Genomic DNA, 1,153,433 nt, shown 5'->3' with positions numbered 1-1,153,433 from the left:
GGCGAGGGAAGTTCTATCGAAATAACATTCGACCAATTTTTTTATTAAAAGTCCACCACCTGCTGTTTTGTGTTGGCAAAATAAAATTCCCCCTATACATCTAGAAATTTTTGTATAGCGGCAGTGAGTGACAGAACTCCAGACTGTTGATGACATCTCTGTCACGTCAAAACAGAATTTTACGCAAGCGCCAACAAAATTCAAAATTTAAAATGCTTCACAAGAAGAAAATTGTTGTCGCATCAAGACCGAAATTAATGAAAGTCTCCCAACTACAGAAGTTAAAGTAAGTACCTTAACCTAACTTTACTTTTGTTTTTCACTAAAAATTCGAATCCATGTTGTCGCTTATACAGCGTGTTATTGAAAGGTACGTACAAAATAAAATCGGCAATTGGTTTCAAAGTATGGGTGCTAAAATTAAAAAAATGTTCAGGAGTAGTGTTCTCGTTTTTGAGATAAAAATTATTAAAATTTATGTCCAAATTCGTTGTACGCCTCTGATAAAAAGGTCATCTTTCATTTCTACGGCAACAAAAGGGTCTTTTATTTTTATAATTGTTACAGTTGCTAGGATTTACTAAAGTAAATTAATTTTACCTATTTATCCTTCAGTAGCGTCTAAAAAGGTTGGATAGGGGTTAATTTTCCCCTTAAAATTTTGATAACACAAAATAAGTTTTTCAGGCTTCTTAGACTTCGCGAAGAACTGTCAATTTTGTTGTACGTACCTTTCAATAACACCCTGTATTATAACGAAAGTAGTTTTGAGGTTAGTTATAAAACAAAATAAAATCAATACATTTATAATTATATGGTTTCAAAAATGAAAGTTAACATCACTGCTGATGAAACAAGAAATCTTAATATACATTTTGTGGTGTAAATTCTCTGTTGTAGCTACATTTTGACACGTTAAATTGACACTTCTCTGTACATATATGTATTACAAAAATATTATTTAAAATTTAAGTGCCGTCAGGAAGTCAGTTTGCCTTTAAATACCGGAACGAAATAATAAGCGATTAAGGTGAAATATTTTACACCAAAACCAACATCAAAACTATAATATCTTGCGTGGAGTACATAAATATTTATTATAACTTATAACATCAAAGAAATCTTCTTTCTATTTATAAATTTCCCCGTTAAAGAAACCTTCCAAAACCCGGAATATCTGAAATATCTGTCGACAGATCGGCAAGCAGGTGAAGTCCAAAGGGACCGTGAAGTAGTGAGTGATTCGATTAGGTGTTCATTTATTTGGGTGCGCTCCATTTGGTGGCCAGTGATCCTCTTCTCCACTCAACAAACCATTGACGATGTTCACATCCTCTTCCCGGTATGTTTACCTTATTTACTCAGTTACCGCCGTGTTTACTCTCACAGAAAAAAAACTCAATTGTATCAATAACAGACTTACACACCCCATTAAGCGCTCACTAAGGAAGCGCCAATCCGAAAACAATCAGCATTTTTTATTGGGCATGAAAGTATATTAATGATACTGTACCAAATAATTCCACACTTCCTCACTGATTTCGGCAAGGTCAAGGTGGCAGATTATTTTTATTTTCAGAGATTTGACTTGCGTTTTCTCCTAAGCTGGCATATAAGTAGTCAGTGATGAAATGAATATAAACCATTCATCAACACTGAGAAATTATAACAATAATCACCGGAAATGTCTCTGATATGTTAACCTGGTAATTATAATCGTGTTAGGTGCATTATTTAGCTGCACGCGTTAGGTGGTACAGTACAGTATAGTTTACACCTACGTGACAAATGTCCATATGTATTCAGATTTGTACAGACTTGGTTACCTAATACAAGAAAAAAAATATAAACCAGTTTGCGAAATCTGTTTTTACAATTCGACTTTCTGCGGTTCAATAGTAATAATTCGTTTTACTTAAATCTATCAAGTGACGTTTGAGACTTTGTCTTTATAGCCGAAAATACCTAGATTGAGTTTCTGTTGCTTACAATGTGTCGTTGTTTTAATTCCTATCTGAGAAGATCTTGACGCACTTGGATATAGGTATAAAATCGACTTATTTTGCAAAAAGGGTATACGAGGATACATTGTAAAGTTTCCGGTCTAATCCAGATAGGGTATGTAAAGTTTTTAAAATTTCATTCTACCCTATAAAATTTTAGTAGCAATAACGAGACGGAGAGTAGTACAATAGCAAGAGATATTTACAACTTATACTTGTCGCGTGCCGGTAATCCCCAGATGTTAGAAAGCAGAATAATCCAAGTCCAGACAGGGCCCATCGTTACTCACGAACGAAAATGACTCCCACAACAAAATTATCGAACAAAATGCACAAAGTCGTCTTGAACGACCGGCGATTGAAGCTGATGTGGGCATTTCAACAGAGCGGCCATATTAGATCCTAGTGGAAGGTCTAGAGATGATTTGGTTACCCGTGCGATATGTGTCCTTACTGCTCACTCTGCAGCAAAAGCTGACACGCAAAAATTTTCGGGAGAGTGTTTAGATTTGTTTAAACGCAATCCAGTAGATTTTTTGTAACGATTTATTACGGCGCATTAGACGTGGATTTACTACGCAGGAGTAATCGAAAGAATGGACTGCCATAGGTGACCCTGCTCTGGCAAAAGCCAAAACAGTTCTGTTGCTAGGAAAAGTTTTGGCTTTAGTTTTTTTGGTATGCCAAGAGTTTTTTTTGTGGATTATGTTAAAAGGGGGAAAAAATGACAAAATCAACGGGGCACACTATGCTACCCTACTTAGCTAGCTAAAAAAAAATCCAAGCAAAACTACCCTGATTAGCAAAGAAAAACATTCTGTTTCACCAGTATAGTGCACCCTGCCAGTAGTTAATTACTGGCAAAAATTAATGAATTGTGGTTTGAATTCGTACTCCATGCCCTGACTCGCCAGACATCCTCCCCTCGTACTTTAATTTATTTCCAAACTAGAAAAAATTTCATGCTAGAAAGAAGATAAACGCCTGTTTTGACCAGTTGGATGAAAGAACGTTTAAGGATGGAGTAAGTGCACCTGAACATAGGTGGACTAAGTGCATTGAACTTAGTTGTGTCCGTCTGTTTATGCGATATTCTTCTGTTTTCTTTACTAAGGTGGAGACTTTTCAATTTATCCTTGCGTAAATAGGTATACTTATTCTTAAATTTTTGTTGTATAGATTCACTTTGCGTAACAATGGTGATGATAAGTTTGTATACATGGTTTTTCAGAAACAATAATTCTAACGGTTCCAGAGAATAATTCCTTTTTTAGATAGTTTTGTTAACTAAGAAATGAAGAAAAAATTTGATTCATTCCAGAAAACAGCACATCACGTAAAGCTTTAAAGGTTACTTATAGCATAATCTCAACCTGTATAAAAAATCTATTATTTAAAAATGGGTGTAAAATAAACTGCTGTCCGTCTTCATTTCAAAGAAAGCAACACGACTGAAATATGGTAAGACGGTGGACGCAACACACTTGCGTCCTGGCTGCACTTGGAAAATAAATAAATTTCGAATTGGCATCTTGATATTCTGTTCTTTTGTTCATATTATAAAAATGCAGTGTACATTTACATTGGTGGTACAGCATCTCCGAGATCATGGTACTTTCAAGCCTCAAACTCACGATCGTTACCGTGATAGGACCGAAAGAATTCTGCAAGCTGAAGAACAAATTTTGGAACGCATCAAGGAAGAGCAGTGTGTAATGCATCGTACATTAAAAGAACAAGATCTACATCCATACCACATTCAAAAAGTGCAAGCTTTGGAGCCCGCTGATTTTTCACGCCATGTAATTTAGTGCGAATGGTTGTTACAACAGTGCCTAACTTTTTAAATTGCATTCCGTTCACGGATGAAACAGGATTCACTTGCAATGCTGTTTTCAAAAGCTACAATACTCACATCTGGTCCGATGAAAATTCACACGCTCGTCAAGAAGTACGATTTCAGCGAAGGTTTTACATAAATGTGTGGGTCGGTATCGTAAATGACCGTTTAGTTGGACCTTATGTTTTACCAAACAGACTAAACGTGGCACAGCACCTCGAGATTTTAAACAATGTGTTGGAAGAGCAACTAGATGTGGAAGTGCCTGTAGGTGAACGAGTTCGCATGTGGTAGTTGCATGATGGAGGACCATCACATTTTGTTAGGCCAGTTACTAAATGGTTAAATAAAATTTTCCTAACCAGTGGGTCGGTAGAATCGGCCCAGTAGCTTGGTCTCCGCGTTCACCCGATCTCAATCCGTGTGATTTTTGTCTGTGGGGTGAATGAAACAGTTAGTTTATGGAAACCAACAGTGTCCAGAAAGTATCGAAGAGCTTCAACAACGAGTGGAAGTGGCAGCCGCAACAGTTCGTGGAACTCCCGGAGTTTTTTTACGTACCCGAACAAACTATTACGACGTGTTGAAGCCTGTATTGCTAGTCAAGGACAACATTTTCAACATTTATTGTAAAAAGGTAATAGCATTCTAAGTGGCTCTTATTTTTGTTCTAATAAACAATGTGGAATCGTTGTGGCAAGAATCAAACATCCGTTAGAAAAAACGTCGATCTTCATGGTGAAAATCGGTCCTTCTCAGGACCAGCATTTGTTTCTACAACTAATAATAATTTTTCGCACTGACCTTTAACGATGACTCAATACGTGAATAAACGAATGATAACCAGAAAAAAGTCGATTTCACTTTTAATTGGAACTTAAAGTGTTTACATGTTTATCAGAACGTTTAATCACCTACTGCTTACAAGGTTGATCAGTGGCATCGCATCGAGGGTGGGACTTTTAATTTGTTTTTTCTATATTTCCACATTACTACGGTACGTGATGCCGTGGTTACAATTCTTACATATATTAAAAAAATATATAGAAAATATGTATCTACAACTAAGTATATGTTAAACAGTAAACAGTAAGCAAAAAGGAAAAAGTAAAATGTATTATAATTGAAACTGTATTTGTTAACTTCAAACAACGGATCGTATGGTTGTTCAAATGAACACTCGGAAGTAGTTCTTTAGTTTTATTGGCAGAAAGCCAAGAAAACTTACAAACAAGCCCCTACTGGCTAATATAACCTCAAAAGTTAGTTAAGAAAGGAAAACAAAATATATTTATCTACACTTTCTCCGGCTGTCCTGTAAATCCGAAATTCAATTACGTCAGACAAAGCGGTATCCATCATGCACTTTAATGGCCAGTAAATTTGCCAGTCACCTTGAAAACACACTTATGACCAGAGTTAGGCGCAACCGAAGTGATGGGCAATCAATCAGACACCTCAGTGGCGTTTGATGCAATTTAGGATTTATCCGATCAAGATCATCACGAAAATTGTTGTTGTTGAACAGTAACTTTTAATTTTTAAAGCATTTTAACATCTAGGAGAACTCCTATATTTGAGAATTTCCGAAGTTGTGGGCCACGACTGCAATAGAGCTGGCGATCGGACGGTAATGAGCATCACTTCCTCGATGCCGAAGCCTGTTTATGACATAGTAATGCGGTTATCCGTTTCCATGGTAATTCGGTACAGAATTCAAGAAAACTGACAGTAGTAAAATTATTATTGTATTTATCAATTGTATTAGGCAAGAATGGTATTGTTTAGGCGTAGACATATTATAGGCACTTTTGATTTTATTTCTAAAGTGTGGTCCGTGTCAAAAACCGTCGTAACATTTTGTCAAAATTTACACATTTTTTCCACGTAATGTACCTACGCAATCGGTGTGCTTATACAGGCTGATACAAAAATGGTGCACTAACTCTATAGACACGTTTATTGAGCAAAAACAAAATTTTACTCATTGGACTCAAATGTAAATAGAAGACATAAGCTTTCAAATCGATAGGACATTCATTACTCAAAATAATTTTGGAAGTATCTTTGTCCATAGTTTTACTTCATTTCGTAATAGTCCCTCTGACCCTCTGTCCCAAACCTGTAAGTATCCCATTTCTGTGTTTTGCTAAAATAATATTAACTTAATATTTTTAAAGACGAAGAAGTTTTGCTTAAAACGTTGTTGGTGTATGTCAAATGCAACATTTTGATAAAAAAAAAACTTTGTTTTGCTACCAATAATTCTTTGCTTCTAAACAAATTTAAAGAGACTTCGTTTAAAATACCGGCGTGGAGAAAATATGGCCCTGGAAATAAAATTACTTGTCCTAATTCAAGGAAAAAAGCCTAATTTAGTACAAAAAATTCACCAGGGCATCTACGTAGGTGTACGAGTTCCTTCTTTAAGTAAATGGGATAATGGGAAGATTAAGCGCGGCGTCATACAATTTTTAGCAATAAGATATTCGGTTTCTACAAAAACTGTGGGTCGTATTTGGCATGGAGGACGCAGTTCTTGCAACATTTAATAAATGCAGATTTGCAGTCAAAAAAAGTTGGAAAATGGAATCTGAATAGTCCTTTTTGTGAATATTTTTTTCTTTTTTTATTGTTATGCACATGGTTAGCATTTCTTGGTTTTCCCCAGAAGTTCAGAGCGCCATGTTAATCTTGCCTTACTTATCTTTCTGTGATTCAGAACAACAGAATAAACAAATAAGAATATATAATGAAAACACAATTCAAAATTTTAATTAAGTATTTTAAAATTAATTGTAAGTACAATATTAAATGAAAGCTTATTGTGAAATGTTATGTTTATTATAAGAATAGTTACAATTCTTCAACAAAAAATATGTTTCCCCACGTTTAAACAATAAACGTTTTTTTTTTTTAATAATTTCGGAGGCTTGCACGGTCGGAATCAATACATGATCGTTTTCCGGGTTGGAACCGTGTAAATTGAGTTTTTGGGTTCAACGTTTCGCACACTTTCGTAACTAGCATCTTGAAAAACGATCATGTATTGAAACTTTTTTTTTAGAAATTGGACACTTATTTTGGGACAAAATTTATTTCCAAATCGGACACTTAATTTAGGATAAAGGATGTACGCATTAAAAAAAAGATAAAGGTACATGTCAAATTGACGTAATGAATTTTTTAGTGACCGTTGAATTAGTGTAGTTTTTGAAGCACCTTGTAAAGTAGTTTTAACTGCTAGTAATATTAATGTAGAACAAAACTGTTTCTTGTAAACTGTAAATGTATTGTAATGTCCGGTACTCTTTCAACTTAACATAAATTTTGAACATTAAAAGTAAAATATACTAAAATTGAAGTGAAACTACATATATTAAAGAGATTAAATTTTATTGACATTTTTCATGTTGAAAATACAAATCAATAAAAACTAATGAATGCATAAATACTTGTATAATAAAGGTAAAAAAATGTGTAAAGATATTTAGGTAGAACGTCCCTCTTGTCTGAAGTACAAGTGAACAAATACCGATTATTCGAAAAATTAAAAATTTAATTTCGCATATTTTATTTTTTTGATGACAAAAAAAATAGGTATAGCATAGGTATAGCATTCGTTTATTTCAAGTGAGTTTTTCCATAGCACAATTTTGTGATGACTTCGTCAAAAATTTAGCAAAGACATGTATATCAATTTGAATAGGTACAGGGTAACACAGCTGATAACTTAGTGATAATAGTACTGTATACTCAAATTATTATCGGGAAAATGGGGTGAGCCGTTTTTGATTTGATTAACAAAGTAACCTCATTCATTAATTTTTTTAGTCACCCTGTCTAACTAATTAAGCATTGATGAACCACAAATATAGACTGATAATATTTCGTATATTTTGGATAGAATTTATTCAGCAAAATTTTGAAATGGCATCATCAATTTTTTGTTAAACGGTTAAATTTTGAACAACGATTTACAATACCTACGATGACCACAAAACATCTTCAAGATTTCAAACCATTTGGTTATGCAGTTTCAAATTTAACTTACAAAATCTTGTTGCACAATTTTCATCTTTTTTAATCCGGGTGTCTACGGTATAAACTAAACACGGATTCATAAACCACAAGTGTAGGCGTATGTTAGTTTATAAAATTTAAATACCATTTACTGTTGTAAATTTTGGTGGTGGGAGGATAAGTCAAATTTTGATTAGCGTTTTACCGTCCACACGATATTTCTAACGTATCTACCTATAACATTTGACAATAATCGGTCCAGTAGCTTCGGAGAAAATAGTAAAATCACGTCATCATTTATTTGGGGAAGGGGAGGGTGTCATGAACCAAAAAATTTTGATTAACGATTTACTGTACTTACGATAACCTGCTTAAAACGTTTATAAGATTTCAGACCATGTACTTAGGTATGTCTAGGGTAAAAAACGGATTGATAAACCACAAGTGTAGTATAAGTAGGTATCTTACTTTATAACATTTAAATAATATTTTCTGATGTAAATTTTGGGGATGACATCATTCTATGGTTGGTGGTGATGATTAGCAAAATTTTGGTTAACGTTTTAGGGACCACCTACACGATATTCGTAATTTACATATACAATTATACAACAATCGGGACACTAGTTTCGGAAATGATCTGCCTATTAAAAATCGGTATAGACGGCAGACAGACAGATGGAAACGGAAGACCTATTTTTTCGTATTCTAGGGGTCATGAAACGTCGAGGAAAGTAGCTAATCGTCCGATGGACTCGAGCATACTTAGAAAGTATTTCTGTAAAATAAATACATGAAATTAAAAAAAATTCGCTTTGTAATAAATTCTTTTTAAACATGCATAAAAATCTTCTAATAGTGAGATAAAAAAAGCAGATGCTTAGTATGAGAAAGCCTACTTATTTTTTATTTAACCTTATTTTTCAAATATACCTAAGCATTCTGTCCAAAAGTTAACGTATAAAAGGAAATATTTTTTGTTGTTTTTAACGACGTCAATATTTATTTTACAATGAGCACAAAATAAGTATAGTATCTGATTTTAACGCTTTTAATGCACCAATCTATGCGCTAGAGATTAATAGTCCTGTTTGTAATCTAGGAGGCATTAGCAGTGTGAAGTAGTTGACACGGAAGTCACATTTAAGTAATATCCGTTCGCAAAACTCCCGTACTGTCAGTGTCAGATTTGGAAAAAACGACCTGAGTGTACTCAATGGTGAGATGCGAAAAACCTGTACAATATGTTGCAAAATTGCAATCTAGTGACAAATTAGTAACTAAAAATAACTTGTCAAATAAAAATGTCAAAAGCACATTAATTGAAAATTTTTATCAATTCAAGTAAAGAAAGAGTATGACACACGAACGACAACGAAAGCTTTTTTTGAATAATATATATTTTTGACCTTACTGTCCACTTCTACGCTTCTGGTGCTACAATTTGTTTGAATTACTGACAAGTTCTTTAAACACATTGAACACTTCAGCAACTCAAAAAGGTAAAATAGCTAATAAACATTTGATTTTCCATTCATTAATTTTGAAAATTTGAAATTCAAGGCGGTAATCATATAAACTTAAAAATCTTTTAGGGGATTATTTCTCATACCAATAGAATGTCATTCTGACAGTGCGGGAGTTTTGCGAACGGATATTACATAAAGATAACACAAATCACAAATTTTAAAAATAATAAAATACGTAGCAGTGCTTTGTTTGCCCGTATGGAATGCATGCTCGCGGAATTTTCGTAGGTAGGTATCTATAATTTCGTTATTTAACGGTATTTATGAATTTTTTTGCAAAGTTTGTTAGGGTCTTATATATAGACTATTTCTTGGCACTGTGTTTACCACAGTAATTAATAACAGAGATTGTGGTCATTCTGCCTGTGTTTTGCTGTAAAAGGTATACAGAAAATATAACGAAAGTTGCTAAAAATCCATACTTGTCAGCACTATTACGAATAATCGAAAAATCATATCGATATGTGATTCCAAACATGATTATGACCATTATTCGAACAGTGACTTGTGGTGTGGTTAAAGCCAGGATTCACTGTAAGAATGTTCAAGAAGCGAAATACCATACAGCAAGATCGACGCCGGATAATTTGCGGTAGGAAATAGTAGAGAAGGTAGCTCCTGTGTGTTATTTTGTTACATGATGCCGAGTGTAACACACGTGTTTTACAGGCGTGGTTTTTGTCAGTTCCGCCCTGACAGGCCAGATTAAGGGTAACTCCTCCCATCTGCAGATTGGAGTGCGCCTTCACATGTTGTTCGCAGCCGACTCGACACCTATTACGTTAAATTTATGAAGGCAAATCGTGTTTGTTTGTGTTAGTGCAAAAGTCAATGCTGAGAACAATTAAATGCTTTGCATAAATGCTTTGCTAAACGGTGGTTGCATGAAAGGTCGCAACGGATGTGGCGTTATTATTATGTATGTTAATGGGATTGATATTGCATTTAAAATTGTCTCGACCCTATGATTACGATTATGTTTATGTTTATTAGGGATAATGGTGTCCTGTACGCAAGTGAAGCGGGAAATACCCAATAGGGTGTGAATGTAATAAATAATTTACAGTACGATGCACATACTTCACTGTTACTATCATAACGACCCCATGAATATTTCACATTACTATTTACACGTTACTAAAAGAGGCCGATGAACGTTACCAACGACAAATGTGTTTTTGTTCGTGATATTTTATTTTCTTAAGTTTCTAAATAAGATTTGACAAACAATTATCTATATTTCGTTATATTATTATATGCAATACGATTACGCATGTGAATTAATGAATAATGATCATAACTTTGTAGTAATATGACTTAATACTTAATAGCTAAATCGATATTAAATAGAAAAATAGAGTTTATTTAAGAATTATTTAAAAAATTAAAAAGGACCGTTTCATCAAAACTAGGAACCTTTTTTAAATCTGATTTTTAATTTTATTTTGTTTTTCGCTATTATTTAAAATGTTTAGGTACTAATTTGGAAAATTAGCATTTAAAAGTATGAATGACCCCACAACGTAGAACAGTTCATTGCAAAAATTGAAATCCAGCACACTGAGACAATTTCAAGTGGATTGTTAGTATCGATTTACTATCATTTTCCGATCACATACCTAAAAGTCAAATATATAAGTCAGAGTCAATGACTGAAACAAAACTGTGGACAACACGACAGACTTTTTTGGCTTAGGGCTGTGTTACACGTAATAGAATTACTCCGAAAATTGCTACCGAAATTTATGTTGGAAATTTTGCAAGAAAAATATTATATATTTTGAGGGTAAAGTGCGCATCAAATTGGGCAGATCTTCAAAACGTAAACAAACGATCATGATATTGATTAGTCATTTAAATTTAAATCGAATAAGATGCTTGTTCGTTTACTTACAATTATTAGGTACTACTCGTCTCACTTGATTTACCGGATCTACATACCAATTTTCGTTATGTTAGCACCTACAACCTACGAACGTAATTTAACAGTTTTATTGTTTTATACGAATAACTCATACTTACATTAGTGGTGGCTCGTGACCTTTTGAAATAGGGGGACACAATTTGATTGATGAGTTAAATATGAAGATATAAAACAGGCTGTCATTGCCAATTATTATTTAATAGACGAAATCGTGTGACGGAAATAAATACAAAAATACATTCAAGAAAAGTAAAAAGTACCTGCCCACATACCTTTGGTGTGAAATCATTATTTACTGAGGAGACATACAATTCAAAACAATTTATTATTTTTTTCACAACCTCACGTCCACAAAAATTTACCATGCTTGTTATGTCTATTAAAATATCTATGAAAGTCTCTCGTTTTGTCACGAACACTTTTTTTTTATTAATAAATCGGGGGTGGCTCTTCCTAAATTTTTCACTAAAATTTTACCGTCGTAAGACAGATACCGATTTTTTGTTAAAACAATTTTACTCCCGCAGAATGAAATTGAAATCCTGAGTGGTCACTGTTCGAGCAGGACTCGATTCCAGCTGAATACAGCGACTCGGCGTACGGTTTCCATGGCATCAGCACTTCAGCAATGTATCATATATCCAAGACATAATATCTTTAGATGTAAGTTTTGATACATTTTATACAAATGGTGTGAGATAAAAAAGTTAGTTTTGATAATTATGAGACAAATTTCCGGATATTTTTTCAAATATTGAAAATTACTATTTTGCTAAGTCTAGTGTGTTGTAATTTTGGGGGGATACGTGCCCTTGTGCTCCCTGGCACCAGCCGCCCCTGACTTACATATAATAGTAAACTATAACAATGCCCGATATTCTGTTCTTAGCACTAATATTAAGTACTAAAAATTTAGAAAACAATGTTTTACTTTTTCCATGTTACTCCGCTTTTAAACTTTTACTGCTTTGTTTTTCTTAACACTTTAAACATTGTTTTGGATATCTTTGTCAGTTGTGTTTGTTGTCAGAAAAAAATATTCATAAAGCTTCAATTCTTTATATTTTGATTTTTTTTCTTCAGATAAACACAAAAAATTTGCGGAACTAAACATAAATACGTCCTCTGCGTTGAAAATAAACATAAATTTCATATACATGTATATACATACACGTATATCAAATTACTAAAGATCTAGTAGGTATACAAAAAATTTGATATTTTTGTATGGTTTTTGTCATTTTTGCGTTTTTAACTATAAGAAACTTTTATTTCCTCTACATTTTTTATATCAGTACCTGTTTAATAATTAAATTATCACCATTTCAGTTAGCTTAGTACTATTTTACTTGAAACAACGTCCCGCTTATTCTAATATTTAACTTTTCTTTAGTTTACTTTACTTTCGGAACGATAGCTGCAAGAAGTTTATTTCAACAGTGTCATTTAAATCATAATGTATAACTTTAATGTTTCTTGGTATTTTACAGTTTGTAGAATACAAATACCTACCCAATTTTCTGTTTTCATGTGTTTTTTGTTGTCATCGTCAAATGGTAACACGCTAGTCAAAGTTTGTATAATCATTCCCCTCGAAAAATAAATCTGTCAAAGTACTGTTAACTCAGAGTCCCCTTAGATTCAGCGTAGTTTTTCTATGGTTACAGTTAAACAGCTCATTTGTATTTCATGTTTGCATGTGTAAATTTTCCTAAAATAAATTAAGAATAGGTATAGTTTATTTTAGTGAAAAACAAAACGTTGCGTTGTTAAGACAACATTAATTTGCAAAGTATATATTGCACATTAGCCAAATTTAATGCACTCGGCATAGCAAAATAAAATAGTAATTATCAATATTTAAAAAAAATATTCGTAAGTTTGTGTCATAACATAACTATCACAACTAATTTCTTTAACTCGCTCCGTTTGATTAAATACATATATCAAAATTTATATCTACAGATGTTGTAAGCGGAGACCGAGACCAAATCATGACTCATTTAGACGTTTTGTTTACCCCGTTGTCATGGAAGCCGCGCCTCTAGTCGCTGTGTTTGGCTGGAATCGGGTCCTGTTTGAACAGTGACCGCAAGCAGTAGGTCAATTTTAAATTAAATAATGAATTCAGTTGAATATTTAATAAAAAATCGTCCTCTGTCTTACGACAATAAAATTGTAGTGAAAAATTTAGGGAGAGTCACCCTCGATTTATTAACAAAAAAAGTGTTCGTGGCAAAACGAGAGTTGTGTCCCCCCATTTCAAAAGGTCACAAGCCGCCACTGAATTAAATAGTTCTTTAATGTTGTAATTTTGTAAAATGATGTTATTTTTTAGGATTAAATACACAAAATGTTTAAAATAATGCATAAACCTCTTGGTTTTATCGGTTCTCTAATAAAACGGAAATAAAATATTCTGAATATTTCAGTTGTAGATATAACTACCAACTCCAATTAAGTTTTAAAATAAATAATCCTTAATTGTGATCAAGAAAAGTTAGTTACGTCGTATACATATGTGCATTATGAATTCATACGGTTTTATAATGCTCCAGTGTATGGTAAAGAAAATTGATTTTTTTTTTGTAATTTAGAGAAACACTTGTGAATTCTGACAGACTTTTTTAATTCAGTATTTATTTTTTTACTTACCTACTTGGCTTACTACTATGTTTATTATTTAATTTCAATGAACAACATGTTGAATTGATTTGTTTTAACTGATAATTCTTTTTTTTTATTAGTTTCAATTAAAATTGAGGCAATTATTTTTTCATGCTCGTATGTAGGTATCACCCAGTGGCGGCTCGTGACGATTCCATTTGGGGGGCTCATAATTTCTAACAAAATTGAAAAAAAAATACTCACCCATAGTGTGTCGATATTAATACAAAATGAATGATGATTTTTGATGTAATCATAAAATGCAAAAATTACTGTCCATACACAACACACACAAAAGAAAAAGATTTCAAATACAAAAAAATAAAACTAAGAAATAATGTCCAAAAATATAAGAACTACTGTTTATATACAAAATTAAGTCTTCTATCTGTCTGCGAAACAAAATGTTCTATAACTTTTTCATCAAAAGCACTTATATTATGAATGAAATTTTTATTTATTGACAGCATTGCAAGTGTATTAAGACGTTCTTCATTCATTGTGTTACGTAAGAATGTTTTTATCCGCTTAAGCGTGGAAAAACAGCGTTCTGATTCAGCGGTAGACATTGGAGTTGTAATAATAATTTTTAATAATTTTACAGTTTCGCTAAAAGTTTCATTTAGGTCATTTTGGGATAACCACGAAATCAGGTTTAAAGCACCCACAATATTTTTAAAATCTCTCCTTGAATAAATAACTTCCAATTCAGTTTTTAGTTTATCTTGTTGAAGTATCGGATAAAATTGAATAACTGTGTCAAGCGTAGATTTAGGAAAATTTTGGGAATATTCAAGATAATTATTGACATTTAATAAAGATGCAGCTTCTAGATGACCTCTGTATGATAATCTTTCTTTAATTTGAAAAATAATTGTATCACATACTTCTTTTGCAATGACGGAGTTTTTGTTTTCAGGATTAACTTTTCTTCGTTTATTTTCATTAATGGCCACTTCCTGCTCAATTTCCTCTTCTATCTCATTAGTCGAATTTCTGATAGATAATATATTTTTTTCAAATTCCTCCAGGTTTTTTATAATTTGAACACTGTCTTTATTTCTAGCTTGAAACTGATTAAATAAAATATCTACATGTGGAAAAATTTTGTGAAATAAATTAAGCCAAAATATAAAATTTGGATCTTCAAGAGTTCTTCGTAACCCATATGCCTCTTTACAAGTAACTGTTTTCTGACACTTCTCCTCGATTTCTTCGAAACATTCAATTAACTTTTCCCTATTTTCATGAACAACATTTACTGTGCGTATGTTATAATTCCAACGTGTAGTAGCAACCCTTGGCAACTTCCTGTTCACGATTTCTTCTAACACATCTGTCCTATGAGTAGAACTTGAAAAAAAATTGGGAATTGCCGATAGATTTGAGAAAAAAATTTTTACTTTGGCATTCTGACTTGTGGCCTTTTGCATGATTAAATTTAACTGATGGGCATAACAATGCACAAAATAAGCATATTTATATTTCTGTTTTATTTTTGTTTGTACACCACCTCTAGTACCACTCATAACATTGGCACCATCGTAACTTTGTGCAATCAGTTTAGAGTGCGAGTTTGCGATTAGTGCATCCAATTCATTTTCGATGTAGTGTGTTAAGCCATCAGCTGATCTATCAGTGACCCTTAAAAAAGTCCAAAACCTCTCGAAAATTTCTCCGTTGTGTAGATACCTTAGTACAATAACCATTTGACACTGATTTGAAATATCCGTAGGTTCATCACATTGAATTGCTAAAAAGTCGCTTTTATTTATTTGTTCTTTAATTTCTTCACGGCATATTGCTAGCATACTGTCCAAAATTTCATTATGTATTGTTTTTGATGTGCCTGTAAAAACGGTTGCCGTATTTAGATGTTCTCTCAAGATTGTATCCAGTTCTGACGAAAAATCAATTAATGCCCGAAATATTCCTCGATTTTCGGAATTTTCTTTTTCGTCATGCCCTCTTAATGCCAGTTCCAACTTTCCACAAAATTTTATACAGTTCAAGATTCTCTTTAGTATGTACCTATTTTTTGTCACCTGGTCATTGTGTTTAATTATATTTTGTCTATAGACTGAATCTAACTGAGCTGCAATGTTCACCGAACCTAATAAAGCTAACTCTGTACAGCAAGTTATATGGCGTGTTGAAATTTCGTGTTTTCTCGCTCTTTGATTTAAATGTTTGAGATCTTTAAATCCTGTGACTGACCAAGTTTTATCAGTTAAATCAGTATGAAAGAGAACACATGGAAAACAGTACAAAGAGTTTGATGTCTTACATCCACAAATCCATTTAAATTTGTTGTAAATTTCTGCCGAAAAATGTCTGGTAAAAGAACGTGCTCCCACTTTATCTCGCTGAGTAAGATTTAATACTGGAGTTGGTCTTTCCGCTTGTTTTATTTTAATTTTTTCGGATAACGGAAGGCTTTTGAAGTTAATGTTAATAATATAGTTTATACTGTTAATTTCGGACATATTTGAAGTCATATTATTAAATAATTAAACACTAAACAACACAAAATGACAGTCACATCAAGAACATCAGCCGCCGAAACAAACAATCGACGATTAATTACTGCAGACTGCAGCTGATTGGAAACGTCGTGCGTCATACCGTCTGCAGTCACCCAAGTCTGTTGGGCTCGACAAAGCTGAGCCTCTTGCGTACATTTCCCATGCATTTGCTCGATTTAAGACACTGATCGGGTAGATTCGTTTTTCCCTATAACGTGATGATACGCTGCTGTGGCTCAAGTTTACAGAGCCGCTGTGCTGTGTACAAGTAGAAAACATCGGACGTCATAGTCGTGTATAGTTTGTATGCATATTATATGAATTAACGTGGCGTCTCGTCCCCACGTTGGTGGTGCGTCTGGGACGTTTCAAATTTCTTGTTCAGATTTGCTACAGAAAAATGTATTTACGTTCATTATGAAATAAATTACTTTTACCAATGGCGCTGATTGGGAGGCTCGCGCCCTTGAGCCCTTAAGCACGAGCCGCCCCTGGTATCACCGCATGGCGGAACAATAACTATTTAAGAATGGTCTTAAATATTAAAGTTGATTGTCAGTGTAATGAAGAAGAAAATCTATACTGATATATTTTTTAAATGTGTAGATATTACTTAGACCCACGTGTGCGTGAATTTTGAGGTTTATTTTTTAAAGAATTCTAATTCTATTTCAGTTATTTAAAGAATACTTTTGTTTAACATATCACATATGAATAAACATGTATCTTTGACAGGACAGCCCTCAACTTAAATTCAAAAATAGTCTTTATTTTGATTTTTGTATCTAAGTAGCCGTCTCATCGAGTTAGGAATAATAATGAAAAACTGAACAGCAATTCGTTCAAAATTTTCTGGCCTTTGTCGTAATAGTTATTTATGTAAGTATTAATTAGTGTGTAAACTTTAGCTTTACGACATGAGACCAAGTGTTTCGTAATGAGGCTTGCCGAGTTACGAAAATTGTTGGACGAATGTCATAAAGCTACTTTACACACTTAATGCATACACATTTTTTTCTGCGGCTTCAATCAATAATAATCCCAAGTTAAATTTTAATAATAAGTATTTTAAAATGGAGATTATTTATTAAACAAATAACGACGACATTACAATTGTCAAATTATTGTTTTTCTATTATATTATAATTAATAGTACCAATGGTACAATTGTTAAAGTCAAATTTTGATCCTAACGGCTGCATAACTGACGTAACATTTTCCTTTAAGTGTTCAATAATATGTTGTTGAATATTCACATATACACCCGAAGCACTAGTGCTAGTACCTGGTTTAGAAACTGTCAAAATGTTTCTTACAGTGTTCATTTTGTTTGAGATTGAATCATCAATGTAGCCTTCTACTACATTAGAGGATTTCCATCCTCCATGGCATTTAATTTCCATAAGATTTGCCCCTTGATTAGCTAATCGTGTTGTAGATGAAGGGCGAAAGCAGTGGCCTATGTATAGTTGCGGGCTTTCTAAATTCAGAAAATTAGCTATGATTTTTGGTAAACTTCCGAGTGTATTTATCCCTACAACCTGATTAACACAGCATCCATTCTGATATTTAAAAAAAAAATTTAAAGCGGAATATTTTTTATAAAAAGCCAAATAATCATCATAATATCACTATAGTCTTGAAACAAAGGAGCAAGAGCAGTCGAAAGAGTGGAAATAAACGATTCCCTCGCCCAAAGAAATTTAAGATACAGAAATCTTTAGGAAAGAGGCTCGCATCGATTTTTTGGGACAAGGATGCTATAATTTTAGCAGATTATTTAGAAACTGGCAAAATTATGACAGGGCTGTATTATTCTTCATTACTGACTAAACTACGAGAAAAAAACACCGAAAACTGCGCGGGAAAATCTCAAAAGGCGTGCTCTTTCTGCAAGACCATACATTGTCCCATAAGTCCCTGAACGCCTTACAGAATTTTGACGAACTCTGCTTTGAATTGGTTGACCATCCCCCACATTCGCTGGATTTAGCAACTCCTGATTATTACCTCTTCTCTAAACTAAAAAAACAGTTGAAAGGAAATAGATACTCATCAAATGAAGATGTGATCGTCACCGTGAAACAATGATTTGCAGACCAAGGCAAAGACTTTTATTTAAGAGGGGTGGAATTACTTTATGACCGTTGTGTTAAGTATATAAATTTAAATTTAAATAAATCAAATTTAACTTCATGATATGGCTTGTCCTTCTATGGTAGGCTAAGAATGTATCAATGCCACCCCGTATATCGAAACCAGTTCATTTTCCGATGTAATTTAAAATAATTCTTCAAACACCATTGAAAAAATGGAAACAGTTTCCTTGTAGGTATGTGTGTGTGTGTATAAATAGTCTATTCAAACAATGTTCTTTATGCACAGGATGCGATGGCATTTGGTAAGCGGCGTGAGTTTTCTCAAGCCACCGCCGACCGAGGGATTTGTTACGATTCGGTGCGGGTTTGGGCGGTCTAATCATATCGGAAATAGGGTAAGACATGCGGAATGATTGCACATACAGTCTCACCTACAAATTTATCTTCACCGTAAACCCCATAGGCGAACCTTAATAACAGGCTATTCAACGAATCCATAGAAAACGATTATTTACTTTCGACATCTGATAGAATGTGTACTTACGCGTGTTTATACGTCATTAATTACTGTCATGTGATAGTTTAGTATTTGGAATTAAATAAACACCAAGTATAGGTATACCTTTTAGAAAAATGGTTACCTATTATGTGTATTAAATTGCACGCTTAGGATAAAATCTTTGTAATAGTCATAGGAAAAGTGTGTGCAGGTATACACTTCGCATGGAGTAGTTTCCGTCTCTCCGTTATGTATTTTCAGTTTGTTAAAATTCCGGCTTAAATAAAAAATGTTTTTGATTAATCTTTATTCTTTATTTCGTTGTCATCGCATTACTATCGTATATTTCCAAATTCAAAACAAGAAGATTACTAAATGGAGAAAGATATGTAGAACGGAGCTTACCTATGGTACCGAATTTATTGCTTTCAAATCATGTCCAGTGTCATAACCACAAAATGCTTACCTCCTTGGAGTAAATTAGAAATGGGCAATTTAGCAGTGGAAACGTGGTGCCTTGACTATTGTAGTCTTGCTTGATACCACTGGGTTCAGTGGGGTTGATTTGATATTTGAAATCTTTTTGAACTTTACAATATTTATGTATCTGAAACTTGTGCGTTGCATAATAATGTAACAGACAATTCGCGAAATTACGTTCCGTACAACGTAATAGAGAGATTTTGTATAGCGTTTTTTCAAAAGACGTAGGTATACGCTAACGTCTGGGTTGCTTAGCAACAGCTTATTTTAGAGTTGTCATACGCTATTTAAAAGACGTAATTACGTCCGCTAAATTAAATTTTCCGTTGCACTAGGAAAATCAGTTGTATTCAATCTGCGATGGGTTAAAAGTTTTTTTAGCCATTCTTAGGATCATTATTAACATTTTTTGAACAAGATTTGTCAGTAAAATTCTTCATCATCATTTTGGAGCAAAATTGCAAATTTTTGAAACATGCATTATTGTATTTTCTATTGCTTGTGCAATGAAAACTGTGTGACATACGACAAAACTGTATGAAATGAGCCTATTTTAGCATTTGTTGTTGCCCCTGTACGTTGGAGAGTCGTGACGTTTTGCAAAAACTCTCAATTGTAAATCCCGCTATTTAATACGAAGACGTAAGGTTAGCGTTAACGGAGCTTTGTCGTACGTAATGCAAAACTCTCTAATCCGTTATTAATGTACTCAATCGCTAATAGGGACACTGCATTTTCTACGTTTCCATAGATATAACAGTTTTTTCTACGTTTTACGTGTTGTACGTTCTACGGAACGTAGTTTCGCTAATTGTTTAATGTCATTACTTCAGTTGCGTTTTTCTCTCTGCCTACTTTGATTTCACATAGTGTTGCTCGGCCCCAAGGGAAGGGGGTACGATGAACCAGGGCTGGACTTGACGAAATGAGAAAATCGCCCCATTTTCCTTTACCGTACATTAAAGAACTAACTTTCATTATTTTTCAACGCTGTGTTGATATTTTTTATGCAAAATTCGTTAACTGATGAGAACGAAGTTGGCAATCACTAAGGATACCTACTTAGTCTGTTATCTACATAAGCTGAAATAACCACTTTTGAAACAGATCTTGTTGATTATAAAATAAAGTGCAAGTGCTTTTATTTCACCCAAATTTCAGTTTTTTATGTTTCTAAATTTGATATTTTTTTATCAACTGAAAATGAAATAAATATCTAAGTATTATATATCACTGTAGTCGTAATTTAACAGTCTCTCAAAATCCGTAAAAAAATGTGTTGCAATTAAAAAAAATATAGGTTTGCGTCGCGACACCGGCGCGACGCCATATATGGGTCATATTTGCAATGTACAAAATTAAGCTTCCTCTTTCACGCTAAAAACAATGACGTTTACAGAATTTCAATATCACTATCCGTTCCCAAGAATCAAGACATTAGGCCACGGACTTTTAGCTGAGACACCCTTACGCCATTTTTCTGGACAAATCGGGATAGAACTTTTGAGTGGGACGACAAGCAATAACCTAAACCTGTCCCGCTTAAAAAAAGACGTTTGTGGGGTTTACAAGTCAAGAATTTCTCTTACACAACCTAGTGTTTTCATACGTTCAAAAACGTGTTCATTGTGAGAAGTAATTGACAATTTGCTGCCCAATATTACATCAGGATCAGAAATTGTTTCAAGCATATTTAATTAGGTAATTGAACAGAACGATATAAGGAGTGGAATCGAAATTATTTGGCCATACAAAAGTCCCCGCAACTTTTTTCATAGAGTACCCTGACATGTCAAATTTGGCAGTCAGTGAATTCAAAGTAATTGCTGTTGTATTCTTTAACTTTAAATATAATTGATGTTTCTTTCCTAGTTTAAATTATGCAGCAAAACCAAAAAGGAGCACGTGAAGAAATTTTGGGCACCCATTTACAAAATAAACAAATGTCACATCGAGCAATAGGGAAACTATTGTGTATCGCTGATTCCACGGTTTCAAATGTTCTTAAAAATTTTCGCAAACGTTTGAACATTGACCACAAAGCAGGAGCTGGTCTGAGACCAGGTCCTGTGTCGAAAGAAAATGTTCAAAAAGTTGTACAAGCATTTCGAAAAAATCCCAATTAATCAATTAGGGATGTAGCTAGAAAGGTGGGTGTGTCACATTCTTTTGTACAAAAAACTACGCAATGAAAAGATTTGAAGACATTTATTTTCATTTTCAGTCCTAACCGAGATGAAAAACTAAATTTGGTCGCCAAAACTCGAAGTCGAAAATTGTACACCCAATTTTTAACAAAATCAAAATGCGTTGTTATTGACGATGAAACTTATGTCAAAGCAGACTTTAAACAATTCAGTGGCCAAGAATATTATACGGCGGCCAATAAATTGGATGTAGACCCAAAGTACAAACAAAAAAAATTGCGAAATTTGCAAAGAAATTCTGAATATGGCAAGCAAACTGCACTTGCGGAAAACGGAGTGACGTCTGTAGGATCTATGAATAAAGAAATTTATAGAAAAAATGCCTTCAAAAGCGCCTTTTACCTCTTGGCACGTGTCATTATGCTCAAAATGTTATGAATTGGTATGAGAAAAACGAAGTGAATGTTGTACCGAAAAGTATGAACCTACCTGATTGTCCAGAGTTACGCCCGATTGAACGGTACTGCGCTATAATCAAGAGAAATCTCCAAAAATCCAAAGCAAAAAATGCAGAAACCCTTAAAATAAAGTGGGAAAATATTAAATAACTGTTACTAATATGACTACACAAAGTTTAATGAGACAACGAAAAGTACGAACTTTGGGGTATGGGATTTAATTTTAATAAAATAATATATTATTAGTAATTGTCAAGTGTTCTTTCAATTGCGGTAATTTTTTATATTTTTATTTTAAACGTTTTCCAAATAGTGAGCGTTTTTTTGTCCAAATAATATCCAATTCAGTCCTTATAATATGCTTAATAAGTCCTTAAAGTGAATAGTATCCCTTTCTAAAGATTTAAAAATATTTTTATTTTTATTTAAAAGAAGTCTATTCCAATGTTGCTGACGATTTTCTGTAAAATACCATGATGTATAGTGGTGGAAATACCCCTAGTCAAAAATACTTAGAATGTGATATTTTTTAGTAACTTTTCATAGGTAATTTATTATATGTTACGAATATGTTGCTATGGATAAATCTAAATTTCAAATTCGCAATTATTTAAAAAGGTACAGGTACTAAAAACGGAAAGTCAATAAGAGAAATTTTTTGTAAATTGAATTTTTAAGTTGGGGGGTTCATTAATTAGTAGCGTACGTCCTCTGTTTCCAATTGTTATATTTCATACAACAATTTTATTTTGAATAAATACAGTACACCATCAAAAACTATTATCTTCTGCTATTATGTTAAACACATCAACTAAAAAAAATGGTAAACTTTGAATTTTCTTTTTTATAAATTGGACCATTTAATTACTTCATTAATTGAACTTCATTAAAAAACGAAAAAACGGTAGCTTTAATAAGAGAAAGTTTCCAGTTATAACATATCGACATCTAAATCTTCAAGGCTACTGTTATCATCTTCAATTCCACTCTCACTATATCATCCGAATTATTAACATTAATAATAATTTCATTCTGTTCTGGAAATATCTAAAAATTTTTTCATTTTCCCAAGCACAATTTATTATTTTATTAGTATGTTTAACATAGTTGTTCCAACGCACAGCCGAAACTAGATCAATCACATTTTCCCAAGTTGCACAAACATCATTAGGGGAAGAGCTGGTTCTTGGAATGATCGTATCATAATTTCTTTTAACTTCCGACCATGCCATTTCAATAGCGTTGAAATGACAGTGGTAAGGTGGCAGCCTCAATACCCAACGCCCATGATGTTGGGCGTATAAATCTAAATGATAACATTTTTGGGGTTGTTTGTTAGCTAATATTCCCCAAATTTGGTCTTACATGAGCTTGGGTGGATAATCAATCCCATTTTTATTTAAATATGCTACAATTTTTGTCTTTGTTTTTTTGAGGAACTTTTTTCTACTATGATAACTTGCGTTATCCATCACAATAAGAGAAGGTTCCCGCAAACTTGGTATCAACTGTTCTTTGAACCATTTTTCAAAATTTTCCTGCTTCATGTTATCATGACAGTCTCCAGATTTGCTATTAGTTTTAAAAACTAAAGAGGCTCCTTCAATAAAACCCTTTTTATTTCCAGCGTGAACCACAATGTATCTGCCCCCTTCTCCAGTTTTTGCAATAGCAGTGTTTACCGAGCCGTCTTGCCATGTGTTTTGGCACATGTTACCCTTACTAAATACCCAAGTTTCATCAAGAAAAAGAGGTCCATATAAATGTTTTCCTTTGTGTTGGTGGTATTCACGTAAAAATTTTGTTCTTTTTAATTTAACTGAAGGTCCTTACATCAGAAATAATCTATTACTATTTTTCTTAAATTTGAAACCAATTTTCTTTATCCAGTTTGTTAACGATCTAGAATTAACGTTAAAATCGGTCATCTCTTCCATTACTCGATCGTGCAGCAAATTAATAGTAACGTACTCTTTAGAAACAACTATTTTATAGATAATCACCCGGATTGACATTAAATCTACAGGATTCACTTTTGTCTTTATGTGACTAATTCTAGAAGACATACTTTTCTTGTATTCAAAATCACTTAAACCTGGACTTTTTTGTAGTCTGTAGACAGATCTTTACGAAATTTTCAACATTTCTGTGGCCAGTTCTGTCTTCCTTTTTCTCTTAAATTCCAAAACACCTTGGTTTCTGTCAAGATAGTCTAACACATTTAAAATTATTTGTTTCGCTTGGTCGTTAAGTCGCTTTATTTTTGACTGGGATAAACGACAAATTTCAAAATTTGACTATAACTTACTCAAAATTTGGTGATTTTTTTGTATTTAGTATTTTACTGTGTGTTCTCGTTAGATTTAAGCATATTTAAGAATAATTTATTTTTTGAATCACGTCTAAATAATGTACTTATTTATTGATTGAAAAAAAAAGTTCAAGTCTTTTTGCGAAAAATCCTTTCGTGATGGAGAAAAATGGAATTCATATTTGGATTCAACACTCAGAATAACAAAATAAAACAAATTTTCAAAAGTTGGAAAATGCAGGCCTACGTTAAATAGAGACAGGCCCATAATTTTCTGTAGCACTATGATTTCTGCCCTTATAAATTGGAATTATTTTAGAAACATTCCGTTCGTCTAGGTATGTTTCAGTAAAAACGTTCAATTTAAAAATAATAATCGATCATGATTCAATTATACGTTTGGTATGAAGAAGTAACTGGTGGAATAACTGAAAATATATTATCATTCCTTTCTTCTTCTTCCACGCCTATCTGTAAAGAATTTCACAACACACAAGATTTACATTATCTTCTGAAAAATATGGTGTGACATATAGAGAGTGTCCCAGTTAAAACTCCGGGGCCTTATATCTGGAGAACGGATAGAGATGTTGAAATTGAAGGGTAAAGGTTAATTTAGCACACTGCAAATGTGACGAATTTTGATAGAAAATTAAATTGCGATTAGAATAATCTACAACACTTTTTTACACATTTTATTTCATTTTCAGTTGATAAAAAAAAATAAAATTTGTAAACCTATAGTTGGGTGAAATACAGGACCACCAGTACAGTACCAGACATTTCGAACATATAATAAAATAACGGCTTTTAAAACAGATCTTGTTGATTATAAAATAAAGTGTGAGTCCTTTACTTCACTCAAATTGCTTTTTTATTTTACTTTGAAACATTGAATTTATTGAAATTTTTAGCAGCATTGTCCCTCTAATCTTAACTACCGTGTACTTTTGTTTGACTAAATAAATATTCCGAACGATTTGTTTACCAGATTAATATAATTTAACATATTTGACTAAATGTAAAGCTGTGATTAATTAAAAAATTGCGTGCAATATCATTAAGATTGTTTTTATTGTGCTATACACTTTTGGAAAAAAATTACACTATACCTAATTATTTAGAAATACACTGACCGGCAAAAAAAATCGGCCAAAATTTTGCAAAACCACTTTAAAAATTATTAATTTAACTAGTGATCGTTATTTTGTTAAAGAACCATTCTCTATTGACACATGTTGTACAAATGAGCAAAAAAAGAAGACATATAAACCCGGAATTAAATTGAATTTAATAAAATAATACAGTGTTTTTCATCATTTGATTATAAGTTTTTCAGTTAATAAATGTTTTTACGCAAAAACAATGCCGTTAACTCTTACAGACGTCTCTCAAATTGTCGCTCTGTTTCTATTATTTTGTTAAATTAAATTTAATTCTGCGTTTATTTGTCTTCTTTTTTTGCTAATTTATACATCATGTGTCAATAGTGAATCGTTCTTTAATAAAATAACAATCACTAGTTAAATTAATAATTTTTAAAGTTTGGTTTTGCGAAATTTTTCAGGGTGGCCGGTTTTTTTTGCCGGTCAGTGTATATACGGTAAACTTTATCATTTGAAAATAATAATAACACCACTACATAACATCAGATCCCTGAGATAACGGGAATGACAAATTTAACAATTGCGGTAAAATTTCTGCAACAAACTAAATGATTTCTGTTGATGTAGTAGGTATGAAGATACGTTTTAAATTAAGCTGCATAGTAAAATAAGAAAAATTCTGCACCTAACTAATTTATAGCTTCAGTAACAAAATGTAGATACTTATTATATGATCGAAGCTCGTTTTGAAAATTATCCTTGTATTTCCATTTAGATGATTTTATTTTCATAACAAATGTATCAAGTTCATGGTTGTATATGTTCTGTTAAATTTTTAACAGTAAGACAGTGTGTACACAACTTTTTAAAACAGATAATTTTTTTTACTCTGACAGTTTTCAGATTATATCATTTTCTTATTCCAAGAAGGTTGATGTCTCTTATCTTTGTGTGTGTATCACTATTTTGTGGTTTTGACTATGTCAGTTTTCACTTTCCAAGTAAGTATACAATTAGTTATGAATGAAATACTTTTGTAAGTTTCCTGTCTGAAAAAATTTAAAAAAACATTTAATTTAGACAATTCAATGAAAATCTATATACTACAGTTTCGACCTCCTTAGGTCTCATCAGTACAGCATATTTCCATGGTTGCGTAGTATTCTTATGTATTCATCCTTTCCAAAAACCTGATGACGTCTCTTCAAAATTTTGTTAAACAGTTTTTCTTTGTGCTCTAACTGAATGTTTGAGTTAACTGAAACTGCCAAAAAAGAAATTAAATATAAGGTTAGGATCGAGTTTTATATTGAAATATTCTAGTCTAAAAAAACCCAGTGACGTCTTTGCACCTGATGCTACAATTCGCATGCCATATCGCACGTTTTCTAAAACTTTGACTAATCCCTGCCGGGAATAAGCATCCCATCACTGCGATTTTCCTACACACATCGTTGTACGACAATAATGAAAGGAGGAACACGTGAAATTTCTCAACGCAGCTTTGCAGTTAAGTCGTTCGGGAGATACGTTTATGACCCAGATTTAAAATCGAAACAAATTGGGATTAAGGCACACGGTGATTTGAACAGCACCCCCAAAGCAGTGAATCATAGTCGGGACCGTCGTGCATGTGTCTGCAGATACGGCGTCGTCCGCGTCCCTGTAATGTGTGCGCTGAGCGTCACAACTGGGGAGCGACGCATTGGACTGGACGTAACAGCTGATGTCACTCTTTCCCCTAAATTCAACGCCAGAATTTTCATTAAAATTATTTGTGCTCTTGCAGGGAATGTGATAATTTCATAAAATATGTATTCTGTTTCCTTATCTTTGTTATATTAATGTTTGGTAGGGTTACGAAATGCCGAGCTTCCCGACCGACGCCGTACCAATTTAGTCCTCATTTTCACGCACAAAGGTCTACTGATCCACCTTATCGCCAAATTACACCACCCAAAAGGAATGTTATTTAGAAGCGTTTTGCGAATTGTAGGGTAACACGATCTTTACAACCATTTCTGAAGCGTGCTTTACAGATAGAAATTGTTTATCAAATTTATCAAATATAGCAGGTGTTTAAGTCAGTGAGGTTTTCTTGAGGCAAAAAACTAACAAAGGGCCGACGAAAATGTCGAGTGTGATTTTTCAAAAAGTAACAACTAATAATTAATTTAACTGGTAAATTTCGCACAAAGTACCTACGTGAGTACGAATTAAATTCGGTGTGAAATTGAAAAGCAAACATTTATTCTGTTAAAAAAATCTGTCTTTTATAACCATCTATGTATCCTCTACTTTAATAAAAAGAGTGGGGAACAAAGTAACTGACGGTTTTACAAATTTTATGCTACAGAGGCTATTGCATCTAACCTTTTTACTTGGGAAGATGCTGCAATCTGAAACACCCACATATTCCTTAAAAATTTTGTCTAAACAATGTAGACGTATTGTTTACTTAAAGGTTTCTTATCAAAAACATTTTGATAAGGAAAAAACTTCAATATTGATATAAAGACATTTGTTGGGTTTGGACCGTGTGGAATTTAGGAAAAATTTCGACGTTTTGCCCATTCTAGTGAGGGACATCTTCAGGAAGTGAAGGGCGAAAGAACGAAAACTTCAGGCAAGAGAAACCGAAGTTAAACCTCTTCAGATCAGTATTTCATTATGAAATTCAGCAGAGGTTTTCGCACTTGGTTATCAAAAAAATCTATGTGACAGCTGAACCAAAATCAATCCTTGGCACGAACCTTAATATTATGCAAACCTCTGCTGAAATATTTGTATGCAAAACCACAATTACTAAACCTCTCGCAACTCAAATTAGGTACTGGTAACGGCGCATTTTTTCTGCTTTTCACTTCCTGAACAGAAGTTACGGAAGTACTCCTACTGTAATCTAGTCGATCGGGCGACTGCCTATTTCCATGTTTTCTCGACGTTTCAAGATCCCCAGAGGATGAAAAAATAGGTCCCTTGCTTCTATCTAGACATTTCTGCCGTCTGCCACCCGTCTGTGTCTGTGTCGATTTTTATTAGACAGACTGATTAAAATTTGAAAAGCGGCAACCGTTTGTCAAATTTTGTATGTATCGTGTAGATATGGTAAAACGCTAACTAAAATTTGTCTGATCATCTCCATCAAAAATGATATGACGTTATCCCCAAATTTTACAACAGTACCTAACTGTTATTGAGATTTTATACAATAACATACTGCTCCATAGTTTATGAATCCGTTTTGAGTTTTTTCACTAGGTATTCAGATTTTTGGAAAAAAAAAAAAAATTGTATAACAACATTTTACAATTTAACTTTGCAAATCCAAAACCGAATGCTCCGAAATCCTGCAAACGTTGTAAGATTATCGGAAGCATGGTAAATCGTTACTCAAAATTCTTGATGTCATTTTACGATTTTGTCGAATAAATATTGTTTAAATTTTATAAAATAACCTCGTACTCCTGCGTGTGTGATTTATGGAATCATCTTGAGTTATTACCCTAGATATGCAGATTTTTGAAAAAAAATCAAAATTGTGGAACAACATTTTGCAATTTAACTTTGGACTGCAAATCCGAATGCTTTCAAATCTAGCAAACGTTTTGCGGTTATCGTATAAGGGTAGTAAATTATTAACCAAAGTTTATGCTTTTATCGCTTCCTAAAAAAATTGACATCATCTTAAAATTTTACACAATATTATAAGAGTCCATACTTGTGGTTTATAAATGGATTCTTAAAAACTCAATAGAAACATATGCATATGATGCTTCTCTACTTGTATTTTAAAAATCCACACATATATTAATTATGGCTCCTAGGGGTCGTCATCAAGAAAAAATAAAATTCATAGAGTCAAACTTTATAATTTTTTGAAACTGTGTTTATTCGACTGTACTTTAGCGGTGAGGAAAATTCTCTCGCAATAAATTTCGACCATTTTTACTTCCCCACCGTAAGCTAAGGAAGGATAGTAATCGAGTTCATCGGACGAATTACCACTTTCATGTTTTCTCGACATTTCATGACTCCTACAGTACGAAAACAGTAGTCTCCGGGTTCCGTCTGTCTGTCTGTCTGTCTGTATATATTTTTATTAGACACGTAATCTCCGAAACTGGTGGAGCGATTGTTGTCAAATTTTGTATGTATGTTAGAAATATCATGTAGATGGTTAATGGTATCCAAAATTTGGCTAATCATCCTGACCAACAATTTGATGATGTCAACTCAATGAACCGTATTTTAAAATGCGTTGAATGTTGTACAAAAATATACTACTGCACTTGTAGTATACTAATCCGCTTAACGTTCAAATTTTCGAAAAAAACAATTGTAGGTTATAATAACGTCATAATTATTACCACGAGACATTTAAGTTCTGGGCTCAGTGACTCAGCGGCTTACTCGGCGAACCGGCGACATTGCGTTGTGGGTTCGATGGCGAACTTGGCCCTTTCCTTTTTTTTTTCTTGCACTGGTAATGCGCTGTGGCAACTTTTCTTTTGTGCTGTGACTAGTATTATCCATGTTGATGGCATTATCACAAATTTTTTATTGCTCAAATTACAAACGAGTCAGTTACCCCATTTTCTCGAGAATATGAGAATACGCACGTCTTTATAGGTATAATAATGATAAAATAAGAATTATAATGTCCAGAATATTTTAGTGACATGCAAGTGTGGCGATGCAAGTGTGGCGACCTATGTGCTCGCATCCATAACATTTTGTTCGATCGTGGTTTAATTAATAATTTTCGTCCTCTGTTTTGAGAAGACAAACTCGTTCAAATCACATTAATTTCTGTGTAACATTCTTTCGATATATAAACATAAATAAACACTTCAGATTGCTATTACCTAGTGCTGAAGGACATTTTATCTTGTTAGTTATGTCTACGTGCTTCAAATATATTTACATTGTCCGTATGGCGTAGGGGTTGCGGGGGTGTTACTTATGCCGCTGGTTTTTACTTTACACAGATTATCACAAAATTTTTTATTGGTTAAATTAAGAACCTTATTTTCTAGAAAAAGTGAGACTGCCCACGTCTTTATTTAATTATGATCAAATAAGAATAATAATAATCATAATCATATTCAAAATATGTTGCTCCATTGTGGGTTAATTAATCATTTTAGTCCTGTTTTGAGGAGACATTCAAATCAAACAAATTTCTACGTGACATTCTTTCGATGTATAAGCATAACCAATCCAAGTTAAGCATGTACACTGATAATAATACACTCTTTTCCGTTGGTTACTTGCTTTGAATATATTTCGTATTGTCCGTATGTCTACGAATGGCACCCCCTTCGAATTTGCGCTCCCACGGCGCACAAGGTTCGAGGTGTCATTTACACCACTGGTTTTTACTATATAAAGGTTATTAGAAAACAAAAATTTTGTACTCCTATCATTTTCAAAGAAGCGAGATTTGTTGGACTTCAAGGGCGAGAGAAGTTTTGTCGAAGTAACCTTCGACCATTTTTTAATTTTTTTTATTATTATTAAATTATATTGAGAGTAACTCTCACGAGGCTCTGATTTCGATTTTATATCGTCTTTAAGTATTAATTTGTCCTTCCATATTTCAGAGTTCTATAATTACAGCTAAATGTATTATGGGAATCGCTCTCGGAAATAAGGCATATGCAGTTTTGCTTATCCAATTGACAGTACGCCTTTTATTCTGAAATTTCAAGTGTACTTAGTTTCGAATCGTTATGAAGATAGTAAATAAAACATAAAGCAAAAAGTCTGCTAATTTCTTCCAATAAATTAGTAGCGTAATATCAAAATTTTGTCTAATATAAACCTTACTCGAACATTGATTCTTCCGGATGGTTAAGAGAACTAAACCTTTTAGCAGATAACGAAATCCATGACTCTGACTACACTGGAAGTCAAACTTGCAGTTGCTCGTTATTTTTCGTATTACATTTATTACTTTGTTGTGTCTTGGAAGCCGACAATATTCTTTAATCTTCATGAGTCCCGTTTTTTAGAATGATCTGAATATAATTCTCAAAATTTAAATAATGTATCGAAACAACTTTTCAACAATGGAGCTGCTGCAGCATTCAGTCTGTGTACCGGTATTTGCTTGGAACTCTCGATAGTAGTTACTTTCACGGGCTTGTCCATTTGAGATGATATTTTTGGCAACTATCATTTCTCGGTAGTTTTTAAAGAGCTGTTGAACGCTTGTTATCAGACATTACTCTTAGAATCTTGCCACTGCACTGCGCGTTTACGAGAGAGACCAACTGCCTTTACTGGATCTACAAAGAATTTATGATTTTATGAGTCTTTTGTTCATTCTTCTTTCAAGAAATACGTTTAAAATATTGATACTGTTTTTCAGTGTTTGTAAACCAAATTGATCACAATTTCATATGAAATGCTGGAGTATGTAAAAATAATTCTAAAGTAAAATGTCCGTAATACGGTTTCAATTGAGAAAAAGCTTTTATAAGCATTTGTGGAAAACCATATAAAAAATATAATGAGGAGGTTTTTTTTGGAAAACGAAAATATGCAATACATTTTTTGCATATACCTAGTACGTAGTTTATTATTAAATACCTTAAGACGTTAATTTAAAAGCGTGATTAAAAATAAAAAAAATGTTTACTGCTTTGTGTATAGTTTAATCCCGTAATAAAGCAATAAATGAATAGTACCTAATTATAATTACTTATATTTGATAAATTTGATATTTAATTAATTGTAATTGAGTTATGTATTACTTTTCACAATACTTGCTTCTTACTTCAGAATTTCTAGAACTGTTTACTGTCGGATAATACTGTCGCACTTTGGAACTCGTTCGTATTATCAGAATTACTTTCAGGTAGACGCAGTTTTGCTTGTCCACTTTGAACCACGCTCGCTCTCCGCGACGTCAGTCGCACTCTCCAAGAGTTGTTTTCACAAGTGTGTCGACTTTAGAGAACAGCTAGCTCTAAAGAGCTCTCGAGAGAGTAGTTTTCTTAATCGGGCACGTAGCCTTAAATATAATAGAATGTATAAAATTTACAAGCGTATGTGATGCAGAGATTTTATGAATGTTTTGCCTATTAGAGAACGTTTTGTGAAACTACATATTTGGGAATTGGGAAAAATATTAGCGAACATTTCTGGCTCTCGTCAAATGTTACCATCAGCATGTTTAAATACTGATCGACTATTTTTAACAGCAAAGATGTTCTTACATGCATTGGGTGTTTTTTTATTTTGTGGTCATACAAGCATATCTTCAAAACTTTTGTTTAGCCTCACAGATTTTTTTTTTCTATTTACTTGAATAAATACGATAAGTTGGAAAATCTTTTCTTGAAATTAATTCTTACCGTACCGTTTTCAAAACACAGCAAAAATATTGATGATTCACAAATACCACTTAAGGTGTTTTATTTTTAATAAATACTTATATTGTGCTATAAGCTGCGTAAATGCGAAGTTTTGGTGGTTACCTTTTCGATAAGTTTAAAGGCATCTCAAAAAATATACTTCTTAGACGATACGAGTTTAGGCGTTTCAAGATGAATTCTAATTTTACAAAAAAAAGTTTTTGGGCACCAGCAGGTCAGCACAAACGTTTGCAGATTTTGCTAATTAAAGGTTAACTAAGTATAGACAATCTGGTGAATCGAAAATTTTTTGAAGGAAAAAAATACTTTCTTTTATCTATAGCAATTGACTATACGTTCACAATTTCCATCAATTCACAAAGAATGTGTTTATATTTACTCGAAAAAAGTTGATGCCATAATTGTAGAATTTCTTCATGATAAAGTATCAGTATCATACAGAGACTTTAAATCTTGAAATATGTTGAATACAACAAACAAAGTCGTAAACTATATCAGGAAAGCAGGATTTGGTAGTTTTCTTTACCTCTTTCATTTAAAAGGAAAGCTCTTTATTTTATGTTTCAAGCGATAACTAAATAAAATATTGTAATAAAGTCATTTCAAAGAATGTCTAATTCCGTGGTTGTTTCGCGTTGGATAATATGTTACGGTTTATGGAAATCAGATCGGGGTAGGTAAAACTCCACAATTTATTTTATTGGTAATAGAATACACAACTGCACAACTAACTAAGCAGTGGTAAGGTACAGGAAATAATTCCCACTCAACATGGTTTGTACTCATTAATCGAATAGATTGGATATGACTGGACTGTCGGCTCCTGACGTTAACAGCCGTTTAAACAGCCTCGTATACCTTCTGAAAAGTTCCCGATCACTGCTTCAAGGTCGTTCTGGAGCACCGAAACTTCCGGAAAACCGCTTCTAGGCTTTTCATTATTCGAACGCCGCCGTCGGTGATGATGAATCATGGTACTAAAAAAGCCATAGATGTCGTACGGGAGAGGACCATGGGTTTACTTCGTAACATTACAACATTACAGTCGAGAATAGTGGTTTTAGCCTTTTCGTCTCTCTATTCTCTGTCGGTTGCCTATTAACAATTTTGTTAAATATACTTCGAAATTACCATACCACTTACTCTGAAATTTTAAGCTAAATTAAGTTTTGACAGTTAAATGCAATAGTTTACGAGATGTTTTACGTGCTTTGAAAAAAAAAACTCTGGTGTAGCAGTGCTATTGTGGTACCTATTTTCTCACGTGCTGGATATTTAAAATAAACAGTTCACTCAGCTTTCCAAAATTTTCAAAGTAGTAATGTGATCATTATTGCTTCACTGCGTATATCAAGACTTGTTTTGACTAAGAAGTTAAGGAGGTTATCTCAAGAATTATTGACGTTGCAGTTGCTATTAGAAAATATCCTTTTATTTTTTAGAAAAAAAATGTAATTTCCCTGAAACTCTAAAAACATATTAATACATAATATAATGATGACTGTTGTACTGTTTATCAGCAGTACTTACTTCTACCAAAAATTTTAGTTTATCTTAAAAAAAATATTAAAGAAATCTGTTGAAAAATTTGTCCTCACATGCGTATGACGTTTTTTGTCACATGAAGGGCTGTTAATAAATAAAGCCGTTATTACGACAATGAGTATGTTGTTTGAAAAAAAATCTTCCAGTTTTGACGCTAAGAAATTCAGCCGATGCCACACTGTGAATTTTTAAAGGAAGCATATATATCTCATAAAAACTCACCTTTGTTTAAGTTAAGTTAGAAATCCTTTAATGGTATAAAATTGAATATATTGATCAATGATTAAGTACTTGTTTTTGGAAGGGTTGGTCGATAAGAAAATTTATCCGAATAGGGTGGATACATCAAAGTGTCATAAAAAAATTCGTTTCTGAATTTGAGAGAGCAAAGCAAATTTTAAACATGAACACCGTGTGGGTTTTTATGAATCTGTCTTTCATATTGTACTTATATCATGTTCATGATTTAGGCATGAAAAAAAACCTGAAACATCTAAATGCATGACTGCTGATTAAAAAAAAACTCAGTGACAAGTTTGAAGTTACTTTGCTGCCAGAAACAAAAATTATATCAAAAGGATGAAGGTACAGTAATTGCTCCCGTACAAGTGTTCGCATTAATTTTTTGGGGTAAAGATGAAATGTTGAACTACTTAGAACGACTAAAACTATAATAGGAAGCTATTGTTCAGATTTCGAAAAGAAAAAGTGTAAATGCTTGTTCACGAAATTCGGTTCTTAATAGTTGTAAATACTTAGAGTACTAAGTCCTGGTAGTCTTGGTAGTACAATATAAAAGGAGGTGGAATTTCCCTGTTAAGCTTATGAAGTACAAGCACTTGAATTTAAAACATAGAGAAAAGAAAGTCATATTTGTGGGATCAACTTTCTAATAGTTGGGTTCTCCTGTGGACTAAGTAACCGAGATTTTTTATGTTTACCTAGACTACTAAATCATCCGAAGAGACTGCCTTTCAATAGATGGGCAACGTCACCCAGAATGTCATTTCTGCTGTAAAGAACAAGGCCACACTTAGAAATCCCATTTTGCAAAACCCCTCTGCGTTCGAATAGAAAACCTACGATTTTGTAGAAAGTTGAACACGCAGTGAAGGATATTTTCGGTGAGTCTCCAGGTGGTCGAGAATTTTTTGTTTCCAGGTCATACCATAACCTTTTTGGATATCAGAAGACACAGCCAGTACTGTTTGTTTGTTCTCAAAAACTTCGTGGATTTCTGATCCTAACGCTACAATATTAACTTGAGTCGATCTAGATTTACTAAACTCAAAATTTTAGAAAATTGATGTATTGCTTCCAGATAATGTTGAATAGTGTAAAGAGAAGCTTGCCCGAATGTGGTACTTTCTTGAAGAAAATGAAGGGAAGCAGAATCCTTGCAGAATCTACTTCAGTGAAAGAGATAGGTTCGTTTAGTCTATCATAGGTGGGGCAAAGGGAACTTTTTTTATAAATATTTTTTTTATTTTGATTAAATACAATGGCGTTGAATTAGAGGACGTTTCTTTTAAAAGAGTTGAGTGACCGTGATTATTGACATACTCTCCTGTATTCTTATGTTTTACTCTTGTCTTTTTGTTAGCTACCCTGATTGGCCCCTGGGTACGAGGCATTGTATCCCTGTTAAATTTCCTTTACTGATTTTCTTTTTTTTTTATCTTTACAAAATGAATATTTATTTTGTTGCAACTGTGGAGCTAATGTTAAAGCCAGTGTATTTACAATAAATTGCGTTGGGTGCCAAGGTACCATGCAGAGTTGTGTAGGTCTATCGGAATCTGACGTAAAGTATTCATCGGTTGTGTGGAGTCCCATATATAATTGTCACATTTCGGCATTAGAGAAAGTTCAACGCAGATTCTTGACGTTTCCTAGATGATTGTGTGTATCCTCCTAAAGGTATTCCAAACGATGTGTATCTCAAACACTTTAACACAACATTGTACAATTGTACATTCAGTAGTAGATTGTGAAGATATTCTGAATCTTTTGTACTTCAAAGCCTGCGGAAGTAACAGTAAATGTTGAAAAACCTTCTGTAACATCCTTTCCTCAATGCTTTGGACCTATTGCTCAATTTCAAGTTGCAACAGGAACTCTTGACTGCTGAGACAATCTTCTCAAAGATATTTACGGATTCTACTCGAGTCGCCTCAAATCATCAACAACTTCCTCAGATACTAAAGGTCTTCCAGGAGATTTTTCATAGTTGAGACTGCCAGTTCGAACAAATCTGTTGATTAGATCTTTAATGTGAGTCTCTAACGATGTTTCTTGAATTTGCAAATTAGGGTATTTGGTCAGATATTCTTGCTTACAAGGGGTTACAGAATATACACACTCTCCGTTTACGAATGTCCCAATGCGATAATAAGACAACAATCAAAGTGTCTTGTTCAACAGAGAAAAACATTTTGTTGTTTTGAGCTTGAAGAATAGGAGAACAGGTTATAAATTACATTAATGACAAGTGAAAACTATCATAATGAGGCATAATTTCAGAAAAGCGGGATTTTTGATATTCGTGCGCAACTACGCCCTTGGAATTATTTATAAAAAATCCTGTATCTATGACAACAAAGACTTCCCTCAGCACTTTTTTCGACTATTCTAGACTAAAGAACTAAACACCTACATATACCATAACAAAAACTTCCCCCACCACTTTTTTGTGATTATTGTAGAATTTTCTAAACTAAAGAATTACAAGTACGCTAATTTATATCCTATCAACTATTCTTGGCACTTTCTGGCTTTCCTGACTCCAATAGGGGGTAGAGGGACGAGTTCCGAATGGGCCCGCGAACAAAATTGTCTAGAAATTTATAATTACTGACAACTTTAACTAACTTTAACTTTAAATAGTTCACGTCTATTCTGTGGTCATCCTCAAAAATATGTTGAGCCACAGTTGCTTTTTCAAACCTTGTTTGTTTGCCGGAGATATTTTTCGTTGTCTAATCCTTGCAACTTATTTCATAAATCCCTGACTTTTCATCCTACTTTATCTATGCCTCGGGTTTCCAAGAAGAGTTTGAAGACTCTGTCTAGATGTACCTATAAATCATTAATACCGAGACCTCTGGAAACTCTTTCCACCCCTCTTGTTACTGAAGGAGCAAAGGGACTATGCCTAAAAATGCCTTCTACTGCCTTTCTGTTTGAAAGGTAGATGATTCAGTGACTAATTTCCTATATTTAAACTTACTAATTATTTTATCAACTAGTCCAGCTAAGAGGTCGGTTGACCAAAAATTTGAGGCTTGCCGTCCTATGTTGATCGGAGTCAGCAATGATGTATCGAAATGTACTGATGGTATCTTTCCTATACAATACACATCAAATTCTAACTATTTTAAATCACCTGTTAATCAATGAAAGGTACTTCCTGTTGTTCTCTTCTTCATAAGTGAACTTACTGTTGACGAACTTTCGAATGTCGCATTCACTTGTGTCAAAAATGGTAAAAATGTTACCCATACCTTAACCATTATATGTGGAAAATATTCAAGCTTATCATTCAAATTCTTTTCAAAACAGTTCATGGAAAGGTCAGTTAAGTAAGATTCCTGCAAAATGTTGTTAAAGATTTTGATTTTTTTAAATATTCATTATAGTTAACAATAGGAGTACATTAACAAATCACAAGTATAATAATATATTATTTTGATATATTTTATATAAGATTTAGTTTGCAAAATTTTGGTTACTGTTTTACCATCTATACGATATTCCTGTTAAACATATAAAAATTGACAACAATTGGTCCCGTAATTTCGGGGATTATCTTTCTAATAAAAATTCGGACAAACCCTAGACAGACAGACAAACGGAAACAGGAGACCTATCTTTTTGTACTGTAGGGACCATGAAACCTGGAGAAAACATGTAAGTAGCTAGTAGCTCGATGGAGTCGATTACAATACCTCCTTAGCTTATGTCCAGGTTGCAAGTCCGTTTTTCATAATAACAGTTTGTCATGACGTCATCAACATTTTGGTAGGGACAAATAATATTAATTTGAATAGATACCTACGAAGTAATACTAATAGCAGTAGCACTGAATTCAGAGATTTTCTGCAGAAAGGAATAAGCTCTTTTAGATTTAATCTTTTTTTTCGGTCATTCATCACAATCATCACCAAGGTTTGGAAGGGCAAAATAAAAAAAATGATTAGCAAATGACCACGTTTAACTTTAAAACATTTGCAAAATTTCAAAGCAGTCGATAAATTAAATCGAAAAATATAGCATTACAAGTTTGTTTTATTCCTAAAAATCTACACGTTCCTGGATAAAAAGTAAGGACAGACTAATAAACCATAAATACAGAAAGAAGCATGGTATTTCATAAAATCCAAGTAGGAACTATTTTATAAAATTTTGAGTTGTCTAAAAATACTTTTGGTGATTATTTGTCAAATAAAATCGCCAGCAGACAACAGACAGAGAAACAGGAGATCTAGTTTTTCATATTCTAGAGGTTATGAAATGTATAGAAATCGCTCGTGAAGTAAAAATTTACATTTTTGTAACTGAACTGGAAGACAGGTAAGCAGGGTTACCAATAATATTACTGACATAACTACACAGGTAATTTGGTATGGGTATGAAGTGCAAAGTGATGGACATCATCTTCAACAAGTGGACTGCTTAAATACACTAAGTGCATACTAGAAATTTGATGTATCTCTATCCAGGATATGAGCAACAAATAATAATTAATACAACAATATTATTAAAATGATCGAGGTTATGAAATGTTTTGAAATTAATACGATTTATACTGTACCGATTAGAGAATGCGTTGAATACTTATGTGGACATTCAAATTATCTACATTTAATAGACTACTTAGTACCTAAATGAAAAGACATACGTAGTAAAACACCTTCATTGTCGGCAACAAAAGGCAGTATTTGAACGATCTAAAGGTGATGAAGTAATGCCACTGCAGACACAATCGCAGTTCGTCGGTTCGAGCCACATTGTCCCTAAATTTCTGTCCTTGCGATATACTGGTAAATCATCTGGACACCTATAATTTACCTTTAATAATACCATCACATAATCATACTTTTCAACACGCTGTTAAAAAGAAATAAGTACATATTAATTTTAATTTATAAGTCATTGTCTCAGTTGTTTGTAGTTTTCTATATCTCTCCCTAGAATAGAGTTAAGTTTCACTTTTCACTATACATAACAAAGAAACTAAGAATTTCCCCTTCTCTGATATTAACTTTTGTCATAAATGTTTTTCTTGTACATACTATTGCAAAAGCAATATATTTTCGCCCTATTTAGGTATGTAGATATATTTTCACTACTTCTAACATTTTGTAATTCTTCTGCTTCGTTTTTTCGAACGTTTGATATTTACGTTCTGCGATTTTTCCAAAAAAAATATTTGGAAGAAGAACCAAAATAAATAAACGAAATAAGTATATAAAATAAATATATACATGCGACAGAGACAATTAGTTTGGTACCGCGTCAATTCGTCGTGCACAATTCGTCGCGCGACAATTGATCGCAAACAACTGATCGCAGCGTCAATTGGTCGCAGCGACAACTGGTCGCAACGACAACTGGTCGCAGTCACAATTGATCGCAACACAATTCGTCGCAAGTACAACTGGTCGCATGCGACAATTGATCGCAGGCGAAAAATGATAGCGTTTATAGAGAAATAAGTAATTGTTAAGAATGAGGAAAATAAATTAATGTGCTATATTCTCAAAAATTTCATTATTTCTAAAAAAAGTGTCAAAATAAATACATACGAGTTCCATAAAAACGGTAACTATTAGGCTCATTTCCGACTAAACCAAAGTGCAAAAAAGTGAAAATATTGTAAAATATTTTTTTTAATGCTGACACATCTCTCGGTATGCTACTGTAATGTTCATTTGGATTATTCGTCTTATTGATTAGACGCTCAAGTAAGTGATTCAAGCTTTTCTTCTCACAAGTTTAAAGTTTGTCAATTAAACGAGTGAAAAAAATAGCTTTCAAAACGTGTTAGACGTCATTTTTCTTTAATAAAAAATGGTTTTAAAATTATTACAACTGTCAAATTAAAAAGTTATAGATAAATCGTGAAAAAACTCTCGTTACAGTTTTAAGTGAAAAAGTATTATTTTCATTACGTTTGTTAGTTTAAAAAATTAAATATATACCTATATTTTTTAATAAATTTGCTGCGTAAAAGGAATTTTTAGAAATAATTTTCTCGTCATTAATCGGTTGCAAAAGATCAAGAGGCACTCGAAGCAAGCCCTGACAAACTTATTAGCGGCGCCAGCGGAGATCTCCAATTGGCTGCGGTACCACCATGGACACTCGCGTAACCTCCTTTTCCAGAATTGTCAAAATGACATTGCCAAACTCAAAGCAATCATGAATTAAGCATTTCATTTTAAATTCTGTTAGTATCAAGTGGTACATGGTATTTGTATTTTGGGTTGCGTAAAAATAATTTTCAGAAATAATTTTCTCGTGACTAACCCTGTATATGTATTTTTTACACCCACATATGGTACAACTGAATTTTTCTTCAGTACAATACTAGTCACATAATAATAATTAAAAAATAAGTTTTTAGTTGCATAAGTACCTACATTTCTTAGATTTCCCGGTAACACAAAATTATTCTTGACGCTCTAACAAAAGTTTTTGCAATATATACATATTTACAATACACGTAAACCTTTCTCAAACCCTGTAAAAGATCCGTTGCAATTTACAAGGTATTAAAATAAGTATTATATATCCGTCCAGTGGAATTTATATTCGCTGCATATGGATACTCTAGATGTGTACTATTATTATTCTGTATCAAAATGTGTTAAAATTTAAAGGTTGTTAAAAATATGATTTTTTAAATAACTGTAATCTAGTTAAGAACAATAAACACTTGTTTTTATGTTGAGTACTTATTATAATGAAGCTAGTTCCTATAATATAATAGGTAAAATAAGAAACGAGATAAATAGAAACAATCTCTTAAAAAAAAATAACCAAAATGACAATTTATTAATAAAAAATCTTATGTAACAAGGTGTTTACGCTCGTATTTTTTAATTTTTAAAGTGCAACTACAAACTTCGTCACTTATCTATATTCAAATTGTTTTTAATTCGATATTTACACCTTACCTGGTTGCTAAATTTATTGCAACTTAAAATTCAGAATACAAAATATTTAGTTTTAATAAAAGAAAATAGTTCCCGATGAATTTTACCTTGCGATCAATTGACGCTGCGATAAATTTACGTACGATCTATTGTCGCTGCGATCAATTTACGTGCAATCAATTGTCGCTGCGATCAATTGTCGCCGCGATCAATTGTCGCGTGCGACCAATTGTGCTGCGACGAGTTGCTTGCGATCAATTGTCGCGCGATCAATTGTTTGCTACTAGTTGTCGTAGAATCATTAGTTTCTATTGAAACACATTTTTCATGTTTTCAGTTTGAACTTTTTTGCTTATGTGTTTTTATCTAAGTATAATATTAAAGCTGTAATTTTCTATAAAAACATTCGTTTCAGAGTTCCCGAAAAAATCTTTTGGTCTGTTTTTAGAACACTAAAGTTGATTTTGCATCGAAATGCTGAAATAAATATGCTTTTATTCACAATCTTTTAGTAACATGAAGCTTTTCTAACACTTGAAAAGTTGGAAAGTGAGCAACTCCATACTTTAAAAACGGGTCGGAAAAATTACGGTTAGTAATGAACTTAATCGGTCAGAAATGAAACCATTTCCGACCTATGGGGGCACCACTGCCGATTTAAACTATAAATGTCAAAAAAGTATCTAGCGTTAATATAATAAAATGTCAATCCTGCAGCTTCTAATGTGTTAATATTTTAGTGAAATAAACGATATTATTATGGGGGTAATTTTTTATTCATATTGTTCGACCGACTGACAAACACTTCATTTCTGTCGGGATTGGTTCGTTTGTATTTTGTTAAAGTTGTCAATCGGTCTCAAATGCAACATTGACCATAGATTCTAAATACATATAGGCATACATAGAAATGGGGTAAGATTTAGATTTATTTTTTGATTGTATTGTAGGAACAACCGTTCCCACAAAATCAGGTGTTCTACCTGAGCATATTCAAATAATTGTAAAAATGTAAATACTTCCTATCCTTCGTCTACCTGCCCTACGCTCTTACCTACTTTCTCTTTTCCCTTCTAGAATTTTCTAAACTCCGTTTTTACCTACTTCCACCTCTTCGAAACCGAGCTTACCTGTATACCATTTTAAACACCCTTCCTTCTTCTCCCTGGCACCCTCGAACAGTAAACAACGAAATAAAATCTCAAAACCGTAACGTCGCTTTTAAATCACCAACAATACCCACAACTGGTGACCCCGACGTGATTGAAAGAAGAAAAAAACGTGAGTATTACCAGTGATCGCGACGAGTATTGTGCGGAATTTCGAGTGAAATAAAAACTATGGCGTCAAACGCGAATTCACCCGCGCCCCTGTCATCAGCCGAGTTGGAAAAATTAACCTGGATGGAAGACACCGTGGCGGTCCTCCTACAGAGGCTGGCTGAAATAGAAGTCCCCCAGGTATCGCAGCCCCAGAACCGTTCGCCCTCAGACTCGCAGCAAGAGACATCGTCGCGTTCGCGTTCGCGATCGGGATCCCGTCATCGAACGAAAGGCGACAGCGGTATTTGCTATTACCACTGGCGTTTCGGCGACACGTCAAGAAGATGCGACAAGCCGTGTAGGTACAGTTCCCTACCGGCGGGAAACGCCGAGGGCAGTCGTTAAAGACGGCCATTGACGCCTGCCCCACCACCCCTACAACAACATCGAGCCGTTTATTCGTCACCGAGAGGACAACAGGAAAAAAATTCCTCATCGACACCGGCGCCGATCTGTGTGTGTTCCCGCACGCCCTGCTACCAAAACCGCGTACGAAGTCCGCATATGAACTTTCCGCGGCAAACGGCACCGTCATCGCGACGTACGGAACAATCACGTTGTCGTTGAATTTAGGCTTACGGCGCGATTTTACGTGGAGATTTGTTGTCGCGGACGTGGTAAAACCCATTATCGGAGCCGACTTCCTGGCTCACTACGGACTCCTGGTGGACATAAGAAACCAGCGACTACACGATCAAATTACCCAACTCACTTCCATCGGAGAGGTGACTGAGTGTGAGATCCCGTCCGTAAAAACCATCGCCGGAAGTTCACCGTTCCACGAACTCCTCCAACGGTTTCCCGATGTCACACGTCCAGACGGAACCCCTAAGGCGGTGAAACATTCCACCCGCCACCACATCGTAACCACGCCGGGCCCTCCGATTGCGCAACGTCCCCGAAGACTCGCGCCCGACCGACTCCAGGCAGCAAGAAAAGAATTCGACGCCATGGTCCAGCTAGGAATTGCCCGCCCTTCCCAAAGTTCATGGTCTTCACCGCTTCACATGGTGCCCAAAAAGGGCGACGAATGGAGGCCATGCGGAGATTATCGTGCCCTCAACGCGAGAACCTGCCCCGACAGGTACCCGGTGAGGCACATCCAAGATTTTGCGCAATCTTTACACGGCAAAATCACATTTTCAACGATCGATCTGGTACGCGCATTCAACCAGATCCCGGTCGCAGAAGAAGACGTTCCGAAGACTGCCATTACCACCCCATTCGGCTTGTTTGAATTTCAATTCATGACGTTCGGCTTACGTAACGCAGCGCAGACGTTCCAGCGATTCATGGACGAGGTGTTGCAGGGTCTCGATTTTTGCTATGCATACATCGACGACATCCTCGTCGCATCCGCATCACCAGAAGAACACCTCCAGCACTTGGAAACTGTGTTTCAGCGTTTGAGAGAGTACGGCGTCGTTATCAATCCCATGAAATGCGTCTTCGGCCAGCCAGAGGTCAAATTCTTAGGATATCTCGTTTCCGGCGCAGGTACACGTCCACTTCCAGAAAAGGTCGAAGCAATTCGCAGCTTCCCGCAACCAAGTACAGTAAAAAAGTTGCGTCAGTTCTTGGGTATGTTGAATTTTTTTAGAAGATTCCTACCTAAGGCGGCAGAGACGCAAGCACCTTTGAACGACCTCCTCCAGGGCAACGTCAAAGGAAAAACTCCGGTCAACTGGACACCAGCAACGGTGGCCGCATTCGAGGCGTGCAAGGAGAGCCTCGCCGGAGCCACATTATTGGCACATCCCGAGCCAAACGCACCATTGGCTATTTTTTCGGACGCGTCAGATTTCGCCGTCGGAGCAGTCCTCCAGCAGAAGGTTGACGGTCACTGGCAACCGTTGGACTTCTTTTCCAAAAAACTGAGTCCCACCGAGTCAAACTACGGGGCTTATGATCGAGAACTACTAGCCATTTATCTCGCAGTCAAACATTTTAGGCATATGGTAGAGGCGCGGTCTTTCACCATCTACACAGACCACAAGCCAATCACGTATGCCTTTCAGAAGAAGAATACCGAGTCCTCGCCCCGCCAAATACGACACCTGGACTTCATCAGTCAATTCACGACTGACATTCGCCACATAGCAGGGAACGAAAATGTTGTCGCAGATACTCTTTCTCGCATCGAGGCTGTGGAAACCTCGATTGATTTCCAAGCTCTGGCAGCAGCACAACAGCAGGATGAGGAACTCGAGAGATTTCGAACAGGTAATACAGGCCTGCAGCTCAAACTGGTACGAATCCCAGGCTGCGACGTATCGGTACTCTGCGACGTCTCCACGCGAACAGCGCGTCCTTACGTCACCGAGTCATTTCGCCGAGCTGCATTCGAGTCGATTCATCGTCTATCCCATCCAGGCGTTAAAGCCACCGTAAAACTGGTGACGCAACGTTACGTCTGGCCATCGGTCAAATCAGATTGTCGAGAATGGGCCCGCAACTGCGTAGAGTGTCAGCGTTCGAAAATCTCACGCCATGTCTCTTCGCCCATCGGTACATTCTCGCCACCATCAGCGAGGTTTGAGCACGTGCACTTGGACATAGTAATTATGCCACACTCAGAGGGTTATCGTTACTGCCTTACCATGGTAGATCGGTACACCCGCTGGCCAGAAGCCGTACCCATTAGCGACCAGGAAGCAGCAACCGTGGCACGAGCTTTTTACGACACATGGATCGCACGATTCGGCACCCCGCTACGAATAACCACCGACCAAGGTAGACAATTCGAGTCGTACCTATTTAAACAACTAAATTGTTTATTAGGAACCACTCATTTGAGAACTACAGCCTACCACCCCTCAGCCAACGGAATGGTTGAACGCCTACACCGACAGTTAAAAGCGGCAATCATGTGCCACCAGAATAATCGCTGGACTGAAGCGCTATCCACCGTCATGCTCGGCATTCGAGCAGCATGGAAAGAAGACTTCCAGGGTTCCTCCGCGGAGCTCGTATATGGCCAACCTCTCCGCCTGCCCGGTGAATTCCTAGGCATCCCACGCGACGAAAACAGCGCAGACAACAGCACCGCAAACTTCGTCAAAGAGTTACGTCAACACGTGCGTAACTTGAAGCCATGTGAGGGAACACGGCATGGAACAAAGAAGACCTTCATTTTCAAAGATCTCGCCACGTCCGAACAAGTTTTTGTACGCCACGACGGTCCCAAGCAGCCGCTTCAACAGCCATACGACGGTCCGTACAGAGTCGTAAGGCGATCGGCGAAAACGTTCGTCGTCAACATCAAAGGTCGAGATGTCACCGTTTCAATAGATCGGCTCAAACCCGCGTACATACTCAATGACGACACGCCCACGTCATGGTTTGGCCGCGACACTACGAGGACGACGCCCACAATCGACGAACCAGCGCCCTTCGCAGATCAACCCCACGACGACGACGAGATGCTAGCTTCCACAACAGCGAGAACCACGAGGTCAGGAAGACGGGTGCGCTTCCCGGAGCGCCTGCAAAGCGGTTTTTCATAAAAAAAAAAAACACTAGCAGGGGGGTACTGTAGGAACAACCGTTCCCACAAAATCAGGTGATCTACCTGAGCGTATTCAAATAATTGTAAAAATGTAAATACTTCCTATCCTTCGTCTACCTGCCCTACGCTCCTACCTACTTTCTCTTTTCCCTTCTAGAATTTTCTAAACTCCGTTTTTACCTACTTCCACCTCTTCGAAACCGAGCTTACCTGTATACCATTTTAAACACCCTTCCTTCTTCTCCCTGGCACCCTCGAACAGTAAACAACGAAATAAAATCTCAAAACCGTACCGTCGCTTTTAAATCACCAACAATACCCACAGTATTAGAGGTCAACTGCCGAAGATAAAAATACCGTCTTGTAAGAGCTACGTTTAACAGAAATCATAATCTCGGCTGCTAATTACCTACCTACTTTTTCAGAACAAATCTTAATTTTAAATTTAATGTTCTACATAGAACTGCTAGTTTACTACCTATACACAAGTACACACTGCTATAGCCAAAGCAGTATGGTTTTCTAAGCGATGGAACAACACTCATTTCATTGACAGTATTAAATTATGAATTAAAGTTTACCATTTCGTAATTTAAGTGACCAGATGAATTATTATTTATAATAACGTACGTATAGAATAGTTTGGCAACAAGGGTAGAAATAATATCTAACAATTTATTTTTTAGTATTTAAGGGGCTAAATCAACTTGAAATTGACCCCTAAGACTCTAGTAAGCTATGACAATAGTTTAGTAATTTTTAGTTAAATGTCTACGTCAAAACTTACATATAAGGAATTCACGTTCGGTAGATGTAACTAGATTTGGTAACTTTTTTTTTTAAGCTTTGTAACTGCGGACATAATTGTTCTAGTGTATAATGTATTACTGGAATGTCAGAAAGTAGGTATCAAAAATGTGACATGTAAGTAAGTAAAGGTCAAATATCGAAAATGTGATGGTTTTGTGGTAATCTAGTGAATCTATTTTTGAACCAAGGAGAAAATCGCATCCCTCTAAAAGCCCAAAGAGCAACTCGCATGTAAAATTTTGAATCTTTTCCCTTCACTAGTTTTTTTAGGAGGACAAGCTTTGATGTCATCATCATGGATCCACACAATTTCACCATGGATCCGTTCTGGTATATCCAAGTCTCATCCAAGAAAATGAACAGTAAATCTTCACCACAATCACGCAATTGGAGATAGGTACCGCCTTAGAAATTTGATTCGGGCAGCTATAACGTGTTTAAAATGTGAAAAACTTCGCCTTCGGAAACCTAAATTTATACGTGTATTACGTACAATTATTTTCAAAGCCGAGTGTTTTACCTCTTACAAAACACTAACGATTATATAAAACTTAAAAACCAATTGTAGAACGGAACCAACAAAGCATGTAGGTATATAAATCTGCGCAGTCATTTTTCTGATTCTGATTATAATATTAACGGCACAAGCGCCGCTGTATCTGTATTATTTTAAAATTCGAAAAACACTCGACAACACTAGCGAACTTTACGGAGAATATTTCTTCCACCAGTTTAACTGTTTCGTTTTACCCAATTTTTTGAAAACCACGAAATATTTCTTGTTTCTTTTCCTTTAAAATGAGCTTTCTCGTGATTACTTTTATGGAAATTGTTTCCATGCTGTATTTAAGGATTTTCTTGAAACGAAACGTGTTGAAATTAGAAAAACTTCGTTTTTTTTCCACACAATTCAGATTTGACATTTGAATTGACAGTTGATGCCAATCTTAAATTTCTAGTGATCTTAAGATTGCAACTTAACCACAGAAAAGTTTCTGTCAGTTACTTCTACCGAACGTGAATGCTTATTATTATTATTTTAGCAGTAAATTATAAATTTACTTGTTATACTTAAATAATAAAGAGCGTCAATTTCGACTGGAATAATATTAATACTTACTTATTTTTAGTTTTTTTTTGTTGATATATAGCGGCGCTCTATTGTGTAACCTTTGAAGCGAATCCACAATTCATTTCTAATAATACTCTTTTGTAGAGGGAAACAAACTGCTAGTACTAAAAAAACGATGCACTCTCCCAGAGATAATCTTATACATCAAACAGCAAAATACCAAATGTGGCAACTACAAATGCGAAATACGGCAACACAGCCATATGCAAAAATAAACCATATATTAAACGACGGAACATGTTAAAGATTGGCTTATATGCACAGGTCCCAAATTTATTCTCTGAACCAAATACTTACTTAAACTGATATAAAAACTGCCACAGATAAAAGCATAACTCGTGAAATTATATTACACGTTGTAGACCAGGAGTAATAATCACACAACATTATCTAAACATTTCCTCACGACATACCTCAAATGTATTCGTGACAAGTAGTCCCAGACCCAGCATAACGCCACGTCGCTCTAGATCCCTGTTAAAAAGTAGTGGAAACATCATGGAACTCGATCTCTTTTAATTACATCGACTTGTCAGCTTTTTACCCGTAAGCAAACACCTCTTCCCCATTTTTACCTGCCACAAAAATGTCCAACACGCAACTTAAATACCTATAAATAAGCTTGGGGCTATCAGATTACCCGCTCAGAAATGGCGCTCCCCGCCGACGTGAGCTCCCTCAAGCGAGACCTCAAGTTACCAGTGAAAGCTCTAGACCAGTGGCGTCCTCTCAGCGGAGAAAAGCCATCACGCGCGAATGAGCAATTTCGTTTGTGCGATCGATGATTTAGTCTCGGCCTACCGAGATTGTTATTGGAGGTAGACGTAAGCTCTGCGCGCTGATTGGCCGGCTGACGGAGAGCTTTGACAGTTGTACACACCTAGATAGGTGTAGAGCTTTAGGCATATGATAGATTTGAAGTATCAGTTGTTCTCGTGCTGTATACACAGTAGAGTTGTTGCTTGACCGGTTGGAATTGAACGTGTCTTTAACAACCCATTGACTCCAAACAGTTCTAATCAAGTATTTGGGAATTGTTTAATTGTCTTTAAATAATTCCGATTACACTTTCGTTTCGATTAAACGGTGTGATTTTTAATCGCGTGGTGCTATTTATTTTCGTTTAGTTCGTTTCGTGTACTTTTTCACATGGTGCTCTAAAAGTTTTGCCAACTTGAGCGGCGACGCTTTAATGTAAGTTTGTTATTGCTTGTGCCGTTTATCTATTCTTTTTTTTAATATAATATTTTGTCCGGAGTGCGTTAATTTCAAAATAGGAACAAATACTGAAGATAATTTTTTAAGATTTTGAAGTAGCGAAAAAATTGTTAAGCGAATATCGTTTAAAAAGTAATTTTTAGCATTTTATAAATTTTGATAATAAATTCCACTTGCTATTTTATAAATATTCTTTTAAACAAAAAATGACTGTAATTACTTGGTAAATCAAATAAAGTGGTGTGTTTTAAGCGAAAACAAAGTCATTGTTGATGTGAAGTTTCCGGCGGCAAAATTGTCGGTTTTCATTTGAGCATTTAAAAAAAAAACGAGCATCGAACTCTTATAAGTACCAAACCAAAATTGTAATAGAATTTTGCTGATAACATAAGAGGTACCTATTATTCTCTCCTGTTATATTAAAATGATTTTATCTTTAATTTTTCCACTTTTGTATTTCTTTATCGGTGACTTGGTGGTAATTTAATTAAAGCATTTAATATTAGTTAAAATTAAATTGCCTATTTTATTTAAATTGCAAACTACTAAAAACTAGATATAAAATTAAATAATTCAGTGCATACCTTACGGGCCATGTTAAATGCTCTCGCTGGAAATAGGTAAATATAAATCTAATAAATAATCTATCTAATACATTTTCCTTCTTTTATAAAATAATTACTAATTGATTTATCAACACAACAAAACCCAAAGAAGCTAACAGATGTTTGTGTTAAAAAGTCGTTTAATTTTTTTTAAGGAGTTTTATTCTAAATGAGGTAGTCTTCTTAATTATACCTACACTACCATTCATAAGTAAATTAAGCAGCAACGTTTTTTAGGAAAAAAATATTTTTTAAGGACGGCTACATTTTTTTAAAATGAAGAAATAATCTACTCTTAATGAGACAATGACATACTACTAATTGGGTCTTACTATATAATTATTTTTTTTATATAAGGCCAAATCGTTATTTTTTTGCAAATTTTCGAACATGACTTTTTTTTTTATTCAGAATTGGAGGTAAAATTGGTGTGATATATTTTTCGCTTCGAATTAAGCTATAATTAATTGGCTTTGGTTTATATTTTTACTGTGATGTTAACATTGCGATTTTTTTTAACTAAAATGGCAAAAATCAAAGAAATATCTTTACAGTCACGCGCCTTGATACCAAGCACCAGTTAGATATTACGAATAGAGCAATCGCCAGAAAAATGAAAATGTGTCGTGCCACAGTGGATTAGATTGTCAAAAAAAAAAATAATAATAAAAAAAACAATAAACTGCGGTGCCTAATTGAATTACTTATGGGTGGTATTGTTATTGTCATAGTTTTATCACTCCAAGTAAATGATAATGCTTTATCATCTTGAAAAAGTGAAATAATTGAGAAATATATTCACAATGCAAGTGTTAAAAGAAGTCCGACGTTGTTAAACGACATACCTAATGTAACCATCAAAACAATATTTTTACATTTTTTACTAATGCAGATATTACTACATTTTATCGAAGAAATATTTGCTAGTATAACAGCGCAATCAATATTTTGATTGTTCTTCACATCTGCCAATTTTTATCACTGCGTGATTTGTCTTCAACCACTTAGCGTTGATTAGCATTGCTCTCAAACGCTACGTCAGGTAGGCGGCCGTTGGTGTTGTTTTATAACTTTATAACTATAAAAGAACAAAGCTGTACTTTGTTAAATGTTTTTATTTATGTTAAAGCATGATACTTCAATAATCAATAAATTGTTATTATAACTAAATCATAAATCTTCAAGACTCGTTTTTTGATTACGTAGCAGCTATCACGTTAAAAATAAAATTGCTTTATTTTGCTAGTGGTATTCTTTTACTTTTAAATTTTATCTGATCTTGGGCTTCGTTTCGGAAAATTCGCCACCTGCTAATTAACACTTATATCGTAAGGAAATATTGTCAGAATTTATTAATTATTATATTTATATTATTACTATAAGTACTACTGAAGTTGTATTAGGTATAAATAACTTGTTAGATAGATATGTGCCAAAAACAGTTTTATACTGAAGAAGTCACTGAATCAAAACTTTTGAATATCCAGAATAATATGTTAATTTAAAAATATGGACTGTTTTGCTTCAGTATTTATTAGGGTAAAAAAAAAAAACAAAAATAAAAATGTATTGATAGAAAATTTACTACGGTTACCTAGTAGCTGTATTGTAATTCTAGCATATTTTTTTTAAGTATTAAAATGAATTAGGTAGGTATATAAAAATTACCTGCTTTGCATAATTAATCTAAAATTAATCAATAAGTCACCTTAATAACTTTCAAGAGATACTCTGAATTTTATTTGAGATAAATCTTCTTATTGTGACTTTTTTTAAAGTTCTGTTGGTAATATATGTATGTATGTATAAATACATATTTAATAAATTCCATAAAAATATGCTATAACTGCTTTAACAGTACCTATTAATTTATCCTACACACACTAGGAAAATTAAGACTTGTATGAAACAAATTTATTGTATTTATTACACAAATACTAGTATGTTGACAACAATTGTTGATTTCTTATCTGAAAAATACAACTTGTGTTTGAATTAATTAGATAAAAAAAATAGAAGTAAGAGTAAATGATTTTCACAAAAACTTGAAAACAATCGATTAGGGGAAGTTTTTACAGGGGATGAAATACTTGTATAAATAATAATCCTGAAAACTTTTATCAATTGTTGGGGAATTCTGATAGTCGCTGATATATTTTTCAAATGGCAAATTTTCTGAGCATTTTCGACGGAAATAAAATATACTTATACGAGTATGCTTATATTTATGTATATGTACACTCACCATATTTTGCACATTTTCAGCAGAACGTATTCGGAAAAATTGTAAGATGACGTCAACATTTTTTGGGGGGTATAAAAATTTACCATGCTTACGGTAAGTTTAAGACGTTTGCAAGATTTCAAAGCATATACCTACGGTTTTCCAGTCAATAAAATAAACTGATCCATTCATTAATTTTTTTGAGACACTCTTTATAAGCCATTTGAAAAAATATTAATAATGATAAATCACAAGTAGAGACTCGGCAAAATTTTGAAATGACGTCATCAATTTTTTGGGGTTATAAACAGATATATTTTGATTAAAAAATCACTATGTAGACAGATAACTTCATGAAAGAAACTTAAAACTTAACAAGAGAGTTAATTCGTTTTTGTCACGTAATCATACGTTTAAAAAATGAAAACAAGAAAAATTACACAAGTTTTAACGAATAACAGCAAATTATTCCTACTTTTTAAGTAACTAGCGCTGTACATTGAACGCTGTTTCTTCTGAGACAATATAGTCAAATTTGCGGTTTGTGTTTTATATTCACTATTAATTTAAAATTAACCACATTTAAAACAGACTAATTCATATTTCAGAAACACAATAACTTTAAAAATCGGATATTTACTCTGTCAAGTGTAAATTGAACTGTCTTGACTTTTAAATAATTCGTAACAACGTCATACCTATTTACAGTCACGATTTACCAAAACTTTTTTTTTATGAATAAGTGACTGGCTTAGTATGACGAGACTGGAATCGCTCGTAAGAAAATGAAGACTTGTCAGAATTTAAAAATATGTCGTTTTAGTATTAACGTGACAGAATTTAACGCTATTTTATACTTTACTCTTTAAAGAATTGGTGCTCTGCTATTATATTGACGTCATTACCACAGAACATTATTCTAGTATTCCGTATTTTGTGCATTTTTTATTTCCCGAGCTATCTATTCTTTAGAAGTAATAAAACAGACGTATTTTTTAGTAATTTTGAATAGGTATTGGGACGATATTTAACAAATGAAATAAAGGGACAAAAATTAAAATTTATAGAAACTCAAAGTTTTCGATCAGTTACGCTAAATTATGGAAAAAGTTATATCATTCTGTTCCTTGATGAAATGAAACTTTCTTCTTTGGCAATCATTGTAGGATTAAACAAGGAAATCCATCAATTTGAACAAGACGCCAAATATATTAAAGCGTCGAAAAAAAAAATAACACCGTGAAAAACAACTCTCTATCCTAAAGGTTTGAATGTAATTAAATAAATTCAGCGTGAGAACACATTTTCCGACATTTCACAATTTGTACAATACGAAAATATAAGTTTTCCGCCTGCGTCCGCCTGAAGTCTGTCGAATGTCCGTTAAAAAATTTATTAAAAATGTAATTGTTAGCAAGTAAGGATATATATTATGTATACCGTCCCGGAAATTTTTGCGGACTCTCTATAGGTATAGCAAAATTAATGTTTATTGTTAAAGCTTGACGATCATTAAATTTTTAAGGCCATCTTCATAAATAATTATTTAAAAAAAATATGCACAGCATTGAACTATATAGGTAAATATTTAGAATAATTGAAAAATATTACACTGCACACCTGATGTGAGTCATGTTGAGCAAATCAGTTCTATTGCAAGATCCGTCAATATTCAAAATTAATGACCAATTTCTGCGCTTCTATCTATGCAACGACAGTACTAGGGAAGGTGTTTCTAATTGGATTCTTACAAAATTATTTCCGTCATTTAACTTCCTAGATTTTCGCGGTTAAGACTATGATAATGGAGCCAATATGAAGGGTACATTCTGGTTTACAAAAAAGAATTTTTATTATAAATCCAAGGGCTAGATGTTTGTACCACGTTTTGCCCATACCTTGAATGGAATGACGCTGCAAAGATAAGTAATAAAATAATTTTCTTTTTTCGCGTCACTTCCTTTGAGATGGGATATTCTCTTAAAAAGTAGATTCCTGTTTTAATTCTAAAACCATTGAATGATATTCGATGAGAGAGTAGAATAAATGCCATGCGGCTGTTGATATACCTACTTTTTAAATTTTGTTCAAATTTTTGCGTCGCGAATTTTAAAAAATCGCTATATCAGTTATTTATGGAAACTTTGGAACATGGTTTTCACCACTGTTTTCAACTTACAAAACTTTAGATATCGTACCAGATATATTTCCGACTTTATTTGTTGGAAATGAGATATAGTAAAGACAAGCTTTTAGCAGCTTCTACGACACAAAGTTTTTTTTACAGTGTATCGTTTCTAACAAAAAAATCGACGATATATGTTGTACGATTAAAGGGTGTTGAATTCCAAATTTCCATAGTAACGAGTTAAATTTGTAAATCTGATTGGCTGTTTATTTTTTAACAACCTTCAAATTATAACAGGTTTGCTTCAAAATTGCCCTTATCGATGATAGTGAATTGTATAGTGAAGTTTTATATTTAAAGGTTATTATGCCAATTTCTCAAGCCCCCCAAGATATACTAAATTATATATATTATATATAAAAAATTATCTAACCTCTTGCTTTCCAAAAATGAAGTTTCTCCAAACTAAAATGTAGATATTAGGGATGTACCGACTAGTGGCCGACCGGTCGGATAAGCCGACTATTCGGCCGTTTTTCATCGTCGGCTGACAGTCGGCCACTGGTCGGCTAAACAGCCGATCGGTCGGCTTTTTTTATTAAAATTAAAATAGTAGGTATATAATACATACAATTAAACCCGGTTAACAGAACCTCAATTAAATATTTAATTGCGATTTAATTTTTAACACCGCGTTAAACTACCATGTGACCGACTCTACGCCAATCAGACGTCGCTAATGGCCTTGTTAAATGGGCGATCAACTTAATCTCAGTTAAAATATTGTATAAACTGGCCCTTAGATTTTTCAGTTTCTTCAATTTTTGATTTGCATAATAATAATTACGACTTAAAATTTTTCACTTTTTCAATTCTACGATGCTAGAATTTTTCCATTTTTGAATTTTTCGTTTTGAGTTTTTAGTTTCTTTATTTTTTTAATTTTTAGGTTTTTTAACGTTGTGATTTTCCAATTTTTCAAGTTTTGTACTGAGTTACCACAAAAAAATTAAATGTTAAAATTATCCAAACAAATTTAAAAAATTTTTGGAAAACAAAGGAACTTTAGTTATTCCTTTTATTAAAATAAAACAAATTTTCAAGATAGTCAGAGAAATAGAAAAAAAACACACTGTCTGTGGCATTTATGAACCGGTTTTAGCAAAGCCGAACAGTCGGCCGACTAGTCAGTTTTTACTGGCCGAACAATCGGCTAGTCGGGTAGTCGGCCAGACCTACAGTCGGTACATCTCTAGTAGATATAAAAAAATTTAAGATTCACTATATCGCAGGACAAATTGACAAATCTTGCAATAATATCAGTTGAAAAACATCTTGGGCACGATTAGATGTATTAAAATAATCGAAGATTTTGCCCAAGAGAAGCTCGAAGAGTTGAATTTTAATAATAGTGTTCTAATATTTATCATTGTAGATATTACCATATTCTTATTTTATCATATTTTGTTGTCACTTTTTTTATTAGTTGTTACCCCTATGTGTGAAAATTTATTTTTTTATAGTTATTCAATCTTGGTTATTCTCCTATTATGTAATAACACGTGACGTCTATTTTCGTTCCATTTTATCTCCTGTGTAACTCATATTTTTAAAACTACTAAAAGTTTTAGTTTATTGTTGTTAATAAATGAATAAAAATATATCTGAAGGGGGTTTTACTGCTGGGAAAAAATCCTGAACAAAAATTTTTATTATACAGTTTATTGCAAAAAATCGAGGAAGTCGACATGAAATTATATAAAACTATTTACATTAAAAATAAGTAGCTCCAAATTGATGGGGCGGTAAAATTTCGTTTTGCACGGGGCAGCAAAATGTTCAGGAACGGCCATGGTTGATAGCAAACTGCGTCATCATTTTCGAAAGGATGACGTACACGTCTCCTCTCAGCAATCCGACTATAACACGTTACCGCCCAAATTTGGCTAAACAGTACAGTTATTATTAGTATTACACTCGACCTATTTACATTGATATATGTGGCGTTGCTAAAATGTTGATGACGTTATCATAAAATTTTGTTATGCAAAAACTCACTTGAAACACATGCTTAGCATGCTTCTTTCACTGCACACATGCGGAGCCAGGGTATTTAGTACATCAATAATTTTAGACCAATTTATTTCTGCAAAAAACTGAGTGTCTTCAATATAAAAAGTAGTGAGATAACGTCATCAAATTTTTAGTGCATATGATGAGCTAAATTTTGGTTAACGTTTTACCATCTACATGATATTTTCAACATACGCATAAAATTTCACTACATACAGCCCAATAGTTTCGGGATTTATCGGTCTAAGAAAAGCGCCTTCAGACCACAGACGTCGAGAAAGCACGAAAGTAGTTCTTTGCCAAAATGGGCTCTATTACAATGTGTACTTCCTTAGCCTACATCGGAAAGTATAAATGTGTCTCCCGTTTCTGCCTCTTTGTTCTCTTGTCATCGGTCTTATTTTTCTATCCTTATTTATCTCTCTAATCCATTTTTCCAACAGAAATCCCAGAAATACTAGTTATATATGTGTACAACGTTGCACCATAAACGTAGTGATACTAATCACTAATTTTTAACTACATATAAGTATATCAAACAATGATATGTTGCATACCAAAGCACAATATCGTGCCTCAACTTTTGCCCCTCGAATTCGCACAGTTTCAACAACTTAACCCAACGTGAAACATTGTTTATCTAACTTCTTCGCCATTATCAAATTAAAAGTTTGAAACTTTATAATGAATGCAGCTCATATGAAATAGGGGTAAAGTTTTGATTAAGTCCTAAATTAAATTTCTAATATCGAGTCGTAACACTTGCTAATATAACCGTATTAGTTAAGCTGGTATCTGGAGGGTTTTCTTTCTCCATCCCTTTGTAATTCCGAAGGTAAATAAAGCTTCTCTAACCTAATAATCGTTAATAAAGAGTGCCAACGTTATACGCTTCCCACTCAAGTCACCCAAGCAGTTAAATTCTAATTTATTACCAGATAAGAGAAGCTTGTTACGAATGTTGTCTGCTACCTATTGTTTATATTTTTAAATTTCAAGATATCATGTTTTCAATAAAACGGTGCTTGAACGAAGTAGGTTTTTTCGCCGCGACGAAGTACGCACCTACATAGTTAATTGCCCTGATACTGGGTATTTCATTTCAGGTTTGTAAGGGTAAGAGAATAATAGTCTCAGTATAACTGGAGCTTATTTAATTTATTTCTGTAGGTAAGGACCCTGGCGGTGTATTAGAGTGGTTGATGTCATTTAGTACCCGATATAATAAACACCTCGAGAGGGAGAGTTCTGGTTCCGGTAAATGTGGACGAGCGTCGATCGACGCCGAGACGCTTTTGTATTGAATGTGACAGTATGAAACGCGTTTCCGTCGCTATACTCTGGAATCTCTGGAACAGGGGGAGTTTAACTGCCTCTTAGTTTCATTGCCGATTCTGTTATTGATAAAGTTAATGAAATTAAGTCCGGCCTTCCGATTACAATACTTAGAGGGAATTTTTCAACGTTGGTCCTGCTTCCGCTAATTGCCTTGAACCGCAATTTATTTATAATCAGAATCTATAAGCCATCTGATAAGTGATAAAGTAAAACATTTTGACTACCATTGTTTAGCAGTCACACTTTAATGTTTGTTGCAAAGTTGGATTATTAGGCACAAGTGCAATAAAGTGATAAAAGGCAATTTTGAAATTTAATAAATTTATTTATTGTAAAGATTAATTACATATCTACTTTTACAGTTCAAAATAGTCATTCTAAGTCAGTTTCAACGCATAGTTGCAGAAAAACTTAACTGCCGTTATTTATTAAACGTTAATAACATATTAAATGCGCCATTAACTATGAATGTAAATAAACACACACACTATTGATTTATTTTTTCATTATAACCAGTAACTACATAAAGGTAAAATGAAAAATTAAGGTACATTATTAAACCATATAAGCTCAATTAAATTTTGAGATGACATGATTAATTTCATTAGTCAACAAAATTCATTAAGCAAAAGAATAAGTGGACTTTACTAAGTTGTACATGCTGATTCTAAATCTGCAATTGATTTTTATCTAGCACGTTAATTCATCTATCCTTTTTAAAATCTACTAAAGTCATCCCAATATGTGTTTTAAATTTTCATTTGAAATATTGTACAACATTCTCCATTATGGTTTAATAATTTTTTAAAATTACTTATAAAGATCATCTCAAAAAATTGATAAATCAATTTATTTTATTGATTAAATCAAAAACAGTTTACCTAATAATCCAGAAGTTTGTCGAATTTATCAATCTGCAATAAGCTTTTGAAGATTCAACCTAAAAAATTCAACTGAAACTCAATGTCTACAACAAAAATGTAAGCACTAGGTATAGTAAGAATTTTGAAATTTACAAAAACGTGTTTACAATTGTCTATAAAATTCAATAATTTCAATTCAGTTATGTAAGCAAAGTTTCTTTAAAGTTTAAATATGCGAAATGTAGATGACGAATGTCCTCCTCATTCAAAATGCATAGGTGATTTTTGATGAATTAAGTTATAATACTTATAACATTAGTTGTATATTAGGTTAAACTATGGGAGACAACGCATTTAGAAAGTAAATACTTTTTCCACAGCTCAATACAAGTTTACTTCTATGATCATCCCAGAGTAGACCTACATCAAGATAAACATCAAACGTTTAGGATTCTCGATTTTTTTTGAAGAAAGTAATTCTCTCAAAGAAAAAAATGTTTGCATCATTTAAAATAAAAAATATTAGAGGAAACAACTGTTTTACTTTTGACTGATAGGAAATTAAGGTGGATTTGAAACTATTTAGGTCCTTGTGAGGAAGAAGAAAATTAATATAAATAATAAACAGTATAGGTCCGAAAATTGAACTTTAAGGTACTCTGTAATGCAGAGGTAAAGACGATGAATTCTTTTATTTCGTAAAGACCACCTGTTGCCTATTACGTAAAAAAGAGGTAATTAATTTTGCAGCAGAAGATGAAAAGTTATATAATAAATGAAGCTTTTGCAAAAGTTTATCATACAGACAAAAATTTTGGAAATATAACAAAAAATTCTCCTAAATGTAGTCCTTTGGCAAACGATTCAGTTGTTTACATTATTCTATTGAAGTAGATTTTCGTTTTTAGAATTTCATTTGGGTTTAATTTCTTAAAGAGGGGAATAATTTTAAATAGCTACCTTTAGTTAGACAGTTAAGAAAGTAGCCGGTTTTGATCCCTGCCATTTGTCGTACTCAACTTAAAAATAAACTTCCATGTAGATACTCTCTTGAAATTTAAAGTAAGTATTTAAATTTATAGAATTATTGAAGAAATCGTTTTCAACAGGATGTAATTTATTAACAAGTTCTTCAGCTATATTAACAAAGTCTGAAATTTGTTAAAGTCATCAGGGTGATGGTAAGAACTTTAAATAAGTAGTACGTATTTTTCATTCGAAAATGATTACTTAACTTCCAAACAAAATGCGATTTGGCACCTGAGTATGTAAGAATTATATAAGCCTGTCGTTTGGCCAGTTGTAGAACATGACGATATTTAGTTCTTAAATTCATTCAGAAGAAAGTCTGATTTATTTTGTATCTACGAATTATGCATGAAACTTAAGAAATCACGTAAATTGAATAGTTTTTAAGTAGGTATACCAACATAATTTTAAGTTTATATCACCAATTTTTAGATTATAATAAGGAAATACAAATCAGTTTCCGATGACAAAAACGAGAACGACATAAGACAACCTACAAGAGATTCAAATGATATCCCTAGAAAACTCACCAACGTCTGGCGTTTTCCAAAATTGTCTCTAACCACAAAAGTCTAGTATGATATCGATATATGGTCCGATCATCATGAGAAAAGTGACTACACTACTCTGATCTAATTTGTTTGGTGCTAACCTATTCTGATCAACATAATTAAATTGTTCCAGAAACTTACATGTTCCTTGTCTCTTATGTTATCGTCATTATCAGCAAAACTATTACTTAGAATATTCAGAACAGAGATTACTATCTACTATGCTTTCAGAATTATATGTTTTAAATTACCTATAAGTACTGCAGGTTTTCTGCAATTAGATTTTTCTCGACGAATCTATCAAATTTTATCTTACAAACGTCAACACCAAATCAGTTCCAGTGATCACAAAATCAGTAGGAAAAAATATTTTCGACAAAATGTTTTCAGGCTTAAACCACGTAACTCTGTGTTTTTGTTAAACTGAAATCAAGTGCAATTGACAAAAACATTCCTAACTTCGCGTTGCACTAGCAAGTCGTTTTTCCCTTCGTTTGTTATTCACAACGGGGAATGAGGTAGACCCCTAAGAATTCAGCACTAACCAGCAGATGAAATGACGTGTTTTATGCTGCTTAGAATTTAAAGCCGTCAAAAATAACTCACTGTTCTGATGTTTAATTTTCTCTGTATTGTTTCAGCGTGTTGTGTTTTGTGCAGTGACATAACATCATCATTCTCCCGGCACAGCAGCTGGGGGCGGTGGCACCATGGCCATCCGCTATCACATCCGTGGACGATATGGCACACAAAGGTAAAGGTAATAACGTAAAAGTTCATAATTTTTCAACAGTACATGTATGTGTAGCTTAAATTCTCATATACATTACGACCGAAAATTTACAATGAACTACATTTTTAGCGGTTAGACTAGCACACCCATTTATTGTATCCCACAAAAAAATTCTGATGTGAATAAGATTGTAACAAAGTTAAAATAAATAAGGCGGGTATTTTGTACTGCAATAAAATTTTCAAACAATTATTATGGATATGTCATTGTTCAGAAAAATTATACCTAAATGTTTGTTCGAAGTTGTCAGTTTTATGTTTGAATTTTATATCAAGCCCTTCATCAGTATGAAGCACAAAACCTAGAAAAGAAAGTTTAGTTAAGTAACATCACATTGATCTTGTAGTTTTCTAAATAGTTAGCTACTAATATGTTTTTTGATACATTTATTACAACTACACAACTAACTACAAGCATGTTATATTCACAGTCAAAAAACGTGTTCTGCTTCTTGAACGGTTCTGAAAAGGAAACATCTTCAGAAAACGCTACTTTAAATATTTATTATTTTATGTAAACATGTAAAAGGAAAATATGTTTTATATTGTAGTATGAACTTGTAAGAAACCAGATAGTATTGTTGTGTCACTACTAAAATAATACTCACTAAAAAGGTAGATTAACTGTAATGCTAAATAATCAAAAGCTGATTCCTCAAAGTGGTGACAAATAAAGTAATAACGTATGGGTGTTTTAATTCGATTTACACTTGAAAGGCATTTATTCTGGTAGGTTTCTGCGTAACTTTATTTTTTCTGGTTTAAGAAAAAAAGATAAATTTGCTTAGCAACCATATTCTTTAAACTGGCATTTTTGGGTAAAATTGATCATTTTTGTTGAACAGGATTACCTATCTTAAAATACTTTGCTAAAGAGCAACGTTGCGAAATCAGTTTTTCGAACAAAGATTAAAAGTAAAGACTAAAAAAATAATTTTAAATGACAAATTAGGAACCAGAAACACTGTTGAAAATAATAGTAACAGAATAACTATAGTAATATCAATGACGACGACATCAACAATAATAATAAATTAGCTCCAAGTAAACTAGATCAGAGGGGTGATACGTGGATTAGTGATCGGTAGACAAGCAAGAATTGTGAGAGCATCGTGTAAAACAAGATCTCGTGAGTTGTAATTTTCGAAACCACAAAAAACTGCTTATTGTGAAAATTTAGAAGTATTTTAAGACTATCATCAAATAGTAAAATGCTAACCGAAATGTGTCTCATCATATCTACCAAAAATTTGATGACGTTATAAAAAATGTTGTCCGATTTCTTAATCCACTCCTATTTTTAATCTTATGAATGTGGGTTTTTGAAAAAAAATCAAAAGTGTACAACAAAACTTTACAGTTCAACTTAGAGACTATAAAATTAATTGCTCCGAAATTTTGAGTGCGTCGGTAACAACAGCGATGGCTTGTGTACGTCGCATGAACCAGTTGATTTTTAACATAATATTGAGTCAATGTTGAGTGAGAGAGATACTTTAAACAAGTCGTCAGAACTAATGATCAATATTTTTTTTTTCTCCATTGGAATACTTAGAGTTACAATTTACTCCAAAATATTTTTCACGGTGTATACTATTCTGCAGCCAATACAGCAACAATTTTCAAAAATATAACAAAATCAAAAACAAATATGTAATAGTTTTCTTTTTGAACAAATGTTTGAATTCTTGCAGAGACATAGATAATCGGTAGTTTTTTACCGTGTGATTTTTTAATTCTCTGCTCTAGTTGGACACGATGCGTATGTTAACAGTGAAATCAGACCTCTGACGTACCTACCTAAGCGACATGGCCAAGACATTAAAAAATCAGCCCATATAATTAAAAACATCGTACATTCTGTAGTAACATATTGAACGAAGGAAAATGTACATACAAATTCTCCAATTTTTGCATATATACAACACCAGTAGCAACATCATAATAAATATTTTACTTCAAGGATACATGCATAAAATGCGGCATAAAACTATCAGTCTCCCACGTTCATCATTATTTTTATAGCTTGGGCAACCGGTTGTGAGTTATCAATCAGCCGTTCAGTAGACTCGAATTTTAATACCACAAACTGAATAAAAACATTATCATAAAATTAAATGAAAATGGGGTTATGTTACCTATCACACGAACTAATGAATATTATCAAATTAAAATATTTGTAAAATTGCTCATATGTATTGAATAAAGAACACATTAAAATTCTCTCTCTCAAAGTTTAATTGTGGTAGATATTGAAATACATAGTGCCACCACTTTTTTATTTTATCGAATTTTACGCCTCTCTAGAAATAATAGAAGCGAGGCTGCGTAATAAGAATTATACCGGATGACTATTAAGTAGTGATTGAAGTAAATTTTTGTGTTGGCAATTCTGAATTATTGGTAGCAATGCTAGTATGTCAGTTCACAGTTATCAATGTCTAACAAATGTGTAGGTATGCCATCATAAAATTTTAAATACTTATTTTTCCAAACTGACAAAAATAATCACAAATATTAATAGTCACTCGGTATTTCCCATTGACGTGTACGTTGTAAAAAATGCAAAATTTAACCACAACAACAATAATTACTATACGATACTACCTAGAAACCAGACCTTTTAGAGAAAAAGATTTAAACTTTACCTTTTATATAAACTATCACTATCAAGCTTTTACAGTTCTAGAATCGTTACACTTTCCGTGTAGTTTATTATCTGCAGCAGACTTCCGCTAATATGACAAAGTAAACACGTGTGCTTTGATAAGGAGAAAATGATTTACCATCTCTAATCAAAAAGCGTGTCGTTACAATTACTCTAAACATAAATTATCTTTATCCCACAAATTCAATTGTTATTTTTCACTTAAAACGTGATATATGATTTACCATAACACGAGTAAAATAGTAACGCATTGTAAAACATTAACAAACCATAGAAAATAACTATCGACTTACTTGATTTACTACATCGCGCGGGACATAAATTTATCTCCCATCTAAAAATAGATATATAGATATCATAAAATTTGCAAAATCCAAATTATGGATACAATATTCGTTACATTCTTTTATTCAGTACGTAAAAATCATGAATAAATCCTGAAAAGAAAAAGAACAAGATCTTTTAAATTGCTATACAGTACAGAGTCCATCAGAGTCTTTTGTGAAGACGTTAGTTATTTGATGTCGTAAGTGATTTTGTTCGAGGGTGACCAATGCTTTCTCCCTGAATTGTTCGGGTGTCGCGTCCGGTACTTAAGAATATTTACGGGCTAAAGAAGCAGGTCCGGCGTCTATATGGATTGCGTTTACAGTTCGACTAAAGCAAGTTTTCCACTGACTTTGCGTTTTCAGAAAGACATTGCAAACAATAAAAACCACAAAAGTATTAGATGTATTTTTTTCTGGATAACTTTGTTTAATAAAGGCCTGGAAATTTTCCAGATAAACAACTGTTTCTAAACATTGTGTATTCTCTGGGGTTTGAAATCATAACTCAATACGTCACACAGAGTTGATAGCATTTTGTCATGACATTTACAATTAATTATTCATGAGAAAAATCTACTTTTAACTACATAGATGAAAATTACAACACTGTTGAAATAACAAAAATAAGTATAAAAACCAAAATTTACACTTTTTTACTATAATTTTTATAATGAACGACTTGCAACAATTAGTCGTAAGTTTCATCTTTACATCGAGAGAGCAGGTAAAAAAACACAGTCAAAGGCAAACATGAATTTTTGAAGATTTGTTTTTAATAGAATTTTCGTCTTGTCAGATTACCGTCAATTTGAAAGTTTGAGTTGAAAATGCCACGATCAAAAACAAACTTTCAAAAATTTATAGATATCTTTGATCATGTATTTATCACGTTCTCGGTATAAAATGCACCATCTTTATGAATTTGGGATACCCTATTCCGGTTGGTAAGAGTTGACATGGAATTGGCATTCCTTATTCAGTATATACATATGCGAAAGACCTCATTCACTGATTTTTATGATTACTGAAACATATAAAATAAATTGATGTTTAGCTGTTATTCTATTACTTGAATGTACCACCTTGAAACTTACATCATAGCACTACTCATGTGGGAACTAAAGTAATCCGTTTTTGAGCTGTAAACATTTAATAGGTAGTTTGGAACATAATTTTTTATATCACCACGTTTAAACCAAATGAACTTATATAATATACTAGCTCAGTTATTTTACATAGAATTGATATTTTTTGGAAAGTTACTTTTAACTTCTATTCGCTCGAAATAAAACTTTAAGGTGGGATCTACCATTTCTTTACTTAATTTTTCTTCACCCTACTTTTGTTTTGAAAATCTAAGTCATTATAAGTCTATTTTGCTACTAAATTATTTGAATTTGAATGCTTCAAAAGGATTTTTTCTATTAGGTATACGTATTTTAATTATTTTTTCCAGATTTTGGCAAAGTTGCTATTAAATAGTGCTTATATTTTTGACGCCACTCTCTTCCTATTCGCAAGACGCCAAGAACTTGATTCAAACAAAAACTAACAATATTTTAAACGAAATTAGAACAGCAGCTAAGGCTCCTCACTTTTTCCCGAAAAGTGTTGTACAAAATTTTCATTTTTTCTGATTCAAATTCAAAAATTTAAAAACTAAACGTGAAATGCAACAATTCCTTCAAATATTTGTTGTTATTATTCCTGTAGAGCCGATATGTGAATTCACTTAAAAATATAACGTATTTGTTCGTCACCCTATGAATCGCGGATCAGTTTCAACCACCGCCCACCAACTCTTGGTTCATACCTAACAAGGGTTTAGGACGACAGTAGAAGGTTATTTTAACTCATTGAATGCAAGTTTAAATACAACATGACCTGCATATATTTTCAGTATATTTTCTCTTAAAATTTCTTTTTTTCTCTGTATCCGTACCGCGTACGGCGCATAATAGTCCTTAGAGCCGGATTTCAACTAGTTAAAGTTACTCTTTTTCGTGGTGTCCGTACCGCGTACGGTACAATAATGTGGTTCTATTTTTTGAAAAACCAAAGAAAATTTGCCACCAACTAGGTATAATGTATAGTTATGTGCAACAGAACCTCCGAAAATGTATTTCTAATTTATCACTACAATATAAAATTGTAAATAAAAAAATGTCTTTCTAACTTATATTCATTCGGCAGTAGCACGAATTTCTACAATAGAAAAAGACAAAGTCAAAGACAATACATATAACGTCCTTAGAATTCTATGAACGGGTTAGTATTGTTATTATCACAAAATTTTATTAGAAAAGTGTCATTCGAAACATGCAGCATACGAGTAGTATTATGCATGTGTGGTTTACCCTTCTTTTTAAAACTCTCTAAAGACGAAATCTACAAAATATTTTGCGAACACTTTTTTGCCGCTTTTTGAAAACCATACTTTTTGATGATCATTGTTTACTGTAATATTTTGCGTTTGTTCAAAATTACTTTTACAATAAATCGTTTTATACGTCAAAAATTGGTTGGTTCCCTAAGAAAAACGCGTCTGGAACCCAATCTGTGAATTCATTGGTCATAAAAATTGATTGTGAGGGAGAGTGTTAAAATTGTATTAGCAATAGAGTTGTGGCGAGACTTTAGCGTCCATGGAGTGTCGTAAATAATTGCGTTTTCGAAGTGAGTCGGGCTTCGTAAGAACAGTAATAACATAAATAACAAAGAAAATGTGTTGGTGGAGATAACGTTAAAATGCATGAATCTCTTCCTTTTCTCCCGTCTCTCGCAATATATGCCTACGTCCACTCGGGCATCAGCGGCGGCTACAGAAAATAAAAAGAAAGCTTCTACAAAGGTTATCATAAAGAACTTTCTCAGTTCAATCGATATTCTGTTTCAAGATGAAAATTTCACAGTTGAGTTGCTGGCCGATGATCCAGCCGAGCTCACCCTCTTTAAATTTGGTTTCATTTGGTAAAATCACGAAAACATTACGAGTACTCTTCACTGGGACGGATCGGGATCATGCAGAAATTTTCTCAACAATCGACGAGATCACGTTTTTTCAAAGAGAGAAAAGAACTAGCAAGCTAATAAATCAGAGCCCCGCGGAAGCTCCAAAACTAACAATAATAAATATCAATGAGACATAAAGAAGCAGTGGCGGTGACAAGTGAGACTTCCTATGATAATACACCCAGTGAGGGGTGTCTTTGTGTTGGAAAGCGACTTCTGCTCTCTGAATGGGGACGTGAGACGTTGGCCCACCCCTGCAAGATACGTAGAAATCCTTCATGCGTGTTCTGGATATATAAAAATCGAGGACTGTTCACCTTTCACTACCAGATTCCATTTGTCACGTGGAGATGCGAATAAAAGCCTTTTGTGCCGCCGAAAGACTGATTTTACTGATTTATGGGGTTTTGTTGGAGCTTCTTTATATTTATGTGGAATTTTTATCATCACACAAAAGTTAAAATCGCACAGATCGGCCATCGCGCCAAATGGAAACTCCACATCTTCGAATTGAATTTTTCCGACTTTTCGCCAAACTCCACAAATTGAATCGTCAAATAAGCTCTTGTCGGCTCTATGAAAGGCATAACAAATTGTGATTAGAGCTTTTATACTTTTGTTGAGCAGTGGTAAGCTTGTGTTAGTTACGGCCTCGGTTGTGGGGTGTCTTTACCCACTGCACTGTGAGCTTTTCAAACTATGCTATTCCACCAACTCTAAACGCTTGGATCGATATACGTTAATTAGAAATTGCACTAAATCATTTTCTAATCTATTTTCACGGCTGGAGAGTATGGTTAACCATTATGGAGAGAATTTAAACAAAGATTTAAAAGAATCTCTTTGTTGTAGAGAAATTCGAGATAATTGTTATAGTTAATGACATAATTAATTAACATTTTCTGGAAATATTGACGGTATTAAAAGAAAATATCCTTTGAGGCAATGGAAAAACTAAATAACAAACCAAATTAACAACAAACTTGAATTATGTACGTATTATAAGTATACGTGGTAGAAAAACGCTTAAAACTTCTATCAAATGACTGCTTGATTTCGTTGCTATATTGTTTTTAATTTATTAAAAAAATTCTCTGGATATCTATATGTTTCAGTTGTGTGGTGAATAATAACTATAATTCCATTAATCATCTCCTACTTACCTTTACTTAAAAAATAAAAATACTTTGTGACCAGAAATTCTACATTGATCAAAAACTTTGTGTTTATTTGCTATCGTCGTCAAATCATATTTTGTGAGGACGATGAAGCTCACCAAAATTGTATTCATAAATTGTGTGTTTAATAGTTAATCTTCAAAATAGAATTTAGTACATAACTTTTGTTTATGTTATCACTCAACCTAGCTGCCGGAAATTTGATGTTTGCACTGCTATACAAATACTTTCAAAATAATAAATATCACTGTTCTCCGCGAATTAGTTGAAGTTATAAATTCTGACATATGTTTATGAGGTTGTCGAACTCTGTGGTAAAATATTTTTAAACTCCAAAAGTGAGGTAGAAAGTTAAATTTTTCACACCGTATAAATAATTGCTCTGAACTGGCATCTAGGCACCACATCAAAACATAAGGTTTATTTAGAAAATTAAGTAGTTCAGATTAATTACATAACAGGCTATTGTGTGTGAATAACCAACAGAATTCACGCTACTGTAAATCTCTAGTAAGTAATACAAATGAAACAAACGTGATTATCTATCGGGAAACGAATCTCACTTTGATTGTTGAAAATCCTTCAAAAGTATGTATATTGTGTACTGTACATACATACAGCAACAATTTAAAAAAAAATCCGTATTTTGCTATCTTTTACAAAAATGGTTTACATACATAAATAATCCGAACTACGTTTTTACTGCAAGCTGGTTTTTACATAATTGTGAAATAGACGCATATTTCTATAAATAGTGCCCTAAATGGTATTTTGACACAGAAAGCTTCTTTGACAATATAGATCTGTACCAGAAGCATCAATAATACTTAATAATCAATGCTTTTTACAGCTACGAACTAAGAAACTGGCAGATATTTCCATACAACTTTTTTTGCAGTTTTATTACATAAAACTTATTATTGTACTACAAAATGTAGTGGGAGCTCGTAGGTGTAAATTAAGAAAAGGGCCACAATCAAAATAAATCATAAAATTCATACTTATTCATAGTGTTACTTACGAGTATTATGTAGGTATAAGTTTTTATTAAACCTTTGTTTATTACGTTGGGAACACCACAACGATATGAATCATCAAAGTGTTCGAACACAGCCAAATTCATTTTCTTATATTTTTATATTTTAGTTTAACATTCTTTAAACATGAAGTGGATGTAATAATCTTAAAAGTGTCTTCTATGCACTTTTTAAATAACACACAGAAAACAGTGAAACACATTTTCTTCATCACAGTAAGTAATAAATGAATCACTTATTTATACAGGTACTCTTTTACTCTTTGCATTTCCAATTTCTACGATTTATCTATAGTTTTGATTTCACATACTCTATTTTGGCAGTTTATAACAGCAATTTTATTGCTAATTTAGTATTGTATTTCTTCCAATAATAAATATAAAGGTTATATTTTCTGGACGTCTTTGTTTACCTACTCAGTCTGCTTGTGTGTTGAATATTACACCTTAGGTAACATGTACCCAACATTCAACACACAACGCACCTAAACATTTTGTATTTTATACCTTGATTTTTATTCATAAATAAATAAAACTGTCCATAAAAATTTAACATATCAGAAAAATTAAATTATGCCCTAACTTTGGAGCGTGGCTACACGTGCTATTGTGTCCTACACCATGAGAAACCTTCAAAAAATTTGTAAATACTCGTCTCTTTAATAATAATTAAACAAAAAGTCCTGCAACAATACTTATATTTAAAAATGCTTACATGGAAATTTATATTTTGAGAAAAGATAGGTAGAATAAATACCGTGTCTGTAATTAAATTCACAAATTGTGAGTGAAGACTGAAGAGTTGCTTAATATTTTACCAACAATTTCATCAATTTTTAATTTATTAATTCTGCTATTCTTAGTAGAATAGTCGTATGTAACATAAATCGATTCACACATTTACTTTCTTTAAAATTCTTACTTACCATTGGTACCAATTAATAATAAATGTATTATACCTACTCCTATTTAGTAAAAAAATGAAAAATTTTTTTGTAATCTTTTGTATCTTAACTTTACGTGTAAAATTAAAAATAAAGATACATTTTTAAACCACAGCTCAAACAATATATATATATTACGCTGCACATTTACTTAACGATGTTTTTAAGAAGGGCGTCATCAATTTTTATGGTAATCTTAAAATAAAAACATATGTAGTTAAACACTAATCAAAATACTTTATCTTAATCGGTATAGACAGCGCCAGTTAATTTTTGGAAAAAAATATTACGCCTACTATTTATCATATTGAACAATTTAAATCATGCATAATGAACAATTACCTTCCTTGTTAGCCACATCTACATAAGAAGGATAACATTAGTTTGTCTCATAAAACACTCGTACGAGGAAATCTGTTCACCTTATTAAAAGTCGAAATTTTTATGTCGCTATACTTCGGGTTCAGTAGATACATATAAACTGATATTTAGAGACCAATTTAGTTCGATACAAGTCGAAGTATCGTTAACGTTATTTAGAACTGATGGATTCACCACTGACTAATTTTCAAAGTACCAAGTAAATAAATATGAAAAACTTTATCTTTTTAATAATACAAACATAAGATGTAATATTGTTAGTTACCACTCTTTTTAATAATAGTATTTTTTTCAACATTTCAGGTTATGTGTTTTATTGTTCCCGTTCATTCCATCACATTTATTAACAGAAGATTTTTTCTGTTTTTGTTCTATGTTGCAACAATAATTTTGGAATAGATATTACAACTTAAAGGTATTTCCTTTAATGCAAATATTGTCGCCTAAACTTGATAAATGTTTTTGTGACAAATAAATTTTGTTGCTTTAATAAATACTAATAAATAATTTACTTCAACTCAACTTGTTCTTAATATTCAACTAATCATAATCTAATGTTCTAAATCGAACATTTGTCGTGACTCTGAATATACTGTTATTAAATGTGTTGTTTGAAACAGTGAAAACAATTTAACAATTTACAAAAATACAACAAAATTGTTAAATTTATCAGTTGCCTGATAGCTACTACTCAACAAAATTTTTAAAAGTATACTACATCTAATGCCACATTGACAGCTCATTAATTAGCAATTAATAGATTCCTAAAAACCGTAAGACTTTGGGTATATACAGATCTGAAAACTGACAGTGACACTGCAATAACGCACTGTATATTTAAGTATTCTCTTTCTTAAGTATTCTGTTTCTTTCCTGATTTTCTAAATTTGATAAAATTTGGAGCGTTGTCCGCAATTTTTTATTAGCTTGACTTATGTACATATATTATAACATGTTGAAGACTACTAACAAATCATTATTAAACAAATACTTGTCCAGTGAGAATTTGGGCTCAATTTTGTTTACTTTTTACTGAGTTTAAAATGACCTAAAAATACAATAACTTACAGATAATTAAAATAACAATATACCTACATCCAGTGGGGTTACTAATTACGTTGGTGATTTTGAAAAATAAACCTTTGGAACTACCACTCTAGCATCGCCATGCTCAAACCGAAATAAATAAATTGAGAACCATGATGCTTTAAAATAACGTGTCCCTTAAAAGCTTAAGTAAAACTGCTATAACACATATATAACATTTAATCAGTGGGGTATCAAAAGCCTTGGATCCCATATATCAGTTTGTATCTTGAGCAGGTTCTCTGGTGCTCCCAAACTTCGACGTTGGCGGAATGAACATGTCCGGTTGTAAACGCATGGGATATCGTCGGACACGGTCCGGGATTAGTCCATTCATCCCACATTTACCGATGTTTGTCAGCTCCACTGCTGTGTAACAGTTCCGAACCTATTATAATGTTTGCTCAGTATTTGTATTTATTAGTATCGACAGAGGGTCAGCAACGTAGGGGAGCGGCGAGCACTTGAACGTTTTTTATGCAAATGTTCCATGATTTTTCGCCGCTTTCCTCGTAGAAATTAAATCTATTAAATAAAACGTAACGTTGCGAGTTTCGTCCCGCATACCAGAATTTGATTAAAATTCACATCAGAATAAGAGTTTGTCGTCCTCCAGTTTTATCAGAGAAATGGGTGATTGACGTTTTTAGGAGAATTTCCCCGTTTCCCGTGATTTCTTCAGGAATTCCCTCACACTTGTCAGTTCCTTTACTTCTCCAACGACAGATGAACAACTCACTAGTCCTCGCACGTATCCCTGAATAAATTGCGAAAAATCCCCCGAGAAACTTTGATGCGGAAAACCGCGCTGACAACACTTACACTTGTGTTTTTTGCAACCAGTTTCTTTTTTACAGGTAATCAAGATGTTGTAATCATCTTGAAGTGTTAGATTGTGTCTAGGGGTGTAAGTAACGAGGACCCCTGCAACGGGCGCCGGCGGCACAGCTAAAACATATCGATATTGAAGGGTGTGTGGTGCATGCTATAGCTGTACAATAGGTACAAAATTTAAAACTTTTAGAAAAAAATAGTATTTGTTTTTAGTACATACATTTTAGTAAACTTGAATACCCACAGTCCTTTTTAATGGTGCACTGAAATAATAATAAATATTTAAATATAAAGTATTTACGGAATAATCGCCAAACACCAAAAACTACTACGTTTAAAGGTAACCGAGCAAGTATATCTGAACCAGACACAAGCTGTGATAATTTAAACAGGTAAAGTTTTTGCTCGTAACATATAAGTTGTAAGTATGCTATATATAAGTAAATAGAGTCATAAACCACATCAAAATTTAACTATTTCCTGAATAAATTATTTTAATGCCCTCATTAAACTTGGTACATCTATCAAATTTCAGTTTATGTGAATAAGAGCATTGAGTAAAGATTATGTGCAAGATTAATATAATGAAAATAAGGCATTCTGACGTTCACAAATTTTTGAAATGTTCTTATGTAATCTTGCGATCAGATCCAAATTTGTTTCTAATGTGATGAAGATCCAACAGTCAAATCAAGTGGAAAACATTTCAAATGTTCGTTAAAATAAAGACGTCTTTTTTTTAATTAGTACTTAAATAAGTAAAAAGTTAGTTAGTATACTAAGTTACAGTCTTAAATTCCTCTTTGAGACGCGCTGTGCATCTAACAAAAATATTCAATTTTAAAGAAATTTGACATATTCAACCAATTAATTTGCTACTTTTTTTTAAATTATTTTATTTTTGTAAATGTATTGTATGTATTTTCTGTATGTATCTGAATTAGCACATTAAAAATCAGCAACTAAAGAAAATTAAATATTACATTTTTTTGTAAATTGCATCTTTACAGACACCTGTAAAAGTATTTTGTTTTCATTACATTTGTATTTTTTTGTAAAATTCAAACGTAAGTGTAACCTAATCATTAATTTTATATGTAAAATAATAATAATAATAAATTTGTTATGAAAAAATGAAACTTTAAGCCAAAATATAACTTATAAAACAACTAGTACAAATAGTACAATTTTTTTATTTTAATTTTTATTTCTTTCTCTTTTTCTACTTAACATGGAGCAAGTTTCTCTTCCTTGATCGTTTATATCTCATTTTTTTCAATGTAACGATTTCCTTTTTTACGACCTCGCTAACGCTCGGCCTGGTAAACTCATTCGTATTCGCAAACACAATTTAGATGAACCAGCTTTAAACTAGTCATAAGGTAACTTTTAATAGCCTGAAATAAAATAACACATTAAGGATTTTTGTGGTAAGAAATACTAAAATCACCAAAATTTTACAAAAACACTGAAAACAACCAAAAAGTAAATATTCTGGTAGGTGTTTGCATTTTTCATTATTATTTTAAAACTCTGAATAGCTTGACGGAGATGTATATGTATTGTACTGGCCATCCATTTAAAGTTTTAACATGTCACAATTTTTTTAGTTCTAAAATATCAGTAGTAATGAATATTGAAAAAAAAATTTGCCAAGTTTGATGGTCAGTTCTTCTTCCATTGTTATTTAATTCTTAATAGTTTCGAAATTTTAAAAGAACAATATCTAAATTACTTATACTTAACTTACTTGAAAATATCATCCATTCCTAGAGTTGTTTTTTATATTCAAACCACTTTCGATTCAATGTCGACGAAACTTTATCACTGAATGCTTACATGTAACTTACTAAATCCTCTACACTCCCTACAACATGACATCACCCACGCACTCTTTTTCACAACAGTGTTGTATGTGTCCTATCGATATGTTTTGGTGTTGTAAAGTCGTTGTGATATTGGTTCTGTTGTATGTGTCCTCGTCCTGTGCAAGGTAGTCAATTGACGAGATCATTCTTAGCTTGTTTCTCACACCGTATGATGTGCACAGTAAAGTGCAATTTTGTTTGTGTAGTAAAGCAAAAATTAATATCAAATAGTGTCTAATCGGACTCTAACTCTGGCACGACTGTGGGCAGGTCATAGCGGTGTGAACCAGCTAGGGGGGGTGTTCGTCAGCGGGCGACCCTTGCCGGATTCCACCAGGCAGAAGATCGTCGAACTTGCTCATTCCGGAGCCCGGCCCTGTGACATCTCGAGGATACTGCAGGTCTCCAATGGATGCGTCTCCAAAATACTTGGCAGGTAACTGCATTGTCTTTGTTTGAGGTTGGGAAAAAATGGTTCACTGTGATTAGAAAAAATTTTAAAATTCTGTAAACACATTAACCATTTGTTTCCTCAACCAAGCATAAAAACACTAGTTACCACAATATAAAGAACTGTCACAAATCACAAAATTTGGAAAGATCTTATGAGAGTTTCTTCTATTAAGTATTTAGAAAAAAAAATGGGTTTTTAGGTCTATTTGATTCTCTCTTTAGGAACTTCCATAAAACTTGAAACGAGTGTAAATAACGTCTTCACTTTAGCATGTGTTATTAGTTGGTTAAGTTTTACGTTGTGGTAGCTCAAAATTTGCGAAGTACATACGTTCAAAATAATCTACAAATTTAAATAGTTCTGGAAAGAACTAGATTGTAAAAATTAGTATAATTAGTATAATATTTTTTATCCTACACTGTCAAAAGGCAATAAAGTTATCACTACTCAAAATGTTTTAGCAATTTTTAATACGACTATTAGTGTTAAGAGACGTTGAATTACGAAGCCTAGAAGAATATTCTATCACACCTCCAGTTTATCTCACCTCAATCGTCGAAGCTACGCAAACGAAGGAAGAGACTTTTCTGAGAGCTATCTTTACGAAATTTCTAAAAACTTTTACAGAGACAGATCAAGACTTCTTGGGGACGATGTTATGTAAGCTAAATAAAAAGAAGATCTAGAGAAACACAAATAATAAAGTCATAACACATTTAAACAACCTGCACACATATTCACCATACTTAATCAAAAACTAAAACAAATTGTAGAGACAATACTTTTAATATATTTAAATATTACAACTGAAACATATTACTCCTAAATTCATAGAAAAATAACGACTGAGCACTGTTGTAAATTTTTAAAATAAAACTTCTTCAATTACGAGCACGTAGTGAACTTTCAGAGTATTTGAAAAGATCAGTAGACACCTCAAGCGTACCATATATTGCACTGTTTAAAATGTAGATATTATCTTTTATCTTCTTTAGTTAAAGACGTGAATATTGTTTTGTTTTCACTTCCCGACCGTAAGCGCAACCACTGGCGAACGGCTGCCAGTTTCATAACTCCTACAATATGAAAAAGTAGGTCGCTCGTTTCCGTCTGTCTGCCCTCCGTCGTCTGTTAGCGATTTTATTAGATAAGTAATCTCCAAAACTAGTGGGAAAGTATATGTCTATACACGTGAATTGTTGATTTACTCCTTTCATAAATTTGATGACATCTCAGAATTTTGGTATGTTAATCCTATTTAAATTGTGTAAAATAATGCATCTGTGAATTATTAATCCATATCTATTTTTAACCTCCTGTATGTAGGTTTTTGGGAAAAAAATCAAAATATTGTAATTTATGTTAGATATTATTAAATCGATTGAGCTGAAATTTTGTACTCATTTTAAGGTTGTCGTGAACTTGATAATCAGAATTAACCTGTTCGTACCTTCCACAAACTTAATGACGTCATCTTAACATTTGTTTATGTCAATCTTACTTGAAAATTATTGAGTGACATGATCGTTTATATTTATTTATTCCTTTCTGTTCAATGCCGGTCATTTCCAGGTCAGTGGTGGGTCTTAAAATATCAGTTTGCAAGCAGCTGGTAATCAAAAATAAATATGTTACAAAAAAAACGTACGATCTACAATTATTTTCACTAAACAATAATGATGTTCTACGAGTTAAACGTGAAAAATGATTGATATAAACACAAACCAGCAAGGGTAATTACTAATAAGTAAAGAAGGTGATAGTGTTAACAGTAATTTACAATAAGCCATTTCACAACTTGATATATAATAGAAAGGTGCTGTAATAACAATATTCGTGGGTGTTTTAAGTTCAATTACAAAATGCCAACACTTGAACAGAGAAGAAGGCCTTAAGACAAAACGTTAATAATACGATCAAAAATCTGCTATTCGATATACACTTCAGTCGTTTCACTGTTAAATTAAAATAATTCAGGGATTTTTAGTAGTACATTTTATTCTTTCATCCTCAAATCATACTAGATTTTTAACATGCAGTTCTAAGAATTTATTTTCCTGTTTTGCCATCTCGTCCAGAAGCTTTCCGGTTGCGTGTAGGTATATTTCTTAAAATTACAATATTGTAATTTCTCCTAGGCTCTACGGAACTGAAATATTTGGCTTCGGCACAGACAGAATTCCACTTTTTTCGGTGATATTCTATTAAATCTAGGAAGACTTCATTCCTGGAAGAGTACTCATCCAAATCTCTAATGTCGCGTAATACGTCTTCTTCAGTTTCCCAAACTGATGGAACAAAACCACGGTTTAGACCAGGCATTGCTGTAACAAAGCAAAATGTTACTGTTTTTGTTATGATAACAAAAATATGTATTTTGAATATAGGAGACACAGAAAATAAGAATTTAAACAAATGATTTTAGATCAATTATACTGTTTTTGTTCTTCCACACTAACACAATTTTTAAAGTTCGCAGCTATTAAGGCAAAAAAGTGTATATTTTCTTCTGTTTTCTGTCATCTAAGCGTGACACATTTACGGATGTTAATTATTATCAGTTACTATTAGTTACTAGAAAACTATTAACGACCACTTTGGTTAATCTACTAACATTATCTGATCCACAAAATTTGTATTTAACATTTCCGATAAAAATTAGCTCTCTATCTATCTTGCACGACGTGCGCTGATCCACAGCCTACCCTAAATAAAAATGTTGTGGATCACATGATATGTGGTTATATGCAGACAAATATAAATATTAGTTTTTTCGGTTATGATATATATTAAGGTCCACATAAATGACCTCGTTTCATGAATTAATTACTCTGTAGACTACGTGAACTGAAACTAGTTAAAACAAAGCAAGCAAAGAATTTGTTAAACAAAGTTATAAACAAATTAAAAATATCACAAAGTAGATGTTAAAAGACGAAATGTAAGAATAATTATATTAAATCAAGCTGAATTAAAAAAAAAATACAATCTAAAACATTAACCCATAGTGTTATTTGATATGTACTTACTCGCAAATGTTACACACCTGATATAAACTTTTAAAATCTATTACTCGTCTAACGATAAATTTTTGCTACTATTGATTCAGCGTTTACTAGGTAAAAACTTATCACAGAAGTGTACAGAAGAAAGCGAAATATTGAAAAACAACTTCAAGGTTTTATACAGTCTTTTACATCTCCCTTACACGCAGTATTAAGTTTCAAGTATGCCAAATAAAACTAGTTGCATATCTAATATTTCTCCCACGTTTTGTTACATTGATTAATGATACCTATTTCTCAGCATATCACTGTTTATGTAGCGGTGTAACAATAAAATGACAACATATAACACAAAAAAATTTAGACATAAAAGAATTTAAAAAATTGAAACAAAAATAATGGTGGTTTTAAATGAAACATATACAAATATACTAAACAAAAATCTAATATTTAAAATTATATTTATATAGTCCTACAGTTTAAAATATTACAAATAATTCCCCATTTTCTTCCGCATTTTCTCTTGTAAAAATTATTAGAAATCTTTACTCAGAATTGAAAAAACCACAACTTTCAAGTAGCTTGAATATACATTATATTAATGTAACACTTTTTTTAAAGCTGATGAATTTTGTATTATTATATTGAACTCCGTTTTATAACATGATGTGATCGTGATTCTGACTTAAGAGGAAAACCTGAGGAGAATTCTGGTCCAAGGACGCAACTGAGCTTCTGAAAATGAAGGTTTGGAACAACCGTATCTATTTGACAGAAGAAAAGGTTCTCCAAATCTCAATACATATATTCCCCCTTTTAATGTAACCTCGTTAAATTCCGTAAACAGATATAATCAGAAAATTTCAAACCAAAAATGATTATTATTCAGTTTTGTTCCACCTTTTTTGACGCACTTTAAAATTTTGAAAATTCTGCTGCAAATACAAGTGCTGTTTTGCATGACATAAGATTTTACTAACTTCTGAATATAATTCAATGATTTAAAGTAAAAAGTTCATCAAAAGAACAAAATAAATTCTTGATTTTAACTTGAATTTTCAGCGAGCAATAGAAAATAATTCATGTAAGTTTTAATTCATCTAAAAGTTATGTTGCTTAATTCATTCAATAAATTCATAAAATAACGAAGGCGTATTTAATGTTTTATGAGAAGTATGCACCCTATTTTTATTCCATTTTTTAAAAAGAGAATTTATTTTCTGAATATTACAAATTAGCTAATCAACGTATACTTAAATAAAGTTTTTTTAGATCCTTACCTAAATGCAATATCATTAACATAACTTTTTGTTCATTTTAATCACACTTCAAACCAGATATCAGATGGTTAAAAGTACAGATTTCTTATTTTATGTCTTTGTTCATCATAATATTTGTTTGATAGCGCATATCCTTGACCCGACGTCTAAAACATTTTTTTGCTTATACTGGTCTGTATTTGTTTGCTTCCGTGTTTTATTTCTTGTCAAGTTTAGATTTCATATAAGCGGGCGTGAAACAATGGAATATAACAAGACTGTTATGACATAAAAATTCTAATGTAGCATGAAAACAAAAAGTTGGGTCGATTTTATAGTTTAGTATACAATAAACCCGAGATTCCTTTTTTGCCTACTGCATCATATTGTGCAGACGTATTTTTACTTCGAAAAATTTTCTTTCCATAAAAGATAGTCTGAGCAGATGTATAGTAACGGGTAACCTTTCCTTATGTTCTACAACGCACTCGCCGATCTTGTAGTGTTAATATTCTACAAATTGTTATTAACATATACCGCGAACCTCAACAAAAATTGTACACTTTTAACAAAAATCAGTTAGTTTTATTTCAGGTATGTATGTGTCTAAAGCTCTTTGGCCTCTTCCCTCAGGTACTACGAGACTGGCTCCATCCGACCTCGAGCCATCGGTGGTTCGAAACCTCGAGTAGCAACTGCAGAAGTCGTCTCGAAAATTTCCTCGTACAAACGTGAGTGTCCTTCGATATTTGCCTGGGAGATCAGAGATCGACTGCTGCAAGAGGGTGTCTGTACCAACGACAACATACCGAGCGTAAGTAATGTACCCTGACAACTGTAGTAGTGGTGATGTTATGGTTGCTGACGTGGAAACGGAGACATGCATGAGAACTCGACAACCACCAAGATGTGACAAGAGATATGTTGTAATTAAAAAGTTTAATATGCGAGCTAATTATTAAGAAGGTGGCTGTATCTGGCGCAGCTCTTAAAAAATTACTTAATTACTGTACTAATGAGTTTTGTATAATGTCATTTAATAATGCTACTTACCATGTCACCATAAAGTTGCTTCAAACAAACTAACACTAATTATTTTCGTTTGCAAATATGGTTTTCCACTTGCGGTAGACCTAATAAATAAATGAATTTAAGCTCTTTCGAAGTAGGTAACGCCTTAATTAAGCTGAATAATTATTACGAACATCTTGGCAGAAACACATCTAGCAACATTTAAAAATTGTTGAACAACTTAATAACATAAGTATACCAGTGTGAGTTGCGAACATAATTTGAGTAAGATTTATGAGCTACAATAACTTTTGTAAATGTAGATGTTATGTGCCAACTCGTCGCCGGATACTGGGCATTTTAACCTCTTGACCGACTCTCTACTTTTAATAGGTCTTCCGTTTCCGTCTGTTTGTCCGTCCGTCTGTCTGTCTGTCCGTCTGTCTGATGGTCTGTCCGTCTGTCTGCCGTCCCGGATTTTTATTACAGATAACCTCCGGAAGTACTGGACCGATTGTTGTCAAATTTTGTATTTATATTAGGAATATCATGTAGATGGTAAAACGCTAACCACAATTGGTCTAATCATCCCCACCAATAATGTGATGACGTAATTTCAAAATTGTACATAGTAAATGGGTTTTAAATTGTATAAAATAACATAGTCCTGCACATGTAGTTTATGACGGCGCGTTTAGTTTTTATCCTAAATATCCAGATTTGTGAAAAAAAAATCAAAACATTTTGCAATTTAATTTTGAATCTGTGAAACCGAATGCTTTGAAATCTTGCAGATGTTTTAACGTTATGATAAGCATGATACATTTTTAATCAAAACATATTTGCTTATCCCCTCCAAAAAATTGATGACGTCAGCTCAAAATTTTACCAAATAAATCCCATTTAAATTGTCCAAAATATGATGAGTCTGTACTTGTGATTTATCATTCCATTCATGTTTTTTGGATTTGCTTATACAAGGTGATTAAAAAAAAATGAATGGGTGAATTTGTTTTGTATTGATTTAATCAGGAACTGCAAAACCGAATGCATTTGCTTATCCCCCCTAAAAAATTGATGACGTCGCCTTAAAATATTGTCGAATAAAATCTTAAATGTGCAAAATTTTATGAGTCTATACTTGTGATTTAGCACTGAAGCATGTCAGGCTATACATTTGAAGATGATGCATCAATTTAGCAAAATTTTTGAGATGAGGTCGTCATAGTTTAAACGTAGATGAGCAGAAAATTTCGGTTAGATGTAGTTGTCATAATGTTCATACTAAAATGAGGAAACGATAAAACATAGAGAATGGAAGACAATTTAAAAAGGAAGTTAGCGTTTTACCATCGATATTATATACGGTGCAGTAGCTTAGAAAATGCCTTGTTTAATAAAATCACACAGAAACGACAGACAGACAACAAACGACAGATGACAGACAGACGGAAACAGGTGCTTTTTCATATTCTAAGCATTGAAAAAACATGAAATTGCGTATTCGTCAAATGAACCCTATCAAAATACATCCCCAGTTTATGCTTGGGGTGTAAGAATAAATATAAAATTCTTCCCTATTTCTCTTTTTACACATTTTTCACACGATTGACTAATTATGATTTTCAGAAGTCTGTTGTCGATTTTGCATCTCGATCGAAGAAAAATGTAAATAGTGTTTTGATTATCCATTTCTTTGTAAAATTATTATCTGCTTGACGATAAATCTATTATTAGTGAAAATAGGTTCAAAGTATTTTGCACCGTGGTGTTTACAGCGATGATTTATTCTCCCGAGGAGTCCTCCTTGAAAGTGTTTACATAAATTGGAAGTTGGAAAGTGTGACGGGAGCTCCATATCGATCACCCCAAAAGGGGGAACAGTACCGGTTAAACGGAAGCATAAGCTTGCGATAACAGCATCAGGTTTAATCAGTTTGTAATCATCGGTTTAACCTGCGTGACGAGCCTCTTATATAACTTCACTCTTCCGCACATTAGACAGCCGCCCCTCTGCCAACCCCCTACACCCCGACGTAATAAAGGAGCAGCTCTTTAAAATGGGAAACTATGAAAGAATATTGCAGGCTCTGATTATGCGTCATTTTTCATCGCGCTTTCACAGAGGGCTCCGAGTTAACGGACTTTTATATCAAATTTTAAGGAAAATTTAATCAAACGAAAGTTTAGCTCCAACAGTTTAGTAATTATTTTTTCTCGACGACTTGGGAAATTTCGTGATTTTTTTCTTTCTGTTTCTGTTTCGAGAACCAATATTACTTTATTGTTCTTTGAGAAGAGTGGATTTTAACGAGACCTGACCTCACTCTCCCTCTTTCGAAGGATGAGTAAATCTTCTGAGTACCGTTTATTGGATGCATGCAAATTTCCATGGCAACGTCCCTCATCTCCCATTGCTTGCGATGTCTCTATTCCTCAAAACAAAAACGTTATGGATTTTTCTGTTAAAGTGCGCATGGTCTTTATTTCTAATATTATTTGGTATCATCATATCCATCTCCGCTAAAGACATTCCAGTTGAAAATCTGTTTTAATTAAAAGCTACAACTTAAGACCGTAAATTTCCAACTTTATACGCTTTCTTAAAGACACAAATTATGAATAAAATGTTTTTTTCATTATTGTAATAATTCTTCAATGTCGTAAGTACATCATCATCGTTTAGTTCACATACACTACTTCACTTATTAGAAGACATTTTGAGCAATCAGTGTCTGCTCTGGGACTAGTTTAGTTAAAATTTTTGCTGTTGAGAGAATAATAACATGTTTAAATTACGTCACACAAATACGTGTATATTTAACAAAAAGTGGGAGATTGACGGTTTTATAAAATACAAAATAATTTGAATTCAGAAACTACAAGTGAAGGACTGTGTTTTTTTATAAAATTTAAATAACATTTAATATTGCAAATTTTGAGGATAACGTCATCGCGTTGGTGGTGGAGATGATCAAGCAAATTTTGGTCAGCGTTTTATTACCTGTACGATATTCCTAATATACGTACAAAATTTGACAACAATCGGTCCAATAGTTTAGAAAACTGATAATACAAATGAACACAGACGCGGACAGACGCAGACGGCAAACAGACAGACGGAAATGAGAGACGTATTCTACGGGTCATGAAACATCAGAACAACATAAAAGTTACTTTAATGAAATTAAAATAAAAAATATTTTTTCAGCAAACTGAAATATAGAAACAAAATATTTTATTTTAGATAAAAATCTACCCACACATTTCAACTGTGCAGCACAATAAATACTACTAGCTTCAATACGTATGTTTCAGTAAAAACTAAAACTAATTATTTAACATTTGCACACATTTTTTTCAGACAATTTTAAAAAATAAAAGCATATTGTTAAAACACTATGATTGTACTGTATTACAAAAGCGTAGGTAAGGTACTTACTTTTAAAGAGAAAAGTTATGTAAAGAACTATGCAATATTTGGGATAAATAGCAAAATTTTTTAGTCTAACTGAAATTAATAGAAACTAGCATGTTAAAAATGTCAGGTGCAGGAACATTTACTTTTAAAATAAAGTTTACAAATTATTAATTTGATACTATGTACCTACTTAACGTTATAATTAAACAAAAAACGTGACATTCTGACTTTCTTAAAACACTTTCCTAAGTTAATGGGAAATAAAACATGTGTCTACAAAAATAACTATTTGGAAAAAAATTGTAAGACTTCTTTATGCTAAGACAAAACTAGAGGATAATCATGTCTTGGACTAAATTTTTTAGTATATGCAATGTCCTGTTGTACTTAAAAATCTGATCAAAATGGATTAAAATAGACAGAAAAATAGTTGTGCAATATAGATAATTATATTGATCAATAAAAACTTGTACACGGTCGATAAATTTGTCAAACCCACAACGATTTTTTTCTTATATTTTTTCAAATGGAAGTGAAAATATTACTAATAAAAATCCCAATATAACACATCCGTAATAATAATTTCCCAAATTGAACGATCATGTAGTCCTTACCACTCTACCTCAACACGCTAAAATCCTCTTACCCGCCGTCGTGAAGCATCACTTTTCGTTTTAATTTCACCATGGTGGAATATAATTAAACCCCGCGTTATCATGAAGGTTTTACCGAATGCTACGTTTCAGAAAATGTTTGAGGGGTAACGTTGGGGGAATGCTGTTTCAGTACCGTTTTAAAGTTGATTCCTCTCGCTTGACTGGTCGGGAGATGCTCCAATCAATGCGGTCCGTCGTTCGCCCCCGCCTTGCCTATCTGTAGCGGAGATATGCGGCGGTGGCGGTGGCGGCGGCGGCTCGTCAAATAACTTTATCTGTCCATTAATAGCGTTGGAACCCAGCTGCCCGCCAAAGAGAAAACTTTTGCCAGACTTAAAAATGCTTTTAAAATTAATGGCATCCCTCAAATCGTACATTTTTTTAAATTTATTGTGGCAACGGTTCGAATGTGAAAGTTACAGTGTTTTTGTGAATTCGCTTTCGGGTTTCTTTTAACAAATGACAAATTGTTGTTGCATTTTATTCGTTTTAACGTGACGGTTATGAATGAGGGTTTGGATAGATACTCCTGAAAAATGGAAATGTTTGCATGTTTGGCTAGCACATGCTCGTTAACTTAAATTTATTTTAGATGGACTTTTTTACGTTGCTAAAAATTTGGATTTAGATACGGATTTTTTTTGCATTTGTAACCAATGTTCGTTCAATTTGCCACATTTTACAAGTACATAATATAATCACTAATTTCCATAAACACTATTAGATTTTATGCTTTACTTTGGTCATACACTTTGTTAGTTTACTATCGGGGGATTGGTAAAAGTTAGAAGATGTAGATGTCCCTACATATTTATGGTAGGGTAATGTATATGTTACAGCTAATATCCGAAATCCGTTATTATGCATAATAACTAGACATTTTAGGAATTATGCGTAATAACTAAACTTGTCAGTTATTATGCGTAATAACTGAAATTTTCAGTTATTATGCATAATAACGGAAACGTTTAGGTAATATTGATAATAACTAACAGAGGAACAGCAATTATGCATAATATTTTCAAAAAAGCTACCCACCCTGCCTCCCTTTCCCCTACATATCACATGTACAGTTAGTTGATTTAAAAAAAACGGGACAAATTACAGTAACAGAAACGTCATATTCCCATTGCTTTTCATTGATCTATGAGAACCTGAATTGATCATCTTGTCCCGTTTTTTGTAAAATCAGCTATTATGCATAATTTCTATTCATCTGTTAGTTATTATCAATATTACCTAAACGTTTCCGTTATTATGCATAATAACTGAAAATTTCAGTTATTACGCATAATAACTGACAAGTTTAGTTATTACGCATAATTCCTAAAATGTCTAGTTATTATGCATAATAACGGATTTCGGATATTAGCTGTAACATATACACCAGTTTCACAGTTCCTAGAATACGAAGTCTTATGTTTCTGTTCGTATACCTATTTCTTTTTTAATCTGTTGGATATTTTGATAGACAAATAACTTTCTAAACATTACACCGATAACATTGAAATCTTATAATGATGGAATGGACTGATAAATCACAAGTATATCATTCATCATATTTTGCACATTTTCAGATAGGATTTTAGAATTTATTTGACAGAATTTTTAGATATCGTTTGATTAACGATTTACCATGTTTCCGATAACCTGAAATGTTTGCAAGGTTTCAGAGCACTCTGTTTTGTAATTTCAAAGTTAAACTGTAAAAGCATTGTTATATAATTTTATTTTTTTTACAAAAATCTGGATGCCTATGGTAAAAATTCCTGAACTACAAATGGAAGCGTATGTTATTTTTTTCTACTTCTATACTTTAATTCACACATTACATGTGCACCACCTGTACCTTAACAAAGTTCAATAAGATACAAGTTCATAATCGACAGAAATGCAGCTTATGCCCACAATAATATAATATCAATGATAACATTTTCGCAACATTTCTTCCAATTTGTTCTATTAAACAATTAACATCAGTGAAAATGTCTCTTGATGAAACTGAAAATTTAACACCACCTCTGAAATTGCCGAACACGCCATCAGGACGCCCAGAAGACGTATGAAAAGTTTTAAAGTTCGGGGAAAGCAAAGCAAGGTTAGCAACTTTTCAGAAAATGTTTTAATTGTATATTTCGATGAATTATCCAAAAAATTAAAATCAACAAGCTTATGAACTCAGTATTCAATTTAAAAATCTACGTTATCAATTAAACATATAAAGTGGACTTAACGAAATGTTCGAAATTACACGCCTTATTAAAAGCTGACCTTGACGGCTATGTGGTCAAAAAAGGTAAAACGTTCTCTACAAATGAGATAAAACAATGTATTGGAGAAACCCCTGACAATAAATATTTATTATACAAGGTCATCTTTGCTATTGTGCAAACTGGTAGAAGAAATGAGCTGCACAAGTTGGAATATAGAAATGTAAATGATTTTGGATCAACCCTTCTAGGCACAATTAAAGATACTAAAATCAACACGGGAAAAGCGCCATACAAAACGCTGGAATAAATAAATTTGGAAACATGGGAAAAGCGATTGCCACTTTCTTAAATCTTCCAAATTCAAATTTATATACTGGACACTGCTTTCGTCGCAGTTCAGCGACAATACTAATTGACGCTGGTGGTGATCTAATTTCATTAAAACGTCACGGCGAATGGAAATCCGCAGCAGTCGCTGAAACATACACTGATGAATCAGTTCAAAATAAAGCGAACGTAAGAAATCAAATTCTGAATTCAGTTGAGGACAACGAAGCTACCAACGCAATCAACATCATGCCTTCAACGTCAACCACTTTCACTTATAATATTACAAAATTGCCCATGCAATTGCATTTTAATAACTGTACAATCCAGCATGTACCAAAAAGAACAAAATGTAACTGTTGAACTTCAAACCTTTTGATGCTTCAGCTCGTTTATTTCGTTTATTTCCTTTGGTATCTCTTCTGGTATTCAATAATAATTTTTTTAAATAAAGGTCTTTCATTATTGTTTTTTTCCGTAGAAAAAATAGTGTATAGAACTCTCATTTAATGGCCATTAAGACACTCATATTCAGTATGACACTCCCAAGGCTTGTGTTGTAATTTTCATACTCGTGTCTTAAAGGTTATCATTGTATAATATAGTATTATAAAATTTTTATAACATTTACTCTTCTAAAAGTCAGAGATCATGTCATATCATCGTTGGTGACAACAATCAGTTCGGTAGTTTAAAAGATTATCTGTCTAATAAAAATCCACACAGACGTGGATAGATGGCAGACCACAGACAGACAGATGGAAACGAGAGACCTCTTTTTTCGTCTTCTAGGGGTCATGAAACGTCGAAAAAACATAAAAGCAGCGAGTCTCCCGATGGACACGATTACAATACTTCCTTAGCCTACGCTCGGGACGTAAAAAGACAGCTAAAATCGAAGCTGAAGAAAATTGTTATTGATCATCCGTAAAAACACTAATGTGAAAATGTGATTGTGTCATGAAAAACCAATTCTAAAATTATTTTGTAACAAAAGTAAAGTATATAATGGACCACTTCCAACAAAGCAAACGAAGATAAACCAAGATAATCAATCAGTATTCAGTACAAATACCAGTTTTGGAGTGGGGGAAGACGGATTGCTAAAGCAAGACCATATTATTTAGCACCAATGTTTCATAGGTCAAAATATCAATGATGAAGCTGGTGCAGCGTTAACATTTTTATTAACATAGGGTAAATGTGTACAAGAGTACGCACTTAGTGTAAAACTGTCAACAACTTTTTAATTTTTTTGGATAGACAAATTTTATGATATGGGTTCGTTATATACATGTTTAGAGATCAGATATATTTAATTGTACGCCCCAACACCACTATATTTTAAGAGTAATTTCAATTTTTGTCAAGATGTGTAAATGCGCACTGTTAGACAGTTCATTGCACAAGAGTGCGCATTTGAACGCTTATGAGTACGCATTACATTTTATGAAAAAATATTTGTTTCTAAGGTGAAAATAAATGGGAATAAGTGACTACAGACTACACATAAAACGGGAGACCTATTTCTTCGTACTCTAGGGGTCTTGAAAAGACGAGAAAACGTAAAAATAGAAAGTCGGTCGACGGACTCGATTACAACACGCTCAGGAAGTAAAAATAAAAAAAAAATCACCATAACCACCACCCCACAACTCGAGAAGCAGTACAAAGTAGTAGAGTTAAATAATTCATTACCGTATGATATGTATCTCCAAGACTATTAGACTACATGTTGCAAGCAATGCGCACGCTTATACAATACCTCGCTGCGCACTCTTGTACATTTGTACATAACCTAATGTTTTCAAAGTTAAAAGCTTTTGATGGACAGAAAGTGTAAAACTGTTAGTGTATAACGACACCTTAAAAGTTACAACTAATGAAAATTATTACTGTAAAATAAAAGAACTGGTACGTACCTTACAAAAAACTAAAACTATGAGCGGTAAAAATTACATCCACACAACGTGTGAACATAAAATCGTCAGTACGACCAAACTATAAACTATATTCAAGTCACTTTTGCACCTTTATCTCAGGTTTAATATTAAATTCTGAATGGTATAACTTCATCTTACCCAGATGGCACTAATAAGCAGAAATCATCAGTGCGTACTCTTATACATATGCGCACTCTTGTACACATTTACCCTATAGCAACAAATTGTATTCAAATAACCAAAAGTTATTAATTTTAAGACTATATCTTTCTGAATTCTTTAGAAAGTAAAATCTCGCTATCAGTAAGATGTCAATATTTTTTTACTTAAATTATTTTGAAACAAAAAAAGAGAAACAAGCACATAAAAGACGAAAATCGGTGATTTTTGATGAATTGATTAAATAAGTAAGACTAGGAAATTGCTATTTAAAATTTAAATAATCATTAAAAAAAAGTCTTTTCTATTTTTTCTATTGAAATCAATGGCAAATTAACTTTATACTAAATACTTCTCATATAATTTTAAAATCTTCTATGAGATTGTTTGAGAGTGCTGTATTTATGACACAAACTTAGATAATACTCTTTCGATCTATCGACCAATTTATAAGTCTGTATGAAACGGTCTTCTTAAATTTCACAGCATCAGTATTGTCAGATAAGGCGAGGGTGTTCAAAATCGAATCCGTTGGTGTGGCTCGGAATTATGCTGTGTAATGTAAGGCAGCGAGAGGGTGATACGCAGTAAACCGTAAAGACGAGCGTGCAGTCACAAGAGGGTGCATAGATTTACCGCCTGTTTGCCAAGAAACCGGGATGAAACTCTTGCTTTAGTCCATTCCGTTCCGTGGACCATCCTTGACCTAAACCAAACTCATTCTTCCTATACACTTTTCCACGAAATTCTTCCACCCTTAAAATCATGTGCCACATTACATTTAAAATTGGAACGTCACGTGCTGACCCAATAAAAACGGCGCTATTCATTAATTTTGACCATTACTATTATTTCTTTAGGAACAACAACGAATAAGTATATTTTGAATTTAGTTCTAAATAATCACGAAAGTAAAAATAAATTTGCACTTGATACAGAATCCACTTTTATTGTGACACTAAAAAAATCTCCAGTTGTAGAGATACATATGTTTATTTACATTAAACAAAAGGTTATCTTGATTTTAAATTAAAAAAAAACAAATATGAAGCAATAATTCCTGGCCACGTTGATTTTGTAGCCCCAATCAATTAAAATTGATAGATGTATTATTACTTTCAACTTTACAGAAGCTTCTGGAACAATACATGTTATCAACGTAATTGTACAAAGAATTGTTTTTTGAAGATATTATATCAGTATACCTAGAAGACAAGAAAACTAACTACAGGGTGATTATAAAAGAATGTATATATTAAGTTAATTCGAACTTTCGTGAATTTTGAAGCGTCATTTTGATGTTTAATAACTACTCCTGTCGCAGATGTCAATCATAACCTAACTTTCTTAAGTGTGTGATATGCTCTTAGCAAAATCAGAGTCACTCGAAAATTTGTAGAAGGAATTCCTCCTTAATTGAATACGACTAAAGCATGTGATCCTCACACAATATTTTTATTTTATTGTTTTTAGACCGTAACAAATAATTAGGCGAAATAAGAAGGAGGCGAAACTTTAAGAACGATCTTTTAGAATAATCAGCCTATATATGACTATATAAAATCTTGCGCACACGGAAATTAACGTCATCACCCAAGAGTGAACGTTTCAAAATGGTAACTCCTAATGAAAGCAAAAAAAAGTGAACTTTTAAAGTTATCATAACATAATCAGATAGACAGACAAATAGATGGACAAAAAATGATCAAATTTTTGTCAAAAATAAATATCAAGCCAATTAAAGATGGGCATTGCCCTTGCTTAAAACTGGTTATTCGTAAAACAAGTTGTGTAGGATGACTGTTGCGTAACATATCTATAAAAAGATATTCCATGTAAACCAAACTCGTTCTTCCTATATACTCGTCTACGAAATTCGTCCAACCCTTAAAATTAAGTGCCAGATTACGTTCAAAATTGGAATCGTCACGTGTTGACGCAATAAAAAGCGGCGCTATTAGACGCGTTTTATTCATAAAACCCAATTTTCAACAATCACGAAAGGGTCTTGGGCCGTAATGTGTAATAATCTTCAGCGCCACGTGACCCGCACGTGTGGGCCGCGCTTTAGTCTATGCAACCAGTGCTCTCGACCAAAAACTTATTACGTTATCACCACTCCACTCAGACGGTAACATTTTAATATAAATCCCTCACCAGCGGCTCGGTTAATCTCAATTTCACCTTTTGCTGGGGTTCATTAGGTGGAAGAGTTCGACCCCGAACTTTCTCATCGAGATTACATCGGCATTTTCGAAATTAAAATCTAAACAATCGTCTTGTACCCTTGATTGCAATGAGGCCGTGTCGATGCCGTCAATGGGCTGCACAAAACCCAGCATGACTCCCTCTATTGGCACTCCATTCTCCATGACCCCACGACGTCCCATTATTATGACCTTTTTTCCTTCGATCTATTATGCAGCCGGCAAAAAGAACGCACCCTCAGAAATGTCCTAACTCTTATCGATTGTTTTTCGTCGAGGAAGTATTGTTTGGATTGGTAATTTTGATTCCCAAGCAAGGTGGTCTTGTGTGCCTCGATTTCGACGTCTGTCAAGCATTTTCGATGCTGCATAATGTCGAAGTTGCGCTGCTCGTAAAAGTTCCACGTTGTCGAACAATTATGTTATAGCGGGAATAAATCATTGTTGTGGAAACCACTTTTAAACCACTTGTTCGCTTTGTGTTCGAACCAAGAGCAAAAGCTTCGATTCGATAATGAGTAAGAGTCAACTGAAAGCGATACCCACTGTATATAAAATCACTCTAAGCCACTTTGAAAGGAGCAAAAAACACTTAAACTGAAGGACAAAACTATGAATTATTCACCACCAAAACTTATGGCCAGTGTTAACCTATTAAATTAGTGTTACCTAAAACATTTACAATACTTGTATTTCCCAAACTATTTTTAATTCGGACAGACAGATAACAGACCGAGAGACAGAAACGGGCGCCCACATTTTTCGTACTCTAGGGGTCATGAAACGTCGAGAAAATATAAAAGTAAGTAGTCACCCTATGGATCTTATCACAAGACTTCATTCACTTACGCTAGGGAGGTAAAAAGTAGACGAAACAATCTGCTAACGTATAGGTCCCGCGCTAGTTTAACCTGCTCTAACTTAAAAACTACAAATGTCAGGGAGTTACTATTTTCTTTGTGACGATACAATATAACGTGTGATCCTTGATGATTTAGTGATCAGGATACGCGCAAAACAAATTTTATATCATGAAATTATGAATAAACAAGATTCACAATATTAGTTACAGTTGTATACCTATGTGTTAGTTAACACCTTAGTTGTTAAATTATAGACCAGTATCTAAACACAGTCGATAAACTGTAGTAATAATTTAAAAGAAATCAGATGATGTACGGCATTTAACATGTTTTTACGCTCTTAAATTATACTAAACCGTACAAACAACCGAACTCAGTTTTTACAGACATTACGTTCGGAAGTGCACACCGTTTTGCCGTATACATACTTACATGGTTTAAATCTGCCTCAGAGGTTACGTAACAGACTACTTCGATATTTCGACAGGAACTAACACTAATTCAGGGATATAGAAAGAACATCAAGTAATGTTTTTCGTTCATTCCTTTCAGGAGGTTGATAGCGTCATCTCGAGGCATTATTTAATAGACATCTATTTAGCAGTGGCGGCTCGTGACCTTTTGAAATAGGGGGACACAACTCTCGTTTTGCCATGAACACTTTTTTTATTAATAAATCGAGGGTGGCTCTCCCCAAATTTTTCACTACAATTTTATTGTCATAAGACACAGGACGATTTTTTGTTAAATATTCAACTGAATTCATTATTTTTATTTAAAACTGAATTACTACTAGCGGTCACTGTTCAATTCAAACACCGCGACTAGAGGCACGGTTTCCATGGCAACGATGTAAACAAAATGTGTAAATGAGTCATGATTTAGTCTCGGTCTCCACTGTAGATGTAAGTTTTGTTACATTTGATACAAATGGAGTGAGGTAAAGAAATTAGTTTTGATAGTTATGACACAAACTTCCCGATAATTTTTTAAATATTGAAAATTCCTATTTTGCAATGTCAAGTGTGTGTGGACGTTGTAATTTTGGGGAGACACGTGCCCTTATGCCCCCCGGCACCAGACGCTTGTGTTATTTACTGAAAACTAACTCGTGAGATCCATGACTGTGCTTCTGAAATATGTTTTATTTTTTAGAAACGCTTTATAACCGAGTCATTAAAGAATCCAAATAGAACTGCTGTAATATATGTATGTATATTGACAAGATTGGTTGTTATTGCAAATGTCTCTGTCAAATAAAAAATAAAAAAAACGTCAAAAGAAGTGCAGAATTAAATATTACGATGAAATGTGCATTACAAAGTTACTTCCACCTGCCATCAGATTCATTTAACTGTACCTTCTTGTGGAGCTATGGAGCATCCGAACAAGCATAGATTTAGACACTGCTGGGCCGAAACATATTGAGTGCTACTATGAGCAATTGTCCGTAGTTCAGGAAGCGTAAGATTGTTATAATCACATTTGTCGTACCAGCCACTACAAAATTTCCCAAAATTTTAAAATTTCCAAAATTTTAAAATTTCCAAAATTTTAAAATTTCCAAAATTTTAAAATTTCCAATTTTTATTTCAAAGTGGAAAAAAATGCGAAATAAAAAAAATAGTAGGAGTACAAAATATTCGTTTCATAAGATATTGTAGAGCACTCATCCCATAGAAAACTTCTCTGACAACTCATTTTCTAATTTTGGGATTTGTACCCTAAAATACGATAACATCTTATGAAACTTGATTTTTCTTCGCGAGCGTACGCTAAACAAGTATTGTAATCGAGTTTATCGAGCGACTGGCTACTTTTATCTGTCATAACTCCTCGAGTACGAAAAAAATAGGTCTCTCGTTTCCGGCTGTCTGTCTGTTTGTCTGTCCGCCGTTTGTGTCAATTTTTGTTAGCTAGATAATCTCTAACTAGCGGACCAATTGTTGTAAAATTTTATGTGTATCACGAATATCGTGTAGATCGTAAAACGCTAATCAAATTTTGTCTAATTCTCCCCACGAACAATGTAATAAGTGATTTATAACGTTTCCTTAAATCCTATCGAAAATGTGAAAAATATGATGATCCAATACTTGTGATTTATCGCTGCATTTATATTTTTTAGAATTACTTATGCAGGATGACTTATACACCGTGACTCAAAAAAATAATGAATAAATCAAATTATTTTTTAATTAAATCAGGAAGCGCTGATTTCATTTTCCCGAGAATTTGGGAATACAAGACTGTTGTTATTAGCATGACACTGCATCTATCCAAACTGATATACCTATCCTTGCAAAAATGTTAGTGTCAATTTGTGATTTGAAACATGATGTAGCATTTACATTTACTTTAACATCCCATATACATCTTTATTTTTATGTATAAAGGTTTTCACAAAAAAATTAAAATCGTAAAATTAAATTTTCTCATTTTTCAAAAAAGCTGAACATGTTTTATTGTGCTTCCAGGGCGAGGAATGTTCTGTCGAAATAACCTTCAACCAATTTTTACTTTTTGAGCCTAATCCAAAGGGGTATAGCAATCGAACGCATCTGGCGACTTGCCACTTCCATGTTTTCTCAATGTTTCATGACCATTAGAGCACGTATACTGATGATGTGATCTCTATACTGTGTTTAGAGTATGATAAAAGTTGTCTCCCGTTTCCATGTGTCTATCGTATGCCTGTCTGTCGGTCCGTCTGTCGTCTGTGTGAATTTTTATTAGACCGATAATCTCCAAATACCGTCTAAATGGTAAAAAGATAACCAAAATTTGCCTGATCATCCCCACTAGTTGTGATATGACGTTATCTCCAACTTTTACAATAGTAAATGTTATTTAAATTTTATAATATAATATACTCCTCCACTTTATGAATCTGTGTTGAGTTTTTAACCTAGGCATTCAAATTTTTGGACAAAAATAAAAATTCTATAACAACACTTGACAATTTAACTTTGAAATTGCAAAACCGAATACTCCGAAGGTTACCGGACGCATAATAAATCGTTAATCAAAATTAATCCATTTACGAATCCACTAAAAGCTGATGACGTTATCTTACAATTTTGCCGAATAAATGTAATTTAAATTTTATAAAATAACAAACTCCTAAATGTGTAATTTATGAATCCATTTTGAGCTATTACTATAGACATGCAGATTTTTGGAAAAAAAATAAAATGTTGTAACAACAATTTTGTAAATCATTAATTAAAATTGATTTTTTATTCGCTTACGCTCGGGAAGTATTGTAATAGAGTCCATCGGACGAATGGTCACTTTTATGTTTTCTCGACGTTTAATGACCCCTACAGTACGAAAAAAGCAGTCTCCGGTTTCCGTCTATCTGTCTGTCAGTCTGTCTGCCTGGTGTCTGTAAAGTACGGCAAAAAATAAATGCAAATACTGTCAATTATTTTATGAGGGGTATTTAGTACTTTATCCATTTTTATTAAACACGTAATCTCCGAAACTGCTGGACCAAATTTTGTATGTATATTAGAAATATCATATACCTAGTTAAACGCTAACCAAAATTTAATCTATTCATCCCCACCAACAATTTGATGACGCCATTTCAATGAATGGTATTTTAAAATGATTTGAATGTTAAAATATAGGTGCTCATATACTTGTAGTGTATGAATCCACTTTCACTTTTTCGCTAAACATTCAAATTTTCTCAAAAACATTTGCAAGGGATAATAACGTTTTATTCCCAACATAGTTTATACGTCTCCGTGGCGCAGGGGGTGTATCGGAGATAATAGCCACCTGCGGTACTGCGATTGTGGGTTCAATGCCGAATATGGCCCTTTACTTTTTTTTTCTTGTATTGGTACAACGCTGTAACTACTTTTTCTTTTATGCTTTGACTAAAACTATCCATGTTGATGACGTCATCACAAATTTTTTATTGGTCAAATTAGGAACGAGTCACCCCATTTTCTCAAAAGTGTGAAGAATACTCATATCTTTATTATATAATAGTGATAAAATAAGAATTATAATATTCAGAACATTTTGTTCGATTGTGGTTTAATTCATAATTTTAGTCCTGTTTTAAGAAAACAAACTTATTCGAATGAAACTAATTTCTACGTGACATTCTTTCGATGTATAAACATAAATAAATACTTGAATTTTAGAGTGCTTTTACCTAGTGCTGAAGGACATTTTATCCCGTTGGTTAAGTGCTTTAAATATATTTTACTTGTCCGTACCGCGCAGGGGCTGCGGGGGTGTTATTTAAGTCGCTGGTTTTTACTTTACAGAGGTTATTTCAAAACAAAAATCGTAAAATCAAATTTTATGTTTTTTTAAGGAACTAAATTTGTCGGATTGTACTACAAGGGCGAGGAAAGTTCTGTCGAAATAGCCTTCGACCAATTTTTTTATCTATACTTGATACTTGTACTTGTAGTTTATCAATGCATTCATATTTTTTTAAATTGCTTATACATGGTGAATCAAAAAATTAATGAACAAGGCGCATGCTTTGTTCCCCATCCTATTTTCCCGAAAATTGGGGATGCAGTACTGTTATTAATACTTAGTATTACATCATCAAAACAATTTTATATGGAAAAAGTCACTAGAAACATATGCATACGATACTTCTTTACCTGTACTTTAACTATTCACACTATATCTATTAATAATTTTAACTCATAGGAGTTTTATATTTTTTTGAAGCTGCACTTTAGGAGCAAAGGAAGTTTTGTCGAAATAACAACCTTAAACATTTTTTTTTATTCTACTGTAAGTTGACAGGTTGCTTCCAATTTTCAATAAGTAAATATTTAATATCATTTTAAAACATGCATGTGTAACAGCCAATAATAAATAATTGTTTATACTTATATACATATGTCAACAAATAAATAGCAAGTTATAATTAAAATATGTTACCTTTGTCATTTCTTTTGACTCACAATTAATATATCAATATGTGTAGTTGCGTTCAAAATTGGAATCAGTTTTGATATTATTTTTCTTTTCATAAAGTTGTTGTAAAGTAGTGAAAGTGTCGATCCGCAAAAACTCTCCCGGAAAGTAAAATTTTTTCGATAGGAAAGATAAAATCTTGTACCCTTTCAGGTCTCGTCGATAAACAGGGTTTTGCGAAATTTGGCCGCACAAAAAGAGCAGTCGTCTCAGAATCCTCCGGTTTCGACCGGAAACGACAGCGTATACGATAAGCTTCGCCTCCTGAACGGAAACCAAGGAAGTTGGAGACCGACGCCATGGTATTCGCCGGGCAACACTTCGTTTCCGCTTCAGCCACTGAGTCCACCGCCCACCATCTTGGCCGACGACATCAGCAAAAAAGGTAAAATCCCAAATAAACCCTCTCGCTGTTATTCATACGTAATTAGAGAAAATTAAAAAGGGTACCTGCTGACCTGTGAAAACAGAAAAGCGTACAATTAATTACGCCAGCTAAAAAGTCACAAACACGGCAAACAATTAAACGTTGCAGAAAAACATGAAACGTTCCGAAAAATGAAAAAATATCGCGAAATTTAACAATGACCGCGGGAGAACGCTTCTGTGGGGTGCACAAAGCACGTCGAAATGAATTGAACAAATTTTAATTAATGCGTGATAATTTCATTAACGGCCGTTTGTGGTTGCGTTGAAAATTCAATTGCAGCAAATTGGCTAAACGCTGAATGTTAAAATTTCAATTAGCGAATGTCCCGAGGCGCGACTTCCACATCCAAAAGGGGGCGGCGTGTTTGCATTTTTAACAAATGTGTCACTTGCAGCTAACCATCAACTGAACTGATACTGTAACAAACGCTCCCCCTGGGGGCAGATTACTCAGGGCCCCACAAAGCCGGTGGAGCCTTTGATTTGGGCTAGACCGCAGATTGCGGCAACAGTTGTAATTTACCATCAACATGTATGGAAATGCCGAGTTTCAATACACAACTTCTCGTGGCAAACTTACCTGGAGAAGTTCTCGGATGCTTGAGAGATGTTTCAAAGGCTTTAGGCGTTGAAACTATAGTTTAGTTTTAAGGCTGATAGACCCAAGCAGACATATTTTCATCAACGATTATTAAGTGTTAAAAGTCTTTAATATTCATAAATTAATAGAATATCATTCGTGTAACATCACTGTACCACATTTTTTTAACAGAAATGCCTACCACATTATACTAACAGATTAAAGTAAATGTTTTTTATTATTCATAAAAATACGTGTATACTCATTTCTTTCCATCTAATTTAAATAATATTTATCATCTTATATTATTCTAATCACACTGAATCGAGTCACTTCATATTAAATTTTCACAAAGTGATTTTTCGCCACCACAAATATGAAGTAACTACACATTTTTTTTTATTATAAAAATGTTTTTCTTCTATTTTTCGCTTTTTTAAGTGTAAACTCTTACACTGGCTTTCACGTGTTGCACTATAACCTGGAAAACCTGACCGTATACCAGTCAGAGATTTTTAACATTATTTTTATTAATCTTTTGCGTTATATACAAGGTGAGTCACCAAACGCCCGCTCCTCGATATCTCAATGAGGGCCAGTTTCATAATCAAAACGTAAAACACCTTTAACTAATGGGAGCTTTAAACCATTGTCTCAACAATGTGTTTCCATGGTAAAAATCCAATTTTAATTTTAAAGCTCCTTTAAGTTGATTATGAAATAGGCCCTAATTGTTAGAAAACAAGTTAAAAACGATTCGTTTAGAACCATACTTTGAAATTATTTTCAAATATACAGGTGTTGTGCTTTTTAAGTGTAATACACTACTTAATTTTTTCAAATGTAATATCCTGTATATTTTTACATATTCCGTTTGACCTTTTCTCATTATACTCATAGTTTATTTTTGAAATTCCGATGCCACGTTGCCACATTGTTTCACTTATCTTGAATTTTTTTTAATAGTGGAAGTGTTTACAGAAAAATAGCAATAGGATTGTTTTTAAAATCTGTGTCACAATAATTTGAATAATTTGTGGAGAAATAAACAAAGGCACACGCTTTGTTATGGTGTAAATAAAATTAAGTTTTAATATAATACAGAGGATTTATACAAAAATTAAATTATTACAATTGTCCAATATCGATATTTCAGATTGTTCAAATAGAACACCACATACTTTATTACTACATCTTATTCTGTTTATTGTTTTTTTTTTTTGTAAGTAGGTACGTATTTTCTATAGTATATAAAATTTATAGTTATTGCGATTTTTTACTTTTTTAAGAGTCATACCAAGATATCGAAAGAAAAAGAACAGAAAGTAAGATGCAGTAATAATATGAAAAAACAGAAATATTATTATATTATATATTTATATTGTAACTTTTCAATTTTTTTTATAAACACTCTGTATATTAAAATTTACGTGATACTGTTTATCTCTCCATAAAATATTGAAACCAGATTTAAAAATAACATAATTGCAATTTTTTTTATCAATCCTTGCATGGCTAAAAAAATTCAAGAAAATTGAACTAACGTACCTATACCTAATCAGAATTTCAAAAATCATTAAAAAATATAGAAAAAGGTTAAAACTAAGCTGTGTGACACGCCTCAAAAACAAAACACTCTGTATAGTAGAAAATAATTTTAATTTATGCTGCTCAAAAGACTGAACACATTTTTCCCTCTCCTTTGTAAATGAAAGACAAAAAATATTAAAAATTTGAAGCGGCACTTTAATAAATGAATTTGGTAACCCATTAGATGTAAATCATTTGTAAACACCCTGTACAACGAACATGCGTAATTATATAGCAGGGACATAAAATATGAAACCTACTATGACAATTTGTATATTCACGTTGTGAATTTGCACAGTGAGCCTCTTAAATAATTTCTGCTTTTTGTGAGTTGTTAGTGAAATTTTCCGAATGGTTACTCATTGCATTGGCACTAACTCATACTGTGTATAAATAATAAACAGTTTAATTGTGCTCCAGGATATGTCAGCGTAGCTGTTGAAAGTTGAAACACGTCGACGGTGTGATAATATTTTTGAGTATTGTGGGAATAACAATTTTGAGTGAGTCCATAATGGTACATATAGTTATCAACATACGTTGGCGTTTTTGTAAACCAATAATAAAATTAATGGTAACTGTAAAATCGATTCAATTTTTACTTCCCGAGTGTTCGCTATTGTAGTCGAGTCCATCGGGGGACTGGCTGCTGTGATATTTTTTCGATGGGTCATGACCCCTACAGTACGCAAAAATGGGTCTTCTGTTTCCGCCTGTCTGTCTGTCTGTCTGTACGCCGTCCGTGACGATTTTTGTTTTATTTATGTATAATGAATATCGTGTAAAACGCTAACCAAACTTTGTTTAATCATCACCACCTACAATGTAATGACGTCACTTAAAAATTGTATATGTAAATGGGTTTTAAATTATATAAAATAACAGGCCTACACGTGTAGTTTATGAATCCGTGTTGAGTTTTTACCAGAAATGTCCCAATTTTTAGGAAAAAAATCAAAATTATATTTTTAACATTTCAGAATTTAATTTTAATTCTGCAAAACCGAATACTTTGACATCTTGCATATGTTTTAAAGTTAACATAAGCATGATACATTTTTAATTAAGATATATTATCCCCTCAAAAAATTGATGACGTCATCTCAAAATTTTGCCGAATAAATCCTATCTAAAATATGATAAGTCTATAGTCATTAATATTTTTTAGATTTGCTGACAGGCTGACTCAAAAAAAAAATAATAAAAAGAATGAGTCAAGTTATTTTATTGATTAAATCAAGAACTGCAAAACCGAATGCTTTGAAATATTGCAGACATTTTGAAGTTGAAACCATTGTAAATTTTTAATCAAAATGTATCTCTTTATCCCCCCAAAAAATTTATGACGTCATATCAAAATTTTGCTAAATAAATCCTACCTAAAATGTACAAAATATGATGAATCTATATTTGTAATTTATTACATTAATATTTTTTAGAATTGCTTATAGAGGTGACTCAAAAAAAATATGAATGAGGCAGTTTATTTTATTGTTTAAATCGAGAACGGCTTACTCCAGTTTCTCGAAAATTTCTAAATACTGTTATTATTAGCAGTGGCAGCTCGTGAGCTTTTGAAATGGGGTAATTATTAATTATTGAGTAAGTTTCCACCTTCCACCTAAGAACTAAAATTATGGTTAAGAAATTCATCTTGGGAGTAAAAGCCTCCTTCTATCAATGAAGTTCTTACTACCTTTTTAAAATTAACTAAAGGCAAATTCTTTATATGTTCTGGCAATTTATTAAAAAACTTTACACCATAGTAACTAGTGGCTTCTCTAGCTCTCTTCAGCCTATGATAATTGATGATGTATGCGTTCTTGTTGGGCGTGTTATATTGATGTTGTGCAGAGTTATAATTGAATTCATTTTCCTTAATGAACAGAACCGCAGCAAAAATATACATACATGGAACCGTCATTATTTGTAACCAATTAATAGACGAAATTGTGTGACGGAAATACAAAAATACATTCAATAAAAGTAAAAAAGTACTTGTCCACATACCTTTGGTTTTAAGTCATTACTGAGGAGACACACAAAACAAAACAATTTATTATTATTTTCACAACCGCAGATCCACAAAAATTTACCATACTTGTTATGTCTATTAAAATATCCATGAAAGTCTCTCGTTTTGTCATCAACACTTTTTTTATTAATAAATCGGGGATGGCTCTCTCTAAATTTTTCATTAAAATTTTACCATCGTAAGACAGAGGACAATTAAATATTCAACTGAATTCAATATTTTTATTTAAAATCAAACAATTTCACTCGCGCAGAATGAAAATGAAATCCCCCAACTGAGTTACTGGTAGTGGTCACTGTTCGAGCAGGACCCGATTCCAGTTAAATACAGCGACAAGACCCACGGTTTCCATGGCAACGGTGTAAACAAAACGTCTAAATGAGGCATGATTTAGTCTCCGCTTTTATCAGCACTTCAGCAACATATCATATATCCAAAACAACAACATCTTTAGATGTAAGTTTTGATACATTTTATACAAATGGAGCGAGATAAAAAAAATTAGTTTTGATAATTCTAACACAAATTTCCGGATAATTTTTTAAATATTGAAAATTTCTATTTCGCTATGTCCAGTGTATTTGTAGACGTTGTAATTTTGGAGGGGCACGTGGCCTCGTGCCCCTTGGGAGCAGTCGCCCCTGATTATTAGTTCAAGTTCATCACATGATTTTGTAAAGTAAAAACACATTTGAAAAATAGGCGTAGCACGCTTCTTTACATTTACTTTAACATTAACATTACATACATATGTTTATTCCAACTTAAAGTAGTTCTTATAAAAATATAAAATTCACAAAATAAAGTTTTATAATTTTTCTAAAACACTGGATTTGTGTCATTGTACTTCAAGAGCCAGGGAAATTCTGGCGAAGCAATCTTCGACCAATTTTTTTTTTCGCTCCAAAAGTTATACTCCTTGTATCTGTTCATATTTCCCAGTTGATATTGCGAGAGTTACAACAGTGTCAATGTCGACCTGACACTGTTGTAGCCTCTACATGCCGTTGTGAAGTGGAGCAACAAAAAAGCCTACAGACTTCATCAACATCGGATCGAATGCATGTGTTAATTAATAAGGTTAGAAAAAATAATGAAAAGAAACGCTTTTTTACACTAATACTGTTTTCGATGACGTTTTCAAAAGCATTTGAGCAAGAATTGAACATGACGTCACGGATGAGTGTCTCCAGGGTATTGATTCAGCGATCCTCCCTGGTTGTCCCGTCTCTTAATGTCGTTTGTTTGTTGACACTTTGATTCGGGGCGTCAAAGGCGGCTGTGACTCGCACTAGGGCGTCACTTCCGGTTCATCTCAAAACGATTTTTTACGGAATTCCGGAACTTATCAGTGTTACGAACACATCACAATATCATCGTTCCTAAACAAATAGGTATACAGCGAAATTTAGAAAATGGTTATAAATGCATGTGAATATGTGATTCGTAGGTACTTTCCGCGGTATTTTAACGCTCAATGGATGTCACAGTGCAACCGCAGCTTCGCTAAAACTTGCAACAAAGCCTCATTTGACATCATGTTACTTTTAAATATCAGCTATTGGTAGAACCTTGACCCAATCAGTGCTGAAAACTAACACACGATATGGATGTTTATCGAATTTCTGTGCCGGTTTTGATAAATATCTTAACAGTGGTTGGGATCAACGGGTGAAGCCTAACAAAAGAGGCTCCCACGTTGTAGACAGCCGGATCCTCAGCAAGACGGCTTTGTCAACGGATTCAACTCCATACTCGAGAAGTTCACTCAAATACCGTTTATGTACGATACGGCAGACAACTTTCGAACCTACACCATTATGCGATTTTAGACACAATAACTCCACAGGAGATCAATTTGTAAGTGGTTTATTTACAAATCTGCCGAAGAAATCGAAGCTGTTTTTTTGTGCGATCGACTCGCGATGCGGTGCCGGTTGCTTATTAAACTGAAATTTAATTGCCAATCTATATCGTTTAATTTAATTGAGAAGAAATTAGCTGAAATGAATTTTGTTTTAGCTTTAAAGGGATAGTAGCGGACGAAGCACTCGGGGAATGTATTTGCGTGCTACTCAGAGAACTGATTATTCTCCATTCTGCACAATCTACAGCGGATTCAGGACACCGCAAAATTCCACAAATTTAATATCTGCACTTTGGCACGAGTGGTTGGCCGGCTCGGGTCTAAACACCAGCGGATTTAATCTTTTAAAAGACGCAAAAGATATTTTTTCAACAAATATTCCGTCGTTGAAGTAATTAAAAAGTATTACTGTAGCACTGTCAAAAATTACTTTTTTATGTACCTATTTATTTGTTTGTCAAAATACAACCTTTTTAATAATCACTTTCTCAATGCAGATTTTGCGTTTCGTCTCATCGCAGTGAAAATGACGAAAGTGTTGATGCCATTTAAGCAGCACAGAGTCTGCTCTTATCTGCAATTTAACAGTTCACCTCTTTTTATAACTTTACTTATATTTATGAGTAGTCCTAAAAAATAAATTTGATTAATCACATGTTTTAATTTATCAACGTATAACTCTTTTAAAAGTTTGCAAACATTAATTTATTAATTGGTAATTACCGAAAATTAAAGAAAATTTATTTTTGTCATCTTAAAAATGTTGCTCGCTGAAAAATGTGGCTTTATTTATTTTTCAGAAATAGGCGTTCAAATGAACACACATGATATCCAAAAAAATTAATTGAAAGTTATTTTAACAGAACTTTTCTCGGTTCTGAAGTACAGTCCAACAAATAGTGCTTCTCTTGTTCATGACAACCTCTATGGAGTAAAAACAATATAGAAGATACTAGTCACAGAGTAATAGAAAAAAAAGAAGGTTTCACCTTCTTAAAAAAAGACAGTTGGGAGGCCTGAAAAGATTTCACATTCTTAAAAAAGAGATATTTGGGGCCCCCGAGAAGGTATCACATTCTTAAAAAAAGACAGTTGGGACCCCCGAGAAGGTTTCACATTTAAAAAAAAAAACATTTGGCGCCCCCGAGATGATTTTACATTTTTAAAAGACACAGTTGGGACCCCCGAGAAGGTTTCACATAAAAAAAGACATTTGGCGCCCCCAAGAAAGTTATACATTTTTAAAAAAGAGAGTTGGAAGCCCCGAGAAGGTTTTACATTTTTAAAGAAGACAGTTGGGACCCCCGCGAAGGTTTCACATTCTAAAAAAACATCTGGGGCCCCTGAAAAAGTTTTACATTTTTAAAGAAGACAATTAGGCCCCCCGAGAAGGTTTCACATAAAAAAAAGACAGTTGCGTTCCCGAGAAGGTTTCACATTCTAAAAAAGAAATTTGGCGCCACCGAGTAGGTTTTACATTTTTAAAAAAGACAGTTGGGACCCCCGAAAAGGTTTCACATTAAAAAAGACATGTGGCGCCCCCTAGAAGGTTTTACATTTTTAAAAAAGATAGTTGGAACCCCCGAGAAGGGTTTCACATTAAAAAAAAAACATTTGGCACCCTCGAGAAGGTTTTACATTTTTAAATGAAGAGGGACGTATTCTCAGCTTTTAATAATAATATTAATAAGAAAAGGTTTATTGGTATTTTACACTACAGAACAGAGTGCATACATAAGTCGGGTACCTATCGATTTATTACAATAAACAAAAGAATACATGAAATATATACACCACAGAAGCAAAATATTCTTCAGTTGTATAAAAACATTTCCGCAGGAAAATGTCTTTGATTGCTTTTTTAAAGCATTTAAATAGCAGTACTTTAATTGGGAATGGTAGAGTATTAAAAAGTTTAATATTTATGTAATTAAATGACTTTTGGCTTCGATATACCTATGCGATGAAATTGTAGATGGAATTCGTTGCAGTGACGCGTTGTACGATATAGCCATGTTTAACTGAGTTTTTTTAAAAAAGAATCTGCGTTTTCTTTCACGTGTAATGTTTTGTACATACAGAGGGTTGGTAGAGAAAAAATACCAAATTTTTGAAAAATGGGTTACAACTATCATATGTTTTACTGTTGTTAATGAATCTTATTGCACTTTTTTGAATTTTAAATATTCTTACACTCTGGCTTGATGACCCCCATAAAATGAAACCATATGACAATAGACTTTCAAAATTTGAATAGGAAAAGGTGATTACGGTCTCGTGGTTGCAAAATAATTTCAACTAACGTATCTGATATACAACTTTATTCAATCTTAGAGCCAAGTTTTCTATCTGATCTTGCCACATTAGCTTGTTGTCCACATTAAGTCCTACTAGTTTCACAGAATTTGTGACAACTTCGTTAATTGTGGTGAATCGTAAATGTTGTGTCTTATTGCCATTCACAATTCACTTATTTGTTGACCATTAGCTTTTAACCGACTCTGAACTTTTTGTATCTCCTGCAAATAAAATTTGGCGATCACTTTTCTAGAAAGTGGGGTGATTTCATAAAAAAAAATTGTTATGACATCATAAACATAGATAATACACAATGAGAGAGAAAAAGAAAAAAAAGAAAAAAAACGAAAGGCCAAGTTTGGAAACGAACGCACAACGCCCGGTCCGCATTCCTGACTCGTAACCACTAGATCACCACCGGGATCTCTTAACGCTAATGGTAAACTGTTATTATACCTTGCATTATGTTTTTGCAAAAATTTGGACGGTTAGGGAAAAACTCAAAGCGGATTCGTACATCACACTTGTAGGACTATATTGTTGTATAAATCAAATAAACATATTATAATAATATTCTTTGAAATAACGTCATCAAATTATTGGTGGGGATGATTAGCAAAATTTTACCACATACATGATATTTCTGTATATATGTATATTATACAAAATTTGACAATAATCGGTCCAGCAGTTTCGGAGATTACGTGTCTAATAAAAATGGATACAAACACCAGACAGACAGACGGAAACAGAAGACTACTGTTTTTGTGCTGTAAGGGTCATGAAACGTCGAGAAAATATAAAAAGGGCCATTTGTCCGATGGACTCGATTACTATACTTCCTTAGCTTACGCTCGGGAATAAAAATGTATCTATGAATAGATTTTCTTTATCGATTATCTATCTACAATATTACTAAGTATTATTTGTCTCATCTAATTTGCTTGAAATTCTAGAACACAATAACATAATGAGTACTATGTACTATGACATTGTATATCAAAGTTATTGTATTTATCCGCACCAAAACGTAAACGCTGTCTGTGAGAAGATTAATATAAAAACTTTTGTTAAAAATAAATTTGTTGTCATAAGTAAAACTGATTTCACGTGTGGCAGGCAAAATGTATGTAAATAAAAGTATATATATTTTCACTACAAAAAGTTCTCCTTAGTGTTAACATTTATTAACGAAGTAAGTATATATTTTTTGTATGAATACTTATTCTTGAACTTCATTTATTACAACAAAATTTGCTAACAACATCTTCAAATTTTGTCAAGTAAATTCTATGTAAAATGTACAAAATAGCAGGTATCCATATTTGTGATTTATTGATATAAGTAATTTTAATTGTGCCTGTACATGTAGATTTTGGGAAAATATTCGAAATTGTACAACAAAATTTTATGGTTTAGCTTTGTACAGCCTTTAGGTCATAATTATCATGCTAAACCGCTAATCACAATTCATACTTTACCTGTTTCAAAAATTTGATTGATGTATGTTAATTTTGTTTGACGTTTATAGAGCGGAATGGTCGTTTATTTATAGGTTAACAATGTATCTATATTATTTTAATGGTAACATTGGTAACTGTACTATGCCGGTTACCGTAAACAATATCAAATTTCTAAAAACAAACTTTAGATACAGTGTCTTACAATTTATTAAATTTTATTGATTTTAAATTCGTAATAATTAAAAGACAACGATTAAACTTTATGTACCTATTCATCCCACTAATAACTGTTATTATTTATATTATTATTACTATTATTGGTTGTATCAAATTACGAAATAAACTTCAATAAATGCATTTAAAAAGACAAAATTTGAAGCATTTTTACTTCCCAAGCGTAAGCTAAGGGAGTATTGTATACATCGTTCACTGTAAGATCAACACAGCTGTAAATCTGAGTAAAAGCACAAAATCAGTCGGGCCAAGTCCACTTTCCAATTGTCCGTCATCGTTTCTCTGTCATAGTGAATTTTTCTAACTGCGTAAAAGTACCTGTTTAAATTAGTGCCTCATAGATTCATTCGCATTCGTGCTAACGTGTTGACCGGTTCACTTAAGTTTATGTTACCCTAAAACATAAATTTAAAAAACCACCCCCTTCTGAAGTGTGCATGTTACGTTACTGACTGACAGTCCGTTGTCAGATTCTAATGATTCACCATCTTGAATTTAAAATAGCCCATCTTTAATCGAGTCCATCGGCTGACTCGATACTTTTATGTTTTCTCGACCTTTCATGACTCCTAGAGTACGAAGAAATAGGTTTCCCGTTTCGATCTGTCTGTCTGTCTGTTCGCCGTCTGTGTTCTAGAGATTCTCATATAAAAAGAAAATTCCCAAATTGCGGGAAAAGCTGGATATGTTTTGTTGTATTTCAGGGGCGAAGAAAGTTGTGTCGAAGTAACTTTCGAACAATTTTTTTTAATAAAAAATATTTCTGTGGCTACATTTCGGTAAAACAAAAAAAAAAACAAAAATAATAATTTCAAGAGTTCTACCTAGGATTAAACTTTTTTGGCTGTCCATAATTTCTGAAAAGCTAAATACCCCTCGATAAAACTAGGGATAATTCTAAATTTTATCACGTATAAAAGGATGTTTAAAATGAAACGTTGTGCTAATACACAGTACAGAAATAAACTTTATCCAAAAACAACAGTCTTGTACGTACAACTTTCAATAAATAAAGTTCATTGAAAAAAGTGTATCAAATTTACTGATATATCTGAATATACGACGCACTAAATGGTGAATAAATGGAAGAGGAAACAGTCGAAGAAAAAGGTATGGCTTGCAGACGAGCAGGTGTTACAGCCATCAAATTAGATTTAGGCACTGCTAATAAAGCAGCACTTCTAGGAACAGTGTAAACAATATTTTGGTTCTGTGGTAAAACTACATAAAACTGCCCTCCTTGAGGCTGTTCCAATTTTTCTTTCTCTTTCTCAGGAGCAGCTTCTAAGTTTTCTGCCTGTTGTGATAAATAACTTTCGGTAGTTGCATCAGTTGTTGTGGGCTGTTCCGTAGTGGTAGTTTCCACTTCTGGTGGTGATGGTGGGCCATATGAAGGGGCAGGTGTTGGTAATGGTGTTGCTCTAAGTGGCAAATTTAGCTGTTGGCCTGATGGTGTCCATCCTGCTGCTACGTAGGGAGCAGATTTTTTAACGATTTCTATTCTTTGTCTAGGAATGTCAGCAGTTACCATAGAAACGATGACTATGATGAAGGCTACAGTAAACTGAAAATTTTCTTATTAGAACTTGTGGTGGTAATGTGTATTGACCTACGTCTATGATTGTGTAAATATCCCACTTATCAGCGTCTAATACAATATTTTTTTCAGTCGACATTGTCTGATTAAATATAGGGTTAAAGAGGGAATGGTCTTTATATTAGTTGAACTTACCTTCATTTTTGGTTTGCGGTTTTGACTAGGTTAGAGCGAACAATTAACTGGCGCTTATCACGGGAATCTAATCGTATTTATAGTGTAGAGCGGTGATGTTAAGAACGTGACTTGTTTATTGCTGGTAGATTTATACTAAATTTAATTATCGGGAGATGTAATTAAGTATTCTGGAGGAACTACACCATTGACCCATAATGTGTACGGTGTCATGGCACAAAGAGCAGACTTGTTAAGGTGTATTTATTGTGAAAACATGCAAGTCCATGAAATATGTTTATTTTAATAATAGCAAATTCGGCATCAAAACGTCGTTGTAAAAAACGCAAAGAATGCACAGCATTTCAAAATTAGAAATAAACCATCATAAAACTTGATGAAATTCCGTCTTACGGATGTACCGAATTTTAAAAATGGCCGGTAAATGAATAATCTATTATGCTATACTACCTATATGTTTCACAAAAATTATCCCCAGTTGTTACTGAAAAAATGAGAAAGATGAGAAATGTAGACAACAAGTAAAATTACATAATATAAGTATGAAAAAACGAGGGTTCTGACGGAAAAAATGACACCGTGATTTTTTACATAAATGATTTTAATGTTTTTCCCAATACCTATGCGTTACGTCCTGTCAAATTTCAGTTTAGTTGACGCAAAAGACGCTACAAATATAATTTATTAAAAAATATGCCATTTTTACTTCCTGAAGGTAAGCTAAGAAAGTAGTACATACTCGACTCCATGTTTTCCATTAATTTCCATGCTTCTAGAGCGGGTTTTACAATTTCGACTCGCACATTTTTTAGGTTTATTTTTAATTACTTTCAACATTTATTCAAATCAATTATTTTCAGATTTTGTCTGTTATGTAGTTGTTACTAAACCCTCAGTAACTAGCTAAATAAATAACTACCCATTTCCTGTTTATTAAAAACCATACATTCGAACAGCATAAACCGAGTGCCGACTCGAATTACCTCCAACAGGTATACCCATGTCATGTCGGCTTCCTGCTCACAGAAAGAACAACAAATATTGGATAACTGTTAGTCCACGTTCGCTTCATATATTTTTAACTACTTAAGTCGTTCGTGGTTAACAGTTGTCTTGTTAATCCCCTCTTTCACTAGTTCGGCCAGCTTTATGCTGTAGATTACCTGTTAATATTACAAAGCTCTGCCGAAGCCCAGGAGCTACCAGAAGCTTATCGAATTTGCATCGGTTAGTCCAAAGATTACCGAAATGATTTTTTTTTCCAAGAATTGGAAATATTTAACCTTGCCACAATTACAGAAAAAGTGAGAGTTTATTGGTTAAATTGTCGTTTAACGAGCAAATGCACCTCGCTGATTACATGACAGGAATAATAAAGATGTCACGTATAATTGCGTGGCGGTTTGGAGTACGTGCTGGGGACGGCCGTCCTTAGGTGGCAACCGCCGCAAATAAACACGAACACGGTTCTAGGTCAAGGCTTGTTAAGCACTCACCCTCTGGAACGTCGCCCAAGAGACCGCCTGCAAATGGTTCATTATTACTACATTATTGACAAGAGCAAAACACATTTTTTGTCTGCCTAAAAGGTTATGCAGATTTCTGTCTACTGATGTACCAGAAAAATTTTTTGTTAAACACCAGATAAAGACCAACGACGATATTCACCACATTTATACCGCTGAAAATGCAACTGATTTCTATACTATAAGGGTCTTCAAAGTTTCAAATTCTGTTCCGGGCAAATTGTTTCAGAATAAATACCTCAGTTTTTTAACTTTACAAAGTAATATAACGTAAGTATGAACGTAGTCAAAAAAGGTAGATAGTTATAAGAAAGCAACTGTCGACTGTATCACGTTAAAGTACGGCGAAAGTTAACATCAATATTTGATAAAAATCCAAACACAAAGGCATTCCAAAAACCCACTTACGTACATTTTATGATCTGTAAAAGTTAGAAAAACTCCATGGACATTGTGAGCTTTATATTTTACCACAAGGTGTCAATTATTTTTTAACAAAATAATAAATTATTCAAATATGCTTTGGAAATAATAAAATAGAATGCTAGAGAATTAAACTAAGATTGTCTTTGGGATGAAGTTATTCAGCGACTTTTTAACTTTTAATTAGATTATTTATATAATTTATAGACTGAATAGTGTTTTAGAAATGCAATAACTAATAAAAAAATAGTTTAAATTTATTTAGACACAACTTTCCTCACCCCTGAAATGCAGGCGAACACATAGGTACAACTTCTTCGAAAAATTATATAATTTAATTTTGTGAATTATATTTTTTTAAGATAACTCCTATTAATAAAATATAGCTATTTGTGGATTGTTTAAATACAAGTAAAGAAGCATGCTGTACGTATATTTCAAATGAGTTTTTCCGTAACAAATTTTGTGATGACGTCATCAACATTTTAGTAAGTACACGTATATCAGTTTGATAGGTACAGTATAATAGTAATAATAGCATAATGTATTTCCAAATTTTCGGAAAAGTGGAGTGATATAATAAATAAAATAAACTGGCTCATTCATTAATTTTTTTGAGTCACCACAAAAATCGACACAGACGGCAAACAGACAGACAGATGGAAACGGGGGATCTATATTTTCGGACTCTAGAGGTCATGACACATGAAAGCAGCCAATCGCCCTATGAACTCGATTACAATGCTTCCTTAACTTACGATCGGGAAGTAAAACCTTCTAAAGACGAAAAATTAACCAAACGTATAAACGTATATTAATTTACACATGTTATATAAGATTTGCTTGGCACAGTTTTGAAGTAATCTCCACAAGATAATCCCAAAATATGTGCAAAATTTCAAGGTAATTGGTTACTAAAAATCAACTACATACCTTGAAAATTTAGAATACCAACTTCCTCACAGGAATTGTAAATGTGCACTTATGATTTATTTTCAAAAACACACACAACAATCCAAGATTGGTCAAAAGTTATTTCGACAGAACATCCCTCGTCCCTGAAGTATAGTGAACCAAGAGTTATAAGGTTATATGGCCATCATAAAATCATCCCATTGTGTCGAAGTTAAGTTGTTTACAATAGAAAAGGTTTTAGGGTCGTAAATAACGTGTCCACTGCAGCTCGACCGGCTCGTGTGGTTTCGTTCAGGGACGGCTTTCACTAAATATGAAAATCCACCACTCCACTATTTCTTTACTACCTGCAGCCGCTGAGGGTTCCGAAATAATCACTCGCTTTGAAAGCCGGCCCTATTAAATATGAGCAAGAAATGTTTAGAAGATGATTTATTGCCAACCGGTAAGCTTAGTGCGAACCACACAAAGGGGGTATTTATTTGCGGTCAACTACTTTTATGATGGCCATATAACCTTATAGGTCTTGGTTCACTATACAAAAAAACATATGCAGCTTTTTTGAAAAATTATAAGATTTGATTTTGCGAATTTTATTTTTTATGAGAACCCCTATAAAGTTAAAATAAGAAATAATCAATGAATTACAAGTATACACTCATCATTTTTTACAATACTAAAAGTTTAAAATGTCTGGAAAATTTTAAAGCAATTGGTTTTGAAGAGTTAAAATCAAATTCCAAAATATTATTATACAATTTTGACTTTTTTCCAAAAATCTGGATGTCTCGGGTAAAAACTCAACACGAATTCATAAACTGCCCGTGTAGGACTATGTTATTTACACAAATTAAAACTCATTTACTGTATATACAATTTTGAGCTGACGTCATCACATTGTTGGTGGAGATAATTAATCAGACAAAGTCTGGTTATCGTTTTACCATTTACATGATATTCGTAATACACATATAAAATCAATCGGTCTGGTAGTGTCGGAGATTATCAGTCTAACAAAAATCGAGCCAGACTCACACCTCCCGAAAAATGTTGATGACGTCATCACAAAACTCTACACGTAGCACGTTTTATATTTACTTGAGATTTACATACATATCTTTATTTTAACTTATAGAGGTTCTCATAAAAAAAATCGCAAAATCAAATTTTGTAATTTATCGGAAAAACTGGATAGGTTTTATTGTACTTCAGGGGCGAGAAAAGTTGTGTCGAAATAACATTGGATCGATTTTTGTCATAGCAATAAATTATTGTAACAATGGTTTAAAATTACTTTTTCTACTCCCACTATTGTAAATAGCTAATTTTGTACAATCTAGTCACTGTGTAAATGATTCTTTACGCACAGTTGTGTGTAATGGCTGTGTGTAAGGAATAGGGAACTATTTGTTTTACTAAAAATATGTTGGCAGTACAACTCACCTTCTTATACCATTTACAGTGATAATATGAAAATGTTTTTTATTTTCAAGATAAATCTAGTTAAGAATTATATTCTACATATACTATCCTTCTTTTTTGTAATAAATTAATCCTTTATTTATCTGCAAATAGGAACTTTTTTCTTTAGTATATGCGTAGTGGCAGGCATGCACGTTTGACTTTTGTTGACAAAATACAAAATTTATGTCAGAGAAAAGTCTAAAGAAGGTATTTTGTGGATTGTGAGTTTCTCTATTACTACAACAACATAATTTCATCTGAATCAGATTCCGAGATTGTTTGTACACCACCAAATATTGTCGACAAAGCTAATGATAATGACTTAATGAGGCGACAGATTACCTTGTGGCAGCAAAATCTAAAAAGCGATATGAAATAATCTCTACAAATTTTATGGACTGGAGATTAAAGAACAAACTGAAATCGTTTTCTGAGAATGTTGCTGTCTCGCTTATTTTGGCGAAATTTCGAAACAGTTCAAAGCATCGTCCTTATGGACTATTTATTCAATGTTGCGTAGTATGTTAATTATTATGATAAAATGGAATACATTTTTTGTTAAAATGTGCTTTTTTTGGTGGTCGTAGAAAAAGTATAGTACATAACTCGAATGCAAACGCCTATTCCGCACTCGTTAAATTACTGCACTCGCCCCTACGGGGCTCGTGCGCAATTTTTAAACTCGTGCGTAATAGGCTGTTTACTATTCTCGTTATGTAATATACTATTAAATGCAAAGGAACTTTAAGGTTGATTATGAAAAAGTGATATATTTAATAATACCATTTACAAAATAATTTCACAAGATTTTAGGCCTACTGCTTTTTAAAATGCAGGCTGTTTTTTCTATAACGCAAATAAAACATAATCTTTTGAAAGTAAAAATTCTATATTTATTTTCAGATTTATGCGAACGATAGGTTGACTTGAATGCACTTGAATAAGCAAAAAAGGGAAGTGTGAAAGCCTCGAATCTTCAGTATTCCCATATGTAACCTAAAAAGATGAAGTAAAGTTATTTAGATGTAGTCACAATACTGTATGCTCAAATTTTCGATAAAATAGCGTGAGTCGTATAAGTAATTCGAAAAACTATGAATGCATTAATAAATCACAAGTATAGAGTGATAATATTTTGTATACTTTACATACGATTTATTCGTCAACATTTTTAAATGACATCATTATTTTTTTTTTTTTTTTGGATGGGGAGGACGGATAAATTTTGATTAACGATTTACCATGCTCATGATAACTTAAAAACGTTTGCACAATTTCAGAGCACTTAGTTTTGCAGTTTCAAGGTTATATTGCAAAATGTTGTTATACATTTTTTTTTTTAATCTGGATGTCTAGGGTAAAAAACACGAATTCATAAACCACAAGTACAAGTGTCTGTAATTTTATAAAATTTAAATAACATTTACTATTATAAATTTTGGAAATGACGTCATCCCACTATTGGAAGAAATGATCAAACAAATTTTGGTGCGTTTTACCAACTACATGATATTCCTAATACATATACATTTAAAATTTGACAACAGTCAGTCAAGTAGTTTCGGAGATTATTTGCCTAATAAAAATCGACATAGATGACAGACGACAGACGATAAAAGACATATGACAGAGGACAGACAACAGACAGACGAAAGGGCGAGACCTACTTTTTCGTATTCTTGGAGTCATGAAACGTCGAGCAAAAAAGAAAAATCCATGCAATAAGATCCATTCGTCAGATGGATCTTATTACAATACTCCCTTAACTTACACTCGGAAAGTAAAATTAATTTTTTTATACAGAAACACTATATGAAAATGGGAATAAGAGAGTTATACAATTTCTCGAAAATGGACTAATTTTGGTAAGTTTGTAAGATCGTTATTATGGCAAAAAAATCATAGGCACTTAATATTGCATTATAATTTATTTATGTTCTAATATGTACCCATCCAATTGTGTCCACACATTATCAATTTTTAGTACGAACTCTGTGACACATTGGAGGTATTAAGTACGACTTTCATACCACAGGAATCAAAATAAAATTAATATACCAGAAAAATGTAAATCTAACGGACAGTATTTTACTTAGCTTTAAGCCATCTCATCTGCTTCTCGCTGCTCCAATTTTCGATGTTCTTTGGCCTTCAACAATCGAAAAGCTCTCAGATTTAGCCAGTAAATATTTACAGCGATAAAGAGATGATTGTTTTCTTCAAGTTCCGGCGGCGAAGAGACTCTGTCTCTGTCTGCTGCCTGTCTCCTCTTATCTATGGGTATCAGATACATGCATGTTACTCTGACGGTGGCTGTGTAGCGGGAGCCCTTCTTTTGTCCTGATATTGAAATGGAATCATTTGAGTGTGAGTAATTTGCTTTGGTAGTGTGCCGTTGCCGTTGCCGTACCCCTGCTGCTGCTCACCCGACTCCCTCCTCAGACCTGACAACTTATTATTATTAGCGACGACTTCTTCACGTGTAGACCTGATGGTTTCCGACCATTAAAAAGTTATCTCTGTATCAGGACAACAACGATAACTTTAAACGTGTTACAAAAGAGGTAATTTAAATTTTCGGGCAAAGATACTTTCGATAAAAAGTAATCAATAGGCTTGATGACGATATTTCTAAAACTGGCTTCACCGTTTATGATGTTTTATATTTTCTATTATACAGTATCTACAAATGACTGTGTTATCAAAGCAGGTTTGATTGGAATAGGATAAAGAGACAAGTTAAAAAAATAAATAGTGTTATTAGATGACAAGATTTGCAGATATTTAAAACGAAATGAGAAAACGTCGACTACACTGTTCCGTCGCATATGCTAAATAAATAAAATTAATACCTGCTAATGTCATTGCGCTATATTTATGTCTAAAGCTGATTCATAAGTACATTTTTTAATGTACGCGTCAATGCACAATAATTTATTTGAAAATCCCCTATTAAACGGCCACCTTTTTCAATTATATTCACAATCTAGCCGCTCTCGCTTCACTGCGCAAACCTAAAACAGTTTTTCTACCAACTTAAGGGACATGTGTTCACTACCGAACGTGTACTATTCGGAACATTTCTCTTGTTATGGCATTAATAACGATTTCTCTGTGAAATTTGGGTATGTTTACATGTATTTTTCCCTATTGAAACGTCGGATTACAAGCGGAACAACAGGACCCTCCATTTCAGAAAAAAGTTTGAGAATCTAGGATAGTTCAAGAAAATAAGGGCTACTGGACAAGTCTTAGTTTAATTGTTCTATTTATTGTCACGTTAGTAAATAATCATTTGAGAGAGGATGATAACTTTAATTTTCTGTTCCTGCATCTAATTAGAGTGATTTTAGTGAATATTTACTTCGTTTCACATTTTTTCGCCGTTTCAAAGCTGTTTGTTTTGCCCTGTCTACTTAAGTGTCTGTATCTGATATTTGTCGACTGTTAAAAACTTATTACAAGTTAATCAATTTTCGAATCTTTAGAAACGATTACCCTGCAATTTTGAACTCACTTTAACTTTATCATCAAAATGACAAAACACAACTGATTAGAGCGTTTCCTATAAAAAATTGATGACGTCACATCAAAATTTTCTTCAGTAAATTTCATGTGGAATCTGAACCGTGACGTGCTCCTTTGACCATAGTTTCATAAAGATTAATTTAACATATTTTTTTAATAGCACTAACGCACCAGCTTTTTTAATCAAAATATATACATAGGTATAAGATACTCTAGACATACATATCAAACTTCAAAATAATCAAACAGCAGAGACCGAAAGGCAAGGGGAAACCTGCTCCTTTGTATTTTGGAGCAGTGCAACGCTAAGAAAATATCATTTCTCCAAGTGATTCTATTATAAACTCCTGGAGTTCGGCTGGAAAGTAAAAATGTTTTTACATAGTTTTTTTAATGTAATTTTCGAATTTTTTTAAATGACTAAATCCAAATAGCTTGATCAGAAGTTTTTTAATTTTGTACGATTGTGTTGTTAAATAAAGAAATGTAGTAATTATGTATTTTTTAATATTAGTTAAAAAGAATTATGAATCATGTACATCTAGGTGGAGAAAAAAAGTGTGAAGCCAGTTTCATAGCCAACAAACTCTATAAACAGATAGATAACAATATTACTAGATACTTCATCTACAAATTATGTTTGTTTTTTTTTTTTAAATTACATGTCATTATCGTTTTATTTACAGCATAATCCAAAGATACTATACCTACTTTTTACTTCCTGAGCGTAAGCGAAGAAGTATTGTAATTTTATGTTTTCTTGACGTTTCATGACCCTTAAAATACGAAAAATGTAGTATCCCGTTTCCGACTGTCTGTCGTCTGTCGTTTGTGTGGATTTTTGTTGGACAGATAATCGCCGAAACTACTCGACCGATTGTTTGATTGTTATCAAATTTAAGATGTCTATTAGATGTTAGACAATAATATAATAATATCTATATTATTTTTACTGTATAAAGGTCATCACAAAAAAGTAAAGTTTTGCAAAAACGAATATTATAATTGTTCAAAAAAGCGGGATTAGTTGTACTATACTTTTGGGGAGAGATAAATTCTGTTGAAATAACTTTCTGCCAATTTTTTTGTAGTTAAGGGATATGATTACTTAATTTTTTTATTTAGTTAATTCATAAGAGTTACCTACTAGCAAATTTCTAAAATATTGTACAAAACTGTTTTTCTCTTTAAACAATTACCTCCTAATTGAAACAGCATTAAACATTTGTACATTCTATACATCAATAGTTAAGTAATATCCATAATATTTTTATAGTTAATTCGTTATTATTTTAAGATAAAATGTTCGGAACGGCACAAAATATAAGTATATTTTTAATTTAGAAAATTAACACTCTAAAACATAAATACACTGCCCGACAAAAAAACAGGACACTTGAATATTTATTAAGTTACGCTAATAGGTATTTACTGTTATAACTTTTTTTACTTTTTTTCTGTTTCCACATGTTCTAGAATAAAGTTGTGTTTTCTATTAATGAATACACTAACCATTTGCTTTTTGGAATATTTTTTTAAAAAGTTCGAGCAGTTGCAGGTAATCGCAAAAAATTCAAGTGTCCGAATTTTTTTTGTCCGGTAGTGTATTTGCCTAAACTGAAAAGCCCTTTTTTCTTGTTGATTTTATTTATAAATGATTATTACCATTTCAATATTTAACAGTTACACGCGTAATCGCAGTTAATTTTGTTTTAGCTTTTTAAATTTATTTTTTAATTGTTTTGGTTACCAGAGGAGTCTATTGTATATTCTTATTACATTTTTAATTTTGACGGTACATAATAATTAATGATTATTTATGCAACTAATATGTAAAACGGCACTTCGGCGAACCAGAAGGAAGCCGTTTTTTACGAGGCGTGACGTTGTTTTTTAGTAAAGTTCAAATAATTATTTCTTTACACACTGGTTCATTTTGCATATGTTGGCTTGAAGGCTTGAACTATGTCAGTATCGTAAAATAATCGTACTACATAGTTTGAACATTAACTGAAACCTCCAGCTGTCCACTGATTAATTTATCGTACTATTCACTAACAAAGCTGAAACAAAGTACATTTATTAAACAGAAAGTGATAAAATTTGTTTAGCATTTTATTTTCTACATTTTGGTTATTGTAGCTACACTGCAATAAAATATGGACTCTCTAATAACTATAATTGCTACAGGGCTTAATTTTTCATGGATATTAAATGGTAAAAAACCAAATTTGTAAATTAAAAGTTTTTTATTTAATTAACCCAGTGGTGGACTTACCATGTGCTGCACTTCTTTACGCAGTGTTTTCCATTAACGAAATTTTTAGAATAATATGGAGAACAAATGCATATCCGCTATCATTTCCAAGATAAGTACTTATTTCCACTTTTTTCTAATGCGTTGCTTAACTAAATGTACAATGCCTTAATAAATCCTAAGTAACTTCCATAACTTATGACAGTTCTGAAAATTTTAGTAAATTAAGTACACAGTTTTTCTACTATGAGAGATCACGGCATGGTGTATTGTATGTAGATATGCACTTAAAAATCACTGAGACCGAAAAGATCGAATTCGGTAGCGACTCTAAGACAATACCCTATTACAGAAAAGTGGCACAAGTCAAGCTATACGCCGCACAACCATTCTCGATTGCTCCTATCGGTAATTGTATATAACTGCAGCCCTTCGGCATCGTTTAGTGCCGCTTGATTAGTCGACCATTCACAGCCAGTTGTCACCGACAATACTAATTTGGTGCAGGAATATAATCTATTATTATGAGGGCTGCCATATTTCATAACCGATACTTATGGCTCTTTATGTTGGGAATTATATGATACATTTTAGAAAAAGGGTGGTTTGGACCGCCCCTTTGCCACTCACTCGGTTCGAGAGTGCGTTGATATATTGATATGTCAACATTCACAGTGTCGAATTACACAAATGGCGAACGTTTTCATTTACACCACTTTTTAAGGCCGTTTTCCGGAGCATTCATGTTTGCGATTCCGTCCGACAGGGCTGCATATTTATCATTTAATCAAAGGTGGCTGTGAAAGGGTGTGGAGACAAAACGACACGCAGCTATTTTTTCAAAAGAGTGGAGGGGAGATAATAGAGAAGTTCATTTGCAGCAGAGACTTTACACATATTTCACGTTCTGCTGTATTGACTGTATATAATATAATATATTCAGTGTTATTTATTTAAAGGTTGGATTTTGTGGCAATTATTAATTCGTAGATTAACACATTACTAAGACACATAGTAAATTAGAAAAAATTAGACAGATTTTATATTTATATATTTTATAACTGATTACAAAGAGTATCATGATGACTGATGAGTAATAAATCGAAACGTAGATGTATCCATTATCCATATCTATTGCATAGTCTGGTAAAGTGATGAGCATGAACATAAAACCATAACCAATGCGTTTTATATGAAATTTTATCACGGTGTTATCAGTCGTTAAGAATACAGCGATTTTTTAAATAATCAGTACATAAATTCCACACAATCCACCATAAAGTCTTTGTAATTTCGCTTATTGTGTTGCTAAAAATTAATTTTATTTATTAATCATTAATATTTCGTTATGGATAGCAATTTTTCTTGAATTTTTATTGCTTTATTATTTTTCCTGTCACACTGAAATTTTATCTTAACTTTTCAACATGAATACTACTAAACAGACAATGGTAATTCTGATAATGTAACCTTTGTTGAATTTCTTCAAAATTTTTATAATAAAATGAAAATTACAGGTAACAAAAAAAGTACTTTTTGATAAAATTTAAACATGCCGACACAATAAAAGTGCTATAAATAGAATTAGAAATGTTTTGTTTTATCATTTTTAAAATACTCAGACAAAATTGTAAATAGACTCGGAACAATGGTAAATAACAAAAAAATGGAAATTAATTTATATTCGACAATTAATAAAAATTGTTATTCACAACTAAATTTTCATGATAAAAGATTAAATTTTTTAGTAGCAACAGATTCGGATTATTTCTCATAAAATCTGTCATGTATGCGCTGAATAAAGCCTGTGTTGTGGGTATTATTACATGTATTTTGATTGTTTTAGCCGGTAAATCCAATCAGTCAATTTGGTTAAATAGCAACAACTTTGTTGCATTTTTTTTTAATTGATAATAATTGTTGACGCCAAAAAAAAAGAAATCTTAATAAGAAATCACTAAAGTAAATCAAAAAAAGCATAGCTGAAAACGATATATAAAATATTAGATAAATAATAAAGATGTACCTATCAGTAGCTTGTAAAAGGTAATGAAACAACTTCTAGAGTTTCGCTGAAGATATTGTGCGTTTTTGATTATGACTATGAATTAGTAAGCGTTTTACAGAAGATCCCCCACAAAATTCAATAAACACAAACAATGGTAAGTTACCAGACACTTAGGTAGGCCACGTGCAGTAGTGAAATACTTTTTATTTGTTACTTTAAAACGGGAATAGATCCGGTGAGGTAGCCAAATTTGTTGCAACTCCACTTTGACAAAATCGTAAAAATTACCTCAAGTATTTAATCAATGCTCAAGTTGAGTAGCATTTTAGTCATAACCTCACTGTATTTTCCGTCATTGCGTCATACTTTACCTAGAGAAGAGAAAAATATCTATATAATAATGACATAAAGAGGTTTCTGCAAATACCGTGTTGAGAAAATAACGGTGTGAAAATTTTAAATAAATATTTAAATTCAACATTTGTAAAATCTAACTCTTGTGGACAAATTATTATTTTTTATATAAAATTAAATTTAAATTCATAAACAAGTAATAAGTACAAGATTTTTAATAAATTCGAAAATTAACATTTTTACTTCCCGAGCGTAAATATGGAAGTATTTATTGTAATCGAGTCCATCGGGCTACTTTAATATTTTCTCGATGTGTCATGACCCCTAGACTACAAGTTTCCCGCTTCCGTCCATCTACATGCCTATCAGTCTGTTTGTCAATTTGTCTGCCTGTCTGTCCGCCATCTCTGTCGATTTTTGTTTGTCAGATAATCGACGAAACTACCAGATCGATTATTATCAAATTTTATATGCGTATTGTGAATATCATGTAGATGGCAAAATGCTAACCAAGTATAAATCTAATCATCCCCACCAATAATGTGATGCCGTTACCTCAAAATTGTACAAGTAAGTAAGTTGAAATCTTGCAGGTATTTTAAAAGTTATCGTAAACTGGGTAAATTTTTAATCAAAATTTAAAGTTTTTCCCCCCGTAAAAAATTGATGAGACCATCCCAAAATTTTGCGGAATTATCGTAAATGTCGTGCAAAATATGATGAGTCTATACTTGTAATTTATCAGTGCATTCATTTTTTACTTCCCGAGCGTAAGCAAAGGAAGTCCGTCGGCCGACTCTCTACTTTTACGTTTTCTCGATCTTTCATGATCCCTAGAGGACGAAGAAATAGGTCTCCCGTTTCCGTCTGTCTGTCCATCTGTCCATCTGTCCGTCTGTCCGTCTGTCTGCCGTCCCGGATTTTTATTAGACAGATAATCTCCGAAAGTACTGAACCGATTGTTGTGAAATTTTGTATTTATATTAGGAATCATGTACATGGTAAAACGCTAACAAAAATTTGTCTAATCATCCCTCCACTAATGCGATGACGTCACTTCAAAATTGTACATAGTAAATGGGTTTTAAATTGCATTAAATAACATAGTCCTACACATGTGGTTTATGACTCCGAATTGAGTTTTTACCCGAAACGTTCAGATTTTTGGCAAAAAATCAAAATTATGAAACAACATTTTGCAATTTAATTTTGAATCTGCAAAACCGAATGCTTTGAAATCTTACAGATGGTTTATAGTTATGATACGCATGATAAATTTGTAATCAAAATATATTTATTAAAGATGTACCGACTGCAGGTCTGGCCGACTAACCGATTAGCCGATTGTTCGGCCAGTAAAAACCGACTAGTCGGCCGACTGTTCGGCTTTGCTAAAACCGGTTTATAAATGCGACAAACAGTGTGTTTTTTTTTCTATTTCTCTGGCTACCTTAAAGGTTTGTTCTATTTTAATAAAAGGAATAACTAAAGTTCCTTTGTTTTCCAAAAAATGTGTTAAATTTGTTTGGATAATTTTAACATTTAATTTTTTTAGTAACTCAGTACAAAAATAAAGAATAACACAATTTAGGGCCAGTTTATACAATATTTTAACTGAGTTTAAGTTGATCGCGCATTTAACAAGGCCATTAGCGACGTCTGATTGGCGTAGAATCGGGCACATGATACTTTAACGCGGGGTTAAAAATTAAATCGCAATTAAATATGTAATTGAGGTTCTGTAAACCGGGTTTAATTGTTTTATATACTATTTTAGTTTTAATAAAAAAAGCCGACCGATCGGCTGTTTAGCCGACTAGTCGCCGACTGCAGCCGACGATGAAAAACGGCCGAATAGTCGGCTTATCCGACCGGTCGGCCACTAGTCGGTACATCCCTAATATTTATTTATCCCCTCCAAAAAATTGATGATGTCACCCCAAAATTTTGCTGAATAAATCGTATCTAAAATATACAAAATATGATGAGCCTGTACTTGTGATTTATTTTTTGGATTTGCAGATACAGTGTGACTCAAAAAAATTAATTAATGCGTGAATTTATTTTATTGATTTAATCAGGAACTACAAAACCGAATGCTTTGAAATCTTGGAGATGTTTTAAAGTTATCATAGGCATAGTAAATTTTTAGTCAAAATGTATTTGCTTATTCCCCCCTAAAAAATTGATGTCGTCACCTCAAAATTTTGCTGAAAAAATCCTATCATAAATGTGCAAAATATGATTAGTCTATAATTCTGATTTATCATTCCATTCATATTTTTTGGATTTGCATATACAGGGTGACTAAAAAAAATTAATGAATGCGTGAATTTATTTTACTGATTTAATCAGGAACTGCAAAACCGAATGCTTTGAAATCTTGGAGATGTTTTATATTTATAAGCATGGTAAAATTTTGATCAAAACGTATTTGCTCATCCCCCCTAAAAATTTGATGACACCGCCGCAAAATTTTGCTAAAAAAATGCTATCTTAAATGTGTAAAGAATGATGAGTCTATATTTTGTGATTTACCACTGCATTAATATTTTTTTAGATTTGCTTATACGGGGTGTCTGAAAAAAATTAATGACAGAGTCAATTAATTTTATTGATTAAATCAAGAATTGCAAAACTAAAAACTTTGAAATTTTGCAGACGTATTTGTCTTAAATTTCAAGTACTATACAGGGTGTTCCTTTTATCTGTTTACGCCTGACAATTTTTGCATAGGCAACATATTATACACCCCAGAGACGACTTCCTCCAATTTAATTTTTTTGTAATAAGCAATGATAGCAATCACAAAAAAAATGACAAAGATGTCAATGTCAAATAATGACAAAATTGAAAACATTAATACTCATTTTATTTTAAAATACCCCGCTACAAAAATGTAAACAAAACATAAAGGGCATGCAGTGGTCACGTTTCCGACAGCGAGGGAAACTCTTTAGACCATTTTTTTTTTTAATTACTTATGCAGGGTGACTATTTTTAGTCATAGTCTTTTGAGAGTCGATTTATTTTATTGATTAAATCAAAAATGGCTCACTACATTTTCCCGAAATTTTGGGAATACAATACGTTATTATTAGTATTACACTGCACCTATCCAAAGTAATACATGTCGTTCCAAAAATGTCGATGACGTTACCACAAAATTTTGGAAATGAATATCGAATATCCGTTTGAAACATACGCGTAGCACGCTTGTTTACATTCACTTTGACATTACATAGATATCTTTAAAAATAAAGATACCTATGTAATGTCTAAAATCTAAAATATAAAATTCACAAAATCAATTTTTATAATTTTTCGAAAAAGCTAGATTGTAATTCAGTGGCGAGGGAAGTTCTGTCGAAATAATCTTCGACCAATTTTTTTAACTGGGAAGACTACGTTTTAAATACAGATCTGGAATTTTCTGAATTGTAAAAGTTATGATCTCCTGACCTTAATGATGAAGGATTAATGAGAAACAATAAATATACCGTATTTTTTCGCTGTGTTCAAATGTGAACAATTTTCGTAAGTTGCGGAATGTTCAAACGTTGAAGGTTATGACAAATAATAATTAAATAAAAAAAATGTAACGGTTACGGTTACATATCTATCTTTTTGTTGTGGAAAAATTTCGAAATTTTACGCTATTCCGAGTGAGTAATTTTGGCACTAGTACTTACCCATTTACTTTGAGGCAAAAGATCATAAATTATGGATTTACTTTGAAATTATTTAGTTAATTGCTAGCTTACGAACAGGAAGTAAAAAATACGAAAATTTAAAATCTGTGGAAAAGCAAATGGCAGTTCCCTCGAAATAGTAAAGTAAATCCTACATACTTATACAAAAAGTCACTACATATTCATCTTCGCGTTAGGCTAGAAAATCACGAAAACTGTCGTGCGGTATTGATCTGAAATGGATAATACGAGGCTCTTTCATTAATGCCTGTCTATAAATAACGCATTAATGAAGGAAGGAAAAACAAAATACTTCCCCCTAACAGTATGTCGAGGGTGTAGGTGCCTACCTACAGCCATGGGCGCAATTCTACCGCCGCCCCTGCGTTCGTGACTCTTTCCTTTGGTCCTTATCGCCAGTTTCTGGATGGCTGCTTCCACCGTAACGCAGATCGGGATGTCTTATCTTACGGGACGCCCACCCAAACTAAGCGAGAGGAACCACCACCGACCCCTGCGAGTTCCCTAGCTCTCCCACCCCACTCTTGCTCGTTTAATCCCCACAAACAAGACGTGGATGTGTTTACCGCCACGATCTCAGGATAATTACTTAAATCATATTTACCGAGGCTTTATTTAAGTAAGTACATAAATCAAAGCAAAGGCGAAAACAGCGGTGTCGCTTTAACGCTATTGCCGAGATCGTGGAGAGGGTGTCTCTTTGATAATTTTTAAGATGGTCCAACACAAGGGATGTGTTTGTAATAACTACTTTTGTTTGACTTTGGATCAATGTAGTGTACACCTACCAACTAAGTCTGGAAAATTATTGCTGATGCGATGTCCCTGAGACAGGGACTTTGCCCTGATTTAAATTTAGAAGTCCTTACGTAAATTATCTTCAATAATTTTGTATTCTGGCATGAATATAAGATGTGATGTATTTCAATTCCTTCACAGTGAAAAGTCAGAGCCAGTGAAGCATCTAATAATCTTGGTTAAGTAATTTTGAAAATGTTGACACAGAAAATGTTGTGACGGGTTTTCTCTTTATATTTTCGTACTTTAGTTTTAATGATATTTATGTACGCAATTCAAAAATTTAGCAGAATGTTTTGGGGACACTAAAATAAATAATTAATACTTTATAGTTTATGTGAGCTTCGATTCATATTAGTATATGCACCGTGACAATATCTTTTCCTCTCTGTCTTTTCTACCATCCTTTTTTGGTTCCTTCATTTTGTACTCATTAGCAATAATCTTTCAAGTGCCCTCCTATAAATACTACTTTATGGAATCCGTCATTGCTTATTTTACTTTTTCTTTTTATTACTATTCTTTACTATTTATCAAATTGGTTGTTCCTTCGCCATCACTTCTCTCCATTTTTGTTCAGTACCAATGTACCAAGAGTCGCTGTAGTTACTGTGTTGGCAATTAAGATCCAAGTAAAAATTTGTTGAAGCAAATTGTTTGGTGCGATATATAAGAATTATTTTAGTTCTTTAATTTTTCTATAAGTATAAGTTAATAAAAACCAGTCTAATGAGAAAGTATATCTTAGTTGGATTGCTTGGATTTCCAATACTTTAATGACAATATGACGTTATCAAAAAAACTGAGACAAAAAATGATACATTTGGATAAGTGTTTGAATTTTAGTTGCAAAGAACAGAAAGCAAACTGCCGCAGTAAACAACTGGGACAATATAGTTGACGAATTCAGTCGACTTGAATCGAATATTTCATATTTTAGATCAGAAAACGTAAACCACATCATCAAAAAATGGTTCTCTACCACGATTAACATCTGATTTTTGTAAACTTATCAAACAAAAGAAATATTTGCGAACAACGTTCCTTAGAATCCAACTACAATTAATTTTCGTCGTTACATTTAATCCAACCATCTAGAAATCGGAAATTTTCTAATGGCGCCGGTAGTCATGGTACAGCAGGGCGCCAGTACCCAAGTATAAATTTCATTTAATTTTAAATGAATATCGTATATACAATATTGTCAAAGTGCCCCTTTTACCTTTCGGTGTGGGGTTACAACACAAATTACATTTCATTCGGTCGTCTTAGCTTCTCTCCACGTGATTCCTTTCTTAGTCAAGATTGATCCCAGTTCATTGTTTTATGTCAATTTTGATCTACCTCTCTTAATCTGTGCTTTAGCTATCCATATTTGTTTCACCTGCCTGTCGATACCCATGCTAATTGTCTCTGGTCAATAAATTCGTATCCGATATATCTAAATCTTTCCTTAATTCTGTAGTCCTCATTCTGTCCATAATTGTGGCGCCTCTGACTTCTCCTAAGAACTTCATTTCCATCGTTTGTGTCGTATTTATCAATCTCTTTGTTAGGATCAACATTAATTTTTGTTTTCCTCCATATTTTTTTTTTTCCTTAAGAATGTATAATAATATTAATAATAATAATGATAATAATATTTATTTACGCCCAACAGTGTTTACAACACCAATCACAGGACAAACCAACTTAATTTTAAAACAGGAAATAAGAAAATAGAACTAAAAAAAACCGAAGTATATATACTATATAAAAATAATAACCTATAACATTATACAATACTAATTCCAAAAAGATAGATGTCTAAAACGTTTTTCCGTGCCTTAAGGCTCTGCTCAAGTTATTTCCCGCTGTTGGCGATTATAGCAACGTCATCGCCAAACGCACACTCGGATATTGTTATTCAATTTATCTTTTTGTATCTTACAAAAAGTTTTTTTGTCTTCGTTTTGCATTCTTGATGATACCGTCCATGAATATTGTGATTGTGACACCTTGTCGTAGTCCTTCCTAACTATTGTTGTTTTTATATAGGCTCTTTATTATTTTCGTTAACTTGTCAGGGATGTTTCTTTCTTCTAACATATTCCAGACTTTTCCCCGTGGTACACTATCAAAAACCTTTTCAAGATCTAAAAATTCTACGCATGTTTTCCCCTTAGATGCTAGAATTTCTTGTGCGTAATATCTTTAAGGGTAATTATATGATCTTGTACGCTGTGCCCTTTCTTGAACCCACTTTGCGACTGTTCTAGTGTCGGTTCGATGAGTGGTCTAAGTCTAGATTCAATTATTTGCTCGTATAATTTTATCACAGAGCTGAGTAGCATAATTCCTCTATAATTATTACAATCTTTGTTATCTCCTTTTTTGTAGATGGGGAGAATGACTTTTAATTCCCAATCATTCGATATTATCTCTTCGTGTCATGCTTTAATTTTTAATTCTTTGTATGTTATATCATCTTTCTCTATGTTTGTCTTGGTTAATGGTGGTTTGTGTTCACTGCATTTTTGAGTACGCCTTTTGTACATAACAGACCTTGGTAATTTCTTCCCAGCGTTCCATAATTTCTTATTCCTCGATTGCTACAGAGCCATCTTTCTTTTGAACATGGTTAGGTTGATCTTTTTTACCTGATCTCATTGTTTTTAATACTCTGTAGAATGGTTTTCCAAATTCTTTCAAAGATTTCTCTTTGGCTTCTTTAACTTTTATTTTGTTAAATCACGTTGTTGTCTATATTGCTCATAGTTGGTTTCTGTTCTTTGCCTTAGGTGTTATTTCCATTTCGTGTTTTTATTTAGGATTTATTCTTGTAAGGTATCACTCCACCATGATGCAAAATTTGTAAAAAAAAACTCTTGGACCATTCTAAAGCGCGGATCTAAATTTTTCCCGCACTGCTTTAGCAAGTCCCAGCCGTCCCTACCCGTGTCAATCAAACCACTAGCCGCAATTATAATTTCTTCTTTCAACGCAGGTACATACACATCTTAATTACTGGAGGACTACAGGTACTGCTTCAACAATCGTGTTTGCTGTTATAAAATTATAAACTTGCAGATGTTAGACATTTACGCCTTTCAAACTCACTTGACACTTATCCAAAGGACAACTACGTTTTAAACACAATCTTTACAGTATATGTGATTCTGTTCAACTGAAAGTTCTGTTGCGAGTACTTTTCTCCAAAGCAGTAGTATCCCAAAACTGATTTCCTAAAAATCACTTTTTTTCGACGACTGTAAAATTTAGGATTAATCCAGCGACCACGCAAAGATAGAAGAAGACTACAACAAAATTACCTCTCAACGTTTCGAAGTACACTATATTACACCTTAGTTGCAACACTGCAAAACACAGTTACTAGTTGGATAACTATTTATCACCTAAAAAAAAACTTGGCACCCTGATTTGGGTATAACAAACACTTCAGAGGATCCATTTGCATTGCAAACATCTATGGCAAAGTTAAAAGTCATTTGTATATAATTCATCAATCCTGTATAACGAAGACAAATCGACAGAACTTTCCTGGCCCCTGAAGTACAATAAATCATATCTAGCTTTTTCGAAAAATTACGGATTTTGATTTGGCGAATATTATTTTTTTATGAGAATCCCTACAAGTTTCAACAAAGATATGTATGCAAGGTTAAAGTAAATACGAAGAAGCGTGCTACGCGTAGGTGTGTTTCAAATGAGTTTTTCTTTTACAAAATTTTGTGCTAACTTTATTAACATTTTTGCAAGGACACTTTGGATACGTGCAGAGTAATACTAATCATAATAGTATTGTACTCCCTAATTTTCGGGAAAATGGAGTGAACCGCTGATTTAATCAATGAAATAAATTGACTCATCCATTTTTTTTTGAGTCACTCTGTAATCAATGCCCTGTATAAGTAATTCTAAACAATTGCAACGAGGCGCATTTCGCACAAAAGGGGACAAAATGTAATATATTTCAGACAAATAACCAACGGGAAAACATGTTTTCTCAGTGTCTCACTAGTCATTAAATACATAATTTGGACTGTTTATGTTTATATGTTACTTCGAAAGAATTCACTATTAGTGCGTTTCGATGACAAGCACCTGCGTTAAAAGGAAATTAAATTTGGTTGCTTTTCCTCAAATTAAATTTCAAGTGAGGTTTTCCACAACAAAAATTTGTGATGACGTCAACAACATATATAATACTAGTCACAGCGCACGAGAAAAAAAGTTTGGCCGCTTTGGCATCGAACGTGTGACCCGCAGGTCTACGTACTGATACATAAACCATAACTCCACGGAGATTTACATGTTATGTAAGTGGTAAAATGATATCATACTTTTCGACCGTTTACGGAAAAAACTCAAAACGGATTCGTATACCACAAGTATAGGAGTACATATATTACTGTATAACATTTAAACCATTTTAATACCGCCATCAAATTGTTGATGATTAGCCAATTTTGGTTAGCGTTTTACCATATACTTGATATTCCTAATACATATATATACATACAAAATTTGACTACAATCGGTCTAGTAGTTTCGGAGATTATCTGTCTAATAAAAATCAGCATAGAGAGACAAACAGACAAACAGACAGACCCTATACAGACGGAAATGGAAGACCACTTTTTTCGTGCTCAAGGGGTCATAAAACTGGCAAATCGCCTGATAGACTCGATTACCATACTTCCTTAGTTTACGCTCGGGAAGTAAAAATTTTATGTAACTAACATTACACCAATTGGGACTATTGTCCAGTGTGAAATTGAATTTATCAACAAACTCCATCAGCTGCACTAGCGACCTTCGTTTACCGTTCAACTTCCCGATAAAGAAAGACTAGGATTGTTTAATTTAGTCTAAACATCGCTGTCAACAAAATCGGAACTATAGCAACAGTCTTAGCTTAGAAGACATTATTAACGAATGTTCTCGGATGTTATATGTGAAACGTATATTAATCAATAGAATAATTTTACTGGTGTAGTAGTCAACTTCGCAAATGGCTTTGTTAACGAAAGAAATAATATTGACAAAAATTACAAAATTAGTTATACCTACGCGTAAAAAAAATACAAACTGTCATGTATCTATCGTCTGTTGGCGATTTTGTTAGATAGATGATTTCCCAAGCTGTTGGATAGATTGTTATGAAGTACTAAATTTGTCGTAAGACTATTGTGTAGGTGATAAAACATTGAGCAAAATTTATCTGTTATTCCTATCAAACATTGAATGAAGTCGTTTAAAAATCTTGCAGAGTTAATCCACTTTGAAATGTGCAAATAATATGCTTTAATGCCTGTGGTTTATTAATCTACTTCATTTTTAACCATACTTATGTAGATTTTTAGAAAAAAAACCGCCTGTTTTGAAATTTTGCATACGTTTTACGCTTAGTATATACATACTAATCAGAATTCAGTTATCCATTCCTTCTAACAACTTGATGCTTCTTGTGTATCCATATTTTTTTGAATTCTTCATACAGATGTCCCAAAAAATGTATGAAAACATTTTACGCTGTAGATAACAAAACTAACCCCACTAACAAGTTCATGACGTCATTCCATTTTTTTTTTAAAGCCAAGTTCAAAACATACAGCTCCTTTATCTGCCCTTTAATAATGTACTCCATTTTCATTTTACCTTATGTTTTATCATAAAAAAAAGTAAAATGTAGAATTTTATCGTTAAGAAAATGGATTGATTTCATAGTTTTCAAGGGAAATGGAAGTTAATAAACTAAATAACACATGTTAGATACAAGCACATAAATAACTACTTGCTATCTATGTGAACAAACAATGTCTTCAAAGAGTTATCATTAGAGCTGTCCACCCCTAAAAAATGGAAATAAAAAACGAAACCGTCTTTTTCAAATACGTTAAAGTAATTAATCTGAAATATTGCAGAACTGTAAATGCACACGTTAAAAATATTAAAAATCAACGACAAGCAAGGTATATATGTAGTAAATACCTACACCTGATAATGCGTTTTAAAATTTTCCAAAAATAGACTGCTAATAGATCACAACGCTTTATGAAGATCTAAAAACCAAAGAAATTTTATTGTGTCGTGTTTGAATTTACATAACAGTTTTTTCATTCATGTAAAATCACTATTTACTTGGCTTGGCAAGACGAACTTTCACCGTCACAGCGGCAAATTATACTCTAACATATCAGTGTTTTTTCCGAAAAAATTCATCTAATATAGTATATTTAAAAATCCAGTGGGACATCACAGAGAAGTATAACCAAATCTTCTTATTTCACAGTAACGGACCTCGATGGAATAAATTCGGACGAAACCAACTCCGGGGACAACTCAAATGCCGGCTCAAGTATAGGACCGGACGACGATCAAGCTAGACTTAGGCTAAAGAGGAAGTTGCAAAGAAACCGGACGTCTTTCACGAACGACCAGATAGACAGCCTCGAAAAAGGTAATTTCATGAATAAAAAAATCCTTCTCAATTTAAGTATCTCCGTCGCCCAATTCCAGAATTCGAAAGAACACATTATCCCGATGTATTTGCACGGGAGAGGTTGGCGGCGAAAATTGGTCTTCCGGAAGCAAGGATTCAAGTGTGGTTCTCAAACAGAAGGGCAAAGTGGCGAAGAGAAGAAAAATTGCGTAATCAACGTCGGGGTGCTCCAGCACCTGCTGAGCACCCAGGACCAGCTGCGTCACCACCACGTCTTCAGGGTTTTAACAATACGTCGATGTATTCGCCTATACCACCACCGATGTCCATTTCGGATACGTACAGGTGTGTTTTTGTTAACTTTTAGCTATATTTTTAAAAAATGAAAAATGCGATCTGAAAAATATCGTTAATTAGTTATCAACAATAACTGAAATTAAAATAAACTGTGATTCAAAATATAAAAAAATATCTAACGTGATAACCAAAGGACTTCGCAAGCCGAATTTCGATACCTACTCCTATAATGTTTGTATAAAAAGTGTAATTAATCTAATAAGTGTATCTATTTCTTGGTAGTTCAATGTCTTCAATGCCAACGTTTAGTCATGGAGGACTTAGCACGAGTATGGGACCTTCTCCGGGAGCTTGTTTGCAACAAAGGGAAAGTCCGGGAATGGGCGGAGCAATGAGTGGTTACTGCATGGGTCGTCCACCTAGTTATGACTTAGGGATAGGATATGGGTCAAGACCGTCTCCCTGCAGTCCTACACAACCTTATCAAATGAATGGACATCAATACAACACAAATGGAACTTCGTCGACAGGTAAAAAGTTTTTTTTACTGGTAGCTATTTTTTTCAAACAACATTAAATTAACATTTTTATCTTTGCAGGTTTAATATCTCCTGGCGTGTCTGTCCCTATAGCAGTTCCAGGGCAGGCTGACATGACGTCGCAATACTGGCCGCGTTTACAGTGACCTTGGTGGACCTAAATAATTTTGGCATAAATGTTGTCTTACCCTTTCCATTCTAGTATTGTTGAACTTTTTCAAGTTAACGCTTTGTGGTACCGAAATGGTTTTTAAAATGTGGAGTTAATCGGTAATCAAGCTATTTTAGGACCATTTTGGTTGGACGACTCTTATATTGACGAGATATTAATTAATTGCCAGAATTGTCTTAATTCCCTAAAGCGAGTCAAAACTCATGCATTCCAAAGAATTAGTGTACAATTCATATTTTCATCATTCTTGTGTATATGTGATCTAATATTCATTTACAAACATGTAAATTGCGAAATTTATTTTCATTATTTTATGTAAGAACATATCTCATATCAAAGAAAAATAATGTTTAATTTTTAAATAGAAGACTATGTGCATGTGATTTTGTAAAAATATTTTTTAATGTGAATATTAGTTTAGTAATTTATAATAATTGTTTTTATGAAATTCTTTTTTATTGTGTGTAAATAAATCATACAGAAGACGTGTTGTTTCACTGTTACATATCTTTAATTGTTATTTCCTAAAACAAAAAATGAGGTAGCTCTGTACTTTTGTCGTAATCTACGTATCTTCCAAAGAATTTTATAATTATTTTTTATGAGATAACTTTAACATAATTTTTTCTAAATAAACATTACAGTGGATTATTACTGGAACAAGTTTTAGAATAAATGTTCGAATGGGTAAATGTTTTGCACAAATTTCACCATTAAGATCACCTCTTTCTTCTAGTAAAAATTACCTCATTACTTAGTTTAAATATATTTATGTTTTGTCTGTTCTTTGCTGCTGTACATACACAATCCTTCATTCTTATACACTTTGCCTGATCTTAAAATAAAATATCTTTCAAAATAGTAGGTTTTATATTTTTAGTATAGAAATACACTGAGAGGTGATACTGTTTGTACCGCAGTAGTTTTCTCTCAGTTTTCCTAACTGCTTGCAGAGAGTGTGATAAGTATTGTTGCGATTCACGAAAATTAAATCGCCGGAGGTAAAACTCAACAATCTATTTCTCGATAATACGCAACTACACAAGTAACAAATACAGCTTAAATTAATCGACTGGAATGAATTTTACTAGCCTGTCCGCTTGCGATGGCGGTCGCTATTTAAACAGCCACACATTCCTCCTGGAGACTTCATGATCACTTCATAACAGTATTAATTTTTTAACTAATTTACTGACAATCTCGTAAATTAAAGGAGTATGGTTTTTGATAAGTCAAAGCTAGTTAGACAATCTTTGATTATACCGAGCGAGCAATAAAATGCACGGTCAAAGATTTTTGAAGATTTGTAATTGATAGAATTTTTATCTTGTCAGATTGCCGTCAATTGGAAAATTTGAATTGAAAATGCAACAATCAAAGACAAATCTTTAAACATCCATAGCTGTTTTTGATCGTGTTTTTTATTATTAAATTAATCCGTATTACGAAATAGGTATGGCTTGCGATGTACGGCACACTGATTGACTCACAAATCAGAAAACATATTTTTTTCGAATTATCTACTAAGGATTTCCAAGTTCAAGCAAGTTGAAACAAAAATTTTAAATTAGAAATGAACTACTAATCAAATACAATAACTACAAAGTGAAATATAGGTACAGCAAGAGATAATAATAAGAAGGAGACTTGAAAGTCTAAACAACTATGATCATTTTTAATTAACAGAAATGAAAACAAAAAGGCAGAAGTAAAATTAAATAGATTTTAAGATGTAAAAATAGTGTCTAAGTCAAAACATGTTAAAAACAAATAACAAAGGTGATCAGAAACTAATCAATTTGGACATGTACATCTAGTCAGAGCAGGTGATTTTAGAGCGAGAATTAGACAAAAACAATCGAATGTTTGTGTAGAGGAAGAAAAAACAAATAATGCGAAAAACCGCAATATGCGCTGAGAATAAGGTAAGAAGAGAAAGCGTTATTAAACTTATCAGAATAAGGGAAGTAAACTACTCTAAACGAAAAAGTTTCTCAATGGAACAGCTTCTACACGAAATCAAGGAAAGACATCAATAGATTATAGGTAAATACGTTTTAACTAATTCACCAAAACACACTGCAAATATTATACTGGGACATTTTTTTTATCTTTAAACGTATGAAAGTCAGTATGGGCTTAATCCCTATGTCAAGTTTTAAAAAATACACATCAATGCATTGGAAGTGTGTACTGTGTAACCAATGTTAAGTAACGAAATGCACACCTGATTCTGTACCTCCTAGTACAAGAAATTCCAAAGTAGTTGCAATGACGTAATGAAAACATTGGCTTTTCTTCCGCATTGCATATTCTTATTCTTCTTTCCTTCGGTTAAAACATAATTTGTTCCATTTCATTTGTGGTGTATCGAGTATAAACATTGTTTACATTTTTGTAAAATATTTTTTAGACAAACGCTATTAAAAGTAGGTTTTTTGACATCTGTCATGAAACGTTAAAAGTGTCACTTTATGCCACTAGTGTTAAAAGTGAATTACTTTAAACACTGATGTTCAAAGTAAAATGGTTTATAAAAGTCAATAGCCTCGACTTTGTCGGGAGCAAATCGAGTTAGTTATTTCTTCGATTCCCTCTGGTACCGCATCGTTTTCTTCGTTTTCTTTAGTATTCATGCTTGTAAATACGTATGCCACATATTGTTTGTAATTAATAACAAACTGACAGTTTCTATGAATTTATTCACATCTGCCCCCAAGTTGTTCATTTCGTTTATAAAAATTAATATTAAGTAAACGTTTTTGTTGCTTGTTACAGTGTTTGTATAAAAAATACTATATAATATTCATGTTAAAAGTGATTTTATTTTGTTCGTACAAAATTTTACTTTTACTCCCATACTTACCAAATACAAACTTACTTTTAACACGTGTAATATCAAATTATTATTATAACAATAATTCAAGTTAACCATTAGCCATTAGGTTTTTTAATGAAGGATCTACATGTAACATGGGTTGCATACTTCCAATGCATTGATGTGATTTTTTTTTACTGTATACTTATTAGTTAACATAGGGATTAGACCTATACATCTTTTCATATGCTCAAAGTTAAAAAATGTCCCGCTATAACTGTTAATGTGGTAGTAAGAACAAAAGAATTGAAATTTAAACATGATACTAAAAGAAGAACAAGTAAGAGAGTACTTGTAGACGTGCAGAATGAAATGATATCGATTTGTTTTCAAAACAAGTTAAAAAAGTTGAATTTCTAAGAGAATTCATAAATGAAAAAGTCTAAAATTTACTTGAAAGCATCACTAAAAATGCACAAACTAGGAACACATAAAATAAATTAAAACGACCAAGGAACAAACAATTATTAATTCATTACTCTGCAAAAAAGGAAAAACTAAAAGAGTTATCTACAAAAATAGCTGAAAAGCAGAGAAAATTAAAATGGTATCAGGTAATAAAAACTTTTACAAAATATAGATAACAAAAAATTGGTCTAAAGAGTTTAGACAGTACTTCCCTCGCTGTCGGAAACTTGACGACTGCATGCCTATTATGTTTTTTTTTCTCATTACATTTTTGTAGTGGGAATTTAAAAAAAAACTGTGATGACGTCATCAATATTTTTGCAAGGACACGTATATCAGTTGGGATAGATGTAGTGTAATACTAAGAATAAAATTATTGTGTTCCCAAATTTTCGGGAAAATGAATTGGGTCGTTTTGAATATTGATTTCTTATAATCAATAAAATAACGAAACAATTTACTCACGTATACGGCGCCGGTGTGTAATATCTAGAGAGCGAATTTCTGTCGGGCTAGGCAAGGCCAAACTCGGTACGGCTCGCACGGGATGCGAATTCATTGCCGTTGCGGACTGCACTTCGTTTATTTGAGATTAGAATAACGTTGTTTCGTTGCACTCTGCTGTTAATTCCCGTTCTCATTTAATTAGCCGTTTGATTAATAAATCGTTAATTATATTTATGGAATCCAGCACGTCCCCCCCTATAATCGTGACGTAGCCCGACAGAAATCCGCTGTCTAGTAATATGAGGGGCAACTGAAAATCGTTTATGTATAAACATTCTTAATTTAAGATGACAAGCGTAACAGCATACGTGAGAGTCAAACAGAGAAACTGTAAACAAAACGACCATCGGTTTTATTGCTTCGACCTCCGCTTATTATATAAAACATTGGGTTTTATTTTAATTCTTGACGGTGAAATTCACAATTGGTTGATTATAAACATGTCTATTTCGCATTCGCGGAACCAAGTGACCGCATAAAACAAATGCAGGTCTGTAATGTTAAAGTCGATGTAAATAAGCGTGCTACCCTTATGTTTCAACCGAGTTTTTCCTTTAACAAATTTTGTGTCTACCAAATTGGGTTGGTTGGGGTGTAATACTAATAATAAGTGTTGCCTTTAATTTAATCAATAAAATAAATTGACTTCATTAATTTTTTTGAACCACCTCTTAAGAAAATCTAAAAAATATGAATGGAATGATATATCACAAGTACAAACTCATCATATTTTTTGCATTTTAGATAGGATTTATTCAGCAAAATTTAAGGGTGACGTCATCAATTTTTTTAGGAGGGATGAACAAATACATTTTGAACAAAAGTTTACCATGCTTATAATAACTTTAAAATATTCCCAAGATTTCAAAGCATTCGGTTTTGTAATTCCTGATTAAATCGATAAAATAAATTCACGCCTTCATTAATTTTTTTGAGTCACCCTGCATATGCAAATCCAAAAATATGAATGGAATGATAAATCACAAGTACAGACTCATCATATTTTGTACATTTTAGATACGATTTATTCGGCAAACTTTTGAGCTGACGTCATCAGTTTTTTGTAGAAGATAACCAAATATATTTTGACTAAAAATTTATTATGCTCTTTATAACCTTACAACATCTGCAAGATTTCAAAGCATTCGGTTTTGTAGTTCCTGATTAAATCAATAAAATAAATTTACGCATTCATTAATTTTTTTGAGTCACTCTGTATATGTAAATCCAAAAAATATGAATGGAGTGATAAATGACAAGTACAGGCTCATCATATTTTGTACATTTTAGATATGATTTATTCGGCAAACTTTCGAGCTGACGTCATCAAGTTTTTGGAGGGGATAAGCAAATATATTTTGACTAAACATTTATTATGCTCTTTATGACCTTACAACATCTGCAGGATTTCAGAGCATTCGGTTTTGTAGTTCCTGATTAAATCAATAAAATATATTTACGCATTCATTAATTTTTTTGAGTCACCCTGTATATGCAAATCCAAAAAATATGAATGGAGTGATAGATCACAAGTACAGACTCATCATATTTTGTACATTTTAGATATGATTTATTCCACAGACTTTTGAGCTGACGTCATCAAGTTTTTGGAGGGGATAAGCAAATATTTTTTGACTAAAAATTTATGATGCTCTTTATAGCCTTAAAACATCTGCAAGATTTCAGAGCATTCGGTTGTGTAGTTCCTGATTAAATCAATAAAATATATTTACGCATTCATTAATTTTTTTGAGTCACCCTGTATATGCAAATCCAAAAAATATGAATGGAGTGCTAGATCACAAGTACAGACTCATCATATTTTGTACATTTTAGATATGATTTATTCCACAAACTTTTGAGCTGACGTCATCAAGTTTTTGGAGGGGATAAGCAAATATTTTTTGACTAAAGATTTATGATGCTCTTTATAGCCTTAAAACATCTGCAACATTTCAAAGCATTCTGGTTAGCAGATTAAAAATTAAATTTCAAAATATTGTTTTATAATTTTGATTTTTTTTCCAAAAATCTGGACGTTTCGGGTGAAAAGTCGATTCAGAGTTGTAAACTACATGTGTAGGACTATGTTATTTTATACAATTGAAAACCCATTTACTATGTACAATTTTGAAGTGACGTCATCGCATTAGTGGTACGGATGATTAGACAAATTTTGGTTAGCGTTTTACCATCTACATGATATTCTTAATATAAGTACAAAATTTCACAACAATCGGTCGAGTACTTTCGGAGATTATCTGTCTAATAAAAATCCGGGACGGCAGACGGACAGACGGACGGACAGACGGACGGACAGACGGACAGACGGACAGACGGACAGACGGACAGACAGACGGAAATGGGAGACCTATTTCTTCGTCTTCTAGGGGTCATGAAAGATCGAGAAAACGTAAAAGTAGAGAGTCGGCCGACGGACTCGATTACAATACTTCCTTTGCTTACGCTCGGGAAGTAAAAAATTGAATGTAAATTATTCAAAGAAAAAAAGGGCAGTCTTTTTAGAACAAAAACACCGGCAATGGAAATAAACGACTAAAAAAATTATGAAAAAAAAATATTCAGGAAAGAAGAAATAAAAAATTGGTCTAAAGAGTTTAGACAGTACTTCCCTCGCTGTCGGAAACTTGACGAATGCATGCCTATTGTGTTTTTTTTCTCATTACATTTTTGTAGTGGGAATTTAAAAAAAATTGCGATGACGTCATCAACATTTTTGCAAGGACACGTATATCAGTTGGGATAGATGTAGTGTAATACTAAGAATAAAATTATTATATTCTCAAATTTTCGGGAAAATGAATTGGGTCGTTTGAATATTGATTTGTAATAATCAATAAAATAACGAAACAATTTACTCACGTATACCTACGTATCAGAGGCAACTGAAAATCGTGTATGTATAAACATTGTTAATTTAAGATGACAGGCGTAACAGCATACGTGAGAGCCAAACACAGAAACTGTAAACAAAACGACCGTCGGTTTTATTGCTTCGACTTCCGCTTATTATATAAAACATTGGGTTTTATTTTAATTCTTGACGGTGAAATTCACAATTGGTTGATTATAAACATGTCTATTTCACATTCGCGGAATCAAGTGAACGCATAAAACAAATGCAGGTCTGTAATGTTAAAGTCGATGTAAATAAGCGTGCTACCCTATGTTTCAAACGAGTTTTTCCTTTAACAAATTTTGTGTCTACCAAATTGGGTTGGTTGGGGTGTAATACTAATAATAAGTGTTGCCTTTAATTTAATCAATAAAATAAATTGACTTCATTAATTTTTTTGAACCACCTCTTAAGAAAATCTAAAAAATATGAATATAATGATAAATCACAAGTACAAACTCATCATATTTTTTGCATTTTAGATAGGATTTATTCAGCAAAATTTAAGGGTGACGTGATCAATTTTTTTAGGAGGGATGAACAAATACATTTTGAACAAAAGTTTACCTACCATGCTTATAATAACTTTAAAATATTCCCAAGATTTCAAAGCATTCGGTTTTGTAATTCCTGATTAAATCGATAAAATAAATTCACGCCTTCATTAATTTTTTTGAGTCACCCTGCATATGCAAATCCAAAAATATGAATGGAATGATAAATCACAAGTACAGACTCATCATATTTTGTACATTTTAGATACGATTTATTCGGAAAACTTTTGAGCTGACGTCATCAGTTTTTTGTAGAAGATAACCAAATATATTTTGACTAAAAATTTATTATGCTCTTTATAACCTTAAAACATCTGCAAGATTTCAAAGCATTCGGTTTTGTAGTTCCTGATTAAATCAATAAAATAAATTTACGCATTCATTAATTTTTTTGAGTCACTCTGTATATGCAAATCCAAAAAATATGAATGGAGTGATAAATGACAAGTACAGGCTCATCATATTTTGTACATTTTAGATATGATTTATTCGGCAAACTTTCGAGCTGACGTCATCAAGTTTTTGGAGGGGATAAGCAAATATATTTTGACTAAACATTTATTATGCTCTTTATGACCTTAAAACATCTGCAAGATTTCAGAGCATTCGGTTTTGTAGTTCCTGATTAAATCAATAAAATATATTTACGCATTCATTAATTTTTTTGAGTCACCCTGTATATGCAAATCCAAAAAATATGAATGGAGTGATAAATGACAAGTACAGACTCATCATATTTTGTACATTTTAGATATGATTTATTCCACAAACTTTTGAGCTGACGTCATCAAGTTTTTGGAGGGGATAAGCAAATATTTTTTGACTAAAGATTTATGATGCTCTTTATAGCCTTAAAACATCTGCAACATTTCAAAGCATTCTGGTTAGCAGATTAAAAATTAAATTTCAAAATGTTGTTTTATAATTTTGATTTTTTTTCCAAAAATCTGGACGTTTCGGGTGAAAAGTCGATTCAGAGTTGTAAACTACATGTGTAGGACTATGTTATTTTATACAATTGAAAACCCATTTACTATGTACAATTTTGAAGTGACGTCATCGCTTTAGTGGTGGGGATGATTCGACAAATTTTGGTTAGCGTTTTACCATCTACATGATATTCTTAATATAAGTACAAAATTTCACAACAATCGGTCGAGTACTTTCGGAGATTATCTGTCTAATAAAAATCCGTGACAACAGACGGACAGACGGACAGACGGACAGACGGACGGACAGACGGACAGACAGACGGAAATGGGAGACCTATTTCTTCGTCTTCTAGGGGTCATGAAAGATCGAGAAAACGTAAAAGTAGAGAGTCGGCCGACGGACTCGATTACAATACTTCCTTTGCTTACGCTCGGGAAGTAAAAACAAGTATAGAAATAAAAAATTGGTCTAAAGAGTTTAGACAGTACTTCCCTCGCTGTCGGAAACTTGACGACTGCATGCCTATTGTGTTTATTTTTCTCATTACATTTTTGTAGTGGGAATTTAAAAAAAATTGCGATGACGTCATCAACATTTTTGCAAGGACACGTATATCAGTTGGGATAGATGTAGTGTAATACTAAGAATAAAATTATTATATTCTCAAATTTTCGGGAAAATGAATTGGGTCGTTTTGAATATTGATTTGTAATAATCAATAAAATAACGAAACAATTTACTGGCGTATACGTATCAGAGGCAACTGAAAATCGTGTATGTATAAACATTCTTAATTTAAGATGACAGGCGTAACAGCATACGTGAGAGTCAAACAGAGAAACTAAACAAAACGACCATCGGTTTTATTGCTTCGACTTCCGCTTATTATATAAAACATTGGGTTTTATTTTAATTCTTGACGGTGAAATTCACAATTGGTTGATTATAAACATGTCTATTTCACATTTGCGGAACCAAGTAAACGCATAAAACAAATGCAGGTCTGTAATGTAAAAGTCGATGTAAATAAGCGTGCTACCCTTATGTTTCAACCGAGTTTTTCCTTTAACAAATTTTGTGTCTACCAAATTGGGTTGGTTGGGGTGTAATACTAATAATGAGTGTTGCCTTTAATTTAATCAATAAAATAAATTGACTTCATTAATTTTTTTGAACCACCTCTTAAGAAAATCTAAAAAATATGAATGGAATGATAAATCACAAGTACAAACTCATCATGTTTTTTGCATTTTAGATAGGATTTATTCAGCAAAATTTAAGGGTGACGTCATCAATTTCTTTAGGAGGGATGAACAAATACATTTTGAACAAAAGTTTACCATGCTTATAATAACTTTAAAATATTCCCAAGATTTTAAAGCATTCGGTTTTGTAATTCCTGATTAAATCGATAAAATAAATTCACGCCTTCATTAATTTTTTTGTGTCACCCTGCATATGCAAATCCAAAAATATGAATGGAATGATAAATCACAAGTACAGACTCATCATATTTTGTACATTTTAGATACGATTTATTCGGCAAACTTTTGAGCTGACGTCATCAGTTTTTTGTAGAAGATAACCAAATATATTTTGACTAAAAATTTATTATGCTCTTTATAACCTTAAAACATTTGCAAGATTTCAAAGCATTCGGTTTTGTAGTTCCTGATTAAATCAATAAAATAAATTTACGCATTCATTAATTTTTTTGAGTCACCCTGTATATGCAAATCGAAAAAATTTGAATGGAATGATAAATCACAAGAAGAGACTCACCATATTTTGTACATTTTAGATAGGATTTATTCAGCAAAATTTTGTGGTGACGTCATAAATTTTTTAGGGGGGACGACCAAATACGTTTTGATTAAAAATTTACCATGCTTATGATAATTTTAAAATATCTTCAAGATTTCGAAGCATTCGGTTTTGTAGTTCCTGAGTAAATCAGTAAAATAAATTTACGCTTTCATTTATTTTCTTGAATCACCCTGTATATGCAAATCCAAAAAATATGAATGGAGTGATAGATCACAAGTACAGACTGATCATATTTTGTACATTTTAGATATGATTTATTCGACAAATTTTCGAGCTGACGTCATCAAGTTTTTGGAGGGGATAAGCAAATATATTTTGACTAAACATTTATTATGCTCTTTATAACCTTAAAACATCTGCAAGATGTCAGAGCATTCCGTTTTGTAGTTCCTGATTAAATCAATAAAATATATTTACGCATTCATTAATTTTTTTGAGTCACTCTGTATATGCAAATCCAAAAAATATGAATGGAGTGATAAATGACAAGTACAGGCTCATCATATTTTGTACATTTTAGATATGATTTATTCGGCAAACTTTCGAGCTGACGTCATCAAGTTTTTGGAGGGGATAAGCAAATATATTTTGACTAAACATTTATTATGCTCTTTATGACCTTAAAACATCTGCAAGATTTCAGAGCATTCGGTTTTGTAGTTCCTGATTAAATCAATAAAATATATTTACGCATTCATTAATTTTTTTGAGTCACCCTGTATATGCAAATCCAAAAAATATGAATGGAGTGATAGATCACAAGTACAGACTCATCATATTTTGTACATTTTAGATATGATTTATTCCACAAACTTTTGAGCTGACGTCATTAAGTTTTTGGAGGGGATAAGCAAATATTTTTTGACTAAAGATTTATGATGCTCTTTATAGCCTTAAAACATCTGCAGCATTTCAAAGCATTCTGGTTAGCAGATTAAAAATTAAATTTCAAAATGTTGTTTTATAATTTTGATTTTTTTTCCAAAAATCTGGACGTTTCGTGTGAAAAGTCGATTCAGAGTTGTAAACTACATGTGTAGGACTATGTTATTTTATACAATTGAAAACCCATTTACTATGTACAATTTTGAAGTGACGTCATCGCTTTAGTGGTGGGGATGATTAGACAAATTTTGGTTAGCGTTTTACCATCTACATGATATTCTTAATATAGGTACAAAATTTCACAACAATCGGTCGAGTACTTTCGGAGATTATCTGTCTAATAAAAATCCGGGACAACAGACGGACAGACGGACGGACAGACGGACGGACAGACGGACAGACGGACAGACGGACAGACAGACGGAAATGGGAGACCTATTTCTTCGTCTTCTAGGGGTCATGAAAGATCGAGAAAACGTAAAAGTAGAGAGTCGGCCGACGGACTCGATTACAATACTTCCTTTGCTTACGCTCGGGAAGTAAAAAGGCGTTTAGTTCCGATAAAATGAAAGGCAGATTTGTCCACCGATGGACATAATTCAAATGTTCAAAAAGATTTACTTATTAGTTATAACTTTCTTTTCGAATAAGACAACGAGATAAAGTAAGTAATGCGAAGCTAGAGATCAAATTTTAAAAATTATAGATATTTGATTCTTCAGCTACACAAATATTTCCTTTTTAAGTAAAAATTACAGAAAATCTAACCTACGACCCACGTGTAACACATTGCTGTTTTGATTGACAACAGAAACCTTCAAACCATAACTCTGCATTTTCAAAATTTAATACTTATTTAGGTAATTTGAAGAATCAGTTATATAATAGGTATTTGTATTGATAGTTAACGAAGAGAGAGAATACATTAATACGATTATCTATCTTACTTTGTTCCCATATACCTACCTAGTGCTAAAAATACGTAAGAACTTTAGGTATGTTGTAAATTAAGTGTGATTGATCAGAATAAATAAAAAAGAAAAAAAAAGAAAAAAATTGGTCAAAGGTTTTTTCGATACAACTTCTCTCGCCCGTAAAGTACAATCCGACAAATCCAGCTCTTTATAGTTATTTATGTATTAAGGGCATAATTAGGGAGACTATGGCACGAGGAAATCTTTAAAGCCCGATGAAGGAGGGCTTTTAATTTCCCGAGGGCCACAATCGACGATTATGCCCGTGGTACATACAACGTTTTATTCTAATTTACTTTCGAAAATATTTAAAATATTTTTAACGATATATTGAGTATTTCTGGCAAGATTGTGTGAATTGTGCCGATGCGAAGTTTAATACATATTATTTTGATATTGTTATGGATATCACGTTGTTTATTTGTTAAATAATTCGATTTTCAAAATGCATACTGAAGAAATGGAAAACGTTTATTCATAAGAAACTTGGGAAGAATTTGAAGTTAGCCAGGCGATGATTTGATGAAATACTATTTTCGCAACTTTAATAAAATTGTTGAATATTGAAGCTTATTTGAATAATTAATTAATGTAAATGAATAATCAATCGTTGCTTAGCAATTGTTTACTGTTTTGTGCCATAAAGGCCAATTTATGCCCGCATTTGGGTCCTTATAAAGAAGATTGTGATTATAAAATAGAATAAAAAATATATAAAATATGATATTATGATTTTCGTTTTGTGATAACCTCTGTAAAGTAAAAACCAGCGGCATAAATAACATCCAGGTAGCCATTAGGCCATACGGACAATGTAAAATATATTTAAATCACTTAACACTAACGGGATAAAATTTCCTTTATACTAGGTAATAGCAATCTGAATTTCAACTGTTTATTTATGTTTATACATCGAAAGAATGTCACATAGAAATTAGCTTGATTTGAATGAGTCTCAAACAAAGGACTAAAATTATTAATCAAACCACATTCGAACAAATTGTTCTGAATATTATAATTCTTATTTTATCATTATTAAATAAAGACGTGTCATATTTTCGAGAAAATGGGGTAACTCGTTCTTAATTTAACCAATAAAAAATTTGTGATGAAATCACCAACATAGATAATACTAGTCATAGCAGAAAATCAAACTAATCACAGCTCAATACCAATGCATGAAAAAAAAAGAAAGGGACCAAGTTCGGCATCGAACCCACGACTGCAGGTCGCCGTTCCTCTAGGAATCCCATACGCTACGAAGCCTTGTATCCTGTGTTGGTAATACAACGCTATTGTAGCTTGTAAATGTTTTTTGTGAAAATTTGAATGTTTAGCGAAAAAACTGAACGCGCATTCGCACACTAAAAGTATAGGAGTTTATTTTTATATAACATTCAAATCATTTTAAAACACAATTCATTGAAATGACGTCATCAAATTGTTGGTGGGGATGATAAGCTAAATTTTAGTTAGCATTTAACCATCTACATGATATTTCTAAAATACATAGAAAATTTGACAACAATCGGCCCAGCAGTTTCGGAGATTATGTGTCTAATAAAAATGGATACAGACACCAGACAGACAGACGGAAACGAGAGACTACTTTTTTCGTACTGTAGGGGTCATGAAACGTCGAGAAAACATAAAAGTGGCAATTTGTCCAATGGACTGAATTACTATACTTCCTTTGCTTAGGTACGCTCGAGAAGTAAAAATATGTAGTCCAAAATTGAAATCTTAACCTTGCCCGAAATAGTAACGACCTAAAACTGTCCTGACTCATTATCAGATGAATAACAACAGAGTTAAATAACGATTTTTGTATAAAATTTAAACATACATGTACTGCCAAAAACGACCATTCTGAAATATTTCACTTTAAAATTATTAATTTAACTAGTGGTTGTTACTTTATTAAAGAACCATTCACTATTGACACAGGATGTACAAATTAGCTGAAAAAAAGAGACAAATAAGTAAGTAAGTCAATACACGCAGTTCTTACTTATTGTCTTTGCCATTTCTATTGAAACACAATTGCTAAAAATTTAGCAATTGGTAACAGCTTTCGGTTGATTGACAACGGCTTTTAGTTAGAAGATTGTCTGAATATGAACGTTGCCAAATTTACGATTAACAAGTGGTGTTTCAATAGAAATGGCAAATTGGCCAAGACCCAAAGACTATAGTTAACCCGTAGTTAAGTCGGGCCGAAAACTCTGTACTCTGTCAGCAGTCTTTCCTCATCTACAGTAAAAATTTGTTTCACAACATTTGTTGCCGTATATTCAAACTTCGTATTTCCAAACTGACGGTGTAATTTGATGACGTGCCTAGAGTTGATTTACTAATATTATGCAGTCTAGCTGCATCTCTTAAACTTGTGTTTGTTTAGAGTACATAGTACAACACCTTCCCTTACATTAAATAAATACACGAATGAGATTTTAAAAAGTATGGAACACTGGATAGCAACATTAACTAATGATTATCTAAGTTAATAGAAGCAGGGAAGATTAAATCAACACTGTCATAATTATATTCTGTTGCAACTTGCAAGAAGATATTGAATTTTAATGCAATACGAGTAGTTTGAGGCAGTTGATAAACGCAGGAAATGCTATAGATGAGCAGAGATATGAGGGAAATTTTTAATTATTTTATGTCATGAGCACTTTTTTATTCTACATTATGACAATTTTGTCTGTGGTGTAGTCGGTGTAGTGTCGAAAATTCTCACTTCCTGGCTATAACAGTTGCCATATATTCTATTTTATATCAGGTGTTCTCTAACTTGAGACTTTCCTTTTAACACGTAGTTTTATACCTTGCTCTACAGCGATTTAGCTTAAATTACGTTAGTAAAATTTGGATATTTATTGATTTCATCCTTTTATAAATTTTTAGAGACGGTCCTGTCCAAAATTTCTAATTAAAGATTAGCGTTTACAAAAAATATCATTATCGTTTTGAAAATAATGAGCTTGTAGGCATGTTAATACTCTATGGAGAATTTCATTAAAATGTTGCTGTGGCGTCGAGAATTAATATGCAGCAGCGAACTAGAGAAACTGGAAAATTACAAGAACATCGTAGAGGACACGACGGTAGACCAAGACTCCAACAGTAGTTAGATCTAGAGGAGGAAATTCTATAAATAACAGGCGAAAATACAGCAATTAGTACCCGACAAAGTGCTCATCGAGTCATGTCACAGCAAAGTACATTACGTGAAAATCAGTTGCATCCTTATCACGTCCAACGTGTGCAATAATATCTTCTGATTATCCCCGAAGAGTACGATTTTTAGAATAGCTTTTGGAATAAACTATGAACCATGAAAATTTTATTAACCAAATTCTGATCACTGATGAAACAATATTTACTCGTAATGGTACAACGAATGTTCGTAATACCCATGCATGGGCCATAGAAAACCCGCATGCAATTAACTTATATTTCATTTTTCTATCAATGCACAAATGGTAAAGAATTAATGATAGATAAAGACAACGTTTTCAAATCCAAATAAATTTCACATTTTCGAAATTGTACTACTTTTATGTTTTTTTTTAAGTACAAATAAAGAAAGGCATGTGTTAAAAAAATGCGTTTTTCAAAAATATTAAATTTGATAGTTCATGCCATTAAAAGAATCAGGTTATCCTTGTATCTCCAGAACAAGTGTTGATGGAAATTTGAATAATACCTATTTCAGAGGATAGAGTTCAAACACTTTTACTTGTGTGCCAAATTTCAATGAGTTCTAATAAACCGTTCTCGCGATATTCAACTGCTTCCATACTTTTTAGCAACCGTGTATATGTAGTTATCTCAAGAAAAAAATTTCATTTTGTACATCGGAAGTTGACAGACGGCAGATAAATATTTTAAGGACTCGTTAAGATGTAAGTACCCAGAAGTTCTTATTTTCACTTTCAATAATAATATTTAATCCTCTTTTCATAAAAGGCGACAGCTAGTAGTTAATTATTCTTGTAAATTGGAGCGTTGCCAGTTACGCAACAACTGTGTAATGGTTTAAAGTTAATCTACACATTTAACATTGAACTTCAGGTTTATTCATTAAACGTTGTTGAAAAACGCAATAAATTCTGCGAAAATCAATAAATGATGCAGTATATGATCCATGTCGTATGGGACAATGCAGCATATATAGCGAAGGAAACTCGACTAAGCACCTACTGCAAATTTGGAAGCAAAAAATTCACTAATACAACAGCACCACAACAAAGAAGGAAGAAAAAATACGTACGCCTTCGACTTTAACATACTTAAGTATATACTTAATTTCTGTTACTCCAAAATGTCAGGATGGGGAAATTTTTATAGTATTAATAGTACTTTACACAAAACAAATTTCTTATCTATGGTCTTTACTTCAAAATTCTTAAAAATATAGAGTAAGTTTTTTTGTACAACATTATTAGTAATGAGATGTATAGAATGAAAAAATAATACAATTAAAGCTAATCTCTTAAAATAAAATAAAGATCTAATTTTTTCACTACTTCACAATGAACCTATATTGCTTTCAGTGTCTCAGTCTTGTAAAAAGTCATCTAACTCATTTAAAAGCCTTTCTTCTTCCTTTAAACTCACGTTACACATATCATCATCATCTTGTAACAACAAGATCTCATCGAGTGCCTTATTGTTGTTGTTACTTTTGTTCAAATTAACGTCTTGTCGGTCTTGTTCACTGTCACATACTCTATCACTTCCTGCATCACTTACACGTTCTTGCCTAACTGTCTCTGCAGACTCTTCTTCATTCTTTGTTTCTTGAATAAACAGCGGCTTTCTCTGTAATTTGAATTTCATGGACCTAGACTTTTTCTGTTCTTCTTTATCTTCAGTACTACTGCTCACAGAACTATCACAAATAGCTGGAGGGGTATTTGTTTCTTGGACAGTAGACTGAGAAAATTGGGCTTTCTTTGCGCGTTCAGCACGTATTTCGTCCAAAGTTTTAATTTTAATCTCCCTAACATTCGCGACATTTTTTTTCTGTTTTTTGAACGCAGGTGCAGTGCTGGCTGCTTCTTGTGGCCGTTTTCGTCCTGATGTTGTGACTGTTTCTAATCTTTTTGGTACGTTTTTACTTGAAACTCTCTCCCATATCCTCTGGCGTAGATCATCTGCGTCGTGTGAAACAGCGTCTCCTTCTAGAATACACAATCAAACAAAATTAGCTGTAAGTCAGAACAGTGCAAAAACCTATGAATAAATTAATACTGCGTATGTGCTCACAAAAAAAAAGAAATAGAATAATGCTGTTTACATAACCCAGGTCTCACCTTAATTTTTATATCACAACTTCGTAAAGACACAAGCATTGAATAAAATTACTTTGACTATAACATAATTTTAATTGCAAGACGTACCTGAATAAGAATAATATGCAGCAGATTCAGCTTGGATCTTTTCCAGTTTAATTTCTTCCAAAGTTTTCACTTTTACAACCCGGTTGCTCGACTTTACAGGAGAGTTAGTTGGAGCTGATTCATTATCAGATTCTGCAAGAACACATCACAATCAAATATATTATTACAGTAAAAATCGGGATGCATTCTTGCAGAAAATAAAAACAAGGACTTTGGTACAAAACAACTTTAATTTCTTTTTTAATGTACAATTAACTGAAGACTGCTAGAAAATAAGTACCAAAAAATTTGATTTTTTCAAGACAACCATAGAAACAAATTCATGTAACAATTGCAGTTGTGTGTGTATATAAAAAATATAACTAAATTCTGATCCAATAGACACCATATAACAAAATTAACATTTTTCTGTTTTACAGTACAGTCAGATTTTGTGCATATGGCAAAATACTTGTCATTATGCAACTTAAATTTTGCTATATGTACAATAACATTAGTGAGATTACATATAATTATAATTCTAATAATAAATACTACATAGTTATATAATATATATTATCCCCCTCACTTCCCACAGAAAAACTATACAAGAATGCACCTCGAACAAAATAAAACCCTTAGAGTTTCATTAGGAACAATTCCACTAAAAATTAGAAGAGAATAAATACTGGTAATTTAGTGCACCAAGCGATAGTTAAGCTCTTCAGAATTTATGATAATTCAGTGGAGATTGTTTTGGCCATGGCATAAGTTAATAGGAACATAACAAAACATAAATATTTTACAAACAAACGCAACAACACATTCCAAAACACTATAAACGCTACTTGTATCTTAAAAATTACTTTACTAGCTGCATACCTTCTTCAAAATTAACAACCAAAGAATCAACTGGAGTGTTCTTAAAATTCTTCTCACTTAAATGACTCAGCTTTTCAGTCATTGAATTATCTGCAGACTCTGCAAAGTAGTCACCTAAGTCAGCCATTAGATGCAAAAGTAACAATATAAATACCTGTTCCTGAATCCGTTTTGCTCTCAAGCGACTCATTGGCAACTGGAGGTTTAGGATTTTGATGAAGAAAAGGACAGTGAGGTTTCAAACAACCGCCTGGTTGAGATTCCCAATAACAAGGTATCGCCTTTCGATTTTTCTACAAAAAACGTAACTAATATTGATAAAATACATAAGCTGACACAATCTTACTCTTAATTCCATGTGCCTGAAATTGCAATGAACATTCAAACATTTGCCTTCTTTCCAGAAGGAACACATAGTTTCACAGCCTAACGCAGATGGTTCATGGCGAAACGTGCAATTATCACCCTACGATAAGATCAAAATCACATATGGACTCACAACAGCTTATGAAATAATCACCTTTGCACATGTTGAATAATAATAGAAATAACAATCATTATTTTTCCTGGGTGACTCTAGATCTGTCATTTTCTTGAAGAAATTGTCTGGGCTGCAAAGTAATTCATAAATTGTGAAAGCGTGAAGAATTTTGAGGTTATGTAATATTATTAAGCAAATTTCGCTTCCGTCAAACACGACATAGTTTAAAAACATTAATTGGTGCGACGACGATCAAAACACTGGTCAGATTTCGAAAATATAGTGGATATTTAAATTTTACATTACCAATAGTAATTCTCGGGCATTCTGAGTTTTGTTCACCAAAAATTTTGATATTTCACGAACTGCCACTTTATTAACACGACATTAAATTTTTCTGAATTTTTTCCAAAAAAGTTTATCAGTGATTGTAAAAAAAATAAATTGACAGCTTACCTTACAAGAAAATACGTGACCTTTTTATTTTTTGTCGCCAACAGGAAATCCAACAACCTGCGCTCAAGTTGTCATGTTCAAAAAAGCGCGGGCTCTTATTAATTTTTGATTACGCGTGTTTCTCATCGATTCTTAAACATGTTATGAATAATGTTGTTAAATCGGTAACAGTAACAACCAAGTCGGAACCGGTAATTACATGTGATTCGTAACTTTCAAAAAAATCAACACAATATTGATATGCATATGTATAGTCAAACGCAGAACGAAAGAGGCCAGGGGCGGGGCTTACGATGCGTGGCCTTCAGACCACAGAGGCGCAACGATTATAGCATAAGATGGTACATTTAACTTTCTAATGTATAATGTTGTATTGTTGTATTGAATTCCTATAATGTAATAAAGATAAAGTAAATAGATATAAAATATATATTCGTACACTTTCGTAATCTGAATTTGTACCTAAAATGTTACTTTTCACCATAGAGGTAGGATGATTCTATCTCTATGCTTTCCTCAGAAACTAATATTATAGGTATATATTGATCAAAGATGCTAATATTTTATAAAATAACGTATTCCTACACTTTAGATAAAAGGGGGGATAAAAGTGCTAAGAATTAGCCAACAATATTTTAATATTTCAAAGTCAAAATACATATTTTGAATATCCCTCGGATTACACCCAGCATGTTTTTAAATTTTCATCGCCGCTGTCACTGCTTTCACGATATTTGAACAGTAACGACGTTTCATTTCTGTAAAATAAAATTTTATGATGGTTTCAGTCAAATTCGTGTTTGTGCCAATTAACTTCACAGCGGTTCATACCCACCATAAATTGCAATTTTAAAACTGGGCAGGTAGGAAACCGGTAATCCGAGCGGTTCTTAGCTACCCTTCTTCTGGTTGAATAAAGGCGACGCGTGCCAAGCCGATGGGGTACTCTGTGGGTAAACAGCTTAGCTAACCCCTCGTAATGACATTGTATTGTATACAAATGAAACGTTGCTACTGTAAGATCAAATCAAAACTGTGTTCTGCGCACTCCCACCTGCAGTCTCCTTTCGTTGTGAAACCTACTCTACTTGAAACCATGGAGGTAGAATGAGAAGAGGGAAGATAGTTTAAAAAGCACCTGATACCGCGCTTTCGACTGGGGTTATAAATGGCTCTTCCAGCTCCTCAGAGAAACTGTTATTCCAGTGGCGTGCTCTAAAGCGCTTGTCGAGTAGTTCGTCATGCGATACAAAAATTAACATGTCCATTAAATACATAAAATGAAAATAATTGTACGTAATACACGTATAAATTTAGGTTTCCGAAGGCGAAGTTTTTCACATTTTAAACACGTTATAGCTGCCAGAATCAAATTTCTAAGGCGGTACCTATCTCCAATTGCGTGATTGTGGTGAAGATTTACTTTTCATTTTCTTGGATGAGACATGGATATACCAGAACGGATCCATGGTGAAATTGTGGATCCATGATGATGACATCAAAACTTGTCCTCCTAAAAAAACTAGTGAAGGGAAAAGATTCAAAATTTTACATGCGGGTTGCTCTTTGGGCTTTTAGAGGGATGCGATTTTCTCGTTGGTTCAAAAATAGATTCACCAGATTACCACAAAACCATCACATTTTCGATATTTGACCTTTACTTACTTACATGTCACATTTTTGATACCTACTTTCTGACATTCCAGTAATACATTATACACTAGAACAATTATGTCCGCAGTTACACAGCTTAAAAAAAAAAGTTACCAAATCTAGTTACATCTACCGAACGTGAATTCCTTATATGTATTTAAACAATGTTAGTGGTAGGGGTCATGAATGGGTATGAGTTAAATTCTTTTACTATTTGTTAACTGCGAATCCATTCTGTCGATAACTCATCGTTCCCGATGGAGTCCCCAGTAGCAAGCAATATTTTTTTTTAATATTTATAGAAGATTGAAATAATATTAAATGTTGACTAGATATTACAAATATTTATATAATATTCATTTTATATTTATAAATTTATAATTATATGAATTTCAACATATATTACATATTTATGAAATGTCTTTTTATCAAGATACCGAACAAAAAAATGAAAAAGAGCACCATGTTGGGACAATTTGTAGGTAATTTATTTCATAGGGTTTTTATTGGCGCAATATTAAAAATTGATTTGAAAAAATACTAGCTATTGTGAAATTGACACTATTCAAAATCTCGCTTTGCGATACGCAGAAATTAGATGAATTGGTAACCATTTATTATTATTATTATAGTATTTATAAACTAGTTTCAGACTGATAATAATCTTTATTTGCCAGGAAGAGAAGACGTAAAAAAACATGTATGCAATTTTGAAACACGGAAACGTCACAAAAACACCACAACTACTGAAATTTAAAAAATGGTAGGACTTCATTAAGCGCAGACAAAAGCAAGAATGAATTCTCATCGAAAAAAACATGAGGTATGATTTTTTTTATTTTAATTAATTATATCGCTTTTCAATGAATTGGTTATAGAGCAAATAATTATTAAATAAATATTTCTGTATAACGATTGAAATGTAGCAGAACATTGTTATTTCCATTGACAATGTATTTTTATTTCATTGTAAGTTGGCAGTGTATTTTTATGTTTAAAAAATTTATATTGTGTTTCACATCAGGTGATTTTTTAAATTTATGCTCTGGTTGCCCATGAAGCTTATGTCAGCAGTTTCAGTTTCACTGCTGACATAAATGTCATGGATAACTACAGCAGAAATTAAAAAAAAAATCACCTGGTACAAATTTTCAACGTTTCAAATACATTGTTTTTCCAGACAATGTATTTTTGTGTTTAATAAATTTTATATTGTATTCCATACAAGTTTTTTTTATATCCATACCCCCTTTCATATGAAGAACATTTATTAAATGTTCTGAATTAAATAAGTACATATTAAACATTGAAAATAAATATATATTCAATCTTTAAAACCAATATTGATTTTCTAAAAAAAAATATGTCGTAACCCATATTATTTAAATGTGAGAACTTCAATATTTATTACATATAAAATGTTACTGGGGGTACGGAAGGGGTCAGAAATGACTTGCGTGGAGCTCTTTTGCCGGCGTTCCTTCAGTGTTTATTGGTTATAAAAAAATAAATGTTAAATGAGAAATGTTCCCTCCAGTCATCCCAAGGTTAGTTAAATGACTGCTGTCATCCTACCTCCATGCTTGAAGCCTTCATTCTACCCACAGAAAACTCTACAGGGAGGGTATTCTATGATTCTTCCTCCATACTTGACGACGGGAGCGGCCCATGGACTGTCGTAGTCTTCGACAGTCCCCAGCTCAAGCATCCGATCTACCCGGATTTTTTTCTTCTGAGGGGTAACGCGGTATGGCGGTGATGCGGTGGTGGCAGCGCTATCCTGGGTCACCGACTCCCTTCTCCGAACACCGTCGGCGAAAGGAGTCGGTGGCCGTTGTCATCGAATAAGTCCTCGTATTCGTCTAGCAGCTCGTTCATCTCGATCGAACTTGCTCCCCTCATTAGGAGTGCCCTGCTTCGGATGGCGGCGTGCCGGGAAAATCGACAGTGGCTTTTTCGGTGTCTACCTACATGTGTTTTAGGGACCCGGGGGCCAGGTGGATGTTACCGAACCCTTTTGGTGTCTTGACAGCACGTATTTCCGGGATAGGCGGACCGTTTAACTTCTGTCTTCCTCCGTTGCTGACGGCGATGCGTTAGTTATTCTCATCATTCGTTATTCTGATTTTAATGTATTAAACCCTTAAATCGAATATCAGAAATCCCATTCTGCAAGGTTTGAGATATACATTGACGGCAAGGCGTCGTGTCCCGCTTGAAGCAAGAAAACGCGGATATGCAGCAACGTGCGTTTCGAATTCTTTACTCTCAATCACGTACAGCGAAAACTGAACGTCTGTCGTTGCTTACAATCAAGAGGGTGGACCAGGGTGGACTAGCCCATACTCATGTGAACCGCATAACGCCGCGCCGAGATCTGACCCACTTTTTTGCAACTGCAATTTCTCATTTGCGGAAACTGTGAGATGTAATGAAAAAAATCGGTTGGTTTAAATGATGTTTATGAAAATAATTATTTGTGTATACATATAAGAAATTAAAAAAAGGAAAAAAAAGCAATATTTTACTTTGTATCGTAAACAATAAAATAGTGTGGGCATTGCCTAGCCTGCTCACCCCGAGGAGCCGCCACTGATAACTAGATACATTATATAGGTTGCGCACGTCTTATCCACAGTACGACCAAGTCTGATCTTTTGTGCGAGACCCTTCTTCTAGTATGAATCTAAGAAACTTAGCTCTCCTGCTAGGAGCTACATCAGTTATTTGAAAGTGCGTTAGTATCGTCCCTCCCAAACGTTGCAGCCTTTTGCGAGATAGGCCATCGAAACAGAATATAAATGTTCCGCTGTTTCGACACGCGGCACGTCCTAACCTCGGTCTTGCCCATTTTACGAGATGATTGATTATTGAAATGTCGCAAACTTTTACAGATGTTGTTGACCTGGACCCTGGAACTTGTTTCCAGTGGGATTCTCTTTCAATTTTTTCCCACTCATAAATTTCACAAGCCAAGTGGGCTTTTGTTAGCCCACAGTAGGGTTCTGAACTAATGAAGGGAGCTTTCGCACGTTTTTTAGCAAGGGTGTCCGCTATTTCGCTTCCTTCTATTCCCTCATGTCTTAGCACCCAGCACAGAGTAACCCTGTTTTTGCTAGTCAGTTGGTTGAGAGATTGTTTATAGTCACAGACAGTTTTAGACGCGCAGGAGGATGTCTCTAAAGCGCTTACGTAGTGCTGCCTGGTTGTCCGATATTATATAAATCTTAGTGCTTTCCAGAGGCCTTTGAAGACACTCTTGTGCGCAGAGATTTATAGCAGAAATTTCTGCTTGTAGAATCGTGGGGCTGTTACCTAAAGGTAAGGAGATCCTGCATTTAGGACCATACATCCCTAATCCACTCTCTTGCTCCGATTTTGACCCGTCTGTATATCAAACGAGAGTATGTTTTGGCAGTTGGGTTAGAAACGGTTTGACCTTATGGTTGAGAATGATCGCCACTTCAACCCGAAATCAAACTCAACTGGCATCAAATCCGATGGTATGATCATCGATTCTGTCCGAATTTTGTTCAATATCTTGATGTGACCTACCATATCTCCCGATTTTGAGTATTTTGTCTGTAAAGTCCTTAAGGCGCTCAATACTGCTTCCCTTCTAACAAAAAGGTGTAAAGGGAGCAAATCTAGCATTGCCTCTAGGGCGGCTGTGGGGATGGAGTGGATTATTCCCGTTATGCTAAGACAAGCAAGTCTTTGCACTGCCTGCAATTTGGTTTGCGCCGTTTTTTCTAAGGTTTTTGTCCACCATACCATTGATGCATAGGTGACAATAAGTCTGACAACCGTCAAGTATGACCACTAGAGATCATCTTTAGACCCCATGTCTTACTAAAAGATTGACCGCATGTTCACAATGCCGCTGTTGTTTTCGTCAGAATTTTGTTTACGTTAGTATTCCAAACTAGTCGCTTACTCACAAATATTTGACTTTCTCAGAAAACTGTAATGTGATTTTGGTTTGGGTTTTTTAACGACGCTCCCCTTCTGCGTTTTCTAAGGCACCTGTTTGTCTTTAGAATTTGCCTTGGGTTGCGGCGTGGCTTTTAGAGCCTTGGCTTAGGGTTTTGGATAGTTTTCACCGCCTTTAACTTTTCGCTTTCGGTTTTGTCAGCAGATGATGCTACTCCTTGGAAGTTCCTGCTATGGTTGTAGCATGTCTAGTTCCTTCCACTTCTTGAATCTTTTTGGCTTTGCTACTTCTCAGCCTTAGTTGAACTTTTAGTTGTAGTTTACCAAATGGTCCATCCTTTTCAGCTTTTCTGCTGACTGGGGGTCTACAGAAAAAGTGAGCTCGAATATAAAGCCCACAGGATTTATTCTGAGCACCCTCAAGCGAGATACATTACGGTTTTCGTTCTGCACCTCAATGAGTTTCAGGATTTTCTCTTCGACGGGACAGGTTACGGATAGCTACCTTGATCTATGGTTTGTGCATACAGTTCCTTTTTCCAGTTATATCATTTTGTTCACGATTCACTCCTGTACGGCCTTGAGTTGGACCATCGACAGAAGCTTCTATGGAAAGTCATTTGGAATGATTAGTACCCTTATGCCAGCGAGGGCCGGACTGAAGGAAGGCCTGAAGGGATTAGCATCTGACCAATTTACATTCTTTGCTTCATATCCATCAGGAGTATCACCTCCAGGTCGGACCCTTTTCGATCATTTACGACTGGAGGTTTCGTCCTTGGGTTCTTTAGAGAAGGGCTGTTTTACCTTCTCTAGGGCCTCTTCTTTGGAGAGCTTCTTAGTGAGAAGGTATTTCAGCGTTTTCCTAGCAGCGTCATTTAGTCGGGGCCTCCGGTCTTTTAATTCTCTTTGTCGCTGCTTTTTCAAAGATCCTCTTCTTTGCCATGGTCAGGATTTTCATCCTTGTCAATTGGACCAGGTAGTCTTCAGCATACGCTATTCTACCTTGATTTTAGGGTTTCTTTATAGGGGTTGTTTCCTCGTGGACCAGGTGATCAAGCCAAGTTCCCCGACTGTTTTCCATACTACATACGTTCGCCACACCCCGCGAAGGTAGTTGAAGCATGAAATCCAGTTTATAGTGTTAGCGGACATAATATCTGGCGTTCAAATGACCGGGTGGGTACCTCGGGTTTGCCAGACCCGTGCCTAATCAGTTGCCTGCCTAAGTCCCTGATGAATGCGTAAATACTAAAACTGTTCGTTATTATCCATAATAACCAAGATAACCATAATAATTAATAACCGTAAAGATTAGGATTTATGCGTAGGTTACTAAAATCTTCATTAATAAGCATGTTAGTAATTAAAAAATAGTACTGATTTACCTTTACCTACCTATGTGCTATAATTGTGCAGACATTCAACGTCTTTTGTAAGTGTTTTTAAGGAAATGTCGGATTGTTAATGAAAGCAGGGGACTTCGTGCCCTGCGCCCCTCATTATTCACTTAAAGCATACTCCTAAACGCGGAACTTCTTGCTCCGTGGATCATTTAGTTATTGGCATTTGTGTGAGTGAAAATATACGAGTGATGTATTCTCAAATTTAATTCTTTACTTTTTCAATGAATTTATTTTACACTTTGAGGACAAGCTGTATATTGTATTATGATGATTAGTTATATTTTATCCATAATAAAAAATAATTATGGTGATTATTATTAATACAGAACAAAATAACAACATTCAAAATAAAATGCACGGAATTTGATAACACGGCTGAAAGCGGCGTATAAATAACGCTCTACAAAAATTTTAAAATACTCCATTATAATTAATATTAATAAGTACAGAATTATTGTAAAAAATTAATATACATATTACACAATAATGTAAGTGGACCGAACTAGTTCTTTGTAAAAATTTAAAAATTCCTTTTTCTGTGAGTGGCAGGTATAAATTTCGCGGCAACTATTCACCAATAACAAACGAGCTGTTGACATTACACCTTCTCATGTGTTGTGTTGAGTGGAAAATCGTGAGAGGGGTCAAAGGACGTCATATTTATCATTCAGAAACTAGTGATAAATAGGGAAAGACGCCGCCAAGGTCTCAGAGGACAAATATTTTGAGAAAGGGGCACACAACAACTATAAAATGGTAAGTCGAACCGATCCAATTTTCTGTAAACATAATTTCGATAAAAAGAAACATTCCAGCTAATAAATTACTTATTATGTAATTTACTTTCGTTTATTACAGTCGGAACCAATTCGTGTCGTCGTCACTGGAGCCGCTGGCCAAATTGCGTACTCCCTTCTGTATATGATTGCTAAAGGTGATGTCTTTGGCCCCAATCAGCCCCTCATTCTACATCTCCTCGACATTCCACCCATGATGGGCGTTTTGGAGGGTGTAGTCATGGAGCTCGATGACTGCGCACTCCCCTTATTGAGACAAGTAGTTCCCACAGCCGACCCAATTGTAGCTTTCAAGGATGTTGTTGCGGCCTTTTTGGTTGGTGCCATGCCTCGCAAGCAAGGGATGGAACGTAAAGATCTTCTCGCCGCAAATGTGAAGATTTTCAAAGAACAGGGTGAAGCCCTCGATAAATACGCAAACAAAGACGTCAAAGTTTTGGTAGTTGGAAACCCAGCCAACACCAACGCTCTTATTTGTTCTCAATTTGCGCCATCTATTCCAAAAGAGAACTTCACTGCAATGACTCGTTTGGACCAAAACCGGGCACAAGCACAAATTGCTGGCAAACTGAATCTACCCGTGGCCAATATCAGTAACATAATTATTTGGGGAAACCACTCCTCAACTCAGTTCCCTGACGCTTCCCATGGAAAAGTGCGGGTGAATGAAGGCAAAGATCTCTCCGTGAGGGAAGCTATAAGTGATGATGCTTGGCTGAGATCAGTTTTTGTCGAAACTGTGCAAAAACGTGGAGCCTCTGTTATCAATGCTAGAAAGATGTCTTCTGCAATGTCAGCTGCCAAAGCTGCATCTGATCATATGAGAGATTGGTTTAATGGGACATCATCTGGAAAATTTGTTTCTATGGGGGTGGTAAGCGATGGTAGCTATGGAACGCCAAAAGACGTTGTCTTTTCTTTCCCTGTCACAATCAGTAATAAGAAATGGGAGATTGTAAAGGATCTACCCACTGATGACTTTGCCAAAAAAATGTTGGAAACCACTGGAAAAGAATTGGAAGAAGAGCGAGCTGAGGCGCTCACTATTATTGGTGCATGACTCGTAAACAAGCTTTAATTTGTCAAACTAGACTGGGATTTCAGTTATTATGCTAAATAGGTTAGGATTTTTGACTGAAATCCCATGTAGGTTCATTTGTAAAAAAAAGCCAAAATTTTATTTTTATACAGTGCTTCTACACCCCCTGTACACTATAATCATTTTAATTTATTTACTGACTGTTTTACTGCTGCTAGTTTGATTTATTAAAGCTTTTGTTTTTTTTTAATTGGCGTCGGCCGATTTTTGTGTATGTGTAGTAGGTAAATTGTGGCATGGTATAAGTATACTACAGCGATTCCTTAGTGTTATTAAATAAACTTGTTGAATAGAAAATAACTTTTATTTGGAACAATTACATGTATTTCATTGCAAACACTGACTCACAGGATTGTAGGCGTGTGTGAGCTTTTTATTTCAGTATAGCGACGGCTGCTTCCACGTCACCAGAGCACACAATTATAGGTATTTGTTAAAGTTTAAGTAACATTTTTTAACCAACTGAAAGATAATGTTACGAAACATTACAAAAATATGTAAAGAATCTACATGACAATATTTTGGTGATACGGTTTCCATTAAAAAGCCAGAAGCCTTTGCCACTGTAGCCAATCTGTAATCAGAAAAATGTCTACTTCGATTTGAAAAATTTTAACTTTTAATAATTTGCTATTGGCAACAATTTTAAACATTTGTCAAATTTTGATCGTTAGTTGTTGACAAATAGAATTGAGGTTATGTTCCTAATTTTTAAAATCCCAAATATTTTAAGCTTAGCATTTTAATTTTAATTATTTTACAATAATGTGAACGTGATTATCATAGAATAAAAATGGAGTCCAAAGTGAAGAGACTTCGTGAAGAATTGGACGAATTGGGTTACTACCAATCATTTACCCCAGAATCTGCCCCTCTAATTGAAAAATTGGTGGCAGATTTAAAAACGACAACGGAAAGTCTTCAGAAATACATGAAAATAGCCCAAAATGCAATCGAGGTAACTGTCACGTCACTGAGAAAAATCATTTTGACTTTTGGTGTCACGGAATTTTCGTATTTTTAAGGAACGAGACAACCTCCAGTTGGGCGCAGAACCGTATAAATGCGATAATGCTAAACTCGTTAAAGAGTGTAATGAAGTGCATTTAGCACTTTTGCAGTCTAAGGAGCAAAATGAAAAGATTCAAAAAGGTAAAATGTTTCTATTTAATCACTGATGGCAACTACCTCTTGTTTTACAGATCTAAAAAGACGTTTGGAGGTGTTGAAAACAGAAAATTTGGATTATTATTCAGAAGTAGAAACATTGAAAAATCGAATTAAACAACTAGAAGTAGAATTGGTGAATCGTTGTGAAATACTTTTAAACTCAAAACAAAAAAGTAAACCAACTGTACGAAGTCAGTCAACTACCTCCTTAAAAGGGGACAAGTTTGACAGAAAAAGTAAACATTTTGAAATTAATAGCGCGATGGCACTAGCTGATCAAAAAATTTGTAATTTGTCAAAAGATCTTAAAACATTAAAAGAGCACAATCTTCAACTAATTGAAGCCAATGAATTGCTACAGTGCCAATTAAGTAACAGAGATAAGGAAATTAAGAGATTAAATGGTCTTCTAGAGGGAGGGCGCCCTCTTACTGCTATAAAAAAAGATTGTTGTTGTACAAAGCAGTCACATGAAGAAGTAAATGCATTTCAGGAAGAAATGAATAAAATCTTGCAGGAAAAACATGTTTTAGAAAATCGCTTAAAAGGTAAGTAGCAATAACAGGCGTGTTGTTTATGTGCGAGTGTTTTTTTTTAATACATATGGTGTGTCTGGTAAGAGTCAAACTGAGATATGTTATATAGGGTGGTTATATGATTTTTATTCCTTAGGCACTAAAAGTACTTCTGTATGTTAGTATTTTAAAAGGTTAACTGTAACATTATGTATTTTTTCACTACCTACTAGTAGTACAAAGTTTCATTTTTAAACTCAAGGTAAGTCATCAGCTTGAATTAAGGTCTCATTTCATTGCTTAATTGAATAATTAAATGTACCCAAAAAAAACTTAGAAAAAATAGTATTTAATTAGGTATGTACATATATACTTATTACCTACACAAAAAAATCTGTCATATTTTTTTACCGCAAAATGTGTAACATGTTGGAATTTTGAACTATAATAATTGAATTATGATGTTGCGCGTGTGACTAGCAAATGACATCAGAAAATCGTAGAGAAATCGTAGAATATACAGTTAATGTTAGGAAAAATAAATTGTTGCTATGATAAAATGACAAATCGCTTTTATTTATATAAACCGATATTAGTAATTTTGATAAATGATACACAAGTGGTTTACGGACTGTGTACCTACAGTACAAATACTATGAGAAACACATTTGAGTCATCACAAACTGTCACTAACCGTTACATACTGTGTACTATTAGATTAATTCTTAATGCTCATTTATATTTTTTCTAATAAGAGTGCTTTGTCCGTTAAACTAAATCTGAAATATTGAGGTGTTCCTTATTTCAGAATCATTAGCTAAGCAACATGAAGCCATGAAACGTGCTTTACACTTGGCTGAAAGAAATAAAATGCTTGAAAAAGAAATGAAGGATATTGATCATTTAGCGCTAGCAGTTGAAGCAGAATGTAACAACACAGTGAAGAACAACACAGAGAAAGTAAATCGGTACTATTTCGTTTTTTTCTGTGATGACTTGTTAATCATTCAATTTAAGTTTACAGAGCAGAATGCACGAAAGTGTTATTCAAATTCAAGCTTTAGAAAGAGAAAATTCTCAACTCAAGCAAGAGAAACAAGAATTGAGTGGAGAATTAGATGCAATAATTGTAGAGAAGCGACATTTGCAAACTGTTTTGGAAACTTCACTAGAGGAGAAGAAGCGTCTGACAGATAGAATTAATAACTTCACGATTATTGGTTATTAATTGATGCTGTAGTTAACTTCAAAATAACTGATTTTATTACAGAACATGATCTGAATATGGAAATTGATAGACTGACGCGTTTGTCGGCCGAACAAAAGAGGAAAATCGCAGAATTAGAATCTTCGTTACAGTATGGAAAGGTTGAACAGCAGGTCCACTCCTCTGAGGTTGAGCATCCATTTACGCTAATGGTCATATTTAATAAATTTTATTCATTTAGGGCACTGAACAACCCACTACCGGTCCGCTGCCGCAAAGATCTTCACAGAACCGTGAAATCAATCGTATTTCATCTACTGAGGTACCGTCTCAGTCAGATCCAACTAGACGAAAGAGTTCTTTGCTACAAAAAGATCACGTGGGCGTAATTAATCAGATGTCATCACCAGAGCCATCACCAACTAGAACAAAAAACAAGTCAAAGAAAAAAATTGGCTCTAGAAAGCCAACTAAAAGTGAATCTCCTAAAACTTTGCCGCAGTCATCACCATTACAAGTTCCAACCAATACACCTATGGAAGTAACTCCAGGAAGCGGTAGATGTTGTAACTGCCATTGTGACGCTTGCTCATCTTCACGACATTTGAAAGAGTTATTAGATAAGGAATTGGATTATAGGGAACAACAGGTAAACGTGAATTAGTCTAAAATTAAATTATGTAAGTTGACGTGGACTCACAAATTGTATATCCTTTTAAGTCTGTTCAAGTTTGTTCATAGCAAAATATGGTAAATGAGTTTGAACTATCAGTTTTAAAATTCGAAATTTTTTTATATAATAGTACATGTTTTTAGGCGCAACGTTGCATTGAAAATTTAAAATCAGAAAAGGAGTATTATATGAAAGAATATCACAAAGTGTTAGAACAAGTGAAAAATATTCCAAGCAGATCTAGTAGTAGCGGCAAAAGTGAAAAAGTAAGTAATTCTCCAGAATTTTCAATTTGAGACCAATTTGAATTCTAGGGTTCAGATCTAGTGCAAAAACTTAGGGAGAAAGAGCAAGATATAAAAGAACTGGAACAGGAAAATAAAGTATTGTCCAAAGAAAAATTCAATTTGCTCTCACGATTGGAAAGTATAAGAGAACTACCAGAGACTAGCATGGATGGACCATGCTTAAAGGTAGAGTGTGACATAGTTAAGCTAAGGCAATTGTAAATCATCAAATTAAAATATTTCGTTCTTAATATATTATCTTCAGTTTTACGTTTTGTCGCTCATGTACAAGAATACATATAAATTTCCCATTAACTATAACAGCTGAATAATGTGAAAAGTGATTTCATTGTTCTGTTTGATTTTTTGTTACTTGATAAAAGCAATGTGGTCATACTAATATATTTACATAAAAAATAAAAAGTAAATAGGTTTTAAGCTTTTAGCAATAGTTTGATAAGCACCTATCAAGAACGCTTCATTATTCTATTAATTTTAGATGAATTTCATGAATGTATATTTAAAAAGATTTTTTTTAATATTTCGTGCTTTCGAATACTTTATGGATAGAATCTTCTACGCCATAAAAATGAGAAGAATACTTTAAATTTATTTACACTCAGTCCATCACAATATTATTCGTATGCATACATACCTATAACATAGATAAATACTCTAGGTAGAATGCTGATTTTCAATTAGTAGTTTTTTGAAGCACGAGAAAAACTTACTCTATCTCAATGTATTAATCTTGAGCCGTTCCATTTTTCCCAGACAGTAATGCAATGTAAAATTTTATCATTAACAGAAATCATGAAAAATTGTTCCTCACAACGTTTTAGCAGGACTAACAAATATTACGATATTCGAAAATATCATGCACCAGGAAGGGCTTATTATTATAGTAGTGTTTTCACTTTTTCATTTAAACATGATCGTGCTAGTTTTTGTCGAGTCCAAAATTCTTAACATATCGGATGTTATTGCATTGAATCGTTTCTCAATAACAATGTTCTTGATTATTTTATTTGGTTGAAATATTCATATCAAGAATTGTTTTGATATTTTAGCCCAATTGTAAACGCACAGAACGCGAACGTGATCTGCTACGTGCCGATTTACAAAGAGTAGAGGAAGAACGAGATGCTCTCAAATATAAACTTAAGAATGTATCCGAATCTCAAATTACCGATCAAGAAAGACTTCAGAGACGTTTGTTGGAAGCTGAGGAACAAATTCATAAACTAGAACAAGAACGTCGTGAATTGGCCCAGAATCAAGGCTCAAGAAGAGCAACTATTGATACTTTACAAGAACAGTGTGACACACTCAAGGATCAGCTGCGTATGGCACAAAACGAGCTAAACCAACAGCGGGCGTTATATGCGCAATTAAAGTAAGTAACATTATCAAGGAATAATGTAATAACAAAACAGCAATCGTTGATAATCATTCTTCTATAGAAATTTACATGAGCAAGCTGATCGATCATTATCAGATAGTCAGAGTAAACTAATCCAGTCAGAAAAGGAACTTGCTGGTGCTATAGATAACTTGAAAAAGCGTGATCTCGATCGTGGACATGTCACCAAGGAAGTAGACATGTTGAGAAATGACATTCAAATCATGAAGAGTCAGTTGGCCCAACTAGATCACGAAAAAGATGAATTATTGGTAAGCTGCTGTAGAGCTATAATAAAACATTTTGATTTATTTGATCTTAGGGAACGTTAGATGACAAAACCGAAAAACTAGCCAGGGTGGAACTAGAATTAAAATCCAGGGAGAAAACCATTGCATCCCTAGAGGTGACTGTAAACGACCTTAAGAAAAAACTAAGGTAGGTTCACGTTTTTATTACAAAAGTATAAATCGTAAAATTATAAAGTTACAATTTGACCTACAGACGAAAAATTTCTGTTTAAATATTCAGCTAAAATCACAGTTGGTGGCATGCAAGCCATTTCTGTTACATTCCTTGACGTCCGTATTGTCCTAGTATAACCAGGAACGCACTCACAAATACCTTCGTTCTCACTATCACTGTTCCAAATCTCTTGTTTTTTGTACCTTTTAGGGGCCATCCACGCTCCTTTTGGGCACGGCCCTTGACCGTAAAGTTTATAACATCGATTTTGGTACATTATCATACCGTCACTTTTATTACACTGGGTGATTTCCTCTTCATCGCACTGGTTGCTGTAGACGTGCTTTTCACAACTGCAGACTCCATTATACGAAATTCCATCCAGTGACGGGCGTGTGTCAAAATCGAACGTCACAATACGGCCTTTCTTGCAAGGCCCTCGTGTCCCAATTCTATAACACGTATCCTGTTTTAAAAAATATAGATGTCCTCTGTCGCACGGTTGCCCCATGCAAGTAGTTGAATTAATCAAGATTTGCCCTAACTCGCACGGTCCTTGTGTAAAAGGCCTGTAACACGACGAAGTGTTCAAATATCGGATGTAGCCAGTTTTGCACTGACAGGATCCTCGTCGCGTTTCTGAATCTAGCTGATAGTGTTCGCCGGTATTACAAGGTCCGATCGAACCTATCTCAAAACATTGCTTTGTATCGTCGTGGAAATGCGGTAAGAAACTATAACATCCGCAGGATCGGTCGGGTAGAAAAAGATGCCCTTTTTCCTTACATGGCCCCCGTGTGAAGTGTTGATAACAGTTTCCATCACTGTATCTATAATATCTCAATTCTCTATGTTTAGTACATTTGCACTCTGGAATTTTATCAGGGTTAGTCGTTAAAAGTTGGCCCTTGGAGCAAGGTCCTTTGGTTAGCTTGTGGTAGCAATGGCCATCTCGTGGCCAGAATATTTCGTTGGGGCCGGTGCAGGTTTTCATCTGAGTGCAGACGCCCCATAGACGTTTTGAGTTGCTATAATTAAAAAAAAAACAAATGGTTGAAGTGGGGAAATGGATATGACTTACCTGTTGTTGTTATATTTGGTGTCGGGGGCGAAATAGAAGCCTTTTTCGCACGGGCCGCTGGCGTACAAGTCGTAACACTTGCCGTCGCGTGCTGATTGGGCTTTCATTGGCGGGCAACGGCATTCTGCTGAGAATTTTTGCTCACCCGATTTCGTGGGTGAGGGGCTAAGTTCCATGTCTTCAGAACAGGGATAGCCGGTCTGAAATGATGTGGGATTGTTTTAGTTAGATATTTTGATAATGATTTTATTTGTGGTTTAAATAAACATCAGTTGATGTCTTTACATCAGATTCGCTATGTATATGTTGGTACATACTTATTTTCGGAAATAATGTTATCAAAGTGTGTGCATTTTTTAATAAATAGGATTTCAATCAACTTTTAACACCAAATTAAATTTTTAGACGTTTCTTTTACATATGTGTGTAACTCTTTTGTAAAGGATGATATAAACCGTGTAAGTAAAATTCTGTATCAATGATATTGTAACAACATGTTATTTTGATATCAGAATGTTTTGAGTTAAACTAAATCCAATCAAAACTTTTGTTATTTTCTGTGAAAATGGCAATCAACGGTTATATATGTGTCAAATTGTGTGACAAACGTAAAAACTATATTAGTGGAGGAGTTATTGTATTTTAGTGCGAATGTCGATTAAATATATTGGGTGTTCCCGGTTTTCCAGTTTCGCCTTAATATTTCAGTAATTTGAGAAATTTTGGTATTTAAAACGGTTGATTAACACAAAGAAATCTATACCATTAATACATATTATATGTATACCTTTTTTGTATTTTTTTTTTTTAATGAAATCAAGTTTTTGTTTTCAAGTAGAATAGACTATATTTATTTAAGTGCAATAAATAGAATACGTTTTTAGTTTTTTATGGTGCAACACTTGATACATAGCCCACTTAATTTAATACTTCTAAACTGTAAAAAAAAAACTGGTCAAATAACTGCACCTCAGTTTACTTGTTTTACTTTAATGCTGCATATACTTGAAAAAATTGATTAATTGAATTAAAAAAAAATTTTTTAAATTACTTTATCACAGCTATTATATCATTCGTAAAAATGACATCACCATAATTTCAATTAAAGTACATTTACACCATTAAATCAAACGATTTACATATCAAGTGATACGCCATGGAAAAAATAAAAAAATACTGTGTTTAACATACAGGGTGTCCCAGAATTCGCGCCATTCCCGTGAATGACATGTTCCCTGTCCCGAACTGTGCCGTAATTCGCAAAAAGAATTGTCCAGGATTTAACCGTGTGAGAACTGGAAGGCGATTAAGTTGACCAATAGAGAGGCTGCTTTTATCTCCGAACGTTTCTATGTTCAAAGTTACCTATGCCAAGAACAAAAAATCGGGTAATACTAAAGTTGAATGAATTTTTTTCCGAATCCCCCTCCGTCAACAAAAGGAAACAGAAATGTGGTTATAAATTTAATCATTTTGACAATTGTTTGTCATAAACTGTCACGAAGTTTATCACTGACCTGAAGAGACGCTTCTGCGCCAAAGATGACTGATTAATGTACACAGAGACATCAAGGTTTACTTTAAGGCAAGTAGCATGGGACAGAAGTTATTTCTGCTGCCATTCTAGTTAAATTGTGTTTAACTGGACTATACATGTCATGAGAGAATCTGTTTCATTTCATCGTAGGCAAATAATACATTTATTACTATTCTACATAGAGTAGCTACCGAAGAGCAGGTATTAGAAGTCATTTTCTTAGAGCCCCGTGAATAATCGTCGGCACCTAGACCAACATGTGTTTCACCGATTGTTACATCGAGCAAGAGAAGATGGATCTTTTCAACCTAGTCGGAAAGGCCGTGCTGGGGCTCTACGGAATGTACGTGTAGGTGCTGAAGAGCAAGTGTTAGAAAACATGGAAGCGGATCCTAGGAGAAGTGTCCTCTACGTAGCGCAAATGAGTGGATGCTCAAGATCGACCACTCATCGTATTCTTCAAGAGAGAAGACTGCATCCTTACCATTACACGAGAGTGCAGCATCTGCGACCAACCGACTACCCGCGACGAGTACATTTTGCTCAATGGTTACTGCGACAAAATGAACTAAACCCTGATTTTACACGGCGCATTCTTTTCACCGACGAATGTTCATTTTCCCGAGAAGGAATGTTTAATGCACACAATTGGCATTTCTGAGCACACGCAAATCCACATCTCACTAGGGTGAGAGCATATCAGGAGCGATTTACTATTAATCTATGGGCTGGAATATATCAATGGTACTACTGTGGTAAAAATTTTAATGCATCTGATAAAATTATCACTAAACTCCGTTCCTGTTTTTTTAAGTGGGGCCGTTTGTGTTACCTGATCGCCTTACATTCTCCATAAATTAACATCATTTCCAAATATTCTTTATACTAGTATGAATAAGACATCAATAACTTAGTGGTATTGGTACTGATTTGTTTATAGTTTGTATTGTTCTTAACAAAAATTGCAACTAAACGATTTTTGTTATAATTTTTATTCGTATCTTTTCAATCTCTAGAAAGTACTCACAACTTTAAAGAAACTGTTTTGAATCATCATGTGCAACATCAATATTATTCTTGAATAAGTCTCAGTTTTCAGTATCTCCCCCACATGATTGACACCACAGCACATACCTATGATCTTAATACACCAGAGAAGTGGAATCTCGTCTCTTTTTTCGTTGCTTAGATTAGGTATCAGCAACAAAGCTGTTCAGTAAAAATTGATACTGTTTATTGAAAATCATAAGCACCGATTAATCAAAAGCGATATTTATGTTTTAGTACACTTAATAACGTTCTTTGAATGGACATGTGGTACTCTTTTTTAGAAATAACGATAAACTTAATATCAGGCATATGATGCATAGTGAATTCTGAAAATGTACTAATTTTCGTTAAAAAGAACAACACATTATTCACGGGGCTCTAAGAAAATGACTTCTAATACCTGCTCTTCGGTATCTACACTATGTAGAATAGTAACAAATGTATTACTTGCCTACGATGAAATGAAACAGCTTCTCTTATGACATGTACAGCCCAGTTAAACACAATTTAACTAGAATGGCAGCAGAAATAACTTCTGTCCCATGCTACTTGCCTTAAAGTAAACCTTGACGTCTCTGTGTATATTAATCAGTCATCTTTGGCGCAGAAGCATCTCTTCAGGTCAGTGATGAACTTCGTGACAGTTTATGACAAACAATTGTCAAAATGATTAAATTTATAACCACACTTCTGTTTCCTTTTGTTGACGGAGGGGGATTCGGAAAAAATTCATTCAACTTTAGTATTACCCGATTTTTTGTTCTTGGCATAGGTAACTTTGAACATAGAAACGTTCGGATATAAAAGCAGCCTCTCTATTGGTCAACTTAATCGCCTTCCAGTTCTCACACGGTTATAGCCTGGACAATTCTTTTTGCGAATTACGGCACAGTTCGGGACAGGGAACATGTCATTCACGGGAATGGCGCGAATTCTGGGACACCCTGTATGTATTTAAAAAAATACTCTTTTGTACTTGAAAAGAAAAACATGGTGTCATTTTGGAAAAAATTAAAGGTCCTGTAATCTAGTTATAAAGTCGCAAACAAAACTTAATTTGCACTTGATTTTTCAAAATTTAGAAGCTTTTAAATGCCAAACCATATAAGAATTTCGTGAAAATTTTGAAATGATCTTGCGGCTAAATTTTGTCTGGAATTTTCAACTAACTTGTTTTGAGCGTTATTGTATTGTCAAATTTTATTCTTGAATTTTGGAATTCTGTGTTTTGAAACAACTGTTACGGTGATATGTTATACTTAATAGAACAGCTAAACTGTGGCACGGTATAGTTTTAGAATCAGTTTGAACGAAGGTTTTTTATGACTACTTATTAAAAATATTGTTAAAGAATTGAGCGAAGGTTATTTCAACAGAACTTCCCTCGCCTCAGAAATGCAGCCAAATAAATCCCACTTTTTCGAAAAATTATATATTTTTTTGCAATTTTTGTTTTCTGCTAGTCCAGTGGCGTAAATAACGGTCCCACAGCTTTTTTGACTTGAATTTTTCAGTTCTTCAATATTTCGTTTTTTGTTTCTTCATTTTTTCGATTTTAAATTTTTCGAGTTTTCAACTTTTGAATTTTTTCTTTTGCAATTTTTTGTTTCAGTTTTTTATTTTCTTTATTTTTCAATTTTTCAATGTTCCGATTTTATAATTTTTTGTTTTTTCAATTTCACATTTTTTCAATTCTTCGTTTCGTCAATTTTTCCGTTTACAATTTTTCAGTTTTTTGTTTTTCTTTTCTACAATTCTACGATATTTCTTCAAGTTTTCATTTTTAAATTTTACAGTTTTCGGATTTTCCAACTTTCGAATTTTTAGATTTTGCAGTTTTTCCATTTTAAATTTCACGCGTTTTGAATTTTGAATTTTTACATTTTTAGTTTTTCATCTCTCTCTTCGAGAAAAATGAGAAAGTACAAGTTATTCTACGTGGCTTACATTATTGAATAATATATTGACACTATGTTTTTACTATAATATCTCTTGTTCTTTGTGCCAAAAAATTGTTGAAAGAAAACTATGTACATAAAGAAAAGAAAAATTAAGCCCCACCCACCCGTCCCGATTTCAATTGTGATGAGTTTTTCATTCCTAATCAAACCAAGGGGCGGAGTTTAATTGTAACATCAAAATTTCTCTAGAAAATTCTACCCTTTTAAAAACATATTTCATATGGTAATTTCTTGTAGAGAAAGGAGAATTTTGCAACTAAGCTCCACCCTTCAGCTCATGATGAATAAAAAATTCATCACAATTGAGAAGGAGTGGGTGGGCGGGACTTATATTTTGTCCATTTTTCTTAATATACGAAACTGAAAACATGTTAACTATTCTGTTGTTGAAAGAAAACTTTATATATCAAAAAAAATAATAAAGATTAAAACCCCATCCACCCGCCCCGATCTCAATTGTGATGAATTTTTCATTCGTTGTTAGACCTAGGAGCGGAGCGTAATTGCAAAATAGATATTTCTCTACAAAAATGTACCATTTTCGAACATGTTTTAAGTTTCTTGTTGTGAAAAGAAGTCTACACGTATGATAAAAAAAGGCAAATAAATCTGTCAAATTAAACAAAGCATAACGTTAATCAGGTGTTTAAAAGTACAGTACAAACGGCCATTATGAATCGAATAACTATAAAATCGAAAAAACGAAATATTGTAAATTCGAAATACTGGAAATTAAAAAATCGGAAAATCGGATAATTGAGAAATCCAAAAATTGCAAAATTGAAACATTTGAAAATTGGAAAATCGTGAAATTGAAAAATGAAAAATTTGAAGAATGAAATAGATGAACGAAACATTGTAAAATCGGAAGAAACATTGAGAAAATAAAGGAAATAAAACGAAAAATTGTGAATAAAATCAAGAAAATGAAAATAAAAATCAGGACAATGAAAAATAAAAATAAATAACTAGAAAATTGAGGAAACAAAAAATTAGAAAGATTGAAAAAGTTAGAGTCGATTAATCCTCGATTAATTTAACATAGAACTAAAATGTAGAATATGAGCCCGTGATTGGTTAAAACATGCACGTTGCATAGCAAAGGACCTCATTTAGAATTAATTGCGATTAACTTTTAATTCTCTTTCCATAAGCCGGATCTTAAAAGTTGCAAAAAGGAAAAATTATGAAATCGAAACTTTGAAAAATAGAAAAATTCAGAAATGAAAGAAAATGAAAAAACATCTCAAAAATTGGTCGAAGGTAAATATAAATCCAGATTTTTCGAAAAATTATGAGATTTGATTTTGCGAATTTAATTTTTTTATGTTAACCCTTATACGTTTAAATAAAAATGTGTATGTAATGTTAAAGTAAATGTAAAAAAGCGTGATTACTTGTCGAATAAAAATGGATATAGACACCAGACAGACAGACAGACGAAAACGGGAGACCACTTTTTTCGCCATTCGCCCTATGGACTCGATTACTATACTTCCTTAGCTTACGCTCGCGAAGTAATGATTGTAATTAATACAGTTCAAACGAATTTTTTTAAATTGGCGTTTCTAGTGTGCAGTAATATCTAATACTTTTTATATAATCTGTATAAAACTCTATACATATGTGTACACTATACATCAATCACCATTATTATAAAAGTTCAAATTACCATACAAATATAGAAATGTAACTGACAATAGTGTCGAATTAACATTTAGCAAGTTTGGAAATTACTTTCGCACGGATTATTGATTATCATTCTGGCGGATTTATTACTTCTTCCTTACTCAAAGGACCAATCAAGGCCACGGCAATTTGTTTGAAAAAGATTTTTTTATGTTACTAACATTTTTTGTTCTATCGAGAGAGCAATAAAATATACGATCGAAATTTTGTTAAAACACTAACATTGTTTAGAAAATTTTTAATTTTAAAAAATATTAAATACATACATATTCTTATATAATATAAAGAATGTTTTTGTTAGATATTTAAAATAGTATGTCTGATATCATTTACATATAGTTGAAATAAAGAAGTATGTGAAAAAATCATTTACTCTCAGTGAGTAAAAAAACAGTATAGTGTGATACTCGTGCAAATATGTTAATAAACGACACACATCCGTTTTACTGCAGGCGTAGAAAAATACATTATGTGAAAGTACGAATTATCTGTAATAATAAGGTGGTTTTATAAACTTTAAATATAAAACGAAAATTCTGATTAATTGAAGAATTATGCTAAAACTCAAGCACATATAATAATATTTAATAGCATGACATACTCGTTTCTTTGCAGGAAAAGTTCGCAGAAATTTTATTAAACATTAGCCTGTTATAATTAAGAGAGCGGTCCATTTGTTTGCCCATGACAAGTTGTAAATAAATAAACAACGAAAGAAAAGCCAAAAAAATGGCTGGTGCGCAGATTTACATTACATCAGGAATCTAATCCCCTAAAATCAAATTTTAGGGGACTCGACCGCCAAAGTTGAATTTGTCGGTCAATCCATGGTAACATAAATTGATATTTAGCGATATGGTATGCGATAAAAAATAAAAAATTTGAAACAAAACTTAAAATTCCTTTTCTTAACTCTTAGTTTCAGTTGCTTGCTCAGGTTGCATAATGTAAAAACATTCATTAAGTTAGATTAAAAAATATTTTGTTGAATTTTTTACGACTTAAACCTTCAAAATAGTGCGTTTTTCGTATAGCAGAATTAAAAACCGACCACAGTTGCAAAGGTTGCCAACTTGTTTGCTATTTTTTTTCCCTTCGTTTACATAATTTTAACTCGTTCTCATTGTTTCCGGTTCCTGACTTAATAAGAAGGTCTTGATGTTCACATTACGTAATTCGATGTTCTTCGCGGCAGCGTCTTACCATTCTGATTTAATTACCTGACATTTACCGCTCTCGTGGAAGGTCGTTTGTTCAACGATAATATCATTAAACGGCTACATCACCCAGAGTACCCACCTTAAAAATCTTATAGCACTTGCCGTCGGGGGGCCAATAAAGTAACTGCCATCCCCCAGGTTGTGTGGCGCATGGATTCAGTTTAGGATTTGCCCAAGGGGGCGGCAAAACCGCTCCCAGCGCTGCATTACATCCCAAAAGAAGCGTTGATAACATCTGAAAACAAAGCAATTTAAATCGGCTTGAAGTAATCAACATAAATTAGCCGTTTGCGGTTGGAAAAATAATTTTCTCATGGAACAAAGGTTGGTCTTGTTTTTGCACTTACATAACGATGCGTTAATTATGTGTATATCAAGTCGCAAATAGTTTGTGTAATAATTGTACGGAGAAGAGTATGTTTAAAAGACGGAACTAAAGTTATGTAAAGGATAATTCAATTTACTAAATCATATACGTATAGGCCGAGACAATGGTGGTGAAAAAAAGCATAGAAGTGTAGAATAAATGAAACTTTCACCGTACAATAGCTTTGTTTGTTACGTTAAACGTTGGTGGCAGAAGGTGTAAGAATATTCAAGCCCACGTCACTTTATGACCTTTTGTCAAACGAATGTCTGTACGAGTACTTACAGGATCGTGATCGTCGCGAGAAATTCCAGGGGACCAGTTTTGCATTTTGTTTTTATTTTAATCTTGTTACGTATTAAGCAATACATATTTTTTAATTTAATAAGATCATCGGAAATGAAATTTTACATTTTTAAAAGTATTATGCAACTACATATTTACATGAATTTTTAATGTTGCGACTTCTTAAAAATGTACGGTATTTTTTAAATGATGCGGTAACATTTTGGTTTATGATTTACATTTAGGAATAGAAATCCTTTAATTTACCTTTTTTAGACATGTATACGATAATAATAAAAGGTCAATTATGACACATGAATCTGTTGTGGGATAAATTGATTTTAACAAGAATTGATAGTGGAATTTACCTTGTTCTTCCAAGTGTAGAAAAGTTGTTAAGGTTATTTTATGTAAATGATTATTCTTGGAATATAATAGGGATTTTTGGAGTCGCGAAGAAAACAACGAATGTTTTGTATTATGTGTTTCCCAGGAGATTGGTATTTATAAGAATACAAATTGATATAAAAAAATTACACCGAAAATTGTATAAATGTATAAGAAGTTATAAGTGGAATAAAATTATGACTTTGCATAACTTTAAATCTTAAAAATATATTCCTGGAACTGTTTAGTTTAACGTGAAAGGAATTATTTCATCATAAATTCTTTAACACTGATTATATTTATGAGCTTATCGTGCAAGATATTTTCTTTAGGATTTTCCAAAAAATATATAATGTATAATACTATGATAGTATAACTACCGAAAATCATATTTTTTTATCCAAATTGCACCGCAGTCATCAGTTTTGCTTTTCAACTATAAGTCTGAGTTGAGTTGTTTTTTTTTGCAGTTCATAAATTATTTTTTTTAAGTTAGTCTGAAGTCACAGAAAAAATTTAGTTCCAAATTTTGACAAATCAAGTGTAGCCTATTGTGAGGAATCCACTTTGTTGCTCAGTTGGATTTACGATTTTATGTATACTTTGAAAATTACAGAAGTATACAGAAAAAAAAATAAACAAAGGTAACAATAAGTAACAAGCATAAAACAAAAATTATTGTAGTTGAACTGGAAACCATGTCATAGAAATCTATAATATTTACATGTATTTCAAACTGTTTGTTCCACTAGCTCTGACAGAAAGAAAAACTTATACGTCTTACAATTTAGGAATGGAACTAATTTTCTATTATATTCATATAGATTCTTGTTGATTGTGTTGGAATTAAACTTTATTAGGTATGTTCATATACGAACCCGAAACTGACTTTGAAAAGAACTTTTAATTGCTATATACTGATTGTAAACTCAACTAAAACATTTTACGCGATTTACGTTTTTAGATTTGAAAATGACGTTGGAGTTTTGTTTTTAAAATGCCAACTTTTCTTAACTATTTTGAAGCAAAATAACGATTTTTTTAACAAATTTTGTAATAATTAAACGTCAGAGAGATTTTTGTATGGTAAGAACTGCGCAAGTCAGATAAATGCTACTTGAAAACTGCATGAATCAGACAGTGTCGGCTAAAGATTTTCAAATTTTTTCCTGAAGTGTATGGTGTGTAAAAAATTGTTGAAAGAATTTCACTTGAACGCGTGTAGCTTTTTGCCCTCACCTAAAACAAGCAGTACAAAACTAGATTTGCCATTTAAAAAGAAATGTGGATGACATCCTAATTTTGACGGTGTCAATAGTCAAAATCGACTGTTACATTTTGTCACATGCTGTACAAGCGGATAAATATATTAATTTTTACTTCCCGAGCGTAAGCTAAAGAAGTATTGTAATCGAGTCTATCGGGCCAATGGGGTAATGTTTTCTCGACGTGACCCCAAGAATACGAAAAAATATGTCCCCCATTTACGTCAGCCTGTTTGTCTGTCTGTACTGTTTTTTATTAGACAGATAATCTCCGAAACTACCAGACCGAATGTTGTCAAATTTCGTATGTATGTTAGGAATATCATAAAACGCTAACCAAAATTTGGTCAAACATTCACATCAACAAGGGGAGGACGTCATCCACAAAATTTACATTAGTACATGTTATTTAAATTTTTTATAATAAGCTGCTCCTGCACTTGTCGTTTATGAATCCGTGTTGAGTTTTTACCGTAGACATCCAGATTTTTGGAAAACAAAAATCAAAATTGTATAACATTTTTCAATTTAATTTTGAAATTGAAAAAACGATAGCTATCGTTAATCAAAATTTACCCATTTATCCTAACTCAAAAGTTGAGAACGTCATCTCAAAATTTTGCCCAATAAATCTTTTGTAAAATATACCAAATATTTTGAATTTATTGTAGTGTACCAATGCATTCATAATTTTTAGAATTACTTATACAAGATGACTCAAAAAAATTAATGAATGAGGAAATTTATTTTATTGATCAAATGGAAGACGGTTCACCCTATTTTCTCCAACATTTAAGTATAGGGTACTATTATTAGTATTGCACTGCATGTATTCAAACTGATATATGTGTCATTGCTAAAATATTGATGATCACAAAATTTTATTATAGAAAAATTCACTTGAAACATATGCACAACATTTTTATTTGTACTTTTATAAATAACTTTAGACCAATTTTTTTAAATAAGGTCATCAACTTTCTGTAGGGGACGAATAATTAAAATTTAATTAACGTTCTGTAATTCCTAAAACAGTGGTCGTACATTGCCAAATTTTCGAATGAGTCAAACTGCAAAAATTTGATGGTGCAAACTTATTTTTTTCTCGGACAAAGCAAGTATAAATGTCAGTGGATGATAAAGCACATATTGTGATGCCTGTTTGAAGTAGAATTTAATTAATGATATTTTGAGATAATATCTGTTTTTTTTTTCCAGATGTTGAATAGACAAATTTTGATTCTCGTGTGCATTCTACAGAATAAATTTTACACCTATAACTTCATCATTTCCGGATATTATTTAGTTAATAAAGTCGCTAAAAAACGAAAAGGAATAACTCGCATTTTCATTTTCTAAGAACAGTGAGCTACAAAGAAAACGTGACAGTAATTTTGACATAATTACTCAATTGCAATATTTTTTTAGCCATCATTCAGGACATAAAAAGCATTCATTATTAGTTATTTCAAGGTTAAGTACCTTAATAACTAACATACCTGTTTCGAATTATAAAGAAGAACAATTAAAATGAACACATTTTCGACATCACTTCTGTCGGATTAATAAAACACTGTAATTTTTATATGCTAGCAAGAGGAGTGCTAAGGAATGTAATTTTAGACTTCTTATTTTTAAGATATCTAATACTACAAAACAATTTCAAAAAGTATATTTTTCCGGCATAGATGTTTTCCGTAACATTTCTAACAAGCTACACAATACAGTATTTATTTACAAAGATGATAAATGCAGCGAAATTAGTAAAAGTCTTTTCAATATTTAAATATGTAAGTCAAATTCGGACACCAGAATTACAGATTTGGCTCTACAGATCTTTCCATTAAATAACTACTTAAATTTGAAAAATAGCATTGACATGATTTCAGAACAGAAAATCCCGAGTTAAGGATTTCTCGTAACTCTGTTTTTCCCTAGTCCTTGCAAAATTGTGTTCATTCCTTTTAAAAGCGGTTTTCTAACTATGGGACACAGATACCTATCTCAAAATTGTTATCGCAATAAAACAGATCGGTATTCATAAAATTTCCCTTTCGTAATTTTAAAATCACAAATTAAAAAATTATTTAAACTTTAATTTGTAAAGACTACTAGATATTTAAGCCCCCTTCGTGCTGATCAACTTACAAGAAAACAAAATCTTCCTGCCATTTTACTCGGACACATCCACACACCACCGCAAAAACGCACCGCGCTAACCCATGCTGTCCCAACTAGCACCAGCACCAGTGCCCAAGAAGAACTGATTGCCGGTAGTCACGTTGTCGCGGTCCCCAGCTTTTCGCGTCCGCAGACGAAGGCCGCACCAGCCCCACCTCGCATCCTCGAAGAGGGTGTAGTGTCCAGTCCGGTTCTCGCTGGTGTTGTCTTGACGATTTTCAATGTCACTGGCACAAAAGTTCTTGGTAAAGTTCAAACTGTTATTTTTGCTTTCACTTGACCGGGTCATCGAGGTCTTGAATGTTGTTGCAATGCAAGAGAGCGCCACCCAATGAAAGTGAAACCGTTTTTATTGGTTACCGAGGTTTCTTATCCAATCGATGTGTATTGGTTTGTGGCTTTTATGTAAGCATTATGTCACCAGCGAAAGAGGGTGGATTAGGGTGCGCTTTCATTTTTCTTCAGGCGATTGTTGATTTTGGTTACGTTATGTCTTAATTGGTAGTTGAAGCAACGGCGAAGAAAGTATGATCATGGTTATACTATTCATATCTTTAACTGTGTTCTCTGTTTACTTAAAAAAGCGTCTTAAATTATGTTTCACAAGATTTCAAAGTTTTCAGTTTCAGAATCTTTTTATATTATTATTTTAGAACCGCTTGAGAAAAATGGCAATGTTTGGTTTTAATTTTTTGGATCTTGGAAAACTTGTGTACTTGTTATTTAAAATATTTTTCGAAAACTGTTTCCTCTTTTAATAAGAAAACGTTACCAATACAAATATAATAATAATAGAATAACAGTTAAAACAAATTTTCAGAAAATAACCCTTACAATAAAATACTGAATCTTTGCAAAGTTTGTAAAGATAAGATGATAATATAGTGGGGAAACAGCATCACTGCCTAGCGTAGTGTGAAATTTACCCACTCACAGTGACACGCTAGCCGAATTGGGTGTAATCACACGAGTACGATCATAAAACATTGACTCGGGTGTAACGTACATAATTTTATCTACTGCTTCGAAATTTATTTGAAACCAATTTAACTAAATGACAAAATTTTAATTTGTGTTAAAAATCCGCGATGTAATTTAATTCTGATGATAACTCTGATAAGTTAAATGAATGTGGCATATGATTCATTAATTAACTCGAATGTGTGGGATAAGTTAAATTGATCCCACTGTAATTAACAAAGTGTTTTAGGTACAACACTGTAACAAACTTTTTAAAAGTTCTTGACAGACACATATACAGATTCGGTGCATCATGGTTTTTCCTAATTTCTTGTTAACTACATAAATGGCTTTAACTTTGGTTAGAGGTCACTATCAAGTACACGGTGAGGCAGTTTTCAGTGAGAAAAAAGTTTTCGAACTCTCTTGTTTCCTTCTTTTTTTTTTCCTTAAATTATCTGTTCTACGTTTCTTTTTTAACTTGAATGGACTCTGTTAATAAGTAAAATATAGTCTTGCGTTTCCTGAAGCTGATTTTAGTTACGTGATAATAATGCCTTCACTGAGTATTGAAACGGCAGAGAAGAAAGTATGATTGTGATTCGACTATTTTTGATAGGTGTATTTAGAAACACATGTACGCAATGGGGAAATTTTCGGTGTGATGTTACAGATGTGTCATCAGGTAGCTACCTATTGAGAAATCGCGCTTTACCAATAATGTATTAAGTGGGACGGTTGTCTGTAGTGCAGGCCCCATTATTATAGCAACAAAGACGTATTGGATCATTGTTTTCAGTGATTACATGATGAGACGATTAGGCAAAAGTTTGTGTTAAATATATAAATTACCTCTTTAGTAGCTAGTTGATTGCTCCACACCTTTGTTTCTTGTTCACCAATTTAAGTAAACCATTTTATAAAAGCGTTTGTTGCATCTATTGTAACTCACTCCTGTTTCGTATTGTTTCAGAATTACTTAGAAAAATTACCTAACGCAGATTGTATTGTTGTGATAATGAATGCGATTTTTGTAAGGCTGATTTTTAGATGCTATTTAGATAATGGTTGTAGAGAAAGGGCTATTCAATCATAAACGAAGGCTGAACGAAACTTTAAACGCTTGAATTTGCAGGTTCGTTGAGTAATTATGTTAATATTGATAGTAATTGGACATTTTTATACAATATATTTAAATTTTCAGGGAGTGGTTAAATGAGTTTTATCGAATAATATTGTTATATATACTTGTAGTGTCGTAATATGGAAACATATTATCACTTTTCTAATTCGATTTACGTGCAGTACATCTGTTATAATTTGTAATCAAATATTGCGTTTGTTTTGCGCGAAATAAAATCACCTTTTACTCGTAGTTACACGGTTTATTTAATAACGCACAAATAAAAATTGCCGGTCTCTCGGGTCGGCACGTCTTTACCCTCTCGATACTTCTCGACGACTCCCCGAGAGCATGAAATAATAAAAATTAGGTAAACTACCCTAAAACGGGTGGGAGTAGGGTGGACAAATTGGCTACGCCCAAACCCCTGTTCAGGTAAACTGAACATAGTCCCCCCGTTGAAGTACTAACTTCAAGGATGACCTACTTATTGACATAAATAATACATAATAATAAAGAAACAAAAAATGCCTAATTAAATGAATACATGTCAACTAAGATCATACAACAGGAATTAAATTGAAATTAACAAGAGTACAATAATAAAATGAAATATATATACACATGTATAGCCCAATTGCGCATTACATTGGTAACGGGCTTAATTTCCGCACTGATCTTTGCACTATCCCGTTTCTGGTTCGCACTGACACAGTCCTTATTTTACCATCCCGACCGGGATGTATGATTTCAACTCGACCGAGACACCAACACAACGGGGGTACGTTATCCTCGTGCACGATGACGATGTCGCCCACAGTGGCCGATCGGACGGAAGTTGCCCACGTCGATCGTTGTTGAAGCTCGACCAAATACTCCCTGGACCACCTTTTCCAGAAATGTTGTCGTAACTGCTGGATCTTTTCCCATTGACCCAGTCGATGAATGTTGATGTCGCTTACATCAGGTTCGGCAGGTGACGTAAGTGCAGTACCGATCAGAAAGTGGCCAGGGGGTAAGTGCGGATAGATCGTCGGGATTTGAGGATAATGGGAGTTATAGGTTGAGAGTTAAGACACGCCTCGATCAATGTCAAATAGGTATACACTCCTTCATATGTGAACAATGACTGCCCTATAACTCGTTTTACATGATATTTAATGGTCTTAATACTTGCTTCCCAAATTCCACCAACGTGTGGTGACCGAGGTGGGATAAAATGCATCAGATTTAATAACACCGAAATGTATGACTCGTAATCCGCGATTGGCTCCCTTAAAATTTGATGCTGACGAAGTACAGTCGGTAACTATTTCTAGGTGAATTGCCTTGGTGGCAAAACAAATAAACAAACAAATATAAGCCTTTATAGACTTTTTTCCACGACCCCTCCCTTCTCGAATTAGTAAATTATCGTCTAGAAAGGGGTTTAATTTGATTAAAGGACTAGATTTTGGTAAGGCATTACCTTTTATGAGACACTTGAATTCCTCAGGAAATGATTCCTGTTGGACTATTTTAATAATAACGTTGCGACTATTTTCAATTTCCTTTACAGTTAGTGCGCCATTTACACCTTGTCTATATCTGACTCTGTTGTAAAATCGTAAACAAAAAGCTACTACGTTTATTAATTTTGAAAATGATGAGTACCTTAATAATAAATCTGATGGCGATTGACCTTTATTGTGTACTACTGCCTTCGAACAGACGGCCTGACGTCGTTCTTCAATTTTGAAAATAATATTTGTTAGTACCTTAAGATCATTAAAATGTGTGACATTTTCACGTAATAACATTGGATATAAAAACGAGTGGATTTTTGGACCAACTAATAACTCGTCATTTAAGCTTTTATGCTTAGATGATCTAAATGATGCATCAAACACAATACGTAATTGTGTCGTGGTACTTTCTTTAAGAACACCGTGGTGTGGTAAATAATAACTATGTGGATTATCAATTTCGTCTTCAGGAACTTGTTCCGCATGACCTGGTTGTAAATAGTTTGTAATTACTGCCGAAAAGGATACTTTAAAATTCTCGTCCTTTCGGAATTTGCATTCTAAAGATTTAAAAGGTTTTATGGCCCCTTCCTGAGATGTACCTAAGTTTGGGTTTTCCGCCTTGAACGGAAGTGGTACCCAATACCTTCCCATTTCTAAGCGTTTATGACCCTTCATAAATTTCTTTTCGCATAGGATTTCGTCGGCCGATTGAAGTTTTACGGAAGTTTTAAATTCATCTAATTGCCAAAACTTTCCAACCATCTGTTCTAGGACGGGTTGGACATAATAAGAAGAACCCTGTTTTACAACCCCCGGATTATCTCCATGAGCATTAACCACTACCCAACCGAATTTAGTTTCCTGTAGAATAAAATCCTTATTCAAACATCTCCGATTAGGCTGTAAAATTTCGAAGAAGGGTTGAGCACCTAACAATAAATCTATCGTCCCTTTGACATGAAATGCGGGATCTGGTGATTTGTTGTGGTGCGGAAATTCTAAATTAGCGATTGAAAATGACCTGGATGGTAAAAATTCCGAGATTTGTGGCAAAATAACACATGAAAGGTTTAATTCATAATGTCGGTAATTAGAATTAATTTTGATACTTGCTAATTGTGAGGCACTAGTATTACAACGGTTGACACCAGCGATTGACAAAACGTTCGGTTGTGATTTAAGATTTAATAATTTTCGCTCTGAAATAAAATTTAATTCGGAGCCGCTATCTAACAGTGCCCTCACTTGATGTTTATTTCCCGATTTATCATAAATTTGTACCTGGGGTGTTGGAAGTACAACCTTACTAAAATAAACTTGTCGAGAATTTACCTTAAGAACAACGGATTGATCTGATTCGACTTGATTATTTTCACTGCTCGTATTTGGTATTTCGTTTGGCTCGGGATTGTCTACATGTAACAACGTATTGTGATGTCCTTTACAAATTTTACAGACATACGATGATTTACATTCCGTAACTTTATGACTGTTCTGAAAACAATTAGAACATAGTTTTTTGGACCTCACGATCCTTAACCTATCTGTTACCATTAGGTTAATGAATTTTGCGCAATGAAATAAATAGTGAGGATCGGAACAATATGGGCACCTTACTGATTTGTTTGAATTGGTATTAAAATTTGCCTTCTTGTTTTTATTTGTTGATATTGCTGCTACTCTAATATTCCCCTTTTTTGGATGGGTTTCTTGACAATTATTATTCGATTTACTAGACATTAAGTGGAGTGTTTCTAACGTTTCACACCGTTTCTCCAAAAATTGTTTCAGGTCTTCCCAAGTTGGAAGTTCCGAACTTAATTTACCCTGCCATTCTCTTTTTGAAACAAAATCTAGTTTTTCTGAAATTATTGATACTAACATGATGTCTCGAAATTTAGCGTGATCAACATTATGAACTGTGAGCGCTTCTAAATGGCTATTAACACTGTCCAATAACTTTCTTAACTCTTCATGCGAGGGTTTATTAATATTAGAATTATTTAAAATGCCAAAAATGTGATCTTGCACAATTAATCTTGGATTGCTATACCGGTTTTTTAACAGATTCCAAGCGGGTTCGTAATTTTCACTAGTTACCTTTAATGATTCAATGATTTTTATTGCCTTGCCCTTTAGGCAGGACTTTAGATAATGAAATTTATGAATCTCTGAAAGGTCATTATTTTCGTCAACAAGAGCGGAAAATGTGTCGTGGAACGAAGTCCATTCTGTGTATGAGCCATCAAACGAGGGTAATGTCAATTCTGGCAGTTTTACATTAACCGCGCTATTTTGAACTCTAGAAATATCATAATTTTTTGCAGATTTGGTCGAATGTTTGGCTTCCAATGCTTTTAATTCGGAAACAACGTTATGAAATTCCTTGTCAAAAGTGATACATTGATCTGCGGTAGATGTTTGTTTTAAAACCGTTTCCAATTCCTCGATTTGAAATTGAATGTCGAAAAATTCGTCATAAAATGACCTGACTTTAGTTAAATATTCTTGTATTTTTGACAAATCAGCTGTACTTTCTTTAGATGACTTTAAATCGTTTATGAAGTTTTGAGCCATGGTTAATTTGCGTTTTAGCGCTCCCCGCCTCATATTTAAACCAGAAAGTTGTTCAGTAGTCATTGTTCACTAATGATTCAACGATAATCTACTTGACACTGATACGAAATACAGGACTAATGAAAAAAGGAATGAACTGCACTTACTGGTTGTCGTCAGATGTCACGATGCTCAAGATTGCCTTGGACGTGAGGCTGCTGAAGAAGTCGTCTACGCTTTGTGGATGTCGTCGTTGGATGCCACGATGCTCAAGATTGCCTTGGACGTGAAGCTGTTGCAGAAGTTCTGGGGATGCTGTCGTCGTTGGATGCCACGATGCTCAAGATTGTCTTGGACGTGAAGCTTTTATCGACGATACAGGCGAGAACAGTACCACTAATTCCGCGAGAAATCCGGCTCGAAGGACCAAAATGTTTTGCGCGAAATAAAATCACCTTTTACTCGTAGTTACACGGTTTATTTAATAACGCACAAATAATATAAAAATTGCCGGTCTCTCGGGTCGGCACGTCTTTACCCTCTCGATACTTCTCGACGACTCCCCGAGAGCATGAAATAATAAAAATTAGGTAAACTACCCTAAAACGGGTGGGAGTAGGGTGGACAAATTGGCTACGCCCAAACCCCTGTTCAGGTAAACTGAACAGCGTTGTTTAAGAAGTGTGTAAATGATGTATGGTTATTTCAACTAAAGTTTAGGTACCTTTAAATTTCAGAGATTAAAATGATCAAAATCGCGGGTTCGCTACATTTCAAGAAAATTACCGAGTTTTTACATTTTAGCCGTGGTTGTGTATGTGAAAGTTTCGAATAGTTTTCAGGTGGCCGGCACGTTATAGGATTTTGTTATTTTAATAGACAGTGAACATTAATAAGATATCCAGTGATCTTTTAAATCTGACTAAAATTGACATGTGAAAACAAAGCATATGTCGCACGTTGTTAGTTCCGCTGTTAAATCAGACTTGTCACATTGATTTGTGCTAAACGTCAAAACAAAAATCTGATTAAAACATTTTAAAACACTACACCATTATGTGGAATTATAAAAAGATCATCTGGTTTGCCTTTCTAAACCGTCTTTTGATTAGCGTGACTTGTAAACAGTTGAAATGACAACCTTATCTAACCTAAAGTCATTACAAAAGGCATCAGATTTAAATGATCACCCGATACATTTATTCTGATTTTAAAATTTGAAATGAAATGAAAATACGTTTAAATCTTAATATTAAACTATTATGAATTATCAAAACCCAAGGGTCACAAAATTTTCTGGAATCCATCAGGCTAATTTCCACTTTCATATTTTCTCAACGTGTTGTGACCTCTAGAGGATGAAAAAAAGTTGTCCCCCGTTTCCGTCTGTCTGTCGGCTGTCGTCTGCATCCATTTTTATTAGATACGTAATCTCCGAAACTACCGGACCGATTGCTGCCAAATTTTGTATGTATGTTAGGAATATCACGTGGGTGGTAAAACGCTAACCAAAATTTAGCCAATCGTCATTTCATTGAATTCTATTTTATAATTTTATGTTTTAAATGTGATACAACAATACACATACTCCTATACTTGTGGTGTACGAATCCGCTTTCAATTTTGTCTCTAAACGTTCAAATTTTCGCAGAAACATTTGCAATGTATAACATTGTATTACCAACACGGAGTATAAGGATTCGAACGCCGACCTGCGGTTGCACGTTCGATACGGTACTTGACTGTTCGTTTTTTCTTCTTGCATTTGTAATGCGCTGTGACTAGTTTTCTTTTGTGCTATGACTAGTATTATCAACGTTGATAACGTCATCACAATTTTTTTATTAATGAAGTTAAGAACGAGTTACCTCATTTTCTCGAAAATGTGAGTATACGCACGTCTTTATTTAATAATAATAAAATAAGAATTATAATATTTAAAACATTTTGTTGGATTATGGCATGACTATAGTTTTAGTTCTCTGTTTTGAGAAGACAACTCGTTCAAATCAAATTAATTTATACGTCTCATTCTTTCGATGTATAAACATAAACACTTGAGTTAAATTAAATTTGTTATTAGTGCTGAGAGGACATTTTATCCCATTGATTATCTGCTTTAAATATATTTTTCTTATTCGTACTTGGGAGCGCAAATTCCAAGATTGTATTGGCACTGCACAGGGTCTACGGGGGCGTTATTTATTTTATTAAAAAAATTTTATACATTTCAAAGAAGCTGGATTGTCGGATTATGTTTCAAGGGTAAGGGATGTTCTGTCGAAATAACCTTTGGTCAGTTTTTTTAATGTGAAAACGCCATTGATGCAGGATATACACAAAAAATGTCTCTACATAATTTTGGTTTTAGTTCGAACTGAAAAACTTTTTTTTTAAGTTTTTACAAAAGGAGGTTTTAAAGATAGTTGTTTTTATTATACATTGTTTTTGACAATGCTCTTGGTTAAATGTGCATAGGTACCTAAATTGAACCCATACTTTTATGAAATTAAAAAAAAATAGGCAGTCTTACTTACTAGATACTGAACTGTACTTCAGGGGCGAGGGAACAGGGAAGTTCTGTCTAAATAACCTTAGACCAATTTTTTTCAATGAAAAGATATCGTACTTTGTTATCTTTTGTTTTGCTAATAAGTTGTCTTGTCGTAGTGTAAGTTTGCTTGGTTTTATGTCTCAACAGGTTTCCTATTCTTAATTTTTTTCCTAGCCATAAGGAAATTTGTATGATTAAAAAAAATATATATTAGGTTATATGACAGAACAAAAAACAAAATAAAAATGATCCCAAAAGGAGGTCTTTTTAAATATATGTTTTAAAATTTAATAAAATAGAAGATTTTTAAAATAAATTTTGCAGTGACCTTATCTGCTAGATGAAGGTAGTGTATACCGGAACACGTGTAATACTGTATAACAAAAAAATATTTTATAATCTATTCATTTTTTACTTTTAAAATAGACAAGGAACTTAATACATATGTAAAAATGCATGGGTGTGTTGTGTTTTAGTTTATTTTGAATTTAAGTGTTTACAAGTTTTACATCTAATGCAGCCTACTGGAAATGGACAAACCTATTAACTGTTGATCTTTCATTTCTACTGAAACAACTTTTTTATAATTTTGTACTTTTTGAATCATTCCCATCTAATACACCATAATTACAAGACCTAAGCAAGTTACTGCGTACTAAATAAATGTGAATTTTCAAATTTTTAGTATATACAGTTTGATTGTGGTTTATTTACAAAGCGTCGATAAATAATATGTTGTTGCATTAAATGTCATCGTAAAAATACCTTTGTAACTAATGTGGATAAATAATATCGAACGATAATTTATTAAATACAATGAAGTATCGGCCATTTGCTGAACATATTGCTAAATACAATTATGTAAAATAATACACATGTTCAAAAGATAAACATCATTAAGATTCAATTTCAAGGCAGTATACATTTTTGCGGGTACCTTTGAACTAATTTCAACCAATTTTATGCCATTATTTATGATTGGTAGTGATATTAATAATAAATAACTATTCATTTTCTAGCAAACTCTCTAGTCTCTTAATATGTCTTAACAGTTTTTGGTTATATTTTTCAAACTTCTGTTAATACATTTTAGAATTTTAATCTATAGTTCCTACAGCAAAAAGTAATAAAAACGTTAGCAATAACACTTTTCGCTGTTCGTCTCTTAAACGGGCACATTTTATTCATTGTATCATATATTCATACTTCACAAGTCAGTAAGGACTTCATGTAACAATTTTAATTATTTAGACGAGTTTTTAATTTGTGACGAATTAATCTTAAAAACATTTTTCAATATAGTTTTTGCATTTTTTGTTTTTGTTTTTTTACAATTGTTTACACAAATTTGTGAGTTCAGAATAATCAATCCATGAACGGCCACCATCAGTTAATATAAAAATATTTTTTATATTCACTGTACGATCAGCCTAGTCCACAGAAAGTATAGTATTATGTTGAATTGTCGAAATGAAACTTATATCATTTAACATTACGCCAAAGGCAAATCGATCATTTGTAACATTATTTTCTAATTTTGTGGCTTCCGCTATTTTTAAACGCAAGTGAAGGTAAAATATATGCAAACATTCTTTAGAATAACTTGCATGTATCAACCAAATTACAATTTCTTTGAAAGATTAGTCAATTGGTTTTGCATCCGATACACGCATTTCGTTTTATATTTTACAACAAAATAAATTCATTTTAAAATATGCATTCCTCTAACTTATGCATCATAATAAGTGAATTTAAATGCAAATTTCCTTAAATCAAGTTCAATTGACAAGGTGATATATTATGGAAAGTATTTTGCGCGTTATTTTTCGGTTTTATACAGATTTTCGATTTTGTGATTTATCCTCAGAAAGCTCCTATTACGGCTTTCATTCCAAAATAATCCTCATAAATTTACCAAATTTTATAAGTGTGATCAGTTTACACATATGTCGACGTGCGATGTCAGGTGGTTAATAAGGTGCTTTACCTCATTGTCAAAACTTTCGCTTATTGTTTAAGATTTATACAATAGCCCAGAAGAAATTTTATGTAGTTAGATCATTATTACGAGTACTAAAATTATTTAATTAATTGTTACATGAGAGTAGTACGTTGTAACAAAACAACACCTGGTTAACCTCACAGTTTCTTTTTTATTTTTGTCGAGTGGCAATTTTCATATTTTAAGCACATGTTGTAAGATGACTTTACACTAAGTACCTGTGGACTGGTACCTGTTGAAGAACGAGACATAAATTGGTTTATAGTCTGCACATGTTTGTACAGTAAATTAACGAAGTGCATTCAGGTTTGGGAATTTCGTTTCGTAACATGTTCTTAAAACCGGCTTCAAGTGTCAGTTTTTTTATATTCATTTTTACCGTAATTATCAGTAAAGGATCGCATCTACTTAAAATGCCGTGAATTAAGTATTTCCGAAGCTTTTCATTGCGTAAAGTGTCTTTGAACTGATGCTTTTTGGTAATTCGACCACGTTTTCTTTTAACAAATTGACCATCATCCGAAAGTATAGTCGGTTTGTTTTTGATGGTAATCAGTATTGACACTTCTTGTAAATTGAATCACACACTTGTTTTGTGGAAGTAAGTTAGCATAGAATTTCTCGCTCTATAAACTGAAGCGAATAGATACCCAATTTTATTGTTTATAAATTTATTCATTTAAGCAATTAAAGTATTGTTTGTCTTTTACTTTTACAAACTTTTTTTGATCATAGTTGTCCTCTTAATTAATTCAAGGTGGAAATTGGTTGTTGAATAAAACAAACAAGTTAATTGATATTAACGACTAGAACGCAATTACGCAATTAGTGGCGTACGAATTTTATGTTTTTGTTTTTGTTTACACAAAGGAAACTTCCAATCAGTGAAAGTCCTAAATTTTCGCGATCACCTTCGACCTGCACCTAGTGTGTGCGTTTTAATTTCTATTCTCTACCTGTTTGTATTCGTATTTTTTGAAATTCCACAACTCGTATTGTAACCTTTTACTAATTATCTCACTAATGTTAAAAATAACATTAAGCGTAATTTATTGATCTCAAAGTTAATGCATAAAATTTATAAATGGTATCGCTTTTATACAGTTAGGGTCGATGAACAAGTTTTTAATTCTTAATGGCTTTTTTGTTTTATTTCCTAAAATAAAATAGAATAAAAGCCTGAAACTGATATTATTAAAGTGTTCCTGTTTCTTTCTCAAAAAGGCACAACCATTTGCATTCGTATGTTAACATCATTCACCACTTGAGTGTCACTTGGTTAATGCAATGTGATTTTAACAGTTTAATTAAGTGTTCGACTTCCGACAAAGCGGTAAAATTAAAGTCTATTGTTATTAGGCAGTCTTTGGGCCACATTGTTCTTTTCACACAAAAGTCAGACTTAATAAAATTTTTGAAGGGTTAATCTGTTGTTATTAGACAATTTAAGTAATTTTGAATTTTGGAGCTTTGGTCACTACATTTATATGTATATAATAGATAATTAATTTCTGAAAATTTTGACACAAATAAAGTTTCTTCCTCACTAAGTTTTGTCTACGACTTTAATAACCACAGAATTTATGTGGAAGTTTGTTGTTTTTTGTGACTGGGGAAAATACTTCTATCGTTACGGCTAATTTGACATTACAGTATCGGTCAAAGAGTGTATTAAAAACATACAGCTAAAAAATAAGTAATAGTGATACGAAAAGGTAAACTTTTACAATTTTAAAACTATTTTGACGTTCAGACAAAAATCCTTTTAATTGTTTGTACAATTGTTTAAGTTTTATAATAAATACAGTATTGGCCGACATACCCTTTACCAGTGATTTAATGAGTCATTCAAATTTTTAACTTTACGTACATAAAAAAAATTACAGTTTGAGTTAGGTATAATATAGTTACCAACTCCTTCGAAATTTTGGTCATATTGAGTAACTCATAAACTAACTAAAAAACCGAGGACATTTGAAAAAAATTAAAGTTAGTAAATACACTCTTAAACGGAACATTCAGAAATAGTTTTATTTTTTGAAATTGATTACGCAAGGTGCCCCAAAAACATGAATTTATGAACCGATAATTTCTACGATTACGTTGTAGATTGTCCACCCTAATTTCCTTGAAATAGTATGAACATGGTAATGTTTTTATTAGTTGGATCTAATATATGATATAACATTAATATCGCTACCGAAGAGTTAATGCGTCTTGTGCAAAACAGCTATAGATTTTTTTGTGCGTAAGCTGTTCTTTTTGACTAGTCAAATCGCCGATTTGTTTCTCATAACTATGTATAATAATCGAATCTGATTTTCTAATTTTCGAAAATATTACGCTACATCTCATTTTTGGTATACAAGGCGATTCACGTAAGAGTACGTACACTTTTCATCAGCCTCACCTTTCCCAGTTTTAATTTGTTTTCAGTAATTAAATCAAATTTTAATATACAGAGTATTTCTAAAAATATGTAATAAAAGTATGAAATGTTATAGTTTTCAAATATTAATATTCCAGTTTTTTTCAAATAGAACATCCTGTGTTTTATTGCTCCATCTTATTCTATTTCTTGTCTCGTACTTTCAATATGTCGGTGTATCTTTTTAAAAAGAAAAAAATTGTAGTAACTGTAAACTTTCAATATGACATAGAATACACTTAACAAAAAAGAAAAGGAACAAAAACAGAATAAGATACAGGTGTTCTATTCGAAAAACTGAAATACATATTAATATTTTAAAATCGTAACGTTTTCGATTTTTTTATAAACACTCTGTGTATTAATACTCCATTATTTATGGCACAACAAAGCGCGCATCTTTATTTATCTCTCTACAAAATATTGTGAGACATATTTTTAAAATAAACCTATTGCGATTTTTTGTGAATCCTTCCTTTGCTAAAAAATGTTAAGGAGATTGTGTGTTACGCTTCAAAAATTGAACACTCCATACAGCTGAAAATAATTTTAATGTATGGTTCTCAAGGAACTGTACAACTTTGCTCTTTCACTTTTTTTATATGTGTAATAATAAATAATGGAGTATTGAGGAACACACGCTTAGTGACTCACTCTGTACAATATACAGGGATCTAATAAATGATTCGTTAATATACTATTTATGTATCTCATCACCGCTTCGTTTTATAAAATCAGTAATCTAAATAATAATCTCAGAATTTATCTTTAATTTTTCCACCATGTAATAACTTTTGTCTTCAAATACATGTGACTGTAATAGATCTAGTACGGATAGTACCTTTCTTATTTCGTATTATCGATAACAGAAATATTTCGTTATAAACAAGTGATTTTACAACACTCTTGATAAATGTGTCAAGTGATTACTTAAATATTTGTTTATTTTTGGTATATTTAGTGATATATGTTGTCGAATTTCAAAACATAAGTCAAATTTAATATCTATGAATTGCTTCAACATATGTAGTTACAAAGTGAATGTCACCTTAACAATTTATTTGAAAAATCTACTTGCCACTATGCTTTTATTGTTGCGAAATTCTAATGTTTATTTTCAATGTAAACGATCTACCAGTAACGTATATATTAATTTTTACATTGCATTTAGAGCAGCTTAAGGCATTTATTAATTTACGTTACACTCTAGTTACTGATTAATTTGTAACACTTACAGTAAAATGCAGAGTTTATTCTGAGTATTCGTACGTTTGCCCACTGCATCCATTTTTAACATATATGTAGTTGTATTCATTATTACGGTAACGCAAACAATGTGTCAAGATTTCTCATGTATAGACTTTTGCATACTCAGACAAGAAAAAAATGTTTTTTCGGGATAGTTATAACACACGGTATATGTAAAACCAAACGCCGATCTCTTTTTCAGCATGGCTATTGACGAAACAGCCGGTCAAGAGCACGAAATTCGTACTTCCCAAACGGAACTAACAACGATAAGACAAGAACTAGACACTGTGAAAAAGATCAAAGACAGCGCTATTCAAGAAAACCGAAGACTTCAAGATGAGTTAGCTTCAGTCACGTGTGACTGCCGAGATTCGAGAAAGGAATTAGAACTATATAAACGACAAGTCGATGATCTGAAAACGCAGCTTCAACATTACGTTGCAGAAGTGAAGAGAACCGAAGATCAAATCTCGAATAAAGTAATTAATTCAAACTGATTAAATCAATATTTAAATATTTTTTCAGGAAATCGAACGAAACGAGTTACTGGACCAGTTTAGGTCGCTCAGTCATGAAGCAAATATTTTAGAAACTAACAATCACACTTTGGAAACTGAAGCGACTCAAAGTAGGGTACAGTTGTCGGTTGCTTTGGATCATGCTGCGGATTTGGAGCGAAAATTAGAAAATAAGGATTCGATTATACATAGTTATGAGAAACAAATCGGCGATTTGACGAGTCAAATAGCAAGTCTGGAGATTCAGTTAAGGCAGTGTATAACCCAATGTGATAAGGCAAATTCGGACTTGCAGAATATGAGAGAGCTGTCTTTGAAGTTGGACAATGAAAATTCGAAATTTAGGAGACAGTTAAGGGAAAGAGATGATGAAAGAATTCAGGTGATATTGAACTTAGTTTAGAATTGTTTTGAAAGATTTTTTTTAGGTGGAGAGGAACGTTAGTCAGCTAAGAAGTGAACGTGAATTGTTACAACATACAGCGACAAGAGATAGGCGCACAGTTGAGAGTGTGGAAAAAGATCTACATGATGCTAAACATGGCTCAACAGAATTAAGGATACTCAATCAAGACTTGCGAGAAGAAGTGCAGAAATTAAAACAAGAAATTCAGGATCTTAAGGATAAGTTGTAAGTGATTTAATGAAGATGTAGCATAGCATGTTTTGATTCTCAGAACATTTTTTTAAGTTCCGTCCTTTCTAAGTTCAAAAAAAAAATCTGATTATTTCTTCGTACTTTTTTGACATCGTATTCATGTACCATTTTTGTGTGATATTTTTTCAGTCTCGTAACATCGGAACAATTAGACATGTACCAAGAAAAAGCTTTAGAATATAGTCAACAAAATAAACAATTAAGACGAGAAGTAGCAAATGAAAGATTTCGTAGGACTAGAGACAGTGACAGTACAAAATATCCTTCCCTTTAACACACAGTTTTAATTTCATTGGAAGTCACATTTTTTATTATAGTTATTTCAATAACCACTTTTTCCTCCCGTTAGAATTAAGTGCCAGTGTATTCAAAGTTCCCACTTGCCTCTTCCTGTCCTTGAACAAACTTCAGGGGAAACACCAACAAACCTCAAGGTTTTAAATGTCGTAAAAAATTCTTCATTAACTGAAAAGATACATCGTGATAATTCTTCAATCTTGAGAGGAGAAAAATTGGAATCTCCACGACAGAGTAAACATAGCATCAGATCAAAATCCAATACGGCGCCGAGAATTCTAGAAAGACCTCTGTTGAGACACGATGTTAACGAATTTAGTCAGACTAAAAATGATCATTTAGCATCAGTTGAAAAAAATAACGAAGTTGCGAAATCACAAGTGCCTTGCCTTTGTGTTGACGTTCGTAAAATTCATTTGGAAAGAAGACGATTGTCTGATGTACAAGTTGAAGATGACCTCAATAATGAAGTTGCTGCTGAACGTTTTAAGAATTGTTGTCCTTGTCCTTATGCGTCTACTGTTAAAACTAATGGTGAAGAAAGAAAATGTTTTATGTTTCGTCGACCACAACTTAAGAGTTACGTTACGAACTACACTTTGGTTCAAGAAACGCACACGGCTGAAATGCCTAAATCCGAAAATCATACATAGAGAAATAAATTTTCTGTGAAACTTGGTGTTTTTTTAATCTTTCCTTTCCTCACGACCTTCTCTATTTTCTTTCTCTACGCAGTTGGTTCATTATAGTCGACACTCGACAGACGTTTAATGAAAGTTTTACTGAAGTATCAAGAGTTGGCCATGGTTGATAATCAACTAGTAGTGACATCTAACAATTTTTGAAACGACAGTTTGTTGTCTTAAAATTTTTTTAATAAAACTTCAAGATTAACTTCCTCTTATCTAAGAATAATTAGTACATACTATTGATCAAGATCAGTTTTTAAAACATTATAAAATATTTGAAATTCATCTAGATTTTTAGCCCACTGGCTTTAATCAAAATTTACTTTTCTACCATAGATTTCTACTGTCAAAGAATCAGAACCATAGAATTCCTCCTGATCAGAACTGTCAGTTGTCATTTTTCTCTGTGTCATTGGTGTCATTTGTCAAATATATACCATCATGTCAGTAGACAAATTTTTTTGTTTACAATTCAAATTTGTGTAAACATAAACAAATTCGTTTATAAATCTACCCGCATTTTATATTTAAAAAAGGTTGAATTTTTAAATTAAACTTGCGTGGTGATTACAAGTTAGGTTATAATTGTTATTATTACACCAACCATCATGGCTCAAATGGAGATTAAAAAAATGAAACAAGGGATGTCGTATTCCTGTAAAGAAAAAGTAATAATTTTAAACGTATTTAAATACTTTCGTATGGAGTTCCCAGATTTCTGTGTAACAGAAATCGTAAGACGTACGTCGAAAGCTACAGGATGTAGTGAAAAGAGTATATTTCAATTTCGCAAGGAAGAAGCGAGTGGTCAAGGGTTCAAAGTGCCATCAACAACAAAAATTAGAAGAAATGTCAATATAAACAGTAGAGATATTAAATACGATAATACCGTGCGCCAAGGTATAAGAAGTATAATTTATGACTTGAAATACAAAAACATAACTACATCACTAAATACTATTTTAAAGCACGTCAATCAGGATGCTCAACTTCCAAATTTTTCTCTTATGACACTGCGTAGACTCCTCTTTGATATGGGTTTTTGTTATGAAAAACAAGGAAACAAATCAATTCTTGTAGAAAAACCGACAGTAAAGAAGGAAGTAAAACAAGAAAAATCTGGTAAATCTGCCAAGAAGCCTCAGAAAGTGGCAGCACAAAACATCCATCCGGCTACAGAGCAGGTAAATAGCATGGATAGCATAAATAAACCAGGACCACAAATACCTCAAAGTAATATAACAATGCTTTCCAATCATCATCTAATCAGTACTCAACAAAACCACAGATTATTACCAATGCACATGACTCAACATGACAATAATCATATGATGCAAAGTGTACACATGCCACATCATAATATGTCTATGATGCTTAATCATAGGATGCCTCCATCACACCCGATGCCACCATCAAATGTGAGTTTGAATATAACCCCCTCACATCCGATGCCCCCATCAAATGTGAATTTAAATGTGAGACCTGACGTGCCACCGTGGATGCATCACCCTCCACATGCTATGATGAAGCAAGAGTGACGACTTCAAACTGCAGGTATTTGTAGCAAAAATTTATTTTTTCTATTTACAGATCACAGCTTCGTAATTTTTCATGTAAGCGTCGATATAGATAGCGTATGTAGCTGGAACACATGAGAGTAATAAGTATACATAAATTTAAAAAATTAAGTACAAATTTAAGTTAATATGTTATAAAGCGCTTTCTATTTCGCTTTCAATTAGATTTTTCTTCAGAGATGAAGATCTTATTACATCCATATTTTCATAAATGCGTTCTCCTCCTGTATCTGGAACATATATTTTTTAACACGAATTTTAATAGGAGCTTAGTCTTACCATTTGTTTGACTGGGAGGAGTTTCTATGTAGTCTTTTATACATGTGTGTATAAACATATATTGTTTCTGGAATAATTCAAGTAGTTTTTTCGTTTATTTTGTTATGTACAAGTTGTACTTACTTCTGTTTGTACCATATTTGTTCTTTGTTTTCTTAGGTCCAAAACAGTCTTATAGATATTAATGTCTCTGTGATCGTCGATGGTCTGAAGAAGTATATCCGCTGCTATCAACGTCCCAGTTCTACCAACTCCAGCGCTGTGAAAACAAGTATTATTTTAAGTTGCGTTAGTGTAAGTATACGAAAGCATTGGATTTTTGAGACTGAATTTTCTTTGTGCCAAACGTCGGCTTTTTATCAATCGGTTAGCGTTAAGAGCAAATGAAGAAAAAACAATAGATTTACATTTTTTGTTGCTACTCATTTTTACAAGTTCCTGCTTATAATTTATTCCGTGTAACACACTAGATTATGCCAGGTATTTTTTATATTAATATTTTTAAATAAAAGAATCAAACATACCTGCAGTGTACAGCTATAAGACCCCCTTCCTTGTTGACTTTTTCCCTCAATTGAGTACAAAATTGTAACATGTTGTCAGTACCTTGTGGAACTCCGAAGTCGGGCCATTCTAAAAACTGCATGTGAACAACGTCCCGCTGTTCTGTATTTTTTCGAACTTGCAGTGTCCGAACACAGTATGTTCCAAAATGCAGTTCTGTAGTACATTTAACTTCTAAAGATTCACCAAAATAGACATTTTCGTGATTGTTTGGAAAATAATGAAAACATTTTTCCTGCAAGATTATTTTAAATTAGCCTTAATTTTTATTTATCAGTTGCACACTAACTTTAGTCTGTTCAACGAATTGCGAAACCATTGCTATAACAGTAACGTTTTCTTGCAATATCATTTTCCAAAAATCTCTGGCAGTCAGTTCCAGGGGACCTTGAGTGGCTATGTATTCAACTTTACCTGTGTAGCCCTGAAATTGCAATTTTTACCAAAATAGTAATACTTTAATCATTGTTTTACCTTAATATATGAGGCATTAATATAGTCTGAACTAATTTCATCGTCTTCATCAATTTTTAGAGAAACACGTGTTGCGTCAACTAAAAATATATACGTCTACAGTATTTTTTTGCCTTAAATGTGTCATTGACTCACATGGTAGAATGTTTGTATATCGATTTTTACGCTTGTTTTCCGGTAAGATTGCAAAAGTGGTCTCACCGGCGTATTCTTTACTTTGTAAACCTAGATCGATAAATTGTTGTCGTATTATATTGTAGTCTTCTTTGATGCTTGCATAGTAGCTAATGAATTTTTGTACAGGAACAGGTGCTGGGAATGGATTTGTAGAAGGTCGTTTTTCTTCCTCAGGTGTAGCGCTAAAATCCCTCAGTTATATAGTACGATACTTACAAAACCAACAACTTACTTTCTTCGTCTTCTTCTCCAGAGGAAAAATAAGAACCCTATTAATATTAACAAGAGTAGTAGACCAAATATTAATCCCAGAATAAGAGGTAACTGTAAGTCGTCTAGTGGCATTTCTAAAAATATTTAACATAATATATCTGCAGATATGTCTATTTTCCGTAATAGTAGATAAGATAATATTATATTATCGATAACATAGTTTGTTTACCTGTTTCAAAATGTAACAACGAACTGTCTTTAAAGCCTGCGCTGGTGAGAGCGCGCACTATTAACCAATATTTAGTGCCCTCATTTAAAGCTTGGTTGCAATAGTTTGGTCCAGAACAGTCACTGTCTTTACCAATTATAAAATCAACACTTTGGACACCACCTAAAATTTTCATGTTGTTTGTTGAATATTCAGCCTCAAAAAAATCAGTACTTGAAGTATATACCTTCAAAAGGATTCCAAAAATTAGGAGTTAATTGATGTCCATTTTCAGGCAACGACGGCCAGCTTTCATTAGTCCCTTGCCAAAATCCGTATGTACACTTTTGTGTGGATGTATTCATCAAAATCAAACTGTAAGCGATAACTTCGCCATTTTCATTGTTAAACACACTCTTAGGCAATGTAAAATAAGCTTTTGTGGTGTCGTTAACTTCCGGTGGTGTCATATTTGCCGTTAAAATTGGAACTGCAACACATGATTACTGTTTCCCCTTTAATTACAAAAATTACTCACCTCCAGCTTGAGATTGAATGGAAGGAATATCTACCGGCAACGACGTAAAGTTTTCCGTTACTACGGTAACAGTAAACGAATAATTACGTTCCGGCAAAAGATACACTTCTTCTTCTGTTGCAGTCGTTGTGATTGTTTCGTCAACAATAGGCAAATTGGTTCTTGTGCCATTGTATCTAATGGCGTAGTGTTTGAACGGACCATTCGTATTGCAGGGAGGGTCAAACACAACTTTCACGGTACCTTTATATTCTTCAGTTTGTGAATATTTAGGAGGTTCTGTTCGAGCGTTTGCAACGCTGTCTGGTTCTGAAATTCTGATATTTAAAATACATTGTAGATTAGTGACATTTTAGATTACCTGCTGATGCTGTAAGCGCGTCAGTTGTTGCCTCAGTTCCATTACCAGCCCCATCGGTCCCATAGATCGAAACTTGATACTTATAGTACGGAATGGCTTCATCGAACGTAAAGTTTGTGTTGTCTGCACTTATGTCAAAATGGTGATTTGTGACATTGTTTGAGCATTCTTTCGTGACCTGCTGCTGGGACCCGCTAGCGTTAATCCGTATTCCATACGATGTCATAATGCCGGGAATCACTGCGGGTTGTTGCCACTTTACTCTAAAGGTAGTGGGACCAATCTCATCTATCTCGAGTGCTAATGGTTCCGAAGGCACTGTAAATGAAATTTAGATTCGGATAGAGTCAATTTTGTGTATCTTCTACCGTCTTCATCTGTAGTGATCTCGAACTCGGTTTCCGTAGAATTTCCAGCCGCATTTGTGGTAACACCGGTACACGTATAGTTCGTAAAAGAAGATAAATTTTGGATACTTATACCGTATCTGTAGTTTGGGTTTTGTTCAAAAATTGTTTCATGAGCTTGAGCATTGCGAATGATCCAGGGAGCGTCGATGTTTTGATCCGTAGGTGCGTTACACGTAACGAATATTTCTTCGATGTCACACCTATTTTTTGTTTTGTCATCTATCTGCCACGTTATATTTGAGTAAGTTTTCCCGTGAGAAAATTGGACAATCGTATTATTAAATGCTAAAATTTATTAGAGTTGTTTATTGCCTACTTTTGCATCGGTTTTCTTACGAATGGGATCCACCGTGTAATTTGCGGCGTCTTCGTGGCCGTTATGATTTGCTCCGGATTGAGGATATATCATAAAAACGTAATGCATGCATCCGATTAAGGGGAGAGTGTACGAAGTTTCGGTAATGTTAACGCTGTCTTCAGGCGTTTCAGTGTTTGCGTCCCACCATGTCAAATAGTAGTTAGTGACACACTGAACTACTTCGTCAACTGGTGGTTCCCATGTTAATTTGAGAGTGTCTTCCGGAGTTTCTACTACACTTAAATTTTGTACTCCGTAAGATGTGAATGCTGAAACTCATAATTAGTAGATTCATGTATTAAAGGATTTTGCTACTTACAGTCTGGGATTACCGTGGTAAAACTTTCTGGTTCACTTTTTGCTACTGTCTCATTATTAACAATTGCCGCAATAGAAACTGTATATTCACTGCAGGCACGTAGATCGCTGATGGTTACCGTAAGGTCTGCTGTAAGATCAACTTGTGTCTCGTTTAAAAAGATAGCGTATTCGATGTCGGAGCAAGTGGAATCAGAAGCCTCCCATTCTAAAGTGACGTTGAAACCATACGGCTCGATATTGGAAAAATTTATGTAAGGAACTGAAAATAAAAAACTGTTGGTATAAGTATAGTTCTAGTTCGGTTTCAAAAGAACTGGTTTGACAGCCTTGTTGAGAATATTCCCATGTTATAAAGAAAAAAATTCCAGCAAAGACGAACTTTCGTAGCTTTCTTTCACTCCTGATATTTGTGAAATCCATTATTTATTTCAAAATTTTACTTGTCAGTTTGTTTGTATGTTGTTAAACTTTTTGATGGGAACAGATATTTATACCTTTTTGATACATATAACATAAAGCTTGTCCATAAATGATTTTGGTATCAAGGGCGGTTTTGAAATGTGAAAAAAGTGTGCTTCACTGTGGTAATAAGGCGCCAAAATAATTAACAAAAGACATTTCAGAGTCACCGTGATACCAGAATTATTATGGACAAATTGTAGTTTATACCGAGAGAGCAGTAAAAAACACGATCAAAGACGAGTATGGATTTTTGATCGTTGCATTTTGGACTCAAAACTTTCAAATTAACGATAATAAATAATCGGACAAGACAAAAATTCCATCAAAGACAAACTCTTCAATAATCCATGGCTGTCTTTAATAATGTTTTTCATTGCTCTCTCGTGATAACGTGGCTATAAATAATTCTGGTATTAAAGACAATTTGAAACTGTAAAAAAATCGAAATCATTCGTAGCCCTTATCAAAAGTTCTAAGAATTCTGTTATGTATATCTAAGATAAATTGTAAAAGTAAAGTGATCACTGAGTCAGTTGTTTCTATAGCTATCAAACATTGTTTAACATGATTGTTCAAAAGTGTCGTGAAATTAAGTATTAAACTTACTTATATCTTAAGCCCCACTTTGTCATAACTGAAAACCATTCATGTGATCGATTACAGTTAGCATTTACTACCAAATGTCGTAAAAATTTAACAGGAAGTTTACTACACAAAAAATCAGAAATCGCAATACTTTCGTAACAAGTGTTAATACTTAAAAATTCCCTACTAAACAATAAGTCCTTAAAAAGTATGAAATTGATTAAGACTCGCTGTGACGGTCAACGCACTACCATCAAACATAGTTAAGAACCATATCGATGAAACCAAATTCCAAACAAAAAATGATCCAAGATTGTCTCGACAGAACTTCCCTTGCTCCTAAAGTACTGTCGAACAAATACAGATTCGAAAAATTATAAAATTTAACTTTGAGATTTTTTTCTACAGTAGCGGTCATTTCTACGGAACCACTCGATAAAAAGTCAAGTTGATAGCCCTGTCGTCTAGTACTTTCCGCCGAACGCGGTTGGTAGCGATAGTTGATATGGCAATCGAAACTAGCACAACACGAATGTTTCAATTGCCCTCAGTTATGCCGCACTGTATCCTGTGCAGACTGTATGTTCTGTTCATCTGTTTATTAAAATAAAATATCTACACTGACAATGGGGCCATCTAACCTGTCAAATTTTTGACACCTATGTTTTCCCCCAGAAACCCGTCAAGGTCACTTACACCAAACAAATTTTGAAAATTTACACTAGGGAGTGGTTCTATAGAAAAGATCGCGACTTTATAGATGATGATCCCTATGAGCTAAAATTTATATGTATATGTGTGGATTGTTAAAGTACAGGTAAGTAAGCATGTTATGCATACATTTCTAGTGAGTTTTTCCGTACAAGAATTTTTGAAGTTTTGGTCTGTCTTCAAGAAAGTATCTCAAGCAAAGCACATTTTTCACTTATTTTTAAATGTAGGTATACTTCAAAAAGTTTGTGTTTCAGGCGTTGAATAAAAATTTTCAGTCAAACAACTGTTTGACAGATGAAAATTAAATGCTTGTTTTCAATAGCTATGTTGTACCGAAACTGCAAAAATATAAGTATTATGATAAAAATAAAATTATTTAAACCATATATTATCGGAGAGCTCGTAGGTCGAAGATCTCTTTCGTCGTTATAAATCTTTTTCTTCTTTTTTTTTCTAGTATGTTATTTTTTACCTTCTGCACAATTTCGGAAGTTTTATAATTCTGGAATGCAACATTTTTTTCCATGGATCAAATTGGTATGAGAACGGGAAAAGGTCTATCTACAAATTGCATATTTAGAAGACACTATGATTTGAAGATTTTCATCCGTATATTGAAAAACTTTTTTGTAAATAACAATTATTATAAAGTAAATATCAACATTAGAGAGGAGAAAACAAGAATTTTATTCTTATAGCTAATAGGGTCTATAATAAACTAATAAATATGTTCACGTAAAGATACATATTAAAAATTTAGTCCTGAACTCGGTCCTGAATATTACCTAAATATTTATTATAGGAGTAAAAAATATTTAGAGTATATAATATTCGTCACAAAATTAATGCGTAATTTATAATTTCAAAAAAATTTGGTGATCATGATTTTAAATCTTTTTGAAATGAGTCTTTTTAACTCATTATCAACACCTAAGCTATTCTTTTTTTCATTAACGTACTAAAAGATTGTAATTTTTTGTTGTTAAAGACTAAAATAGTATATTATTTTATAAGGACCAAAAGTGAAACTTTTTATGCCGACTCTGTAAGTTTGACGGCCGACCGAAGGGAGGCCGGCAAATCAATGATCACCCGGCAAATATAGACGAGCCACAAAAACTCACTCTTCTCCGAGTAAAACATACTATTTTTTATTCAAACGTCTGTAATTAAATTATAGAAGTATTATAATTAAAAAAATTAGAATTTTCAGTTTTTAAAAATGAATGAATTAAGTTATATCTAAAGACTGTTACTACGATGTTATTGTCAACAACAAAATTTCAAAAAACAGTTTGCACGTAATCCTATCGCTTAATTTATTTGTTATTTCTCATTAAAAGAGAAATATTGGCGATAGAATTATTTAGCTTGAGTTGGTTTTGCAATGCGCTCCACCTGAGCAGCTACAGAGAATCTTAGGCTAACAAAATCGGGACCAGCCTATGAAGTTGCTTATAAACGATTTCTTACTGGTGTGAGAAGAATAAAGTTCTCAGATATTCGGAAAGTGCATTTATTGGCATATTTTTCTGAATTAGCTAAGATAATGAAGAGTTCTGCGATGTGGTCACATTATTCAGTAGTGCGACAAGTGCTGCAAGACAAGGAATAGCTATTAGTAAATATCTAAAACTTTGCAAAGGAACAAGTCGAAACTTTTTAGCTCACGCTTCGCACATGAAGGTTGGTATTAGATGTTAAACTCAAGTGAATGAAGAAGCTACATTGATATTTTATGTGGATTGTTTTACTTATCGGCGTATACGGAGCTTGTGTGTGATGAAACGGTAAAACTAAAAATTGATGACTTTGAAGATTTCGGGACTTTACTGCATATCAGAATTTCAATCGATAATAAAACGAAGAAGCTCCGATTGTTCACAATTGTTGATGAAAATAACCTCAACATGTACCGGAAATACATATATATCACTGCGTCCAAAGAACATACCAGAGTAACGCTTTTTTTAAGGATATAGGTGGAAAGTGCCATCGAGCAGTGATGGGTATACCTACAATTGGCACGATACCCAAGAAGATAGCTTCGATCCTGAAGTTACCACATCCGGAGCAAGACACCGGCCACCGTCTAGACGCATTTCAGCTACATTGTTGGTGGAAGTGGAGCTGAAATCACGTGTTTAAAACCGCATGGAGATTGGAAGTCCAGCCGTGTAGCTGAAGGCTACATAGGAGAGTCCCTAAATAATAAGCAAGAAATCGCAAAAATTTTGACATCAGAATAATTTTCTGAACGTAATATAAGCGGAGGAAATTAGTATCTATCAGTTACAAAGAATACATCCGCCTCGTCAGAATAATTTTTTGAACCTAGTACACGGGGAACAAATTATTTACAATCAGTTATAAAGAATACATCCTCGACGGCTGATGGAAGTTCTGCCATGAATTCGAGTGGGTTCATCTTCCAAAATTCTATAATTAGTAAATGTACTTTATTCATCTTACATTTTGTTAATAGGTACATAAACTTTACTTCAAGTTCTACGTATGTCGTGTTTTATTTAGCGATGAATCCAGATTTTCTCTGGTAAACAATAATCGACTAGTAAAAGTGTACAGACGTCCGGGTGCACCGTGTAATACCTATTGTGGGAACAGTGTAATTTGGTGGAGGATCCGTGCTTATCTGGTGTAGCGTATCATTAAAGGCGCGTACCGAACGTTGTTACATCTGGACAACGATATTGAAACTATATTTTTTTACATGTTGTACCTTTGCGCACACGCGTATTGCTGGGACTGCACGTGACTACCTTGAAGAGACCAATATTACGACTATGGTAGGGTCTGCAAAGAATCCCGAGTTAAATCCCATCGAACATGTGTGGAACATCTGAGGAAGACAGTTAAGAGCTTCAAACCCACGACCAAATACACTAAAAGAACTAGGAAACAGGTTGGTAGAAATATGGGACAATTTTGATCAAAACGAAATTCGACATGGTAAGCATCCGACGAGGATGTCAAGCAGTTATCATTGCCAGAGGGCTATTACTAAATATCCGTTATTCATTCCAAATATGGAGGTGACTGTCGTTTTACAGATGAGAGAGAAACAGGTGTTAAATTTTATTATTTAATTTAATTTGTTTTTTGTTTGCTTCAGTTTTCAACTAAAAGTTATTTTTCGTAATCATTGCATATGTTTAACTTACTCACAATACATAGGAAAAAATGTTTTTCCGAAATTTTAATTTTTGAAAATTATGCGTTACTTTTGCGGCGAAGTGTATATCGTTCTACTAGATCCACTACCTATTAAAATTATCTCAAAAGTAATAAAATCTGTTAATACGGCTTTATATTATTATTAATCTATAATATTTATATATAAAAGGCAATGTCCCGACTGACCTATCAACGCCCAGCCCAAACCGCTAACGCTAAAAAGTTGCAATTTGGAGAGAATGTTCATTTTATACTGGAGGCATCGTTTAAGAAGAGATTTCTCGAAATTCATCCCCTGAGGGGGTTAAAAAGGGGTGATAAAATTTGTATAGGACCAATATATGTCTACTGTAAATTTACATCGTTACTTGAAACCTGATACCTGATACATTTTAATTCTCTTCAAGACAAATAAGGAAATCGGTATTTAAGGATTTTCGGAGATTCGACCCCTAAGGGGGTGAAAAGTGATGTCTAAGTTTGGACGGCTAAGTTTGTATAGGAACAATATTTCTAAATATTGTAAATTTAAATTTTCACGTGAAACTTGGTATTAATGCTTTTAAACACAAATAATGGAACACGTATTTATGGATTTTCCGAGATTCAACTCCTAAGGGGGCGAAAAGTGGTGGCGAACTTTGTATGGGAAAGATTTTTTTATTTTTTATTGTAAATGTACATTTTTACGTGGAACTTGGTGTTAATACTCTTCAACACAAATAATGAAAGACGTATTTCAGATTTTTTCGAGACTCCACCCCTAAGAAGATGACAGGGGGTGACAAAGTTTGTATGAGGAAACATATTTTTATGGCAATTTTTACTTGAAATTTTGTATTAATGCTCTTCAACACATTTTTTAGTTAAAACGTAGCAATAATACTTTTCAACACAATGAATCGTCTACGCGAGCGAAGCTGCGGGCGAAAACCCAGTGGCAGCTCGTGGTGATTTTTGATGGGTGGACAAAGCATTATAGGTGGGTTATAACATGTATGAAAAAAATATATATACATATATACAGGGTGTCTCAGAAATAAGTACATTAATTTTAACCAGTAACAGAACTCGTGAAACGGAACAACTTTTTTGTCTAGCATTTTTTCGAAAACTCAAGTCGAATTTCGAATTTTCCCACCCATATATTGACGAGCCGTCTATGTTCACCTTAAATAATAACTTAAATAATAGCAACACTACAACAATGAAGAAGGTACCGTAGCAACCGTTTTGACACTGACAATCATTTTTATGTCAATGTTTTTATTAAACGTTGTCTCTTTAAAGTTTGTTTGGCACAGATTTCTAATTTATAGACGAAATATGTTGAGATGGCTTTGTTTTCAAATCTGGAATGCACCGATATCGTTTTAACGTACGGTGAAGCTCGGGGAAACGGCACTCGCGCCCAACGAATTTTTTCAGAAAACCTCCCAAATCGTCGTCTGCCAAATGTGCGCAGTTTTAAGAACGCTGCAGCATTTTTGAGAGTACGGATCTTTTAAACCTGCACCTCAGGATCGGGGTAAGTTACGTAGTAATAGAATTGCTAATATTGAAGAGGCTGTTTTGAAGAGTGTCGAAGCTCGACCGGGCACAAGCACGTATCACTGTCTAGTGTGATGTATCGGAGAGTAGTATTTGGAGGATACTCAGAGAACAAATGTAGCCCTTTCAGGACCAGAAAGTTCAGTTATTGAAACTAACAGACTTACCACGTAGGCAAAACTTTTGTGAGTGGGTTAATAGAAAAATAAACGAACAGGCAAATTTTGTATCTCTTATACTATCAACTGATGAGGTCGGTTACACGAGGGAAGGTGTTCAACACCCACATTTGGGCCGATGAAATTCCGTACGCCATTAGGGAGCAGGATTTTCAATTTCTCTCTAAATGTTTGTCACATTGACAAGATGAGGAAAATACGTATCCTAGTAACTGTTTTTGACCATAAATTATTATTAATTATAATAATTATTAGTGTCCATGGGTGACTGAGGATCCATGGGCGGGTAACCTTAATTAGGGTATAACTTTAACAATTTTTAATTTGATAATTAAAAAGTTCTTGACAAAACTCTACTAAAAAAAGTTGTTGAGTTCAATGAGCTCTATAACTGATTAAAATTAATGTCCTTATTTCTGAGACACCCTGTATAATTAATCATTTTTGTGAGAACGTGTTTTTGTTTTGGTGCTGCATGTCAATCAATATAATATAACAAATATTTTATGTATATTACATATATATATTATTTTATAAATGTTACTTACAATGTCGTTCAGCAAGAACCAACGAGAACGTCGAAGACTCTTGCTAGAAGAGGAAAGAGGAGCAAAAAAAAGGTTCAGCACATAAATGGTTTTGTTAGGAGTTTATAGAACTATAAACTCAAATAATTATCCCAACATGTAAAGATTTTGAAATAACGTGACGGGAAAACGTTAAATTTGTACCTTTGAGATAAGCTACACTTAGAAAAAGCAGCAATTTAGAAAATTATTGTAAAAGCAAAATTAAAAATGCCAAATGAAACAAAAAATAAATTCTCAAAATACTAACAAAGTTAACAATAACAAATAAAATAAAAATAATTCCCAAATAATCGTTCTGATTGGTTTTAGAAAGACCACTAATTACCAAAGACTCCTCCAAAAACTTTTTAAATTTATCATCGAATTTACTTTAAGAGAAATTTGCGATTCATCTTGTCCCCGAAATGTATGTTTTTGTGTAGCCAAGAAAATTATCATATCGAATAAACGCCGAATTTAAGAAAATTTTCTATAGTTTCACTTCGTTTTCCAAGTAATTTTCGTTTATATGAAAAAGTATTTATTAATTATTATGGTGTTGCTCTTTTCTATAAAAACAGTATTCAAGAATTTTCGCATAACATTATTCTCCTTACCACCTTACCCATATTTCAATGGAGTAATATAATACTTTTACAATATAAAAGAAGTAAAAAAATCGAAATTAATTTATTGAATCCTTGAATCGAATATCAGAGATCCGATTCTGAAGCGTTTGAGATATACGTTGACGCCAGGGCGTCCTGCCCCGCTTGAAGCAAGAAAACACGGATATGCAAAGACGTGCGTTTCGAATTCTTTACTCTCAATCATGTACATAGAAAACCGAACGTATGGCGTTGCTTATAATCAAGAGGGTGGACCAGGGTGGACTAGCCCATCCTCACATGAACCCTAAAACGCCGAGATATGACGCACTTTTTTGCAACTGCAATTTCTCAATTGCGGAAACTGCGGCATGTAATGAAGAAAATCCGTTGGCTTAAATGAGGTTTATGACGATAATTATTTGTGTATACATATAAAATAATTTAAAAATGAAAAAAATCAATATTTTACTTCGTATTGTAAACAATCAAATAGGGCGGGCATTGCCCACCCTGCCCACCCCGAGGAGTCGCCACTGCGAAAAGCTAGTATTTTAATAAAGGGAATACCTGTTTCTTAATAAACAGTAAATATTAGGAAAACGGTATGTTTCTAATACGTATACCTAACCTTGTATTTTTTTAAATATTTGAAGGTATGGCTTGAAAAGTAAGGATGAACTTCTTACTTAAGTACAACAATACGTGGGTTACAGATCTTCAGAAAAGAAAGAAAAAGAGTTATAAATATTTTATGTGGTCCGTCATAACAGTGCATGAACATAACACAGTTACGAGGAAGGAAGCTTGTTATCATTAATGATATTTATAATAGAGCCAAAACCAATGTGTATTATAGTGAACCAAGAGCTATAAGGTTATATGGCCATCATAAAAGCATCCCATTGTATCGAAGTTAAGTTGTTTACAATAGAAAAGGTTTTAGGGTCGTAAATAACGTGTTCATTGCAGCTCGACCGGCTCTTGTGGTTTCGTTCAGGGGCGGCTTTCACTAAATATGAAAATCCACCACTCCACTATTTCTTTACTACCTGCAGCCGCTGAGGGTTCCGAAATAACCACTCGCTTTGAAAGCCGGCCCTGTTAAATATGAGCAAGAAATGTTTAGAAGATGATTTATTGCCAACCGGTAAGCTTAGTGCGAACCACACAAAGGGGGTATTTATTTGCGGTCAACTAATTTTATGATGGCCGTATAACCTTATAGCTCTTGGTTCACTATATTTTATTTTTTGTAGGAAGGAAAATAAATTATCATTATATTTCTATGAAATGTGTTTCGCCCCGTCTGACATCACTATAGAAAATGATATAATTAAGTTAAATGACTAATTCACTGCTTCAATAGCATGTTTGCGCAAAACAGTTTCTTATACAGTTTTCCTTATGCTTACACTTATAATTTATAATTATAGTTATAAGTATAATTGTAGCAGTTATGCTGACGGCTTAGGACCTTACATTGGCAAGCAGAACTGACTTTCTGGCACGTAAATTGATTAATTTTGCACATGAATTATTTAGAAATTTGGGCGACTTGTGGCAATACAGAAGATGTTCAGAACTACTCAGTGTATCAGTTAATACAAAAAGAGTTTCTTTTTCAGTTGCGACATAATTAGAGTTCTAAATGACACTGATTGACATTGTAAAAAAAATCTATTGTTGTCAATATAAGATGTAACGATTATGAGTGTTATAATCATAAGACATAAGTTATAAGGATAAGTGTAAGCATAAGGAAAAATTTATAAGAAAATGATTTGCGCAAACACGCTAATAAATAAGTTATGTTTATGAAATTTAGGCGAAATGAGATTTTTTAACCTGAAAATCGCGTATTATGTCATTATTTGGTGCCTTTTACAGAGTTATGTCTGTATGAAGAAAGAAATAAATAATAAATATTAATATTATGTTAATCACACCATTTATTATTAGGTAACCATCAAAAGTTAAATATGTATCTATCAACTAAGTATTTGTATTCAAACCAATCTTATTAAGTTCAACATTAAAAACAGCATTTTCATTTCAACTGATTTTTCACCACACTGTGAACATATACAAATAAATATGTAGATCGATTTTACTGAATACAACTATAAAAATTCAATTTTTGTATCAAGAACTTCATCTTTTGTGTTGACAATGTTTTATGTTGGATTTTGCAAAGCAAGTGTATATTTTTCACGTGGTCTATACATTTCTTACGTCAAGAGCGCTTCTTTCAGGGGCCGCCACACCAATTTGTAGAGTTATTATTATTATTGATAATATTGTTACAAACTTCCATATCTTTTGTTACAGCAAGTGTTAGACTAAGAGATATGTTTAATATTTTTTAGTATTCACAATGTACGTTTCGTTTTTGATATAGCACTATTTTAATGACATCTGATTAGAATCGCTAGAAATTACTAGACGTGCGGCTACAAATAATATTCGTATTTTACACACTGCTCGTTTTATTTATTGTCAGCACTTGGTTTTTGTTTCATTATTCTGGTTTAGTCATCAATCATCATACTGCATCTGCTTCCTTTAAAAAAATGTGTATACCTACTCGTATTTCAACAAAAATATCATTTCACGCTGTTATCTAAAACATGTTTTTTTTTAATTTTTTTATATGTGAAATACCTTCGCTATCACGTTATCAGTTTTATAATGATTAACGTACCTAAAATGACTAAAATGAATAAAATGTGCATGGCTCTCTTGTGTAATATCGAGTGTAATATGATAAAAAATTTCATGCGAAATATGTTACACTTGTATAATTAAGTAACTCTTTTAATAAGTCAACCTGTGGAACTGTACCCGAATACCTGCTGCCTCAAATTTGAATTAATAGGTAACTCGCGTAGAGTACAATCTAATGGAAAATGGTAAAACGTATCTTAGGAACAAGACTGAACAAAAGTTCGAAGTTCGAAAATTGTTTAAAGATGTAATCTTCAAAACTACGTATCCATTTATTTGAAAACTTAAATAAATAACATCATAATAATCGGGATTTAGTTCTGTCCCTGTTTTAAACTCTACGCATATTGGTTGTCTTAAAAAAGTAAAATTTGTGCAAAGAAATTTTACAATTTATCCAAAAAACTACGTAACAGAAGTTTTTGAAATTATGGTGGGGCACAAATAGTGATTTAATGATTATATAAAGCTAACTAAAATTTATTTATCCTTTCCGTACACTTCCTAAAGTCGTTCTCGAAAAATAGGTATATTAAATAAATACGTATCAGAAAATATGTTTATGTTAAGCACATGACTATGTGGTCATGTGCTTATTTTTTTGCACTTTTTGAATTACGCCTTGATATACCTTATTTGTTATGATTGAGAACCTTATTTTCTAGAAAATGTGAGAATACCTACGTTTTTATTTAATTATGATCAAATAAGAATAATAAAAATCATACTCAAAACATTTTGTTTCATTGTGGTTTAATTAATAATTTTAGTCTTCTGTTTTAAGGAAATTTTGTTCAAATTAAACAAATTTATACTATGTATAAACACAAATTCTTTCGATGTATAAACATAAACAAACGAAGTTAATCTAATCATGTACACTGATAATAATACACTCTTTTCCGTTGGTTATTTGCTTTGAATACATTTCATATTGCCTGTATATCCGCGGACGGCACCTACTTGGAATTTGTGCCTCCGCAGCGCAGGGGGTTCGAGGTGTCATTTACACCACTGGTTTTTACTATATAAATGTTATCACAACACAAATTTTCTATAATAATTTTTCAAAGAAGCCAAATTTGTTGGATTGTACTTCAAGGGCGAGGGAAGTTCTGTCGAAGTAAGCTTGGACCACCAATTTTTTGACATATCGTGTTAATGCAAATGCAGGCATACGTTTTAGTGACAAAAGATGATCAACAAGTAACTATTTAGGTTTTCTGTCAATTATTTATGTTTATTCTTTTGTACTTAATATATGTATATCATTACAACAAACTTCTCTTCACTCAAAGGTAATTATTTTAGGTGTGCTTATATGTCTCCAGAAATAGTGTAATTAATATGTGTTGCATATGTATATATAAATAATTAATTACTTTCTTCTACAATGTCGGTTTGCTTTTTTACTCATATTATTACCATTTATAAATTTAGCAAAAAGATGTTTTTTTTTTCCTAAAACAAATCGATAACATCATGTTTTTAGTTTATAGATTGGAAAAAATTATCTTATATTGAAACTGTATGGCTACATCGGGATTAAGTCGATGTGTTTAATTATAATTTTCTCTAACCAAATTTAGCAAGAATAAATGCTTTTAGTTAAGTATTACATATCTAAATTATTTACTTTAAAATTAAGTACATAGTATATTCATTCATATCTTTCATATCACATCTAGAATCTGTCAGAAATGAGTAATACTGTTCTAATCCATTTCGCAATGTGAACTTCCATGATTCAAGCTGATCATCTCCTCCGGGTAAGAAAACAAAAATTTGTTGTTATCTTTATTAAAATATGGGATCGCTTAATGTAGGTGATGTATGTAGGTATAATAATTATAAATTTATCTTGTAGATGTTATCTAAACTTCTTAATTTATTTATCTATTTTCGGCGATGATGTAAGTGTTATAAAATGTTTCGGCTCATCTTCTTTATGAGGTATTTTAAGAATTTGGCGCATATTATTTGATAAGCTGGTAACCCGACACGTAGGTATTACTTAGTTTCTAACAAGTCTCGTGGAATTTGTTACATATGCTCCTCTACCAACTGAGAAATTTAGTTTTTACTTCCCGAGCGTAAGCTAAGGAAGTCCGTACTATAATCGAGTCCATCGGGCGACTGGTTGTTTTCCGAGGAGGGTAGAATAATTAAATTAAATTATTCTACCCTCCTCGTTGTTTTCATATTTTCTCGATGCGTCGTGACCATTATAGTACCAAAACATGGGTTTCCCGTTTTCGTCTGTAACGATTTTTGTTAGACAGATAATCTCCGAAACTACTGGACCGATTGTTGTCAAATTTTATACATATGTGTATTATAAAGATCATGTAGATCGTAAAAAGCAACTTTGTCTAATCATCCCTAGCAATAATGTGATGCCGTCACCTCAAAATTGTACATAGTAAATGGGTTTTAAATTTTTATAAAATAACATAGTTCTACACGTGTAGGTTATGAGTCCGTGTTGAGTTTTTACCAGAAACGTCCAGATTTTTGGAAAAAAAATTTAAATTATTTACAATTTAATTTTTAATCTGCAAAAGCAAATGCTTTGAAATCGTGCAGATGTTTTAGTTATCATACGCATATGTAGATTTAAAAAAAAATCAAAATTGTGCAATATAACTTTGAAATTGTAAAAACTGATTGTGCGGAAATTTTGCACACATTATAAAGTTATCGTGAAAATGATGTTATTATGTTAATCTTACTTGAAATTTATATTTGCGATTTAGTAACATGCATGTAAGTACGAGTATGTGCGACTCATCGTAAAAAATATCAAATTTTTAAAAACAAATTTTACAGTGTCGTAAAATCTATGAAAAAACATTTTTTGAAATTTCGACAAATTAATTATTATCAGCGTTGATTCTTAATTATATCCGCTATAGGAAATTAATGAATTTTAGGCCGACTTCTGACCTACTTAAGCAGAATCTGTGGGTGGACAAAGGATGAATAAAGAAGAACGAACAAGCCCTTCCTTCCCTAGAGGTTGTAAAAACTGAAAATTTAAGACAAATTTGCAGGTGGATTTGCTAAACAAAATTAAAATTTTAAAACTCATATGCCACATAAAAACTATTCTCTTATAAATGGTCTTCTTCGAGAATCAACTAATTTTAATCAAATTTACAGCACTACCCTCTATTCTAATAATATATATTAAGATTTCTACGCAGACAACCACTTATGTACTTGCCGAACAGTGAATTAGTTTTGTTGAGTATATGGGTACTAATTTATTATTTTAGAAAGTCAAAAATAAGTCTTACTTTCACAAGCTCTGACATGATTCATCACTGAAGGGGTGTAGGTGTAATCCGGACTAGTGGAACTCATAACATCCGTTGAGGATATATTTTCATCATTTATAGACGAATACGAAAAAGCTGCTTTTTCTGTTATCCTATCATAAAAAGCATTTTCAGGGCCAGTGTTAGTCATAGATAGTGACGAAATACTGAAGTAACTTTGTGATGAAGCTTCAGGATCTTCGTAAAATTCACTGTTATCATCCTCCAGATTTTTATTTTCATCATCTGTGACTCTTAAATCTGACAGATCCGTAGTTGGAAGAGTATTTTCGATAATTGAATCCTGTTGTGTGGTTTTTTGCAGGGAGCTGCTGAAATCGTTGGTAGTATCCGACACTTTAGAGCTACCAACGTCATTGGCTATTGAGAATTCTTTGAAATACATATCATTGATATCTGTAGAAGTTCCACTTTCACTGATAACATTATTTTGCTCTAACAATATGTCACTATTTTCATCTTTTAGAAGTTTGTCGTTACTTTTATTACTAGTTTTGCTGTCTACATCTTTCGTAACGTTTGAAAACTTATCTTCATCTCTTGTTACGGGATAAACTTTTGTTGTAGGCCGGTAATCTTCATTTGTGTAACTTGTTAAATTACTTCCGGTCGACACACTGAACTCATTTTGAGGGCTAATTTCAGCAAAAACAATATGTATCAAAATCACTATAAACCACAACACGACGTTCATGTTCACTTTGTCACATCAGCGAATTGGCTTATTCTGCACTGTTAAACAGGAAGCTTTTTATCAAATCGCCGGTTCAGCACCACACGTATGAGTAATGACTAAATTTCAATTTTACCATTTTTTTTTGCTAAACACTTGAATAAAATTACGTATTGGTACTCGAATGTATGGGTTTATAGATATAACGAGATTGCTGTTAATAAACAACAATGCGAGATTAACAATATAAAGCAACTAAAAGCCCAATCTCTAGGCTTACTGAAACTGATACGTTATCTTTTGTTATCAGGTTTTGTTCGCAACGAAATAATACTGAATTTTGTAGCTTCATTATTATTTTTTCGATGTAAAGCACCCACTAACAGCGTCTAATACTCTCTGTATAAGGCACTGTTCGGACGATAAGCCCCCATGGAGATACGTGCACGCTATTTATAGAAATAACGTATAATTTGTTTTTCGTCTTTCCTTGGGCTTTTCGGAATATATTTTTCTTTTGTTATCACTTGTTTGCCATGTGTAAACCAAACGAATCATTTAACAAACAATTAAATTTCGGTAAATATAAATTTGTCAATTGTTTTATTACAGTAATGAGACACGTACTCCAGAAACAGATTATTATGGCCTTATTTCCACAATTAGATTACTTGATATCGCATACTAAATGATTGATGATTTATAAGAGGATTTATCCACTTTCCACTTCCACTAATTTTTAAAAAGCAACCTCGTGATGACATTTCGAAATGGGCCAAACAAAAACAATGCATTCAACTCAAAAAATGAGTTATAATAATAAACATTTTGTTATCAGATAATGTTTGCCCTAATAATGATGCAAAAACTAAGTTGCAATTTTTTTACGTCATTATTAATAATTCATTCAACATGTTTTATAAACGACGTCATCAACTTTTTGTTAGGAGTAAATTGAACAATTGGGATAATTAAGTATAATGCAACGGTAACCAGAACATTACCGTCTTGTCAGAATTTTAGGCACATTAGCTGAATTGTTACTGAGATTAAATATAGATACAATTATTCTGTTTACACTTTCTGTATTTATATAAAAATCACAGCATATTACTCAAGCATATAACCACTTCTGCATCTCAGTTTTCGTATATAACGTTCTGTAATTTCCAAGATAAATTGTAAATAGTAATTTACGCAACTAGTTCGGGATAGCCTGCTTCCCGCATGAACGCTTGTTTGAGGCACGACCGAAGGGAGTGCCGCATTTGCGTGAATGCGGGAAGCAGGCTCACGAACGTGTTGTGTACAATATTTTTTGCGACGAATAAACCTTTAAACTGAAGAGATTAACTGTGAGTTATTTATAAACAACGCCATTGACAGCGCCGTCAACACGTCACAATGTTGACACTACCCGAGTATTTTAAGGTTTCCTTGGCAACGGGAAGTTAAATGCACGTGTGCGGGAAGTTCGACCTCCCGCACTCTGGTGAATGCGCGAAAGCTATCAAAAAAGGTCATGAGTGCAAAAACTATCTTCCCTTCTCTCATTCTATCTCCATGGTTTAGACCAATTTTTTTACAATGCGAATTTTTGGTACGTACTGTGCGTAACTCTAATATTATTTAGTATTTGAAATTGTGTTGCATAGCATTTTATTTTCAAATTCAGAATATAATTTTCACTGACTAGCATGGGTTTGTAAAAGGGAAATCTACCACAATTAATCTAGGTAGTATTTATCGCAGATATTACATGGAAATGGATAGGATGATGTAGGATATTTGGACATTCAAAAGACTTTTGATATTAGGGATCATAATATTTGATTATAAAAATTAAGATGCATGTATTTATGTGATATATTGATTTTGATCATGGTACAAGAAGACATGGTATGCTACTCCGGTGGATGAATTTTCGTCTGCTTTGCGGAACAGCCACGTGATGTCACATTGACTTGAAAACCGTGCTTGAAACGCTCTTCTGATAATTTCGAAAGCTGTGAAATGTCAATTTATCAGTGATATGTGAGGGTATAACGGAGGTTAAGATTCGGATCAGTTTCTAATCATGGGTTAACTTATTGTGACGGGCTTGGGAGATTTTCAAAATTAACTTTTGTTAATTTATTATATATAAAACTGTAAAACTCTTGTCGTGGACCTTGTGCCCGACATATAGTGAAAATATTATTTATGTGTTCGTAGGCTGGTTCGTGATGATGGTAACACATTCTAGTGACTGGACAAAGGGACTACTTCAAGTATATGCATTTTGCTTAAATGAATAATTATATTTAATTTAGAAATGAGTATGTACAAAAGAGATTTAGTCATATGAGAATAATTTGGAATAACAATAAATTGTAGTGTAGTTTAATATGCAAATATAATTATCAGAAAATGAACTTCAGTATTAAAACATTTTTAAATAAATTCAAGAAAACTTTATAACTTTGAAACTAAATCTTTGAAAGCATAATAAAACAAACATTTAAAAAAATCTAAAACAAAAATATAACAAAACTCAAAATTGGTACCATAACTCAAAATTTGGTAACATAACTCAAAATTTGGTAACAACTCAAACATTTGTAACAACTCAAAAATTTGGTAAGGAACATTATAGTAGTTGCGTGGTCAGCGTTCATCAAACAATATAACTGTTTAACTAATAATTTCAATGCAAATTAATCTTTAAAAATAGATCTAAATCTCAAAACGTTATCCAATTGAGAATACAAAGGGCGATTTATCATCAAAATTAAATTGAACTTTAAAAATATTAATAAAAACAAAACTTTGAACTTTTTATGAAATCGTGCACATTTTTGGAGATGTCAACACTTACCCCCTTGTGTCACAACACAAACACACACTAACAGGCAACTGGCTAGAGGACTCTGGTCTTTTTTGGATCTTTCGATCTTTTATAAGTAAAGACCCCTCCAAAGGAGTTGTTTTCGCAAAATTGCTTACAAGTTACCAGTTTATTTGGGGAGTCGTAAAAGTATTTGTGTTTCCACCAAATTAGGCTTAATTAACTGTAATATGAAGATTTTTAGTAGCAAAATGTGCTTTTTGTTAAAATTAACAAATTTAAACCATGAAATTATAAAACTGGACAAAGACATCGTGTCCAGCCAAACGGCGCCAATATTTAACTGTGAAATTATAAACCTTGATTAGAATGGTGTGAAATCATAAAATCCAAGTTTCACAAGGACAACCTTGATTTTTACGACAATGACGATTGTTCTGATTCATACCAACATCTCCAAAAATAAGTAAATTTATCGCCCGTTACATCTCCTCCCTGCTAGGGAAGCAAATGCTATGCTTTAATTAGCATACATTTGATTTCTGACCAGGCAACTTCCTTACCTAAAATTCCTAACTACTATAATCTTTCTTCTATCCGTCTTGAAACATGGATGGAAAGGCGTCTTCACATAGGGAATGTAGATTCGACCATATCGAGGGAGGATTCCAATTTTCATGTTTGCCAGCACAATCGAGTCGTGTCACCAAGGACTCCTGTTCATTAACTGTCTAGATTGAGATAATTTTGCAGTAACCTCAATCGATTCTCAAAATTCTTAAAAGTTGATGGTCCTTCAGCTAAGTTTTTTTTTGTTTCGGACTTCAAGCTCGCTGGCATGTGGTCCTTCGGATAACATCATTCCCATGCTCAAGAGTTGATTCTTGACTTTACGCACTCGATAATATGTCGATCTATCACACTCATTCCCAATGTGTGTTAGTAAAAGCCTTATACTAAAATCAAAATCCTAATATCTATGTTAGTGAGAGTCCTCTTTTAAAAAAAAAGATTAATAATTGAAAAGTTATACTATGCCAGTAGGGGCAAGTGTTTTAATCTCCGTGATATGCAGTAATAAGATATATATATTTACGCCTCTTTGTAGTCAGTATCACCACTTCGTTTTTGGATGGTTCCTAAAAATAATAAGACCACGTAACTACTATCTTGGATTAAAAGTAATTATAGAGTTCTAAACTTGCCAAATCTGTATTTGATACGTTTAACTTAGAACTTTCTTTATATATGTTTATGTAATACCCACGGATACTCTTTGAGCTTGTCCTTTGCTCCTTGTATGATAAGCATGACGCGGTGGACTACGCACGATAGATGAGGTTGGTTCATTTAACTCCTCTATTTCAGAGTCTAAGCTGTCTGAACTCATATCAGAAGTTTCTGATTCAGCAGAACTTATTTCTTTTTGAATATCATTTTCTTGTTTGATTTTTACATTTTGTTCGTCGCTTATAACGATGTCATCTAATGAGACATATAACGGGTCTTTTAATTCTAGATTTTCACCATTTTCTGTGGATACCGTTAGTGTATTTGGATTTGCAGTTTCGTATAGTTGATTTACATCAATTGGCCCTTCGATCCAATCAAGTTCTTCTTGATCATCACTTTCATCAGAATAATCCAGTTTTAATTGAATATCTTCAGTTTCTTCATTCTCTAGTTGGTCATCAGATTCTGCTGCTCTTATTTTCCAAGGTTTTAATCTCGCTGCATGAACTAATTGTTCATTAGCAGAACCAATTGCGATGATTCCATAATTTACTGGTCCAGTTCTTGAAACAATTCTGTAGGGTCCAGTCCATTTTGGCACAAATTTTGTAGCTAATTTCTTTCCTTTTATCAGTGCTGAAACTAGCTATAGGCCGAGTAGGCCCTTGCCTAGGGGCGCCAACGACAAGGGGCGCCAAATTCGTCCAAAAATTATGTTGTATAGTTTTGGAAATTTCATTGTACCCTGTAAAATTTTATTGGCAATAACGAGACGGACAGTAGAACAATAGCAAGAGATATTTACAACTTAAGTTGTCGCGTGCCGGTAATCCCCAGATGATAGTAACCAGAATAATCCAGGTCCGGGCAGGGACCATCGTTACTTATGAACGGAAATGATCATTATTTTATGAGTACAACTACCTGCTAAATGATCTCAGACAAATTCGAGTGAACTGGTGTGAGCCATAAATATTTCTTACCATTGTACTACTGTCCGTCTTGTTATCGTCAATAAAATTTTATATGGTAGAATGAAATTTCCAAAACTATACTAAGAATTATGTCATATTAATCTTTTTTTTTATTTTGAACGGAAGCTCAGAAACATGTAACCGGTGCGACAGGTTTTTGAATGTTTATTTTATTTTGAACTTACATAGTATCTGTTTTGCATACTTAAAAAATATAAATAAAACTCTTCTGTAAAATTGCATTTTTATGTGTAGGGGAGGGGCGCATAACGCAAGGTTCGCCTATACCTAAATATTTTTTGGTTTCGGCACTGCCTTTTATAGATGGTGTATATAGCCATACCTTATCTCCTAGCTGATACTCTTTCGTAATTACATTTTTATTGTATTTTTCGCAACGTTGATTTATGGATCCTTCTAAATTTTTAGCAGCTTCTGTGAGTGCCTTATGCATTTGTTTCAGTAAATTTGGTATATATGACTCAGAAATTTCGTACTGTACTTGTTCAGATCTTACAAAAGCATGAAATGGAAGTTCCATATCTCTTCCAAACATGAGAAAGTCAGGAGATTCTTTTGTTGCTTCATGAATTCGATTTCGGTATGCCATTAAGGCAAATGGTAATAATTCATCCCAGTCAGCATTTTGTTCATCTAAATAATGTGATAGCATAGTCTTTAGCACACGGTGCATTCTTTCAATTACTCCATTTGTAGACGGACGATAAGGAGTAGTTTGAATCTTTTTAATACCCATCAAAATACAGATTTCCTTAAAAAGTTCTGACAGAAACTGTTTTCCACAGTCTGTTAACAAAGCTCTAGGCGTTCCATATCGTAGAATTATATTTTGTACAAATGTCTTAGCTACGATGCTTGCTTTCATATCTGGCATTGGTATTGCTTCTGGATAGCGAGTCAGATAATCCATACATGTAAGGATATATCGATTGCCTGATGTTGTAACATTTAATGGTCCGACAATATCCATAGAAGCAAATCCCCACGGGCATGAAGGAACTGGCATATGTTGCATTTCTGTCTTTACCTTGCCAGAAGATTTTCTTGCTATGCATGAACTACAGCTTTCACAGTATTTTCGAATATCTGTAGTCATGCCCTTCCAATAAAAATCACGAGAAATATTCTCTAATGTTTTCTTTCTCCCTCCATGGGATGCTATTAGTGCATCGTGATAAAGTTCTATAATTTTCCTTCTTAATGTCCTTGGTACTAGCAATTTATCATATCGTTGTGAAGCAGTTCTCTCTTTATTTATAAAATCCCTCAATAGTAATTAACTTCTGAGTATCTTTATCTTCACTTTGTAGTTCTTTTAATCTATCTAGATCGTATAAAATTGGAGTGCAATTGTCGTTAATATGTCTTAATGTTCTAACTAAACATGAAGATTCTTCTTCCTCTTCTTCATTTTCAACTGTTACTGGATCTAATGGGTAATCTAATCTTGTTAGGGAATCAACGTGATTATGTTTACCTGGACGATATTCTATTGTAAATCGGTAATCTGTTAAGCTCATTGCCCATCTAGCTAGTCTAGAACTAGGATTTTTCATAGATAATAGATATTTTAAAGGTCGATGGTCAGTATAAATAGTAAAATGAACTCCTATTAAATAAATTCTGAAATAATTAATTGCCCATACCACTGCTAAACATTCTTTTTCAATGGTGCTATAATTCTTTTCGGCTCCTTTCAGACATCTGCTTGCGTACCACACAGGATGTTCGATGTCGTATTTTTGGGCAAGAATTGCTCCTAAAGATACATTTGAGGCATCTGTTACAAGAATAAATGGACGTTTAAAGTCTGGATACTTTAGTACTGGAGGTGTAATTAATGCTAGTTTCAATTGTTGGAAACTTAACTCGTGATCTTCTTTCCAGCAAAAATCCACATCTTTCTTTGTTAAGTTAACTAGAGGCCTAGATAATTTTGCAAAATTAGGCACGAATCGTCGATAGAAACCACAAAGTCCTAAAAATGCTCTAATCTCACGTGGATTTGTTGGTTGAGGGTACAATTCTATGGCTTTAGTTTTCTCAGGATCTACTTGGCATCCTTTTCCTGATATGATGTGTCCTAAATACTTTGCTTCTTTTACAAAAAACTGACATTTGGTTGGTTAAAACTGTAAATTAGCCTCTCTCATTCGTAAAAATACGTTTCTCAATCGATCTAAATGGATGGTTATCTCTTCATTACTAAAAACAATTAAGTCATCCATATATACGAGACATTCAAGTCCTATCATTCCTGAGAATACGGTAGACATTAATCTTTGATAAGTTGCCGGTGAATTTGCCATACCCATTCCTAAACGTTTCATTTCCCAATGCCCGGTAGGTGTACTAAAGGCACTTTTCTCTTGGTCTTCTGGATATAAAGGTATTTGAAAGAAGCCCATTGCTAAGTCTAATACAGAAAATAAGCTTGATCCACTAAGTTGGTCAATTATTTCGGTTATGACTGGTAACGGAAAATAATCAGGTTTAGTAATCTTATTAAGTTCTCTATAATCAATACACAATCGGAATTCAGGCTCCTCTCCTGGATGTCTTTTTTTTTCTACTAGCAAGACTGGAAAAGACCATGGTGAAGTACTTTCTTCTATTATGTTATTATCTAGCAATGTTTGTATTTCCTTATCTAAGATCTCATGACGATGATAAGGTACTCTATATGGACGTTTACTGATGGGTGGAACATCTTCTGTGATAATCCTATGCTGAACTTTATTAGTGCATTTTAAAGGTTGTCTTGGTGTTTTAAATATGTCAACAAACTCTCTAATCAATTGTTCCAATGGTTCTGCGATTTCTTTATCTTCCTTGGGGTACCTTAGAATATCCAATAATTCCTGAATTTCTTCTTCAGAGATTTCTTTTGTTATTAAATCATCTTCGTCTTTATTCTCTTGTATTCTTTTTATAAATGAATAAGTTCCAATTTTAGTTCCTTTTTCTAATTCTATTGGATGTGGCAACACATTCACTAATAAAATCACAATCTCTTTTTCTGCTCTGTTACAACTTCTTGCCAGTCAAAATAACGACTCAATAGTTGGTGATAATGGTTCTACGATAATTAACTTTAACGGATCCCAATAAGTGACTAAGGCCTGACATAATTTGCGACAGTTAGGAGGGATTACTGTTCTTGATGTTAAGTATAATGGATATCCTTTGTTTATTTTATCATCCGTTCCTAACTCATCGACTAAGATCATGTCGGGTCTATTTTCCTCTACAATCTCCTTTTCGTATAATTTCTTTTTAACTTTTTCACTAACTTTTAAGTTATTGACACCTATATTCGTCCTTTCTGACAAAAAGTTGTGACACGGTTGATCAGACCATTCAGCAGATTGTGCCTTCATGGCATCTTTTATTACCGGCCTATAACAATCATGCTCACTCGAGCTCTCAACTTCCTTGACCTTGCTGTCAAGTATTAAACAACTGTCAGTTTCCTTTACTGACCTAAAACTTTTTTCAGTCCTCGAGGACACAGAACTATCGCGCCACTTCTGCTCCTTAGAACTAAATAACTGCAGTTTAACAACATCATTAATAACATCACTTTCCCATTGCACGGGAACCCTGGCTTCATTGAGCCTACCACCCCTTTCTCGGGTAACACTAGCTCCTTTACTGAGCAAACAACAACCCCTTTCTCGGGTAACACTAGCTCCTTTACTGAGCAACCAACAACCCCTTTCTCGGGTAACACTAGCTCCCTTGAGCAAACAACAACCCCTTTCTCGGGTAACACTAGCTCCTTTACTGAGCAACCAACAACCCCTTTCTCGGGTAACACTAGCTCCCTTGAGCAACCAACCCCTTTCTCGGGTAACACTAGCTCCTTTGAGCAAACAACCCCTTTCTCGGGTAACACTAGCTCCTTTACTGAGCAACCAACAACCCCTTTATCGGGTAACACTAGCTCCCTTGAGCAAACAACCCCTTTCTCGGGTAACACTAGCTCCTTTACTGAGCAACCAACAACCCCTTTATCGGGTAACACTAGCTCCTTCGCTGGACTCAAAATGTGTTCGCCACTAGAATTAAAAACATTTACGTTGGAACTTAACATTTTTCCTTCAGGTATATTGTTAACCTGGAGCATATCTTCATCTAATTTCTTTATTGGGCCAACTTCTTGTTCACTTAACGGCATCTTTATCTTGTCTTCAATTTTTTTTTCATAGCGATTATTGATCCTTATTGAATTATTATACAAACAATCTGAACATTGACATTGTTTCTCAATTTCAGAATCTAATTTTAAATATCCAACCTTGACCTCATCTTCCGTGAGCAGAGTAAATGAAATATCATAAAGTTTAAAAATTTTACGCTTCCAACAAATACTTGCCGAATGTTTAGACATAAAATCCAAACCTACTAGTATATCACCACCAAATCGAATATTATCTTGGACTACAATGAACTTATGATTAAATGTTAAATTAATTTTATCTGTTAAGACCATTACAACCGACCCACACTGAGTTATTGCATTACCTTGTACGTCAACCAATTCAGTATCAGATTTAATTACTTTTGTTATTAAATTTAATTCACAAATTACTCGACTTTTTACAAGTGATATTTCCGATCCGGTATCTATAATTGCATGCAACTGTTTCCCACATTCTGTAAAAATCATAAACGCATTTAAATTTTCGGAGCCTAAATTAATTTTAAAAATAGTTTTATGGTTATTGATATTACTTGGCTTTAATGTGTGACTGATGTCCTTTTCTCGCTCGACCAACACTGGCTTAGTGAATGGATTTTTACGAGTGTTCCGGATATTTACAGGAGGTTTCTCAGCTTGATAAAATCCAACCCTCGAATTATTATTATTTGGTCGTCTTTGTGTCGTCCATAAATTCTGCCGATAATTAGTCAGATTTGCACAATTTGACCTGATGTGACCTCTTTGGCCACATTGAAAACAAACTATATTAGGGCATGTAATGTAATGTCCTCTTGCCTTGTGACAATATTTGCAAATATTCGCAGCAAAGCCATAACTGAAACCAGTTGGTCGATACTGATTTAAATTTCTGTTATACGGTTGTCGCATATTCATTCTTCCAGTGTTATAATTTTTCTTTTCGATATTTTCCGGATTATTATAAAAGTTTATGTTTGTTTTTTTTTTACAATCTTTAAGGCCTTAATTTAGTACACATTTATATATATTTCATGCGTCTGTATGTATTTACTATTCAATTTTGAACGATTATTTCCGAACGTTAAAGGAAAGCGAGATTTTAATTCTAAGATAAAGCATGACGAAATTTATGTAACTTCGTCATGATGATCTGCCTATTTTTATTACCAATTCTGGGGTTAGACGGAGTTAACTAGTTTACTTTTTTTTTTTGAATACTTTAGTTCTCAAAAATGAATTTCGTTAAAATAGATTTCCGGCTAATTTAGACCAAATACATCATAAAAAAAAAATGGACATTTCAGAACAGACTTTGAAATTTTAATGTTTCTCTTTTTTTTTTCGTCGTTTGTGATTCGTTAACTTCAAATTAAATTACGAGGTACGAAGTTTTATAGCTGGGTGTTAAATAATACGGAAATTTCACCTTTTCAAACAATTTTACCACAAAAGTGCAAGTTACTCTTAATATGTGCTTGATCTCGTGATGTGCTTTATATCTTGCGCAACATTGTAATACTGTTTTCCTTTAAAAAAAAAAATTGTTTATGGTTACTGTGTTTACAAAATAACTCTTCATTCTACTACCAAAATGCACAAATTTAAATACAGTGTGTACTTAAAAAAAACTGGAAACAACGGAATCATCTTAAACACCTGTCAATCCTCTTTCAATTGTTTTAATTAAAAATAATCACCACCTGGAATATTTATAAAATAACTGCGATTTTGCCCTCTTTTTTTTTACGGATATAACTAGATCTGTCAATCTACTAAAATTTATGATTTTATTTCTTTATCTATCATTTACTGAATGATAATTTCCGAATATAAATTATTCACGAAACACCATTTTTACTGTTTTCATAACATTGCTAAAATTTAATGAGAAAAAAAAATTTTTTTTCATGAAAATAATGCACTTATCCATCACATTTTTCAATCGCCCTTTTTTTTTAAACTGTATCTTTGATACTGACATTTTGCTAGCTTAAAAATTTTAATTTCTACGTAACTCAGTATTTTCGTCGATTGCAATAACCCTACATAAGCAAGTATTTAGGAAGTAAAATTTACGCATTTTTCGCTCGATCGTAAAATAGTTCAATCTGACCTCATAAGCCATCCCACACACCCCGCACGCATTCACGGTCACTTTGGAGTGTGGCTAATGTGTTAATTATGGTCGTTAAAATCGTCCGCGCCAGGTCCGTAGTCAGGTATTACCAGTCAAAAAACAAATTCTCAATAATAACGCTCTAAAGTCCTTACCATTTCTTTTCTCTTTCTAAACAACATTTTTTCTCAACAGTTATTGAATAAAATATTAAAAATCAAATTTTTCAGTTTTTCAAGAACGCACAATTCTCAAACAAACAAAAGCATATACATCCAGTTCAAAAACCAATCCTACCGACTGCGCCAAATTTTCTCCTATATGTGACGGGCTTGGGAGATTTTCAAAATTAACTTTTGTTAATTTATTATATATAAAACTGTAAAACTCTTGTCGTGGACCTTGTGCCCGACATATAGTGAAAATATTATTTATTTGTTCGTAGGCTGGTTCGTGATGATGGTAACACATTCTAGTGACTGGACAAAGGGACTACTTCAAGTATATGCATTTTGCTTAAATGAATAATTATATTTAATTTAGAAATGAGTATGTACAAAAGAGATTTAGTCATATGCGAATAATTTGGAATAACAATAAATTGTAGTGTAGTTTAATATGCAAATATAATTATCAGAAAATGAACTTCAGTATTAAAACATTTTTAAATAAATTCAAGAAAACTTTATAACTTTGAAACTAAATCTTTGAAAGCATAATAAAACAAACATTTAAAAAAATCTAAAACAAAAATATAACAAAACTCAAAATTGGTACCATAACTCAAAATTTGGTAACATAACTCAAAATTTGGTAACAACTCAAACATTTGTAACAACTCAAAAATTTGGTAAGGAACATTATAGTAGTTGCGTGGACAGCGTTCATCAAACAATATAACTGTTTAACTAATAATTTCAATGCAAATTAATCTTTAAAAATAGATCTAAATCTCAAAACGTTATCCAATCGAGAATACAAAGGGCGATTTATCATCAAAATTAAATTGAACTTTAAAAATATTAATAAAAACAAAACTTTGAACTTTTTATGAAATCGTGCACATTTTTGGAGATGTCAACACTTACCCCCTTGTGCCACAACACAAACACACACTAACAGGCAACTGGCTAGAGGACTCTGGTCTTTTTTGGATCTTTCGATCTTTTATAAGTAAAGACCCCTCCAAAGGAGTTGTTTTCGCAAAATTGCTTACAAGTTACCAGTTTATTTGGGGAGTCGTAAAAGTATTTGTGTTTCCACCAAATTAGGCTTAATTAACTGTAATATGAAGATTTTTAGTAGCAAAATGTGCTTTTTGTTAAAATTAACAAATTTAAACCATGAAATTATAAAACTGGACAAAGACATCGTGTGCAGCCAAACGGCGCCAATATTTAACTGTGAAATTATAAACCTTGATTAGAATGGTGTGAAATCATAAAATCCAAGTTTCACAAGGACAACCTTGATTTTTACGACAATGACGATTGTTCTGATTCATACCAACATCTCCAAAAATAAGTAAATTTATCGCCCGTTACATTATCTTTGAAGGTTGGAATTTGGCGCCGTTCGTTGATAGTGCTAATACGAACATGCAACAAGTCAGAATTTAAAGTTGGCGCTCATGACATCCACAGGACGTATCAAAATGCGCAATATCATACCATGTCTTCTTGTACCATGATTTTGATTACATTACATTTATGATTGCCAACAACAATACGTTCATATAAGTGGATTGGTGGATTCATATTGTTAGATTTAATGTACCTCAAGGAAGTAACGTGGGTCATCTACTTTTCCTGATTTATCATCGTGGTAGAATGACAGGACAGGGCATGCCTCATTGAACCCGGCAAACGCTTTCCAGCACGCCACTGGAGCAATCAGTTTCTCGTAAGAGGTGGGGAGCCTTTTACGACTCTAGTCGAAGGCCCGATACCAGGCACTTTTTCAAACTATCTTCCCTCCTCTCATTTTACCTCCATGTGATTTACCAGTTTTTACATCAGCCTTTTGTTATTCCGAAAATTAGTGGAATCAGTAGTTGGACTTAGGCACACAACCTCTAAAAGGATAGTGATAGCAAATTCACAAAGGACACAATAAAGCATAACAAGTTACATCACTTCTTCTTTCTTCCCTTATATACAGCGTGTTATTGAAAGGTACGTACAAAATAAAACTGGCAATTGGTCTCGAACTATGGATGCCAAAAGTTAAAAAAAGTTCATGTAAAAGTGTTCTCCTTTTAGAGATAAAAGTTATTAAAATGTATGTCCAAACTCGTACGCCTCTGATAAAAAATCATCTTTCGTTTCTATAGCAACTTTAGTCTTGACAAAAGTTTTATCGTTACTGTTGCTAAAATTTACTAAAATAAATTAATCTTACCTATTTATCCCTCAGTAGCGTCTAAAAAGGTTGGATAAAGGTTAATTTTCCCCTTATAATTTTGATAACACAAAATAAGTTTTTCAAACTTCTTAGACTTCGCCAAGAACTGTCCATTTTGTTGTACGTACCTTTGAATAACACCCTTTATATAAAAATGAATACTTATTTGTTTGTTTGTCCCGTGTGCGTTCGTAAACCATTCATCTGATTGCGATGAAACTTTGGTAAGTTGTTATTCACACCCATTATCTTTGTTAAAGGAACACTGCAACGCATACCGGGTAATAGCTAGTAATGTATAAAGTTGAATCGATGGAAGACGTATACCCCTGTTCACAGTGGACAAACGTATAGTCGTCAAAAAAGTTTATTCATGTTGTAAATTTCGAATAACTTGGAAATTGCTACCTATAGAAATGTAAATGGCTGGCGAATAAACGACTTTTAGCGTAACCGAGGAATAACGAGGTGGACGAAGTAGTTTTCTGTTACCTTCGAAATGCTTGATTAACGTGAGTCTCCTTGCCTCTCACGTATCAGGGTGCTTGATTTAGCTGAGTGTGAGTCCCCTCGCCTCTCAAGGTGCTTCATTTAGATGAGTTCCATCGTCTCTCACCTATCAGACTGCTTCATTTATGTGAGTCTCTTCGCCTCTCACTTATTAGGGTGCTTAATTTACATGAGTCCCCTCGCTTCATCATCTTTCAGTTAAAGGAAGTTTTGTGAGTTAAAGTAAGTGCCCAAATGATGACCTCCGAATTCAATGCATATTGAATGTTTGAATTTCGGCACAAGCATTTCTGATTCGCTCAATCATATTTTTACGTGTCGTTGCTTCTTGTTTGTAAACTTTGTCTTTGAGATAGCCCACAAAAAGAAATCTGGAGAACTAAGATTTGTACTTTATGTACGGCGATGATCAGTGACTCATCATCGGTCACGGCGGCGCCAGCGTTCGAATAAAGAAGTGCCTAGCGGTTTTGTGGGAACCTCGGTGGCGGGCTCGATAACAAGCTCGAAGCGGTTATGACGAACTGTTTTTTGAGGGAGGGACGCGTGTCTGTTTAAATAGAGACCATCATCTAGAGAAGGCCTTCTTAAACTATGGGTCGCGACCCCAAATGGGGTCGCGTAGCAAAATTCTGGGGTCGCGAGAGATTTTAATGTCAAATATTTAAATACACGATTTTATAACATCTAGATGTGTATTTGTGTAGAGTCACACATACCTTTTTTTATATTTACATGGGGTCCCCAGGAAACTCGCAATCATAAATGGGGTCGTGAACGAAAAAAGTTTAAGAAGCCCTGATCTAGAGCAATCAGTCGAGTCCAGTCAATGAGAGAATGGATCTAATCAAACCCATGCCAGTCTAGCCGGAATCATTCTGTACGACATATCGCTGTATAGTTAGTCGTGTAACAGTATTACTAAGAAATAAATTGCTGAGTTTTACCCACGCCGATTTTAAATACTCGTAAATCGTTTTATTCAACCGCTCCCGATGTAGTACGAAAATGATCATAGTTCTTCTGTGCAGCTCTTTTTGCAGGCAAATTTTTAACATTGATACAATGAGGCATGCTTATTCCTGTCAATCTACGTTCACGTTTGCTCTACATTATTGCTGCCTTTTTTTAACGCTAACCTAGAGATTTACGTACTAAAAACACGACACGTATTTAGCACATACATATGGCCAACGTTAAAAAAAGTCGTGTACTTTGGTGTGTTCAATAAATAAATCGTTGAATTTTACCCCCGCCGATTTAATCCCAGTAAATCGAAGATTTTACAAGAATTATGAAGATTTATACTTATCGAGACTAGACCTCAAACTGCCGCAATAGAGGAACTAGTAAAGAAGATGATGTTTATGCTTGCGCAGATGGACACAAGAAACAAAGAAATTGGGCGGAAGAATAGAAAAACTGGACGCGAGAAACAAAAAAGTGGACGAAAAGTGATACTTCAAGCCTTGTTTGAAGAAGACAGAAGCAAATATTGTGCTTTTGCTGCTCTAGAACTTCGATTTGAGGAGATAACTTTATTCTGGAAATGGATTTGATTAGCTGCCATGGATCGATCCAGTGGAGAAAGTTCTACGTCTTGATAATGAAGAGTTCATCTTGAATCAGCGTTGTGTCGAACAGAAACCGGTAAGATTGATCGCGTGTCAGAATGTGAAAGTAATTAGGGGGAATGCAGAAACAATAACTGTCCCAGTCAGTGCAGAAATCAAACACGATTTGCCCACGTCCTTTTATTCAACCACCACACAATCCGAAGGAGAATTTTATGATTGCGAGTGCTTTAATTAATACTGCTCCTGGCACACGTACTTGTCGCAAATGTTTTTCCCACATTCATGAACATAAAGAGTGGGGAAGATCTTACCGTTTGTGAACTAGTCACGAAGTTATTTCATCAAAATGAAGATGTTTCTAAAAACAATGATGAAGAAATAAAAAACAACTTAGAAATTGCTGTCCTAGAGCTTGGTCATCTAATCAATGATCAACGGAAAGACGCAAGAGAGTTTCTACAGAAACTGGAATAGAATGTTGCATCTGGGATCTTTGGCATCTGGGGAATCCTCTTGATACACAAACATACACCGGATAAATACGAGAGGCGCGCCACCGATCCGTCAAGCTTCGCAAATACTACCATTGGCACAAGAAGAAATCAAGAAACTGGTAAGGAAAATGTTGGATGAAGACGTTATAGAGGAATCAAAGAGTTCATCCTAACTGACTGACATTCTTATTTTGAATTTTCAGATGCGATTTTGTGGCGTTGTTTTTTTTACCGTGAAATTTAAATTTCAAAATTCAGGACACCACAACAGTTTAGAAAATCTTCAAAATAAATGAATATCATTACAAGATTACTACTTTAATTCATATTAATGAATTCATTGCTAGACACATTAGGTCCAAATTCAAAGTATTTAAGAGTATACAGAGCAAGTTGACTTCGGGCCTTCTTGCTATAAACAAATGCTTTTAATACATGCTGCTATAGAACGAAAGTGGACTTTTATGATCTGCATTAGTCGTTGTCAAACAGACACGTAACCAAGGGGGGGCCTGGGGGGGCACAGGCCACCCCTGCAAAACCCTGTTGCCCCCTTAAATTAATTTTAAATTTTAAAAAGTAAAGAAAATTCGAAATTTCAGGTCAAAAGTAAATTTTATCTGTGAGTAGTCTTATGTTCTTATCTTGTAATATAACTCTCTGAGTAATGCGATAGTGCTGTGAACAGTTTTGTCGATAACTTTTTTAAGCAATTAGCCGGTACAACTGATATGCCTTTTACACACTATGCAGTATTGGCACGCAGACTTTAAATGCATTCTCATGGTGTTGGTCAATTTCAACTATTTGCACCCCATTAAATTTATATACTGGTTGTGATTCAAGTAAAATGTTGATTTATACTAATGAACACTTTTTTTAAAGGCCCCCTTATTTGAAATTAGTGCCCGGGCTGGGCCCCTCCAAAATAAAAGGCTGGTTACGTGCCTGTTGTCAAAATATATATTTACCTGTTAGGTAGGTAGCGTCTGTGATCGTACAGTGGTGTATGGTAAAGTTTGTCCAGAATTATAAGAATTTTATGGACTCCCAACGTTAATTCGTTTTACAGCCCTGTCGTCAATTCTATTGTACAGGTAAAGAGCCTGTCAGGAACAAGCCGATGTTTACTGTACCTAAGTTCGTCCCGCTCATCAGCTGTACAATAAAATTGACAACAGGGCTGTAAAACGAATTAACTTTGGGAGTCCATAAAATTCTTATAATTCTAGACAAACTTTAACAAGGGAGTCAGTAAATCAGCTTGCCTTAGTACTAGAGATGTGCCGACTGCAGTCGGCCGACTAGTCGGCTTTGTCAAAACCGGTTAAAATTAGTTTAATCGACCGAAAATTGGTGTCAAAGTGTAGATAATCTTCCGCTAGTTACGATTCTTTAAAATTTCCAAAAATTTTCCAAAAAAGTGGTTAAAATTGGTTAAGTATTGTATAAACTGCCCTAAATTGTGTTATTCTTTATTTTTGTACTGAGTTACTACAAAAAATTAAATGTTAAAATTATCCAAAAAAATTTAACACATTTTTTGGAAAAAAAAGAAACTTCAGTTATTCCTTTTATTAAAATAAAACAAGTTTTTAAGGTAGTCAGAGAAATAGAAAAAAAAACCCACTGTCTGTTGCATTTATAAACAGTCGGCCGACTGTAGTCGGTACATCTCTACTTAGTACCTATACGAAAAATACGGCAGCAACCTTATACAGTTGTAGCCATCCTTTTTTTTTTTGTTTCTTTTACAGCTGTACATCATAATTCAAATTTCCGGGTTCAGTTTTTCTAAAGCCTTATGTAAATTTATTTTTATTTTACTATCAAATTAAAAGTTAACCATTCTCATAGGGGTAACTACACACAATCTACTTTTGATGTTGATTTACCAATGCAAAAAATTGTTTTCATTTGATTGATAATACTAATAAAACAATTAATACAGTGTGTTTTTTTTATTACATACAAAGTACGTTATATTGTATAAAACACTAATACAATCTTTGAGGTGGTCCCATTGATGATTTAACATGAAGAGACCTAACATTCTGCCAATGTTTCTTCAACAAAGAAACTAAAAAGTTGATCGCCAGATGGACATTTTGAACCAGTTCATCAGCTGTCATATCTACATGACCAACAGCAACAGACAAGCACAATACCTAGAAACCAAACTTTAATTAAAAAAACTGAACATAATAATTCTACTCATGGAAATGTATGCAATGTTAAAGCCACAGTTACATTTGTAAAAATGGTAGTTATAATTGCAGTTACTTTAGCACCATTATTCCATACAAACTAAGCAATAAAAATGCTAAATTGTTGGCTTAATGATGCAACCAATAAGTACTAAACTAACCTTCTTCATTTGAAATTTGATTGTAGCTTTTACTTCATCAATTTTTTGAGTCATCGATTCTTGATGCGAAAGCAACCCAGGGAATTTACCAGCCTTGTTCAAGCCTGGACCCAGCAGACGAGGAATCTGTTTAATCAAAGCCTCACTAGCCAAGAAAGCATCATACTTTTTGGCAAGTTTTTTAACAAGCTTCTTGTTCTTATTGAGTTTTTTCAATGCTTCAACATCCATGTATGGAATATTATTGGCTTTAGCTTCATCACAATGTTGTTGATCTCCCAACATGCATACTTGCATTTTTGGCCTAGGGATGTGCTTCAACCTGAAGAGAGCAACAATGAAACAAATACTTATGATCTTGAAAGAGGTAACAAGTTCACATCGGGGCCATAAAACTCACCACCATGACGGGATGAGATTATCCTGCGTTAATCAAACCTATATTATTGGGCGATATGTCTCAAGAACATATCTCCCCAGTTATTTTAAGACCCTGGGTGCAGGTCCGCTAGAATGCTCTAGCTTCCTGACACGTGAACTGTTTACATTTCTCTTTCTTTAGTGTAATATAAACAGCTCAAGTCAGGTGTACATACTTGACGGTGCCACTGAAACGCTTGTCCTTTTGTGGATCATAATTCTTCAGTCCGATCTGGATTTCCACCGTTTCCAAGAAATTTCTTTTCTTCTGCTTTGAATGTTCTAAGACCCCATTAACGCATTCGTAAAGGGTGTCGCGCGATACCTTCGACCTGTAAAATTAAAGTAAAATTTATTTCACAAGACATGACCAATTTGGAATGTATTTTTAAATTTATGAAAAAAATATTTGTCAAGTAATAAAGGTAATGACATTTTAGTTATGAAGCTGATATTATTTTTTGATTCTATTAAAGGATGTACAAAAAATAAGAAGAATTACAACTCACGACATTTTTTCACGTTTTGCACTTCCAAACGCTTGTAAGCAAGAGAGAGAATGAAAGGTTAGGCAGGTTAGGCAACTGAAATACCTAACCTATGTCACCAAGGAGCTACCAATATAAGGAGTTAAAATCACTAAAAAAATCACAATGTCCACAACTCACAATCATCACAATTCACACTCGCTCACATCTCAGAGCCCAACAAAAAATTAATTAATTTTTAGTATAATCAATTTATTTATTTAAACATGTTAACTTTTTATTTATTTATTTCAATTAAATATAATTTGTTTCCATCGGGCATCCAAACCAAATTTCACAAAAATTCTAGATTTTTCTTTAACCGACCAGCAGTCCGTCAAATGTCAAACAGCTGATGTTAGTTGCGTGTTTTAGACTTGCGGCAGTGTGGTCGTTTTTAATCAACAAAAAATAAACAAATTTACGCCAAGGTACCTCTGAGGAGCCTCCAAGATTTTTTTTCTCTAAAATAAAGCTCAAGAAGTGGTTGCATGTATGAATAACATGACAGGAGATCCTAACCAAGAAAATCGTCCTTCAGTGTTTGGCTTTGAGCCGTATCCTTCTCTGAATGTTCAACCAATAGATTGGAGTCGCATTCCATTTGAAACAGCACCAGCTCCTTCTGTAGGATCCCATGGAGAGTTTAGCCCGTCTATAAATTATCAACAGTCTCCAATAGGTTTAGGAAATTTCTCTTTTTGTACAACGCAAACACCGCATCCAGCTCAGTTTCCGTTTCCACATAGCCCACGACCTACACCCAGTACTTCGCTTCTACAAAATCATGTGTTTGGTGGCAGTTCTTCATCAACATTACGTTGTAAACGAAAGACCGATTCTCCAACGTAAGTATCTGTTCTCCTTGTAGGTTGTGGTGCATTGGTGTTTGTAGGTTACAGGCTTACAAGCAACACATCACGGAAGAAAAAATGGCAGAGCACATGTCACGGCTTCACATAAGTTCTGAAACTGCAACTTCCTCAAAAGAATCAGAGAGCGAGAGAACAAGGCGACTCTACATGTGTGAAGAAATGAGGAAGCTGCAAAGTGACACTATTTTGCCTCAGTCTTTGTTATCAAAAATTCAGCGCCCGTGTACCGCTTTAGTGTTGTGGACGCCACCGCGGCGTCTTATACCTTTAGAAAATCTAGAAACAGAAAATCGAAATAACAATGAAGAGGAAATTCCTGATCATAATAGAATGGCTAGTGAAGTTGTGATGGAGAGTGATATAAACAATATGGATTTGGATAACGCGTAAATTGGGATCTCTTCCAATGAATTTTTATGAAGACTGACACTTGTAAGGGTGATTTTTTAACTGAGGAAATTTTAAATGTGTTCCTAGCCTTATTTTTATTAACAGTTTTCTTATATGAGGTTACTAAGAGATACTGGGAGGTTTTAAAAGTGTTGTAAGACCAATTCAACATTAGGAATGGCATATATATTTTAAAGTTCGTGAATCTGTTAAAAAAGTTTTGACGCAAAGTGCATGGGAGGAGAAGTATATTATAGGTGTAAGTTTGTCATGGAAAATAAATGCATTTCTCATTGTAACGAGGCATTGCTCATGTCCCTTTAATTTTTGTTAATTACTTTTATGCTTTCTTGGATTTCACTTAACATTACGTTTTGTGCCTAATTTTAGATGTAAGTTTTTTATTCTCTGCTGCGTAATTTAGTTTTATAACGTTCATTTAGGTGTTTTAATTAGTGTGTGTAACACCTCTGTCTCTATATCAAGTGTAACTGGAGTGGGACGACTTCACAGTTGTTCAAATAAAGTTTCAAAAATGATGTATTTTTTAATTGAATTTTAAAAATATTTTCGGCGTTGCCTCCCAGGCCTGGAAATTGCACAAAATTTACTAAAAGCCTACAAAAGTAACCTTTTTTTATTGTATGGATATGCATGAGTATGGATTGTTACAGTTATGGATATATGCATAGGATTTTGACGCAAGAACCCTAAATCTATCGCAGCTGATTGTTGGCGCATGCGCGTATTTTAGTTTGAAAATCAGCATGGAAGTCTGTGTGTAGGGTGGTGTAAAGTTTTCCAACAATTTATAAAATTTAAAACTTGTAACGATGTGAAAACGTGTCTGTGTCTTACATTTGTGTTGTGTTGACTGTTTTCGATGCTATTTATAACTTCAAATTTTAATTTCTTTAAGAAAAATGCTCATTATCGGTAAGTTCTCGAATTAAATTTTAACATTGTTTATGGCATCAGCTGTCAAAATTGCGGTATTTTTAAATTGTTTTCAATTTTTCGTCATTTGCGAATCCCTGAAGACTTGACATTAGCGAGCAATGCGGCACAGTAGCCGCAGAATCATGTTGTAGGTTATATTTGACCTACATTTGTCAAGTGTGGGATTTCTTATTTGAATTTAATTAGTTAAGAGTGAAAATGACTGATTGATTATGATTTATTTACGCCGGCATTGTCCTTGCTGCCCGCAAACTCATTTGTGCATTCAATCGTGGATAAACAATAAAGGTCACAGCCGCCTGTCGGAATTCTCAACAGCTGACTTTAACGTAATTTATTTGATACAGGGAAAAAGTTATCTTACAACAGAAATGGGATGTCGTTTGCAAACGTATCTATTTCCCTAAATAATGGCCCGATTTATTTGCTCACACATCTTATTCCTTTTGTTTCCCCGGATCTTTTTTCCTTTATCTCTAATTCCATTCGTTTCTAGTTCACTGGTTTTATTTTCTTTTATTTGGCAATCATTTGTCTTTACGACAGTAGACTCTTATGCGTATGGCCAATCTTTACGCCCTTTTTTCTTCGACTTTCCCGGTTTTCGTACACATTTTTAACGAGACATGTTCTTTCGACAATTTGTAAATTCATACTATTTCAAAAAGGTCAAGGTAAAACTACTGCCTTTATTGCTAACAACATATACCGAACTGTCATTAGCGTCGCGTTACTGAGATACACTACAAAGTCGTTGATGTTACATACGTAGGCCCCGCCTGTATATTATAGGAAAGTAGCAATTTAAATGCAATCTTAACTAAATAGGTTAATTTCCTGTGTAGGAATTCACATTTAGTGAGTTAAGTCTAACGTGGGGATAATTAAAGTTAATGCAGTCGGAAGTTGAAAAGTCTTTCGCACTAAAGTCATGCAAATGAGTAGTAATGGAAAAGTTAGTCTTAATTTTTATTATACGAAATCTAAATGTCTTCAACTTCGAACTTTTGAATAGTTGCTTAGCTTGATTGGCCAATTCGTCATTTAACGACGACGAAACTTTTTCTAATGGTTAAACTTGTATTGCTGCAATTTCCTTGTAAGTAGTTAATATTCATCAGTTTAGAGTGAATAGTTCTTCTCATATTAGTAATGCACACATTTAACTATACATTGTTTTGATTAGGTTTCGACAGAATAATTATTGTTTATTTAACAATTTAAAATTCATGACTATTATTACTGATGCGCAGTTATCGTTTTATGACACATTTCATTAAGTCATTGTGGTGTAAACATTAGCCTGGAGCTCTTTTTTATTATTTTATTTAACGAGATATAATAAAGTATAGTGTTACATTAAATCTCACCTATCCTTGGCCTTCAAAATATACCAAATTATTTCCTTGTGGTTCCAGTTAACCCTCCAGTGGTGACGTGCTATTTCATGACACCAGTGGTGACGTCGGTCTCACAGACATTTCAACTTTTTCGTGTTTTTTTTTTAATATTTATTAACTATACTATCTTTACAGCTTATTGATTGTAAACAGAACTGTCAGATTTAGTTTTTTATTTAAGAAAAAAATTAAATTCAATTTTTTTTTGCAAATTCAAATTTTAGAAGACATAACAAAGTACAATTTTCATATTTTTGTGAAATAAAATTAAACAGTTTTACAAGAAAAATAACTATTTATCAATTCTAAACAAGATTAGTTATCGCAAACCAAATTTTTACCGAAACAATCTTCACAGATCATTATATCGAGCGAGCAATATAATTTGTAATCGAGTCATTTGTTGATTTTCATTTGTTTCGGAAAAGTCACGTCGATGATTGATCCACATAGTACATAACTTCAAATAAATTAAATTGACAGATGGAAAGAAAAAAATGGCGTGAACTCAGAACTGAATTTGAATAATGAATGATTAACCATTTAAATGTTCAGATTTTTGATTTAGTAAAACTCATCTTTTTTTTTTAACGTATCCTGAAATATGGGGGCGAATTCGGTGAATATAATTCCACAAAAACAGACCACAGTAAAGGAATCGACCTTTAAATCGATGATGGTTTGATTTCACTTTAATGAGGTAAATCGACTTGTGCAAACACATTTTTCAGCCAAAAACAAACCAAAATTTTGAATTTTCATTTATTTTTTAATAAAAAAAAAATGACACTTAAATTCACAATTAATTTCCATTAGAGCATTAAACACTATATTTAAAGTCCCTATTCACAATAAATGTTGCAAATGTTCCCCATTTTCTTGAAAACACAGCAAAACTCTTCTTCAAACTGCATCAATGACATTGTTCAATATAACCTCATTGTTGTTTATTTCGTTGATTTTTTTCAGTTATTCTGTTCCTTAAATCTTCCAAATCATTAGCAGGAGTACAATAAATTGTGTTCTTTAAATGCGGCCAGAGAAAAAATCAGCAGGTGTAAGATTACATGATCTTGGGGGCCAGATATGTTCAGTATTTCGACTAATAACTCTTTGGTCAAAAAACTCTCGTAATGGTTGGAAAAAACCAAAAGCTAATTCATCATCATGGAGTTCTCTTCTGAATGGCCCCAAAATTTCTTCCAGATATCAAATAGAAGTTAAATTGCCTAAAAAATGATAAGTTGAGGAAGAAAGTTAAAAAACTTTGGTTTTCATTTTCTTACCATTAAAAAAGAATGGGCCTATGATGCGTCTTTGGCTAATTGCAGCCCAAACACCAATTTTTTGTGCATGAAGTGGGGCCTCAACATAAAAAGGTGGTTTCTCTTGGCTCCACATTCGCATATTTTGGGAATTAACATAACCACTCACGTGGAACCAAGCTTCATCCGTAAAAAATGTCTTCTCTAGCAGTTCATCATCAAATGTGTTCAAAAACCACTCACAGTATTCACGTCTGATTGGAAAATTCCCCTCATGTCATTCTTGCACACATTGTAATCGATAAACAAATAATCCCAAGTCTTTTTCAATATTGTTCGGCAAGTGCACTACGCTTTAATGAATTGCAAAAATTAGCATAATCCACAATATTGTTTGAAAATTGCTCTCTAAATTCGGTCCACGTGTCAGGAATTAATATTGCCATTGTCCGTCGATTTTTTGACCATTTCGAAAGTAAGACTCAATCATAAAAGTCTTATGTTCCAATGTAAAAGCCATTTTTCATCAAGTTATTGAATTTGTTGAAAATTTAAGCCAAAAAACGGCCCAAAATGAACACAAGTTAGTTCTGAAAAGAACTGTTTTTTTAAAAGGATTTTCAGTACGAAACACAACAAAAGCAAAAAATCATTCGTTACGGCCCTTCAGTTACTTAAAGAATTCAGAAAAAGACACAATTCAGTTCGAAAACACTTGGAAAACACAACCAACTTAACCTCAAACGTAACGAGCAGTTGAACAGTGGTTCAAGTTACATCCAATATCGGTCAAGGTCTTACTGCGAATACCACAGGCGAATACATATTCAAATCATGTAAAAAATAGGGATGAATTTTAAAAACTGCAGAATTGCAAAACTGAACGACTCGGTACAATTTAAAATTTTTAGCATTCATTTTAATAAAATTTCCAAAACCCATTAATGCAAGTAAGCGGCGGAACTGTAGACATCATTAATCGTCAGAATTTGGTAAGACACACGTACCCTGTTCAAATGTTATTTCAAATGTAACTCGATTACAAATTATATTGCTCACTCGATACAATGTTCTAGGCACATAAACGTCTTGCAGCTCTTACAGAAGAATCGAGTTTTTCTGTTTTTCTTGGAAGAGCACAATTCACAGCGTCCTGGTTCTGTTGGTTCTTGTGATGTGGAAGCTTCAGGATCAAGATGGCAAAGTTCCCGAATTCTGGTGCGCATTGTTCTTGGTAAATTTTCGGATAAAGCTCGTGCTTTCAAATGGTTATTTATCAGCGCAAAAGATAAGTCTTCTAAAAAGTGTCGACGAAGAGTTCTATCTTCGGGGTTATTTGCGTGAAAAATTACCTCTGAATTTATTGCAGAAATATTTACAAGACTGTAAAAAACCACCATTTGCCACCTCCGGGTATTACGGGCACAATTATAGTTAGCGCACAATTGGTCTACAGTATCCACTCCTCCTTTAGTGGCGTTATAATCAAGAATTATCTGTGGTTTTCCTGTAGCCTCATTGACTAAATCGTCGTCATGCATAGTAGAAATCAGAAGAACGTTTTTATTTTTTTTGGGAATATAGGATACTAGAGTACAATCATCCCTAAAACCAAACATACTAGAACCAATCGGCCGATTTTTTCCTTCAACAAATTCTCGTGGCAACGCACGCTTATTTTTTCTAATTGTTCCTACAGTTGTAATTTTATGGCGCAGCAATAGCTTAGACAATTCAGTGCTTGTAAAAAAATTATCAGTAGTAAGGTTTCTACCTTTTCCTTTCATTGGTTCACACAGTCTATCGACAACTGCAAGTGCACTGTTATTTTGTGAAAATGGCCCTTCAGGTTGGGCTCCAACGTAGACGTCTAGATTAGCCGTATAAAACATTTTTGCATCGCAAAGAGCATAAATTTTAATGCCATATTTATTGGGCTTGCTAGGAATATATTGGCGAAAGGAACAACGGCCCCGAAAGCCTTCTAGTTTCTCATCGATTGTTGTGCTATGAGAGAGGCTGTAATTTTTCTTACAGTTGTCTACTACAGCCGTGAACAATTCTCTGATAGGAGCCAGCTTATCCAAAGATTTTCGCTCAGCGCGAGTGTCTATATCATCAAATCTCAGGTATCTCAAAAGAATTCGAAATCTTTGGCACGACATTGTAAGTCTGAATATTTCGGGGCAAGTACCATTCGATTTAAATAAATCTTCAGCGTTCAAGTGATTTGATTTTTTGACACCACTAAGTAACAGAATGCCCAGTAATGCTTGAATTTCTATAAAATTTGTGGGACGAGTATAAGTCGCTCGAGAATAGTTAGCTTCTGCAGTCGCTAAATATTTGTTTGTATTTTCAACTATTATATCTAATACATTCTGATCAAAAAAGTGATGAAAAATTTCAAGTGGTGTTTTGACTAACCGTACAGGACCAATGGGTCCTGGTAATTGAGTCACAAGATTTTTTATTGTTCGTCTAACCTTCCTTTGCTTACAATGTTTTCTCCAAATAGTTCCATCCTTGCCAATAAAAACCAACCTCGTATTTACCTATCGTTCTTCACTCGATTCTTGATCAGATTCAACGTCGTCAAATTCCAATTCCTGCTCTGTATCTGTATTTTCTTCTCGTTCTTCAAAACGACCGTCTTCAACTTCATCATCTACCGCGTCGTCAGCTTCGCAATCATTTTCATCAGAAAAACACTCTTCCATCAGACGTTGAAGTCTCTGCTGGTCCGCTTCATAACTCATTATTGTTTGCAAATATCTTCTAGAATTGTTTACACTTAAGACAACAGTTTTGTTGCATCTTAAAACTTACCTTTAGCAATAAATTCACTTCTCAACACAAAACAAGTAAAAACTTTTTCAATATTACAATTTAACAAAGTGTAGCATAAGTGGTGACGTCGGTCTGAGAGTCCGAAATTGGCAGTTACTTGACAGCTATTAACGCCTGCACGCTATGATGCACACTGCAGGTTCGGAGAACTAAAAAAATAAGCTAAACTGACGCAGAATGACGTATGACGTGCGTAGGCGCTAAAATTCAAAATTTAAATTTTAGTCGGTCTGAGAGACCGTACGTCACCACTGCAGGGTTAAGTAAATTTCGGTAGCAGTATTTTAATAGAGTCGGAAATATTTGTTCCAAAAGGTGCATAATCAGGTGAGATACAAGAGTAATCAACAAACTAAAACAATGCTTGATAGAAAAACGAAATTAACAACGTATGTGATCAATGCGTGTTACAGCGAATTGTGTCGTGGGTGAAAATACGCCTCTGTCTCACCAACATGTAAACACTATGTCGCAAATGTTACAAAATTTGGCCCTTGTCGTAAATCCGTGAATCTTGGATTCTCTGTGAGCCTGAAACCTCGATAGGCTTTTAGAAACTGAGATATTATATATAATTTAGCAGGGTGCTGCATCGGTGATAAAAACGGCACAAAACTTTTTTCTTTGAATAATAATTTTACTGTATTTGATTGAGTTGTTTTTTCTGGTGTAGAACATATTTTATTAATCGTTTCAGGTTTGTCGTCTATGCAAACTCTTGTGTAGTGCCGTTATATGTTACATTTTAAGTAAAAATTATACATTAGCATCGGTAAATGATCAGAATTTGATTCGCCACAATTCAAAGAACCACGAGTTTGAATTTTCTTGCAGAAATTTTGTGAGCACGTTAAAACTTCCCACGATGAGATTTACTAATACACTGTGTATATGGCATGGATACGTTATACATAACAAAAGTAAGTAACGTATATTTTAAAAATTCTCAACTTGCAGTTTTTTAGTCGAGGTGGTCGCATAATAAAATGTCGACAGTTTCCGCCGATAAAGTCGTAAACATCATTTACATAATTACCATACATATTACTCATATTTTAAGACTTATCAAAAAGCAGGTTACACTTTTATCTTTTATTGATTCACGTTTTGTTTGTTGAAATTATATATTCGTACATAAAGTATTCTTTCTACCCACTCGGCGAGCAAAATTAATTTTGAAATTTAAATAATCTTTGCGTTGGATACAATCCAGGTCATTTTTTGTGCGTGGGTGGTTAATACCCACCTGTGTTTTGGTAGACCACTACCCGCCAGAGAAAAGTAGAAAATGGTGTTTTAATGAGAGTTACACACAATGGATTTTTAATTACATTTAGTCGTCTCAGCACAGGGAGGTTCATTATTCAACTTTTGTTCTTTCGCAGTAATTATGAATGTATATTTTGTACGTACCGGCGTATTGCTTTTTGGGGATTTATTGTTTTATGTAAATTGCAAATGGCAGGACTATGTACTATGTAGGACAGCACGTCTAACATTGATGAAGTATTGTGTTTGTAATTAAGATTTCGATCTCATTAAGGAACATTTTGTTTTGTCTTCAGTTGTGTGATTGATTAGGAGACAATTTTCTTCACTCCTGTCAGCACTCGTGAGACTAATCCGATATTAAAATATTTAGGAAAATGATAGTTTAATAGTCCGAAATAGGGTCACTGTTTGTGTGATGTAGGTAGTGCAAACGTTCTGAATGCACTGAAAAACATTTAGGGCCGAATTCTGTAAAGTATAAAGGCACTTTGGTAAAAGGATTATCCTTTATATAAAGATAGGACCCTTATAGATCCGTTGCATAAAGGTGAAGTCCTTTATAGTTTCCCTTGTGCAACGGATAGTCATATGTGTCACTTTATGCAAATTATCTGTCAGTTGCATTAGTTTTATATAGTGACCGTTTCTAAATAAAAGGGAAGAAATGGAGAATCTGTGATTATTTATCCTAGAGGAATTACAATAAAGGTTTATATGAGTCAGAACAATGATGTCTTTGTCCAGTTTTATAGTTTCATGGTTTAATTTGTTAATGTTAGCAAAAAGCACTAAAATCGTCATATTAAAGTTAATTAAGCCCAATTTGGTGGAAATACAAATACTTTTACGATGCTCCAAATAGACTAGTAACTAATAAACAACTTTGCAAAAACAACTCCTGTGGAGGAGCCTTTACTTATAAAAGACCAAAAAATCCATTAAAGGCCAGACTCCCCTGACCAGTTGCCACTCCAGTGTGTTGGTACATAAGGGGCCAGTGCTGATATCTCCAAAAATGTACATGATTTCATAAAATGTTTATTTTTTTTTTTAAGTTTTTTAAATGTGTTACCATCATCACGAACCAACCTACGAGCAAATAAATAATACTTTTACTGTATGTCAGGCACAAAGACCACGACAAGAATTTCATATCTCATAAATTAACAAAATTTAAGTTTAAAAATCTCTCCAGCCCGTCACACCAACCATACCGATATTGTGAAAATTTGAGGTTATGTACAATAGATTTCGTCTCTCTTGACACAATGATAAACGCAAGCGTTCCTTTTCTAAAAGCGTATAGTATCGTAATAAAAACATCCGTTCGTTCCTTTACCTAAAGTCAAAGTGACGCACAAGTTTCTCCCCAACGGATGCAATAGAGGATAAGATATTAAAGGATTCACTTTCACATTTCCTTTACGCTAATGCCTTTAACAAACGGATCCCTTATTAAAAGGTTAAGTTACAGAATTCGGGCCTTAGTACGCAATGGAGCAGTATTTTAGATATAAGTGTGTAATGCTTTTAACACTATACTCAATTTTTTAGTCGCATATGGTATATGTCTTTCAATAAATAAAATTTTGGAACAAGTCATGTTAGTTTTTGATGCGTGTTGTGAAATATCAAGTGAATTATAGGGAAGATCGCATTGTAAGTTTCATTTAATTAAGAATCAAGATTGTCAAATGGAAACGTTTTTTACTGAAAATAACTTTTGGAGGCATTTTTGCATTCGACTGTAACACCAACTTTTTTTTAAACAAATTATGTATATTAATGTAGAAAATTTCAATACAAGTGCACAGTTTTGTTCCCCAGTGTCTAATTTCCATTGTATCGATGGCAAATGCTTCGGTATAGCTTCTGAGATGAGTGATAAGTGAAGAGCAGTTAATACAGAAGATTTTAAAAAGTTATTTACCTTGGTGACGAAACTACATATGTGTAAGATATGAAGTGTAAGAAAGAAGGTTTTTTTTTTTGAAAACAAAGCTAACCGCGATACGTTTTTTTTTTGTATATTTGTTGAAAACAGTGAAAGACATGATATTTTGTACGTACTGATCATAATATTCGAAATTATATAAGTATATGCTACTAGCGCAGTTAGATGTGGCAGCACCTCTGAAAATTATGCGGAGACTGTACGGTCTTATCATTAATCTCAATCAACTTTTACAGTCTGTTCAAAGTTCGGTTTCAAATAATTATATTTTTGCTACTACAGTAGAAACTCAATAATATGGACACGAAAAAACGAGAGCTGTTCATGTTAACGAAAATATTCACACTGCAGAGTTTTTTACCAACACATAACGGGCAAAATAAGTAAAATTAAGTAGATATCACTAGGTATAGCTAACCAACAGTACTTAAAAATATCCGTTGTCAGCCATCCATTTTTAGAATTTTTGTAAATGAGCGGGTATGTAAAATTTTAGAAAGCTCCTGAATTCTTTGATTTCCCTGCGACAAGAGGCACCAATTTATGTGATTTTGTGGCATTTGTACAGGTCGTACAATGTGTTTTGCAATTTTTAGTTCAAAGAAGTTTCCAAAATAATCCACTCTTAACCGCGTTGTAAAATTGGAATTTGTTTAAATCGAATTTCAAAGTAATTGTGTTGAAAGGATCTGCCAATTCTGGTTGACTAGACAGTTTTTCTGAAACGTTTTTCAAAAGTCGAATCCCATAGTGGATTTTAAATCGTGAAGGTAACAAAATTTGAATTTTGGTCTAGGTTTAACAAATCATCTCACAGCTGCCAGGAAAATTTTCTTGTCGTTGTTTTAAAAACTATTTGTATACAGCTTGTTCCATATTTGAATAACTAACCGTTTTTAAAGTATGTAGAATACTTTTCGGCTGGGTGTAAAGTATGCTTTGTCATGTCTATTATTCTGTTTCAGCTTCATGTTCGGTTAATATTTTGATGTTCGTAATAATACGAGAAAATTATAACTGTTTTACACGCACTTCACATTGAGATTAAAACTAGTGTCTATACAAGGAAAGATTTTTTAGAAATCATTTGGGCAGAATAAATGCATGCAATAAGAAAAAAATATGTTCAATGTCGGGTAACACACTATTCGGCGCTCAATACAGTAAAAAAATTTCTGTTTACATCTTCGACTTGTTCATATTTTTTTTGTGGTTAAGCAAGTTCACATTACCGAGCTTCTAATATATTGATAAAACTATTTAGTTTTAAAAAGTAGAATTTAAATATGATTCGATTTACTGTGTAAAATTTGAATATTTTAATTTTTATTAAGGAATGTTTATTAGCACTCTATATTCGTTTAGGGTCTCTAATATTTTCGTATATTTTTTGTATGAAATGATATATTTTATTATGTATATATTTATTTTATATGTAACGAATTTTTTAAATTTTATTATAATCGGCTGTTATTAATTTTCTCACTATTTAAATTGTATTATCTTATTATTATATGTATTACTTACATATCACATAAAAAAAATGTTATACTAGACGACGAAAGAAATTAGAGAAGACCCGAATCATTGAGTGATTATAAAATAGTGATTTGAAAACAAACATTTATATATTACAACATAGGACCCTTATTTTATAACAAAAGCACAAGAACCAAACAGATGATAGAGAAACTAATGTGTAACTGGCGTTACATAATAATTTCATAATTAACAAAACAGTGTGGCAGGTCGATAAACAAATGTATCTATAGTTTAGAAAAGTGTAAATGAATGAATTGAACAAAGAAATAATAACTCGGGTTTTAAAGTAAGGTAGTTGGTGGTGACTTTTGTTGTAGTGAACATCGGGTGTCCTTGGCTGCAATTGTGGAAACAAGAAAATTGAATATCAAACAAGGAACATGGATACTACTTTAAATGCACGTAAATAAGTGGTTTTCAAATGCTAAACTATATATTTCAAAATAGATAATTCCAGTTTCTGCAATGATAATTGTACTATACTGTCCGCTACTTCCAGGGCATTGTTTTAAAGTGTGATCATTAAAACTCGTGAATGTAGTTAATGTTCCGAGAAACCACAAAAAAGTTAGCTTTTTACTTGGTGCAGAGGACTGTACAAAGGATTTCTAGTGTGTTGGAAAGTAACGGGTAAAGCGCCATTGTCACACCGGCCTTCAGCTCCTAAAGGCCTGGAGCTTACGACCTTCACTGGTGACCAATAATCATCAAATTAATTTTACTTAAATATTGCTACAGGATAAAGGCGATTCATTTTTGGTTAGAAAAAACGTGTGGCGATTGGCAATCCAACTTTTTTTCGAGGTATTTTATTCTATTTAAGTAGTTCCTCATTTTTTTAAACGACTTTAATTTACAGTGTTCGCCGTTTCTCGCTTCTTACTTCTTACTCTTCATTGTTTTCTATCCTCCCAAACATTTTCTTCAAGGTTTCTACCTTCCGTGGTATCTCCTACTGCCGCATTCTAGTTATGTCTCGCTCTTCCTTTTCTTCTTTTTTGTGTTGGCTGCCATTTGCATATAATTAGGGGCCAGCTTTCGGATTTCATTTTTTAATGTCTGTCTGTAATATGTATGTATTTTTTATGTTTAGGTCCACTTCGACTTTTTTTGTAATTAACTTGTTTCTGCTTCTGTCAGTCTTGTTAGTCTATAGCTTCGACGCCAAATTTTTTCTCGATCATCGGCAAATTTAGGGAATAGATGCCACTGATACCCCCTCACAGTCATTGGAAGTGGTGTTGGAGGTAGACGAAAGTGTAACGGCGGCTGTTAGAGCATAAAATATACACAGTTTCGTTTCGTGTTCTTTTGTTTTCAGTTTCTTTTTCATTAGTAAGTTGGTAAAATGGAATAAAAAAACTGGCATGTATTGCCTAGTAAAGCATTTTTAATTATTCGAATCATTTTTGGCCTTTTGATTTAATTTATCACACAACCACAACCGTAAATTGCAAAATTAAAATCACAATTTGACATATACATATACTACTAATTGTTTTCTGTGAACTAACGGGCCAATTTCAAGTTGAATTTACAATTTCGCAAGTCCCCGTTGCCATGGAAGATGCGATGACAGCAGTCGCGATAACAAATCAAATCGCGAATCGCAACTGCCATCGCAGTTACCATAGCAACGGCACTTGCGATTTCGCAAGTCCAACTTGAAATTACACCTTAAAACTATTAATGTGGACACTTTCGTATTCAATACCAATGCCGTTTTCAAATCGTTTTTAATTCTTTATGGAAACGTAAGTACTAGAGATGTGCCGACTACAGTCGGCCGACTGTTTATAAATGCAACAGACAGTGGTTTTTTTTTTTCTATTTCTCTGACTATCTTAAAAACTTGTTTTATTTTAATAAAAGGAATAACTGAAGTTTCTTTTTTTTCCAAAAAATGTGTTAAATTTTTTTGGATAATTTTAACATTTAATTTTTTGTAGTAACTCAGTACAAAAATAAAGAATAACACAATTTAGGGCAGTTTATACAATACTTAACCAATTTTAACCACTTTTTTGGAAAATTTTTGGAAATTTTGAATTCGCTCTGCGTGTTTATTGGACCATATATCGTGACGGCGATTTCAGAATCGTAACTAGCGGAAGATTATCTACACTTTGACACCAATTTTCGGTCGATTAAACTAATTTTAACCGGTTTTGACAAAGCCGACTAGTCGGCCGACTGCAGTCGGTACATCTCTAGTAAGTACTAATAATTTTGTGTTTTTCTCACATAGGAGAATTGGAAATTAATAAGTCAACTCGCCGTGAACACGAGAAATGATATCAAGAGATTTTTTTTTCGTTTTTATGTTAGTTTAGTCACTGACTATACACTTTTTTAGTTTCACTTGTAATTTTTGTTACTATATGATGCCTAATGTTTTGCCTGTAATCATTTATATAAATTTATATGTATTTTGTTAATGATGAAACTTTGAAAGTAAAACAACCAGGACTCCATTTGATGTCAAATGTTTTGAATACGGTTCTGGCGACGTCCATTTCTTGCGGGATCCACTTCGTGCTTTGTGAAGCTAAAAATGGTAGCGAGAGTAATGTGTATTGAGCGATGTTACCTATTTCTTCCATATTTGAATTTAAAAATGCGTTGCTAGCCAGTTTTATTATTTCATAACATCGCATTCTGCCATTTTCAAGAATTTATGGCATGAAAGGCGTCTCGTGCTGAATCCTTGTGAATATGCAACATTTAAATGCGGAACTGTATTTGCTTTGATAATCCGTTACGACTGTGCGGAAGCGCTTGCATAAAATTAGTACGCATCCATTATTATCCGAACTGTTGAATTTAACCAAGTGTTGAAAATGTCACAGTTGCTTCTCGAACAACCCCAATTTCTGTGTCTCTGACCTCGGCTTGAACCTTGTCAGTTTTATCAATATCGTCACAGGACTGTTCGGTGATGGTTTCGTTTTATAGTGATTGTTTTTCCGGCCAAGACTAACACTTTGATGGATTATAACGTAATTTAAGCGAAGTGAGAGCGTCCGCCAGGGCACATTTTACTACTACTCTACACAATTTAGCAATTCTGGTGGGCACGTTCAAAAGACCTATTGTCTCTACCCGAAACAATACCTATACATTGCAGCTTTATCAGGATACAACGCCGTGAATTTATCAAACTTAATATTGAATCAGTTCGCTTGCAAGGGAGGAATTTTAATCGTCATCATCGTATAAAACGCTTTGAAACTTTCGCCACGGATTGCCGTCAGTCTTCATCAGGCTTATTTAAATAATTGCACCTTATTAAGCTCGTAATTTGAGATGGTATGTTTGAAAACAGCGAAGGCGGAAGTAAACGGATATTTGATATTTTTCCACATCGGTGAAATGTCACTATTGGTTCGTTCCACGTCAGAAGGATAAGGGTTCGAGAAAATCGATTTTTTTTTTAATTCCATACACTTTAGTAGAACAAGAAGAAAATGTAGTTTCAACTGTTGAATGTCAGTTTTTCTAAAATTACAGCTAATTACATAACTCACAACTATTCAGGGTGTGGCATCATAGTTCATGGAAAAACCAGAATAAAGTGTATTTTAGTCATAGAGGTCTTAGATTTTAGTACTGTGTGAAGTAAAATAAATTAAAACAAATAATGCTAAACCCACTGCATTGTTTTTTACTTTCCAAGCGTAATTGTGATACGGCCTATCCGACGAGTCGCTACTTTTATGTTTTCTCGATGTTTCATGACTCCTATAGTATGAAAAAGTAGGTCTCGCGCTTCCGTCCGCACGTCCTCCGTCTGTCTGTCTGTCTGTCTGTCTGTCTGTCTGTCTGTCTGTCTATCTTTGTTGATTTTTATTAAAAACATAATCTCCAAAACTGCTACCTCTGTTGTTGTCAAATTTTATATGTATGTTAGAAATATGTATTGTGTAGGTGACAAAACGCTAAAATGTTGTTTAAATTTTATAGAATAGTGAAAAATAATCAGTATAATTTTCAAGTACATATTCCGAATTTCGCCACACGTTAAAATCTTAAGTATAACTTAGTATCACTGTGTAATTTTAAAATTACTGTATTTTACAACCAACTCTGTGAATATTTTAGGGTTGCTAAGCTAACTGTTTACAAATTTCCCTCTGTTGCTTTTGGGAAACCTTGAAACCTCCGTTGATAGTCCAGGCAAAACTACAGGGGTCAAAAATCGCCTGAATCCTCTAACGAACGTAGAATTGTTCCCTGTCAGTTTATTTTTTCTTACCACGAATCATATCGATTGGGTTTTCTGAGACGTACTTTGCGGCTTTTGGTATCGTGCAATTACATCCTGTTCGTGTTCACTCATGGAAAGCGGTTGTCAACGACCACTGCAGGAATATCTTTGCGATATTTATTCGTCGAACGGTATTAAATTCCAGTAAAATCCAAGTATCGTCGCAGTAAATAACTGTCTCGTATATCGTGAATGGCTGACAGCGTGTTGTATATCTGCAACAGTGTATTGAAACAGTGCACATAATATCACAATCTCTCCGAAAATCGATGTCAAAATACCATTTGCATAGCTACATTGCTCGTAAAGTAGCTGCTGCGAAGTAAGTACACCCTCGGTAATGTGGTCCATTTAGGTTTTATAGGTTGGTAATACTTTGTTGGTTATGGATGCAGACGGATGCTAGAGCCAAATACGGCATTCATATCGATACAGGTTTTGTGTTCATTTTATGGACATCCTTGTCTCTTAATTCCGGGATGTTGAAATAATGTGTAGTTGTCATGTGAAACAATAGTAGGGGACAGGTTGGGGTTGTTATCAGTTTAGTGGAACATTTTTGACGTGAGATTGTTTAATGTGTATTGTGTTTAAACCATTGTTTGGTGCGGAAATACTTAATTTAAAAGTATTTCATATACAGGTGAGTCACTAAGCGCGTATTAATTATTAGAAATAGAAAAAAGATTAAATTTGCAAAGTTCTTTGAGTAGCATATATACTGAAATTATTTTCAACTATACAAAGTGTTCTGTTGTTGAGGCACACATTGTGTTTAGTATTCGAGACCACTAGAGTCGAAAAAATAGGACTCCCGTTTCCATTTGTGTGTCTGTCTGTCGTCTGTGTCGATTTATATTACATAGATAATCTCCGATACTATTGGACCAATTGTTATCAAATTGTATATGTAGTAACATCGTGTAGATGTAGATGATAAAACAATGACCAAAAATTATTTAAATTTTATAAAATAATAGACTGTACTGTACTATACTTGTACCTACTTGTGGTTTATGAATCCACGTTGATTTGGTTTACTATTTTATAATTTTTTTGGTGAAATTTTCTTTTGTAGATTCATAATACGACGTTCCACAAGCAGGTTTCTTGGAGTTGTGGGTAGAGCATTAGCTTTGTAAATCAAAGTATCGGGTTCGATTCGATCCCCAGCGTTTCCAGTTTTCTTTATCGATAGAATTAAGAACGATCCACCCCACTTTCCAGAAAATTTAAGAATACAGTGCTGTGAATGTTAGTATAGCATTACACCTATTCAAATTGTGTCCTTGTTAAAATTTTGTTATGGAAAAACATACATCCATAATTACATTGCATACTTTTTTACTTGTACTTTGAAAGTCCACACACATCTTTAATTTAATTTAATAGTGGTTATTTTAAAAAATTCCGAAAATTAAATTTTATAATTTCTCGAAGAACCTGCATTTGATCGACTGTACTTGAGGGGCGAGGAAAATTTTATATAAATAAACTTGGAAAAATTTTTTGTTATGTATTTTTCATATCTAAAATTGATGGTTTTTGCAGTTTTTCATTTTTTAAGATATGCATTGAAAGAAAAAAAAAACTAACTAGATAGGTTATATGTTTATATGTTACGTCTTAAAATGAGCTGTATAGTTCAAAATAATTCTAATGTATGCATTCAGAGAATACAACTTCAGTCTAACTTTTCTTTCAATCTCTAGTAATTAATGGAGATAACTTTATTGCGCTTAGTGATTAACTCTGTAGATTGTTAAAGAGGTAAACACAAAAGTCCTCTATCCTAGTTTTCTCAAATTTATTGAAGTGAGTGTGTTCGTTTCTAGAGTTAAGTATTTTCTCGTTTCAGGAATCTTCTCTTACTCGACGCTTTTTAAGTTTTATTAGAATTGTCAAAATTTTGCTTGTAAAAAATATGCAGTCTTAGGTTGTGATTATTTGGATCTACAACTCGATTTGGCTTCAATAATAATCCAAACTAAGACCTCTGTGAAAAAGGGAAATGTTAAATTAATCTACGTGAATTATGATTAAATGTGCTTCCTAAACTACAAGATTATATGGGCCAATTTCAAGTTGATTTAGCGACGTCGCAAAACGACATTGCTATGGTGATGTCGCAAAACTCTTAATACATTCCAAGATTTTTGCGACATCACCATAGAGATGTGGTTTTGCGATGTCGTTAAATCAACTTGAAATCTGCCCCTTAGTTCGTTATTAACATGGTTAGAATCATTACTTATCGACATCAAATTGTAAACGTCAACTGTTGCTATTTGACGCCTTTTCTGTGTTTCTCTGGACTACCTACTACTACTGTTTAGTCATTTATTGGATCATCACTTTTTTTGCTTTATAAATATTTTGGATATGTTCATATTTTGAATTTTCTTGATGATTTAAAAACGTTTCTCAAACTCAGTGATATTAAAGATTTAAAAAAAATTAAATTGATACAGCCAAGTTTTGTGATCAAACTGTAATGCTGATCATTGTAAATATATTAGATTTACTACATGGAACGAATTGTTTTTACGTTTATTATATTAATGATATCGCTCCAAACACATCGGTGTTATCATGAACAACAAAGTTTTAGTATTCGCATCAGTAATGTAGTTGAACAATTTAATCAAATGTTAAGATTTTTAAAACGTTTGATCTCTGATCTCTTAATTGGAAATATTTCATAGTATTTTATGTTGTGTTCTGCACTCGCTATATATTTCTTAGCCTGTAGTGTGACACGGTTACGTCGCTTTCATATAAATAGATCAGAAAGAGCCCAAAAACGATTCGTCAAATTTGTGTTTTAAATTAGCTGTCATGTAGTCTCTAACAATTATTTTTCAATTTATTTCAGTCTTCTGCTCCTGTTAACTAGGCTCTCTATCATAGGCGTATATATCGAATTACATAATATCTTCTTTTTAAAGGGTGTTTCAAAATGATTTTCATCTAGTTAGCTTTGAAATCGCTTCAACTCCTATCTTTTCCTTGATGAAAATCTGCAACCATAGGCGACTAGATGAAGATCATTTTGAAACACATTGTACATGTTCCTAGATATATAATTCGTTGTGTAATACTTGTTTCTGTGTCCATATACAGAATTTTCTATAGGCTACTGAAAAAGTCAAATTCAAAGCAAATCACTAAATATGCCAAATTAACTATCTACAGGTTGTACAAAGAGTGTGTTATTTTGAAAATAGTTGGGTGCAGAATGTAGTTGGAAGCATAATTCAGGTAGATTTTATCTTATAACCTCGAACTAAAAAATCGACGTTTGCCGACACCAGGGTGACAGCGGCAATGTGTGAATTTAGTCTTACAACTAAAGTTGCAATATGACGCCGCTTGTTTTTAACGCTGAAATATACCTAATTACTAGAAAGGAATTGATGTATACCTCGACATTGAAGTACTTTTTTATCATTAACGTGGTTATTTAATAATTTAATTGTAACCATATTTGTGATAAAAAATAGCCTTCTGTGCCTTGATACACAAAGAGCTATTATATTCGAGTTGCTATTTATAATAATATATTAATCGGTTGTCCATAACAACCGTTTTGTTGCTATTATCGTTATTATTTATGATTAATCTACATTGGTTAAATTTATTCTATACGTAAATGAATGGATTATTAATGTGATGTAGTGAGCATTGTCATTGTTTATACTAATACATTTTAAAGTGTGTATTAATCTCGTTGTATCTAGGTTTCTAAGAAAAGTGTTGTAAAATGTTGAACAGTAAGAAATGTGTTGGAGAAAGAATAATGTAAATACTAGTTGTTAGGTACTAATAACAATGTAGAACAGTTTACATTAGCAGTTGTTTTCTTTATATATTTATTTCTGTCATCCAAAATATGTTGTTCGGGTTGTCTGTGGAATTTAAGGTGTTGGGAACATACTTATTTCGTATTATTTGTTAAATATACAAGCGGTGGTTAAGCATAGTAAGTTAAAGGAATAAATTTTGATCAACAACTTTTTAAGTTTTTAACAACGTTTGCAAGATTTCAGAACATTCGGTTTTGCAATTTCAAAGTTAAATTTTAAAATGTTGTTATACAATTTAGATCTTTCCCCAAAAATCTAGATGCCTCGAGTGAAAACTCATCACGGATTCATAACTCACAAGTGCAGGAGTATGTTATTTTACGTCACCTTAAAATTTAGAAACGTCGAACGGCACTTACACTTCAGAATTTTTAAGTAACTCATATCTACAAAATTTCATGCGAAATTCGCTTTCATTCAGAATTTATAAAGGTGGGAAGCCGACTTTATAAAATCGTTGTAATTATGTAGGAGGATAAGATTTGTCATAGACTAAGTTTTAAATTTCATTAGTGTCGAGCGTATAACAAATTCGAGTAATACTTTTGGAGTTAGGACCTTCTAACTCATATTTCTAAACTTATGCTAGCGTGTGTAACAGGATGTAGTGACCTTAATTTAGAAACAGATTTTGCTGCGTCTCGACGCATTAAATGACCCATATTCATGAAAGTGACGTGTCTGTATTTTTGAAATTCGCTGTTTAGACGATGCGATGTTGAATCGCCAACTATCCCTTTGTCAGAACGTTTTGCTTTATGAGTCTGAAACGGTGATGTAATTTCAGCACTTAGTAGGAATACCCCTCTGATTCGGAAAATTCATTTTTCTTTCAGCCATTCCAAAGTTTCAAATGTTAATCACCGTTCGCATTAGGTTCCGAACAGGAAGTTTTGGGCGTTGCAGGCTAATTTCTTAATTTTGTTAATCCTTTATCGTCTTCACCGTCCAATTTCCCGCTTTAATGGTCAACAACTGTTCGTAATGACTGCATTAAGAGCTGGTAATTGGAAAAATTAACTGAAATCAGAACGGGAACCGAGGAAAATAATAAGGGGAAGGCCATTAGTGAGTTCCTAAAATATCAGCAGGGTACGCTCGCCGTCTCGATATATCAGTACGTCGCTGTCTACAATTAGAAGAGCTTTAATTCGTGTTACAGTTTCGTTTGTGTTGTGTGACGGCAGACGTGATTATTCCGTAAGGATGTCTTTTTGTATGCTCGGCGACCGGTGTAAGTTTGAAATTGAATGCAAAATTGTATGTTTCTATGACGCTCTTTGGTACGAATAATTAATTTCTGATTCCGTCAAACACATGTAAAATAATTTTGACATGTAAACAGGAAGGCGGGATACGTTACACAATATTAGTGGATTTCGTTTGGTGTTTGTTTAAAGTTACGTGCCAAAAGTGAGCAATAAATTTTAGATAACCATAATTTAGTAAGGAGATGTTTTCAAGAGATTAATACCATTACTCCCGCTGTTACTGCTTTTTTTCGTTTTGTACCAGTTCAATTGACTCTCATTTAAATATAAATAATAAAGCGTATTTTTTGTTATATGTTTGAGAACCAGAGTGAAAGCTTGTCCACTTTTGAATTAATTGTATTCACTTCATTTATTAAAAGTAAAAGTAAAACAAAAATGAAAAATCTGCACTTTCCTCGTCTCGAAGCTGCTCGATGTTGGAAAAAAATTCTGTGGAAATAATTTCTCAATTTTTTTTCTTCGGTAATTTTGCTGTGTAGGTATAAGATACAATCCTTTGGCAATTAATATTAATCATAACATTCATAACTGCTATATTCACTGCCATACAAAAAAAGTCGGACACTTGAATTTTTTGATTACCTGTAACTGGTCGAACTTTTGTAAAAAATATTCCAAAATCAAATCATTCATCTATTCATTAACAGAAAACGTAACTTTATTCTAGAACATGGGGAAACAGAAAAAAAGGAAAAAAATATATAACCGTAAACATTAGCTTAAATTTACAAATATTCAAGTATCCGTGTTTTTTTGTCGGGGAGTGTATATTATATTTTTTTACTTTTACGTATTTTTACTTCCTAAGGAAGTATTATGAAAGTGTTGTTTTGACGAATGTCTAAATCTATCTTTTGTTAACGTCTCGCATCCAGTAGAATACGAAAATGTCGGTTTTCCGTGCCTCTGTATCTATCTGTTGGGGATATTGTTAGAGCAATTTATCTGAAACTACTGGCCTGGTTACGGTGAAATTTTAGGTGTAGGTGTTGTCCTGTTAATGGTAAAACATTAACTACAAAATTGTCTGTCTGTCTCCACCAATAGTTCGATGATCCCATAATTTTTGTTCGCTCCATTTTTCTTTGTGACATGTTCCATTATCTAGGGTTTGAAATATTGTGCATGCCGGTTATCGTAAAAATAGAAAATTTGTAAAATAAAATTTTACAGTGTGTTTAAACACGCAACCTTTTAGCGGCTTGGCAAAAGCTTAAACATGTTGCAGTGATTACTCAGCATCGAGTAAAATTTGTCGATTTATTCTCTCTAGAAATTTAATAACGTCATCGTAAAATTTTAACAACCAAATGTTGACTAAAAAAATTGGTTGAAAGTTGTTTCGACAGAACTTCGTTCGCTCCTGAAGTACAACGAAACATATCCAGCATTTTCGAGTTGAGTTTTTTGCAAGGACACGTATGTCAACTTGGATTGGTGCAATGTAATACTAAAAGTAATAGTATTGTATTCCCAAAATTTTCTGGTAAAATAAAGTGAGCCGTTCCTGATTTAATCAATAAAATATGTAGTTTCTTCATTAATTTTTTTGAGCCACCTGTGTATATAAAAATATGAATGCAATGATAAATCACAAGTCATCATCAATTTTTTGGGAGGAATAAACGGATAGATTTTGATTAACAATGTACCATGCTCACAATAACTTTAAAACGTCTGCAAGATTTCAAAGCATTCAGTTTTGCAATTCTTTATTTAATCAAGATAAATTGACTGATTCATCAATTTTTTTTATTGATCCTGTGTAAGCAAATCTAAAAAATGAGGCAAGAGCCAAATTAAAAAAAATTATCAATAAAAAATTGGTCGAAGGCTATAAGTATAATCTGAAAAATCCAACTCTTGAAAAAATCTGATTTTACGATTTTCATTTTGTGATAACCGCTCTAAAGTAAAAACCAGGGGCATAAATAACACCCCTTGTCCTTCAGCAGTAGGTAATATCAATCTGCAGCTGTGTGTTTATTTATGTTTATGCATTGAAAGAATGTCACGTAGAAGTTAGTTTGATTTGAATCAGTTCATCTTCTCAAAACAGGACTAAAATTTTAATGAAACCACAATCGAACAAAATGTTCTGAATATCATCATTCTTATTTTATCATTATTATATAAAGACGTGCGTATTCTCCACATTTTCGTGAAAATGGAGTGGCTCGTTATTAATTTGACTAATAAAAAAATTGTGAGGACGTCATCAACATGGATAATTTTAGTCACAGCATAAAAGAAAAGTAGTCACAGATTTATACTAATGCAAGAAAACAAAAGTGGCAATTCGTCCGATGGATCCGATGAAAATACTTCCTTAGCTTACTTAGCTCGGGAAGTAAAAAGGAAAGGGCCAAGTTCGGCATCGAACCACAATTGCAGTATCGCAGATCGCCATTATCTCCGATACACCCACTGCGCCACGGAGACATTCAAACCGTGTCGGGAATAAAACGTTATACCTTGCAAGTGTTTTTGTAAAAATTGGAAGGTTTAGCGAAAAAAACTAAAAGTGGGTTCGTACACTACAAGTATATGAATATATTTTTGTGTAACATTGTTGGTGGGGATGATCAGCCAAATTTTGGTTAGCATTTAAGCAACTACATGATATGTTTAATATACATACAAAATTTGACAACAATGGGTCCAGCAGTTTCGGAGATTACGAGTCTAATACAAATGGATACAGACAGACAGACAGACAAACAGACAGAAGGACACGGGAGACTACTTTTTTCGTACTGTAGGAGTCATGAAACTTCGAGAAAACATAAAAGTGGCATTTCGTCCGATGGACTCGATTACTACACTTCCTTAGCTTACGTGGGCGGGGAAGTAAAAAGGGCCTTGAAAATTCGATGGTCTTTGAAGATAGATATATTTTTATTTTTTGGAGTTACGTACTTTCTTATTGCTTAAATAAAATTATCAATAAAATATTACAATTTGACGTAGAAAGTACGTACGAAGTCTTTCTGAGTTCTCTTCTTTTTTTCAATATCAATTTAGCGAATATTCATAAAATGTATCTTGGTTATCACTTATCAGTAAACGATCGTACTACAATGAAGAACAATTTTTATTTTATAGGAAGTACTCCACAGATTCGCCGTTATTTCGAAATCGTGAAGAGATATTTTTCGGGGTTATCAATTCTAGGGTAAAGTGATGTTTGGGTCATAGACATCAAAATTAATTTAATTAACTTAATGAAAATTGTGACCTTGCTTGTGGCTCAACAATATTTTAAAAATTTTTAGGATTACTTGTACAAGAAATGCCAAAAATTGTAAGACTACAGTAACATTATGGTTAAACAAATTAAAATTAAAACATTATCTTCACTAAAAAATTGACGAAGTCGTCTCAAGCAGTATATTGAAAAGTTTTAGTGTTGTTTTATCGCTATTTCAAGCTGTTAAGGTATTTGTACTTGTGGGTGTATCAATTGTTGATTAACATTTTAGTACAACTATTCATATTCTGAATTGTATCCTTTATGAACAAAGTAACAAACATTCTTTTCTTGAAATTACGTCAATACTACATGAATGTCAGTGGTTTCATTGTATCGGATATTACTTTTCAGTCACTCATTACAATATCGTTGAATGAGTTTTACCGATAAATGAATGAATAATAGAATAGTCGTTTTAATTATGCATGTAAATGAAATTGTCAATTGCTCAGATAAACGGAATGAACGAACTGATTTGTGTACATATACTCACAAATTAGAGAGTAAATCTTCTTTTCTTGAATTACAAATGCCAAATGCCAATATACCCTCTTTGCATGACCGTCTCTGCTAATTTTTAAATAAGCCGCATTATTTATTGTTTCATAATTTCATTAAAGCCCATTTTTATTTTAACATCCAGTAAAATAATACTACCTACATTTTTTTGTTACTTGTGCAAAGTTTATTGCACCTTTTTCATCGCAGAGTGGTATAACGTACATTTTGTCGTTTTGATGTAGCTTATTTTTGTCATTTATTCACAAAAGTAAAATATTTTATAGCGTTACTAAAAAAGAGTGGGATGAGATGCTAAAAAGTTTCAATAGGTATCTGACGCTGTTTGCGTATTAGCCTACATGTGGCAGTTGGATTGCAGATTTTTCCAGCCCCTTTTACAGTACATTTTCATTGTAATTAGCTGTGTACCTATATGAAACATAATCCAGGATGAATCAGATCTGCTGATGTTTATTGATGCGAAATAGAAGTAGTTGTCAACTTAATTTAATTTACTTTTCCCGATACGACTTCCAACAGCTACTGATGTGGTGCAGTGTATTTAACGTAAAAAAATATTTAATTCTCTCTTCTAATGCAGCCGTTTTAAAGCTTTCAGAAAACATGGTAAACTATCAGCTTGCAATTTTCAGCTGGGTTTTTAGGCTTTTCGGCGCTTTGGTAGAAAGCACATTTCATTCCATCACACTGGTGAATTTTCGTTTCATCTATTCAAAACCAACTCTTAACGCACCGTTCGATTTAACACCGGAGTTTCGGCTTGTCTGATCTCGTTCTCTTTTTGAAGTTGAACCTCTCACGTCATTATTGGCTTTCCGAGTTAAGTTCGCATTATAATCTTCTCCGTCTCTTTCGATCCGCTTTCGTACACTCACACACGAATTTTTAATGGTGGAGGTACCGACGTGTGATGCCTATATTGAATTTAACACGGTCGGATCGATCGTCCATCACAAAGGAGAAGGTTTTAAAACGCCTCGACCAGATTCGATTTGATTTCTTTGTGAGGCGTCCGATTTTTTTCCTGCTTTTTCTATAGTCGTTGGATGTTGAATTGTCGAGAATGTCAGTGAAGGATGCTGGATTTCAATAAGACGAATTTCGTGGGTACGGTGTACACTTTCCGGCGATTAAACCGTTCTTGGTTGTGAATTGTATGTGCGTTATTCGGTTTATTGTATGTAAATTTTTACTGTTAAGGGAATTTTTCGGGTCGGCGGAGTCCCTCTTTCACTTTGAATATATGGTAAAGTGTGTTGCATTATTATCGGTTTTATAGTGATTGTTGACTTACCGGTAGTCGCATTAAGGTCAGGTTGGGTAATTGCAGATGGTTCTGTATGGTCTATAGCATTTCTGTAAGTATGATAGCTGTCGGAGAGTTATTTTCAGTTTAATACTTTGAGTTGGGAGTGTGGAAATAAGTAATGAGAATCCAAGTCGAGATCATAAAGATAATGTTAGACCATTGAAAATCGACACAAGTCAACGCAAAAATGAATGAGATTTAAACAATGGAAGGAAATGGTAGAACATATCGTTTGCAGTAAAAGTATTTCTGTACTATTTACATGGTAAGATATATTAGATAAAATGTGGTTGATAGGTGAGTTATCAGTTTTGTTATTATTTAACAATCCACGAAACATTCAGACGATCACACGAAACAACTAAGAACTAAAGCTCTATTTGTAACTTTTAGGTTAAATGATATTAGGTTGAAGTATGGTAATGATATTATGCTTGTTAATGATAATATAGTTTGTTCACACATTATACCGAGAGAGCAATAAAAAACGCGATCAAAGGTAGCTATGAGTTTTTGAAGATTTGCCTTTGATACAATTTTGGTCTTGTCAAATTACCGTCAATTTGAAAGTTTGAATTGAAAATGCAGCCACCGAAGACAAACTTTCAAAAATCCATGGACATCCTTGATCGTGTTTTTTATTACTCTCTCGATGTTATTTACTCGGATATTATTTAGTCAAGGGAATTTACAAAGTTGTTTGCAACAAACTTCCCCTATGTTCGAAAGATAACCACTTCTGTCTGTATTTCAGTGGGTACTTTTCAGTGAAATATTTGTTGAATAAATTTTGAGATTGTATCATCAATTTTCTGGAATCCCAAATAAGGAAATTTCATTTAATGTTGTGTTGAATTTATATTGGTTAATTGAAATGGGACAATGTCATAGCGTTATCAAAATTTACAACCCATCTTTTATACTCCTATAATCTTTGTAAATTGAAACAGTCAATGATCCAATCTAGATTTTTTAGTACAATCCGTATACGCACAGGTGATACAGTACTAATAAGATTTACATACCATTGTACTTCGAGTTGCTGAGTTTTACTTTTAAAATGTGTGTTGTATGGGATGAAGTTCTTATATTTAGGTATACCATAGAACTTCCAATTCTCTAAATTTCAATCAACTCAAACTCCAGTTCCAATCCCAACCAAGAAAGAAATTCTGGAAGTAGATTTCACAAAAAAAAGTGCCATAGTATGCCTACTAAATTATACAGTGTATTTGTAAAATCTAGAAAAAAATTGCCACAAAATTTGACAAAATTAAAGAATTTTTCCTAGAACTGTCAATAAAGTTACCCTTTCACAGCTTCTTGGAATCTTGAAAGTTGACCATTGCAATACTGTACACTTTTCCAGTTTTTACATTAAGGAAACAGTACATGCAATCGAAAATACTAAATCGTTATTGTTTATTTCTGTTTACATGCCATTGATACACAAATCAGATATTTTCCACATAATTGATTATACTGTCACAAACAACAATTTAAAAACGGGAATTTGAAATAATTTAAACAATTTGCGCTGTTTCAAGATTAATTTTGTACAAAAGACGTCATGAAAGTTTTTCTAATGGACTCATGAGATTGAAAATTCTCGGCTTTCCTTTCAATATGCTCCTTGGTCCAATAAAAGATAACTTTCATGACTTGTAATCTAAATAATTATTACTTTTTATAAAAACGCTGGGTCACGTCATGAATTTTAAATGTCAACCTGACTCGAAATAGTTAACTATTAGTTAGAATTTTTGACAAAATAATTTAGACTGAGCTTTCGTAAATGATAAAGGTTTTTTTGCATTAGGATACCGCACTCACAAAACAAGATGTCGCGCGAACATTGATTGGATTATTTACGGTAGGTAATATGCTGAAAAATATTGCTTCTTTTTTAAAATGTCCAGATGTAGGTACAAGAATATAGGCACACGCCGTTGCTTTGAAAGTCATCAACTTTACTCCTTAAATCTAATTTCAAAATTTAAAACGTTAAAAAGTCTAGGAGGCGCAACGCGTTATGTTTACAATTGTACTTACAAGTGAAAATAGATACTTAAATGTGATATACTCGTTAAACACACAAAACGTACGGATTCTGCTCACACATACGAAGTTCCTTGAATAGATTCGTTATTTCGCTTCAAGTATACAGTTTTGTTATCGGTAAGTGAATCTTTTACTTTACACTAGAATCAGTGCGACTGACTGCTGTAGTATAATGATATCAATTTATCACGTACCTGGCAATGCTAAAATAAAGTTTGAATTACCATGTACTTGCCTTGTGTATTATTAATTTGAACTCGCTTTTACGAGGGTTTTGAAGTATATTGTTCAGCTATTTGACCTTTTAAATTTTAAGGATCTGTTTGAGAGATATACCATGCTCTGTTGTTGTGTTCTACACTTATTTACACTACCACAATTACATCGTGTTGAATCATAATCTATAATTACTGTTTCAGTTGGTCTGAACAAATTTTGGTCGAAATTGGTAAAACTGTCGCTCCAACTTATTTCCTGTTGGCAAAATTGACGCGGTTGGTAGTGAAATTTAATTTAGATCAAGATTCGTTGATTTATTATTAAAATGTCATGTCAGAACTTAACTAGACTAGTAATGTACAATTTCGTTTTTAGTATGGTTGTAGTTAACAAATAAATTTGCCGTAGTTGTAAATTGAAGATCAGTTATATACAAATAATTTTAAACGTCGTCGTAACTGTTCCAAAAGGAATGAAAACGAAAATGGATATTGATTTTGATCTACTTAAATAGTAGTTTGTCGGATCTAATACAAAACATCATGATGTATTGTGACGTAAGTTATCCAGAATGCTCAAAAGTATTCAAGCCAAATTTTAAAGTAAAATCTATTAAATTCCTTAAATAAAAGCCCAAAATGATACAAGGCGTACATAGTATTTATTAAAAAAATATCACAACAAGTTTCATTAATTGCCCGAAAACATGTAACAGATCTCCCTCCTTTGTTGGGGGGTTTAAAAATTCAAAATTACTTGATTACATTGACTGTTTCGTGCTTTGACGAAAGGTGTTTTAAAAGTTTTAATGAAACGATGAAATTCAATAAATTTGCGGTACGAAGGGAGCCGAGCCACCTAATTGTAAACCGCAGACGAAGAGTAAATTCCATCTTTTTACAGAGTCGTAAAAAAGAGGAAATTTTATGATTAATAAGTGAAATTCCTTTTTTCTTGGCGTATAAATGGTTGTAGTAAAACGGTTTGGTCCAAAGTAAATGCCGAAGTAAATGTAAAAAAATGCAATTTTATGTTCGGAGGAAGGCAGTTCTTTAGGTCGTAATTAAATTTAATTACTAAATGGGGTGTAAAAAACGCTCTTTTATAAATTTATAATCCAGTTTGGCTCCTTTAAAACTTCAATTTCTTTTTACCTATTTCGATTGACGTATTTTTCTCGATCCCTCCAAGTCTTCAATTTATCAGCCAGCGAAAAAATACGCTCGACGTAAGTATGGTGATTAAAAATACGTTCGCAGAATAAACCACATGCATAAATATCTCAGCCCTCGCGCCGCGAAATAAATCTACGACCGAAATTAAAAGCGTTGGTCGAAAGGGGTAGCAAAAAATAAACGAGGAAAACGGATGGTAGATTTAATCTGTAAAAAAGCGACCGACAAGGATAAAATACATTTTATTTAGTTTCTCATGTTTTATTATTGCCGCAGCGGTATTAATTCAGTCGTAAGAGATGTGTTTTTTGTTTATTTTTCATTAGTATAACGCTTTTCTGAAAATCTACTCTTTTAGTTATTGCAGGCTTACGACATAAAAATGCGCGATCCAATTTTACACTTGTTGATTTTAATTGCTGGTCACCAGAATGCCAATAAACAATGTGTTATCCAGACAGTGTGTCGCGGCCATATAGTATATAAAAAAAGAAGATCTAAATGCTCGACGTCGACGTGATGATATTTTTTCCGTTTGAGTTGATATTTGTCAGAAATGTAGCAACATTTTTGTAAGCAAAATGATATAACTCGTTACCTATTTATTCAGTTCAGATGACATGCAACTTATGGGAGAAATTTCGCAACGATATTGAAAATGTAGCGAGTTTTTTAAGAAGTTTATGTTCTGCACAATTTGTTATGAATTTCATTTGAAACAAGTTTTTTTTTTTTAATTTTAACGGCGTTTGAATTACATGTTTCTGTTATTTATCGCGTTACACTTTAGAGTATATTTAAAATTTTGTCTTAATACTACCTGGGCGTCACCTAGAAAATTGTCAATAGTAATATTTCGAGTGCATGTCAAGGAGACAATTTGATTTGCACAAGCAGATATTTGCAGAATATTTTCTGAAAAAAAAAATGTGTATTTATCTTTCTATTCCAATAATATTACAAGATTGACGTAATTTACACAAAAATGATGAAAAATCAAATATTTTCTTTTTTTTTTCTTATAACGTAAAATATAAAAAAGTAAAAATGCATTTTGGCCGGTTTGGCAAAGTCTGCTCGAGCAAAATCGATATGGCAATAAATATTTTGAATCCAGTTAACACTGAAAAATCAAAAGGATATGCATGGAAGTAATTTGAAAATTTTTGTGCGGAAAGAGGGTATGTTTTTGAAAGAAATAACAACTGTATCGGAACCCGGTGTGATATTAAAAATTTCACCTTCAATGTGAGACGATGTGATGGTACAGAATGTAAGGAAAGCGTAATCAAGACTCTAACTATGGAACACAGTCACAAAAGGAAGGCCTGCAGTGTAATAGAAAAAATGCGGGGACAGATAGTTAGAAGGCAAAAGCTTCCTTAATTGTTTGTACATGTAATAATTATTGTATCTTAAAAAATGAAACGTACCTTTTCTAAATAAAAATTTGAAATTAAACTTATTATTATTTATCATTTTCAACTAAATGTCATATCTCATTTTGCATTTGTGCAAAACTACCCCTGAATTCTATTTGAATTGGTCGTCATGCAAAATTGTAAATAATGTGATTTGTGTGTAAACAGCTTCGAACCAGTTTGTTTCTTAACATTTAATTTTTTTTTTAAAAAAGTCTTTCTATCACTGTGCTTCACCAAGCGAGGTTTTTCATATTCTTGGAAATTTTCAGTTATGGCTAATATTGAAATTATTTTTGAAAATTGTAGATAACTGGTAACACGACTTTTCTTTCAATTTTTCGATTCTAGCGGTGTCTCATTGTCTGAGATATCGCCCGAGTTAAAAAGAAAGTCGCGTTGGTAAAAATTTTTAACAAATAAATCTTCTTTTCAAAAATAGTACACAACTTTACCGCCTTTTGGTTTGAATACAACACATTCATACACAAAGAACTCGTTTCCTGAAAATTTCAAAATATATTTTGTCTAAGTAACGCAGAAAACTTTATAGATAATATAATGACAATTACAGAAATAACAGAACTGTACCAAAAATTTAAAAAAAGGGAAGAAAGAATGGAAGGAAACTTTTAAAAAAATTTTATATGTATATACATGTTTTAATAGATTGCCATTTTTACTTAAACTACTTAATAGACCAAAGTTGTAGACTGGATCGTAATTATATTTTTGTTATTAAATATATATATATATATATATACTCGTATATATCGTCTTAAGAAATTAACATTATTATCAAACATTATATGTGTATTATGTCAAACGCTCGTGTAATATCATGTAAAACGCTAATCAAACTTTGTTTAATCATTCTCACCAACAATGCTATGACGTCACTTCAAAATTATACATAGTAAATGGGTTTTAAATTGTATAAAGTAGCATACTCCACCATGTGTAGTTTATGGATCCCTGTTGAATTTTTACTCAAGACATCCAGATTTTTGGAAAAATAAATCAAAATTGTGTAACAATATTTTGCAGTTTAATTTTAATTTTATCGTAATCATGGTAAATTTTTAATCAAAATGTAGGTATGTCTTTATGCTCCGCAAAAATTGATTACCGAATAAATTTTATCTAAAATGTACAAAATATGATGAGTCTATACTTGTGATTTATCATTGCGCTCATATTTTTAGAATTGCTTATACAGAGTGACTCAAAGAATTAATATATGACCCAATTTATTTTATTCCTTAATTCAGAAACTGCAAAACCGAATGTGTGAAATCTTAAAGTTATCGTTAACCCTTCCTAACCATTAATGTCATCTGAAGATTTTGCCGAATCGTATTATCGAAATTGTGCAAAATATGATGTGTTTATACTTGTGATTACTTTTATTTAATTAGGAATGGCTTACTCTATTTTCCAGAAAATTTGGGAATGCAATACTGTTATTATTAGTGTTATACTACACATTGATGCAAGTGTCCTTGTAAAAATTTTGATGACGTCATCACAGAATTTTGTAAAGCAGAAACTCCTTTGAAACACACGCGTTGCGCGCTTTTTTACATTTACTTTAACATCACATACATATTTTTATTTTAAATTACCTTAAAAAAGTAAAATACAGATAATGATATGATGTTACAGATTGTTGGTCCCATACACTATTAAATTTGTGATGTTCTATGTGTACCGAAGTTGGACAAAACTTCCCAGAAAACAGTAAAATATTTAAATATCCAGCGAATAAACGTAAAAGACGATTGATGTGTCATCTGAGAATCTGCCAGAAACAATTCAGGAGATAAAAAATAAGCTGATAATCTTAGCGAATATTAATTAACTCACTAAAATTACCTAATGTCGATTGAATTAATCCGCGAAAACGTGGGGCATTATTACTTCAGCTTTAAACGTCGATAGTCTACTTACCATTGAGTGTCGCAAGTAACGTGTTTTCAGATACTTTTCTTGTTTTCTGAAAATAAATCGTTTTTACTGACTGTAGTTGATTTATATGTCGCGCTTTGCTTTTTTAAGAGTTGACGATTTTTCATGGAAAGGAAATTGTTGGAAGAGCGGAATATGCAAGGGCAATAAGATTTCACAACCCTATTTGTCAAGAAATTTTATTTAAAGGCCTGCGTAAAATAGGTGGACAAGGATTCTTTATTGTTCAGGAATTTATATGGTTGTGGATTTTCGGCAAAAATACGATTTCACACTTTCAAGTTCCTTTCGAACATAAAAGCATGCGCTGATCCGACGAGATATTTTTATCAGGAATGACCCTCCACCGTAGGTGAAAGCTATACAAAAGTTGTGATTATGATAAGACCGAATATCCTAAAATCCCAAATTTATGGGAATGGATATGACAAAGGAGCATTTTGCATATGATACGCGTTCCATAAATGTCTAGATAGGGTGGCTGGTAGTCTTTCCCGGTATCGAACTATTTTAGGTGTGGCAGAAGATGATGAGGGTCTGTATGTAGACCAAATTAAGATAACATTCGATATCGTTATAGAGCACTAAAAGCAAGATTGTCTGCGATGGTTTCGATTTGTTTCAGACATTTGTGTAAAAGAGAAAATAAGGGTTCACCATCCATTCAGGCGATGTTTTGCTGTTTTTTTTTTTCTCTCTGATAATATTGCATCGTTTTATCCAGACAGCTCTTCCCATCTGGTTTTGTTCGCGTCTGTTATCAATTCAATAATCCAAATTCTATTACAAAACATTTCCGCGTGTTCCATTTTAAAATCTTCTTCGTCAACTCGGCCGTATTTCAGTTCTCTCTTCAGAATCCCAATTTGCAGGTTGTCGTAGAGTTCACCTGAACCCCCTTATAAAAAAGCAGTCCCCGGTAAATAATGTGTCCGATTACGCCTATCGCTTATCTCTTCGGTCCGTAGAGAAGGGAGGGTCGCACCGTGCCCCCGGCACCGCCACCACCACTTGTTTATATCCGTCTTATCTCACTTCCGCTAACGGTTTCAGCGCGAATTTTAAACTTATTCCCAGCATATTTTAACAGTTTTGTGTGCTCAGGTATTTTTGCCCCGGGTACCTACAGCTTTAAGCGACGTCATGGCTCGTTTTTTATTGTTCCCCTTTTTAAAAGAACCCTTCAGATAGCGAACAAGATTGGACTCGAGATTGATATCGTGGCCCAAAGCGCTTACCTTCGAGATGAGGTAAAACCATTTCACTACTAAATTCAATTAGACTTGTGATGAAAGTTTCCTTCTTTCTACTAACTTTGAGATGAATAATCCTCGAAGCCACTTACCGCACCATCCAATTAAAGGCGGCACTATTTTTACTATATTCCTCACTGTTGCCATAGTTAATGAAAGTTGCTTGTATGCAGCTGGAACGAAGATGTCTGGACCAAAACGACGAAAACAAACAAAGATCGTATATTTAACAACTTCCGTTTATCCTCTTTCGGGGACCGTTCCAAAAATAATATCGCCCTGAAAAAGAAGGGGTTTAGGTAAAAGAAAATCTTTTTTATGAAACGGATGCAAGTAAGAAGTGAAAGACGGCTGGGATACTTTTTCGAGATGACTTAAGGAATCTTATTTTCGACTAAGGGTTTTCTTTTTAGTCCTTTACTGTTTTGTGGGTGGCTAATTTTAGAAAAGTTGGATTTTTTGTGGACGATGTTGTTTTTAGCTTAAACGGATAACATAGTTCTGGTAATACTGACATCGCTGGAATTGACACCGTAGACATACAATATTTATATGTTTATTTTAGTTTTTAATATAAGAATAAATATAACTTGTTTAAGTAAATAGTCCCATTTATTAATCATATATTAATATAAAATTACGTTTACAAAAATCAGTTGCTAAAAACACTTTTTCCTCATGTAGCAGCAGTATTATATCAAGTACCGCCCATCTATCCTCTGGTGGCTATGTTATTACTTGGACAATCTTTTAAACGGAATTATTTTTTTTGTTTATCTCCACCAAATTGTGTTGACTTATTCTCAAAATTTTGCTAAATAAATCCTATCTAAAATGTGCTAATCAATATGCTTTTATACTTCTGGTTTATTAATGGAGTCTTATTTTTGATCTTGGAGAAAAGTTTAAAAAGGTACATACAACAAAATTCGTAGAAACAAAAGAACCGATTGCTCTGCAATTGGATACTGTCATCTAACAATTTTGCAAACTTAATCTCCTTTTAAATTTTAAAAAAGGCTGGTTCTGTACATGGAGTTTCTTCATAGATTCTTATTTTTTACATTTTTTTATATGGGTGTCTTAAAAAAATTAATAAGTGAAGCAGTGTATTGTATTAACTAAATAAAAAAAAATGTTGGTTTATGTCATTTTCCTGAAAGTGTCTAAACTCAGTGCTTATTAATGCTACACTAACTATGAAAAATGATGTCCGCTTGATTTGATTGACATTGATGGACGTCGCGTAATTTTATTGAGACAGAAAATCTCATTGGGAGGAACATACTGCTGGTTTGTCTGTAATAATCGACCCGTTTTTTTATTTTAACATATAGGATTATCACGAAAAATTAAAGTTTTTTAATGAAACATAGTTGATTTATTTGATATTCGAGTTATTGCCAAATAATATTTCTTCTTTTTCTAGAGTTTGCTTCAATTTGCAAAATTTTTTATTTGATATTACGAATTTTCTTGATTTTTAACAAACCGTTACTTCTTATTGTAGTTCTTATGCAAGAGAGAGAGGGAGATTTAGTTGAACAAATTTAAGGAGAATACAATTATCTTTCCACCACTTTTTTAGGATTCAACTGCTGAACTGATTGTAGGAAAATTTTATGCATGGTTATTTAAGAGAAGATTCTTGCCTAAAAAATTCAAAATGCAACTATTAATACAATTACATGGCAATCTCTGATATTTACTATCATTATGTTTTTAAATAAAATATTGTTAGCTGTTTGGTTTTGATAATTTGGAAATAAGCGTCAATTGTTAGATTAAAGTCAAAACGAACAAATTCATTCATCAGTGTATAACCAACATCACTTTAAATACATTCTAAAAATATTTTACAACCAACTCGCAAAATTCTAAAACCATAAATTATTCAGGTACGACCGCGAAAAACCGTCTGCTTGGGGAACACAGGAAATTCTGTAGGCACGCGACATGGCTTACAAGTTTACAAGGACCCTAATGCGAAAAACCGATTCGGCATTTTCAACCAAATAATCCTAATTATGTCATAAAATTTTATTAGTATGCTTCTAAAGTGATCTTATAATACGTATAATGTTCTCTACACAACCGCGAAACACTAACTATATATCAATCATATGTTATTGTCGTTTTAATACACTCTGACGAAATGCCAGTTTTAACATGATAGTATCTGACACTATGTCAAGTTGTTACACAAAACATAACTACAGTAGACTCATTTGACATACACCTTGTAAAACTTTTATGACTTAAGCGGCTTAAGCCAAAGCACCCTTATAAGTCAAACTGGCTATTGTATAACTTAACTCAATTCACAGCTCCGTTATGGCAACAATGGACAGTAGTAATCCTTGCGGTTGGGGTTCACAAAGCTTAGAATAGCCAGTTTGACTTATAAGGGTGGTTTGGCTAAAGCCGCTCAAGTCATAAAAGTTTTACAAGGTGTATATCAAGTGAGTTTACAGTATGTTTTACTTTTTGTTTTAAATAATATGAAATATCACAGATGATTTTAAAATTCTATTTCTGATTGCGTTTAGAATTTTTTAGGCGTGGAGCTTTTTTGGGGAAAAAAATCAAAATTGTATAACATTTCACAGTTTGATTTAAAAACGAATACTCTTGCAAATGTTTTAAAGTGATTGTATACATGATAAAAAAAAGAAAATTGATTTGTTTATCCCTCTCAAAAACGTGGTGACGACATCTCAAAATGTTGTTGAATAAATTCAATCTAGAATGTGTAAAATATTATGAGTCTACTACACTTGTGGTTTACCATTGCATTTATATTTTTTAGAACTGCGTATACAGGATGACTAAAAAAAATGAATGCAAGTTTATTGATTAAAGCAACAACGCTTAACATCAATTTGCTTAAATTTTGGGAATACAATCCTGTTGTTAATAGTATTACACTGCACCTATTCAATTTGATATGTGTCCTTGAAAAAAAGTTGATGACCTTATCGCAAAATTTTATTCTGGAAAAATTCATTTAAAACATACGCATAACATGCTTTTTTACTTATGGTTTAACAACCCACGCATATCTCTAAGTTATAGAAGGAATCCTAAATAAATAAAAATAAAATTTATCTAAGAAACTAGATTTCTTTTATTGTACTTCAGTGGCAATGGAAGTTCTGTATAAATAATTTTAAAGCAGTTTTTTTATTACAAGATTTTAAACTTTTGGAACTCTAGTGCATGACGTTAAACTAGTCGTCGTTCCGCTCTTAATAAAAAATTGTTACTAAATAATTGTTATTTGAATTTAAAGTTATTTATTACATGCACTGTTATTGGGCTGAGTTTTCACTAAAACATTCGAATTTCTTCGAGGTTAAATTTAAAATTAAGTTACTTGCAATTCATGCCTAATTGCGAATTTAATATTTGTAAACTAGACTGACACCAAGTATCGAAATTAAAAAATTGCCAAGTTAGCTAATAGTAGTAATAACGAAGAGCTGGAGTAGCGACAATGACCACATATTAGCAAATTATGTATCGTGCTAGATTTCCTCCTGGAAGAGTAATCCTATAAGCTCGACGTGCTCTTTTTGAAAAAGTGGCTAGTTCCTGCGAGAGGAAATTGCGCTAAAAATTTGCCTCGCAAATGATGGAGTGAAACGACGGATTAGCAGTTGTATAGTTCCATAATAGATGGGAGTGCAGCTCGTCTCCACCAAGAGATCCCGTTGGTTCACCCTTGGGTCCTAATAGATCATTAGAGGAAGGGTAATTTGGAGCCCGGCCAGGTCATCAGAGGCCGGAGATGATGATCAGCATCGGCCACCCGGAAATAGGGTCAATCTCGATGCGATGTTGCCTCCTCTTCGTCCCTCTGCCGTCAACCGCCCAATCACAATAAACGAATTTTTAAATTGAATTGGGGTAATTGGTCGTCGTTTTTCTGCTAGGAAATCTTGACAAGTTGTAAATAATTACGCGGTTATTGAATTTAGGCCGAGCATGTTTTCTCAGTTTTAGCGAGGGAAATGCGGTTTCAATTTGATAAAAGCTAGAATTACAAACTTCGAAAATTGGAACAATGAAATTTCGTCCTAAAATATAAACGTAATTTAATTCCGACGGGAAGGTTTAATTTCATCAAAGGAAATTCGCATCGTACGGAAAAACATCACCTATATTTACGAGGGTGATTTGAAAATGTGAGAACCGACGTATAAGTAGGAGTGATAGATCTAGTATTTCTCAATCTGTAATGTCTCATTTTCCTTATCAACAAGATCGTTGTATTAGTGTGATTTGTTAGTTAGTTTCTTTTAAATAGTTACCCGCAATTTTAGTGATTTTTCGGAGTTTTTAAAATTATGCACTTCTTATGTTATGTTAAATGTCAAAGATGGTTTTTAAATTTAATTTTTTAGGCTAGAGCTTCTTGTGAATAATTCTCTATAGATTAAATTAAGTCGCACACAAAACTTCGCGACAAAGTGGATTCGCAACAATAGCCACAAAACATTTAATTAAATTATCTTTTATTTTTTTTAAAATGGTATGAAACAGCAACGATGGTTTTGAAACTACATTTCTAGTTGCTTCTCGTGAATAACCCTGTATAACATCTAAGGGTATCGGCTTCAAAAATTTACAGTAAAATTTGCTGTTACGGATTGATTTTAGATTTGTTCCAAATGTCCTACAGATTATAACTCTGGGGAAACATTGATTTATTGAATTTATAATTATGTATTGAAATAATTGTTGGCGATTTTTCTTGCAAAGACTTCAACCGTTAATTCTTACTGACTAGAAAGCGTTACTCAATTGAATTCAAAAAGTATAAATTTTCTAAAAATATTTTATATTGATAACAGACTCGAAAATGCAAAAAATTTGTTTCGGATTACTCAGTATCATCCAGTTTACGAGTTGCTCTTTCAAGTTAAAATGTTAAATTGCAGGATCCAATCTGACCGTTCAAAACTAGTTACGCTCATATGAAATATACATGTTTGGAGCATTACAGTTTTAGAAATTGAGATTTTCCAATACCAATACGAAAGTTATATTGAGTTTGAAATTGATCTGGCGTATTTGCACCTCGGTACAAGACTCGGGGGATTGCAATTGTAAATGTTGTGCTTCAGTTTCATATTTTCCATAATTTAGCGTCGACTGCAGAATATTCAGATTGGTTTGTTGGCTGCGTCGTTTCTGAGGATGCACACATTGTAACATCCCGAGGAATATAAATGATACACACATGTGCTAAGCATAATAAACACGTGTTGTTACCAACGCGAAGCGATAAAAACACCACTTGTTAAGAGCTTAATTGATTACGTTCGCGGCGTTGGGCCATCTTCATCGTGTCTTTTTCACTAAACTGCTCAACTTTGTTTTTGCTATATTGCTTCATTTAAACTTCATAATATACCTTTTGGTGTATTCCACCAAAGGAAATTTAACGATAATGGAATCATAATAATAAAAATTGTTTACGGTCGGCTCATATCAAATCGTTGTTTAAATTGCAGAGAATTTAGGCGTCACTTTTACCGAACAATAAAACGAGAAAAAAAGTTGTTGACATCGCCGTCATCTCAGTCAATTTTCTGGATTGTCTTCTCGACGAAAAATCATTTCAGCCAGTTCGGTGTCTTTAGTAAATTTCGTTATTTCATTCGAACCTGACAAAACACGGGGTTTCCACTTTTACGCCTCTGGAACAAAAAATCTACGGTCAGTTTCCTTGTTCTTATATCAAGGATCATTTATTATCACAGCTCGGCTGTCGGAAAAACGCATACAAAAACTGTTCCCCGGGAAAAGCTTATGACAGTGTTGGGAAACATGTTTGATGGTCGTTTTTTCCACATGCGTTGATTGCGACTTTTTGACCTTTGTGTGGCGAATAGTGGTGTAAAACCGGGCAATGATGCGAAATTCGACTTTAATTAGTGAAAAACAAGTTATGAATATTTCATGCCAGTAGAGTGTTAACATAATTCTGCAGTAAATGTTATATTTTTACTTTTGATTTTGAAGATTTATTAATTCATTAAATTATCTGATATAAAGTGAAAATATATTTGTTGTGGTGCTTTTTACGGGTCCTGTGCACGCGATGTGTTTACGCGTGGAAAATATGTGTGTTAACACAAGTAATTATAGAGGCAGCAAAGACAACACAGCTACAGGAAGTTACATGGATTTAATATTAACAACAACGTTTACCTTATCGTACCTCTGTCGTATTGACATTTGATAGCAAAAAACATTGTTGGTGAGTGTTGCTTTTCTTGTTCCTCCTCTGTTCCACCCACTGAACTCCAAAACCAGGGTGTTATAATGTTACTAAATGACAATATATTACTTGTGTAGGCTTGAACGGTTGTTGCTAATTTATTAAACATTCTACAAGTCATAGCAACTTAATGTTTATTAAAAGCTTAGTAAAGGAACTTACTGTCGATATACATACGGTTAAATAAATGATCAGTTTATAAGGCTTAAGTTTCCAACAACGAAACTTGTAAGTTGGATGATATCGTGATCACGAGTTGAAATTATTGTAAATACTGAATAATACCCTCAGCTTTGTACAGGGAGCAAAGGGAAATGTATGCGAAACCTTAGCTAAGGCTTTACCAAAAGTTGTTTGTACTGAGCTTCTTGAATTTAGCTGAAGGAAAATATTTATTTAAGCAGGTTGCTTTAAGCGGTTTAATTAAGGCGATTTAAGATATTCTTGATATAGTTACACCGTTATTGTAAATATTTATTTTAAGTCACTTTTTGTTAAAATGAATTACTTTGCGATTATTTTCCTTCAAAAATAATCACAAAGTAATTCCTGTATAAATTGATCAGAATTAATAGAATTTTAAATCTATATAAGTATTTCAGTATTTCAAAAATAATTGAAAACAACTTTAGTATCGATTCCACACACGAATTATTTCCTAAATAATTTTTAGCATGTAAAACGGCACGCATTGGTTTTGCGTAATACGTCATCCTCGTTATGGATTTTTAGATCAAGCTAAAAGACGCCGATGTTTTTTTAAATCAAATCGTCACTTTTTAAATAGTACTTAGTAGCAGATGTAGTAGCAATTAATGTGTCGGCGAATGATTCTATAAATTAACCGTTTGCTTTTTGTTTCAGATATAAAAGACGCCGTCGTCCATTAAGTCTTCGAAGAAGAAATATTTATAAAAATCAAAAATAAATAAGTATATAGGTGTTGAAAATTATAAAGTGTTGTTTATATTTGTTAAATCGATGTTGTTATATGAGTATGTCATCGAATTTATTAAATAGAAGTGCGTTTAACGAGTGCCGTGTTTATATACGACGGAATGAATGAATGATTCAATGTTTATTAGTAAAGAGAGAGATACCGAGTACATACACACGACCTTACAACTTATAGCTCCTATTATAAGGTCAATGGCCATGCATTTCTCAGCTTAGAGATGTCTGCACTCAGTATGCGTTTAGACTTTCATAGTATTCCTACAAAGGGTTGACTAAGTTTTTTCCTCTCCCACTACCACCAAAAATACGCGGTTGTGATTCGTAACTTCCATCCAGAAACCTTAGATTGTTTAAATTAGTGTTTTCCTTGTTAAGTTTCAATTCGTTCTCGTAATGGAGGTGACTTAAGCTAGTTTCGTTTGTTGTTGAAGTGTGAAAATGGCTGAGGATTCGAGTGCGAATTCGCGACGGCTCAGCCAAATTTTCGATCCGCTGTCACGATTGACCGAATTGACGAGGTCCTCGCATTCGACGCCGTCGTCGCCGCGTCTGCTTCCGCGTCGACCTCGAGACGTCACCTCTTCGGCTCTGCCACCGCTGGACGGCTTGGATTCTGGGCCGAGTCGCGTCGTTGATCCCGGCAGCGTTAATTGGCAAGAAAGATGTCTGGAATTGCAGTTGGAGTTGCACAGGAGTCGGACGCAGGCCACCAGGACGAGGGATATGCTGAGAGAAAAGGTATGCTTTAAAATGTTGTTGTTAACATTGATTAAGGATCCGTCTCTTACACACTGGTTTATTTATATTATACAGTGAAACATGTTTTGATAAACTCATAAAAATGTGTTGTTTCCACAAGTTCACTACTGATTCTAATGTAGTTTGCTACGTTAAGGTTACGCTGGTTGCCATATAGTAAGGTGATGAAAATACCACGGAAATGGTTCTAAATTATCACCTTACATTTTTTTACTAATAAATTTAAAACGACGGATCTCCTAATGACATTTCTGTTTCTACTGGAAAAAGGTTACTTTCTGCGTCCCTAGTGTTAATTTTTTCGATTTATTATTAAAAAAATAACATACAATAAAATAGAATAAAATTTTTAAAAAGTAGCACCAGAGAAGCGTAGATTAAAGTTTTGTTTTTCCGACGGTGGTAATTATTATTATTTTTTATGCATAATAATATTTATCCAAAAAATTGATTGCACTACAAACCATTAGCAAACGATTTATAGTGGATTTTGATGTGCTCAATGATGACACGGCCCGGATTTCTCCTAAAAGTTTGGTTTTCTGACATTTATGGATTAGGCCGCGCAATATAAGCACAACATAATTTATAATTTGCTACAATTATGTTTTCGTTCTATTTTTTAGTAAATGTTTGATTCATGGCATGACATAATAATGACAGAATTGTACTTTAAAATACCGTAAAAATTTTTCTGTTGTTTTTCGCCGATGCGTTAATTTAATGGTGTTCAATTAGAAAAACAGACGCCGTAATATAGAAATATCACATTTTTAATTTTTTATTTCTCGGGAGTCAGTTAGGGCAGGAAATACTCCAATACTGTCCATCTGATGTATGATCGATTACATGTTTCTCTGCAATTTGAAAAATTAGGTGTTCCGATTCCATCTGTCCATCGCCTGTCATCTGTTGGGTGTTATCTTATGCGCAGTTTTATTAAATAGATAATCTCCTACTACTGCATTAATTGTTCCACAATAGAAAAGATCCTGCAGATTATAAAAAGCAAATTAAAATTCGTCTAATTACTCTGACCAAAAAAAAACTGGCCTTATTTAATGGCTTGTGCTTCAGGCACAAGGGAGTTTTTTTTTTTAAATAACTAGACGAGTTTTTTGGAACAAAAATAGTTGTTAAAACGTTGTTAATAGTTGTAAAAAAAATGGAAGCTGCGCGCGAATTCGGTTCACCACTATTTTTGATTTAGTTTCCATCGGTAAAATAAATTTGCCACGCTCACCGAATGTTACTAAATTAATTACCAATTTACCACTGATAAAAATCAGGCAACATATTTAGAACACTAAATCAACACAGAAATGATCAATATTCCACTCTTTTTACTTTTCGCGCGTAAAATGATCTGTAATGGGGTCCATTTAACGAATAACTAATTTCATGTTTTCTCTACCTTTTATTTTACATAACAATGATACAGAAGATTTGATTACATTAACCATAACGTCATAAACTTAAAAAAAAGGTAAATGTAATATTAATTCTAGACACAACAAAAAATATATTTATAATCTGGTATATAACGGATGTTCAATTAAAAAATTACTCAAAATAGGGGTTGGCAGAAACATGGCCTGTTGTATCTTATATGTTATAAGAACAGACATGTCGTTTCTGTCAAATAATATTCCAACGCCCACTCTGAGTGATTTTTCAATTAAACACCCGTTATAAACAACTTAGATCTTGTATCTTGACGGGCGCAGTAGTCTTGATTTCACAAAAGCCATAAAAAAACATCAGTCGCGGTAGCAAATTGGTTACGTTTTTTCTGCCTAAATAAACATTATAAGTCGGCTGGTGTGCAGATGGGGTCAGGCAATCGAGTATTGCTGTGGAATTTCCATCACGTCACTGCAAATCAACTTATGCTATCATCAGTTCATCACACATCTGTTTTAAATGATTTTTACTTCTCGAGCGTAAACTAAGAAAGTATTGCAATAGGGTGCATCTGGCGAATTGTTACTTTCATGTGCTTTCTGCGTCTTATGATTCCTAGAGTAGGAAGTAATAGGTCTCTAGTTTCCGTTTCTCTGTCTGTCGTTTGTTTGCCTGTCTGTATGTCTGTCTGCCTGCTTGTCTGTTCTTTTTGTTTGTCTACCGTCTGTCTGTCTGTTCTTTTTATTTGTCTACCATCTGTCTGTCTGTCTGTTTGTATGTCAGTTTGGCGTCTGTCGTCTGTGTCCATTCTTATTGCACAGATAATCTTCGAAACTACCAAATCAATTCATTAACTTGTTTTTCGGTCTTGTGAGTTTTTCTATTCTTCCAACTAGTTGCTTTGCTCTCTGCTTTTCACTGTACTTCTTTTCTAATAAACAGTTCTCTAAGTTTTCTTCCGTATTTTTCTTTAGCTCGTGTAAAATTTCTTTAGTCTTTTTTTTTCCAACTGGAATCTGTTTTTTTTTTTTACAAAGATTAACCTTCTTCAGTACTACCAACCAGATTTTTAAATGTGACTACGTCACTTCAAAATTTTGTTAAGTAAATCTCACTTATTTCTTATTTCTTTTAGTTCCATGCACATGGTTTTTAAATCCACTAACTAATACAATTTACTTCAAACGCTGAAGCAATGAAGATGTTGTAAAACTGATTTTGTTTTGACATAATATATTTTTAACATAATGTATTTTTATAATTTTTTAAATAGAGTACAAAAAGGTTCGAAGTTATAAAAATTATTATAGGAGTCATCTTAAATGAGACAAACATCCTTAACTGTTACTAACAACAGTTTCGTAATATTTTAAAATTCAGAACTGAAAAAACTAAACTTACTTACTCTGCCATTCTGCACATTCAATATTTTATGGAACACCCGGTAGAGACACGACATTTTTTGCATATATAATTCATAAATTCCATGGAAATAATTCTTTGGCAGAACCAATAAGGAGACGAATCCAGCAATTCTAATAAAGCCTAGTATTACTTTTCACCCTCTGCATTACCACTGAGCGTGCAGATTTCTTGCATATTTAAAGTGTCAAGCTATCCATATTCGAACACGCGTACGATGTTCAGAAGGCCGCGAGATCACAAAGACATGAATATTTGATCGGCCATTTATTATTTATGAATTCGAGAGAGCTCCGTATCTGCTCGGCCATATCTTAGGGGACATTTCCCATATCATATCACAAAACCTTTCACGATCCCACTCGCTTCCAAAAGGGATCAAACTTTTAAAAAATATACTATAAAACATAATCCCTAAACCATACGTCATAAATTTATTATCCAACAGGAGATTTTGCGACAGACTGAACGTCTACCTCTTCTAGTTGGAAAATCGATTAAATCAGGTCCAGCACAGGGCAAGTACTTCGTGCTAATGTAATTACTCGTCTCGCGCTTACCGTAAAGAGTGTTCTATCTATTTGGTGCGAAGTGAAACATCTTTCACAGCATTACGAGATAAGATTTCACTTGGGGCCAAAAATGCATGCAAACGATCATAGCCTCTATGTTACGTAATAAAGAAACGAACCGTATCGTTCCCTTGACGCGGTTTCATTCCTATAAGCATCTTGTTTTCCACTTAATCCATAACGAAATAAACACATAATCATACTTTACTTTTTATCTGATGGTACGGTAGCACGTCCCGATTGTATTGTTCGGGAGCATCCAAGCCATCAAGGCTATCGATATTGCTCTCTGTACACAAAGAATAAGTGATTACGTAAAAAGGCAACAATCGGTCCCGATTCGGACATCTTTGATTTCTCCTCTTCATAAATTTCGAAGATATCGCGTTGTAAACAGAATTCAATTTTCTTAAAATGTCCGACCTGATATAATTTATCGCTACTGATGTGAGGGCCGATCGGGTTTAATATTTGCTGGAAACGGGGTTGAATTGTGTAAAAAAAACATGGGGTTGTGTGTTGGCGTGTTGCGAGTGCTATATGACAAGGGTTCGGTTCGGACCCTATACAATCTGTTGCAAAATAAATTTTATCAATGATTAAACTCATATCGAACCCAACACAATTTCCTTCGCACTAAATTGGATGGTGGAGGGAAATATACGCAATAATTAAGCTGGTAATTGAAAAAAGCAGCAGTGAAGATAAAAGAACACAACAATATGATAAAAAACGATGTGCAAAGTTAGCTAAATAAAACAAGGCGTGTATTAAATTTAAAGGAAAAATAAATTTGAGTCCTAAAGTTAAGTGATGAGTTGCAACCAAATTATTGGATTTAATTATGTAGTGATTTGGACCATACTTTGACCTGAAATACGTTGTTAATATCATAACATGATAATAACACTCATCTGACTTCAAAAATGAAATTTGCAGTGGACAGTTTGACTTCGATGGTAAATTAGTCTTTCGTTTTACTCGTTGTTAAATGTATTTAACATACAGATTCCATATCAAAGTACATGTTGTGTCATTGATTACAAAATTTATTCAATTATATTTGCAGTCCATTTTTCTAATGTAGAAAATATGGTGTGTTTCAATTTGGTTTGTTTGTGATTTTTTATTAATGACTAAACTTGACGAAATTTGTGTGGTGATGTAATACAATCTTGAAGTTATTGACTCAAAATAACTACCCTAGGTAGATATAATGAGTAAAAAATGTATCATTCATTCATTACATATTTAGTTTCAAGTGAAATGTTTTTTAGATCAAAGGCAGGAAAATACCAAACGTTCTTTGATAAATTCTCTGCAGAGTGTTAGTAACGATTTACCATAAGCAAATACATTTTTTTGACAGGGACGTATGTAAGTTTTTTATTACATAATTTTACACAATTTTGAGAAAAACGTGTATATATTTCTCACCACTCTTGCATATTTTATTTCTTGTTTCAAAATATCAAACATGTTTTAGTTTTGTGTATAACAAAATTTAATTGTAAAAAACAGTTCATTTTTGACACATTCGTTTGCTGTGTGTTTCTCTACAAACTTTTTCTGTGTATTTTCTTGTTACAATTGTATCTGGCCACTACTAACACGATAGCATAATTATATTTTTATGTAATGAAAAAAGTATAGAATAATTACTAAATAACTTCTGATCATAAGTTGAGGGATTATTTTTGGGACATATTCGTCTAGGTCAAACGAAATTAATTGAAATTGTCACTTCATCCTTTCCAAAATGAGTAAGTACATGATTATTTGTAGGTTTATAGATATATTTTTCAAATATATTTACAGGATATTGCTTCTAAGAAACTCGGGATACTCGCACATTATTTAATCAGGAATATAATGGTATTGCTAAGCAGACTGAATGTCATTCACTGTCAAAACTTCATTTTCGTAAAAGTTTTTCAACTTAATCACCTAAATGACTTCTTGTAATGCTCTGAAATACTGCGTGCAAAAAAATTCTTTCTTCGAAAATATTAAAAATCTTAGGTATAGTGGTCCAAATCTGACTTCGTTTTTATGACAATGCAATCTCAATTACCGCAAGTATTAAGAACTCTATTGAAAATGTAAATAGTCGTGCAATAAATCATCTTAAAGGTTTACGGGCGCATACGGCCCTGTGTAGTGTAGACAGTTGGTCCCTTGATGGTTTATGGCCGTTGAATTACTTGCGGCAGAGGCCTATTGTGCAACACTTAACTCCTTCACAATAAGATGCAGTCGTAAAAACGAACCAGCAGTTGGAGCACTATACCTACTTTTTGTTCTTTTGAAAATTGAGGCAGAATATATAAGCTGTATGTAAACTTTAAGCGACAAGTTACCAAATGGAAGTCAAAATTAATTTAATTTCACACAAAAGGCAACAATTCTAGATGACCTTGACATGTTGTTACGTACACAAAATTAATGATATTTCACCAGTTTCGTTGTGTCCGGTATATTATACATATCAAAATTGATATAAGTATTTATCTTAACTTGTATTTTTAAATTTAAAGATATTTGGTCTAAGAAAATAAATTTTGCGAATTTAATATTTCATTAAGGATTCCACAAAATCAACTGAACTTTATTTGTTGATTCCACCACGAACTTAATGACGTTAACATTTTTCAATAAATTTTTATTGAGGTGCAGGACCAGTATTGCTTGCCTTTCATTAATTTTTTTGTTTTCCGCAACTATTTTCAACTATTTACATATACTATCTCAAAAGAAGTACAGTATAAAGCCACGTATTATATCCGCCTATAGCTTTTTTTTTAATTTTGAGAACACAGTAACGTTTATTAGTTGTGTTATAGTGTACAAATCTGATCAAAATTTTGTATTAATTGTAGTTTTTTGTATTTGTATACTGTATTAAACGTATAATATTTTACTTATATTAGTATTAAACGATGCGTGTAAAATATCTTCAACCGCTTACAGTTCACATAAATTAAAAATCGACAGTAATAAGTAGGAAAATAAAAAGAGTCATATTTACATCAATTTTTGTACCGATGTCCAATATACCGTGCGTCCGTAAATACAGACTCCTTCTTGTAAATTTGGAACCGCTGTAGGTACAGCATTCAAGTTTAAAATCCATGAATGAGTGGTCAAATTATGGTAATATCTGATAGTCATTATAGTGACACGCTTTGACATTGAAATTCCAAAACTATGACATAGGTAAAAAAACTTAAATGGCGTGGGGAGTCCAGTGTCTACTCTTTTGAAATGATATTTTATTCAACATATGTTGTCAAAGCTTCAAAACAATTCGTCGATGAAAAAAAGAAACAAACGTATTTATTGAATTTTTAAAAACATGCGTTATTTTAACGTATGCTCGATATGAGCCCCTTGGCCTACTTGAGACCAGTAAAATCTGTCGTCTACTTTGTTTTCTGTAAAAGTGTTGGAGAAACCCATTTTAAAGATAATAAGGTGTAATAAATGTGGATCGCCATGTAATAGATTAATTTACCAGTTATGTCAAGAATTAACTAACCAAAATTATTTATTTTCTTTTTTTGCCCGGATATATTTTTTTAAATATTGGTATCATATCAAGAAGGGGTTATTCGACACATACACGTTTTAAATTTCGAAGCTACAGCAGTTCCGGAGTTATAAGGGACTTGACTTTACGGGCTGCACTGTGTATATAAATCATGTAGATTTAAAAGAATATTGTAAAACCTTCACATGTTTTATAGTGTACTGTACAGTCTAAATGTCAATGGCATTTGTATTTATTAGATACGATGTATTTATTCGTACTTTGCGACTCGCCCTAGAATTTTGTGGAGCATTATCAGTCTTATAATTAAAGCCGCTGAAAATGGATTATAAAATAACGAGCGAAGATATTTTAAAGTAAAATGTGGTCGCTGGATCGAGGCTTAGCCGGTTGTTGAGGATTTCTTGATAAAATCTTTATCCGAAGAAAGAGGCATTTTTACAGTTAATGCAATTTCTGAGATTTCAACACGCAATAGGGAGCTTAGTTGTCATTGATTTTTATCATTGTTTGGCGTGTGGAAAAGTCAGGGAACGTTACTCGGAGAAACTACTTCGAGAGAAAAAGGAAATTATTGCAATCAGAACGGTCGAATAAATACCGAGCTTTTTTTGTTTGGCAGTCATCATGCATTTTATAGACTTCGTGCCTGAAACTCATTGTTTGCAAATTTATGTTGTAATAAAAAACATTTTCCAATAATGTGTCGTGTATTCAAGTTAAAAGTGTCGTAAAACTCCATTTTATAATTAAATAAAAGCTACCTGCTTGCATAATACGACCGTTATCTTAAACTTCATCACAATAACGACTGAAATCGTTAACGTAACGTATTAAATTTTCAGAAACAACATCATCAAAACTTTGCTAGCGCATTTTCCTAACATTTCGTATATATTTTTTTTATTAAGATATCACCTTTCAAGCGCATTTATCAGATCGTTCGTTGGGGCCATCGCGTGAAAGTATTTTTTATAGTTATTGCGTGAATAAATTGGAGTGATGTTAAAATTGTTTTTAAATATTTGCATATTTATGGACGTTATTAAGTTGTACCGCTAAAACACATAAACCACGAACGTTTTTATTAAAATGGAAGCATTGGCCACCTCATTAACGAATTCAAACAATATCAAACACTTTTCAGTATTTCGCGTTTTGTAGCTTTAGTCAATATACAAAGTGGTAATAAAGTAAACGATGTAATACATTTTAAATGCTTATAGATAATGGCTACACTCGCAAAATCACGTAGCACGTATTCGAATTTTCATTTTCCACTGATCGGACTTCGGGTAATGACGACGATGTGGGAGATATTGACTTAATCATCAAAACTATTTGAGTAAAAATACTAGGAAAGGTAGGAACGTAGGAAACAAATAAAATACAGTATAGATTGCTATTAAACTTCATATATTTATCAGTAAAAGGCACCCTTGTCAGACTTTTTTTACTGATATTGTTCACCTTGTTATCCTCTTGACCTGATGAATTTTAACGTTGTTGACAGCCTCAGCTGGGTTTTTTAAGCACTGATAGAATTGATGATTGAGGTACGGTCGCTGTGATTTTTCTCCATCACAACAGTTTTAGTTCGTTCAGAATGCAAAATGGAAGACGGTATATTTAATTAATCAAGTTTGCATATAATGGATTGATTCAGTGAAACGTGGGGCTTTTAGAGTTCTCAGTGTCTGCTTGCAAATTGAATTGAAAGCAGAGCAGCAAAGGAGCGTTGACGAGCGCCATCTTTAATGTTATCATTTATTCATGGCACTCAGGTAAAGCCTTGGCAACCCTCCCTCGATCCCCCTTTAAGAGCTATTAATATTAGTCGGCACTCACCTCTGTGTTCACCTGTTACATAACAACAACAGCAACCCGAAATCGAATTATTTAACGATTCATGGCTTTGGAAATCCGCCAGTTTGTGTGATTGCAGATTGATGTGTTCACTTAGCGACAGGTTTTTCGAATGTTCCCGGGGGAAATTCACCAGAATTTTTTAATTAAATATCGAGATTAAAAGCTCACGTTTTCGAAACGGGAATCTGTTTTTGGAAACATTCTAGCCGAAGGCGAACGGGTTGGAAAAATTGCCGAATATACGGTTAATTAAACATGCCAAATGTTTCCGCTCCGGTGTTCCGGAAAATATGCGATGAAATAAACGTCATAGCTTTAGTTGATATGTAAATTATTTTGCCAAACGATATTAGAAGCACACATAACTGTATTGCGTGGTAAACGGGCCGTCTGTTTCAAAAGCTTAATAATTCGTCGGAAAGTGCTCTCCATGAAACGCCAGATAATTGAAAATTAAAGTGCAGGTAATTACTGCGTTCGTCGTTATACTACATAACGTCAACTAATATCCTATTCAGTTAATGAACTGGTTTCAGGTTTTTCTCTCTTTGGTTTTCGTACGGTCGAATTATGTGTAGTAGTCAAGCGGAACAATCGTACGTAATAGGTAGACAGAGCTTTCGACAAGATGGCGTGTTTAAACAAGCAAAATTAATTTCTAGCTGTGTAAATAGACTGCAGCTTGGTCAGAAATGTCATTTTATAACTCAAATACTAGAGTATGAGTCTTAATTAACGTTTTAAACTTGTTTACTTTTATTTCTTATGAATATCTATCTTGAATTTACAGAGGAAATCAGTTAATTGCAGAGAATATTATTTGATCAGAAAATATTGACCATTTTAAGAAATATTGATTTTGTTTTTATTCTTTCACGAATTTTTTATCGTGTTTTCGTAGCTTCACTCTTAGTTTGGATTGGAAGATTGATGGTGTGAATTTAGTATATTAATATCGAGTCTCCGCGTAACAATAATGTGAATTAAAGCATGTCTAATTAGTAACCGCACTAAAAAAAATAAAAAAAATAAACAACAATAATAAAAACAATTTTAGTGCTTAATTCTTCATTGAAACAAGGAACATTTTACACTAGCGATCTAAATATTAACACCAAATTTTGTTATTTCTCTAGTAATTCCTTATCATGATCCTGTGTTGCGAATATTTTTCTTTGCAAATAGTCCAACATTGTTCAATATATTGACTTTTGGGCAAACTGATATGATTTTTCTTGTCGAACCTAAGCAATGGAAAAAAATTGCTATCGAAGCAGCAAGTCGATCACTTATAATGAGTGCTTTGTTAAATGTTTGTTAAATAAAATAGAATTAGAATAGAAAAAACCAAATGTCAATGCCAACTGCTATTACACGTTAGTTTTGGTGCTTCAACAGTAATTTTCTACTGTATTTTATGGGAAGTTCTGTTGAAACGATCTTCGACCAAATTTTTCTAAGCGCTTTTGTCAGTAATTTGCTTATTCCAATTATTAGGTACTCTTTAGTGAAGAACTTGTAATAAGGCCATTTTTATGTTTTTTGGACGTTTTTCAGCTTATAGAACACGAAGATGTCCGTTTATCGTTTATGTCTATGTGTCACCTGTTTCTTTGTTGCTATTGTATTAAAGATATAGTCTCCAAAATCTGCCGGTTGTTTCGAGATTTTTTATGTAGTTTGTTATTTCAAGGCTTTAGTAAAAAATATCTCTTAGATGATACTTTTGCTTAAGTCATTTGGATTTATTTTTTAAATTGCTTATAGAGAGTAATGAGAGTATCTGAAAAAATGTAGTATGATAAGTTCTACGTATGTAATTAAAATTTATCGGTACCAAAAAATCTACGGCTCCTAGATGTATGTATTTAGATATAGTATTGCATTAGCAGAAAGTTCTTGTACGTATCAGAAACAACTTATCTAATTTCCTTAGGAGTATAGTCGTTGTCTATGATCGATAACTGTATCAAGTTCTTTGCATATTCTTTTCGACTAATAGAAAGTATTGCTTAATGACATTATTTATTGTAGAACGATAGACCACTAATTTTCGTCTACGCTTTCTACAGTTTTAACACCTAATTTGTTCATATTATAAAGTTGCTAGTGCGATGTTGTTAGTTTTCAGCTGCGTCAGTTTCTACTGCACATCAGCTCGTTTGATCATCGTTACACGCATTGGATGTTTGTGTTAAAACTTTTCAGTCAAGGATAATTTTGTAGCGAATTAAATTGCCAATAAACAATGGACAAGATAAATGGAAGTCTTATTTTTATGCACTCTGCAATATTCGCCAGGATAAGTGCGTCCAAACATCACTGACAGACCCAAATTAGTAATCAAGAAAATAAAACAGACATCGTTTTCCCCATTCTTATAAATTTGCGTCACCATCATCGACTGCACAAACAACTTCTTAAATTCGAAAGCAGTTTGTGGCCAAACTTCCCAATGAAGTTAGTCTCTACTATTTGATTTATTCGACGCTCTAATGTTCGACAAAAATATGGTAGACAAACATCTCCAAAACCCCTCCCACGGACTGTTTATTTTTGATTCATCGGTCTTGATCAAGTTGGGAAGTTGATTTTATGCAGCATCCGAGATTCGGGGCAGAAGAAAAGGCGCCGTCATATCTCCGCGTTTTCTAATTCAAGGCATCCGGCGCAGCTTTCGATATTGAACGTTTTCACGGGTGGCCGAGCCCCTTTTTCCCGTAAAGGTAACTAAAAACGAATAGGCACACGCATGTGTTTTTAATACTCCCGATCACGACCGCGATTTGCATAATGGGGATTCGGGTGTACAACACCCTGGCCGCCGAATTCCTGCGCTATCGCGATACCATTTGAGAACTCTATATGGCCCTAATTTGCACGGAAACACAAAAATATCACCTGGAATGCCGATCCTATCGCACCTACTGCACGGCCGGCCTAAGGGATCGACTTGTAACGGGAAATACGGCCAGGCTTATTCGAATGGAATCGGAGGTGAAACGACGCTTTCGAAAAACCTTATCGTACCAATAAAATTATGTAATTTTTCTTTTATTAACCATTCGCATACATTTTTACCAACTTTAAGTCGATCCGACTAATATTTTTTCGCCGCTGCCGGTTTTATTTCCTTCAAACATGTACAAAGTTAGGCCAAAAAATTCACGGGCCATCGCATGTAGCGTAATTGCATGTAGATTAGAGTTTTTATTGGTGGGCATTAACATACCGGCCTTTGAATTATAATAAAAATGCTATATTACGTAAATAAAATTTCTGCTTTCAACCAAACGATCTTTTATTAATATTTAATTAAATTTTTGACAAATTGTGAGGGAATAATGTTTTAAATCCTTGAATGAAATTATTCGCTTCTAAATATAGCATTTTTTATAAATATTTGGCCAAGGACATATAGGAATAGTAAAAAATAATTTAGATTAGATAGATAGATAGATTAAAGATATGTAAAAGCTGTACCTGTGTGTGGTAAATATTGCTACTCTATATGAGGAATACGGAGTTAAATTATGCCAAAGAAAGAATTTGCGAAACGGTATCGTGTGTGGAACAACGTACTTGGAGGAATGTCAAGAGAACGAAACTCGAATCATGACGTAGTAGAATTTATGTAAAATACAGCGTGTAGCAAAACAAGAAATATTTAAATGAAAGATCGCTTTTTAAAATAACTAGATCTAGAGAATTTTTGTTGTAGTCGAAAACAGTGGGATATGGAAGATTTGGCAATTAGTTTTTTGCTTTTGTGCTGTCAGTTTTTGATAATAATTGGATGAATATTGAAAAATTAATTGTCTCTAAAAACTTTGACCTCGTTTGAAAAGAACATACCTCGATATTTTATTAGCTCTAAAACTATTGTTCATGCAAATTTATGTACAACTTTTTTGTTTGGTATCAACGCATCTTTTAACTTCAATAAAGAATTATTTCAATCAAAATAAAAGTGCTGCTCCATCTTATTTCAACAATGAAATTTGTACACCATTTTAAGAATATTATAGATTAAAAAAATATTTTTTCGTGGCCCCTTTAAGAGCTGACAAACTTTTTTATCACTGATTTCACCGACACATAAATCTGGGCTTGCACGCTTGTGAGTGGTACCATAAGTGCGTCCCACATACCTATTTGTTTTTAACCAAAGCTAGACTCTAGTCCGACAAGATGATGATTTTTTTTACAAATGGTTACTAGTAAAATGAAACAACTTGATGAGTGCTATGAGAGAAGGTAAAAAAGAGACTTCAGGAGACAAGATCTAATAAAAAATTGTAATCTGATTTACACAGAGCTTTCTTGCCTTAGAAGCACGATAAAATGTTTATTGGGACATATTTTTTAAAGATTTTCGTCGTTTCACTTTAGACGATATCGTTATTAATTTTGTGGTGGAAATTAATCTCGTACAATGCAATAGTAATTGCAGTGCATTTTCCAGAATTTTAGTATATGTTCGTTGGATAATCAGAACTAACAGTCGATTCATACATAACTTTTGACACATGTTGCACATAAAACGAAAACCAACAGAAAGATATCTGCAAACGATAAACATACCGAAACTTGAAAGTAAAATTATTCAAAGTGATCCTATTACAATCCTTCCACTAGTTTACGTTTGAGAAGTAAAGTTGAAAAACATTAGTGAATAATCTTCTTCAGAGTTAGTTTTTTTCCAGCCAAAGATTTATTAACTCTTTCTAGGTGACGTGTTTAATGAACATGCAAAAAATCTCGTCAGATTTTTACAGAAATGAAATCGAGACTGTTTGTGTGAAAACTAAACATAAATCGACATACAGGGTGGCTCAGTTAGCGTGGGGTTCTCGATATCTCATTAATTATTATAATACTTGTTTTCTACCTCTATATTAGTATTTTCGAGTTGAGTTTTTACTATACACAATTTTGGGTGGACCTAAATTGAGGACCAGCTCTGCAGGGGTCGTTTTTTAAGAATAAATCGGATTTTTAGTTCTTGCAAAGTCTTCACCAAATCTGATTTAACAGTCATCTACATTAGGGGCCACTGTTGTCAAAAATGGGTCGTAAAGTTTTCATGTAATAATTGAAAATGGGAGAAGTCAGTTGACAGTTTCAAATTTAATATTTCCACGGGAACAATTTGCATATTTTTAGATAGTAGTAGTAGTAGAATTTTATAGCATAAAAAATTTGCCATTTCATTGGCTGCCATTTACTTGAAAAATAGTCCGAAAACGAGATTGAGTAAACGAAAATAAAAAAGTCCATGTTCCGGGCAAAATTTTTATTATCCTGACAGATTGCGGAACGTGAGCGCCGGAAAAATTAGGAAAGGTTAATTGTTGAGCGAAAATCAACGTAATTGGTTTTATATACCTACGGGCGAAACACAATCGAGGTATGATGACCCGTTTTGCCTTGTTCGAATTTAATGTGGTGGAAAAGATGGGCCGAGTTGATTGTTTTAATCTCGTTAACTGGAAGAGCATATTTTGCCGGACAAAACGGTCCATGCGTAAAATTGCTCTTCATACCGGTACCTCTCCGAGGGGTATCAGGTGGATGGTTTCCTTGCGCGACTTAATCATTTTTGTCTTGAACAGCACTCGTTTGAATTATTCATGAATTCAGGTCGAATTGGGATTAAATTAACTCTATGCAAATCCTTGGCGTTTCGTTTATTTACAACCCTCCACTCATTAAGCTATTAGTGAACGGGAATCGATACTGTTTATGTAACGTTAATATTATTGTTTCGTTGAATTAATTGGTAAATTCGAATATATGTAAGAATAAACTCGGAGAAAGGGTGATATAATCAATGTTACTCTAATAATCTCTACAACATATTTTTACTAAATATTCTTTATTTTCATGAAGTGACGTGTCACTGAATTAAAGCATGATAATAGTTGTACATAAAATCTACATCACTAATCTAATGAATAAATGCAAGCCTTTGGCATCTTCGCTTGAGTTACAGTATTAGATGCTATAATATTTTATCAAAATTGTACACATGTGAATAACATAATTTGTGATAGCGGAACATATTTTGTTTATTACGCTCATTTGAGTTCGGTAGTGACAATGAGTTATAGTACTGTACTGAACGACTTTAGAAAGCTAGATTAATAATTTTTTGTTTGCACAAATAAAAAAATTCTTTTGTTAAATTAGTTTTAAATAAGTTGGCTAAAGTGTTATTATTAAACTGCTGTGATTTGATTGCCTATGTCGATGTCGTCGAGAACAGATTTCACACTCCATTGTCAAAATCGTAAGTATTATTTTGTGGTGAAAATATACACAAACTGTTTGTTGCATTAATTATTAGAAATAGAAGAAAAACTCTTGATTTATTAACAAGTTTCAAGAAAGTTAGAACAACGTGGTAACGTCGCATTGGAATTTCAAAAATAAAGTGTAGTTGTAAAGCCTAGGAAGACGCTAATGACAATCTAAAAGTATATGAGATGTTTCATTTAAAAAAACGAAGTTGTGTGTTATATCTTAAAAACAGAACACTTTATATAGTTAAAAATAATTTCATGTATAGTCTTTGAAGAACCGTACAATTACGATATTTGACTTTTTGTCGTATCGCTAATAGGAGTAATAAAAATTAATGAGATATCGAGCACCGCGGGCTTAATGACTGTAATTAATATGTTGTATTTAGATTTCTATAGTCCATTATGGAGAAGTGCAGATGTGACTACTACGAAACATAGTCGGCGTTTTTATTTTTGGTAAACTTAGATTGCAAAAATTGTTGATATTTAAGAGTGTGATGATGATGAGGTTCAGGGCGTACCAATTAAAAATGGGAAACTATTGTGGCAGTAAAATTTAGTTAGTAGAATAATGGAATATGATTAGTGATTTAATCCTACATCGTTAGCACAAAATTTTCTTGAGTGGTAGATTATATAAATATGCGGTGCAATTATTATTTCAGCGGTAAAATGATTGAATGGGCAGTTAGATAAATAGTTAGCCTGTTTTCACCATTCGGTAAAAGTTAAACGTTATTTTATCTCTATTCTACAGTAAGTGTTAACATAGTTTTTAATATTTCTATACACTCTTTGGAATTATTTTATTTATATTTGGATTAAAAAAAATCGTAGCAGAATGTTTCTTTATTTTACCCAAAATCGACAGTATATTAAAATACTACTAGATATTTCAGTCAATTATAAAAAAAATTAATAAAAATGAAAACTGCCAAAAATACTTGAGTTCCGCTAAAATTAAATAAAAATTATATGTATGAGCACTACTTAACCCAATATCTCTATCGGACTGATTCTGATTTAGTAACTGCGTACACGTAATTACCAATTTATTACTTTATTTAATACTTACTGAGCTACTTACACATTTAAAGATGTGTTACTCCCCGTCTCCATTTTTACACTATTTATAAATTTTTATCGGCTAATGTGTTACTGAGCAGACAATCTGTATTTTCATACTTACCGAAACTATAGTATACCTATTACTGCACGTCTTGGAAAAATTCTTAACGTGTTTTGTATAGACAACTGCACAGAATGAAATAGTAAAACTATTGAAGTTGTTTTGTAACTGCAATTTGCAAGGTGTTAAAGCTCCATATGAGAACTCAATACTTTCAAATGTGTTACCTGCAGGGCACGCAACTCTTTCGATACTTCAGTTTATAAAAAAATTGCGAATATCCTTTTATTATATTGTTAAAAATTTTGTAATGCAACGAAAATACTAACAGTGTTTTTCACTGTGAAAATATTTACGTATTTATTCATGCTTTTCTTGTGTTTTGTGGAGTTGTGCATAAAGCCCAAGTCAAGGAGCAGCGCACAGGAACAATAATACGAACGAGTAATATTATTTTTATGTAGAGGACGAATTGTGTGGAATTTCCTCTGATTTGGGACGTTGGATGTTTTCTCACAAGGACTCAACTGGCGGGCATCAATATAGGAGTTGATGAGCCACAATGAAAGCGTCGCTCGTTTCTTTTCGGTGCCGTTTATTTTTATGTTTTCTCGTTGTCGTAAATATCGAAAATGTTTTGCTTTTCGCCTTTTGAATAGGTGCGAAAACTGGATATGGTTTAATGTCGAACTTTTAAAACGCACTTCTTGGCAGATGGCTCGTAATGAATATGACTGGCGCCAGCGTCTCGACGTCGCCAGGCGGTTTTACGGTGGTTGAAACTGTTCGACCAGCTCAGACATCCTTTTATAACCGGCTTTATTTTGCCACAATGTTCACTACTACTATAAACTAATAAAACAACATCCGAGAAGCAATTTACTTCTCGTAATTGAGTTATATAGATGGCGGATAAAGTATACATTATTTATTATGACGTTTACCCGCTTCGAAAGTGCATTTTTTTACGCCGGAACAGGATTTGTTCCGACCATTTTTCATGACATTGAAAGTCAGTTAAATCTGCTTTTTCGTTTTAGTATCAACTTGTGTGTACTTCTCACGGCTGCTCCACATTAATCAAAGTAAATGTAATTTTAAGCACAAAAAGAGGAGACCCAGAAGGAAAAATACCAAATTGTTGGACACGATTTCGGAATTTCTCATTTTTTGACGTTTTCGCAATTGAAGCTTAATTTATTGTGTAACTTAGGTGTACGGTTGTTGAAGTTATCGATCATTTCTCTTCCATTTACTTTCAAATGAACTGAAACTATATCGTGACCGTGCAGATGCTGTTCGTGCAGATGCAACTGCATCAATTAAGGCCTTGTGATCAAGTGTTTCCCATTGTTGTACAAAACACTTGTTGGAAGCTGCAGAACTAATTCCAGAAAGTAAGAATTCTCGCCTGTAAATAACAAACCGCTTTGTTATTTTGCAGTGGGAAAATTACAATTCATAAATTTAACACATAGCGGTGGTAAGACTTTGCAGCAATTGCGCGAACCTGAGAAACTGCAGTAGCATAGCTGCAATCTGATTAGTCGACAATTAATTCCATGGGACCAGTTTCAACAACATTCTATTTATTTTTCATTAATTTGAGAAATTAGTGACTGCACAACGTAATGATTTTTGTGATTTACGTTCGCCCGGCGCATCCACCATATTTGTATCACATAGCGGAACAAATTTTAATTCCATATTTTGTGGAATAATAATTATAATTTAATTAAAATCCAATATTGCGTTGAATGTGGAATACTAAATTAATTAATGCAACGTGTGATGACTACAATGTCGAAAAACAATTGAAAAAAATATTCGGTTCGATGATACTTTATGAAATTAAAGTTCACACAATGTTAAGTTGATCGTTTGGTAATTTGGAAATTGGAAACATAAAACTTAATTAATTTTGTGGTAAACAGTAGCTGCGTTATTAAAATTTCATCAACTCTTCAGCGATGAAATGATAAATCGATAATTGTTGGGACACTTTAAGCACGTGTATTGGATGGATGCACGTCATAAATTAGCGATTTTATGAAGTAATGCACGCATCAATCGTTGCTTGTACCCACTGACGGTAATTTCGTTTTAATTAAACTGTACGAATGGATATTTCATAAGCCTCTAATTTATATTTACGATGGCTGAATGCTATAAATATATCACGTTTTCGTTTTTACAGAATTATAACCCTCCAGTGTTTTTTCATTTAAACAGGCATTAACTTGTCACGGCTACTCGCAAATTTCTCCAAATTTATAATTTAGCTTGTACACGTTTTGCGGCGTGTCCAGTTTCGCTTTTTTAATGCGATTTCACCGCCAGTAAGTAAGTTTTAAGCTGAAGCGCACAATTAAAATTTATGGATATCAAAGCTAACACTGCATTATAGTTATAGATGGACTAGTATGTTTGGACTGATTAAAAATAAGGCACAACAATGGCGAATAAAATATTCTAATTTAAAATGTGGCATTGTCAAAAATTTGGTAAAGAAATTCAAAAGGAATACTTTACACCATAAATTGCATTTAGAGGTACTGATATGGTGTGCAGATTTTGAAAAATTATTGTGCTTTGGGGACCTTGCGAAAATTGTGTTAATTTAAAATTTATTACATTCTTGTACGTTTTTTATCGTTTAGGCGATGTTTATCGTTTTGAATTGATTTCATTTCGTTTTCCAATTGATGTAAAAATTTGATTCTGATCTTGGACCACAAAACCATAAACAGGGCTTTGTTTAGGATAAGGAACGTACACTAAGGCAGCACGTAAGTAGAATCTGTGTGATTTATTTTGATTTCTAGTGTTTGTAAATAGAGCGCAGAATGTTACTTCAGTAGGTACCATGACAAAATATTTGGTAAATAAATGTTGGGTTATGTTTTGTGGAGAGTTAAAAAAATAGGGGAGTATTTAGTAAACAGTCAGAGAGGGGATAGTTAATTTAAATTTAGGTGTGTTTTCTGTTTAAATTTTTAAAACAACATGCTTCCGTACTTGTAGTTTAATAATCCGTCCTTACTCTTGATATTACAGCAGCAGTTTACAATTTAACTTAGAAGCTATAAAACCGGCTGCCCTGAAATCTTACAAATGTTTTAAGATTATTGTAAACATGGTCAATTAGTGACATTTTTTCTATTTTTTCTCCTTTTTAAAAAGTTGGTACATTCTCAAAATTTTGGTGGATAAATCTTATCAAAGTCGGCACAATATTATGGGTTTGCATTTGTGGTTTATCAGTGGGTTCATACTCGTATCTTCTGGAATTGTTTATACAGGGTGTACAAAAACATTTTTCCTCACTGTAACTATTAAAACTGATGTATTCTTTCTTATACAAAATTGTTTTACGAAAACTTACTAGAGAGATACGCACGCTTCTTTACCTGTTGTTTAATAATCCAAACCTATTTTTGATTGGAACTTATAAAAAATGAAGTTAGCAAATTCAAATTTTATGATTTACTTAAGTAACTGGATATGTTTGATTCTACTTTAGAGGCGAGGGAAGTTCCGTAAATCTAAATGTACTTTGGTAGTTAGTCGATGCATTTGTATTATTAATTTTTTAATATATAGGTACCCACTAAATTTAAAAATATGTTGGATTTTTAAACTCTGAGTTTGGTAACGCCGTTGCGTGGCAAATTCTAAGTAATTTTTATGTCACTTTGTTCTTGTTAAAATCCTACATACATCAAAAAGCACTTTGGAGTTAAATTCTAGTTAATTTTAACTACTCCGCAAAAACTTCGATGTGAATATCCATTGTCGTAGATTGAGTAGCAGTTTGAATAATACTTTATTATTGTATAAGTATTATTTAATTAATTATGAAGGCATATTGGAGGAAATATCAGAATTTGCAACTTCATGACCACTTATATTGAAGGCACCTATATTGAAGTGATAAATGATCTAGCATGTTTCTTCGGAACTAATTTCAACAATTTATAGAAAATACATGAATGAAATGAAAATGAATAAAATGTTCCTTTTTATATATCATGGTAACTTTGAATTTTCTCATTTAGTTTACAGCTTTCAGAATACGAAAATGTCGGTCTCATTGTCACCTGTCTGTAACATATCATCTGTCTGTGGACTAATGAATGTCGGATGGTCAGTGGTCCATGGTTGAACGTGGGTGAAAAGATAATTAATGTTGTAATATTTAAGGGTTCTATAAAATTTGTAAAAACGAATGCGTTTCTAATAAAACATATAGTTTTTCTGTATCAGGAAACATATTTTTGGCGACTCCATGGAAATTGAACTTTATGTTTTTTGTAAGTAGTTTTTTGTTGTCTTTTTAATTTGTTGGCAGGCGTCAGCTCCAATTACTTTTCTCATGTTGTTGTAACTGGCATAAGATATACTAGGTTTCGATTGTGTAGTAATGGAGAAAAGAAAATATAATTTAATTCGATAACATTTTACGCACAAAACGAAGTATGTAAGATATGCTGTCAGAAAATTATTCCTATTAAAGAAATTAACAAAGTTTGATGATAATGAAGAACAGGGGTACAAAACAGTATAAAAAATGATCTCTCTTGTGGTTTTATTTAACTAATTTGGACGTAATATTTACACCATAAAAACGCAAAAATTGATGTCGATACTCCAAACGAACATCTGCAAACCAATATTTGCCACCACTACCGCTGGTATTGTTCTTCATGTATGTACACCTGTTGAAGTGTTCAAGACAAAGCACTAAACACAATTAAGGTTTGTCTCCATCGTATAATAATCATGATTTGTTACTGGTAAATAGTATCCATTGAATGCTGACATTAAATTGAATTTGCAGGAGTACAATGCCGCCAATGTTTAGAATTGGCATTCTTCTTTAACATATCATGTGTACAGACGGTGATTAGATCGTAATTAACGAATTTTGTTTAATATTATTGACACTAAAATGAAATATCTGCATTATACGAGTGGATATTGTTTTTGGAGGTGTTTAATTTTGAGCGTTGCAAATGATCTGTATAAAATATCTGGCTCGAACCCGCACAAAGCGTTTCATCGAGATGAAAAGCGTACGCTGAATCGAAACTTTAGCGTTGACTCCGTTGTCAGATAAAACATTCTAAACTTCGAAATTTAGCCAATCTGTCTCAAGTTCGAAATAGGAGCGTTTGTTCGGGTACTCACTTGCAACTGGGAAATCAAATACCTAGGATTCACCAAAAGGTTTCGAAACTGTCGAAACCTTCTATAATTTCGTGTGGAAATTCCACTTCCGGCGTCAGCTGTGACGGCCTGTTTTCCAGAAGTGCACTGACTGAGAGCGAGTAAATTTACGAACTTGCCACAGGCAGAAACTATTTTTATCCACTGAGGCATTATTTGCACAAGTTCTTTTTGTCCGGTGGTCGCTGCGGATCACAGCAGCTTCGCCTATTTGACAGAGTTATGACACAAATACTCTCTCGTATGTTTTCCTTCCAGACAAATTCAGCGTTCCTCTGTCGTATTTTCAGCTTAAGGATGTAAACCACATAGGTATCTGCAGATCGTTTCAATTTATGAAAAGTATATTTTTAAAGTTCATTGCGTCGTAAACGTAACTCCAACCTAACCTCATTCTGGAACGACGAAGCGTGCGAAGATTTTCATTTAGCCAGAACTCGGTGAGGATTAGATTACATATGAGTTGCTGTGCCAAACTCGACTTCATCACTATTTTATTTTACCCAGCGTGCTTTGCAATTTGCATGTGAAAATTGAGTAGTTTAAAGTTCCCCGGACACGGGACTTTACTGCTTTTCGCGAACACTTGAGATTGTTTTTTTAAAAAAAGACGAAGACGTGTAATCAGCCCCTGGAAAGAAAACGGCGATCCGTTTAAATTTCCGTTCATTAATTATACATGAAGATGTTGTGTGTACCTTTGATATAAATAGGTATCACTTATATTTAATAATGCAACAATTTTGATATTTTTTTTACATTTTTAATCTTTTCATTTTTGTAAACATCACTCCATTGCGTCTTCCATGTTGAATTATAGATAATTAACAATTTATTAGTAAAGATAAAAACATATGATGTATAAAGTCAATAAAGTATTAAATGATTTGGTGATCGTATTATTAAGGAAATCTCACTTTAAACATACATCATACCAAATTTTACGATGTATCTAAGAAATCGATTTGTTCAATAAATCTGAGTGATTTATAGCGATTAACAAAATTTTATGTGTTGATCTCTTCCAAACTTGATGATATAGCTCCTTTATGGTTGCCAAATCCTGGTGGAATCTTCCACCTTCTACATCGCTTTTTGCAGTGTTAAGATATTTAATATACCTCGAAAATTTCACGTGGTATATATATTTTTTGACAATACATGTCAACTGAGTAGCCAAAAACGAAATAAGATATCTTGATTTTCATGCTGTGCACGAAACAAAAAATATAAATATTTGTAAACTGAAATGTCAATTAAAAAATTAGCCGAAACGAGCAGTTTTGCTAATATTTTAAGAATATCATTTTAATTTTTATAGAACTGCCTTCAGAGTCGTCAGATGTTTTCTGTTTTTTTAAATAGATCCATTTAATTTCCCTGAAACTACTGAAACAGAGTAAAGTTATATGTAGTTAGTGTTGTATTACATATTGAAATTCATGTATCCTTCCCAACGAAAAATTATTGAATAAATCATTGTTGAAGAATACTTTTTAAACTCCATGCAGAATTGGCTGTTTTTCAGGGAGAAGGAAAGTTCTTTTTAAATAACTTTAGAAGACTTTTTTATGTAGGTTTTTCACTTTGGACGCAAATTTTTCAATCATGTAATCTAAATCTATTCTAATTTATTTGTATAAAACTGTTCATCTTGTCGAGATTTAACTAGTAGCAAGTTTTTTCAACTGTTTTAACACTTGAAACTTTGGTGAATTTGATCTGAACTGTAAACCAATGTTGCGATTCTTTCAAAGGATAGCCTATGTTGACTTACGTCGGATATTTTATATTTTAACTGTTAACATATATGAAAAATAAATATATATAAACAGTGATAACAATAACATTTTTTTTCTTTCTCTTTATTAAGTAAATTCAGAATCTCCGAGAAATACTGCAGAACTGCAGATTTTTGCAAAACACTTAAATTTATTTTTACAAAAAAAGACGAAAACATGTAAACTGCAGCTGGCAAGGAAACGGCGATCCAATGAAATCGTGTTTGATTAATTATACGAGAACTGTTGTGGATTTTTTTTGCATCTTCTACTGCGCTGTTAATTAAACTCGGTATAATAAAGCAATAAAAAGGGATAGCATCGAATATTGTTTCTGTTCGGGGTTATATTTTAAGTGGGTGTAAAACGGCGAGGTATCACGGACAGAGTTTCATATAAATGTGTTTATTCCACTTTATATTCAGCAGATGTAAATTGAAAGAATTCACATTTGAATGTAGCCAAAAGGAGTGAGAGAGACCGTGATTTCGTAATTTTTTTTCGTGCCCAGTTTACTATAAGAACTTTTTAACTGCAACAATGTTGCGTTTATATGTCTCTGTCCCATTAAATATGCAATTATATATCCGGAAGCACATTGAAACGAAACTCATTTCCAATTTGAATAAAATCTTATAGGCCAATATAAAACGTGTCTGAACCGAAGCGAAGCAGCTCCGGTCTGCACAGATCTGTTTATTGTCTATAATCTCGGAAAGATGGTTGCGCGTAATTGTTCCTCCATTTGTGTTTACAGGAAGGAAATTTAACGAATTTTCGTGTATCTACCAATTCGTGGTGACTTTGGCTAGTATTGCATCATAGCGTACAGAGTACTTAAATGTGGTGCCAGTGGTACACAATAATTAGTTTTAGAGACGAGAATTTTTTTTTAACTGTTAGGTTCTTTAAGTTCACTGGGATCTGCAGTTCCCACGGATAAATATTCCTCTATAGCAAAATTTTTGTGTTGTGCATACAATTAAATGTACTCAGACGGCAGTTCCTTGCTTTTGCTTAAACAATGTTACAGCATGTTTATAGAAAATTACATACATACCTACATATTTCGATCAGTTTCAGTTCAAGTAATGTTAAGTTTTAAAATTGTTGAATTTGTTGTACAGTCAGTTCTGACATTGTATGTTGTAACAATATAAATGCCAACAATACTGTTATCTTTCAGCAATTCACAACAGTATCTGTTGTGTTCAAACACCCACACACATAGCATTTGTTATGCCTCAACCACTAGTCATATTTATAAATAGTGGTATTAAAATGTTTACGGAGCAATTCTCAGCAATTAGTTTAAAACAGTTGCTACATCGTAGAACGGGATGAATAAAACAACAAATAAGTGACTAATATTCTATTTAATGAAAGTAGAGATATTTTATTGGCAATTTCGAATACTATTCTAATTATTTACCAGTAAGCATTCTTATAAATATTTTTATCAATACACAAGAGAAATTATATATGTAGACACAATGAGCCTATTTATATTTGACTGCCCTCTTTTTTCAGTTTGCATCCTCCTTTGTATTTTACAATATTTCACTGATTAAATCCTCTCATCCGCTGAGTAATTTTCAAGCGAGCTCTAGTCTCACTAAGGTCCGTTCATTGTCTATAATCTCTAAAGGTTCTTTCCCGTAATTGATCTTCCATCGTTTAGCACAAAATCAATAAAACTACCTCCTTTATTAGAAAGATACTTCCGCGAGTCGATTGACAGAAAGGGAGCAATATGTGTCAATGGAGTCGACGTTGCAGAAACGTTATTACCACATCGAAATCCTGATGTTTTTGAAAAAAGCTCGATACTTTATATTTGATGAAAAGACAGCAGGTCTGTTCCCATCATTCCGTTATTTCCCGGGGAATGAATGCCTCTGAATGATGGCCGGTCTTCTTGGGATCAACTGACGTCAAATCCATCTAGGAGAAGAGCCCGAACACCTGGTCCCCCCGTCGCCAAGACGAATATTCTCACTTAGAGACGGTGACATTTCACTTACGGCAAAGTTGGGCTTCGACCCCCAGGGCGGCTCTCCGGGGATGAACTCTCTCCGGTGACAGCTTCCGTGTAATTGGCTCGTCGAAGCTTTCAGGTGATTGGAGTGCGGATTAATTCTTGTAGCCATTTCGACCAGAACGTAATTTTTGCCTGACACAATTGTCCGACCTAGTTTTTGAGATAGGACTCGATAAATTCAAGAGTAATGCTCCAGATGAACACCAACAGAAGGACGAGTTTTTAGCTCGACCGGATCGTGTTACGTTTAATACGGATTTCAATTTTTTATAATTGTAATCCCGGAATGGCGGAATTAAAATTGTACGTTTCTGTAATCACGACATTAATTCCGGCAAAAAAATGAAATCATTTTTTATTTATTAAATAACACTCTTATACGTTTTAATCTCTAAAAAGTTGATGGCCTCAGCTCAAATCTTGTACTTCATTAATATTTTTTAATTTATTTGAGTTATTTGCTAATATCTGAAAAAATCAACAGACGTTTTTATGGAGTCTGCAATTCGGGGTGGGTGTTTTATTGTGCGCAATAAATGCTCTAATAATGATGTTGTTTCTACGTTAGACTCCATATTTTCAATGTATGGCTCTGACGACTTCCTTGGATATTTCGTTGCCTCATCTGATTTTTTTTTGGCAGAGAATTAAGCAAGCAACTTTTTAATTTCATCGATTGCGTTATTGTTCATCGTGGATTTTTCTTTGGATCTGGCTGCTTCAGCGGATTTTATCATGCATACTGCTTTTCCGCATCTTCATTTCTGACTCGCAATGTTGATCTTTTTTTATTCATTTAGGAAGAAATGGTGGATGAAAAAAATTGTCCACCTCATCTCTTCGATATGAAACTGTGACAAAACCCTTGCCAGAGTGCTTATGTACAAATTGATCTTAAATCGGCAATTTATTTTACATCTACGTAAAGTTCCAGGCTATCAAGAACACACATCCTCTTTACAATGAATCTTGAACAAACGGTGATTTTTTCTTGAGTTTTATCGTAAACATCTAAACATAAGTTATAGTTAATGTCATCCAATAAAGAGACTAACTAAAAATATCTGTTTTCTTGATGAAATTCATTTGACGGGTTCTTGGGATTCAGTCGTAAATAATATGAAATTCTGAGAGTTGATTCGAGGTGATGATATATTTGTTTGCTGTGATTCGAAATTGTATCCTTCGATTCTTTATCCTTACTAATATTTTCACGAATCTATGCATTATTGTTCTAGTTGTGTTGGGCTTTAAGAATTTATTGTAAAAAAAGTGAATAATTAAAACATGTGTTCAAAGTAGAATACAAAACCAAAAATGCACAGGCAACATTTTCTGTTGAACATTTTCATTTTTAGTTTCTTTGTCAGACCATATTAATTTAAACGCTCTTTTTGCAGTAGCTCCGTCGTGAAATCCGATATTGAACCGCACTTAAAACGGGAACACTGACTTCACACTGTAAACTCTTGCACAGAATAGAAACAGAAGTAAGTAATAAAGCTGCCGAAAACTGCGGACAAAATTTTAATCTCCCGATGTAACTTTAGAATTTGTGGCATTTTCCACAAACGCAGTAATCCATTCCGTTTGTTCGGTTTTCCCGTCAGGATGCGAAGTGGGGCCTCATTAAATATTTGACGTGGTAATGCATACAGGGTTCGACAGATATTCTTAATGAGCTTGGTGTATGCACAGCGTCGTCCGGCCCCCATCGGGTAAATCTAATATGTCTGTGGTATGCAATAAACACAGGAATGTACTAAACAGCACTTAGGTGCCGGGGATACCGAGTTTTGCAATAAAATACTAGCCCTATCTAGTCCCAACATTAAAATATTCCCTTCTTGTTGTCCACGAGTTGGGGGCAGTTTTAAAAACACGTTAACCTGTCCATATCCCAGGGTTCATGTTTATGCAAAAATATGTCGGTCTGAATATACAAGATAAGCTTCTGTCATATTAAATGAAGCCTGTACAAACAAGGACCGATACTGTCACAGAGATATTCACGACCTGTACCGAGTGGGTGAGCGCCATATCCACCCTTAATCGATACAGGTTTAATTTGTGACATGAACGCTTGCACAGAACAAACATCAAAATAAAATCCGATGTCGTTTACACTGATGTAACGGCAGATATTGACGACGCGTGTTTTTTGTAATTAATGGCTAGATTAGTTCTTTGAAGTTTAGTTGCGATAAATGAATCTCATTCGTTAACATTTTTTATAGAATTGCCAAGCGACATGGACTACGTTTGTTAGATTTAAAAACATTTTTAGAGTACGTGTTTGTATAAAACAGAATTACATTTTTTCACTTTGTAATGCTGTACGCATTTGTGATACTGGACAAATTTCTATTTAAATTGAACTCTGTACTTTAAAATACACCTGTGACATTTGTATATGATTCTGGAACGTCGGATGAAAATTATAAAAATACGTAAATTAGCTTTATTTTTAACTTTTTTGGATTGAACTTTTATTGGAAGCTCTTACTCTTATGAAACTTTCGTAAGACCTTAATGTTCCGTTTAAAAATTGTTGCGATAGAATGAAAATCTCAAAAACCAAATCATCCTGTGAATACTTTTATAAAATATTTCATTTACGTCGTTATATTTAAACTGAGCGTGTTTCCAGTCATAAAGAAACTAAGACTAAGCAGAACTGTTCGGCCAACTTATGATTTTTTTCCATCAAGGGTTACAAATAGTTGGTAGTTATTTCACCTATATTATATTTATTCTTTTTCTCCTGTCCTTTTTCATTGTTTATTCATATAAAAGAGCTTCGAAGTATCCTTGTTCTTGATCTCCGCACTTTTTTTAGTAGCTATTTTATGGTGATGACAAACTGTAAAAACATTTCTTAATAGAGTCTACAAAAATCCGCAGTATGTTTTTTTAATATTTATATTGTAACATTAGAGGGGCTAATAATTAAAAGTATGGGTGACAGGTTTCAAAATCAAAATCAGCTTTATTTAAGTTTTTTCGAATGTGCGGTAGTATTGACAAAATTGTTCTGCACGTATCAATAAACGTAGTTTAACATTTGTATAAATCTTGTGAAAGTGTGCACGGTAGAATGTAAACTTTTCCAGATGTAGCCGTCAGCCTAGTATTTTGAAATCTCCCTTAATGTATTTTTTGCTTAGGGTTTTATGTAAATTTCTCTTCACGTTGCATAAAATAAATTCGCCTTTTTTGCCAGAGTACATACGCAAGATTTGCTCATGCTTAAAAATTTATTTACGTTATTCGCGGTGTTATTCGTTTTTATGTGTATTTGAAAAATCTCGTCTTATATGTAAACACCGTTTCCTTACAACGGCTTGGTTGGCATCCTCCCCTTTATATGTAATTCATTCGAATTTGTAAAATCCATTATTTTACATCTCCGCTTTAGAGGTGCGAATGTTTATAAAAGCATTATGAGTCTCGTAATGGTACGAAATGGAACATAACGAAGGTTTCCCTTGAGATATAAATAATAAATTCATCTCCGTATCCTGTACAAGCTGTCAGAAAAAGCATGTTTTACAGAATTTCACTTTGCATATTCGACGTTCGGAAAACGGTACATACGAAGTTTTTTCCTGTCTACTTCAGGTGTAGACGTGAATGAATTGCATTAAATTATTCAAGGAGATGGTTTCTATGGTATCATTCGAAAATTAAATTAAAATTTCTTTCAGGGTGAAGTTCTTCTGCTACCAGCATGCGAGTTTCGTGTTTCGCTGAATATGAAACTTTATTAAGGAGTTTTCACCTTGTAGCGATGAAGTCTTTGTAGACTTCTTGATTACATTGTCGGAAATTCAAATTAGTTTGAGTTAATTGTTTGTTTAATTGGTGGAACAGAACGAACGTTCGATCGCGTCTGAATAAATTAGAAATTAGTTATTTATCAAAGTTCTTCCTCGAATAAAAAGAGCAATTCTTTCGGGAAAAATCACGTATTATGTGCTTCTAAATTATAACTGACCATTATATGTTGCCTAGCTCAGTTTATGGCCCGTTATTACTGTTCCCTTTTTGCTGCTAAATTTTATTTGAACCATCATCTACAATCCTCCAACAATAAAATGTTTACGATCTAATTTTGAAATTCATAGAATCGGTTTAGTTTTATTGTTGTACTCTATTGGATTTGTGCTCGCGAATTCCATGGCGACGTTTATTAACAAATAACTGAAAATTGCAAATTTTCAGTTAAAATGCCTTTACTTTGTACGTATTGTGTACTTATTGATCCGTCTTAGTACTCGTTAACGGCAGCACTTTGAGACGCGTAACTACGGCAAACATTGTAGATTATGTATGATAGCTACGATATGGTTAAGAATTATACACGCCTGTCGAGTTAGGAGCTGCTAGGAAGTTTGTTTTTCTTTAGAATTTCTGATATATCTGACATTATGACAGGCAGCTATTTAAATAATACAGTTCCTTTTTTTATTAAACACGAATACATTTACAGCACTTCTTGGGTTCTTTTTGTATTATTTAAGACGTTGGTAGAACTTTCTTAGAAGCAAAAATTGAACGTATTTAATTATTTTATATCGAAGCAGTTAACAACAGTAAGAAAAAAAAACGAATGGGAGAACAATAAAAGTAAACAAGCTTTAAATGTTTTTGTTTTAATTCTTGCATTTGCAGTTAGAAGTTAAACCCCCTTTTTGCAATTAATTGGGTACATTTCAAGAAGAGACCAAATGGTGGTTCTACGACGAATTTTCTTTGTCAATACCTTATTAAGTTTTTAAGTGACTGTCAAACACGCTGAAATTCAATTATTAAAAATGTTCCTCTAATATATATGTGTAAATGTTGATTTTCAACTAACGTTTTTTGAAGAATAAAATTAATTTTATGTTGTGTAATTATATATCACATGTATGAAATAAATTCTTGTTCAAAGACAGCACAATTGACTGCGCTTCAAGTAAATAGCAACTTTTTTATAATAAGCGCTGAAAAAATGTATCACTTTATATTGCTGATTACAAAATAGCGAGTCTAATTTTGCAATATAGTGGAATTGTAGATTGACATTTTACTATAAATCAAAAAAGAAATATATTCAAACTGGCATTTATTATTTTCTATAAAAATAAAATTAAAACATGTTATACATTAATTATAAAAGTATTCGTCCTACATAACACTGGAATGTAATAAAAAATTATAATTGTTCTGACAAATGAAATGCATTATTTTAGTAGTAGTAGTAATTTGTTTTATAAAGTTCGGAATAATGCATGTTGAATGTAAGTTTGTAGCGCGTTGTTGCTACAAATGAATTGGAATGGCGAGTAATGTTTGATGGAAAATGTTAAATTATTTACGAATACATTTGTGCTTAATTAAAATTAATTAGCAAAAAATTAAAATAGTGGGAGATTATTGTTTCACGTAGGTAATAGCTTTTAGTTCGATTGTGAATAATTGGTACTAGTTAAAGTTCTACATTAAACTGCATGTTATTTACGTCAACTAAAATGTATATTTTCGTTGCAAATATTTAAAATTCACGTATTTTAGAAAAATGTAGCAGCTAATATAGCAGTAGTGCTGCTTAATTTTCCTAATTTAGTTTCATCCATTGTTATAAACTCCTTGTGTCTATGTTGTTCCCATTTTGTGAAACAAATTAGTGTTTTTTTTAAATTAGTATAATAATTGTATGTTCCTAGGAATGAGATACCTTTTCTGACAAAATTCACCCGAGTAGCTATGATGCGGGGAGCATTGCAAGCAAAATGTAAATCATGACAACAAAAATACTATTTCCTGTTTTTTGGAAAACTGACCTGAACGTCAGTTGTTATAAAAATTGTTGTTCACAATCAGTTTGAAGTTTAAAAAAAAATTATATATATGAGTTCTATAGAGTCACATTAAGAATTTGATTTTTAAGTGCCTTGATTAATTGCAAGTTTTTATTAAATATTTGTGCAGTAAACAACCAATCACAGATCCATTACCAATTAATCCGAAATGTTTTCAGGTTTGTTGAGATTATTTTCAGCCAATTGTATGGAAACACTATTAAATACGATAATATACAGGTGTTCCAGATAAAATCCCGCGGCCTTATTTATGTCCTGAGAACGAATAGAAATATTGAAACTCTGTAAACGCCTTTGATTTTAGTTTGAAGTGGGAAGCTTAATTTAGTACGTTGCAAATATCCATAGGGGGTCGGCATTGAGACGCAGACTTATATTTTTTAAACTCCCAATGTATGTTTGTTTAAAAGGATTTTAATAAATCACTTCATTTTACAAACAACTAGTAAGATATGTTTCAAAAACAACCATTGAAGCATACATTCGAATTGTCGTTCACGTTGAACACAAAGCTTTGTATTAGTTCACAACTTGTCGCGGTTGATAGAGTAACACGCGTCATAGAGGCACGAACATTCCTAATTTAATTTTTTTAATGTAAACACCTAGGGGTCGCAGATATGTCAAATCGTTATATATCATCACAGAAAGAAATCTAAAGACCTCAAGTATTTTCAGAGTTGAAAAATTGAACCATTTTCTATAAGTAGCAAAGAAAAATGTTGTAGTTCAAGATTTCTGACGTTAAATGTTAAGACTAATAGAGTAATTGTGTTTGTGATACATCTCTTCATTTAGATAATTTATATTATTTGCTTTTAAAACTAAAGCAACACATAAATAAGTATACCTAATCGTAATTTAATGATGTATCAAGATCCATTAAAACATGCATTGTGATTTGAAAAAATAAAGTTTGCGTTGGTTACTGTGTATGACCGATATATGCGTCATATTGCAGTTTACTAAATTAAGCGTTTATCTTCAAGTTAAGAACAATAGCGTACACGGAATTTAAATATTGTGTATAGACGTGATGATTTTTTTTTTAAGTTTTCGCCGACAGATAATTCCGTCTTGTCTACATTTAAAGCAGAAAATTATTGTTTATTGTGTACCAATTTACCACAATCGCTATCCGTTGCTTGGAAGAGGTAGCAAAGAGATTTATTCCACTATTAAAATACAGTATCATTTATTTAAACGTGTGGTAATCGTCGAAAGTACTGTTTTTTGTACGAAGAAAACTCGGAACCTTATTGCAAATACGAATAAATTTTGTGTTGTATTCTGTCAAATAAAAAGAACATTTCGAAGTTTCTTGAAATTAATTGATCTAAGGTTATTTAGATAAAACTTCCCTCGGTCCTGAAGTATTTACAATCAAACAAAATGTGTGGACTCTTAAACTACAGGTAGAAAGCAAGTTATGCATATGGACCACCCTCTGGGTGTTAGTGTACGTCCCATTTCCTGTAAACTGTATAATAAATAAAATAAAATAAAAATATGCGAATTTTTCATAATAAAATTTTGTGATGACGTCATCAACATTTTAACACTTATTAATTTAGGTAGCCGCTCTTGATTTATTTAATAAAATAAATTGCTTAATTCACAAATTTCTTTGAGTCACTGTATAAGCAATTCTGAAAAATATGAATGCATTGATAAACTATCTATTACATAGTATAGGCCCAAACTTCAGATTTTGCACATTTTAGATACGATTTATGTAGCAAAATTTTGATGATGACCTCATCAAATTTGTTTTGTTTGATTAACCTTGAAAAGGTTTGCAAGATTTTAGAGCAATCGGTTTTTCAGTTCAAGTTAAAGTGTAAGATATTATATATACAATGGAATTTTTTTTGCTAAAAATCTGTATGTTAAATTTCCGGTCGCCAAGTAAATAGTTAGGAGTGCAAAAGTTCTGGAAAGAAGATTATATTTTTTTTAGGTTCTATGCGGTTTTATTTAAATAATGTTTGTTGTGTTATTGCATAATTGACATTTTACCCGCAAATATTTGGAAAGTTCTTACTTCCGATTTCAGCGTAGACATACTCATTTATTTTGCATTTTAAACTAACAAATTGTTATCCTAAAAAGGAGGGAACACGCTAAAAATATCCTGAATTTATTAGATGCTGACTTGGCACACAAGGTCTTTCATAAATTGTAAATATGTTCCAATGGCTAGAAAACCAATCTAAATAAAAGCTTTCGAATACAAATAACGTTCTAACCAATTACGTCAGGCTGATAGTAACAATGTTGCTAGTTATTTATTACTAGTTAAAAGTGATATTTCTATAAAAAACGTTTTTGTTCTATTAACCGCGTTTACATTACCATGAACGAACTCGATTCTGCTTACCTATATTACTACCGATACCCGCATCTGGTGCTAATTTGTTTCGTGAGTTTAAACGAAATCCGCGTCGTACCGCATTAAAACGGCCGAGTTTTTGTATCCCGCGCTTTCTGCAGGATTTTCCCGGTAGCGCTGAAGGCGAATTAAAAAGTTTTTTAAGGAGAATTGCTGAGGGGGTTGCAAGGAAAGCTAGCCTAAGCTAAACTGTTAAGTGATTAGACTCGACACGTGCGCGGTCCCCCGAGAAAACAGTGATTGATTGAGCTTACACGAAAAAAATGAAGTAGAAATTTACACTGCAAATGCCATTTATCTTTATTACAAAAGGGAAGCAATTTGTAAAGCTACCTCAAGACCGTATCGCAAATACTGCATCGAGAATAATCGCGATTGTCCGTTCGAAGCATCAGTGCGCTTTTTTTCCGGGCAGCGGAAATTTATGGGTGCCGTAACGAGCTGCACACAATTCGAAATCGTGTGACAGTCAACTAGTCGTAAACTATCCGTCTCTGGTCGGTACTGAAATTGGAAAACTTGGTCGTTTGGCACGTAAGTACGCCAATAGACACACCATCATGCACACGTTGCCGAAATGAAATCCGTCTTTTGGCTCGTTCCCTCGTAACTCCCAGCCGATGCACGAGGCGGAAATTAGTCAAGTTTAGGCCGGCATTTGGGAATAATGGGCGCGACTGTCATACCGAAACGCATAAATAAGTAAATACGGCAACCGGTAGTGTCGCAGCGCCGCAGTTATTCTGATTCCAACTCTACAAGTTGTAAGGACTCGAAAGGGTACATTGGATACAGCACACATTTATAAGCTGCTTCATTATTCGGATTACCACTGTTCCCGACAGTTACAACAATGTATGCTCAGGCCGAGCCGCCGCCTTCTCCCAATTACTCAAATCATCAATTTAATTCAGAGAGGGAGGCAGAAATGTGCGAAAAAAACGTCAGTACGAAAAAATATGCAAAAATCAGCCAGGTTCAAGCTTACGGTTTTAAATCGGTGACTCCATCCTTACAAATAATCAAAATGCAAATTTTTATCGTAGATTCGTGCTGATGCGCTTGCAGTAAGCAATAATAAGGAAATTTAATAATAGCAGATACAAACAATTCTATTCAAAATGTTTTGGTGGTTAAATGATGATATTTTTAAAGAAAGCAAAGGAAACATAAAAAGTACATGTGCATATAGGCACCTAGAACTGAATAAAAATACGGCGAACGAAAATTGAAATGTTATGCATTTTTTTATGTAACGTTTTGAATATACAGAGCTTTCATAAATGGGCACTCGTTCGTTCCGCCTCTTTGGGAGTATGTATGTCGTTACTAAGAAGTGGCAAATCCGCAACATTTGTAAATTTGATGTGTCACGAATTATTTTTAAAAAATCTGTAGAAGTCTCTTTTTGTGAAGCCACAGTTTTAAGGATTGCTGTGTAATCAGTTTTTTAACCACATTAAAACTAAGTTCAATGCAACGTTGAGAAGTCTATAAAGAGGTGTAAAAAACTTTGTGGCTGTTACCCCCATTAATAGGGCTAGATGGACTTGTGTAATGTTTTGTTCTAACACAGCATAGTTACCTTCAGCGTAATCTCCGTTGTAAGATTTCACATGAAATGTCACGTCGATTATTATTCAAAAAGGTATCGCAAATACAATTAAAGTTAGATTTTTGTTCGTTACATTTTGTGGAGAACAGTAGTTTTAATTCAGTTTTTATATTTTCACTTCCTGGGTGTAAGCTTGTGATAGGGTCCATCTGGCAAACGGCTAATTTCATGGTTTCTCAAAGTTTCGTAACTCCCTGAGTATGAAAAAGCAGATCTTACGTTTCCACCAGTTCTGTCGTCTGTTTGCTATTTTATTAGATAGATAATGCGAAATGCTAGATTATTGTGATATTTTACATAATTATATTTTAGAAATATAATACATCACTAACCAAAATTTTGCTGGATAAATCCTATCTAAAATATGTAAAATAGCATCTGAGTCTTATTCTGGTTTATATTGCATTAATATTTTTTAGAATTGCAATAAGGCACTCAAAGAATAATGAGTGAAGCAATTTATTTAATTGATTAATTAAAACGGCTTATTTTATTTTCCGAAATTTTGGAAAGCCAGTGCTGCTGGTAATAGTATTACACTGTACTTAACTAAATTAGTATGTGTTACCTTGCTAAAAAGTTCATGACGTTATTACAAAATTTAATTATGAAAAACTCACTTGAAACATTCGTACAGTAGAACAAATCCAACTTTTTCGAAAAATTCCGGCCATGAAACGTCGAAAAAACCTGAAAGTGGCCAGTCGCCTGATAAATTCGATTATTACACTTCCTTATCTTACGCTCAGGAAGTAATTAGCAATATCTTGAAAATATGCACTTAACAAAACATAACGATTAATTCGTTTTTATCGATTGTTGTTCGATTGTTATCATTATTATTCATTATATTAATAACCGGTTAACTGTAGTAAATATTGTATTGTAGATTCTAATTCTAGACTTATCAGTTAAATTAATAATAATTGAACGAAGACTGTCCATTTTGTGGAGAAAATAAACGTTAATCATTCTCCATTTTGTGGAAAAATCCAAATATAATTTCGTTTAAAATGTTGATACGCTTTGTCTTCGAAACAATGCGTTACATGATTAATTGGGGAGCTTATTAATTAATAAAACCTGCAATTATCGTTTAATTACCTCGTACGTGATTCAAAATTTGAGTAGCCAACCACGCGACCGTCATGCCGGACATTTCCCCTTCTAGCTAACATCAATAACGGCAAAATTAGTAACCTGCAAAACGATACGATAATCGGAAGTGACTTTATGTTAAGCTTCGCCAATCGTACAGACATGCGGCGTTACCACAAACAATGACTCAGTCGGTAAGTGAGCGATTGACAAACAGTGATTGTGACAAGCGGGGGTTATATTGGATTTATCGGTGGTCGAGGCAGCCGTAGGGGACAGATTATTTGGATGGATTGATGCGACCGGAATTATTTATGTTCCCACCCCATAACCATTTGTTTATGTTATTTATACTTGCATCATTCCCGAACGATGAATCTGGAAGGGGAATCCCCGCTCATTTTTAAAACTCCCGAAGGTAAATTAAATTGATGATTTGAGTATTCTGGAGACAGCGGTGAAACACATAAATGTAAATCGCATGGTCACTTATACGTACATTAATCTCTAAAATTTTACAGGTGAATATTACTTCCGGGCAACAATAAATGATAATAATGTATGCAATTTTTTTTGTATAATTTTAACAATGCCTGGTTGTAGCACATCAGCTTTAAGGATTGGATACATATTAAAAAAAAATAATTTACCTTTCATGAAGGCAATGATTTATAACTCTCTTAACGTGTATGCTTATTTTACCATTTCTACCTTCGTCAGAGTTAGCTATGTTGTGTTGAATTTCTCCAATTCTAGAATTCTGGTGCCCACACTAATTGTCAAGCGAAATAACTGCAGTCTAAAATACTCACTGTTGTTCTTTACTTCCTGTTATGATTAAATAGTAGGTTTTAAAGGAACCTGATGATACAGATTTTCAAAATATAATACATATTATTATGTGCTATTTTGCTGAAGGATCTTTTTGGACGTTTTACAATTTTAAACTTTTTTCTGAATAAATCTGGTGTGAAATTGGTGTGAAATAGAATTACCGTTGTTTATAGAGTTTCAAAAAGCAAATGTTTGTATTGTAAATTATGAGTAATTTTCTCTGATTAACGTACTTTTATTGTTACAGGTAAAGCTGACCATGTGAAAACCACAGATGTAGTAGTAAGTAACATAACGTTAAAAATACCTAGTAAGAATTATTTAGATATAATCCGTTTAAGTAACAGGGGTAGCATAACACAGCATATTTTGATATTTCAGTAAGATTTCAAACACCAAATAATCCTATTGTTAATTCTGACACCAGTACTGCTTTTGTGCAGCTTCCGCCGACCTTGAAGATGCATTTTTTTTTTTATTATAGAAATATCGTAGTATGGCTTCCATGTTTCGAATTGGTAAAATTACATGTTGTTACAATCTTTCAAAATTTTTTTGTGTTATTATATGTGACTCGAATACCCCATTTTTAATTTTTAATTTCGTTTGCTTAATGTTAAACTTCACGTGGTTTTAAAGAAGTTTGCTAATAGCAGCAGAGTATCGTTAAATTTAATTTTACACAATGTATTTGTCACAGACACAATTGGCAGTGTCATTTTTCTTCTATTTTCTATTTCAAAGTAATAAATATTAACTAAAAACACTGGGTTTTAGGATTTATTTATCATCAAAAATATATGAGCGTTACTAATAGTTTAATGGCCATTTTATACAAAGATGGGTGCGCGTAAACTGCTAGCTGGGTTAATTTCTCATAATGAGCGACGCTTTTTTCCAGCACATCAGGCGGCGCAAGATGTCTAATTTATACAGTGGTTAGAGTAGGGTTAAATTAAAAGCGTTGTCTTATTGGGTAGTAGGGCAGCAAAGCCAGAAACTCGCAAATAGAGAACGTTAAACGTCGGTCCAAATACAGCACCGGTGTTATAGCAAGTCAGTTTCAGGGTCCCCTCCCTCGTACCCATACGTGTATTAAGTGAGTTAATTACAATAGTTGGCCCGAATAACTTCGCCTGAATTACGAATAGCGTTAAATTACTTCGGGCCTAATCCCATTCGATCTTAGATACGAATTAAAACTTACACATGCTGATATAATCTAGGTTGTTTAACTAATCAGTTCTGGAAGAGCGACCATGTCTTGAAGGGGGCGCGGAGAGACTAGTTTCGAGTAATTAACAGATGGGTTATGGAGTAAATGGAGCAGGAAAGGATGCGGTTAGAGTACTAAGGACCTCTCTAAGGAGTCCGCCTGTCCCCGGGGGTGAGGGCGATGTTCAACCCATCGGCCGCACAAACTCTACAAAGTTATGTAGGCGAAACGATGGCGTGAAGGCGGCTTAATTGTCCGTTCACAACTAAATATTTACGAGTAAAGTGAGCTGTTTTGTGAATATTCCAAGGTTCGTTTAGGGTAAATTGGCGGTGATTATGCTGGAGGTGGCGGTGCCTTCCCGGCGCATCCGCCGGTTTCGCTGCTAGTCCGAAATAAGCCCATGGTATAGTGGGACCAGCTAGATTCCGTGTTTATTGCTTTATTGGCATTTAACTTGTCCCACCTCTAATAACCACCCGCCCTTTGAAATCTAGTTACCTACCGTCAACAGTATAGGACTATCCACTGTCTAAATCTTTTTTACTATTTAAATCCTGTTGTATGTTTATGGCTCTCTCAATAGAATCATAAAAACGGAATACCTCTTGACAAGTTATAACTCTACGAATTGTCTAATAATTTTTCTGTTCCGTTTTAATTTTTTCGAAAGAAAAAAAAATTGAATCGTGCTAGATCCAGTACTTTTTAAACACGCGATGTACCCAGATATGTATTTGTATTTTACAAAGTTTCCGATTTTGCGATCTAGTGTAAAAATTTTCAGAGAAAATAAGTGAACTTCATTTCGAGAATTGCCCGGGACCCATAATAAATTTTACTTTTATTTTTAGCAAAATTTCAAGATTTTACGATTCATCAGAACTGATGCTAACGCTACGTTGTCACTAAAATTATTAAACTATTATTCTTATGGTAAATATCTTTTGTCCGTAACGGTGTTTTTGTAATGCAAAAATTTCCCCATCATGATTTATGCTGTAATGTAAACAAACACTTTAACAAACTACACATTTAATTCCAGCCGAATAGAGATATTGTAAGATGACTTTTTCAATAAACTGAAAATGAAAGAGTAAAGATGCAATGTAATTAAACAGTAACCAACAAAAGAAGTAATTTTCAAAAAGAGGTCGAATTGAAATCAGACTAGTAAACATTCTTATGAAATATAAAAACCTGGCGATCTATTATCATACTTCATCAGCAATTTTTATGTGTTCAGTAACATAATTTAGTCTTATATAACAATAAATTTTCCTATTCCTTTACTCTAAAAAGCTGGGGGTAAAATTTTTTGTCTGTATAGTTTGAATCCGGAGGAACACAAGAAAGAAATCAACCGAGGTTTTTAGCAAATGTCACTGATTGTGATAATCATTTCTATTAACTAATACATTTTTATTACCCAAACAAGTTTTTCCATACTTCAGTGATTTTTAGATTTTGAAAGAATAGGTACATCATTTCTTTAACTGGGAACGTTTATGGAGAGAATTAATCGTAAAAACGTACAAAATACAGAGCACCACTTTTCTAAATTCAGGAAAACACACTGAGAGAAGGAGCCATTAAAGTACGTGGAAAATAAAACGTCTCGATATGGTTTACCGTCTCGTGTAGCGGAGTTAAATGTAAATTGCTTTTCCGATGGTTGAATTATTTTACACATCTGTAGTATTAACAAATTAAAAAAATGCCAGATTGTCTGCTGCCTTATGAAAGATAATAGAACAAACAATGTTATCAGCACAGGAAATGCAAAATTCCGGTGGGTTTCGCATATTAAGGGGTACAGTTTAATTATTAAGTATTTATTATTATAGTTGTACCATAGTCTGTTGGACACTTTGTACGTGTTACACCATAAATGGTGAGGTAAATTATAATATAATAGTAGATTCCGGAAGAACGAGCACATTGAGGAAGTGAAAACTTCGCAGTCGTGACGTTGAGATTTGATCAGACAATTGAGGTTTATTCGTCAAGTCCTGAAGTATTATTTTGTATATCTGTGTATTAAATGACATGCCACGATGTTGTGGTAAATATGTATTATTATTTTAGATCTAGCGACTACTTTTTCAGATTTCGATATTGCAGGTAATAAATAATTTATCTAAGCGCACTAAGAAGACAGTGGTTGGTTATAAAAGGCAAACATGAATTAAATTGTGCTTAAAAGTGTGCATAAATATTCGGATTTATATTTGTATTTTTTTAGTAATTAATTTTGCGAATTATTCGTTATAAAATTATTTCTTGTTGTACTCTCTTGAAGTAACACTTCGACAGTATTAAACTTGGAACAAAATGTTGATCGCGTTTTTCAGATGAAGTTATCATCATTAGAACTCGAAACGACTATACATTACTTGATGATGATAACATTAGTGCTAAAAACTTTCATCAGTTCCTAAAGTGTGGTTTGTCCGTAAAACTACGTTAGATATGGACAATATTATTAAGCGTTTTTGACAAGCTAAAGCCATTTTATTTTTCTTTCAGGGTTTTTTCATCAATTCAGCAGACTTACATTTCTCTTTCTACTTTTACGCTTAATGCATTTGTTGATTGGAATTTTATTTGCAATTTGCTGTTTTTTCCGGTCGGAAGTTACAGATATTATTATGCAATTTATATGTTTCCATTGTATGTCGTGTAAATAGTGAAACATTTTTTGTCCGTGAATTTACAGCTCGAAAACACCGAAGTCCGCATAGTTATATAAACGAAACGACGACGCCAAAGCGGTTTAATTGTCCGTTCACAACCAAGTATTTATGAGTAAAGTGAGCTGTTTTGTGAATATTCCAAGGTTCGTTTAGTGTAAATTGTCGGTGATTACGCGGGAGGTGTCAGCGCCTTCCCGGCGCATCCGCCAATTGTGTTAGCGAGTTCCATGATTACCAAGTGAACCGAGAGAATATGACGCCGTCGGCTTTTTTGCCGTTTATGAAGAATGATCTAAGATAATTTACTTTGCCGAGTTCGTATATCACGTACGGATTTCACTGTAATCGTTCCTAGGAATCTATATTCACACATGGCGGATTCAATTGAAATTTCGAAGAGGAGATATAATTCTTCCCGCAAAGCCAGATTGCAGGCACCAACTAGATTTACTACTTATATTCTCTGTCATTTTCCTTTGTGTAACGTCTTCAGCTGTAATGGACAGCGTTATTCGGGAACAATAAGAGAAGCACTACTTATATATTGGCGGAGAAACGACTTTATCGTTCGTAATGGATGGCCACTCCTTATTCTTAGACCCACTCGAATTACATCACTAACGACGATTTTGCTGTCGCTTCTTTTTTATTATACCAGTCACGAAAATTTCAAACGTATATCATGTTACTCAACCATAACTTCGTAATTAGTTTTTTCTCGTAATAGCAATTCAAAGAACGGTCGTCGGAGGAACTTTCAGGCTAATCGGTGGCACATTTGTTTGAAAGTGTTGAAATTTGTAGTCATACAGGATGGAAAGTTTAAGAATTCGTTTTATTAATATTTAGAATCTTGTTGCAACGTCTATTTCATATTCATTTAACAACTATTTTTTATAAAGATAATTTTGTTAACCCGATTGCAAATAAATTACACTGTATCATCACTCAGAAAAAGAACGTTTAATTATGTTATAAATGTAAAATAATAATTAATTAGTATTTAATTATTAGTTAATGAGTAGTCTTTCACTAGTAATCAACAAATAACTTCCTCAATTTCGCACTGGACGAACAAGCTCTTGTTGTCCTTGTCTATTACAAACAGTGGAGAATAAGAAGGACCGCTAAAAGTTCAGCGTCAACTAGAGAACATTTTTATTGATCGCACGTTATTTCAAACTTTTAGTTTCCTGCTTGTTTTCAGAACATCTACAAGTTCACGAGTAAAGTTAAATTAACGAAGAAAAGACCTTTCTAGCGATACCAGAGTCTTAGAACACGTTGTAATTATTATCAGTAAATCTATAATAATATATGTATAACTAGTGATCGTAGATAATTTTCCAAAGCTTAATCATGTTTCAAGAAAAAAATCACAAAACCCATATTACCAGTGTACACTATAATGACGGGTGTTCAAAGAGTATCATGTTTGCAGTTGGTCATAAATCAATGAACATAACGGTTATTTATGGTGATAGCCTGTCTTTTCAATAATTCAAAGCATGGTAAGTACTTCTAGAAAAACTACGGTTTTGACCTAAGCATTTTTAAGCTTTCAGCGTTCTTAGTTTTGACATGTTAGTTCTTATGAAAATGTTGCCAAATATTTGGAATAATTAATTTAAAATTTACAAGAGCAAATAATGTGTAATGTGTTTTATTTTTGCTGTCACATTTGTTTGACATTTAATTTAATATTAAACTAAGGAATTGCGGCAACAAAACATCTATTGAACGGTGATGAGTAAAATAAAACATAAGCAACGGTTGGTACAGCGAATATGGAGTGTACACAGTTCAGATGATTATTATCTTTCTTCCTCCCCAATTTCGCTTTTTCGTTCGCAAACAGTAACATTTGTTTGATTTCAGTAATTTCCTGTATTGTTGGATTTAACTGCCTTGAGTTTTTTTGCAGCTTGAGATTTTATATACATACTCAGTTTTATTATCTAGTATTTTAACTAGTCAAATTAAGAATTAAAAATACATACCAGACAGTTGTAGAAATGATTTTCGATATTATGTATTTTATCAGTTCATTTCTGTACCGTGTATATTTCCTGTTTATTCAAACAAATCACTGGTACTGAGATTTTAAAATGTTTGTTACGTTACCTGATTTTTTTTTTTACTTCCTGAGCATAAACAAAGCAAGTATTGTAATCGAGTACGTCGGCCGACCCTCTACTTTTACGTTTTCTCGACCTTTCATGACCCCTAGAGTACGAAACAATAGGTCTCTCGTATCCATGTGTCAGTCCGTCCGTCTGTCTGTCTGTCTGTCTGTCTGTCTGTCTGTCTGTCTGTCTCTCTGTCTGTCAGTCTGTCCCTCTGTCTGTCTGTCCCTCTGTCTATCGGTCTGTTTGCCGTCACGGATTTGTATTAGATAACCACGAATAAAGGAACAATTTGTTCTACAAATATAGTATTATCATACTCCTAAAGTACCCCTAAAATTTTACTATCAGTGCATTAGTTTCTGAGGGTATCTATCAAAAAAGTCGTCAGTGTGTGTGGAACGTCAAAAAAAAAACGTAAAATGAAACATAAATCAAAATAACTGTTAATTTTTTCTTTAACATGAAAAAAGTCTGTTTTTTATTATTTTTAGCCAATAAAGTAGGTAATTTTGTTATAAATAATGAAAAGCGACAGTTGTCAGGGCAACACTTTTTCTGCCTAGGCAGAAAAAACTCTTCAAGTTTTCATTTCATACTAGTACAAAACACCGAATTATTTATTGAAATTTATATTGAAGTACAAGTACTACAACTTTGAAAATTGATCATGCCTATATTATCAATGGTGTTAGTGCTATTTGTAACGTCATTTGTGACAGATGCACTGGTTGAACATTGTCCGGCAAACCGTAATACTTCTTGAGGAGTGGTGTTCTTCTCCAGGTTAATATTTTCTTTACAGTAGTGCTTTCCCAGCCCCAGTGTCTCTTGAGCGAAATTCCACCGAAAGTATTGCGGAAGTCCTTCACAAGCAGTGCCCGATGTATTCGTTAGTATTTACAAGCTGTAAATATTTCGCTACTTCTTCTACGGAACTACCAATTTTGTGGGTACCACCACACTTCTGTAACATTTTTGACTTTGATATTTTACTAAAAAACAACGTTCATAAAAAATTTTTGGGTGAAGAGCTGCGTATTTTCTATAAATATGTAAATAAAGTTCTCCCAAAACAGTAACGCTCTGGCTTTGTTTTTGGATTAGAAATTTTCACCGGTAGGACAGTCGAGAGATCTTCGATATCATTAAGCTTGCAATGCACCAATTCATCGTATCGACATGCGTTTATCACTCCCAATATTATAACAATCTATAAGTAGACATTTTCGTACCTAGTTTTTAGTGTTTCCCAGAAGTTATAATTTATTATTTATCTTCAGGAGTCTCGTTCAAAAATTGGCAAATCTCTTCTTTACTAGAAACCTTTGAATTTTCATTTCTGCTTAAAAATCTAAAAATTTTCGAAGTTACTTAGAAATCACTCTTTCAGGTGATGTCAGATCAATCCTCAATTTTTTGGGTGTATATTATACACTTTATCTTTTCAGATATGCCCGTAACTTCGGATATTTCGATATGTCGACGCCATTTTTCAACTGGAGTGTTGCCCTCACCGCTGAATACTGGCTCCATAAAGTCGAGGCTTTCATTTTAGTTGCTAATCCAACGAAATAAGCTAGCAAAGTATTCTCTGTGGAAGATATAGTGTTTTTTTTAGTATTTTTAATAGTACCAAAATTTTTAGTTTTGTATGTAGTGAACAATTTTCTAGAATAGTGGTACGTTTTCACATATACAATTTTTGCTCACTTTTAAGACGCTAATCACATTGCAGCGAATGCTTATTAATTAGTAGTGTTTGATGAGACTTTTCGGTAACTTGTCCCACTCCTTTTTAGTTAACGTTTGAATTGTGTTGTCTGTGCAAGTATGGGATTTGGTGGATATTTGTTGAGCCGACCTTCCTAGGCTTTGATGCAGAAGACCTCTTAGCACACAATTTTCTTCCAGCCCCACGTTCTTCTAAGGGTGCAAAATCCGTAATTATTTTTTTATGTAGTTTCGACATAACGCGAGATCTGCCGTTCGCATTCATAGGCGATGGGAGCGGCGGCGGCGGCGGCGTTGGCGGCGTTGTGGAAACCGTCATCGGGTGTGCTGCAGCAGATATTAATACTTTGTGTGTGCGACGTGCGCCGTATACCCAAATGAGAGCCGCGGCCCAGCAGTCCTTTTGTCTGCTAATGTTGTTGATGGTGCACACCCTGAATACGATATGCGCTATTCGGCGGAAAAAACGCTCTTTTCTTTTTCCGTAAATCCTGCGGATTGATTCTTGAAACAGTAAAGTCGAGAAAAAGCCGCAGGTGCTGGTGCCTACGCCCGCTTTAGATTTACGTACTTTCCCTGTGAATTTAATCCGTATGCATGGAGAGTTCGAGCATAAAGATAAGAGCCTGTTTCAGGTCACTATTCCGAGATTTATCTGAACGCGAGCAAGGATAAGTCGGGTTGTACACCAAGTGCCGTCCAGTTCACTAGACTACATTTATATTCATTACTCTCTAATACCCTAACAATGCGGTTGACCGAGGGGTCGAACCGAACTCACTGCCTGTTGTATAAATGTACGGAGACGGTCTTGCCTTCACCCTGTTTCGTTATTCCAATAATCCTTGTCCATATTAAGGGCAGTTTGATGGTCGTGCAACAATTCCTAACATGTTGATAAATTCCTGGCCTTTCGAGCGAACTTGGCAAGCCGTTTCGGACCGCAATACGATTGGGCCCCGAAACAGCTTTCGCTGATTGTTTTCTGCGGTAATTTGAGCTTTTGGTCATTCGGGATATTTTAATTGCGCCTATAAACGTTTGTAGCTTCCTTAAAGTATTTGGTGTGTCTATAACTAAAGTATACAAGTTTTATGACTGCCCATATTTCTATATGGTTTTCTTTTATGTGTGAATTTTTTAGTTTTCGGTTTCCTGTCATGATGCAAATATTTAGTTAGTAGTTTTACAGAAAGACGAGCTTAATGATTTTTTTGACAAGTATAAGTTCTAAACTAGATTATAAAAAAATAACTAAAAAATGGAATTAGAGTCATAGCTGTGCTTTTAAAATTTAAGTCTGTGATCTGCGCGTTGACTGTCGTATCGCACTGTCAAAAGTTTTTCAGATTAAAATTAATTGATTTGTTTAACTGAAATATGGGCGTGTGTTAGATGCCAATTAATTTTAACTTCAACACACCTTAACAATATTATATGACATGTACAGGGCAGAATTACTGATCGAACCTGTATAAATATACTAACTCTGAATTATCATGTTTAAAATTTAGACATGGAGTATTATTTATTTTAATTGCTTATTATTCTAAATAAGTATAAAAAACAACGATTCTTGTCGAGCACACTACTAAGAGAATGCAATAAATATAAGAGTGATTGAAAATTATAGATCAAGCCGGGGATTTTACCAAAATCGAGTGAGGGCGACCTAACCCTTTTTTAATTGTACCGTTTTCTCTTTATTTCTTGTCATACGTCTTATACCAAGTAGTTATTTTTCTCTGGAGTTGGGTCTGCCTAATATAAATTAGTTCTATTAGACCAATAAGTCTTGCGTACCTAAATGTTTATTAAATTAATTAAACATAACACCAAATTGAAAAATGATGTCATTTAAATATATTTTTATGGAAATTATAGTTTCAGACATCATTGCGTTAGGTTTTATTTTAGTACTTAGTAAACTTATTCAGCTAAAAGTCGTTCATAAATATGTGTTATTCATCTTTTTATGCAACTATACTTTAACAATATAAAATAATTGTTTTATAGTATTCACTTGAATTAACTTACATTGGTAAATAAACCGTTCGAAACAAGAAATGTGAAGCCAGGACATGTTTCTGCTGCAGAAATATAGTCTGAATCGTACCTGAATATATATTTTTTCCATATGAATTTCTGAAATATTCTACATCTTGGTAGTTGCTTCTTATGGCTAAATTATTTTTCTCTTCTAAATTTAAATACTTACGTAGAAAATTCATTTTGCTTATCTCAGTGTTTCCACTTTCAAAAAAGATTGTTTTAATAGCTTATAAAAGTTTTTAGCTTTTTAAGTGATTCACATTTCATTCCCCGACTAAGATCTGTCATTTTCTCCCACCATACAACAAATAACTATCTTTAATGATGCTATGAGCAACGTTAAAAAGCATCACCCGTAAAAAGTGTTACATTTTAAAATAAATAACTGACACTGTTAGTTAGTTTTTATGGTTACTGTGCCAAAAATACGTAAGGTGAATTATTATTATTATTTTTATAAGACCCACCATTGACCCGGAATTGACCGGCATTCAGGCAAGACTTATATTATTACGGGTACTAAGACCAAATAATGATATGTATTGATTAGATTATTCATTTTAAGACCCACCACTGACTCGGAAATGGCCGGCATTCAGACAAGACTTCTATCATTACGGGTACTAAGACCAAGTAATAATATGCATTGATTAGATTAATAAAAAACTTTTGAGATCTTAGAACTACAGCATACAAATTCATCTGCTGTTATTCTCTAATCTCACCCCACCCCCTAGAACCTAGCGTAACTACCTATCATTTATCCGCTCATCACTTTTTGTAAAGTGACCTCCACTACCTCGATTTTCCAAACAAGTTTTTGACGATTTAATTATTCCAAAAGACTATGTTAGAAGTGAATCAGAAAATGTATTTACTGCTTTCATTAAATTCTTTCCGTTTAACGGTATGTTTATAATTAATTTTAATCTTGCCAGATATAGACTGTCTTAGTTTTAATATGATCAAAATGGGAGGACTGATGAAAGCCTAGATATTTATTTGTATTCTTTAAATTTCTAATGTAGGGTAGCTTTGGAATAAAAAATCATGCCTTTAATAACACTAATTTTCAACGTGGTCACTATTTATTTCACGATCGTAAGCGAAGGAAGTATTGTAATCGAGTTCATCGGGCGACCAAGTAATTGCAACAGTTGAAAGAAGATCCTCATACAAGTCAAAGAGTTTTGTTACGACAACTTGATATAAGTTAGGCATCAGCCCGTAGAATTTTGAAAACAAATGGATTCCAGCCCTATCATTTTATGGTGGTGCAAGACCCTGAACAAAATGATTGTCTTCGGCAATTAGAATTGTCACAGTTGTCATTATTATGTGCAAAACAACTTCCAGGCATTCTTGTAAATGCTGTGATCGGGCCATAATTTTTTGAAGGAAATCTAAGTAGAGACAGAATGATATTTAAACTTTTTACGAAATGAAATGTTTGCTAGATGCGTCTTGACACTTGAAGGCGAATGTGGTTTCTACAAGATGGGGTTCGAGCCCACTAGCTTTTGGTTAAATGTGAGAAATCATTTTGACCAAACATTTGGATATAGAAAATAGGAAAAGGAAAGAACGCCGCTGAACTTGTTTTTGTGGGAAGTGATCGAAAATCTCAGTAAACAAGATCCGATGGAGAGAATTCAGTAACTCCAACTTTGATATTTCATACCTTTTTTTTCTTAAAGTAAAGCATAGAGTTATCTGTTTTGTATAACAACATTGACATAGTGTCAGATACTACGTTAGAACCAACATTTCATGAGAATTGATGCAAAGTGTGTTCAAACGACGAAAAGACAAGCGAGTGCTTCATGGTTGTGCAGTAATGTTCACTGATGAGATCTTGTTTTGAATTTGTTTGTTTTTAATTTTAAATTTATAATTGACGTTTATTTCCAAATTTTGAAAACCAAGCAGCTAATTTAAAACAGAAATGATTGTAAATGTCAAAGACTACTACGAAATTGTACTGTTGGCTGCGTTTTGAATGCAGGTATATAACACTCATCATAATTCTCGTGTTATAAAGTGGCAGTACTGTTGAAGTCAGATCGCCAAAAGCCAGTAGTGCTGATATTACAGTTTTTGGCAGAAGTTGTACACACCGTCAAGTATGAGCTCAATTTTTTTATATTGCAGCCTTTGTTTACCAAATTTCAAAGTTCGATTGTAGTATAAGTAATTATAATTGGAAATTTTATAAGACACAATAACGGTTTATGTTCAGTCTGTGTACATGCAAGTCCACTTAATTTAATCAGATGTATATTTAAGTATGATCATTATCAAATGTATCAGTTGACTTATGGCAGCTATTTTAGTGAACATTGTCTCAGTTGCCCTACAATTATTTTTGTAAAAAAGGACCTTTTTTGTTAAAGCTGAATGTTATCGATTTGTATATTTCTAATTACTTAACGTATGTTTTGAAAAAAAATGTGTTAAAAATGTGGTGTTTTTTTTTTGTTTTCTTTGAAAATCAACTCTTATGCAGCCCTAGAATTATCTGTCATAGGGTGCAACTACCTCTCCACGTGTCCTCTTACATTATAAAATTGTTCCAGAGAGGTGGGTGCAGCCCCATGTGCTGTATGGTCCATTAGCGGCAGTGTACTTTTGACTACCCGAATAGATTTTAATTAGTGGTAATACAATGGGTCGCGTGTGTGAAGTGGAAAATCACGTTTGGAGGCGTCTAACAGTTTCTCTGTTAATAAATACGGTCTCTCCGACGCGTTACTTTCCCCTAAGCCTGGTGATTACCTCCCGACGGGGGTCAAACGAGAGCGAACCCTATCTGTTGTTGCCCGTTCCATGTATAGAGTACCGGAACACGCACTGGATGTTGTTGCAACCGCCAAGAGCTTGAATTTATTGCAGTTAAATTTGTTGAAAAGTTTGTGCTATAGGGGGAGCTACGCATGATTTTAACTTTTAATAACCGCAAGATTCCTGTTTTATTAGCAAAATTACTTGGAAACTTTTAGCCGAAGGGTTAGCCACGAATAAATACTCGTATATAAAATTTGTTTCCGTGGTGGGCTTGGTAACAAAAACATTTTAAATTGGAAATTGTTTGGAATAAAATGTTAAGTGGTCTACGGTATTTCTTCGTTGCGATAAACTTCAGCTTTTAGGTTATTTTTGTTAATAACGAATGCTCTGTGACAGGTAATTTAGCTCGTAGTTAAAAATAGATAATGAGGATCTACAAAAATAAAGTATGGAGAAGAAATATTTTTTAGTAAAGAATTGTCTGCGTAGGTTTTCAATTTTAAGACGGAGCTTACTACAGATTTATTTTGTGCTCTCAATTGTGCATTCAGATTTGTTTTATTATATTGTTTTCAGCAGCTCTGTGGTGGTTTGGAAGTACATATGTAGTCGTAGTTTAATCGTTTTGTCATTTTAATAATTAATTTTTTATTTTATGTTTTATGGCATTACAATGGTATGTTTACCATATTTATATCTCAATTTTCTTAAGCCGCTAAAAATTTTTAAACAGCTATAGTAAATAGTTTTCGGTTTCATACTTTCGAGGTGACTTTGCAATTGTTTTTATTTTACCTATATTGAGCTACTTGCCTATTAGAACTTTTGTTAACAGGGCAAATCAAATATGATCAGAAATACATTTAGGACAACGGATAGGAAGTTTGTCAACCCTGTTTTTATAGAAAGTAGAGCCAATCGCGAACAAATCCCTCTAGGCTTTCATTGTCCAGAAAACGCTGCCTTCTCATGACGCCTTTTAGGGCTCCAGACAGATGGTAATGGGGTGGTGATAAACCTGAACGCTATGGGACATATTTCAGGGATGTTTAGAACGAATTTGTGAAATTTCCAAGGGAACATTTTTGAGTTCTTCCATTACAAGTTGTGAAACCCTTTTTGCGAAAGTCTAGTATGTCACAAGTGACTATCTGGACACGCCATGTCATATACCCACTGAAGAAGCAATTTGGCTTACAAGGAGACGTCGGTCATTGTTGAACAGTGGAAATACATCAACCTCAGCATTCAGAAGTATAACTGTCTGCCCTTTCTTTTGCGACACTAAGAAGTAATTTAACTGTACTTAGTTTTTGTCTGAATAAGTTGCTTGTTAAATTATAAGAGCTTTGTTTTCCTGGCGTGGAATTTCCATGCGAGCAGTTACAAAACTTTGGCGAATGTAAACTGCAGCGACAGAGGGAATATTATAATCCCTATATGTAAATTGCAGCGGACTTCTCGTAATGTCCGAGAAAGGTCTACGTAAACTGCAGCGGTATGCAGATAGTACAGGTACCTGTATACTCACATACTCTACTCGATGCGTTTAGAAATCTATACAGGATTCGTCCTTTTTTCTAAATTGTATTAATGATTTTTCTTTTGAAATAGCGAAAAATAATGCGGTTTAAATGTATCCGCAAAACTTATTGGTAAATTTTCAGTCAATGTACAACAAAAATGAAGATATAGTTCTATGAATAAAAACATGGCTTTATGTTACAAATGCGAGTAAAAATGCGTCTTTTGGATTTAAAGTACCCAGAAATTAGCTTTATTTTCGTATAGTTCAGAAAAGATTAAAAATGCATTCCATATTTGTAGCGTAACATCGACGAAAAGCTATAATTGTATGTTACATAACATGTAGTTAATAAGCTACTCTCTTATTTCTTAATAGTAATTAGTGTTAGCTCCTTATATATCACGATTTTCGTGCATAAATGTGGTTTAATATTTCATACACCATCCGAGATAAAACAGATTCAGCAAACGCAATCGTTACAGTTTTATCACCTAGAACTTCAGTTATATTTGTACTTTATTGTTTGGTAGAAAACACATGTTTCTGGAAACTTGAAAAATTGTACAATGAATAACTCAAATTGTATTATTTTGTACAAACTTCTTGTTACAATTTCACCGAATTATGTCTTGCCATGTACAATATGCCAATATTGGGAAATAAAAAAATTAACCGTCCATGTAACATCAAAAACAATTAACCTTGTGGTATTATTATTCTTTTACTTTTGATTTTATTTTAACTATAGATGTGTCCTCTTTTCTGGTCCTGATGTTAAGCAATTCATCCTTCGTATTCCGCTCTTGATCAAGTACTTTCTTCTAGAGTGTTCTAGTTTTAACATAAATAATGAAAAACTATCCTCGGGGAGTGTGTGTCAGACTGGCCTATTTATAAACTGCTGGTTCCTAAGCTAGTGGCAAGCCTACACGCCGGTCGAAATTAAAACTTCTGAAATATGATTTTCATTACGGCCGGACCCATAGCGCTTCTGGGATTGCCATCGTGGAAATGAAACGGAGAATTTCAACGTAACTGGCGACCCGCCCAATAATAATAAATAAGAGACGGAATAAATTAGGCAGGTGTGCCGCGCTAGTTTAAGCGGGAGTTATGCTGGGAAGTGCAAATTTGCATTCGGCAAATAATAGAAAATCATAACTTCTGAAGCTCCCCGACAAATTCACGTTCTTGATAAGAGGGGCTCGTTCTGAGTGCAGCCCGTGTGAATTGTAATGGATAAGACGAGATCCAGAGGGTTTAAAATATCTGGAAAGTAAACGATGCTGCACGTGTACGCGATGAAGTTGCGCTGGAAGCTAATCCATAAGGGCGTGCACTTTACCGCAGCATTAAGTGTAACTGCTGTTCTTGAGCATCTCTTGTTTTCTTCAACAAGTTCATAATTTACTGGCGTTCATCTCCAAACTCTTACGATCTTTTGTTATATCTGGCGAGAAGAGCAACAGTAAGAAAGTTGGAGACCGCAGACGTGTGGCGGAGAAACAAAGTACAACGTTGATTGCCAACAAGGACAACAATTTGGCCAATTGGAAAGGGGAACGATGAAAAAGGCGCTGACGTAACGGGAAATAGTGCAAGGATATGAACAGGAAGATGTGGGTATGTGTGTGCGAAAGGGAAATAAAGGGAGAATGGGCCTAATCCTCAGTATAAAAGCTCCCCGGAGTCTGCATCGCAGAACTGTTTTTCACGGCCAGGAATTTAGGACGAAATTCCTGAAACCAAGATTTTATACGCAAGTCGCCAATGACAGCTCGGAATGCGCCGTAAATGCGGCCCTTATTATTTTGATGTCGTTAAAATATTTTAGTTTATTGTGGGACAGATTTGGCCAAATCGGAATCTAAAACGCTGTCAGATTGACAAAAGAGCAAAGTTCAAAGTTCACAAGGGAAATTATTCGAGAATGCCAGTGGTTTACCTAATCGAATGATTACTTACACTTATTATAGTGTCAACTATTCAATTTAAATATCCATTATCATCTTCACACGATACCTAACCAAGTCTAACTCATAACAATGGAAATAGGAAAAATCGCATTTTCGTTCTAAATTTACAACGATTGTTTAAAGCTCGTTTGAGGCGGCGCTAAATTTCAAACTAAATTTATGACGAATACGATTATACCATGGGAATTAAAAAAAAAATCGTCAAGTTATCGTTGGCGATTTTCTGTTTCCGCCGTGCAACTCACATTCGTCCTAAATTTAGTTTTCAATTTAATGTCGTGTCAAAGGGTCGAGGACGCTTTCTTTTATTCCCATGTTACTACTTGCATTCACTCTATATTTACTTTTAAATTTAGTGTCGCATTAAATTGGTATAAAATTCGAAGTGCACATAACAACATGGTAAACTCTTTGATGTTTATTATAAAATTTTAGTTCCACCAATTCTAGACTATACTAGAATTTTGAGGATGACAGAAAATTCTGTACAATGAGATTGTGTCTCAACTGGTGTCAGTGTACTAAAAAGTTGTTTAAATATAATGTAATAGGATGAAAGAAAAGTTGCTTTCTTGTCGGTTATGAACTTGATCTTAAACTCTGTAAGTAAAAAATTAATGTTCACGTCTTCATCGTTTACACACAAGTTTGTAACTAAGTTTGTTGTGCAGTGCTGCTATTTATCCACAAAAAAATGAGGGGTAGTTAAAAAAAATGTTGGTCGGTTGTACCAGTACTTTTCGACTTTGGTCGCAGCATTCTAAAAACTAGGATTATGAATTACTAGAAAGACAGTATCATTGGATTTTTGGCATAAAAGCGTCAACACTCAACCCCGACATGTCTAACGTTTCGCTTTGGTATATTTTACTACGAGTGCGACTTTTCAATTCATAGTTTAAATTTTTTACGTTGTGCACTTTGTGTTTTTATTATTTCTCAGTGACTACTTATCTATGCGATTAAAATATTTTTTTTATAAATGACTACACGAAATTAAACTAATTAGTGAGCTGCCATGAGTTGGAGTTTTTATTCTAATCAACTTACACATTTTGTTGTAATATTATATATATCTGATGTATTCGGCCCTTTGTTGAAATGAAATCTGTTTTACGTTAACGAGAGTTAACATACATTTTTAATTATTCAAATTCCTAAAAATTTATTGCTGTTTATACAGACATTGCTGCTCTTTGCTTGTTTTGCGTTTCGTCTCAAAGATACCGTTCTTATAAACTTCAAACGGATCTGAGTGAGAACCTGCAACGTCGAAAAATTACAAAACTAATGGTTGATGATTAAGGCGAAACCGGACACGATTTAGTACTAGCAAAAACTCAATAGATGGCGCGGAATTTATTTCACGATTTTTACAAAAAGTAATGAATTTTAGTAAAATATTTTGGACACATTAGCCAAAATAAATACATAGAAATAGATACAACGTTCAATTTTTTTTTAAATTGTTTTATTTTTTGAAATACACATACTTACCGACACATTGTGATAATTTAAAAAAATCTGGTAGCCAGCATAAATAAAGCATTATCCACAGAACGTAAATATAAATTTATTTAATAATTATAACCAATAATAATAACATAAACAGAAAAATACATTTTTCTTTGATGTTGCGCCGCCCGATATACTCTCACGGAAGCAGTTAATTTGTTTCCCCCTCTCCCATCACAACTTCAAGAAAACTGCCACCAGACGAATTTCGTGGAAGTAGAAACCCGATCTTGTTCATTTAGGATAAGATATTCATTTTCCAATTTTTGTAAGCCGTTGTGTTGTGGTGCAGCCGTGGTGCAAAATTGCTTAATTTTTTATTTATATAAAACTCAGGTAAGTAAACTAAGTAACTATTGCTTAATCTATATAGATACCAAATAATTAAAAAGTGGTTACGGACGTACCTTTTCCTTCTTTTATTTCGTTCGTTATTCGAAGAAAAAAACAAATTTATAAATTCCACCACAAATCTAAACAATTTTTCAATTGGCAAATTTAATAAGAATACTACCGGTACATTATCATATTAAATAAAAATACATAGCAACATAAAACGTACGAATTTAGAATAGTTACTTACATGTAAGTACAAGTATAATAAGAATCATAATGGCAAATGTATGGAAATGACTTTAATTTGAAGTATGTGAATCGTCTAATAAAAAAGTTTTATACGTTTACTCACTATTACAATTGTAGGAAGATGGACTACAGATACTCTACTAAGGGTAAAAATCATTTACGACTTAGTAGAAAAAGAAAAAGGTCTACTGCGAAAATAACTTATACAATTAATGTAAGTAAAGACTTAGTAAAAATAGAGTTATGATATTCTATATTTTAATTTTCCAAATTTTCGTGTCTATAGCAAAAAAAGGAAAGAAGTTCAAACACCGAGAAAAATACCAACCAATCTACAAGGTAAATATTTATTGATAATGTTTAAAATATCTACTAGTCTTGAAATGTTTGTACCATTTTTATAGTTCTCTGACCTCAGAAGGTAACAACAATGTACCTACCTCGCACGCAGAAGGGGAAAGTTCAGTAACAGAAGATACTACGTATGTTGAATAATTGAAATTAATTAATTCTTTATAATTAGTTTGTATTTTGACGATTACTAACAACGTAAGTTTTGTAAATAGATATGAAACAGGGAATGAAAATCGCAGGAATCAAAGACAACTTACTTTATCTTCAAAGAGAAAAAAACGAGTAGTGAACATTGGACTCCTGAATTGGAATATTAAAAGGTGCACACTTAATTTTAACTACATATTATCTACTCGTATTTACACAGAATATTTTGAAATTTGACGATTTCCAGGTCAACTTATAAAACAAACAAAACATGTGAAGATGTTCCTCTGTCTAACGATCAGCAACATGCGAACGCAAGGTAACGAGCATTATTATTAATACTACTTTTTTTTTATTTGAAGTAATTTTATGCAAAACTATTTCTCCTAGAGATACTTTGGTCACGAGTAATATATATGAATTTGATGAACCAGACGAAGAGTCACCACCGAATCAAACAATCATTCAGCATGAGTAATAATTATTTACTATACATAATAACAAATGTGTGCAATCCTTATTTTTATTTTTAAGGGAGCCTATCACTGATTTAGAAAATATGGTTGTCGAACAAATACCACCAAATCCTGGAAATGATCCCCTCATTAATGATATATATGTGGTAGATTTGTAGTTGACGGTAAACATTTTTTGAAGGAATTACGAAAACTGGAATATCATCGTCATGAATGCTTAAGGAGTTCGGACGGTTATTTCAAATTGCTAAAGTCTAGTTGTAAAAATTTAATATGGCTTTTACAATTCCAATGTCCATACTGCAAAATTACTAAAACTGTTGCAAGTGAACCTCCAACAGCAACTCCAAGTACTCATGATGACGCAAAAGAGAACAAGCAATGTATGCCTCAAACAAGCACCTTTCAAAAAATTACCACCACACGTCAACTATCATTGAGTGGAAGTGCCGTCTGGGGTACAATCTCAACAGGGAACGGACATTTTCAAATGGAAGAAATTTTTTCAACTATAGGAGTTAAAACTATAGACCAGAAAACATTTTCCAAAATAGAAATGAATTTGGGTAAAGTAAGTAATAGGTATATGAAAAGAATGATTGATGGCTAAAGTCTTTATACTTGTTATTGTTCTAAAGGTTTGGCATGAAATTCTGTTCGAATCTATGATGGAGACAGGAGAAGAAGAAAAAAGATTGGCTATTGAAAGCGGTGATGTAACTTCAGATGGAACACCTTTCATCACCGTTATAGTCGATGGCGGATGGTCTCACCGTAGCTACGGGCACAGATACACTGCCAACTCGGGGGTGGCGTGTGTCATAGGCAAACGCACCAAAAAACTTTTGCATTTAGACGTACTTAATAAATATTGCGCTATGTGTCTCTACCGAAAAAAACAAAATATGACTGAAGGACACGAAAATTGTTTCAAAAATTGGAATGGAAGTTCTGCTGCTATGGAAGCCGATATGTTAGTACAAGCTTTTCGACAAAGTAAAACTTTGCATGGTTTGGAATATAGACGTTTTATTGGAGATGGTGATTCAAGTGTATTCGCACGACTTTATGAGAAAGTTTCATATGGACGAAATATTGAAAAACTGGAATGTGCAAACCATGCTATAAAAAACTATACCAAAGCACTTTGCAAAGTACAAGGCGTTTCTAAAATTATTAGGTCAGTGCTTACGCCAGGAGTGGTCAGACGTCTGAAGATAGGGGCAAGATGTGCTATAATTCATAATTCAAAAGAGAATCAGAATCCTGAAATATTAAAAGAGGATTTGAGAAACGGACCAGCCCATGTATTCGGCATTCACAAAAATTGTAAAAATTATTTTTGTCATTCAGACAAAAGTGAAAAGGTTTTAACAGATAATGAACTTGCTGCATATAATTATGTGCACGAATGTCTTAAGCCCTTGTTACGAAAAGCACCACGGCTTGTTACTAATGATACCAGCAATTTGGCTGAAAACTTTATGTCACTTGTGGCAAAGTTTGTTGGTGGAAAACAAATTGATCGTGGGAAAAGAGGAGCCTATACTATACGAGCTCGAAGTGCAGGTCTTGATTTCCAATATGGTCTTATGTGGCACTATAATAGTATGAAAAAAGTTATTGGGAAAAGTCCTTCTTGCTTGGTGAAACGGCTTGGGGAGAAACGCTTAAAAAAACAAAGTAACACCAGAAGATCGCTATTTAATTCAGGAAAACCTAGACGAAAAGTAAAAAATAACAATGACGGTTGTAAAGATTATGGAGAATCGTGCCATAAACTAGATTTGGATGAAGAAGAATTTAAAAAAGAAAAAGAACAATTTCTCAAAAATATAGCCCTATCGTGCAAGGAAGAACAAGACAATATTGAAGAAACTACCAGAGGACAACGAGAAAATGAGGAATGGTTTAACCAAAGGAAAAACAGATTAACTGCATCACTCTTTGGCTCGGTGGTAAAACGCAGAAAATCTAGTAGTTGGGCCAAGTTGGTAGAACAAATTTGTTATAAAAGTTTAATAAATTGTCCAGCCATTAATTATGGAATATTGAATGAAAAAACGGCGATAACCGCTTACCAAGAAAAAACAAAAAATGTTGTAGTTGAATGCGGCCTCTTTGTTGATTTGGAAAATGGTTTCCTAGCTGCTTCTCCGGATGGTCTCATTGGAGAAAATGGAATCCTTGAAGTTAAGTGTCCAAAGAGTGCTGAAAATTTAACTGTAGAGGAGGCTTCTAAAACTTTAAAGCAGTTTTACATAGACAAAAAACAAGGCTGTCTAAAAAGAACTCACGACTACTTTTATCAAGTCCAAGGGCAATTGCATATCAGTAATCGTGAGTTTTGTGATTTTGTTGTATGGACAAGGAAAGATTTGTACGTTGAACGTATATTTAAAGATGACAACTTTTGGCAAAATAAAATGTTCCCTAAATTAAAATATTTTTATCATGAAGCATTACTGCCAGAACTGGTAGATCCCCGAAAGTGTAGAAATATGCCTTTAAGAGAACCAAATAAAAATATATTGTTTTAGACTATTTTTTATTTTAAAATATCAAAAGATATTTTTATCTATCATATCTAAAAGTATTGCAGCTCCAAAAGAATGACGTCATCCTCTCTACAGATGTAAGTCGCGTGCTTATAAACTAGTTGGCGGCGCCTGCAAAAGGCTATGGTATTTTACTGTTTCGTACTTTATTATTAGAAATATGTAAGTGGAAATGTTGTTAACAAATTTAGTAGACATTGTAGTATTAGGGCCGGCTAATGAAAGTTTTAATTTTTTGAAAATTCCAAAATTTATGTTTATTACTTAAAAAAAAATCATATATTAAAAAAAATTGAACGTTATATCTTTTTCTAAGATATAACTATAAACGAATATCATTTAAAATTATTTTTATACCAAATATTGTTTAAATGAACAGTGAAATAAATTTCGGTATGTTTTGTCTCTCTCGCACACTTGGTCGTCCGGTTTCGCCTTAACGTACAGAATTTTGTTGTCTTCGTACCTAAAGCCGAGAGTTAGGCAAACGAGCATGTTTCGATTTAAAATTACTTTGACAGTCTCCTAATGATAACAAACAGATTTGAATAGCTCAACCATGTTGATTTATATATGTGTGTCCTATACTCCTATATAATATAGTTTTCTTTTTTTTTTTGACGTGACAACGTCTTATAATTCGATTGAGCCGGCTGCACGCACGAAAAAACATGACTCATGCGGCGTTACCTCGCTCTGGCGTTACCTCGCTCTGAGGCGTTCCATGTAAGGCTTGAAGTGCAAGCGAGAACGCGGAACGAGCGACAAAGAGGCACAATCGGCCTTCGCGTTCGGCAGCGTTCGCCATCCGTCTCTGTTCGGGTTTCGGTTTTACCTACCAACCGCAACCCTTGTCAACAAGCGTCCCCAACTTTCTCTTCTACCTGCAATGTATCGCTTCCGATTTTAACAACTTTGTACATAGACTCCGAACCGTCAACAACAAGTAAATACAGTGTTACACAGCACATGTTTGTGTTTTCATTCATATCAATCTTTTTCGGTACGTATGTATGAATAACAATCATACATCCCACATTGGTCCTTCGAGCCGGATCTCTCCACATGTGTGATCCAGTGCTGTGAATTCAACAATAAAACGCGGTGGTGCCATTTTTCGACGCCTGTATCGGGAGACGTGATCTACCGGCCATCGGAGTTCCCTACCGGACAGGAGAGCAGCGAATCCAGCCCATCCAGTCGTTTCATCCAAGGTTCCAAGTGACCTTATCACGTTTTTGGTAATTTTCGACGCCTATATCGGGAGACGTGACCTACCGGCCATCGGAGTTCCCTACCGAGCAGGAGAGCAGCGAATTGAGCCCATCCAGTCAATTCACCCAGGCTCCAGGTGATCTTATTACGGTTTTGGCAATTTTCGACGCCTGCATCAGGAGACGGGATCCAGCCATTGGAAATTCCCAACCGGACAGGAGAGCAGCGAATCAGTCTAGCCGTCCCAGGTGCCAGAGGGCCTTATTGCGGTGAGTGGGTTCCAACTATTCCTTTTCTTTATCTATTTCCGGTCAAGCACGCATTCGACCGTAATTGTACGTCATTTTATTTAAATTTCATTGGCAAGTACCATTTACCTTGCCCGAACTGTACCAGTTTTACGTATTTCAACTAAGCGGTTTTTCAAATGGTTATGACGCGTTCGCAAACTTTCGATGCTCCACACATGGCAGGCGCGGAAGGTGACGACAATGCCGAAACATTTTCGGACTCAAATCCTACACCAGAGGATGCAGGAAATTTACAAATTTTATTCTTAAAAAGAAATCGCATTCACGACGAAATATCGCGTTTCAAGTTGTGGTTTGAAACAAACAATCTAAGTACATCCGCTTCTCGACTAAGAGTAAGATTGCGCGATTTTGTACGTATTAAGGCTCAGTTTGACAAAATCCATTCTCAAATTGAAGCTCTTGATGACGCCACCCCCGATTTAGAACAAGCTACCACAAGACTTTATTTTGAAAACGCGTATTACGATTTATGTGCAGATGTCGAAGATGCTATTGAACAAAAACGCGTTAACACATCTTCACCTGCACCGCAAGGTAACGCACCTACGAGCACACCGTCACCATCGGTGCAGTCGCTCCCGAATGTTATTAAACCGTTTAGCGGAATTTATACTGAATGGCTACCTTTTTATAATACACTTAAAACACAAAAGGTGTCCACATTTACAGCGGCAGTAAATCGCAATAGTACACAATCCACTTGTTATTTTTGTAAAAAATCTCATTTAATTTACAACTGTGTTACCTTTTCAAAACTCAGTGTTTCGGAAAGAAGGTCTCAGGTAGATAGGTTGAAATTATGTCAAAATTGTCTCAAACCATCGCATACGTCCGATAGCTGTAAATCTATGTCATGTAAATTATGCCAATTGAAACATAATACACTTTTACATAGTGACCAACCCTCCCATTCAAACGAAAACCAGCCTAGTACCAGTGGAGTTTATTGCTCATCCGCCCTTTTTCCACAAGCCGTTTTGTCTACAGCAATAATTCTAATAAAGGATTGTAAAAACAAATTTCAAAAATTCCGGGCTTTGTTAGACGTGGGTTCAGAATCGCATTTTATTACTGAAGCCGCCACTAACAAATTGGGTTTAAGTACAGAAAATGCAAATGTGGTCGTAGCAGGTATTCAATGTTCAAATACGACCGCTAGACAAAAGGTTCAGGTACAGATCGAGTCGTTGCATTACTCATTTACAACAGCTTTAAATTGTCTGGTAATCCCAAAAATTTCGAAGAACATACCTGTCCGTACCTTTTCTAAAGATGAGCTGGACATACCTGAAGCGGTAAAACTTGCCGATCCTAATTTCAATTTGTCACAGCCAATCGATCTGTTAATCGGAGCTGGATTATTTTGGCAACTGTCATGTGTAGGTCAAATTCAAACGATAGGACATGGCTTAATATTACAAAAAACTTCTTAGGTTGGATTGTAGGAAGGCCATTGCATGGATGCCCCACCAGTAACACTCGTCAAAATCTACATTGCGCGGTCAATAATGTCAATTTAGAAAACCAAGTTGAAAAGTTCTGGAAACTTGAAAGTTATTCAAGCGATGACAAGTCGCTCACAGCTTCTGAAATGCAACAGGAGAACTATTTTATTAACAATGCCACTCGATTGTCCAACGGACGATTTCAAGTCAGATTAACCTTTAGCAAGAGTTTCCCAATTTTGAGGAATTCGAAAGAAATCGCGCTTCAACGATTGTACTCATCGGAACTTAAGTTCGCAAAAAATATTATGTTAGAAATCAACTATCATAATTTTATAAAAGAAAACATTAATTTAGATCATATGCTTTTACTAGGTTCATTTACAGAGCAAAAAATCGAAAGTAAACCCCATCATTTTTTGCCTCATCATGCGGTTTCCAAAACTGACGGGGTCACTGAAAAGATTTGCGTAGTGTTTGATGGGTCAGTCAAACCATCAGTCGGAAAAAGCATAAATGCTTGTCTCAGTACAGGGTCAAAAGTACAAAACGACATTTCCGATGCAATAATTCGATCTAGGACGCATGAGGTCGCTTTTACTGCGGACATTTGTAACATGTATCATCAAATTTTATTTCAACCCGAAGACAAACGATACGAAAAAACTTTGTGGTGGGATGATCCCGTGCTTTACCAAGCATATGTCACTTTAGCCAAACGGGCTTCGAATACAAATTTGCTGAATGATTTGACAACTAACCACATCAATTTTCATTTCATTCCGTCTTCCGCACCACATATGGGGACTATCGGGGAAGCAATGGTCAAATCTGCGAAAAGTCAGTTGAAGCGCGTTACTGGTATATTTTTATTTAATTTGCAAGAAATGCAGACGTTGCAAATACAAGTCGAAACGTGTTTGAACTCGTACCCGTTAACCGCCATGTCCAAAGATCCAAATGACCTGACTCCTTTAATTCCCGGTCACTTCCTCGTTGGAACCCCTCTAACTGTTATTCCAGAGGATAACGTCACCACGGTCTCAACGAACCGGCTCTCCAGGTGGCAACAATTCAGCCGCACTCAGCAGCAATTTTGGAAACGGTGGACAGCAGAACATATGGGTCAATTTCATCATCGCCCAAAATCGACCAAGGCCAGCCGCAACAGCATAAGGTGGACGATTTGGTGGTCGTTAAGGAAGACCACACACCCCCGATTATATGGACCACTGGGACGCGTTATTACTGTTCATCCCGGTCTACATAGCCCCATTCGCGTAGTGACAGTGAGAACCGCGCATGATGTGATTAACCTGCAAGTGACTAAGCTGTGTGTGCTTCCGACATAAACAAATGTGCAGTGTCTAAATTTACCCCTTTTTTTCTATGTGTTCTGTACTCTATTTCATTGTCAATGTATGCACCTGTCATGTAGACACATATTATGTATTTCATATTTGTAATTGTTATACTTTGTCATGTTGAAAGTTAGTTCTTTCAAGGCGCCGGACCATGTTCGGGTTTCGGTTTTACCTACCAACCGCAACCCTTGTCAACAAGCGTCCCCAACTTTCTCTTCTACCTGCAATGTATCGCTTCCGATTTTAACAACTTTGTACATAGACTCCGAACCGTCAACAACAAGTAAATACAGTGTTACACAGCACATGTTTGTGTTTTCATTCATATCAATCTTTTTCGGTACGTATGTATGAATAACAATCATACATCCCACAGTCTCTCTCCTTCTTCCGTATGTTTATAACAGCCACTATGTACATCCCATCATGGAAGTTGATACCGATATACCAATTCTTCTTTGTGGCGACTTCAACACAAATGTGAAAAATGACGAAACATTCATCAAATTCATGAAAGACATGTTTAATGTCGATTGTGCATCAGACGTTAATAACTCAACAACACTAGGAGGCACCACCATCGATTTGATTTTTTCAAGACACATTAAACTCGAAACACTCCCTTTCATTTCCTACTTTTCCTATCATCGTCCTATTCTCAACAGAATAACACAGATTGTAAGAAATTAAATATTACACATGTTTAACAGTTGTAAAACAATTGCTCAACGCACATTTATACTTGTAAAAACTATTAAATTGTAAAAAAAAATTGACATAATTGTATTTATGCGTATAAATAAATCTAACTTGATCAATTTCATTGTGATTTCTAATTACCTCCTTCTCTATATACATACAAATCTATTAAACAAATGAAATTAAAATTTTCTTTTGAAAAATGCTACCATTCCATCAGTATTTTCTTAAGACGTTGTCACGTTCAACTATCGTCAGTAAACCGACTTTACAGACAACCGATTTTTTGTTAATAATTTTTACGCATGATGGTTTTATGAAATTTGTTAATTAATTTGTAAAAGTAGTCATGAAATTTGCCCTATAGGGCTATTATTTTTACACAGGCCATTATATGAGCCTTAGTTAATTAGTATAAAGTGAAATTTGCAATTTGCGTAACAACTTGAAATGTGTCTCTAACGTGTATTTTCAGATATGACCGAAAAAATTATTTCAAATTTATACTGCATGTAATTGTAAATATTCTTTATGTATTTGCACTGTTTTGATATGTACAATTTGAAGCGTTTCAAGCTTGAAATATTTTTAAATATTCTTTATATAGTAAACTGAGTTGACTTGTACCTAGTAAAACTTTACAGCCCCACTCACGGACAATAGCGGACAATTGTCCGCTAGGTACTAGGTACAGGTCAATTGAGTTTACTATAAATGTGCAATCAGATGTACTTGTCAACTAGTAGCAGCAACAAACTGTGTTATTTTCTGAAAAGTAAAGTTTCAGTAGTACGTACAGTCAGTTCGGCATGAGACTGTGTATTTGGGGTGGGCAGCGTTTTGGGTGGGAAGGGGGGTTCGTAAGGGGCTGACTGTGAGTTTAAAACTGAGGTTTCGGGACTGGGACTGGTGTCATTCGGCCGCCGTCTTGTAAAGAAGGATGCAATTAGTTTTTTAATATATCTCCGTAACGGTGATTGTGACAAAAAAAAGATAATCTTCTTAGATAGCACAATTTTCTATAACTTTTATTAATTAATATATTTTTGGCGTAACGTTAATATTAAAAAAGTTACGAACAGCTTGCACATCATGAAGACTGCATCTAAAGTTTTTCATCCCCTAATTTTTCATATTTTTCTGTCCACAATTTTTTTTATTGTAAATGTTATGCTAAAAAGCTATGAATAAAGGTTATGGATAATTATGGTATCTACAAAAATTCCCTTTGATTCACGGGTACGGAGATAAAAAAAATCAACTTTTCAGGATGGTGGCCGAATGACGGCACCCTCAGTCCCGAAAACTTAGTTCTATACTCACGACCAACCAGCCCATGACACCCATGAAAAAAGTCGCTACCTACCCAAAAACACGATGGTTGTCCTTTTTTTAACGCCAAATTTACTGGACTGTTGTTGTAGTACGATTGCCATCATAGTTTGCGTTACTTGAACTGAACAAATTATAACAGCTATCATTACATCATATTACGTTCTAACTTTTGGGTCCTAACATGAATTAGCAATGATTGATTGCAAATATTACGAAGATCATATATATCTCCATCCCTTAATTCGGTTCGTGGTGGAGATTAGTTAGTGACTTCCACGTCTTCGCTGCCTGTCATCGCAGTGACGTCAATAGATCGACAAGCTCAAATGTGCGAGTAGAGAAATTCATAAAACTGAAATTTTATGCCAAATCGATGTGTTAACAGTCGTAAATCGGGAAGCGATCATGTAACGAAACGCTTCGACAAATCATAAGATCGAAGCTCGCGGCTCGTTGCACAGGCTGCATCTCGTGATCCGACGTCTAAAGCGTCTACTTTCTAAATGATCTATGACTCAATGGCTTAGCATGACTTTCATGATCTATCGCCCAATAAAAATACGTTCATCATGATCGTCGGTCGCATACATCATCTTTTACGTTCGCTTTTTCATGCTTCCTCATTCTATATACCCGCAAACTGAATTTAATCACAAAATAATAGAAAGCAAATAACATTTCCGTAAAACGTCGTTGGATAAACAATGCTTACATATTTATCAGCATGGCTGCTCATTTTACTGCATAAACCTCTGAAATAATAATGTTTAATCAACGTTGTACCTTGATAGCTGAGGACGTTCACATCGGTCGTTTCAACATAATGAAATGTTTGACATGTTCAGGTTGATATCACATGTTATACAGGAAAAGCATACGACAACTTTTAGCCGGATATCGTAGTTATTCTGTTATTTCATTGTTATGTTACGACAATAACTAGTAATGTTAGTGTTCTACGGTCGTTTCGGCTATGGTCCTGCAGGATTCAGCTAATGTTAACTAATGCACGACCATTATTGAAATTTCTCCAACTCCATTGTAGCTACTAAACCGTCGGGAAGGTTTACAACCGGAGTTAACACGGATTTACCTGAAGCACCGTGTTTCAATTCGGTCTTTAGGACAGGACGGGATTTGTTTCTTCATCAACAGTTTGATAAAAGCGTAATAGGCCGATGCACTTACTACTGAGAAGATTTTATATATCATTTTAAGAGTTAGTTACAGTTAATAATTACACCACAAAGAAATATCTGAGTTTTCACTTATTTTGTCGCTAATTGTCTAGGAAGCGACAATATTAATGATATATTTAATGGCGTAGCAGAACTGTCTAATGCTTGTCATTTACTTTTTGTTTAATGTATGGAAATTGTAGCAATTATTACTATTTTTAATCTACAGTTTCTCTTCTCTTAAAAACCACGCAATACATTCAGTGATATCTTATTTTTTATTTACTTTTTGAATTCCTCAGTTCCGAAGTTTTAGAGATCACTTGAGCGAGAGCTCCCAATGTGTCTTTCTTTTAAAATAAGACGATGTGGTATTTTCTTTAAGACAAAGGAACTATTATCGATTTTATCGTCACTACACCGTATTATATGTACTTATTTTAATAATGCAATTTCAAACTTTTTTGTACAATATTGTCTTGATTTGTTATAAACTATTATAAACGTTGTTAGTTCATTATTATATTTACTATGAAATAGAGTTCTATTTTTAAAGGTAAGGTATGGTTAAGAAATACATCAACACGCTCAAATTTTACTATGTGACACATTTTTCGGAATTTAAAAAGTCAAAAGCGTGTCAAGCTTTGAAACTTGTTTGAACAATACAAATCTATAATCTCAGTTAATAAAGTGATATCGTTAATTTTGGCACAGGTGTAGGCCCACACTGGCGCTTGTTTGATCAACATATTGGCTCAATTAAATTTTTAATGAAGGGTTGTGCCTCGATTTAGGTGCTCAACAAAGGGTAATCTAGAAAAGTGGAGTGATAAAGAAGCGTCTCTTCTAAGAGAGGATTAGAGAGAAACTTGGGTGCGTTATGTCCAGTTCAATGACGTTTCAGGATTATATCATCCCGTTGGCGCATTAGAAGGGAGAATCTCTGTGAAAATTTAATCCTCATATTAAATTCTCACAAAACAGTTTTCGCTGTAATACCCTTTCAATTACTTGATTACGCTTTTGCATGCGAAATAGGGGCAAAAAATAAAAAAGGGCGATACTGGAATTGAGGAATTTCCGTTCTGATTGCGATGGACTTTATGCCTGGAAGTGAGTTTTTTCGTAGCTGTTATTACGAACAAATTTTAATTAGAACTTTTTAGTAGCCGGAATAATGCGGACATTAAGAACGGACGTTTCGGCTTGTTGTGCGAGAGTGTCGTGAATCATTAGGGTCGTATCTGGCTCGTAACTTTTAATCGGCGTCTCCTAGCAGCTCCCTAGATATTAAACCTTTTAACTTGGGCATTTTTCTTGTAACTGTCACAGATAAAATGCTCTCGGCACTCACGGGGCCTGGTGATAACAGCCGTGTCGCTGACATGTTTGGATGGCCCAGTTATGATGGCTGTAAATATTTCACTCCGATAATGTAAACATTTGTCAGCCGAAAGCTTTCTTGATTTGCCAGAAGGAAGCGTTCTCGTCGCCACCTACGTCGTTCGGCGTCGATTAAAAATTTATGCGAGTGTTTCTGAACTTCTTCACTTTAGATTTTACGGAACGGCATCGACGATAAAAAGGCAAGAGAATTTTTTTTACTACTTCTAATTACACTGCATCAGCAACCAGAGTCGTAACGACCTCTTGCTTGAATGGCGCAGTCGCTGGGATATTAGAATTATAAAAACAATTTACGTCGGGAGATAAAACACTTTTTATTGGTGCGCTAAAGCAGGAGGACGAAGTGTAATGTTTCAAAATTTTTAAATTATGGGAGGCTTTCAGGAAAAGGCATTTTTTCACGAGCTAGTCTTTCATCAGTACGGATTCTGACAAGGCTGCCTACAATTCTTACATTCGTGTACTCATTGTTAAGAATCCTTTGTCTTAAACTTCAGTAATTACTTTGCTGAAAATTTTGTGTTTTCTGTGGATATGATAGGTGTATGACACAAAGGTCTGGCATATGCATCAAGAATGTGTTAAGAGGTTGAATTTTTATAAACGCCATTATGTTTAGTTTAATGGGAAACTTTGTAAAATATATCACATGCACCACGCTAATTTAAACATTTTGCAATAACACCCTACATTATGTGGTGCCACAACCTTCAGTTCTTTTGACAAATTTACTATAAAAAACAACCATAAGTGACAATATAAACACTCAGTATTTTATATAAAATTAGTGTCTTTTTTTATAAAAAAAAGTCAAAAGTGTTAAAAGTTTTGTGATTACTATGCTTTAAAAAATCAGAAACAGTAGAAGGAAATTATTGGACCAATGTTTGACCACATCGATAATCTGTAAGTTATTCTCAGCAAGTCCAAAAACTCTTTCGAAGAGCAAACTTTAAAGAAAAGTATATTTGAAATCCGATAATGGGTTAGTTCTTCATCCTTTTCCAATCACACGATCTTTTCGCATGTTATTATTACGCATTTATTATCTATAACATGTTACGAAATGTTCAGTGTCATTATGCGTTAGAGTTAAATTGAAACTATAAGTATTACTTTTTCTGAGAAGAACACATCAGGAGCTTTGAAAAAAGTCTAGTTCTTACTCTTCGTTCAAAACGGCTTTCTTCGGTTTCAAACTTTCAGATTTTCTATTTAGCAAAGTAAATAATAATTGTCCATATCAAAAAAAAAAACACTTGAAACCATGACCGTTAATTTGTGACGTCTTGACACACCCGGAAATATGGACATTTTCATTTTGTTTTAGACATGTTTGCAACATAGACAGTTGAAATGGAGAATATGCTAACAAAATTTCTTCATTTACACCGTATGCTTTCTTGCATTTTCGTCATGAATGAATCTTCGTATTCTTCTTGGTATCTTGGGCCAATCTTTGTTGGTAATAGCGATTTACTCGCTACCTAAGCTTTATCATGTTTATCGTCAGAAACTACAACCCAAGCAGACTTTTTTCCTTCTATGGTTAAGATCGGAAAACACGGAAATTTAAACACACTTTTTTATGAAAAATAACAACAAAATAATTATTATTAATTAATAATAATAAAATAATTTTTGTGAAAAAGATTTCCAACTAAAATTTATTTTGAGGGTCGTGAACTGGATAACCTTAGAACTTATAAGGTAAATTACATTTAAAACAATAAAAGCAAGAGTTTTTTTATGGAGATTTATTTAATTTACTGAAATAAAAAATGTTGAATTAATAAACCATTCAGATTTTATTTTATCATCAACAATATCTGTTTCGAAAACAGTTGTTTCAGCATATGTTCGAACTGTCGTAAAATGGTGGTACTCCTTTTTTATGTTTTTATAGATTTTATTGTTTTTATGAACTGAAAATGATAGTTATTTATTATATAAAACGACAAAGGGTTTCTTTGGCTATCGAGTGAAAGCTGTTAGTTAATTTCCCGTTATTGTTGTGTATAATATTCTATTTTTTCTACAGCAGGATATAAACACAATATGAAATAGTATATTATTAGCCAAGGTAGCAAAGTCAAGCATTCTAGACCGAGCGCAAATTAGAACCCGAGACGTGCAGTGTCGAGGGCTCTAAAGCGCGAGGTCTAGAAGTGGCATTACAACCGTGGTTAATATACTATTTTTTTTTTCACTAGTAGAAACCATAAGACAATAAATTGAAAAAATAAACGTTCACTTTTTTGACGCAACATAATTTTGTTTTGATTTCTAATCAAACTTAATCTAAATCTTCAACACAAAGAAAACCGTTTACACTTGTCGCTGAATTAATCATTTTATCTTACATCGTCTACCATCAACTACCATGCGTATACTTAAGTAATGTTAGTAGTACACATTTATTCATTTTTTAAGAAATAATCACACCAAGTATTTCGTACATAACCTCAGTCTTCTTTTTGAACCTTGGTCGCAAAAGTTGAACTTTGCCACCTCTAAATAAGTCCACATTTGCATGCTTCATGGCTGCTAGTGAAAGAAATGTTAAGAAATTTAAATATCAAGCTCAGTTTTCATTTTTACAAAAGTGGACATAGAAAAAATGTGTGAAAACGAATTGAAGAAGAAAAATTGGTGTCGTATGTACGTAGAGCAGGAAGCGTTAGAAGCAATAGGTAAATTATTGCCTCAAAAATTGTGTACGATCTACGATAAAGAAAACAAGACTTTTCAAAAATGGAAAAGTGAGATTAATGAAAATATACTTCTATTATTCATAGACAACAATGGTGTAGTTGACAGACAACAAAGTCCGTTAAAAATATACGTTATAATTTAAAAAAATGTTTGCGAGGCAACGCCGGCGCCATATGTGCGTGCAATTTATTGTATAAAATTAAACTTTCGGTTTCAAGCTAAAAACGATGGTGTTTACGGAATTTTAATATGTTATCATTATTAAGATATATGATTGCAATCTTTTAACTGGGACACTCTGTATATTATGGTAGAATTTGATCGTACAGAGTTGATACCACCCGTATAAATTAATTTTTGAAAAATGATGGAATATAAAAGTGCAGTATTCGGACCGACTAAAAATTGGGACGTACATCACGTCATATTGTTAGTGTCAGAAACAATTTGATTTTGTTAACAGAAATCAAAGAAATAAATGAAAATATTGGCACTGTGAAAAAAAAATTCTAACTGAAATTATTATATAAGTTTATAGATATATTCGAACGTCATTTTGTGAATGATGAAAATATTTTGAATTAAAATGATTTATCATGTATTAAAAAACAACTGATTGAAAAACTTATTTTCATGCAATATTGTCAGGGTGGATCCCAAATTTCAAAAATACCTTGGTTAACTAAAAGTAAAAACTGTATTCGAGATCACACTTTGAATATATATATGTAGACATGCCTAGTGCCTTTATTATTTGATAAATCACATAAAATAGCCGAGATCCAAGAATTAATTATTTATCTATATCATTTGAATATATCCATTTGTAAGCAACATTGTCCTCGCTGTCGGTCTCGATTAAACCAGCTTTCAACAAGAAAAAACCGCATTGAAATCAGCTCATCCGTTTTGGATCTACGGTGCCATCGACAGATACCCAGACTTCAAAGTTATAACACCCTTCTTTTTACGCCGGGGGTTAAAGAAAGTACACTTTATTTTTAATCAAAAGACGTACTTTTTGAGTTCATTATTATGTAGATGTCTTGCTTTCATGATCTGACAGACAGTATAATAAAAATAAAAGTGAAACTTTTTTGTAAACTCAGGCTTTAATATTTCGTTAGTAGATATTCACCATTGTGACACTCTGCTAAAACTATAAAATTTGTTATCTACAGAATCTGTTGGTTTTATTTTGGTGTTTCTGAGTAAAAACGCTCCACTTATTTTGTGGTTAAAAAGCCATTACTTTGAGCTTAACGAAATCCTTTCTTTCATTACCTCATTTTTCGTAGCAAACTGTTACGATATCCGAAGAAATAATACTCGAATGACTGTTTCTGAAAATAATGTTTTGTTGTAACGAGCAAGACACATGTTGGTGCAATAAAACAATGAAAACAACAACAGACATTATCATTAGCTTGGGGGGTTAGCAATGTGGTGGTCGATGGCTGGATGCCGTTCTGAAGGCCGACCCGAGCTGCTCGTAATGTCACATCAAATGTGGACTGACGGCGCGTGTGATTGACGTGCAGGGTTGCCAACAGCCGCCCGGAGCGCTGAAAACCCCTGCCGACCGCACCGAACAACTTTACGATGCTGTCCGCAATATATGTTCACAGCCTCTGGCAACAACTACATGACCGCACAACTTGCCACTAAAAATCTGACTTATCCGTCAAGAGGGGATGTGCTTGACGTTTGTGAAGGCATGTTCACATAAGAAATTCAGCTAATTTATACACTTATTCGTTAGTTAAATACAAGTCAATAATTCATTTCACTGAAGTGGCATTGCAGGATTTATTATGTTTTCTTACAACTTGACACATTAAAAGTCCTTGTGCAGTGACACTTGATTATGGCAACTTTAGATTCTTTTGTGGGTAGCTTATCTTGCCATAATTGTAATAAGTGTAATATAATATGTATGTACTATGAAATGATCCAACTGATAATTCAAACATTTTTTTTGTTTACTTAGAAAAAGTTTTTATAAGCTTTTATACGGTGTTGATAGGTATATCTCATCCGCTTTTTCAAGAAAATTTGATCAAAGGTTATTTGGACAGAACTTCCCTTTTTTCTGAAGAACTAGTCCAATAAATCTCAACTCTTGGAATAATTATAAAATTAGATTTTCCGATGTTTGTTTTGTGACAACTATAAAGAAAAAAACCATCGGCATAAATATAACCAACGGGAAAAATGGCTCTCAGCAATAATAAGCTTTAGCTTCAAGTATTTATTTATCCATTGGAAGAATGTCTTAAGTAGAATTTTGTTTGATTTGAATGAGTTTGTTGCCTCAAAAGAGAGGACTAAAATTATTAATTGAGCCACGGTCGAACAGAATGTTCTGAATATTATTTTTATGATTCTTATTAAACAAAGACGTACGCATTCTCACCTTTTCGAGAAAATAGGATAAGTCTTTAACTTGATTAATACAAAACTTGTAATGACGTCATAAAAAGATAATGCACAGTGCGTGAGAAAAAGAGAAAAAAGAAATATCGAAGTATGGCATCGAACTTGTGACCTCCGGTCCGCATGCTGATGTCTATCCTGAGTTAGTGGAAATATGCTATTATACTGTGTTAATTTTTTTGTGAACATATGGCCGTTTGGGGAAAAAACTCAAATCGGATTCGTACCCCACAAATATAGGAGTTTGTTATTGTATAACATTTAAATCATTTTAAAATAGAATTCTTTGAAAAGACGTCATCAAATTGTTGGTGGGGATGATTAACCAAATTTTGGTTACCGTTTAACCTCCTACATGATATTCCTAATATACGTATGTATAAAATTTGATCGATTCACTAGTTTCGGAGATTATGTGTCTAATAAAAATGGATACAGATGCCAGAGAAACGGACAGACGACCGGAAACGGTAGACTAGTTTTTCGTACTCTAGGGGCCATGAAATGTCGAGAAAACATAAAAGTGGCTATTCATCCAACATACTCGATTGTTATACTTCCTGAGCATAAGCTAAGTAATATGTAAACCTATATTGTTTTGTAAAATATAATTGAAAATGCAACATTTTTATGATAATTGTTTTAATTATTGCCAAAATAAAGTATAGTAAACGCACTTTCCTTTTTGTATGAACCAGATGTGTTGGGGTTTATCCAACAGTTGTCTTAGTATTATACGATAATGCACAAACCTAGTGTCAATACGGACAGTTTGTAAATTCAATGTCCCTGTGAATGTATACCTTTATTAATAAAAGTATCCATTTCCAAGCACAGTGAATACTTTGATTAAAACCGTAATGTCAGTGTATACATTGACTAGTGAGTGTACAGGGTGATTTTTTTAACCTGAAACTTTCAAATATCTCGAAAAATAAGCACTCTACAAAAAAATTCCCAGATTCAAAATTTAATCATCCTATGGGGGAAATATTTTAGTGCAAAAAACTAGTCCCCCGCCCCCTTGTTGTAGGTGAAGCGTGGGGTAACTTTGAAATCTTAAATAGGAACCCCGAATTCTTATTAAAGATTCGGATTCTACAGCTAAAAGTACGTATGGTTTGTTTAAAACATTTTTTTATATTCATGAGTCATGACAGATGACGCTGTAATAAACGAAATTCCATTTTTTTCAATGTCTCCTACTGAAGACCTATGCATACAATTTTGCAGTAAAAAATACCATGTTTTCATTGTAAATAATGAGTCACCACATTATTGAAGGCAATTTGAATGGTGAAATGTACCGAGATATTTTGGAAAATGAACTGCCAACTGCGAAGATCTCCGTCACCGCTTCTAGGCTTCTAGGCCACACATACTAGAAAACCCGTAGGCGTCGTATAGATTTATTTCGTAACAATACATTACGTTGAAGCAATTCTTTTGTTATTTATAATTTCCTTCAACATATTCGATTTTTTTAAACATTGGTGCTTCCAATATAGTAGATTACTTTCTCAGTTTTTTTTATGCATTTTCTTGCTTGTGTTTTGAATTCTCTTAATACCTTTCTTTTTTTTTTTTTCTTAATTGCTACAGGATTATTTCGCAAAATAGATACTACTTTTATTCCGTCTTGCGTTTCAGTTACAATTCTGTGTTTTAGAAAGGGATGGAAGTATGTCCATTGAAACATATAATGAAGAGTTCGTTGTCGTTTGGAACTCCTATTTCATTTGTAATTTGTTGTCCGGCTCAACAAGCTGATAACTTTGTTTGGCTTAATTATAGTATCTTTTTTTTTTCGTTTGGGTTGAAGCTATTCGCGTGAGGTAACTGAAACTCATTGTTAACTAAAGTAGATTGGAAACAGGGTGAAAAACAAGATAAGCAACCGAGGTTGTTTATAACAGAATTGTGAGCGTGGACAGAATATGGCGCGTGTAGTGTATTAGCGTAAATAAATTATTCAACATGATTTATGCGATGTAATTAATTTCACAATGGTCAAAGATTTAACCAGTCGATAAGACGACGTCGCATTCTGCCCTTTGCGTGCTTGTTTCCATGGGACCGTATTTATGTCCGTTTAAATACATTCACACTTGTAACTCTAAAGAATGCAAGCTCCTTAAACATGCGGCCTACCTCATTATGTGTTAATAAAACGTCAGGCAACATGGTTTACGCGCTATTTTTTTTATTATGTATCGTTTTTATGCTTTATTGTTTCGTCGAAAAATTTTGATAATTTTATGAGGGTTGTAAAAATTGCTTGCGAAATTTCAATCTCGGTAAACACGCACGCGGTTCTATTTTCGTATTCAAGTCCTTTAATGTTTTTCTCGTAAGAAAATTACTTTTTACGAAGGTAAGATGGAAAATCAAAAATCAAGTAATATTTTTTCTTTGATAAGGGAATTGCAGGAAGAGGGACGTCTGAAATTTGCGAGCCGTGAAATAAGTCGATCAGAAGAAAGCTAAACAAACGAGAATTTCAGCGAAAAGCAAAGCATTTGGGAAAAGGAAATATCGTTGCTGCTTGACGAATACGTCCTCGAGTTTACGGATATGCTTCGATTTTTAGATTTAAGAGATTATTAAGGCGGGAAGTAATTCGCGAAGTCGTTCATCGATGAACAACTTCAAACGTTCACGTCGAGCAAACTTTCTGTGTTTATTTAAAAATATTCTTGAATATGTTCCCGAGCATTAACATACAAATAGTGCTACTTTATGAATATGTTCTAATTATTGTTATTTTTTTTTCTATTACAGGTAAGACTTCCCTGTTAAAGCCACCTCATCAAGAGTAAGTAACATCAAGTAAAAAATCTTTAAAACCGCGTTTTAAACGTTTATTAAATAAAATTTTAGTTCACAATTGAACCGAAAGTGGGAGAAATAAATAAAGCTTAGATTGCGGCGAAAAATGTTTTTTTCCCACTCAATTCTAGTCGATCTTTATAACAGTCGTAATTTTCAATTTCGTTTTAACGTTTTGAAACAGATTACAAATTCTATCGCAAGTATCAGTGTCGAAAAAATTATCGAAATTACGGCGAGGAAACAAAATTTCATCTTAGTAAATTTAACACTAAAAATAAAGCAGAAATAATCAGTTTTAAAAAATTCTTGTTTATAATCAGCAAAATTTACAATAATTGTATCTTTAATGGCAACTATACACAATGTACGTAATTGTGAAATTGCATCTAACAGTTTGTTTCAGCTAAGTAATAATCTACATATATCATAAATAATTGAAATACATATAAATATAAATTTGCCGATTTAATTAAAATGTAACTTTAGGAATCTCTTGAAGACCATACATTGGAATAATCAGTTAACATTACTAACAACCAATAAATTTGTACAATTGGAAATTTTGCACTGAATTGTTGTACTAAATTCGGTTTATTGGGTATAGTCAAACCAAATTAACATTGACGATTGTTTATAAAACAGTGCGACTGGTTAAATGAGAAAAAAAAGGTGAATAAATCAGCAGTAGTGATATGAAGATAGGCAACCAAAAAAACACACGTCCACTCATACATTATTGGTTGCTTTCAATGAATGTAGTTAAAATGCAAAATTAAAAATACGAATACATCTGGTTTATACATTGTTAGCAGTTCTTAAATTCTTCCATAAAATTTTAGATATAGAAAAGTTCAGTACCCCAGGGTTAGTTAAATTTAGCAATGACAATAAATCATACTCCTAATAATTATTATCACTTAGTTCTAATACTTATATTTTCCGCAAACGTTAGTAAACCACATTTAAGCATACATTGTCTTTGTTTGTAAATATGTTTCGTAAAAGTTTATCTGGTAATACTTTGCAATATATATTTTATTTTTCCTGTGTTAGCTTAACTCGTATGTTTCTCCAGGTTACATCTTCTAAACTGAATAGACGCCCCGAAAGAGGAGCATTTACTTCGTCTATATAAGGGCCATGATTCAGAAAGCGCGAAAAAGTAATTTGCATGATGTGTTTGATTAATTCTAGATCTCTAGACATACATATATTTAGAAAGGTTGCGGACTAAATATAATCTTCCATGCTTCAGACCTTTCGCTTTGAACTCCTTGTAATTGTCACGAAATTGTTCAGCCATACTACTTTTACCAAGGTAGAGTCTGGAAGCACCTCCAAATGGGATTTGATGTGTCCGCACCGACTTTGTTCCAGTATGTTAATTTCCATTTCAGAAAACCTATTACCAATGCTAAGGTTGTAGTCAGCACAAAGGTTAAATCATAAAACCGACTATCTGTGAAGAAACCCATTTCTTTTCCTTTGGAGATGAGGGTGTAATCTGAAGAATTAATACATTTTTGAAAATTTTATTGAATATTTCTTGAAAAGAACACGTGTATTTTTATTTAATGTTACTAGTTTAATGTTAATACATAACAAAAAGAAAATAAACGTCAATAACAGTAATTTGCAGGCGTAAATTGGTTAACACAATACCGGATGTCGTCATATTTTTTGTTTGTTCTTAATAATCTTTCCTATAGAGATATTTTTTAACAACTGACCTTGAAGTTTCGATTAGTGCAAAAACGCAATTCCATAATAATATAATCTGGCTGTACTTCAAGTACATATATGATTCTCTGAACCAAGATTTTTATTCCACGTGTTTATACACACTACATAAATGAGATACTTGATTGAATATTTGTACGCCTGCGCTTTTTTCAATGCCAGTGCGATTTTAATCGGGTAAACTCGATATATTCACTAATTTGAATAACAGTTTGGCGGTCAAATCGGAAAATACGGTATGGTGTGTTAATTGTTAGCAGTAAGCCAACAACAGAAAAAATTGCCATTCTTTTGACAGTTTCCACTTACAATTTTGACAGATTTTGTTTAAAATGTGCGCAGATTTTTTTTTTTATTTTAATAAACCATATAAAGAGAAATGACCATTTTAGAATTGTTCCGAAATCACTTGCAGTAGTATGGAAAAAAGCTGACAAGTGGGTGGATCTCACATTTGCTCACGGACAAACAAAAAAAGTTGGTCGAAAGTTGTTTCGACAGAACTTCTCTCACCCCTGAAGTACAATGAAACATACCCAGCATTTTCGAAAAATTATAAAATTTGAATTTTATGAGAACCCCTATAAGTTGAAATAAACATTATGTAGAATTGTAGATATGTAATGTTAAAGCAAATGTAAAGAAACGTGCTACGCGTATGTTTCAAATGAGTTTTTACTTCATAAAATTTTGTGATGACGTCATCAACATTTTTTTTGCAAGAATATATATTTCAATTTAGATTGGTGCAATGTAATACTAATAATAACAGTATTATATTCCCAAATTTTCGCGAAAATGGAGTGAGCCGTTCTTGATTTGATCAATAAAATAGATTCATTAATTTTTTGAACCACTTGCATAAGCAAATGTAAAAAATATTAATGTATTGATAAATCACAAGCAGGCACGTAACCAGCCTTTTATTTTGGAGGGGCCCAGCCCGGGCACAAATTTCAAATAAGGGGGCCTTTAAAAAAAGTCTTGATTAGTATAAATCAACATTTTACTTGGATCACAACCAGTATATAAATTTAATGGGGTGCAAATAGTTGAAATTGACAGGTATTTACTTTTAATATTGAGAGGTAGAATAATCAAGATTTTCACGTTAATGCGTTAGTGACTTTACTGTACGGATATGTTTGCTTTTTGTATATAGGTATGTATACGTACTAGAAATACATATAGTATTCATTATGATATGCCAACAATTCAAAAAGTAGTTAAAAAAAAACTTTGCTAGTAGTCAAGATAAAATTAATAAAATCTTACCAGGAATGAGATGGGTTGTCAATGTAGAATTATGCGACGGTTTTTATGAGCTGCATCAAATTTATCGACAATTTTTGAGGTGTCCAACGATTTAGCTGTTTCTCGTTCAATGTTGATAATTGCCAGGTGAACAAGTCTTTCATCCGACATTTTATTTCGCAAATAAGTTTTAAGACGCCGCAAACACGAAAAAGTCCTTTCACATGCTGCACTAGAAACTGGAATTGTTACACCAATGACACCTAATTTTAATAGCTCTGGAAACACAAGATCGTACTTTTGTAGCATGTCTATAAAATCCATAATATTTTTAATATTCACTTTTGTTTTTATTTGACATTGTTTAATTGTATTTGGAATTATTTTAAGTTCCGCTTGTAAAATTTCGAGTTCACTGTGGTAATGTTGTGCCATGGGTAATAATTTGTCGTAGTTTAAAAATGAGGGATTCTCGGGATGTAAGGCGTTGACAATTGGTGAATTCTTTTCGAAACGATTCTGTAATTCATTTGTAATTAAGTCCAGAACGGGATAAAATATTTTGTGTAAATAGTCTTCTCTATTAAATATTTCACTGCGTTCCAAACTATTTAGTTCTTCAGTGACCAAGTATGACATATATTTCTTTGGCATTTTTCTTCTTCTTGCTGTTGCTTCTATTGGTATGTTGTTGTCAGCACATATTTTCTCTGTTTCAGAAAATATTTCCATAAAGGTTTCATTTTTGTCATCAGTTCTCATCTTCATTATTGTGTCGTAAATAGAAGTTATTAAAATGTTTGCTTCTGAAAGATTTGATGTGACTTTTTGTAGATAATCGCTGGCATTTTTGAAAATAGACAACAATTGACTATACATGCATAAATTAAATATGAAAGTATAGTCCAGCTGATGTAGAAGTCCAAGAGCTTCTGCTGACCGAGCACTTTTACTGACACTTAATTTATTTAACAAAATCAACAGTTCAGAAAACACCTTTTTTAAAGATAAGCAAGCGAAAACTTGAGCCGTCCACCTTGTGTAACATATTTTTTTGAGTTCAATCGGTTTTTTATTTGGACGAAGTTCTTTCTGTATATTAATAAATTGTGCATGTATTGCAGAACCAGACACAAATACATACAAATTTTCTATCAAACCAAAAAACAAATTTGCCGTAGTCAAATTGCGACAGATATCAACTACTACCAGATTTAATCTATGACTGTAGCAGTGCACATAGATGGCTTGTTCGACCTCATCAGTAAATAATTTTTGCACACCACCCACACGACCACTCATTACGTTGGCACCATCATAGGTTTGGGCAACACACCTCTTGATGTCTACAGAACACCGTTGCAACAAATTTTTAATATAAGAAAATAAGAAATTTGCATTCAAGTCTTGGGCCGCGTGGAATCCAATAAATCTTTCGTAAACGGTACCATCCAAATAATATCGAAGTACAACCGACACCTGCTCGGTTTTGCTAATATCCTTTGTTTCGTCACATATTACGGCAAAACATGACGCTTTGTTAATTTCCGTGGAAATTTTTTCCAACGTCATTCGTGAAATAATAAATAAAATTTCGTTCTGGATTTTCGGGCTAGTATATTTTGAATTTTTGTGACCCTCTTCATTCAACTTCTTTTTTACGACATCATTATACTTTGCAAACAATGATAACAGTTCCAGAAAATTTCCTCGGTTACTACTCGCTGAATTTTCTTTGGATCCTCTTTGGGCAATACATTGCATTGCTGTATAAAATATAACATCCACAACGATACTTACATACAGTCTGTTCTCTTTCACTAAATTCAAATGAGCTTCACTTAACTGTCCCGCAACTGATCCTTCTCCAGATGCCTTAATTTGTTTAAAAGAACTCCACTTGATCATGCAGCTTTTGTGATCAGAACTTGAATTATGCAGTTTCAACCCACTTGTTTGGTCCATTGCTTTTTTCCAGTTTTTAAAACCTACACTGATAAATGCCACATTTGAATTTTGATCTGATGCATGAGGTGAGAAATGTCTGCACGCAAAACAATATACACTATCGGCACTGACACTATATTCTACCCACGGAAAGGTATTGTACCAGTCTTTATTGAACTGACGAAACTTATTTAAAAATTTTGTTTTTGGGTAGAACTGTAAAACAGGTTGTTTTGGTTCATCCACTTTCGTCTGCGACAAATCTAAAGGCCCTGGCACATGTGATCTACTCGAGAGTTTTAATTCCAGATTTTGTCGAGATTTTATCCAGCTCTCAAATTTTGCTTCGCAATCTTCCGTTTCAGGATCAGCTTCTGAAAGTGATTCACTATCCGTTGCAGATTTTCAAAACTCTCATCACTTTCTTCTAAAGTTTCGTCTATTGTACTAGGTCCTGGATCACTACTTGCAGTTTCACTAATAGTTTCTGCACTATCACTAGCAGTCTGTTCACCAGGTTTCAGTTTTTTAAATGCGGTGAAATAATCTGAAAGCGTTCGTTTTTTTTCTGACATTTTTAACAGACACAGTTGAACGACACGGGACAAAAGACTCCGGAAAACTAACACCACAAAATATCAAAAGCCTGCGTGCCAATCTGCATAGTGTGTAAAAGGCATATCTGCTGTATCGGCTAATTGCTTAAAAAAGTTATCGACAAAACCAAAACTGTTCACAGCAGTATCGCTTTACTCAGAGAGTTATATTACAAGATAAGAACATAAGATTATTCACAGCTAAAATTTACTGTTGATCTGAAATTTCGAATTTGCTTACTTTTAAAATTTAAAATTAATTTAAGGGGGCACCAGGGGTGGCACAGGGTTTTGTTGGGGTGGCCTGTGCCCCCCCAGGCCCCCCCTTGGTTACGTGCCTGATCACAAGTGATAATATTTTGCACAGTTCAGACAGGATTTATTGGACACATCATCGGCGTAGATGTGAACAAATTCCTAAAAACACTCAGGTTGTTGTTAGTTACAAATAAAACGTTAGATAAGTATAGAAGTATGAATTACTTTTAACACACGTTTCATGAATTGACATTTTTATTAGCGTTTTATGGTAGACGTCAAAAAGCCTACTTTTAACAGTGTTTGTTCTTCTTCTTTTGAAGCAATTGTATGATTTATTAATTCTTATTTAAATTGATTGTTTAAAAATTGAAACTACAGACGAATTACGTATTTATCTGAACTGGGTCTAGTCTGTGACTAAGTATAAATAACATACGAATTAATTACGAACAGTTATACTTTTACAAATTACCTTGCTTTTTTTGGTCGAGATAAAGTGTCTGTGATACACAAATCGAGACGTTTTATGTACCCATTTGTTGAACGTAATATTTACTTGCTAGAACCTAAATTTTAACAAAAAAAATCAAGTTAATTAAAACGAAGAAAAACTCATGTAGGATTTGATATGACAACTTAATGAATTATTTTTTGTCTTCGTAATCATCGTGGATATATTTTAGTTTTAGTTTTAATACCATTGGACATGGGATTTAAATGTCGTCAAGTCAAAGGTAAATAAAAGTTTATATTAATATAGAGTCAATGTATCCTCCTACTGTACCCATGAGTTGAATTATTTATATGTAAACTAAATAATTCGTAAAAATCCATTTCTAAATTTTAATTGCTTACGTCTGCGTCGGAAACGAATATATGTAAAAGATCGCAATGTTTGTTAAGCAGAACCTAACAGCTCCGCACTGTTTTAAATAATAAGGATGAAATTGCCATACCTAATTTTTTATTATTGACTGATTAAAGAGACAATGAAAACGATGATCGCTGAGTTTTATCAACGAAATAATAAATGTTGAGTCACTACAATGATATCTCATTCCAACTTGCAAGTTCATGCTCGATTCCAAGCATGAGTTGATAAAATTATTCTGTTACTTTGCTGAGTAATATCAGCGTTATTTGTTTTTATACACATTAATCACACTGTTATGTAAGTTTTGAAACCAGTAATTATAACATAAATATAATAAATGCGGCTTGGTTTAATTGTTGTATTTAGTGTTTAAATCAGCATTCTAGAGTTCCCATTTTTTGTTTTCTTCGGTATCTATTTCGATTAATGAAAGAAAATTTTGACGATTAGACGCTTTCTTTAAATAAACAGAGCTCAAGTAATTTTTCTAGATATATGTAATTTTGAATTTTGTTAACCGTGTTGGATTTAAGTAGTGATGTTGAATTTTTGATAAACTATCTCCTTCTGACGTCGTGTACCAAATTTTCAAATATAATTTGATTTGAGTGGTTGTTCAAGTGGAAACAAAAACAGTTATATGAAGGTAAAATTGATACTTATCCTCAATTTCATGGATTTCCGTCTGCGTTGAAAGAAATAAGTTAATAAAGGTAACTAATGTTGCTAGATTGTTTTGCTTATTTTCTAAACCTAAAATGATAGACAGTTTATTTTGAATGTGGTTTTATAAATTGAAAATATTATTGTGTTTTTTAATTGTAAGGTATATTAAAAAAAAAACCTCTTTAAATTTTTATTTCGTATTAAACTAAAGTTATTCTAGTGGTAACTTCTAAACCAGAAATGAAATCAATATTCAGCATTTCTTTAAAAAACAGGTTCGCTTAGCAAAAAACTTCCTTAATTTGGGGTGGACGAACAAGCTATTTTTCTCGTTGTATGCACCCTACACGAAGGAGGAGAGAGACACTTTACTCTCCCACGTTGTCTTGAGGACGGTTTTTGTCGACTGCACGTTATATCAAAGTAGCCAATATGAGCAAATAATATGACATTTTTTTAAGGCACTATACCTTTTTTTTAAATTCAACCTTTGAAACTCGGTATTGCCCTCCAGACGACGATGTTGATGTGATTAGTACACGAAATGGTACTTCAACGCACTAGAATGATTTTTTTTTTATGAATTTTTGGAGAGCGCTAACAGCGGTTCACAAACGTGTTACATATAAAATTTTCATTATAAAGTAATTTGGTAAAATTAATATAGACTTTATGGTTGCCCGTTTCTTATACAGTTACTCTTACAATAATCCCGTACAACCTCACTTTTACGTTGTGTCAAAATCAATACAAAATCAATAGCATGGATACAAATTCAGATTGTCATCTGTACGGGATTTTATTGAAATCAAGCGTATGTATATAAATAAAAAACGCAGCCAGCTAACACATCTCCCAAAATCTGTAATTACTAATTACCAATTGTCATACATTTCTACTTACTAAATGAATTAACCATTATTTACCCAATGAAAGTTTTTCTGCTATACGGTGTATATATGCGTGTATATGCATAAATAAAGAACTAAATACATACGTATTCTATATGTATATGTTACAGTCAAAGTGTTCATTCCGTCAATGTATACACTGACTAGCCAATGTATGCATTGACTGATTTGCTCAGTAAATGTGTTCACAATGGACGATGTGCAAGCTTTAACTAGTCAATGTATACATTAACGGTTCCCGTTTAGTCAAAGTATGCACCAAATAATACATGGTGACATAACCTCACATTGTACCTACTGATGTTTTAGAGGTATTTGTGATTTATTGTTTTTGTGTGGTGTGTAGTACATATTAAGTGTTAGTTTAATATTATCTACAATGGATAAAACTGCAATAAAAACAAAGTTTTATGAACGCATTGAAAAAATCCCGCAAAAACCCAACAGTTTTCGGATGAATTTAGAAAAATATCTAAAGTTAAAGGCAGAAGTGAAAAATGCAAAAACATGTTATTTCTATTTCTCCATAAGCATTAGTGAATATACTGTTCAGCACTTAACTCATTTTTAATAAAAATGTCACTTGTACTACTTCTTTTCTGAGCTCCTCAATTGTGATATTTAAGTATTTCTTTTTATTGAAGCTTTTACTAACAGACTGCAGTAAATGCATACACTGTCTAGTGAATGTATACATTTACTAGTAAAAGTATCCATTTCCATGCGCAGTGAATACTTTGGCTAAAACCGTAAGTCAATGTATACATTGACTAGTCAGTGTATATGTTACAGCTAATATCCGAAATCCGTTATTATGCATAATAACTAGACATTTTAGGAATTATGCATAATAACTAAACTTATCAGTTATTATGCATAATAACCGGAAACATTAGGAATTATGCGTAATAACTGAAATTTTCAGTTATTATGCATAATAACGGAAACGTTTAGGTAATATTGATAATAACTAACAGATGAACAGGAATTATGCATAATATTTTCCAAAAAGCTACCCACCCTGCCTCGCTTTCCCCTATATATCACATGTACAGTTGATTTAAAAAAAAGGGACAAATTACAGTTATATAAACGTCATATTCCCATTGCTTTTCATTGATCTATGAGAACCTGAATTGCTCATCTTGTCCCGTTTTTTTGAAATCAGCTGGACATGTTATAGGCCAGTGCCGAAGCCTTTGAAAATGGTAAAAAGTGAAAAAAAATTAGAACAGGATGATACCCATTGGGAAAGGAAGAAAACATAACAAAAATAAAAGGAAAAATAATTTACGGGCGATTTGAGGTCCGAAAGAGGAAGAGGGTGAGCTTTTAAAGGTAGGAAACGGTTTATCACGATTTCCGGCAAAACTACAAGTCCTATCGAAAAAAGTTAAATAGCAAAGTTCTAGGTAATAAAAGGATCTACAACTTTTGTATTTAGACTTTTTTTACATAGCCTCAAAATTTATGCGAAAAATTCAAATAACCGAGTTTTTGGTTTTTTATTTTTATCTCCCACAAAAAAGTTTATTTTTTCACGAAATTTGGTGAAAACTTACCTATTTATGTCCCAAACTCACTGTAATTTTTTTTATTCAAAATATTTATTTTTCCCCCTTATTTTGATTTAATATCGAAAAACCACCCTAATTTTCAATCGAAAATTCTCACGTCAAAATATTTGCTTTTTTTAAAAAATCGGTGTGCTTTTTGATCGTTGAAATCTCTATTTTCTGATGGTGTAAAAAAAATTATACATTACTATGGCAAATTTTCACAGGAAATGCAAAAAACGAAAAAACTCGAATTCGAAATATTTTTTTAATCATGTAAAATTTTGGGCTGTTTATTAAAATTTACACTTTAATTACCCGAAAAAAGTAAGATTCCATATTACGCTGATAAACTCAAAAATTTAAAATCCATGAAACAAACGCCTTCTGTTGGTGGGAGATTTGTCAATGTGAAAGATGATTTAATTCTTGTCAATTGTTTTTCGAAATCTTAATTGATTGAGTGTTATATTGTCATTTTTACATTTATAAATATATTTGATTAATTGTAATCCATTTTTTGCGATATCTTCTTTGTTGGCATGTTTTTTATAAAAATTTGTTATATTTTCTTTCTTTTCCAATGGGTATCATCCTGTCCTAAATTTTTTTGTTCTCAAAAATTATCGGCCCTGGCCTATTAGGCAATATTCTTAATGACTAATGTTTCAGGTATTATGCATAATTCCTGTTCCTCTGTTAGTTATTATCAAAATTACCTAAACATTTCCGTTATTGTGCATAATAACTGAAAAATTCAGTTATTACGCATAATTCCTAATGTTTCCGGTTATTATGCATAATAACTGACAAGTTTAGTTATTATGCATAATTCCTAAAATATCTAGTTATTATGCATAATAACGTATTTCGGATATTAGCTGTAACATATACATTCGCTGAAATGTACGCTTTGACTGTAACATATATATGTATCTTACATATGGTATTTTTTTTTAATTTTTCAATCAAATTACTTTATGGTTTCAGTAAACATGAGTAAATAATATACATTGCAATTTTGTTAACCATAATGCAAAAAATAAGATTTTCTTTATTTATTGTCTTTTGTGAATGTCCGGAACTTATTGTTTTTATATTTCCATGCCATTTTTTTTTGCCAACTGTCAGATTTAGAGTGTATCAATGGCATTTACATGTCAAACTCACACACTCACAAGTTCCAGGGCCCCAAGGCGACTGTGGAAAACAGTTCAAAGCTGGATAGCTAGACTATTGTTCAATCGTTAGTTGTGTTACTTGAGTAAGCTTTGGTGTTGGTTTCACACATTTTTTAACAAAGTTATTGCCTAGTTGCTATTATTACCACTATGATTTATCTAAGACTATTCATCTAGTAGGCATCATTAAATTTATTTTACTAGTCCCTATACTCAGATCTAATTTGCGCGATTTTGCACTTAGATGGATCTGCAAGGTGCTAAAGAAGTAAGAAAAATCTACTTAAAACAGTCCCTAAAATTTGTTCGGAAGTTACACTATCAATCATATTTTTTTTTATTTTGTTGGCTTTTTAAACAGGGTACCTTTTGTCGAATAAAATTGGATCTGTCCATTTTCTTTTTACCTTGTAGGTTTAGGTATTGAAAGGTTTGTCTATTGCTATTTTTAACGATATTTTCTACTGTAGAATAAATGCCACTTCATTAATGTTGTGCTTTTTTTTTTATTTTTGATTTTGTACATGCTCTTGTATATAATCTTTAAAACATATTACTCATATTAGTAATACGCGTCAAACAACATAAAACGACTCAAGATAAAAGTAAAAATAGTTTTATATTATCACTTGAGATTAGGCTTTTAACACATTTTATTGTTACATTTTTGTAAGAATTCAGCTATTACAAGTATTATGCTTAAGTTGATATTATACTAATTTTTTTTGTTTAATTTCTCTACATCTATCCATATTCCACCCTCTGCAGTAGTGACAAAACTGTTTTTGTCTAATTCCAAGGGAGTCTTGGTTTTGGAACTTAACTTTATCTTGTAATTTTTCAACAAGGTTGTTAAACCAACTTTGCTTTGTAACATCCCGAAGCGTAAACCTGAAAATGGAGATTTATTTACTTTAAATATTATATTTATAAGACACTAACCAATGCAAACTCTGGGTCCTTCACCGAACGGTAGCCATGTGAATGCTGGTCTGGAAGATTTTTGTTCATCAGAGAAACGTTCTGGGTCGAAGACTTCTGGATTCGGATAATAATCATTGTCCTTATGTAAACCTAGAACCGCTATATCAACATCCATGTTTTTAGGTAAGATGATGGACGTATTTGGAATTAAGTACTCCTTATTACATTTTCTCATGAGCATAGGAACTGGAGGATATTTCCTTAGCGTTTCTTTTAATAAAATCAGTTAGTAGAAGAATTATTTTTAGTTAATTGTATTCTTACCATTTATTACCTTGTCCATATACGTCATTTCCATAATTCCATCATATGTTAGTTCATCATTATATTTAGTCAACACTGAACTAATTTCATTTCTTAGTTTATCTTGTATCTCAGGATTTGTTGCTAGCTCGAACAGCGCAAAAGTCATGGTCGTGGACGATGTTTCAAACCCTGCTAAAAAGAACACAAAAGCTTGAGCTGCTAACTCATTCATAGTTAAAGCTTTCTCTTCAGTTTTTCCTTCGTCAGTAATTTTATCGTCGTCTACAACAGTCCCTCTATTTTTCAGTTGAATGAGTAAATGCATGAAATCTTTTCTTGAGATGTTATTCTTTTCTCTGTAAGCCACAGTATCTCTTACCGCTTTCATAAAGAAATTTTCAACTTCTGGTTTTGTCATTTTAAATTTAATAGCCTTCAACAAATTACGAGGAAATGCGAACTGCATTATAAATTTGAGACGTTCCCATGTATCTATCTCGAAAACTCTTTTACCGTATTTTCTAAATAATGCATCAGGGTCTTTCAGACTATTGCATTCTAAACCGAAGGCCACTGATCCTATTATGTCCGTTGTAAATCGACCTAAAATATCCTTAATATCTAGAGGAGTGTGCTCGACGGCAGATTTATCCATTACTGTTTTTAAACCAACGGTACAGTCAGCGAGTGTCTGGAACATCATCTTCATTTTACCGGATGTGAACGTAGGTGTTAATTTGATCCGCATGTTTTTCCATTTGGTGTCTTCCAAGTTAAATAAATGTCCGCTTAAAGGATCATGATGTTCGTCGATGAAAAATCCATGATTTACAAAATGTTGAAAGTCTTTTTGCATGATGCACTTTATTAATTCAGGATCTATAGGGACGTAGAAGGGTTTGGCGCCAAGGTAAACTCCACCATGTTTTAAACCGCGGCATTTAAATTCTTTATAAAATTCTGCAAACTGTTCACCGAAAGTGTATTGTCCGAGCATTAATTTTTTAGTGTCTCCGAATGGAATTGAAGGGGATAGTGTGGGAATTCCGAGTTTCTGCAGTTGGGAAAATTTCCATTTTAGGTAAACTATCACTATCACTGACACTGCAACCACTATTCCTACTACATCTAGATAGTTGATTTTTTGAAGGACATCCATTTTAGAGATCAGAGTCTGACATTTTAATATTATCTAGTAAATATTTCATTACACAGGTTGTAACTGATGTAATTATGCCACGATAGTTCCTTTATAACTTTTAAAAAGGATAGTCATGCGAAATAACTACACGAGAACATGCAAGTGAACAAACAAAAATTTTGTTGACCACAAATTTAATTACTGCATTAGCATCTTTTATAATGATGCAGGTGGAAAGACGTCAATTTATAACATGAAACAGCAATAATAGTCTAATAATGCAGCTTTTTCTCGAAATAAGAATATGCATGCAAAATTAATAAAACCTTTTTCCGTCAAGTACTGTTAAATAGCGTAATTTCCCCGCATTTTTATATGATCAAATTGGCTTTAATTTTGGTTTTGGATTCGTGTTTACCCTTTCGAAATGCGAATAATTGGCTTTGGACCAGGTAAATGGTGAACACATCACACTGTACATTGACATTCATCCATATCCAATAAAAATCTCGTTATGCGAATCTAAAAAGCAAATCCAAATTCAAGTTTGACATTAACTTGAACATAGGTAACTTTCCTGGTAGTTTTGTTTTATAGCTGACGAAAAATTTGTAAAGTAATTGTGACAACTAAGGGCGTACTTCGCTCCACAAGAAACTATGTCACGGGTGATCTCCATAAAAAAATATATAGAATTATATTGCTTCGACTGTATCAACGGTTTAAAATTGTGTTCTCTAAATTTTCTGATATTCGTAATGTTGATTTGACCACTTTTGGGATTACCATCTAGCCGGAGACAATCGAAGTGGTAACAGAAAATTAGTGCAGCTTTTATTTAAAATTTAGATATAATTGAGCACATCACCTACACAGAAAAATGCCGTTTATGAAAGAGTTGAGAGTATTTTCGAATTCCACATTCAGGAGAGTAATGAAAAAGAAAATTTATTTCATTAGTTATTTATGAGCGGCAGTTTGTCACACATACTCTACATGTGCCCTTGTTTTGATTATTATCAACTAATATAAAACAATTTAATTAATGATACTTGCTTTTAAACTAACAAACACAGAAGTTGAAAATTATAATAATATCAAATTGTGGAGCAAATGACGGGCGAATAATAATTGTATTTATTTATTGTTTCTTAACGTGAGAATTTTAGTAGATAATAAAAACGTATCATTCCAAGAACAGCATAACATAAATATGTTAAACAAGACAATGAAAATACAAAATTTGTCGTTCATTCTTTGTTTCACTAATTTAATTTCTGAACATCCAACCATACGCCACCTTCTGCGGATGTGATGAAGGACGTCGGATCTAATTTCATTGGAACTTTAGTCTTGGGGCTCAATGTAATTTTGTAATTTTTCAAAAGAGCAGCCAATCCAACTTTACTTTGTAACATTCCAAATCGCAAACCTAGGAAGAAATATTTAAACAAAACTTAAAACATAATCAAGTGTCTTACCAATACAGAGCCTAGGTCCTTCACCAAAAGGAAGCCAAGTAAAAGCTGGTCTGGAGTTTTTATTTTCCTCGGAAAATCTTTCTGGGTCAAACTTCTCTGGATTTGGATAATACTCGGGGTCCATGTGGAGAGCCAAAACTGGAATTCCAACCCCAATCCCTTTTTCCAATCGTATATCTGACTTTGGAACTCTGTAATCCTTGTTGCATTTCCTTGTCAAAAGTGCTACTGGAGGGTATTTACGTAAAGTTTCTAAAAAGCGATTATTATTTTTAATCAAAATACCCTGCACGAAAAGTGCTTACCGTGTAACACATTTTCCATGTAAGTCATTTCCATCACGGCGTCATATGTTAATTTTCCGTTGTGATTTTCCATAACGGTATTGATCTCTTCCCTCAGTTTTTCCTGTACTTCTGGGTTACTTGCGAGTTCATATAATGCAAAAGTCATTGTTGTAGACGAAGTTTCAAATCCGGCTAAGAAGAAAACAAAAGCTTGAGCAGAGAGTTCGTTCATAGTCAACGCTTTCTCTTGGGTCTTCCCATGTTCGTCAGTTATTTTCTCATCATCTGCCACGGTTCCTCTGTTTTTCAATTGCAAAAGTAAATGCATAAAGTCTTTTCTGTAAATGTTGTTCTTTTCTCTGTAGGAGACGGTGTCGCGGATCGCGTTCATGAAAAACTTTTCGACATCATTTTTCGTGAATTTGAACCTAAATGCTCGTAAAATTGCATGAGGCAGAGTAAAAATCAAAATTACTTTAAGCCTGTCTAATAGACTAACTTCGAACACTTTTCTGCCATATTTCCTAAATTCGGCATTTGGGTTTTTAAGACTGTTGCATTCTAAACCAAATGCAACTGAACCTATAATATCAGTAGTAAAACGCGCCAAAATATCTTTGATGTCAACTGGTTTATGATTCACAGCTGATTCATTCATAATATCTTTCAAACCTACCGTACAATCAGCTAAAGTTTGAAACATCATTTTCATTTTACCAGAAGTAAAAGTCGGTGTTAATTTGACTCTCATGTTTCTCCATTTCGCATCTTCCAAATTGAAAAGATGTCCACTTAGAGGATCCGCATCTTCGTCTATGTAATTGCCGTGATTCATGAAATGAGAAAAGTCTTTCTGCATGATATGCTTAACGATATCTGGGTCAATTGCAAGGTAGAAGGGTCGCGGCCCTAAATAAATTCCACCGTGTCTTTGCCCTTGCGATTTGAATATTTTGTAAAATTCTTGAAATTGTTCACCCAATGTTTTACGTCCAAGAAGAAAATCTTGGGTGTCGCCAAACGGTAGGGTGGGATTTAGAGTTTGTAGACCTCTTCTTTGCCAGTACGTCAAACGCCATTTTAGTACTCCGATAATTCCCACTAGGATTGTTACCACAATGGCTACTAGATCAAAAACAAGATTCTCTGTCAAAATTGACATTATTGTAAATTTCGAAGACAAAGAACTGTTTAATATCCTAAAAATAAATTTAATATGTCATGTAATTTTATATACAATTAAACTGTTTTAAGCTTACCACTCTTCTTGATGTACCCAGGTTTGTGATTATCTTGAGTTAGTCTGCATAGAATATTGTACAGTGAATTTATATGGGTTTACGTTTATATTTATATACGTATTTTTTATCAGTTACGGATAAGATATGAAATACTCACCATTGCCTAATATCATTTAATTGAGAAGTCATTAATATTATCAAAATATATTGATTTTTGTATGTTAATTTATGAATGTTTTAAAATTAGTAATAATACAAAATAGCCATCAGTTGAACATGTGAATGGAAAAAAGTTTGTCTTTTTTTTGTGTGGCATTCTATGCCATAAACTAACAAGAAAGATATTAAAGATAGACGTCACATCAATACTGACTAAAGGGTGTGTAGTGTGTTTGATTGCGTTTTAGGAAAGTGTTTGTCATATGTTACTTATTAGGAGAGTGCACGCCAAATTATTCATTATTTACATTAACAATTTCTGCTGCTACTTGTCACCACTTAAAAGCGTGTTTTGTATTTACCATGTTCTTTTGATTATTTCAGTAATACGTCATAATGATATTAGCGGGATATAAGATGTCCGTAGTGACTTGACGGGTTACATCTTTTGTCACAAATATTGCGTATTTAATAATTGAACCACACCAATGTACCCTTTTCTTATGGAAGACTTCCGCTTCGTTTATGCCGCTAAAGAATTACTAACTCTAATGCTACACAACCACTGAAATGTGAAACCAAAGGATGTCGAAACTGCTGTCTACAGTTTTATATATACATATACCATGTCGCAATCGCAACATGCTCGAGACATCGATCCAGGTGGAAATGTCGAAAAAGTGTGTAGAAAGTGCAAAGAAAAAGTCCAAGTTGTGTTTACTAAATGTGCAAAGTGTGACAAGTATTATCATAAAAGTTGTATGCAGCAACTCATAAATAGAGGCAAACAATTTACAACAATTACGGATAAAGTCATGTTATGCGAAGATCATTGCCGTGACATCAGTACAATTGAAGCAACTTTTCAAGATGCGATCCAAACACTTAAAGTTGCAAATAACAGCCTTAAGAAGGAAAATGACGACTTAAAAAAAAAACTAGAATTAACACAACTTCAATTGAAAAATGACCCACAAAACATTATCAGCCAGGTGAAAGCGGAATTCTCTGATTATTTCTTATCTATGAAAAAAGAAATCAATGATACTATAAATGGGAAGTTCATTGAACTTCAAAATTCGATGGTAATACCCGAAATTCAAGTCAACCAGGAGCAGAGTCTCCCTCCCAAAAAATCATACAGCGAAACAGTCAAACGTGAGAAAGACGTTGTTATATTAAGACCAAAAAATACGCAAGAGACATCAGCTACAATTGAAACACTGAAACAGAAAATCAAACCTGAACAAATTGAAGTTGGAATTACGAAAATTAAACCTTTAAAAGACGGCGGAATCGCTGTAACATGCAACAATCAAGAAGAAACTAGAAAACTGGAAGAGGTAGCAAAAGTTAACCTGGGTGATAATTTCCACATAAAAGAATAGAATTGCGAAACCCCAAAATTAAAATTGTTGGACTTGCTCAAAAACTTGATGTGGAAGACTTAAAAGAATGTCTCATTAAGCAAAACGCCGAACTTAAAGATATAACGGGTATTTTCAAACTCGTAACTTGCAAGAAAATGATCAAAAAATATTTAGCCATTATTGAAGTTGATCCAAATACTTTCTCCCAATTTATGGCCTTAAAAACAGTTTTTATACAATGGAGTGAGTGCGCCCTGTATGAACATGTTAACACTCTTAGATGTTTCAAATGTGGTGGCTTTAACCATATGGCTGAGAAGTGTAAAAAAAATCATCCGAAATGTCTGAATTGTGGAAAAGATGATCATTCTGAAAAAGAGTGTGAACAGGAACCTATATGTATAAACTGCGTGAAAGTCAACAAGAAATTAAATTTGCAGTTAAATATTGAACACTCTCGTTTTGATTGTAACTGTGAGGTATACAAAAGACAAGTGGAAATTAACAAAAATAAAATTAACTACATTGCATAGCAACCAACTGATAAAGAAGAAAACTTTAAGGTGCTTTTTCTAAACGTACAATGTTTGAGGAACAAAGTTAATATTATGGACGCATTGTTGCAAACTTATAAATTTGTGTTAAGTGAACACTGGCTCACCACCACTGAAACAGAATTTGTCTTCTTTGAAAAATTTATAACAGCAGCAGCTTATGCAAGAATGCAACATTCCCATGGAGGCGTTATCCAACTCGTTGATTACAATAAAAACTTCAGATCTTTAACTAATGTTACGAATTTATCAGTTGAAAAAGATTGTGAAATGGTAGGTACGTACTTCCCTGCATTTTATCTGTATATTGTTGTCATTTATAGATCACCTTCCGGACACTTTAAAAATTTCATTGACAAATTAACACAAGTGTTTAACTGTTTAGACTTTAAAAATAGGAATATATTACTTGGTGGTGATTTTAATCTACATTTTGAGAAAAAGGATGATAAAACTGTTAAAGTTTTAACTGACTTAATGACAAGTTTCGGCATGAAACATTTAGTAAATTTCCCAACGAGAGGATTATCTCGCTTAGATAATGTTTACACTAATATTACACCAGATTGTTGTAAAGTTATGCCGTTTAAGTATGATGTATCCGATCACACTGGTGTAGTGATATCGTTACAAAATATAATAGGTCTTAAAATATGCAAAGAAGACAAACAAGAAATTAAAATTGTAAAACCTATAACACAATATGGAAAATTTATCTTCTTCACTATACTTAGTAAAGCCAGGTTGGATTTCATAAATTCGGATATTGATATAGAAAATAAATTTACCATGTTTTTAAATACAATGTGCTACTACTTTGACTTAGCCTTTCCATCTAAGACAGTTGTTTCTTGTAGACATAATTCTAATAACTGTAAATGGTTTACTAGTGACTTATATAAAATGAGAGGAACCTTAGAATTGATTAAAGATGCATATAAGTTACACGGTACTACAGAATTAAAAACACTCCTAGATTCGTATAAAAAGCGGTATAAATTATCTATTAAAAAAGCAAAAATCAACGCAGCAGAAAAATTTGTTTTTGATAACAAAAATAAGCCAAGAGCATTGTGGACCATTGTCAATAATCACAAAGCTAAGAAAAAACAAATTAATTGTAACATAACTCCTGATCAATTTAATCAACATTTTTCAACAATAGCACAATGTATTGTCAATAAGTTGCCTACTGCAAGTCGTGATCCAATATCTATTATGACAAACACCAGTACTATGCATAATTGTGTCTTTCTATTTAAAAAGGTATCTTGTGTCCAGGTAAGAGATGCTATAAATAGTTTACATAATAGTAACGCCAAAGATATATATGGTTTTTCTGTCCCATTAATAAAATATGTAAAAAACTTACTAATTTCTGAGATCACGAAGTTGTGTAATTATTGTATAGAAGAAAATATCTTCCCTTCTTGTTTGAAAGTGGCCTTAGTTGTGCCTATACATAAAAAAGGAGACTCTGATGAATTAAACAATTACCGACCTATTTCTCTTCTCCCTGTTTTGTCCAAGATATTAGAGAAACTACTGCTTAATCAAATTTTAGATTATTTACAAGCAAATGATATCTTATCGCAGTGCCAATATGGATTTTCCAAAGGTCGCTCTACCATATCAGCAATTTTAGATTTTACTAATAATGTTTTTGAATCTTTTGAATCTAAAAAAATTTACTCCACATCCTTTTTGGACCTCAGCAAAGCGTTTGATTGTGTTTCCCATGACGTTCTAATAAGAAAACTATTTTATTATAATTTTCATCCTAGTGCTACGAAGCTACTATTGTCTTATCTTAGTACCCGAAGTCAATGTGTTAAAATAGATGGAAAACTATCAAGCACATTGAATGTTGAATATGGTGTGCCCCAAGGGTCTATATTGGGACCGGTACTTTTCTTACTATATATAAATGATCTACCAAACCTTCTTAATCAGACTGACATAATTTTGTATGCTGATGATACAACTATAAGTACATCAGATTTATCTTTAGATAACCTTACTACCAAGAAGACGCAACTTAATACCTTAGCTGAAGAATGGTTTGTGATCAACAGATTGTCCTTAAATAAAGACAAAACTGTCCAGATGTTATTCACCTTAAAACATACTGTTTTAGACAATACCTATTCAGCCTTTGCAAAATTTCTTGGTTTACACATCGATTGGCAATTGAACTGGCACAAACATGGAGAACAAGTCTCAAATAAAATTTCCAAAGGTATATATTTTTTAAGATTCATGTCTAACAGTCTCTCACAAACTTTTCTTAGAACAGTATATTTTGCTCTAATACATTCGCATCTTCAGTATGGTATCTTGGTTTGGGGTCACTCGTCCTCACTTCAAAGTGTGTTTAAACTACAACGAAGAGCTGTCAGAGTCATAGCTAACATTGGATATAGAGACGACTGCAGGCAGTATTTTAGGGAACTGAATATTATCACATTACCCTCTTTATTTATTTATAAATGTTTGGAATATATTGTCACTAATCTTACATCCTTCCCGTTACTCAATGAAAGTCATCAATATTATACAAGAACGGAGATGGTTGCATATAATACATTAAGGTTGACTAAAACTAGAGATGGAACGCATTATTTAGCTATTAAATATTATAATATTATTCCCACATTAATTAAAAAACTTCCACCAAAAATCTTTTTACATAAAATAAAAAAATATCTCGTAGAAAAAACTTTCTACAATTGTGATGAATTTTTAAGAAATAATTTTAGTGATTTAGTTGCAGAAGCTGTGTAATTTAATTTAGTTTAATATTTAAGTAGATAATTTTATTTTATGTTTTATGTATAACAAATTAATTCTTTATTTTATTATAAGAAAAATGTAACGATGAATGTAATTTTATTTTGACGTGTGTAAATACTTGTATTCTAACACAAATATACTATCTATCTATCTGTCTATATTGCGTTGTCCTCCTTTCGGGTTAGTAATTAGTTGACTTCATAATAAGGAGTGAGACAAAAGTATCAAATAATGAGACAGGATTTGACTACCAACCTTAGTAGGAGAACCAACAAGATTTTCAATTCATATTGTTGCTCCAGAACTTAGATTTAAACTGCACTCCTCAAACCATTTCTATATTAAGGCCAGCCTTTTCAAGGTTTCAAAAAAGTCAACCAACCAGTCTTAATTCGAATTTATTAATCATCAGTTTTTTTGACGCCTGCTCATGATTTACCTTTTTTATCATTAGTTACTATACGGGAAAATGTAGATAATTTTTCTGGGTATCAGAAAATTCGACACAAGAGAATATATGATGAAAAGCTTTCATAACGAACAGAAGGGTGAAAATACGAACAGAACTATTCATTTTTGCTGTTGTCATTCTAATTGGCTACTTTTCATGCCTTCATTTGTTTTGTAATTAAAGTGAATTTTCGTACTTTGATAATGATTGATGAGTTAAGATTTCACAAACATCATGGAAAATTTGTACCTACAGTAATATTTTTTGACATTCATGATTTTACTGTTGGTAGGTTTTTTCATGAATAATATTTGAGAAATTTGACAAAAATTCCTCGTTTACTTAGAAATTAATTACACCTAATATCTTTTGTACATGTAACAAACATGCCACATTTTGACACTTTGAAGCAAGGAAATATGACTTTTTTTACATTAAGACATATCTCATAAAGCATATCTTCACAAGTATTTTCTAGCATTTTAAAAGGGATATTTTAAAATTTTATCTAATGTGGTGAACAGATTTTAACTACAAATTAGGAAAACATAAATAATATGATAAGGATATGAACCTACTGGTGATAAAGATTCACTCAAAATAGGGCGTAAAAAACAGTAATGCTACCAATGAATGTATTTATTATTGGTGAACCAACATATTAGTTGCACATTTCTTTATTATGAAACAAGTTTTAATTTATTTTACTTGGATATGTCACATACGTATCATACATATAAAATAAGAGTAAATGTCAAAACGTTATTACATTAATTTTTCAACATCTAACCAAATACCTCCTTCTGCAGACGTAATAAAAGCCTTCGCTTCTAATTTCAGTGGAAGCCTTGTTTGTGAACTTAATGAAATCTTGTAGTTCTTCAAAAGAGTAGCCAAACCAACTTTACTTTGTAGCATTCCGAATCTTAAACCTACAAAACAAAGTAAGCATTATTTAAGAGAAATTAAACTAATTAGTATTTCGTACCGATGCACAGCCTTGGTCCTTCACCAAAGGGAAGCCACGTAAAATTGGGTCTCGAATGTTTATTTTCTTCAGAAAAACGCTCAGGATCAAATTTCTCAGGGTTTGGATAGTAAGCAGGATCGGTATGAATAGCTAAAACTGGAATTCCAACGTCAGTACCTTTTTCTAAGCGAATCGAAGTGTTAGGAATCGTGTACTCCTTATTACATTTTCTTGTCAATACAGGTAGTGGAGGGTATTTTCTTAGAGTTTCTGAAAAAAAAATTGAGTCATGCTTTTTTTACGTTTACAAACAATTACCATGTAGTACTTTTTCCATGTAAGTCATTTCCAATACTCCGTCGTAAGTTAATTGACCATCATATTTTTCAAGTACAGCGTTAATTTCTTGGCGCAGTTTTTCTTGGACATCTGGGTTAGTAGCCAACTCGTACAGTGCAAATGTCATTGTAGTAGATGATGTTTCAAATCCTGCCAAGAAAAACACGAAAGCCTGTGCGGAAAGTTCATTCATTGTTAACGCCTTCTCAAATATTTTACCATCTTCGTCAGTTATTTTATCATCGTCCGCAACAGTACCTCGATTTTTCAACTGCAGAAGCAAATGCATAAAATCTTTCCTGTAAATATTGTCTGTCTCTCTATAGCGTACAGTGTCGCGAATAGCTTTCATGAAGAATCGTTCCACCTCACCATTGGTAAATTTAAAGTTGAGCGCTCTTAGAATTGAAAACGGCACAGTAAGTGTCAATATTACTTTGATCCTCTCAATTATTCCCACTTCGAACACTTTTCTCCCGTATTTTCTGAATTCAGCATCTGGGTCTTTTAAACTGTTACACTCCAATCCAAATGCGACTGAGCCAATAATATCGGTGGTAAAACGACCCAGGACGTCCTTAATATCAACTGGTATACCATTCGAAGCTGACTCATTCATGATATCCTTCAAGCCCAAAGCACAATTTGCCAAAGTTTGAAACATCATTTTCATTTTTCCCGAAGTAAAAGTTGGTGTTAATTTAACTCTCATGTTTCTCCACTTGGCATCTTCCAAGCTAAATAGATGAGCACTTAGAGGGTCGGCTTTTTCGTCGTAGTAGTTACCATGATTCATAAAGTGTGAAAAATCCGTTTGCATTATGTGTTTGACAATTTCCGGGTCAATTGGAACATAAAATGGTTTTGGACCAAGGTAAACACCACCATGTTTGTGCCCCTTAGATTTAAAGGCGTGGTAGAACTCTCGAAATTGTTCGCCAAGGGTACGTCGTTCAAGGATGAAATCTTTTATGTCTCCAAATATTAGTACGGGATTCAGTGATGGTAAACCAATGCGGCTCCAATACGTTAAGCGCCATTTTAGGAGGGCTATTGTTCCTATAAAAATCGTAGACAAAATTGCTATAATGTCGAAGACGATATTATCCGTGATAAACGTCATTGTGTTCACATCTGAAAGATAACCTTGTAGTTTTTATGTTTGAAAGATTACAGTTGTTTTTTAAAAATAATGATATTTTCGACAAATTTCGTTTTGGTTGATAAGCACGAATCCACCTTGAATTAAATAAAAATGTAGAAGTATTGTTTAGCGAATTTTTTTCCTGTTATTGAATTCTCGATAACGGAGAGACTTAAGTTGACTTAAAATAGATAATAAAAATTACTGTATGATTGTTAAAAGGCCTTTTTTACCTTCAATGGTTACAGTTCTTTTACAATAATAAAAAAATATTTACGCTTTCACTACAGTAAAAGTGCTAAGACTTAAATTAAGCCAGTACTTTACTTTATAATTTGCAGTAGGTGGTAACATAAAATTTGCAGTTGGCATCATCGATTTGAAAATGACATCACGTCACATACAAACACGTTTGTGTTAGAGTATAGATCTGACAGACCTGTCACGTGCTTGTCAGTTCTCTCATGTGTTGCCATGCCATATTAAGGTGTGAATCGGAGAGTTGTACGTTATCTTGATTATAAAATTTATTGTTTACAAAATATAGAAATATTTAAACATTTTAAAAAATGACACGCACATATTACGCCAAATATATAACATGAATATATTAATTACTTACGTGGTATACCGAGTCCGCTGTAGCCTCACGTTTTTATTTACGAACAGGGATACACGAAGTTAAACCACAAATTAAATAAAAAATACTGTCAACTTAACAAAGGTGTTCAATTTATTTATGTACATTACTGCGTTAGTACTGAACTGATATGAAATATTTAAGCTCAAATCATTAGATGAGTAGGTACATAGTGTCAAGGTTATTGTATTCAGCATGTTTGAATGAAGCGTCGTATTGTACAGGAGATGACGTACTTACTAAATATAAAAAAAATATATATCCCAACACAGGGTGATCATGATCAGTATGAAATAAATTGTATACAAATGAAGATTTAAAAGAAATTACGGTGGTGATAATTTGACACATCTTACATCGTTGCTAGTACTGGATATTTAGTATATATTCGTTATGTAAAAACCTTTTTTTAAGACGAAAGCTTTGAATTGCACCTTGGGAACAAAGTTTTGAGAATTGAAATATTTTAAGTAGGTATCTATACAAATAGAGATAAACTACGACGATGTTCTATAAACCAATCTTTTCATTATCTACACAAACACATTACGATAGTTTTAATACTTGAAATATAGAATATGAAACTCGTTATTTATTGTTTCTAAGCCATACTTAACATTAGAATTTGGAAATATTTGCACCGATAACAACATTATAGTGTGAAAAAAATGACAAAAGCTTGTTTCTGCCAGATAACATTTAAATTGTTTTCTCGGAACTTGAAGATTGTCTTTAATCTAACTTCTCAACATCTATCCAAATGCCTCCAGCGGCGGTTGTAACAAAAGAGTTTTTGTCTAGCTTGAGTGGCAGTACCGTTTTCTTGCTTAATGTAATTTTGTAGTTTTTCAAAAGAGTAGCCAAACCTACTTTACTTTGTAATAATCCGAATCGCATACCTACAAAGATAAATTTTTGTATAATAACAGTGTTAATTTGTGATGGACATCTTATACCTATACATATTCTGGGTCCTTCGCCAAACGGAATCCAAGTATATGCTGGTCTGGAGTGTTTGAGTTCTTCAGAAAATCTTTCAGGGTCGAATTTTTCTGGATTTGGATAATATTCTGGATCTGTATGAAGTCCCAAAACAGGAATCACAATATCTATTCCTTTTTTAATAACGATAGATGTGCCAGGAATTGTATAATTTTTTGTACATCGTCTGTTCAACATTGGAACGGGTGGGTGCTTTCTTAAGGTTTCTGTAGAATTTCGAAGATTAATTGGATATTATCAGCACTTAGATATTTTTGCTTACCGTTTAATACTTTATCCATGTAAGTCATCTCCATAAGTCCATCGTATGTTAGTTTATTGTTGTGTTTATCCAGTACCGTGTTAATTTCTTCTCGGAGTTTTTCTTGTACATCTGGACTAGTTGCAAGCTCGTATAACGCAAATGTCATTGTGGTAGATGATGTCTCAAAACCAGCTAAAAAGAAGACAAAAGCTTGCGCCGTAAGTTCGTTCATAGTCAGAGCTTTTTCTGTGGTCTTTCCATTGTCATCTTTTATTTTTTCATCTTCTGTGACGGCTCCCCGATTTTTCAACTGCAAGAGTAGGTGCATAAAATCTTTCCGATAAAGATTATTCTTTTCTCTGTAATTTACAGTGTCCAGAACAACTTTCATGAAAAATTTTTCCACATCTGGTTTGGTGGTTTTAAATTTTATAGCGTCTAGAATTCTATGAGGTACGGCAAATTGTATTAAAGCTTTGATTCGTTCCATGTTAGTCACTTCAAAAACACGCCTACCATATTTTCTAAATTCTGCATCGGGATCCTTAAGACTGTTACATTCTAAACCAAAAGCTACCGATCCAATGATATCTGTGGTGAAGCGACCCAATATTTCTTTAATATCTACAGGAGCATGGTTACTTGCCGATTCGTCCATAATGTCTTTTAGACCGACACTGCAGTCGGCTAACGTTTGGAACATCATTTTGATCTTCCCAGAAGTAAATGTTGGTGTGAGCTTCACTCTCATGGTTCGCCACTTCGCATCTTCGAGGTTAAATAGATGTCCGGTTAGAGGATCATTTTCTTCGTTAATATAGAAGCCGTGGTTGACAAAATGTTGAAAATCTTTTTGCATGATGTGTTTTATAAGTTCTGGGTCAATCGTGACATAGAATGGCTTGATTCCAAGATAGACACCAGCGTGTTTTCTGTATCCTTTTTGTTTGAGTGTTCTATATAAGTCACGGAATTGTTCACCGAATGTTTTTCGTCCAAGAAGTAGATCTTTCGTATTGCCGAAAGGCAATGTTGGTGTTAAAGTTGGTAAACCCATTTTATCCCAGTATGATAATTTCCATTTGCAGTATGCTATTATTCCAACAATGATTGTGACCAAAATTGCAACAGCGTCAAAGGTACTGGACTCGGTAAAGACACCCATGGTTGAACGTTACTTGCAATATGAATAGAAACAAATAAAGTACGAAACCGTGTACAGAGTGCTGATAATTAATAACTAAAATAAGAGTGCCATAAAATCTCTTTATGTACTTTGTTATCTCATATCAATAATGAAGTGACAATGACAACGGTTTAAACATTTCACGATTACATTGCATATATTTATTTATTTATTATTATATAAATCTGATACATTTGTACTTCACAACAAAGAAACACGACACTATATATGTGCAGTTATTAAAAAAACAACAGCAAAAATTTAGATATAACACAAACAGTTATATCATAATGATAGACCCGATTTACAGGAACGCTTAATCATGCTATTGATCGAGCATGTGATCAGATTAAAATAATGGAATTTTCAGTTTCACGTACTATTCATATTAAATATTTAATTCATCCACTATAGCTTTTATGAAGAAGAAAAGTGTATTAAAATATAAAATGGTGACAGAGGCAGAATTTTGAGGTTTTTTGAAAAGTAATATGTGCAGATAATATGATAGTTGACTCTGCTTTTTTTGAATTTTAAAAATTCTTGTAGAATAATTGCTACTTTGGTTATTTAGCTGTTGAAGTTTGACTAATAAAAATAAATGCTATATGAAATGAGCATTTTTTTGTCTAGAACACTAGTGTTTAAGCATGAGGATCGAGTCGTAAATGCATTAATCAGCAGCATTTTTTGACGCATTAGACAATTTATTCTTATCTCTTAGGTGAATAAACAATGACTGGCCAAAAAATGTTAAAATTTTGTACCTAATCTACACTATCTACATTGTTATAAGATGCAATTTTTAGAGGAATGTTTACAAAAAATGTACATATTAAAACATGAATGATTTTTTTGTTTCTCATTGGTGGTTTATTTTTAAACCGCTGTTTACTTTTTTTTTTTTAAGTGGATGTAAGATAACTTTTGAATGTATCTTTGTTGACATAATTAAATGTATCGATATTTTTCGTATTAGGATTACAATTACGAATAACATAAAGAGCTTCAACGGTGTGGATCTCATTTTCTTAGGCTCGCTCGAAAACCATTTAATTTTTACGTTGTTATTGTTACTCCTAATAATGTAGACAGTTCCTATAAAAGATTTCATTGAGCTAACTTTTAAACAATTTAAAAGCATGCTCAAAAGATAATTTTATTAGTGTAATTTTCGGAGAAGGCTAGTTGCTCAATATCAGTATTCAAGTTATTTATTTTATGACTTGTATAATGTACAGCATCTAGATGAATTATGTGTTATAAAATATGAAATCACTTGAAAGAATATCTACTAAGAATAAAGTTATGCTTCGGATAAAAACAAGAACTGTTTTATTTACTTATGCTGTTTAGTAGATATGAAAAATATCATACTTCTATCATCTAATTCTATGCCACAGTATATGTCCTAGAATGTACCTTCCGTCGTTTGAGTTTCATTAGCATTTGCGCTTATTTTTTCGTAGACCATGAACCATGATTCCCTCAGCTTAACCATCGAATTCACTTACCCACGTTTCTTTTCAAAATCGCCTTCATAATGTATTGTTTGGTATTGCACTCGAAGGGTCGTTGATATTATGATGTTGGTAAAATGACAAATCATAAACAACATCGTTCGGTGGACCACATGTGATGCTTTTCTGGCGAAGATGCTGCCTACTGATAAGACCGTTTCAAACTAGGTGAATTTCAATCGTATGTGTTCCATTAGTAACTTTTTTTTCTTCAGTTGCTGATACAGTGTTGTTTTAAAAGTGATCTATTAAGCTGCAGCATTTGACAGACTGGTCTGTCTTATACTACGCATTGGACACCAAACAACACAGCAGTTCACTTCAGAAACGCGTAAAAGTAACGACGGTGATGAATTCATTGCTAAAACAAACTCTTGTTTATAGCGAGTCTTCAAAGTACTACACAAATATTCCTGAATTCGTGCTCATGTGTTGTGATGTTCTATGCAAGTGCCTATCACTTATTAAGATTTTGGCCAATTTTTCCAAGTAGAAAGTAGATAGTTGTAATATACAGAAATTATTGTGTTTAAAATAAAAATAAAGCGAAAGACATTTGTATCGTATTCAACAGTATGTTTATCACAATTTGTTTCATCACAAATACACAATGTTTATTTAAATTCAGTTTTTTAATATCTATCCTCATGCCACTCAATACAGTCCTAATCAGCTTATGCTTGTCACAATTTAGTTCATTACAAATATACAATATTTATTTTAATTTATTTTTTCAACATCAATCCACATGCCACCGAATACAGTCCTGATCAAGGTATTCTTATCCAGCTGAAGAGGCAATGTAGTTTTACTACTCAGTTTAATGTTGTAATTCCGTAAAAGTGTCGTTAGACCAACTTTACTTTGTAACAATCCAAAACGTAAACCTGGAAGTTTTTATTTTTTAACAGTTGCTCTAAATATGTAGAGACAGGTATTAATGTTAGTTCATCAACATTATGAAAATAAAAAAACGACCGTCCTCTTCAAATAAGGAATTCGAAGTTATAAACAGACTAATCAAGTTCAGTAGCATTCAATAAACTACTGATTTGATGAACAAACATTTTTATCTACTTATTTGAATGATATTTATTTACCAATGCATACTCGTGGGCCTTCTCCAAATGGTATCCAAGTGAATGCAGGTCTAGAATTTTTATTTTCTTCAGAAAATCGTTCAGGATCAAACCTCTCTGGAGCGGGATAATATTCCGGATCCATATGTAGCCCTAAAACTGGAATAGTGACAGACGTTCCTTTTTTTATTACGATGGATGTGTGTGGAACAGTATAGTCTTTCGTGCATTTTCTAGGCAAGAATGGAACTGGTGGATGTTTTCGCAAAGTTTCTGTAAAATTATTATTAATTTCATTTTTTTCTAACACATCATTTACTTTTACCATTTAGTACTTTATCCATGTAAGTCATTTCCATAATTCCTTCGTATGTCAGTTCATTGTTATGTTTTTCTAGTACTGTATTTATTTCTTGTCTTAGTTTTTCCTGCACATCTGAATTCCTTGCCAGTTCATACAAAGCAAAAGTCATTGTTGTCGATGATGTTTCAAAACCGGCCAAAAAGAATACGAAAGCTTGTGCTGAAAGCTCATTCATAGTTAAAGCTGCCTGTGCTGTGTTTCCATGGTCATCTGTTATTTTTCCATCATCTGCAACTGCACCACGATTTTTCAGTTGCAAAAGCAAATGCATGAAATCTTTTCGATAAATGTTATTTTTTTCTCTGTAATCGACAGTATCTTTAACTGCTTTCATGAAGAATTTTTCCACGTCAGCTTTTGTAATTCTGAACTTCAAAGCACGCAATATATTATGTGGTACCATAAATTGTAACATAAATTTTAATCGATCAATTTTATTTATTTCAAAAACACGTCTCCCATACTTTCTGAATGGTGCATTTGGATCTTTAAGACTATTACATTCCAGACCAAAAGCAGCCGAACCAATGATATCAGTGGTAAATCGACCCAAAATTTCTTTAATGTTTACAGACGTGCGGTTTGTTGCTGATGCATCCATAATCTCTTTCAATCCAACCGTACAATCAGCTAATGTTTGAAACATCATTTTCATCTTTCCAGAAGTAAATGTTGGTGTGAGTTTTACCCTCATGTTTCTCCATTTTGTATCTTCTAAAGAAAACAAATTTCCCGTCAAAGGATCATCTTTTTCGTTTAAATAATTGCCGTGGTTGACAAAATGCTGGAAATCTTTTTGCAGAATTTGTTTTATAAGATCTGGATCAATCACATAATAAAATGGTTTAAGTCCTAAATAAATACCAGCATGTTTCCGATATCCTTTGTCTTTAAGTGCCCTGTACAAATCGCGAGTTTGTTCACCAAATGATTTGCGTCCAAGAATAAAGTCTTGAGTGTTGCCAAACGGAAATGTTGGTGTTAAAGTTGGTACACCCATTCGTTCCCAGTATGATAATTGCCATTTACACCACGCTATTATTATAACGATGGTCGTTGTCAAAACAGCAATGGCTTCAAAAGCAATGGATTCGGTTAAGACACTCATGTTGAAAAACAGTAAAGGAATAACAAAACAGTGCGTTTGGGAATATTGATAACCTAACTGAAATGTAAGCAGTGTCTGATCTGTTTATATAGTTTGTTATCAGTCAGCATTATTTAGAAAAACATCATGACCAGAGAAATACGTTTAAGTGTTTCACGATTACTTGGTGTTTTAAACAGAAAAAACGCATTTCAGTAGTAGAATGTCGTTGGTTTTGATTTTTTGAATTCCTTACTAAAATGCCTTATTACGCTCTTTTCGTCCCACCAACTAACCAGGGTTGCCCAATTAATGAATAAATTATAGTTAATTATTATACAAGATGATGAAAAGAATTTTTACGTACGAGTGAAAAGTGTTCATTCACGAGTGGACTATTTTTCAGGAATATATGAATATTCTTTATTGTCAAGTATAATATTTTATTTTATTTTGTACCAGATTTTTATTGAAACTTGAAAACTGTTTAAATGTGATCGTACGAAATATGGTCAATACGCCGCACCGCGCTTCATCGAACGCAAACGCGTTGGTCATAGATCAAATAATCGTGTCGTCTTTGTTTCACTTTGTTTATTTGGCTTCATTTTGTAGCCTTAACAAATTACAGAATAAAGAGTAGATTAAAGACTTCTTTATCTGCCCGTGGATAAAAGACTATTTATCTACTAAAAATAAGGCCAATTCAATTTCAGTTTTGATGTTTTAAACTGTTTTTATCGCCAACCGGCAATAGAGACATGCATTACCATAGCGATTTTCGGAAGTAAACAAACACTTTATTTTACTGTAAAAATCAAGCACTTTACCTGCCGCTTATAATTGTCAACATAACCATGACTGTATGACATTCTGTCTGTCACTGTCACGGTTCCAACGAGAAAAGTTCTGATACGATTGCAGAGTCCTATGTTGGGGAATCTGTGCTCAATAAAATGAAAATCGCAGAGACAATTTTAGGTGAAAGTCAAACTGACAACATATTTGTTACCAATGATAATTTTACTCAAGATTCACCTAATGAAATTATTAGCACGGCTAATCATCAAACATTTTCACTTCAAACTCCTTCGACTTCAGGACTCAATTTTTATAATCCGTGAGGTTGTACATTTACATTTAATATAACAAGTAATAAGTAGATATCTTTTGACTCATTGTTATTATACGTTTACTGTCATAATAAAATATGATAAGTCATAACATTTCCATTATTTTTAATTATAAATTTTTAAGGTTGGCGATAAAAATTTGTATGCACCACGTCAGTAAAGGATCTTTATCGAACTCGCCTGTTACTCGCCTCGCTCGCTTCGCTCGCTCGGCTCATAATCTCAGACTCGTTCGATAAAGAATCACTTTACTGACTTGGTACATAAATAACTATTATTAAATCCTTAGCAACTCTGACAAATAAGTTTGTATTCACAAGTGAATTGCGAAATTTTTAATTACTCTTAGATTTTTAAATCACTCACAGAAACATGGAAAACAGCCCAGGGACATATAAATGTCTGTATTAATTTTTATGGCGCAACACAGAGATGCATGCGCTCTATACTCCAAAGACGGGGAAATTTCTACATAAATAAATAACTGTACAAATGTTTTAAAAATGTTTAATCCTCATTAAGAACATAATAATTCACAGAAATACTGCCATAAAGCGTTTTGAAAGCATGGACAGCACATGATCCTTTGCTGTTTCGATTATGAATATATACAGAATGTCATAATCGATTGTCATGTCAAATTGTCACGTACCGCAAGTATTCATGCAAGGACGAGCGGCAGATTTGGACGGTTTTAATTAAATTTCACACTGTCCAATCGATGTGACGCTCTTTTAAAGACACTTCCTTCTTAACAAAAATAATTATCTAAAGTTAACGTGTACTAAATAATTTCTAAACAATAGGTAGAAGAATTTCTACAATAATTTGTTATTAAACAGTTATATACGGATCAATTCGACTACTAATTATCTAAACGCACCATACACATACAGGCCTTAGAATCTGATCGATCCAATTAACTTGTCAAAATTCTTTCAAAACCAACATGCGAATGAGGCAATTGACCCAGTCTTGTCCGTCAATGACCTCATCAATCTTTACATCCAAGTATCAATTTATTGATAGTACGTTTAAATGCAGAAATATCATTACTTTTAGTCTAATTTCTCCACATTCAACCAAACTCCTCCTTCCACGGCCGAAACGAAACTTCTCTTGTCCATTTGTGTCGGTACTTTAGTTCTTCCATTGAGGGTAATTTTATAATTTTTCAGTAGTACGCATAATCCCACTCTGCTTTGAAGCATACCAAAACGCAATCCTAATAAGTTAAAAGTTGAAATATCGCTCTAAATAATTATAACCTGACTTACCTATGCAAAGTCTTGGCCCTTCTCCAAACGGAAGCCATGTAAAATCCGGCCTTGTTTTTTTATTTTTGTCTGAAAAACGTTCAGGATCAAACTTCTCGGGATCTGGATAATATTCTGGATCAGTATGTAAGCCTGCACTTGATATATTAACCCTTGTCCCTTTTTTTAGGTGAATAGAAGTGTTCGGAATGGTATAATCCTTATTGCATTTTCTCACTATGATTGGAATCGGCGGATGTTTACGTAAAGTTTCTAAAACAAACAAATTAACCTTTCTTAAATTTAGCACTTGGTTAATATACCATGTAGAACTTTTTCCAAATATGCCATTTCCATAACTGCCGCGTATGTGAGTTGACCATCATGTTTGGCAAGTACAGTATTTATTTCCTTCCTTAATTTATCTTGTACGTGTAGATTAGTTGCTAATTCGTACAAAGCAAAAGTCATCGCCGTAGATGAGGTTTCAAATCCAGCGAGGAAGAATACGTAAGCTTGCGCCGCAAGTTCGTTCATGCTCAACGCTTTTTCTGTCAACTTACCACCGTCTGAAAGCTTGTCATCTTCTTCTACTGAACCTCTGTTTTTCAATTGAATAAGTAAATGTAAGAAATCCTTTCTATAAACGTTATTTTTTTCTCTGTAGTCGACGGTATCTCGAATTGCTTTCATAAAAAATTGCTCTACATCAGGTTTAGTTCTTTTCAAATTAAGAGCACGTACTACACTTTTAGGCAATATCGACAGAGATAGTGTTTTTAATCGTTCCGAAGTGGACACTTCGAAAATCTTTTTGCCGTATTTTCTAAACTCAGCATCAGGATTTTTCAAACTATTGCATTCCAATCCGAATGCTACAGATCCAATAATATCTGTGGTAAAGCGACCTAATATGTTTTTAATATCAACGGGTGAATGATTCGCAGCAGATTCATCCATAATATCTTTCAGACCAATAGAGCAATCTGCCAAAGTTTGGAACATCATCTTCATCTTACCAGAAGTAAACGTCGGTGTTAACTTTATTCTCATGTTTTTCCATTTTTCGTCTTCTAGATTAAATAAATGCCCATTTAAAGGATCAATTTTCTCATCCAAACTTACTCCGTGGTTGATAAAGTGTTGAAAATCTTTTTGCATTATGTGTTTGATTATATCCGGATCGATTGGAAGGTAAACCGGAGATAAAAACATATAAATTCCTCCGTGTTTGAATCCGTTGGCTTTGAACTTTCTGTGGAAGTCTTTATACACCTCTCCAATTGTCCGACGTCCAAGTATTATATCTTTTGCGTCTCCAAACGGGAAAGTTGGTTGTAAAATTGGTAGACCAATTTTAACCCAGTGAAGAAACTTTGCTGTATAGTATTAATCCGAATAGGAGCGTGACGAATACAGCTGTAACATCGTACAGAATATTCGAAGTGAAAACTGCCATGTTCTGAGGGTTTTAAAAAGCACGTCAGTTACGATTTCGTTTTGCACTCACGGCACCATAATTTCAAGTTACGAAAAGTGAACAATTTATATTATATTTATTCACATATAATTTTTACCACGTAACTGTTTCGAGAGATATGACATTGCTAATGCCAAGATAAGTGAAATTCACAGTGATAAGCACTTTTATTTTGTTAGCATTACATGTGTTTTGTACACACATATCGCTATTTTTATATGGATTTAATTTAGTTAATGTACCTCCACTTAGGTACTCACATTTATTATCGGATATTTATTTTGACTGTCATCAACATCAACTCACATCAAAATTAGTTAGCAAATTACATTACGATTATAATTACGTATTACAAAACGTAATAAAAACTGTGTAAAATAGTAAATATTTAAGTCAACTTCGTGACGTCAAGCCAAACTCCTCCTGCTACTCTTGAAACGAAAGCTCGTTTATCAAATTGCAAAGGACTGAGTGTTCTTTTGTTTAATTTAATATCGTAATTCTTGACAAAAGTAGCTAAGGCCACTTTGCTTTGAAGTATACCAAATCGCATTCCTGTTAACGTTACATAAATTAGTAAAGTTAAGTTAACACTAGTTTGTATGTCTTACCGATACAAATTCTTGGCCCGTCACCAAATGGCAGCCACGTAAAAGATGGTCTGCTTTGTTTATTCTCCTCAGAAAATCGCTCTGGATCAAAAATATCTGGATTCGGATAATATTCTGGATCGCTATGTAATCCCAGTACTGAAATCATAACTCCTACACCTTTATTCAGCTGTACGTCGGTACCCGGTATAATGTAATCTTTCGTGCACAATCTTGTTAAAATTGGTAGCGGCGGATATTTTCGAAGAGTTTCTGAAACGAATAGTTCAGCATAGTGGTCGAGATTAGCGGGAAAACTTACCAAACAAAACTTTTTCCATAAATGTCATTTCCATTACTGCTTCGTAGGTCATTTTGTTGTCATGTCTAGCTAGTACAGAATTTACTTCTTCCCTTAATTTACTTTGAATGTCGGAATTGACAGCAAGCTCATATAAAGCAAAGGTGACCGTGGTAGAAGAAGTTTCGTATCCAGCCATGAAGAAAACGTAAGCTTGTGCGGCCAACTGATTCATGGTTAAAGCAACTTCTTTGGACTCGCCTGTTTCATCTTTGATTTGTTCGTCATCGGCCACAGTCCCCCGATTTTTCAGTTGCAAAAGTAAATGCATGAAATCTTTTCGGTAATAGTTATTCTTTTCTCTGTATTCGACGGTGTTACGAACAACCTTCATGAAAAATTCCTCAACATCTCTCTTAGTAAACTTGTGTTTAATTGCGTGCAAAAACCAGTGAGGTAAAATCACTTGCATAAAAATTTTAATTGTATCCCAAAAATCCATTTCAGTAGCTTTTTTGCCGAAAGTCCTAAATGGTGCATCTGGATCTTTCAGACTATCACATTCCAATCCAAATGCCACCGAACTGATAACATCAGTTCCGAATCTACTGAGAATGTCCCTGATATCAATACCTAAGTCGTTATCAGCCGAATCGTCTATTAAATTCTTTAAATTGTCGCTAATTATTGCTATGGTCTGGAACATCATCTTCATTTTGCCGGACGTGAATGTCGGAGTTAGTTTTACTCTCAAATTTCTCCATTTGACATCCTCCAGATTAAACAAGTGCCCGCTCAAGGGATCGGTTTCTTCGTCTAAGAAGCCACCATGACTATTAAAGTGTTGGAAGTCGGTTTGCATGATGTGTTTAATGATTTCAGGATCTATCGGCACATATCCCGGTGATGGTCCTATGTAAAAACCAGCGTGCTGATGACCTTTTTCTTTCATAATCCTGTAAACTTCGCGGAACTGTTCTCCGAAGGATAGACGACCCAACATTAGATCCTTAGCGGTACCAAACGGAATTGTAGGCGTTAAAGTTGGTACACCCATTTGTTCCCAATAAGTGAATTTCCATTTCATATATGCTATTCCGCCAATCACAAGAGTCACAATAATTGCTATGATGTCATAGCAGAGGCAAGCTGTAACTATAGCCATGGTTTTAATGGGCCTATAAAATTGAAAAAAAATCACAGTTAGAAGAAAGTTAATATCGAACACGATTTTAAATCAGACTACAATTAACTACGCTATCAAGCATTTGTAATTATTTTATACAGTGGGTTCAGTTAAGTTCAAGGTTGGATGTGTGATATCGGTGAACATAGTGATAGTCCACCCAGCATACATGCATGATATGAAAAAATGGTAATATTTAGCTATATCTGTTAATTCGATTAAATATTTTCGGTTAGAAAAGTAATGTAAACGGTATTACAAGCGGCTACCATGTAATGAACAGTTGAAAAAAGTCGTAAATTATAATAAATGTTTAATAAATGAACTTGCAGCCAAATTACGACGCGTAATTAATTTTTCAGAAAAATAGTATTTTAGACGTGCTGCACTACATTTGTTACATCATCACTGATCGCGCGTTAACTACATTCACCGTGAGTTCCCAATGTAGACTGGTGTCTAGTCTTAATGGGTGCGCTTTATAGCAGACTCTTGTAGGGATCGATTTTTACGCTCTAATCTTCTACATCGAAATTTCATTAGATAAATATGGAGGCTACTTAATTTGTGGACTATGCTTTAATTAAAGTGAGCACAACCAATTGTGTCCTATTAACAACCAAATATATTTGCATGTATTTTTTTGCAACTTATATTTCAGATAAGTATGTAAAACGCATAAGTTTTACTTCTCAATGTCAAATTTAATGTATTTTTGAATTTACAGATCCCAGATTACAAATATGCAAGTTGCTATTCGGAAAATATGAAACTGATTAATCTAAAATTTTTTTTTTTATTTTAAGGTTCCAAAGATGTTTCCTCGTTTATTTTTAAATTATTTGGTACCGCATCATATACTTCTATATCAACACAGGCTATTGTCAAATTTACGGACCCATGCAATTTGAACCAAAAAGATAAGCTTAAGACCAATTATTATTAATTAGAATTCATTTAATTTCCAAGCAATGCCTCCTGGAGCTCCAAAGTTTAAGGGTGTGGGCTAATTTAGAAACATCGCTGTATATTTCAATCTACGTTTGATATGTTGTTTCATGTCCCTAGGAGTATAAAAAATTTGTCTGTTGATTTTTATTAACCAGATAATTTCCGTAAATATCGGATCGATTGGTGTCAAAATTCGTATGTGTAGAATATCATGTAGATGGTAAAACCCTAATCAAAATTTATCTGATCCTACTCACTCACACTGCAGTGTTGCTTAGTAAACGCCGTTTTAATTTTATAAAATAATGTATTCCTGCACTTTTATTATTATTAATATTATTATAAACCTGTAGAGGCGCTCTCTACTTCGCAGATGAGAGGTCCGCAGATCGATTCCGGCAACGTTTTTGTTTTTACTAATCAGATCAAGGACCACCACATATGGGAAAAGTCACTAAAAATATAACCAGAGCCTTGCGCTTCATCAATGCATTAATATTTTTGGAGCAGTTGTTAATCGCGTATCTGTTTCCTATCAGGAGTGCGAGCTGCACTCCACGCCAGACGAAATATAAACAAGTTATATAACAGAGTGTGTTTTCGTAACATAGGGGCCAATTCAAGTTCATTTAGTCGCAAAACGGCGTTGCTATGGTGATGAAATTGACCCTATAAAGCACTCGAAATAAAGGCAGTTTAAAGCGTAAGCGCTATTACTGGTACTGTCTATTTATATATTGTTTTAATGTAGAGACATTATCACAAAATCAAATTTTATAATTATTAAAAAATCCAGATTTATTGAACTGTACTTCAGGGGCGAGGGAAGTCCTGTCGAAACGACCTTCGACCAATTTTTTATTTTATCTTAAAATATTTATTTACAGATTTGTTTAGAAATGTTGGTAAGAAGTATCTTTGTGGCAAAATTGTCTTTCCCAAATTTTGGGAACAAGTCATATTAGGACAAGTGTTACATTGTGCATACGAAGTTACTAAAATGTTGATAAGTTATATCAAAAAGTATAAAACAGATATTTTTTAAAAAGCGAGCCCTGAAGTGCATACAATGTGGACAGTATTTTTTGAAATACTGTCCGCATTGTTCTTTGGGGCAAGGATAGTCGATGCAAATAACATAACTGCACAATTTTTGTCATTATTTTATTTTTTTATTTCAGGACATATTCACTAAGTTCTTATCTTTTTAAAGAAGCATTAAGTACATGGGAATTACAAACATTTTTTTTTTACAGTAATCCTTAAGATTTATTATTCTAATATATATTTATAATTCTATATAGTTATTTATACATACTACTTTATCTTTACGAAATATTTTATTTTTTGCCCGTCGCCAAAACTGTATTAATATAATACGATATACTTATTACAAAAATTAACTCATAAATTAATTTATTTCTGATATGTTTAGCCAAATTTCCTTGTCAGTAGTGGTAATAAACGCTTTTTTATTCATCACTAAAGGCAATTGCGTTTTTTCGCTTAACGTCACCTTACGGCTTCGAAGTAGAGTCACTAGTCCTATTTTGGTCTGTAACATTCCGAATCTTAAACCTGAAAAAGAAAAAATAATATAATCTGCTAATGCGTTCCCAAAATTTAAATTTACCTATGCAAATTCTAGGACCTTCACCAAAAGGCATCCATGTACATGGCGGACGACTATTTTTATTCATATCGGAAAAACGTTCAGGATCAAATTTCGAAGGTTCTGGATAATAATCTGCATCGTAATGGATGGCTAGAGTAGGTATTACGATCATTGTTCCTTCCTCTAAACGAATATTAGTGTCAGGAACGTCGTATGCTTGAGTACATTTTCTGTTTAAAAACGCTAAAGGTGAATGTTTTCTTAATGTTTCTGTGAAAAGAATGGGACTCAGTAATGTTATAGTTAATTATTACTTACAGATATTACCATTAATGACTTGGTCCAAATACGTCATTTCCATTAAGGCCTCGTAAGATATTTGGTTGTTATGCTTTGCCAGAACAGTATTAATTTCGTTTCGCAGTTTATCTTGTATATCTTGGTGATGGCTCAGTTCATACAATGCAAAAGTCATCGCAGTCGATGATGTTTCGTAGCCCGCAACAAAGAACACAAAAACTTGAGCAGCTAATTCGTTGAAAGTCAGTCCTATTTCCCCTCCTTTGTCACTGCTGAGTATAATTTCATCATCAGAAATTTTTCCTCTGTTTTTTAATTGAAGCAACAAATGAAGAAAATCTTTCCTGTAAACGTTATTTTTTTCTCTGTAGTTCACTGTACTCTTCACCAGATTTAATATAAAATCTTCTACGTCGTGTTTATTTACTTTAAATTGAATTGTATCCAGGAATTTTGGATGAAGCATGAATTGTGCGAGATTCTTGAAATTTTCCCAAAGTGTGTTCTCGACGACGCGTTTTCCAAAATATCGTAGAGGGGTGTTGGGATGCTTAAGACTATTACCTTCTATTCCAAAAGCGCAGGAGGTAATTACGTCGGTCGTAAACCTTGCTAGAACATCTTTAATGTCTACGGGTTCTTTACGTGTTGCCATTTGATTGAATAAACTGTCCAGTTCTTTAGCACAATTTGCCATTGTATCGAACATCATTTTCATTTTACCAGAAGTAAAAGTAGCTGATAATTTTTGACGCAGATTTTTCCATTTTGTACCTTCTAGTGAAAACAGATGACCACTTAAAGGATCGTTTTCTTCATTTATATAAAATCCCCGATCAATAAAATGGGAAAAATCCTTCTGCAGAATGCTTTTGATTATCGTAGGGTCAGTGGGAACGTAAAATGGGCGTGCAAACATGTAGACTCCCCCATGTTTCAATCCTTGCTTTTTAAATTGATGGTAGAACTCGGCAAATTGTTCAGCAAAACTTGCTTTCGATGTAAAAAGCTTGCCAGTGTTACCAAAAGGTATAGATGGCTCCAAATAACTTAATCCTCGTCTTTTCCAATATCCAAATGACCATTTGTAATACATTACTAGTACTACTAGAAGAGTTACCCCAATCACTACCAAATCATAGAATAATCCGGCACTAAGAAGAGACATTGTGAATTCAACTTTTTCAACAAATATTTTTTGTTCGAAGAGTATCGTTTTATACTTAACGTGTCTTCTGTTAAACGGCAACTCTCGCGTGCACTACGATTGTTAGTGCTGATGATAACAAGTTGACTTTTATATAGTTCTTTAATTTGTTGCAATCATCACGAAACATGTAATTTGTGATTCAGCATGACGTTGTTTATAAAATATCGTCTAATCATTTGTTATTATTTAAGATGGCAACTTGAAATTGTTTGTAAATATAAAGCAATAATTAATCATTTATCTCCGCCTAATATGACATAACATTGTTAAATTGTTAATTAATAATGTAAATTGATACTGCAATGGACCCCACACTATAGTAGTACCTACCTTAGCCTCGAGAAGCAAAAAAATAAATACCTCTTATACTTATCACATAGGTTTTGAAATTTTTATTATAATATGTACTTTCCATTTAATTTATGTTTATTCTATTTTAGAACCATAATCTTATTTATAAGCACCCAAATGCGGGCTTAAATTGGCCTTTTTAGCACAAATCTGTCAAAAATTGCTAAGCAACAATTGATTGTTCATTTACACTAATCATTTAATTATTCAAACACGCTTCGATATTCAACATTTTTCTTAAGTTGGAAAAATAATATTTTATCAAATCATTACCTGACCGACTTCAAATTCTTCTAAACTTTCGTTTGAATAAACGTTTTTCGCTTGTTTAATTTACATTTTGAAAAACGAATTATCAAATAATCAACGTGGTATCCATAACAACATCAAAATAATAGCCAGCTATGTATTAAAATTCGCATCGGCACAATTCACACAGTCTTGCCGAAAATACTCAATATTTCGTTAAAAATAGTTTAGAAACTAAAATAGAATAAAACGTTGTATGTACCACGTGCATAATTGTCGATTGTGGCACTCGGGAAAAATAAAAGCCCTCCTTCGTCGGGCTTTAAACATTCCCTCGTGCCACAATCTCCCTGATTATGCCCTTAATACATAAATAACTAAAAGTTGTTTCGAAAAGAATCACATTATATTGCACGTCACCTGTTTTCATCCATTTCCAAGCCTACGTATATTGTCACATATATGTAAAAAAATATGTAATGATACTGAACTTTTCTTGGCTGTGAAGTACAACCAACAGGACATGTTTATCGGTCCTTATTTTTAATTTTAGATACAATTTTTTGGAATTATTTATAATTTTTAGAACACTGGAGTCATCGTTCGATTCTATACTTTGGTTAACTATTGTATATATTAGAATTTGGTATATTTAATAACTGGGGCCCGGAGAATTTCTTACAAATTCAAAATGCACGTTGGCGTTATTGTTAATAATGCAGATTCCTTTCTCGGCTGAACGGCTAGTCATCGAAATCCACATGCGACCGGTAGAAAGTTCCTCCCTTGGAGGGCCCTTCGCCGCTGAAAGTAATATTAAGAAACCATAAAGAGATTAAGGGATTTTCTCCGGGAAAATAACTTTTATGTACACAAAGTACTCTCGAAGTTTTGCGCCGAAACAGTTTATCGAAAATAATAGACCTCATAAGGGTAGAGATCGTTAGGAACATGTATTTTCTTGACGTTTTCCATCGAGAAAGCTCACGTCAACGTGAATAATTACTCGGCACGTGCAATGAAAAAGTCGTTAGGTGAATGCGCGTGGCATAAGTCCGTAGCTATCAGCGACAAAGGTTATGGTAGTTGGATCCGCCCGCGAGGCCTAAATTAAATAGAATTAATACAATCTGATAGGAAACGTGGCCAATGAAATCTGCTGCAAACACGCGAAACCGTAATCTTATAACTTACGCAGTCTACGTGACATTTCAGCCTGAAAATGTGTCTTCTTTCAGCTTCGCCAAACTGTTTTCGCTTGCTTTTCACCCGACCGAAGGATAATTCTGTTTATTTTCGAAATACGGAGCACACTGCCCGTCCTGATTTCCTATTGTGTCAGTTTTAAAGTCGCTATTCCATTCGAGAGTGCACGACAGCGAAATTTTCCACATTGGACCACCGGACACGGCCCTTCGACCCTTTATTGATGGGCCGTTTGCGGCAGGAAATTTTCCAGATGTTCTTAATATATCATCACATTTAATCTAGGAACGCATTAAAGCAAACAATGTATATAACGTAAATGCAACAGAGAAAAGCGAAATGGAAAAAATAAGAAAGAAAAGTGCAGTTCGCGAAGGCCATTTGGTGGCCCCGGCCTCTAATTGAAAAGATCTCCCCATTACGTGAGATCAATTTAAGGGGAGAAAGGGAAGGGTGCTTCTCTCTTCATCATAATTAACTCTAGGCGAGGAAATAACGTCGACGATCTGCCGTTGCTTACCTACGCCTATTTTGTATTTAAAAATTGTTGCAAAATGCAATACTCATTTGTTTTTAATTTTAGTCAACGTTTATAACATTCGGAAAATGTTCAGGTTGTATTTCCCTCACCCATACATTATTTAATTTAAAATCTTCTTTAAAATATTCTAAAATTTTTTTTGCGAAATTTTATTTATTTTATCTCTTGTAAGTTGAAAAAGTCGGTGTAAAAAAAGTGGCCCTTAAGGAGATCGAACCCACGATCTACGCGTTCATAGTATGACGCTCTGACTATTCGGCCGTTACTGTGCGTTCCTCTGGTACTATTATAAAATGTTAATAATAAATAAATAATAATCAATATCGATTCATACAGGATTGTTATTTTATAAAAATTTAAATTGCATTTACCATGCAAAATTTTAAGGTGACATCATCAAATTGTTGGCGTAAATGATATTCCTAAAAAACAAACAAAATTTGGCAACAGTCGTTCCATTATTTTCGGAGATTACTTAATAAATCTCGACACAAGCGACAAACAACAGGCAGACGGAAAGGGAAGACATATCTTTCCAAACTCTAGAGGCTATGAAACATCAAGAAAACATTTTGCAGATGGATCTTATCAATACTTCCTTAGCTGACGCTCGAAAAGTAGAAATCTTTGGAACCACCAGTTTTTAAAAGCTGTAGATATAATGGCCTAATTATTATTATTTGAAAAAGAGAACAAAAGTTCAGTTGCTTTTTGTGTAAGTAAATTCAGAACTGCACGATTACACAAACCGTGAGCTTACATGGATCTTGGTTCATTACTGTTTTGAATGTTGGTTTTATTTCACCAATTTAACTAAAGTTTAAATTAAACCAGAAAATAAAACATTAATTTATTCCATTCTACTTTTAATTACACTTTGTAGGCCTTACTTGTCATTTTGGAATAGTCAGTTGAATATCTCTTGGATTCATATTCGCTGTAGAACATGACTTCGGAAACGCAAACGCTAGGAGAGTGCAGCATTTTGTTAAATATTAAAATTGTTTGAACATAAACCAATTAGATATAAGCGAAGCTGGAAATTTTTTGCTCTCTTTACTGCTAACAACATTCCAATCAACTGAAAAATGAGATTACAGTAATAATTTACCAAAAAAAAACAGCGATTAATGAGCAAATATTTAAGCAGTTCTATCTACAGATATAACGATTTCTTCAGGCTATTTTTGTGGCGCAAAGTAAATTTGTATGAAGATTTTTGTCTATAGAGGGGTAATAATCGTTATTATCCGTTATAGTTGATAACAGGTGTGACAACGATCTCAGTAAAAATGTTTATTACTTTTACTAATGAAACATTATAAAATCATAATACCTATAAACTTTATTCTTGCACAGTTTCGTCATTACAAGAGTTACTAATTGAAATGTAATGTAAAGTAATTGTATTTGTTTTCATAAACTAATAAAGTTAAAATACCTTCACTTCGTCTTTAAATCACCAACCGAACACATTATTATAATTACACATAGTCAAAATAAGTGTCTACAGGTGATCCATGTATTTGAGCATATATAGCAGTTACAGGGTAAAATGACTTTTTTTGAGTGATTCAAGAATTTGTTAACGCGATTCTGAATATCAAAATGACAATGAAAGTTGCGACTGTCAACTAAACTTACTTCCGTTAGTTGTCATCAATAAATAACCAATTTCTTGTCTCAATGTAGACCTTACTTGTCTCATGAAAGCGATTTACCATAACCAATAAATCGATCACAGGCTAATTAAAAATATATTTTTTTTAGGAATTTTTCGAATAACAATTAAGTATAATTTTATACTCGTTTATATAGGGTTTTTATAAATGATTATAGGATCCAAGTAGGTCATGGAAACGTGCCGCCTATCACTTTAGATGAACTTTATTAAATGACTAAAGACTCACGACACATATCACACACATGTATAACTGGTTGCCTAAATTATTCATATCTTATTAAAAAATAAAACTGATTCATTACAATAAAAAGAAACAAATTTATTACGTTTAAACATCACAGTAAATGTTGAAAATGTTCACCATTTTGTTCAAGGCACATGTTCACACTCTTTTTAATTTCAAAAATGTTCTGTAATATCCTTTCGTCAATACTTTGGACCCACTGTTCAATTTCATGTTGCAGCAGAAACTCCTGACTGCTGAGGAAATCTTGTCAAAGATCTTCTGCTCAAGTCGTCTCTAATCATCAATAACTTCCTCAGATTCTGAAGATCTTCCACGAGATTTTCTTTTGTTGACACTGCCAGTTCGAACAAATCTGTTGATTACATTTCTAATGTGAGCCTCTAACGATGTTTCTTGAATTATCAAATCACGGTATTTGGCCCGATATGCGTAACAATGAAAGTATCTTGTTCAACAGACTAAACTATTTTCACGGTCATTCGCTTTTTTTTTTTAATTTTATAATAAGTAATACGATGAGTTTAAGTAACAAACAACAAGTTTAAATGACAAATGATATTAATGGCAAGTGAGAACTGTCATAAACAGGCATAATTTCAGCGAACCGGGATTTTTGCAATCCATGGCCAACTACACCCTTAGAGTCATTTATAAAAACCCTGTAGAGGAGGTTAACGACAATAAGTTTCGCTAAAATTTTTGCGGATTACATATCCATATCCAACACACTATCTCAAAACCGTGGGTCGATCTGGTATACCTATGGTATCTTTTGGTAACCTGTTCAAACAAAAGAAGTAGCTGCATTTGGCTCGTACGATGTTCAATACATTTTCAGAATGTACTGTCTCCATTATTATTATTAATAATAATACACTATGAAATTTTATGTTTCCAAAACTATCGTGTGCTTTTTTTCGTATTATTATTTCTATCTTTGTAGTTTTTACTGAATAATGAATTCAAGACAAAAAAATCTCTTTCACAAAGTATACTGTTTTAAAATGCGCAGAGCCTAGGATGAATTAAAAAAAAACATCGATATTTAAAAAATAACTCAATTACCAATCCAAAAATTTCAAATTCCCTAACTGTTTATCAAAAGTATTGTGATCGATTTTTTTCTTATTATGCATAATAACCATACTTGTGCGTAATTATTTAGTTTGCACTTTCGCTAAACTTTTATGGTGGTTTTTTTCTCTTTAAATCCTTTATAACAAACTATCCATTTGCTTTAAAAATCAATAAAAAAAAGTATATTCTGAGACTTATTCTTTGAGACACAGTTCTTATTTGTCGTAAAGTGGCGGTGAACAAATTTACAAAATGTGATCCATCTACAGGGTGTCTCTTTTATTTGATACAACCCCTGTAACTTTTTTATTTTTAAGAAAAACCTATAGTTCTTTGAGCAAATTTGTATTATTTTAAAGGAACTATGTGATGGCAACCTCACGTTTTTATTATAACTTCCGGTAGAACCGGAAATGACGTCAATTTTATTTTTTTTTATGGAACACTAGGTATATTTCTCCATAAATGGAAAGATTGATTTTTTGTAAAAAGTCATAAGCAACTAATATTCTAAAATCATACTTAAAAAGTTATTCAATAAAATAGACGAAAATTTAGGGGTTGTATCAAATAAAAGAAACACATGGTATACAATTTTTAACACAAGCATTAACGTTTCTGAAAAGGTGACAGATTGCTTGTAAACAGAAAATGCAAGTTAAATCGTACCTTGATCACTGAAAATTTTGAAAATTATCGCTTTATTATTACTTGTGTATTAAATTAATTAGTAGATGGCTTAAAGTCTCGCGTATGTATTTTAAAATTTATAATTATTTATTTGAGGCTATTTGGTCATTCGATTTGAGTACAAGGAACTATAGGTCTGCAGAAATATAAAATTATAATTTGTGATAAGACTGAAATATGCTCAGAATTTTGTGACAAATCTTTACCTTGATCCACCCAGATTTCCGAAGAAACGCAACTCAAAAAACCGCTGGGATTCATTCACGAATCTCTTCAATAATTTTTCACTTTATTCCAAAGTTTGAGGATGCAGCCGTTTCGGACATCTAAGGCACGTGCGTCGAGATTTGTGGAGAGAATAAAGAAATCTAATGGTCCCCGACCGTATTGCAGCTTGCGGATATTTGTGGTTGAATTGGTTAGAATCGTCCCTTTTCGACCTTCTTCCGCTTGCTGCAAATGCTAAATGAAATTATGCGACTAAACAATTAACCGCGAGCTCTCATTAACATTAACAACCCTCAAAAGCACGCTGATTCAGCTCGAGAGCGCTTTTTTGATGTCTGATGAGAAAAAGTGAAAGCAAAAATGGGTCAAAAGTTAACCAGGGAGCCTCTTTAGCACCAACAGCAACACGTCAAAGCGATCCATTAGAGCTTTTAACAGCGCGGTTAGTTTGACCACATCAGAGAATGCTTAAAGCGGAAATAGAGGAAATCAACTCATGTTTCCGTTGCCGTATTTATTTCTCAAGCATCGGACAGTTACCGAACTCCCGAAACCTCGTTGGATAATTATGCTGAGCCTCTGAACTTCGCACAACGATATTTCATGGTTGCGTTCAAAAGGAAGTGCTTAAAGTCAATTAATTGCTACGCAAAAGTACTCCAGATATTGATTCTGCTGTTCTGGCATCCCTTAAATCTAAAAGTAAATAACGAAATCTGATTTTTGCAAGTAGGGGCGTTTGTTCATTAAATCTGGATGTTGAAGAGAAGAAAAGTATAGCATAAATTTTCGAAGGGGTTTTAAGTCCAAATTGCAGCAAAAATTTTAGTGAAGCCTCTTTCTTATCGTGTGTGGAACATCCCGGGAACCGCTTTTCTTCTAGGTATAAAGTCGACATAATAAAGATAAAGTTTTGTGCCCTAAGTTCTTATAGGGGTTTTACTGTAACAAACTTACCCAAGCCAAATTTAGTAATTATGCTGAGGCGATATTTTAAAAATTATACACGTTATAAACGTAAAAAAATATATGTATGTGGGACAACAGTGAAATGGGATTAGTAATAACTGTATCTAGAGAGTTAGAGATATATTTTTTCTTTTTCATAATTTTTACGTTTAACAGTTCAACTGTGCATTATTTTATCCGTATTCTGATGTATACAAAGCTTTGTGTAGTTTTTCACATTCCTTTTAAGTTTGTCGCAAACCGGCACTTGTGCATTTTCCTACTTAAACGAAAAGACTTCAGAAGATCTTTGAAACCTGCGTTAAAAAGTTACACAAACGCCTGCACAGTGCATCAGTGGGAAGCACAGCGCAACCTGTCGCAATGGTATTTCACTATTCCGTACGAATCTCCACAGGCAATGTAGAAACTAAGAACTGACTATTAAACCACATTTACTTAAGATCGTTCAATTTTTTTTTTTTTTTTGTATATACAGCATACGCTCGATGGTACGTTGTCAAGAAAGTTTAAAAATCCTTGAATTTGAAACTTCAAAGTTGAAGTTAACTAAATATATTTACAGTCTAATTTCCATAAAAAGTGACAAAAATGACATCTGTCAACAGTAAACAACGACGTTGTGATCGTATTGTAGCAAATTATTATTAAATTATTAGTAACGTTAACGGGCTGTTAGACATACAGTTCATTAAAACAAATCGGAATTACAAAAGTTAATGATTAAATTTAACGTTTAATATTTGCAAAAGTTTGGTGCAAGGATTTTTTAACCATTTTTTCCAATTCTTCATAGACTTATAAACAACGTACCATCGAGCTTATACATCATTTTTGCATCACCCTGTATACTGGTGTTTGTTTTTTTGCATTTTCATATTAGCTTTTGGTTTCAAACAAATCTTTTGTACACTACTTTTTTTATTCACATGTATTTTAATATTATGATTAACAAAATTTTGAGATAACGTCATTGGTCTTTTGGAAGAAAGGAAAAGAACAATTTTAGTTATTACTATCGTCATGCTAGTATTAACGTTGTGTGTTTTTTGAGTTAGATATCTACTTTACATACCATACTCTTCACGATCTTTTGTAATATTAAAATTCCTTATTTCTCAATAAAAAAGTGTTCGCATTTTTTACATCTGCATGTAATCTTCCCTTATGTAATATATGAGTTGTAAGTATCAATAGAAACACTGTGTAACTAATTTATTGAAATTTTATTAACAGGTCATTAGAATTTTTAATTAAAATATAGAGAATATTCTCGAGTAAATACCGGTGATTTTTTTGAGTTTTTTACATTCCGGACTCTTTTTGGATTAAGGTAAAGCTTTTGCACAAAATGCTCAGCTACTTTCGAGATTGCCGAAGTAACAACCCTATTTGTATACGGGCCCTTGAACTCACGAAACAATAGAATGCGGAAAAGCCTCAGATAAATAACCTGCTTCAGAATTTTTCTTTTCTAATTTTCGCTCCGTGCAACTGAAGGAATCGACGCGAGCTATAATCAAATGGAATTGAATTTTTCTGTAAAATAAATTATCTTCTACAAATGACGTTTTAAAAATGAAATATCTTTAAATTGATCGCTTCCCCCTATAAACCAGAGCTTTCCGCACGAGGCTCCTAAATTAAATTTTAATATCTAGCCTCTTCTTTACTTTCGAGCACGTAGACAAATAAACGGGAGCTTAAAGTTTCCGAAATAAAAGTCTACACTTCGCGGACACTAAGACGCTTGAAATTAGCATACAACAGGTAGGAAAGTCGGCCTTTCTTTTTACCACCGAGATCGCTACACCAGATACGAAAACACGTAATTAATACGCCCCTGTATATGTTTCGGAAGCGGTGAACCGCACATGACGTAATCATTCGTGAAAAATGACACGAAATGAGAGAGGCCGTCGAGGAAAAGAAGTTTTCAAAGGATGACATAAATCACGCGGCGTAGTGATTGGCTGCCACACGTAGGCTTGCGTGGCGCGGAAACATTTACAAATAAAGCAGGGACGGATTGGCCAATAAACCGCCGTCTTTTTTTCCAAAAAAATGCTAGTTTTACGCAAATCTGGGAAAGAAAAATGAGAAGTACTATTGAACTTATTGCCCCCGAAAATAGCACAAATTAGAGCCAAAGGGGAGTGTAAATACGATTTTAGTCTTCTCCAGGCTGGTATCTTCAATTGGTAATCGATATTTTTGAAACTTAATGTGTTCGAGGATTTGTACTTTTTACCCAACTTTGAAAAATGTTATTAATGTCTAAAATAAAGTGGACAGTTTTTTGTTTGATTCAGTGTTTAGTTTTAATTTCTCAAAATTAATCTTTTGAATTTATTGTCTATTCCAGCTTACTGTTTGTTAGATTCATGTCAACCAGCTATGATTTCTTTATCGATTCCTTCCGAGAAAACATAATGATTGAGTTTAATAAGTGGCACTTTTTTAAATTTTCACTGCCTACTATCAAACACATGCAGTTGAAACAATTTCCCCTATTCTAATAGAGTACGTACATATGTATGTATAACTATAATATATTTTAGATTTCAGTTTTAGATGCTTAAACCAAACGTCGTAACTCTCTCTTTTATTGCCTAAATTAGCGATAATTATTTTTTATTATCGTCGCTATAGCAGTGCCTCACTGTGCTGTTTAAACCAATGAAAATCGGCAAAAATGAATGCAGGCAGCTTCTATGAATCATATTCTCGCTTATAGAATATGGTAGATTTTTCGACGCACTTGGAGGATCCCCTTCGTAAATGGGATTAAGTGCAATGATGTTTGTTGTCCTACAAACAAATTCGATCTGTCGCAATTTGAGCTGTCTGTCACCTGTCTATCCTTGTATTGAAATTGTGTGTGCATATGATGTTATAGATTAGATTTGAGGAGCGCGCATGCCATTTTCCACAGGGTTTCAGCAGCAGTGCTTTCGAATTTCAGCAGTAAGCTTCGAGCTTTCGCCGTTCACGAACGCTTCCGCTTTTTCCTTTCAGTGCAGCTTTCGTCGTGTGCAACCGTAATACAAGTGGTCTTGATGTGATTTTGTAATCATGAAATGTTTTCAATGTTTACGTGCTTCTCTATACGAGAGATGGTAATTTTCACCAATACGATTTAGGTGGTGGCAAAACCAATCATTTTTATACCTCATCGGCGATTCATGATAATGTAAATGACAGCTTTTTTATTTAACGATGTTCATTTTTGACGATAATGGGTGGAAGCCTTTGTGTGAAAGCACTGCTTCCATTGAAGCATTAACTAAAGCTGGGGTGGACTCAGGATATCCACTTACAGGTGTTCTGCAGTTAATTGTGTCTGTGATTACATAAGTGTACCTGAATTAATTAAACCGTTGTATGCTGACGCTTCCCTTACCACCGCTATCCGAAGTTTGTGCTTGAAGACTTGTTTATGTACGTTCAGTACCTGCTGATTTAATTTACATAATGTATTCCAACATGATGCATCAATGATTACGTTTAATGGTTCAGTTCAAGTTTCAATACATGTTTTAATAATATCCAGGCGATCTACGCTTGTTTCCTACATTTAAAAGAAGTGCGAATTGGGTGAGGTATAAAAAGATTTTATTGTCGACACGCTAAGACTTTCTCTCTTGGCGCCTGAAATTTTCAACATTTCGGCACTAAAGATGTCGGCAAGTCGTCATAACAGAAATTCCTTTCATGGCTTAGCTATGCGTCAACAGCGGATTGGAGTGTAGTTTGCAAGTAGAATAATTATTTTAATTTAATTAAAACTTTACAGATCTCTAGACATTCTTGAATAACTTTCATTAGTTTTGTATGTAATGCACGAGGGAATTTTGTGGGTAAAGAGCTATTTAATGTTGCAAAAGGCATTTAATTATGTTGTGAATCGGATACATTATTACGAACTTTTTACAACTGAAAATAATTGAAATTAAACTGTTGTATTGTATTCATCGTTAATTAGAAATGATTTTATTTTGCTTTGTTGTCAAAACACTTTCATTGATGCTGAAATTTAACCATTTGTGGAGTCTGTTTAAATATTCATAAAAATTAAATTAGATACCTGTTGATTAATAAATAAACTTCGATGAGAGTAATTTAGTTTTCGCATACCTAATTATTTGCAATATGTGATATTCAGACAAGAATCAGTTAGATGACAATTATTCGTGTTAGAAATGTACACTTAGAGATTCCGGTTGGCAAAATATTAATAAATATTTTTCCAAATTTTTGTTCCTAATAAAATTTTTTAATATCTTAAAACGAGTCAGTTTTTGTATTATTTAATTTACGCTTGTTGTGTCAAAATCATTTTTCGATGTTCATTAATTTTAATTTCAACTTTTATTTTTTCATAATTTCAGTACATACTTTTATACACATGATATTTTTCGGAAACTTTCAAATATCAAAAAATAACATCGGTTTCCAAGAAAATTGGTTCTATAAATAAGTACGATGGGGCTTGATATTCAGAAATATGTGACAGACAATGAAATGAAAGGCAATATTATTCTCGAGGGAAGAATCTTCGAAGCTTTTTAAATAATACTTATGTTTGTATATTCTCTACTTTAAACTACGCAAAAATAGATACAAACTTGCGTAAACCCCGTTCTAGTACTAATTATAAACTGGAAGTGTTTTAATTTTCAAATGATTTTTAAATACTCTTTTAGTTTTTATTTATGAAAAAAAAAATGTTGAGACTTTAAATACCTATATGTATTACATAGTTTTTTAATGGAAAGGATTCATCTAAAAACGATCGACGAAAAAGTAGTTGGCTTAATAGGATGAAATGGTAGTTACTATAATATTAAATCTAGCTAACAAAAACAACCATTTGTATGAAACTTTGTCAAATATATTCTTTTATACTTCGTTGTTTGGTAGCAAAGAATACATTATATTCAATACATTTTTGATTATTATTGTACTTTGTAAAGTTTATATGTAACCCTTTCGAATATTTTTTTAACTCGGATACCGCCTCGAAAGAAGTCTCATTCACGTAGCCCAAAATACCACTCCCTCTGTACCAAATTAAGTGTCCAATTTGGAAATAAATTTTGTCCCAAAATAAATGTCCAATTTATAAAAGATTCGATATTTTTTCAAATAAAGGGAAAATAGTTATTTATGACATAAATGTTAAAAGTGAGATTTTATTTTGTGAGTGTGAAAATTTGGGAAACGAACGAAGTGAACCACACGAACAAAATAAAAATTACTTTTAATAAATATCATACACCATTTTTTATACAAACACTGTAAAAAGCAACAAAAAGGTTTAATTATTATTAATTTTTAGAAACGAAATGAACAACATCGGTGTAATTGTGAATAAATTCATAAAAATTGTCAGTTTGTTGTTGGTACAAACCAAACGTTTCATAAAGTAACAGTTTTAGCGTTTCATGACGAAAAAGTCTACTTTTAATATGTGTTTGTATAAAAATGTATTTTTTAATGACAAACTATTATTATTACAACAAAAAAAAAACATTTTATAAGAAATTTTGATGTGGTACTGAATTTTCGTTGCAATTAACAAAAATAATACAAATAGGTTGTTGAAATTCGGATTGTATTTTCAGTTTGTTCTCGTTACATATCGTGTCAATAAAATACATTTTCTCAGATTTTTAGTCCATTGTTCTGAATCATATAAAAGCATTATTTACAAAAAGAGACTTTAGAATCGTCCTCCATGCTAAATTCGACAGTTTTCGTTGAAACCGAACAACTTCTAGCCACAGATTGCAAGGCCCGCGCTTAATCTTTCCGTTTACACATACCTACTGCAAGAAGAAACTGGTAGAACTTTTTCTATTAAATTAGGCTTTTTTCTTTGAATTGGTGCAACTGGTTTTATTTCCAATACCATATTGTCTCCACAACGTGGTAAAGAAAACCCTTTCATGTTTAAAATTAAAGGTAATAAGTATTTATCAAATTATTGAAATCGAACACTTATTTTGGAACAGAGGGAGTATTTTGTAAAGAAACTACATAAATAACCACTAAAAGATAGTAGGTGGTCCGCTTTTGAGCGGCTTTATAAACAGAAAAGTTAGGAACGTATAGGTCTTGCATGAGACACCCTATTATTGAGTATTGGAAAGATTAACAGCATTTTTTTTTTTTAATATATCAGTCCTGTTTTTTTTGGTGCAAAATAGTTTAGAAATTTCCTCAATTCAAGAATTTTTATTACAAATAGCTGTAAACTCTAGTGCAATCTCACTTTACTGTAGCACTTAAGTTCGGACGCTCGAAATCGATACCCTGTAAAACGGGATTTGTTTTTTATAGAAATAGTTCACTCTATACATATAGGATGAAGGAGTCGACACGATAATAAAATCTTTTATAGTTTTCGGAAGTCCATAAAATTTAAACTTGATCTCATCACTGACATTACTTGATCAAATGCAGTAATCATATAAAATGTTCGGTAGTAAAGAAGTTGCGCTGATATTGAACAATAAATTGGAAGATTCTAAAGTAGTTTCACGTTACTTTGTTCTTGTCTCATTTCAAAGTAATGCTTAAAATAATGCACTGCATTTGCAATATTGCTTATCATCTGAAAACTTCTGCAACTGGAGGACACCTGCAGTGAGAATGCTTCCGCTGCGAATTGTAATACTCCCAAAGTAGAGATATCTTTGTATATTCATTGTCTACTTTGAAATTATGAAAGGAATATTTGTTTTACAAATATATTACGACCTGTAGACACAAAGAATTTTGTTTGTTTCTGTCAGTTTAAATTTTAGTTGGTATTGGAGTATTCTTAACTAATCTAAAGAGTACAATATGCGTTATGAATTTTTTGTTACTTTAATATGACGCAATTTACGAATCATTTATCTATAATGTGAGGCACACATGTACGTTTAGCTAGTTTATTTTACAGAAACCTTTCAGTAAGAAAAACATATTCTAAATCGAATAGCTCGATGCGGGCGAACACACCTTGCACTTACCGCTTAAAAATTGTAGTAACAATTTTCTGAAATTAAAGAAACATATACTATCAAATGTTCCATACACCTCAAATTCACACCGAAGACTCGGTATGATTCTTTTAGAAATGAACGACCCCTGTTGTCATGATTTCAAAATGTACGTGAAAATTTGACTCGACTAATCAAAAAGTAAAATTTTTATCAATAAATATTTTAAAATAGAGTTGTGACCAGAAAATGTAAATTACTTAATAAAATTACATACAACTTCATTTAAGATAGTTCAATAAAAAATTGTTAAATATTCTCTGAAAATTTGGACTAGAAATAAATATACATAATATTTAATTTGATTTGCCGCAAACTGACCACACATACCAAGTTCCCAAAACTTGAAAATTTATGTAAATAATTTCTAAGATAATGTGTAAGTAAATTGTTTCAAAAATTCATTTCTTTTCTGAAATCAAAGGGTAGTGAACAATTGTAAAAAATAAAAGCTTGTTGTCAAAAACAAATTAAAGGGCAAATGTGACGTTATCAATTTTATATCTATCTAATAAATCGACAATAAACAAAAGAAAACAGGCAAACAAACAAGAGTTCTCCTAAAGAATATATGAATCAATTTGTTTTATGCACATTATCCAATTTCCGTGCAGTTTTGAAACAGACCAAAAGCAGTCATAAAAATTAATACTTAACGTCACTAAAACGCTAGTTATATCATTACAAAAATTTATTAAATGAATCTGTAAAAAAAATGTTCAAATTGCAACACTGTTGGTACTTCAGTAATTATTTATTTTTGTGATTGCATAGGTGGAATAGTTAAAAAAATGTTAAATTCAAAAAAAAATCTAAAAACATATTATTAAGACATATCAGAACGGGCTCAAATAGTTTCACTAAAAGTCTAGAAACACAATACGTTATTATTCGTGTTAATTTTAAACATTAAAACATATTTTTCATCCACACTAAAAATTGATTGAATCAAATTTTGCTCGTAAGTTATTTTTTTATAATTGTCTTGAACAGCTTCCTGGAAATGGAGTAAATTTCATTTGTTTTAAATTTATTTAATCCACGAGATCTCAGAAAGTAATTTCCGACCAGGACTACAGCAAACTCTGAAAAATTGATCAATATTTAGGCATATGTTGAAAATAATTTTCTACGTCATATTGCTTTTTCTCTTATTTGTATATTTATTCTCGTATTCAAATTATTGGCCCGAAGCACAGTCAGACGCAAAGCATTACATTTTTCGCGACGGTTTCTTTTAAATTGGCGTCACTTTATTTTGTAAAATTTTCTTTGATCGTGTCTTTGAAGTTCGACATTATTTTAACGTTCCGGTTTAGCTCTGCGAGCCAAAGCAGACTTTGCATTGTTAGTTGGAGAGAAAATGTTTAATATTGTCGGGAGTAAATTAAACGGGGTTTGTTTGGCGAAGCGTCTAGAGTCATGTAAATTCGCCTGAAAAATTCCCCTAATTGGCGAACATTTTTATACATTTTTGCCGTACCGGCTGTTTTCATCGTTTCGTCCTCTTGAGCCGGCTCCTTGCAAATCGGATACGCTCCCTAATACCACCGTTCCCAAGACCGGAAGGCATCATTAAAATATAAAAAGAATAATTGTATATTACATTTTTTAATAAGCGTTTTTTCGAAAAGGAAACTTCTCCATTCCAATGTTTGGAAATGGGGTGGATTTTATTATCTCAAAACGTTGGTTTCCCTGCACAACTCTTTAATTAAATGCAGCCCCTGCTTGGATTCGGCAAATAAATCACAACTCTTTCTTTCAGTTTTTCGGGATCATGAATATTGAATTTAAAAGTTTTCGTGTGAAAAGCGGCGCGGTCGAGTTCGTCCCCGACTTCTCTGTTCTTCCTGCCAATTTTAAAGAAATCTGACGGAAACGACACGCAGTAAATTGCTTTTATTAATGATGTTTACTTAACTCACTTGCGGGGAATCTCAAAGACGTTGTGTCCCCCTTCGTTCGTTTTTTTGTTCGAGTTCTTTAGTGGTCTTTTGTGTAGTTTCGGAGGGCGCTTTCCAAATTAAACAAATCTTTAGCAGATAACAACGTTCCAGATGCTTGTGGCAGCTTTTCTTTAGAACGATGTTTGTTTTTTTATCTGGTAAGTGACGAACGCGTTTTAAAGTCCCCTACGTGACGTTTATGTCTGATAACCATAAAGGAGATATTAGACAATTTGCGAAACTACGTAAAGTTAACTGTAAACGTGAAACTCAGAGTGAAACATGTGCAGCAAAGTATCATACAGATTTTATAACGTAAAAAACGAAATAGTTTTCTGACGATTTTCTCAACCCTTCTTTCTTCCTTAAAATACGTTTTAATGAAATTTAGAATATTTGTACAAGGACCTATTGCTTCAAAATAAACAATACCTGTAATAAATATTTTCACAAAATCTTTTGTTTCCAGTATTAGTGAAATTATCAGGCATTTATCACCAATTGACAGGGGCTTGTATTCATAAATTTCAGCAATACTTCCATTCCTCTTTCTAATCCATCATTTATTCATCACCCAGGGAAAGCTGTCAGATTATTTTTATTTGTAAACAAGAGCTGACAAAACATTGTTTGCGCTTTTCCAATTTTTTTAAATCGATAGATGGTAATTCGTCTTGTTTATTTAATTTTCATTAGTGGTCCACGTTTCATACTTTTTAAAAATAATTTTGTCAAGGGTATATCCATTTATTGGCCCGTACCTTAAAACATTAATAAGAGTCTGCGGTTATTGGGTGGGTAGCTTTCTAATTAATAATTGCTATGCCCGCTAAAAATCATCCGGCACAGTTTGAGTTATTTTCAAACTCAGCTTTTCAATCTTCATGACCTTATCAGCTTTCAAAGTATTCTTTTTTGGTCGATGGTTTTATTAAATTTTATTTTCTGTACAATATTTGCTAATAATTTTTAACACTTTAATTTCTAAAATAATCTTTACATAAATTTTTTTCGTTTACGCAAGTTCTAAGCATTCAATTAGATTTCAGACTTCAAACGGTACGGTAAAATACACTTCTGATAAATCAGGATTTAGAGTTTGTTTAACATTTAGGACTATTTATGCAAATATTAAAGATCCATCACTTGCTGATTTATGTTTGTAATGCACTGTCTGCTAGTGTTGCATGAATGCATAATTGAATTGTCATAATTTAGTACAAGCGCATCAACAACAGATTGCATTTGATACAATACTGAGAAAACAATGAAATTTTGCCTTTGTACTATAACGAAATTAGTCGGTGTGATATGAGAAATTATGTTACAAATTACATTCACTTTAGCAGGTGCTTAACGGCAAAACGTAATTGAAGTTGACACTATTTACTCTAAATTAAAAACAGCGTCTTTAAAATTGAGTTTGTTTTGCGAATGATTAAGTTTCACTGCATTTTAGAAAATTTGATAATATCGCACTGATCGATTCCCAAAGGGCAATTTTTGGTCCACTGACCCAAACTCAAACACGTTATTATTCTCACACCACACGAAATTTTAATACGAAACTAACTTACTAATTACTCCCCTATTTCTTAATGTACCTTACCCGCAGGTAGGTATTTAACAGCTTACAGTTATTATTATCAGCTTTCACCAACTCACACAACTGTCCTCCATTTTCAAAGATATGTTGGATACTTATTGGCTTTTCAAATCTACCAATGTTTTTTTTTAATTAGCTCTATTATATTTGGATTGCCGAACAGACTGAAAACTCGTAAAAATTTTTTACCAAAGTAAAAATGATTTTCATGCCTAATCCTCAGTCTTTTGGGTGACTGAAACTTGATATGGAAATGTATATAAATTTGTCTCAAATTCGGCACACTCAAAAAACCAACTAACATTTCTGAAAATGACCGTATGGTTAACGAAAATTGTTTAAAGTTGGTAAAATCAGCTAATAGCTGTAAATGTTTAAGCATACCTGTGGGTTTACAGACTTAAAAATAAAGAGAAATTCTAACAGAGACTCGATACCGCATTCGAAGTTGTTCGTCCTAGTCGCAAGAGGGGTGGTGGGGGAAACCGCAGGTAGAGTATTCGTTAGGACGTAATTAGTAAGTAAGCGTCTTTAATCTGAGAAGATGACAACATAGCTACTCGTATTGAAACTCGTCGACAGTGTCTTGATAATATCGTGTTTGACTTAATCTTGATTTGAGTATTGTGACAACTGAAAGCTGAAAGCATTGATTTTTGGGCAAAAAGTTACTTTTACGTTTGTGAAAATGTATATGTGTATAATATATCGCGAATTACAACATCTTATTGTAATTCTGCGTCGTGAATTTGACTTTCTTATAAGAAAAAACCCTTAAGCAAATCTTTAAGAGATAACAACGTTCCAGATGCGCGTCGCAGTTTTTCTTTCGAACGATGTTTGTTTTTTATCTCGTAAGTGACGAAGGCGTTTTAAAGTCCCTACGTGACGTTTATATCTTGACAAATTCATCAAATGAGCTCCGTAACGAGCAAACCAATTTCCTTTCGACCGAACGATGTTGAATCAAATCCTGCAGTCGTATTGCAGGAGCGAAAGTGTTGCATTATTCTTTAAATAAGTAGTCTCTGAGCGAGCGTGTTCACTCCAGTTCGGGTAAATATTGATTAGTCCGACCCACTTTCTGTCATCGCCTGTTACATGCCGAACCTAATGGGGATATTTCTACCCCTTTTACATTGCCGAAGAGAACATACATGGCCCTTGTCCCTAATATACGGACCCTTCGTGTCGACAGATACAACGCGCTGCCCGGACTATCGCGACCGACCCGAATTAATGAGATTGTTCATAAATTAACGAATGCCATTTTCCCCACTTGGTGGACAAACGAAAACCAATTATAGAAACCAATTTCGTTTGCTGATCATTCAGAGTTTTTCAAACACACCACCAATCAAATTAAAAACGATCAAAAAATAACATTGACGCGCTGACCGCGAGCTTTTAACATCAAACTTCCGGGAGTTTACATGTATAGAGTGAGAAGCTTTTGAAATGTCGCATCTGTGACCGTCCAAAAATGCAAAAACGAGTGAAAAATATCCAAATATGAAACTTATTCAATTCCAGATTAATGGTGAAATTTCAGATGTGCTGTTATCTAGGGGCCTCTGACGTAATTTTCTTTTTTGTTTTATTAATTTTATAAATAATTAGAAACGATATCATAACAAAGTGTACAAATTTCACTAACAAACCAATGAAAAAACTTAACTTCTACAAATTTTGAGGACTATGAGTAATATACGGATTTTCTATTGTAATGCAAACTGCAGTTACTGTAACAATAAAAACAATCATTCTCAGGAAGTTACGTTGCCGTATATTTTAGAAACTAAATCTTGTCTGAAAATGACATATTTCTTAGCTTACTGTTATTTACTACATATATGTCGATTTCGTTGGTTAACAATCCTCTTCAGTTATACTATAAATGGTACAAATTAACAATAATTTTGTGGTAGCTCTATATGTTTTAAACCGACAGCTTTACATAGATTACTATAGATTCTTTCTACGGAGTAAATACCTCTTTACTGTAACTTTTATTTTTGTATTTTTCAAAGAAACGCTATCCTACTACAGCACCCATCCTAGCATGTTTGAATGTAGTATTATTGCCCCCTTGAACTTTTGTAATGTAGGTACAGATTTTTGCCACCACCACATAATTGTACTGTACTATGTCTAAATCGATTTATTTCTGGATAACAGTGCGTACTAATGCACTTTCTCTCGTCGTTATCCTAATCTTACCGCATGTTTAATGTGCACCCGATCAGATAATTACCACAAGAGAGGAGTTTGCAAGCTAAACGCCAAGATGAAACAGTGACGCGTAAAACGTGAATCGAATACCGCAGACAAAAGCTCAATAGTGGCGACGGCGGCGGTGGAGGCATCGTCAACAGGGTTTTGCCTCATGGTCCAGCCGAGCAACAACAATAACAACGGGAGCTCCGACATGGACTCGCTCGAGGACATGCTGCGGAAGGTAAATAAATAAGAGAAAATAATCTAGAAAAAAACTCGTGAGCTATCTTTTACCAAGTTTCTTTTCAACTTTACAACTATTCGTCCTAAGCTTGAGTAATTGGAGTTCTTCAGGCGTAGCAATGATAACTTTTAAAAAATGGCCATTCTCGTTTCGAAGTCATCTCGTTTGAAATGTATATGGTCGAGCTTTGAGATCCGGGACTTTGGTGTGACGACGCTTAATTTTGTTTTGACTTGTCTCCAGAGCATAAACTAACTAACCAAGTTCGCATTTGTTATGAGAGGAAAATAAGAAAGTTGCTGGAGTTTAAAACAGAGTTGTGGTTAAATGGTGTTTGAAAATTTGTTTTTAAAAGAACGGGTTATTTTGCTGAAATAGTACAGAACGGGAAGACGAAAATGTGTTCCTATTACTTAAGTTTTTGTTGTAATAGTTGCTCAAATGTCTTCTAAATGCCAGTCGAGGAAGCTGCATACCAGCGTAGATGCGGCTGAAAAGACATTTGAGTTAGCAATTATTGTTATCTTATTTTGGTTTGTAATTCCATCAACGAAATTAAGTGGATATCATCCGACTAAACAAAATCTAAAAATTAATTTATATTTAATATGTTGTATGTTGTCTAATTTAATCCTCTTTAAGTGTCTTGAATATTAATTATTCTCTTTGCTAAAACACTGCAACATAAGCATTTTTTATTGTGTTACATAGAATTTGTGTATGAGGCAACACGACCGGAAAAAATAAATCGAGGAAGTTCATCCGGAATATGAAAAATGGAACTTTGTCACATTTTTGTCACGAAAAGCAGGATATTAATGTAATTAACTTTGTTCCGTGTTTATTACCACTGCCATTTAACGTTATTTCGATGTAAAATTCTGTGTATATAATACTTGTTGTGTTGGTAACCTTGTCGAACGTCAATACTGTACAAAGTTAATTACGTCGATACTACTTGTTGTTTTAAACTAGTTCCCGTGTTATGACAAAATTAAATTTTCTGTAATCCCAAGCTGAAATTTTTGCGTAAAATCCATTGCTAGTACTAATATGAAAATTTGTCATATAAAACCAATTTTCTAAACATTACATCTAAAAGTAAAACTAATAATATCAAAGTAGCAGTTACTTTTTTGTTACATGTTTATGTCAGATTTTCAGCGAATTATAAATAAAACATAACATCAGGAATAAAATTAGATAAAATAAATAAACACTTGGATTCTTTTTGTACGCGTCTAACCTGCTAAGTGATGGGAATATTTACTAAAACAAATGAAAAATTTTATTAAAATTACACTTAAATATTTATTTACTATCCGATTTCTTTTCTTTATTTTACTATAAAGTAATAAATAAACGAAAGTATAAAACGTGTTCAACTGAATTCTTATATGTTTGTCATTTAATTTACACAGAACAGCTTGTGTAATTGTTTTTTATTTCAGTTTCGATATTTCAGAATGAATCAACGAGATATCAAATAATTGAGTATCAAATAAAATTTAGAATATTCAAAGTAGAACTTAAACTCGTTGCTTAATTCATTGGTTCAGTATCAATTATGAGAAAATTTCGATTGGAATATCCATTATTTCTTTGTGGCAAGAAGTGTTATTTATAATACATACAAATATATCAATAAGGACCTTTATTTATGTCATTTAATTTTTACTACAATACCTAAACACACAAATTAAACGTGGTAAACAAAAAATCGTAACTTCAAATTATGGAAAATACTGTATATAAAAAAAGAATTTAAATCAATTTATAACGCAATTTTAGTTCAAATATTTGAAGTAGATATACAGAAGATGTCCTCAAGCTAGCGCTGGACAAGCAACTTGCTTTTCTCATCTTCTGTTACTCATATCGGGAACAAGAAGAATCTAAGAACCTAACGCAAACTTCAGATTTTGATCCCATGTTACTAGATACTAGGTTAAATAATAATCGAGAATATACAAATAGACTATAATAAACGTTCATTTTATATTGCTTGTAAACTTAAAGGCATCTTATCGTCATGGGAAATACCTAAACAAAAAGTAGCATGTGTAGTTCGAGATGCAGGCGCAAATATGAAAAAAAGCGTTTCCTTATTAAATGTTCAACATATTAACCGTACTTCACAAAAGATTCAAAATGCTTTAAAAGAAGGGCTGCAAAAAAAGTAACACATTTTCATGATTCGAATACAGCTCAAGATGAGCTTGCAACATTACAGAAAAAGCTTAATCAAACACCCCTCAAAATTATAGAAGAGTATGCTATTGAATGGAACAGCACCAATTGACTTCCGAAGAATTGATGATCATAGAACTTATCGATGTTCTAAGACCTTTTGAAGAAGTAACCAAAGAATAATGTATCATCAATGATTCCCTTAAACGCCACTTTGGAAAGAATTCTTCATGATTTTGATGAGTCCTCCGAGGAACACATTGGCGAAACATGACAGCCGTTTTGAAACAGGGGCTCAATAGCAAGTTTTTAGTTTTAGAAAATGAAACATTGTTTGTTACGGCGACCTTCATTGATCCCAGGTATAAAGTCAAGTTACGTCGACTAAAAATCTTGTCATGCAGCATATTTTGGATTCGCTTGGAGACATTCAAACAGATGCACTTCCAAATTCACGTTGTTCGAATGTGAAGCATTCCAGAATAAGTGAAACGGAAGACCCCAAAACCGCTGCTGACTTAACTAATGGATACGAGTGACAGTGAAGAAGATGAGATTCCTCTTCTTAGTTAACCAAAATCCTGTGCATCTTTTAACCCTAAAAACTGTTATAGAATATTTAGCAGAAAAACACGTGGAAAAAGACGTCGACCCTCTAACATGGTGGAAGTTGAACAAATAGAAGTACAAGGCATTATTTAGTTACACCACCAACGAGTGTTCCGAGCATGTTTAGAGGTGCCGAGCTACTTGATACACCAATGTGCCTCTACTATAGTGTGATTTTTAACTTGTTCAAAAAAATAAAAAGAAAACAAGAAAAGAATAACTTTTTTGTTTGTTTAAATAACCTTTTTTCTACAAGAAGCTTAAGAGAAGAATGTCGATTTTATTTGAATATCTAAATCTCTGAATTAATATTTTTAATGTTTCTTAAAAGATTTGTGAACAAAGACTGATAAAAATATGAAGAACAAATATGTTTTTGTTTGTTTAATGTTAAACTATATTTTATAATTTTGTTTTCTGATGAAAAGTAGAATTTTAATAAGTTTAGGTAAAGAAAAGTTTTTGTTTGTTTATTAATATTTTTTAGTTTGATAAAAAATGATTATTGCCATGTCTGTGGCAAAAAAAGCAAAAAGGTATATCTCACTAAGATTCATTTTACAGGAAACGCAAAAATGTGATGTTGGTTTTCCTTATTTTTGACGTTTTTATGCCGGCGATTTCTAGAACAGTGACAGAAATTTGTTCTCAGGTTATTGTGCATACTTGTTTTTTCTTAAAACAACGAATGTTTACATAAGAAAATTAAATGACTCTATATATCAGCTAAATATGCTGCTTGAGCAAAAGGATGTATGTCGACTGCTTGAAAAATATATTTCGGATACAAATTTAGTAAACGGATGTATTTCAAGTTACACCGTTTTTATGGGGCCTGATAAGTGAATTTATTTTGTATTGTCAGCAACATCTACAGATATTGGGGTTGAAAATAAAGTGAATATTAATGATGGAAGCGTTATTCCTATAATATTAGAAGTAAATTATTATTACTGTTGGTACTAATGTTTAATAAGAAATAAATAATAATTAAAAATACAAACTTAAAATTCTACATCACTAAACTCTTAATCTTTATAAAGGTCTGTATCAAAATTTAGATTACCATGACTGTTTAAATTTAAATAGAAATGCTTGGTCTCGTCGTCCAAGGGGTTTTGAATTTTGTTTCGTGGTACTGGCTTTTGCGAACTATAGATCTTCAAAATTCCAATGTCTCGAGAAGCAATTCTGTTATTTTTTCTTTTGGAATTTGAAAATTAAATTCTAATAGTATTTTTCTTGGAGAAGTGGCACGTTTGCAATGCTCTTTCAATATACCGTGCGAGCACTGCACAGAAACATCACTTAAATTGATGATATCGAACAAAACGCAAAAGGAGCAAAGTGTAAAATAAACATTGTTTATTATCATTCTTGTTATGGAGATTACTTTTGTTAACATGTTTCAAAATACACTATGATTATCACAACCACGGACATTCTGTTATGACCAGACTTCGGCATCGCGAAAGTTATGCTCATTGCCGTCCGATCGCCTGTCGTGGCCTCCAACTTCGGGAATTCTTAATAACAATGACTACTTTTTCTAGGTTTTCCTTGGTTATATGAGTTCTCTTAGATGTTAAAATGCTTTAAAAATCAAAAATGACTCTTCAACATCACAATTTTTGGCGATGATCTTTCAGATAAATCCTGAATTCCATCAAACGCCTGCACAGTCGGCCAGTCAAATTTATCACCTGACGTCGCGCCGTGATTTTTAATATTTGTCTGATTGATTCCACATCACTTTGGCTGTGCCTAACTTTGGTTACGACCGTGGATCAATTTTTTGTAGTAATTTTTTTCGCCCTTTCTATGACATTTAAGCTCAACCAATAATACAAACTGTGTTTTAGACTCATCTTCTTAAAATAAACTCATAGGCACCAAAAAAAAAACATCAAATTTAAAATTTATTTTTCTCGATGTCCATCTTGCAACCAGCTTTTCTAAGCTTAGTTATTTACGTTATTCCAATATTTAGCGAACCATATTCTAAACTAATAACTTAGTGTCTTCCTGGATTATGACAGTCAAGCTTGAAGTCTCTAGTGGTCACAGCTGTATTCTTGAATTTACTGATTAACCAACAAATTTTGGCACCCTGCAACACTTTGACCTATCTGCCTGCTTTACTTGTCAACAAATAACAACAACATCGTTTTATATGTTGATGAACACGTTGCATATCATAGGCAATAAATAGCGAACCACCCCGTATTTTTTGTATGATTGTCTGGGTGATTCAAACCATTCATACCATATTTGAAAAATGTCGCGTTAAAACATATCCAACTTCCAAATAACGAACACTTCCTTTCTTAATTTTTTTCGTCCAATAACAGCTCGGCGTTTATTTAACTCACCTTATCTTAGTCGAAACTTTTCACCCCTATAGGATTTCAGAGTCACTCGTTTAATAATCACTTCGAAAACAAACGTATCCTTATCCCTCACTGAATCGCCCAATTAAATTAAAAGACCGCGCCTTCTCCACACTACAACCTCATATTAATTCAACTATAGAGTAGTGATACCAGCGCGACCTGCATTCGGAATAGAGTTTTTGTGCGTGGGGGTTGACCCTGATGCTGTTTTTGTATCCTACAGCTACGTTCATAACGATATTGTGCGTCAGAATAATGCCAGGCTTCCATTATAGAATCTGTATGCTCCAAAACTTTTCATCCGATTGAATTTAATTAATAGAAATATTATGCAAGCAGTAGTTTTCGCGCCGACGTTTCGACGTTGACAAATGCTTATAAAGTGTCCAGTATTTATTTCTAGCGTTCCTTGTTTTTTTTTCTGTTTGTGTTGTGGAAAATGCACGAATGCATACTGTAATGAAGTAACTACTAAGTAGCAGTCGGGATGCGCGTCGCATATAAATGTTGAATTTTTTATTGCTGTTGTTAATAGCGAAAGCGGGAGGTGGTTTCGTTGATGACCGAGATAATTTCTTTTTTCTGGGGCGGTTGTTTTTCTTGTTTACAGATGCGAGTAGAGTTTCATCGCTTGAATAAAACGGATTTTAATTAGACTGGGAGTGTAATAAGCTTTAGAGTGCTACTGAAGTCAAGGATAAACCAACTCATCTTCAGTATAACAAAGTATCATGATTTAGACTTTGTGCATATACTGTCGTCTTTGATTATTCAATTTAACCTACTGCAAGACCCACAGAGGTTTTGAGTTTTAAAACACTTGTATACAAAGGTAAAGAGAACAGGTAAAAGCAACCCTATAAAACAAGTTAAACTAAAAAATAGAGCTAGGCTGAGTAGACGTCATCGATCAGTTATGGAGGATGAATCGACAAATTTGTGGTAACGTTTTATCAGCACCAATATAATGATAATCATACCATTTATTGCAATATCTTAAAAAAGGCTTGGAATTTAAATTGGTTTTATTGTTCTTTTACCTTACTTTTTGAATCACTAACTAATGAGAGATCACTGAGAGACTACAGTGAAAGATAGGTACATATTTTTATCGTTTAGAAGCTAAGAAACAGGAAATTAGACATTCATTTCTCACTATAATACCTCCCTGGGCCAACACTCGGAAATATAATAGGTCATTAAGAAATACACTGACCAGAATTTTCTAGCCAAATGGAGCTCTCTTAAGATAAATCAATATGAGGAAGTAAAAAGAACGATGGAAATATAATCGTAAGTAGTGTAAAATGGAAAATTGATGGTAATTTAATGGTGTGAGAAATGAGCGTCACGATCACCATTATAACTTAAATTGCGAATATCATGTAGTAATATAATACTGTGTTTTTGCAGTTTTTTTTTTTTTTTTTTGGAAATTAATAGAATAACTTTTGCGTTGTGCAGAATATAAGGGGAGTCCAGTAAAACTAAATTAATGTTGTGTAATCCTAATTTACGGGAATTTCGCAGCCGAAAACAATTAGCTAAACTATATATATTCTGCATTTATGCAAAATTTTACCTGTATAGTGTTAATTTTTTGGTCCAAATTAGTTGTTTGTTTTCTCCTCTAACATCTTCCTAATTTTAACTTACACTTAAACACAGTCTTTGAAACTGGTTTTTGGCATTAATCAAGGTTGCAAAGGGCATGGTTATATAAAATAATTTTATTGAGTAAAAACTTTTGTTACATGTACATTGTATCCCAGCTCACTGTCTCGCAGGATTTTAACTGTAAATTCGCCACATCTTTCAATGGTGATTCTGAAAATAGTTACAATTCCATAATCAGAGTGGACCTTTGATTTTTGCCATTAATAACCTTTTCAGTATTGTTTGAATAAGTGGAACAAAAACATTTCACTTAAAAGTAATTATGTATTTATAATTATGGCCATAAAACTTCATACAATATGTTACGCACAGAATTTTCTATGTGAACGTACATGTTTTTTAAACGATACAGAAATAATTAGCATCTCTCTTTTTTAATTCCCATTATGTAAATTTTAGTATTTTCAATTTCCACAGATAATAAATTGTGGTTAAAAAAGTTAAAGTTAATTGAGGTGATGGTCATAGTCATTATAAAATAATGCTGTTGACGGTCATGACCAAAAATAATGACGCACATAGCTCATGCAGTCACATGACGTACTAAAGAAAAAATCAACAATTTAACGAATGTCAGTATCACTTGCTTACAACGTTTTACGGCTTGCTGAATGCGAAAATTTAGGTTTCCTGTTTCCATCTGTATTTTTCATAATTCATCCATGACAGTCTTACATTGTACACGTTAAAAATAGTGCCCTTACCGCCACCAGAGAGTTAACGTCATTTCAGAAATTTTATGAATATGAATTTACTGCAATAAACACGTTTCCATATGCATTTGACATTATTGTGCTTTAGAGGTGTAGAAACTTCTATCTAAATGACTACAATTTTTCTGAATGAGCTTATTTCTGTCACTGTTTTTAATTAATGAAACAGTTCTCATTATGCCAAGTAATGCTAGACGGAAATATGCACCAAATCATCTACTTCTCTCCTGAAATATTATGTATTCATGGTGCCGATATATAAAAATGGCGTCGTATATCCTGAACGTGTGTGGTTGTTTTGTCGGCGCGTTTCTGAGCATTTGTACCAATTGACATGTTCTATATCACGCAAATCCCTCCGGGATTGTCAACGTGCTTGTTATTTATGGTACCGCTGTGAATATCATACGCATACGCGTACGTCATACTAAAAACTCCGGTTAGACATTCGAAAAATTCGACACAGCGTCGTGACAAGCGCCTTTAATATTTCACCGATGTTTTCAAATCATCAATATTGTATCAAACGGAGCGCGCATTAACGTGAATTATAGCTAAAGTTTAATTATTCTCCAACTTAGTTACGAGCTGAATTATTACTTTGCTGGTGACTGTAATTTTCGTAATGAATACTTTGAGAAAAATATATTTTAATGATTTCCGGTGCGTAGACTTTCGTGTTGATAAATTTAATTTTAAGGTGTCTGAACAAAAATTATTATCTCTGGAACAATACGTATAGCTCCATTATAGAAGTCGTCGCGAGTTATAAATCTCAATTTTCGCGAGATTAATGGTTTTCAACATATTTTGTATTGTGCAGCGAATCGCGTTTTCTAATTTTTTGCGAGTTGTTTGGTCAGCTACAACCGCGCTCTTGAGGCAACTTATCTGGAAATTTATTACACGGACGGCAAATTTTTCATTTCAATGGACGGATTTGTATTTTTAAAAATGTGGAAGTTGTCTCGCCATGCCGCTAAAACGTCGAAATAAAATATTAGACAGCATTTACGACTGTAGTCGAAATTGAACGACATAATTGATAACAAAATAAATGAAAGGCTTCAATAGTGATAACTGGACAATTGAAGTCTAATTTCCGTTCTACTTAACGGCTCTTATTCCAATTATCCTTCGACATTTTACCAACATACAATTTTATTGATTATAAAATTGTTATGTTTATTAAACCTTGTCGTGTTATAAATCTACAATCAACCAATTTATTAAATTGTAACGTTAGATAATTGAGGCTTACAAAATTCGTGAAAAACAAAAATTTGTTCTGAGTATTGCACTATGCTTTCAGAAATTAATTAATTGCTTATAGTGAACAGTATAATCTTCAAAAATAGCTGTCAAAATAACGCACAGAAATTAAAAAATCTTCTCACAACGGCAACACAAATTCATAAGTTTGAGGCAGAAGACAATTTACAAAAATCTGTTCGTTGTGCGTTGAAATATGTTTTCGTTTGCAATTAACAAACACATGCAAAATAGAAATTTTGACTAGAAGTATTAATAAACATACTACGATCTGATTTCAACAATAAATGTTTAACATTCATTTGTTTTACTTTTTTAGTTTTTTTTTTCGGAATTATGTCATACTGTAATATTTTCAGACATTAATAATAATTTAAGATTTGCAATAAAACATTTTTAGTGAATTATCATTTTCGTGTATAAGAAATTTAATTTTAAAATTAAGTATTGAATTAACTAGATTTGTATATACAAGTAGTTCTGCTATTATTGTCTTAATAACAACATAGCTGTCGTAGTTGTAAAATCAGATCGTTATTGTTGTCATTTTATTTTATTTTCGTAGTTACTTAAACAATTTTTTTTAAATACAATTTTAAGAATAGATTTCTGTATTCCCCTTACTAGAATTGTAAAGAACCAGAAAGGTTTAACATATTTTCATTTTATTTTTAAATGTTACAAAAAAGGGTACAATTATACCTCTAAATTAATGTTTTAAAAAGCATCCCATTTTTTTCTGCGCAAAGATTGCAAAGAAAAAATGACGAGACCGAAAAATATAAGGAAAATATACACAAAATTAGGTATAACGGGAATAGATACTTTAATTTGCTGGCCAACTTCGTTACCTTAACCGAATATAATTTACAAAAAAAAAAACGCTGTTTTGGCGTTGGGATCAACTCCTATCTTCCGCTTATACAATTTTATATGTATAGTTACACATCATCAACAAAGCAGCGGCTTCTGTTAAACTAATTTCATTAACCACTGCTGTATTAACCCATACCCTCCACCAAAGACACATAAGTCACCACACTATTTGATGGCGCTAACTAGACAGCAAACGTATTAGTTTGGGTGGTATCAATTGGCTGATTCGATCATCGGGGACGAACAAGTGCACGTGTGGGATCCCCACAGTCTAATCAAATAACCATTTATCAAATCGTGTCAAGCCGATAAAAATAAGGATCTTGATTATTGGTTGTCGGCATTATAGGCTAGCGCCTCCATTTATTGTATACGGCTTCGATCCCGTCCGGAATTTTATGTCCAACCCCTGAGGTAATTGCACAGGTAAGGTTTGCGCCTTAAACTCGCAAGCATAAAATAAACCACGTGTTGCGCTTGTTAGGCGGAGGAGTCTTCCTTTGGTTTTCGCGGCACGTCCAGGTTCGCCCTGCCTGCGAGCTTGAGTTTTCATGACGACGATAAAATAAAACAGTATAGTGCAGAGGCAGTGCACTGTTCTCACATGTGGTGCACAGCCGGCCCCAAGGGAGTGGTCGTTGTTGGGAAATCTGAGGCACGCTAGAGCGCTCCAAAATTACAAAAAACAAGGAACAGAGTCTGATTTTTCTGATTTTTAAGACGACCTGTAACCTGCTATGTGGCATTTTCAATAATTTTTAATTGGTTTAACTGAGATTGTAAAACACTATCACAGCGATGACAATTTTATTTTGTCCAAATGAACAATGTAGTAGACATTAAAAGACCTTTGATATGTGTAGTACCAGTGTTAAAGAACAAATCCATTCGTTTTGAATTATAATTATTCTTACGACTTTTCAAATTACTATGCCGTATGTTAAGTGTAAGTGATTCACAGAAGAATATGCAACTTCAAATATGTCAATAAATACCGTCCGTGGGAAATTTCTAACCACAAACATTTTTACATATCCTGTTTGATTGTTCCTCAATATATTTGTTCCATCAGACATAATTTTTTGTATGATTGTTGAATCGTTAAGATCTTAAAAATTTAGAGCAGCATTGCACAAGTTTTCAAATTCTTTCAATTCCAAGTATGGTACTGTTATCGATATAAATAATGTATTTGCCCTTGGTCCTGAAAGATAGATCATTAATAAAAAAATAAGGGACCCAAAACAAATCCCTACGATGCCCTATATAAGATAGGTTGCGTCGAGGATATACTTTGCTGCGTTTTAACAGCTTGAAATGCCTGGAATATAAACACCTTTTATTTAAGTTATGTTGTTATTGGTAAATGCATATATGTATTTTCACCTCTAATAACAAAATCTGAAGATAGACGCATCCTAAATCTTATTGTCAGTTGTTGTTACCAAAACTATTTATGTTGTGACTTGCTTTTGGTTTAATAACAACAGTTTTATTATTTTTATACATACGGGTGTCGAAAAAAATATATACATAATGAAAATTTACATAACGAACATTTTTTATATGTAGGTAAGACACTAACGTTGAATACACAACATGATTAAAATTTGTTTCTTTATACTAACCAAAAATTTGTGAATCTCATTCCAAAAATTTGATGTATAAATGTTCGTTTAGAAATGTACCCAGATACATACACAATGTTTTTATTTTTGGAAACTACATAAATATGTATAAATATACAGGATGCCTAAAATTGTAACGAATAAAGTATTTTTTTATTGATCAGGTAAGAAAGTCCTATCGATTTTTTTTTAACTCTAAGGAACATAATGTTATTAATGTGGCTGTATATCAAAATGTAATATATTTGTACCCGCTGAAAGAATGATCACGTCTGAACAGATTTTTGTTAATACTCTAATAATTATGGTTTCATAAATCCACCTCGTATCTATTATATTTTAACATTTAAACGTTATTCGAAAAAATACGGCTAGCAGAATCAAAATTTACGATTTACCTATTTTCGAATCTACACAATGGTGTTCTTCTAATTTTCGGAAAAACTTTTTCAAAAAATGCATGAGGTCACATATACCCTGTTATCTCCTTCACTCATAGGAGCACAGACTCATATTCCGTGTTAGTGGTAAAATGTTAGGGTACTCTGTAAATTTTTTTACGAAAATTTGGACGTTAAGGGAAAAAACTTGAAGCGGATTCGAACACCACAAGTATAGAAATATATTGTCGGATAACATTTAAATCATTTTAAAGTAGAATCGTTTGAGACGCCAGACAACAGACACACGGAACCGGGAGACCACTTTTTTCAGACTTTAGGAGTCATGAAACGTCGAGAAAACATGGAACTGGCAAGTCGCCCGGTGGAATCAATTACTATGTACTTAGCTTACGCTCGAGAAATAAAAATTCAAAATTTTGGAATTTATCTTAGAAGTTGCGTAATGAGCTTCTTTGAAACTTTAAGAACTCGTTCATTGGTATGAATAAACTGTCGTATACCGGGTGTCCGAAATTTTCTGTGTCACTGTAATATCTCAGTTATATGAAACAATAGAAGAACGTTTGAAAATTAGAAAAGATAATTAACACAAAGAAATGTCTTCTTCTTGTAATAGGACATGGTATTGCCTCTTCGATCATTCTGCCTCTTGCGATCTTGAAGTCAGTTTTCGTTGCAGCGCTTATATAGTCTTCCTAGCAGTCTTTTTGTGTCGGATTTTTATATCTACGCCCATGTGCTACTCCTGGCCCCTTTCTGTTCTTCACAAACAATTGAATTGCACGAGTATCATTATATCGGTATTAGCTTTTTCGGAAATGATATTAACTTTTTTTTTTTAAATATAGTACAGTCTGTTTTTAAGTGGTTTACATACAGTTTTTTTTATTTCTTAGTGGTATAACATTCAATATGTAATCCCTTTGAGACAATGCTTTAAAATATTTTAAATGATGACTTCTAAGTTTACCTATTCCATTGCTAATATCTCAAGTGAGTCTGAAATGAGGAACAGGTAAACTGGGACGCCCTATAAAACATATTTTCTAATACCGTATGATTTTTAAAATTTCTGCCCTAGTTGGCTATGAGACAGACGTCAACAGTGAAATTCAAACGGCTGACGTAAGCGTCATCGCTAACTAGAATCAAAATATAAAAAATTGCCGGATATAATGTAATTATAAGTACATTTACTTTCATTAAAAAAGATAAAGATGCAATTTGCAACATGGAATCATTCAAGTATCATCAAAAAACAATTTATTGCAGCTATCTGAACGTTAATGTAGATTTTGTGCAGTTTGAAGTATATATTATGCTTTTTTTCAAGTTTTCGCAACAGATTTTTTAGATTCGACGTCAGTGTAATTTTTTTAATAGCAATATGGAATAAATTTCACGTCATCGAAAAGTGTTTTTCTGTTCTAAATTTTAGTGATGTGTTGGACGTGAGTTTCTAGAGTCATAAATTTAGTCTATGAATAAAGAAAACGGATGATTGTCATTTTAATTGATTAAAATCTGAGACTTCAAATTCTAGAAAGCAGTAATATATATTTTCTGTACTGCCATATCTGAAAATCACAAATAAGATCTAGAGCTGCTGAATAGAAAATACAATTATGAAGTACTCAACATGTCAAAATTGCCGATGTAAAAAAGATTTTCATAATATTCTAATTCGGTAATTTCAGTTTAAAATGGTAAAAAGTGCCATTTTCGTACGAGTTTTGATTTTAGCATTTAGAGTATACCCGTGTTTTCTAAATTTATTTGTCAAAAAATTTGGTAGGTAACTTTTGGGACCACGCTCATCTTTTTTAATGGTACACTTTTGAAAAAGCAGGATAAAAAATTATGTACATTACTCGCTCCAAAACCGAATAGCATAACTCGCTTACATGCAGCTCTCCGGTTGTGCCGTAGAGCCGCATTCTCTCCTATTATGCTATTCATTACTTTCAGCGCTTGTGATGTAAATAACTATTTACTAGTAATATATGTACAATAGGTATCTATCAAAATTAATAAGTAAATAAGGTATTATACAAAAATACGCACTGACATACACGAGGTGTTAGGGTTAGGGGACAAAGAAAGTACTATCTAAACCGTATAGAATTTTTTAAAACTTCATGTTTTTCTCTTGACCTACGTTTCTACCTCTACACAATTTATAACTAAGCGGTTGCGTAAATAACTATTCCGAATCGTTCACAAATACTTAGAACATTTTTTTTTATTTTTATACGAAACGTGGTTTGAATATTTGAATAAAATAGTCGTTCTGCGTTTTAGAGCACGGCGCGTCATCACGGAATTTTCTTGTTTGTGCATGCATGAGCTTTAATTTCCGCTGCGCGTCGCGGATCAGCCGGTTCCGAATAATTGAAAAGTTCCAAGTGTCTGAGCTTAATATTTGCGAAGGATCTCGAGATATAATCGAAACAAATTATATTGCAGGAAGGAATGCTTCTGCACAGATAAACACGTCTTATTACGGCGCAAGTTTGGTCTGGCCGCTTTTATTTTCTCGTTTCAAATTACGAACATTTCCAAGTTTTCAATCTGTACTTTTTTAGCTTTATTAAAAGCGTTCCGTTTTGAACGCTATTGTGTAGTTGTTTCTCGTTTTTGTTTTGACTATTAAACAAAGTGCTTTATTGGCAAGCAATTTATTTGATGTTTCGAATTTGCATTTGAATCACAAAACGCTAGCCTGTTGCAAACGTCATCACATTTCGTCGGTGGATCCGGTTTACATTTCATTAAAGGAGAATTAAATGTACACATTGTGGCGCAACTTTAAGTTATTTTGAATGTCTTTGATGGGTTGAAAGGAGAATGAATGTAAAGGCCATCTCTCAAAAGACATTCATTCGTTTCAGTAAAGTTTGTTTTTAATGAACAAAATACATTTGCATCTCGGAGGTTTTATTGAAAATGGTGGATGCGCCGGGTGAATATAAGCAGATTGATGTTCTTGCCGAGACAAGTTGGATATATTACAAACTAAGTCTAACTTACTTACTTGTTTTATGAAAGTTTTAATGTAATTATTTTGTGAATACAGTATCTTAGAGTTGGAATAATATATAAGGAATAAAGACGTCGTGGACAAAATGTTAGTTTTCCGTAAAATTACAAAATTATGAAATGCTTGCTACTTTCCGTCCTTTGAAAACATGCTGCTCTATATAATTGACATTTCCACGTTGTCAGCTGCTATCGATTAAATTTAAAGATAATTGTAGACATATTTACTTCGCGATGTTTACAAACAGTCCAAACCAACTTGATGACTTTTTATTTGAACACAATAATTAAGCATTTTTATTACATTTTATAGTGTTTCTATTAAAATAGTGTATGATATTCGTGTTAAAAGTGATTTTACTTTGTTCGTGTGATTTCGCACTCCCACACAAAATAAAATCTCACTTTTAAGAGGAGTCGCTACGTTTGTCTCTTATGGTGTACATTTTCAGAATGTAATATCTCCATTATTAACATACTTATTATTATGATTTTTTTTCACTATATAATGCGAGGACAGTTTTTTAAACAGTTCATTGTCGTATATTTTTTAAATTTTGTTCAAAAAAAAAAATTTACATCACATATTTTAAAAAATCAATATTTCAATTACTATTTATGAAAATGATTTTGCAAAAATTAAAAAAAAAAGGATGATCACGAACTGTTTTATACTAAACTTCCCTTGCATTATATAAAAAAGTTGTGGACAAATGACATATATTTAAAATTTTACAACCTTAAGTCTTGTTAATAATTGAGATATATTACCATTCTGAAAGTGTACCGAAAATTCCATGCAGAAAACGTAGAACTATATTATATTTTACTACTCGTGGAATAATTTTTAACAATGAAACGAAAGTGTTTTTTTTTTTTTCTAACGGATTCACTAAAATTTCAAATTTATTCAGTATTATAAAATAGAAACAATTCATGTAACTGTTAAACGTCAGACAGAGGAATCATTTATTTATTATTATTTTTTTTTTAATAATATCTGGGTCTCTAGCTAGACAAACTTTTCATAGGCTCATAATGCTTTGGACCAGTTTTAGTTATTTCTTTGTTCGAATTTTAATGAAAAGATAATATATTGCGTATCTACACCTAAAATGTTTGACAGAAGTAATTAAATAACTTATTGTAATAAATTATTACCAATAACCGTCATTGAATCCATTCTTCATTAAAATTAGCAGATGTTAAAAAGTCCTTTGATAGACTCAAAATAACAAAATAAAAGGCTAAGTAGCACTTTAACCACAAGGGTAGATAAAGTGATTGAATTTTTATTTCTGTCAATTACATCATTGTTGTCCATTAGTAGAAGCATCTTTTCACTAATCGTAATTATCATCACTCGAGAATTAACTTCTTTCACACGATGGTTAAAGAAACTCATTATCGTTTATAGCTACAATAATAATATTACAAACATGCCCTTTATTTCACATTATATTATTAGTTACTTTAGATTTGTTGTGTCAAGTACCTGTGGAATTACGAGTTGGCTTCTAGTAATATTCCAAACAGCTAATTTCGATTTGATTTCATTGCTTCTGATTTCAGTTAATTTTGTTGACTGTGCTCATCACCAAAGTCAGCGTGAGTTTAATGTGCATAAATAATTTTAGGAGGCGTTTACAGTACGCACAACATAAACACGGTTTAAATAATACTGTATTTCATCAGATTCAAAAGTGTTCAGTTTCCAAGGTTTTGTGTTATCCAATTTCTATTTTACTTGGGAAAGGAGAAAGACAGGAAAAATCAAGGGAAAAATTAAATGTTTGTGACGTCTTATAAGGGTCATACGGTTCCATTTAAAATTTGCTTGTGAATTCAGAGAATTTAACGGATAGCAGTAACTCTGTGTCTTAAGATTCTAGACAGATCGATTTGGATGAGTTCAGATTAATATGATAATTTTTGAGCTCGACAAATGTTCACGTCTCGAAGAAAATAACTTGCGCTTCTTACACTTGTTACAAGAAAAATAGTTACAACTTAAAGTTTTTATCTCGAAATGGTGGAGGCGCCGGGAGAAGTAGCAAAATAAACACAAAATGTTTCATATTCAATACTGCATACATATATCATATATACAGGTTTTATTGCTTAAGAGAGAAACAAACCGTCATTATTACATTCTTATTTAACAGTTAAGAAGAGTTTCTTTGTCTCTGGGCTGCAGTCATCGATTTTCACATCACGGTACTGTCGCCGAGGGCATCGTTCATCCACGCAAAAAAAGAACTTCTCGAAGTATTATTTCGATTAGATTTCGTTTAAGGGCTTCACTTAACGATCGTCTGAAAGAACCGTTGGTGATTTGTCTTTTCTGATCATCAGCTTTCCGCCAATATTAGATTTTTAACATTCGGCTTCCGCTTTTGATGTCTTTTTTGCCGCATCAACCGACTTTTCGCTCCAAACATCCAAAGGAATTAAATACCGGAACCGTTTGCGTTTATGCACATCTATAATATTTTATTCAAGTAAACTCTCTTTATGAACTGACTTATAGCACCTTAAAACTCATCATCAGAATCTCGGCGTTGCTTAATTAAGTAAAAAGTTGCCTATTATGGTCATAAAAGAAAATCTTGAATACTTTTACCGCTCTTAAAAATATTCGAGCTCGGTAGATGAGAATTTTTATAGTACACCGCGCAGGAATTATTATAGTCCCGCTATTCAAAGATTTGGATTTTTAATATGTAGGGAACCTTCCGATTCCACCATCGATCTTAAAAAGAACGTATTTCAAGCTTCACATTGTTGGAGCGAGAAGTGTTAAGATTAATGTGCGATATCCGGCATAGATGTATCCAAGTAGGCCCACAAATCAACCCCCACTGACGTACAATTAAAATCGAATGCGTGCAGGTCATGTTAACACGGTATTTTTTTCCATTAATGACGGCTGCTCTGTGCCATCGGAAAGGTAAAAGATTTCCCATGACCGTATTACGGCGAGACTGAATTTGATAAGCATCAGAAATGGCGTGACTACATTAGTAACGACAGCGAACAAGTGATGGCTTGTGGTTATAGATACTTGTCTGTTTCATTGTGGTAAATAAATCGCTCTCTCATTTTGGCCATTTACAGCGAAGCGTGGAACTTTTACTGCAATGAAATAAATTGAATGCTTTACGGCCTATACTACACTACTACGCGCGCTATACATCATTTGTAAAGAGCTTTCTGTATTCAGTTTGAGAAACAATCGAGTTAGCGGCTTTTGTTCTTTGCCAGATCGGGTTTTTACATAATGGTCGTTCTCTGGAAACATATTGACGCCAAATGTAATTTAAAAAATCGCTGTTGTACATTTACGCAAGGCGTAGGCCTCTAAACGCTATTCTCAATATTGTATGCTGACTCAGCTAAATTTCGAAAACATATTAGATGTGTTTGTTTGATGTATCAAGTTACAAACAAAGAGAAAAGCGGTACATGTTGTTGGCGGCTATATAAGGAATATATGTAAGTGTAAATTATAACTCGGTCCGTTAAGAAATTCAATTCACGTTCTAATTAATAAGATAAAATTTTCTATACTTTATGTCAGTAAGTTGTAGTGAAAACAAAATTATATTGTCACCTGCTTCTTGCAAGAGTTTTTCAATTTCTTATTTTGTTAAAACTCATGAGCAAGAAAACTAACGAAAACGATTAAATGAATATATTTGGTATCCATCCAGACCCGGTTTACAGAAACTCAATTAAATATTTGATTGCGATTAAACTTTTAACACGGCGTTAAAAATACCACGTGATCGACTCTACGTTAATCAGACGTCGCTAAAAGCCTCGTTAAGTGCGTGATTAATTTGATCTCAGTGTCTTATATCGTGATATTAAAATTAATTCGAAAGCAATAAAATCTTTGGCCAACTTTAAATCGTAATAAAAGTTTCAAAGTTTTAATGTTAGTTTTAATATTGAATTCGAATGGATAAAGTCACATATACTGAGAAAGAGCAATAAAAAGACAATCAAAGGCAACCATGGATTTGTTAAAGTTTGTCGTACATGCAATTTCAAATTAAAACAAATTGACGATAGTTAATCTGACAAGACGAAAATTCGATCAATGACAAATCGTTGACAATGTTCTAGCAAATACACAAAAAAATACATATTCTCATACATACACTACCGGAAAAACTAATATTTATTGTTACGGATGACCCACTATTGAACTTAATTGCATAACAACTTCAATAATCAGATCTGATAATATAAAAATGCAGTCGTACAAACAATGTGTTGGTATTATAAAAATTTTTTACAGCTGCCTCAAATTACTTGGAATTTATGCAAAAATGAAGAGTACGTATTAGTACAACAAATTTTAAGTTAATACTCTATTAAATATCACAACACAGAAAACACTAATGGATAAAATCCCCACATTCAGTTATTTCTGAACAAGTACCGTCTTGACTCTCCATGATAATTATTGTGTAAGCTGTACTTAATTTAACAGTCTTCAATACAGTGATAGCAACCCTACCCGAATATTGCAATTGTTTTACTCGACACTAATTAGCCATGTCTTTTCAACTCATTTATTGTTTGTTGAGTTAACTAAATTAAAAAAAAATCGTAAAATGTATAAACTAGAGTTTAAAATAAATCCCGTGCAGCGCTTTTTTATTACGATTTCATTGAATTCATTTACCGTGCCGTTTGCTGAGTTACTGGTTGTGAGACAACATAGTTGTGATTAATTAAATAAGTGCTTCCACATTTCCACACCCCCGTTTTGTCAATGTTGGCGTGTTCATTGCCACGACCAGGTGCTGTCATATTTTATTAGTTGCGGTTGAGTGAGCACCTGTGCCACTGTCAGAAGTGTCGATGTTAACCAACATAATCCAATTAGGGAAGGAATCGACGCTCGAATTTGTTTACCAGGATCTGCTCTGTATCCAACTTTGCCAAACGAATTAAAATCCAGTCCGTGTATTAAATTATTCGAGTAGATGGAATTTCTTCGTTGTTTACAAAATTTCACATTTATGTGCGTTGCGAATGTAAACTAATAAAATTAAGCTCGAGTACGAATGCTTCAAACATTTCAAAGACGATATTCAATTACATCAAGCAAATAGCTACCGGCAGCTAGGCAACATACAATACAAAGAATCGAATTTAGCAAACATCCCCCATTTAGAAATGCAGCGACATCTAGCAGACACTAGTCAAGTTCCCGCGATCATCCCTTCACGGTATAGATGGCGACACCAACAACATTTTTTCGAAAAAGCCGGTCTACGTTTTTATTTAATCGCGACTCGTAAATTGTTGTTGCATTATTAATATTAGAATTTTTTTCAGCTTTCCGAACTGGAGCAGAGGGTTTTGGAAGCGGAAAGTCGGGCGGAAGAGGCGGAAGACAAGGTAAGAGGAATACGTTCGCCACCGATTGGAAAAGAGATAGAGGTGGTTGCATGGCAACCGAATTTCACTTTCCCTATCGTCTGTTATTGATTATTTTCCGTCTCGACGCTGGCGGTCATGGCGTCTTTCAGCTGACAGAAAAACAGAGAGTCGCTATAGGTTTTTGTTTCGGGTTTTGTTTTGGTTGTTTTGTTTGTGCGACGTTTCGTTGTTTGTTTGGGGGACATTATCAGGGAAAATGTAAGTGTTACAATGACATTTTTTGTTTTATTTTCATTTACTTGTAAGTGTATGTGCGATTTGTTTTGGATTTGCATCTTAACATAGCATGCAATGAAGAGCTTTGTAGTAGTCGACTTTTCACCCTTTTGTCGATTTCCTCGAAAATTTAGCTCAACTGCGAAGGTAATTCGATGGCAACAAAACTTTTCGCCCGTGAAATCGCAAAGAAAATGGTTTCATAATAAATTATTCAAAAATGTAGATGTTGAACAAACATTCACGGTATATTTTGGACTGATTTTCGTTATTTCTGTAGGAATTTAGCGGCAAAAATGATTTTCCTTCGCGTGAATTGAAATAAACAATCGATAGCACGTGTTTAAATGTCAAGCAGGGTCAGTGACAAAGAGTTGACGCTGACTTTTTTTATTTATTCATAGCACGGAAAGTCGATTATTTACAAGAAAATATCTAGATTTGATTCTCGTTTGTTACCGTTAGTGGTCAATCTAAAGGTTTTATTTATTCAATAATTAAAAAGCCGGTAGGTGCAGATGATGAGTCATTTAATTTTGGTGTACATAAAAGTGGGGTCGAACCCCTTGTCACATGCTATAGCTTTATGTACCTCTGTATGTTTTTAAATCCCTACCGCACGTGCCACGCTAGTTATCACCACATTTTTAAAAAAGGGTTACTCATTTTACATCTGCCGGAATAATTTTCCAAATCCGGTTATTCCGTTCCATTGAGTTGATTTTTTTCTAAAGGAACCTTTTTCGCCTAATTTATTTTTATAATATTTAAAATATACCACGATTGTGTTAGTAGCTAAAACGGATATTAAGCAGAGATATAATCTTTACATGCTGTTTCTGACCTTATGCTTTAGTAGCTGAACATTAAAAAAATAAAAATAGATTTTTTTCTCTGTTTCCTTTGGGAATAATCATTAAAATGTGTTTTTACTGAACAGACAGTATCAGACTGTCGTCTGTAATGAAAGATTGATTTTGGTGTTGTCGCGCAGTCTGCATTTTACAGAAAACATGTTTATTTCATTATATACTTAATTAATCCATGAAGTTCATGAATGAAGAAGAAACATCCTGTATACAAACGAAGAACTTTAGAGACCCTTTTGCAGCATGCTCACGAGTACAACAAGAAATCTTATTTTAAGCACAAAATATTATTTCTGAAAGTGCAACAGCTTTAACCAAAATTTCAGTGTGTCTTTGTTAATCCTCTCCATTCCTCTGTTCTTAAGGTTCTTATTGTGAGGATTTACGACTTTTGCGTTGCTTCATTGTGGAAAACACCATAAAACCCGTGTTTATGCTCATTGCTGACGTCGTTAATGTTGAGTTCAGTATTCTAGATTTCATAGATACCGAGAAGATAAAGCCAAATATCCCATCCTGTTTCATAAATGTAGTGTGTCACTCTTTCAGCCGTTACTTCCAAAAGTTTTCACTTTTTTATTTCTGTTTAATTGGTGGCAGTGAAAGGTTAAAACTCTACATTATAAAATCACCCCTTTAGCCCTACGCTCCTAGAAATATGAATACATTTTCCCCCTATAAAGTATTGTTGCTCTCTTATTTGCATATTTTTGAAAAGCTCCTTTGTTGCGCAGTCTTTGTTTGTATTCACTATTCTTGCCAGCTTACGATTTTCATTATGTATTACGTATTTGTAGTCTTTCGCTTCAGATATCGAAGTTGTTTACACGGGACTAAAACAAATATTGATTCTGAGATGAACTGTTTTATTACAAGGCGTGTCTTTATTATTGATGTGGCGAACTTCTCCAGAAATTCGGTTACGAAACGTAATAAATAATAAGTGAGTGGAAAGCTTCCGTCAATTTTAGGAATACATGGGGTGGTTTAATTTTTTTATGAGCTCTATTATGGAAGGAAAAGTTGATTATTTGACTTTCATGAAAGTGGCAAGACCTGAAAAATTGTAGAACATTGGAGTTATAAATTTTGTGGGGGAAATTGTAGCTGAGGAAGTCTGTCAAACAGAAATAGTAATGAATAATGAAAAAGTATCGACTCTAAGGTTGCGTTGTAAGACTTTTGGCTTGTCGACCTCGTATCAAATGAATGTGTCTTCAAAGTTGTTCTAAATTTTGTGTTTTCTTTCATCATTATATGAATATTAATAATTATTGTTGATCCACCACCATTCATGGCTAAGCTAATCTTCAGTTCTTTATGAGACATTAAAACTAGTATAGTTACAATTTCGATTGTTTCATGTTATCAACATTTTTTATTCTTAATATACGAACAGTAGTATCGAATCTACACCAAATTATAACACAAAGCTGCCCCTGTTTTGTCTATGATTTTAAGTTTAAGTTTATTATTTATATAGCAACTTGAATTTTCAGGCATGATAGCGATAAACAACCTTTTTTCACAACTTATCTTTGTATATTAATTCAAATATAATTGTCAACTATAATTTCATGTCATAAAATGTCAGTTTTGTAGATTCGAAAACAGATGTAAATACAACAAATAATGCATAAGTGTCCACAAGGTAAATTGACACCTTTACACTTGTATCATAAATTAAAGTCGCAGACAAAACTTAACGACAGAATGTTAATTTTTTAGTTATTTATTTAGTCTTCGTGAAACTTTGCTAAAAACGAATTTAAGATATAAATATTCAAAAAAACTTAGAATTGAACACTATTTTATAGTGTAAAATCTCAGTGATTATAAAGCAGAATCGGGATACATTTTTAAACCATATCAAAAAATATGCGAAGCTTTTGGAAAACAACAACAACTGGATTGTCTGTCACAATGTACTTTTCAAATCGCTGTAATTTTTTTTTAAACACGTTATAAGGTGTATGAAGGAGAATATGTATATGTAGCTATGAGTTTTGTAATGAAGGATGTAACACAAAAGTGACTTATTTACTTTGTTGATCTATAAAATAAAACACTTCGTACATTTCATATTTAAATATATTTGTATATTTTTACGATAAGTCATATGTGAAGTTAAAAATATGTTCATATAGGTAAAGAAGCATGTAACTATAAATTTCAGGCAAATAGAACATTAAAAACAAGAATTCACGAAAACTGAATAATGTTATTTTTCGCTATTTCTGGCTCAATTTAGTATCTTACTCAAATAAAAAATCCCTGAGATAATTTTAGAGGTCAAATGTAAATTGTCCAAATTTGTTTTTCATTGAACCATAGTGTATTCAGCTGTGCATGTCACTACAGTATTTTATGATGACGTCATCTGTTACTAGAAGCCTAATAAATAAAACAAAAGTAAAAACCAATCTTTAATCTTGAACCCCCGTCCAATCATCTTTCTTTAACGTCACAATTATAACATAATACCTGTCACAAAGCCAAATCGACAACCTTTAAACGTATAGATAACAGCTTCAGCAATGTATCACCCTTTTGTGACGTTACAAATCAATTTACCCTTATTGAATCAAACACTTGGGGGGTTGGCAAGTTCCGCCACATGTTTTTGTCGCATGTCCAAACAACATTGTTCATAGAAAGTCCAAACCGTCTTTTCATTTGATAGATGTTTCAGCTAACTTTTGCCCGTTTTTCAACCTCTTTTCATCCCCGAATTGAATGGGAGTCCGCATTAATTAAAATCACCCCATCCATTTCAGAAATCAGTCTTCTGCCAATGACAGCCTAGAAGACCGATAGTGACCGTTTCCATTTATCATAGCTCCTATCAGCATTTCGCTTAATTGAAATAGTGGGGTGTAATTCGATATTTGTCAGATTTAACGATACAACCCCGTCTTGTTTGTTTCCAACCGCATCGGAAGCTAAAGAGGGTGGTTACAATGGCCGATGGCTCTCCCCCACTATGGGGAAGTTTTGTGACAAGCGTCGGGACGCCTTGGCGCCGCGTTCACATCGGCATGTACTCTTTTTCAGCGATTGCAGAGACTGTATGCGACTTGGTGTTAGGACGTGCAAACTTCATACAGTTTCGGCTTTAGTTGGCAGCGAACGGTTTCATCGCGTGGATGTAGTTGGGGAGGTTTAACAGTTTTAGCACCCTCGTAGTTCTGATTGGAGTGTGAGTGAGACTGCAGCAAAATGGAATCACGGGGTAAATCACATCTGCTTTGTTTGTTGGGATATTTATTTATAATTGGTTAGTAGCCGTCATGAAGTTTTAATTAGGGGTCATGTTTTGCTCTTATTTGTAAAATGTGCGTGGTTTTGTTATTGGCTTTGTGTTGTTGGAAGCTACTCTAAATTTATTAACCTGCGGTTTAGTTTTGGTTTATTTTAGATACTGAAATAACCGTTTCATTTCTCTTATGCTTTGTGAATGCGAGCTGTATGTAATTAATATTTTTGGTGTTTTGGAAGCGATGGAAATGTTCCGTGGATGAATTTGCTGTAGGGGTCGTTTCTCGTGGTTTTCATTCGAGAAGGAGTTAATGTTTCGTGGTTTCTTGATAATGAGAACAGTGTTCTTGCTATATAGGTGATAAACAGCTATTGTATAATTAAATAAACAACTAATCTGTCACTGTCTTTTGCATATTTTTTTTACAATGTTTGCCCCTACTGCAAATGAAAAAAAAACAGTTCAGTGAACTAATCTGAATTAAGTATACCTAATGTATCAGATTCTTTTAACAGATGCCGTCAATACGCTCACAATAATGTTTCCAATCAAAACTGTCTGGTACAGATACACCATTCATTCTATAGCAGTCAACACTCACTGGTGCTAATATGACAAAATACATAGTTAATTGATATGCCTAATTTAGTTCGAGAGTTTTTTACTTCCCGAGCGTAAGCTATAAGGGAATATTATAATAGGGTCCGTTTGGCAAATAATCACTTTCATAGACTCTCGACGTTTCATGACCCTTAGTGTACGAAAAATACGGCTCCGTTTCCCTTTATCGGGCGTCTGCTGTCTGTGTCGATTTTTGTTAGATAGATAATCTCTGAAACGGCCGGGCCGATTTTTGTGAAATTGTATATGTGTTCGGAATATCATGTAAATGGTTTAACGCTAACCAACCGGTGTCTTATCACCCCCATCAACAATGTGATGACGTCGCCTGAAAATTGTGCATGGTGAATTTTATTTAAATGTTATAAAATAATATACCTACATCAAGATTTTTGAGCAAAAAATAAAAATTATATAACATTTTACAATTTAACTTTGAGACTATAAAACCAAATACAATATATTGCAAACTTGTTTCAAAGTTATCGTAAACATGGTAAATTATTAATGAAAAGTTATGTGTTTATCCCCTTCCTCCTCATGATGACGTTATCTCAAAATTTTACCAAAATTTACGAAATGTAATGAGTTCATATCAATGCATTCATATTTTTTACTTCCCGAGCGGAAGCTACGAAAGTATTGTAATCGAGTCCATCACGCGACTGGCTACTTTTGTGTTTTCTCGACGTTTCATGATCCCTAGAATACGAATAAGTCTCTTGTCAAAACTACCGGACCGATTGCTGTCAAATTTTATGAATATGTTACAAATACCGTGTAGATGGTAAAACGCTAACCAAAATTTGTCTAGTCATGCTCAGCAACAATTGATTGACGTCAGATACGTCTACACTTGTGTTGATTTTTACTTCCCGAGCGTAAGCCAAGGAAGTATAATAATCAAGTCCACCGGCCGAATTGCCACTTTCATATTTTCTCGACATGTCATGACCTCTAAAATATGAAAAAAAGTTGTCTCCCGTTTCCGTCTGTCTATCTGTCTGTCTGTATCCATTTTTATTAGACAAGTACTCTCCTAAAATTTCACTAATCATCCCCACCACCAGTAGGGATGACGTCATCTTCAAAATGTATAATAAAAAGTTTTTTTTTAATTTCATAAAATAAGATACTCCTGCACTTTTGTTGCGTGAATCCGTATCGAATTTTCACCCTGGAAATCCAGATTTTTTTTGGAAAAAATCTAAAACTGAATAACAAAATTTTGCAACATGACTTTGAAACTGCAAAATCGATTGCTTTGAAATCCTGTAAATGTTTTAAGGTTATCGTAATCATGGTAAATCGTTAAACAAAAGTTATTCGTTTAATCCCTTCCAAAAATTGATGACGTCATCTCAACATTTTGCCGAATAAATCCTATGCAAAATGTGCAAAATATGATGAATCTATACGTCTGATTTATCATTGCATTAAATTTTTTTAAAGTTCATATACAGGCTGAGTCATAAAAGTTAATGAATGATTATTTTATTGATTAAATCGGGAACGCCTGACTCAATTTTCCACAAAATTTGGAAGTACAATACTGCTACCATCAAGGTTGGAAAAAATCAGATTTAAAAAAAATCACGGTTTTTTTTTTGTATTTTTCTTTGATTTTTTTTGTTTTCTTAATTGTTTCTGATTTTTTAATTTTTCTTGGATTTTTTTAGTTTTTCGGTTACCCACAATAATTCAGACTTCAAAAGTAAAGTACATAATAGGAAAAAAATCAAAAGTTATGTGACTTAAGTTTGAAGTTTTAATTATTTTTATTCAGTTTTTAAAAGCTTTATATTTTATTTAGTTGTTTTTAGTAATTTTCATTTTCTGCGTATTTCCAAACATTCACAAATAACAAATATGCGGCACTGTCCTATTTGAATCGTGCTTCTGTCGGCAAATGTAAACTGCAGCTAACGAAAAAAATACTTTACTTAAAAAAATCGGACTGTGTTTGTAAATTGCAGCGGATCTTTCGCCTTCGAGGTGTCTCAGAACGGTTACGTAAATTTCGGCGGTACGCAGGTGTACCCTTATTGAATTAAATTGCATTTAAAAGACTGTAACATGCATTATATGTTTGTAATTCAAAAAAAAAATTTTAAAAATCAATAATGATTTAAATCAGGCCAACCCTGGTTATCATTAGTATTACACCGCACCTATCCAAAGTATCTTTGCAAAAATGTTGATGACGTCATCACAAAATTCTGTCAAGGGTAAACTCATTTGGACCGTGCGCGCAACACTTTTCTTTACATTTACATACCTATCTGTATTTTAATTTATAAACGTTCTAATAAAAAAATAAAATTGGCAAAATCAAATTTTACAATTTTTCGAAAAAGCTGGATTTGTGTTATTGTATTTTAGGGACGAGGGAAGTTCTGTCGAAATAACCTTCGACCAATAGACATTCAGACTGTTGGAGAAAATAGCAAAATTGTATAAAAACATTTTGCAATTTAACTTTGAAACTGTAAAACCTAATTTATCCGTTGATACCTTCCCAAAAAATTGATGACATCATTTAAAAATTTTGCCCATTAAATGTTCTTTAAATTTTATGAAATAACATACAGATTTTTAAGAAAAAAATATTGTTTAACATTTTATAATTTAATTTGAAATTGCAGAACCGAATTTTGTGAAATCTAGCAAACATTTTAAAGTTTGTTTAGTTGCGAACGAAAATATATTTAATCATGTGCACCAAAAATCTGATAATTTTATCTCAAAATTCTGATAAGTAAGCCCCGTTTAAAATGTGCAAATTAATATACCTCGCATGTGTGATATAGTAATCCGCTTGTATTATTATTTTGGGTTTTTTTTTTTAAAAAAAAAGCAAAATTGTAGAATAAAGTTTTGCGATGTAACTTAGAAACTAGGATACTGGTTACTCTGAAATATTTCATATTCTTTAGTGTTATGATGAGTGTAATAAATTGCTAAACAGAACTGAACTGTTAAGTTCTTCCAAAAACTTGATGACGTCATATGAAAATTTTGTTGAGTAAATCGTAAAATTTTAAAGAATTGTAATTTATGGGGCAACATGTATTTGTTGTTTATTAGTGAATCCACAATAGTAATAAAAATTGTAAAAATAAATTTTACAGCTTCTCTTAAACTCTACGAAACGACCTTTTCCAATTTCAGACAACATAGTTACTAATAATAATTAGAGAATTCCGATTAAAAATATTTCCTCATCCCTTCAAGAAAAGTAATGACGCCATCACACACATTTTTAATTAAGAAAAATGCTTCGAAGTGCCATTGTGTTTTCACTGTAGTAATATATTTAGATTTTTGTTTATTCGCGATATTTAAAAAAAATAGTGAATGCATCAAATAATTACTGAACCGTAAGTACAATGGGGTGGACGATACAATCGTCGTCGAACACCTATCTTGACTTCAAACTTTTATTATGTATTTAAAAAATTAATTTTAAGTTATTTAAACAGAATCTCCCACGCCTCAAAAGCACAATCACTGAAATGAGTCCAATTTCTTACATAAATTATAAGGTCTCACTCTACGATTTTTTTTTTTATGAAATTAAATTAAAAAATCTTTTCCCAGTGAAAATAAAGTTTTTGTGATAACATCATCAAATTTTTGGTTTAATGGTAAAATAGTACTGTATTTTTTAATTTTATATTTACCGAACATCATTTTGTGCCTGGATATTTTAAGTTCCATAGCTCGATCAGATATAATAGAGATTGCCACATAATGGGTGTTCAGTTGTAAATGTCATCAATGTGGCGTTGCTTTTTTCATGTGTTTTTTTTAACCCAAACTGGTGGGTGGTACAATTGACATTTTCGCATTGTCAGCTGCCATCGATTAAATTTTAGGTTTATTGTAGACATACAAAAAATCAAGACCAGCTTGATGACTTTTTTAATTGAAAACCCGATATGTTTAGACATTTATTATACAGGATGTTTCCTAAACCTTTCTTACTATTCCTTGGGTTATTTTAAGTTTTTTTTCCTTGAAATATTATTTTTGCCGCATATGTATGTAAATATTTTGCGGCTTCTTTTCTTCAGTGTTGTTATCCTCTGCCACTTTGGGTGAACAATACAGATTCCATGAAATATTAATATAAACAAAATTTGCCAAACAGAATTGTGAAAGGTCTAATTTTGGTAAAAGTTAAGAATGATACAACGTTAAACTCACGCAGCAAATGAAAATACCTGCATACACGAATACCATTATGAGAATACTAGCGGGTTTGGTTCCATCGAAAAAAGTCAACAAAAACCGAGTTTTTTCGTTTCAGTTTTCCTGTCTCTTGTTATTCCCTTTTGCTTTTAATTTTCATTGTTACCAACAAAAATACATACTTTTCTCGGTAACCATAGACATTTTGAATTTCGTTATAAAATACCACCATTGCTATCAATATTGTTGCCGTTACAAGAATAGTTATAGTTGCTACATAAACATTTTTTAACAGTTAACCAGTGATGCAAATTTACATACATTGTCAAATTACTAATATGCTACCTTTATCTAACATAAAAACCTAACTTTAATCAAAGACATGCGGTGATTATAAAGAACAATTGAAGCTGGGTTTAACGCTTTAAGAAAAAATATGCCTCGATAGTTTCCATTATAAAGTGACCAGTTTTCAACAGACATCATGTTTGTAATTAATTCTCTTTGGTATCCGATTTACCATGTATGATTAATTTAACTTCCGCTCTCTGGTGACAACAAATAACAATGTCGCCATGTAAGATTTTAATAATACCAGAACAACACCATAAACAACATCACTCTCCACACCCCCAAGAGACGGAAGGAAACAGCGAGCTTTCTGCAACCGCACCGCTTTGAAACAAACAAAGCTGGATAAGGAATCTGGAACCTTCGCGTGTAGCGTTATTCAAATTGCGTCCAGAATTTATGTGTCGGTCTGCCCCAACAGCAATCGATAGCGCACCATTCAAGTCCAGAGCCGTTCTCATTACGTTGTTTTTTTTTGCAGGTGCGAATAATGGAACAGAAGCTGGCATGGTCGCAGCAAAGTGACCCGAACAACGTTCAAATCCATCGTCTGGAAGGCGAAGTGGAAGAGCAACGACAGTTGCGGCTCCACGACGCTAGGCAAGTCGAAGCGAAAGCGGCTAGAATTAAAGAATGGGTGACGAATAAACTACGCGAACTCGAACAGCAGAATCAGACTCTGCGAGAACAGAACATCAAGTGCAATCAGCAGTTGGAGCTGCTTCGGAACCATCTGGCGCTGGCTGACAGGAGGAGGTCCGAGAGTTGCTCCCCGGAACCAAGGCTAGTATTAAAATGTCAAGTTTTTGTTTTGTTATTTAATGCGGAGGTGTGAGGTGAAGTGTCAGTTCAGCTACCGTCGAAACAGCACGAAGTGTGGGAGTTCAAGCAGAAAGGAACGTTACTAAGCATACTCGTATAACATAATTTTCTGTACTTTTTCATGACAGTGTCCATTTGTTTATCTCGTTCTCTTTTGACCTGCTATTTCAAGGTGGCACTGGAAAATATAAAACGAAAAGCAGTCATGATAGGATACTTGGAATATGTTGTGTTGATCGCGGTACATGTCACAGTGAAATTTACATATTATCCCAAATAATAAGGTCGTATTCTTTCCTGCCAGTCATTCAACTATGTACTATGTACTTAAACAATTAAAATTAACCGTCGAGGAATGTGGAAGAAATTTGTAGTGATTTATTGGAAATTTATAATTTTAAAAAGTGTGTGTCATCTTTGGTAGAATGTTAATTTGAAATTCTCAAGAAAATACTGCAGTATGACCAACGTTGGTTTTTATTTATTACGATAATGTGAATTATAACGTTTTGACGACTTATATCGTGAAAATTGTGTTATACATATTTACAGTATGTTTTTAATAAAACTCACTTGATTTCCTGATCTCTAACAATTTTTTAGATGTTTTATATTTCATCCTATTTAAATTATGTTAAATAACAACTCAAACAAATTTATGTAACAAGTACAAAGCAGAGAGTGCAATAAAGTACCAAGTTATCAGTGGTCGGTATCTTGTTGACAGAAAAACAAATGTGATGAATTAAATTAAAAATGTTACATTTGATATGGTTCCGTCTACGCACATGTATATTCTATTCTATGTTAGTAGTTTATGCGCTTGAGTTATGAAATACTAATCATCTAAATCCTGCGGACGTGGCTGCTTTCATTCCTGACTCGTGGTTTAAGAAGAGACAAAAATATTACAACGTGCATTTTATGACTTGACGCGTAAGTTTGTGAAATGCAGTTTACTACCGCACGTGTACACGTGTAAATCGTGTTACAAAAATCCGCCTACGTTTCATCCTTAGTTACCCCAGCATATTTTCTAAATAAAAATGAGTGGAAAAGTCTTGGTAGCGATTCATTACCTCAAAAGTCGCTAATAAAATGAACCATAAAGAACAGCATATCTAAAATTAAAAATTTACAAAATTCTCCCAACACTTTCCAATCCTAATGAAAGTCATCCTCATAGCTAAATAATAAGAAAATAAAAAACGTAAATCAAAACTACATTGTAAGATGGAAGTGAAGTTTTTAATTACGTCCCTGATTGCAGAGAAGGATTTGTTTTTGTAATTTATCATGGCATTTCATTTGACATTTAACGCACACGCGTTAAGATCAATTAATTGGTGGTTATTGATTTGTAAACTTTCACACATAAATAATTGTAGAACGATTAAAGCCGAAAGTTATGGTATTCATAACTTCAACAGAAAATGTAATCATATTTTTCAGTACAATACTCGAAAAACTCGTAGAAATTTTTCTGAATTTTTAAAAAATAATAAACAGTAATATACATATTCTGAACCAGCAATTAATTTTATTGATTCTTAGACCAGTTTAACAACTACAAGCACAACTCGTAATGTGTTGCAGATTTTCAATCTGCGAGTTTGTTTGTTTTTGTTTGGTTTCATTTCTTTATAGACACACATTTGATGGCAATAAATACTATAAACATTTGACGTTTGTAGAGTTGTGCGCAAAATAATCTCTTTCGTATTCATAAACATCTGTCGGCGTCTGAAGCTTATTGCAATTGTTTGCAACCTGTTGCGGTACTGAAGGAAACAATGATGATATAAAAAGATTATTACATATAATTTTCACTACAATTTTACACACTATTGATAAAGTTGACTTTCTCTTACGAAAAAATAGTAATGAAATGAATAAGAAGATTAATCTTCTCATTTTTGAAAAATGACGGTTAACAAGATAGATTGACTTACAAAAATCAGGCCAAGATTCATTTAGGTCAGGTATCTACTCACTTGTGAATTTTCATTTGTATTCGTTTACCTATCAAGTATTTTATTAGTTGCGAAAAATTGTGAATTAAACACATCATCTAAACTTGCAGAAAAACTGTGAAAGTAAACTTTATAAAATAATATACTCCTATACTTGTGGTTTATGAATTCACCTAGGCATCCAAATTTTCGTAAAAATCTAGGTTTAGGTACAGTATAGCTAAAAATTAAACAATTTTTCGACACCTACTTAATGGCATCTTACGGCCTGTCGATTGCTTCGTCAATTTTTCTTCTTCAGTTCTACCGAGAGAGCAATAAAAACACGATCCAAAGACAACCATGGATGTGCATTGTTGTTCATATGCCACACTTCTTTCACATAAAAAAATATTATTAAAATGCTCTGAAACTGTATACGAAAAAATTTAACTAATTTTCCTCTTTCTTAACAGGCAACATACATCGACGACTAGCTCTTCCCGAAGCAACCGCCACCGCAGACATCAGTCGGTCTGTCTGTCTAGCAATTTCGAACCAGCTGTGCCCAGCACACTGGTCACTAGTGTCAATTTCGGAACGAGCAATTCAAGTATGGACCCTTTAACGGACGAACTGAGAGCCGCTGTTGATAATTTGAGCATAGGCAGGGTTCCCAGCAGCAGCGCCTCAGATCCGGATTTGGCACATGATTACGCCGAGATTTACACGCCGAGTCGGGAAAAAGTCCCTTGGCCTAGGGCTCCAACGCCTCCAATTCACAGGTTTCCAAGTTGGGAAGATAGGATTTATCAGGTATTCCATTGGGATTTTTTGATTAGGGTAGGGAGTGAGTGCGAAGGGCGTCTTGACGTCTGTCACAAATTTCAAAAAATCCAGGTGAGGGCAGCGGCAATATTCGTTGCGTTGTATTGGAGTTCCGGGAATAGGGTAATTTACTGTAAAACGTAGACTGTTAGAAGGTTCCTTGGCTATAAGGCTTTCTGATACCAGTAGCAGTCACCAGAACTAAGATACAGAATTTTGTTTTTCTTAGTCAGTTCATACTTCTCCGAAACTGATTCAGAGCATAAGTTAAGTCACCTTACTTCTCAGATCGTTTAACAAACCTGTAACATATCTCAAGTCAGAGTGTATTAGCAGTAATTAAATCTATTAGGTTTTGTGTCTCCTAACCACATTAAAACTGTCACCAAAGTTCTGACTCCAGAAAATAGATTATTTTTTATGAACAAAATACAAACAAATAAAGTGAAGCACGTCGTTGGAGACCGTCTGCACATGACGTTAATACTTTTAGCGTGGGATATTGATATCCATGTCTCCCACATCTCTTGAGTATAGAAAAGTATAGCATGTTTCTATGGATAACAAAACGCTGTTATAAGTCATAACAATATTACCGCGGTAATTAAATAGTACTAGAACAATTATCTGAAAAACAATTGAAATTTTTGTGAGTGTTTTTGTTAAAAAATTATGCGAACAACAGTAGTTAATATTCAGTCAATTCTTATAATGTCTTAATCTTAGAGACTGAAATAACCCGACTCCACCCCTTTTTTTCAAATTGTTCGAGTATTCTGTTGTCATGCAAATTACATAGACTAGACATTCTCAAATTACTTAAACGATTTACAGTAAAATTAAAAACTTCATAATAAGAATGTTAAAGTAAAGGAATTTACGCTTTTAAAATATTTCATACTTTTGAGATGCATCTTGTTTTGTTGCATATTAACGATTTGTCTCTTATTTTTCGGGATTTTCATTCCTTAATCGGGAATTAAATTTAAACTGGAGCTGTCAAGTTTAAATTTCAAGACTCCGTTTTATTTTAAAGTAGAAGAATGTGTCTGTCTTTTCTAACAGGTGGCAGCAGATGGATTGACGTTGACCGGAACCACTCCCAGTGACATCGGTCCTGAGCAAGCAGGCTACCAAGACATACCTGTTCCAGTATATGCAACGGTGAAGGGTCGGGCAAGTCAAATTCGGTCTATGCCATTCACTGGCGACTCTTCGGACGATTCTAGTGACGGTGAAGGCAATAACACAACGGCCGTCGATGGCACTAATACACACAGTAGAAGTTCGGGTGATACTTCCGGTTCTAGTCCGGGAAAACGGACAGCTTCCAGCAGTAGTGGTTCTCCGAGCAAAAGCAAGACGAGAGGTAAAGATAAATGTTTTTTCTTTTGTTAAATCGCACTAACATATATGTTGTGTGCTTGCATCATGCCTGCTTCTCTGTGTAGAAGTGCCTCCATTAACATTTACACGAAGGTGTTTCAGACACTTCGTTCGAATCCGGTATGTCGGATGACTATGCCGTACCGCCAGATGCTCTCAGTTGTGATACCACTAGTCTAGAGTCGTCGATGTTGCTTAGAGCGTCCTACTTAGATAGTCCGAAACGGATCGAAAGCTTAGAGAAAAGCGGATCTTTAGCTAAATTAGGTACGTCTTCAAACTAACAATTGTTACGGTTGTCGGTTTGCGTGCACTTGCTTTGTGAAATTCGGGTTAAATCACATATACCGAGTGTTTAAAATTTTGTTTAACCAACGATATCTTGTTTACTGGTGATAATGATGATACCGATCAGTCTGCATAAACAAGGGTGGACGGTCTTGAGAAATGCGTATTATCCTAAAAACGATATATTGTCAGTGTTGTCATTAGTAATTGTGTTATTCCCAAAATAATAAATTTTACCGTTTTCTTATTCTGCAGCTTTTGACACTTTGTAACAATACTACGTTTGTCATTAGAAATTTTCAAGTTAGAATAAAATGCCTCGAAAATATTGAAGTTCCATCCAACTAATGAACTAGTAGTGAATATTCTATGAAACATAAAAAATGAATAAAGGAATTATATCAATGGGTTTACCGCACATATATTTTTTGCACTCTTTTACGTATCTATCCATAATAATTTTTCATGGATTTCCATAGCATTGAAAACCCACCCATCGTGTATTGAAGACTAAATTGTATACTTTATTTTTGCAGGACGTTCAAAAATTCTGATCGACTTATCGTTATGATCGATATTTTGCATAACCATTAAAATATCTCATTTATTCATAAGATTTTTTGCAACCACGTTAATTCCTTGTTTATCTTTTCTCCCTTAACATTTCTGAGTCATTATAATGTCGAGCCAAAGTGATAAAAAAATTTACAATCATGATTTATTAGTGATTGATAAAACCTAAAATTGACTGTACATAGCAAAAATGCGTGCCAGTTCAGTGGTTGTAGAATTTTGAAAAGAAAGAAAACCTCTGGGAAACATAATTTACGCCAAATATCAAGTTCAAAAGATCAAACGTTCTGAACAACATCCGTAAAAGGCATTGGAAATGTTATACCACAAGCTACTAGAAGTTAGTCTTAAGTGTATCTCTACCATTTTTTCATTCAAACACTGAAGTATTGATTTTCCGAACGTCGTCAAAATTGGTTTTAAAATTGTTGAGTCATGTGACTTTCTTTTAATTAAATCGCTTAAATCAGTATATTTGATTCCAGTAAACAAGGTATTGGCTATTTCATTACATCTAAGATAACTCAGCATAAATTTCAACTGCCGAGAGCAACCAGATAAGACATTTTTTATTTAGGTGGGAAGTTGAAAACTTGGAGAAAGAAGTGGTTCGTCCTCAAAAACGGCGTGCTGACTTACTACAAGAGCCAAAGTGATATCAATCGAAAACCTCAGGGTCAAATAATCTTAGATGAAGTTTGTAAAATTACGCGAGCTGAAGGATCAAACACTTTCGAAATAGATACAGGGAAAAAGACGTATTACTTAACGGCAGATTCGATTACTGCCATGGAAGATTGGGTTAGGATTCTTCAAAACGTACAACGAAGAAACGCAACTAAATTATTACTGAGTAAAGAAGAAAATAAACCGTCAGTTCAAGGATGGTTAACGAAAGTGAAAAATGGTCACGCGAAAAAGTGTTGGTGCGTGCTGATAGGAAAAATGTTTTTATATTTCAAATCCCCGACAGACACGGTAAGCCGGTGTTTTCACGATGCTTTTTTATTTTAATTTATTGCTGTAGACGCCAGCTGGTCAAATCAATATGCGCGACGCGAGGGTGGAAGAAGTTGAACATTTCTCAGATTCGGATTCGGAGGAAAGAGACACGGAACACCCTGATTTGACAATCGGTATATTTCCGACCAATCAAGGGCCTACGTATCTTTTGTGTTTGGGGAAACAAGTGATAACGTTATTATCGTTTAAGCGAAAGATATTTAATTTCGTGTTGTAGGAGAAAGATTCGTGGTTGTATCACTTGACAGTAGCCAGTGGTGGTGGCCCTAGCACCGGTACTCAGTACGAACAACTTATTCATAAGCTGATGGAAGTGGATGGAGATTCAAATTGTGTTTTGTGGAGACATCCGGTTCTTTTACATGTGCCTTGTACGAAAGACGGAGCCATACCTTCATACTTTCCCCTAACTACTTTGCCAACGGAAAACCTACAGGTGACCTTTCGAAATGTTCTCAAAAAAGCTCGGCTGTAACCTTTTTTCGTAGGCCGAAGCCATCAAACTTTTCAAATGTCTTCAGTTATTTATGTCTGCGGCAGTTGATCAGGCCGGTATCGATTACCATGTTGTTTTAGCACAAAATGCGTTACAGCAATGCTTGGATATGCCAGAATTACAAGCCGAATTGATTTGCGCTTTGATAAAACAAACGAGTAAAAGTTCCCCCTTGCCCAAACTCGGAGTCCAGGTATCTACACAAAAGTTGCTTAAAAAAAGTGTAAGTGTGCTTTTTTTATTTAGTTTTTATGTGAGTTTAGTTTAGAGGATGGACTTTCAACTTCAACTCAGTTACACTAAAGCGAGTGTTTTTTAAAAGCTTCAGCTAATTTATTGTTAGATTGAATTTGAAAGTCCGGCTAGTTATATTGAGTTTTTTGAAACAAGCTAAAAGCTTTTAGCACTTACGTAATTAACATAGTGGAAGTTGTCTGATGCTTTACGAAAACATGAAATGATTCATCATTACTTTCATTTGCTACATGCATGAAACAGCAACTTTCTTTACTATTAGTAACCTCCTTACGACTCAACTTCGAAGAATGTTGGTGTTTCAATTTAGTTCTATTGTTTTTCTGGATGTTTTTAGAACATAGAATAGAATAGAAAATGCCTGTGTATGTATCGTTTCTTTCACGTACACAATAAATCTCATTGGGCATTTCAGACAAATCTACTCTTCCCCTATCAAATCGTCTGATTTGATTTTCATTTTTGGTTACGGTTCATTTATTTACTATCCAGTTATAGTGGGCTCAATCATATTTTTGAATGTTTCTTTTTCTGAATGTACACAACACATCATTGTCATCTTAAGGCCTGACCCCGAAGCTTCTGCTTGCCGACCTCCTTTTTAGACTTGCCCCTTAGTTTTCACAGGTGTGATTGTCATCTAGACATTTCGAAGTAGCCCCACTATTATACAGAAACACCAAAATTCTTTTCAGCAACTTCTCCTTTGCGCAACCCAAAGTTTATTCACCTGCGAAACGACACCCAGTATAAACAGTACTTCTGACCAACAAATTGCATCTTCCAATATACAGGCGGTCCAAGAAGAAAAATACAAAGAGCACAAAGAATGTTACAAGGAACATAAAGATCACAAAGGTCCACCCAGTTTTACCTTACTTCAAGGTTGGCAGTTGCTAGCTTTAGCTGTTAGTCTCTTCGTGCCGAAATCATCAAGACTGCTTTGGTTTTTGAAGTTACACCTTCAGAGGAACGCTGATAATAGAACGGAGTGTGGGAAGTATGCGGCCTATTGTGAACGGGCGTTGGAAAGAACCATACAAACAGGTCAGTGATTTTTTAAATTTATTTGTATATTTAAAATCGATACAGTAGTGTAATGTAATTACATAATAAGAGCGCCTGCAGCGTAACTTACAGATGAATCCATGGAAGTAATACACTGATTTGACTGCATGTAATTGAGAAATTTTAGATTTGGCCTCATTTTGGTGTCTTCTGTGATAAGATTAATCATCTGAAAATAAGTTTTATTACATGTGGCAATAATCATGCAAACACTTACGTTGAGTAGAATTCCTATAACATGGCGCCCGCATATTGTATTACCAAATTTCTTCAAGTAATCACTAAATTCATGGGGGCTTAGATTTTCGATCGCAGTCATTCCCTAAAGAAAAATGTTTAAAAAAAACGCAACAAAATTAATCGGCACAAGCAGACTGTTATAAAATGGAATTAAATGTCAAATACCCGTAAACAGGCAACAAATACATACAAGCACTATCTGTATGAGATTTCATGTTTGAGAGTCATGTATTTGATGTGGTAAGAACTGTATTATGTTTTACCATGTGGTCTAGATTTTCAATTGACTCGTAGATGTGTTCGAACGATGTATCGCAGTATGTGTAACGAAATTGGGGGCCCCAGTGACAAAAATCCGACGATATTATGAAAAGGTTCTGAGGATCTTTCAAATACTTCACGAGAAGTTTTCCATAACGTACTTGTTTTTCAGAGCTGAGGCTTCCAACAAGAATTGGAATTATCGTAAATTTGTGTTTATAACTGAAATAAAAAAATAACTATTTAACTCTTAGATAAATAGTACTTTACTTTTCCATGATTTTGGCTAAGAAAGGTAACTGCATTTCAATGCTATGTTCTTTCTCATCGACGCTCAAACTTAACCAGTCAAAATAACCGGTTGCGTATAATTCGTTATTAACTAAAAGTATTCCGAATTTAATAGAACATTAGGTACGAACATACGTAATATTAGTTACCTTGAGAATCTACGGCCAAGTCATATAAAGGCGTTTGAAATTTGGTAGCAGTTGTCAAGGCACATCCTGATAAACTAAAATGATGTGAGGGTCCTAGAATGAAGATTTTCTTTACCAGTTCAGGGGATATTTGTTTGTAGGCATGTGCTGCACAAGATCCACAATATCTGTAACCCGCGTGCCTAAAACATGTTTTAATGTTGGTGTGTTTAATAAAATAAATAATCAAATAACTAAGAAAGATCGACTCATTGTACAGTGCCATAATGTAGTTCTAACTTTAGAAAATTTATATTGCATTTCATACATTTAAATATCTCAACTTCGTTGACATTTCGAGGTTTCATTTTTTTAATTAATAATAATGTAAATATTTGTCGTGGCATCTAAGGCAAGAAGAGCAACTACAGTTGTATTTGACGTTCAAATTCACTTTGCTGTCTTTATGTTGTACCTTGGATCCATTTCAGAAATGACACTTTACTAAATCTAATTCAGTAACTTTGTACTGTTTATTCCATAGAAATTTTCTCAAGTAGTTGCGTTGGTTGTCTACCCGTAGCATATTAAAAAACTGATCTCATCAACATGAATGAGGCGGGAATGCCCATTCATATAGAATTTATGTTAATGTACTGCGTTCCAATTTTACAAATTTCACAGATGAAAAAGTTTATTTTGTGGAGGTTTATCCCAACGCAAGTTTTCATTGTTCAGTTTAGACTAATACGAAAAAACAACTAATTCTACTCACAGCAACTTCAGTGTTACAAAATTTATAAGATTTCCACGATAATGTACAGTATCTGACGAAAAGTTAATTAATTATCTGACAAAAAAATCTAGGAACGGATTGAAATAACTTACTTTTTTTCTTAAGCAGTCTACAGCATAGCTGAAGAGACTTGCTAAGAAAAACAATTAATTAAATCACATTTAAATAGTCTTTTAGTGTTTAATGTTAGGTAATTCAGAAGGGGATTTAATCTTTCATTATTTTATCAATTAAAAAATAGTTTGGAAAGAACATCAGAAAATTTAAACCTGCAAGTTCATCTAAACGCCATATTGAGATCGAGTCAGTTCAGCTTGTGAAATAGTGAATGAAATGCGGAATGTGAGTCAGAGTTTAAATTCAGGCCAATGTTCCTTGCATAAAACGTTATAAATATAATACATGCAAACACTGTAAGACTTGGCTGGAATACAACATATTTTAAATATCAATGTCACGGCATGTTGTTAAACTTACGGAGTAATTATAGCACGTGCAGGACCATGAATGAAATCGACTTTGTGCAGCCAAGCTGAAAGCTGATTTGACAATTCCGAGCCTGCAGGAAATATTTACCATAAATTTTCACACAAAGCTACATAAAACTTACTTGAATCGCTATACCAACTTCCAGCATGTTTAGCTTTTCTATACGACATTCTAAATCCTGAAATATTCGATTTTTACACGACTATAAATTTAAAAAATGAAACACTCATCATTAATCAGGGTTGCCACTTACTACCCACGTTTGACAACCCCCTGTCGATAAACCCACCAAATTCAAACAAACAACCCACGGCCGCCCACCACTTTTTATTTCTTCCATCAAAGCACACTCGATTCAAACTGTGCTTCAATCATGCAGAAATAATTAACTGCGGCGTACCAACCGTACAAAGCTCGACGAAAATGCACACACTATTCACTTTTTATTGGCAACCTTGACAATGATTAATTAAGCGAGATTTGCACAATACAAAAAATAGACTTACACCGTTGCGGCACTGCTGCAAGGTTAGTGGTTGGAGGCCCGCAGTAGCGCAATAAGGGGAATGGCGATCGAGAGGGATTGGAGTTGCGACTAGGGGAAGCGCTTAGACGCTTGCCAACTTCGGTTCACAACCCTAATATAGGTCACGTGGTTTTTTGCGTTGTTGCCATTTTCCCGATACGACGGTCGGATACCTAATGAAACGCAGAGGGCTCTGCTTTGGTCAAAATAAAATTTTAAATGCGATGAAACGACAGGGACGAAGCCGTCGATAAACTTGCTGTTACGTCATTCGGGTGACGTTTGGGATGCGATGTAAACACCGTTATGTCATTGTCATGGTAACGCGTTACGTGATTGGGTCTTATTCGGATTCGGTGCGGTAACTACAATTGTAATTTGTTTCGATTTCACTTTGAAGGACAGATAGCGTTAATGGTGTTTTTCTCGAGTTTTTTTATTTGTCTTCGGTATCTTCCGATGACGCAATGAATATACGAACGTGAAAAAAATATTACTTAATGGTGGCTTGATATTTACAACAAAATTTCAGGGGCAGTTTCAGTCATAAACCGTCGCTGATTAACTTTAATCTGTTATGATTAATTATGGAAGAAATTTATTGTTGCACAATATTATGTAAAATTATTAGTTAGTACTGAAAATCCGGTTCTTCAGAATTTCGTAATTCTACCCTCAAATGGGTGGTAACCATAGAGACCCGCGAAATGCAAATGATTTCAACCCGACTTAATTTTATTTTGTGTTTATCTAGGATTACTACGAGTTTGGGTGTGGGTTTGGGTTTAATGATTGCAAAACCTTGTAGCCCATTACTTTTAATTGAAAGATGCACAAAAATTTTAATAACGGACATGAAAAATTAAATTAATGTCCAACCGTCGTATACTTTGTTATATACTTGTGACAGAAAAAATTGATTAGAGTTATTTTTAGATACAATTTTCCTCGCGTACAATAAAACAAATCCACCGATTTGATCTTGCAAATTTTATTTTTTTATAACCTCCATGTGTTAAAATAAGAATATGTGTAGATTGATAAACTGCAGGTAAAGAAATACCTCTGCTATGCGTATGAGTTTTCCATAACAAAACTTTGCCATGACGCCATCAATTTTTTGGAGAGGTATACTGTAATACTAATAAAACGGTACTGTATTCCCAAAATTTCTGGAAAATGAGACAAGGCGTTTACAATTTACTTGGAAAAATGAACTACGTCGTTAATTTTTGAATAGTCACTCTGCATAAATATAATAATCAATTCTAAATAAATATATTAATAAATCACAACTCTCAATAATTTTCACATTTTAAATCGGATTTATCTGTCAAAATTTCGAGATAACGCCCGGGAAGTAAAAAGATCTTAGTATTAAAGTTAATTGTTGAAAAAAAACAGAAAAATTTTGTCAATAACAAGCTAACACATCGGCTTACTAATGTATTATTTTGGCAATAAGAAACATAAGTATTGCTACTAATAGTTTATTTGTTAACGCTGAATTTAATTCATATTGGGATAGGTATTTATAAATATTGTAGCTTCCGTTGTGTGAAATTGTTACAACAGTTTGAAAAAGTACTATAAACAGTTTATCGCTTTATTTAACGCTGTACAAAATTCCAAAAGAAATGCGTAGACTTTTTATTGAGGTAGTAGAATAGAACTTCAATCTGGTTTCGCTGTACTTATATACCGAGTACATACTTACATTTAAAAGCGTTGTTTCGGCAGATATATGTACTATACAAAAATTATATTTAGTGCTCTAATATCAGAAGGAAGAACTGATGCTAAAATATAACGTGGAAAGTGAGCAAAAGTAATTACGGTGCCTGTAGTATCGTGATCAGTAAACCCGTCCGGCAAGTGGGCGACGTAAGTTCGAATCCCACTCAGGGAGTGTTCATTTTTTTAATCGCTCGCTACACTTTAAAATAACTACAACTGCTACACTAAACAAAGCATTCTTATTACACTGAAAAATGGCATCTTGGAAAAGCTAAGTACAGCAGGTTATAACCTTTAAAGCCCTCAGACGTTAGAGCATCCGCCATATTCTTTACGCCCTTAATAAATCAATATAAACATATACTTACATTAATTATGGTTTGGTAGACAATTTTATTTATTATTTATATATTAATAACAACCATATCACCTTGCAGTAGACGTTATCAGCGTGTACCAGAAACCGAACCATAAATAAAGTACTGGTAAATATAGCCTGCAGCCTGTACATCCGATCTCTTCTGAAGTTGTACAATCAAACAACATATTCAGCGTTTTCGAAAAATTACAAATTGATTTTACGGTTTTTTTTTTATGAGAATCCCTATCATTTACATTAAAGATATAATGTTAAAGTAAATGTAAAGAAGCTTGCTACGCGTATATTTTAAATGAGTTTGTCCTTTACAAAATTTTGTGATGACGTCATTAAAATTTTTGTAAGGACACCTATAGCAATTTGGATAGGTGTAGTGTAATACTAATAATAACAGTATTGTATTCCCAAATTTTCGAGGAAATGGAGTGAGCCGCTCCTGATCTAATCAATAAAAAAAATTGACTCATTCATTTTTTTGTTGAGTCACCTTGTATAAGCATTTCTGAAAAATATGAATGTAATGACAAATCACAAATTAATATAGACTCAACACATTTTGCACATTTTCGATAGAATTTATTCGGCAAAATTTTGAGATGACGTCATCAATTTTTTGGAAGGGATAAGCAGATATATTTTGATTAACAATTTAAATACGACGCTCTATAATAACTTTAAAACGTCTGCAAGATTTCAAAGCATTCGGTTTTGCAGTTCCTGATTAAATCAATTAAATAAATTCACGCATTCATTAAATTTTTTGGGTCACGTGTATAAGCAAATCCAAAAAATATGAATGGAAATGATAAATCACAAGTATAGACTCAAAAAATTTGGGACACTAGATTGGATTTATTCGGGAAAATTTTAAGATGACGTCAATTTTTGAAGGGGATAAACAGGCATATTTTGATTACAAATTCACCATGCCTACGTTCACTTTAAAACGTGTGCAAGATTTCGAAGAATTCGGTTTTGCAGTTTCTGATGTGATCAATAGTTTTTAGAATTACTTATACAGGTTGACTCAAAAAAATTATCGAATGAGGCAATTTATTGTATTGATTTAAGTTAAGAACGACGCACTCCATTTTCCCGACAGTGTGGCATTGTGGTACTGGTACTGTTGTTATTAATATGGTCCTTGCAAAAGTGTTGATGACGTCATCGCAAAATTTTGTATTGAAAAAAAACTCACTTGAAACAAATGCGTAGCACGCTTCTTTACCTTTACTTTAACATTACATACATATCTTTAGTTTAACTTAAAAGAATTATCATAACAAAATAAAATTCGCAAAATCAAATGATTTTCGAAAAAACTGAAGTTATACTCAAGGGAGAGAGAAGTTCTATCGAAATAACTTTCCGCCACTTTTTTTATTCGATCTTTGTACAAAATAGCCGACATTTTCAGATTATCTACACTCGTTTGTACTGTAGTGACGTACGTCCATCACCTCACTTCTTTCCTAAAACTAAAAAGAATGTTCATTTATTTAAGTATATTTTAAATAGACTTAAATAAAAGTAGATAAGATTTTATACGTTACACATGGCTGGTACATTGTTACTAAAATCGTATGACTAGCACCTCTTTGTGAGAACGCTTTATATGAATTGTAACAAAACATGAACAACCATGACATGATTTGTCAGCGGGCTTCCCAAAGACAGTTCAAATTTGTAATTAGACTCTTTTAAGCGTTGTTTTGGTTGTTATATGATACATTGTCAAGCATATGCCTCGTTCACGAGCAGGTATTATTCAATATTTCCGTTTATAAGAATTTATTACATATTTTAAAATCAATTCCGTTCGATTTCACGTGGAGCAAATTATGGTTATTTTACATTCTGCAATTCAAATATTCTCAATTTAATTCGGTTACAAACTTATTGGAAAACTGTAGAATAAATGGAGGCTGTATGTTTTTTAGGTGGCAGAGAACTAAAGCCGTCTCGGATGGAAGTCCTAAGTATCCTGCTCAAGAACCCCCAACACCATTCGTTGCCACATTCGATGCCCGTCCATCTGCTCAATGGCACTTATCACATCACCAGCTTCGACGGTTCGACAACAATCAAAGAATTCCAAGATAGTTTGGCTCACGAAATCTGTTGTCGTACCACCAACGGGTTCGCTATTTTCAGCGACGATCCCATCGAAAAAGATCTAGAACACACCTTAGACGCCAACGCTAAACTATGTGATCTAATATCAAAATGGGAAATAGCCCTTCGTGAAAAAGGCTTAGGCAAATTCGAGAATAGCAGGGTGATTAGGTTAACTTACAAAAACAGGTTGTGGTGGAAAAATAGTGCTAGGTTAGAAACGGACAAAGAGAGGTTGCTCTTGTGTTACCAGGTCAACAAGCAGATAGTTTCCGGGCGGTTCCCCTTAAGTAGAGAATTAGCACTGGAACTGGCAGCACTGATGGCACAGTTGGATATGGGCGACTGCAGTTTCGGCTCGCACAAGAACACTAGTGTAAATAATACTTTAAGCAATCAAGGTACTTCCAACAAACACCAAAGCCCAAAATCCACGACGAATGGGACGCTCAGTCCGCCGACTGCCATTCAAAATTCTAACACTTTAAGCGCCTTGAACAATGTCCACGGGATACTCACGGCTCACTCTAATCAAGCTCTCAACGCCATAGACAAGTTCTATCCGTACAGGTACAGGGATCAGTTGACGCAAGATGGTCTGACGGAGTTGCAAGGGAAACTTCTGGAGAAGTGGAGAGGACTTAAGGGAAGAACTCAGCTAGATTGCGTACGGATTTACCTTACGTGTACTCGGAAATGGCCCTTCTTTGGAGCAACCCTTTTCCAGGTATCTATTTTGTCTTGAAATTTAGACCCCACTTGATTTATCTTGTCCTATTATAAGAATTTATCTAGATTTTCCGAAAATTTTTGCAATTGTATGACACATTCAGTTGATTAACTTTAAAAGAATTCCGCCAATGAACAAATTATCGCGAGTTCAAATTACGCCGTACATTTAATATACCAGTAGTTCTGTAAACTGCTACCTGAAAGTTGTAACTGCTAGGAAACTGGATATAAATACTTATAACTGGCCTGGATATATATTAAATTAGGCTTGTGAAATAGTCATATAAGTGCAGTGGGTTACATTTTACGAATCCAGGTTTCAATGTAATGAATTTTTTTTTTTAATAGCACCGAATCGTAGAAATTCGAGTGTCGCTTGCAATTGTAACGAGTAAGCTGTTTTAAACGGAGCTGAGAAAACACTGAATGACATTCATCGTAGTTACGGTGAACGTCAACTATTTATGACCTGTTTGCAGGTCAGGAGGGCAAAAAGGAAAATGCAGGCTAAATTACTTTATAATAGATAAATTATAATTATATTTCATGAGGTGCCATTAAAATTGTGATTATTTACTAAGTATAACAATATTATTTGCTGAAAGGCCCACTTACACAGTACAAATAACACACTTATCTACAAATCAACAACAGATTTGACAAAAATTGCACTTTTTTAAAACCACGACAAAATACAAAAGTTCCAAGACAATAAAACACTTCTTTGTTCTTCCGTACTCGCAATACCCTTGATGACACCCGAAGTTTTCTGTAAAGCTTCACATTATTCTTTTCTATTATGCCGTAAATATCGTTGTTTTAAATTTTTGTTGTAATATATGGTCTGCATGAATTATCCAGTCATTCTCATTCAGCGTTGTGCAGAGCATGAGCTCGTTCATCGCCAATTGGGGAACTATTTTTGTTAATACCTACTACGTTAAGTACAAGAATGTTTGTTCATTCAATTCTGACCAAGTTAGATCTCATGAAAACGATAGAAAGATCACAACTGTATTAGCTTCTAGGTACCCTCTACAATATACAGGCTGACTGCGAAATACATGCAAAAAAAAAATGGGGAATAGCTCACAATATGATTATGTCACTGGCAAAAATTCACGGTCCTAAGTAGTAGCAGTGTCTAGAAAAAATTATTTGAAATTAAATGTAAATTGTTATACGCGCCGCTGGTAATGTTTCGTGACCTACATAATTACTGCAATGAATGGGTAGGGGACTCGGAGTAAGAACCAAAAAAGTAACTTTATCAGGCACTTTTTTAATCGCAACGTGAAAAGCACGAAAAGGGCCAGTCATTATCGAGCGGTCGTTGAAATCGGTGTATGGTCCAGTTTTCCAATGCAGAGTGTGTCGATATGGTGGTACAGCATCTCCGAGATCATGGTACCTTCAACCTCAAACTCACGATCGTGGTCGTGATAGGGCAGAAAGGAGAATTTGGATTTTCGCAGCTTGTAGTGCATCCTACATTAAAAGAACACGGTCACATCCATACCATGTTGACAAAATGCACGGTTTGGAGCCCGCTGATTGTCCACGTTGTGTAACTCACTTTTTGTCCGATGGAACTCCACATAGTCGTCAACAAGTACGATTTCAAGAGACGGTTTTCGAGAAACGTGTATTGGTTGGATGAAACAATTCGTTTGTGGAAATCAATAGTGTCCAGAAATTATCGAAGAGCTTCAACAAGTGAAAGTGGCAGCCGCTACTCCGGTGTTTTTTTACCTATCAACAAACCTCTTGCGACGCTCTGACGCCTGTATTGCTAGTCAAGGACAACATTTCAACATTTCTTGTAAAAAGGTAGTAGCATTCTAAGTTGCTCTTATTTCTGTTCCAATAAACAATGTAAAATCGTTGTGCCAAGGATCAAACATCCGTCAGAATCAAAATTACCAAAAAACTTTCACACTGACCTTTAACGATGAATGAGTAAATGAATGAACGAATGATAAGCAGCAAAAAGTCGGTTTTACTTTTAATTGAAACTGAAAGTGTTTAGGTCGTTTTTATTCGAACGTTTTTCCAACTCTGTTTACAAGGTGGCTCAGTGCCTTCGTATCGAGGATGGTTCATGGGGGTTTTGCCCCATTCGATTTTTAATTTGTTTTTTCGATATTTCGGCTCTACTAGGGTGGGGGATGCCGTGGTTAAAATATTTGCATATATTTCGCAGTCACCCTGTATGATACAAAGATGTGGTTGTGGATAAAAGTGTTACTTTGACTCTGACAGTCATAATTAAAAACAATACCAGATAACCATAAAGTCATAAAGTACTGATGATTTCCTGGATTGAAAGTAAAACTGTTTGTTTTTTGAGATACTAAGCTAAGCCGGTTATAACCCTAACAAATCCTAGTATAAATATGATGTTTCAATCCATCCTGTTACACATTTGTTTAGGCTCGTTTGCGCCAACACGACTCCCCCATGATCTGGCTGGCAGTAAACGAAGATTCTATCACAATCCTCGATCTAGCAACGATGCAGCAACGAGTCCGCTACCCATACACCAACGTGCTCACCTTCGGCGGTTGCCAAGAAGACTTTATGTTGGTGGTGACACAAAACGACCAACAACCCTCTCAAAAACTGATTTTCTCATTAAGTAAACCAAAAATACTCGAGCTTACGCTACTCATAGCCGATTATATGAATCTCTTAATCAATAACCCTGGTACCCCCTTATTAGGTACGTTAAGTAGAGGAACCATGGTTTCCGTTAATCAGTCTGTGGTAAATCAGTCTATAATTAGTCAAGCTATCGCTAATCAAACGCAGCCGGATATACTCAAGTCGACTCCCGACCACGGAGTTCAAAGATCCGATTCCAAGAGGAGAACGCACGTGGATTCAGGGCTGGCGTGATGCTGACGTCACAAAAGTTGCGATAGCTGACGATTTCATAAGGTGGTTTCGTTTGTTTGATTGTGATTTTAGCTTTTCCTGTGCCAGATCGAAATGGGATCACGGATTTTTGTATATATGGAGGATAATGTGTGTGGATGTATATAGCAAACTCGTTTATTTATTTATTTCGACCGTTAGCATTTCGATCGTGTAAAAATTGCATTTTTTTTTTTTCGTAAAGTTTATTTGCAGTTTTGTGTTGACTCCGCTCGAATAAGGCCTAATCTTTGTTTAACACTTTTGTATAACACCGATGTAAGCCTAATAAGTGTCATATAATGTAATATATCAAAATTTTTAATACTGCTTCAAATGGAAGAGTGCGCAAATGTACGTCAATATGCTTTAAGTTGGTGACGTTTATATGAAGTCTTTCGTAGGATTTCGTTGATTTTGTTGTGGTTTCCTAGTCTATATAAAATGTATGCATGTTCGACAATAGTTACCATTATGAGATTTTTTAAAATGATAACAAAGAGCACCAACATTTTTTAATACGCGAAAAATTTTGGTGTTTATTTTCCTGTAATAATCAGTCTAATAAGTGATAATTTTCGCATATACATTTGATATTAATGATCCCTAGGTATTATTAATTTATTATTTATACATAAATAAAAGATTTTAAATAAATAGATGGTCTTATTCATCCTTCCAACAACATTGTAGACAATCAGTGTATTTATTTTGTTTGTCAAAATGATTATTTACAATCACCAAACCGAAATATAGGCCAAATTCTGGTTTATATAAAAAATAAGAGGTTAATAGTTACACAACAATATAAATATATCTAGGAATTTGCAGCAACAATGTGATTGATTTAATAACTAATAACAGTATAATGCACAACTTAACGGAAAAACCTGTAATTAAAATGCGTTTTTAAAATGTAAATACGGCAACTATTTTTCCTCTTTTTTTTTTTAATTAGATTTAAATTATTGGAAAAATTGTACATTTCTCTTAACTAAATACACATAAAAATCAGTCTATTTTAATAAGGCAACTGCGTAACAACAATTCATAAATATTAAGAAGCCTAATATTATAATACAAATTACTTTTACATTTTCTCAAGTACAAAATCTTTGGACGTATGTCATCATAAAACAAATGATTTTCCATCACAATCATAAAAGAATGGCAGTTAAACAATATTAGTCTGTGTATGAGTAAAACTTACAACTTCTCTCAACACTGTGATACTAATTAAAAGTAACCCTACTTAAAAGAAAGTCGTAAAAAAACATAACTTCCGTTAAAACAATACAAAACATTACCTAGTGTACAATCTTTGTTTTCTTACTTTTTTATGTAAATTCAGTTTCTTTACGATATTAACAATTCATATAAAATTAAGTCTTTCTATTGTAATTATAATCCTAATGGAAGTCTAAAATCAGATTTTACCTCTCCTCTGATGTTTGAGAAGATCTGGTAAAGTGAACGTATGCTATACCTCTTGCCCGAGATCTTGAACGCCACTTTCGGCAATCGGTACAAACTTCTCATCAATTTGAACTAAAAGTATTGTTCGATCTACGTGCGATCTTTTCCCAGGGTCCTTATGACAAGGCGTCCACCTATGTACCACCTATCAACACAATGAATTGCACATAACAACCACAAAAAATAATATATAAAAGAACTTTAAAAATACTGAATCAAAGAAAAAAAGCCGTAAAACTACACTTACCGGTCCCTCCATTCCCGTTTCAGGTACCCAATCCTTCCAAAACGACCTCCCCCCTCTCACCCTCATGTACTCAGTAGGCCACGTCACATCAATCCTTCTCCCCAAATTAATAGCGTCATATACCAGATTAGGATCTACAATCTAAACAAACACGGAGCTTAAGACAATTACGACGTCAATTAACACTCACTCTAACTCTCTGTACTGAGTACTCCTTCTCAGCAGTCTCGTCAAAGTCGCCAGTTCGTTCATCGTTTCGAGGCTGAGCGTCAGGAGCTTGCGACACAGCCCTTTCGTCTTTTTCTTTGAAGAGTCCAGCCAAGCTCGCCAATGTAGCGCTCGTGGGCTTACCCACGGAAACTAGACTGCCTCTATTACCACCCAACGATGTTCTACTGAGGCTGGAACCTCGTCCCATGCTGCCACTCAAGTGAGAACCATCAGTCGACTGACTTCCAGCAGTCTGGTGATTGAGAGGTGTAACCGTTGTCATTGCGTACACACCCTCATGACCCATCCCGATTTCATCTCGAGCTGAAGCGCCACTTGAACAACCCTCGCCGCATCTTTTACGGATACTAAAAACGGCAAAAATGATTAAAATCCAAAAATAAACTAGTTTACCAGTTTTGGCTATACACAAATATAATTGATCTATATCTTACCGTCTAAACACATTGAAGACATAATTTTTGATTTTCGTCAAACTAATTGATCCTCCGACTAGACTGCAATATTGTTCATTTGTTTCCGCATAACTTGTAGTTAACGGTGATACATAGATGGGGTAACCAATGGGTTGATCACATGATGAATTGATAATATTCCTCAAAGCCTGCTTTGCGTTCTGTATACTTCCTCTTTCAGGATTTCTATTACGTAAGTAAACGAGTTCTTGCTGCTGGCCAGCCCACAGACCTCTTACACATTCCTTGTTTATTTTTATCACCCGAAAACTCAAGTATCGTTTATTCAACATTATAATTTTATACTCGTCCGTACCGTCGTCCAAAACATGCCTGAAATTTTAAAACAAATTTTTACAAATTACAGCAAGGAAAAAATCTCAATAAATATTTTGCTGCAGTTTATGAAAAAGAAGCATTTCTCAAATTTTAAGTGTAAAAAATATTTTTAAGGTTCAAAAAGACAAGTCTCTAGAACTGAGATATCAAAGGATTAAGGCGTCTAATTCGATAATAACTTCCATTCGTTAATCACATTCAACATGTCGTTGCCAGATTTTACTAGCATTCAGTTTTGTAATGTATGTTGAACCATGATTCTCTTGAAGAGCCATTAGTACACTGTTGGAAGTAATAATTCAAATGAACTCAATAAAAGTTCATAAGGCAAAGTGTATTTTTTTGATTGTACATATATGGCTTGCAGTTTAGTATTATTATTATTATTATTTCCAACGACACATCGTAATACATGAAACTCTTTTACGAATTAGAACAGAACATTTCACCAACAGTAAAATTTGTCAAATGTTAATAACAATAATAATAATGTTAATTTATTTTCCATCAGACAATAAATGTCTAACAAGGAAACACATAAGTACTTTAGAGTATTTGTGCTTTGTATGTGATGTTCTCTGTCATAGCAAAATATTGCTACCCTTATGATGTTTCAAATTTTTAACATAGTCTCCAGTCTCACGGAAACTAACAATAAATGTTGAATAAACTTCACATTTTATTTCATTCATTATACAACACAGTTGAAATAAAAGCTCCAATTGTTTGTTTTCCTTTTGTTCCGCTGGTTCGACAGCATTTAGAAATATGAGTTAAAGTGTAGGATATTATGCAAGACGCCAGCGAGCTCTCAGGTAACGCTTACTGGTCTTCCGTGGACCAAAACTTAAACCAAGCAATGGCGGTGATTTTCAAAGAGTAATTGAAGCTATTTGTGACGCGTAGCATAGATATGTAGCGTCATACGACAAAAAGAAGTTTTTTTCCCATGCATTATAACGTCGACAGATCAAATTTCAAAGGAATGACAAATGATCACTGAACATAAAATAGTCAGTAAAATTTAACCTCGTTCAATTTTGTTCATTTTGATTTCAAAATAATTTTTAAGTTGTCATTGAAATTACAAAATAAACCTCTGTTGATACCATTGATATAATAATACTACATAGTGGACGGAGTTTCGTTACACATCGGCTGGCTTTCACGTGGTGAGAACATACGAAAGAGATAGGTAAATTTGTATTTATAACAATAGTAAAGGATCGGTGATTTTAGTCACGTGAATTTTGGCAGAAAACGCTGGTTTTTAAATGTAAAATAAGGAAAATCGAATGGAAATAATAAAAAAAAAACAATTTGAAGTTCTATTAACTTTAATGATAATAAGAAGCATACATTGTAATTATAACCAGTAAAAATAATTTTTGGATAGTGATCAAGGAAGTTTCTGAAAAACTGATAAAAATAAACAAAATTTTGTAACGATATAATAAACTAAGCTAATAATCCACAGTTACCACTTATTAAAAGTTACAAAAATAACAAAAAAGAAAAACAATCTTTTGTTTAATGACTTATTTTTATGATTTAGCGGAATATTAAATATACTCGTATTTTAAAAATTAAATAGACGATTTGACCAAGATGATTATTTAACGGATCTTGTTCTAATACATGTGTTGCAAGATTTTTAAAAATATTGCTAAAATTTATTTGGCGTGTACCGCTAACAATGAATTTCGTAATACCACCATTAGAATAATTATTTTCGGTTCTAAAAATACTTTTTGCAATTTTGCATATATAAGCAACGTCAGAAAAGGGTTTACCTAATACGCCTATTTTTGCGATTAATAAGGCTGATAATGAATTTTCCATATAACAATCGAAGAACTTTGATAGTTTTTTGGCAACAAACCCGACAATATTTCCAACTATATCACAAATATAAGCTGACAAATTTTCAGGTAAATGCCAGTCGTTATCTTAGTCATCGAAGTCTTTGAATGTTTCTGTAAAAATTAAATAAATCTAATTGGGGAGATCTCTGGACGGTTTTACACAACTCGTAATTTTTAGAATACTCCTCTCGTCTATTGCTAAGCAATTAGCAGCTTCAGAACTGGACAAGTCGGTATGAATTAAAATCTTTTTATTGGCCGATTGAATTTAATATTATTATTAAAACCGCCTCTTGACCGTATATTATAAAAAAACCATTTCTAAATGATCCTGACTTATTTTATAAGTTAATAAGTACTTTAGAGTGTTTGTGCTTTGTATGTATTCCCTACATACTAGTCACGTTTACTAATAATCCTAAAAATCCGGTTCTTCTCTGTGATAGCAAAATATTGCCACCCTTATGATGTTTCAAATGTTTAACATTTTTTTTTTTATAAAACTAAAATTGTATTTTGATATAGACTTTTTATACGGATCTTTAATTAGAGTATTTCTAGTATTCATAACATCAAAAACATTATTTATTATACGACAAAAATTTGCTGTGTGCGTAGCTCCTTTAAACTGTGCTAATTACAAATCCAAACAACAATAATCCAGAAAATCCCCCCAAAGTATTTCTAATTAATTTTATCATATGACAGACATCAAGCATGATAAAAATCGGATCCCCAGTTGTAGGATGCGAAAAATGTATTGCTAGATTATCAGCACAAGAAAAATTAGCTCCTAAAACTCTTGTCATGGAAAGATGTTACTCTCACTCCAATATTATTCAGCATTATTAGACATCCTTTAACCACATTTGCTTTTTCTTCTGCATTTAAATCATTTGTTAAGAAATATCCAACTGGAATTTTCCACCCTCAGACAAATTGGGGACGTCGCTTCGCTCCGTCTCCAAACTTTTGTCTTCGACCAGTAAACACCCCTTACCGTTCTTAATACTTAATATACTATTATACGCCGGCGGAGTATAAGCAGTACTTAAACCCCGGTAAGACCGTCATATAAGTGTCAGTTATATGACGTTTGAAAATAATAGATATTTATTTTACTAGGAGTTTAAGTGATACTTTATGTGACGGAGTATGGACGATTAAACGCCGAGCAATAGCGAGGCGAATTAAGTCCATACGAGTCACATAAAGTCACTTAAACTCCGAATGAAATACAATATTTTATTTTCAAACGATTAATCTTCTTTTGAAATGATTATTTCCTATCTTCTTGCTTCATTAACGAATTGCCTTGATTTCACTTACCATGGTTACTATGGTTGGCAACCACTGTGATTTTCACTTATTTATATTCCGGCGGAGTATAAATGTTTTATTTATACGCCGGCGGAGTATAAGTACTACTTATACGCCGTTCAAACACGGTGTCATAGAAATGACACTTAAACCCCGGTAAAAGCGTCATATAAGTATCAGTTATATGACGTTTGAAAATAAAAGCTTTTACATACTTGAAGTATATAAATTTGACATTATAAAAACCAGCTGGCCACTACGAGGGAAATTAGAAAAGTTGAACTGTGTCAAATTCATTTCTTCATTATGCTAGCAATTCAAATATGTCCCCTAATTTATTGAAAAAAAAAAATTGTATATAATGGGCATGCACCAACACCAAACCTGTAAAACGGAATAACAATTGTCAGAAATTCGCTTGAAATTTGTCAGATGGTGAGTGACGTCTTCAAGGGATTTTATTCTGTTTTTAAATCTATAAGTCTTATTCCTTAAAAATTTTGTGGTTCGTTTTTGTCTGTCTATTGTTAATTTAGCAATATTCCACAATTTTCGAACCTTCTGTGGCACTTCCAAGTCATGTTAAATGTCCTTAAATGCGGAGAATAATCAAAAATTGAGGCAGCACAGTCTTTAACAAATGATAACTTTCCAAAATTGTATTCAAAATCTGATTTTTTAGAATGGTTGCTTGCCATGAGCACAAATTTATCTCTTTTCCAGCAAGAATCCATTGGTTCCTTAAATTTTCATCTTTTGAAAAACTGAAAAAATATGTTTCATTTAAAAGTCTGGTTGACTTGGATCACTTCTATATACACTCACGAATGAAATGAAATCCCACTTCCTTTTTGGTACCTTTGGGTACAATTGTACGCACAACATGAATGAATCATGTTTTTAATTTTACATTTTAATTAGTCCATGAATTTATTACCATAGATTTACTTACTTAAACAACCCTAAATTTTTAATAAACACGGCAAAATCACTTAAAGAACACTAAATTTTTAATAAACACGGTAAAGTCACTTAAACAACACTAAATTTTTAATAAACAGGGTGTAAATTCACTATAAAAACAATGCCGCAGATAATGTTTTGTCACATAACAGCTGATCGACTCGCTTTAGGTCTCGTCACCGTGATATCCTTTTTTAAGTTCCGTCCAGTACGTAGTATTATTACGCCAATGATTGATATAATATTATTGATTCACCGAGGAAACGCAACCTCTAAGAAAGTCCGTTTCTCTACAATAATTCGACAACTCGTATGTCCATAATGATTTCACAAGAATTTTCCTCAATGGGTTAAACAAAATCAAAATATCAACCAGGGAGGGCAGAATATACTGGAGAGAGAGAGTACGAGGCTAACTATTATTGCTTTAAGCCAAAGCAACAAAGTGTTGTAAAAAATATCTATCTAAACAAGTTTTTTGGGAAACTAGTATACTGTCTTTGCCATTTCTCTTGAAACGCCATTTGTTGATTTTGTTTAAAATTTAGCAGTTGTTTCGGTGATTGTGAACGGCATTTAGTTAGAAAATAGTCTGAATATGTACGTGTTTTAATAGAAATGGTAAACACTATAGATAGTTTTTTTTTTCTGAACGAGCCTATGAAATAAAAAATTGGTCTAAAGAGTTTAGACAGTACTTCCCTCGCTGTCGGAAACTTGACGACTGCATGCCTATTGTGTTTTTTTTCTCATTACATTTTTGTAGTGGGAATTTAAAAAAAAATTGCGATGACGTCATCAACATTTTTGCAAGGGCACGTATATCAGTTGGGATAGATGTAGTGTAATACTAAGAATAAAATTATTATATTCTCAAATTTTCGGGAAAATGAATTGGGTCGTTTTGAATATTGATTTGTAATAATAATCAATAAAATAACGAAACAATTTACTCACGTATACGTATCAGAGGCAACTGAAAATCATGTATGTATAAACATTCTTAATTTAAGATGACAGGCGTAACAGCATACGTGAGAGTCAAACAGAGAAACTGTAAACAAAACGACCATCGGTTTTATTGCTTCGACTTCCGTTTATTATATAAAACATTGGGTTTTATTTTAATTCTTGACGGTGAAATTCACAATTGGTTGATTATAAACATGTCTATTTCACATTCGCGGAACCAAGTGAGCGCATAAAACAAATGCAGGTCTGTAATGTTAAAGTCGATGTAAATAAGCGTGCTACCCTTATGTTTCAACCGAGTTTTTCCTTTAACAAATATTGTGTCTACCAAATTGGGTTGGTTGGTGTGTAATACTAATAATAAGTGTTGCCTTTAATTTAATCAATAAAATAAATTGACTTCATTAATTTTTTTGAACCACCTCTTAAGAAAATCTAAAAAATATGAATGGAATGATAAATCACAAGTACAAACTCATCATATTTTTTGCATTTTAGATAGGATTTATTCAGCAAAATTTAAGGGTGACGTCATCAATTTTTTTAGGAGGTATGAACAAATACATTTTGAACAAAAGTTTACCATGCTTATAATAACTTTAAAATATTCCCAAGATTTCAAAGCATTCGGTTTTGTAATTCCTGATTAAATCGATAAAATAAATTCACGCCTTCATAAATTTTTTTGAGTCACCCTGTATATGCAAATCGAAAAAATTTGAATGGAATGATAAATCACAAGAAGAGACTCACCATATTTTGTACATTTTAGATTGGATTTATTCAGCAAAATTTTGTGGTGACGTCATAAATTTTTTAGGGGGGACGACCAAATACGTTTTGATCAAAAATTTACCATGCTTATGATAATTTTAAAATATCTTCAAGATTTCGAAGCATTCGGTTTTGTAGTTCCTGAGTAAATCAGTAAAATAAATTTACGCTTTCACATATTTTCTTGAATCACCCTGTATATGCAAATCCAAAAAATATGAATGGAGTGATAGATCACAAGTACAGACTGATCATATTTTGTACATTGTAGATATGATTTATTCGGCAAATTTTCGAGCTGACGTCATCAAGTTTTTGGAGGGGATAAGCAAATATATTTTGACTAAACATATATTATGCTCTTTATAACCTTAAAACATGTGCAAGATGTCAGAGCATTCCGTTTTGTAGTTCCTGATTAAATCAATAAAATATATTTACGCATTCATTAATTTTTTTGAGTCACCCTGTATATGCAAATCCAAAAAATATGAATGGAGTGATAGATCACAAGTACAGACTCATCATATTTTGTACATTTTAGATATGATTTATTCCACAAACTTTTGAGCTGACGTCATCAAGTTTTTGGAGGGGATAAGCAAATATTTTTTGACTAAAGATTTATGATGCTCTTTATAGCCTTAAAACATCTGCAACATTTCAAAGCATTCTGGTTAGCAGATTAAAAATTAAATTTCAAAATGTTGTTTTATAATTTTGATTTTTTTTCCAAAAATCTGGACGTTTCGGGTGAAAAGTCGATTCAGAGTTGTAAACTACATGTGTAGGACTATGTTATTTTATACAATTGAAAACCCATTTACTATGTACAATTTTGAAGTGACGTCATCGCATTAGTGGTGGGGATGATTAGACAAATTTTGGTTAGCGTTTTACCATCTACATGATATTCTTAATATAAGTACAAAATTTCACAACAATCGGTCGAGTACTTTCGGAGATTATCTGTCTAATAAAAATCCGGGACGGCAGACGGACGGACAGACGGACGGACAGACGGACGGACAGACGGACAGACGGACAGACGGACAGACAGACGGAAATGGGAGACCTATTTCTTCGTCTTCTAGGGGTCATGAAAGATCGAGAAAACGTAAAAGTAGAGAGTCGGCCGACGGACTCGATTACAATACTTCCTTTGCTTACGCTCGGGAAGTAAAAATTAAAATAAAACAAAGTAGAAAAAAGATTTACATTAGAAATATTATGTACACAGCTTCCTACCTCTATGCTGATGTGACAACTTATTTAAAATATTTTAGTTACAAACTTATCAGATTTTACAAATACAATAAACGGAAGAAAATACATTTTTTCTCAAAAGTATGTCCTTAAATCTAGAAAATTTGCAATTTGTAAATCTCCAAGAAATAATGTGGCATCTTCAAGTAAATCACGTAAACAGCAATAAAAGGAAAAATATCTTCTTATTTAAAAAGCCACGTGATACTGTTTCAAAAGAGATTTTTCTTTTATAAAACGTTCTTATAGAAATATATTTTTTTCCCTTTGAAATGTATAAGTTCTTTATACTCATTTCTAACAGAGTCCGCAGAGTTGTCATACTGCTAGTTAAATGTAAAATAATTTTAAAACATCATGAATGGGTATGATTGTGATTCATTTTTTCCCCATAAAATTTAAATGTTTTTGCATTTATACCCAATGAAATACCTCGCCGTCCTTAAATTTACAGTCTACGAAACTATCATTTAATTTTCCTTTTGTTCCAAACAAGAAAGAGATACAGGTTCTACACAACACTGATCACAAATACCAAACAGCGTGAACAAACAAATGAAAAATTTGTAAAAACACGAGCAGGGTGACGAGACGCTACTGGGTGTGCTTGCTCTCATTGGTAAAAATAATTTTCAGCGCAGATGGTTTGAAACGTACAATAAAATATACTTGGGTCGGTAATCGTAGTCCCAAATTTTACATTCCGTAGATACCCACATTCCCTCCAAAATATTCTCCCTTTCTCGAATCAATTGCTCAGCTAACCCCCAAAACTCTTCCTTGGAAGTAACAAACCGAATTCAAAACAAATTACTGTTACCATTACATATTACCAAAACGGGTCCAAAGAAAACTCGAACTATAATCGGAAAATGCGTGCGAAATTTCATCGCTTACCTCAATATTAAAGAACAAAAACCACATATACAAGAATCCGAATGAATTCAGGTTGAGATTTCAGAATAATAATAATAATTTATATCTTTTCATGCGCAGTTTCTATTTCTAACGACTGACCTACATTTACTATACCTCAAAGCTAACAAACTCGGCGTTCCACTAAGTACAGCATTCCTCCACGCAGGATCCCCTTCATGCGATATAACTAACTCTTCCTCGTGCTTGCATATAGCTTCATACAACGCTGGCAATTCTTCATACTCATCCGGCGACATGAAATGATCCTGATGCAACTTCAGGGACATCCGAATACCCGGCGCCACTACAGTCTTCAAAAGATCCATATCGGTAAAAACCCACTCATCTCTCGCACACGTGATACGAAAATCACCTTTAAACAACGCATGTAAACCGAAAAGAAAAAACTCCACGCTCGAAACCGTGTTGTGTGAAACTGCTCCCAAGGCCCTACGACCCAACAAACTCAACGCGAAACACAAAAGAACTAAAGTCGAATTATTGCCGGAATCGACGTTTTTCTCTGCTTTTTCTACGCAGAAGGTGATCCATTCTCCGTGGATTTGGCAAAACATGTGGCGTGTCATGCCACTGCTGGACATGTCGAAGTCCTCGTCGATGTTATAGTTGAAAACGGGGTCCAAGTCGACGAAGTTCTTGTGTTCCATGGGCTGAAGGGCTCGGAGGATTGTTTGAGAAGACAGCCACTCTTCTAATTTGGGAGAGCGGACGGTGTAGAAAATGATGCTCTGTGAACAAAAGGTACATAGTTATTAGACAAGGTTGGTTGAAAGTTCCGGAACGATCTACAATTTACAAAGTCAACAATGTAAAGACTGATATTGGTTTGCTCGGAAATGGCCACAACTTAATGTTTTTAAATGGAACAAAACATATCAAGCAAAATTCTAAATTGGTGCTTTAAGTTGAAGATTCTAAACATCATTTTAACAATAAATTCAAACATTCAACTTACTTTAACATAATATGAGATCAGGACTTTCCGAAATTCAAACACCTGAAGCATGGAAACGGCACTGTTGTCTGATATGCTGTAGCCTTCCAGAATGTACTTCGATGCGGTGACCTCCCAGGCAAGCCAGCGCTGACTGAATGCGGAACTGATGCTCAATACCCCGATGGAATGGTCTGCTTCGTAACAACAACATACTAAAAGTTACGAAAATTAAATAAAGATTCAGTTAAGGGGGAAAGCTAGGCAATACCGACAGCCAAGATCTACCTCTAAGAAAAAAAAAACAAAAAAAGATCTGATGTAGGTATCACGTGGCCAAGTTGATTCGAAATCACGGTTTAGGGGTTTATGTGATATGAATAAAAATAAATATATTTCCAAGTTAAAAATCTGAGGCTCTTGTAGAAACACATTCAGTAGTGGTTCCGATTTTAGTTAAGTAATCATCGAAATGTTTAAACTTTAAACTGCACATGGATCTTACAAGTAAAGCAATCACATGAAGATAAAAAACTTTGACTAAAAACTTGAATAAGTCCGCTTTGCATGATCGAAAACTCCAAAAACACGTTTGAACTCAAAACTTCAACTTCAAATTTGTTGGTGGTAAGTTAATTTTATTCATATCACCTTACTCACACAATCAACTAGCTGTCAAAATGTGTAAATGCAATTATATAGCACAAAAAAAAAACATCAAGCTAATATCAATACTGAAACCTTTTTGTTCAGTTTGATAAAAAAAATGTCCGCCTCAAATGCACAAAGTAAACTGTTTTTGAGACGGACTTATTGAACTCGGTACTTCCCAACCCTCCCCTACTACCAAGTTACCGTGGTTCTCTTCGATTCCTTCCGTGATGGCTTCAACTTCTCTCTGCTGGCAGTAAGTTCCTTTAAACTCCAGTCCCCTCATTTGAAACGTCACCAATCCATTCCCCAACTCGATTATATGAACTAAACAATTCAAATAATCTGAAGCCAAGACGAAACAATCTCCTTGATTCACCAATCCCCATCTTCCCATAATCAAGTCTCCGCACAAAGAATGTTGCAGCGACCGTGTCAAATGTTCGTAAAAAATCGAGTTTAGATTGTTGTCGTCAGCTCCTAAATTTCGATCCAGATGCGATGACAGCGGTGTATTCGAGTGGTCAACTCTTCGAGTGTTATAGTCACGTTCCCAAAATTTTACAGGTCGAACGTAGGACGTTAAGAAGATGGCGCTGCCTAAGAATGGGTTCAAAGGTGTTGAAAGTAGAGCCGAAATGAAGGCTTGTACAAAAAGCATTGCGGAATGAGGTACTGAGAATGGTTGAGCGAAAGCATGGAAAGCCGAGCCCCACGTGATCTGCCATGGAGCGATGTAAGTCACCACGAATTGGACCTAGAATACACAACTTGTCTATACTGGTTATCAGTTTAGAGGTGTCCTAAAATTGTCGCATAAAAGGATGCAGAGATATAGATAATCTGGTTATTAATTGAACAAGGGATTATATATAAGTTCAGAAGACTTTACTCCATTTGTTATATTAAATATCACCGAACAATGAATCTCAACACATCAAGGAACTCTTTTTGGAAGCAAATTAGGTTACTTAGTTTATGACATGAAAGCGTCTCATTGGCACCAAATTTTAGAGCTCAAAGACTAATATAGGGTTACCTAAGAAATTGTGTTCGCCAACCACGTCGGTTAATAACGTCTGAATAATGCCAACGTGGTTGGAGAAACGCGTCGACAGTTTTTCTAATTCTGTATTATCGGTGTTATAATAAAGGTAATACACATTTTACAACTTAGTAAAGTCGACCTATTATTTTTTTTTTCATGATTTTTTGTTGCAAACTAGTGTAATATTCAAACAAGGCATATCACCAATTTTCTTGAACGATGTATATCCTATTCGCATTTATAAATTGGTTTTTCCTAATACACACCATTTTTTTTTTAACGATTGCGAAATATTGATCTCCTACTTCTGAGGATGCTTTTTGAAATACATATTATCAATAATGCATTACATGTACCAATTACAACAGCGATGGGTACTAAAAAAATCTTCAAATTGAAACTTCATTATCTTATTAATTGTACTAATATTAAATTTTTAAAAAGCAGATATGTACTTGTAAAAATAGAAAAATACTCCATCTGAAGTATCAGATATAGGATTTTTTTCTAGTAAGCTACTAGTTTTTACTACCTAGCCTCGTCTTTTGTCGCAACTGACTTTGTTTTGTAAATACAATTTTAACTTATTTTGACAACAACAAAATTTTATATTTAGTACACATGTTACAAACTTTGGGTTTCGTACCTTGTCAATCAAAACGAACTTAAGCATAGATTGGAAATGACATATTTACACTAATACACTTTTTGTGACAATTCTAGAACACCAATATTAATCTTACCTTTAACAGTAGTTCGTAGAACTTGTGGAATATGATGCTCATAAAAAAGTACTCTACAAGGAACGTCTGCTGAAGGAAACCATAGTCGTACCGAAAAAACAAAGCCGTGAAAGTGACAATGAGGTACTGGAAACCTTGATTCGAATAAGAGCCTCGCAAACACTTTAAGCCACACACAACAACAATGAAAGAGCCTTCAAGTTTTCCAAACTTTTTCGCAACATTCGGGGAATCTTCAGTCAAAACCGACAGGAACAACAATGGATACAAAATATTCCTCTCCACAAAACACAAGTAAATGTACATCTTCTCAAACCACATGATTTTAGCAGGACCTCTTATCTGATACTGCATCAACTCCCTTGATCTCAATACAGGGTTAGCTATGAACATCCAAGGCAGTTGTTTCCTTAATTGTGGCGTAACATAGTGTAGTATAAACCCCAAAACTGCTGAAATAATCCACAAGACGGGGCTCAACTCCGGTTGAAGCGCCGTAAATACAGTACTGGCATGCACACTGAACACTAAAACCGCTATTAATCCGCACAAAATGATATCATTTTTAAGTCGAGCGTTTACGGTTTTTTGCAATTTGTGAGGTAAAGGGTCCACATGATCCACTCCAGCTTTAGTCTCGCTGGTTTCACTCGGAAACTTCACCGATTTTTCTTTCTTTTCAGTTAGTGGTTTCTCTTCTTTGCTCTCTACTTTATCGACTTTATCTTTACTATGTTCCCTGTAGAGATCGGTAGGCAACACGTGTCTCTTCACGATGTTCCATATATGAGAGGGGTCGCTTGCACTTCTACTCAAATGATAAGAACAAGCCACTAAACAGGCACAAAATATCGAAAACAAAATATGTCGGGAACCTTTCGGTTCGATTAGACCTCCATAGGCAAAACCGGTCATTACACTCACAGCCAAAATCGAACGGAATATGCAATAGAACGAAGCGAGAAGACTCGACATTGCATTTCCGCCGAAAATATGCATATCGATCTGTTCGAGAAGATACATGACGAAGGTGTTGACTTGAGGAAACAAACCTAGCGAAAACAATATCGGAAAAAAGAGTATGAACTTGACGAGAAAATCACGGATGAGTAACAACACCTGCGCATTTGTCAAACCCCCGCTGCTAAGACTATACGACTGAGCTTCAGAGCTTTGGTCAATATAGGAATTTAGAGTGAGGATGACACAAGAGCATATGCAAAAATATATAGGTCTTGAGTAGGCTATGATCCTATTAAAACCGTGAGTAGGCGACGCCGCGTCAGGCTGCACACTCTTAATTAGCGAATATTGGCAACTCGCCATAACGAAACAAAAGATGAAAGCCATCAAATCTTCGTAAAAATTATAATACAACAAAATAGCACCAGAAACGGAGACTAGAATCCCGAAAAAAATCGACAGCAACGTTTCGAAAAACGTCAAGTTCCTATCTAACAACGCAAGCAGTTTCAACCGATCTAAAGTCACTTTGACGTAAATCCACGGAAACACTTTAAACTTGTAAAACGACTTCGTCCTTGGGTAATTGTTATTCACTTGATCGGAATTTTGAATAAACTTAAATTGGTTTCTGCCTAAATTTGCCTCGACATCACCGTCGTTATCACCTTGCACTATACTAATCAATGAGTCGAGGGGGTCTATCCCCGGATTTGATAAAAGTCTGCGACGGATTGAATCTCGCACTCTTGAGGGCTGTGATGGATGAATATCTGTTGAACTCTGGACAGGGATCATGGTGTTGGATGGAGTCTTTGAAGGGGGGGCGTCTAAGATTATAGACACTGAGCTATTACATATCGATTCAGTGCTGTTGCTGTCACATAAATCTTGGGAGTTGTTCCTGGTGGTGCGCGATGTCGAGGCGGTGTCACTTTGACGACGGCGAACCGACGACGTTTTGTTGCTCGTAGAGGGCTTGTCTTGAAGTCGAGTATTTGCTGTTCCTATAAGAAGTCATTTTTTTCAGTTTCAGCTTTTCAACAACAATAAATAATTATAAAAGGAAATTTAACCAATATTGCGTAGTTTTACACATTAAAAATGTATCTTTACGAGTTAAAAAGCACATAAATATTGATATAGCAAAAGTTAAATAAAACAAGACGGAAAATTAAATACGAATTCTAAAAAAAATACTATATTTTACAGCGCGGCGATCGTAATAGTTAGTAATACCAGTTGGCCGTGGTAATTCTAACATATAAAATTTTTCAAAGTAATTTTCAACAATAATTTTCAAAAGTGAAATTTGACAATTTTTAAAATCTTAATCTTATTTTCAAACTAACTTTATATTCAGGGGTAAGACCCGTCACAAGACAATAATTGTTGCTATCAACGCTGGTATTAACACGAAGAAAAACATAATTATTTCAATTACATGTCCTCTCCAGGCCTTCAACGCTGCACACATTCGTTTAAATATTTAATTAACACAGCGCTGTTTCAATTAAAACAAAGTAATCATCATTTAAACTTACCCAATCCTTTTTCGTCAAACGTGTAAGTTATCCAATTCCCGTGTTCGTCCATGAAACAGTGCACAGACCCGTCCGTCGTATCGTTGAAATTTTTGGCACAATGTGTTCCATGTCCCGCCGACAAAGAACTCGCTATTGCACTATCCCTCTTACTTCTTTGTCCAGACCTCCTCCTACTCACCCGACTCCTCTTTAACCTACTCCTCTGCGGAGAAGCGTGGTTCAACTTAAACCCTTCAGTAGGCGGCAAATAAACAGACAACGGATAATCCCTTCTAGAGGCCAAGAACGCAGACAAAAGCGGAGGCGTCGGTAAAAGCGTACTCAATTCATTATTAGAACCACCTGATGATCCCTCTTCATTCCGGTCTCTGGAATTCTTTTCGTAGCGTTTCGAAATGTTGACTCTTTGGGATTTTTGCTGGGGTACGACTATACATTCGAGTCCTTCCACTGGACTAGGGCACTCGTTCTGTCTAAGCGTTTGGGTGATTTTGTTCTCTTTTGATGACCTCGCAGGTTCGTTCTCCTCGGACTGTCGGTCGGACTTACACCGACACATGCTGCATTTTTCTGATTCGCTTTTTGGGGTTCTGCGGCCGGATTGATCGTTGTGACTAGAGTTGGTACGCGATTTCTTGGGGATCGCACCTAAACTGCGAGCTGAAGGAACTGGATCTTGTAGGACTTTGCTTACGTCATGTTCTAAGGATACGGTCGTGGTACTTGACCATTCTGTGTCTCTTTTCAAAGGTTCTGGAAGTTAGTTAGGTTGGGGATTAGTAGTTACAGTTCAACCACAAGAAACCGCTACAGGTACAACATTTAAATGGTAGGAGACGGCCTGGCCTGGCCTAGTACTGTTCTATATCGGTTTTGGTAAAAGTTTACAAATTTGTAAAATTAAAATCTATAAAAGTGTGAAATGAGGGATTATCTACTCATGGCGATACATGTACAGTTGATCATTGCTGAACTCGTAGTAATCCAAAAAAAGGGAACATTACACAATACATATAAAGGGCTATAATAGCATCTTAACGCATAAATAATACCATGAAACACAAAAAACCCTCCTAAATCCATTACAATTTTCATTTTCAACCAATAACAGTCCCTACATCCACTTGTATGGCGCCACGACGTTATTAAATTTCTTCGATAAATAATATTACATAATTTGATTATTATCATTATTATCATTATTATGAAACAACTCGTCGTCACTATTAAAGTCTCCTTTTTGTTATTTATTATACCAGGAATTTTTCAAGACCGTTGCGACATTTTATTAAAATTAATTTTAATACATTTTTTCTCAACTAAAAGGTACAATCTCGTACAGAACGAATAGATATTTTAAATATGAGAGTGAACAGGGTTTATTTTAATAACGTGTATTTAGAAATAAATATCTTATAAGAAATTCTATTGTTCCAACTCATACTCCGAATTATTATTTGAAAATAAACATTCACGTATTCTGCTTGAGGCACTATTATAAAGGAAAAACTAGAAACTTGGCTATAATTGCCCTGTTACTTCCACAAATGTATTGTATAACATGTTATTAAAGAAAAAAACGACAAATTAACTAACAGTGAAAGTTATACAAAGCTGTAAATGAATATATAACCACTAAAATTGATAACCGCAAAAAACACTTCTGGGTATTTTTCTTTTAATATAAGAGTGCGTCATGAAACAATTTACAACCAATTCAATGAGTAATCAAAGCTCATTATTTAAACCTCAATTATTTACTGGTATTTTTTACTGTTTCAATTGTTAGGATAACATTAAACTAAACAAACAATACCAACTACGCTGTTGTGTACACCTAGTAAAAATTCTGCACTACTAATCCAGTCCAATTTAATCATAAAGTCGCAAATGAAGAGTTGTGTTTTTTTTTTATTTAAGAAACAGAATCGAAACAGACGATTTTTGAGATGTTAAAAGATACTTAGATTTGATGATTTTTAAGGTAAGTGTCCACTTGCGAGAAATCGCCTCAAAATCAGCCCTGGAGAGCTCCGAGTCCAGTCGAGTAAAGACGAAACACTGATCGGCTGATCTCGCCGCGAACTATATTCTCTCCAGTGGACAAGCCAAACTGCGTTTACTTGCGAGTAGAGATGGGAATTATCGTTACTTTGGTGTATTCGTACGTATTCGTTACATTTTAAAAAAGTAATCGTTATTTATAATCGTTACCTCGGGTATTGATTACTCAGTGGAACTCGCTTTGGTATGGTTTTATTGCGGTATGAAAATATCTAATAATTTCTGGAATAATACAAAAAATATATTTAAATCATAAAAAAAAATTAAAATAAATCAAATAATATTACATAGAATAAAAAAAAAAAACAAAAAACTTACTTTATAAATGTATTATTATTTAGTAACTTTGGTTACTTCATTAAATTTTTGTCTGAGAGTAATCAAGCGAAGTAACAAAAGGCCGCATTATTTTTAACTTATTTCTTTTTCTATATTCAACATTCAACTCAACTTGAATGCGAAGTGTTAGTAAATAAAAGTAAGGGTATTTGATATATAGGAGGTCAGTAATTCTCGGTATTTCGGCAATCGATTCTTGATTCCTTAGTATTTGAATCCAGAATGCATACTCGAAATCACGAAATGGTCAGTAATCATTGACGAATAGTAACGATTACTTTTCAACTTCGATACTCGGTAGTTCGGGTCTCATCGTGTACCGAATACTTTGTAACGAATAGTTACTACCCGTCCCACCTCTACTTGCGAGAGATACTGTCCGTGTGAACAAGCTTCGAATTGGGGAAGTATTCCCCGAGAGTAAGCAGTTCATCATAAATTATTTCTCGAGTAAAGCCGACTTATTTTACACGTTTATGATTCTATGCAAACAGTCGTGAAAAGGACTACGCAATTCGGCCAAATCTGATCGTTTACCTGACTTCAACATTTATACAGCGTTTTGAGATAGGTAACACATTTTTATGAAATTATTAAATACTAAAAAAAATGTAAAACGAAAATAAATGACTAAATTATGTTCATTTGTCGCAAATCTGAAGCAAGTAATGTGAAAAGTAGACTAGATTAACTTTTTTAATTTATAATTAAACATCATAGTTTGTATAAGTGATTCTGATTATACTTCATTATTATTATTATTATTTTGTTGTAGTACGAGATTAAACTATGCACAACGAAGTAAATTCATTTTTTATTATTCAAATAACGTTTTTAAATGAATTTTTAATAATAATTTACATATTAGGTACTACAAATGTATTGTTAAGTAGCATGAGTATTCAAAAATTAATATTTATTTTTATTTTCGGTGTTTATCCACAAGTGCTTTTATAAATTGATACCTGCCTCACCTGAAAATATAATTATTAGGGACAATAATTTTATAGATGTTTTTACACACTACAACATTGCATGTAATTGTCCTTTGATGAATCATAACCTGCCGGGATGATAATCTTCAGGTGCGGGTCGTATTAAGCGCTCTTACCAATCTAACCCGGGAGACAATTTACCTATACCCTTTTTGCTACCTGTTTTCCCAGCATTTACATTTCAGTTGAATTTCTTGAAAGAGGATTAACAAAAAGCTCATAAAATCATAAATTATTTGTCGGTCCAGCACAAATCGCTCGTTTCTCTCGCTAGTGTACCCGAGCAGTGGACAGGGTAGCAAATTTGCTAGAACTTGGGCTCTAGTTGGAAACCAAAGCTGTGCCTCTCTGGAGGTACTTTCACAATACGAACACGTTTCGAATTCCTACAGTTCTGTCCGCGAGTGGTGAGCTTTGCCATGGCCAAATTTGGATGGTCAAAAGACCAAACTGCAGAACTAATTGCACGATATGGAAAAAAAGGACTATAGAAACCGCGTAGCATACACTAAAATTATTTTCAACTATACAGAGTGTTCTGTTTTTGAGGCGTAATATTCAACGTACTTTTTTAAATAGAATGCCTAATTCTAATTTTCTAAAGAATTTTTGTAATGAAGCGGTTCACAAAAAAATCGCAATCGTATTAATTTTAAGATCTGTGTTATAATATTTTATGGGGAGGTAAACAAAAGTACGTGCTTTGCTATGGTATCAATTAAATTCATTTCTAATATGCTGAGTCTTTATAAAAACAAAACAAAAATATTAACAATTTTCAAACATCGTTATTTCCGTCAGCCCATTCTCTACTTTTACGTTTTCTCGACCTTTCATGACCCCTAGAGTACGAAAAAATAAGTCTCTAGTTTCCGTCTGTCTGTCTGTCCGTCTGTCTGCCGTCCCGATTTTTATTATACAGATAATCTCCAAAAGTACTGGGTCGATTCCAGATTTTTGGAAAAGAAAACATAAAACAACATTTTACAATTTAATTTTGATTCTTACAGCTGTTTTAAAGTTATGATAAGCATAATAAACTTTTAATCAAAATATATTTGCTTATCCCCTCCAAAAAATTGATAACGTCAGTTCAAAATTTTGCCGAATAATTTCCACCCGAAATGTGCAAAATATATATGATCAGTATAATACTTGTAATTTATTATTGTGTTCATATTTTTTCGATTTGCTTATACAGGGCGACTCAAAAAAAAATGAATGCGTGATTTTAGTTTCCTGAATAACACAAGAATTGCAAAACTGAATAGGTACTTTGAAATCTTCCAGACGTTTTAAGGTTATTGTAAGCGTGGTAACTTGTTAATCAAAACATATATGTTTATTCCCAACAAAAACTTGATGACGTCATCTCAAAATTTTTCAGAATAAATTCTATCCAAAGTGTGCAAAATATGTTGAGTTTTTAATTGTGATTTATCACTGCATTCATATTCATCTACTGTTATTTTTAGTATTATACTGCACCAATCCAAGTTGATATACGTGACCTTGCAAAAATGTTGATGACGTCATCACAAAATTGTGTAAAGAAAAAACTCAACTCGAAAATGTTAGATATGTTTCATAGTTCTTTCGGTGCGAGGGAAGTTCTGTCGAAACAACTTTCGACCAATTTTTTACATTTTTAAGAGATATGTGGAAAGAAGATTTTACGTAATATTAAATAAGAGTAATAATTGCAATGTTGATTTAATCAAAATCAACTCTACATTAAAATTGTATGACATTATAATAGAGGGTGGGATCATATGAATGTGACAACCTGTGACACAGAAAAGAAAGGTCCAAAAACCCCAAAATGTACGTGACATAACCTATGGAGAACACCTTATTTTGTTCAATGATTTACATCATACTTTTACATATGTACCTGATACAAAAAAATCGTAATGTTACTATTACTCTTTCATGAATAGAAATAGCATCGTGCATTTGCGTATTTCTTAGCACAATTTTAGGTCCACATAATAATTTATGTCCTCTTACTACCTGTTTTCACAGCTGCAATATTTTACCGTATTTCGTGAAAAATAAATTAACAAAAGGCTCGTAAAATCATAAATTCTTTGTCGGTTCGAGTAAAGAGGGTCCATTTTCCTCGCAAGTGCAACTGTGTAGTGGACAGGGTTTTGAGAGCTTTGTCTGATCGACATCTATCGGCGAGCAAAATTTGCCAAAATATCCTCTCAAATCGACAAGCCCTTGAAAGTAACTCTCGCGAATTCTCTCCAAGTCACTCTCCAGTGGACACGTACCTTTAGACCTTATTTGCAAGGTCTAAAAATCAACATTTTGTACACAATTTTCTTAACTATAAAAACTTTGTTAATTTAAAAATGAGTAGTAAGTTTTGTGAGCAAATAAAACATAAATGTTTAAATAATACGAAAATGTTTGAAATTAGAGTACTTCCTTTTTTTTAATAGCCAAAAATATGCATACACTTAATCATTATTAGGTAAATTTCATCAATTTTGTCATCAAATCATTTTTATGCATGTATGTACTGGGCGAGGAACGTAATTTGTAATCGATTCGTCCTTGGAATTGAACAAATGAAATGAGAAGTTTAACCCTGCGTCTAAAGCTATGCCATACAAGTTTTTAACAAAATTAGTTTTAATTGGTGATAGTTTTGTAATTTGACAACCGAAAAGTCAAAAACTACGACACTTTTAAACTGATTTTTAACTTTGGTTTAAATTTTACGTAATTTATTACGTCCCTTCTAAGCTTACTTGTCTTGATTTCTTGTTTGTTACTGCCTCCTGGAGAAATAATCTTTAAATTAAACACAGTTCTTTTCAGAAATCTATCTGGGTATTTATTTAAAAATATCATATCCATTGGAACAGAAAACGTTTATGTCGTATTTTCGAAATGAACAGAAAGTAAACGGTGTGTGAGAGTGCTCGATTCCTGCGGCTTGGGATGAATTCCGGGAAGAATTCTCCAACAACATTGTCAACCCATTAAAACGATGTCTAATAAAAGTTTCGAGAAACCTCTTCTCTACAAAGAACGGGGGGAACTGGCAGGTCGAAAGAACTGCAGAAAATACTGGAAATGTCAGACAGAGCAAACTCTTACAACATTCATTTGGCATTTAGTGCAGCAAATGGGATTATTGTATGGAGTTTCCGAGCAATACTGGGGAAAATTTAGAACTGTTTCCGTACCGAGTAATACATATGTATGTGCAAGAACTACATGAAGCCGATTTCGCAGCTAGGGCTGACTATTGTCAGTGGTTTTGGAGCACATTTGATGACCGACTGTTGGAGAAAACCTTTTTTACAAACGAAGCCTGTTTTCCTTTATGTGGTTACATTCATTCTCAAAACATGAGAATATGAAGCACCAAAATTCAAAATGCAATTAGTCAATGATGTATGGTAATTCCTTGAAAGTAAACATGAAAATATCTAATAATAATGTAATTAACTGGATTTTTCAATGTAATCGTCTTCAAGGTAACCTAATCGTTATCAGATATCTGCAATAAATTTTGCCAGATTTTAAATCACAACTTTGCGATAATGAAATGGGAGTAGGTTATTCTCAACAAGACAAGTGCATTGGGCTAAAACCACAATACCAATGTTACAGGATTTTTTTGACACCTGGATTATTAGCACAAATACAGAGAATTTTGTAGGAATTAAGGTTTAACAGAATAAATTAACGACGTAAATAATAATGCAGAGATGTTGATTATGTTTACAACAAAGTAAGCAACATTTTCAGCATTTGCTGAAATTTAATTTTACTTATTTCATAAATTTAATTAACTTTACATAACCTCTGCTTGTAACTTCACACTTACTTTATTAAAAAAAATTGTCCAACATTTTTGCTTTTACATTTGTCATTTTTTTGACATTTATCAATGTGGTTTAATCACAGCTATGCTAAATCCTTTCCAAAGACGACTTGATTACAAATTATGTTCCTCGCCCCATATTCACCTAGAAAGTATCAAATTTGCACATTAAAAAAAGTAGCTGTCAGTTTGGTCCTGCCCGGCGTGTTAACGGCGACACGTAACAAATGCAACAACCAGCAATGACAGCGTTTCTCATTCAATTCGAACAAATAAAATTTTTCCGTGCTTTTGTTTATACAGGGCTTTTAATAAATGATTCTAAAAGGGTAATTGGCCATGGATTACAAAAATCCAACTTCTCTAAAATTATGCCTCATTATAACAATTCTCACTTCTCATTAATATCATTTGTCACCTGTCATTTAAAATCATCGTTTTTATTGTTTTAACTAAAGTCTAAAAACTAGGGACTTTACTTTTAACGTTTTTCAAGTGTGAATTACAGTAATTCTCGTTGATCAAAGCTCAAAACAAAATAGTTGTTTTCAAAACTCTTGGTGCTTGCGTACGAAGGCCGTGAAAATGGTTCATTCTGTTAAACAAGACACTTTCATTGTTATGTCTGTTATCGCAATTGGATATTCGAAAACGAAGAGATGTGTATTCTGTAACCGCTTGTAAGCAACAATCTGGCCAAATACCGTGATTTAATAATTCAAGAAAACATCGTTGGAGACTCACATTAGAGATGTAATTAACAGATTTGTTCGAACTGGCAGTGGAAGACCTTCAGTCTCTGAGGAATTTGTTGATGATTTAAGACAACTTGAGCAGAATCCGCAAACATCTTTGACAAGATTTCCTCAGCAGTCAGGAGTTCCTGTTGCAACACGAAATTGAACAATAGCTATTGACGAAAGAATTACAGAACATTTTTGAAATTAAAAAGAGAATAAACATGTGCCTAGAACAAAATGGTGAACGTTTTCAACATTTACTGCGATGTTTAACCGCAATAAATTTGTTTAATGAATTAGTTTTATTTTTTAATAAGATATGAAGCATTTAAGCAACCAGTTATACAAAGGCGTGTGGTCTTTATCATGCGTCCTTGGGCATTTAGTAAGGTTCAAAACTGAGAGGCGGCACGTTTTCATAACCTACTCCGTATAATCATTTATAGAAATCCAGGATTAGTTTCGAAAAGAAGTTTATAGTCTGATACAATGATAATGTATTCCTTTGTGCAGAAAAAAAGCATACAAGACTTTAGAGTAAATTTTACAACTATTAATCGATGGCTTTTAATTGTTGCTACTATATTGCCGTACAAACCGTATTTTAGATTAAATATGTTTTAATTAAAGATTAAATTTATTATTCCATGACTACAACTTCCAAGCGGTGAGTGAAAAGGATTCTTTTGAAATGGGACGTTTTACACGTCACAGAATTACTCCGAAAATTACCACGACAATTCAACGCATAATATAAATTTGACCAGTGAAATGGCTGTGTTGAACCGAATCTGACCAATCGCAGATCGCCCAGAAATTCTTGATGCGATAATATTCCACTCGTGGGTTCTTAATAAGTGACAATTCAATTGAGAATCTACGCAATACTACAAAGGGATAGAAACACTGCAGAAAATTCGATAATTAAAAGTAAATGTTATTCGATATAAATTTCATGAGCGGGGGTGCTACTAAATTCAGTCTTGCTTCTTGAACCATTTTAGGACAAAAGTAAATTTTTACGAGCTATTATAACCCTCATATTCTAATTTCACAACTTCCAACGCGTTTCGTTTCTCTGGCAAAAGCCTATGTACAAATGTTAATGCGTACTGTAATTTTTGACAACCAGAATTTTTGTTGATCTGTCTTGCTGAATACAACTCTGACCACTCGTTACATACGAAAATTACTACCAAAATGTATATTAGAAATGTTGTAAGAAATAGTATATTACATAACAAGAGTAGTAAAGAGTCTATTACACGACCTCGAAGTTTGCAGCCACGAGCGCAGCGAGTGGGGTAATTCGAGGGAGTGTGTAATAGCTCACAACTCGAGTGGTAAGCCTATTACACATATAGTACACATACTATACTTTTTCTACGACCTCAGTTATAAATAAAAAACCTAAAAAATGGCTTATTAATATGTTTAATAAACACAATTTATAGTTACCTCAAAACTACAACAAGAACAATTACAAATTATGTTATAAGAAATAAAACTTACTTCTGAAGCCATCTGACAGTATTTTCAAGAAAGCACGCAATTTCGGGTAGTTCTCAATATTCACGTTATGCTTGATATTTATAGTTGATCTTAGCATCGAATAAAACGCCCAAAGAGATGACAGTTTGTACTTCTGTTTGAGATTATCAAAATACGCGAGAAATACATTCTCAGAAAAAGAGTGGACCCCATTGTCCCTGCACCAACTCATAAATTTTTCATAAACCATCTCGTACTTCCCCTTCGATTTTTTGGGGAGAAGGTGGATGACGGCGTCCAATGCTTGGTCAACAATTTGCGGCGGAGTACTTTCGAAATCACTCTCCGAATCGCTCATATTTTAAGCAATAAAAGACACGATGGAAGTTAAATTTTCAAACTGTCACTTTTGACAAATTTTTATGACATCCACAGCAAATGCTATTCCTCTGTACAATTATGTAATTATATATATTACCCACTCGTGTGAGTAATGATGGATTTACTTTAAAGGACACCCGTTTGTAATTGACTGATTACTATAAGAGGAGTAGAAAAAATATTTTATATAGTGCAAGAAATTACACAGACGTTCAAAACGTAAACAAATTAATGGTCATGTTTTTGTACCATCAAAATACAGAATATTTTACTTGCAAAATTTCTAACGTTAATTTTAGTAGTAATTTTTGTATTAATTTTCGGAGTAATTCTATGACGTGTAAAACGGTTCTTAAAAAAATAACTGTTGTGCGTCTTAAAAAAAAATAAAAAATTCAGACACAATTTCTCCTTGAAGTGGCAACGTTTTTCTCTTTTATTTCTGTGCTACCAAAAATAAACCATTGGTTGCCCTTATTTTAAAGCCACAATGACATAATCTCCTTATTAGAAATTTTCATGTCGAGACTGCAATAAATTATTGTGGCTGATCTGAAATACGCACGAGTGTCAACGTCTATTCCAACTGTAAATATATGATGAAACCATACTACAAATCCTAGGAGCGCAATTCCAAGGGTTCCAAATTCTTCCTTTTTTCCTCTTTCTTATCTAATCTTCAAAATTTTGAAAATAGAAAAGAAAAAAATACGTTACAGTATTTGTGCGTTTTTCATTACACCCCACACAAAAGCAATTCTTGTAGCAAGCTGCATTATTTACACCATTTACGACCATACCATACAGTAAACATGAAAACCTTATTTTCGAAAATACACTTTTTGTCACTTACAATGCAGCATCAAAATTGCATTCCGCCTTAGTTCCTTAAACGATAAAAAATCTTAACAATTTCTTGTAAGACCTTTATTAAATTTAGGCAATTCCTAGTACATGTGAAAGTTGCGGCTACAGAGCAGTAGATAACCCCTCAATGTGAATATTGCTATTAATACAGTCAACAGAAACAGTACTAAAAAAATATTCCCGTCTTACTTTTTTTCTTTTTCACACTCCTTGTTCCTATACACGTCCGTGCGCGCTTCAAACTTATCGTCAAGTCTGATTCATTATTTTGCTAGAGGCTGCATAAATTTCATCTATAGCGAACTACTAGATTTCTTATCCAACAAGGAAATATCACGAGTTTAACTCCCGTTTTTTTCTAAAAGTATAAAGATTTTGTTACACAGAGCAAAATAAGACTAATATAATAGCACTCCATAGAACAGAACCGAAGGTACCTACAATTTGGATTAATGACACAATTTTCGCAAGAAAAAAATTAAAATATTTTTATGTCCTTGTTTTCTGTAAAGCGAAAATGGCGATCCATTATGGTTGCAAGTATTTTTTTACTCACTGGAATCAAATTTTTATACTTTCAGAAAAACCGGACGAACATTATAACTCGTGCCGTTCCCTAGTAAGGCTTCCGTCACCAAGTATACCCCTTCTACTTACCTATCCGATGCTGATTCCTATGATTCTCGTCATCGAACAACCAATCCAAATCCAGCTCGACCAAACTCGTGCAATTCTCGGCATCGCCCATTTTGACCGCTTCCCCCAACTTCCTTTTCCTATTTTTCTTCACGTTCCTCTTCCGGAAGACATTTGGCTCATTCACTAAAACATCATTTTTGGCATACACTACTCTAACATTACTATCTCGAACTTGATCTCGAAAAACTTTAAAATCATCGCCCAACACGTGACATAACTTTCTCACCGAAAATGGACAATTTGGTATTTTCGGACTCCGTTCGTCGCATTCGACGCTCGTATTACTACAAGATAAATTCGAACACTCACTTAATTTTTTATCACTGCATTCGTTATCCGTCCCGTAACAGTCAGTCCTTGCGTCGTGCATTTCGGGCGTGGCACTCGAATTCGAATTATCATTATCTAGGAGGGCGTCTTTCGACGTCGCGCTTGTCCTTTCTTCACCACACTTTTCTTCAATTTTGGGATGGGATTTGTCGTAAGGCACGTTTCGAGTCATCGTTTTCACAGTTATGTAGAACAGAGGCGAATTGCTTCCTTGGTTCTCCTCAAAATCCGAGTCGGAAATGTGTGCTGAAGAGTCCACGTCCGTATCCGGACCGTGAGAAGTCTGGTGCTCGTCGGACTGTTCTGCTATTGGATAAACAATTTCTGAACCGTAGTACGTACACAGATTCAAGTGCTGGTTCCTCACTAAACTAGAGCTAGGCGGAGGCAAAGGATTTCGCGCACATTTGCAACCTATAACCTCCAAACTGTTCGGATGCACCGTCAAAGATGGAGCCGGACAGCACGTCTCCAGAGCAGTACTTCTAATCCTCCTTACTCCACTTCTGTTGTTCTTGAAGTAGAAGGCCTCCGACGTGAGCGACTGGTTTGGATTTTTGTCTATGTATCCCAGTTCTAGAGAACCCGTCGGTTTGATCTCAGCTTGGACACTTGACGGTATGAAATTCAGACTGCTGTTGGTGAAGTTGGAGTGTCTTCGAGTGTTTGAAGACCCTTGTTCGCTATCGACACTCTGTAGAGACGGACGCTGTTGTGCCAATAAGTTGCCGTCCGTAGAGTCGGCGCTGCTCTGTTGGTACAGTTTACGGAAACTAGAGCGGTTTTGTTTGGTGTCATCTTTGACGGTCACACAGACGAAGCCGTCGGTTTTCGAACGCTGGTGTTTCGAACGACGGTCCGCCTTTTTCGTTTTCCTATCAGGCACGTCGGGTTGGTAGGTTACTATTTCTAAGACGGGAGCTGCGGCGCCTTCGCTGCTTTCGGAGGAGTTCTTGCGATGGACTTCTGCCTTTAAGTCTGTAAATTACAAAGGATGTATAGATTTTTCAAAAAATAGCGCGGATTAGAAGACCCAAAACATCATAATACGAGGTAGTAGAATTCTAAAATCCGTATCCAGTAATATATCAAAGAAAATCTGTTACTTCATTATTCATTAATAACGCTTTTGAGGCTGATCCAGTTTATTGATAATTTAAAAAATTGGTCTAAGGTTATTTAGACAGAACTTCTCTCGCTCCTTAAATAAAATCGAACTAATCCAGTTTTTTCAAAAATTATAAAATTTGTTTTGGAAAAATTTTATTTATTTTATGATAACCCCTATGAGTAAAAAAATATAGGTAATAAAAGTTACAGTAGAAAAAATAGTCAGTAAGTTTAGGATTCGAACAAAACGGCGCAGGGCACAAGTCCGAAATCAGTCGTTTATTCAACTTGACATTGAAACAAGATATCGAGTACATAAAGCAAGTGAAAAATATTGCACAAAAAGTTTTTGTAAAATTACTGCGATAAAAATCATGAAATATTTATAAATCACTAGTGCAGTGAGTATATTATTCATAAAATATAGATAATCTTAACTACAGAATATAATGAGCGGATGTTATCAAATTATTGATGGGGATAATTAGAGGAATTTTGGTTGGTGTTTTACCATCTGCACGACATCCCTAAAATACATATAAAATTTGACGACAATTCGCCACGTGGTTTCGGAGATCTAGTAAAAATCGACACAGATGACAGACAGACAGACCATCATTATATGTACTTTTTTTATTGTTTAATATTTCCAATAGTAAAACTGTTCTTTAAATACATAATACGAAACATGTGAAACCTGGGCAATGGCTCAGTGATACAGCATTCGCTTTGCATTTCAAAGGCCCCGGATTCGATTTCCAGCATTTCCAATTTTAAAGGGTAACAATGGATCCCACACTTACATGGCATTTACAGATTGACAAATCATGAGAAAGAAATAGTAAAACATGTTACTTATTCAGACGTTTGAGAACTTCTATTTCAATGAAAATTCTAACAAGGATTTATTTTGCAATTGTTCAATTACAGTTATCATACGGTATTTTATTTTGGGGGTCAGCTGCATCATAGGAAAGTCTCTTCATCCGAGCGCTTCTTGGAAAGACATTTCTATCTCCACCGGTAAAAAATAACTACCAAAATTGTGACTAAAAATATGTAAAAATTAATAGAAAATAGAACACATTGCTGCTAAAACACAAAAATAACTGTACTTTCCCAAAAAAATCTAATGCATGATTACTGTTCCACTAGTATTGCTAATTTAGGACGTTAGTATCAAACGCAATGAAAGTACTCATTCTTAGTTAAACAAAAAAATAGTGTTAAAATCGAGTGAAACATGTGAGACGTGTGTAAACAAAAGCATCTAAATAATAACTATTTCCCGCAGAATTTCTGGAGGCTTATAGAGTCGACATTGGCCTGAGCGCGCTCCGGTCTGTGGATCATACAAGTTCTCGGGCGACGACGTATCTAACGAGACAGTTGAAATACCTGATATGTCACAGCGCAAAAAGTATTTCTCAAAAAACTTTCAAACGTTGATGTCAATAATCCAGAATGGTGCGCAGAAAAATCCTTTAGACTAACCGAACGTTATTTTGGTAAAATTTGCAAAATGAGAGAACCAGTAGGTAAAAGGGCTAATCCTACTGTACTGTGAAAAACATTTTACATCCCTGCAAATCTAGTTCAGCATGTACTCTCCCAAAATCTTTGCATAGAAAATGAAGCAAGAGCAACTGAAGCATTTTGCAGTAACACCAAACTGGCAATAAGACAATGAGGTTTGTACATTTTTAGCGGCATCGCCAGACGGCTTAATAAACAAAAACGCTATCGTAGAAATATATAAAATGTCCAATTTAAATAATGCTTAATTCTACGAGATGATAAATTTTTGGGAAATAATATGATAGAGCCCTAGAAAATTTATATTTATATGCCTTACTTCCGGAGAGAGTAGATTCTCGTTATTAAACAAGTCAACCCATTAGACAAATTGTAAAGAAAAAATTGTACAATTAAATTTTTTTATTTGCATTCGCGTCATATGTAGTTCATATAAATCTTTTACCCTTTTAGTATAAACACACACAGGAATAAATAGTAATATTGGAATAGGTTTACTGGAGATATCACGTAAAAAACGTGCCTATAATACTCTACCTCATAGGTGGTGCGGAAAAGAGTATCAAAAAATTAAATTTAAATAAATATGATTGTTCAGGTAAATGAGTGGTTAGTGAAGTGATGAGAATCTAAATCTTGTCAGTTTTGTGTATTGATTAATATATAAAATGACAGATTAATAAAAAATATTTGAATAATTTTTTCAAAGAAAATATTTTAGTAGAATATATAAAATTATAAAAATTTGCATACTTTTAAATCAAATTATGTCAGCAATGAAAGAAGTCGACTTGTAAAAGAGTTTCAATAATGTTGGTCAGCTAAGAGTATTTATGAGTTTTATGACCTAAAGTACCTGCTGTGTAAAACTCAGCCATTTATTGAAACGGAAAACTTTGTAAATAGGGCTGCCTAGTTTCACTTTATTTTCATTATTTAGTATTTTTTTAAAAAGCAAATATTTTGTTAAATATAAATTTTAAACAAAAATGACCGAGTCTTCCTCATAGAGCTCAATGTTTTCTTTGCACTGATATAAAAGTTGAAGCGAAAAAAACTCTCTCCTCGTCTAAAAATGCAATTTCCTTCGAAGAATGAACAATTAATTAAACACTAAACAATCACTTATTTTAAAAAATATTATCTTCCCCAGAGATTTAGACATAATCTATCAATTGAAATGTCGATATTTTTTTCAAAGTTGAAATTACGCCCGTAAAATGAAAATCTATTTAGCACATTTTTCGGTCTGCTACTGGGCACCCTTAACACAAAACGTAAATTGATTTTTAACACAACTTTTTAACGAAATTAGTAGTAGTAGTAGTTGCAGTAGTATTAAAAATTTAGTAAGAGAGTGTTCAGTCTGTAATACCTAAACTACGAGTATTAGATCAACTAATTAAAAATTCCCTTTCACAATATGAATTTTGTCAAAGGCGACCTACCTGTACTAACTTTATTCGAAAATAATCTATTAGTCGACTCTATTAACACGAACTTTTCCAAAAAATCTGGTACAGTCATAAATACATAAACACATAAATGCATAGTATGTTACAAAAGAAACGAGACGTATTGAAACTTTTAAAATTAAAAAAGTGAGAATGACGACACCTTGTAAAAATTTACTTCTGTCTTAAAATGTTGCAAAAAACACGACTGAGCAGCACCAGTTTTATTTGATTTTCTGGACTGTTTCGATCCTTTTACAGCATTACATACACTCGCAGTTGTATTGTCACTTCAAGAATCCACGCGTGCAGAATAGAAAACTTTCTCCATTTTAATTAGCCGCAAGAAATCAAAGGTAAGAAATTGTCGAACACGTACCGAATTTTTGTAGTTAATTGGTGTTAAAGCTTAAGAAAAATATCACGACCGAAAGAAGCAAATAAAAATTCCATGTAACACACTTCCAGTCAATTTCGGCTGCTGTCCAAGCTGACTCAGTAGGTAGCTTCCAACATTTAAACTTCTCAACATAATTGTTGGGCTTTGCACATAACACATGTCTTATGTTGCCATATACTCGTTAATTAATTTATGATGACTGGTTTTTTTAACCTTTTTTTTTTAACTTTAACACTCTTCTGCAATAAACACAAAAGACAGCCAATTTTAGAATCAATGCGCAAAAAAATACCAAAGGATTGTTCTATGACGACTTACTAGATAGAATAAAAAGTGCTGCTAAAATAATTTACTTAACGTTACAACAATTGTTACTGGTACTGGGAACAAAGAACAGAAAGAAAGAAAATAATTCGAACTTTCTCAAGAAAAAATCAAAATCCATTAAAATTCCGTTTTCAAAAGTTTTACCTTTCATTTCAAATCTTCACTGTCACAGAATAATGCAGTTACATGTTTGAAAATAAAAACATGAAAAAAGTAGTTTATGTGAAATACTGTTTTTAATATGATTTAAAAGCAATTAATACAGACCGCTATTTTTATAATAAATTGTAATAGAAATATAGTTTTGTGTTGCTTTTAATAAATTTCTACGATACTTCAAACCACCGAAGGAAACTGTTATGTTCCAACAATAAACATACAAAGCGTCCGTATACTACAGTACAAATGCATCCACTTAAAATTTGAGAACTGTTTATTTAATACTTTTATAACGTAAACAATACATCTGTTACTAAAACTCTATGAAGCTATTAACATCTAACTTCCGTCGTCTCTGAATCACAACTAATATGGTATATATCTCTGAACGTAATTTTCACAAAAAAAATTACTTATTATTTTGAAGTAACGTCATCAACTTCTTGATAAGGAAATTATATTACTTATGTGTGTAGAATGTAACACTAATCAAAGATTTTGTAGAAATTTTAGGGAAATTAAAAAATCATATCAGACACACTCAATAAGTATGCACTTAGACATCTTATGCAAGCAAAAAAAAAATATTGCAGAAGCACAACTCAAAATTTACTCTATGACGTCATCAACTTTATGAAAAAGATCAACACACAATTTTAATTAAAATTCTGAAGTCAATAACTCAATGTCAACGGTTTTTTTGTGAGTATGTACAACTATAATTAAGAGTAAAAATCAATTATTAACCATAAGTAAAACAGCATTGTGCAAATTTACACAATTTTGATGATTTTATTTATTTATTTATTTATTTATTGAGAAAATGCACAATTAGGAAGTTTAAAAAATTCCAATGAAACATTATTTTTTTGAAAATATGCTTATTCAATAATTGTTTTTGTATTCCATAAACTCAAATTAAAGTAGTATCATCACTAAAGACTGGATTTATTGCCACGTTTGAAAAAATTGAACAAATACAAACGATGACACAACGTTGATTCACCATCTCGAAACATCTACCGCTTCTGATAACCTGCGTAAAAACAGATGAAGACGTTGTTACTATTTTTTGTACAGGCTTGCAACAATAAATTTATACTACCAACCCACTCCAACCTATAAAAACTTATTTTAGATCTAGATTCAAAATGTTATAATTAGTTGTGCTATTCTATAACATTTGGCACGGCTAGTTGCATTTTACGATGATAATAAACACTTCTAAAAATCAAATTTTATGTAACTGTTTTGCAATATATTTTTTGTTAATAAGGAAGATTTTCGACTTAATAAGAAATTGCATTATAGTCCTAATTTGTAATAAAATGACTAATTTATTAATTATAATAATTCTTGAACTTTAGACAATCGACGATTTTATTATATACTATAAATAATATGTATAAAGATTAGATGATGATATTTTCACTATGCAAGATTTACATGTCACACATATTTAAGTGAAATATCTGACAATACGCAAAATAATACTCATGTTTACAAATTTAAAATTACAAAGTCTGTGAAATTATTTACGTCATTCGCATCTGAAACAAATCACCACAACAATCTTGTGGTACACCTAAAATTCATAAAAAGATATCTGTCTAAAAACTGACCAACAAGATGACAAGGAAAAACATACCCAAACTTTCATGTTCTATGATATATAAACCACCACAATAACATAAAATTACACATTGCTCAAATTATACCAATCATAACATACTTCCCTGGTCAAAAAAATTATGTAAGAATTATGCGACAAAATTGTATTATTTATTATTTTTTTCTAAAGGCATTATGTAAAAACTGATAAAAAATAAACCATCAAAAATCTGCTAAAACAATCATTATCTAACCTCATTATTATCCAACCAGCGGATTAATCTTACAAAATATTTTGTTTGTGGTTTGCTTGTCAAACAAAAAATACATAAATTTTCTTAAGATAAATGAGCTCCATTTTAATATTTTTTTAACGTTCTGATTATTCCAATAATTGGAATGTGCCAACATAATACAGTTATTTGATCCCACAACGATAACTGCGGCTTCAATTTTTTTATTAATTAAAAAGTATTCAGAATCGATCGCCTTCGCTCCGATGATTCCGAATTCCAGGATGTAGTATGACATAAAATAGTGGATTTGATGAGAAATATAAAAACTGAGCGCACGGACGAGAACATTTTAATTTTACTCCTTTGTATAAAAAAGCAATTAAATCTACAACAAAGCTCGTTGGATTCAATAAGCAAAAAATTCTGGCGTCAAATTACGCAATAATAATAAAACTGATAATGACAGAAACGGAAGTGTCGTTTAAAGAAAAACTCCAGAACTGCATTTTGGTAAACTTAAATTAATTTGTAATACTTTATCAACAGTAATGTACCATTACTCATAATTTAGGATTTTTATGGTCTTAACTGCATTAAAAATGCCGTGATTTCCTTTCACTTTAGATAATGCCAAATAAAAAATCAGGAATTGAAACACCTCAAATATAGCATAAAATACAATTTGGTGAATAAACTTTTGCTAAAAAAATTATTCTTAAAAAACTCATTTCTGTAGAAAATTATTGTTAGTAACGATTTAGGACAAAACTGGTTGGAAAAAAAAAACTAATTTCTCACCTATAGTGCTACTAGGTTTGGTATCCTTTACATTTTCGGGTTGCTGAAATTCAGTTGATGCCAAACTTTCAGCATCTGTACTTGGTAAACAACCCTCCGTGTATGATATAAAAGATCCATGAATGCCAGGTGGTGGGTTAATTTCTGGGTGTTTTGTTGAAAGAACTTGCAACTCGATGCCTTCTTCTTCCCTAAAAGTTAAATTAAAAAATGTTATAGAAATTTAAAACATACTGAAAATCTACCTTTTGACTTCTTGCCAATTCTCTTCAGATTCTTCATGTATACATTCCGATGTGTCATACATGTGGTGTAAGCCATAATTTACAAGTTTGATCACTGCTAAGACGACTGTCACCGACAAACAATAGAAATACCACATGTACCGAGTCGGGGGAAAATACTAGAAACAGCGACCCAATTACAAGGAAAAGCGTGAGTTTAATGTAACTTACCACGTATATTGTGAAAGGTAAACACAGCAAGAAAAGCCAGATGTAAAGATGGAAAGTGTTACAAAACACATCTTGATGGGGGTCAAAAAACCAACCCCCCGTTAAAGAAGCCCAAACACCTTGTCTCAAGATTTCCAATGTTTGCGAGCCCATTTGCTGTTCTTCTATCATAGTAAAATTAGAGCATTTCTAAGAAGTTGCTTACATGTTTACAAACGGGTTAAATCGATGACAGACTTTCTGCACTCCATCTTGACGTTTCAGCTGACTTTTGTTTCTCTCCAAATAACACCGATAAGATTTCACAAGAATTACTAAGTAAAGGACTTTGCACTGGATATGTCTTCGTCATTACTCATCATCGTACTAGTTCCGGAAGTTTGCTACTTTTTCGTTATCATCACCGATGTTCGTGAATTTTATCAAAAGAAACAGTCTGTCAGATTTTTTTTGCCGTTACGTCAAAGTTAACCTCAATTTCCCCATGTCACCGGCGCGAATTCCCGTTACTTCGAATGGACGACAATTGACAAACTGCCAAAAATGTGTCAAATTTTTGGGAAAACCTCCAATAGGATGATCAGCTGATTTCTTAATTTCTTTTATTTGGTTGTTTTGTTTACGCTTTCGGGTTGAGTGAGATGGCTAAAATAAGCTCACGCGGCAATATTTAGCATTGTCATTTCACTCAGACTGTAGAACAAACCTCTTTATCTTATCTTTTCTGCCGCTACTCTCTGTGTTAACTTTTCCACTTTTTAACAAACATCAAACCATGTCCGACGCCCGAAAAATTTTAAAAGAAGCTGCCATCCAAATTGGTTCGGGAGGTTCAGCAGGTAACCCAAAACTATGCCAAATTCACCCATACACGCTTCGACTATTTGCACAGGCTTTGTTGAAGTTTGCATAATGCATCCCTTGGACTTAGTTAAAACCAGACTGCAAATCCAGAGCGGAAAAATCCTTACTAAAAATGACCCGAAGTACTATTCCGGAATTTTTGACTGCTTTCGGAAAATGTACAAGTATGAAGGCTTGACTTCCTTTTGGAAAGGAATTCTACCCCCAATCTTAGCAGAAACCCCTAAGCGAGCTGTTAAAGTACCACGGATCCCCAGGCGCACCCCACTAAACTAAATAACACCATTTCTGTTTTAGTTCTTCACATTTGAACAATATAAGCAACTTTTTTTGTTCGGATCACCAACACCTACACCTCTGGTAAAATTTGAAAGGGTTGTGAAATGCTTTGATGATGGTGTGTTTGCAGACATTTTCCTTGGCTGGTTTAGGCGCGGGAATAACTGAAGCTGTCCTGGTAAACCCATTTGAAGTTGTTAAAGTTACTTTACAAGCAAATAGGGCTGTGGGGAAAGAATTGCCCAGCACATGGGTTGTTACCAAAGAGATTGTACGGGCTGATGGATTAGGACTGCGTGGGCTAAATAAGGGCGTTACAGCCACAATTGCAAGAAATGGTGTTTTTAATATGATCTATTTTGGGTTTTATCATTCAGTCAAAGGGTATCTGCCAGAATTTGAGGTAAATCCATCAATTTATCATTCATTATCTTATCTTTTCATGTCACATGGCATGTAATTAATTACATATTTGTATTATTAACACAATCACCATAATGCACAAGTCGTCAGATAATGAAGAAGGGAAAATAAGCCAATAGATGGCGCTATCATTTTAGACCTGACCATGGCCAACTCCACTGACATTTCGCTTCGCTTGAAGCGCAGCGGAGCTAAATTGAATTAGGCATGGACCTGACTAGGCATTTCTATTTTTGATCGAAAACGTCGTCGAAATCCTGTCATTGTTTTATTATTACTATGTGCGCAATTATTATACAAAGAATGGAATAAAGGACATTTTTATTTTAGGATCCTATACAAGAATTTTTCCGGAAAGTAGGAATTGGATTTGTTTCTGGCACACTGGCATCCTGTATTAATATTCCATTTGACGTTGCAAAGTCAAGAATTCAAGGACCTCAACCCATTTCCGGCCAAATCAAATATCGCACTACTTTGGGTTCAGTAGCCATTGTATATAAAGAGGAGGGGTAGGTATCTTCTTTAAATAATAATCAGAAGTTTAACTGATAGATATCTTTTCATAGATTTAGAGCTCTGTACAAAGGACTTCTGCCCAAAGTTTTACGTTTAGGTCCAGGTGGAGCCATTATGTTGGTAGTTTACGATTATATGCACACATATTTAACCAGAAGGTTCAACTAGGAACCAAGGACCAGAAAAGTCTTTTAAAGAATAGCTTTACATATACAAAAGAATTTTATATATTTTCGTACTTTTATTAGATATATAAGTACAAATCCAATGTTTAATTTAAACTAGTCTGAGTACCTAAATTCGTAGGTATGACGTATGTTAAGTAATAAGTTTTAAGCAGGTTGCTTAAATATAAACGTGAAGAAATAATTTTCAGGGATTGTTGATTTTTGATACATGTGGTGTTGTTATGGTGTACGTTAGTGCTATTGTTTTTGTATAAAAAATAAGTTAATCTATGTGGGTTTATGTTTATGCATTTCACACTCTAATAAAAGACTATTTTATAATTTTAAGTTTTGTTTTTCAATGTGGCTGTGTAACGTCCACAACTCCTTTTTGAGCTTGTCGCAAATTTCTGAAAGGCTAGAAAATTAAAATTAAAGAGTAATGCATAACAATACGTTCACGAATACACTCACTTTTTTTGGTACTCCTTTCTATCAAGTTCTTTTCCAGTCTCGGTAACGGTGTGGGCAGTTTTTGCATCGGCAGTGACTTGTATTCCAATTGATCTTGATTTTTTTGCCTGGAAATAAACGATAGTTTCCATTGTAATAGATTTTGCCAGTATCGTAGGAAAGTAAAGTTCGTTAACACCTGGCTATAACAAAGGACGACTTAAATTCGTTTGTATTTAAGCAGACATTATGAGATGGTACACATTATATTAAAAAATTGCATGTTTTTTAAACTTTATTACAACCAACATTATACAAATAGTTAACAAGCATAAGAAATTTAAGCGCAATAATGTGTCGTAACTTACAAATATTAACTTATTTTTTCAATATATTTATCTATTTTTAACATTTACGTAATTTTTTATAAAACAGTGCAACGATATCAAAATATAAGGAACGATTACAAAACTCTTTCAACGTTTCCATTGTCTAAAATCTACTAACAATATTTGGTCTAACCGACAATAAATTAAACTAATTTTTGCTAATTATCTCTAGAGTGGATAAGATTCTCCGTTGATGGTCAAACTAGCATGTTTCCTCCCAGATACTTTACTAAAAACTTTAGCGTTTTTCGAAAGTTTATCGTCATCTACAAAATCCTTTGCCTCTAATTTGGCGTAATCAATTGGCGTCGGCTCTGGAACTGTATAAGTATATTCTTCTGTATACTTTTCAGGAATATAATAATTTTCATAACCAGTGTACTCACTTGCAGCTGGTTCGTTATCAATAACAATTTTGGTTTTCCTCTCCTTCACTTCAGACGCGCTGTAGTCAAAATCGAAAGGAATAGTTAAAGGCTTGTTACTCTTATGCAGTTCTTGTAAAGCTCCCACGGAAATTATTCCCGAATGAAGAGGTTGGATAACTTCCGTGTTTTTCGAAGCCGCCTGAATTTCCTTCACAGGAAAGTTTTTTTCAAAATTTTGATCGAATCCAGAATTCGCATGTTTATGCTCACCAAAATAGTTCGGGACGCTTAAAAACGCATTCGCATGATTTATATTTGATAGGAAATCTGGCGCCGCTTGTGATTCTGTTTTCTCAGCAAAAGGGATAACTTTGAACGTAACCGGCTGTTTCTTGGCGGATACTTTTGTTGTTTCCTTTTTTTCAGGTTTGGCATCTTCTTTCTGTCTTCTTGGTTCGGCTTCTTCTTGCACTTCACCATGTTCTATATTAGCATCTTCATCTTCTTCTACTTCGCGCTCAGGGTCGTATTCTCTGTTGTCACTTTCTTCTTCTTCTTCGTTATTGCCTTCTTCTAAACTTTTATAATAATTTTCCAGATTATCTTCGGTTTTCTGTTTCAAGTTTTTCTTGTCGTTTTCGAATTCGTGCTTTACGTAACCCTCGATATCGCCCGTGTAGAAGGGCAGTTTTTGTTCAGTGCCGACATCATAGTCAAAGTAGATTTTAAATTTATCGTTATCGTCATTTTGGTATCCAGAAAAATGTTGGCTGTTCACTTGTTGTTCCAGTTCTTTTTTTGCTCCTTCAAAATCGTAAGTTGGCGCTTCGTCCTCGGCTTCTTTGTCTGGATTTTCGTACTCTGTCTGATGATAGGGTGCAGTTTCTTCATACAGAGTTCCATCAACATCCTGGAATGATAGCAAATCTTTGTTCGAAGCTTGTTCTTGTTGGGGCAATTGCTCCGAAAATTGTTTATGGCGGTCTGTGAATTCTTGTTTGATATTTTCGAACTGTTTATCGTGTTCGTCAATATTCGGTTCAGATTTACTATCTGACTTTTCAGGTTCGTCGCTTTTTGTATCAGCCTTTTCCGACGTTTCTTCTTTTATGTCATCAGTTTGCTTATCATCTCCTCTTAAATGTGGTAACATTTCATAATCAAAATTTTCTGTTTCTTCAACATCTTCAATTTTTATAGGGGTTGGTTTATTTACAGATTTCAATTTTTCATCGGTATCTTTGTTATTTGGCTTGTGTAATAAATCGTCTTTGATGTTCTCGTACTTTTCATTATTTTTTTGCAGGCGTGCTCCTATTTCGTCGTCGATAGCTTTCTCAAGTTCTTTAAAATAGTCCTGTCTTTCTTCTTTAGAAGTTTCTATATTCGGCGTTTTCGTTGGAGATGAAAAATCTATATTTTCGATTTCCTTTTCGGGGTGTAAATCTAATTCGTCGAAGTTTATATCAGGTGTTTTTTCTTTATCATGATCTTCTTTTTCTGAATTTCGATTCTTCTTATTTTGAACTTTGGGTATCTGTTCAACATCTTTGGGTAGTGGTTTTTTAAGATTTTCATAGACTACTGGACTTTTGTCAACTTGTTCTTGTTGTTCCAAATTCTTCAAATTTTCAGACTCTTGGTACCTGTTTCTCACATTCCCGAGTCGGCTGGGAACTTCGTCGTATTCTCCGGATCTCACAACAGGGTTTCTTAAATTTTCAAATTTGTAATAGTTATCTTTTCCTCTTTGGATTATTTTGTTTAGTCGTTGCAAATTAAGACCATGTTTGTCTGGTGCAATAAAATCGGGTTGAATATTGTCAGTGGTGGTGTACCTATTAACCTTTTCTTGTTTACTAGCAGCATCGGAGGCAAATTTTCTTCTATAGTAATCTAAAATATGTTTCTGCAATTCACTGTTCAGTGGCGTTAAGTCGTCATTCAGTGCTCCATGAACATCCATCATCCCTTGAGGTAATTCATCAATATTTAAGCCATGAGAGTAAATGTATGTTTTAGGACTTTCCAAACTTCGAACACTGTTGTGGTGTTTAGGTTTTAAACTGTACTCCTCATATTTCGACTCTTTGGGTACATCCTGCTGAAAGTTTTCTTTTTCCGGTTCTTCCGGAGCTAAGAACTTGTAGCCGTGTTCATGAGTATACGGTGAACTTTCCCAAAAGTTTTTAAACCCTTCTTTAAACTTTTCCTTGGAATGAAGATAATCATAATTAACCTCCCGTTTCTCAGACCCGTAGTCCGTTGCCGAATAATCCGGAAATTCAATTTGGACCTTCTGAGGTTGATCTAATTTAGGGTAATCCTTATCGTCTTCGCTTTGCGGCTTCTGTGGATTCGTCACCGTTATCTTCTCATTTTCGTAGTCATAATCCTTGTAGAGTTGCACCTTCATAGGAGGCTTCGGCGGCGCTCCCGGACGAGCTGGAGGTGCAGCTGGTCTTGGTGGTGGCGGCGGCGGTCGTGGAGCGGGAGCCGGGGCTGGAGCCGGAGCTGGAGCAGGAGCAGGAGCAGGAGCAGGAGCAGGTGCGGGAGCAGGAGCTGGAGCTGGAAAAGCTATGGGCACTAAAACTGGTGCTGCTTTACCCGGAGGTGGTAAAGTTTGCACATTTTTGCCCCAATTGAAATTAACGCTAAACGTTTTTCTGATGGCTTCTGTTAGTAACTGAGGGGCAGCAGCGGGGGCAGCAGCTGGTGCCGGAGCAGGAGCTGGAGCTGGAGCTGGAGCTGGAGCCGGAGCCGGAGCCGGAGCCGGAGCCGGAGCAGGTGCAGGTGCAGCTGGTGGAGGCGCCGGTCCAGGCAACTTTCGCTGCTGAGCCAAAACCGGTCCGATGGCTTCTACCGGAGAGGCCACTACAGCAGGAGCTACAGCAGGAATTGCCCCTGCCAATAAGGTCACTGGGGAGCGCACCAGTGCAGGCCTTTTGTGCACATCGTAGCCAAAAACATCCCCTATATTCACTAACCAGCTGCCTATAGTCCGTTTATCGCGATTATCACTAGAATCACTATATACAGTCACTGCGGAGAACAGTACACAACAGATTAGCTGATTTATTAGCATTGTGCCATGCTCTTGTGACGGATGTTAGCCACTGAAATGCATAAATCGTACTAACACTTCTGCTCTAAGACAATTTCACTTGTCACAATCGATTTATTATAGAGAAAGGGATTTTTTTTCTCTTTGACATTATTGCTCGTTGTATTGTTGCGTTTTTCGCGAAAGTCTCTGTTATTACATAAATTGTTACTTGATTGAATGGGACCTGCATGCATCAATGAGCATTTATACTGCGCTGTCAAATCTGCAGACCACAAATGTTCCATAAAATTAGATTTTAAGTGTATACAAGTCCTAGCATTGATTAGCATAAACTTACAATAATAGCAATTTTTGTAACAGCCAGTGGTCAAGTGGTCCCGTTATGACAAGTAAGTAAGTACAACATAGTGACAAATATATCGTTTAATCACGTCGATTGTCAGCACGTAAAACGTTACATGATGAACCATGCTTATCGTTTTCCCTTTCTTTAAACGGTCATTATCATTTAACGTGTGTCATGAATATTCCGATTGATTAAAAAATGAAACTGATTCCAACCAGTTCCGCCTATTTCTTAACTTGTAAACTGTGACCGACATTGCTTAGACGCATATACGTGCTACGCATTCAATAGACGAAGAAAGTCCACAACATTCCTGCAGTGTTTATCCAACTTTGACAGTATTGAGTTAAAATTTTCAACACAACGTATACCTAACAATAAAATTTCTACATCGAATTTATCCCATTTGAATAAAAACTAGGTTAACCTACATAGAGAAAGCATAATGCAATATTTCATAGTTTTTACGGTCAAGTGACAGATGCATGTTTTATTAAACAACAAAAATTTGTAATGTAACAATTACATCATAACCTAAACTGTGGTAAAACGCTTAAAAATTATTCTAATGCAATTCTAAAACAACTTTCGCTAATAGCAATTATTACTAAGCTTACCACCAGACATTATTTCAAATCTGATCGACGTCTTTTTAATTTCCTTGTCCAGTTCGTTATTCATGTTGTGAATAAGGTAATTGCTGGACGTATGATATATTAAAAACATGCAAATAATTCTTCATTTCAAATGTCCCTCGCTTAATACACTTAAATGTAAATCAAATGTATACTTTATATGTACTAATCTATTATTAAGTATATCCGTGTAAAAAGTCTTTAATATAATTAACTGTGAAATACTTAGAATTGGATATAAAATTCAAATTATAATAAAATTATAGCTAGTAAGACCGAAATAAAAAATGCATGCATTTTTTATTGCAGTTAGAAAGGAGCGTTAAATCGTTTAGAAATTTTACTTTGAAGAAATGCATTTATTTAATATCATTCTTATATTTAATTTCACCTGGGTAATGGATTTTTTAATTCCTGTTAGATATGAAAGGCAGACAGACCAAACTACCATAATTTAGAATTTAATTACCTTAAAATTGATTTGCGATAGCAATATTGTTCGAAGAACTGTAAGAAAAAAGACAAAGATTAAATAAGGTATCCAAACCAGTTTCCTTGTTTCTCATCCGTAAAATTGATATTCACTATTAACGAGACGACTGTACTAAAATGTGAAACAATCAGTACAAAATTGTTGTTTAATTTATTTAAGCTATATTGTATTATTCTAAAGGCCATTATTATAGAAGATTTTGTCAAAGTATAAAAATCCGACTACCATCGGAGCAGTAAAGACGATATCGTTAGGTCAGTGTTCCCGATTAATGCATTGGTTTCAAGTTTTCTGTGTCATTTCCTTGAAATTTAAATAAAAACAGAATCCGCCAGTAAATTGCACAAAATCAGCAAAAGAAAAGGTGTCGCTAATTATTATTGCAAACTCAGACTAGCAATTATACAAAGAAATGCATCTAAAATTGGTAAGTACTTTCTTCGACACTGACATTTATTAATATTAAAGAGCGCACAACTATTTAATATACAACCCTCGTCTTGTAGAAATGGTTTGTATAAAAACAAAAAGAAAGTGACTGGTTCGTTTTTGTCGTTGTTAAACCGTGCTGTGATGATGTTTGTTTAGTTTTTTAATTCCTGTGTTGCGAGTGTAAGAATAATCAATATGAGGATATTCATGGTGAGTTCGATTAAACTATTATTACTCAGCAAAAAGAACGACAAAAGAGTAAATTGCTTTGTTAATGAACTGATAAATTAATTTATTCGGTATTTGTTTAAAGCATAGTGAGTGTTGCAATACACGGTAGAAAAGTTTGATTATAAAATTTGATTTATTCCAGGCATGCATTGTGCCGATTCTCGTTTTAACGAAGAGCATTTCGTGCGAAGGCGATTTGCAACAACAAAACCAAAACGATTACTTGAATCCGCTCAACGATTACGAACAGGAACAGCAAGCAAAAGAACAAGATAAAAGAACAGTATTTTCGAATCATCACGGGTGGGCCAAACATGTAGGTGTTCATCCGGCTGGATTTAAATATGTTCTTGGTTATGGACCAGTTGAGTTAAAATATGTACCAGTAGTAAAACCTATCTCCATCAAACCTCATCTTCATCATCACCACCATCACAGGATAAAATTGTTGCACGTAAAACACCCTCACTATGTAAGACCACTTCTTCCAGTGCGCCCTGTTATTCATCACGATGGTTGGCGACCGGTGGTACCTATTGTTAAGCCAGTAGTGAAACCTGTTATACCGGTCGCACAACCGGTGGTACCAGTCAATGTACCATTACCGCAAGTACCACACAAACCGTGGCAAAACGGCTGGAATCCTAAACCTGTACATGTCCATCCTGCACCAGTGACAGTGATTAAGCCTGTGCTTCCTGTGAAACCTATAGTACCTGTGAAGCCAGTACATACAATAGTAGCAGTGAAACCTGTACAACCACTTGTTCCAATTCAGCCGATAGTACCAATCAAACCGGTGCATCACGTCCCAGTTCCGATAATTCCATCAAAACCTTTTATTCCTGTAGCTCAACCAGTAGCACCTCTGCTGCCAGTTGCACCAGTCGTGAAGCCTTTTCCCCCTCCTGTAAGTACCACCGTATTCCATCAAATACCTGCCGCTCCAGGAGTATTTTTCCATAATCCAGCACTGTTTCCACATCATCATCATCATCATCATCATCACGTCGTTCCTGTTAACCAAGTTCCAGTCGATGCACCTCCTCCTGTAGTTGTCCCACAAACTCCGGCCCAGACAATCGTTCCTGTTCACATTCATCCTCATCAGACACCTCACATTCACCCACAACTTCCGCAACCACCTCATGAACAACATGACGTTCAAACCCCATTAATCCCACAAGACCACTCCATTTTCCAGCAACAATTACCCGGTCACTTACAACACCTATTCCATCAACTTCCTCAACATCCGCATATTTACGAACAACAACTACCCCAACCGCAGCATCCTGAAAACTTCCAGCATGTACCCCAGCCACAACATCCAGAAATTTTCCAGCAACAATTACCCCATGAGCATGTTCCCGTTCAACATCCCGAAGTCTTCCATCAACAGTTACCCCAAGATGCAAATGTTGCTTTCCATCAACATCCCCAACAAGTTCCCGTGGATCAACAATTGCCTGAAAATGCTCCAGTTCTCTTCCACCAACAATTACCCGGGAATGTCCAACACCATTTCAACCAACAAATACGACACGGAGATGGCGCAAGTTCCAATATCTTGCTGCAAGGTTCGATCCAGCCAGGACACACAGATTTACAAATACCTTACCATTTGCCACAACATCCTAATTATTTGCCAGAACAAGGACGACAGTTCCAGCCCGGAAATTTTCATGATCCTTCTCAACATCCAGATGTTGTAAGGCCATCAATTTCGCTGGAACCTCCATTCACTCACCAAAAATAAATAATCGTTTGTAACTTTTACGTTTATGGGCATATGCATATTTATTTTTCGTAACAACTCTGCAATATTAACTTTAGATCGTTTCTTAGCACCAGTTACAGAGCACATGAACCTGTCGAAGAAAAGTACCTATTTATGAGAAACACACCGGAACTCCTTTTCTTGTAGCTATTTATTTTAGTTTTAACTAATTTAAAACTGATGAGTAGAAGGTGATATTAAAAATAAATAAAAACAAAAATATGTATGGTGATATTGTTATCTCAACACTAAAGCAAATGTATACATTTTTCTGTGTCTTCAAGTGTACAAAGTCTATTTTTGTAAATAATGTTGAATATTATAAAATGTAAGTACAATAAATAAATCTGTGATTTGTAATTTTTTGTTTTTGTTTTTATTATAGCCAATAGAATATTATATAAAACGAAAAAATGTCACACTGTTCAAATTGTTTCGGCGGCACTTTCTTCCGTTTTCCCTTTCTCTCACGTTCTTTTACTTTGTTTTCACATAAATACCTTTTCTGCATTTTTCTTTTCAATAAGTAACTATAATAGTTATTGTTAATAGATATAACGAGAAGCAAAAAATAAACTGAATAAAAAAACCGACAATAGAATTTGATGGAAAGCTGTCAGTAGATTAATTGATTTTTTTCACAATCTAAATTTGTTATATAATTCTAAAAGTTGTGATATACACAGAAAGCCATCAATATTTTGTGTGGCGACTGTATCATTGTTACTTATTTTAGAAGAAAAAAATTGGTCGAAAGTTGTTTCGACAGAACGTCCCTCGCTCCTGAAGTACAATAAAACATATCCAGCATTTTTAAGTTTTTCCTTTACACAATGTTGTGATGACGTCATCAACTTAGATTGGTGCAGTGTAATACTGAAAATAACAGTATTGTATTCCCAAAATTTTCTGGGAAAATGAAGTGGGTCATTCCTGGTTTAATAAATTTTATTCGACAAAGTTTTGAGATGGCATCATCAATTTTTTGAGGGGAATATATATAGATATATTTTAATTAACAATTTACCATGCTTACAATACCTTTAAAACGTCTGCAAAATTTCAAAGGATTGAGTTTTGCAATTCTTGAATAATTCAATAAAATAAATTGACTGATTAATAAATTTTTTTGAGTCACCTGTATAAGCAAATCAAAAAAATATGAATGAAATGATAAATTACAAGTACAGACTGATCATACTTTACACATTTTAGATAGGACTTATACGACAAAGTTTTGACCTGACGTCATCAATTTTTTAGAGGGGATAAGCAGATATATTTTAACTAAAAATTTATTATGCTCTTCATAACTTTAAAACATCTGCAAGATTTCAAAGCATTCGGTTTGGCAAATCCAAAATTAAATTGCAAAATGTTGTTTTATAATTTCGATTTTTTTTTTCCAAAAATCTGGACGTTTCGGATAAAAACTCAACACGAAGTCATAAACTACATGTGTAGGACTATGTTGCTGTCACTACTTAAATCAATGTTAGTTACCATTTTACTAAAAATTTTAAAGAATTGCATTATGTACTTTCCTAGATAAACCATAAATTTTTATTTTTGTACAATAACCCAATATGTTAAGGTAAAATAAAACCTACATATTTGAGTATTGAATCACAGGCAAAACTTTTATCTTATGCTGTCCGTTCAAAGTGAAAAATCGTTAATACATTTTTGTGATAACGTTATCATTTTATAACAACAATATTGTATTCCTCGAATTTTATAAAAATTAGATCAGTCATTTTTACTTAATTACTTAGTTACAGAAAAAAACAAATGTATTACTAAAATACAAAAATTAAATCTCAGGCGATATTTTCGCATTTCTAGACGGTATAAATATACAATATATTTTAGTAAAGATTCTGTATTCATCAGACAAGGCTTAGCGTTTTCTCAAGACGTTAAAGGGCTTTGTTGTGTAGGCTCTAATACAAATTGTAAAATATATAAAATTAAATTTCAATTTCTGATATGCAGGAACAGAAAAATTTTAATTGGTTTGCTGCTTCTACGCAACTATTTTAGTACACAATAACAAAAATGGCGCAGGACTTTCGGAAATTGATTATTATCTATTTATTAAAACAACCAACAGACAGACAAACTATGGGAACACCGACCATTTCGTTTTCTATAAGCTGTAAAACATTGAGGAACCATAAAATTAGGTTTTAAAACTTTGTTGAACAACTCTATTACAATACTTCATTACTTTTGGGGTAGTCGTTCCCAGAAAGAACAAATCATTACAAAAATATACTGATCATACTAAAACTATAAACCGCCATAAAAAATGGTCCAGTGAACAATACTGATGCTGGGTGATATTAAAATCTGAGATCTGAGATATCAGCAATGCTAGTCTATAGTTATAAGTAACTCGTAAAAATACAATTATTTATTTACTAAACTCGAGGAGGTCGGAATTATTCCACCCTTCTCGACCAAACTGTATTTAAAATGTCCTGCAAACATACCATTTAAATCATATTTTAATATTTCTCCTATCAAAATGTTTCAATAAGCATTAACATTTGTAATAAATATTTTAGGAATTCATTGTTAAATGTAATATTTCTTCAGCTGTATACAATAATATATCTAAACGTAAAAAATGAATCTCCATCATTTTCCCAGTTCCTTTTATTGTTCAAAAAACAAAAATTCCATATTTTGAAAAAGTGACATTTATTTTATAATATTTTGATATCACATCATTACTTTTTGAAAACAAATTCTCTTTAGCACTTTTTATCACTACAACAGCTAAAGAAATTGATGAAAATGGAAAATCTACATTTTCATATTCTTTGAACTGTGACACATGGATTTAAACCATTCTTCAAAGACTGCTTAGTACGTACATACCTAGGGATATAGCAGTTGTTTGCAACAGACATAAATCCGCAGAACTTTAGGTACTGATTCGATAAAAATCTAAACAAGGCCTCAAAATTTGGAACAAAAAAACAATTTGGTCTGTATCCTTAATAGATACCAAAGGACATATTTTTTAAATAAAAATTCTTTCAAATCCGTTCCTGTTTTTTTCTTGTTAAAAATTAATCGTAAAAACATATAATTTTCCATTTAAACATGTCACTCATATCACCCAGTTCATATCATGCGAACTAAAAAATCTACACGAATGTCTAGAATGTTGTAATATGATGGCAATAAATTGCAGTACATATTTATAGATAATTTAAATAATACATTCATTAATGTCGAAACAAGAACACTTTTTTTTGTTTTTTAATAATGTGATTAAATTTAGATCTTGTTCTACTAATCATTATCCCATATATCACAACCACAACCGTTCCGAAATCGCCACTGCACGTAACAATTTTTTGCACCCTTTCACTTTTCATATTCATTTGCACCTCTGCGACTGAAGTCACCAAAATAATACTACTAATTTCATCCACGCTAGCGTGACACACCTCTACATTACTGAGGAGAAGCCCCACTGTGACATTTCTACAAAATTAACATTAGATTGAAATCTATATTAAGTGAAAGGAATTGAAAACTTCGATGGATAAAACTGATAACGCCCATGATAGGTACATAATAATTAGGTATTACGCATATCTGGTTCATCTACATCGCCTCTATTATCAAGTCGTTTACGGTAGAGGATGTTGCACATTAAAACTATTTAACTGTTGCCATTATTTATAACTTACGAAATCAGTAGTATTGACCCGCAATAGAGGCATACGCAAAGAAAGAGAGCCATTTTACAACTTCATGTGGTCGCATAATTTGCCGAAGATTTAAGAATGATTATAATTCTAGTGAAAGTGTAATTGTCTGTGTCATAATAAATCTGAAATTTTGTGATTTCTTGCAGTTTGGTAATGTTTTCGTTTAGTCTTAATCGATGTTATGTACAGGGTTGAGAAATACATGACCTTCACAGTGGCGTTAATTTTGTTTCTAATACTTATTAGAAATTGTTTAATTGAGTTGAGTAAGTCGGTTACATGTTTCACGCATAACGTGAACAATAACTACGAAATTGTTGAAATTTTTGATCAGTGACGAAATGAGGATTTTTCTTGGGTGGCACTTCCTGAACAAGTTAGGCTGCTGCTTTGAAATAAGATTATAGAAAAAAAGTTGTCCATTAATTATCTCCTTAAGTATTTTTATTACCCTAAGAACTAGTTAAAAAAATCGATCGATTTGTCTCAGCACTTATGTAAACTGATTACATAATTAAGGTGAGAAACGTTAAAAAACGATGATTACTCCACTTTTCAAGGCAACTTGTGTTAGTAATATGTCTTATGACATCAATGCACCATCGGATATCCAAATCACAAATAAAATAAAAAATAAAATTGGTATAAAAACTATATTTTAATCCAACATCGATCATACAATATGTACAATACAAAAACATGTATTAAAAAATTAAAGCTTTCGGAGCTTAATGCAATCCGTAGGACAAACCATGTCCCAAGCTCAAGCCGCTGTATCCCAATCCCAAACCGCTGTAACCTAATCCATGACCTCCGTAACCCAATCCATGTCCGCCGTATCCGACAGCAATGGGAGCGGCGATCGACTTGGTGACTACGGGGGCGGAGATGATGGGGGCAGAGTGAGCGAAGACGGGAGCGGCGATGGACTTGGTGACAAGTGGGGCGGAGACGATGGGAGCGGCGTACGATTTAGCGATGATGGGAGAAGAGACGATGCTCTTGGTCACAACGGGGGCGGAAACCACCGATTTGGTAACGAGGGGGGCAGAGACGATGGGAGCAGAGTGAACAGCGATTCCGGAGGAGTAGGGCAGAGAGTGTCCCAGGCTCAAGGGAGCAGAGTAAGCCACACCGTGGTCAAGAGATCCATATCCGTAGCCCAATCCACTGTAGCCCAATCCTCCATGGCCCAATCCGCCGTAGCCCAATCCGCTGTATCCCAAACCTCCATAGCCCAATCCCAAAAGGCCACGTTTTTCTTTCTTTTCCTCACCGGCGGAGGCGACGGCCAAGACGGCAACAACACAGATCTGAAACAAGGGGTGTTATTCGGGGTGGATTTGTTTAGTGGTGGACTTACCAAGAATTTCATGGTTTTTGAGTTAAGTGGATTGGTAAATGCACAATCGATGTGTGATGTAGATTGAGCCGATGGCGCGGGTTTATATAGTTAAAGTGGTAGGGTTTTGGTCGCTTTTTTAATCACGTGTGATGGTGTAAAACTAGATCAAAACATCATATATGAATCGCGCCATTCAGTTCTCCTTTTCCATGCCGGCAAAGCTTGTTGTATTTCGTATGAAACTTACTTAACACCGGCAAAAAGAGACCATGAGTATCAATGTGATTGTTGTTTTTATGTAATTGTCGACTTACTGGAAGGTTCATTCTTTAAGAGTCGTGAAGGGCACCGATGAATTGACCCACTTGAAATTTAGAGTTATGAAACCAGATTGAATTATTGAACGTTTTTAGGAAATTGCATCAGGAGATGAAGGTCCCGTCGGGCAACGCCGGTAATTAATGACGTTTAGGACGTGCGAGCTAATTACAGCTCGATAATATTCCGCTCACAGTGTCCAAATTAGTTGATTAAATTCAATTTTTTCCAATTGTAAACTCAACCACAAAAATTATTTCATAATAATACCGTGAAAAGCAGCTCGAGCCATTACAATAAGTGCTTTTGAAATATAACAATATGAATAACCTATTATGACGAAAAGTGACCTTATCCCACCTGTGCCGTGTCCGAATTTTTATTGGTGACATAATCTCCCAACGATTAATCTTAAAATGTATCGCAGATTAAGCAACACTTTCCATAATTTAGCACAAAGGATTTATATTTTTGGGAATCATAAACTTGTTCCTTGCCTAATTAAAAATAATAATCTTCATAAATCAGTCAACATAAGTGTATCATTACTGCATTATGAAACTAACATTATATAAAAAGGAAATTATTACAATGTAAATTTTTTCAAAGCATTTCCAAGACACGTTGTCCGACTGTCCCAACCGGTTACTATTTTCCAGCTTGCGCCTGTGTTTAATACGCTCACTATTACAGACACTGAAAAAAAGCATCCTTATTTGCCAGCAAGGAGTTATTTGATACCGTATTATAATAACGATTTCTAATGGCTACTGTTATGTAGTTATTTGCAGAAATTAGATAATTAATTGGATAATAATACGTTATTTGATCCTTAACACATCTTAAAATTGCAGTTTCATCTTGAACTTATCTCTTTCTAAAATGTCTCGAAACGAAAATATTTAACAAATTAATGGTTTCTGTCTACTGCGGTTACTAAATCACCGCAGGATAAACATCCATACTTATCAGAAAGATGATCACGTTCTGTAAGTATATGATTATTAATATTAAGTGTATTACAACACCGAAATTTTTTAAATAAGATGGTGTGCAAGATATAATAAAATTGATTTAAATAACACCTTTGACGAGGCCAAATTTTTGTTCTACAAACAAAATTAATCCCAATAAAGTTTTCAAAAAATTAACTGTTTCTTCTTTTGATTAAAACCGACAGTAAACTGTACACTACAAATATGTAGGTAGTATATATAACGGTATAAAAAATACCTTTGATGACTGTTTTATGTATATAGGAATTAATGCTTGCATTTAAAATGTGCGTTTTTCTGTTTATTTTTATTAAATAAAACGACCGCATATTATCATTTCTATCCAAGAATTTAAAACGGCTGAAAATCGGAGGTTTAAATTTTTGTGATTTTAAATGTTACTTTTCAAGGATCTAATTGTTATTACATATAAGTGAAATTTGTAAAAAATCATCCACTTCCATGTTTCATAAGCACCGACTTACACATTTTCCGCCTTGCTTCAGCAAATACCTAGCCCCCTGTTTCAGAGGTTAAAATTTGAAGCTTTTGATACATGTCATTTTAGAGAAAATATTACCATTTCTTAATAGTAAATTAACGATCAAATTCTAGAACATCCATCTGTTTTTTACCTAGGCCTATATTAATAATTCGTACTTTAACTAATTAAAATTAATGATAGGTATTTATTTTTTCATTATAATTTTACTTAAGAATTAAAAAAAAGTAGAACTTGTATACAACTTTCGCATAAATATTAAATTAAATAATGTAATAAAAATACCATGTAGGGTAATTTGTCATTAGTTTTATGGTTCGTGCCGAACTGATGTCAATATTTTTTAAATCAATCGCTAATTACGTCACCATATCGATTACAGTGCATAAAATTAATTTCGTTCTAATTAAATTATTACCATTAATTTCGCTCCTAGATTTTTTTGTAGTGACCACATTATCTCTACCAAGAATTAATTTATCTACAAAATTCCTCAGCTTTAGCTTATTTCCGGTATAAATTGCCAGTCGATTGCTTCATGGCTTAATCAGAGTAAAGACAGAATACTTTCCGCTTCCAATAAATAAAGTAAAAATGAAAGGAGTTTCGTGCAATAAAAAAATTTACATAAAACGAATAAACAGATGAATATGAGATATCGAATTGTAAATTTTATAGGTCTTGCAAGATTATGTATTTAGAACTAGCGGCAATGGCATCTGTGTTTGCCTATGTAATCGTGTTCATGGGCGCCCATAGGGGGGGGCCTGAGATTCTACGTCAATTTCCTTTTTATTTGTCAAATTTAAACTTCAGCACATTTGTAAGAGTAGGTACAAGATGCCCTACACTTTCAGTTTTATTGCCACACAAACACAGAAATGTGACAAACTTAGACCATCTGGTTTTGAAACCCTTTGTTCGGACCAGATTTGCCTGGAAACATCATAAATCTATCGTTTTTAACCGGTACTGAATTATGGGTTGTTTCATTATTTGCTTTTTACAGTTATTACAAGAGCAAACACTTTATTGCTTATATCCATTCCGTTTTCACTTTTTATATGTGGTGAAGTGACGTTTAAAGACGAACAGTTGTTGAACCGGCGTTTTATTGGCTATAATTATTATTATTTCTTTACTTCAAAATTCGAGAGTAAGTATTCTTGATTAAATTAAATTAAATGTCTGTTTAAATTTTAAATTTAATATTTTATTTAGAAACAGAGAAGAGAGAAATATAGATATTCGAAATTTCTTCAAGAGAAAAATTACAAATACTGATGGTACTTCAGCTAATAAGAACTATAAAATAAGTGACAAGGCTGATCATGGTAGCGGTAATAACGTAACAATGTGCACGAGTGGTGTTATTTATTACTACTGATGGCGGTTTTTCGGAGTAGCCATCGACGTCGAGTGGAAATTTTGGTTGCTCCAGAACTGTTTCACCAGTAGGGGTACGAACCACAACACAGATAGCATAGAAAATTATTTTAAAATAGGCACTTTTATTCCATACCTGGATCATTTAATTCTTTCCCTAACAACACGATTTTCCAAACAAAACTGTCACTATACTCATTATTTTCTTTACATCGAAAGAATATACATAACTTAAAACCAAGTTGCTTTAAAGGGTTGGGCGAATTTTACTCCACTGACAATTTAACAGACGAAATCCAAAATTGGCAGGATTTTGTAAAAATAAAAAACCTTGACAGTAGTATTTTTATGGAAGATTTGCTAAAAGAGCATGTTAGTTTTTTCCAAGTATCAAAAAATTTTTGATTAATTTAATATTTTTATAACTTTTTAATTTTAATATTTTACACTGTTTTGTTAATAATAAGAATAATGTTTTTATAGGGTTATTTGCGAGTGGATTTGATTAATGCAGTTGATGATTAAAATATATATGTATTTGTAACAGTAAAGATTTGTATCATTATATTATTTGTATATACAAGAATAGAGTATATTACAAAAATTTCAGGGTGGCCCCCCCTGAGAATGGTTTCTATGGGCGCCCATGATCGTGTTTATAGTAAGCATATAATTACAAGTTATCGAAACCCCGTCGCAACACTTCCGAAGGTTTAAAATATGAAATTGAGATGTCGAAAATACAAAGGTGATACAAGTTTTACAAAAACTCTTTCACGCTTTAGTGTTCCTTAATTAGATTAAATTGTAAGCTTCGGGCGACACATAGCAAGTCATAATTTTCGTTTCACACAATGTGTTCACAGTGCACTAGAATAATTAGTTTGATATTGAATTATATATAATTAAGAAATCATTGACACAGATTTTGTTCAATCCAATTCCCGACCATTTGAGTAATTTAGAAGGAGCAAGATAAATTGGCTTATTAATGAATCACTGATTTTAACCGCGAAGTAATGGATTCTTAACTATAACAATTTTCAGCTCACTAGACTATACTAAAAGGTTAGATAATTATTTTGTAACAGTTATGGTTAATGTGCATCGTTTTACAAATAATTTTTGGTTTCCTTATTTTTTTTTTTCAAGTCTAAAAAATGTGTGAAAGTTGTTTCATAAAAAATATCGCAGTTATAAAAAAATATGATATTATTATTATTTCAACTGCGTATGAAAGACGCTTAAGTTAAAATAGAGTGGTACTCTGTTTTTTTTTTTTTTTTTTTAATAAAAAATATAAAATTCATTAAATGACGCACTAAAAATTTAAGCAAAAATTCACTTTATTGTATAATTTCCCCAGTTCTAATTCGGTTTTATGATGTGTAAAAGTTAACTTCCTTAACAATAGATTACTACTACCGATGACGGGACAGTCATAAAAGTCATAAATAAGGATTTAACCGTTATACTGTGTAATGGCATCGGCATGATACAACCCTTATTATTTTACCGGCAATAGTCATCTATTGTTAAGAATGTTAACTTTTACGCAATGGGGTACTATCATAAAACCGAATTCGAACTGGGGAAACTATACTAATTAACCCAATCATAAAAATATAGATTAAGATTTTCAAATTTTAGTGAAGCTCATGTAGTGCTAAAAACTTAAATATTTACTTACTATTTTTGCCGAATTACGCAGCTTTAAATGGATAATTTTAAACAATAAGTTAAATTATGGAATGCAACTCTGTCAATGTTACTTATTCTGTTTAACCCAAGTAACAGAGTTACCAGATTTACTCTGGATATGCAAAACAATACAACATTTTATAAACTACAGGTTATAGATTACAATTTTACTTTCTAAGAAATGTAATAGAGTCCCGTTGACGAACTTTCGAATTTCATATTTTTTCGACATCTCATAGCTCCTAGAATATGAAAAAATAGGTCTCCTTCTCCCGTTTGTCTATCTATTGGTGACTTTATTCGATAAAAAAATCTCCGAAACTACCAAACAAATTGTTGTAAAACTTTAAGAATACTATATATATCGTTCAGATGGTAAAATTACTAATACAATGTACCTTGGAAACTACAAAAGCGACCACTTTAAAGTTTTATGAACGCTTTAAGGTTATCGTGGGTATGGTGAACCTTTAATCAGATTTATATGTCCATTCCTTCCAAAAACTTAATGCTACTGTACATATAAATCTTCATAAACTCTCATTTTTAGAACTGTTTTTACAGAGTGAGAGATTCGTATTGCCTTGCAAAAAGTTAATAACGTCAACACAAAATTTTATTAAGATAATAGCACTTGCAACATATATACGTATTAATAATTTCGAAGGCTTCCACGGTCGGAATCAATACATGATCGTTCTCCGGGTTGGAACCGTGTTAATTGAGTTTTTGGGCTCAACGTTTCACATTTTATAGTTAATCTAACAAACAGGACCTCCATGATGCCACTTCAGAATGGAGAGAAAACTTGTATAAACAATTTTATATCAACATTTTTGTTCTTATTCAAATTCCCGCCAACAATTTTATTAATAACCAAACTGCTTTTCAAAGATACCTATAACATTTATTTTTACTTCCCGAGCGTAAGCTAAGAAAGTATAGTAATCGAGTCCATCGGCCAAATTGCCACTTTTATATTTTCTCGGCGTGTCATGACCTTTAGAGCACGAAAAAAGTGATCTCCCATTTCCATCTGTCTGTCTGTCTGTCTGGTGTATGTATCCATTTTTATTAGACACGAAACTGCAGGATCAATTGTTGTCAAATTTTGTATAGATATTAGGAATATCATGTAGATGGTTAAACGCTAACTAAAATTTAGCTGATCGTCCCCACTACCAATGGGATGACATCATCTCCAAAATTTATTACATTTATAATAGTAAGTTTTTTTTAATTTTATAAAATAAGATATTCCTGCATTTGTGGTGTGTGAATTCATGTCGAATTCAAAACTGTATACTAACAATATTTTGAGATTTAACTTTGAAACTGGAAAACCGAATGCTGTGAAATCTTCTAAATATGTTAAGATTATCGTAATTATGGTAAATCGTTGAGCAAAATTTATTCGTTTATCCTCTCATAAAAAAATGACGACGTCATCTCAAAATTTTGAAAAATAAATCCTCCAAAATTTCTTATGCAGGGTGACTCATAAAAATTAAAGAATGAGTCAATTTATTTTACTGAAATCGGGAATGGTTCACACCATTTTCCTGAAAATTTGGTAATATAATACTGTTATCATTAGCATTACACCTATTTATCTACATCTAGGTGTATTTGCAAAAATGTTGATGACGTCATCACAAAATTTTCTTAAGAGAAAACTCATTGGAAACGTACGCGCAGCACGCTTCTTTACATCTAATTTAACGTTAACATGCATATCTGGATTTTCATAAAAAAATAAATAAAATTCGCATAAACAAATTTTTAAATTTTTCTAAAAAGCTGAGTTAGTTTTATTGTATTTTATGATCGAGGGAAGTTCTTTTCAAATAACCTTCGACCAGTTTTTCAAAATACGACATTTCGGTGTATACAAAACATGTCAGAGGACTTTCATCAATGAAGAATAAAATATAGATCACTTTAAAATATATGTACAAGAACGTTGTTGTTTAGTTAATTTGTCCACTACATTTCATGTCTTGTTCGTCATAAATTCGACAACGAGAATAATAAATACAAAAACATCATGTCTTTGCATTTTTATTTTCAGTGCTGAAGAAGTATTGAAAATAAAACAGACAATTTACTATAACCCTATATACTAAATTGTCCTCTTATACTGTCCGTTAACTGGTATAGTGCTGCAAATGCTGGTTCGTTTTTATGACTGCATCCTATTGTGAAGGAGTAAAGTGTTCCACAACAGGCCTCCAGCGGTCATAAACCATCAAGGGACCAACTTTCTGCACTACACAAGGTCGTATGCGCCCATAAACCTTTAAGATGATTTATGGTACGGCTATTTACATTTTCAATAGAGTTCATAATACTTGCGGTAATTGAGATTGCAGTGCCATAAAAACTAAATCAGAGTTGGACCACTATACACGTCAATTGAATCCTATAATTTGACGAATAGCTAATTTCATATTTTCTCGACGTGCCGTAGTCCCTACAATAAATAAATTTTCGGTTTCCGTCTGTCTGACAAGTTTATAAGACAGATAATCTTCGAAACTACATATTATGCTGATTGTTGTAAAATTTTAGACATCTTTTAAAAATATTGTGTAGGTGATAAAAAATTACTGACGTCATCTTAACATTTTGCTAAGTACTTTAATGTTAAGTAAAATTTGCAAAATCATACACTTCTATATCTGTAAGTGATAAATCCACCCACCATGTGCTTATAAGTTTTTCGAAAAAAATTCGAAACCCATCTCTAAAGTTTTGGAAATTTTAATGACACGTATACAGTTTATGTAAAAAAATGAATGAACTAGTGTAAGCAAATTTTATACCCTGTCTTAGAATCATGGAACGAATTTTTTTGAAGCGAGACTAATCTAGTGATTATAAAATAACAATTAAGCTTTATTTATTAATAAGATGTGCTTACAAAAGCAATGTTATTTTTTCATTTTTTGGACTAGCTTATACATAATGATCAAAGAAATTAGTGTAGGTATAAATCAGTTTTATAAATATTTTTTTAATGTTAAACAATATTTTAAGATTCCGTAAACAAAATACCAATTTTTATTTTCATATACATATAGGTATGTGTTTTTAAAAAAATATATATAATATATTTTTTGTTGAATCTACTATTTTAATTTATCTAAAAAACTTTAGACAAATTTTTTATAACAGTAAATCTTGGATACCATTATTTGTGTACATCGTAAGAAACCAAAAGAATTGTAGCTTTCTTAAATCTTCGTAGTTTTGATTCATTTTTGGTTTCAACACGAAAAAATTACATTAAAATATGTCACTTAAACATCTCACCATAATTGGTATCATTATATCATCTTTGCGTTAAATTCTACTATTCTAGATTCACAAATCTATAAAAGTGAGAGCAATATCCACCATGTCTTGTTATATCACACAACATTTTTATTATCAAATTATAAAATAATCAACAGATGATTTTTCCATAACACGCATGTTTCTATGTAGTCCGAGGCTGGCTGTGAAGAAACAAATTTGCAATTTTAATGAGCGCAGAGACTCCACGGAAGCAACACCTTGAACTGTTAATCTTTGCAAAATTTCGTCATTTCACCCACAAATTTACTCACAAGGAGACAGTTGTATGAGTCATACTGTTTCAATTATTCGAATTACATTTCCGATCAGAATAAGCGTTGCTGTTAAAAAAAAAACATTGTATAATCGCTCGTATGAACTTCTAGATAGCCGTCGGCTCTCCATTCATGTTTCCAGTCGAATTAAGTAAATGAGGTGTGGTCAACCGGAAAGGATTTTAATTATGACCTACTCGCATCTCTGGTGCAATTCGGTTTTGACAAGCAATTTGTTTCGCACTTTAGGACCGAGCTCTCGTTACGAAAGCGATGATACATGTAAAACTAATCAGACGCATGTTCACAAGCAAAATGTCATGATCCAGTCATAAATATAGAAATACATTTTTCAATAATTTCGAGAGAATGGCAACAATTTGACGCCGCAACATTGCAGACGATGTGTCAATAAAAAAGTACTGAAATTGATAGAAAGCTGTCAATTGCAGTGAGTTAGTTAATAAATAATTCGCATAAAAACGCTGTTAAGTCACCGTGACCGTCGTCTGTCTGTAGAAAACGCGTCTCGAGATTTATGACTTTGTAGTCGTAAATAATCTGGTCTCTTATGTAAAGACTCGATTTTTTGGTACTATCTGGAGCGACCCAACCTTGCACCCAATAATTAGAACTCCTTTATGGACGATAATTACTGTTAGTGAATGTGATCCGCCTAGTTGTATCATTTTTCAACTTTTCATCTAATTATCTGTTAGAGAGTGATTATACGATAATTCTTATTCCCTATGCTACCGTTGGTACCAGCGGCTGTGATTCATTACCTTCAGGTGCATACGATGAAGTAACAAAGTAGGAGAGGTGTGGCCATGATGTTAGAAAAGATTAGATAGCGAAAGTAATCATTAAATAAAAAAATGATGCTCTAGTTCGAGATTATGCGGATTTGTCTCGATATGACAAAAATTTTAAATAGTCGTATTTCATTATCGCGATAAATGTTTGCGTAACAATGCGAACTGATTCGTTTAGATTCAATAGAGCGGAATTTTCGTGTCTGTTAAATGGCAAATTATATCAGATTTCAGGATTGGCTAGTAGGAGAAGGTGTGGTACCAAATCTATCTCTATCATCAGTTAAATATTTCATAATTTATGTTTACATTTTTGATTTGCTCATAGCGGTTGGATAACAAAACGATTATGCAGCGGAGAGTGTTGACAAGAATAAAGTATTAACAATTTATAACTGCAGATAAATTTTAGTACCATTTCATAAAACTGTAATTGTTATCTAAAGAGACAGCTAGCACATAGGATAATAAAGTCATTTTGACGTATGCATTAATTCCCATTGAACAATTTGTAAAATACAAAAATTTCCGGTTTCTAATTTTCAATTCCCGGTTTCTCGTTTCCGTCAGTTTTCTGTTGACAGTTTTTTAACTGTCAAATAATCGTCAAAATTAGCAAACATATGACGCTGAAATTTTAGGTACTGTGACAGTATTGTAAAGATCGAAATGCTAACAAAATTTGGCTAGTCATCCCGACCAAAAAAGGATGACAGCTCAAAATGTTGTTAAGTAATTCTCGCCCAAGGGTGCAGCGTTAATTTTGTGTGTACCCGTGGCCCTAAAATAAAATGAAACATTCAAAATGAAATTTTCCTTAAAATTTTTATCTCTGTGAAAATATGGGGTGCACCATCGTGTTGAAGCCACATATTTTGTCTTTGTAAATCTACCTCGTCTTACATTAGCAGAATGTTTCTCAGAAAACTTAAATTGACCATTTAATCTTTCGCGAAAAAATGATGGCCTTATAATTTTGTTTCCCAATATTCCACACCAGGCATTTGCAGAAAAAACTTGAAAGTGTCCTTCACAAATCCAGCGGGAGTTATTCTAGGCATAGTAATAACAATTATATTTATTTATAACCCCATTGACTGTAAAAGATACCTCGTCACTGAAAAGCACATTTTTCAAAAAAAAAATGCTCTAAAATGGTTTGTTCCCGAATAAATCGACAAAAATTAAGTCTTTTAGGGTAGTCTGTCTCTTTAAACCCTAGTACGTTGATATGATAAGGATGAAACTTCTTTTCCCTGGCAATTCTGCAAATAAAAAACTGGCTAATGCCCTTCTTGCCAATTCATGTTGTCCACATGGAGTTCGTCCTCAAGAATTTGAATGATTTCTAATTCGTGTTCCTCACCGGTAGCTACCCTTTGCTTTGAAAACTTGATGGGAGGCCAATTAGCTCTCAGATGCTTCTCTAATCTTAAAAATCGTGTCAGCATGCGCTTTTCTTTAGGGGTATCGCTTAGCATAAACACGTGTAGCAAGGGATGCATTCCTGTTCTTCTTCATATTTGTCTTCTCATCATTTGGGTAGGTATACATCTTGAGCAAATTTGTAGAATTTGTCAAAAAATGACAATGATAAGGGTTCATGGACATTGTGGATTCAAACTTTTTAAAGAAGCATGGCGAAGTAAACTGCGAAAAGTAATATTGCTTGCATCAAAAAATTTTTCAGGGCATTACTCCTCGTAAATCACCCTGTGATATGGAATAAATATTTATTTCATAATTTTTTTCAGATAAATTGGATTTCGGAAGTGTATAAAATTTAGTTAAGGTTTAGTGACCAGTAATCACTCGGTCAAGAAAAGTCGCTATCTTAGCAAATTTTAAGAAAATAGTATTTTTTAAGTATACTGTAAAATTTTGGTGATAAAAACTTAATGATAAACAATTTCGTCATTGATATGAAAATTTTCAGAAGATTTGCGTGTTATAAGTGTACTCAGAGGCGTGGGTTTAGCCACAATTCATTGTGGGGACAATTTAGGTTAACAGTATCATGTCACTTATTTGTCGGAGGTTGGGCCAGCCGTTTTTTCAACAAAATCCTGTTGTGGTATCACTGCTATCCTTGCGAGTTCTTGTACAACTGGTTTATGAAGAATTATTGCAACTCTTCTGTTTTGTTAACGAATGACAGAGCTACTTCAGATTAAAAATTAAGAGTATTTAATTTAGATACAATTTTAAATGTAAATAAATAATTTACATATATTTTATTGCCATAAAACATTATGTTTAATCGAAATTGTTACAACCTGTTGAAACTGATTTTTCGGAAATTCATTATAGTTTATTATGTAGTTTAGTTCATTAATGTTCGATTTTAAATTTTGGAACAACTTTTTTACCACACATTTACATCTTTTTACATCTATTAGTTGTTATTTTATTTTGATAATTTAAGTACTTTAGCAAATTGGGTGTAGGCTATTGTTGAGAATTAATTGTATCAGGAAAGTGTGCGACTACATATAAGTTCAATTAAAACGGGGGACGATTTATTAAACTGCAGGTAAGAAGAACAAAATTTTGGGATCAGTTTCTTTGAAAACACGAATTTTACATAGTCAGCGTTTTGCCATCTTCACAATAATTTTAACAAACAGAAATTTCAGTGTGGGTATTTGGATGGTTTACTGGTTTGTGGTTTCAAAGTTGCATATCTGTTCAAGAAAATCATCAACAGCTTGACGAAAATCTACATTTACAATTTTTTTTTTAGAAAAAATTTTCATCCGGTTTTAAATTACCAGATTTTTTGTGGGAACAAGTAACTATATTAATCTCGGCATGTAACAACGTTGTACTAATGCTTTACGTTATTTTTTCACTTTTCAAGAACAAAACCACGCTGAACTTTGGAAATAGTGCCACCGCGTTTCAACATAAAGAATCTGAGGTAATAATAATTGGTTTCATTACCTTCAGAAGAAGAGGAAAAAAACTTACAGTGCAGATCTATTCCAGGTATCTTTTTAAAGGTATTTTTTGGAGACCGGGGTAATTACGGAAGTCAACCAGTTTGAAAGTAATGTTCCGTTATAAGTAACTTAACAATTTAGAAGAATTTTAATGGTGTTTTCTTCATAAAACTACAGAATTTTTTGATACAGTCGATATCAAAAAAGGAAAACTTTCCACGAATTAAATGTTCAGTGAATTCGTGTTACTAATGCATTCCATATTTTTAGAACGGGTATTATGTATTGAGTTTACCTACAGAATATTGACTACCACGTTAAGGAAAATGTTCCATAAATATGTAGAATTGGAACTTTCCGATGTTATTCCTATACCAGCTGCTATTTCCTTTTTTTATCTACTCGTAAAATTCCCATTTTCCAGATTTTTCTTTCAGCACGTATGTACTAAAAGAATAATTTAACATTTCTTTTTTTTTTTTGTTTAGCTTGTTCAAATTCCCTTAACTAAGACGCGTTTTTATATATGTAAACTAAAGTCTATTTAATATTAAATTGAAATAGTTTTACATAAGTAAAACATTACAAAAACTGGATAGTAAATGTACTTATAAACATTTATTACCCAGTTTTGGTAATCTAATTTTTGCAACGATAGAAAAACAAAACTCACGAATTTTCAGTTTACTAAAATTATTGACAATCAGATCACTAGGGTTAATTTAATTAAGTACATAAAATAAATAGTGAAGAAATATCGTTGTTTTGTGCTCCTATTTACCAACAGATTATTATTATTATTCAAACAAAACGGATTTTCAATTGCATTTTTTTAATTAGGTTTATTTTAAACATTTGAAATGTCTTCCACTATGACATAAAAACAAAATAAGTCTGAAAGCAGACATTGGATCGTTTATTAGCTTTTAACCTTTGTCAAAGTTATAAATTCTTCGGCATATTGTATGGAATCCGACAACCAGATGTTCAATACTGAAGGTTTAGAGCAAAAAATTTACATGATTTTAAATGTTAATTAATTTTTTTTAGAATATTTAGGGCCAGCTTATGGAATATTTTAATTGTGATTAAGTTAATCACGCGTTTGAGGTGTTTAGCGAGATCCAATTGGCATAGGGTCGGTCACGTTGTACGCTAACACCTTAAAAATGTAATCGCAAATATTTAATTGAGCTTTCGTAAATCGGCGTTTAGTTTTTAAAAGTAATAGGTAAATTCGTAAGATATTAATAAGAATACGATAACGCCAGGATACAAAATTCAAAAATATAGAACTAAGTATTGTCAATTTCATCACTGACTAGGTTAAAGAAGAAACTAAAACTTTTCGAAACTAACACCAGAATGTTTAGGTTTTTTTTATTATATAACATTAGTCAACCAGATGTTAATAATAAAATAATGCAACAGAAATGATTTATATTTGTCTTTTGGGGTCAAAATTTGAAAACCACATACAAGCTTTAGATAAATAAATACCTACTATATATTTCTTTTACATGGTACAATACATAGAATAAGTCACCAAGCACGTGCTCCTCGATTATTCATTAGTTGTTAAAAATAGAAAAAAAAGTACTAAAATTATTTGCAACTATACAGAGTGTTCGATTTTTGATTCGTAACATACAACTTAGTTTTGTCAAATAGATCAGCCTATATATATTTTTACATATTCTGATTGATTCCATCTTTAGTTTTACAACCATTGTTTATTTTCCAAAATTACTGTGCGATTGCCACGTTATTCCAATTTTCTTTCAATTTTTAAATAATGCAAGCAGTTTAGTTCCTTCGTCCATTATATACATTTAAGAAGTACAATTTGCTTCAACCGAAAGTAACATTGTTTGGTCATTAATGAAACATAATGTGGCGAGTAGCTATCGCAAATCGAAAATTACAGACATGTTTCTGAGAGTACTTATTACGCTATCAATTTGTTGCATTATTTATTGAACAAAATATTTCTACTTTTCTTTGAATTAACACATAATAAGTTGCAATATGTCAATTCAAATATTTCAAGCAAATCTTGTATTATTACTGTAGTGCTTCCAAAATCCGTACTGTATATAGTTTCTAAGTTGCGTCATAAGAACAGCTTCAGCTACCATTAAAATTATAGTTATAGGTTTTAAGTAATAAACGATAACTGTAACATACGTCCGGATATTCCATCATAACCACTTATGGATGGTTTAAGCTTTAAATATGTAATATGTTCTTTGATTTCGTCTTCACTGAGGGGCTGGTAAACACTGAAAATAATTACTAGAAGAAAATTTTACACGTTCAAGGTACTATCGAAACTTCGATGTACAAGAAACTTTCGGATTAGAGTTTAGAATAATCTTAATAAAATTATATAGTCCGACCCTCCGATCATTCTTTCGTCATACTGATGTAAGTACCGTTTTGGGCCTTCTGCCCGTTTTTGAACTGCCTAAGAATCGTCGCCCCCGAGCAAAAAAAAAATGTACCCCGGCCGCTCCCCTTCCATGGCGCCGTACAATCCCCGCGCGATTTCCCGTTCCAGGGTCGCCGGGTCGCCGCTCCCAAGACCAGGAGGAGCCCGTCCCGAAGGAAGTCGCTGTCTTCAGACGGCAACGACCGTGCCGGATATTTTGTCCTTTTTTGTTAACCGTATTGTAATTTTATTTTTAAAATTATCCGTAAGATTATTTAACCGTGTGTCTCCTAGAAAGGAATAAAAACCCGATTCCCCCGTCTTATTTCTTGTTTCCGAGGGCGCTCACGAGACCACCTGGACATCCGTGTCTCCGGCTATAAAGCCACCCCAGTACTCCCTTCCGCTTCCGACCTAAGGCACCACCCCCAGTAGCATGAAGGTGACCTCATAGCCTAGGTTGGCGGACGTGTTTGTTTTCAACGGCACTAATCGGTCCAGGGTTTAGCCGTCACCGTCCGCGCCCGGAGTTTCGTCGCAATTTTTAGATTTGTTATTAAAAGTAATCAGTGGAGTCTGAGTATCGAAAAAAATTATTAAGTATTTATTTAAGTAATCAACTTTAGCATCACTGTCAGCCATTGTGTAAATACTTCTAAAATCAACATTTATTGCACTTCTCTCGACACCCTTCAGTTTAAGATTTTATTCTTAAAATTGTGTAAGTATAGCATGTAAACTTCAAGTGTTTTAGATTATAGCACCAACGATCTCAAAGTTTTAAAATTATCTTAATTAACAGAAAATTTTATTTTGGTGTACCTACGTTTTCGACGTTCAGTTTTTTATTCGGTTCATTTGTTCAGTGATATCTAAGTTAAAGGATCATGTAAATCCTCGGATAAGCATAACTTTGAAATATAAAATCACCTAAAATAATTCAACCAGAACAAATATATGAAAAACATGATAATTTCCACTACGATAAAAATAGTACAAAAACTAGAGAAAATTTTAACTACAAGGTGATCAAGAAGTTAAAAAAGATAACGATACAATAATATCGATTTTCTGAATCATAGGTACATACATACAGTATCGTAAATGTTAATATTATCACAGATAAGTGTATTGCAGAAAGAAGCTTTCATGGGGTAAGTTACGACCAGTAGAACTCCCCCATTTCTGGAAATATTCGATAATTTGCGAAAACTGTCTTTCCAAAAAACTTGATATCGACTGTCCGTTCCTCTTCGGATTTACAGCATAGAAAACAATGTAAGCAATGCATTTTTCCGGGAGAATTAGCCACGATGTTGTTGTTGTCAGTTATCAAAAACCTACCGATTTCTAAAAAAGTTGATACCTACATTAATCTTATACAATTTATGATACAGTTTTTGTCATTCCGCATCTACTCGTGCATAATTATAAAATTAATAATTTCATAATTTTAAAGTTGCGTTTTTTGGTCCTTTATCACGTTTTATTTTAAAAACTATTCAAAATTTTGTCACACTTACTTAAGACTAATATAACCAAACACTACTGATTCTAACAATGCAATTTTGACAGTACTATTCTCTTCCAGTTTCTTCCTTCTTCCAAAAAATCTTTATTTATTAGTTGCATAAAAGGTGTAATAAAATTTTCAACATGGGAGGTTTTTAGTTCCCTAACACAAGCTGAAAAAGTATTGTAATTGAGTGCATCGGGGGACTGGCAACTTTCATATTTTCTCAACGTTTCATGACCCCTAGAGTACGAAAAAATAGGTCTCAAGTTTTCGTTTGTCTGCCTATCTGTCTGCCGTCTGCCCGCGTTTTGGAAAGACAGATAATCTCCGAAATTACCGGACCGATTGTTATCAAATTTTATATGTATATTAGGAATATCGTGTGGATGATAAAACGCTAACCAAAATTTGACTAATCGTCCCCACCAACAATAATATGACATCACCTCTAAAATTTACTGTAGTAAATGTTCTTTAAATTTTATAGAATAACGTACTCCTTGTATATGTAATTTATGTATCATCCTTGTTCAGTTTTTAACCTAGACATCTAGATTTTTGAGAAAAAAAAAATAAAAATTGTATAACAATATTTTACAATTTAACTTTGAAAATGCAAAAACCGAATGCTGTGAAATCTTGCAAACGTTTTAAGGTTATCGGAAGCATGGTAAATCGTTAATTAAAATTTCTCCGTGTATGCCCCCCCCCCCATTTCAGTTTTTTTTAACACAAATTCCGGAGCTAATACTGTTTATACGTACTACGTTAAACAAGTACTGAAAAATTTAAAATGAATTTTTGCCGTTGGTTAGCTGCTTTAAACAAGTACATTGTATATTGTCCGCACTTGTGCGGACCGCGCTCCCTTGAAATTTGCGCCCCGCGCCGCAAGGGCTGTGAGATGTTATTTATACCACTGGTTCTTACTTTATACAAGTTGTCACAAAACAAAAATCACAAAATCAAATTTAATAATTTATACTAATTGAAAGTTCTGTCGAAATAGCCTAGAGACCAATTTTTTATGGTGGCCTGGTTACCAGATAATCATTTAAAAAACTCTACCAATGAAGTATCATCAAAGAGTACTTTATGTTGTGCAAAAATACTGTTTAAAAAATAACTAAATGACACTAGAAATGTAACATCGAGAAGTAAAGATTTACTTATGTTAAAAAATGTTTGAAAATGTAGTTGCATTCGTGCTAAAATTAATAATTATAATTAATATAAAATAACATTAGTGATCCCTGAAGAAGTAATGTGAATTGATAAACAAACTGAGAAATGTTAACAAACTAAAAGTTACTCACTGTTTTCTTCTAATTAAATTTTCAAAAATCACGCTACACCGCCACCGCCAATGGAATACTCGTTGTGTATGTCTAAACATGTTTAACAAATTCATCACTAGTACCTTTCATGAACCTCTCTTATATAATTCATTGTAAATTGTATCACAAATTATAAAAAATATCCGGATGTTACACTCATAACAGTCGTACCAAAATTAGCATGCAACAATTTTTGGCTACACCCAGTAACATGAACACCAAAGTGAAAATAACGTTTTACACCGAATACGTGCGGCAATTGCATGTTCTTTCTACCTTAAAAAAGCAAACCACGTTCTATGTAAATTTCTAAAATTGCAATAATTCATAGTTATTTTCAACAGGTGTTTTGATTTCGATATACTAAGGAAACATGGAGTGTGTTAAAACTAAGTATTACACGCTTTGTGGAGATGTCCTACGTTATTTAATAATTATTTAAAAAATGTATAAAAGCAAACGTAAGGAATTTTAAAGCGAGTATTTGCACGAATATTGACAACTGCACATCTATAAAATGAAGATCATAGTAAGTTAAACGAGTTAAGGTACCGATTAAAAACTAAAAAATAATTCAAACTTTCAGATTTTTATAATAATTGGAGGACTGCTACTGACAATGATGGCAGAAGCCACTTTCCACAGAAAATTTAAGTATGGTAAAAAATTTCATTCCACACCCATCGTACATGAAGACATCCACTTCGATAATCATCTATCATCATTACCATCGCTACCGTCACTTCCATTGCACAGCAGTTTCAGCATATACGACCACTATCCTTTTCACTTTTTTAGTGACTTTAGCGGGCATAATTTTTGGTAGACTCATTACTTTTTATAAAAATTAAAATAAACTGTAAAATCACTCCGACTTTTGTCATTATTTTCCGTTCAATCACGACGTAAAACAAAGAGAAAGCCAATCTGCAAAGGAATTTAATTTGCGACATTTACCAATTCATCCGGTGTCAGGAAATACCGCATCGATTTTTATAACTCACACAATTACTAGTTGCATTATTGTTCGCTGCATTTAATTCCTTTCTTATTGCAACAAAGAATTCACATACCTTTTCTCTTAACTTTTCATTTCTTAGGTATTGCTGGAGAAGAACGATACAGGTGGAGAGATTGTGATCGGTTTCCTGAAAAAAAAACAACCACAACGAAACTCTTTGAACTTTGAATATTTTATGCGTAGTAATACTTTTAGTTTTTCCAACAAGACACAGAGCTTCTCTTCAATTGTAGCCATTCTTGTTAACTGTCGCGTGTCATCCTGATATCGATTATTTCATAAATTAGATTCATAAGCTCAACATGCGATCTCAAAAGTTTTCGGTCACGAAAACAAAATCTGCGTTAAAAGATTATTGAACTGGTTCAGTGCAACCATTGCAACAATAATAGAATTCAAAATGTCGGATACACATTTTTTTTTATCTGTATTTTTTGTGTACCACATAATCTGCTGTTGCGATATTATTTGCAAAACATGTTTAATATTATTTCTAGTAATTGTGACAATTTTAGTGGCTAATAAAGGTGTGGCAAAAGATAGTTTGCGCAAATTAGGAGTAAAACTTTTTTATTTTATTCGAACCGTACGAATTTATTTTGCATAATTTCGAAACTGACAGGAAACCCAAAACTACGTGGGCCTAAGGCATTTTGTTGTTTGCTTATCTAGATTAACAGAAATGGAAGATTTTTAAAACTGCTTAAGTAATAAATTGAATGATGTTCAAATACCAAAAAGAGTGGATTATGTATAACAAATACTTTAAATTTACAACCTTACAAATACAAGACAGACTTGTATAATTTATATAATAAAATTTTGCAGTTAGGTTAAAAATTACACAACCGATTGCGCTGAAATTTTGCACATGCTTTTAGGTCAACTGTTGGATTGCACGTACTCTGCACATGTTTTTTTGGTTTTTCACAAAGACTATTTTTTTCTGATTAAAAAAGTGCTTTCCAGATACGTTCGGATTATGAACTTCGTTTTCAAAAATGATGTTACTCTGTTTATCCCTTCCTAAATTTAATGACGTCAAAATTTTCATAAATTATTAATCCTGTTTAAAGTGTGCCAAATCATGTGTGTTTATACCTTCTGCTTGCAGCATTTGTTAAAAAAATTACACGTGAACTTAGAAACAATGAAATCGATTGCAGTGAAAGTTTGTAAACCGTTTAAGGTTCTCATGAACATGATAAATCGCTCATTAGAATTCATCTGTTCATACCTTTCAAAAACTTGATGACGTTATCTCAAATCTATTTATGTCAATCCTGTTTGACATTTATAGAGTGCCCTGCTCCTTTATTAGTGATTTATTAATAATACACTAACCGATAAAAAAACTGGTCACCCTGCAATATTTCGCAAAATCGCTTTAAAAATTATTTATTTATCAAAGTGATTGTTATTTTAATTAGAGAAAAATATAATTTTTAAAGTGATTTTGCGAAATATTTCAAGAAGGCCTTTTGTGCCGGTCAGTATATAATATTTTTAATGATACGAATTACATTTTTGAAATTTTTATTTATTATTTATAATTTTTTTATTTATTCACGTCTCCTAGAAAGTTATCTTAAAAATTTATTAAATAACTTCAAGTTATCAAATGTGCAGCTAGACGCAACGTTACATATATTTGCAGTTTAATGCTACGTTTTTGTTTGTTACAAAATTTTATTATTGAGCTTGATGTATTTATCGTGGAACCCCATAAATGCGCTAGTGATTTTTTTTAGTATTGTTTATTTAACCATGAACAATTTACAACTGTCACACTAATGACGACATTTGTCTATCTGCTTTCTAATATAAAACTGATAAAATTAGTCTACATGTGATTATAATTTACTGACAAAAATGTTTAAGTTTATCAGTCAGGGAGGGTAGAAGATGCTTTTTTATAATAATTCATTATTCATAATTTTTACAAAAATTCCTTTAAATTCCATATTTCATTACGATCCGAAAGTAAGCTATACAAGAATTTGCCGAATGATTAATTTCATGTTTTGTCAACGCTTTCGTAACCATGTACTAGGATATGAAAAATTGGTCTAAAGTCATTTAGGTTTCAGAAATTCCGTTGCTTCTGAAGCGCAATCAAGCATCCAGTTGTACATGAAATTGTAAAAGGTTATAATTCAATTTTTTTCTGCATATTAAAACAAAAACTGAGTACTGTTTTACTGTGAAAATTACATAATCATGGCTCATTTAATCAATAATATTAATGATCAGTTATTAATTCTGTGCAAACACTTCTTGTTAAATGCGACGATTTTTATTTCAAAAATATTACAATCCAAACTTATTAGTACTACTTAGCAACGTAATACTACGTGTTATTGAAAGGTACGTACAAAATAAAATCGGCAATTGGTCTCGAAATATGTGTGCTAAAATTAAAAAAAAGTTCAGGTAAAAGTGTTCTCCTTCTAGAGATAAAAATTATTAAAATTTATGTCCAAATTCGTTGTATGCCTCTGATAAAAAGGTCATCTTTCGTTTCTATAGCAACAAAAGGGTCTCTTATTTTTTATTATTGTTACAGTTGCTAGGATTTACTAAAATAAATTAATTTTACCTATTTATCCTTCAGTTGCGTCTAAAAAGGTTGGATAGGGGTTAATTTTCCCCTTATATTTTGATAACACAAAATAAGTTTTTCAGGCTTCTTAGACTTCGCGAAGAACTAACTCAATTTTGTTGTACGTACCTTTCAATAACACCCTGTATATAAAATAACATAAGCTCTGATTTGAGGGTTACACTATAAAAGAGTTGATCCTAAAACAAGTACGAGTATATTATTAAGTTCTTCTTTTGAGATGTAGCACTTTTAAAAATTTTTTAACACACCTCAAATTATTTTTCCAAAACTGATTTTTTGTTATAATCAGGTGAACGTGAGTACTTACTAATTCAGTATCTGCATGCAAGGAAACTAATTATAATTACTTACAATCCACAAATATCGCACAAAAGTACGTAAAAGTGGAAAGTTTGTCTAAGTAACAAAACTAGTTATTTAGTCATTTATTAGTGACAAAGAATGACAACAAACTAATTAATATTTCAGTAAAATGTTAAAACTGTAACTTAATTCTTCGTAGCCGAAGTTTATGCAATAATTTTAATGGATGTCTAAAAATATACCTAACGGCAATAAATTACACCTACATTGAACCGAATAAAGGTGGTTTTAGATACCAATTCGAATAGTAAGTAGTTCTGTACTATATGATCAAGTGATTTTCGCTCGCGGGCTGTTATGAAGTAAATAAAATGTAGCGTGAATTAACCCATTAACTCACACACATATTAAATATTATTGCAGAAACAGTGAGTGCATATACCAATTGCTGTTATACCAAGAGAAATGAACATGTAATAATAATAATTACGAAAAGACAGAACACGCGTCATTTGAAAATACACATCATATATCATTTTTCTCCTTTTAAACAAACAATCTGGACTTATATGTACATATTATGATATGTATTATGCATCTGACATCTACTCATCTATGATCCGTAACTTTCCAACGAAACACCTACATATTTTAAATAATAGCCTTAAAGAAGTGATATATGCTACGTAATGAGCTACAAGGTTAAATTAAAAAATCCATAGAATTTAAAAGAAAGAATTGGACCAAAGTTATTTGAACCGGACTTCCGTCGCCCCTGAAGTACAAGCGAACAGCTTCTTTGAAAAATTATAAAATTTAATTTTGCGAATTTTATTTCTTTATAGTTACTTACCTCTATAAACTAAAATAAATATATATGTGGACTGCATAGGTAAAGAAGCTTGCTAGGCGTAAGTTACAAGTAAATTTTCCCCATTACAATTTTTTTATGACCTCATCAATATTTTAGCAAGGACACATATCAGTTTAAATAGGTTCAGTGTGCCATATTAACAATCACAGTGCCGTATACTCAATTTTCAGAAAAATGGGGTGAACCGTAAAAATTCGAACGCATTGATAAACCACAAGTATATTCGTAGTCTCATAGTATTTTGCATATTTTACATGCGGTTTTTTCGGCAAAATTTTGAGACAACATCTTCAATTTTTGAAAGGGGATTAAGGGATAAATTTTGGTTAACGATTTACCATTTACGATAACCTTAGGTAAAACGTTTGCAAGATTTCTTTTCGAAAAATCTGGATGTCTGGAGTAAAAACTCAATACGGATTCATAAACTACAAGTGCAGGAATATTGTTTTATAAAATTTTACTGGTGTAAATTTTGGAGATGATATTGGTGGGAGTCATCAGACAAATTTTTTATCGATACAGACGACAGACAGATGGAAACGGGAAACGTCGAGAAAACATGAAAGTAGCTCTTCGTCGGATGGACCCTATTACATACAATGTCTACTTCCTTATCTTACGCTCGGGAATTAAAAATCACAAAATCAAATTCTATAAGTTTTCGAAGAAGCAGGACTTGTTGTATTATACTTCAAGGGCGAAAAAAATTCTGTCGAAATAACTTTCGACCAATCGTTTTTTACTCATGTCATCTTTTTCTGTTACACTTTAGTAAATGATTATTTTATTATTAATAATTAATTGTGCAAATTATTGTGACGGTCCACCCTTGAAGAGAAACCGCAAAATACCGCAATAAGAAACTTCAGAACATAATTCTCTAACTCAAAGACTAAATTCGCATATTCACAAAAAGCAAGAAAATTGTGCATGTCTAATCGCGTATGTATTCCAACCACCAAATAATTGCAAAACCCATATTCGCATACCATTGAGAAGCACTCACTCAGTCAACCCTAGCTAAATACCACACCCAAGCAAAAGTTCCAAGATGGCGACAGCATGTGACGTTAACATGATAACAAGACAAAGAAGAATCCACAACGTTGGCACGTGATTCTAACGACATTCAATTAAAAGCACAGAGGAACCAACACCAAATAAATCACACCAAATTAACTACCAAAGGCGTTACACAATAACGCAACGCAAGATAAAAGACGCATAAAACAAACCAAATCTCACGCATTACCATCAATCTATTTTGCGACTTATCAGTCTGACGAAATTCTCGGAACAACGAAACTAAGACTTATAAAACCTCTAAATAAAGCCCAAAAGGATTGCATTCTTATCAACTAACCCAAATACGAATACCACGATGCAACACGTGCACTCATAAAGATGCCACCAAAGACATAATTAATGAGAAAAACGCTGTATAAAAGGTCGCAAAATCGGGAAGTCGAGGAAGTCGAATCCAGTGTGCCACGAAGACGAGAAGTACCTACGACGATCGATACCCAAGTAGAGCCGTGCTGAAGCCTTGTCCAGCTGATAGTTCCTTGCCCGAAATTGCGAAGGAAGACTTAGAAAAGTTCCATGTTTTTTTGTAAGTGAAAGAATCTAAATTTAAACCGTCATGCATGTGTTATCTTGCTTCTGTGCCTTCTTCGATAATCGACTGATGTGTGATTAACCTGAACCTCCGTCATTATACGGAAAATTTAACTTGTTAAATTGGGGAATGGTCCATTACTGTCATCGAAAGGGCGAACGTTTATCACCTAAGAACTGAGAAATTATCTGAGAGATGGGTTACTAGTCTGTCGCTTAAATGCAAACGCCATTAACAAAATGATGAAGATAACGAAAGCGGTCACTGCACTCTGCGGTCCCTGTTTTAATGTGAATCTCGGAATTTTGACGAATCTTGGGGGGATTTCCGGATAACCCGTGTACCTTAATAAAAGCTTTAAGACTTCCCGTAGTTAATGATTAATCGCGCATTTATGAAAATATGTAGTATTGTCATTTGTTATTTTTGCTCTAAGGTCCGGAAACTTCCTTCCATGATTTTTGAACAGTTTCTTTTATTCTTTTTAATTTGTTTATGGAAATGCTAATCATTCCAAATTTTATTACTGCGACTTAGGGTAATAGGGAATGATCCTTGTGAAAGGTACCATTTGCAAATTGGACCTCATACGTCCATGTCAATTTAACGTCATACTTTAATATTTACTGCCAATTAATTTAAGTGTTATGCTAATATCTTATTAATCAGGGATAGGGAAACGATATTTAAAGGATATTTCAAGTAACGTTTTCGTTTAAGTTAACTTTAAGGAGACATTGATATTTGGCCTTTTGTAGTAACAGTTGATTGCCATGTATTTAAATAATTGAAGTGAATAGTGACTCTTTTAGTTTTGTTTTATCAAGTAGGTAGGGATTATTTAGCGGACGCGTCAAAATACGATTTTTGGATTCGTAGCCTTAAGAATGTATTTATATTTAATCTTTGTCTGGGACTTACAATTTTTTACCATTAATTCTGTTTGAATTTAGATTTAATATACTTGTTAAATGAAGACTACATTTTACTTATTACCTCTCCCTGATTGCAATTTAGCTATCCATTTCCAAGGAAATGGGCCTACACCCAAATAAATAATTTTGTTAGTGTCCATGCTTGGCCACCGATAATAACACGGATGGACACGACATTATACATCGAATTACAAATATAGATTTGATTTAGGTAACACATTAAGCAACTTTCTTTATTGTTTAACATTGTCAGTAATAAACATAAGCACAAAGCAGTTGTAGCTGTGTATCACCCATAATATAATGAAAATTACTTGAACTTGTTTTTAAAAACAAAAATTTATCTAATTCACTCGTACACAGAGCTGAGGTATTGTGGTGGGACAATATATCTGTGGAAAGGGAGAACAGACAATCACATCTCGATGTCTTATTAATTATTATTAGTCGTAGAGCCTGTAGAGCACGAGTCTGGCAAGCAAAGGAGATGTGAAGTTCGAATCCTACATTGGGCCGTGACATCTTTCTTCACTTTCACCAGGTGGTGTTCCCAGTCGACCGCTGTCTCACTGCAATATTTCAGTTATTTGAAAAGATAGAATTTCTGAAATTTAGAACAGGTAAATAACGCAAAGAAATCCATAAAATGAATATGCGTGTAGCGTTTGTGACCTTTGTTTTTTTCGAAAACGGCATCAAGTTTTCCTTTCAGGTAAAAGTTTCGTCCTAACTTTACAAGTAGATGTATTTTGTTCACGATTTATTCGTACATGCACAGCTCTTTTGGAGCAACTATTTGTAGACCACCAAACGAGCTCGCTGTCGGTAATTATTATTCAAAAGCTTCAGGAAGTTCGTGCGAGATAACATACTTGCACTAAAATCACAATACAGTCAAAAATTGTATCCAAGAAACAGAAATAAAAGTAAACTTGTAATTTCTGAAACTTAATTAAATGATATTCAAAATGTGTTTGAAACCAATGATAGAAACACTCCAACACTTTCTTAGATGTTATCGATTATTATCAAGCGGATATGCGCCTGCATTTAAAGAAACCATAACATACTTTGTTGAAAATGCACCAGCCAAAGCTACGTACTTTCTGTTATTATTTGTAAATGTCAATAAATAAAATAATGTTGCATTTACATTATAAATCAACAGTAACGATTTATAATTGATAAGTAGTAAACATAATATCAAGCACATTAAACTTCCCTTTATTTTATTTTACTGCTTAACTGCATAAATTGATGGCTTTCTAAAATAACATACTCCTATACTTACGGTTATTTGATTATTTTTTATATGATTGATTTTTACTTCCCGGACGGAAAATATTAGTATTATAATCCAGTCCATGGCTAATTTCATGTTTTCTTGACGTTTCATGACCCCTAGTGCACGAAAAAACATGACTCCCGTTTCCGCTTGTGTGCCGTTTGTCATCTGTCTGTGTCGATTTTGATTAAACAAATAATTTCCGAAACTATCGGACATTATCTAACATATATATACAAGTAGATACTTACATATAAAATTTGACATAAATCATATGTACTTTTTACAAAATAAGATACTTCCCCACTTCTGCTTTATGAATCCGTGTTGAATTTTTACCCTAGACATCCAGATTTTTAGAAAAAAAATGAAAATTGTATAATAACATTTTGTTATTTAACTTCGAAATTACAAAACTGAATGCTCTGTAATTTTTCCAACGTTTTAAGGTTATCGTATGCATAGTAAATCGTTAATAAAAATTTACCCGTTTATTCCCTCTCTAAAAATTGATGACGTCAGCTCAAAATTTTGCTGAATAAAAAAATTAATTAATGAGACAATCTATTTTATTGATCAAGTCACAAACAGCCCACCCCTTTTTCCAGAAAATATGAGTATACAGTACTGTTATTATTAATACCACACTGCAACTATTCAAATTCATATATAGGGTGATTCAACTTAAATGACGAATGTAATTTGTGGTGAGCGGCAACCCGAAATACATTCCTATTCATTCATTCCTTGATTCACATTAGAATTTCAAAAATATCAGAAATCCAAGTCTGTGGTTTTAAAAACGTCAAAACAAAGTCTCACTGTCACGCAATACCTACATTTAAAATAAAAGTTGATGAAAATAACTCTCTGAAAAAGAGTTTCAAAAATCCATCGCGGATTTTCTTGTGAATAATAGTATGTAAATGTATAACCTGTGTTTGTTTACATTGCTATTATTGGAAAATCTGGCCTCATTACTAAATAAAATATTCCTGATAAAATTGAGGTCATTTCACAGCTATTCCCGAACAAAATTGCAAAATGCTATCTTTAGTCGATGAAATTCGCAAAATTTAATTTTATAATTTTTTGAGCAATCGATATTTGTTGGCCTGTAGAAGGACGTTTTGCCTAAATAACTTTTAAACCCATTTTTTACCTTAGGTATTTAAATTTTAACAAAAAATATATTCAAAATCATCATCATATTTTACATCTATAGGGGAGCACTGACGGACGTCTGGTAAACTCAGTAATCGTGCCGTAAAATTGTTGAACTATACTAAGGCGAAGGTTGTTGGTTCAATTGACTCAATCAAGGCTCATTTCTAATAAGCTGAGATTTTTAAGGAAGTATATTGTCGTGTCCATCCCCATATCTCTGGTCCATCCGTGTTATTATCGGTGGCCAAGCATGGACACTAACAAAATTATTTATTTGGGTGTAGGCCCATTTCCTTGGAAATGGATAGCTAAATTGCAATCAGGGAGAGGTAATAAGTAAAATGTAGTCCTCATTTAACAAGTATATTAAATCTAAATTCAAACAGAATTGATGGTAAAAATTGTAAGTCCCAGACAAAGATTAAATATAAATACATTCTTAAGGCTACAAATCCAAAAATCGTAATTTGACGCGTCCGCTAAATAATCCCTATCTACTTGATAAAACAAAACTAAAAGAGTTACTATTCACTTCAATTAAATATATCGTAATCAACCGTTACTACAAAAGGCCAAATATCAATGTCCCCTTAAAGCTAATTAAAACGAAAACGTTATTTGAAATATCTGTTAAATATTGTTTCCCTATCCCTGATTAATAAAATATTAGCATAACACTTAAATTAATTGGCAGTAAATATTACAAATATAACGTTAAATTGACATGGACGTATGAGGTCCAATTTGCAAATGGTACTTTTCACAAGGATCATTCCCGCTTACCCTAAGTCGCAGTAATAAAATTTGGAATGATTAGCATATCCATAAATAAATTAAAAAGAATAAAAAAAAAACTGTTCAAAATCATGGAAGGAAGTTTCCGGACCTTAGAGCAAAAATAACAAATGACAATACTACATATATTCATAAATGAGCGATTAATCATTAACTACGGGAAGTCTTAAAGCTCTTATGAAGGTACACGGGTTATCCGGAAATCCCCCCAAGATTCGTCAAAATTCCGAGATTCACATTAAAACAGGGACCGCAGAGTGCAGTGACCGCTTTCGTTATCTTCATCATTTTGTTAATGGCGTTTGCATTTAAGCGACAGACTAGTAACCCATCTCTCAGATAATTCCTCAGTTCTTAGTTGATAAACGCTCGCCCTTTCGATGACAGTAATGGACCATTCCCCAATTTAACAAGTTAAATTTTTCGTATAATGACGGAGGTCCAGGTTAATCACACATCAGTCGATTATCGAAGAAGGCACAGAAGCAAGATAACACATGCATGACGGTTTAAATTTAGATTCTTTCACTTACAAAAAACCATGGAACTTTTCTAAGTCTTCCTTCGCAATTTCGGGCAAGGAACTATCAGCTGGACAAGGCTTCAGCACGGCTCTACTTGGGTATCGATCGTTGTAGGTACTTGTCGTCTTCGTGGCACACTGGATTCGACTTCCTCGACTTCCCGATTTTGCGACCTTTTATACGGCGTTTTTCTCATTAATTATGTCTTTGGTGGCATCTTTATGAGTGCACGTGTTGCATCGTGGTATTCGTATTTGGGTCAGTTGATAAGAATGCAATCCTTTTGGGCTTTATTTAGAGGTTTTATAAGTCTTAGTTTCGTTGTTCCGAGAATTTCGTCAAACTGATAAGTCGCAAAATAGATTGATGGTAATGCGTGAGATTTGGTTTGTTTTATGCTTCTTTTATCTTGCGTTGCGTTATTGTGTAACGCCTTTGGTAGTTAATTTGGTGTGATTTATTTGGTGTTGGTTCCTCTTGTGCTTTTAATTGAATGTCGTTAGAATCACGTGCCAACGTTGTGGATTCTTCTTTGTCTTGTTATCATGTTAACGTCACATGCTGTCGCCATCTTGGAACTTTTGCTTGGGTGTGGTATTTAGCTAGGCTTGACTGAGTGAGTACTTCTCAATGGTGTGCGAATATGGGTTTTGCAATTATTTGGTGGTTGGAATACATACGCGATTGGACATGCGCAATTTGCTTGCTTTTTGCGAATATGCGGATTTAGTCTTTGAGTTAGAGAATTATGTTCTGAAGTTTCTTATTGCGGTATTTTGCGGTTTCTCCTCAAGGGTGGACCGTCACAATATGTATATTGTGACAATACAATGGCAGGGAGGGGACTATCTTTCGGAGCAAATTCGATATATCGACTTAACTCGTGGAGGTAGAATGATTCTACCTTCATGACTTAACTGAAGACATGAAAGCATCTAATTGGTACCAAATTGTAGAGCTCATAGAGCAGTATGTGAATACATAGAGTTGCCTAACAAGTCTACATTCGATACGTAGGCAACTTATACAATAATTTTATGAATTGCTTAGGAACCAAATTAAGATTTCTTAGGCAACCCTATATATTCCCATATTATCTAGGCCCTATGAACTCTAAAACAAATTTTAGAGTTCATGGGGCCTAGTGTGCCAATTAGATGCTTCGATGTCATAATAAGCTAAGTAATTGGCCCTCAACAGGGGTCCCCAGATCATTCTCGTCAAGATGTCGAAAGGCAACCCTAGTGCTTGTGTATTTGTCACAATATACTACCTTCCCTGAAAATTTCAACTTATCAGGAATATATATCACCTATACTTAAGGATGAAGCCTAATAATTTTCAAGGATTATGTTGCATAGTGAATTCTGAAAATACACGGATTTTTGTTAGGTATAAAGTACTACGCATTCTCGAGGCTCTAAGAAAATGACTTCTAATAATACCTACATTACAAGCACTGCGTGGAATACTACTAAATACCTTCTTCTCTTACTCGTAGCACCTAGCTTAACACGGTTGGCGAGGATGGCAACAGCAATTATATCTGTTCCATGCGACTTGCTTTGAAGTCAACGATAACATTCCTGTGTTCATTCATCATTTATCTTTGGCCTAGTGGTGTCTCTTCAGGGGCCAACGATCAACCTCGTGAGAGTTTATTTAAAATTATCAAATTTATAACCACATCATTTCAACTTCATTCTTACCGGATTTTTTGTCCGTGACATAACTTTGAACATAAAAACGGTTCCATATTATGAAAGCAGCTTTTCTTATATTGGTCAACTTAATGGCCTTACAGTTCTTATACACGATTAAAGCCTGGATAATAATCCTTTTTACGAATTGTCGCCCAGTTTGCGGCAGGCAGCACGTGATTCACGGGAATGAAGCGAATTTTGGGACTTCTGCATACAGTTGTTTACTTTCACTTTACGTTTGCATTCTCCGTCTTTTTAATTTTTTATTTAGGAGAATAATCTATTAAAAGTCAAAACGTCCGGTGAGCTACTTGTATATTCAGAGCGTAGTCATATTTTGTGGCTTCAGCAATACAGACAAAAAGACAACTGTGCGCTCGAAATGTAAGCAAACGATTTTTAGCCGAATAAAAAATTGGCCAATTGTGAATTTTGTTGATTCTTTTGAGATTTTTGCATGCTTTGTGTACTAATTTATGATAATTTCAGTAATAAAAATATGATAGCGATTCTTGGAATTTTTGTTGCATTCCGTTGGAAATGTCCGATTTGGCAAACTCTTAACTTATCACCAGAAATACTTACCAAGAATAAAATACGAAAAGGGTATTTTGCAAAATAAAAAAAAATGCGTTTTCTTTCCGAAAATGATTGCATATTTTGTCTTGTAATTCAAAAATTCTTCTACACTTTAGTGTTTTTATACCAAACAAATGTAAAAAGCTGGCTGCATATTAACAAGACGATTGGTTATCAGCACAGAAAGCAGATAACATACGATTTTATATACAATACAGTTAGAATTAGAGTGATCTATGTCTCAGAAAAAAGCTTTGTAAATTCTGAGAAGGTTTTTGTTTAGTCACAAGCAAGTCAAGAAGACCGTTTTTAGTAATGAAGTAGTGGTTCTCAATATTTTCATGAAAATGCTCCCAAGTTACAAAATAACAGGTAACCATTAATAATAACATCGATAACGTGTGAATATTGTAGCTATTGTTATAATAGATCATATAATTTAATATCATATCGATTTTTCGTCAGTTATTTCGCTGGAAAGTGTCCTCATTGCAAGTGATCTGAGAGTATTACGCTTTTAATTTTAATGTAGTACTTTTGCAGGTTTATATACTTAAACAGCTTTTTTAAACGTAAACGTTTGGTTTCATAATACGCAACAATAAATAAATTACAGTTTTTATTACACTTTTTTTCAAATAAAAGTTTGATTAACAAAGCATAAAATACACAAAAGCTATCTATTGGCTGATTGAGTCCATGCACCATATAAAAAAATATTAATTCAAGTAGAAAATTACATGTAACTGTACACAATATCTAATAAATAGAGACACTGGGCACCAAAATTATTTTGTAGACTAGAAAAATAACGGTACCCATTATCATTACTTAATAATGTGATGTCTGTAGTGACTTTTTGAACTTGGAAAGTTCGATACACACACAACTAAAATAATAAAATATAACATATGTATATAAATAAAACTATTAATAGTTATGTAAATAGTACGTGATTGATAAGTGATAAGCAAATCTACCAACAAAAATCGTCCTTTTATTGGGCCTGGATAAACAAACATACTTCCCGTGCTCTTATCGTCTGCTATGCCTTCAGGAAATGAGAAAGACATCTCATCATTCCACACCAACTAGACGACGATTTTTATCGGCAGCACGTTGGTAGGTACTTAATAAATAATGTTTGTTATAAATTACCGTTATCATAAAATAAATTTTCATACATTCACTAACACAAAATTACTTACTTAAAAGTATAATAAATAAACACAAAATTTTAAAACATATCACATACTTAAATTTACTTATAAAAAAACCCGTCAATATTAAATGCGTTAGTACTTAACACAAAACTCACACTGTAGTTAACAACGACATAATCTCAATTTATTGTCAGTTATGTAACGTATATTTTTAACATTATAAATATTTTTAAAGAGACACAACATTTTCGTATTTACAATATTCTGCACATCTCATATCAGAAACATCAATATAATTATTAACTGTACAGAAAAATGTCACAGCGGGAATTATACAGGTCCTAATTCCTTACAGTAAATAACTAAAAATAGAGAAAAGTTCACAACACACACAAAGGCAAATATTGGTCCTATAGATAATAAATCTAATACTTTTTAAAGATTAAAAAATTAAATGCAACAAACTTTGTTTAATTTCGTAGGTTAATTGTGTTAGTATGTGAGTATAAACAAACTCAAACTGATTCAACACCCTAGCACATTTCTGTTGAAACACCACTTGTTAATCGTAAATTTGGCAACGTTCATATTCAGACAATTTTCTAACTAAAAGCCGTTGTCAATCAACCGAAAGCTGTTACCAATTGCCAAATTTTTAGCAAAATCAACAGGTGGTGTTTCAATTGAAATGGCAAAGACAATAAAAATTTGAGTATCACAAATGTCGCCTTATGAAATAAACCAAGGGTAAGGTAATATATATATACATTTAAATTTTTAACAAAATTTTGCGTAAACAACCATTTCATGATGTCAAATTTGTTCAAGTATTTCCTTTAACTGTTTTCATATGTTCTAACCACTCTTTCAGTGTATGAAATACAAAAACAACCACACTTTAATTCATAATATAAACAAAAGCATACGTTCTCAGGTACTTACAAAAAATATTTTACCAAAGATATTAAAAATATGCTGTTACTAATGTAACAAAAATTATTTAAAACCAGTCCTTGTACTTTCCCGAATTAATTAAAAACGGCTAAAATATCAATTCATTCTTTCAACCAAAACTGTTTCAGACTAGTGCGATTTTTGACTACAGCCTAGAAATGCTTTAAAATTTACAAACAATATTTTAAAATCTTTTTACTTTAAAGAAAAACAATTTAGTAACAAAACTTAAGTAATCTCTTTAGCGTCACTTCTTTGGCAATAACGTAAAATTACGTCACAGAATCGCAATATCCTTTTTTTTATTTAGAGGCTGGCACAAATTTTTACGTCGTAGTAGAATCATTTAATCAAAATTCCACAAAACCTAATTTTGTACCTTGACTGAATGTACAGGACCAGTAAATGAAAACTGTAGGTTACATAGACTTTTTTTGACATAGCGAAACGTCAGTTTATAAAAATTAACGATTTACACGTAATTTCAGATGATCAACGGTCATATGGAATAAAAACTAAATAGCCGTACCATACTACTGCGATAAGTAATATTCTGACCAAAAACAATAGTACAAATTCTCAAATTCCATTTCAATTACATTTTTATTCAGTTTGCTGAGAACAGTTTGAAGAATTAGTTGTGAAAATTTTACTTAAAAAAAAAATTGTAATAGTTGGTCGATATGTTGACTTGTATTATCAGCGTGGAAGTTGCGGTTTTCACCAATGTACGTTATTTTAACAAACTGTATTTTCGGCAAGTTAAAATTTGTTATGTCGCTTGTTTTATTTACATTAAAATTTTAATATCACATTAGTTACAATTTTAAAACGGCAAGTTAAACTCTGGAGTATTATAACTGTTGCTTAATTTAAAACTTGGTTTCGGTACTTTAAAGATGAATAAGTATCTAAGCCATAGAATTAGAAGGCAAGTATAAAAGGCCTCAATGAGACTAATAATACCTAAATCTCTCTGGAGATGTCTCATCACCTCCTTGGTCCAAAAATTATGTACACGTAATAAAATATATAAACATGTGCTAAGAATTGCCAACATCATGTTGTGCTGCTTGAGGACTAGATGTATTGGCTAGATCTGAATGGAAGCCCCCATTTGCGTCATAATACATTGTCTCTCTTGACAGAATCGAATCGCGGTTTTTATCTAAAAATAAAAACTGAACGTTTGCGGTTACACACCCAAAAACTTACTTCTGCGCGGCCTTAGTCGAGCTCGTTCCCTTTCATGTTTAATAATCGTTTCATTTGTTTTATATGCTTCTCTTTTTATTTGATCATTAAGTTTCCTGGGCACATCAGGTATAGTCCATTCCACAGCGGTCACAACAAAACTAACTACGTTTTGATATGCCACGACAAACGCTAATCGGGCTGCCAGGATATGCCAGTAAATCAAAGGCCGTTTGTATTTCACTAATCCTCCCGTAACATTTGGTGGATTTCTGTATTCAGCATATCGACAGAAGGATACATCATACGTGGAATTCTGTGGAGCTGTTCCCTGCGCAAAGTCGTGAACATCGAAATAGGCCAAACTGAATTCAAGAAATCCGTCGTCGGTACCATCGGGACTTACTTCCATCATGTAGACTAATTTTGGTATAAAATGTGACGAAAATGCTATGATAAAGGCATTAGAAACAACTGAAATTCGCCCGATTATTGCCATTATGGGGTACCAAACTCCTATGTCCTTAACACGTTGCGGTACAGGCCGCCGATAATATTTTATGAATTTTTTTGCATCTAAACGCATTTCTAGAATATTGTTGATTAAAGCAAATAGGGGGGCCAGAGGGAATGCTGTTACGAAGATTGTCACAAATCCATATTGAAGAACTGAAAGAAAAAAATATATGATAGTAGGAAATTACACAGGTGTCCCTGTCTGGTTATTTCAATGCAGGAATTCCACGAATGATATGTTTACAATTAGAACTTGTAAATTTGTCAGCGTGTGTTGTTTGTGGCTATTTGATATACGCTTAACAGATAACGTATCCTTCGTTACAACGATTCAAATGAAGACATTGAAGTGTCAATTCCTGCTAAACGAAACTCAAGTGCAGACTGAGACAGTTAGAAAGGATAGCTCGTTTCGTTGTTTTTGAATACTAACCCATTTCAAGATATTCCGAAAATAAATTCAGACTTTGCATATCAGAAAGCTTGTAATCTTCAGTCCACTGGTTGCAGCTAATGATAACTTCTTCCTGAGTAGATTCTTTTTTTATTCCCACTGTGATTCTCGCACTGGTGTATATTTTTAATAATACAGGCACACCTATTTCTATTACTGCATTTAAAGCCTGATTGCCCACCATAATAATAGCTAATTGAATAGTAAGTTCCATTAAGCAACCACCTGGGTTGCACTCTTCTTGACGCACCCCAAAAACTCGATTATATTTGGCTGGGTATCCAATAAATTGTCCTTTCAGAAAAGCAATATAGAAAATTGACGAATAATAATTGACAAATTGAAACATGTATATCTTTAACGCTAAACTATCATCGTATTCGGTTTGAGTTCTTTGTAGTTCCATTTCGGTCAACCATGTTGCTAGTTTTCGGTAAACAATATTGAGGATATTGATACAAACCAAATTGATAATGGCTGCAGTGATTGGCAGTACGTAAATACGGTAACTCGTCTTATCGTCATATAAAACCTCTGATGTTATCAGCGACATTCTGTACATTACCACACCGAAAACAACCGATAACGCGATAAAAACCCACATTAAAGCAACGGCGAAGCTTAAGATAAGCGACGGTAGCCTTACTTTCCAGAAAGAAACAGCGGGCTCGTCCAAATTCGTAATAACATTTAACTTTCTTTTTTTCGCATCAGCTAATCTTATCAAGTACTCAGGTCTCGGTGGCTCGGCTTCTAAATCAAAACCAGTCAGACCCCATCTGTGCGTAATTTCAGCACTGTATCTTTTCCATAATTCTAAATATAAAATCGACCAAAAAGACATAAAAATTGCGAAAAAAATTGTCGCGGGATTGTCGACGAAATGTTGGATTCTTGAATACATACAACCGTCGCTTAATTTCCAGTAGTCGCAGACTTTGTCACACCTGGGACACATGACGATATCCAAATTGCAAATATCGTCACATAAAGCATCTGAATTTACAGTTGTAGCGGCGTAGATTAGACACAGAACCCCTACCAAGGCTGCTGGGATTAACATGTGAGTGTAAAAGCCCAACCATGTGAAGTAGAGGGCGAATTTTACCCCAAAATATTCTTTGATGTCGTCGATTGGCTGATATTTTACCCACTTTGATATTTGGGCCCAATGGTGAAGAAGGAGCGATCGTTTGGAGTCAGATTCATGTAAATCGCCCTACAATATAGAGAAAAATGTAATGAGGTTTTTATCGCCAAAGTTAATGAAACATGGACTAAATGTGAGAATTGTCTTTGTTTCAGAAAAAGTGTTTCCGTATGTTTTTTCTCAACAGGAGTGAATCTATCTATAGAACAATACAGTTAAAAAGCTTTGCTCTCATATTTTTTACGATTTGTTATATTTTTGATTGGTTGGAATCAGGCTTATCTCCGTCGGATACTGAATGATTGAAACGGCAAAAATTCAAGTTATCTATATTTTAAAATATGTACCTTATTTACAAGAAAATTTAGTAAACTTACGTCATGCAATGGATATGCAGCCTTATAAACGTCTTCAGAAATCAGTCTGTGAATCCCCTTGTCTTGATCGTCGTTGCCGAATTTTTCTCTTTCTAAAATGTAGGAAGCAACGGTGATACGGACTGCTTCATTAAAAAAATCAGGCGAATCTACGTCAAATCTGAAAAAAGTTTGTATGCTATATGTTTTGATTTAATTGATCTGATGATTTAATTTGACTCGATCGACCAAAGAATTAAGATTTGTTTCCAAAAGTTTACATGAATCACTATCCAAAATCCTGATAGGTAACTTTGTCAAAATTGCATGATTAAGAGTAATATGAAACAAAGTTTACGTTGGTTTACTTGTATGACTTGTGTTCGGCCACGGCTTCCCAACCGGTGGGTCGCAACCCCCAAGGGGGCGGCAAAACACGGATTAAATTTCAATTTTTTGTTAAGTATTTCTAAAATAAATTTTTAAAAATAAATAAATCCATTTTGCCACTTAAACCAATTTCTTAGGTTTTATAACCGTGATTCATTTTTGAAATTCCCATGCGATATTGCCACGTTAATCCGATTTTCTAGAATTTTTTTAACATACAGGTGTTCACAAAAAATCGCAGTAGTGTTAACACCTGCGTTGTAATATTTTATAAGGAGATAAATCAGGTGTTAACACTACTGCGATTTTTTGTTAGGAATCAACTAAATTAAATGAAGTCTTAATATACCGAGTCTTTATAAAAAAATCTAAAATATCACCAATTTTAGTGTATGCTGCTTAAGAACTGTACAATTTCAGTCTTTGACTTTTTTTTTATTTCTCATCGTTAATGAGATATGGAAATTTGTGCATTTAGTGATTCATCCTGTATACAGACTGTGTTCACTGCAAATGACTTAGCTCAGCAAATTTATGTCATTATTCACACTGTTAATGAAATCAGTCTTGCAAAACAAGTTGTAAACTCCATTTAATTAACCTATTTGATTAAGTTATCCTGGTTACAACTAACTTATTATAAATTATATGTATTGAAAAACAAAAATGTCCCCAGCAGTCGATATATGAAACTATGAATAAAATTTAGCGGGTCTCGTCGCAATAACCAAAATAAACAATTAAAACAATACAAATAATAATTAACCGCATTTACTATTTTGTTAAGAATAAATATGTCTTATGAAATTTGAGTTGTTTTATAGTTGTCTCATTATTGTTGCACATTAGAACTGTAGGCATTTTAGTTAATTTTTCGTCAAACTAATTAGACAGATTAAAAAAAAATCCACTAATAATTTCAATAAGTAAGATTCAAACAAATGTATTGCCTCTGCCATTTCTGTTGAAACACCACCTCTTGATTTCGTTAGAAAATTGTCTGAATATGAAGACTGCCAAATTTACGATCAACAAGTGGTATTTCAATAGAAGTGGCAAAAAAGACTATAGTAGGTACTTACAAATAGTTTTTTTCTCTGTTAAATTCTGCCGTCAATTTGTACTGCTTAGGTGGAAATATTTGAGGGTCTAATCTGACGTTTAAACAGTCCAAAACTTTGTTAATAGTAGAATAAAATACATTAGAACTTTCAGACATCGGTTCATCCTGTAATAAAAAGATAAATAAATTGCCGTTATCAAATTTGGAAAAATTACATATCTAATGGGTAATCTCAATTTTAGAATCTCTGCATATTGGCACAATACTTCTCGCGGTACATGGATTTTAACGAAATGTATTCTTTGACTTTCTTCTTTTTCTAAAATTAGTCCTACGGCTTCCAAATTTTTTTCGAACTCCTTCCTTTTTTCCGCATGTTCAGGTTTGTCATCTTTATCATAAGCCAAAACGAAGTCGACACAGTGATCGCTATGGGTAAAATTACGCCATTGCTAAAACAAAATCAAAAAATGTATCATTAATAAACACAAAGTTTCTATCGCGTCATTGCTAAAAGTGTAGATTTCGAGCACTGATTAACAAAATATCTCAAAAATGTTGATAGTTGGCGCGACAGAAACCTCTTAGCGGGTGGAATACAGTAGAGAAACCAATGTGGCATCATTAAATGAATGCGCTGTTAAATTGAAATTGAAGAATTTGTATTGTTACCTTGTCCATTGTGAACAAACGATAGCATTAAACTGCCCACATCTCTGTTAATAACTGAAGCAGTTTCACGATAACGAGTGGCATTGATAACACTGTACTAGTGTATTTTAAGCACGGTATTATATCTGACAGGGTAACATATTTTAGCAAGTAGTATTTCAATACAATAATGTCATATTTTATCGCATGTGCAAACAATTTACTGATAAGATTTTGTTGAATAATTTTGGGGCTGCACAATTTCATGACAAAAAACAATGCAACTATTTTTATCGTCGTATAATATAAATATTTACATGTACATACAATTTGTCCAGTTCATCGACCATGCGTAAAGTGCGTATTTTTTGATTAATTTCCTATTGGCTTATAATTACGTAAATATCAATTCTTACATAATGATTAGCAGAGTGGGCATTTTGTTATCAAATGAAAATCACAGGTATTCAACTAGTGTATTATCCCAGGTTAGACAAGCAACAAGTGTGTGTCAAGTTAATGAAATTAGGATCAGAAAGTGTAGAATATAAACATGCACATAACAGAACTTAGTTTTGAGTTGTGTACTGACCTTAACCCTGTTATAACGCCAACTATCCGTCGAAGATAAAATTTGGTTTAACATTTGTGTCTCATTTAAATACACCTAAAGAAAGCTCTTTAAATTGGATTAAGCCGACAGGTATTTATTACAGAAAGTAAAAGAATTAGCACTCACTCTCTTGTCAAATAAACCTGCGATTAAGATAAGGTAGATAACTCTTCAATATTCAAAATTTTATGCGATGCACTCCGATCAGCTAGTACACTTGCAGTAAGTAGGGTAAACGTAACTGTAATTTACAAGTACACTTTACGAAACTGTTCACCTGTATTTCAGCCGGTGACATCACACTGTTGAAACTTAACCTCGCAGCAACTCGAAACAAAATGAGAATTATGCATGTACTGATTAACTTATCCAATTAATAATTTTTCCAAAACATACAAACACTTTTTTCAATTCTTTCCCAAACCGCTAAAGCCAAGGCAGTGTTGAAATAAGGTAAATAGTATTATTCATGCATCAGATTAAAGATGGTGCGTAAAATTCGAATAAAAAATCACGATACCCTATCTCTCCACTGCTTGTATGTCTTAACATCTCTATTTCTAGACACCTTATTTTGTGAATTCCCCTCTTCTGGACAGTCCAAACGTGTAAGTTCCATGTTATCTAAATCTATCGCTGAATGGTAAACCGTATTTCTTGACAGACTAAGATAATCTCTGTTATCAAACCTTCTTCTGCTAACTCCTGAACTGACTGAGATAGTATCAAAGAATTCATCATCGTCATCCATCACGGGATCTTACAACCTAAAAATAAATAGTGCAAATTTGTCGTTGCATCATGACTAACACAAATGTATGAATGTTACAATTCAAGGAGAACCTCACGATAACTGGTATTCTTTGTAATTTAGGTACATCATAAAACGGTCGTAGAAATGTAATAACAACATACAATAGTTAAACAAAAATTTATTGCTTCTGTTTTTAGAGCGGAAATTAAAAAAGTACATTACATTGATCAACACTATATACACCCACGTTCATTGACATAAATTAAACGATCAACTTACTAATTATAGGAAAGTGATGATGTACGAAGTGATTACGTGGCCGGCGTTTATTGTTGTACTAGGTTTCTAACAATTTGTAATAAGTTTTAAAATTGTAGAGAATGTCAAGTACCAAAGGCAATATGGGGTCTGGTATGTTTGTCTATATTTACACAACACACTGAAGCCGGTGTAATGCAAAAACTAGTAGTGTCTCGTGAAACATGTGCTTATGTTTTGTATGCATTTGTTATATAAATGTGTACATGATGTAGTATTAATTGTATCGTCCCACAAATACATACAATGTTATGAAAAACTAAAAGCTCTAATTGCTGCGAATATGGTGCTAAATAATTAATGAGCCATATATCAATGAAAGATTGATCAAAATGTTATGTACACGTGAAATTAAAGCAAACGAACGTGCTCGTGAAGATAGCGCTGTTGAATAAATAATAAAAAATAATCTAACGCACTGTTCGACGCACGTTGAGGTGAGGCAATTTGTTTTGAGATTTACTACAAAAGACGACTGCACAAAAACTGTCGAACTACTGTAAATAAAAGTTACAAGTGTATCCCCTATCAATCCACATAAACTTGATAAACTGGAAATGCTAGTTAAATAGTGAGTTTTTTAATGACTCGTACAAGGATAGTTATTTAGTAACCTTTATAATTAAAATACGGACTAAAAAAAGTGAAAATTTTTTACATCAAACTTCCTCTCCGTTTTTTACCTCTCTAGACAATCATTGACCAAAGAAAATTAAATTTCAACCTGAAATTATATTTACTCTTACTGTAATTAAAAAAAAGTCAAACTGGCTCGTTTATATCTCATGAACTGTATTTGAAATATTCTATAAAAGCTTTTTAAATTAATGTGGCCGAATGCCGCTTTTTATGAAAAAATAAATAAAATATAGATTATAAAAATTATGCTTGGAAAATATTCAATTGTTCATTCTAATTAGACCCACAGATTTAGCACTAATAGTATCTAATGTCATGTTTTCTTTAAGTTTCGCAGCTCATACGATACGAAAACGTAGGTTTCCCGTTTTCTGTTGGTCTTTAATAACCACATCTCAAAAATTCATCAAATAACATATATGTACCTATTTAATGAAAATTATGTCATGACATGCGACCGCTTGTGCTTTAATAAATGTTCCTATTTTCTACACATAATTTTACAGATTTTTTACCTAAAATATAAATCTTAAATTCGGAAAATTAGAAGCTTATGAAACTAACGTCATCTTTTTAATTTTTAGTGTTCTTTCCAGAGAAAATAAAAATAAATACAATTCAAAAAATACACCGAATATATTTTTGCTGAAAACTAATTAGATAATACATATTATACGAAAAGACTTAATTTTAAGAAGTTCTCGTATTTCGAGTTCTCATTTTGTGGTATGTATTTAAATCTTAATTTAAATACATACCACTTTTTTGTCGTAAGAAATTGTCATAACATCCATATTTAATTTGAAGAAATATACATTATTTAAATTAAAAATCAACAGCCTTGCGAATTCCAGAGGTTCGATAATGAACAGATTCAACAATTTCCTACCTTTTAACGATATTGTATAATCTTTCAACGGTTCGACTTTATGTGGACGCGTTTTATTACTGTTTAATATGATACTGTTATGTATCATTAATTTTATGAAGTCGCCGCACAATGAAAAAACCACTTGGCAGTTGACCTTCGTAAATATTCACAATGTAACTATGGATTTTGAATTGTAAACGTGGATTTTGGTAATAATTTTGGTAACTATTCTGTCACTTATATTCTGACGTATCAAATCACGTTGAGGTTAACCTTGTTAATACTGTTTTCAAGAACGCAGAAGAAGAGATATTACGTACGAGCTCATTCACTGCTCAGTCCTAACTTTAGGTGATTAACCCAAATTGCTGGCGAGGAAGCAATTCTTGTTTGTGGAGTTTTAAAATTCAAATGTCAACTGTGATGATAATTAGCAGTCTGAAAACCTAAGAAAGGTGAAATTACTGGTATTCCGCTACCAACATGATTTTTTTGTTTTTTTTTTTTTTTTGTGCGTTGACTTTATGTATGTTACTTACCGAGAGTAAACTAAGAAAGTATTGTATGTAATAGGGTCCATTCGAGGAATGGCTACTTTCATGTTTTGTTGAAAAATTGTGACTAAAAATATGTAAAAATTAATAGAAAATAGAACACATTGCTGCTAAAACATAAAAATAACTGTACTTTCCCAAAAAAATCTATTGCATGATTACTGTTCCACTAGTTTAGGTAGTTTCCACTAGTTTCCACTAATTTAGGACGTTAGTATCAAACGCAATGAAAGAATTAATTCTTAGTTAAACAAAAAAATAGTTGCATGTCAAAATCGAGTGAAACATGTGAGATGTGTGTAAACAAAAGCATCTAAATAATAACTATTTCCGGCTGAATTTCTGGTGGTTTATAGAGTCGACATTGGCCTGAGCGCGCTCCGGTCTGTGGATCATACAAGTTCTCGGGCGACGATGTATCTAATGAGGCAATTGAAATAACTGATATGTCACAGCGCAAAAAGTATTTCACAAAAAACTTTCAAACGTCGATGTCTTTTTAATCGAACAAAACACAATTGGCGAATGCAATAATCCAGAATGATGCGCAGAAAAATCCTTTAGACTAACCGAACATTATTTTGGTAAAATTTGCAAAATGAGAGAACAAGTAACACGGCTAATCCTACTGTACTGTGAAAAACATTTTACATCCCTGCAAATCTAGTTCAGCATGTACTCTCCCAAAATCTTTGCATAGAAAATGAAGCAAGGGCAACTGAAGCATTTTGCAATAACACCAAACTGACATTAAGACAATGCGGTTTGTACATTTTTAGCGGCATCACCAGACGGCTTAATAAACAAAAACGCTATCATAGAAATATATAAAATGTCCATTTTAAATAATGCTTAATTCAACGAGATGATAAATTTTGGGAAAATAATATGATAGAGCCCTAGAAAAATTGTATTTATATGCCTTACTTCCGAAGAGAGTAGATTCTCGTTATTAAACAAGTCAACCCATTAGACAAATTGTAAAGAAAAAATTGTACAATTAAAGTTTTTTATTTGCATTCGCGTCATGTGCAGTTCATATAAATCTTTTGACCTTCTAGTATAAACACACACAGGAATAAATAGTAACAGTGGAATAGGTTTACTGGAGATATCACGTAAAAAACGTGCCTATAATACTCTACCTCATAGGTGGTGCGGAAAACAGTATCAAAAAATTAAATTTAAATAAACATGATTGTTCAGGTAAATAAGTGGTTAGTGAAGTGATGAGAATCTAAATCTTGTCAGTTTTGTGTATTGATTAATATATAAAATGACAGATTAATAAAAAATATTTGAATAATTTTTGAAAGAAAATGTTTTAGTAGAATGTATAAAATTATAAAAATTTGCATATTTTTAAATCAAATTATGTCAGCAATGAAAGAAGTCGACTTGTAAAAGAGTTTCAACAATGTTGGTCAGCTAAGAGTATTTATGAGTTTTATGACCTAAAGTACCTGAACTGATTACCTGAAAGGGTCGGACGGCAAGGCTCCTTGCTGTGTAAAACTCAACCATTTATTGAAACGAATCATTTGTAAATAGGGTTGCTTAGTTTCACTTTATTTTCATTCTTCAGTATTTTTTTAAAAAGCAAATATTTTGATAAATATAAATTTTAAACAAAAATGACCGAGTCTTCCCCATAGAGCTCAATGTTTTCTTTGCACTGATATAAAAGTCGAAGCGAAAAATGCTCTCTCCTCGTCTAAAAATGCAATTTCCTTCGAAGAATGAACGATTAATTAAACACTAAACAATTTAAAAAAATATTGTGTCTTCCCCAGAGATTTAGACATAATCTATCAATTGAAATGTCGATCTTTTTTTCAAAGTTGGAATTACGACCGTAAAATGAAAAAATCTATTTAGTTCATTTTTCGGTCTGCTACTGGGCACCCTTAAGGTTTGAAATGACTGTAACAATAATGTAAAAAGAATATAAATATAAAACCACATAGTTTTCTCAGAAAAGGAAAGAACCACAACATAATAATGTGTACAAGCATCTTATCAACCGAAAGAATTTTATCAGTCCAAATTCTAATTACGTCCTATGTAACAGATAAGTATCATTCCACAAAAAGTTGCAAAGTTGTTTATTGTACTTGCTATTATTAATAACTATAAAACTTGCTTAATTAATTAATTTTATTATTGGTTATAAAATGAAGTCAGTTCAAAACATCAGAAAATAACTTTAAGTTTTGTACAATTGTACTAAAATTAACAAATAACTATTTCAGCTAATTGCGGAAGAATATTTTTGTGTAGGTAGTAAGTGATACTGACTTCCACTTTAATTTTAATTTTTATACATTTATCAATCCACAAGGTTGGAATTCAACATTAAAGCTAACACTCCCGTTCAAAAGAACTGTACTTTATATCTAATTTATTAATTAAAGAAAGTAATACCCCAACTTATAATTTTTTCTAATTATAAAATTAACTTTCTGGGGGGATGATTTAGTAATATGTACTCGGCAACTCATAAATCCATCTTTTCAAAATTTCTAAAGAAATCCGTTATCCATCAGTTTCTAAAGTCAACTACAAAATTTGATTGTAGGTACTACCTGTTTAATTTTTGACACAATATGCTTCTTATATTTAAAATTAAATTTATATCATACTTTGATTTTGGACGGATGAGAACAGGCATTTTTTGGTTAGCATTTTATCATCCTTATTATGACAATCTTAAAATTCGGATAAAATTTCAAAATAATCGGTTTCAAATACAATAGGTGTAAACAACACCTACATTTTCAAATTCTACGAACTGTAAAACACCAAAAAAATAACCAACTAAGAGACATTCATCTAATGAATGACAAAAAAATCTTTAAATGTTATGGTATATAAAACTGACTGGAAAGCAATAACAACGGTTTTTTTTTATTTTCAAAACCAAGACGCCGACGTAGAATAGATTATACATGAGAAAGTATAGAGAAGTGTACCTATAATTTATATAGCGAAAGATGTGAACTGCAAAAGTTCCCAGAGCACATTATATCATTATTATTTAAGATGTTGAGAAAATCTACGATTTTTATGTGGATATGTATTATGTTAATTTCAAATTCTGTTCTGCGTTTCTAAAAAATTGTATTTGTACACTGCCAAATTTTATAAAATAGGCAAAGAACTACGCAGATTTTGTAAGTTGAATGTAATATGTAGGTATTTTACAACTTATTATTAAACGACACATCCTAAGATACAGTGCTGCTGATATGTACTTGAACAATACACTTTTATTTTTTAAAGCGACAAACTGTTGCCGTCATTCTAAACAAAAATGGGTCGAAAGTTCTTTCGACAGAACTTCCCTCGCTCTTGAAGTACAATAAAACATATCCAGGATTTTCGAGTTTAGTTTTTCTTTACACAATTTTGCGATTACGTCATCAACATTTTTGCAAGGACACGTATATCAATTTGGATTGGTGCAGTGTAATACTAAAAATAACAGTATTGTATTCCCAAAATTTTCTGGGAAAATGAAGTGAAACGTTCCTGATAATCAATAAAATAAATTGATTCCTTCATTTATTTTTTTAAGCCACCTGTTTATGCAGATCTCAGAAAATATGATAAATCACAACTAAAAAATGTTATCATATTTTCCACATTTTGCGTCGAATTTATTCCGCAAAACTTTGAGATGACGTTATCAATTTTTTTGGGGAAATAAACAGATAGATTTTGATTAACAATTTACCATGCTTACAACAACTTTAAAACGTCTGCAAGATTTCAAAGTATTCAGTTTTGCAATTCTTGATTTATTCAATAAAATAAACTGAGTGATTCATTTTTTTTTTTTGAGTGACCCTCTATAAGCCAAGCTAAAAAATGGGGTTCTTAATTTGATCAATAAAAAATTGGTCGAAAGCTATAAGTATAATCCAACAAATCAAGATCTTTAAAAAAAACCGCAGGCATAAATAACACCCCTTATCCTTCAGCACTAAGTAATATCAATCTGAAGCTGAAGTGTTTATTTATACATCGAAAGAATGTCACGTAGAAATTAGTTTCACTTGAATGAGTTGGTCTTCTCAAAACTGGACTAAAATTATTAATTAAACCACAATCGAACAAAATGTTCTGAATATTATAATTCTTATTTTATCATTATTATATAAAGACGTGCGTATTCTTCACATTTTCGAGAAAATGGGGTGACTCGTTCTTAATTTGATCAATAAAAAATTTGTGATGACCTTATCAACATGGATAATTCCAGTCATGGCGTTATACCAATGCAAGAAAAAAAAAAGGAAACGTTTAGCGAAAAAATTAAAAGCGGATTCGTACACTACAAGTAGGTATATGAGTATATTTTGGTGTAACATTCTAGTCATTCTAAAATAGCATTCATTGAAATGACGTAATCAAATTGTTGGTGGGGATGATTAGCCAAATTTTGGTTGGCATTTAACCATCTACATGATATTTGTAATATACATACAAAATCTGACAATTCTTTAGCTTACGCTCGGGAAGTAATTATGAAATATGCATTTTTCATAAGAATACATGCATACATACATACATACGGTATTTGTTGGGTTTCAGAAGCGAGGAAAGTTCGATGTATCACAGTTTGTAATTGGTTGTCCCACAAACTCGAAAACAACAATTGTTAGAAAAGTGGATTTTGTACTATAAGGACGTCAAATTTTGGCTTACTGGGGATTTAAAAACTTCACAGTGAGCACGTACATATATATGTATGAAAACGAGAATAATTAAAAAAAAAATACAAACTTAATATGTATGTATGTTGTTAATCTATTTTTTATGTGAGATTAAGGACCTATTTTATTATTATAAATAATTCAGGTACAAGTATATGTGTACAATATATTTAATACCGACTTTTGAGCCCTTTATTTTTTCCTTCAAAAAAATCCACCCACATCGAAACACACCAAACAATTTAAATAAAAAATGAAACATTTTCCCTACTGGCAACTCGTATAATTAGACCGGATATACCTTAATTTATATTTATTAAAACAGCAATTAGGAAATGGCAAAGAACTCACGCACCCAATCGATCACACAGTTACTTTTCAAAGATAAATTTACGGGTCATCTCATTCAAAATTACGACCGTTGTTAGAAAAATCATGGTAAATCCTGTTTGCGGGTCAAGGCGAGCGAAATTAACAAAAATAAAAATGATTGTACCGTTCTCCCGTAGGTGCAATGTGCTAAAGTATGCGGCTCATGCATTGTTGTGATGTTACGTGCGATCAAGATGAACACTACATGTTATCATATCACTTATCACTAACACCTGTAATCAGCACCCGCTTTAGCTTACCTAACCACACTTTACACTGAAAAAAAAAGAAACAGAATACTGTGCGGTGCGCATCTGTTTTCGAAACGCGCAAGTCGCTGCCGCTGACACGTAATCCGACAACCGCAACAATGAGCAACACAAGACTTGCATGACGAAGGCCAGTTGGGATGTTACGGACATGTATTAGAGCATTATTATGTAACAGATCTGAAATGTACCGGTGCTAAATTACAGAGACGTTACAAACTTAACATTAATACACTGTACGCCACAATGCTACACAGAGGATGGATAGAAGTAGGATGTGGTGTAGGTGTAGTCACTTCTTGAATAGGTTCTAAATTTATTCAAGCATAAAATAAAACCATTGTTATTACTAACATTTTAATTGATGAGACAGAATATAGAAAAATACATAAAATACAACATCTCCATTAATAGGAATATATTAATACCTGTTCCGGCAATAACAAATTCAGAATATGAAAAATGAGATTTAATCTAAGCTATCGAATGACAACGAGAAATTTTAGCACACTAAATATATTGACTTAACCAATAGGACAGCGCAATTTTGTCTTAATCTTGTAATTATGAAATTTTGTGGCACCTTACGATTTGGGTATAACAAGGAATGTCGCCTGAAACATTAGTTGGTTCACACTTGAAAGGCAACCATATCTTAAATTTTCAAACTAAATACCATGCTTAAGAACTGTTCATAGTGGATGGTGATCACACCGTCTTGGTCAGTATCATGCTGTCTGAACGCTGCAGTGAGTGTCTGAAAGAATTAAACTTGAAAATATTATTTCCAGTTATTCAAACAACTTACATATAAAATAATGCAGCATTGGATAAAATCATCAAAGAGAATCGTGCCATTTCCGTGTCTATCAAATTTTCTAATTAATGTTTCCACCAGACCGTCTGATAATCGATACCCAAAAGTAGTCAAGGCTGTTTTGAGTTCTTGTTTATCGATGTTTCCAGAGCTGTCACGGTCGAATGATCGGAAGCAGTTTTGCCAGTCTGTAACATATTTCCACAAGGCGCCAAAATCATCAAAACTAACTTGGCCTCTATTACGCCTATCAAACATTCCTGAAAAAATACGACACAATTAACATAAGGTTGTTTACATTTTGGAACTTTACCAATCATCAATCTTACTGTTTCCGGATTAAAAGGGCTCCAAGTACCATTAGACAGTGCTAATTGAAGCTCATCAGCATTAATATAACCACTTCTGTCACGGTCAACTCTAAAAATTTGCAAAATTCGTTAGAAGGACAAGTGCACTACCACTAAAGACATACCTTTGAAATACATCCCATAAGAATTCGCGACTGGGCATGGGAGACATAAAGTGACTCATTTTTAGGTTTTTATTGATGGACTAAATGAAAAACGCAAAAACGGTTACTAATCCGCTAATCCGAAGATAAGATAGAGGTTATGTTAAGGTGTAACAAGTCTTCTGACTTTTAATGCAATGCTGGTCTAACTTCACTCACATGATACCTTTATATTGGTTGGTGAAAAATGACGCATCAATGACGTCAAAAGCGTCATGATGTTTCTAACTTCAGGTTTATGAAAGGGAAAGTCCACGTATTCCACGTAGTAATTCTTGGAAATCTTGCACAATGTTAGTTGATGTTGGTTATTAAACAAAATAAGCGTCATAAAGGGGGACCCGACTCATGTTTTAATTATACACACAAATTTATTGACAATAATTAATGAACATACAACACTTAAATAAATCAAAAATTACAATTTAGTCTTATTTACGAAAAACCAATAAATGGCAAATAGAAAACTAGGCGGACTTGGAATTTTATCCTGCTCAATGTATTTTTTAACTTCTGGCAATGTCATCTCGACAACATCAATAATTTCGTCTCCAACTCCACCCCCTTGTGACACTTTCATATCATCAGTCACTGCACAATAGTAAGCAGTTTGTAAACTACCCAAAGTACCCACTCCTGACCTATAAGAGCCAATTTTAACCAGACTAGACAACGGCACTTCATAACCGCATTCCTCTAAAATTTCTTCTTTGGCTATTTGTTCCAAGGGCTTATCCTTATCCACAAGCCCCGCACACATCTCTAACGTTATTCCTAACTCTGGCGGGTATTTACTGACATCAATCACATCATTGCGGTCTTCTTCTGGAATGCTGCCATAATATACTGGTGGTCGAAATTGTTTAACAAAAACTAATGTATCCCTTTGTGTGTTATGTAGGAGAATTGCAACACTGTCATGCACTTCAAGCAAGTCCCATGTTCGTTTCATTCCATTTTGTGTAAAATGCATCGTCAACGGCTTTAAGTAAATTGATTTTTGAAGTGGCTTGATGGTCACATCTTTAACTTGATTCATTTTTGTTTGGCAACGTAGCGAATCGCCTAAAATCAAAAATATTGGAGATATGTGTCGAACTTTGGACATGTATTGGCATTAAATACAGCGAGTTATGCTTCACTGGGTAAGCGAAGGCTAAGGCCAGTGAAAACACCTTGAGCTGCACGTGACCAATGTTTGAAGTGGATTATATGGCAAATACTATAAATTGTTTAAATTTTTAAGAAGAGCACTTTACACATGTCAACATGTCACTTTTGACGTTTGTTTAAAATAGCGCCAGCGCCACCTGGTTGGTGGGCACACCGCTATTATAAATACAACAAAAAAATTTATAAAAACGAAAAGGAAGGACGGAGTATCTGGGGATTTTAAAGTGTTATACTGGCTACAGTGTGTAGCGTAGCTGTCAATAGTGTCAACGGTGTCAAGCAAGGAGGAAGGGCTGTTTGTGCTGTTTTCGTGACTTCAATAACAAACAAATTAACGGTCAACAATGCCACCAGTGGACGTCGAAGCACCCGCTGTAAGTACAAATTTGAAGTATTAATCAAATTTTAACTTTTTTGTAATATTAAAAATACTAAATTTTCCATCGTCAACTAGGAATCCAGAAACAGATCATTTTTAAGGGCGTTGTCTTTATTTGTTGCAAAATGAGTAAACAATAAAACTGATTGCAATGTTTCTTTTTTCCAGATGGAAAACCAAATCCGAAACTTGATTTTGTCAGGGCATGTTGGATTCGATAGCTTACCTGACCAACTGGTCTCGAAAAGCGTACAAAACGGCTTTGTTTTCAATATCATGTGCATAGGTATGTAGTGTGTGTTGGATGTAGAACAACGTAAGGACGTAAGTTTCAATTAATTCAACTCCTTTCTAAATAATAATTGCCCAGATTTCTGTACTCTTTTATGTTAATATTTGAAGGGTCCAGTCCAAAAGCATAAGTGATTTTGTCCCCAATTTTATTTTATGATGAAAGGAAAAAAAAAGTCTCTTGAAATCTATTGCTTTCAGCACACAAATTAAAAAAAATTGCCATAATAATAATAATAATAATAATAATAATAATATATTTGTGCTTTTACATAGTAAGGGTTTATAGAAAAATCAAAAATTTTTCACTTGCTCTGACCTTTTTTAGCCAGTTATATTAATAACTATTACAGTTAGTATTGTAACATTACTTTAAATGCATATTAATAAAATTTTATGACATGATTAGTCCGCTTTTCGCATTAGGGTCCTTGTAATCTTGTAAGCCATGTCGCGTGTCTACAGAATTTCCTGTGTTGCCCCAAGTCTTTGGCGGTCGTACCTGTATAATTTATGGTTTTAGTGTCTTGCGAGTTGGGTTCTTTGACTAAAGTTGTAAAATATCATTAGTATACTTAGTTTTGGAAATTTCATTCCACCCTACAAAGTTTTATTGGCAATAACGAGACGGATAGTAGTACAACAGGAAGAGATATTTACAACTTAGAGTTGTCGCGTGTCGGTAATCCCCAGATGTCAGAAGGCAGAATAATCCAGGTCCGAACAGGGACCATCGTTACTCACGAACGAAAATGAGCATTATTTTATGAGTACGACTACCTGCTAAACGTTTTCGGACAAATTCAGGTGAACTGGTGTGAGCTATAAATATTTCTTACCATTGTACTATGTCCGTCTCGTTATCGTCAATAAAATTTTATAGGGTAGAATGAAATTTCCAAAACTATTTGTATTTAAAGTGATATTAGTATAAAGTTAGCAATTGATCATTGACTATTAATTTTTCATTTTTTTTTTCGTACATAATTAAATGGTGGAAAGCATTTTTATTCAAACCACAAAATTAATCAAACCTTAGTTTTCTATAAAACTTGCAGGATGTACAAGAACCTTATGACGTATGTCGCGTGAATTTAACTACCCAGTGAAAACAGCTTAATCAGTTGTCCATGGTAATAGTAATTTTGTTTTTTGAAAATTAGTTAAAAAACTGTTAACAAATATAATAATAAAAACTTTTTGAATTGAAAATCATTGTAGAACACAGATTTTTTTTCGAACATACAGTGTGGTGGCTTGTATCAGTTATACTGTTATCGATTAGGATATCAAATACCAAGCATTTAAAAAAATACTTACCATTTTTAGTAAGTAATTTCAGTCCACCTACGTATGGTTTTTGCATTATAGAAAAAAGTATTAATCCAGGGCGATGATTTTAACTCATCACTGAGGAGACACACAAAACAAAACACTTTTTTTTTATATTTATTATACGTGTTACGTCTATTAAAATATCTATGAAAGTCTTTTGTTTTGCCATAAACACTTTTTTTTATTAATAAATCGGGGGTGGCTCTCCCTAAAATTTTTCACTACAATTTTACCATCGTGACACAAAAGACGATTTTTTATTAAATATTCAACTGAATTCATTGTTCTTATTTAAAATCAAACAATTTCACTGACAGAATGAAAATTAAAACCCGCAATTTAGTTATTGCTGATGTGCACTGTCGGAACAGGACCCGATTTAAGCCCAATACCGCGACTAGACGCAGGGTTTCCATGACAACGGTGTAAACAAAACGTCTAAGTGAGCCATGATTTGGTCTCCGCATTCGCTTTTATCAGCACTTCATCATATATATCCAAGACAACATCTTTAGATGTAAGTTTTGATACATTTTGTACAAGTGGAGCGAGATAAAAAAATTAGTTTTGATAATTATGACACAAATTTCCGGATAATTTTTTAAATATTGAAAATTACTGTTTTGCCATGTCCAGTGTGTTTGTAGACGCTGGCACCAGCCGCCCCTGAGTAAAGTACTACTTTATAAAAATGGCAACTAAATATAAATATTTTCTTGAAAAGTTCTTATTAAAGCTAAGATATTACCTTAAAAATTCTGCAAGTACCACCACATGCAAGTTAGAACTCGCTGGTCTTGGATTTTATCCTTTTTGAACCTGTACCCTTCATTTCGTATTCTGCTAGCGTTTGAAACTTACGTTCCTTTATTGTAAGTGTTACGTGAATATCCGTTAAAACGTAACCATACATGGCTTAAATAGGTGAAACAGGCTTGGGCAAGTCTACCTTAATGGACTCTCTTTTCAATACAAACTTCGAGGCTGTCCCAAGCCCGCACACGTTACCAACAGTTAAACTAAAAGCCCACACGTACGAACTACAGGAAAGTAACGTTAGGTTAAAATTAACAATTGTCGATACCGTGGGATACGGCGACCAAATCAATAAAGAAGACAGTTTTAAAGCAATTGTTGATTACATTGACGCCCAATTTGAGAACTACCTCCAAGAAGAATTAAAAATAAAACGCTCTCTTTCATCTTACCATGACACACGGATTCACGTTTGTCTCTATTTTATTTGTCCAACGGGACATGGCTTGAAGTCTATAGATTTAGTATGCATGAAAAAACTCGACCAAAAAGTAAATGTTATTCCGATTATTGCTAAAGCGGACACCATTTCCAAAACCGAACTGCAAAAATTCAAGTCCAAGATTGTTGGGGAACTCCAAAATAACGGTGTGCATATTTACGAGTTTCCAGTCGACGACGAGTCTGTTTCTGAGGTAAACAGTACGATGAATTCCCATATACCTTTTGCTGTAATTGGTAGTACCGACTTCGTTCGTGTGGGTAATAAGATGGTACGGGCACGGCAGTACCCTTGGGGTACCGTACAAGTAGAGAACGAATCTCATTGTGACTTTGTCAAGTTGCGAGAGATGTTAATTCGGACGAATATGGAGGACATGAGAGAAAAAACTCACTGTAGACATTATGAACTATACAGGAGGAAGCGTTTGGAACAGATGGGTTTCAGCGATGTGGATGCTGATAATAAGCCAATCAGTTTTCAGCAAACTTTCGAGGCAAAAAGATCGAATCATTTACAAGAGTTGCAGCAGAAAGAAGATGAAATGAGACAGATGTTTGTCGTTCGTGTAAAGGAGAAGGAAGCCGAATTAAAAGAAGCAGAAAAAGAGGTAATGAGATTTACTTGTTGTGGACATCTTATTGTTTGTTTTTAGTTACATGCGAAGTTTGATAAATTGAAGAAGGACCACACGGACGAAAAGAAGAAAATTGAAGACAGCCGTAAGAAACTCGAAGATGAAATAGTCGAATTCAATAGACGCAAAGCTCAGTACCAACAAATGGGTACCAGTCACCACACTCTAACTTTAGGCAAAAGTAAGAAGAAATAAGGAGTCATGTTTTAAAAATGTTTATTATATTAAGACAGTTTTAAAGATTTATATCAGTTTATAATGTTCTTTTAATTAGGTAATTTTAAACATATTTGTTAGGTCTGCCTGTTTGTGCTTGATCTGTGTATTTAAAAAAATATTTATTATGCAAATATTACAACTATAAACCAAAGTATTTAAGTACAGCGAAATTGTGTAGTTTAAGCACCTCATTTTTTTATGTATTGCGTTTTTATATTTTTTACGACTAAAATATAATTTTATATTGCACGTTGTTTTCATACTGCTGTTTCACCAGGTCTTACTAATTTTGAAAATCTGGAATAGTATGTAAATTTCTTTGAGAAATTTGGTACTTTCTGGATTCGTTGTCGTGGGAAGTGTCTCGGCTTTATTTCCTTTTCGTGTTCCTAAAAATAATTTTATTTTTCACATAGCAAGATGTATTAGAATACTAGTTAATAATGAGTGAAAATCATGAAAACTTATGCTCAGATCATTTCATGTATATGTATTAAGGTTAAAGCGTTATTACTTTGTAAGTTAAAAAAAAACACGAAATGTAATTTAAAGTTAAATTAATTGAAAAATAATAGAGGTGAAGGATACTTTTTGGGGTGAAAGTCTAAAGGCCAAGGTGAATCCAAAGGTCTGTAAATCCTTCAAGAACTGAAAATGAACGATGCATTGCAATATTTAAATTTTAAAATTCACTTTATTATTGTGCCAATGCTTGTTAATAAATATGCATAATTGTTGTGATAATTATTACACATGAGCCTTCGCTATTTCAATCATCAAATAAGAGTTCTTGTAGTGTTGTAAAGAATGATATTAAGAAAAACTACAGGGAGTTGCGCAGGTACTTTTTATTACTTCACGAACGGCTTATACAGCTCGAAAATGTCGTCTATCTATTAGCGAGTTTAGTAGACTTAATAATCTCCGAAACCACTGGAATTTGCTTACATCTCCAAATCTCACTAGGTAAATTCTATTTACCATTTATAATATATAATCTTGATATAATTTTTTTTTTAATTCAGCGATATACATAAACATCATCTCAAAACTTTGCTATATAGATCCAATCTAAAATGTGCAAAATATTATGATTATGAGTCTACACATTCAAACTGACATATTTGTACCCATTAACAATAAGTTAATGACGTCATCACAAAATTTTGTGAAGAAAGACTCACTTGAAACTTCTGTACTTGTAGTTCAATATTCTATCTCTATTTTTATTTTAACGTACAAAAGTTGTTATAAAGAAATAAAATTCGCAAATTTTATATTTTATAAGTGGAATTGTTTGAATATGCTTCAAGCGTGCGGGAAGTTTTGCCTAATAACCAATTTTGTTTTTGACTAGACGAGCAATGTATGTGCTAAATTTTTTATTGTAGTTTTCATAGCAAAAAAAATCTGATTTAACAAATGAAAGTTATTCCAAAAAAATATTCGTTTGAATTATGGAAAGTCCTTTTAATTTCACATATCAAAGGCCGAATTTATAATTTTTTTATCACGATATGTACCTATACAGTTACAAAAAGTTTTGATTAAGAAAAACCAGTAACAATTAAATGCAACATTGAACGAAAAGAAAATGCAGCTTTCAAACAGCTCAAAAAATGTTTCATCGCTGCAATGTACATTTTTACTTATAAACAAAAATGTTTTTTTTTTTTTAAGAAGTTTGTCGTTTAATAAAGCCAACTGAAATTATCCACATTTGTCAAATGAAATGATCTGAACGAATTATAGACAAGCACAGTGACGTAAAATGCAAAAGGTAAAAAATACATAAGTCAGTAGTGTTTTAATAGTAGAAAAATATATACAAAAAATGAAATAAAATACATTACTGTAAAAAACTTGAAATTAGTATTCCTACTACTATAAGTGTACTACATAATTACACTACAAACTTAACGAAACAAAATAAACATTTGAACTTTTCGGTGTAAAAATGGTAGCAAATATTCACTAAAAAACGAGTTTATTAGTGCACAGTATGTGTATTTAACGTATAACTGATTCGCGTGGTGGTGGGCTACGATATTTAGCGCGAATGTGTAAAAATTTGGAAGCACTAGCTGGCCGATCCGGACTATCTCTGGATACAATTTTCACCTGGCATGGATCATGACGTAGGAGGAAGTGATCTAATGTGTCCCATCCTCCTCCCACTCGCACCATCATATGACGACCCTTTAACAGCTGAAAAAAACAGTTACGATAATATAAGTTTTGAATGTGTTTTCTGTAAAAAATATTTAGTAGCACACAACAAAATTTTATGTGAAAAGTTAAAATGAGCCAAGCCTGCAAAACTTTTCCTGGGAGTCTCGCTAGTTTCCAGTAGGAATAACAAAGATGAGTTTAGAAATTAAATAGCAAGCAGTTGTTTTGTGGGATTACCACATTCTTATTTCATATTTTCGGTAATGATACCATGTTGTGGTGTCTTAAACATTTTTAGAGCGCTCATCCCTTAGAAAACTCGTCTGGCGACTGTTCTAATTTTGGGATTCAATAATAAAATAACGTCATATCAAACTTGTTTGTTAATATACTATTGTTACCCCTTTAATAACTGTTTTGTTTTCCTTATTTTATTACAGTTTATTTAAAATTGTGATAGTGAAATATATCGAAAGAGCAATAAAAACACCATCAAAAACAGTCATGGATTCTACTCAAAATTTCAAGGTAACTTAATACGACAAGAAGAAAATTCAAAGACAAATCTTGAAAAATCCATGACTGTCTTTGATCCTGTTTTTACTGCTCTCCCACTGATTGATTGTTCAAAGCTGGTTTTGCCAGATCACCAGATCTAAGCACACTACACTACTACAACTAAAACACCTACTCATTCACAACTTACCCTTATAAATACGTTCTTTCCGGCGATATTATATTTGCCTTCGCCCACTTTCTTAACATTCAATCTAGAACATTTCCCGTTTGCACAGTTGCAATTCCTCTGCATCAGTCTAGCCGCGAGTTGTACTTTCCTGTCTAATTCCGTAGTAGCGTCTCCCGCTCCACCCCTCATTCCCGTGTCTATTTCCGAGTCGGGATCTTCTCCGCTGCCTCTGGACCATTCATCTTCTGTGTTATCACTCGGAACGCCGTCGCTGGCACCGCTCGGTGAAACGCCGGTGTTGATGCCCAATTTTTCGGTTTTAGGCCGTTCAGGTACGAGGACCACGTGGGGTCCCGTATTCCATCTGTCGTACGCGATGGAAGATATGGCATTCGCTGAACTACTATGTCGCATTTTGAGATCGGACGGATCCATTCGAGGGGGTGAGGCTTGGAACTGCCACGAAAGGAGAGAACTGAGCGCTGAATCGGTGGAATTGTTTTGTTCTTCTTCCGCGATTTCTTTTTCGAGTTGGATTAGGCCCGGCGGTTCGACGCCGTAACGAGTGGCAAGACGAGCTACTTCGAGGAGGCACAAGATCACGTTGCGGGGTTGGTTGTGGAGGACTTGAAATAGAAAACAGGGTTTTAGTTGAGACTGCAGTCACGATAAGACAGTATAGGTCCCCAAAGTTATTTTTAAAACTGTATTGACGCGAGAGTGACACTCTATGGGCTCTGTGTAACAGTTGTCTAGAAACTTTACAAACTCTAGAACTTTGAAAATGTCATCAATTAGCAATTTTTAACAAGAGTTCTAAAGATATTTTTAAAGACGACACCAATTTACTCATCTTCGTCAGTGGAATAATGAAAATGTTTCCAAAAAATTGGCGATTTCAATGAACTCGGACATGACAATATGAAAACTTTCAATTAGATTTCTAATTAGTACTTTCGTATATCGTTTTTGAATAATACATATTTATTTTAAACTATGTTTCAAACGATGTCAGCTACTTTTTAATGTAGACAAATATGTTAAGTTTGATGTGTACCTACAATGTAACGCTAATCATGAACAGGTATTTCTAAGACAACTTGTTTTAGATAATCAACTTTTGAAAAGGATGGATTTTAATGTCTTCCTGTGTTTTCATTGATAAACAATAAAATTTGACAATGTAGATTAATTTTTTCTAACAATTCAAATGAGTAAAGGTAAAAATAGAGAACCCCCTGAAATAACAGGTAAGAAAACATATTCAGGTATATTTTTAAAGTAAGATTATCTTAGCAACATTCAGCAAAGAATATTACTTTTTTGGAGAAGACAAAGAAACACAGATAAATATCTGTTAACAGTCTACCATTTCCACAATTATCTTAAAATGCACCTAAAATTCACAGGTGATAGATTCAAACAGGCAGAAATGAGAAACTTACATTTTTGTCTTCTGCTATCTGTAAAAGTTCTACAAACCATGAAAAATGAACCTACGATAGTACATAGTTTCTTTAGATATCGCTTGCGAATAACAGGTTTTTCAGCATTTAAAAAAAATGGTCTAAAGTTATTTAGACAAAACTTTCCTCGCCCCTGAAGTACAGTACATCATAAGTAGCTTATTAAAAAATTGTAAGATTTGATTTTGCGAATTTTATTTTTATACGATAACCCCTTCGTGTAAGTTAAAATACAAACATATATATAAAATAAATAAATATTAATTGTATGTTTCAAATGAGTGTTTCCATTACAAAATTTTGTAATAACGTCATCAACATTTTTATTCCCAAATTTTCGGGGGAATAAATAGATACATTTTGATTAACGATTTACCATGCTCACTATAACCTATAAGCATTCGGTTTTGCAGTTTTTAAAAATGGGTTAAATTATAAAATGTTGCTATACAATTTGTGTTTTTTTTTTCATAAAAATTTGGATACTTCCTAGGCCAAAAAATTAGTCGAACGTTACTTCGACAGAACTTCCCTCACTCTGAAGTACTATGAAACATATCCAGCACTTTCGAAAAATTATAAAATTTGATTTTGCGGATGTTATTTATTTTTTTATGAGAACTCCTATAAGTTGGAATAAATATGTAAGTATATAATGTTATAAACTGTTATATATTTTGTGTACATTACAAATAACAACTGCGATAGCGTTAGCAATGTTAAATATTGAAAAGTTTATTGTGAAAACTTTATAGTTTTTAAATGATGTAGTAATTGAGCATTTTTCAAGCACAAAAGAAAGAAAAACTGCAATTGAAGACGTTTTGCAAAATATAAGGTAGGTTTATAGAAAGTTTGCAATTATATACTTATGAACATAAATTGACCCCCCAGTAGAGTAGACTACGAGCCGCGAGTTGTTTCTTTTTTTCAAAATATGAAACGCAAAAATACTTAAAAAGTTTTCGTAGCAACCTTTCACGTGTGTATGATAATTTTGGTTGAAGTTCGAGGACCTTAATGTAGGGAGGGTCAACACTAATAGAAAACTCAGGTATGATTGATGCTGATAATAATTCTGCACTGGCAGAATTCATTTTGAGCTCGTGTGTGTAGTGTTAGCTTGCTGTTATTAAAAACAACCTTTGTATTGGAATATGTAATTTTAATTAAGCTTCATTCTCCTGTTTATTAATAACGACAAAAGTACGTTATCTTGCGCAACAAGCCGTATTGTTTGTTATCCTAGTTATTATGTGAATAAAGTTTGTGATGTAAATGTTCGTTGTAGAAGTAATAGTTTCCCCGTGTTAAGTTAATGTGGTGGCTGTATTTTCAACAATGACTGAATCACTATTATGTGGCTGCTGCTGATTTTATTAAACGGACTCAGCAAATAGACACCATAAAATCAAAGAATAAGTTTTAGATTCTTGCAAAATTCGGAACCACTGGATGGAACAATGGAAGCTTCAATGAAGATGTAATCAGTGAGCAATTGCGTGAGTCTACGAATCGATGTAATTAAGTTTGTAAAATGTTGCTAAAATAGGGAAATGACATTTACACAACCAACCAATTCCAAATATGTGTTAAGTAACCGTAAAAATTAAAAACACAAACAGTACCGCACTTTAGGGTATATTTTTTGATAAACAGGAAATTATTATTTTTCTGAAAGGAATAATAAAATTTTGTTTGTATTATGTAACCATTAAATCAATATTATTGTATTCCTAACATTTTAGAATAACCGCCGTGTACTTTCTTGGCCAAATTTTAAAATTTATTGAAAGTTTACTATTTTTAATCCATATATGTTAAAAATGACGATAGATAATTAAGTGATAGATCAACGTCAAACAGCATACCACACTGAAAATTACTAAAATATGTTTCAAAAAAATTTACCATCTTACGTACAATAAAAATTTCAAATTAGTCGTTTTGGTAGGATCAGAGATTACGTCTACATAGAATACAATGGATATGAAAAACCAACTACTAGTTAAAACTTATTGAAAAAGATCGATTTACTCGTTTCTGCCAAAACTAGTTAACTAACTTTTAATTATTATAGAACATCTGCATAGATTTGTGAACAAATCTAAAAATTGTACATACGCACTAAATAAAATACAAAAGAATCAATACTTGTGACTAAAAATTTTTTATAATTCATTTATGGCTTAGTATAAGGAGAATTAACAAAAACTCTTACATTAACATCAATCTCAAAATAATAGAATGTAAGTGTTAAGAAACTTCAAAATCTGTTTGAGAATTGTGGTAGGTACACATTTTATTCTCCGGTAGGTTTATATTTTATCATATCAAGAACGTTTCCGTAACATTCGTCTTTAACGAACTTAAAGATACTACAGAACCCTAAAGACGAGATAAGAGAAGATTATCAGGTGTTGTTTGACGTAAATCAAAATCATGCCATTTTCTGAGTCAAACAGTTTTGTATAGTACAAATATGTTCAGATGAAGTGGTTTGGAAAAATGTATTTACGTTTCGTATCAAAAAGAACGTGAGAATAAATGTTTTTCTCTTCACTTTGCAACTAAAACACTCACCTAAGTCGTCGCTCTCGAACAACAAATTCTCGTGAACCCCTAAAGATCTACAAAACTTAATAAAATTTTCCATGTTGTCCCTCGAGAAAAAACTTCGACGCATCGCTTTCTCAAAACATTTTCCCCTGACAGTCGGAACAGGCTAAAACATAAAAATTGTATCAATATCGCAACACAAATCTTACATTTAATTACTTACACCTTTAGCATGACCCGTATCGATAGCATACTTGGCTTTATCGCAAATCACCTGGGCCAGATGGCACAAGAGAACTCCATTGTCTAGCTCGCTGAGAAAATTATTCCTGTTCACATAATCGATATCTGAAACAATAAAAAATGAATACTAAAAATTTGCACTTAAATTATAGCAAACACATATTTTTAAATCCCGTGAAATGCGAAATTTCAAACATCGATTTCGAAACAATAAGCAATCAAGCATGGTTCCCAACTGATAATCAATTTAGCAATTTTGTTAAAAAGCGATTTCATAAACTGCGAAGAACAGTTTTTCTTACGAAAGAAAGTGAATTATTGGTGCGACAATTCCGATCTAATCCCACTCCACAGTCAATTAAGAGGCGTGATGGTCCTTTATGTTTAAATTTAATTAGGGCTTCATTTCTTGTCTGTGATTGAAGCCCCGTGCTCTATGAGCCGTGAAGGCTTGCGTTCCCAATTCAGGTTTTCCGTTTCGTGGAGGACGAGAGGTTTCAAAGGCAAAAATCGACGTATAAAAATTAAATGTCGACACGATTTGCGATGTGATGATCATATTCAACGGTTGACCGGTCAAAATTGGTCCGATTATTATTCGATGCGTGAACAAATTTACATATTTCCGTCACTTTCCCCGCGGGGTTTCCGGTTCCAAAATTATCTTGATAATAAGCGCCGTGGGCTTAGATTGCACGTCGAACTTCCACCTAGACTACAGAAGTCTCTGATTCATTATAGTATAGAGTCTAAATGATGCAACAGTTTTGTAAATTTACAATTAAAATAAAGCTAAATGAATCTTCCTGGATACTCGCGTCTTACTAGAGGTACAGTTACTATCACATAAATCCCGTACAACCTCACTTTTACGTTGTGTCAAAATCAATAGCATGGATACAAATTCAAATTGTCATCTGTACGTGATTTATGTGATAGTAACTGTACATTTTATGTTGCGATTTTAGATTTGGTGATACTACTGCGAAGAGTAAGTATATTGAAACTGGTAATATTTTAGATGAATTTTTGGCATTTCAACGGCCGTTAAAGTTAGAAAAGATGTTTATGAGTACATATTTACAAACTATTAAGATTTAAGATTTTAGATCATTTTGGTCCTTTATAAATAACAAAATAATTTACTTTCAGCTAAATTTCCACATTAATGTTTACTAGTTTTAGAATTTTTGCAAAAGCTATTCAATTACTATATTATTATTTTTATGCATACTTAGTTTGACTTGCCCATCAATAATTTTGGTATCAAGGCTGGCACTGGAATATTTTTTGTTAATTATTTTGCCACCTTATTACTACAGTGAGGCACTTATTTTTTCAAAGCCGCTTCTGATACCCGAATATATTGACCAATTTTTTAAATAAATGTGTGGTAGATAAAAATCATTACATTTTGGATTCAGTAACACTGTCGGTTACATAACAACAATTCTTTTTTTTAACAATAATAAGTGAACCAATTGTAACTAGAAATATGGTTGAAGTACTTATTTTGTCTCGACTTTAAATGGCAACAGACTTCCCAAGTCATGTTGACAAGCCATTTTTAAACCGTGTCGACAAACCGATAACTTTTGTAAAAACAACAAAGTGAAAAAAACTGCAGCCTCTTTAAAAAAGTTTCCTCATTTCCTGTGAAGCTGGAAGTGCCACCATGAATTTGATGATGGCTTTATAGAAACTTTATTATGCAGATTTTTCATCGTGAAATTGTTGGCTAGATAAATATATCAGTTAATTCTGCATTACTTTTTAAGATAACAACTATATATTAAAACAAAAATTCCTCATAATCTTTGGAAAATCAAATAAACCCTTTTTGAGTTAACCAATAAAATAAATTGATAATTAATTTCCTAATCATCTTGTATAAATGAATCTAAAAATAAATAAATACATATTATTAAAGCGTAAATGTTGTATTTATCTCGTGTTTTATATTTAGACAAACAAGATATCAAACAAGAATTACTTAACAAAATTTTAAAATAACAACAAGATTTTGAAAAGGACAAATAGAGTAAAGACAGAATTGAGTGTACAAGTTAACTAGAGAGCGTACAATAGGTTTTGTAATTTCTAAGTTAAAAATAAATAATTCACATGTAGGGAAACATTTTGTTTTACATATTTTTTAGAAAATTTATGGCAAATTTTGAGATCACATGATTACATTTTTAGTGGAAACACATACTATAGTCGGCGTTTCACGACGCCCACGATATTCCTAAAATAGAACTAAAATTTCATAACAATCAGTCGAGAGGACAAAAAAGAGATGGCGAAAACGGAGCAAATGGATATGGGAGACCTACTTTTCCATATTCTAGGAGCCATGAAACGCCAAAAAGTGAAATTAGTGATCTTATTATATAGCTTCCGCTTATTTTTTTTCCTAATACTCCTTTTAATAGGGAATCTTTATTTAAGTAACGAGTTTATTCGAAACGATTTGCGTTTTATTTAAAAAGTAAAATTTTAAAATAAAATTAAATAAAATTGTGTGAAACTCATTCATGACACGTCTTTGGTGCTCTCCCTCTGTTTATAATTTCTCCAATACAATTTAATGAACAGCAAAAGATGCGCTGTATAGTCCTCTGAATATAACACAGAAGACAATTTGCTTAAAAAGAAAATTTTATACATGACAATACTCCAAAGATGAATTCTCGAAGCTTGTTTTACCTTCACCGTGAGAAAAATTTTATCCCTGTGTGAATCTCACTTACAAACACATTAGATTTCCGGCAATGAAACAAAAACATCCAAGAGTTTCCGTTTCCAATAACGTTACACGGAATTTCCATAATATTGCTTACATTATTCCCCTGAAGCAAAGTAAGAATACTGCAACCACACGAACAATTCAAATATCTCGACACGAAGTTATGAACCCGTCTCTGTGATTTTCTGCAGCTTTTCCTCGACCTTAGCGGAGTTAGAAGAAATCGCGACCTCTGCTCTTGACATCAAGTCGTGTTGATATATTCCAGCATGCGGAACATGGTGCGATGTGCACGTCCGATATCCAAACAAGGATATTGAGGATGGACGGATTAGAAAAGCACCAAAGCAGGGCTGACCCACCTAACGAGCTTTATGCGCTATGAACCAACACAAATCAATTGGTAAGCGTTCCTTTGATGCTGCGGTATCGTGTGTGGAGTGGTGAGTAATTGATGTTTTTATTTACGACCCTCGGCGCAACGACCTTTCGCTAATAAAGAAGTTGCCAAAATGATGGATTGCGCTGTGGCGGCAGTAAAGAACAAGGGAGTAATTTGAAGATTGTAGATCGTGAGTTTACGCGTGATGCGTGCATTTCTTGGGATAAAATGCTCATTGGGATGCTGCACACGATGGCGGTGTAAAATAACAACAGTTTCAATCCGGATGCGCTCGTTGTCACTTATGGGTCAGTGGCTCCTGGCAATTGACTTATTAGTGAATCTTTTCTCGGCGCTGCATCAGTTAAGACGAATGTAGATGAGAGCTATCTCAGGATTGATATTCCACCAGTTTTTTCCTTACACTTTATATATACTGTTTCCAGACTGTTACCCTTAGTAGCTATGTACTATGTGGCCTCAAAATCATATGCATAAGATAAAAATATTTTTCAATGATGTTCCATTTATATACATACGTACAAACTTTTTTGTCAGACATACTCGTACTATACATTTTTGTGTATTTAATTTAAATTCATTATACAAAAAAAATATTCATCTCGTATATAACCTCAATGCTTTATGTTAACTGTGCCTTAAGTTGTAGGGGAGATTTTTTTAATAGTGTTATACGTATTTTGATACGTACGGTGTTACACTAACCGCAGTACTATGTTCCCAAAGTTACCGAAAAATTAGATGAGCCGTTTTTGATTTACTTATTAAAATAAATTGGTTCATTACTTCCTGGGTGTAAGCTAGGGAAGTATAGTGCTCGAGTCCATCGGACGAATGACCACTTTTATGTTTTCTCGACGTTTCATGACCCCTTGAATACGAATAAGTAGTCTCCCGTTTCCGTCCGTCTGTATGTCTGTCTGTCAATTTCTATTAGACATGTAATTTCCGAAACTACTGGACTACTGGATTGTTGTAAAATTTTGTACGTAGATCATGTAGATGGTAAAACGCTAACCAAAATTTGGTTAATCATCCTCACCGACAATTTGATGACGTCATTTCAAAGACTTCTATTCTAAAATATTTAAATGTTATACAGTATTATACTCGTGTACTTGTGGTGTTCGAATCCGCTTTGAGTTTTTTCCGAAACGTCCAAATGTTCAAAAAAAAAATACAGTATAGTACCAATTTACCATTAACGTTTAATATTTCAACCATGGCTCAGTGAGTAAGAACTCGAAACGCGGATCGGGGGTCCCACGTTCGATGCCAAACTTGACCGTTTGGTTTTTTTTTTCTCTTTTTCTCTCGGACTATCTATATCTATGATGTTATAACAATTTTTTATTGACCGAATTAAAAACGAGTCACCTCATTTTCTCAAAAAGGTGAGAATACGCACGTCTTTATTTAATAAGAATTATAATAATAACAATAATATTCAGAACATTCTGTCGACTGTGGCTTAATGAATAATTTTAGGTCCTGTTTTGAGGTGACAAACTCATTCAAATCAAACAAATTTCTAGGTGACATTCTTACGATGTATAAATAAGCGCTTGAAATTAAAGCTTGTTATTACTGCTGAGAGGCCATTTTTTCTCGTTGGTTATCAGCTTTAAATATATTTTACATTGTTCGAACTTGTGCAGTCTGCATAATCTTTTGCAATTTGCGCCCCCACGGCGCAGGGGCTGCGGAAGTGTTATTTATGCCCCTGGTTTTGACTTTATAAAAGTTATCAGAAAACAAATATTGCAAAATCTAATTTTATAATTTCAGTCGAAATAAACTTCTACCAATTTTTTTATAATAATTGAGATATTTTGTAAAAACAATTGTATTTCAAGTGAAAATTACTCGCAAGCAAATCCGTAATTACAAAATAAGTGCCTAGGCTCAAAAACCAGTTTTATCCAAATATTAATGACGTACAATTTTAGCGTCTGAAAAAAAAGTCACCACACGAAAATTTCCACAACTTTTCATTAAAAGAGTTAACTTAATTAATAAATAATTATTATGACTACTACTTCTTAAAATCTGCGTATTTATTTAACTAGGACTTATATGCAGAATTTAACGTTTATGTTAGCACGTTAATTAAGGTTATGTTAATCTCTGTTATCAGATTACATATAATTATTTAGTTCATCTCAAATATTTCAAATGAATGTTGCGAAATCATATTTGCAGAAGTGACACAAATGAATAGCAAAAATTGATTTCTGGAATTTAGTCCAGTAATTATACAGATAACGACTGGAATTAACATTTTTTTTCCTGTAATTGAAAACAAGCAAGTTTAACAAAAATACCTCAAACACATACTCGTAACGATCACTTTTACATTTGTAATTAAAAATTTCACTTATGACATGCCCAAATGTACTTACAGACGCCAGTGACTGACACTGAAATAATTATAGTGAATTTGGTTTTGGAAGTGAATTTTTGATAAAAAGTATGAATGACACGCAATAAAAATTTTATTAAAAATGAAAAAATATTGGGTTTTGTCATACATACAAGTCTACACAACACCGTCAGAAAGACTTCGAATACACGATTTTTTTTTACAATTCTTTAGAAAATGTAAGACTGAGGAAAAACCATATTTTTACTATGATACGATACGCATAGGAAAACAAAAAAATTTGAATTGATCGTTCTAATTCAACATCAAAAAACGGTTGTAGAGGAGGACACGACAATTCTATATGAAAAAAATATTAATGATACAAAAAGGACTACAATGATAGCATAATTGGCGACATCTTAAAAAAATGCGGTTTACAGAAAAATCAACCCAAATTAATTCACAATAATGCTATCAAAATGGATTACGGTAGCCATCATCCACGAATAAATCAAGCATTAATAGTGAAATTCCAACTTCTTTGCTTGAAAATTATATAAACTAAAAAAAGTACCTGAAAAGTCAATTGCAAAGTAATTCCAAAAACAATGTGTTGATCTTTTTAAATTTTATTGTATATTCGATTCCAATACAGATGATATGGAATGGAAGCATCAGCTATTCTACGTCATACTACTAATCCAAAATTTTCAAAATAAATACTTGGTGATGCAGAAGAACTAACAAACAATTATTATCACGATGTTATAACTCTGACAAAGCCAATAAAAAGCTGTTCCTAGAATGTAGTTTTTTTCAAGTAGCATTTCTACTAGTCATTTTTTGTACGACATGGATAAAATGTTCACATATTGTTTGTTTATTTTTAGTGTTTAAGAATGTCCGTTATTAGATCTTATTTATAATTTGTTATAATTAATAAAAAAAATCATTAGTCATGAAAATATGTATTAACCTTATAAGAATTTATAATGTCATCTATTACACGTTGAGAAACATAATAAAACTCTAGAAAATTAAACATCAGCCCATGAATGTACCGAAGGAATAAATTTTGCACTCACACACCTTTTTTACATTATGAAATTGTGAAGCCATGTTGCATTTTAACAATGAGGTGTGACTGCCTCCTGGGGTTGCATGCCTTCAAGGGTGTGGCATTTGTCTCATCCTATGGTATAGCAATGATTTCTACATCCTGTCTGCCATGTCAAGAAACTGTTAAACCTTTTGACGAGTGTTTTTCTAGCCCATTAATAGCAATTGCACTGATTTGAATGCCGTGTTTGCAGTCAAATGCATTACTTGTCGCCATAATTGAATTGAATTTAATTCGATCAACTGTAGGGGTCAAAGATCCCAATTAATGGTCTAAATTGAAGTCGGCGACTAATTTCTTCAGACTAGTGGACAGAAGTATGCCCTCATTTCTAGATAAGGGTCAACATTGTTAAACGGTTCACGTGTTGTGTATTTCATGGTGTCAAAAAAACGCGGATCACGTTTTCCGGCAATGGCGGTAATGAAAACGGCTGCGCCTTCAGCTCCGGAGAAACCATTAACTTCTATATATTATACAAGATTGATTGCGATCCTTAATTGTGCGGTAGCCTATTCATGGAAAGTGGCGGTGTTCCGGTATAATACAAACGGAAAAACAACCGGAACAAATTCGCGAGACAGCTAAATCGCTAAACGATCCAACAGCGGCAACGCAAAATGTATATTGTATTTACAGTGGCGGCACACAAGGGCCGGGGTGAGCCGCAGTTCACTTCATCAGGTGATTGACCTATCTTGAAGCAACTGTAAAATTTATCTGAAACTTTAGAAGTGAACAGTATTGCATAATTTTCAACATACCCCCAGTTTCTTTGCAAGAATGACTTTTGTACAATACTTTCACAATAATCTTGAAGTACCTACACTAAAATTTCACAATGATCAGTATTCTGCGAGCTGTAAATCGTCAAGAAAGTATGAAATTAAACATTCTTCGAAAAAAATATTTCCTTAGCTTAAGCACAAAAGAAAAACGTGGTCACATATTAGCCCTCCTACTCTCAAAGTTGACCGCCGCCACTGTCTGTCTTTTTCCTTCTTCTTTCGCACGCCAGACGACACACAAATCAATCCTTTATTGCAGTTCCCATCATGATGATGGTGGTAATAACTAATAATATTGAAAATTGTGGGTGGTATGTCCATTGAAATGCCATGACAAATTGATGGAAAGCTGAGAAAACCGAACATTGCGTGGGATCGTTATCGCATTGTTGAGGTATCTTTAATAACACTTTTTGCTGAAATTTATGGCGAAATTTACATATTTTATGCGATGTTGCACGGCTCTGTGATGAGTATGAACAGACAATATTGTCCTTAACCGGACTTCGTGGGCTGATTCTGAGGCACAACAACTCATCCAACCTTTTAAAAAATTTACACGTGTTTTTGCTCACCTGTACGACATTTAGGTAGCCATTTACTGTTTAAAACAAGAGTTGTTGCAGAATGGGGACACCAAATCAAAAAGTGACAGTCGGACAACAGATTGCAAGAATTACATTTCAGGCTCTAAAAAGGCGGAAGGTCAGAGGTGATGCTAGATATAAAGATAGGCTAGATAGGATTTATGTGTGTGCCTTGTTGGTAACATTATACCTACGTATATTACAAAAAAATCGTTAGTCTGTTGATTTACAGCGGGATATACTAAAGATATATGTCTGTTAGAGTACTGGATGATACATACATGATACGACTCCTTTTAAACTTATGACAAGCAAAACCTTCAGAAAGTTTAGAACCGTTAACTTTATTACATGATACCAATGGATGTACAATATTAACTAGTTAATTTACTTGCGAATACATGCAAATATGTGTGTTGCTCCATGGAAAGTACCTCGTCTATTGATAAAACTAATAAACAAAAATTACAGCCTCATAATTTCACTTTCTAAGTTTTCGTTGTTTTTATAATTAATATTATACATGCGATGAAGTCAAAAGAGAATTCATCAACGCATTTAATTTTCTTATTTAATAATTTAATATTTTTAATACCGTCAAAAAGGAAACACTCAGTTAAATCCAAAAATTGGCGCTTTAATTGTAACTATAACATTGTGCCGGTCTGAAGCGTAAGTCCGCTTCTATTTAAATTATATGTTAGTATACTCAGTTAGTATATTCTACGTTAACGAAGATTCTATGAACACTGTTATAATTAGCTACATTTTTTTAAAAATTAAGACTACATACTAACTGAAGTTATACCAGATTACATGTTCGAATTACAAAGATTAACCGACTTCAAGTGTCGATTTAGTAACAATGTATTCTTTCCCTCAAAACACTAATTTAACATCGATTCAGAATGTATATCATTCAGTTTAATCATTAGATTGCATTGACGATACAAAGTTTTTTTTACCGTATTCGTTAATATTTTTAATAAACAAATTTTTTTTGTACAAAAAGTCAAAAGAAAGGCAGTCGATCAATTTTTAGAAATCCATGATCAAATATATTAATAGGAGAAGTAGACAACTCTTCCAAATCATATAACTATAGTGCAACAACTTAAACTTTAAATTACACGTTTGAAATCTGGTTATAACCAAAATAAATTTATAGAATATAATAGATGCACGCACGAAACAAACGTTTTTCAACTTAATGCGCAGTTTTTCCAACAACATATTAAGAAACCACAATCGGTAAACAAGTTTTTTTCATAGATGTGTTTTCTATGCGTCAGTATTTTCCTAGAATGACGGAAATAAATATATTTAAAATGCTAGAATTTCTATAGGTTTTAAAACTCAAAAAGTGTAAAGTAATAATAAGTTAGAACTGGATGTATTCGAAAAAAATTGCAGTGCAGTTTGTTAAATTACCGCTGACTCCCATTTCGGTCCGCTAGCAAAGTTGGCAAGTCTTAATTTTTGGTCAACAGACGACTCACTTTTAAATAAATGAAAAAAATTGGGATAAGGAGTTCAGATTAGTGATGTGCTGATGTACTTAACTGCTTATGTTGTTGAGGAGATATCCTGCCTTCCCGCGCAAAGATTTTAGGAAGTTAGAAATGTATGGAAAGATGAAAGTATTACCTACGAGTCTTTGAACCTTCTATTTGGAAGGAAAAATGAGTAACAAGTTTTGACTAAAATTTATTTGCCACTTCAACCACAAAAGGTTTGGCAAAAATCTTAAAAGTCTAAATATGAAAGTGTTTTAGGTTTAGCGGCGCAAGCTAAGAACACATACTCAGTAAGTTTAATAACAAAATAGCATTTAAGAAAAAAACAAATTCAAATATTATACTCAAAAAAATATAAAAAATCAGGACGTACATACTCATCTAGGAATTACAACAATTGAAAAGTCGGTCTTGTGGAACATATTTTGGAGCAAATTTTTAGATGCCTTGTTAGAGTTTCTAGAAATACGTAGTAAATACAATCATCTAGTAATAATTATTATTATTGTTATTAAAAGAACCTTTTTAATTGTAACTGAAAATTTTTTGAAAAACTTAATTCGTCTACAATTATTTAAACAGAACTTCCACCACTCTTGGAGTATAATTAGTGGAACAAGTCCAGATTTTTAGATAAATTATAAAATTTAACTCTGGACATTTTAGTTTCTTGGCATAATCCCTATAATACGTTAAGATAAAAACTACCATTGGATTATTAAAGTACCGGTAAACGACATATTTATATTGTACTGGATGTTACAAATCGGCAACGTTTTCTCAAAAAATTTTGTTTATGACGTCATCAGATTATTGGGGGGGGGGGGGTCAAATACACCACTATTGATGCGTAAACTGTAACATTAATAACACTAATAATAGTACTGTGCTTCTACAGTTTCGGAAAAATGAAATAAACCGTTTTTATTTAACATAAATGGTTTCTTTAATCCATTTTTCTGAAATATTTGATTAAACAATTCTAAATGAATAGATAAATTCTGGTTAGCCAGGTACCATATCTACGTGTGCAAAATTTCAGGTCATTCGATTGTGTACTTTCTAAGATGAATTGTAAAATTTTGTAGTAACATTGTTTTTTTTTTTAGATCTACATGCATTAAGGTTCAGAATATGGTAAACTGACAGGTAAATCACGTATATATTATTTTTCAAAATTTAAGCAAATTTCAAGGTCGACAACTTACCAGTGTAGTTAGCGGAGATCACAACCCTCGCAAAACTGTAGGGTCGCGGACGTTACAGTAAACAACACGTTTTGTTGTACATCTGTGTTGTACTCGTCTATGATATTGTAAACAAAAGAAAATGTAACTAAATAGTATGTTATATAACAGAAAACACAGAATTTACATTGCTTTCACTCTCATGTTTCAACACTGCTGCTGTACATAGCAAGGACTTTAGAGCCGTTTGCATTGAGGGCTTAATGCTGATTGTTGTTGACATTAAATGCCAAATGAAAAAGTGACAAGCTGACAAGTTATTAGAAAAACATTCTGATTCAGAATCAGAATCAGAATCGAGAGAAATTATGATTGGGGGGCATGTCTTCATATGGTGCATTACCCCATTAAACGCTTCCAATCATCCCTGATCAGCCGTTCACAATGTCTAATAATATTTTGCCATTTGTCTGCACCTACTGTAGCAAGAGCCTCCCGCCTTAAGGACTGTACATACAACACCAATAGCGCCACCGTGTTCCCGAATATGTTTATTGTAAGATAGTTTACACTGTCCCCCACGCCAGTTCAATTGGAAAATACTGACAGTGGTAGGAGTATTGAAAAATAGGTGGATAATTCCTCTTGCTCTCGTCACTGCCATAGCATTTACCCTAGACATATTTATAAATCTGTTCTTTTAGGACCTCTGCTGGGTGCTTTTAAGTTGTTCTTCTAACTTCTCCACTCAGTAAGAACATAATTTATCATAAATATTGCGATAGAACGCGCTCATAGAAACGATTCAAATTTATGCGATTCTTGACGTCTCAACTGACAGATCAGTCACTATTGCATTGTCGATAAAGTAAAATAAGGAGGTGTAAAAAAATACTAAACTACACAGTTAAGAGTAAATTTTTGGGTTTTGCGTGTCCTTGACCTTCGCGCCCATTTTGAAAAATAATATAGAAGCATATTATTTCGTACATTTGACTTAGCAAAATTTTGAGATGACATCATCAACTTTTTGCAGGGCATGATTAGACCAATTTTGGTAAGCGTTTTACCATCTGTACGATATTCTTAAAAAAAATGAATACAGTAAAGCATTTGAATGTGTAGTAGACTAACTGTTACAAAGCACAGTACTTATTAGAAATTCCAATGAGAAAGTTGTAATGTATTAAAAATTATCACAAAGGAAGGCATTTCTAATGAATGACAATGACGAATTTTTTCCGAAATGGGTAAAAATTAGAAAAAAGCTTAGATTTGACATTAGAACAAATTAAATTCAACATTACTTAATGCGAAGACAGCATCGCCTTAATGTTCTACCCTCGATTTGTCACATTTCTGTCTAGTTTTTAAAGATAATATTATACAAATTCATTAATAAGTGTGTTGTGTCGACTTCTTACGACACTTACATAATATTAGCTTTTGGAAGATTGTAGTTTCAGATCTCCCGCAGTAGCCCATCTGTTCCACAACCGCACAAATACAACAACTTTTCCTCGTCGAGATAAAATCGCCCATTACAACAAAAATAAAAGCTTCATTTTCTATTGTCTCCGACTGTCGGCGTCCATGTAGGGATGTTCAGACATGCAATATACCAGTGGCCGAATAAAATGGGCACGCACGTACAAGGAGTGGATGTGCGGTGCAGCACGCATCATGCATGGGCAATGTCGTAGAGTGACGGCGGCCGTACAAACGCTTCCTTCTGTTCTAGCATACCGTTTTTAAAAGACTCGCCCCGTATACAATGAATATTAATGTCGGTCTATGTGATTGCGACCAAGACTGACACAGCCCTCTTTCTTCCACGGAAAGCCGATCAACAGTTATGAATGTCCAAGAGAGCACCGCTCCTCGTCACTTGCTGGAAAATTCTTGCACAACATGCATCCGGGATGCAAATGAACATTGACACGTTGAGAATTGTTTAGTCGGGTGTTGCGAATTAACAAACGCCGTGGAAAAAGGAACAAGTGGGGGCAAGGAAAGACCATAATTTGCAATTTCTTTGAAAGTGAGAGCAAGGTAACAGTAAAGGGTAGGGCATATGTTTGATGTCTTTCTTTAACCTGTTGAAGAGGGTGGCATTGACGCAAAAAGCTCTTTGACATGATTCAGGAGTCTGTTAAACGGTTTACTTTTCAATCCATATGTGTCATGTTGATAATATTATGGTGGCTACGAGCAAATCTGGTGATCTAGGAAGCCTCAGGTGTGACTAGGGAGATAAAAAAAAGTGTAAGGCGAACAAAGTAAAACATTAAAAATGATCTCATGGTTACGAAAGACTGATTAAAATTTAGTTTTATTTCATTTATTTTTCTGAAACATATATAATTATGCTTTATAGATTTTAAGTTAGCACGTTCGCTTGGTAAATGAAATGCACAGAAAAAATAAATTCATATTGATGTTGCAAATATTAAAATTAAGGGCCGAGGGAAATTCGCTTTTAACAATTTATTAATGCACTTATTTTTTGATGGGATTGTATTTTTTTGCAAAGGGTTTTGTTTTTTAATACATACATTGATCTAAATTTTAACCAAACAGTTGAATTTCTGATTTTTTTACAGAACCCTGCAACAAAATTTTAAAATCAAATTATCATATTTGGTTTGAAAAATCCGTTTTAACAATAATCGCAAGTTTGCTGCTGTGTAAACTGACTACCGTTGAAAGAAAGAGTTGTCGTTCGTCTACCATGTTTCCGTTATTACAATTGTTTCGAACACTGTTGAAAATAATTCGAATTTGCTCGGAAATAATGGTGGGTAACTTGCAATAAATTTATTTTTACTATACTGAGGAAGTAATATTTGCAAATGCAATTAAAAATTGCCACTCCCAGGTAAATAAATCATCTTCAAATCGTCTTCGTTTCTAGTGACAAGTGCAAAATTTTTAGCAATGTTTTTTTTTGTTCTTGGTTGTACAATTAGAATTTTTTTGCAAAAATGTACATGCACACGTTTATAAATAGTGGTGGATTATTAAATTATTGGTACAAAAGGATATTATTTTGCACATTGTAGGTAAGCAGAGAAAAATGTTGTGCCTCGGTGGGAGCCGATCTCACGTCTGTATGCTTTCCGGGCAAGTATCTTAACCACTGAACTACGAGGCCACTTATCTTTCTCTGCTTACCGACGTGTTATTGTGCCGCCACAGTACTGCCCCGCCCCCAGTGACACAGGGCGCGGTCGTGCTGGGGTGCGAAGGAAATAGATGCTGGCGTCGCCCTGCTACTCTTACGTTCGTTGTTCGAACCCTGGCGATGCTGCGGACCCCGAACACAGCGGGCACAGGGCGGTAGCAGAAGGATGTTGTGTGTGCGTGTGTGCGTGCTGCCTGTCGGTGGTCACCAATATAGGTAAGCAGAGAAAAATGTTGTGCCTCGGTGGGAGCCGAACCCACGTCTCTATGCTTTCCGGGCAAGTATCTTAACCACTGGACTACTTGGCCACTTATCTTTCTCTGCTTACCGACGTGTTATTGTGCCGCCACAACATTTTAAATAGAATTAATTTAACAAAATTTGGTCAGTGTTTTACCATTTTTTCAGAATACATTTAAAAATTCTCAAAAATCAGTCCAGGAGTTTTGAAGATTATCTGCCTAATAAAATTGCCAACAGATGACAGACTACAAATAAACGGAAACGGTAGAAACATGAAATCAGTTATTCGTCAAATGAATCCTATTACAATATTTCCTAGCTTACACTCACTTACTTTCTAGAGTAACAAGACTTGGGGACTTGTGAAAAGGTCGCCTAGTGAACCGGTTGAAGATATTAATATTTAATATGGAAAAACTATATATGGATAATATGGTTTCACTTTTAACCATTTTATCTTCTCATAACACATAACGAAAATTAACTTTTCGTTGAGGACTATGTAGTTCTTTTCGTGTATGCTGTCAGTACACGATTAGACTCTATAGCAACTCTGTACTAACTTGTTTTAGAGAAAGCAAATAACTTGTCTGATTGGAATGAAGTTCAAATAAACAAATTCGCGAATATATACCACTTACAACATGCATCGTTTGTGTGTTCCACTAAAAGTGATCCAAATTTCCACATTCCACGAAAAAGTTGTCAAAGGACGTTTGACATCGACGACATGTCTTTACAATAAAAATCTCATCCGTTCGAAGTACCGGTTTACCATCAGTCCAGTTAGACGGAATCGTCGAGGAAAAACTAACGTGAACCATGCAAACCTATTGACCCAGTCCTGTCGCCAGACATCGCAAATTAGCACAACCACGTACCGAAGTCATTACAGCATAGTTTGGTTTTATTTTACAAAATCGACCATCACGATTTCTTACCCCTAAGGTCGAATTTCTCAATCTCGAGTGCTGCAGAAATGAAACTGTCAGTTTAATAAATATCACCACGGGCAAATCATTTTTAAAGCGACGGTTCGTTCCTAATAGAATGAATCGATAAAAATTAAAGACAATAGGATTTATTCCTTCTTTCTCTCGACTTTCTCTTGACTAAACTAAATACAGTTTTAATAGCTTGTTGCCTTATACGAGTTAAAATTAAACCGAACCGCACACGTTGCAAATGTTAAGGTTTTATTATTTCCAGCTGCTGAGCCCATTATGCTCGCTAAACAAGGAATTCGTTATTACGTTGTGTACGATAATGAAGTAATGAATTATCGGCTGTGAAGCTTCTTGAGTTAAACTAATTGCATCTGAAAATAAAAGGCTTACAATTTTTACGATTCAAATGGCGGATGCGCTGGGTCTGTTCATTCGAGGCAACTGAATAAATTAATGAGACATCCAACGCTAGAGCTTCAACATGCAAGTAGTTTAATTACGTATTTATTTAGTAAACTTGTATAGATCTATTCAAAACCTTCACAAATCTGTTGAAAACGTCTGCAGTAAAATTTGAATCAGTCATTAGAATGCTAAATGGCAAGCTATACGGAAGTTATTAAATACCCATTTGGACCGTAAGCTACAAATTTGGAATTAAGTTGGAAAATCCGTCCGAACAATGCAGACAGAAATGAACGCAAATTCTGTAGAGTCTGCGATATCTTTCTATATTTAACTGAAAGGCAGAAAGAAATTGTACCTTCCGCAAAAGTGGTGCAGGTCTTAAGAAATACGTCTATTAAAACAATATAACTAATCATCACAATCTCTTAATATCTGTATTTAAGTATAATTATGTGATGAGAAACTCTTATTATAACGACTATAATAATACCACTGGTAATATAAGTGCACTTATCGGCTATTTCACATATCCACGATCTTGGTGTAAATGATATGAGGAATGCAGCTCCTTCCTCAGTTCACTGTAAATATAAGGATTCCGTCTCGCAATAACCTGAATAAGCAATCGATCAAAAGAAGTCATCCATTTAATGGTCGAGCAATTTTTTCGTTGCAAAATGGATTAATCTATCATTTCAGTATCTGATTACATGCATGCGAGGATTGCTGTCTGCGGAAATGGTCGCATTACAATCATGTTGACTTACCGAGGAACAAGAACAAATCTAACTGGCATGTTCCAAGTTTGGATGCAATTTAAAGTCTTCTAGTTTGATCGAGAGTAGAGTTGACAAGTCGCATAAATTCTTCTAGTTCGCGTGACTCTTCCACGATTATGTGCATAACTACATAGTATCGCTTTTACATCGACCAAACTTGTTATAAATATACTTACTTTTAACGTCACATTCCAGAAATACGAGATTTATTATCAATTCCATTGTGATTGGTAATAAATCTATGATCTGAAGGAATGTTGATAATACATCAGAAGAGATAAAACACATGTATCAAAGGATCAACGAAGAGGTCCCGATCTATTAAGTAAGTAGTAATACGAGTAGTAAGCACAGTAGATTACATTTTCTAAAATGACAACTTTTTGGTGGGGATAAACAGATTCATTTTGATTTGTGCACAACTCAAATTTATTACACCGAAAATTGCGTGTTATATTTTGTCAAATTTGAACGTCTTCGACCGTAGAATAAGAAAAACATTTAACAAGTTCAATTATTCTATTTTGGTACATTATAATGACTTAACGGCTTTTCGTCAACACACGAAGATTTTATTACTTGTAATAAAATTTAATCGACCCTATAAATGTCTGGTTGTCGTGTACTATGTAAACTTGTGTTAGCGATACGATACTAAGACGCAGTGGCGTCTGTTGCATAATATCATAAATCGTGCTGTAACGAAATAAGTATCTCTATTACTAATCGGGTGAGAATTTGTTATCACTGGATGCAATCCTATCTTAAATTTAATGTAGTAATCAGAGAACAATGAAATCTGCGCGTTTGTTTACATGTGGTGTTTAATTAAAAATCTGGTCAAGAGTGTCATGTCACCAGCTTTTGTTGTTTTTTTTTTAAGCTGTTATCAGTTTGTCTCATCGACGGTTGCGAATTAATAACCTTTAAATTGAGTTGACATCGACACGACAGCTATCTACGACATGTGAAATAAAAAAATAAAATTGGAGGCAGCCCTCTGGACGATCAACTCCGGTCCAAGGTCATTTCTCGTTCCACTGATACATACAACCTAGAGTGTCTTAATTCCTCACCTTAAGTCCGGTCCAAACTGATAAGAGCACCTTGTAAACTTCACATAAATTTTAACTGTCGCTTTTTAAATTTTAATTTTAAAATCTATGCAAATAGAAACAAACGTGAATCTAAATAAGTCAGAAAATACATTTGTAATACTAATAAGAATAAGTAAAGAAGTTAAACCAATGGCAGAATTTTATTTCGCAAAAAGTTTTGCAATACTTATTATTTAAACCGCATTTCTAGATACGAGTTTGTAAAATGTGTATACGTATAAATATAACACTGTTATGTTATAGTTTATAACAAATTGTTTAACTCCATGAATGCCAATATTATTTCAATAAACAATTATTAAAATAATTTTTAAGGTACTTCGTTTTCTAATCCAAAATAAATTAAATGAATAATAAGAATAGTGTCGGAGTAGTAAACGTCCAACCTGGACCACAGTTGAGGTTCTCCAAGCGCTCTTGACCAGTACTCGTTATCTCTTCGAGGTAAATCAGGGAGGCAGTACCTAGATATTTGATATATCAACAAATCAGGCGCGGATCCAGGGGGGGGGGCAATGGGTGCAATTGTCCCCCCCTGACACACGACCGAGGTACTTTATTTTGACCAATTTCAAAATTTTGAAATCATATTTCATTTTGTAAATACAGTACAACCTCTATAATCCGAACTCACGATTGTCTCAACATCCAGTAATCCGAACAGAGGCTATTTGAAGTCGATGCCTGTTTAATCCGAACAAAAATTCTGCAATCCGAACTGAACTTGAAAACATGCATCTATTTCCAAAAATGACGCAAGATCTTTCTGCATATGTTGTATGGAATATTTTGAAATTTTTAAAAATTGCGATATTTCAAAGCACTAAATTAATTAACTAATTCTGGAGAAACGGATGAAGTTATCGGAGACCCGAAATCTACAAGAGAAAGTATTTGGTTAAATTTCGAAAATCGTCGAAAATGGGTCGAAATTTGCATGAGAAAAATTTCATATTTGAAAAATTTTCCTAAAAATTCTGTAAAAATTCAGGGATATATATCCCGACGTGCTGATTCCAAAAATATACCATGTTTATTGTAACGGAGCAATATTTTCGGAAAATTCGCTGTGAAATTCGAATTTTTCGAATTTTTTAAAAATTGCGATATTTCAACTGGACCATTCTGGAAAAATGGTTTAAGTTATCGAAGAAATGAAGCCAGAAGTGACTTCTGAGGTCCAAAATCTACAAGAAAATATATTTAGTTAAATTTCGAAAATCGTCGAGAATGGCTCGAAATTTGCATAATGGAGGTAATACGAATACATAATGGAAAATTTCATTTTTGAAAAATTCATCTAAAAATTCTGAAAAATTTCAGGGTATAGATCCCGGGGTGTTTATTCCAAAAAGATAGCGTGTTTATGGTCACGGAGTAATATTTTTTTAGAATGTATCTATTATCCATTGTTGCTTAAGAATTCTTTAATTTTTGTTTAATAAAATTTAGGTTTATTTCTTGAAGTTTGTTTTCAGAGTGTATGAAGTTGTTATTCAATTCCCTTTCAGATTTTTGCGAAAATTGCTGATCCGAACAAATCGTTAATCCGAACACACCTTTTTCCCAATTAGGAATTAGGATTATAGAGGTTCTACTGTACACTATACGTGTAATGAAAAGAACCAAATGTCACCCATGTTATGTGAAAAAGAGTATACTAGCTAAAATTTTATAATTTTTTTGTTTAGACCGAATTTCTGGTAAATAGGTAAAATCACACAAAAATTGCCCCCCCCCCCCCCCCCCCCCCCGAACGAAATCCTGTATCCACGCCTGCAACAAATAATACATAATGGTTCAACAAAAGTCGTTGTTAATAAAATCAAGAGCAACAATAAGATTCACGAATTATTGACATTCACGGTGTTAAAAAGAACTAATTAATATTCATATATGAAGTGTGTTTGCCAAAGCATTAAGCAAATTTGATAAATCCAACAATTTTACATGTAGTATACAGAATATTAAAAGCAGCTTTTGAAAAACTGTAAATGAGATTGTCAAATTTATGACACCTTTGCATTTTTGTCCATCAGATATTATTTGAAAATACAGTTTTCACTGTATTTCTATTTCCGAATCGTAATCCATACGTTCACTAATACAGTTGATGAGTCCAGCAACGGCATAATGGCATATGTCGACTTTTACTTGACGAATAGACGCCAAATGTATTACATACATCTGTTGAAAAGTATGGATATCTTCTTAAGGCTGTTGTTCCTCTAAGGAAAATTGAGTAAACGTTAAAATGATGAGTGACAGTGTTGACGAAATAACTACCTGCTGCTTTATTTTACATCATATCTCAAGTGTGTTTAATGATTTTAAAACAAAAAGAACAACTGTGTCAACGAATAATGGAGCTTATTAAATGCAAATTTATGACACAATCCCCAACTTAGATAGTGGTTCTCTGTTGTGTTTGGCTGGCACGCTTCTCCTAATTAGGACCGATTTATCTTTAGCGTTATTAGTTTAAAGTGCTCTTTGTTCGCAAACGAGAAGCTTGAAAAAGTCAAAATCATAAAACCACTATATACTTTGCTGCACTATAGCAAAAATTTTATTAAGAAAAATTTACATGTAACACATACGGACAGCGTAATTCTCTTTATCTATACTTCTACTCCTATCTTTATTTTAACTTATAGTGATTATCATAAATTTCGCAGAATCAAATTTTCTAAATTATCTAACAAACTGGATTTGATTGGTTGTACTTCAGGGGCGAGGAAAGCCATGTCTAAATAACTTTAGACCCGTTGTTACGAACTATACAATAAACAGACTAAATATATTAGTAAAATGTCAAAAATAACAATTTGGTGACGTTTTTATGAAACTATTAAATGTCCAGTGTGATTGAAAATAAAATCGATTAGCACTGGCATTGCTTGGCCATTAATTTGAGTGATACAACTGCCCTCAATTTGAGTTAAATCACTGCCAACATAACCTTCAATCACTTTTAATCAATCACTGGGTGTTCACAAACTACGCAACAAGATGGACGAGGGACTGGTCTTACACCTTTAATTTATAACACTGACAGATCAGTGAATGCTGTAATATGTCAGTCGGGCAGTACAGTTAAATGCAAAATTGAAAGAACGACTCTTATGATGGAAATTTGCAATTCTTAGCTGTCTAAAACTGACTTGCTGAAGTTACCATCACGTTTCGTCCCTTAACGTTATCACGACTATTTTGTCATGTTGTTTCAAAATTAACCCTTGTCTTTGTTACAACTATTGAAATGGGTTGATCAAATTTTGACAAATTAAATTATTAATGTCACTCATGTTAGTTAGGGGGTGCTTTAATTTGAATGGTAGTTCTCTCAATATTGCACCTATACAGTTGGTCTCATAGCCAACTCTAATTCATTTTATTTTCAATCGCATGGTATTAAATAAATACAAATACACTTCCTGAACCACAACAATAGGAAAAATACACACTATACAACTAGTGCCACCCACGATCTTTGCAACCAACTAAAAACGAAAATTGAAAAGTACCACATTTTTCAAGATTCGTTAGGAATGTACCTACAGGTTATCGAAAAGTATGATTGCCCACTCCTCGAATTCCTCAAAATCATTGCAACCATTTCCCCGTGAACGAATCACGAAGAGTAAATGTCGACGCCTATGCGACCTACCGTAAAAAAATTCCCATTCGTGTCGTAATTTGCTCCACAATCCCGCGCACGTCTGAGTACCGCAAACAATGCCGCTCGCTAGTGTGAGCCTGTCTTTATTTTTACAAAATGTGCACAGGTCGGAGGTCTCCTTGTAAAACAATACCCCTCGTTCCGCCGCCCCGTCGCACGGATTCTCAAGTACTGCAGCTATCCTGACACCATCCAGACGAAGATCATGTTACACGCCTCCTCTGGAAAATGTCACTCCGCTTGTTCATTAATTCCCGGCAAGTTGGCAGGCTAACAGTGAAAGCTTGTTATTTGGGGTTCCAAACGAGTTTTACCAATTAAGTAATTGGTTTTGGAGCTTTGCTGCAGCGCGACTGTTTGGCTTTTCGAATTCTATGTATCATTGCATGAATGTATCAATCCTGAAGGTTAGAGTTACTGAGTTTGTGATTATGAAGGTGCAGACAATGGCCAACACACCCTTCGTTACTCAGGAAGTGGAGCAGTGCTCATTTCCGTTGGCACTTTGTGTGTAGAGGCATGTGCATATGATTAATAGCCGACGAGCGATGAAAATATGTTTGGGAATAAATTCGAGATGGAAGCATATGCATTGTGTGTTGTAGTTTGAACGAGAAATTTGTAACACTAGACCCGAACAGAAAGTTAGACAAGTTACATCAATCAAATCTTAACTGAAACTTAGTTTCTATAGTAGTTATCAATCATTATTTCAGAAGATTTTTGGTTTAGAGCATAACTTACATTTTAAGAGGGAAAAAGTTTTTCTAATTTAACCATCATTATCATTATTGGTAAAACAGTCAAATAATTCACTGTTAATCTAACTATTTAAAATTTTACAGGGATAAAATCTCTAGTACCTAATAATAAAACACTAACCAAAAATTATCTGTTCGCCCCTACCATCAATTTGATGACGTTATATAAAATTTTGCTACATAAATCCTTTTAAATTTTATAAAACAATATTTAAAAATTGTGCAACTTAAATTAAAAACTTCAAAATATCTCTGATATATTGCAAATTCTTGAACACAGCATCCCAAAATTTTGCTACATAAATCCTGGGAATACAGTTTATTGTTGTTATTAGTACATACACCTATATCAATTCAAATTAGTACAGTATGATCCAAAAGTTATCAGATAAAGGGAGAATGTGACTAATACCCGTAAGCTAGAGTCCTATTTCTTTCCAATATTCCAATAAATATTAGCTCTCTTATCTATCACTTCTACATAGGCTGATCAGTGATCACAGTCTAGCTTTATCTGAAAACTTTTAGATCATACGGTATATTTATAAACCTGTATCTTAATAATCCATTTCTATATTCATTTATAGGGGTTATCACAAGAAAAATAAAATTTGCAGAATCAAATTTTATAATGTATCTAAGAAACAGGATTTTTACTTAAATGAGCCTTCCGTTTCCGTCTGTCTGTCTGTCCGCCGTCCATGACAATTTTTGTTAAACAGATAATCTCAGAAATTATTGCCGATTCTCGTCAAAATTTATACGTATATTACGAACATCAAATTTTGTCTAATCATCCCCACCAATAATGTGATGACGTCACCTCAAAATTGTACATACTAAGTGAATTTTAAATTATATACAACCGCGTAGTCGTATTATGTGTAGTTTATGAATCCCTTTCAGTTTTTACTCAAAATGTTCAGATTTATGGAACAAAAAATTATAATTTTAGCAACATTTTGCAATTTAATTTTGAATCTGCAAAACCGAACGTTTTGAAATCTTGCAGATGTTTTAAAGTTATAACAGGCATAGTAATTCTGTAATCAAAATGTATCTGTTTATCCCCTCCCAAAAAATTGTTGACGTTATTTCAAAATTTTGCCACATAAATCTTAAATGTGCAAAATATGCATGATGAATCTAAATTTGTGATTTGTCATTGTATTAATATTTTTTAGTTTTACTTATACAGGGTGACTCAAAAAAACGTATGTATTGATTCAATTTATTTTGTTGAATAAGACAGAAACTGCAAAACCGAATGCTTTGAAATTTTGCAGACGTTTTAAAGTTATTGTAGGCGTGGTAAATTGTTAAACAAAATATATTTGTTTATTCCCCCCAAAAAAGTGTTGACGTCATCTCAAAATCTTGCCGAATAATAATTTAGATTTGTTCAAAAAAAAAAAAATTAATGAGTCGATTTATGTTATTCGTTAAATCAGGAACGGCTCACTACGTTTTTCCGAAAATTTGGGAATATGTACAATTATTATTTGGTATTATACTGCACCAATCCAAGCTGATAATGTATCCTTACAAAAATATTGATGACGTCATCACAAAATTTTGTAGCACGTTGCTTTACATTTACTTTAACATTACATATATGTATATGTTTATTTTAACTTATAACGGTTTTCATAAAAAAATAAAATTCGCAAAATCAAATTTTACAGTTTTTCAAAAATGCTGAATATGTTTCATTGTACTTCAGGTACGAGGGAAGTTCTGTCGAAGCAACCTTCGACCAATTTTTTATTGTAGTTAAGGGAAGAGAGATTTTCCCAATGTTTTAATTATGTAATAGTACAGGTTAAATTTAACATTACCCTACTGGAGAAACTTCGTTCTTGATTCGACAAAATAAAGAACTGTTTCAGTAAGAATTACATTGACGAAGATTAATAAGTTTAATATTCTAATTAAATAAGTAATTAATTTTAATGACCACCCCAAATTACTTGTTTTCTGTAAATCTTGTTAAAATAACGTCTGCTCAACGAACATTGCTTTTAGTTGACATTCTACCACACGTTGAACAAGATTTCTTAAATGTCCAATGATCATTAAAGGCAATTTTTGTTCATCGCACCTTTCACTTTTTATATAATTTCTTAAAAAAAGACGACAACTCAATACATTTAAATGGATTTGACAACGAACAAATTAGCAACTTGTACTTTCTATCATTAGAATCAAGAAGTACTAAAAACATGCAACGAACACAAAGTGGACATCTCATTTTGAAAATAATGATTTTTTGGAAAACATTTTGTGCGTTAAAAAATTGGTCTAAAAATGTTAGTTTCTTTGACAAATAATAAAATTTGATTTTCCAAATTATATTTTTTGTGATAACCCCTGTAAGTTAAAATACGGATATGTGTGGATTGTTAAACGAAAGGTAAAAAAGCATGCTATATATTTCAAGTGAGTTTTCATAATAAAATTTTGTAATGACGTCATCAACGTTTTAACAAAACCAAATATCAATTTGGATAGGCACAGTATTATACTAACAACAACAACACTATATTCCCAAATCTTACAGTACTACAGTAATTTCCGTATTTTTTTTTTGAGTCACTTTGTACCTATAAGTGATTCTAAAAAACATGAATGCATTGACTCGGTAACATTTTGCATATTTTGGGTAGAATTTAACCAGGTAAAGACGACTACATCACAATTTTTTTTCTTGGGAGGGGGGGGGGGACAAACAGATTCATTTTAGAATAATTAATTGTTAATCCAATTATAAAATGTTACATATAAATCCAAAAATCTAGATGTCTAGAGTTAAACATAATTACGGATTCATAAACCACAAGTATAGTAGTAAGTTATTTTATAAAATTGAAGTAGTTATGCCAAGTTCTGAAATGAAATTTTGAACTGGGAATCATTAGACAAATTTTGGTTACCATATACTCTAGCTAGACGAACCCGTATGGTTACTGCCTCACTGTTGAAGGAAGCTGGGTACAAATACAAAATAATCTGTATTTTTTAAAATGTGAATTGCAGAGCCCTCCTTTTTAAATACACTGTAAAAACAATTAACTGATATTAGACCATGCAAAATAACAAATATTATCGAAGTTGTAACCTGAATAACTGCCATAAATTCATTACTTAGGATCGTGACTGTTGTAAATCAGAACTTAAACAATAAATTACAAACAATATAAACATAAATAGGTCGTATTTTGTGTTCTTAACAAGCAAGTTAACTACCACGTGTTTGACTGTATTTACGGTATGCCGAAAAGTCGACCCGACCCACCAACATTATACATCCCATCAGGCCATCAGAGACATCACATGTACAACAAACCATCGTTCTCTTCAAACCAATCAAGAAGCAAAAATAATAACATAACAGTAAATACAAAGAAACGATGCAAGAATAATTTCTTTTGGCATATCATTACCCTCCCATTTGTTATTCATGGATGGTATAACCCTATTTGCACTTATTACGATACGATCGCATAACAGCAGTAACGGCACTCTTCATATTTCCCTCCTTTGCGTTTCTTTTTTCACTGCTTGGTGTCTTAATCAAGCAACTGTTAATTAACATTTTTCACTTCAAGTATTTGGACTGCAAAATCCGCATGCCTATAAAATACCAAATGGTCTGCAACCGAAAACAAGGAAATGAGAATTGACTGGATACAAAAATGTGGTTGAGAATATACATATACTGTTAAAATTAATGACCATTTGTCATTTTCACTTGTCACAAAAATTATAGTTTAATTAATGATTATAAATATTAAATATCAAAAATAATATAACTACAGGATCATTTGGACTTTTTAACCAGCATCGACTCTAATTCCCTTTTTTCCGATCGCACTGTATACATTTCAGCGAACTTGCAGCGGAATACTCAATGACAAACATCCCAGAGTGTGGGTATTTTAGTAAATCGTAGTATAGTACGATTTCATAATATACGCGTGCGGCAGCAGCCACACCTCCACAGCAGTCAATCACCCGGTTATGTCACGGATCTTTGAGGTTATCTTCATCGTGCGATCGACTTCGTGAACAAAATATTGCCGCCACCGATTACTAATCTGCGAAGTGGGCCAACACGAGGATCATCACAAATAACCCACGCAGAATGATAGAGCTTCTGGCCAACAATTATCCACAGGAAAAATGTTGATTTGGCGATTCTTAATTTACATAAGGAAACCAGAGTACGGCCCACCTGGAGTCGTAATTGCGACGAACGTATAATTTTTTCAATCCTACGTGGTTTACCGAGATTTGAGTTTTTGCGTAGCATTGGATGACATGTAACATGATGAAATATTGTCCCGTCAATTGAGCATAGAATTAAATTATTTTCAACATGTGCCAGGTACCGTGTTCCATTTTCATATTGATTCCGATATTCGCGATGGAACCATGAGATGATGCTCATAAAAATCGAAATTTGTATAATCCAAGTTTAGGGCGATTTAATTCCGTGTTTGCAGACGCATGACTACTCGTACTAGTTTACCAGACAGGCTGTAAATTTTAAATTCAAGTTGTAAAACCTTTACTCAATTTTCTTAGAAGCTAAAACTAGGTCCGGTTTAATAAAAACCAGTTTAAGGACTTGTATGTAACTACTTATTATGGTTTGAATTAATGCAGTGTCAGTTTATAAAAATTAAATAAACTACACGTGTGAATTTTTATTATTTAATAATTATGATGGGATAATTTGATATCGATCTTGCTGATTCCCTAGCGTGAAAAGAGGTTTTCGTGTTTTAAATCAACCGAAACTCTGCAGCATAGTTTCACTGATTTTTTTTTATAATAAAACTAGTTACAAAACTAAAATGTACCAACATTTTGATGAGTTACAGAATTGCAAAACTACGCAATTAGTTAATTTAGCAAACAGTAATTTTTAAAAAGTGCTTTTAAAAGACGAAGAATAAAAACGAACTAAATACCACATTTAATTCGTATGCTCTTGTATGATATAACTGTACTCAATCCTAATTTGTGCTAAATTTCCCCTCACCCTTCCATGATTCAAAAGCAGATGCTATAACTGGTTCCACCCAAGTTCATGTAATCCACCGCACGTCGCCAGCTTCTAAAAGTATCGTGTAGTATTCTGAAAAAAATCAGTAATGCCAACGCGAGCAAAACGTACTGTATTTATATGGATTTTTTTTTTCAAAGCCGTCCTTGATACTAGAATCATTTCTTGACATGTTGTAAATATAGGATGAGTCACTGCACATCCTCCATATCTCATGAACAGTAGGCGGAAATTTATCTTACGGATGCAATTCCCCAGTTGAAGCAAGGTGTGTTTTACGGCGAGTAGCGGGGACGCTTTGATCTGGTCCACAAGGTCGTAGCCAGTGCGTCGCTAGGAGTGTTTACAGCTTGTTAAAAAACTACTTCTATATTACTATATTACTTAAAAAAATAATACTTGATGCCCCTTTTAATTTTTCAAACACAGGACCACAGATTTGTGATCTTGAAATGTTATATTATGTTGATATAGTCCAAAATAAAAATATATTTGTAATCAAAGTATCGCCGCGACAGCACTGGATCTAGCGTATGAAACACAATTCCGCCCGTTGCTCATGAATTAGTTTATTAGAGATAGAAAAAAGTCAGAGTTCTAAAGCTGTACGGTTCTTTGAGTAGCATACATTAAAATTATTTTAGACTATACAGAGCGACTTGTTTTTGAGACATATTAAAATATTCTATAATTGGAGTCTCACTCTGTAGAATATTCACTTAATAATAACAATAATACACACTTTTTTATAGAATATTTTATATATTTATATATGTTTACATATTCTCATTAGCCTCTTCCTAAACTTTAAAATCAGTCTATTTTTGAAATTCTGATATGGCATTGCTACGTTATTCCCAATTTTCTTGAATTTGTTCAGCAAAGCAAGAGTTCACAAAAAATTGCAACGTTATTTTTAAGATCTGTGTTGTCTTTATGAAAAGATAGACAAAGGTACGAACTTTGTTGTGGTATCAATTATTTAGTTATTAGTTTAGTAGTATTAATTATCTACTCGTAGTAGTAAAACAGTTCTAGTTAAATTGAAATAATGTTTAACAAATTTATCAACACTTTGTATCACTCAAGTTTGTCTATACGACAACAAAGTGCGTACCTTTTTTTGTCTTTCCGCAAAATATTGTAACAGATTTAAAAAAAAAACCCATTGCGTTTTTTTTTGTGAACTTTCCATTGCTAAAAAATTTCTAGAAAATTGGATAACATAGCAACGTCACATCGAAATTTCAAAAATAAACGTAGTTATAAGTCTAAGAAGAACTCCATATAGAAGAATATGTAAAAATGCATACAGTATTCTATTTCAAAAAACTAAATTGTGAACCGTTTTTCGTATTTATTCTCTATGAATAATTACGTTTGTTTTGCAACATAACTTTTGTGTGTTTAGACGAATGATTCTACCACAGTCTTAACTGTAAGCATTGTAAATAATTATCATTTTTAATAATCTTCAAATGTTACGTAACCCACTCACCCAGTAGCTACTAATGGGAGTACAGTTAGTACACATTTACCTCATAAATTTAATAAAAATGACTACGTTTTCCATAACTTCCACTCAACTTGTCATGTGTTTATTATTGTACCCACCTACGGAAATAAATAGATTGTAAACACGTGCTAACTTATTAATGTAGCGTTCCGGTTTAATTATAATGAATTTAATAATACTGTAATAACTCACTCTAGTCTTAATCGCATTTTCTTTTTGTTTTTAACAATACGCAACTGTAAAAGAACAACTGTACCATTACAGTTTACAGCACGACATAATGTTGACATGGAAGATAGCCACCCACGTTGCAGCTGGATAGTTTTTATGAAATCGGTTTCATACTCGGATTATGTACTAATTTTTACGAATTCAAATGGTAGTATCTGGTAACATCAGATAAACAGCACACCGCACAATTAATTACGTCATAGTTATCTCATATTAATTAATAACCCTTATCAGGTTTATTGTTGCTGTTTCGGTTATCATGCTTTACAGTGTAAAAATACGGGTTAATAATATCGCGAATTTCATGACACTATTCAATTTACTTTAAGTTCAAAACATCCACAAAGCCATTAATAAGTTTCAGCTACTGATGAATGTTTGTGATAATAGGTTTAAGTGTTTGTTGCTCTATGAGTCATACTTTTTTTTAATTATTGCAAGCGTATTGTTCATTGCATTTGGCGCCTTAAACGGGATAATCTCGAAAACTAATTTACCAGCATCTGACATTTGAGATAGTAATAATGGTGTCATGAACATGACAGAAGAAGCTATAAAATTTTCCAGTCCTTGGAAAACTGAAAAAAAAAGGAGATATGAGCTTCATTTATTTATGGGTATTTTGTGGACATAATGGACACACTAATGACTAAACTTCAGCTTTGCTTGTCCAAGTACAAGTGGTACACCTGCCAAGAAAAGCTGCATATACAGATTTTTCTTACCTGTAAAAAGTTGCTTTCAGCATCTGCATTTCTCCAACTAAATGATATAGGGCACCCGGTTTCCTTACTAGATAAAATTTTTGCAAGCTTGTAAGAACTTCACATCTACAGCTAATTTAATGACTTTAATTAATAGATCTGCACTGCAAAAGTGGACCACAACTTAATGATTTGGTTAGATATCTAGTCAAAAATTATTTTCTTATTCTTCGTTGTATAAAAATATTCCACAACGCAACATACACATTTTTAAAGTACGTTTCCTCATATACAATAAGTAGATCGCTGTAATAAACTTAATCTGGAGTGTATGAGAATTCTATAGCGTATTAAAATGCAATTAAATTGCAAATTATATCAAACAAATTCCCAGTGAAGTAGATACGATCTTTCCACTTTCATGGCGTTTTTTTTTGTTGCGAAAATGCTACCACTTGAGATTATGCACTTTTCTTATTGATACATCATTTGTACGAGAATACACAATAGCAAACGAAACACGCATCACTTATTGAGCAATTGTTTTGCAATTCTCAGAGCTACTGACGTTTGTAAAAAAAATAATAGAAAACTTGGGAACATCACGCTGAAAATTATTTATCTAGTAAATCTTGAACACACGAGCAAATTCTGTTCCTTTTTTGATAATTAACTCTTAAGACATTTTAGCTTTGCTACTGTTATTCGATTGGAAATGATGACCGCTACTACCTACTTGTAATACAAGGTTAAATCAAGTGTAATTTCATGGCACCAATTTGAATCAGTTCAGTACGCTCGTGATGATTATCCATTGATTACTCTACTTACACCTACATTTAATCAAAAATTAAATTGCTGTCACTTGGTAGGGTTCAATTTGGTGCGGCACTACACAACTTTAAATAAAAAATAGTTTTCCTGGTTTCAGTAATAGGTATGACTTCCGTAATATAGTGTTTACTTTTTGTAAATCCCCCTACGCCTGGACTTCACAACAAAAAGAATTGAAAAAAATGTCCAAACATCTTTTTATGTTATGTTTTTATTATAGCTGAGTACATACGGGAGACATGTAAATACTATAGAATTTTACAACTTTTAAATTTTACTACACGTTTACGTGACGAGAACCGTGAACACAACACTGTGTGGCCCATTTTCATATAAACTCATATAAAACGTGTATGTCATAAAACCCCACAGTGTTGTCATACCATTGTTTCAGTTGATGTCTTCAAGAAATATTTATTTTATTGGTTAGTGGCTTAACATTATGATGCAGCCACCAAAAAAAAATGGTGATATATACATCACAAGAAAGCAAGCATCCAACATAATTAATTTAATTAATCTAATTAAAATATTTAATTTATTAAAATATAAAATTGTGCTAAATAACTTATTTACGTATGAAATTATGCAAAATAAAATTTTATTTTTTGTTGCCATTCCATTATCTACAGACAGATATATAAAACAATACACTCGCTGCGGCAAAGTCAAATTTATTTTCAAAGCAATAAGCAATTACGTATGCATGCAAACAGCTTTCGTGCAGAACTGCTGTCTTACAAATAATAACATCAACTACCGTTATGTACTGTGAAAATTTTCAACTATCAGCTGGAGTAATTACAACAGCAAACCTGGAATGTGCGAGTTGTAGAATGTCAGGAACATAAATTATGAAACATATTAAATTGAAAAACGCGAAATCAATTGTCCGTGTTAACGCAAAGATTAAACAATCAAGTTTAGATGTGTTGTTAGTGTGCAAACAATCAAATTGGATTTAAAACAAGTTTTAGTAGAAACTTTGCCATAATAGATAAGTAATTAGCACGACCTATGGTTCAGTCATAGATCAATTTTGGATTATTTTATATTTGACATTCTGACGGGTAAAGAAAGATAATGTTGGCAACTGGGACAATTAAACGAGAAAATAAAGACGGCTACAATACAAAAGCAGTCAACAGGTGGTTTTACTACAGTACCTACCCATCAATTATTTTTAATAAAAACTTTCATTCATCGGAACTGTTATGTTTATGAATTCCCACAAACCACCACAAAGTGATAATTAATGTAACATTTCAGCACATCTCCTTTTTCAGAAACTTGTCATACTGTAAAAATAGTAATGTTACTAATAACAACGAAGAGGTGTAGAGTCGAGGCGTTTAGGAATCGTAGATTTGTTTACAAAGCACATAGTTAGTAAATAAGATCTTCCGTTTGTTTATTTTCATTTGCGACACAGTTCAAACAAGCCGAGCGTATGTTGTTTTCAGGTGAAGGTTTATTTGCTGGCTTGAGACTATCAAGTTTCCTTAAGCTACTGAAATAACTATCTTTTTCAGCACTCACCCAGTGTTTTGTTTATCCAGTCGGCTAAATCTTCTTTTAGTGGATCGAGTTGTCGCATCTGGGCACTCATCATCCTCTCGGTATATTCTTCGGCGAATTCCTCGTCCGGTTCCAGCCGATGGAAACCTGACGGTACCGACATGGGTCCCCAACTGTTCCGGTTTCTTGAAACATTACTCCTTCCGTACGCCATAGTCCTAGAAAAAATAATGAAAATATTGATAAAAATGCTGGCACTGCATCGTGGTAAAAATGTTATGCAAATTAATCACTGTTATGAAATAATAACTAAGTTAATTGAACTGTGACTTCGTAATGTCATCGTAAATTGATTGCTTTGATCGTCTATTGTGGTTTAAGCCGGGCGTGTAATACGCAAGAATTAGAAATGAAAATTATTATATATGGCGAACAACTTTATGAACTCACACGTTTAAATGCACATGTTCACTTATTTATTTGTGATAGTTGGTAAATATAGACGTTTTTGGGGGTTGATAACCACGCGTTTGTACTTAAGACAACGTTTTTTAGTCACTAAATACTAGTGTCTAGTTCTGGTATTTTAAAAAGAACGGAAGTTGCCAATCAAGTGAAAAAGGTTCTAGATACCTTCAGGGATAGCTATTATTTATATATTTTTTACATTATTGCCTCACTAGACCACTTTTACTCTACCGTAAACAAACCCAACAGGTGATCTATAGTATAAGAGCAAGTAATTCAAGTTATGCGAGTCTCAATTAACAAAAAATGTTAGCTAAGTCTTGAAATCGTTTGTGCTATTTTCAGGCACCTAGCAACATAATGAAGAAATCGTTAACCTTTATTGGTACCGAAAATAAATGTAGACTAGACGTCTAACAAAAATGAGATCAAACAAATTATGTTTATGTCTTTAGTCAGTTTGAAAAAAAAATATCCTGTGTGAGCCCATTTTCGTATTTTTAAGTGCACTTTTATGCAGCTGTATATTCATTAAATTTTATATGAGCAGTTACAATGTTTAAAAAACGTCTCTGCCCATTTTCATATTTTATGTAATAATCTTCTCAAGACGTCATTATCATTTTAAGACTTGTTAGATTAAATAAATACATACATACTAAAATCTAACTGATTTATGCCATCATACCATAATTGTAGTAGTTTACGTACATTTATTTCTCAGTGTCTCTGATTAATGATTGTTTAAAAAGTTGAGGGCTTAAATATCACGCCTATTTTTAACTAAAAGGTCAACCTTCAAATTCATACCGAATTTTTTATTATCCATTTTAGTTTTTTATGCAAAAGACCTTTATAAGTGAAAGCTTTAGACGTTATCAAAACAATAACAATAGTGGCCAATTTAACCTACCAAATAAACACTTCTTGTTTGTTTGCTCTCAAATAACGCCTTACGTAAGACCGTCTTTCTGATGGCGCATTTTTCAGTTTTTTTAAAGTATTTTTTAAATGTTGCATTACGTATCAATTATTTTCTAAAAAAGCCATCTCAAGCATTTCAAGCATTTATTGACACGCTTTTGCAGGTTCATACAAAAAGTCGTATCTCCGAGGCTTTCCAAGGAATATACCCCATTATAATACTAATTCTTTTTGTCAAAATCTCTTGGTCACGGATGGTCAGTTATGCAATAAACTAAGCAAAATCACAATTTTTTATAACAATAATCATTTTACGTTTATCTCCACATTAACTTTTAATAAGCGTAAAATTAAAACCCAATATAAATATCTGCAGTGTCATCAACAGTGTTATTTTACTTAAGCATACACCTACTTCCCAAAAACGTGAAACCTAAGACACATAATCTTTAAGGCTGGAAACCTTCGGCTCTAAATAATTACAATCAAGACTACCATGTTTGTTAATTGTTTCAATAAATATAATTTAAAATGATTGTGTCACCCGTGCAGGAACCGAAATTTTTAACAACATTCGTACAAGCGGCGAAAGCACCTACTACTGTCATAGAAAAATAATGTAGTATTTTGGTATACACTTAAATAAGTATGCGATCGACAACACGTCATAATTTTGATAAGGCAGTTAAAAGAGTGCTGTAATCTTTTTGTTTCTGACAACTGACCATCAAGATATTAAAGAGAAAAATTGTATTGTTTAACTATAGTGTGTGAGTTAATTAACAGTAATATAAATAAGAGCTGTTAACCTTAGTATTGAATGAGAATGAGATAATGAATGTGCCATTTGTCAGGAAGGAACAAAATTGACTAGCTCATCTTGTAATCATCTAATTAACTAACTAGATTAGACAATTTTCTTCTGTTTTTTCATATCAGCAATAAATACTCTCGCACGCAATGTCTTACCAAATAACAAAAAATATACAGAAAACAAAGAGTAATATGTGGATAACAAATCTGTCATAGTAAAGTTCAACTATCGCTATTTGGAGGTGACTTCACTGGAGATTAAAGACTAATTAGCACTTGGGATGATTTATTGCTTAGACCCTGTTGCACTGATTCCTTCCCAGGTACAGAAACCCAGACTGTTTATTGCAGTTTGCGGTTATCTCACTGGTAAAAGCCCTTAAAGCGTCGTCTTGATGGACACATTTACAACAGGGTCTAAGTAATAAATCATCTCAAGTGCTAACTAAGCTTTAATCCCCAGTGAAATCACCTCCAAATAGCGATAATCGAACTTTAACATGAAGATATCGACAAATTAATTTATGCTTTCCACTCTATTACAGATTTTTTATGAACTTAACTTACGAACCACAACATCAGAAACATTATAGATCGAATTTTAAACCAAAGACTCGTAAAATCATAAATGTTTTATTGGTTCGAGTAAAGAGGGTCCATTTTCCTCGCAAGTGCAACTGTGTAGTGGACAGGGTTTTGAAAGCTTTGTCTGATCGACAGACATTTAACATCTATCGGCGAGCAAAATTTGCCAAAATATCCTCTCAAATCGACAAGCCCTTGAAAGTAACTCTCGCGAATTCTCGCCAAGTGGACACGTGCCTTAAGACTACTTTTTTACTAAAATTGGAAATTCAAGATTTAGACTAGAAAAGTATTATATTTAAATGCAATACATTACAATAATTGTAAAGTCATTATTATCTTTAAACAGAATTTAGTACCTGTTATAAAACAAAAAAACGGGAAAACTTCACTGCACACTTTGCAATTACGTGAACGTCAGATCAAATCGATGGCAATTTTGGCTGGCAAATGACATTTAATACTGACAATCCAACTCGAAAATTTTTAACCAATACAATGGCAGAATTGTTTGAAATTTGTCCAATGGCATTCACCGAAAAATTTTTTCAGTGAAAAAACATTCTTCTGTCAGGCAACAACACTGTTTTTCAGCGAAATAAATTATGTCAAATTAATTTGTCAAACTTGTCAAATGAACTTTAATAAAAAAAAACGATAATACAAATTACTTTTCTGTTGGCGTTAAAGGCATAATCTTCCAAAATACTGGCCACCTCGTTCATTTCGACTGCTTTATTTAGATGAAACTTGCGTATTTCACAAAATTCTGTAAACTGCTTCCAAATTGAATCTTGCGTTCTTGCGGTCTTCCGGCACTGACTTTCTTTCACTGCATTTCGAATTTCATACACAATCTTATTACCAAATCTTGCTCCCATAATTAAGAAAATCAACCAGCAGCACACACAAAATTTGATGTTTAGAAATTTATTTACGTTTTGCTTTGCTGTTTTGTTACTATTTAGACTAAGTAGGTATGATTACTCAACGAATACGCTAACTATAAATTATGTGAATTATTGTCGTAAAAAGTAAATAAAAATTTTCTCTTTGGATTGTCAAGCCGAATATAACTCGTGATCTGATTTTTTCTGCAAAATTTGTGTGAAAATTAACTCGTAGCTGTTGCTTTTGGAAAATCACACTCGTCTCCTTCGTCGACTCGTGTGATTTTCGTCGCAACAGCTACTCGTTAATTTGTGTCACAAATTTTGTCGGAAAAAATCAGACCACTTGTTATATTATATTTGATAAAAAAAAACTTGGTTGAACGTTGGAACTAAGTATTTCAGGTTTGAGCACACGCTTTGACGATGACGTAGAATAATTATTGTGGTTGCAACGGTACGTTGACGTATCAATCTGCTTGCTAAATATAAGTTGCGGCGATCATAAACAATAAAACATTTTATTGATGCTGAAACTCGTCAGTTCTCATTAAAAACACCTTTGAAATAAAAATCTCAAAATGATCCCTGTAATGATTATGAATACATTTGTTTAGTGTTCTTTTATTCTAATATTTACGTAGTTTTCAACCAAAACAGTAGTTGCCCGGTTGCCCCAATTTTCGTTGCGCTTTGAATGTTGATACGTCAATTAAAGACAATTAAAAAAATGACAGCTATGTACATACAGTACCACTTCGTATGTATATATTATTTTACAATTATTATAATAATAAAACACCAACTTACTTGCTATACTTGATAGATTCTAACTTGTCGAACGAACGTGTCACTACTAAGACTATAGACGAAGTGACTGTTTCCATAATTAGGAAACATTTGCCTTCAACGGAATTCTAATATAGTAGTACAGGTACCCTAGAAGCCTAAGTACTTAAAATATTTCGGCCCTTCCAGGAATGAATATTGTGAGATTACTACCTGCACATTCATATCTGTTTAATACATCTTTGATATTTGAACCACACAAACAACCTTGTCTGAATTACAATAAAATTTCTTAAATAAACAGTAAAGTTAAATTATGTTATAATATGGATGTAACTTTATACGGCCTGTCCAAATTGCGATGCATTTCTAATCAGGGACCCACCTCCGGTGCAAAATTTTGTAACTACCTGATACCTAACTGCGGTAAAATTTTTAGTTAAGCAAGTGTTAAGAAATCTCACTTTAATCAAATACCTAAGTGATGGGCACAGTTTTTTAATACTCAAAATTCTGAATCAAGAATTTAAAAAAAAATTAGTAAATATCATGAACATACTATAATTTATTTTCAAATGTACTGTCAGTAAAATCCACTTTGTTTACTTTTGATCGTGTTATGAATGAAAAACCGTCGCATCCGAACTATGGTGGAAATTTTGCTCAAATATCAGGTAGTTAGGTTGGAGAAACGTAACTCCAGTCCAGGTTGAGTGTTCACTAAATCCGGTCCGTGGTCATTTCCGTCCTTGGGCAAAGAAGACTAACAAAACTTGAATTTTCAAATTTTGTTAATCTTCTTTGCCTTGGGCATGACAAATACCTATCTGACTCTAACTACGCTCGTTCAGGGCGGGGACACGTTCAATTCATTTTAGATTAGGAAGAGAAGTACTTTACAATTAAACCTTGTTTTAACAATTGGTTATGTGAACAATATTAGCATTCAAGGAGTTACAAAATTTGTTATAAATTATAACATCATAGTGTTCTATTTATATGAGACACATCTTTCAAAATTCAAATTTTATATTGCAACATTTTTGCGAATCATTACTGAGGTGACACACAAAACAAAACAGTTTATTATTTTTTCCACAACCGCACATCCACAAAAATTTACCATACTTATTATGTCTACTAAACTATCTATGAAAGTCTCTCGTTTTGGCATGAACATTTTTTTTTATCAATAAATCGGGGGTAGTTTTCCCTAAATTTTTCACTAAAATTTTACCGGCGTAAGACAGGAAGATTTTTTTATTAAATATTCAGAATTCATTATTTTTATTTAAAATCAAAAAATTTCACTCGTGCAGAATGAAATGAAATCCCGCAACTAAGTTACTACTAGCGGTCAGTGTTCGAACAGAACCAGATTCCAGCCAAATACAACGACTAGACGCACGGTTTCCATGGGAACGGTGTAAACAAAACGTCTAAATGAGTCAAGATTTGGTCTCTGCTTTTATCAACACTTCACCAGCAACATATCATATATCCAAGACACAACATCTTCAGATGTAAGTTTCGATACATTTTATACAAATGGAGCGGGATAATTTTTTTTTTCTCGCTCAACATCAATTTTGATAATTATGACACAAATTTCCGGATATTTATTAAATATTGAAAATTATTATTTTATTTATATTTATCAATTACGGGATTTAAACTTGTAATACTAATTAAAAGAAATTGATGTTTTTGATTCATACTATTGTATCTTTAAATTGACAAGGCCAATTTAGTTTTGGTGGACTAGGCTTTAATGTTGCATACGTTTTGCTGTTAGTCAATCATAATGAACATTTTGCTTACTTTTAATTTGTGCATCGTTTAAAATAGTGGCACTGAATAATTAATAGAAATGTAACCGACCACGCTAATTACACGACCATGGAACAGTTTGACGGTTTACGACATAATAGTAACATTATTGTTTACTACATTTATAGCTGTAAGACTATAATTGATGACTTTAAATCAAAGATTCAATATAATTCCAACGTACGATAATAATTATACAGCACAGTATTTGAACTTTCCACTCTACTTATCATAGGCAACTAAATAGTAGTGTGAATAACGTTCTACCTAAACTAATTACGTAAATGTTCAGTTAACGTAAGTACACATGCAGCGAAAATTGCATGTTGCGCCCATTTTCGATCGTCTTGCACCCAATTCATTCACCCTCTTCAAACTCATTATAGTACCCAACCAGTGGGTGCGGTATTGTATTTTCCGGCCCTACTTCCGCTCCAATATACCATCAGCCCATGCTCAAATTAAATAATAAAGACAGTTTTACAGTGACACACACATTCGATAATTATGACATTCTATCTAGTTCTCGGTGCGTCTGCTCCTTCATTTATAGAACGGTCGCCTTTGTTTCTGTTTAATTCCATTGCCCCCAAAGTAAAGCACAAGATGTCACGAAGCTTCATTTTTTGTGGTTTTATTAATCCTAAAATAAATCATGGTGTAAGATGCGATGGACAAAAAAACCGTCTGGTGTAAACACTAGCATCTCCCTCTCTCACAACGATGTTGTTAAACACATGGGTCGAAGTGATTCATTGATAAGTCGAAGTCTTGTTACATAACAATCAGACATAAAAATAAAGGATTAGTCCTTTTTCGGGCATGCTTTGTTCGTCTGGAGATTTATGATGACGGAAATCACAATAGAAAAAATATCCTTGATCCTCACTTTGAAAACAACGTGAACGTAATAATAACCATAAGGTCACGATTTTGTTATCGATCGATCGAAATTGTTGGGCATTGCATGTGCTCAAAACATGACCAAAACTGTATGGTGATTGGGGGAATTTTTCTACTGGCGCACCTGAATTCGCCCAGTGCAGAAATGTGAAAAATGCTGAAATGATTGCATCGTTGAATGAAGAAGTCTGCTGTGTAGGTTATTTTATGAGAATTAACATTATTTATATGAGTGGAAATTGATGTTGTATTTATTGCTTGCGTGACAATCTCACAAAGGGCGCCGGCTGCAACATTCGGTGTAAATTCTTGTTTTATGGCTTATGTAGGTAGATCTTGGAAATTCCCAGTGGGCATATGTGGATATTGGACAACATCATTAGTATGTTCACGGATGTCGCTTGGTGTTTTACAAATTACTACAGGTTTGGAAAATTTTTGAAAGATTGCATAAATTTTAAAGCATCTCTAAAGTTTTGGTGTAAACGTACAGATCTTTGTTTTCTCTTCTTCCATACGAAGAAAAAAATACCCGAGCGGATGATTGCAAATTCTTAGAAAAAAATAACAGAGACATTCAGTAACACAAAAAAACTTACATTCTTAATATACTCTTTTTCTTTTATAATTGCACAATTTGGGTGATCTTCACCAATATCATTTGGTCCAGCAACATTAACTAAATGTATCATACTGTAAATTTGATTAACTGCTTTTATGTACCTTCCTACATTAAATTAGATTTATTTGCGTAAGGTAATTAAAAATAGTTATTACCACACTCTGATGATACTGACACATTAAAATTGTACTAGTGTGTATAAATGTCAACTTATCGGTTCAATTCACTAACTGTTGATTTTTCTAATAAAAACGGGGAACACAATTTTACTGCCATAAATTTCTCAATTTTGCCGAACATGGTTGAGTTTTATTTTTTTCAGTTACGGTGATCAACAGAATCAAAAATATTTACCTAACAAAAAAAGTATACTAATGGCTATACATTTATTTTTATACACATCAATATATGATAGATAAATTAACAAAATAAACTTCACAATCATCAAAATAATGCATACAGTCGATATAAATGCAACAATCCCTTGAGTTGAACAAACCAATGTTCATATTACATCATTAAAATTTCAGTAAACGTTCAAAATTTAACCCAGATTAAATTCTTCAGACAAGCAGTTTTTTTGTGAAATACCAATTAGGCTAAATACATATTCCTTGTAGATGTAAGTGATAACGTGATAACTCAAACTGTTGCTTAAACCAATTGTTTCACTACAACTGAAAAAATCTCCTAAACGAATTCCACCAATACCGATGAAAATTCAAACGCATTGGAAGTCATGCTCTCGGTAAAATTAATTAACGGATATAAACTCAAGGTGTGCTTATAGTGTTTTCTCTATTTACAAACTTTTTGTAGTTGTATTTAAAACAATCAAACTATGAAGTAGTTTTCTCTTTTATTAATGGTTCCTTTCCGATGAACGCTGATCATAATTGCTTGTTAATTTATTTTAAGTTACCTTAAAAAGTAAATCCGCAACAACAATTTTCAAACGCATCAAACACTTTCACGAGTTCGCGAGATGTAGGATATGCGAAATTAATTCATCACTATCCAACTGCTAAGCTCACCGAATTAGTTTTATCTGTATTAGAATCTAGGATACTATTTAGCTACAGTTGAAAGCTATAGAAAATGAAAAAGACAAATTTTTTGAGAAGTATGTTTTTTAGGTGTTGTGTACCTATAGGGTATCCTCATGTACTACTGTTTTATTACATGTTGCATTTGGTTATTAGAGATAAAGCCGTTGTGAACAAAAACACAATTAAAACTAATCTAAAGTTATTTACTTAGAGAGAATTTCCCCTCGCCTCCGAAGTTCACTTAAACAATATAACGTTTATCCACACAACACCGAAAACACACAAAATATGGTTGGCGAAACGCATTGACAAATATATTGTGTTTTCGTGGTGGTATCCCCAGAACGTCATATTATTATAGCGAACCGAGTGATCAAAAAGATTCCACACTTGAACAAATTCAGTTTTTTAGATAAATTGCAAAATTTGCTTTTACGAATTTCATTTTTTTTTTTCGATAACAACCCCTATAAGTAGCATAGAAGCACACTATGCGTAAGTATTATTACGTTGGACGAGTGATTAAAATCGGCGTGGATAAAACTCTATTTATTTCTTAATAACTCGGATTGACACGACTAATTACAGAGCGATTATGTACAAAATAATTCCGGTGCGACATTCACTGGGTTTTTTCGACACTCGTTTGAGTCGACTCGACTCAATTTAAACCTATACGTTCCTCTCAATGGTTCGAGAACGCAGCTTCGAGGGTGTTCTGGGTTGCCGATCGCGACTTCGGCTTCCAAGCTTTTCGTGAACGAACGCCGCGCCGCCCAGCCGATGAGTCATCACCGCCGAACATACCAGAATAAACGCACATTCTAGAAGACCCATAGGCGTCGTATCGGGACGGCGTGTGGGTTTCTTTCGTAACAATGTTTTAAGTGCGTTTTTTATAATAAAATTTTGTGATGAAGTAATCAACTCTTTAGCAATAATAAAATAAATAAATAAATAAATAAATAAGCAATTCTAAAAAATATGAATGTACTTGTATTGATAAACTACAAATGTGCACTTATAATTTTTTGCACATTTTATTAGATATGATTTCTCCAACAAATTTTTGGGATGACATCATCAAGTTTTTGAAGAGGGTAAACAGATAAATTTTGATTAGCGATTGCAAAAGCATTCGGTTTTGTAGTTCCTAAGCTGAATTGTTGAATGTTGTTATAACTTTTTTTTTTCAAAAATTTGAATATGTAAGTTAAAAAAAATAAAAGGGTATAGATAATAATACGACAAGTGTAGGAGTATATTATTTTATAAAATTGGGCAAAGAAAATCTAGCTTACGCTCGGAAACTAAGAAATGCAGGAACAACATACAAACTTATAACCTTCAGCCTTTAATTTGTTGCAGTTCATATAAAAGTCAACTATAATTTAGGGCACCATCGAAACTGTACCTATTAAAATTTCATTAAATACATTTTTAAGGACGGTTTGTTTTTCATTTTAGCAACATTGTTTTCAGTAATTTATACGTAATTTATTCTGATATTATCCACATAATTTTGTGAGAACCAATATTGTGCAACAATTAGGAACACCAAAAGCTTGATCAAGCGATGATTAAATGATTAATTATTACATCAAATTATCTGATCGCTGACGTTGTCAATTGTTTTTCTTAATTCTAATTTCTGAGTTTATTTAAAAGATGTGTATAAAATAACTTGTCCTTATAGGTGATTGACACATAACTCTTTTCAGTTCTTGTTCAAAAAAAGTTGTAGTTTTTCCTAATTTTATAAAAAAATCACAGATTTTTCTTCGGTAAGAAAAAGGTTCTTACTTAAACAATTTCTTTCAAAATGTATAGGTAATTCATAAGCACTAATAATAAATATTTTTCAGTATACAGGGTTGTTAACGAGAAGCTAAGCCTAAATTTCAAAACCATATTCGACATTTCATACAAATGAATAAAAAGAAAATTAAACGTAGATATCTGTTTTGTGTAACATTGACGTAGTGTCAGATATGTACTATCATGTTAAAACTAATATTTCATCAGAACTGATGCAGTGTATTTAAACGACGAAAAGAATGATACGATTTTGATATATGGTGAGTCTTTATGACTCTTTAACTTAATACCTGACGTTTATTTCCACATTACCAAAACCAAATAGTTAACTAAGTTTTACTTAAAAAATAGTGATAGTAAATATCAAACACTGCTACGTAATTGTGTTATTGGTTGCGTTTTGCATTTTTTTAGGAGCTTCTCGTGAATAACCCTGCATACGAAAATTGACCTTAAATTAACTTTCGTTAGTAATTAAGTATGTCATGCTATATTGCAAATTCATGTAATTGATTTCTGACCTTTGGAAATACTGACCCTTTTTATGGTCGAGTTAGTATATACGTACATACATACATACAGACAAATATTAATCATTTAACCTTTATTTTTGGAAGATTTTTGTTCGAGCATTCTCTTTAACACTATAAAAATCTTAGAAAATTTTCCTCCTGAAGTTGTAGAAACTTCTCATCAATATTTTTTCAATTTATTTTTTAAATTACGCTCCAACCCCACCCACAACTGCTCAATGGTATCCCGTATATGGTAATTGCATTTGCTGAACATTTCAAGGTGATCTGAATTTTCTGTAAACAGAATTATGAAAATTTTGTAGTATAATAAAAGTTTTTGAGTGCTCTTGTATGTTTAGCCATCATCACTACTTCCAATGTGTTTGAGATACTGTATTATGGACATTTCTTAAAAAACTTATAAAGATGCAATGAAAACACAAAATAAGACAAACATTTCATATCAACATTTATCAATATCAGTATAATATAAACCAAATGAAATTCTTTAGCAAAGGGCTAAAATATTTCGATAACAAAAATATAATCAAGCTGCAATTTACATGAATCACATAACGTACTTATTCCACAAAACGAAGTCAACACAATGAAGGTATTACGACTGTGGTGATTATATTCAAAACTTGCTAAAAAATTAACTGTATAGAACTGTCAAAATAAGAGCCGTGTTATATTGGTAAACAAAGTGTACGTACATTTATAAACGCCGCAACTCGAGCCGATTATTATTTAGTCTATTCATCGCTCGACTATTCACATTAGAACAATACCATAAAACAAAATTCCAAAACAAACTCGAAGTTATAAAGCGCGCTGACAAGTTAATCACAAACGACTGATAAATTAAATCGCAAAACACACAATCCACGTATTTTGTCCTCGGTATAATCGCAAGCGCCGAAGATGTTGTCACCTATTATCAATCACTACACTTTCATTCGCTCGCAATCCAACCATTTTAGGCCGAGTGAAGGTATGAATATGCAAATTTCTGCTCAAAATATTTCATTGAACGTTTTGTTTTAATACCTTATTGTCTTAATTAATACTTACGAAAGAACCAGTTGATTGGAATTTTAAGAAAAAATTGAAACCGACATAAATATATCAGTCGTTTCGCACCTTCGACAGTACTTTTTGTCTGCAAGAACCAGAACTTTGTTACAAATAAGCAATATTTTTCATACCACAGACATGTTCATTATCGCTCCATCGATCTTTGATGTTTTCAAGCTAAAGAATTGTTTTTTCATTAAAGTGAACTACCCTATAAGGAGTTACTGAAAAAACCGCGACCCGCCAAGGTCTTCCACGCAGTTTTTTATTTTTACTGACAATCCATTACGTTCATTATCGACAACAAGAGGTTTTTAATCGATGAATAAATTTCACAAAAACGAAAGCTGGTTTTGTTGTTTTGACAATGCTGCTTGGATTTTTAAATTAGAGATTAATTCATAAGTCGGTTTCTAACACAGTTTCACTGGAGATGTTCAATAGAAACGAAAATGTATTTTAATCGTCGACCTGAGTGACACTTATTTAGGAGATGAACGACAGTTTACCAAGCTCCCAGGTACTGTTTATGCGTAAGTAAATTAGCAGTGGCAACTCTGCGTTATCTAATCAAACGTTGCAAAACTAATTTGTACAATTAATTACCGTTTTAATTGGAGATTTTCTAGTCTTCTAATCCGTGTCGTGACGTTGTGAAACATCGCTTAATTGCATATAATCTAATTCGCTTTTACTTGTTTTAATGCACTTTGTCGATTATTAAATTCTGAATGAAATCTCATCATGTTAATGAAATGATGAAACCGCTACCGGCAAATCTCTTGACGAGACAGACATAAACCATCATAATTACTAGCTTCTAAAAGAAAGGCAATTATCAATTTGTGTTAATAAATTCACTAATTGTGTTAATCTTGAAAATATTTAGAGCATAAACGATGTGCGCTCTTCTTCCGAAAAAAAAAGAAGGAACATAACGAACAGTTTTATTCAATTTACTCCTGTCAACAATAATTTGGTAACCGTTCACCGATGAACCATGTTCGGTTGTGAGCCAATTATCCTCTAATCGCCGTATCGAAATGCTTTATTTCGCACCTAACAATACCTGTTTAGCATGAGATTTGAATTTAAGAATAATGGAGTGTGACTCATCAGGCTCAATTTTTGCAAAATCTGATGCTTTGCAATCACCGACAGTTGTACTCTTTTGGGGTCACATTAAATTCACGTAAAAATTACTCTTACGGGACGACCTCCAGATTATTGGGCTGTTACCATAAACAAACGTGAGTTTATTTTTCAGCAAACACATAGAAGTTGATCTATTGACAACAATTTGGAGATGGCGTGAATCTTTTATTAACTAAAAGATGTCACGGATCAACTAAATTTTATTATTAATTTTTAACATCGGATGGCCGATTTTGAAATTAATTTATGATATCGAGCAACTTTAGATTTAAAATGTTGATTTCACAGTAGTTTGACTTTTTTGTGAAAAAATAAATTTATAATTACGCTTACGTTATGTCTGAAATAGCCATTAAGTTTGCTTATGGGTTTTGTATTTTATACAGCAGCAATTCTTAATGGATGCAGTACAAGTACAATAACATCATTTCTTCGACCATATTGTGGTTTCAGTCCGTGAAATAACTTTGTTGAAATGATCACCATGACAGATGTTAACTGGTTTACTACTGCAATGGATCAGAAATAAAAATAAAAAGCAAAAATGGGGAGTATAATAAAGAATTCACTTATTTTTGAAAGTGGTCAAAGATTTATTTTATTACAAACAAGAGTGAAGTGTGTAAGAATCACGTTTTTAATGTGCCCGATTACTTTGTTGTCTTTGTCTGTTAAACATGTGAATGAGTAATTGATAACGTTAAGAAAACATCAAACCTATGTTGACAAATGTTGTGGATATTAAAATTAATTTTTCAGTGCGCACTTAAGAAATTTAAATAAATATAATGCATTATAAAATCAATTTTACTGTTCGTAATAGTATGGGTTTATGGTTATTTTGCTTTAAACAAACTTTCAACAATTTTTTACCTATTTAAAAATAAAATTGTTTAGCAAGAATATGATGTAAGAATACAAAAGCACTGTAATAAATACCAACTATATAAATCAATCAAACTTAATCGCTCTTTTAATAAGAGCTATTAATCAGTTATTATTCAGATTATTATAATTACCAGGTACATATATACAGATATGATTTCACTTAGTAATTCCTTGTTACAAAGGAAAATACTAAATAAATAAAAGTTTGTCGGTAAAATAATAGAGGAGTGCAACGCCAAGGGAGGTTTTCAAGGTTTTATAAATCTCTTTTTTGATGTTACTTTTGCACAAATGCGTTGTTTGTTAAATACATATATTTCCTTTAGGCACTAGAATCTTTTGTTGTTGAAATTTTACCTTCACATTAAAAAAACATTAGCAAACTAGTTTAGGTATGACGCATTTAAGCACTTTTTTAGTCTGATTAATTGCTGTCAGTAGTTTACAGAGGCATTTTTACATTATGTAAATATTGACTAGTGTTTACTATACTGTTTGTTTAGTTTTTTTTTAAATCGCGGAAAAATACGCAAATTTAATGCAATTTATTATATTCAGTATAGAAATTAATCTAACAATTAAAACATAACTCCCATGTCTTTAAATAAATACACTTCAGCGCACTTCAATCTAACATTTCTTAGGTGTCAAAGGTTTGGCGGGCTATGACGTTGTGGCGTTTTTTGTGACAACCTATACAAACATTTCGAAACTCATTTAATTACGGAGTTTCTTCACCCAATGCAACAGCATAGTTTCAGTCATAAAAATTTCAAAAAGTCAGATTGTACTGAAAATTTTACAATCACCCAATATTATAGAAAAACTAAGAATGTTTTTCCTTACATTTATCTTTGTTAAAATTATATTTGCTGCAGAATCCAATCATATAAGCTAATTAAAAGTGAAATCTTTACTCTCCGTCAGTGTTTCGTCGTGACATAATTTTCACACTGCGGAACAAAGTAATATTTAAAGCACTAAGGACATCAATAACTATTACAAAAAGAATATGTAAACAAAGTTTAATCAAAAACTAGGTAGATTTATTGATATTCAAAAAGACATAAAACAAAAAGAAAATTAATTTTAAATAAATTGAACTGCATATAATAATTAAGAAATCACTTTCCCACTTCTTGTATTTGACGGTAACAATGCGAAATGTAAATGAGGATTTCATTTTCCTACGTAAATTAGTTTCTTAAGAGTAGATTTCACATATGGACAGTCTTATTGACATTATTTCAAGCTACACTATGTAAGATTGAGCTATGAGTACAAAATCACATAAGTGTAATTAAAAGTGTTAGTTGTTTTTGAAGTAATGTTGGGTAAAATAACATCCAATTTGGCGATAATACACGTCCAATAAAAAACAACTTGGTTATTCTGTAATATAGGCAACTTAGAGGTATGGTGCAGTGACAAATATTAACAATAGTTATTATTATCTGACAAAATTGTGGGTGATTATATTTATAAATTACTAAGTTTGTAAAAATTAACAGATTCTTTTTAAAATAAAACTTTATTATACTTTTCTCTTTGCTACAATTTAGTTAATATACCAATGCTATTTATTACGTAAAGCCATAAATCAATATTATACCTGTTTCACCCGTTTATTGGGCAAATAACCGTTGGAATTACTAAAGAGGTTGCTGAAAACGTCTAGATGCCAAAATTTGACTATTCATCCCATTGAAAATTTTACAGCGACATTTAAAATTATTGCCAAGTAAATGTCTTGATATTTTTAACCTTAGGCGTGTCAGTTTTTAACGAAACATGAAAACAAATTTAAAATTTATTTTAGAAACTTCAAAATCGATTGTTTTAAAATTTTGCGCATACTTTAATTATCCTCAAGATGGTAAAACGTTTATCAGGTTTTATCTGTTTCTGTTTTATCTGTTTCTGCCTTCCAAAATTTAATGACACCATATCAGACCTTTACGTACTAATACGTTTCGTCTGAAATTTGTGTATATATTGTGACATGTTCCTTTATATTCTACATATCGTTTACTAATGCATCTACACGTTTTTCGCAACTGTAACTGATATGGTAGCTATAAAAATGTGGTGGAAACTGTAATAATACCGATCGTGTAAATACATGGTTTCCCGGTCGTTCCATTATCAGTGTCTCTGCGTGTTACGAGCTTTTTTTTTACTTGATTAAACTTCATTTTTTTAATAATAAACCTAACACATTTTGTAGTGACACGAACCTAAACGAATGTTGCGAATTAGAAGCTTGCATTACAGTATAATGGTAAAACTAGTGTTTAAAATTTTTGGCGTTGTCTACCTGAAAGTTGCCGTCAAATATCTGAAATGCATAGAGTATGAGTCATGTTTCAAAAGGCAAGGGCAATACTGTCTAAACTCTTTGGAACATTTTGTTTTGTGGTTCGAACACACTCACACTCAATGACTTTACTGAAAAATTAAAGAATTTTGGAATTAAATAAAATAATCTCCCATAACTTGGATTTTACATATGAGAGGAAACATAAGCAAAAAATATGTCTGAATTAAATTTTGGCCCACAATTTTCAATTCATGATTATATTTGAAAAACTGAAAGCAATCTAAATGATATGATAACACAAGTTTTGTACAGATTCAAAAAACTAATCGATAGAAAAACCAAGTTTTCAGCCATAGTACATAGTAATTAATAAGTGACAAATATCTATTACAGACACCTCTTGAGTCACGAGGGTTTTATAAAACGAGTGTCTAGAGAACATCAACTAACATCATGAATATCAAAGGTTTTGTTAAACTGTGACTTTTACTTACGAACACAGAGCTCAGCATTAATGATTTCAAAAGATCAAACATGCCATTAACACAATTTGGCCTGTAACGACTCTTGACGCTGCTCCATACACTACCTTTGGCCCATGAGATTTTCAGTATACCTACAGATTTATTCACGAGAAGATCCCCGGCTAAAAAATTCAAAACGAAATACAATTTCAAAACCATCTTTGATATTTCATATCATTTTTTTTTTAACTAAAACAGTTATCGGTTTATGTAACAACTAACAACATTGACATATTGTCAGATATTATTATCACGTTGAAACTTATATTTCGTCAAAATTGATGCTAACAACGAAAAAGTGGTTTTGATATGTTCCGAGTTGCTTCACGGTTTTGTAGCGAAAATTATCCGTACAGGAGATTCCCTCACGAGTTCTTATTATAAATGTGTTTGTTTTTAACTTTAACCTAATCATTGGCGTTTATTTCCAAATTATCATAACCCAATAGCTAACTATGTATGTTTAAGTTAAAACAGAAATGGTAAATATCACACTGCTATGAAATTGTACTGTTGGTTGCATTTTGAATTTTTCAGGCGTGGAGCTTCTCGTGAATAAGCCTGTGTTTTCAGACCGTACGAAATTTTAAATACCTATAACCCGTCCACACCCTTCTATCTAACGCAAAAGCAGTTTAAAAAAAAAACACTATTATATGTATATGGAAATTTCGTAATGCAGTTTCCACCACTATTTTCAGCTTACCGAACTCTATACACTACCCAGGAAACATTGTCGATTTTTTTATCGGAAATGAGATACACTAAAAAAGCGCGTGTATTCAACAAAGGAAATCGACAATATTTTCCGCGTAACGTATACGCTTTATAAGTTGAAAACAGTGGTGAAAACCGTAAATCCATAAATAATTGAGATCTTGACTTAAAAAAAAAGGTAATGAAAAATTTCACCAAAACTTCAAAAAGACTGATGATGGTATGATGGTGAACTATTTTTAAGAAAACTTCCGCTGTGCTATGCAGAGCAACTTGTGGACAATTTATATTTAAAATTTCATAGCAATAAGTTTATTATAACAACGGAGATATTACATTCTGAAAATGCAAGTGAGGAAATAGGGGAAATAATAAATATCAGAACCAGAATCTACCAAAACGATTTTGCAGCCGGCCAATCACTCGTTGTCGCCTCACCCGCAACTCGTAATTCACACGATGTATTACAATGTTCCATTTTAAAACAAATCCAACAGATATGAAAACGTCAAAATTTACGAACTGTCAATTTTACAAGAAATAACTTCAAGCCGTGACTAAAAAGAGCGCCGCCAACTTCAGCCGGGCTGTTTAGTAACAGCTGTGTTCGTATTTAAAACCGAAGTTAACGCCGTCAAGATGACAACAGTGACATATATGTTTTTGAAGGATCGTTCCATAAATTCTCTAATGAAGTTCAGTTTTGCTGAAATATAAATCTGTATTTTTTGATCATAAAAATGAAAACTACTACTGAGGTCATTTAATAACTGCAACGATTTTGTTCGTCAAAAAGACATATTTTTGTCAATGGCACAACAAAACAACAACAAGTTCTACCATAGTTAGAGAATAAAATAAAATAAAATAATAAATAAATATCTAGAAAATACTTTTTTTCTAGAAAGACGAAGATGACGTTTTATTACATACAAAATAAACGAATCTTGTATGTGGTCAATAAAAGGAAACATCCACTTTCGGCTCTTTCAAAAAAATTACATTTTATTGAATCAATACTTTAAAGTAAACGTATATTTTGTAAATTTAACAATTTGCAAACTAATTACACAACATTTTTTCCAATAAAATTTTAAACCATAATATGCACACAGTATATTTGTGCATCTTTTATTGTCTAAGGAATTTTTTATTTCCTATAGATATATGTATATAATTCACTTTTTTGCCATAGAAAACTCTGTTACTGAACATATTAATGAAGATACGTTTTTTATTACTTGCTGAATACGTCAAAAAATACGATATTTGGAGGCTACGTATGTAAAAATTAAACATAAAAAACACAAGGACGCAACATTTGTACTGTGTAATAACCGACCGGTATTTGTTATTCAAAAACATTATAATTATGCTGACTTTATAATCAGTTTAAATTTCCCCGACAACTACTTTCAAGTAATCAGTAATCACTTAATCAGCTTAATAGTCAAAGATTCCGCAAATGATACACCTGCAGGGGAAGTTGCTCAGCCTATTGATTACTCAACTACACCGAACAGATTTTTTTATAAATGTGACACGAATTTTTGCAATAAAATAATAAATGAATTCATGGTGACTTTTATAACATTTTCATTTAGCAATTGTAATTTCTTGTACTTACTATCAATTTTTCAAAAACTGCTACTTCAGACTACAGGTACCTATAATGTTGGAATTTTACATATGATATATAGTAATTTCCTGCGTTAAGTATCGGTACATTATTTTAAATTTTTGCCTAAATTAAGATTATCACGAAACTAATAATGATAATGAGGGTTTAAACGATTTATAAATATAAAGTAACTTCTTGAAGGCACCTTTGATTGGTTATCAGTATTTTACTTAGAATTCATAAAACACGTGACACAAAAAACTTAAAAAGTTTGTTGCAGAGAAATTTTGTCGGTATAGTCTATGAGGTTGTTTGAGTCTTTAACTCTTCATACTAATTAATGAACTTGACTTTGAATGGACACAAACTTCCGGATACTACCACGTAACGGCGGACGACGTAAACAATTTCAACTGTGACACAATATGCAATAACATAGAAGTGAAAAACAATAAACGTTTTGATAATACATTTAATCCCTAACAAAAAATACTTTTTACAGTTATCATTACGACCGCGATAAAAGTTTTAAAGTGGTAAACAAAATTCGAACTACGTAGTACATGTTCAGGTAACATTTATAAATTTCAGATCACCTGCATTATTATTTGGCTTTTACAAGAGTAAAGAAAAGGGACTTACCCTCGAACAGGTAGACGGTAGTGACACGAATTCTTCGAAAATTACAGGTCCTGCCGCATTACCACCTTCAGTACAGTATATAAAAAGGAAATTCACTTTGACTTTAATTCATCAAAAGTCATCACTGTCACGTGAAATGTCAACTGTAAAAAAATTGACAAGTATAGGCGGCTCGGCAGAGCAGTTGCACCACAACTCACTGACGGCTAGACAGCATCTAGACACACTGTGTGCGCGATGCTTGCTGGTTTCTACACCACGCTTTCGCTATCGAATGGGAGAGTGATACAGGGAGATAAAGCACAAAAAGAGAGTGGGGGCGGTGAGCTTTACGATAGGCTGCGACACAGCTTCCTACCGATCGATGAAAATTTCCTTAGGCTTGCTGTGTTTAGATAAGCATTTATTTAGGCATGAGAAACGGAAAAATCAACTTTGTACATTCGACGTCAGGGCGACCAGGAATAAGTGTACTATTTTTTATATTCAGTTGTCGTGTATTTTCAGTAACATGTGCACATGTGCTACCAAATAAATAAAGAAAATTTTCCCAATTTTTATTTTTTGAACTGGCACGGAAAATGCGTTGTAACCGCTATGCTAAAGGCAGAAAATTAGAACGTACTGTTTAGAAGTTACTAAAATATAACCAGGGAAATTGCATAAATAAAAACATATCTTTTAATGGTCGTATATACTTAATTACGTACAAAATTTCAATTATATAACTCTAACTTTTAAACAAATTAACTATTATCTGCATAATTTTGAACATTTGTTAAAAAAAACATACATTGCTCATAATTTATAGAATTTTTGTTTTGTTAAACTACACAGGAAAAATTAACAATAGTCACTACTGTGGTATAGTTCTTATTTATTTTACGTCTTTTACTTTAGTACCATTGTTGTGACTTGTATGTAAAAGTAAATTCGTGAATTCAAAAAGTAGTAGTATAGTGTTACGGAAAAATTCGATTGGAAGTATTTCAGTTATGGCTCAACTATTTATGAAATAGAAAGTATCCTTTAGTCATAAAGTTCCAGTACCACACTTTTTACGCAAATGTACAACTTGTGACCTCACATTTAAAAATTCTAGACATGAGTAACGAGGTACTTTTTTTAACATTAATGGTTTCTGTAGAAAGTTTAACAGTCGGAATTTTTGTACATTCAGTTCTGCAAAATAAACATTAAAAGCGCTGGCCAACAATTCTACAAAACGTTACACGATGGAAACAATTTTGTAGAAAGAATAGAAGCAATACCAACACAGTATGATAAACAAAAATGAAAATAACACTAAATTAAAAAAAAATAGTGTAATTTTCACCCGTTATTTGTTTTTTTTTCGTTGTTGACTTGTTGACTGTTAAAGTTAAAGTTACTTCATCATTTACTAATAAATTATCTTTTTTTAATTTTGTGTTTTTTACTGTGCTATCTTGATAATTCAGTACACGTCAAGATTTTTTATAACGACACCTGAAAGTTTACTTTTATGCTCCAGTTAATTATTAAAACATGTGAAGCTTTTCAAATGAGATGCTACATTCATTATTATTTAAAACAATATATAATAGTTATAATCGACTCTAACTAACTATTTTGATGAAAATTTCTATAACTAGTCAGTAGTACCTATCATCTTGTAGGAACAACCGTTCCCACAAAATCACGTGTTCGACCGAAACTCATTCATAATTTATGTAAATCTCTACAAATGTAAATACATCCTATCTTTCGTCTACCTGCCCTATGCTCCTACTTTCTCATCTACTTTCTAGAATTTTCTAAACTCTTTCTTTACCGGCTTCCCCCTCTCCAACACCGAACTTACCTGTCGACATTTCAAACACCCTTCCAAAACTTCTCCCTCGAACTCTCAACCGTAAGCAACGAATAAAAATCTGAAAACCGTAACCGTCGCCGTCGCTATTTCTAAAAATCACCAATGATACCCATAATCTTTTAAAAAGAATGGCCTTTATATTTTTGAATGTGACTGCAGAAAACTTTTCTAGAGAACCAATAGCTGCACATTCGATATGCTTATTTTTAACATTTCACACTTTTTGTATATTCACGATGTTTTAAATACATCAGTAATGTACAAAATTCGATAGAATCACAAATAAAATGTCAATTAAGAATGTCCACTAAACATAATGTTACATATCACACTTGGATGCCAAAATTTCAACGAAATTAGATCAACCTTTACTAGGAAAACATAAATAAAGTTTAATTAAATGTAATCGCCGAAATAAACTCAGAATTAGTATACACGTATTTTTTAAGACTACTCTTCTAAGCTAGAAGTTAAAAATGTGTGGATTAATTATTATTATTAGTTACTACGTAATCACCAACTGGCAAATGAGTTTTTTAACTATACATTTCAAGCAAGATATATTGAACAAGATATTAAGATACTATCAGTTTTTTTTTTCAGAAAATAAATCTAGAAAATAGTTCATTACCATCTTTATAATAATTTGAAGGTACTATTGAAATTTCAAAGTAACTCTTTCATCAGTTTTAGAAAATATCTGTTTATTAAAATCGGGAACAAGTTGGAATAAAATAACGACTTTTGATATTTCAAAATATAATTTCGAAAAAGTTTATAGATTTATGGAACAGTAATTTTTTTATATGCTACACATTTAAAAATACATTTGAAAATCGTTGGTTAAAGCTATTTGAGACACGATGATAGTAGTATATTTTTGATGACAGTTTTTAAAGAGGGAAAAGTATTTATAATTCTGTAAAGTTCTTTCCACCTAACCGCAATAAATGATAAATAAGTAAAATTACGGAAAATTTACATAAAATAGTAACTACTAAAATTTGATATGTGCAGATATATCTAAAAATTGTGTCGCCATTTTTAATAGAATGGCGATCTTAATATTTAAATGAAAAAAATGACCTGGAATGTAAAACTGACATGGTTAAAATACAATATAACATAGACAGATTTTGAAAAATTATAAAATTTGATTTCACCCCTATCGATTTAATAAATGAATTGGCTCATTCATATTTTTTTCAGTCACCCTGTACAAGCAATTCTAAAAAAATGTCAAATATGTTGATAAACCCCAAGTATAGATAATAATATTTTGCACATTTTAGATGCAATTTATTTGACAAAATTTTGAGATAACCTCATGACTTTTTTGGAGAAGGGATAAACATATAACTTTCGATTAACGATTTACAATGTTCACGACAACCTTATGAAAACGTCTGCAAGATTACATTCGGTTTATACAATTTTTTTTTTCAAAAATCTGGATGTCTAGGGTAAAAAATCAAGACGAATTTATAAACCACAAATGTAGGAGTAGGAGAATTTAAATAAAATTTAGTATGCAAAAATTTTGAGGTAACGTCGTCACATTGTTCGTGTGATGATTAAACAAATTTTTGTTATCGTCTTACCACCTACACGATATTAATAAAATACATATAAAAATTATTATATATACTTAATTATATATTATTTTAATTAATTTAATTATTCCAATTATTCTAATAAATATAACACACCCTGGAAAGTATATTTCCAGGAAGTTTAGGTAGCCGACTAGAAAGGGTACAGTAGTTGCAGGTGCGCTACCTGTATAGGAAAAATGTACAGTTAAATCCATTGTAAGAACAGGTAGCTCGGCTCCCTTTTTGGGTATAAAAGGCCCGTATTTTGTATATACTTGATCTGTTGTCTTGTGTCCGTTGCCGAAGTAAGTTCCGTGTAAATAAATCAACAAAAACCACAAGTGTTGTTTTTTATTCTCGCCACCCAACAAAGCGGAATCACGGCGAATGAAAAGCACTAACATATGGTCCTTCGAGCCGGATGTGTAAATACACGAATTTAGTGATTCGATCAGCAATGTCGCGACATCATAACTAAGTGATACGCAACACGTGAACATACAACGGGCACATCAACATATCAACAGCAACAAGTATCAGGTGAGTGGTTCGTTTCCTTTCCAATCCTTATTATAACCAAAAAACACACTTTTTTAATCATAAATCAGTTAGGAAATGGCGCCCACTTTAGATCAATTAATCGTTAAAAGAACCACGATCAAGTCAAAATTTACACGAATTCAAACTTTTGTTAATTCATTCAATGCAAACTCTAATATTCATTTATTAAAAACGCGCGTAACATTAGCCAATCAAGCATTTCAAGAATACAACAGTATACAGGATGAAATCGACTTGTTATTAGATAGATCCGACAAGGCGCTTGTCGAAAAACATTTAGAATATCGCGAAGAAATCGAAAATAAATATTGCGAGATAATAGCTACAATCGAATCAAAAACTGAAAGTCGCGACGATGCACAAACGTCTAATTCAGGTAATCACGCACCTTTTGCATATCTTCCTCCAATCGCACCCATTAATATTAAACCATTTTCGGGTTGTTATAAAGAATGGTTAACATTCACTAACACGTTCAAGTCAATTATCGAAGACAATTCTTACAAACTAACCGACTGTCAACGGTTCCAGCATTTAAGATCGTGTTTAGAAGGTGAAGCAAAAAGGTCAATCGAACAGTTAGAGGGATCCGACGAAAATTATCAAGAAGCGTGGAAAATTCTCGAAAGCAGATTTAAAAACACGCGACTAATCGTACAGGATCATATTTTATCCATATTAAAACTACCTACTTTGTCTAAAGCGTCACATTATGCAATTCGAGAACTTTTAGATACTATAATCAGAAATGTCACAGCCTTAAAACAATTAGATATTAAAATAGACGAGTGGCACGCGCTAATCGTCCCAATCATAATCGAAAAACTAGACTATGTCACAATTAGAGACTGGCAAGCTACGTTGGACAAAGATGTTCCGACCTATTCATCGTTAATCATATACTTAGAAAAACGGTATAGAACATTAGAATCAATCAGTTTAATTAATAATAAAACGAACACGCCTCAAACTTCTAATGCAAACCAAAGTATTAACAAAATACCAAGGGCCGTAGCTCATGTAGCTACAAACAAAGACAGCAATTGCCTTTACTGTGATAAAATTCATAGTATATATCATTGTCCAGAATTTCGAAATTTAAGCTCACAACAAAGATTTAATTTCACTAAAAAATTGAATTTATGTACTAACTGTTTTCGAAGCAATCATAAAACACAGACTTGTTTTTCAAAATCAAGATGTCGCGAATGCGGAGAAAAACATCATACACTTTTGCACCGCGATGGACCCGAAAACAGCGAAACTCAGCACGTAAATTCGGTTGTAAATCATTCATTATTGAATTTAAAGCACACTGTAATTCTATCAACAGCTCTAATCCTAATTAAAAATGCACAAAACAAATACATACAATGCAGAGCTCTTTTAGATTCGGGAAGCATGAGTAATTACATCACTACATCGCTATGTAAAAAATTAGGTTTAAAACAAAATCCAATACATATAAATATCGGCGGTATCGGAAAAACCAAATCTAACATAAAATATTCGACGAACGTAGAAATAAAATCGCGTTATGAGAAGTTTTCGGCAAACATAAATTGTTTAATTTTGGATCAAATCACTGAAAATCTGCCGTTAGCGCGAATAGATCCAAAACATCTGGTTATTCCAAACGATAAACTATTAGCAGATCCTATGTTTTACGATCCTGGACCAATTGATATCCTCATTGGTGCCGGTCTGTTTTGGGAACTTTTGTGTCTAAACGAAAATTCGCCCGCTGGCGAACTTAAATTGCAGGCAACTCAGTTAGGTTTTATTGTCGGAGGATCCTTGAACGTTCCGCATTCAGGTAATCTAAATACGTCATCCGGCTTAAGCATTACCCTAACATCCGTCTTAGAAAAACAGGTAGAAAAATTTTGGGAATTAGAACAATGCCGAACCGTCTGCACGAGGCTCACTGATGAAGAGCTTAAATCTGAAAATCATTATAAATTAACAACGAATAGGGCAGCTGATGACCGTTTTATAGTTAAATTACCATTTGTTAATAATCCGCCAATTCTTGATTCAAATCGCAAAAATGCATTAAGGCAATTTTATAATCTTGAACGAAAACTTGTAAAAAAACCAGACCTGAAAGCTGATTATTCAAAATTTATGCGCGAATATAAACTATTAAACCATATGGAAGAAGTTCCTCTTAGTGAAATCGAAAATCAAAAGGTCACATATTTGCCACATCACGCGGTGTTCAAAGAATCCACCTCGACCAAATTGCGCGTAGTATTTAACGCATCATCAAAATCCGAAAACAGTCAAACTCATTTAATAGCAGCCAAAAGCAGAAATGCACCACTTAAAACAATCACGTTACCACGACTTGAACTCTCAGCAGCGTTGTTATTAACTCGCCTAATGAACGTTGTTTCGCAAGCTTTACATATGGAAATAAATCGAAAATATTTCTGGTCAGACTCCACTATTGTCTTAGCGTGGATTAAGGGAACTCCAGCATCCTACCAAACATTTGTAGGGAATCGCATCTCCGAAATACAAACACTTAGCCCTAAAGACGGTTGGTATCACGTCAAAAGTGAAGACAACCCCGCCGATATAATTAGTCGAGGTTGTACACCGGAGAACTTAAAAAATAACTCATTATGGTGGCACGGACCACACTGGTTAAATCAAAACTATTCCGAATGGCCAATACAAAATGTCAATTTAGAAACCGTAGAAACCCCAGAACGACGTACAATTTCGCTATTATCATCCGAAACACCAACAGTAGAGCTGCCAATTTTAACCAAATTTTCATCCTATAAAAAAACAGAAAGAGTGCTCTCATGGGTACTAAGATTCATCAATAATTGCAAAAATCCAAATTCTAAAAACCTGGCTAATCATTTATTAACAGAAGAACTTCAAAATTCAAAATTCACTATCGCACGTCAGTTACAAAAGACAACTTTTCAAAACGAATATAATTGTCTTCAACAAAACCAAGCGATCGACAAAAAATCACGATTGCTAAGTCTAAACATATTTTTCGATGAAACAAACCAATTAATTCGCGTGGGAGGGCGACTTAAAAAATCGTCACTATCTTATGACATAAAACATCCGATTTTATTACCTAAAGGTCATCACATTACAAAAATTTTGGTTCAGTACGAACATGAAAAACAATTGCACGCAGGACTTCAAGGTACATTAGCTTCTATAAGGCAAACATTTTGGATACCAGCTGCTAGAACCGTTGTCAGAGGTGTGTTACACAAATGTTTTAATTGTTTTCGAACAAACCCAAAACCTTTATTCCCACCAATGGGTGACTTGCCTAAATCAAGACTTGAACCTACACGTCCCTTTTTAGTCAGTGGCGTAGATTACGCCGGACCTCTGCTAATTAAGGAATGTCGTGGTCGTAGCAAGCGTCATGTCAAGGCGTACATTTGCCTATTCGTATGTTTTTCAACCAAAGCGATCCATTTGGAACTTGTAAACGATCTGACAACCGAATCATTTTTAGCAGCCTTTAATCGACTAGTGGCCAGGCGTGGTCACGTATATCATATGTATTCGGACAATGCTACGAACTTTGTAGGTGCTCGAAATAAATTGAATGAACTAACAGAATTTTTGAAATCGCAATCTTTCAGAAATGTCATTCAGAATCTTGCAAATAAAGGAATAAAATGGCATTTTATTCCTCCAAAATCACCACACATGGGCGGCCTTTGGGAAGGCAACATAAAATCTGTTAAAAAACATATCAAACGTTCATTGAATTATGAAGAGCTTTATACCTTTTTAACTCGTGTTGAAGCAATTTTGAACTCCCGACCAATTACTCCCCTGAGTAACGATCCCAATGACCTTCAACCTCTAACCCCTGGTCACTTCCTAATTGGCGAACCACTCACAGCCATTGATGAGCAGGACATCACGCCACTCAAGGTTAATCGTTTATCACAGTGGCAAAAAATCGAGCGCCTTCGTCAGGACTTTTGGCATCGCTGGAACAAAGAGTACCTAACTCAGTACTCCCTTCGAAATCAAAAATTCGCTACGCAGCCTGATGCAATCGCCGTCAACACCATGGTCATCCTGGTTGAAGAAAACACCCCGCCGTTGCAGTGGAGATTGGGCCGAATCCTGGACGTCCACCCTGGTACCGACGGCGTCGTTCGCGTGGTGTCCATAAAAACCAGTGCCGGTGTTGTGAAAAGAGCAGTACGAAAGTTATGCGTTCTGCCTATGTAAAATGCGCCCCAAATCAGCGGGCAACGTAGCGGAGTGCATTTTAGTTTAAGCTAAACACTTGAAAAATTGTCGATCCCGTTGTTTATATTATTTAAACTTGTATCTTAATGCCATTTTATTTAACGTAAAAGTAATATGATTTATTTTTTACCAATCAAATGCTTAATTCAGGTTTACAAATTGTAATCTCCTGTCAATGTAATAATATCATATGAATCTTGTAATTGAAGTTAGGGTCTTCAAGGTGGCCGGTATGGAAAGTATATTTCCAGGAAGTTTAGGTAGCCGACTAGAAAGGGTACAGTAGTTGCAGGTGCGCTACCTGTATAGGAAAAATGTACAGTTAAATCCATTGTAAGAACAGGTAGCTCGGCTCCCTTTTTGGGTATAAAAGGCCCGTATTTTGTATATACTTGATCTGTTGTCTTGTGTCCGTTGCCGAAGTAAGTTCCGTGTAAATAAATCAACAAAAACCACAAGTGTTGTTTTTTATTCTCGCCACCCAACAAAGCGGAATCACGGCGAATGAAAAGCACGAACACACCCAGACGGAAAGGGGAAACCTGTTTTTTGGAGAAAACATTAAAATAGCCATTCATCCGATGGACCCTATTACAATACTTTCTTAGCTTACGCTCGGGAAAAATCAAATGAATTAATGTATTATCTTGATTAAAAACGGCAGTAAGTACATACTGTTGACGTAGTTTACGAAGGATATATGTGATATACCTGTTCGAACCGGAGATAATATTCTTAGATGTTTAAAATTCCAAGTTGTATTTACTGCTATTTGTCAATAATTTGTTCGGTTAAATTTATTTAAGCATTATGTTCCACTTCTATTATATCCTAAGATTTTAAGGTACTTAAATAAGCTCAATTAATCCCTCAACTTTTCAGTGGTCAATCGACTTTCACATGCTTATTTACTAGGAATAAATAAGACAAATTTACCTGCCAGTATATTTAATTTTCTGATTGAATGATGATTATTTAGTTGATTCAGTCAGCGAGGAGTCGAGTGAATGAATTCAGTGAAATTGCGCCGGATTTATTTTGTACATAATCGCTGTGTAATCAGTCGTGTAAATTTGAGTTATTGAGAAATAAAATGTTGAGTTTTACCCACACCGATTTTTAAATACCCGTTCAACGTAACAGTATGTATTTACAGACTGTAGCTAAACAGATTGAGACTTTACAATCAAAGCAAGGTATTTTAAAAGTAGAAGCAGTAGGAGCAATTAACGAAAGTAATTTTGAATTTTAAATAGTTTTACATCTTCGAGAATTTTCTAAGAATGGAGCTGTGTAACACAAATTCTGTAGTCAGCTTCAAATCGGGTTTTGGAAGGAAAAGTCAATCTAGTATTAATGTAAAACTTCCCTCTCACCTGAAACACAATCAAAGAAATCAAGTTTCTTAAATAAATTATAAAAACTAATTTTATAAATGGATCTTTTTGTATAACAACGCCTGCTTATTATAAAATTAAAAATGCATATAAGTGTAATAATAAAGTACACATATAAAGGCAATTACATATTACTATTTGCACAATAATTGGTTTTTAAGATAGATTGTAAAATTTTGTTGTCCACTTAACTTTTTTTTTAAATCTGTACTTCTAGAATTAAAAATCTGGTTATATTGATGAATCAGAAATTTAGATATACAATATTTTGGAAATTTTAGATAAGAATTATTTAACAAAATTTTTATTTAACGTAATCAAATTTTGGAGGAGATAACATAACCGTGACATCTTTGTGGTAAATTACAAGATTTCAGAGCAGTCGGTTTTGTATTTCCAACTTTAAATTTTCTAATTTTCATGTACAATTTTGAAATTTTTTCCAAAAACATACATGTTTAATGTAAAAAATAGAGAGTTTAATAAATTACGAATATTAGGTTATATTTCTTTTATAAAATCTCAATAGTTTCGGAGATTACATGTCAAAAAAACAGACAGACAAAAAGGGCAGATCAACAGTTTCGTATTGTCCAAGTCATGAAACGTCGAGAAAGCATGAAATTAGCCACGGATTAAATGGACCCAATTACGAAACTTCCTAGCTTAAACTCCGGGAATAACAATAACGCAGCAGGTTGTTTTCTGTAAGATAAACGTGCACATTTAGTAAGATAGGTATATATTTGTCAAGTAGATAAAAATAGTGACAGAAACACTTGAAAAGATTTCTTGTTAAAAATGAATTTACAATTCAAAATAATCAATAAACAGCTGGCATAAATGAACCCTCCATAGTTCAAACGCCAACAGTCGTGTAATAGAAGAAGAAATTGTTTGTGTAAAAAGTACCTACACAGTTGCATTAATTGTGTTTATTTAAAATATCTTGCGTATATTTTCTTCGATGCTCGTGTATATATGGTTCTCTGATTAGGTACTAGTTTAGACTATAAATCCACTATAATTCTAGTTGAACTTTACAATTGTTGTACATGTTAGCACACTATTAAAAAAAAATCAGTCTATCTAATAACTATAGCTAAAATTTGAAGGTGAGGCGGTATTTAATCTTAACAAAGTCAGAGTTAGACTCACTTAGATGCCATATCTATAAATAAATACATATATTAATAATGAGAAATAATTTTCTGTGGTATTTTTTTGTTTGTAACCTTGTATTAAATGCTACAATTAAGAATCACTGATAGTATTATAGAACACATCAGTAATTCACACTTCTTATATTCTTTTCTACGACTCCCTTGCGTTTTTATTCACGACATTCGAGTTAAAATCGACCGGCATCATTTGTCATGCGCGCGTTTTTTGTTATATGACTACAGCCGTCTGACTGCTTTTGCAGCGCAGCTCTAGGTACTGGAATCATTATTTATGGACCGGCTGTATTGTACTGCATTTCTAATATAAAATTTATTCAAAGGGACGCTTAGTCTATGGATTTATTTAATCATATACCGTACATCTGACTGACTTTTTTGTTAACTGACCAGTGAAAAGAGGGACTTATCTTAAATCTTAAAACTAGATGTTTAGAGATGTAGGATTTAAAGCTACGACGTACGATAACTATAATGCTACTAAATATTACTATTAGTGGCGGTTATGAATAGTTTCATATCAGTGGTCAGATAATGTCACGAGTCGGTATTACTTTGAGCTAAATATAAAACTTTTGATAAATTGTGGATATACAAACAATGTATAGGACATTGATTTGTTTCTACTAAATTTCTTTACGTGTAGTTGTACTAAGTAGGTACTTGAAGACAAACATTTTGTTTTTAATTACACACGTCTACAGCAGCAAAACTGTTGCATAATGTCACAGTTAACGCGACGTAAATTATATGAATAATTTGTAATTACCTAATTGAATTATGAATGGCCTGCCTCATAAATATGGATTTACAAAAGCCCACAAGCCGACGACGCATCTGTGTTGAATGAATCGCACTTCATCATCACCTTCTACTTATAAATTTTTATTAAACCTATTTGTAAACAATTTAAAAATTGCATATGGGAGCAAAGGAGAATAAATTATGGAAACTACACCTTCTCAGCACCTATACGTTATGAATTTTTCAGAAGTGTTTACAATAAAATTAATACTTACGAAATTTGTACTTGAACTTACGAAAACTTTGTCATATAATATTCTACCACGGATTTTAGTTCACGTAAATCCGCATTTTAAGACGTACCAATTTTTTAAGTAAAATATTAACGCAGTGACAGGTCGTTATTAAAGTTAATTATTTATAAGATAAAAATGTGGGTAGATGTTTTCTGATTTGAAATAATTATTGGGTATTCCTAAATCAACAAGTGTTAATGGGTAGGTAACCATGAACCATTATCATTTGAATAGAAATTAATGTGAAAATTGCTAGACAAAACTGAATTGCATAAAAAAATAAAAAACACGTGGATGAGCGCATGTAGGCATATTTTACATATTATAGGTGGGTTAACACACTCATACATACGTGTTTTAAGTACCTGATAATTTTACATTTTCTTTTAGAACGTTGAGTAACACAAATCGTGATCCTTTAATTTAGATTTTTTAAAATATCTTTCAATATTTGCTTACCATTAGAATTTTGTAAATAGAGTATAAAGTATTTGTACACATTTCACTGAATGGGTTTTGCAAAAGCAGTTGTTTTAAATTACGAGTATACTTACTAATCAATTTAGTAACAGACTCAAACTTTGTCACGGGGCTAATCTTTTAAATACTATTTTCAACAATTTTATTACTAACTTAAAAAACAAATAAGTACATAGACACAAAAAAATAATTAAGCTTTTATTGATTAACTAATACAGTCAAGAATTATTCCTTAAAATTTTACTTCATAAAGTTCAGACAAAAACATAGTGCGATTATGGCTTAATTGCTACTGAACTTGCTGCAAAAAAATTGTCAATTGTTAAATAAACGAATAATTAAGACACAATTAAATTTTGTAGAAGTAATATCGTATCAATTTAAGGCATCGACATCGAGGAATGTTCAGTTTACCTGAACGTAACCAATTTGTCCACCCTACTCCCAACCGTTTTAGGGTAGTTTAACTATTTTTATGATTCATGCATTTCATGAATTCATGACAGTATGACAGTCGTCGAGAAGTAACGAGAGTGTAGAGACGTGCCGACCGGAGAGACCGGCAATTGTAATATTTGTGCGTTATGAATAAACCGTGAAACGTAAAAGGTGATTTTTATTTCGCCCAAAACAAGGAAATAATATTTCCAATTATTTCCATTTTGTATGTAGATACATATTGTTAGGGGATGGGGCGTCGCGACGTCGCGGGTTGACGGGGACGACCTGTCCTCACCTGTCGAGACACCGGCCCGAACCAGGAAGCCGTGTATGCTCCGATTCGAAAGTTCTGAGAAGAACTGGTTGCGTGCTTTATTTGTGTGCTTGTGTAGGGATTTATTTGGGGTAATAAAACCCTCGGTTAGAGAATGCAGAGCGGTTTATTGTGACTCCGAAGCGTACACTCTCACCGCTAGCTGACAAGTGATGCTGAGCTTTTTTTTTTTTTTGGTGGAGGGGAAATGTCTACGCAGACCACCGTAATGGTTCTTGGCCTCTTCTGCGGCCTACGGTGGTACTGGGGGAATGGTTACCGCCCTAAAACCCCTCCTTCTTCTGCTCGGGTACCAGGACATTGTCCCTTACACCCACAACGCGCATCCCGGTAGACACAGCGGGGGCTGCGCTACCGAGCTCGGTTGAGCTATTGATTGCCTAGGAGTTGGCCCCCATCGTCGGCTCTTCCTCGCGGTCCTGCGGCCGGTGGAGAGATCTGAAACAGAAAAAATGCGCTATGCGCTGGCGTTAGATGTGCAACACCTTGGAGGCGATGCGGTCGGGAAGTTGGGAAGGCCGGGAAAGGCCGGTCGGTGGAGACGGCAGGTGGTGTTACTTGCCGATTCGGTCTTCAAGCAGCGCCCTACGGGGCCGCTTGCGACTGGGGGGGGCTTCCTCGTCGAACTCGTAGTCGACGGCTTCTCGCACCAGGGGGTTGGGGTGCTCTTCAGCTTTCCTGAAGGCTCGGAGGGCGACTTCGTGCGGGAACTCCTTCAGCGGCGGGAGGTTGGCCTCTCGGAGCAGTTGGGCGTTTCTGACGAACCATGGGGCTTTGAAAACCTGTCGGAGAATTTTCGTCTGGATGACTTCCAGACGGTGGAACTGGGTTTTGGAGGGTTCATAGCTCCAGGCCACTGAAGCATAGGTCATGGTGGGGCGGATGATGGCGCGATACAGCAACAACTTGTTCCTGATCGACACCTTACTGCGCCTTCCGATCAGCGCAGACAACGAACCCTTTATCTTGTTCGTATTGGCCACGATGTAGTCAATATGAGGGATAAAGGACAGCCGTTTGTCGACGATGACACCTAGGTATTTTGCTTGGCTCCGCCAAGGGATGACCCGGTTAAACATCGTGACGTTTCCTTCAGGCCCAGTACGTCTTTTCGAGATAAGAAGCGCAGTGCTCTTTTCTGGATTGACTGTAATCAGCCATCGTTTGCACCACTCCTCCAGCGCGTCCACGGCCTCCTGTAAGTAGGAGGTTACGAGGTGCGGCATTTTGGAGCGCGTAAGGATAGCCGTGTCGTCTGCGTAGATTGCAAGGCTAGTTCGGGGGGGTTTGGGTATGTCCGCGGTGAAAACCGCGTACAGGAGCGGGGAGAGCGCCGAGCCCTGGGGGACTCCGGCGCTAATTGGATGCTCCGCAGATAAAGCGTGCCCAATGCGTGCTTTAAACGTGCGGGAATCCAGGAAAGATTGGATGAGCTGCACCATCGCCAACGGCACGCCTGCTTGGTGAAGCTTGTAAACAAGTCCATCATGCCAGACGGTGTCGAAAGCCTTCGCAACGTCGAGGAACACCGCGCCAGTCAATTGTTTCCATTCAATTGATTTTGCGGCGAATTCGACTACTCGGAGGAGTTCGAAAAAATGTCTGTGACCACCAGCAGGTATCGGTTCCCCGCAGGCGTCTCGTGGTACGGGCCCATGTAGTCGACGGCGATGGTCTGCCATGGTTTTTTTGGGATGTAAGCCCGCAGGGGGGCGCGAGGTTGTCGTGCACCACCTCGTTTGGTAGTGGCGCAGACGAGACAGCCCCGGACGTATTTCTGCACGTCAGCGCTTAGCGCGGACCAGGTGTAATGTCTTTCAACAGCCCGGATGGTCTCATCTCGTCCTGGGTGCCCCGCCTCCGGGGAGTCGTGGAATTCGTGGAGCACCCTCGGACGGGCTGCTGTCGGAACCCACAGCCGACGCGGGTCGCCCCGACGCCACAGGAAGCCGTCCTCGGTGTAATAATTTCGAGCGAAGGCGGCGTCGCCGGGTGCCTGGGGTCCTTCCTCGGCGATGGCCTCCAGTCGCCGGATCATTCCCGGAAATTCCGGATCCGCCAGTTGGGCCGCCCTGATTTCGTCCGCGAACGTAACCACCTCGATGGCGGCCAGGGTGGTGATCGTGGCGGACGCCTGGTCGTCGTGCCGGTCTTCCGCCGCCCCCAGGCTCGGCAGAAGCATCCGCTCGATGCTCTCGACCTCGTCCGTCAGCTCGTCTCCCGCAGGATCCCTGGACAGGAGGTCCGGAAGCTGATTATCTTTTCCGGGACAATGCTCCACCCGGAACTTGAATTCCTGCAGGAGGAGGGCCCAGCGCGTCAGCTTGGCGTTGATGTCTTTGGCGGAGTTTAGCCAAAGCAATGCCTTGTTGTCGGTACGCAGCGTGAACTCTCGGTCCTCGAGGTAAGCTCGGTATTTCCGGACCGCCCAGACGATGGCCAGGCATTCCTGCTCGTTCACGTGGTACCGGCGCTGGGTTTGGTTGAGTTTAGCGCTAGCGTATGACACCACTAGACGCCTCTCCCCGTCTTCCTGGTATAAAACTGCGGCGATACCGACACCGCTGGCGTCTGTTTGCAGTACGAACCTCTTAGCGAAATCTGGCCGGTGCAGGTGGAGAGGTTTGCCCATTTCGCGTTTGAGGTCGTCGAAAGCTCGTTGAGCCTCGTCCGTCCACCGGAAGCGGTTCTTACTGTTGAGCAAGTCGGTTATGGGGGCCGACAACTCCGCGAATCGCGGTACGTATTCGCGCACCCAGTTTGCCAGACCCAGGAAGCTCTGAAGTTGCTTTCGTGTTGTGGGCGCCGACGCGGCCGCGATTTGGCGTAAGTGCTGTTCTTGGGGGCGGTTGTGTTCGCGCCCCACGACATGCCCGAGGTACGGCAGTTCGGCGACGCCGAATCGGTACTTCTCCACCGCACACCGAAGGCCGTACTCTTGGAGGCGCTCGAACACTCGGCGGAGGTGCCCCAGGTGCTCGATGTAGTCACGGGAATAGACGATGATGTCGTCTAGGTACACGTGAGTGAACTTTCCCAAGTACCCCGCGAGCACTCTTGTCATTAGTTTCTGAAAGGTAGCGGGCGCATTCTGCAGGCCGAACGGCATCACCCGGTACTGGTAGGTGGCGCCGTCGGGCGTCGCGAAGGTGGTCAGGTGTTTCGATCCCTCGTCCATCGGGATTTGCCAGTACCCGGACTTGAGGTCGATTGCGGAGAACACCGTCGCAGTTACTGGGGTCCGTCACGGCACGAAAAGTTCGGAGCGCGTCTTCGAACGCACTCGCAAGTTGGTCGGGGAAGCTGTGCTGGACGTGGGGAAGGGGTGCCCCAGGTGGCGGGGGCCGTTGGTCGGCCCAGAAGGTGGTGGCTCGCCGGTCGGATCCGTGGTGCACGCAGCGGAGCCCGTAGTCGAGCGTGGCCCGCGCTCGTCGCAACCATGGGTCGCCGAGGATGACGTCGTCGGCGAGGTCCTCAACCACCAGGAATTCTTCGTTGTACTCCTGACAGTCGATGACGACGTTGCAGAGGACGGTCCCCTCGGACGTGGTGGTCATCCCCTGGCTGGCCAGCTGCACCACGACAGGTCGGCCTCCTCGTGGAGTGGCAACGCGTCCGCTGATGAAGTTCGCTGACGCCCTTGTGTCAAGAGCGACCTTCATCGGCGCGCCATTCAACAGAGCGGCGACCTGGGGAAGGGGGCTTCCGGAATGGTTTAGGCCGAAGCATCGGGCTGCGGTGGAGACGTCTCCACAGCCCGACGCCAGTTTTCCGTCGATTTTTTCCTCTCTCCGTCGGCGGACAGACTCAGCACTCGTTGTGCAGTTCGGCCGAACTCGTCGAGGCTGCCGTATTTGCCTACAGCGAGAGTGGCCCGGATCGAGGCCGGCATTTGCTTTATGAGTTCGTCAACCACCCGTTCATCCGAGCTATTGGGAAAGAGGCGCCGGTACAGCCGCTGTTGTTTGTCTATGTAGACTTCCAGGGGATCGCGCCTGTTGTAGGAGCTCGCGGTGAATTTGGCGAGGAGCTCTGCGAATTTTGCCTCTGTGCCGAAGCTGGCTCGGAGGCGGCGCCAGAGGTCTGCTACTCGGGCGTCGCTGGCGGTGTAGTATTTGTTTTGCCGAGCCGCGACTCCTCGCAACTGGCGATGGGCCACCAACACCTGGTGGCGGTGATTTAGGGCGCCAACCTCGGTGAAGTACGCCTCCACCTCCGCGATGAAGTCCTCTGGCTCTTCCTCGGGCTCGCCTCCGAACGTACGGAGGTACTCCTCCGTTCGAAGTGTGGGAACCGGGACGGAGCGGATGGCGGTGGAGGCAGCGGCCGCCGAAGCAGTGGCAGAGGCGGTAGCGGCGGCTGCGGCTGCGTTCTGCTGGGCGAAACAAACCATCATTGTGTCGACCAGTTTGTCTAACTTCGCGCCGAAGTCGACAATGGCGTCGGCGGCAGGCTGCGGGGCCGCCGACGGCAATTCTGCCGCAATTCCGACCCCCAACGAACCGTGGACCACGGTAGGTGGATCAAACCGACCAGTAGGTGGAAAGGACCAGGGGCTTCCCGTTGTAAACGGGGATGTCCCCGCCTGCGGCGGCTGCACTAGGTCGCTGGGGAATGCCGTTGCCGGCGAAGAGCTGGGGGATGCCGCCATGCCGGCCGGAGCTGTCACGAGGACCTCGGGGGAGGTCGGCGGGATGGTGTCGTCAGACTCGACGGCCGGAGACTGTGTGGCAGGCCCCAACTTTTTCATTTTATCTTGAAGCCTGGTCTTCATCAATTTATTTTTTTTTTAATAAAAAAGGCCCTTTTGACAGCTTTGTCAAACTGGCCCCACGTTGGGCGCCAATGTGTTAGGGGATGGGGCGTCGCGACGTCGCGGGTTGACGGGGACGACCTGTCCTCACCTGTCGAGACACCGGCCCGAACCAGGAAGCCGGGTATGCTCCGATTCGAAAGTTCTGAGAAGAACTGGTTGCGTGCTTTATTTGTGTGCTTGTGTAGGGATTTATTTGGGGTAATAAAACCCTCGGTTAGAGAATGCAGAGCGGTTTATTGTGACTCCGAAGCGTACACTCTCACCGCTAGCTGACAAGTGATGCTGAGCGGGATTTCTAGCAGCCTTTTATACTTTTTTACCGTTTTCTGGACACCGTCTGGGCAGCGGATTGGCTGTCGCCAGCTGTCACAGAAAACGGAGCATAATTGTTATTTGCTTATCGCCTATTAACACTAAACTAATTCTTGGCACTAAATATATTATCTACTAATTACCTTACCCTAATTAACCTATTTTTTTCGCGAGCTGACGGCACACGCGCGCAATTCTGCACCAGTAGGCGGGGCCCCGACCGAGGTATTAAATATAACCACCGTCGGCGGGGCGGCCAGACTGGAAACAGCCGCCGCAGCACGCGAACCTATTCTACGCTAAACTACTTTATTAATTATCCTAAAACTTAAATAAGGTCCTAAAGTAACTTAATTAATTGTGAAATCAGGCCTCGGTCACGCTCTCCGGCAACAATATTTAGATCAATTTTCATGTAGAGATAGATTATTTTAAGTTCAACATGGTGAGTCATCAGAATCTGACAACGGACTGTCAGTCAGTAGCGTAATATGCCCAATTCAGAAAGGGGTGCTTTTTTAAAATTATTTTTTTTAATCGCAAACAATAACACAAAGAAACATAAACGTAATGAACTGATCAACACGCTAGCACGAATGCGAATGAATCCATTAGGTACTAATCTAAACTGTAAACTGGTACAGGTATAAAAAAAAAAAGCTCGCTATGACAGAGAAACGATGACGGGCGCGTCTGAGGGTGCGCCCACCCCTTAAATTTGAAAGCGGACTAGGCCCGACCGATTTTGTGCTTCTACGCAGATTTACAACTGTTGTTTGATATTTGTCCTACTCCATAATGATAACAAATTAGTATTTATGGCAATGCTAGCGTTAAGCTCTTAATCTCTTTATGGCTACCTGAGGGTACTAGAATACAACTCGACCCTTTTGCTGTACTTGGGTGACCACTTGACCCTATACTATCCTCAAAGATATTTGGCGTTTATGACTTCACACCAATTTGACTTCCATTATAAGAAGGAATAATACGGCACCAAAATTTAGTAGTGCAACAATTGACATAATTAGGGAAGAAGCTTCCAAAATAACTGCCGAAATGTGGGCCAATTGTGTACCACATTCCACAAAAGAAGAAGACCAGTACAGGGCACGGTTGATAACACCGTTAATTATTAATTTAGAAGAGTCGAGTGATGATGACAGTGACTATTTCGATCAATAAATAAGCAGTAGTAGTTAATAAGTAAATAGTTGTGCTGTAATAAAAAATGATTGAGTACAAAGTTACTTTGTTTTTACTTAAAATAAAAAACTCGAAAGGCGCAGTTGTCGGTAAATGCAAAACTCAGTCCTGCCCTGTGCTTTTACCAGAAAAGGTCTTTTCAGGTAGGTATCGGTGAGCGGGTTTAAGACATCCGGTTGTGACGGCCTATTGAATTATAATGGGAGTCAAATTGGTGTGAAGTCATAAACGCCAAATATCTTTGAGGATAGTATACCCATTTTGACGATTTCACCGGAGTAAACTATAGTATGTAAATCCATTTATCTGGGAAAACCTTCTTCTATTGTAAAAGTAACAAATAAAGGTTATTTTAATACAGCAGGCGGTCATCCTAACTGCCTGCTTGTGTAACGTCCCATTGCTTATATGTACTTATTTATTGAATTTTATGTGGGATCCGTTGTAAAATGCTTATGAAATCAAAGTCGTAAACGCTGTACCAACCTTTAACATTTTATGCATATTTTTTTCTTTCAGTACTTTGATGTGCCTATTAAAACAGTGAAAATCGCAGTAACTATTAATTTTAGAAAGAGAAAACATTAAAAAAAGAAAGAAGATGAAAAATAGGTGCAGCAATAAAATATAGGTGCACTGCTCTTTTTAGAAAACTGAGATATGATTCTTAAAATTATATTTTTTATAGAGACTCAATTTAACTGACAACAAAGTCCATACCTTGATTTATATATTTATAAAATGTTTCCAAACAGATGTTAAAAATATGCCTAATGTATTTTTTTGTGAACATTTGCATTCTTAAAATTCCAAGGAAATTAGAATTACTTACTTTGGTACAAAGTCGCATCAGAATTTCAAAAGATACTTCAATAAAAAAAGTTGTATGTTGCTTAAAAATACAACACTCTATATACTGAAAATAATTTTAGTTGATGATATTTGATAATAATGAAAAATTGTAATAATAACGGGTGTTCAATTCAAAAGTCGCTCAGAGTAGGTGTTGTGTCAAGCGAAATTCCAACGCCTACTCTGAGTGATTTTTTATTTGAACACCCGTTATATGTTTTTTGAATTCATGACTGAAATTACATTGTATAGTTAAATAATAAACATATTATTTATTTCATAGTCAAGTCATATTGTTTTTTTTTATTTTATCACATTTCTGCCCATTTTGGAAAAATATTGATGTGCATTTGGTCAGTGAAGTAATTTCATAACTTTGATAAAGAGCTAGAATTCGAGACGCAACCCAAAATACATGTATGTGTAAGATTTTTAGGTGATTTTTACTCAAATTCCTGCCACTGTACTAGTGGCATGTCAAATTCCATGCCCGAGTACTTTTAAAATTTTAGCCAAACATTCATATGTATTTCACCGCAAAAAAATAACTATCTTGCATGTAGAAACTTAAACCTGTTCGGCTTAAATTGGAACGGATCGGATTATACTGCCTTTTTTAAGAAGTTTTTGTTTTATACTTCGCCACTTTATAAATATTTTTTTCATTTTTTTCTCGTGGACCTCAGACCTCAGTCTCAATTACAAGGGTTAAGTGGATATGAAAGTAACATTAGGTAGGAGAGTATGTAATGAAAAATAGGAGTAATAAATTTTTTAAGAATCTTATGCACGCAGCATTACTCTACTGTTGTAATTTGGCTCCTCTAAGTACATAAATTGTTATTGATAAACACGATACACTACTTTCCCTTCCTATCCCTAACCTAACATTTGCTGCTGTCAGAAGCACATTGCATTTATTTTTAATAAATTGCCATAAAATGTCTGTACAGTATGGTAAAGTCATTTCTCTTATTTTACAAGAAAGATTTGGCCCCGTTGTTGAAAAAGTGGGTACATATTTATTTCAGTACGGAACTGTTCCTCTTTTATACATTAAGAAAAACACCAATTTACCACTATCTAAGGTAGTAAGCACAAATATGTCTCTTATATTTAACGATGTTGTATGTTTTTTTTTTTTTAGGTAAAAGAGGCGTTATGCATTTTAATCAAGTACAGATTAGTGACCTTTACACCGAATCGTAATGCTAATGTTGCCAACTATACGTTACAACATGACCAAGTCCTTTTGACACTACGTTATGCAAATTACATAAATCTCATAAAGAAAAAATTTGGAAATGAGTGTGAAATGATTGTAGAGGAGTTGTTGCAACGGAGTTATTGGACAGCATCCGAACTCATTTTAAAAGTAATTGAAAGGTTTAAAAAGGACCATAACAAAGCTGTTACTATTTTATCATTAAGAGAAAAATTTATTTCTTTGGTGAACGCTCAGTATTTAATAAGACTTCCATATAGTGAGGAAGACAAACCTGTACCTAACTTGATTCTTCCAGAAACTGATCAGTTTGTAATTCCACAGTTTGAGTTAAAACAAATGACGTTGGTGCAGAGTGGTAAAGCACCAGTTGATTCTTTACCTGATAGGGGAGTGTACTGGACTGTTAATTTTGATAGGTTTCATCAAGATATGAGAGACAAATTGATTGTTAACGCTTTCACTAAAAAGTTTGACGAAAATGCTGGGGAATTTGTTAGGCTCTTGTTACAGCAGATGTACATTAGGACGACACCGTGGGCTGAAGTTTCAAATCCTGTCCCAGTTATCGAAATAAGAGACAATGTTAGGAAGCAAGCAACTCATCAACATTTGCTGGCATTTTTTGATCAATATGTCAGCGTTTTGGGTATTATTATCTTGTAGAATGTCTTATTTATTTAATTTGTTTATTTGTAGAACAGGATAATTCACAGCTGATTAGGCAAGGTGGGGAAGCTGGTGGCGGTTCACTTCAGATTTTTTTAAAAGAAGCTTTTGTACAATTTGCTTGGGAAACTGTTGAACAAATAGTATTGGAAAAGTTTGATTCAAAAGCAGCTAGGATATTTAGATTGGTTAAATCTAAGCAATATATAGAATCAGATCAAATACAGCAGCTGGCAATGATTCCCGCCAAAGAAGCCAAACGTCTGTCATACCAACTTTTAGAAGAAAACTTCTTGCAGGTGCAAGAACTTAAAAAGTCTTCCAGTACAGGCCCTAACAAAAGTTTTACCCTATTTCACATAGATATAAATCAAGTCATTCGAATGATCCTTGAACTGTGTTACAAGACTTTATATAATATTATGACTAGAAAGAATCATGAAAGACTAGTGCACAAGAGAATCATTGATAAAAAACAAAGGGTTGAAACTATTATAATGGGAATGAGGGTTCAAGGAGCGGGAGACGAACAGCTGGCTGATGTAAGTCAAAATTTGATGATTATGAGAGTTTTATTTCTTTTTTTTTTCAGATTGAAGAAATGATTACTCCCCCAGAAAAAGAAATTCTTCAGAAAATTGATCTCACAATGAAAAAACTGAACAGTGTAGAATTGGAAATAGATGAGACTATATTCTTGTTGCAAATGTATTTATTGTATCAATAAAATTTATTTTGTTTGAAAATGAGCATTCTTGGTGTGACAGATTTCTGTGTTACCGACATGGCAAGGGCCGACATTAGTCACGTGACCACGATCGACATTTGAGGAGGTTTCTGGCCACGAGGTTTTGATTTCTAACAAATTTCATTTAACCGGGTTGTAAAAGTTGACGTTTTAGTGCAAATAAAAATGCCCTCAAGCAATCCGCTACCACCGAAAGAAAATGCCTTATTTAAAAGAATTTTGGTTAGTATTACATAGCCTAACAAAGCGGGCAGATATCAACAAAAATAATGCATAACGAAATTTTACTGACTCATTTTGGTTATTGTGTTGTGTAAAATCCGTGAGAAGACGTTAAAAGCAAATTTTGAGGTGATATAACCTTAAAAATGCATATTGCAACTCGCTGTAGGCTTTCCATTTGACATTTTTTATTCTATTTATACTCTTTATTATTCCACACATAATCGAGTCAATTATCCTTCGCAGTTTATTCTCCGTTGTTAATTATGCTCTCATTGCAGAGATGTTACGAACAGAAGCAATACAAGAATGGCTTAAAATTTGCAAAGCAGATCTTGTCAAATCCCAAATATACAGAACATGGAGGTTAGTTTAAACAAAGTGCCGCGCTTGGATCCGTTAACTTTTGTTTTACAGAGACTTTGGCCATGAAAGGATTGACGTTAAACTGTCTAGGGCGTAAAGAAGAAGCGTATGAATATGTGCGTAGGGGTTTACGAAACGATTTGCGTTCACACGTTTGTTGGCATGTTTATGGACTATTACAAAGATCGGATAAAAAATATGATGAAGCCATCAAGTGCTATCGAAATGCGCTCAAATGGGAGAAGGATAATATGCAGATCCTTAGGGATTTATCTCTGTTACAAATTCAAATGCGAGATTTGGAAGGATACAGAGTGAGTATGATGGTGGTGATGGCGCTTTGTTGTTGTAACCTTGAGAACTGGCTACACTTGTGTTATATTTAACATGTAAATTATCTTGACTGGGATTAAATTAGTGCATTAAGAGTAACACAACTTAAGCTAGAAGCAGATTCGTGTAGTGCAGATTACAAAACAAAAAGAACTAACATTTTTTAGTGTGAAATTATTCTTTGGCTTCTGAAAATTTATTATTTATTTCTCTTAACTGAACTATTAAAGTTTTAAACCAAGCAATAAATTTTAAAAACTAAGCTGTACTGTGTAAATTTTAGGAGACTATTAAGAATACTTTAAATTTTTAGTACCACATGTGGGGTTGTAATATATTTGGTATATTTTACTTCACTTTTGTTTAGTCTTTGATGAGTTACATACACTTACAGGAGAAGAATAGGAATTGCTTACTTGTACAGAAATTATGTAAAACATTACAGTAGAAAATCAAGTAACTATATACTAATTTTATTTTTCTGTAACAAATAATAGATTTCAGTTATTTAAATCTTTTGGAAAATACAAATTGCACCAACTTCATATTAAATCATTTTGAACTGGGAGTAGAAACATCTGGACCATGATAAAGGTGTTCTTGATATTATTTAACAGGCAGTATGTATATCCTATTCGTGAAAATATCATATGTGATGATTAAAGCAAAATTTAATTATGTATTCCAAAATATATAAACTGTAACTTCTACTCTTACAGCAGTGACGCTCTTGAGCATGCTGCTCACAATTTTATTTGTGCTATGTGGAGTAATATATTTTTAACATATCCAATGTTGTTGACATGTAAGTTTCAGTTAAATGATTTATTTACTAAAAATTTTTATGTACAACATATACTGATACAAACAAAAGTATAACAGACAATCATAGGTTGTAGATGAATGTTAACCAAGGAGAGGAGAATTATGCTCCCTTCCCCATGTATAACATGCTGTAAGGGTGCATCACACTGCATATGACAGTATAAAATTATGCTCCTTTAACAACGTTTAAAGTTGACATATGGTGGTTATTTCATTGATTAATTCTACATTTACTAATTTACATCTTTATTCAACATGCATTATTTATTAGTTCTTATAAAAAGTAAAAAAAAAAAAATTAAAAGTAAATACAAATTTAAATTTATTCTACTAAATTCATGTGTGAAATGCGTTAAGAAATAAATTTTAAAACAACCGTTGTAACCTAAATATTAAAAAATTGGTCCACTAAATTATACTTCACTGTTGTCATGGAATGTCTGTTGAAGGATTGACTTAAAAAAATCGTTATCTTAGATAATTTTGTATGAATTGTTTTTCAGACAAAATCAGTTAAACTCTTATCTCTCACTTTAAATATAATTTGAAATGTTTAGAAAGCATATTACAAATAATTGTTTATAAATAGGGCAGTTTAATAGTTTCAGTAACTAATGACGTCTCTGCGTTATCAAACTTTTTTCTATGATGTCTTTGCCTTTTTTGTCAATATGGCTTGAGCGGTTACATTTTTGTTTTTTTGTTTTAAATAGTAATTAAAACTAATTAATTGTCAATAATTACAAGCATATTAATTTCTAGTATAAAAGATTTTTTGTGATTATGATTCCCTATAAATTTTTGTGAAATCTTAAGACAATATTGATCGAAGTTAATAATATTAAATACGTAAAAGTGTCTAAAAGGTGTTATTTCGTTAATTACGTAAATCTTATGTTTTTTAGAAACGGGGGCGTTATTTGAACATTGAAATTTTCTGCGTTAAAAAATAATTCCAATCGTCTTTGTCGTACTGCTATTATACGTGAAAGTACATATAAGCTGCTATTTAAAAAGGGAATGATTAAAGAATAAAGGAAAGAATTAATTTAAAGTGTTTTTTTGTTATTCTTCAAACTGGAATATGTCTTCACTCTTTTATGATAATGGAGATACCGATTTAAATATTATATTATTGTATTGCACCGATTTTGTAATATTTGTCAGTCAAAAAGTTTTCTTTTTACCAGCGAATTAATTAATTGATTTAATTAGTCATTTAATGAATTGTGATAAGAATGTTTATTAATGCTTTCGCGTTTATAAACATCAACAAACATATTTTATAAACTCTTGCTATATAAATGACTTTTTTTCTAAAAAAAAGTTGCTAAACATGTTTTGAAACAATATATTTTTGTACGTATTTCGATAAGCAAGAAACTTAATTATGGTTGGTCAGATATTAACTATCGATTTTAAATGCATCGGAAATCGTGTCAATTTCCTCAAATTGTTGTAACATTCCTCAGAAGAAGTCTAATTTTTGAAAATCCTAAAATGGCAGGATTGAAAGTTTATAATTCTGTAATTATAGAGTTAATGTTATTTGCGTTTAACATTTCTATAGGGACCAGTCGTGAACTAAAAATTAGTGGTTATTATTATGAGTTATTAATTACGGAAGCTACCTTTCTTTATAACTGAGTCTCAGTTTTGCGTGGACTCTTAACATGAGTTTTAAGAGACGTACATGAGACAAGCATATTGTAGGTATGACACAGTACAGTATTTAATAATTCTAGGTAGCGTTTAAATTGAGCTCAGACAGATTGATTTTTTGCGTCACAATATTATTTTTTAAAATTTTAGGTTTAAAATTGCGAGCAGACCTTGCATAAACCTGCACAAAAGAAACAAAATACTCAAGAAATCATCTGTAAAGCATCCCAGTATACTTGTTGAGATTTGAGATTTTTAGTACTTTCTGACTTATATGGTGTTTGTTTAGGACACACGTTACCAACTCCTTATGCTTAGACCGACGCAAAGGGCTTCCTGGATAGGTTATGCTATGTCATTTCATCTGTTAGAAGATTACAAGAACGCATTGAATATATTGGAAACATTCTTGGACCAACAGCAGGTACCATTTCCTGACATTTGGTAAATCATCCATAGATAAAATGTCTTCGTGTTTGCAGAAAGGGAACAACTACGACTACGAGCACAGCGAACTGTTACTTTATCAAAACCTGGTGATTCAAGAGTCCGGCGACTTAAAAGAGGCCTTGAAACATTTGGAATCGTCGCAAGATCAAATCGTTGACAAACTAACCCTTAAAGAAAATTTAGGTGAACTAAATCTAAAGTTGAAAAATTTCGATAAAGCCGCTAAACATTACGAAGAATTGATCCAAAGAAATCCGGAAAATACGATCTATTATAATAAATTAATCGATGCTAAAAATCTAGCTAAACCCGAGGACATTGTTAATTTTTACCTAGAGTGTTCGGAAAAATTCGCGCGAGCTATGCCGCCTCGAAGACTGCCGTTAAATTACGCGGTCGGTGAACAATTTAAAGTTCTCGTCGATAAATATATGAGGAAGGCGCTGTCGAAAGGCGTACCTCCGCTTTTTGTCGATTTACGCTCGTTATATACGGATAAGAGTAAAGTGGAAACTATCGAAAATTTGATGTTACAATACGCGGATGCTTTAAAGAAAGTGGGCAAATATAGTGAAGCTGAAGTCAATAATGGACCGAAAGAACCGGCGTCCGCTTTGCTGTGGGTTTACTATTATTTGGCGCAGCATCACGACTACTTGAACCAGACGGAAAAGGCTGTGAATTATATAGATGCCGCTATAGAACATACGCCGACGCTGATAGAGCTGTTCGTTACCAAAGGAAGAATTTATAAGGTAAGATGTCTTTTTAAAATTAAAATTTAGCGAATTCGGCCGACATAACTGTTTACAAAACCGTTTTTGGGAATGATTGCTGATATGTTCTAGCTTAGAAAAAGTAGCGATGAATGTATGTCACAATTTATACCAAAGATAAAGATTGCATGATCTAAATCTAAAGTTTCTTAGTTCTGTGTGGGTGTCTAAATTATTTCTAAAATCTGGTATTGACGGTCCAATGTATTTTCAGTAGATATATGGGGTGAGTCACCAAGGGCGCCCTCCTCGATGTCACATTGATTAAAAATAGAAAAAAAGTTAAAAACTAAAGTTGTACGATTCTGTGATACACTTAAATTATTTTCCAAACAAAACTGTCAGTTCCGATAGCTTTAAATATTTTAACTTTCAACAATAATCTTCAATCTTCGTTTTGGTATCAATGTAGATAATTTGAAGTAAATATTTAGAAGCAACATGTAGTGTGACGTCATTGAGATAAAAAAATAAAATTATCTTTTTCTTTTAGTGGATATGTTGTTTAAAAAATTGTAATAATTTTTGTCTTCTATAATTATAAATTATTTCGATGATATGGAAAATAGATTATGGCATGTCGGTTTGTGATAACTGATAAGTATTGTAGATACTAATTTTTTCGTAAATAGCGAAAAAATATTTCAAGATTAAAATCTTCCAGATTAAAAAAATAATGTCTCTCCAAAATTTAGCAGAGCAGGATATTAGTGGTGTTTTCTGTTAAGTGCGCCATATTGTGATTACCAATAATAAATCCAAGGGTTATTGATTTAAAAGTCGTAAAAATACAACGGTTATTATTTTGGAAATTTACACATTTTTCTAGTTTTTTTTTTTTTTAATTTAAATGAAGTATGTTTTCCTCTAAAAAATCAAGCTTTAAAAGATACAACATGAAATTTATTGGAAAGACATTGAAAATAATAAAAATGATGACAGGTAATTTTGATTTACCAAAAATTTTTCAGGTATATTTGTACCTACTGAACGAAGTAATGTAATAGCGGCATTTTGACAAAATTCTAGTTTAATTGCTTACATTTTACACCTCATATTGTATGGAAACGTAGATTTTGTCCGTCTGTCGCATTTCATCATATCAAGTATGCTTTAAAGTTGTTGTGAAGGTGATAAAATGTTAATCCAAATTTATTTGTTCAAAAATAGCATTAAATAATGAAAAGTTTCATTCCGGTAAATTTCGTTTGCCATCGTTTATTAATGTCACTAATAAAAGTAAAGATATGTACAAGTTAAATTTATTTTTTATGCATCTTGCCAAAATTTTTTATTGTGTGTAAGTAACATGTGTGAAAGTATTCTCGAAACTTTGAACTTATTTTAATTTAGGCGTTCAGATTTTTTTGTTTTGATGACAATCTAAATAAAATTTTTCCTTTTTTCATGACATTGAAACAACTAATAAGCATACAATAGTTGTTGCGTGTGTAGAAGTAAATGGAACGAATTTTAATAGCTGAACAATAAAAAAAAACTAGCAAGCATTCAATGTACCGGTAAAAATTGATTTCTTTTTTAAATTGACACTTCATATAGGATGGGGTCCGGTAGGTCAAAATTGTACTTTAATTTTATGTGTGTAAATATGTGTGTATTATCTTTGAATTTTAACAATCAATTTTTTTTTTGTTGCAAATTAAAATATTCTTAGTTTCTATTTATCTCTATTTGGTTTTTAAATGTGGAAAGAACACAATTAAAAAAATGATATTAATCACCCATTCGAAATTGCTTTTACTTTATTATCAGCTTTATTTACAAAATTTAGTTTTATCAAATTTTCCTAAGGTAGTTAATTACTTTTTGGAAGAAAGAAAATGAAATATTGGCTGGACTGTCACAGGGAAATTACGTTGTACAAAAAATAGTACCATCTTAGAGAAATTTTCTCTTTTGTTGTATAAAGTTACTACTTGTTATTAAGAGTAAAATTGTGAAACTGATTTGTGTTATCTATCAAAGATGGATTTTTAAGTCGTATTATTTCCCTATTTATTAGGTAAAGGTGAAGAAGAAAAATTAAGGGCTAGGTATCGAAATTGATATTTTAAAATTTTATTGTCGTAGATTGTGTGATTTTAGCATTGTTGTTATTAGTGGGATTTTTAGATTGAATTTAATTCTCAAGAACTAGTGCTAAAATAGCGCTTTAGAGAATACTTATACTATAAAACAGAACAAGCGAAAAATTAGTTACTATTTATTTAGAAAACCATGATCTTGGGTATAGTGGCTATAATAAAGGTTTCATTTTGTATTGGATGTGCCATTTTGGGAAAATTGGTCCATCATGTTTACAAAAATTAACTTAACTCAGTGCAACTGCAGTGGGTTTACAGGAATGGTATGATGTAGTATAACAACGTCAAAATGACCTAAACCATTTTTTACGCTTCTATTAACTAATTAATAAATTAATGAATATTCATTGGAGAACGGCGGTCAAATATATACCACACCGGGAAATGCCCTATATTATAAAAATTTTGCTTGAGCCCAAAAACGTTTTTTGGCCAGTTAACAAACTGAGGTAATCGAGAAGCCAAAGCTCGAGCTACTTTTAATACAATTCTACTCACGGAAACCTGACTAACACCGTATAAATCTCCAAATTAATCAATATTAGTAAAAAATAATAATAAAAAGTTACAATACACAATAGTGTCGGTGTAATAACTTGCTTTGGCAAAAAATCGTAAGGCTATGACAAGTTACATTTCAGTACTAATTATTGAGTTTTAGACGTATGGAAATGTATATAATATCCGTTCGCAAAACTCCCGCACTGTCAGTGTCAGATTTGGAAAAAATGACCTGAGTGTACTCAGTGGTGAGATGTGAAAAACCTGTACAATATGTTGCAAAATTGCAATCTAGTGACAAATTAGTAACTAAAAATAACTTGTCAAATAAAAATGTCAAAAGCACATTAACTGAAGATTTTTATCAATTCAAGTAAAGAAAGAGTATGACACACGAACGACAACGAAAGCTTTTTTTGAATAATATATATTTTTGACCTTACTGTCCATTTCTACGCTTCTGGTGCTACAATTTGTTTGAATTACTGACAAGTTCTTTAAATACAATGAACACTTCAGCAAATCAAAAAGTTAAAATAGTTAATAAACATTTGATTTTTCATTCATTAATTTTGAAAATTTGAAATTCAAGGCGGTAATCATATAAACTTAAAAATCTTTTAGGGGATTAATTCTCATACCAACAGAATGTCATTCTGACAGTGCGGGAGTTTTGCGAACGGATATTATTTTTAATCGACAGCGTTTTACAAATTCTCTTTCTGAAAATTCTTCTTAAATAAACTGAATTTCTTACAGAATGTTATACAATTTGAACGATTTTTATATAAATGTCAGTGTTGAATTACTTACAATAATAAAACATATTTTTAAAAGTGGATACTTAAATGTGGAACCTGTTACTCTCGGCTTGCATTTGACCATGATTAAGTTGATTAAAATTACTATAGTGTGTCATAAATAAATATTTTCAATACTCGGACATCTTCAAATGAATTTTCTGTGAACCATTCGAAATACAAAAACGACTCGACTTTTCGAAAATACAGACACGTCGCCTATTTAGCTTCAGAAATGAGGATGAAAAATACTGTTAGAAAAGAAATGTCATTCTGAAGGTCTTTTTATAAGCGACTCATTCAACAAAAAACTGTTACTTTTTTTGTTCTCTTTTTCTGCATCACGTTTACATGGGATACTTCTTTAAAAATGTTTGGTTTTTTAGATTTATGTTTTATGCATTACGCTTTACTAAGTAAGTTTTACATATTTCGAAATAATAATAATAATCCATTTATTCCTAACAGGCTACGCCCAATTATAGGAAATATTAACTTTAAGTAAAGGAATTTTTGAAACGTTTTATTAGTGCTGCAAAGATTTTGTCTTCAGAAAATGTTCGACAGACACAAACGGTGTGTTAGTTGTTTTAAAATTAGTTATGTTGTTCGGATGTGATGTACCAAATACACTTTTGAAGAATAACGCAAAAGCTTTGACGATAGAATTCGGGTTTGTTAGTACTTGACCTTCGTGAATGAATTTTCTATAAGGATAATTATTGATAAAGAAGTCAGTTTTATATTTCCTCTGTTTTTTGAACATAGAAAATTTTATAGGAATACATCGAATTATTTTTTTTATCAAACCAGGGCAGGTAATAATAGGCTTTTTGATATTTGACAGACCTTAGGAACAATCCCGGTAACACATCTCTAAGGGTGCTGTAAAATACTGAACAAATTTGATTGACATCACTAATGTTGTCAAGAAACAACCAGTTTGTGGTTAAAAAGTTTTGATATAACAATGGAAACTTGGCATTTTTGAAGTTAAAAACTTCTTTGTTAGTAGTGTTCAAAGGAAACGGAGTACGATGTACTTTTTTAATTTCAAAATCAAAATTTAAGGCTCGGTAGAACGTATCTTTTGCAACAAGTGGATTAATGTACCTGCTAGGTGTACAAACAAAACTTGTAGAAATTAGATCTAACATGCGATCATCAGAGTTGAGGGTATTATTGTGGGTAGTGGGTAAAATAATAAAGCTCCTTAAAATTGTTCAATACCAAAAGTGCGTTTATCGTATTGGTTGTGTAGAAAGAATGTTGCATTGAAAATTTCTAAAAAGATAACTTTGTTGCTGTGTGATTTTTCTAGGGCGTTAATAAGTTCAAAGAGTATTTTATAATTATCGTACCTACTTACTAGAAGGTGATATATATTCCACAATATATGCTTTCAAAGTTCAAATTAATGTTTACACCAAGCAAGTCCACCATCGGTACGGCATCAGAAACATGTGAAATATCGACGCTAGTTGCCTTAAACTCGTTCCTGATGGCAATAGGAACTCCTTTACCTCTTGAAAGATTGGTATCTTCAAAGTTTCTATCTTTACGAAATGCGATGTAATTGGAGGGAAAACGTTAATAATTAATTGTTGGACACTTCATTAAAATACCATGCTTCCGTTATCAGATTATAGGTAGTTGACGAAACCAAGTTGAAGAATTCAAAAAGTTTTAATTTAGACCGCGTACATTTTGGTGAAAATTGTGTATTAAGGTACCATAATTGGACGAGGAATCTAGTTTAAAGGCTCACGTGAAGAAACTTTGTTATTTACTATTCTGGGGACATCATTATCTTATGCTTAGGTCCGTTTCACCATTAAAAATTGTCATTTTGTTGTTTTTTTAACTGTTTGTAAAATTTCATGTGTTTGGGTGTTTTATCAGAAAAAAAATCTGCAATTCTTAAAGCGATCCGTATGCAGTAGGTCGTTTGAGTGGCGTAAAAAAATTGAAGCATCGGATTCAAAGATAATTTTTACAGGTTTTTCACGCGTGTTATTAGGATCAAAGCGCCCCACTCTACATAATTTTAAAATATTTGTATCAACATCGGGTTTTAAAGAACGTAATAAATAAGTCCGTCACTATTACTCTGTTTGTAACTTCGCTAATGTTTGTTGGCACATTTTGCTCCGATTCTGGTAAACCAAAATAATAACAATATTTTTGTACTTTGCCGCTCTATAACGTCCTATATTATGTCGTCAATGCTGACATTGACTTGAGGTTTTTTAGTCTGAGTTAGAGACAAATTTTCGGAAGATATTTTAGCGTAATGCTGTTCTTTTAGTTACTAACCGAAGTATTAAACTTAGTCTTCATTGTCGAAATCAAACTAGTTATGTAATAAGTTGTGCCATATTGTTACATAAAATAGAGTAAAACACGTTATTCGCAAACAAGAGCTAATAAAAATAAACAAATCACTTGATTAGTTCTTCTAGTACTAATGATAGTTTTTATTATGTTTTCTCATATACCTCGTTGATACTAGTTTAAAAACCAAATACCGCATATTTTGAAAAATTTAAAAATAATTCTGTTGATATATCTCTTATACGAACAGTGTAAATATCAATTTTTTACGCTATTTTCATAATTTTGATTAAGCTGCTCAAAGATGTGCAAGTGTGTTCTAATTAGTTTAATATGCCAAAAAAAGTCAGTTCCATTTCTTGTATGTTAATAAAAAAAAACATTTATCGGCTGTAGCGTTACAAAACATTGTTGAGTTTTTTATTTTTAATGGTAAATATGAAAATCCTCTGATTAACCAACCAGCAAAGGTCGACCCGAGCCGTGTAAACATAGCATTTATAAAAGTGATAAAAGAAAACCGTTATATAATTATGTAATTAAATTCTTCCGAAACCGTAATACCGACCTATCTGAATAGAAATAAAAATTTTAAAGCAGTGATCTTCATTGTGTGCGTTCGTTTTTACCTTATTTTTAAACTCTTTTTAGATGGTACATTTGTGTTTTAAAACCATAAAGTGTTATCATTATGTTAAGTTACTTTTTTTTTTGAAACATTAACATAATATCTGATTGTTAAATGATTAATTCTTGTTGATAAATTATATTGTGTAATATTGAATGTTTTTCTTTTTAATTTTAAATTATTTGCCAGTTTTCTTCATTTTCAAAAGTTATACACTTTATTGTAAAACCTGTGGGGAATAATTTGGTTTCACCTCAGAATGAATCCAGAAAATACAATATAAGTTAACATTGTTAGACATAAACTGAGGCAAAAAGGAAAACTTGGAACATTATTAGTTAATATTTGAAAACATTTGTTTTAAATAGTTTGTCTTCTATATCCAGAATACCAGAAATTGAATATATTTGTGACATAGTTAAGTGTGATCTGGTTTTTTCAAACTGTGTAATATTGGTTGCATACGTAAGTGCATGAGTTTTACTTTAGCACGTCAAGTTTGTAAAATTTTATGAAGTTTTCCACTTTTAAATTATTTTCTGCAGTATGTCGCCGGATTGAGTTCACAAGAGGAAAAAAAAAACTGTGTTTTCTATTTTACAAAAAAATGACATAGAAATAAATTTTTTGCTTAATTCAAAAGGAATAAATCTGCAATTAAAATTTTAATATTATCAGGCTGTGTCCTTAAAATCGAAAAAAATAAAAGTAACGAAGAACTTAGAAATATGAAAAAATTAATTTTAAGAGTATGGACCAGGAATATTGAAGTTTTAATTGCAGATTTATTCGTTTTGAATTACGCAAAAAATGTTATTCCTATGTCATTTTGTTGTAAAATAGAAAATACAGTTTTTTTCCTCTTGTGAACTCAATCCGGGAACATACTGTATATTTCTCGGATAAAATTGCAGTCGAATGTATATCAGTAGTGAATCTCTACATTTAACTCTTCAACATTGTGTAAAACAATTTCAATTTTATGAAAAAATATGACATATGCATTACGCAATCACCTAACAATTCGGTTGGTAGATAGATACTGTACATACTTAATCTCGGTGCATTATTGTTCTTAAGGATAAACCCGTTCTTTGTGACTCACCCACAATGCACTTATAATGATTAATATGGGAATTATCAAATTCACATAACTGTCTTATTTTCTCTCATATTTTACGACATCAATTGTCTTTTTAATGTAATTTTAATACAACCATTATCTTACAAAATTACAGCATGCCGGCGACCCCCAAGAGGCGTACAAATGGTTGGACGAGGCGCAAGCCCTCGACACCGCCGACCGTTACATCAATTCGAAATGCGCCAAATACATGCTCAGGGCAAATCGAGTCAAAGAAGCGGAAGATACATGTGCCAAGTTTACCAGAGAAGGCGTTTCGGCCATGGAAAATCTTAACGAAATGCAATGTATGTGGTTCGAAACGGAATGTGCTTTAGCCTATCAACGACTCGGCAAGTACGGAGAAGCTCTCAAAAAGTGTCACGAGACCGATAGGGTAAATAACGTGTCTGGTTTAGTTGAGATCGTAAATTTGCCTTTGTAGCATTTTTCGGAAATCATCGAGGATCAGTTCGATTTCCACACCTACTGCATGAGGAAAATGACGCTGCGGTCCTACGTAGGGCTCTTGCGGTTGGAAGATGTTCTTAGAGGGCATCCTTTTTATTTCAAAGCAGCCAAATGTGCCATTGAAGTGTATCTGCATCTTTTCGACGAGCCATTGAAGGACGAAAGTGCTGAACAGGAACTTAATACCGGTGAGTCTTTTTGGAATGTTCATTAATGTCAACCGAATTCGGGTAATTATTAAAGTCTTTAGTTATCTGATGAATTTATCTGACGGAGATTTAATTATATGGTACTAACAAATAGCTGATTAATGGAACAATGGGTGGGAACGACCAAATTAGTTTGAATAACCTTTGGGTTACAATCGCAAGTTGTAATAAGATTTATGGGTGTAGAGATCTAGAGTCGCTTTTTTGTAGCAGTTTATTATTTAAAAAAATAATTTAACAAAGTTGCCTAATGTTCGTATGGTCTAACAATACAATAATTTATCACTTTGATATACTACAAATCTTTATAAATAAATTAAATATTAACTCATACAAAAGATCGCGTTCTTGATTTCGCACCACTCTTTTCTGGCGAGAATAACAATTCAGTGAGTTAAGAACATTTGCATCCTATTCTACAGTAAAAACAGTTCTAAATTAATTTTCAGATTTTGAGTACGTTGGCGGTACACGATCACAGACCAATTAAAATAGGCACTAAATTAAAGATAGGAATCGCCAATGACTCACAGTCCTAAGAGTCACTTCTTTATCACAACGGTTCACCTTTCTTTATTCCTTCGTATCCTCGCTACGTTCGGTTGCGAATAATAAAAACCAGCTCCTTGATCACGACTTTGAGCCAACTGAGGCGTTAGAAAATAAAAATGCGCCCCATCATCCCCCGGTAGTTGATAAGAAATGAACGAACCCGGTTGACCTTCGGCCGTTACAGGCACGGCTTTCACAATTTCGGGCCCTCGATTCTTTTGACGACTTTCTTGAGCGTACTGAGCAGGTCTAGGTGTGTACTTTACTACCTGTGGGTAATTTACCCGTTGCTGATTGGGATTGATTGGCACGAATTCAGCGTCAGGGTTGATGGTTGGACGAGGGGGTAAATAATTGACGGCTATGTCTCCTTCTAAGTTGATAGGTTTCTGCTGATATTGATCAGGTCGCCTCTGTCTTTGTGGGGTTGATGATTGGGCGGTTTGTGGCATCGGAGTGGTTGCGCTTTGTAGTTTTTGTCCAAATGTTGTGAAGTAATGTCTGGTGTTTTCGTCAAAGAAACCTTCGTCAGGTTTCGTATAAAAGCCTTGATAAACGGGATTAGGGGTGACTTCGTATGCATATTGGTTGACAGGTCGTGGGGTGGCCGTGTTCTTGTTCTTCTCTTCGATATTGTCCTCATATTCGTAATCGGGACGTTCAGTTTGATAATACTTAGAGGCGACAGGTCGTTCTGTTGTTACTCTATAGTAGTTTGGTGGTGGCGTGTTCTGATAAACCGGAGCTTCGGTAGGTATGATTTCGATTGCAGGTTGAATTTGGACGCTGTATTTTGGTAGTGGTCTGAATCTATCTTGTGGATCTTCAACTTGCGGTCTTTGCGGTCTGTAGTTCGCAGCCTCAAAACTAAACTGATAGACAGGTTTCGGTGAATACGTTGGTCTGTAGGTCGGTCTTGTGGTCGTGTAGTACTGATGAATTTGTTTCTGCAGTCTCGCTATGTGAATACTGAAAGTATCAGTTTTTGGTGTTTGTACGAAACGATAACGAGGTCTTTGTGTGTTGTAAGGACGGCTCGGTACATAAATAAACTTCTGTTGTTGCACGGTCGGTGAAGGATTCGATTGTTTAGCTGGAAGGTAGTACTCTTTCGGTATGTCATAGAACGGCTTCCTTGTGGTAACTTCCTTGATCGGTTGTTCTTCGTAGTAGTAATACTGTGAAGGTGACTTCGTGGTCGGTTTAGTCCTTCGCGGATTCGAAACACTAATGCGGTATTTTTCTGGGGCATGAGTTATAGAATTCGTTTCTATATCGTTTGACGTAGTATAGTACACTTTGAGCGGCACTTGAGTTGTACTCACTACTGTTTTTGGACGCGTCTGAGTCTTGTACACACCCGGAACTTCATTCTCGTACACGTACACTTTAGGCGCTTCACTCGAAGATTTCACCGGTTTGAGAACGGTGACCGTTGGGGGTCGTGTCTTTTGCGTTCTAGGTGACGTAGTCCTGCTCTTTGTCTGAGGTCGCACCGACAACACCGTTACGACCTTCGGGGGTGTCGTCGTCACTATAGGTTTGAGCTCGTTATTGATCTCCGCCGGAATGTGCACTGGGAAGATCCTCACAGGTTTTTTCGTCGTTTTGTCGTTCAGTACCGAAGTTGGAGGTATTTCGGTAGTCGTCGGGTGAATCTGAGGCAAAGGAGTGGTCGTTGTTTTAATCCTCTGTCGATGTGGTTTTCTCGTTGTCGTGATTGGTCTCTTCGTTGTTTGTTCCAAAGGCCCGAAGAAATTTGGAGGTGGCGGTAGTACGATTCCCGGTACCAAAGGTCCGGGCGGTACAAGAGATGAGTTATCCTTTGGGTAGTAAAAACTGTATGGCGGAGGATAATAGATCGAAGGGTCGTCTTCGTCGAACGGTTCGGTTAGGTTTGGGGGTGGTAGGATTGCGGCGCCTGGGGGTAAAGAAGCGAAGAAAGGAGGTAAAGTACCGTTCAAATTGAAAGGGGGGAACGGCGCCCCCGGAAGGTACTCCCCCGAAGGGAAAGCAGGTATTGGGTACGGAGGTTGCCCGGAAGTAGAGTTGGGCGGATACGGATAGTTAGGCGAGAAGTACGGAGTCGCGTCGAAGCCTTCAGGGGGTGGTAAGGCGAAGCTTGCTTGTTCGAGCGTGCCATTAATCGTTCGCGAAGAATTTGTGCCCAGGATTTGCAAGGGGCCGTCGTCTGTGAGTTGGACTGGAAATGGCGGCGGCACTTTTGGATGTGCCGGGATTTTGACTTGACGTAAGGGCGCTTTGTAGTCGTCGATTGCAGGCCATGCTGTCGGCGAGCTGTCAGTTTTATCATCCGGAGGCGGATAAGTACCACCCTTCAGCACCAAGAGATGGTTCTCTGCTAACCATATATCGTTCTTCGTTAATCCACCCAAGTTGCTGATGTTATCTTTAGGCACTTCTGGGTTGTTCTCGTAGCTGAGTACACCGGGACGTTTCGACGGTTTCGCGAACAGTTCCCTCTGGATCAGACCGTACTTCCCGTCGGATACTTGTTGCGATAGAGTCTTCTTTTCCTCATCGTCGCCTTTTTGTGACTTCTTGTTTTTCGAACCACTGGCTAAGGCTTCTAACAGTTCGGAATCTAGCGAATCGTGAAAGATTCGAAGGTGGCCGCCGACTAGTCTGTGGATTTTTCGATCTTCGATTGCTGAAGAGGCGAGGACCCAAACTGCTAGCGTGCACAATAGAAGCCACCAGGACATCTGCAATAAAAATGAGAACAATAAGTTAATTAAGTTACAGTTGTCGCGATGTAGTCACCATTGTTGACTTTTCGTAACGTACAGGTTACGTATTTTTCTTGAGCGTGAAGTGAATCTTCATTTGAAATTATCGTAAGTTAATTTGCGACCGCAGAATATACACCGTCGACCGCTCGTTCAATGAAAGTAAAACCAAATCTTTACTCCTACAAGACTTGCGGCGATAGTGAACGGGAAACATCAGAATTCGCACCCGTTTTCTTTTAATCAACCTTCATCCGAGATAGTTATTGTGGTTTTATGCTTTGGCCTTGTCATCGAGACGCCGGTAGGTGGAGTCGGAAAATTAACGCGGAAAATGTAGGAGAAAGGACTGGTTTTTTCTAGTTTCGTTGATACTGAACGGATGAAAGAAAGCGCGATTTCGTTTCCAAATTAGAGTGGTTAAGGAAAGTAAACAAACTGTCAAAACGTTAACTAATTGTTACAAATTGAGCTGTTTTAACAATACCGTAATGCGAATATTTAAATCTGCGTGTTGTAACGGTTACGCTTGGCGACATTTTTCTACACACGTATGTCGCCGTTGCTCTTAATAACAATGTCTGTTCTAGTTTTCTGGTTTCGAGTATTTGTTAAAATTCAAGAAAGTGAAATTTTGACGTAAACGTGCATGATGCAAGGATCTATTTACACTTGTTTTTGTTCGTAACATGATTGATTTTTACCAGTAATTGGATTGCAACATAAAAGTAACTCTATATATTCATTTAAATCGAATAAACGTTACGCCCTAGTAAACGTATTGAATTATGTTTTTCTTTTTTATGTGATAAAGCAAAGGGGTTATCAATGATGTAACGACTAGGAAGTAAAATATAATAATAGCTACACTTATTAATTAATTACTGACGGTAAAGCGTAACGAGGAATCAAACCGAAAAGGAATTTAAATTTGTGAAACTTTTGCTTTTTTTACGTTGCAAGGAAGATTTTCGAGCAGAAGATTCACAGTTATGTCATACAATCCAAAAAAAAAGCGAAGGACAAGGATGCGACGACTGTAAATACCACATCTTAAAATGTCTAGAAACCGGCTGAATTAATTTCCGGCACCTTAAAGCGTCAGAATTTACATAAAACGGTATAGTCACAAGTAGTTGTTTATTTACTACTACAATGCTACACTTATGTGTTTATTCACTCTTTTATAATCCATATTTTCGTAATTTGTACTTATTATGTCACCCTGTGTGCATTGTTTCGCTCAAACCGGATTGCAGGCTGTGTTGAGGCTGCATTTATGTCTAGGCCTGCTGAAATTTAGTGGTTTTCCGGTACAGTCAGGACAATGTCACGCTAGATCTTGGTCTTCAAGAACCAATTCACAAGACTTGACAAGTGTTATTGTGGTACATATGTGTCCTCGGTTCTAACAATACGCCCGACTTCACAACAATAGAGACATAATCGCGTTATTGCATAAATTTAAAAATACGCACTTGCCTAAATGTTTTATTGCGATATTATTTTGAATTAAAATGAAGGTGAAGCTTTGGAATGTGTTATTATAATAATAAGCAGTGACACGGACACAGGCGTGGTTTTAACGTGCCAAAGTTTCAAACCTGACGGTTAGGCGCTACGGCGGTAATTAAATCCGAACGAAAGAAAAAGAGCGTGCGATGAAAGAAAAAATAGATTAAGTAATTGCTTTTCACGGCTTAAAGCAATTAATCACGTTATGCTAGCATGCAATCTCTTCCAATTCGGGAGATGTGTAATAGACGAGCGCAATTGTGTTTTTACTAGATGTAGGTGGGTGTAAAGGCTAAGGACAGTTCATTCTATGATTTCTTTGTTAATGAAGAAATGCGTGAACTGGTGCAAGAAACGGCGAGATTTGCATTTTGGAAGGCGGCGTTTAATTATTGGTTTTGTGGTAAATGTTAGAGCATTACTGTCGAAACACCACGATTACCATACAATAGTGGAGTAAGGGACAATGTTGAAAGTGTAATTTGGATTGCGATTTACACAGGCGCCAAATCGATGAACGAAAAATATTTGCCACTTTAATTAACGAGATGTTCAAAATGCGAATATTATAAATCTATTAGCGGTGTACAAGGTGCAAGGACCAGTTTTCGCAATTACCGCATTAAACTGTCATTAATTACAGATCCTTGGGAATTTTTGTCAGATCGGCTCTTTTATTCTTCGTCGACATTTTCCCAGATCCTAAATTCAACAATGTAGGTCAGTTTCATTAAAATGTGCATTAGTTCCTTAATTAATCGTCAAAATAAATGATCGTGGAATAGCAGGTGAAGGTTCCGCAAGTTTTTTTCTCCAGTGTCACCAATTATATTTGATAAAACAGAAAGTACGTAGCTTGAGCAAATTTGATTGTTTTCGGTCGCGGAGAAAATGAACATCTGCGTAATGACGATTATCAACATTGAACTTCACTGGAAAAAACACCTGTTAAATAAAGCTTTCTTCTGCCAGGTTTTCAGGTTTAATCATTAACAAAGCGTAAAGTTCGCTTTTTAATCGTGCTCGAAATCGATTTCTTTTAATAGCAGCGAACAGTTGTCGAGAATGTTGTAACGCTAAAGGACAATGGTTTGTTTTCGTGTTTCACCTGAAAAAGCGTCAAGTTGTTGAACTATCTGATTAGTGTATTGTGATGGAATCAGTCGACAAGGACAACTTTTCTGTGACCTTATTTTAATCAAACAAAAATGTCCAAATTTATTTTTTATGGCTTGACATTTACGTCGCAATACCTATTATATCGCGAAATCTTTTAATGGGAAGAAAGGGTGTCTTAAACCAGTTTCAAACCCTCGTCCTTTGACCTTCCAATTTGGAATGTAGCGACTCCACCTCTTTCACTCGGTCAGATCTTAAACGCTGGTCAACGGAACGAATGCAAGCACGTTTATTATCATTAATATTAATTTTTTAACCTTTTGAACACTTATTTAACTAATTAAATTGCCAAGTTTAAGCGACTCGTTATTGTGGGATGTTGCAATAAAATTGTTGATATTTAAGCAATGCACTTTATGGTGGAGATGCTCTTCCTGTCTAATCACACAAAATTCCATCGCGCCACCTCCATTATTAACATTTGCATTTGCACAATAGGTTAGGCAAAATTATCCTCAAGGAGTGTTAACATTTTCAGTCCCCTTAAGTCGTCATTTCGTGAGGACTTTTTCATTAGTACTAGCGCGAATATTGTTTGTTTCGATTAACACAATTTTATCAAGGATTTTCTTACATTTTTGTTTTCCTGGCGTGACGCAGCGTGTATCCAATAAGTTGTAACCCCTGTTGCACTGGACACAATTCACTCGACACACGAGTTTACATAGCGGTTCGTGTAGTATGGTTCGGCCGGCTTGGCTGTACTGAAATGCATTGTTTCAGCGGAGCGCCAGATTTCCGTACCTCGAGTCCGGTGCTTTCGGGTGGGGACATCACAGTCATCTAGTTTAACGTGACCCGACAAGGACGCTCCATTATCGGATTTTCCTATCACCCGGATTTGGGAGTCGAGTGGTTTATTTGATTCGTGGACAGGAATATCTAAATCGCGATTGGAAATTCTTGAGGCGGTTCGATTTTCATTTCAGGCTCAGGGGGATGCATAATTTATAAGGTGGTTTAGTCATTCGGAATTGATGATATCCTCTTGAGGAGGATGTTTGAAGATGTTGTTTGTATAGTGCGGCTCATACGTGATGATTGAGTAGTTTGCCGGACTTGCTTTGTTATGGCTCATATTGGCATTTCTTGAAACAAAAAGAAAAATTTGGCCAAGGATTCCAAGAGTTATAATGCAACAGCTAAAATTAATTTTTATTGTTACGTTTATTTTTTTGGTTTCTTAATGGGACAGGTGTGACTCTCCTTTTTTAGGTTTGTTATGAAGAAATACCGGCCAATTTTATTTGTCAGGTGTCTAACAGACAACCCAGAGGATTTTGTTTTTGTATTATTAATTGTATAGATGCGATTTTACTGACGCGCTGCCTACCTGTTTCTTAAGTATATTATCAATAATAACACAAGATTCATTATTGTTTCTAAAATATCTTTAGTTATACCGTTTTACTTCAAATGTATAGGATGTTACAAAAATAATAGGAATGCCTTCTAAAAAAAATTCAAATTCATCTGGAATGTTCTAATTCAATGTCGAAAATTTAAGGAACAACTAAATATGCTTAACGTGTATTATTTGGCAACATTACAACACGGAAAAAACTCGATGTAAAAGTTAGAAAAGCCTTTGTGCTTCGCTAACTAATTGTTCATTAAAAAAATATAAAAGTGTATAAAAAACACAAAAAAAAGACATTTTCGCATAAACGCTTTACACATTACATATTTTTTACTTGAACGACATCGCGCAAAGAAATTGGATTTTGTTTTTGTTTACATTTATTCATCTTTTGTATTTTCCATTGACACAGTCAAATGAGCAGCAATCCATTTTTTCGGAGATAAGATCAGTTCAGGCCAATTTAATTATTTATTATCCTTTCAGAAAACTCGTGATCTGAAAGTGCTGTCAAATAAATCCCGATAAAATTTCCAATACAGCATGTTAAGTAACAGATTTTTCGGTGACGCACCAAATTGTTTGTATTTCAGAAATACGTTGTTATATTTTAAAAATGTTTATATGTATAGTAGATCCTAGCGGAATCAGTGAATTACTTATTTTCTAGATTAACTCGGAAACGACTTATCTACTCTGTCAGAATTTTCTTTGTGAGTACTTGTTACCGCAAATATACGCATAACCTGCTGTTTTGCTTGCTATTTGTAAGCCAGTCCTATTTTTAACTTTGCATGTAGGGATTGTTTTAAAAAATACAGTTTTTATAAACAAATTTTACGACTTGTCGCAGAAATGAGATAATCAACGTTTCTAAAATTCGAATAAGACACCAATATTTGTTTAAGAATTAAGATCACTAATTAGAATTCACTTATTAATTCATTCCAAAAAGTTAATGACGACACCTCAAAAACTTATAAATATATGTTTACGGAAAATTACGCCGTGAGATTGTTTGTACTTCAACAGTTAACTTTTATTTTTTAGAATGGATCTGCATAATATGTTGTCTATTTTATCAAACGTCTAAAAAAGGCCTCATCTGATTTCTCCTAAATTCTGCGAACACGGTTGACATTATAATTCTTGTTACGTAGAATCACAATTAATATGTTGATCAGTGCTAAAGAATTGATGATGTCATCTTAAAATATGATTGAATAAACAACTTTATAGATTTTTTTCTTTTCAATGGGCGTACTTACTTTCTCTCTGCTTTTTCAGTACTCTAGTTTTCAGTCTTACTTAAAATTTTCTGAGTCACTATAATTCCTTTTAACAACAAAAATTATTTAAGTTTTGTATAAACTATTTCAGCAATTAGTAGCTATATTATAAAATCGATTTTTGTTGATAATGATTTTTGAATAATATTTCTTTATTTCATGGATATGGAACATCCTACTTTATAAATTTAGATCAATCATATCTACATTTTTTAACGTATTGTGTGATCACATTGTTTTTGTGAAATCAGTGCAATTAGTGGTCAGTTTCGAGATCACATTCCCACCTTCTTCGTTGAAGTACCATGATTTTTTTTCCATTGGAAACGGAACTTTTCAAACATTGAACTTACACGATTAATTGATATTAATTTGAATTATTCGTTTTTTATTGTTGCCGCTTAGTAACACATTAGAAGCACCAAAAGGCAAAAAGTAAATAATAAAGCATGAAAGTGATATATCGAATCATTTAATGAAAGCATCCATATTGGCACATCGAGCGGCTGCCACACTAGTTGGCCACAAGAAACAATTATCGAGAGATTGTGATTTATTTTTGTGGTACACGAATTGAATTGAGTTCTCTCACATTCAGTGTCCTAAAAATTTTGGCATTAATCGATTTGCATAAAAGTTTACCAACATTTCTTTGTTTTATTAAAAAGTTCCTTAAATCCCAAATCATCTTGCGATGTGTTCATCTTATGTATTTCATTCACAATACTTGAAACAATGGTAACAAAACATTTTTCATTGCTAATTAATAATTTTTGAAACGCCGTCATCGGCTTTTTGCAAAGGGCGAACAAATTAACTTTAGTTGAGGTCCTGTAACTTTTATATCAATATTAGTATTACCCAAAAATTCCAACGAGATCCGTTATGTAGTTTCTAATATAAATTGTAATATGTATTTCCGGATGCGTGTAGTTATTTATCAAACCACTGAAAAGAAGCATTCATGCGGTTACATTTCAAGTGAGGTTTGTCAAAATTTTCAAATAACACTATTAGTCTTTTTAGCATCTCATAATTATTTTAAAGTACATGAAAATCAAAATTCTTATTTAGAGTAGTTGCAGTAGGGGCTGTGAAATTTTAAAATATCCTGAAATTAAACATTTGTGAAAATAACCTTGCTGAAATATTAATTTTAAATATCATTCAATTGGTAAATATTTAAGTAACATCTCCTACATACAGGGCTTTCCCAGAATTTCAGGAAAATGAGATAAACCATTTTTGATTTAATTCATAAAACAGTACTTTTTTGAAAAATTTTCAGATAACGCCATCAGGTTTGTGGACGGGATGAATACACTTCTTGCATATTGTACATAATTTGTTCCGTAGATTGCCAAAGTGAAGTTTGTATTAAAAGATTAAAAGGAGAAAGTACGCACCTATTGTTGATATCGTCCTATTTACACCGAAAAAACAATTCGAAGCGCAATATATTAAACACAACTTCGGCCTGACGCTTTTCTGCAAGTCGTGAAATGTCAAAAAAAAGTACAATAGCGATTTTAGTTTCAAGCAGTGCCCTTTCTCAGTGTAGTTGGTTCTGAACAACGGTAATACCAACTATTGCAAATTTTTAGAAACGATAGGAATAATCGTTGGACATACTGAAGGCTTGTGAAAATTGTGTAATCTTATTTAGGACGAACGTAACACGTAAATGATGTTAAAACACATTCGATGACAGCCACTTAAGAAACAACACTTTAAAATAAGGTGAACCTTGAAGACAAATAAAAAGAAGTTTAGCAAGGGAAGTCAGAGAAAGCGTCTAAATACAGAATTACTTGAATTTTTACGTTAAATAGCTATTTGCTTTAACACAAAGTTGAATCTTAAGTACATTTGTTTATAGTAACAATCTAAGTGTTTTTTTTTTTATTATTATTATAATTGGAGGAAAGTATTTCCTATGTAGGTGTCATGGAGAAATTTGTAACATAATGCCATTCGAGTTCTTCCAGTTTCTTCCTATTTACCTAAGAGGATAGTGATAATAATCTATCTAAGGTGATGAAACATTTATTACGAAGATCTTATTCAATGTAGCGTTAATTAATTTTTTAATATGTTGAAGAATCTAATTTGTTAAATTTATGGATCAATATGCAGCCAACAGTATCTTGTAAAACAAAACATGGTTATAATAGGTCTATTTACATTCATGTTATTTTCAAAATAAAGATAATCGCCTATTCATTATTTCATCCTGGTTCAGTGCACGACTGTGTTTTGTTCGTGAGAGATTCAGCTGTTTTAAAATATTTTGGAATCCCCACGACGTGAAGAAACTACATAATTATATTTATTACTATAGCCTGCTTAGTATGAGGTGATGCCCAGCCTTGTTGTTGTAGCGTATACGACTCAGATGGAATTCCCTCTTGCTGGCAACAAAAATTATCCTTTGGGTCTTTCCTCGCTCGCTGTAGTTTTTGTTGACGGCTTTTATGAGATTAACGTGGAAAAAAAAATCTCCCCTCTTTTTCTTTTATCCTTTACTTTTAGTCAATCTTAAAAACCCATCCGTAAGGGAACGCGAAACCTCAGAAACTCGAGTAGCTACTGCACATTTTCAGTAAAGTATGATATAAACTATGATATAACATCAGAAGCTCTTAATTATGTAATTTTCGCCTTACCGTTCATTATTTTCTAATTAAAATTGAACTGGACTTGACGTGCTCTTGTGTTTCATGATCATGAAGTGTTGCTTCGGAACTGTTAATTACGTTATTACAAATCGAGTGCTGAAAATTCCGCATGCCCATCGGCTGTGCTAATAATAATTCACGTGCACTATATTCACTGCACTCACGATGATATAATATAGCGCAACTTATAAAACCGAAACACTCTAAAAATTCAGTTAATAGCTGTATGACTTGAAAGTGCAAGTATTTGCAAGTTTTAATTTAAACAGAAATGATTCTCTTGGCTTTTGTAGTTGTAAGGAATTAAGAGTGTGGGTTTTCATATTATTGTCTTATTTTTTTATTATGTACTATCAATTCATGAATCATTTACAATCGATTAGTATGCAAATGCGTAACTGGATGCAAATTTGGTTTGGCAGAGACAAATCTCTCTACTCCATGACCTGTTATGCGGTGCCTTATTGTAAAATCAACGCCCATCGTATGTGGATTGGTGCCTTGACCTTGGTTCCGTGTTAACATTTGGCTGGTTTCGTAAATGGTCCAAAATAATGGTACATTATTAGCATGATTTATCAAGATCAAACAGAATTTCGGTGATCTTATGTTGTTAAATGGAAAAGGTCGCTGTAGCAAACAATACAAGAGCATTTCTTCAAGTAAATTGTATGACCTCGCCCACCTTAAACAAACGAATTCTTTTACCAACGCAACTGCCAGAAACAATCCTTAATTGGCTACGAAAAAATTTCACACATAGCAATAATTTTAATTATAAAGTGTCGATTATGTCATGTAACTCTTGTAACAGTTCAGGGATTTTTGTAAATAAACGCCGGCCTCGTTTGTGCATTCGATTATTTTCGGGTGTATCTTAACAATTATTGCGTTGGATTATAAACATGAAAGTCCAGTTAAAATTTAATGCCGTTGTCATTGTAATAAATTGTATTTTTTGTTTCAGGTAAGTCACGTTGTTGTCAGTTTCTTTAAACGGGACGTCTCAAGGTAAGATTTTTTTATCGGTGTCGTTTCCCTCTGTTTTTATTCTAGTTATTCGATAGTGATTGCGTTGTGAATGCATCTATTAACATTTGAAGTATGCAGTGCCAGTGTTTGAAGGTAAAACCGCGAACATACGATCGGTTTTAATGATGTGCAATTTTGTCGTTTGGTTTATCATGATTTATATTGGTATTTTTCTTATATTGTTGTACAAAATGTAAAAAAAAAACTTGTCGAGGATTTCAGGATGTGACTTCCATGAAAAATCAGCGAATAAATTAAATAGAGTTATAAAAGATTCGTTGAATTGGCAAAACTAGTATGTAATAAAATTTATTATTTTCATTTTGAGTTAATATTCAAAATTTTGCACACGGACTAAAAATTATTATCTATACTTATATAATAAAGCTGAAGCTGTTGTTTATTTGAACACGCTAATCTCAGAAACTACTGGTTCAAATTCAAAAAATCTTTTTGTGTTGGATAGTCCATGTATCATATCTACATATAGGCTATATAAAATCACGCTACGATCATTAGGAGCGAAGTAGCAATGAAAAATTCGGAAAAACGGGAAAATTATTCCTCCTTTGACAGCTTCCGTTGCTTACGCTGCTTAAACGGTTAAAGTTACGTAAAAATCATGTATGACGAAATTGTTCCCCTCTAAAAGTTCTAAAGAAAAGTCCGCGACAGCATATGTCTATCTTTTAAGGTCGAGTCAGTATAACCTTTTTTATGGTAATGAAATTTGTTCTAAAATAATAATGCATTATGTATAAAATTCTCGCGTCACAATGTTTGTAACCGAACTTCTCCGAAATGGGTAAACCGATTTGTATGAAATTTTTTGTGTCTATTCGGTAGGTCTGACAATAGGTTGTAAACTATTTTTTAAACCCCTAAGTGATAAGGGTGGCCCACCCTAAAAAATTTTTGTCTATTTTTTGGACAAAATTTTTTATTTTTATTTTTTTAAGAATTGGCATCAAAAAATACACATAACCCTAAATTTTCACTTTTCTACCACCAACCCCCATTTTTTAATCGTCTATATAATAAAAATCAATTGCTGTTCCTGTTAGTCTCGCTAAGACCCAAAAACGGCTTGACCGATTTGAAGAATTTTTTATATTACGGAGATGGTTTATAAATAAAAAAAATAAGGAAAACTTAAAAGAACAGTTAAAAAATAAAAAAATTCTAAAAATTTTGTATGGGAATCACCACTTCGAATTAATTTCAATAGTTGGCGTTTCTGACGGACCTGTCGTCTAACTGACGTGTCATACAAAACTAATTCTTCCGTGCAATTGTGAAAAGTATATTGCATTTCAAATCGTTCTTTGTTTTTCGTAAAAAAAAACGTCGTTTATTTTAAGAAAAGTCTTGGTTAAAGTGAATTTAATTACACATTGCGAAAGTTTCTTATTAATTTTGATCTGCCATTCTATTTACCTATATTCACTTTGTTGGTTTCGACAAAACCTCAAACTTTACCGTTATTCGAGGATTTAATTTGAAGTTTTCAATATTTTAAAATTCTCAAGACAAAATTTACAGGTTTGATTGACTGTGAAAATAATTCTGTGTCGTTTTATGAAGTTCATTAAAATGCCGAGAAGACGACAACCTCACATAGGTCCACGAAGTCAATCAAATGTGCGACGAACTACCTCAGGTGCAAACCGCAATGATTTATTTAATGGGTAATTCGGATATGGAAGTTGATCAGCGTTGTGCTCATAATCAACATAATCAAACATTGAAGCGAGACATTGAGTGGTATGAATAAAACTGAGTAGATACTCATATTCGAAGTACGAAGTACCTACTTCATTATTACTCTTATATACCTGAGCATCTACTCTGTGTACTGAGTACCTACTGGGAAACATTGTATCTCCCCGAACACAAACTGAACATCTACGCGTTTTGTGAGCATTTAATCTAGAAATGAGCATCGGCGTGGCAAATAACTGAGCTGTCTGTAAAGTAGCTTAGAAAACCAGTAGGATCGTTGTAAGAGTGAATTTTAACTAAACATGGTGACTTTCATGAATGTGGAACGTCGTCAAAAGGTGCATTCAGTTTGAAAAACACATTAGGAGCAGGAATATCGAAAACTTTTCATGTAATTAACTTTTATTTATTCATAAATTGTGCAGTGCGTTTTTTCTAACACTGGCCATAGAGATTTCCATCTCCCTTGAGATGGAAATCTCTATTAGTATGGGGTAGACACCTTTGTCTACCCCATACTAACTTATATTTTGGTGACTCGATTTTTGCCTTGATGGTTGAACACTGTCACTGTTGTCCTTTTTTGTTGTATCGAGATGCTACTTGAGCACCAACTGTTACTTACTGAAGTATTAGTATCATCTAGAAAAACTAGAAATATTTTGATTTGATATTCGAGTAGATACTTCGTATTTCGAGTATGAGCATCTACTGAGTTTTATTTATATCAACCATTGTCAAAAAATTGATCGAACGTTGTTTCGACAGAACTTCCTTCGCACCAAAAGTATAATGAAACATATTCAGCATTTTCGAGTTGAGTCTTTTCTTCACACAATTTTGTGATGACCTAATCAACATTTACTATCAACACGTAGATATACCACCTTGGATTGGTGCAGTGTAATACTAAAAATAACTGTATTGTATTCCCAAAATTATCTGCGAAAATCGAGTGAGCCATTCCATCAATTTTTTGGGGGGAATAAATAAATATTCTTAACAATTTACCATGCTTATAATAACTTTTTTAAAACGTCTGCAAGATCTCAAAGTATTCATTTTTGCAACTCTTGAGTTATTCACTAAAATAAATTGACTGATCCATATATTTTTTTGAGTCACTGTAAAAGCAAATGTAAAAAATATGAATGCAGTGATAAATTACGAAAATATACTGATGATATTTTCCACATTTTAGATAGGATTTATTCGGCAAAATCTTGAGATGACGTCTTCAAGTTTTTGGGCTTGATAAACAGATATATTTTGATTGAAAACCTACCATGTCAAACAGTAACTTCAAAACGTCTGCAATATTTCAAAATTCAGTTTTGCAATTCTTGATTCAATCAATAAAATAAATTGACTCAGTGATTAATTTTTTTGAGACACCCCCTATAAGCAAAACTAAAAAATATGAATGGAATGATAAATCACAAGTATAGTCTCATCCTATTTTGGACATTTTAGATAGGATTCATTTGGCAAAATTTTGGGCTGACGTCATAAATTTTTTGGAGGGCATAAGTAAATATATTTTGAATAAAAATTTATTATGCTTATCATATGTTTAAAACATCTGCAAGATTTCAAAGCATTCGATTTTGCAGATTCAAAATTAAATTGTAGGTGAAACGGAGTTCACGGGGTCAGCTAGTTTAATAATAATTTTGAGAAAAGTGTCCCTTCAAGTACATTAATCATTGACAAAACGTGTTAGCACATAATTGGGTTTAGAACATATAAATACAGTAAGATATAGGAGTAATAATATGTGATATAACAGATTTTTTGACAAATGTCTCGAAATTATATAAACCGAAAAAATCCAAGATTTTGGAAAGAAACCACATCCAACAATTTCTAAAAGAGGCACGATTAAACTTAACTAAACTTCATTATTAGCGTATTACGCTATTAAATTTCAATAAAAGTTAGTTTTGATTAATTAATTAATTTGAGCGTGAGTTATATTGATAACTTGCTAGTGAATTAGGCTTATAACTTACTAGTGAGTTATTTATCACTTTATTTGTCTAAAGTGAACACAATTATGATAGATTTATATGCATGTGTTGGATAAAATACATTATTAATAACAGTATCCAACTGTGAGTAAATCACAGATGTTAGTAAAACGTATACATTTCAAGCTTATTGATTATCAAGTTTCAATAAAATGATACAAGGCCATAATATTTAACTAAAATTTGGTTAATTCATCTCACAAGATTACTAAATTATAATTTAGATGAGCATCACGTTTACTGTAATACTACTATTTTTGTGTATAGCTGACGGTATATAAAATTGGTCGATAAAATTTTGTTGTAATAAAAGCCACCCGGATATAATTATAAGGTGTAGGCTATATATTACTCATTACTGACAAAGGAAACGATAATGGGAAAAAGCAACAGTGAAGTATTTTTGTCACTTCCAACATTTCCAGCAATATTTAGTTAATTATAATTATGAGTATTTTGATTATATTTTATTAAAGGACAAATTTGTTTTCATTTTTAAAAAGAACAAATAGATGCAGGTATATTCAATTTTATTATACTGTACTATAACGATTATTCTTTGGAATGATTCATAATTATATATTACCTTTCGATGCTTATATACAATTTACAGTAGTTATATTGGATATGCATAATATAACTTACTACCGATTTAAATTGTTTATGTTTGTTTATTGTACTGCAAATTTACAAAAAAAAAACGTTTTGTTATAATAAAAGTACTAGAGGAAAAGGTTATATACAAGATAGTAGAATATTGTTGCTTTCGTTGGAACAAAACTTTTCCTGTGACAGATTTAACGCGCATTTGTAAAAAAATGCTCCAAATATTGGAAGTTCTTAAATTAAAATAACTGCCACCCTTGGAACACAGTAAATCAATTGGTGGATATTATTAATTTTAATAGTAGTATATTTAGTTAAATATACTTTAATCATAAATGCATTTAGTGAAAGACATTTTATAATATGCAGTCATTAAAAAAAAAAAAGAAATCAGGTCGTAGCTATCCTGGTATGTAGATTATCAAATTGACATTTACTAAATTCTATCTATGTAAATTGACAGGCTGTCGTAGCGCGTGATTATCACGTATTAGGCATTCAAACATCGAACATTAACTCGAATTGGTTTTTGGTTGATGGCATCCTGTTACTGGTGTTTTAAAAAATGTATATTCTTTTCCATTTATTGTATATTATCTATGCTTATCAGCTTTTTTTTCCCCTAGCGTATGCAAAGGGAGTATTGTAAAAGGATCCACTGGTTACTTTCATATTTTTTTCGACGTTTCATGACCTCAATAGTACCAAAAAGTGGTTTCCGTTTTCTTTTATCTGTGGTCTGTAGCGATTTTTACTATACAGATAATGTCCAAACGAACAACTTGTCGTCAAGTTTTATGCGTATTTTAAGAATAATTTGCAGATGGTAAAAGGCTAACCAAAATTTCACTAATCCTCCCCACCAACAAATTGTCCAAATTTTATGAAATAATTAATAATAAGTATTTGTAGTGTATGAATTTACCTTGATTTTGTTTACTATTATTATATATATATATATATTTTTTTAATCCGTCTTGGTCTTTAGACATATAATACGAGATTCTATTACCACTTCGGTAGTCGAGCGAGAATGTATCAACTTCACAGGCGAGGGATCTTCGGATCAAAGGCGGGGCCCAGCTTTTTTTTAATCAAATCAAGAGCGTTTCATTGTATTGTCCAGAAAATTCGAGAACACAACATCATTATTATAGTATTATGCTGCATCTATTCAAACTAATCTATAAGTGTTTTTGTCAAAATGTTGATGAAAACGCATTTGAAACACATACGTAGCATGTGTCTTTGCCTTTGTTTTGACACTACACATATCTTTAATTTGTAGGGATTATCAGATTCACAAAATTAAATTTTATAATTTTTCGAAAAAGCTTAGTTATACTGTGCTTCAGGGGCGAGGGAAGTGCTGTGCAAATAAGATTACACCAATTTTTAAATAATGTACTTATTTTCTGCTCATCTACTCCTTCTTGTAGCCTTGTTAATTACTACAAAGTGGTAATTAACTAATGATAAATTGAGACAACTCATTGAAATAATTCCATATGTGAAAGCACCCGTTTCTTCAAATACGCACGTCTTTATTTAATAGTAATTATAATGATAATATTCAGAATATTCTGTTCGACTGTGGCTTATTTAATAATTTGAGTCCTCTGTTTTGAGGCAACAAACTCATTTAAATTAAACAAATTTCTAGGTGACATTCTCCCGACGTATAAACAACCACATGAAGTTAAAACTGATTATTGCTGAGAGGTCATTTTTCTCGTTGGTTGTCTGTTTTAAATATATTTTACCTTGTCCGTGCGTGGGGAATTTCCACAATGCCTTTCAATTTGTGCCCTCACGGCGCAGGGACTGCTGGGGTGTTGTTTATGCCGCTGATTTTTACTTTATAAAGGTTATCCCAAAACAAACATAACAAAATCTGATTTTATAATTTTGAAAAGAAGCGGGATTTGTTGGACTTGCCTGTGCACCACTGACTACTTGACAATCACATTACGACTTTAAAAAGATATTTCAACGATTTCAGGTCGGAAGACAGAAATCACCAACTAATTTTAGCGAAGTAAGACATTTCATCAAATCGCAAGAACCTTAATATTTCCTAATAAAAAAGTAAATTGTGACAAGTTAGTGACGTCCTTTAGCACATACGCCATCTAAAAGAAATGTGTTTTTCTCATTTGTCATCATATTTACACATAAAGACCACTGAATGAAGATTCATTAAGTAAATCGAAAGTTGTATAACGTTATGCTAACAATCAACAGTTTTGTAATATCCAGATTCAGGGAGTCGACATGTATAGGTAGTATTATATTAATATTTTCAGTTTCAATTATTGCGTTTTATCCAAGTATTGAAAAATCAACACTCATATTAACAGTTCATTGTGCAATCAATTACATTGCGTTGCCAATATCTTACATAAAACGTGTATTTACTGTCCAACTAAGTAGATAATTTAATAGTAAAATCGTGTACATTTCGTTTGCTCCTTAATTAAGGATAACTATTTCAATTGTTCCATCAAAGAGAAAAAGTCGGCCTTCAAAATTCCATTGCTTACTTACGAAGCAGAGAAGCCGAATGAAAATGTAGATTTTCACTTTTTCATTCTACTTTTTATTTATGTTCGAAATACAATACACGTGTGTGTATGAATCTGTACCCATATTCATGGGAAGACTCTACAATGGACTTGTTTCTAAGTAGTGTTTTAATTAAGCAAGGTCACACGGCTTCAATTAATTTCAAAATTGCAACGTTTTGATTGTTGTGACGAAGTAAACAAAACAAATTGGGTCAGTAAGTCGAATATGATCATCAATGGGTGAGAAGCGCAAATTTTTGTAAAATGCGAAAATTAATACTCCTGAGAGAAAGAGCCTGAATTTCTAATACTTTCCCCAAATGCGTTAATTGTGTTCTGGTTATAGGAGTAATTTTTCAGTGCTCTCGAAATTGTCTCAAGGAATATTCTTATCTAACAAAATCTACATTTTAACTAAGCTGAATTTCTCCGATGACAGGAAAAGGCGTATTTGCATTTAGCGTGGATGAATATATTAGATATCTTCATACCATACGAGTGACCACTCCCGCATCTAACACAAACGCAGTCCATCGAGCGGGAAAGGTTTTGCTTACAACAGAAGTAATAGTAAATCAGAGCTGGTTGAAGGGCACGTCTAGTTTTATCTGCAAAAAACCGGCACAATTATTGATAATTTATTTGTTTCGTAAGTAAGTTCAAGGTTAGTATGTGGAGTAAAGCGACTTTTCTGCGAAAACGTGTAGAAAGCGGTTTTCTGTTCTGCAAAACGGTTCGGAACCAAGGGCAAAAAAGAAAGACAATGTTGGAAATACATCAAAGAGAAAGTTGCAACGTCCAGTGTCCGGTGTGCTTTAATTTAAATTCCACACATACAATTACTGTGCACAAGCCATATTTTAACTCACGTTACTTTCCGTTGGCAAGATCTGCTATCATATATTATAACATAACCAAACTTTCGATTTCAAACAGTTCCTTTGCAGGTGTTTTTGTCTATTTCAATGATGTCACTGCCGTTGACATTAACGTGACTTCGAGAAGGAATGATCTCCGGTCACGATATAATGACGACCTACAATAACCTTTAACGCTTTTCAAGATCATCAACGTCGTGCTGAAGATGCACCTTTCTCATACTCCCACCGTTCGACGGCAATTAAAAAAAGCTTTCGCGCGGTTTACTCGTGCTATTAAAGTTTATTAAATATAGGTCGCTTGTGAGAAACACAAGTCATAAAATGGAGAAATGTCGTTTTCTTATGTTCTCATTTAATATTATTAATTTTATCGTTTGCATGTGAGTTGGCATGCAGGGTTCGTTTCTTAATGTTGCATTTACATCACTTGCAGCGAAGGCAATTTCCCGATGAAATGTCAATCGTGAAACGAGTTTTTTATTTACGAGTTGAACCAACATCTGCGTTAATTATGTCAGGGTGTCGTTTTGTTAGACGGTGATCTTAATTAACTTCTGCTGATTGCATTAAGAATGCGGAAATGAATATGTGTACGAGATCTATCCTCGTATGTCCTTGTTTCATCAGTTTATCTCGATAATCTTTGTGGTTAATGCATTGTAAATAGTGCGGGGATGTCCCCACAGATTAAATTTACATTGATTGGATTAAAAATTTTAATTACTTTGCGTAGTTGACTTGTTCCTATTTTGAACTCACGAGAAAACGATTATTTGCCTATTAAAGGTTGGAGGTAGTTTACAGCAAATTCTATGCAGCCGTAAGAAATTGTTTCTACATATTGCACTCAGAATGTGCAGAATTAAACCGAGTTTCAATATGCAATTTAATAGATTAACCCGATAATGTCCCATTTGCGGCCACAAAATACCGTATAATCAATATAATTTGTGATTACAATACTAGCGAAGACAATTGAATTGAATTCTAATTGATTCATACTATTATAGCTACTTCACATTCCAACATAATATTATAACTCTTACCGCAAGATGATATTGATGGGAAAGTCAAAGCAAACATTTTTTTATAAAAATTATGTTCAGGAAAATAGGACTAAACATATGTACGCGGGAAAATAATAATACAATGGTATTGCGAAAGTGCTTCGGCCTATTATGCCTAGCCTGCTGGCCCTACTTTCAATGCCACTTCGCTTGACTCATCCTTATCGTGCTCCTGGGCAAGTGTTTATTCATAAATAGAACAGTAATAAACATTATCTGATAGAAGTTCATACTTTTATGGTAATCTTAGGGCGTCTTTAAAAATTAGGTCTGCCACTTTTGCTTGCCACGAGTATACATTATTTTACTAACCGAAGTTGATTAAAAGATCCACCATTGCGATTTTTTTATGATTATCCGCAATTGGTCAAACTTTTGTAAAACATTAATGTGTTCATTAACAGAAAACATAACTTTATTATAAAACATGTTGCAACAGAAAAAAAGTAATACTAAACATTAGCGTAAAGTTACATTCAAGTGTCCGTTTTTTTTTTGTCTGGCAATGTAATTTAAAATACTATTATTTGTGATCAATTTATACCACAATTTAACAAGTTTTAATATACAAAATCAAATGTTACCAGTTGTGGTCGGCACCAGACTGTGTTTATAAATAAGTTTTTTGCTTAAAAATAAGTTTTGAATGAATACAGACGTAAAGATAGGGATAAAAGGCAAAACTCCATTCTCTGCTGATCGGGCGACGATCTTACATTCCATGCTTTAAGGATAATATGACAGTATCAATTGTGACACACGTGACAAAAACAAAATTTGAACGGAACTAATTATCCACCCTGCATATAGTGTGATTACTGATTATTTATGGAAGTTGTAATGTAGTTTTATTTTTAAATATCGTCGTGTCCAGTAATGTCAATACAATTTCCTCGTAAATTTACAAATGAAAAATAATTAGGATATTTAACACAACTTTCCAAATTTTTCGTGGTTAAAAGAAAATTAATCTAGCAGTACGTAAGAGGAGCCGTAGAGCTTGGTTACGCAAAAATAATCCAAAGAACGATGTAACGCTAAGTATTTTTTCATAATAAAATCAGTTTTTGTTCAAGGCTAAACGATAAAGGTGATTTGAGATTGAAACTTCACAGAATAGAAGCTTTAGCTGCTCCCTACTGAAGTTCGACACTCCTTAAGCTGATGATATTTAAATCATGACAAGCGGTAGTTATATATTATGTTAGGACAAAAATGTGTGAATTAATTACTTCCAATAAATTCTACAGGGCAAACAATTCAGAACACAGTATTTTATCGATTGTAATGGTTAACAATAGAAGTTTATTTACAATATACAGGGTGAGTCACTAAGCACGTGGTCCTCGATCTCATTAATTATTAGAAATAGAAAAAAAAAGTCAAAGACCAGAGTTTCATAAAGGACTATACTCTAAAATTATTTTTATCTATAAGAGTGTTCTATTTTGAAGGCGTAACACAGAACTTGTTCTTTCCTTCTTTTTTTTTTGAAATTACGATAAAATGTTGCCACGTTAATCCAATTTGGATGTTTTTGGCGTTGCAAGGGTTCACAAAAAATCCAAATAAGCTTTTTTTTTAAAGTCTGTCTTTCAATATTTTGTGGAAGGATAAACAAAGATACGCGCTGTGTTATGGTATCAACTAAATTAAATTTTAATCTACAGTGTTTATAAAAAAAATGTACAATTTTTAAATATCGATATTTTAATTTTTCAAATGGAATACCCTGTGTTTTATTATTGTATCTTGCATAAGAAATTGGTTTGCCAAAAAAAGGAAACTGTTTTCACACAAGGTGAAATAATTTGACATCACAGCACTATTTAACAAGAGTAGGAAATAGATTTGACAAATAGTGAAATACAGTTGACAAGACGAAAATCAAAAGAAATAACTTCAGTATATAGTCCTCAAAGAACCGTACAACTTTGGTTTTGGACTTCAATTTTGATTGAAACACTGATATTAGCTAGAAACTCATTGGTTATATCCTTCTTCATGTTAGCTTATGCATGAATTTTTTAAATATTTTTGGTGTTTCTAACATAACCGCAACTTAATTGTCTACAGTGGACATTTTCTAAACCATGGTCAGTATATTTTTTAGTAAATCTAAATAAACAACTACTAGATGATGATTTATTGTCAACATCTTCCATGTTGGCAATTAGTAAAAAATCTTGATCTATCAATACTAGGCGACATATTTCCCAGTAGCCGCTCTTAAGTGTGAAGGATTTGACTTTTTCACCTTTTTTATTAACAATGCGGTTCTTAAAAACATTCATAAAATCAGGCTTGTACATAGGGCGATATACAGAGTATTTCATATGATTCAATTCAATCCGCAGCTCCCACTTTTTTCGATAAGCTACTTCAGGTTACTTTTTGTTTTAGCCCAAAAAATGTTTTATTTTTTGTCCAGTGGCTGTAGTAATCCAAATAACCTTTAGATGTAATGTTTAGTTGTTAAGTTTTATTTGATTGAAATTTGACTTGTGTGACCGCATAGCTTTTTTTTTATATGTTTCAATATTTATGGATAATATCAATCCACATCTGGAAATCAGGTAAAGTGTGACTATTAAAACCACTAGCCTTTTTCATAAACTATTATTATTTATAACACAGTTTTATGACAGCTTTCCAACAACACAATTTTTATTTCAACATAGAAGTCAACGTTCTACGTTCCACATTTTATGACAAATGTTTCAATAACTCACACTTTACTTATACCGGACTAGAATACTAATGTTTCGTTCGCCATAAATACATTTTCTTGTCAACTACAAAACTCACACCCAATTTTTTCTTATGTATATTTATCTTGTCTTATCTTGATTTACTTCATCTCTTAAGCAAGTCAAAGAAAACGTTGTAACACCGTTAAAAACTATTTACTCGTTTTCTTTTTTCGGAAATCCGGTGCGTGTATGCAGAATTTCGGAGAGATTTAACACGGTCAGAGCAGTACAGTTACGGCTTTTCACATCATCACTAAAAAACAAAGGCCACCATCGTTAGTTGAATCTGCATCTTTCACTCTTAGTTTAGTTATCACACAATGCATCATAGAGTACCCATTTCCATGAAGGAAAATGACGCTTTATGCATAAACTGGAAGCTCATTGGAGATTATTCTCAGAGTGGTAATTGTTAACGGTGTGAATTGTAACAGCCAGAGACTATTTTATATTTTACAATCATTTACCAACAGTGCACGTCAACGGAAATGCTGGGATATCTCGCCCATAATCCGTTTGTTAACTTTTTAAAAAATTGTGTAAATTAAAATGAAACTGCTCGTGAATAATAAACATTGCTTTTAATACATGAGTTACGCAACGTCGGCACAATGTTCTTCCAAAAGTAACGAATTTTACTCTATTTAGTTGTAGACAGGTTTTGGCGTCAAACCAACGAACAAGAACGTTGATTATTACAATTTTTATTCACAAATTATAATCATACGACGCTGGCAACCGTGAAACTTAGAATAAACATTTCCAAATCATTAAATTTCCGTACAATACTTATCGCGAACCACCTCATGAACGTTACTTTTCATTTTTTAACGTAACGACTATGAGTTCTTACTTAACCCACAGTTTAATTATAATACAAAGTTTCCTAGAACCGATGCAATTGCTTCGCACAATAATTACACAGTAAGAATTATGATTTTATATCTCCTCCACTTGGATGATCGTCGACATCGATAACGCCTTCTGTTTCCACCAAGCGGAAAAATATCCAAAGGCTGAATTCCCAAGAACATGATTTATATGTATACTTCGCATTCAGATTGAAAAATTAACAACAATAAATGCCGCACGATTCATTATCTTAATTGTATTATATAAGCAGTTAACTACGCTCCTATTAAAAATCACCAGTTATTGTTATATGACGAAAAATACAGTTGTAACAATGACAGTCTCTTGCAAAATAACAAAACGTGAGCGGTTTTTCTGAAGAATATAACTGTAACTCATCCTGGTCAGTGGCATGAGAATTTTTGGCAAATCGTTTTTACTATTCTGGTTACGCTAAGCTACTTGAAGCGTGTAACCATTATAGTTTTCATTTATTCGCCCATACCAAATCAGCAATTCACTCAAGTAGACAACAATCTTTTGATTATCAAGTACACAATACAGGACTCTTTTGAAGTGATTCGCGTTAAAGCATCGTAATTAGTAATTAATAAAATATCTTGATATATTGCGTAGCTAGTGTCCATTAAGGAAGTAGACTATTTTTGTTTCAACAGTTGTAACTTATCGCGGAATAATCCATAAGCGTTATGTCTTGAACTGCAAACATCAAGGCTGGCAGTTTACGTTGACGATTATTGTTTTGAAAATTTGTCTTTACGCTAATCAATCTTATCACACCCTTAAAACAAATTTACAAGTATGGGGAAATCAAACGATCACCTACAAACTACTAAATCACTAAACAAGAGGAGAAGTTCCTAAATTCTATATATATTTTTTTGTGATAATTCCATATTATACATGTATTTTGATTATTATTAGTATAAAATTTTTTCATGACGTCGTCACGTTTTTAGAAAGAACATATGATGTTTCCATTAATAAACACGATTGTCATTTTCAACTTAAACTTTCAATTTGAGGGTTATCTGAAAAATCGAAAATTCTTTAACAATCCATGGCTGTTCTCGATCGTGTTTTTTATTGGTCTCTCTGTATTTCGATAATTCTTTCTGTGATTTTCTTACTCGCCCTTCTAATCCTTCTATACATCATCATTCTTACTTGAATTATACATTTTTTGCATGTCGAATTTACTTTAAATATTAGTAAGTTTTTTCTATGTATGGCCATACATTTTAAGTCTAACAAATAAATGACTTTTGATGTTCAGTTAATTGGCATTTACAGTCGGCTGTGCATCGTTAAACGTACGTCTTGTTCTACGACCGCGAAATTAATTTGGCATTCCTTACTTTAAAATTAAGTTAAATGTCAAATTAATTCAACAATAAGCGTGAAACACGACATACATTCAGCTGCGAATAAATAGGTAACTAACTACAAACGTAGAATTATTGTCTAACAGATGCAATGTCGAAGATAAAAGTTTAGGAATTTAAGGAATAAACAACAAATTTCTGAACAGATTTAAGAAAATACACTCTAGTAGTAAAAAATATATACTGAGAGACTCGAAAAAGCTTCGTTAAATTACCTTAAAAAGTTTTTAATTGATAAATCGTTTCCTATCGTTCGTTTTACGTATATTAAGAACGAACAGAAATCGTAAAACGAATAACGAAAGAGTATAGGAACTAAATTTGTAATGAAACATAACATGGATAGTTAAACTGATGGTCGAATTTGTAACCTTTAAAGCACAACAAATATTTGTTTCCAATTAAAATTTGGCCAAGTTGGCAACTTGCGCTAACGCAACTCGCCACTTTGTGGCACGGATTTGCGTCAACAGTTATAGTACATTTTTAAATTCAAAATTTGCATTGATGCAAGGCGAGTGCAACAACAACACCTTAGCTCTCTCGGTAATGTCACTTTCAACCGATTTTTCGAACAGCAACACCCGCTAACACGGTATTAATCCCTCCGCAGACCTTGATTCTTAGGGACCTAGTGCTGTTATTTATTTGGGGCCCTTTTTTCCTATTATAAATAGAAATAATTTAGAAAATTTAATTTACATATTTTCAATATTTTAATACTTGTTGGACAAAAAGAAGAAAGTAGAAGACTGAGGTGTAAAAAAACTTGACTTTTCGGCGTTTTACCAACGAATTCATATTCATGCTGAAACTTAAGTTTTTTTTTAACTTCCACTGAGATATTATTTACGCTCAGATATATTAATTTTGAACAAAACCAAAATAATTATCCGAAAACTGTAAGTACTGTCGATTCCAATAAGAATAGTTCCACACAAAATTAATTATGCAAGTCAGGCGGCGGGAGCTCTTTATGTAGGTGGCTGGCTCTCTGCAAGTCATAAATTACTGGAACGGCGGAAATCTCAAGGTAATATGTGCCAACAAACGGTTAGACGAAGACGGAATTGTATTTTTGTAATAACCAAACTTAAAGCAAATACATTGTATTTTTCTTTACATTTAGAACAGAAGGGCCCCTTAACTTCGGGGACTTGATGCTCCAGCATCACATGCATCCCCACAAATCCGCCTCTGGCCGGACGCCGCACAGGTACGGACAATGTAAAATATATTTAAAGCAGATAACCAACGGGAAAAATGGCCTCTCAGCAACATGCGCAGTGTTTGAAGTGTTTATACATCGGAAGAATACCATTTAGAAATATGTTTGACTTTAATGAGTTTATTGCCTCAAAACAGGATTCAAGTTAATAATAAGTCTCAATCGAACAAAATGTTCTGAATATTATTATTGTTATTCTTATTTTATTAATATAACGACGTGCGTATTGTCACATTTTCGAGAAAATGAGGTGATCCGTTCTTAATTTGATTAATAAAAAATGGGAGAGTGATTAATTTTATTAAATTTATTTTATCCAATGAAAAAAAGTTTCAGCCCGTCGACCCTGGGTCTGTGTAGTAGAAACTTTACCACTGATCTACGCTAGCTGTAACAAGGTTGCGTACTATATTTGTAAAGAACAGGGCGGATTAAACAAAAAACAAATATAGTAATAATAAACAAAATCAAGATAAGATTCGTAAACCACAAGTACAGGAGTATATTATTTCATACAAAATCGATAATGTTAATAATCCAGCATAACGAGCAGACGTCATCAAACTGTTGATGATTAACCAAATTCTTTTAGCGTTTTACCATCTACATGATATTCCTAATATACATATACAATTTTACAACAATCCGATAATTTCGGAAATTATCTGTCTAATAAAAATCCGAACAGACGACAGACAGACGGACGGAAACGGGAGACCTATTTTTTCGTACTATAGGAGTCATGGAAGGTCGAGAAAACATAAGAGTCGATCGACGGATTCGATTACAATACGTCCTTGGCCTACGCTGGGGAAGTAAAAAAGTGATTTTTGGGGGAAAATCTGGATGCTTGGTGTAAAAACTCAAGACGGATTCATAAACCACAAATATAGGAATGTGTTATTTTATAAAAAGTAAATAGCATCTCACTGTTAGTGTGATTATTGGACAAATTTTGGTTAGTGTTTTACTATCTACACGACAGTCCTAAAGTACGGACATACAAACTTTGACAACAATCGGTTTAGTAATTTAGGAGACGGGGGACAGAGAGACTGAAACGGGAGACCTACATATTGTTTCATACTCTAGAGGTCATGAAACGTCGAGAAAACATGAACGTAACCATTCGTCGGATAAATCCCAGTATAATAATTCCTTAAATTACTCTTGGAAAGTAAAAAGTAAACGAACATTTTAAAAGCGCAAGCATGTTAGGATAAATTTTTCAGTAAAGATTTATGTAATAATCTGAGCTCTAATTCATTTCCGGAGGAGATTAATATGTAAATTATAATTAGTGTTCTACAACCTTCTAAATTATGTTACAAAATTTGGCTCTACAAACATATGTTTTAAGATAAGCACTATACACAAGTTAAAAATATTTATAATTATTTAATCACATATAATAATTATAATGAAGAACGTGACTACACATTAGGTGTTCTCTTCAAAGTCATCAAGTTGGTCTTGATTTTTTGTAAACATTATGAAGTATGTCTGCAGTAACCCTAAAATTTAATCGATGGCAGCTGACACCTTGAAAATTTCAATTATGCACAACAGTATGGATTAATAAAACACATTCGTTTTTCGCTATGTCTCCTATCAAAAAAGTAACACCAACTTGATGACATTTTTAACTGAAGACCTGTTACTTCAAATATGATTTATTTAGAAAAAAAATTAACAGCACGACTTCATAATTTTTTGGGAAGGAACAAGTAAATTTTGGTTCGTGTTTCATGATTTTTCTTAATAATCGTAAGATATGTTTAAATTTCATAGGAATTGGTATTGTAGTTTTGTAGTTTGGCAGAGGTATTAAAAAAAATCCAACGGGCGAACAACATAGGGAATACAATTTGAGAAAATAAAAAGTGGCCATAAATTTAAACGTTATTGCTTGTATAACTTATAAGTTTATCAGTTGAGCGAATTCACTTACCGTATACATTTCAAGCTGTATTGGTTTTTCGGTTTTTTATTTTTTAAGAACGTACCTCCAGCGGATATCCTTCTTTTACCTGTTAAATTCACCTGTAAGTTCACGTTCGAGAAATTACATTTTTGACGCGCTTCACTGCCTGGTATCTGGAGAGAGAAACGATTAGAACAGCTCCAGATCACATTAACAACACCATCAATCTCATTCTTATATCTTCGAATGAACAAGTGTTCAACATTTCATGCCCATAATTTTCAGTACCCTTTTCCACAAACTTTATCTTGCAACAATTATCTGATGACGCCATGGTTCTTGCAATTTACGAAAGAACATATCGAGAAAAAACTGCATCGATTGTGTAACGTTTTATAATTTATGATAATGATAACTTGCTTGTGATCAATTTCGTTTAGAACGTATCCTAACAAAAGCACCTTTTCGTATTATAGCTGTTTCGTTACGCAACCGTGTTTTTGAATAGTCCATACTTACAATCTTCGATAATATTTTATTGATTCTTAATATATCTAAAAAATGGATCAGTTTTTTCGGTTCAGTTATCGCTCGAGGCGAGGGCTGTACCGCTCGATCGTCGACAGCAAAAGTGAACTTTCGCCTGCGTCATAGTCCGGACAACCCGGAGGCAATGTTCGACCGCCCACTGTTACACTGCTGAAAAATGAAAGAGCGAATCGGGCGGCACGCGCCAATTGCTTATTCGTGACTGATCAAGGTCGAAGAGCTTTTCACTCGTAAACGATGTGAAGTAAGCAGTTGGACAATATGGTATTTTTTAATTATTCCTGATGGTATTGGAGCAATTTCGAAAGCGAAACTGATTTTGAATTTGTTGTTCAGTGTGTTAAGGCTACCACACTCCCGGGGCGTTAACAAACCTGGATTAAAAATAATGATAAAAAGTTTATATTAACAAAACTTTAAAGAAAGGAATTTTATTATTAGAGCATCAAAAACAAGATAAAGAGCGGCAACATCGAAATAGATCTCTGTAGGAGAGCGTCGTGAGTTCCGTCTCGTTAGTGGAAATTTTTTTAAAATAAAATCTGAGTTGTGTGTTGAAGGAAGCTGTATTCCCTCATAAGAGAGAGAAAGTGTTTCCTTTGAAAGTTAAAGATCGAATTACAGTCCCTTAAAAATTCTTTTTCAAATAAGTATATAGCAATAAAGAAATTCATTTGACTAAATTGACTTCGTTATATAATTCAAACTACAGTGATGTCATATATTTTATTCTATTTAGTAAATCAAATTAAAACGTGTATTATTAAAACTACCGGATCTTGAAAAAAATGTTTAAAAATTTTATTTATAAATTTTTTTTAACCAAGTAGTTGTATTGATTTAGTTTGATATAAACATGGATTGCGCAGAAAATGATAGATGTAATAGAAATAGATATTTTGGGTTATTGAGAAATTATAACGTTCTAGTCTTAAGATAAAATATGGAAAACCGTGAGAAACATTTGAAATACTCTGTACTGAAAAAAGATCTGTTTGGGATTTAAAATATAAAATAAACAGTTTCATTGTGCTGTTATTATTTTTAAAACTTCTTTAATAAGTATTTAACTAAATATTTGCATTACTCGGAAAATAAAAGCTGCGTGCTACTATGTAAATCGAACTGGCTGTGAAAGCAAGTATTAGAGCTCTGTTAAAGAGTTTGAACACAAAAATTTATGATTGTGTTCTCATTCTGCCTTTTTTTAATTATTTAGTTTCCTCCAGTAAAAAATTGTTGACGTCCCAAAAAAATATTTATATATTTGTTAAAAAATTAAAAAAAAATCAACGCGTGTAAAAATTTTACTTATTTACGAGTGTAAACAAATTTAATTGTTTTTAAAAATTATGAGTGGTTTATCAATACGATTTTTGGCGAGTATTAATATTAATAATATTGTAATATAAATATGTACATCAAATGTTCAGAATTTTCGAAATTTTGTAAATTGGAGTGTTAGAAGGAAGGAGAAATTGTAACTCGAGTGGAATTTGACAAAAGTTCACAAAAACGAGTTATGTATGTTTGTCTTAATTAAGTTACGTGAAAATGCGTTAATATCAAGCTTTTCTCACTTTTCTAGGCGTATAGTGAGTTTTAAATAAGTTTATTTTAGTTATGGGTAGAGGTTCAAAGCTCCGTAGTTTTTTTCTAAATTTCCAAAATTTATTACAAAAAAAATCCTGTCGTAGTTGCATTAAATGATGCAAGTTTTAGCAAGTAAACACATTTTTATTTAAGCACTTAGAATATAACATTCCAAATCTGATTAAACTTGTCCAAAGTATGAATTGAAGGTAGTCAACATATAAATAATGAAATGTATATTTCTAAAGAGGAGACATTCACATTACGTTGAGTATATTGTGAATTAAATATGTATTTTCTAGTGCTAAATTATTTACTCATTTATAGAAAACAGAAATAAACAGAAATGCGTCTTACAAACTTCAATAAATATCTGAATGTTATGTAATAATTGAAACAATATACTTAATCAATGTAGCCAACATCGACCATAGAATATACTCATTTGGATAAGAAAAAAGTGATCGCAAAAATTCCTCACTGCTACATGTAACATTAGATGGAGTATTACCAAACGTAAAAACATTTCAGTAAGAATTTAGTAACTTTTTATCCGTCTACCAACAGTATAATGAATGGCCTAATTAATGCTACTAATATCAGTAGTAAAATCTCATTATCGAATATAAGTAATTCCTTGTTCATATATTTCAAATTTGTGACATGATTACTTTCTGATTATTTATTATTCAAGAAGAATTTTTTTTCAGGTCACATAGACACAAAACATCGTCCATTTAGATATTAAAACACGCGATCTACAATAATTTGTCAAACATATGTAATAATAACACCTTTGTCTCTTAAGCACAATCAATTCACCAAGTCTTCTGTGTTAGATGAACATAACATTTGATTCTGCCAATTTTTTTTGTTTGTTATGAAAGCCTCAATAAATTAAAATAAAATCGAGGTGGATTATTAAGTTACTACATATGTTTGAAGTGAATTTTTTATAAAATATGTATAATTAAAATAATAATACAATATTTTGGGTTTGCAGGTAAAGTGTAATGCTGATAATAACTGTAATGTGTTCCGCGAGTTTCAGCAAAATAAGGCAAGCGAATTTTGATTTAATCAATTAACTTATATTTGGTGTGGAGTGCGGGCAAGTTGGGTGAACGGTCAAACAATTGCTCCAGAAGTATGAATGCATTGATAAAACGCAAGCCTGTGCGTATTTGTAGTGAGTTTTCCCTTTGGAAAATATTCCGATCATGATTTCAGCAAGGACATAGGTATATCAATTCCGACACGTGCAGTACACGTGCAATACTAATAATAAAAAATATAGATAATACCAGCCACAGTGTAAAAAAAATGTGACTGTAGGTTAATCGACCAGCGACCTTCGCATTAGTAATTCACCATTTTTACGACAAGGCACAGAGTACACCACATGTCAGTACTCTTATACTGATATAAAGTGTAATAACGCATTTTTGATTTTTTTTATGATAATTTAAATGCCAAGGGTGAACACTCAAGGCGGGTTCGTAAACCACAAATATAAAATAATGTTATTTTGTGTTTTAAGCACTTCAATAACCAGAATTAAAATAAAAGCACTTGGTATCTAATAAAAATCAGCACAAACGACAGACAGACGAAAATGCGAGACCTACTTTTTCATATTCTAGGACTCATGAAACGTCGAGAAAACATGAAAGTAGTCGTTCGTTAATTAGTTAATTACCCCGTCAAAGGGATTATTTTTGTTACACTCAGTTTTACATTCCCCGGTGGCTGGTTAACATATTGGCGCTCTTTTAAATGCCCAGTGGTTGGTCTTCGTAAATTTACAGTTACCGACATGGTTGCAACTGGCGCACAGCATGGCTCATAATGTACGATTAACATATAACATGTGTTTATTTGCATGCGTTCGTACTGTTGTAGTAGTCTTTGGTTAATAGGATAATAGGACCCGATTTATAGAAAGCGAAGTTAAAATTAATTCGCGATTAACTTTTAACTGAGGTCCGTTGCTAGGAAACGTGCATGTTTCAACCAATCACGGTCTCATATTCCACATTTTAATTCTCTGTTAAACTAATCGAGGATTAAATATTTAACTCGCTGTTCTATAAACCGGCCCTAAGTGTTGTATTTAGTGTGTTTACACGACATGCCCAACATAATTTCTTAATTGGAAAAAGTTTAGTATTTGCTTTGTTAAATGTAGCTACAAAACCGCAACGAGATCTGTTAGGTAACATACTCACTCGTACAGGTTTAAATTTTGGTATATCACCTAAGTTGTTGATCAATAAGTCATGGCGATTGTTGATTTCTAGTCCGGTGTATTGCGACACCGAATTGTTTTCAGCAAATCTAATTACAGCACAGGTGTTTCAAGCGTGATTGATTATTCGTACGAATTTGGTTGCTATAATATGCTTGAAATCGCGTAAACGTCAAATTGATTTTATCTTTTTTTGTCGTTCGATAAATTGGTAGTCCCACTTTGATGTCTTAATTTAACCAAGCATGTTTTCTTCCACAGTAATTTTGCATTATAAAGTGTATCAAAGTTGTGCAAGCGACTAGACAAATCGTGACCTCTTACAAACGGTTGTCCACGAAATTGAAATACATAGTAGTCAAAGTTTGACCGTTCTTTGTTAAACGTGAACATTATCGTTATGAAAGAGGTAATCAGTTGTATTATCAGTTAATGGATCTTTTACAAGCAAAGGTGTTCTACTAAATAATTCATTGTCGGTACATCGGACCTCTGAAGTGGTGAATGACGAAAGAATATAGATTGCGATTGCAAGAAATCCGATACAAATTTTAATGAGTCTCTCACATTCAAACATTTAAATTTAATAATGTACACTAGTAAAATGCATTTTTTTAAATGTGAATTTGTTTACATATGTGTCACTAGGGAGTGGCTTTTCTACTGAATCACTGTTAATCAAATATGATATTTACGAACGGAATAAATGTGGCTGCACCCGTAGGAAATCGCGTTAATTGTTTTACTCATACGGGTAATTACTAAGCTTCAATTTTATGTAGATGGTTATTATTTCGAAGATTTTACCTTGTTGAATTATTGTACATATTTGTATAAGGATTTGTTTTTAACACTGCTTTTTTTTCCCTAAAATGAACATTGATAGTTCTTACATTAATCAATTCCAACTTATTTTTTTACCAGATTTATTTACCTATGTAATGCTAAACTAAGCCTACTGTTGTTTTTTGTATGATTTACCATGGTTTACGTTTGTTTGTTCAGTTGAGGATATGACGAACTTAAAATAAATGAACCCAGCAAATGTGAAGTGATGAAATGATGAAATCTTTTTTTTTTTTAATTTTTGGACTCTACTTAGATTGAATAACTAACTTTTCTAAAGAAAAGTACTAAATATAGTTTGTATTTTTATTCAATTTAAACGTACAGTAATTTTTAATGGGATTTACAATAAGATTTTTTTTTAAGACAGGAAAAAATCTTTAGTTTGGTTAAGTCTTTTTGATAAAAGTACGTTTTAGACAAGTAAACATTAAATATTAGTTAGTGCCACTAAATTCGTTTTTGTTTGTTATGGTTATTGATCGGCTTTTTTATATTCTTCATGATCCTTCTTGTTTTTTAGTAGTTCATAGGAAAATGTTTTTTTTTTTCTAGATTTGACAGGTTTTATCATCCTCCAAACGTAATAGGAGTATATGTTACGTTAAATGAGGCTGTGTAATAGAATGCGTCAGATCTTATTTACTATTGTTTTGTATGTATTAACGACTTCGGTTTGATTGCATTTGCAAATAAACGTCAGTTTTAAGGTATGCAATCCATTTGTGATCATTAAAAAACAAACCATCCTCAAAAAATTTGACAAACAGCTAACACATCATCTTCATCATGCACATCCTTTGATTCTCAAAGAATAAAAAAATCAATAATAATGATAATTACCATCACCACATTTTATTACGATGTAAATGTATGTATTAGTATGTCAGCATCGGTTCGTTTTCAAAACAGGATCGAAAAATAAAGAAAGTGGATTTACTGACAGTAAATTCTACCACATTGAGATACAGTATGTTATGTTCGTGTTATTTACTAAATTTTATTAAGTTCTTGATTCAGAATTTTTAATACTAATTCTACTAGTTCATTACTAAGGTGCCTGATTAAAGTGAAACAGTAACTTAATTCCTAAGTAAGAATTTTACCGCAGTTTGGTCAGGTATTATAAGGTATCAGGTGGTTACAAAATTTTTCACCACAGTTTGGTCGGGGATTAGAAATGCACCGCAATTCGAGTACGCCGCAAAAGTATGATAATGTTCCGGAGTAGCTAGTCTTTATCTTAACTGTATTATGATTAATTTTTATTCTTTGTTCTACAGGTAAATCAATCTCCCTATATTTTTTTCGGGGTTATAATCTATTAATTGATTATCCCCCAACAAAAGTTTTTTAATAATCTGTCTGCTAAAACACAAAAATTGAAGATTATCAGTGACTTTATCTGTTACTCAAGTTTTTCGGTATTCAAGAAAATGTGATTTATTATTATAGACTCGCAACAAATTTATATTTTCTTATGCTTCTTTATTTGTGGTTTACTAACGTGTATGGATTATCATCGTAAAAAATAAAATTTACAGAATCAATAAGTAACGGATGATCAAAAAGGTTATGCATGACTTTTACAGTTTAATCAAAGACATGACAAATATTGCCATGGCCAATTCTAATCTGAAAACTTTTTGATCACGCTTTATAATTTATCTAATAAAATTGAATGGTTTAATAGTGCTTGAAGAGGGATTGAAGTTCTGTCCAAATAAATTTAGACTTTTTTTCTACTAAATTGTGTTTACAAACATTAGTTTATGGAAGTAGATCACAGAATATTGTTTATTCGACCAATTTACCGCCCTCACAACTGCTTGACGTGACATTATATCTGTATAAAATTTTTGTTATCACCCGTTTTATTCTAGTCATAACATACCTAGAAATGTCAAAGACATTTTCCTTATTGTATCACGGATAAAGTTATTATGTAACATTTGTCAAGAGGCGTGTAAAAACCACATTTTAATTACATATTTTATATTTTTTAATGGTAGGCAGAAAAATAGCACAATTACTTCTGTAATAGTTACAATTCCCTTATGTAACCTCCTCCATATTAATGTTGTCTTTAATCGGTAACAATTTTTCTGGTTCTTCCAGCACAGCATGTTAATGAAGAACACTAGAGGGTGTGTTGAGTTAAAAAAAAACTCACATAAATTACATTTGAGAATACAATGCAAATTTATTGTAACAACTCGTTACATAAGAAGATAACGGAACAATAAAATAATCGCTTTTCCAGAGCCCAACTTAAACCAGATCATTTCGTCATATTTATTTCGAATTGTCAATCACTGATTGATGTTGGAAAGTAGTTCTCAACAATACAGATCAAACTAATAATGAGTACGGACAGATTTCTACAAAATTCGTATTGGTACGTCAGGTGAAATGACGTAACGAAAAATTTCGCCTCGAGAACCGTATCAGTTTTTCATAATCATAGCAATTACCGGCAAATGTCAGGAAACCGAGTACACATCAATGTCAGGTTCAGGTGAAATTCGATCGTTTGATTATTTAGTGCCATTAACTCTTGTCCTGTAACACCTGCTCTTTGTCTACCGTAACCACCATAAATCGCACAATTAACCTACATTACCATCATAGGCGCACAATCGTCACACTGAGGAATAGATTTCTATATCGGATACAGTGCAAGTTGTAAGGGCGTGGCAATTCTATGCCCCCGTGTCACTTGTTGCGTTCTTGTAGTAAAAGGTGCATTATAACTGCGGCATAGTTGTTAATTCAGGTTAAATGTCAACCGACGCAAGAGCATTGTTGCTGAAACAAGAAATATGGATGGTGTGGGTCTTATTTGATTGTTATTCCACCCCCATCGTGAATGTATGTTGATTAATTGCATTCAAGAAGGGACTTAAGTATTTAGTTGAGTCACAGTTTTTTTTTCACAAGTTGAGTGAACTTGTATTTAGAATCTCATAACGTGATACTTAAGTAACGACGTTTTTATTAAAAATATATTATAGTAGGTTAGCAGTACCTATTTTTATGTAACGTAGCGAAATTTTCGGAGAGCGATTTTGGGAAAAACTACATTGATAAATGTAAGAAGTGTGTAAAAAAAGACAAGTTACCTGACCAAAGTTTTACGGAATTTGAACGCATCTGCATAAGCAAGTACTTCATGGATTCTTTTAAAAGCCAAATTTTACCAAACGCAGTCCAAGGTTCCACATAATATGTTCATATATAAATTTATAAATTAGTACAAATGTTGAACCAATATAATTTTATATTTTTGTGCTTAGAAAAAGTCTAACCTTATCCATTGAGCCTAAATTAAAGAAATTGTCACAGGGAAACTTTCAGAAAGAAAGCTGAAAGTTGCTGTTACTTTAATACTTTAATAACGGGTACCACTAGTAGTATTATTACATGTTATCAGGATGATAACATATATTGTCAAGAGTTCATTACTGTGTGTTATTGATTTATGGATTCAACCATTGTGACTAACTGAGATAATAATTAATTGGTCGTCATTTTGCTGAATTAATGATTGATTGTATTAAAATGTGTATATTTTTAATTTTTACATTATACGAATATGGCTTGGGTTAAGACGTTCTATAAAATCAGAGTAGAATACAGATAATGACGTTTTTACTTCCCTAGCGTAAGCCAAGGAAGTATTGCAATAAGGCTAATCCGACTAATGGCCACTGTCATGTTTTCTTGACGTTTCATGACCCGTAGGGGACGAAAACCTCGGTCTTCCGTTTCCATCTGCCTGTCGTCTGTCTCTGTCTGTGTCGATGTTTGTCAAATCTCCGACACTACTCGATCTATTTTTGCCAAATTTTATGTGTATGATAGGAATACCGTGCAGATAGTAAAACGTTAGCCAAAAATTGTTTAATCATCCCCATCGACAATGAAATGACGCCATGTCAAGAATTTACAATAGTAAATATTATTTAATTTTTATAAAATAAAAATACTCCTGTCCTCATGGTTTGTTGAGTTTTTACCCTAAACAGTGTCAAGATTTGAGTGTTTGAACATTAATGTCGGTTGTGGCCGTTATTAATTCTGCATCGATGCCCAGATCTTCATAATGTTTTTATTTTGAAATTTTTAGTTGTATATTGGAAATTTCTTTGTTAGAATGGTGGATTCTCAAACTGTTTCTATGCCAATTTTTTTTACCGTTTAGTATTTTCTGCGGAAAATCTCCGAAACTCCATACTCTTCATTGAAACTTCAAATGATTACTACGACATTGGAATTATCACAAAAGTGATACAAACTATTGCTAATTTTTTTGACGTTTTATAACTACTAAAATATGAAAAAGTAGGTCTGCCATTTCTTTTTCATCTGTTGGTGATTTGATTAGACAATCTCCAAAACTACTGGACTGATTGTTAAACTTTATGTATTTTAATAATACTTATCTGTATATATGAGAAAACACTAAACAAAATTTATTTGATCTTTGATTATTTCGATGACGTCATCAAAATTTTTCAAGGTAAATCCTGTATAGACGTTATAAATTCTGTAATTATGGTTTATTAATCCAGATTAATTTTTTTCTTCAGGAGTTTAAATTTTTTGAAAACAGAAGTCAGAATTTTACATTAGCCAATTAAACTTAGAAACTATAACAGCTTTCAAGTGTTGCCACCATTTTAACAATTTAATGCATAAATCCTGTCTAGAATTTCTTTTACAGGATGTCTCAAGAAAATGAATAAAACTATTTATAATATTGAGTAAAATGAATACGGTGTGATCCTACCAAAAATTTTAAAATTTTGTGAGGAGAAACTTACTTGAATCATACTCATAGCATACTACTTTACCCGTGGTTTAATAATTCATACCTGTTTTCTTTTTACCTATAGGTAAAAAATAAAATTAGCTGGAATAAATTTTATAATGTACCTAAGAAACTGATTTATTTCCTCTTTTTTTTGTCAGCGAGATTTATCAATATGCGAAAATAATTTACTCACCTCTGATATCAAAATCCTATTCGATTTAAAGTCCCTGAAAATAGACCACATAATGTATGTAACACTTGAGATTAATATTGAAATTTTTGAACTTAAACTCATACTTATTTGAATCAGCACAAAGGCATTTTGATGGCTTGTTAATTTTTTACTAAAAGCAGGTATTTACAGAGAGTTATTATTGTAATTAGTAGATTGTTACATAATTAATTAATGATTTACTTCATTTTAGATGTTGCTAAAACGATGACATATCACACCACAACTCACAAGGTAAATATTCGGCAGTATTTTTCATTATTACCTTCAGTCTCCTGAAATTTTTTAATATATATATTTAACTTAGGTGTTGATAATGACAGAGTATAAAAATTTGAGTCGTTGTAGGTTAAATTATGTGCGGTATGTAAGACTTGAACTTGATCGCTTGATATTTTACAAAACACTAGCATTTTAGACAGTAATTTTATTGTACCGGAATAGTTGAACCAGAAGTCGGCAACCTTTTAGGGATGTTGGGGCACATTTACAAGTTCAACTACTTCGCAAGAATAATAATGGGGCTTTTATTCCCACCAGTGGGAGGAGGGGCTTATACGTGTATGTAATAAAGATTACAATATTGCAACAAATACATTTAAATTCTTGGATTCAAACGCATCAAATTAAAACTCATTTAACGATCTTATTTCAAAAATCTGTTAAGGTATTGTATGTCATTTTGATTAAGTTTTTTTTTTTATTGTGGTACGATCCATTTGATGAGTGACCATTTCATGTTTTCTGGACGTTTTGTAGCTTGTCGAAAGTGAAAACGTACGTCTCCCTTTTCCCTCTATCTGTCGATATATCTTTTTTTTTTAGAGAAGTGTCATGTATGTGATAAAAAGTCTCTATATCTGTGATTTTTTAATTAGTTCCTGTCTTTAGACAAAATTAAAGTTGCATCACAAAATTCTACAAGTTATCTTAGAAACTACAAAACTGATCATCTCAAGATTTTCTTAAATAATAAGTCTCGGATGACGCAGGCCTTATTTGTGATTTAACAATGTGTCAGTATTTTTAATGGTTACATACACCAATTATCAAAAAAAAGTTTATTTAAAAGCAAATGTCTTGTAGAACTTTTTTGGAAATTTTAGCAATATAAACACTGATGTCAAAGTTGTTTGTCTAATTTTTCCAAAATTCTCGGATCACAGTACTATTTTTTATTTTAACATATAGGTATTATTATTAAAAAATAAAATTTGCCGATTCAGTTTTTCTCTGTAACACTGATTGAATATATTCTAGAAACAAGGAAAGTTCTGCCTTAAACAGTTTTAGATTTAATTTAGTTTTTTTAATTTACAGTCGCAGCATTTAATTATTGTCAAACTGTATTTGTTTTTTATTTAAAAATACGATGTATAAAATAGAAAAGCACTGTCTGTTAATAATACTTAAAATCAGAAATTTGAATGTAACAGTTTAGGTTAATGACAACATTTACACCTTTAACGTTAATAAAATTTAAAATATTTCCTTTATTTCAAAACGTCTTAGCGTTAAATAATTCACAGGTAATATAATTAATTAAATATTCGAATATTTAAAACATTCCATCTATTTTGTGTGATATTGCCGTTTATTCTAATTATTATAACCATAACGTTAATTTCTTCATAATATTATGTAAAATTGGCGATTCTGTTGTACTGTTGTTAATTACTTAAAAACCGGTTTTAACTTCCACCTACTAAGTATTAAATTTCTCCGATCAAAACAAAAATAGATTAGAATTGGAATTCATATCAACACCTTCGTTTCATTATTACAAAACATTGATCCTAATCTCGTGCTTCTGAAGCATATCCTCTAACTTTTACATAACATTTCATTATGTTATAGTCTATAGTGTTGCCCAATTAAGTGAAGAAAAGGTGCTAAAGCATTCCGCTAAACACTTCATCCGGTATTGAAAGTATAATACCTTTAAAGGTCGATTTACACGGCGCCCGATTAAACCGATTTAAAATAGGCCGCTAGAGGCGTGGTCATATTGCAACTCAAGGTCTGGCAAAACAACGTGGAAGTTAATGTATGCCTCGTGGTGACTAATTTTTTTGACTGGGTGGAAAACCTTCATCCTAACGATTTTTCCATATAATCAGGCCAACACTCGCGGCTAATATCTGGCGATAATTGAATTGGTTCGTTTCTTGACCGCACGTCGAAGTTTCCGATCTGCTAACGAAGAAAACTTGTGCGTGGTCGCTTTCGTTCTTAATTTTGTGGTGTAACTAATAATAAGTATAATTGATGTAGTTTCAGGAAGTACGTAACACTCAAATTTGGGTACAGTCAATTAAAGAAAGCCAACGTCGCCGCAATTTAAATTAATTTCGGGCTATTTTTCTGATTGGTATGATTTTCCTTTCCGTATTGGTGATCTAAATTGAATCCGTATTGGGCATGTTGCCGAGTTTCTTTCATAGTAATTTGCTGAGTAATTGATGTGAGATTTTGACCATTGATTTTTGTCGATTCATCGATCCGGTGTGAATGTGGAGAGTGGTGGAATGTACAGAATAATAGGTATTATAAGGTTAAATTTAATTGTATAAATAATTCTGAGAAGCGTAGACAGCGATGGGGAGACAGAAATGATACATATTTTTTTTAAATCGCCACAAAAATTAAATATGTACTTAGATAAAATTTTGCTGAATATATTGTGGTTTATGATTTCGTGTTGAGTTTTACTCCAGACATCCAAATTTTTGGAAAAAAAAAAACTCAAAATTGGATAAATACATTTTCCAATTTAACTTTCCTGCAAATGTGAATATACAGTATTGTTATTATTATTATTACACTACGCCTATCCAACACCTTGTTGTTGGGGTCATCACAAGATTTTGTTATGAAAAAACTCACTTGGAACATGGTGTAGCATGCCTGTTTATCTGTGTTTTAACAGTCCACACTACTTTATTTTAACTTATAATACCTATAGGGGTTATCGTAAAAAAATTAAAATTGGCAATAACGTTAGACCAATTTTTTTATTTTTAAATTTCGTTTAAAGACAATTTGATTATAAAAGAAAGTGATTTCAAATAACAGATTATTTTTTCAATGACAAATTCCAAAAATTATTGTACCTAAACGATATTCCATGATATTTTGTAGTGTAGAACATACCAGTTAATTTATAGTTATATTTGTAGTTACTGTGAACTGATTAGCATTATTTAGATATTTTAAACTTATTGTACCTAAACGATATTCCATGATATTTTGTAGTGTAGAACATACCAGTTAATTTATAGTTATATTTGTAGTTACTGTGAACTGATTAGCATTATTTAGATATTTTTGCAAATAACAACTTCAGTAGAATGCATGCATTACGTTTTGGTGATTCCAGTTATTTAACAGTAATTTTAAATTTATTGCTTAAAATTAAGACACAGCTTAATATTGACCTTAGTTTTTATGGCATAATCATAAATTTTATTAAATCATTAATATATAGTCTTAATAGGTACGAATGATTTTGACATTTGATTTTTTTAAGATTCAAACGTTAGATGCCTGTTATTTTTATAAACTTTGAATTTTTTGAAAATTAATAAATGAAAAATTTTTACCTTAAAAAAAATTAAACCTCATACCGGCGCCACAATGAAGAAAAGATTTATTTAATAAAAAATAAAGTTATTATTTCTACATAAGTCTTCGTTTTTCCTCTCCGTCTTTCCCCATAAAAAAATATTAAGTGACTTAATGCACGCCACTTTACACCACTGGTGCAGAATTTGTTTTATTTTATTTAATATGCAAATTCGTAAAAAGCTAAGTTGACCTCAACGTAAACGAAAGTAAATGTTGAAAGGAAACGTGACTTTCTGTTTAAAACGTAGAAGTTTAGATCATATAGGGGAACAACAAAAAATGACAGCTCACTTAAATCAAGTTATCATTTGGATTAAAAAGATTACTCTAAGCTATATTTCCGGATACTTTGAAACATAGTGGAAAATTAATCTCGCTCCGCCTCTTATAATTATTTTTATTAACTAATAAAAATTCCAATTCAATTTAGAAATTTCGAAAACTCCTAACCCAAATTATCAATTATAATTTCTTCACTAATAAATTGTTCGTAAATCCGTCAATTTCCGTCGCAAGCTTCCGTTTCCTTCCATTAATCAACCATAAAGTCTTTGACCGTTTTTCATCGTGTTTAAAAAACTTGTCAATCTCCAACACTTTCCGTGAATTAAAAGCGAAAATGGTATAATTAATCGGCAGTCTGGCTTTGTGGGCATTTTACCACAATTGCAGCAGGTGTATTGATCCTTTCACTTCTATTAAACCTGTTGATAACAAAACAGTTCTAGTATAGTGCGGTAGTTGGGAAATTAAATTTTTTATTAATTAAGTTATTTGTGCCGATTTACCGGTTATGAAGCAATTTGAACATGACTTTATCGGATGTATGGGGTAGAGTGCATGGCCAGAGACTGGTCTAGGCGTGGTATCTCTTGCTAAAATCGTGCATTACCGTTTCTAAATGTCGTTTTACCTAAATAATTGAAATAACTTTAGAATTGTGTCAAAGGAATGCGCTTGTGAATTGTCCCAGGAAAGATTTAGCAAATTTCTTACAATTTAATTTATTAGTATAATGTAATGGGTTAGGAATGTTTAGATGTAGAGTGAAGGCTACCAAGTGTTGGTATTTTTGCTTTTTCTGGTCGTGCTATTTTGCGTAAAATTGAAATTGCGTCTTGCTCTTGACTGACGATAAAAGAAAGCGTAACCAGCTCTAATATGAATCGATGCTTTAGAAACTACTTTACTCAGGTTAAAAACTGGTTCGATTTGTCACATGTGCATTATTTCATTTTCTGTCATGTTAAATTATTGATTTGTTGCAGTTTCTGGGAGCTTCCGTTGGTATTACAAATCCCATAGATTGCTTTCACTTATGAGAGATTAATCGTTTCCAAAAATCGTATTAGTATTTGCTTTGAGAATGAAGGGTACAGTCTTGTCTTAACGAACATGGTACACTTTTCTCTTAGAAAGGCCGATAAAGTTGTAATAGAAATATTCAATTCCTCGGTGTGTTTTACAGGAAGTGACCTCAACTTTTTGTTATGAAAACAACATTGCACACTTTTTTGCTTATTAATAGCACTTAACCGTAACAGTCTAAGTAATTTATGATGTGCTTTCTGTAACCAGTCATAAGTACACTCACAAACTCATTTAAAATGAAAGTTTGAGCTTTTTACTTGTAGTTTTTTCCACTATAGCTAATAAGTACTTCATAACTTATATTCAAATAAGATTCAATTCCACTTGAGCTAGACCAACTCAAGTCGTTCATGAATTTAATTATATTGCATAACAAGTACAAAAAATTTAGATATTCAGATTTACATTCCAAAATAATTTGCGTCCTGGAGGATAATTGTAAAGCTAATTAATTTTGTTCTAATGCCAACCACACAAAAACTACACTAACGCTGTCCGTGCAGTAAATATTTTCGTATTATAATATAATTTCATTCTAGTTGTTCTATTTGGACAAAAACGGTCTTCCCAGGACACTAAAAACATACTATCTTAACAAGATGAAAACTTTGATTAACCAAAATTTGTATGGGAGGCCAACATCCCCGCAGAGAGTCATTTTAGGCGAAATTTCTCCAAACACGCAAACGTTTCTGACGTGATAGAATTTTAAAGAGCAACGTCTGCCCCACGGGAAATCAGCTTAATTCGTAACTGACAATTCGTCAGGGAGTTGTGCTCGTAACGAAACGTCTTAAGATACCTACAGCAATTTTTTTACAGTAATTTGTAATTTTACAGCAAATTAATCTGTAATGACTAATTGGTTCATCAAACGTCCTTTAAAAAACTGGATCAAGGAATTTTGGCACACATTATTATGTTATCGGAACTTGTTGTTCTGGTTTGCTGAAGGTGTTGTTTTAAGCCGTAAAATTTTGTGAATGAGTTGTGTAATTGGTTCCTAGTTTGATTTCGTCGTATAAGTTGAATTTTTTTGTGCTCTTACAACATGATTGTTTTGATTATTTCATGTTCCTTTTGAAGGCCTCTTGGAATGTTGTCTTTTACGGATCTCGCTAAATGCTTTTTGTTGTACCATCATCGTCCAGCTATTGCAAGAATGAAACTCGACGCTTCTACTAATTAATCATTTAAACATTACGTTATGGTGATATTGTAAATACGAAAAGAAAAGTTTACATTGCAGAAGGATTTAGGTACAGGTTACGTTTCCTGAAACCTTTTCCATTGGTATCCATGTCGTCAAGTTTTATGTCTTTACGTGATCCGGCTCCGAAGTAGTAATACATAAGAATTTAATTAATTCTCTGTAGTAACATGTTTTGAATATGTCAACATTAAAGTAATTTAAAATGTGTAGCGACAAAAACAAGAAAAATAAGAGTAAAAGAAATAAGTTCGGTGACACAAGTTGGTCTGCAACATCCATTCCATTAACGAATGGAAGTGTGGTTTTCTAAAATGTGTCGATTCTTATCGAAGTTTTTTCTTAATAACTAGTAATTTTTGTTAATGAACACGTAAAAAACAAATCCAGCGTTGTTTCTAATCAATGACAAAGCACAAGGGTGGGGTTTGTTTTGCATGTACCTGGGAGCCAACGATAGATTCAATTGGGCCTTAGCGAGGGCTATTCTTCACGTAATCACTGCACCTGATGGCCGATTCAACACTGCACAGTGACAAACAAAAATATACGTCTTAAAATATGTAATATGAAATTTCAAAAAGCAACTAAAACTGTTGGGTAAAGAGGCGATCGTGGGATCATGTACGTTATAACTGTTAGCAGGCACAAGAAAGAATTTTTTGTGCCTGTATGTGTAATTAACGCATGATGCCACCATTAGAGGAATTTAAATGTTTACTTATGTTGTGAAGATCCAGGTCTATTATTATTATTTATCTATAATTATCTATCTATTAAGTACTAAGGGAAAAAACTTGGTGTGCCCGATCCCAGATCAATCGGAAATAACACGTTTTTATGTCATTTTCACACTAATTTCTGATCAGACATAACTACCTAATTTAACTCCAGAGTTTTCAACATAAATTCTGCCATTACATTTTCAAAATTTGAGTAGTCTTTAAAGAGCTGTTACAAGAAATAAATACCAGTAGCGTTAAAATTCCAATTTTTTTTCTAACATGTCTAAAAAGTCAACCAATACACCCACTGGTTTTTCCAGAAATTTTTTATCGATTCTTTCCCCTAAATATGAGAATTATACTATACCGAAAAATCTTTTTAAAGGTCGGTTACATATAAAACTACTATGTATTTTAAGAAAAAAGACAAAATATAAAAGCCCCGCCCACCCGCCCCATCTCAATTGTGATCATGTTTTTGTTCTTTGAACCTTAAAACATGTTTAAAATGGTAAATTTTTGTAAGAAAGTATGGATTTTGCAATTAGGCTCCGCCCCTAGGTCTGCCAACGAATGAAACCTTCATTACTACATATTTAGATCTGGGCAGGTATGCATGGGGCTTAATCTTTGGCTTTAATTTTTTCTTAATATGCACAGGATTTTGCAGTTAAGCTCACGACGAATAAAAAAAAATCATCACAATTGAGGTAGGGCGGGTGGGCGGGGCTATATTTTGCCTTTTTTTCTTAATATGTGTAGACTTATTTCGACAATAAGAAACTTAAAAAAAGTCTAAAATTGTAAATTTTTGTAGTAATCAACTTAAATCCTCCACTTTTCTTCTACAACCCCTTTAAATACGGCAAAAGTTGAACATCAAAGTTACGGCAACTTGGCAACGGGGTTTATAAATGATTTTCAGCTCTAAAAGCAACATCAGCGGGAACAGCAACTGCAACGGGAACTTCAACGTCAACAGCAAGTTTATAAATCCTACTTAACTCTGAACATATGAATAGAAGTATAGGCTTAATCCCTAAGTTCAGTTTTAAAAGCACTTTAATGCATTGGAAGTATCCAACCAATGTTGCATCAACCTATGTGATTTAGAAAAAAATACTAATAAATGTCAAGTTGTTTGAATTATTGTCGTAATAGTAGATTATAATGTATTATTAAGCAAGGCGTTATGTGCTGACCATGGACTCACTACCTTCGTCAGTCAAGTCTATGCGAAACACTTACACTCTAAAAATAATATGTTATTTTTTCTTCAAACATATAAGATTATATCAAAAACAACCTAACAATAATTTAGAAATAAATTGTAAATTATGTAGTTTTTGCCAAAATTAAAAAAACACTTGTTGATTTCAGTTTCAGTCAAAAAAAAAAAAAACGTTAAACTTGCCATCACGAAACACACAAGCACAAACAAATTGAGTCGTTTATTTTAACGTTTGTAGAATTTAAGTTTACTATTTCTCTTTAAAACTTTTTGAAACGTCAAAATCCGTCCACAATCTGCAGTTGAGTATAAATTAGTTATAAACTTACAACCTATCTTTATTTCCTCCTAAGCCAAACTTCAGATTTAACACTACGGTGTTGTCAATTGTATTTTCAATGTAGAATGCAGTGTTGGTGTTCTTCTAATTTTAGCAAATATACTATAGGGATTAAGCCCATACTTACTTACATATGTTCAGAGTTAAAAAAATGTCCCAGTGTTATACAACATGCTGATTTTTATTCTCCGAAATTTTTTGCTCTAAGAAAGTTGATATTTGAATAATATTTCAGCCGTCGCATCCTAAATATAAACCTAAGAATATTGTCGTATGTTGGAGCTTTTTTGCGAAAATTTTATTTCAATTTTGTTAAATATATGTATTTATAATAGAAAAATAAATAAAACTTAAATATAACGCATTATAAATAAATTGCAGTATGGCAGTGTGACTGAATAATTTTGGTTGAAACATCTGTGAAATCAATTTAAAAAAATAAATATGTATAATCACAGCAGAGCAAGCTCCATTTCAGGGCATATTTTTTAACGATAGTTTATTTAATGATTTTTTGAAATGACGTTATCAGTTCTTCTGGAGGGCATCAAAAAACAAATTTTAGTGGATCTTTTGTAATTATTCGGTATATTTTATGAGTGGTAATAAAATCAGAAAGTTTGTTCTTTTATATTCTAAGAGTTTCATACTAAAAATGTTATTATTATCATTATTATTATTTGTATATTACAGTAAGAGTTGAAATAGAAGTATCGTAGATTAATAAATCTGCAAGTAAAAAGATATCTCATGCCGTAAATTTCCAGCAAGTTTTAACGAACAAAATTTTGAGTTGACGTCCTCAACTTTTTGAAGAGGATGTAAATATTGATTAGCATTTTACTATAATGTAATATAATCCTAAAATGCATTTAAAATTTCAGATAATCGATTTAGTAATTTGGGAGATTATTTTTCTAACAAAATGATGTATAACACTATTGTGTTAAAAGATAATCAGTTGAAAGACTGCGTAGGAGTCTGCGACTACAAACAATTGTATATACGCCTGAGGAGCGAAACGATTGATGACAATATATAATTTCACAAAACAATAAAATTTTAGTGGATACAAAAATAACTTTCAGAGATATCTCGATATTTAAATTATGGGTTCTCAATATAATCATTTAAGAAGATGCTCCGTGTTATAACGATTAATAATCTTCAACATATTTGTTTAAATAATGAAATGATTTCATATTTATCCAGCAAATATTGAAATTTCCCAGTTTCAAATTTTTTCAACGTCTCAATTACTTTCCACCCACAAATTTCATATTTGGTATCGAGGTATTACATGACATGACCCGTAAGGAATATGCATAATCAATTTCTCGGTGTATTAGATTTTAAAATGATAAACGTAAAGTTCTGAATTCGTACGAAGAGTGTCTTGGGTGATACGTTTTTGAAAGTCTGAATTTACAAAAATTACCTTATACCGTTTTCCTTTAGTTTGGTATCTTTAATAATGTTTGGTTAGTTAAAGAAAACTAAAGTATTTTTTGTTTTTTATTACACCCAAAAATTTAAATCAAAATACGTTTAACATTTTTATCTTTTTACAATGTGAAAAAAAAACAACAAAAACACTATGACTTCCACAGAAACATTGGGAACTGTACAGAAAATAGAAAAATCGAGGATGTATTCCTTGTGTCTTGGAAATCTAAATATATATGCACAATGTAATTTAATTTTTATCCAATTTTTTACAATATCGAAGTTTAATTTTTTTTTTTTGGGTCACAAAATTATTTGTTTATGCTTTTTTTAAAGAAAATTGTTTGTATTGTTCTAATAAATAAATTGAATATGTTGTCGTGCTATATATCTCAGCACTGTATATAGAGATTGGAGACTTTCAATGCTCCACTATTATTTATCTATTAAACTAATAACTACATCTTTAGCAAAGGTTGGTTGCAATAATCGACTAACTAACAGATAAACAATAATATATAGTGCTTTTTATTAGATAACCTTTCTCTTGAAAGAAAAAATAGTCTTTATAATATAATAACAGTTGAAACATTATAATAATTTAAATCATTTTAGAAGAAAGCGGAAGACACCCCAGGCTACATTATGTAAATTATAAAAATCAAAGGGAAGCATTAAATGATAACCCACCTACAGAATTAACTTATGACATAATGATTGGTTTTGTATGGACTTAATGCCGTAGGTGCCCAATGTATTCATGTTTCATTAATACATTGAGGAAGATTAGTAGCGGTCATAAATATCTTCGCCGTCGTAAATTCAGACACTGTGCGTGCAGCAAGAATACTTCTTTAACGTTTGAATAGTAATTATATAGTTCTGCGACTACTTTCGGTTAGTTTGCATATTTTAATGTTTACATTCATCCACCCAATCGCCTGTAGCGCATGCAATTTTGACCATTTTTCCATTGGTAAATTCACAATGTGATTGTAAACATAGCGTAATTCATATCGATACAATAAGAAATTAGTGTGATGCAATTTCATGAAATGCGGCTGCTGAACCCTTTCCCTTTTACTCAGACAGCGGTACACCTTAACCCGCTTATAATTCATGTTATTGTAATAGCGTGATGCCAAAAACAATGTTAACAAATTATTTTCTTATAATACTACCGGTGCATTGAAACGCCGTAGGTGACAAAAAAGAGCACATTTGATTAATTGTTATCTTGACCAGCCTTCGAAATAACAATTCTTTCTAACGTGAAAGAGGGAAGTGATTTTGCTCCGAAACGATCATTATTACGAAAAGCCATTTAACTTTTGCGAATTTCGCAAAATTGTCGTGATCGAACGCTACCAAGGTTGTTAACAATCATTCTTTGTTGTTGCAGAGAACCTAGCGCCTTCGGAATTGAAAAAATTGAGGAATAAACAGAGGAAAGCGCGAAGGAAGGCAGAACAGGAGAGTGCTCAAGCGAGAGAAGCACAAGTTAAAAGAGATCACCACCATAAGTCACGACAGCAAGGCGATGTCGAAGCGGACGCTCCTCAGTTAGATGAATTAATACCAGACAAGCTTGCAAGGGTGTGTATATGAAAGCGTTTGGATTGGTAATCTATGCCTTTCACGAAGTGGATAAAGCATTTTGATGAATTGCAATAGATGCCCAAACATTCATCCGCAAAACTGCAGTTCTGTAGCAGTGAACAGATTTTCAAACTTTATGACGTGAGACTTTAGTGAAGAGCATAATTACCATTTTGCCCTTTTAATTTAAAATATGTGCTTAACTATTGTCGTAGGTGGAAGACCCTCTCGAACAAGCGATAAAGTTCCTCCAACCCCTCCAAACTCTAGCGAAAAACCGGATAGAAACTCATCTAATGGCTTTTGAAGTTTATTATAGGAAAAGTGAGTGATTTGTTTGCGGGTCTCCATGATGTGCTTTTCCTCTTCTTTTAGAAAAAGTTCTTTTGATGCTCCAGTCCTTGAAAAGGGCTCACAAGGTGGTACCACACAATCCAAAGCTACATTGTTGCCTGATAAGATTCTACGAAGTAATTAACCAAAACAAAGGTTCTTGGGATCCAGCTGTCAAAGAAGTAGTGACGAAAGAAACGGAACTCTTATTTAATGGAAAAGACGCCAAACAGCTCAACAAAGAATACCTAGAAAGTAACCCCCATAGTTTAGAAGCCGCACTGGAATGCTCTAGAATGATGTACTATCTTGATAACAAAACCCAAAGCACTGCTCTCAATCTCGTTACCAACCTTGACGACAATAAATACGGAGATATAAACTTACAAGTAAGTACATTGGAACAATATAAATTATTCCGAAACGGTGCGCCGATTTTTAAAAACCTACAAGTCTTAACATAAAGTTCTCCACATATTGTACTAAGGTTTTTAGAGGATGTTATAAAATTGCATCAAGTTCTTTAGCTTATGCTGAGTCCAATGATGTAACATATAACTAAAATAATTTGTTCATTTCATTAGAATTGATGACCTCGCGACCGTGTTTTAAATTTAATTTTGCAATTTTTCTTTAGGCGAATACGCGTTAGACGCAGTGACGATTAGGATTACTATGTTTTGTTGTCAAAAGTATTTATTTATTTTTTATGGCGGGAGTCAGTAATATTCGCTGGATTAGTAGCGTTAATATCATTTTAAAAAACTCAGTTTCGTTATTGCTTGTCATTAAGACAAAATAACGCCTAGGAGCTCGCTTAACATACTTACAATACGGTATCCACACGCTATCTGTTGTTGGTACTTCCACGTGCTTATAATTTTTATAATAAAATCGATATAACTCTGCAAATGAAGGGTATTTTCCGAAGTCGCGTTTAAATCCCCCAAGCAGTCAAATGTTTGTAGTTTCGGAAGAGTCGAGTTCTTCTAGTTCAAAGTCCAAAAGCTGATAGATAAAGTTAATAGAATTTCGAAAAACCACAAACAAGAAATCAGTTTCAGGCAAATGCCATATTTGTTCAACCTCTAAATTAGTCTGGTAAGAGACCATCATAACAGATAATACGTTACGAACAATTTTTATTGTTGATTGATTTTGCTCGTGTAGCTAATAGAGTGTTATTATATCCATGTTTACGTTATGGGGAATTCAACCGCAACATAGATAACTTCACTATGAGAAATAATTTTGCCCGCTAGGAGAATTCGATCCTGGCCTTTTAGGAGCAATTTCAGCAATGCGTTATTGTAAACTTTGTTTGACATTTCTTGTGTGTTTTGTCCACAGAATTGTGTAGATGTAATGGAAGCGTTAAGAAAAGGCGACTTCGGCAGTTGCGAAGCTCAATTAGAAGAATATATAAAGAAATGCCATAAAAGATTCCCCTTTGCAGCCGCTTTCAGGCCAGCTTCAACGACAACAACTCCAAGCGAAAGTAATCATGTGTCTCAAGATCAAGACAACTGCAACAGCAACTGATGACCATTAAAGCAACAACTTCTAAATTGCAGGGAATTAACCGGTGTCTTAACTGTGCGAGTGCTGACTCTGTATCCGGTTACAAGTGTTTTAAAAGAAATTGTCACATTATAGGTTGTTGATTTTTTGTGGTATGTCGTACCTCAGGACTGCTAACTAATAAATTGTTTTATTATGTTTTATTTACGATTTTGCTTTTTTTTCTTTGTATATTTTGCTTGGAATTGTTGTGAATTTATTTTTTCCCAAAGTTGAACTTCGCCGATTTATTTTATTTTTGTCGACTTTTTTATTACATACACACCTTGCGGTACCTTGTATCTATACAGAATTTCAATGACTGCGTTGGTGATAAGACTTTTTAGGAAACCGTTTGTACCGTTGGGTTTTTTACTTGTGTGTTTCTATAGTGAAATTATCGAATAATTGAGTCTGGGATCGCACAACGATATGTTCACAGTCCACCGATGATGTTACAATCAAAAATTTAATATCAAATGTTGTATTATTACATCTGTTTTGTTGTGTGATTCCAGCTTTAGGCATAATAATCATATTCACAACATTAAGTTTGTAGATACCCATTACTCGTATTGGAGTCATTTCAATACCATAATTCATAATTATTGTAAATTTTGGTTAATAAAAAATACTTAATATTTGGAGTGATTTTATTATTCCAAGAAACACACTGGTTTTATTAATTCGTAACTCGTTTATAGTTAACATAAGTGAGCATTAAATAATAGTTAATAAAATTGGAATAGTTGTGATTTGGAATAGAAAAACGTTTTTGAATTTTTAAAAATTCTTTATTATATATATGCGAGAATACATGGATAAATTTGCTTCCATGTGTGTTTGCTTACAAGGTATACATATACGTATCGACGATCAGTCGAACGAATCCATACTCATACAAATATGTCAAGTAACGCATAACAGTGAAGATAACTCAACATAATGATACCAGTAGGAATAACAAAAGAAACCCGAATTATATGTAACTTCTTTTTTTTTCGACACAAGATATTACCAGGTGAGTAATTTTATTCTCACCAGGGAGTAGGTAGTACTACTATTCGGCCATAATTTAAATGAATGACTTTTAATTCTAGTCAGAATGTGTACTGTAATTGCGGTTTCTGCTATATTTCGCTGAGGTGTGACGATGATTGCAATGGTTGCTTGATTGACCAATGCCGCGAGTACTACGTCTGATCGATCAAAATGTCATCCATACCTGAACATCCTCTGGACCCCTAATGAATGAAGCAGTGTTTGGGGGCCAGCTTAAGGGTGGCGTCTGGTTCGGTTTCGCCCAATACTAAATACATTGAAAACATCGTCGTAGTTTCCGGAATTGCATTTTTAAAATACTGAAATCTCCAACCAAGTCAGAATCTAAGTAAACCTGCATTCTTCTACCGCATCACAGCTCGTTTAATGCCGATTTCTCGTTTCAATAGATTTTGACTTTTCGCGAGTTATTTACCTCAGTCGTGGATTTTTTAATATTATAAATGGTATCAAAAGAAAGCTGACACTTTTCCCCAGGGGACCTCCTATCTCAGAATGCGAAAAACTTCAGCACTTCGTCAAAAAATGCATCAATGTGCCGGTTAAAATGTGATGTAAAAGTTGTTCAACTTTATAATTTTTTTTTGTAAAAACTGCATACTAGATATGAATATAAATATGGAGGTCCCCTGGACTGAAGTTTGTTAATTCGAAATATAATTTTTTTAAAGCGATATATCTCATATTTTTAAAATGCAACTCCGGAAACCGCGACGATGTTTTCAATGTATTTAGTATAGGGCTAAACCGAACCAGACGCCAGCCTTAAGCATCAGGTCATTTCAGTTCATGAAAGAGGTGTCCACAGCTTCGCGTTAGCGGACACTGCGAGAAATAATTTTAATTATACCGGATAATCAGTTTCTTTAGAGTGATATGACGCAGAGATTTTCATTGGCCGGTCGACCCAATAATAAAGAAAGAACTGAAGATGTAGTGAACGGAGCAGGTTTTTCCCATTCTCATCGATCGCATCTTACCATCAAAGGCTTAAACAGGCGGTCTGGATTATAAATATGGAAGCTAACCGTAGCCAGCCGGCATTTAGGACTCATCCAGGGTATCTTCCTGCTCTTCTACTCGTCAAGCCACCCAACTTCTTGAGATCATTGAGGTGTCGTATTAGGCCGACAGTATCCCACAGTACATGAGAAAGTACTCCTCCCTGGGGACATCCCCTGTCAACAATAGCCTTGTTCTCAGTGCCACCTACATTAAGTACTTCCCTATTCTTCAGCATACCAGTGACCCACCTACTCAGGGTGGAGTTCACGTTATCCTCTTGTAGGGCTAGTCCTATACTTTTGTAGGTCGTTTTATCGAACTCTCCTTCAATACCCAAGAACATTCCTAAGGTGGAGAGTTTGTTCTCCAGCACCCACCATATACGGTTTACAACTGTGTATAACGCCGTATCCGTGGATCTTCCTGGGATATAGGCATGTTCGTTCGGATATAGAGGTTGCTTGTTTAGGCGGTCTCCCGAATCTCTTTTTCTCTTAGTCTTTCTAACGTTCTCAGCAAGAATGATGTTAAGCTAATTGGTCTATAGGTTTTAGCCAAGGTGTATTCTTGTCATCCTGGCTTAGGTGTAAAGATAATCTTTACTTTGTGACGGTCCACCCTTGAGGAGAAACCGCAAAATACCGCAATAAGAAACTTCAGAACATAATTCTCTAACTCAAAAACTAAATTCGCATATTCGCAAAAAAGCAAGCAATTTGCGCATGTCCAATCGCGTATGTATTACCCAACCACTAGATAATAAACTAAATAGAGAAGCACTCACTCAGTCAACCCTAGCCAAATACCACACCCAAGCAAAAGTTCCAAGAATGGTGACAGCACGTGATACTAACGACATTCAATTAAAAACACAGAGGAGCCAACACCAAATAAATCACACCAAATTAACTACCAAATCTCACGCATTACCATCAATCTATTTTGCGACTTATCAGTCTGACGAAATTCTCGAAACAACGAAACTAAGACTTATAAAACCTCTAAATAAAGCCCAAAAGGATTGCATTCTTATCAACTAACCCAAATATGAATACCACGTGCACTCATAAAGATGCCACCAAAGACATAATTAATGAGAAAAACGCCGTATAAAAGGTCGCAAAATCTGGAAGTCGAGGAAGTCGAATCCAGCGTGCCACGAAGACGAAAAGTACCCACGACGATCGATACCCAAGTAGAGCCGTGCTGAAGCCTTGTCCAGCTGATAGTTCTTTTGCCCGAAATTGCGAAGGAAGACTTAGAAAAGTTCCATGGTTTTTTGTAAGTGAAAGATTCTAAATTTAAACCCTCATGCATGTGTTATCTTGCTTCTGTGCCTTCTTCGATAATCGCCTGATGTGTGATTAACCTGAACCGCCGTCATTATACGGAAAATTTAACTTATTAAATTGGGGAATGGTCCATTACTGTCATCGAAAGGGCGAACGTTTATCAATTAAGAACTGAGGAATTATCTGAGAGATGGGTTACGAGTCTGTCGCTTAAATGCAAACGCCATTAACAAAATGATGAAGATATCGAAAGCGGTCACTGCACTCAGCGGTCCCTGTTTTAATGTGAATATCGGAATTTTGACGAATCTTGGGGGGATTTCCGGATAGCCCGTGTACCTTAATAAAAACTTTAAGACTTCCCGTAGTTAATGAATAATCGCGCAGTTTAGAAATATGTAGTATTTTCATTTGTTATTTTTGCTCTAAGGTCCGGAAACTTCCTTCCATGATTTTTGAACAGTTTATTTTATTCTTTTTAATTTGTTACTACCAATTAATTTAAGTTTTATGCTAATATCTTATTAATCAGGGATAGGGAAACAATATTTAAAGGATATTTCAAATAACGTTTTCGTTTAATTTAACTTTAAGGAGACATTGATATTTGGCCTTTTATAGTAACTGTTGATTGCCATGTATCTAAATAATTGAAGTGAATAGTAACTTTTTTAGTTTTGTTTTATCAAGTAGGTAGGAATTTTTTAGCGGACGCGTCAAATAACGATTTTTGGTTGCATAGCCTTAAGAATGTATTTATATTTAACCTTTTGTCTGGGACTTACAATTTTAACCATTAATTCTGTTTGAATTTATATTTAATATACTTGTTAAATGAAGACTACATTTTACTTATTACCTCTCCCTGATTGCAATTTAGCTATCCATTTCCAAGGAAATGGGCCTACACCCAAATAAATAATTTTGTTAGTGTCCATGCTTGGTCACCGATAATAACACGGATGGACACGACAACTTTTCGCCATGCATTCGGTATGTAGCTGAAAGCCAGACACGCCCGAAGCATTGGCAACAATAAGGCGTAGTCTGCTCATTCGCCTCTGCAGGAGGGCGGGATAGACACAATCCACTCCCGGAGATTTACATGGGGAAAAGCTGTCAACTGCCCACTCCAGTCTTGCCTCCGTGACTACCTTTGCCGCCAGTCCTTCGGGGAAGGTTGAATACTGGCTACATCCCTTTTGGAATGGGAGGTAGTCCTTATGCTGCCTGGAAACAGTCTGTCGTAAAAGTTCTGTGGACATGTGGATTCTTCTAAGGTAGCTGTACAAGTACCACCTTTTTTTAGGAAACCTGGTTGATGTGCGTAGTCCTTCGAGAGAACTCTCTTCAGCCTTGCGACTGAAGCAGTCGACGTTAGGTCGCTGCAAAGATCTTCACGTTTTCCGTTTCTTCTTTCTTAAACTCTTTCCGATGCTCTTTATAGGCTTCCCAGTCTTCACATTTCTTAGCGTTTTTTGCTCTACTGAAAAGTTTTCTTAGCCCCGATTGAAGTACGCTGAGCCTTCGGTTCCACCATGGTGTACCTTTGCCCAGGCCTTCCTTCTCTAGGGAGCAACTTTTCTCATAACCTGACATTAGAGAGTCGTTGATAATGGTCAAACTTTTCTCTGTGTCTTCTGTCGATTTATATACCATTGGTATCTACTATACGGAGGTCCTCAGTCTGTCTTCCAGTTCTTCATTGTATAAATCCCAGTTCGTCAACCTAGGGTTCCTGTACGTCTTTATCTCTATGTCTATACATTTTAACGTATACATAATCCATAGACGTCCCATTGCATTATAAGTATATTGTGACATATTGTTACATTACGTTAGTACTAAGGATCTAATTTCATATCAATTATTATCACCCCTGAATTCCATATCCCATGTAGCCAGTGTAATATTTATTACTGATTGACTACGCGATGTTACGAAAGTTGGTACGCAGCCTCGATTGAGAATCTCTAGATTTGTTGCTAAAAGATATTCAGTTAGTGTTTTTGTCCTCTTTCATTAGTATCTTTGCTCCCCCACAGCAGACAGTGGGCATTTGCATCGGTACCGATGATGAGGTTTATATTTCCAGTGTCCCAGTAGCAGACCGAAAAATGAGCTAAATAGAAATTCATTGCACGGGCGTAATTTTGACTTTGAAGAAACAATATTTTTTAAAATAAGTGATTGTTTAATGTTTAATTAATCGTTAATTGTTCGAAGGACATTCGATTTTTAGACGAGGAGAGAGCATGTTTCGCTTCAACTTTTATATCAGTGCAAAGACAACATTAGGCTCTATGGGAAAGAACCGATCATTTTTGTTTAAAATTTATTTTATCAAAATGTTTGCTTTTTAAAAAAATATTGAATAATGAAAATAACGTGAAACTAGGCAACCCTATTCACAAAGGATCCGTTTCAATCCAATGGTTCAGTTTGACACAGCAGGGAACCTTCGACCGACCCTTTCAGGTATAATCAGTTCAGATCATAAAACTCATGACGAACATTGTTGAAACTCTTTTACAAGTTGACTTCTTTCATTGCTGATATAATTCGATTTAAAAGTATGTAAATTTTTATAATTTTATACATTCTACTACTACTACGCGCTCAGGCCAATGTCGACTCTAAGCGTCCAGAATTTCTGCAGGAAATAGTTATTATTTAGATGCTTTTATTTACAACCATATGTCACATCTCACATGTTTCACTCGATTTTGACATGCACCTATTTTTTTGTTTAACTAAGAATTATTTCTTTGTGTTTGATACTAACAAAACGTCCTAAATTAGCAATACTAGTGGAACCGCAATCATCCAATAGATTTTTTTTGGAAAAGTACAGTTATTTTTATGTTTTATCAGCATTGTGTTCTATTTTCTATTAATTTTTGCATATTTTTAGTCACAATTTTGGTAGTTATTTTTACTTCCCGAGTAAGCAAAGGAAGTATTGTAATCGAGTCCGTCGGCAGACTTTCTACTTTTACATTTTCTCGATCTTTCATGACCCCTAGAAGATGAAGAAATAGGTCTCCCGTTTCCGTCTGTCTGTCTGTTGTCAAATTTTGTGTTTATATTAGGTATATCATGTAGATCATAAAACGCTAACCAAAATTTGTCTAATCATCCCCACCACTAATGTGATGAAGTCACTTCAAAATTGTACATAGTAATTGGGTTTTAAATTGTATTCAATAACATAGTCTTACACATGTAGTTTACGACTCCGAATTGAGGTTTTACCCGAAACATCCGGATTTTTGGAAAAAAAATCAAAATTGGGAAACAACATTTTGACATTTAATTTGGAATCTACAAAACCGAATGCTTTGAAATCTTGCAGATGGTTTACAGTTATGATAAGCATGATAAAATTTTAATCACAATATATTTAGTTATCCCCTCCAAAAAATTGATGACGTCACCCCAAAATTTTGCTGAATAAATCCTATCTAAAGTGTACAAAATATGATGAGTCTCTTCTTGCGATTTATCATTCCATTCTTATTTTTTGGATATGCAAATGCACCTAAAAAAATTAATAAATGCGTGAATTTATTTTATTGATTTAAACAGGAACTACAGAACCGAATGCTTTGAAATTTTGCGAACGTTTTAAGGTTATAAAGAACATACTAAAATTTTAGTAAAAATATTTATATACTTATCCCCTCCAAAAAATTGATGACGTCAGCTCAAAAGTTTGCCGAATAAATCCTATCTACAATGTACAAAATATGATGAGTCTCTTCTTGTAATTTATCATTCCATTCATATTTTTTGGATTTGGATATACAGGGTGACTAAAAAAATTTAATAAATGCGCAAATTTATTTTATTGATTTAATCAAGAACTACAAAACCGAATGCTTTGAAATCTAATGCGAAAAAAACATAATAGGTATGCAGTCGTCACGTTTCCGACAGCGCGGGAAATACTGTCTAAACTCTTTAGACCAATTTTTTACTTTTACTTTTAGCAATAATAAATAATCCAAACATGAAAAAATGAAAAAAATACAAATTGGAAAATGTAAAATTAAAAAATCGAGAAACTGAAAAATCGGATCATGGAAAGAAAAATCGAAACATCCAAAAATTTGAAAATCGAAAAGTTAAAAAAAAAGATGGAAAATCGAAAATGTTAAAAATCCCGAAAATTGAAAAATTGAAATACATATATAGAAGAACTGAAAACTCGACAAATCGAAATATAAAACAGTCGAAAAATTGAAAAATCTAAAGTTTAAAAAAGAAAAACTGAAAATCGGGAAATCCAGAAGTTGAAAAATCGTAAACTTAAAAGATCGAAAAATCAAAAACCTGGGAAATCGAAAAATTCAAACGTCAAAAACCTGAAAAATTGAAGAATTGAAGAAGTGAAAAATCGAAACTTTGGGAAGAAATGGATAAATAAAAAAAAGATTACTTCAGAAATCGGAAAACTGGAAATCTAGAAACGTCAAAATTTGAAAAATTCAAAAATTGAAAAATCCAAATATTTAGAAATCGTAAAATTGAAGAGGATAAAAATTGAGAAATTGTATCATTAAAACATTGGAAAATTGAAACATCGAAAAATAAAAATATGGAGAAACCGAAAATATGAAGAATGGAAAAATTTTAAATGTCCAAAATTGAAATACTGAATAATTGAAACATCTAAAGTTGAAAAATAGAGAAATCGAAAAGCCGAATAATCTCAATAATGTATTTATAAACCACAAGTTCAGGACTTTGCTACTTTTTAGCATTTAAATAACATTTATTCGATTAAGATGGCATCATCAACCCCCTGGGGAGCATCAACGGATAAATCTTGACTAACGATTTAACATGCTTCCAATAACTATAAATTGGAAAATGTTGTTGATTTTTTTCCAAAAATCTTGACATGTAAGGTAAAAAGATAAAAAGCTTAACACGGATTCATAAACCATAAGAGGAGGATATAAAATTTAAATTACATCTACTACTGTAAAATGGGAGATTACGTAATTTCATTGTTGGTGACAAATTTTGGTGAGCGTTCTACCAATTGATAATGCAATTTTAAATGTAAATTTTGTCACTGTTCTAGAACTTTGTTCACTTATTCGTTGTATAGTCCGACCAGATGGTCGAAACGGGTTAGTTCTTCGTAGTAAATCGCTTAGAGTCGATATTAACCTGAGTGCGCTCTGATCTGTGGATCAAACAAGTTCTCAGGGGACGACATGTCCATAATTAGAATCTGCACTTTGTCTGCGTTGTTTTCTTTTTAAAGAACGTTAATTTTTGTGCCATGTTATTTGTTTATTACTAAACGTTTCTGTAAATGCTATCTTATGCTCTCTCTTATTACATTTTTAAAACTAGATGATACATTTGCGACTCTGTTCAAAGCGGCATAAAATTTTTCATATAACGTAGAATTTGAAAATTCATCAGACAAAACTGTTGAACTTTCTTGTTCACTCCCTACAGTGACCATAATCTCTCTTCTATTGGGTCGGTACCTGCGGTGTTTGGTGCTTTCGGTTGCATAGTTACAAAAAATAATTCTTATTGAAACCGAGTTTGTAGAGCTGACCTGAGGTAGGAGGACGGCTTTAATATTCCTAGGAATGTAAATATATGTCCTTGGAGATTCTATTGTGGTACCTGAAAAACACAACAGTGTCATTTAAATTGCTCAACCCCGCGATCCTGGATTTTACTATCCATGGTCCTTGAATTATTGCTATAGTGTTCTACATCTTGTCTAGGCGACGATACAAAACAGTCGTCGCCATGGGACAATGCTGGTGGTTAATCAGGATGAAATTTATCTGCGGCCCGATCCCACTGGTAGATGCTTCATCCCTTGGCGTTTCTATCTCTTCCATAGGGGTCTGCCCTTCCTCAATCGACGCCTCCTTCTCTTTAAGTTTCAGGTTGAAGGAGGACAGCATATAGTTTATCCTGCCCTCTCTCTCCCTGATTGTTTTGGCTTCGTGATGGAAAAGAAGCCATTTTTTAACGCAGACCCATTGGTTCTGACCCTCCAGTTGGCAAAGTAGGACCTCTGCATCCACCAGTGGTCTCGGTATCCACAGGGTCGCCCTCACCAGTCTTTGTAGCTGAACCAAGGGGGCCTGGTTAAGTTGTGCGCCTTCCCATAAGGATATTAGAGTGCGCACTTTTTGTTTTAGCCATTCCAGAAGTGAAAGTGGCTGCTTGTCTTCCGATGCCAGGCACTGTTCAAGTTGTCTGTCCAGTGCTCTCACAGGCTATTTTGTACCATCTCCACCTGGTCAGCAGTTAGCTTGCCAAGTAGATGCTGTACATCAATCACAGCTACACGGAGATGACTTGCAGCTACCTCCGTGTAGCTATGTTCTTTAGAGGTGGACTTCTGCCTCCTCATCCTCTTTTGCTTTTGTGCTACCGAAGGTGTGGAGGTTGAACACCGCACTCTCTTTTTTGATCCTGAGGTCTTTTTTCCCCTGAGTTGTGTTGGGTTGGCTAGAGCAACCTGGCCTTTGCCCTTGGACTTTGTCCCGGAGGATGGGCCCGGTTTCGGCGGGTCGGCATTTGCCGCCTCTGCTTGCAAGCGAGCCATCCTCAGCCTTTTTATCTCAGCCCCACACATTCGTTTCCTCTTAGGAGGTTGCAAACTCACAGTGGCTGGGTTTTCAGTTTGAGATGTACCCGAAAGCACTTCCTCAGTGTGTTTTTTATTTCGTTATCCATATTTTTGGATTTTAATTTCTTCTTTCTGCGTCCGCACCCACCAAGGGTATTTGACTTCATCCAAAAGTTGAAGAGTTGTACCTAGTAAATATTTTTGGCATTTGTAGTGTGCCAATTTTTCTTTTCCTAGTGAACCAGATTAGTTTCGTATTCTCTCCATTTACGGAGAGAGTATGCTTGCCACACTATTCCTTGACTCACTGCCACCTAAACTAAACAGTAACACAGGCAGTTTAAACATGCTTGTCTTACAAGTTTCAAGAATCTCTGGGGGCACATAACTTAGCTATGTTGTTACCCTAACAACACCCAAAATTTCAATAGCGTCTTGACGTGTTTCAACAACGACATGTAGCGGCACAATAACACGTCGGTAAGCAGAGTAAAGATAAGTTGTCTTGTGGTGTAGTGGTCAGCATACCTGCCCGGAATGCATGGAGACGTGGGTTCGGATCCCACCGAGGCACAACATTTTTCTCTGCTTACCTATATTGGTGACCACCGACAGGCAACGCGCACGCAACATCCTTCTGCCACCGCCCTGTGCCCGCTGTGTTCGGGGTCCGCAGCACCGCCAGGGTTCGAACAACGACCGTAAGAGTGGTAGGGGCGACGCCAGCATCTATCTCCTTCGCACCCCAGCACGACCGCGCGCTGTGTCGCTGGGGGGGGGAGTACTGTAGCGGCACAATAACACGTCGGTAAGCAGAGTAAAGATAAGTTGTCTTGTGGTGTAGTGGTCAGCATACCTGCCCGGAATGCATGGAGACGTGGGTTCGAATCCCACCGAGGCACAACATTTTTCTCTGCTTACCTATAGACACAACAGTTTGTCAGACCACGGTGATAGAAGTCATATGTGGGAAGCTCGTTCCTAACTGCAAAAACCTTCTACCAGTAAATTTTTCATCTCTTAGTGACAAACGAATCACTTTGTCGCTAGAACTAAATATGACGTTAATATGTGTGCCACTATATAGCTACCTTTTCCTTCCTCCATCTTTAAACTATACTACATACTATGTAGAACCGCCCAACAGAGATGTGATAAACCTCGCGCTTATTGGTTAGAAAATTCTTACATTGAAGTCGGTTTTGACAGTCTAATCTAACATCGCAACTACAGCCCTCAACAAGTGTTGTAATTACAATCAAATCTTTTTGTAGATTTGTTATGGTTAGCTGCAATATGTGTGATTTTGCGAGAAACAGCAAGTTGAACGTCTTGTTCATTCATATAGAATTATTTTGAATATGACTGGTGCTCTTGATTCACTCATATAATCATTGCATATAGATACATACTGGTTAATAAAAATACGTAATACTTGTAGTGATTTTATTAATCTTTGCTCCAAGAAAAGACATTAGTTTTATAAATTCTATTTTGAGTCGTTTACAATTCACACAAATGAGTATTAAGTAATAGTTTCTTGTGAAAAGAAATTTGGAATGTATGATACATAAGTTTCTTTCATTTAATAAATATAACATGATTTTCACATTGTGGAAGCCACGTGTTATGAACTAAAATCTACGGTATGTATATTTTATGTACAATTTATCCAATACTGAACCTCGTAATTGTTAAAAATACAATGGCCACATGTACTTAAATAACGTGAAACTTCCTTTTAACTGAAAATAACGACGGTTAGGAGGAAGTTCCACTGACAATATAATACATTATAATACTTTTTCCCTTACTAACATTAAGAACTGAGTACGTTAATTAATAAAATCTTGTTATTCATTTATACAAATTAATAAAATTGGTCGTTTCATTTACAATAATTATCAACAGGGCATATGACTAAGCAAAGCCAGACTTGATATACTTGGAATGTTTAAAGCCAGTCTTTTTCAGTAAAGTCAAACAACCGCATTATAGAATCCTACTTGAACAAAAGTTTTGACATCAAAAATCAAACTGTTAACTTCCACCACCTCGCCGGTATAAAATTTACACATAATGATAATTTTTTTCTATTCAATACTTTAAGGCAGCAATATTATGATTTTATATTTTCTTTACGACAAACCTAAATCATTAAAACCATGCATCATATTTAAGTAAATTGCACCAAAATGACTAATGTTTTTATCACTTGTACGTCTAAGCTGCATAATCAGGCACTATGGATTGTGAAATGTTGATTTCAGTTTGTGAGTCTTCACTGATATTCTAAATACAGTGACTTGAGCAGAATATTGGCCAAGAGATCACACGAAGGTGGGATCTATTGGCCACTTCGAAAAACAACATACGTATAATTATTACAAATACCATAAAAATTTACAGCCAAAATACGCATTGTACAGAGTTAACATCTGCCGTTTAATTATAAAATATAATAAATATACACAATTAGACTAGGAATATATAAGTGTACTTAAGGAGGGGACTGCTCGATTCTCAAAATGCGTTGCCTTTTGTAATTCGTGATGAAGTCAGTTTCACCAGAAATGACACTAACACATTTTTATGCTACATCCAAGAGAAATAAATGCAAGCTGGAATGCGTGCGTGTGTTATTTCAATTTTTGATTTGTAAATCTAACGAGTCCACAGCCAAAATTAGTTACGGAAAATGGAGTCACATAATGAAAATGAAACTGTCATTTCTGTCGATGTTATTAAAATTAATACCAAACAATTTCGATTTCAGCGCCATCTTCTTTTCCATAATACATCACAGCAATTGATATCTGCCTTAAATGAGTATTTTTCTCTTAGTATCGTCCCTACGAAAACTATAGTTAATTACAACGTTTATAAAACTGATTGCATTACTATTTTGAAATCATCTGTTTTTTTTTATAATTAAAAAATTACGCAAGTGCACTGACAAATTTGATTTTTGCTGTTCATAAAAAAATTATGTTTCTGCATCATTTTTGGAGCTTGTGACAGAGTTATCATAATATGTTGGTCATCTAGCTTAGAGACGCTGGTAACAGTAGAAAACAGTGGTAGTTTTTGATATTTTCCACCTTTATTATTTTAGACATCACATCACATCAGTTATTAAATATTCATACAGTATCGTTTCCCCAAAAACGTAAGAATTTTAGATAATCATAGAAATTTAAATTTGGAAACTATTTCAGTTAGTGGAAGATTTATGTTCAGCATATGAAAGCTTATGACTGATATCCACTAAAAGCTTATAAAATGATTGACGAATCGAGTTAACTTTTAAATTGCAATATAGAACATAATAGCGGTGTTTCATTCTCTATGTCTATATTTTACACAGTAAAAACACGTTATTTTCAAAAAGAATATTAGAAACAATAATCTGTAAGCACAGCCGATGTTCATTTTTTAAATAATAAAAAAGACAATAATTTGAAATATTTTAAGAAAAAAATATTGCAAACTATTGTCTTTTTTATTATTTAAAAAAATAAATTGTAAAATATTTTTTAGTCAATTTTATTTTGGTATTAAATACAAGTAACAATTTCAGTTAACTGAAATTGATGGGACATCGATGATCGTTTTGTCTTCTATGGCCCGTAACACTACTCCATCATTATTCATATTATCATACGTCAAAAAACTGAATGAACTGAACTGAGAAAATGTTCAGTTTAAATAATTATATTTTTGTTTTAACCATTATTGTCAAAGAATGATAAATACAAAATTGGGATTCAGTTGTAAACCCAAAGCCATATTACTGTTTATGCGCCAAATTAGATGGCGCTGTAATTCATTACTGCTATCATTGATTTTATTCATATCTGGTTCTTTGAAATATTAAGTAATTAACGTCCTCTAGTATATTATTCATCACAAAGTCGGTGCTAGAGGAGATGAATTACCCAAATTACGGCCTACTGCGCCAGACCTTTTGGAAATGGTATTGGTCGTATATGAATAAAATTAGCCGTAAAATCAAGCAATCGATTTGTTAACGAACAGGCTCCCCATCCCTTAACATCACACGAATCACTTTATTGGCTAGTATTAAATACCTCAATATTGCTAACAATAAATTCCTCAATGTAGCCGATGTTAACCCTCAAAAACCTCAAGAAAATTACGTAAGCCACATCGCGCTACACAATATACACAAAATGTTATGACCAAAACTCCTTCTCCACCAGCGGCTTCCTCGCTCTCCTCGCCTGCAACGGAACCGTCGGATCTTGATTCTGCCCCGGAACCGGTAGATCTATCAACGTGGTAGGTGAAAATCTCACCCGACTGACCGAACTGTTGCTATCTTTCGCTGACACGTACGAACTATCGTCGCTCGTTAAACTATCCGGCGGAGTCGGGTTCGTTGGGGTGTTTCCCCCCGAGTGTCCCTGCCCCGCCTGGTAATTGTTTCTCTTCAGACTCGACCGCAGCTTCGTGTATCCCGACGTCTCCAACGTCGTCGGCCGCTCAAAATTCGAGTCCTGCGAATTCTGTCGCGAAAAGGTGTTGTAGTCGAGTTCGTACGGCCGCCGCAGGTAGCTCGAGTAGCTACCCTCGTCCTCCAACTTAAAACTAGGGTTCACGTTCGAGCCACTGGTCGCGGTCGAGCTGTTCGACACGTTCGAGGGAGTCCGCCTGTGGCCCTGCGGCAGCCGCTGCGGCGTCCGCGAGCCGCTGTGGCTGCTGACACTACTCGGATTGTCGTACGCGTAATCAGTGCCGTAGCCGTACATCGTGGTGCCACTGTACTCGGAGCTGTAGCCCGCATACTGGTCCGGGGGGTAGTGGCCGTAGTGGTAGCCCACGGCAGGGTCCGACCGACCCGCACAGCCCGGGCAGTGCGCGTCGCCCTGGTAGTCGCCGGGCACGTAGATTGTGGCCGTCCGGTCGTACGGCGGGTACAGCTCGGAGCCGTCGTTGCTAGTGGAGCTGGACTTCCGGCGCGGAGAGGGGTTGGGCGGGTGGTGCTGCGGCGAGTCGGTGAAGCGGAGGGGACGCTGCTCTTCGTGCTGGAGGGTGATGAGTTGCGAGCCGGTCAGCATGGGTCGGTAGTGCCGAGTTGGGCCGTGGTACGTGTTATGGCTGTAGCCTGATGTCGTTGAGTATTCGTAGTCTTGATTTTCGATGGGACGCCAGGCGGGCAGATCCACTATTTCCGGCCTGGAAAATGCACGAATAAAAACTGAGGGACTGAATTAGTAAGTTCGACAAGGCCCGACTTGCAACTTGCAAACTGCAGATGCTTACCGTACCTTGTCGATATATATTTATCTATCATCTGTAAGTTACGCACAATAAAATTATTGAATTTACTAGTAAAGCAGACTGTAATTACATCTTTAGTTTTATCTTTTATTAAGTATTGCGCTGCTATTTTACTATGTTATGGCGTTCGATTTGATCTTCTATTTTTTAAGACAAGTGTGGCTGTCATAAAATAGGCATTAAATATGAATTAAAATTGATTTTCGTGTCTTACAAAGAGACAGAAAGTTGTAACAACATGATTTTTAAACACGGTAGCGGGTGGTAATTGATTAAAAAATAAATAAACTGTTACCGACTAATTTTGGGGTGGCGTGATCAAGTTGTTGGTGGGGATCATCAAACAAGTTTTGATTACCATCTTAACATCTATACGACATTCCTAAGATATAACTCAATTTTCATACCAATCAGCGTTCTGGAAATTATGTCAATAGATGACAGAAAAATTTGTTTACTTGTTTTTTTTATGTTGCCGTTTTATGTTCCAATTAGGTAACCGTAGAGTTACTCATTTCTGGAAATGTCAAGTTTGACAAAAACCATTGTATTTATTTTTTTTAATAAAGACTAGTAAAATCAAAATACTTCGTTGCACCACTTACTATTAAGTGGTGCAACGTTCCCTATGGAACGTATTATTTGTATTATATTAGATTTATTTTCACTTATAATTAAAGAAGTTTCATCAGCGTACACAATAAGTTCCCGATTTCCAAATAATTAAGAGGAATCGCAACGTTTGCCTCTTAGGGTGATGCCAATATATTTCCAGAATGTAATATTTCCATTATTAACACACTTATTGTTATGAAATTTTAAATGTAACTTGTCCACAACCTTCACTATATAATGCGAGGGTAGTTTTTTTAAACAGTAATACATATTTCAGTTGTTTATGAAAACTTGGCAACGCAGTTTTCACCACTGTTTTCATCTTACAAAACGTTAGAAATCGTACCAGATATATTTTCGACTTTATTTGTTGGACTGAGATATGGTAAAAATAAACGTTTTTTAGCTTCTGCGACACAAACTTTTATTACTGTGTATCGTTTCTAACAAAAAAAATCGATATACAGTTTGGGACACGGAATTTCAAACGACCTGTCAATCATAATGACAATAAGGTATAAGACTACAATGTTTTGAAATGTCAGAAAGTTGGTTGTCGTTTGAAATTCCGTGTCCCTAACCGTACCTGGTACGATTTCTCGAGTTTTGTAAACTGAAAACAGTGTTGAAAATCGTGTTCCGAAATTTTCTTAAATATTTAGTAGAGATATTGATTTTTAAAAATACGTAATGCAAAATTTCACTAAAACAAAAAAAAGTATGATCACAAAACTGCCATTTTGGCAAATGACATACCTTCCAATAAAAGCGAGGGTGGGTGGGCGGTACTAGTAGCTACTAAAATAAGACCTATTTTGACAAATGACATACCCTCTAAGAAAAAAGAGGGTGGGCGGGCGGGGCTAGTATTTGCTAAAATAAGACTGATTTTGGCAAATGACATACACTCTAAGAAAAGAGAGGGCGGGTGGGTGAGGCCTGCCAAGGTAAGAGTGATTTTATCACATGATGTATCCTCTAAGAAATTTAATTACGTCATTATAAGAAAAGACACTACAGGCTCCAAAGCACTTTCCGATTCTTTCCAAACAGGAATATCTAGAACCTGAAGATGGTTTTAAATTTTCAAAAAAAAAAAAAAAAAAACAACGGGGTCCCAAAATTAACTCAAAAACAGGTTAGGTCAGAATTCTTCAAAAATAGAGCACCAAAATTCCCCAAAATTCTTTTAAATAATTTACAAAAAAATCTCCATGGGCTCCCAAAATAATACACCATGGGTGGGTACCCCCATGCCGCATTGTTAGGGTTAACAATGCGGCACTCGACTTTTCCAAATTCGTAAAAAATAAAACACTTAAAGCTCAAAAGATTTTTTCAGGTTCATCCAGCAACAGAATTTATTCGAAAATAAAACACCTGTAAGGGACCTAAAATTCACTGCGAATATATTAAACGTAGGGTTTTGAAAACTTTGACAATGTTCGATACGTCAAATATTTTTAACTGCATACTCGATTTTTGCTGATTTGTACCTTCACTTTATAAACCCCGCCACTCACGTTCCAACGCCGCAGTACAATTGTGTTGGATACGACAAAACTGAATTGTTTTTGAACGTTTGTGTATGCGATCAAGCAAATCAGTTGGATGTGGACGGTTGGTGAACAAGTCTGTCTGCGGCAGTACAATCGTGTTGTATTGGATGGAAATTTGATCATGTGTGGACACGATTGGACAGTGTACGTTATTCAAACCGTGAGAGCAGCTATAAAAGTACATTTTCGTCATTTCGTCGGACATGTTGTCACCATGATCGCAAATTTTTAACTGCAAGGTCGTAACATGTGTGTGTACTACTGCTTTTCAACAGAATTGTACAACAATTGTATCCGATACAATCGTATTGCGGCGTTGGAACGTGAATGGCCGGCTTTAGGCAAACAATGTTGTCAAATGGAAGTTTAGCAAATTATTACAAAAATAACATAAGCATATCTTTGTACATTCTAACTGAAATGGCAATTAAACATGGTCATGGGCGAGAACTAAAAGTTTTTATTACTACTTACTGTGATAATGAATGTGTTGTTTAGTTGTTAAACGTAGCAAAACAACCAATTTTAAAATCATCAATCACCAAAATGTGAAAAGGAGAGAGGATTTTTCCTAGACTCACCAGTTGATTGTTAAGAGTGTAGTGGGGAGTTAATCCGTCATTTTTCAGACACCCGATATAAAGAAAGTTATGGACAGCCTATATTTAAATGTACCCAAAATTTCATGCAGAAAACATAGCGACTGGCCTTAATGCAACGATGTTTATGAGTATATGTATTAATCGAAACAATTAATGTATTTTCCAATAAATACTCCACATCAGCTGTTGGAAGAAGTACTACTACAAGTTTAAATAATGTAACTATATTTATTGTGGTTCAAATTTATGTCATCTTACCTTCATAAACATGAAATTAAAAAAATATATATTTAATGCAAGTACCTGGCGACTAGGCTATAAGATATCAATGAATAACCAACTACCAGTATAAGTAATAGATGTTTTGTTGGTAGGATGGCAATAATGTGCATTAAAATGGCCACGCGATGTATTTATCAAATTAAAAAAAAAATTAAATTTTGATGTCAGTTTGAAAACTTGATGCTTTAGATTATGTGAGAACACCACGTATTTCTTTCATTTGATACAATCCTTGTAATTTTTTTTTTTGGAAGATAAACTTATAGTTCTTTGAGCAAATTTCAATCATTTTAAAAGATCACTTATGTGAATAAATGACATGACTGTCAATTTTTCAAGCTATAGATTGATATAACATTTTTGAAGTACTGATTTTAAGATATTGGTTGCTTTTTATTTTTTAGAAAAAATCCATCTTTCCATTTATGAAAAAATATACCTAGTGTTCAATAAAAAAAATAAAGTTGACGTCATTTCCGGTTCTACCGGAAGTGATGATAAAAAAGGGAGGCTTTTAATATGATACAAATCTGCTCAAAGAACTCCAGGTTTATCTTTAAGAATAAAAAAGTTACAGGGGTTCTATCAAGTACGCATGCGCATTGTATTTTTTTATTTAGTTATCTGACACCAAGCCACTATTTATTGAATCTGTTATGCTACATTCAACACAGTGAAAAGAGCCATTTCATTTGCATCGTCAAAATTAGCAGGTTCACTTACAATAAAGATACGCACTGCACTCACTACGAATTTGAAAATTAAAACCTATGATGATCAGTGAAGTTAATTAAAACGCAAATGCATTCATTGAATACATCTTGAACCATTGGTAAAATTAGTTTTACTGAACTAAGATGAAACCGATATTTTTCAGTGGATGCGCACCTTCACTGGTTAAAATTTTACTAGCGCGCTGATAAAGAGTAACTTTACAACCCAAAAAAAAAACGTGAAATTGTTTAAAAAGTATACAAAAACTTCAATTACATTCATAACATGAATTGAATACTTTATTTTCACTGATCTATCAGAAGTTATTTATGGTATGTATTAATTACAATTGTTATAAACAAAAACATAACGAATAATTAATTGTATAAGTTAGTTGTTTCACTATTTAAACACACGAATCCAATTTCATCGACGTGTACATGAAATACTTCTTATGCTAAACAATTACTTGATTTATATGCATTTTTCTGAATGTCAATAGCTTTATTTATTACATTCACTTCCGATTTAAAAAACCAGTACTAAACTTTAGTAATTTCTTGAAACTTCAATTATTCAGATATGTACATTTAATGAAATATGAACTTTGTTGTTCATAGTTCTTGTTCTACAAACTTTAAATGAGAAGTCCTCCAGTCAGCAATTTATCGAAATATTGTGCCCGCGGCAGCTCCTGGGTATAAATTAAGGGAGAACATGCAATTAAAATACAAAATTAAATTTATATTTACTCAGATGTATGTATCTACATATTTTTGTCAACCTGTTCATTATGCTAACTGTGAATGTGAATCGTCAAACTGTTTGTAAATATTTACCTAACAAAACCAAATTCATTGCGTTATGGAAATGTCCAAATGTATGACAGAAAAAAAATTCTTCATTAAAGTCATGATCTTATGCCCTACATCACTAACTGTCCTCGCCTTGTGCACGTATTTCAATTAGGATACTTTTTCTGGAAGACTGTATAAGAATGCAATCCTTTATATCCGTAACGATGACGTTTAGATTACATAAAAACAATTAAGATAGATGCCATTACATTTGCAAAAACAAACAAACAATTCTTCGATAATCAACAGGGTTAATAATTCTATTCAACTAATTACATTACACCTGAAGTTTATTTACTACGATGATTTAAGCGTAACTATAAAATAAATACATTTAATTCTCACATAGGAAACTCAAAAAAATAAGATATAACACCGCTGGTAAGTAAAATACAAAAATGTAAAGTGATTAGAAAGGATCCGCAAAAAATGAAATGACACCTGAAGGTGTGGACACAAAGTGGCATCGTCATAAATTGTAAAAGATACTAAAGGGAATTTTGTACACTGAAGAAACATGAATGAGACATCCTGGGAAAATATATAATGAACCGTTAGCAACAAGGGAAATTAAGTCACACAAAGTTGAAACAGAATTTAAAGGTCGAAGTGAAAACTTGAGAGTAATAAACCTTTCAAGTGTCCTAAGTAAAGAATTACTGACGGTAATATCGCAAAGTTTAAGCAATTTCCGAATAAAATATTAATACCAAAGCGCCAAGGCTTCAGATCACAAAAATTGTGCACAAATATACGTATCTTAAAAATAATAATCTCCGGAGTGGAAAAACACGTTATACTCGAGAGAGCATTCGATCGCCGAGACCGAGACAAAATGTGAGAATACGGGAACATAAAAATGCATTGAATTCTAATAGAAAACGAGTGGATAACGACGGTAAGTAGGGGCCTATACTCTAATTCACGTTTTTGATTATTACTAAGTAATAATAATAATGAAAGAAAAAAAAAAAACAAGTTTAGTGTTACAGATTCAGTATCATTTTCAGATATATTGCAAATGTACTTTCTATTTTAACTGTTTTATACTTTAATTCAATAAACTTTGAAAAATAATTACAGTTTAAATGGTTAACTCTAAATTTTCTTAAGTGAAATTATCTTGGTTCTTGTTTACAAATACAATACGTATCAATTCATTTTACAAGAGCAAGAAATTATTAGCTATTATTTCTAAAATGAAACCCGTCTTTATTAATAATTTAATTCGTGTGCGTAAAAAATCATGTTGTCACATCTAATCAAAAACTAACTTTCCCCGTGTACTTTTTTATACCAAAACAAAAATGATCTTCGCAGTTATATTTTTTCTCAAGTTTTAAAATGATCGCCACATCCTATTTCATTTTAGAAAAGATTATGTACCCTCAATATGTCCAAAAATTTTGATCCGTCGATACTTACACAAGTGACCATTTCCGTTAATAAACACTATTTTCTCGTAAACAATATACGACTTATTCAAAACAAAAATTTTAAAGTAGCAAATATACTGACACAATTTTCAGTTGTGCAAACAGTCGCTAATAAGTAACAATACAAGAACCGTTTACACTTATTTACATCAGAGGTGAAAAGTGAATAGCGAAATGTACTGATGTAAAACAGGTACAACCTGCACATTTTTTTCATTTCAAGGTTGAAGATGTTTTAAAGAAATAAAAAATAAATTCGCATAACTTATCCCAAAAATTATTACTTGATTATTTAATAAGTACCTGTTTGGTTGCAGCCTTGGATGTAACGGCGACACGTTCGACAGTCTTACGTCATAACCTGAGGCGACTCCCGCTAACATGGCAGCGATGTTGTACAAAACTAATTCCACAATACTTAACTTTGGTTTCAACCTTTGACCTATAAATTAAAATCATACGAAGCTCAGTTGAATGGTTTCATCAGATGTGATTAGGAAAGAAAGGACCCAAAACAACGTTCGTTGGTTTGTTCGAGTGTTGTTAGGGGTTGTATAACGGAAGAGAATTAAACTTACCGTCCGCACTGTACAGAGTGGGAATGGGCACGTTATGCCTAATCGTTCCTGGAATGGGATATTCAGGGCCCCAATCTTCAGGCGGAATGAAATCTGTTAACCCAAATAAACACTCTAGCGATTCTTTCACACATTCAAACTTTACACAAAACACTTCAAGCTACTACACAGTATTGACAAATATAACGAATAGAAGCAAATAAATTAAATTCAAAAGACTACAAAGACTGAAAATGTTCCAGCATCCGTTGTTAATGTATTAAGATTTTGAAGAATTTAGTGAGTTAAAACAAAAGCAACGGTTTCGTTAATGTGTTTAAATTCTGTTGGAATATTTTTCAATAAACCGTTTGCATCAATACTGGTGGGTTTGTTAAAATCTCGCCATCAGTATTGGTGCAACCATGTGTAATTGTGTACACCATACTGTCACTGCATTTCTTAGTGCGAAAAATCCCAGAATTAAGGACATGCGAGTGATAAAATAAAATACAGCAATTAAAAAACATTATTACAATGTTTATTGAAAATCAAATTACATAAAATAGAACCATCACCAATGAAAAAGCAGTTTGAACAGGTTTCACTTACACTTAAAAATCACAATAGGACAAGCTTTTCGTTAACAAAACGAAACATGTTCAAAAGCCGTTCAATTTATTAAATAAAAACAGCATAGGTCTAAATTACATAACTACACAAAATAATATAATAATATAAAACAAAGTACTACTTAAGAAATTAAGCTGAAATAAAATCAATTAAAATATATTTAAATCCAAAACATGCTACTGTGCTTAAAACTAAAAAATCAAAACTTATCATTTGGGGGGAGGGTCTGACTTACACATTACATTCGGAAGATTTTCCTCGGAAACGCCTTAACGAAAGAACCCGATTAGAATTTTAAATAGATAGGAACACATAGAAAAGCTGTGCTTCGAGAAATCAGACTTTTGAGGCTTCCAATCACGTTTGCTTTCATCTTCCGTATTTAGTGGCAGTTGAAATGAGCAAAGAAAATTGGACACGAACTAATAACTGACAGCATTTTAAATACGCCGAAGTCCTGGAATGGCACTCAAATGGTACGTCATAAACTAGTGACGATATTAAGATCAAAAAATAGTGTTTTGTAGATTCGGTAAATAAAATATTTAGTATTATTTATTGTTACAATTTAAATTATAATAAAATCTTTTTTAAGCATTTACCTACTAATCCAGCTGTTGGGTAATAAATCACTATCACTATTATTATTTAAAGTTGAAATTTTTACTACTTTTGCTTTTTTTAGTTCTAGCTTTATACTTTATAAAATTTACGTCAAATTTAAAATTCTTTAGAAACATTAGGTAGCAATTAGCGCATTCCTAAGATAAGAAATAAATGAAAATAATATTGACCTACATGTGTCAATCAATCTTTCGAAATTTTAAAATCGTCACTTTTTGTTGAATCATACTTTTTGTGTAAATTTTCTGCAAAATGAAAAATGGCATAAAATTTAACTATTTATAAATTCAATTCAATTCAATCCAACACAAACACGTTTTCCACCCGACATTGAAAATTTCAACAAACTGTCGACGCGTTTCAGCCGTTACGCTGTCATCTAAAATCAATCCAAAAAGATGACAGCGTAGCTGCGGAAATGCTTGGACACAATTGAAATTTTCGGTTTCTCGGGAATAATAACTTGTTTGTGTTAATATCGGAACACCCAGTAATGATTCCAAATATTCCAAAACAGTATGTTCAACAAGGAAGTTGAAGTAATTTGAATGTCAGTCCAAAAATTTCGTAGGTGTAAAAATCGCTTGGAATGCTCTCGTAAATCGAGGAAAAAAAGAAAGAAAGGTGAAAAGCGTCAGCGTGGTGCAACAGAACCAAAATAATTAAAATAAAGAAAATCACAACGCGCTAAAACTCTAAAAATCGAATCAATTGAGTAACCGTTCGGTATCGTCGTGATTGTCGTTGACATCAGCATACTCCTTCCCAAAATTGACCGAGTTGCTGACGCCCCTCGCTATCACGAAGCTATCAGTACTAAACACAGTATCATAATGCGTCTCAGTAATGTTACCGATCGACCTGCTCAGCCGCTCGTTTTGTCCCAAACCCGGCTTTTGCATTAGCGAAGCGTTATTTGTGGGAAAACTATTGTTACGCAGCGTGCTTCCGAACCGTCTGAACTCCGAGAGGGTTGTTAGAGCCGACACTTTACTGATTAACATCTGCAGACCAGAGCTTTTGTTACTGTCAATTGGGGATGTGTTACCTATGTCGTGAGGCGGCCGGCTCAGCACGGTGCTCCTCGTCTTGTCCAGATTGGGGGCGCTTTTCGACCAGATCGCGCTCCTGTTCGGCGCCGGCCTGAGCATCGTTATCTGGCCCCGTTCGCGCTGGTGGCACGTGCTAGGACCCCACGTTTTCCCCTTTACGCCGTCCGCTGGTACTGAAATATAACAACAGCCTGCTCTGCCCTCAGTGTTCTAGGATGCTGCTTTGTTTGGTTGATGGTGTTATGCGGGGATGGTGGTTGGTAATTGCGGTCGTTGGGATGGTTGTTGGATAGTATGTGTGCATGGCGGCGCGCGAGACCGGTGTCATTTGACGGCTGGGTTACGTGGACGGCGCGCGAATGAAATACTCTGGATGCTGAGCGACGGTATGGTAGCTACAATATTGCCTCGAATTTTGTAAGCTCGCGAGAGATGCTTTAATGATGGACGCTTTCAAATAATAATTTTTACAACAGGCACTGATTTTTTTGGGTCATTGGACCAATTATTGGTAGCGATTAATTACTAAATGCAGCAGTCAACACTACCGAAAAGTGGTGACCCATTTTATAAGTCCAGCTAAATCAGGAACAAACATTGATTGCAAATTGATTTCATTTCATTTCTGAATAAGTTCGAACAATATTTGAAATACACGTTGTAATGTGATTATAGGAATATCAGTACAACCGCCTTTTTTAAACTAATGCAGAGTGTTGAATATTTCATAAGAAACACTATAATCTCTTATATCGAACTGTCATCAGAACAAATCGTTTTTTATTTTTACACTGGTTGAGTAATTCAACGATTATTTTGAAAACGAAACAGGCGAGAATTGCAATAAATGTTATTGAAAACACCTTAATCCATTTTAGCATTAATGCAGAATATGACAAAAATAGTTAGGATTCACCTAATTTAAACAGTGAGTCACTAAGCGCGCGGTCCTCGATATCTGGTCAGTTATAATATAAAAAAAGTCAAAAACCAAAGTTTTTTAACGACTACACTCTAGACTATACAGAGTGTTTTATTTTTAAAGCAGAACTCACAACTTAGTTTTTTTTTTTTTATGAAACACCCTATATATCTTTACATATTTTGAATTTTTGATTGACGTATTCTTAGCCTTTACAATCACGGTTTAGTTTTGAAATTCCGAAGCGACATTTTCTTGAAATTTTTTGGCAATGAAAGTGTTTACAAAAAAATCGCAATAGGCTTCTTTTTAAAATCTGTCTTACTATATTTTGTGGAAGGATAAACAAAGATACGCGCTCTGTAGTGGGATCAACTAAATTCAGTTTTAATATACAGTGCTTATAAAAAGAAATCTAAAAGTGTACAATTTTCAAATATCCACATTTCAGTTTTTTTCAAATAGAACACCTGTATTTTATTATTGTATCTTACTCAATTTTTTGTCCTCATTCTTCTAATATTGTGTCCCTTAAAAAGTAAAAAATCACATGAATTATCAACTTTAAAATAATATGAAAATACTCAGCAAAAAATAGAATAAAAAATAAAATAAGATGCAGTAATAAAATATAGGGTGTTCTACTTAGTAAAACCTGAAATATCAATACCTGAAAATTGTAATAATTAAGAATCTTGTATTTTAAAAATACCCTATTGTGATTTTTTTGTGAACTTTCCCATTGCCAAAAAATTTCAAAAAAATTTGAATAACGTGGTAACGTTGCAATAAACTGTGGTTGTAAAGCCTAAGAGGAAAGAAGTCAATCAAAGTATGTGAAAATATATATCGGGCGTTTCATAAAAAAAAAACTAAGTCATGTGTTACGTCTTAAAAACAAAACACTATAAAGTTAAAAATAATAATTTTGAACTATAGTCCTCAGAGAACCGTACAATTTTAGTCTTTGAGTTTTTTTTTTCTATTTCTAATAATAATTAATGAGATATCGAGGAATGCGCGCTTAGTGATTCACCCTGTATATGCGATGCCCAAACTATCTGGCGATGGAAGGTTACGCGCTTCCCGTTAATTATTATTGAGGTTTTGACTCATTTAGGGCTACAATTTAAAATCAAATGAATGTTTCTATCGAAATTCATATACGTAGTAACGTTTTTCGCGATCCTTTAGATCTCATTTAACATTAGAAAAGAAAAAAAAAATAAATAAATAAAGCGTACGATTCTTTAAACATACACTTTCATTATTTTCCACTACACAAGTATGTTGAAAACAATTTTCGTCTATGCTAGAAAAAGAACCATACAATTTTTATTTATTTTTTTAATCTATAATAATAATTAACGAGATATCAACTGACTAACACTGTATTTTTACATATTTAAAAATTAAAAATAATATTAAACACAAGTTTTTAATTAAAATTTTCCACCGTAAAAATGTTCATATTGAAAAATTACAGATGGAGGTCTAGAATTTTGCAGAATTTACCTTGACAAACGTATAAAAAATCGAATCGTATTTTGAGTTATTTAAATTAACTCCGGAAGAATAAGCTGTAATACAAACGTAATTTTTTATATTTTATGCACAAAATACTTAGTTCAAACGTTGAAACATTTTTGATATGTATGTATATTTGATTAAAAATTTAATTTGAACATCGCTCTCCAAAAAATTACAATTGAAAATTACTTGCTTTCAGTTTTCAACAAATTTAATTGAAAAAAAAAATCAAGAAATTATTAATTTATATTTTCATTTTGGAAACAAAGACATATTTTATGTATTCTGTGCTTTAAAAATTATTAAAAGTGGACACTGTTCTACAACTGACCATACCTTTAAACCACATTTACAATCTCTATCGAACCAAATTATCGGTGGCTGATAAATCACGGATAGAAAGCAGTTATATCCATATTAAAAAATACGAGTTATTTACCGTTTTTGAAATGAGCTGTTTAAGGTGGTTCCTTTTCTTTGACGTGCAGTGTATTTCCCTACAAATATTAACAACTCTGACTTTAAAGTTATCGGTATCATTAAATACGATCAATATCTCACTGTTTAAATAGCTTTAATGAGACAATTTTTTAGTGGGTGGTCATCGGAGGGGACGATCGTAAGTTTATCTATTTTAACAATAGAATGTTTGCTAGACTTCACAATTTTGATAGTTATCGCTTTATAGTCAGGATTGGCTATTCTCGTGGAAAACTTCATATCGGTTTTCTGTTCGGTAAGCTGTAAAACGCAGAACCTACTAGATTATTTTTTAATAAAAATTCGGTTAGCAGTTACGACTAAATTAATTATACCTGATGTCCCAAAATTTGTTCCCGAGGCAACAACTCGTTTACCAGCATACGTTAAAAGCGATATTTATTATTATCTAATATTTTCTGTTATTTCGTATCTTTCGATTTTTTTTCCTTATTTAAAGGTTGTGTATTTAATAGCGACGAGGGTGGTCTGGATCTGGGCTTATGAACAGTCCAACCCTGACTTCAACACTAAACGTGCAAGCGACACTCAAACAATACACCTAGTATGGTATTCCAAAACATTGCCTTAAACAATCTGGAACGAGTTCATAATAAACGTTTGAATACCTACTAGAATAACATAGACGAGAGCTTTATTTTTACAGCACGAAATACAGCGTACAACTGTGCACATACAAATGTTACAAAAAATGTATGACTTTATTTGACATTCGACGTTAAAAACTTGTGGGTTGGAACATTGAGGTTCACTTTGAACTCGTAATTTTATATACTACTCAGCTTGTCATTAAACTTACCGCATATTGATGTCGCAACTGGCCAACGAGCTATACTCTGAAGAAGCAAACTTGGGACACTTGGTACATGTAATGGACAAACATCTGTCGTTTTAAACATTTTATACGATATGAGCCAATATTCCATACTAATTTTATTTAATATTTAGATCAAAGGCAATCTTTATATTCAGATGATATAAGAAATTTTACAAGTTATCAAAAGTTACAACTTTAACAACTGTTTAACCTTATCTTGATATCCATGAAAATAATTAAATATGCACATTCGTATTTCGAGTTTGCAGTTTTTTTTTATTATATGAAACTCCTTTTTAATTAACAACATTGCGTTAACTTTTAAAAATATAATCATATATATTTTTTGAATACGGTTTGCTTCTGTACTAATTATAATTCATGGACCGGATCAATTAAGATTATGAGATGGAAAGCATCTGCCAAATTAAATATTGGGCTTGCTTTTTCGTCCGTAATTAGAGATGATGATTGGAAAATTAAATTTCAAAACTCTGTGAAGTTATTTATATAGAAATTCTCTCTAAATCATAACGAAGGATATATTTTTCAAAAGATTCACAAGCAATGATGGCTTCCAGAATGTACTTTCGGTTAAACGAAGTCAATACTTTTTCTGGCATGGTGTTATCAATCAATTTTGTGGAATAAATGAATAAATAATTTTAGTTCATATTCGTGATCACTAAATCAATTTTGAAGACATCTTTACACAGTTTTTGAAAAATCAGATGTGCACTTATTAAATTATAAGTCAGATTTACGACGTAACTAAAAGTCTTTTAAATTCCTTGCTTGATTTTGCCGTCACACGAACTTTGTAACAAAAGGGTATTCAAAGATGAAGTGTCAATGTCATTGTTGCTACTACTCCAAATTTTACCTGATCAAAAATATCACGCAACATGAAAGTACTTAAAAAAACATGGCAATTGCACAAAAATCTTTAAATATAAAACTGCTCAGAAAATAACAAAGCATCTGTTAAGCATAATACAAATAAAAATGAGCTTTGCTACTTTCCACAATTCGATTTTCAAAAAATAATAATTAATTAATTAATACACATGCAATAATAAAAATACACTACAAGATGTAATTTGACCTTAAGCTTTAACCCTTTTTAATTTTCTATTTTGTATTTAATGAATGGTAAAATCATACAAATCTTTTTTTATATGTATAGAGAGCGAAAAACTGTTTACGAAATCGATAACGTGATTACCTGATTTAATGCCAATGGATTTCCACCTTTGAGGTTATTTCAAAAGTAAAGTCTTTATTAAGAAATCCAAATAATTTTTATGAGTTCGAAAAACGTGTCAGACAAACACCACCTGAAACTTTTAACAATTTTAACCTAGTATTTTATCATAGATTAAAAATTTGTCAACAAGTGTATGGTAAGTATTTTAAATAATCTTTGGATTAACGAATAAATGCTGATTATTAGTACATATTTAATACATCAAGAATCCATAAGAAATTGTCGCTATCACATAAAGGTGAACAGAGTTAAAAACTGCGTTTCTGTTTTACCTATAGTTATTTTTTGTATTAGCCACCCTGTTTATGTTACTTCGACTTTTATGTTAAAATATTTAATATTTTTTTATGACATGTAACAGGCGTAGCTTTAAAAATTTTAGTAACGTTCCTAACAAACTGTGAAGCATTATTCAATATTTTCATGTTATAATTACCCAAGGAACAGAATGTTATAATAATATTAAAATTAGAATCACAACCTCTATTTATGAAATTTTGTACATATTTAAATTCGGTGATAAAACGTAAAACTTAGCTCCAGTATAATGTCTCCCCATGGTGAACACAAACAGTACATACCATTGAAATTCCAGTTCTAAAGTATGTACAATTGTCATCTCTTCCACATTTTACGAGATAAGACGACCGTGTAAATGGAAATTCATGTGCGAGGGTGGAAAATGTAATGTCTTCTCACACAGTCTTTCTTTTCTACAATATCTACAAAATCTAATATTTATGTAGCTCGCGGAGAGAAGCGTTAAACAAGGTCACATCGACGGAATATAAAAACGCCCTCCCTGGAAAACAACCGAAGAAATTGCAACTCTATTCTTAATTTCTCGTAGTCTATTGATCGACTAAACGCGTTAAAAAACACATTATTCCTTAACGATTAATAGCGCGTCACCGAGATGGTCCACATTTATCAAGCTTAGTAGTTGTCGATTTAGAAACACATCACGTGAGTACATCTTCGAGGCAATATTCCGCATACCAGATTTACGCTCATCGTTTGGAACGAAGACTTTACGAGTTTTGTATCTAAAACGAGCTTAAATCATCATCCGAAATAATTTTATTTTTCCCCCCTTAAAATTCGATTATCGTGAGATAAAATCAATTAAGTGTGCTCCAAACGCAACTAACTGCCAATTAAATTAAAGAAATACTTAAAAAACAGTGAAGACTAACCGATCTAAATTAGCAAAATAATTTTAACTAAAACAAAACACGAACTAATTTAAGCACAACCGAATCTAAATAAACACACACTCGTATAATGACAAAATCTCATGCGGAAAACCATGCTGAAAAATCATGAGTACTGAAAGACTTAGTCACTTCGGGAATTGGCACGAAATGAGTAAATCTTGAAATGGCGGTTGCTAATGCGGTAAACTCACGTGCTATCGCTCTTAGCCTGGCGATGGCCGGCGATCCTGGAGGACTATGCGGTGAAATTACCCCAGTGATGGCTTTATGGTCTAAAGTGCTATGTTGTACCGTTATCGTGTGTCGAAAGTCCGAAGGAAAGCTGATGTTGCTTCCGGGTTCCTTCTTCAGCAGTTTTAACCTCGACCTCTTGAATTTTCCTGGACAAAGAAAATGTGGAAGGAAAGAGTGAGTAACGCTGAATTATGGCACGCAAAGTCAAAAGCAGAGTACTCCATTACCTACCTTTCCTCTTAATAGGGGTAGGGGTCTGCTGCTTTATCATAAAATGTAATTCCCTTTCTAACAAGTCGATTTCCCTCGCCTGCAACTCCTGCTCCTTCTGCCGCAGTTGTTCCTCGTGCAGCCTCTGTTTCATTTGAGCCCTATTGAGATCCTCTTCCCTGCAACGCAACTCCTGTCGAGACAAACGCAAATATTTAATCAATTTTGAATTTTCAACAGTGAACTCTTTTAATTACCTCTTCAAATGATTTACATGCCTGGGATGTTCAAGGTAAGCAGCCAATGAGAAAAGCAAAGGATAAATAATGAAGCTTTATGAACGCAAGCGGGACTTACCTTCTCTTTCCTGCGAAGTTCTAAGAGGACCTCTTCAATCTCTTGTCTCCAGTCATCTTGCATTATATGAAAACTCTCGTGCGGTGTTTGGGTGAACGCTGAGTGGACTATTATGTCTAGATCCTGGAGGATTTGTTCGAAAGTGGGTCTGTGGTGAGGGTCGGACTTCCAACATTCTGAAGGATTAAAATACACTCATTCGCAACAGTTACACTGATAATTCAATTTGGTGTTCGCACTCGCTTATCTATGGAACTACTAATACATTTATGACCTGCGGTACACTAGATTAAATTATTTAAAAATAAACTACGCTTCCCCGAAGAAGAAATGCACCTATCAAGTTTCTAATTTACCCGGTAGTGTTTTTTGTTTTTATATCAAAAACTGATATTTTCGTACATATGTACACACATAATAAGAGAAGATAAATTGACCAACTTATTAAGGTAAAAAAATAGTTATCTTTAATAACTTCAAACATATTATTAAACTATGAAATTGAACAGTATCTTTTTTTTCAGATTTGTAAGATGCACATCCGTTCTTTAAAAAATGCCGCAACAAGAAGGCAAGGGAGTAAGATTGTAGGATTGAATAATTTGTAACCGGAGTGTAACTTCTTTTTGTGGTTTTATTTAAACAATTGGGTGCATTTTGCATACTTTATAAAAGGAAAATCTTTGAAAAATCGAATTAGCTAATAAGAAATTATGTTCACAAGCTAGTAGAGGTATCTCCGAATTTAAGTTTTCAAATACACATTCAGTTTAAAAATAATAATTACATCCCTGTAACCAGAAGAAACAATTTTACACTTATGTACCATGACATATTCACTTCCGAAAACACTTGGTAATTAGATCAGTAATCACAAACTATTATCTGCATTAAAGTAAGCGTTTGTTTTAAAACCATTTAATCCAATGTAGCAGAAGCCATATTTGCGGTGGTAATTCAAAAAATAAATGTAGGTGAACACCAAACTGAATCACTCGATATATTACAGGCAGCCTTGAAAAATGTATTATCTTACTAGGAAAAAACTCACGTTTTTCTGTTTTGATAAAATTTTGTTCGACAATAATATCTATGATTATCTATAAAAAGTGACAGTTGTTATAATTGCAATTTCCTTATTGTGGCTTTATTGGTGAGTTATGGTAATTTGATAACACATTCCGGTGCTATCTATATCTAAAGCATTCAAGCATGTGATCCGTCTATCTATACATTTTTGCGTAATGATAAGTTAGTGGTATAGTTTTTAAGGTTACATGTACGTAGTTTTTATCGTACGTAGTTTTTATCGTTATCGTACCTTGTAGTAAATATACAGATTCATCCGATCACTCATAAAGACAGATAAAAATAATGCACGGTTTTCTCATAAACTTAATTTTATCACCTAAAAATAGATACTTATTAGTGCGACAGATGCAACGGAAAAGGAAATAATGAAAAACCAAGTTTGCCATTATTGCGTTGATGTGAATTCCATTTTGACGTGCACTATTTTGCTCAACAAATAATTTCTGTCTTTAATACAACGCCATCAATTTTTTCGTGGATATAAATACACTAAACTTTGATATTTACAAATTAATACATGGAACACTTACTGATTGTAATGTTTCCATAACTTCAGTGGAAATTCGATAATCCATTGCTAACACCAACGATAAAACCAAATCGGTACATGCACATATTAATTTTCTGCGTTAAAAAATTAAAATCGTCCTTTTTTGCTCCACGTTGAGTGTTCGTTTTCCCAATTCCAAGAAGAGGGCGTTATTTTACTACAATATTTCCCTTAGCTATCAATCAGGAAGTAAAAATTAAAGGCTAATTCAGTTGAAAGCCTCGTTACACTCAAACAGAAACTCTATTAAACAATTAAAATCAATTTCCGTTTCTAAAAAATCCGTGTCAATAACACTTTTTTCCACACATTACATATGCCACACTCGGCTGCCGATTTTAGAATCCAAAATCTAAATTTACTTCTCACATGAGAACCCTTAATTAAGAGTGGATTTATGAATCGGTGCGTTAAAAATTGCTCTCCAGCGACCCGGTCCCTAATGAGAAAACTTCCCCAACACCTAAATCAGGAAACAAACATTTCCTTCTCCGGATAAAAACGTCACAGGACGATAAATCCTCATATCGTTGCAGTAAAAGAACGAGTCGTTTTCCGCCCTATTCCACCTGTATAAACCCTCTCTGCGATATTGCGGAATGAATCCGAAGGCAGATGCCGTTAAAATATAAATTATACTTCTCTGCAGGTGACAGTTTCCGATAAGATCTTATTTGTTGTGGTTTCGGTTTTTCCTTCTGCTTCTCTCGTGTCTTGTAATTCATTGTGTGTGTGCGTGTACATTCTTTCATTGTTCGGCGACATTTTTATTTAAGGCACGCGTCACTCACCACGCATTTTAATGATATGGGGAGCAAGGTACGTTATGTTTTGTTAAAGAACGGTGGCACCCTAACCCTTGGATATTATTATCCGTTTATCGACGGCAAACGGCTCACTTTGGGTTAGTAACGGATTTTTTTCATGTAGATATATATAGACGTTAGGGATTTAATCGTTTGCTAAGAATGTATTTTATTTTTCCACGTTAGCTTACAAGGATTCGAGTTTCAATATTACGCAACTTCTTTTATCCAAAGCAAGTTATTTCGTGATTCCATTTTCTGCTTGTTCCGGACAATCTCTAGAATTGTCTTACGGAATTTATCGAATTTTGTACTGGGACACTGGGAATGCTTTTCACTTCTTTAGAAATGCATTTCTGTATTGTGAGTTGTAAAATTTCATAGGCATTTTCTTTCGACACCAGAATATTCCATGTTTATTTTTCTAATTAAACATTAATTAGTTTCTTGTACTTTTTTTTTCAATACCGGTATTTGATTTTATATATGTATTATAATACACAGTTTCTATCAATAATGGATGCATTTTAGTATCCTGTAAGTTGTCACTAATTTTGCGTGTTTTTTTGTTTTCTCTTTGTAAAGAAGTTCTCAATTAAGTATTTAAAAAAAAACATGGAATGACGTTCAAAAGGGAATAAGTAGCACTTTTTCCTAGAAACGTTTTTATGACAACAAAAAATGAAAATTCAACTTGGTCTACGTATTCAAAGATTTTTTTATGCATAGTGAAATTTGTGGAATTATCATGTTAAAAACGTACAGATGGAAATCGTTTAAAAATCCATAAGTATTTTTTTTTCTTGAGTAATTAACTGCACTGACATGAAGGTTAGACAGTTCATCGCCCCTCTGAATATTTTCTGTGGTTTGAATTTTGTTGTTTAATGAATTCTCCACATACCAAAATAATAAGTCAGTTTTCTGTGTATTGTTTGACAGATTAATTCGAACACCTCTTCACAAACTCTCGCAACGTTTTTCGCAGCATGCTTTAACTTGAAAGGATAAAAGACTCAATATCTCGGACAGCAGTTTCTTTGGTTAAAAATTATTATTATCAGTTAAATTCATGATTTTCCACTACTTATATTATGTGAACCTAACGTTTCAATAAACGCAATATAGCTCGTCTTGTTTACACCTACAGCCTCTATTATCACGTATGGTTCACTTTTAACTTGATAAGTCAAACAGAATGTTATAAGTTTCGTTGTATCTCAAGTTTTTTTAACAATAGGAGAACCATCTTTTTTGATTTGACATGCCAACGTGGTTGACGAAACCCGTCGACAATTTTTTGTGTTTTCGGTGTTAGAGTACATATCGTATATAACATAGGACTAAAGTGCCGTTCAATTCCTATCCCTCGTTTTATTCCGAGCATAAAAGGGTAAAAAGAATCACTTCAGTTCCTCGATATAAAAAGTAGAATATACTCCGTAATAGAATGTGGACTTTTAAATCAACGCCAAGTTTTTCGGAAATTGGTACAATTTTTTATATATTTTCATGTGTCATTTGACTTTTCTTCGGTAAAATTATTGTGAACTAAACATAAAAAAAACACCATTTATCTAGGAGCCTGAAAATAGCTAACTCAGTATTGATCTGATTCCCTGGTCCTTTACCAATCACGTATGTTATAAAGTTCACAGTTCAAGCTTGTATAAATCATAAAATCTTCTAGTCAGAAGAAGCTATGTGCTGACTTGTGTATTACTTCTAGCTGGAATAAACACGGTAGTTTTATTTTTGCAAAATTGCTTCACGACTCTCAATAAATCCTCGCGAGCTGGTATTTCACTATTGATTTTCGTTCTGATTTACCATCGCATTTCATTTGCGAATGCTTCGCTACGTTATCTTTAATGTTAATTCTATTTCTACTGTAATAGTTATACTCACACTATCATTATACAAAATAAAAATCAAAAAATTCGAAACGGGTCAATGATAAAAGAAAGGATCTTAATGTTTTTGCACTTTAATTTTTACCAAATTAATTTCGACTGTATATATAAGTATTATGTATTGAACTGAGAATGTTCTCGTTGTTAGTTTTGAGTTATAATTTGATTCTTTTTAATCACTACCGTTTGCTTATTTGCCAATATCGTGAACTTTCCAGTTATCATGAATGAATTTCCGACATCTCCCTTTAAAACAAGTGTGAGAAAAGTTTTATTCAAACAGTCTATTTTATTTATTTTTACACTACTATTTAATCATTTAAATTTAAATAATTGTATAAAGTTGTATTTTTAATACTATAATTAAAGACAACCGACAACAGCGTAATCTTATGATAAATCTATTTTAAATTAATTCCAGGTCAATTACAACATAATTTAAGAAACTTTAAATGATTGTCCTATGTAAAACAGTTATCCTGGATAACATGTTTTTAAATGATAATAGAAAAATATGGAAATTAATGAGGTTCATTTTTCAAACAACCAAGCGTGAAAATTATATGTCGTCATGAATGATTATAACAAACTACCTGTCGAAAACGCTTAAATCTGGAGATTAAGGCTTGGTTTTAATAATCTATTCAATTACACGTCATATTAAAAACCCGTAACTAAATGTAGCTATTTACTACCATTACTTACTGTTGAACTAATTTCTATATACCGGTACTCTATTGTGATATTTGAATGTTTTACCTTCGGGACTTTATAACTTAGAAAAATTACTTTCTTATGATCTTTCGTGTGACACACACCTAGTTTTTTTACAACTGAATCCTTTAGGATGAAAAAAACCAAAACAAACGTCGCCATTTTTTTCCAAATTACTTTTAGACAACAATTTTCTATTGTCTATCCTTCAGTTTAAACATTTATTAAATATGACACTGTGGCCACATGATAAGGTTAGTAAATAAAAACAAAATGTGCGAATATTGTTTCTGTCGCAACCCGTAGCATTGTTACAACTGCTTGTAGATGGATATCAGTTTAGACATTACGTATAGTTCAGCCGATTATCATGAATATATAACTAGTGCATACGGTTGATTATATTGTATAATATTAATGGATAATATACTCCATTATAATTTAAACGTGACGACTAAAACCAAATATGTGCTCTTAAAAAAATCAAATTGTTTTAATGTTCTTAATATTATTCACGCCATGCGTGTCTACCGTATATAGACCGCACGTATAACATTCCCCTCCTTTTTAAATTTTCAAGCACCTTGATTTTGTTTTTTTACAACATTATATATATAACAATTTATTTTTGTACACAAAAGGTTCCAGTTTAAATGTTATCGGATTTGGTGATTTCAACGTTTTCTTGTCAAATCAGTTGTTATGTGTTTTAAGTGCGCTGAACAGGCTTTTTTTCCAATTGTGTAGCAGTTGTTATGTAACTCATTTGGTTCTATGCTTAAAAAAAATTAAACGACAATGTTAATGTTCTACATTAGAATGCGCACATATAATTTTGAATTTGGAGTTGATAGAAAAAATCCGTAAAATCACTGAATCGTTGGCATTGTACCCTGCTGGGTTTTTCACAAATGGCGTCATCTTTTTTATTACAAATGTAATAGTAATTTTTAAGTGTTTAAGTTCATAACTGATTTAACATTTTTGTATGTTTAACAAAACACTTCAAAATGCTTTTGAAATTCACAGAAAAATGAACAAAATAACAGCGCATACTCTTTGCTTTAATTTTTGGCAATGGCGCACAAAATTAAATATATTTAGAGCAGATAACTAACGGAAAAAATGTAGATATTCTCAATTCTCAATACATGCTTAACTTCAACTGTTTATGTTTATACTTCGAAAGGATTCGACTATTGGCACGTTAAGATTGCAAGGATCAGCGGTTAAAAGAAAATGGAAAGGAGTAATTATTTAATTAATTAATCACTCCCAAAAAAAACTGGATGTCTAGCGTAAACACTCACAAATTTGAAGAACTTTTCCTCAGTAAAATTGTAGGATGAGTAATTATTTTTTGCGGGAGGGTTAAACGGACAAATTTTGATCACCGAATCAAAAATCTAGATATCAAGTTTCAAAAACTCAACACGGCTCATATATCATATCACAAATACAATAGTGTCTTATTTTATAAATTTTAAATAAAAATTAATATTATTCTTTTCGCGTTTTACCATCTACACGATATTTCGCATGTACATAAAATTTCACAACAATCGGTCAGTAGTTTCGGAAATTACCTATCTAATAAAAATCGGAACAGACAGCAGATATGCAGCCAGACGGAAAGGAAGATCTATTTTTTCGTATTTTAAAAACCATGAAATGTCAAATATACATGAAAGTAGCCAGTCGTCCGATGGACTCGATTACAATATGTACTTCCTTAGCTTACACTCGGGAAATAAAAAGGTCCTCCGTTTCCGTCAGTCGGTCGGTCTGTCTGTTAGCCGTTCTGTTGGATATACACAATCTCCAGAATTATCGAATAGATGGCTTTACAATTTTAGGTTAGCTTAAGATTATCACGATATGATAAAATGTTAAATAATACCATGTGTTCGGAAAAAACTCCTCCAGTAGCCCGTACAATTTCTTTTTAAAATAATGATGTTGGCAACACCAACGCGGTCCTTGTCCAATTTGACACTAACCGTTAAGTAACTATTAAATAAAGAGTTCAATACTTGCAATGCCAACATCATTATTTTAAATAAATCGCACGGCCTATTACGAGTTTTTATATTTTCGATAATTAAAGTACAATATGGATGCTATATGATCGAAAAAAAAAATCGTCATTTAGTCAGCCATGAAATTAATTTTGTGACAAACTGTGCTGGCAGTACTGTTGTTTTCCATTGAAGTTACCTGTCAGTTTGATATTTGTATTGTCAGTTTAATAGAAAATTGGTCTAAAATTATTTAGACAGAACTTCTCTTGCTCCTGAAGTCAAACATTGCTCAGACACGACTCACTTGCTTCTACGTGTGCGGGACATTTTTCTAAAGTAATTGTGATCAAATCTCAAGCCAGAATCATAAAGCAGACGTGTAGTAGTGCATTACTTTATAAAATTTAAATAATATTGTACAAAATTTTGGGAAGACGTCATCAAATTGTTGGTCGGGATGATTATACATAGTTTAAGTTAGCGCTTTATCAACTGCACGATATTCATAACATACATCTAAAATCTGATAACAATCGGTTCAGTAGTATCGGAGATTATCTGTCTAATAAAAATCGACGTAGATAGTCCACAGACATACGGAAACGGGAACCTACTTTTTTGTACTCTAGGGGTCATGAAATGTCAGAAAAATATGAAACAATATTTCCTTAGCTTATGCTCGGGAAGTAAATAAATGTTTGAAACGTAACATAAAATTTTTATAATGCAAAGGTATCACTGAAATAGAGTCAAATAAGAAAACGGTGGTCTTACTCTTTAATGCGATGCCTAGAAGAATTTCGTGAACAATTTCCCATAACCTCAAAAGCGAACAGATTTTGCCAACAATTAAAAAAAATTAATTCCATGGCTGACCAGGAGTTGTTCTTTTTTTTCGATCATATGATGAATAAAATGTTTATTTTAAGATTATTCCGATCACAATAAATATTTTTACTATCACTAAAAGTAAATGCCCTATCTTAAAAAACATAAAAGCGAGTGCAAATAGCTTTGCGGATTATTTTATCTCACACTTCTTTTTTAGAAGCAACTATATATGTTTGAGTAAAAGGACTTTGTCACTGAATATATGAGAACAAAAGAAGTTCCTACTTTTTCACAAGTAATTCAATAAACCTAGTAGCCAATAGAACACTTTATACCTGCCGAGGCGAGGAACGTTTTATGCGTAATCTGGACCTTCACTCGCTTTGTAACAGCTCTCCTGAAATATACCTGATCCTTTAAATTTTATCAAAGGGTGATTAATTTTATCCCAGCGTCAAGCAAAAATTGCTAACAGCACTCGATCAGTGTCTGATATTTTGAACTATTTCCCTTTCGGAATAAAGCTAAACGTAACCCACCGACGCCCTCGTTACCTCAAAATCATTGTTAAAACCGTTTTTACAGAGCGAAAAATTCATCATGCGACGATTGCGACGGTGATATTCAGTTCTCGTTTACCCATTCATTCGTTCAGAGCTGTTGTGGCGTAAAAATAAATGGTCACAATGGTCACACTTACTCTCCATCAGTTCCCTCCAAGGTTGCGGGCACGTGCTGGGTATGGGCAAGGTGAGTTTGTTGACGGCGACGCCGTACGCTACGGCCAGGGTGTCGATGCCTTTGTATGGCGTTTCGCCCGTTAACAACTCCCACAAGACCACACCGTAACTCCACACGTCGCTCGCTCTCGAGAAGGTAGAGTTCTTGATTACTTCGGGCGCCATCCAGGCGTACGTGCCCGCCTGTGACATCCGCGTGGTCTTGTACACCTCGCGAGCCAAACCGAAGTCCGTTATCTTCAGGGTTTTGAACTGCAGGTCGTCGTTCTCTATCGTCTCCCGAAGGAGAACTGCAAAAGGAAAACATACATTAATATTGCACATACGCGATTTTTTAGCAAATTAGCTGTGTTATTGTTTAACATTTTACTGTTATCCATCGGTTCTCTGGCAAAATAATGTCGAATCCAGATTCATACGTAACTGCTATTTACAGACTGACAATAATTAAAACAATGTAAATTTTAAGTAGTTTTGATAGATGACGTTAACTACAATGAATAAAGATCAATGCCAACAGTATTATGGTATTTTCTTTGACCTGACTAACTGCATTGGGAAACTTAGTAACTATTTTATGTAAAGTTGATCTTGCCCCATTAGACAAAGATTAGGTGAAGATAACACTTCCTAAATTAAGCTCAGCAAGTTGACGAGAATCATTAATGGGATATTTTTGACGTCATCTATCGTAAAAGCGTTTGCTGGATCGATGAGACACATTCTTGGGAAACGGATAGCATAATACAACAATTGCCAAAATAGATACAGCTAAAAACTAGAAAACAGTATATGTAATTTTTAAGATTTCAATTCACATTTCATTTCACTAATTAAATCAATCAGTACCTAATCGAAGCACAATACTAAATTTTGTGGAAATTAAAAAAATCGCTGCACACGAATTTTAAACTTTAGACAAGCCAGCTGATCAAAGCAAATCGTATTGAAGAATTTTAGTTATCGCATAGCGGCGCGGGACGAATGAGGTTATCTAGAATACTTGAAACACGTGGTGGTACAGTTGGAATACGTTGTTCAGTTTACGTTAATAACTGTTACAGTGACATTAAAAGTAAAATAACGATATATTTTCTTTTATCAGTACCAGGTTGTCAAGATTTACCGTTGGATGTCGATTTATTGTTGTGAAATTTTAGGTGTCATACAGATGGTAAAATGCTAAAATTTGTCATTTTCACCAACAATTTGATTTTGCAACGTAAATCGTATATTAATTCATAAAATAATAGGTTTTTAATATGCCCTTATTTTTATCTGGCAAATTAGGATTTTTGGAAAAAGATTTAACCAAATTAAAAACCACAAAACTCACTAGTCTGAAATCTTGCAGACCCTTTAATGTTATCGTACACATAGTAAATCGCCAACCAATATTTATCTTTTTATTCTCAACAAAAACTGAATGACGCCGCCTTAAAATTTTCTTAGATAAATACATTCAAAAATGTAGAAAATATTATGTGTCTACATTTGTGATTTATCAATGCACCCATCCATATTTTTGCTTCCCGAGCCTAAAGCTAATTGAGTTGCTACTTTCATGCTTTCTCGACCTTTCATGATCCCTAAAGTGCGAAAAAAGTAATGCCCAGTTTCTCTGTCTGTCTGTCTTTTGTCTGTATCAATTTTTATTAGACATGTAATCTCCGAAACTACGGGACTTGTTGCAATCCCATGTTTACCAGTCCCATTTTAGTTTAGGAGAAACGCGCTTTGGTTTTAATTTGCAGAAACGTAACAACAATACTTCAAAAATACTAAAATTCCTTCAAGAACATCCAATATTCTCTATTTTCTCAACCTTCCCAACACTGACCTACACCATTTGAGTACCAAAAAGTATCAGACGTGCATTATGTATTTTTTCTGACCTGATCAGGGCTATTTTAAGCAACATAATTTATGTCGTTTAAAATAGCTTTCAGATTCCAACAATTATAACTAATATTTCTTTTACATTATCACTCTGAGAAACTTTGAATTGACCTGACCTTGACTCATTATAGTGAGAGGTGTCTGCGTTTGACAATATTAGTACATATTGTTAAAAAACATCTCTAGAAGTAAAATAGTTACCGAAGCACAACTGGTGGGTTGCTAATCAAAACTAAAATTCACAAAATAATAAACGCTCAACATTTTAATAATAAATTGGAACAACTAACATCACTTTTTACACTCCAATTCAATTAAACTAACAGCAGAAAATAGTGTCTTGGTTTGATACAATTTTTGTCTAACCTTCAAAGACAAGCCAATACATAATACCATATAATACAAAACAGTCTGCAATTTCAAAAGTCCTCACACGCAATAACTGTAAGTGCTGTTACTTGAGAATAATTTAACGTTGGACCTTTCATTTGATCAAGATACATACTTAACCCTTGTGTTAGTGCTGCAACCATATAAATAGTTTTACTGACATGCCAACATCCTGTCTTTTTTTTTTTAATTTTTATCCGATTTGATAAACTACGACCAGTATGCTACACATCCTTTGATTTTTGCTCTTTAGCATGATTATTTGATTTTGTTGTGGTGATTATTTCTTGTTTAATGCTTGAATTGAACCTTTAAATACATATATTACTCCTGTGAAAGGTTTCAACACAACATCAAAAATTTCTTTCGTAACTGAAGTTCGTCGACACGACGACACCACAACACAACTACAAAATAACTGGAGATCAATAAAAATATCCTCAAAAATAGCTTGTTGGTCCGACGCCAACTTAAAGTCATTTTTTGTTGATAGCACATTAGACATTACTATTAGATAGCGCACAGCCAAATAACATGTAATACAGGCGTAGAGGGTCTGTAAATTCCATACTCCATTAATTTTAAAGTGTCAACATGATTATGATTGGTGTCATTTTTTGAATTTAGGGATCTATCAAATTTTGACCACACTTTTCTACATCAATAAAAATTAGTCTCATGTTATTAAACAGAACTTTCCTCGTAAACACTCAAGGCGAATTGACAAACCGCAAGTACAGGAGTGTATAAAATTTAAATAGCATTTACCATGCAAAATTTTGAGGTGAAGTCATCAAACACTTGGTTGGGACGATTAGACAAATTCTGGTTAGCGTAATACCATCTACATGACATTTCTAAAACACATAAAATTTGACAACGGGTTTAGTATTTTCTGAAATTATCTATATACATCTTGATACAAAATGTATGTGTATAAAATTTCTCTGCACTAGAGGTCCTATCGAACGGGGTTGTGACGCCAGTATAACAAACAACAACTTTAAATCGATGTGAAAATTTTGATGTGCAATTTTTTTCGTCCCAGAGAATTTATGAAATGCAATTTACATATTTATATTTTTATAAACTAGCTAGTTTAACGACTCAAAATTGAAAAAAATCCTTAATCAATCAGCACAGAATTTCGCAATAGATAATCAAAACTAAAATGGAGTTGACTTATAGGTGAAACGTATGATGGTTGTTTCTTAATTCTCATATTAAACAGCTACTCAACGTCAGTCTCGCTCAACTCGAACCCTGACAAGCATCGTACAAATTTGAACTACTACATTTTATGCGTTATATACAAGCATATTTACTATTTTAATATACAGTCTTTGGCATGTGAGTAGAAATTGGGACAAATTTATATGGATATTTTATTGCCAGCATGAATTTTTCATTGTTCCAGGTATCGTTGTAAAGCGGCAATTCCTTCCGCTATGAAATTAGGAGATAAAAAATACAGCAAACAAGCATCGATTATAATTTAGTGCTAATAAGTGAAAGCTACAACAAAGAAGAAAAACTACTTACTTTGCATGCTGACCGATAATACAAATTTGACTTACTCTTAGGGCCGGTTGCATAAACGCAAATCAAATTTAGGGCCGAATTCTGTAACTTAACCTTTTAATAAGGGATCCGTTTGTTAAAGGCATTAGCGTAAAGGAAATGTGAAAGTGAATCCTTTAATATCTTATCCTCTATTGCATCCGTTGGGGAGAAACTTGTGCGTCAGTTCGACTTTATGTAAAGGAACGAACGGATGTTTTTACTACGATAGTATATACTTTTAGAAAAGGAACGCTTGCGTTTACCATTGTGTCGAGAGAGATGGAATCGATTGTATATAACCTCAAATTTTCACAATGTCAGTATGGTTGGTGTGACGGGCTCGGGAGATTTTTAAACTTAGCTTTTTTTAATGAATGAGATATGAAATTCTTGTCGTGGTCTTTGTGCCTGACATATAGTAAAAATATTATTTATTTATGATGGTAACATTAAAAAAAATTAAACATTTTATGAAATCATGCACATTTTTTGAGATATCAGCACTGGCCTCTTATGCCAGTGTGGTCAGTGGAGTCTGACCATTAATGGATCTTTTGGGCTTTTTTAATTGAAGACCCCTTCAAAGGAGTTGTTTTTGCAAAGTTGTATATTAGTTACCAATCTATTTGGGGTATCGTAAAAGTATTTCTATTTGCACCAAATTGGGCTTAATTAACTTTAATACGACGATTTTTAGTGCTAATATTAACAAATTTAAACGATAAAATTATAAAACTGGACAAAGACATCATTGTTCTGACTCATATATACCTTTATTGTAATTCCTTTAAGATAAATAATCACAGATTCTCCATTTCTTCCCTTTTATTTAGAAACGGCCACTATTAAAACTAATGAAACTGACAGATAATTTCCATAAAGTGACACATATGACCATACGTTGCATAAGGGAAACTATAAAGGACTTCACCTTTATCCAACGGATCTATAAGGGTCCTTTACGTTTTAGAGAATAGGAATATCTTTATGTAAAGGACAATCCTTTTACCAAAGTGCCTTTATACTTTACAGAATTCGGCCCTTAATCTCTGATTAACTCCATAGTAACGATTGTTATTATCATAGTTACAATTGTTCTTAATCAGAGATTAAATTTGATTTGCGTTTATGCAACCGGCCCTTAATGTAGTACATTATTTTTTCACAGCTTACTTTTTAAATATTAAGTATTAAGTATCGCAACCACACTTGCAAATATGATTATAAGATATTACTTATCGTCTGGAAAAAATACACTAACTGACTAAATAAATTACAACTGTAAATTGTTAATATTTTGCAACTTAAAAGTTATTATAAAAAATGTATGGCATTCGTGAACAAAGATATACTCGTACCATTAAAAATTATTTTCGCTTACAGAAATTTGAAAAAAAAATTACCAAAGTCTTAGGATTTTAAAAGTTAATGTTTTAAAACTATAAAAATAAAAACGATAAAACCAGAACTATTTAAAGTACTCTAAAATGTAAGATGAGTTTGGCTGAAAAATATGTCAGGATAAATATTACTGTTATAGGTACATACCTATAACATTTTCATAATTGCTGTTTCTTGGAACATACGAATATGAAAACTGGTGCAATAAATGCTATCGATGGATCGGTATAATAAAATAATGTAAATATCCAAACGACCATTTGATTAAGAAAACAAAATTTTAAAACATTCAATAACTACAATAAATTGTAAATAGCATGTTGGTCTTGCTCAGTAAGACTTTCTAAAAACAAACACAAACTTTAAGAAAAATTTTTAATTGTTAATTAACCTCGTGGATCACAAATGACAAGAGTAGAGACAAATTTATTAGACTATAACATAAAAGAAATACAAGTATCAAGTAGCTTTGGCAAAAAAATAAATTAATAAGGTTATACCTTTTCCCGTTACGTTTACTACGGCAATTTCATTGCTAATGTTATATGTAGACTGCAACCTTAATTCCATTATATGCAGATAAACTAAATTAATCTTTAAGTTGCACAAAATATGCAGTTCACTCCATTAATTTTTTTTACATTCAGAATCTTGAATATTCAAAAAATTTAAAGATATTTTAAACTTCCTTTTAAGATAACTGTTATACATATATTAAAAAATAAATTTTAGTAAATCAAAGTAAAACTGTTGGGCAATAAACGCTATTATTATTATTATTATTAAAAAGTTTTATCAAAGATTATAGAATAAACGAATAATCGTGTCAATTTTCAATTCATTTTTCAAAGAATAATCGTGTCAATTTTCAATTAATTTTTCAAATAATGTATTTTTTAAATGAAAAACAACAAACAAAGACCAAAAACCATTAAATAATATTGATTGTTCTTACAAAATAACTTCAATTAATTTTAAATTAAGTGAGAAATAATAAAAGTTTTTTGAATGATCTAATCTATTTTTGTTAACAGAATCGAAAATGCTCCCACAGATGCACCAAATAAATGGGATGGTGCACGTACCTACCTCCAATTACGTAAATATGCCAGGAATTTCAGAAACTATGCACGTGTTATAAACAAGTTCTGGAATTCAGAGAAGAGTCAAGACAACATAATTTGCTGAATCGCAACTACTAAAAAGTGCAACGCTCTTATACAATATCAAAAATCACTTGTTGACATAATGTTAGTCATTAATGAAAAACCAGATCTAATCCAACCTTTTATGTCGGCGTTTTGATTAATCGTTTCGATAATATTCTTAAGTTTGACCTATCTAGCGCCAACTTTTCGAACATGGCATCGCCCATCGATCTCCTTGTAAATGATGAAAAGTTTATGACATTTTACGGTCGTCAAGCAGATGTAGGTTCGAGAAAAGCGTAAGCAAGCAACAACGGAACGGCATTCCCTAAATGGGACCTTTTGCAATATTCAACATGGAATCCGCATAGATCCTACTTCGGGGTGAATAAATGACGAGAAGGAAAACGCCGTCGGGAAAAGCATAGAGACAAAGAATGCAAGTAGAAGCTAGTGCACACAAGGGAACCGAACTAAACAGTGTGTTTGTGCTCGTGGAAAATATAGAAAACCGTTGGGGAAAAGCAGTTTTTTTCTCGTTATTGCTGTAACTGTAAACGGTCAGTTATTTTTGGCTTAAATAATCACAGACTCAATCCACAACCCAATAAATCTAGAATTTTATTTAGTTTTCTATGGTCGACAAACATGCCATGTGTACAGGAAATTCTCGAAGTTCAAGATAATCGAAAAAACCTCATGAATATTGAATATTCCATATATTTACAAATACTGATATTATTCCACGAAAAAGCCAGGTTGCAAATTAAGAGTAGCTTATATGCTGATTGAGTGACATCATTTTCCTGGTAAAGGAAGAGGTCATCCACCACCGACATGTTTTCTTGTTTTCAAACGATCTGGACTGAGGGAAGTACAACGCTAGCCACCATTACAATTATCGGAACATAACATTGACACGATAAACTTTACTGAGTTAATTAAAAACTAAACAAACAGCGATAAATGTTCTTATATAAGGCTGCACAGTGCGAACACTGCAGTTACTTACTAAACAACATTCGCACAAAGATGAAGCTTCTCTTAGTTTTCGCTACCATTCTGGTTGCTGCATTGGTAAGTTACTTTTTAAACAGTATCCTATTTTTAACATTATTATTAATGAAAGTCATACATAACTTATGCATGTACATCTAATATGACTATTTGCCACTTGTAGTTGCTGATTTAACTGATCCACATATTTTCCAAAAGGCCTTAGGAATAAAATGGTTTATATTATTAAAAAACTGTTTTGGAGCAACCCAGCAACTTAAAAAATGAATGAAATGAATTGCTCTAATGTATCGGGTGTTTTTGCCTTTATCCAACATACAATATTTTATGTATAGCAGCTGTAACTAACTGCAGTAAAAAACGTGTTAATGACGGGTTAACTACTTATATTGGTCCGAATCAACAAAATTTTTGCTTCCCTAACGTAAGCTAAAGAAGTATAGTAAACCAGTCGATCGGGCGACATGCCAGTTTCATGTTTTTTCGACGTTTCATGACTCCCAGAGTACGAAAAAAGTGATCTCTCGTTTGTCTGTCTGGCGTCTGTATAGATTTTTTTTTCACACGTAATCTCCGGAACTATGGACCGATTTTTGTCAAATTTTGTATGTATATTAAAAATATCATGTAGATGCTAGAACGCTAATTAAAATTTGGCTAATCATCCCCACCAACAATTTGATCACGTTATCTCAATTAATTAAATTGTAAAAAGATCTAAATGTAACACAACAATATACTCTTATACTTGTGGTGTACGAATCCGCTTTCAGTTTTTTCTCTAAATATTTGCAAGGTGTAATAACATTGTACTACTAACACTAAGTATTCTCGTGGAACAGTGCGTTCTTTTTTTTTTTTTCTTGCAACGGTAATGCACTATGACAGTATTATCTATGTTGGAGACGTCACTACAAATTTTTTATTGGTCAAATTAGAAACGAATCAGCTCATTTCCTTGAAAATGTCTGTATTTAATAATGATAAAATAAGAATTATAATATTCAGAAGATTTTGGTCAATTGTGGCTTAATTAATAATAATTTTAGTCCTGTGTTTAGCGAAAAGAAACTAATTCAAATTAAATTAATTTCTAAGATATATTATTTCAGTGTATAACATAAACAACTGAAATTAAGCTTGTTATTGGTGCTAGAAGGACAAATTTAGCCCGTTGGTTATTGGCTTTAAATATATTTTACATCTTCCATACTTGGGAGTGTAAATTCCAAAATCGCAAAATCAAATTTTATAATAATTGTTTAAAGGAGCGGGATTTGTCAGATTATGCTTCAAAGGCGCGGAAAGTTCTTCGACCACTGTTATGATTTTTTAGACCATATAATTATGTTACGTGTGCATAGCAAAACTAACATTTAAACCTACAATAAAGGAAGGTTCGCATTTATTAAAGTTTAGCTTTTTTAATCATATACATATTAATTACGCTTCGAACGTAGTTGCTTCTAGATCACTGAACAAAAACTAAACTACTGATTTTTTATAAGTAACGCTGAAATTGCATAAAATTATAAATGAAATATTTTTTCTTGTATTTTCTAATAGTCACGTAACACTTTTTCAAAGTAAATATCTAATCATACTACACGGAAAATCGTCTTGATATATTATTACAAAACATTTCTATGACGCTATTTAACATAAAAAAATTGAGTGTGGCACCTCCGAGCGGTAATTAAATACTATGTTGCATCAAATCCTTTACTAATAACAAGAATTCTTCCTCCTAAATAAAATTTGCGACATTTGCCATCAATTTTATTAAAAATTAACAGTTGGCGGTATAGTTGAATTTAAAATAGAAGACTGCTGGACGTGAACGTTTCGGTAAACAGTACTTTTATGTAGTAAATTTTAGTTTAAGCTAAATGCCTGTTGAAAGTACGTGCACGGAAAGACGAATGTGTAGCAGTCTTCGATTTGTAAATATTTGAAACTGCACCGTGTTGCTAATTATTGATCCCAATACAATTTAACTAAGCATTAAATAAGCATTATTTTTTTAGGCAATTACTGACGAACAAAGGGAAAAATTTGAAAAAATCCACAAACCGTGCAGAGAAGCAAATGGGGTGACGGATGAATTGATAGCAACTATAAAAGACTTTGCAAATTCAGGAGACGTTAGACTGGAAAACACATCGCTTTGTGCCTTCAAGAAATTGGGCTTTGCTTATGAAAACGGTGACTTAAATACGGAAGCACTGAAAAAACGAGTACGGGCAGGAGTCTCCAGTGATGAAGAGGCGGAAAAAATTATCGCTAAATGTACTGTCAAAAAGGAAACTCCTGGAAAAACTGTTAAAAATACCATTAACTGCATAGCAAACAATGTACCAAATTGGTCCCCAGTTGAATAAAGTTTTAATAACATGTAAAAAATTGAAATATATAGTTTTGAATTATTAAGTTGCAAGATTTGATGTTATTTATGTTCCTAAAAACCGGCTGTACTACGTTCTTTGGGAAAAAAAAAACATCCGCATTTCTTTTTACGAAATTTAAACGTGACGATCATCAATCGTGTCTTCTCAAAATCCTGTTTACATCACCTAATTAAGTATATTTTAAGTATTAACCCAATAGTGAATTTGTACACTGTGTTCCTAAAGAATTAATTAAACAGACACTTCAAGGTCTCTCTGTAACTTAGACGTCTTTTTAAAAACCCCATGTAACATAGCACGTCACCTCTAGCTATACCTATGTAATGCACGCTTTCAACAAATAGGGACAAAATAAAAACAAAATAAAAATGACAAATTTGCCCCTGTTCCTCTACGTTATTTTCTCTTTTATTTCCATTTACAAGCAATTCGATGTTTACAAATTTCCCCCGACACATTCCGCAATATTGCTTTTTTTTACTGCTCCCCTTCGTATCCATTTCATCTTCTCCGTGTACCAATCAATCATCCTTTCGCTCCATCATGTTCACCATATCTCGTAACTGCACACATTTAGTGAAAACAGAAAGGACATCGACCACCGGATCCTGCTGACATTCAGCGTTAGGTTCGACCATACACACACCATGCGAATTACCTAATATTGATCACGATACGAATCGAAAGTTAGGAAAGACCCCTCTTGTAGACAGACACGTATCCGCTTGCCGACCTCCATTTACGAACAGGATATTAGGTGCAATGTTCACGAGTCGCCGCTGCCGATTATTATGCAAGTGATCGATCAGTCGTCTCGCAAAATAAAGAGCGGGATGGAAAGACTCAAGGGTGCCACGGGCGGCATACTCAGTTCGATGGATTTTAAAGGGAAAACCTCGGAAAACTAGCGGAAGCAGTTTGTACACTTACACTAACGAAAAGGGAATCTGTCTTGAGACCGCACTTATTCCTAGAAGGCAAGAAGGAAAAAATATTGGTTTCTAAATACACAAGTTCACTATTATTCGATTTCTTCAATATTCTAATAAATCGTTCATTGTGTTTGGTGAAAATAATGTCACCATCTCGTAAATTATAAGGTTTGAGAAAATATTCTAACTACGTTTTTAACAAATGCCAATATTCTTTCTTGATTTATGTTTAATTACAGAAATTTACTAATAAGTATGTCTAGTTGCTCATAATCTGTAGGTTGTATGTTTAAAACAGAAACAACTTCATTAAGTTCCCTACTGTTCCTAATAATGTTTTAAAAGTGTGTGTACGTTATTATACGCCACATAAAAACTCTAGATTTTTTAACATTAATTGATTTATATATATTTTATTATGTACTCGATTCCAGATAATATAAAATTAAAATATAGGAGTATAAAATATCTATGTATCAAAATTAACATATTGACCGCCACAAAAAGCTAAACCCGTCGTCGTAACAGATTATGAAATAAACCTTGATTGATATAATAAAATTCCTCGACCGTGAGCTAGGTAGGGGAGGAATTGCAGCAAGAGCCATGACGATTATTTTTTTTGTCAATAAAATTTGCATTGAAATTTACACCGTAGCATGTTTTTTTAACTTTGATTTAATAATACACTTCGAATTTTTAACCTTACATATTCAGGCTATCAAAAATTAAAATATCTAGGATGAAATTTTACAATGTGTGTTAGAACACTGTACAGGGTGTTACTAAAAGGTACGTACAACAAAATTGACAGTTATTCGCGAAGTCTAAGAAGTGTGAAAAACTTATTTTGTGTTACCAAAATTATAAGGGGAAAATTAACCCTTATCCAACCTTTTTAGACGCTACTGAAGGATAAATAGGTGAAATTAATTTATTTTAGTAAATCCTAGCAACTGTAACCATAAAACTTTTGTCAAGACTAAATGTTGCTATAGAAACGAAAAATGAATTTGGACATCAATTTTAATAATTTTTATCTCTAAAAGGAGAATGAGAATACTTTTACCTGAACTTTTTTTTACTTTTAGTACTCATGCTTCGAGACCAATTACCAATTTTATTTTGTACATACCTTTCAATAACACGCTGTACAAGGAATATCTTTGAAACTTTGGTAGGCCATTAACGTTAATTTAATGAATTCAGATAATCGCCTAAAATTTATTTATTCATTTCTTGAAAAAAACCGACGCTTAACGGCAAAACTGGGTACAAATAATGTATATATGTATATAATACAAGATACATTTGTCGGAATTCACGAAATTTCAAAGCCAACTAGATGTACAATTTTTTATACTCATCTTATCTCAATTAAAATTGATGACGTCATCCATTAATAACAATGGAGCGTTATTATTGATCTTAGATTATGTGTCAAAATTGTCTGGATCTTTCTGCATTAAAAAACTGGTGATGTCATCATAAAATTTTATTAGAAAATCACAGAAATCTACAGCGTAAATGATGCTAGGGTTTAATAATCCATCTACATTTTTATTTTATTATTATTTTTAACAAGTAGTCATCTTTAAAAAATAAAGTTTGCAGAAACAAATACGACCTGTTTATAATTTGTTGTAAGAATTTTAGTAAAACTGAATTTTATTTATATATTCCATTGAAAAAAGAAAGGTAAGAATATCATTTTACTTTTTGGTTAATTTCCGTCAAAGAATATTTTCTTTTTTTATTTTTCCTCCAAGAAAAATAGGGATAATCCAGTATTTATATATTGTATGTCACTCTCACGAAAGCTTTTGTCGATAGTCTTTCTAGGTAGATCTTGAAACACACAATAAATAGGGAAAACGAAATGAACAAAGATTGAAACATAATTTGTGGCCCACCACCTGTGCGAGAAAAATATCCAAAAGAATAAGGAAGACCCCCGTTCGTGGTATAGTTAGTGCATATTAATTTTTACGACAGTTACTTCTTAATAGCTAGTACACATTACCTACTTTTCTCAATAGCATTGTAAAACTGAAGGAATAATTATAATTAGTAAGTATTTCAGTAGTTTTTCATTAATTTCCATTTTGGTCACTATGTGAAGGGAATACCTATTTCAAAAATGTTGGCACAAATATATTTTCTGTCACATTTACAACTAACTGAAGTTAAAATATCTCTAAAGGCAAACAAATTACAGAAAAATGTTTAATTTGTAAAACCAACGGATGCAGACATGTGTAAGCTATTGCAGTCCCAATTCTTTTGTATTATATCACACTCTGAAAGCTGAAATCGTTAGATTTACGTTCTTGTGCGAAAATTAATCAGAGCTACGCTGAATACAAAAGCACAAAATGGTTTATCTTGTAGTTTTTTGTCGACAAATGTATGCACCAGATGTACACCGACCCAGAAATCTCTAATAAAAAAATTATTACGACCGCTCTGTGCCCTCAGACGTGCTAAAGCGAAGAATAGCAGCAGGTAAAAGAGGCGAAAGGGCGAAAAAACTACGAGACATGCATGGGGAAATTCGAAATAGAGGAAGGGCGATTTTGTTTATTCAAGATGCGTTCGAGTGGATCGTTGCGTCGTTCAAGAAAAAGAAAACAAATTTCAGATCCGTTGGAAGCACCGTCACATCGTGTCATTGTTGTTGAGAAGATGGGACTTTTGCAATTCATTGTGTAAATCGTCGGCAAGGTATTAGAGGTTTTTTTGTTGATCGGTTCGACACAGTTGCTGATCATTGGAATAAGATTAAGTAACAGTCGCCGCATAGACGAGTTATAAAAACCACGATGTTATCATTACAGGCAATTAATTTGTAAATATCTAATGGAACGTTTTTGGATAGGTTAATAAAAAACTAGCATAATATAATTTTTAATAGAAAGTATAAGGACTAGATCATAAAGCTTAGGTCTTCAGATTTATTCAACTTGGTTGCAGCCTGTATTTCATTTGAGTTTTTGTTCTCAGTCAAATGACAATTGTTACTCCCCTTTCAGAATTCTGTAGTTTGCAGCTTGACATTTACAAAATTCCATATTTTCTAGCACTTCAGCTAAAGAAAATCTGACGTGAACCAACTATAACCAAATCGCAGCAAGACCGGTATTTTTATGAAGGCTAAACTACTAGCTCCATAATAAGTAAAGAAAATGATATAAGTAGTTCTATTTAATACAATTTTTGATGGCGTCACCATATTGGCGGATACGACTAGTATAATAATACAAATTGAATTTCTAATTTGTCAAATACAGCGGCTCACTGTACGAAGCTGAATTACCGATTTAGTTCCTCACAGTGATTGTAATTTTTTATAGAACTTAGAACACGTCGTCTACATAATTGGATGAAAACTTGAAAAATTATAATAAAAAAAAATACGTTGATGATATGGGCAACAACATATAAACGAATTGTGTTTAAATTTGTCCATCAATAAATAAAAAAATAAATGTTATAAATACTTATCAACATCACACGTGGTATTAATGAACTGATTTTACCAACGGCTTAAAAGAAAACGTGCAAATCATGAAAAAAAATTACGCAACGAGTGTTAAAGAAAGTTAACCAAAATCGGCTTACCAATTAGAAACACTGAGACTCACTGGTAGCAATAAAGATTACAATTTAATTTTTTAAAACGCAGTGAAATACCTACTTTAAATACTGAACTCGTACTTAATATTTATAGTTTAAATTATACCGCAAATTTAACAACAAGCTGAAAATTAAAGAACTTTAACCTCCTGGTGATACGCTCCTAAAAATAACGTTAACCGCTACCACAAAATATTTAAAATGACAATCCTAAGAAATTACGCATCTTCAGATTTCTTTACAAGTTGGTTTGTGTCTCGATAAACTGCATTGGAAATACGGCATAAGAAATACGTTTAATAGGTACTTGCTTCGAACGTCAAGTATCCATAATTAATTCACATATGATTAACAAAAAAAAAGATACACATAAATAACTAACCATGCTAGACGTAGGCGCTTGAACTCATTTAATTACAATGAATGATTTTCGCACACTTTGTTCCATTTATCATTTCTCCTAAGCCTACATACTAAAATTAATTCTACGAAAAAGAACCATTTCATTTTGGTCAGGTGTACTTAAAATTAAACCTTGTCTGGTCGTAATAATTGCAAACAACTTTCTAATACCTGTTTTCTACCAAACTGAAATACCATAACGATCGTTCATTAAAAATAGCCATAATTAACGCCCACCTTTGTTTCAGGTAGTAACAACTATCCTCGACAAGGGGTAAAACTCGACTTCACGTACTTTTACTGATGATTATCGAAAAAACACTTTAAAAATTAAAAAGGAACCAGGTGTTTCCTTCACTATGCTTCCCAGTTTGCTTCACGCATAGACCAACACCAACCGTAAAAGTTCCCAGATTTAAACGATTAGCTTGCAGGCAAACATAATAAAAAATCACATAATCATAATAATTCCGTTACGGAATCTAGTAATCACTGTTTTCGATAGTATCGTAATGTAGATTAAACCATTCTTGTACAAGAACTAGTATTGTAAAATGATAATGTTATGGCGTGAAAGTTGAAGATCGATGCGTCCAAAGATAACAAAATACTTAAACTGTTCACTTTATAGAGTGACGTCGATTACAAGGTGCAGTTAATAGTTTGTAATTTTCTTTCAACTGGTTGCTAATTTCCTTTATTAAGTCAAATGCAGTAGACACGTGATTAACTCATTGTTATTTATAGATATAATAATGGTAACTATTTTCTATTATTTTTAGTTTCCGGCAACATAGCTATTAATTGAGCAATTTCAATTCGTTGAAACAGTTAAAACGGCTGCCAGAGATGTTTAATTCGAAAAACGGGGAAAAATTAAAGCCGCTACTAACTAGACTAATGGGAACGACTCCTTAACTTTATGCAAATGTAATGTTTTGTCTACGCTGGAACGTAATGCCATTGTAGACAGATGAAAAGATATAAGCGAGTTTCTCCTATATTCGATTTATTAAGTTTAAACTATATCTAATTACTCATATACTCCCACACATAGGGATAAAAAATTCATGATGCAAGTGCCATTGCGATAATTAAAAATTATTTACACTGAAGTGGACCAAAATATCACCAGCCGAAGATTCAATGGTAAAATTATGACTTATAATGACTACGAAAACAATTGACTGTCTTCACATTACTTGTTACATATATTTAACCACTTTGAAAGAACAAGAATCAAACAAAATCTATATAGCACAAATTTCATTAAATAATACTCCTACAACTTTGTCGTTTTGAGTTAAATTTTGGATAAACATTTTGAGCAGTTTATATAAACGAGATTTGCAAGAACAGCACTATACATAATCAAATCATAATTTTATTTACAGCACTAACTCTGAAGAAAGACTGGTCAGCGCTAGTAGTAACAGTTAAGTAACTACTTGGTACGGAATCCTGAAGCAATGAAATAATGAAAAGTGATTATAATTAGAAAATTAAAGAATCTATTTTGGCGTTCACGTTAATTGGTGGCATGTAAGCCCACAGGCAACAAATTTTAAAAGGGAGATACTACAACGGTATTGCTAATTCATTCCATCTTTAATTTGCCACGAAGTAGTTAAAATAAATTCGATCTCATTATTATCAGCCCCAAATTCTGTGTAACTGTTAATCTTAGGACTTGGTTTTAGGCTATTTACATACGTGTTGATAACATATTGTTGCATTTAAGGGTAACATGTACGTATGATCACCGAGAATTGCATCAAGATAGTGGCCACCTACGTTGTGCTGTGCCTCTGAATCTCTGATTTTTAATTTTTAGATGTGGACTTTTACTTTCATTTTACTATTAAACAGAAAAACATTTATGTCAACCTTATTTCAAATAATACAATTATTTGGATACACATTGGTTTTTTGGGATCCAAATAGGACATGATTCTCAATTCCTCTATAGTGTTGCCATCGCGAGCTATTCCAAGCCTGATAATTGACCTAAACCCCGCTTGAAGCAATTTGATCTACAATAAGAAGAATAGAATGTTAAAGTAAGGCTAACACTTAGTCTAGGTAATGAGAAACATATTTTTCCTAAGAAATATGAACAGTCACTATGAGTGTTGTTAAGTAAGTTGTACAAGAACTTAATGAAGGTTATTATGCGTCTGATGTCTAGTCAGTTGCAGTTAAATCTACGTAATTGCGTTTGATGATCATCAACTTGTGGTGAATAGGCTTTTCCAATTGTTGAAAGTGGATAGTATAAATAGGATAGCAGATCAATGCATAATATTCTAAACGAGATCTAACTAGGGAGTTGAACAAAATGAGTAATGAGGGTACACTGGAGAATCCTCGGCAATTTGGAAAGATAAACCCGTACATTTTATATACTTCGGAGGTACATTCAGAAATATGGTTAATAATAATGTGTTCTTTCTTAGAATATGAAACAATAAAACATTTTACTTTATTTAAATATAACCAATTATTTGTTCCCCATGAAATTAGTTTATTTATGTCCTCTTGCAATAGTTCACGGTCTTTTAAGGATTTTATTTTAAGAAAAAGCTTCAAGTCATCAGCAAAGAATAGCTTGTAGCTGGATATTACATCAACCACATCTTGGATACAAGTTATAAACAATAAGGGTCGTAAGTTCGGAACTTGAGGTATCCGGTGAGGTTCATTAACAAAAACCAAAATTGCACTGATTCAAAAATGAAATTGCACGAATTGTGTAATACCATGATAACCGACACACGAGTCGAAGCAGATAAGCTCTTATAATATGAGACGATCCGTTGTTTTCACCATCTGTCTTACTTTTGTATCTACAGACGTATCATTAAAGTGACACAACTTACGTTGAAGACAGATACATTTCCCACATCAAGAACCCAGAAACGATCTCAATACAGCAATGTTAATCGTCTTTTACAGACGAATGTTTCACTTATGGATTCTTGAAAAGGAAAAATGAAGTAGATAAATACCTATGTGACAACAAATCAGACATCCAAACAGGTTACCAGGTTTTGTTCCGTAGTATATGGATAGTATCTTGAAGTGTTGTTTCGAATTGTATTCAGGTGCTGAACTTTAAGTTAAATTGTCGCGATTTGATTTAAAAATTACTGACATCACTTTCAAAGTTTTTTGACGAGACTTCTTGGCTATCAATTTATTATACTGGTGGGTATCATTATGAGATTACCATAGAAAAAAAGTGGACAAGTATTATGAAAATATGCCATAGCAATTTGGAGTTTGGGGTTGAATCTTAAAAATTAAAATCTTCAAATATCGGCTACACAACTCTTAATTTTTTATAGGCGCATTACTAAGGTATGAAATTCAATTAAAATTTAATTCAGTAGTCAAACAATAACTTTGCGCTTTATTGACGTAATTGTAATATTGGAAAATACTGAATAGCTGAAATGTGAAATATAACGCTGTGTTTAATTGCGGTTTAATAATCCACTTCCATTTTTAACATCAGGTCTACAGCTAGTCCTAAAAATACGTGCCGTTACCCCATCAAATTTTCAAACACTATCTTAGAAATACGGATGTAATTATATACAAAATGATGCTCTCAGAAATTGCAGTAAGGCATGGAAAATAATACATATTTTTTATAATTCTTTGAATGTTATATAGTACGTGACGTAAAATATATAAAAAGAAAAATAAAGAAAATTGGCCATTGGGGAATTCTGGCTAAGAACGTGGAAAACTCCAAGGGAATAAATATATTTTATAAAAGTTAAAAACAAATCCATCCCGAATATTATTTCTTTTTTAATAAGCGTGTGTTTAGCTTAAGTACTTGTACTCAAAATATTGTGGAAAAAGTTCACAATAAAAATTGGTAAATTTAATAATTTGCAACTAAACTGACCTGTCTACTAAATCTGTCTACATGTATTTTTTCTTTCTATTTAGTGGTATTACGTTAAAAAAATAACCAAAATCTTTACTGAAATACACATCTTGGGATGTACTTATATTAGTAATAATTAACATACTTCCATTTTTGAGTAACTTTTGCAAAGACTATTTGTCCAAAATAACGTTTTGATCGATTTATTTTGAATCTGCCGACAAGCGGTATATGGTAAAATTAATATATTGATCCCCTACAAGAAGTTAATTAAAAAAAAAGTAAACAAAATTATGCCCTGAGCAACATGCGATATTGATTATGCTTTATAGGGGAAGAAATTTGTAATTTTTCCTATGATAGAATTTCAAAGTGATCTAATATTTCAGAAAACTTAAAACCACTTGCCGCAAAAAATGATAATTAGTTTTAATAGTAGATTGTTTTATTAGGATTAAAAGTGCCATTTTTTGCGACGAGCAAATTTTGCATTTGCGAGGCGGAGCGAAGCGAAGCCGAGCGGATGCAAAATTGCGAGTCAAAAACTGACTTTTAATCCGAATGAAACATACTACTTTTTCGCCAGCCAAAAAGTAAATCTCAAAAATACAAAATATTGATAACAATAATATCGAGCAGAAATGAATCAATCTGCAAAGTAGTCTGGTATCCACGTCGTCAAGGCTTTTTTTGTTTGCTTACATACCATTGTTTTGTGAAAACGTTTGCAGTGTTAATAATGAATCCTGAAGAAGAGTTACCTCCCGATGTGCTAGAAGAAGCACAAAACGTGGTACTGAACTTGTTACCAACAAAATCGCGCGAAGTGTATGAGTGCGCGTATACCCGCTTCATCAAATGGTGCGAAGGGAAAAAGTTTCAAACTTATTCTGAGAACGTCCTATTGGTATATTTTTCCGAATTGGCTACAAAAATGAAGTCATCCACACTGTGGTCGCACTATTCTATGGTGAAAGCAACTTTAAATATAAAAAATGGCATAGAAATCGGAAAGTATTCAAAATTAAAAGCGTTTATAAAGAAACAAGGAGAAGGATACGTTCCAAAGAAATCAAGGGTTTTAACTAATGAACAAATAGAAGTTTTCTTAGACACGGCTCCGGATTTCAAATTCCTGATGATGAAAGTATGTTTATAACCTAATGAAGAGCTTATATTTATTTTACGAATTTTTTTCAGATTGTTGTAATCTTTGGCGTTAGCGGAGCTTGTCGGTGTCACGAACTATTACAAATAAAAACTGAAGATATTGAAAATATTAAAGCAGGTTTATTGGTAAAAATTCCTGATACCAAAACGAAAAAACCCAGATCATTTACGGTTATGGGGGAAAAGTATTTGAAATTTTTTTCGTTTGGAAGAACCAGGTACAAGTAGTGAAACCACAAGTAAAATACATGAAGACGCAACGAATAGGAATGTGAGCGAAGTAAACCTAGAAGAATCAGGTACAAGTAGTGGAACTACGAATAGAATGATCACACGTGAAGACGGAATAAGTAGGAATGTGGGAGCAGTAAACCTGAATTTTGACACTGTGACCAACCAGACAGCAGGAGCGGTAGAAGTGTTAGCGCAAAATATTATTACTGACCGCATGAAAAATGATAATAGTGACGGAAAATCTTTAATCCAAATCAATCGCAGTTGTTCTTATTGTACATTCAATATTAATTTTAAAATTTAAATAATTAATAACAATGTAAGTTAATAATAAAATTGGAAAATATTAATAGCATTTCATTCTCAAAATAAAACAATTGAAAACTTTTTAAGGCTAGGATGAAAAAAAAAAAATTAATGCTAGGATTAAAAAGGCAAAAATGACGTTGTTACTTTAGTAACGCAACTTTTTTTTACTCTCACAAAAACGTCAAGTTTTCCGTCCAAAATTGACGTTAAAAGTGACATCTTTTAAGACGGCTGGCGAAAAAACATATTTTCTCTACAAAGTTTTGAACTAAATTATATATTTATATAGCAAGAACTAAAAGCATTATATGAAAAAATCATAGAGACAAACTGATGCAGTTTCTGGAAAAATTTCATTACGAGGCCATGGGAAACAATCAAATCAATCAATCAATGTTTATGTTTTGTGTATCCGTCACAATAAATGACACTAAATCCAAACTTTTGCAAATAATTGAAAAATGTAAAGTTTGAAAACATGTCAATGAAACAAAAAAAAAATCATAAAAAAAGTAAGGAGAAACTCATCGAAATCTAGTAGTTTTATTATGTCAGTTTAGCAGTTTTAATTGGTATGTCATTTTACAAGATAAATGCATTCAGTTTTTGCAATCTAATATCTTCGTAATAATTCCGAGTTAAAAAGATTCATGATGTAGTAGTAATAAACAGGCTTCGGCATCGCGGAAGTGATGCTCATTGCCGTCCGATCCCCAGCGCTATTGCAGTCGTGGTCTATAACTTTGGGAATTCTTAATAACAATTACTACTTTTTCTGAACCGTGAAGTGAATCAAACGCCACTGAGGTTGACACTGCACAGTCGGCCAGCCAAATTTATCACCTGACGTTGCGTCGTCGTATTTAATATTTGTCTGATTGATTTCCCATCACTTCGACTTTGCCTAACTCTAGTAATAACGAACGATACTGGTTACTCATTACTACTTGATCATCTCTTTTTTTCGGGAACGCATCTGTCGTTTGGATTTTCTTGTTTCGTTCAGTTATTTGTGCTTTTTCGTGAAATTAATTACAATTTAAGTTAATATCATCACGTTACTTGGTTATAACCTCACTTTCTTCGACATATCGTGCCGATGTAAATGCAGACGACAGACAAAAAAAGACGATCACTACAAGTTTTTTTTATCGTTTGTTATTAATAGTAAGCGATTTCAATCTTCTTAAAAAGTTTTAAAATTATTCGTCTGAATAAATTCTCAAAAAGTATATTTCCTTAAAAGATAAAATTCCTTACCAAGCCGAAAAGCCCCTACTACGGGTTCTGAATCCTTGAATATAATCTAGTCTATATACATCGTGGCCAGGGATGTGAGATGTGCAAAAACAAACTTTGTTTCAAATATTCACAGTGTTTATATTTTAACCTGTTTTTTTAAATTTTTTTTTAATATGATGTTAAATCTGCAAGGTTTTTTTCATACTGTACGTTTGGGTCAAGATTTTACAAAAAAAAAAATGTTTTAACCATTTTTTAATGTCAAAGGCATATTTAATAATGCAAAAATATTTCTTGTTTAAATATTGACGTTATATTATAAAAGAGTCAATTTTAGGTAGAACTCTGCATATTATGTCAAGTGCGCAAACAATTAAATCATAAATTCACAATTATACTGAAGACCGTAAAGTCTGCGTTTTTTCTGTAACGTTCTAACCTGTGGGCCAATCCGACATAATAACATCATTTACATTTACATAAGAGGTTCCGTCGAATTAATTTAGACACAGCTTCACATATGAACGTTATACTTTATAGCCCGAATAATTTTCCCTGTGCCCTAAACAACAAACTGTTAATACCTTAACAAACACGAAACGCATATATTACACCGCTTACGACACGGAGTTTGTTTACCAAATTAATCCTCCGGGCTCGTGACCCATTAGCATAGTGTGGAGCTGCAGGTCGGCGCGCTTACCGGAGCCGTTTAAGGAAGTCCAATGTCGAACATATGCAAATACGCTATATTTAAAGCAGTCCAAACTCCCAAACGAGTGCAACTGCGAGAAACGGGCAATAGATCGTTGGATTTTACGATATCGAGTAGGTGGCAATTTCAGCAATTGCGCGCTATCCACACGATTATTATCAACGGCGGGCAGTTCGTTGCGATGCGATGGCGATCATTTTTATCAAACCCAGCAGCCAAGAAATTCTAATTTGCATCCATTACAATAATACGCCAATTAATCGGTGTTAATGGGTCGCACGGTAGGCGAAGGGAATTAAAATAACAAATCGGATAACATGGTTCGCCTTCGCTATTTCGCTATTTGATGGGGCTCATGGACGTCCACATAGTTTTCCTACGTTATGGGACCGGTGAATGATTTCGTTAGTTATGGATCAATAGAAAAAGAACCCATCTCCAAGGCTATATTAAGAAATGCGAGGCGTGTTGGATACGTTTCGAACTTGAACCAAGTAATTTTGTTGTTTTAATGGACGGCAGAACAGTAAAACTTTACGGAATGTCTTGACTTTTGGCGCCTCCCTTGCAGGATAATTCGAGGATAAATTAAGCAGGTCACCAACGATCGATAACAACTGTTTTATTTAGAGAGAAAACAGGCACTTTTATGTTGATGCGGAGTAATGAAAAACTTGAAAGTATCAATTTCATTTAAATGTCGGTATTTGATTTTATGTGGCAATTCGCTCTTAAATAGGGTACAATTATCTAGTTATTTCCACAATGTGCGGTATAAAAGAAATTGGCGCCATTCCTACAAGATCGTGGAAACAACTCCATCCATCATAAAATTTCGAAATACATAGTAATTTTTTTTTATGCCATCCAGCTCAAAATTTTTAATACTGACACATTTTTTTGACACAAGCTGTTTTAATGCTCTCATTTCCGACAAAAAAAAACAATAATGTTTCTCTTGTGACTTCTTTCTACTATTGTGGAAGAAGATGATAAAACTGTTTTTTACTGCCTGAGTTAATTTAAAATTTCATAACAATAAGTCTGTTTATAATGGACATATTACATTCTCTAAATGAACTGGAAACCCCATAAGAGCCAACAGACAACACGGAAAAATGGAAGATTAAAACTATCAAAAACTTCGAAAGGAATCCTGAACAATTCGTTTGAGCTAGTAGCCACATTATGAAATCATGTAATTTTTATTCCTACAAGCATATGGTACATCAAGTAAGAAAAGATCATCCAGTCCACAGTTCTGCGAATTACTAACACAACATATAGATTCCTAATTTTGTCAAACACATTTGCATGGAAGGTACTTTTTTTAAATAGCAAAGCCCACTGTCATAATTGTGAATATTTGTTGATATTTAGCAGCATGTATTTCGGGGACCGATATAGTAAGTAATTCACTGAAAAAAAATCAGAAAGAAATTTACAGATATTGCGCAATGAGGCCATTATGTTTACTGAAGAGAATTTAATGCGTCTACTATATTGTGGTCTGTTCTTAATTACTAATTACAATTACTTAAAATTAATTTTCTTAAACACTTTTTTTCAACAAGACAGGGTATGACCGCTTTATTTTCGCGTTGCACGAGGATTCATGGTCAAGGACTCAGGGCACTCCGCACCTTACTTCAATTGATTTATTTTTTACGGAAATATGTGAAATCAGTAGTACATCAGCATACCACACACTGTCACCAAATTTACAAAACACACAGCGATGAGTAGTGCAAAGAGTTTAGAAACCTCATGTACTACTGTCAAAGTTTAACCATTTTTAACTTTAATAAAATAAAGTCTTATAATATTTTGAATAATAGCTTGTCGATCGTTACTGTTATTATCTGAATGACATGAAACTTGGTACATGTAATGGAAATTGGAAGGCCATTAAAACAGAACCTACCTATTCCACTTAAAATATTGAAGCTGTTGTCAGGTCTACATTCAATTTTTTTGGCTAGTATTCATGTGCCAAATTTCATTAATCTAGTTGCACATGCACGTCCAAAAAATAAATAGTAAATTACCAGTCCTTTAAATGCAACATTTCCCATGTTAAATATTTAACTAATAGGATACATTTGTTACAAAATGCTGGTATTAAATTACTTCTCCGTTAGGAAACATAGACGCAAGAAATACATGTTTTATTCTTGTCTGTACAGTTGCACACATTTTTCAATTTGCTTTTCAAAACAACTCAACAACATTAAACGTAGACATTTTCTGCACATTAAATCAATTTGCTCACGTCAACTTCAGTTCATATAAATGTATTAATACCTTTATTTATGCGTTGTCGACGCCACACGCGATATATATTAATTCTACATAAGCTGAATATGAAAAAAATGACAGTTGGATAATATAGGCAAAAACAAAAACGTTACAAAATTATCTTCAAAACATCCTTAGTCTCAGTTAGAACTACATTTTTGGAGATTTAACGCAAAAAACACCAGAGGTTAACTATCGCAAATATATTAATTACAATACAAGACCAAACAGAATATGTTTGCTTTTGGTGAGTTCACCACAATGATGTCCTTTATTGCTGAACTCGTACACCAAATACAGGAATGCACACAATTTGAGCAATTTTACAACCCACTGAAATTTTTTCTCCCAATTACATAAAATACTAATTGTTAATTAAAAAATCTCGAAGGTCACCGTTGACAAAGAAGAACAACAACTCCATATTAACACAATTTACTACACCGTTCGCACTGTTCACATTTAATAAACATAATCATCTAAGCTCTCATTAGACATAATTTCATTTTAACAAACACCAAATATGTCCCATAAACGACTTCCATTAAAACATAACGAGTTCGTACAACCGTTTTATTGTTTTTTCGAATTTCACCTATTGTCAGAATCTATTAGCAACATCATAAACACTACGAAAAAAATTACAATAACATCAACACAGTCTTATCTGTGTCGGTACGAACGCTTTTGTTACAATATTCGATAACAAACGGAAAAGCGGTTACAGCAATTCGGCAAAAAAGAACAAACGATATTGGGACAATCTGATCCGAACGTCCCATAAAAGGCGACAAAAAATAATGCGATATAAGAATGTATCGTCAGCAAGCATTTGCGAGAAGACGACAGAGTCAACGATCGCTTGAACACTATAAAATATTCCGCGCGATATCGTCGACTTATAAAGGAAAACAAAGCGGGCAATGAATTATATGTCATTAGAATGTTAAGCACATCATTAAATGTGAGGGGGCAGGAAGAAGGGGCGACAAAAGCAAAAAAGATATATCATAAATACGTACATGCCTGCAGGATGTCCTAAAATAATTCGCCTTTTAATTTCGAGAGTATTTGTTTATTTGTGGCTCAATTCGAGCTAAACGAAACGAAAAAGTTGTGAACTCTAACTGAAACTAGTCGTGACGATTGCAATGTATGTGCATAATAAACGCCTTTTTTAAAGCCCCGTAATTCTGAGTCCATTTTTGCACGTTACTTGACTGGATAAAAGAATAATCAATTTTCATTTCCATCTCCAAAAATACGCTATAAACATGAATAGTCCAGTTAAGTCGCCGATGTGGAACACGATAAGCAACGTAGCCTTCGATTTCTATTCGTGGCGGCATATAAATAGAAGGTATCAAAAATTAATACTTCAACGAAGATGTCAAAATCGCAGCATTTAAATGACAATTCCTTGTCGTCTTACACAATCTTTGTATTCATGAATACCTGGTAGTACCATTTACCATGCCTATCTCAATACGCCATTATCACAAACAAAACACGTGGTTAAAATTAATTACATACCAGCATTTATCAAGACAAATAGCATAACCGTCAAGCGTTAATTTAAATTTTTAACGCAACTATTGAACATACGAACAAATCTTAATTTCAAACCATACTCCGCGATTTTAATTGAGTAGGTTTAATGTGAATTTCCCAAGCCTATCGGAAGCTGTAAATCAGTAAAGAAAAAATGTTTAATAAAATATTCAACTCATTTGTAACACCTTTCGCAGACGAGTAACCTCGAGAATGCATACAGATCGTTGGAGCGGATTTAAATATTATCCACGCTAAATCTTAAACTTGTTTTATTATACAGATTAAATAAGTATTATTAAAAAAATGGAAAAATTGATCGAAAGTAACCATGACTGCACTTCTCCCGCTTCAGAAACATTACCAATTCTGCATATTCTACGCCCACACTAAAGCGTATTTATTTTTCAACAAAGATTTTTTGTAATTTTTTCGCAATGTCTAGTTCATTCCAGGCTAATTTTAACATAACGTTATTCTGTACTATGAATTTCTGAAATGATAACATGAGTTGTGAAATTATGCAAATATGTACTTGATTGGACCGATTTTTCTATAAAAAAAAGAGCATATGAATTGGTTTATCCATTCATTATTTTTGGACCTCCGTTACTTTTTAATATTACGCAAATACACAGGGTGACTATAAAACATGGTACAAGCTGGTTAAGTCAAATATGTGAATTCATTTTTAATAGAATTTGTCGCGTTTTTACTTCGCCATAAAATAATATAAATAAAAATGTTGCATGCTCCGTTATATTAATTCTGACATTTCTGCAAGAGAAATGAAAATGAAATCTTCGTTACCGTTTGTAGTTCGTACGGAAACACGAGATATGCTCGTGACGTCGTAAGGACATCCGAATCACTTAATATGCACACTAACGCGCATATTAATTCCATGATATTTTTCAACACTATTTTATTTTCGGTTTGCTGTCGCTAAGTCGCGATGGCACGTTACATACAACTCCAAAGGCGGTGCCATATACATACATCCATACAAATACAAGCGACGATTCAAAGGCATGTAAGCGCAATAAAAAAATCTATCAGATTTAATTTTAAAGCTTAAAAATGACAGTTTCTTCTTTAAACAAAGAAGAAAGAAAATAACTGATTAATTATAAATATTAAACAACTCAATTTGTCACGAAAAACTGCACCGATTGGTAAATAATTGTTCAGAGTTGATTTAAAATAAGTGCTTCATGGTCGGTTCAATTAACTTGGCCAAACCACATTCGAAATACTTTTGTTTTTGAATTAAAGGCATTTCACTTATATCATTTTACAGGAATTTTACGTATTACGAAACTATTCGCTATGATGGGTGAAAAGATCCCGATAGGTAAGCTTACGAACCTAAGTTTCCATTAATCAGAATGATCATAGAGATCATGTCAAATGAAATGATAATTTATGATCTCGTAAGTTTTAGTTCAAGCATAGTCGTTTTGTTATTGCAAGACATTTATGTAACAGCTGCACTACAAGCTAAACATTTGCAAAGAAAAATGGCACAGTTCTATTAAGAAAATATATCCTCGTCACAGCAATATGTGCTGTGCAGTTACCACGTTATCATTTAATCTTGCGATGATTTCTCGTATCCTACAAATTTTCGTTGTGATGTTCATTATGACAAATCTTCTTACTGCCAGACAGAGGAACATTAGATTTAAATTTTCACCAGATTTAAAAGTTTATTTCTGAAAAATAAGCTTTCACTATCTGTCTATATTTATTAATACGGAGTTTATTAATCTTACGCATCAATTATACTCTCTACATTAAAATAAATAATAAAATAAATGTTTTCAGATTTGCTATATTGTTTTTTTCCTTTTCAAGCTAGCTAGGGAAGTATTGTAATCGAGACCATCTGGCAACAGGCTATTTTCATGTCACCAATAATTTGATAACGTCTCCGCAAAATGTTTTTTAGTAAAGGCCATTTAAATTTGATGAATTTTTCAACGAAGCGGGATTTGTGGCACTGCACTTCGGGGCGAGAAAAGTCCTGTCGAAATAACTTTCGACCTTTTTTTTTTTTATTTATTAAATCAAGAACGGTTCATCCTATTTTCCTGAAACCTTGAGAATAGAGTAGTTATTATTAGTACTATTCTGCACCTATTAAAATTGATGGTAAGTATACCTGATAAAATTTTGTTATGGAAAAGTCACTTGAGTATTGGCATAACATGCTTCTTTTTATTGAAAGCACATAGCTTTATTTTACCTATAGCGTCAGTAGGAACAGAAAAATGTGGTTCGAACCCTAGTCTCCCAATTACCACTTAGGTATGCTAACTACTACACCATGGCGAGCCCTACTTAATTCAGTTCTACTCGTCCACTTCAACACACCGAACTCATATACCTACATAGGGGTTATTGTAAAAAATAAAATTTGCTAAATGAAATTTTATAATTTTCCAAAGCTTTATTTGCTCGACTCTACTTCAGAAGCGAGGAAAGTTGTGTCTAAATATAAACAACCTTAAATCATTTTTTTCTAGCCTAGCTCTTTCTTATTCAAGAAAAAATGTTACGAGCTATTTCTCCTTTTTACGATCTCACCGTTAGCGAATGTAGGATTTTCATATATTTAAAGGCATGTTTTTTTCATATTTAGAACACAACATATTTCACTGCTTTACGCTTTAACCGAAGTATAGCATATAGAAATTTGGTGAAATGAAGTAGATCAGATACGAATAAACTACTCAAGCAGGTGATATTACTTTTACCTGTATTTGTTTAATTCTTAAATTATAATATTCTGCTAGATATTATAAATTATTTGAAAGTAATTTGCAGAAGATTAACAAATTTATTTGCGATTAAATATTAATGTACTGCTATTTGTCATTGCATTATCTAGCTTGATTAGATTATTAATTATATGCAAAGGCCACTAAAATATCGAATCAACACATTTTCTGTTACATCACAAGAACGTTAAAAATTACCATATTATGTTCACCTACATTAGATACACCAACAACTCAAAAAAACTGAATGTAGATTTTGTGTCAAATCGTCCCTTTCTTATAACTGATTTCTACGAATTAGAGTAAGAGAACCTCGCTTTGAAATTAAATTTTTAGTAAAAAACCTACAAAAAAAAGTTTAGACCGCGATATTCCCTAGGAATTGATGGAACGGTACAAAGTTGAAGAAATAAAAAATAAAATATTAGCAGTAGCAGTCTAGAGGCGCAAACCTTTGAGAACAAAATCGTCTATCCGATGAGCATATACTTTTGCTGAAGTATTCTCTGTTCACTGACCTCGATAGGTCTGTGTTGCATTAGAAGATTTACATACTAAAAATCAATAACTTTCTTACATTTTGTTTTTTTAGTCTTCGTATTCAGAATTTCGTAATACATAGCCATTTAAGTAATCTTCTCGTTGTTTATATTATGCACGTGTCCAATGTAGACAAAATAGTTTCTTTAAATTGAATTTTTCAACCAAATATACTTCTAATTTGTTCTTCAGGCTCACTTTTATTCATAAAAATTTACTAGGGACGCTTACACATACAAAAAGTTTTCACTAGTTCTGGCTAAACGAGACTGACGACTACGTATATACATATAGGGTCACATACTAAATACACTGTGTTGAACAAAAATTGCAACACTCAAAAATAATAGGCAGATTTTAATAAAATTTGGTACATTCATTTGCTCAACAATAATAATGCGGAGTTATTGAAACCATCAATGGATGTAATCTTCAGTGACGAATACCGTTTCTGTCTGGCAATGCACGACGGACGGATGAGAGTCCGAAGGTATAGGGGCGAAAGGAACGTTATGTCGCACGCATTGCAGGTATGGGGTGCCATTTGTGTAGGAAGCAGATTTGGTCTTCATTAAAAGTAACATGCCTAGTACAGTGCCTAAATTAAGGAAAATTTCCAACTGCACAATCGCCTTTAATCCCCCTACTCTCCTCAATACTCCCCCCCCCCCCCCACCACATTAAAGTGCACTATGAGTTTGTCAATTTTGTGAAAATACCTGCACCATTAATAATAAATAAATATCAAAACGCAATTCAAAATAAATATATTGTAAAGATATAAACAAAAATCTAAAACAGTCATAATACAGACACTATTAGTACATACTTATGTCAGTATTTAAAGATACATCACAAAAGTTTGTGTGTTGTCTTCCCAAAACAGCACTAAAATAATGAATTAAGCCACAATCGAACAAAATATTCTGAATTTTATTATTATAATTCTTTTTTTGTTATTATTAAATAAAGACTTGCGTATTCTTATATTTTTGAGAAAATGGGGTGACACGTTCTTAATTTGATTAATACAAAATTTGTGATGACGCCAATAACGTAAATAATACTTGTCATAGCACAAAAGAAAATTAGTCACAGCGCATTACGAATGCAAGAAAAAATCAAAGTGATAACAGCTGTGAAGGCAGTACGACTCCGCAAGTACGACTGATAAATTTTTTTGTGCACTTTTTCGAAATCACTGAGACAAGTGTTATTGTTAAGCAGGTACGTGGCAGACCGAAAACAGCACATCTGGGGTTTCTTGAGGTTCCAACTTGCCAAACAAAATCATAAAAATTCCTCGATTCTTTTCGGTGAAGGAATGAACCGGCGTCAATAGTAGTAGCTTACGCTCGGAATGTAAAAATATTAATAATGTGAAAAAGTTACTGCACAAATTGCAATTTCCAGCTGCACAAATGCATTTTTCAACTGCACAAAATGTGTAGAAGTGCACATTAATTTAGGCCCTGGCCTAGTAGACGGTATATTGACAACGGATTGGATCCATATGTTTTTCCCTATATTCAAGAGACTGAAGACGGGATTTTCCAACAAGATAATGCGCGTCCTCATATTGCCCACCTTACTATGCAGTATTTTGAACAGGAAAATGTCATTAACTGACATAGTCGCCAAAATCGCCAGCATTATCACCCACTGAACACGTATGGGATCAAATGGGAAAGACATTGTCAGCACTGGAGCACCCCCCATTAATTTTAGCCGTTCTAAGGCAAAAGGTTCAGGTGGTTTGAGATGCCTTTTCTCAAGAAACAATTGACAACCTCATTAATTCGATGCCTAGACTTGTCAATGAGTACATAAAAGTAAAAAGAAGACAGACATTATTGAACAAATAAATCTGCCAAATTTTATTAGAATTCGGCTACTGCTTTTGAAAGTTGCAATTTCCATTCAACACGGTATACATGGTGATTTTTTTAAGCAGAAATTTTCAAATATCTCGAGAAATAAGCACTCTACAAAAAATCATTCCATGGGGGAAATAATTTGGTGCAAAAAAAAGGCTGCGTCGACCCAGGGACGCACGGATGGAGTTTTAACTCTGCGTTCTCAATTTATATAAATTAAACACGTATACGCGGCGAAGTCATTAATTTTCTCTTAAAAAATTATAAAAACCAAAAATATGTTGCCTTTGTATTTTTTGACAAAATGATGGGTAGGTGGGACAGGGGGTAACTTTGAAATCTTAAATAGGAACCCCGAATTTTTATTACATATTCTGATTCTACGACTAAAAGTACGCAGGGTTTGTCTAAAACATTTTTTATATTCATAACATATGACGCTGTAATAAGCGAAATTCTTTTTTTTTTTTTATTTGTCCTACTGAGAGCCTATGCATACAATTCTGCAGTAAAAAATACCACGTTTGCATTGTAAATAATCCAAAATGAGTCGCCACATTATTGAAGGCAACTTGAGTGGTGCAATGTACCGAGACATTCTGGAAAATGGACCGCCAACATTACTTGAGGTTAGAAGTGCGACAGAAAATGTGGTTTCAACATAATGGTTGTCCAGCACACTATTTCATGGTAGCACGTGAAGTATTTGATCATGATTTCAATGGTCACTGGATCGGTAGATTTGGTCCGGTATATTAGCCTGCCAGACTACCAGATCTTAGTTCGCCAGATTTCTTTTTGTGGGATTATCTCAAAGACAAACTTTACAAACAAGAACCAGCAACACGTGAGAATATGATTGAGCGAATCAAAAATGCTTGTGTCGAAATTAAAGCAGACACATATACTGTCTCAGTGTAAATCCAACATGCACTGAATTCGGCAGCTATCACTTTGAGCACTTACTTTAACTGAACGATGATGAGGCGAGGGGACTCCCGTAAATCAAGCACCCTGATACGTGAGAGGCAAGGGGACTCACGTTAATCAAGCATTCCGAATGGAACAGAAAACTACTTATTCCACATCATTGTTCCTGGGCCACGCTAAAAATAGTTTATTCGCCAACCATTTACATTTCTACAGGTAACAATTTTCAAGTTATTCGAAATTTGCAACATGAATAAACATTTTTGACGACGAATTTCGAGTAAGTATTTACATAAAACGTAGGAGTATTTTTTAATGCCAACGTATTGCAGAATCGTATGCATAGGTTTGCAGTAGGAAAAATCGGAAAAATTTGAATTTCGTCCATTCAGCGCCATCTATATTTGAAAGTTTCAGGTTAAAAAAATTACCCTGTATTTATATTATCATGTGGAGGCATTTTTACCCTACAAATTTATAGAATTATTTTCGGATAATTGACAACTTTAGATATGAAGGTATGTATAACTACGCATTTTTCTGTAATATTTGTAAAACAAATGAATCTACAATATCCTAAGATTTTATATTGTAATCGCTGTATTCGTATTTTCTCGATGGGTAATGAGCCCTGGAGCACGAAAAAATGTGCATCCCGTTTCCGTCTGTCTGTTTGTCTGTCTGCCGTCCGTGACGATTTTTGTTAAACAAGTAATCTCCGAAACTACGGACCAATTGTTTGCAAATTTTATATGTGTATTATAAATATCATATAAATGGTAAAACGTTAACCAAACTTTGTCTAATCACCCCGGGCCAACAATGTGACGACGTCACCTCAAACTTGTACATAGTGGATTTTAAATTGTATAAAATAACATAATCCTATACGTGTTGAGTTCTTATTCTAAACGTCCAAATTTTCGAAAAAAAAAAACCTCAAAAGCATAAAACAACATTTTGCAATTTAATTCTGAAGCGGCAAAATCGACGCTTTGAAAGATTGCAAATATTTTAAAGTTATCATAAGCATGATAAATTTTTAATCAATATATATTTGTTTATCTCCTCTAAAAAATTGATGACGTCATCCGAAAATGTTGCCTAATAAATCCATAAATATGCAAAATATTCTGACTTTATACCTGTGGTTTACCAATGCGTTTATTATTTTTTAGAATTACTTATACGGGGTGACTCAAAAAATTAAAGAATGTAGGAGTTACTTTTTTTTATTAAATCGGGAACGGCTCACTGCATTTTCCCGAAAATGTGGGAGTATAGTTGTTATTAGTATTACACTGCACCCATCCAAGTTGATATACGTGTCCTTACAAAAATGTTGATGACGCATCACATAATTATGTAAAGCAAAAACTCATTTGAAACATACGCGTAGCACGCTCCTATACATTTACATTAACATTACATACATATGTTTATTTCAACTTATTGGAATTCCCATAAAAAAATCAAATTCACAAAACCAAATTTTATCATTTTTTGAAAATGCTGTATATGTTACATTGTACTTCCGGAGCGACGGAAGTTCTGGCGAAGCAACCTTGGACCAATTTTCGATAAAAAATTGAACATATTATGCGATAATCAATTTTCAGAAAAACAAAACTTTTTTTTTAACCCTTTAGCTACGAAGACCGTACGTATACGGTCTAATAATTTGTGTGCTTTAGAACGAAGACCGTATTTTTTCACTTGTATCTCTTACTTAGGACGAAGCCCGTACGCATTTGGTCTCTACGTTTTCTTTAAATCCGTTGTACACAGATGGAACTGACTGCATAAATTAGGGTTCTGCTTTCTGTTCTGTACGAAAAATTACGGTCTTCGTCTAGGTGGTATAATTCAAATATTGAGCTCAACTTTAGTTTCGTTTAGCACGTTAATGCTTTCTAATTAAAGTATACAAGTAGTTATACTTTAAAACCTGCGTAGATGACCTGAAATATTAAAGTAAAATAAATCCATAACACTAAATTGAATATATCAACAAGACTATGCGTTTTGTAAAACAAGTTGATATCATCAATATACATATCCAGTACATTTATTGCCCTGGTGATGCCACCTTGGTTGACTAAACATGTTTGGTTGTATTTCTCTTGATTCATCTTAATTTTGTATCCTGTGTACGAAGGACGTATGTTTACGAAAAATGGAGTCCTCGAAACGAAGACCGTACGTTTTCAAAACCAAAAAAGTGTCTCGTTTTAGAGGCAAGAAATTTTAATTCGAGCTTCGTAGCGAAAGGGTTAATGGCAGACAATTTTACTGTCATTGAAGCTCCACTCGTTACTTTCTTTTAAAATTGTATACTTTTTAACAAAAAGCAATATTTATACCAGGCAAGTTACCAAGGTAACTTCTGACTACGTCACAGATGATTGACTATGTACGCAACGGCTTGAGCATACACGTATGGCAAAAATCAGTACCATTGGCAATCTTCTCAAACGGGTGCTTTTTAAATGTCTTCATGATTCATTGAATTAATTTACGTAAAACCGTTGTCACAAACCTATCAATGCAATGTTTTTATCGGTTTACCAGCGATATCATAACGAAATCTCCAACTGGTTGCTTATTGCACTTTGTTAGAAGAACTAAGAGTACAAATTATGATACTTTTCTCTCAATATTTTTTTTTTCTTTCTAAAAAGCAATCGTATAAAGAAATGAATGAATATCTGTCACAAACGATGGTCATTTCTCTGTCACTGTAAAAATAGTGTTGTGGAATTGAAGAAATTCAATTGCTGTTCTAAATTGAAAAAGTGTTGAGACTGACCTGATTTTAGAATTAGAAGATCTACTAAAATGAATAGAAGAAAACAATGAACATTTCGTATGAACAATTTTTTCACACTATTCGTCACTTTGGAATGAAAAAATTACCCGCCAAATAGTCATCCAAATGCCTACACACTGGCCAACAACAAATCAGAGTGACAATAAATAGAAATTGTTTGATATAATTTTCTCCGTTTTTAATAACGAACCTAAATCCGCAAAATAAAATTGAAAGCATGGTTTATAATTTTTGAAAATAATTTTAAATCGTAGCTCCAAAATGAGCTCTCCCAGATTGCTTCAGAAACATTTTTCAATGATACACGACGAATTTCCCATTACAAGACCGTTAGAACAGCCAAGCCTCTTTCTGATATTTTTATTGTCACTTATTACGTTTTCTGAAAATTTTGCGTATTATTTTTTAACGAAACACGAAAAGTTTGCACCATTGTCGCTCTGCGTCTTTTATTCAATGTTAAATGAACAGAAAAGAAATTGATGACAGCAGATTTCAAAACTGGTAACATCGCTCAAGCGATGAGTACAAGATAAAAAAAATTGGTCTAAAGTTATTTTGACAAGACTTTCCCGGCTTCTGAAGTACAAGCGAATAAATACAGCTTCTTCGAAAAATTATAAAATTAAATTTTGCGAATTAAAATAAATTCTGTGATGCAGTCATCAACAATTTGGCAAGGACCATGTAGTCTATATATGAATTTGAATAGGTGCAGTCTAATACTAATAATACCAGTACTGTATTCCCAAATTTTCGGCAAAATGGGGTCAGCCGTTCCTGATTTGATCGATAAAACATATTGCCTCATTCATTAATTTTTAAGTAATTCAAAAATATATAAATGCATGAATGCAACGTTAAGGCGGTATCACTCAGAATTTCGACACAACAGTTGAGCATAAGGAGTCTACACGTCGGCCAACTACCCTCTAGATATATTTAGTTGCCTTAACGTCTTCTATTCCCAAAATTTTGCTATACAATTTTGAATTTTTTTTAAATCGGGATGTCTACGGTAAAACTCAACACTGATTTGTGAACTACAAATACAGGACTAATTTATTCTTTATAATTTAAATAACATTTACTATTGTAAATTTTGGTGATGACGCCATCCAATGTTGGTGTGGATGATCAGGTAAATTTTGGTAACCGTTTTACCATCTACATGATATTCCTAACATATCAAATTTGACAACAATCGGAGACTGTCTCTTCAATAAAAATCGACACACAGAGAGAGCAGACGGAAATACGAGACCTACTTTTTCGTACTTTTGGGATCATGAAACGTCATGAAAACATGAAAGCAGCCATTCGTCGGATGGACCCTATTACAATACTTCGTTGGATTATGTTTGGGAAGTAGAAACAGTCCGAAGTGATAACGAAAGAAAAAATTAATACATTTTTAAAAGATGCTCCATATGAAAATCATTTACAATTTATGGGAAATTTTTTAAAATCAAAACTAACATTTAACATTTTGCGATAGTTCTACATTATATTGAATTCTGGCTGTGCCAAGGTATGTAGGGGAAACGAACTTTGTAGTGTACACAGTACCCTTCAATACATTGTACTACTTGTAAATATACAGGACACGAAAACGAAGACATTCAAATTGCACAAGAATGAGTAACGAAAGAAGGTAACGCCAATTTACGGAATTACACAAAAAGTATACAATAAACGTATGCCCAAGCTGAATACTGGTTATGACCGGCGCTTCGTTTATATAAAAACGATAAATGCACCAGTTGAAAAAAAATATTTGGAAAGTTACCATTAACAAATTGTCATTTTTTCAACTCCTACTGCACAGACAGGCTACCGTTTAGACAATCATCAACCTCTTTGTTATCCGATTTTGTTGTAGATATTAGTGCTCTTAACCGCCATGGTGAACGAGAGTCTGGAACAGTGGGTGTATGAAGAATTCACTAAATAACAATTCAAACAACGGAAAATATTCTAAAGGCGATCAACGTTTAACATACCACACTCAGGCGGTTAATTAAGAAAAAGTCACACAAATGGGGCTGTTGGTGACCAATTTTCACCCATAACTTGATAAAGTTTACATACATGTGTCACATCAAAGTTACATTTTTGGTTGCTGTCAGAAAAGTTTTTCTCCCAAGGGTCATTTAATGGCTGTTTAGAGAGAATAAAAAATAAACTTTTATCTCAGGGGTGCAAAAAAATATTTACAAATTTATTCTGCAAAAATGTTACCTTCTTATAGGCGCACGATACGCACACTTAATTCCGTTACAAAATTGTAATTGCTTTAATAAATTAATGTTAATTTATATCCACCACCTTAATGTTTCTTTGGTTGCGTTGTTTAAACTTAAAAGGAAAATAAAGCAGCTTAAGTTGCAACTTGTTTGCATTTATTTCTTGCTATAGATTAGAATACGGGTGATAGATTACCCAGCAGGTGGCAGTATGCCGTTACAATTAGTCGTATTTCACTACTGACTGCGTATTTATCAAAACGGAAATTTTACGAAAATGAGAGATACTTTAGGAATTCTACGACAATCGATCCGTGAAATTTACGCAAACTTTAACTGTAATTCTGAATATTCGACTGATGAACCAGCAATTATTAAAAACTCACCATTAGAACTTTTCAGGTCCCGATGAATGAGTGAAATGGGTGCACCGCAATGCAAATAGTCCATCCCCCTTGCGATCTGTATAGCCCAATCGACCAAGACATCCGGCCTAATCTTCCTCCCCGCCAGCACTCTATTTAACGAACCACCCCGACAATATTCTAACACTAAACACAGATTCGGTTCCTGCAAACAGACGCCCTCCAACGACACGATGTTGACGTGCTGCAGCAGACAGAAGAGTTTCGCTTCCTTGACGACGTTCTCCAGCGTCACCGAAACGTCAGCGTCAGGGTCCTGCCGGGCGGCCTTGACGGCCACCTCGTGTTCCTTCCACACGCCGCGGTACACCTTCCCGAAACCGCCGACGCCGATCACCTCCTCGAGCTCCAACTCGCCGAAGTCGATCTCGATCGGATGGATGTCCGCTATGATCGAGTTGACGTGGTTGATCGGGTCGTCGTACGCGACGAAGTTCGACGGAAATATGCCGACCTTGTCGCCGATCTTGCCGGTCCACCAGCCCTCGTCGCCCGAGATCTTCGCGTCCTCGGACAGCACCTCCACAATCTGACCCTTACGCAGCGAGAGCTCGTCCTCGCCCTGGGCGTCGTAGTCGTAGAGAGCCGTCCACAACGTCGGCGTGATGGGGTTGGCGCTGCGGTGCGTTCGCTCGCCCACATGAACCGAGCTGACCATGTCTCCATTGCGGGGCGGTTCCATGGACGTCAGGAAGTGGTAGTGCTCCACCAACGGAGGCATCCGTCGAGATCGTCAAGTCTGGAAGCAACGCGAATTAATGACTAAATTCCGAGGAGATTAGATAAAAACGCGATATTGTGATAGATGAAGAAATAATGTCAGACCTCCTTATTTCCATAAAGTTCATTTGGAATAGTTTCGACCTACAGACTGGTTGGTCATCATCAGCAGGACATACATGTTGAAGGAAAACAAAAACAATTCTTTTTTTACCAATTTTGCTTTTGGAAGTTTCACGCCATTTTCAGTTGTACTACTACAAGGTACTCCCTTATAAGAGTAAAAGATAAAAGATTAATTGTTTCTGCTTACTTACCTTTAACCTTAGTCTTTATACCCTATTTGCGTTAATCCAGCTGTTGGTAAAAACTACTACAAAATAAACATCTAGAAATAAGGAGGTCCATCATTGTTTTTCACTTATCATAATAAAGCTAAAATGCTTTCATAGCTTTTAGGCGACCATTACATATCTAATAATTTTACGTCCCCAATCACGTCCATGAAGTGTCAATTTTTTGTACTCTAATGTCAAAATTAGTTTTGTGGACTCACTTGTCACTTATTTTGTACTCGGATGTCGAAAACTTACTTTTGCGTCCTTGTGTTTTTTTGACCAACATTTTTACTTCCCAAGCGTAAGCAAAGGAAGTATTCTAATCGAGTCCGTCGGCCGACTCTCTACTTTTACATTTTCTCGACCTTGCATGACCCCTAGAAGACGAAGAAATAGGTCTCCCGTTTCCGTCTGTCTGCTGTCCCGGATTTTTATTAGACAGATAATCTCCGAAAGTACTCGACCGATTGTTGTGAAATTTTGTATTTTTATTAGGAATATCATGTAGATCGTAAAACGCTGACCAAAATTTGCCTAATCATCCCCACCAATAATGTGATGACGTTACTTCAAAATTGTACATAGTAAATGGGTTTTAAATTGTATAAAATAACATAGTCCTACACATGTAGTTTATGACTCCGAATTGAGATTTTACCCGAAATGTCCAGATTTTTGGAAAAAAAATCAAAATTAGGAAACAACATTTTGCAATTTAATTTGGGATCTACAAAACCGAATGCTTTGAAATCTTGAAGATGTTTTATAGTTATCATAAGCATGGTAAATTTTTAATCAAAATGTATTTGCTCATACCCCCTAAAAAATTGATAAGGCCACTCCAAAATTTTGCTGAATATGTCCTATCTAAAATGTACAAAATATGATGAGTCTGTACTTGTGATTTATCATTCCATTCATATTTTTTAGATTTGCTTAACAGGTCGTTCAAAAAAATTAATGAATGAGTCAATTTATTTTATTGATTAAATCAGGAATAGTTCACTCCATTTTCCCGAAAATTTGGAGGTACAATATTGTTATTATTAGTATTACATTGTACCAACCCAATTTGATAGACACAAAATTTTGTAAAGTAAAAACTCGTTTGAAACATACGCGTAGCACGCTTATTTACATTTACTTTAACATTACAGACATGCATTTGTTTCGTGTACCGTGAATGTGGTATAGACAAGTTATCATTAACCAATTGTAAATTACACCATCAAAAATCAAGTTTCTCTGTTTGACTCTCACGTGTACAATCTCAACAAGTGTTACCGCTTGTAGTCTTAAATTAAGAAAGATTATACATAAATGAATTTGAGTCGCCTCTGCTAATACACGCGGCATAAGTGAGTAAACTGTTTCGTTATTTTATTGATTCTAAATCAATATTCAAGACGACCCAATTCATTTTCCCGAAAATTTGGGAATGCAGTAATTTTATTTTTAGTATTACACTACATCTATCCAAACTGATATACGTGTCCTTGCAAAAATGTTGATGACGTCATCGCAATTTTTTTTTAAATTACCCCACAACAAAAATGTAATGAGAAACAAAAAACATAACAGGCATGCAATCGTCATGTTTCCAACAGCGAGGGAAGTACTGTCAAAACTTTTTAGACCAATTTTTTTTAATGAAAAAGTCAAAAGCGCCGTTATTTGAACTCACCCTTTACGGAATATCGTTATGAAACATGACGATACCAATATTTTTCTTAGTAGAGGAGCAAAGTGGCACTTTGATTTTTATCCAATCTGCAAGGTTTTTCCTCCAATAACGAAAAGCAATTTTCTAAAAGAGGTTTTGAGGTTAGAAAATCGCTTTTCGTTGTTGGAGGAAAAACCTTGCAGATTTGATAGTACAGAAAAAACGTTGTGTGTATCTTTACCAAAGAGAACTTTTTCGGCCTCGGCCTCAAACTTTAGATTGGCCGAAAAAGTGATTCTTTATGACCTTGATATACAAATAAATTTTCAACCAGTACACATTGATAAATTGGAAACGATGAAATTAGAGCAAACGTAACGTTACTTTATGCTGATAAATAACAATTTAATTTTTTATATTAGTAAATTTTAGAATAAAAAACTTAACTCTACGAACGTTTAAACAAAAAATTTCATATTTGATACTACTTAATATAATTAATAATGCATTTACGACTATGTTAATAAAATTTCGGCAGACCAGACTTTTAAGTTTGTAAAATTAACAAAGTTCATATTTTATCAACGTTTCAAATCTCCCGTTTCCATGTGTTTGTCTGTTGGCGATTGTATTAGACAATTCCCAACTTTGTGGAGATACTGCTGTAAAACTTTAGGTGCTTTAAGATTATCGAGTAGAAGGTAAATTGTTAACTAAAATTTGTCTGTCGATACCCACCAAATTTTTGACGTTATATCAAAATTTTGCTTGGTAAATTTAGCTTCAAATTCATATTGCACCGCGCTTATTGAACTGTTATTTTTTAACATATTCTTTATTACTTTCTGAGTGACAGCTAAGGAAGTATTGTAATAAAGTCCGTCGAAAAAGTGGCATTTTTTTACTAACTGATGTTTAAATTTTGAAAAATAACACACTATTATACTTCTGGTTTATAAAATCGCTTTTTTTACCCTAGGCATCAATATATATCGACCTTTGATAAGCGACGATAAACATGATGACTTCGTAGCGCAGCAGGTATACAGGTGCCGATCTCTAATAAGTTAGAATGCTTAGAAACGGTCACGCAAATGCGAAAATTATGGCGCGTTCGATTTCGCCTCATAGGCATTTCTGTGTATTTTATTACACTGTTACTACTATTATCTATTTATTTATATATAGAGGTTATCAGTTATCACAAATAAAATGTCCCAAAATCAAACTGTATAATTTTGCAAAGAAGCGGGATTTGTTGAAGCGAGGATAGTTCTGTCGAAATATATTTCTTTCTTTTTTTAATCATCTCAAAAACTGATTTTCTTTAAGTTTTTATTTTCTTAAGTTTTTGGGGCATCTTGCATACACCGCTCTAAAAAAAATTAAATATTAAAACAATTAAAAAACACTGTATTGGGTATTTTTGACGAATGGCTAAAATTGAAGGACTGAACTAATCTAACTCTTAATCCCTGTAACCTGACACAAAATAGCCCCAATAATATTGGTTATAAAGTTTCAAGTTTTCTCGATGTGTTATAGCAGCGGGTCGCGAAACTTCAAAAATAGGTCGCCAATATTTGAAATGAATCAATGTCGATATATATAGTAATATAGTTGTAATTTCGAAAAATAAATGCTCAAATAAAAATTATTATTATAGTTATAGTTTGTATCTTATAAAAAAATAACAAATTTTAAAGGCTAAAAATTAATTTTATTTGAGGTAGGCTTTTGTACCGATCCCGCAATTTTAAGTAAGTAAGAACATTTGGTCTAAAGTTATTTGGAGACAACTTCCCTCGCACTTCAAGTACACGCGAACAAATACAGATTTTTCGAAAAATTACAAAATAAAATTTGGAAATACAGCACTATTATTTTTAATATTACACTGGATCTATCCAAACTGATATACGTGTCCTTGGAAAAATGTTGATGACGTCATCACAAAATTTTGTAATAGAAAAACTCACTTGCAACAAACGTGTAGCACACTTTAACATTAGATACATATCTTTATTTTAACTTACAAGGTTAACATAAAAAAATAAAATTTGCAAAACCAAATCGAATAATTTTTCGAAAAATCTGGATTAATTGTACTAGCGACGAGGGAAGTTCTATCTAAATAACCTTCAACCAATTGTTTTTATGACAATCCTCATTGTCAGATGTGTGGACTGGTAAAGTACATATAAAGAAGCATACTGTGCGTATATTTCAATTGAATTTTCCCCTAGCAATATTTTGTGATTGCAAGAACATACATATATCAATTTGAATAAATGCAGTGCAATATTGAATATAACAGTACTGTATACTCAAATATTCGGGAAAATGGGATGAACCGTTTTTGATTCGATCAATAAAATAAAGTTCCTCATTCAATCTTGAGATGACGTCATTAACTTTTCGGGCAGGGATAAACGGATAAATTTTGACTAACGATTTACCACGCTTATGACAACCTTAGAACGTTTGCAAGGGTTCAGAGCTATCGGTTTTATAGTTTCAAAGTTAAACTGAATGTCCGGGGTAAAAATTCAACATGGATGCATAAACAACAAGTGCAGGAGTATATTATTATATATAAATAATTTAAAAATATATACTATTTTAAATCTTGCAGATATAGGTATCATGCCGTTGTTAATGGGGATGATGATTATCCAAATTTTGGTTAGTGTTTTACCATCTACAAAATCTACACGAAATTCCTAACACCGACAGATGGCAGACAGACGACAGACAAATGGAAACATTAGACCTATTTTTTCGTAGTCTAAAGGCTATGAAACGTCGAGAAAACATAAAAGTAGCCAGTCGTCTAATGAACTCGATTACAATACTTCCTTAGCTTACGCTCTGGAAGTAAAAAAACAAATTTGTACAACAAAAACCGACAATTTAACTTAGAAAAAGTCAAACCGATTTCGCACACGCTTTAAATTTGTTGTGAAAAAGGATGAATCAATGATACGAATTTATCTGCCCACCGCTTTCAAAAATTTGATGACATCTCAAAAATTTCTCAAGTAAATCTCATTTGAAACTTATGTTATGGTTTAATATGAATTTGTAAAGCCAAATTTTACAGGTTACTTTAGAATAGAAGAAACGAGTTTTTCTAAATAGTGATAAAATACGAACTTTGATTTAAAAAAAAAGTAGGGAGTTGGCCGATAGACTCGATTACAATACTTCCTTAGCTTACGCTCAGAAAAAAATACAGAATAACGATAAAAAATTATTGTGACTAACAATTCGACGACCTCATTTCAAAAGGAATTCTATTTTGAAATGATTTAAATGTTACACAGAATAACGATAAAAAATTGGTCTAAAGAGTTTAGACAGTACTTCCCTCGCTGTCGGAAACTTGACGACTGCATGCCTATTGTGTTTTTTTTCTCATTACATTTTTGTAGTGGGAATTTAAAAAAAAATTGCGATGACGTCATCAACATTTTTGCAAGGACACGTATATCAGTTGGGATAGATGTAGTGTAATACTAAGAATAAAATTATTATATTCTCAAATTTTCGGGAAAATGAATTGGGTCGTTTGAATATTGATTTGTAATAATCAATAAAATAACGAAACAATTTACTCACGTATACCTACGTATCAGAGGCAACTGAAAATCGTGTATGTATAAACATTGTTAATTTAAGATGACAGGCGTAACAGCATACGTGAGAGCCAAACACAGAAACTGTAAACAAAACGACCGTCGGTTTTATTGCTTCGACTTCCGCTTATTATATAAAACATTGGGTTTTATTTTAATTCTTGACGGTGAAATTCACAATTGGTTGATTACAAACATGTCTATTTCACATTCGCGGAATCAAGTGAACGTATAAAACAAATGCAGGTCTGTAATGTTAAAGTCGATGTAAATAAGCGTGCTACCCTTATGTTTCAACCGAGTTTTTCCTTTAACAAATTTTGTGTCTACCAAATTGGGTTGGTTGGGGTGTAATACTAATAATAAGTGTTGCCTTTAATTTAATCAATAAAATAAATTGACTTCATTAATTTTTTTGAACCACCTCTTAAGAAAATCTAAAAAATATGAATGGAATGATAAATCACAAGTACAAACTCATCATATTTTTTGCATTTTAGATAGGATTTATTCAGCAAAATTTAAGGGTGACGTCATCAATTTTTTTAGGAGGGATGAACAAATACATTTTGAACAAAAGTTTACCATGCTTATAATAACTTTAAAATATTCCCAAGATTTCAAAGCATTCGGTTTTGTAATTCCTGATTAAATCGATAAAATAAATTCACGCCTTCATTAATTTTTTTGAGTCACCCTGCATATGCAAATCCAAAAATATGAATGGAATGATAAATCACAAGTACAGACTCATCATATTTTGTACATTTTAGATACGATTTATTCGGAAAACTTTTGAGCTGACGTCATCAGTTTTTTGTAGAAGATAACCAAATATATTTTGACTAAAAATTTATTATGCTCTTTATAACCTTAAAACATCTGCAAGATTTCAAAGCATTCGGTTTTGTAGTTCCTGATTAAATCAATAAAATAAATTTACGCATTCATTAATTTTTTTGAGTCACTCTGTATATGCAAATCCAAAAAATATGAATGGAGTGATAAATGACAAGTACAGGCTCATCATATTTTGTACATTTTAGATATGATTTATTCGGCAAACTTTCGAGCTGACGTCATCAAGTTTTTGGAGGGGATAAGCAAATATATTTTGACTAAACATTTATTATGCTCTTTATGACCTTAAAACATCTGCAAGATTTCAGAGCATTCGGTTTTGTAGTTCCTGATTAAATCAATAAAATATATTTACGCATTCATTAATTTTTTTGAGTCACCCTGTATATGCAAATCCAAAAAATATTAATGGAGTGATAGTTCACAAGTACAGACTCATCATATTTTGTACATTTTAGATATGATTTATTCCACAAACTTTTGAGCTGACGTCATCAAGTTTTTGGAGGGGATAAGCAAATATTTTTTGACTAAAGATTTATGATGCTCTTTATAGCCTTAAAACATCTGCAACATTTCAAAGCATTCTGGTTAGCAGATTAAAAATTAAATTTCAAAATGTTGTTTTATAATTTTGATTTTTTTTCCAAAAATCTGGACGTTTCGGGTGAAAAGTCGATTCAGAGTTGTAAACTACATGTGTAGGACTATGTTATTTTATACAATTGAAAACCCATTTACTATGTACAATTTTGAAGTGACGTCATCGCTTTAGTGGTGGGGATGATTCGATAAATTTTGGTTAGCGTTTTACCATCTACATGATATTCTTAATATAAGTACAAAATTTCACAACAATCGGTCGAGTACTTTCGGAGATTATCTGTCTAATAAAAATCCGTGACAACAGACGGACAGACGGACAGACGGACGGACAGACGGACAGACGGACAGACGGACAGACAGACGGAAATGGGAGACCTATTTCTTCGTCTTCTAGGGGTCATGAAAGATCGAGAAAACGTAAAAGTAGAGAGTCGGCCGACGGACTCGATTACAATACTTCCTTTGCTTACGCTCGGGAAGTAAAAATATTTTTTATATTATATTTTATATAATAAAAGTTCGTTCGCAAATGTGCTACGAAACGCAACGTGGTTTGCGATTTAGATTTACTAATATACTTTTATTTGTTAAATTTGTGTACATGGTGTTAAAAAGAACGAACCAATTGTTACATTGCTGTTTTTATTTCCCAGGCGTAAGCTAAGGAAGTGTAGTATTCGAGTCCATCCGACGAATTGCCACTTTTATGTTTTCTAGACGTTTCATGACCCTTCCAGTACGAAAAAAGTGGCCTCCCGTTTTCGTCTGTGTGGCGTCTGTATCGATTTTTATTAGAGACGTAATCTCCGAAACTGTTGGAGCGATTCTTGTCAAATTTTGTATGTATATTAGAAATATCACGTAGATGGTTAAACGCTAACCAAAACTTGGCTAATCATCCCCACCAACAATTTGATGACCTCATTTCAAAGAATTCTATTTTGAAGTGATTTAAATGTTATACAGTAATATACTCCTATAGTTGTGGTGTACGAATTCCCTAAACCTCCAAATATTCACAAAGAAATTAACACATATAATAACAGTCTACAATTAGTGTAAGAGATCCAAACCGTAACTCATGGGTTACAGCTCCAAACGCGGACCATCGAGTCTTTTCTCCCGCGCTGTGTGTTATCTGTGTGTATGACTTCATAACAATTTTTTATTGAACAATCTAAGAACGAGTCACCCCACTTTGTCGATAAGGTGAGAATACGCACGTCTTTGTTTAATACGAAATATAATAATAATATCCCGAACAATCTGTTCGACTGTGGCTAATTAATAATTTTAGTCCTCTGTTTTGAGGTAACAGTCATTCAAATCAAACAAACTTCTACGTGACATTCTTCCGAAATATTAACACACACTGGCAGTTAATTAAAGCTTGTTTTTATTGCTGAGGCCAATTTTTCTCGTTAGTTAAATGCTTTAAATATAATTTACATTATCCGTACTTGTAGAAGTTGTAGAATCCCTTGTAATCTGCGCCCCCACGAAGCAAAGGCTGCAGGAGTTATTTATGCCGCTGATTTTTACATTATAGAGGTTATCACAACACAAACAACGCAAAATCTAATTTGATCATTTTTCAAAGAAGCGGGATTTGTAGGACTTGTACTTCAGGAGCCAGGGAAGTTTTGTCGAAACAAACTTCGACCAATTTTTTTATTTTAAATTATAGGTGTCACAATAAAAAAATTAAATTTGCACAAACTTTTACCGTTGATGTAAGAACTAATTTGTTTGACTGTGTTTCTTGCCGCGAAGGAATTTCTGTCTAAATAACATTAACCAAATTTTTACTGGGAGGTAACTGTCTTGAAACAAGGTTCATTTGTAAAAAGGAAGAGAATTTTATGTTGACAAAAATTCTTATTACGAATAATTAATTTTAGATTTAACGATTACTTTAGATTTCAAAGTAATTCACCAATCCGAATCACCGTATTACAGAAGAGCATTTAAATTTTCATTTAATTAATACGGTCAACATTTAGTATATTATTTAGCAAACAAAAAACACAGAGAAAAACAAAACAATCCACAGGACAATGCATCAAAAATTGTTTATAAAAAAATCCTCACTTATCAATATCCACCGAATTCCGTGCGTACAACACTAATGTAAAAATAGATACCTCACGATTACTTGGAACGTGTATCAAAGTGATAATGATAACATTCCTTTCAAAGCAAATACCGTTTCTAAAGCGGCATAAGAGTCGTCACCACAACAATACAGCAAAAAGTAAACTTTACCTTCAAAATAGTGCTTGAATCGCTTACTTTATCGCTTACTAGTAGTGATTTCGAGTAAAGTACAACATAAAATTGTTCGTTTTGCGATCACGACATAAACAAATGTTTCACAATTGCGGCTATAAATAATCAGCACGTGTTCTGGCCAAAGTTTCAAAGCGCGGGAATCCCTAATTTGCGTAAGTGAAAAATATGCGGAACATTTACATTACATTACAATTTGCTGCAAAAATTATCGCTGCCAAGTTGCACTAAACTACGATTAAAAATAGATTCTCCGTGAAATAGACGAACTTGATTTCCTAATCACTGACCTGTTCCATTGACGGCCAGTGAAAGTGAATCTTCATCTCTAAACAATCGCGGAACACGTCCACACGTTTCCCCTTTTACCTTTCATCAAATTAATCAATGATGTAAAAATATGACGCACGACATTTGAAATGAAACTAAAACCTACGAACGCGCAGGCAAAGGTCAAAATTCTTTCTATACTCAATACGTTTCAAATAATGGCCTGGAATAACCACTTTATAATAAATGCACCACAGGACCCAACTTTCTTTTTTAAATTCAGTCTCCGGTCAATCCACGTCAACCGCATTCCGTACGCGACATCTCACGTCTTCGGAATTTGAACATCGTGAAGCAGAGGGTTCGAAACTTTTTTCATATCCCGCTTCGCTCCGATGTTGAATTGATCTGTTTTCCATCCTTTTTTATGTGTTTGCGAGGAACTGAAAAGAGGAAACGAAAAAAACAAACGTCTGAAAAAGTGATTCCGATCTGCAATGAAAGTAGTACAGTCTAGGGATGTTTACTTTGTTTACAGAATCCAAACTTGGTTTAGGTTTACTTCTGTGACAATGCATGTTCCAAAATATTCATGAGTGGTCATTGTACAGATGTAAAAACTTCTCCTTGATTGTTAATACCCTCTGACAGTAACTTTTTATTACCCAAGGTAGGATTTTTATACCGCCATTCAATAAATCTAATAATAATTGTTAAGTGCACACAGACTGTTTTGATTTATTGTTAATTTAAATCGTCCGCATCTTTAAAGAAAGCATATTATAGAACGTTATCTAATCAAAAATCAACACTATATTCACAGCGCAAATTTAAAAACCGATCTTTGTTTGGGCACCCGTACACGTAGATTTAAAAATAGGGGCAGTTTTATTAAACTTTTTTCTTAATATTATACCTGAAGCAGTGAGTATAAATGTTAAATACATAGTCACTGCCTGAAATCATCCTTTTCTTTGTGGTGAACGACTGAACAAATCTAAATAGCGTTTTACCAATTTAACAAGAATCTTAAAATACACTTAAAACTGTAAACTGTAGGTAATTGGTTCTGTAGATTCGAAGATTATTCGTCCAAAAAAATTTCAAGAAGCAGACGTCAACAAACAGATGGAAACGGACAAGCCACATTTCCATATCCTATTGTGAAACGGAACAAGAACATGTAATTTCATATTCGTCAAAATATACTCGGTTATCCACTTTGCTTGAATTTCTGCTGCTTAACTTTTATTGAAAACTTTTATAATATATAAAATATGCGCATTTGTGTTACCTTAATAAAAAATAAAATTTGAAATTTTAAAATTTATCTTTGAAAGCTACACTACCTTTGTTCAGATTATGACAGTAATTGTTATCAAAGGACTGAACCGTATTTTTCACTCTTTCCAGACACTTGATGACATCACTTCAAGAAACTATTAAATAAATGGTATTAAGTACTTCCCTAGAATAGAAATTGTTTTTGTTTTACTTTTACTTTAAGCATTTGTCTGATACATTGAATTATGTATTTTACAATTTATACTATCCTCAAACATATTTGGCGTTTATGACTTCACACCAATTTGACTCCCATTATAATTCAATAGGCCGTCACAACCGGATGTCTTAAACCCGCTCACCGATACCTACCTGAAAAGACCTTTTCTGGTAAAAGCACAGGGCAGGACTGAGTTTTGCATTTACCGACAACTGCCCCTTTCGAGTTTTTTATTTTAAGTAAAAACAAAGTAACTTTGTACTCAATCATTTTTTATTACAGCACAACTATATATTTACTTATTAACTACTACTGCTTATTTATTAATCGAAATAGTCACTGTCATCATCACTCGACTCTTCTAAATTAATAATTAACGGTGTTATCAACCGTGCCCTGTACTGGTCTTCTTCTTTTGTGGAATGTCGTACACAATTGGCCCACATTTCGGCAGTTATTTTGGAAGCTTCTTCCCTAATTATGTCAATTGTTGCACTACTAAATTTTGGTGCCGTATTATTCCTTCTTATATTATTTTTCATTTGCGACCAGATTAGTTCGATGGAGTTAAATATACAATGGTACGGCGGAAGTCTAATCACCCTAAATCCACGATCTCGCGCCATAGCATCTATTTTATATAGTTTCTCAAATTTTCGAGTGTGTAACACTTCTAATAATTGTGTCTTTGTGTAATTTTCTTCAAAGTATAAATCATGTTCTGTAAGGAAATTTTGAAATTTGAAAATTTTAACAAACAAAATTACTCTGAGTCCGGTCCTTCGCGTCTCGACCGTCCCTGGCACGTCGAAAAGGTCTTTTCAGGTAGGTATCGGTGAGCGGGTTTAAGACATCCGGTTGTGACTGCCTATTGAATTATAATGGGAGTCAAATTGGTGTGAAGTCATAAACGCCAAATATGTTTGAGGCTAGTATACTATAAGGTATTAAAGTGAACATATTTACAAACAGAAAAAGATGTATAATATTATCTCAAAAAATATTAAATACATCTTTACTCAAAAATCGTTCCTAGAATAAAATGTAGTTCAATTTCAGAACTGCTTTTAAAAAGTAAATCTATTTACTTTATCAATTATATCAGAAATGGCTCATCGAATTCCTCTGAAATTCTGGGAACATCGTAATGTCGTGATTAAAGTACACTGTAAACTACACGGTATACACAAAGCAAATAAATTTATCTTCACCCCTAAAAGTTCACATCTGTGATGCAAAAAAATAAATTTGAAATGAGATGTGGCATTACTGTAACTTCAATAATGCGCCGTTACTTTTTAAAACTAAACTTTGACTAAAGATATGTAGTACGATTACGAGTTTCAGTTTATAAGCACTTTACATCGGATCCCTAATAAAATTTAATAAATACAAGCCCAATAGTACGTTACACAAACAATTAGGTAAGTCAGGTAGGTCACGTGTCCTATTGAAATAATTTTTATTTGTCACTCTTTCAACAGGAAAAGGTCTTCCCAAACAAGTGGATTATGGCTTCCACTGTAACGAAGCAGTAATATACTATATACTGGTGTACTGTTGAAGAACAATTTTCAAATCGTAATTAGTCGAACTTGGTAGATAACTTCATCTAATTTGTTTCCTATACGATAACAATAATTTGATCAATCGGCTGAAATGGAACATCGGTGGTTCTGATAACTGATAACAGAACAGTGGTTAACCGCTGTTGATTTTTTTAATTTAACATGTTGACAGTAAAATAAATTGATCCAAAGTTTTTTTAAACAGGAATTTGACTTTGCATATTTTATTGTTTTGTGATATACGTATACAGGTACAAATTGAAATACATACAGAGGCGAATTATTAAATTAAAGGTAAAGAAGTATGTTATGCGTTACTTTTAACAATAAAACAAAGATACCAATTTAGATAGGTAAAGTTTAATACCAATAGCAGTAGCTGTGTTATTACAATTTAAGGAAAATAAGATGATAAGCCGTATAGTAAGTATAGTAATCGAGTTCATCGGGTGACTTTGCCAATTTCATGTTTTCTCGACGTTCCATGACCCTCAAAGTACCAAAAAGTTATCTCACGTTTCCATCCGTCCGTCGATCTATCTGGCGTATGTGTCGACTTTTATTAGACACGTAATCTCCTGGATCTACTGGAGCGATTTTTGTCAATTTTTTAACGCTAACCAAAATTTGGCTAATCTCCTCATCAACAATTTAAATGTTATTTAACCATTTATTCCTATAATTGTGGTGGACGAATCAAGTTTGATTGTGGCTAATTTATAATTTTAGTCCTGTGTTGAGGCCACAAACCCATCCAAATCAAACTAATTTCTACGTGACCTTTTTCCGATGTATAAACACTTGAACTTACGTTTGTTATTAGTGCTGAGAGGAAAATTTTTCCGGTTGGTTATCTGCTTTAAATATATTTTACATTGTTCGTACTTGAAAGCGCAAATTCTTGGCGCAAAATCACAAAATGAAATTCTATAGTTTTTTAAAGTTGTTGGTTTATACTTGAAGGGCCAGGAAAGTTCTGTTGAAATAACCTTCGACCATTTTTTTGAGACACCATGTGTAGGTGTGAAGAAACTACATGTGCAAAATAAACAATGTCTTCTGAGCATTTCAGATGATCTAGACTCAGCAAAATTTTGAAAAGAAATTTACTACATCCACAGTAACCGTAAAGTGTGAACACAATTTCAAATTTTTGTTGAAAAACCTACACGCTCAATGTTAAAAATAAACTAAAGAACAGCTGTAGACGTATATGGCACGCTTTCGACAAGATTTATCTAGCAAAATTTTTAGAATCACATTTTTGGTGAGCATGAACAACAAATTCTGGTGAACGTTTTACCATCTATAAAAAATTCTTAAAATACATACTGCGTTTCACATTAATCTGTCCAAGTTTCAGAGTTCACTTAAATTAATAAAGTCGCTAATAGATCGTTTACTTTGCTTTCAATAGAATTAAAACTCATGTACTTATCCTTTTCATCAAAAAATAAAAATTAACTTTATACATGTGTACTCAAATTTAATTGAAATCATAAACAAAAAATGTCCATTAGGTTTCAGCTTCATAAACTAGATATATACACTTTTTGACAAGTTAATACTTATAAATTGTAAATTCGCATTACAAAAATTTTACAGAATTTCTACATGACCTTCAGTATGTTGTAATTCGATTAAACAGGCTAAAACTTGAAATTACATAATTTGAGGGCCGCAAGCATTGGAACAATTTCAAGCGACCGCCATACAGGTTAAAATTTTGACGAAAACTGACATTTGACTACTTTTAATTTTTTATGTTTTACTAGTTTTTTTTTTTCACTTAGGTATATCCTTTAATTAATCTCTGCAAAAGTATGTGAAAATTACTTACTCTTTACAATCGTTGTCACATAAACAAACATAGTCCTTTTTCTATTTTATATAATTGTCTTATACTTAAAATTAATGTTTCTTGTAAAGCAGCTTACAACGCCTGTTTTTTAATACTAAAGATAATAAGAAATTATTTTCCACCGAAAATATCCTGGTTAAAAAGCGATGCAATGAAGCAAGAACGGTTATACTTTCAAACTTATTTACAAGCAAAGAACGCAACTTTTTAACGATAAACTGAGACCTTTGCTAATTACCCGAACGACCTTGTCGTCGTCCTAATTTTGACAATTTACTTATGTCGGTAATATGCGAAGTCTTCCCAGGAGTTTTATTATAATTGCCATAGTGACTCGAAATCGTACTCTTGTGGATAGCATTAAAAGGTCGCTCGGTTGCCACAATATGTAGAAAACATGACAAAGTTTACAAAATACGACCATTACAGTTCTTCCCTAGTCCTTTAAAAATTCATTAACACACTAGACATTTATTTACTCGAGGAGCTCCACTGCATATTTATTAATTTACTCTGGAAGAGCAAAAATGTGAAGGTTATCCCGCGACATAAAGCAAAAACAAGAACTCCTTCGGAGAAAAAATGGCAATAAGTACTCCTTAAACAGTGTAATTATGCAATGCCGTGCTTGTTTTATTGCCAAGTAAATTCCTCCGAGGCTGCATTCTGGAATTTTATCCCACCGGAGCCCAATTAAAAAGTTCTTGATCTTTTATTTAACTAACCATAAAAATCGCGAACAGAATTTCAAATGCGAGCGTCCCATATTTTGGAAGTCGTCTACAGCGTGCGGCGTGTGTCCAAGCCGTGACAAATGTAACATGTGTCGAGTGCACTGGGTCGTGTGTCTCTTAATTAATCGTTCCTTTCGCCTTTTTGGGTCTTGGATGTTTGTTTTGATTACGGTTGCGGTCTGGGTTAAATCGCAATGTGAACAAAAAGCCTGAGCGTATTTACCAGTTCAACGTGACACTCCTTGAATAATTCCATGTAAAATAAACACTGCCCATCTTATTTTGAATGATAAGGCCCGGTTGACAGCGAAGACAGAGCCAGGTGGTCACCAAACACAACATACATCCAAAACAGCACCCACTTTTTCACATAGTTACCAACACTGTGAGAGAAACACGCCTCCATTGATTTGTTCCGATACCTAACCGCACACAAAACACCACTTTTTTTATTTACATGTTTTTGCTTTACTTTATTTTCGTCGACTGTCACAACTACTTACAACTGCGGCCATGTTTTTTTCTTAACCACCTCCTGCAGCGGACACTTCAAATTCAAGAACTTACCGACTGAGCAGACTAGGTTCAACGCACCGATAAAACACGCGAACAAAGAACTGTCAGAGGGCGCCACATTCCGTCAACAGTACAAGACAGGGACGGATTTGGCCCATCTGGACATCCCCCCTTTTTCCTTTTAATAAACTATTGTGTTTGCGTTACGTTGGGAACTTTTCACGAAACAAAACTGGTATTCTATGGGCTAAACTAATAAATAATATTTGTTCACGTTCGTTAAAAAAAGTATAACTTTTTTTATTAATTTCGGTTTATAAAGGATACGTTTGTTTCATTGCACTAGAAACCTGAAAACAAGTGTCATAGCGTTTCATTTTTTAACGGAAGACATTTAAACGCAAAACATAGAAGCCTCCCGTTGCTATGACGATTCATCGACACATTTGTCAGAAATTAAAATGCATCCAAAAATTTTATGATTTAATCCATATCTAAGTGATTTTTTTCACTCGGCGAATTTGCGCACTCACCTTCGACTCGTGCGACAAATTTTCATTCTCGTGAAATAAAGATACTCTTTACTCACTAGTTGCATAAATAACTATTATTTCATGTGTATGAATGTATGGGATCATAAATCAGCTCTTCCAGCTCCTCCGAGAAACTATACAAAACGATACAAAAACTAATATGTACAAGTTAATGGTATTGATTAACTACATACATTTATGTATATTTAATCAATGTCTAATAATAATAATTATATATTTTATTTTCTACAGGGGTTTTCACCCAGTTACAGAAAATAGTAATAAATTAAGTAATATATATTTCTAAGAATAAAGTAAAGTTAAAATAATGAATAGGAATGAAAAGAAACGCCTACCATTTTCACATATTTCTACCCTAATTACAATTTAAAAACTCAGATAACCTTTTTACTTCCCGAATGCAAGCGAAGCAAGTATTGTTATTAGTTTATTAGGCAGAAAATCTCCCAAGGTACTGGGCCGATTGTTGTTAAATTTTGTATTTATATTAGGAATATCATGTAGACGGTAAAACGATAACCAAAATTTTTATAATCATCCCCACCAATAATGTGATGACGTCACAGCAAAATTTTGCTGAAAAAGTCGTACAAAATGTGATCAGTCTGTACTTGGCATTTATCATTCCATTCATATTTTTTGGATTTGCATATACAGGGTGACTCAAAAAAATTAATGAATCTTAGTCAATTTATTTTATTGATTAAATCAAGAACTGCAAAACTGAATACTTTGAAATCTTGACGTTTTGAAGTTATTGTAAGCATGGTAACTTTTTAATCAAAATGTATCTGTTTATCAAAAAAATTGATTACGTCATCTCAAAATTTTGCCGAATAAATCCTATCTAAAATGTCCCAAATATGATGAGACTGCACCTGTGATTTATCATTCCATTCATATTTTTTAGATCTGATTATACGGGGTGTCCCAAAAAATTAATGACTGCGTGAATTTATTTTATTGATTTATTCAGGAACTGCAAAACCGAATGCTTTGAGATCTTGAAGATGTTCTAAAGTTGTCATGTAGATTGTAAAACGCTAACCAATATGTCTCTAATAATCCCCACCAACAACGTGATGACAACTCCTCAAAATGTTCTCCAATAAATAGAACTTGCATTGCATAAAATATTATATTCCCACACTTGTGTTTTATGAATCCCCCTGCTTATGTGTTCTATTATTGTAATTGTTTAAACATCGTTCATACGATAAACATAATTAATACGTGGCTTCGCAAGCGTGGCTGGTGGTTCAGTGGAGGTGGACTGTGTAATGCAATGGGAAGTCCCGGTTACGGATCCCGGTACTTCCAACTTTTTTTGCCCGTCAAATCAAGAACAGCACTTCCAATTTTTTATTGGTCAAATTAAGAACGAGTCACCCCATTTTCTCGAAAATGTGAAGAACACGTCCTTTATAACGAGCGTTCAAATAAAAACGACGTCAAGCTGGCTTTGTAAATGTGAATTTAGGGTTTAGTGAATGATTCGTTGACATTTATAAAGCCAACTTGACGTCGTTTTTATTTGAACGCTCGATATAACAATGATAAAATAAGAATTATGATATTAAGAACATTTTGTTCGATTGTGGTTTAATTAATAATAATTATTGAATGTTTCACACGAACTACGATTGGAGATTTTACTAAAGTGTTAGTCCTGCAGGTGTCACAATAAAAGCACGATCTCTATCTTTTGCTAAACCTTGGGAGAGAATATGACATTTTATTATTAATATAGATACAATCAATTTTATTGTGCAAAAGATTAAACAAAAAGACGACGCCTTGCCAACCTACGTGTTCGTAAATAATAGAAGTAATTAAGATTAAATCTAGCTAATAAGATACATTCACTAAAGCCTCTCTCAGGTTCGATGTCATCCAATTTAAAACACAGATATTTTAGAAAACGTCTTTGGACCGATTCTAAGTAGAAGATATGCACATTGTAAAAAGGTGACCAAATAATGGCGCAATATTCTAGTTTGGAGCGCAGAAATGCAAAAAATATTTTGTTATTACTTAGAGATTGAATTTCGGTGAATTCTCTGTAAGACGGATGAACAAAAGCCAAAGTATTTAGTGATCTTCTAACTACGTCGTTTATATGTGGCACAAATCTTTTGTCAAAAGTAACTCCTGAATCTTTAAAATATTCCAATCGTGTGGTCCGAAATTTTATAATCATGAGTAATGGAATTTTTCTGCCTCGAAAATGTCATACTGTAACACTTATGTTTATTTAAAATCATTTGGTTTGTTTGACACCAAAAATATAAAGTGTTAACATTTCTTTGAAGAGTTCGGCAGTTGAGGATATCTTATAATACGATTTTAGGTAGTCTGCGAACAACAGTTTATCGTACGACTTATTGATTGGTAAATCATTGATAAATAACAAGAATAGCAATGGTCCAAGATTCGATCCCTGTGGAACTCCGGAGGTGGGAACGAATGATTCTGATAAACAATTACGGAATTTTACGCAGTACTGACGGTCTATCAAATATGGTCGAAACAATGATAATAGTGGGCCAGAGAATCCATAGAGACGCATTTTTTCCAGAAGTATCTGGTGACTAAAGCTATCAAACGCCTTTTGGAAATCCGTATATATAATATCCATTTGGCCGTTATCATCAATTGTCTCTGAAATATCTTGTGTAATGTGTAACAAATTTGTCACCGTTAAAGTTCATCGATTCTTCATGAAGCCATGCTGCTCCGATGGGATGGTATATTTTATGGACGTATAAATTCTGTTGTATGATTCTAATACTTTAGCGAAGTTACAGAGAAAGGTTATTAGGCGATAGTTTCCAATATTTGACGCATGTCCTTTTTTAAGATGATGATATTTTTCCATTACTAAGAATTAAAGAAACTAAAGAAAGAATTACTAAGAACTAAATTAAACGAATACGATGCTGCTGTACAATCTTTTAGTGTGAAACATGGAATTCCATCAGCTCCGGATGTAAAACTATTTTTGGATTGTTTCAGAGCTCGGAAGACCTCACATTTGTGACATTGGTAACAGCAATATTATTATTTGTATTGTATCTATTGAAATCTCTCTAGAAAGTATATTAATATGTGGTGCATAAACAGATTTGAAATACTAAATCCATTGACAATTTCTGTCGGCATGTTTAGAATGCTATCCTTGTACTGTATGCTCCCAGGAATTCGACTACATTTCAAATAAATTAACCAATATTTCATAAAATTTGTCACAGACGATTTCTTCATACAGTTGGGTCCAGTTTGTAGATAAAATCAGATTATATAATAATGGAAAATTTTAAGAAAATTATTTGTTGCAGAAAAGGAATAGGATGAGGAACCCCAATCAAACAAGCCCAAAAAATGCTATTTGTCATATTTTAAAAAACCTCTCTGAATTTTCTCCAATGAATGTATATGAATGTGGGAGAATAGGGTCCATACAATGCTCGCATATTTAAGCCTGAAACACGTAAGCACAATATAGCGCACGAAGGCACTTAAGATCTTCAAAGTTTTTACATCTTAGAATGAATCCAAGAGAGTGTTAGCTATCAAACGTAACCCCTCTAAGTCGTTATAAAACTCAACCCTTCCTAACTCGTTGTTATTAAGCATATTATTATAGAGAACGTCCTTAGATTTATTTAAGAAATACATTATGGGGCAATTACTAAAATTAACAGGTAGAAAATTGGCAATACTCCACCGAACGAAGATTTACAATCCTCAACAGAAGCAATCCTTCAGAAAACTTTTAGGTCGTGTGTATATAACAAAACATTTGAATCACTGTTTTTGACAATGTCATTTATAAATACGACAAACAGAAGAGGCCCCAATACAGAGCTCTGAGATACTCCTGACGGCATGGACATACACATCTTTCGAGATTCGTATCCACAATATTTACCACACTGCGATCTACTAAATAAGTACGACCTGAACAAATATATCACGCGGTCAGAAACACCAGAATTGCTAAGTTTAACCAAAATGATTTGATGATTAAGCTGGTCAAAAGCCTTAGAAAAATCAGTAAATGCCACGTCAGTCTGGAGTCTATCACTAAAACTATCCGCAATAAACTGCGTAAACACGCCTAAATTATTATATACACTATACAGGGTGACTGCGAAATAAGTGCAAATATTTTAACCACGGCATCCCCCACCCTAGTAGAGCCGAAATATAGAAAAAAGAAATTAAAAATCGAATGGGGCAAAACCCCCATGAACCACCCTCGATACGAAGGCACTGAGCCACCTTGTAAACAGAGTTGGAAAAACGTTCGAATAAAAACGACCTAAACACTTTCAGTTTCAATTAAAAGTAAAACCGACTTTTTGCTGCTTATCATTCGTTCATTCATTTACTCATTCATCGTTAAAGGTCAGTGTGAAAGTTTTTTGGTAATTTTGATTCTGACGGATGTTTGGTCCTTGTCACAACGATTTTACGTTGTTTATTGGAACAGAAATAAGAGCAACTTAGAATGCTACTACCTTTTTACAAGAAATGTTGAAAATGTTGTCCTTGACTAGCAATACAGGCGTCAGAGCGTCGCAAGAGGTTTGTTGATAGGTAAAAAAACACCGGAGTAGCGGGTGTCACTTTCACTTGTTGAAGCTCTTCGATAATTTCTGGACACTGTTGATTTCCACAAACGAACTGTTTCATCCAACTGATACACATTTATCGAAAACCGTCTCTTGAAATCGTACTTGTTGACGACTACGTGGAGTTCCATCGGACAAAAAGTGAGTTACACAACGTGAACAATCAGTGGACTCCAAACCGTGCACTTTGTCAACATGGTATGGATGTGGCCGTATTCTTTTAATGTAGGATGCACTACAAGCTGTGAAAATCCAACTTCTTCTTTCTGTCCTATCACGGCCACGATCGTGAGTTTGAGGTTGAAGGTACCATGATCTCGGAGATGCTGTACCACTGATGCACCCATTACCATATCGACACAATCTGCATGGGAAAACTGCACCATAAACCGATTTCACCGACCGCTCGATGCTAACTGGCCCTTTTCGTGTTTTTCACGTTGCGATTAAAAAAGTGCCTGATAAAGTAACTTTTTTGGTTCTTTAACCGACTCGCTCTGTTCCATTCATTGTAGTAATTATGTAGGTCACAAAACAGTCCAGCGGCGCGTACAACAATTTACATTGAATTTCAAATAATTTTTTCTAGACACTGCTACTACTTAGGACCGTGAATTTTACCCAGTGACATAATCATATTGTGAGCTATTCCCCATTTTTTTTTTTGCATGTATTTCGCAGTCACCTTGTATACATTAGTTAAAGTAAACCCGCCACTGACGAATCCATGCTGAGATTCAATTATTCTAGTATCACAGAGAACATATTTATGCACAACCAATTCAAATACTTTAACAAAATTGCAAATCAGCGATATAGGGGTATAATTCTCAACGGAATTTCTGTTACCACTCTTAAAAATAGGAGCAATAGTGGATAATTTCCAAATATTAGGAAACGTGGATTTTGTCAAAATTAATTTTAACAAAGTGGTAAGAGAGGTGGAGAATACATGGTACAACCAATAAAAAAAACCGGAATACCGTCGTGACCGGAAGTAAAGTTGGACTCCCATGGATCCGCAGACAAAACTCGTCAAACCAACGACCGCTGAAGAAGTGAAGAATTTCCCGTATCGCGAATTGATAGGTGGCTTGACATATTTGGCCATCACGACTAGACCTGACATCAGTCACGCAGTGAGTTCCTTGGGACATTTCAATAACTGTCATGGCAAGGTCCATTGGACAGCAGCGAAGCGAGTGCTTCGATATCTGAGGGGTACTCCGAATATTGTCTTGTGTACACAAACTGCCCCGATCCTGTAAGAGGCTACGCAGATGCCGACTGGGCAAACTGTGCTATTGACAGACAATCGTATACTGGATACGTCTTCATGTTAGCAGAGGGACCCATTCCATGGGACTCCAGGAAACAAAAAACTGTGGCATTATCATCTACAGAGGCTGAATACATAGCATTAACAGAAGCAGCCAAGGAAGTCACTTTCATCCAGAAGTTCCTGCTGGAGTTAGGGTTCGCACAGTTGTCACAAATGGTGCTATTCAGTGACAACCAAGGCGCATTGAGACTGGCTCAATATCCGGTCTATCATGCGAGGAGTAAGCACATCGACCTTAGACATCACTACATCAGAGAAGTGGTGAAGAATGACTCATTAACTATGTGTAGTGTAGTGTAAGCGCGGCTTTACGAGAAAAAAGAGGTAAAGCCAGCTTTAGCGATAAGTAGAAGAATGAGGTTAGGTTTAAGACTTGTACGCTTGAATGTATGAAGAATCGTAGAATAAACAACTTTAAACAAATAGAGATTTCCTATAAAAGTTAATATACAACATTGGCGACGAGGAAAATCGGAGAAAATAGAAAAAACGCGGCAGAAGACGGGTAAATCCAAAAACAATCATTATGTTACACGTGGTGACGCAACAAGAAGATGACGCTGATCGGTTCTATCGATAGTTTTGATCCAAAAGTGGACAATTGGACATTGTACCAAGAGCAGCTGGAGGAATTTTTTAACGTAAATGGAATAGTAGACACCCCAGCAACAGAGGGTCAAACAGAGTCGAAGAAAAGAGTGCCAGCTTTATTGAGCCTGATAGGAAAAGAAACCTACAAAACTCTACGAGATCTCTGTACACCGGCGTTACCAAAGGATAAAACCTATGAAGAATTGTGTACTCTGCTAAAGAAACAATTTTCACCCAGTACATGTATTTTCAGGGAAAGAATTAAGTTCTACGAAGCACAACAACAAGACAATGAAACGGTAAAAGAATGGTACGCTAGAATACACAACCTAGCGGGAAACTGCGAGTTTGGAAACGAGCTCACGTTTGTGCTAAAGGACAAATTCATCTGTGCTATGAAAAGGAGTGTCATCCGAGACAGATTGTGTGAAGAGTCCCCAACCACAACATTACAGAAACTAGTGGAGATTGCACAAGCAAGAGAAGCAGCTCTACAAAGCCAGAGTGACTCCGTCAACACAATAAGAAGGGTGCCACAGACCAAAAAGGATACACAACAGGAAGGGAAATCTCAAACAAACAATAATGAGGCAAGAACATCTAAGAACACATTCCAGCCATTCCAGAGAGGGAAGTGGAACTGCAGGCGATGTGCAGGAACCCATACTGGCCAACAGGTGTGTAAATACAGAAATTACACATGCAACATTTGTAAAAAGGTGGGACATTTAGCAAAGGCATGTTTCAATAAAAATAAACAAAATTTGGTAGAAACAGGCGTAAATAGCATTAGTTTTGTTAATAACAGCCCAGTTTATTGTAACGTCAATATTAGTGATAAGGAAATACAAATGTTAGTAGATAGTGGCGCATGTACATCAATAATTTCAGAAAAAGATTTTAAATCTTATTGGCCAAGTGCCAAGTTAAAATATAATAATAGGCAGTTAAAAACATATTCAGGGCAGCCAATAAAAGTTTTGGGTACTTTCAACGCATGTATACAGTACAAAAATGTAAAATGTGAAAATTTCGTTTTTTTCGTTATCGACAAAAGAGACGGTAAACAAAGTATGCTAGGGAGAGATTTTTTAAACAAATTTAAATTCGAATTAGTTTCAGAATTTGACGAAAAAAATGAAGTCTTATCGGTTAGCGAAACTAATATTGTTAACGAATTCCAGGAGGTTTTTTCAGACGGATTAGGTTGTTTCAAACAACACACATTCACGTTAAAATTGAAAGACCAATTCTGGCCTATTTTCCTTAAACCCCGCACCGTTCCTCTTGCATACAAAGAAAAAGTCGAAACAGAATTGAATCGTTTGGAAAAAGAAGGTGTTATTGAGCCGATTGAATCCAGTGAATGGGCCACGCCATTGGTACCAGTGATGAAAAAGGATGGAACCCTTAGATTGTGTGGCGATTACCGAATCACAGCAAATAAATGGTTCGAAGAGGTCAAATACCCTTTACCAACACTCGAAGAAATGTTTTCAAAGTTAAACGGAGGCGAGTCGTTTTCTAGAATTGATCTCAGCAACGCGTATAACCAGTTGGTGGTAGACGAGGAAACGTCAAAAATACTCACTTGGAACACACACAAAGGTTTATACCGGGTGAAACGGATCCCATTTGGAATAACGCCCGCCAGTGCGATTTTCCAAAGAACCTTAGAACAAGTCCTTCAAGGCATAGATAGAGCAGCAAACTTTATGGATGATATTATCATCACGGGAAACTCAAGGGTGGAACACATAGATACTTTACGCAAGGTGTTTCAACGACTAAAAGATGCGGGATTAAAAGTTAAATTGTCGAAATGTACATTTTTTGAGGAAGAATCAACATTTTTAGGTCTAAGAGTTACCAAGGAAGGTCTAAGAAAAGACAGTGAAAAAGTCAAGGCGATACTAGATGCCCCAACACCGCAAACAATGACACAGGTTCAAAGTTTTGCAGGAATGGTCAACTATTATAGCAAGTTCGTACCAAAATTAGCGATATTAATGAAACCTATTTATAATCTGCTAAAAAAGAACGTACAATTTCGCTGGTCCGCGGAATGTAGTCTAGCTTTTAGGGAAATAAAAGCGATAATCGCGTCAGACGAGGTGTTAACGCATTTCGACCCCACTCTACCAATAGTACTCACAACCGACGCATCAAAGGACGGTATTGCGGCCGTATTATCACACCAAATAGATACTGGTCGAAAAAAACCGATTGTTTTCATCTCAAGAACGCTAAGCAAAGCAGAAAGCAACTACGCCGTAATCGACAAAGAAGCTTTGGCGATTTATTGGGCTACTAAAAAATTAGCATATTATCTGATGGGAAACAAGTTTGTCATAGAAACTGACCACAAACCATTAGTATCAGTCTTCGCGATGAACAAGAGAATTTCTCAGTCCTACTCAAGTAGAATGCTAAGATGGATGCTACATTTGGCAGGTTTCAGCTATGACATTAAATACATAAAAGGGCAAGAAAATCATGTCGCGGACATGTTGTCAAGGCATCCGCTACAGACAACTGAAGAAGAAGAAAATCAGGAAGAGTCAAGCAACCAGTTGAACCTGATTGTGACGGAAGGGATTCCAATAGATTCAAAAAGAATTGGTATAGAAACTAGAAGGGACCCCGTCCTGGCTAAGGTCCTAGAATATGTCACAAACGGATGGCCGACGAACGTAAAAGAGGAAAATATGAAACATTTCACATGTAGAAAAACAGAAATCACATGCGAACAAGGATGCTTATTATGGGGTTATCGGGTGATAATACCAAGTAAGTTACGAAAAAGACTCCTCGACGAGCTCCATGGGGCACATTTAGGCATTGTAAAAATGAAAGCAATCGCAAGATCGTATTTCTGGTGGCCAAAATTAGACGAAGACATAGAAAAGGTAGCGAAGTCATGTAGGGCGTGCATCATGACGTCTGATGATCCCCAAAAGGCGATTCCAACGCCATGGAACAAAGCTACAAGACCCTGGCAACGTGTGCACATCGACTATTTAGGCCCGATAAACGGTAAATATTATTTTCTAATGCTGGACGCATTCAGCAAATGGCCAGAAATATACGAAGTCCCAAACATAACTGCGGATACAACAATACGCAAACTAAGAGAGACATTCTGCAGATGGGGAATCCCGGAGTTAATAGTCTCAGACAACGGAACGCAACTAGTTTCACGAGATTGCGAACAATTTTTACGAAATAATGGAGTACACCATGTAACCATAGCACCGTATCATCCGGCATCAAATGGTGCAGCAGAGAACGCAGTGAAATCGTTTAAAAGAGGGCTGAAAACCGCTCTTTTTGACAAACGAAATAAGAACACCCGCACCGACATTCTCGTAAGCCGATATCTAATTCATTATAGGAACGCAAAACACGCCACAACGAATGAAACTCCTGCTTTCCGGATGCTGAATAGAAACATCAGAACTTTATTCAATTTGATTAAACCGCAGGAAGAGAGAATAAGTTACGACACGCGGAAAACACCAAGAACAACGAAATTTCAAATAGGCGAAGTAGTGGCAATCAGAGATTATAAAGATACCAACAAAAAGGCGTGGATGGAAGCCAAAGTTACTCAGACAATTGGCCAAAAAATGTTTTTGTGCAAAATCATCGGAAACGGGAGGGTAACAAAACGACATGTGGATCAAATGAAAACAATCATACCGACAGACACAGAATCTGACGGTAAAGGAACAGAAAAAATTATAAGAAAGGCATTAACAACGTCAAAGGTTCCAGCAATTATATCAGACAAGGAAACAGTAAAGGAGACCACGAGCTCTACTAACGTCGAGACACGCCATAACCCAACACAACCAGATCCCTGTATCCCAAACGAGTCAATCCCTGAAACATCTGGTCAGCACGTGAACGCGGAATCTAATCAAAAGAGTAACCGACCTATCCGAACGAAAAAACCCCCATCACGATGGCAGGCAAATGAATGGATAAGGTATTAATTAGGAAACATGTAGGTTGACTCAGGGGGGAGATATGTAGTGTAGTGTAAGCGCGGCTTTACGAGAAAAAAGAGATAAAGCCAGCTTTAGCGATAAGTAGAAGAATGAGGTTAGGTTTAAGACTTGTACGCTTGAATGTATGAAGAATCGTAGAATAAACAACTTTAAACAAATAGAGATTTCCTATAAAAGTTAATATACAACACTATGCAACATGTCCCTTCGGAAGATATGATTGGTGACATCTTCACCAAGGATCTAGTAAGTATAAAGCATGGTTCCTTCACGGAGCGGCTAGATCTAGCACAACCCCGGGTCGAGGGATAACAAACAAGAACACATGAATAATTGTAAAAAAAAGTAATGAGCTGTCGTTTTTTTGTATTCTGTATTTTTGCGTTGTATTTCCTAAAGTTCATTAAAGCTTCTACGAGCACGTACCTCTTTATTCGTAATATTTATTTTTTTGCATGTTTAGTAGTAGGCTATGGAATAAAATGTAACATGGCAGTTGTTTTTTTTATACGGTCAACATTAACGTTAGGGTGATATTGCCAAATAATATACCCTGTAAGAAAATAAAGGGCGGGTGGGTGGGGCTAGTAAATATGCTTCAGCAATCGGCATTATATTGAAATTTTATTACTAAATTGAAATTTTATTACTAAATTGAAATTTTTAATGTGTAAGTCTTCCAGGGGGGGCAACCACAACTGCTAGGGGGGGCTCAGCCCCATCTTGCCCCCCCGTAGCTACGACGAGGACAGAGATGTGAAAAACAACAACTATTAACCAACTTTTTCCCCATAATAGAACAAGTTAAAAACGTTAACTGTGAAAACAAATTAACATTTAATTTAACAGAAAGCATATATTACAATTTTGATAGAAATTAAACAGAAAAACTTCCAGATACAGAAAGGCCAAAGATAAAGTTTTATAATAAGAAATGCTAGAGATTTTCAAAATGCTCACACCATCACACGACTTTTTAAATCCTTTTTGGAAAGCAAATTATATTATGCATGTTTAATCTGGTGCCCCCATCATAACATTTATGTCACTAATTTGGAACGTATCATCCGCAAATTTTTGAAGTATTTGTCTTATCGGGAAGACGGAGTGTATCCTCCAATTGGTATGCCTCAGCAGGATTTATTAAATAGATATAATTTTACCAGCTTTTTGAATACGTGTAAAAGATTTTACATGGTTTTTCTATTTAAACTTCTTCATAATGGTGTAGATTGTCCCATCCTATTATCACAAATTACATTTAATGTGAGTTCGCGCAGTGCCCTGTCCCGTTATTATGATCTGTTTTATTTGCCAGTCCCAAGAACGGATATTGCTAAGTTTTCACCGATGTTTACCATGTGCAGAATCGGTAATGTGTTCCATCGTGAAGTAGATCTCTTTTCATCATCGCTTAGAGAAGTACGTGGTTTTGATTACAGTAAACTTTAGGATACTTTGGTTAGACTATAAAATATTCTATAATTGGGGTCTCACCCTGTAGAATATTCACTTAATAATAATAATAATAATAATAATATTAATATTAATAAAGGAATTTCTCCAAATGCTCCATGACATTTCATCAAAAAATGCGTCAAAATCAAGTAATCAGAATAAGTATAACGCCACTTTAAAAAAGTTTTGCCTATACCTCTACTACATAGGAGGTCGTCTATTGTATGAAACGCTGCAATCGAATTTACCAAAAGTCATTCCTACAATATCTTCTTTAAATAGGTACATTGCTGAAAATAGTACAAAACTGGACGAAGGTGTTATGGACTTCCAAGGATTAAAATTATTCCTAGAAGAAAGAAATTTAAAGAAATTTGTTTGGATCAGTGATGATGCGACTCGAATAACGGGTCGCATAGAATATGACTCTCGATCTACTAAAATGGTGAGATTTGTGCTTCCTTTAAGAAATGGGCTACCGGAAACAAACCATTACATAGCTTCTTCCGCTTAAACTATTCAAGAGTGCTTCAAGAATTGAACGAAAGCTCATTATGCGTACATAATTGTGGCACACCCCTATCTGATTATTCTCCTCCGTACTGCCTCACCATTTTTGGGACCGACAATAAATTTACTTATCAAGACGTCAAAAAAAGATTTGCTATTATGCAGAAAGATGCCCAAAAGTATGGAATTTCAATTCTAGGTTTTTCTTCTGATGGAGACACGCGACTTCTCAAAGCGATGCGTTTAAATCCTCGCCTACCTATTTCATCCGACGAAAATCATTTGAATATTTGGGAATGGTACCAAATGGGTTTCAGTGACAGCGATCTGACATCGTATGCCCAAGATACTGTACCATGGCCAACTAGACTGTACATATTATCACAAAGTTAAGAACAAGGTTTTAAAAATCGGACTCAATATTACCTCTAGGGAATTACGTTGCTACAGTTGCTCACCTTGAAATATTAGTAAAAAAGTACACCAAAGATCAACATATGCTAACAATAACGGATTTGAAAGCAGAAGACAAAATGAACTATGCAGCGGCAGAAAAAATGTGTAGCCCTGAAGTAAGAAAAATGATAGCCGACAACATTGACAATAGTGCAGGAACAACAGCTTATTTGAAACTAATGTATCTTATATCGGCAGCATTCCTGGACAAAACGTTATCTGTTGTAGAAAGGATATATAACATTTGGTATTGCATATTTTTCCTACGAATACGGAAAAAATGAATTAAGGACCAAAGACAGTATACAGTAAAAGATAACTTTTTATCTTCCAATTGCTACACATGCGTTGAACTCAATGGACACGCATTAATAAAAATAATTAAAATTTTTCAAAAAAGTAATCTTACTGATGATATGTTCTTGCCTTGGAAGTTTAGCTCTCAAACTTGTGAGAGTATGTTTAGAAGCCTTAGATCAATGACCTCAACTTTTAGCACAATTGTTAATTTTAGTATAAGAGATATGTTGCATCGAAGTGACAGACTGCAAACTATAAACAACATTAAAAACGATTTGGATAAAAAATTTCGTTTTTCCTAGAGAAATCAGGAAAAAAAGTTCAATCATGAAGAGAGATTTTGTGAAAAATGATGACTTAGGAAACATTTCAGATAAAGATATACAAAACACCGTAGAATAAGCTTTACGGGATTGTCTGCGTGACACTGAAGATTTAGGAATGAAAGTGAAGATTTCAACTATGTATTTTTGCCTCCGTGTAAAGGCAATGAATGCAATGACGAAGTTGAAGATGAAATGTTTAGTGAAGAATAGTGCGATCACATTGAAAATTACAACAATTCTCAAATAGCCATGAAACGTAACTGTTTTCAAAATTTGGAAAACGATCCAGTTGACCAAGATGAAGATTTACTGAATGATCTTTGCACAATTTAACAGAGACATACACCTTAGAAGTTTTGATAATGACGATATTTTTGTTGAGACAGGTGATCTAGTCAGCATACGCTTAGATAATACAACAAAAGTTATAAAAAAGTCTTCACTTTGCTGGCTGTTAGACAATGAAAAGGATCGCGTCAGTGTGGATCGTCTCAAAAGATTTATTCAAAATAAGAAATGTAATAGTGGTAGAGTTAACTCAGAAACAGATACCTGCCTTCAACATAAAGATGCATCTCAAATTCAAAAACCAGTCTAAATTGGAAAACAAAAAAGACGCTATAATATATCAAGTAACTCATCTGATTTAGACAACCCAAGTAGTATCGAATATGATGACAGCACGGACACCGAAAATTTGAATTCTTCCAATTATTGTGATGTTTTGAATCCTCGTTTGAATCTCAAGGCTGAAAATAGTAAGACTGATCGTTCTAAACCAGATTTAAATATATTGTTTTTGCCATTTCTATTGAAACACCACCTGTTGATTTTGCTTAAAATTTAGCAATTGGTAACAGCTTTCGGTTGATTGACAACGGTTTTTAATTCGAAAATTGTCTGAATATGAACTTTGCCAAATTTACGATTAACAGGATTTCAGTAGAAATGGCAAAGACTATAGACGATTATATTATAGTACAATTAACAACTCAAAAACAAAACAAAAAATGTTTCATTGGTAAAGTGTCATCACTTAACCCTATTTTTTGTGATTTTTTGAAAAGGAATCCAAAAATTCCGGATGCTTTTATGTTTCCGGACATTAAAGATCAGGGGAAGATCCAAGAAAATGAATATATAATGAAACTACCTCCACCTCAGGTACTCAGAAGAAGCAGTTTAGTTTTTGAAAAAAAATGATTGAAAAAATATTTGATTTAATTCTAGTTTTTTTTAAGTGATGTGATTAAAATTTGTGATAACGTAACCCTAACCTGGGTCGAGATTTGTACAAGTATATTATATCGTAGAAAATACTAAAGTAAGAAATTGTGCAAAATTCTAGGTGCCCATGAACACTTTTAAAGGGGAAAATTACCTCTGAAAATTTATCAAGTGGGGTTATCCACTCCTTCATTGTGCAAAAAAAATTCTTACGTTTTAAAATTTGCATTTCAAAAGTTTTTTTGTAATATGCTTCATTTGAAAGTTGTGAACAAAAAATTAAAAGTGTTATCATCTGTATTTATGGGTAGCTAGAATTTAGCACAGTTTTTTACTTCAACATCATCTACAATATATACACAAATCTCGACCCAGGTTATGGGGTAAGTATTTTTTAAGAAGTTTTTTCGTTTAAAGGGAAAGCACTTCAGCTTACCTAGTCACCGTACGTTTGTAAACACTTGGTAAAAAAAGGTTTAAATTCAACATCATTATCGGCAAAACAAAAAAGTCAAGTTAAAAAAAAGTTAACAATCGCCCTGTAGTACATTATGTAAACAAATTTTGAGGAAATCAAAAGGAAATCACAGGAAATCAAAGGAAATCACAGGAAATCAAAGGAAATCAGAGGAAATCAATTGTACACTTGATGGTCGGCGGTTTACCCCTCGAAATAAACCGTGTAACGTAAAATAGGTGACTTTATTTCGCGCAAAACAAGCTTATTACCTGATATAACCGTACGTTTTTGTGAAGCGCGGATGATTTTTGTTGCATCGACGAAGAAGAATGTTGGTGTCAATTACACTTAGACGGGTGGCGATTTTCATAGTCCAATGTATTTTCAACTTTAATTCTTAAAGGGTAGAATTTGGAAAAAAAATATTACATAGAAAAATTTACGCTAATAATGATTTCTATTATGGGTTAAATTTTTTGCATTCAATTCCGTAACACGGTCTATATCTTCCTTAGTTGCACATAAAAATAAACATAAGCATTGTCTGTACTGTGTTCATACTCTCCTGTTTTTCAACATACCCAAAAATAAAATAATACCAAGAAAACCATTACTGTAACTGTAAGCTGGAATTCTTTAGTCAGCAAATGCTTGTGCATTACAAGGAACTAGGTCGTCAATAATGTATAAAAGTCGGTCTAGGACAATTCGGCGCGGCCGACTTGGCGCGGCCAACTTGGCGCGGCCGACTTGGCGCGAGACATTTTGGCGCAAAGCCAACTTGGCGCAGGGACACTTTGGCGCAAGCCATCTTGGCGTGGACCATCTTGGCGCGAATGAACTCGCACCAAGAAAAATGGATATAATTATACAAAAATTGTACCCATTGTTAGCATAACCTAATTTTTTAGGGTCTCCAATGCGTGGAGGGGTAATGGCGACTTTTTAATGGACACACGGGCGCTTCGCGCCCTGCACCCCATTATAAACATACTCCTAAACGTGGAACTTCTTGCTCCGTGGATCATTTAGTTATTGGAATTTGTGCGAATGAAACTGTGTATTTGGTTGCCTACACTTAGCATAAATAACAGGGTGCAAACCACGATACAAAAAATAAATATTTTTTACATTATATACCGACGTACTCGCGCCAAGATGGCTCGCGCCAAGATTGCTTGCGCCAAAGTGTCCCTGCGCCAAGTTGGCCTTGCGCCAAAATGGCTCGCGCCAAGTCGGCCGCGCCAAGTCGGCCGCGCCAAATAGTCCCATTCCGTATAAAAGTGTATGTGATATGTAAAATCAGTTAGTACTAACTCGGGGGTTTGTATGTAGTAGCAAGAAGTGGGTTGTAGTGGTGATCGGGGTGAATAAATTCATAGTAAATATTAACCGACCACCGTCGTGTCGTCAAAAGAGGACATCACATGGCGACCCTGCCAATCGAGGAAAAAAAAAAGAGTGTTAATACGGCAATAGTATTTTGAGTGCAGAATGGGGGTTCAAAGCAGTCCAAGGAGAATATTGTGATCAATAGCAATGCAGGTGACATCCGGAACTCCGCAGCGGGAAATAGTAAACTTTCGATGCACGAGGTCACTACTATTGTTATAATAGTGATCCTAATAGGAGTAGTAGCCATCTTCTTAGGAAGAATTTGTAAAAAGTGGCTAGGAAAGAAGAAGAGAACATCACATTATAAAAGAAAGTTTTATCATACAATTACACATAATTTTTACAACACTGTTGCTTATTTCCCAGCTTTATTAACAGAAGAGGAAAAACTACTATCATCGTTTAACGAAACGTTATGCTGTTTCTGTAAATAATAAGTTACCCAATTGTTGTATTGCGCTCTTTGCCTAGCAATTCTAACAGATTGGTCTCCCGTTTCTTTTCTGTTTACCTCATCCAAGTGTTTTTTGAGATATTTAACCCCGGCTTTACCGATCTTCTTTCTGTCAATATATTTATACGAACCAACTTCTCCTATACTCTGACTATTTCTGCACTTAATTTCTCCTTCAGAAATCGACTCTTCAACCGGATGTGCGTCACTGAGTGACTTTGGCATTGGTCTTTTCGAATTAGGTTCGATTATTCGACCGAGTACACGTCGGTAGAAAGGTAAGTGTCTCTTCGACAACATATGAGAGTGTTCACCCTCTATTGAATTATTTTTTTCTGCTGTCACTCTCATTACAGTTTTTTCATTTTTATCGCCTCCGTGTTGCACGGATCCTTGCATTTTCTGAAATTGCTTCAAGCGCTGCAATTTTGTTTTATCTGATAAATCATCATCCGATGAAACAATTGCTATTGACGGTTTAACATAATCAAGAGTTTCTACTTCTTCTTCGGTATCAGCAGAGGGCATTCTTTTTTCATCATCTTTTTTAGTTTTCGATGTTTCGGACATTTTAATGTAACTTGAGCGGACATCTGGAACAGATAATTTTAAGGCACTTTTAGAATAGGTCTGCAGATCAGTTTTGGGAAAACTTGGATTACTACGGAGTTTCTCTAATTGCTCTTGTGAAGTTCCTGTTAAACCTTTTATGAAGTAAGCTATAGTGTTTGCCCGTTCTCTTTCCTCCTCGAAACTACTGTCGGTAGACGAATCACTTTCCAATGACTCCAAGGAAACTTGAATACTTTCGTCCACTTTTTGTCCGAGGGGGATTGGGGGTTTAACTTCTTTAGATACTTCATGTTCTACTTCGACTTTATCGGACTTTTTGGGTCCTTTCCTTTTATTATTATCGCGATTAAAGTCTTCGTTTTTTACTTCGTCTGGAGCGATTTTTAATGAATTTATAAATTCACTGTTTTTCAGTGAACTTTTTTTGTCTATCTTTTCATCTGATGGATCTTGTGGACGTTTCGCACTCGAGATGGATGGAGCTGGTTGATTCGTTGCAGAAGTTGCCGCCGGTGGTGTCATGGAAGCAGCTTTCCGCTGTGGACTAGTGAGACTGCCATGAATGTAATAGCTACTTCCACTACTGCTGCTGCTGCTACTAAAATCGTGCGCCGACTTCACTGTTTTTTCCTTTTTTTCGTCTTTTTTTTTGTTAATGGGCAGTTCTGGAACAAGTGGTTTATCCAAAACTGACTCAGTTTTTTCCTTGATCTGAAAACCGTCACTGACGTAATCTTTCGAACTACTGAGCATCTCGTCGTTAGGGTAGTCTTGAAGAGCAGTAAGAATGTCACCCACACTTATGGTTTGAAATTTTGGAGCCGATTCTTCAGAAACTTTGTTCTCCACATTTTCATTAACGTTTCGATGCGAACTTGAGGTGTCGTTAGCATTTTCTTCCAAAGAAGAGTCTTGTTCCGTGGTATTAGTCCTCGTTGACTCTGGACGTGTTGCACTTTGCGATGTCGCCATGTCTACAGAACTCGTTTCTAATGAATGAGTCGATATTTCTTGTTCCTCAAAATGACAATCTGGTTTAACATCTTCTGAAGCTAGAGTAGATACATTTGATTTTTCTAGAGTAGGTACATCTGCAGGCATGTCTGTAGGTACGTCACTTTCCGTATCTAATTCAACTAATATATGTTTATGTAACTTCTGTTGAGGTTTAGGTGGAATATCTTGTACGGGCAATGCCGTCTTATAGCTTTTTTCAGATACCGGTAATTTTCGTGGTGATCGTATAGAATTATTAAGGTCATTGCACTGCGTTGCTTTCGATTTATAGAATCCGATAGCCCACGGATTTTTATTTGCTTTAGTTATAACAAGGGAATCGCTCACACTTGGGGAATAAGGACGTACACTACTTCTATTCTGTTTAAATACTGATGACATTTTCATAACTGTATCTTTACTCTCCATAGGGTTTATTTGATCAGGTTTTCTAGTTGTAGTTAAGGTGTCTAACGTTTCATTCCTTCCGCTTTCATATTTACCGTCAAAAATCTGAAACGATTTATATAATTTATATGTATCTTCATCTAATGCAGCTATGGTTCTCCTATCTAATTTCTCAACGCTTCCTATATCTTTAAATACACTCTTTGCTTTATAAATATTACTCTTGCAGTAACCGCCTTCTATATTCTTACAATCATCTGGGCATCTACCAGATGCTAAACTTGTGTTTGAAACCATTGTAATTTCCTTATAACCAATGTTTGCCCGATTTTTGCCTACGTCATTGGTTACACTGCCGGATGGTTTTATGCATAAGTGTAGGGTCTTTTGCATAACTAAGCCCCCTCGAATATTTACTGGAGGCATCTTTTGGATTGACAATCTCGTTGCTTTCGTCCATTTTTCGCTCGATTTTTCCGATATTCTTTCAAATGAACCTGTATTCGATGTTATCGTATCATGCAGAGATGCAGATGTACTGCCTGAGGGATATGTTTTATTGGCCGCTTTTGTGAGATTATTTTCGGTCAATTTAGGAATTTCACCATCAGTGTCAACATGATTCGCTTTCAAGTCTTTGAAGACTTCATTGTTTGCAGACTGTGAGTTATGCTCTACGACCGAAGGCAAAATGCATTCAAGATCATTTTTATGTATCCGGACTTTAAAAGATTGATCCGGTTGGCTGTTGGCATCACCCAGAAAGTTTATTGGACTACTACCTCGTTCCATTCGACTCACTAAAAACAAGAAAAAAATTATTTCGAATATCAACTACTACTTAGAAGTAGGCAAAGCCAGTTTATATTTTAAAAACGGAACATCATTTCATAGCATTAATCACATAGAATCCTACCTATGATTCTATCACTACAGATCAGCAGACGTAAAGTGATGCATTTTACGTATAGTATTTCAAGGCAGTGCATCCGGCGGACAACTACTTTCAGATTTTCTCCACGATTTATGACTCCTAGACTATAAAAAAAATAGATCTCCTGTTTCTGTTTGCCTCTCATTTGCCGTCTGTCTGTCCGTCGTTTATGTAAATTTTTATTAGACAGATAATCTCCCAAACTACTGGACCGTTTCTTGTCAAATTTTGTACGTATTTTAAAAATATCTGCAGATAAAACGCTAACCAAATTTTTCCAATTAGCCTTACCGATAATGTGAAGACATCACTTAAAAATTTTACATAGTAAATGTTTTTGCATTTTATAAAAGAAGACACTCCTACATTTGGGGGTAATGAACCTTGAGTTTTTACCCTAGGTATCAAAATTTTTTCAAAAAAATCCAACTTATTATAATAACATTTTATAACAGCAAAAGAGCAACGCAACCATAACAGACCAGTGGTGAGCGCATCGTAGTGTAATCTAATGCGAAGCACGGGAAGTTCGCCGATTCTATGTTCTCATGGCCACTTTTTTTTCTTACACTGTGACTGGCATTATCTATATTTTACTTATCATAATATAAGTAAAATTTCGACAAATCAAATTTTATAATTTTTTGAAAAAGCTGGATTTGTTAGAGTGAAGGAAATTTTGTCTGAATAACGTTAGATCACTTTGTTAACACATATTTTAGTAGATGTTTAATCTTAAGAAATATATTTTTTGTACTGTCATACCTGAAAATGATAAATAGCATCTGACATTAGTAAAGCGTTAATTCTCTCTCGCTCGTTCTGCTACTCGGTACTTTCGGCGCTTGTAATGTTAATAACTATTTCAAATCTTTTGAAAATATTTTATCATGCAAAAACCGATATTTTTATTAACATGTTTAACCTAAATTTTGTTCTGTTGTACCGTGGTAGTATGGCTAAAGTTTTTAAACGATTTGTAGATAAGATCCTATGTGATTATTATGACAATTATAATATTTTCTATTTTTATTCCTATCCATTTTATAAAAAATAGATACCTGGAACTGCAGTATCTTCTTCTGAAATAACCTTTAATTTCTCTTGTAATAAATCCATACTTTGAGAAACACCGTCAGACTTATTTGTAAAATCATCATCGGATAGCATAGGTTTTACACTCTGTATAGTTATGATCTGCTTTGGGTCGTTTTCTTCTGCTTCCGTTGCTAATGGTATTAACGTTTCACTTTTCTTATCGGTGGGTGTAGAATTGCTTTCGTTCGTGAGATCAGCTTTTTCCGGCTTTGCTTCTAATTCTATTTCTTCTTTTACAGTAATGTGTCGATTATTTTTACATAGCTCACGTTTTTCTTCTAGTAACTTTTTTTCTTTATTTTTATCAGTCTTTTTTGTCATGGTACTAATTTTTCGTGGACTTTTATCTCTTTTTGTTCCCATCTTTTTTTTGCCTTTTTGTTGTATTTTATCATCTTTTTTTATCTCCTTTTCATTCGTACCATCTTTTTGTAGACTGTCAACTTTCTTTATTACTTTTTCTTTCGTAGAGCTTTCATTCCTTAAGTGTTTCTCCTTCACTGTACCGTCTTGTGCTCTGACATCTTTTTTGGAGCCTCTTTGTAATGACTCATCTTCCTTTTTTTCCTTATCTTGTGATTTGAGAGCCTGTCTTTCTTCACTTAGACTATTAGATATCGCATTCTTAAGTAGACATTCTCCGGGGAATGAACATGTTGTACGTAAGCTTTGATCATTTGCATTTATTTGTTCTATTGATGGCATATTATTTTGCTCTGAGCTCTTCGGTATGCCTTTACCTATATCCCTTAGTGTTGCTCTAACTTTTTCTATTAAACTATGGGCTTCTTCTAGTTTTGCTTCGAAATTTATGTTTTGTGACGCACAATTTTCCGTCGTTTCTTTAGACACACCCTGAGCCTGCCACAAAGTTTTGCACTCAGTCCACCTGAAAAAAAAACAAAACAATTAAACGTTTGGAAAATTAACGTTCGTGTTGGGTCCTCGAAATTCAAAAGCATTATAAAAATAAGACAGTTTTCATAAAAGGTTACTAATAAGAAAATAGATTCTACAATTTGAGTTCAAATTCATTTGTTCAATCTAAGTAAATTCAAATTCTCGGGAAAAAAAATAAGCACCTGTAGAATATGATACGAAGCATTTCGAAAACTGCGCAAGCGGAAAAAATTAGGAGCTTCAAAGAGCGCAGTGGAAGTTTTTCGGTGCAGACAAAAGTGGTAGAGTGCCTATGTATCTTCATTGTTATTTTAATGTATATCTTTCTCTTTTGCAACTTAAAAAGTTTTGGCGAAATCGAGTTTCAAGTTATATATACGTTTTTAGAAAAAGAAAGATTTTTCAGTATTCTGGCACGGCTGCATTTTTTTAAATGAAGAAATAATCTGCTGCTCTTAATCAAAAGAATGATACATTACTAATTGCAGGTATCTATCTTAATATATACATATTAGGTGTGATATACTTTTTGCTTCGAATTAAGCTTTGATTAGTTGGTTTTGCCTTATATTTTCATTATAACGTTAACGTTGCGAATAATTTTTTTTAACTAAAATGACAAAAACAAAAAAATATCTTTAAAAGTTTGTGTCTTGATTGTTAACACGCACTTGTTAGGTACTGCGAATAGAGCAATCGTCAAAAAATAACAATATGTCCCACCACAGTGAATTAGATTTTCAAAAAAATTATTAAAGTGAAAAAAAATCAATAAACAGAGGTGTCTAAATACTTATGGGCGGTATTGTAGGTATTTAGTCGTCTGTGTGTTATATCCACCACCATTGCGTTTTTTTGTATTCTATCAAGATAAAAGACTGCGGAAAGTTTTGAAACTAACATCAGTGAGTATAGATGTTAAATACATAGTCACTGCTAACATCAAAAAGTGTTTTGGTCATCCAGAAACCTATCCAAAGTCGTCAAAAGCTATTTGTGTTAACACCTGCTGTTTTTACCTGGTTTAACATTAATTTTTCTGCAGAGAATTATTATTTACCAAGTTGCAAAGCTCTTATATTTTTTTGTTCATATTATTTAAGCCTAACTTTTATTTTTAGAAGCATATTTCTCAATTTCTAAATTGCATTATGTTGTCCAAAATCAGGCAATACGGCACTCGCAGAGTTTCGTTCTTTACAACTTTTACAGAAGTCGCATTTTAATCATCATTTTTACAACCACAAAACAAAACCGCCGTGTGCAAATACTTCGTTTTTATGTTTTCTTGATGGATAATAGTATATTAAAGAACGAGTTTCATAAGGCAAATATTGAGGCACGAATCCAAGTTTATAGAACGAGCGGCGAAGCCGCGAGTTATATAAAGGATGAGTGCCTCAATGGCCTTATGAACGAGTTATTTATACTATTTTTTCTACCGCACACGTTTTTTCCTAAAATTTAATTGAAATTTGCATTTTTTTTAATCTGGGGACTTTTGTCGTGGTTGGTGATGGGTCGGTCTGACACTAACCACGAAATATTTGAGGTTCGAATTTTCACAACAACAAGTGTAACTCGAACCAATTCGAGTTTTTGTAATTTAAAATTGGTTAAAATGTCTTGCGAAGAAGTTACGCGTCCGGAAACATGGGAAATTTTAAGTTTAGATTTGCCACTGACATTCACCTGACATTTCTCGTCATTGCTACCAATCTTACAGATCTAAATTACACCAGATCAATTAAAGAACACCTTTCCGCTATTAACGAACTGCTGTGACGTCATTTGCGTGCGTTAATAGCTCTATTAGAAAACCAAAAAACGTGGGCGGTAGAAAAATGCTTTTTTAACATGTATTTACGTAAAATACTTCGGTGGAAAAATAAAACACGATAGACATTGATTATCTCATTTTATTTGACATCCACTAACAGCAAAGATTGTACAAGCTTCCAAACAAATTGATGTCAGTTGTTATATAAATTAACAACTACAAAATGTACAAGATTGACATTGTCAATACAAATATCTGTGCATTTATCACAAATTTCAAAACTCTCAATGTTACAAGTTAGTTATTTTTAGGGCCAGAGAAGCAAAAACGTTATCCTCACTTCTGTTAACGTGAAACAAAATTTATTATCAGCTTGGCGCCACACAAAGTTTTTATTGCACTTTTAAAAACTTGTGACGTGTAGCCAGCACCAATGTTATGCAATAAAAACGTTTATGTGAACCAGTCACGTCCAAGTTAAAATTCGTCAACTGGAAAATTCCAAATTAAGTGGAGCAGGATGGTCAAGTTTTCTGCCAAATGCTGTGGTAACAATGTCGTTTTAGGGTATACATGTAGTTTATTTACAAGGTCTATACAATCGAAAAATGGTCGTTTGTTTGAGGCTTTGTTTAGGAAGAATAAACTAATCTGAAACAAAGAAGAAATGAAATTTTTTTTTATAGCGGTATACTGTTATATTCTCACTAAACAAGCAAACAAATGTGAGGAGACCTTGAACATTAAACATGGTATGAATATACAAGTTAAATGTTATTTTTAATCAAGGATTTTCTTTAATTATCGTTCTTACAATATACCAGCGAGTTTTGAGTTCCTATAAATGAAGTGTGAGACACTTCATGTTTTGACTAGGTTACTTTCCATAAATAAAAAAAGCCATGGCCCGAGTGTACCATTAATAACAAAGTTCTACAAAACTAATAAAGAACGGCATTTTTAAAATCTGGTCGATTTTCCATGTCGTTAAACAGCTGATGAATATACAATATTTACAGCTTTTCATAAGAGGCCTTTTATAGTATGAACAGTTTTACACAACAAAATAAAACTCAAGTCATACTTCAGGTTAATAAATTTCACACTACAACTAGACGAGTAACCAAAAAAAAAAAGTTATAAATTTTTACTGACTAGTTGTGCGTATAAAATTTATTTTTCAAGACTTAAATCTACGTTCGCTTAAATAATATACTTTGTACACTTTTTTTGCAAGTTTTACCACGATTTTTATATACAATATTTACAAATTAACATAACGTCCAATACACAAATCTATAAAGCTGAGACAGACATAAATCAGATAAGAAGTTTTTAGGCAAAAAGTGCGACGTTGAAAAACGCCAGTAAACAAAAAACTAAAGTAAAACAAATTTCTTTTTTCACTACCCGACTCTTTATATGTACACTTTCGGCGATATTAGCCATATATATTTTTGTTTTAATTCGGTGGGTATACAATCATAAGACGGACAGATGGACGACTTGTCCAAGTTTAAACTAATATTTCGACACAGCCTTCTTCGCTTCAATTTTACATATCAACCTGATTACTGACAAACCATATTTTAAATCCAGCTTCTTCAAACTTTCGCCAGCGACTTTCAACAAATCATCTCTTTCATTTGAAAAGAGACATTTCTCGACTGTTTGTCGAGTTTAAAGAGAGCCTCGTACTTCGTACTTAGCGCATCCAATATTAGGTTTCCCGTTCTTTCTTCACCTTGTACTCTTCACCAAGTATCGTCGCTATTTCACCTTGCATGAAAGCCCACGGCACGTTAGAATTTGCTAATGGGCACTTCTCACCGCTAGGGCAATACACCTGAAAAAAATCACCAACCGTTACTAAATAAGCTTTTTTCAAGAAATGCTACTAGCTATTCGAAAAAGGATATGATAATTTTGTTAAAAATTCGCCATTTTTAAACATCGTGTGTGTACAGTAGTGCTATTATTATCATCATCGTTTGTTTAACCAACAACTATATGCATGTGTATTTCAGAGAAATACTCTTATGTCACCGATAAGAACGAATCATATCTGAACTCCTCCGACACTGCATGTCAACTATTGCAAAACTTCATAAAAACATGTTTAGCCATGGTTTAGCAAGAAACAATAACTGGGTTAACAACAATGCACGTTTCATTTATGTTTATATTGTTCGATACAATTCATGGAAACGGTGTATCATAAATAATTTGCGAAACAATTAAAAATGTCTGATAAGCAGCGCTATAATCAGAAACCAATCTCAGATTTATATTTCCCATGCTCTGTTTTGCATCCGTATAAAACTTAATTGGTAGATCTATTTCAATTGTTTAACAAGACATGACCCTCGTTTTTATGAATCGTCGTTTTGACAACAGAGTGAACGACCTCGGCGGTGAAACGTCAAAATCAGCTGACACACCAGCCCTATAATCAGAACCACGTCACGAAAACAAGTGAAACGACCGTCTGGTTGATAATTAGAGGAGAAACAGACTATGACGAAGAGTCGATACTGCGTGTTATTGATTTTACATGTTTCTCTTGGCGGGTTAACTATCAAATGGTAATTTACTAAAATCGTCGTGGATTTAGGTTCAAAAATATTACGTCAAGAGTTTTAGGTTTCTGTGAAAGGTAGTTTTAAAAAATCGAGGATTTTCAAACACGAAATGCAGTTTCATTTTCAAACCAAACAGGAAAAACTCTCGTCATGTATAACAAAAAGTAGAAAAATTGTGTTTGAGGTAGGTACCTACAACATCTAGAAATTGTGCAAAATAAAAGCATCAAATATTTCATGTTTCTGTTCATGTCGTGACACTTGTAATTTTATGACGACAGTCTTTGATAAATGTTAATAATATTTCGCACTGAAACTCTTAATTTAATTTATACAATAATACAGCAACGCGAACGACACGGCACGACTTTAAGTATACAAAAGGGGAACATTTCATTTACTTTTCTGATTTAATTTTTAAGTTCACCTTAAGAAAATACACCGTTTATAATAGTACATCGATTAAGGGCATTGAAGGTTTAAGGTCGCTATAGCAAAGTATAACTAATATATCCAACGTTGCCAGGAATATCACTATTTTACGTAAAACGCTCACTACGATAAAATATATCGCATTTTGAAAAAGTGCCTGTAGTATACTTTAGAATTTATTTGACACTCAGGTAGTTCCTTTGGGTAATTATTTCTTTATCTATGACATTAGCATTAAAATGGCATTCACGTGTTAAATATCTTAGTACTATCCACATATGTATTAAGGCATACATTTTGACTTACAAAGTGGCAGTCAATGTTACTAACGTGCTATTATAATGATGGTTAGTTTTCCTGTTGGGGAAAATTTCAATACAGCGGACGTAAATCCGTAGTAATTGAAAAGCAGAAATTCTTCGGAAAATTGAGAATCTCTTACGTTTTTGTTGGTATTAAACGAACAATTTATAAAAAAAATGAAAAAGAACATTTATGAAACATCTGTCTTAATACGACAAAGTATATGTGCAAAATTATACCCAAAACAAGCTTGCAAAATAACTTGGAACAAACATTGTAACAATTTCCGCAAAACACAACAAATTTTGTTTGCTCGTCTAATAGTGGTCGTTTAAAATTTTCAAGATAAGGAATTACTCTCCATTCACTTAACAAAAAAAAAATCAGAATTAAAATCGTCTTTTGGTTTTACATATTTATTTGGAAAATACCCTCCCGACAATAATGTAATAATTACGCATTTTGTCATGTAAATTGTCGGAAAAATAATTTCAATTCGTATTTAAATTTTTGAAAAGTTGTGGAACATAGACTTCATGCTATTTTATCACAGAGATAAATTTACTAGTAGTTTCATTAAAATCACCAACGCCTTGCCACAACCGCCACAATTATTTATGATTCATCATCTCTAGTTATTTTGAAATGACTTTATCTGAATTTTTTGAATGTATTCGAAGAATGTACATTAATTACTAAAAATAAACTAAATAAATATCTCACCTCAGACCCAGCCCCCTGTCTCTTGATGCTCTCTCTACTGCAAGGGAAGCAAAATTTATGATGCGGCACACTCGGACACTGCACGAAGTGAGTATCTTCCAATCTCTCCTGACACAATGTGCATTTCAAAGTAGCAGTAGTAGCCGGAGTAGGAGGTGCGACGTTATCGGCAGAACCAGTCATAGACTCAGCATTAGGACCCATGGCGCCTCCGGCCTCTGTCGAAGTAACAGTTGTAGAAGACACATGTCGTGAACCCGACGATCTCCTACTACTGGTGGAACCTACAATATCTTAAAATTGAAAAAAAGACATTTCAGATTCCATCTCTCGAATAAATCACTGCTCACCTGTAGAATTGGGCGAATGTTGCGATCCCCTTGAGGCGGATCTCGGGGCGGCACTGCTTGGCGGACTACCGACAGCTGATCGGGGGCTGCCGGGGGGTAGATTGTCGGCTACTGACATAAGGGCTGCCATGGGACTTTGACCAGTGGCGCCTGTAGCTTGAGTTTGTTGGGTAGTGGCAGCGGTGGGATCGGGAGGCGAACCGGTGCGACCGCTCAAGGGAGAACCTGAGCTGGAACCGTTCGTGTTTGATCCCGAACCAGGCGCTAAAATATGGTAGAGGAATAAGATAAACGAGTCCATTGGGGTCAAGGGTGAAATATATGAGTGTGTAAGTTTGTTTATGTTACAGTCGATAGGTTTGCAGTAACTTCGTAACGTACAACCGTATGAGTAAAGAGGACTTAAGTGATTAAACTTTTCGTTTTTGATTTAGTAAATTACAAAGTGATGCAATCATTTGTTAAAAAAGAATGTACCTCTAACGAGCAGTTACAAGAATTATAAAACTGGCGTAAATTCCTGAAAAGTAATGGCGGAAATATATTGAAGAACGTTAACCCCGAATTGTAAATTTAAATGTAACGTTTAGAAAGTGTTGCAAATAATACTACTTTAAACACCGTCTAATTGTAAACTACTCAATTATAAATCAATCTCAAAACTAGGTAAACTGGGTAAGGCCAATCAGATTTCATAAACGCAATGCTTCGTGTAAACTTAAAATCGTTGTGCTAAAACGACTGACAAACAGAAACACTTTAAATGTAGGATATTTAATTTTCTATTAATATAACACGTATGCACATATAAATCAAAAGAAAATTTGCTCGAAAGGAACAACGCAAAACTTGGTAAAACAAGCAGTAGAGTAAACAAAACTTGTCAAACTGAAAAACGCATTTTAATTTAAAACTAGGTAGAAGTTTGCCATAAACATTCAAGCAACAGAGCTGGTAATAACTATCACTCCCGCAGCCTCGGCACAGCGCAAATACGAACAATATTAAACATATTTAAACAAATAACCAATGGGGGAAATATATACATCCATATTCTCAGTACATGCTGAACTTCGACTGGTTAGTTTATACACCGAAAGAATTGGACTATTAAACACGTACTGGTTGACCAGAATATGCGGCGGCAGATAAAAAGTATTCACACGAATACTTTTAACACTAAAAGAAAACAAAATTTGATCGATTTTGTCTCCTCAACGTTATGAATATTATTTCGTTTCTTATTTTATAATTGTTAAATATATGGAGAACGCAACGCTGAAGTCTGGGAAGGAACAAATTCGTCAGTTTTTAACAACATGAGCATACCGCTATTTCAAAAGCTAGATGATCGTTGAAGGGTGTTTTAAAACACACGAGCAAATATAAAAAAATATTGTCTGAAGTTATTTGAACAAATCTTCCCTAGCACCTGAAACAAACCATTATGCAAACAAATGCAACGGCTTGGAAGAATGTCGACGAGGATGGAATTCGAACTGTCGCGCGCAAAGCTCCAGTTGGTCAAATTCAACGCCTCAGATCATTTGACCACGGTCCACTTGCTTTTTTCTGACCGCAAGACATCGATTGCATGAAACACGTGGCAAATATTACACAACATTTTTGTAAAGTAATTCTGATTAACAATCAAGTGTCGACGTATACTATACAAAATTTAAATAATATTTAATGTCAACATTTTGAGATGACGTTATCAAAATGTTGTGGGGGTGTGATTCGACAAATTTTGCTTGACGTTTTACCGTCTACACGATATTCATAACATACAACAGCAGTTTCAGAGATCATCTGTTTAATAAACATCGACACAAGACAGTGAACGAATCAATAGACGGACTGACGGAAAATGGGAGGCACTGTGTCGTACTCTAGGGCTCATGAAACGTCATGAAGACATGAAACTAGCCATTAATCCGATACCCTATTATAATTTTTCCTTAGTTTATGCTCGGGAAGGAAATATAAAATTTGCAGAAAGATTTTTTTTATTCGTTCAACGTTATTTTATGTGTATTTTTTTTTACTCGAAGTTGTAATATAAAATCTGTTATTATGGGTTCCGTGGAAGCGTGGGTGAACTAAAGGACAAATTGATTCGAACTCAGTTTTATTTAGCCAAATATCGATTTTGTGAAAATTCGACATCCTACAAACATGTTCATTTATTTTATGCTTGACTTTTGCTTCATAATTTGCAAGTAGGACTTTCCCCATTGCATTCGTTTCTTATCCACAGTTTATATAGGATGATGTTTAATAAATTCAGTGTTGTTTTTGAGTTTTAACGCAATTTACTAATATCTAATACACCAAGTAATTGAATCTAAAATAGTACCAGTAATCATTAAAAATGGCTGTACAATCAACTAAGCCTTCCTTGAAATGTTTGTGATAATTTTTTTACTTGTAAAAACACATACTGTAAACACACTTAAAAGAATTCCTGTGTTAGGTAATTTACACTTTATCATCTTCTGTTTTTGTACGAATAAAAAAAAGTTATTATTGAGTCACTTTAGCTACGTTTTATCCATTTTGTAAAATGTACCTACGCTTAGTTTTTTTTTTCTGTTAAAACAAATTTCAAATACACCTTAAGATATTTACGACAAACAGGGAGATAAATCTATTGTTTGCTCCCTAGATACTGACATTAATTTATTAAAGAATTTTACTAATAATTTGCATCATTGGAAAGAGAAACCCACCAAATGCATACAAAATTCTAGCAAATATATTTGTTTCCAGCGGGCGTGCCAAAGAATTTACAACTTCGAACAAACTGCAAATAAAATAAAGAACGATCAAATTCGCAATTTCCTTGAAATTAACACAATATTGGCACGTCCTGGCTTTTGAAATTATGAAAGGGATGTCAATATCAAATATAACATGTCGAAGCAACAACAAAAATGCTATGGAATATATGTGGGCCTTTTGTAAATGATTGCTGGTAGCTTATAGAAAATAACAGGTGTATGTTTGTCGTAGTAACGTTTATAAATATTTACAATATGTAAAAACAGCAACTATTCTGTTAACGACTAGATCGACCTTCTCTCAGCAATTACTATTCAAGAAACGTATCACATGATTCATTCGAATTGCCACAAATTTACCTAAAGCGCACTCTTAATGTTTTTTCAAATAAATTTGCAAATGCTCGCATAAAAATAAAAGATAACCTCGAAAACAGGAACAGAGAACAATAGAGCCTACACTCCTATATACATTACGATAAAACAATCCAAACAAATGCTAAAAACTTTAAAACAAACGCCATTATTTATTCATAAGTAGGAAGTAAGATAGCCGCCATTCCACAATAATAAAATCATCCATATTTAGAGCATGAAGCCATTTCATCGCGTAGGAGTGCAAAATTTCCGGCACGACAAAACGATAAAGTTACGATTTCAACAACCAAACAAAACACAACAAAACAAAACATTCTGTTATGATAAACCGTCTATGCGCGATGCGCACGTGAAAGATAATCGATGTGGCAACGTCGCGCATGACGCCATTTCCGTTGCCTGCTGTTAAAAATACGTAACGCCTGAAAAAAAACTTGTGGTGGTCACATTCTCGGCGGCCGAGCCACGCCGACGCGTTCCGACCACGTCCGATCGCTAAAATTGTCACGATTTACGTCACGAGACGCACGAAACGAGGTCACGTGAGTGAAACACGTATCCGCGCCGAGTTCTCTGGTTACCGACGTTGCCGCGGCGACCGCCACACTCTTGATGCGGCGTTGCCACGTTTCATCATCGGAATTCGCACCGCCGCGTCGGATTCGTTCCGACATTTAAAAATAATTAAGTGGAACTGGAATGACAATGGCGAGTGACCTTTGACGAAGCGTTACGTAAACAGTCGACTGGCGTTTGACATTTGCCTTGCCGCCGAACGCCGACCGGATTGGCCGGTACATCATGGACTAGATTTTCACGAACTGCTTGCCGCTATTGAAATCTTAAAGCATAGCTGATCGTCCATCAACTATATCGATTTACACTCTCAGAAACGTTAATATCGACAGATGAGATTACGCAAAGCCCAAGATGGATGTAAACAATGGTGCTAGAGATGGGTTAAGACTTTTTTGGCACCTGCTCAACGGGTGTGCGCCTAATTAAAACACCATCAATTTGCAGGTGAAACTCCAGTGTGGAAAACAAAGGAGGGGTCGGTAGGCTGTCGAAGAAAAAAAATATCGATGATATCTGGTTTCCTTTGACCCACAGAATAAAGGAAGAAGTTGTATAGGTGCAGACGGTACAGGTGTTTGATACCGTTGCTTCAAGATATCATTATCTATTTCCTTAGAAGACAGCTGGTCAGGAAGGAAATGCTGCCATCTGTCCGTGAAAGAACAGGGGATTTCTTTCATGGCAACAAGGCCGACGCTCTCTTTAACCTAATTATTATTGTTACGACTGATAAACCCGCATATACAGGGCGGACGCGGGATAAAATAGTATGCAGTCGTTCGTTACATTTACATAATGCGATCGAGGCGTATCACGTGATGCGTTTATTATTAAAAGTCGTTTATTTACTACTGACATGCAAACAGGTGCGATGCATTGTATCGCATAATAATTATCTACATGCGATCCTGCCTTTACCAATCCAATAAAGTCGGACGATGTATTAATTACGAACTATGGTTAACTGTCTCGATCTGAATTCACGTTCATTATTGCATTTCTTCTAAAGCACCGCCTTGTAACCACATTCATCTAAAATCATATTAAATAAAGAATTTCAAATGTGGGAAGTACATACAAAGAGCCATAAAAAACATTAAGAACTTTATGACTGAAGAACAAACCAGTAATTGTTACGCCAATTTGAGATAACAAACTTTATTTATTAAGAACAATGAGCAATTAAATTTCCAAGTTTTTATATACAGCCTGATTTTAAGTACTTCAGCAATCGGTTTGACATTGTTAACTGGATTAATTAGAAAATAAATTTCATACAGGAGTTGTTACCAGGGTAAACCACGTTTTGAGTCATTGTGACATGGACGGTGTAGTTGCTTCGTTTAAACTTTTTCACCAATTTTGTAGCGTACATTAATAGAAAAAATCAAGCTGTTTTTGAATCCTCCCTTGGGTCTTCATTGTTACCATTCGCATTTCTTCAATTTCAAGAACATATCAACACTGTAAAGACAACAACACCTTCATTATATTTCGGTTACGAAGTAGTTGAGTTATAGTATCTACAAATCGCGAACAATGAGCCAGTTAACTATACTTTTCCGAATCTAACACCGTGGGTTGTCAACTAAATTTAAAACAATACAGTAGCATGACTAACAAATCTCGGAGCATGTAAAATTGTGAATTTGAAATTCGAATCATCGTTAACCCACCACTTTCATAAATATGTACATTAGTATATGGCGTCTCAATTTTAATCGAACACACTACTTGTCAGAAGGCAATGAATCACGCGGTTTATCACATTCGATTAACATTTGACTTGGGTTGAAAAATACTACACGATAAAAAAAAATCGGTTTATTCACTCCGAAACAGCGCGAGGAAGTTGGAATGTGTTGTGTTGTTGATTTCGTTTTCTGCGATAGGCAGATGTATCAGGGGTTGAACCGTGGGAAAGTTTTCAAGGTCACCACGTACACACCATCCAACTGGTTCTACAACCGGTGTTCTTTAACTCTACAAAGTACCGAGTACCATTACTTGGTTGAACTCGCTTACGGATTTCCGAATGTGTGTGACATGTTACTAGCACATAAAGGAGTTTCTCGACAGTTTGATATTTGATATTAAGTGATAATAGAAATGTTGACATGTAGTTAAATGTTTGCGAAGAACATTATATCGCGAAATTGATTTCATAATTTCATCCTGGGAAAACACGCTGGATTAGTCTCCCTGGAAACAGCTCGTTGGTATTCAGATGCGACGTCAGCAAACAACAACACGAGGGTAGGAGGCACAAAAGTTGAAAATGTAGGGCACCAGACCGTCAGATTTTATTGAACCTTCTGGACAATGTGTTCTTAGATACTAGTCTGTGAGATTATTTGAGCGCGTTTCCCATTCCGACCACCCGAAGGTAGGCAGAGAGAGAAATAAAAAAAAGATGAACAAGGAACTCCTATCGGTGTCAGAAACACAACGGTAAACAGAGAAAAGGGGGCCAACATAGCCGGAGCTAGGCCAGGTAAACATCCATTAAAAACATCTTATCTTCTGGGAATGCCACTCCAATGCCGACGTTGTGAAAGCCGATTGTGACGTAGTAGATGTGGAGTAGTAGACGGACAGGTAAGGCGTTATTACAAGAACCGGTCGTACGAGACAGATCGGGAACCGGTCTTATGCGTGTTTGTAGCTCTCACCCGTCGACCATACATACACAGGTCCGTAATCCATTTGGCTCGTTGACTGCTTTTTTACGTCACAAGGCTGACTCTCCGATGGCGAGTGAAAGCGTCCAATTATTTCATACAACGACCGACGCCAAACTGCGTTTTACAAACTGAACTTTGCACGCTGTTGCCGCTCCGGAATTTCGAAATAAGGCGTTCACCTTTATCGATGCGGATTTCGCAAGCAAGACACCCGGATTACGATACACGACGTACAGACGCATCACGCGAAAACGTTACTCGTATCAACAGATATCGACAATGCTTATCTGTCGTTTCCGCGTCTAAAACGTGCTTCATCAACGCCGATGCTCAATGGATGACATCTATTTATACGTGACGTGAGCGTGACTGTGGCACTGCCTGACAAGGCTGGATTTATTTTTATTGCGACAGCAGCTTTTGGGGCGACGTGTCAACATGCACACGGCCGTGGCGTAGAAACTTTACCTCTTTCCAAAATAAACATTACGTAGGCAAGCGGGCGTACCGCAAATGAAAGGCGAAATGATTCTTCGGTCACGTTTAGTACTTCTATTGTCGAGATAGATTTATTTTTGCGGACAAAAATCACAAAGACTTGTGGACGTAACGGCCTCGTTCGTAAAGGGGTTGGAGGGCAAACATGGTTTACCGAGTATTACGTTTTTCTCTTGATGGGTTACCGCCAATGTACAAGGTTCCCCTTTAAGCCTATTGTTTTGAATGTCAAATGCGAGCATTCGCTTCTACCTATTTTGTTTTCGCAGAGCAGAGAACGAAGCGATTTATGTTGATGTGTAGCGTCATCGTTACGTGCATAGAATACCGTGACGTCACGCAAGGTCTCCTTTAAATGACAGGGCGCGTTTTGGAAGAGGAGAGAAGATAGCGGTTAATCAATCCGGAGTGGATTCATCAGACCAATAATTATACCGTATTCGTAACGGGAAATCGAGTGTAATCAAGTTTTATGGTGTCCTAAGCCGGTTTTTTCCGCGGAAGGGCTCGGTCTCCACCGCAATCGACAATAAAACTGATGCGAAGACCCAAAAGCCGCAACTCGTAGTAACAAAAATCTCACCATTGGGTTTGAACGCCGTGGCGGTATCGAATGACGCCGTCCTCAAGGGATGCTTTTCTTGTTTGAAGCTTCTCTCTGTCGAAACGACGAACGGTTGCGCCAAAGAGACCGCCGGGAGCGATTCTCCTCTGGTTAAGGGGGGCCTCACTGCATTGCTGTGCTCTTCGACGGACATCATCCTTTTGGCCCCGTTAATGTCGCCGTTGGCGTGATGGTGACCGTGGTGGTCGTCATCGTCGGCCGACGAGAGGCCTCTCTTCAAACCCTGCTGCTGCATCGGCCCCGGCCTGCCGTTGGCGGAGTGATGGTGTCCCTGCAGCGGGTGGTGGGTGAGGTGGGCGGCCGTAGGCAAACGCACCGTGGTGCGGGCCACCAGGGCGTCGTGCTCCTGAGTCGCCTCCATCTGCTGCGGCCTGGGCATGGCCGAGGCGCCGCGCGACGGCGGGGGCGGCTGCTGGGCCGCTTGGTAGTCGGCCAGCATGCCCGAACGCGAATGGTGCAGGTTGTAGGTCCCAGAGTGGTGGCTGGCGGCCTGCTGGCGACTCGACGAGGCCACCACCTCACCGTTCTGGTGCTCGTGGCCGGAGGCCGTGGCCCGGTGGCTCTTCGAGCTGTGAGAGCTCGAGCGCTGCTCCTGAAATCCGTGCGCCCTCTTCATCTGGCGCGCCGTCTCCAAGACGATCTCGATCCTATCCGCTCCCTCGTAGTTGACGCAACCGCGGCAAACCGCCTCCGAGAAGTCGTGAACCATGGCCCACGGCATCCGGGGCAAGTCGCACAGGTAGCAATGTTGCCGTTTGGCCTGCTGTATCTGCATGACTGACATCTTCACCATCTAAATAATCCCGACACTGGTTTATAAGGAACAGGTTACTGTCACACGCACATCGAGGTACACTACGACATAGTCCCGGTTTAGGTTCAACGTTCAACACAACACTCTACACGTACGAACGCTGCACTAAAACTAACAGAACAGAACAGAGAACCCAGCGCCAGCGCTTTCGCGGCGGCGCCGACGATAACGGGGCGAGGGGAGAGACAGTAGACTGGCTCGGTAATCGTTATGTTGATGACGTCATGCCGCACCGAACACCAATAGCAATAAGGTCTACGTCACACTTTGCGCGCGCTGCACTGATCGCCGTCCGGCCGCTAGGCCGCTACGACTTGAATAAATCCCATCAGACCCACCAAGAAGCATTTCGGTTGACTTAAACGTGAATTAACAAAAATAACAGAATCACGCTTGGGCGACCAACCTGCCTCCGTCGAGAGGTCGCCCGGTTGACTTGACCTGAATTCCACACTCAGCCACGTTGGAAGAGCTCAAAAGTACTATTTTCGGTTGTAATCGAGCTAAAATGTATTGTCTGACCAGATATAAATCATCCGTATAAAACATCAGATTAGATCAAAAGCGTGGACCTTTTACACCCACCAATCCATTATAGACGTCGCCTGCGCTGTATTTTACAATCGAATTTACAATGTTTATGGGACGCATTAACTTACTTCCTTCACATAAATGACGCACATCTTAACCTTTCATGCGATTCCCAGTCTCGCACGACTTCCACGACACAATGCGAACACGCAAACGCAATCCAATTTGCGTTTCCGTACCGACGTTCTTCATTTTTACCCCGGCCGAAATATTAACGTAGGTCACGAATTTTACTATTCGGTACTAAATTGCGCCTATCCAAGACTTCAATAACCGTTAACGATTTTCTTATTTACTAGAGAAACTTCCTGCAAGAAAATTTACCCAAAAATATATTGAGTGTACAATGCAGTGTTTGCTGATCAATCATAAGATTTACTCGACTTTCCTTAATACTTACGTATTTTGAAAAAGTTCTACAAATCAAATGCGATAGGAAGTTGATAACATTTATTACTAGAACATACCAATGATAACGTTAGTATACTTAGAATTCAAGAAAATATGTTTATGTCGACAAGGCTTCATAAATAATTAAAAAACCCGTAGAATTATCAATAGTTGTGTCTATCACTGCCAGTGGAATAGTTTCGCGTCTAAAATTAGCATTCTGATAAATAAACACATAAAAATCGTTCAGAAGTACTGTTAACCTTTCCGGTAATACATAATTTGCACCATTAATCGTCGTATGATTCTCGTATTATTACATAATCGAAAGAAGCGGTCTCAATTTACCAAAAATATGATTAGTTATTGGCACTTTTTAATCTTTTCTGCCCTCTCCATTAATTGATCGACCGGCTATCAAAACCCAAACAACATAAACACCATATCAGTATTTAATCTAACAATGTTTAAAAGAGAAAACCAAACAGTAGATAACGGAAGTGTAAAGATCGTATGGCACGTGAGCTATCCGTGATACGTCATCTTCGACTTCGCAGTTTATTTTGCTCTGACGTAACGGCATCGCAACCAGTATACATAATAAAAAAGAAAAAAATGTTGATGGTAATGCGTTTTATTGAGTAAACAATATTAATGAGCTAGATAGCAGTGTTTTCGAGCAGTAATTTTAAAAGCAGAGATTAAAATTTTTACGTATGTATTATGGAGGTAGGCTATTACACAAAAAAATCACTACCAATAATAAGCAAAAATAAAAATCCTAATTATTTGTTTACGAAAATCAGAAATATGATGCCTCCGAAAATCAGTTTTTGCACAACTCACACGAATTATGGGGTTAATTGCAATTAATTATTGTTTGGATACTGCACTTTACGAGTAATTAGCGTATGTAATTAATTAATTAATAATGCCTTGATCATTACTTCACCATTAATTAAATTAGTTTTCAAATCATTTTCGAAAATCCGACACTTTTATTTTGTTCTAAGTGGGGTAAATGAATACGGGCAATCAGTGGTGGGTAAACAATAAAAAGTTTTCTTTGACAGTTGGAAAACAATTAATTTATGCCCGTCTTTCGAAAATTTACTTCCAGAATATGGCTGACCTCGTTAAACATTTTGTTAAAACCTGAAGTAAACAGTTTTCTTTACGAAAACTACACATTCTCTAATTTAATTTTGGGACGACGTTATAAATTTTTTGGGAGGGAATAAACGAATAAATTTTGATTAACGATTTACCATGATTACGATTTACCGTAAGACGTTTGCAAGAATTCAGAGCTTTCGATTTTGCAGTTTCAAAGTTAAATTGAAAAATACTGATTTTTTTCCAAAAATTCGGGTGTCTAGGGTGAAAACTCAACACGGATTCATATTTCACAAGTGCGGACGTATCTTATTTTATGGAATTAAAAAAAATACATAGTACATATCGTAAATTTTGGAGACGACGTCATCCCATTGGTGGTGGTGGTGATGATTAGCCAAATTTTGGTTAGCGTTTACCATCTACATGATATTCCTAATATACGTACAAAATTTGACAAGTAGAAAGTAGTTTCGAAGGTTATCTGTCTAATAAAAATTGATACAGACAGACAGAGAGGCGACGGACAGACAGAAATGGGAGACCACTTTTTTCGTACTCTTGGGGGTCATGAAACATCGCAAAAACATGAAAGTGGCATGTCGTCCGATGGACTCGATTACTATACTTCCTTGGCTTACGTTCAGGAAGAAAAAAATTGATTATACCACTCACAGTGCCAGAAAAAAAAGTGTCTCATGACATGAGGGGATTGAAGCTGTGACCTTCGCGTTATTAGCATAACGTTCTAACCAATTAAGCTAATGGGCCGTCGGACAGTGTTCCTCTTATATTGTATAAAAAAATATAAAATATCAAATAATTTTGATTTATTTTTGGAAAAATTTGGACCCCAAGGGTAAAAAAAATACAGGAATATGTTATTTTATAAACTTTAAATGGCACTTACTATGCAAAATTTTGAGGTGGTGCCATCTAATTCTTGGTGAGGATGATCAGACACATTTTGGTTAGCGTTTTACAATCTACAGGATATTTCTAAAAGTTATCTAAAATAATTTGATTATGTCAGGCAGTTTCGGAGATTACTGTTAATAAAAATCAACACAACCAACAGACAGACAGACACGGAAAAACGAGACCTATTTTTTTCACACTCTGGGAGTCATGAAACGTCGAGAAAACATGAAAGTAACAACAGTTAACCGTGGAGTTTTGAAGATCTGCATTTGATATAATTTTCGTCTTGTTAGATCACCCGTCACTTTGTAAGTTTAAGTTAAAATTTCGACAGAAATTTGAAATATTTTCACTGATTCCCGTTGTTTAGGGCACAAGAATCTGACGCTCGTGATCTTTCGAGAGCAACTTCCAAATAAGTTCCGAGAAGAGCAATCCCTCTCCAGCTAAATTCGTTCTACGAATTGTTTCCTAGAGAGAGAGCACCGTTCTGAGAACCTTTTTGAGTGCCATCTCATCGCTTTATCGTCAATTATTACTGAAAATAACTTTTTGTCTTTCAACTGGTCCAGTGCTCGACAGAGTAGTTTATCTATGTGAAAAATCCTTATTTCCACTTCTTCGAGTGAAGAATACTTCCATTACCACGTTCAATAAAATATGGAGCCCATTATTACCATGTCTCCGGGCTTGTTTCTCTCGCGAGCCGTCTCTCCATCTTCCAGAACGACGTTTTCAATTTATCACCCTTGATCTTGGTCATGATTCCGCAAAAGATGGCGTGTCTAAGTCTGTAGGCGATATAAAACAACTCGAGCATGTAGGACGGATTTGAATCTGCATAGTGTACGGGAAGAAGGAGTGCGGGGTGCATTATTTGCATATAACAGGGTGCACTGAACGCTAAAGACTGACCGATCGATTTTTGTCTGGTCGTTATACAACTTTCATCCCGGCTACTTAACAACGCAGGCGTTATGACCTCATCTCCCTCGGAAGAGCGCGAAGGGAAAAGTGAACGGAAAATAATGACCCTTAATTTCTTCGAGAAAGAGGACACGTCTGCAGGGTTGAGTGGATAACTATGAAAACGTTAAACAAATCAGGATTTTAATTTATTTTCATGCTGATGCGTTCACCGAGAGTCATACAAAAAGGTATTATTCATGACAAGAGAATATAAGATCTGTGCAGCTGTCAGTGGGAAATCCTATAGTAACAAGGACAAATATTTTCATTTAAAAATCATATTATAGATTTACCAACACGAAGTTCTGCGAAGCATTCAAGCAGTGTTTTGATATGTACACTTGTTTTTCAAATTAGAAAATTCAATGTGTCAAGAAAAAAGCAGACGACAGACAGACAGACGGAAACAGGGGATCTATTTTTGTGATACTCTAGGGGTCATGACACGCCGGGTGGACACTATTACAATACTTCCTTTGGAAGTAAAAATGAAACTACGTATTCTACAACCAGTTGCTTCTGAGTGTATACAGAGTACTACACTTTTACTGAACGTGAACACTCTTTCTAGGATGTCGTAGTGTATGACATTTTCATCAACAGGGCGTTTTAAAAATCTCGGGAGAATCACAAAACGACGGTGCAGTTGGAGCTATCTACCGTGAGTTTAATTTTAGCCATCCCCAAGGCCTGGTTAGTGTAATAAACCCTAAGCTCCCCATTCACATCCTGTGCTGCACTAATAACATTGCACTTGGCGCTGGTATTTCGGTATTTATAACCTTCAGCATGCACACGACTACACGAGTCGCTTCCAGTCCAACCCCGATTTAGCAGCGATAGGTTTGGTTCTGCCGACACTCACCCTCTTTGGATAAAACTCGCCAAGAGCGAACATAAACAAGCCGTCTCGCTCGCTATTTTTTCCACAAGGATGTTAAAAATATGTGCCGTGGTGTATCTGGAGGTATAAACGTCTGTTTATAGCACGAATGTTTTATACCAGAACATAAAGTCATGAATGGCACGTCTCCAAACGTCATAAATATAAATTTTAATAGCAAACCAAAGGTGCTGGCTGCCTGGCGAAGCAAACTGTTTATATTCCTGGAAATTATGTTACATTTACGTACATACATTCGATTTTGCTAATTTAAGACGAATGGCTTTTGGCAATTTGTCAGGATATTCATTGTGTATACATGAACTTAACAAAATAATCCATGCTATTTCGGGTTGTCTGTGTCGATGATACTATCTACAAAGAGGACCTTGCATCTTACGTAAAAAAAATCAACATCAACACCCATTTCAACACACCCGATAGTCTCGTGGTTCTGTCAGTCTGGATCGTCAAAATGTTAGCTTAAAACAATCACTTATTATCTCCAAATTAAAGTGATTTATGGCTGTGTACGAATGACGTCAACTGACACTCTAATATTAGAAAAAAGATACGTGTAAAATTTACAACGCGGTTGCAAAGTAGGTTGTCCTAATTTTTGGTCAGACTTCCTATTCTGCTCAGTCGTCTAAACGTAAATAAAAAACTCCTCTCCAATCAGTCAAAGGCGATCCTTTCTAGGCCTCCTCGTTAAAATCACGTTCGTTAGCCCCATAAAATCCGGGATTATAAGGAAGAAGGGATCAACCAGGAACTGTTTAGCAACACGTAAACAATTTCGCGGAGCTAATTGCACCATAAGCCACGTTAATGCAAACTACCAAGTTATTAAAATAGCGTCGACGCATTAATAAAGCGTTGCCAAGGATATTTACAAGTGAATCGATCCTACGTTGGAAGCCATGCCTATTCGAGTAAATGAACTTTTCAAGGGGAAACCGAAGCCGTGACCATGCATCTTACATTCTAAATTAATCGAGGCCCCCAGCACCGACGCTAATCTCAAAATCAATAGATGAACGTGAGTCCTCGATGCCATGGCATGGGTTGATGGGTCGCGATGAGTTCAACCACGAGAATCTCAAATGTCCGATAGATAAGCCTTCTGTGGTAGTATGTCTTCTCATCATATATTTCTGTTGAGATAGTTTGTAGTTACATGCAGGAGTGAATAAATGTCTGGTTGCTTGATAATTCCTCAATCCATTATCACAAATGTAATTTAGATATTTAGTAAAATCCTGTGTTCTACAACTAAGTGACAACTGGTTCAGCTACTAAATGGAATGACGGAAAATCGGTCGAAAAATATTCGAGATGCCCCAAGCGCCAATCTCTTTTCTTCTCTTACTTTGTAAGATCGGCAAAAATGCTGACAATGTTCCAAGTTATTTAAAACGGTCGGTACATAACATTCGACTGGTGATGGGGTAGAGGGCGGAGACTATACAAAGAATGGAGCTGACCTTAAAAGAAATGGCTAACTTTCATTCAAAGCAATTTCGATTCAAACGATCGATGCAAGTCTGTTCTTTCATTGGTCTCTTATTTGATTTCGTATTAATTTTCGAAATGCCATACAACTGAATCGATAAAATGGGTCACGCTGTGGACTGAAAATACAAAAAAAGTCAGGCCAAAACTAGGAGAAAGAGAAAACCTGTGTCAAGTAATGCATTACACATACAGAACCTTAAATATATATAACAATTCTTTTTATACAACATGCTACTCAAAAGTGGTACATTGTAACTTTAACAAAAGAAGCACTCGACGTAGGGTGTAATGGCATGTCATAGGGATTCTAAATTTTTACGTAGTGCGGATATATTTTGAATATGATTAGTTTAATATTCTACAATACTTTTACAACTGATGAAATTCAGTTTACATGAATGATCGCAAAAAGATAAGTTTTTCATTCATTTTCATATTTCAGGGAGTATTTTAAAATTTTAAAGTTATTATAACTTTTTGAAATCTGGTTGACATTAAAATTTTTATTATTAAAATATTTATGCAAATACCACCAAAGCATCAATAATAAAGTTTAAAAGGAAAACTCATCTAAGGTAAATAATTTTATGTTGTATTTATTACTAGTTTTTCCCGAGTTTAGAATATTTTATGGTCTATTTATGGTAAAGGTGACCATTTTGGGGAAGAGGGAGAGTACTCAGCTCCAATGGTACCGTTTCTGAATAAAAAAATCGAATGACATACATCATCAATTTTATCCTGAAGAACTTCTTATTTACGAACTGTTTAAACTATTTAAAACCTAGACCTATATGTGATGCCCAGACACGGCAATTCAATGTTTCTGCCGCCTCCCATTTTTTGTATAGTTTTTAATTTTAGAAATCTTCCTCAACTTCTTTTTTCATTCCAGTTATGAGAAAGCCGTGCATCCAAAAATACTCCCCTAGGACTGGCAATCCTTACCTCCACGGCCGCAGTAATTAATTCCAGTCAGTCACAATCCGAATCTCGTCTGCAACTCAGTCGTCCTTAAAACTTTTCATCGTTTTTGCGCCAAGAATACGAGGACGTGGTCTTGCAGACTTGGCAACGACATTGCGATCAAGCACAAAAGAAAATCAAAAAACGAATCCTGCCGTGCACCGCGCATATTTGCAATGCAATGTCGAATGCAGCTCGTTTAAGTTGCACGACGCCGCTGACTGGAGGTGGGGGACGTGGAGGAAGAGCTCTGGAGTAAGTGATTATAGGGGAGACCGAGTCACAACGAGGGGGCATCTCGGAACTTGTTGGCAGGCGCATCGATCGCGTGACGTCACGACCGGGACCGTACAGGCTCGCGCAAAAATTTACGATTACTGGCGAGTACAGTCGACGGCAATTTGCTTATTGTGCACGCAAGCTGCACGCCTACGCCGATGCCCGGGAAAGACGCCGGGCGTCCGCCGATATCGACGCCGAATTCTGACGCTGCTTTCGTTTTCTGATGTGGAGGAAGCTTGGTAATGTTGCACAAATCGATTGGTCAACACTTGCACACTGCACGCCAACGGAGCAGTCTCCAACCGCTTTCGAGATCTTAGATTAGATGCGGATAAAAATGGACACAATCGTGTTGCGTATTTTTACATGAAACGCCGGAATTTCCGACAGATTCATGTGGAAAGTATTTCGAGTCTTAAACTTGACCTGGCAGCAATTTCAGCCAACTGGAATAAGCAGAGATGTTATATTTCATTTTCTACTATTGCATTAAGACATTTCCTAACGTTTACATAATGTATTAATAACGCCACGTCTGCCATTCATGAACGCTGGAGGATGATCTATTTGTTTATATTTGTTTAAAACAGATGCCACTTAATGCGTGTTACTGTAAACGCTACCACGTCTTTTGTGATACCGTGGAAAAAATTCAACGTTGTGGAAATGCGAAATTATTGTAGAACGTACAATAATCTATAATGAAGGTTTGTTATGCTAAAAATAACACCCGTTTTGATTAAACCAAGTCTTGATCCTTCACAAAAGCGTTTTAGAGAACTAGAATTAACTGCAACTAATATTACGTAAAAAAATTAAAATTCGATTATGTAATTGGAAAATAATATGTCAGTGCTTATATATACTATTATAGCTCTATAGTGCTTTATTGATTCCATGGTGGTCCACGCTCCCCTACAAGGCTTAGATTTCCGTTACTTTATTTCCAAAAATTGCCATTGTCTTCTTCTGGTGTTTTTTTTTTATTGTCGTATTTATTTCACCGGTTTGTTTCCATTCATTCTCTACTAATGTAAAACGTCAAATTGTTATTGTTGATCATTTCTACAGTTTGTACAAGACAAGTTTGTAATAGTAGGCGCTAGTCCTACAAAGTAAATAATACGTTGTGGTGGTTGACTAAAATTAATTCAGTTTTTGTATGCTTTTTTCGTTGCAAAGCACAGTGTTGAACGTTAATTTAATTTTTAAGATACTAAATAGTCAAATATTACAACTATAACTACACTTTTGAATTTATTCTTTTGAATTCACGTTTGCGTCCAGATGTTACAGAGTGTCTACAAATGATCCAGTATCCAGAGTGCTGGATTCGTTGTAAAATTTTATTTTTTTTTTGCCGCTTGCAAGAAAAGATACTATATATTTTATTTTTATAATCAACATTTAAACAAGTCACAAAAATGTTGAAAGCAGCCTCCACTTTGCTATTATGCAATTTAACAGAGGTCCACTATTTGTCCACTTTTTTCGGTTTTATTTTGTCATTTTTGTCACTTTTAAACCTTTAAAATCTTTCAATCGTTCATAACGACTTGTTAGATAAACGTGTTTTCTTTTTTCTTAATTTTATTTTTATCAACATCTTTGGAATCATTTTATAGGTTTCGCATTCAGTTTCTTAATCCTTCGAAGCCATTTTTATTGTCTAATTTTATGTTTTCTATCTTCTTTCAACTTTTCAACTACAGTTTCGATTTGTACATTTCAGTTTTGTGGTTAAGAACTTTTTTTCACAATATTTTTTTCGTTTCAGTTTATCATACTAAATGTATCTTTATCTTGACTAAGTTTATTGTTTTCTTCCGAAAACAACGCTATGACTTTCTTTTCCCTTTTTCCTATGCCTTCAAGATTTAAGAACCGTGGAATGTGTGGAATGTGAATTTTTAAAGAAATATTAGACATGCATATGATTGAAGTACTACATTCATTCATGACTACTAGTACTACTACAGAATAATATTTGTTTATATATGTGTAAAACGAATGCCTTCGGAGGTTTTCACGGCCAGAGTCATAATATAATATGTACAAAGACGTTTTTTGGATTTGGACCGTGTGGAATTTAAGAAAGATTTCGATGTTTCGCCCACGTCTCGTCTCTTCTTCAGAAGAGATTTAACCTCGGGTTTCTCTCTCTTCACTGGGCTCTTCGTTTTTCACTTTCTGAAGATGCCTCCTACGAAAGTGAACGAAACGAATCTTTCTTAAATTCCACGCGGTCCAAACCCGAAAAACGTCTTTATATCAAAATAAATGCCACCTACTATTAAACCATATTAATGTAAAGAATATCACGCATTTTCTGACAGTTTGCGGAAGCATGGAACCTAAAGAGAGCAATATGGACTTCTTGTTTTCAACTGGAAAATAGATCAGAACCTTTTTAAGCCAACACTCTAGATTACACTACCTATGATTCTTCACTAAGACGTTTTAGATTATTCACCTTCAATTCGTAACAATTTACATAATCTAAGTTAGCTAAAAACGTTTTCACGTGACTCGTAAGTGATTCATGTGTCAAGTTTAGGAAAACATGTTGAGTTATTTCTCTTCTACTGCAGTCAATGTTATTCGACGCTCCCCTACGAAACCAACAAAACCTTTATTTTCTTTTGCAAAAAAATAACGCGGGCGCTATTTGGGCCGCAAACAATAAAATCAACACAAATAAGTACACCCACTTTAAGACAAATATTATGATGTTACGGCATAATAAATGAGAAGAACATGTCATCGTGCATGTTCATAAATTATATGTATACAAGCATTAAATAAATTTAGTAATGAAATGCATATCGTGTAATCTTATTGTTGAAATCAATCATTTTTCAAAACGCATGAAGGAAGGCATGCCCATAAACAAACCATTGGAGGTCTTTATCTTGTAGGTAGCCTATGACAAAAATCCAGAATTGTAATGTTGTGTGGGCCTGTTAAATTATGACTTCCCACTTCAACGGTGGAGTTATCTGAAAAATGTCATGTTTTATCGTCACCATTAAATCCCACAATAATTGATATCCAAGAATTACTGTGGGCTTCTGCATTGATGACGTGGATTGGTGAGCCATTTCTTTTTCAAAGGTGGTATACATTAATTTCTCGCAATCTAATGCATGCTTATCAATTCTAGCGTTATCAAAGACGCTATAAATGCATTTCTACACATTTCCGGTACGTTGTTTACACAATACGTGTTGTGTTAACGTAGGTGAAAATACAATATAAACAAAAATTGTGCTAACGTAATCGTCTGCACGATTCATCTGGGAGAATCCAGACTGTATACTGCGTGATCAACTAAACTAACAGGACGCGAAATACGGGTAATATTTTACTTAAAGTATGTTTAAAAAACCTCAGATATAATGTAATCTATCAAGTTTAGGTAGTACATAAGTACAACTCTTGGTTATTTTAAATAACTGTGTAACAATCTACACCAGGAAATTGTTGTGTCGCTGATAAAATGTATGTGAATCCTAAATCTTTATTTTAATACTTTATCTTTCCCTAAAACAGTCTGTTAATTTATTATCTCTCAAGGAGCATAATAGTAATTGATTATCATATCAGAAGCAGTATCGACATATTGCATACTTATCAGCTTTAAAACAACAAAGAACTCGAGTCAAATAGAATGACAGAAATTACCATGCTTTATATTTTGTGTTAAAGCCATTTTTTACAGATTAGTTTGGACTTGGCCATTTGTCATGCTGACACAATAACAAGGATTTACTACCTGCGAAAAAACAAAACATTTTAAATAAAAATTATTTTTAAATTAAATACGTTTGGAGGTCCCAAAATAATGTTACTTCATCGCTGTTTACTTGTTTGGTTCCAACTCATGTATATCCGCACCTCAAGGGCATTTCGAATCGGGTCTATCTCTATTGTTTTTTTATTTTGTCTAATTCACTAAATACTGGAGTATTTTCGTACCGATATTCTGGCAAACTTAAAAAAATGACGACATTAAGTTAAATATACTTCAGAGGCAAATTAGATAATTACGTTGTTATTTTTAGCTAATAATGTGTATGCACTGGTAATATGGGAAGTGGCCAGTCAGACAATACTACAAAAATTTTCCGCTGAACGTTGAACGGCGACATAATAGAGTGATGAAATGGTGTTTCGGAAATTCAACGACCCTCAAACAATTATGATTACAGATTTTTGTGGGCATATTGTATCTTAGTTATCGATTAAGTAATCAACAGTGTTATAAAGTTTAAGGTATAAACTTTCAAATACTTTACATAATTACTCTGTCAATCGAAGGTCGGGCTAATGCTACTTATGGAATAAGACTGATGTTGATTGGCGTAATTTTGACTGGTGTAAACAAACAGTATGAAAAATGGAATGATGTGACGATGGTCGAGTCATGATTAAGGTTATGTTTATTTAAAGCTACATTTATAAAATAATATTATCATCGATTTTTTTATATAAACCACCGATACGATTAGATACCACTGTCAACCCAAATCCACCTAAATAAAATACCATTTACAGCTTGATTATCGGCCGTATCTGGGTGAGTTTCCATCACTCACCTTAATCTCATTGACGTAAAATCTATTGTTATTCGCTGTTATCAGTCGATGTACATCTTTATTATCTACAGTACATATTTGTTTTGTTGATGGTTATTTATAACAATTGTTATAACGCACAGATCTCTTATTCTTCTATTAGACAATCCGAGATAAAAATTAATTATCTTATCGGATTCGTGTGCATATGTTTTATCACTGGGTTATTTAGGGCATCGCTTTAATATTAAGCTTTATCTTATCAACAACAAACACTACAGACCAGTATGACTCCGTCATGTGTATGAGAAAAACAATTTTTTATTGCTTTTTGTGTCTTTTATATATTTAAATAACTTCTTATCGCATGTTTATACATTACATGATTTATCTAAAAAAGTAAATATTTCCTAATTTACGGTTCTCTATATAAACAAGTCCCTCGAACTTTTCTGGCATATTAAAAAAATTCTTGAAAAAGCAGGCAATTTTTAATCGTTCATTAATAATAATCAGTTAAATTACTATTTAAAGGCAAAAACTATTTTTGTAAAAATCTTTCATGTCTACTGTTTTATTTACGTATATCTATAGAAAGTGTGACCTAAATTTTCTTCTAGAAGCAGAGATGACGCAGATATAAATAAGACAATAAGTCAGCTTACCATTTTTTGGATGCATATGTCTGGTTCAGTAGGTTTATCCACGCAACAATCACAAAACGACGCCTATATTCATCTATTGGAAATTAGAACACACAATTTCTTGTGATTTACTTTTCTTAGAGTTCTTTAAATGTAACTTTTTCTGTCTGTAAATTTTTGCAATAAAATTATTAATTATAATATGGTTTGATGGACAATATTTTTAAGCAACAACGTTCACAACAAATTTGAAAGGTCCATGACATCAAAGTTACCACAGATATTGAAGAGACACGTCCAATATCTTCATTTGTTTTTTTCAGTCAAATTTGAGTTTGCAAAGTTTACCTCTGTTCATTAACTGTGGCTTCGATTTATTTAAATTTTATTTTAGAAATGCAAAATTGTTTGTCAGACACAAAAATGCATGTTCCCAAGAAATTCAATGACAATAGAAATACTGAGAAGGTAAGTCTAAGATCTTATAAAAGAATATTGTATATAAATTAATCACCAACAATGTGATGACGTCACCTTAAATTTTTTCATATTAAGTTTAATTAAATTTTATAAAATAACATATTCGTACATTTGTGTTGATTTTTTATTTCATACTGTGTCAAATTCCGATACTTTATTGCTAAAGAGCCGTTGCTAGGAATGCCACAAAAAGATTAAAATTTTCTGCTATTGAAAATATTTAATTGAAACATTTTATTTAAATAATTGTTGATAGTATGAAATAGAATACATAATGGCATACGTCTGTGAACACTTTTACAGCATTTGTTTCGGGCAGGACTCGGCTCCCTCCGGTGGAATCGTCTCACTCATACCGTAAAATAAGTGTTTCCTTGTAACGTTAATTACACTATGACCTTAAACCCTAGAAATTCAGATTTTTGAAAAAAAAACTCAAAATTTTGTAAAAACATTTTAAGACCATCGTTAAGTATGGTAAATCGTTAAACAAAATTTATCCATTTACCCGCCCACAAAATTGATGACATATAAAATTTTGTCGAATAAATCGTGCATATCGTAGAAAATATTATTATTACACTGGTATTCATATTTTCTAGAATTATTTATTCAGGGTGATGAAAAAAATTGTATGAATTAGGCAACTTATTTAATTGATCAGTAACGGCTCATCTCATACTCTGGAAAATTTGGGAATACGGTAATGTGATTATTAGTATTATGCAGCACGTATCCAAATTGGTATACGTGTCCTTTCTAAGATCACGAAAGTTTCTAATGGAAAACCCAACAAAAAAGCTGAGTATGTTGTGCTGTACTTCTGGAGCGAGGGAAGTTCAGTCTAAATAACCTCGGGGCAATTTCTTTTTAAATACAATATCAGGAGAGACGGTTATTCAAAATTCAAAGTTATAAAAACACAGTAAAAAGTTTTCAACTTTTTAAAAAATTAGGTAATTAGTGTTTTTTTGGTTTACCAAAGTTTTTTGACGGCCTAAAAATAGAGGCTTCATCCTGCTTGTTTGAAATTTAATACAGTTTTAATTAATTTAGTGGATAATAATCCCTTCGGAGTTGGCAAAAATTCTCTATTGATTCTCAACTAATTCCTCAATGTGCTCAGTTTGTTGCTTTATAATTATTTTTTCAAACTCCTCATTGAATTAGTACTACACTGAAGTAAGTTACTAGTTCAAAATGGTATAACATTACGGCCTAATTATTTAAAACTTATGTGATATAAGTTGGCTGAAATGTAAACCCCCCTTACAAAAAAAAAACATCAATTGAAAAGACCATGAAATCCCAGATTTCTCTGTACTTTTCGTTGGTCACTTGCTTCCTCCTATCACGGGTTGTCCTGATAACACTAGCCACAATCTGCGTAATACAACTTCTTGCAGAAAGAACCTGTCTCGACTTTGGAAAATACCCGTAACGAGTGCAAAACCAATCAGGTTTCGTAACGTGTTCCTGAAACTGGCTCCTTCACGGCTCACAATTAATCAAGGAATTAAAATATGAGTCGCCTACATAATCCTTTTTACAAAACCACACCTTTTACTGCAAGAAGTAAGTCAGGTATGCGTTTTACGAAGGCTGAGTAGCGGGTTCAACATCATCTTGCAATCGTCTTCGGAGTGATGAAGAGTAGACCGAGTGACCGCCGCACCAAATGCCGCACCGTTGCTGTAACGGTGTAACGGCCCCACGAGTCCCCTTCACCTTTTGCACTAGCTTTTTGGCAATACGACCTCCCATTAATATTCTGAAGGCGGCGGCGACGAATGATTACATAATTGAAGAATAAGCAGACGAAGGAATTTAAGAAGAGATGCCGAAGGCACCTTCCTTTGTGACGCAGAGATTTGTAGGTCTAATCGTTTAAAAGGATCAACGTTTATGGTGGTGAAAACAGAAAATCTGAAGAACTAATAATAGGGGAGTAAAAATAATCGTAGGAATAGCAGTGAAAACCGCATTGAGATCGATCTCAATGGCCACAAAATGGCATTCAAAAATTCGTAGTGTGACGTCACTGAATTCATACTCGATATAGTGACTGTATTTATTATGCTATGCAGGCATCACTGTGATTTCATTTCATAACACGGTGCGCGGAGGATGTTGTAGATACAGACTTAGATCTGTGGTTTGACTGTTTCAGACCTTTTAAATCAGAGTTCCTTGAAGTTTGAACCAAAAAAGTGTGTGGTTAGATATTAATGCAAAAGTAATAAGGATGATTAATTGAAATAATAATAATAATAAACAAATATGGCTAATTTTGTAAATCTGTAGTAATTACAGTAAAGTTTTAACTGTACCATTACAAGAAATCTGTTGGAAACAGACGCTTCATCAAGTACATCAAAAGATCACAAAAAGTGGAGTAGCTTTTTACTTTGTCCGCAAATTGCTTTCATTTTTTGGTTATATAAAATAATGTTGATCTACACAACGAGGGTTATTAGGAATTTGAAAAAATTGTTATTTACAACTAATGCGTGACATGGTATTTAACCGCATAAAAATTAAGTTTATTTTGATGAGGTGACAGCAGAGTAAATAAATGATTCCAGGGCTGTAATTATGTTTCGTAAATCCATAAATAAGTCTTTTTTTGACACTTATGCAACAAGTATTGTTTTTGTAGAGGATTTGATTGACCAGAATTATTGTTATATTTTTTGACATCATAATGCTCTTTTAAGTATTACTAGAATTACCAGTGACAGATCTCAGTTCAGTGATCTAATCGACATTATACGATTTTGTATATATGTATTCATGAATAGTGTAAAAGAGAGAAGCTGCAGCATGGTCAAGCAAATGCGGTTTTGCCTGCTCCTTAAATTACTGCACTAATGAAATTGAGAGAACGATTTCGGAACTAGTGGACTTATTATTATAAAGAAGTGCAACTATGTATTTGGAATTCACCGGAACTATTGGAACTTGCTGGAGTAATATGTAGTTAGCACTATTTGGGTACTACTGCTTTAGAATTATACTTTTGTATACACAGTTTCGAAGTGATCAATCTCTCGTAACGCCTCTATGACACATCGCCTTAATATATACTAATAATATAAACACTGCGTAACATTTACTTCTCTAAACCACATGATTTATTAAATATTTACAAGGTTGATCGCCTAGCCATCGTTTACGCAAATCGTAATATTATGGCAACAGCAGGTGTATAAGTTTCTATGATAAAATATTTTCCACTCTACACCTAAGTTAAACCAAGAGGATATGAGTTGTTGTGACATCTACAACTTGAATTTCTTAAAATAATGACGTCATTGGTGAGTATTGCAAAAATTTCAATGAAATATATCTTTGGTCGCATTTTATGAAGATAATCATTGTTTTGGCGGGAAGGAAGTGGTGACAACTATCATCAAGAAGCCCACAAACAACGATAATACATTATTTATAAAATATTATCAATACGCATTGAAGTTGTCGAAGAGAAAATTAAAATTTAGACATTCTTTAATGATTCAAAATTAAGGGTTTTCCTCTTGGGATGATAGTTCGGTTAAAATAAATAAATTTGTTTTGATCGTGCCATTTTTGTTATATTTTTAATTTAATAATGAAACTTAGAAACACTTGAAGCAAAGGATCGATCATTTTATTCAATATTGGTTGAGACAGTTCGCAAATTCAAGTTCAAATTCTACTCCACAATTATTTGCATTTATTAGATATATAGTATTACTCTTAAAACCTTTATCGGATGTCGGCTTGGTGTCAGACGATTAAAAAAATAGAGCAGCCTTATATCTCTGACCATTTAAGACAACGCTATTAAGATAACGTCAATAGTCCAAATTATCGGATAAGAATTTTTATAAGTCTTATCAGTCATCTGCACTCCGAGTAATAAATCAGGATCATAAACGTCTGAACACATTTAAATACATACGGTTTGCTAAAAAAATATTTTAATATATTTATATTATCTTATAGTTGATAGTTTCAGTGTTATAAAAATAAATCTGCCAGAAGATTATGCGATTAAATTTCAAATATAATGAATACGTTGTAGACTGGTAATTTCTATACAAATTCTCTTTTCTTTTTTTGTTCAAACATTTTTTGTGCATATGTATAGTTTGGACCAAATCGATAATGATGGTCGCAGAACTTCACACTTCACCATATTACATTTTTATAGGTCCAATATTCCGTATCTTATTAATCTTATGATCTACTCAGATATTAACCATTTCACAAGCAAAAAATTCTTTGCAGGCAAAAAGTTAGTGTAGAGTTCAATACCCGCTAAAATATTTTGTCGACCAAATGTCGCAATTTCCATAGATACATTTTTATAAATGTTAGAGGAAAACTACTCGATTAATTAATATTTATTGAACTTCGAAAATAAATCTAAAATTAATCTCATCATCTAATCTTTTCACTTAACGTACATATATTTTTACAGGCTCTTCCAATAGTTTCATCATCGTTAAATGAGGTAACCACTTTTCTATAATCGTGACATTTGCAGACTTAATTGACACAATTGATTAAAGTAATAATAAATTGTCTATAACCTGTAGTAACAAAAATGTCAAGAGTCATCAATATTTTATAGCATCGATTCTTGACTAACTTATAATAACAACTTAATCAAGATTTTTCCTTTCTGTGAAATTAAACACAAAATTATATCATAAATAATTCGCTGGTACTATAAAAAAAATCGTCACTTGTGAAATGGACATATAGGGGACTACGACAAATTAAGGCATTTTATTTAACAATACGATTTTTCTAACTCATGAAAAAATATCGTAAAGTGATACCACTGATACTATCAGCGTAGAGAAATTATTGGTAAACGATTAAAGTAAATTCACCAAAACTGATGTCGGTAAATCCAAATATATAAAAATTACTCACCACAAAGTTTCCATTTTTCGCAGAATATTATTATATTGAACACACGTGCGAATTAGAATTAATAACCCGATTAATTTGGAAAATGTCTTGTTTCTTTAAAAGTTTACTGTCATGCAGCACGCTGTAAAAATTAGTAGCTGAAAAGATACATTATTTAAGACGTATCAAATATATACATGATTGTTGTTTCAGTCTTTTTCTTCTTCCCATATGTCACGCGACTAGATTTTTTTTAATAGATTATCAGTCCTTTAGTATTGAGGTTTCATGGCGGGTTGAATGCGGGTAAAAATGTAGTGACTGTTGCCTTCGAATTACCGCCTTTAAATATATAATGTCAGCTAGGATAATGTGCATGTGAAAAGCACTACGTCTATTTAAAAACAAAAGTTTCCTTCTTTTTCTACAACACTGTAAATGGGACGATGTCTCCATAAGAGGCTTTATTTTGCACATATGCCATCGTATAATTTGTATTTTCACTCGTGACTTTTTTTATGAATTTCGCGCGCTCACCAAGATGCAGGAGGTCGAATTTCCCGCACGCGTGTTTTTTACTTTCCATTGCTATGGTAACTTTAAAGTAGCTTGCAAGTGACGTGTTTGCAGCGCTGTCAACGTCGTTGTTTATAAATAACTCCCTTCAGTCGTGCCGCAAACAAGCCTTCATGCGGGAAGCAGGCTTTCCCAAACTATTAGTCTAAATTACTATTTAGACGAAGGAAATACTTGTCAAGTTAGTATTTGAAAAACCGAGGGGGAAACGTTATTACGCTATTTGGCACGAGTTAATATCTACATCTGAAAAATAAAAATTATATTTTCGAACAAGTATGAAGGATACACTAAATATTTCGGAAATAATAAATTTGCCGTCGTTTTATGCGGAAGTTGTGGGAAATATATACGCGATAAATCTGCGATTTATTACCCTCCCTCTTTCTACAGGGGTCTGACTTTCAGGAGTTACCTTGACGTATACGACACGTTGACTGATGTTCAAAAAGTAAAATTTAATCAAAAGGAAATCATTTTAAAAAATATGTATTTGTTTGTTTTTTTTCCATCGATTTAAAATCGTTTTGTCTTAGCATACATTTTAGCTTACAACTAATACAATATGATAACGGGTAGTGAAATACTAACTTTTCAGAAAATAATAATTCCAGACTGCAGTATTATGATTTTTGGCTATACATATATTAAATATTCAAATTCGCAACTATTATTTACAATCGTGCAAATCTAAACAGCATAAATTTATTCTATGGTCATGACATACAAAGCAGTATACGGAATTGAGTGAGACACCACAAAATTAATTTACCGGAAAGTTATCTGGATTGAATTTATGAATAGACAAGTGCACCTTCTCGTACAAATATACAAGCAGTAGACTAGAGTGAGTCATTTCAGCTCTGCAAAGAATAACCCAAAAGGTTAACATTCGTTGAAAACTTCGCATCAATTTTGTTTCAGCTATGCAAAGAATAAAGTAAACTGCTGTTCTCAGAATTCACATAATAAACACATACGTTAAAAATCGTGCAGGGGCGTCCTATGTTTACACGTTATGTGTGTACAAATTAGCGGTAAAACCACTTAGATTTCAAAAATAAACATGTAATAAATAAAATGAGTCAGAAATATCTCGAGGGTGGGGAGTCCGCATTGTAGCAGGTCTGGGCGGCTTAGGAAACGCGTGAACGTGGCAACGCGGCCAACGCAAATAGACATCCATGGCTCACTCCGATGCTGTTTGTGTGCAATTGCCGGCTCGTAGTGTGCGGGTGGAAGACGGGGAAAATACGTCATCAGTCCTTGAACTCCATTCTAGCGCGGACATAAAAAATCCGTCATGTTTAAAATGATACGCAACGTTGCCGCTGTGCCGCCGTCACGCCTGCTGCTCATGGATGACCAATCTACACAATTTTTTACTCAATTAAAACATCAGCGCGCTACGAGCGTTCCAGTTATGTCCGCACTTAACTTTTTTTTCAATTTTAAAGTAAAATTTTGAACCGTTACTGTTCCGCATCGAATGGATTAACCAAACCGTATTTTTTGATAATTGCATCAAAATTAATTAACGCCACTGAATTAGATACTACTGTAAATGCGTAGAATATTTTTATTTAATATAGTGACGAGCAAACTTAATTTCTCTACCCTCGTTAAATATTCTCTTTTCATATCATACGGCTTTGAAAAAGGCAATTTAAATGCAGGATTCAGTAGCAGCGGTTCTAAGTTGGGACTGAAAAAATGAAACAAATTTATCTTAAACGTAATGAAGAAAGAATGGCCGCGTGAAGTTTCCCTCTGGAACGGTGGAATTTCGTTCCGACACGGCTAGGACCTGCCCGGAATACAGAAAAGCGCCTCTATTGATCCTGGCTCCGGAATATAAATGACCCACAGGGTTGTTTTTTGGCTCGTCCGACAAAAATCCGGTTAGTGAAAATTAAGCAACTGCAAAGCTCCGGAGCTGACAATCTTTACCACAATCAAAATTAATAAATTTCGTAGTAATATGATCTACTCAACAAGAAAAATATTATTATTTGATCAACGAAAGCGACTATCAAAGAATCAACTTTTCCCAATTTTCAAACAGGTGTACTTCGCCGAAATATTGAACAAATTTTTTCCTAATACTTCTTATTATTATTCCACTTTCTGAGTTTTTTTTTTTTTTTGAAGAAACGATTTTTATTCATAATTTTTGATAATTTCAAATTAGAGATTGTAGTTAATTCTGCAGGCTATTCCAATCTATGTATTGGTGCGGGGCAAATCAGTACCCGAAGAAATTGAAGAAATTGTTTTAATTGCCAACTTTTTTTTCTCTTATGTACCGTATGTATCTCTTTATCGTTTCTAACCTGTAACTTTTTATTAAATACTTCCACTTAATTGTTTACGTTATCGAATTCATTTCAGATATATCGATTGATCAAACATACTTCGGGATAAAATCACAGTGAAGCTACCCAAAGAAACTTCCACCAAAATAGAAAGTCAATGTTCAACTATTAGTTCTGTGCCACTTGAGCTTTGATGAATTTCTAACCACACACACGAGCTTGATGACTGTCAAATGAGAATTTAGTTGCTAATAGTGAGAGTCGAAACGAGCGAAAATTTTATGCAGTTGGTAGACAACTTTTCTTGTACAGTACAGTATATTTACTTATATTTAATCTATTATTATTAAAACATTAATTGTTAACAATAATTTAAACTCGACAGCCTTGTTTTATTTTGTTGGTATGGGCGTTCGATGTTGTTTGGGAAATTGCCATCTTTCGCATTTGCACAAAGTTGGGCAGTACGATTTCTGATATTAGCAAAATTTATGATTTTTCTGGTCACATACTTTCATACATATTTCAAAAATAAAAGCTGTTCTTACGTGTTATGTTTAAATTAAAAATGTTTTTTAATTACTGAAATTAGGAATATACGTCATGTTGCATAACTCATTACAAACAGGTATGGACTTGTTATTAATTTTCCTGAAATCGATCATGGGAGGTTACGAGCATGCATAAAGTCGTTTAGTTTGCATAATCATACACGATGACCACGTTGAACTGACAGAAAATGTCAAAACCTGACTACTAGCACTTACATAAATTTACAGTGCAATTGTAACGCCACATTTAACGTTAATATAACACTGTATTTGAAGATGGAGTTTTGTGGTTGCGTAAATAATTTAGACATCCTTTACTATATCTTGTGGAACCTACGAAAAAAAATCAAACTGAATGTTATATGTTAAGTTTCACACTTGTTTCTTGGTCAGTTTTTATTAACATATCCAACTCCAAACGCCAAAGCCATTTCTTGTATCAGGCTTAGGAAACAACGCGAAGAGGTTCTTTTAAATCCAAAACACTTTTCTTTATTTCCACTTTGTAGTAAATTTGGAATAATGAAACAACTTGGCGGATATTAAAAAGGGAGGAATTTCTTTTAGATAGCATTGTTTCAAACTACCATCTCATAACACCAAAACGTAAAAGCGGGCGTATTAGTGAGATCCCGATTCGGAAACTAAGCTTGGCTAGAAAATTTATAGTAATGACTACATCTGGAGAAGAAGCTGAAGTGACTAAAAAACATAAGTAATGTAGCTATCGTGGATAACAGGATGGAGAAATTTAAAACTTTAGGTTGTAAATGGAACGTGAAATTACATTTTTTGTACGGTCGTTCAGGTTATTTTCCGGAAAATTTGGGAAATGTGAATGAAGAGCCGAGTGTGAGTGAGGTACAGCACAAAAACAACAGAATGCAGATGGGAATAAAAGTAGTAGCGATAGTTAACAGTTTTAAAAGCGTAGAAGAGTAAAAGTTGCATTAGGTAATAAAAAAACTTTACAAAAACTTTCATAACTTTAATTTTTCTAAAACTGTTGGCGCAATCTAATTATATTCCATTATATTCTTCTATGTCATCAACATAATTTTTACAAAGGTGTATTAAGTTCGTCTGTTAAAAAAAATCATAATATGTACAACAGGATTTATTTTATTTACTCACTCTGCAGTTATACAATAAATTCGAGTATCCTCAGATTCTTAGAATAAAGCTAAAATTATTTAGGTAATTATAGATTTTTTACTGCAATCTGTACTTACTCAAACAAAAATGAATATAAAAAATAAAATAACATACCCTCATACTTGTGGTTTATGAATTCGTATTGATTGATCCGAGATATCCAGATTTTTGAAAAAAAAAAATTACGAAACCACTTCGCCGAATGCTCTAAAATTTTGTATACGTTTTAAGGTTATCGGAAACATGGTAAATCGTTAATCAAAATTTATGCTTTTATCACTTCCAATGAAAATAAAAAAATGATGACGTCTCAGAAGTTAATGCAGAATCTTAAATGCGTAAAATATTATGTAATGTATCATTTTAAATATTTATGCTTGTGGTTAATCAATGCATTAATATTTTTAGAACTAATCAATCAAAAATGGCCATTCAGAAATCTTTGGAATAGTAAATACAAATTTATCTATCCAAATTCATATAAACTCAAATCCATAAGGTTGTAACCACTCCCTAGTGTAAATTTTAAAAAATTATTCAGTGTAAATCTGTTTTTTAGTAACCTGGTGACAAATCTGGTGACCTGTCAATATAATGTCAGTTCATTCATGTATTCGCGACACATGATTACGTTCGAGTTCACTGCAGTTCTTGCACTCCTGCACAGGTTATTTCATAATTATCATTGTAACTTGTCGCAATATTGTAAAAATTGATAAACAATTTTCAATAAAAACAGGATAACCTGAGTCTTCATGGTAATTATGATACAAGAGCAACGATAAATAGAAACGTGTTTTATCTTTCATCTGTAGAAAGAAGAATTCCACCTGCTGTAATTTAGACTTGCAGTCGATACGTTTACGAATTACGATAAAATGAACCCAAAAATATTGTGGTCACGAATGAAATCAAATATTGGACTGGTAAAAAAACAAGGTGAATTGAATTATTTATTGTTGCTGCTTCATCAAAATTACTTTACAGATGGGGAATAACTGAGATATTCAGAATTTGTTTAAATTATTGTACATGAGTATACATGATAATTATATGTGTGGCTAACTATGATATGATATGACTCGAAGGACCAGCTCTCTCGACTGAAATGATCAATCTCGCGAGCAACAACAAAATTGGCTATAATGGGTAGATCACCTTAATTAGTCGCAACGGATGACCAATTTTTCATCAAAAAAATGGGACACCAACAAGTCTTTAATGTTATGTTTAATAACTCTAATATTTGGTACTACTTATTATTTACAAAATGTACAAGGAATTTGGTTGAAGGCGATAGGTCTGGCTATGCTCCTCCGCCCTGAGGATTTTAGTGGTAATAATGAACAAAATGTAACTTCACAAAATTCAGAGGCTAAAATAATAAGTATGTTGAAAATAATTTGACGGCTTATTTAAACTTACTGTTACAGGAGTGGTTAGAAACATTGGGAACACATAGACCAAATAACCAAAAAGCAATTATTTTTCTGTTGTTAACTTTCTTAAATCTGAATCCCATGGATTTTAATACTCGACGTAAAGTATTTAAACTTGCTGTATATTCTGGATGTTCTTTCGCAAAAATAAACAAATCCTGAAGAGTAAAAAACTAATTTTTTTTGGTTTGTCAAATATACGGTAGGTTAGATCATCTTTAAATTCCAAATTTGAATACCACTACGATTTTTGTTTTGGTTTCCACTTTGCTTCTTGTAACGGTTCTCCAGATTGGTGTTGGGTTATAATTTTGTAGGCTTGACATTAGGAACACTATGGAAAGAATAGCAATTAATAATAAGTTTACAGGGAAAGTATGCAGTGCTTGAATTTAATGAGGGACATTTAGTTGTATTGTGTAGTATATAAAGAGTGGGTATAAAACTTGAAAAGACAATGTTGTACTAAAAAGCGGGATACACACTTTCAACTTGAGGTAGTTAAAACTAAAAGTCCTTCGACAGACCACCATGTTGTAATAACATGAAAAAAGTTCCGAATGTCGATGCGTTACTCTCATAATAGAGTACTCTCTTTCCATGGTATAAGAATAACTACATACTGAAAAGATTTTTACAAGCTTGAATTCAAGTTCTCGGGAGGATGCTTGGGGATAAGCAAGTTTCAATTCATTGTGGCAGTTGGCAAGTGCCATTTTCATCTGCTTATTTATCACAATATGCCGTGTTCGTACCATTTTTCAATGATATGGTTTAATAACAAACTGTGAGATATTTAAATAAAACTCTCTCGTGCGTAATTGTCAAATTTTGACACATGCGCCGTTACCAATCTGTTCATGTGAAAAACACCATTGGCTGTAATGCCAACCTTACAATTTAACGAGTGGTTACAACCTTATGGATTTAACTGTACCTGTCCTTGTTAAAATATTGACGATTATTGGTAAAATCAAATTTTATAATTTTTCGTAAAAAATAAACATGTTCAGGGGTGAGAAAAGTTCTGTCTAACTAGCCTTGGATCAACCGCTAGTAGATGTCAAAATTAATTTTAGTCAGCTAAAAGTGGTGTATGTATATCAATTTAACGTTGTAAACGTAGTCTTTACAATTTTGAATTTTATATTTTTTTAATACTAATGAGAGTATTTTTATTATTTTGCCATTTTCTTAAAAAATAACAAGCTTTCAAATTTTACTCATTTGACAGTTCACAATAAATTTTCTGGGATATGATATCTTTAATTTTTCAAGGTGATGGAGTTTTGATGCTAAGTTTAATCAAAATTACGGTGAGAAAAGAACTTTTAAACATTGTTGCTGGAAAAGACTAATTAACTGCCTTGCCAAGAAAACCTGTCTGTGGAGAATGAAATGAAAGGCATTGGAAAATAAAAAAAATAACTCTTAAAACTTTAAAACTTACATTACGCAATGGGTAACATATATAAAAAAAAACCTTATTTATAATTAAGCAATTTATGCATGGAATCTGCTCTTCAGTAATGTTTGTTCGATAGATAGAACTATAAGAAGGGTAAATTTAAGCGTGACAGTACAATAGAATGTTGAATAAATGCCAACCAATTCCGAGTATTTGCATAAGGGAGTTCTGTCCACGCTACGAACTCAAGAGTCGTAACTCTAAAGCATACAGCGTTAAAATTTAATGCAACAGTCATGTTTCAAGAGTTTTTACTCATGTAATTGTACATTATGCATTCAAGTGTTTAGCGTATGCCATGCAAACAATTGTTCCCAGTTTAAGGACGACTAAGTACCTTTCAGATTGTTCACAGAATGTCAGACATGTGCATTAGCAACTTGAAAGGACGAAGATAATGGGCGTAAATATAAAAAAAATAACATTGAAACTAGCTTAAGTGATATAACTGTTAAAATACGATTATCGCTAAGTAAATTGGAATAAAAACAAACTTTCAAGTATATTTAAACTTTGAAAATTTACAAACCTCGAGTATCCAAAAGGACCTTTCATTAACACATTACATAATTTTCAAAATTGATAAACAGTAGCATTTTGCTAAAATCTGTCAATGCCTTTTGATTGAACGTATGGGTTTAATATTTGATTAAGCTATTAAAACCTACCGTCCGAATTTTTTAATAGAGCTTTTGATTGTGTTTCAGTTATGTATATACATGTGTGACATATGTCTTCCACTTTAGATTCTCTAATCGGTCTTGGAAAAACTTATTGGCTTTATACTACAGAACAACATACTTAATACTGCATTCACATTCTATGCTACAATTTGGCTCAATATATCTGTCTCAATGGATTTCATGATAACGTCTTTTTGTAGAGTAATAGTCAAGCAAATATACATTTCAAGCAATAATCCATCATTTGAACCCGTTTAACACCTATCTACCACACCTATGCGTTAAAGCGTTTAAGATAACTTCGTGTATCTTGTTTGTTACTACGTGAGAACATCCGTACAAAAATTTAGATTAGATAATTTTTTGTGACGGTTTAATCATGTGATGGTGCAAAAACCTGAGGTTAAGGTCAAGTTAAATAATATTACAAAATAAGTGTACACACCTTGTACCATTTCGGCGAGAAAAATCAATCTTCGTTAATAGGTTCCCAAGACCAAAATTGAAACGATCTAATCGAGACCAATGCCGTTGGTGCTTTTGTTACCACAAGACACCGTCTTTTTCCGTTGGAAATTACATCACGGATAGGATATGCCACGCACTTCCAGCAACCGCCATCAAATAAATAATTCAATCAAAGCGTGTCCTTGAAGCAATCATGTTTCCTAAATCAGTTGTTACATCGAGCCTCTGAACGCGAGCATAACTAATAGGAACTGTCAAAAAAGCGTAAAATCTTCCAAGAACGGAAAAAATGTCTTGGTATCACATCAAGAAAACAATACGTCTGCATTGTTAAAAGATGCCAAGCATCGTTTAGCAGCGTTTGCCGTCCGGAACGAATCCTCCTCATTATGTATGCGTTAATTGTGTTTTCATTTGACTGAAATTCATTCAAATGTCGTTTCTTATCTGCCCTATCTGAAAACAGCCAACCGAGCGTAAATTCCGTGGTCGCGGAGCGTGCAAACGTAAATTTGTAAATTCACAGGCGGGAACCGAAGACAAGAGGAAGGTCGCGGGTTTATAAGAGCGGAACGCCACGGTTGTGCACTGTGAAGACCTTCGGACAATGTCTGGGAAAGTTGTTTTGTAATCGAGAAAGGTTAATTAACACCCATCGAGCAGACGTCTGATGTAAACCCGCAAGAGATATGTACTTTAAACATCAGAAGCATGACCAGCAAGGATTTGAAGACTAGCGGGTTTGACCTTGTCCAGGACTCTCAAGGCTGCGTTTAGTATGTGTCTCTGATACAACTGTATACAAGAGGTTACTTACTATTCGTAGAGTTTTTACTCCTTCCGAATCAAAGTAATTTTTTAGTTTTACGAATCAAAGATATCGTTTAAAAGTCGAAGAAGTTTATTTGCTATCTTGTGGTTTTGACATTGGGGAGCTCCATCAACTGATTTCTGGGAACCACCACGGACATTTTAGAATAATGACAATAATTTACCACTCCATTCGCAGAACCTACAGGCAAAGGACCCAAGCAGATAATAAATCTGAAAAATATTTTTCTACCGTTACGAGTGTCTTACAGTGTTAATTAATTTGGAACTGGAACTATATACCACATTTTTACCGTAATGGAGTAAATTGTTTTTTGAAATGATCCAAGCATTACAAAACCTCTTGGTCTAAGAACTTCGATAACGGCAGGTAAGCTTTGAGTGTACTCTGATTTTAGTTTCTTCAACAGTGTCAAATTGATTTTTTTCTTGCAACTGGCGAATCATTTTCTAACTTAAATGTGAAAATTGATTTGTGGAAGATTGTTAAAAAATTCTAATCTTTTTTGGTCCCAAAATATTACCTTTTCTATTGTTTTCAAAACTATTTTCACTTGTTTTTTCTTTTTTTGAGAAGTTAATGAAGATTATTAAATTAAAATAAAACTTTGGTACGTCTAATAACAATTAGTAAAAATTTACTCCAATTCAACACCTACTATCATTATCTGTGCCACAATTTGTAGGTACGACAGTAAATGTATAAAGAAATACTAAAAAGCATTTTGTGGCTAAACATCAAACCCACTTATAATATACCACTAAAAAGACTCGGAGTTACCAATCCAGTCATCGTAACATGAATTGTGTCTTAAGGCAAAATTTTCCGTTTTTCAAACCAGATCTCGTTCCAATGACAACATTCCTGGTGTTCTATAAAAATAGCGTATGGGATTTTTGTTATTTTCCGTATTAGTTAATAACGTAAATTCATGTTTGCAGGATTTTTTGCTCGTTGTCCTTAACTTAAAATAAAAATATAGAAGTAGGAAGGTTAGGAAATTGTAAATAGTTTATGGAAGTATCTATGGCATTAATGAGAATAAAACCAAGTCTAAGACTATTGACATGTCTTTAAGAACTTTATACTACATAACTATATAAAATACGAAACGTGTATGTGAATTTGAATGTCAAGGCGAGGAGGAGGAGAGAAGGGGAGGAGGCTTGCCTATAATCCTGATAACGTTTTATGCTGCAACAAATAGTTTTATGAAATATTAAACGGTCTAAAGATATAAAAACTACGTATCAGGCTTGCCTTTATTATATCACGATAAATCTTTTTATATCTACGACTTTTAAAAATTTCTGTTATATTGATTTAACATTTTAATGAGTGAAAAACTTCTGTTTCTAACTTTTTAGTTAATAAAGATTCTTGAAAATCAACAATGCAAGCCTTTTTGGTCATAAAAACTTGAGTTAAGCTGAAGAGTTCTTTGAAAACTTGAAACATTTACAGAAAATTATTTTTAGAAATTAGATTTTTGAAATTTACAGATGCTGATGGATCTAATATCTTTTATCCAGCAAAAAAAAAACAACATTGAAGACAACCTTATGTTTTACACACATTTCCGTTTGAACAAATACAAGCAATCAGTTGTGAGGCATAGTGTATTATACTGTATTTATTCGCGCAATATTTGTGTCATGGTATACTCAAGAAGTACAAAGTAAGCCCTCTAAAGCAAGTTCTTCATATTCTTTTTAGTTGGGTTTGGAACTGCTGTTTTTCCTTAAAACAAACTAGATATTACGAAATTATGATACAGCCAAACACATGATTTTGTTTTGTTTCTTATCGGTGCAATCATTCTAAGAAGATAAATTCTAGTAAATAATCCTACAACGTTTAGTTCCCAAAACACCGAAAACACAAAAAAGATATCGACGAGTGTTTTGAGGAACGTTACGATATAGTAGTCAATAAAGAGAAAAACTTAAATTAATAACTATTATGTATACATAAACCCATACATATAAACCTTCAATTAAATAATAACACTACTCAGTAAAGCTGTTTGTAGTCACCCTTGGTGAACATAAACGCGGATGCACATAACTAATGAATGAAGAATTTTCGCAAGAATTATGAGTCCACCAAGAAGTAAAATTTTCCTCAAACATTGCATTAAATATCACCAGGTAAGTAAGTAAATAATCATTGCAAATAAATGCATCTGGAGTAGCAAACTGTGCTACCCTCTTTTGTATGATAATTTGATTACGTAGAACAATATTTTATTAGTGAGTGAGTACTCCACAAAAAACATCTTCATGTGAAAAAATGAGTTACACAATGCCTTATTATTCCAGAGAACCTGACTAGAAACGTAAGATTCACATAACCTCTAATAATCAGATTATACATCCTTTTGTTTTCCTGCGAATGTCTTCGTCTTCCAATTCCATGAAAATTTCCCACATTTTTCACTTTATCCATATCATCCTTAAAACGATGAACCAAAAGTGCGTGCAACGGGCGTGTTCGAGGTCATTTCTCTATTTAAAAAAAAAACTTTTTATTTTTATCTATCCCACTTGCATGACCATAAAACCCTTGTCGAGTAAATACACATATGCAGATTGCACTTAATTCGAGGTGGTCACGCTAGTGTGACTATTTGCTACAAGTTTTCCGACTGCTATCTACGGGTGGTTGCCAAGAAACAAAAGCACCGTCTTTAATGAAGATCCAACCATTAGTAGCATCAATTTGGATCAAAGGAACGTCTTTTTTTCGTTCTCTTGTACAGCATCTAACTTAACGCAAGTGGTTATGCGTTAACACGACTATGAATCGTCACGCTATCGGTGGACGATCACGAAGAATGCCATGATGTCACGCACTTGGACAGGTAGCGTGTTGGAGAGCAGGTTGCATGCTCGCCAAATTAATATTAAAAATGCACGGCTTCGTGTCGGATAGTGACTGTTAACACGCCCACAGGAACGGGCAATTTACGACTTATGATTTCATCGACGTATTGGAATTGTCCTCGACGTCCTCGTTATTTGTGCCACTTCAATGCCCTAAATCCTTAGGGGTGGCAAATTGGTTATTGAACACCGAAGTGCGAGCAAGTATTCGAGAGGATGTTGGAGGAGTCAATTCGTTTTTGATCTCGTTTTCTATATGGATTCTAATAACATGTGTGGTACCTACGCTGCCGAGATTTTCTAGGAAATGTAATTGTTTTCAAGTGGTTCAAGAACAGTTTCTTAGAAGGTGTAATATCAATATCTTAAAATAGTAAACGCGAGAGCGCAACTTGAAAATCCTATGGTCCTAGCTATACCCACAAAAAATCCATATGCTTACATTGGGTCCCTTATTTACAATCCAATTTATATTCGCCGTAAAAGAGATCAAAAGCTTAAGCGTATAAAAACGACTTTTAACGTGACTTGAGAGAATACTAACAGCTCAGAAGATGAGTTAACTTTTAACCTACGGCGAAATACCAAGAAATGATATATGTATATAATATGTATATAGAAAATAAAAATTTATTTTGTTTTTATTTTAAAACCAAAATTTTATGACATCAGTTTCAAGTCTTTAAGCTGTGGTTTAACAATATCTCCACATTTTGAATTTTACTCATATCGTAAAAATAAAAATCATATATGTAGTAAAATTTTGTAGTCTCTCTTAGAATTTATTTCACGAAGTGCTAAAAACTTTGGCAAATTTTTGAAAAACTGATTCAACTGATTACAGAACACTGGTTGCTGACGTTGCCCCTAAAATCTAACAAATAAATGTTTATAGAAAATTATGCCACGATATACAATTAGGTTTGTGCTTTTATTTTTTAGAATTGATTTCTGGAAATACACTGTTGTTATAATGTTACACTGTGTGTATTAAAATTAATCGATCTGTCTCTAGCCAAAAGTTAATAAAAATTTAAGAATTTTGCAGTTTATCCAACAAATTGGACTTGTTCAAAATTTTTGATAAGGACTAACTATTTTAGTGATTATTAAATACTTATTAAATTTTTGTGGTTAGTTCAAATACTATTTTAAAATTCTAAAACAACAATAATGATAAAAAGAAGAAAACAATATTACCAAACAAACTGAACAAAATTGCTCAAACAACAGAATGATTTTTAAAACACTACACACTGGCAATAAATTGACTTGTTGGCATTCTATCTGTGATTTACTTCATTTTTTTACTTGTCTCTTTTTAATTCAGTCTTCTAATATATGCAAACAAAAAACTTGAATGATGATTAAAGTTCTACACAATGACCTCATAGCTTTGGTAGAGACATCAAAAAAATCAATCTGGAGACGCTGAATAGAGATACTTACAAGAAATAGTCAGGTCAACATTCTATATGGTCGAATTCGAGTTTGGCACATGATCGACTTCCACGAATGTTTGAACTGTTCTTTACTGACAAGCTATTCATTCCTAGGCCTTTTATTACGAATCACGAAAAATATCAGATTCTAATTATTTTGTCTGTATTTTGTACGTCTACTTTTTTTTATAAAGTAATTTGTGTATTGAATTGTAAAACGTTTGCGATATTTCGGAGCATTCGGTTTTGCAGTTTCAAAGCTACATTGTGAAATGTTGTTATGCAATTTTGATTTTTTTCATTTTGTATATTTATTCATTAAAAGAACTTGCTGTTTTGCTTTCGAAGTTAGGGCCTTCATTAACAATTTTATATGTATTTTATGTAATAATATTCTTATTTTTTGGTACATATTTCAAAAGAAGATAAGAAATTGGAATAGTTATGAACGTAATGTACAGTTTTGGATTTTTTAATGCAACATAATATGCTTAATATAAATGGTATTTAATAAATAGCCTTGTATTACTCGTAGTCGAGTTATTATTAAACTGTGTGAGGTTATTGACGTTTTTTTCAACTTTATCTTTTTGATGCTTATTTGAACGAATTACGTAAAATTGAATGCAGTGGTATCAGCTTTATATTGCATAAAAATTGTAATGTGATAGCCACAATATATTAAGCTAAAAGATTTTCGATGACTCAACAGTCTTGAGAGAATCAAGAAACCAAAAGCCGGTTGAAAAAGAAGTAGAACTGACAAGGCAGTTTTCTGAATTTTTATTACACATTAAATTACTGATTTATTAAAGAAAGAAAAAGGGCACTAGAATTTTTTATTAACAGTTCTTCACTTCCTGCGAAATTTTCAAAAATAACGCCCAAGATTACCAGTCTAAATAGTTTTGTGCCTTTAGAAAAATAAATAAATAAATAAATGAAATAAATATAAATATTAAAATTTATCTGCATGGTGTTAAAACACATTGACTGTTATTTCCTTTTTTTGCAAAAATAGAACACAACACTAGTTGGTTTGTTACATTTTACTTGAATTTATTACATTAAATTTGTTGTTTTATATTTTTACTCTTAAGGGCACCACCGTCGTAAATTTCTTAATATCAATTAATACTCTGCGTCTGAACTTATTGTCAGTTCACATTGGATTTCGAAGTTAATTCGAATGCGTATATTACTATGTCTTTCAGATCAAACATTTTAATACTGCTGAAAATTTCTCTTTTAACAAACTTTGGTAAGACTTTAAAAAATATGATAAAATTGATTGATTGATTACAAAACATATGTTGATAGACTTGAGTTAATTCAAATTAAATTTGTCAAGTATATATCTCGTCGTCTTCCTCTCAATATCTGTAAATCTCCTGACATGTCAATGACTTATTTAGGGTTAAGTAAATTAAATGATCGCAGAACTTATTTAAAAATCTGTTTTATGTATAAAATTTTAAACAATATTTGTGACTGTCCTGGAATTTTAGATCTTATTAAATTTAATGTGCCTCAATACGTTATTAGGAAATCTCCGTTGTTCTATATTGATACATGTAATCAGTTGTATGCGCTATTCTCTTCTTTAAATGGAATTCTTGCAAGTTGTAATACTGTTTGCTACAATGTTGATTTCTTCTGTAATAAGTTTTCCTCTTTTAAACTGTTCGTTCGTTATATAGTGTTAGATTAACACATATTATGTAAAGGTAAAAAAAACCGTTAATAAACTTTATTATTATTATTAGAACCGGTCCTCTTTTAGCTACACAATGCTTTGCGTAGTCATTTAGGTTTTATAAAAAATAATTTAAAAATGAATGCAACTTACCAACAAAAAATATATTTTAAGTTTTTAGACTTTCCTCAAATTTGGAATAAAAATACTCCAGTCCAATAAAAATTTAGCGCAAAGTAATCCTTTATGTATTTTAGACAATTAGCAAGTAGTTTCAAATAAAAATATAGAAGCTAAGTAAACGCCAATGTACGCAAATGATTTATTTACACAGTTAGCAAAAAAATTCCTTGTCGTTGCAAATTCCAAGGATAACAACGTTCGCCGAGTCAGTTTACAAATCGTGAATCAGAACGATGACGAAACGAACAAGTTACAAGTTTTGTATTTCTGGAATTAACGCTGGGCGAAAACATGTTCTATTCTCACCAAGTCCACACTATATCACGTCTTCGAAATTTTTTTCTACTATGGTCCGTTTTTCCAAAGTTTTTGTTTCGACCAATCGAGCAGAAGACTTTATAGAGTGAGACGAGCGACCAGTATGAAACTTCCACGAATTGCACAGCGAGAACCTAAACGTGACAGGATTCGAAACGTCGCAAATGCGAGACGAATACGTGATTACCACTGCGGTCTCCTGCCGTTAAACCGGTTCCTGCAAAACCACCAAATAAAACATAACCCCTGACAGGGTTAGCATTCTCAAAGTAAGTGGAGTAACCGCGTTATTTCATGTTTTAAATGCCCTTTGGGTGGCCGGAGAGACCGCAGTTCGGCCCACAGGAGTAGAAAGCACTTGCAACAAATTAATATGAGAAATGAAAAATGATAAAGAGTGAAGCATACTAAGCAATAAATTAGAGAAGTATTTCCACATGAATGACTAGTTGGCTTATTAGTATGCAGCTCTAATTGATCCGTCTAAGAGTGCGTAGTCATCAACATCCTCGCACGTTCGTACTTTTTAATTGTTTTAATGCTTGTGTTAAAAATGGCTGCCTGTATCCTCGTCACGATTTTAATGGAGGATCCCTTGGAGCTTTTACTCGTTTCGTTGCTGCTACGTGGGATTGCGTTTTTGACGTGTCTTCTAATTTTGGTTACAAGATAATCTAGCCAAATTCCATTAAGTCGGAGCGTAATCAGGTAAAAGCTTCAGGGTGAGTTATAGTACGGGAAGAGTGGCATAGTCCGGAATCAAGGTTGAAGACATCCAAAAATAGTTACTTTTAGGTTTCTTTCATCTTTTAGCTGATTTATAAACCGCTATATTTATCAATATGATAAAGTATAATGAAACATGCAACCGTTTTCTTGCAAGGCTACTAAGTATAGTTAGTTGGCCAATATTCGTTGTTAAACTTCAGACACAAAACTCGAATCGGTTTTATTGTTACAACACAAACGAAAGTAGAACAATATACAAATTGTAGGTCTATTAACTAGTTGATGTAACTTTGGCTACAAAAATAACAAACACCCTAGTTAAAGAAAATACCACCACAGTGGATGAATTATCAATTTATCATATTAATCCATTCCGTCCACACATTTTAGTTTTACTGTTTAATTCTTCATCATTTTCGTCGCTTATTAATCAGTTTGTTTTGACTGTTGATTATAACGTATGAACTTTTTCTCAGAACTAAGAAATAAATAATTACACCGAAATCGTTTTGTTTTGTTTTTATTTTTTGTTCATTGTAATAATGATTATTATAGTTAGTACGACCTTAAACTCCACTGTTGTCACCATGGTCCTAATTTTAATAGTTCTGTATGATAAAGCAATGTGATCACTGGTGACCAATATGTGTTTCATTACGTTTTTTGCTTACTTTAACGAGCAACTGATACTCAAATCCTCACCACGAAAAATTAGTTGGTGGGAGTGCATTTCCGGCAAGATGGAGCCACAGCTCATATGACGGGTGAAATAAGAGAATATCTTCAAGAATGTTTTGATAACGTTTTTCTTTGTACACAAAAGTATGATAGACATAAATTGCGATTATTTATCTCAAGTTTAAAATACTCTTATGTAGGAATAAATTGGTCTAAAGTTATGTACTTAGATAGAAAATATCGCACTGTCGAACAAATGGAGCTTCGAAAAATTATAAAATTTAATTATGCGTATTTAATTTTTTTATGAAAACTCCTACATTTTAAAATAAAGATACGTGCAGATTGTTTAAACTATAGGTAAAGAGGCATGTTATGTGTCTGTTTCAAGTGAGTTTTCCATAACAAAATTTTGTTACAAACTCATCAAGATTTTAGTAAGTACATTTATACCAATTTGAATAGGTGCAGTGTAATATTAACAGCAACAGAGCTGTATTCTCTAATTTTCGAGAAAAAAGGATAAACCGTTCTTAATTTGATAAAAAAAAAGCTGTCGTCCGCTGGTACTTTGCCATGTACTTCTCACCTGAGAAGCGGACGTGCTACCACTGCACCATTGCTGTGCTAATGGATGTTCGTATAATGTATCTAAAGAACAAGATGATTTACACAATAAAAAAACTAATAATAATAAACAAAATCAAGGTAGATTCATAAACCACAAGTACAGCAATGTATTGTTTTATAAAATTTAAGTGATCATTCGTAAAAACATTTTACGTAGACGTTATTAAATTGTTGGTGATGATTAGACAAATTTTGGTTAGCGTTTCACCATCTACATTACAGTCTACACTCTACACTATGCGATGATCCTAAAATACATTTAAAATTGGACGACAATTCGTCCAGTCGTTTCCGAGGTTAGTTACGCTCGGGAAGTAAAAAATAGGGTTCCATTAAAACAAATATTGATGGCGTCAAATTTCTGACATCATCAATTAAATACAGTTAAAATTGTTTTTTACCAGCACACTGTAAATAATATATATTTAATTATAGCTAGGCATGCTGTAAAAGTAGGGAAAAGTGTTTTAAAACGGCCTAATGGAAACAAACATATTATATATCACCGGAATGTAGCACATGCCTAATTAACTATCTACCATCTATAAAACGACAGCTGATGTGGCTACCGCAGAATTAAAAACACAAAATAGTGGCAGTCGTCTTTTCTAACCAATTATATTGGCACTAGTTAAAGGATTACACGTATAGATAAGGAAACCGGGCACCTAAACAAGCATTACCTGTTAGTCTGAATAAATTTATGAACTTAACCATTAGAAGTAAAAATAGACGACTTGACGTCATCTGCAACACACCCATAATTAAATAAAAACGTCGATAACAACATTCATAATTGAAGAGCAAAACTGTAGGGGCTCGTGTCGTGTAAAAACCCTCTCTAAATGACACGCTTCTTCAATTATTCAACATTGTAAATTTCGATTCGATTTATACCAGAAATAGCTTCAAACGACAAATGAGCGTTTTTCTTCTGTAATAGTGAATCGAATTCTTCGTGTTGATGTCATAGTTGATTATGTCGTTTCTGGTTGTTCCAGTGGATCATTCGTTTCCTTGTCGACATCCTGTCAGATTGAAATTTGATGTATTATTGCAATCTAGGCAAAAATCCTGCGACTGAGTCGGACTACGGCGCAATCTTCCTGAATCAATTCCTGCTATGTGGATCGTTCCCAGGACCGCGGGGTAGGTCCAGCTCGCTTCTGTGACACCTACAATCAATACTAGTGCCCGTGAGGGGTTCCGCATATTGATCGGACCACCACCATTCTGCCACTGTCTCTTTCCTATCTGCTTTCGCTGGAACGCTGCTACGAGATGCATGGAAATTTTTGTTTTTCACTAATTCATAATATCAAAATGCAATAGAAACAATAGAATGCGCTCTCTCTTCGTTTTCATACGAGCAATAGGTGCAGTAAAGTTTTTAGGGGGAAATATTTAACAATACAGATTCACACATTATTAGCCAAAGTGATAAAAGATGAGAAAGATAACTGCTAGTAAAATAATTTAAAATTTAGTAATATTTTCAGAAAAGTTAAAGTGTTTTTTTTACCACATTAATTTCTTCACTATGTTATCAACTACTGACATTCTAACAAATTTAATATATGAGTATTTGTTTATTACTACAAAAGACACTAAAATTCTTACTGTGCATTTTTTATTTAGTTTTATGAAATCTATTAAAAGCAAAAAGCAAAATACAAAAATTATTATTTATTATAAATTATGACAAAACAGAGATCATCTACGACGCTTTCATTCATATACTTCTGTTTCTTACATCCAGTGAAATTTAAAAATATATTATTATGTGATCGGTCTTATGACATATTCACATTTTCCCAAAAAGGTGGTAAATCAGTGACCACTTAGATGTTATGATCATTTATGAAAGCCGTGTGCAATAAATCAATGAATTTGCTCTTCAAATCCCGATAAATATTGTCATTTAAAAACTTTTATTAGAAGAAACATTTGACGGTAGTTTTTTAATTTGTTTTGCTGTGTTGTATAGAGAAAGTTTTGGACGACTTAAATCTAAAGTTTTATAGCAATAAGTCTTTTAATAATGGCGATATTAAATTCTGAAAATGTACTGAACACTCCAAGTGAAAAAGGTAGGGTTCACCTTAAGTAGCTCTAGGTATAATGAATATAATGATACTAAATTGTAAATATAAATTAGATTAACAAATTGTACAAGGGCCTGGTTTTTGATTAAGTTTTAAATGGTCTCTCATTCAGTTTTTTTTTACACATACGTATAACTTTGACTATAATTATATTAATCTTTATGCAGAACCAAAAACCTTAAAACTAATCAAACTGAAAGATTTGGTGCTTCCGAAATAATAAATACCGGTGATAAAAGTCAATCTTTCTTTCTGTAATCTTCTCATTTCTACAAACAAATCACCACAAAAGTAATATAGGTAGAGAGATATGTCTCAGCGAAAATTTCGCATATTTTTTGTATCACTTCGAATTTTTTCAAAAATCAAAACAAAAAATGTTGTTAAGACAACAAGAAAATGTTTACTTACAAAGTATGTTCTTGAGGTGGTAAATTTTTGTGCATGAAACTTTTTATCTTTAACACCTGTTTTAAAAAAGGTCAGCATATTGCGTTATGCTAAAAAAGACTTAAAAAATTGTTACCAGTAATGTATGGGTAATAACAATCACAATCACAATAGAGACTAAAAATATTTTTGTACTACATGCATTACTCGAGGTACTTGTTCGTGTTCACGGTCGAATAAAAATAAGGTTTTTTTGTTTCTAATTGATTATTAAGTGAAATTATTGCCAGGTACTACTACTCTACCGTGTTAATTTGCCTTTCATTAATATTTCCTCTAAAGAAACAGCGTCTACAACATTGAATTTCGAACTCCAAGTACAGAAACAGTAGCTACATCTGCACTGTTGATTTCAAAAAATTATTGATGGGTTACATACCATCTAATTTCAAGAAGAAAAATTAATGCGTGAGTTTCTAGGTAAATATGTTCACATTGTAACCCTTCAAATGATGAAAAACAGCACTGCAAAGGTATTATTCTCATTAAAAATGTCCGTTGTGGACCTTGCAACTGCTTGCAAATGTAGACTTATATCATTATAAGTTACCGAAAAAGTGATTTCAAAGTAAAATTAAAAAAGCTTACAGTGTAATGATAGAAATTACAACGAGCAGCAATTATTGCGAAAGCACCTTTTCCGTTTTTTTACACTAAAGAATTTTATCAGTTGTATATATTATTTCATTCCAGTATAATTCAACACACTACAACAGAAAAGTTCTCTGCACACTTTCAAATGTCACTCCCAAGTCTCCAAGCGTCAAATAGATTTAACACCCTGTGTTATATAAACAAAGATCGTGATCTTATTAAAATTTTTTTTAAATAACCGGTTTAGATTGTAACAACTGCTAAATTTTAGCAAAATATTTCCGACTAAACAGCTTATTCAAATGTAGCTTTCGACAACACAAACACAAAAAATGACAAAAAAAAAAAACACAAAAATTGTTGAAACCAGGGAAATTTTACAGAGTTATTTTTCTATAGCACAGTTCCAATTCTATATCCGACAATGATACAATCGGCAGTTGTTCGAAAAATTTTATTCTCATCAAGATAAAACGTTTAACAATTCTGAAAAGATCTAGACACACGTTTAGGTACTAAACATCTGGTTAACACAACATGGTGTCACAACTACACACTCAATCCATTGATTAATTTGACGTTTTGTAAACATTTCTCTATTGATAAAAACAGCTGAGGAAATCGTTCATGACGACCTGAAATTCGCCTTACATTGTCTACCGCAGTACTCAATGTGGTGTTTTTTATTCTTTAGGAATAATTACGTTCGAACATAGGCAATAATTAGTTCTGGTTGTCGCGTTCCCATGGTACGCACGTAAGTAGTAACTGTAACAACAATTAGCTTGCTAATTTCGGCAAACCTGCCGGTGGCTACTCCTTCAGTTATAATTAATTCAACCGAACCGCTACAATGATCCGTAATACTCTTTGAGTAAAACATAGCGTATGTATAGTGACAAGTAATAAAAATAGAAAAAAAAAATACTACAAAATAACACTTCTGAAATCTGTTTCTTGATTGATTGTTCACCTGTTTCCAAACTAAATACTTCGAATACATTACCATTTGTCAACTAACAGCGTCTTTCCCATTTTCGAGGCTTCAGTATATTAATCCACCGTATTAATTTCTTCGTGCAAGATAGATAACATTGATTTATGGAAGTCGTGCAAACGCAAACAAGCATGACAATTACAAGTCCATAAACATTTGATGGTCGGTCAAGCATCCCCAATAATAATCATGGCACTTTTACGTCCCGTGGTAATAAATCCAGAGCGTAGTCGAGATAGATGTTTGGTTAGGTGGTTACGTGGCTGTTGATAAGATCTAGGCATGGTGCAGCGACGTTAATCGACGTTACAGCAGACGAACAAGAATAATGGAAGTTTTCTCATGTCTTCCCATCCGAGCTTGTAAAATCTATTTAAACATAATGTAAAACGCTAACTGAATAATGTATTCCGAGAAGTTCCATTTAACATAAGGAAATATACATAAAATCTATGACAACCCATTTTTAAGTGAATTCTGTAGATTCTTTGTAGAACAAAAACATGGATGCATTTACGTTTTGAGACTCTATTTGCAATATATGTATTATTAGGGTGATTAAAAAAAAAATAATAATTTTTTTTTTCGTGCAAAGAGGTTCAAAAGTTTCTTTTCAACGTAAAAAAATACCAGTTAAAATTTGAGCTCTTAATATTAATATTAAGACGGTCCGCATCGCGTTTTTCTATTTCCCATAAGAATAACATGGGGAAATTTTTTTTTGCACCTTCTGATTTTTATTGCTAGCCCGTCGTGTGTCGTGAAAAAAATTCAATCACATATTTTTATAGAGAATTGAACGCTCTACAAAAAGTGTCTCCTATGATTTTGCGAGAAACCTGATAGTTGAAGAGTTATTTTAGGCTAAAGTTAAATTTATCGCAAATTTTGACGTTTTTGATGCATTACAATAAATTTGATGGTCTTATTGGAATAAATCACCACAAAAATTTATACACATTTTAAATTTAGTTTTTTAAACAGTAATTGTTTATAATTTTATGCTATAATAAGGCCAGTAAAACTCTTTCCGAACATTTTCAGCATCAGTGGGTTAAAAAATCATAGTTTATTTAACCTAAAGACAAATATTTTTCTTCAGTAATTTAAAATACTTACGAAGGAATAAATCAAATGACGATTGGTATTGTATGAATAAAAAATTTATTTACTTTACTTTTAAATCAGGCTTTTAAATCGTTTGAAAATTACTTAGCAATCCAATGTAATTTAAATTTTTGTTATTATTGAAGATTTTTTTTTAAACAATCTGGATAACGTTGCCGATGTTCTCGAACTACTTGTAATAAATACTGTAGTTGGTCTTCATCCTTAGTGAGATAATTGTTATATTCTCCAATTAACGCAATTCCTCTTTCAGCTACGTCATTCGTTACTTTTAACGTTTTAAAAAATTCAGTACATTCGATATAACTATCGAGTTTCACTGACCTTATTATAGCATAAAATTATAAACAATTACTATTTATAAAACTAAAGTTAAAATGGGCATAAATTTTTGTGGTGATTTATTCCAATAAGACCATCAAATTTATTGTAATGCATCAAAAACGTCAAAATTTGCGATAAATTTAACTTTAGCCTAAAATAACTCTTCAACTATCAGGTTTCTCGCAAAATCATAGGAGACACTTTTTGTAGAGCGTTCAATTCTCTATAAAAATATGTGATTGAATTTTTTTCACGACACACGACGGGCTAGCAATAAAAATCAGAAGGTGCAAAAAAAAAAATTTTCCCATGTTATTCTTATGGGAAATAGAAAAACGCGATGCGGACGGTCTTAATATTAATATTAAGAGCTCAAATTTTAACTGGTATTTTTTTACGTTGAAAAGAAACTTTTGAACCTCTTTGCACGAAAAAAAAAAATATTTTTTTTTTGAATCACCCTAATGTATTATGTATACTGAACTCTATATACTTCGGACTAACTCTCATAAAGTTGTTACTGATAATAAAATCTCACATTTTTCAAAATCGTGTGTTGTAACTGCATCACGTAGGCGGAGATTATAAATGTTATGGTAGAAAATAGGACTCCAATTTCATTGAATTAATCAGGACAGCTACAGAAGTGGTCTCAGATGCCCAAAGAATAAAAACAAACCAACTACCAAGATTCAACTGAAATTTCATATTTTCGTAATCACTTTGGTATGTAATAATAATTGGAAATGCATTTTTTTTTAGGTAACTTAAGTAGTTTGTTATGTACATTAATAACTTTGTTCAGTTGAAATTGTAAGTAGGTATTAAAATAAAATGTGACAAATACAATGTGCACATATTTAATTGTACGGTGTTTAGTAAAAATAATAATAGACGTTCGGTGGAAATCCTAGGTTGTCTGGTTGACCTAAATGGCGATGGTACGTTTTAATGAATATTCAGTAAAAAATAATAGCCATACGAATAATTGCAATAATGCATAAGGAAGCAATATTTTTAATGGAAAAACAACAAAGGCCTATACATTGTCCTTTGTAAAATTACCATTAAAGTCTAAGAAAATAATTCGCTATGAAGATTAACATACATAATTTAAAAAAGAGTCCATGGGACTTTTATTTAAAGAATAATAATGAAAAAACAACAGTCTTTATTGTATCCATAAAGCTTTTTTAGCTCTCACAAGTCAACCTATTTTTCTTTTCTTTCCAAATGAGATTCTTTTCGCCGCTGGTGGGGGTGTTACTAATTTTAGCCCAATGACGACAACATGTATACACATTATTTTTTTGAAAAATGATGGACAGTTACAAGTTGTTTCCATTCTGATTTTACATGTTATTTTGAAATCATCAAATACTGCAAAAGCTTCCCCAGTGTCTAGCCTAACTGCTCCACCTGAATCTGGTATGTTGTAAATTTCGTAATTATCTCTAATACAGGAAGACACAGATATATTAGACCGAGTCCACTGATAACTTTTTGTCCATAATTCCAATTGTAATTCAGGTTTATTTGTGAAAATTTTCATTCCTGACAAATATTGATTAGACCATGAGGACACATATTTTTGAAGGGTTTATTATACTGACCAGAATATTTTTATCCCTAATATTGGCACCATCGTATAATAAAACAAAAAAAAAGAGAAAGATAGAGAGGTACGTTCAATAAATTTCCCAAAATTTTGAGGCAAAATTTGGTCGTTTTTGAGATTGGTAACAGTATGTCTGTTGGGCTCGATTATACCCATAATTTTACATTTCTAATTATTGATCAGGACTTTTTTAAACATAGAAATACCGAAGAAAATTCAACAAAAAAAAAACTGAGAAATAAGAAAAATAAATGAAATGATAAAGAAAAAGCACTGTTTTCGAAGTTAGAAAGAAAGACAAAACAGTAAATGAAGAGAGACTTGTACTGTGTGTTTAAAAAAAAGTCCAGGTCCGTTATTTTTGCGAGGACAGCATTTTGTCATACGGAAATACTAGACAATGAAACATCAATGGTTTCGGCAAAAAAAATCTACAAAAATTACAACAAGTATACCTATGTGTAGGGTGTCAGTTAAGAAAAAATAATGTCATAGACACAAACCAATGCACATTAAATATCACTTTTTCAAATCAAATCAAATCAATATATGTACTTAAAACGATTTCATTTTAGGAATAAATTTTAAGAAAATAAAATAAACGTGGACGTGGGCTTTTTTTTCAAAAATGAAAGTAGAACAAAATGATGCAGACAATAATTGTTGGTCCAGGCGCAAAATAATTACAGGAAAAACTGGAATATGTGGTGTATAACAACACTTCGCTAAAGATGAGAGAAAACCAGGGTAAAATTGATTTATTAAAGATGATCTGTGCCTGCGAGCAGTTGAGAAGAAAATGGATTCATTTAGTAATATGTAATTAAATTATACTTTTGATGAGATATTTCAGTACTAAACTAAAATAGAATTTTTGATACAACCGAATTCGAATCCTGGTCCTTTTTGAGATATGAAAAAAATAAAAACTTCATCAGTCTGTATGTATCATTTCAGACAGTATTTCAATATTATGTTTTCGAAAAACATGAAATAAAGATAAATAAATAATTCAACATATAATGCATTAAATTGTCTGCATTGTAAGCCCTTGTTATATAAGAGCAAGATCGAGTTGCACGTGTACTCGATGTTTTTTATATAAGCGTACTCGTGGGTTATAAGAAAGTGAATGTTGACGCTATTGACATGTTTCTAAGACCTTTATTAAGCACGTTGCACTCTGTAGATGGATAAATATACACTTGTAACCTGTATTTTAAGAACAAGTTAATTGTTTCATGTTATTCCTATTGACAAACATTGCAGACAAAATTAAACAAAAGTAAAGCATAATAATTTTGATACATACTGGGGAGGGTATCGATGTTTTTTTGAAAACCTTTACCGATATTAAAAAAAAAAAACTATTTCCACATCACTCCCCCTTCTTTGTAGGGCAATTTTGTTAAATAAGTCTTTTTCAAATCATTTAATTTGTTGGAATGAATAAATATTATTCATTCTGAGATGTACAATTTGATTTGACGTTAGTTTAGTGGCTGGTATAAACCTAAAAATTGTGAATCGCTTTTTATCGCTTTTTGAAGCAGCAAAAAAAAAAATTTGCCAAACAGGTGACAAAGATTATTGCAAAGATCCTTTTCGTACGTTACAATTTGTAGAGCCTACAACATGCATCCACACTGTCAACAAAAGCCCCACAAAACCATTAGAACAACCCTCCGGACCTCATCGTCTCATCCCTGCTGCGTTCCATTCAGGATTCTGGACTTGCGCGCAGTAGAAAACCCGGTTAATTCATCGAGTCGATAATGCAGCCACGTTGTTTTCCTCCGACGGATCAATCTTCTTAACGCATTGTGCTACGCACTAGACTACCCTCCGGATACGCAGAGGACTATCCCAAAATCAGATGCGCAATCGCCACATTCTCTCCTGGAATTGAATGCACCAACAGATTTCCCAGGAACAGCTCGGAATGTTTCCAGGAACTTGAATGCTATATTTTAGGGGTGGGAAACGAAGTCAAATAGATGTGTTCCGGGCCAAGATGACTACCGGTGCAGGGAGAATTTTTCTGCGTTTTTTCTGGATGAAACATTGTCGCGATTTTTATTCTTCGACTTTTTAGTAGGTCGTAAAAGGCGACTTTAGAAGCATTTCTGAAAATTATTGCCACTGTAAAACGAGAGTGTGGTCGTTGCCAATATTATATTATAATGTTCGAGAATACAATAGAATTGCGATAAAAAATGTTATGTTACAACGTAATGAAAAACGTAATATTAACAATAACAAGAAAATTCCAACTACGAAAAATTTATATATTTTAGATTTTTCCTTATATTCTAGTGTTAACTTTGAAATTAGCGTAGAAAATGTTTCCTTTTCTAACTGACTCATTCATAAAGTGTGTGGAAATAGAAATGTCATCAAGTGTGTTGTGGAACTGTAAAAGTACCTTTAGCTTTTGACTTTTTTATAACCAGAATTGTAAAATAATTGTAAGTAAAGCTTTACTGTCAACGTCATGACTTTAAAGTTATGTTATTGTTATAAAACAATGAGATTATTTATAAAAGCTTGCAATATAAGTAAATTGAATTACAAAGTCTCTTCATTTTTAAAATAAGCAGTGAAGCAAATCAAAAGGTTGTGGAAATAATACGATAGCTACCATGCTACCAAAGTTTTCACCGAAAACGCTATGTATTAACGGAGCTAACTTGTTGGTATCAAAATTTATTTTAATAAATTAGCATTATTAATGTACACATTTAATAGTTAATTGAGCATATATAAGTGAAGAGTGTCGTTTATTAGAAACCTTACGCCGTAGATTTGTCAATTAAAAAAAAAAAAAATCAAGGAATTTCACTTGTTGAACTGTTTCATAAAATGATCAATAAAAGTTAACTGTTGAATTTATTAAACGTATAATATAAGTGTACAGGATTTAATTAATTATAAGGATAACAATGGTAAATAACAGTAACAAATATCTAGTGATGCTAACAGAGTCAGTCCAACCGACTATCCTAATACCATTGATCTAATAAAGGAATGGATGGAGCCTTGTATACGTTTCCATACGCGAGCGAGTGTAATCAACATAAGAAAGAAATACCTAGAGCGGTTATGCATCAGTGGGGAAAGGACGGCTGACCACGTATCACGTGCTGGGTGGCAAGAAACGCTTCATTTGAACGGGAATTAATACGTTTTCTTACGAATTTGTTCAAACAATCAATTATAACAAACGTCTGTTAATGTAAACTATATTTTTACAGTTTACATTAAAATTATGTGTAATGTGAAACAGCAAAAATCATGTTAAGTGGTGGAGATAGTCTTTTAATAAAATGAAATGTATAGAGAATCTACAATATATTACAAATTCAGTTAGTACAGTAATCTTCTAAAGTTAACTAATCTTGTAGTGTACGTTCATTGGTAATTCTGAAATTTTTAGGATAAAAATAATTAAACTTTGGATAAAAGTGACAGGGTGCCTAATTAAATTAAACATATTAAATTGTGTGGAATTTTCTACTAAAATTTATTTTCTAAATCCACGTACAAATAACTAAAACAATAATCAATAAATATGAAATTCCCTCTTTTTGTAGCAATAAACCGTTTTTTTCGTAACTCGGAATGTTTAGGGAATCTAACAAATTTTTTAAATTATTTACGAAATCCTTCGTCTGTGTATGTGATTATTACCTATGAAATGAAACAGGATTGCTGTCTTTGCACGTTCTATGCAATTATACGCACAACACGATTTCACGATGCTTAACAAATACTCCGATAAAATACAACTTAAGAAGACTGTAGACATTTAAATAAGGTAACTTAAGCCTAAAAAACGGAAATTTGCAAAAATATACCTTCAAACAGCATGAGACAGCACGAAAGAAACCTCCAGAAACGGTGCTCTGCAGTTTCGCGTCAATGTTTTGCCACCCAGAGAGCCCTATCTCTGTCCCACTGTGTTGACAACGCGCGTCTCTCTCTAAGTTACTTCCATACAATATTATTTCTATGCCTAATACTCATTGATTAACTGCCATCAATACAATTTGCTCTATCTCTTCAATATCTTCCTCATTTTCATCTTGCAAAGTGTCGTTCTCAATGTCACATTCTTCATCACTTTTGCCTTATTCCTAATTTCTTAACCCTGCTCCTGAAGATGCCACTTACGAAAGTGTGCGAAACGTTGAGCCCAAAAACTCAATTAACACGGCCCCAACCCGGTAAACGTTCGTGTATTGACTCCGACCGAGGAAGCCTCCGAAATTATTTCGAAAATAAATTGACAGCAACGACAACAAAAGTCAAAACGTAGTGCAGCCAACATCGACATTTCTAGAAATATTTAAAAGATTCAGTTTAACCAATATAATATTAGATTTTGCATAGCAATCTTGATGACATTTCTATCTGCACAGACTATATACGAAAACTAAAAAAAAAAAACTACTTTTGAAACAAAAAATTATGAAATATACTTCTACGTCTCCTCGGTTTGGTTACTGAAAAATTTCTCAGACGGAATCTAATAAAACTTATTTAGAACTGCAATTTCCACATATTCACGGTGTTTCATTCGAAAATTTTACATCATAGTTGCATTTTTTAAACGTAACACCCTATATATTCATACAGATTAGGTAGTTTACTTGTTAAAAAAGGGGAAAAATGACATCTGAAACAAAGTTTTTTTGTTGAACAATTTTTGATTATGCATATTTTCATTTCTATGTTTTAAATTCTGAACTCCCGTCGTATTTAAAAACGAAGGTCTAGATTTTTTTTAATACAACTTTTAGTCGTCTTATTTTGACAAATGTATAAAAAATTAAAAAAATATTTCAAGCTATGTAAATATGTCATCAGTTTTCTCACACCTTTTAAATGGTATGCCTGTAGTTTATATTGCTAAGGTAAACTCCCATAAACCTAGTATCAGACGAAACCTTACTCAGATACAAGTTTCAAAATATTATAAAATACGGGATATCTGAGTAATGTTGTAAAAGAGTAAAAAGTTCTCTATTGTATAATGAAACAGAGCCAAAAATAATAAAAAAACGACCATTCTCTTTCTTTTCTTTTGACCACTTGCAATTTTACGGGGTTCAGGGAGACTTTAAAATAAATAAAAACCTAAATTTATAACTGCTATTTCGTAAGATTTTCAATCTAAATACAAATAAAAACGAATTTTTGTTTCTTAGGTGAAGATCAACCATAAATTTATTGAAGTTTAGTGACTTTGTCTGTTATGCGTGTCTGCTTGGAATCTAGCGTAAGCTAAGGGAGTATTCTGCAATAGAATCACTTTAATCCATGTCTAATTTCATGTTTTCTCCACGTTTCACAACTTGTAGAATAGGAAAATGCAGGTCTCCCATTTCTGTCTATCCTTGATTTTACTGCACTTCAAAACTACAGAATTGATCACTCTGTTTTGGAAAAGCATCAAATACATGGTACAATGCTGACCAAAATTTTTACACCTCAAAAAAATTGATCATGTCGTAGCCAAATTTTGTGAAATGTATCTTTTCTGTCATCTGTAAATTTTTCCGCTTTTCACATCACTCATCACAGTATGTACAAGACCACGGTATATAAAAAATTTAAAAATGCAAGTCACTTGGCAAATTATAAAACAGTTGTAGGACTAGGACTTGGATGGACAGCCGTGGTTTAGATTCTGCTTAATAAAACACAGTTCTGGTTTTATCTTTTTCATGTATCACACTTTGGTTTACATATGTTACTACTGTTACAAGAAATTAAAACCGAGTTCAAATTTGAATTCAATTTATGGGACGTCCCCATAATGCAAATGCGTTCCTTGACACCTTTTATGCAGACTGTGCTAACTTGGCTTCTACAACTCATCAGCAACATTTTTTTAGATGTTCCATAACGTTATGTTTACATAGTGTTTCAAGTTTATAACAATTTTTTAAAGACAAACTAATTTGTAATATTAAAACGTTTTCACTTTTAGAACAGCACAAAAGTGACTAAATTACAAGCGAGAAGAGTACTAACAGAACATGCAGTGGCGTACCGACATAATGACTATAGTTAAAACGTGTCTTATTAGTACCATATTTAGTTTATATAGTAGTTTTTATACATATGTACTATTACGATACGTGTTAAATATTTTAATGTGATGGATAATTTTGCTTGTAAAATATAATGTAAGCACAATTTTTTACAAGGACGACTGGAGGAGAAGCAACATTTTAGATGCGTTGAAGTAATTACGCTTTTAAGACAGTTTACAAATTAAAAAAAAAAGTGCTTAATCTTCAAATCAACATTTTTGCGCTTGTTCAATTGTCGTTAACAAAGCAAATGAGGTCAATACAATCTGTAATACACAATGTTGTTTTCCTTTCTGTTTTCTTGAAATAAAATAACAGAATTATTGTAAAATAAAACATGTAAAACAATGTTTTAAGAATCATTATCAAAGTTGGGTTGCACCCGTTGGAAATCTTGGATTAAATAAGGTCAAGTTATAATTTCTACTTTGTATAATTTTTCTATTAAAAAAGATAAACTTCTAAGTTGTGTACTACTAGATAAAATTTAATTTGCAATTCCAGTGAAAAAAACCGTTTAAATGAGTAAAATTATTTCGCGATTCGTGATTAGCAACAAAAGTTACAACTAAATCAGTGTTATAGAAAGAACTACACTTCAATATAAACACTTTGTCAACGTATGAAACAAAAAAAAGATTGCTGCCTCCTGTGAGGTTTGAACTCACGACCCCTGGTTTACGAGACCAGTGCTCTACCACTGAGCTAAAGAGGCTACTGATTCAAGCAGCGTTCACACCGCATGAAACCGTACCGCTCTCTCCCTCGTTATATTTAATATTGTTCAACATAAACAAGGGACAAATAATGACCTTGTAAGAGGCATAACAAACGAACTTTTGTATATAACTCCATTCAAGTCGATTTCCTGGTATTAACACACCTCTTTTAATGAGATCGACATTTAACATTGCTGCGTGGTTTCGGCTATTTCATACAAAAGAAAATATTATTATAGATAATTGATCATGATTACGTAACGTGAGCGTTAAATTTGTATTTCCAGTTATATAAAATGTTAAGTTTATTGTTCTTTATCATCTCTAATGCAGTTACGAATATTTGTCGGTTGCAGATCTTTGTATACGTAATAATAATACATAATTGATTCAGATTAGGGCAGTTGAGTAATTGCGGCTATGTCGCAGTACTTAATTGTTAATTGTGGGATGCAAATGCGCGACCGTTGGTGGCCAAAAAGGAAAATTATTTGTAATTTTACACCTTCTTCAATTAATTTAACAACGATGACCGTGCCATTTTACAGACACGTCATCCTAATGGCTTTGCATGATATGTTTTATCTCATCTTGTGTCAGTCAGGTTTGACCCCATCTGTTAAGTGTCGCCTAGTATTTAATTTTGTACAGGAAATCGAACATACATACGTTAGTATTATAAATAATATTTGCTAAGATAAGACTGATTTTGGCAAATGACACACTGTAAGAAAATAAAGGGCGGGTGGGCGGGGCTAATACTTGCTAAGATAAGATTGATTTTGGCAAATGATACCTTCTAAGAAAATAAAGGACGGGTGAGTGGGGCTAGTACATGCCAATTGCGCACAAGTCTAAATTACCCAAATTATTATATTATTTTTATATAAGTTATGTATGAGTCCGACAAATCTGCAGAAGTATGAACCTTACTTAGCATAATTATTAAAACCGGAGAAGTACCACTTTTGAAGGCTTCTTTTTTTTATTCCATAAATGCAGTCTACTCTTTTGATGTATGGTGGTCGGTGACACTTTTCTAGAATGACAGCTGTAAAGTTTCAAAGTAACGTATTTTCTGTGATGTTTTCGGTACGGTGGTGCCAATTTAGCATTGAATTTGATCTTTATTTATTACAATTTGGTTATCCATCTTCGATTATATTTATTATAGTGCATGTATATGAAGTTTTGTTGTTTTTACAGTAATCTAATTATATACTACAATTTTAAAAATGTTATTCTGGTTTTCTAAAGGCCAGTTTATCAATACGCAGTTAAGTTAAAGTAACTGGCAGTTAAAGCTTGTCTGTTTATCATTACCCGCTAACTCAAAAGTGGTGGTCAAAGTGCCTGATAAATTGACTGACAGTTCAATCTGTCAGTTGAAGCGATATCCACCAGTTAGTGGCAACATAACCTAACAAATCTAAACAATCTGTTATTGGTTTAACAATATTACAAAGGTTGAATTATAATTAAAACAAGTACCAAAGTAATATTATAAACATTTTTACTATTACTTTTACTGGGTGTTATTTCATACGAATTGTTAAAGTAACGAAAACTCGTAACCCAGTGGAAAGGCACTACTTATATTGTGTGGAAACGAAGATTTCCAATTCTAGCATGAGGACTGAGATTAAAGTTGGAAAGTACTCTAGCTGTCATTGTTGCAACAGCTGTACCACCCACATAATATAGCTCTAAATAACAATGAAAATGAATCGGTTTTGGATCCAGACGAAAATGATCACAATATCAATTTTGATGCGGACCATGTTGTGGAACCAATTGACAGTGAAAATATGAGAAATACAAGCGACTTACTATTAGCTGATTATTTTTGCCGGGTCTAATGTATGTACCAAAAATTGAAAACCTATCTAATAATATTTATTTATTCATGTACCAACTTGTTTCATTTTTAATTCCAAATACTGTTTTTCTAATGCTAAATTTTCCATTTTCATGACTGATCACGTGAAACGCGATGTACAATCGTTGAATACCGAATGCGGATCGAATCAGATGGAATTTTAAAGTTCTTTAGCATGGGCTACTTTTGAACTGACCAATCACAACTCATTTCCAGTGGGGTGAGCGTTACCAACATAAGAGAGTAACAGCTAAATGTTATCTGACAGTTAGTTACCAGATGCTTTTAATTGAGCATTGATAAACCGGCCCAGTGTTCTACTATTTCTTCACACAAAAATTGGTCTAAATTTATTTAGACAGAACTTTCCTCGCCTCTGAAGTACCATACAATAATAACCAGCTTATTCGAAACAGTATAAATTTGATTTTGCAATTTTTTTTATGACAACCCCTGTAAGTATTCAGGTAAAGAAAAGAAGGATGTTATTGGTAGGTAGGTTTTATCATTACAAAATTCTGTGATAACGTCATCAACATTTTATCAATTGCATCAATTTTGATAGGCGCAGTATAATACTAATAATAACACTATATTCTCAAAATTTCGGGAAAATAGGGTGAGTTCTTGTTTTTGTTTTGATCAATAAACTAAATTGCCTCATTCAATTTTTTTTAAGTCATCTTGTAAAAGCACTTCTAAGAACTATGAATGCATTGATTAACCACACGACTCGTAATATTTTGCACATTATAGATAGGATTTATTCGGCAAACTTTTGAGATGACATCATCAATTTGGGAGGGGGGATCAACGGATAATTTTGGTAAACGATTTATGATTAACAAATAATAAAATAAACTGACTTTATACTATACAAAAATTTTTGAGGTCACGTCATTAGATTGTTGGTGTGGGTGATCAAACAAATTTTCGTTAACGTTTTACCATCTACACGTTATTCCTAAAATAGCTATTAGATATTTTGATAACAATCGATTCAGTACTTCTGGAGATTAGCAAACGGAAAAGGGAGATCCATTTTTCGTACTCTTGGGGTCATGAAACGTTGAGAACACATGAAAGTAGTAGAAAGTTGTTTGTTCAACAGTTGGTGGCATATTCTAAAATAATCCAATAAAATATGAAGAAATACATTTTTTTGGGCCACCATTCTCTAAATACTTATTTCCGAGTAGCCTAAATCGTTCGGAAACAAGCTGTTTTCGACTTAGACCGTAGAAAATGACATTAACAATTCAATTGATCTCGTTATCGTCAATAAAATTTTATAGTGTAGAATGAAATTTCCAAAACTATACGATGAGTACATGTTCCTGAAACTGTATCGCAGGATTATGTCAATTTGAAAAAGACGATCTTGCAAGTCTCAAGAGTATGATAATGTAATCTTCAGATCTTCGTATCTTCTAAACGATACTTGACACTATGTAACTATACAAACATCCTCATTTAAATTCATATAACTTTCGCGCCAATATACTTTCCGAAATATTGCACCTTGTTAAGTTGAGATCCACAATTGTCACCCATACAATCAGACAATCACACATAAACTATATACCTAACCTAAAAACTCAACATCTTAAGCACATCTACACACATACAGCGCACAATTTGGTAAGCCCTAACTTGTTATAATCATAATTAATTATAGTGCCGAAACATACTCGAGATCTACTACTTTCATTATATTTGACACTGTATATTATCAACAAAAGCTACACAATGCAATTACAGCCATTATTTTAGGTCATAATTATTTATGCCTTCCTATACTGCATTCGTTGTAGATCATAATAACACCAGAAGTCATCATCATATTCCACTTGCTAACATCGTGAATGATTTATTTACACCTGGTAAATCTAGTAGTGTTTCACTTTGAAGTCAGAGATGAACACTAAATTGATATAATATTGCAAGACCAAGTGACCAGATTCTCAAGTTTTAAGGTGAATAGTTGTTAACACATTCGGCCCTCAGTGTCCGCGTTCTTCACTTCTTATTAGAAACATTAAATGAAGAGCACGGGCGTCACGTGGCACTGCTTGCTTAGGACGTGACGTGTGGAATGTCGGCAATGGTCTATCTCATTTCTCTTTACAAACTTCTCCAATATTGTGCTGTAATACACTGAGGGCGGTTGATGAAACGAACTGAAATGTGAACGTCCACTTCTGAGTTAGATAATTCGACTTTCTTCAAAGCTACCTATCTGATGAAAGTTAGTTACAGATTATGAATGAATACAGATTTTTGCTCACAATATCAAAGTGACTAACCATTCACGAAATAAGTTTAATTAAATTCAAATTTTAAATATGACAGTTACTTTCCAAATATTGAAAAAAAAATACATGTTCGGTTTTTTACAGAGTCGTTAGTGTTTTCTTAATTTAAGTACATATTTACTCCGTTTACATCATTTTTATAAGTGATAACAAACAGTTTTTATTATCTGAGTAAGTATTGATATCTAGATTTTCTAAAAGCGGAAGTGGATTATGTCCCACAGTACAGCAGTCCTTCGCAAATTTTTCTTTTCTTTTAAAATTTTTAACATTCAAAAGATCTTACGCGCAGATGAATAAATTCCAACCCTTTTCCTTTCCCTTTCTTTGACGAACCCAATTGTCTGCGTTTTTTCCTTACGTTACGTCACAGCACTTTTGTGCCGGTAACCCTCCTGTTTTCTTTATTTTCCAGTCGCAGATGTCTTTTAAACGTGGGGTTTCCTTGAGCAGCTGTCGTCCTGCTTCGAGGGCGTCTTTGTGTTCCACATTCGTTCGCGTGGCTCCTTTCCAGACTTCTACTACGCCGTATTGGCGCACGCACGCACTTTACACCTTTTACTTTCAGCAACAGAGGCGTAGGCTTCGCAATTTTCGCCGAAAACACCTCGGCAAATCGATAAGTGTTCGCCGTTCTCTGTTCAACGCAGCGGCGTCAATGCTCTTGTTAATTATTTAATTGATCTCATGTTTAAATTATTTGTTTGTTTAAATTATGGCAGACGGGATGATGTCATCCTTCTTTCTACGCCTATGTTTTCTTCAAGACAGGATCACCGATCCCCTCTTGCTTATATTTGCGTCGTATGTCGTGACCATTGTGCAATGTTAAACTGCTACCTGAGTGCCCATCAGGGTGGACACAAAAAAGGGGGTATGGTAGAACCAGCAGACGTTTCCTTTGTCTTCAAGCACACGTGTCTTCTAATGCATCTTCAAAATTTATCCAACACATATGGTCGCTTGCGTGTTAAAGGGCGGAAAAATCCGCTCAGTTGCTCGCCTGTTTTTACCGTTCTTTTTTATAATTCATGGACGTGCAGAACTGATGGGATTACAAAGTTAATTGTTTAAAATCAATTGCGCAGGATTTATCAGAGTGTAGTTTCAAAACTGTCAGCAGCAGAGGATCTTTTTTATTTAACTTAATTTGAGAAAAATGAATAATTAATTGCGAGTGTCTGTTACGTCTATTTTCATTTGCAAATAATGCCAAATTTTCGTTGAGTATCAGTTCTAAATTATTCATAAAATCTCTTGAGGTACCATTTATGATTCGGGAACAACACTCTGAATTTATGCCACATTAGACAATTTTGCCTTCCGATATGTATGCACTGTTAATTATAGAAACTATCTGGTTTATTTATAAATGCATGTACAATTGCAGAACGTGTTTAAAAACAACATATTTTCTAACCAATCGTGGTATTTACTACCAGAATATTTTATGTAAAATAACCCTGGAATAAAAAATATTATTAAGGTACCAATTTCCTATGGACATACTGTTTTTAAAAGTATGAAACGAAAGCTATTAGAATCCAATTCATGTTTGTTGGGCATTTCACACTTCGTAAATGTTAAAATGCAGGTTTCGTGTTTGTGTCTGTCTGTTTCATGTCTGTTGGCGATAAATGTACCCGGTATATGCCATTATATGATGACATGAATTCTACTTAAAATCATTGCTCAAAATATAATAATGGAATAACGTAGCGTATAACAGCAGATTAACAATAAAATAATTTTGTTTGCTCTGTACTAATTTACTATCAAAACTTTTGTTCTTTAATTAATTAAACACAAATCATCACTTGCCCACAAATTACCATGTTAAAAATGAATTTCCTTACTATCGACCGAAAATTCATTTTTGACGTGGTTCATAACAAAACGAATCATCTTTAAAAAGGCAATTTTTCTTAAACAAATATTATCCAAAGAGATTATTTTTACTCTCTGAGCGTACGCCAAGTTAGGAGGGATTGTGACAGGATTCACTTCGGGGGCACCTAATTTTATGTTTTCTCGACGTTTCATAACCGCAAGAGTATGAAAAAGTGGCTCTCCTATTTCAATTTGTCTGTCGTTTGCTGGCGAGTTTATTAAATGAATAATCTCCTAAATTACAGATCTGATTGTTGTGAGGTTTTAGGCATATTTTAGGAATATCGTGTAAATGGTAAAACGCTAATAATTTTTTGTGTTCACAATTGCACAAAAAGTAAACAATATTAAGAATTATCTCAAATCTACAGGAGTGTTATTTGATTAGCCATATCGTCATATCGGAATTAAGGCTCTTCAAAACAGTTGATAAAGCCTACAATGTGATAAATTAAAGTTGGTCTCAAGTGGAAAATATTAATTATGGTTCATATTTAAAAATATAATCAAATAAGACAATGTTTCGTACAAAGTGCGATAAGCAAATAATGTGATAGTGAGATAACAAAAATAGACGTCATTGAGAGTGGATTTGAAAGAATGGGAAAACACAATACATGTAATCAATTTGATACATTACGCATTGACTATCGAACGATCGAACAATGAACATGCGAAATGTTTGAGCTAAAAGTTTTATCCAATTTAATCACTTAATTCATACATTGACTTGATTGATAATTTTTTTGGCTATAAAATCAATAATACCATATCTTTTTTCCTTGTTACCTGCTTTAAAATTAGCATTTGCCTCCAACAAAATCGATTCATTTCATTCACGGAACCAAAAATAACTCTGAATAATAATTATTAAATAATACACCCAACAATCCTGTCAGATCCAGGATTTGAAGGTATACGAGGTATTCTCTTAATTCGACATTGTCAGAAAATCCTACTCACGAAAATCAAATACTTGACTCCGCTTGGATCATTTTATTCGCAAGTTTTCGCGTTTATTTATTGCAATATAATAATCGACGATGTAAAACAGACTGTTTGGGCCAAAAATAACTGGCTTATTTTAAACTGTTTAATATACACAGCGCATTCTACCATAAACAAACTTCCACATGAATACGAAACGTTTAGAGAATTCAACATACAGGCTAAAAACAATATGAAATTATAACTCTCAAGCACGAAGCTTCGTATCGATTGAATTCTAAACATGTTCCCATACGACAAAATATTGCAAAAATATTTTCGTACTTACCTGGCAGCACACTGAACAACTGACCCGGTTTCACCCACATATATAAAATGCACGAATCCGACCCAGCATGTAATCATTCTGAGATATTTATACGTTTCGGACTTGATTGACAAAAACATTTTTTCTCAATTAGAAAGCAATGAAAAAAAAGGTGAGTAGCGGAGATCAATACCCATTTGTGATTTGTTGCCCAATGCTGTTCTTGAGAAACAGTTTTTCGCTGCTACATGTTAAATTAACAAAAAATGTAATTTGGTCAGTTGAAAAAAGAATGAACATAATACCAAAGAAATCAAAATTACGTTATAGCTTTTATTAATACTTCAACAAACTAGTCTGTTCACATTTTAAAGATGTATCATTTGTTGATTTATGTTGATCACAGGATCAAAATCTCATTCCTGCACGTTATCGACGCTGACGCGTTCGTGCATTTTAAATTTGTATCTCATGAAGTTTCACCGAATTTGCACGAGGTTTCGATTTGATTAAAAATGGTATACCAGAACAACAAAGTCTATTATAATTAACCAGAGTACAGCGATGAATTATCAATTGACTTGTAAAAATAAACAAGGTATCTATGTGTATGTGCTAATAATGCTAAGTATCAGCACTATTGCAAACGGATCAAAAGTAAGTTGTGCTTCTATTTTGCCAATTAACAAAGAACGGTGTATTTTAAATGTAAATTGCGTTGTTCGTGGATCTTTAATATGTGGACAAACATCATTGTTACCGTATTAAAAGGTAGCATTGCGATTTTTATTTAAAAACTGCCCTTACCTTGGAGGTTCTCCTCGTGGAGAGCAAGCTAAAAAAAACGAGTTGTTTCTAAAGCATCTAAAAAATTAATATTCTTACACAAAAGCACCCTCTTTTCGCCAATGTTTTTTTTGCTGCCGGAACGACATTCTACAATTTTAGGAGCATCCAAACAAATATTTGACGTCGGGGGAGGTTGATCACCAGCACCAATGTCAGAACACGATGAAGAAACTTTAGTTTTAGTTTTAAGCCTAAAGCCCGTGATTTCATTTTGTAGTTCGCTGATAATATTTTTGGCTTCATTGATACATTTAGTCTTTCTACAAATCAGCTCTTCTTTCAATTTTCTAACGTACTGGTCATCCACTGGCCTTGCCAAATCGCGTGTTAGAGTTTCAACACTCTTTGCGGAAGGTTTTGTTATTAACTGGCATATTTGTGCTTTGCTTTGTTTAATTTCATTTTTTAATCCGTCTACATAGTAATTTGATTCTACTGGCGTGGGAGTACATGGGGGATTCGTTGACGGCGAGTCCAATTTTACTTTTATTGTGTAACTTAGATTGTTCTGTCGGCGGTGGAAACAAGGCGATGGCGTTCTTATAGCACAATATTGAGTATTCCTGCTATGCAGATTATTTTGAATATTATTCTGTTTGTTGTTCCCCATAATTTGATAATTAGCTCGATACGAACGACCGGAAGGATCGACACAAGTTCGTGGTGCGTAATCGCTACCGATGTAACGTATTGAGTTCTTTTTGCAGTATCTGCCATGCGAAAACTCTCTATTATTCATACAACTCGAACAAACCACAGACGTCGGTCGTTTATTTATGGCAGGATTACTTAAAAAACTATCCACATATTTGTAAACGGGATGAAGATGATTGAAATTTTTTCCCGAAGGAAGTTCACTGGTGTATGTATTTGACGAAAAACCATTTGCTTTTTCACGGATTTGGTGCGGGTAACAATGCTGCACCGCGTCTGCTTCCCGCATATTTGGATTTGTATTTGGCGATAGCTTAGTCCTGTATTGTTTTTCTTTCATTTATAAAACGTAAACAAACTTTTAGGTTATGTTTTCGTTTTTGTATTACACTGAAGCTTTGGAACAAGGGTATTATATCTTCAAACAACACAATCCACTGCACACATTTTCCACTTAATTTGCGAAATTTTATATTGAAAATACACAAATCATTCGAAGAACGCGGGCAAAATTAACTGAAATTTTGACAGCTAACACAACAATTTTCTTGTGTGGTGGCGACATCTAATGACATATATCTGCAGTCTTGCTCGATAAAGACAGATTTACCTTTTATTATCTATTAACAAGTTTGGTTTGTTTTAAAACTCTTTAAATTTTTAGTAACTGAAGAAATAACATCGTAGAATAATAAATTATGTTGTGGATTTGGTTTTAATTCATATTATCTTGCGTACAGTCACCTGTTTTATCGGCGGCACAAATTTTAATTTCCTGTAGTAATAACTGGATGAAACGAATCTTAACCTCAAAAATTGTTCGACGTGAGTTAATTCGAATATAAAACTGTATTAACGTTAAACTTAATTATTTAAAATGAACGTAACTCTACCTCCAGGTGCAGGTATCGAAAATGTGGATGCAGAACAAATGAAAACTGTAAGTAATAGGTATATAACGTTTCTGATATAACCTGTAATTTTATTCCCATAGTTTAAAGACTTCCTTATATCATACAACAAGTTAGCGGAATTATGTTTCACTGATTGCGTCTCGGACTTCACGTCTAGGAATATTAAAGGAAGTGAAGTAAGTAATATTACAATGAACGTTGCAACTTTTATTCAGTTCATCAATTGCAGGATAGGTGTGCGCTAAATTGTCTAGAAAAATTTCTTAAAGTAAACCAAAGAATTTCCCAGAGGTTCCAAGAGTTTCAGATGCTTGCCAATGAAAATGCACTCGCGGCAGCTCAAAAGCTGGGCCAAAATCCAACCTGATCTAATTTTCTATTTTTGTTATTGCCATCGTTAGTACATGTTTGTTACAAAATATAGTTTTACCACAAAATATCCATTGTACAAATTTCAAACAGTGACCTATTTAAGTTCATCTTTGACAGCAGTGTTTCTTTTCATTTTGATAGAACTGAGTGTCATCATTTTGCAACCTGACTACGTCGTTATCTACAGTGGCAGGAAACTGTAAACGCTCGTGATTATCAACCGCTGCGTTTATTAACGTTAACATTGCTTCATCTGTAATAAATATAAGTTAGTGACACTTTAGTTACTCACTATGCTTACCTATATGAACGTTGTCTTTGGCTGATGTAATGAACCATGCTAGAATATTATATTTTTCGCAGAAGTTCACAATCTCGTTAGGCAGTGTGGCTATGGTAATATCACCTTTGTTTGCTAAAATTACAACTGGAACGGGGTGACTACCAGGCAGATGCACCTTACGTCTCAGATCTAGTAGCCACTAGAAAACAGAGATTTACGCCTTTTCTATATCGTTTTTGTTAAAACTTACTTTTTCCACAGATCTAAAGGTCTCTGGACGAGTTAAATCGAAAACGATGGCTGCAGCCACACTACGATGTGTGAGGATTTTTAATAAATGCGAAAATATTTCGAATTTTTTACTTACGCATATCGATAATATACACCTGTCAAGGATCCGAATCTTTCGTGTCCCGCGATGTCCCATAATTGTATATTTATTTGAGTATTTTTGTCCCAAGATATGCTTTTAATCGCAAAGTCGGCTCCAATGGTTATTTTATAGGAAGAGGAAAAAGTACCTGTAACACCACCAGGCTTTTATAACCCGTAACATCGCTGACATTAATTTACTACTTCAAACATTTTTTTGTGATGAGTTAATATGAGATGCGCATATTAAACATTTTTCGTATGTTATCAAAAAATAAAATACCGCTGCATAGTTTAGAAATTGATTATTATTAGATGGAAAGATAAGCAGATAAGCTTAATATCTTTTAATTAAATGTGTACACACATTTTTCTGGCACATTCTAGACCTGAATTAAAACACTCCAAGTCGTTGAACAAAAGATAATAATTTTAGTTTTAACACAAACAATAGATAATTTTATCGCCGTAAACTATACAAAATAATTATGTTTTCGCAGTATGCTGTTTTTTGTTTTACAACTGATAAGAATGAATTGCACTGAATATGCAAATCCGTCGAAACCAAATTATCAGAGCCATTGATTTTTTCTGGACAAGTCTACTTTGCGAACAATTCGAAATTTCGACCCTCCGTGCAGTTTCATATTGATTAAGTGAGGTATGTAAAGAATGCGGCTTATATCGATTATTACAGGAATTCGTTAACGTGCCACCACGGAGAAAATGACATCAAAATCATGTGATTTTTCACTCGATTCGATTTATCACTCACCATCAGCATATCTCCTGATTATGGAAGTTTTTCCTAAAAATGAAAAAAGTCTTAATAAGATACAAATACAAACAAACAGTTTTCACGTAATGGACTGTGCGATAATAACAAAAGAAAAACTTTACCAACTCCAAAATCTCCAATGACTAGAATTTTAAAGAGCAGTTCTTTTTTTCGAAATTGCAGCAGAAGATCACTTTCTTCTGACGCCACAGACTGGAGTGATTCCTCATTGGCACTGTTTTCACTATCCATTATTTTTTTTTTGTCATAACAGAATCGCAAAAAGTGACAAAAGAGTTACTCGAAACGTGTGTAAAAAAATATAATTATCGACTACCTCATTGTTAGCTCACACTTATCTATCACCGCACTTGGGTTCAGACAGGTGGAATTGGCGCTAAACTTGTACAATAATAAAGATAAGAGAGTTTGTGCTGCCGCCATCTACGAGCTTCCACAGGAAAATCGATAGCAGGCAGCAGGAATGGAATGTTCTTTATGAAAATTGTACACACAGATGGCAGCAGTTACCTAATACAAAAACATATGTATACGAACTAACTTTTTATTTGCCTTGCAGTTACAATAAATAGCTTTATTTATCAAAAGAAAGATTTATTCAACTTTGACATATTATATGAAAAACCGAATTTATTTTCAGTGTTTTATAAACTGCTCCACATATTTGAGCGTTTCTCTGATGATGCGTTTCTCCGTTGCCCTCATTTTTATAGCGAGAAGCCGATTAGGTGTCTGAGCCTCCGTTATTAACTTCTCATCTTCTTCTAACGTTGTTTTGTATGTCGCCAAAAGCAGCTTAAGCCGGGCCTGTAGAAAAGTCCAAGCCTTGTTTTCCACGGTGGTCTCCACGGCACATTCGATACACTCCAGGTCGCCACTTTTGACACTGCTTATCCAATGATCGAGTTGTTCTAAACGAAAAAGCCGCTTAATTGAGTTAATTAAGTAAAAGATCTCAATTAAAACAAACTGATTTATTGTTTCTAGGCTACGATTTAAATTAAATAAACTTGCCCTCATTCATGTTGAAAATCCGTAAAAACGCCAGCAGCTGGCCATCGATCGGTTTAGCATCTTTTCTAATGGAAAAGTCAGTGGTGCTCGATATCGACAATTTATTCAACAAGATATTTCGTTTTTCTTGGAGAGGGTCCGATTTACTGATACCCAAACGGATCCAATAAACATCGTAGTCGTTGTCCTCGAACACGAATCTGAAATTGTTTTTTTTAAAGAGGGACCGACGTTTAATTATTAAACCCACCCGTTGTGAACAAAAAGATCCGCATTGCTTCTGCCTCCATAGAAAATAAATAATTGCTCTCCGGCTTTGAAGTTTCTTAAAGCTAAGCACTCGCTGCGATCCAGGACCGGGTTATAAGCTGTCGATATCTGAAATGTCTAATTAACTTGAAGGTTGTGGTAAATGAGGAAGAACTTACGGTACCGTTTGTGTGGTTACACATATCCCACAAGGGTATTAAAGCGTGGTAGTTTTCTTGAAAGGGGATTGTGTTTTGTCGGGTCATTATGGTCGAAACGGCCCAACTAAAATTATTTCGTCAAATAAAAAGAATTCGAGCTTTCGAATTGGCGGGTGCGAAATTAACGAAGTAGAAAGAATTTACTTTGTTTGCAGTATTTTTGTTTCCTTTTTCACAACAAGTAAAAGCCCGGATTCGACAAAAACAAAAAATAGGTTAAAGTGGAAGTGATTTTTTTAGTTGATGCCTATCACCGCCTAATCAATGTTAACTATAGTTTTGTCTACACAGCACATTTTTTCTTGTAAGTACATAGTAGACATTTTCAAGCAGTTTCAAAGGATTTTTTTGTTGCCAAAACAGAAAACATTAACCGTTTGGCTTTTTCAATAATAAATTGTAGTCACAAAAGTGTACAGTATTACTCTTGCAGACATTATTATTTAAAAAGAGTACGTTTTCACTATTAGAGTTTAAATAATTGTGCTACGAATTGGCGGTACTTATTTTTCTCAAAAACTTAATAAAAAACAACACAAAAATTATTGAATGTTACTTGTGCCCTACTTTCTTATAATATTGGGTTTCAGTTTTGGCCATATTCAGTAGGTACCTACATATTTCGATATTTTCTTTATTTTTAATAACGTAATAAGCATTACTTAAAATATCGTTCAGCTTCATACATATGGTTTACTTTAAAAATTATTAAACAGTAATAACACTGAGTATAAAGCTCCCTATAATGAGAATTTACGTATTGTTGTAAAAAACAGTTTTCCTGTACCTATACGGTTTTTGTATAGGCTGTGAAATAATAAAAAAGTACTATTTTTATTTTTATTTCTTGTTAACGGCCTTGTCTTTACTTATCTATGTTGTACCTTAGGTTTGGATACCATAATTGTTATTCTTATAATACCTATGTATTATTAGATATCGTATTTGAAGCACAAGTGTGATGATAGCATGGCACGTTATTTAATTAAATTATTTAAATAAAAATATTTGAAATAAGAACAAATTTAATAACAGCAGTTTTAACAAAGAATATTATTCTTTCAATTTTTAAGCTGGCGTACTAATAACTAATGTTAACATAAATAAATATATACAAAATCATACGTATAAAATAAAATAATTCGAAATTAAAATTCAGTTTTTCAGCCAAAATTTCGAAAAAACAAACAATTTTGAGAATTTACTTTGACCCGTTTTATCAAGTACAATTATGTTACAACAATTATATAACACTAATTTAAATAAATAGAACAGATACCATCACCTAAGGAGTTGCCTTCAGATATGATTTTGGAGGTAAAATAAAGCCTTTGTAGTATTTTGATGCTGAGACAGCCTTTAGGTATTTCTATTTGTTACAAAATTACATCATATGTTAAACGTACGTTTTTAATTATTATTTAAAAAAGTGACATTTTTTTTGATACTTTGCATGCGTGATCACCGCTCCAATTGTTCCTTATTATTTAAGAACATGTGATTTCTCATACTTTCATGTTTCACATGAAAAGACGACAAATAAACATATACATGAAGAATCACTTTCGCCTTTCCTAAATAAAAACATTCCCGAAAAAGTCATGCAAATATAATTAACTCATACATTATAATTTCTTTATTTAAGAGAATTAATTAAACACCCGAAAGTGATAGTACACAAAGTTCTTACTCGAACCAGATGATTATTCATTACTAGTAGGTATAAATGACCGTCAAATTTTAATTTCGGAATTTTAATTCTATGTAAATCAAACGTAAAAAAATTTGAACGCGTCGCCGCAAAAGAAAGTATGAAATCATTAGATTTGCGTGTAATACGAGAAATGAAGGCTAATTTCTCATTGTGCTTTCACTAACCGAATGTAAAATATCTTTTAATAACAGATAGGCTTCGATTGGTTGCTGTAACCACATCGTTCGCAACACGCAATCACGACTGTTCCATAAACAAAAAATACACTTAGACCAAAACCCATTTTCTAGATGAAGTTGAAAAAGTTGTGTTTATGGATGAGTTGAAATTCCTCAAGTGTAGATATTACGATTATGCAAATTACAAATTACCGAAGCAATTTAGATAAGATTACATGACCTTGATCTCGTAAACAAGTTTAAAAATAACTGGATTTGGTAGTAAAAATAGAATATTTGTGGGGAGCATCATCAATAACACAGTGATAGGCAAATCAAAACAAACGATCTTTTATTAGTCGCTGAACGAAAACGGTGTCGGCTTTTCTACTAAATTGTTTTCTTCCTCTTACAATTTATCAACCTTGCCAAAGGAAGTAATTTAGACATAATAAAACTCAATTACAGGTCGTTATATTTTAAACTATAATTATTACAAACAGATACTTTCGCGAACTTGACCCAAACGCGAACTCAATATATTTCGTTTTTGTCGGACTTTAAATACCCTTCTCCGGAAAAATAATAAAAAATTATAATTTAATGAACTACATCTCAGAAATTACCGGACAAAAAATCAAAAGAAAATAATATTCTAAATACGAGTGTTTGCTGTCAGCTTACTGTTACATTATAATAATTGACTTTTTTTTTGTAAAAATCACTTTGAATAGGTTGTTTGCAAAGTTTTTTCGTTTGTATTTTTTTAGAATTGTTTAAAACTTAATGTTGGTATAACATTAATCAACTTTTTCTCTACGAGCAGAGTTCACATTTTTAATGTCCTCTTAAAAATAACAATGTTAGCTTTTTCGGTCTTTTAAACAATACTATAAACATAAAATATATGTTTAAAGTTACTCATGTACAATTGCAATATGTTTAAATATTTAAAAAAACTACTATATAAATTTTAGTTATTCTTTTTGCCAGAAAAAAATCGTGTGTAGATACATAAAACTAGAGTCTATTGTTTGAAAAACTACAGATTAATTTTGCATCTGGTTACAGAGCAGGTGACTCTTTCCTTAAAGCCGTTGTTACTTAAGCTCCATAACTACAATGGCGTAATGGTACGCCGTCCTGGCTAAGTCAACAATTATAGTAACAACATTTCATTTGTTCACAATAAAATTTTACAATATTATTATGAGGGGTTGGCTAAGCTGTTCAGCCATTGAGTATCCCACCGGCTTGGCACACGTCGCCTTTGTTCAACCAGAAGAAGGGTAGCTAAGAACCGCTCGGATTACTGGTCTTCTACCTGCGCGGTTTTAAAACTGCAATTTATGGTGGGTATGAACCGCTGTGAACTGGCTCAAACCATCATAAAATTTTATTGTATACAAATCAAACGTTGTTACTTTTTTTTTGTAATTACTTTCCTGTTTCACGAAATTTTTTGTGTGTTTTAAAATGTTGAAAGAAGGATCAAACAAAGTTTATACGGAGGAAAAGAAAAAACGAAGTAAAATGATCTACAGTATTTTGACTGAATATAATTCTGGGACAAAATTTGTACTTTCACGGGAATTCTGCACGCAACTAATACTAATAACAAATATAATCCTAATTATGCAAAAAAATATTAGTATGTGATCGTACTGTATTTTCAAGTATACAGCGTATTGGTGAAATAGTAAGCTGCGTGTACACCTCTAAAAGAAAACATTCATATAATAGTTGAATATGATTTTATTGTATGCTACCGTACAACTTGGCTGTATATCTTGAACAATTTATTTCTTTCCAAATCATGAAAAAGTCTCAAGAAACAATGCATAATGAAAGAGCAATTAGTTTTTCCGCAAGCCCTGCAAGCCGTTATTTTACCATCGATCCTTATGGAAGACCAGTCAATTGTCGATTTCAGCGTAACAACAGCCTTAGGACAGTAAAACCGATTGAGAAGTAAAACTATGGAGACCGCTTTCCATAACAAAAAAAAAAGCTGAGTTGAGTCTGCCGAGTTTAAAAACATGCAGTTTAACAGTCGCATACGAAAACTCTTCAAATATTTTTTGCAATTGCTAACACTACGTGTGATACGCTTTAGACATTACTAGAAATAATTATGTCCATTTTGATAAGACGGTATGTAGGTATCCGATAAGCTCCAAATATTGCGGTCTCTAGAACTGTTTCGTTTGCTATTACAAATTAAAAAAAAAAATTAAAAATAAAAGATAACCGATTTTAAGACGTATTTATTTATCTTTAACAAAAAAGTTCTCACGCATTGTAGGAGGAATTTCTTCAGCCAAGGACAAAAATGCAACAATAATAAATAAAAAGTGGCATGTGTGATCACGTAACTGTGACATTCAGGAACCGATACCTCTTATATAACGATTAGCGTGTATGCACTTATGAGTACAACCCACTAAGGTATAGACATACATTTTTTCATTACAAAACAACAAAACGCTTACTAAATATTTCGTCACTGAAGCTTAAATATTTAAATTTTTATTTATATGATACAAGTTACCCGATGAACGGCAAATCACGTAAATTACGTCAGAATTTTCATTTCACAATTTCCTTGAATACATCAAAGATCTGGTTCTTAAACCCGTTGTTTAAAATTCAGAATTTTGAAACAAGTAATGGAAACGAAAACGAAGCGTTCAATAAAACTCACTTTCTTTCTAACAAAAGCGCATTTAAACATTTCATTTGTAAAATCGGCAGACGACAGACATTTAACATGGATGGAATGGATGATTATCACGGAGGTAGAAGAGACCGGAGGGAGCGTACCGTATGCTAGCAATGTAACGATTCTGGCATCGTTCAAGACCCGGTCAGACACCGGTTATGATCTTATTTGAACAAGGCGCCAATATTCGCCAGCCCGACGCAAACGCGCTCCTACACTCAACAGCTGACAGGGTTTGGATTTCCAGTGGCGTACTATCACGTAACACCTGCTATTTATATGCAAGTGTTCGTTCTTGAGTTTGAGTTTAGTTGTGCTGTTTTAGTTTTGGACGTGTTGTTGGTGTTTTTAATTTGAATAGACTTTGATTATAACTAAAGATCATAATACCATTTAGAGACTTATATATAAGGTAGTCAACATAAAATATGTTGCCCCGCCACTGGTTACGACTGCTAAACATTTAGAGGGTGGAGCTTAGGACAGCGCGCATTTCAAGTAGGGTCATAAACGGTGCCTGAGTCTGTGTCACAAAATTCACGACACCTTCCCTCCGGTCTCTTCTACCTCCGTGATGATTATAAAACTTTCCATTTTTGATGGGACCGTAATTACATAAATTAAGCACGTCGTGTACTTATTCGCCGTAACATATGGGCTAAAGACGATGAAATTTTAAATTAACGTGGTTTTTTAATAGACTCTGATTAAGAGTTATCAAATTAGTACGAAAACGAAATCGTTCCGCAGTCTTGATGATTGCGAGAAATGTAGAAATTTGGACCCACAAATTTCTTTGCTTTAAAAATAGATAATACATGACGACATCGTTATATTTCAGGAAAATTAAAAACTGTGTTAAAAATAAAATTCTGTTCGATAAAACTGTAAGTGAAACTCTAGTATTTTGTTGCAAAAGCTTTTTGTTTGGGTTTCTTACAACTTCGATTCAATATACGAGATCAAATGCTCTTAATTACTGTATCCTTCATTAATTTTACGAAAAAAGCCCATATAAGTGAATCTAATTAATCTAAGAACCTTCGAACAAGTTAGCTCTCACAGTTTTAATATTAACTTAATAACTATGCATCAGGGTCACGAAGATAGTAAAAGTTAACTTCTTCATTTGTTTAAAGTTTCGCAGCTTCCCACTAATTCAACTTTTGAGTGGTTCACACCGAATTTCTATTTTTCTCTAAAGTCTGAATACTTTTGTGTAAGATTCCTACCTGGACTGTCATTAAACAGGCGCCAGATAGAAACGTCCAAAACGTTTATTTTAGGAATCCATGAATCACTCGAGAGGTAAAGACGGCAACTAGGCCAGAAGGAAGCTGTAGAAATGAAATCGTATCGTCCAATATTGCCATGTGGTCAATGTAAACCAACTGTGTACGTTTTTCTTTATGGTAATTGAAAAATGTCAGTGTATCGACAGACTGGAGAAAGTTCCCAGAATGTCTCAGGTAAATAAAATCGTACACCTGAGTGGGACACATGGCATTGAAAACATTCTTTAATGGGCGTATTACTGGTGAAGACAATACGTTAAACAAAAGTAAATAGTTTGACGCTACGCCCAATAGAAGTTAAAAAGAGAAAGTGGCGTGTCATTGTTTGTATTTATTGAAGTAATTCCGTACGTGCTTTACACGTTTTTGCAATGAATATAAAAATGTGTAAATTAATCCAACCAGTATTTTACTTAACTTGTTCTTACTATAAAATTTGCCCTAAAAATTTTATAATTAAATTCGCCACTTTGCTTAATAAACGCTTTTCTAAATTGTTCGGTAATCGTGTAGTTTATTAAGAAATTATGATATACACAGTGAAATAGTGTAAAGCACTGTATCAAACTTTCAAAAATTCTGTGCATATCGGTACATATAATTTGGATAAAGATATAACGCGGTTATTGCTTTAATTGCTACTCAACTGAGAGCTACCACTATCACCTGGATTTTCATTATTATTTTTAATCGAAACATTTCATCGTCATATATACTGTGACGTTAAACCAAGTAAAACCACTTTAATTTGTCATATTCCGTCTAAGAAAAATTCAACAACAAATATTTTGTCTGTTATTAATTTGTTGTTGTTATTCTGGATTGTAAACTTTCTTAGGCTGTTCCTTAGTTACAGCTTAGGTACAGCATTTTGATAAAACTTGCTTTCTTAATAGTGCCTGATTGGTCTAAAATTTGAAAGTTATCATAAATGCAAAAACTCCATAATTCGTATTTGTTAGGATGTAAGTAACACTTAAACGTGTAATGAACTGAAAGTTGAAATTTTTATAAAAAATAAAACAGAAATATCTATGGTCATCAGGGCGTTCTAAGCAGGTGAAAATTACAACTGCATATTGTTCTTTCTGAGTTATTTGAGTTCTATTAGGTTAGCTTTGAAAAATTTCAACGTTATAAACATTGGGAAACTTGACATAAAGTATATACATACCTACTCTGTATATAATTCTCATTTTGTTCACAAAAATCGAAATATTATAGTGCGTTTTCTGGAACAATTATGACGAAATACTATACGAATAAGTTGTTTCAAAGTATATCGTTAAAATCTCAAAAAAGTTTAAAGCTATACCTAATCTTAATACAATTATATTGTAGTTCTATTTTGTTTTTACTACGAAGATTAAAAGGAGTTTTATTAACCAAAGAGTAAGTAGATTTCAAACTGAATCTTATGCATTTGAAAATGTTTAAAACTTTTGTGACGAACAAACTTTTATGAATGAAATTTCCAGCTGATGAAGTGAGCTCTAATTTAACAATCAAGAATATTGATGTTATTAAATTTACTGCTACTTTGAAACTTTCTTACTGGAAAGAATTTATTACTGTTGAAAATATAGTCTGTTGATGAAAAAACTAATTTCTTCCTGAAACGTATGATTATTTTGAGATACGAGTATACAGTATGTCCCCAGATCACAAGAGGAAAAAAAAACTGTATTTTCTATTTTACAAAAAAACGACATTGGAATAACATTTTTTGCTTAATTCAAAACGAATAAATCTGCAATGGGGTTAAATTTAATATTTTTTAAAAAAGCATTTTTTTATGCGTTCAGTGATGTAACATGTGCCTTTCTCTATTTGCATTAAAAGGTAAAGAAAAAATAATAAAATAATACAGTTTGGAAAAATATTATTTGTTTTGTTTTAGATCAGTTAAATGTGTTATTTTTACAATTATTATTAACTTTTATTTAATTTTTCCATTAACGCACAATTGGTAAAGAACTAATGACACATAGATATTTCCTAGGCCAAATAAATATCACATTTTCCAAATTGTATTGTTTTAAGTTTTTTTTTATTTTTTAGTGCAAATAAAGAAAGGCATGTGTTACATCATTGAATGCAGAAAGAAATGCTTCTTTCAAAAAGATCTTTTCATACATCTAACGAATAATGAAAAACCAGACGAATATATCCCCAAAAATAAAAAAATAACCAACTTACAGGTCGCTGAAGGCACTTCTTCATTTTCAAAAAATATTAACCTTACAATTTTCAGGTCAAAATAAGGGTAGTTTTTCATTAATATATATATTACTTTTCAATTGTAGTCTTTTTACTTGTGTCATCCTGTTATTAATTAAATTACAAAAATGTAAACTAATATTACAGTACGTCCTTTGCATAATAGGGTTGTGCTACAATTTTACAAAAATAACACAAATCTTTGACGACTGAGAAAATACATTTTCACATAATGAGTGTCAATTATTTAAAATATGTTCCATAATTGTTTTAAAATATGATTTTTGCACGCAAGAAATTTGAAGAAATATGTTTGTTTATTTAGAAAGTTTGCACAATTTTTCATAATCTTCCAGATTCGATTAAAAATGTTATTGAAATTACTTGTTAGAAGATTTGCAATTTTCGTTTTTAATATAAAATCTGGGGTTTTATAATCGGGAAATAACACCTTTTTAATAACAAAAGTGCAATTTTTTAAAAAATATGTTTACTATTGTAATATTTTATCGTTTTAAATAAATCTACCGTGTTGAACGGTCGTTATATTAACTAGAACTACAATACAGCTGATCAACACTGTATGAAGAAAACTTGTATGTAATTTTTATGTACGAGAAATCTTTTATATTATTAACACAGCGCATTTACTAGCGTTATTGTGTGTCCTCTTTCGGAATTGGTGCAAATTCATGTTTTATTTTCACTCCTGAAAAATTCCTTCGTTTCCTAGTCCGTACCGTTTACCAAATGACTTCGGACAGACGCCAAAATTAAGTTGTGTATTATTTACGAAACAACACCGACTACAAAATCGACCGTACTAGTACAAAGCTGAAATCAACTCTCGCCTAAATTGGAATCAAATTTCCTAGATTGGAGAAATATATCCGCGTCAGATCTTTATGGAGGTGAAAATAAAATTATGTGTGCGATACTGTAATGTACAAAGTGAAAACCGCTTATTCCGCACACGCGATGGATGTTCAGATGTTTTATACAGATTGTTTCGTAAGACTTGGATGATTTGCTACATCAGCAGGGTGACAAGATAATCCATTCGCATTGAGAAACAACGTACGAAGCTTACCACATTCCGGTTTATGTAAAATAATTCCTTAGAAAACCTGCTTCTAGTGCTTTCCATTTTTTAACCACTAGAAGCATAAGAACTCCTTTTCTTTCATATTTTCTCTGCAAATAATTAATTACATGCGCTGCAACCTACTGAAAGTCATATTCATTAACGTCTTTCTTTGTAGTTTTATCTCAAACAACAAAATAAAACTCTAGGTGCGTGAAAATAAATTTCGCAAAGGAGTTTCTTTGCTGAAGAAGGTCTCGTTCTAGATCCTTACTGACATTGTATATGAAGTAAAAAATATCATGCTACAGTAATGACTAGGAAGGAGAACAGATACAGGCTCATTGTATCTTAAGGTTTTTTGTTCATTATTAAATTATAAAAAAACGATATTAGTAAAAGGTTAATAAAAATGCTACTGGACATTAATGACATTGTGAGGAAAATTGTCAATGATTTCCTGCAATTTAAGAAGTACAACAAATACAAAAGCTGTATACCCAATCTCCAAATCGACAAATCTACCTGCCATTTTACAAAATGTAAAGTCATCCGCAGAATATTTAAAAATTGTTCCCTTCCAAGTAATCGGTGGATGTAAATTTGTTAACTTTAACAAGTTCCGATGTTTGTATTTCCTAAAGTGTGCAGTCAAATTTATTTCTTTTCTGTCACAAATAAATATATACTTACCCATGTAATTCTTTTATGATTTAGTTATAAATAAAGCTGCTTACAAAAATACATTCTTTTGCACAGGGCTCCAAAATCTAAAAATGTTTATCAAAAATCAGAAGCAGCGAAAAAACATAAATTCAACTTTAAATAGAATTACACAGACTAATTTATTAACACCTGTCCACAATCTACGTGACTTAAGTACCAGTATGTGAACTTCTTTTACGGAAAACAAATACATTTATTCCTATCGTGTCAATGTTAATGACGTTCTGAGACGTGAGAATCCATCACATCATTTTTAAATGAAGTGTTAATGCACATACATAATTCAGTACGAAAATTTTCATCTAACGTATTTCAAACGGATCTTCATGAATAGGTTTGAAGTTTATTCATCGAACAATAAACAAAAATGAGTGCAGACATTTTCTGACCCGGGGAGATAGCCTAGTTTCTAGAACAGTTTTGATAATTTAATAACATATTCTAAAAGTATTTTTATTTTTTGGATACTTCTAGAAATTTTGCAAATGATATAACAGGCAATTAAAACTTCATATATCAAAAAATCTGCCAGTTATATAATTAATTTATTATAATTCGGTTGCTCTACATTCACCGAATTTCGATTATCCAGTACACAACGAAAAAATAAATTAAAGAAATAACAGCTTTCTTCCAATTCGAAGACACTTGAATACGTAATTTGGTGTTTATAATTTTAAGTAGTGTAAACCAAAATTATACCGTTTTTATAATGCAAACTGTCTTTGGGTGAAAACAAAAAAAAAATTAAGCAAAAAATCTTTTATAGCTTTGTTTATTTCTGATTTTTGCAATTTGTTTTTTAATTAACACATTTATAGCTGCAACAAAAACAGAACTCTCTCTCTATTCTACAGAGACAATATTTTCGCAATAGTTTGTTTATAAATTAACTTTATACTTTAAGAAAATGCAGCTGACCATATTTAAATTTTGTAGGTATGCTTATTTACGATTAGTTTTATGTCGTATATATTTAAATTAATTAATATACTGAATTCGTGGTAAAAATATTTAATATCTGTTTATAGCATGATATTAATTTTTTTTATATAGATATTGGCGAAACACCGGCAAGGATTTCAGGGTGAATTTTGAGATGACATCAGTGTCGTGAAAGGGGATGAAAAAATAATTTACATCGACTTTTTTAATACATACATTTAATTTCTTAAGATTTATTAATTTAGTAGTACGTCCAGAGCCGCCGTTAGTATAATAATTAATAATATTAATAATAATAATCAGATTTACGTCGCTGCCAATTTTGTCACTGGACTTGCGAAACTAAAAAATGCAGTCTACAATGTTGCAGTTTCTCTTTCTTATTGTCAGTACGTGCTTTTAAATAAATCATAAAAAAGACGACAGATACAATTCTAACAAAACAAAATTAATTTATTTTTATTATATCGACAAGTACTCTCTAAATTTTATGGAAAATAAAAACAGATTCCTACAGTAAGTTTATAGCATTAATCAAAAATTACATCGAAACACTAGCTTAAGTTCTCGGATGTAGGTAGCTATATTACCCACCATCTCCAGATTATAACCCTCATAAATCCCACCAGTGCGATCCCGAGCAACTACACCAGTTGTTCATCGAATTTGAGAAGCATTCATTCACTAGAGAAACGAACTTATTTTACGACTATGTTAGGGCTGTATCAAATCCTTCCTATAACAATAAAGAATAACAAAAGACGTCTTCCGCTTTAAAATAAGTCAGTCTTCTCATCGCATGCACGAAAATTCAGATAATTAAAAGTTGCGCAAAGACACTCACTTGCAACTTTTACAACAACAATAAAAATAATCCAAAAAATAATTGGGTTCCCGTTCACGCCGACAGCTTTATTGCATCACCCGAAAAACCTGCTTAATGCAAACGATTTTTGTCAATGACGCTTCCGTGGTTGTACTGATTAACATGAAATGCAGCAGCCCTCCGGGCTAGTGAACGAGATTAAAATGTTGTCGCCCTCTCGGAGACGTCTGTTTTAAAAATAAAGAGCTTCCACGAAACGGCTAATAGAACTTTCTTCTTTTATGGCCCAATACAGCCCTCTTTGCGTCGACGAAACATGAAAAGCTCTTTTCAGTACCTTGACAGTTTCGCTGCCCATCCTATTCCCATAAAAAAATATTCGATAAAATTTTAAACGACAGGGCGTAATAAGGAACCGACATCGGATATGAGGGAAAAAAGAAATTTAAATAAAGTGGGTACACCTACGAGTCAACACACAATGAAGCGTTCATTGATTAAATCTCCAGACGCTGGAATCTCTCAACCGCCCGCCTTTTTCGGGTTGTAGAGGAAATTTTAATTAACTGTAGAGAAACTGCGGTTGAAAATTGCCAATTACCAAATCGTGAAAGGAGATGGCACCATTTTGTAACGTGTTATTAGAAAAACAGTTTGAGTAATGGTTGGTACGGAGTCTGGACGAGGACTTTTAAATTGGTATGGGGACAACTAGTGAGCTAATAACAAAAAAAAAAAAGTACAATAACTGCACACAGTGGTGACAATGTAACACATCAAACACAATAAAAGTATGTTCCACTATCTGCTTGTGTTGTAATGGGAGACAAAATAGTGACAATTTTCTTAATTTTTGAGTTCATAGAACAGAAAATATCAGCCAATTGGATAATTAAATTTAGTCTAGAAAAAATACTAAATCTAGGTTAATTTAGATGTTTTGGTAAATATTAAATTACATGTATACATAGTACAATTATAAAATGTAGCTAGAAAAGAAGACGTGGCCCTATTAAAGATGGTTTTATTACGATATATCGTCATTATAACAACAACAGATATAGGCGGTTCAATTAGTTGAAAATATAGTTTTTGATCGTACTATTTTTCTTGTCATGATTTTTAAAAATTATTAAAACTTTTATTGCGCACTGTGCGTTAGTTTATCACCATTCTACACCCGGTTGGTCTATATACTCGTATACATATGTTAAAATTTGTAAAAAAGATCTAGAATTTCCGGTGAATAATTCTAAAATATTAGAATTATTTTTTGTATAGATTACATTTTAGGAAAAAATGTGAAATCCGGCATTAATAATTCTATAAAACTATGCCCTCAATAGTTTATTTTCATATGAAAAAGCACAAACATTAAAAAACAAATACGAAAGAAATTATAAATGAAATCAATTGAACACCTGGGACGCTTTATTTACAAGGCTATATTCAATAATGTAAACAGAATCTCGTGTTGTAGATCTTGCAACTCTGATTTTTTCGATATTATTATCTACTGTGTATTTCTTCCAGGGAGATATTCGGTATAGTGTAGATTATGTTTCACATGTGAGGGAAGTTAATAAATACGCAGTTGATGTTGATGTTATATGTTTGTACTAAAAACCAACAATCTTTTTGCTTTAGAAGGTTGCAAAAAATAAAATTAAAGTACCAAGTTAGGTTAAATTTTATTATATATTTACTATTTAGGTTGGTAATTATCTGCTGCACCATACCTATTGTTGTATTCGTATCACTGAAGAATAAATTCTTTCTGGTTTAAAAAATAAAAAAAAAAGTGTTCAAAATTAAATACATTTTTTTTAAGAAATTTTGAAGTAAAATTTATTCTTGTTTCGAAAAAATTCTTTACTTTGAAAAATATTTTGTTATTTTGTAAGGGCGAAGATTTATTTTATTTTAAATGTTGTAAAAAACCTTATATGTACTCTTAAAAAGTAAAATGCCTTTTTTATTAATTATTATTTAACGTACAGATATTGAGCAAAATTGATTTGAGGTTGTTTGTTGTTTTGCGTTTTTAAGACTGCAGTACAATTATTATTAAATTCTACTCGGATAGCACGACCATTGTTATACAAAAGAAAAGTAATTAATTTTTTTTGACACCTGTACACACCTGTAAAATATTATTACGTAATATAATAAATTTCAATATTTTACGGTTATATATGTAATAATAAAAAAAAAAACTAGTTTTTTAAGGACTCTATGAAATTGAGTATAGTTTTTAACTCCATAATCGTAGACCTATTGTAGTTGTCTAATGGGGGTGAATTTTTCTTTAAATAATTTTAGATTTTTCTTGGAAATTTCCTTATTTGTAACTGAGCAGTTCAATTATCGTATTTACTTTTTTTAAATTAATATTAGGTTTCTAAATATATTTTTTTTTACAATATCGTTTCGAATTACATAAGCAATACAATGGAACTGAAAATGATAATACATATGAATTCGATAATATAATTATCAAATATGTATGCTGTATAATTACAGTTTTATATAAAAATAATTCGTTTTCACTCTCGGTTCATTGTTTTATTTGCATTAGTTTTAGCTTTCCTACATAAGTAAAGAATAAAGTATATTTAAAAAAAATCCCATGAAGAAATCATATGTTGCATAAGCATTTTTCTTCAATAAAATAAAATTGTGTAGTTTTTTTGATTGAAAAATTAATGCTCGGGAACGACTCTTGTTTTTTATTTAAATTGTTGACTATGTTATCCTCATGTATGATGTGATAGTCACACTTCGTTTATTTGAAGTTTATAGCACGGTGTTCCTCGATATGGTTACTTAACTGTGCAGTCTTAAAACGTGTCATACTTCTTCGCCTTTAAAAAATAAATATATGTCGTTTTCCTGTTGTGTATTATTGAGAACAAACATTTTTTGGGGCTATAGTTAGGAGGGTCAAAGTAACCTCAGTGTAAATGACCATTTAGTCAATATCAGTAAATTTGAAAAGAAGAATATGCTGTCACATAATCTGGTACTGTGGTACTTTAACATGTCACTAAATCTGGCTTTTGCACTTATGGAAATCTCCCGTAATAACCTATTATTTTCATTATTTTCTTAAATACGACTGTTAAATTATTTATATATTAATTTTAGTAATCACAGATGCGGTAAAAGATGTTTTTCCCTCTCCTCTCCATCAAAGTTAAAAAACTGTGTCCCCTGGAGTCGGCGCTGGTACTGAAGATGCGAAGCTCCCCCACTCCACAACTGAAACTTGCACCTACAATTTGGAGAAAGCCATACAGCACTTGGCGTGCCAGAAAAATCTTTGATTGACTACTACTTTTCTCCCCACTATTGGTGAAAGGTTTCAGACGTGCCGAGCACATGGTAAATTATCACTCAATACAAATCCAAACAGTACAGTGGTGCAGCATGCGACTGCTGTCTAAACATCGGAGAAATTAACGTGCCTGGAATATTTTCGAGTTGAGTGAAAATGCAGCTATTCGTAGGATTAAGTGTGCTTGTGATAATCTGTGTGACGTTTGCTCAGGATTTAAGTCAACAGGAAGAAAAGGTTCAAGAAGAAAGAGACCTTCGTGATTACAACCAGGTAAAGATTACTCACCGGTAATGCAAATTTGCAACTGTGTTCAAATTTAGGTATTAAGTAATACCGGTTGATCAATGGATTCTTGTTAAAACCTCAATGGAGCATAGAGCCTTGTTTGATCAATACAATGAATGGGAAATGTTAAACTTAAGGATTGCAGAGTGATTCAGATGCCACGATATTTAATTACACTGTGTATTATTCGCAACAATAATAATCGAATCATAAATATGCGACCTTGAGATTCTTATTTAAACAAGAAATTAATTTCATTCCTGTTAGCCAATTCATAGAGATAATCACATTTTATAAAACCGGTTAAATCCTTGTTACTTGCGAAATTAGTCCGTGATCTACCTCAATTTCGTTTTACGCACTACTAAAAGTGTCATGTAATTTGTTTATGACCGTCGTCAATTTTCAATACCGATGCCATTATAAAATTTATAGTGATCCCGGCAGTAAGTGTAAAAGTAAAATTAAACTTTCACCTCAATTTTATTAAATGCTAATCGATTCTCTTCAGGATGAAAGAGTAGGTCGTTCTGATAAATTTAACAGTAAACTAGTTAATTGAGTTATTAATTAACAATGTAATCAGCAGCGACGTCCTTAACACAATAATGCATATTTGTGTTGACAATAAGAAAAGTTTCTGAGTATTATCGCGATAATTGCCTTGCTTCAGTTGGTTAAATGCTGCCATTGATCGACTTTTGTGCCAGTAATCACTGCAAAAAATAATCTAGGACAAAACATACTTCCTGTCTCCTTAACATAGCACTAGCCACTGTAATAATAATAATGTTGACCTTCATAGTGTGTAGTTTACCTTATGCAGGCGTCCATTGAACTCAATTGGACTTAAATGGCATTCGCTAATCTAATCTGTCAATCTTATAATTATTTCCACATTTGTTGAATTACAGGATTGGCGCGCAGTGGATTATTCTCCTCCTCATCAAGGTATTTCAGGATGGGTTCCCCAGCCCGATGTCCAAGAGCAACCAATAAAACGTCGCAGAATACGCAAAAGAAAACGTAGACCACCTGTTCTCCCCGTACAAGACGCTGAAGAATCTTCTCCACCCCGAAGAAAAGTACGCCCGCAAAGACTTGACCAAATCAAAGAACCATGGGAAGAGATGGGTGACGAAATCGCGCAGAAATCAAACAGTAGGAGACGTTTAATACCGGTTTATGATGAAGAAGAAGTTAAAACTTACGAACGGGTGCGTGATCCCTTTACAGCGCTGCAAGAAGCAGAAGAAAAGCAGAAGACGAAAGTTGAAGATAGTACAAAAACTCCTGATTTAAAGACGCTTCTTAAGCAAAGTGGTGGACTAAGTTTGAGTGAGGTTTTGCAACAGAAAAATTTGACCCTTTCGGAGTTGTTGAAAGGGAATCGACAGGCAATTTCCGTTCTTGCTAGAGAAACAGAAACCACTACTGAAATAGTTACTTCGACCAAAGGATTTAAACATCGGAGATTACCACCTTCCATAGGGTTGAAGAAAGATATTAATAGGAATTTTGTACGTACTAGCGACAACTTAAGCTCATATGAAGTTATAGAAGCTCAAAGAAAACGATTAGCGTTGTTGCATAGTCATAAAGATACGAAGATGTTCCCTGATGTCGTTCAGTTTGACGTGGTTACCGAAGCTACAACGGAAAAACGGGTATTTGTACCTTCAAGTCCCAAATCCTCTAATTTAGTTAGTACGGAGCAAATTATTACGATACCTACAACAACAAGAACAACAACGACGACGACGACCGCTACAACGACAACGACGAGCACGACGACACAAGCACCACTAACCTCACCCAAATCAAGGCAAAGAGGGCTGCCTATGACAAGTGCAAAACTAAACAAAGTAGTTAAAGACACACCCAAGCTGCCTAGTCAAGCTATACCTATTAATTTGAACGACATATTTGGTCTTAGCAGCATTAGTGAAAAGAATGAGACAGAAATATCCGATGGGCCTCTAAAAATGATTATAGATTTAACAGAAATAGCCACCACAGAACTACCATCTGAAAGTGAAAACACTATCACAACAGCAACACCTGTATTAATTCTAGAAGAGTTACCAAAAACGACAACTGCGTCTGTGGGCTTAAAGCTGAAACGCGTGACGGCCAAAGAAGAAATAATGGAAATTTTGAAAAATCCCTTTGAGCGTGAAAATCTTTCAAAGATTTTGAGTACGCGTAATATGACCGTTGAAGAATTAGTGCAATTAAGAGAAAGAGGTTCAAGTCAATTACACCTAGCCGATATTTTCCACAACAAAACCTTAGAGCCTGAACCCAAAGACGAGCCGTTTATTGGGCACATCCAAGGAGATGTTTTAGATGATCATCCCTTCATCAATCGTAAAGCGAAAACTATGCCTATTTCTCCAGAAGTAACACCAATAACTCAATCCTCTTTGAAAATTGAGAAGGAATTGACAACTAAACTGCCCTATACTATTACGAGTTTCCCCACTTATAAAATCGAAACGAATAAAGATGCGAATATTCAGCCCTTTTTTCCCATTTGGCAGCAACTATACCCACATTTCTTTGAAGACGCTTATGAAAATAATAATCTCCAAGATACCCCCGGATTTGTACAACCTATCACAACCACTACGGAAAAAATGAGCTTTGAAGAACTCGAGAGACTGGAAGAGATTGAGAATGCGTTGGCTGAAGCAGCTAATGAGCAATTGAAGGTCGATTTACCGCAGAATGTTTATAGTGATGACGAAGAAGAATTTATCAATTTGCCTTCCGGAGTGAAATCTGCTATTTTAGCAAGCTTAGCAATTATAGGATTGTCCTTGTTGGTATTTTTAACCATTCTACTCATCTTTAAGTGGTCACATAAAAAAAAGGCAAGACTGAATTATAATGGAAGTTTCTTAGGTTCGAAAATTAGGTCGCCGATTTTAGAACCTAACCAAAAAAGGACATTTAGAACTTTCGTGTCAGAGACCCTAGGAAGGAAGAAAAATTATTATAAGACACACATGCAGAGTATGTCTGATTCGATATGGGACAACGAAGAGAAAAAATCGTACATGATTTAAACTTTGTAGGTGGTTCTATTTATTGTTATTTATGTGATTATTAAGTGCAATATTTATTAAGACTTCACTCACATTTTCGACTGTAGATGTCATTTTTCATTGTTGTGTATTTTTAAGTAATTATGTATTAAGTGTGTTATGAATAGACGATTTTGTAGTATTACTATTAAATTATTTTTTAGTGTTAAGTTTGTTACGTTATCGTTCTTGAGCAAACAGTAGTTTCCGGTCTTAATGTATTTGTTGCGATATATATGTTGAAATTATGTAACATGAATTTTTTGGCTATTTAGTGATGTGTGTGCATGTGTAAGTATAATTATTTCAAGAGAAATCATTGACTTTGTAATTAGTCCGCGCGGTCTGGAGTTTAGGAAGGGGTTTATCCGGAAAACTGTCAGAAAGCTGGCGTTGAAATGTAAACAATGAAGACGTCAGTTTTTATATTATTCTTTTTTTCACTCTGTCGTACATTTTTCGGCATTATTTTATTTTAGTAAACGTTAAGATGTCATGTGTCAAAAATAGTCACCACAAAATTTTTTAGAAATCAATATTTTTAAAAGTTAAATTTTATCATTTTAATTTAGCAGATATTTTAAATACTTTTGATATTGTACTGATTTTTACAAGCGGGTACTACAGAGATTTCACTGTTAAACTTTTTACGTATTCTTCCCTTTTTTTTTTTAATTTCACATCGATTAATTATTATCAACTCCCTATGAGTCAGCTACATTTAACAAATGACCCATATTTGGGAAGTTGAATAAATGTAAGAAAATAGGTTATTTGTATTAACGTTCAATTACAGTTTCCAAAATTACAGCAAGAAAACGATTTAGCTCGCAAAAAACTTTAATTATGTCGTATGATCGACGACGAAATATGGTTAATGGAGTAAAATACTTTCGTATTACATAATAATTCATTTTTGATTCTGTGATTATTTTTACGGATAAAGGTTGCGTAGCATCTGTTACTGTATTACCGATCTGTGGACACTAGACAGGGTTAATATAAACGACAATATTATTTTTTGATAACTGAACAAGTCAATATTTACAAAGTTGCAATTACACTAAAGTGAAAATATGTATGTAATTGGTTTGATCTTTAGTTGTATACACGTATCATTACAACTTTTGTGTGATTTCATAACCCACCATCGATTTTATAAATCAAAAATAAAATTACACTTCTTTAATTTAATTTTTGTTTTGACCAACTCACCATGATTGAAGTAAAACAGCAGTTAACAAAGCTGAAACACGTTCGTTATGGAATTTGAAGGGTTTTAATTCCCACTTCAGAGACGTTGTGGTGGAAACAAAAAAAATAGAGGTAACCTATAGTCGATAATTCGATGCAGTAATGTTCGTAGATTTATTTCTAAGAATTATATGTAAATAGTTCTAAAAAATAAAGGCATTTTACTAAAATACAAAGGATACCTTAGGGTTGATAAAGATTTATATAATATTTTTTTCAAATGGTTACTGACTTTCAGGGAGTCGAGGGTGAAAAAATAAATTTTAGTTAAAGTTCTAAGGTGTGGAAAATAATGTGCAACATATTTTTTTACATTCACAAATCATTTAAAAAATTGAGTTCTGACGACAACATAATATGTAATATTCTTTAAAATTTCTGTTACATAAATTTGCTGTTAAAATTAAGTGAATTTGTTTTATGCAGGTGTCAAATAGTCACGAGAATTTGAGCCAAGTTTCTGACAATTTTTCGGGGTTTTCGTCGAATAATAAACATAATATAATATGAAATGGAAGTAAAACCGAGGATACTACATCCTAAAACTTCTGCTAAAGTGGCTTACCAATACTCTTTAAAAGTGAACCGGTTCCTCATCACCTTGCTTACAGGATCGTCAGAAGTAGCAAACAATTTATGAAAATACGCATATTGCCTCGAAATACTCTTAATTTGCCTCAAAGCCAAATCCAGTGTGGGACTTCCCTTCAGTTCTTCCAATTCTTCGATACTGAAATATAATACTGTGGTATAAGTTTTTGGCAAAATTTCAATGTAAGGTTTCCAAAATGAATCTCCTTTAAACTTTTCAAGAAGAAGAAAAATCGCCAACGTTACATTGGGCATAGTACTTAAAATTTTATCCTTTTGTACCAAATCCTTCAATATACTCTCTCTAGCATTTTCGATACTCATCATCAACTTCCTCGGCACAGCAATGACCAAACTTGATTGCTGAATATCAACTTCAGCTTTAATCCCTAGTTCGTACCCTTCAAACTCTTGAATGCTGCAACCATTCAAATGCGCGCCATTCTCGGTGCACCATTTCATGAAGTTGTTGATGATGGCGCTAGTTACACGATTATCGACCGAGCTTTTCGAATCTTTATTTACTTCTAACTTTTTCACTCTTTCAGTTATGTTATTTATCTCCTTTTGGTTTTCGAGTGATTTTTGGATGATGGGTTGTTGAGGAAGTGTACTTATTCGCAACAATTTGTCCACCAATTCTTCGAGCTCGCGCTGATCCGGTGTTAGGTTACGTTGGTTCCTTGTTTTCACAGGTTGCAGCGTGTGGTTGGTCTTGTTTTTGCGGCCCATTATGTTTTTTTACACGCTTAACACTCACAGCTGTTTTAGGAATAAGGTTCTCACGTTTCACATGTGGCAGAATGGGACTGTTATGAATTACGATCAAATTAGAATATTTATAAATAGGGAGAAGTTAGCGGTGCGAACGGAAGGTGGCAGTAGGTATCTCGATGCGAACATGGGACTGATAGAGGTTGGTTATTGCGATTGCGAATATACACAAACCGGAAAAGGCAGGGATATTTTGGGAGGAGTTAGATAAACATTCGGTTGTGAATAAAGTATTGTTGCTATCTGTGTCAATATTTGGTGGAGAAGCCAAAAGTGTGTTTAAATCGACGCGATTAAAGATTCCACTCCCGATATGGCGAAACCTCCATTGCTGGGATCCTGTAAATAGGGGAATGTGGGATGTGTGAACATCTATTCCGTGGTTTTGTTGAGTCATATTTAAAAATGTTGTTATGAACATTTTGATACACAATTCTGACACGAAATCAGAAATTTGATGGAAAAACAGTTTTACCAAAATCGAGGCACCGTGTACAAAATCAACAGAAAAGTGTTATATAAAAATTGGTCTAAAGAGTTTAGACAGTACTTCCCTCGCTGTCGGAAACTTGACGACTGCATGCCTATTGTGTTTTTTTTCTCATTACATTTTTGTAGTGGGAATTTAAAAAAAAATTGCGATGACGTCATCAACATTTTTGCAAGGACACGTATATCAGTTGGGATAGATGTAGTGTAATACTAAGAATAAAATTATTATATTCTCAAATTTTCGGGAAAATGAATTGGGTCGTTTGAATATTGATTTGTAATAATCAATAAAATAACGAAACAATTTACTCACGTATACCTACGTATCAGAGGCAACTGAAAATCGTGTATGTATAAACATTATTAATTTAAGATGACAGGCGTAACAGCATACGTGAGAGCCAAACACAGAAACTGTAAACAAAACGACCGTCGGTTTTATTGCTTCGACTTCCGCTTATTATATAAAACATTGGGTTTTATTTTAATTCTTGACGGTGAAATTCACAATTGGTTGATTATAAACATGTGTGGTATCCTCCCTTGTTCGCGGCCCCACGTGAGGGCGACAGATTGTGGTAGCTCAGCGGTTTATTAATAATAAGAACAATACAAATCAAAAGTAGGGTATAGGTTCTCGAAGTGGTGGCAATTCTCGTCGGGGATGGTGGCGGCTCCTGGGACTCAGAGCGTCGTAGGGGATGACGGCAGCGATGTATGTAGCACAGGGCACCTGGACAGTGCGACCCTGGAGATGACGACGTCGGCGATGCGGTACAGGAAACCTAGAGAATGCGACCCTGGAGACGACGACGTCGGCGATGCGGCACAGGGGACCTGGACAGTGCGACCCTGGAGATGACGACGTCGGCGATACGGCACAGGGGACCTAGAGAGTGCGACCCTGGAGATGACGTCGGCGATGCGGCACAGGGGACCTAGAGAGTACGACCCTGGAGATGACGACGTCGGCGATGCGGCACAGGGGACCTAGAGAGTGCGACCCTGGAGATGACGACGTCGGCGATGCGGCACAGGGGACCTGGACAGTGCGACCCTGGAGATGACGACGTCGGTGATACGGCACAGGGGACCTAGAGAGTGCGACCCTGGAGATGACGACGTCGGCGATGCGGCACAGGGGACCTAGACAGTGCGACCCTGGAGATGACGACGTCGGCGATGCGGCACAGGGGACCTAGAGAGTGCGACCCTGGAGATGACGTCGTTGAAGCGGCGCAGGGGACCGTAAAACAGTGCAGCCCTGGTGAAGATCTCGAAGCGGCGCAGGGGACCGTAAAACAGTGCAGCCCTGGTGAAGATCTCGAAGCAGCGCAGGGGACCGTAAAACAGTGCAGCCCTGGTGATAATATCTCGAAGCAGCGCAGGGGACCGTAACACAGTGCAGCCCTGGTGATGATCTCGAAGTAGCGCAGGGGACCGTAACACAGTGCAGCCCTGGAAACGACCAGAAGGGGACCGAGACAGTGCAACCCTTAAGGTGGAGATGGTGGAGTTCCATCTGCTTGGAAAGCGTCCGAGTTGCCCTTTTATAGGCAGGGTTGAGATGCGTGGGAGTACCTGCACAATGAAGTAACTTCAGGTGGGGTGCGTTCCAGTGGGGGTGAGCTTGGTGGGGTTGATATCGGCGCTGCCGAGGACAGCGCCCTCGAAAGGGTACTAGCGGAGCGCTTTGAAAGCTCCGCTACAATCTCCCCCTCAGGACCATTAAGGCGTCCCGACTATGGTCCTGAACTTGCTTTCTGAGGCGGCCTCGTTTTCGTAGCGGGGCCACTGGCGCTGGCGTAGGTGTAGTGCTCCCGTGAAACGGAGTATGGTAGAAACCTAGGGATGCTTGGGGATGCTGTGCGTCGTATACCTTATAACTCGTAGGTCCTTGTGGGCGCCTAATGTAAGGCCTCTCGCGTTTAGGAGCAATTTGGGCGCTGACTCCTTTTCGAGCGTTGATTCGTGGATGGGTTACTACCAGTACTTGATCTCGGGGTTGGTACTCGTGTGCGGGTCTTCGCGACTGGACGGTGTATTTCCTTTCGGCGCTCGTGAACAAGCGGCTACCGTATTTTACAGGGAGTTCGTTGGTGGCCTCCCCCTGGAGTGGAGCTACTCCTCGTACGTAGCTGCTATCTGTCGTTAGCACAAAGGGTTTCCTCATCTTCCTCCGCCCTTTACGCCGGGACATCTTTTCTTTGCGGAAGGTCCGTCCTTTCTCTGCTGGAAGTTGCAAAGAGGAGAACGTGATGCGCGGAATTTCGGGGAATTTCTCATTCCCAATGGCGGAGTGGGCGTCAGCCCCCATGTATTCCATCGCGGAAAAATCTCGGGCTGGTGATGGTGCGGAGAAGGTCCGGATGTCATCGATTTGCATCGGTACGGTGAGTGGCGGTACCTGCGTATCTCGGAGGATTTCTTGTGAGCGATCTATGGTGGGTTGCGCTCTAGAATTTATCCTCGCTGCACAGAGGTTTGTCCGTCGTGTCTCTGAATTGCAGTTTGGACAGTTCCGGCGGAAAACGCCGGGACGTTGGCATCCGTAACATCTAATGATCTCTTGGTCATTGGCCGGTCGTCGCTGATCCTGTGTTTTTCTCCTGCATTCTTGTGTCTCGTGGCCAAAGTTCTTACAGAAATCGCACCTGGGCCGTGGTCTTCGGTCGATTCTTGGGAATTCTTGCCGTCGGAATGTTTGGCCATTTTCTGGGGTTTCTGGTGCGTGGTTTCTAACTCTCGTTTCTCGCTCGTTCTCCTCAACGATTCGGGACTGATCGAGAAGTTCGGCGAAGGACCTGCAGTCGGACCTGGCGATTTTATCCCGAATATGGTATCTCAGCAGACCGTAGATTATGTCTAACTGCCATTCCTCGTCCAAGTCTCTCGTCATTTGTGCCAGTCGTTCTCGTTGGACGGTTATGAACTTATCGGTTGGCGTCTTTTCGTCCTGGGGATTATTAAAAATGTCCAAAAAAAGGCGATGGTTAGGTCGTCTGGGGGCAAAAGCTTCTCGTAGAAGTTCCGTCGCTTCTCTCCATGTGTGAATCTGATTTTTCACGCCATTCCACCATTGATTGGCTTCTCCAGTCAATAGTAGGGGTAAGCCGGCTATGGCGTCCTCGTCCGTGATATTTTCCATATCCTTGTATAAACTCGCAGCCGTAATAAATTCCGTTACAGCAGCGTGGGCGCGCTTTCCGTCAAAACGGGCCTGGCAGTGGGTAAAGTGGCGGTTCCTGACCACTTGCGGTTGTGGGACAACTTGTACCCTATCCAAGAGCTGCTGGAACTGCTCTGGTGTCATCTGTATAGCCGCCATTGTGGAGTTACGGGGACTTCTTCGGACTGGGAGTGTGAGTTCTTTTTTTTTGCCGTGGAATCTTGCCTTCTTCGAGCCGCGACGTTGGTAGACAGTTTTGTGGTATTTTGCCTACCTCGAGCCCCACTAAGTTGGGCGATAGATTTGTAGAATGTTGCCTCCTTCGAGCCACTAAGTTGGGCGCCAGATTGTGGTATCCTCCCTTGTTCGCGGCCCCACGTGAGGGCGACAGATTGTGGTAGCTCAGCGGTTTATTAATAATAAGAACAATACAAATCAAAAGTAGGGTATAGGTTCTCGAAGTGGTGGCAATTCTCGTCGGGGATGGTGGCGGCTCCTGGGACTCAGAGCGTCGTAGGGGATGACGGCAGCGATGTATGTAGCACAGGGCACCTGGACAGTGCGACCCTGGAGATGACGACGTCGGCGATGCGGTACAGGAAACCTAGAGAATGCGACCCTGGAGACGACGACGTCGGCGATGCGGCACAGGGGACCTGGACAGTGCGACCCTGGAGATGACGACGTCGGCGATACGGCACAGGGGACCTAGAGAGTGCGACCCTGGAGATGACGTCGGCGATGCGGCACAGGGGACCTAGAGAGTACGACCCTGGAGATGACGACGTCGGCGATGCGGCACAGGGGACCTAGAGAGTGCGACCCTGGAGATGACGACGTCGGCGATGCGGCACAGGGGACCTGGACAGTGCGACCCTGGAGATGACGACGTCGGTGATACGGCACAGGGGACCTAGAGAGTGCGACCCTGGAGATGACGTCGTTGAAGCGGCGCAGGGGACCGTAAAACAGTGCAGCCCTGGTGAAGATCTCGAAGCGGCGCAGGGGACCGTAAAACAGTGCAGCCCTGGTGAAGATCTCGAAGCAGCGCAGGGGACCGTAAAACAGTGCAGCCCTGGTGATAATATCTCGAAGCAGCGCAGGGGACCGTAACACAGTGCAGCCCTGGTGATGATCTCGAAGTAGCGCAGGGGACCGTAACACAGTGCAGCCCTGGAAACGACCAGAAGGGGACCGAGACAGTGCAACCCTTAAGGTGGAGATGGTGGAGTTCCATCTGCTTGGAAAGCGTCCGAGTTGCCCTTTTATAGGCAGGGTTGAGATGCGTGGGAGTACCTGCACAATGAAGTAACTTCAGGTGGGGTGCGTTCCAGTGGGGGTGAGCTTGGTGGGGTTGATATCGGCGCTGCCGAGGACAGCGCCCTCGAAAGGGTACTAGCGGAGCGCTTTGAAAGCTCCGCTACACATGTCTATTTCACATTCGCGGAATCAAGTGAACGCATAAAACAAATGCAGGTCTGTAATGTTAAAGTCGATGTAAATAAGCGTGCTACCCTTATGTTTCAACCGAGTTTTTCCTTTAACAAATTTTGTGTCTACCAAGTTGGGTTGGTTGGGGTGTAATACTAATAATAAGTGTTGCCTTTAATTTAATCAATAAAATAAATTGACTTCATTAATTTTTTTGAACCACCTCTTAAGAAAATCTAAAAAATATGAATGGAATGATAAATCACAAGTACAAACTCATCATATTTTTTGCATTTTAGATAGGATTTATTCAGCAAAATTTAAGGGTGACGTCATCAATTTTTTTAGGAGGGATGAACAAATACATTTTGAACAAAAGTTTACCATGCTTATAATAACTTTAAAATATTCCCAAGATTTCAAAGCATTCGGTTTTGTAATTCCTGATTAAATCGATAAAATAAATTCACGCCTTCATTAATTTTTTTGAGTCACCCTGCATATGCAAATCCAAAAATATGAATGGAATGATAAATCACAAGTACAGACTCATCATATTTTGTACATTTTAGATACGATTTATTCGGAAAACTTTTGAGCTGACGTCATCAGTTTTTTGTAGAAGATAACCAAATATATTTTGACTAAAAATTTATTATGCTCTTTATAACCTTAAAACATCTGCAAGATTTCAAAGCATTCGGTTTTGTAGTTCCTGATTAAATCAATAAAATAAATTTACGCATTCATTAATTTTTTTGAGTCACTCTGTATATGCAAATCCAAAAAATATGAATGGAGTGATAAATGACAAGTACAGGCTCATCATATTTTGTACATTTTAGATATGATTTATTCGGCAAACTTTCGAGCTGACGTCATCAAGTTTTTGGAGGGGATAAGCAAATATATTTTGACTAAACATTTATTATGCTCTTTATGACCTTAAAACATCTGCAAGATTTCAGAGCATTCGGTTTTGTAGTTCCTGATTAAATCAATAAAATATATTTACGCATTCATTAATTTTTTTGAGTCACCCTGTATATGCAAATCCAAAAAATATTAATGGAGTGATAGTTCACAAGTACAGACTCATCATATTTTGTACATTTTAGATATGATTTATTCCACAAACTTTTGAGCTGACGTCATCAAGTTTTTGGAGGGGATAAGCAAATATTTTTTGACTAAAGATTTATGATGCTCTTTATAGCCTTAAAACATCTGCAACATTTCAAAGCATTCTGGTTAGCAGATTAAAAATTAAATTTCAAAATGTTGTTTTATAATTTTGATTTTTTTTTCAAAAATCTGGACGTTTCGGGTGAAAAGTCGATTCAGAGTTGTAAACTACATGTGTAGGACTATGTTATTTTATACAATTGAAAACCCATTTACTATGTACAATTTTGAAGTGACGTCATCGCTTTAGTGGTGGGGATGATTCGACAAATTTTGGTTAGCGTTTTACCATCTACATGATATTCTTAATATAAGTACAAAATTTCACAACAATCGGTCGAGTACTTTCGGAGATTATCTGTCTAATAAAAATCCGTGACAACAGACGGACAGACGGACAGACGGACAGACGGACAGACGGACAGACGGACGGACAGACGGACAGACGGACGGACAGACGGACAGACGGACAGACAGACGGAAATGGGAGACCTATTTCTTCGTCTTCTAGGGGTCATGAAAGATCGAGAAAACGTAAAAGTAGAGAGTCGGCCGACGGACTCGATTACAATACTTCCTTTGCTTACGCTCGGGAAGTAATAAAAAAAATGCATGCTTTATATACAGGCTGGCTAGAATGTATGAAAACGGTTAAATATCTTGAGAATCAATTTTACAAATCAACTGAAATTGGGTATAGGGCTATAAGTTGTGCTCGTAATTATTTTTATTAAAACAATTTTTCTGCTTCACTTGTTTTCGAAATGCAAGACCAAGTTAATTTTGTTTAAATGGCACTACCCTATACTTAGTTAATGCATTTTTCAATAGAGCTTTTTTTTCTGAATTCACTGATGCAACACAATCAAACTTTCTTTCTGATTGAAATGATAAAATAAATTATTTAAAATAAGAATAAATAAAAAAAAGAAAGATGACATACTTACTTACCTTTGAAAATAATTTTAATTTGACGTGTAAGGTGTTTGTTGCAAAAATGGTGCAGTTAAGTGAAACTGAACGCATAGAATTAGTAATGATTATCGGTTACGGTGACAAAAGACGAAGTTAAATTAAAATTAATAATAATTATTAATTTGTTTAATTATTGTTTAATAATTTATTTTGCCATTTCAATCAGAAAGAAATTAGATATAATTGTGCTACATCAGTGAATTCAGAAAAAAAAAATTTTTTTTCACATGTGTGATTAAACCTTCTGTTAAATTAAATTTTAAATTAGAATTAGAAATTTAAATAAAGAATCACCCTATATTTAATAATCATTAATGGGGAAACAAAAAAAAAATCTGGATAATTGATTTTAGGTATTTAGCTGCTTATTTGCCACAGTAAAACGGCTGAACTTTAGCACATCATGTTTTTTTTTAATTTAAAGTAAATTGAAGAATTTTGATAAAAAATGGTCTAAAGTTATTCAGACAGAAATTTCTTGGCTTCCAAAGCACAGTCAAATAAATGCAATAATTTATTAGATATAAATTATAAAATTGTATTTGAGAAGTTTATTTTAATGAATATGTACATACAAGCTTACAGAGCTTTAATTAAGAAAACTAGAAAACAAGTTCATGATGCATATATTTTCAAAACTAACAATTCTAAAGTTGTCTGGGACTTATTAAATCATGTAAATAATGAAAGCATAGTTTATCAGGAGTCCATAATCCTGCTGAAGAATTTAACACCTATTTCGTGAATAAAATGGTGTTATTTACCAAAGATTTAACACCTAAACAAGTAACATCTTCTCAGTTTCAGACTTTGAAAGTATGAGATGAGTTTGCTTTTACACAAGTGTGATTTAACGAACTGAGATTAGTCACTTAAATAATTCTTTTGTTCCAGATGTGTGTGGTTTAAACGCTGAAATATTCAAAACTCTCAAGCATCTTATAATAATCTAGTATATCCGTTAACGTACCTTGTCAACCAATGTTCAAATACCTGTGCCACAATTTTTCCGAACCATAAAAAGAATTAATAGAAAGTGCATTTTATTGTCTCGATGAATTTTTAACTCACTCACTCACTTCCTCATTTGTTTCAAAGAGAACTCATATAGTAAGTTCCCCAGGTGGTTGCCCCAGTTATTTCCACTTATATTTTGTGGTACCTCAAGGGTCAATGTTTGATCCGACTCTCTTTCTTATATATATCAACGACATGTAATGGCGAACTTCTCTTCTTTGCAGATAACACTACTTTTATTAAAGAAAAGTTTAATATTTCAAACTTAACACAATATTTTTTCAGATAATTTGGACTTGTTAAAAACTTCGTTTGCGAACTATAACTTGATAATATACATATAAAACAAAAACCAATGTTATGATCTTTTTCTTAAAAAATCATCTTCCTTCTGGAGTGCAATGAGTAGTTATGTGTTTACTTAGATTCCCGTTTACTATGTCATTATTACGCCGCATGTTGTTGCTGAAACCGGGATATATATTTTCTTATTTAAAGAGTAAAGATCCTACTTTTAGTATACATCGCCTATATTCACTCCGGATTGTCTTACAGTGTATTGGTATTGCGACATTATCCTGCTGCTGAAAGGCTATTTAAAATTCAACATCGTGCAGTTAGAGTTTTTTCTAATCTTCAATACTAAAAAGGTTGCTAAGAATACTTTTCTAAATACAACACTCTTACTTTACCTTCTTGCTATATTTTCGACACTATGATTTATGTAAATTGTAAAACACGTGAAGTGATGCAGTACTTTTCATAAGAAGGATTGTCAAATCAAATCAAATCAAATCAAATACCTTTATTGATGTGACAACCGCAGTTTTACATAAGTCAAAATTCCAAATTAAATACATAATGCCGGCTTAAAGTTACATAACATTATTAAAATTAAAATCACATAGAAAGTAATCCTCAAATGAATAAAAACAATTTTTAATGACAAAAGACCGTACTTGTTTTTTAAATTTGGGCAGTGGCAAAATACGGACATTTGGAGGCAACATATTAAAAAATTTATCTCCGTAGTATCATGTACAGTTTTGACTTTTGAGTGCATGTTAATCTATTGTGTTTCGATATTAAGTTGTTTCTATGTCTAGTATAATACTTATGGGTATCAGCGTGGCAATAATAGTCTTGAAAATTTTGTTTAACGTACACTAAGCTTGAAAAGATATATAACGAAGGAAAAGTCATAATCTCTAAATTAATAAAACTCTGTCTACAATCTGCCCTATAGTTTAATCCAGACATCACCCTTATTACCCTTCTCTGTAACTTAATTTGACTTCTTACACACCGAATTTCATAGATTACCCAGAAGTAGATTTAATGCTACATGCTGGGATTAAAAATTTTATAATAAACTGCCAATCCAGGTAAAATTTAATTTAAATTTACCTATTTCAAAACACTATCAAAATTTTCTGCTCACAAAAGTTACTATTCTTTTCTTGAATATTTGAATGATGTAAATATAATGAAATTGTTGTTTATTTTACTATGTATACTGTGTTAAATGGAAATTGCAACACTCAAAAGTAATAGGCAGATTTTAATGAAATTTGGTACATTCATTTACTTAACAATAATGATGTGGAGTTATTGGAACCATCCGTGGAATACTGTAACCTTCAGTAACGAATCCCGGTTCTGTCTGGCAATGCACGACGGGCGGATGAGAGTTCGAAGGTAACATGGTGACAGAGAAACTCTGCAATATATTGTGGAACGTCATGTCGCACGCACTGCAGGTGCTATGAATTGGCGTGCTAGTTGTTTAGGAGGCAGGTCACCTCTGGTGTTCACTGAAGGCAATAAGACTGCCCCACGGTATGTTGACAACGTATTGGATCCATATGGTCTTCTCTGTATTCAAGAGATTGAGGATGGAATTTTCCAACAAGATAATGCGCGTCCTTATACTTATTGCCCGCATTACTCTGCAGTATCTTGAACAAGAAAATGTCAAATTAGTGTCATGGCCGTCAAAATCGCCAGCATTATCAGTTATTGAACACGTATGTGATCAAATGGGTAGGAGGTTGTCAGCACTGGAGCACCCTTTCATTAACTTTAGCGGTTCTAAAAGAAGATTCAGATGGCTTAGGATACCGTTTCTGAAGAAACAATCGACAACCTCATAAGCCTGAATGCCTAGACTTGTCAACGAGTGTATAAGATTGGATATTATTTAGTTGTCTTTATTTAATTTTCGTTGAAATTTTCATCGTTTGCGTTTGTTCCTCATTGTTAAGTAAATAAATCTACCAAATTTTATTAAAATCTGCCATACGCTGCCTCGGTACGACGCCTGTGGGTCTTCAAGTATGTATGTGTTTATTCTAGCGTGTAGTATGATTCATCGGCCGGGCGACGCGGGATTCGCTAAAGGAAAACCTTGACGTGGATGGCGAAGCGGGCCCAGAAAACCCTCGAAATGGCGTTCTCGATCCATGGAGAGTACGAAAAAGTAGGTCTCTCCTTCCGTCTGTCTGGCGTTTGTGGTCGTTTGGCGATTTTAGGAATATAGTGTAGATGGTCAGAAATTCAGAATTTGTTTGATTATCCCCATCACAAAGTCGATGACATCATTTCAAAATTTTGCTAAATAAATTTGATCTAAATCAAATAAAATGATACATTTCTGTATTTGTAGTCATTAATACGCCTGCTTGGGCATTTAGATTTTCGGAAAAAAATCAGACTTGTACAACATTTTGGAACTGAACTTAGAAATTATAAAACCAACGGCTCGCTGATATTTTGCAAATGCTTGAAGGTAATCACCAACGCGCGGAATTGTATCTCATACGCTAGAACTAGTGCTGTCGCGGTGATAGTTTGATTACAACTATATTTTTCTTTTGGACTATTTCAACATAATATAACATTTCAAGATCACAAATCTGTGGTCCTGTGGTTGAAAAATTAAAAAGGGCATCAAGTATTATTATTTGAAGTAATATAGTAATATAGAAGTAGTTTTTACTTCCCGAGCGTAAGCAAAGGAAATATTGTAATCGAGTCCGTCGGCCGACTCTCTACTTTTACGTTTTCTCGATCTCTCATGACCCCTAGAAGACGAAGAAATAGGTCTCCCATTTCCGTCTGTCTGTCCGTCTGTCCGTCTGTCCGTCTGTCCGTCTGTCCGTCTGTCCGTCTGTCTGTCCGTCTGTCCGTCTGTCTGCCGTCCCGGATTTTTATTAGACAGATAATCTCCGAAAGTACTAGACCGATTGTTGTGAAATTTTGTAGTTATATTAGGAATATCATGTAGATGGTAAAACGCTAACCAAAATTTGTCTAACCATCCCCACCACTAATGTGATGACGTCACTTCAAAATTGTACATAATAAATGGGTTTTAAATTGTATAAAATAATATAGTCCTAAACATGTAGTTTACGACTCCGAATTGAGTTTTTACCCGAAACGTCCAGATTTTTGGGAAAAAAATCAAAATTATAAAACAACATTTTGCAATTTAATTTTGAATCTGCTAATCCGAATGTTTTGAAATGTTGCAGATGTTTTAAGGCTATAAAGAGCATCATAAATCTTTACTCAAAATATATTTGGTTATCCCCTCCAAAAACTTGATGACGTCAGCTCAAAAGTTTGCCAAATAAATCCTATGTAAAATGTACAAAATATGATGAGTCTGTGCTTGTGAGATATCACTCCGTTCATATTTTTTGGATTTGCATATACAGGGTGACTCAAAAAAATTAATGAATGCGTAAATTTATTTTACTCATTTACTCAGGAACTACAAAACCGAATGCTTTGAAATCTTGAAGGTGTTTTAAAGTTATCATAAGCATGGTAAGTTTTCGATCAAAATGTATTTGCTCATCCCCCCTAAAAAATTTATGACGTCACCATAAAATTTTGCTAAATAAATCCTATCTAAAATGTACAAAATATGATGAGTCTTTTCTTGTGATTTATCATTCCATTTATAGTTTTTGGATTTGCATATACAGGGTGACCCAAAAAAATTAATGAATGGGTAAATGTATTTTATTGATTTAATCAGGAACTCCAGAACCGAATGTTTTGAAATCTTGCAAATGTGTTAAGGTTATAAAGAGCATAATAAATTTTTAGTCAAAATATATTTGGTTATCTTCTACAAAAAACTGATGACGTCAGCTCAAAAGTTTGCCGAATAAATGCTATCTAGAATACACAAAATATGATGAGTCTGTACATGTAATTTATCATTCCATTCATATTTTTTGAATTTGCATATACCGGGTGACTCAAAAAAAAAATGAAATCTACTGGGAAAAAAAAAACATAATAGACATGCAGTCGTCACGTTTCCGACAGCGAGGGAAGTACTATCTAAACTCTTTAGACTTTAGACCAATTTTTTTACTAGCTGCTCAACACTCCTAGCGACGCACTGGCGACGACCTTGTGGACCAGATCAAGGCGTCCCCGCTACTCGCCGTAAACACACCTTATTTCAACTGGGGGATTGCAGCGGTGAGATAAATTCCCGCGTACTGGTAATCACCAATCGCTAATCAAGTTTTATCTGTTTATCTCCTCCAAAAAATTAATGACATCATCTCAAATTTGGTTTGCTAAATATCTAAAATGTGTAAAATAGTTATTATGAATCCACATTTGTGGTTTATCCGTACAATAGTTTTTAGAACTGCGTATACTGAATGTTTCAAAAATTAATAAGGCAAATCATTTATTTTACTGATTGCTTTAAAAACGGCTTGTCTTATTTCCTGAAATTCTGAGCCTACAGTACTGTTGTTGCTGATGTGTTGAACTCGGAAGTTTCGTGTCACCCAAGGATCTGCGCCTCTAGTACTGTTGTTGTTAGTATTACCCTGTATTGTTCTGCACCTATTCAAATTTATATATTTTTGTCTCTACTAAAAAGTTCAAGACGTCGTCACAAAATTTTAATAAGAAAAACTACCCTGATCTGTACTTTAATAATCCGCAGCTATTTTTTACTTAACTTATAAAAGTTCTCATACAAAAATAAAATTCGCAGAATCAAATTTTATACTTTATCTAAAAAACTGGATTTGTTTGACTGTGGGAAGATCTTTTTTTTTCCTCTAAGTACAGTTGTTGGTCCTATTTAATATATCTAATCCTTAGACCATTAACACCCGTCTTCCAGCATGGATTGTTGAAAGATTTTGATTTTAAAAATTTATCAATCATTTGCAGTATATTTAAACTATGTTTAGCAAAAGACGAATGCGGTAAAATATAAAATATATTTTTAATACTCCAATAAGTTTATCAACATTCATTTAACAGTAGTTCATTTGCCATTTCATATACTTACATATAAGCAAAAATATATTTACTTCCCGAGCGTAACCGAAGGAAGTATTGTAATAGGGTCCATCGGACGAGTGGTTTACATGACTTTATAAATTTCTGAAAGAGTTTCGATTGGACTGGTAGAGTGTGAATATTATGAGAACATGTTGAGTTGTCACAATCTGGCACAGGCTTTGACCATCTGTATCATTTGTGTTTTGCAATGTGGGCAGTTTAAACTAGATTAAAATTAATTACTCTTTTATTATTTATTAAAATGTTCGCTATATTTATTTTTTGCAAACACCGTTTTGTTATAAAAATTTGATACATCACCCATTTCTGTAAAAACGCCACAGTAGAAAACATACCTAGGAGGCGTCGTTTTTTCGTTAGAGATTTTCAATTAAAGGTTTTTCGTAATTGAATATTGGTACGACTGTTTGCGTTCAATTAATTGCGGTCTCGAATATTGTGAATTAACATACTTTTCGTGCCTACTAGCAAAATATTCCGAAAAAAATGTCAGCGCTTGTTATACATACATATATATTAAAAAAGGTCTGTTTTTAATTAAAGCAAAATAATATCGGGCGAGTAACATAACTTGTAATTGAATCACCACTGGAAAAGACTTAGCATGTCGCTGATTAAACAACACTGATATAATACGTCAAAAAATGAACACTTTTTAATAAGATTTTTAATAAAAACATTCGATTTTATCATTTCAAATTTACATTGTAAAATGTTACACAATTTTGATTTTTTTCCAAAAATGTGGATGTCTAAGGGAAAAAATCAACACGGATTTATAAACTAGAAGTGTAGGAGTATGTTATTTTATAAAATTTAAGTAACATTTCCTGCGTAACATTGTTGGTGGTTTTGCCATCTAAGAAGTCAAAACTAAGAAAAGTTTAAATTCGTGTATTTTTTAATCGATTAACATCTAAAAATTAAATATCGTTAACAGATAAATATTTGAGAAGAGTAGCAATGAATTTGAAACACATTAACAACATAACATCGCATTAATATGTAGAATATATTAATTACATATAATCATCGTCTTTTAAAACTATAGCTAAATAATTTTATTTTTTCATAATTTAATTTCATCGCATACATATTTTGAATTAAAAAGTAAAATATGTGAACAATCGTGCACATTTTTAAATTTAGTGTTATTCTCACTACACGTAAAATTTATACGATAATGTTTACACTGATAATAATTTTGTTAGCTGCAAATGATCAGTAAAGCAAATAGTCCTCGCGGAAGTTTAAATTTTTTAAATTTGGATCTGAAATTTTCATAAAATTGAATTGAAATAATGTATTGATATAGTTGTACTTTATCAAATCATACCTGCATTAACTGTAAAATATATTCCTTGGTTTTTTTGTCTGTTTATTTACTTATAATATACAAAGCGATATTATATTAAATTATAAAGATCAATTTCAATTTATGATCATGTAATATCGAGTAAAGAAAAATATTGATTTAAAATTTGTTGTAGCATAACATTATTTTATCTTTACTCTGATAACAACTATTAAATTGTGTGCATGTGTCTTTTAAGAACTACAATCTACAACATAACATATTAACATTTTATTTTATCCGCATTACCATAATTTATTTCAACTACTTAGGTAAATAAATGCGTCCTAACAATAGAAATATTATAATGGCTTAATTTTTGGTACGATTCTTCTGTAATTTGTTAATTTAGTTGAAAATATAGTATCTATCTAATATTAGGCGTATCTACCTTTGATACGTCAGACTTGTCCTTTTCTGATCCATTTAACCAAGATCAAACGAAGAGAAGATTACGAAGTTATCTTTAACTGACCGGAGTCATCCTCTTGGGTGCCTGCTCTAAATAAAAAATGTAGCAGTAATATAACTCCTATGAACATTTCTTCATACGACACATGTCAACATTTTGGATTTATTAAAAAAATAACCTTTATTAAAGTAAGTATGCAAAGTAAACTTAAAAAAAGTTATAAGTTGAAATCTAACGTAGATAATAATTCCACGCCTTTACAAATTCTCAATACTGTAATAAAGCTTCTATATTTTAGCATAATGAGTTTTCCTGGCCACTGGACTAACTCTGTTGTTATTTCAGTTGTTCAAGTTCCATTACAAATCTCCGAAAAATTGATTTCTTGATTCTTGTTTAATTTAAGTTCAATGATTTCGCGGTTCGCATCTTTGCAAACTATAACTATGAGGACTTGAAGCTCTGCATATGGCACCGATGCAATTCGTTTAATTGGTCTTTTGGCACAGTGTTACTTGGGTTTGTTGTGGATTAGAAGACATTTACCCTAGAGCATATACACCGTAGATTGTTTAGCGAGGCTTTCCCTAAACAACATTAGTTAATCTATCCCACAACGTTGAAAGATTAGACAGTAAATCAAAGTAAAGCAGACGCACAGAAAGGATCCCCCCATTAATAGCAATAATAATTTATTTACAAGCTGGCTGTTGAAAGCTGCGATGTCTTCTAAAAGGTTTTTTCCCGATTTAGGCAAATTGGGTAAAACTTAATTCGATTCACTGCGATCTTGAAAAACAATGGGATCTAAACGTGCCAGTTTTAGAAAGTGAAAACGTGTGCGTCAGTAGCAATTTATCCAAATATTTATTTGAAGAAACTAGAATGATTTAGGGTGGAAAAATACTATTTATCAAATGATTTTAAAAGTCGAGTTATATATACTGTACGATAAAAGTGAATTTTACCGGGTTTGTAATAGATGTGAAGTTTCTGCCAGGTTCAAGTCATAACTTAAATAGAAGTTGGTAATTATGAATTGAATTTATTACCAGTATATCAGTTCATATCAAGAGAACCTTGATTGCCATTTATTTTTTTCTAGTGGTTTAGACTGCACTCGATACAATACAACACACATTTTAAACTTAATCTGCAGGTGGTTTTATGCTTACATAAAAAAATTATTACACCAGAAATTTTTAAATTTCATCTTTTCTAAGTAATAATAATAATAAAAATTATAAATCAGTACAATAGTCATACTTTAGAAATAAAAAAAGTCAGTGTTTATATCGTTGTGAATTTGTTATGTTTAAGGAAAGGTTTAGTTAACATGTGATGGTACGTCCTGCTGGGTCTAAGAGTATTTTAATTTTATATTTTAGTATTTTTATACAGTGCCAGACAAAAAATCCGGACACTTAATAATTTGTAACTTTACGTTAATGTCATAGTCTTAGTTTAGTGTTATAACTTTTTTTACTTTTTTTCTGTTTTCACAAGTTATGGTTTCTGTTAATAAATACATTAAAAAATTCAAGTGTTCGGGTTTTTTTGTCTGGCAGTGTATTATATATTTTTTTCGACAGTTGTTTTAAAATATCGAGCATATTATGAAACAATGAACTTATTGTTCTAATAGAAAACAACGTACTAGATTATACTTCTAAAGATCTTATTAATTACATACAGTGTCTATTTTTTGACGTTGGCCATAGGGATTTACGTGCAAAAAACTTTGGATTGTGTTAATAAGTTTTCTAGGAGAAATTTGCAAGTGAAATTTCGCAGAATATTAGACTAGGGTTTTATAAATCAATTTCATTACATTTTATCGTATAGAACCTAATAATTACACAGTTATAATAGCAGCTATGAAATTAAAACGTGTGAATGAGCAATCAAATGATGTTGATTGTTCCCCCAGTGACACGTTGTGACCTTGAAATGTCAAAACTATGGTAAATGTGTAAAACTTTTTAAATGTTATGGAGGGTCGAATGATCCCTGTTTTGAAGCTTATTTTATACTACACGTGATTTAAAAAGTTAAAAAGGTAAAAAAAAAATGAAAATAAGAAATTTGGTTAGTTCTTAACAAACTCAGTATATTAATTAGACGACCTACTGCTGTCAATAATATCCAAGGAGTGTATATGGAGCATTGATTAATACAACATATTTTTTTAGAATTCAATAAATATTTCTTTTAGATACCTACAGTCGGGGCGAAAAAATCTTGGACATCAATGTCATTCCACTTTCAGAAACTGTGAAACACTTTAAATATTGTAACCATATATTTTTAGTTTTGTGATTTTTGACTCTGCGACCATGTTAACACTGCATGTGACGTGAAAAATCTTTTAAACCTCAAACGTTAAAGTGAGTATAAAACCTAGGCTACATTCAATTTTTTTAAATTATGGAAACTGTATGTTTGTTGTTTATTTTTTAATCGATGGTTTTTTAAATCTTCCCTATCATGTGTAGAATGAAGTAAAATATCAAAAGGGAGGAAGGGATTATTCACCATTTAAAATTATTTACTTGTATGTCATAGTTTGAGCATTTCAATCGTTTTATGGTCATAGTGCGTTACTCTGAGGTTAATCACTCATTTGATTACCCATCCATATGTTTGAAATTTCAAAACTGTCCTTCCAATGGTTTCAAAGTCATAAAGAGACGCTGCTTTGAAGCCGTAGAGTAGGTAATACAAAAAATTTAAGAGAATGAAAACACCAGACCTAGTTTTATTGCTTTTTAAATTAAGTTGTGTGATACTGGTCAGGCTGATGACACCGTTTTCAGTATCAATTGTAATATCTTTTCGTAAACAATAATCAGTTTCTTTAATAATTTTTGTCTGTTTATCAAATATGAAATGCATAAAGTCATTGTTCGTATTTTCGGAAACCCAGTGAAATAGAAGATACATGGAAGATTATGTTATGTTATAATGGAGTGATGTCATCACCAAAATTTACAATAGTATTTTTTTTATTTTATATATTGGTTTATGAATCCGTGTCGAGTTGTCGCTCTAGACATCCAGAATTTTGGAAAAAAATTCAAAACTGTAAAACAATATTTTACAATTTAAATGTAAAACTGCAAAACCGAATGCTCTGAAATCCTGCAAATGTTTTAACATTATCATGGTAAATTGTTAATCCCCTCCGAAAAAATTAATGACGTCATCTCAAACCTTTGCCGAATAAATCTTCCCTGAAATACGCTGAATATTGTGACTCTATACTTGTGTTTTTTCACTCAGTTTTTAGAATTACTTATATCGGGTGACTCAAAAAATTAGTGAATGACTAAATTTATTTTATCAATTAAATCAAGAACTTCAGAATCGAATGTATTGAAGTGTTGCAGACGTTTTAAAGTTATCATACAGACGGTAAATGTTTAATTAAAATATATCTGTTTATCCCCCCAAATAATGTACGACGTCATCTCAAAATTTTGCCGAATAAATCCTACCTAAAATGTGTAAAATATGAGGCTATAGTTACGATATAAATATTATTGTTTTAAAATGTTTTGAATCGCATACAAGGTGACTTAAAAAAATTAATGAAGAACGCAATTTATTTTATTGATTAAATCAGGAACGGCTCACCCGATTTTCCCGAAAATATGGGAATACAACACTGTTATCATTAGCATTACCTGGCACCTATCTAAATTGATCGATATACGTGTCCTTGCAAAAATATTAATGACTTCATAAAAAAAATGTAAAGGAAAACGCGCAGCATGTTTTTTTACATTTACTTTTTACATTTACTTTAACATTATAAACATATCTTTATTTTAGCTTATACTTCAACCGAGCAAACTTAAACTATTATATGGTATCAAAGCATTCAAAAATGTACATTCAAGTACATAATAAACTTCGACCAATTTTTTTTGAATAGGAATTACATTGCGGAGTTTCCATGTGTTGGGAAATGTGCCTTTATTCAAACACTTGTTGACTATTTAGTGAAATATACACTAAGATGCGGCGTCTTTAAATTAATTCCTTCATTTGACTTTAACGTATGAACAGCCAATTCAACTTTCTCTTCTGAATCACGATCAAAGTAAAATTTATCATTTGTGTATACAAGTTGCTGTGTAAGTAGGAGCATATAAAGAAGTAGTGGAAGGATCAGTACCTGTACGATGACTTATGTTGTTAAGAAAAAAAGTATTGAATACGGCAGCATCTAAATGGCACACATAAATAAGAGAACCCAAATTTTTTGGGACAATTTTTAGGTTGAAATTGATAAGCTTTAACATAGGTGTTAACAACATTTCTAAAGCTTTTTTACGAGTAGTTTAATTATAGATATGAAATTATCTGTTAACTAGGGGGGGCGGGGGTTTACTATAACGAATAGTTCTTAGACGTGCATGTTAATGAAAAGTAATAGTAATATTATTACACCAAACTTTAGCAACATCTTTGACGTTTTCAAGCTGATAAATCAAATCGCAGTTCAAATTAAATAAATCACTGACAAATAAATAACTAATAATAAAAATTCTTGAAATCTCTTAGGTCAAAAACTTAGGTGGGTCCCTATTGGATGTAATTTTAAATTCGCAACTGACAAGATGATGATCTGAGATACCGTCCATGTTAATTAGATCAACTTTACTAATAAGATTACGACGTGTTACAACAATGACATCGATTAAGCTATCCATTGCAGGAATTAGAAATAGGGGCACGTATTGATGTATGAAGAAGTAGAATTAGGTATTAATATGTTTACATTTAAGTCTCCTCTATACAATACAGAATTATTCACGAGAAGCTCCACGCATGAAAAATTCAAAACGTAACGCTCATTTAGTTATTATAATGGTTTAAGAATTTAAATTTACCATAATATTTAATTAATCATTCTTGCAAAAGATTTAACTTCTGAAATATTTCTCGATATTTCTACATTAAGAATTGCTGTTACATACTTTAATTTTATCTTTTTTAATTTCTTCAGCTGTTGTTAGAAATCGTAAATACATAATTAATTTCTTGTTTAAAAAATTCACATTTAATATTGTGTAAAACAATACCTGCCTTTAATCTAGAACAAACTTCCCTCACGTTACTCAAATGTTCTTCAAAAGCTTTACTAGTTTTCAAAATATCATCTAAGAAGGAAATTGTATCTTTACCTCCTTGAAGAGTTTTTTGAATAACCTTTTGAAAAATTACATAGGCTGGTTTAGCCCCACAAAGCAATCTTTGAACAACATAAATTCATTTATGAGTACTTCAAGCTAGAAGTTTACCTGTTTCTTCGTCAATCTGTAACTGATTTTAAGAGAGTAAATGAAACGTGTATGGTCACAGTTCGTTAACTCGGTTATATGTGTTGTGTATAGTCTTAATAGTGACTTGAAAAATTGTTTCATTAGTTAACAGTTCATACTGAATCGTGAGCACTTTTAACAAATTCAACCAGAATCGTCCATTCTTAGTGAGATAACAACTTTAACCTCATTTGTGTAGTCAACAAACGATTTTTGTTCACATAAACATTCCAGTAGATATATACTGATTTTTATATAGAACAAAACTAAGCAACCAGCTTTACTATGCACCTGCTCTGGTAGTGTCCCACATATTTCAACCTTCAACCATGAGTTCTTCACCTACTATTGCTACTCACGTTAGCTTCCCCAAGAAGGACCAAGCTGTTGTATTCAATTCTGTTAATGAGACGACATTAACTGAATCTGTTGTCGCTGTTGGTAGTTTAGTCCAGTCCAAAAATGTCCTCTTCGCTTCAAGAATTGCGAACAACCAAATTTGCATTTATCTAAAGGATAAACTTTTAGTAGATGAGCTTGTGGGGAAATATCCTTCTTTAACTATTAACAATCAAAAAGTTGGGATTCGACGTCTGATTTCCCTCGTACAACGAATAATTATTTCAAACGTATGTCCTACGACAGTATCCTCTCTGTTATTAAAACGCGAGGTTACAAACCCGTCTCCCCTGTGTCCTTTTTAAGGGCAGGGATTCAAAATGAAGAGTATAGTCATGTATTCAGTTTTAGACGTCAGATATTTGACACGCCGGATGAGTCAATAGATTTCGTCTTTGGTGGTAAAACATGATAGTAAAAATTAACGCATCTTCCTTACTTACGACGACCAAACATGTTTTAAGAGTTATCTGGCTGATCATATAGTCAGTCAATGTACCAGCCAACCCCAAGAAATTACAGACCCCAACATTTTGAATAAACATACCCCTACAGTAGTCCAAGATGATGTTATCATTAGGAACACTAATGCGGCGACAAATGAAACCACGGAAACTGAACACGTACAAGAAAAATGTAGACCTTCTCTTGAAGCATCCACAAACAAAAGATCAAGTCCTTCCGCTGATTCACCAGTGGTTGAACCTTCCATCCCTAGCAGTGAAAACTAACCAATACATTTATTTATGGAAGATGTCGTGGGTGAATCGGACACTTTACATTGCTTTGAACTACACTAGCGACATTATCGGCCTCCTGGATAAACTACACAACTATGTTTATCAAATTTATCTCTCGCTGTCTTATACTACATATAAGAAATCGTTGTTTGAAAGTACAGCGGAAACTTAAAAAGGGTTATGCTCGGTATCAGAGTCGCAGTACGGAAAGTAACAATGATCTAGATACTTATTAGGTTTTTTTCTTTCCCTCTTCAAATTCATGGATGTCATTGAGCCATCTGCTTCTCTGTTTTTGTGTCCCCTAGTATACTGCAACATTGCGTCGTTATGTTTAAAATTTAATGAGTTCTCTGCTTTTGTTTTAGTGAGTAAGTCTTCATTTATTTTAGTTATTGAAACGTGGCTTAACCCTAAGTTATCCGATGCCTTAATATCTTTGTCAGGCTATCATCTAAGTATTTAGAGAAGATAAGCAATTTAGTAGAGGAGGAGGAGTTTGTATATATGTATCTGACCATGTGATGTCTAACTTCACAATAACTGTCATAAATACAGCTACGTCGTATATCGAGTCCTTAGATATAAAGCTTTCTAACCGTTCCTTAACGTTTGCTGTGGGTTGTATTTACAGGGCTCCATAGACTGATTTTGATAGTGATTCCAAACTTTTTGACATAATATCTGACTTGGCGAACGATTATACCGACCTTCTTATTTTTGGCGATTTTAGTATACCTGACTTGAGTTGGCCTTTAACAACGCTGCTAGCTTCGAGTCCTTCTTATCAGTTCTTATTGGATTTATTAAACGATTCTTACTTGTGTCAACTAGTTTCTAAACTAACTGGATATAGAATCAATCAATAGGTCTCGGTTTTAGATTTTATTATTTCTGTCAGCCCAGATCTACTCTCTAATTTAGAGTTTACTAGTCCTATTGGTAAATCAGATCGTGTAATGATTGTGGCCAACTTACAAGTCAGCCTTCATACTCAAACTAGGATAATTTCTTTCACGAGGTCGATCACTAATTATCTTTTGTTAGAAAATGATTTGGTTGAAACTAAGTGGGAAGTATTATTAATGCACGACACCATAGAGGAACACTGGGAAGTATTCAAATCATATTTACATGAGTTGCCAAAAAACCATGGAGAAACCACCAGATATTACAGATGGTTCGACGCAAGAAAATCTTGTGGAAAACATACTAACGAGCAGGTAACGTGATGGATTATGCAGCTGCAGTTACAAATATATTCGAGATACTCTTGGTGGATCCGTAAGGACACCTCAACTTTGAAATTCTGCCGGCACTCTAATCACAGAGAATTAAGACATTGCAAACGTTTTCTCTGACTCGTTTGCAAATGAGTACACGATAGAACCATTAGATAGTCCCCCAGATATCGCAACACCACACACAATTGGTAAGATGATGGAATCCATCATCAGCGATCGTATCATGCAGGTCCTACTGGACAATAAAGTTATTCCTTCTGAACAGCATGGATTTATTCCTGGAAGATCCGTATCTAGCAACCTCCTTTGTAGCCTTAATGATTGGAGCAGAGAGTTAGACAACCATTCGTCTCGTGCATAAATTAGAACGTGCTGGTATCAGGGGTTCTTTACTAAGGTGGATTCAAGGTTTTCTATCCTACAGGACTTTTAGGGTAAACATTGGTATTTCCTTTAGTTCTCAACGAGAAGTATTAAATGAAGTACCACAAGATTCTGTTCTGTTCCTTTTTACTATTTACACAGCCGATCTTACCCAAGTTCTTAAGTGCCCTTTCACATTATTTGCAGTTGATCTTAAATACCTGTGTTAACTGCGATCTTTTAAATGCTGATATTAAAACTATATTAAAATGGGCGCACGAATGACTTTTTCCTCTCAACACAGACAAGTGTCATATACTCCGCCTTGGTAGTAATAATCCTCAATTTAATTATTACCTTGAACCTCATTTATTAAAGGATGTTAACTCCCCCCACCTTATTCACCCCACCTCGCACCCTCGAATAACGTGGGAAGAAAGTAAGGGTGACAGGGTGGGGTGAATAGGGTGGGGGTGCTACAACTTGTATATAGGGATGAAACAAACCCACGATGTTTAGTCTTAATGTTGACCTCACAGCGCTAACATACCAGACACTTTCATGACCAGAAAACTGTAAGTATTTTTATTTATTTATAGAAACTGTTTCTAATTCTTGTTTTTTTTTTCAGAAATTTCCAAGCCATGGCTCTACAAAGAAGTTCATCGCCAACCCGCACTGTGGAGACTGTCCCACAAGAGGAACTCGAGTCCACCTGTAGAGAATACAGGAATTTCGTCAAAAGTTTCGAGAAGCCCGAGGATTTGACGAAAATAATGACAATCAGAGGAGTCGGAAGGACGCACCTTCCAGGAATTATTTCTGGAAATTTGAGGCTCAGACAGACACCAAAGGGGAGGCATCGACCACAGGAGTGACCTATTGCATGTTTTACATTTGTTTTAGACTAGATATTTGATATATTCATTTTGTTTGTACATAAATATTGTTATTTTGTTTTATAAATTTTGTATTATTTTGACGTTATAAATTAAATTATTTCACTACCGTAATGTGTTATTTTCCTTTATTCTTATACTCAATGACGAAAATCTTCAAAATTCTACAAAGACATTAAATGAGCACACGACGGCAACCAGTGCGCAGCTTTTTTGGTTCTTAATCCTAATCCTAGTTGAATAGTAGTTATGGTAGGTCAAAAACACTACCAGTGGCATGTATAACATTTTATATTTAACTTAAAATCATTTTTTCTGGACAGTGCCACTAATTGTCAACACTGTAGTGTATCTAATAAAAAAGACATTCCCTAACGCTTCCGCTGCAACAATAGCAATATTGCATAAGTCCTATGTGAGATCCTTGCTCGAGTTTGGCAATGCTGTTTGGCACCCTGTCCTAGTAAGAGATAAACAGGCGATAGAATCTATACAACGCCGTATTACCCGTGTCCCTTTTAGTCGTCCTCCTGTTCCTTGGGCATAACATGACATTGTCCTCTGCACAGTTTAACCTTGCAAATAACAAAAATAAGCTCGACTGAAATCTAATTTACTAAAATACTGCCCCCCTAGCAAAGCTGCTAAAAGTTCTTCAACTTTAGGAATAGCATAATGAACATCTTCTACTTAAATGATCAATGGAGCTTTATTTTTTAAGATGTAAAAATATATAATTCTCTTTCTCATAACGTTGGAAACATCCTAATAATTCAACTATTAGTTTCACACTAAATATCTCACACTTTTAGTAGCTGTTGGGTTAGTTTAGATAAGACATTTTGTTCTATTTGTTCGTTTTTATTATTTAAACCTTTATTTAATTATTGTATTTCATACAGTAGGTCAGCGTTTGTGATATTCGTATAGATGCATCCTTGTATAAATTGTAAAACACAAAAAGATAGGGATAGTTGGCACCTAGGGACCGATCAAGGTGACTGACATGACGATACAAGAGGGCACAGAAAAACGCCAGTGGTTCTCCTCGACTAGAAAAAAACTGTCGATCACTTTGTAAAAGCCGAGATAAAACCCAATGCGGCGGACAATTAATTACTAGTTAGTATTACAGATTGATAATAAATTCTTAACACACTTGACCTTTTAACTACTTTACACCTTACTTCTTACTGGATACTTAATGTAATTCAATAAAACCAGGAAAATGAAGAATAATAATAAAAAACATAATATTAAAAACCGTCTCGCTGAACTGCCCGTTTGTATTATTTGATCACTCACTCGTTTAGATTTCGAAAAAGTGCGTTGTTATTTTACGAGTAAATTGAAAAAAATATGTAAATAATAAACCAGTACTGTAAAACAACATTCTCTTGGTATGAATTATTTTTCAATTCATTGTCGAATATTATTTGTGTTAACTGCAACAACAATACAAAATTGTGGAAGTATGACTAATATTATGTTAAAACCAGCAAAAAGAATAAATTGTAAATAAAAGGAAGAGAACTATCTTAATTAAGTCTGTGAACCTTGAACATTTGTCGACTTGCTTTCAACGTGGAAACTGTTAGGCTGGAAAATCCGTGTGACAATTGGTCGATACATCTGGATTTGAACCAGTAAATTTAAAGGATGGCTCCTCAATAAAGGACAGCTACGTTTTCAGAGAGGGAACAGATATATTCGGTGATCAAAAGGAATTATTGGAGCTTACTTAAATTTATCATATGTTTAAACAGCTGCTAAATGCGATAACTTTAAAAACATAAAAATGTAAATTTTAACCCTCTCTGCTAAAATTTCTTCCACTGATAAGTTCATAACTTTCTCGAATGTATTAATAACCTATTTGCATTGCAAAGTCATTAGCTATAAAAACAATTACTCAAATAAAACTTCGATTCAAGTTTCTAAATGTGGTCAGATAATAACGAAGGCACCTCAAGGCGGCTGGAATAGGGTGAGAAGCCAAAAGTTGGTAAAGTTCGCGAATATGGATAATTAATTTTTAGGAATGGTTGATAATATTTAAATGATGGAACCGACTTCCAAGAAGAATAATAGCCGGATTTCGTTTCCAATAGCAATTTCATCTATTTTCTACTTCTCGTTACTAAACTCGGCACGGAAATCGTCAAAACAGATGACAGATTATATACAAATAGAAGTACAAAAGACAAAATGTTATCTACTTGTTGACATGCGTCAAATATTGCTCCGCAGAAATATACAGAATCAGCCAGTTTGCGCCTCCGCTCCGGGATGCTAACTCAAACTCCGGGCTTCACCGGAAACCCGTGGTTACGCGCGAAGAGTAATAAGCTCTAAAAATAAAACTCGTTTAAAAAAAACCTTAATATAACATAATAAGCTACTGTGAATTAAAACGAAGTACAGAAAAGTTTCAAATAAAAAACAGTCTTTTGAAAAATTTTCAAAGTTGAGATGAAATTGTTATTACGCCACTTACATGTTTTAATGTTTTTAACTGTGTTACGAGGTAAGTGAGTTTGTGAGTAAAAGCCCATTTGGTCGGTCGGATTCCATCGAGCATTAAAAACTGAATATGACAGCGTATTTTCTTAAATCGGGATTCAAATTCGACACCATAAGAGTTTTTCTCTGCTACTTGCGACGTTTTGTTACATTGTTTACTTTACGTTTTCTCTTTATACTTAAGATTTTATTACTTCCTCTAAATTGACAATAAAACCCTTTTTCGACATTTACTCGCCGGGATTCTTCCCAAAATTTCACAGTAAAAGCATTTGGATGGCATTTATCCTGATAGCCAAGGAACGACCTCATCATCAACGCTATGACGTGGCCGGTCATTTAGATTCAATTTAAATGGGGTTTTCGGCGTCATTGCAGAATTAATCGGACAAATTTGTGGCAGTTTGATTCGGGATCGGGTACACGTCACAAATAATATTGAGTCAATTAAAATTACAGCTTGTTTTCTGTTCGAATTCACTAATAAATGATGGCAGGGAATAATTAATTTTTAATATTTACACGATGTTTTAATTATTGGTGTACTGAGCGAAAATTTCAAAAACTATTACCGTCATAAATTATTTGCAACCATGTTGCTGTCGCTTCAGTGGGACTATTCGAGTGTGAAATATTCATTCGACTAATATGGGGTGTGTTATAAACACAAGTAAAATTGAAAAAAAAAACATGAAAAAACATTGGTTTAGCAACCCTGGAGAGAAATATTTTTATAAACTCTTCATAACATTGATATTTATATAGGATAATTGTACCACTTTTGTCTTCTGTAATTGCACGTTTTTTGCTAAATATACATACATCCGTATTTAAATATCAATTACATTTCCAGTATGAGCATTGAGCAATAGGTATATTAAAAGTACATATGTTTTAGTAATCCTTAATTATAGAACAAATCCTTTCCCGAATGAATCTGATGCGATTTTTCGCCAAGTTTAAACATTAACATTTTAAATATCTATTACTCGCTTGTTTGATTTGATATGTACTGAGAGCTGTATACAGAACTGTTTTTATATTAATCAAAATGATGAATAAAATTTTAAGTAAATGATAAAGGTCGTATTGTTGATTTTCAACAATGGTTATTTTTTTACTCGAAACTGTTATTTTTTTATTTGTGTTTTTCCTTGAATAAAAACATCAAAAATAAATTTGCCTTAAAGGTATTCGCATATATCTTAAAGTCTTGCTATTAGAACAGCTATTTTTAAATGTCTTTGATAAGAGTTGGCTAATAAAATACGTATTTGCTTTTGCTGGATATCTTAAGAAATTTTTTCAGAGATTTTATTTTTTATACGCACTCTCCGTTATTCGTTCTTATATCACCAACTGTAAAAAAGGAAGTAGAATTAGCTTTGCTTTTAAAAGTTTATTTTTTAATTTCACTCTACACTTTAAGTTTTTCATCTTGCCTGAAGTTGAAACATTAAGTAAAAAAAATCATTTTACGTTAATAATGTGCTTTCGTTTTTAAAACTACATGCGTATACAAGACGTTTTTAAAAAAGGATTGTATTAATTTATTTAGTCGATTATCTTAAAAATGGTCCAGCACACCAATGCTATTCTTAATATTTTAGGGTAGCTGTGAATTTTTCAGATTTTCAAATATATTCTGACTGGGTCAAAAAAAAAAATTAAATGGGTAAAATTATTAAATTTTAGTTTAGTGACACCTTTCGCCCGGTTTTTGGTTCATTTTATTATTTCGTAAGCGTGTGCTGTTCATCTTTCATAATTATTTGATTTTTGATTTGAATAATACAGTTGACCTACTTATATCCGTTTTTAAATTTTTTATGTGTGGTTAACACATCGTTCAAAAGTGAAATTATTTTACAATAAACTATTAAAATTTGTACAATTGACATCGTATCTTCCGGGGTGCTAACCGAAATTCTGCCAAACGTCAAAACTAAATAAGGTGCGTAAATTTTGAGTAAGTTTTTATTATCGTTAACGGTTCTGTTTTTTGGTTTGTTCTTAGCATTTCGGGAATTAACCCCACTTTTAAACTAGTTTGTGTTTCGAGTATTTTTGTCTCTTTATAATTACTTAAACTCACTCACTGTGGAACTTCCTGAAAGAGGGAGAAGTTTACAGTACAATACGTATAATATAACTTTTTATTTTTTATCATTTGTATTATACATAATTATATTTTTTGTTCAAAAATAAACCGTTGAAAACATCTATTTTTCCTAAAATAACCTCTAAAATTATTTATGTCAAAAAAATCCACAAAACTCCCCAAATCAAGTCACTGCAGTATTGCTGGTAGTATTTTTCGAAGAAGTTGAACGTTGGTGACTTTAATGAAAAACGAATTATACCTACACCGTATATATCAACAACTTTTTGAACAATTTTAACAACATTGAGTCAAAATATAATTTACATTTTAATTATAATTATCGGTTAATAACACGATTACAAACGTGATGTCAAGAAGGGAATACTATGCTATACAAAACAGACTTAGACTGGCCGTTATATATGAATTATAAAACAGCACAACCGAAATAGTCTGAACATTTCGTAGCGATAAGCATAGCGAGCCGTGTAATCATTCTGTGAAGTCCGGCATTGAGAGATACGGCCATAACCAAAGGCAAAGTAACTTCCTTCAGAAAAAAGAAATGCTGTAAATAATATATTTAAAATAGATTACACAAACACCTAAACAACAAGAATAAAACAACACTGGACTCAAACAGCCAAGACGAGGACTAACCTCGATACCTCCACAGAACGCACGATACCCCTACGTCTGTAAACTTATATACATAGCTATATCGTTATACAAAAAAAAAATGTTTAGATAGAACTTCCTTCGTCCTTGAATTTCGACAGTACAAGAAATCGAGCTTTTTATAAATATTATAAAATTAAGGGTCGGTCTATACAATATTTTAATTGAGATTAAGTTAATCATCACACATAATGAGGCGATTAGTGACATCTAATCATCTCATTTAAGTATAGACCATCATATTTTGCATATTCTAGCTTTATTCGATCAAATTTTTAGCTGGGATGATCAGTTTTTTGGTATAAACAGATACAGCTTGATTAAAAGTTTACAATAAACCACATGAAAAACGGTGTTAGAAATCATTATGACACCATCACCAAGAAACGAAAATCTGCTGTTTGGTTATGGTGGATGGCGGAACGTTGGTTCATAAATCTGAAAACGCCATATCAAAATAAATATCCGTATGTTAAAATTTAATTGTAACAATAGTATAAGGTAAAATGAATCGATGCGATTCTTCAATCATGTTTAAACTAACAATGAATTAGAAAACCGGTCTGTAATTAATAGTACATATATATCATTTAGTCAGGCCATTGCGGAAAATACAAAAATTATATTATTTCTAGTACCAGTATTACATCGTATGTAGAAAAATATGTTTGTCCTCGCTAAAAATTCGATGACAGTTTTGTTACATAAATCTCACTTGAAATATAGATAGCGTGGCAGTTTTTTTGGTGTGGTTTTGAGTTCAGTCCTATTTTTAACTTTGTAGACATATAAAAATTAGCGTTTTTGCAAACAAATTCGCCAATTTGTCTCAGAAGTAATGTAATATAAGTTTCCTGAAATTTTAATGGAAATTAACATAATTTGCTGTTAAACTATGTATGCGTTCAATTTTTTCTAGAGAATGTATTCTATTTTCGTAGGGATGAACTAGCAGCTTGTTTACGTCACTTGCAGAAATCGCTATTGGCTATTTCAAAAGTGGGAGAAGTTCGATATACTTTGCGCATTTTTTTTGATAAATACTTAGAGCACAACTTCTTGTACTCCTATACCTAATTTCAGTTGATTTGTACAATTGGCTCTCAAGATATTTAACCGTTTCCATACATTCTAGCGATTCTGTATAGGTAAACATATAAGAAATTGTTAATATTATTATATTGTGCTTACAAACAATTTTTCACGTCCCTAGCATTGCAAACGTTGCATTTATATCATGACTTGTTTTTCTTTAAAGATTTATTTTACAAATTTTTAATATAACATTATGAGTTTTTAGAGGAAATAAATTCAGGTTACAATATTACATTAATTACTCTACTTTGTTTTGTACTAAATTAGATGAAAAGCTTGTGAGACAATTAATAAAATTATATCGGTTTATTTGTTTTTCCAGAAATTCTAAATATTAATTTAGAAAAACTTCACAAGCATGAGTTTCAGTTAAGGTTCTGTGATTTGCAAAGCAATGCTAGTACGTATTCGTCAATATGAAAGAAGTTTGTAATGTAATTTCTGATTATTAATGAAATATAAGTATTTTAGCATTTGTTGTAATGAGTATTGACAATTATTATTATGTTATACTAAACTCACTTGACATACACCTTGTAAAACTTTTATGACTTAAGAGGCTTAAATTAAACTGTAATGATGGGTTGACTACTCCCACCTTATGGACTTTAGGATGAAATCCAACTCAAAGTCAAAGCCAAAATCTGTAAGTAAGTATAAGTCTAACACCGACAATTCAAAGGAATTTAATCAATATTTTGTACCTAAAGTTATACTAAACTCACTTGACATACACCTTGTAAAACTTTTATGACTTAAGAGGCTTAAACCAAACCACCCTTATATAACTTATAAGGGTGGTTTGGTTTAAGCCTCTTAAGTCATAAAAGTTTTACAAGGTGTATGTCAAGTGAGTTTAGTATAACTTTAGGTACAAAATATTGATTAAATTCCTTTGAATTGTCGGTGTTAGACTTATACTTACTTACAGATTTTGGCTTTGACTTTGAGTTGGATTTCATCCTAAAGTCCATAAGGTGGGAGTAGTCAACCCATCATTACAGTTTAATTTATTAATCAAACACATAATTGATTCTTTTTAGGAAGGATGAAATCGCTAAATCAACATTAGTTAGTATTTTACTAATGATTTCAAAGAAATCTGTTATGGATTTTCCTAGGTAAATTATCAGTTTAATAAAATCAATATCCAGACCATGGAGACGGGGGATCGACACTTTTGTATTTTACAACTTGAAAGGTCGGGAAACTATGAAATTAGACATTCATGAAATAACCTTAATAAATACTTCTCTAATTTTCTCTCAGGTAGTAAAAAGTCTTGAATATCGGATAAGGATTTCATCAAGGAGTAAATAATTAGACCCCTAGAATTTAAATGACAGCAATAAAATTTTAACTAATTTATGAACATTTTCAATTCCGGAAATATTTCCGACCTGGTATTTATATAAAATAAATCAAATTCCTACTTTCTTATTTCCTGTACGAATGTCAGTTTTAAAATAACTTGACAAATCATTTGAGATGAAACCTGACAATAAATTTAATATTTAAACATGCAAAATTGTAAAAATATAATGTTCTATTATAGCTTGCTTTATAGCTAAAGCCAGGAGTTTTTTCTATCTTTAAAATAGGTTGTCATTTCATACAAAACGTCTACAAAACCTATAAAGACTGTTGAAAGAAGAGACCACAAAAATTAAAAAATATCCTGGCGGTATAAAGAGTCTAAAAATAAGTAAACTATATAAAACTTTACCCTGAAATAAACAGGGAACAGTTTTCTGTAGTCTCATTACGTCGATTTAATAATGTTGATGCTGCTTTGTATATTGTCATACTTCTTCTTGGACGTAATTTAAATAAATCCTTGAATTGCTTTTGCCGGGAATTTTTGGTTTGTACTCTTTCTAATTACATTGTAAATAGAAAAGACGTCTTTTAATTAAATGAAATTCTTGCTAAGAAACATCAGCTCCATTTGCAGCTATGATTAAAGAAAACTGTTCAGTGATTTCCCCACCATACTTATATCTCGGTGTCAAAATCCTCATCATTTTTCCCAGTACACACGAGCTTCGCAAATTTATGCTTTTAATTTCGTGCAATAACCCCAACAAAAATATTTTCCAAGGAAAGCGTTTAGTAGTAGAAATAAATATGTTCCACTCGTAGCTAATACTGCACGCTTCTCTAATTTATGAGTTTTTTGATGTCATTTGTTCCACATTCAATTTACCGCCATAGATAAGCCAGTTTCCTCTCCCGGAAACATAAGGTCACTGAAACAAAGGATGTGCCTTGTGTCTGATAACATTTTGATTAATCGAATTTTCTATTAATTAGGGAGAGCTGAAACCCGAATTATTTCATTGTTAGACTTATTCAATCTGCGATTATGACACACCAAAATATTGTTATGCAGTGATTTTGACATGAATGGACCTATGTATGACACCGGAATCTTAAACCAGTATTTATGCTTTTTTATCACATATTTAACTACTTTTGCGGTATGTTTTGTGTGACTTAAACAGAACCCTTACTGTTGCTAGCTGGTGTAGAAGTCAGGGCAGTTTAACTCCATGTTAAAAGCAAATTTAGTTTATTTTTGGAAAATATAACATATTTATGTTAGGAGGGCTGCAAAATTTATTCAAACTTAAGTATCGTAATTTTAGTTTGAACTTGTTATGGAGGTAAATATATTAAATGTATAGAACGCAAGTATGACAATAATGTCACTATGCTTTTTACATTTTGATAACAATAAAAAATGTTATTGAAGCAAAAAAAAAACAACTGCATCTTTATTATATAATGTCATTTACTTATTCAAGGAATTTTAAAATCATTACGTTCAGCAAATAATCTCATTAAAATTTTTGTATAATATTTTGCAACTTTGTTTTATTGTGTGGTCGAATTGTTTTTATTCTAGATATCCTTTCATAGGATTAATGTAAAGCGTGAGGATAATATCTGCTGTTTTCCTTTCAAAATTATCCTTCTGCATTTTTTCTACATGAGAAAGTGCTAAAGACAAAAAGGATAACAAAACAGGCTTATCGATTAAGCACAAAACGTGATCCTTTCGTTTATCCTGATTGTGTAATTAAAGATGGAGTCTAATATAATTCTGTAAATGAATTAGGATGCTGGCAAGTTGTTACGCGAACGTTTGATCTTTTCGGCGAGCGTAAATAATGCTAAAACGAGTTAATAAATGTAGTGGCTGGAGGCGTATTACTTTTTCACTTAAAATTCAACATTTTTTTACGAAAAATTCAAACTGCTTCATTATTGTCTTTTCACAAAAGCCATTAAAAGGTCCATGAAATGTAAACGAATTATCGACTAATGATGCTTTGCTTTTTTCAGAGAAGCGAATTATGCTTTTATTTTTGTTTCTACGGTAACAGTGTTTTAACCCTACGCATCTTCTGTTTAACGTATTCCGCGGGAAAAATAATGTTTCATTCATTTCTGATCTGCAAGTACACCGATTTTGCACTTATCGATTGTTTGCTCACTGGTAGTAGTCGAGATCTCCTTGATGGGAACTTTCGCCTATTCTAGTTTAATCAGACTACGAAATTGAGATCACGCTCGTGACAAATGTATGCAGAGTTAAATGTACAGGGTGCCCACAGCTTTGCGATTATAAGACGATAACACGGCAAAAGGAATTTTCTCTAAGAGGAACTCCTGGGTTATGGGTGTTTTTGTAAGACAATATAGCATGAAATTGAAATGATTGCGGCCTTGTTTTAAAAATATTGTCTTTTTACTTCCCGAGCGTAAGCAAAGGAAGTATTGTAATCGAGTCCGTCGGCCGACTCTCTACTTTTACGTTTTCTCGATCTTTCATGACCCCTAGAAGACGAAGAAATAGGTCTCCCATTTCCGTCTGTCTGTCCGTCTGTCCGTCTGTCCGTCTGTCCGTCTGTCCGTCTGTCCGTCCGTCTGTCCGTCCGTCTGTCCGTCTGCCGTCCCGGATTTTTAGTAGACAGATAATCTCCGAAAGTACTCGACCGATTGTTGTGAAATTTTGTACTTATATTAAGAATATCATGTAGATGGTAAAACGCTAACCAAAATTTGTCTAATCATCCCCACCACTAATGCGATGACGTCACTTCAAAATTGTACATAGTAAATGGGTTTTCAATTGTATAAAATAACATAGTCCTACACATGTAATTTACAACTCTGAATCGACTTTTCACCCGAAACGTCCAGATTTTTGGAAAAAAAATCAAAATTATAAAACAACATTTTGAAATTTAATTTTTAATCTGCTAACCAGAATGCTTTGAAATGTTGCAGATGTTTTAAGGCTATAAAGAGCATCATAAATCTTTAGTCAAAAAATATTTGCTTATCCCCTCCAAAAACTTGATGACGTCAGCTCAAAAGTTTGTGGAATAAATCATATCTAAAATGTACAAAATATGATGAGTCTGTACTTGTGATCTATCACTCCATTCATATTTTTTGGATTTGCATATACAGGGTGACTCAAAAAAATTAATGAATGCGTAAATTTATTTTATTGATTTACTCAGAAACTACAAAACCGAATGCTTTGAAATCTTGCAGATGTTTTAAGGTTATAAAGAGCATAACAAATGTTTAGTCAAAATATATTTGCTTATCCCCTCCAAAAAATTGATGACGTCAGCTCGAAAGTTTGCCGAATAAATCCTATCTAAACTGTAAAAATATGATGAGTCTGTACTTGTAATTTATCACTGCATTCATATTTTTTGGATTTGCATATACAGGGTGACTCAAAAAAATTAATGAATGCGTAAATATATTTTATTGATTTAATCAGGAACTACAAAACCGAATGCTCTGAAATCTTGCAGATGTTTTAAGGTCATAAAGAGCATAATAAATGTTTAGTCAAAATATATTTGCTTATCCCCTCCAAAAACTTGATGACGTCAGCTCGAAAGTTTGCCGAATAAATCATATCTAAAATGTACAAAATATGATGAGTCTGTACTTGTCATTTATCACTCCATTCATATTTTTTGGATTTGCATATACAGAGTGACTCAAAAAAATTAATAAATGCGTAAATATATTTTATTGATTTAATCAGGAACTACAAAACGGAATGCTCTGACATCTTGCAGATGTTTTAAGGTTATAAAGAGCATAATAAATGTTTAGTCAAAATATATTTGCTTATCCCCTCCAAAAACTTGATGACGTCAGCTCGAAAATTGCCGAATAAATCATATCTAAAATGTACAAAATATGATCAGTCTGTACTTGTGATCTATCACTCCATTCAAATTTTTTGGATTTGCATATACAGGGTGATTCAAGAAAATAAATGAAAGCGTAAATTTGTTTTATCGATTTAATCAGGAATTACAAAACCGAATGCTTTGAAATCTTGGGAATATTTTAAAGTTATTATAAGCATGGTAAACTTTTGTTCAAAATGTATTAGTTCATCCCTCCTAAAAAAATTGATGACGTCACCCTTAGATTTTGCTGAATAAATCCTATCTAAAATGCAAAAAATATGATGAGTTTGTACTTGTGATTTATCATTCCATTCATATTTTTTAGATTTTCTTAAGAGGTGGTTCAAAAAAATTAATGAAGTCAATTTATTTTATTGATTAAATTAAAGGCAACACTTATTATTAGAATTACACCCCAACCAACCCAATTTGGTAGACACAAAATTTGTTAAAGGAAAAACTCGGTTGAAACATAAGGGTAGCACGCTTATTTACATCGACTTTAACATTACAGACCTGCATTTGTTTTATGCGCTTACTTGGTTCCGCGAATGTGAAATAGACACGTTTATAATCAACCAATTGTGAATTTCACCGTCAAGAATTAAAATAAAACCTAATGTTTTGTATAATAAGCGGAAGTCGAAGCAATAAAACCGATGGTCGTTTTGTTTACAGTTTCTCTGTTTGACTCTCACGTATGCTGTTACGCCTGTCATCTTAAATTAAGAATGTTTATACATACACGATTTTCAGTTGCCTCTGATACGTATACGTGAGTAAATTGTTTCGTTATTTTATTGATTATTACAAATCAATATTCAAAACGACCCAATTCATTTTCCCGAAAATTTGAGATTATAATAATTTTATTCTTAGTATTACACTACATCTATCCCAACTGATATACGTGTCCTTACAAAGATGTTGATGACGTCATCGCAATTTTTTTTTTAAATTCCCACTACAAAAATGTAATGAGAAAAAAAACACAATAGGCATGCAGTCGTCAAGTTTCCGACAGCGAGGGAAGTACTGTCTAAACTCTTTAGACCAATTTTTTTAAATTACAAGTACCCCAACTGCCCTGAAAAGATGGTTATTTTTTTTTAATGAATTTGAACTGGCCATGATCGCTGTCTAATGAAAAAATTCACTCATTTGACGGAAAATAAAACTTACGAATATTACTTTCAATAAATTTACATCTCATTCAAGTATCTCATACAATTTATTTATAAAATTACTCCGTATTTTAAAATGAAAACATGTGAGGTAGGGATGTATATTTTATTGGATATTTGTGGCAAACAAAATTATTATCAGTACAAAAATCTATGTCAACAGCACGTCAAATGTGACAGTGTAAACAGTGTGGTAGAAAAGAAAACATTCTGCTTAGGTTTGTTTATATGAAATATTTAAATGCAATTTTTATGAAAAGGATATACCCTAATTTAAACTAGCCATGAAAAGGAAAAAATTAAATTGTTTCAAGAAATGTGGATAATTGTGTTCTACCAGTGGCGGCTGGTGGGTCAAAATTTCGGGTCGGCCAAATATTTTGAGTCTACACCTTGGTGTTATATATTTTCGTAATGTATGGCTGCTACTCATTAACCACTGACATTTTACGTGCCAGGATGTACAAAACATCTCAAATGTTTCGACCTGTTAAAATAATTTTTTATAGGAAATTGACAATGTCAGTTTGATTCCAAATACTATTAATCCTTAATTCTACTTGTTCTGCTTTATCATTAATTGAGAACCACCCAAAACATTATTTTTACTGAGTTCCCCGTCGACCGGCGGCTATACGGCTTGCCGACCCCGGACATCCACAATTAAATAATAATAATTAAATAATGACATGCAGTTAAAAAATATAAAAAAAAAGTAATAATAAAAGTACCAACTGTTAACTATCTTCATTTACATTTATTTTTTTTAATGTATATGACAAATTGTCAAATAAATTAATTGAATAATTGAAAAATTAAAATGATTTATAACTTTAAATTCGTTTCTGAAATATCTGAAAACGCTTAGATGCTAAAAATACAGAAAAAGCGCATTTATGTTGTAGCTAAGTTATGTACGAAAAATAAAATTTTAGATAATAATTTAATGTAATTTTTTTCGTTTATTATTCATACAGAGGAAAATGTATTAAATCGACAATTATTATTAAAAAAAAATAGTATGCACTGAAGAACATCGAAGCCGTTATTGTTTTGTAATTTGGTTAGCTATCTTAAATATTAAGCGTTTTAAAAACTAAATTCGCGTTGCTGGGTACGGCGAAGGAGGATTTCGCCGGACCTGGCACAACATACGTTCCGCCAGGTCTTTGTCTACTACAGTGTGCTAGACAAAGAGAACGATGAAACCGTAAGCTGCTACGAAGTCGAAACATCGAGCATAATGCATTCCTGGATACGGCGTGCCGAAATCTCGCCGGCAAAGCGTGTTTATCAGCATTTAAAATTAGCAACAAATGCTTTATTTTGTACCTACAATATAATAAAATATATTTTTAATATATATGATCTATCCTAACGTACATTCAAACTTTATTTCTTTTTTTATTTTCTAATTTCAACGCTTACTAAGTATTTTAAAATGACTGGTACGGCGTGGCCGACCCTGCCGCCCCTGACCAGCCGCCCCTGTGTTCTACGAATGTCATGTTAAACGTATATTGCTAACATTTTTAAAATTCATTATTACATTAACATCCACATTTCCAACATTTGTTTGTTATAATAATATTTAACAATTTGGATTTTAAGATATTAATTAACTTTAGTCTCGAAACACTAATTTGAAACTTTCGTCATTTACAGTATGATTTATTTCGTTAGCTAATGCAAGAAGTAAAAATATTACATTTTTTTTTGTTTTTCCAAGGCATCTATTGCTTGTCTACTTTATATGTATCTTCCTGCATGATTCATTTCTTTATTTTTTCTCCTTTTTTATTTTTGTTATTATTAACAGAACAAAAAAATGATTGACAATTAAGGGCAACCTCCGGTCCTTCATTCGTCAAGTCACTTTTTATGTTCCAGCTAATTATAGTTTTTGTTTTGGTAAAAAACAATGTGTTGTTTTACTTTCCAAGAGTAGAAAACGGAAGAATTGTAATAAGCAGGGCCCGGACACCGCGGAGTAATCCATAAGCGTGCGGGTCTTGTGCTTAAATATCAAGGCCGAGAAGTTAAGTTGACGATTATTAAAGCTTACCGCCATCCTTGTAAGTATTAGCAAAACAAAACGTAAAGTGTGTTTTGATATTTGTATTTTTATTGCGGAGAAACTGAAGTGATGCTGACAACGCTTTTACATTCTGCCAGGTAAATAATAGAAAAGACCTCGCTTAGCTACGTTGACTAATGTGCTGGTGGTCCAAGAATTTACACTCATGGGTCTGAGCCCTGGTAATAACGTTCACTTGACGAATTGCTAATTTCATGTTTTCTCAACGATTCAAAGCTCGTAGCAGATGGAAATGTAGTGTCCATTTCTATCTGTCTTTTGTCTGTTGCAAAATTTGTTTGTACAGATTACCGTGCTTAGAATTTATCCTTTCATCCACTCCAAAAACTTTGACATCGTTCCAAAATTTTGCAAATCAAGTCTTACTGGATATCTGGTGACCAGCATTCTTCTATGCCTGCATTTTCTCGTGGACTATTTTTTAGAGCTACTTATACACAACGTTTTAAAAATTTCATATTTGAATCAATATATATTATTGATTATCTTAAAAAGGAGTTATTTTATTTATGCTTGTTTAAAGACACAAAACAGCATACTTTAAAGGTTCCTGTACTTCTTGTATTCATAACGGCTGGTTTATCTCTACTTTAGAGCAAAAATTTGGTCTGTCTCAATTCTGTCTGATATTCGCCAATTTTTTTTTGCGTGTTCACTTATTAGTAAACTTTGAAGCATTGTGCCATTACTTTGTAACATGTTTTCAATAACGCCAAGGTATTCTTCTGTAGTTTGCACATTGTAATTTAAATGCTTTAGTCCAGTCTTCAGGCATTGTTTCTGTTTCGTATATTCTTTTGATAAGCTCATGTATCGAATCTTTTAATTGCTCGCTACCTGATTTCAGCGTCCCCGGTTGCTCCTGAACTTTTATTATTCTTTAAATTTTTAATTTTGTCTTCTAGTTGTTTTCTTGTCGGTTCTTCATTTTTTTTCTTGAAGTTTAAAGTTATTCTCTTGCTCTTGATTCAATAATTCTTTGAAATAACTTTCCATCATTTTTCTTTTCTCGATAATTAGTCGTCTTTTCTATATATTTTACTTCTTGATATAATCATCTTATTCCCTTCTTTGGAACTTTTCTTCCATTTCTCTCAGTTCATTTTCAATAAAATTTCTTTTCTTCATTCCACATAATTTCTTTTTTTTATTTTTCGGTATTTTTTATATTACTCTCGGTGTTGTCTACTAACATTTTTTGTCTGGTTTTTCTGCTACTTTGTCACAGTCACTATCATATCAGTCTTTCCTTATTTGGTTTTTGTACTATCCGTTAAAATATTTCTGTTTGCACCCATTATTAATATATATATTCTTAGCTCTCCAAAGAGATTAAATGTTAACTTTACTAAAAAGTGATACGAATTACACTCAGCATATTTTATACTCTTTTTTCTTACATTTCATATCTTTTCTTTTTATCAATAAATATTATCTGGTTTACTGTTTTATCGTCCAGTGATGCCCATGTGCTTTTATGTATGGATTTTCGTCTCAACTGTGTATTTCTTATAACCATTTTTTGTCTTCTCACAGCAAAACTTATTATTCTTTCGTTAGATAAGAAATGTTATCAGTCCTCTGCCTCGAATAACAATGAAAATCCATTACTGTAATTGACCAAGAAAATAGGGATACACTGAGTCATTCAGACTTTAACGAAAGGTCTCCTTATACCGTTTCGTTTATTGATTTTATATTTTTTAGTAATTCATTAAAAATGTGTTAAAAAAATAACCCAAGGATATATAATGAAACTATTCAGCGATTGATAAGACAAGAGTAAAAAACTAAATTAAAGCCACAGATATAACTATTTATTAAAAACAGAGCATCAACTTATCTGTTTCGGTAAAGTTTGGTATCACATCATCGTAGCTAGAGATTAAGCGGGAATTTAATTAACAAATCTATAGTGACAACATCATGTTAGGTTATGTTATGTTATGTTATTTTCCTAGATCTCTTTGATACGTGTACAGATTCCAGTGATTTGTCTATTAATTTCTTATTTCTTGATTAAACTCTAGTCCTGATGATGGCACTGTACCGATATATTTAAATTAATGCCTTGATTTTAATAAATGCTCATATTTGTAGTTTTGATAGAGTTTTTTACTGTTGTCGTATCACTTACGAAATCATGGCCACTTTCAGAAGAAGAAAGGAAATGATGGAACTAGTGAGACTAAACAATTTCATCAAAATCGTGTTAAAATTTACAAAAAACTAATAAAATTGCATACCGTTATAAACTCTTAAGAAAGTTAATCATTGTTTAAATGATCACGATCAGATAATGGAATACAAATTTTTAATTAAAAAAAGTAATCCACTACTCTTCCGCACCTCGGTTGGAACATTTGTAACCTTTATTTCCATTTTAACGCTAATACATTAATATTGTTTTAATGATTACAGATATTGATTAAAATTAATTTTTTTGTTATGGTTTTATTATTCTGTTGTTTTACGAATAAAGTTATTATGTCTTTTAAATGTTATAATTTCGACGTGGTTACAATATTTACATGGGATACACAGCTGGGAGACAGAGCATTCATTGTGTACTTGTAATTGAGAAGCACTTGTTCGATCCTCCACATCTCTTTTTTTATTTTCGAAGCAATCTGTACAACTTTTCTGAAGTTCAAAGAACAAAGTAACGTCATGTTAGTATTCGTATCATGTGTAATTAAAATTAACATGTTTATCCTAACGAGAATTTAATGAGTAAATCTTTACTGAAGAATACGCTCGAAAATGCGTCGATGGTGCTTCAGGGGGTGAGCTATTCTGTCTAAGTAATTTTAAACAATATTTTAAACAATAAAGTAACAATTTCAGCTTCAAAAAGTACTCGTTTATAAAGAGACCTTGGGTTTAACTTGTTGGTTTAATAAAGGCATTCAAGACAGCGGTAAAAAAATCGTTATACTGTATTATCGTTGAATGTGCCTAAAGCCGTGGGTCACCTTGTGCAGGAAAGATTTGATAAACATTTTGCCCTTGCTTTGTTTATTTGCCTCAGATTCGCAAGTTCGTTTTTTATTCATATTCTACAAATACCATCGACTGTACACATTTATTGTTTATAAACTCAACTTTTACGTCAGAAAGAAAAATAAATATGATCTAAATTAATTTTTTCACGAAAAAACTACAGGTGACATAAGTATGTGATATTCATCAAATATTTGAAGTTGGAATATCCAAATCTCGTATTCAACTATTGTGTTGGAGTGTGTGTTCAATTAATCAGACTTGAATCATAATTTTCATTCAAAAATACATATTGTTAAGTTTGACGGGCGAATAATTAATCGGGCGTTGGTAAAACTCAACAGTTTATTTCTTAATAATTGGTATTTACACGACTAACCATTGCAACGATTATGTACAGAAATTATTCCGGCGAATTTCACTGGATGCTCCTGACTGACTTCACTAGCTGAATGAATCCATTCCCGACGGTCGCCTCTATTTAAACCCATACTTCTCCGATCGAGATCTTTTACGAACATCCATCGCGACTCCGCTTCGAGACTTCCCTGGATGCCGCTTCCAGACTTGTCTTTATGCGCCCGCCGCTCGGCCGTCGATGAGTCACCGTTCATCGACTCACATACTAGAAAAACCCATAGGCGTCGCACCGAGGCGGCGTGAGGGTGTATTTCGTAACAATATTATCAATTGTGTAAAAATTAAAATATAAAATACTTCTTTGGCAAATATCATTTTATGTGCATCACATTTGTATATGACGTAGAATTTTTACTTTAATAAATATATTAAATTTTTAATTTTAAAAAACCATCGAGTCCTGGATTTGGCATCAAACTACGAATTTAAAAATTAAGCAGAATCGTGTAGTTGTATTCAGTTCTAGTTCATGATATAACAGCAATAATTTGCTGTTCTTAATTTAGTTCAGACGAGAAAAAAGTAGCTAAAATAGTTTATGTTATGTTTATGTTACAGAAGTGTAATGAGGTGGGTTAAATTCCCTATCATTCTCTACAAACATCCAGCATTATGTACTTACCTTATTGGCAATATATTGTAATTAGTTTTGTCTTAAATACTTACAGATAACACTGCCACGCGCAGCACCAACATAATTATCTTGCACCCTATACTTTAACCTTAACCAATATCGTAATTTTTCTATTATTATCTCCTGAGCCGAGGAAGTATTATATGGAGTACGACAAAATAGGCCACCCATTTCCGTCTGTCTGTCTTTTGTCCAGATGGTAAAACTCTAACCAAAATTTGACTGATCATCCCCAGAATGACGTTTGATCCAAAATTGATGTTATTAAATAAATGGTTAAACAAAATTTAGTCGTTTTAGCCCCCCTAAAAAATTATGACGTCATCTTACAATTCTGCTAAATATAAGTTGATCAAATTTTATAAAATAATATGGTCCTGCACGTGTAATTTATGATTCCGTGTTTAGTTTTTACCCTTGGCATCCAGATTTTTAAGAAAAAAATCAAAATTGTATAACAATATTTTACAATTTAAAGTCAAAATCTTGCAAATATTTGTCCGTCATGTTACGAATTTGCTCAAAATGTTTCTTCAAATTTATGAGTGTTTCTGGGAATAAAATTCAGTGTGGTTAATTAATTAATCAGTCTTATCCTTTGCGTTGAGGAGACAAAATCAATCAAATTTCTTTTTTTTAACCGCTCACGCTTGTAATCTGAACGTGCTAATAGTCGAATAAACATAAACAATCGAAGTTAAGCATGTATTGAAAAAAATGAGAATACCTACATTTTTCCCGTGGATTATCTGTTTTTAGTTTATTTCATATTGTGAGTATTAATACGTAACTTTTTAAAGAAGCGAAATTTGTCGGACTATACTTTGAGGACGATGGAAGTTGTGTTGAAATATTATAGGAACTAACAATATTAATTAATCCATGACCGGTTTCTTTTAATGATTAGTGATTACCTTAAAAATATGTAAGTATTTTTCCAGGAACTAAAAAGTTGATAACATTATTACAAAAAATAGTAAATAAATCTTTCTTGGAAAATGTGCGGTTGTTTGTGATTTAGTCATACTTTTTTGTTTTAAAATTATTTATTGTACCTAATTCGTAAAATTATAACTGAATTGCAACTTATTTTGAAATCTTCTGAGCTGATCTATACGCATTAATACCGCAGTTAGGAAAACAAATAAATATAAAAATTACGTTAAAATAACTAGTCAGAATTCAAAGAACATATGCAATATTTTAAACAAACAGCTCTTGTTTTTCAACACAACAAAAAATTTATTACGTTTCAACTTCTGAATGTTTTCACGATAAATAACAAACCTTTCTCGAAAGAACCCGGAAAATCGAACAGTTACACAAAATGCACAGCTATCGGAATTTTCTGAAGTTATAGGTTTCAACGTTCAATATTTATTTTATGACAAGTATTAAGTACACTGCTATCGAATCTCCACGTTCACGAAATCTTGGATTAAACTTAACTTCTTCTGAACTCATTACGTTTTCATTTTCAGTTTTAATTAGGATTAAAATCGTATTTATAATCCTCTTAATTAACACGATATGGACGGCTTTTGTTAAAAAATACCTTCAATAATCTTATGTTGACTCAAGCAGGTGATAATCTTAAAAGAAACTATGTAATTATCACCTTATAAATAAACGTAAGTCCGAAGAAAAACATTCCTGCGTACAATAGAAAGATTAAATATGTATTGTGCTACAGTTACACCCCTGTAAAAGTTATAATAAAACATATTTTTCGTCCCAACTCTAAACAATGAAAGTTGTGCTTAATTTTCCCTTCAGCGTTGAAAAAATTGCAGATTCTGCATAAATGAAGCTCATAATTAAAATTAATGAATGGTTGTAATTAAACCCAGGACACAAGAAGAATCCTGTCGATTATGTTGAGTTCAGTCTCACTGATAAATTATCAAAATGTCAATATCGACCCATGAAAAGGCGGTTAATAAATCACTCGACAACTTCTTCACCGTGGTAAATGCACTCATCTTATGTCTTACAGTAATAAAAGTTTTCTCATACAACATTTAAACGTCGCTTTCAGAATCCAAATTGAAATTGTCATACTACCTACACTCAACTAATAATTTCATTTCCTACAACAGACGTTTTGAATGGATTTAATAACTGCATATAACTTGTGGAATCGTATTAAATTACGCCTTGGGGATCCCGGAAATGAATACGTTTGTTATGAAAAAGAGAAAATGTGTTTACGAATATGAATATCTGAAGAATTTAATAAAAATTTACATAAGGGGAAATTTTGGTCATAAGTCAGTTTTTTACGGACAGAGGCTGCATGTACAGTGACTTTGGGATCTTGGATATACTGCATGCAGGATAGTGTACGAATCTAAGAGTTTACTGTTACGTTATTGGTTATTGCTAGTTTTATTAAGCTCTACTCCCTTATAAAAATAAATACATAAGGTATATTTAGGTCTTTATATTAATAAAATTTGCAGAATTACTATAAAAATTTAACAAAGATCTCTTGTATGCAAAATCGAATTCTTTTAATCTTTAAAGCTAAATCTTTAGCTCTGGGAGCATATCCGAGTAATAAAAGCCACCACAGACAAACGGCAGACGGACGGAGAAGTACTGTAGAGATCCTGAAACATACAGAAAATATAAAAGTAGCCATTCGCCGGATGGACCCTATTACAATACTTATTTAGCTTACGCTCGAGAAGTACTAATGATAAAATGTCATTTAGAGTAAAAAGACAATGCTTTCATTTTTGTGACTAAGTGTTAGAAAAACTGGTCGAAGGTTATTTCGACAGAACTTCTCTCGCCCCTTAAATACAGTCTAACGAATCCCGCTATCTTTGAAAAATAAAAAAAAAATCGATTTTACTGTTATTTGTGATAACCTCTGTACATTAAAACAAATATAGATAAGTAAAACCAGTAACAGTGTAAGAAGCTAAATTATATCTTCTAAATGTGTTTTGATAATAATTTATACATTTTTTTGTGTTTGTTCATGACATCCAAGTATATATTTTTTAGAATTTTTTAGAGTTTGATTTTCTGAATTCATATCATACTTTGATCACCCATACTTCGCAACAGTCTATGATTCGAATGGATTATGTTACTAAACACACTTGTTTATATTTGGTTTGAACTGCAGTTGTCCTTAGGAAATGGATAGGAACGGCTCATGATTTGATAAGTTGATAAGGCAAAGCACAAAATGCTCCAATATCTAAATATCGAAAAAATGATATTGTCGTGCTTGCGTTTTTAGTTCACATGGATCAGTCTAGTAGTTTCGGAAATTATCTAGTAAAAATTGACACAGACGACGGAGGGAAACGGAAACCACTTTTTGGACTCTAATAAAATATCTGTTTTTAAGACAAAGATTATTGCAAACAAAGCAAAACTCTTATTAGTTTATCTGGTTAGAATTTTTGAGTAGAGTCCCGTAATGAACATGACTTCTTTCCAACAGTGTTTACATTCAACAGCTTGGTATTATGGTCATGATAATTCCTGACCTCTTCACCCGCTTGCTTCCTTAAAAAGAACAAAAGTTCTATAAACCAGACGTGCATTAACATATTATGGGCTGCTTTGTTTTTATAGATGACATATTTATTTAAGCTTGGTTGTTCATTTTTAATGGTAACGGTGGGCACATTTTTCTTTTTTAGAATAGCAGAACTCGAAGTACTTTTCACAATGAAATGTCGCTTGAAAATGAATTATTTTAAGACGTACTCCATATTTATTTAGAAATACAAGGTGATAGCGAAATAGATGCAAAAAAAGAGGGGAATAGTTCACAATATGATTATGTCACTGGGTAAAATTCACGGTCCTAAGTGGTAGCAGTGTCTCGAAAAAATTATTTGAAATTACATGTAAATTGTTATGGTAATGTTTCGTGACCTACATAATTACGACAATGAATGGGACCGAGCGACTCCGATTAAGAACCAAAAAAGTGACTTTATCAGGTACTTTTTTAATCGCAGCGTGAAAAACACGAAAAGGACCAGTCATCATTGAGCGGTTGGTGAAATCGGTTTATGGTGCAGTTTTCCCATGCAGAGTGTGTAGATATGGTAATTGGTGTTCGAGAACATTTCCATCAGTGGTACAGCATCTCCGAGATCATGGTACCTTCAACTTCAAACTCACGATCGTGGCCGTGATAGGATAGAAAAGAGAAGTTGGATTTTCACAGCTTGTAGTGCATCCTACATTAAAAGAATACGGCCACATCCGTACCATGTTGACAAAGTACAGGGTTTGGAGCCCGCCCACGTTGTGTAACTCAGTTTTTGTCCGATGAAACTCCACATGCTCGTCAACAAGTACGACTTCAAGAGACGGTTTTCGATAAATGTGTATCGGTTGGATGAAACAGTTAGTTTGTGGGGATGTCGTGGTTAAAATTATTGCATATATATCGCAGTCACCCTGTACGTAGATATGCTTTCCCATTCTTAAAAAAATAATAATAAAGAAAGAAAAAGCCCCTGAGATTTTGTAAGATTCGTAAAAAAAGACAGAAAGGGCCCATCCCTGAGATTAATTCACCTTCTATCGCTAAGACGCAACGAGTTCCTAAAATTCCATCACATTCTATAATATAGCACACACAAAATATTCTTTAAGATTAAATAAAAAAAAAACTGATTGAACTATGTAAAAATAAAAAATAATTGTGACATCACGAAAAAAACATGATAGTTTTGGTACACTGTCACATAACAAATCAACAGGTTACTGTACACGGTGATAAATCAGCTAGCAGTTTAACTGTGTACGTAGAATTAAAAGTAGAGCAGGATAATTAAACCAGTTAGGAAACTCGTAATATTTTACATTACAAGCGAGATTTCTTTAACAACATGTGGAGATGATGTTATCAATTTTTTGAAGCAGGTAAGATAACTAAACAAGTTATGGGTCAACTTTTCACAATAGTCTCTAAGACTTGGAATCTTATCTTAGTGAGGTATCTAATCGTGTGAGAATGTATAGACGACATTAGAGAGTTATTATTAATTTTTTTTACAATTTGTCAAAACGCCTTTTGTTAAATTAATCTGTAACAAAACTTCTATTACTTATCGTTTTAGTGTTAAAAAAAGAAAATATAACAAATTAGAGTCACTCAAGTTAACGAAACATCATTAATTCAAAAACTACCAGCCAGTAGAGTGTACTTCGTTATTAATATTACAATGTCATTCCGTAATTTGAGACATAAGCTTTACAATCAATGATGCGTGTATGTTTCAAGAGTTTTTCCTTTAGAAAATTTTATGATGACGTCATCAACATTTTTGCAAGGACACGTATATTAATTTGGATTGGTGCAGTGTAATACTAGTAACAATAAGTAGTATTGTATTACCCAATTTACGGGAAAATGGAACGAGTCATTCCTGATTTAATCAATAAAATAAATTGTCTCATACACTAATTAATTTTTTTAGTCACCTTGTACATTCCCCTGTATAAGCAATTCTAAAAAATTTGAAGTATCATTATATTATGCAGATTTTAGATCGGATTTATTTTGAGATGCCCTCATCAATTTTTTAGGGGGATAAAGAAATACAAGGTGTTTCAAAATGATTTTCATCTAGTTAGCTTGGAATTTATTCAAATGTAATTTTTGTTGTGCCACTTGCATTGTAGTAGTGTTTTTTGAACTTCTGTCAATAGTGTCACTTATCAACCAGTAGTGTCACTTTCACTTGTCATTGAATAATACATTGTCACTCACTTTCAATGTTTATTCAGAACATTCAAATTAATAAGCAAATAAAATGTATACCATATGAGAAAACACTTTCATTATTATTAAATGGAGACTGGCAGTATTCAATTCCTGAATGCAAGGCACAGTTTCGACTAAAATTTCCCAACAAAATTATTGAAGAGACTACCTTTCACCATCACGTCTGCCAAATTATAGACAGATTTCAGACAACGAGAAGCGTATTAAAAGGAAAATCCACTGGAAGGCCACAGACAAATGAAAATGTCACGAAACAAGTGTACGCGCTTGTTGAAGAAAATCCGCATTCATCATTACGTCGTCTATCAGCTCGAACTGACGTACCTTTCATTACGGTTAGAAGGATTCTGAAAAAGTATAAGCACACGCATTCATATAAAATTACCCTGGTGTAAAAAATCTTATCACGACATCACAATAGTCGGATGCAATATTGCAGCTTCTTTCAGGAGAATTTTAATAACGACGACGTTCTTGATCTTCGCTTTTTTTCGGATGAAGGGTGGTTTTATTTGAGCGGTTATGTGAATAAATAGAATTACCGAACATGGAGTGTTGTCAATCCACACAGTTTCATAGAGGTTCCATTACATCCCGTGAAAGTTGGAAGATGGTTAGCCGTATCACGTCGAAGAATAATTGGGCCAATATTTTTTCACAATACCATTAATGGCAACAACTGTTGGAACCATGTTTAGAACAAGTGCATCCGGAGAAATTTGAAGGTGGTGTCTTCCAACAAGATGGAGCTACAGTTCATATTACTCAAGAAAATTTAGGATCTCTTGACGAGTTTTTCACTGGCCGAATTGTGAGCAGAGGTACTTAGGCAGTCAGATTCCCAGATCTTACTCCATTGGATTTCTCACTTTTTGGATTCACCAAAGACCAGGTCTACAAAGAACAGCTTAATAATCTGGAAGAATTAATGGAACGAATTACCTTAATATGCGATGAAATAACACAAAACACATTGCAAGACATTTTGAACAACATGAAACGTCGTGTGGTTTTATGTATTCAGCAAAATTACCTTCCAATCATTATCTACGTGAAGCGACATTTTTTTAATTTGCATGGAAAATCCATTGATTAGATGAAAATTATTTTGAAAAACGTATATGTTGATTAAAAATTTACGATACTTAGGATAACTTTAAAACGCCTGCAAGGTTTTAAAGCATTCGGTTCTGTAGCTTCAAAATTAAATTGCAAGATGTTGTTATACAATTTTTTTTTCAAAAATTTCAATGTCTCGGGTAAAGAGTTAACACGGATTCATAAGTTTAGAACTATGTTATTTTATATAATTTACAACCCATATCTAGGTACAATTTTAAGGTGACGTCTTCAAATTGTTTGTGGGAATGAATAGACAAAATTTGGTTATCGTTTTAGGTTCAACATGAAACATCATGTTTTGCATGCTCATTAAGAATATCTAATGAGCATACAAAATTTTACAACAATGGGTACACTAGTTCCAGTTAATATAAATCCGGACAGACGGCAGACGGACAGACAGACAGACAGATACATGGACGGAAACGGGAACCTATTTTTTTCGTACTCTAGGGGTCATGACACATCGAGAAAATATGAAAGTAGCCAGTCGACCCAATTACAATACTTCCTTATAGCTTGCGCTCGGGAAGTAAAAATAATTAAGATACAACCATGCAGTTCAGAATATTTCTAGCGTGTGCCGTCCATTACAAGCCCATTTCAAACTTAAACCAGACAAAACAACTTAAGAACAAAGCAGAAATGAATATAAACCTTGAAATGTCGTCGGCAAATTAGTTATACAAACTTTAACAAGAATATTACTACTGATAGCACTCAGTGCGATCTTGAAGTTGTAATCTACAATGACCTCTCATGGTCACAACATGTTGTAGGAACTGTTAAGCGTGTAAATTCAACAATGTATATGATCTCAAAAGCTTTTCAACGACCATCTGTTGATCTTTTCATAAAACTGTATAAGACTTGTTGAATATTGTGTCTCTATATGGTCCCTCTTATTGATTAGAGACATAACTTACTTGAAAAGGTTCAGCGAAGAGCTACTGGACTCTGGACTCATCCCTAACATTCGTAACTTGCCATATAACACTCGAATAGCCAAATTCAGGCTCACAACTCTAGCGGATGTGTGTAAAAGAGCAGATCTTATCCAAACATATCGCATTTTATAATTTGAATCTCGCCAATTTCTTTTGTCTCAACCTTGACAATCGCCTTCGTGGTCACTCTCTCAAACTTCACCGTTTTATTTTTTCTACGAGCGTTCGATAACACTTTTTGTCAAATAGAGTCCTCACTGACTGGACTAACTAACCTGACAACGTAGTGACAGCCCACAAAAACGCACACAAAACTGTTTTTGTCCATATGAAATTGCAGTCGTTTATACTTTTAAAATCGATAGTAATAATAAGATCCAGGCAATGATAAATCTTAATCTTACACCTTCTGACTTCGTTTTGCGACCTTGTTAAGAAAGAGTGTATTGTCTATGTCTTACAAACAATAAATTTACTCATTTAAACGTAAGTATTCACGATTTATAATAAAATTAAGTACTGTTGACTATCATATTTTAACCGAATTTTTGAAGAACAAGAAAAAGCTTTCGAAATGGGTACGTCAAAAATATAATTTCATTTGTAATAAAAACAATTGATCGTCATTTCTCTATAATAATGTGTCAATAATGCCACAGCTAAACGCGTCCTCCATCATTCGGTATATAAACATTTTGACAAGAAAAGTCTGAATATAAAAATAATGATTGTTTTACCTTACACTAAAAGAAAACAAGTTTCAAGTGACATATCACAAGATGAGTAGTCCTATTTGATAAATTTGGGACGATGAAGATAATTCGGAAATTGCTCAATCTAGCAACATGATTTTAGGTAAACATGTTTTCTCATCAAAGCGTAGGAAGAGTTTTTTCTTTTAGTAAAACAGTCGGACCGCAACAGAAATACTATTGTTAGAAGTTTCCCCAAGGATACCTCCACGTAATATATCTAAATTAAAAGTGTAAAAGAAAATAGTTTGTAGTGTAGTGTAATGTAGTTCAACGGATTTATTACTACCGCTCAGAAAGAAAATGGATTTTCACAGTCGATTCGCTTACAGCTTGAGAGTAAACTGTCACATAGTTTGAAATTATACTTAATATTCAACTAGTAAACTAAAAAACGAGAAAATTGTGAAATAAAAGCGACGTCAGTTGTTAAATCAACCATTTTTCGGGATCTCACCATTTGGCAATTCGAAGTCATTTCTAATGTCAAGAATTCGGTATCGTTAAGTTTCTCCTTCTTCTCCTGACAATAAAAACGCTATGACCGCGATATTATTATAGCTATAACACTTATTCTGGCGAGAATTAAAGGGATGTTTTTCGAACGCAGCAAAATCTCGACTGCCTCAAAGATAATGGGGAGATTTAGGTCAAGTGCTATTAACTCTTCATTAAAGGTTGAAGGTTCCCTCTATAAACGTTGCACATTAGCAATTACTAATTTATTTTTGGCTCTGTCTTTGCTCATAATTAATTGAGGGGTCAGATACCAGCAGATGCATAATTTATGATAAACTTAATAGTTGTGTTGTACCTCTGTTTTAACATCTTGATAATAACGAACGTGATTAATTATCACTAACGCCTTCCGGCTAATTTACCCTCGGCAACAAACAAATTTCTATTACGTTAATTCCTTGGTTGCAATTCTGCTTTTTTACTGTTTCCACAAGGCTTGTTGTATGGGGAGAGGATTTCGACGTCGTTGGCTTTTAGCCGTAGCTTATTTAAACCGCAAACTGTGTTTTTGTGAACGAAAGCGTGTTTTTAGTGTGTCTGAACGGATTGAAACCCACACTATTGTTTGCTTTTTGTCACGGTGTTTATATAAGTAAACAATTGCAGCAACAATGTACGGATTTGGGAGATATTGTACGAAATGGGAGAGTGAACAACTTGGAAATTGCGAATCAACGAAAATTAAAGGAAGCATTCCGGTCTTTGCATGTACATTTGCAGGTTCATTACTTTAAGTACATTGTGCACGAAGCCTACAACAGTACTTTTCGTGGTTTATGTAGCCCTATCTGACTCATCTTCTTTATAACTTTTGAAATTGTGAGTGAAACAGTTTAAGAATTTAAGATTAATACATTTGGTCGTTGAAGTTTTTCATCAGAAGGGACCAGATGTTGTTATATCTGGTATAATAATAACAGCAATGGAATGATAAATCGGATGAAGGATATATTGCTCTATTACATTCACTATTGATGATTATGTTGCCGTGCCTGAAATATGATACAGAAATACATCAAGCTGAATGAAATGGACCGCTAAATTGTTACACTTATCGTCTTTGTGGTTTCAGTAATTTGTAACTCAATTTTTCAAGGGATATTTGCGAAGCTTCGGCAATTCATCTTCACTTGTTGATTGTTCTTAAGGACAAGGTTTATCGCTCAAAAGTTAAGCTTTATGTAGTGCTGCACGAAAGAAATAGACATACTTGGCTGTAATAACAAAAATGTGCTTTTACTAAAAAACATCATAAATCTTAGTTGTGAAAATTAGACATTTATCTTCTGAAGCTGTTACGGTACAAATACAAACTAAATAATATTTTCTCAAACCGATTAATTTTAAAGTGGTAATTACGTCGTTGTTTGCAGAAAAATTTAAATATAATCGTTGTTTGTACTTTTGTAACCAATTTTTGTTTGTTATTTCGTTCTAATAAAACAACATATACTTTTTTGCTTGATTTTACTATTAGGAAGTATGGTGATTAAGTCCATCGAGCGACTGACTACTTTCACATTTTCTCGATGTGTTATGGAGTTATGATCCTTAGAATACAGAAACATAGCACTTTCTTTTCGTCTGTCGTCTATTTGTCCGCCGTCCGTATGGATTTTTGTTAGAAAGATAACACTGGTCAACAGCTAAGCTCTAACTTTTATTATAGCAGTCAATTATTATTTAATTAGCAATTTTAAATGATATTATAAAGGGCTAAACCAAAACTTAGCTCTCATTTAAAAGTAATCTTAAAATATTATCCTTTGAAAAATACAAAAATCGTACTATTACGTAAGTAATAGGAAACTTTCTATAAGGTGTATTTTTTTGTTATCAAATTGCTACAAACTTCTTGGGAAACAATAAGAAAACTACGTTTAGTAAGTAGAAAACATGTTATCATCATATAAAAAATTTAAAATTAACATATTCTTAAAAGTGCATTTTATGCATTCGCACCTTGATTTTTTCCCCAAAAATTGTGACTACGTGAGTGACCAACATGAAGAATACTTCCATCTGGGTATTTTGTCGACAGAAAAACGTTAGCAAGATCGATGGAACACCTAAATGCTCGCAGAGTACTGCGGGACCATCAAGCGAGAGATCTCCAATGAAATCTATAGGAGGCAATCGAAAAAACGTCAGTCTTAGCTGTTTCTTTTGTTTTTTTCTTATTTATGGTTGTTCTTTTGTTAATACTACACTTTTTGCGGTTAAAGATACAAAAATTAAATTGTTTTACCTGATTTTGTGTTTCTAACACCAAATACGCATATTTTTTTTAATTGAGCTAAGTTATAACATTTATGCTTTTTGTTACAAACACAGAGATAAATTAAACGAAAACATTACAATTATGTCAAAGTTAGAGAGAAAAAATTAAATTTTGTTGACCAGTGTAATCTCCGAAACTACCAGACCGATTGTTGTCGAATTTTATATGGGTGTTATGAATATTATATAGATGGTAACACGCTAATCAAACTTTGTCTAATCATCCCCACCAATAATGTGCTGATGTCACCTCAAAATTATACATAGTAAATAAGTTTTAAATTGTATGAAATAACACAGACCTACAGGTGTAGTATATGTATGTGTTGATTTTTTATCGGAGATATTAGGATTTTTGGAAAAAAAAATCAAAACTGTATAACAACATTCTGCAATTTAATTTTGAAACTGCAAAATCGAATGCTCTGAAATCTTGTACACGTTTTAAAATTATCCTAGGTATGGTGAATTTCTAACCAAAATATATGTGTTTATACCCCCACAAAAACTGATGACGTATTCTCATTTTTTTTTAAATCTATAAATGCGGAAAATATGATGAGTCTGTACTTGTGATTTACTATTCCATTACTATTTTTTGGAATTGCTTATACAAGGTCTTGCAAAAATATTAATGAATAGTCAATTTATATTATTCATTAAATCAGTATCGGTTCACTCCATTTTCCCTAAAATTCTGGAATATAACACTGATATTATTAGTATTATACTGCATATATCCAAATTGACATATATTTGTCTTTGCAAAAATACTGATGACGACATCTCATAATTCTGCAAAGGCAAAACTTCATTTGAAACATACGCGTAGTACGCTTTTTTAGATTTAATTTAACATTACATACATAAGTATTAGTATATTAAGTATTAAGAACGGTAAGGGGTGTTTACTGGTCGAAGGCAAAAGTTTGGAGACGGAGCGAAGCAACCAGTAAACCCTCTTAACGTTCGTGATGCTTATACTATTTTTTGTACGACCATCAAAAAAATTCGCGTCTTTTTATCAAATTCATAAATTGAAACAATTTATATCAAACATCAACAAGGTCGTTTTTTAATTTAAAATTAGTTACTATGGTTTCGATTAATATAAACAACTATTTTAAAAATCAGTTTCCATTTTGACCGCTGTCGATTTAGATTTGATCTGGCTTGATTTCGAGTTAATTTTCTTTCCGCGACTATTAGTGAGTGATGTATTTGCTTAAAATATCAATCATGAGTGATTTTGAAAGCGAAAATATCAAAGTCGCACACGCATGGAATTTAAAATAAAAAAATCTTGAATGCATGATTACTTACCGTTCAGCTGAACAGTAAGTAATTTACTTACCGTTCGCCTCTTATTAGTTGTTAGTCGTAGCAACCCGTAAACTGAACTTACTGCTATGGAAACCTATACGGTAAATGATCGAAAAAGCGATGGTCGTACAAAAATTGATTTTAACTTATAGGGGTTGCCATAAAAAAATACAGCTGGAAATATTTTATTGGGCGAGGGAAGTTTTATCGAAAGCAGAAATAATTTAAAAAATCATTCCATGGTGTCAAACGTCAATTATCTATTAAATCTGAATTATCTTACATTATGAAATCAGGGATACCAGTTCACAAAACAGTGCTTTAAGAGATTCTTTTATCTTTCAGCTTAAAACACCGAATTAGAAAAAAATCATATTTTACTTAGCGGAAACCCAAAGAACATACCATCGTTTTAATAAACGGCAACTAGTGTTGTCGCCCGATTCCGAAGCAGAACACCAATAAATTTACGTAGATAACAGAATTGCAAAAGAGACAATCGATACTTTTAAATTCAAGGGATGGACGTTACTCAGCGGCGTACGTCAGACATCTGCTATTTGTGTTCAGTATTTAGTAGATTTTACAAAGTTATGACAGAATTTATATTTATATTTATTTATATTTACGTAGGAGTTAACATTTACCAAACTTCATCACTTGAATCTTGATATGTTAACTTCGATGGTATTCCAAACGTCGCGATTTGTCACTGGAGAAAGGTGAATTGTCAGATCCGGATGAGTCAGGTGCTGTTTCGGAATCGCAACAACTCTACATGGCATAGGAATTTTCTCTCTTTTTCCGCATTTGTTTAACTTGTAGCGTAATTTTTGTTTCTTTTTTGGCTGTTTTCTACTGTTTCCTAGAGCTTCCATTATGAATCGGTTGATGTTACTTATGGATATACTCTAAAAATTGTTGTTAAAACCCAAAAATGCAGTACGAACACTGCAGCGTTAAAAACATGTTTTAATAACAATTTGTTTTACAATTTTTTGGGATCATCCATTTTCTGGAATGGACGAATAGACACAAATTTTATTCATTTTCTATAATTACTAAAACAACGTTGGATTGTGTGTTCTCAAAAATTTTGAACAAGCTCACTATAATACCACATATATCGCACGTTTTCACTGAATGTTTGTTATTAAATTTTGTGATGATGGCGTCAATTTTTAATTCAAGATTGATATTATTAATTTTGTTAAACATATTTCACAATGACAACAATGTTATTGTATTTTCAGATTTATTTGAAACATTCTGTATAGGCAGTTTTTTAGGGTATGTTTTTATTTCTGATCTGGTCTCGATCGTTGAACATTTATTATAACTTAATTTAATTGTATCATTAAAAGGCTGTAAAAAGTACTTCCTGATTTGATTTAATTTAATTTTAAATATTATAATATTTATATACCTTTTATTTTTCATAGGACTGCTTTCAGGAACGATTTAATTAATTTCCCTTCAATTAATCGTTAAGTAACTTTATCGTCAGCTTTACAGTGTAAACCTTAAAAATGTGTTTAAAAAATATATGCAATAAACTAGGTTTACAGAGTATCATTCGTGGTTAATCACATTAAGAATTAATAGCAATAACCACATTACCCAAAAAATTTCAACCAAACGCGTTTGGATCGAATCATACGTTGCTACGGCCTGTCTGAACTGTGGTGCATTTCTAATCCGTGACCGAATTGCGATATAAAATTTTGCAACCACCTGATACTTTATAATCTTTGACCGAGCTGCGATAAAATTCTTAGTTAGGAGTTAAGCTGTCTAGCTTTAATCAGGTACCTAAGTTATGGAGACAATTATTTTAATACTCAAAATTTTGAATCAAGAATTCGTTAAAAATTTAATAAATAACATGGACTTACTATTTCTATTTTCAAATTTGCTGTCAGCAAATCCGTCCTCTTTATTTTTCGATCCTGTTAACATTTTAAATAGGTATGTTAATGGCCAGAGGTGTAGCGAGAGCTTAAATTCTGGGAGGGGTAATTCAAACAGTTTTGCTAACTTTGAAATGACAGAAGAAAAATCCATTTTTTAAAAGTTCTTGAAGTTTAATTGTCACAATCATCATGTCTTTCATTGACTTTTTTGTGAAGCAGTTGTCAAACAATATTTCCAATTCTCACTTCAGTGTGCCAACATCATATCTATTTGTACAGTTAGAATAAAGAGTTAAAGTTTGAAGATTTAGAAAGGGAGAATATTATGTGTTCCAAAATCCGAAACGACTGTAAAATCATTGCCAAACTGCAAAAATAGCCCACATTTAATTTGTCAAAATTGACATAAGTGACAGATATAATGTAGATTTGATGTAACATTCCGCCTTAAGGAGTAGTTATTTATTAAAGTTCTGCGTTGTCTATTGGATCAATTGCTTTTTTCCCGTCAGTTGTTGACAGTTAAAGTGGTGTTTTGTAATTGATAACGTGAAAGTGTCTAGCCCGGAGCTCTCTAAAAATGTTTGTAATTTAATTTTACTTAGTTTTTATTTTTAGAGTTAAGACGTTTTAGGTTTGTTTACGTTTGAATTAATACAAAATCTTATTTCGGAGGCTTGCACGGTCGGAATCAATACATGATCGTTTTCCGGGTTGGAACCGTCTAAATTGAGTAAGGGAATGAGGCAAAAGAGCACGGTAACTCAGTATGTCAACCATACCAGAGGTGAAAGTCTTCTTCTCTCTCTCTCTCTCTTTCTTACGAAAGTGTGAGAAACCTTGAGCCCAAAAACTCAATTGACACGGTTCTAACCTGAAAAATGATCATATAATACAAAATCTCTCGGTAGCTTCAATTTGATCATTTGTCTCTTCTTCTTTAGTATTAATATTTAATTTCTGAAACTTTTCTCGTATCAACTACATCCAGTTTTGGTGTTTCTAACTGTTCAGTTCACAACTTGATTTTATACTTGATACAGCATGATCAACAATTACTGTTCCAGTTGGTATCAAGAAATTTTGCTTGAAATTGGTGGAACTGTGCCCCACCTTACTTCATGTTGTTAAAATTGACATGGTTGGCTGTGACATTTAATTATCTTCAATGAAAATTTGTTTTGGATTATTGTTAAAATTTTACACTACAATAACCTAACTTTCTTCAGCGTTTTCAAATGACAGAGCGCCAATCACTTGAAGTAGGTTAGGCAATATCAGTGTAAGAAATATTTCCCATAATTAGTTAATTTCACTGCTAACTCAAATAGTATTTATTGATCACGCTGTATTTTACAAGTTAATTTTTTTAATGTAAACAGTCGAGTCGGATGATTTACCAACTACATATTTATCATTTTGCCAATTTCTGATGAGTTCTGAATAGCCCGCACTTCCACATAATGACGCCCTTGGTAATAACTATACATTAGCAGAAAATTTGTATACCAATAATAATTTTTTCACTTTGCGACTATTCTATAGGACTGTGTATTAAATCATTTGCTGATCGAAATTTAAATATAATAAACGGTGTTACTCAACAGGCAGATGTAAAGTGTTTTGTTTATGATCTTAAAATATTCTGTTATTCTCTTGTGTATAGCTGGCAGAGTATTAACCTCTCGAGTTTTAGTTTATCTTGTGTCTAATTACGTAAATCTTAGTCCTTATTACGTTAATTATTTATTAAGTTAATTGAATGTAGATAGAGAAAATTTACTCGAAACAACAGCAAGGTCCCTTTCAAGGGTCATATGATTTTTTATTTGAATTGTAGGACCTAACCATTTTTTTTAAATAATCGTTTCAAAATTACCACATGAATATATTTGCATCCTTCTTCCGTATCATATGTTATTATTTACTATCGCTTTGTAAATAGTTCTACATTTCAGCCAAATAAAAGTTTTTATTAAATATTCATGTTGCTTTAAAATGGTAAAATATATTTATTTAAAATAAGCACATTATAAAATATTAATTCAATTTTATTTTTACACAAAGTTTATTTACTGAGGCTTGTATTGGTCTTTGAAGCTGACAGAAAATATTTTTCGGATGTTTTAATAAATTTCACAGCCTAAACATTGTAAAGACAAAAGAAAATAATTACAGCGTCGTACTTTGTCGTCTCTTATCTCATTTTACTTATTTTTTTTTTATACTGACTAAAGAAGCTTGTGTTAAAACGCTTGATGGTTTTTTACTTGTCTGGGATTATTTCAACTGATTATTCTCGTTCGTTAATTACAAATTGCTAATAACAAACGTTCATCAAAACATTTTTTACTAAATGGCGAAGGTGAGTGAAACTTTGGACTACTGTATTACTTTTTGGTTTTAACACTTATCTAAGTGTTAGGTAAAAAAACTTAAATGCAACTTTTAAACAATACATTTATAGTGTTTCGATCAACATCAAAAAAGTATCCACGAGACAAAGGTTATATTTTTGGCAAATGTAAATATTTTACTTTTTTTACCATTTATTTTGTATAAATTAAATATTTATTATTCACTTTTGCACTCAACAATTTATAAATAGCATTATACAACCCTGTAAATTTTACAATGTAAATAATTTCACAGATATATTTTATCGACGTCATAACACGGCATTAGTAAATTATAGTTATTTGAAACTATTACAACTATTACTTACAGACTATACAAGACTAGTTGATGACCAGGGTGCTGAGTAATGCATAAGCGTGCGTGCCTTGAGTTGCAAACCTCAGGGTCGGGCGTTTACGTTGACAATTATTTACGAAAATTTTGTTTATAATTTACCGACACCTTTGAAATAAAGTATGGGGAAATGAAATACTGCCACAAACCACCAAATCACTAAATAAGTCAAAAACAGCTGAAGCACGCCTATATGTTTTTATATTTATATATTGAGTAAAACTGAAGTGATAACCCTTGTGTCTGGTATACACAACTTATAAAACAGTAATTCTTAAAATGTTCCTACAGAAACACAGAAAAACTTTTCAGACACCAGTTTATCAACTTTGTGTTATTAATATTATCACAGCTGCGCAACAAAATCGTGAAACGTGCATATCATTAACATTTTTACTACCTTATACATGAAAACTACAAAGATCTTGCCGGATTTTATTAAACACTAAAGTGTTTTAGCTCTTTCTCTAGACACGTAAAATAAAATTCGTCATCATCTTCTAGCTCTTTTTTCTCTAAGTTTAATTTTAAAGCAACTGGTTTTTCTCTCAGAAATTCTTATTGTATTATCAAGGCACTCGCCTTCAGTCGGTGTATAATGCTTCAAGAACTAAATAAGAATTTATTAAAGTTTAGTTTTATTTGTCTTTCTAACAAACATTATCCTTTAGTGTGCAATCATCTACGTGTAAAGGAATATCTTTTTTTAATGTAAATTTAATTAAAACCGTAATATTTCAAATATGCAAATATAATACCTACGTTTTGATAATTTGGACAGTTATGAGGTGCAGATCTTATCTTTACGTCATTATGCACTCCCGTGAGCTTGCAAATTGTGTGACATGATGCGGTACAAATGTAATGAACCTTGCAAGGATTGCCGAAAGCATACACTTGTACGCATCACCATAATCATCATAACTACTTCTTGGCCTATGGTTAACATCAAAGTGTTTCTGTTATCCTTCTTGAATAGTAATGAGCTTGCCAACTACAAAGGATATCTTATCTATCCCAACTTAATCCACGTTGAAAATTGTGATTCGATAAATAATTTATATTCCGCAAACGCTTTTAATTTCATGTTAATTGCTTCGTTTTAGAGTTGATTGAACAAATGCCGCAATTACGGGGACATTAAGATTTGCATCGATTTTGTATACTTGAACTATTTTATGAGTTCCAACGTTTACTGACTTATTTAATTTAGAATGACATTATATTTGAAGCAAAACCAAGGTTGTTGAAAAATCATTTTGGGGGTTTATAAATAATGGATTTGGAAATTTCACAACAGGACCATTAAAGTTTATTGGGGCGTGTAATAGAATGATTGCTGAAAATACCATCCTCATCTCGAATTCGTCTATCGGGGAAATTGACTTGTCCTAATACAAGAGATTAACAATTACCAATCACCTGAAATCGATATGATTCTAATTATAGATACTATACACAAAATAGATTACGCCGTTTTGCATCGCTTTGCTTTGACATGCATTTTGTTGTGGAGTGACTGACGTAATTGGACTGAAAGTGCTGATAATACCATTTTTGAAGTATAGATAAATTTAATTTGACGATCTAATCAGATCAGAGTAATTTTAAACAATCGTACAGAGTCTTCCTAAAATGGTAACGGGGCAGAGACAGAGACAGAGAGTTACCAAAATAAAAAAAATCTGTAGTGTTAGTAACAAAACTAACTTTCCTATTCTATCTGATGTTGTTTTTGGATTCGTGTACACGTACTAATCTGCTATCAACAAAAATCGCCACAGCAAGATTTTTGGGGACCACAAAAATGACGCATATACCTCGATTACCTATATTTCTTTTTCCAAAACAACCTTTGATGATGATGTCGTCGACATTTTAAAAATATATGTATATCACTATGAGTAAGTGCAGTGTATAATATTAATGCATAACAACAGTACTGTCTTCAAATTTTCAGAAAATTGGGTGAACTCTTCTTGATTTAATCAATAAAATATAATTAAGTAGTTCATTCATTAATTCTTTTGAGTTACCATAAAGCAATATCAAAATATGAATGCGCATTTAGCTTACTCTCGTAAGTTATATAAAACATTAAAAATAATGTAATGTGTTGACTTAGTTCAAGCGTTAGAATCTAAACGTCTTTCGGTTTTATGAAATACTTTTAATACCGAATCGTTAATGAAATTTTGGGCGTATATTTCCCTGCAACCTGTATGTAGTTCCTCCCCATTTATGCTTCTTATTTTTAATTCTTAAACGAAACATAAATAATAAAAGAAGGGGAATAACTACTGACCAATAATACAAGAAGGTTATCACAATTTTTATTTCTCCATCATGCTTAAATAAGATTGATATTCCTATAAGGCCGATCGTCGTTAATTTTATATCAGGTCTCAGTTGCACTTCCGAAGGAAAAACAAAATACGCCCACATAACTTCTCCATAAAAATATATTTTACAACAGCCGTAAATTGTTGTTCCGAAACCGGTGTCGATTTTGAAATATACTTTGATATTAACGGAGTGGTAGACTTTACTGATTTTATTTATTTGTTTTTGAATTTTGCAATCTCAGCTTTCCTCATTAATTCGAAAATATTTTAACGCAGTTGAGTGAATGAACAAGTTTTATTTAATGTTGATCATTTAAATATAGTGAAAAAGGAAACAAGTAATCCAATTTTTATATAATAATCTCTGCCTATTAAGCGTTTTTGGATTACACCAATTACGTTTTGTTTTAGTGTTAAAAGTTATTCGAATTTGGTTTTTAAAAATGTTTGTCCACATATTTTCTGTATGAGGCACCTGTTGTTTTTATCATTAGTCACAAAGAAAGTAATTACAGAACTATTGTTAACTACTCTTGAAATAGACACGTCTCGTCGACGTGGTGGGAGCTGCAAATATTTATTAATAATTATAAGGCGAACCTTATTTATACCATTTTTACTTTTTACACATACTTTAATAACCGATCGTTGATATATTTTGTGAATACAGTTCTAACTTACAATGCAAAATTGGGTACAATGCAATATCTTTGTTGTTCTTTTTTATCATCTTTCTCATTTTCCTTCTACCAGTTCTAACTTTATCGTTTAACCGATCGGTCCGTAACTAATCTAATACAATTTCGAATCCCTTGAAATGTTCCTATTCAGGTTTTTTGTTATTTCATCGGAAAATTTATCCATAAATTGGTTCAGTAATATAAGTAGTTTGAGAATATTCCAACTGTATAAATATTTTATCATCGTACGTTAAACTTTTTAGAAAAGTTACATAGCAAACTTCTTATTAACTTCAAATTTTTTTTTGTTTACAAAACTTTATGAGTACAGATTTTTGTTTATCTGACTTATCTGATATTTTGGCTTTAATCAGGCTAAACGACTGATAATATGTATAATACGATATTAAACGTACAGTAAGCGCAAATCCACATTTATAATCAAGTTTATAGTAATATGGTAAAGACATAGCATGTAGTTTTTTCACGATTTTCAGATGAAACTAAAGTAGAAGATAGACTTATAAACCAAAACTTTAATTTTTAAAAATAAAACGTCTTCTGGGTTCTATTTTGTCAACTTTAATTTTATTAAATAATTTTCATTTCACCCTCTGTATAATACGATTTTTGAAGCTGTATTTTTTTTAAATAATCATTTTTTTCTCTGACTACTTGAACTAGAATAATTCAGTTTTTACATAACTTTTTTGTTAAAATTATCTAATTAAAGGAATGTTTAAGTCTTTTGAGTCGTTAACAAAATACATGTACTAAAAATTTAACGACAAAATCGGCTGCCGTTCTGGCCGGCAATCTGGATTTGTGTATAACCTTATCAATATTCAAAACGGTCTGAATTAAAGTCGGACTCGTTTTTGTAGACTATGAAACAATACCGCAAGTAAGACTGTTTTATATAATAAAAGCTGTATTGTTGGTATTATTCAAAGCAAAATGTTGATAACTGTCTATGAACCTGGCGACTGCAGTTAGTTTGTTTATTTTATAAATTAAACGTTAAACGTTGTTTTGTATAAACTTTAGGAAAAAAAAATTGAAATATAAATATAATGATATAGGTTTGCGAACGTCTTAGGTAAAAAAAGAAAACAATTAAATTAATAATGCCTTATTTAAAACTACATACATGTATGTATAAATAATAATATAAGCTAACTCTGATTCTACCTTTTTAAATCATTACCACATAGGTAATTTGATTATAAAGCCATCTCTGATCATTAATTTGGGAAGCGCGGCAAATTTGTTTTTTAAAATTTAACAAATTGATGCGAAAAGAAAGAAATTTGCCTAACAGAAAGTTAAAAATTGCCTATTCCTCCATGTACTGTATTAACGGTTCATGGAGGAATTAAAAAGCTTGGAACTTACGTGGTCGTCGACTTGAGAAAACGCCTGCATTAATCTTTTCTGTAAATTTTAATTACATTGAACATTTCATCACTTTCAAGTAAGTTCGCTTTATATTAAGAATATAGAGCAACTGTGAGGAGCACAACATTTTTTGTATAAAACTAAATAGGTCAACAGACATTCACAAAAAAAATATTTCTGCTTGTTTTTTAAGTACATAAAAAAGAAAACCGAAACAAATTAAAATCTACGCCAGACAAAACGGAAAAACAGTGGCACTTCAGTTGAGAGAATTTTTGTAGTTTTTTTTGCTGCTATGATATTCTTAAACATTGTATTAACCATCAGTATACACGAATATTCTACATATTTTTATGAAAACTTTCATTTATAGTAATATACACTAATAAGATAAAAATATAATCACTTGGGTTACAAGTATTTACAGCATGTTTACTTTGACTAATCTGTAGAAAATGCATTCAGGAGTTAATTGCAGTGGTGCACTAGTTGCTTAAATCGTCCCTGACCACATTAATTTGCCAGCTTTTTAATCCATAGATCATCATAAGAATTCTTAATCGAGATGAATCGCAGATCTATAGATCGCGTTGTGTTGTAACTGCAGCTTAAGTCATCGAAATAATAACAACTTTGAAGGAGTTAAAGACATTTTTTCCTACACAAGATCTTCTGTTCCATAAAGTATAAATAAGCTAACCCAAATTTATTTTATAACGTGTTTAAATTCCGGTAGACTTTAAACATCAAAAGTAAAAGAACTCAGGACGTTAATTTAGAAATATATTTATCACTAAATTAAATTTTGAATAAAATTTACGTGTACTTTCGAGGAGATCAAGCTTTATATAATTTTGTCTTTAAGATTGTTGCAAAATAGCGAGTTTAAAACAAAAACATAGTTATGTATAATAAAGTGAATTAATAATATCGACATAGAAATAAATGTTTGTCAAAAAGTAAGAATTTGTCATGAAACCTGTTTAAACGTATTAGTATTTTTGAACATCATGTCAGCTTCTTGTATTCTTGAAATTTCTTACTCAGTTTAAAGCTATGCTTTACAATGCATAATCACGTAAATATCAGCAAATATTTGTAGTTTTTTTCTGTCAAAGTTCTAAAAAAAGGTATTTCTAAAATTTTTCCATGGATACATGTATGGTAACTAGACAGCGGATTTCTGTCGGACTACGTCACGATATAGGTGGGGACGCGCTGCATCGCCGGGACTCAGTAGCGGGTGATAGGTAATCACTGAATTTAATTGTCACTTGATTCCATAAATACAAATAACGATTTATTAATCAAACGGCTAAGTAAATGAGAACTGGAATTAACAGCAGAGTGCAACGAAGCAGCGTTATTCTAATCTCAAATAAACGAAGTGCAGCCGGTAACTGCAATAAATTCCCATCCCGTACGAGCCGTACCGAGTTTGGCCTTGTCTAGCCCGACAGAAATCCGCTCTCTAATGGTAACACACAGCAATTACAGTCAAAATCTTTATTTGATAATTATTGAGGAGAATTTTTATAAGTAAAGCCTAAATCAAGAACGCCATAACTATTGTCCATGTGATTTTACTTAAATTTTTCGATTGACCTGAAATGTTGAAATCAAGATGATGATGATGATCTCATTTAAAAATTTTGCGAAGCAATTTCGGTTGAAATTTATAGTAGACATGTTCTTTATTTGTGGTTTTTAAAATTATTTGTACTGAACTGATATCTCAAAAATTAATAAAAAAACAATTTATTTTATAGGGCAAATCTTAAACGACTCACCTGTTTTTTTCCGAAATTTTAGAAAGAGAACATTTTTGCTACTGGCTTTACCGAGACATCAAAATTTTTGGTGATGTCATCACAAAATTTTATTAAGAAAATCTAACTTGAAACATACAGCATAGCATATTCCTTTGCCTTTGTTTTAACAATCTAGTCCTATTTATATTTTCATATATGAGTTATCATAAAAAACAAAATTTGTATAATCAATTATTGTACAATTTACCTATGAAACTGGACTTGCTTGTGCTTCAAACGTGAGGGAAATTCTGCTTAAATGCATAAATAACTTTAGCCTAGTGTTTTCTGCCTGTATTTTGGTACAGGATTCATACTAAAACTTGTCGTGAAAGTGGAAGAGGGGCACTATTTCGAAAAATAAATGACACAAAATAGCCTTGGAAAGAATTTAGCATGTCGGTGATTAAACCACAACGTCAAAAATGACAAATATAAAACAAAAAGGACACTTTTAATAAGATTTTTAATACAATAAGTACTAGGAAAAGTAAAATTGGAACAAGATTAATTGATTCTATTAAATAAATAAAATTAAATTAAATTAGCGTAAATGCTGCACAATACAGCTCCTACACTACATCAGTACCTAATAAAATTGTATTGGTATTTCAAAGTTAACCATGAAGGTTGGACCCACAAAACCATAAATCACAAATTCAGTGCAACCCTGGATGTTTCTAGTCCACTACAAAGTAGCTGTTGTAAAATTTTACTAGGTACTGATGTAGTGTAGGAACTGCACATATGTTTCCAATTTTGTTGTAAGCATAAATGAGCTCTTACTGTGGAAACTGTAGTGATTATTAATTGTGGAACGACGTGCACTTTCAACAACGATTTATTGATATTATGTACATGTCAATATGTATATTTGATAATGAAAATATTTATGTATTTTTGCGACGCGTGCCCGTTGACGGGTTGTTGGTGACTCTCCGTCCGCCACCCCTTCGTCCAGGAGGGCGGTGATGAATAAGTTTGGGGGTGGTACCGAACACCCGACGAGAGCCGAGCGGCCGAGAACTCCGGGTGGTACCACACACTTACTTTACTCCATTGGCCACATAGCTTAACATCTCCGTATTATTGTTTATGGCGTTAATTTCTTCTCTAATTTTACCTTAATTTTTCTAAATTGCTAACAGGTGTTCGCTAAATAAGTAGTATTTTTAAATACGGTCACAAAAAAGTCTCCAGGGCTAAGATCACAAGCATAAAATCTGCAAATATTTCCTGACGATATCTAGCAGCGGTTAGGTTATCTTCAAGAGTAATATACTAAATAAGCGAGTTAATCACATGATTATTATTGCCATGGTTACCTTAAAAAAATATAGACCCTACTATCCATCGCTGGCTTATTGCAATCCAAACAGCAATTTTTTGGGGATGATGGAGAGTCTCCATATAAGCATGTTTGATTTTCGGTGCTCCATAATCTGTAGTTGATTTAATTTAGTAATAAATCGTAGGAAAAATATTAATTTACAGAGAGAACAGCACTGTTAGATATACCACTTCTTGCATAAAATTTAAAATAAAAGAGAAGGCAATACAAAAAGTCAATTATGGTGCAATCACATTTAAACTAAGCTGTACATCATTTGCGCAAGATTGATAACAGCCTTTGAAAACTACCGACAAAAGAACATTTGGTCGAATTCTGTGCATTGTTCAATTGTTCTTTAATTCTTACAGTAAACGCGGTGGTAAAAATTGCCAAATAAACTATAAAGAAGCCCAGCAGTTAAATTGAATATAGTTTCCGTTTTACCCAACCATTTAAAATATAAAAAAATGTGATCTCATCGGATCTACTGAAATGTCATCGTTTTTTAGACTATTTGATTTAGCCTTTTAATCTCTTTCGTTCCGACATGATTCCCATTTTGTTGTTCTGATTGCTGTAATCTTTCGTTATCGTCCTTACTTCACATAATTTGGATTTATCTTTTCTATATATCATAATTAACTTTATGAAAGTTTATTTTGCTTCAAAGTTTTTACACTAATAAGTAATTATTATTTACAAAATCACGTCGTGTTCATTAATATATTGAGACAGGCTCAGAGATAATTCGTCACCGAGTATGAAACATATATAGTCTTTGCCGTTTCTACTGAGACAGCACTTGTTGATTGTAAAATTGTACCAACAATACAAATAATGAATTATTGGTTACTATTAATGTAAATGTTAATATTAATAAATAAAACTGTACTCCCTAGAAAATAAAGTACCAGATTATTACCAAAAACGGGGGAATAAAGTACCATTTTATTCGGTTATTTTTGTTTAACTATTTATTATTCAGTAGTTAATGCAAATCGTACGCTGCGGGGTAAATAAATTGCAGGGAAATATTTAATTTTTCTTACAGTATACTTAGCAGCTCCATTCTACAAGAAGCAATGTTGTAGAAAAATTTTCTAGCTCGTTAAAAACCATGACTAATGGGGCAGAGATTATTAAAATAAATTTTAAGTATGCATTATTTAACAGATAGATATCGCGGAAGCATGAATACTAAAGAGCCCTATAATTCCAAGGATCTCTTGTTTCACCCTCCTTTATGTACATATTAATTTAAAAATTTGTCCATCTACTCCCTCAAGTGCGAGAGATCAAATATTTTTTTAATCGTTTCGGAAAAGTTTTTAAGAGCAGACAGCACTTGAAGTATGTAAAATTTATGGTCAATTTTCCTTACCCTTTTGTTTCCGTTTTCGCAATTAGTGAGAAAATCGCCACGTCAAGACCGTTTAAAACAGGTTTCGTACTCTAACACAAATAAAATTAATAAAGTAAATATTCCATGTGAAACTCAAAAAGACAAGATATTTAAGGCAGTGGCGTTATTTCGGGAAAATCGATGTAATCTGGACCAAGTTCTGCAGACGCCAAAGGAATATTCTAATCTTGTTAACCGAGATGTTTCAATTTCATAAACTTTATTGCTTTGATTTCTCGAGGCGGTTTTAAGTAACTGTCGGAATGTATTTGAAAAGTGGGAAAAATTACGAGTTGTTTTCGCTTCTTCCATGGCACCTCATCAATAATTTTTTCTTTAACCTGAAAAACTCAATTTCTTCCTACTTATTACTCTCGCATTTTTACTGGTAGGTGGCATTCTTTGAAGTTTCGAAATTTTATGAAAAAAGTTTTTTGCTTTGTAATTTCATAGACTCGTCGCATTCTAAAGTAAAAGACACGCAGGTTTAAAATTCCCCAAGTCTGAAATATTTATTGAATATTCCGGATTTACAATAGACAACTCCGACCTCTTCTAATAATGTCACTCTATTGCACCTGCTGCACGAAACTTGGAGAAAAGTTTAATTAAACCGTTCTTTCCATTATTCGCAGGAAGTTTGAACCGCAAGTCCAAGATCCTCGATAATATTAAGAAACAAATAAGTTCATATCACATTACGGACAGAATAAATTAACAGAAAAGGGGATAATTTAGTGCTTTAATTTCGAAATCACATTCCCGTAATCGCCCGTTATAAAGCTATAAAAACAGTAATTTAATCTCTTGGGAAAGCTTCCAATTTTGTATCAACGTAAAGAAAACATGGGGACAGCACAAATTTCTAGAGAAGGGAAAGGAACACTTTTCTATTGCACGACATCGTTCAGATCCTGTCAATTATTACAAACGAGTAGAAAGCAATTTGCGCTAAAGCTCTTTATAAAATTCCTTCTGTAAAAAAACTCTTTGAAATGTATTCATCCTCACAAATTTTTCTTAAACCTAACATCAATTATGTAAATTATGTACACTCGACTTAGATACATGAGAGTCTTTAGAATTAATAACTTGAATTTACGATGCACGTCAAAGTAAGTTATGCAGAAATGTATTTTTATTCTTTCTTGAATACTCACCTTCTAAGTATCTTTCTGTATATTCACCTCAGGTCGATTTTAAAAACTATACGTCATCCATTTCTCGCTATACACTTCAATGTTTTAATAGAATTATGGAAAACTGTTTTCAATATTATTCTCTACAACTTGGCTCAACAACCACCAGATATAATTACGTTTGAACGTCCAGGCCAGGACAAAGAAAAAGTCTCTTTTATTTTAAGTTCTCTTGATAATGGTTTCAACACCTCTGAATCTAATATTCAGCGTATGAGACTTGGGAAATTGAACGGAGCAAATAAATACGAAACCTGTTAAAGTCATACTTCAAAGTGACCGAGAGGTTTTTAATTTCATTCGTAAGCCAAAAAAATGTCACTACTATTGAAGCATACAAAAACATTCACTTATCGTTTGACAGACCTCCAGAGCAACTGGAATTATACAAACAGATGAAAAAGTAAACAGACAACCAAATTAAAAACGGCGAAACAGATCTAATAATTCAATATCGTAATGGTGTTGATAGAATCGCCCATTTGAATTAATCAATTCACCCAGTTACAATTATTCTTTTCAGTTATACTATCAAAATATATGGATGGTATAATCTAGAACTAACCTGTTTTATAATAATCTTTCTACTTGTAATTTAGATCTTACAGTTTTTTCTGAAACCTGTTTAATAAAAAATATCTGCAGCACTTACATTTTTCCACACGAATATGTAGTCTTCAGAAAAGATAGAAATTATAATTTAGTACATTAATCGGGGGATGGGCATAAACTTAAAATGTTTGCAACGTTTTTAGACCATTCGGTTTTCGCAATTTCAAAGTTAAATTGCAAAATGTTACACAATTTTGATTTTTTTTTTATAAAAATCTGAAAGTCTAGAGTAAAAACTCAATACGAATTAATAAACTACAAGTATCTGTCTAATAAAAATCAACACAGCTGTGGACAGACAGACGGTAACAAGAGACCCATGTTTTCGTATTTTAGGGGTCATGAAACGTCGAGAAAACATAAAATCAGCGAGTCGGCAGATGAACTCGATTACAGTAATTCCTTAGCTTACGCTCGGGAAGTTAAAATACGCCATGGTAATAAAGACCATAATAGACTTTTCGACGCACTCTGCGCTCGGTCTATAATGGTAGTTTTCATTACCTTAGCGTAGTATTTTTCTACTTTGCATTCGTACTGAGATGAGAGTAAAACGATACACAAAAACCGTATCGCAACAACAAGTGAATTCTTCGTCTTTCTTCCATGTTTGTAGTGTATATTTCCCCGTCCACAATATTCGATAAATGTAAACTATTCTTTAATCTGCTAAGTAACATCGATTCATTCTAGCAATAAAATCCGAATGATTTTAATCTTTGGCAAACTTTTCTCAGTGCAATAATATTTATAATACTTCTAAACGTATTTTCGTTCTTGTATTTTCCAATTTCACTCTTACTGTTGACAAGTCAATTTGTCCACTAATCTAAGAAGATAACTACCATCCGGCCTTTGAGTTAGATGTCAATTTTAAGCTGTGTACTTATTCATTATAAAAGTTATTTTTTGCTAAAGTTAGAACATAATTTGAAACAGCAAAATTTTTTCATTCCTTATTTTGGCGTGAAACAACTTAAACCCTAATCCAAAATACATGAAAAACTTTTTTATCTAGTTACTTACAATATAATTTTTGTGATAGTTTTTCATTTACCTAATCTGTAACTTTCTAGAACTAAAACTCTTGTCGTTAAATTAAAATAGTGGTAAAAGTGCCCCAGATTGCAGATAAGATTATATTCGTGGTGAAAGTATCCGGTTCAATTAACTTCCGATTCCGTCTCTTGAATTAGGGTTCGTGTTCTGCAAGGAAATTTTTCTTCATTATTCTGAGTCAGTGACTGTTCTCACTTCTCGTCTTTAGAAAGTGCATTCAGTTCGCCAACCCTTATTAAATTAAAGAATTGTTTGTCCCGAGCAATATTTTTTGTTCTATGTAGACGAGGTTTAATGATCAATTTGCAATAAATTAAGCTAGGTCGACCAGTTTTTAAAATGTTGGAGAATTTGCAAAACGAGAACATAGTATGTGTTGGAATAACAATGTATCTTGCGGTCCGCCGTCGAATGCGGCCATTCTTCCACAATAAATTACTTTTTTGTTGCTTCGCATGCGAGTGGTAAAATAACGGCAATAGCTTTAATGTCCCCATTTTTTGTAATTAAAATGTAGATGACAATAGTACGGTATCTTTTTAATTATGATAAGCAAGGTATACGTTTATTACCGGAAATTTAAACTGTTAATAATAAAATCCCACGAGCAATAAAGAAAATTCTCTGATAAATGCGGAAAGTGTATTTCGTGGCGAGAGCCTGCTAGAATTGGAGATGTTCGTTGAAAAATTGGACATCGGTGCAAATATAGTTTCCTAAATTAGGCAAGATCTTATCCAAAGAAAAATAAACGCGATGAATTATTAACCTGTTGCTAAGATTATTTAAGCCATCTTCGCTAAAGGGCTTCATAAATTTTACAGCCAATTTTGCCAAGCAAGATTAAAAATAATCTAACATATTGCTTAAGTTTTTAATCAAAGGTAATGACGACGACACGTCCATAAAAATGATCTCTAACGTCATAATCCAAATTCGACTGGGTTTTATTTGCCATAAAATTTTTCTATAGGAGAACAAGTAAAGATTTATAGGTTGCAATAAAAAATGTTCGATTCTTTATGTAACTACCTATGGATTATAATCTACCGTGATTAGGTATATAAAGTTCTATTGTCTAGTTTCCACAATAAAAAAATCTGGTTGCTTTATCTGCAGACATAACAATTTCCACTACCCCTTTATTCTTAACACAGCAAACTCACTTAAGGAAGGAATTGTTATGGTTACGGTTATTATTTGGTCTATCTTCTTGTCAGTAAACTTCTGTTACACCATTTTTACAGTGTTTCGAGCAAAATGGATTTAAATATTTTTTTTTAACATTTACGATTATTTCTACAAAAAAGCCGGTATTAAAAAATAAATTGTCCATGTGTAAGAAAAATTTTCTTAAACTTTTTATGTATCTGTTAAAAGACATTGGCAGCCATTTTTCGTACATGATGCCTTCAATTTAAATAAGGTATAAAAAGAATGTACGTCACTGCTAAATGAATACAAAACCTTCTATACAGTTAAACTAGTAGTTTAAGCATAACAAACATTGCGCATGTAAATGTTGGGTGCACGGCAGATGTTATCCTTATGAATTGTTGAAACATAATAATGTTTCATGTATTTAGATTGTTATGGCAACACAACATTACGAGCACAGTTTCAAGTCAGTTGGCTCAGCTGTGAAAATTCAATTCATGTAGTTAGTGTAGAGGATATACTCTTAATACGTGTACACAGGGCATCTCAATGAAAAGCGTTCAGCTTAAATAACTCAACTTTTGTTTAATTTTTAAAAAATCTAAAAATGGGTCAATTTTTATTTTTTAAGGGACATATTTTACTGTTAATTTTAACCTAGTTGTACTGTCCTCGTGGTTCACACAGCCCCCAACTCAAAAATGTTAAACAGTAAGGGGGATTGAATGATCCTCTCATTTGAAAATTATTTGAATAGTCTACTTGGCTTCATAAATTACGAGTATTTGAGGTTTTTCGTTGTTTGTTTAAAAAATCGATATTATCTAACCGTAGTAAACAACTCCCTGTAACTGTTAATTAGTTTGTCGCTAAGCAAATATTTTACGTTTATTGTAATGAATTAAATGCACTAACTAATTAGCTTTCATTTGATGAGTGTTCAAAATGAGCTTTCGTGCAATGATACAATCTGGACACATAAAATGCTTGTTTCCCTTATTTCTTTAAAAAATTCTGGTTTAATTATATCAATCACTATTTTAAGGTGTCCCCTATGTAAAAAATTAAATTCTCAAACATAAATTTGACGTTTGTCTATAGTAACTGCCACTGCAAAAACTGGTGTACTGAAGACACCATTCATTAAAATCATTTTTTATGTCCAGAATTATCTACTCCTAGTAATTTAGCACATTTTTTTGTCTGATCGAAAGAGGCCAGAGGCGGGCCTTATGATGCGTGGCTTGTAGACCACAGTGTTGGAACGATTGTAGCATAAGTAGGTTACGTAGTTACAGTTAATATTATGTATCTTCAAAAAATCATCAATTTCAAACATTAAAGAAAGTCTAAATTTTATAATCACATTATTAAAACTATTACTATTATTTATTAAATGTGGCAGAAATAATATATTCTGGATCTGGGTGCACGCCACTGCAAAGACGTTCTCCATTTCGGAGGAACAACGGACTCGATCGAAATAATTTGACACGTGATGGCCCCTCTCGTTTTGCACCAAACTCTAAAATAAATTCGCGCCGCAAGAAGTCTTGCTTACTTAGTAAAATAGTAATAATTAGTAATACATAATAAGAAATTAATAATAGTGTCTTAAGACTATGTTACAAGTCGTAGCAATGTTTTGTAAAACATTTTTTTTTACAAATGGCAAAAATTTCAAAATAATTTGCCTTTTAAAATTGGCCTGTTTTGAGATTTATCTCAAAATTACAAAAAAATCTCATTTAGGGTATCTTTTTTTAATTGAAATCTCTTGTATAAGTGACGTTTTAGGCATTTTGTAATTCTTATTAGAATTTTTTTACTATTTCTTAAGTAATAATATTCTTTGAATGAAAACCGAAACTACTTACAATTAATTAGCTAACGAAGTATGTATTTTATGCTTCTGCAACGTACATGAAATGAGCTACAGAATAGAAGAACTGGAATGACTAGTCTCGGTTTGAAAATTCACTAGGTCATAGTCAAAACAAAGTATTCATGTAATAAACCGAAACGTGTCGTCCAGATTATTTATAATGAAAAGCAAATTAGCAGAATCTGATGTGTTGTTGAATTCAATGTGTGCAAAAGGGTAAGAAAATAACACTTTATTGATGAAATTGTGGGGATAGAAAATATTTGAATAGGTTAGATGAACCTTTGCTATGAATTTTTTAAAATGTTTGTAATTATAATAATATCCAAGATAGTGGTGAAAACGTATTTTGGGTTGCGTTTCAAATTTATTCAGGCTCTTTATTACTCCTGGACCACCCTGTCGTGCAGGTCCTGATAACGTGCCAAGTTTTATTCTTAGGGATAGTTTTTGCTGTTCCATTAACTATTATTTATAATAAAATTTATCACTGACCATGCACAGTTAAGTTTCCGCAAATATATAACATACAGGGTGCCGCATCCAAGTTTAGACATGCGGAAATGCTTTTTATTTTATAATATCTCTTCAGAATCCCCAGATCTTTTTAAAGTTATTATTGAGTGTATTGAGAGTATTATTTGTGGAGGTGAAGTATTTTTTTCAAATTGTTGCATCGCGCCTATTCACTGCAAAAAGGTTTTAAAAATCGTATTTTAAAATTTGTACTCGGTCCGATTTGTGGCGAAAGGTTCTGTCTCAGCTCGGCGATCGCGTTCTTAGATTAGCTATGGGAAATTAAAATATCAAGGTGAATTTAGAAATGATGTCATGAATTATTGTTGGACAAATTAAACAATAAACGAACAACAGCATATGAATCCCTCCACGAAATCCTGGTCGTAGTACGCGAGGCATCTCTGACTACATCCAAGCCGTATCCAAGATGTCCAGATGAAGCCCTTCGAGCAGCTCGTCTTCCTTAACACCTCCATCGGCAGCATCATGGACATGTCGTGGGGGCCCGTCGGGCTAGGGATTTACTCGCACTATCTCACTCAGAAATCACTGGACAACTCAAATTGAATTATTTTATCCAGTGTGATAATTATTGCTGCAGGACAAATTAAACGAAATAAATGCACAAATTGCTTAAAATATTTTATAAAGTTATGTTGTTAGTGCCGATGGATTTTAGTGAGTTTTTATTACTAAAATCTCATTAAAGTGGTATGTTCTACTCCGATTAGATGAAAAAACAAGGACCTGCTTGTCCTTCAATAGTTTTTTAATCAGTAAATAATAACTTTCATAACAATTTTGTAAGATGCATATACATATACGGTGTGCCGCATCCAAATCTGGACATAAGTAATTAACATAGGAGTTTTTTTTTATTTTATAATGTCTCCCCCGATCTTTTTCTTTAGAGCTATTATTGAGTGATGCATTTGTGGAGGTAATGGAGGGCTATGGGCCAGTATTTTTTCAAATCGTTGCATCGCGCTCATTCACTGTAAAAAGGCTTTAAAAATCGTATTTTGAAATTCACGCTCGGCCCGATTTGTCGCTCATTCATCAACAATTGTTGTTAAGTTTTGTTATTTTTAGTTATCTAAACGGTTTATTAAAAGGTTTTCTTCAAAAGTGCCAGCTATTGTTTTGATGGTAAATCTTATCATCACACGATAAGAAAAAGCGGGCCCTCGCTTTTTCATCTAATCGCAGTAGAACATTTTAATGAGATTTTAGTAATGAAAACTCGACCGGCACCAGCAAGATAAAATGTTTTGTGCAATTTGTGCATTTATTCCGTTTAAACTGTCCTACAATAATCGTCACATTGAATAAGATTATTCAACTTTAGTCGTTCAGTGGTTACTGAGTGAGGCAGCGCGAGTAGCTGCCTAGGATGACGGGCCCCCAGCACATGTCAAAATGCTGTCGATAGCGGTGTTGAGGAAGACGAGCTGCTCGAAGGTCTTCATCTCGCGCTTTTTGGATACGGCCTAGGTGTAGTCGGAGATCGCTCACACCCAGCACCAATGCATGGATTAATTTGTGCATTTATTAAGTTTAATTTTTCCTACAAATCATCACACTGAATAAAATAATTCAAGTTGAGTTGTTTAGTGATTTCTGAGTGGAATCGAAAATTCACTTTAACATTTCGATTTTACATGGCTAATCCAAAGACACGATCGCCGAACTGAGACAGGATTGTTTAATGCAACCGTCACACAATGAAATTACACAAAAATGTTGATTCTAGTCGGTTGAAAAATATTGTTTGCTTTTCTATATGTAATTACTCTATTATACGCGATCCGTTGTGAAACTTTTTTTGGGTGTATCTAATTCACGAACGAAAATATTTGTCAAAAAGTGGAAATTGTAATTTGTAACCAAGTTAAAGAGGTTGGGTATTGCCAATCCTATATTAGATTGGATAAACTTTTACATGACCGGTCGTTTACAAAGAGTAAAAATTGGCATGGGCCTCACATAGGACCTTTACTTTTTTCACTTTTTGTTAATGAGTAACGATATAAATACAGCTTTTTTAAATTGCAGGTGACCTTAAACTCTTTTATGGTATTCCTGCAGTGCATGACTGTGTATTATTAAAAGATGATCTTTCTAGATTCTTACTATGGTGCGAAGCTAACGGCTTATTATTATTAAATACCAACAAACTAATTAGAATCTCTATGAAGAAAATATTTTATGCCTCTATAAATAAAAAACTGGAAGTTGCCAACTTTACGTTTTTCACAAAAATTAACAAATAATATTTTCAAATTTGTGTGAAAGCTAGATCTAGATGTTTGTTAATGTTTACATCACTTATAAAAAAATTTGAGGTCATGTCAACAGCCTATACAATTTCGGATATTATTACCGAACGACATTTCAAAACAATATTTTCAAACAATATTAATTTCATCGAAAATAAATAATTAACAATAATTGCCTGGAGGCGCTAATGGAATTTAAATTTTGTACTTGTAATAGAATGTATGACTGAAACTCGTGGCGCTATTTTTATAACCATTAAGGTAAAAATACAAATGCATTACGTTTGTTGTTTATTTAAAATGTTGTGAAAATGTTATATAGTTTTATTAGTGTTGTATCGACATAAAGTAAATCTGATTTAACTTGAGCTTTAACTGCTTACAATTTACGGTTCAGATGACGGCTTCGTATTGATTTTAATTCCTGATTGAGGAGTGATTTTATTCAGACCTTATAATTGATGTTATGTTGTCATTAAAAATTAATGTTGACTCACAACCTTGACAGTGACGATAAAACATTTTCAGGTTTATAGAACGTTTATTTCCCAGTTCACAATGCTAATAGATAGTTTTTTATAACTCTAGTAGATTTTCCACCTCCCATTTTTGTTGATTATGGTGGTGGGCGCACAAAAAATATAATACTGCCACGATGCAAGTCTTTGGAGAGAATTGTCTATCTAGCAATATAAGGTACAAAAAAGTTAATTTCACCAGCTACGGTTCGCCTCCACTAACAATCGTTAATTGACGGGCTCTAAAAATATTTCTTGAACAAGTTTTTATCCGTTCCAGCCCCCTCGACTTGAAGGGTAAAAACTAATAATTAAATAACAAATAACAACTAAAAAATAACTTTGGCACAATCATGAAAGCTTAATATGATTACGCCACGTAAGTTTAACACGCAGACAGTAAATGGGATTTGTGTTCCCAGGCATCGTCCGTTCAGAAACTGTTTGTTCAAGACTAAATTCTGGTAGATAGTTGAAATCAAATATTATTACACTTATAATAGGTGTTGTTTCAACAGTTGTCTATTTGTGAAAATAAACATCTTCGAAGATAACAAGGTAAACATGATATTTAACAAAAAAACTTCAAGGGAGCGTTCACTCGAAAATATTTCCTTGGCGCTGGTTGCCATGCATCTTTTAGATATGTAAACTGAAATATCAAATTTGGTAAAAAATGAATATAAATAAATAATTAGCTTAACACATTTTAAACTGCGTTGTGGTTATAAATTACAAGACTATTTAACAGTGTCCGATGTACTTGATACAGAATTTAATTAGTCGTTAAAATTACACATGTTACATTTTCATTCGACAATAAACGGTCGGTATTACGATTTATTTATTTTGAAATAATAATTTAGCAATTATTATCCTAAGAGTATCCATCACCTGCAAAATGAGTTATTACTTATTAGTTCCTCTTTTTACAAAAAACCCAATTATAAAATTCATATTTATTTAATATAAATTATTAAAAAGCAAAAAAGTCCAATTAGTGCTTTCCTAACATAGACAACTTTTATCTTTAAAAAAAAAATAAATGTTAGATCCCACAAGAACCAAACGGAATGGTCAGAATTTGCATAGTAACAAGTGTTACGTTTTCATTCAAGTAACGTCTTTATTCGTTCCAATTTAATTTTTTATTAAAACAATTAAAAAGGAAAAGTTAATTTGATTTGAACTTTTGCCAACGAAATAAATTAACACAAGTTGCTTGTTTGTTATCATGAAAAATAATTCACTCTGAAAATTTAGATTTATAATTTTTAATCACCTTTCTATAGTCATATAGTTATCATTCTTTTTTAATGACATATTAATTTAATGTCATATTAAAAGAGCAGAGTGGAACTGTGCCTCGGAAAATGTACAAAATAACAGCATTTCAGATAATGTAAATTCGTTTGGTAAGATGGATGTAAATTAGAAAACTGAACCGATATAAACTGCACTTGAAATTTTAGCGGTATTGTGCTAATGTCATATGTGGTAATAATAATAATAATAACCATTAATGTAAGTAAAATAATGTTCAAAATTTCAGTTGAGTTAAAATGTGGAAAGTAATAATTATTTTTAGTATTCGAAAAAAGTATGGGATATTTTATTTTAAAATAACATTTTGATAATTTTTATACTATCTCGATATTCTACTGAATGTCACGCAAATAGATGTATATTCTGTCGGAATAATCTTCGGCTAGTTATTTTAAACTTGTTGAAAGTAGTAAAATTGTATACTTCTTTTCAATTTATTATTATTACATCCTTTACGATCACCATTTTATCAGTTAGTATAAATTAAATTTATATTTTCTGTATGATGTAGGTATATTGTAACGTATTTTAGACAAAAAAATTATGGTGTAATTATCTACTTAAGTTTATGTTCTGTTCTTTCTCCTACGATAAAAGCAATTTCTTGTTTGCAGACAAAAAAGTTTTCCTAACTGAGACTTCACTAACTTGATCGTATACCTAAAATTCCACAATCTAAATCCTGCAGAAATGTTCGTATTGTAGGTACTATAAAACGAATAATACAAATGCACACTACGAATTTCCTTCATCGAAATTTTTGCGATAATCGTACAATTTTCTATTTATTATTCATTAGAAAAGTATTTACACCAGGGTGAATCGTGCATTTTAAGAATTCATCTCAGATCTATGTTTCAATACTTTATTTAAAAAATGCAACTATGCATATATTTTTGACAAAAGAATCTTTGAGTGAACATTAATCTTCACTGATTGCTGCAGTTCTTTTGTGTTCTCCCTATATTTTCTCGGAACTTTCAACAATAACTGACCTATTGCAGGTTGCCAAGCGGACGAGAATGAAGCTCGTTTAATGAGACACTTAATGGCAAACTACGATGCAGCCGTCAGGCCGGTTGAGAACTCCTCTCTACCTTTGACTGTGATTTTTGGGATTTCTCTTCATCACATCATCGACGTGGTAAGTTTACTAGTCCTAAAAAATAACATTGTTTAATAGTTTAGAGGCAATTTACAAGCGTACTTCAAACTTTCTTTCAAACACTACCTTTTTCAATTCGATTTTACAGGACGAAAAAAATCAGATCCTGACGACAAATTGTTGGATAACTCAGGCTTGGATAGATCACCATTTACGGTGGAACTCGTCCGAATTCGCCGGAATTAAAGTTATCCGAATCCCTTATACCCGAGTCTGGAGACCGGATCTTATCCTGTACAACAAGTAAGCCCAATTTGTTAATTTGGTTGCGCCTCTGGTGTTGCGTTACGAAGTGAAGCATGGTAGTAACTAATACTTAGTAAGGTTACTTCGCTCGAATTTTCATGATCCATAAAATAGGCAAAAAAAAAATCAGACCATTAATTGATTTTTCAACGTTAAGGCAATAATAGAGAGGGTATTATTATAGATACTTTAAAAGTGAGGAAAAATGCTTTCTTGTTCGAAAGAAATAATATTGTACGAAACAGAAAAGAATTATAAGTATTCAATTTTAGAACAGTTTTATTATAAGTCAGCTCTTTTGGAATAGACAAAAATAAAACATTACTCCTATATTGCAATTTCATTTAGAGAAATAATTGAAGTGAAAACTGAATCAGAGAAATAACTGAATTGAAAACAGAATAAAATTCCCGATTACATCAATGTCGTCACTTTAACATTTCGCAAGTATGTAGCGACCGGTTCTGATTAAGCAACTAAATATAAATCACGTCTGAAGGAGGCTTTCTTCAAACTTTTAATATTGCCGAAAGCTGACTCTTTTTTACTGGAGGAAGTCGAGAAGTAGCAGGTAATCCTAAATTTTTGATATCCAGCAGCAAAAGTTAACACAAAAATCAGAAAGAGGACCCAAGTTTTAGATGTGAATTTCGTGTTGTTAGGAAACGTTGTTGTTGCTCAAACTAATTGGGAAATTATTATATCACAATTGAATCTGATGTTTGAATCCTTTTAGACGCTATGATACCTATTTTGTTGCAGATTATGAAAATTATAACACTAAGACAAAGTAACTCTACGTTTTCCTTAAAACTAGTAATTTGTTTTCAAAGTCTAGTTCTTTAAATTATTTTTTTATGAATATTTCATACTCTTGAACAACAACTATTGAACGGCCTATGCCTCTGATCACTGTTCTTAAAAGACGTTTAAACAGTGATACGCTGTCTTAATTTCTTTCTTTTCTTGTCAAACTATTTTAGTTTTTCTTAAACTATTTTTTTTAAATACACTTTTTAACTTTAAATCTATTTTGTGAAATATAATATATCAGGGGAGCAACATAATTTGTAATCAAGTCACCCTGGACAGGATTTAGCGTCTCGGATCACATTGGGGCGGTTTAATCATAAATCACATTGATAAATGTGAAAAATAGACAAATGCAAAAGTAAACATTGCACAGTCTTTTTAATCAGATTTTTAATAAAATAAGTGTAAAGTTAGAAGAAAAATTGGTACAAGATTAATTAATTTTGTTAAGTAACTTGAATTACATTAAAGTGTTTTGTGGTAAATATAAACGAGCTCTTCGTTTAACTCCATCGATCACATGCCTCGACATGTCTGCGTTATTCCTTATGTCGGTAATTTCTTCTATTATTCTAAACCTTAATTCATCCAAATAGCTCACAGTTGTTCGATAAATAGTTTTTTAAATAGGACCACAAAAATGTGTGCAGGAGAAAGACCACAAAATCTCAGGACCAGATTTCGAACAATTATCAGGTTGTCAAAAATTTCCAAAAAAAGTCCATCGTCGTGAAACTGTGGTTTAAAATCTGCTAAAATTTCTTGCTGATATCTAACAGCGGTTAGGTTACTTTGAAAAGGATTGCATTGAAAACGCCAGTTAATCACATAGTTATTTCCATGATTACTCTAAAAGTATATAGGCCCCCCTATTCGTCGTTCGTTAATTGCCAATTTTTTGACGATGAAGGCGAATCTCAATATGAACATGTGGATTTTCGGTGACAATAGTCAAACCTAGCTGGAAAATACGCTTCATATAATTCTTGCACATATGTTATTCGATAAGAAAACAGTGCTAAATCATTTCGCAGTATGTGCTTATCTATGAAGTTTTCAAATTTATTTCCCCTGTATTGTAACACACATTATTTAAGTGGCACTGGCGAGACATCTCTATATCTCACAGATATTAAAAGAAATCATCTAACACTGTTTCAATAAAGAGACAGGTAAAGTACGTAATCTGTATAACCCGTAAGTATATCATGCTATTCAACAGACTTTAACAACTGTTTTGCATACACAATAAGTGTAATTTGTGGAGTATAAATAAAGATTGATCCGACGGCAATATGTTGAGGAACAGAAATCTCAAGTTGCTACTTTGTTTACTTTTGCAGTTTTTATAGCATTTTCAACAGAATTGTTGAAGCGTATTTCTTATTACCATTCAACGTATAGTAATCTTTGCTGAAACGGATCAAATATTAGTCGCTTTTTTAGCGGAAAAAAATTAATTTGTTTTTCAATATTTGTATATCCAAAGTTTTTTTTTATTGTTACTTTAATATCTTACAACTGTGAAGTTACGCAAAAGTGAATATAGCAAAAAAAACTGGTCTAAAGTTGTTTAGACAGAGTTTTGTGTAAACAAGTTTCCATTACGTAAACAAATCGAGTTTTTTAAATTAATTATAAATTAAAATTCTTCTTAAAAACTGACAATAATGTCTACGAACCAGATTATAATGTGTCTATAAACGATTCTAGGGTCAAGGATGACTCTAGAATTTCTTTTGTTAATTATTTTGCTGCCTTCTTTACCTAATTTTCTTCCAATATATAGCCAACATACAACTGAATGATTGAAATTGATTGTAAAAAGCTTTTAACTTAGTGGTAATCAGGATATTTTTTAAATTTCAAAGCCGCCTTTGATTTCGAAAACATCTATACACACGTTGCACCTATAAATGAAGTGAATTTAAAAATTGTAAAATAAATCAAATTCCAAAATTATGTACTTAGAATGTAGATGTTTTTAATGTACTAGTAACATTTTGTGTGGGTAGAAAATAGAAAATTTTATTTAACAGATAGTACGTTACTTATTGTGAATTAGTATATAATTCACAATGGTCCTAGATTACTATTTATTTTAAATCATTGGTATAGATGTTTTGACAGAATTTTTAAGTACATAACAAAAATATTTCCTTCTGTACCTGGTGTTACATACTAAATTTACATGTTTAAAAAAATTGATCGAAGGTTATTTCGACAGAACTTCTGTCGCTCTTGAAGTATTAAAAATTATAAAATTTAATTTTGCCTTTTTTTTTGTTAAAGTAAGAACGAGTGGCGTAGCACCAAATTCCAGGGGGCGCGGTCTGTACAAGTGTGGACAATATGAAATATAATTTAAAGCAGACAACCAATGGGAAAAATGTACACATTTTCAATTTCTCAGTACATGTTTAATAACTACGACTGTTTAATTATTATGCTTAATTGTTTATACTTCGAAAGAATTCGACTATTAGCATGTTCAGATTCCAAGCAATAGAGCTTAAAAAAAATGAAATTTGATTAGTTTTGTCTAGTCAACACAAAGAAAAGGACTGACCTATTAATTAACTACACTCAGCTTTTTTTCCGATTCATAAATTTGAAGAACATTTCTTCACCAAAACTGTAAGATGACGAATAAATTTTGATTAACGATTTACCATGTTTGTAGTAACCTTACAATGTTTGCAAGATTTCACAGGATTCGGTTTTTGCAATCTCGAAGTTAAATTGTAAAATATTGGTTTAATAATTTTGATTTTTTTTTCCCCCAAAAAACAAAGGTTAAAAACTCAACACCGATTCATAAATCACACATGAAGGAATATGATTTTTTGGGGAGGCCATAGCCAATAAATTTCGATTAACGATTTACCATTCTTACTATTACCTAAAAGCGCTTGCAAGTTTTCAGAGTATTCGGTTTTGCAATTTCAAAGTTAAATTGTAAGATGTTGTTGCACAATTTTGATTTTTTTTTCTAAAAATCTGGATGTCTTAGGTAAAAATTCTACACGGATTCATAAACCACATGTATCTTATTTTATAATGTTTAAATAATATTTATTAAAGTAAATTTTGAAAATGACGTCATTGGTAAGGATGATTAGCCAAATTTTGGGTAGTGATTTACCATCTACATAATATTCTTAATACAGATATAAAATTTGCCAACAATCCCTCTAATAGTTTCGGAAATTATCTGTCTAACAAAAATCTGTACAGGCGACAGACAGGCAGACAGACGGAAACGGGGACCTATTTTTTCGTTCTATAGGGGTCATGAAACGTCGAGTAAACATAAAAGTAGCCAGTCGTCCAATGAACTTGATTGCTTACTTGGCTTACGCTTAAGAAGTAAAAATATCCTTGCGTATTTAAATTGTGGCAAAAAGAAGACTAATCTACGGTACTAAACCAATTTATACTTAGTTACTAAGATACACACTGTAACGAAGCGAATTTTCGCGGGCCGGAAACCGTGACGCGTACTGCGAAAGCCGGGGGTAAGTTCGCGATCGCCGCGCCGCCGCGGCGGAAGAAGAGGAGTCTTGCCTGCAACTCCAAAGAGTGCGGAAGTGCTGGGGCTGTTTTCTGGGTGAAGAAGAGTTTTTAGTTTTTGGAGAAGTGTGGCAGAAGTGTGCAGTTCGACCCTCCGACCACCGTAAGTACCTTTTTGGGTCGACTGCCCGTGTTAGTACCGGTTTTGGAATCACCGCCCCCGAGCGAAAAACCGTGTCACCGTCACCGCGTTTTTTTTGTCACCTTCGAAAGTCGACACCGTCGTGCACGCGTCGTTACCGTCACCGCGCTCCCCTCCCGGGTCGCCGTACCGTCTTCGCGCGATTTCCAGATTCAAGGTCGCCGCCCCCAGAGCCAAGAGGAGCTCGGCCTGAAGGAAGTCGCCGCCCAGGAGGAACGACCGTGCCGGACTTTAATTCTTTTTCTGTTGTAAAACCGTTCTGTAGTTGAATTGCTAACTGCAGAAAGGGGACATGTCCCATTTTTTACCACAATAACATTCGTACATAATCGTGTTCTAGAGGTCTAAACACATCTTCACTGCAAAAACGGACCATGTTTAATGATTTAGCTCGGGGCTACAAGCGGATGAAATTTACGGTTACAGCAGAAAAGGGATATGTCCAGGAGATATCAACTTTCTGCAGTAAACACCGTGGTCTCAACGTCTTGCGCGGGATATCCGACTTAAACTTAACCTCAATTGAGTTGTAAACTTGTAAACTGTAGAAAATGAGTTCTAGTTCGGACAGTGAGGTTGAAACCCCTAAAAAGAGGAAAAAAGGTGTAGTGAATAGTGAAGGTTATAAGAGAAACATTATTAAAAAGGCAAAGCTTCATGGTTTGCAACACGTTAACTATGCTGGAAAGACCATATTCGCAAAAGTGATTGCTGGAAATGAATGGTAAGTTATTGCTTAGCAAATTAAGTCTTATGATTGCCAGTTTCGAATTTTTTTGTAGTTGCCATCAAAAATGTTTGACGAAGTTTACTGATAACGAAAAACTTAATATGCAGCAACTGTTTTGCAATATGGACACAAAAGATCAACAAGACTTGCATCTACAAAGACTATTAGAGACTCAGCCTGTTTCGCGGAGACGGGGAAAAATTGGCATTGTTAACACAAAGCCAAAATCATTGACTGTAAAATATTTTGTACTTAACGGGAATCATAGAATAGGTGTCTGCAAACAAGCATATTTGTCAATCCACAGAGTGACTAAAAAACGTTGCGAACGTCTGGTGTTGCTTTTGAAAAACAATAAAAGTCCAAAAGATATGCGTGGTAAAAATGTGAGTGGTAATGCTATAAAAGGAACTGTAATCGCCAACATCCGTAGCCATATTGAATCTTACCCGGTAAAAATATCGCACTACACAAACAAAGAAATGCGATATCTGGATTCCAAATTATCGGTAAAGACCATGTACGAGATGTTTAAAGAAAAATTTCCAAATGACCGCATTTCATATAAATTCTTTTGGTCATATTTTAAGGAAAACTATGATTTCAGATTCGGTAGACCAGCCAAAGACACTTGCAGTACCTGTGAAGAACTCAATGCCAAAATAAAAAGCGAAACCTTAAATGATAATGCTAAGAGAGTGGCGGTGGCTGAACTTTTGGTACATAAACGACGTAGTAAGAAATTTTATACAACCTTAGATTCTGTGAAAAAAATGTGCGAGCAAAATGACGATACTCTGGGTATTTGCATCGACTACATGGCTAATGTTTCGTTACCACAAATACCTGTCCAAGATATCTATTATTATCGCCAGCTAACAGTATGCACATTCGGAATCCATAATCTCAAATCGAAAGCAATGACGTGTTATGTTTACCACGAAGGAGAAGCCGGCAAGGGAGCAAATGATGTATGTTCTTTTCTTAAACATTATTTTGAACAAGATGCTGAACGTAAAATTAAAAAACTTTACATTTTTGGCGACAACTGTTGTGGTCAAAATAAAAACAACACCATGATTCGCTTTGTGATGAGCCTAATAGAACTGAAAATATTTGAAAAGGTTGAAATATTTTTCCCAATAAGAGGGCATTCCTTCATGCCTTGTGATCGAGACTTTGGTCTTATTAAAAGGCAGCTAAACCGAGCTGAAAGATTCTACACAGTACCTGAATACATTCAAATAATCTCTGCAGCATCAAAGAATCCTCAGAAATTTTCAATTGTTGAGGTTTCTAGAGATATGATTTATGATTTTAAAAGCTGGTGGTCAAGATTTTACAAAAAGACATGCCTAAGTAATGAGTCTTACGGGAAGCGCGTACCACGCAGTCAGAAAAAGTCATTTGCGATTGCTTCTTTTCATCAGATAACTATTTCCTCACCTAGCGAAGTTGTTTGTCGAGAGCTGATAAACGGTTTACTCACAGACACTTTTAGATTGAGAAATACAGAAAAGAATTGGGCTTTTCCTACAACACAAGCGTATCCCGAAAAACTAGCCATCAGCCAGAAGAAAATGACGGATATAACAAACACTTTACGATTTATCCCAGACGCTTATAACGCATTTTGGCAGGAGATTGCTACTTGGCCAACTGTAGAACAGGAGCGCGATAATGATTAAGTTTTTTAGTCAGATATACATATAACATGTTTGTGTAAAATTATAACTGAAATAAAGCTGTTTTTTGTGTTTTTTTTACCTTTTTTTTCATTTTACTGCAAAAAGGGGATATGTCCAAGTGTCAAATTTGACAGCCAAATTGACCCAAAAAAGAAAACATGCATTTAACCAACACTCGTTGATAACTGAGAACATAGAGAACCGACAATTGAAAACGGGGATCGGAAACAAGTAGTTGTAAAAATCTGAGACGTTTTATTCATTTCCTCAACATTTTGAAAAATGTGATATATCCCCTTTCTGCAGTTAGCAATTCAGTTATTTAAGTTGCTTAGCCGTAAGTTTTATTATTTTAGCACGTGTAGCTGGTGGCAGGGAATAAACCCTATTTTGTTATAAGATATCCTCGCCGTTTTATTTATTATTCTCTAGTTTTCGCGGCGGCTCATCACCTGAATTCCGTGTCTCCGGCTTTAGAGCACCCCGGCGCTCCCTCCCCCGGAGAGGGAGCTGGCGCCCGAGCGACCGTCGCTCCTGACCGAAGGCGCCACCCCCGGCGGCGTGAAGGTAGCCGCATAAGCTTGGTCGACCAGACGTGTTTCTGACATCAGCGATACTAGTCGACCCAAAGCTTGGCACCCAAGTACGCCGCCACCCCATACGTTATCGGCGAGATTCCGGACCGTCACCGGACCGTCCGTCCCGTCCCATCCGGAATTTCGTCGCAACACCTCAAAAAAATTAACGCAACACGTTGATTTTGCGAATTTACTATAAGAGATGTGCCTGTAGGCGACTGTAGCGTTTATAGTGAAGTAAAATAAAGACAAAACAAGCAAAAACAAAATTTACTACCAGAAGTTGGTCTTTTATCTTAGCCATTAAATGTTAATAACAATTCAACACAAACAAAAGTCAAATTAATACGAAGTATTTCCATCTCTAGCTCTAATAACAGCCTGCATTAGTCGAGGCATACTCTCGATTAAACCCCTAATGTACTCTTACGGTAGATATTCCCATTCTTGCACGATGGTATTCTACATGGCATTAAGATCTCCAAGAACCAATCTGCGCTCTTTTATCCTCAGTTTCACATAGTCCCATACATGTTCAATGGGGTTCCTGTCGGGAGTCCTGGCTGGCCATGGTAGAAGCGGAATTTCAACCTCTTCTAAATATCGTTGCACAATGTGGGCTGTATGAGGCCGCGCATTATCGTGCATATATGTAAAATTTAGCCCAATCTAGGCTCCATAGGGCATAGCATGAGATTCCAAAACATCGGTAATATACCCTGTAGTTGTTAAACGAGCCCCTGGTAGCGCCACCAATTCAGTATGTCCGGTGTAGGAAATGCCACCCCAAAACATTATAGAGCTTCCTCCAAAATTCACTTGTGGAAGAATATTGATAGGCAAATATCGCTTACCAGGTCGTCTGTACATCGGCATACTGCGATCTGAGGAATACAGGCAAAAACGAGATTCGTCTGCAAACAGTATATTGCTCCAATCCTCGACATTCCAATGCTGATGATTTAGCGCAAATTTTAAACGCGTTACCTTGTGTGCCCTGGTGAGCAAGGGTGCTTTGACGGGTACTTTTGGACGTATACCAACTTCTCGCAAACGATTTCATACCATTTGAGTACTCAGCACCACATCGCGGGCAGCTAAAATCTCTTTTTGGAGCATTTTTGCTGTGCAGTACCGCGACCTGAGTACTGTTAAGCGCAAAAATCGGTCGTCTCGTTGTGATGTTTTCCGTTTACGACCTTGTCCTAGTCTTCTATTCATGCTTCCAGTAGTATGGTACTTTTGCATTAGTTTAGAAATGGTCGAACGATCAACGCCCAGCAGATTGGCCACATAGCGTTGGATCTAACCATCTTCAATCAAAGCTACAGCCCGAATGACCGCTTCTTCGATAAATTACACGTAATGCGATTAGGAACATTCATTATAAGCGAAAATGACGTTTTCACTTCAAACATTTCACAAACATGTGATTTAGAATTGGATATAAGGGTACCATGATAAGATACTTTCTTTCTTTTAATAGATCCACCAGTTACAAATGATAAGGAACTTTTTTTTTGCGTAGATGAAACAAAATTCGTTCTAACTAATCATAAGGCATGTTTTTTAGAATTTTTTTTAAATTTTTTCAGTTGTTATTAACAAATTTGAAATGTTGCGTTAATTTTTTTGAGGTGTGTATTTCTACTTTTATGTAGAAATATTTTTCTGTGTTATATTAAAATGCGTTATCGCACCAGTATTTAAGTATGTTGAAGGTTTGATTCACAATTTGTCATTTTTCTTGAACGGAGCATTCTGTATTATGTTTTAAGGTACGAGGGCATTTTCATAAATTCTTAATTAAAAACGAGATTATTTTCATATTCAATGTATTCCCCTTTCAAACTCATTATAGCGCATGGTCGTAATACTTATATCATAATACTTATATATTATATAATATAAGAAAAACGTCTTCTTGCTCTGCAAACCAGTTCCCCATAGGCCCTAGTATTTCTTCGTTCGAAGAAATTTTTTTTTTCATTTGAGGAAACAAATAATAGTCGGGGAGAGCCAGTTCCGATACTAAATACAATGGGATAGTATTCTCCAGTTACGAATTTGTTTTTCTTCAAGCTGACAACCATAATTACCCCACGAAAATCCCAAAAAACTGAAGCCAAGAATTCTTCCAGCAGATTTCTGCATTTACTCGATGCGGTTCGTCATTTTTTTCTAAAAAATAAAAAATAATTTTACTTGTAATAACGATTTTTCTTTTGAAAAAGTGAAAAATAATTGTTATACATATTATTAGTTTTGTAATAATGCAATAAAATTATATGTATATTGGGCATTACTGGAAATATCATTCTTCTTGATTTGGGAAATATCCCTATTTTGCAAAAGAACCATCACAGAACCAGATTTACTAAGATGAAGAAAATGAGTTTTGAGTAATGGCTAACTGGTGGTAACTGATTTTAATATTCGCTGCAATTTACATGTTATTAAAATTTACTACATGGGCTTGGGAGGATTAACGGATTAGTCCCGCTGCAGTTACGTACATCTATTTAATTGTGAAAAATAATGTGTAGAATTATACAAACAGGACTGTGCTTTCGGGACAAGTTGTAAATAATACACACTTTTTACTATAAAATTGATAACTGGTAGGCAATTTGGACAAATTTTAAGTTTTCCTGGAAAGTAGGTGTTTTTCATTTCGACCTGCCTACCGTCTTATACATAAATTATTAATAATTGTATTAGGCAGATAATCTCCAAAATTACAAAAATAATTGCTTTTCAATTTTAAGAGTACATTGGATTATTTTATGGGTAGTAAAACGAAATTATATTATTAGTTTTTTCGAGAGTTTGGTAAAATTTAGGGATTACACGTCCTGATAATGCCAAATTTGTCGGTAAAATTTCGTTGATGTTATCAAGATATGTGATTTTTTTGATATCAAAGTTATCCTTTATGTTTTCTAATCTAAATGTCACACATTTGACGACAGTGAAAACGTAAATAAATAATAGAAATAAGTTGTTGGTATCTACACTAATAAAATAGAATTTTAAAAATTTAAAGCGACGTCCTGCGACATTAAAAGCAGAAATTAGTTTTAATGGTGATCTTTGGCTTAGCTGTAGTAGATGGATAAGCATTTTCATTATTCCCGAGGTTGTAATAAAATTATGATTAAGATTATTTGCCTCATTATTTTCTTTGTGCTTAAATTGATCGTCAGCATTATGTCAAGTTTTTACAACTGGAGTCTGCAATTGTTTGGTTTCAATTTAATTGAATTGTCAACTGGTGGCCGCCTTAGCATAACGAGCAATGATTTACTCTAATTAATTATTTGAAACAAAGTCTAAACAGAACGCTGAGTAGACCGAAAGTTTTTATGCGTCCGGGTTTCCAACCCCTGGGGGCTTCGAAATTTTGTTGGTATCGACGTATCTAAAAAATGCACGGTTGACAAGCTTGACTCCTTTTTTATTTATGCTTCAGTTGTTTTGAACAGCAACAATCACGTGCTTAGTAATTTGATTAATCTGAAACGAATTTATCGTGGACCCGGCGCATCCACCAAATTCATAAAATTCATAAAAACTGAATTGGTAATTTTACGCGGAAGTCATGCAGAATAATTATATTTGTTATTAAAATGCACAGCTGCTTCACAATCAAGTTTTTCACAGTAATAACTACGGAAATGCAGGTTTAAAAAGTTGGAGCTTTATAATTTTAGGAAATAATTTGCAGAGAAAACTAGAGCGTACAAGACGAAGTGTTTATGAGAACAGTAAGCGCGCATAAAAGGCCAAAATATGTAAATATTTGTACTGCAAAAAGTTTGCGAACGAATATGAAGCACGATTTATTTCTTAATTAATTTTTGCTAAAACTCTGGTAGATGTGGTGAACAAAAAAACATGTTATTCTGTATTTTATAACGTCCACTCATCTAACCGTGATTCATTAACATCAAAGGAAATATTCACCTCTTTGACATCGAGAAATTGTATATTAGAGAGTTGAATGCTTATTAGAAGTTTCGTGATACCCCTCGCTTGCAGATTGTATTTTGGTCCACATTAATGTTTAGGTAAAGTGTAGTCCTTTAACTTGTCCATTAAATTACGTTCCAACAATTGACTCTGTTTTACGACTGCAGGACGTAAACGTGGAAATGTTTTTTGGGGATCTCAGATGATATTAAAAACATAAATTTAACAATTAATTTTGAATCAACTTATTGTCTTTTTCCAGCTACAAAACAGTTTCTTCTCATAGTTATTCAGAGAAAATTTTTTCACAAAACTGAAATGTCAGTTATATTGTGTTACACAATTTTTATAAAAGCAAGTGAAAAGTGGCATAGCAAAATTAATTAAAAACTTGCTTTGCAATTACAAGCCCCTTTAACTTTTAAAATAAACTATAGTTTTTATTAATCGGTTCAAAATGTTAAACAATTAAAAAACTTTCTCTCAGAACACTTAGACCGATTAAGTTGGTACATTTTTTACCTCACATTTGATTTCGGATTCTAAGCCTAGACGTCTAGGTTTTCCAAAGCCAATAAACTTTATCTCTGTAGGAAGCCACTAACAAAAGATTCACGTTGTAGTGAGAGGCCACTTGTGAATCATGATACTTCATTCCGTAGCGTGAGTGATTACTGATTATATCTTATTTTACCTGTTATGTATATTTATGTTGTTCAACAGGAATCGGATTTGGGTCTACATTCAAGCAAAGTAGACATCTCGGCATCACTGCGTAAATACATCAATAATTTTGAAATATTTTTTTTTCTTTCTGTAGAATTATACAGGAAGGAAATTTAAATGTTTAGCGACAGCAAAGCTTGTCTGAGGACTTCACAAGCTAATAGGACAATATTTAACTGGGTTTAACAAAAACGTTGTACTTTGCTGGAAAGTTGAATACTTATGTACATTAATACATAAAATTAAAATATTAAAATACGTGTAAAAGAACTTCAGCTATCTTTAGGATAACGTCTAGGAGGAAGACCAAGCCTATGACACTTTGTCATTTTGATTTGATAGGGTCCAAACGAAAGGCCAAGCCTTAACTTAACTAGCAGAACAATCGCAACCATTTGTTATAAGTAGAGAGCGGATTTTATGAAATTTGCATATCCGTTATTTTTTGCATATAAGTCTTGATATTTAATATGTGAACGAATCATGCTAATTAAAAATGAATACAGCTATAAAGAAATTGCATATTTGCACATATTTGCCTTCTGCTGCATATTTCACGGAACGGGTGCATATTTTGCATTTTTATCAATTTTTGTGCTAATTTGAAAAAAAATACCTTATTGTCATTCTATCGGCATTTATCTGGAAAGATGAGATTTTATGAATCATATTGCAAATATTGTCCTGAGCTTCAAATAACTAGAAAAGGTTTGGGTTTTATGGTAGTTTGGAGACACCACCACTGGGTGTTAAGCTATCCTTCCAGGTAAATTCGCGCCCTAATTACTTTTGGAAACACCGTTCGTTCCCAATATTTTTGTTCGTTAGTTAAGTATATTAATGGTACGTCGAAGGGACGTTATACTATTATATTTCATCGTGAGTTTGTATTGAAAGCATTTAAAGGGAAACAGGTGTATCAATATGTCGAAGATAACTCAAATTAATTTATGGATTAAACCTTTTCCGGAACTTATTCTTCAAGAACAAACTGTGTTTTGTCGCGCCTGCCCTAAACCGGTAAGTATTTTTACATCTGTGGATGTAGTACGCAGTTTTTCTATTTACAAATACATATAAAATAACCTCATTTGACATACACCTGTTAAAACTTTTATGACTTAACCGGCTTAAGCCAAACCACCCTTATAAGTCAAACTGGCTATTGTATTACTTAACTCAGTTCACAACTACATTATGCCAACAATGGACAGTAATAATCTTGCGGTTCAGGTCCACAAAGCTTACAATAGCCAGTTTGACTTTTAAGGGTGCTTTGGCCTACGCCGCTTAAGTCATAAAAGTTTTAACAGGTGTATGTCAAATGAGGTTTGTGTACCTACTTCACCGGAAAAACTTTTTGTTAGAATATTTCGAAAAATATTTAAAAATAAATTGTTACAAAAATAGTAATTAAATAGTGGATCACTACTATTTTTTAATTTGTTCTGTTTATATTTATTTTTTAGTATAAGAATATTATCTTTAAAAACGTGATTTATGTGTTAGTGAGATGTAATTAAACAATGTAATGCAATGTGATTTATGTATTTTTTGTAATAAAACGTAAGCTCCGGAAACCTGTTTTTGTATTTTTTAAATAAATTTAGTTCGCTTATTAAGCTGTTTTTTTTTAATTTTTGGAGCATATGCAACTGCATATCTCTGCATATATTAAGAAAGTTACTGCATATTTGCATAAATTTGGTGCATATCATATGATCATATTTCTCAAAATTTTGCTGCATATTTTCCGCTCTCTAGTTATAAGTGAGTTTTTCTATTACAAAATTTTGTGTTGATGTCATCCACATTTTTGCAAGGACGCATCTACTAGTTTGGATAGATGCCTTGTAATACTAATACTAAAAGTATTGTATTATTGCTATTTTTGAATAGTCATTTATAATCAATAAACTAACGAAACAATTTAATCACATCTGCCGTATGTAATAACAGAGGTGCGACTGAAGACTGAACTCAAAATCATTTATGGTACTCGTAATTTAAGACAAATAGCGATAACACTTATCAACCTGTAGACGTGAGAGTGAAACAGAAACTAAACTAAAAGATGTTTTCTACGAATTGCATTAACCGGATTACAATACCGACGGTCCAGACTTTTTTATTGCTCTGACTTCCTTTTATTGAATAAAACACTTCGTTTATTTTGATTTTCGATGTTGTAATTCACATTTGGTTAATTATAACTTGTATAGATATAGAGGAGGCTCAGCATTCCCTAGCCTCTCCCTAGCTACGGCCTTGTCTAGGGGTTATGAAATATCGAGAAAACATGAAAGTACCAAATTGCCAGATGGACTCCATTACTATACGTTCTTAGGTTACCCTCGATAAAAAAAACAACTTGAAAATGTTTATGTTTATACATCGGAAGAATGTCACGGAGAAATTAGTTTGATTTGAATGAGTTCGTCCCCTCAAAATAGAGGATCAAAACTAATAAGTAGTAAGCTACAATCGACAAAATGTTCTGAATATCATTATTATAATTCTTATTAAATAAAGACGTTTGTATTTTCACATTTTCGGAAAAATGGGGTGACTCGTTCTTAATTTGATAAAAAAAATTGCTTACAAGATTTCAGAGTATTCAGTTTTGAAATTCTTGAATTAAACAACAAAGTAAATCGAGTCAGTCATTAATTTTTTTAAGACACGCTGTATAAGCAAATCTTAAATATATATTAATGCAGTGATAAATCACAAGTATAGACCCATCATGCTTTGTACATTAAAGAAATTATTTGTTCAGCAAAATTTTGAGGTGACGCCATCAATTTTTTAGGGGGGATGAGCAAATACATTTTGTTAAAAAAATTACCGCTTATGATAACTTTAAAACATCTCCAAGATTTCAAAGCATTCGATTTTGTAGTTTCTGTTAAATCAATAAAAATTATTCGGCAAAATTTTGAGCTGACGTCATCAATTTTTTGAAGGGGATAAGTAAATATATTTTGATTAAAAATTTATCATGCCTATCATAACCTTAAAACATCTGCAAGATTTCAAAGCATTCGGTTTTGAAGATTCAAAATTAAATTGCAAAATGTTGCTTTATAATCGATCGAATTCGAACTCACGCGAGCAGACTTCAACTTACACACATTCAACACCTTAATCAACTGACCACTCTTGGAAAGTAAAAGAATGTGTAAAGGTGTGTAACATTACAGTGTATAAAGTTCTTCTGCAATGTGTTGGTGTAAATGGTGCATTTTTGCTTGGTCTTAAAATGGTTTTGCTTTACTTGAGTATATCTATTTATTTCTTAAACTGCACCAGTTTCGTCTTCTTCCTTTACAATTATAGCTCAAACTATAAGTATGTTCCCCTGACAATTAAACAATAGATTCCTCCCTAATTGTTAAATAAGTGTCTAATTGAAGTCATGATGGATAATAGATCGTTCGGTTCCTGTGTTGCTTTTTATTAGACAGATAATCTCCCAGGGTATTGAATTAATTGCTGTCGAATTTTATATGTAAGTTAAAAATATCATGTAGATTGTAAAACGCTAACCGAAATTTGTCATCCCCACCAACAACTATAATGACGTCAAATTAATATTTTGCTTAGTAAACACCTTTAAATTTTGTAAAATAATATACTACTGCATGTGTGATTGAGGAATCCGCCTTCATTTTATTTATTATTAATATAATTTTTATTGTTTAAACATTCCTCTTTTTCAGTCTCATAATGCGTAGCTGACTCATGGATTTGTGATGGGGAACTGTAAAAAAACCACGGGTCAATTCCCGACGGTGTTTCCAGTTCTTTTATTATTAATACATTGTACGTGTTGGAATTGACATACGCGTCCTTACTGAAATATTGACCGGAGCATTTTCCAATGGAAAAACTCACTTGAAACTCAGGTACAGCCTTGGATCTATATTTTTGGAGCAATTGTTCGACCGTTCAACTAGTTTCTCCGACGTATGTACCAGCCAAGTAAAAACAACTCAACAGAATATCTTTGTGTAACATAATGCATTCGAATCAAAGACAGTGATCGAGTGCATTAATATATTAAAGCATTCAGAAAAACAAGCCCTATAAGAATCTCTAAAAAAATTGGTCTAAAGAGTTTAGACAGTACTTCCCTCGCTGTCGGAAACTTGACGACTGCATGCCTATTGTGTTTTTTTTCTCATTACATTTTTGTAGTGGGAATTTAAAAAAAAAATGCGATGACGTCATCAACATTTTTGCAAGGACACGTATATCAGTTGGGATAGATGTAGTGTAATACTAAGAATAAAATTATTATATTCTCAAAATTTCGGGAAAATGAATTGGGTCGTTTTGAATATTGATTTGTAATAATCAATAAAATAACCAAACAATTTACTCACGTATACGTATCAGAGGCAACTGAAAATCGTGTATGTATAAACATTCTTAATTTAAGATGACAGGCGTAACAGCATACGTGAGAGTCAAACAGAGAAACTGTAAACAAAACGACCATCGGTTTTATTGCTTCGACTTCCGCTTATTATATAAAACATTGGGTTTTATTTTAATTCTTGACGGTGAAATTCACAATTGGTTGATTATAAACATGTCTATTTCACATTCGCGGAACCAAGTGAGCGCATAAAACAAATGCAGGTCTGTAATGTTAAAGTCGGTGTAAATAAGCGTGCTACCCTTATGTTTCAACCGAGTTTTTCCTTTAACAAATTTTGTGTCTACCAAATTGGGTTGGTTAGGGTGTAATACTAATAGTAAGTGTTGCCTTTAATTTAATCAATAAAATAAATTGACTTCATTAATTTTTTTGAACCACCTCTTAAGAAAATCTAAAAAATATGAATGGAATGATAAATCACAAGTACAAACTCATCATATTTTTTGCATTTTAGATAGGATTTATTCAGCAAAATTTAAGGGTGACGTCATCAATTTTTTTAGGAGGGATGAACAAATACATTTTGAACAAAAGTTTACCATGCTTATAATAACTTTAAAATATTCCCAAGATTTCAAAGCATTCGGTTTTGTAATTCCTGATTAAATCGATAAAATAAATTCACGCATTCATTAATTTTTTTGAGTCACCCTGCATATGCAAATCCAAAAATATGAATGGAATGATAAATCACAAGTACAGACTCATCATATTTTGTACATTTTAGATACGATTTATTCGGCAAACGTCATCAGTTTTTTGTAGAAGATAACCAAATATATTTTGACTAAAAATTTATTATGCTCTTTATAACCTTAAAACATCTGCAAGATTTCAAAGCATTCGGTTTTGTAGTTCCTGATTAAATCAGTAAAATAAATTTACGCATTCATTAATTTTTTTGGGTCACCCTGTATATGCAAATCGAAAAAATTTGAATGGAGTGATAAATCACAAGAAGAGACTCGCCATATTTTGTACATTTTAGATAGGATTTATTCAGCAAAATTTTGTGGTGACGTCATAAATTTTTTAGGGGGGACGACCAAATACGTTTTGATCAAAAATTTACCATGCTTATGATAATTTTAAAATATCTTCAAGATTTCGAAGCATTCGGTTTTGTAGTTCCTGAGTAAATCAGTAAAATAAATTTACGCTTTCATTTATTTTCTTGAATCGCCCTGTATATGCAAATCCAAAAAATATGAATGGAGTGATAGATCACAAGTACAGACTGATCATATTTTGTACATTTTAGATATGATTTATTCGGCAAATTTTCGAGCTGACGTCATCAAGTTTTTGGAGGGGATAAGCAAAAATATTTTGACTAAACATTTATTATGCTCTTTATAACCTTAAAACATCTGCAAGATGTCAGAGCATTCCGTTTTGTAGTTCCTGATTAAATCAATAAAATATATTTACGCATTCATTAATTTTTTTGAGTCACCCTGTATATGCAAATCCAAAAAATATGAATGGAGTGATAGATCACAAGTACAGACTCATCATATTTTGTACATTTTAGATATGATTTATTCCACAAACTTTTGAGCTGACGTCATCAAGTTTTTGGAGGGGATAAGCAAATATTTTTTGACTAAAGATTTATGATGCTCTTTGTAGCCTTAAAACATCTGCAACATTTCAAAGCATTCTGGCTAGCAGATTAAAAATTAAATTTCAAAATGTTGTTTTATAATTTTGATTTTTTTTCCAAAAATCTGGACGTTTCGGGTGAAAAGTCGATTCAGAGTTGTAAACTACATGTGTAGGACTATGTTATTTTATACAATTGAAAACCCATTTACTATGTACAATTTTGAAGTGACGTCATCGCATTAGTGGTGGGGATGATTAGACAAATTTTGGTTAGCGTTTTACCATCTACACGATATTCTTAATATAAGTACAAAATTTCACAACAATCGGTCGAGTACTTTCGGAGATTATCTGTCTAATAAAAATCCGGGACGGCAGACGGACAGACGGATAGACGGACGGACAGACGGACGAACAGACGGACAGACGGACAGACGGACAGACGGACAGACGGACAGACGGACAGACGGACAGACGGACAGACGGACAGACGGACAGACGGACAGACAGACGGAAATGGGGGACCTATTTCTTCGTCTTCTAGGGGTCATGAAAGATCGAGAAAACGTAAAAGTAGAGAGTCGGCCGACGGACTCGATTACAATACTTCCTTTGCTTACGCTCGGGAAGTAAAAATATAATCAATCATATTTTTACTTCTCGAGCGTAAGTTACGTTTTTTTATGCATAGATGTTATCACAAATAAGATTTCGGAAAATCAAATTTTATAATTTTTCGAAGGAGCAGGATTTGTTGGTTTATATGTACTGCAGGGGCAAGGAAAGTGCTTTAGGAATAACCTTTTAATCTAGACATTTGTGTCACTACGTGAGTGTTACTCATTCCTACGTAAAAAGCTCTATTTGATTTTTGTATGGCTCTGTATTTGTATCGGTATTAGAGGATGTGCCTTTTCACTTTGATTCAACTTGTATACTGATGGATATTTAGTGCACGTCTATAAGCAAGCAGTTTTGATTATTAGTAGATTAGTATCCACTTAAATTAAATCTCCGGCAGATACAATGCTATTTACCTGGCCACTGAGAGGATTCTCAGCTGAGGCTTCTTTATCCATGACACAAAAGAATATGTTGACTATGATTGGTTAGGTTAGAAGATAAGCCGAGTTTCTGGAAAACATAGAGTTTCGTATGGACCTGGAAGTGTCCTTTCCATTATGTCGGTGGTCCGTCGGAAGAGGATGTGGACGGACAGTACAAAACTAGTACGATTACAGGTTAATAAGGTGTTTCTATTTTCCTATTTATGTTTGAGAAGTCAAAATTGTCATGGGATTGAATCTGTACGAATGCGTCACATTTGGGGAGTGGGTGGATCTATAGACTGAAATCTGCAGTAACTGTTACGTCGTTATTGAAAAGAATGAATATTAATTTATTGATAATTTGCGGTGAATGCGAAATCTCGCCACGAATTGTATTAGATTATGCGTTTTCTTATGATTCTAAATTTCTATTGCTTCTGATACTATGAGTCTTTATGCAGAATGTTGGTGTCGCCTTCCGTTATCTGGTGGTCACTAATTCAATCAATCAATCAATCAATCAATTTATTGTGCTTAAATGTACACACATTTTACACTCGTCAAAATACAGAGATAACATAAATGTCATTTACAATGTTTGATAGTAATAAATCAAGAAAAGTTGTACAGAAGAAAGAAAACATATAGAACATGATACACATTATTGCATGGATACATTGATGTCGTTCAGAAACTGATCATAGTTATAGTAGGCTTTGTTAATCAGAAAGTTTTTTACAACCTTCTTAAAATTAACTGTATCTAACTTTCTAATCGACTCAGGAAGTTTGTTGAAAAATTTGATACCCAAGTATTGAGTACTGTTCTGTGATGACTTTAAACGTATGTGTCTCAGACATAAGTTTTCCTTATGTCGTGTGTCGTATTCATGGTTGTCTTTGTGTTTGGAGTATGTGTTTATATTTAGTGTCAGATTGATCAAGCTGTTAAAAATGAATATGCAGGGCACCGTAAGAATTCTTAATTTTTGAAACATACGCTTACAATCATCTCTGTAGCCAAGACTTCCCACTATTCGGACTGCCCGTCTCTGTAATCTAAATATGTTAGTCATCATGCTTGAGTGACCCCATGCTAAGATACCATAACTTATATTACTATGGCATAATGCAAAATAAGCTACTTTTAATGTCTCTATCGGAAGCTTTCTACTTAGATTTCTCAACGCAAATATTCCTGTAAAAATTTTCTTAGCTAGGTTCTCACCGTGTGTATGAAACCTCATTTTTGCGTCTAGTGTTATCCCTAAAAAGTTTGTCTCTTTAACTATGTCTGTAGGTAGTGGGCCGGTGGTTTTTAGAGTGAATGCGACTTTAACCGTTTTATTTTTGTTTAGGGTTAGTTTATTTGTTGTAAACCAATGAGTTGCCTTCAATTCTGTTTCCTCATTGCGATTTAGGGCCTCTGCGAATGTAGCTTCATTAGTTAATAAGTTCGTGTCATCCGCAAATAGTACAGTTTTTGTGTTTAGAAAGAAGAGAAAATCGTTGATATAAATGAGAAATAATAATGGGCCCAGGACTGACCCTTGGGGCACTCCTAGTACCACTGGTAGCTTTTCCGATTCCCTGTTATTATGTCTTACTGACTGAAGCCTATTTACCAAGTAGGATGTTATCATGCTGCAAGCGAGAGGATGTAAATTGTAGCAGTATAACTTTCTTATTAGTTCTGAGTGGGAGACGCAATCGAAGGCTTTTGACAAGTCTAAAAAGCAACCGATGCTATATCTGCCGCGCTCTAGGCAATCTCCGATAAAACTTGTGAGATCAAGAATGGCTTTGGTTGTATCTCGACCTTTTCGGAAGCCGTACTGACTATTGGAGAAAACATTACCATCTTCAAGGAAGTTACTCAATTGGTCGTAAAGTATCCTTTCTAGAATCTTAGAGAAGACTGGTAGAAGTGAGATCGGTCTATAGTTAGTAGGGTCGTTTCTATTACCGTTTTTATGCACTGGTATCACTGCAACGATTTTGAGACAGTCTGGGAATGTTGTGGTCCTTATGCATTCATTTATTAGTCTAGTTATTGGTGAAATGATGGTGTCTTTCATAGATTTAATAATATTGACGCTTATGTTATAGCAATCTTTTGAATTGCTATTCTTTAGTTTGCTAATGGTGTCTCTAACAGCTACACTGGAGACTTCTGAGAAATTAAAATATTTAGAATTATTACAGTGCATGTTGCAGTTCTTAATAATTAAGTCAATGGGATCTTGAGTAGATATAGGAAGTGTTTTTATTAAATTTGGCCCGATATTAGTAAAGAACTTGTTAAAATCGTCATTTGAAATTTCACAGTTTGCCGCACTGAATTTTTATTTCAGTTGTTATTTATTACTTGCCAGATTGCTTTACTTTTGTTATTCGATTTATCTATAAAACTCTTGGTGTAGTTCACTTTTTTTATTTTAATTGTTTCTTGATAAAGGTGTCGACATTTATTTCTAGCCTTTCTAGCCACGTCCGTTTGAACAATTTTATGAAACTGGTCAAGAAATGATAATTCTTCGCGTATTTTTCGCAATTCGTCATCAAACCACTTAATGTCCATTTTGCTATAGTTGGTTTGTTTGAAGGTTTTTTCTGGGAAGGCAAGATTCATGTTGTCGATAATTTCCTTTATAAACAATGTAAACTTAGTATTGATATCAAGGGTTTTATCGTCAACAAAGTACCAGTCAGCTTTACTTATATTGTTGTATAATTTGCACTTGCCTAGTTTAGTAATCGGGCGGCACTTATAAGTAACATGTTTGTTCTTAGCGTCAGATACAGTTAATTTGAAGTCTATACCTAAATGATCAGACATTAGGCTATTGAACGGCTTTACACTATAACTTAGAGTGTGCATGTTGGTAAAAATGTTATCAAGAGTATTATTGCCCCTGGTCGCGAATTTTACGATGGGATACAAGCCAAATTCAGTTAAGGTGTTACAAAGTTTTAGTTCTAGCATGCTATTAGTGTTGAAATGTATGTTAAAATCTCCACTTAGGATAACATTGTTTTTGACTACATCTATTGTATCCAGTACATCAACAATAATTTCACAAAACAGATTAAAATCACCAGATGGCGGTCGGTATATATTTATAACAATAATTTTGCAAGAGTTAATTGTGATGTGCTGATGTGTCACATGACAGCCAACTATTTGTTGTTGGGGTTTAGGTGTTCTTTGATCAGATATTATATAGTTGTGTCCGTTTTTCCTATATACCTACTACCTACTCCTACAGTTTATCGCAATTTTGATTGGATACAGATATCTACTCCATTTTTGTATAATCGTTGGCTTTTGTATTTTGAATGGTTTAGTTGTTGTCTTATAGTGTTTTGACTTCCGTATGCTCCTGTGGTGTAATCTTGGTTCTAAATGCTTCGTATTTGAATGGACGTTATTTTTTCCCTTCCATGTTCCTTTATTTTGTTGTTCTTCCTGTTTTTTTCGTTCGATTTAGTTTATAGTTTTGGGATCGGATTCACTGCTTAGTGTTATTTATAATATACATTGTATTACATAGCCTGTCTCTCTGTCTGCAGTCTGTGTGGATTTTTATTAGACAGACAATCACCGAAATTATTGATCCGACTCTTGTCAAATTTCGTACGTGTACTAGGAATATCAATTATGTAGATGGTAAAACGCTAACCAAAATTTGGCTAACCATGGCCACCAACAGTTTGATGACGTCATCTCCAAAATTTATAATAATAAATTTGTTTTTATTTTCAAAAAATAAGACTCCTGAATTTGTGGTGTATAAATCCGTTTTGAGTTTTCATTTTCACCCTAGACACCGAAATTAAAAATAAAATCAAAATTGTATGTATAACAAAATTTTGCCGTTTAACTTTGAAACTGCAAAACCGAATGCTCCAAAAACTTGCAAACGTTTTAAGGTTATCGTACTTATCGGAAACCGTTAATCAAAATTTATTCGTTTATCTCCTCCCAAAAAATTGATGAGGTCGTCTCAAAATTTTACCGAATAAATCATCTTTGAAATCTGCAAAATATTATAGCTCGATACTTGTGGTTTATTAATGCTCTCCTAGTTTTTAGAAATATTTATACAGGGTGGCTCAAAAAATTAATGAATGAACAATTTATTTTATTGATTAAATAAAGAACGACTCTCTACATTTGGGAATACGGTATTGTTATTATTAGTATTACACTGCATCTATCCAAATGATATACGTGTCCCTGCAAAAATTTTGATGACGTCATCACGACATTTTGTAATCAAAAAACGCGTAGCCCGCTTCTTTATCTTTATTTTAACATTACATACATAACTTTACTTTATATTATGAGGTTATAATTTTTCAAAAAAACTGGATTTGTTTGCTGCACTTCAAGGGCGAGGGAAGTTAAATTTATTGAAATAGCTTTCGACTAATTTTTTGTCGTTAGGTGTTCTAAAGTATCATGATTGTAGTTTGTTCAATGTACGTATGCGTAATGCACTTCGTCTTCGAGAGGGATTTGCCGTGTTTGTATTACGAAATATTTCGGATGTAATCTCTTGTTTTAACTTATTACTGATTAAACCTAGGAAATTGATTTTGTTATTAACGAATTTTTCTAGCGTGAATTTGATGGATCGAGCTGATGTGTTTGTGACATTCCGATAATTCTTGCTCTGTTCGTTTCATTTTGGCAATCCAGTTACAGAAACAAATATTTGAGTGAAGTGAAAACCTTTTTAATACCACCTACAATTTATAACGTTGCTTTATTCAGACTTTATAAGTGAAAGAGGAGAAACAATTATCGAGGTGTCTTTACCAAAATCCCTGCAGTGAACTAGATATAAATATATCCATCCGAGATTTAACTTGAATATTGTTTCGAAAAGTTCAATAATAAGAACTTAATGTACAGAAAGAAAGAACAATTTCATGATTAAAAAATTAGTTGAAAGTTATTTCGACAAGACAAACCTCCCATTTGAAACTCAGTCCAATAAATCCCGCTTCTTTGATAAATTAAAAAAAAAATGATTTTGAGAAATTTTTATTTTGCAAACTCTATACATTTAAATAAATATAGATAAGTAATATCTTTAACCACCTAAGAAGGTAAATGGCATCATATAAATTCGTTTTGACACCCTATATTTTTTTGTTTGTTTTTCTACACTTATTTTTTAATGACACACTATACATTTTTTAGAGATCTTGTAGAGCTTGTTTTTCTGAAGTCATTAATGTATCATACTTTAATCCCCCATACCCCGCTACTGTCCACCGTCTAGCATTCCAACACATTATCGTACGAAAACACACATTTAAAAATGTTTCGGTCAACATTATTTCAGCAAGTATACGTATATCAATCCCGACACATGCAGTGTAATACAAAAAATAACATTGAGGTGTACCGTTTTAGAGATCTGATCAATAAAACAAGTACAGGAAGGAGTATGCTATTTTATAAAATTTAAATCCCACCAGCATTTTATATTCTACAACTAACATGCATACAAAATTTGACAACAATCGGACTGGTAGATTTGGAGATTATCTGCTTAATAAAAATTTGGACAGACGGCAGACAGACTGAACCACGAGACCTAATTTTTCATATTCTATGCGTCATGAAACGACGAGAAAACATAAAAGTAGCCAGCCGCCTCCGCCGTTCGAAATTAGTGAATATCATCAAGAACCTGCGCTTCAATTTTTTACCCTTGCGGAATGAATTTATTGCTGTATATTAAATAAACATCCAAGAAACAAAAATATTGTTAATTAACATTAGTTATTAGTAATAAAGTCCTATTCAGGATTTTCATCCAGCTTTTGTAGAAGCAACAAGTCCTATCATCATTTCTACTAAGAAAATGATATACGATGTCTACATAATCGATCGCATTTTGTAACTTTGTTTACTAAAACCGAAAAATATAGTATTCGCCAGTAGAACACGAACTAATGAAAAATGGTTTCTAAATGAAATTTACATTTGAATTTTAAATTAGTTGTTTAGCTAGTGACATAAACAAAATAAATAGATACGAAATAGCAAGCAACTCCGTCGAAATAGCAAAAAAATATATCAAAACTTTGGTAGCTCTAAAGTAACTTAAACTTCAGGTCTATTAGTTTAAAATAGTGACTAATAAATTTTCAAAACGATGTCGCACACTGGATTTTAATAAAAATGGCTGACACAAAAGCAAACATAAATTTGAAGTTTGTTGCTGCAATATCCTCTAAGTTTATCCTAAGTTTATGCACGTCGCAATAAAAATAAAATTTTGTGGTTTTTGTCGCTCTCTTTTATTTATTTGATGTGCGTTTGCATGTAGAATTTGTAAGTAATTGGGCGGTAACGTGAGCAAAACCAATAAGGTTCAAAGTAATACTAACACGTTTTGGTTACCCTGAATTTTATTTAGAAGCTGTAATGGCAAAAAACGAGGAACTCACTACTGTGTAGCAAGCTTTTTTATGCTATTTAATCGTTTTATTTATTTTCCTGTTTGAGAAAACCAAGCTTTCGACATGTATTGTTGTACTCTGCTTGAGTCCAATGTTTTCAGGACCTCACTCTCTGACACGTCAATCTCAACGGAATATTAGTGCTAACGGAGAAAGTTTTATTGTTTCTTTGATGTATAGCATGCAGCCTTATACAAATCCGTCCAGAGAGACTTTTTTACAGCGCTTGACTTCGCATAAGAACTGAGCACAAAATACATATATTAATATTCTTTCGTCGGCTATTCTTGAAATTTCTGCAATGTTTTCATTGCGAACGGAATATTCCGGAATATTAAAAAATAATTTTCTCATCCCAGGTAAATCTATATTCAATGGTAAATACCACCACACATTTTACGCTTTAACAAGAAATATATTGGTGGCATAGCCACGGGCAAATGTTATTTATTCACATTATACACACCGGGAATGGTAGAACGTAATTTCTTTTTTTCATAAAATTGAAGAGCTTTGAATTTGTTGGGTATTTTAATTTCATTGCAAACTTTTAACAACGATTATATTTTTCCATTTTTTTTTTGTATTTATAGGAAGACGCGATCAATATCAAATACCTTTCTTTAATATTACAACATTGTAAGGTTGTCTGCCTCTGGGACAAAAATATGTGATTTAAGGTTTACCATCAATAATAAAGTTCGGTTCTCCACGGTCGCTTTTATACGTATAAAAGTGCCTGCATTTTATAATGCTTTCGCCAAACGTCCCATGCAAAGTGCTCGTATTGCTGATCGAGATCTTTTTGAAATATTAAAATGAATAAACTCCTTACAAAGTGTTTTATTTTTAGCGCCGACCCTCAGTTCCAGTCGTCTGTTATTAACACGAATGTGATCGTATCCAGTTCCGGAGAGGTCCTGTGGTTAAGCCATGGTATATATCGCTCGTCCTGTGACATTAACGTGGAGTACTTCCCATTTGATCTGCAAAGCTGTCATATGAAATGGGCTTCGTGGACTTACGATGGATATCAGGTACTTTCAGTTTTTTCAAGCTATTATTACCTTTTCTAATTTCGTTGATTCTTATTCCCCTAAGTTATTTCTAGAAAGCCTTAATAATAAAAACTAATTTTTGAAAATATCGCTAATAAAGGACAACATTTTGTGTATTTACAAGTACTTACCTACGCGTTACACCCTAGAATAGTAACATTTTAACGAAAGCCTAATTTGATGCTTTCTCGGTGATCTATGATTTGTATAGAAGACGAAACCGTGTTTCGAATTGTCAAGGTACGTTGGATGATTTTATTAGACAGATAGTCTCCGATAATACTGAAATGATTAGTGATTACTATGAGATTTATATGTATCTCAAGATTATCGTACAGATGGTCAAACTCTAATTAAAATGTATCTGTTCTTGTCTACTCAAAGTTTACTAAATAAATCTCCCTTGAAATTTAAATTCTGACATGTTGTTTTATCTTTTGTTTCATAAAAAAGTAAATAAAACTTTACGTACAAATTTTTACGGTTATCCCTCTCCAGATTTAATAAATATTTTGCTAGTGTTTTAACGATATTTTTATTTTTTGGAAATGGTTGTACATCGAATGGTTAAAAAAATTATTGAATAGAACAAAGTCTTTACTAATTAAGTCAAAAGAGACTTATCTAATTTTTTTAAAATTCTACAAACAGTTTTGTGATTATATATAAGTATATCGTTTTCCAAAATACAAAGTTCGCAGAATCAAAGTTACGGTTTGTCTAAAAAAGTAGATATACAAAAGACTGCTCTAAAATTTTTAGTAAAACACCAACTGACACTGATTTAGTGATAATTCAACAAAATTTCATTTATTATATCTGCCTAAACATAAATTATGTCTTTTCTAAAGTGATCATGTAGTGATGAATTAAAAAATCCTTTGACAAAAAAATTCTTTGTGTATTTGCAGTTTAACAGTAGTAATAATATTGAATTAAGAATATTGACTTTTATAGTATTTATTTTGTTATGTCAGCTATACGAAAAAACGTATGTACCTACGTTCATGCTAACCTCAAATTGCACTTGTTACTTCAAACTAATCAATTCAGCAGATTCAGAAATTCAGTTCTATCTAATTAATCAATAATAATAGATAGACAATCGACCGATAAGGCATAACAGTGAATACAGTAGAGAAATAGACAGTAATTATACATCCGTACTTTCGTATTCTAGGAGATATAAATACGAAATTTGACATTCGCCAGAATGGTACGTACCTCAGCTTTTATTCAGGATGCAAGAAAATAAGTCTAAATAACATTTAAAGAACGAAAAAATATACCATTGTGTCAGACCGTATTTTTTTAATAAAACTTTATTTAAAATTCCTTTGAAAAAACATCATGAACCTTTTCTGGTGGGGATAAATGTATTAGCTTTGATATGTACAATATAACATTAATAATAAAATAACTGTGATGCCAGAATTTCATGAAAATTAGAAGAGCATGTGTGAGATAATCGATAAAATACATTAATTTTTTGGAGCATCATGTGTAAGATAGGGAATAAAAGACTATTCTAGAGCACAGTGGGTGAAGCGGCTCAGAGTGAATCTTTTAATAAAAATTAAATTAAATTGTAAAAACTGTGTGGAGTAGTTTTCCTATATTCCTATAATTTTTTGTCAAGCTATTACTGGAAATTAAAAGAAGATGAAACATGTGTTTCATACACGTAAAAAATATACTTTTTGTGTTAGATTAAATACAATTTGTGTCATTCTAGCGACCATACTGTTACTTAAAGGATTTGAAAGTTCTCTAAGTGAAATTTTAAAACATACCTTCAACATGTTTCTAAATTTTTTTAAAGTAAATAACAATTGCATTGTTGACATGGATATGGTTAACTACCTTACTGTTAAAATTAAGACAAAACGAAATGATTTCCAATATGTAACGTAGTAAACAAACAAAAATTCTAATTTAAGCAATATTTGCTTGTACATACATCATCCCCAGTTTAATATATGCTTCAGGGAACACGAAACGAACTTAAATTGCCAAAACAGTCCGGTTTTTATAATGAATGGTGAATTAATTTTTATGCATACGAGTTTTGTGCATGAATATGAATAATTCCGTTATTTGTTTTATCTATAGAACTTATAAAGAGAAAAATTTGCAGTTAATTAAAACTCGCATTTAAAACTGCTGTCAATCTTCCCTTAAGTTTATATGTATAGTTCCTAAACATGGAAAGAATAAAATTCTAAAGTCCACCTATAATAGTTTTTATCAAGAAAGTTTGAAAGTTTCATATGACTCACCGACTGTGAATAAAAGTTGTTATTAAAAAACCACAGCAACCACTACAAACAATAAATATTGGCTTTCACAAAAAATGGAAGTTGAAACGTTTTCAGAAAGTAATTCAGAGTGATTAGAACTAACTCCTCCTGAAATAACAGATCAAGCAACTGCTGCCTGCAATAATATCTTGCTTCAGAAAACCAAAAAAAAAAAAAAAATTTATCAGAAGTTCATGAACTGGCAAGTCGAAAGCAAAATTACATTATTTTCAGAGATCATTCTCAGCATAGCATAAATAGATATAACTGATTATTGAAAGCTTCAATAATTTCTAAATAAAGACAATCTTCTGGATATAAAAGCAAAAGTCAAAAACATTCACGATAGCAGAAGTTTATAAAAGAAGGGCTCGATCTAGTGCATTTTTAATATCAACATATAACATCTATAACTGTTTTGTTTTTTTTTTAATAAATGAAAATATAATATACCTATATTGGAGAAAATGAACATTTTACTGTAGACAAACCTTCAGCTGATGCGCGAAAACAATTATAATTTCAGGGAGGGAGAACCACACTTTTCATAATTATTATGTTTATGGATTTACAAACACGGAAATAGACGGTCGCAAAATCTTATGTGAACAAAAACATGTCTTTGCACCTAAAATTACTTTCTTAAGAAAATCGTTAGATCGTTGGATACACAATTCAGAATTGAAAGATAATCCTAACAAAATTACAAAATTACAAATGATACTTCTTCAAAATTGGGTGGTTAATCAGCCTATTCCTGCTTTAAACAAGTTCCACAATACACCATATAGTTGGACACATTTTTACGCAGAAAAAGTCAAAGACAAGAGTGGTTGGAATCACAGTATTGAATTTGATTAAATTTTTTCTAGAAAACAACTGTGATTAAATTCGGCCTTTTACTACTGATCGTAAAAAAACGATTTTTGGTAGACGGGACATCATGGGAAAGTGGTCATGAGGTCCTTAAATTACCTCCATACGATTGTCAATACAACGCTGTTGAAATAGCGTGGAGCTTTTGAAAATCCTACTGTAACAAGCGGATAACTTTTCGACCTTCATCCAAAAATAAAGTCCATAATAATTTATAGTTTCCAAATGTACTCCAGGGATGTGTCAAAATTTTAGTAAACATTGTATAATGGCCGAAATACTATAGTTTATATGGCCCTACTAAATTTAATAATGGGATGTTATAATTCCGTTTGTGCGGCTGATTATCGGCTCAATCCTAGCGTCATAAATCAAGATTTGTCTCAATATGTTGACACCTCAATATATACTGCTGGGTAATCCGTTTAAACATTTTTGGTACATTAAACCAACACAAATACAATTTACAACTGTGGGTTTGCCTTATTAACTGCTCCATTGTCGTCTTCACAATACCCTAATTTTACAACAGCCATATAACCTTGTAGTATTAGGGACACTATACATTACTTATTTCGGCTTACCGGAAAAACTTATGGAAAATTATTAGTTTGAGGACATTTTTGCATTCATTATTTCATTGGGGAAATCTGACTGAGAATTAGAATTAGAAAATGATTATAATGGCGGGTCAGATCTGTAAATCGAAATAATGGATGCTGAGTTTGAATAGTAGATAGAATTGAATTATTAGTAAATAAAAATAACTAAAACTCTTAACATTAATTATTACCTTATTACATTCACCCTTCAGTTAAAAAAATAATGTCTAAGTTTTACATAAATATTCAGTTGTGAATGTTTAATTTTAACTTTTTTCTTGGCCTCCCTTGCATAATAGTCGATATCTTTTTTAAATTTTTTGGAAGCATTAAATTTACAGTTTATCTGGTAGATTGCGTAACAGGCTTTTTAAAAATTTTAGTAAAACTCTACTTGGCGAGTTTCACCCAGTTCTGTGACAATTTAAACTGTAATACCCAAGTCGATATTGTTTACACCGACTTGTGTAAAGCCCTCAATCGTATTGACCATTATGTTATTGTTATTATACATAAACTTAAGCTACATGGTTTTAGTAGTTAATGTGTTTATTCACGTTATAGTTGATGATCGAACTCAGTTCTTCGAATGCTATAGAATGTATTTCGCTATAGTAAGGAACTTCCCACGGATATGATTTTTGATCCTTGGTTTTTTACATGCATTAACAATTAGTCAGTCGTTTTTTAATTTAAAAACTTTCGTGTTGCTGATAAATTGATGTGGAATTATTAACGTTAATTTAATATCTTTTATTAAGGTTGAATATGAGTTCTGCTGAAAAATTTTAGTGATATTGTATTATTTTGTTTTCTTTTCTAACCATCAGTAACTAAGTATATTGTCATATATACTTTTTGTATAAGTTTAATTAATCTTTAAATTATCGAATAATTATTATCAATATCATAATAGTCAAAATTATTTAATTAATTTTTTCATTCCTTCCAGAAAGTATATGACGCCATATTAAATATTATTACAACAACTTTACAACAAAGTACACCGCTACATAATGTATATCCGGTTGTGCGTCATAGCGACGATAATTTAGTAAAAATAATGTTTTAGATTTTTCATTTTAGTAATTGAATTCAATTTTTAGATTTATATTTCATTACAAACTAAACTCAACGATGTAACGTTAATTAAGAAACATCTTCAAATAGTAGTTACACAATTTCAACTAACGAATACGGAGTTCCCACTAAATAAATGGCTATAATTATGGGGTTGTAACGACAATAATTAATATTTTCATTAAACTATCGTTATACTTTGCTTTTATTCATCTACATCATTAGTTAATTGTCAAAACAATTTAAACTGTTTTAGTTTAACGCTCTTTTAATATGCCACTTAATTCTCTTTTATATGTATATTAAATTCAAGCATTTGTAACAGAAATTTTAAACCAAGCATTTGTTTCTGAATAGTTGCTTCTGGGAAGTTGAAACTTAATATGTATTTGGATTTGCCCCGGAGAAAACAATAATTGAAATATATACCCTTGTTGTTGAACTACTACAAATTTTTGTACTGCCTTTTTTATAAAATTCGCAATAAAATCGACAAATAAGACAATAATAAATAGGTTTTTACCTGACGTTCATAAATTAAATAGTGCCATTATTTCCGCATTTTCAACTAGTTATTGGTGCCAGTGCTCTTGTTATCCGGAAAATATGACAGCAATATGTCAGGTACGAAATTGGATACACAAAGAGGACGAAATAGTGCTTTTTAAACAGCGTTCTTTTGATTAAATTTTGTGTTTAATTTTTCTTAGCTTCAAAAAATACATTTCATGGATATAATAATGTATTCAGAGAGTAATTGAAAACAAAATAATGGACATATTATTTTTATTTTAATCAACAGTAGTAGTAACTGTCTTGAAAAAACACGTACAAACTATTTAAAGAGAAAATTGGGTAAGTTTGTAATTTTTTAAAATAGCCTATTAAACTTTATTAAATGACTTAAAATATTAATATTTAGACATATGGAGACTTCACACTCAGGAACCTATTTCAACTACTAAATTAATAGTAATTTAAAGGTCGTAAGTGCCTATTATAATTTATAAACATATTACTCATGCATCTTCAAGACAGGAAATGAATAGAGGCAAAAAGTTTAAAATACGGTCAAAACATGCTACAGTATTTTTGTTTCTACATAAATAAACTAAAAAGGTCCATAAGAAATAAAACTTAAGTTACAATTATCATAAAGAAAATAGTATATTATTAGCCAAGGTTGCAAAGCCAAGCATTCTAGACCGAGCGCAAATTAGAACCCGAGACGCGCAGCGTCGAGGGCTCTGAAGCGCGAGGTCTAGAAGTGGCTTTACAACCGTGGTTAATATACTACTTTTTTCGCTAGTAGAAACCATAAGACAATAAATTTAAAAAATAAACGTTCAATTTTTTGACGCAACATGATTTTGTTTTGATTTCTAATCAAACTTAATCTTCAACACAAAGAAAACCGTTTACACTTGTCGCTGAATTAATCATTTTATCTTCTACCGTCTACAAACTACCATGCGTATACTCAAGTAATGGTAGTAGCACACATTTATTCATTTTTTAAGAAATAATCACATCAAGTATTGCGTACATAACCTCAATCTTCTTTTTGAACCCGTGGTCGCAAAAGTTGAATTTGATACCTCTAAATGAGTCGACATTTGCATGCTTCATGGCTGCTAGTGAAAAAAAAATATTTAGTGGTAAATTATATGTACTTATGAAAATTCCATTGTTAGGCAAATACAATGGAATTCTCTGTTTTAGTTTATTCTGTTATAAAATAACATTGTGTGTAGTAAATATACTAATTAATGTAATAAATAATGTTTGAGATATTATAGTATATTCAACGGTATTTATTTCGAATTTTAAATAAAATTAAAAGCAGGTTACTAGAACCTAATTTATAAAAGCTCGATTAAATATCTGGCTGTAATTAAATGTTCAATATAATATAACATAAAACTGGTATCATTGATTTTTCACTAATAGAACGCATGATTATGTTAAAATGTAAACTGACTCTGTGTCTAACGAAACAATGAATTAATTTAATGGAAACATGACTTGAAACTGTCTGTTCTCGGGTCGCATAACCAGAATGAAAAGCAGTTTCAAAGGTAAAGTATGGGTTCAACTTTTTAGCAACCCTATATAACTATTACGGTTGTTGTTCTAGACACACAGACAAAATGCAGTTAAAATTTACCAGAAAGCGTCAACTTTGACGTTAAACGCGAATATAAAACCCTAGCTTACCTTTACTCACAAGCATGAACCAAACAAATACAGGGGAGTCTTAACGCTAATGCAAACTAAAATTAGAATGTTTTATATGTAGTAATGTAATCTTCACTGTAATTTATCTCTTTTCCCCTTTTCATATAGTTTTTGCATTGCAAGGCGTAATCGTGTGACTTGTTTCATTTACAATTAAATTGTTTTCGCTATTTTAATTTAATGCAGCAATTGTTACAAACATAGAATATTACACCCTTGAAGTTGCGAAATTTACATTTATATTGTTCACTGATCTTTGTAGAATGCTGTTCTTTCATATTTAATGTCCCAATACATGTTGCGGTGTAATATGAAAAGCAACTGAAACTTCTTCCCCACGTACACAAAGAAAACAGTAAAAAAAAATTGTTTTTTCACCGATATTGGTTATTAAATCTCACCCAGTAGTCGCGATAATAATTTGGAAAAATAACAGATTATAGAATTTGAATTTTACGAAGTCTATGTCAAATTTCAGTTAAGTCCAATAAATCATTTTCCACATATTTGACCGATTCCAATATGGCAAAATTATATGCAGAACAACCTATCCTGTATATTTATGTCTTTTTCAATTAAAGCGAAATTATCTACTAAAGTTTATTCATACGACCAAGGAGTTACCAAAATTTCAGTGGATTTCTGTACGTAATTAATACTGTAAAACTTTATTGCAAAATTCTGATATTTTACTTCTCGAACGAAAGCGAAGAATACATTGTATTGGGGTCCATCGGACGAATGGCTGCTTTTGTGTTCTCTCAACGTCTATAACCCCTAGAGTACAAAAAAAGGTTTCCCGTTTCAGTTTATCTGTCTGTCTGTCAAATTTTACATGTCATTTAAGAACATCGTATAAAAACACCCTAACCAAAATTTGACCAATCATCCCCACCAACAATTAAATAACATAAGCTTATTTTTTTCCTTAGTAGATAATTAGGTTTTACATTTTATAACATAACGTACTGTACTTGTGGTTCACGAATCCGTCTTGATTTTTATGGTTCTAATCCCACCCTCGGGGGCATTTTTTTCTAACACATTAAATTTGTTTGAATGTTTGACTCCAGGTAGGAAGAAAGTCTTGTATAAATAACTTTGGAGCAGTTTTTTACAGCTATTGAAAATAAAACCTGAAATGAAGACCCATTACTAAATCATATTCAAACGCTTTCAATAAAATTGAGAATTGACGTCCTTAGTTTTTCGGAGGAGACAAATGACAACATTTTATTTATATTCTATAATTTCATTAAAGCAAAGTTAGTGTTTCATAAAAAAATTAAAGAAGTTCACTAGTAGCTCTTTAAACAATTATAAACTTTCATTCTGCAAACTTTTTTACTTCCCGAGCGTAACTTAGGGAAGTATTATTAAGTTTGACAAATGGCTAATTTCTTCATATTTTCTCGACGTTTTATAGATCTTGGTAGATGAATAAGTAAATCTACTACTTCTATCCGTCTGTAGTCTGGTGGTATTTCATTAAATAGATAATCTAGTTTTAGCCTCATAACGGTTAAATTTTTGGAAAAAAATTAAAATTTTTGGATTTGACTGCAAAATACGTTGCTTTGAAATGTTGTACATGCTGTAAATACTGTATGTAAATCGTTAATCAAAATTCATCCCTTCCAAAAACTTGATGACGCTTTCATACTTTTTTTAATAAACATTTATTTAATGATTTTTCAATCAAATTTCTAGAGGTGATAAAGAAATAAATTTTAGTCAATGTACTGTAACAGTCATTAGATCAAGTTTAAGAACTCAACAAGATTATTTCACAGATTAAAACAACTAGATAGGCATAGGTTTTGCGCTTTTTCTAATGTTCTTTGAGGATCTATAACCGGTCCCTTATTATTTCTCATTTCTCTTAATGATATATGTTATCGTCAGTTCAATCTAATTTATTGTTATACGCAGATGATTTCAAAATAAACAGAATAACCACGAATTATGCTTGTAAATTCAGTTTAAACGCAGTCACTGAATTAATTTACTATTCATAAATCTGTACACCTTATGAAATATTGTTTTATCAATCGGATCAATTATTTTATTTATTAGAGTAATAATAGTCTTAATTTTTATTATCTGAGAACGATTTTCAACATTCCGAAAATTTTAATTACTCTAAACATTACATCATCAACTGAAGGATTCCACGATTATCCCCCAGCCAAACATAGATATTCTGAACTCTTTCATTAATAATAGCGTTCTTAAAATGGTTGAAAATGGATTTAGATTTTATTTTTTACACCAAACTTAACTTTAAATTGTTGTAATACGATTTTGATTTTTTCAAAAAAAAAACTCAAGACGGATTCATAAACACAGTTGCAGGAGTATTATTATCATTAATTATGTTATTAATATTATTATATTGTTGTTGTTATCGAACTGCAAGTAAATGACCATGTATATTTCAAGTGAAATTTACTTAAAAAAAAATTTGAACTGATATCCACCAAATGTTACGAGTAAAACATTAATTTCCGTATAAGTAACTCACACCGAAAAGTGCAAAATCTATCATTTATAACTTGACAAACATTGCCACTTTAGATTTCAGAGTGGTATAATATCAGTATCACTTTCCAACCATGAGGTGGAAGTATTGTCAATTCCAAAGTTTTAAGAAGTTTGAAAGTGTCACATTACTGACCAGTTGTGAATAAACTTGGTTTTATATGTACGAGTAAGTGTAGAAAATAATATGTTATTTGAAATTTCTTAGATTTTTTATGTGGATCATTGCTTCCGTCTAATCTTAATCAGCCTCTGATGTCTAATGTTTCTGACCGAAGTATATTTCATAAAATAATTTTCTTCTCAAAAGTATGGCATTTAACAATTTTGTAAAAAAAACCAGATTTATATCATTCTATGATGGTGCTTAGTTTACTTTGACTAGGCACTCAATTTAATTTAGATTTCCATAGAAACATCAATTTGTGTGTATATTTTTCAAATGTATTAACATTACTTCCGGGAATTTTGGCGCCGCATAACTTAAATATGTTTTTGAAAGCGAAGAAATCTGCATTACACACTTGAGCAGCGCTGCAAGCTCGATTCACTGGAAGATGTGCAATTTTAGTGATTGATAGACCCCGCCGGTGAAATTATCGAGCGAATCATATTTCGAAGTAGGTTTCCGTGTTACAAGTTGTCGGATCGCTGAAGAACCCCACTTAATGTGCTCGCAACCTCTTCAACAATATTGCTGACACAAACTTAGCGGTCCGATAGTTCCTCCACAGAAGTTTATCAATTAAATATTTACGAAATGAGGTAGCATTTTTCCAAGATCGGTTAGCGTTCTGGCTTTTCTCACGAAAGTGTATTAAAAACCTCATTTGCTTCCAGTTTCTTTCACATAATTTAAAAGCTGTTAGCAACAGTAAATATGCGTTGTTTTGAAGAAGAACATTCAAAAGCCATGTCTCAGCTCAGACAGATGGAAATCCGCTTACTTTTTTAACATTTTACTTTTCGGTTTTGGTGAGCTTTAGCCGGTCGAGGGCTTTTTAAAGGGACTTACGGAAAATTTAGCGCAGCTGATAAAACTTAATGTGCCAGCTGTATATGGAGTTGATATGTGCGAAGGTGAAAAAAAATGGTGTAATATGTTTCACATCAAGACAGAATCAGATTTTACACGTTAATAGGTTTCAAAATTGTCCCTACTTTCTCTAAGAAGTTTTATGGTTGTCTTGATTCTGAAACGTGAGAAAGTGTTTTAGAGGTTTTAGAGCTTTACTCTGCGGAAACCTAGGAAACGTATTAAGAACATAAAACAAAAACTAGGTGCCCATAGTATTACTGGATAACACAGAGTGTGTTTTACGTTTACAAAAAAAAAACAAGACAAAGTGAAATATTTATTACATAAACTGAAAAAAAAATGGAATATCAATTATGTATGTAAACGATTCTTAACTATTAACGCATAAAAATTCTGACATAATCGTTGCCTTCCCTTTTTAAACTATCGATCCTCACAGAAGTTTTGGTGTAAATTAGTTGTTATTCTGCATGAGGATGCGCAGGTTATTAAAATTTCTTAAAATTCTTGAATAAATCATAAATTTTGAAAGGTAATTAGTTTCAAACTGTTTCCTAGTCCCCTTAAATAAAATATTGCAGACATTAAAGGAAAACGTACAAACCAATTAATAAAGCCTTGTGAGTTTTAATAAGTCAAAATTGCCTCCGAACTATTAATTGCCTGTTTCAGTAAATCGAATATTAAAATAAATAAATAAAATAAAAAATAAAGTCGACGTATCACTTTTGTAACTTGGGTATTATTGCTTCTTGAGTGTAATGAGTTATTTTTTTTTATTACGTTAAATAACAAAATCTTTGCGTAGACAAAATGCGAGAAAATTGATCTAAATTATTTAGAAAGAACTTTTATTCGCCTTTGACACAGTCACTTATTAGTTTTTCGTATTATTAGAACGTATTCTTCAATCCAGATTTACTTGTTAATTTTTCTTAGAGAGAAATATTTTAATGTAATGGAGGTACGTAATACAACGTTGTTCTGTTCTTGGAATTTCAGGAAACTTTGGGATACTACGAAAAATTCAAGTAAAAACTAAAAACATGAGTTGATTCAAACATTCATTTGATATTATTGGGATAATCTGCAATAGTAAAAACTAAGACTTAAAATGGTCTGACTACTAGTACCAGCAAGATCTCATTTCAGTATTATTTAATAATGTTTACTTCCCCACCGTAGGCTACGGAAGTATTGTTATAGCGACCATCGGAAGAATGGTTACTTTCATGTTTCCTATACGTTTCATTTAAATGAAATGAAAAACAGGTCTTCCGTTTCCGTCTGTCTGTCTGTCGTCTATCTATCTGCCTGGCTGTCTGGCTGTCCTCCGTTTCTATCAATTTTTGTTCGACAATTAATCTCCGAAATTACCGGACCAATTTTTGTCAAATAATATATGCGTATATCATGTAGATGGTACAATCGTCCAACCAACAATAGGATGACTTCATCCATAAAATTTACATTATTAATTATTATTTAAATTTTATAAGATAAGATACTCCTGTACATATGGTTTATGTAATCGTGTTGAGTTTTTACCGTAGACATTCAGATTTTTGGGAAAAGAAAATCAAAATTATACAATAACATTTTGAAATTTAATATTGAATCTGCAAACACCAATGCTCTGAAAACTTGCAAATGTTTTAAGGTTACCGTTGTCATAGTAAATGGTTAATCAATGTTTTTCATTTATGTCTCCAAAAAGTCATTTAAAATTTTTCCGAATAAAAATGTTCTTTAAATTTTATAGATTTACGTATTCCTGCATGCATGATTCAAGAATCCGTGTTGAGTTTTTACCCTAACCCAATTTAATTTTGAAACTTAAAAATCGAATGCTATGAAATCTTATCAACATTTTAAGGTTATAGGAATCAAGATAATTCGCTAATCAAAATTTTTTCGTTTATGGTCTCCCGAAAAGGACCCGGGTGGGTTAGTTCGCATCATGCTTGCCCGCGACACCTTGGGTCGTGGGTTCGATTCCCGCCTTGCCTTTGGGTGTCGTGTATGTTCTGTTCCCCTGTAATTGGGCCTCCTGTTGAGGAACGTAATTGAATAAAAAATAAATAAAATAAAAAATAAAAAAGTGAGACCGTTATCATATAATTCTGCCCAATAAATATTCTTTAAATTTTGTAAAATAACATCCTCCTGCATGTGTGATTCATGAATCCGTGTTGAGTTTTTATAACAATATTTGATTGTATTTTACAATTTAACTTCGAAATTGCAAAAAACGAATGCTGTGAAATCTTGCAAATATTTTAAGGTCCTCTTACAATTTAAATTCATTTCAATTAACCAATTCTGTAAATGTATGGGCGTTTTTGAAAAACTCAGTGTAGTTAATTAATTCATTAGTCCTCTCCTCTGCGTTAAGGAGACAAAATCAGTCAAATTTCATTTTCTTTTAACCGCTGATGCTTGTAATCTGAACGTGCTAATAGTCGAATTCTTTCCAAGAATGAATATAAACAGTCGAAGAAATATACCGAGAAATTGAAAATGTCTACATTTTTCCCGATGATTATCTGCTTCAATTTATCAATTTTGTAATCTTTCAAAGAAACGGTTACTGACTATACTTCAAGGACGGAGGAAATTCTGTGTAAATAACCTTCCACCAGTTTTTTAGATATGAGGTGAATATTTAATCGTTTTCTGTAACTACCAAAACAATTAATTAATTCATAGCAAAAATTTTAAACAAATCTAGCTTCTTAGGGAACTTGTAAATCTACAAATTAAATTTTTTTATCATAACTCCTATAGGTCAAAACAAAAATTCGGGTAAATTATACGCAATGCTGCGTATTTTGCTGCAGATTTCAATATTTTATCATAGTTAAAATGTCAGTTTGAACATATACAGCATATACTACTAGCAATAGTTCATTTCAACATCTAGAAAAAATAAGAATACCTATGTTACTAAAAAAATATCAGTTGTTGCATCTCGAGACATATTCCTTAAGAAACATTTATTTAGCAAAATTTTTACATGACGTCATCAATTTTCTAGATGGGATAAATGCTCTTTAAATCTTCTCCAAACAAAGTTTTGGAGAGGTCCGTTATGTACTTCCTAAGACAAACTGTGAAACTTCATTTTCAAAATTACATTTGGTTTACGAGAATCCGCACATTTTTTGTTAAAGATGTAAAACGTTCGCAAAATCAGTCCAATAATTTGGAGAAAACATCAAATAAGACATTCGTAAAAATAATCCTACAGCAACAGTTTCTCCCAATTCTGTATTCTGTACAGCTTCAAATGTTTCCACTGAAGCAATGAGAGAGACTAATTTTACAATACTTTCTTTTACGATTTTAAAATTGCTTGTACATTAAAATCGCTTTTATTTATTTCTTTTGTCTCATCACCAATTTAGCTTTTGGGATAGCTTGTAACGAATATACAACAATTGACATAATAACCTGGAAAAAAAAATGTTCGAAAGTTATTTCCACAGAACTTACCCGCCCCTAAAATACACACCAATAAATCGCGGTTCTTTGAAATATTATAAAATTTGATTTTGTTTTTTTTTTGTGATAACCTAAAAGAAAAAAACAGTGACGTAAATAAGACCCCCGCATCCCCTGTGTCGCGGGGGCGCGGTCCACACAAGTGCGAACAATAAGAAAAATACATATATAAGGCAGATAACCAACGGGAAAAATTGGTTCTCAGTTCATGCTTAACTTCGAATGTTTATGTTTATATTTCAAAACAATTCGACACGTACAGATAAAAAACATCAGCGGCAGCATTTGTGTTAAAAGAAGGCGAGATTTGATTGATTTTGTCTTCTCAAAACAGAGGAGAGGATTAGTTAATTAATTAATCCACAATGGAGCAAAACGGTTCAAATATTATTTTGGGTAAAGAACTATTATTATAATAAATATTATTTTATTTTATTATTATTAAACAATATAGATTGGGCCACATTACTGTATTCTTACATTTTCGAAAAAATGAGTTAAATCGTTCGTGATTTGATAAAAAAAATTGGAAACACTGCGGGATCGAACCAGAACATATCCGTAATGCCAAAATTACTTAGACTTTCGCAATATTGTGGCAAATAATTCTTGCGTAAAGTTGACTCGCCTAGAATTTTTCACTCGTAGTATATTACATATTTTAATTTATGAACTCTACCAAAGAATATTTGGAAAAAATACGGATTATGTTGGCATCAAAAACAAGAAGTAGCTATTAAGATATTTTTTTAATTTACAGGAATTAGAATCTAAATCAGATACTATTGGGATACTGCATGAATGAGTGTACTTAAAATTAAGTAAATAAAGAAAAACTTATAAAGCTATTGTAAGAGTATTTGAACGGCATATATGTATGTATACTAAAATCTCGAATTCAGTTCCAGTTATTAAAATTTTATATAAAAAATTTGTGAATGTCAGGCAAGTTCGTTTCGTGAATTGAATTCTAAATTACTTCACCATTATCCCAAATGTATTTTGAATACAGCCACGCACACGTGATAAGCGATAGTTTTGCCTCATTCATTTACAACGAATTTTCGTTGAAAGGGTTATATTAAATTCATTCACATTCACCACAACAAAATACCATTTTTTTTTCTCCCTTGCTAAGTAATGGTTTATTGTGTAACATGAGTAGCTCTATCCCATTACTGTTTGAATCAGATACATTCTTATTCGCATATTTGAGGTCGGAGTTTAGTTAGGTAAATTTTATACTTTCTAGAAGCCTTTATGTTGCTCCATCCACTTGATTTTGACACATAATGTAGTATTTGTAATATACTTCATAACATCTCACAAGTGTCATTTATAACCAACCTTCTATGCTGTACATTTCCGTGCACGAAGGACGTGAGTAAACTCTATGTTCAGTTTCCTGTTGTTAAATGCCTGATATTAAAAGTTTTTCCATTAATATTTTCAAGACAAACAAAATGTTATAACTTGGGCGTCAGTTAATTTTATCACTGACCGTTCTGTCCTCGCCTTGTTCATCAGTGACATTATCGTATCCGAAACGTACCAGCTGTTATACGAACTACTTACTCTTTAAAATTTGCTTTAAAATCGTCGTTTGTGATTTTCTAAAAAAATAATCATGGTTCAAAAATCAGGCAGGAAGAGAAACAACCTTCATGCCACAAAAACAACAATGGATTTATTAAGGTATCCATTTAACGACTGAGGTTTCATATTTTAAAGCCAATCCTTAACTTTCCTTGTGGAACGTGTAGGAGGATCACACTCCAAAAAACAAGAACCTTCCGTTTTTATTTTGCTGACAATAGTGTAACATGGAAGCTTAAAAAAATGTTTGGAAATGAAACAAGCTAGGGAAGAAACGATCTCGGACCGAAATATTTGGAGATGAAAGGACTTGGGAAGGAAATACTTAATATGAAACGATTATGGATGCTGAGTGGAGATGATTCATCCATATCCAGAATGCTGAAACTAATTTTTCTTTCGATTCAGTAAGTTTTCATCAACTTTTTCGTTTCGTATTTTCTAACCTTGTCTTGAAAATGAAATTAATAATTGCCTCCCTAAATCTTTCCGTTCTTCGATTTTACCGAAATCTTCCTAATTGTTGCAAGACGACAGCAGCAAACCTAATTTTCTTCACCGTTTTCTGTCGATATATGTGTTTATCATTTTATAAACTGTTAATAACATAACAAAGGACCCGGAACATTTAGAGTACGACAATGAAAATTAAATTCAAATGCAATGACAGCCTATTTATAACATAAAAAACAAAGATTTAGCAGAATTAGAGAAAAATGAAACTCAAACATTTTTCAAGTATGCTAATATGGAAACAAGCCTCACAATTCGACAAAAAGTAAGATTTTTACATCTTTCTTCCTAATACCATAACAATATTTTCAGGCAGATTTTCATGTGGTACTTTTCGCGTAGAATACAGAGAGGTTTACTCCTCCCCGTAAGATTATTTCCAATAGGTTCGATTATTACCGTATTAATATTATCGCATGCTTATTCATTTTCAAATACGACGACTGTTCTAAATATTTAAATCCATGAACAATTTGAAATGATATATGCTATTTTTTATGCTATAACACACTCTGTAATCTATTTATTAATCCTTCTTTCCTTTCGTTGTTCTGAACGTATGATCCACAGTGAGAACATATTGAGTTTCCGATTATCACATTACTTGTATAACCAAGGACCCGGTTTTAATTAACAACTAGAACTGAAACAACATAAAATAAGTATTTATTCCCGTCTCTTTATTCCCCTACAGAATATACACAGTATTTCTTCTTAGAATGCAGCGTTAGATGAAATACAATCAAGAGAAAAATGCGAGATATGTACGTGTCGTCTCGACCTTTGTCATTTTATTCCCCGATCTTTCTCCAACCGGATTTGTCTCTAGCCATTTCGTCGACTAGTCCGTTTCGTCTTCGAGCCGTTTTCAAATTCTGTTTGAAACAAAAATTCATTTTAGAGCTATTCAAGATGTTACATTATAGTAATAAATGTAACCATAAGATGTATACGATCAAACGAAAAACCACTGCAATTAAAAAATAAATCAAAAATAACTGGACGCTTACTGTGGAAAGGTAAATCCGCTTGTGACTGTTTACAAGTGTCTCTTTTCTAGAACCTGATGTTCTTGAGAAAGAGAACTTTTTCTGTATTTTCGTCGAGCGTTTAAGCCTATTCTTAAGCTCGATTCAAGCCTACGCAACACTGTCGGTTTCTCTACATCACTCGTACCCGAATAAATCAGTAATTGTAAGTGTTTTATTAATGCTTCGGTTTGTTGGCACAAACGACGCTTTGTGAGAATTAATTGTTATTCTATACAAAGATACCTTCGTCCACAAAAACAATGCAAGCGCGAAATTTCTTCTTATTAATGATTAATTGTTGCATGAATTGCTTGACTGAGATTTCTAGGTTAAGATATATTAATTTACAAACCAATGGGCCTACTAAACCTTCATTTATCTCATATTATAAGTAGTTGTCATTCAGTTGCGGTACATATTCATTGTTATCATTGGGGGTAGATCATTTATGTAAACTGAGAAAAGGAGAGAATTACTCCTTGCGGCACTCCAAAAACGATACAAAATATATTTTGGGTAATATCAATATCCTTAGTTAGATCTATGCAATCTTCGTCAATGAATTAACATCTTAAATTTTCTATTACAATATTATTATGACTAAAGCTTTGCCCACGTCCAAACATATTTCATTTATCTACATATTTCCTATTTTCAAACGGTTTATCCAAAACTTATCTCCAAAATCTGACAGAATAAGTTCAAAACATTCCTGCATTTGTTTGTTGCCAGCCTCAGGTACCTACAACTTTCGAAAGTTGTTATTTGCAACTCACTAAAATTAATCTGAATTTGGTTAATAGTTAAAGGCGTAATAATTAAGTTTGTAAATTATTCTTAGTTAGTTTTTTTTAACTCAAATGCGTCACAGCTGCTACAAAATTTTAATTGAGAAATAATGTCACGCACTTAATTAAAAGATATTTGATGAAACCCAAAATCAGGCGAGCTCAGACTTTGTAGATAAGTTAATGAAGTCGGTAACGGAGTAAGTAAGATATTTACTAATTCTGAAGCGACTTCTGCAAATATTGCTAATGCCCTACGCGTGAGTTAATTCGAAATACTCTTATTTTTCTTTTTTGATAAGTTGATGTGAGGCCACTTTTAGCCTCTTATTGTCTATTATTTAAACTGAAAATAAAACGATCTAAGTGAAACAATATTTTAATGTTCTGATACTTGTTCATATAATGCCCATTTTTTGGAAGTCGACAAGAATGTGTCTGTATTTCTATCATCTGTGTCAGTTTTTATTACACGAAACACCAAGGTTGTCAATATATGGTTGTTTTCCAGGTTGGGATCGTGTTAATTGAGTTTCAATAAGACAAAAGAGCACTAGAGAATCCGAAAGAAACCGGAGGACGAGAATTCGAAAGAATCTGAGAGATTCCGAAGAAATATGAACACAATCTATGGGAATGGAATTGATTTCGAGAGAAGTCGTGAGAATCCGAGAGAATTCTGAAGGATGTAAAAGAATTTAAGAAAATATGAGAGAATCCGAAAAATTCCGACAAAATATGCAAGAATCTGGAAGAAATCGATAGAATTTGAGAGAACCCGAAAATAATATGAGAGAATTCCCCAGATTTCTGAGAACATACGGGAGAGTTGGGAGAAATCAGAAAACTACGAGACAATATAAAGGAATTCTGGAGAATAGAAGAAAATCCGGAAGAATCTCAAAGAATGCGAGAGAATGTAAAAAAGGTATGAGGGAATAAGAAAAAATTCGACGGAATGCGGAAAATACGAGAAAATAGCAAAAAATCGGAGAGAATTCCATTGAATTTGAAAGAAAACGAGAGAATTCGAAATATTCTGAGAAGATCCACGAGAATCCGGTAGAATCCGAAAAAAATCTGGGTGAACTCGAGATAAACTGAAAACAATTCAAAAAAATTCGGGAGAATCTGGAAGAATTCGAAGAAATACCAGACAATCCGAAATATTCTGAGGATCTGTGAAAGTCCGAAAGTATACGAGACAATATGAGAGGATTTAAGGCAATTCCAAAGAGTCCGGAAGAATTGGAAAGAATACGAGTGAATCTGAGATAATATTTCGAGGAAACCCGACAAAATTCGAAAAAAATACCAGAGAATATAAGAAAATCCGAAGGAATCTTAAAGATTCCAGAGAACCAAGTGAATCCGGAAGAATCAGAAAGAATCCGAGAGATGCCGAAAATAATTGTAGAGAATCTGAAAGAATCAAAGACTGCCAGAGAATTCGAAAGAATACAGAAGATTACGGGAGATTTTGTTAAGTTCTGAGAAAATCCGGAAGAATCCAGATGAATTCGAAATAATCCTTAAAAAATAAGAGAGACTTCGAGAGAATCCGATAGAATCAGAAAGAATCAAAAGGAATTCTACATAATTCGAGAAAATTCCAGAGCAATTTTTGGGAATACGGGAGAATCCTGAAGAATTCGAAAGAACACGAGAAAATCCGAAAAATTCCAGGAGGATTCGCAAGAATCTGAAAGAATCCGAGAAAATATGACAGCATCCAAGAGAATTCGACCAAATTCACACAGGAGACAAGAGGATTCGGAAGAATTTGAAAGAATCCGAGACACTCGGAGAGAATCGGAAAGAATACGAACACAGTACAAGAGAATCGTAGGGAATTCGAAAGAATTCGCTAGAATCGGAAGAATTCTTAGAAGCAGAGAGAATTGAAAGAATACGAGGGAATCGAAAAATTTGCAAGAATTGGAAAGGATCCAATTATCCAAAATATGACATAATCGAAGGGTTTTGGGAAAATAGAAGAAAATCTTGAAGGATTGGAAAAAATACGGGAGAGAACAAAATAGTCCGAGAGAAAATGAAAAAATTCGAGAAAATCTAAGAGAATTCGAGAGAACCCAATGAATCTGGAAGTATCAGATATTCCGAAAGAAACTAGGAGATGAAGAGAGAACCCGACCAATTTTGACAATATCTGAAAGAATTCGAAAGAATACGGAAATATACGAGAGAATCTGACCAAGTTTTGAGAAAATTCGAGAAAATCTGGATGATTTCGAAAGAATCTCGTTTGCCTTATTCCTAATTTCTTAACCCTGCTCCTGAAGACGCCACTTACGAAAGTGTGCGAAACGTAAGCCCAAAAACTCAATTAACACGGTCCCAACCTGGAAAACAATCATGTATTGACTCCGACCGTGGAAGCCTCCGAAATTATTACCAAGGATGTCTTCACGAAGTCTTAGTGCCCTTTTTCCTCTTATACTTTATGTTTTTTCTCTTGTACTGAAAAACTCAATGCAATAATTCTTTAAAAAGTAGAGGGTCGATTGGTAGTTCCAAAATGACAATACTGGAAACCAAAGTATATTACCACTTATTCATATAATGCGGATTTAGACAGACATCCTTGTTTCTTCCCTTTCAGCGCAGTCCATCCTCTAGCGTATTCAAGGCAAGCGATCTTCCGTGCCTTCAACAAGCATACCCAGTAGTAAACAACATAAGAAAATTGCTAGACTCGATTAGTGAATCCAGGCTAAATTTAACTCCAACTGGCTTGAACCAAATATCAAATAACTTACACTTTGTGGTGGGAGGTTGTAATGCAACGGCACCAGAGTATATAGAATACATACACATTTAATTCTTATATCGTGTATTCGTTTCACAGATTACAAAACTTTTGAAATATGTGGACTACAGAAAATTTAAAAAAATCCGACTGTAAATTTCATAGCAGAATTTTTCAGTACGTGGAGCAATCAGATCTTACACGCAGTTGGAACTAATGCTAACGCATCTGCTTGTAGCGAATTCCACAGTTGCTTGCAAAGATCACTGTATTGAAATTATTCAAAGCTCTGTGAGATACACAATTCCACATTCTTTCTTAGATCTTGCAAAATTGTGCTTCTTGTTAAAAAAAACGTTACGCCTTAGTAACCAATTATATCTATTTTCAAACCTGCAAAAATATTTTTTTTAAATATCTACCTAGTTAGATAAAGAAAGAGTGTTTGGATGAAAAGACGATGCACAATTAAACAGGTCAAACCATTTTACGACGTTCGATCTTGATTGTTCTAGTACCAACCCTCCAACACGGATGATAATCACTTCGAATATTATTATAGATTTACGTTAAACTTAATGACAATTGACAGGTTGGGGCGACCTCTAATGACAAATAGGAAATGAGAGTGTTGTTCAGAGAATATAATCACTTTAAAAATTGTGCGTGGAAATGAGTAAGTACGTAGACTTACTACCTAGTTAGATAAAGAAAGAGTGTTTGGATGAGAAGACTAACACAATCAGGGTCGAACGTCATAAAATCGTTTGACCTGTTTAATTATAAGAATCAAAGAAAGCGATATTACTAAATATCAGTGGCGGCTCCTCAGAGGAGGCAGGGGAGGCTGAGCCTCCTCTATTTTTTGGAGCTGAGTTTCCTCTAATTTTTTTCGATGAAAGAATGTATATTTTTGTAGACATTTGTTATTTTTCAGAATATTTTCTTGGATTTCATTTACTTTCATCATATATCAGGTTAAAATGTCGGAAAAATTTATATTTGCGCCCTCACAATCATAATTCACATTCACACCACTCTGCGTTTGGTTTCAGCGGCAGAGGCTTGCTAGCCGCTAGCCTCCGAACGACGATGCATCTAAATAATGAGACCGTAACCTTGACGCACCGTCAGTGTGCATTGCATTGGCTAAAACGTTGATGGGACAGCCGCTCCAAGCCGCTAGCCTCCGGCTAGTTCATCTCTTTTCAGATCAAGTCGTGCAGATAACTTTATCTCTTTCTTATTAGTTGGAGCAATCGGGTGTAAGTAGGAAAAACATTGAGGTGGTTTCGCGAGCTCCCTGTTCAGTGGTGGTGGTGTTTAGGCTTTACGTAGGTAAGGGTATAAAAGGGAAGACCAACACCATCACTCCCATTAATGGTATTGACAGTTACAATTAGAAACAAAACAGAGCATTTCATGAAAATAATTATAATAAAACTAAATAGTTAACGGCTTCGGTTTTAAGAAACAAATTATACTGTTGGAATTGTGTATTATTTATAAGTGATAAACTGATAAATCTTCCGCTTGGGGTAAAACAGGCTACAATAATTTACAAAATTTGTCACGAGCTATAGAAAGGCATGAAAAATCACAGGAACACATATTTTCTTCGATTAAATTAGAAATGCTTGGTAAGCAAAACATTGCCAATAATTTAGATTCGGCTCATAAAAGGGACAACTGTTACGAGAAAGTTGGTGAAAATTGGGCAATTTTGAAAAGACTAATCGATGCAATATAATTTATCTGTCAACGCAAGAGTGTTCTTTTCGTGGGCATGACGAAAAAAATTATTCAGATAATAAAAGATATAAAAAGTAGTGCTTTTCAAATTTGAGCCTCCTCTGAAGAAAACTTCACGAGCCGCCACTGCTAAATATGTTAACGAGTCACGTACTCCCACGAGATGTAGTTTTAAATGGAGTATATATATATGTCAAAAGCAGCGAACTATATTTAATTTGGTTCAAAAGGAATCATTAAAATTATTCCTAATTATTATCAGAGTAGGTACTTTTTTAAGTTAATAAATAAAATTTAAAAACAAATAATATCTATGCATAACTATCCACTCAATTATCCACACAGGATAACTATTTTTAATTTACTCTTATGGATAGCAGTAAATTCACAGTTTCTTTCGATGCCAAAGGAGTTGAGATTCATTAGTCGCCATTTTAATTACTTCGACGTTAGAATACAAATTTCGCCATTAACCACTTGAAAGTTACAAAATCAGAAAATGTAAAGTCAACAGTTTTAAAACACTCAATCCATATTCATTAAAACACAAAATATACAAGTCTTAATTATTTTGGAGAAAACCATCCAGAAGCTCAAAACAAAAATAGCTCAGTATTTTTTTAGTGTAACGGAAGCTCTTTTCCGTCACATTTATGTAAAACTGAATTTGAAGATTCATTTCGTGTCAATATTTTGATTAAATTATTGTCACTAGTGATTAAAACCTTTACTTCCTTTCTAAAAGCAACAATTTCTTTTAAGCAATCAATTTTTGATATCCGAAGTGGAGTTGTTTAATAACTTGTGCTCATAACATTTAACAATCTTGCAACCAATTTTTTAGTGACATTATTATCCAGATTAATTAATTAGAATAATGAAATCATTACAATATATTCTGTTTCATTATTCATTTTATGCGTCAATGATTCAATGAGTGATGCTTCGTGCGTGTTTTCAGCAAGTTATTAAAGATTTTTAAATTATTTGATGTCCAAGCATCATACAAGGACTGAAATTATTAAAACGATCGCGTAGTTGTGACTTCTGTAGGACCGAATTTGGAAACATTAATTTATGAGTATTTATATATGTACATTGTACATATTGTTATTTCAGTGTTAAATTTTGTATAATACGCATTAACGAATACTCATCAAATGTTTTTCATAGTTTTTACTGCCCAATTTCACAAATTTTCAGGTTTGAGTCAGTACTGGTGCATAGGTTTTATTTAATCGAGATTCATTATTAAGAATCTAGAAGATCTGCACTTAACAGAAACTGAAGCAATAGTTTTTTAATAAAAAATAGCGAAAATGCAACACATAACTGCCCTCAGTTTCTATATAAAAAGGTGAGTTTTTTTTTATTAAGTTAGCGTTGACTCTTACTTCTATATTTGAAGTTGATTGTGGAAAATTGTAGGTAGTAAAATATAGAATAGAAAATTAAATACCTCTTTATTTTTATTTATTTATTAAAAAATATTATATTTCGATTTAAAACAAAAGTACTGAAGGTGTATGTACTTCTGTTATCCATCCTACTTCGACAATACTCTGTTTTTACTTCCAGGATGTACGCTACGGAAGTATTGTAATAGAGTCCATCTGACGAATTTCTGTGTTGTGATTTATCAATGAATTCATTATTGTTAGAATTGGTTATACAGGGTGACTCAAAAAAATTAATGATTAAAAACAATATGAATGAGGTAAATTTACTTTATTGATCAAATGAAGAGGACTCACCGCATTTTCCCGAAAATTTCAGCATACAGTATAATACTATATATATATAATATATATATATAATATATATATATAATATATAAGGAATTCACGTTCGGTAGATGTAACTAGATTTGGTAACTTTTTTTTTTAAGCTGTGTAACTGCGGACATAATTGTTCTAGTGTATAATGTATAACTGGAATGTCAGAAAGTAGGTATCAAAAATGTGACATGTAAGTAAGTAAATGGCAAATATCGAAAATGTGATGGTTTTCTGGTGATCTGCTGAATCTATTTTTGAATCGAGGAGAAAATTGCATCCCTCTAAAAGCCCAAAGAGCAACCCGCGTCTAAAATTGTGAATTTTCTCCCTTCACTAGTTATTTTAGGAGGACAAGCTTTGATGTCATCATCCTGGATCCACAATTTTACCATGGATCCGTTTTGGTATATCCATGTCTCATCCAAGAAAATGAAAAGTAAATCTTCACCACTATCACGCAATTAGAGATACCGCTTTAGAAATTAGATTCTGGTACCTATTTAATGTGAAAACCTTCGCCTTCGGAAACCTAAATTTTATACGTGTACGTATTACGTACAATTATTCTCCAAGCCGAGTATTTTCCCTTTTACAAAACAATAACGATTATATAAAACTTAAAAACCAATTGTAGAGCGGACCCAACAAAGCATGTAGGTATATAAATCTGGGCAGTCGTCTTTCTGATTCTGAGTATAATATTAACGACACCGACGCCTTTGTATCCGTATTATTTTAAAATTCGAAAAACACTCGAGAACACTAGCGAACTTTACGGAAAATATTTCTGCCACCAGTTTTAACTGTTTCCGTTTTACCCAAGCATTGTCTATTTTTCCCAGTAATTTTTTCAAAACCACGAAATATTTCTTGTTTCTTTTCCTTTAAAATGCGCTTTCTCGTGACTACTTTTGTGGAAATTGTTTCCACGCTGTATTTAAGGATTTTCTTCAAACGAAGCGTATTGAAATTAGAAAAACTTCATTTTTTTCCAGACAATTCAGATTTGACATTTGAATTAGAAAATTAGACAGTTGATACCAATCTTTAATTTCTAGTGGTCTTAAGATTGCAACTTAACCACAGAAAAATTTCTGTTAGCTACTTCTACCGAACGTGAATGCTTATTATATACAATATTAATATTAGTTTTATTACTATTTAAATAGATAGTGTCCTTCATAAAATCTTGATGACGTCATCACGAAATTTTATTATGAAAGAACTTACTTGAAACATCCGCTTTACCTTTACTTTAATAATCCACACATAACTTTAGTTTCACTTGTAGGAATTATCGTAAAAAACTTGAAAAATTAAATTTTATAGTTTTTCGAAGCAGCTGCATTTGTTGTAGCCAGGAGCCATTTTTTTTTTGTGAAAGGTCAAGTACGCTTACTCCTGCAGTCTCAAAAATTAACTGTAATAAAAAAACGAGCAAACAAATTGCCTACCTTAAAACGGTGTCCTAATTATATTTATCTGGGATCTAAAAACAAATATCCTGTTTTACACAATCACTTATAAATTATTACCTTGCTAAAAGCATTGCGAATCTAAATCATGTTGGATGTTTCACTTTATAGTTATATTATGAGTCATAACAGACTTTTGTTTTATACATGAAAATTGCCCAAAACCTGCCTACGTTTAAGATAAATACTAATTAAAATAAATTGGCACTGATAGTGAAATTGACTACAGCAGTTCGGTCATAGTTTTACGAAGAAAAAAATATTAGAAAAAGGATTTAAAAATTTCAATCGTGTGAAGCACCCTTTAAAACTAAAATTAAATATTTCCTTTTCCAACTGAATTTCGATAGTGTTCCAGTCTCCGAAAATCACTGGAAATCACACACAGATTTTTGCAGCTCAATTTATTCAGACTGCTGTCAAGCTGAAGTCATAAATCTTGCGTTGACAAGAATTTTGTCTTTGTAAATTTGTCCCTCCATCATTTATACCTTGTCAACTTGTTTCCGCTTCGAGATTATATTTCCAGATAACACGCAAGTTCTTGCCAACTTTCATAAAAAAGTATTTCATTAAAGCCCTGTAAATGTAATCTTACTTTACATTCGTTTTAATACATTTTTTTTTCTATTAATAGCAAAAGCGTAATATAAAAGAAAAAAAAACCCTCAACGACAGAGTTTCCATGTGTTTCCCCATTGACTTAAGTGTTTGTGTGACGGCACATTGAACTGAATATTTACAAAAATAACTTATAAAGAATCTCAATATCCTCCCTCTACAAGATGAAATTTCCTAACCCACGTAATATTGTGCAAATTCCGTTTTTATGTACTTCTTTTAAACAGCAGCTGTCTCCTGCATACCTGGAGAATATAAGATTACTCACTCAACTGGTTCTTAAGCGCCTGTCTGGGCTAACAATAAATTATCTTGTAAAATTGTGGTATAAACCGAACGTAAAGGGGTTATAATACCTGATAATTGTATGGGAAAGCCAGGCATTCAAGCAAAAAACACTCACTATTGAAAAGATTGAAATCCCGTATCAGTAGCTCTAATTCCAAATTAGATAAGAGGAATCTCTATATGTTCCCGTTATATCCCGCTTCGTGCTTGGCAATCCCCATATTATCGCAAGAGCTTAGCGGAACGTAGTGGAAACCAAGCTGCATTGCCAAATATCAATTTGTTTCAACGCTTCCCCTTTGGAGTGTCATCATTTAAAAAGGAATTAATTGTGGCATTCCATAATCAAACCCACGAATGTTTAATCGAAGCTGCAATAAAATGGAGAAGGGATTTTTATTTTTCTGTGGCGTGTGTCGTCTGTACGTGAAAATATTTTCACTGACATGTTCATTTATGAAAAAGATGATTTCTTTAGAATGCTTTTGAAATACGTTATTAAAACAATATCTACGTGCTCCAGACTGTTGTTTTCAAAATTTATTAGAATGTGAATATAAATGCAGGAAATGTTTCTCACAATTTTCAGTTTACTGAAAGGTAAATTTATTTAATACAGATGTGTTTCCAGTACTGAGTGCATTTCAAGCTACATAATTGCTAGATAATTAGCTTGGGTTGCTTGATGTTTCTGAAAGTGAATATAAATTACAGGCATTAATTTGATATTAATTTACGTGAAATCATTTGAGAGTAAATAACAACGAACATTCCTCAGTTGTGGATGGCAAAAAGAAAAATGTTTATATATGATAACTGGAACGTTTAACGGTGGTAAACTTTTTAGATGTTCATTTAGATTGCGTTTTGCTTGGATGAGCTAATTCTTATGGGAAGTTATATAATTTAATGCTAATTTTAATAATAAATAAGAGGCTTAAATAGTTTGAGCATCTACGCTTCCAAGAGTTTTCAATGAATTTTTAAGGCACATTTGTTCCAGCAGCTGACAACCCTTTGTTAAAGTTAATACAAATTTTCTCGCCTTAGACTCAAGGTTTGACCGTAGCATTGAAATTAATATTAAATTTATGTTAATTAAGACAAACTTTAGTGCAGTTGATGAACCGATGGTTTTGGTAACATCTTTGTATTGTTATTTCAACAAATATCTCCGTTTAAATATTTATAACATATTTCACTTAATTTTGATATGATTTATTTTTTCTAATAAAACACATTTTTATCATTACAGCTAATTATTATTTATTATTTTAATGATTTCTGTATGATTTGTTTAATTTAGCAACATTTTTAAAGACATTACGGACAAGTTACCGTGACAATGGTCTTCTGAAAAAAGATTACGATCTTTTGAAAGGGTGAAATGGACAATCTTAAAAAATTAAAACTTTACTTTAATGCTTTATTGCATGATTTAGTTCCCTTCGGAAAACGTTTTAAAATTTGGGGGAATTAAGTAATTATAAAATTGGTTATTAATATAGAGGTGGAAGGATTGTCAAGATATCCAGGGTAAATTCTCCCCCTTGCTATTAAGAAAACAATTTGTTGTAAAAACTCCTCTTCATCAAGGGTACGTAATAAATTTAATCACCTTTAGCAAGCAGAGTGTAAAATCCATAACTAAAGGTTTATATACAATAACCACGTACTCCACTTTGTTTAACAAAAAGTTATCATGTCGTAAATGTGAATTAGTAGGAGTGTTTTTTTTTTACTTTTAAAAGCATTAAGTTACAAGCTCATCAAGAGGAAAGTAGATTTTCCCAATTTTTAAATAATCAGTGTATGATTTTTTTTTAAATTAAGCAAATTCTGATGCAAAAATAATGTTAAAATCATAGACGCTGACCAGTAAAAATAGTACCATCTCGCTCGTGATTAAAAACTTATACATACATATTGAAAATGACACATGCTTGCAGACGGAAACATTATTTTAAGCAATATTAGAAAGCCAGTGCGCGACAATATTTTTGTAATCAAACTTATAGGTTCTAAATTTAACATGCCCAAGGAAAAGTTAATTACCACACCACATTTCAGTTCTAACTTAGAAATGATTAAAAAACAATCTTTAAAGTGTTTTTTGAGCAAATAGAACACATTAAGGATTTTTAGATTATTCTAAATAGGGTGTTTTTGAAATACGTGTACGAAAAATTGAGCTGTCTAGTGAACCTAAAAGGTCTAAAAATTTTTCTACAATGATAAAGCACCTGATGTACTTTTATAAATCTTAGCAACCATGAAGTCACAAAAATCCTGGTGACAACAAAGCAACAACTATAAAATGCCAAAAAAAAAATTGTCTGATCTAATGTTTAATTATTGTAAAATTTGCCAAGAGAAGAGTAGTAAAGTAGGTACATTATGGTGCTCAAGATAAAGAGAGCGAAGTTTAATTTAGAAAATAGTGAATCAAACGACTTTGTGGAATCAATACATAAGGGACATAACTTAAAGTTTTCTAAACATTTTTTTTTGAATTGCGTCGAATAAATGTCTGCCTAATTTATGTTTAAAGGTAGTCGTGATTTTTGAATCAACGACATCAGAATCTAGGCTGTTCGAAACGGTAAATACTTTATGCCACGTAAATTGGTAGTATCTGATGAAATAAAAATGTTAGACAGGTCAATGCTGTACTGACGGGTGATTATGTTATAGGCTCATACAAGGTCATGAAAAAGACGAAGTTTTTCTAAAGTAGGAAGACGTAATGCAAGGAGTGTGTCTTCATAAGATTTTTTTTCAAGTTTTTTACTTTTTTTGAGAATCGGCGTTGTATTTTCTCAAAAAATATCCTTTATTTTCAAACGTTATATAACTGACACTTATATGACGCTCTTACCGGGGTTTAAGTGTCATTTCTATGACAGCATTTTTGAGGGGCGTATAACTACTACTTATACTCCGCCGGCGAATAAATACAACATTTATACTCCGCCGGAGTGAAAATCATAGCGGTTGTCAACCATAGTAACCATGGTAAGTGAAATCAAGACAATTCCTTAATGAAGCAAGAAGATAGGAAATAATCACTTCAAAAGAAGATTCATCGTTTGAAAATAAAATATTGTATTTCATTCGGAGTTTAAGTGACTTCATGTGACTCGTATGGACTTAATTCGCCTCGCTATCGCTCGGCATTTAATCGTCCATACTCGCCACATAAAGTATCACTTAAACTCCTAATAATAATAATAATAATAATAATAATAATATGTTCTTTATTGTCCAACAGATTTACCACTTATAGGACAATATTAACAACAATTATTAAGTGTGTTTAACAAAATAAAGTTAAATAAAGAAAATTAACAATAAAAAAAAGAAAAAAATATAACAAATTTCTGGGTGTCCCTAACAAAATACATCATTATATACATTATCTACAGCTTTACACATGACATGAATCGATGAACGTTGTAAAACATTTGTTCTCGCCGTTGGCACTTGAAAACTTGCTTCATATCGTGATGCTAAACGTGGCACATAAAATGGTAATTTGGAAAGTAAAAATGCACAGTCAATCTTATTGTGTATTAACTTATAAGCAAATTTTGCACAGCACATTTCTCTCCTTTGTAATAATGACTTCATATTATGTCGACTTTGCAAATTTTGCTGATCAGTACCAATCTGTGGATAAACTCCATCAATTTTAAATGATAAATATTTTAAAAACCGTCTGTGAATTTTCTCTAAGGCCATAATATGAGATACATAAATAGCGTTCCATACAAGACTTGCATACTCAATCAAAAGTTACTCCTAGATCCTTCATGCAATTCTTTTGCTTAATAATATGATTTCCCAACACATAGGACGATTGAGTTGAAGTTTTTTTACGGCTGTATTTGACAAGAAAACATTTTTCCTTGTTCAATGGCAACTTAAACATGTCACACCAACTAATCATTAGATTGATATTATTCTGCAAGATATCTACATCAACTGCACTGCCAATGGAGTGATATAGTTTAATATCATCAGCGTATGCAAGGACTGGGCAACTAAATTGTTCGAGTAGATCATTAATAAATAGAATGAATAAAAGAGGCCCAAGATTAGAGCCCTGTGGAACTCCGGAATTAACTGAGAATTTATAAGACACATAACCACTATAAGCAACGTAAGATGTTCTGTCTTTTAAATAAGAACGCATTAACAGCAGTGAATCCTCCGACAATCCATACAAATCAAGCTTTTGCAGAAGAATACTATGTTGAATTGAATCAAAAGCTCGAGTGAAATCAGTGTAGACTACATCAGCTTGACCTCGAATATCAATTATTTCACTTAAATATTGCGTGATAGTGGCTAAATTACTAACTGTAGACCGACCACTAACGAAGCCATGCTGATAGGGAGAGATATATTTTTTCACATTACTGTAGATTGTTAAATATAGTGATTGTTCAAAAACTTTCGAAAAATTTGGCAATATAGAAATCTGTCTGTAATTTAACACATCTGAACTATCACCTTTCTTCAAAATTGGGCAGATCTTGGCGCATTTCCACTTTGATGGAAAGGTTGAAGTTTTTATGGCAAGGTTGAAAATAAGTGATAATGGTCCCGCAAATGCATATCTACAATCCCGAACAATGAAACTCGGGATTAGATCGTCTCCCGCTGTGAATTTATCATGAAACTTGGACATTATATTAATAAGTTCAACTGGGCTGACGTAAGGAAATTGAAATGGTAAAGCGTTACTGGAAGATTGAGATGGAATGTGTGCAGAATCACTTGAATATGATTTCGAAAAATTTTCTACAAAAGCATTAACTATACTTTGTGGATCAGTGTACTCGGATAAACCATTGTGAACTCGACCAGGAATTCTTGTAGAACTAAGTCGTTGATTTAAATAGTTCCATAAATTAGAAGGATTCGACTTAAGATTTCTTTGAACTAAATCGAGGTAAGAATTATGAGCTTCAGAAATCTGCATTTTCACTAGACTGCGGAGACGTTTAAATTCAAGTTGATATGTTTCATTGTGAGTTGTTATCCATTTACGTCTATCATTTTCTTTGTTTCTTAAATTAGCTATAATTTGAGATGTGAACCATACGGGATACCTTGTTTTACGGGGACACTTTTTTGGAACATGCGCATCAAATATATTATATAATACAGAATAAAAATGATCTACAGCGTGATTAACATTATCTAAATGTTTAAGATAAGACCAGTCAATATTAAGTAATGCATCATATAACAATGGAAAATTCGCTTTACGAAAATTGTACACCCATTTATTATTTGGAGGAAATTTAAGAGGTTTCGAAGTTTCTAAACCATCAAGTGTTATTAACAACGCAGGATGAAGTACATCTTCTCTAACTAATGGATGATTGCATTGAGTAACTGACATTTGCCATTGCTTATTTGCAAATACTAAATCTAATAATTTATTATCAGAATTCATAATATCATTATACTGAGTTATGTCCAAGATATCAATAAAATGCTGCAAAGAAATTGACTTACTCGATAAAGGTTTATTTGAAGTAACATAATCTGGAACATTAAAGTCACCAATCAATATAAATTTCTCATTAAATAAGAATTGTTCAAGTGCTGAAGTAAACGTATCAAGATCATTAGCTGAAACATCAGGGGGTATATTGACAACGCCTAAAACAATATGAAAAGTATGAATTACACATTTGCATAAAACTATATCAATTAAAGGAACTATAGCGGAAAAATGTGTTGTATCAATTACTGTACAGGTATATTTATTTGATAACGCAAGAAGAACACCACCACCTTTTGAACGATTTACACTAGCAAATTTGCAATCACACCGAACAATATGATAAGAATCACCTGGTAATAATTCATTGTTAAAAACAGAATAAAATAAATATCTATTATTAGGTTAGGAGACCAAATGACACTGGCATATTCTACTATTGGGCGGACATAGGTATGAAACAAATAGAGTTTTGAACGATTCTTCGTCGACTTTTGTAATAGAAGGAGCTTACGTTGGCTATTTTAACCACATGAGTTATGTGCTCAGAAAAAGAGAATTTATTGTCGAGTATAACTCCTAGGTCATTTGTCTGGGTAACCGAATGCAGCGTAGAGTAAAGTGGCCTAATATCGGATACTTTTTCAAAAAAAAAAACGATTTTCTGTATGTTTTGGCGGTAAACCTAAAACTTTTTGCATTAAAAGTTTGAACAACAATGTATATAAAGGAAATTTATCGAATCCAAAAATAACATAAAAATATTAATTCTATAAAAATGAGCCCCGTGCTCTGACCGAAAAAAAATAGTCCTAATACCGGATACACTGTCCGATATTAGGAACATCATATAATTTCCCCCATCCAAGCAAAAATCGGTAGGTATTTTTCTTATCTACATTGTCGCAGTCCAAGTGCGCCCATGTAAAGCACTTTGCACACTTAATCCACTTTTCACCGAAATGATCCTCAGAAAATAATCCACAACAAAATATACATTCAGCATCTTCCTCTCCAACATCATAATCCATATCAGAATCGTCATTTAGAACTGATTCTTCATTTTCAAATGAGTCGCTAGATTCTTGGTTAACTTGGTATTTACCCTTTTTCTTAACCGTGCCTTTATTTTTAGGAGTGGCTTTTTCTTTTTGTTGAGTTACAAAATCCTCGCGAAATTTTGGGGCAGCTTTTTTGACACTTTCTTTTCAATTTTTTTCTGCCAAACTCGCTTGTAGGGTATTTTTATAAGGAGTACCAGTTATTAAAGTTTCAAAACCACGTCTGGAGTTTTTTTCACTGTCGGCACATTTGTATGAAAGGCAAAATCTCCTGGGACTTAACTCTAGGGTTTACTGCATTAGACAATCCGATACACGATGGTTCTTCTGAAGAGACTATTGGAAGAATATCTTTTTGAGGAGTCACAGGTCTTATCTCTGTGGAATCAAGAAAACTGGATGGTGGATGACTTCTTTCTCCCTGATGTAAACTCATGTTCCCTAAAAATGTGTCTGTTGAAGGGATAAATGCCAGTTTTTGGGGAAACCATTTGTAGCAATTTCGGCTGTGGTACATCGTAAATACGCTTTTCCAAGTAACTCACAAATTTGGTATCAGGAAACAGTTCTTCCATAGTTGTTTGGATGTTTCAACCAATTTTTTATCTTCTGACTGTAGTAGGTTTTTAAGGGTCCCATAAAAGCAAGGTCTAATGGCTGCAAATGACGTACCAAATTTATGATATCAGCACTGCGGGTATGAGAGTAATGTCCGTCTAAGACCAACACTACCGGATCATCTTTTGGCGGTTTTACGTGTGTGATAAAATGTTGTAACCAGTTAGTAAAAATGTAGCCTTGAATCCAACCGGAAGGATGACAAGCAGCAATTGTTCCTAGAGGTGCACCGTTTAACAATTCCACTTTCATGTTCTTTCGGGGAAATATGATCATGGGAGGTACAAAACCACCTCCAGCAGTCATGCAAATAACCACGTTACTCTTTATGCCGAAGTTACTGTTCCTACTACTACTGTTTTCCTTTCAAAGAAAGTACCTTGGTATGTTTCGACTGCACAGAAGTAAGGTCTGTCTCATCTATGTTACAGATTCTGCAGGGATTATATTTAATCTTCTCCATAGCTAGCTCTAAGATATCAGAAAATCTTTTAACATTGTCTTTTGTGAATCTTTTAATTCTAGCAGTGGATAAACCTTGTGGTTTTCTAAATTTTCATTGTGGATGGTTTTTTAGAAAACCATGCACCAAGTTATTTTTAAATGCCAGCTGAAATGCGAGTTTCCTTATATCAGAAGATCTTAAACCATACAATCTTTGGCCCATTTCTATACAGTGGTTAACTAAATCCATTTCACCAATTTAGATAAAGCTGGTTGTTGGCTTAAGTTTGTGGATACCAGTTTATCGGCAGATTTAATGCTATTTTTAACGTAGTCTTCTAAAATACTCTTTAGTACTTTAAAATGTATTGAGGCTAAGAAGTAACCCATTTCTTTATTTCTAATTGCAGAAATTGCCCGAATCATGGCATTAGGATCCCACTTCTTCCGCCTTTGCTTTGAAGAAGCTTCTGACATTGCGATTTTGTTCTGAAATTAAGAAGACAATTTGTATTATAATGTGGCGAATATCGGATCTCCTATATTAAGATAACTTAGCTACCCGATATTAAGCCATTGTAAAACCATTAGGTTGAGACAATAAAAATATGCTAAGAACGCAAAATGTTGGTACATATTCATATGAAGTTTAAACAGACATCCTTAAGCTTGATTGGCACTAGAAACTCAACATAAGTTACTTACCTGAAGTTTTTTGGAGCACTCCACAAATTGCAACTCTAAAAACTCTGAACGCACAAATTTCATTTTAGTGCTCTGTGTCCTCTATCGTTTACTAAATGCAGTAAGATGTTAATCTGTGCATCGTGTTTAGTTTGGAGCTGAATTCTGCATAGTTCGTAGATCTGTTGGTTTACAGGTTTTGTCAAAACATTACTATCCGATATTAGGCAAATAACCGACATTCAGACATTTACTCTATGATTATTTATCTAGAGCATAATGTATATTTGAGTCGTTCCTGCCAAAACGGAGAACACAGCACACAGCATTTATCTTTATTCAGCCGCATTAGCCAGGTACGGGTCCATTTATATGCTTCTACAAGATCGTCTTGGATAGTTTGATAAGAAACCATTGGGTTTCCATACAGCCTGCTATCGTCAGCATACAATGCAGTACAGGATCTATTACAGAACTTTGTGGAACCCCTAACAGAACTTTCCGATCATTCGAATAGGACGAACCTACTTTTTATTGTAATTCGAAATTTTCTTGGACTATTTATATTTGTTAAAATTATACGAGTATTTATTTATTACCTTATTTTATTATGACATTGCACTTAAACTATTGTCTTATATTTTAGCGGTAATATAGCTGAATAGTATTGGAATGAAATTTCTAACAAGCGAATTTATTTTTTTATGACAAGTTTGAAATTAATTTGTGACCAAATGCCCAAGTGGTAAATATTACTTTAAAATAATTTTTGCATAATTAAAAATTTTATTTTATTCTAATACGGTCCATCAACCGAATAGCTACTTTCATGTTTCATCGACGTTTCATGAACCCTAAAATACGAAAAACTAGATCTCCCGTTTCCGTCTGTCTATCTGTTTGTCTGTCCGTCCGTCCGTCCGTCCATCAGTCTGTCTGTTTATGAGACAGATAATCTCCGATATTATCAGACCGATTGTTGTCAAATTTTAATTTACTCTAATCTAAAATTCAAGAAGGAACAATTAAAACTTAAGAAAAAATGAATAAACACAAACAAACGTGCAATCATCTACATCTATAGAATATTAGATAAAGAAGAATCTAAATGATGTTCGAGTGAATGATTTAAGTAGGAAAATGTGAGCATATAATAAAATAAAACAGAAACATAGAAGCTAGAAGAGAAATATGTAATTGCTTCGTATGTGTGGTAAAGAATTGAGCCGTAATTTCTTTGGTTAAAAACAAGAGAATTTTTAGAACGTGTGAGCAAAAATGGAAACAATGCAGCACCTAAAAGAAGAATGTATGGAGCTGAAAATGAGAAACCAAAGAGAAAATATTACTGACTAAGAATGGAATTAAATTAATTACCTGAAATACATTAATCATATTAGTTATCATTATGTTTTTAGAAATGTGCTGCCGTATTTTACCAACATTAAACTATGAAGTCACTACATTTTCCATTTTTCCTATTTGCTTCAAACATTACGCATTCACACATCGAAATAACATTTCTAACAAAGCAAAATTAAAACGTCAGGTGAACATTTTTTGATGAATGATGCCAGTATTGTTTATGCTGTTTCAAAACTCGCAATATTTTAGAGATCAGTTTTTCACTGCGTATTGACGGCTAACATAAACCAATTAAATGAAAACGCCACTATCTACGAAATAACAAATCTATACCATATATTCCGGAATTTTTATTACCTGAACAATTGTACCGTCCTTAAATAATAATACTTACTAATAAAATTTTAGTTGACCCATAACAATATCTGTCACGGCTGTATAATCTTTCTTTTTAGGGCTTGACCTTAGTTATAGGTGTTATAAACACAAAAACCGGAAACAACACCTAACATAATAGTCTCCGATAATAATATAACGCTGTGAACTGAATTCGTAGCAAATAATTTAGTGCACTTTCCGTTGAACAGTATTAAACGTCGGGACAAAATAGTAAAATCTCTCACATCGCAACTATAGGGAGAAAGCCGCAAGTTGACTGGTGTAAACTTAGTCTTAACTGGTGCGATATGAACTTCCTTTAACAAGTTTTACCTACCTGGAAGTCACTAATCAGATGCAGACATAAACTATTATACTAGAAGCGTTTGTGCATCAACAAAAATTTTCTGCAGGAGAGAAGAAGTAAACATTGCGATAACCAAGTAAACGAAGGAAATAAGTGTCAGAAACTAGTGATTTATTTAAAGTTTCCTAAAGTTAATTTTGAGGTCAAAATGTATCTAAAAATAATAGTAATTACTACTAAAAAATTCACATACACTTACACAGTAGAGAGAATTAAGTTTTCATTCTCCAAAATACATTGTACCTATATTTACGAGTCAATACAAACTGCATAACGAAATATTTCGAAATTTAGATTTCATTTTCATATGAGTTGTCTTTCTGAAAATGCTCATTATTTTGGGTTTATAAAAAATTTGCACAAATACTATAAACAAACTTAAATGATTTTAATTTTATTATTTTTAACGTCTACAATAAAATTTTAAAAGGAATGAAGTAAACTTTTCATTGTGGAAACTCGGTAGATGATCTCCAAGAGGAATAGAAATTTCTTTTAATTTTTGCAGATGCAAAAAGAATCAGGTTTTTATTTTTGACACTACATATTTACAGTCTTTGTGACAAAACAGAGTGACACAAACCTATATATCTATATTAATAAAAATGAATCGCCGAAATGTATGTACGCTCATAACTTCAGAACGGCTGCACCGAATTGGACGATTCTTTTTTTTACGTGTTCCTTATTGTCAGGACAAGGTTTATATGTAAGAAAATTTATAAAAAATGAGACGGCTAAAAGATTAAAAAAAAATAAAAATTTTGCATGGAAATCGCCACTTCGATGAATTTGAATAGTTGACGTTTCTGACGGACCTGTCGCCTAACTGACGTGTCATACAAAACTATTTCTTCCGTGCGATTGTGAAAAGTATTATTGCATTTCAAGTCATTGTTTGTTTTTTCGTAACAAGAAACGTCGTTTATTTTAAGAAAAGTGTTCGTTAAAGTGAATTTAGTTAAGCATTGCGAGTTTCTTATTAATTTTGATCTGCCATTCTACTTACGTGTATTCACTTTGTTGGTTTCGACAAAACCTCAAATTTTACCGTTATTCGAGGATTTAATTTGAAATTTTCAATATTTTAAAATTCTCAAAACAAAATTTACAGATTTGATTGACGGTGAAAATAATTCTGTGTCGTTTCATGCCGAGAAGACGACAAGCTGACATACGTCCACGAAGTCAATCAAATGTGCGACGAACTACCTCAGGTGCAAATCGCAATGATTTATTTCATGGGTAATTCGGATACGGAAGTTGATCAGCGTTGTGCTCATAATCAACATAATAGTCAAACATTGAAGCGAGACATGGGGTGGTATAAATAAAACTGAGTAGATACTCATATTCGAACTACGAAGTACCTACTTGCAAACATTGTATCTCCGCGGACACAAATTGAACATCTACGCGTTTTGTGAGCATTTAATCTAAAAATGAGCATCGGTGTGGCAAATGACTATTTGTCCTTATAAATAATAAATTAAATGTAATATATTTTTGTTTCCTTAAGAATACAAAGTTAACAAAGTTAGTTGAGTTACAAAAGTCTTTTTTGCTCCACGTTGGCCACCAACGAGCGATTTTCAAGATTTTTGTGAAACTTTGCTGGTTTTGAATTTGAATTTTCTGTCCTCGATAGTTGATGCTCAGCAAGAACCACGGGAAGGTCTGGAGCAGATCTCGCTAGGAAAGGAGAGGGCTAGGAATTGTTAATGAGGGATAGAACGTTATACAGTACAATACAACGGAAATACAATACAGGTACCTACAATCTAGCTACAATACGGAATACACTACAGATACAGATACAATTCAGATACAATACAAATGCAAAGTTAGTACCCAATACACCACCGGAAGAAATTGCACCAAAAATTGAGAATGTTGCAAAATGAAAACCCAAGCAAGCACACCGATGGAACTCGGGACGAAATCTATTGGTCGCAGCGCTCACACGCCCAAGGGAGAACGCAGCCGCATAAATCCAAGGTCGTCTTACCTCATTCTCAAAGAACGATGCAACCCAGCGTCTAAGGGCCAAAAGAACCCCCCCAGGCCAAAGCGTCTGACGACATGGAGAATTCAAACCCGGAACCAAAGAATGCACTGTTGCAAAATTAATACCCAAGCAAGCACACCGATGGAACTCGAAACGAAATCTATAGGTCGCGGCGCTCACACGCCCAAGGGAGAACGCAGCCGCATAGATACAGGGCCGATTGACCTCATCCTTTTAAGATGATGAACCTCATTTGTTTAGGATGATGACCCAGCGTCTAAGGGGCAACAGAACTCCCCAGGCCAGAGCGTCTGACGACATGGAGAATTCAGTCCCGGAACCAAAGAATGCACTGTTGCAAAATTAAAACCCAAGCAAATGCACCATGAAAACAAAGCATTTGCACCACTGGAGCTAAATTGGCAAGACCCAAGTTAAGTTAGTAACACATACAATATACAGTACAAAGTACTTCAATTACAAAAGTTACAATATACAAATTTCTCCACGTTTGCCACCAAAGAGCGATGACTTTGCTCGCTCGTTGCTGTTGCCCAGCAAGAACCAAACAATACGAGGAGGTCTGGAGTGCGTCTTGCCATTAAAAGAGAGGACTAAGGTTTGATAGCATGGGTGAAGGACACCGTATTTTGTAAATTTGGACGCCGTACTTTAAAAATGATGAATACGGTATTTTGTGAATTATGAACGCAGTACTTTGTATATTCTAAAGGCGTACTTTATCAGTCCTGAATGCATGTTATTATTAACAACATATTTAAAAAAAAATCGGGCATTTTTGGAAAAATATCCACTTTCCTTCGTGTTCACAGCACTTAACACAAAACATTTTCGCTAATATTTATTAACAATAAATTAGAAATTCGCGAACACGTGCTACTTTTAACCCAAAACGAAGCTCCAATGTTGCTGCTACCAGACCGGAATCAAAACTGAACAGAAAGGATCGAAAATGTGACCTTTTATCAGGTAGCTCACGTGACAGTGACATCATCGTACGTCACGATGAGATTGCAAAAATTATTTTTCATATTTTAGATCAGAAATTGTACATTTTCGGGGTTAATTTAACAACGTTTAAACAAACTAATTTGTTTTTACTAACCTCGTGGTCTTAGGAAAACGGATTTCGGTTTAATTATCATATATTGATAGTTATCATATTTAAACATTATGAATTATATCAATTATGTTTAAATTTTATTTAATTATATCGCGAAAATGTATAGCTTTGACCCACCAAATTCAATCGTTTCGAAAATTTATCCAAAATGTAAACATTGTCGACCAAACGAATCACGGAATCCGATAAATTAAAACTGAAGTCGTACTTACCCTGTTTTCGGTCCTTTTCGGAAAAATATCCATTTTCGTTCGTGTTCACAGCACTAACACAACATATTTTTCGTAATATGTATTAATAATAAACTAGAAATTCGCTAAAACGCTCCACTTTTACGCCGAAATGAAGCGACGATCTTGCCGCCATCAAACAGAAATTAAAACTGAACACAAAGGACCGAAACACGTGACCTTTATACAAGTAGCTCAGGTGACATTGACGTCATCGTACGTCACGATGAGATTGCAAAATTTATTTTTCATATTTTGGCCGGGAAAATGCACATTTTCGGGGATAATTTAACATTGTTTAAACAAATTGATTTGTTTTTAATAATTTCGGGCTTGTAGGACAACGGGTTTCGGTTTAATTATCATACATTGATGCTTATCATATTTAAACATTATAAATGATATTAATTATGATTAAAATTTATTTATTTATGTCGTGAAAATGTATAGCTTTGATCAACCGATTTCAATCGTTTCGAAAATTTTCCCAAAATTTAAATATTGTCGAGTGAACGAATCACGGAATCCGATAAATTAAAACTGAACTGGAACTTACCCTATTTTCGGTCCTTTTCGAAAAAATATCCATTTTCGTTCGTGTTCACAGTACTACTACAACACATTTTCACTAATAATTAAATATATAAATTAGAAATTCGTGAAAAGAGCCCTACTTTTAAGCCAAAACGGACTCTGATGTTGCTGCGACCAAACCGAAATCAAAACTAAACGCAGAGGACCGAAAAATGTGACCTTTTATCAGGTGGCTCACGTGACAGTGGCGTCATCGTACGTCACGATGAGATTGCAAAAATTATTTTTCATATTTTCGCTCAGAAATTGTACATATTCTGGGCTAATTTAACAATGTTTAAACAAACTAATTTGTTTTTGCTAATCTCGTGTTCTTAGGAAATTGGTTTTCGGTTTAATTATCACATATTAATAGTTATCATATTTAAACATTATGAATTATATTAATTATGTCATTTCTGCAACTCTTGACTTATTTTCTAAAATAAATTGGCTGATCCATACATTTTTTTGTCACTGTAAAAGCAAATCTAAAAAATATGAATGCAATGATAAATTTACGAAAATATACTGATGATATTTTGCACATTTTAGATAGGATTTATTCGGCAAAATCTTGAGATGATGTCATCAAGTTTTTGGGCTTGATAAACAGATATATTTTAATTAAAAACGTACCATGTCAAACAGTAACTTCAAAACGTCTACAATAAATCTAAAAATTTAGTTTTGCAATTCTTGATTCAATCAATAAAATAAACTGACTCAGTGATTAATTTTTTTTGAGACACCCCCTATAAGCAAAACTAAAAAATATGAATGGAATGATAAATCACAAGTATAGTCTCATCCTATTTTGGATATTTTAAAAAGGATTCATTTGGCAAAATTTTGGGCTGACGTCATCAATTTTTTGGAGGAAGTAAGTATTATTTTGAATAAAAATGTATTATGCTTATCAGATGTTTAAAACATCTGCAAGATTTCAAAGCATTCGGTTTGCAGATTCAAAATTAAGTTGTAGGTGAAACGAAGTTCATGGGGTCAGCTAGTAACGGATATAATATGATTATGAATATTCATTTGACATATAAGTGACACTATGGTGTTAACCTAAATATTTACCACATGGCTAAATCCAGTAATCACTCTCTAAATTTGTACTGATCAAATTAAGAACGGGTCACTCCATTTTCTCGAAATTTTCAAAGAAGCGGGATTAGTTGGACTGTACTTCAAGGGCGAGGGAAGTTCTATGAAAATAACCTTCAACCTTTTTTTTTTAATTGTTTATCTAGGGTAACTCAAAAAATCAATGAACAAGTCAGTTTATTTTATTTATTAAATCAGGAACGGCTCATTCCGTTTTCTCAAAAATTTAGGAATACTATGTTGTTATTATTCGTATTACACTGCACCAATCCCAGTTGATATACGTGTCCTTGCCAAAATGTCGATGACGTGACCACAAAATTGTGTAATGGAAACACTTCTTACACATAGAATGTTTCTACCTTTACAGTAAGATTACATACATAACATTATGTTTACTTACAGGGGTTATCACAAAAAAATAAAATTCACAAAATTAGATCTTATAACTTTTTGAAAAACTGGATTTGTTATACTGTTCTTCAGGAGCGAGAGAAGTTCTATCTAAATAAACTTCGACCAATTTTTTGAGTATCAAACAAGTGTTCAGCTTTCGTAAAAGTATCCACTTTTAACAAGTAAATAAGAATGAAATTGAATCAATGCACTTCACTCTGTATTAATTAATTAACGATTTTAAATAATCCACCTGGTATTTGTTAAGGGAGACGTATTCCAAAAAGCTAGTGGTTCGTCTCCAATGAAAAGTACTTTCGTTCGTAGTCGAAATTTAATTAAAATTTACAAATATTTGACCATGAAGTAAAAAGGGGGCACACTAAATAAACAAATTTTTTTTACGGAAAGCAACCGCTCGAACAGCAGTTATTATTTGCATATAAATATTTACTATTACATTAAAAACTTTATATTTTTTCCAGTTACCTATGAAAGTGTATTTATATTCTTATTAGTTTAAAACATATGATATAATTTAAAGTTTACCTGATATTACCTATTTAGTTATTTCATAAAACTGGAACGTATTTTTTTTTTTTTTTTTTAGTAAAAAACAATACGGTCGATAATATTGACCTCAATGCTTTATTTTATTCAAAACATAATATATCGTACATGATATGCTTGGAAATTTGTATGATACTGTTATCCGTCGGGAACGAGAAGGAGTCAGCCAATTCAGCGAGTCCAGTCAGCAAGTCGAATCGAGTGAACCGCGGAGTTATTCTGTACCTACATAATCGCTGTAATAGTTAGTCGTGTATTTCGAGTTATTAAGAAAATAAATTGTTGAGTTTAACCCACGCCGATTTTAATCACCCGTACATCGTAACAATACATTAAATCTGGAAATTTACAACAGTGATACACTATTCCCGGGAATCAAACTTTCATTTGCATGTAGAATCCTAGTAAATATAAAAAATCACTAATTTCAACACACCTATAAGTGTTCATAAATTACTCAAGGGGCTCTTTCCCGTACAGTGGTGGCGGCACATTACGTAAAAGTTGCTTAGATAAAATATAATCTCTTGCAATCTTATGTTATAGACATACACAAAAGTATGATCTGCATAGAGCTGTGATGCAAATGTAATATCAAATTGTTTTTTACCTCCCGAGCGTAAGCCAAGGAAGTATTGTAATCGAGTCCATCGGATGAATGGCCACTTTTTTGTGATTAACACTATTACTGAATATACAATATAGGTATATTATTTTCATTTGAACTTTGAAGTATTCGTAAGCAACGAATGTGGGTTTTTCGGTTTTGAGGCATACGTCATTTGGAATAATTATAATCTAATTTTTTTCATAATCTAAAATAAAAGCTAGTACTTAAAAAAATAGAGTAATAAAATTAGATGTCCTGTGTGTTTTTATTTTTATAATACCTTTTATCCTTTTAACCATGATTTAAGAAATATCACTTTTTCAGCAACAGAATAATCCACTCAGAAATTCTCTCTGAGATAACGAGTGTTTGATATTTCATAATGTGTATTTACATAACGTTAATCCTAAAAATTGTGGTTTGTCAGAATGTGCTGAAAGTGGATTTGGTCATCTGACGGCTACATGAGTAAAATATGAGAATAATGCGTTATATGCAGTACCTCTTTTTTAATGTTGGCCCTAGGGATTTGCGTATTAAAAACTTTAGATCGTGTTAGTAAGTGTTTAGCAGGAATTTTTAGGTGAAATTTACAGCATTTTAGACTAAGCATTTTGTTACTCAATTTTAGTTTATCTTCTATAGTACAAAACAAAAGAATGAAAAAGTACTTTAAACGAGGCCATGACCAAATATAAAATAATTATTTGCATGCAACATGTAACAAATTTAATGTATATTTTTTTGTTATACTTAATTCCGTAATAACCAATAATAATAATAATAATAATAATAATAATGTTTATTCTAAACCAACAGACATAATGACTATACAGGTAACACAATAACACAAGTGATTAAAAAAAAAAACAATAATATTAATAAAAAGATATAACATAAATATATATAAACCAAAAACAAAAAAATTACTAAAATGACCTAATCAAATTATTGCTTATTGTTTCTTAACTTCGGCATGAGTTCTTAAGACCCAGTACACATACACATACATAGCGATAAAAGTTTCTTTCTAATGTTTTTACTACAGAAATCATGAAAAAATATATCGATGTCATAGTGCATTACACAATTATACAATCTAAGACTACTTACAAGGGGGCTGTTAAAATGCCGATAGGTGTTCGGTAATACATAATAGAATGTTATAGGAGATCTTACATTAATTCGAGGAACGCACATTTTAATTTCACTTAACAAGTTGGGGACTATCACTGCACCTTTTAAGATTTTTTGTAAGAATATTAAGTTAGAAACATTTCTTCTAGCACACAGGGGGGTCTCATTAACTAAATTTAGTAGAGCATTTTGGTCGCAGTGTCGTGGTGGATAACACTTGAACATTTTGAAATAAAGATATTTACAATATTTATGAAGAACATTTTCAAATAACATTACATATATATGTTGAAAGGGGTTCCATATAACAGCACAATATTCAAGCTTACACCTGACCAAACTGTGGAATAATGACCTTATAATGGAAATGTCATTGAAGTCTATAGTATTCCTTATAATAAATCCTAAGATTTTCATTGCATTTGTCACAATAGCCTCAAAATGCGGTATAAATGATAAAGTACAATCCATTATAACCCCTAGACCAGAAACACGATCAGATCTCTTAAGCATAGTACCATTTATGTTGTAATCAAAAACAAGCGTAACTACTTTCCTAGTGTAAGACATAATTAAGCATTTACCATTATTAATCGGAAGATGGTTATTTTTACAGTAGGAAGTAAATTTATCAATGTTTTGCTGCAACTTTTCGCAATCAGAAAGATCTTTTATAATATTGACAATTTTTAAATCATCCGCATAAATATAAAATTTGCAGTCTATATAGTTAACAACATCATTCAAGAACATGATAAAAAGGAGTGGACCAAGATTGGATCCTTGGGCAACACCATTGTGTACACTAAACAATTTTGATTTGTAACCACTGTATTCCACATACTGCTGTCTATCTAGTAACATCGACTTAATCACTTTTATTAAGTTTCCAGAAATACCAAAAGCATCCAACTTGCGAAGCAAAATACAATGATTAACCTTGTCGAAAGCTTTGGAGAGATCAGTGTACACAACGTCGACTTGGGACCTCTTATCCAAGGCTTGCGACACAAAATGTGTAAATTCATACAAATTTGTAGTGGTAGATTTACCTTTAAGGAATCCATGTTGTTCAACAATAATACCATTTCTTACATGAGAATACATAATGTCAGACAGGACAGACTCAAACAGCTTTGCAAAGTTGCATAAAAGAGCAATTGGTCTATAATTATCAATCTTATTCCTATCGCCAGACTTATGTACAGGACATAAACGCGATGACTTCCATATGGTAGGGTATGAACCAGTTTCTAATATTAAATTAAAAATATGACACAGGGGTACCAACAAACAAGAGATAGAATCCTTAATTATAAACGCAGGTACATCATCTGGGCCAGCAACGCAGTTGTTCTTTAATTTCTTCGCCGCCTTCAAAATTTGATCCGGATGAATGCAAAAGTTGTTTAACACAGTTGAATGCAAACAGCTGTATTCATTAACTAAAGATGGACAACACAATTTATCACAGTAGTCACAGACACCAAAAAAAAAACAATATCACAAGTGATGTCACAGACATGGTTAGCACTATCACATACAAAAACAGTCTCAAACTGTTGGGCAAATGCATTCACAATATCTTCAGGAGATGTAAGTGTTTTACCTTCATGAATCATGTGTCCCGGCACACTACTTCTCTTCTTTTTCATGTTGACAAACGACCAGAACTTTTTGGGATCATCCTTCATGATAGTTTCAGAGTGGCTAACAAAGTTAAGATATTCTTTTCGAATTTCTGTTTTGGCCAAGCGTCTAAGTTCTTTGAATTTGTCCAAATGATATAGAAATTTTGTTTTTTTATAACATTTCCAGTGCTTATTTTTTAAATTGACCACATCAATAACTGATTTTGTAAACCACATTGGATAATTCTTTCTTTTAGTTGTTGTTCTCTGCAGAGGCACATATATACTTATGCAGTAGATCATAAATGATGATATAAGTCTCTTTACATGCGGAATCAACATCAGTAATTTCTAAGATTCTTGACCAGTCAATAAGTGACAAGGTTAAGTAGAGTTCCATAAAGTTAGCTCTTCGAAAATTAAACTTCAAAGACTCAGAATTTCTGGGGAAGCGAATATTACATTGTTCATTAACACAAGAGATAATCATTTCCAAACAAGGATGGTGAGGATCTTCCGGGACCAGTGGGACAGAATGTTTACAAATATCAATGTTAAAGTGATCAGTTGTAAGAAGAACATCTAAGATTTTCCCATTATGATTTAGAATATTGTTGTGTTGTGTAAGATTATTTAGAGTACTAAAATGTCTATAAATATTAAGAAGTTGAGTTGATTTACTAGAAGTCATAACTTCAACGAGATCAGGAATGTTTAAATCACCAGCTAGTATTACTGATTAATGATTTTGTTTTGCACAATTCATGCTAGAGTTGTAAACTTGTTAACACAACCCAAAATTTTTAGCACGTAACCTTCGGCCATGGTTAAAAAGTGACTGTATATATGTATATTTGTATATATGTTTATATTCACGGATTATGCTGGATTTTTCAAAAAACATACACTTATTAAATTTGAAGTTAAAGTACAATTCTAAGGTCTACACATTGTTTTATACTGGATGATGCTGATTACATTAAAACAGTTAACACACTGCTCCTGCATAACATAATGTAAATCTCGACAAGGTTCAATAAACATCGTGATGTTTGCAGTATTACCAATGGCAGCTTATGTGATTAATTAATTTACTTTGCATAACTACTAATCGATAAAATGGGTTGTTACAATCCGAATTATTGTTTTAATTAAGTGTTACGTCCTTTTACCCACTCTCTCAGTAATAATTATTTATACAACTACCATATCCATCTTCATATGCTAGGTTTAAAACAGAAATTCCCAACTGTACGTGGAGATTTTTTATTTATTATTCCCACAGGGTATTTGTAACTATAGTTGTTCATTTTTAATGCCGGTAGATCCATTATTATTCATCAAAACAAAACTGAACAAAATTTTCGTCTGATTCGTAGGATGCTACATCGGATTCGGTTCCAACTTCTTTCGTTATTTACCAAACCTGTTTGATTCCTGCAAATTTTTATAAAATTCATTCGATGCTCCCGGAAATGTCAATAACACGTCAAAAGAATTTTCCGTAAGTATTTGAAGATGAAAGAGGATAAGTTTTGTGTTATTACAGTCCAACTGCTCGTCACTTTCCACAAACAACGGCTTCAGCCGGAGGCTCCGAAGTAAATCTTCATAATTACAGATTTAATCCTTAATCAACCCCCACTGCGAAGTTAAATAAATGTAGATTAGTTAGAAATCTGAACTGACGTTACAGTTGTGTAATAAATTCTAATTAATTGGTGATTACAATGCTTCTGTCAAAATATTTACTTGAGTGGGGGAGGAAATGTGGATAAGAAAACTTCCGCTTAATCGGAAAATTCCAGTTATTTTTTCCCAAAATAGAGGAAATTTTATTGGAGAAATAAAAACGCAACAAAACTGTAACAAATAAATATAGATTAATCTTCTAAAAATAGAACGTTGAATCTGAAGGAATTTAATGCGCTACGACTTGTATTTTATTTTAAACTTTCGACCCGTGTTGTAGAATACTAAATACCTGTACGTTTACTCAAGGGATGTATAGATGTGTTCACTTTTTCCTTTACATGTAAAGTACTAGCAAATATTTACAAACTTACGCCGTAAAATGTTCATTGATGTGCCAATAAAGTTTGTAAGTTGGAGTATGCTGACAATATCACCGACTTTTTTTTGCTTTATAAAAGAACGCAAATTTCCCCAGACGATTTCGGCTCGTTATTTTGAAACAAACAAAGCTTGTTTTTAGGTTTCAAGAAATTTTATTCTGATGAAAATGCTTTGACCATAGATAATGCAACTATATTAATCACTCTGTCAGTTCGTCATTTTTGTTATTCGAGAAGTTCTGAAAATATCATCAAGTCTAGATAAAAGGAAACTCTGGAAAACATTACCTATTTCCCTCCTTATATATTCACATCCTTTTAAAACATGTTTGTAAAACATTCATCTTTTATACATAATCACCATAATTGTATATATATTCTGTTATAGGTGGAATTGGCAAAGCAGACCGAAGAGGGTGATGTCAGCAACTATCAAGCTAACGGTGAATTCGACTTGATTAGTTTTTCCTCGACCAAACACGTCGAATTCTACTCTTGCTGTCCAGAACCATATCCTGATATTACGTATACGATTAAGTTGAAGAGGCGTCCATTATTTTACGTTTTTAACTTAATCTTACCCTGCATTCTAATCAATGGCATAGGTAATTTATCACTTTAGGGATAAACTCGGTGATCATTTCTATTTATTTTCAGCACTTTTGGTCTTTTATGTTCCTTCGGAGTCGGGTGAAAAGGTAACCCTTGGGATAAGTGCGTTGCTTTCAATGACAGTTTTTCTAATGACTATACGAGAAACTCTGCCACCAACTGAGAAAACCCCATTAATTAGTAAGTAAATTTTGTCCTTTCATTATCGCATTTTTAATGGATGATGTCAGCTGTTGCAAAAAATACATCAAAGTTTTTATGAAATATAGAAAAATTGACGATAGCTTTAAAAAAGCTCTAATTTTACTGTTGGAAAGATTAGCTTGGAACAGTTTTACGTGAGCGAACATAATTTCTCTAGCTTAAAGAGTTGTTTTTCAATGTGTTCTAAAATATAAACTTGTAGGAGCTAGTTCATGTTACTTCGCTTGCTGAACATTTATTAAACAAATATTAAATAGAGTTGCAAAATAAAGTTAACACATCTGCAAAAACTATTTTGGTATTTATGTATACGGTCGTTGAAGTATAATTCAGTTTCTTAAATAAATTTTGATAAAGGCTACTTTGATTATGGCACAAAACTCAGGCACGTAACCAAGGGGGGGCCTGGGGAGGCACAGGCCACCCCAGCAAAACCCTGTGCCACCCCTGGTGCCCCCTTAAATTAATTTTAAATTTTAAAAGTAAAGCAAATTCAGATTTCAGATCAACAGTAAATTTTAGCTATGAGTAATCTTATGTTCTTATCTTGTAATATAACTCTCTGAGTAAAGCGATACTGCTGTGAACAGTTTTGTCGATAACTTTTTTAAACAATTAGCTGATACAACTGATATACCTTTTACACACTATGCAGATTGGCACGATTTAAATGAATTCTGATGGTGTTAGTTAATTTCAACAATTTGCACCCCATTAAATTTATATACTAGTTGTGATCCAAGTAAAATGTTGATTTATACTAATGAAGACTTTTTTAAAGGCCCCCTTATTAGAAATTTGTGCCCGAGCTGGGCCCCTCCAGAATAAAAGACTGGTTACGTCCCTGCACAAGACCTATAACTGAAAACAATTTTGAATATTGAATGTGCTCATTAGTATGCAGCATTAAAAAACACTTTTGAAATAAATTGAAAAGGAATGTATAATTTATGCACAAAAAATGAAATCTTGCACTTGAATAATGTTATCAAATAATTTCTCTTTACGCAAATTTATACTTACTGAAAGCAGAAATGGAAGTAAATATCTTTCAGATATTATCAAAAAACAAAATTGATTCAAAGCACAAATTAATTGAGTTTTAGGTTAACTGTAAATTAGGTAATAAATGGGTAACTGTACAATTAAGAGACTAGAACAGAATCAACTTTCCCGTTCATTCTTAATCAATAATTAAGAATCCTTTTAATTTAAGATAATTTTTTTACCTCCGTGTTGAACGTGGATAAAATATTACAAAAAGATCCTTTACGTTTTCTTTTAGACGGAATAGCCTTAAATTTTTAACACACATTTGAAAAATGGTGTACATGTTATTCATCTTTGATTTTTGGATTAAATATCTGCCAATTCACAACATCAGAAAATTTATAAGCCCTTCTTTCTTCCTTCATGTGATTACTGCCTTTGATTATACCTCGAATTTAAACTTCAAACTTTATTTCATTTATTAAATTAAGGTGAGACAAGGACGCCATTTTTCTTTTGGTATTTAGGAATCTATTTATTGCTCTTCTGAGAAACTGTTTTTGTTTGATCTTTGTAGCCAATTTTTGTCTTGGTATGTATAAATTAAATGTAATTTATTTTATAAAAGATAAAACGAAAGTAAGAACCAGAAATATAAGCGAACGTACATAAAATACAAACGAAATACATATTTCTTGAAATTTTTTAACAAAGCAAAGGTTTACAAGAACATTTCAATAGAGTTATTTTTAACATCTGTGTTGCAATATTTTATGGGCAGAGAAACAAAAATATGCGTTCTGTTGTAGTACTAATAAAATTGACTCTTGTATTTTATTACTATATCTTTTCTCATTTATCTCTTGATAATATTGTGTGGGTGTTAAAAAATTGAAATATTGCAAAAAATATCAGGTTCATGTTTAAAAGATGAGATGTGTTTATTTCAAAATGTTTTTATAAACACTCTATACTATACTCTAAAGGTCAATTTTAATGGTACTATCAGAAACCGCATAACTTCAATCAATCAATGTTCATCTGTTCATAAAAATTTTACACAGATCACAGATGTTACCCTGTTGCGGTTTTTTATGAATCTATACTTTAGCAACATCACATCGATCATGTAATAATATAGATATTAACTACGTATTAAGAAGGATAATAGTATATAACGATACAAGGCCGAAAACGAGCAAGTAACGGACGCAGTTGAAGTTTGTAAACCGAGACGAAGCCGAGGTTTATAATCAACCGAGTTCGTTATTTGCGTTTCGGCCATGTGTCGTTCAATACTTTTCGCAATCCCATATGTATCCCTTGTAAATAAAAAAAATGTAGGTTTCGAAAAAAATTCAAATTCTAAAAAATAGCACGCCATATTTTGGGCTTCGTTACCATGGATCAGTTTATAAACAAGATATAGTTTTATAAGAACTCCATCAAAAATTGCTTAGTATTATAAAAGCGAAACAGCCATTGGACATTATACCCCTTAACGGCTGGCGGCCGTTATGGATGACTTTTCATTTGTCATTTGAGTTCTGTAAACTTGAAATAACACTATGGGATTACGAAAAGATTGTTTACTGGATGAACACAAAAGTTTGGAGATGCAGCGAGGTGGTGAATTTGTCTGAAACGAACGTTGACGTGATGCTCATACTATTTTGTGTACGACAGAGCTTTTTTCATCCAATTTGTAATGTTAACAGGAATTCACAACACATCAATGAAGCCGTTTTTTTTTTCAAAATTTGTTGTGATTTTACCTAAGCATACACCTTAGTGTTGAATACATGAATACTTACCGTTCACCTAGGCACTAAGTAATACTTATTGCTACTGTGGAAACATACCCGGTCCGGTGGATGATTAAAAATGCAATGGTCGTACAGAAAAATATGTGAGAACGTCCTGTTAGATCAACAAGTTTTACGTTGTGCCTCAAAACAGAACATTCTGTATAGTTGAAAATGTTTAATCGTAATTGATGGAACAAATAATTCAAACAACTTTTCAGTGACAAACAAATACCTAAAAAAAAAGAATGTTTGACATATGAAATACAAAACCCGACAAACAGCCTTAGACGATACTGAAATAACTTTGAAAAAAATAATGCAAATATGTACATTTGTATCTAGCACATTAATATGAATCGTCAAAATAAAATTAATAATCTAGGTAGTGACGCGACAGATCGATCAAGAAGGCGTAAAGTATAGTTATAAAATATAATAGGTATAAAAATATTAATTAATATGAAATATATTGGGGGAGTGGGCTATTTCTTTAGAACTTTTTCTTCTTTTTCTCGTTATAACTTTTGCAGTTTATTCATTTTCCCCAATAATACATGAAATATTTCAATATTCCCAACTGGATACAGCGGTCCCATCGTGCTGGAATAACTTTTTTAAGGCCTCCTTCAAAAAAGACTTGTGATGCTGCGACGCAATTCCGGTGACAGACAGTGACGGTCCAGATTTTCGCCGATAACGCGTGGGGGTGGCGTGCCTCGATGCCAAGCCTTGGGCCGACTAGCGCCGCTGAAACACGTCTGGTCGACCTAGGCTAATAAGACCACTTTCACGCCACAAGGAGGGAGCACCGGGGTTAGTCTAAAGCCGGAGACACGGATCTCCAAGTGATCTGGTGAGAGCTCACGAAAACAAGAAAGAAAACGGAGGAAAATTGTTAACAATAATCGGTTTTTTATCCCTTGCCACCAGCTATACGGCTAAAATAATCTTACGGTTAAAAATAATCTTAAATAATTAAAAATCGATTTTACAAAATAAAAAAAAAAAAGAATAAAACGCCCGGCACGGTCGTTCCCTCTTGGACGGCGACTTCCTTTGGGACGGGCTGCTCCTGGTCCTGGAGGCGACCCGGAAGGGGAGCGCGGTGGTGGAACGCGACGCGTACTCAACGGTTTCGGCTTCTTGCGGTAACGGAAAAAAACGGTGACGGCGGTACGGTTTTTCGCTCGGGGGCGGCGATTCAAAAACGGTTCGAAAACAGGCAGATAACCCAAAACGATGCTTACGGAGGTCGGGGGGTCGGACCGCATAATCTGCCACACTTCCCAAAAACTTCCGAAAACTCTTCCAAAACCACAGCACGGGACAAGGCACTTCTTTTTCGGCGAAGACTTCAAGAAGCGATTCCATACACTGTATAACAAAACACTTAATTAATATTTCACAAAGCCAGACAAGCGAACTCGAATATTCGTTGTTGTTACGTGTATCTCACTCCCACGCCCTCTATACCTTTAATATTTCCCATCAGGGTTGCAGGCTCGCGAACTGCCGCACTTTAACCTTTTAATTAAGGATAGTTAGACCACTGGCCCTCACGCAGTCCACATAGTTCGCCACTTCTTTTTCAGTAGACATGTATTCTAACTCCTCACTTTGATAGATTTTATTTACAAATTGGGTATACATTCAGACATGCCAAGTCTGTCGAGTATATTATCAATGTGACTCTGAGTCATCACCACCCTGCTCGAATTCAACACCCAAGCAATATATTTACGTCACCTAAGTCTATGACATCGAAGTCTGTTACAGAGTCCAATGGACATCGGTAATTTTCCGCTCAGAATACAGATGACAATCGTGTCTTGCCCTTTGCCAACAAGATACAGGCAGGGATCTGAGTCAGTTGGTCGTGCGCCCAAACTCCGTAATAATTACCTCGTCCAATCTACGATTCTATCTTCTTCCAGCTTATCGTAGTCGCCCTTCTTCAGGAGACAGACTCTGTTCACCTTACGGTATACCTTGATCATCTTGTCAGCCTTTTGTTTCACCACATTATGGCAATCGGACTCAACTTAGAGATCCCAATCAATTAATCTTTGAAATCCTTGGGCATCTCGATGTAAACTTCCTCAAGTTCGTTGTTTAGATATGCAGTCGATACGTCGAAATGTATAATTCATATCCCATAAGTAGTCACTAGGGAGTCTATGAAACTGACCGCTGAAAATCGGGCAACCGAGGCAAGTATTTGAGAAAAATGAGCTCTGGGCGGAGGCGTTGCACTACGACTCGCTTTTCTTCACTCGAGTGTCGGATTTTAATTTAAATTTGTGTACAACGATCCTCTAACCGATACTTTCGTGCTCTTGGGGACGATCGACCAATATTTGAGCATCGTTCTTTAGAAGGGATGCCATTTCTAACACAATAATTTATAGTCCCGGTATTCATGTCCACATCGTTCAACGCTTTCCTTATCGGGATTTCAGAGAATAACCCAAATTCGCTCAATTCGATGTTAATCGACTCAAATCTCAGAACTTGATTAAACTCTTCTCTGGGTCGTCCCCTCTCTTCAGTTCTCACAATTCTAAAATGGCCAGGTTCTCTGGGTACCTGGATCCACACCTGGGGCTCGCCGTTGATAAATTCGTCTGCCATCTCTCCATCAATCTCGTTGTTTCCTTGTACGGAAACTACATCTTAATGCTCGCGTTCACCTTCGGAAATAGAAAGAGTGATATCAACGAACTTTTTAATAGTAGTCACTTCGTCGCGGCCTCTGTCTCACATTATCAGTATAGACTTCGAACGGCGTTTCGTCGTCCAAACTTTTTGTCGGCAGTCGGTTTCATGCATAGTTCGTGGTGTTAACCGCCACGACCCAGAATGAATCGGACAACCTGGCATCTAAGAGAAGACATCTCGCAATTTCCTGTAACGTCCGGTTCTTTCCTTCCTCTACACCACTACGTTTAAAGTTGTAGAGCATGGTGGTGCCTTAATTTTTCAGAAAAGCATCGAATTCGTCGCCCGGGTATTTACCTCCGTTGTCTGACTGAAGGCACTTAACTGCCTTGCTCTTTTGATTCTCCATGAACGCGGTAAAATCCTCCATCGCTTGAAGTGCGTAGCTTTTGTATTTCAAAAAACGAACTTCCATCCATTTTGGCTTATCGTCGATAACCTCGGTTCACATGGGCCCGCAAATATTCGTGTGGGCCATACCCAACTTGATCTTTTAGGAAATGAGGTCCTAATCATCCTCTCCTAAACACAAGTCCCACATTCAAAGTTACCGTCGGTAGCATTTGTCAATTTATAATTGTAGTAGTGAAACATTCATTCCCAAAATGTTTTGTCCGTAACAGCGCGTACCTTCTACAAAATGCTTATTGTGTTTACAGCAAATTTCCTGTAGTGTAGCATTGTACCAACCTTGTATTCTGCAGTCGTGATCCTGACGAAACTTGATGCCATGTTGTTATACGTAGTATTTAACGTCAAAAACCATCTGTGACTTACGAGAACACCCCGTGTTAATCCTCAAAAGACAAAGCATATAGCTCCCGATCCATCGTTTCAAGCCACGCGTGAACAGACGCTATCAACAGGTGTAAATCTTCCTTTATGTTTTTCGAAACCATCACTCGCGGAGTGGTATGTGTGCGTCCACAACTCTTTAGAGGGAAACAGGAAGGTAGAACCAAACAAACAAGGTATTTATATACCGATGCAATTTGCTGTTTATCTCCCACCAGTCCGCCCGAAGTTGGCCAATCAGCTTCAACCACGACGGTTTCCTCCACCATGTCTCTATAAAAAGGTCACAACCACATTCTTCCCCGCCAGAAGAGTCTCGCCTCTGGTATGGTTGACATACCACTGAGTAACCGTGTTCTTTTGACTTATTCCTAATTTCTCAACCCTGCTCCTGAATATGCCACTTACGAAAGTGTGCGAAACCTGTGTAAGCTCAAGAATTCAATTAACACGGTCCCAACCCGGAAAACGATCATCTACTCCTATCATGTTTGTACGAAATGTACGTAAAGTTAAATAAATAATGTAACTGTTTCAGAAGCCTTGGAATAACTAGATTCAACAAAAGCAAGCAAAAAAAAAATTTACAGATGCAACGAGAAAATATAGTCGTGAAGACACGTTGTTTAGTATATAACAATAAAAATCTCATTAATGAAATTTTGAGAATCAACAATCAAGCCTAATTTTATTCATGATACATTTAATTTAAATTGTTCAACTTGTTTAGTTAAATCGATTGCTGAGGTGAGAGGAACAGTTTACTACTATGACGTAAGGGCAGCAGAACTTATACCAGGCATGCGTTCTTTCTATAATTCATATGAACTTAAGCGATGACGTATCGGATTTCTTTCGTGAAATAAACTGTAAAGAAGTATTGTAATAGAGTCCATCTGACGAATCGTCACTTTTAGGTTTTCTCGACGTTTCATGACCCCCTAGAGTACGAAAAAGTCTGTTTATTGTCTGTCGTCTGTTGTCTGCCGTCTGAATCAATTTTTATTAGACAGATAATCTCCAAAACTACTGGACCCATTATTGTCAAATTTTGTATGTATATTTGGATAATAATCCGCACCACCAAGTTAAAATCATCTTCAAAATTTACAGTTGTCCATTTGTTTTTAATTGTACTGCACGTATGGTGTATGAATCCGTGTTGAGTTTTCACCCTAGACATCCAGATTTTTGAAAAGAAAATCAAAATTGTAAAAAACGTTTCGAAAATGCTGGATATGTTTCATTATACCTCAGGAGCGAGGTAAGTTCTGAGATTTAAATGAATAGTTACCAATATCAGAGACCGCGAAAAAGAGAATACAAAATCCTGTTTACATATTAAAACAAACCATTTCGTTAACAACTGATATCCAAAGGACAGACAATTCCCAACGCTTTAGAAATATCCTCTACATTTTTGTACTGGGCTATTTGTTGCTGCTAAATTTGTGAGCTAAACATTTAAATTTTACAGTTTCTAGTCCCATCCCTCGCTTTCACAGTTTCTGTACAAACATCTTATCATTTTTACTTCCTGAACATAAGCTAGGGAATTATTGTAAGCGGGTCATTTTGACGAATGTCTAATTTCATGTTTTCTCGGCGTTTCACACTTGATACTTACGGATCTTGAGTGTTCCATCAAAAACAATTCCTGCATTTTCCTTGTCTCGCTGCGTGATGTATTAATTTTAAGAGAATCCACTTACAAAATGAACTTGTCCAATTTGAGTAATACATTAACAAATCAAAATTGCAATAAAGCGACAAAAACTTGACAAGATTTTTTCTTCAAAAAAATCATTATTTTGTAATTATATACGACATATTTACGTGTGTCAATTCTTATGTACCAGTTTTAAAACTGTTAACAAAAAAACATTTCAAGTTGTATAAAATAATAACCTAAAACTATTAAAATGCATCGAAATGAACAATGTTACGGCACCCTAAATTGTCGCCGCTATTCTTTGACTTTTTGTTGATGAATAAATTTTACAATTTCGAATAATTTTAAAGTGAATGAGAATCCAACAGAGAGAATTGATCATCTTTCTCGTAATCAATTCTCTTGGTTGGCTTTTGACGTGTCTGAAATCTGAAACCACTGAAAACAGCTTATTCTCGTTAAAATCAGCCCTTTATGTTCTTAATAAAAACCCTGACATCGTCGCGTTCAATCCGGTCAATAATCTGCTCCTGTATTTTCTTAATTTAAAAAATGTGTTAAAACTTTAACGACAAGGTTTTAGGTTCGATGTTTTCTTTCAATTTCGTGGGTATTTCGTATTAAAAATGTAAGCACTGCTGCGTCGTTAATTGGGTCAAGAACGATTCATTCAAATAAAGAATTCACCTAAAAATTAAGTGCCTTTTTGTGTGACAAGGGTTTAATTTAATAAATGGTGCAGCTTGAATTTCAGACCACCTCGAGTTAAAAAATAGTTAGTATCGACGAATCACTTAATTAGAAGTAGGTTTTCCTAGTGAAAGTCAACATCCGCGGGCACATATTTACCTTGAAAGGAAATATTGAAGATAAATCTGAAATATTAAACAGCTCTGTAAAGTCAATAAACCAGAACAAACAACATGCTGGATCACAGCCACATCCTACATCTTGGATACAGGATTCACGTATAATGAATATCCTTAAAATTACACAAAACGATATTTATAACAGAGTGATTAAATTTCATCGTTTCCTAACTAGGAAACACGAAATCTGTTGGTGCTTTAAATACCATCAAAGTGTCTGTTTTTTGGCCTAAAAAGGCTGGAATTTACAGATCACCAAGTTCTAAGTGATTCCGTAATGGAATCCAATTTATTCTATTTCTTTGACAAAGTGGTTGATGGCAATCGAAAAAATCTGTTCAAAGCCGGGCCCATCTTTGTTTGACTGATCACATCCGATTAAATCAAGTTTCAGGATTAAACGCATTAATTGGAGTCGTCATCAGAGAAGGGCTTTTTATAAAATCAGACAAGCATTGATAAGTTGATTGAAAAAAATCACAGATAAAAAAATTAAGGCAAATATCTAGGGGATGGCGTTTTAGTAAGTAATGAGTAATGACTAATGAACTAGTGAAAATTGAGGAATAATAGTTTTGAGCACTCGATTGTTAGAATTTTTTCTTATACTTCTTTCAGTTTCATTTGTTACTAACGTGTGTTACATCAGAGACGGATTTAAATATATTTTTCGTAATACCTACAAATATCTTTCTAGGTACGAGGCTCGTCGAAAAAAAAACAGTCAAGTTAACCCAATTACGTCATTTTATGAGAAAAGCGGAAAAGTGACAAAATAATCCGGATTTTTTAACGTATTATAATAGAGAGACTTACAGACGGAAACGGGAGACCTATTTCTTCGTATTCTAAGGGTACTGAAAGATCGAGAAAACACAAAAGTAGAGATTCGACCGACGGACCCGATTACAATAGAAAAAATAGATACCTATCACAGTCTAAACAAAGAAGTGGCAATGAGTATATCGAACAGGCGACCTCAGGATTATTAGTACAACTCGCTCGTCAATACCTATTAAGCCGTTGTTTCACTTGCTCTTATACTGGTAGAAAATATTACTTTATAATTTGTGTGAATCTTGTTTGAGTTAAAATCTGAATATCTAGTGTAAAAAATTCGAGGCGGATTCATAAATCACAAGTACAAGAGTATTTTATTTTATCAAATTTCAGTGGCATTTCAATGTAAAATGTTGAAGTGCCGTCATCAAATTGTTGGTGGAGATGATTAGACAGATTTTGGTTAGCGTTTTACCATCTATAGAATATTCCTGATATACAAACATTAAACATATGTACATATAAAATTTGACAGTAATCGGTGTGGTAGTATCGGAGATTGTCAGTCGGTCGCGTGTCGTTAGGCAAACTACACACGACAGACAGCTGGAAACGGAAGACCGATTTTTTGTATTCTAGAAGTCATGAAACGTCGATAAAACATGAAAGTCGGGAAGTAAAAAATATCTAAAACTACGTTAAATGTCGATAAAAATACGCAGAAGCATTGTGCTATTACGGTCGACGTATCCAACAACTCACCAGACAATATCACATCTGAACTTGAAGATGTACAATGTTATACCTAGGGAGATCCTATTCCTCAACTAGACAGGAGATTTTTCTACAGTTGTTGATTAACGTTTATTATGAGTAAAAAGTACAGGAAACTTCAAATAAAATTTGGAAAAGAGCAATTGAAATCGGATGCTATATTTTGTATTTTGTACAGAACGAGCTAAAAAAATTAGTGATTTTAAATATGCTTCTGCAACAAGTTCTATTCATCTAAAATAGTATTTGACATTTTGAATGTTTTTATCACTAGCACTATAATTTCACTACGTATTACTTAATTTTCAGGTAACTAGTTTCTCTGTAAAAGTCACGTGAGTTTGAAACATTTGAAACATACGCGTAGATCACGCTTCTTTACATTTACTTTAACATTACATTTATATGTTTATTTCAGCTTAGAGGGGTTCTCATAAAATAATAAAATTCGTAGAATCAAATTTTATAATTTTTCGAAAATTCTGGATATGTTTCATTACTTCAGGGACGAGGGAAGTTCTGTCGAAACAGTTAGTAATACTAATTTCTTGATACCGAGTTTATGTAGTACATAATAGCTTAGATAATACTGTTGAATATTATTTTCTTGATTGAAATGACAAAGTAATTAAAACATCTTTTGGTCAAAAACAATTTTTGTAATAAATATTTTTTAAAATAAAAGTAAAATGAAAGCCACTCCAAATCTTCCACCAGACTGTGTACATATCACTTTTACTTCCTTGTTGAAAGCTAAAGAAATATTATGACAGGGTATATTTGACGACCAGCTAATTTTATGCTTTCTCTACATTTATTTTATACAAAAAATTAGGTCTTCCGTTTCCGTCTTTCTGTATCCTGTTGTTAGCGATTTTATTAGACAGATAATTTCCGAAACAACTGATTGCTGTGAAACTTTAAATACATTTTAAGAGTATTTGCTACGCAAAATTGAAAGTGTACAAAATAAGAAACTTCTATTCATGCGTTTATTACTCCATTCCTGTTTTAAACCGTATGCATGCATACATTTTTACATTAATATATATAGCTTTACCTACAGTCGTGAGCAAAAAATTGTGATCGTCAGGATCAGAGTCTACGATTTAATTCTATTTAAAAAAATGACATTGATGACCAAAATTTTTTGCTCGCGATAGTATCATAAAAAATAAACTTCGTAGCATCAACTTTTAGGGTTTATTTAAGAAACTGGCCCTGTTCTTTTCTGTTTCAAAAGTGAGAGAAGTTTTGGGTATTTTTTTTTAATAATCCACAAGAAACGTACGTTTGGCGTCAAAAAAACAGGAATTGAAAATTTAACTTGGTAATTTATATCAATTCTTGTCTATTTATATAGTATCTGCTAAAAAGTAGGTGACATTTCACATAAGTGGCAGTTTTTTAACTTCAATTCTAAAAACCTTTTCAAACTATGAAAAATTAATAAAGTCTGACAGAACTTTTTCGGACATTTCCCCTTTTTTTAGGCCAACTGTATCATGTTCCATATGTCAACATTCGCACATTTTGTAGATTAGCCCCACTGACACATATTCATTTAAAAGAAATTATAGGAACTAAATTTAAAGCTTGATTTTCAAACATGTTAAATGTAAAAATAAAGAACAAATACTCACTTTCATCGAAGTAGGTACTGGCAAAGTTTATTTGCTGTTATAACAATAATTATAATAATAATGTAGCTAGCACCGTACAACAGAAAAAATAAGAAAAATGGGGCATGCAACATGTTCAGTATTTATAATTTTCTTTCTCCTTTTGTGCGTACATCACCACAATGAAAAATGGAACAAGCTCAACACGCTTTAAATGTTTTAGAAGATTATCCACCTGTTCCTGCGAATTTACAGTGATTTACTCCCACTTTCTTGGAGCGCTTTTTGCTCTCAACAAAGTGGCATTTTGGTTCAGCTAATCTAAACCTCACCAGGTCAGCAAATTCACCTGCTTTTTACTTTGTCCTTTCAGGTATGTATTACGGGGTGAGCATCTGTCTAGTTTCCTTCGCGTCAGGTCTATCCGTGGTGACTCTGAACATATATCACCGTGGAGTTCGAGGTTCGGCTGTCCCAAAAATCATACGTACGGTCGTTTTGGATAAATTGGCCCCACTTGTCTTTATGCGCTTCGAAACCAACAACCGACATCGAAATTCACAAATACAGGTAAGAAAAAAGATTGCTCGCTGTAGTGGAAACATTGAATGTGTGTGCCTGAATATGAAAATTGAAACTGTAAGGTGGAAGCAGTGGCGTAACGTGTTTTAAAGTTTCAATGAGAGGTAGTTGTTGTTTTTATTACTTTCATGTTATTAAAGGAGACAAATTCTTGAGAAACTTAAAAATTATGTTGGAAATTATTTCAATAGCTCAAGCAACGACAGCCAAGTAAGTAAGTTAAATTCTTTTTAATTTTCTCCGAAATCACAGAAAATCTGAACATATTTAATATATTCTATGCATAACACTACTTCAGAAAATTACAACACTATACCACTTTTAAATCACTCTTAGCATGTAGTCGTGTCGGGTGTTCCCGCTAGTATTAATTAAATAAAAATAAACAAATATTTACCTTAAGTTTATGCACGTTAGAGAAATGTACAGATTATAATATTTAGATGTAAATAACAATAAACGGGAAGTGCGAACAGGTTATAAGGGGATTAAACTTTCAAGGAGCTCACTTAATAGTAGTAAGCATTCATTATAGATGTTGATTCCACGCTATTCGAAAAGACCTCACTTTGAAAGCTTTGTAGAGATTTCAGAAATATGGATTTCTCAAGTTAATTTAATCTCAAGGGTTGTTTCTCAAAATTTCACTGCTTATTGAAAATTTACAGCACGAGTGGGAACAATGTTAGTTGTTGTAGTTTTGTTTAATTGCGATTTGTTGAGTACAAACTAGTTCAAAGCCCATGATAGTGATTTCTTCCAGTGAAAAAATTAAGTACTAAAAATTGTTCTTAGTAATACAAAAAGTGGTATTATCTGCAAAAAGTATTGTAATCCATATTAACGATGTCATCATTTTCTAATTTCTTTATTAGAATTTTGCTGAGTTCCGTAACCCTTTGTAATAGCATTTCCAAGAACTTCAAAGCATGCATAATCGATGTACCTCGTCTGAAATGAAATCGGTTGTTAATTAAAATGTACATTTCTGCATAATCTGTAAGTCATTTGAACAGAACCTTTTGCATTTGCATTATCGTTTTGAGTACATATAGGTATAACATTCAAGATTTGTCTCCCTGTGTGTTTCTCGTTCATTGTTATTCTCTGTAACTCTCCCGTACCCTGTTTTGCTACACTATCTCTGTTGTTTTTCTCACATATATATTTCCTTCTGTTATTGATTTCTTCTCTCGTTGCAATGATCTAAGTTTTTTTTTCTAGTGTTTTTTCTTGATCCTTACTGCTTAGTCGCATATGTTTGTTCTTATTATTCTTATCTTGTCTGGTCGTAATCCCTTTCTATTTACTCTGTCTTATCCCATTTAAATGTAGCACCTACTCTAGTACTTTTACTGAACTTTTTTATCTTCACAAATCATCACATTCTTAATCAAACTGTTATAAAAAAATACCATCTTCATTCGTTTTTTATTTTCTCAAACTCTCTTATTTGTGCACTCTCACTCGAAAGTTTACCCTAAATGTGTATGATGTTTTATTAATTACTCCTCGCGTATTATTTTTTTTTGCTCGCATCCATTCCCTTACTTTATTTCATCCTCTTCTTTTTCTAAAAACCATTAACTTTATTTGTACACCAAACGTGTTAAGTGATGTTACGTATGGCGTAGACTTTCAATGAATCATTATAGCTATCGGATTTTATCTATTTGTCTCTTACCCTTATTATTTATCGCCTTAAGACAATACGGAATTTAGTTATAAGAAAAAGACTTTTCGCCATCAACGCAATGTGAAAAAATCTTTAAAAATATTCTATCAGAAAAATAAACCAAATTAAAAATTATCATAGATATAATGTTGTTTTATTAATTTTGAAGAGATTATGTATAGAAAAACACTCTTTGTACCCAAAATAATAAGAAATAATAACTTTGAAAAGACTGATTTTATTTAAATACTGAACTATGCTTAAAACGAATAACACACCCAAAACCTCCACGAACACGATTACACATGCATCTCCGGTTAACCAAAATAAAGCCTACAAAAATAATGCACTGATATTTAAACATTATATTCGACGTTGTATCATCGGTATACAAAATTACGTCGGCTTGGTTTAAAAGATTAGGGAGATCTCTTATGTAAAGGAGAAAATAACCGTCCCAAGATTGATCCTTATGAATATTGTGGTACACAACATTCAGTTTGATATTTTACCACGCTGACTTCGGTAACAAAGAATAGATTATAGAGCTTTTCAACAGTAGGCTGAAAATTATAGTAATATAGAATATTAAGATTAGAATATTATGGAAATGGTATATTATTAGCCAAGGTTGCAAAGCCCAGCATTCTAGACCGAGCGCAAATTAGAACCCGAGACGCGCAGCATCGAGGGCTCTGAAGCGCGAGGTCTAGAAGTGGCTTTACAACCGTGGTTAATATACTATTTTTTTCACTAGTAGAAACTATAAGACAATAAATTGAAAAAATAAACGTTCAATTTTTTGACGCAACATGATTTTGTTTTGATTTCTAATCAAACTTAATCTAAATCTTCAACTCAAAGAAAACCGTTTACACTTGTCGCTGAATTAATCATTTTATCTTCTACCGTCTACCAACTACCATGCGTATACTCAAGTAATGTTAGTAGCACACATTTATTCATTTTTTAAGAAATAATCACATCAAGTATTGCGTACATAACCTCAATCTTCTTTTTGAACCCATGGTCGCAAAAATTGAATTTGCTACCTTTAAATGAGTCGACATTTGTATGCGTCATGGCTCCTAGTGAAAAAACAATCAAATGCTTTATAGAATTCCAAAAAGGATGTGTGATGAAACTTTTTTGGTTTCCAGAGATTGAACAACATTATTGATAAGTCTAAAATGGCTGGTATAAAAAAGCGAACTTTGCTAAATCCGTATTGGTACTACGATAAAATTTGATTTACTTGTAAAAATTTTGATTTGACTAATATCTTAGATAAAACATGTACAAGGTAAATAGGCCGATAATAATTATTTAAGTTATTCCTATCTATGATTTTTATGTAGAGGTTCAGCTGATGTCACCTTCAAACAAGAAAGTTGCTAATAAAACCGAAAATAAAGTGGCAGTACTATTACTGTCAGTATTACACTACATCAATTTAAATTAATATATGTGTCCTTGTTAAAATGTGTCCTTGAGAAAATTTTGTTATGAGGAAAACTCACTTGAGATATACGCATAGCATGTTTCTTTACCTGCACTTTGAAAGTCCATACATATATATTTTTTTTAACTTATAGGGATTATTAAAAAAAATAAAATTCGCAAAATTTAATTTTAATTTTTTCAAAGAATCTGTATTTCTTCGCCTCTACGGCAGGGGAGGAGAAAATTATCTCTAAATAACATAAGATCAATTTTTGTATTCTTATATTTTGATACTTCGCACCCTTTTTATTGCATAGCTAGACGCGATGTCTTCATGTAGACATCAATAGTGTCCCTGAGGACGCAATAGATAAATTGCAAAACGTCGATTAAATGATCGACTTTAAACTCACTTGCCTTGTGGTGTAATTATTCCTAACAAATTAGTATCTTATGTAGTAACTATAAATAAAAATACAACCTCTTGTTTAAACTTCTCGCTATGCAGACTAACTGCAAAAAATATTTCTCAATTTTCATTATTCTTTTTTTTTAATTATGGTTTTGACGTCGTAGGACGAAGTAGTCGATTTGACTATTTCATTTTAGGGCTATTTTATGTATGGAAAATGTATCTATTTATAATGTTTAATTTAATATTAGTTCAAGAAAGATAATTAAAAGTTTGGTTATGTAACATGTTTTATATGCCAACGAAAACATCTACATCAATTTATTATTTGCCTTACAGGCTTAATAATATCCCAGTAGGGGTACAAATTAACTTAATCTACATCAGATAAATCAATAAAAATAAAAATAAAAAATAAAAATAAATAAAATAAAATAAATATTCGAGTTTTATATAATAATTGCTATAGTTAGTTCCCTTATCTTCCATACTTCTTTCATCCAGTCCAGTCCTCTTCCATCCTCGTTTAGCACTTCTTCTCTACTTTCCTCCGATTCTCTCAATCCTTCACATCCTTCCAGCATATGCTCTATTGTCTCTCCCTCTCTCCAACATATCCTACACCGTCTTTCAGTTTCATGCATCCAAAAATTATTGTCTTTCTCTTCATTTCCACACCTAAATCTCGCCATCATTCTTTTCTCCTTTATACTCTCTCTGTGTGTGTACTTTGGTACTTCATCTTTTACAATTTTTCTATACTCTGCATAATATCTAGACTCCGATATTCTCGATCTGCGTTCCTGCTTATCTATATTCTTATATCTTACACTCAGTTCTACTTTCATACTCCTTCCCATTTCTCTCATTCTCTCTATTTCTTCACATGCATATCCTTTTCCTTCATAATACTTGTCTCTTTCGTTCCAAACATGTTTTCTCCCTTCCTTTCTTATTTCTTCCCAACATTCTTGCAATATTTTGCAATCACCTCTCTCACTGAACTTCTTTTCAAATCCAACCGCCCTTTTACCCGCTTTCACTCTCATTTTCTCCCTTTTTGTTTCTTCTCTCACTATATACCCCGGCGTATACTTTTCCAAGCCCAATGTCCATTTCAAGTATTTTTCTTGCACTCTCTCTATTTCTTCATATTCCCTCCATCCACAAATCTCAGCTCCGTGCATAAATACACTTTTGAACAAACTATCAAACATCATCATTCTTCTCTTATAATCATGTCCAAATTTTCTCTCTCCTATTCCCCATACTATTCCTATCACTTTGTTCGCTTTTTGGACCATTTCTTGAATATGCGCGCTATCTAAGTTATTACTCTTTAATGTATATCCTAAGTACTGGAATTCTTTCACTTGTTCAATGTTCTTCCCTCTCCATGCCTACTCTTCCTTCTCCTTTCTTACTTTCTTCCCAAACACTACCATTTTTGTTTTTTCCATATTCACTTCCAATTCCTTTTTTTTTACATACTTCTCCAAACTTTTAATCATTGTTTTCATTTCTTCTCGTTTCTTTGCCACAATCACCAAATCATCTGCGCGAAAAGATCTACATACTCGTAATTCTACATTTTCAAGTGGTCATACCTACACATAACATTCGACTTACCATCAATAAGAATTACTACTGTAAAAAAAAACTATAAAAAAGTGGTTGAAAGTTATTTCGCAGGTACTTGCTACACCCCTGAACTGCAGTCCAAAAAATCTTGCTTCTTTAAAAATGTATAAAATTAGTTTTTGCGAAATTTTAGTTTTTTGTGATAAAACCTCTATGTAGTAAAAACAATATAGAAAGTACTAGGCACAGTGTAAGAGAAAAAAAGAGGAGGCAGCGTTGGGGATCGAACGCGCAACGGTTTTCTCGACTATTTGACCGTTGTCATGATACAATTGTAAATGTGGGCGCATTTTATTAGTCTGCACCACAAAGTACCTTGACCTGCCCTGCTCGTAAAAGGTTATTATAGTATGATTTTTGCGAATATTTGGATACATCACATGACAACAATCGGTTCAGTAGTTTCAAAGATTATTTATCTGATAAGAATCGACACAGACAGACAGACAGACAGAAGGAAACCTGAGACCCATTTTTCCGTAATCTAGGGGTCGCGAAACTTCGAGAAGACGTGAAGGTAGCCAATCGCCCGATGGACTCGACTACTATACTTTCCTTAGCTTACGTTCGGAAAGTAAAAATTGGTCGAAGGTTATTTAGACAGAACTTCCCTTGTCTAGTAGCATAAATAACGTAAATAACACTCCCACTGCTCCTTCGCCGCGAGGGGGGCGAAAACTCCAATCGGTCCGCAGTCCACACTAGTGTGGACAATATGAAATAATTCCGAAAGAATTCTACCATCAGCATGTTCATATCCTATCAGCGTCGGCACCAAAGTACATATGGATCTGTGTTAAAAGAAACTGAAATTTGATCAGATTGATTTTGTCTCCTCAACACAGAGGAGAAAACTAATTAATTAAGCACACACGGCTTTTTTTCCAAAAATATAAAAAAACTCATGTCTAATTCGGACGTGAGCTATTTTCGCACTACATGCTGGAAAGCAAACACGCTACACGATGAAAGTAACCTTGTACTACTAACACCACCTATACTGGCAGAAAAGTTTGCTGTACAATTTCGATTTTTTTTTTGCGAAAATTTTAGTGCTTCGAGGAAAATCTGAAGACAGATTCATAAACAACAAGTACAGAAGTATGTTATTTTTTTAAATTTAAATCCTTCTTCCTATGAAAAATTTTGAAGGGATGTCATCACATTGGTGGTAGGGATGATTAGGCAAATTTTGGTTAGCGTTTTACAGACAGACGGAAACCGGTGACCTATTTTCTTTGTAGTCTAAGGTTTATGACACATCGAAAAAATATGAATGTAGCTAGTCGCCCAATGGACTCGATTACAATAGTTCCCTAGCTTAGGTTCGAAGAGTAAATTACCAGTGGCGGCTCGTAACCTTTTGAAATGGGGGCACACAATTTAATTGATGAGTTTAAATATGAAGATATAAAACAGGCTGTTATCACCAATTGGACCACGTTAACCAAAAACGTACTAAACGACAAAATTGCAATTTGAGTAATACTAAAGTAAACTTTAATTAAAAACTAAAAATTTGTATTAATGTCTGAATAAAATTTTTGCCTTAAGAATACATGACTTTATGAATGTAGTCTATTTTGTTAATGGCATCAAAAACACCCAGTCCTTTTCAGTTTTAAAGAAGCATTTTGGCGCTTGGTTCTTTTTTGAGAAAACCATGATATTAAATTTATTATTCCGTAAAAAGGCACTAAGTAATTTTTTGAAAAATATATATATTTATATTAATTTAACGACCTGCTATAAAAAGGAACATATGCCATGAAACAAAAACAAAAATGATTAAGTTAAATTTGTTTCCCCTAATTCGAAATCGATATCATTTGAAAAACCCTCCACATAAAATTCACAGTTTATTCCCCGTAAGTTTTTGTAAAAGAGTTTTGCATCCTCGGGAATAAAAAGACATAATGTTTTTAGATCTGCCAACTTTTTACGCGATGTTGCTTTTCCATTGGGCCATAATGTAGACAATTTTCCAAAATTTTTAGAAGTCTTTTCTTTTATGCATCAAAACTTCATTGTAGATCTCATTTTCCTGATTACTTTTCATACAAATAGAAATCGGTTTATCTTTAGTAAGTTTAATCACTATTGTTTTCAAGCATCTAATTTTTTGTTCATGTATGCCTTCTATTTGTGACACTAGACTCTAAATCGGCTTTACTACAAAAATTTTCTTACTGCATAAACTAAACAATAAATGGATTTTTCTTTCTACCATTTAAAATAATATTGGCGAAATCTTGTGGCGTATATACTTAATGACTCCAAAATCTTTGTCATTTGGTAAAAAACTATGTTCCGAAACAAAAAATTTCAAATAAATCGTTTGTTAAGTAGAATGTTGCTATAAAATTGATTTTAGCATGAATACAGTTTTTATCTTACTATTTTGACGCCCACAAGAGTCAGACCACAGAGGCAGTTCTGTTATATCCTTTTTGGTAAAATTTTCAGTAGGTATTAAGCTCTTAAGACAAGATCCCACCTTTTGTGCGCCACGACCTATTTTCTTTTTTTCCAAATAAAATAGTTCCCTTTCCTTGTTTTATCGGAGTAAATACCCTCGTTATAAAGCCAAAATTGACGCTTATAAAACACTAAGTTTGTAGGATAGTTACAAGGAAACAAAGCACTGCACAACCAATTAAAAAAAGTGCTGAGTCGCTTGGTACCTTTTTGATTAAAACATAATCCCAGATTTATTAAAGGCGCATAGTTCTACCTCAAATTTTGGTGTAAAAATAATTAAGACAAATAAAGGATTTTTACAAATTAGTTTTTGACATTAAATTCTGACTATTAGGATGTTTAATTGATTTTTTGCGATTTGGCGCTTAGTACGTTTTTGGTTAACATCGTTCAATTAATAGACCAAATTGTGTGGCGGAAATAAAAACAAAAATACATTCAAGAAAAGTAAAGAAGCACATACTTTGGTTTTAAATCATTAGTGAGGAGACACATATAACAAAACAATTTATTATTTTTTTCACAACCACAAAAACTTACCATGCTTGTTATGTCTATCAAAAATATATCTATGAAAGTCTCTCGTTTTGTTATGAACACTTTTTTTATTAATAAATCGGGGGTGGCTCTCTCTAAATTTTTCACTAAAATTTCACCGTCCTAAGACAGAGGACGATTAAATATTCAACTGAATTCATTATTTTTATTTAAAACCAAACAATTTCACTCGCGTACAATGAAAATGAAATTCAGCAACTAAGTTACTGGTAGTGGTTACTGTTCGAGTAGGACTCGACTTCAGCTGACTACGGCGACTAGACGCAGGGTTTCCATGGCAACGGTGTAAACAAAAGGTGTAAATGAGGTATGATTTGGTCTTCGCTTTTATCAGCAACGTATCAGATATTCAAAAATTAGTTTTGATAATTATGACACAAATTTCCGGATATTTTTTTAAATATTGAAAATTACTACTTTGCTATGTCCAGTGTGTTTGTAGACGTTCTAATTTTAGGGGGGGGCACGTGCCCTTGTGCCCCCTGGCACGAACCGCCCCTGTAAATCGCATAGATTCATCATATTTTTCAAATTTTAGACAGGATTTATTTTGCAAAATTTGGAGATAACATCCATCAATTGGGGGGGGGGGGATAAGCAGATACATTGATTAAAAATGTACTGTGCCTACACTTAACTTCAAAACTTCTGCAAGATTTTAAAGCATTCGGTTTTGCAGTTCCTGATTTAATCAATAAAATAAACTGACTGATTATTATTATTCATTAAAAATTAAGTGTACCGTTTCCATCTGCTTCTCATCTGTCAGCTGTCGTCTAGCTGTCGTCTGGTAATGATTTACAAGTAACTTCTGTACTGATTGTGCGAAATTTTAGATTTGTAAAACGCTTACCAAAAATTATTATTTTTCATGATATCATCTCAAAATTGGTGAATTCTATTTAACATGTCCAAAATAACTTATTTCAATACCTGTGATTTATTAGTTCACTCCTAACCGTAACCTTGTGCATGCAAATTTTTGGAAAATTATTCAAAACTTTGTAACAATATTTTATAATTTTAACTAGGAAACGACAAAAGCGTTTGTTCTAAAATTTTGTGCACACTTTAAGGATTTCGTATTTGTTCATCTCTTCCAGAAATTTAACAACTTTGTGTCTAAAATTTTGTGAAGTAATATTATGTGTTTAATAAATATTTATAAAGCTATTTAAACTGAATTTCCCAAGCCCCTGAAGTACAATCACACAATTTCATTATAAAAATTATAAAATTGATTTTGTGAATTTTATTTCAGAGGTTGTGTTGCTTTTCAGTTAATTTGTAAAATACTGTTAAGGAAGTTTGATTTTTTTTACAAAAAACTGAATGTCTAAGGAACAAAATCAGGGCGCGTTCTTAAACTATAGGTGTATTATAAAATTAATTAAAAGATTTATTTAAAAAAAAATAAAGTAACACTACTTTTACAAATCGTTTAAATTTAGGTAATCAAAAACAGCTCACTGCTTTTAACTCAGTTTTTTTATTATTTTGTGACTTTAGAAGTACTTCAGTTCTAGATTGATTTAAAGTATTGCAGCCATAGCTTAAATATGTGTTTGTCTAAGTTTTTTTATTTATTTTAAATTTTCCGTATAAATACAGACCAGTGCAAAAAGTTTCTATTAATCCTGTTAATATAGAGTATCAAATACTCCTCCACCACAGTAAGTTGCATTCACACAAGAACGAGAACACGTCTACATTTTTAGTATTCAAGAAGGAAAAGCATCAACTTACAGATCACAAAGAAACGTTTATAATAATGTTCAAGCTTTAAGTAAATGTGGTTTTCGTTCGTGATTTTTCGGACTGATTATGTAAGCGAAGCATTACAGTCATAACCGTTGAAACCTAACAGAAGGCATAACAAAACGTTCTTATTCTGCTGAAAAACTCTAATTAGGAAATTGCTTTTTGCGGTTATTTATACATTACATATTGCAAACAAAACCAATTTTTTTCTTTCTAAATTGTAAAATTTGCTCATCAAAATATGTTCTCTTAATTGTGTTTGTATGAATAAATAATTTCCACATTCAACACGTAAATCAGGAAGTAACAATTAAATAGAAACTTGTTCGTTTTTTAACAAAGTTAACACAGTTTTAGAACAAATTCTCCTCCAACTTTAATATTAGCAACCACATAACAACTTGCATTACAGTGGTAACTAAATTTCCCTATGATGATTTTTTTCAAATCTAACTCTTGGGACTCAAATTTAATATAACAATTTTATTAACAAATAAGTATACACATTCGCATATTGAAAATCCGTAAAACGCTGTAGATTTAACTAAAAACTACCAAACCAAACGAGTCGTAAGTAACAAACCTCCTTGAAAAACACCTGTTGACTTATGTTGGCAAAACTGGAGTATTAGTACCACAAAGATCGATAAGCAGAAACAAAAATGCTTGCGAAATGTACTACCAATTCAGAAAAATTGATAGTAAAATTTTCAGGGAACAACAGATTACTATTTGACCGTTCTACTTACTTAGTAAAGTGGCTCTCAAATTATACCGAATGTTGTCTGGGGAGCGGTCGTGCTGCCACTCATTGAAGTGATTAGGATGGTTGTAATTTTTATTACTCTCCACTGTTTGGGCACAGCGTATCTCTTATTTAAGTACTAACTGGATGGTACGGGGCATTGGGCCCAAATTTATGGCATCTATAAGCTGCGGTTAGGGGTTTATTGAGCGCTTGAGGCGTTCAGCTTATTATGACGGCTACTTTACATACATAATTTTTATAGTTTGTGCAAGTTTGTATTTTCCCGTGAGAGGGCATTGTTAGTATTTTTTTTATTATTTAATAAAAATCGCACAACGTTAGTGTTATTAACCCCCGTTGACTTCGATTTTTAATAGAACTGTTTGTGGAAAAGCGAAAACCCAAAGCGACGCCACTGGGTGGCAATGTGTCGTTTCCTTCTGCCATGTCGATCTGAGTGCTTGCGACAGGAATATAAATTAGAAACTTACACGTGGTTATGAGACGAGTGTATATGCTTGGATAATTTCAATCAGTGCGTCAAAATTAGGCCTAGTCTCAAGATGGCAGACGATATAGTAAATTTTTATGCACGTGAGCCGCGAATTGTGCTAAATTGCAAATTCCGGCCTGTGTCGGGAATGTTAAATGATGTGTCTGTGTGTTGAAGAGCTGCACGCAATTCATTAAGGCCGGTGGCTTAAAGGCAGCGAACTGGTAGCACTTCGTAACACCGTTTATTAATTTATCATTTCTGCCTCTTATCGAATGAAAAATATTTTGTTGTGTTAACTGGTATGTTTTTATGATTGATTACTTTGATTTAAGACCGGTTCGTTGTGCTTATGAGAAATTATAATAAAATTAATGATGTTATGAAACCATCATAGACGAAAAACGAAACCGTTGTCAAAGCTAAAGAATTTATCACTAGCTCCACAAATGGGGCTATGAATTTTTCATGTTTTATGTGAGATATTAGAAACTCAAGGAAATGTGTGAGGAATGATAGCCAACGTATCGCATTTTGTCTATGGAGAAGATGAGCTGCAATTTTTTTTAAAAAGATTGATTTATGATCATTCTCTCTAAATCGGGGGGTGCACGGGAAAAGACTTACTTCATAATTTATTTGTATCGTTCCATTCTACTCTTCTGATCTGCTACCTTACTTAATCAACAAGATTATATCCACAATAGGCTTTGCACGGTACGAAGGTATTTTTTCCTTTAGTCATATTCCGACTGTCCCAAATTTTTTAATAAAAGACGTTTCGATTCTTATTAAAAACAGAGACATATACTGACAGCCGAATCTAATAATGTTTCATACTATGAAACAGTGGCGTCAGAGATCATCCCCTGAGCTACCGCTCCCACTTTGTTATTTTTAATATTATTTATGTTTTCCAAACATAAAAGCACTTAATTTTCCATAAAACATCATATTTTTACTTCTCAAGAGTAGGCTAAGAAAATATCGTAACAAAGTCTTGACGAATAGTTAATCTAATGTTTCCTCAACGTTAGACCTCAGACTACTTCAAAAAAATTGATTCAATGAAATCATATATGTTTCTGCATAAGAATTGGATTTCAAGGATAATTTTGCACTAGTGCAAATTATCTACAATTTCGAAATAATCGTTGACCAGTTTGATACATGTATACATATAATACGAGTTTATGTATAGCATATTTAAATATTTATACATTATAAAATAAAGAAATTATTACAAAAATGTACGTATTTGCTCGTGTGTGCTATATATGTTAGGTACCTAAGTCATCACAAATTATAATTAGCCGCCCTCTAACTAAAATTACAATCATTAAGTTTATGAGCAAACATTAAACATGTACCCTCTAAATCTTGTTGAACTTTAACAAATAACAACATACTTCTCCGTAAGCTACTTAACAAACCTTCCACACCAAAATTTACACGTAATGTGAAAACGATAGCTGTCGAATAAGTTTCACTATTCGTCACAACGGATCGAATGTTTTGTTTCCTTTGTTTTAAAATCTCTTCGACAAAGTTTTTGTATTGTTTTCAACTTCAAAACTTCTCTGTAAACGAAAAAAGTTTCTTCTTAACGTTACAGACTCATGAATAGGTAATTATAAAAGTATAGGCACATAATTAAACTCAGAAACCATATTAAACCCTTTGTTCTCAAGCCTTTATTTTAGATTGACCTTTGAGTACTTACATCCGCAGAACTCACTTTTTTGAATCAACACTTTGAGAGTTATAAGTGTTATAAAACAAATTAAAACAAGTAAAAGTCTAGAAAGTCTTCTAACGACCTTCATAATGAATGTATTATTAATGAACATAATTAACAATTATTTAACTCTTCAATAATTATCCTTAAAATAATTAAAACAGTGTTTTGTGTACCTTCTTTTTTGTACTTCTGTAATCAGTGGAGAAGTTTTGTAAATAATTGGAGCCAAACTCGCTCGTTACACTTTTTTTAATAGCTCAGCTTCGCTTCGATCCGAAATTTTCGAACCGGCTCCGAATACTTAATTTTTGTTCTTAACAAATAATAAATAACTATTTTAATACCTCAAGCACAAATCTAAAACTTTTTCTGGTAATTGTTCATACGTCTTGTAGACATACTATGTAATTCGGATATGGACTGTTTCTGTAATTTCCTTCCAGATTAAACGATAAGTAGCTGAAGCAAGATTTAAACCTTACTCAACTTGGTCGTACTGCAGACAATATAATATGTCACTGACTTACGCTCTGTCTGCTCATAAATTAAATCTTAACACCGAATACGGCATCCAAGATTCTTGCTCATTCATGCTTTAAACTCTAGACCTTTTTATTGCAATAAATTAAATTATACATTAAGTAATCAAACTGTTGTTGTTATTATAAATTATACAACGGTTTTTAAAAATTTTACCAGATGCAGTTGATATACCTAGGCCATATCGCTGCCAAAGTTTCAAAAGTTATGCAGTGTCGGAGGTGTATAAAGAGAAAACTAAAATAATAATCATTGATTGAAATTTAAAAAAAAAATGACAAACAATGTTTAGTAATCTTTGGAAAACAGGAACTTATTGCACAGGTCAGGTCTAAGAGAAAAAAATTATCAGACCCGACAAACGATTTTATCGTTACCATTCTTTTCTGTATATAAAGTGGAGGACAAAGCTTACTTTTTCGTTAACATTATATTTATGCAGATCTGCAGAAGAAAAGCAACAACTTTAACAAAATACGTCAAATTTGACAAATGTCATTAATGAAAACAAGAAATAGGAATGGCCCAAGGTTAAATCCTTAGAAAACTTGCCATGTTATATTTTAGATATATTACCAGATTACAGTGTAAAATGGTAATCAAAATTTTGTTGTTAATTCAAAATATTGTTAATGAGATCTGTTATCGGGTTATCGTAAAAAATATGTAAAATAAAATTTTGATATATATCTTAAAACCCACACATCGGAGTCTTCGCAATTTTAAATTAAGTATCTACAAAACATCGACTAAAATTTATTTACTCCCCACTCAAAAAGTTGATGACGTATTTATTTACTAACTTTTCCAACATTCGTTTTCGTTCTTGTTCAGGGGTACACTCAGTTATTTAGCGGACTGAAGAAGGACAAACAAATAAACCAAGTATGTGATAAAGAACGTAGACAAAGGAAAACTTGAAAACTGGCAGTAGAAACAGATGCAGCAATTGAGGACATCAGAGTTTTACAATGAGAAAAAGAAGAAGAATAGAATGCACAGAAATATTCAGAAAAGAAATGAAGAAAAGACAAATGAAACACAGAGAAGAAATAAAGGTGGCCCGAACGCTTAAAAAGAAGATAAAAGAAGAAAAACTAGTAGTAGGAAAAGCAGATAAAGGTAACTCAATAATAATAATGGAAAAGTAAGAATATGCCAAAAAAGTTTTGAATTTTATTAACCAACAAGGATTCAAAGAGAAGAAAACAAACCCACTACCCTCACATTGTAACAAACTTAAGATGATTCTGAAGAGTGTGATGACACAACAAAAAATGGCTAAGATACATGAGATGTTCAATGAATTCCAAAATTCCAAACCGTATGCTTTGGTCAAAATCAATACGAATGATAATTAATCCAATAAGACTGGTGTCTGCCATCATTTCACCAAGATAAACCAAAATACAGTATATCCAATAGTAAAGAACTTATAGAAAAGTTAAGAAAATACAAGATCACGGATAAGACAATGTTATAACACAAATGAATTAGTCATCGAGTTGATTAAAAAAACACAAATTACAGAAATAGAGAAAGAAAACATAATATTCACTGACCAGGATTTCTTCACATTCAGAGACGAAGAGAAGACAAAGTCTAATAGATAGAGCAGTAAAATTAAAACTAGATGAACATGAGAAGAATGAATTTAAATCATAAAACATCATAAAACAGATTGGAGTAAAGAACATTTAAAAAAAAATAATTTTAAATCGGTTAAAGATAAGGGAACGAAGAGTAAAAGAGTTTTGAAAAGAAATGGTATGGAGATCACAGTGAGAAGTGATGAGACATTAAAGGACATCCTGTTCACTTATAAAGATAGAGATAAAATAGATGAATCAACTAGAGTATATAGACTAAAATATAACAACTGCAACACTGTATACCTACTCGTATGTGGGCCAAACGGGCAGAAGGCTAATAAAAAGGGTGAAGGAACATCTTCTTATGGCCAAAAAACTCAACTAGACAGAGAACATATAAAAATACTACACCAGGAAAATAAAGGGAAGAAATTGTCGTTATTAGAAGCGTTAAAGATAAGTAAAGCGATGAAAGACGAAAAAGTAAAATGTGTAAACGAACAAGTAGAACTGAAATTAACTCCAATATTCCAGACAGTTTTGGACAGCTTTGTGGGAAGTACGTAACAAAAGAAATTTTTTTGGTTCTAACATTATGTTTTTTAAATTTCAACGCCAAATATTTTAATTTAAGGTTTTCTGGTTCTAATAAAACGTCACTAGGGTGAATGAGAGGAGATGTTAAAAAATCAACACGTGGTAGATACTTTTAATTTGTAATTTTGATGTGTTTTTATGGTTTTTAATCAGACATATATGTATGTTATTGGTAGAAATTAAATGCGACATGAAATGAGAAGTGAGTTTAAATTGGACATGTGACGCTAATTTTCGTTTAATTTTTGTTAAAATTCTATCACCAAAATGTATGTAATTTTGTTTCTGTAGTAAAGGGCTGACGAAGGAATAAACCGAAACCGGTCCCCTGATATGGTGTTTCATTTGATGTTGAAAAGAAAGTAGTCAACGAATAGTTTTGGTACTGATTAAATTTCTTCCACGCAGTAAAATAAATGAATACAAGCAAATAAATCTTCGAGATATTGGGAAACAAAATGGTGATTTTTCTCAAACAATTCTACGTAGTATTAATGTTTATTAAATATAAGGATACAGGCACAATGAAATGTAATCTTTGTTCTGTAGTACTATGTACTTAGTTTAAATTTTTACAATAGATGCTATATTTTCAATTTTCTCAGGAACGATCCATCTTTCTTTATATTCTTTATCGCAGAAAAGGTAGATTCCTTCAGCATTGGGTACGGGATAACCCGCTACAAACCCCGTCCGAATTCAGTTTTCCTAATTGGGAAAATTTCAATGTATTTGTATATAATTAACACTGGGCGGAAAAATATCTTACGGATGCAATTCCCCAGTTGAAGCAAGGTGTGTTTTACGGCGAGTAGCGGGGACGCTTTGATCTGGTCCACAAGGTCGTAGCCAGTGCGTCGCTTGGAGTGTTTACAGCTTGTTAAAAAACTACTTCTATATTACTATATTACTTCAAATAAAAATACTCGATGCCCTTTTTAATTTTTCAAACACAGGACCACAGATTTGTGATCTTGAAATGTTATATTATGTTGATATAGTCCAAAAGAAAAATATATTTGTAATCAAACTATCGCCGCGACAGCACTGGATCGAGCGTATGAAACACAATTCCGCGCGTTGATAATTAATATAGAAAATGTCTTATATTTTACGCATCTTTCAATTAGCCATTTCTCGCTCTGAAATTAAATAGTCTGGCAAATATGTGCCTGTAGAGAAGAAAAAGCTTAAAAGTGATTTTATTTGGGAACACGACCAGCAGAAAGGCAAAATAGTATGTAATGTAATTTCCATTAAGGGAGATTAGCATTAGCTTATGTTATTCCCGTGTCTTTCACTTCTTTCAAGCGCAATATTCGGACTACACTGTCAACTAATTTTTAATTTTTGTTTGTTTGTTTGTTTGTTTGGTCCATGTTATTTATTTACATATTTTTTCATTTTTGTAACTGGTCTAACCGTTAAATAAATCATTATTATTATTATTATTATTATTTTAAAAACATAATTTACCTTGACAAAAAATATTAAAAAATCCTTGACAGAAACAAAAAACACTCTTTCTTAAATGATCTTATAAATTTACGTTAATTAAATTGCAATAAAAAAATTGTGCATTTGGACCAACTTACCTGAGAGATATAATAGCGTTCCATTTTACATACTTATATATACAAGTAGTCTTTAATCTCGTTCGCCAGATTTAATTCCCCTTGATTTTTTTGTAGGGACATTTAAAATCAAAAGTGTACATTAACAGCCAAATATGTTTACTGTATTATACCAAATGGCTGCTGGATGGCAGGTTAAATATTTATTTCATACTGTGTCAATTTTGACTGCTTTACGCAAATCGCCTTGTCTCTCCAAAACAAGGACAGAAGTTGACATAAATTTGAACAATATTGCAGTTCAAGTACTTTTACTTGGGTACCAAATTTCAATAAGTTCTGAAAATATTTAGCTGTATCCATAATTTTAGCAAGTCTATATACATATTTTGATCAACCTCCTTTTAGGCCTTACACCCATAGTTCATTTGCGACATTTCGATGCGACGTTGCAAAGTTATTCCAATTTTTTGAATTTTTTTAGCAATGGAAGAGTTCACAAAACATTGCAATAAGGTTATTTTTAAAATCTAGGTCGCAATATTTTGTGGGAGTCTGGTATAAATAAAAGTGTTCATAAAAAAAATATATTATAACAACTATTTTCAAGCATCAATATTTCAGTTTTTTCAAAGAGAACAATGTTTTATTACTACAACTTTTTTGTTTTTTGTTCTCTTTTTTATTTGTTAAATATTTTCTACTTCATTTCAAGTTGATAGCTGTTGAGATTTTTCAGTTTTTTAAGGGATACACCAACATATTCAAAGAGTGAGAATAAAAAATTTAGTAAAAATGCAGTAATAAAATACCATGTGTTCTATGTGAAAAAACTGAAATATCGATATTTGGAAATTGTAAAATTTCAATTTTTAGAAAGACACTGTACCTTAAAATTTTATTTATTTGATACCATAATAAACAGTGTACTTCTGTTTATCTCTCCATAAATATTGCAACACTGAACTTAAAAATATCCTTATTCCGATTTTTTGTGAGCCCTTGCAATGCAAAAAAAAAAATTCAAAAAATGGAATAACGTGGCAACACCGCATGGGAATTTCAAAAATAAACTATGGTCATTGTATTAAAAAAAAAGTTTTGTGCTATGCTTCGAAAGCACAACACTTTGTATAGTGGAAAATAATTTTATTGTATGATACTCAGAGCCGTACAACTTTGAAGCCTAACTTTTTTTCTATCTGTAATAATTAATGTAATATCGAAGATCATGCGTAAGTGACTCACCCTGTTCACTACCTATTGTTAGTTGAACCGAAAAATTATTATTCTATTCATTTCCATACAATTAACAAATAATTATAAACCGTTAACAAAAACATTTTTCAATTGAAATTTAATCGAACGATGAATTAATTATTATAAATTTTATGATACTTTTCTAAATCAGTAAACAATAATAATCCGTATAAAACAAATTGTAATAGGTTACTTTCAGCCAAAAAACCGAAAGTTGTTTTAATTTCCGGCTAAATGAATTTTAAGATGTCCTTAAACACCCTTCATGTTATAAATACTTTAACGTAGAATATAGCTTCCTACACAAGCAGTAATTTCGAAATAATTTTAACTTCAACTGCTTGACGAAATTTATCTCCTTCCGCTTATTTTCTTTTCCATTTCGACATTAGACCAATGAACTTTTATAAAAGTAAAATACCTACAAAATTAATTGTAATGGAAATTTCGAAGATTTCATAACTTCTCAAGATATACCTATATTGTCAAAATTTCTAAGTGGCACAGCTACACTTTGGAAGTATGATTTTATTGCTCTCCCTACTCTAATTACACTTGTCAAATACTATAAAACTGAAATTTTTCACTTGCATGATAATCTTTGCTTAAAAAAAATCGAAAAGCGACTTTAAAGTCTTTACTTTTTATCTTACAATAGGAACATCTTTGAAGTCAATCCAGAGCAAACCAAAAAGTTTTTCAGTCTCTACCACTTATCACTCACTGGTATTATGAATACGAGAAATTAGTTCGAGAGTAGTCCAGTGTTTACGTGGGTAGGATTTGAAATATTCTACAACTGAGTGTTTCGCCTATATAAGAATTACCTCGACATGTAACTTTTTCATTTAATTTCATAAAATGCAAAATACCTCTTTACTAAATAAAGAACATTACATAAGCGTCAGAACACAACAGAAAATTTTCAGCAACCTTCCGCCCGGACTAAATGAACCTGTTCATTAATTACTTTATAACTTCCTCATATATTTAACTATCTATATTGCGCAGTACTGAATTACTGGCCCTATTTTACTATTGGCGTTCCCAACTATAGTAGATCCAAAAATATGAACTACTTTCATTTAAAACTAAAAAATGGAGACTTTTTACCTTCAGTTAACCCTTCAGTACAAAATTAGGAAACTTTTCAAATCATCTCAGATTTATTAAAAGTTACGCGTTGCCTAACATATGTACTGATTTCTATAAAAATCCGAACACCTCGAAAAAGTTGAGCCATTTAGTTAATATTATCGGATCCGATATGGAAACAGTCATGGAAGAAATGATTAAAATTTCAACAAAAACCATTAACGTTAACTTACCCTTTTTACCTTTTGAAAACAACGTTTTGCTTTGCTAGTCATCAGTTTATCGCCGAATAAGGTCGTTTGGGTTGCGTTCATATCGACCATTTCTTTGCCTCCCATTGACACCAAGACATCGTGTTCGTCGGTTGCAATGATGCAACGAGCGAGCAAACTGGGGCCACGAATAGAATCAGGTAGTCAGACGAATCCCGGTTTTGTCTTTAGGCTTACGATGGACGTAGGAGGGTGAGGCAATTACGTTGAGAATGCCGAAATTTGAATTTCGCTGTTGAACGCCATACAGCTCTCATTCAGGTAAATTTGAATGCAAGAGGATACATCGATACAGTACTGGAGCCGATTGCATTTTCTTATCTCAGGGGGTTAACTCGACCCCTATTTCAGCAAGACAATGCACGCCCACATACGACAAGAGTCACAACGGAGTACCTTCAACCACATAATATTGAAGTTCTCCCCTGGCCTGCTCGTTCACCAGATTTGTCACCAATCGAACATGTGGGGGATATCATGGGCACACGTCTAGGTAACTTGCAGCATCCCCCGAATAATTTAAGTGACCTTCGTATGCGGCTTCCGGAAGCTTAGGACGAGATCCCACAGGACACCGTAAACCATCTTCTTTCAAGCATGCCTCGCCTAGTACATTTTTTATTTCACAAGTTTTAGGCCTGTTATTTTAATCATTTATTTGGGTCGATTTAATGTACATTTGGTGAAACTTTCCGTTTTATCTAACTAATTCAAGGTGTTTAGATTTTTATAGAAATTAGTATATGTTATTGCAAATTACCATAAAATTTATGAAAAGTGTTAAAAGCAATTAATATAAATCTTATATGTTTTCAAAAGTTGAAAATTATATAAAAATAAAAAAAATACTCCAGCTTTGTAACAGGTCTGATCCCGTGCTCTTCCTGACAAGGAATCGTAGAAATAGGGTATAGGTTAAAAAATGGTTAGTATTAAATTAGTTTGGTGTGAGTGGATAATAGATAGCTGCTGAAACGCTTCGACAGTTTTTTTTAATTTCCGAAGTCGTGGGAATAATGTGTTTAAAGTTAGTTCATAATGCCCAAGTGACCGTTTTAAAAATTCTGCTACACATGGTGCCGAAAACACCAGAAATCGTTTTTTGTATATATTGTAGTATTTTATAGTATATTATATTATTTAAATATAAGTGTAAATATTTTATTGGTTATCGGCATAACTGTAGCATGTATTTGAATGGTGTAAAGTACATTGCAAATTTTATTACATATTTACAATCGTACCACTTTATAAGCTCTAATATTAATTATAAAGGACGTGAAAACAAATAAATGATTACAATAATTTTTAGTACCCACGTTCACTATTAATTTAATAACGAGTAAAGAACTTTTTAAGGTAATCTGCAGTAAAATCTAATTAAGCAATTACAAACAACAAAGCTACACGTGCCTGAATTTCAGAATGTGTTCGTTTAGAAAATTAGTAGTCAATATTCTCAACAACTCTAATTAAAACTGAAACATGAAGCAACAAAATGATTTTTTATAACCACTTTCACAATCAAATGATAAAAATTTAATAACAATTTTATAAATCGCGATTCTGTAACCGACAATTAATTTATAAATATCGTTCAGATAATACTCAGAATAAATGTGGAAAATATTTTACACTGTAAAAATAAAAATCAAAAATGTAAAAGTATTTTATTTTTTTAACAAATTATTTACATCGAGTTTTTCAAGAACATTTTCTATTCTTTCCAACTTTTCGTATAACATTTTTAAGGAGTATGTCGATTCAACTTCTCTATCTTTGGCGAGAGTTAAATCCTTAATGACATTTTGTAAAAACTCAATTATGGCTTGGTCCTTTATATATTGTTTACTTTTAGGATTTTTGTGAGTGTAAACGCATCCGTCGTTATAAGGCTGAATCACTAAAATTTTATCATCCTGAAATACATTAGCCGTTCTCAATAGTTTCTTAAATATGCTTCGAAAAATGCTATTAGTCGATTTAAGCAAGTTTGAAAAGATAATTCTTTCGATGTTTGTAATGTAATCTGCTATTTCCTTTTTGCTAATAAATTCAGCCTTTTTCTGAATTTCTTGTAAATCGCTAACTGCTAACCCAATAAGAAGATTCTGGAGTATAATTCCAATTATAACGATGAAACAAACATAGATAATGTGACTGAAAATTGGGTTGGTTTCAAACTGGGAAGGATAATTTGAGTCAGGATCACCAGCGAACATAGTGATAACATCATAGAGTATGTGAAAAAAATCATTCATGTTGTCTTTCGGATCAGGATTGTCACGTAACATATAAAAACAGAAAAAAAATGCTAATACAGGAAAAATATAAAATACCATATACTTGCAGAAACTTATAGAAGTTTGTCGTAGAATTATAACTTTGATGGTGAAAAAAGGAAGAATTCCTAACTGCATAAAAATTCCTAAAGTAGAAGTGAGAAAAACCACGGAAAAAGCGACCCTTAAATTATAATCATCTTGTGCCACATTTTCTGTCCAGCCAGACGCGATAATGTAGATAACTCCACCAATAAGCAACAAATCCACTATGTTATCTAATCGTTTTAGATAATCTGTGCGAAAAAGCGTCAACTGAACACTCTCACGTGTAAAAATAAAACACAAAGACGTCAGGAGAAGACCATTTGAAGCGGTAGCATAATTTTCGTAAGCAAATCCATAAAACAAAAGAGATACATAGGCGATTAGATACAAGAGCAAATTTATATAGACAGCCCATCTGAATTTTGTCCACTTTACTGCTAGATAACTCGAAATTACAGGATGATTTAACAAATGTGTTAAATTTGCTATTTTGATAAGATAAAAAAGGAATTCCGATTCATTCACTTCATTTTTTTCGCTACCACCTATTAATGCTTCGTAATTAATCTCAATAGGAAACATTTTTTTGTAGTTTTTCAATTCAAAAAGCATATTATCTAGATCTTTAGTGTCTTTGGGTAGAGCAATACATCTATCAAAAAATTTTTCTAAAACATTGGGTTCTATAGAATGTAGCGGAGTGGAATCGAAGCTGTCTTTCTTAGTCAGAGGTGCCCCCATTTCCAAAAGTTTCAAAACATTATCTGAACATCTGTAATTTGTAGCATAGTGAAGGGCTGTACGATCTAGGTCATCAGTACTTAAGAGATATCTTCTAATTTTATCTTTTTCGTATTTAGTTAAATGATTTAGAACTAATGTCATATATTTATCTATTCTGCCAACATTCTTCATGTGTTTGTATTTAGTTTGCATTTTTATCAAAATGTCTTCCGGTAATTCAATTCCTGGATTATCTAAGAATAGCTCGACTATTTCTTCATGATCTTCCTTAATTGCTATCATAATGGGCGAGGTTTCATTTTTTCGAATTGTCTTATTAGGAGAAGCCCCTTTGCTTAAGATATGTTTCACGCAAGATGTAAGTCCCTTAGCACAACACATTTGCATTAGGGTACAGCTGGAAAAGTTTTCATCCGAACCATCCAACCCGTTGACTTCTTCTTGGCTGAAATCTTTTAGTAGAAATTCTTCCTCTTTGTTAAACATAACTAGTGCAAAAATAGCGTCCTTTGTGAAACTTTCACTTTGTTGAGAATGGACCAACCTGGAAGCAATTAACTTATCTTCGTTCTTCAGCAAATCAAGTGGGCTAACTCCGTTGGAATCAGCTTGATGCACTCGAACTCCTTTATCAATCAGCTGCTGACAGCATTCAAGAAATGATTCATTTCGTCTTGCATACTTCAAAAGGATATTTAAGGCGTTATTTGAGTAACTTTTCTTCACATTTTTATTGGCCAAACGAAATTTCCTTGGTACATGGGTTGAACAATACACCAAAGAGTTGGCTTGTTCTGTTGTTAAGTGTTTAATGATTGCCCTCAGTTTATCTTTATCACCTTGAATGGCCGCATAATGGATAGCTTCCCAGTGGTCATTTTCCGTGGGTTCGGTGCAGGAAGCTCCCAATTCTATTAATTTCGCAATAGTCTCACCTTTAACATTTGGATCGTTACAGGCTAGAATTAAAATAGGATGTTCTTCGTGCGGTTGATGGTACTTTGCTGACAATAAATTGCTGTGCCTGTGGACAATCCTTTCAATGGATCTGATATCATTGTTGTGTACATATTTCAATAATTTGAGCTGTCCTTGTGAGTTATTTAAAATTTTACCGCATATCATCATTAAGAACTGAAAATGACTAAATTTAGAATTTTTAAATTAACATTAAAAAAACATGTTTTACTTACACACGAGTTAAAAAAATCACATTAATTGCACTAAATAATTATATGTAACTAGTTTAGTTTCATATCTGCTAATAAATACATACCATTGGTAACTAGAGATAAATTGATAACAGGATTTCATCAGTAGATAAAATGATAACAGCTTTACACTTGATACATTTAAGTATGAACAGTGTTAAAATGGCTTAAACAATCGATAAATATATGACAACATGTGCTGTAATTATAAAAACACAAATTCTTATCACATAATACGAGAAATATGTGTATAGACAAAAAAACCTCAAGAATTTTGAAATTTGAAGTTAGTGCATAACTATTATTCACGCATGCATTTAACATGACTAACTGAATTTTTCTATTTCGATAATACAATGACAATTTTGTATAACGGAAAGTAGTACGTTTTGATATGGTATGGTTGGTGGCAAAGTTTTCATCCCAAAATTTAATTGACGTTGGCGGTGAGAATAAAATAATACGTGAGAACTGAATAGAGATTGTGTGTTTATTATCACGCTTTTAAGTTCAATTAAAGATAGAAAACGTTTACTGAGATTCTGTGACATGTTCAACTCATACTTTCAAATTAACGGTAATCTGACAAGAATTCTATCAAAGACAAATCTTCAAAAACCCTTTCAGTAAAGTTGTTTGTGGTGTTTATGAACAGTATGCTATTTCCCCAAATTCAATTAAGGTAATAAAACGAAGCACGAAAACTTCCAAAATATGCCTATTTTATAAACTATTAAACAAAACAATCCACTTGTTGTCACTGGTTTTTATTACTTACGTATTGTAATAGAGTCCGTCGGCCAACCCTCTACTTTTACGTTTTCTCGACCTTTCATGACCTCTAGAGTACGAAGAAATAAGTCTCCCGTTTCCGTATATCTGTCTGTCCGTCTATCTGTCTGTCTGTCCATTTGTCTGCCCGTCTACCGTCCCGATTTTTATTAGACAGAGAATCTCCAAAAGTACTGGGCCAATAATTGTCAAATTTTGTATTTATATTAGGAATAACATGCAGATTATAAAACGCTAACCAAATGATTTGTCTAATCATCCCCATCAATAATATGATGACGTCACATCAAAATTGTACTTAGTAAATGGGTTTTAAATTGTATAAAATAACATAGTCCTACACATGTAGTTTATGAGTCCGCATTTATTTTACCCGAAACGTCCAGATTTTTGGAAAAAAATCAAAATTATAAAACAACATTTTGCTATTTAATTTGTAATCTGCAAAACCGAATGCTTTGAAATCTTGCAAATGTTTTACAGTTATGATAAGCATGATAAATGTTTAATCAAAATATATTTACTTATTCCCTCCAAAAAATTGATGACGTCAACTCAAAATTTTCTCGAATAAATCCCATCTAAATTGTACAAAATATGATGAGTCTGTCCTTGTCATTTATCATACCTTTCATATTTTTTGGATTCGCATATACAGGGTGACTCAAAGAAAATAATAAAACATGATTTTATTTTATTGATTTAAACAGAAACTACAAAAACGAATGCTTTGAAATCTTAAAGATGTTTTAAAGTTATCATAAGCATAGTAAATTTTTGATCAAGATGTATTTGCTCATCCCCCCCTAAAAAATTTGGATTAATTTCTGCACTCATCGAAATATTGTGGTAGTAAATTTCACCTGGAATATGTGGCGATCTGTAAGTTTGTTATTTCGACTTCTGTATTTGTCTGTTTCCTATTTATCAGCTGGAAATTTCATTGGACGAGTAATCTCCAACATACCAAACCGATCGCATCAAAATTTTATTAATGGATTAAACTTGTTTATTCATTTCAAGCTAGTTTTAATTAAATTCTATATATATCACTACTTTTAACAAATCCTTTTATTAACAAATTTCTCTATTTAAATAGCAACCCAAATTAAAGATTTCTTTAAAATTTTAAAACAACATAACACCGATTTAATAATAATAATAATAAGGATTTATTTCCAACAGACTACATTGTCTATGGTGGAAACTTAATACACTAACATTATTAAAATTGTTTCTAAAAGAACTTAACAAAATAGAAAAATATAAATGAAAAGGGGAAAGCAAATTAGATCACAGCGAACCTTAAATCGTATTAAAGTTGTAACAAATAGCAGTTAGTTTTGCTTTATATTTTGTGTTACTAAAATTATCATAAAATATGTCTACATTATGATTTATTAAACAATTACACAATCTCAAACATCTCATAAACGGGCTATTGAAATGATGGAATGTACTAGGCACCTGATAATAAAATGTTGTGGGCGTACGACAGTTTACACGGGGGCAAATAAACTGAATATTTTGTAATATTGATGGACAGAAAATTTTGCCACTTATTAGTTTTTGCATAAAGGTTACACAGGCTACATTTCTCCGCGCATAGAGGAAACATTCGTCAACTATATTATATAACGCTTCTGATGCACAGTGTTGAGGCGGATATGAACCATACATCTTAAAATAAATAAATTTACAAAATTTTCGCAACACATTTTCAATAAGATTAATATAAATTTTATAATGTGGTGCCCAAACTACACAACAATACTCAAGCTTACTTCGAACTAACGCATAAAACAAAAGTTTAAAACTAAATATATCTTTAAAATCCGCTCCATTTCTAAATATAAAACCTAAATTTTTAAGAGAACTGTTCACGATATGTTCGATGTGCGGTACAAAAGACAACGCAGAATCAAATATTACACCTAGATCCTTAAATTCATTACACACTTGTAGCGGCAAGCCATTTATGTTATAATAAAAGTTCAATTTATCTACCTTTCTTGTTATTCTCATAATTTTGCACTTGTCAATGTTAACATCAAATTTATTATTATGACACCAAGTAATGAAACTATCTAAACTTGATTGCAACTTCAGACAATCATGAATAGACTTTATTATATTTACTATCTTTAGATCATCTGCATAAATAAAACTTTTTGTTTGAAGATTCGTTACGACATCATTAAAAAATATGGTAAAAAGCAGAGGACCTAAATTGGAGCCTTGTGCCACTCCACTATTTACTTCTATTTCAAAAGACTTACATCCACCATACTCAACATATTGTTTTCTCCCAATAATCATTGACCTCAATAATAACAACAAATCATTACAAAATCCAAACATTTCAAGTTTTTTTAAAAGCACGCAATGATTCACCCTATCAAACGCTTTTGTCAAATCAGTATATATCACATCTACTTGGAAGTTATTATCTAAAGCTGATGACACAAATTGCGTGAATTCATATAAATTAGTGGTGGTTGACTTCCCTTTGACAAAACCATGTTGTTGTGGGACAATGTAATTTATAACATGTGAATATATTACATTAGAAAATATAGTTTCAAATAATTTGGAAAAGTTTGACAAAAGCGCTATGGGTCTATAATTTTTAACACTTGATTTATCGCCTGACTTAAAAATTGGACACACTTTTGAGAATTTCCACTTGTACGGATATGTGGATGATTTTAACACTAAATTAAAAATATATTTAAGGGGTATTAACAAACATCTAATACAATCAACTACAAAAAACGCAGGTATACCATCAGGGCCAGATACTAAATTAGGTTTAAGTTTTTTTGCTGCTTTCAGAATGTCATCATCATTAATAGAAAATAAATGCAAAACAGAGCTAATATTACAAACTTTTTGAAGCGAGATAGAGACACAGTTGCTATCACCACAAATATCACAAATGTTAGTATTCATATCACTATTATTATCATATCCAGGAACGTTGTTATCACAGAAAACGGTGGAAAAATTGTAAGCGAAAGCGTTGACAATCTCTTGTGGAGAGGACACAACATCGTCACCATATGTCATTTCGTTTAAAATCACGTGAGATTTTGTTTTAGTTTTCACAAACGACCAAAACTTTTTTGGATCATATTTGATGGAGTTTTCACTGTTGTTTACAAATCGCAAATATTCATTACGACTTTCACTACAGATGGCACGTCTAAGATTTTTTACTTTATTAATATGATACAACCCTTTGTTTTTCCTATACAAATTCCAGTGTTTCTTCTTTTCATTTATTTTATCAATGATAGATTTAGTGAACCACGCAGGGTATTTAGCACGTTTGGTATTAACACTACATTTGGGTACATGTTGATCGAATAAATCAAAGATTATTTTATAAAGATAATCACACGCAACATTCACATCCTCGATGCTTTCAATAAATGACCATTCAACTGACGATACAGCCGCATATAGATCTTGCAAGTTGGCTTTATAGAAGTTAAATTTGATGACTTCTGATTTTTGCTTAACAGAAATATTTTCTTGAAGACTTAGTGAAACAGACGAATTTAATGCAGGATGATGTGGATCCTCTGGTACTAAAGGAAACTGACTTTGCTGGCAAACAACATTGAAATGATCAGTTGACAAAAAAAGGTCTAATATCCTTGTATATGTATTAGTAATTCTGTTGTGTTGTCTAATACTATTTAAAGAAATAAAATTACTATAAAGGTTGAATAAATTAGATGTCTTCATTTCTCTCACACATTCAGCGTATTCAGAGATATTGAAATCGCCCAAAATAATTAACGGGTTCGAGAAATCCAAGTGATTCTCAAGGTGTTCAAAAATTTGTATGTAGTTCCCAGTTTGCTGTGATGGCGGAATATAAATTGCGACCACCGTTATATTTGATTTTTTGATTGAAATTTTGGCTGCCACTATTTCAATTTGTGGAATAGGTGATATAACATCTAGTTTCTTAATAGCAAATTTGTCGTTTACTGCAATCAAAACCCCGCCACCTCTTCCAGATAATCTGTCATCTCGAACTACATTAAAATAACTTGGAAATAGTTCACTAGACAACACGCCACTGGTTAACCATGTCTCTGTTAAGACTACAATTTCTTCATCAATGGTACATACATTAGTATAGAAGTTACTTATTTTAGTATTTAGACCCCTAACATTTTGATAAAAAATATTGAATATATAACTTGATTTTTGCAGAGGTGTCGTAGAAGTCTGTTGGGATCCTAAGCGTTTTTTATCTCAATCTTTTGAATTTTCGGCACTCCGTTTGAATATTTTAAAACTATGCCAGTTTCACCATCTTTTTTGCGATTTCTAAATTCAGTTCTTATTAAAAAGCATTGATTCTGCTGACGCTTCGTTAAATCTCTATTAAGGTACAACTGATTTTTACGATTATAAGTTCTTAGGACTTCATATGCATGCTGAGGAGTTGCAAACGAGATTCTCATTGGGCGTATTTTATCATTCCTAAACATACCTAATCGACCACAAGACATAATTTTTATATTATTTTCATTCTCATTACCATTGGAAAAGATCGTTTTCTTAACACGACTCATGTCATCTTCATCTCGTTTAATTTGAGTGTTTTCCTCTGATTCTGGTAAATTAAAAAGAATTAAATTGTATGATCGACGATTTCTTTCCTCAACCTCATTGATTACTTCTTCAGTCGATAAAATGTCTTTATCAGGTAATGGCACCTTACCTTGGTTATTTTTCACTTCCTCTAGCTGAGTTTTTAGTGAATCCAACTCGGTTTTCAATTTATTAATTGTTGTTACTACATCACAATTATCACAGAAATAATGGATTTTTCGAGAATTAGAACGTACACATTCAATTTCAATCGCTGCTAATCCAGAACATCCAGTATGGACCAATTTTCTGCAGATGTCACATGCCACACAATCCGTGTTTCTTGTTTTCTTTCCACAAACCGTACACATAGACATATTTATTACTTCAATCACAACAATACCAGTAAAAATCAATAATAATTTCAATGATATCGATAAAAATGTCAGCGACAAAAATTTTAGTGATTACAAAACATTAACATTTTCGTTGTTGTTCGAAACGTTGATGACGTTTCAAAAATATTTAATAATAATGTTTTTAAATGCTATACCCTGCAGTATTATAGCCGTTGTAGTAAAATCTTTTCCGTTTTTTACATTTACTTACATAAGTTATCTATATAAAATTAATATAGACCCATATACCAGGTGTTCAATGAAAAAATTCGTCAAGTTGGGTTTCATTTTTTGTAAACATTGTGAAGTATGTCTACAATTAACCTCAAATGTAATTGATGACAGCTGACAATGTATGAATTAATAAAACATATGCGTTTTGCTCTACGTTTTCTTCAATGAAAAAAACAACACCAACTTGATGACTTTTTTAATTGAACACCCGATATTTCACCAATTATGTTTACTTCAAAAGTGCTTTAATTGATTTACGTAAAATTCTAGCAAAACAGTAACGTTATAAGTAATGTATACTCAAAATAAATGGGCCCATCGTTACTAAAAAGTTGATAATATCATTCCAGAAAGTTATGTAGTGCACTTTAAATCAAATGTTCTTAATTACCAGTTTAAATGTGAATTAATATCATGCAGTTGCTTTTGGTGTACATTAAAACTGTCTTGAGCAGCAGAGAAGTGTGCTAGTTAAACGAGAATGTAGTTTCTACTATACTGTTTATTTACAAAAAATAGGATATTGAATGTGTTTTGAAGACGAAAGAAATCGTATGCAAACCATTTCCCAGATTTATTTTTTATTTAGTATTTATTATTATCAATTACGTTAAAAAAATACATGTCTGTCTGATTCAGAGCTGTATTTGCAATTAAATGTTTTCTTTTTTCAGAACCTAAATTTTATTTTTAAACAAAATCCAAAGATTACTCGAATAGAACAAACGTTTACTTAAAATCTGTGGATTAAAGAAGATATTTCTTATCTACGCCCATACACAGTACTGACAATGAAGATGTATTTTAAAAATGATAAAAATAAATAATACCTAGTAAACTATTATCTATAAGTGTATACAAATTTTTAAATTTGTCTTAATATAGTGTGATATCTAATCAAATGACGACAACACTAATATCAAAGTACGAAATCTAGGAACTTAAACTCAAGTTTTTTTTATAGTATCTTTCTGTTTCCAAGCAAATTTTTGCGCTTAAAACCTTAAAATTTAAACTTAATTTAATGGGAATAAAAAATAGGTCCGTATTTTTACAATATTAAATTCTAAAAGATTTCATAACTATTTTGCTTGATTCGTTTTATGCCCCAAACCAAAAACTAAAAACATTACAGTAATCTCTGTCAACTTATAAATAAAGTTATAATAGACTGACTGTATATCATAAGCAATAAAAGTTTCAACAACAGGTAATGAATCATTTAAACAACGTATACATATTCTTCAACAGCGTTTATAGATAAAATTTAAATTTAACTGCTAAATTTTAATTTCCGTGGAAAATATATCGACGTCTTTAATATTCAGGCAAATGTCTGTTCTCAACATTTCTCCGGAACATTACGACCATTCAAATTTTCGTTTAAAAGGTGGCAACAATCACTGCTAATAATAGATTCACTTATTATTTACATTGGTGTTTCTGTTACGCAAACGCTTCACATTTTCTTTTCCGGAAACTTCCAATTAAAATTTCTCCAGCTTCAGATATCTCAGGTATTTCATCACATTTAACTGCAGAAAGTCGTTTTACTATCTTGTTCCCTCCAGAATCAGTTTCCAGTAACTAAGTTTGGTATCTTACTACTTAATTTCATTACAATTACCTAAAGTAATCCTCAAAGTTTGCTTTCTGCCTCATTGACAAACAGGCACGGTTACACTTGGAACTTGATTCTCCCTACAATATGTAATTTTGTTAAAATTCTCAATCAATGCCGCTTAAACAATTCAACGTTTGGACTTACGTTCCAGGAAATAAACCCCCAAACCGGAACCAGACTGGACTGTCCATGGCCTTGGGCCGATAAACTGCCTCAGGAGGACGGATATTGCCTGCAACAGCAACAAAGGTCGCCTAGATTTGTCCCAAAACACAAAGTAGAAGACTTAGGTAACATAAATTATTGTATGTAAGTAATTAGCTGTTAAGTAACCCAAGTATGAGTGAAGTATAAATTATAAATTGAACATACCACTCATTCCAGATTATCCCAAGAATTAGTACAGGTATTGCTCTCAAAATTAAATTAAATTAATAAAATTTGAGTAATTAGTTTATTTTCTGACTTTAATTATATAAGTACATATCCATTTTTTTCAGTAATTATAAAAATTATAAAACACACTCAGCCAAGTATGCCACTACCTAGTTAGTTAAAATGACTGAAACTTCTAACAATAATTCAATTAGAGAAGTTCTTAAGCATTACGTCTCAACTGAATGCACAAACTACTTGTGAACTACTAACAACGAAGAAAATAAAAATACCATTCCAAGAGTGGGTACGATTAAGACAATATTATGTAAAATAATTGTTAGAAAAACGAGGTTTTTCAATAAAAATTAGCATCCTCGGCACCAGTAAACACTTTTATCGCTTGTCGAACCACAGCATTTACAACAACTGTTCAGTAACTTTTAACTTCCCGAGCGTAAAATAAGGAAATATTGTAAAAAATAAATCAGTGTCGTGTTCTCTCGACGTTTTATAATTTGTAAAACACAAAAATGTAGATTTTTCGTTTCCGTCTATCTGTTGTCTATTTAACTATCCATTGACGATTTTATTGGAGAGATCATCTCACAAACTACTGGACTGATCATTATGAAAGTTTAGGTATGCTTTAAAGTTATCATGTAATTGACAAGACAATAAACAAAATTTATTTGTTCGTCCGCATCCAAATCTGATGACACCTTAAAATTTGTGAATCTGGCTTCAAATTAATATTGTGCTACTCTCGTTTATCTGTACTTTAATGATGTATACCTACATATTTTTAAACTTGTGCATGTACTTAGTTTATGGTAAATATGTAAATACAAATTTGCAAAACGAAATTTTAGAATTTGTCTTATAGAACTTACAAAATGAACCCTTTTAGTACCTATTTTGGTAATATATTACATTTAATCAAACAGCCATAGAATACCGATCAAAATTTGTCGGCCAGCCCCTCCAAAGATTTCATAACGTCATTTGAAAAAATTATTATATGCTGCGCTGCTTATGGTTTAATAATCTACTCTATTTTATTTAAACATATCAAGATTATCTCAAAAAAATAAATTAACCGAATCAAAATTTACGATTTATCTACTAGCATAAGGTTCTTTAAATTTATTAGTGAAACATTAACTGACACACACAGATTTAGTGTGTATAACATATTAACTAAATATTATTAATTCGTCTCCTCTAAAAATTCATGGCGTCATCTTAAAATATTGAAATATAATATGACATTATCTAAATGTTATAACATTGAAAATAAATTCTAACAATTGTAAAAATACCAAAAACTTTTCAAAATTGTTTTACATTAAGGTAGTGCCTGTATTATTTAGGAAATAATATAAATAACCAGCAATGTCTATAAACAAACAATAAAGAATGCAAACTTGGATATAACAACAACAACAGAAAAAGTATTTTAGACCTGTGACCGACTCTATTCCAATCAGACGTCGCTAAATGGCTCGTTAAATGCGTGATGAACTTAACCTCTGTCAAAATATTTTATAAACTGGCCTTAAGTATCAAAAAATTCTTTGGGGACATTTTGTGACAAACAAGGAGTAAATAAAAATGTTTGACTGCACTATTTCCTCAAATAGTTGTATCTACAGTTCCTTTTGTAGCGTTGTAAATAAACTTATGAAATACTTCAAATGTAGTAATTTAATTTTTCTCACTTTTTTTGAATACAAATCCTGTGTTTCCTGAATATTAAATTTAATGAAGTATCCTTAAAGAAATCTGAGGAATCATTAACTTGAGTGCCTCAAACACTTGTGACATATATGTACGTATCTCCCTTTGTTGTGATAACAATGAAAGACGTAAAATATTTTTTATCAATAACCTTTTGTCAAAACTAATCACTATCAGTTATTTTAAATCTACGCAAGAGTATATTTCCAAGTATCATAAAGAATTACACACAAAAATATGTGGACTAGAAGTTAACAATGGGAAAACACATCAACGAAAATAACCCAAAACAAAGGCGAAACAACATTAAGCATGAACGACAACAGCAAATGGCGCATTACAAATACCTAGGAACTGTAATAATGAGAGAAGTAATCAAGATTAGTTAAAAAACAGATTAGAAAAAAATAGAAAACTATTCCAAACATTAATAAGTGAAAAATTTCTAAGCGATAAGAAAATTTCAGAAGAAACAAAAGTAACGGTTTACAAAAGAATTTGCATACCAGTTTAAATTATTACGTATATGTGAATACCGATTCCTAACAGAACGAAGAAGAAAAGGATACAAACAACACACAAGTGAAATATTTAAAAGAATGTGAATATAAGCAAACGAAACAAAATAAGAAATACAGAAAGATAAATAAGAAGAAAACTAAACTTACAACCAACACAACCATTAACAAAAGAAAATAAACTTAGATGACTAATAAGACACACGTAGGATGGATGCAAATAGACAAGTAAAAAGAGTATGAGAAACAAAAACTACAGACAAGAACAAAAAAAAGCAGACCAATTAAAATTTGGAGTTCTGAGTAATAGCGACAAATTATTAAGGAGAAAGTCAACCCAAACCCAAACGTCAACAGTTAACAGTTGAATAAAATGGATTATATATGTAAGAGTAATTTAAAGATATATTAAAATCCATTAAAACAGTATGCTTTTCAATTAAAAAAATATATATGCGTCTTATTTGTATTGTATTAAATTAAGCTTCATGCTTCAAGCTAAAAACAATGGTGTCTACAGGATATAAGTTTTATCTGGGACACCTGTATATGTAACAAACAAAATCTACAAATTAAAAAATATAACAACAATAATAAACTGTCAGATATCAAAATAAGTGTGGATGTAGCAAAGCAAATTTAAAAAATAAATTTAACAGTAATTGACATCAGTAGCCCATAAATAATAGTAATTAAAAAATGTCGTGGTGAGTAAGAGAGAACGTCTCTTAAAAAAGAAAACACTCAAGCTGTTCAAAACATAGGGAGTTTGACAAAATGAATTTTATGTGTTGTACTACAAAACTGCAACTAACGTAGAAAATGATTTATATTTTATTCTTTACACTTCTACTAAAATGATTGGCTATATGTACTAGTTCCGTTAATTAATTGTGAACGCAGTTTTAAGCAAAATGTTTGAGTTCCCATAATGAAATTAAAGGCAAACATTCCAATGAAGATTTTTGAAACAGAAAGAAATTATGAAAGGAAATACAAGTACTTTCATAAGAGATCGAAAGGCAGTAAATAGTGTTAATATTGATAACTGCTGGCATCAAAGTATGAACAAGAAAGAAAATAAATAAAACATCCTGAAAGCTGTTTGCCTTTTTCCACGATTTCAAAGGTGCTTTCCACAGTATGGAAGAAAAAACTTCCAGACATTAATTGAAACAAAAAAATAGTTAACAGCTTTAAAACACGAAAAACATGTTAAACATCAGTGCTGTGCTGAATAAATAAAAAATTAAATAAAGGCTTCACACTATTTTTCAACGTTATATAACAAAGTAAAAAAATCATTACAAAACGTAACGAAGCTAACTAGAACGCGCTAATTTTCCAAACGACAAATGAACATAAAAAAATTAATCCTAAGCCACAGCTAAAAATTTTTAAAAATATAAAATGAAAATTAAAATTGAAATGGTCGAGAACAAACTCACGGTGTTTACATAACTGAAACACACAGACTTTGAGACTTTCAGGTTTACGTTATGTATTTTTTACAATTTCATATTTTCATTAATGCTTCAAATACAAAGCTAATTTGACTTGTTTCAAGTACCATTTTAGGTCCAAATTGCAGATCATTAAAGATAATATTTTTGTTTCACATCAGCGCTAGATTGCATGTTAAAACCTTAAAACAATCACATATTTCGATTTAATTACATGCGTTCAGTGGGCAGGATTAAAAAAAATCATTTCACTTGTTTTCTTTGTAACTCCTTAAATTAAATTAAAAACAAGTAAAATAGGTAAAAAATTGGTAGAAGGTTATTTCGACAGAACTTCCCACGCTCCTGAAGTACTGTAAAACGAAACCAGCTTTTTCGAAAAATTATATATAAAATTTGATTATGCGAATTATATTTTTTATGAAAACCCTTGTAAGTTAAAATAAAGATATGTACGTAATGTTACAGTAAATGTAAAGAAGCGTGCTGCGCGTATGTTTCAAATGAGTTTTCCTTAAAAAAAATTGCGATGACGTTATCAACCTTTTTGTAAGAACACATAATATATATATATATATATATATATATATAGATAGGTGCAGTGTAACACTAATGATAACAGTATTATATTCCCAAATTTTCGGAAAAAGAATGAACTATTCCTGATTTAATCAATAAAATAAACTGATTATATTTTTTTCACCCCATATAAGCAATTAAAAAAAAATGTATACAGTGATAAATCAGAATTATAGACACATCATATTTTGTGCATTTTAGGTAGGATTCATTTGGCAAAATTTTGAAATAATGTCATCGATTTTTTTGAAGGGTTAAACAGATAGATATATGCTTACGATAAAAAAGCCTGGAAGATTTCAAAGCATTCGATTCTCCAGTTCCTGATTTGACTAATAAAGTAAATTGAATCATTCATTAATTTTTTTGAGTAAGCCTGTATAAAGTAATTCTAAAAACTGTGAGAGCATTGATAAACCACAAAAGTAGAGTCATAACTCATAATATTTTGCATATTCAAAGCGAGAATTTATTCGGCAAAACTTTGAGATGACGCCATCAATTTTTTAGGAGGGGATAAACAAATAAATATTGCTTAACAATTTACCATGATTACGATAATCTGAATATTTAAGGTCAAAACTCGATATGAACTCATACACGTCCTCCCAATGGTTGTGAGGATGATTATCCAAATTTTGGTTAACGTTTTACCATCTACATGATACATGCAAAATTTAACAACAATGGGTCAGTAGTTTCGGAGATTTTCTGTCTAAAATAGCAGATAGACAGACAGACAGACAGGCAGACGGACAGATGACAGACAGACTGAAATGGAAGACCGCTTACGCTCGGGAAGTAAAATAGATGGATTAATATTTAAGTGCAAAAAGGACGCGGAAGATTAAGCATTTATCGAGAACTAATGAAAACATTTTTTGATGCACACAGTTAGGGCTACAATTTATAGTTATTTTCAAATATACCGGTCATTTGGACGGAATATACATGGTGAATATGTGGAAATGACTAACACCAGGTAGGGTTTCTCTATAGTTTATTTACAAACGGATATCTTACACGTGGAACAAGAGACGGTACCCATCTTCTTCGTTTCGATGTCGGCGGCAGAAGAGAGTACTTGCCGTACTCGCGCCTCCTTGTGTCCCCAGTTGGTCTCTGCGTCGGCGCCAGGCTAACCAATCACGAGTGGTGTTCGGTGAGCATATTGAGTTGCCTACTCGTAGGCGAGAGGAAGTAGTACGTGTGCGTTGTGTTGCCTACATTAACATCACAGCAACGCCACATACCCCCCCCCCCAAGTAACGGGTGACAGCTGTCAAAACGGCTGTCAGTTGTCATTCTCTGAAACGTGCGGGGAGCGTTGACCTGCGGCCTGACCTGGTGGTTTGAGTAACTTCCTGTGTTCGTACTGGGGATGGAGCCGGTGGTGGTTCTGGTTCTTGGAGAATAAAAGCGGGTTTTACTCTGTCGATATTCACTGTTGTTTCCCTACCGCCTACATTGACCTTTATTGTCTTAGCAGTACGAGACAGAACAAGGTGTGGACCGGTGTAGGGCTGTTGGAGCGGTCTTCGCACGGTGTCGTCTCTTAGGAAAACATGGCTACATTTACTGAGCTCTGTGTGGACGAAGGTGCTTTGCCTAATGTGGTGCGACGCTGGAGTTGGGCGAAGTTTCCTCATGTGGTCCCGTAGTTTTTCTACAAAGGTAGTGGGTTCTACGGATCTGTCGATATTGCTGAAAAAGAATTCGCCTGGGACTTTCAGTTGCGTTCCGTAGGTCAGCTCTGCTGGTGAGTGACCGATGTCTTCTTTGATGGCTGTACGTAACCCTAATAATACTGTAGGTAGAACGTCTAGCCAACTTTCTGCTTCATGGCACATGATGGCTGCCTTCATGGTTCGATGCCATCTCTCGATAAGGCCGTTGCTCTGGGGCCTATATGGCGTCGTCCGAGAGCGCTGAATGCCCAAAATTTTCGCCAAGGCATTCATGGTGGATGCTTCAAATTGTCGCCCTTGGTCGGTTGTAATTTGTCTTGGGCAACCGAATCTTGAAATCCATGTTTCGTAGAATGTCTTGGCGACTGTCTCTGCGGTCATGTCGGTCATGGGTGCGATCTCTGGCCACCTGGTGAAACGGTCAGACATAGTGAGGCAATACCTGTAGCTTTGAGAGGGAGGTAGCGGACCTACTATATCGATGTGCACATGTTGGAACCGTTCTGTGACGTCATCGAAATGCTGTAATGGGGCTTTGGTGTGTCGGCCAACTTTGGATCGCTGGCAAGGGATGCAGCTTCGTGCCCACTTCATTATGTGACTCTCCATAAATGGCCACACAAATCGCTTCTTGATGAGCTTACTGGTCGCTCGGCCGCTGGGGTGTGAGAGGTTGTGAAATCCTTCAAAAATTACTTTTCTCGAATCTTGTGGAACGTATGGTCTAACCACCCCCGTTGACGTGTCACACCAGATAGCTTTCTGGCCGGCCTGTGGGGTGAGTTTTTCTAACCGCAGGCTTGTTGTATCAGAGTTTAAAAGTGCTTTTAGTTCGGCGTCTTTTTCTTGTTCCTTGGCTAAGTCGTCGGTGTCAATGAACGTAGGAGTTGTGATTTCATTGACCCTTGAAAGTGTGTCTGCAACTGTGTTTTGTTCTCCTGAAATGTGGATAATGTTGGTGGAAAACTGGCCGATGAAATCTAGCTGCCTGACTTGTCTTGGGGATGCTTTGCCTGCTTTCTGCTGAAACGCGTAGATGAGGGGTTTGTGGTCGGTGAGTATGCAAAAGTCTCTGCCTTCCACCATGTGCCTGAAGAATTTTATGGTTTCGTAAACTGCAAGCAGCTCACGATCGTATGCGCTGTAGTTGCGCTGCTCCTTGCTAAGTTTTCTGGAGAAGAAACCTAAAGGTTGCCAGGTCCCATTGGAGTGCTGCTCTAGTACGCCCCCGATTGCGTAATCAGAAGCATCGGTGATAATTCTGAGCGGCAGATTTTCGGCGGGATGTGCCAGAAGCGCGGCGTTGGCTAACTCTGTCTTGCACGTTTCAAAAGCGGCTTCAGCTTCTTCTGTCCACTCGACTATTGTTTTGTCATTCTTCCGCGCGTTGTTCAGATATTGGTGAAGTGGTGTTTGGGTCTGGGCTGCGTGGGGAATGAAACGTCGGTAGAAGTTGATCATGCCAAGGAACCGTCGCAGATCTTGAACTGTCTTTGGTTTGGGGAATTCGCGGATTGCACTGACCGACGTCTCAAGTGGTTTGGTTCCACTCCCGGAAATCGTATGTCCTAAATATTTCACTTCGGCTTCACCAAACACGCACTTGGTCGGGTTAATCACTATGTGATGCTCCCGTAACCTAGAAAATAACATTTTTAGATGTTCGACGTGCTCTGCTTCATCTCGGGAGAACACTAAGATGTCGTCTATATACACGTAGCAGAAATCAAGGTCACTTATTAGAGAGTTCAGGTGTCTTTGGAAAGTCTGTGCGGCATTACGTAGTCCGAACGTCATAACTGTAAACTCGAAGAGCCCGAACGGAGTGCACACGGCTGTTTTAGGAACGTCTTCTTCAGCCACGGGAATTTGATGGTATGCGCGCACTAGGTCTATGGTGGAGAACACACTTTTACCTTCGAGTCTGTAGGTGAAGTCCTGTATATGAGGGATGGGGTAGCTGTCAGGCACTGTCACGTTGTTTAGGCGCCTATAGTCGCCACATGGACGCCATTCACCAGGGAGTTTCTTTGGGACAAGGTGAAGCGGACTAGCCCAAGGGCTCTTGGATGGTCGGCACCAGCCCTGTTCCATCATATATTGGAATTCGGCTTTCGCCACTCTCAACTTCTCGGGTGCAAGCCTGCGAGGAGCTTCTGCGACCGGGGGACCTCTGGTGATGATGTGGTGGAACACGTTGCCCCTGTGCTTCGTTCCAGGTGGCGGTGGGCGTGTAATTTCTGCGAAATCCGCTAGCAGTGCGTGATATGGCGTCGTCTTGGCCACTGTCGTGATCTGAGGCGACTTGCATATAGCCAGGGTTCCGCGAGTTGATAAGAGGGTGGCTGCGTCTACGAGGCGTCGGTTGCGGAGATCAGGTAGGAGGTTGTGATGCCTCAGGAAGTCTGCTCCGATGATGGGTTTGCCTACGTCTGCCACTATAAATACCCACTTGAACGGACGTTTCAGCTTGAGATCAAGGAACATTAGCTTTTGGCCGTATGTTCTGATCGCGCTGTCGTTGGCCGCGAAGAGCGTTGTCTCAGCTGGGCTGAGATGTTGTCTGCCTGAGAACAATCTCTTGGGTAACACGGAAACTTCTGCCCCCGTGTCGATTAAATATCGGGTACCTGATTTTGGGTCGGTGATGAAGAGGCGTTGTGTTTGCGCTGCGTCGTGGACCACCTCAATCGTCGACGGCGCCTCTAGTTTAACGGCCTTTTGTAGTCACAGGGTTTGGCGCATCTTCTGGCGTTTGCTCCGAACCGATTGTGATAATAGCAGATATTATCGTCCTGCGGATTCGACCTTGACCTAAATTTGGCGCGATTCCAGTTTTCGCCTTGCCCATGGCGCCTTCTGTCGTCTGCGAGTTGGTTTACTGTGGTCGATAAAGTTACGAACTGCTTCTGCAGTGCCGTAATGGCGGCAGCCATTCCATCTTCTTGCGCCGATGTAACGGTTTGAGAGGCGTGCGCGGAGGTACCGCGATTTAGGGCACCAATATTTGCTGTGATGGCGCTGGTATGGTGGATTTCGGTCAATTTGTCCGCTATGGTCGCCATTTTGTCCAGCGTTTCTTTATCATTTGCGGCGAGGATCATCTGTAGTTGTGGGGGTAAACGCTGCAACCACAGAGTCTTGAGGACGTCACCGCTGATCCCCTTACCCGCTAGGGCTTCCATTTCTCTTAGTAGTTGTGACGGCTGCTTGTCCTCTAACTCTATTTCGTACATGAGCTTCCGTAGTCGTTTTTCGGGGGTGTCTGCATAGGCGGCGATCAATCTGGATTTTATGCTTTCGTACTTTGTCTCTTCTGTTGGGGGGTTGGCGACCAAATCGGCAACCGGCTGGAGCGTCGCGCAGTCTAAGGCGGTTACCACGGTCCAGTACTTGGTCTGGTCGGACCTGATTCTCGCGCAATTAAATTGGGCTTCGACTTGTGCAAACCAAAGCACCGGGTCTCGCTGCCAGAATGTCGGTAGCTTCAGATTTGAACCACTTCTTACCTCATCAAGGGCTTGTTTGTTGGAGATGGTAGCCAGTTGTGTCTGGAACTGGCAAATTATTTCTTGTTGTTCCTGCAGTTTCTTTTGCATTTCTTCCATGGTGCTAGCTCTTCCTATTTTCTTTCCGGGGTCACCAATGTGGAAATGACTAACACCAGGTAGGGTTTCTCTATAGTTTATTTACAAACGGATATCTTACACGTGGAACAAGAGACGGTACCCATCTTCTTCGTTTCGATGTCGGCGGCAGAAGAGAGTACTTGCCGTACTCGCGCCTCCTTGTGTCCCCAGTTGGTCTCTGCGTCGGCGCCAGGCTAACCAATCACGAGTGGTGTTCGGTGAGCATATTGAGTTGCCTACTCGTAGGCGAGAGGAAGTAGTACGTGTGCGTTGTGTTGCCTACATTAACATCACAGCAACGCCACAAATATAAACGACAGAACAACGTTACGCAAAATAAAATTTTCAAAAATTAGGTATTAGAGAGAACTTCCTTCACCCCTGAAGTACAATTCAACAAATCCAGCTTCTTAGAAAAATTATAAAATTTAAATTTGTGAAGTTGATTTTTCATGAAGACCCCTATTGATTTAAAATAAAGATATGTAGATGTGTGGACTCTTCAAATCTAGGTTAAGAGACATACCATGCATTGTTTCAAGAGAGTTTTTCCATTACAAAATTTTGCGAGTAAGTCATCAACATTTTAGCAAGGACACATACATCAATTTACACCTAAGTGTAGTACTAATGATTAGAGTCTCAAATTTCCAGGAAAATGGGGTAAACCTCTTGACTTGATCAATTTAAATAATAAATAATAAATTAATTTTTTTTGAGTCGCCCTGCATAACCATTTCTAAATTAAACAAATGCTCTTGAGAATTTACAAACTTTCTATAATGAAATTAAAAAAAAAGAAGCTGGTCGTTTATAAAGTACGAGTTTGTCCACACTGCTAATACAAAATTAAAAAAAAATTGGATAACTAGGTTAAAAAGTAAGGGCAAGTTCATCAACCAATAAGTACAAAAATATGTTGTTTTTTGAAATTTAAATATTTATACAAAATTTTGAGGTCAACAAATTGTTGGTGGGGGTGATCAAACAAATTTTGGTTACTGTTTTACCATATACACGATATTTCTAGAATACATATCTATAGAATTTGATAACAATCATCCCGGATATTATCTGTCAAACAAAAACCGACAGACAGACGGAAACGGGAAATCTTTTTTTCGTGCTTTAGGGGTCATCAAGACTCGAGTAAAACAGTAAACAAATCCAGTTTCTTAGACAAATTATAAAATTTGTTTTCACGTTTTTTATTATAATTCCTATATATTAAGATAACAATATGGGTAGATTATTAAAATACAAATAAAATGTCGCGATATACAGTATGTTTTAGCTAAAATTATTTTAATAAATTTTGTCTTGACTCCGTTAACTTTTCAGTGATGAAAAATACACAAGTTTTGACACGTACATTGTAATACCAATAACAACAGCATGTGCATACAAAATGTCGAAAAAATTAAGTAAACTGTTTTTGATGCAATAAATAAAATAAACTGCTTAGTTCATATATTTTTTCATTTTTTATCGTTTATAAAAAGACTAAAAAATATGGATACATTATTAATTTTTATTTATCATTTTCATAATAACCTTAAATTGTGTGCAAAAGTTCAAAGCACTGAAATTCATAGTTTCTAAGTTACATTGTAAATTTTCTTTCCCTTAAAAACACACCACACATACCTCATGAAAAAAATGAAGAGAGCAGTGAACCAGAAGTAAAGAAGCATACGATTTTGTACATTTTAAATAGTACGTACTTGGCAAAATTTTGAGATCAGGTTGTCAAATTTTTGATAGCCAAATAAATTTTAGTTTGCGTTTTACCAAAACACTAGAGTCACTACAAATAAATCACTAGTTATTTCAGTTCTGCAACTCTTAGATATTTAAGATCTAACTATAGCTATAAAACCGAAGAAGAGATAAATCAAAAGATATGGTAAACTAAGTTCTATATTACGCCTCAAAAACATAACAATCTGTAGGTTTAGTTAAAAATAATTTTAATGTATGCTACTAAAAAAAATCTAGTTGTTGACTTTTTTTCTATTTCTAATATTAATTAATAAGATGTTGCCGTACTCACCTATACATTTATTACCTTTAGCTACTTACCTGCACCAACTACAACCTGTACTATGAAAAATGTTTTCCAATGGATTATCCTATTAATTAATAAAATTCCGGAATTTATTTCCAAAACAATATAGGGGAGTATATAGTATGTGTACCAAAAAGTTGAACGAATACTCAACGGACATAATGACACTTAGGATAAATTACTCTTGACATGAAACAATAAAACAGTGAAACTAGAAAAATTCTCCAAAATCCTCATACCACATTCGTCGCAACGCTGCTGCTCTTTAGCATGTAAATTACAGTTTTTTTTTTTAATACATGTGTCCTATTATACACTGAAAAAAAATCTAATCTAAGATATAATGCAAAAGGTGAGTCAAAACAACGTCAGCCTTGTGGATAACATGTTCTTCGACATAACGTACCTTCACCGGTTTATTAAAAATCGAACCAGACGGTTTCTATCAAATGCAAATCTCATTACCAAACTTCGGAACAAAACACTCGATACAAAGTAAAAAGAATAACACTAGGGGGAAGTTATAACTTATGGAGTCAAAGAAACACGGCGACACCGCGAAACGTCTCCCGACTTTTATCTTTTCTCACAAATTTTTTGCCTTTAATTATTCTTTCAGATGCATTCGAGAACCAGATAATAAGAATTCTGAACAAAGTCCACGCCAGCATAGACAGAAACGAGCAGCGGCTGAGCGAACAGGACAGAAGAGAGCTCACCGAATTGGAGTGGAAGCAAGCGTCCATTGTATTGGACCGGCTCCTGCTGGCCGTATTTTTGCTCATCACCATCATCAGCACCACGACGATATTATGCAGGAGTCCTGCCAATGATACGGCCTCTTAGTGCATTTCGAGCGAGTTCCGAACGGACAAACATCGATCATCGTCGAAGGTCTGAGGTTCGATAGCGCGAGGGCATCTTTGAATTTTTCTTCCATTTTAGCCGAATAATGTTCTGTGTTCAGATGCGAGAGGGTGGGCGAAACCAACGAAAAGGGTTATCAATTTACGTAACAATACATTATTGGTTGTATCAATGTGATAATTTTAATGATAAGACATAGTTGTGTATCCGTACAATAATTCGTAGGTGTACATAAGTTTAGTCAGTAAACGGACAGAAATATAAAAGGGTCACGCCAGCTGCTTCTCAATGGCTCAGAATTGTAAGGAGTGGACAAAAATCAAATTATAGAAAATGTTTTTAATTTTTCAAAAAATAGAAAAATAACAGACTAATCAAAATTTCAGAAAAATGTTATTCTTTCGCAAGCATAATGGTGATTATGATAATGGTAAAATAAACGAAATTGAATAAATAAGTTCACATATTTACTTCAATCTATGTACAGGTAAAAACAGCGGTTAAGTCCAGAAAACAGTTGTTTTAATCCGATTCAAGACAGTTCCCTCTGAAATATTTACGCTCATGACCACTCCCTTAAGCACCGACGTAAACACTACAGCCTAGAGACCTAACATAACAGTGGGAAAGAAACACACTAAGAAATTCAATCTCATTTGTGTTGCAGTTTATGACACAGTTAATTTTACTTTGATCTAGGGAATTGAAAACAACAATTCTACATATTAACAAAATTCTAATTTTACTTTAATTGCCTCAAATGTAAATATAAATTAATCTTTTCATTTAAAGGACTCAGAAATTTCCAGACATGTTAATTAGTACAGCTTAGCTCCAAGCAAACTAGATCAAATGTCACGTAGAGTTAGTTCTGTTATCAAGTAATGTGTGCGTGATTTAATGGTTGATGGTCACACAAGGCTCGCTGTGATGGGACGAAATTAAACAACAACAACAGTAGACAAGTTGTTATGTAATAGCTCCAGGATAACGAATTAACTTTCATTCTATCATAAATAACATTTTATTACAAAATGATATTCTGAATTACTGTCCACCTGTCCATTTTGGCAACAGAAAATAAGGTGGGAGTGAGAGTTCTACCTACTGCAAAAGCAAATTTATCGATACTAACTGAAACA

The 1,153,433-nt window shown here is 33.4% G+C and overlaps 44 protein-coding genes, 5 long non-coding RNA genes, 1 other non-coding gene and 1 pseudogene across 79 annotated transcripts; 20 read left to right on the top strand and 31 right to left on the bottom strand.

Moving 5' to 3' along the window:
- The first annotated feature begins 49,423 nt into the window (after nucleotides 1-49,423).
- On the top strand, nucleotides 49,424-134,142 carry LOC135131939 (paired box protein Pax-6-like). 3 transcript variants are annotated; one of them, XM_064059829.1, is made up of 8 exons: nucleotides 49,424-49,670; nucleotides 61,147-61,259; nucleotides 79,985-80,165; nucleotides 97,267-97,498; nucleotides 132,623-132,790; nucleotides 132,850-133,117; nucleotides 133,352-133,599; nucleotides 133,669-134,142. In XM_064059829.1, the coding sequence occupies exons 2-8, from the start codon at nucleotides 61,216-61,218 to the stop codon at nucleotides 133,752-133,754; spliced, it is 1,227 nt and encodes a 408-aa protein (XP_063915899.1). In that variant the 5' UTR covers nucleotides 49,424-49,670; nucleotides 61,147-61,215; the 3' UTR covers nucleotides 133,755-134,142. The 3 variants fall into 3 exon arrangements, with proteins under 3 accessions (XP_063915899.1, XP_063915890.1, XP_063915882.1); XM_064059820.1 differs by lacking the exon at nucleotides 49,424-49,670 and adding an exon at nucleotides 74,904-75,069 and having other exon boundaries at nucleotides 61,153-61,259; XM_064059812.1 differs by lacking the exon at nucleotides 49,424-49,670 and adding an exon at nucleotides 74,904-75,069 and having other exon boundaries at nucleotides 61,153-61,259; nucleotides 79,964-80,165.
- Nucleotides 108,440-109,382, bottom strand: LOC135131959 (uncharacterized). Its single transcript, XM_064059842.1, has 2 exons — nucleotides 109,342-109,382; nucleotides 108,440-109,173 (listed from the first exon to the last, which is right to left on the bottom strand). The coding sequence occupies exons 1-2, from the start codon at nucleotides 109,345-109,347 to the stop codon at nucleotides 108,649-108,651; spliced, it is 531 nt and encodes a 176-aa protein (XP_063915912.1). The 5' UTR covers nucleotides 109,348-109,382; the 3' UTR covers nucleotides 108,440-108,648.
- Nucleotides 134,143-150,049: 15,907 nt separating the features above from the next.
- On the bottom strand, nucleotides 150,050-152,964 carry LOC135131924 (zinc finger CCCH domain-containing protein 11A-like). 2 transcript variants are annotated; one of them, XM_064059801.1, is made up of 7 exons: nucleotides 152,876-152,964; nucleotides 152,459-152,549; nucleotides 152,285-152,404; nucleotides 152,093-152,231; nucleotides 151,939-152,037; nucleotides 151,078-151,209; nucleotides 150,050-150,858 (listed from the first exon to the last, which is right to left on the bottom strand). In XM_064059801.1, the coding sequence occupies exons 2-7, from the start codon at nucleotides 152,525-152,527 to the stop codon at nucleotides 150,233-150,235; spliced, it is 1,185 nt and encodes a 394-aa protein (XP_063915871.1). In that variant the 5' UTR covers nucleotides 152,528-152,549; nucleotides 152,876-152,964; the 3' UTR covers nucleotides 150,050-150,232. The 2 variants fall into 2 exon arrangements, with proteins under 2 accessions (XP_063915871.1, XP_063915863.1); XM_064059793.1 differs by lacking the exon at nucleotides 152,876-152,964 and adding an exon at nucleotides 152,726-152,865.
- A 7,500-nt stretch (nucleotides 152,965-160,464) lies between these two features.
- Mdh1 (Malate dehydrogenase 1) lies at nucleotides 160,465-162,063 on the top strand. Its single transcript, XM_064059784.1, has 2 exons — nucleotides 160,465-160,623; nucleotides 160,726-162,063. Exons 1-2 carry the CDS (start codon nucleotides 160,621-160,623, stop codon nucleotides 161,722-161,724), a joined length of 1,002 nt encoding a protein of 333 aa, XP_063915854.1. The 5' UTR covers nucleotides 160,465-160,620; the 3' UTR covers nucleotides 161,725-162,063.
- A 49-nt stretch (nucleotides 162,064-162,112) lies between these two features.
- Nucleotides 162,113-197,034, top strand: LOC135131896 (centrosomal protein of 135 kDa). 2 transcript variants are annotated; one of them, XM_064059755.1, is made up of 17 exons: nucleotides 162,113-162,189; nucleotides 162,550-162,721; nucleotides 162,789-162,915; nucleotides 162,966-163,481; nucleotides 164,257-164,416; nucleotides 164,466-164,668; nucleotides 164,719-164,843; nucleotides 164,897-165,304; nucleotides 165,472-165,594; nucleotides 165,643-165,801; nucleotides 166,686-167,011; nucleotides 167,079-167,289; nucleotides 167,340-167,455; nucleotides 195,087-195,366; nucleotides 195,413-195,787; nucleotides 195,834-196,036; nucleotides 196,413-197,034. In XM_064059755.1, the coding sequence occupies exons 2-17, from the start codon at nucleotides 162,557-162,559 to the stop codon at nucleotides 197,011-197,013; spliced, it is 4,098 nt and encodes a 1,365-aa protein (XP_063915825.1). In that variant the 5' UTR covers nucleotides 162,113-162,189; nucleotides 162,550-162,556; the 3' UTR covers nucleotides 197,014-197,034. The 2 variants fall into 2 exon arrangements, with proteins under 2 accessions (XP_063915825.1, XP_063915834.1); XM_064059764.1 differs by lacking the exon at nucleotides 162,113-162,189 and having other exon boundaries at nucleotides 162,453-162,721; nucleotides 196,193-196,506.
- LOC135131907 (uncharacterized) lies at nucleotides 167,457-180,713 on the bottom strand. Its single transcript, XM_064059777.1, has 4 exons — nucleotides 180,473-180,713; nucleotides 176,100-176,255; nucleotides 168,564-168,763; nucleotides 167,457-168,510 (listed from the first exon to the last, which is right to left on the bottom strand). The coding sequence occupies exons 1-4, from the start codon at nucleotides 180,509-180,511 to the stop codon at nucleotides 167,496-167,498; spliced, it is 1,410 nt and encodes a 469-aa protein (XP_063915847.1). The 5' UTR covers nucleotides 180,512-180,713; the 3' UTR covers nucleotides 167,457-167,495.
- A 230-nt stretch (nucleotides 197,035-197,264) lies between the features above and the next one.
- Nucleotides 197,265-199,428, top strand: LOC135132201 (uncharacterized). Of its 2 annotated transcripts, XR_010280981.1 has the most exons (3): nucleotides 197,265-198,233; nucleotides 198,434-198,603; nucleotides 199,065-199,428. XR_010280981.1 is itself a non-coding variant. In XM_064060208.1 (2 exons), the coding sequence occupies exon 1, from the start codon at nucleotides 197,658-197,660 to the stop codon at nucleotides 198,585-198,587; it is 930 nt and encodes a 309-aa protein (XP_063916278.1). In that variant the 5' UTR covers nucleotides 197,265-197,657; the 3' UTR covers nucleotides 198,588-198,603; nucleotides 199,065-199,428. The 2 variants fall into 2 exon arrangements, 1 of the variants encoding a protein (XP_063916278.1); XM_064060208.1 differs by having other exon boundaries at nucleotides 197,265-198,603.
- Nucleotides 198,607-217,501, bottom strand: LOC135132079 (receptor-type tyrosine-protein phosphatase H-like). The gene is made up of 16 exons (XM_064060012.1): nucleotides 216,419-217,501; nucleotides 202,528-202,788; nucleotides 202,187-202,477; nucleotides 201,809-202,135; nucleotides 201,441-201,758; nucleotides 201,080-201,388; nucleotides 200,789-201,031; nucleotides 200,563-200,724; nucleotides 200,353-200,467; nucleotides 200,079-200,302; nucleotides 199,944-200,023; nucleotides 199,759-199,893; nucleotides 199,430-199,704; nucleotides 199,029-199,164; nucleotides 198,906-198,972; nucleotides 198,607-198,856 (listed from the first exon to the last, which is right to left on the bottom strand). Exons 1-16 carry the CDS (start codon nucleotides 217,152-217,154, stop codon nucleotides 198,759-198,761), a joined length of 3,777 nt encoding a protein of 1,258 aa, XP_063916082.1. The 5' UTR covers nucleotides 217,155-217,501; the 3' UTR covers nucleotides 198,607-198,758.
- A 17,919-nt stretch (nucleotides 217,502-235,420) lies between these two features.
- Nucleotides 235,421-236,876, bottom strand: LOC135131882 (large ribosomal subunit protein uL1). 2 transcript variants are annotated; one of them, XM_064059744.1, is made up of 4 exons: nucleotides 236,775-236,876; nucleotides 236,439-236,594; nucleotides 235,843-236,164; nucleotides 235,421-235,642 (listed from the first exon to the last, which is right to left on the bottom strand). In XM_064059744.1, coding segments are annotated over exons 1-4 (651 nt in total). In that variant the 5' UTR covers nucleotides 236,777-236,876; the 3' UTR covers nucleotides 235,421-235,471. The 2 variants fall into 2 exon arrangements, with proteins under 2 accessions (XP_063915814.1, XP_063915806.1); XM_064059736.1 differs by having other exon boundaries at nucleotides 236,772-236,873.
- A 258-nt stretch (nucleotides 236,877-237,134) lies between these two features.
- On the top strand, nucleotides 237,135-238,593 carry LOC135131873 (uncharacterized). The gene is made up of 2 exons (XM_064059725.1): nucleotides 237,135-237,637; nucleotides 237,685-238,593. Exons 1-2 carry the CDS (start codon nucleotides 237,285-237,287, stop codon nucleotides 238,052-238,054), a joined length of 723 nt encoding a protein of 240 aa, XP_063915795.1. The 5' UTR covers nucleotides 237,135-237,284; the 3' UTR covers nucleotides 238,055-238,593.
- Nucleotides 238,594-238,828: 235 nt separating this feature from the next.
- LOC135131743 (uncharacterized protein) lies at nucleotides 238,829-467,023 on the top strand. 8 transcript variants are annotated; one of them, XM_064059600.1, is made up of 14 exons: nucleotides 238,829-238,990; nucleotides 279,039-279,869; nucleotides 437,451-437,513; nucleotides 447,547-447,848; nucleotides 450,316-450,655; nucleotides 451,733-452,036; nucleotides 452,156-452,320; nucleotides 453,492-453,892; nucleotides 453,942-454,103; nucleotides 454,155-454,373; nucleotides 454,426-454,656; nucleotides 455,384-455,735; nucleotides 462,544-463,445; nucleotides 465,884-467,023. In XM_064059600.1, the coding sequence occupies exons 2-14, from the start codon at nucleotides 279,570-279,572 to the stop codon at nucleotides 466,346-466,348; spliced, it is 4,206 nt and encodes a 1,401-aa protein (XP_063915670.1). In that variant the 5' UTR covers nucleotides 238,829-238,990; nucleotides 279,039-279,569; the 3' UTR covers nucleotides 466,349-467,023. The 8 variants fall into 8 exon arrangements, with proteins under 8 accessions (XP_063915670.1, XP_063915687.1, XP_063915677.1 ...); XM_064059617.1 differs by having other exon boundaries at nucleotides 452,147-452,320; nucleotides 454,426-454,626; nucleotides 455,483-455,735; XM_064059607.1 differs by having other exon boundaries at nucleotides 452,147-452,320; nucleotides 454,426-454,626.
- On the bottom strand, nucleotides 242,735-243,844 carry LOC135132030 (piggyBac transposable element-derived protein 4-like). Its single transcript, XM_064059985.1, has one exon. It carries the CDS (start codon nucleotides 243,842-243,844, stop codon nucleotides 242,735-242,737), a length of 1,110 nt encoding a protein of 369 aa, XP_063916055.1.
- Nucleotides 335,520-335,913, top strand: LOC135122839 (uncharacterized). The gene is made up of 3 exons (XR_010279469.1): nucleotides 335,520-335,555; nucleotides 335,621-335,698; nucleotides 335,783-335,913. It is a non-coding gene; the product is annotated as an uncharacterized LOC135122839 (long non-coding RNA).
- On the bottom strand, nucleotides 367,389-369,105 carry LOC135131691 (cytochrome P450 6A1-like). The gene is made up of 3 exons (XM_064059540.1): nucleotides 367,929-369,105; nucleotides 367,623-367,874; nucleotides 367,389-367,571 (listed from the first exon to the last, which is right to left on the bottom strand). The coding sequence occupies exons 1-3, from the start codon at nucleotides 369,067-369,069 to the stop codon at nucleotides 367,396-367,398; spliced, it is 1,569 nt and encodes a 522-aa protein (XP_063915610.1). The 5' UTR covers nucleotides 369,070-369,105; the 3' UTR covers nucleotides 367,389-367,395.
- Nucleotides 370,177-372,147, bottom strand: LOC135131702 (cytochrome P450 6A1-like). The gene is made up of 4 exons (XM_064059552.1): nucleotides 372,079-372,147; nucleotides 370,838-372,018; nucleotides 370,533-370,784; nucleotides 370,177-370,483 (listed from the first exon to the last, which is right to left on the bottom strand). Exons 2-4 carry the CDS (start codon nucleotides 371,979-371,981, stop codon nucleotides 370,317-370,319), a joined length of 1,563 nt encoding a protein of 520 aa, XP_063915622.1. The 5' UTR covers nucleotides 371,982-372,018; nucleotides 372,079-372,147; the 3' UTR covers nucleotides 370,177-370,316.
- On the bottom strand, nucleotides 378,012-380,646 carry LOC135131684 (probable cytochrome P450 6a23). Its single transcript, XM_064059532.1, has 4 exons — nucleotides 380,463-380,646; nucleotides 378,676-379,830; nucleotides 378,376-378,627; nucleotides 378,012-378,319 (listed from the first exon to the last, which is right to left on the bottom strand). Exons 2-4 carry the CDS (start codon nucleotides 379,817-379,819, stop codon nucleotides 378,153-378,155), a joined length of 1,563 nt encoding a protein of 520 aa, XP_063915602.1. The 5' UTR covers nucleotides 379,820-379,830; nucleotides 380,463-380,646; the 3' UTR covers nucleotides 378,012-378,152.
- On the bottom strand, nucleotides 381,053-384,545 carry LOC135131672 (probable cytochrome P450 6a14). 2 transcript variants are annotated; one of them, XM_064059526.1, is made up of 4 exons: nucleotides 384,427-384,545; nucleotides 381,745-382,903; nucleotides 381,437-381,688; nucleotides 381,053-381,379 (listed from the first exon to the last, which is right to left on the bottom strand). In XM_064059526.1, exons 2-4 carry the CDS (start codon nucleotides 382,889-382,891, stop codon nucleotides 381,213-381,215), a joined length of 1,566 nt encoding a protein of 521 aa, XP_063915596.1. In that variant the 5' UTR covers nucleotides 382,892-382,903; nucleotides 384,427-384,545; the 3' UTR covers nucleotides 381,053-381,212. The 2 variants fall into 2 exon arrangements, with proteins under 2 accessions (XP_063915596.1, XP_063915591.1); XM_064059521.1 differs by lacking the exon at nucleotides 384,427-384,545 and having other exon boundaries at nucleotides 381,745-382,949.
- LOC135131667 (cytochrome P450 6A1-like) lies at nucleotides 385,046-387,040 on the bottom strand. Its single transcript, XM_064059514.1, has 3 exons — nucleotides 385,837-387,040; nucleotides 385,533-385,784; nucleotides 385,046-385,319 (listed from the first exon to the last, which is right to left on the bottom strand). The coding sequence occupies exons 1-3, from the start codon at nucleotides 386,981-386,983 to the stop codon at nucleotides 385,153-385,155; spliced, it is 1,566 nt and encodes a 521-aa protein (XP_063915584.1). The 5' UTR covers nucleotides 386,984-387,040; the 3' UTR covers nucleotides 385,046-385,152.
- Nucleotides 388,589-390,961, bottom strand: LOC135131817 (probable cytochrome P450 6a14; annotated as a pseudogene).
- Nucleotides 391,088-397,132, bottom strand: LOC135132708 (uncharacterized). The gene is made up of 6 exons (XM_064060887.1): nucleotides 395,802-397,132; nucleotides 395,493-395,744; nucleotides 395,278-395,437; nucleotides 391,744-392,900; nucleotides 391,443-391,694; nucleotides 391,088-391,386 (listed from the first exon to the last, which is right to left on the bottom strand). The coding sequence occupies exons 1-6, from the start codon at nucleotides 396,940-396,942 to the stop codon at nucleotides 391,220-391,222; spliced, it is 3,129 nt and encodes a 1,042-aa protein (XP_063916957.1). The 5' UTR covers nucleotides 396,943-397,132; the 3' UTR covers nucleotides 391,088-391,219.
- LOC135131837 (protein MEMO1-like) lies at nucleotides 455,737-458,819 on the bottom strand. Its single transcript, XM_064059690.1, has 8 exons — nucleotides 458,468-458,819; nucleotides 458,083-458,139; nucleotides 457,950-458,031; nucleotides 456,698-456,879; nucleotides 456,528-456,639; nucleotides 456,260-456,479; nucleotides 455,974-456,078; nucleotides 455,737-455,925 (listed from the first exon to the last, which is right to left on the bottom strand). The coding sequence occupies exons 2-8, from the start codon at nucleotides 458,129-458,131 to the stop codon at nucleotides 455,794-455,796; spliced, it is 882 nt and encodes a 293-aa protein (XP_063915760.1). The 5' UTR covers nucleotides 458,132-458,139; nucleotides 458,468-458,819; the 3' UTR covers nucleotides 455,737-455,793.
- On the bottom strand, nucleotides 466,553-503,395 carry LOC135131713 (pecanex-like protein 1). 4 transcript variants are annotated; one of them, XM_064059570.1, is made up of 15 exons: nucleotides 503,152-503,395; nucleotides 502,939-503,102; nucleotides 502,729-502,886; nucleotides 502,484-502,674; nucleotides 494,832-495,830; nucleotides 494,481-494,645; nucleotides 483,097-483,852; nucleotides 480,590-482,559; nucleotides 479,003-479,555; nucleotides 478,169-478,362; nucleotides 477,307-477,941; nucleotides 468,755-469,108; nucleotides 468,280-468,667; nucleotides 468,090-468,230; nucleotides 466,553-467,987 (listed from the first exon to the last, which is right to left on the bottom strand). In XM_064059570.1, exons 2-15 carry the CDS (start codon nucleotides 503,089-503,091, stop codon nucleotides 467,847-467,849), a joined length of 6,798 nt encoding a protein of 2,265 aa, XP_063915640.1. In that variant the 5' UTR covers nucleotides 503,092-503,102; nucleotides 503,152-503,395; the 3' UTR covers nucleotides 466,553-467,846. The 4 variants fall into 4 exon arrangements, with proteins under 4 accessions (XP_063915640.1, XP_063915648.1, XP_063915655.1 ...); XM_064059578.1 differs by having other exon boundaries at nucleotides 478,169-478,344; nucleotides 502,939-503,395; XM_064059585.1 differs by having other exon boundaries at nucleotides 478,169-478,341; nucleotides 502,939-503,395.
- A 196-nt stretch (nucleotides 503,396-503,591) lies between these two features.
- Nucleotides 503,592-505,538, top strand: LOC135131827 (mitochondrial 2-oxodicarboxylate carrier). Its single transcript, XM_064059680.1, has 6 exons — nucleotides 503,592-503,777; nucleotides 503,831-504,042; nucleotides 504,100-504,162; nucleotides 504,212-504,484; nucleotides 504,835-505,016; nucleotides 505,074-505,538. The coding sequence occupies exons 1-6, from the start codon at nucleotides 503,714-503,716 to the stop codon at nucleotides 505,189-505,191; spliced, it is 912 nt and encodes a 303-aa protein (XP_063915750.1). The 5' UTR covers nucleotides 503,592-503,713; the 3' UTR covers nucleotides 505,192-505,538.
- Nucleotides 505,527-537,285, bottom strand: LOC135131859 (uncharacterized). Its single transcript, XM_064059709.1, has 4 exons — nucleotides 537,228-537,285; nucleotides 537,091-537,165; nucleotides 505,665-505,771; nucleotides 505,527-505,608 (listed from the first exon to the last, which is right to left on the bottom strand). The coding sequence occupies exons 1-4, from the start codon at nucleotides 537,273-537,275 to the stop codon at nucleotides 505,527-505,529; spliced, it is 312 nt and encodes a 103-aa protein (XP_063915779.1). The 5' UTR covers nucleotides 537,276-537,285.
- LOC135131796 (E3 ubiquitin-protein ligase RBBP6-like) lies at nucleotides 505,926-509,560 on the bottom strand. The gene has a single exon (XM_064059649.1). It carries the CDS (start codon nucleotides 509,483-509,485, stop codon nucleotides 506,201-506,203), a length of 3,285 nt encoding a protein of 1,094 aa, XP_063915719.1. The 5' UTR covers nucleotides 509,486-509,560; the 3' UTR covers nucleotides 505,926-506,200.
- LOC135131868 (uncharacterized) lies at nucleotides 509,774-536,839 on the top strand. Its single transcript, XR_010280933.1, has 3 exons — nucleotides 509,774-509,856; nucleotides 536,362-536,546; nucleotides 536,604-536,839. It is a non-coding gene; the product is annotated as an uncharacterized LOC135131868 (long non-coding RNA).
- On the top strand, nucleotides 511,514-513,563 carry LOC135131806 (bromodomain-containing protein 4B-like). The gene is made up of 2 exons (XM_064059660.1): nucleotides 511,514-511,583; nucleotides 511,747-513,563. Exons 1-2 carry the CDS (start codon nucleotides 511,569-511,571, stop codon nucleotides 513,361-513,363), a joined length of 1,632 nt encoding a protein of 543 aa, XP_063915730.1. The 5' UTR covers nucleotides 511,514-511,568; the 3' UTR covers nucleotides 513,364-513,563.
- On the bottom strand, nucleotides 517,755-518,571 carry LOC135131848 (cuticle protein 63-like). Its single transcript, XM_064059699.1, has 2 exons — nucleotides 518,479-518,571; nucleotides 517,755-518,428 (listed from the first exon to the last, which is right to left on the bottom strand). Exons 1-2 carry the CDS (start codon nucleotides 518,488-518,490, stop codon nucleotides 517,844-517,846), a joined length of 597 nt encoding a protein of 198 aa, XP_063915769.1. The 5' UTR covers nucleotides 518,491-518,571; the 3' UTR covers nucleotides 517,755-517,843.
- A 12,767-nt stretch (nucleotides 537,286-550,052) lies between the features above and the next one.
- On the bottom strand, nucleotides 550,053-566,534 carry LOC135131603 (anoctamin-1-like). Of its 9 annotated transcripts, none has more exons than XM_064059420.1 (8): nucleotides 566,441-566,534; nucleotides 558,475-558,721; nucleotides 556,906-557,142; nucleotides 556,710-556,855; nucleotides 555,259-555,418; nucleotides 553,711-554,950; nucleotides 552,783-553,430; nucleotides 550,053-552,735 (listed from the first exon to the last, which is right to left on the bottom strand). In XM_064059420.1, the coding sequence occupies exons 2-8, from the start codon at nucleotides 558,703-558,705 to the stop codon at nucleotides 552,611-552,613; spliced, it is 2,787 nt and encodes a 928-aa protein (XP_063915490.1). In that variant the 5' UTR covers nucleotides 558,706-558,721; nucleotides 566,441-566,534; the 3' UTR covers nucleotides 550,053-552,610. The 9 variants fall into 9 exon arrangements, with proteins under 9 accessions (XP_063915490.1, XP_063915485.1, XP_063915509.1 ...); XM_064059415.1 differs by lacking the exon at nucleotides 566,441-566,534 and adding an exon at nucleotides 566,305-566,434; XM_064059439.1 differs by lacking the exon at nucleotides 566,441-566,534 and adding an exon at nucleotides 566,305-566,434 and having other exon boundaries at nucleotides 558,523-558,721.
- Nucleotides 566,535-566,789: 255 nt separating this feature from the next.
- Nucleotides 566,790-567,932, bottom strand: LOC135131654 (programmed cell death protein 6). 2 transcript variants are annotated; one of them, XM_064059502.1, is made up of 5 exons: nucleotides 567,742-567,932; nucleotides 567,580-567,686; nucleotides 567,258-567,526; nucleotides 567,126-567,206; nucleotides 566,790-567,063 (listed from the first exon to the last, which is right to left on the bottom strand). In XM_064059502.1, the coding sequence occupies exons 1-5, from the start codon at nucleotides 567,798-567,800 to the stop codon at nucleotides 567,034-567,036; spliced, it is 546 nt and encodes a 181-aa protein (XP_063915572.1). In that variant the 5' UTR covers nucleotides 567,801-567,932; the 3' UTR covers nucleotides 566,790-567,033. The 2 variants fall into 2 exon arrangements, with proteins under 2 accessions (XP_063915572.1, XP_063915576.1); XM_064059506.1 differs by having other exon boundaries at nucleotides 566,790-567,206.
- Nucleotides 567,933-568,131: 199 nt separating this feature from the next.
- LOC135131646 (uridine diphosphate glucose pyrophosphatase NUDT14-like) lies at nucleotides 568,132-569,064 on the bottom strand. The gene is made up of 2 exons (XM_064059491.1): nucleotides 568,906-569,064; nucleotides 568,132-568,845 (listed from the first exon to the last, which is right to left on the bottom strand). Exon 2 carries the CDS (start codon nucleotides 568,817-568,819, stop codon nucleotides 568,199-568,201), a length of 621 nt encoding a protein of 206 aa, XP_063915561.1. The 5' UTR covers nucleotides 568,820-568,845; nucleotides 568,906-569,064; the 3' UTR covers nucleotides 568,132-568,198.
- Nucleotides 569,065-569,202: 138 nt separating this feature from the next.
- Nucleotides 569,203-573,321, top strand: LOC135131638 (septin-2). The gene is made up of 4 exons (XM_064059478.1): nucleotides 569,203-569,327; nucleotides 569,501-569,618; nucleotides 571,883-572,826; nucleotides 572,872-573,321. Exons 1-4 carry the CDS (start codon nucleotides 569,298-569,300, stop codon nucleotides 573,046-573,048), a joined length of 1,269 nt encoding a protein of 422 aa, XP_063915548.1. The 5' UTR covers nucleotides 569,203-569,297; the 3' UTR covers nucleotides 573,049-573,321.
- A 1,543-nt stretch (nucleotides 573,322-574,864) lies between these two features.
- Nucleotides 574,865-632,332, bottom strand: LOC135131593 (growth arrest-specific protein 2-like). Its single transcript, XM_064059407.1, has 7 exons — nucleotides 632,263-632,332; nucleotides 632,063-632,205; nucleotides 611,934-612,130; nucleotides 580,181-580,305; nucleotides 579,982-580,123; nucleotides 575,951-576,558; nucleotides 574,865-575,280 (listed from the first exon to the last, which is right to left on the bottom strand). Exons 3-7 carry the CDS (start codon nucleotides 612,124-612,126, stop codon nucleotides 575,083-575,085), a joined length of 1,266 nt encoding a protein of 421 aa, XP_063915477.1. The 5' UTR covers nucleotides 612,127-612,130; nucleotides 632,063-632,205; nucleotides 632,263-632,332; the 3' UTR covers nucleotides 574,865-575,082.
- A 20,706-nt stretch (nucleotides 632,333-653,038) lies between these two features.
- On the top strand, nucleotides 653,039-655,029 carry LOC135122829 (DNA-directed RNA polymerase III subunit RPC3-like). The gene is made up of 4 exons (XM_064047281.1): nucleotides 653,039-653,477; nucleotides 653,537-654,263; nucleotides 654,314-654,825; nucleotides 654,876-655,029. Exons 1-4 carry the CDS (start codon nucleotides 653,331-653,333, stop codon nucleotides 655,008-655,010), a joined length of 1,521 nt encoding a protein of 506 aa, XP_063903351.1. The 5' UTR covers nucleotides 653,039-653,330; the 3' UTR covers nucleotides 655,011-655,029.
- Nucleotides 655,030-655,064: 35 nt separating this feature from the next.
- LOC135131585 (N-alpha-acetyltransferase 15, NatA auxiliary subunit) lies at nucleotides 655,065-721,594 on the top strand. Its single transcript, XM_064059399.1, has 12 exons — nucleotides 655,065-655,131; nucleotides 655,186-655,253; nucleotides 655,535-655,619; nucleotides 655,671-655,933; nucleotides 658,729-658,863; nucleotides 658,922-659,644; nucleotides 667,272-667,553; nucleotides 667,602-667,815; nucleotides 718,864-719,057; nucleotides 719,276-719,384; nucleotides 719,436-719,782; nucleotides 720,744-721,594. Exons 2-12 carry the CDS (start codon nucleotides 655,197-655,199, stop codon nucleotides 720,933-720,935), a joined length of 2,601 nt encoding a protein of 866 aa, XP_063915469.1. The 5' UTR covers nucleotides 655,065-655,131; nucleotides 655,186-655,196; the 3' UTR covers nucleotides 720,936-721,594.
- Nucleotides 668,039-674,548, bottom strand: LOC135131576 (uncharacterized). Its single transcript, XM_064059390.1, has 2 exons — nucleotides 674,407-674,548; nucleotides 668,039-671,114 (listed from the first exon to the last, which is right to left on the bottom strand). Exon 2 carries the CDS (start codon nucleotides 671,112-671,114, stop codon nucleotides 668,400-668,402), a length of 2,715 nt encoding a protein of 904 aa, XP_063915460.1. The 5' UTR covers nucleotides 674,407-674,548; the 3' UTR covers nucleotides 668,039-668,399.
- Nucleotides 721,595-732,363: 10,769 nt separating the features above from the next.
- On the bottom strand, nucleotides 732,364-815,363 carry LOC135131563 (mitogen-activated protein kinase kinase kinase 11-like). Of its 2 annotated transcripts, XM_064059372.1 has the most exons (11): nucleotides 815,011-815,363; nucleotides 798,697-799,474; nucleotides 760,849-761,178; nucleotides 752,222-752,397; nucleotides 752,122-752,142; nucleotides 751,886-752,057; nucleotides 751,612-751,800; nucleotides 745,163-745,339; nucleotides 742,879-742,971; nucleotides 742,604-742,742; nucleotides 732,364-736,130 (listed from the first exon to the last, which is right to left on the bottom strand). In XM_064059372.1, the coding sequence occupies exons 2-11, from the start codon at nucleotides 799,454-799,456 to the stop codon at nucleotides 735,128-735,130; spliced, it is 3,060 nt and encodes a 1,019-aa protein (XP_063915442.1). In that variant the 5' UTR covers nucleotides 799,457-799,474; nucleotides 815,011-815,363; the 3' UTR covers nucleotides 732,364-735,127. The 2 variants fall into 2 exon arrangements, with proteins under 2 accessions (XP_063915442.1, XP_063915451.1); XM_064059381.1 differs by lacking the exon at nucleotides 752,122-752,142 and having other exon boundaries at nucleotides 815,011-815,362.
- LOC135131553 (B1 protein-like) lies at nucleotides 768,241-770,736 on the top strand. Its single transcript, XM_064059359.1, has 2 exons — nucleotides 768,241-768,366; nucleotides 770,334-770,736. Exons 1-2 carry the CDS (start codon nucleotides 768,256-768,258, stop codon nucleotides 770,685-770,687), a joined length of 465 nt encoding a protein of 154 aa, XP_063915429.1. The 5' UTR covers nucleotides 768,241-768,255; the 3' UTR covers nucleotides 770,688-770,736.
- On the top strand, nucleotides 780,476-781,339 carry LOC135122824 (uncharacterized). The gene is made up of 2 exons (XR_010279468.1): nucleotides 780,476-780,732; nucleotides 780,786-781,339. It is a non-coding gene; the product is annotated as an uncharacterized LOC135122824 (long non-coding RNA).
- Nucleotides 815,364-822,390: 7,027 nt separating the features above from the next.
- On the top strand, nucleotides 822,391-828,801 carry LOC135131867 (uncharacterized protein K02A2.6-like). Its single transcript, XM_064059751.1, has 3 exons — nucleotides 822,391-826,418; nucleotides 828,181-828,372; nucleotides 828,423-828,801. Exons 1-3 carry the CDS (start codon nucleotides 822,391-822,393, stop codon nucleotides 828,799-828,801), a joined length of 4,599 nt encoding a protein of 1,532 aa, XP_063915821.1.
- Nucleotides 828,802-832,868: 4,067 nt separating this feature from the next.
- On the bottom strand, nucleotides 832,869-912,179 carry LOC135131548 (uncharacterized). Its single transcript, XM_064059348.1, has 4 exons — nucleotides 911,017-912,179; nucleotides 910,939-910,966; nucleotides 836,999-837,924; nucleotides 832,869-835,803 (listed from the first exon to the last, which is right to left on the bottom strand). The coding sequence occupies exons 1-4, from the start codon at nucleotides 911,972-911,974 to the stop codon at nucleotides 832,928-832,930; spliced, it is 4,788 nt and encodes a 1,595-aa protein (XP_063915418.1). The 5' UTR covers nucleotides 911,975-912,179; the 3' UTR covers nucleotides 832,869-832,927.
- LOC135131537 (interferon regulatory factor 2-binding protein-like B) lies at nucleotides 839,837-852,665 on the bottom strand. Of its 2 annotated transcripts, none has more exons than XM_064059337.1 (4): nucleotides 851,611-852,665; nucleotides 844,106-844,369; nucleotides 843,756-844,039; nucleotides 839,837-841,561 (listed from the first exon to the last, which is right to left on the bottom strand). In XM_064059337.1, the coding sequence occupies exons 1-4, from the start codon at nucleotides 852,443-852,445 to the stop codon at nucleotides 841,436-841,438; spliced, it is 1,509 nt and encodes a 502-aa protein (XP_063915407.1). In that variant the 5' UTR covers nucleotides 852,446-852,665; the 3' UTR covers nucleotides 839,837-841,435. The 2 variants fall into 2 exon arrangements, with proteins under 2 accessions (XP_063915407.1, XP_063915398.1); XM_064059328.1 differs by having other exon boundaries at nucleotides 843,756-844,048; nucleotides 851,611-852,662.
- On the top strand, nucleotides 875,869-876,738 carry LOC135122813 (uncharacterized). Its single transcript, XR_010279464.1, has 3 exons — nucleotides 875,869-876,063; nucleotides 876,121-876,244; nucleotides 876,293-876,738. It is a non-coding gene; the product is annotated as an uncharacterized LOC135122813 (long non-coding RNA).
- Nucleotides 876,518-876,895, bottom strand: LOC135122819 (uncharacterized). The gene is made up of 2 exons (XR_010279467.1): nucleotides 876,731-876,895; nucleotides 876,518-876,680 (listed from the first exon to the last, which is right to left on the bottom strand). It is a non-coding gene; the product is annotated as an uncharacterized LOC135122819 (long non-coding RNA).
- On the bottom strand, nucleotides 902,717-902,788 carry Trnat-cgu (transfer RNA threonine (anticodon CGU)). The gene has a single exon. It is a non-coding gene; the product is annotated as a tRNA-Thr (tRNA).
- Nucleotides 912,180-912,276: 97 nt separating the features above from the next.
- On the top strand, nucleotides 912,277-912,985 carry LOC135131530 (mitochondrial import inner membrane translocase subunit Tim9). The gene is made up of 3 exons (XM_064059313.1): nucleotides 912,277-912,574; nucleotides 912,629-912,724; nucleotides 912,778-912,985. The coding sequence occupies exons 1-3, from the start codon at nucleotides 912,512-912,514 to the stop codon at nucleotides 912,913-912,915; spliced, it is 297 nt and encodes a 98-aa protein (XP_063915383.1). The 5' UTR covers nucleotides 912,277-912,511; the 3' UTR covers nucleotides 912,916-912,985.
- On the bottom strand, nucleotides 912,743-914,762 carry LOC135131519 (ras-related protein Rab-32-like). Its single transcript, XM_064059302.1, has 6 exons — nucleotides 914,476-914,762; nucleotides 914,351-914,383; nucleotides 913,571-913,724; nucleotides 913,454-913,514; nucleotides 913,222-913,402; nucleotides 912,743-913,173 (listed from the first exon to the last, which is right to left on the bottom strand). Exons 1-6 carry the CDS (start codon nucleotides 914,603-914,605, stop codon nucleotides 913,025-913,027), a joined length of 708 nt encoding a protein of 235 aa, XP_063915372.1. The 5' UTR covers nucleotides 914,606-914,762; the 3' UTR covers nucleotides 912,743-913,024.
- Nucleotides 914,763-914,904: 142 nt separating this feature from the next.
- Nucleotides 914,905-937,032, bottom strand: LOC135131510 (actin-histidine N-methyltransferase). The gene is made up of 5 exons (XM_064059291.1): nucleotides 936,082-937,032; nucleotides 915,817-915,922; nucleotides 915,639-915,766; nucleotides 915,389-915,588; nucleotides 914,905-915,285 (listed from the first exon to the last, which is right to left on the bottom strand). The coding sequence occupies exons 1-5, from the start codon at nucleotides 936,837-936,839 to the stop codon at nucleotides 915,011-915,013; spliced, it is 1,467 nt and encodes a 488-aa protein (XP_063915361.1). The 5' UTR covers nucleotides 936,840-937,032; the 3' UTR covers nucleotides 914,905-915,010.
- On the top strand, nucleotides 930,664-935,462 carry LOC135131499 (DNA ligase 1-like). The gene is made up of 2 exons (XM_064059280.1): nucleotides 930,664-931,158; nucleotides 932,088-935,462. The coding sequence occupies exons 1-2, from the start codon at nucleotides 931,042-931,044 to the stop codon at nucleotides 934,242-934,244; spliced, it is 2,274 nt and encodes a 757-aa protein (XP_063915350.1). The 5' UTR covers nucleotides 930,664-931,041; the 3' UTR covers nucleotides 934,245-935,462.
- A 26,526-nt stretch (nucleotides 937,033-963,558) lies between the features above and the next one.
- On the top strand, nucleotides 963,559-1,152,748 carry LOC135131485 (neuronal acetylcholine receptor subunit alpha-10-like). 2 transcript variants are annotated; one of them, XM_064059269.1, is made up of 10 exons: nucleotides 963,559-963,770; nucleotides 1,018,122-1,018,261; nucleotides 1,018,371-1,018,525; nucleotides 1,045,190-1,045,373; nucleotides 1,094,497-1,094,713; nucleotides 1,094,766-1,094,900; nucleotides 1,107,326-1,107,522; nucleotides 1,139,516-1,139,654; nucleotides 1,152,044-1,152,318; nucleotides 1,152,370-1,152,748. In XM_064059269.1, the coding sequence occupies exons 1-9, from the start codon at nucleotides 963,716-963,718 to the stop codon at nucleotides 1,152,268-1,152,270; spliced, it is 1,449 nt and encodes a 482-aa protein (XP_063915339.1). In that variant the 5' UTR covers nucleotides 963,559-963,715; the 3' UTR covers nucleotides 1,152,271-1,152,318; nucleotides 1,152,370-1,152,748. The 2 variants fall into 2 exon arrangements, with proteins under 2 accessions (XP_063915339.1, XP_063915330.1); XM_064059260.1 differs by having other exon boundaries at nucleotides 1,152,044-1,152,748.
- On the bottom strand, nucleotides 1,129,074-1,131,764 carry LOC135131475 (transient receptor potential cation channel protein painless-like). The gene is made up of 2 exons (XM_064059249.1): nucleotides 1,131,685-1,131,764; nucleotides 1,129,074-1,131,625 (listed from the first exon to the last, which is right to left on the bottom strand). Exon 2 carries the CDS (start codon nucleotides 1,131,617-1,131,619, stop codon nucleotides 1,129,088-1,129,090), a length of 2,532 nt encoding a protein of 843 aa, XP_063915319.1. The 5' UTR covers nucleotides 1,131,620-1,131,625; nucleotides 1,131,685-1,131,764; the 3' UTR covers nucleotides 1,129,074-1,129,087.
- Nucleotides 1,152,749-1,153,433: the final 685 nt, after the last annotated feature.

Source organism: Zophobas morio, unplaced genomic scaffold (genome assembly GCF_036711695.1).
Source record: "Zophobas morio isolate AGI-343-1 ecotype UQ-CSIRO unplaced genomic scaffold, CSIRO_AGI_Zmor_V1 ptg000002l, whole genome shotgun sequence".
NCBI lineage: Eukaryota > Metazoa > Arthropoda > Insecta > Coleoptera > Tenebrionidae > Zophobas > Zophobas morio.
The sequence above is the reverse complement of the archived record's forward strand: the minus strand, read 5'-3'. Positions and strand labels throughout refer to the sequence as shown.

What these genes read in the sequence shown, in the direction of transcription:
- LOC135132201 (XM_064060208.1), top strand. Translation starts at nt 197,658, where the DNA reads ATGGCTCAAATGGAGATTAAAAAAATGAAACAAGGGATGTCGTATTCC.
- LOC135131691 (XM_064059540.1), bottom strand. Translation starts at nt 369,069, where the DNA reads ATGGATGTCCTTCAAAAAATCAACTATCTAGATGTAGTAGGAATAGTG. An exon ending in TATGGACAAGGTAATAAATG is followed by an intron (nt 367,875 to 367,928) that starts GTAAGAATACAA and finishes TTTTATTAAAAG; the next exon opens with AAACGCTAAGGAAATATCCT. An exon ending in AGGACCCAGAGTTTGCATTG is followed by an intron (nt 367,572 to 367,622) that starts GTTAGTGTCTTA and finishes CTCCATTTTCAG; the next exon opens with GTTTACGCTTCGGGATGTTA.
- LOC135131859 (XM_064059709.1), bottom strand. Translation starts at nt 537,275, where the DNA reads ATGGCTACAATTGAAGAGAAGCTCTGTGTCTTGTTGGAAAAACTAAAA. An exon ending in ATGAAAAGTTAAGAGAAAAG is followed by an intron (nt 505,772 to 537,090) that starts GTATGTGAATTC and finishes GTTTATTTCCAG; the next exon opens with GCAAAAAAATCAAGATCAAT. An exon ending in AGAAAGGAGTACCAAAAAAA is followed by an intron (nt 505,609 to 505,664) that starts GTGAGTGTATTC and finishes TTAATTTTCTAG; the next exon opens with CCTTTCAGAAATTTGCGACA.
- LOC135131907 (XM_064059777.1), bottom strand. Translation starts at nt 180,511, where the DNA reads ATGTGTCCGAGTAAAATGGCAGGAAGATTTTGTTTTCTT. An exon ending in CAGGAAGATTTTGTTTTCTT is followed by an intron (nt 176,256 to 180,472) that starts GTAAGTTGATCA and finishes CTTTGTTTTCAG; the next exon opens with ATGTTATCAACGCTTCTTTT. An exon ending in ACCAAATATAACAACAACAG is followed by an intron (nt 168,511 to 168,563) that starts GTAAGTCATATC and finishes TTTTAATTATAG; the next exon opens with CAACTCAAAACGTCTATGGG.
- LOC135131882 (XM_064059736.1), bottom strand. An exon ending in CGTTTCAGTGGCACCGTCAA is followed by an intron (nt 236,165 to 236,438) that starts GTATGTACACCT and finishes TGCTCTCTTCAG; the next exon opens with GTTGAAGCACATCCCTAGGC. An exon ending in TCAAATTTCAAATGAAGAAG is followed by an intron (nt 235,643 to 235,842) that starts GTTAGTTTAGTA and finishes TTTGGTTTCTAG; the next exon opens with GTATTGTGCTTGTCTGTTGC.
- LOC135131548 (XM_064059348.1), bottom strand. Translation starts at nt 911,974, where the DNA reads ATGAAAGAAAAACAATACAGGACTAAGCTATCGCCAAATACAAATCCA. An exon ending in CGAAAAGAGGGTGCTTTTGT is followed by an intron (nt 910,967 to 911,016) that starts GTAAGAATATTA and finishes CGTTTTTTTTAG; the next exon opens with CTTGCTCTCCACGAGGAGAA. An exon ending in AGAAGATACTGCAGTTCCAG is followed by an intron (nt 835,804 to 836,998) that starts GTATCTATTTTT and finishes TCTTGTTTTTAG; the next exon opens with TGAGTCGAATGGAACGAGGT.
- LOC135131654 (XM_064059502.1), bottom strand. Translation starts at nt 567,800, where the DNA reads ATGAGTCACTTTATGTCTCCCATGCCCAGTCGCGAATTCTTATGGGAT. An exon ending in TTATGGGATGTATTTCAAAG is followed by an intron (nt 567,687 to 567,741) that starts GTATGTCTTTAG and finishes GCAAATTTTTAG; the next exon opens with AGTTGACCGTGACAGAAGTG. An exon ending in ATGAACAGTTCTTAAGCATG is followed by an intron (nt 567,064 to 567,125) that starts GTATTTAGTTTG and finishes CTAATGTTTCAG; the next exon opens with GCGACATTCCTTGTTATACC.
- LOC135122829 (XM_064047281.1), top strand. Translation starts at nt 653,331, where the DNA reads ATGTCTGTACAGTATGGTAAAGTCATTTCTCTTATTTTACAAGAAAGA. An exon ending in TCAATATGTCAGCGTTTTGG is followed by an intron (nt 654,264 to 654,313) that starts GTATTATTATCT and finishes GTTTATTTGTAG; the next exon opens with AACAGGATAATTCACAGCTG. An exon ending in GAGACGAACAGCTGGCTGAT is followed by an intron (nt 654,826 to 654,875) that starts GTAAGTCAAAAT and finishes TTTTTTTTTCAG; the next exon opens with ATTGAAGAAATGATTACTCC.
- LOC135131593 (XM_064059407.1), bottom strand. Translation starts at nt 612,126, where the DNA reads ATGGCGTACGGAAGGAGTAATGTTTCAAGAAACCGGAACAGTTGGGGA. An exon ending in CTGGATAAACAAAACACTGG is followed by an intron (nt 580,306 to 611,933) that starts GTGAGTGCTGAA and finishes TTATTGTTTCAG; the next exon opens with ATATCGATTATGTGAACAGG. An exon ending in ATACGGGTCATGCTAAAGGT is followed by an intron (nt 580,124 to 580,180) that starts GTAAGTAATTAA and finishes TTTATGTTTTAG; the next exon opens with CCTGTTCCGACTGTCAGGGG.
- LOC135132030 (XM_064059985.1), bottom strand. Translation starts at nt 243,844, where the DNA reads ATGTCGTGCCAAAGATTTCGAATTCTTTTGAGATACCTGAGATTTGAT.
- LOC135131510 (XM_064059291.1), bottom strand. Translation starts at nt 936,839, where the DNA reads ATGGGCCGCAAAAACAAGACCAACCACACGCTGCAACCTGTGAAAACA. An exon ending in GTAACCACACAAACGGTACC is followed by an intron (nt 915,767 to 915,816) that starts GTAAGTTCTTCC and finishes TAGACATTTCAG; the next exon opens with ATATCGACAGCTTATAACCC. An exon ending in GATCTTTTTGTTCACAACGG is followed by an intron (nt 915,589 to 915,638) that starts GTGGGTTTAATA and finishes AAACAATTTCAG; the next exon opens with ATTCGTGTTCGAGGACAACG.
- LOC135131896 (XM_064059755.1), top strand. Translation starts at nt 162,557, where the DNA reads ATGGAGTCCAAAGTGAAGAGACTTCGTGAAGAATTGGACGAATTGGGT. An exon ending in TGGATGGACCATGCTTAAAG is followed by an intron (nt 165,802 to 166,685) that starts GTAGAGTGTGAC and finishes TTGATATTTTAG; the next exon opens with CCCAATTGTAAACGCACAGA. An exon ending in ACGAAAAAGATGAATTATTG is followed by an intron (nt 167,290 to 167,339) that starts GTAAGCTGCTGT and finishes ATTTGATCTTAG; the next exon opens with GGAACGTTAGATGACAAAAC.
- LOC135131530 (XM_064059313.1), top strand. Translation starts at nt 912,512, where the DNA reads ATGAACGTAACTCTACCTCCAGGTGCAGGTATCGAAAATGTGGATGCA. An exon ending in ATGCAGAACAAATGAAAACT is followed by an intron (nt 912,575 to 912,628) that starts GTAAGTAATAGG and finishes TTATTCCCATAG; the next exon opens with TTTAAAGACTTCCTTATATC. An exon ending in GGAATATTAAAGGAAGTGAA is followed by an intron (nt 912,725 to 912,777) that starts GTAAGTAATATT and finishes CATCAATTGCAG; the next exon opens with GATAGGTGTGCGCTAAATTG.
- LOC135131585 (XM_064059399.1), top strand. Translation starts at nt 655,197, where the DNA reads ATGCCCTCAAGCAATCCGCTACCACCGAAAGAAAATGCCTTATTTAAA. An exon ending in CCTTATTTAAAAGAATTTTG is followed by an intron (nt 655,254 to 655,534) that starts GTTAGTATTACA and finishes CTCTCATTGCAG; the next exon opens with AGATGTTACGAACAGAAGCA. An exon ending in GAGATTTGGAAGGATACAGA is followed by an intron (nt 655,934 to 658,728) that starts GTGAGTATGATG and finishes GTGTTTGTTTAG; the next exon opens with GACACACGTTACCAACTCCT.
- LOC135132079 (XM_064060012.1), bottom strand. Translation starts at nt 217,154, where the DNA reads ATGAACGTCGTGTTGTGGTTTATAGTGATTTTGATACATATTGTTTTT. An exon ending in TTACACGGTGGATCCCATTC is followed by an intron (nt 202,136 to 202,186) that starts GTAAGAAAACCG and finishes AATAAATTTTAG; the next exon opens with CATTTAATAATACGATTGTC. An exon ending in TTAATGCCTCATATATTAAG is followed by an intron (nt 199,894 to 199,943) that starts GTAAAACAATGA and finishes TTGCAATTTCAG; the next exon opens with GGCTACACAGGTAAAGTTGA.
- LOC135132708 (XM_064060887.1), bottom strand. Translation starts at nt 396,942, where the DNA reads ATGTCTCTTCTTAGTGCCGGATTATTCTATGATTTGGTAGTGATTGGG. An exon ending in AGGTCCTAGAATTTGCATAG is followed by an intron (nt 395,438 to 395,492) that starts GTAAATTTAAAT and finishes TTTCTTTTTCAG; the next exon opens with GTTTAAGATTCGGAATGTTA. An exon ending in TGGCTAAACATATCAGAAAT is followed by an intron (nt 392,901 to 395,277) that starts AAATTAATTTAT and finishes TCAATTTTATAG; the next exon opens with GCCCATTAAAACCATGGCTA.
- LOC135131475 (XM_064059249.1), bottom strand. Translation starts at nt 1,131,619, where the DNA reads ATGATGATATGCGGTAAAATTTTAAATAACTCACAAGGACAGCTCAAA.
- LOC135131485 (XM_064059269.1), top strand. Translation starts at nt 963,716, where the DNA reads ATGAAATTGTTATTACGCCACTTACATGTTTTAATGTTTTTAACTGTG. An exon ending in GATCTTATCCTGTACAACAA is followed by an intron (nt 1,018,526 to 1,045,189) that starts GTAAGCCCAATT and finishes TTTTATTTTTAG; the next exon opens with CGCCGACCCTCAGTTCCAGT. An exon ending in TGAGAAAACCCCATTAATTA is followed by an intron (nt 1,094,901 to 1,107,325) that starts GTAAGTAAATTT and finishes TTGTCCTTTCAG; the next exon opens with GTATGTATTACGGGGTGAGC.
- LOC135131796 (XM_064059649.1), bottom strand. Translation starts at nt 509,485, where the DNA reads ATGCTAATAAATCAGCTAATCTGTTGTGTACTGTTCTCCGCAGTGACT.
- LOC135131939 (XM_064059812.1), top strand. An exon ending in GATAGACAGCCTCGAAAAAG is followed by an intron (nt 132,791 to 132,849) that starts GTAATTTCATGA and finishes GCCCAATTCCAG; the next exon opens with AATTCGAAAGAACACATTAT. An exon ending in AAATGGAACTTCGTCGACAG is followed by an intron (nt 133,600 to 133,668) that starts GTAAAAAGTTTT and finishes TTATCTTTGCAG; the next exon opens with GTTTAATATCTCCTGGCGTG.
- LOC135131499 (XM_064059280.1), top strand. Translation starts at nt 931,042, where the DNA reads ATGCAGCTATTCGTAGGATTAAGTGTGCTTGTGATAATCTGTGTGACG. An exon ending in ACCTTCGTGATTACAACCAG is followed by an intron (nt 931,159 to 932,087) that starts GTAAAGATTACT and finishes GTTGAATTACAG; the next exon opens with GATTGGCGCGCAGTGGATTA.
- LOC135131873 (XM_064059725.1), top strand. Translation starts at nt 237,285, where the DNA reads ATGAATAACATGACAGGAGATCCTAACCAAGAAAATCGTCCTTCAGTG. An exon ending in CGAAAGACCGATTCTCCAAC is followed by an intron (nt 237,638 to 237,684) that starts GTAAGTATCTGT and finishes TGGTGTTTGTAG; the next exon opens with GTTACAGGCTTACAAGCAAC.
- LOC135131743 (XM_064059594.1), top strand. Translation starts at nt 279,570, where the DNA reads ATGGCTGAGGATTCGAGTGCGAATTCGCGACGGCTCAGCCAAATTTTC. An exon ending in TGCCAACGGAAAACCTACAG is followed by an intron (nt 454,374 to 454,425) that starts GTGACCTTTCGA and finishes CTTTTTTCGTAG; the next exon opens with GCCGAAGCCATCAAACTTTT. An exon ending in AAAAGTTGCTTAAAAAAAGT is followed by an intron (nt 454,657 to 455,383) that starts GTAAGTGTGCTT and finishes AATTCTTTTCAG; the next exon opens with CAACTTCTCCTTTGCGCAAC.
- LOC135131924 (XM_064059793.1), bottom strand. Translation starts at nt 152,745, where the DNA reads ATGCCCGAGAATTACTATTG. An exon ending in CAAAACGGATTCAGGAACAG is followed by an intron (nt 152,038 to 152,092) that starts GTATTTATATTG and finishes ACTACTTTGCAG; the next exon opens with AGTCTGCAGATAATTCAATG. An exon ending in TGCATATTATTCTTATTCAG is followed by an intron (nt 150,859 to 151,077) that starts GTACGTCTTGCA and finishes TGTGTATTCTAG; the next exon opens with AAGGAGACGCTGTTTCACAC.
- LOC135131553 (XM_064059359.1), top strand. Translation starts at nt 768,256, where the DNA reads ATGTTCTTATATAAGGCTGCACAGTGCGAACACTGCAGTTACTTACTA. An exon ending in CCATTCTGGTTGCTGCATTG is followed by an intron (nt 768,367 to 770,333) that starts GTAAGTTACTTT and finishes TTATTTTTTTAG; the next exon opens with GCAATTACTGACGAACAAAG.
- LOC135131827 (XM_064059680.1), top strand. Translation starts at nt 503,714, where the DNA reads ATGTCCGACGCCCGAAAAATTTTAAAAGAAGCTGCCATCCAAATTGGT. An exon ending in CACCAACACCTACACCTCTG is followed by an intron (nt 504,163 to 504,211) that starts GTAAAATTTGAA and finishes GTGTGTTTGCAG; the next exon opens with ACATTTTCCTTGGCTGGTTT. An exon ending in GGTATCTGCCAGAATTTGAG is followed by an intron (nt 504,485 to 504,834) that starts GTAAATCCATCA and finishes TTTTTATTTTAG; the next exon opens with GATCCTATACAAGAATTTTT.
- LOC135131837 (XM_064059690.1), bottom strand. Translation starts at nt 458,131, where the DNA reads ATGTCGTATAGAAAAGCTAAACATGCTGGAAGTTGGTATAGCGATTCA. An exon ending in AAGTTGGTATAGCGATTCAA is followed by an intron (nt 458,032 to 458,082) that starts GTAAGTTTTATG and finishes TATTTCCTGCAG; the next exon opens with GCTCGGAATTGTCAAATCAG. An exon ending in TTATAGGAATTCTACTCAAC is followed by an intron (nt 455,926 to 455,973) that starts GTAAGTGTTTGC and finishes ACTTATTTTCAG; the next exon opens with ATGATTAATCTTATCACAGA.
- LOC135131563 (XM_064059372.1), bottom strand. Translation starts at nt 799,456, where the DNA reads ATGCCTCCGTTGGTGGAGCACTACCACTTCCTGACGTCCATGGAACCG. An exon ending in TTGGAGGGAACTGATGGAGA is followed by an intron (nt 752,398 to 760,848) that starts GTAAGTGTGACC and finishes TTAATCCTTCAG; the next exon opens with AATGTTGGAAGTCCGACCCT. An exon ending in TACCCCTATTAAGAGGAAAG is followed by an intron (nt 751,801 to 751,885) that starts GTAGGTAATGGA and finishes TTCTTTGTCCAG; the next exon opens with GAAAATTCAAGAGGTCGAGG.
- LOC135131713 (XM_064059563.1), bottom strand. Translation starts at nt 503,109, where the DNA reads ATGATAGAAGAACAGCAAATGGGCTCGCAAACATTGGAAATCTTGAGA. An exon ending in CAAACCTAGTAGCACTATAG is followed by an intron (nt 495,831 to 502,483) that starts GTGAGAAATTAG and finishes TGTAATTTACAG; the next exon opens with ACTTAAAGGCAGAAGTCCAT. An exon ending in TCTACGAACTACTGTTAAAG is followed by an intron (nt 479,556 to 480,589) that starts GTAAGATTAATA and finishes TGTGTATTCTAG; the next exon opens with GTCCAATTCGTGGTGACTTA.
- LOC135131702 (XM_064059552.1), bottom strand. Translation starts at nt 371,981, where the DNA reads ATGTCAATTTTGACAGAGAATCTTGTTTTTGATCTAGTAGCCATTGTG. An exon ending in CATGGAAAATGTGTTACACG is followed by an intron (nt 370,785 to 370,837) that starts GTAAGCACTTTT and finishes ATCGCTTTTTAG; the next exon opens with AAACTTTACGTAAATACCCT. An exon ending in AGGACCTAGGCTCTGTATTG is followed by an intron (nt 370,484 to 370,532) that starts GTAAGACACTTG and finishes ATTTCTTCCTAG; the next exon opens with GTTTGCGATTTGGAATGTTA.
- LOC135131576 (XM_064059390.1), bottom strand. Translation starts at nt 671,114, where the DNA reads ATGTCCTGGTGGCTTCTATTGTGCACGCTAGCAGTTTGGGTCCTCGCC.
- LOC135131537 (XM_064059328.1), bottom strand. Translation starts at nt 852,445, where the DNA reads ATGGTGAAGATGTCAGTCATGCAGATACAGCAGGCCAAACGGCAACAT. An exon ending in CACGGCGTTCAAACCCAATG is followed by an intron (nt 844,370 to 851,610) that starts GTGAGATTTTTG and finishes ACCATATTTTAG; the next exon opens with CGCCTGGTTCGGGATCAAAC. An exon ending in GACAGGGGGCTGGGTCTGAG is followed by an intron (nt 841,562 to 843,755) that starts GTGAGATATTTA and finishes GATTTTTTTCAG; the next exon opens with GTGTATTGCCCTAGCGGTGA.
- LOC135131867 (XM_064059751.1), top strand. Translation starts at nt 822,391, where the DNA reads ATGACGCTGATCGGTTCTATCGATAGTTTTGATCCAAAAGTGGACAAT. An exon ending in CAGGCAAATGAATGGATAAG is followed by an intron (nt 826,419 to 828,180) that starts GTATTAATTAGG and finishes TTCTTTAAATAG; the next exon opens with GTACATTGCTGAAAATAGTA. An exon ending in GTGCTTCCTTTAAGAAATGG is followed by an intron (nt 828,373 to 828,422) that starts GCTACCGGAAAC and finishes AAACTATTCAAG; the next exon opens with AGTGCTTCAAGAATTGAACG.
- LOC135131603 (XM_064059420.1), bottom strand. Translation starts at nt 558,705, where the DNA reads ATGGATGACGATGATGAATTCTTTGATACTATCTCAGTCAGTTCAGGA. An exon ending in TTCGGAATATCTTGAAATGG is followed by an intron (nt 553,431 to 553,710) that starts GTTAGTATTCAA and finishes TTTTTCTTTCAG; the next exon opens with TTCTTCAATATGGATTTGTG. An exon ending in TCGACTAAGGCCGCGCAGAA is followed by an intron (nt 552,736 to 552,782) that starts GTAAGTTTTTGG and finishes TTTTATTTTTAG; the next exon opens with ATAAAAACCGCGATTCGATT.
- LOC135131672 (XM_064059526.1), bottom strand. Translation starts at nt 382,891, where the DNA reads ATGGGTGTCTTTACCGAGTCCAGTACCTTTGACGCTGTTGCAATTTTG. An exon ending in CATGGATAAAGTATTAAACG is followed by an intron (nt 381,689 to 381,744) that starts GTAAGCAAAAAT and finishes GAAATTCTACAG; the next exon opens with AAACCTTAAGAAAGCACCCA. An exon ending in AGGACCCAGAATATGTATAG is followed by an intron (nt 381,380 to 381,436) that starts GTATAAGATGTC and finishes TTATCTTTGTAG; the next exon opens with GTATGCGATTCGGATTATTA.
- LOC135131638 (XM_064059478.1), top strand. Translation starts at nt 569,298, where the DNA reads ATGCCACCAGTGGACGTCGAAGCACCCGCT. An exon ending in TGGACGTCGAAGCACCCGCT is followed by an intron (nt 569,328 to 569,500) that starts GTAAGTACAAAT and finishes TCTTTTTTCCAG; the next exon opens with ATGGAAAACCAAATCCGAAA. An exon ending in TTTCAATATCATGTGCATAG is followed by an intron (nt 569,619 to 571,882) that starts GTATGTAGTGTG and finishes TGGCTTAAATAG; the next exon opens with GTGAAACAGGCTTGGGCAAG.
- LOC135131667 (XM_064059514.1), bottom strand. Translation starts at nt 386,983, where the DNA reads ATGAGTGTCTTAACCGAATCCATTGCTTTTGAAGCCATTGCTGTTTTG. An exon ending in CATGGATAAAGTACTAAATG is followed by an intron (nt 385,785 to 385,836) that starts GTAAAAGTAAAT and finishes ATAATTTTACAG; the next exon opens with AAACTTTGCGAAAACATCCA. An exon ending in AGGCCCACGAGTATGCATTG is followed by an intron (nt 385,320 to 385,532) that starts GTAAATAAATAT and finishes AAAAACTTCCAG; the next exon opens with GTTTACGTTTTGGATTGTTA.
- LOC135131684 (XM_064059532.1), bottom strand. Translation starts at nt 379,819, where the DNA reads ATGACGTTTATCACGGATAATATCGTCTTCGACATTATAGCAATTTTG. An exon ending in CATGGAAAAAGTACTACATG is followed by an intron (nt 378,628 to 378,675) that starts GTAATTGTTTGT and finishes TTTTTTTTTCAG; the next exon opens with AAACTCTAAGAAAATACCCT. An exon ending in AGGACCAAGGCTGTGCATCG is followed by an intron (nt 378,320 to 378,375) that starts GTACGAAATACT and finishes TTTGTTTTGTAG; the next exon opens with GTTTAAGATTCGGAATGCTA.
- LOC135131646 (XM_064059491.1), bottom strand. Translation starts at nt 568,819, where the DNA reads ATGAATCAAGTTAAAGATGTGACCATCAAGCCACTTCAAAAATCAATT.
- LOC135131519 (XM_064059302.1), bottom strand. Translation starts at nt 914,605, where the DNA reads ATGGATAGTGAAAACAGTGCCAATGAGGAATCACTCCAGTCTGTGGCG. An exon ending in CATTGGAGATTTTGGAGTTG is followed by an intron (nt 914,384 to 914,475) that starts GTAAAGTTTTTC and finishes TTTCATTTTTAG; the next exon opens with GAAAAACTTCCATAATCAGG. An exon ending in CCTTTAGATCTGTGGAAAAA is followed by an intron (nt 913,403 to 913,453) that starts GTAAGTTTTAAC and finishes TCTGTTTTCTAG; the next exon opens with TGGCTACTAGATCTGAGACG.